The sequence below is a fragment of the Neodiprion pinetum genome, chromosome 4 (assembly GCF_021155775.2).
Source record: "Neodiprion pinetum isolate iyNeoPine1 chromosome 4, iyNeoPine1.2, whole genome shotgun sequence".
Lineage (NCBI taxonomy): Eukaryota > Metazoa > Arthropoda > Insecta > Hymenoptera > Diprionidae > Neodiprion > Neodiprion pinetum.
In genome coordinates, this window is record NC_060235.2 from 13,947,518 (window position 1) to 14,932,785 (window position 985,268).

The 985,268-nt window shown below is 40.8% G+C and overlaps 17 protein-coding genes and 1 long non-coding RNA gene across 42 annotated transcripts; 10 read left to right on the forward strand and 8 right to left on the reverse strand.

The window, feature by feature from the left end:
• Positions 1 to 653: 653 nt before the first annotated feature.
• Positions 654 to 6,002, reverse strand: LOC124217266 (uncharacterized). Its single transcript, XM_046622672.1, has one exon. It carries the CDS (start codon positions 6,000 to 6,002, stop codon positions 654 to 656), a length of 5,349 nt encoding a protein of 1,782 aa, XP_046478628.1.
• A 28,237-nt stretch (positions 6,003 to 34,239) lies between these two features.
• LOC138190853 (uncharacterized) lies at positions 34,240 to 34,761 on the forward strand. The gene has a single exon (XM_069135381.1). The coding sequence runs from the start codon at positions 34,240 to 34,242 to the stop codon at positions 34,759 to 34,761; it is 522 nt and encodes a 173-aa protein (XP_068991482.1).
• Positions 34,762 to 55,866: 21,105 nt separating this feature from the next.
• On the reverse strand, positions 55,867 to 56,482 carry LOC138190854 (uncharacterized). Its single transcript, XM_069135382.1, has 2 exons — positions 56,219 to 56,482; positions 55,867 to 56,160 (listed from the first exon to the last, which is right to left on the reverse strand). Exons 1-2 carry the CDS (start codon positions 56,480 to 56,482, stop codon positions 55,867 to 55,869), a joined length of 558 nt encoding a protein of 185 aa, XP_068991483.1.
• A 2,940-nt stretch (positions 56,483 to 59,422) lies between these two features.
• Positions 59,423 to 60,343, forward strand: LOC138190855 (uncharacterized). The gene is made up of 2 exons (XM_069135383.1): positions 59,423 to 59,560; positions 59,615 to 60,343. Exons 1-2 carry the CDS (start codon positions 59,423 to 59,425, stop codon positions 60,341 to 60,343), a joined length of 867 nt encoding a protein of 288 aa, XP_068991484.1.
• A 9,709-nt stretch (positions 60,344 to 70,052) lies between these two features.
• LOC138190856 (golgin subfamily A member 6-like protein 22) lies at positions 70,053 to 71,384 on the forward strand. The gene has a single exon (XM_069135384.1). The coding sequence runs from the start codon at positions 70,053 to 70,055 to the stop codon at positions 71,382 to 71,384; it is 1,332 nt and encodes a 443-aa protein (XP_068991485.1).
• Positions 71,385 to 78,835: 7,451 nt separating this feature from the next.
• On the reverse strand, positions 78,836 to 81,683 carry Naa80 (N-alpha-acetyltransferase 80). 5 transcript variants are annotated; one of them, XM_046621539.1, is made up of 4 exons: positions 81,541 to 81,683; positions 80,983 to 81,096; positions 79,642 to 79,772; positions 78,836 to 79,281 (listed from the first exon to the last, which is right to left on the reverse strand). In XM_046621539.1, the coding sequence occupies exons 1-4, from the start codon at positions 81,549 to 81,551 to the stop codon at positions 78,953 to 78,955; spliced, it is 585 nt and encodes a 194-aa protein (XP_046477495.1). In that variant the 5' UTR covers positions 81,552 to 81,683; the 3' UTR covers positions 78,836 to 78,952. The 5 variants fall into 5 exon arrangements, 3 of the variants coding, with proteins under 3 accessions (XP_046477495.1, XP_046477494.1, XP_046477496.1); XM_046621538.2 differs by having other exon boundaries at positions 81,536 to 81,659; XM_046621540.2 differs by having other exon boundaries at positions 81,383 to 81,640.
• Positions 81,684 to 91,900: 10,217 nt separating this feature from the next.
• On the reverse strand, positions 91,901 to 99,350 carry LOC124217876 (uncharacterized). Of its 9 annotated transcripts, none has more exons than XR_011177050.1 (13): positions 99,296 to 99,350; positions 98,852 to 98,938; positions 98,393 to 98,608; positions 97,776 to 98,004; positions 97,425 to 97,552; positions 97,110 to 97,313; positions 96,664 to 97,011; positions 95,495 to 95,663; positions 95,246 to 95,422; positions 93,850 to 94,804; positions 92,491 to 93,238; positions 92,247 to 92,376; positions 91,901 to 92,008 (listed from the first exon to the last, which is right to left on the reverse strand). XR_011177050.1 is itself a non-coding variant. In XM_069135802.1 (10 exons), the coding sequence occupies exons 4-7, from the start codon at positions 97,840 to 97,842 to the stop codon at positions 97,002 to 97,004; spliced, it is 510 nt and encodes a 169-aa protein (XP_068991903.1). In that variant the 5' UTR covers positions 97,843 to 98,004; positions 98,393 to 98,608; positions 98,852 to 98,938; positions 99,296 to 99,350; the 3' UTR covers positions 94,643 to 94,804; positions 95,246 to 95,422; positions 95,495 to 95,663; positions 96,664 to 97,001. The 9 variants fall into 9 exon arrangements, 2 of the variants coding, with proteins under 2 accessions (XP_068991903.1, XP_068991904.1); XR_011177051.1 differs by having other exon boundaries at positions 91,901 to 92,063; positions 92,491 to 93,327; XR_011177048.1 differs by having other exon boundaries at positions 92,491 to 93,327; positions 97,641 to 98,004.
• Positions 99,351 to 102,615: 3,265 nt separating this feature from the next.
• Positions 102,616 to 123,684, forward strand: twisted (Protein O-mannosyl-transferase 2). 12 transcript variants are annotated; one of them, XM_046624016.2, is made up of 16 exons: positions 102,616 to 102,809; positions 102,924 to 103,195; positions 103,638 to 103,721; positions 103,801 to 103,885; positions 108,550 to 108,654; positions 108,744 to 108,852; positions 109,485 to 109,753; positions 112,851 to 112,957; positions 113,154 to 113,346; positions 114,130 to 114,333; positions 114,802 to 114,953; positions 115,045 to 115,133; positions 115,343 to 115,491; positions 119,457 to 119,477; positions 120,026 to 120,309; positions 121,509 to 123,684. In XM_046624016.2, the coding sequence occupies exons 2-16, from the start codon at positions 103,089 to 103,091 to the stop codon at positions 121,630 to 121,632; spliced, it is 2,082 nt and encodes a 693-aa protein (XP_046479972.1). In that variant the 5' UTR covers positions 102,616 to 102,809; positions 102,924 to 103,088; the 3' UTR covers positions 121,633 to 123,684. The 12 variants fall into 12 exon arrangements, with proteins under 12 accessions (XP_046479972.1, XP_046479967.1, XP_046479971.1 ...); XM_046624011.2 differs by having other exon boundaries at positions 103,065 to 103,195; positions 119,900 to 120,309; XM_046624010.2 differs by having other exon boundaries at positions 102,617 to 102,809; positions 119,900 to 120,309.
• Positions 123,685 to 124,738: 1,054 nt separating this feature from the next.
• Positions 124,739 to 656,725, forward strand: LOC124217873 (post-GPI attachment to proteins factor 6). 2 transcript variants are annotated; one of them, XM_069135797.1, is made up of 6 exons: positions 169,952 to 169,979; positions 199,915 to 200,120; positions 335,888 to 336,126; positions 374,664 to 374,948; positions 494,341 to 494,618; positions 650,953 to 656,725. In XM_069135797.1, exons 2-6 carry the CDS (start codon positions 199,932 to 199,934, stop codon positions 652,623 to 652,625), a joined length of 2,664 nt encoding a protein of 887 aa, XP_068991898.1. In that variant the 5' UTR covers positions 169,952 to 169,979; positions 199,915 to 199,931; the 3' UTR covers positions 652,626 to 656,725. The 2 variants fall into 2 exon arrangements, with proteins under 2 accessions (XP_068991899.1, XP_068991898.1); XM_069135798.1 differs by lacking the exons at positions 169,952 to 169,979; positions 374,664 to 374,948 and adding an exon at positions 124,739 to 125,124.
• On the reverse strand, positions 191,534 to 192,202 carry LOC138190857 (uncharacterized). The gene is made up of 2 exons (XM_069135385.1): positions 191,992 to 192,202; positions 191,534 to 191,739 (listed from the first exon to the last, which is right to left on the reverse strand). Exons 1-2 carry the CDS (start codon positions 192,200 to 192,202, stop codon positions 191,534 to 191,536), a joined length of 417 nt encoding a protein of 138 aa, XP_068991486.1.
• LOC138190858 (uncharacterized) lies at positions 196,613 to 197,816 on the forward strand. Its single transcript, XM_069135386.1, has 3 exons — positions 196,613 to 196,817; positions 196,899 to 197,362; positions 197,481 to 197,816. The coding sequence occupies exons 1-3, from the start codon at positions 196,613 to 196,615 to the stop codon at positions 197,814 to 197,816; spliced, it is 1,005 nt and encodes a 334-aa protein (XP_068991487.1).
• Positions 656,726 to 769,563: 112,838 nt separating the features above from the next.
• On the forward strand, positions 769,564 to 769,998 carry LOC138190859 (uncharacterized). The gene has a single exon (XM_069135387.1). It carries the CDS (start codon positions 769,564 to 769,566, stop codon positions 769,996 to 769,998), a length of 435 nt encoding a protein of 144 aa, XP_068991488.1.
• Positions 769,999 to 779,834: 9,836 nt separating this feature from the next.
• On the reverse strand, positions 779,835 to 786,069 carry LOC138190860 (uncharacterized). Its single transcript, XM_069135388.1, has 7 exons — positions 785,445 to 786,069; positions 785,219 to 785,345; positions 784,618 to 785,120; positions 783,584 to 783,931; positions 783,158 to 783,493; positions 780,134 to 780,193; positions 779,835 to 779,983 (listed from the first exon to the last, which is right to left on the reverse strand). The coding sequence occupies exons 1-7, from the start codon at positions 786,067 to 786,069 to the stop codon at positions 779,835 to 779,837; spliced, it is 2,148 nt and encodes a 715-aa protein (XP_068991489.1).
• A 46,317-nt stretch (positions 786,070 to 832,386) lies between these two features.
• On the forward strand, positions 832,387 to 833,177 carry LOC138190803 (uncharacterized). The gene is made up of 2 exons (XR_011176890.1): positions 832,387 to 832,698; positions 832,939 to 833,177. It is a non-coding gene; the product is annotated as an uncharacterized lncRNA (long non-coding RNA).
• Positions 833,178 to 896,725: 63,548 nt separating this feature from the next.
• LOC138190861 (uncharacterized) lies at positions 896,726 to 897,229 on the reverse strand. Its single transcript, XM_069135389.1, has one exon. It carries the CDS (start codon positions 897,227 to 897,229, stop codon positions 896,726 to 896,728), a length of 504 nt encoding a protein of 167 aa, XP_068991490.1.
• A 3,894-nt stretch (positions 897,230 to 901,123) lies between these two features.
• LOC138190862 (uncharacterized) lies at positions 901,124 to 903,196 on the forward strand. The gene is made up of 2 exons (XM_069135390.1): positions 901,124 to 901,376; positions 902,526 to 903,196. The coding sequence occupies exons 1-2, from the start codon at positions 901,124 to 901,126 to the stop codon at positions 903,194 to 903,196; spliced, it is 924 nt and encodes a 307-aa protein (XP_068991491.1).
• A 31,750-nt stretch (positions 903,197 to 934,946) lies between these two features.
• On the forward strand, positions 934,947 to 935,345 carry LOC138190863 (uncharacterized). Its single transcript, XM_069135391.1, has one exon. The coding sequence runs from the start codon at positions 934,947 to 934,949 to the stop codon at positions 935,343 to 935,345; it is 399 nt and encodes a 132-aa protein (XP_068991492.1).
• Positions 935,346 to 964,493: 29,148 nt separating this feature from the next.
• LOC138190889 (putative uncharacterized protein DDB_G0290521) lies at positions 964,494 to 971,324 on the reverse strand. The gene is made up of 3 exons (XM_069135501.1): positions 971,143 to 971,324; positions 965,466 to 965,675; positions 964,494 to 965,416 (listed from the first exon to the last, which is right to left on the reverse strand). The coding sequence occupies exon 3, from the start codon at positions 965,382 to 965,384 to the stop codon at positions 964,503 to 964,505; it is 882 nt and encodes a 293-aa protein (XP_068991602.1). The 5' UTR covers positions 965,385 to 965,416; positions 965,466 to 965,675; positions 971,143 to 971,324; the 3' UTR covers positions 964,494 to 964,502.
• Between the last annotated feature and the right edge of the window lie 13,944 nt (positions 971,325 to 985,268).

Genomic DNA, 985,268 nt, shown 5'->3' on the forward strand with positions numbered 1-985,268 from the left:
ATGTTTCGCAATTCTAACGGCGTCTCAATTCAATTTTCAATGAAAAAATATTGCATTCACTATTTCTTATAAAAGACGACGTCACAAACTTTTTACTCGGATTTCACATACAACGTCCTTAAGTGGGTTAGTATACATTTAAACAAAGTTTCTCTGAATGACATCTGTTAAAGCGAGTAACAATAGAGGAATTCGGGATCTGGTCTGATACAGTTTGTCACAATAAAAAGAGAAAAATAAAAAAAAAACTGCGCGCACTGAATTTGGCAAAAAACAAAAAAATTATAATGATATTTATTGTACACTATATACAGTTAGCGAATTACCCGAATAAATACAATGCCAAGAGTAACACGTGGCAGCGAATGCACCCAAAACACAATTAATTAAATAATTGATTTAAAGCGAATTTACACACAGTAATTTTGGTTAACAGAAGCCAAGCAATTAGAAAAATTAGCTGAGAGAAGAACACGAGGTGAACTTGAGGTAGCCGAAAGAAGAATAATGGCGGAAACCGTTAGAAAACGAATCTTCTTCCCCGTGAGGAAGACTAAGCATGTCCCATAGCTAAGAGCCAATCAGAAAATTCATAGCGAATGACGTCAGAGAATAGCGAAATGCGCAAGTGTCAGTGAATTTGAACTAGAGATTCATTGATTGGCTATCGATTGTCGGGTGATCTGTGCTCTGCTTAGTGCTGCCTTCTTGCTGCGGGTAAGCCGAACTTCGCTTCGCCCGGGCAGTTTGGGTGTTGACTGAACATTCTCCCCCGGGTTGACGGCTGAGACGTCAAGATCTTCAATGGGCAGAACACATAGTTTCGCAATTGGTCGGGTCAATTCCGTGGTAGCTGTCTTCAGTGTCACTACGCGGGTATGTCCGTCCTTCCCTGGGTGGATAGCGATTACCCTAGCGAGTGGCCATTTGGTAGGTGGGAACCGCTCATCTGTGAGGAGCACCAGAGAGCCAACTTTGATGTCGTTGGACGCCCGATGCCATTTGGAGATGCCCTGATGACGTTGAAGCACTTCGTTGCTCCAACGTCTCCAAAACTGTTGCAACAGTTGCTGTAGCAACTTGTACCCAGTTAGCGTCGATTCCGTTGTTGAAGGTAGCGAAGGTTCCGGAACAGCGGTGAGTGGTTCTCCAATGAGGAAGTGACCTGGAGTTAGTGGTTCCAGGTCGGCAGGATCTTCCGAGAGTGGGGCGAGAGGCCGAGAATTTACCACGGCTTCGATCTGTGTCAACACCGTAGTGAGCTGCTCGTAAGTCATCAGATGCTCTCCGATAGTTCTTGTGAGATGGAATTTGATAGACTTGACGGCAGCTTCCCATTTACCTCCAAAGTGCGGAGCTCCAGGCGGATTGAACTTCCAGGTTGTGCCATCTGTAGCCAGTAAATGTGAAAGTTCTCCCAGTGATTTTGATCCTGATGCGAATTCAGCCCTTAGAGTTGCATCTGCACCCACAAAGTTTGTACCACAGTCCGAATAAATGGTGTGGCAGACGCCCCGGCGACTTGCGAACCTCCGATACGCTGCGATGAATGCGCCTGTAGAGTAGTCCGTGACGAGTTCCAGATGTATAGCGGAGGTCGTGAAGCACACGAAAACTGCAATCCACCCCTTGTAAGTTTTCGCTCCACGACCCTGGAAGGTTTTCAGAGTGACTGGCCCAGCGTAGTCTAATCCTGTATGTAGAAACGCTCGTGCGGGAGTCACTCTAGAGGGGGGCAGTTGTCCCATCAATTGCTGTGCTCGAACACCTCGGTGTCTAGCACAGACTACGCAGCGTAAGATGTGAGATCTGACTGGTACGCGGCCACCAATAATCCAGTAGGATTGGCGTAACGCAGCCAGAGTCAATTGCGTTCCCCCGTGAAAGTTCCGTTTGTGTGCATGATCGATGAGGAGTGACGTCAGCAGTGAGTATCTAGGCAGAATCGCTGGATTTTTCTGCTGACTGTCCAATAGCGAATTTTTCAAGCGGCCACCGACTCTCAAAATTCCGTGATAGTCGACAAAGGGGGTCAGCTTGGCGAGTGGGTGATTTTTTGGTAGGAATCCCCCGTCAGAAAGCAGCTTGAGTTCCGATGAGAAGTACTGGCCTTGTGTATATTTGACCAGTAGCCATTTTGCGGGTTCCAGGTCTCCAGCAGATAGCGGGGTGGCTAGTGAGGACTGTGGCACCTTTTTCATTCGGCTGATGGCACGTAGACAGATTCCAAGCGTTCGAACCAGCGAAACCCAGCGAGAAAAGCGTTCTAAGAGAATTTGCAGAGGATGTGAATCTGTTTTAGCGAATGTCATGAAGGTTAGACCTGGTCTCTCTTCCTGATGAGTTGCGGTCGTAGCAGGTGGTTCAATAGTTGGCCAGTTTTCTTGGGACAAACTGAGCCATTTTGGACCCGACCACCAAAGCGGGTGTTTCAGCAGTTTGCCAACTGACAGTCCTCGCGAAGCACAGTCAGCTGGATTACTTTTCCCAGCGATAAAGGTCCAGCGGCTTCCAGGAAGAGTGTCTTGTATTTTCGCAACCCTGTTGCGTACGTAAGTTTTCCAGCGAGAGGGTTGACTTTGTATCCAAGCGAGGGTTACTGCAGAGTCAGTCCACAAATAGATTGGTAATTGCTCCAAGTTAAGTGTTTTTCGCACGTAGAGAGTAAGTCTGGTGAGAAGTACGGCAGCGTTCAACTCCAAACGTGGAATTGTGAGTGGTTTCAGAGGGGCTACTTGAGTTTTGGAGCATAAAAGTGCAACTGACGAATTCCCCTGAAGATCCGTCACCTTCAGGTAGACCACCGCAGCCATAGCGAGTTGGGATGCGTCTGAGAACCCGTGGAGCTCTGCAGACACATTCTCCTTGAGATTAATCCATCTGTTTACCCGGAGGTTAGCAAGGTTGGTGAGGTCCGCTCGAAATACCGTCCACTTGTGGAGTTGTGTCGGAGCCAATTGATCATCCCAGCCCAGTTTTTCAAGCCAGAGTTCTTGCATGATCACCTTGGCTTTGATGATGATCGGAGCGAGGAAACCGAGAGGATCATACAGACGAGCAATTTCAGACAAGATTGCCCGTTTTGTTGCTGGAGGATCTTCAGCCAAGTGATAGTTGAACTGGAATACATCGTGGTGAGGATTCCAGCCAACTCCGAGGACCTTCACCGTAGTATCTCCGATTTCCCGTAGCGAGTTCACTGGTTGATCGTTTGGTGACATTGTAGCGAGTAACCGAGCGCTGTTACTTGACCATTTTGTTAATGGGAAGCATCCAGCTGCACAGAGTTCCCTGGTTTGTTTAGCGATTGCAATCGCTTCCGTCTCTGTGTCAGCTCCCCCGTAGATGTCATCTACGTAGCGGGTTTCAGTCATTGGAGCTACTGCCAGCGGGTATTTGGATCCTTCGTCCTCTACTAGTTGCAGTAGAGTCCTGACAGCAAGATAAGGAGCACAAGTTGTGCCGTATGTGACCGTAGTGAGGGTGTACGCTTGCTGAGAATTGTCCTTGGTCTTCCAGAGGATGGACTGTAACGGCCAGTCCTTCGGATCTATGTCAATTTGCCGAAACATCTTTGTGATGTCGGATCCAAAAAGTATTGGAAACCGACGAATGCGGAGTAGTACATCGCAGATGTCTACTTGTATTTTTGGCCCAACGTGTAAGATCCCATTCAGCGAAACTCCTGATGAGGTGTTGCATGATCCATTGAACACTACTCTGAGCTTTGTAGTAGTGCTCTGTTCCTTGAGGACACCGTGATGAGGTAGGAAGCAATGTTGTTCCGGTAGATCTGCCATAGAAATGTGTTTCATGTGACCCATGTTCTCGTACTCAGACATAAAGTTGTGGTAGAGGTCACTGTAAGTAGTGTCCGTGCTCATCCGTTTCAAAACCCGACGCAGTGAAAATTGTGCGGATCTCAGTGAATTCCCAAGTGCTTCTACCTTGTCCTTGAGTGGCAAGTGCACCACGTAACGCCCATTTGGGTGACGATAATGTGTGGATCTAAAGTGAGCTTCACATTCGTCCTCCTGCTCACTATAGCGAATGTGCTGCTCATCATGCGGTTCTTCCTGGTCCCAGAATCTGGAGATCAGATCCGGTAGCTGTTCGTCGGCTGACACGTGCAGAGAATTGGCCGAATATTTCGTAGCAGTTGGATTGACTGAGCCGTAGACAATCCAGCCCAAGAGGGTTGACTGAGCAATTGGCGAATCAACAGGCCCTTTGCGAATCTTCTCATTCATGATGAAAGCTGCAGGTGCTGCTCCCAAAATGATGTCAATTGGTCTGGACTGCAGAAATTGCGGGTCAGCCAATTGCAGTCCCAGTAGATGCGACCATTTCTTGTCGATAAGGGTGTATGACGGCAAGTCTACCGCCAACACAGAGAGAATGTGGGCCTGTATTTTTAGCGAATTCTTCCCATATAGCGAATGTAGCTCAACAGTGCATGAGCCCAATGTGCGGCCAGCAGATGTGTTGCCGATGGCCCGTAGGCCCACGTTTGCGGATTTCAGAGGAAGTCCCAGTTTCTTGTGTAGCGAATTCGTCATGAATGACAGCTCAGAACCTTGATCTATCAGAAGTCTGGCTGTCAGAGGAGCTCCCGTTGTCGAATATACCCTGCAAGTTGCTGTAGCAAGTAAGGCTATTGTTTCCAGAGAATTGAGCCCTGAGCTGCCCGAAGCAGCAGTCGGTTGAGGATTAGCCCGAGATTCTTCATGGATGGCCGTGTGGTGCTTGTTGCCACAGTGGCGACATCTTGTAGTGGTGCGGCAGTCCTGTGAGCGGTGGCGTCCCAAACAATTCCAGCACAGTCGATGATCTTGAACCATAGTACGGCGCTGTGCGACAGAGGCAACCTTAAATTGCTGACAGTACAAAATAAAGTGCTTTTGCCTACACAGTTGGCAGATGCCTGGTTCATCTGTAGCCTCTTTAGGTGTATAGTATACTTGAGCGGTGGAACCAGAGGGGGTACTTGCAGTCTTGCTGGAATGTGAGGGTGACCGTGTGTTTGGGGGCTTGCTAGAGGTTTTTAGCAGCTTGGAGGTTGAAGCCTTGTCCTCCTTGGGTGAGGTTGGTCGTGAGGTGACTCCGATGGCGCTGATCTCCCAGGCGCGTACCTTCCCGATGAGGAAGTCTTGTAATTTCTGGTACGCCGGCAGCTCATTCGAGATGCCCAGGGTACTCTCCCACTCCTCCCTAAGTTCTGGTACCAGACGTCTGAGGGTGACGAAAACCAGGATAGGGTCCCAGTCCGCAATGGAGACTCGTAAGGTTCCCATCGCATCGATAATTTTCTGTGTCTGTAATACAAGTGCGTTTAGCTGAGGTGCCGAGTGATTAGGCACTGGCTCTGTGGTGAGGAGTTCCTCCAAGTAGGTGTTGAGAAGCCGACGAGGGTTATCATAACGCGCGACGAGGAGATCCCAAGCAGCAGGGAATGCCTCGTCTGTAAGAGGCACGTTTGCGATGAGTGCCAGTGCATCGTCCTTGAGTTGCGTCTTGAGGTAGGACATGCGCTGTGCCCCAGTGAGTTGCTCGGCATCAATTATGAGGGTGGTGAATAAGTCCCTAAACCCACGCCATTTCGTATAATCCCCGTCGAATGTCGGTAGTTTTATGTGAGGCAATTTAGTAGAGGATGGCCCAGTCGCGAAAAATTGTGTAGCATCTGCATGCCTAGGTGTCGCCTCTGCCTTCAGGGAGTTCACCTTGGCCTCCAAGCGGGTCTGCAGGCTCCCGTACAGCGTTGCACCACGTTGATAGACCTGAGCGGTGTGGTACTCATGTTCGAGCACTTCTTCGTGCTCCTCGTAAATGCGTTCGTGCAAGGCCTCAATACGGTCGACGGTTCTATTGACTAAAGCCAACTGGGCCATGGCTTGCTCGAGAGACATCGCCTGAAGTGCCTCAGGCGTGAGTCTTTGATCAATGTTGGCCAGAGAATCAACCCGGTCCTGCTGCAGCGCAGCCTTGTTGTTGAGAGACATGATGCGAATAACAGTGCTGGTGACCCGGAACTAAGTTTTCGGTCAAATGATACGGAAAAGTTCTATGTACCGGTGTACACTGACCGCCAAAGGCGACACCCGATGTGTCCAGCGATGCCTTTGACACTTAGCTTTTCACCAGATTGGCACTGCACAGCGAATACACCAAATGCTGAACACGAATTGTTAACGTGAGAAATAACCCAGAGAATAAGCCAAGCACAATTCTATTGTGACCAAACCAGCACCGATCCGGCTCGAAGGACCAAATGTTAAAGCGAGTAACAATAGAGGAATTCGGGATCTGGTCTGATACAGTTTGTCACAATAAAAAGAGAAAAATAAAAAAAAAACTGCGCGCACTGAATTTGGCAAAAAACAAAAAAATTATAATGATATTTATTGTACACTATATACAGTTAGCGAATTACCCGAATAAATACAATGCCAAGAGTAACACGTGGCAGCGAATGCACCCAAAACACAATTAATTAAATAATTGATTTAAAGCGAATTTACACACAGTAATTTTGGTTAACAGAAGCCAAGCAATTAGAAAAATTAGCTGAGAGAAGAACACGAGGTGAACTTGAGGTAGCCGAAAGAAGAATAATGGCGGAAACCGTTAGAAAACGAATCTTCTTCCCCGTGAGGAAGACTAAGCATGTCCCATAGCTAAGAGCCAATCAGAAAATTCATAGCGAATGACGTCAGAGAATAGCGAAATGCGCAAGTGTCAGTGAATTTGAACTAGAGATTCATTGATTGGCTATCGATTGTCGGGTGATCTGTGCTCTGCTTAGTGCTGCCTTCTTGCTGCGGGTAAGCCGAACTTCGCTTCGCCCGGGCAGTTTGGGTGTTGACTGAACAACATCTTATAAATGTGGTGGTATATATGATAGATATTGTGTATATTATAAACGAAACTTATGCAACATGCTGATGATTATATTATGGCTGCAGATTATTACGGGCAGAATAAGGGCCGTCCATTATTCACATGAGGCTTGAAAGGACGGGAAGGGGGGGGGGGGGGGGGGGGGGTGAAAAATCACGAAATGTCACAAGGGGGGAGGGGGGTGTAATAAGATATCACGTGTATTTGTTTTTTCATTATTTTTTCAAACGCGCGATTTTTAAATCGAAAAGCGGCGTGTAGTGTGACCTTGACTCGCCGTAATAGATCATTCGTTTATTATTATTTTTATGCCAATCAAAAACAACCTGCAACCTTTCTATCTGGACATTTTTATCATGGTCCTTAATTTCAGAATAAAATAAGATTATATTTCATATCTGTATTTAAGATAATACTCTAAAATATTCTAAAGAATTTAAGATTTTTTTTAGATACTATAAATACACGTGATGTTGGGTGGGGGGTGGGGGGGTAGTCTTAAACCCCACCACGTATCACCAAGGGGGGGGGGTTGAAAAATGCTTAAAAAAAGGTCACGTGATTATTGGACGGCCCCATAAGGCAATGGAAGAATATTATTGGTAATAGCAGAGGGCTTAGCGCCAGACTTCGAGTGATTCGGAGCTAACGTTAAGGCTTTGCTCGGGGAGCAATTTACGCGGCTTAGGTATGCCTAGTTCCGTCATTTTAATTTCCGATTGGGTCCGGAGCAGCGAAGAAGAGCGAGGAGGCAGGTCATCGGGAAATGGTATTATTTCTAGGTGCGGGTGGTGGATGGAATGGCGCGTAGGAATTTTGGGTCTTGTACGACGCGGGTGAGGGATATGTTTAAGGCTGGAAATAATTTGTTCTGGTGATAGAATTTTAGGCTGGACGATACCTTTTTGGGCGAAGGGGATAGCGTCTACTAAGCTGGACAGGTCGAGCTCGTATTCGTTTAAGCGTCGGTCCAGGTCAATTAGTCGGTTGAGTGTGCCAATTTCAATTTATTGGGATGGACGATTTGAGTTTGTCGGGGGGTAATCCAAATTTCAGCGTTGATATTGTCAATTATACGTTTAATCGTATACACTCCTTTATAGTGGTCGTCGAATTTGGATCGGGTTTCATTTAGTAGATAGACCTTTTCACCTGCTTCGAAATTTTGGCTGTTGACATTACGGTGGTAATACGTCTTGAAACGATGCTTTGCCTGTTGTAGATTAGACGCGGCGTGTTTTCGTATGCTGGATAGATTAGCGATTAAGTCTAGAAGGAAGGAATCGTGGGAACGAGTGTACGCCCTGGCAGGGTTCGCATCTGTTGGGAGTCTGGCTTGAGAGTCAAAAATTAGTAGGTGGGGGGTGAAGTTAGTACCTTCGTGCTTCGCGGTGTTGTAACAAAAAATTGCAAAGCGGATGTAACCGTCCCAGTCTTTACCAGCATCCGTGTAGTGTTTGATGTGCTCAGTAAGAACAAGGTGACTGCGTTCTAGCGATCCGTTAGGCTGTGGGCGGTAAGCTGTGGTTCGTATTTGCTTGATTTTGAAAAGTTTACAAAGTTGTTTGATGACTGTACTCATAAAATTCTGTCCTTGATCTGTAAGTATTGCTCGAGAAGCATCGTAACGTATGATGTATTCTTTTGCGAATGCTGCGCCTATAGTTTTGGCGGTGGCATCAGGTAAAGGGATGGCGTCCAGGAATTTTGTCAAATTGCATTGTATCGTCAAGAGATATTTGTTGATCGAATCAGTAAGGGGTAGAGGTCCAACAATATCTAATGCCACTTTGTCGAATGCATCGGCAGGCGTGTCCGTTATCATCATTGGCAATTTGGTTTTTACTCTGATCAATTTTTTTCTTTGGCAACTCTCGCAAGGTCTTGTGGAATCTTGGATTTGTTCTTTCATACGGGGCCAAAAATACTTTTGTTTAATGCGGTTATATATTTTAGTGACACCTTGATGAACGCCGATCAACGATTCGTGGCATTCTCTGATTATTTCTTTTCGTGAACATTCGTCTGGGATGACAGTCGTGTTTCGACAAAGCATGATTTGAATTTCTAAGTCTGCAAAAATATGGGATAGAAGTTTTCGAAAAACGCGGGGATCGAGAGCGTCTAAACTATCATCGGTTATCGGAAGTGCAAGAGACTTTAGGTTTGAATCGGCTAAAGCCGTTTTGAGTTTGGACAATAGCTTGAAGATATCGTATAGGTTGCTTTTATCTGAGCTTTTTGTTTTCAATACTAGGGTGAAAATACGTCGACTATTGTGTTTAGATTCAATGATATCAAATTGTCGCGGACGAGGCCTCACTACTATTTTTGGGTCAACGATATTCTTGTCGGCAAGTTGGGCTGGTATACCCTTAATCCAGGCGCAGTCTGTCGATATGAAGTGCGCATAGTTGGTTTTGAGCAACAAAAGTCCATCATTGGTATCTTTGACATTGTCCGATACTGGTATGTCGTCCAAGTTGTCAATAAAATATGCGACACCGTGAGGGTCATTAATTTGATCATCGTTAGTGTTGAGAGCACTGTCATGGTTATGGTCAGTAATTTCCATGTGGGAGTCGAATTGTTGAAGGCACGTATAGTTTTCAGTGTCCGTGAGCAAGTCGGAACTGTCGTCGTTATCAGAGGTGGGCGGGAGAGGCGAGGGGGGGGGACAGGAGTGTAAGGAATGGTTCGTCGGCCTGGAAGTAGCGGGGGGGTATCTCCTAGCGGGACGCGGAGGCCCGACGGGGGGGGGGGGGCATGATGACTTTAGAGGGTGGGGGTGGAGGTGGAATCGGACGAGGTGCTGCAGGTTTAGTCGGACGTTCCGATTTCTTTCGCAGATGGCGGCGGGGCGGTAATCAAGACGTGGAAGGGACAGGGTCAGGGAGGTTAGTACAAACGGGTGGGGGTGTAATGCAGGGGCGCGCGGTGGCAGGAAGCGGAGAGTCGAGGCGGCAAACAGTGATTCTTATTTTCGAATTTTCAAAAACATAATGGATCATTTTGCATACCGCGCTCCATTCTAATTTGTCGAGTCCGCGACCTATCAATGGTATCGAGACATATGTTACGCCATCTTCTTGCAAGGTTTTCCTAAAGTTGACCAAGGTGTCAAAAAAAACGTGTGGAAAAGGTCTGTCACTGTATTTGGGCTTTGTAACTAGGTTATAGATTTTTCGGTTTCCATGGACTACAGAAATAACGTCAGTCACAGTCGGGTCGAATTCTCTAAGTTGTTCGCGGTTTATGAATTTACGTTCTGTCAGTTCTGAAGCGATTCCTTTTGACATTTGGCAGTCAGCGGATATGCAATGAGCCAAGTTATCCTTTTGCTGTAATAGGTCAGCTTTTATTTCTTTGATACTTCTATTACGCGTGAGTAGAAAAGTTTCGCTTTCTATGAGGAAGTCGCTATAAGAAGGGCCCGGTAAATCGGTGGGTGGACCAAAGTCATCAGTTCCTGATTCAGTTTCTGGGGTCTGTAAGTCATCCGAGCTGAGGAAAGAATCTGAAAAATAGCTCAGGTATGGTCTTTCATGAGACCCAGGGTTTGTTAGAGAATTTGTTTCACAGTGGCGTTTAGGTTCGCGATGTACTAAGATCGGCGCCGGGGTAAAGCGGGGGGACTTAAGGAGCAACGGGGTTTCTTCATCGCTGAACTCATCGTCGGAGAGATCAGAGAAATCAGAGGAATCAGAGGAGTATATCATCGCACACGGTTGTGAGATTTTAGGGTGTTTCAGCGGAGTTGGGTTGGTGGACTCGTCTGTGGTCTGTCTAGGACGTCTGGGGTACTGATGAGTCTTTTAACTGCGTTTTTTTGATCTATCGCTAGAGGCTTCAGTCGTTGGACGGGGGCGTTTTGTATCTATAGGAATAATTTGAGCGGTGTCGGGCGGTGCGTTCCTGGACAGAGCATCAGCGTTGATATCAGATTTTCTGGACATGTATTTCGTATCGAAGTCGTACTCTGCCAGTTCTAAGCTCCACCGTAATTAGTAGTACAGCAAGGCCGGTTCTACACGCAGATTCCGGTTACCGACACTTACTGACCGAGCCGACCAGTCCGCCTATACATTCTCCCCAGACTCAAACCCTTTTCCGCTCCGCGCAGCCCAGACTCAAACCCTTTTTCGCGATGACGTCACAGTCTGACGTACCGAAGGTCAATTACCGACAGTTGTATCGATCGAGGGTCAAAATCGTGCTGTTTTACCTACAATCTTACCGACAGTTGTATCGATCAAGGGTCAAAATCGTGCTGTTTTACCGACAATCTTACCGACCGAAGGTCTGTAGTGCTCGCCTGTCCCACGATAGGACTGCTGATGTGTAACATGAACCACTCCGAATTCCTTTCCCACGGTAGGACTGCTGACGTGTAACGTCAACCACCTCACATTCCTTTCCCACCTTATCAACCACCTCACATTCCTTTCCCACCTTATCAGCCCTGTGACATTCCAAAATTAATAGTTCCGAGAATTGTTTGTCCCAACGTCGCACCGGAATCCTTTGACCGCGTGCCGCTCACCGTCAAGTCGAAACTTGTCAGGTGCGCGCGCATACGTATTTGATATCAGTCCCGTGACATTCCTTACCCTCCATCAAATTATGTGGTGGGGGAACGTTATGAAAGCGAAAAGTGAAAAGTTCATCGTCAGTCTGAAGCTGTTCTTCTTGCAAATAAGAAGTGCTCTGGAACAACGTGAGTTGAAGAAACGATTAGAACTGCTCCTCAAGAATATCGGAGAAGTAAAACATCTCCTGAAAATCAGATCCGACCTCAATCGACTGACAAGAGATTTCGAGCACCTACAACTGGACCGTAACGACAATGGACTTCTCAAAACTGAACGAAATCGCGCGGCTGGAGACGTTTCTGCCGTTAAAAAAAGTTTCGGATCTTGAAGCCTACTTCGAATACAGAGTCAGCGGTGTTCGTCGAGTCAAAACGAAATTTGGAGACAAAATCGTTCTGGACTTAGATGACGCTTTCACGATTTTTCTGCCCAACCGACTGAACAAAGCCCTCCACGAAAACAAAGATTTGTACCAGAAGGTGACAGCAGCCAGTAAGGAGATACGGTTGCATATACGCTATCTTGGCGGACCCTACAGTCAACTCGAATTTGTATAAGTATAATATTCAAACAATGTTCTATGTAAGTCTTACGTTTAATAAACAAAAAAAGATTGAAATTATGAATATTTTTTCATTTATCCATCCTGTATACCTTGAATCCTACGTACGTTTTGTATCTAGAATTAAGTCTCAAAATCTAAGAAAATGTCCGAACACCACTAAGCAACGACGGAGGGTTTCGAGCTGCAACTCTACGATGAGTATTTGGACGGGTTCAGACCGGAGTGCAAGGTCGGCCGATAGCCGCGGTACAGAGCCTGCGGTGTTGGGTTACTATCGCTCTAGGAATGCAAAACTCGGTTTGAGTACAGCTCGGTCAAGGATGGAGAGCAAGGTCGAATCTTACATAAGCTTCTGAAAAAAATTCTCTCTTAAGAGCTAAGGTGAAGGTATAAAATTATTTCATGAATATTCTTTAAAAGTTTTATTGAGTACAATTTTTAGAGTACGGTTGACAATTACTTCACAAAAAAATAGTACAATAATTCTATTCAACAGTGTCATGACCAGGGTGATATATTCGCCAGGAATGCGGGACCGTTCTTGTAGACGCTTCTGCGCAGTAACACAAATCGTACAGCCTCGCCATCCGGACAGTACGATGATTTTGAAGCCAATTCTGGAGTATGCAAACGTTTCGTGCTGCACAGATTGCGTTGGGTATTGTGTGAAGGTCGCATCTCAGAGACACAGCTGAAGTTTTTTGCAGGGTTTCAAGCGACGGGCAGTCAAAGTCCAACATATCGATGATTTCAACTTTCGGAACGATTTTGAGCAACCAATCTCGTTTTTCTTCTCCTTTTACGTACACGGTTTGAGCTTTGCACAGCCTGTCTTGAATGGTCCGCTCAACTTCCTCAAAAGGTACGGTTCCACAGCTCCAACGTGAGCCGTGAAAATCGCGTTCTAACCAAGAATTTTGGCTTTTATATTTGACGTCCAGTAAATTCCATTTATAAGGTGGTTTGAAGAAAAACACTGAAGGAGATGCTTCCGAGTAGATTGAAATTACAGCCAATTCTTTTAACGTGAAGGTGTTGTTGAGAGGTCTACGAAAGCCTTGTATGTCAACGATGAGCTCCATCTTTGAACTGTGCGAGATGGTGGGAACGGGTCAGCTTTTATACCAACTTTTTCACCCCACCACTGAGCGGGTTGTATTCGACAATACGATCGTGAACGATCAAGCAGTACGCCGATGTTTCAGCGGGAAAGTTGGCTTTAGCTTCAAATTCAAGACGGATGTCGACGGGTCCGTACTTCAAAGATTCGTTTTGTTTCGAACAGTCGATAACGAACAAGGGGACGTCTCGAAGGAATTCACTCTTTGTCAGCAACGGCTCGGGGTTCTTGTCGTAGTAGGTAGCTTGGAAGTTTGCGTACATCTCGTACAGGAGCGCGTAGAGATTACGACTCATGTTGAGGTTCAGGTTACCGTACGGATAAGATTGAGAGTTTAAGAATAGCTTGACGTCCGTGATATTGCAATGATCGAAATGACTTGCGTTCTTGCCGGTCTTGTTCTTTCCACTTGTTTGGAAACTCAAAATGACGTACCGAGGTTTTTCAAGCTGAGTGGAAGTTTTCACAGTCCAAACGTGTTTCGATGTTGTGGGAAGTAAGGGATATTCGTACAATTCCCAACTGCGGAAGCTCATCGAAACAGGCGGATCTCTCTGAATGAAATTTAGTGGGTCAACTTTTTTCTGATCCGCGAGTTTCAAATACGGTATTAGCCATTCCACTGCATTGATCGTGATTTTGAATTCCTCCTCCTGAGTCTGCATGATTGCGTTGACGTCAGTTTTTGATCTCGTCAAAATTAACTCATGTTTAGCGTTGACAACGATCTTGCGGTAGTCTTCGGCGAAACCCAATATCATGCTGAGCGGTATCAGTACGTCAAAGTTACCATCGGCATCGGTTAATTTTTTCTTCTCTTCTACATCGAGCCATCCAGCGTTCTCCATCAGCCAAGTCTGACCAGGGTGCAGGGAAGCGTAACCCTTCATGAGACTTGTCAAGCCAACGTTCTTGCTTCTATCAACCTCAACTGCGTTAATTTCGTAGCGAATTTCTTCAAACAGATGACAGATGGCGTTGTTTACGAGCTGTGTGTTCACAGTAGCTGTACCATCAGGTTTGAGGAGTCGTCCGTGGATATGTACCGAACTTTTGCTGGGTAATATGCACAAATCCTGATGCTGAACGGTGATTCGAATTTCATCGCTGTTGTTGAAAGTTGACGAGGCGTAAGGTTTGTGAGCGTGAATCTCGTAATGCGCAACGGATTCGTCAAAGACGACTGGTGTTTGAATGCTCAAGATTTCCTCCTCCATGGCACGTAGCAGATGATAAAAAAGCAAAATCGGATTTTTATTTGGCGGAAATTCCTCTTCCGAAAGGTGTCAGTTTCAGACCCAGAGCTATCAGGAACTCCACGTTTCGAGGTGTTAGCGGTTCGGGAATCGAACGACGAGTGACTTGATCGGGGCATGTCGACTTACTGATATACCTACTCTTTGACAGTCTGTTATATACGATTCCCATCGTTTATTGCGATTTGATGTGTAGTCTCACAGTAATAACTTCTCCACGGAAATTAACCAGGTCTCCGTCTTGATCCACTAACCGGAGCTGAACGTGATCTATGGTCTTGACGGTGATCGGAAGGTAAATGACGTGCGACGGTACTTCCACGATCTTATATCCTGGTGGGACGGTCGGCAAAAACTCGTGAATAGTGTGTACTTAGTGTCCATTGACGTAGGCGCCCGTTGTAATGCTACACTCGACTCGCAACGCGTTGACCTTGAGTATAGTTACAGGCACGTCCGATTCGTGAGTTTTGTCAACCTCCAGTACACGTGGTGTAAATCCCAAAAGTTGAGCAATGGAATCATTCGGCTCAAAGTTAATCGTGTGGTTGCATGTGATTTCGCTGCGTAATGTATTATTGTTGGGTTTGATGGCGAGCCTGATGTCTGTATTTCTTAGCACGTTTTGTAGATACTTCTCTATGTCCTCGATCTCGTAGCTGCCGGTAGGTATGGTGATCACTTTGTCAGCTACGTAAATTTTATTGTGACCGACATCAACGTTGGGAATCGAATTAAAGGTTAACAGCTCTACCAAGCCAAGAGCATAACTTTTATCACGAGCAAGTTCGATCGGTGGGAAATATTGTGCCTCGAGTATCGAAGAGGTTCCCGAAATCGTTAACGTTAACGAATCATCCATGACTGCGAGTGGTAGACTGACTTTGACGAATCACGCACCATGTTTATATAGCTCACCACTCAGAAATTTCAGACACGAGTGTCCGCATTCAAATGTATCGTAATCCTGGTACCTCTCATGATTGTATTTGACGCTACCAACGCCGAGGTATTTTATGAGGTCCGAGGGTGGTTGAAGGTTGCCGAAACTGTCAAAGTAATCGATATTATTGTCCCGTTTCTTGTACGCAACCCAGTGTGTTCCCGGACCGTCTTTGTCGTCAAGGTTGATTATAGCTGACTCGTTTTTTCGTGGACCGTTTTCGGGCATTTCGTTTCGCATGAAAACACCGCGGAAATGCGGAACCCTCAAGATTTTTGCATATTTCAACAAGTCCCAATCAGTCAACGCTCGACGTGGTAGCATCGCATCTAGTTTTTTGAAAGATGGAGACCAAGACCTGTTTTGTACGGATTCATGTGAAGCCCTTTGCCCAACGCGATAGCTTCCATAGTTTTGTTGTGTCGTTTGCTTTCCTCCAATTCTCGTTTAGCCGCGCTCGCATCGTTCACAGCTTTTGCTATACCTGCCGCACCACCAGCTAACGCACCTGTAGCGCTGAGACCGGCAAAAATAGGAATCAGAAACGGTAGAAAACCACCGACTTTCGAAGGTACCGGTAGGACGCGAGGTGTTCGCACTTTACCACCCGCTTTTTTAACGGCGTTCTCAGCTCCCTTCAGCGCAGATTCGATAGCTACTTTTGCATCGTTGCTTGGAACCATGGAACGTTTTGCAGCATTTACAATTTTTCTCAAGGTCACATTTTTTGACTTTCGCATTCCCATTCCGAGTTTTGATTTTACTTTCATTGTATTAGCTACTGCCCAAGCGGCTGCCTTCTCACCCAAATTTGCGTCCTTTGCGAGAACCCGTTTCCAAAATTTCTCAGCCAACACCCTATCAGCCTCGTTTCTAACCTCAAGGTTCTCACGATTTTTCGAATACGCTATATCGTGTTCCTCACACGCTGCATCGAGAGGGTTGATACCGGAATCGCCTCTCGCGAGTCTTTTCGTCAACTTCGTACCGGGACCGCAGTATTGGTAACCGGGAACATGCAACTCGATCGGAAGTTTGTTGATGATTCTATTCACCAGACCCTTGCGACGATGTTGCCGCCTGCTGCTGCTTCGTTTACCTCTGTACGCGATCATGTTCGTGCGTTGACTGAAGAAAAGTGCTTTAAAACGGGGTATTTACAGCAAATCCGATCAGTCATGTCCGAGATGCGATTTGAGAAACAACCTACCAAGCTTCCCGTGATGAATTTTGACAAACTTTCGGAGCAAAATGTCAAAAGGCACAAACGGCACGGTGAATTACTCCCGAACAGTGTACGTGCGATATTCTGTGGACCGTCGAATTGTGGTAAAACTAATGCGTTGCTCACACTTATAACCCATCCCAACGGACTCAGATTTGAAAATATCTACATCTATTCGAAATCTCTCAACCAACCTAAATACCGATTGTTGAAGCAATTGCTGGACCATGTTGAGAATACGGAGTATTTTGCGTTTACCGAGCGTGAGCAAGTGATTCCACCGGAAGAAGCACGGCCCGACTCAATAATCATATTTGACGATGTAGCGTGCGAGAAGCAGGACAATATTAGAGCCTACTTTTGCATGGGTAGACATCACGACGTTGACTGTTTCTATCTCTGTCAGACGTACGCGCGTATTCCCAAACATCTCGTGCGCGACAACGTAAACTTACTCGTGTTATTCAAACAAGACGATATGAACCTGAGACACGTATACAACGATCATGTGAACACCGATATGTCTTACACAGAGTTTAAAAGTGTGTGCTCTGCATGCTGGAACGGTGAGAAGTACGGGTTTCTGGTGATCGACAAAGACAGTGAGCTCAACGGAGGACGATACAGGAGGGGATTCGATTCTTTTGTTAGCCTGGAAAAGGAATAAAATTTACCGTTTTCGAGCGAGAGACGCAGTAGCGCTGCAGACTCAGTTGCGTCAACATGCAGAGCTCTGAGATTTCCAAGCAAAAAGATGTCCTACATCAGATCGCTCAAGCAAGTGCTGCGATCCGTCGAAAACACAGATTGCTCAAGTCGGGCAGGGAATCTACGACTCAGAAATTGAGTGACGTTTTCAAACCAGTAGTGACTCCGTTGCAAGAACTGGTGAATGTTACAAAAGACACCAAACCTGTCAAACAAGAGGTGGAAGAAATTAAAGAAGAAATAAAGGAAATGAAAAATGAAACGAAAAATGAAACTGTCTCGGAAATGGACGATTCCTTTGCTTCGGCGGGGGATGAAACAGTCGTAGAAACACCGGTCGAGGACGAGTATTTTGCACTGATGAAAGATGCGAAGACAAAAGGCGAATTGGACAACGTGTACGGTGTACGCAACCTCTCAAACGGACTAATGATCGGTGATTCGTTGATATCTTTTGAGAGTGACTACGTTTGTATTGGCGACACGCGTTACCCGAAAACGAAGGGTTTGCTGGAACTTTTGTTCAAAAAGAAGCCCGACGGTTCTTCTGTGAGCGCTGGAGATCGGGAAAATTTTAAAAACATAATCCTCGCAACGAACGCGCATAAGAAGTATTACTCATCCGACGGGGCTGTTCGAAACGATAACAGTTACAAATTTAGAAATGTCATTGCTGAATTGATGGATTATTCCCCGTCACCTCGCCGAAAGGGTAAAGGTCTACTTCTGCAAGCTATGATCACTCGACAAGGTGTTGAAACGGAATACGTCTTCTGGGATGATCCAAACGAGTTGGTGGAGCGTCTTCGTTTACTCCTGGCATCTCAGGCAGCGGGAAATCCGAGTCACAATAACGAAATAATCTCCATTATCGAAGAGCTACGCGAAGCAGGAATCATTTATTAAGCAGCTCCCGTCATTCTTGCATTCATTACCGAGATGAGCGTCGACGTGTTTGGACGTCAGCTGAATAAAAACACGACCGCGAGCACTCGCGGTCCTCCGGGTGTCGGGTTTCAAATAACAGCGGACGGGCATTACGATATACGGAACAAGAGACTGTGCAACGTCGCAGATCCCACAGAGCCGAACAATGCTGTAACTTTAAAAACCTTGAGACGAAAATTCAGCGTGCTGCAAAAACGAATCGACAACCTCGATCGAATGATCAAAGCTTTGGAGATCACCACGGAGAAAGCCTTGGATACCTTCTACACAGACTTTAAAACAGGCAGAGACTTGTCGATTCGAAACGCGGAAATCATTTCCAAATTGGACACCAGACTAATAGCGTTGGAATATGAACGAGGAAAAGCAAGCACTGGTGACGGAACTGCATAAGCCTGCACGCTGGAATTACCCGCGTCGACGTGTAGACGTGCGCGGCATCGACGAGACCTGGCAGGCGGATCTTGTTGATATGACGTCGTACGCTGGGCAAAACAAAGGCTACAAGTACATGCTCACAGTCATTGATGTCTTTTCAAAGTATGCGTGGGCTGTACCGATAAAGAGCAAGTCTGGAGATGATGTTACGAAGGCAATGGAATCTGTGCTTGTCCAAGGACGGGTACCGAAAAATTTACATGTCGACAGAGGAACGGAATTTTACAACTCGAAATTCGAATCGCTTATGACACGCTACGGAATCAAACTTTACTCCACGTACAGTAATTTGAAGGCTTCGATCTGTGAACGTTTCAATCGCACGCTAAAAGGTAAAATGTGGACACGGTTCAGCATGCAAGGAAGCTACAAGTGGCTCGATATCTTATCCGATTTGGTTTCGGCTTACAACAACGTCAAACACCGAACCATAAGAATGAAACCGTCGGATGTCACCGTTGCAAACGAGAGGCTGTTGTTACGTCAGGCTTACGGAGGGCTTCGAGCGATACCTACCGTATCGGCAAAGTTCAAATCCAGCGACAAAGTTCGAATCAGCAAATTCAAAAATGTCTTCGAGAAAGGTTACACTCCCAATTGGACGACTGAAATATTCACGATAAGTCGAGTGGAAAATACTCATCCTGTGACGTACAAGCTCAAAGACTATCGAGATCAACCCATCGCTGGTGGTTTCTACGAACAAGAGCTCCTCAAGGTTAAGCATCCGGATATCTATCTGGTGGAGAAGGTGCTCAAGAAGCGTGGAAGAAAAATATACGTTGAATGGTTAGGTTTTGACAATACACACAACAGTTGGATAAACGAATAAATGAATTTTTTGTAAAAACGTATGTCCCTCTTTATTTTATATCCGACACACAACAAGTATGCGTCTTTATTTTTTAGACAATAGACAGACATGGTACAGTTATAAATTACAAAGCTTAGGCTTGTAGCCCCACGGAAGCGTGTCGGTTGTATTTTGAAACACGATCCGCTTGTCGTCATTCCAGCTCAGTGCTACTTTCTGCTGTTCTACGGTGTATACCTCGTGCTTTCGACTCATGATCAAATGCTGATTTGAGGATAGATTTTCACGTTTCAACGCACAGTCCAAATAATCGTTAAAGGTTATTTTTCTTAACGCTGATCCTCTGACTCCTTTGGCACGTTTAGTGTCTGTCTCATATCCCATGACTCGGAATGCGTACAGTTTAGCTCGTGACCCTACAAATTCGAGCATGATTTTGCCGTTGTTCTCGTCTTTCATCAAACCGAGAACTTTTTTGTTCGCTAGAGGCATTCCATAAGCGTTGTCAAGAGGATAATCCGACGTGTCAAATTTATGCAAGTCCTCCTTCATATGTTTGTATATGTCGGGGACGGTAAAATTGTAAATCAAACTGTCTGTATCTGTGTACATTAATTTTGCTAAGTTGCCGAATTTCTGTTTGATATAATTATAATGAAAATCGTAGATGTAGGTTTTGGCCAGATCCATGATGAAGAAACCTGCGTACAATGGTTTATTCAACTTGACTTTCATCTTACTCATTTCAACGATAATTATATCTTTTTTGAAAATGGTGCAGCTGTGAAAATTAGGCTTGGCTATGGTAGCTCTCGCACCGTACCGTCCATCCCATTTCGTGATCAATCGAACATCTCTGTACTTTCGCACGTTTTCCATAGTTTTGCCAAAAACTGCGTTGTTCATTAGCTTGTAAAAATTTTTCTCAAATTCGTTGTCAGATTTTTTTCGCAAATCGGTATTTAAATCTATATATTTTTTCAGCCACGGAGTTTGCTTGAATTTGAGAACTCTATGAATTTTGAGTAATTTTAAACCTAATTGTAAACATTGTTTCAAAACGCGGTAGTGAACAACGTAGTTCTTCTTGGAAAATAGCGTGGGTGTCAATGTTGGCTGTTTAATGGTCGAAATCGGAGGTACATAGTGCTCCGGACACAATGGTAAATCCTCATGAGTTTCATGCAGTTCCGCAGGATATTCCAAATCTAGCTCCAGCACGTAACCAAACTCTGCATCGTCCGAGATGGTAAGAACGTCGCATTGTCCGAAGTCTGATAACCTTTCGAAGGAACTGTATGGCAGAGCAAAGCTCATAGCAGCACCGTACAAATTATTAACGTCAAAGTACATGAGATAAGATTCTTCGACCTTAGGATCGAATTCCTCTCCCATATATCTATTGTTGGCCTTTGCATATCTGTTCGAACACTGTGATACACCACCACGAATACCCTTTTCGATAAACATAACCATGTCTATGTCCGTGAGAAGCTCGAGTTCGATGCCTGTACATTTTAACATTGCATCAAACGACAGACCGGGCGCTGTGTAGTAATGTAACGGGTCCAGTTTGTACGTCGTCCAACAGCTCTGTCGAAAGTTTTGGAAAACGTCGGCCAGTAAAAACACGTCCGTCTGTAAATACAAGTCCGAATACTCTCCCAAAGTTTAAACGTTAAAAGTTTGCCAAACTTTACATGCATGTGCATAGTCGTCGTCTGATATATCCCGATCATTTAATTTTGAGTAAAATTGATGTTTGGACGGTAGCCGTGTGTCCTCGAGCTTCTCCCAACTGTCTATGTATTCGTACGGGAACACTCCTTTTCTGGTCAATAACTGAAATTTATCTGACCTATGATAAAATTTTCGTGTGATTGATTTCTGATCATCACCGAGATACGTTGCTAATTTCTCAAGACTACTGGGCATGAAGCGGTACGAATCTACGAATCTAAACTTTATATCTGTCCCCTCGACGTATTTTGTAAATGAAATGTACTTTTCTTTGTTTACGGGTAGAAGCTCAGTTGTGCCCTCGAACGATGTAGCCAGTGCTTTGATCAGGAAATGTGAATCTTAACCCGACAGATTGTGGAATATCACTGGGATGGTGTGCGAATTTTGGTAATTTAGATTACAGCTGCGGTGAGCAGCACCACGGTACTTTCCTGTGAAATGACAGTGATCCCGATGTTTCACGTCTGTGAGCGTAAACGGTTTTTCACAAATATGACAGACCGCCGACAAATCAAATTCGTTGATCTGATTGAAATTTAGTGGCTCCATCAGTACAACAGTCTTGTAGTATCCCTCTAACGAAAGTGCCAATTCCTTTAACTCGTTCACAAACCATTGGATGCAAGTTTCTCCACGATTAATTTTGAATTTTGAAAGCGAATCGTCAAACGCGCAATGCAGATAGTAAGCTATACTATATGGAAGATGCTTCTGATAAATTGTTCTATTTTCCCCAAAACTTTCATGTGTGGGTTGCAGTAAACATTCGAGATCCGCGTAAATGCAGAATGGAACGGTTTCTTTGTGCTTGAAATTTTTGAATTTCAGTATTTTTCCCTCATCTGTAGGTAGAATAACTTTGGTTTTGTTTAAATTCATGCAATCAGCTCGGTGCTTCAACAAACATCTTTCGAAATTGAAATGAGACAGACACCTATCGCACAACCACGTCTGATGTGCGCGTTTGGAAATTTGGGAACTTGTTAATCGAGACAGATTTCGAATCCATGTAAAATGAAAGATTCTATTTTTTTCATAATTTACCATTTCATCATCATCGTCATCGTCAGTGGTTTCAGTTTCTATCGCCAAAAGATGAATTGTAGGTTTATCAGACTTATTCTTACTCAGGTGAATCGGTACTATTTCACTTTTTTTCCGATCACCTTGGTCTATACCATAAACGTTAATTGATAGGTCGTTAAGCTTCTCAAATTTCGAAATGGTGTTTTTGTCTAGAGACATAGGAAACGTTATACCATCATACTGTAGCACTGAGCTGAAATGTGGGTACGAGCTGATCGCGTTAGGATGGTTGTTGTCGGCTGGGAACAGAGCTGCGGTGACCGACCAAAGAAAGCAGTAAGAGTCGTTGTTTCTGATGTTTACTACAGCCTTCTTATCACTGATATGCTTAGGTAACGGGGTGTATGTGAAGACACCGCCTCGTAGTGGCACGTACTTGTTGATATTCACAGTCAAATTGATTATTTCGGTCAGCGACCAGCCTGAATCCTTTCACTGGAAATCTTCCACCTTTTTCAACAAACGCTCCGTCGCGTTTTCGATGAACCATTCGCTGATATCCGTTGTCTGGAGGATGATTTCATTTCTCGTATTAAAAAATTTGATCTCTTCCACCGTGCGATCAACTTTTCTGAGATCAAATTTACAAGCCAGGATAACGTTGGCTTTCAAGCTCCTGTCTTTCTTCAGAGCGTTTTTCAGCCTCGTCACAGCTAGTACCTTTGCGTCTGCTAGAAATCTCTCCACATCTTTATGCTTCAAATTGACGATGGATCAAGTTCGAATTCTCCTCTCGAAAGCTGATTCCAAATCTTCCCACCGTACTCGATCGCTTCTTCGTCGGCTTCGTAATCCGTCACCCACTTTCTGCAATTGTTGAAATTTGACTGTCAACGATTTCAGAATTCCAATTGTAGTCAAAATTCTTGTCTTCTCCCAGATCGTTGAGGCGTTGTTGCGTAAGATTCTATTCAAAAGCCTGATATTTTGGGTTCCAAGTCGAATCCATTTCGCAATCTCTGTCGGCGACGATTTTTCCGATAAAATCTTGAACGCCGATTCCATAATATCGATCAATCTCAAACACTTCGCGGATTCCATCTTGAGCTCTTTCCTCACGTATGCTTGACAGCTTGTGACGTAATGATCGTTTGCTGTGATGAGCGTCCTTTTTGTAGGGCAGCTGTACGGATGCGTGCGCACCTTTTGGCATTCCAAGAGCGATAGTAACCCGACACCGCAGGCTCTGTACCGCGACTATCGGCCGACCTTGGATATCAAACCAAGTAAGTGAAAAACAATTCTCGGAACCATTAATTTTGGAATGTCACGTGGTTGATAAGGTGGTTAGACAAAACAATGCGTTCGACAAGTTTCGACGGCGAGCGGTATGCGGTCAAAGGATTTCGGTGCGACGTTGGGACAAACAATTCTCGGAACCATTAATTTTGGAATGTCACGTGGTTGATAACGTGGGAAAGGAATGTGAGGTGGTTGACGTTACACGTCAGCAGTCCTACCGTGGGAAAGGAATTCGGAGTGGTTCATGTTACACATCAGCAGTCCTATCGTGGGACAGGCGAGCACTACAGACCTTCGGTCGGTAAGATTGTCGGTAAAACAGCACGATTTTGACCCTTGATCGATACAACTGTCGGTAAGATTGTAGGTAAAACAGCACGATTTTGACCCTCGATCGATACAACTGTCGGTAATTGACCTTCGGTACGTCAGACTGTGACGTCATCGCGGAAAAGGGTTTGAGTCTGGGCTGCGCGGAGCGGAAAAGGGTTTAAGTCTGGGGAGAATGTATAGGCGGACTGGTCGGCTCGGTCGGTAAGTGTCGGTAACCGGAATCTGCGTGTAGAACCGGCCTTGCTGTACTACTGTAATTAACGGGAATTATGTTTTTTGACGCTTTCTACCCATTTGAGTGGCTCGTGGTCTGTTATTGAAGTAAACTTCTGACCATAGATGTATGGGCGCGTAAGTGATTTATACCCCAGTGGGCGGCTAAGAATTTTTTATCAGGTACCGAGTAGTTTGATTCAGCGGGTTTAAGGGCTCGGGACGCGTATGCTACCGGTAGGTCGGCACCGTCTTTATCTTGACTAAGAACTGCACTTATGGCGAGTTTTGACGCGTCTGTAGTGAGCGCAAATGGTTTGCTGAAGTCCGGGTGTTGTAAAATTAGTTCTTTGCATGAACAATCGCGTAAGGTTTCGAAGGCAGACTGGTATTCGGACGTCCAGATGAAGGGGTATCCTTCTTCGGTAAATTGTTAAGGCATTGAGCAATATTTCCAAAATTTGGAACAAATCTTCGTTAGTAACCTAGAAAGCCAAGGAACTGTCTAACATTTTTGGGACTTTTGGGGACAGAATACTCTTTTACAGCTATCAATTTACCAGGGTTAGGATTTACTCCTGACTCAGTCATGAGGTGTCCGAGGTAAACGACTTCCTTGCGCAAGAATTCGCACTTGTCTGGCTGTAGAGTTGAACCAGCAGCGGTTAGTCGCTTCATTGATGTCCGAAATTTAATTTCATGTTCTTGCAAGTTACGAGCGTAAGTAACTATGTCATCTCAATATACGAACATCTCGTTGCCTTGTAGGCCTAGGAGGACTTGGTCCATGAGCCTTTAAAACGTGGCGGGGGCGTTCTTCAGTCCGAAGGGCATACGAGAGAATTCATAATGGCCTCTAGGTGTCGAAAATGCAGTTTTCGTGCTGTGATCCGGATGCAGGGGAATTTGGTGGAACCCGGTAGCAAGGTCCAATGTGGAAAAGTATTTAGCTGAGCCAAGCTGGTCAAGGATTTCCGTGATATCGGGCATGGGGTATGCGTCGCCGACTGTTTTTTCGTTGAGTTTTCTGTAGTCGATTACCATACGCCATCGTTTATTGCCGTCACGATCCGGTTTTTTTGGAACGATCCACACCGGGGAATTATACGGAGATGAGGAATGTTTAATAAGATTTTGCTTGAGTAGTTTATCAACTTGGGATTCGATTTCGTCTTTGTGAATTTTGGGAAAACAATATTGTTTGGTTTGAATAGGCGTATTGTCCGTCGTGGGGATAGTGTGATGAGATAAATTGGTGTGGCCTAATTTATCACCTGGGAGATAAAAGAGATGGTTAAATTCTGTTACGAGGTTAAATATAGATGGTCTTTCGGTCTTATTCAAATGATCAAGATGTAAGCTGCTCTTTAGGACGTCCAATCTTTCTGACCTATTGTCAGTCAAGAGCACTGTTGCGGCACCGGGACAGGGTGTACTGTCGTCAGGCATAGGAGGATCGGATTGCAGTTGCGCGAGGTCAGTGGACTGGATGGGGCAGGAAAGGGGATTATTAGTCGGTCGCGATGTACGCTTGGCGGCAGAAAGAATTAATGAGTTGCTGAGGAGAGGGCCTGGGTGCGAAACAAGGGTTTTGGCGCGGGCATCGCTGTGGTGGTTACTCGATGCAGTGGGCGTAGCGTTGGGTATGACTGTACTCAGTGGCTCGTCGAACTCGTCTAGGGTTACTGTTGGGGGTCTTATCTCTACGGCAGATTCGTTACAATTAAACGCGTACGAGTAAGCGATGCCGTTCTGGTTTTCAACTAACGCTTCACCACATAGAACATTGTTGCCTAAATCGATGCGTTTAAGGTAACCTACTTTAGTGTCTGGGTTCGCAACTATTAGTGGGATGGCTTTCACGGTACGGGCCTGTATTGTAATTACACGCGTTTTTTCGGGTGCGGACGAGGGTTCATCGAATTTATTAAAATGGATTGGCAATGAGGAACCAAGCATCACCTAGTTTAAGTTGGAAGAAACAGTTGCTTTCTCTTCTCGTAAGAAGGGCTGGCCTAAGTTGCCGTCGTGCGGAATCGGAAACGAGTTAGGGACCAAGTGAAAGGTATGGGATTTATTATTAAAACGTATTTCCGTTTTTGCGATAGTTTGCGTCTTTTTGTCTGTTATACCAGTAAGCGTCAAACGTTCGTCGGTTGTTCGCCGTACGGGGGGCCTGACGGAACTTTCTTTGACCAAGTTGACGTCTGCACCGGTGTCAATAATGAATGTAGATATTTTTATTAGCCTCGGGGGTGTCGATCGAAATTAGTGGAGGGTCAGTTGAAGCTGTTATGAGAATATGACTTGAAGATCGGAACGCTAGTTGTTTGCATTGCGCGCGGGCACGTTTTCCCCGCGGGCGATGTTCTTGTTCAAATGTTTATTTGAGCCTGCATTGCCTTGGTTATTACGCGGAAAGGATCTACATCGGTCTACTGTGTGGCCTCTGCGATTACAATTGTCGCAGTGTAGTTCTTGGTTTATATTGCATTCATGGTGGAAGTGGCCCATTCTGCGACATTTGGTACAATATCTTTTACTTTGCAGACGGTGACATTCCCTGATGGAGTGACCCTGGTGGTTACGAAATTGACAACTGCTGGGCGGAGCATTGACGTGGCCAGCAGAACAGGTGTTCGGATCGAGCGCTTGGGCGTAAGGTCTGGGCTCGGTACGAGGCGCTAGTTGATGAATGTAACCAGGTGTGGGCAATGACATCAGGGGGGGGATTAAGGAGGCCGCGGCGGGCACCTGAGACGAAGGAGCAGTATCGGGGGGTAACGGCAGGCACATGGGTGTAGCGGGGGTAAAATATTCTGCAGAGAATTGCATCTGACGGTTAATTAGCTCGGTTTCTTTACCTTCGGCGATAGTGACGGTAGTTTCAAAGGTCGGTAATGGTCTGATAGTAGCGATTCTCCACTCCAATTCCGGCCGAAGCCCTCTAATGAACGATCTAGAGGTATCATTCTTTAGATTATTCAGTAGAAGCGTTGCTAAGTCTGGTGGGTGCTTGGCTATGATCGCTGTGCTTATATCTTTTGATATTGCTCGTATTCTGCACGAGTAATCTATGATGCGCTTATATGGTTGTTGTTCAATTCTATCTAATTGAGCAGATAACTGGCGTATGGGGATATCCGGGCGGTATGCTCGGCTAAGGGCAGTTATGAGGTCCTTGACGTCATTACAGTTGATGCCTATTAAATATTGAGAAGCGGGGCCTGTAACCTTTGATTGCGCAAATTTGGCGAAAGTCATTTTATCCGAAGCTTTTATAAGAGTCTCTACGTGACGTAATTGTTCTACAAATGAGTCAAAGGGCATGTTGTGGCCGTCGAAAGGGGGGATTGTCGGCAAGACATCTTTTACTGACCAAAAATTTTGACCGGTTTCGTTAGTTGGTGCCATGTTGATTGAAGCAGGGTATTGCAAGTACAGGAATAGAAATATCAACTTAACACTCAGACTTCGAATAGACTTACAGGGCGAAGGTTAACGCAGAAACAGAATACAGCATGGTTCCAGGCGGCTGGACGCAGGTGAAACTTGAAAAGGCGATACACGTGTGACGTTGCACCTAGAGTGCAAGTCACAACAAACCCCAAACCCGCAGGGAAGAGCCGAACGGGTGAGTCCCGGCCCGTCGGGAAACACCCGAAGCTAACCGAAGCCCACCGACGCTCGGCAGAGCCGAGCGCCAGCCAGCAGTACGACAGCGTCCTACCAGGAAGATCGACGTGACGAGTCAGAAAGAAAGAGGAAGAGAGAGAGAGAGAGAGAGAGCGAGAGAGAGAGAGAGAGAGAGAGAGAGAGCGACGAAACCGAAGAGACCAGAAGACACAGACGCATCCCCCCTCAACACCGCCACCCAGACACACCGACGACACCAGGTTAGCCTGCAATCTACAGCCGATCTGCACCTCCTCCCCTTCCTCCCCCCGCAATACCGACCCTTCCTACCTCACACTCCCCGTCGCCCTACACCACCCCCCCCCCCCCCCCCGCAATACCGACCCTTCCGCCCTCACACTCCCCATCGCCCTACACACCCCCCCCCGCGCGCGTACCTTTAAGTTAGAATTAAGTGACGCTAAGGGCTGAGGCGTGATCAGCCCCCGTCAACGTCTACAACCCCTTTGTAACGATCTTTTGTAGTTTTAAGTCGACTCCCCCCCCCCGATCGCCATACGTGTACACTCCCCACAAATACAGACACAAAGTTTTACCTATTCAATCAGTCTCGACTTTCTCGGCCCGTCTCTAATTGTTTCTCCCTTCCACATAATTAGTGCGGACTCAAAACCCGTCACAAATTGGCGCCCAACGTAAATTACCCACATTTTTACCCCAAATCCGAACAATTAAGAGACAAAACACAAGAATAAACGCTCACAAAGTACACATAGACTCACGAAACAAAGCTACACAGTCACGAAAATTCGATTAAAGACAGTTGAACACACACACTACCAAACACGATACACACAATGGCAGACCAAGGACACAGAGAACCGCAAGGCCTAGCGCGCGAACACATGGACCCGAACGCAACCAAAACAACTCGACACAGAGCGAGCCGCGCACGACACGAGACCAACAAACGCCGACCCAACCACAGGAAATAAATAGACGACACACGATAAATTCACCAGACGCAATAAATATAATCGATGCAGCTATCATAGAGAATACCCACAACTTACATAGTACACAAATCCAACATCAAGAAAGCCCAGAACCAACAAACCCCACACAAACATACAATACAATCCCAACACCTACACACGCAAACTAACACGGTAATAACCAATCAAACGAACCGACACTTCACGGGAACAGACACATTTTTAGCCACCAACACACGTAGCACACGACTTATACAAAACCTAATAGACTTCGGAGCACTACCAAGCGACAGAAACGAATACGAAGATCCACAGCTATACAGCACACAGTCAATACACCCCACAAACAACCAAAACACGACACACCTAAACCACACACCAAACCCGAACAGTACATACTGGAATCAGCCAGCAATGGCAATGAGAACAATACAAACATGGAACATAAAATACTCGGGAAATACAAACGAAAACATACACGAATTTTTACAAAATCTCCGCAACTACCAAACGGGATACGAAATACACGATACACAATTTATCAACAACCTCAGCCCGATACTCGAAGGTGACGCAAAAAACTGGTACAGATCAAATAGAGACAAATGGCGAACACTGGAAGAATTCGAAAGAGACATTACACACGCATTTCAAGACATACAACACAGGGACAGACTGGAACAAAAAATCAAAAACTATGTACAAGGACCAACACAAAAAATTACACAATTCCTAATACAATTGAGGACAGTACTATCCAACTAAAACCGCCATACCACCCACGAACACAATTAGACTTGGCATACAGAAACATGAAAATAGAATACAAGGCATACATAAAACCATACGACTTCACGAACTTCGACCAACTGGAAATAGCCGCGAAAGAATGGGAAGCAAACATCGAATGGGAAAACACAAGACAAACAATATTAAATAACTACACACACCCACAAGAAACCTACACACACCAAACACACCACAAACAATACATCCCATACAAGTACGCACAAACACAACCCCGCCCAGCAATACTCCCAACACCAAATATACCACCGGCACTCACAGACAACATACGACGAAACCAAACAAACCAAAACACGCAACAGACTCGATACCCCGCAATCACCTATAACTCACCACACTACACTCAGCAACAAACACAAACGAACTCAAACACAGGCACAACACCACGCAGATGCTTTAACTGCAACCAACCCGGACACCTCAGATGGCAATGCACACAGGTACAGAACTAGGGAAACGAGTAAGGGTTGACCCAGCAAGGGTGGAGGGCAGCCCCACAAACAACACAAACACACCCGAGACAGTAGCACCGACAACAGATAACAAAAGAACGGAAAGTAGATTTCACATCAGAATCGAAATACACGGTCACGAATTTAACGCGTTAATAGACACAGGCGTGACACACTCATACCTAGGCGCAGAAGTAATACAAATACTACACAACACAGACACACCAATAGACGACACGCCCGACAGAACAGCTACAATGGGAAACGGAACACAGGTGACGATAGAAGGAGCAGTAACACTCCCAATACGCCTCGGTAACATAACAAAAAAAAATTAATTTCGGATTAATACCAAACTTAGGCTCGCAATGTATCATTGGGAACAGCGGCTTAATGAGATTTGGAATACAAATAAATTATGGAGAAAGCACATGGTCACTTATAGACGACCCACAGACACACTACGACATGCAAGCCAGACCACAAGAACTACCTACACCACTCAAAGAATACACACAAAGACATCAAACAAGAAAAATACAACATCAATCAACACAAACACACACAAAACAAGCAAAAGCAGCAGAAAAACTAGAAGCAACGAAACAACAAAAGCACCCGAAAACAACAGAAAGACACGAAAACACAGAAAAAACAACCATAAAACAAAAACCACTAACCCCAACACTACCCAGCACAAAGACACAATCGGAAAACACCCCCCCAAAAGACAACCCACAGAACACACAAATCACAAATCAAAAAATCATACCCACAAACGCACACACAACAGACGACACACAAACGGACGAAGAAACCGAACCACAGATATGCGCAGGAATACAAGAACTCACACAATCACAGCACACACAACTACAGACGACAATACAGCAGAAAATCTCAACACTACCGGGCCAACTCGGCCTAACACACCTACTCAAACACAAAATAGACACACAAGGACACGCACCCATAAAACAAAGATATTATATGGTATCACCAAAAATTAGAGAAGCCATCCACACAGAAATAGACAAAATGTTAAGAGAAGACGTGATAGAACCATCAGAAAGTGAATGGTCGAGCCCAATCGTCATGATAAAAAAGCCAAATAACACATATCGTTTCTGCTTAGACTTCAGAAAAGTAAACTCAGTATCAAAAAAAGATGCATACCCACTACCATACATGACAGCAATATTAGACAAACTACGGACAGCACAGTACATATCAAAAATCGACTTAAGCCAAGCATACTTCCAAATACCGCTCGACGAAGACAGTAAACACATAACAGCCTTTACAGTCCCGGAAATGGGCTTATTTCAATTTAAAAGAATGCCATACGGACTAACAGGTGCACCGGCGACATTCCAAAGACTATTAGACAGACTCATAGGCCCAGAATGCGAACCATATGCATTCGCATACTTAGACGACATAATAATAGTAACACAAACATTTCACGAACACTTACAAAGACTAGAACAAATACTCAAAAGGATTACAGACGCGGGACTAACAATAAACCCAGAGAAGTGCGAATTCGGATGCGCACAAGTAAAATATCTCGGATACATAGTAGACAGACACGGACTACTCATAGACCCCGACAAAACACAACCCATAGAAAACTACCCAAGCCCAAAAACAATAAAATAATTACGGAGACTAATTGGCATGGCATCATGGTACAGACGCTTCATACCTAACTTCGCACACATTACAGAACCACTAACACGACTACTGAAAAAAGACCAGAAATGGCACTGGGGAGAAGAACAAGAAAACGCAATGAACACAATCAAACACGCACTCACATCACCACCCACACTCGCATGCCCAGACTACACACAAACATTCACACTACAAACAGACGCTAGCGGAACAGGGATAGGTGCCGTACCAACACAATCTCTCGATGACGTGGAGCATGTCGTAGCATACGCTAGCCGTGCGCTAAGCGAGGCAGAACGAAAATACTCCACCACTGAGAGAGAATGTTTGGTGGTAATCTGGTCCATAAAAAAATTCAGACCCTACGTGGAAGGATACCACTTCAAAGTAATCACAGATCACCACGCACTGAAGTGGCTTAGAGAATTAAAAAACCCCACAGGCCGACTTGCACGACGGGCACTAGAACTATTAGAATACGACTTTGACATTACACACCGAAAAGGTACAATGCACGACGTACCAGACGCACTTTCAAGACGACACGAAGACGAAGAACACATAGAGACAATAGAAGACACGACAGACAAATGGTACACATACAAGAAAACACAAGTACAAACACGCCCAGAGAAAAACGAATCATGGCGAATCAGAAACAAACAACTATACTTCCACCGCCCTAACCCCCTACACTCAAACCTCCTACCAGACACAAACCCATGGAAACTAGTAATACCCAAAGACAAAATAACACACATACTACACGAAAATCACGACGTAACACAAGCAGGCCACTTAGGGATCGAAAAGACATATCAGAGAGTAGCCAAAGAATATTATTGGCCAGGTATGTACAGAGACACAGTAAATTACATAAAAAAATGTGACACATGCCAAAGAATAAAAACAATACAAACGCGACCGGCAGGGCTAATGGGTACAATAATAATAGAAAAACCGTGGACAGTAGTAGCCTCAGACACCATGGGCCCACTCCCACTATCAAAACAAAAAAACCAATACATCATAGTTTTCGAAGACCTATACACCAAATGGGTAGAAATTATACCGATACGCAAAGCAAACGCAAAAACAGTAGAACAGACATTCCACTCACACGTAATATCACGATGGGGTACACCACGCATACTACTAACAGATAACGGCACACCATACATAAACAAACTCATACGCGAACTGACTCAAAAATTCAATATAAGACACGCAACAATCCCCCCATACCACGCACAAGCCAACCCCGTAGAACGAGTCAACAGAACCGCTAAAACAATGATCCAAGCCTACGTAAACAACGACCATACAGAATGGGACATACACTTACAAGACTTACAATTCGCAATCAATACATGTACACACACATCAACTAAACACACACCAGCCTTTTTGAACCTAGGAAGGGAAGTAAATCCTACACAATGCCAAAGAAATCAATTAGAGAATGACGACGAAATAGAATTACAAGACACAGACAGATGGACAGATCACCTGAGACGACTACAAACACTTAGAGACGAAGTACAGAGGCACTTAATAGAAGCAAACGAAAAACAAGCACACTACTACAACCTACGAAGACGAGACATACAATTCAAGGAAGGAGACAGAGTACTGAAAAAGAACCATACACTCTCATCCGGACCAGAAAGAACGGCAGCAAAGCTAAGTAAAAAATTCACAGGCCCATACATAATAACAAAGAAAATCTCACCCACAATATACGAATTGACAACAGAAAGCGGTAAAAATATGGGAAAATGCCACATAGAAGACCTAAAATTATATACATGATCAAATAAGCAATAAAAGAACCACGCCCGATAACACATCTCGAAAATGAACTAACATGTGTGTTCACCCCACAGAAAGACAACATGGCAGACAGACGACCAAGAATACCGGCCCTAATGACACTACGACTAACGAGACCGACGACAACAACAACGGACACACAAACAAACAGAGAGAGAACACCACTACTACAAACACCAGGACAGGCCCCACACCCACACAGATACGGACGCGACGGCACACACCAGACAGAGACCCGACGAACTCTACTACCGACACCCACTACACACACACAGGTAACAAAAAACGCCACGACAGCAACACATACAACAACCACCGCACCCACAACCACCCAGAGACACCCACAAACACACACAGCAATGATCACACACACAGTCACACTCTCCGGACCAATGCAATGCCCAAAGTGCAACGGGCTGGTCCGGGGCACAAAATACTCACAACACATACAGACCTGCACACAAACAAACACAGACACACAACACCCACCAACAGTCACCCAAACTACACGAACCACAACCACGCACACGACGACACACCCACTCACCAGCAAACAAACACCCCACACAACCACACACCCCACATCGACACCAACACCACGACACACACAACCTCGACACACACTACTCCCCGCATCACCCCCTTTATGGACACGCACCAGACTCACGAGACCACAGACAACAGAAGATAGAATCCTAGAAACATTTGCCAACATGGACACACTCACAGAACCAACGCAGACAAGACAGACGGACAGAAAACACGTAGGACCACCCCCAGAAATAATCGCAATCATTGCAAATTTACAAGCCGCAAGCACCCTGGACGACGAACTACAGGCAGAAAGAGACAGATACATGATCAGACGGGCACACCAACGTACGAACACAGACGAGACAGAAGCCAGCACCTCCACACACCAACCACACATCACACACCAGACAGCACCACACAAAACACACCCCTCAAACACACCAGACACTGACACCGACATAGACTCCACCACCTCCACCGCAGACACAGTTATACATATCGAAACAACACACACAACCACGCAAGAGACACAAACGACAGACGACGACACAGACAATAACACCGACACCACCTCACTCACCGACACAGACGAACAGACACAAACACCCCAACCAACCACACACACAACACGGGACTCAAGACGATACAAAAAACGAAAAACAATACGTAAACAGAAAAAAGAACAAAACAGAAAACACTAGATAAACTGACAACACCAAACCGACGGACGAACAACGACGCACACACAACACGGGACGCAAGACAACACAAAAAAAAAAAAACAATACGTAAACAGAAAAAAAAAAAAAAAAAAGAACAAAACAGAAAACACTAAATAAACTGACAACACCAAACCGACGGACGAACAACGACAGACGGAGGCCAGAGAAACAGAACACAACCCAAAAACTCCAACGCAGAACCACGGAGAAGCAACCACGAGCCACAAGGAACAAGGAACAACGCAGAAACGTACCAAGACCCACACCAACGAGAGCCAACGAACCAAAACCAAAAATTTAAGTACAAATAGATTAAGAAAAACACCAGAGTTCCTACAAAATAGTACAAGAATAGGATAAGTTAGTATAAGAGAAAAAGCATAATTTTGATAAATACACAAGAGACCACGTAGAATAAGTAGATATAAGACAACCAACAACCCCACACCTAACGCACACCCCCGCAAATACAACCCGATTCAAATCCCTTAACCCCGACAGATCGGAGCAAACAGCAACCCGGACAACGGCAAAAGGATACGACAGCACACAGAAACGACGGAAAATACCAAAAGGAGAAAACAAACCCCAAGAGAAAAGCACAGACGAAATGACCACAGACGACCACAGAAAACACAAACGTAATGAAGCCGGCTCACCCTATAGGTCTCGCCCCGCGTGGGGAGGGGGAAGTTGTGACGTTGCACCTAGAGTGCAAGTCACAACAAACCCCAAACCCGCGGGGAAGAGCCGAACGGGTGAGTCCCGGCCCGTCGGGAAACACCCGAAGCTAACCGAAGCCCACCGACACTCGGCAGAGCCGAGCGCCAGCCAGCAGTACGACAGCGTCCTACCAGGAAGATCGACGTGACGAGCCAGAAAGAAAGAGGAAGAGAGAGAGAGAGAGAGAGAGAGAGAGAGAGAGAGAGAGAGAGAGAGAGAGAGAGAGAGAGAGAGAGAGAGAGAGAGAGAGAGAGAGCGACGAAACCGAAGAGACCAGAAGACACAGACGCCCCCCCCCCTCAACACCGCCACCCAGACACACCGACGACACCAGGTTAGCCTGCAATCTACAGCCGATCTGCACCTCTTCCCCTTCCTCCCCCTGCAATACCGACCCTTCCTACCTCACACTCCCCGTCGCCCTACACCCCCCCCCGCCCCCCGAAATACCGACCCTTCCTCCCTCAAACTCCCCATCGCCCTACACACCGCCCCCCCGCGCGCGTACCTTTAAGTTAGAATTAAGTGACGCTAAGGGCTGAGGCGTGATCAGCCCCCGTTAACGTCTACAACCCCTTTGTAACGATCTTTTGTAGTTTTAAGTCGACTCCCCCCCCCCGATCGCCATACGTGTACACTCCCCACAAATACAGACACAAAGTTTTACCCATTCAATCAGTCTCGACTTTCTCGCCCCGTCTCTAATTGTTCCTCCCTTCCACATAATTAGTGCGGACTCAAGACCCGTCACACACGTCATTCGTCGGCACGAGAAGGGTATAGATGAGGTAGTCCGTGACGTGTTGATAAATGAGTGTGGTAATTAAGGTCTTAGGGCGATGCCACTTTCGGGTCCAGATTCTCGTCTTAACAGGGTTGCAGGAGTCCGAATGAGCGGGAAAGGTCCATTCAATATTTGTCGGTTCGAAAGGTGATGTGTTCAGATGCGGTGTGCGGCTTAACTTGGCTATCGCACTGAATTTCCACTCGCTTCACAGTTATTCGACGTCGTACGTATTGATGAATTTCAATAGTACCAAAATGTGACGGAGTTATTGAAATTGGGGACTCTTTGCAGAGCCTATGTCCGTGGCGAGTTGAATAGTTTCTGCATGCCTGTCACAGTACTTTGTGGGCCGGAGTTCGTTCGTAACACGGCTATCACTGATTGGTACGGCGTTAGAAATTTTGAGCACTGAACACTTTCGTAGAAAACATGCAGCACTGCACTGACGGGTAGGTCGACGGGAAAAACCGCTGCCACCAAAATGTTACGGGGTAGATTGCGTAGGCTCCGATGAGCGGTAATCGGAGCTTACTCCACGCCCAGCCAAGGTGTTATTTGGCTATTGTAGGGTCCGTTCACGTCGACTATGCACTCGCGTGCTACTACTCCCAACGCATGAAATGAATGGAATAGAAAGGGATCGGTATTAAGGGAAGGTAAACGATTTGAAGTATATGATTGTTTATTAGTAGTCAATGCAACGGAGTCGGTGGGGGGAAAAAGGTATGGTCTTGGTTTAGAGGGATAGGTGTCTTGCTTGAGCGCTAGGATGGATCTGCGGAGTTTAGCGGGATGTAGAAGGAAAGCTAGCCGCTAGTTACAGAAGAATCTGCTGACTTGCGAACGATAAGAGTAGACTACAGAGCGTAAAGTAACTGAGAGCGTGGGAAAGAAATATGAAGTCTGGAGGACGTAACAAGAAAATGAAAAAAAGTTTTCAGAAAACAAAAAAAAGTTTCCAGAAAATGATAGAAAGTTTTTCAAAAAATAAAATGTGTAATAATCGTATGGCCAAATTGCATATTATCATTATTATTATCATTATTATTATTATTATTATTTTCGTAGTACAGAGTATGGCACACGTGCGTACAAAGGAGATGAAATGTGGAAATATTCGTATATTCAAAATCTTTTATTGTAATCCGGAAAATACATACAAATTATGTTACTTGTCTGTTGTATTCATCCAACTATTGTGCGAATTATCAAAACCCAACCACTTCACATAGAACAAATTCCCCCGTTTGCGTAATACTTTCTCCACAAGGTAGCCGTCGGGATATTTCACTTTGGTGAGCTCTTCCTCGTAGAAGCCCCCCTCGATGGGATGATGTTGATAATCGGTAAGTTTGTAGGTGGGTGGATTGGTATTTTTCACCTCACTTACAGTAAATATTTCTGTCGTCCAATTGGGTGTATAGCCTTTTTCGAATGCATTCTTGTACTTGCTGATTCAAACTCAATCGCCTACACTGAATTTCCGCGCTCGATCACTTTGTTTGATTTTCCGAGGCTTGTACACGCTACGATACGGCTGTTTTTCATTCTCCGTGCTAACATCCACCGGTTTCATCCGAATCGTGGGATGTTTGGTGTTGTTGTAGGACTTCATTAAATCATCCAAAATATTAATCCACTCGTACGATCCTTGGAGAGTAAACCGCTTCCACATTTCATTCGTCAATGTTCGATTGAAACGTTCGCATATCGACGCCTTCAAGTTGCTAAATGTCGAATACATGTTGATATTGTGATGCTTCACGAGGGCTTTGAATTCGCTGTTGTGAAATTCTTTGCCTCGATCAATGTGCAGATGTGTAGGTATACGGCTCTGGATCAGTACAGATTTCATGGCAGCAGCCACATCTTTCCCACTCTTGAACTTTATCGGCACCACCCACGCGTACATGAAAAATATATCGATGATTGTTTGTAGGTATTTGCATCCCTTGTTGCGCGAGCTGTATGCGATCATATCGACGAGATCAGCTTGTCAGGTCTCATCCAGTCCGCGTACATCTACGAATCGTCGCGGATAGTTGCGTCAAGCCCGTCTGTGAAGTTTGGCAGCTATTGCAGTCTTCATTGTTCCCAACTCTTCACCTATCAATTTTTCGAATTGCCGTCCAACCACTCTGGTTCCTCAATCAATACTAATTCCCTGCTGGTCTGTCCCGGCGTCGGTGTTGCTTGCTCCCCAATATGTTTGATGCGACTCTACGTGTTTTCAATGATTTTGTTATTTATGCGTAGCTGTTTCAACTTCTCGTTGTGATTATGCGCGAAACTCTCAAAATTTGATTGAAAAGTATCCACAATATCCACAGCCATAGACTGTAAAGCAGTATTGAGAACTTTTAAGGAAACAGCATCGGTGGAGTGCTGCGGATCAGCTATGTTACACAATCGTTTACCGTCCGAATCATACTGATTGTCATTAGTGGTTTTGAATCCAACACCCGCAGGCCCTCGAATAAATTTTTTACCCCCACCATGCTCCGAGTGTCGCCCGAATATGTCTATGTTCATCACTGGGCAGTCACTGATCAAATGATGATTCTATGTTTACACGCTGCTAATAAACGATTTCAGCCTCACGCAACTCTTCAACGATGGCGACTATTTTTTTGGAATGGCTGGGACTTTTTCGTTTAGTTTAATTATCGACCATGCTATGCCTTCAACGGTTTTCCGCAACAAATTCAAATCGCTCCTTAAGGTGCCGCTGAACTGGCATGTCCTATATACATTTCGTAACGTCAGAAGCGGGGGAATCGCCCGCACAAATCCTTATAAAACGGGGGTACGAATCTGACTGGGAAAATTTTTGAAAGATAGCTTGAATAAAATTGTACGTCTGTATCTCAGTCACTACTATCGCAGATTACTTATAACGTCTAATAAAAATAATGATGAACTCAATAAAATCACGTCGCGTCAAACATGGTCGATCGGGCTAGCGACTTGTTGAATATTCACCGTTTGTACGATATCAGAATTTCTTTTACTTTTGCCAGGGAGATACCGACGTACAAAAACACACACGTAATCCGGGAAAACCTATAGCACCAGTCAGTTTTCTGTAAATATGGCACGATTTGTGCGGGCGATTTTCAGGTGAGAGGAGCCCGTTCTGATGCACGAGAAGTCTGTAATTTAGTTCAACGGTGAACCTCCAGAAGCGCTGTAGTCGACCGAAGCGGTACCAGATGGTAAAAGGACATGATAATACGCACACGTCCTATGTTTCTGCTAAAGCAACAATCTGCAGTGCCGACGAGAGCATAGGCTTTTAGGTGGATACGAAGAAATGTACAACTCACTCAGAATAACCGTTAGATTTTGAAATTTGTGCATATTATAAGGCATCGTTTGGAAATGGTAACATTAGTTCACAACCGCGGTAATTATTCGTAATCGCACGTAGCCCGACTGTACGTGAACGAGGCATTCCATGCGAAACCGACCAACCCGTGACCCCGATCAATTTTGATTCTATCGAAAATTTTACACTTTCTTGTACCTGCCAAAAGCAGTCTTTCTGAAATATTTTAGATGTTTGTCTCAACCCACCCAAACACCATAAATTTATCAAAATATCGCACAATTTTTTTTTAAATGGTCATGGCTTTTCCAAAACCCGATATTAAAATAACATACTGTTACTTTTCTCGTTTTGAGTCGAAGTTCCGCAAAGAAAATTATTCTTTTTTTCATTTTATTGAAGGGTTTTGGGGCATTCTACATCGAGTACGCACCACTTAAATCTACCTTTTTTCATCGATTTGATAGAAAATCATTAACAAAAACGAAAATACCTATCCTTTAATTCCTGTTCGTCGAAAAGGCAGATGTAAATGGCGAATGATTGACATAGAATGCCCCATATACGCTCCGGATATCCTCATCTAATAGTAGCATCGATGTCCGCAAAATCGTCATACTTACAGATTGTTGACCGAAAGATTAGATGTGGTAGTAAAATAAATACCGAAATTGCAGGAAACACACAAATATAGGCGTGAGGGTTTAGGGTTGAGATAAAAAATTGTGCTCTTGAACAGACCATTATTTATTTATTTATAGCAAATTTGGGGGGGGGGGGCCGGTTGACAATCTTCCGAGCCTGTTTTTAAGATTACCCTAATATATACGCAAAATTGTTTCTGAACCGGATGTGTTTAACAATAGTAGAAATACATCCTGCAAAAAATCTATGTCACTGTACATACATACAATTACAGCATACAATTGTTCAAGATTCGTGGCAAATATTTTACAGGGCCGATCCTTGTTAAAATTCTGATGAAAAATTTGCTTGCCAATTTTTTCTGTTTTTAATTCTCAACAAATAAGGATTTCATACTCAAATTTGCTTCGTTTCATTTGTTAATTACGCCTAATTCTGAATGATGCTACTAAAATTTTTTTTTTACATTAGACGAATTACCTGAAAGTTACTCATTTGGTAGAAATCGTTATAAAACTACATACCGTGACTTCTCGTAGATGGTTTACGCTACGGATACGCTAGTGAGTTTTGGGTTGGTTTCCGCATCATATACAACCTACGAAAAGTCAGGGTATGTGTTACTGCTGTACATCAAAGTCCGGCACGGTCAATTATGCGCCTAACTGAAAATTGCTACGAAAAACCATAAACATCATTCGACGACATTACAATTTTCTACGGATTCACTGCAATCCTATAAGATTTCACAGAAATTTGGAACTCTCGAAGGAGCAACTTCTTCGGATTCCAAGTACTATCCCTCCTTTTTTGAAATTCAATACCACTCGTTTATATTATAATCCTCCCTCTAGTTTATTGAATGTGAAACAATAACAGTTTTCCGTGAATTTCCATCAAATGAGGAACTTTCATGAAGCAATTTTTCTAATGACGAAATAACTTATGTAACATCTATGATGTCTGGCGAAATTGCCAAACAATACAAAAATAAAACATTTATCAATAAGTAAAATTGATTCCCTCAACCATCGCACGAGAGATTTTGTTATGAATATAGGACTTTTTACGTGTGTATCAATAAGTGCTATGAATAAAAAATTCCTAATATTTCAAACATTATTACCTGCATTTCTTCTCTGCCAGATATTTATTTTCCATCAGATTGACGCGGACGAGTAAAGTACAATATAAAAAAAACATTCCTGTTTTATTGTATTGGTATGGAGAATACGTGTTACGAGTGCTGACTTCAACCCTGATTTTCTAGTAAATGCATAAAACAATTGTGTTAAAAATTTGTAAAGAGATTAATCGTTCTCCAAATTAAAAATTTTAAAAAAATCGAGCTCGATTACACACCATAGAGCTTACCGTAGTAATACCTTAATTCTATTTCGCAGTAAACAGATAATTCGGGCATGAATCCAAACTAATTCAAATCAGCTTGACTTAATTTTCCAGAATTCATTTATTTTTCAGTTAATTCTCATTATTTCAGTTAGAACTTTTAGTAGTTCAGTTAATGCATATTAATTCAGTTATTTCGTATTAATTCAATTAATTTTCATTAATTCAGGTGCATTATGATGAATTCACAAACCTATCGACACGACAATTCACCGAGTTATTTCCCCCTCGGGCTGCACGGTAGGGTTTTCTTCAACGTGATTCGTAAATGGGAGGATTATGGGAAGTTGTGGGATGAATAGTACTGACCAAATCAAGGAGAGTATTTTTCAAAACAATGAAAGCTTTTTCGAAGTGATATGTGAGCATAAAAAATCAAAACCTATTTCTACGATTTTTTTTTCTGGAAGCACCGAGTCATTCAATTTTGTTGCAAAATGAGCGCGCAGTAAACTTGAAGAATCAATATCTCATCTCCGGTTCTATTTGACGTAGAAAAATTATTCACAGCACATTCGCGAGCAGAGAGGATAAGCTTTCGCAGAAAACTTTGGTTTATCCGGAAACATTGTAATTGTTATTAACGAACGAATTGTTTAATGGTACCATTTTTGGGCAAGGCTTCTACCATTTTACACATTCTGTGAAAAATCTTTCCGATTACAAATAATCGGTCGGGTTTGACGAGGAATTTCCCATTCATATTCATTCCGCATGACCATACGTTAGATATCTGCTATCGGTAGTAAAATATTGAACACGGTGAAATTTAGAGTGATTCGTAAAAAATGAATATCTTAATTTCAAAAGAATTATCTCAACTTTTCGGATTATTCAAGATGATCAAAATTTTTAATCACACTATTCCATTTCATCAGATTCGACTATTCACTTTTAACATTTTTTGGGTGTAGTGAGATGGCGCCGACACAAGGTTGTAAGAGAACAGAAGAGGAGCCATGTATTTCTATGTGTCTTTATATGATAAGGAGGGGAGGGCACGAATTCTCTGCCAAAGTATATTTTTATCGACAAGTACTAATCATGTTATGGATTCTGCATTGAAAAAGCGAAACAACCAAATGAACACGCTTACATTTTACAGGATAATCCGTCGTAACCGTTGGACGGACGCCATGTCACACGCCGCGAGGATATCTTCATGGAGTGGTGAACTATGTTAAAATTACATTACTTCGCAAAGGATGTTAGAAACTCCCATCAACCGGGAGAAGGAACTGTTTCGCACAACCCGCAGCTTCATAGTTACCTCGAATCTCAGATACTATTTCCTTGCATTTAATATTTCAGATGGTATAAAAATAATCCTCAACGTCGATGTCAACAATTGTTTCATATATCCATAGTAACATGAATAAAGTGTTCCAATATTATATATAATCATTTTTTAAAACCCTTTTCACTAGTAAAATAGCTTCGAACATAAAATTATCTCATTATTGACAGTAGAGTTGTGTGTAACAAGCGATGTACAATTTCAGAATGATTCCGATATAGTAATACCCCGAAGTTACGCTATGGATCGTTCTGGCAGTGACGGCGTAAGTTGAAAAAATCGTAAGTCGGGGTGCACGTTTCATACAACTGTATAATGTATATTGTATATATATATATGTATGAATACTCACCAGAGATAATCATGTATGTACCTCATAGAAAACCTCTGAAGAAGAACGAGAAATACTCTTTATTTTCGAAATACAAAATGTTCGAGCACAGTCGTCTGACGACAGAAAGAATTTTTCTCTCGCGCACAGTCACTATCCGTAGACTGAGCAGATAATCGAATACAATGTAATGCACGGACGAAAAATAAACACGACCATTCAAGTTTGCGACAGGGAGAAGCGGAGTTGGGGGGGGGGGGGGGGGGCGACCGAAGGCGTAACTTCATAAAACGAGACTACAACGATTCGTACCCGTTTTGTTTCAATCGTATTTTTCGAACATATTTCCAAATATCTACAAATGGTGAATGGTGATATTTATGAATTTTGAAAATACTTCGTGCTGTGTAAAACTAATATTGCGCGATATGTTTTAATGTACATGGGACATTCTTTTACAACCAAACACCTTTGTGATCGACACATTTTTGATTCAGCTGGAATTTCATTTGACGGGTTCTATACCGAAAAAATAGGGATACGTATTCGAGGATTTTTTATTTCACATATTTCGTAAAATAGAGGGGATCGAAAGTTTGATAATTTGGTATTTTTTGGCATGGAAGACTCACTTTCAAAAATTCATAACGCCAGTTCAATTTGAGCTGGTAAGTTCGTTTTTTTCATCTCAGAGCTAATAAAATGAATTTTATCACAACAATTCTTTTATTAACGATTATTCCGAAGTTTATACTGTTATAAACAATTAATATGTTTCGATCGATTTTTAACAATTGCCTCAACCTCGTAGTGAGTTCCTAGCACAACCATCGTATTCTACGTTAAATATTTTAACCATAACGTATTTTTAATAGGTAGAGAAATTATTATTACTGGAGGAAAAGAATTTATCTAGCGCGGCACGTCACATCGGCGCGCGGGTTCCATTGCACGCCTCATAATCTTGCCTCGTATCGTTTTACTGTGTAATATAAATGATTACTCTATATTTTTGATTGAATAATATTATTTATTAGCATATGAGACTTTATAAAAAATTTAACAAAAAAATAATAAAATAAAAAATATTATTGTGCAATTAAAAAATTAATTTACCAAGATTTTAATACATCATTATTAGTTGATAAACACCTCGTTCTGCATTACGTCTTACAATATTTACATTCAATTTTAATATGTATAGTATTGTTCGTTTAAAAATTTGTACAACCGTTTTTTTTTTGACACAATTAGAATTGCTTTGCTTCCAATTCTTCAGGAGAGTTTGGAATCATACAAATTTTCAAGAATAAATGTAAATATTGTACGACGTACTGCAGGACGAGGTACTTATCAACTATAAATAATGTATTGAAATCTTAATAAATTGATTTTTTATTTGACACAATAATATTTTGTATTTGATTATTTTTTTGTTACTATTTTTCATAAAGTCTTACTTGCTATTGAATATTATTATTCAATTGAGAATATACAGTAATCATTTATATTACAGAAGAAAACGATACGAGGCAAGATGATGAGGCGTGCAATGGAACCCGCGCGCCGATGTGATGTACCGCGCTGGACAAATTAATTTTTTCCTACAGTAATAATAATTTCTCCATCAAATAAAAATGCGTTATTGATAGATAATTTGACGTAGAATACGATGATCGTGCTGAGAACTCGCTACGAGGTGAAGGCAATTGCTAAAAATCGTTTTCAGCGTATTAATTATTTATAACAATATAAATTTCGGAATAATCGTAAATGAAACAACTGTTGCATTAAAATTCATTTTATTAGCTTTGGGTTGAAAAAACGATTTTTTCCGCTCAAACAGAACCGGCGTTATGAATTTTTGAAAATGAGTTCTCTGTGCCAGAAAACACCAAATTATCAAATTTTCGATCCCCTCTATGTTACGAAATATGTAAAATAAAAAAATCCTCGAATACGTATCCCTATTTTTTCGATATAGAACCCGTGAAAAAATTTTAAGCTACATCAAAATTGTGTCGGTCGATTTTTATCTAAATCTGTCCGATTCGTCAAAGAATGTCCCATATTCAAGGGTGTTTCACGGAACAATAAATTGAATTTGCTATATTTACCGTAAAACTGTCAAAATAATCAGTTCGGTCGTGATGCAATCGCTATACACATGACGTCATCATTTGCATGCAAAATTCGGGTCAATCTTGTTGGTATGGTTACCGACTCAGATTCAGGTCTTTTACCGACCGCGTTTTGTCTAATATTGTGTTGCGCTACTCCCCGGTGGAGAGTACCACCTTCGAATGGTTTGGAACCGAGGAAACTTACGCAGAGGGCGCTTCGATCGATTACAACTTTTAGATCCAGGTCAGCGGCACCTTAATCTTTTGATACTTTCAAGCATGGATCTTATAACCTCGTGAATTTCTTCGGCATCATTTGCAATATTCACCTCAATGATATGAATTGCCCCCTCGATATCGTTCTGGAGCCCATCATTCGCTCGCTGTACACTTTGGTTGAGTACTCTTATAGAAACGGCATCGTTTTCCATCTGAGGATCGGCGATATTACACAATCGTTTGCTGTCTATATCGTATTGGTTATCGGCGGTGGTTTTGAATCCAACACCCGGAGGCCCTCGAATGAATTTTTTACCCTTACCACGCTCGGAGTGTCGTCCAAATATGTCTATACTCATCACTGGACGGTCACTGAACAAATTATGATTCTATGTTCATCCGCCGTTGATAAACGATTCGAGCCTCGCGCAACTCCTCAATAATGGAGACTATTTCGTTGTAATGGCTGGTATTGCCTGCAGCCTGTGACGCCATAAGCAGCCGGAGACGATCTACAATTTCATTTGGATCATCCCAGTAGACCTAATCAACATCTTGCCCCTCCTTTCGCGCAATCTTATAGTCGGGTAAGCTTTTACCCGATTTTTTCGGTGAGCCTACGTGTTTTGCAATGAAATTTCTATACTTTGCGCTTTTTAAATCATCGCGAAGGCTTCCATCGGCTTGGTCACGTTTTCGATGCGCGTTTATCGTCGTTACAATTTTTATATAATTATTCTTGTCTGCGTCATTTACAACCGATGCATCGGGTGATTTTTTAATACAATTTTGGGTTTTACGACTCTTTACGAGCGAACAAGTCCGAGCCTGCACACCCCCAACCATATTAGCGTGGGATAGGCAACGAGAAAAAAAATCGGCCAACGAAAAGCTGGTAGTACGCAGTGTTTGGCGTGAGAAAAATCTTATCTTGCCAACTCTTGACCGGATGGTATGTGCACGTGCAGTTTTTGGGTTTTATGACTCGTGAATCAGCGTGGAGCATGTGATGGGAAAAATCGCCAACTAAAAGCAGGTAGCGAGCAGTGTTTGACGCGAGAAAAATCTTGTCTCGTCGACTCTTGACCGGATGCTTTGTGCACATACAGTTTTTAAGTTTTATGAGTCGTTAATCAGCGTGGGGCATGTGATGGGAAAAATCGGTCAACGAAAAGCAGGTGAGCTCTTGAGAAAATTTTCTCCTAGCTTATACTGCCCCCGCGTCACTTTTTTGTCTGTATGTCACGTGGTGCATGCTCTACGAATGATTAGCTGGCTGGTTTTTACTCGGTGGAGGGTGGGTGCGGCTCCTTTAGTATAAATTCGAACAGCGGTTTGAAACTTCTCTAGTAATTTTGAAAATCTTTGGTGCGAAAACAGGCGTTTTTGATAAAAGTGAGTTGTGAGGAAGAAAAAAAAATCGGTGTCCATGGGAAAAATTTCAAGACTTCAACGAGTTTATATTTGTTGTGAGTACTTTATAGAATACACATATATATGTTTATGATGCTACATCAATCCTCTTACGATACTGAGAATGTTGATTTGAATTCCGTAATGATTATCGCATTTGATTAGTATGTTAACAGAGTTTTTCGATTTGTTTCAACTTTTCTGTATTCCCTATCATCGTATCCATAAAAATTCTGGAAAAATTTTAGAATTGTATCAAAAAAAAAAAACAGAAAATGATTGGATGGAAAAGAGGACCGTCAGACTCCCCACCCAATTCACCACCACGATCGCCAACTTATAAGCGGGTGTGCAGAGAGGTGGCTTACGATGAGGAGGAGGATGATGATGAAATGATCGATAGTGATGTCGATACGCTGATTATCGACACCGAGCCATGTAATGACAACAGTGCTGATGATGATGATCGCGAGTTTGAGCAAAATTTGGCTGGCGAGCATCATCATCATCTAGAATCATCACCATCACCGACTAATGTGGAGGATGAGGAGGATGAGGAGGATGAAGAGGAGGATGAGGGGGGGCGGAGAAGGAGGAAGCGGAGGTGGAGGGTGTATGGAATGATGACGATGTTGATGAGGAGCGGATGGATTTTGCTAATGATTTCGACGGTTACGAAGATGTACACGTCAGATTCGGATTACTTCTGGATGAGATTGATCGAATCCGTCAAATGCTGGGAGACATCGATAGAGCTGACGATGATGGTTATTATTCGGACGAGGATTGGTGTGTAGCACTACATTAAAATAAAATTCTAGTATCTTCCGCACCTTCTCCGTATCACTCATTTTGAATAGGTGGAAACTTTTTTGAGTTAGAGATTTATCACGCATATAAATGATGAGTGCAGCAGCATCAACTTTTCTATTTCGGCTTGCTCTTTTTACAAATTTTTGATCGCGAATCAATTTTAGAATGAAAGAAAATGCCATCTCATTCAAGTAATGATGACGATGAGTGGTCGATCGTTGATTGGGACGAGGATGAGGAGGCTGAGGAAGAGATAATTATATGCTTTTCCGAAGCAACACGTGAGTTTTCGTTGGAGGAGCTTCGGGATCTCGTTGAGGATGCGCGAGCTGTTCGAGTGAGGCCAAACAGCCAACATTATATAAATTACCGTGATATATGTATGAAAATAATTGTGGAAAAATGGGCGAATGAAACTATCGTAATAATTATAGATGTCGAAAATAGCGATGATGATGATGATGATGATAATGTTAGCGAACAGGATGATGATAATGATTTTATGGATTATTTTGAGGAATAAACCACGCTAAATTCACAATTATTGATTATATGTATACACTACTAGCGGACGAACTTCACAGACCAGCCCGGCGTAGTTACCCAAGGTGTTTTGTAGATACACGGGGGTTGAATGAGACTTGGGAAACCGATCTCGTCGTTATGTCGGCATACTCAACCAGCAACAACGGCCATAAATTTCTGCTCACAGTTATTGATATATTTTCCAAATTTGCCTGGGGCGGGTCGATTAAGAATAAAAATACCACTGATGTAACGAACGCTATGAAGTCTGTGCTGGTGTAGGGGCATGTACCGAAACATCTACACGTCGATCCGGATAAAGAGTTTTACAACAAAGAATTCAAGGCTCTCATGACGCGTATAAATGGTATGGTATAAATAGGTATTCGACATTCAGCAATTTGAAGGCATCGATATGCGAACACTTTTATCGAATGCTAAAAAATAAAATGTGCAAGCAATTTACTCTACGTGGCTCCTACAAATGGCTCGATATTCTGCCCAAATTAATTGAATCGTACAACAACACCAAACACCGAACAATCAGAATGAAGCCAAAAACCGTTACGGCAACCAACGACAAACAATTGCATTGAACGTGTACAAACCGCGGCAGATCAAGAGAAGAAGTCGGAGACGGAAATTCGAAGTTAACGACAAGGTTCTAATCAGCAAATATAAGAATGTTTTCGAGAAGAGGTATACCCCAAACTAAACGACGAAGTTATTCACCGTGAATTAGGTGAAGTATACCAATCCGCCTACCTACAAACTCGTCTGCTACCTACAGCAACCCATCGAGGGTATACAATTGAATTTTGCACTTTTATCAACTTTTTCGGCTTTTTTCGACTTTTCAAAAATTATCCATGCATTATAAATGTAAATACGTACGCTGCGATTCATCATTTAAAACTGAAAATAACTTGAAAAAACTTGAAAATTATTGAAAATAACTAAAATCCTCAACAGGAGCTGAATTATCCTATTATGTGAATCCATGGAATATTATTATTACACCTTCTGGTAGCCCCAGAGAAGAGTGTCTGTTTGCCCTGGTAATAAAATTCTTTTACCGTCATGCCAACTCAGTGCAAGTTTTTTTTGCACAATGGTACAAACCCCGTGCTTCTTACTCATAATGAGGCTCTGCTCCCTATGCAAATTTTTATAATTTAATGAGCACTGCGTATTCATCTAGCGTGATGGTTCGTAGCATCGAACCTTTGATACCTTTAGCGCGTTTTTTGACACCTCGCTCTACTACTACCTCACCCCCTTCTTCCATCTCCTCCTCCTCCTCCTTCTCCTCTTTTTTCATCACATAGAGTTTTGAACGTACCCCTGTGTGGTGCGTCATGATTTTACCATTGTTTTCATCTTTCATAAGACCCAACCACTTTTTATGTTGAAGAGGGATACCGTAGACATTATTAGGAGGATAATCTGAGGTATCACAGGTCGTTTCAACATCACGCTTAATGATTTCGTATATGTTTGGCACGTTAAATTGGTGAATTAAACTATACATATCTGTATACTACAACTTTGCCTGCTTATTCGTAAAATTACGCTGAACATAATCATAGTGAAACCTGTTCAAAATTATTTTAGACAAATCCAGAATGGCCGCACCGGTGTATATTGGTTCATTAAAATATATTCAACCGATTCATTTCGATTATCACCGTTTCTCGATCGAATACTTGGCAGCTGTGAAAATTAGGTCTGGAAATCAGAGCCTTTGCACCACCTCGACCACCCCATTCCGTAACTAGCTTGACACTTTTGTGTTTTTGCACATCGTCCATAGTTTTGCCAAACACCGCATTGTTCATCAATTTGTGAAAGTTTTTTTCGATATCATTTTTCTATTACTTTCGCTTGTCGGTATTCAAGTCGATGTATGATTTTAACCACAGAGATTGAGCAAACTCGAGAATTCTATGCGTCTTGCGCAACTTCATGCCCAAATCTAAGCACTGCTTCAAATTCCAGTAGTGCAGTATGTATTTATTTTTGGGCAGAAGCGTTGTGCATAGCTTGGCCATTTTACTACCTGGCGGGATAAAATGCTCGGGGCAGAGCGGCAAATCTTTATGTTGTTCGTGTAGCTTTACCGGGTAGTCAATATCGACCTCGAGAATGTATCCCACCGACGAATCATCTCGCACACTCATTACATCGATTGCATTAAGCTCCCACTCGAATGAACCACATGGTAAATGCTCACTCATAGCTGCACCATACAGATTATTGACACCTAAATATATTAGGTAGGATTCCTCCTTGCTTAGATCGAAATCACGCATGTATCGATTGTTCGCATCTGCATAGCGGTCTGAACATTGTGCTACACCACCTCGGATGCTTTTTTCAACAAATAAAACCATTTTGGGGTTATCTAGCAGTTGCGGATTAACACCCGTATGTTTCAACATTGCATCGAAAGCCAAACCCGGGGCGGTGTATTAATGTAGGGGATCTAAATCGTATGTTTGGAAACAACTCTCACAGAAATTTTGAAAAACATCGGCCAACAAGCGAACATCGGTTTTTAACCATAAATCTGAATGAATGTTGATCGTGGTTATGGAGGTCGTTGCAATCAAAACAATCGGATAATTGTTAACATTTCGACCCAAGTGGGGGCCCTCTTCAGAACGAAAATTAATTTAGTTTATTGCACACATCTACGAAATGAATAAGATACAAGGTGCCAGAGTAACAAATTATTGAGAAAACAGAAATTTATTATAGCAATATAAAATTAAAATAAGCCTAAATAAATAAAAATTACAAGATTAATTGAAATAAAAGCAGCACAAGTAGTGTGATGAATATAAACATAGATTTAAAATTAAAATTATTTTAAGAATAATTGTAAAGGTATCCAGGCAATAGGTGTCAAAAAGAACAGAACAATGACACTTAGAAATAGAAAAAGAAATAATCTACGGTAAATACCTTATCTGAAGATGTGTGTTGGATGAAAAAGGAGCCAAGAACAGACGATCATCACAGAATAAAAAGCAGAACAGGATGATCCGCCAACCATTAAACAGTGGAAATATAACAAAATCATTTTCAAAGTAATAATTGTTGGTCAATTATTATTCAAAACTTGGAAACAATATTGCACATTTCTAGCAGTAGTTATTTATAGTATTGTGGCTCCACTTCTAACATGATCGCTTGATCATAATTAAAAACATGATCAGATTCAATAGTATGTCGCGTAAGGGCTGTGTGGTTATCCTGATGCTCAAAAATATTCCGTTTGTGTTCCTTTATTCTAGTGTGCAGTTGTCTGCTGGTTTAGCCTATGTATACACTATTATATTGTTCACAAGGGATTTTGTAAACAACACAAGAACGGTTATCTAAAGGTAACAGGCCTTTATCTGAGTTGAATAAATAAGCTAAGTCATGCGTGCTTTTGCCGACAAATTGAAGGTTACATTTAGAAAACGTTCTATTAAGAGTTTCAAACAGACCGGCCACATATGGAATACACACATAGTTTTTATAGTAACAACATAGTTGACAATTATCCGATTCTTTGGTTTCAACGACCTCCATAACCACGATCAACATTTATTTCAACTTCGAGGTCAAGAAAAATACGTTATTCATCATAAATCTGAATACTCGCCCAGGGTATTCAATTTAAATTTGCTCCAGACATTCCGTGCATGCCGGTAATCCTTTTTGGTGACGCCCGAGCGACTGAGTTTCGAATAGAAGTTTGCTCTAGCAGGCAGGTTCAACTCGCCAAGTTTTTCCCAAGTATCGATACACTCGTAGGGGAAACCACCTTTTCGAATCATTAATTCGAATTTCTCGAGATCGCTGTAAAACGCACGAGTTATCGTCTTACCCCCATTATCTAGATACGATGACAGTTTGTCCAGACTGCTTGCCATAAACTGAAGCGAATCTAAGAATCTCAAGTGCATGAAGGTGCCATCAACCGCTTCATGAACGAAATATACCTTTCTTTATTGATAGGCAGCAGGGTGATTTCACCTGAAAAAGATGTGGCTAGATATGTGAGTATAAAATGGGAATCGTGTCCGGAAAAATTGTAAAACACCACGGGAATCGTGCGTGTTTTCTTGTAATTCAAATTGCACCAATTATGCGCGGGGCCACGATATTTGCCAGTGATATGGCAATGATCGTGACACTTTTTATTATCTGGCGAAAACGGTTTCTCACAGATGTAACAATTTTTAGCGCGCGCGTGCCAATCCCGTTGCACTTGAGTCAGCGGTTTCATACGGATGATATTTTTGATTCGCGATTATACGTTAACGGCCAAGTCACGAAGCTAATTCGAACCATTCGATACAATCAGGCCCGATAATGTAGCATCGTATGAGCAATGCCGCACTATGCGGGATATGCTCTTAGGATTTGTGTACACCAGGTTTCAATACACACTCGAATTCAGCATTGACGACGAACGGTACCCGACCCTTATTTCGAAAACTTATAAATTCCAATTTTTTTTTTTTTTATCCGAGAAGAGCATTTGCACCTTGTTCAATCGCATGCAGTCGTCTCTATCATAGCTGCTCTGTACCCTGAAATGATACAAGCATCTGTCGCACAAAAATTATTGATGAACACAGAGTGACAGTTGGTTGCCAACCAAACGTGACAGGTTTTTAATCTAAGCAAAGTGGAATCACGGTGTGTTCACATCAACAATTGTTCAAATCAATATCACCAATATCCATCTCCTCGTCATCATCACTACACTCAAGTAAGTAAGTGAATCACCTCATGGGTTGGATTTATCAAATTCTTACTGAAATAGAAAAGTACACTTTCTTCCAAGTATTTTTTTTGTTTTTGTTTTGTTTTGTTATAATTTCTTTTTTTTGAATTAATTTTAATTTTACAATTTTTATTTTTATTTCATTTTATTTTCTATAATACATTGTATATATATTATTTTATGGTTTAGAGAAAATAGTAGTATAACGAGGAGAGTTCTGCGTAGAAACACCTTCTTTACCGACCAAGTCAACCGATCCGCCTATACGTGCATCCCAGACGCAAACCTTTGAAAGTTACCCCCACTCTCATAAGATAAAACGTGCTCTGCCGACCGTTCGTCGGTAAGAAAATCTCCCAAATGACCATGATTGTCGGTAAAAAATCCTCTAAATGACCATGATCGTCGGTAAAAAATGCCTGAAATTGCCGTGGTGTTACGCCTTATGGCATAAATTGTGCTGTTTGTCGGTAAAGAAAATCATGCTCATCGAGCGAGATCGATGACTGCATTACCGAGCGCACTTCGTGAATCCTCAGGCGTTCGAGCGGACCCCGTGGATCCTCGAACGTTCGACCTAGAATCCTGGCATGTGTCAGGTTTTGAGAGCTTCCAGAAGGTTCGAGAAGATTCTCACGGCCTTGAACGAATCTAGACTGACAAACAATTCGACCGACGTGTTTCGACTCGACGGTGAGCGGCATGCGGTCAAAGGATTTCGGTGCGACGTTGAATTCTGAAAGACCCGCTCTGGCCTTGAACGAATTTCAGACAAACAATTCTCGGAATCGTCCGTAGAAAACAATACTCGGAATCGTCCGACGTGTTTCGACTCGACGGTGAGCGGCATGCGGTCAAAGGATTTCGGTGCGACGTTGAATTCTGAAAGACCCGCTCTGGCCTTGAACGAATTTCAGACAAACAATTCTCGGAATCGTCCGACGAAAACAATACTCGGAATCGTCCGACGTGTTTTGACTCGACGGTGAGCGGCATGCGGTCAAAGGATTTCGGTGCGACGTTGAATTCTGAAAGACCCGCTCTGGCCTTGAACAAATTTTAGACAAAAAATTCTCGGAATCGTGCGTCGAAAACAATACTCGGAATCGTCCGACGAGTTTCGACTCGACGGTGAGCGGCCTGCCGACAACGGACTGCAGTGCGACGTCGAATTCTGGAAGGTTCTGAAATTTGTATGCGGCTGCTTCGACCCTGAACGAATATAGGCTAACAAACAATGCGTTCGACAAGTTTCGACTTGACGGCGAGCGGTCCGGGACCGTGAAAAAGAGCTTCTTTGACCCTGAAAGATTCTCGGAATAGTCCGACGAAAAACAATACTCGGAATCGTCCGACGAGTTTCGACTCGACGGCGAGCGGCCTGCGGACGACGGAATTGCGGTGCGACGTTGAATTCTGGAAGGTTCTGAAATAAACTCTTAACTAGCGGGACAGAGGTTCTGAATAAACGGTTGATATTGACGATGCAAAATATTTTATTGAAAAAAACAACTCAAGATTACAGTTTTACATGGAATTCATAATGCTGATATATGGGTGTTCTAACTCAACGGTAACGTAACCATGCTTTAGGCAATGAGAATGAATAACTGTTCGAGTAGATACCGATTGTCTTTTGTGTTTGAGTAAAAAATGTCGCAGTAACAATACGTTTTGAGCTGCACAGTTTAGACGTGATATAGCCTGATGCGTAAAGTTTGAATTCGTGTCTGACATTTTATTCAATTTCTGCAACGACGGACAACCCAAATCCATCAAATCAACGACTTCAACTTTTTTACCCAGAATTTTCTGCAGCCAACTTTTCTTCTCCAAACCTTTTACGTAAACTCTTGAAGCATCACGCAGCGACATACATTCGATGGTGAAGTCGAGTTTCTCGAAAGGTAAGTCGCCACCTTCACAGGATAGTCCATGATAATTCCGTGACAGCCGCAAATTTTCGCTTTTGAACGGAGCGAGTAAATAATTCCAATCGTACGGAGGTTCGAAGAGAAAAATTGACGGGTTGGTATCTTCGTCGAGTGACACAACTGCCAACTCTTGGTGTAAAACCGGGACCCGGTCTTCTGAATCCTTGTACGTCGACTATGAACTCCATCGTGAAAAATACTGAATCGATTGTCACAACTTTCAAGGTTTTTATACCAATTTTCTCACCCCACCACTCAGTGAGTTATATTCAATTATACCATCATGTAAAATCAAGCAGTAGGCAGATGTACCAGTAGGAAAGTTATTTTTAAGCTCAAATTCGATACGAATATCTGCCGATATACGAGGCTCGGGTTCTTTGCCGTAATAGGTGGCTTGAGAGTTTGCGTACATCTCGTACAGTAATGCAAAGCGATTGTGACTCATGTCCAAGTTCAGGTTACCGTACGGATAATACTTGGAATTCAAGAAGAGCTTGACGTCAGTAATGTTACAGTGATCAAGATGACTGGCGTTTTTGCCGGCTTTGTTTTTTCGATTCGTTTGAAAACCGAGCATGACAAATCGCGATTTTTCCAAATGGGTGGACGTTTTCACAGTCCGAACGTGTTTCGTGGTTGCCGGTAGCAAAGGATATTCGTACAACTCCCAACTGCGGAAGCTCATGGAGACTTGTGTATCTTTCTCAATGAAATTCAACAGTGCGATTTTTCGTTGATCCGAGAGCTTCACGTAGGGTACTGACATTCCACCTGATCGATCACGATTCTAAAGTCTTCGTGTTGATTATGAACGATGGCAGTTGAATCACTTTTTGATCTTGTAAGAATCAGCTCGTGTTTTGCGTTAACGATGACCTTGCGATAGTCTTCAGCGAAGTCCAATATCATGCTCAAGGGAATAACTACGTCAAAGTTGCCATTGACATCAGTAATTTTTTGGTTTCCTGAACATCGAGCCATCCAGCATTTTCCATAAGCCAACTTTGACCAGTGTTGAGCAAAGCGAAACCTTTCAGCAGGCTGGTCGGACCAACGTTTTCACATTTATCAATCTCTACAGCGTTTAGTTGTACCGTACATCTTCGAACAAATGACAGATGGCGTTATTGACTGGAGTTGTGATCGCTGCTGCAGTGCCGTCCGATTTGAGCAATTTTCCAGAGATATGCAGCGAACTCTTGCTCGGTAATACGCATGAATCCTGATGCTGAACGGTGATTCGAATCTCATCGCTGTTGTTGAAAGTTGACGATGTGTACGGTTTGTGTGCGTGTATTTCTTGGTGGGCGATTGATTCGTCAAAGACGACAGGTGTTTGAATGCTCAAGATTTCCTCCTCCATGGTACGTGGCATACAACGAAACAGCAGAATCGCAGTTTTATTTGTCGGAAATTCCTTTTCCAAAAGGTGTCAGCCTTAGACCCACAGCTATCAGGAACTCCACGTTTCGACGTGTTAGCGGTTCGGGAATCGATCGATGACTGACTTGATAGGGACATGCTGACTGACTAATATAACTCTTTTTGGACAATCTGTTGTATACAATACCTATCTTTTATTGCGATTCGATGTGCAGTCTCACAGTCATAACTTCTCCGCGAAAATTAACCAGATCTCCGTCTTGATCGACTAACCGAAGCTGTACGTGATCTATGGTATTGACGGTGATCGGAAGGTAAATGACGTGCGACGGCACTTCTACGATCTTATATCCCGGTGGAACGATAGGGAAAAATTCGTAAATAAGATGCACTTTATGTCCATTGACGTAGGCGCCCGTTGTAATGCTGCATTCGATTCGCAACGCGTTGACCTTGAGAATAGTTACAGGCATATCCGAATGGTGAGTTTGGTTAGCTGCCAATACGCGCGGTGTAAACTCGAGAAGCTGACCAATAGAATCGTCAGGTTCCAAATTCAGGATATGGTTACATTTGATTTCGCTGCATAACGTATTATTGTTAGGCGTTATGCTGATTTCAATGTTGGTATTTTTTAACGCGTCTTAAACATACTTTTCAATATCCTCAATTTCGTAGCTGCCAGTGGATATAGTGACTACCTTAACGGCTACGTATATTTTATTGTGACCGACATCAACGTTGGGAATGGAATTGAAGGTTAACAGTTCAACGAGACCGAGAACATAATTTTAGTTTAGAGCAAGTTCGATCGGGGGAAAATATTGCGCTTCGAGAATCGAAGACGTTCCCGATATCGTTAATGTAAACGAATCATCCATGACTGCAAGTGCTCAACTGACGTTATTAAATTACGTGTCATGTTTATATAGCTCATCGCTTAGAAATTTCAGACACAAGTGTCCGCAATAGAATGTACCGTAATCCTGATACCTTTCGTCGTTGTACTTAACGCTACCAACACCGAGATATTTCACGAGGTCTTACGGCGGTTGAAGATGACCGAAACAGTCGAAGTAAACTACATCGCTGCAGCGTTTTTTATATGCAACCCAGTGTGTCCCAGAGCCATCTTCAACGTCGAGATTGACTACAGCTGTTTCGTTTTTACGCGGCCCGGTTTTGGGCATTTCGTCGCGCATAAAGACACCTCGGAAGTATGGAATTTTCATGATTTTTGCATACTTCAGCAAATCCCAGTTGGTCAACGCTCGGCGTGATAGCTTCACATTTAGTTTTTTGGAACATGAAGACCGAAACCCTTTTTATAAGGTTTGAGATGGAGACCTTCACCAAAGGCGATCGCTTCCATCGTTTTGTTATGCCGTTTGCTTTCCTCCAATTCTCGTTTAGCTGCGCTCGCATCGTTCACAGCCTTTGCTATACCCGCAGCACCTCCCGCTAACGCACCCGTAGCGCTGAGACCGGCAAAAATAGGTATGAGAAAAGGTAGAAATCCGCCAACTTTTGAAGGTACCGGTAGAACGCGCGGTGATCGGACATTATGTTTACCACCTTCTTTTCTCACAGCTTCTCGAGCACCTCTGAGTGCAGACTTAATGCTCGTTTTTGCGTCGTAGCTCTGAATCATAGACTGTTTTGCCGCTTGTATGATTTTGTTCAAGGAAACGTTCTTAGGTTTTCGACACCCTATGCCTAACTTTGTTTTCACCTTCATCGTGTTAGCTACAGCCCAAGCGGCTGCCTTCTCACCCAAATTTGCGTCTTTTGCGAGAACCCGTTTCCAGGCTTTTTCGGCTAATATTTTATCCGCAACGCTTCTAGCTTCAAGATTCTCACAATTTTTCGAATACGCTATATCGTATTCCTTACACGCTGCATCGAGAGGATTGATACCGGAATCGTCTCTCGCGAGTCTTTTCGTCAACTTGGTACCAGGACCGCAGTATTGTTAACCGGGAACATGCAACTCGATCGGAAGTTTGTTGATAATGCTATTTACCAAACCTTTCTCACTTGATCGCTTTTTTGACGATCGCTTACGATCACGTGTGTGCATAATCATGTCCGCTCTGCGACTGAGAGAAAGTTGTTATGAACGATGCATTTATAGAAAATCCAGCCAGTCACGTTTGAGATGAGGTTCGAAACATAATCAACCAAGCTGCCCGTGATGAATTTTGACAAATTTACGCAGCAGAGTACAAAACGGAAAAAACGTCATGGCGAATTGTTGTCGAGTAGTGTACGTGCGGTATTCTGCGAAACATCTAACTGTGGCAAAACCAACGCATTACTTGCGCTTATAACGCATCCGAACGGTTGGAAGTTCGAAAACCTGTACGGTTACTTAAAATCTCTCAATCAGCTGAAATACAAGTTTCTGAGTCAAGTGCTCGGAAATGTAGGCGGTGTTGAGTATTACCCCTTCAACGAGTATGAGCACGTCATTGCACCGAACGAAACGCAACCTAGCTCGATCATGATATTCGATGACGTAGCGTGTGAGAAGCAGGATAACATACGCGCGTACTTTTGTATGGGTAGAGATCACGATGTAGACTGTTTCGATCTTTGTAAGAAGTACGCTCGAATCCTTAAGCATCTTGTGCGCGACAACACCAACTTGCTGGTCTTATTCAAACAAGATGAGATGAATCTGAGACATGTGTACAACGATCATGTAAACACCGATATGTCGTACGAAGAGTTTAAAGACTTGTGTGCGGCATGCTGGAACGGTGACAAATATGGATTCGTAGTGATCGACAAGGATAGAGAGCTCGGTGATGGTCGGTATAGGAGGGGATTTGACAATTTTATGAACATGATAAAAGAATAAAATACACGATCTTCGAAGACGACGAAACAGTAGCTTTCCAGAACTAGTTGTGTGAACATGCAGGAAATTCGTAAGGAAAAAGAAATCTTGCATCGTATCGCTCAAGCGAGTAATGCGATTCGTCATAAGCACAGAATCCTCAAGACGGGAAAAGAGTCGCTGCAGGAAACAATGAAGGATGTCTTCAGACCTGTGGTAACCCCGCTGCAGGAATTAGTCAATGTTTCTCGAGGCACGTAACTTGTCAAGGAAGAGGTGAAGGAAGGACTCAAAACTGAAACGAAGGATGAGTCGAAGAACGAAATGGAAGCAGAAGATTCTTTTGCAACTGCAGAGGAAGAGGATCAAACTGTCACGGAATCGTCGGTGAGATCAGAAGATGAATATTTTGAGATGCTCAACGATAAACAAAGACAGCACGAGTTGGATACCGTGTACGGGGCACGGAGTCTTTCTGCTGCCGGGCTGATGGTTGGTGACTCACCCATAAGCTTCGAGCGCGATTCCGTTCGCATAGGCGGCACGCTCTATCCGAAAACTCAGGGACTGCTGGAGCTGCTGTTTAAAAAGATGCTCAACAGCACTCACGTTACCCGCAACGACAAGGAGAATTACAGAAATATTCTTCTCGCAACAAATGCTCACAGAAAGTACTATAGCGCCACCGAGCCTATCCGAAACGCTCAGAGCGCCAAATTCAAGCATGTAATTGCTGAGCTGCTCAATATTTCTACGTCAGGCAAAGGCGTATCACCATCGTCACAGATGTCGAAGCGTACGGGCAAAGGTGTTCTGCTACCTCAGGCTTGGGTCACTCGACAAGGTGTTAAAACAGATTATATTTTCTGGGACGATGCTAACGAGCTGGTGGAACGTCTTCGTTTGCTTATAGCGTCTCAAGCGGCTGGGAATACAAGTCACAACAATAAAATTATGTCGATTCTGGAAGAATTGCGGGAAGCCGGAATCATTTATTAGCCAATTCTCGTCGACTCTGCAATCATTTACGAGATGAGCGTCGACGTGTTTGGACGTCAGCTGAATGAAAACACAGCTGCGAGCACTCGCGGTCCTCCGGGTGTCGGGTTTCAAATAACAGCGGACGAGCATAACGATATACGGAACAAGAGACTGTGCAATGTCGCAGATCCCGCAGAGCCGAACCATGCTGTAACTTTAACAACCTTGAGACGAAAATTCAACGTACTGCAAAAACAAATCGACAACCTTGATCAAATGATCAAAGCTTCGGAGATCACCACGAAGAAAGCCTTGGATACCTTCTACACAGACTTCAAAACAGGCAGAGACCTGTCGATTCGAAACGCTAAAATCATTTACAAATTGGCCACCAGACTAAGAGCGTTGGAATATGAACGAGAAAAAGCAAGCACTGGTGACGGAATCGCATAAGCCTGCACGCCGGAATTACCCGCGTCGACGTGTAGACGTGCGCGGCATCGATGAGACCTGGCAGGCGAATGTTGTTGATATGACGTCGTACGCTGGACAAAACAAAGGCCACAAGTACATGCTCACAGTCATTGATATCTTTTCAAAGTATGCGTCGGCTATACCGATAAAGAGCAAGTCTGGAGATGATGTTACGAAGGCAATGGAGTCTGTGCTTGTTCAAGAACGGGTACCGAAAAATTTACACGTCGACAGAGGAACGGAATTTCACAACTCGAAATTTGAATCACTTATGACACGTTACGGAATCAAACTCTACTCCACGTACAGTAATTTGAAGGCTTCGATCCGTAAACGTTTCAATCGGACGCTGAAAGGTAAAGTGTGGACACGGTTCAGCATGAAAGGAAGCTACAAGTGGCTCGACATCTTTTCTGATTTGGTTTCGGCTTACAACAACGTCAAACACCAAACCATCAGAATGAAACCGTCGGATGTCACCGTTGCAAACGAAAGGTTATTATTACGTCAGGCGTACGGAGGGCTTCGAGCGATACCTACCATATCAGCAAAGTTCAAATCCGACGACAAAGTTTGAATCAGCAAATTCAAAAATGTCTTCGAGAAAGGTTACACTTCCAATTGGACGACTGAAATATTCACGATAAGTCAAGTGGAAAATACTCATCCTGTGACGTACAAGCTCAAAGACTACCGAGATCAACCCATCGCTGGTGGTTTCTACGAACAAGAGCTCCTCAAGGTTAAACATCCGGATATCTATCTGGTGGAGAAGGTGCTCAAGAAGCGTGGAAGAAAAATATACGTCAAATGGTAGGTTTTGACAATACACACAACAGTTGGATAAACGAATCGAACATGTCACATTTGAATAAACGAATTTTTCTGTAAAATACGTGTGGTTTCTTTATTTCATACCCGACACATCATAAGTATGCATCTTTATTTTCTAGACAATCGACAGACATATGCATCGTTGTACAATTTTTTATATTTCGGAGCGTTCTTATTCACTATCCTACATAATAATATTTCATACATCATGGTACAGTTATAAAAATCAAGTCCTACATAATAATATTTCATACATCATGGTATAGTTATAAATTAGATCCTACATAGATGACGATACGGTAATTACAAAGCTAAGGTGCAGGCTTGTAACCCCACGAAAGCGTGTCGGTTGTGTTTTGAAACACGATCCTCTTGTCGTCATTCCAGCTCAGTGCCACTTTCTGCTGTTCCACAGTGTATACCTCATGCTTTCGACTCAATATCAAATGCTGATTTCTAGACAAATTTTCACGTTTCAACGCACATTCCAAATAATCGTTAAAAGTTATTTTTCTCAACGCTGATCCTCTAACATTTTTGGCACGTTTATTGTCTTTCTCATCACCCAAGACCCGGAATGCGTACAATTTAGCTCTTAATCCTACAAATTCCAGCATTATTTTCCCGTTATTCTCGTCTTTCATCAAGCCAAGAACTTTTTTGTTTGATAGAGGCATTCCGTAAACGTTGTCAAGCGGATAATCAGTCGTGTCGAATTTATGCAAGTCCTCCTTCATATTGTAACGTTCGTTGACGTTACAGAAATAAATATGGATCCGCGAGTTTAACTATCAAGTCAAAATCAAGAGCGTGAATAAAATGTTGTGAAAAAGCTTTAATTGCGTAATATGTGTTTCTTGTTTAAAGTCTGAAACAAGACTGTTTTCACAATAATGTTGGTTGACGCAGCAACCTTATTCTTTTGAAAGACATAAGAGGTTTATAAACGTCTTTTATCTATGATGACTACTGGATCATTAAAGAGGGGGCAAAACGGGTGATTTCACCCTTTGTAACAATATGTTCGTATATGTCGGGGACGGTAAACTTGTAAATCAAACTGTCGGTATCCGTATACATTAATTTCGCTCGGTTGCCAAATTTCTGCTTAATATGATTATAACGAAAATCATAGATATATGTTTTAGACAGATCCGGGTCAATAACCGAAATTTGTTCAAGCTACTGCAGAATTTACGTGTTATTGTTTTTCGACAATCGTCCAGATACGATGATAATTTATCGAGGCTACTAGGCATGAAACGGTACGAATCTATGAAACGGAACGTTACATCCGTTCCCTTAACGAATTTAGTAAAGGAAATGTACTTTTCTTTATTAACGGGTAATAGTTTAACAGTACCTTCGAATGACGTTGCCAAGGCTTTGATCAGAAAATGCGAATCGTAACCCGACAGATTGTGGAATATCACTGGGATAGTGTGCGAATTTTGGTAATTTAGATTACAGCTGCGGTGAGCAGCACCACGGTACTTTCCCGTGAAATGACAGTGATCCCGATGTTTCACGTCTGTGGGCGTAAACGGTTTTTCACAAATATGACAGACCGCCGATAAATCAAATTCGTTGATCTGATTGAAATTTAGTGGTTCCATCGATACAACAGTCTTGTAGTATCCCTCTAACGAAAGTGCCAATTCCTTTAACTCGTTCACAAACCATTGGATGCAAGTTTCTCCACGATTAATTTTGAATTTTGAAAGCGAATCGTCAAACGCGCAATGCAGATAGTAAGCTATACTATACGGAAGATGCTTCTGATAAATTGTTCTATTTTGCCCAAAACTTTCATGTGTGGGCTGCAGTAAACATTCTAGATCTGCGTCAACGCAGAACAGAACGGTTTCTTTGTGTTGAAAATTTTAAAATTTGAGAATCTTATCCTCTTCTGCTGGTAAGATAACTTTGGTTTTGTTTAAATTCATGCAATCTACATTGTGCTTGAATAAACACCTTTCAGATTGAAAGTGTGATAGACACCTATCGCACAACCAAGTACGACCATTACGTTTATAAATTTGGGAACTTGTCAACCGCGATAAATTCCGAATTCATGCAAAATGATGTGTTACATTCTTTTCAATATTTTCCATACCATCATCGTCATCGTCGTTTTTAGACTCTATTACTAAAAGATGGATTGTAGGTTTATCAGACTTGTTTCGACTTAAATAAATGAGTACAATTTCACTACGCTTTTGTTTTTCCGTACTGTCTATACCATGAACGTTAATTGAAAGTTTCTTAAGTTTCTCAAATTTTGGAATCTGGTCTAAAGACATTGGAAAACGCAAACCGTCGTATTGTAGCACTGAGCTGAAATGTGGATATGAAGTGATTCGCTGGGATAGTTGTTGGCTGGAAAGAGGGCTGCGGTGACCGACCAGAGGAAGCAATGTGCGTCTCTGTTGCGGATGTTGACGACAGCCGTCTTATCTTGAATGTCTTTGGGTAGTGGTGTGTATGTGAACACACCGCCTCGCATTGGCACGTACTTCTTGATATTTACAGTCAAACTGAATATTTCGGTCAGCGACCAACCAGAGTCTCTCTTGAAAATCTTCCACCTTGGCCAACACTTTTTGCTTTACGTTCTCTTCGAACCACCCGTGTATGTCAGCTGGCTGGACGATGATCTGGTTTCTGATGATAAAATATTTCATTTCTTCAACAAGTTCAGCGTTTTTCGATATATTGAATTTACAACACAAGACACAGTTTGCTTTTAAACTTCCCACTTTTCGAAGCATTTTCTTCAGTCTTGCAACGACGAGGTGTTTCGCATCTCCCAAAAACCTGTTCAAATCTTTATGCCGCAGATTGATAATGGCTCCCATTCGAATTCGGCTCTCGAAAGCTGTCTCCAAATCTTCCCACCGTACTCGATCGCTTCTTCGTCGGCTTCGTAATCCGTCACCCACTTTTTGAAATTGTTGAAATTTGACTGTCAAAGATTTCAGAATTGCAATTGTAGTCAAAATTCTTGTCTTCTCCCCGATCGTTGAGGCGTTGTTGCTTAAGATTTTATTCAAAAGCCTGGTATTTTGGGTTCCGAATCGAATCCATTTGGAAATCTCTGCCGGTGACGATTTTTCAGATGAAATCTTGAACGCCGTTTCCATAATTTGTATTGATTTCAAACACTTTTCGGAATCCATGTTTCTTCTTCTTTCGATCACGCACTTGACAAAGATAGAGTTACAAAGCTTGGTCTAGAATGACCGCTCTACGCTGACACAGTCTCTTTTATGGGTAAACACCGACGTGACTCACACATTGCCGACAATTCGTGAACAACCGTATGCAATATTCTTCAGCGAAAAAAATTTCAAGATATTACTTGAACGAACCTGCAGCGCGTGGAAGATAGTAAGACAGTCCTTGGAACTTGGTGAAGAAGTTTCGCACGCCTCATGTACGAGAGAGAGCTGTGAGAGTGAACTAATTGCTAGAGTTATACATGGAACTGTGATAGGCTTAGTAGATATCGTTCTCCAGGAGCGTTATGGGGGTGTTTTACTTTGCCTACGGTGTCAGTTTTCGATTTCGAGATCTACGCACTGGTGCAGTAGGACAGAGTGAGAAGGATATATCCTGCAAACGTAACCGACAAGTGTCAACCACTTTATGATTTGGTATTAGTTTAATCATGAACCTAAAACAAATGGAGAAGCTGTACGGAGAGTGGGGTGCTCCGTCCGTCTGATGAATTCATTAGCAGTTGAGCTTGCAAACCATCGAGGTGGGTGATTGAAATCAGTGCACTTATACAGTTTTTTTACCTTGAGTGTACAACAATTTTCGATTTTACTTGAGTGAATAGAAATAATTTAACGCGTGTGCGTTTTTTTCAGATTATTCTCAAGAAAAAAATGGAGTACGTAAACATTTTACAACATGTGCGGGTGCCTATGGAGCGGATATTCGAAATACCTTACGATTTTCTGAAACAATCAGTAAGGTTGGCAATGAGCGTGCACATAGCGAACGGTGACCGTAATGACGATAACAACCCTTGAATTGGCGTTATCATTCATCAGGCGGGTGTCGCGGCCCGCCTGGTACGTGATGAAGAGGGGGATTTTCTGTTTCAAAAAATGTAAGAAAAATTTTTATTCAATTTCACAACTTTTAGAACAAATTTATTTTCCTTTTTTTCCTTTTTGACAATGAAAACCTTGAAACTTTTGTGATACATACATGTCTTACGTTTCCAAAATATCATTTCACAACTTTTGAAACAAATTTGATAAATACTTTAGTGTGCGTGAGTGATACATCATATCTTGAATATCCAAAATTATTGTATGTTTCAGAGAGCTGTAAACAACAGCATGCAACGTAGTGGTAGTAGTAGTAGTAGTATATCTAGTTAATGTGCAGCAAAAAAAATAAAATAAAAGCTTTGTGAAAATGTTTATACAATTTTCTTAAACGTTATGAAACGTGGAATACTTGGAAACTTCTTCAAAACATTTTTTTTTTCTGTTAAGTTTTTGAAATTGGTTCTTGATCACGTTCAGTAGTCGCACGCTCCATGCTGGTAAGAAGGAGACGCTGCATACATTGTCCAGGTACGGTGTACAAATTAAGCGAGAGTCGACGCATCTCTGAATTTAATTTGACCATACTGGCCGCCAGATACTGCAAGAGCAGCCGCTCCTCCTCCATTGTCTGCGCCAATTTCTGGTATTGGGTCTCGTCCTCGTTCAGCAGTCGCACAATCCGTGCCGGTGAGAATACGCTGAATTCGTCGTTCAGATCTGTGACGACACGCTGTCCAAACCTCGTTTGGTCTCGTCGAATGTTGGTGACTTTGTAGATTTCGAAAATTTCCAGCTTCGTCAATTTCTTCGTCGGTAGAATCTTCGCTGTTTTAGTTCTGCTTTATTTGGAGTTCTCCTCATTAGAGCACAAGATGCAAAACTGTCTTTCTGACCTGAAATTCAGCCTTTTATAGCCATATTCCGCCCACCAGGCACACAGAATCCTTGAAAAACTTCTCAAAGCTACCGAAATGATGTGTCTTCGATTGTACGTCAGAACCTTCCAGAATTCGACGTCTCACCGCAATCCGTTGTCGGCAGGCCGCTCGCCGTCGAGTCGAAACTCGTCGGACGATTCCGAGTATTGTTTTCGTCGGACGATTCCGAGAATTGTTTGTCTAAAATTCGTTCAAGGCCACAGCGGGTCTTTCAGAATTCAACGTCGCACCGAAATCCTTTGACCGCATGCCGCTCGCCGCCGAGTCGAAACACGTTGGACGATTCCGGGCATTGTTTTCGTCGGACGATTCCGAGAATTGTTTGTCTAAAATTCAATGTCACACCGAAATCCTTTGACCGCATGCCGCTCACCGTCGAGTCGAAACACGTCAGACGAATTGTTTGTCAGTCTAGATTCGTTCAAGGCGGTGAGAATCTTCTCGAACCTTCTCGAAGCTCTCAAAACCTGACACACGCCAGGATTCTCGGTCGAACGTTCGAGGATCTACGGGGTCCGCTCGAACGCCTGAGGACTCACGGAGTGCGCTCGGTAATGCAGTTATCGATCCCGCTCGATGGCATTATTTTCTTCACCGACAAAGAGCACAATTTATCCTACAAGGGGTAATACCACGGCACCTTCAGGCATTTTTTACCGACGATCATGGTCATTTGGAAGATTTTTCACCAACAATCATCGTCATTTGGAGGATTTTTTACCGACGATGATGGTCAATTGGGAGATTTTGTTACCGACGAGCGGTCGGCAAAGCACGTTTTATCTTACGAGAGTGGGGGTAACCTTCAAGGGTTTGCGTCTGGGATGCACGTATAGGCGGATTGGTCGGTTCGGTCGATAAAGAAGGTGTTTCTACGCAGAACTCTCCTTGTTATACTACTGAAAAAGCTGAACTCTCTTGATACTTTTATTTCTTTGATTACATTTTTAACATTTTTTACATCGAATAAGATGTTTGCGTTTTTAAATTGAAGCATCTCAGCTCAATAATTACTATGTGATTAAAAAAATGAATGACGTTAAATCAGCAAACCACATGTGCTTGGCGACACATGCTTCAGATGTTATCAATTTATTTCACAACTTTTTGCAAAGGATATGTAGAAGACTATATATTGTGACGGGACGCCTGGCTGGCGTACCGACACCTGGGGTTCAGCGCGAGCCCCCTAATATTTTGCTTGGTAAACCCAAGCAAAATCTAACTGTCCACTCGATAACCCCGCCACACACCGGGAACCCAATCAAATCACACGATTTTACCGTACGCCTTCTTCAGGGAACGCGACCAATCTCTATCCGCGAAAACGGCGTAACTAGAAAATGAGAGTATATAAGACGCGAATCAATCAGAATCTATCATCTATTGAGCCACACGCCCAGGTAGATCTACGAACGATTGGACGCGAGGACCCATCCGTGGTTACATTCACGGAGCATTCCACGTACACGAGGAGCTGGACACCAAGGACCCACGATCAGGAGACGTGGAGTACCCGTGCAAGGAATCCTCGACACCACTTCCCATCAAAGGAGGGCATTCAGCGTACTGATGAATCCTATTTGTTTTCAATAAAATAAATTCCTTAGGTACCAGGGAGCCGTGTCTGAGTGAAGAACAGCATTGCGTCTGACCTCATAGCTCAGATACGGTGATCGTCTCACAATCCCCCGACCCGTAGGTAGGACACCTGAACCCGTAGAGAGTCACGGTCATAGCGACTGAAAGCCTTAATACAGGCGAAGGTGCATTTGCGTAGAATCCCCTTGCCTTTAACTACCACGCTAGTGATATCCAGTCTTGCCATACGCAAACTGATTCACTATCAAAGTCTTTCTGACTACTATGCTATCACTCACGTAATATTCTGTTTCAGTACTATCTAAACGAATAATTACAATATTAAAATCAACCGTCAGCGACGATTCCTCATTGTCAAATACCGTCCCTCTGATGACCAGGCTATAACATAAATAATATTGAGTCTACCCATAGGTAAACCTAACTACCATCCCAGTCCTTCCGACTACCGCACTAGCACACGAATAATATTCCGTCTTAGTTCCCACTAAACGAATCATTATCCATCACCAAAACCGACTGGTCAACGATCCAGAATAATCAAATACCGTCCTTCTGACCAACACGCTATCACGCAATTAATAGTCAGTCTTGCCGCAGGCAAACTTCATTAATATCAGAGCAAATAAGGAAGAACTATCCCTTCCTAAATTATCAAAAATCTCTTAGAGATTACCAGAAGAATAAGTTCACAACCTTTCATCCTGTCTCTTATCCCGCCTCACGGGAACAAAACATTGACGTATAATTGCTATATTTCCTTTCCCGAAATAAATAATTTCGCATCACAAGTCAACCTCTCAGAGCGATCTATCTGTGCGTGCTTCACACTCACAGATCAAGTTTGACCCTCAACCGCTTACACGGCCTATGATGATGGGTCTATTCTACTCGTGCCTGTGCACATGAGGGTGAGAAAACAAATTCTGAGGCTATCTCGAAAAACCAAGTTGGAGTGGTCAAACTATTCGGGCTGTTCCTGGAGTTAATCAGACAATTAACAATAAGCATCCTTCTCCACCTTCTATTCCAGAGACAGGAAACTCTCAAAACAAATACATCATTCGAGTATGCGCTAAATATCACACATAGCGTGTGAAGTTTTGGCGAAACAAAGCCCGCGAATAAACTGTACGTCTCATTGGAGAAAGCGTGCAAACTCGAAACGTTTCAATATACATTATTATATGAGAGCGGACTTGTTTCAAATTTTTGTACATAATTTTTTTGTGTATTTTTAGAGTTTCATAAAGCTACTTACTTAAATGTACTTGTCTCCAGTTTTTTTACACCATTTTTGGTGTTTTTGGGGTTTATTTCACGACTTTTCGCAAAGTAATGCTATTTTTAATATTCAAAATCGCCGGAAATTCTAAAAAAAAAATTCATATGTATTCTGAAAAATCATTGAATTCATTTCATGTGGAATAAAAGAAATTACTAGAGATCAGTTCGATTTCCGTTTCCGTTTTGAATGTGAGTGGCAGGTGTGCGAAAGAGTGTGAGTGAAAAGGCGAGAATTTAGCAGGATAGCAAAGGTGAGGAGAAAAGGAAATAGGACAGAGAAGGAGCGGGGAAGACATAGACGGGAGGTCGGGTGAAGGGAATAGGGAGGCAGGAATAGGAGGGAAGGGCGGTTGAGAAAGAAAGAAGGGGGAGAGTTTTGAGATTAGGCAGAAAGAGCCGGCGGACGGCAACGATTCGGATAAGATAAGAAGAGGCGGTGACATCTAAGGAGTAAGAAGGGGGATAGAGTAGAGACAGGTAGGCTGCGGATAGATAAGGTAGGGAGCGGTGACGGAGAGAAAGAATATGAGTAACGCGGGTGGCCAAAAAGAAGGGGCGAACAGGGAAGAGGAGGAGAAAAAGAAAGGTAGGCCGGGGGCAGTAGCAGCGTTAGGGAGGGATAGGAGGCATATCCTGGGATCGACGGTGACGGTGCTAGACTTATGGAAGACAAAGCGGGAGGATGAAGGGGAAAAAGGGGAGGAGGATGTAGACGAGATGCAGGAAAGAGAAAGAGTATTTGGGAAAAGCAGGAAAGTGCACCGGTCGCCGGAGGGTAAGACAGGGGAGGAAGGGAAGGCAGAGGGAGGGGGTATACAGGATATGCTAAAGTTGATTAGGGAAGAGCTAAAGATAGGTCTAGAGGAGGTCAAAGGGCAGGGAAGGGGGATCAGGGAAGAAATGAAAAAGATTAAAGGTGAAATGACTAGAAGGGAAGAGCAGTGGGAAGTAGAGAGGGGGGAGATGAAGGAAATAATAAGGGATCTAGGTAAAAGACTAGAAGAGGTAGAAGAGAGGAGAGGGGGGGAGATGGAAAGGGTAAAGGAGAGGCTGATAGAATTAGAAAAGAAGAGTGCAGAAGGAGGGGGGGAAACGCAGGTACAGGGGAATGCGGAAGTGGCGCAGGTAACAGTAGATAGGCTAAAAGAGATGGAGTGGGCCATAGAGAGGAAAGAAAGGGAAGAAAGAAGGGGAAATATAGTAGTGAGAGGAGCGAGACTAGAGAAGGGAGGAGAAAAGGAAGGGTTGAAAAAGATTTTGCAGCTGATAGGGGTAGAGGTCGAGGTAAAGGATATGTGGGCGGTAGGCGCGAAAAAGGGGGGAGAAAAGGGGATATGGATAGCAAGACTAGGAAATAGGGAGCAAAAGAGGCAGGTAATGGGAAGAAAAAGCCTACTCAAAGGGAGGGAGGAGAGAATAGACGAGGACCTCACCTGGGCAGAGAGGAGAATGAAATGGAAGTTGAGGGAGATAGCAGCTATTGAGGAGAGAAGGGGAAACAGAGTAAGAATAGGGTATGCAAAGATCTGGATAGAAGGGAAAATGTGGAAGTGGGATGAGATAGGAGCGGTGCTTAGGGACGGTACAGGGAGAGCAAGGGAAGAGGAGCAAAGGGAGGGGAGGGGAAAAGTAGGGGAAAGCGATAGGGAAAGGTCAGCAAGCGAGGAAAGACAAGAGGGAAGTATAGAAGCACAGGGAAGGGTACGTAGGGAAAGGCAGTCGGGGGAATGGGTAGTGGGGTGGGACAGAGGCGGTGGGGAGGGAGATAAGGAGGAGAGAGAGGGAAGTAGGCGAGACAGAAAGGGGGGGGTGGAAAGTAGCTTTTTGGAATGTGGCGGGGCTTGCGAGAAAGGATGAAGATTTCTGGAGGGGGCTAGGGGAGTGGGATGTAATATTTCTAATGGAGACATGGATAGAAAAGAAGGGGTGGGAAAGGATTAGAAATAAGTTGCCAGTAGGGTATAAATGGGAAGTGCAGTATGCGGTTCGAAAAAATAGGAAGGGAAGAGCAGTAGGCGGAATGCTGTCAGGGGTAAGAAGGGAGATAGTAAGTGGGGAGGGAGGGAGGGAAGAGGTAAAAGAGGGCATGATAACAAGGAAAATAAGTGTAGGGGGGGAAAAATGGGTAGTAGTAGGAATATACATAAATGGGGATCTGAAAGAGAAGATAGGGGAATTGAAGGAGCGGGCAGAAGAGATAGAGGGAGGGGTAAAAGTGCTAGTGGGGGGTGATTTTAATGCCAGGACAGGGCAGGAGGGGGGAGGATGCTGGGGAGAAGGAGAGGAGGAGAGTAGGAGTAGGAAATCAAAGGACAGGAAAATAAACTTGGAAGGTAGGCAGCTGGTGCAATTTTTAGATGAGACAGGATGGGCAATAATGAACGGGAACATAGAGGGGGATGAGGAGGGGGAATTTACGTATGTAGGAGGGGCGGGGGTGACGGTGATAGACTACGCTATAGGAGACATCGAGGTAAGGGATAGGGTCAAAAGGATAGAGATTGGGGATAGGGTTGACTCGGATCATCACCCGGTAATAGTGTGGTTGAGGGGGGCAGTGGCTAGGACAAGGAAGGGAAAAAGAGTAGGGGGAACTAGTAGAGGAGACTGGACGGAGGAGGGTAGGATGAGGTTTAGAACAGAAGTCAAATGGGAGGGGATAGGAGAAGTGGATGTAGGTAAAGAGATAGAGAAAAGAATAAGGGAGTTTAGACGAGTCTTAGATGTAGGCGGGAGGGGGAGGGAAGCGAAAAAGGGATGGTGGGATGAGGAATGTAGGCGAAAAAAAGCGGAAGTTAGGCAGAGTCTAAGGAAATGGAGAAAGGGGGACGGGGAAGGGGAAGCGTATAGAAAGGAAAGAAGGGAGTATAATAGGCTATGCGAGGAGAGGAAAAAGAAAGAAAATGAGGGATTCATAAAAGAAGCAGCGGAAGCAAGGACAGAAAGCAAGGTATGGGAGATAGTTAATAGGGAAAGAAAGAAGTGGAAGAGGGTGAATGAAGAAATAGGAGATCAGGAGTGGAGGAAGTATTTCATGGGATTATTAGGCGGGGTAGAAAGCAAGGTAACAAAAGGCGGGGAGACGGTAAATAGGACGGGGGACGGGGAAGGGGAGCTGCAGAGGGAAGAGATTTAAAAGGTGATAGGAAAGCTGAGGGATGGAAAGGCACCAGGGGGGGATGGAATAGTTAGCGAGGTATGGAGGTATGGGGGGGAAGAAATGGAGCAGTGGATATGGAAAACTTGTAACAGAGTTTGGGTGGGGGAGGGCTGGCCAGAGGATTGGAGGGAGGGATTGATAGCGCCGATAGTTAAGAAGGGGGAGGGGAAAAGGGTAGAAGAGTATAGGGGGGTGACTTTGATGCCAACTCTATATAAGGTGTATGCGATGGCATTAGCGGATAGGTTAGAAAGAGAGGTAGAGGAAAAGGGCTTGATACCGCAAAACCAAACGGGTTTCAGAAAAGGCATGGGTACAATTGACAATATATATGTACTAAATTATTTAATCAATAGGCAGGTGGGAAAGGATAAGGGAAAGATGGTGGCGTTCTTTGTGGACCTGAAAGCGGCTTTCGATTCAGTGAACAGGAAGGTGCTGTGGGAGACTATGGAAAGGAGTGGGGTGAGGGAAGGGCTAAGGGTAAGGATAGAGGAAATTTACAAGGAAACAAAGAGTCGAGTGAGGAGCGGGGGAAAGGTAGGAGAGGCGTTCTGGACAGCGAGGGGGGTAAGGCAGGGATGTCCGCTCAGTCCGCATGTGTTCAACCTGCTGCTGGCGGACTTAGAAGAGGAAATGGGGAGAGGGAGAAGGGTTGGGGGGGTGGAGTTAGCCGGCGGCAGGGTATGCACATTAGCTTATGCGGATGATATAGTATTACTAGCGGAAAGTGAAGAGGAAATGGAGGTAATGATTAGGAAGTTAGAAAGGTATATGGATAGGAAAAGGCTGACGGTAAATGTAGGGAAATCAAAGATTATGAGATTTAGGAAAGGAGGCGGTAGAAGGAAAAACATAGATTGGAGATGGAAAGGGAGAAGGATAAAGTAGGTGAAAGAGTTCAGCTATCTAGGGTATAGAGTAAAGTGCAATGGGGGCAGGAATCAAAGGTGAAAGAGAGAGTACGGAAGGCAGGGGTAGTAATGAGGCAGGTATGGGGAATAGGAAAAAGAAGGTTTGGGAGGGATTGGGAAAAAAGGATTTGGCTATTTGACAGGCTAGTATGGACGGTAATAGAGTATGCATCGGAGATATGGGGGTGGAGGGAGTGGAGGGCGGTTGAGGCGGTACAGGATAGATTTTTGAGATGGACATTAGGAGTGGATGGGAGAACACCGGGATATCTAGTAAGGGAGGAACTACAGAGGGAGAAGCTAAAGATTAGGGCAGGGAGAAGGGCATGGAATTTTGAAACGAAGCTGGAGAGAGGGGAGGGTAGCGAGTTAGCTAGGAGATGCTGGGAAGAGATAAGGGACAAGGCAGAAGCTGGGAGACAGGGATCGAGGTGGGAAAGAGAAAGGGAAAGTTTCTTTGCGGAAAGGGGAGCAGAGAGTAGAGAGGTAGTCGCGAGAAGGGAGAGGGGCGAGATGGAGTTTAGAGAAATAGAGGAAAAAGAGAGGGAAGAACAGAGAAAAGAGAGGTGGGAGAAAATAAGGGAATCGAGGTACAACAGATGGTACAGGCTAGTGAAAGGAGAAGGGATACCAGGATATCTGGGAAAGGGATGGGGAGAAAGCAGGTGGATAAGGGTGGCAAGATTTAGATTAGGAAGCGAGATGAAGGAGGCAAGGTACTGGGAAGAAGAGGAAAAGAGAAGGTGTAGGGTGTGCGGGGGGGAGGAGGAAACATGGGAGCACGTATGGGAAAGGTGCGTAGGCTGGGATAGAAGGGAGGAAAGCTGGCAGGAGGTGGTGAGCGAGATGTTAGGTGAGGAGGGGGTGGGAGAAGTCTGGATGAGAGAATTAGAAAGGATCAGGGATGTACAAGAGAATGAAAGATTGAGAGATGAATGGGAAATGGAAGTCGATTAGGATAAGGACGATTTAGGGAATAGAATAAGGTAAAATAGGATAAGGTTAAGTAAAGATAAGGATAAAAAATAAGAAAAGGATAAGAGGGAAAGTAAGGAAATGGCAAGGCAATGGCACAAGGCACAGGCAATTAGAAATTAAGTAAGGATAAGGTAGGAAGTAAGAATAGGGTAAGAATAGGTTAAGAAAACATTTAAAATATTGTAAAGGAAGAGGAAAAGGGAAGTCCTTGTAACCCCAAGGGGAGCAATAAATATTACATACATACATACTAGAGATCAGTTGAACAAATTTTTGCTTAAACAATTTATTACTTGGATAATGAAAAGGAATGAATACCAATCAAAAAAAACAACAAAGTTCGTTTGTATTATATAGAATGAGGCTCTGTTAAATTTCTTCCATCAAATCTTCATTCATATATTTCTTTTCATTTCGCTCATTATTTTACTCACTACGAGCCTACGTACAAAATCCGGAGGCCCAAACATTTCATATTCATTCGTTATCGTATTGATATAATGTTTCATTTAATTATTATATCATACGATAACGAATGGATATGTTGAATTTGTATAGAATGCCCCATATATACACCTGATCCACCCAGTGTGTGTTGGAACGTTGGGGTTAGCCGCTCATGGCCGACGGTGTGTGGTGTGGGTGCGTCCGTGAGCGAGCGTTTTGCCGTGTGGGTATGCCCGCGCAACTACGTTCTAACTCACCTATGAGCACCGCACACACGCAAACAACAGAGAACGTGCGATCTGTATTATCCACCAAGATCATATTTATGATCATCATGTTAGTGTAGCCTTAAAGGAACTCTGCAGCATCGACGGAGTGCGGCTGACTTCAGTCTCGTTGCCGGGTGTCATGGCGACTTCCATGCGTAAATAATCATAATAATGAAAAGTGTGCGATGACGTCGAAATTCTATAATGATGAATGAAACGAAGTCGATCATGTTTTAAAGCTATATCGGCGATATTCTTATAGCCACAGCCTTCGTTATAGTCTCAATCGAAAGAAAAAAAAAAGAAAAAATATACACTGGGGGATTTTTCTCGAGACTCTATATTTCGTTGGTTATGAGGAAAATAAATTTTTGTATTTAGATATAGTCCTGTGTATAAGCAAGTTGTGCGGAGTAAGAGTGTCGCGGGCTGTCGAGAAAATCTTCTTGTCTCGAGTCGCTACCGTGACTCTTGATCGTAGTTACATATATTTACACTGAAAGGTATAAATCAATGAATGATCGTTACATAAACAAACATATTATTACAAATTGAACATAAAATAATGCATAAATTAATACGCAACGTACAGATGTCATCTGTTAACCAATTATCTGGAATCTTAAAGGATCCTATGGAGCCTGATCCAATTTTTGATGGAAATGAAGAGCAGTTGTTATTAGATGAATGCATATTTCTAGTTAATTTAAAATTCGAAAGTGTTTCCATAAATTTAACAAATTAAAGAAAATCGCCTTCTAATTAATTAGTTTTCCGGCAAATGTAATGTTGTCAACAATACAGCAGTCCCGTAGGGATTCATCTACAATATCTAAGACTTTTTTCGGTATTATAGAGGCCTTATCCCAAATGGTCACATTCTTACAATTTTCTCGTATCAGATTTCTCAAAGACTCTCCATGCGCAAAGCGCTTGTGAGGTCGCTTGTGCTACCTCACATTGATTATTGTTGTCTGCTATTTACGGATATAACGCTTGAGTTGGACCTTCTGCAGAGGGCATTAAATTGCGCCGTGCGGTTTATATTTGATGTGCGCCGCGATGAGCATATGACGCCTTATTTCCGGGCCTTGAGTTGGTTAAAGGTGGCGGAACGTCGTCGCTACTTCCTGGGGTCCTTTGTATTTGCAATTCGGCTTTTTGGGGCACCGCGTTATTTGCTCGACCTTATTGCACGTCCTGTTCCCGTCGCTTTGCATGGCACTCGACGTGTGCGCTTCAATGTAGACTGTGTGGTCTCACCTTTCCGCACGGAGTGTTTCCGCAAGTCGTTCGCGGTTTCCGCCTGTACACTTTGGAACTCTTTACCAATAGACTTCAGGAGGAGCGCCTCCTTGCAAGGTTTTAAGACGGCCTTTCGTGCGTTATTGCTTGCAGATGGTAATGCTTAGTCCCCAGTGTATGCTTGTAGAATCAGCATAATTTATAATTTATTATTTATTAATGTAAAACTTTTTGTATGTACAACTTTATTTTTTTCGAGAGTAAGCGCGCCTTGCGCGCTCTCTCGTAAAACTTTATACCTATATGTTAAAATTCATTTTCTTCACTTTTAACTACTCACTATTTACTGTTCATTGTTTACTTTAATTTTAAGCTTCCACGATCGCCTGTAACCTATTATAATATTTTATGTATTGATTTTTGCACGGTGCTCTTAGGGGACCTCAGTCCCAGAGCACGAAATAAACATCTCTCTCTCTCTCTCTCTCTCTCTCCCTCCCTCCCTCCCTCCCTCCCTCCCTCCCTCCCTCCCTCCCGCCCTCGCTTCCTCCCTCCCTCCCTCCCTCCCACCCTCTCTCTCACTCTCTCTCTGTTTAATTTTGAATATGCTCTGTCATGTCCTTTGTGTGAATATTGATATATGTATATTTCGTACTAATAACCGACGCGCAGTACTCTACATTTATATGACATTTATATTTTTGGAGTAAATATGGATTATAAGGAACTACCATGGAGTTGTCAACCTTAACGAAATTTCTACCTTTTGATTATACACATGACCTTCGTCTCGATTATCTGTCCGTCGATATGTAGAGAATCCATTTTTTTCAAACTGTGCAAAATCACACATTTTTTTAGGGAATTTCTTTAAACAAGCATTTGTTTTTACGTTATAACATAGAGAATATTCTGTATGAGAACCATGTAATATATGTTTTATAGTTAGTTCCTGTAACTCGCGATCATTGAAACATATCTTGGCACTGATGTATTTATTGATGGCTTCTGGAGTTATCAATTTATTTGTATAATCTAATACTAATAGCATATGTGCATGCGGTAGGTCACGTTTTCGAAGTTCTATTGTATAATCATATGCTAGAACATTGCCAAAAATTTCCTCACTAATAACATCAGCTGAAGGAGCTTAGAACTTTATGTAAAATAATCTTACGGTAACTTTTGGAATATATATTATACGTTATACGTTGTACTTGGAGGGAATTTTTTCAATATTCCAGTCAACTTTGGCCATTTGGAATTACACATTACAGTGATAAATGCGAATTAATAGACTCAAAAATTCATGATTCGCTTGGAACAAAGACGCCATAAAATTTTCAGATATAATTAAAATAAACGATGCATGTTTTTATGCACATATCCAAACTGTATAATTACCTACTATAATTAATGGATATCCGCAAATTAGCATATATCATATATTTTTCCATCAGATTCTCCTAATTCAGACTGGATGGGCCAAGAAAAAATCAAATCTTAATCGTGGAAAGCTAAATGAAATACTTTTGAACAATAATTCAAAATCATCACGATTAGGCGTCCTTGATCACATTGGCCACGCGAAAATCAAACAACTTCATGATTTCGAAAATATCGGAGAGGAATCTGACTGGTTAAGTGAGACATGATATGAACTAACTCGATCTCTATATGGATCTAGAATTGATGATAAATTTACAATAGCTAAAATATATATTTCGAATAATATTTAGAAATCCAAGGATTCCTTCGAGATGAATTTTGCATTCTGAACAAAACACAGATCATAATTGTTTAGGAACAGCAACAGACGGAAAATTCAGAGGTGAAGTCTTATTCACAAATGTAAGTGATCAAATTCCATTCTAACAAGGGCGAAAAATCGAAGTATTCGGTGAAATCCAAGAATACGGCAATATTTGCTATGGAATCTCAGATTACATTATGATAAAACATCTGCATTATATTTCATTTGTTGTTACAGAAGATACACGAATAAAATTCGAGTTCAGGATATTAAACAGATCAAAATTATAGCAGAAGAAACAATGTCATTAGGAAAATTACTCTTGTTAGAAAAATTTTCATAGGCAAAGAAATTTCAAAGTTAAAGTTATCCTGAATATTAATAGTTATTCATTTGCATATTCGTAATGCTAATAATATTCAATAAAACTCCAACTTTCAAATTGATTTCCTTTAAAGTATAATAGTATACCAGTATACCACCGAAAAATTTTAACGAATCCCAGATCTACTAAGTTACATTTTATAATATACTTTTATAGGTACGTTGTCATGGTGTTTATTCATTAAATAAAAATATCTCAAAAATATATTTCTTTTACAAGGCATACAGACAGTATTAATAATAATAAGCGTCGGTATTGTAACAATTATCATAATTCACATATTTTTTACCATGTACGTTTTCACGGTTGAAAATGGAAACCCAGAATTTCGTATAACAGGCATAGGAGGCGGAGATCGTCCGTTTGATCTAAAGTCCTTCAGCACCTGTTTTGGAATAGGAGGCAATCCGTCCCCAGTAATATACGAGTTTCCATACAAGCTCACTGGGTCACAAATTTTGTATCCCATTTTTTTGTAGAAGTATTCTTGCCCCTTTGTTGATAGAAAAACATTAACGATACCTCGCTTTGCTACATATTCCTCTGCTCCTTGCATTAGCATAGTTCCAAACCCACGTGCTCTGTATCTTTGGTCAATTATAACTGAAATCACATATTTATATAAATAATTTATGGTTTTTTGGCATACGTCAAAACGTTTGGAATTCATCACACATCGATTTTTTTCTAATTATCCATGATTGGAAAGTATTAATTTAATTCGGAAAATTGAGAAATGTGAATTATTCCACTATAAATAACTGTCGACGCCTCCATGAACATGTAGGTATCTCAATGAAGGGTGAAACGAAAAAAAGCTGGGAAATTAATACATATGCATTTTTTTTTAATCACAGAACAATTGTTTTCTTTCTTATCTCCAAAGTGTTGATAAAACGAGATGAATCTTTTATAATTAATCCATCATCTAATTGTATAATTTTGATTACAAGATATATTCACCAGATTCTATAAAACAACTGTCCGACATATTAGGTACTAAGGATATTTTACAATGTCCTATGACATATGAATCATCCAAAAGAAGAAGACACGTAGGAAATTTATCACATGAAGAATTCAAGCTTCTCAACCTGTAAAAAAAAAATATCTAAATAATTTCAAAAATGGAAATGATATTAAGTAGATTTACGACTAAAACTTCTACTTTACTTAATCAAACCTTGCTGAATTTTTTCAACAAACAGTTTTTCAAAAGAACATACTTTGGATAACTCGAAATTTTGTTTCCATTCTATTAGCTTCTAAACCGCTAGAGATATAAGAAATATCTTACAGGTAATTCAGCTAAATTCTTTTAGGAATGCACTTGCCATTCGTTTTTTGGGGGCAAGCCATTATTAAAATTCGGAACATAACTATCATGCTTACCTAGTGACATAAGAATACCACATAATTGTCCAAAGCTGTTAAGGCCGGGTTACACAGCGCATGGTTCAGCAAACTTTCTTCATGACTCGGCATGCAGTGCATCATATGAATGGACGAGCACGCTAAGGCTCGGCACAGCATGATAAGACGCGACTTTACCTGTTAACTGTAAGTAAATTTAACACAAGTCAAAGCGCCGCATGTTGAGGCTTCGCTCGTGAATGTGTTCACACATGTTGCTGCACGAGTAGCAATACGTTCTCAGCATTTAGACATTTTTGACTGCAAGGGATTTTTGGACAAGATGCGGACAAGCCTACAAAAGTCGCGCCTGCTCATCAATCTAAACAGTGTGAGAACAGTCGAGATTTAGATTCTCACAATAGAACAAGCCTCAATGAGGCGAGCCAAGCTCGTCAAACTATGCGCCATGTATACCGGCCTTCATTTAACACATCTCTTATACTTTTCTAGCCTGTATGCTTGCAAGCAGTGGAGGAGAAACATGAATAGTGAATAACAACTCTAGTGAATAAAAACTCTTCTGTTGATTCATCTGTGTCGTAAGATCAAAAAATAATGCTCTTGCCTTAAATTCTGCCACACAAGCCCCTATCAATGTTTTACACCTCAACAAAAGATGTGGACTTATAATAATATAAAGATCTTTGATGGGAAGTTTCTACAGCTGATCGGCTTGGAGCTTTAAGGACTTTATCCATGTAGTGCGAATCTTATACTTCCAAGCGTTTAGATAAAATTAGTCATTTTGAAACTGTTTATAACATGATAGATCAGAGTTTACTCATAATCCAAAAATACCAAAATCAAAATAATGTTTTCTTGTCCTGTAATATCTCTATTATTCCAATCGTGCTATGAAAATTTAATAGAAACTTCATCTTAACTTACCGTGCAACTTCGCTTCTCGGCCATTCAGAATTTACTAATTTACAGCACTGAGGTGTGAGCTCTATTCTCTCATGCAGCGGTACCACTGTGTAGGATGTGTCTTTCATAATGTTCCTGTAATAATATTGAGTGTTTAACACATGTGTTGCAATCAGTTAGTTTACTATTTCTATTTTAATTAATTGACTACAGAAATATTATGATCAATCGTATATCCAATTAAATACATTTTACTCAAAATGAAGTGACAACTCGGGTTCAAAAAATGGAGGTCAAAATTTTTAGAATTTGATTTTGAAGTTTCAGAAAAATACTAAATGTGATTGCTGAGCATTTTCATAAATGTAATTAAATTAAAAGATTCTATAATTAGAATCAGCTACAAAACCGTACAAATTACCTTGACCAGATGTTCGTTTTTTAGGAATGAAATAAAATGTAATAACAGTATGTAAGTAATGAATATTATGAGTATTGTGACGCACTACGCAGCTCTTTGTAAACAGAGAATGAATCTTCTGACAGGCATTATAATTTGTTATTATCATTTTACCCTACTTTCGCAACATTGCAGCTGACAGATAAGTTCAAAGCATTATCTCTCAAATAATGTTGACACTTTCGTTCGAGGCTTCTTGCCATGAAGGCTAGAGTAAAGGAGTAGACAAAGCGTGCTTCAGAAATGTACACGAAATCCCGGCTTAGACGGCGGCGCTGCGATCAAAAAGATCGTAATCATATATATACATATATATTTAGATCAGACACACTGTTACTCATGGAGACTAGAGTACAGGAGTCAAGTCTCTGTGAAATCATGAGAAATAGTTCCGTATAGTTAGCAGATAAATATAACAATTATTATTTTTTATTGTTGCTATATTTATCTGCTAACTATACGGAACTATGAGAAATAAAGGTTCCGCTACAGCAGCGCTGTCGTCACTCTGGACCGATAGCTATATGTATATTAAATATAATAGTCTCCATGATGCCGCACATATTTACGTTTATTATAATTATTATAATTTTGGTCACTATATCACTGTATTACCAGAGATGAGTAGGGAGATATGTGAATCTCGGGAATCCGCTGATCAGCTCCTCAGATCTTCTCGTTCAAATCGCCTACAATTCTGAGAGTTTGTTAGGTAAGGCTCGTGCCAACCATCACTACGCGTGATTGAAATAATTATTTATAACAACACTTGGGTTAACTACACATTTATTAACAATCTCCTTCTAGTTCTCAATAGTAGGTTTACAATTGTGGTACAAACTGATGTTGATCACTGTCGCAGTTACAAACTGTTGACAAGTCTCGGAGGTTCTGAATTACTTATAATGTGATTTGATTCTAGGATTTCGGTAAGGTTCTGATCTGTTATCTATGATGTCTGAAGTTCTTCTCTGTACTATTCTGTTTTGTGAAAGGGTTGAATTAGAGGGAAAGTAGGAAGAGTTCAAAAAGAGTCGCGGTTTCCCGCGGGTCTCGGATGATTGGTTAAGGATGATGAAATAATTGGGGGTAAGGTTTTTGATTAGTACATGAGATCTCGGTGGGGGATTAGCGCAAGGTGGTTGGTTTGGGGAAGCAAGCGGCGAAGCGCTAATTGGTCTTATCGTCATTAAAGTGAAGCAGCTATCCTGAATTCTGAGAATAAGGGTTTCTGTCTCTGTGAGCTATCCACGATTTCTCTTCCCACGTTTCCGGTGTTTAGCCTACTCGATTATCTCAACTACTGCAGGTGTTTATTACTTTGGATTATTGCGGTTGAGATCGTAAATCAAAGGTTTTATGTGAAAGCTAATGTTGAAAGGTATAACGGTTGAATGGGAAAAAATATATATACCATATATGTTATGAATTTGACTGATGAAATAACGGTTCATCTAGCGTATGAGAACTATCGACATAATATTTTGGACGTTACGATGGTAACTATGTGTAGTTGCATTAATCTACGACTATTGGTAAGAGCACGTAAGGCTCTCTTATGGTAACTGCACGCTGGTGAGGTAGGGCGCAGAGAGCGTGCCGCCGTGGATACCGGCTGGTACGTAACAGTGATACCAGCTAGGTTGGATCGTCGACGTGACACCTAGGCGGCCACGCACCGAAGGTGGCCCATTTCCGACCTGACACCTAGGCGGTCATGCACCGAAGGTGGCCCACAATCGTGTGCCATGCATGAAGTTAGTCGCGCTTGCAGAGTATATATGCAAAAAAACAAGAATTTCATGAAAAAATTGGGTTTGGGTGGCCCGTGCGACCTCGCCGGTGTGAGTTACGACTTCACCGCAATGAGCACTTTTGTAGAGTATTTCATTCTGAAGAAAACCTACTTGATGTCCTAGACTATACCATACAATGCCTCTGAACTGTAGATGTTTTGAAGAAAAAAATTAAAGTTTACGTGGATTTTAAGCGGGAAATCTTTACATGCCTTGGGCGAGCACTTAATATTAATATTAAGGGCTCAAATTTTCAGGGAATTTTTTTTTGTTGTATTTCCAACAAAATTTCACAATGGGACCGAAAAAAAAATAGTCGAAAAAAAAAGCACCCCAATATATATATATATATATATACACAAATGATCATATGGAATATTAAACATTTTCCTCCCTTTAGGCGGTGTCATACCCCCATTTGGTCGTTTACCCACCCAAAATGTTGGATCCAAAAATTTAAAGCTCATTGATTTTTGTTTTATCACAATCGACCCGGTTTATTGTTTTTTGCATTATACTTCGACTTCGCCGGTCGACTCTCGATTCAAATACTTATGAGAAATTTTGCATGTATATCTCGAAATATATCACGGCGGCAACCTCCTGCCACAGGAAACCTTTATAGTTTTGTTCCCGTAAATTTCGAATTGTTACAACCACGGTAAGCGCAGAGATCGCGCGCACGTTGCGGTTTGTTTTTATCCATTTTGTATGTTCTTCGATGCAACAAAGCACATACAGAAGTCACTCCCTTATTACGAGATTACGATTACGTATTCGTAACGCGAGTTGCGACTGACGATCAAAAAATTGGTAGATAAATTTGGGGGCATCCGTGATCGCATACAAAGTAATACATTGTAAACTTCGTCGTTTCGGGATATATTTCGAGATATACCTATATATATACCTATATATATATATATATATATATATATATATATAATCCTTACTAATATCAGTAAGGATATGTATAGAAAGTGAAATTTGTACAAATTTTCCCGAAACTCATGAATTTAATTGAAATTGTTTGAATTATTAACAAAATAATGTTAAAAATCGTGTGCATTACAGTTTGAAGGTGAATATCTTCTGAACAGTGAGGTATACAAAAAAATTGTAGGAGACCTTTTTTGTAGAGAATTCATTTTGCTACGAAAATGTGATACACATTTTTTTTATAAATAGCAGATACCGAGATATGTATTTTTCTTCCTCACCATAAGAAAAAAATAGAAATCTGTTAGGCGCAGGACCTTCCCATTAAAATTAAGAGCTTATACTTGGAGAGAATGTTTTTGACGTCTCTACCAACCAAGTTTTCGGAGTACAAAGTGAAAAAAAAATAGTCGATTTTTTTGGCCCACCCTAATATATATTGTGACGGGACGCCTGGCTGGCGTACCGACACCTGGGGTTCGACGCGTGCCCCCTAATATTTTGCTTGGTAAACCCGAGCCCAAATCTCACTGTCTACTCGATAACCCCGCCACATACCGGGAACCCAATCAAATCGCACGATTTACCGTACCCCTTCTTCAGGGAATGCGACCAATCTCTATCCCCGAAAACGGCGTAACTAGAGAATAAGAGTATATAAGACAAGCGCAAATGCAAATCTATCTATCTATCACTTATTGAGCAACCGCCAGGATAGATCATCGAAGACTTCCACGAGAAGACCCATACTTCCCACATCCACGATGAGCCGGACACCAAGGACCCACAATCAGGAGACGTGGAGTACCCGTCCAAGAAATCCTCAACACCACTTCCCATCAAAGGAGAGCATTCAGCATACTAATAATTTTTTATTTGAATTCAATAAAAAACTCCTTAGGTACTAGGGAGCCGTGTCTGAGTGAAGAACAGCATTGCGTCTGACCTCATAGCTCAGATACGGTGATCGTCTCACAATCCCCTGACCCATAGGTAGGACACCTGAACCCGTAGAGAGTCACGGTCATTGCGACTGAATGTCTTAATACAGGTGAAGGTACGTTTGCGTAGAATCCCCTTGCCTTTAACTACCACGCTAGTAATATTCAGTCTTGCCATACGCAAACCGAATCACTATCAAAGTCCTTCTGACTACTATGCTATCACACACGTAATATTCTGTTTCAGTACTATCTAAATGAATAATTATAATATTAAAATCAACTGTCAGCGACGATTCCTCATTATCGAATACCGTCCCTTTGATGACCAGGCTATCACATAAATAATATTGAGTCTACCCATAGGTAAACCGAACTATTATCTAAGTCCTTCCGACTACCATACTAGCACACGAATAATATTCTGTCTTAGTTCCCACTAAACAAATCATTATCCATCACAAAACCGACTAGTCAACGATCCAGAATAATCAAATACCGTCCCTCTGACCAACATGCTATCACGCAATTAATAGTCAGTCTTGCCGCCGGCAAACTTCATTAATATCAGAGCAAATGAAGAAGAACTATCCCTTCCTAAATTATCAAAAATCTCTCAGAGATTACCAGAAGAATAAGTTCACAACCTTTCATCCTGTCTCTTATCCCGCCTCACGGGAACAAAACATTGACGTATCATTGCAATATTTCCTTTCCGGAAATAAATATTTCGCATCACGAGTCAACCTCTCAGAGCGATCTATCTGTGCGTGCTTCACACTCACAGACCAAGTTTGACCCTCAACCGTTTACACGGCCTATGATGATGGGTCTATTCCACTCGTGCCTTGGCACATGAGGGTGAGAAAACAAATTCTGAGGCTATCTCGAAAAACCAAGTTGAAGTGGTCAAATTATTTAGGCTTTTCCAGGAGTTAATCACACAATTAACGAGTTATCCTTCTCCACCTTTCTTCCGAGTCCAGAGACCGAATCCTGCAGCTCTATCCAAGGGACAGGAAATTCTCAAAATAAATATATCATTCGAGTATGCGCTAAATATCACACATAGCGTGTGAAGTTTTGGCGAAACAAAGCCCGCGAATAAACTGTACATCTCAGTGGCACAAGCGTGGAAACTCGAAACGTATTCCATATACAAATATGGAAAAAATCTACACACCTTGGAATTGTTTTTTTTCATTCCTTTTTTCTCTTCTCGGTTATCGAAAATACAAAAAAGAAAGCGGGATTAAGTAAAAATATAAAATAAAAAAAATGTAAGGAAAAAAGAGAGGCGCCAAAAACGGGGAACAAATCGATTCACTCTCGGAATTTTATTGTTTCAATTATTTGTTCTCTTCTGAGTTACCCCCACTACGAAAAAGGTGGGTTCAGTAAAAAAAAAGCAAAAGGAAAGAAGGAAAAAATCGACCGGCACTCGAAATTTTCCTCCTTTCATTTGTTTTTTCTCTCCGATAACACAAAAAAAAGCCGGGTTTGAATTTAAAAAAAAAAAAAAAAAAAGTGAACTGCGATCGAACCCGTTGTTCCACATCACTCCATCCTCATGTGGTACCCGAGTAGTTTCGAGAAAAAAAAAATTTCCCCAACCACTTGCCCATTGCACATTTTGCATAATTGTTATCGAGCTGGCTTCGTATATTTTTCCATAGACTGCGTGTACAAATATTCGAGAACACCAGGCGTCACATATTTTCATATCAATAAAAAAATAATATTTAGTAAAAAAAAAAAATGGGTGCGTGTACTTATGTACGCGCGTGAGAAGTTATACTTCTTTGGCATCATTAAATAATAAATATTCAACATTGATAATTTAATAATATTTAGTAATAATTATATTGAATAAAGAAGTATAACTTCAATAATGATATTTTAATTTATATCAATAAATAATACATACGGATAACTAACCTCAATTATATTGGAGCACTTGAAAAAGTATTTTAGCACAATTTTTTCACTAATATTCACAAATAGTAAATAATATTAATCCGAATATTCAATTTGAATCACTACTGAATATATTTTATTGCCACATATATAATTCGCACTTGTATGAAAATAAAACACGTGTTGTGACTGTAAAAACTAAAACCATGTGGATAAATATTATGAATAAATATGAAAACAGTGATCAGAGGCGACAAGCGTACCAACGTTAGCTTTTTTTCGAGACTTAATGAATTCGGTTAAGTGGGCAACTTCATCCTGTTAATTTTGTGTTACAGTGATGCGCGCGCATCTTGTTTCGAGACTTAATGAATTCGGTTGAGTGGGCAACTTCATCCTGTTAATTTTGTGTTACAGTGATGCGCGCGCATCTTGAAATTTCACTCTAATCAGTTTTTCATAACGCGCCTAAAGAAGTATAACTTCCAAAAAGAAAGTATTCGGGCTGGGAATGGTTGATTATTTTGGTTCAGCGTCCGCTAATTGAATCCTAAATTCATGAAATCTGGACATACTTTCATTTGCTGACCTTCATAATTGAAACAAAAAAAAATCCCACTTCTTGCATTCCTGGAAACATCTGTGCGAGCGGGGACAAGGCTGAGATTGGCAACCACTTGCTCGATCGACAGAATATATCTATACATATATACTCTGCCGGCGCGACTAACTTCATGCCTGGCACACGATTGTGGGCCACCTTCGGTGCATGGCCGCCTAGGTGTCAGGTCGGAAATGGGCCACTGTAACATCCGACCGGAACGTCCGTATGTTTTATCGACTATTATTACTGCATGTTACTTTTATCAACTAACCAAACTCGAAGTACGAGAATCTTGTAACCATAAGAAATTAAAACAACTGTCTAACTATTTGGAATATCCCTAGATGGAAATAACTATGAAATTCACTAGCCAAGGCTTAAAACCCATGTTACGAGATCTTCGTACTACAGAGAACTATAATATTATTATACGTTACTATACATCACTATCATATTAACACCATAATTAACTAACACGATTATATCCAATTATTATGTAGCGCTCGACAATGCCATTTGTGCATTTGGAGCTGAGAGCTATACTATAAGCAACATACGCTTTACCATATAGCCTGGAGTATAGAAGACTGTAAAACCATAGATAAATGCATAACCAATATAATGTAAAGATAGCACTGCTGCAATAACCCATAAAACCAGAGACTGCAAAACCATCAAAACCGTGAATACTAATTACCCAGCATGAACTATACCTTCTTCCGTAACGCCGTAATGTAGGCAACACGCGCAACGTTTTGAAGGCAATGCAGATCTCCAATGTGGAGCCATACAGAGCTTCACCTAGAGAATACATTAGGAAACTTACCGAGGAAACGAAAACGTTCTAGAAGCTTCCAAGCCGATTTATATCAATATAAGAATTAACAATTACAGAAGAGAATTATATACAAAAAGCACACATGTAAACCGGCTCTAAAACTATGAATTATCAAATCACTAAATACTCTAAATCTGTTAAGATAGTTATAACACAAACAGCTAAGGATATTCGCAGCAGCGCGATTCTAATAATGTTAAGCAAATAGCAAACTATGTTTCATAAACAATCGCTATTGTACTCCAGGTTAATAACGACAGTAATCGATTATAATAAATATATAATTCTGTATAGATACAGCTATAAAACTAACAAACGACGGGTAACCAATATGACATATGGACTTTGTAACGAGCAAGATAGTAAAAACATTAAGAAGTAAACAGGAAGAAGCTAAGTGGCCGAGGGGGGCCAAAGGGGGGCTGGCGCCTCAACGAAGAAGCTCACGCAGGTTGGAGGAAGTACGGAACAAACTCTACGCACCTACGCCACCGCACCAAGCAGCGTAAAACCCTACAATATAGTAATAGCTAATGGACTAAGATAACAGGAGTGCATGCGCGAGGATGTCGTGCCCTAATTAGTTCTTAGAAAAAGGAGGGAGGTGCGCAAAGGTGACCAAAAAATCTAAAGAGGGGGATCGTTCTGCGCAACGATCGACCCCTATAAAAACGGCGACCGATCACTCGATCGTCCTCTTGGTTTCTACCTCCAGATTCGTGATCTTGTTCCGGTGCAGTCTCGCGGTAAAATCCTTTAGCCTTTTGCATTTAAACTTTAATACAACGTTACTCTGCCCAAAAGTCCAGCGAGCTTCAACTCCATTGTGTCATATTAAGTTTAAGATCTTACACTGTGTAACTCCGTTTTTGTGACTTTTAAATATCGAACTTATGAAATAAATCAAAGTTAATCAAAGTGTCCAAATATATTAGAGTCAGTTATTCCGCTAAAACCTCTCACCAATCTACGCTACAAGTCGTCGCATCCAGAATACTCTCAAAAAGGTAAGCCAAATTAAATCTTTTATCCAACAATTTCTCCTTCTTCGGTTCGTTCGATTAGAGCGACAGAATGCCCGTTGTCCGGTGTATTTCAATACTTAATCGGTAATTGGTGACCCAAACTACTGATGTGAGTCTAGCTGTAGCTGTGTGTGAATGTTTCCGGTGTCTAGCATCTGGAGATTTCCACTAGGTACCGTTCCGACGTCACACCACCTTCGGTGCGTGGCCGCCTAGGTGTCACGTCGACGCTCTAACCTAGCTGGTATCAAAGAGGATGGGATAGAGTGGAAGCTAAGCGTACCCACCGTCGCGCGCACCGTCTGGTGAGTCGCAGGACAAACCAATTGCATATGTGTGCATCGCGTCATACGTGTGTGAGTCAACACCGGCAATATTTGCAAACAAGACAAGTTGTATCAGAAAAGCTGAAATCGAATATTCATTGTAAAGTTAAGTTCTTTGGTTAAGTTGTTCTAATTGCATATGGTTGTGTACTGCGGTGTGAAAGGGTGCAATAGAAATGCTAGAACCGACCGGGAACATACATTTTTTCGAATAGCAGTGTAAGTAGAATTTTATTACTAGCAAAATAGAACCTAACCTCCTTGATATTTGCCACATACCGTACGAAAAATCCAAAGATAAACATAAATAAATATTTTCTAATTTCAATATTCGATTTTGTTGCCGGCCCGAAAAATGGTTAGAATTTGCAGTTTATTATATTTGTGGATATTTATGTAAAAAAATTTTATCCCCTCATAATTGTATAGATTGTAAGAAATTACTAATTGATGAAAACGATAGTTTAGATGCTGAACATAAATTATATGTTATCATGAAAAATTATGCCGATACGCATGGATTGGTCTATGCAACAAAAAACCTTTTCGAAAACATTATTGCATGGGAACGCACGTTCAAAAGTGTGATTCAAAGCATCGTACATTCGAATACTGTCACTCAGGTTCTCTCTCATATATTATTATAGTCGTGCAGAAAGCTCGAATTATGTACAATCGATACTAGTGAAGCATTTTTAAAGTTATTCTTGAGAATAGGCTGTCACTGGGAGGCCAGGTTCATTCGCAGAAAGATTAGTGAATCCGGCGGAAAAATAGAAAATAAGCCAGCCTTAGCAACTAAAAAAATGCGGAAGTTTGTCGCTACTAAAGTTTAACCAAATGTAAATATAGTTAAATATACTACGTATGTTATTGTGTTATACAATAATCTTTACTTTCAATAAAGAATACATTTATTACTTGTAATAGTGGATGTTCTATTATTCTTTTGTCCCATATTCATAATCTACGTAGTCTATAAAGTGGTCCGTAACAGTGAGTAGCCTATCAATTTCATTCGGATTTCCCGCTGAAATAAAGGGTGGGGGAAGAATAGTTTGTCCTACGACTCAACAGAGGCGCTAGTGGGCCTTATACGAAAAATCACATTGGTGTTTTATGAGACCTTCCGCTCTATCCCATCCTCTTTGGCTGGTATCACGAAAAGCCGAGCGTTGGAGATCTCCCTACTCATCTCTAATCGTCCGGAGCGACGCTGGCGATAAAACCGTGCACTATTAAATCTCGGAGTTTCGCGGACGCCTTTTCTGCCTCTCCGCCTCAGAAATTGGAATCCTGTACTCTAGTCTCCATGCTGTTACTACTTATTTCCTAACCTCAATGTGGCAAAATTCGTGCAGTGTTTATGTTTACATGTGTAAGACTTTTTGTTATTAATGTGCAGTGTTAATTAATTTATTATATTTATTAAAATGGGTGTATCAAATTTCGTTGAATAAAAATAAGCCGAAACATTAGGAATCTGTAATCTTTCATTTTCGCGTAATGAATCGAGAGAAGCTCAGGACGATTTTGTCCCCTTATATTGTGAAAAAAGTTTTGACAATTCTTGAAAATTGTTATTTCGTTAGTTTAATTTAATTTTGTTCAGCCGCGAATGAAAAAAAAACTTTATTATGCTAAATTGCAAAATTGTGCTTGAAAAATGAAATGTAGAAATTTCACATTATTTTATTCTACCAGATCCATCAATACTACTTTTTTTTAAACTAATTGACTTGATATGAATAATTTTAATTGAAAGGAACAATACAAATCGTGAAATTCGGAATAGTGTAATCCTACACGGTTCACAACTCGTTCTGCGAAAATAAAAAAAAAAATCAACGATTGTAAGAAATTTGCGAAGAAAACTCGTAAATAAAATAACAAATGCAATTTTTTTTTTCGCAAACAAAGTTTTATTTATAGGATCGAAAACTGAGTTATGTACGGCTGCATACAGACTTATTCTGCACTATTACCCGTAGAACGGTTTCGATATAATCTGTTCTCTCCATGCACGATTTCCACACCATTTTATCCAACTGGACAGAAGGAGCAAAAGCCAAAGAGGAATTTTTGCTCGTATAAAGTCTAGTTACTTTATTCAAAGCATTATCCAGATCATCTTTGTCATCCTTATCATCAAGATCCAAATCGTCGAGATTTTGGAAAAGGCTCTTACCAACAACCTAATCCTTTTGAAAATCCCAATAAATCAGTTTTTGAATGGGAAATACGTGTAATCCTTGACTGAACAGTAAAATCAAAGGAATATTTTCTATGTACACTAAAAATAACAAATAAATAACGCAATCGAATGAAAAATGTAGATTTAAAACAAAGTTCCCTTGTTCCCTCCAAATTAGCTTTAAAAAAGCTTACATTTGTATAAAAATTATATCTTCCGCGGTTATGGCAAAACCTGATAAATACCTTAACTCCCAGGACGTAATCGATTTTATATTCAACGGTAATCAGTAAATATCCCACCCAAATCGTCAATCGACATAACCTGTTTGATGAGCATCGCGTATTGAAGGTTAGAATCGAGTTTCAACAGTATCTGATGAAAATAAAAAACAGAAAACAAGATGTAACGATTTTGTGAAGAGGTATATACAATTATGAGCTTTGCTAATAAAATCAATTAATTAGGTCAACAAAAAAGTCGGTTCACCTTCGAGTATTCACAACGTAGCATCTAAAGCTTCGCGTTCTTGCGGAGTCGTTTCATTTTTATACGACTCTCATTCTGGTTGGCGTTGTATGATTTGACAAGGAAACAAGCTCTCATAATTATATAAAAGTCAATGATCTTTCTTGTGCAACTCATGTAGTGATCAGCATAATCAACCATTGGTAGATTTTGAATTTCCGATGCTCTCTGGAGAATGGTGTGGATCGTATCGACGTGTATACCGAATTTACCAGTAACGTCCAATACAGTTGATTCCAGGCATTCGGTCAACCGAAACAAGGGCTCACTAGGCCGGATCAACCCTCCAAATTTCTCCAGAAGATTTATGGCTACATGAGTCGGATCAGTAACTCCTGGTTCACGAGATTTTAAGGAATTTATGCAGTCGCAGCATTTCAGCTTCTTCATCATTGTTGGGGCAACGTAACCAGCTATGTAACATTGTACTTCTGCACTTGTACGTGTGACGTACGTATGGTCGTGCGTGCTGTCCTTCCACGTGCTAAAATCCATCGACAATGGAACCTAGTAATCATGATCCCGCTGGTAAGTTTCCATGGGTGCTTCGTCGGCACGTACTTGTTGTTCCAGCATGTCGTCAATGGTTTGCAACCATTCAGTGCGTGGTTTTGATGCAGCAGCCAACGAATCTGTCGTCTGCATTAGTGTTTCGAGCAGCTCATGTCCTTCGACGTTATTCCCTCTTCGAGGCTTTACTAACGAGTGGCTGCACAACAATCAAAACATTTGAGCGAAGAACTGCGGATCAGGATGGTCATTTCTACCACAGGCTTTGCGCGTCATACTAAAAATCCTCTAAAAACAATAGTACAGTTATGAATCGTATAGAATGAAGTTCAACAGGGTGAAATGCACTAGCGAATCGCAAAATATCCTTTGCGAACGACAAAAATACAAATGAACACAGTAACAAGTGCATAAATCATACAATATTTAACTCTAGACTTATACAACGAGGTCAAAAACGATCCCAATTTTTGTAGTAAAACAGTTGTTTCCGGCTTTTCTCCAAAAGTTTGTTCCATTTTGTCGATGTTCCATTATAAAATGTTTACCAAATCTGACTTTGATATACGCTATTCTTTGCGTTGGTAACAAAGAGAGTGGAGCACAACTAAACATCGGTATCGCATACGAGGAGCATGTTATTTTAAAGAGATGATCGGGGTCGTTTTCCACTTCGTTGTATGTAGGGTTTACGTTCGGAGAAGTAGTTCGTAGGGCTTTAGGCTTCAATTGCAGGAATAAAATAAAGAGTTCATTCAAATAAATATATGGGATTTCAAAAAAGATGAAAAAATAAAATGTATAACCTACTTCCAAAGCGTCTTGGTTTAGTCGTGCGGTCATAAGGTACTCAAAATTGGATCGTGATTGCAAGGCATCCAAGATTTCGAGGGTAGCTCCCAGGATCACTTTCAAACCTTTCAAGGTACTTGACGATATTGGCAGTTCTTTTAGCGAAGAAACTGATGACTCCCATTCCTTCAAGTACGCGAGGAAGCTTGAAATGGCCTATTTAGTATAGCAGGAATGAATGGAAAAATGATTATTGTGAGGAAGCATTAGGAAGCAGCATAATTAACAAAGTAATTGCTACTGCAAGTGTTAAAATAACAGACCCAGTAAATATCGAAAAAAATATAATAATGTGATGAGGTAAGTGTTATACAAATTGGAATGGGAGATTATTGTACAGAAATACATAAAAACAGCATAAAATAAAAATCGATGTTACGCTCCCGGAGCGCAAAAAATCACATGGACACACAGCTGGATAAAAGAGACAAAATAAACATCGATGTAATGCTCCCAGACAAGAAACGAAAAGAACATACGAACACACAGATGGACGAAGAAACGCAATGTATAAATGAATATTATACGCCCGGAGCACATAAAAAAAATCAGCACCACCAGGTAGGATTACTTCAACCAGGATTCCAGAGTGAGCAGACATTCATGCAAGGAAAACAAAAAGGTCAAGCCATCAGTTCAGGATCATGGGTAATGTCATGTCAAGACAGTCCACATCGATCGTCCGAAGGAAGTATTACCGATCTGAAAGATCATTAGATAGTGAGCAGCAATCCTCTAATAAATGAACGAGTTTATCCGAACGACAGTTTATTGAATTGAACAACATCGAAAACAATCTCAGCACAGTCTCCACCATGGTACGAGAACGTATAAATGACGATGATTGGAAATCCAACGTTGAATGTCCAAATTCGTCTTGGGGAACCTCTTAGAAGCTGGCAGTTAAAGATTGCTAGAAGAAATAGTTAAATGTTACTTGGTTTTAATAATACTGATCTCCTAACAAAAGAGTATATTTCGCGAATATTTACGTATTGTGATATAATTTTTGAATTTGCGAGAGATAAATGCTTCAAAAAAATCGTTCCAAACAGACGAATAACGAATTCGAGCCCCATGGTACAGCGATAATAACAGCGGTGTTTCAGCATAAAATTTTTGACACAATGTTCAAAAAGATTGGCAACTCGATGCTCTTTGTGCATTTTCTTAAATTTAATGCACTCAGCACAGTAACTCTTTGCAGATCGTTCGTTGCAACACCCGAATGATTTTCAATAGATCATCAAAATCGTATTCGAAATTATCATTAAAAACTGATTGATGTAAATTGTTACGCGATTTTTCAACGATATATTTGGAAAATAACGATAATGCATTATATGTTACGTACCTTCTTTTGTGGACAGGATTCGGATAGACGAAGCGCATTGAGAGGCGTTCTGAACATCATCGCCATGATTACATTGTGAACGCGCTCAGAAAAAGCCCTCGTTGGTTTGGAATCTTTCAATTGCAGGCATGTCTGTTCGTAAACTTCCATAGCTGCACGAATTTGTTGCGAGAACAACTGAAATAATTTGATAAACAAATATTACTCAACTTCAATTAAATTGCTCAGGAAACAGCCAAGAGCTTGTACCCAGATGCCTCGAAATGGTTGAAACATAAAGACGAGCGCGTGGTCTGCTCTTGTTGCTTTTTGTTTTCCGGAGTATATTTCCCTAAATCGACGAAACCTCCAAACTCCATTGTCTTCTGGTCAAATGAAATTGCCTCACTCAACTTCATCTCGTCGACTAGGAGGGTACCTAAATATTAATTAGTCCATGTTAATAACACTGACATAATGTTCTTATGTGTTTGTTCATACTGCAAGATTCGGTTGAGATACAATAAAATCGAAGGTGCGCGTCAAGATATTGTTGAAGAGGAAGTATTAAGGGCAAAGGAAAGGAATCTCACTGGTCAGCGGATAAAATCAAACAAGGACACTGAGGGTTATATCGATCCTCATCGCAATTGCACGTAAGTACAAAAAAGTAAGTTCATTTTTCATAGCTAGACAAAGTGTGTAAACACTAACGTTAGCGGCTTGGTACGAGGTGTAGGGATAGCTGAGAATCAATTGATCGAAACTTGAAAGAAAAAATGAACAGTTGGATTTGGAACAAGTGGAATTTGACCGCAACGTTCTCAGCGGAACCAAGTGAGCATGAGCTATTGTACATGGGAAGAGGTAAGTATCTTGCAGGTGAGTATCAAGCATTACAGTTTTCATTTTTCACGCCCTTTTTCTGATTCTTTTTTTCTTCACATGTTTAATTTATTTTTGTTTCCGTTACTAAATACATTTTTCAATATTTTCAGGTATACTACGCATTTATCGTTGGAATCTCAACGTCAGGGTTCATCAGTACATTGTTTTTCTTTGATTTTTATTTTTCTAATCTGTGTTCGTCCTAAGCTTAATTCATAAGAATCAAATTTATACCAATATACTGCAACAAGAAATAACTGAAACGTTGGCATTTGGAGTATTTCAGCGTCTCGCCAGAAAAACTTTCCATACTACACAGCAATGCGGCAAAGGGAACGATTTATTTAATATTTTTCTTTGCTTGTAAAATTATTTTTCAAGTATTCAGTTTTTTTTTTACTTCAGGTAATGAACTGATTGACGGGCTAGTCTGTAATGTTAAAAATGTACGATGAAATTTCATTCGAAAGATATTTAAAAACTGGATAAATGTTCAGGGAAATACATTCTTATTCATTCTAAATATTTTTTGTTATTGACATTGAGGATACCTCTTTTAAAAGATTTTTCCATCTGCGATCCTTTTTCCGTAAGTCTTCGAAGATAGCTTCCTGAAATCCCTAGGACGACGAGCTAATCTTTTGAATATATCTGTTCAACGTTTTGCGGCAGGGAACTGGTAAAATTTGTCGATCCCTTAGATGTTCGTACAGGGCTGCGTTTTTTATCCGCATCAACAAACATTCGTATATCCAGTTGGTTGAGTATCTCTGCCTGTTGGGAGATTTAACTTTGGAGGCCTCCAAGCATGATTTAATCGCTTCTTGTTGCGCATCCGGAAAACCGGAAATATTATTTTCCAACACACTGGAATCTATATTTGCCTTCATCATCTTAATCTGTAAATAAATCAAAATCGCATTAGAGTATTTCAAAGACGTATGCACACATTGTTAATTTTATCCCTTAGATATAGAAATGTCTATGTTCGCATTACCTTCCATTGCGAACGGAGATACTTTCGTCGCTGCAACTGTGCAGCGTATATTTTGACTCCTCATATTTCTTCTGAAGAACAATTTTTTTCTCTATTTGCAATAACTTTTTGCGAAGCCGCCGACAACGGATACACCATAGACGCTGCACCGTATGTTTGTACGATTCAGTATCATTGAGAATTCCCATGCATTCAGGATTGCACCTAAACATAAGAAAGTATTAAAATAATAAAAATCAATAAGCATAACAAAGTTGGTCGATTTATTTTTACTAGTTCGACTGCTACTAATTTGTTAATTGTAAGTAACAATACTTTTCATTTCCAATGTCCGTCCCCCTGCAAACAGACAAGTTTTTCACCGTGTTCATGTAGCTGAGAATGTCGGCCGTAGACTTTATGGTGTCCTTGAAATCTATAATTTTGTTCGAAATACTCTGATTCTGTGAAAATAAATGTCGTTATGGGCAAAATACTCTGCGATTATAAACATGAAATCTAAAATCGAGTCTGGAGGAGTGGTATGATTACGTGTATAGAGATGTTGATGAACAAGAAAGTGCAGCTGGACAGAAAAGTCTAATCGATCGAAATACGTAAATAAAACGTCTGAGCCTTGCTGACTCCAAGCCCATGACTCCGGTGATAAGGCCAAACACAATTCACCTTTCAAATCATGAATTGAGAATGTTGGATTGCCGTTTGCAGTTACATTCTCGTGTGATCTTTTCATGGACCATTCCTTCTAGAATCTCACTAGATTCCATCCCCAGGCTGTTATTGGCAGAATTGTCATTTAAAATGCTCTCCTCCTCACCAACTCGATCGATTGATTCGACTATGCCGTCGTGCTCCATGACACTATCCGCGACAGGAACGTTGTTGTTCTAAAATGCTATGTAATCAAGATTATGCAGATGTTTATAATATTCTTCGGTTACATAATCTGCTATGATGTTTGTAATTTTCTATTATGCTTGAAATTCTCACCAAAACTATTTGGTTGGAAATTTTATGACCATACATCCTTTATATCATACTTAGATGATTTAATACCACAAACAGTAAAATAAACTTCAGAAAAGTCTCTAGTATAAAAAAAAACAATACTCACATATATGTTTGTGGAATAATAAAATAGGAGGAAATATGACTGTATGTGTTTGGAACACAGTATCAATGGTACTTATCCTGCGACTCTACCAAATTTATGAATTATTTAACTTCATTTGTACTTTTTTAATTCACTTCGGTCCATGCAAATAAAATTGTCTGGTACTTACTTCGCTTCGTTCCGTAGGTTGAACGAGCAGCATTCGTACAGCTTCAGTTTCTAAAGACCAATGGTCGCGAGATACACAGCTGATTGTATCATCGAACAATTTAATCGTCTCGCTCTTCCGAATGTATTTGTCTGCAAAGTGCAGCTGACAAATGTGCTGCGTTTTTATAAGATCGTATTTCAAAGCATTTTTCCATACTTCGAGTCGATGGTCACTCTACATTTACAAAGGTAATCTTCATTTTACTTGCTCAGTACAACTTATTTGTAGTTATACCCAACAATTCTTATCTTTTTTTATTTTTATTGCAATTTTTTCATAGTTTAGGTTATATCGTAACATTCTTTGATCTACAATTCAAATAAATTTGTCCCTTTTGTAATAGTTGCAGCTATTACAATTTCATATGAAAATTGAAATAGTTGCAACTAAATAGAGGTTTAAAATCGATTTTTTCACCTTAGGTACGGCAAACAGAGAAATGGGCCGCAGCGATCTTGATATTTCCCGCTGTCGCATCCTGGTACACCACAAGTCTTCGGCATTCTAGAAACACCAAAAACAAATTAAAAAAAAAAACTTTCATCATTTTGGCGAGGATTACATACATTTAGATAATAAGGTAAACAAACGAAAATTATGGACAGCCCTATATGGGTCCTCTTATTTTTCTTTCGTATTTTTTATGCTTATTGCACGCCGCTTTGAACAACGAAGAAACAATTAGGGGATTTTTGTTAAATCCATTTCAAATAGCCCTTATGCGTACATACATTCAACAGGTATTTTCCGGGCTACTGAATGGTCCGTTTACTTACCTACTTACAGAAAAAAATGTATAAATAAATGATTGAAATTAAGAAAACGTTGAATCGTACGATGAAAACTCGAAATTAAACTTACCCTAGTCTCCATGCAAGCACTGATAAAACAAAAATAGTCACTTTTCATTCTACTGTGACGTCGGAACGGTACCTAGTGGAAATCTCCAGATGTTAGACACCGGAATCATTCACACACAGCTACAGCTAGACTCACATCAGTAGTTTGGGTCACCAATTACCGATTAAGTATTGAAATACGCCGGACAACGGGGATTCTGTCACTCTAATCGAACGAACCGAAGAAGGAGGAATTGTTGGATAAGAGATTTAATTTGGCTTACCTTTTTGAGAATATTCTGGGTGTGATGACTTGCAGCGTAGATTGGTGAGAGGTTTTTTAGCGGAATAACTGACTCTAATATTTGGATATTTTGACTAACTTGGTTTATTTTATAAGTTCGATATTTAAAAGTCACAAAAACGGAGTTACACAGTGTAAGATCTTAAACTTAATATGACACAATGGAGTTGAAGCTCGCTGGACTTTTGGGCAGAGTAACGTTGTATTAAAGTTTAAATGCAAAAGGCTAAAGGATTTTACCGCGAGACTGCACCGGAACAAGATCACGAATCTGGAGGTAGAAACCAAGAGGACGATCGAGTGATCGGTCGCCGTTTTTATAGGGGTCGATCGTTGCGCAGAACGATCCCCCTCTTTAGATTTTTTGGTCACCTTTGCGCACCTCCCTCCTTTTTCTAAGAACTAATTAGGGCACGACATCCTCGCGCATGCACTCCTGTTATCTTAGTCCATTAGCTATTACTATATTGTAGGGTTTTACGCTGCTTGGTGCGGTGGCGTAGGTGCGTAGAGTTTGTTCCGTACTTCCTCCAACCTGCGTGAGCTTCTTCGTTGAGGCGCCAGCCCCCCTTTGGCCCCCCTCGGCCACTTAGCTTCTTCCTGTTTACTTCTTAATGTTTTTACTATCTTGCTCGTTACAAAGTCCATATGTCATATTGGTTACCCGTCGTTTGTTAGTTTTATAGCTGTATCTATACAGAATTATATATTTATTATAATCGATTACTGTCGTTATTAACCTGGAGTACAATAGCGATTGTTTATGAAACATAGTTTGCTATTTGCTTAACATTATTAGAATCGCGCTGCTGCGAATATCCTTAGCTGTTTGTGTTATAACTATCTTAACAGATTTAGAGTATTTAGTGATTTGATAATTCATAGTTTTAGAGCCGGTTTACATGTGTGCTTTTTGTATATAATTCTCTTCTGTAATTGTTAATTCTTATATTGATATAAATCGGCTTGGAAGCTTCTAGAACGTTTTCGTTTCCTCGGTAAGTTTCCTAATGTATTCTCTAGGTGAAGCTCTGTATGGCTCCACATTGGAGATCTGCATTGCCTTCAAAACGTTGCGCGTGTTGCCTACATTACGGCGTTACGGAAGAAGGTATAGTTCATGCTGGGTAATTAGTATTCACGGTTTTGATGGTTTTGCAGTCTCTGGTTTTATGGGTTATTGCAGCAGTGCTATCTTTACATTATATTGGTTATGCATTTATCTATGGTTTTACAGTCTTCTATACTCCAGGCTATATGGTAAAGCGTATGTTGCTTATAGTATAGCTCTCAGCTCCAAATGCACAAATGGCATTGTCGAGCGCTACATAATAATTGGATATAATCGTGTTAGTTAATTATGGTGTTAATATGATAGTGATGTATAGTAACGTATAATAATATTATAGTTCTCTGTAGTACGAAGATCTCGTAACATGGGTTTTAAGCCTTGGCTAGTGAATTTCATAGTTATTTCCATCTAGGGATATTCCAAATAGTTAGACAGTTGTTTTAATTTCTTATGGTTACAAGATTCTCGTACTTCGAGTTTGGTTAGTTGATAAAAGTAACATGCAGTAATAATAGTCGATAAAACATACGGACGTTCCGGTCGGATGTTACACTACTGCGCTAGCACGGATGGGTGACCGATGCCATCGGTCACTTAATATATATTTACGATCTTTTTGACCCATGCGATGCTAGTGGCAGAGCGGAGAACTAATTAAAGGACGGGTTTTTGAGGACCACCAAAGAGGATGGGATAGAGCGGAAGGTCTCATAAAACACTAATGTGATTTTTCGTGTAAGGTCCACTAGCGCCTCTGTTGAGTCGTAGGACAAACTATTCTTCCCCCACCCTTTATTTCAGCGGGAAATCCGAATAAAATTGATAGGCTACTCACTGTTACGGACCACTTTATAGACTACGTAGATTATGAATATGGGACAAAAGAATAATAGAACATCCACTATTACAAGTAATAAATGTATTCTTTATTGAAAGTAAAGATTATTGTATAACACAATAACATACGTAGTATATTTAACTATATTTACATTTGGTTAAACTTTAGTAGCGACAAACTTCCGCATTTTTTTAGTTGCTAAGGGTGGCTTATTTTCTGTTTTTCCGCCGGATTCACTAATCTTTCTGCGAATGAACCTGGCCTCCCAGTGACAGCCTATTCTCAAGAATAACTTTAAAAATGCTTCACTAGTATCGATTGTACATAATTTGAGCTTTCTGCACGACTATAATAATATATGAGAGAGAACCTGAGTGACAGTATTCGAATGTACGATGCTTTGAATCACACTTTTGAACGTGCGTTCCCATGCAATAATGTTTTCGAAAAGGTTTTTTGTTGCATAGACCAATCCATGCGTATCGGCATAATTTTTCATGATAACATATAATTTATGTTCAGCATCTAAACTATCGTTTTCATCAATTAGTAATTTCTTACAATCTATACAATTATGAGGGGATAAAATTTTTTTACATAAATATCCACAAATATAATAAACTGCAAATTCTAACCATTTTTCGGGCCGGCAACAAAATCGAATATTGAAATTAGAAAATATTTATTTATGTTTATCTTTGGATTTTTCGTACGGTATGTGGCAAATATCAAGGAGGTTAGGTTCTATTTTGCTAGTAATAAAATTCTACTTACACTGCTATTCGAAAAAATGTATGTTCCCGGTCGGTTCTAGCATTTCTATTGCACCCTTTCACACCGCAGTACACAACCATATTCAATTAGAACAACTTAACCAAAGAACTTAACTTTACAATGAATATTCGATTTCAGCTTTTCTGATACAACTTGTCTTGTTTGCAAATATTGCCGGTGTTGACTCACACACGTATGACGCGATGCACACATATGCAATTGGTTTGTCCTGCGACTCACCAGACGGTGCGCGCGACGGTGGGTACGCTTAGCTTCCACTCTATCCCATCCTCTTAGGTAGGAGATTTCCCTCTGTAATGGTACCGTAAATCTTCTTGGGTTGGTACGATCCTCATGCGCTGGCCATCTGGCGACCTTGGTGTCTATATTCTTCAGTCAACGGTGCATGTAACGGCCGCAACGGGTGCAGCCAGCCTGAAGGTGGGAGAAGTGGTTCTTAGATATTTGCATCGGCAAAACACCTCAGAATACTAGTTACAGTTAGTTTTGCGTCGCAAGTGTTGTAACCTACTGGTGTACGTACGTACGTAAGTACATGCGCAGCTATTGTTAGAATTTATTTTGTTGTTTTTCTATTTACTTCTTCTAAGAAATTACTTCCTGGCATCCACTCATAAATTTGTAATTCTCTTACAATTTAGACATAAATGCTGAGTTGGACATAGTTCACGAAAACTATACAGCAAAAATATAGTGAACCTAATTGTAGATGATACATGATTTCATGGCTTGTGTACGATTTGCAATATACACTTGTAAAATTTTCATGACTACCGGCATAGTACGTACACCGATTGAGCTTGGAGATGGTTGAAGAGATAAGTAGCAAATCTGTAAAAACCGCTAAAATAGTGCCAAAATTCAAACAAACAGGTGAAACTAACATCATGAAGACGGTCGAAGACAAACCCCTGTAAGTGCAATCTTATTTATGCAAATCATCTCTGACAACGATAAGTTTGTTATTGCACATTACCAGGTATCATTCGTTTAGAAAATTATTCAAAATCCTTTGTTGAAATAAGGTTGTATTTAGTAATGTTAATGTAATTATGCATTTTTGTATAGAATCGTTATTTCATGACATGATTGCTCGAAATTTATTCAACTATGATACAGCAAAAGCTTAATCATATTTTGCAAGCAATCAACTCTTCCAAAGTTACTTTAAAGTTTAACATAATGATTTTTCTCGATGTTCCATTACGTTAACGTTATTAACTTTAACTTTGTCTTTGAAATTATTCATATAGATTTTCGACTGATTCAGAAATTGAACTTAAATTCCCTGTTATGATTTTTTTTTTTCTCTGTTCATGATTCATGATTAGTATGCGATGGTTTTGATGTTTCAGTATCTGGTGGCTGATTTTTATATTAATATTGATTGCAACTGTTACTACTCGATTTTACAAAGTAACAGAGCCTGATCATGTATGGTGAGTTTTAAGACCTAGAAAACTTCTGGGATCAATCCTTGTATTTTATACGCAAGGTTGTCAACAATTTGTTTTTTAGCTGGGATGAAACTCATTTCGGTAAAATGGGCAGTTGGTACATAAACAGGACTTTCTTCTTTGATGTGCATCCACCACTAGGAAAAGTATGAATAAACTTTTGTTTTACATTGTGTAGAAGATAGCTAAATTGATTTATAAATAATTGCGGCAACTGTATTTTTCTATAAGTGTTATCAGCAACCCTGCGTCAGTCATCTGTAATGATATCGCTACGTCTGATTTTTGGGTTTCTCACTATCTCAGGAGTTTTCCAATGTTTAAAAATTTTTACTTGTTAAAGTACTAAAAATGTAGTAATGCAAACTATTGGAGCATCAAGTAGAAATGTTGAAGTGATTCGATGAATTTCTTTTGAATTTTCGGACACTCCTAGACGGGTTGAAAATTGCCAAGCAGGATATCCTGATTGATGGCCAGCGGCGTAGTCAAAAAACCACATGGTTAGCACAGGATTGAATTAAAACCAATGAAACCGTATTGACACAAATTTGTCCTGATGATTCACAGATCCGAATTTTATAAGAGAACTGAATCTATGTTACGAAAATCAATCCAAATCAATTTTTTTTTTTATTTTTAAAATGTGTATACAGTTTCTTTTTTTTTGCCAAATTGTAACAAATCGACTTGGTTATACAAAATTTGTAAGAAAGAATTAACTGTTCATGGATACGGGAGAAATTAATTATTACATATTGGATTGAATTGTAGCTGCGCTACAATTTAGACATAAAATTAAAATTGAAACTATTCAACTGCGTAGACACATATAGGTAAAAATAAAATGCACAATTCGGTTCGTTGAATCTTGCAATCACTTCAGGAATTCGGATTGTTGGGTATCAAAATAAATCCCTTGCAATATGTTTTCAATCGTTTTTTGCTTTCTCAGTTCAAGAAATTCCGATAGGATTTGAGTGATCACGGTTTGGTATTAAAGAAAATCAGAGAATAGGATTCAGAAACACGACACAAAAATATAAGTCTATCGTGTTTCTGAATTGACACAAACATATAAGTTTGTCGTGTTTCTGAATCTCCTATTCTATCATTCACAATCTTTCATGTACTATCAAACTTTTCCAACAGGGTTACCGAGTCTATACTTCTGCACACATTACATTACAGCAACTATGCTGCAAAAGAATACAGATAGAATGTCGATAGAAAAGAACTCATATTAACAATAAAAAACTACTAAATGTAGCAATAACTGAGGTATGATACCTACAAAAAGCAAGCATAAAGTATCTGCAGTGCATTTAGTTACACTAGTTTACCAGCAAAATTAGCGTAAATAATATCTATCATATGTCAAGTGAATACTTTTCACAAATGATGTTGCAGTAAAATCTCAATTCACCGGATCTACTGTGAAATATTTTATTGTTGTTTTTACTTCTGAAACTTAATTTTACTATCAATACATTGACTATATGTATACTAAAACAGTCTGTCATACATAATAACACGTGGATTCTGAGTGATACTTAAAAACTTTTTTATACCAACCTGGAGATAAAAATGTTATGGATACTTGCAGAGTCAATTATTAACTGTATTTCAAATTGAACAAACATACATATGATTTTCGCATTAACCGTGAATTTTATTTATTCAGGTCACTCTTGTCCCCGTTTCCCCTGGTTACTAGAATGCTGTGGTCAGTCTTCACCATCCATGTTAAATGTCACTGACCATTGTTAGCTTCTACACGTCACTGAATTAAAAATAATGCAGTCAGTGCCAGTCTACATGTAATGTGTAAGACAAAGGTTCAACAACAAAAATATCTTGTGCCAAAATAATGCCAAGAAATGTATTTCTGTAATTCACTCATTGCTAAAATCATTTCCTGCGGTTATTCTCACATAAAACTAAAAAGTTTTTGGATAATGGGCATAGCCGGATAAGCAGGTCGAATCGGCCCCCGCTGAATTTTTTGTCGGTACTTCAGGGATCAATTTGGACCCAAATGAAAATAATTCAGTGAAAATTTCAGCTATTAATCTTAAACGGTTTCCGAGTAATTGAAAAAAAACCTATTTTTTAGTATTTATTTTTTTTTTAATAGTAAAATTAAAAATTTTGTTTTGCTGATTTTTTTTTAAATACTTACGAGTAAAAGCTGTGAAAAAATTTTTTTTTTATGATTTCTAGACTAATAGCCGATTTTTAAACTAAAAAACAAAATTACAATTATTTTTTTTTATGCCTATTTTAAAACATGCAATCACCAAATTTGGACAGAATACGTCTTTTATACCCCTCTGTACTCAGGAATTTTTTCAATTTTTTTGGTTTGGTGCAACGTCATGAAAAAAATTAAAAACCAATTTTTTGTTAATTATTTTATATTTCAACTGCTTAGAACACTACTTACAACTAATTATAAAATATATTTATTCATAAAAATATTCATCAAAAACGTAAGTGGTCATCAAAATATTTGTTAATATTTTCGTCAATCTTCATCACTGTCTTCATTAATAACTACACAGCGCCCGGTATTATTGAAAATGCGACTTAAAATTTCTGCTGGTCTTACAATTCTCGATAAATATCTAGCATGTGATAGGTAATAAATAATAGCTGCTACATGCGAACAACAACCAACTGTACGCCGACCGTTGGCACAATCACAGCAATATCGAGAAATTCCGTTAACTCCATTTTTGCCACGATGATACTCAATGAAGCAGCGATATGTTTTTGCATTAATATGCCGAGATCTTACTTGAAATCTAAGAATGTTTTCAGCCGATCTTACGTACTGAAGGCTTATATTATTATCTTCATCCATCATCTCAGCTAAGTATGACACTGCTTGAGAAAGCTGGTATGATCCTGTCAGTAAAATATGCAATTAAGTCGCATTTTCAATAATACCGGGCGCTGTGTAGTTATTAATGAAGACAGTGATGAAGATTGACGAAAATATTAACAAATATTTTGATGACCACTTACGTTTTTGATGAATATTTTTATGAATAAATACATTTTATAATTAGTTGTAAGTAGTGTTCTAAGCAGTTGAAATATAAAATAATTAACAAAAAATTGGTTTTTAATTTTTTTCATGACGTTGCACCAAACCAAAAAAATTGAAAAAATTCCTGAGTACAGAGGGGTATAAAAGACGTATTCTGTCCAAATTTGGTGATTGCATGTTTTAAAATAGGCATAAAAAAAAATAATTGTAATTTTGTTTTTTAGTTTAAAAATCGGCTATTAGTCTGGAAATCATAAAAAAAAATTTTTTTCACAGCTTTTACTCGTAAGTATTTAAAAAAAAATCAGCAAAAAAAAAATTTTTAATTTTACTATTAAAAAAAAAATAAATACTAAAAAATGGGTTTTTTTTAAATTACTCGGAAACCGTTTAAGATTAATAGCTGAAATTTTCACTGAATTATTTTCATTTGGGTCCAAATTGATCCCTGAAGTACCGACAAAAAATTCAGCGGGGGCCGATTCGACCTGCTTATCCGGCTATGCCCTTTGTTCTGCATTGCATGTAGAATGGCGCTGACTGTGTTCTTTTCACATCAGTGATTCGTATGAGGTGATAATAGTCAAAATAAGTGGTCACATTTAATCTAGGTAGTAAAGACTGACTATAGCATCTTCTTAATCAAGATTATGCAGTATTTTTACATACAACCTTTTACAATTAATTTTGAGATTGAGCTTATATGCAACCATAAGTCAAGTTGTTATTTTTTTTACAATAGTTGAAATTACTATCACAACACGATAATTTTTGTAGGTGCATATTTAGGCTATTCGGGTAGTGTTTTGTTTACTGTTTTAAATGTTATATACCAGTATCAATGTGCATGGTACCCAAATGCTTTCTGGTTTTTATTTTTCACTTTCACTAATAAACAATGAATACGATCATATAAGTTTTTAATACGGTAACGAACTTACAATGAATTCGCACGAACTATTTTTGGCATTCAGAAATTGATTTGTCTTCTGTTCTCAAACCTAATTTGACCTAATTACAGGTGATTGTTTGTAAAATATTAGCTTTGCAACTCAAATCATTTTTGATGGAATTGATGAAATATGTGTTACTTATGATTTTTTTTTTATTCCGTACTATGTTTAGAATTTAGAAATTCAAATTTTTGATTTTATCTATTTCAGTTTATTAGCTCTCTTTTTATTATGTGATTTTACCAGATGTGTCGTAAGATTTTATTTTGCGTATAATTCTTTGCATGTGAGATTTTTAGCAATAACATTATGACACTGAGCCCCTAAATAGACTTGTAACGCACCCCAGCAGCATGCTTTTGAAAATGCTATGTATAACTGTCAGTAATTAAAAACATCTCTTCTAAGATTAATTCCAATTTCGTGAACCGTGATCATTTACATACCTGTTAGTTATTATAAAACAATAAAAACAACATTTTCGATCGATCAAATTTGATTTTTGGTACTTCAAACTGGAGCAAATTTAATCAATCATAGCCGTGACAAAGCGACTTCGAGCCAGCGATATTTCAAAATTCAATGTGACATGTCATTTTTTAACAGCGAAAAATTTTATTACACAGTGACTTCGGAAGCTAATCAAATCTATACTTATTATAAATTGCCAGATCTTAACATACAGCCTAATTCAAAAAATAAATGTTAATTCATTCGTAGCAGTTACAGTTATTTTTATCGATATTTTTCATTTTCCTATTTTCATATTATGTTAGTCTTAATTGAAATTGATGAATTCTAGATGCTTATTGGTTTATCCGGGTATCTAACTGGCTACAATGGTTCATTTCCATTTGAGAAACCTGGTGACAAGTATGAAGATACAAAATATATAGGAATGAGAGTAGTAAGTAATACAGATTAATGATAATATAATCAAAGTACTTTCTATTAATATATTTATTGCTAGATTTCAATGTAATCTTGCATTTACAGTTCTGCACAATGTTGGGTGCAACTATTGTCCCATTAGCATTCCTTACTGTTTGGGAATTGACGCAGTCTTTGCCTTCATCTGTTTATGCTGCTACTTTTATTCTATGTGGTATGGTTTGATAAATTTATCATGGTTTTTAAGTAAATGTTTAATTTGTTTGTGTAGTCATATTCACTCCAAGGTATAGGCATACAATAATTGATTTTAATATTTCAATCATAATAACATACTTGACACATTTATACAACATTGAATGTATCACTTTATACTTGCAAGAATTACCCAAGTAATTATCAACTAGCATGTACCTAATTTCAAATTACAATTAATGAAAAGAGATGTCGAAATTTTTAGACTTATAAGAACTGCATATGTCCTAGATGTGTAAGTGGTAAATTATTATTTAGTCAAATAAAAATCGAGTTATATTATGGTGAAGCATAATGCTTAATTTTTACCACTGAAACTGATTTGAGGTATCATCCTAAGCAGTAAGTAATGTCCGTTTTCGCTCTTGTCATTTATAATTGAATCAAATTTTTATTGAGACCTTTTGTAATTCTTGGTTGGTTGAAATTTTTCATTACATGAGAATTACTTTTAGTACAAGAAAATTACTTGTAACATTTGTGTTTTGTAGAGAAATACTTCTATTTCACTTTTGTCATATCTTAAGAATCGCAAAAATGAAGGAAATTATACTTATTTTAAATTGTGTACAATCTTCTATGTTTTTTCAGATGTTGGTCTGCTTACACTGAATCAATACATTCTTCTGGATCCAATTCTATTGTGTTTTATGATGTGTGCATTATGGGGAATGTCCCGTATCGGCTCATTGCAGCATCAACCATTCACATTCTCTTGGTGGGGTTGGATGTCATTTACTGGCATGGCGCTTGCATGTTCCATAAGTGTTAAATTTGTTGGTCTCTTTATTGTCCTGTTGGTTGGACTCTACACGTTGCATGAATTGTGGAGAGAATTAGGCGACCTTTCAAAGCCTGTCGTAAGTTATGCTTCTTGTAAGTAAGATCATACAAATTTACTAAGGCAATGTATTTATATTGTCCATCACCAATAGGTAATCGGATTAAAAAATTTTAACTTTGTAAATCAAATCTGTATGGGCGAGTCTGCCGATTATCAATCAATGATCAGAGTCCAAAGATGAGATTTTGTTACAATTTTGATATGTTTTCGGTGTCCTGGGATATGAAAATTCTCCCATGCTTAGATCTTTAGGCTTTACCATTCATGAGAAATATATTGATCTCCTTTAACACTTTTGCGAATCTAAAGATTTCTCCGAATTTCTTGCAATCTTAATCTTCTAACTCCATTTTGCTCGGTGTTATCACAAAAAAACGCAATTTTCAGTCGTTTTTTTTTACGATAACATCACTATTTCTAAGTTAAAAATTATTTAAAAAATTGCAGATCCGGTAGACATCTGAACACATGTCAAAGATTTTTCTCAGATTTTTCAATAGTGAGCACTATTTTCTAATTATTCTTGAACGTTCGCTTTGCTGATTTCTGATAGATTTTAATGAGTGATCACCTTTTTTTTTTACAGTACGAATATCTAGGTTTGGGTGATCTTCTGTAATTTTTACCACGTACAGAAGTAACACAGAAAACCGAAATGTATAATTAGTTTGAGAGGTGTTTACCCATTGAACGTTAATTTTGAAGTTTTTGACCATATAACTCTGTAACGTGTTCTTCACAAGTTTAACTTGTGTATTGTATGTCGCCAGAAGCTACTTCCGTTTTCAAATTCATATGCCATCTTACATCAATGACTAGAAAATATCTCTAATTCTGGTATGTTATTTCCCAAATAAATCCGAAGCCTCACTTGCTGGGTTATAACAGTGTGAAAGTGTGCAGCAGTCACAATGGATAGGTAGCTATGCGCAAAGAGAAGAATAGAAGATCCAATACGGCTATTTTCTGGTCCCATCAAAAGTGGCTCCCTCTATTCCACTGTGAAATTCGAAACCACGTTCAACAAAACTAGATGTTTATACTGTAAAAAAAGAAGATGGTGACTCCCTAAAATCCACTGGAAATCAGCAATCCGAATGTTCAAGAGTGTTTAGAGAGAACCTTACTACCGAAAAATCTGAAAAAAACCTCAACAAGTGCTCAGATGTTTGTATAATCTACATTTTTTTTTAAAATAATTTTTAAAGTGAAAATAGCGGTGTTATCATACAAAAACAAAACTGCGTTTTTTTTTGTGATAACGCTGAACAAAACGGAGTTAGAAAGTTAAAATTTGGTATAAGTCAGTCATGTATCAACAGAATACAGTAGGTCAGTTGCAAAATCCATTTCGAGTGTGGGCACTTTTGGCATGCTTACCCAGCAATAGCCTTTTCGTAGTGGGATGAAAATTTGATCATAATTGACCTGGTATAAAAGTTGTAGAGATTTAAAAATTCTAAATATATAATTTATTTTCAATAAAAATAGAAGGTATTTTGTGTAACAAGAACGCAAACTCGATCCTTTTAGGCCGAGTGTAAGTTTGCAATATGAGTCGTAGGTGAACATGCATAATAACCGAAGACGAATTTAAATGATTCTTTACATAACAAGAGTATGTTACGCGATTTGCACGAAGCGCGAAATTAATATATAATAATAAATAAATAATCTCAAGATTAGGGTCGCGTCATATCACATTTGTTTGCGACAGCGCATGCGCACAATATAGAAAAGACCACTTTTAACTCTTAAGAGTTAAACCAATCAATTATGCGCGCATACGAAAGGTGAAGGGTGAATGGAAATTGGTATTGAGGAAGTTGAATGTTTGATTTAGTTTAAAAATATATAAAGAGTACAATGAGAAAATGTGAGGGAGAAATTGTTTGTAGGAGGTAAGAGGGGGGAGTTTTGTTTAGTTTGGTTTCGAAACGAGAGGTTAATTCAGATTTTGGTCGAATTAAAGATAACTTTGAAGAGAAAGTTTATGAGAGGAAGGATGTAAAAGATTGGTTGCAGATTGATTGCAGTTTACTATATACGGTGTGCAACTGACAGTGTAGGGAGCAATCAGCTGACTTGATATGGGAACCGAGGCAGTCAGGTGATGATAAGAAGAGTATGCAAGGTTTGACGTGGTTGATCAATTTAATCCGAATCCCATTTTCATCCCACTTGGAAAATCCAGTGACCTTGCGAAAAAATGTTCAGCTTTCTGATGGAATTATCAGAATAATTTTTCTGTTTGTGAAACCCAAAAAAAGATTCCACCAAAAAAGACTACGCATTTTTTAATGGATTTAATATTTGAAAAAAAAAAAACACTTTTCAATAAAAATATATTCGATCAAATTTTTATTCCAACATCAAGAAGTCCAAGAAATTGAAAGAAAAATGTGCGATTCACAAAAGTGATAAGACTGACTAACATGTTTTCTCGTGAATGGTGGCTCAAACGTCTAAGAATTGGAGGATTTCCATATGTAGGTACACCAAATAACATATCAAAATTACAGCAAAATTAAATTTTTTGGTCTTAATCATTGAACAATAACTAACGGACTGGCCCATATGTACTTTCAGTTGTAAAATAGCATTATAACTAGACAGATTTTCACGGAGTTTCTTTTGTTAATTTTCATCATCTCAGATAAAACGCAATAATGAGATGTCAGTTTCAGTTTCTAGTCAAAAGTACCAAATAAGAACTTGAATTATTGTAAATGATGCTGACATTTTGGAATATTGACATCAACATACCTTCAATGACAAATATTTTCCAGAGAAATGTACATGTTCATTTTTATGTATACTGGTGTACTCTTAAATCGCAATTCTGCATTAAATTTATTGTTAGCTAGCATCTGAAAGTAATGAAGTTTCGACTTAAATACTCAGTAGGGACATGCTCTATTTGCCTTATTTCAATTCACCTGAGACCACTTTGCACGAAAACATATCGCACGCGACTAAGTTGACATGGTCCAGTAGAAATTTCGTTATTTTAGTATGATAATTACCTATTTGAAATGTTAGGTCAACTAACATCGAACAATGTCCACGTATACATTATATGCCCGTAAAATCTGTTTATTGCTTCTTTTCAGATGAATGCAGTTAAACATCTGTTAGCTAGAACCCTTTGTCTCATAGTGTTACCAGTAATTGTGTACGTGCTGTTTTTTTACATCCACCTGGTTGTTTTAAATAAAAGGTGAGACTGCTATAATTCGTAGTACCATGATTTTTTACTAGTAATACCTACATTAAAAACTGACATATTATTTAATATTACTTACATGAAATAGTAATGCTTTATGCCCCAGTCATTATTGTCGCTCACCCATATGATATTTCTTTACATCAAATATAGAATACCTTGATACTATTTTGCTCCCATCTTACTGTAGTGGCAGTGGAGATGGTTTCTATAGTTCAGGATTTCAGTCACAGCTGGAAGGAAATTCTTTGCACAATGCAACAATGCCTCGGCATTTGGCATACGGTGCTATCATAACACTTAAAAACCATCGCACCGGAGGAGGTTATTTGCATTCACATTGGCATTTGTATCCAGAAGGAATGGGAGCTCGTCAACAACAGGTCTATATGCATAATAATCTTTCGATGAGTAAAAAAAAATTTTTGTTTTCCAACTATACTAATTGTTGATGTGAAAACGTTATTTCATTATACAAAACCTATTCATCACTTCAATCCACTTTTAAACTGTTTTATAGTTATGATGCTATTGTTTTTTTTTACTTTTCATCACCTTTGGTGATGTAAGAAAGGTTTTGGCTTCGGCCGAAAATCACTTTTTCTAATTTCAACGAATCTTTACATTTTCAGATCTCTAGAATCCGAAAAACAGGTTTATAGAGAAATGTTGGTCAGGATGTCGGATTGTCGGTCTGTCCAACAAACGCCTGCAATGAGTTGGGAAATGGTTCAATGAAAAAATCTGAAATTTACAGGGTTTTACAATCAAATGACGGGCATGAAAAATTGCAATGTCATGTTTAGTTTGAACTTCCGGTTCTACCGGAAACGAATCGATTTTCAATGTTTTACCAAGAAATCTGTACTTTATCTTTTTTAGTACTTTTTCTAAATGAATATGTATTTGGAGTTTATTCATTTATTGAAAAAAATGCATCAATTTTGTTTTTCCTATTTCTCATTTAGTTGCCAAGTCCTGTCACTTTCAGATTTTCGAACTAGCCGTTTTCGGGTCATCGCGGAGGTTTGCCGGACGAACCATCAGGCTCTTCCCTCCTTTTCATGGCGATGACAAGTCTCTAAAAAAACAATATTTTTCGGACTTCTTTTAAATCGCTTGTAATTTTGCTCCATTTTCATCAGTATTACGTTTTTACGTTTTAGATAACTACGTATTCACACAAAGACGACAATAACCGTTGGTTTGTGAAGAAATTCGATACGAATGTCTTACCACCCGATAATGTACTAGTAAAACACGGTGACTTAATCCGACTAGAGCATATAGTGACTCGCCGAAATTTACACTCACACAAAGAAGTAGCCCCCATTTCAAAAAAACATTACCAGGTTACTGGATATGGAGAGGTATGAAAAAAATCCATTGCGTCACATTCGTTTATACCTGTACAATAAATTTGGACTTGGCATTTTTTTAGCTCGAGACTACTGTACTTTCAGCTAATCTTCATGGAATTTCACGTGTTTGATTCAAAGTGATTGAGAAAGAATTTTCAAGAAAACATTTCTTGTTTATCACTTATTTCGTTTTCCAAGATCGTTTCATGGTTAAAAGCTCTTATCATTTCCCATAAAGTATGAAATTTCAGCAACATGATAGACACGTATTACTAACTGAATCTCATTGGTTCTTACTATGCATAATTGATGTATTGACAGTATGCGTACAGTTTGAAACCCACGTTCATTTTTTATGAATACACCTATGCCAAAATTTCTGAAAATTTTCACTAGCTGCAATTGGCAATTCTAATTGTAAATGCTAAGTATCAGTATTTACCCAAAAGTAGTCAAACATCAATGCACATTTTTTAGAATGGTACTGGAGATGCAAATGACGTTTGGAAAGTATTGATCGTAAATGGAAAAGAAGATGATATTGTAGAAACAGTAACAAGCAAGCTGAAATTCGTTCATTATCTTCATCACTGCGCACTTACGAGTAGTGGAAAAACATTACCCAAATGGTAAGTTTTGATCACATTTGCCGACTAAACATAAATCTAATTATAGAAAATTATAAATATTTATTTATCAAGTTTGTAACACTTTTCACAGGGCATATAGTCAACAGGAAGTTTCTTGCAATCCGAACATGCGAGATAAAAACTCTATGTGGAATATTGAGGATAACATTTTTACCAAATGTAAGCCAACATTTTCAATTGTAATACTTTATGGTAGAATCGCCAGACCTGTGTTTTGCATTTCTTTCCAATAAATGGGAGCTCTTTGAACACACATCCATATAATAAACAGTACCAGCGCAGCATAGTTAAATTTGATTCAGATAGAAAATTATAGTACTGGATTTGATATCTAAAAATACAACGGAGTTTTTCTTCACTTTTAACAGTGCCAAATGTTAGTTTCCAAGTATACGCACCGGGTTTTCTGGAAAGATTTCTTGAATCACACGCAGTTATGTTGCAAGGTAATTCAGATTTGAAGCCCAAGGAGGGAGAAGTTACCTCAAGACCATGGCAATGGCCTATCAACTATAGGGTAAGAATGTACCAGTGTTCTACAACAGAACACGTGATTGTTAAAGGGTTATCCTGGTCGATTTCGACGTTGTCTATATCCAAATATCGAAGTCCGCGTATCCCGGACGTGAAACAGGGCTCTTGACAGCCACATTTTTCACGCGGTTCTGAATAAAAACACTCCAATACATTTTCATTTGACGCAGAAATAAAGAAATGGAATGAAATACACGAATTTGCTGTAGCGTTTTGTTCAGAATTGTGTTTAGAATGGTGGTGTTGAGTCCTGTTTCGCATTTGAAATATTTGAACATCTATATTTGCAGATACATACGACAACGTCGAAATCCATTAAGGCACTTCCTTAAAGAGCCTTAGATAGTAGATTATTATATTTTATCTAGAATATTATAACTTATTCACAGAAATTAGGTTATCTTTGCATGCACATTTCTTTTAACGAGATGTTGTGACACGTATCAGGAATTCTCCGTCAACTCGGCCACTTTTTTGGACCATCTCAGATTTGCCCCATAATTGGTTATATCAAAGTACTACTAAAAGGTACTCTATGTGAATTTTTTCAGATTTTTTAATTCATTATTTGAGAAATTGCCGTTTTTTTTCAAATGAATATATCTCGGAAACTTGAAGTAACTGAAAAAAAATGACTCCACATCAAGGTCGTAGTTTTTTGTTAGCTTTCGAGAGTTGTTGGCTTTCACTAAAAGCCATCCAAGTCAACGTTCGCAGTTCTCCAAAAAGTTGTTTCTGAAGTAAATGGTTATCTAGACCCTTCATTCATTACCAATATTCCAATAACATTCATTTACGTAATTTTGTATTGTCCTTCTGTCTGGAAATCGAAATGTGAAAATAAATTCAGTTACTCTTTACAAGAACTAAGTATTCAAAGATTTTATGCAACACAGTTTTGAAAGTTACTCTTTTTTGTTTGCATTGGATTTTTGTAAAAGTTCTTCCAATAATTGGAACCCAAGATATTCAAGTTTGCACATTTTCACGTAAAATATTTTGAGAATAATTTTAGATTTTGAAACCTTCCGAATAAACGAAAAATTTTTTGAATGTATCACAACATATTCATTTTGATGTTTACTAATTGGAAAATTTCACAAAACTATATGAGGCGGTGTGAAAATCAATCGAAATTAATCTTTCTATTGTTTTCAATGTGTTTCTTTCTACGAATTCGGTTCTTTCCATATTCTAATATTTGAATTGTAACGCAATTCAAATTCGACTAGCCTGTAATACACAATTTCGTTTTTATCCATTACTATTTGCTTCCGTTGTATATTTTTAAATTTACCATAAATTTAATATACGCTAAAGAATTCAATTTCTTTTCAGCAACTTATATATATATATATATATAACAAAAAAACCGACTATTCTTTTTTTTTTTCGAAGAACATTGAAAAATCTTCCGAGTGACCCTCAAAAATGATCTCGGTAAAATATGAGCTCTTAATATTGATATTTAGAGGTGGCGATTCTCAATTTTCTATTTCACATTTAAATACCATGGGAAAAAATTTTTTTAAAATTTAGAATTTTATTGCTCGAAAACGAATCAGTGTGAAGATATAAACAAAACATATTCTTGTAGGAAATTTTACGCTCTACAAAAAAGATCTGAATAAAGATTTGCGTAAGGTAAGTCGTTTCGGAGTTATCAGTCCTCAAACATCGAACCGTTTGAAATAATGATGTTATTAATTTATAAATGCTACAAAACTGACTCATATCACTTAAATACACAATACTTCTGATTTTAAAATTAAAACTAAAGACTTCCAGTGAAATGTTAATTAATAAATTTCATTAATCAACGATATGAGTCAGTTTTGTAGCATTTATAAATTAATAACATCATTATTTCAAACGGTTCGATGTTTGAGGCCTGATAACTCCGAAACGACTTACCTTACGCAAATCTTTATTCAGATCTTTTTTGTAGAGCGTAAAATTTCCTACAAGAATATGTTTTGTTTATATCTTCACACTGATTCGTTTTCGAGCAATAAGATTTGAAATTTTTGTAAAATTTTTTCCCATGTTATTTAAATGGGAAATAGAAAATTGAGAATCGCCACCTCTAAATATCAATATTAAGAGCTCATATTTCCCGAGGTCATTTTTGAGGGACACTCGGAAGATTTTTCAATGTTCTTCTAAAAAAAAAAAAATAGTCGGTTTTTTTTGAAACACTCTAATATATATATATATATATTAGAGTGTTTCTCTAATATACTATATAATTTCTACTATATACTAATATAATCTACTCTAATACACACACACACACGCACGCGCGCGCGCGCACACACACACACACACACACACACACACACACACACACACACACACACACACACACACACACACACACACACACACACACACACACATGTATGTACCTCGATCTAAAATATTTATAATTTTTGATATTGTGATTGAAAAAACGGATTGAGCTAGATTTAAATTTTCATGATAGGAGTAAGTGCCAAATGTGCTGGGTAATGAATTTTCCAATCTATTATATTAATTTATCTTTTGCACGTCATACCTTCTTCAAGGTGGTGCTCCTTCGACCAAAGCAGCTGCATGAAGCATAGGTCTTACATACCTGTCGATTTTTTCCCAAGTATACGTTGGTGTTCCGAAGAACATGCCATGGAGTTCGAAACGATTAGCAAATATTTGAATTCCGCCGATTTTCTATATTCGACATATAGCAAGATATCACAAATCTGAAACGATTGTTTGTTTGGAATAGTAAACTGAATGAGCACCCCTAATCTCAGCCTAAAATATTGAAAACTTTAGGAGAAGATACTTTTTAAAGAATCCAAAAAATTTCGTTTTGTGAAGATTTTTTATAGTTACTTTTTTTCGTGAACTTCAATCAATTTCATGTAAAAAAAAGTCCTGCAATATTAGTACTTACCGCGAATAGTTTCAGAGGTATAAATTAAAAAAAATGAATTTTCAGTTACGAGTTATAAATTTATTTACTACAATTTTTATTTATTTCAAATGTATTCATTTATTTCTCGGTATTTGGGTCATTTGAACACGTTTATGATATGATATAATGAATAATTATGGTACTTGAAAATTCAACTTTTAATTTGAACATTTTTGTCATCAATAATATAATTTGAAAATATCCAAAGTGATACGAAAGTTTTGGTAGACTGCCTAGATTTTTAATTTTTAACTACTTAGTGAGACTTGTGTAAGTAAACAGTGTTTACTATAGATGTATAATATATTGCAAGTGCTAACATTGTAGGAGCTTTATCAATTTACATGAAATTGGCTACAGTTCAAAGAAGTAACATTAAAATATATTAAAAAACGGAGTTTCCGATCTTTAAAACATTTTTGGCTGTAATTTGGGATGTTCGTTCAGTTTACTATTCCGAATGAACAATCGTTTTTCAGATTTTTGATATCTTGCTATATGTCAAATATAGATACTCGCTGGGGTTCAAATATTTTTTTATCGTTTTGAACTCCACGGTATGTTTTTTGGAGCACAAAAATACACTTAGAAACAAATCGATCGCTATTTGTGACCTATGGTTAATGTAGCTGCTTTGGTGGATGAGACCCCCTCCTTAATAGCTGTTAGTATCTCCTAAACCAATGGTCAAACTATCTTAAACAGAATCTCAAAGTTTGGACCTTTTTTTACTGAATTTTATGTAAAAATTTTGATGTATACATTTAAAACATCTTGGTAAATCCATCAAGTGAGCCTTTTTAAGGCGCATGAAGTTAACTTTTTTAAGTGGCTGGAAGTAAGCTTTATGCTATCACTGTCGTCTTTCTACAGAGTTAACACACCATCAAAAGGAACGTGCAAAGCCCCTAGTATCTTATTAAAATTTTCGCATCATTTCCTGTAATACTCTTAGATTGTCTATTTGAAGAATGTTTTTTTCAATTTAGACACACGCTACAGAGAAAAAGGTAAGTTTTGCGTGAATTTTGTTCTTTCTTACCTGAGAATTTCCAGATTACATTGATTTAAATTGTGAACAACTAAAAAAATTAGATTGTCTGAAACATTATAAAGATTGTCAACTCAATCTTGAATAATAGGGTCAGGACCCGATGGAATTGAAGTGGAATACTACAAATACAATTATATAATTACAAATTTGTGTTTTTTAATGAACTTGAATTCGATGACTATAATCTCGTCCACACTTCTATAGTTATTGAGGCCATTAGAAAAGTCACATGCTTTACTGTTATCAGGCTACCTAATTTTCTATTTTTAGTTCCAAATGATTGGAGTGCCTGTAATACTCATATCACACAACGAATTTTATCTAGTTTGATAAGTGTTGAGTAGTAATTACTGAATTCCACTTTTTCATTTTTTGCAGGGTCAATTCTTTTCGGGGAGTAAAAATCGTATTTATCTACTCGGAAATCCGATTATATGGTGGGGAAACATAGCATTTTTAATTTTCTTCTCTCTCGCATATCTATTCGCCTCTGTGCAAGAACAGCGAGGATATATGCAGGATCCTGATATTTTATATCAAAGAAGGAGAACACTCGAGGCTGGCATGTGGATGTTTACTGGATGGCTCTTACATTACGTTCCATTTTGGGCTATGGGACGTATACTCTACTTCCATCATTACTTCCCTGCTTTATTGTTCAGCTGCATGCTGACCGGAATAACATTAAACTATATTTTGGAAACTATACCCACGTTCGTTCCTGGCATGATTGGGCATACTATTTATCATTCCACAGTGGGGCTAGTATTGTCTGGAACAGTATATAGGTACGAAAGACTCCTTAACCATTCTTCAAAATATCAAACCTATAGGTATAACCAAATTCAATCACTAAGAGTATGTTTATACCATTTCTAATCATTTTTAAGTTAATTCATTAGTTGAATTGTTGAAAATTCACAAAATAAATTATTTTTTTTTATACATGTTTAATCTGACTCATACGATTTATTGAGTTTGGTCAATTTCGTATTTGATATCTATAAAGTATTGTGAAGATACATTCAATTACTTTTTCTTAACAACTAAAAATATGGCCTAGTAAGTCATGAAAATATACCTCATACTATTAAGGGTCTTTACAGTTGTTGGTCACTACTGATTGGAACTGAATTTTTGAATACATTCACTTTTTGGTATCTTGAAAAATGGTTTTCACTGTACTTTACAGCTAACGCTTGTAATTCTTACAAACGATTAGTAGAAAATAACAATGACTTACAACTTGTGAAGACTACATTATAACACAATTATAAACATCAATCATTTCTTGGCATGCATGTACACAAACAGAAGTGGACTTTGACTAATTCGAAGCTGCTCGAATCATCTGCAATGCAGGTTCAATAGATGGTAGCAGACCATACCGGTAGCCTTGAATCGGTCAGCATCTACCTCGATTTGTGTATGTGTGATGTGCACCATGCTTATTCTTACTTGAGCGAGGATTGATGTGTTGAAACTGTGTGTATAGAAAAGCACGCACACACACACATTGGTAATGTACTTATGTAAGTTCGTAGGTCTATTATAATGAAAAATACGTCATTGTTATTTATTATTATTATATTTTGATTGCAACAGTTAGCTTGAATGAAACAATTTATTCGGGAGTTTTATGTTTTTAATGAAATAATCTAAATTATTTGATTTGGGAAAAATTGATCAAATACCTCAGTTTAAAAATGTCCCATACACAAATCACAAGTTTACAAGAATTATTTGGATTGGTTGCCAACTAATAATCATCAAACACCTAATTGATAAAAGTAGATGCAACACAAGTTGATCGTAAAACCAGCCCTAAATAAACGTCACACTTAGTGTACTTTCTCAGTTGCTTTACAAAGTGGTTCACACATTGGTATTTTACTTTATTGAGATTATATTGAATTTGGGAAGCATGTTTTCATATTTAGTCTTCCGTTGATATAGAGCATTAACAGGTTTGGTAAATCAATATTAGGTTTCTATTCTTTTTCAGCTTTTACTTGTTTTCTCCATTGGCTTACGGCATGGACGGACCATCAGCCTCCCATCCTGAAAGTCCATTACATCCACTCCGCTGGATGGATTCCTGGGAGTTTTAGTTTATGCTATAAGTATTCACATAGCAACCAGACTTTCACTCAGTCGAGGTCTCGTAAAGGCTGATATTATACAGTGTTAAGATCATTATATTTTTTATGTACGAATCTTTCTTACTAAATATTTTATCATTTTTATATGTACGTATAATATGTTGAAGAAATGAAGAAATGTAATATTATTAATATTGCAAAATAAGTTGTAGAATTTCTCTAAACAAGTCTGCCAATTCTAGACCTCGGATCCGGCTTCACCCGCTCAAATCTTTTCGCAATTTTTTGAGCTAAAAGTCATCATCAAAAAACAGTTTATCAAATTTTTTCAGATTTTTTTTACTCATATTTTTCGAAGTTATTTTATGGGGTATTCCATATAATTTTATAGTTTTTGTTTTATTACTTTTTTTTTGTATTTTTTTTGCCATATTAAAAAAAAAATCCGAAAACAAATTTTCCGTGCATAAAAATCTCAGCTTATAAAAAAAAAAGAAATTTTTTATTGTTTATGCTTGTCAAAAGCTCTTAACATGGAGCTTAAAATCTAAAAAGCTGTTTCTTGCTGTTGCCCAAATTTGGAATTTCTTAAAAGTATTTCTTTCAAAATGCTGAGAAAATTCTACATAATACACGTAATTTTCAAGGTGGGATCTCGATAAACACACGAGAAATGAATGAATTAACGAAAATTGAAAATCTAAATCATCTTATGCATTCAATTATTTGTTTCCCCCTTTTTTTTTCTTACTACTTTCTCTATCTACTTACCATCTTACTATGGGTACGTTCCAAAACTAGCTGGTAACGCAACAAAAATCCCTAGGACAGAGGCATAGCTACTTCCGAACTCTGCAGTGTAAAACAGACAAAAGATAATTGACAGCACTGGGAGTTGGTTTTGGAACGCACCCATAGAATGAGTGAAGGAAGTGAGGAAAAAAAGAGAGTGGGAAACGGAAAAGAAAGAAAAGATTACAAAAACATCATTATAAATAGGATAAATTGAATTGAAAATTTTCTTCAATTTTTGTTCAGTAGTTCATTTCTCGTTGTTTATCGGAATCCCTCCTTGAAAATTACGTGCATCCTGTAAAATTTTCTCAGTTTTTGGAAAAGAATGTTTTTCAAAATTTGGGCAACCGTAAAAAACAACCTTTTAATTTTGAAGCTCAATTTTGAGAGCTTTTTATAAGCATCAACGAAAAAAAAAATATTTTTTGAAAAGACAAGATTATTTTACACAAAAAAGCCATTTTCTGAAAAAAATTTTATAGTGGCAAAAGACAGCAAAAAAAAAAAATTGAAACAAAAATTATAAAACTAAATACAATATCCCATACAATAACTTCGAAAATAAAAGAGAAAGAAATCTGAAAAAATTTGGGATGCTGTTTTTCTACGAGGACTTTGAGCTCAAAATCTTCCCAACAATCGGAAAAGAATAGAAACGGAACGATTAGCAGAATTATGAATCCCATTTCTTTAAGTTTCCGAATTAGGCATGAGTTATTCCAATCAGACACTGTTCGTTTTAATCTGTTTATTCGTTTCTATTCGATTTTATCTGTTCTTTCCTATCCCGTCATATTCGCGTCAATGCCACCTCTAATAGCTTGTTCGTTTCAATTATTTATTTACAATAAGGGATGGCAATTATCAATCCGATTCAATTCTTTCTATCTGAATTAATTCTTTTCAAAGAATACGAAACATCCGTTTGGATAAAGAAATCGGAATAGATCGTATTGAAATTCTCAATCCGTTTCTATTCTTTTCTGATTGTTGGGTTGCGAGATCTGAGCGGGTGAGGCCAGATCTGACGTCTAGAATTCATAGACTTGTTCATGTATAAAAAGTTAAGAATAACCACGATTTACAATACCTATTCGTTTGCATAGGTTTACCATTATACGAAATTCGAAATTTTCGAGCACATGTCTCTGAACTCAACGCTGTGTATTCTACTTACCGCTAGCTGTAAGCGCAGATACCCTGGGAATATTAAATTACTGCATAAAAATTTTAAAATTGTATCATAAATATTTCTGCGGATTCTCATATGTTGTCTTATGCGCCCATCCCTCCCGTAATTTGTGAAAGAGTCAATTCTCAGGGGTTATCAAAACATTGGGAGTAACTGTCACGTGACCCATTTTCATTTACCAAAACTTATAAGACGTAATAGTTCTGGCTTTCAGTATGTAGCTTGGTTCAGTATTATGATTAAGACTTACAATCAGCTTATACACAGATGTTTGAATTTTCACCAAATGCCGTTTTTCCTTACTACAAGACCTGCAATCTACAGTAGAAGTCGTAAATCTTGTTCTAGATATTGTTGGAAATAAGCTTATGAACTTTGAAGATTAGAACATGCTGCAGTATTTGGAAACTGTTAGAATAGCCATTATGTACGGCAACTGAACTAGAAAATGCAAAATTCATCATATTTAAGTTTTAACTGCAGCTGTGCAAAATATTTATTACAATCGATTTGTTTCGTTAAACCTCATAATTTCCTTCTTCATTTGCACAGAATTTTCATACGAAGTATATTTTACCGGAAATTCAACTGTAAAACAATGATTTCTTCACAAAAATATAGGTATAACTGGTTTTTAAAAGTTAAAGCATTTAATAAATCGCGTTACTTCAAATTTAATCATATTACAATATCATTGAATATTTTAGTTAAACCTTAAGACAGTTTCTATGTATTATTTTGAAACATTCGAAAAGGTGTTATATCGAACGAAAAAATATTTATACATTTCTGTACTGCATACACATTTTTAATCACAGAGAGTCTGAAAAAGTCGCGTAATTAAGAAATTCAAATTTTGTGACAATGTCTTATAGTGCTAATTTTTTTTATACTGTAATGTAGCCGAAAAATATAAATAACGACCTTGTCGTATGGTAAAAAATTACGTACAAGGTTTATCGCATGGCGAATCGGATTGACGACCGATAGTGAATTATACACAATAATTCATTATATATTAAACGCGTAACACTCACCATCACAATTTCACTAAAAATTCATACTTCATTCTCGTTTCGTCGAAAACATTTCTGGTTCAGACAAATGTCGCACTTGAGGTTCCTGCACTGTGGAGTTAAGCCAACCGACTATCGGGTTTATAAGGCTAGGTAAAACACAAGCTTACTAGTTACACTGGCAGTGCACCATTGCTCATTGTCCAGCGTAATTTGGCCAGTGTATAATAGTTAAAGTACGAGAAGAATTGAATACAATTGATGCCAACGCACCATGGCATTTGCTCGCGTATAATAAGCCGACTGTAGGCTGAAATTAGTATATCCGCTCATGCCGGTTGGCTGATGTACTAGGAAAGGCAGTCCAGCAACGCTGTAGGACGAGGCAGTAGCAGTATCTAGTTTATTGTCGATGCGTTTCTTACTGGAGTTTGTTTCTAAACCGACGGGTTCACAATGGGTCGTTGGAGGCTAGTGGATCAATAAATTCCGGGGAAGGTCAGTAAAGTTCCGGGTAGTGTCCCAGATCCCAAAATATTCTTAATCTGTTCGATCTGTCGTGAAATTTTGTTTTTTTTTTCATTGGTTTTATTTGTCAAATTGAAAGAGTGTCTAATTCGGCCCAAAGCTTCGATTATAGTAGGCAAAACTGCCGTTTGAATATTAACCGTATTCTCAAAGACCTCACGAACTTTTCACATCGATGTACAGTAAGTTAGCAGCCTGCAATTCTTAAATTTTTGGCAGTGATACGTTCATTATTAACGTGAGATGCACGTTTATGTTAAATCGTTCACGATCAAATCATGACCTTTGTAGTACAATGCATTTTATTTCATAAGATATAAAGCTATAACAGTGTGTATAGTATTCTAGATAGATACAGTCATACGCATAAAGTTATTTTGAATAGGGCACTTGCATACGTTTAACCGTACTGATAACCGAATTTCTTCCGCTGCGGAGAAAGAAAATACGGAACTATGGATAAAACACAGGGTAGAACGCAAACTTGTAAACACTGGCCTCAGTTGTGCTGCCGCGGTTGTCACGTGTGTCACCAAGGTGAACACTACCAGCATCGATCAGATACTTTGAAATAGGTGTCCAATTAACACTAACCGTACTGGTACTTGATGTATACGTGTTTTTAATATATGGTTAGGTTAGTGGTGAATCAGCGTCATTTAAGTAGGCAAATTGCAATGTGCGTAAATTACTAATCAGTGAAACATATTATAAGCTGTAGTCCTATCGTTATCGCTAACTGATACCCCACTATGCCCTATCCCCGACTCTATCTTTATATGATACGTCCCAAGTTCAATGACTTCGTATAGTTTATTTTTGATCCACATCTTGGATCATTCATAGGTATATTGCAACCAAAAAGTTGAGCTGCTGTGTCCGACAATGAGGAAACCTGGATTGCATATATGCTAGGTTATACACAGTGTCTAGGGAACTGATTCGTTTATTTGTTACTTGGCTAATTCAGTTTTAACGTTGGATTACACGCTTAAAGTCAAGAACACGTATTTCATTCTACAAATCGACGGTTGCGTAGAATAACCGACTATCTCGAGTCAGGCTTGAAAAACCGGCTATCTCGAGTTCGGCTTCAAAAACCGGATATTTCGAGGTTCGCTTGGAAAATCGGCTATCTCGAGTTTCGCTTGCAAAACCCGCCATCTCGAATTGGGCTTGAATAACCGGCTATTTTGGGTAAAGTTCAAAAACCGGCTATTTCGCCGGTTGAAATTGTTTCGGCCGCAAATTAAGTTGGTAGCACTGTCCGGCTGAATACGAAATTCGTAAGCGCCTCACAAAATTCATACAAGCAGGTTTCTCTCTGTACAAGCTCCGTTATGTGAATATAGGTATTATATGCTTATCTACTGTAACGTTAAATTCTGTTACCCTCAGATGAGGACTTACCCAAAGAGGATGGGATAGAGCGGAAGGTCTCATAAAACACCAATGTGATTTTTCGTATAAGGCCCACTAGCGCCTCTGTTGAGTCGTAGGACTATTCTTCCCCCACCCTTTATTTCAGCGGGAAATCCGAATGAAATTGATAGGCTACTCACTGTTACGGACCACTTTATAGACTACGTAGATTATGAATATGGGACAAAAGAATAATAGAACATCCACTATTACAAGTAATAAGTGTATTCTTTATTGAAAGTAAAGATTATTGAATAACACAATAACATACGTAGTATATTTAACTATACTTACATTTGGTTAAACTTTAGTAGCGACAAACTTCCGCATTTTTTTAGTTGCTAAGGGTGGCTTATTTTCTGTTTTTCCGCCGGATTCACTAATCTTTCTGCGAATGAACCTGGCCTCCCAGTGACAGCCTATTCTCAAGAATAACTTTAAAAATGCTTCACTAGTATCGATTGTACATAATTCGAGCTTTCTGCACGACTATAATAATATATGAGAGAGAACCTGAGTGACAGTATTCGAATGTACGATGCTTTGAATCACACTTTTGAACGTGCGTTCCCATGCAATAATGTTTTCGAAAAGGTTTTTTGTTGCATAGACCAATCCATGCGTATCGGCATAATTTTTCATGATAACATATAATTTATGTTCAGCATCTAAACTATCGTTTTCATCAATTAGTAATTTCTTACAATCTATACAATTATGAGGGGATAAAAATTTTTTACATAAATATCCACAAATATAATAAACTGCAAATTCTAACCATTTTTCGGGCCGGCAACAAAATCGAATATTGAAATTAGAAAATATTTATTTATGTTTATCTTTGGATTTTTCGTACGGTATGTGGCAAATATCAAGGAGGTTAGGTTCTATTTTGCTAGTAATAAAATTCTACTTACACTGCTATTCGAAAAAATGTATGTTCCCGGTCGGTTCTAGCATTTCTATTGCACCCTTTCACACCGCAGTACACAACCATATTCAATTAGAACAACTTAACCAAAGAACTTAACTTTACAATGAATATTCGATTTCAGCTTTTCTGATACAACTTGTCTTGTTTGCAAATATTGCCGGTGTTGACTCACACACGTATGACGCGATGCACACATATGCAATTGGTTTGTCCGGCGACTCACCAGACGGTGCGCGCGACGGTGGGTACGCTTAGCTTCCACTCTATCCCATCCTCTTTGGACTTACCGTTGACACTTTGGCGCGATTCTCCACTTTTTCTGAACATTAAACTATAATAAAATCAATTACGTTGGGCGTAGGGGTGTAGCCAGCATTTTTTCCTGGGGAGGGGGGGCCTAGGAGGGGCCGGCTTCACAAAAAAATTGGTTTTGTCCATAATCATGCTCTTTTCAAATAAAATTTATATAATAATCAATAATCACGTAATACACAAAATATGAAACTTGCTTTGCTTTAATCACACGTTAATGTTGACATTAATAGTAAACTTTGGCAATACCTTAAAAAATAATCAATTAATCTTCCATTGTTATTTAATCTAGTGAACAGTCCTTACTTTCAGTAGGTATACAATTAAATAAGTCTCAGTTTTCTATTTTTTTCTGAAAATCGGCTCAACACTTTTTCAGTTGGAATTTTTGCCGGGTAATAAAAATATTTTACCGAGAAAGTTGCATTAAGGTACATCTGAGTGCCTCATTTCCATGAACTATTTAATGCGATACATCCCCCTATATATATCGCATTAAATAATTCATGGAAAAGACGAACTCAGATGTACCTCAATGCACCTTTTTCGGTAAAACATATTTATTACCCGGCAAGAATGTCGAGTTCCAAGATGCCAACTTTTTTATATGTTCGCAATACAATGCCAAATACCGTGTAAAATTGACAGCAAGATTCAAGGTGTCGCGTTGGAAGAAAAAAACATTATTTTTTTCCGCTGAAAATAGCCTTTTTGTGCCATCAAAAATATGATATATGTATATTGCATCAAATAGGTCATGGGAAAACGAAATTTTTTTGTGCGAACATTTTTTTGTCCGACTTCAACTTCTAGACCAGGGCTGAAGCCTTTGAAAATGGTAAAAGGTGAAAAAAAAATAATAGTAGGATGAAACCCATTGGAAAAGAAAGAGAATATATACCAAAAATGAAAGGAAAAATAAATTACGGGCAATCTGAGGTCGGGAAGTGGTGGGGGGTGAGTTTTAAGGGTAAAAAACGATTTATCTCGATTGCCGACAAAACTACAGGTCCTATGGAAAAAAGTTAAATGGCAAAGTTGCAGGTAATAAAAAGATCTACAACTCTTGTACCTACACTTTTTTCACATAACCTCAAAATTTATGTGAAAAATTCAAATAACCAAGTTTTTGGTTTTTTATTTTTATCTCTTAAAAAAAATTTTTTTCTCACGAAATTTGGAGAAAACTTACCTTTTTATGTCCCAAACACAGTGTAATTTTTTTGATTTAAAATATCTATTTTTTCACCTTATTTTGACTTAATATCGATGTTACGGGGTAGATTGCGTAGGCTCCGATGAGCGGTAATCGGAGCTTACTCCACGCCCAGCCAAGGTGTTATTTGGCTATTGTAGGGTCCGTTCACGCCGACTATGCACTCGCGTGCTACTACTCCCAATGCAGGAAGGGAATGGAATAGAAAGGGATCGGTATTAAGGGAAGGTAAACGATTTAAAGTATATGATTGTTTATTAGTGGTCAATGCAACGGAGTCGGTCAAGGGAAAAAGGGTATGGTCTTGGTTTAGAGGGATAGGTGTCTTGCTTGAGTGCTGGGATGGATCTGCCTGCTTCTGCCGGATGTAGCAGGCAAGCTAGCCGCGAGTTACAGGAGAACCTGCTGACTCGCGAACGATAAGGGTAGACTACAGAGCGTAAGGTAACTAAGAGCGTGGGAAAGGAATATGAAGTCTGGAGGACGTAACATCGAAAAAGCATCTTAATTTTCAATCGGAAATTCTCACGTCAAAATATCTGCTTTTTTGAAAAAGTCGGTGGGCTTTTTCTTCGTTCAAATCTCTACTTTCTGATGGTGTAAAAAAAAATATACCCTACTATGTTAAATGTTCTCAGAAAATGCAAAGAAACGAAAAACACTCGAATCCGAAATTTTCTTTTTAACCATTATGTACAATTTTGAGCTATTTATTAAAATTTACACTTCAATTACTCGAAAAACGTAAGATTCCATGTTACATTGATAAACAAAAAAAATGCAAATCGAAATATACTACTATAATTAACAACCAAATAAGTTAATAAAGTTAATATTTAAGGTGCCGCTGACCTGGATCTAAAAGTTGTAATCGATCGAAGCGCCCTCTGCGTAAGTTTCCTCGGTTCCAAACCATTCGAAGGTGGTACTCTCCACCGGGGAGTAGCGCAACACAATATTAGACAAAACGCTGTCGGTAAGAGTCCTGAATCTAAGTCAGTAACCATACCAACAGTATTGACCCGAATTTTGCATGCAAATAATGACGTCATGTGTGTAGCGATTGCATCACGACCGAACTGATTATTTTGATGGTTTTACGGTGAATATAGCAAATTCAATTTATTGTTCCGTGAAACACCCTTGAATATGGGACATTCTTTGATGAATCGGAGAGATTTAGATAAAAATCGACCGACACAATTTTGATGTAGCTTAAAATTTTTTCACGGGTTCTATATCGAAAAAATAGGGATACATATTCGAGGATTTTTTTATTTTACATATTTCGTAACATAGAGGGGATCGAAAATTTGATAATTTGGTGTTTTCTGGCACGGAGAACTCATTTTCAAAAATTCATAACGCCGGTTCTGTTTGAACTGAAAAGTTCGTTTTTTCAACCCAAAGCTAATAAAATGAATTTTAATGCAACAATTGTTTCATTTACGATTAACCGAAATTTATATTGTTATAAATAATTAATATGTTTAAATCGATTTTTAGCAATTGCCTTCACCTCGTAGCGAGTTCTCAGCACGACCATCGTATTCCCCATCAATTCAAAATACGTTATGGATAAAAAATTTGACGTAGAATACGATGGTTGTGCTAAGAACTCGCTACGAGGTTGAGGCAATTTTTAAAAATCGATCGAAACATATTAATTGTTTATAACAGTATAAACTTCGGAGTAATCGTTAATGAAAGAATTGTTGTAATAAAATTCATTTCATTAGCTTTGAGATGAAAAAAACGAACTTTCCAGCTCAAATAGAACCGGCGTTATGAATTTTTGAAAGTGAGTCTTCCAAGCCAACAAACACCAAATTATCAAATTTTCGATCCCCTCTATTTCACGAAATATGTGAAATAAAAAATCCTCGAATACGTATCCCTATTTTCTCGGTATAGAACTCGTCAAAAAAAATTTCAGCTGAATCAAAAATGTGTCGGTCACAAAGGTGTTTGGTTGTAAAAGAATGTCCCATATACATTAAAACATATCGCGCAATATTAATTTTATACAGCACGAAGTATTGTCAAAATGATTCCATAAATATCACCATTCACCATTTGTAAATATTTGGAAACATGTTCGAAAAATACGATTGAAACAAAACGGGTACGAATCGTTGTGGTCTCGTTTTATGAAGTTACGCCATCGGTCGTCCCCCCCCCCCCCCTCCGCCGCCCAACTCCGCTTCTCCTTGTCGCAAACTTGAATAGTCATGTTTATTTTCCGTCCGTGCATTACATTGTATTCGATTATTCGCTCAGTCTACGGATAGTGACTGTGCGCGAGAAAAAAAAATCTTTGTGTCGGCAGACGACTGTGCTCGAACATTTTGTATTTCCAAAATACAGAGTATTTCTCATTCTTCTTCAGAGGTTTTCTATGAGGTACATACATGATTATCTCTGGTTAGTATTTATACATATATATATATATATATATATATGTATGTACATTATACAGTTGTATGAAACGTGCACCCCGACTTAAAATTTTTTCGACTTACGCCGTCAATGCCGGAACGACCCATAGCGTAACTTCGGGGTATTACTGTATCGGAATCATTCTGAAATTGTACATCGCTTGTTACACACAACTCTACTGACAATAATGAAATAATTTTATGTTCGAAGCTATTTTACTAGTGAAAAGGGTTTCAAAAAATGATTATATATAATATTGGAACACTTTATTCATGTTACTATGGATATATGAAACAATTGTTGACATCGACGTTGAGGATTATTTTTATACCCTCTGAAATATTAAATGCAAGGAATTAGTATCTGAGATTCGAGGTAACTATGAAGCTGCGGGTTATGCGAAACAGTTTCCTTCTCCCGGTTGATGGTAGTTTCTAACATCCATTGTGAAGTAATGTCATTTGAACATAGTTCACCATTCCATGAAGATATCCTCGCGGCATGTGACATTGCGTCCGTCCAACGGTTACGACGGATTATCCTGTAAAATATAAGCGTGTTCATTTGGTTGTTTCGCTTTTTCAATGCAGAATCCATAACATGATTAGTACTTGTCGATAAAAATATACTTTGGCAGAGAATTCGTGCTCTCCCCTCCTTATCTTATAAGGACACATACAAATACATGGGTCCTCTTCTGTTCTCTTACAGCTATGTGTCGGCGCCATCTCACTATACCCAAAAATGTTAAAAGTGAATGGTCGAATCTGACGAAATGGAATAGTGTGATTAAAAATTTTGATCATCTTGAATAATCCGAAAAGTTGAGATAATTCTTTTGAAATTAAGATATTCATTTTTTACGAATCACTCTAAATTTCACCGTCTTCAATATTTTACTACCGATAGCAGATATCTAACGTATGGTCGTTCGGAATGAATATGAATGGGAAATTCCTCGTCAAACCCGACGGATTATTTGTAATCGGAAAGATTTTTTACAGAATGTATAAAATGGTAGAAGCCTCGCCAAAAAATGGTACCATTAAACAATTCGTTCGTTAATAACAATTACAATGTTCAATGTTTCCGGATAAACCAAAGTTTTCTACGAAAGCTTATCCTCTCTGCTCGCGAATGTGCTGTGAATAATTTTTCTACGTCAAGTAGAACCGGAGATAAGATATTTATTCTTCAAGTTTGCTGCGCGCTCATTTTGCAACAAAATTGAATGACTCGGTGCTTTCGGAAAAAAAAATCGTAGAAATAGGTTTTGACTTTTTATGCTCACATATCACTTCGAAAAAGCTTTCATTGTTTTGGAAAATACGCGGTCACATTTTGTCAGAATGATATTTCTGACTCAAGAACCTAAATTTCGTCCCAACTGACTTTTTATGGTTTACATGATGAAATAATAACAGTCGTAATATTTATTTTCCTCAAGATTTGAAATTTCTCGCATATTTGCATCGTACTTAGGGTATATGTCAACACGTGTAAATTTCTCCAATTATCGGAAAAGAAAATTACCGTACGATTATAATAATTGAACTCTCCGAGCATTCGAATCTAGGCTCCGATAAAATTGTGGTATTCACAACGAAGCATTTAGCAATTCTTATGTTCTGCACACTCCTAACGAAAAATCAAAATGATTATATATGAAGAGAACAGAGAAAAGAAAATTTGAAACACGTATACAATTTGGTTACTCAATATTTTGAAAAATGTATAACAGAACGACGATCGAAACAAATGTCAACAAAACGACGATCTTTCGAACGCCACGCTTTCGAAGACAAGACGATTTGTTTTCTACATTTTTTTTCTATACTATGAAAATGCTGGAAGTCCCTCACCACTCCTCAACGGTATACATTTTCGTAGAAATACAATGAGCATCATGGGTACAGTGAGAACACTCTGGGGCGAGTTTTTCCATACTTATGAACGGTAGTGTATATTCATTTGAAAAAAAACCGGCAATTTCTCAAATAATGAATTGAAAAATCTGAAAAAATTCACGCAGAGTACCTTCTAGTAGTACTTTGATCTAACCAATTATGGGGCAGATCTGAGATGGTCGAAAAAAAAGTGGCCGAGTTGACGGAGAATCCTTCCTTTTCGGGTTGAATTCCTAAAATATCGATTTTTGGAAAAAAAGGTGGGAACCGAAGTTGTTCAGAATTTGATTCTCAACAAGTTTGTTGCTATTAATTTATGCCATTAAGTTGAAAATAAACGAGATAATGGAAATATTTCGAATTTGTCGCTATTTTCAGGTTTAATTCCAAAAATCTTGATCCTAGCAGAAAAACTGTAGAAACTAAACTTGTAGGAAATCAAAATTTATACAACTTTTGTTTTCACGGTTTTTCTGTAAAATCAAAACCGGCCGAGTTATTCAAGAAAAGCCATTTTAACCTAAAAAACCATTTTTCGAATATACGCATAAGCATGATTTACATGCATGACGTACAAAATTATTTACAAATTAACCGGGGAATTTCGATATCAATTCTGACGATGACCCAAGAAATTAAAAGGTTGATCGAAACAGAAATCCGAAAAAATTGAATTTCCATTTCTTTGAATGAAAAAAGGCGTTTTCCCGAAAAATTTCTTAGGAACTGTCGACTCCAATTTTGACAAGGATTCGCCCTGTCAAGTATTTGCTGTGAATTACGAATCACCCTGCATAGCAAGTGCAGATTTGGCAGGATTCTTGTAAATGATATGTATAATTGCATAACAGAAATTTGCAGTATAAAACACTTACCATTGCAACGAACGATTCGTTCGTCGGCGCGTCAAATTTAACCTTTTTTCGGTTCAGCCGTGCGACGTAACTCATCCATTGTTGCACTCACAAGATTATTGTTGTTTGTAACAAATATATGTATACACACTGGCCGCGTGAAAATTTGCACGTGATTAGAACTTGTGACACGGCAAATTACCAAAACACTTGCGTTTGCTTCGTTCGCCGCGAAAAGTGAATGTGGACGGTACGCGAGGAAACGCAGAAGTGACGGCCGCTCGGATAGTGGGGACAGTGGGGTGTGAGGGATAGTACTCGGAATCCGAAGAAGTTGATTCCTTCGAGAGTTCCAAATTTCTGTGAAATCTTATAGGATTGTGCCGGATTTGATGTACAACAGTAACACATACCCCGACTTTTCGTAGGTCGTATACGATGCAGAAACCAACCCAAAACTCGCTAGCGTATCCGTAGCGTATACCATCTACGAGAAGTCACGGTATGTAGTTTTATAACGATTTCCACCAAATGAGTAACATTCAGGTAGTTCGTTTAATGTAAAAAAAAATGTTGGTAGCATCATTCAGAACTAGGCGTAATTGACAAATGAAACGAAGCAAATAAAGTATGAAATCCTTATTTGTTGAGAATTAAAAACAGAAAAAATTGGCAAGCAAATTCTTCATCAGAATTTTAACAAGGATCGGCCCTGTAAAATATTTGCCACGAATCTTGAACCGTTGTATGCAGTAAATGTATGTATGTACAATGACATAGATTTTTTGCGGGATGTATTTCTAGTATTGTTAAACACATCCGGTTCAGAAACAATTTCGCGTATGTATTAGGGTAATCTTTAAAACAGGCTCGGACGATTATCAACCGGCTCCCCCCCCCCCCCCAAATTTGCTATAAATAAATAAATAATGGTCTGTTCAAGAGTATAATTTTTTATCTCAACCCTAAACCCTCACGCCTATACTTGCGTGTTTCCTGCAATTTCGGTATTTATTTTACTGCCGCATCTAATCTTTCGGTCAATAATCTGTAAGTATGACAATTTTGCGGACATTGATGCTACTATTAGATGAGGATATCCGGAGCGTATATGGGGCATTCTATGTCAATTATTCGCCATTTACATCTGCCTTTTCGACGAACAGGAATTAAAGGATAGGTATTTTCGTTTTTGTTAATGATTTTCTATCAAATCGATGAAAAAAGGTAGATTTAAGTGGTGCGTACTCGATGTAGAATGCCCCAAAACCCTTCAATAAAATAAAAAAGAATAATTTTCTTTGCGGAACTACGACTCAAAACGAGAAAAGAAACAGTATGTTATTTTAATATCGGGTTTTGGAAAAGCCATGAGCATTTAAAAAAAAATTGTGCGATATTTTGATAAATTTATGGTGTTTGGATGGGTTGAGACAAACATCTAAAATATTTCAGAAAGACTGCTTTTGGCAGGTACAAGAAAGTGTAAAATTTTCAATAGAATAAAAATTGGTCGAGGTCACGGGTTGGTCGGTTTCGCATGGAATGCCCCGTTCACGTATAGTCGGGCTACGTGTGATTACGAATAGTTACCGCGATTGTGAACTGATATTACCATTTCCCAACGATGCCTTATAATATGCACGAATTTCGAAATCTAACGGTTATTCTGAGTGAGTTGTACATTTTTTCGTATCCACCTAAAAGCCTATGCTCTCGTCGGCACTGCAGATTGTTGCTTTAGCAGAAACATAGGACGTGTGCGTATTACCATGTCGTTTTATCATCTGGTACCGCTTCGGTCGACTACAGCGCTTCTGGAGGTTCAACGTTGAACTAAATTACAGACTTCTCGTGCATCAGAACGGGCTCCTGTCACCTGAAAATCGCCCGCACAAATCGTGTCATATTTACAGCAAACTGACTGGTGCTATAGGTTTTCCCGGATTACGTGTGTGTTTTTGTACGTCGGTATCTCCCTGGCAAAAGTGAAAGAAATTCTGATATCGTACAAACGGTGAATATTCAACAAGTCGCTAGCCCGATCGGCCATGTTTGACGCGACGTGATTTTATTGAGTTCATCATTATTTTTATTAGACGTTATCAATGATCTTCGATAGTAGTGACTGAGATACAGACGTACAATTTTATTCAAGCTATCTTTTAAAAATTTTCCCAGTCAGATTCATACCCCCGTTTTATCAGGATTTGTGCGGGCGATTTCCCCGCTTCTGACGTCACGAAATATATATAGGACATGCCAGGTCAGCGGCACCTTAATAAGACATCTACAATATTTTGAGACAGTTGTAGAATCTTCTTTAAATTATATGCGTAGATGCCTATTTATTGTTATATTAAGATAACTTACATACCTGAGTGACCTACGGAAATTTTGTTTTGGAGGACATGAGATTTTTTCTCATGGCGAGAGTATTAATGGATGAAAAATTTCCCCGTTCATCTGATCTCGGCGTCGCGTCGTTCAGATGATTCCGCTGGACGGTAGCGCCCATGTTAGTTCACATATTCACACAAATCTACCTATCAGTGTAAAGGAATGTGACCAGTTGTGTTATTTATTTAAAAACACTATTTATTCGAAAAAAAATTTAATTTGTTATTCAAAAATGAATAATTTTTTTTTGTTCTTTAAAACTTGTTTTATTGTTATAAATAATTGAAATGCATTACGATTTTTATGAAAAAAATACTTTAGAAACTGTGATGCGCATGCGCACAAGGCGTGAGATTTTAGATGAAATCCTCTTTAAATCCGATCTTTAATACTTAGAACAACTATTTTCGCATGTTTTTTGCAATCTTTGTGTTTTATGGATTTGTAATTTTTTTTGTTTATCAATGTAACATGGAATCTTACGTTTTTCGAGTAATTGAAGTGTAAATTTTAATAAATAGCTCAATATTGTACATAATGGTTAAAAAGAAAATTTCGGATTCGAGTGTTTTCCGTTTCTTTGCATCTTCTGAGAACATTTAACATAGTAGGGTATATTTTTTTTTACACCATCAGAAAGTAGAGATTTGAACGAACAAAAAGCCCACCGACTTTCTCGAAAAAGCAGATATTTTGACGTGAGAATTTTCGATTGAAAATTAAGATGCTTTTTCGATATTAAGTCAAAATAAGGTGAAAAATATATATTTTAAATCAAAAAAATTACAGTGTGTTTGGGACATAAAAAGGTAAGTTTTCTCCAAATTTCGTGTAAAAAAAATTTTTTTTTAAAAAATAAAATTAAAAAACCAAAAACTTGGTTATTTGAATTTTTCACATAAATTTTGAGGTTATGTGAAAAAAGTGTAGGTACAAGAGTTGTAGATCTTTTTATTACTTGCAACTTTGCCATTTAACTTTTTTCCATAGGACTTGTAGTTTTGTCGGCAATCGAGATAAATCGTTTTTTACCCTTAAAAACTCACCCCCCACCACTTCCCGACCTCAGATTGCCCGTAATTTATTTTTCCTTTCATTTTTGGTATATATTCTCTTCCTTTTCCAATGGGTTTCATCCTACTATTATTTTTTTTGGTTTCAAAAATTATCGACCCTGGTCTATTCCATGATATATGGGTTAAAAAAAACCATTTCCGAAACGAGTAAATCGAAAAATCTGAAAAAGTTCTCAGAGAGTAACTTTAAGTAGTACTACTGTATAACCAATTATAAAACAGATCCGAGAAGATGAAAGAAAAGTGGCTGAGTTGGTCGAGACTGCCTCATATTCTCACTTGAGGCGGTGGTGATAATGGTAAAAGCATACACTTTTGTTGCTGCTGATTCCCAATCAACGCTTCTGTTTATTTTTTTTTTTTTTTTTATAATTAAAATATATTGAATGCTTATTTCTTGTAATGAACTTACGAATAAGTACCGGGCTTTCTGGGGGGGCAGTGCCCACCCCTGCTCCTCCTAGCTACGCCAATGGTTGGGCGCCAGACCCGATAGTTTCGATTTTCAAACAATAATATATATCAAGAAAAATAACACGAAACCGTACGAAAAATAACTGGAGAACCCGTTGTATAGCTGGCTAGGCTCAGGTACTCACACGAACTGCTAGAGTGGCGGTTTTCAAGGCAGCTAACAATAATTACAGAATCAAAGAAAATACTGAAATAACGAATAAACTCAAGTCAAGAAAAATGAACAGGTCAATAGATCATATATTGTCGAGAAGGTTACAGGGTTGAGACAGGCAAATGAAATGGTATCGACAGCGGTAGTTAATAAAGTAAGCAATAATTGTTCACAAACATTTCGGTAGAATAGAATTAAACGGTAGCTTTGAAACGAGAGACGGTAGTTAACAGAGAAAAATGAGCGTAGGTCGGGAGAAGCGATATAATGCAAAAATTTAATTAAAACTAAACGTCACTGGGCGACGTGATCGTACCCAAGTTGCAAATGACGCTACGAAAATGATTATTTTGTTAATTAAAGAACGAGAGTGAGAGCTTTATTGCAATCGGTAGAAAACAAGGTAACGATAGCTCGGGAGATAATAACGGGAGAATACGACGAATTTACCATAGATTCTAACCAGTACGAAACATTGACATTCATTAACAATTTACAAAAATCGGTAGCGTGAACGATCGACTAGATTTACAGTCAAGTACGATAGATAATTTTCGGTAGAGTTATTCATAAACGATAGAATCAATAATTTACAATAATTACGGATCCGAAGAATTAAACAATGAATTCTTGAACATAACTTTCGAGAGAAGACAAAATTACCAGAGAATACTAAATTATGAGAGAGTGAGAATTCGGAGAGTTCACAAAATAAAGAAATACACTATATACACCGCAGGCGACGGTCTAATAAGACTACACTGGCTACCTTGATGCACTTCTACACACCTGGGGTAGCATCCACCCGAACCTCTCGTATCGCCTCGACTGCCGGTGAACAGGGAAGTAAAACGCCTCCCGACAGCCGAGGGCACCACTCCTCAGGAAGGAACCAGCCGCCCGCTTTATCGGATGCCGTAAGGATGGCATACAGGGCAGACCGTAGCCTGCCATCCTCCGACTTACCGGCCTGGTGCCGGACCGACCCTAAACCACTACGTCCAGATTGATAAAGCCATCGTTCTGAGAATCGACGTAGCCTTCCTATCAGCAAGGACTAATCATGTGAATCATGGTCCTCGGTTTAAATGTTGCGGTAAGCCAACCGTGTGACTGCATGATCTCCTTGATACTATTGGCAGCCGGCCACTGCCTATACAACAAAGCCGGTGGAAGTGAACAATGAGGCGTCACTCTCCACTCGGTAATTTTGACCGAGAGGCACCCTGTGTATGCATCTGTCAAAGAAGTCCCCAATGATAGGGAACCTGGACAGTAAATTGAAGCAGCTAATAAATCGTACGAGTTGGTGTCAACGACGCAATCACGAGCAGCACATTACGCCACATCTAGCGGTAATCTTCGAAAATGCATGACGACGCTGTAACCGGTATTCGCCACAGGGGGATGGCCTATTTGCGATGGGGGTCAACCAACCAATCAGAGGGAAGAAGATTCATCTCACGACAACGGCGAAATCGGTGAACCGAACTCCGACCTCCGTCTATTCTACGCTTGACCCGCTGAGTGACAGCTACCATAGTCCTTACTCTCCCGTTTTAAGCTACCGATCCTTTTCCTCTCGTTCTACCGTTACCTAGTCTACCGTTTGTTCACACCCTCTATCGTTTCACTATCGTTAGGTTCATCCTTTTCCCCGTAAATTACCTCCCGTCCTTCTAGCTTTCCCTCGTTTTTCTTTAAGTTTAATTTAAATTAGACTCAGTGTTGTGTGCCTGAGATCGTCTATTAAGGTAAGGCTTCTGCCTTTGTATTGTATCGTTACGAAGTTGCTCATAATTTCTATTCTTTTTCTTATTGCATTCATCGACTTTGTGTGAATCATGGTCCACGGCTTAGAGTTGCGGTAAGCCGTCGTGTAACTACATGATTTCAGTCATTGTAGCAGCCGAGATAGGGAAAGGCGATGTTGTCAAGGAGTATAAGGCGATTTTGTCAAATGGTATCGAAAGCAAAGCATTCGCTCGTCGAGTTAAGCTCTCGAGTCAGTGCAAATGAAGGAACGCAACCTACCACATCGTGTGTCGTTTTCTATATTCCTTAACAAACTCCCCACCGACTCGATCCCAGAATATAACAGTCATTAATATAGTATTTATCGTTTCTTGGTTGCATCGTGCGATGCCGATTTTGTGTGAATAATGGTCCACGGCTGAGAGTTGCGGTAAGCCGCCGTATGACTGCATGATTTCAATAATTAATAATTTTCGTATATTCTTGATTCTTTTGTACTGCGCGTAGGTGAAGTCGTCGAGAGCTGGAAACGGTAGATATAGGTAGCTGTTGATCCCTCGGTGACCGGGATTGCTGTTGTTTAAGTACCTTATTAGCGTGCGCCGAAGCGCGAAATACAGAATTTACAAAGAAAGAATTAGTTACAAGTAAGTATTGCCTATTTTGTATCGAGTTCGGTTGGAGTACCCCGCTGAGGACGCGTAAACTGGAAATTAACAACGGTTGTGTGCCCTTGTGACGGGCGACTCCAAAACGCCACGTTACACTACATAATTATAACGCAGCAATTAAAGTATGAAGCATCAGGCGTATGTTGATATGAAATTAAAGATTATCATTTCGGCATAATGACATTTAATGTCATTACCAATTTAATGACATTACCGATTTCATGTCATTATGCCGAAATGATAATCTTCAATTTCATCTCAACATACGCCTGATGCTTTACACTTTCATCTCATGACATTTAGCATGTCATTAGCAATTTAATGTCATTATGCCGAAATGGTAATCTTCAATTTAATCTCAACATATGCTTGATGCTTTACAATTTCATTTCATGACATTTAATGTCATTACCAATTTAGTGTCATTGCCAATTTCATGTCATTATGCCGAAATGATAATCTTTAATTTCATTTCAACATATGCCTGATGCTTTATACTTTCATTTCTGCATTATAATTATGTAGATAAGCATATAATATCTATATTCACAAAACGGAGCTTATATGAATTTTGTGAGGCGCTTACGAATTTCTTATTCAGCCGGGCAGTGCTACCAACTTAATTTGCGGCCTAAAAAATTTCAAACGGGAAATAGCCGGTTATTCAAGCCTAATTCGAAATAGCCGGTTTTTCAAGCGAAACTCGAGATAGCCGGTTTTGCAAGCGAATCTCGAGATAGCCGGTTTTCCAAGCGAACCTCGAAATGGCCGGTTTTTGAAGCCGAACTCGAGATAGCCGGTTATTCTACGCAACCGTCGAAATGCACCAAAATAATTCAGGTCGAAACTACCGAGCGAGTGTGATTGTAGGAAATACTTTTCTGATGTCCTAGAAAAATGTACAGATTGGAATATAACGAATTGTAAAAACGTAACATTAATGAAAAATTTCTTCATATTGGAAAAAAGTTTACTGCAGCAATACTTTTGTGAGTCTGAATACAAATAGTTTTCAAAATTATCGTTAAAGCCTTTGCAACAATCGGTCGTTTGGAATTGTTGATACAATTTTTTTAATCAAGTTGAAATAACGTCGTACCGCAATTTATACATAGTATTATAACGAAGTTGTGTTCATAGAGTTACCCTGGCGAAAATAATTTCTACGTCAAACTATGAAAAATTGCCGGTGGTAGAAAATCATAAAAGCGTAAAAGATTATAGATGTCGTAAAAAATCGTTCTATTTTTCGTAGAAAATTTCAAATTTCTATGAAAAATTATGAAAATCTACGACTTTCTACGAAAAATAATGAAAATTACATACGGGAAGTAGATTTATTTTTGTTCGTAGAATTTTGTAGAAAACGACGAGGTTAAACAAAAATTATGAATATCTTCGACTTTTTATAGAAGATGATTTCATTTTTGCACCCAAATATTACGAATTTCTTCTGCGTAGAACCGCGTCGAATTTTGTAGAAAAGTACAAAATTCTATGAAAAATTATACAAATCTACAATTTTCAGAGAAAATTAATTACAATTTCGGACCCAAACCATCCGCTAAATGTCGCAATTCTCTCATAAAGAAAACTTATCGCAGACATGGTTAAATACCGAGCAAAATTTGGTTCAATATCCGAAGACTGATCTTCTTATCTTCCGAGTACGATCTAGACGGAATTATAGAATCTGTCGTATATTTTTGAACTCATCTTATTTCAATTAGATAAGTCTCGTGAAAAAAAAAAATTTAGCCGAAAATACGATGATCTACGAAAAATTATGAACTTTCACAGGAATTGTGACCACAAGATTACAGAGAGGTAAAAAAAAACTGCGATAAATTACACAAAAGTACAATAACGTATGGAAAGCTGTGAGTTCGTACGAATATCAAGACTAAACAGACAATGAAATTATGCCAATCTACGACAATTTACAAAAAAGTTGAATTGTGTACAAAAATGTACAATAATCTACGAAAAAATATGCATTTCTACGAAAACTGAACGCCAACGGGTTGGAACAAATTACAAAAATCCACGAACATCCATGAAAAAGTACGATAATCTGTGGAAAAATTCTATGCCAAAACTACGTACGTGTACGAATTTCTCTACTTAATTGTAGAAATTTTCATAGAAAATCGTAAAATGAAATTCGTAGTTTTGCGGAGGAATTATTTCCACCAGGATATCAGCTAAATTTGTTAAACTTTTTGGAAATAGAATAATACAGTTCAGTTTTATCTGTATAATTCTATAAAAGTATTGGGGGTTCAAGGTGTTTCACAAAATTTAGATTTTGGGACTTCATTACCTTATGCGAATGAACATTAGAACGTTTGGCTGCTAGCTTCAGCCTAATCCCTTATAAGCTATGCGAGAGGGTGATAAAATCACCAAAAGTAGAAGAAACTGTTAGTAAAGATTTTATTGTTTCAAATGCTTCATATAGATATCATTAACAAGAGCTCGCGTTTTCTCCCTGGTCCGAGATCCGCTCTAAATTTTGTGATGGCGAAGATGTACAAAAAATTAGTTTTACAAAAATATCTCGTTCCCTGAACATTATAGGGCAAAATAATTCAATACAAAATTGAAGGTGACGAAACTCTTTACAAACAAGGTCCTTTTATTTTAATTCTTTCTAGATACAAAACAATGCATTTTTTATATCATTTCCACACAAAAAGTATAAAAAAATCACAAGAAAATTTATGATGTTAGCCCGTTGCAGCTCCACTGACAACCTTAACTTTTCAACTATGTAAGCCAAATTACACTGACGATTCAAAAAAGTATGCCTAAAGGCTAACATCCACTATTTAGTAGAAGATCCGGCCCTAAATCGACCTTCACCGAGGTGATTAATGAATAAAACATGTTTTAAATTAAATTTAATACACTAAACAATAAATAAGAAATGGGTTGACAGAAAAAATCCTGGCCAGGCTATATTAAATTGTTAATTAAAAAATGATTTTTAATTAAAAATTGTACCGGTAAGATTAATAAAAAAATCTTATATCAACAGAAAGTATGAAACCTATAGAATGTGCAATTGATAGGTTGACGATTTTTTACCTGGATAGACTACTAGGTTGACAGGTATAAACAGGAATATTGACGTTAGGTTCTTACACTTTTCATGATTAATGAATAAATTTTATATCAACATGAGCGCTGTTTTATTGCGAACACGTTAATATAGGGTTGACTGCAAGAATATTGGCCCTAATAGCGGTTGACGATTTTTAAAAATTAAAATTTCAGCCGAACTGGGAATAGAGTGACAAAGAGGTCTAATCCAAGTATCCGATGCAACAGAAAAGGATGCAACTAAGTGTTTACTCATATATCGCTCTCCTTCTCTATCGCATGCGCACTCACTTTCGTTCGAGGGTCGCGTCGCGCGCAGCTGCCGTGTTGCATCCTTTTCTGTTGCATCGGATACTTAGATTAGATCTCTTAGTCACTCTATTCCCAGTTTGGCTGAAATTTTAGTTTTTAAAAATCGTCAACCGCTATTATGGCCAATATTCTTCCAGTCAACCCTATATCAACGTGTTCGCAATAAAACAGCGCTCATGTTAATATAAAATTTATTCATTAATCATGAAAAGTGTAAGAACCTAACGTCAATATACCTGTTTATACCTGTCAACCTAGTAGTCTGTCCAGGTAAAAAATCGTTAACCTATCAATTGCACATTCTATAGGTTTCATACAATCTGTTGGTATAAGATTTTTTTATTAATCTTACCAGCACAATTTTTAATTAAGAATCATTTTTTAATTAACAGTTTAATATAGCCCGGCCAAGATTTCTTCTGTCAACCCATTTTTTATTTATTGTTTAGTGTATTAAATTTAATTTAAAACATGTTTTGTTCATTAATCACCTCGGTGAAGGTCGATTTAGGGCCGGATCTTAGACTAATTGCGGTACAATACTGGATTGGAACGGCACCGCCTGACTGCGGCATACCGTCGCATACACGGTACACAAAGGGCACTCCTCTTTACGGCAGATGGGTTTCTTGAAAGAAAAAAGGTTATTTGATATCTGGCTATCCTCTTCCCACATTCTCGCTACCATTAACAACTATTCCGATAGCGCAATAAATTTTTGAAATTTAGCTGAATAAATGTGAATGTGCCGGTCATGAGTGCTATCAACAATAAAATGAGATGAATTTTAAACATCAAAGATAATAGATGATTTTTATCATATTGTGTTTTAACGCAATTGCGAATTTACTTTTATTAAAGTAAGTGAAACGTGGAATTTGGTGAGTCTGTGTAATCGATATTTTCTGCCGTTCTCAAAATTTGGTCAACTTTGTGCGACAATTGTTACAAAGGTAGAGGTCGTACCGAGATTATGTACAGTGTCTTATTCGTAGAGAATTTTGTCACCATTAATTTTGTATGAAACTATTTTTTACTTACAATCTTCTGGAAATAAGTTGTTGTGACACTCATTTTTTGTACCTTTTTGCTATCACAAAGTTTAGAGCGGATGTCGGGGGAGGGGGAAAACGTGAAGTCTTGTTAATGAGAAATCAGTATTGGCGAAAAAATTGATGCCAGAGGAAATGTAAATCACTTGATTAATCTAATCCAATCTTAAAAGCTTCTTTTCAAGTCAAAGCTCGCATGTATTGTCGATTTTATTCGTGCGCAATTCGCAATTGGTCAGGTGTCACTTTTTTATTGTTTATTCGACAGGGTGGGCAGTTTTATTGAGTTGGCTTCATGTAAATGTGTTTGGTGGTAATTCGTTTGATATTCGACTGATAGAGATTATATCCTCAAAATAATTGGCATGCACAGAACAGATATTTATGTTCGTTCTTGAAGTAAAAATTTTTATGTGACCCTTTTGCTCGAAGTTGTCGCATAGAAAATAATTTACAGTTTTTTCTCGATGACTCCGTTATTTATAATTAAAATTTTTGGAAAATATTATCATTCAGCAGGCATATGTGTACAGATCGAGGATTTTTTCAGGTTTTTCGCTGAAAAACTCCACCTTATAAAATTTTTAAACGCTCAGTAGTATAGGAAGGCCGGTTCTGAGTACAAACACCTTCTTTACCGACCGAGCCGCTCCGCGCAGCCCACCGAGCCGCTCCGCGCAGCCCAGACTCAAACCCTTTTCCGCTCCGCGTAGCCCAGACTCAAACCCTTTTTCGCGATGACGGCACAGTCTGCCGTACCGGCTTGAGGTCAAAACCGTGCATCCTTACCGACAGTTGTATCGGTCGAAGGTCAAAATCATGCTGTTTCACCAACAATCTTACCGACCGAAGGTCTGTAGTGCTCGCCTGCCAACGGTAGAGGGCGCAGCGGGAGGCGAGAACTTTTTCACCGTCCGCATTCTTTTCCTACGACATGACTGCTGATGTGTAACATTAACCACTCCAAATTCCTTTCCCAATATCACTGATGTGTAACATTAACCACCCTCACATTCCTTTCCCACGTTATCAACCACGTGACATTCCAAAATTAATGGTTCCGAGAATCGTGTTTCACTTATTCGGATGTCGGTTTGATATCAACCACGTGACATTTTTTGGCTTGTAACTGCCGTGTGAACTCAACGATGAATTTTGAACGGGTTCAGTCAAGACCAGCGTGCAAGGTCGACCGATAGCCGCGGTACATTCAAAGCCACGGATCTGCGGTGTTGGGTTACTATCGCCCTGGGAATGCTAAAAGGTGCGCGCGCATACACAAACATACGTACAGCTGCCCTATAAAAAGGACGCTCATCACTGCAAACGATCATTACGTCACAACTTGTCAAGTATACGTGAGGAAAAAGCTCAAGATGGAATCCGCGAAGTGTTTGAGATTGATCGATATTATGGAAACGGCGTTCAAGATTTTGGACAAATCATCATCAACAGCAGAGATTCAGAAATGGTTAAAATTTAGAAGTCAAAATATTCGGCTTCTGAACAAAATTTTGCGAAAGGCTTCATCGATTGGAGAAAAGATGAGAATTATCACAACGATCGGACTCTTGAAAGCGCTCACGGCAAAATTCAAACGTCTTCAGAAAACGGGTGGAGGTACGCGGAAAGTAAGAAGAAGCGATCGAGTTCACTGGGAAGATTTGGAATCAGCTTTCGAGGAGAGAAGTCGAACTGGATCCATCGTCAATTTAAAGCATAAAGATGTGGAGAGATTTCTAGAAGACGCAAAGGTACTAGCTGTGACGAGACTAAAAAACGCTCTGAAGTAAGACAGGAGCTTGAAAGCCAACGTTATCCTGGCTTGTAAATTTGAAGTTAGAAAAGATGATCGCACGGTGGAAGAGATCAAATTTTTTAATACGAGAAATGAAATCATCCTCCAGACAACGGATATCAACGAATGGTTCATCGAAAACGCGACGGAGCGTTTGTTGAAAAAGGTGGAAGATTTCCAGGAAAAGGATTCAGGCTGGTCGCTGACCGAAATAATCAATTTGACTGTGAATATCAACAAGTACGTGCCACTACGAGGCGGTGTCTTCACATACACACCACTACCCAAAGATATTCAAGATAAGAAGGCTGTCGTCAACATCCGTAACAGCGACTCGTACTGCTTCCTCTGGTCGGTCACCGCAGCTCTGTTCCCAGCCGACAACAACAATCCCAGTAAAATTACTTCGTATCCACATTTCAGCTCAGTGCTACAATACGACGGTTTGCATTTTCCAATGTCTTTAGACCAGATTCCAAAATTTGAGAAACTTAACAAACTTTCAATTAACGTTTATGGTATAGATAGTGCGGAAAAACAAAAGCGCAGTGAAATCGTACCCATTTATTTGAGTCGAAACAAGTCTGATAAACCTGTAATTCATCTTTTGGTGATAGAAACTGAAATCACTGACGATGACGATGACGATGATAGTATGGAAAATATTGAAAAGAATGTAACACATCATTTTGCATGGATTCGAAATCTGTCTCGATTAACGAGTTCTCAAATTTCCAAACGCTCACATCAGACGTGGTTGTGCGATAGGTGTCTGTCTCATTTTAATTTCGAAAGATGTTTGTCGAAGCACCGAGTTGATTGCATGAATTTAAACAAAACCAAAGTTATTCTACCTACAGATGAGGAAAAAATACTCAAATTCAAAAATTTCAAGCACAAAGAAACCGTTCCATTCTGCATTTACGCGGATCTCGAATGTTTACTATAACCCACACATGAAAGTTTTGGGGAAAATAGAACAATTTATCAGAAGCATCTTCCGTATAGTATAGCTTACTATCTGCATTGCGCGTTTGACGATTCGCTTTCAAAATTCAAAATTAATCGCGGAGAGACTTGCGTTCAATGGTTTGTGAACGAGTTAGCGGAATTGGCACATTCGTTGGAAGTTTATTTCAAAACTGTTGTACCGATGGAACCGCTCAATTTCAATCAAATCAACGAATTTCACTCAACAACAGTGTGTGACATTTGTGAAAAACCGTTTACACTCACAGACGTGAAACATCGTGATCACTGCCATTTCACGGGAAAGTACCGCGGTGCTGCTCACCGAGGTTGCAATCTAAATTACCAAAATTCGCACACTATCCCAGTGATATTCCACAATCTGTCGGGTTACGATTCACATTTCCTGATCAAAGCACTGGCTACATCGTTCGAGGGCACAACTGAGCTTCTACCCGTAAACAAAGAAGAGTACATTTCATTTACAAAATTCGTTAAGGGAACGGATATAAAGTTTAGATTCGTAGATTCGTACCGTTTCATGCCCAGTAGTCTTGAGAAATTAGCAACGTATCTCGGTGATGATCAGAAATCAATCACACGAAAATTTTATCATAGCTCAGATAAATTTCAGTTATTGACCAGAAAAGGAGTGTTCCCGTACGAATACATAGACAGTTGGGAGAAGCTCGAGGACACACGGCTACCATCCAAACAACAATTTTACTCAAAATTAAATGATCGGGATATATCAGACGACGACTATGCACATGCATGTAAAGTTTGGCAAACTTTTAACGTTCAAACTTTGGGAGAGTATTCGAACTTGTATTTACAGACGGGCGTGTTTTTACTGGCTGACGTTTTTCAAAATTTTCGACAGAGCTGTCGGACGACGTACAAACTGGACCCGCTACATTACTACACAGCGCCTGGTCTGTCGTTTGATGCAATGTTAAAATGTACAGGCATCGAACTCGAGCTTCTCACCGACATAGACATGGTTATGTTTATCGAAAAGGGTATTCGAGGTGGTGTGTCACAGTGTTCGAATAGATACGCAAAGGCCAACAATAGATATATGGGAGAGGAATTCGATCCTGAGGTCAAAGAATCTTATCTCATGTACTTTGACGTTAATAATTTGTACGGTGCTGCTATGAGCTTTGCTCTGCCATACAGTTCCTTCGAATGGTTATCAGACTGCGGACAATGCGACGTTCTTACCATCTCGTACGATGCGGAGTTTGGTTACATACTGGAGGTGGATTTGGAATATCCTGAGGAACTGCATCAAATTCATAAGGATTTACCACTGTGTCCGGAGCACTATATACCTCCGATCTCGAATAGTAAGCAACCGAAATTGACGCCCACGCTATTTTCCAAGAAAAACTACGCTGTTCACTATAGGGTTTTGAAACAATGCTTACAATTAGGCTTAAAATTACTCAAAATTCACAGAGTTCTCAAATTCAGACAAACCCCGTAGCTCAAAAAATACATGGATTTGAATACCGATTTGCGCAAAAAATCTCACAACGAATTCAAGCGAAATTTTTACAAACTGATGAACAACGCAGTTTTTGGCAAAACAATGGAAAATGTTAGGAAATATAGAGATGTCAGGCTGATCACGAAATAGGATGGAAGATACGGTGCTAGAGCTACTATAGCCAAACCCAATTTTCACAGCTGCACCGTTTTCGACAAAGATATAATTATCGTTGAAATGAGTAAGACGAAAGTCAAGTTGAATAAACCGTTGTATGCAGGTTTCTCCATCATGGATCTGGCTAAAACATATATCTACGATTTTCATTACAATTACATTAAGCAGAAATTCGGCAATTGAGCAAAATCAATGTATACGGATACCGACAGTTTGATTTACAATTTTACCGTCCCCGACATATACGAACATATAACGGAGGACTTGCACAAATTCGATACGTCTGATTATCCGCTTGACAACGTTTATGGAATGCCTCTAGCGAACAAAAAAGTTCTCGGCTTGATGAAAGATGAGAATAATGGTAAAATAATGCTGGAATTTGTAGGATTAAGAGCTAAACTGTACGCATTCCGAGTCTTGGGAGATGAGAAAGACAATAAACGTGCCAAAGGTGTCAAAGGATCAGCGTTGAGAAAAATAACTTTCAACGATTATTTGGAATGTGTTTTGAACCGTGAAAATCTATCCTCAAATCAGCATTTGATATTGAGTCGAAAGTACGAGGTATACACCGTAGAACATCAGAAAGTAGCACTGAGCTGGAATGACGACAAGCGGATCGTGTTTCAAAATACAACCGACACGCTTCCGTGGGGCTACAAGCCTACACCTTAGCTTTGTAATTTATAACTGTACCATGATGTATAAAATATTATTATTATGTAGGATAGTGAATAAGAACGCTCCGAAATATAAGAAATTGTACAACGATGCATATGTCTGTCGATTGTCTAAAAAATAAAGACGCATACTTGTTGTGTGTCGGATATAAAATAAAGAGGGACATACGTTTTTACAAAAAAATTCATTTATTCAAATGTTACATATCCGATTCGTTTATCCAACTGTTGTGTGTATTGTCAAAACCTAACCATTTAACGTATATTTTTCTTCCGTGTTTCTTGAGCACCTTCTCCACCAGATAGATATCCGGATGTTTAACCTTGAGGAGCTCTTGTTCGTAGAAACCACCAGCGATGGGTTGATCTCGGTAGTCTTTGAGCTTGTACGTCACAGGATGAGTATTTTCCACTCGACTTATCGTGAATATTTCAGTCGTCCAATTGGGAGTGTAACCTATCTCGAAGACATTTTTGAATTTGCTGATTCGAACTTTGTCGTCGGATTTGAACTTTGCCGATACGGTAGTTATCGCTCGAAGCCCTCCGTACGCCTGACGTAATAACAGCCTCTCGTTTGCAACGGTGACATCCGACGGTTTCATTCTTATGGTTCGGTGTTTGGTGTTGTTGTAAGCCGAAACCAATTCAGATAAGATATCGAGCCACTTGTAGCTTCCTTGCATGCTGAACCGTGTCCACATTTTACCTTTCAGCGTGCGATTGAAACGTTCACAGATCGAAGCCTTCAAATTACTGTACGTGGAGTAAAGTTTGATTCCGTAACGTGTCATAAGCGATTCAAATTTCGAGTTGTAAAATTCCGTTCCTCTGTCAACGTGTAAATTTTTCGGTACCCGTCCTTGAACAAGCACAGATTCCATTGCCTTCGTAACATCATCTCCAGACTTGCTCTTTATCGGTACAGCCCACGCATACTTTGAAAAGATATCAATGACTGTGAGCATGTACTTGTAACTTTTGTTTTGCCCAGCGTATGACGTCATACCAACAAGATCCGCCTGCCAGGTCTCGTCGATGCCGCGCACGTCTACACGTCGACGCGGGTAATTCCGGCGTGCAGGCTTATGCAGTTCCGTCACCAGTGCTTGCTTTTCCTCGTTCATATTCCAACGCTCTTAGTCGGGTGTCCAATTTGGAAATGTTATCAGCGTTTCGAATCGACAAGTCTCTGTCTGTTTTAAAGTCTGTGTAAAAGGTATCCAAGGCTTTCTCCGTGGTGAGCTCTAAAGCTTTGATCATTTGATCGAGGTTGTCGACTTGTTTTTGCAACACGCTGAATTTTTGTCTCAAGATTTTTAAAGTTACAGCATTGTTCTGCTCTGCGGGATCTGCGACATTGCACAGTCTCTTGTTCCGTATATTACGCTTCGACTGCCATGACTTTGACGTTGATATAAGCTGAACTTTGTATAACTTTTTTGACTTGCACGTATCGTGTAAGACTGACGAGTCTGCATCGGATGCGTTGAGCTTATATATATATAGGCCGATAGATCGCAAGAATTTGGAAACGGTGCGCACTGCGTTCTGCGCATCTCGGAGGGAAAAATGACGTCAGAGACGGCGGGAGAGCAATAAAACTCAAAAATTTTGGGATGGCGGGTCGGATAAAGGGTGGACCCAGTCGTCTCTGACGTCATTTTTCCCTCCGAGATGCGCAGAACGCAGTGCGCACCGTTTCCAAATTCTTGCGATCTATCGGCCTATATATATATAAGCTCAACGCATCCGATGCAGACTCGTCAGTCTTACACGATACGTGCAAGTCAAAAAAGTTATACAAAGTTCAGCTTATATCAACGTCAAAGTCATGGCAGTCGAAGCGTAATATACGGAACAAGAGACTGTGCAATGTCGCAGATCCCGCAGAGCAGAACAATGCTGTAACTTTAAAAATCTTGAGACAAAAATTCAGCGTGTTGCAAAAACAAGTCGACAACCTCGATCAAATGATCAAAGCTTTAGAGCTCACCACGGAGAAAGCCTTGGATACCTTTTACACAGACTTTAAAACAGACAGAGACTTGTCGATTCGAAACGCTGATAACATTTCCAAATTGGACACCCGACTAAGAGCGTTGGAATATGAACGAGGAAAAGCAAGCACTGGTGACGGAACTGCATAAGCCTGCACGCCGGAATTACCCGCGTCGACGTGTAGACGTGCGCGGCATCGACGAGACCTGGCAGGCGGATCTTGTTGGTATGACGTCATACGCTGGGCAAAACAAAAGTTACAAGTACATGCTCACAGTCATTGATATCTTTTCAAAGTATGCGTGGGCTGTACCGATAAAGAGCAAGTCTGGAGATGATGTTACGAAGGCAATGGAATCTGTGCTTGTTCAAGGACGGGTACCGAAAAATTTACACGTTGACAGAGGAACGGAATTTTACAACTCGAAATTTGAATCGCTTATGACACGTTACGGAATCAAACTTTACTCCACGTACAGTAATTTGAAGGCTTCGATCTGTGAACGTTTCAATCGCACGCTGAAAGGTAAAATGTGGACACGGTTCAGCATGCAAGGAAGCTACAAGTGGCTCGATATCTTATCTGAATTGGTTTCGGCTTACAACAACACCAAACACCGAACCATAAGAATGAAACCGTCGGATGTCACCGTTGCAAACGAGAGGCTGTTATTACGTCAGGCGTACGGAGGGCTTCGAGCGATAACTACCGTATCGGCAAAGTTCAAATCCGACGACAAAGTTCGAATCAGCAAATTCAAAAATGTCTTCGAGATAGGTTACACTCCCAATTGGACGACTGAAATATTCACGATAAGTCGAGTGGAAAATACTCATCCTGTGACGTACAAGCTCAAAGACTACCGAGATCAACCCATCGCTGGTGGTTTCTACGAACAAGAGCTCCTCAAGGTTAAACATCCGGATATCTATCTGGTGGAGAAGGTGCTCAAGAAACACGGAAGAAAAATATACGTTAAATGGTTAGGTTTTGACAATACACACAACAGTTGGATAAACGAATCGGATATGTAACATTTGAATAAATGAATTTTTTTGTAAAAACGTATGTCCCTCTTTATTTTATATCCGACACACAACAAGTATGCGTCTTTATTTTTTAGACAATCGACAGACATATGCATCGTTGTACAATTTCTTATATTTCGGAGCGTTCTTATTCACTATCCTACATAATAATAATATTTTATACATCATGGTACAGTTATAAATTACAAAGCTAAGGTGTAGGCTTGTAGCCCCACGGAAGCGTGTCGGTTGTATTTTGAAACACGATCCGCTTGTCGTCATTCCAGCTCAGTGCTACTTTCTGATGTTCTACGGTGTATACCTCGTACTTTCGACTCAATATCAAATGCTGATTTGAGGATAGATTTTCACGGTTCAAAACACATTCCAAATAATCGTTGAAAGTTATTTTTCTCAACGCTGATCCTTTGACACCTTTGGCACGTTTATTGTCTTTCTCATCTCCCAAGACTCGGAATGCGTACAGTTTAGCTCTTAATCCTACAAATTCCAGCATTATTTTACCATTATTCTCATCTTTCATCAAGCCGAGAACTTTTTTGTTCGCTAGAGGCATTCCATAAACGTTGTCAAGCGGATAATCAGACGTATCGAATTTGTGCAAGTCCTCCGTTATATGTTCGTATATGTCGGGGACGGTAAAATTGTAAATCAAACTGTCGGTATCCGTATACATTGATTTTGCTCAATTGCCGAATTTCTGCTTAATGTAATTGTAATGAAAATCGTAGATATATGTTTTAGCCAGATCCATGATGGAGAAACCTGCATACAACGGTTTATTCAACTTGACTTTCGTCTTACTCATTTCAACGATAATTATATCTTTGTCGAAAACGGTGCAGCTGTGAAAATTGGGTTTGGCTATAGTAGCTCTAGCACCGTATCTTCCATCCTATTTCGTGATCAGCCTGACATCTCTATATTTCCTAACATTTTCCATTGTTTTGCCAAAAACTGCGTTGTTCATCAGTTTGTAAAAATTTCGCTTGAATTCGTTGTGAGATTTTTTGCGCAAATCGGTATTCAAATCCATGTATTTTTTGAGCTACGGGGTTTGTCTGAATTTGAGAACTCTGTGAATTTTGAGTAATTTTAAGCCTAATTGTAAGCATTGTTTCAAAACCCTATAGTGAACAGCGTAGTTTTTCTTGGAAAATAGCGTGGGCGTCAATTTCGGTTGCTTACTATTCGAGATCGGAGGTATATAGTGCTCCGGACACAGTGGTAAATCCTTATGAATTTGATGCAGTTCCTCAGGATATTCCAAATCCACCTCCAGTATGTAACCAAACTCCGCATCGTACGAGATGGTAAGAACGTCGCATTGTCCGCAGTCTGATAACCATTCGAAGGAACTGTATGGCAGAGCAAAGCTCATAGCAGCACCGTACAAATTATTAACGTCAAAGTACATGAGATAAGATTCTTTGACCTCAGGATCGAATTCCTCTCCCATATATCTATTGTTGGCCTTTGCGTATCTATTCGAACACTGTGACACACCACCTCGAATACCCTTTTCGATAAACATAACCATGTCTATGTCGGTGAGAAGCTCGAGTTCGATGCCTGTACATTTTAACATTGCATCAAACGACAGACCAGGCGCTGTGTAGTAATGTAGCGGGTCCAGTTTGTACGTCGTCCGACAGCTCTGTCGAAAATTTTGAAAAACGTCAGCCAGTAAAAACACGCCCGTCTGTAAATACAAGTTCGAATACTCTCCCAAAGTTTGAACGTTAAAAGTTTGCCAAACTTTACATGCATGTGCATAGTCGTCGTCTGATATATCCCGATCATTTAATTTTGAGTAAAATTGTTGTTTGGATGGTAGCCGTGTGTCCTCGAGCTTCTCCCAACTGTCTATGTATTCGTACGGGAACACTCCTTTTCTGGTCAATAACTGAAATTTATCTGAGCTATGATAAAATTTTCGTGTGATTGATTTCTGATCATCACCGAGATACGTTGCTAATTTCTCAAGACTACTGGGCATGAAACGGTACGAATCTACGAATCTAAACTTTATATCCGTTCCCTTAACGAATTTTGTAAATGAAATGTACTCTTCTTTGTTTACGGGTAGAAGCTCAGTTGTGCCCTCGAACGATGTAGCCAGTGCTTTGATCAGGAAATGTGAATCGTAACCCGACAGATTGTGGAATATCACTGGGATAGTGTGCGAATTTTGGTAATTTAGATTGCAACCTCGGTGAGCAGCACCGCGGTACTTTCCCGTGAAATGGCAGTGATCACGATGTTTCACGTCTGTGAGTGTAAACGGTTTTTCACAAATGTCACACACTGTTGTTGAGTGAAATTCGTTGATTTGATTGAAATTGAGCGGTTCCATCGGTACAACAGTTTTGAAATAAACTTCCAACGAATGTGCCAATTCCGCTAACTCGTTCACAAACCATTGAACGCAAGTCTCTCCGCGATTAATTTTGAATTTTGAAAGCGAATCGTCAAACGCGCAATGCAGATAGTAAGCTATACTATACGGAAGATGCTTCTGATAAATTGTTCTATTTTCCCCAAAACTTTCATGTGTGGGTTATAGTAAACATTCGAGATCCGCGTAAATGCAGAATGGAACGGTTTCTTTGTGCTTGAAATTTTTGAATTTGAGTATTTTTTCCTCATCTGTAGGTAGAATAACTTTGGTTTTGTTTAAATTCATGCAATCAACTCGGTGCTTCGACAAACATCTTTCGAAATTAAAATGAGACAGACACCTATCGCACAACCACGTCTGATGTGAGCGTTTGGAAATTTGAGAACTCGTTAATCGAGACAGATTTCGAATCCATGCAAAATGATGTGTTACATTCTTTTCAATATTTTCCATACTATCATCGTCATCGTCATCGTCAGTGATTTCAGTTTCTATCACCAAAAGATGAATTACAGGTTTATCAGACTTGTTTCGACTCAAATAAATGGGTACGATTTCACTGCGCTTTTGTTTTTCCGCACTATCTATACCATAAACGTTAATTGAAAGTTTGTTAAGTTTCTCAAATTTTGGAATCTGGTCTAAAGACATTGGAAAATGCAAACCGTCGTATTGTAGCACTGAGCTGAAATGTGGATACGAAGTAATTTTACTGGGATTGTTGTTGTCGGCTGGGAACAGAGCTGCGGTGACCGACCAGAGGAAGCAGTACGAGTCGCTGTTACGGATGTTGACGACAGCCTTCTTATCTTGAATATCTTTGGGTAGTGGTGTGTATGTGAAGACACCGCCTCGTAGTGGCACGTACTTGTTGATATTCACAGTCAAATTGATTATTTCGGTCAGCGACCAGCCTGAATCCTTTTCCTGGAAATCTTCCACCTTTTTCAACAAACGCTCCGTCGCGTTTTCGATGAACCATTCGTTGATATCCGTTGTCTGGAGGATGATTTCATTTCTCGTATTAAAAAATTTGATCTCTTCCACCGTGCGATCATCTTTTCTAACTTCAAATTTACAAGCCAGGATAACGTTGGCTTTCAAGCTCCTGTCTTACTTCAGAGCGTTTTTTAGTCTCGTCACAGCTAGTACCTTTGCGTCTTCTAGAAATCTCTCCACATCTTTATGCTTTAAATTGACGATGGATCCAGTTCGACTTCTCTCCTCGAAAGCTGATTCCAAATCTTCCCAGTGAACTCGATCGCTTCTTCTTACTTTCCGCGTACCTCCACCCGTTTTCTGAAGACGTTTGAATTTTGCCGTGAGCGCTTTCAAGAGTCCGATCGTTGTGATAATTCTCATCTTTTCTCCAATCGATGAAGCCTTTCGCAAAATTTTGTTCAGAAGCCGAATATTTTGACTTCTAAATTTTAACCATTTCTGAATCTCTGCTGTTGATGATGATTTGTCCAAAATCTTGAACGCCGTTTCCATAATATCGATCAATCTCAAACACTTCGCGGATTCCATCTTGAGCTTTTTCCTCACGTATACTTGACAAGTTGTGACGTAATGATCGTTTGCAGTGATGAGCGTCCTTTTTATAGGGCAGCTGTACGTATGTTTGTGTATGCGCGCGCACCTTTTAGCATTCCCAGGGCGATAGTAACCCAACACCGCAGATCCGTGGCTTTGAATGTACCGCGGCTATCGGTCGACCTTGCACGCTGGTCTTGACTGAACCCGTTCAAAATTCATCGTTGAGTTCACACGGCAGTTACAAGCCAAAAAATGTCACGTGGTTGATATCAAACCGACATCCGAATAAGTGAAACACGATTCTCGGAACCATTAATTTTGGAATGTCACGTGGTTGATAACGTGGGAAAGGAATGTGAGGGTGGTTAATGTTACACATCAGTGATATTGGGAAAGGAATTTGGAGTGGTTAATGTTACACATCAGCAGTCATGTCGTAGGAAAAGAATGCGGACGGTGAAAAAGTTCTCGCCTCCCGCTGCGCCCTCTACCGTTGGCAGGCGAGCACTACAGACCTTCGGTCGGTAAGATTGTTGGTGAAACAGCATGATTTTGACCTTCGACCGATACAACTGTCGGTAAGGATGCACGGTTTTGACCTCAAGCCGGTACGGCAGACTGTGCCGTCATCGCGAAAAAGGGTTTGAGTCTGGGCTACGCGGAGCGGAAAAGGGTTTGAGTCTGGGCTGCGCGGAGCGGCTCGGTGGGCTGCGCGGAGCGGCTCGGTCGGTAAAGAAGGTGTTTGTACTCAGAACCGGCCTTCCTATACTACTACGCTCAGAGCGCTGGTATTTCCAATGAATTTTGACAAGGCACCACCGTCTTTTTTTCGTAGTTTCCACCTGATTTCATGTGATTTTTCATAATATTTTCAAATTTTTCTCAATGTTGCGTTATTGTTTCAAAAATCATAAACCGAAATTTCCTACTATTTTATCGGCTTGACCGCAAGATAAGAGCATAACCGGATAAGCCGGTCAAAGTGCACTTTCATCAAGAGGGGTAGTCCCCTCTTCAAAATAAAACTGTTAGAAATCAAACGAGATAAAAAAGAATGTGTCAGAGAATATTCCACATTCATGTAACGTCAATATCAATTTTTGTAAGTCAATTCTTGTTTAATCAAATCTTATAGAATCTAATAAGTTTGAAATTGAAAACGTCGTCTTGAAACTTCATCCATCAAAATTTTACGAATTTGTTGAGTACTTTGAGAAGTTCAAATTGTATGAGTTGAAGTTGTCATTATTTGAGTAGAAAGACAGCATACTGGAAATCTAAATATAAACATTTTATAAATTATAAATGAGATATTAAATATCGTGCATAAGACAGCAAGCATTTTAAATAAACGAATAAAAGCATTTTTGTTCTCAACATCATTATATTATTTTCGCCAATGCGTGATCATTTTATTAGTCTGAGAACTGGAATATTATTAATAGTTTATAATTATATGAAAAAATAGTTCAATATTGAACCAATGAAAGATAGAAAAGTGTTGAGAAGTAGAACACGAAAGTAAAATAATAGAATAGAGAAAAATAAAATAATAGAGTAGGGAAAAACAAGATGAGTGAAAAGTAAAACTCAGTGATTATAGGTTAGAAAAAATAGGGAAAACACGTGGCAGACTTTTAGAAAGATCGAACAAAAATATTATGGGTGAAACGGAAGTTTAAGTGATGAAGATTTCAATGAAAGAATAAAAAAAAAGGAAAACATTAAAGAAAAAGACAGGTGGATCAAGGCCCAAAATCAACCCAATGGAATCCTTTCTAACAAGGAAGGTATGCCAGCCCGAATTTTCCGATTTGTTCTCTTTTGTAATATGTTATAGTAGACTAAAAACTAAGCAATACATATTTTTTTTATCGGCCATTAAGCACTTTAAGTGGGTGAAACCATCCTTCAAAGTGAGGCATGTCAAGGGGCGATTCGGCCGTTTCACGTACAAGAACATAATATTTTTCAAACAATCCAACTGGAAAAGTTTTCTCATGAAGAGAAATGAAAAATGAATTTTTCTCAAAAAAAAAAAAAAAAAAATTAAGGGAGTGAGCCAGCCTTAAATATAATCACATTTTTGCAAAAAATTGTCAAATTCAAGTCTAAAAATCTGAAAAAAATATATATTACGTATGAATATTAAATAAAATTCACGTGTTCTTGGATTTTTCTGAAAAAAATTATTGGCCGGGGTAATTAACCCCGAACGCTGTTTATCTTGCGCGTATACGCAAAATCGTCAAATTTAAGTCTAAGAATATGAAAAAATATACAATGCGTACGAACACGAAGGAAATATGACATGTATTTGGATTTTCTAGAAAAAAAATATTGGAGGGGTAACTTCCCTTAAACGCTGTTTATCTTGCGTTTCCGCGAGAAAATGGTCCAATTGAAATCTAACTATTTGAGAAAACGTATATTGCGTATCTCTCTATCTAATAAGAAAGTTCTGAACAAATGAGCAGGTAAAAAAGATTATAATAACAATAGTATAAAGAAGATTATAATAACAATAGTATATGCATGAAGTTGGCGGTGGGGTGAGATGCCGAAAACAAAACAAAAAGCATCTAGCAAACAAAACTTCCTTTGACAGCTGTCATCGGCTGTTTATGACAGTCTTTGACAAATATTTTTATAGGTATCTGCTTCTGACACGCAAAAAATAAACATGCAAACGAGAATTATCAAGATGATTCCCGACGGGAATTGTCTTTTTCGCGCACCGTCGTATCGTGTATACGGCACTCAAGATCGACACGTAGAGGTGAGACTGAGTATTGTTTGAAATATATCATACTGGCAAAACATGTCAGTAGTAGTAATGAAACAGAACTCGAGGAGAGTTATATCAGAGAAGAAATAGGTTTTTTCGGATCCTGTAAATCCTTGATCCGGTTAACCACTAAGTAAGGGCCTTCCCAGTTTCTTTGTAGTTTCGGATATCGTCCTTTCTGTCTTCGAGGTTGAAAGTTCCAGACAGAATCTCCGGGATTAAATTTTATATCCCTGGCTCGAATATCATAACGAGTTTTCAATTTGTCTGAAGCCATAGAAATTCTACTTATAGCAAAGTTATGAATTTCTTCTACTATGGGGAAAAGAATAACTATAGCAAAATAAGTCGCCAAATGCAATTGGGGATGCATGACATCGGGGGTTTTGTACATGTGAGTGGATTCGTTTACGAAAACAATCTGAGCAGACCTGCATAGGGAGCCAATAGCAATGTCGAATGTCAGGTTGATCGGAAACAACCGATCAACAGTTGCAGACCTGTCATCAAATCAGCACAAATAAATTCACCGGTTTAACAGACACTATATAAGGAAATAGTGAGGCGCGAAGCCCCTAGTGTACACAAAAGAAAATTTACGTGTTTCTGGATTTTGTCGAAAAAAAATATTGGACGGAACTATCCGTACGTACTGTACTTGCTTTTCTCCTTGGATAGCCAAAGTTCTTCCTGAATGAATCTCCAGCTGGAATCCGCTTTAATCGGAATTGTACACATTTTGAATTCCAAAATTTGCTATATCGTGTTTAACATGAGCCACAAATTCATCTGCTTTCACTTTTAACCGTTCAGCATCTTCTGAAGTTTTTCTAGCGATAAATTTATTGATTTTCCTAGATACTATTCTGTATGCGTGTTTAAATTGATTCAATCATTTTTTTGAAGCTGTAAATCGGAAATCTTCATGGCCAATTTCTTTCTGGGCTTGTAAGGCTCATTTGCGTAAATCATTATCACGAACTATGAAACCGGCGTCGACAGCTGCTTTAAAATTATTAAACGTAATGTCGAAAATTCTACCGATTTTTTTTCTATAAGTGTCACCTTTTTTTAATAAATGAGCCCATCGTCGCAGTTGATTTATAGATTTTACGCTTTGAAAATTTTTTCTTACAGTGTCAATGCGTAAATTTCTTTTTCGTCCACTTCTCCAGAAATCTACAGCTCTTGATTAGTAATCATACGATACATCTTCTTTGTCTTTCGTACACTCATTTGTAGGTGGCACGGGCTGGATAGTTAAAGTATGCATAATGTCATCTTCTATTATTTGGGTATTAGTATCTATGTATGGTTCTTGAAAATCTAGGGATTTTTCAATTGTCATTTCCACGCCATTAAATTTATTTATCGCGACCAATAAAATATCTTCGATGTTCTCTTTTAATTCATTTTCCCTTCGATTTATCGGAGTCTCTTCTGCATTTAGTGATTGAAATACGCCAAGCAAAAGATTAACGACATTTATAGTATTTACTTTCATCTTCAGTATTGCTGAAAAAATGTGTTGTAATAACTCAAAGACAGACGAGAGACAATAAAAATTAAACTTATTGCCACGCTTTAGAATTTTGATATTGTTATTCAATATTTATAATGCAATGAATTTAATAATTAGTTAGCCACCGTGTTATTTTGTTTGTTGAACACATCTTCACATTGCATCAGAAAAATGACATTTATATCCCATAATTTTAAAGTATTAATTTAATATTAACCTGTGACGATTCTTCTTCGGCTTAAATTCCGTGATTCTCGCCACAATTTGTTGACATTTGAATAATTGAGATGAATGTGGATATTCGGATTGGGTGAGGAGGCCAAACAGAATATTCGAAAAATTATGACGGAAGGTATCTGATTTATGTTGCAATTACGGAATATATATACGAGTATATCACTTTCGGAGTGCAACACGCACTGTGGGACCTTACAATGGCTTGAGATAAAAAAAAACAAGCATTCACACCTGATTCATTCGAACACGTAAAAAATAAAAATGCCCCTGCATGGAGGTTACGTTCTAGAGATGATTGAGAAACTGGTAATTGATTTTACTCGGATTCACTATCAAGAAACTCAAAATGAAAATCATGTGACATAAAAAGAAATTTTTGGTAAATCTATCAGATGCTATTCAAGCTTCGCAGAAACATCGAATGTGGCACAGTACGCCTACGATTCGATGTCGGGTTAACTTAGCTCGCAGTCCTTTTGTTGATTGTGGGTGGCTCAGCGGCTCCGGAGATGATTTCCTGGATTTTGGCGGCGGGTCCCCGGCAATGAGTCGTCACTGAATTTCACCGGGATGCAACTCCTGATTTTCAATGGCCCACAGGCTCCGAGATGAAGTTGGTGAAGTCGATGGTTCGTCACAATCAACAAAGTTTTTTGAACGAAACGGATTCTGTCCGAGTTATGTGAAATTGGAAATTGAATCTGAGTCAGCATGTGAGTGTCCGAGACGACCTCACGTCGTGACGTCCTCTAGCAGAGAGAGAGATTCGTCCGTCGTTTGCCGTAACGTCTGGTCAAGATCGTTCCACAAATACTGTTTACTTTTGCCTTTGTGATTTATGTATTCCTTTGCTTGGGCGCGTATTTTTGAATATATATTGAAACGTTTCAAGTTTGCAGGCTTTCGCCAATGAGACGTACAGTTTATTCGCGGGCTTTGTTTCGCCAAAACTTCACACGCTATGTGTGATATTTAGCGCATACTCAAAAGATGTATTTGTTTTGAGAGTTTCCTGTCTCTGGAATAGAGCTGCAGGATTCGGTCTCTGGACACGGAAGGAAGGTGGAGAAGGATGCTTGTTATTTGTCTGATTAACTCCGGGAACAGCCCCAATAGTTTGACCACTCCAACTTGGTTTTTCGAGATAGCCTCAGAATTTGTTTTCTCACCCTCATGTGCACAGGCACGAGTGGAATAGACCCATCATCATAGGCCGTGTAAACGGTTGAGGGTCAAACTTGATCTGTGAGTGTGAAGCACGCACAGATAGATCGCTCTGAGTGGTTGACTCGTGATGCGACATTATTTATTTCGGGCAAGGAAATATAGCAATGATACGTCAATGTCTTACTCCCGTGAGGCGGGATAAGAGACAGGATGAAAGGTTGTGAACTTATTCTTCTGGTAATCTCTAAGAGATTTTCGATAATTTAGAAAGGGATAGTTCTTCCTTATTTGCTCTGATATTAATGAAGTTTACCTGCGGCAAGACTATTAATTGCGTGATAACGTGTTGGTCAGAGGGACGGTATTTGATTATTCTGGATCGTTGACTAGTCGGTTTTGGTGATGGATAATGATTCGTTTAGTGGGAACTAAGACAGAATATTATTCGTGTGCTAGTACAGTAGTCGGAAGGACTTGGATGGTAGTTCGGTTTACCTATGGGTAGACTCAACATTATTTATGTGATAGCCTGGTCGTCAGAGGGACGGTATTTGATAATGAGGAATCGTCGCTGACGGTTGATTTAATTATTGTAATTATTCGTTTAGATAGTACTGAAACAGAATATCACGTGAGTGATAGCATAGTAGTCAGAAGGACTTTGATAGTGATTCAGTTTGCGTATGGCAAGACTGGATATTACTAGCGTGGTAGTTAAAGGCAAGGGGATTCTACGCAAATGTACCTTCACCTGTATTAAGACTTTCAGTCGCTATGACCGTGACTCTCGACGGGTTCAGGTGTCCTACCTACGGGTCGGGGGATTGTGAGACGATCACCGTATCTGAGCTATGAGGTCAGACGCAATGCTGTTCTTCACTCAGACACGGCTCCCTGGTACCTAAGGAATTTATTTTATTGAAAACAAATAGGATTTATTAGTACGCTGAATGCCCTCCTTTGATGGGAAGTCGTGTTGAGGATTCCTTGCACGGGTACTCCACGTCTCCTGATCGTGGGTCCTTGGTGTCCGGCTCCTCGTGGATGTGGGAAGTATGGGTCTTCTCGTGGAAGTCTGCGATGATCTATCCTGGCGGTTACTCAATTGGTGATAGATTGATTGATTCGCGTTTGCGCTCGTCTTATATACTTTTATTGTCTAGTTACGCCGTTTTCGCGGATAGAGATTGGTCGCGTTCCCTGAAGAAGGGGTATGGTAAATCGTGTGATTTGATTGGGTTCCCGGTGTGTGGCGGGGTTATCGAGTGGACAGTTAGATTTGGCGTGGGTTTACCAAGCAAAATATTAGGGGGCTCGCGCTGAACCGCAGGTGTCAGTACGCCAGCCAGGCGTCCCGTCACAATATATATATATATATATATATATATATATATATATATATATATATATATATATATATATATATATATATATATATATATATGTATATATATGTATATATATATATATATATATATATATATATATATATATATATATATGTATATATATGTATATATATATATATATATGTATATATATGTATATATATATATATATGGACCCACGTATCGTTACGAACCAAAAAAAAATTTCAATTCACTTGTTAGAGGCATCAAAAATAATTCACAAGACAAAATAGAATAATATAATAGTAATACGACAAGAACTTGATTTTCAATTAATAACAATGAACAAAAAATATTATTTCAATTCGTCTCTTTATTCAACTTATTTCTATATGAGAATATCTTGTCGAAAATTTGAAAAACTTACAAAATGTTTAACTGTTTTCTGAATGAGAAATTTACGATTTCTGCGCATAAACTTATATAAAATATAAAATTTTCTCTGAAAACGAACTGCTCACTTTGACGTAGGGCTGACTTTGCAGAACTCACAAATAAAATTTAAAACATGAGCTACTTTCTCGAAACAACCACTATGCAGTTAATATTTCCACACTGTGGAAGCAAATATGTTATCTTATGTATAAATGATTGCGTTGATAATGAAGCTGCTGATGATGGATAAGACGCAATATTGTGTCATGCTGCGATAACTCTTAGAGTGATATTCTACTCTAGAACCTTTAAAAATTCGAATTTATTATTTTCATTATCTTACGGTTTGAGGTTCTAGTGTAGACTATCACTTCAAGAGTAATTTATCGCAGCATAATACAATATTGCGTCTAATCCATTATCATCAGCTTCTTGGTTTGGGGACACTGTCTGTGTTCCCGACATTGTCTTCGTTCCCGATGATTAATTTTTGAGCCTTTGATGATACAGTGAGAAAATCAAAAAACGCTAACAATTCAAAATATTTTAGAGGTAGTTCCGTCCAATATTTATTTTCGAGAAAATCCAAAGATACGTCTTATAACCTTGGTGTTTATACGCAATATATATTTTTTCAGATTTTTAGACTTGAATTTGACCATTTTTCGCGTACGCGCAAGATATACAGAGTTTAGGGGTAGTTACCCCGTCCAATATTTTTGTTCGAAAAAATCCGAATATATGTCGTATTTCCATCATGTTCATACGCTTTATATATTTTTTTAGATTTTCAGACTTAAATTTGACGATTTTGTGCATACGCGCAAGATAAACAGCGTTCGGGGTTAGTTACCCCGGCCAATATTTTTTTTCGGGAAAATCCAAAAACACGTAAATTTTCTTTTGTATTCATACGTAATATATATTTTTTCAGAATTTTAGACTTGAACTTGACAATGTTTTGCTTGAATGTGATTATATTTAGGGCTGGCTCACTTCCTTGATTTTTTTTTTTGTTTTGAGAAAAATACATTTTTCATTTCTCTTCATGAGAAAACTTTTCCAGTTGGATTGGTTAAACAATATTATGGTCTTGTTGGTGAAACGGCCAAATCGCCTCTTGATATGCCTCACTTTGACGGGTGGTTTCACCCCCTTAAAGTGTTTCATGGCCGATAAAAAAAATATGTGTCGCTTAGTTTTCAATCTACTATAACATATTACAAAAAAATCAAATCGGAGAGTTCGGGCTGGGATACCTTCCTTGCAAGACCGAATATAGGGCAGAAAAAGCCAGATGAAATATCAAGACTTCGAATGAGACCTTATCAGAATGCTATTGGATCACTAATGTACCTATTTCAAGCTACCCGGTCTGATATTGCCTATGGAATAAGCTTGTTAAGTAGATGTAATACCTGCTATAGTGAAGAATATTAGCAGGCAGTGAAAAACGTAATGAAATATATCAAAGGTACATCTGATATAAGTCTAACATTCAATGTTGAAAGCAAAACTGACATATTTGGCTATTGTGATGCTAGTTATGCAGCAGATAAATTTGATTATAAGTCAATTATAGGGTACATTTTCCTGATGCAAGGCAGTGCTATTAGCTGGCGAACCAAAAAACAATCTACTATTGCAAAATCATCTACAGAAGCTAAATCCCAGTAAACATGAGCCGGTTAAAATGTGGTTGAAGAAACGTTAAGGTCGTATAATTATGGTATAGGTAGAAAATATTACCGTGTTCGATATACGGTAATTTTTCAGTAAAATATTAATCGTTGTCTCTCCATAAATATTATACGATTTTCATTACACGTACATTTAAACAACGGTTTCTAGACTAATAATCAACGTTTTGTTTACTAGTTCAATTGCTAATTTAAATTCGTTAAAAACCGGTATATTTATAGATATTAAAATACAAATTTTCTACGTTTCATCGTCAACGTTTTGTTGTGGTAAGCGAGATTCGTAGTATAAACGTGTGGTAAAACCGTTTATATTTCTAGTCTTATGAACAGTTAATATACATGTTTCATTCCTTCACCGGTAACACAAGTTTAACGTTTCATTCACTGCTTTTCTACAACATTTAAACAACGGTTTCTAGACTAATAATCAACGTTTTGTTTACTAGCTCAATTGTCAATTTAAATTCGTTAAAAATCGGTATATTTGTAGGTATTAAAATACAAAATTTATGCGTTCCATCGTCAACGTTTTATTGTGGTAAGCGAGATCCGTAGTATAAACGTGTGGTAAAATCCATTATATTTCTAGTCTCATGAACAGCTAATATACATATTTTATTCCTTCACCAGTAACACAAGTTTAACGTTTCGTATAGTTACCATACCTTGCCAATATGTTCTCATTAATTGTTTAATAATTAAGTCAATACACTTTTGATCTACTGATCACATGTAATACGTGAAAATTACGTCGTACATAGACTTGTCATATCGATACACAGAATTATATACCTACTCGGGCCGAAACGTAAACAAGATTTGTTTCGTACCTTTCTGACCTTCATATCCAAGAATACTACCCGTTTCAACATAGTGAGGGCAGGAATCAACTTTTACATCATTTACTTACATATTGCGATGTTTGAATTTGGAACTATAATCATTATATTCAAGTTTTTCTCATGTTAGCAGTGACTAAAATTCAACGTTTCGTTATCCTCCTCAGCACGTTTTTCTGATTACCTTAAATTTTGTAAACAACTGGTCATTCGATTTCCAATCTTTTTTTTCATTCGATAAACTAGTAAGTATCATCAAAAATATGAAAAAATTCAGGTGACATAACACTAGAAGTGATAATTTTATTCTACGTAATATTGTAAAGTAGAACAATATGTTACCTCCATTTTTTCAAATTCTTTTCCTTGTGTTATTGTTAATTCCCCAACATAGGAAAAAAAGTTGAAAAATCGATGAACAGATTTTTTTACAAAGGTCACCAAGAAATTACGTAGTTGAACATATAAGTGCATCCCTTCGCGGCGTCTTTATTAATTGTAAAACATACATTTTCCTATACCATAATGTATATATTGGAATAACCCATGCTAGGAAAGCGAGTGGCCGTAGATGAAGCTCGTGTACCATGGATGTTACATATACGTATAATGAGCGCATGTGTCAAACGACAAGCGGTCGCGAAGAATCGAGAATGTCCTAGCGTGAAATACTCGCGCCTCTTCTTCTGCCTCTGATTGGCTCGCTAGGTCAGCGTGTTGTAACTCGTACGGTTCCTGCACGCTGAGAGCCGAGGACGACGCGCCAGAATGCCCCCCCACCACCGTTCGCGAAGGCTCTCAGCTCACGCGATCAGTGAATCAGTCTAATTTGACCAACTTCCGAGGTCAGTGCACGTCCGTGTTTATGTGAGCCTTCGATATAACTGATCTATGCAATGTAGGTATTTGTAAAAGACTGTGTATATATTACATCCCAGTCAAGTTTCACGGATTAGCAGTGATATCAGGAAAGTTAATACTCCAACTGCGGTCCAATATTGGTTAAAACTTGCGTACTGCGTACCTAGAAGACGCCCTCTATAGCATCTGTGTTCTGTGTTGAAATAATGTGCCAATACTTTTGATTATTTTACTTTGTCAGGATTGTGATTTTTTACCTAGTCCCGAGATGAAAGTTAACAATTTTCCTCGTTAGGGTATAATCATTGTATGATTATTTTGTTTCATGTTTTATTTGTTATCAAACCTCTTGTATCGGATATAAGTTTTTGTTTGTTCATGTTTACTTAATTTTACTATTTGCTATACTTCTATACTCTTGTGAGTACATCTGTACAATTGAGGTATGCGTATATGTAAAAGACTGTATGTTTATTTATACATCCCAGTCAACATTCACACAGTCACATCGTTGGCATAATAAAATGTCCGCATCAACGATACAGACAAACTGGTATATAAAAAACTACTGTTATGTTTCGGATACATTGTTAAAGCGGATATTTCGATACGTGTGCAATGTAACTATTGTCATTGTTGCCTTGGATGAAAGTACCTTATAATAAATATATATCATGTTTCGCAAAGGTGTGTGCTTTATCTCATTTAGTTGTCCTGTATTTCTCATAAGAATACATAGGTGTGGATGTAAAATAATTAATATCATTTAATTGGTGCAAGTTACCATTACTGAAATAGCTAAGAATGTGAGCGTTGCTGTATCATCTAACCCCTGAGATAAGTCCATATTGACCATACAAGAAGCTTTTAACAGCTTGTGTATTAATATAGTACATGAAAAATTATACCGAAAACATATTCTCAAGTTGGTTGTTACACGTTTATCGGAACCGCGTGATATTCGATTAAGTGTATTCAATTAAACGTATAATAATTGTTTACGGATATCGTTTTTACGTTAAATCAACACACATTAAGTACGTGTATTATTATAAAAAATTTTTTCCAATGAACACGCTTATTAAACGTGTTTGAACCACGACAAATGGTGGCTATAACAGGTATATATTAAACGTCTACGTTAACATTTAAATTGCGTTCTTTCATACTTGTTTCATTACGTTTCCGAAAACCGTAATTTCGACGTTTACTTCAACCGTGGAATATCCGGATCATAATCACTAACAGAAAACGTTGATGAGCGCAGTCGAAAAAACCTATATCAGGGCGGACATTTTTCACGAGAAAAAACGTATGTGCTGAACGATTATTCAACTATACATATACAACGTTATTTTTCGACGAATTTCTTACGATTTATTTACCAGCAATGTTTATCGGGATCGCATTCATTATCAGATGCTGTTGACGAGACGTGTGTGAACCTAGCATCTCATGTGCTGGCATTTCATAAAAACATGGTTGTTCCCGAATTATTTATGTCAATTGTTTACAACAAATAAACCGAAGAAGACCCGAAAAAGTGAAATGCTGGTTCGTATTTCAACCCAAGAAGAAAGAACGGACGATATCATCGTAGTACTCGCTTTTTCCAACTACGAGGCGAAGAGTTCCGGCCTCCCGAATTATTTATGTCAATTATTTACAACAAATAAACCGAAGAAGATCCGAAAAAGTGAAATGCTCGTTCATATTCCAACCCAAGAGGTAAGAATGGACGATATTATCGTAGCATGAAGACTATGCCAAACTTGTTTCCTCGTCAACTTTCGGAGATATTACTATTTATTCAATTTTTTATTTTAACACTAGAAGATCCGGGTGAGTCATTTAGACCCATTTCCTACTTTGCTCTTGGCCGCAGGGCGTGAAAATAACCCGAGGAAAAAATCGTTCCGTGACTTTTAATCATTAATCAATGCAAACAAGTAGCCGTAAAAAAATTTTTTTTGGATAATTTTTGCTCGAAATACGCGTCCTTTTACCTGTAAGTACTGCACGGATCAAAACGACTCACGGCTAATTTTATGTATTCGGCGCCTATTTTCACGGCTTTTTTCGATGGGATTGGTATATTACTTGGCAACTTAGTGACATGATGTCACTTGCAGCTTATTTGGCCTCACATGAAGATTAGGTTAGGTCAAAGGGTACCGCATTTGGTACTCTTTTCTCTTCATACATGGGTATTTTGTGGACGCAGATATTCAGTCTGAGTGAGGCAGTGAAGACGGATAAAAGCGTGGGCGCTTCGAAACGCTACGGTCGAGGGAATACTCTTACCTTAAATACATTTAGAATATAACAAACATCAGAAATACCAGCCTTAAAACAGTCAGAAACAATGAAAAACGACCGTGGCCGCGTGGGTCATTTTGACCACGCGGTACTTCTGGGTATATAGCCAACGCCGGGGATTCTAGTGTTAAAAATTCGGTTATCCATTTTTATTTGTTTTTGCGTTGTTATCAATCCTGTTACGCAGACGAATTCATCTGCAGATAATAATGTTACGCTGGGTGAAACGCCCTTTATGTATTATTGAATACATTTAATTTTCTTCGATTCATCTACTATAATTATGTATTCTGTTCACTTTATTTCTTTCGAGAATCTACAGTTAATTAACTTATTTACATCGCAAATATGTTTTGCAACAGTAATTCAAAATGATGAAGTAAATAAAATAAAATATCAATCAGTAAAAATAAACGGTCGCAGTAGAGCAACAGCGCACGTCGCACATACGGGGAAGTTGTGCTCCGAGCAATAGCTAAAAAAAAGGGAGAGTTTCTTCGTTCTGCGCGCTCTCTGCCTAATTCTTATTTCTAAATTCTTTTATTTCAAGTGTGCATCGGCTCTCTGCGTCCCTCTGTCACTGAGCTCCGGCTGCTGTCCCCACTCCGCCGCCGTCGCTAAAGTTGCGCGAACCGCACTGCGCGACAGTCACTCATTTCACTCAACTGCTCATCATCCGTCACAATTTGCACACTTTCTTGTAGTGGCAGGTTTTGAGCGCTTGCACACAAAACATACCCTTCGCTCACTACTTCTCACGATCGGTTATACGCCGTTCTTTTTACATTTTTCATGTGTATTCTTCTCTCAATCCATTTCTTCTTATTTTTTGCTTTCGTAACAACGTATTGCCATTGTTGTTGTAGGTGATATGTCATGGTATAGAGTCAACAAAAATTGTCTTCTAAACCAACTTTGGATGGATCTATAGGTATTGCATAAATAATCCAATATTGATCGCGATTCTACAAAAAAAAATGTGTGACAAGGATATTCTACATAAAATATTATTACAAACCGACTGTCGAGCGATCGACGATACCGGTCTCCTATACAAACCTGCACATAATGTTTATGCAATTATTTCTCAACGCATGAATGATCGCGGTTCAAAGATTACACCAAAGCATGTTTACTGTATTTTAAAAGAGGATCGCAACGGGTTTCGTAGCTTTGTCCAGAAAGCATTTAATTTATCAAATAAGACCACTGAAATCCCTAAAACCAACGACAGTTCACTAAGTACTGATATGAGTCTAGGCAATTTGACGAATACATTTGACATGACGTATTCAAAGAAAATCAAAATCGTCGTATCATCTGAAAAATATCAGCTAATGAAACCTGTTCAAAAACTGTATTCTGGCCGCATATTTTCGAAATTTAGGGAGGGTTGGACGGATATAATCGCTAAACGAATATGGCAACAACACAAGATAGATTGTGTTACTTCGTTCAAAAATAATATCGTTCACCCTAGTGCGAATGCCAAAGCTTATGCAAAGTTTGATGGCAAATTTTTAGAATGCCAACCCACCATCCACGGTATCTTGTGCAATAAACCGGCCAAGGATGTCGATGTGGTATTTGAAGTCGAGATAAAAGATATTTCTCCAAACCACCATTCAGGTGAGAAGAAACGACATCTACGAGGGGACAGACGTGAAAAAATAGCTACCCGCTTGATAGAGCAACGCAAAGCAGCGGTTACGTATGGCTACGAAGAAGCGAAGCGTGTAAAAGAATTTGGCGATAAAGATCCCCCAATACTCCCAAGTAGAGAAGTCTTACGTAAGGCGAAAGAGCAGCAATTGCTGAAGATTCATGGCTTATGTTTTGGTAATCTGGCTTTGAACTTATACCATCATTCCAAAAATGGGAAACATGCAGGCACTATTCATAAAATAGGCCTTGAAAAATTCTATTGCATTTATTGGACGCCGGAGCAACAGCAGATTTATACCGAACGCTGTAAAAAAAATTCTGACGCAATTTTCACTATTGATGCGGCTGGTGGGATTGCTAAACGAGAAGGAAAGCACGATCCAGCAATATTCTTATACCAGTGTATGGTCATTACCGATAAAGGTAGTGTTCCGGTATTTTAGATGATATCTGCAGATAAAACTGCTCTAGAAATAGGCTATTTCTTGTGGTATATCCTCACGAAAGGTGCACCTATTCCGTCGATCGTAGTAACAGATTTTGGATGGGCTCTTCTAATCGCAGTTGCCAAAGTCTTTGGTATGTGCCATGATCTTCAGGACTACTTGCAGAGATGCTATGGCGTTGCAGTACTACATCAAGGTACACTTCCAAAAACTTATATACGACTTGATGTGAGTCACCTAGTACACATGGTGACTAGGTGGAAATGCTTACATGGTAGAGGTCCCGCTGTTCGTAATTTGTACAAGCGTTGCGTAGCGCAGGCCTATCAGATGTCGAATCTAAGAACCCTGGCTGACTTCTTCGAAGCAGTACTCGTAGTATCTTGGAGCGAATTCATTGGTTATATGAATAATAACGTGGCAGTACATTCTGAAATACAAATACAATTGATAAACGATGTGATACGCGGCACATCTCTAAGTGACGAAGAAGATCACTGCAATGGACTGGCTAATGAAGGCTGCCAAGAAAAACACGATCAAGATAGAGACGATGATTCACAGAACGATCATGCTTCCGATACTGATTGGAAAATGTGGGCGGATACAATTTATCGCACCGCACAAAATCTTGCTGAAAAATCGAAAAGCGGAAGTATAATAAACGGTTGCTACGATCCTGAATTCGCCAAGTGATTCAAAAAACAACTTATGCCCTACGCATCGCTGTGGACCGGTATAATGCGACTTCACTTCAAACGGGGTGAAATTATTGCTACATCTTCTGCCGTAGAAGCAGAGATTGGTGACATGAAAAGATCGTTGAAAGGCATCCTACCAACTCACCCCGACAAATTCGTTTTACAACATATTGACGAGCATCTAGATGGTAAGGTAAAGCTTGCATCAAACGAGGGCGATAGGATAACAATTAGCGCCCAGAACCAAGGGCAATCAAAGAAAAAATCAGACGTACCTGTTAACATTTATTCTTCTGCGAGCGAATTCGAAGAATCTGATTTCAGTAAAAATAAAGATCATGGCACTGATTTCTTATCTGAGATTGATGGGAGTCATGTTATTTCGAAACAACAACTTGTCAACCATTCAGTGGCAGTCGGATGCAATGCCAGACAAATGTAATAGAATCTACGAACAGTCTTGTAGGGAATGCTTCAACATTCACTATCGATGAAAACCGCCAAACCAGCACGCCTATTGAATTTGAGCAGTGGAATATTAACGAAAATTGGGGAAATAAAGCCGAAAAAATTAATATAGATAAGATAACTGATGAAGAACACATTCCCAAAAAAAGATATCAGCAGACATGTCTCGACAAATGCACAGAATGGGACTACATTAAGGACATACGCAATCCACAGCTACCAATGTTTCAAAATGGTCTTCTGAAAGGTTGCATGACTATCAAAAAGATAAGCATTTCTGTCATTAGAACATGTCCTTTCGATTCGATATTCCAAGTAATTTTGAGTAGTATTGCGTGTCACAAGAGTTACCACGATGAAATTGCCTCATCCTCAAGTCCACTCATTCAACTGGCTCTCACAGTGCTGAAAGAGAAGAAAATCAATCGCAAACATTACGTGGAAAGAGCTAATATTCTGTTGAAATTGAACTTGTTTGAAGATGCAAAGATCTTGTTCACTAGAACAATAACGCGTCTAGATGTCCATTGCAATGTTAGCCACTTGGACGATTACCTTTTTGCTCAACAGCCAAGTTGTACAAAAAATTCTTCATGTGCGTGCGGCTATCAAAACAGTCATCCTTGCGTTACAATCTCTGTTAACGTTGATATATTGTTGAACGACGGATTTCATATGATGCAAGAAGCTATCGATAATGCTTTGGTGACAAGAAGAATCTGCATAAGGTGCAAAAATATTCTGGAGGATCAAGTCGTATACAGCCCGCATATACTGCTGGATCTGTCAGTTATAACTGATGAAAATTATGAGGCAAGAAAAAAGACCATTTCTCACCGACTCGAATCTATATCACCGACAATATCATTAGGCGGTAATGTATATGGTCTTGCTGGATTAGCACATTATGAAGGTGAGCACTACACGGCTTATACGAAGACCGGATTGTATTGGTATATGTACAATGATATGCGTCGTAAGCGCGAAAGCGTGCAAAAGAGCACAATTATCAAACCCCACTTGTTCGTGTATGTATTATCGAAAAAAAGATAAAGCGGAGATTGTTGACGATGGTGTTTCAAAAGTGTGTTAAAAGATTTTATTGTGGCACTAAAAACAAAATTTTGCTTCAAAACGCAACATCCTATTGATAACCCAATTATTTAACAGATAAACGTTGAAAATATATTGATTTCAAAAACATAGAAGAGAGAAATATTATCTACCTATATAAGCAAAGGAATGTGGAGGAAATAAATACCTACTATAAATAATAAAAATATTAGAAAACATTACAAAAAAATACGAAAAAAAACACACAAAAATACAAAAATGCAAAAAAAAAATACAAAAAAAGATGGAGCCATTTCTCACTACGTCCACGTCGTTGGCTCTGGTAACGCTGAAAGTGAGAACATGACATTTCAGATCGTTTACGTTTTTAATGAAACTTTTTCAGACGATACACAAAAATTGTCATTATCTTCTTATTTCAAGGTAGCTTTCTGAGAATGATTTAATGAAAAGACCATTTTTTGTGTATTTTTATTAGAACCCAATTCTGAACAAGCGGGTTTGGGCTGACCGTGAGCCAGCCTTTGAACCTCCCGTTTTTAAACTCTTTTTGAGCTGCGATAAAATGATAATAGATAGATAGATTCTTTATTTGCCTTATTAGATGTTTCTAATGTTTACAAATTGAGTTCGGAGTTGTACATTTTGATTCTTAGCTTAACTTACTAATTAATTAATTATAAATCGCTTAATCTAGAATATTGTTGTTAGAAATGCGTAATTCTCTTAGCCTACATAATTGTTCAACATAAACATAAATTTTATTAAGTTGAATTGGATTGTTCATTTGACATACTTCGACGACATTAAGATTATTGATTGTAACATTTATATTATTCACAAACTTGCCTCTTATATCCCGGTACAATGGGCATTCCATAAGAAAGTGCTTAAGAGTATCGAATGCTCCATCCTGACATGTTGGACACGGCTCGAATGGGTTAAACTTATTCACTTTTTTGTTTACATATAGACTGAAACCATAATTATTTGCCGTTCTAAGTTGTGCCATAACTTTTTTAATCTTTAGCGGGACCTTACTATGAAGATATTGATTACTTGGTTTGTTGTATAAATCTGGGGTTTCTAGATAGGCAATTCTGTTAACTGGCGCTTTTATTTTGTCTGTTAAGGTTTGTTTGTACTTTCTTAACAGAATTTTACCTACTCTCTCCCACTCTCTACCGTCAAACGAGTCAAGCACACACATATACCTTTCATCTATTGCTTTTATAAACTTGCCAACCTCGGTAAACCAATTATATTCAGAAGATTCATAACCGCTTTTATATAGCTCTATCTGTTTTTTAAGACATAACAATGGGTATCTATTTTCTTCCATCTTTAGTACTTTTACTATCCAGCCCCATGTGAGCTTCCAAATATTATACGCTAAATCAATTCTGTTTGTCTCATACTTTACCAGATTATTCGGAGTTGTACGTTTTATACATAATATCTTCTTATAGAATTCAGTGGTGAGGCTATCAATTTCGTTTATGTATCTGAGAGCCCACACAGGGGCTGCATATAGTGCTATCGAAGAAATCATACTATCAAATAGTGTGTTAATACTATCAAAATCATACATTCTAGCTTTATAAATAACTGTGTTTACGGCGCCTATTGCAGTTCTTGCTTTACTTATTGCACTCGTCATTGCCAAGCGCCCCCTTCCTGACGCTGATATAGGTATCCCAAGATATGTAAAATTTGACACTATTTCTATGTTTTTTGCATTGTAATAGAATTTAAGATTTTTTGGTGTCTTTCCTGCTTTTCTGCAGTACAATATATAAGATTTGTCTACATTTACAGTTAACCCATTTTTTTCACAGTATTTGTGTAGAATTTTAAGTTTTTTCGCGACATCAGCTTTATTATTTGCAATTATTGCTAGGTCGTCAGCATATAGAAGTAATAGTACGTCAGTTAGAATGTTTAAACTTGTGCCATAGAGGCCTTCTTCCCGGAAGTATTCCTCCATGTCCGCGATAAAGAGAATAAACAAAAGGGGACTAAGGATTTCTCCTTGTAGTACCCCCTCCGTTATATCTATCCTATCCGTTAGACCCTCTGGAGTTTTTATTCTTATATGCGCCTTACCATAGAGGTCCTTCAGTATCCTTATATACTTTGCACTAACGCCCATATTTAAAAGTTTTGCCCAGAAATACCTATGTATTATTGTGTCGAATGCTCTTTTTAAATCCACGAATATGATAAATAATGTACCCTTTTTTTGCCTCAGTTTTGCATGGATTAACTCAAACAGTACATATAAGTTGTCCATACAACTTCGGTTTGACCTAAAACCCGCCTGACCTTCAGGTAGTATTTTACATTTTTCTGCCCAAGTATATAGCCTTTCAGCCAATAAAGATGTGAAAAGCTTTGTTATATGATTAACCAGAGAAATTCCCCTGTAATTCGCTGGGTCTTTCTTATCACCTTTTTTAAACAACATTGTTAAGATTATACTGGACCAGCTTTCAGGGACAATTTCATCGCGCAAAATTTTATTGAAAAGACTAAGTAAGTAATATTTCCAGTTTTGCGAGCAACTCCGGTAAAATTCATTTGTGATCTTATTTTCCCCAGGCGATTTACCGTTTTTCGACTTATTAAGTACTTTATTTAATTCTTTTATAGTGAAATCCTCGTCCAGGTAAGGATCTAATACTCCCGAATATATATTACTATTTGGTTCTATCTTTTTTTGCATCTTCTCATAAAAGCTAATCCATTGTTTACCTGTTATTTCTGGTGGTACATATTTTTTAACCCTGTATTTATTTAGCGCTTTCCAAAATTCTTGGGCGTTCCTAGCATCGTTAATTTTTTCTGCTAACTTCACAAAATATTCTTTACGCTTACATTCATATAGGGCTTTATAACATTTTAAAGTTTCTCGGTACTTAATTCTATCCTGTTCCCTAAAATTATTTTTTCTATAAATTCTCAGATTACAATTTACACTTTTCTTTAACTCTTTACATTCTTTGTCTACCCATGGTTGCTTTTCGTCTGTTTTTATATTACGTACTTCACGCACCATATTCAGCTCATATGCTGATTGGGTGATAGCCAGGTGAAACCTTTTTTCAATTTCGTCTATCGTTTCTATTTCCGTATTTAGACCCACGAGCGGCGACCACCTTAAGTGTTGTTTGTACATGAGTTTATAATTGTTATCCCAACAATATTTGATTTGCTTACTTGGTCTCGCCCTGACTATACTATTACCATTTAAAACAAGTTTGATTGGAAAATGATCAGAAAAATTAATATTATAAAGTACCTCAAAATCCTGAATTTTTTCAAGCCCTAATTCATTAGACAACGCGAGATCAATTATACTACTTCCCTTACCGGTGAAGGTTGGTTTCGCCGGACTATCACTTACAGTTTTACCATTTACTACTATGAAGTTATTAGTGTCAATAAAATTATTTACTGCTTCCCCTCTTTTGTTGAGCGTACAGTCGGAAAACGTTCCATCTCCGGTAAGATTTGTTTCACTTAGAATTTCATCAGGTATTTGGATAGGGTTACCTATCCTCGCGTTGTAGTCTCCCATCAAATAAATTGGCTCTGACGGAAATTGATTCACTATGCTTTCTGCTACCTCACTGAAGTTTTTTAGGTCATTATTAAAGTGCTCGTCACTTGGCCTAAGATACGTGAAACCCACTATGAATACACTACTCCGATTTACTATACGCACAAAACAGTTGTTATATGACATGTGTACTATCGTTTTATCAAGATTCTTATTTAACAGTATTAACATTCCACCACTGGCACGCCCGTGTACGTTGTCCTTGGTTGCGTTTATCCAGGTTAGATCGTAGTTGTTTGTCCAAGCGTTTAGTGGGACTTCACTCATGGTCCATGTTTCAATGAGGCACATGATGTCGTGTGCGTTGAGTTGTGATTGACTATAAAAGTTTTTTATTCCTCTGACATTCCATACGATTAGACTAAGAGAATTCGCTTCTTGTTATTGTTGCTCCATCATTGTGATTTTGTTTTCTTGACGAGTTTTGTTCTTGTTCGGCGGTTGTGTCGGAATAAGTTCCTGAGTGCCCTCGTCCCAGGCCATCCATTTGCCATCGACGTTCACTTTATTCCAGTAAAATTTTACAGATGAGCCGGCTTCTCTTTTCGATTTTACCGCATTCCTGAGGTTCCATCTTTCACGAGCCTGGGATTCGGTAAGATCGCTTTCAACAAATATCTTTGTTCCCTTTAGCGCTGATTTTTTGTTTAACATAATTAAGTTTTTGTCTTCAGTGTTTCGTATCGTTATCTTGTAGATATTTTTGTCTACTCCCAAGATTTCCAGGTTACTGTGTGCATTGCGTAGATTGAATTTTGTTTCCAGTAGTTCGCTTACAATTTTTTCACTGTCGTTGATGTTACTGGTTGCCTCCAAACCTTTGATTACTATGTTCTGTCTTCTGCTCGCTCTATCTTTGTTCTCCTGTCGCTTTACATAGTTCACCAGATATTCAATTTCTTTTATTTGTCTTCCTCCTGCGCTTGACTGGCCTCCTTCAGCTGGTTTCTCATTTATTTTTCCTTCAAGAGCTTTCACTTTTTCTTTGATTTCACTCTGTTCTTTTTTCAGCTCATTACAGTCATTTTTAATGACATTTATTTCCTTCGCATGCTCAATCTTCATGTCGTTCAGCTTTTCTAGAAATTTTTCCTCCAGCCTGTTTAGGTTTGTGCTGCTCTCCAGCCTGAAACTCTTGATTTCCTCCAATATTTTCTCGGAAGCCATGTCCGTTGGTGGGGATGCAGCGACGGGTGGATACTCTTCCAAACTGTTGCTCAGCTCGTTGCTTTCCGTGAAAGCCTTCTTTCGCTGCGCTAGTTTTGGGGACTTTTCTGAGAAACTTTTCCCAAAACTGTCCTCTAACTCCCTTTTCCTTTTATTAAACAGTTCTTTAATTGAACCTGCTGAGTCTGAACGATGGATCAGGAAACTTTCTCGGGTTGTAGGTCTTCCAGGTCTTCGTTTTTCAAAGTTGGCGCCTACCGGTGATTTTAACTGCTTGTTGTCCACTTTTTCAGCTTGTGGTAAGACACCTACTATCGATAGTGCAGGAGCCGTTGTATCGACATTTATAGCCCTCCTACTTTCGGACATAACCTTATCTCCGGTTACGTTATTTAATTTTAGTAGTTTTAACCGATTATCACACCCGTTTTTTATTATTTATATACTAAAATACTCCTATTTTTTTTTTGTCTTTCCGATTAACTATACGCTTTTGATTTTACTATACTATTTACTTGTTTTTTTCACACTGGGTGCTAACACACTGAACGTGCACATCCACACTCTATCAACTCACACATCGAACTCCGATAAAATGATAATAATGACCACAAAAATTGAAAAAAAAAAGTGAAAAGAATCGTTTTGGCATGTAAATCTCAACAACTTATAAGAAGTGGATTCTGAATTTGTAATCAGTGACCTGAAATCCTTATATACGAGTATTCATAGCGGAAGAACAAAAATCACATCGAATTCCGGGAATTGGATCTTGCATTCTTGATAACGACTCAGGGAAACCTTGTTACGCCAATTCCTACGGTGAAAAAATTGGATATCGGATTTCTTTTTATATAGGTTTTCATTATTATTCGTAATTATCGTCCCATAAAATCCTGAGACATAAGATTTCAAGGCCAAAGACCATGTTTTTGGTTTTTCGTCCGCCATATTGGATCCGCCATCTTGAATTTTGGAAATTCAATATCATATTCGTGATGAGCGACCTCGACAACCCCCGAGTACCGAGTTTCGTCCAAATCGATTTATTTTGGATTTTGATCCACCATATTGGATCCGCCAATTTGTAATATCTGCAATCTAGCCTCGAATTTGTGATCGGCGACCTAAAAAACTTTGCGGTACCAATGTTCATTCGAATCCAATCATCCGTTCTCAAGATATCATTTTTATTCTATTTTTTTGAATTCTGTTATTTAAATAATTCAAAAAGTACTAAACTGATCAAAGCCAAAATCTAATCAGTTCTAAGTTTGAAGAAGCCGCGTCGATTGAGACAAAAATCATTAAAATCACTCGTTCTCGAGATATCGTCGGACAAAAAAAATTGATCACATACATACAAACATACATACATACATATATACATAAATACGTTCATTCATATATACATACATACGCGCGCACACACACACACACACACACACACACACACACACACACACACACACACACACACACACACACACACACACACACACACACACACACAGGGGATTAGAGGAGAGAAGAAAAAGGGGTTTAGGGTTTAGTGAGTAGTAGCTAGTGTCAAGTTTTTTTTGTATGGCGCTAGTTGAGTCTCACATATCCAGGCGAATAATATATGCAGTCCACCTATGCAAAACATCTAAGGAAACATCTATGCCTGGAATGCGTAAAAGCATTCCCCCCCCTTAATAAAAAAAAAAAAAAAAAAACACACACACACACACACACACACACACACACACACACACACACACACACACACACACACACAGACACAGCGTCCATCTGAAAATGGTCGGAGATGATTTTGTAGATCTCAAAACGTGAAGATTCAGTGAAAACTCAACTTTTTATTTTCGGGGTGATCACAATAACTTCCTTTTTTCGATGTAAACAGAGAAACGAGAAGTTGAAATGGAGGCCGGAACTCTTCGCCTTGTAGTTGGAAAAAGCAAATGCCACCATAATATCTTCCGTGCTTACTTTTTGGATTGGAATATCCGCCAGTATGTCACTTTTTTGGGTCTGGTTTGGTTTATTCGTTGTAAAACATCGCTTGAAACAGTGGAAAATGTAAGGCGTATTTACCAATCATTCGAAAATGATTAAGAACTCTCATAAAATTTGTTTCATATCGTTTGTGGTGTATAGAAATCGTTATCTTAACTTATGAAATGCTAGGTTCCGGCCGCTAGCATTTCATTCTTCTAAAATCAGTTTTTGAGTATTAATTCACTAGAACTATTGATGAAAACTATATATAGGAACTATAGAACTCTCAGGAATGCTACAGGAACAACCATGTTTTTATGAAATACCAGCACATGAGATGCTAGGTTCACACACGTGTTGACGAGGCACTCTCAGGTTAAGGAAAATTGTAAAAGAATTAAAGTTGCAAGATTCAAGTCATACATTGATTTTCTGTGATAACTAGAGTACCATTAAAATCGGAAAGAATGCTAAGTTTAGTCATGTGCTAAAACATGTCAGCGTAAAATACTATTCTATATAATAAAAAATTGATAGAAGAGATTGAATTGTTGAAACGAATAAAATGGTAGCAGATATGTTAACCAAGGCCGTAGGCCCGAGTAGAGTAGAATATTTTTTAACAAACATTGGTATGTACAAAGATCAGGATGTTACACAGGACTATACATGTAATGTGAATGATAAGACTTTACTGTAATGATAAATTGTTTAATATTTCTATATCAAACTTGTACAGTTTGCTCGAAGTGTAACTCAAGTCGGGACTCAGTCTTTTCTGATATTTATTTTCAATTGACTATATAATGGCTTTCATGTTTTGAATGACAGTTGAAAATATACAATTGATTTCATGAACTTGAAATGATACTCGAATATATGTATTATAATAAGTTACCAATGGATACATTAAGGGAGTGTGTTACAAGCAGTGTGATACCTTGTATAATGTATGCATGTATTTCTGCGAGTGTGTCATAGAGGCGAAATGAACTGAGGAATTAGGAGGTCAGTCGTGATATGAGTGTCGCCAGAGTAATTACTCTTGTACCACAACAACTCTGTGTATAGTTCTGATTTCTATGGCACCTTGAATACATCCAAATTGTTCAGTCTATGTATTCATTTCTTACTCCTCCACTCTTGGTCGTAGCTGCATTAGTTGCAACAGAATCTGTAATGAGGAAAAGGGCGACGGAGATAGAAGATGTTGACATCTCAAAAATCCAGGAAGAATTCAGAGAATGAGCAAGATATTGAAAAAAATCTAAATTAAAAAATTAAGCGACCGTAAAAAATGATACGCAAACAGGAGAAAAATCAAGAACTCACAGAAGAAAAAAACGGAAACCAAACAAAAAAAGAAGAAAAGAGAGATCTGGAAATAAACAGGATAGTAGAAGAAATGGAGAAATAAGGAAGAAAGAATAATATAATAACATGAGTTGAAGAAGAATACAAGAGAAAAGATAGAAGAATGGATAGAGAGAGAATTGAATACAACCGAAAGAATAACGAAAATATGGAAAGTGAGAAAGAGAAAAGATGGAATAGGAGCGCAGCTAGAGAGTATACAAGGATAAGGAAAACATCATGAAGAAACAGAAAAACCTAAATGAAGAAAATATATACGTGATCAATGATTTGATGTGGCAGGAGTGTTAAGTTCTGAGAAAAACGTCACGAGAAATCTTTTATTTACCGCGTTATTTTTTACTTCAGCTTAATTTGCAAACCTTGTTGTATTTAGGTTCACCAACTTCTATGAGCTGCTCGTATTGATTTTTGGTTCAGTCTGTCTTGATCTAGAATTATGTTGTGGGTCGTGCCAAATATCACTATGCGTGTTTAAAATAATTCATTTTACACGACACTGTAATTGAAAATACACATTCACTACCAATGAGATGTTGTTTGAATCGATAACCGAAGTTTGGTTTTACAATGCTGTTATTCACTTAATTACTTACGAGTATACTGAACGGAAGTTTCGAATGTGAGCATTTTATAATTCAGAATTATCTGAACTGTTCTTAATTTTAAAGTAGTCTGAATGGATTGAAGTCTGAATTTGTTCTGCCTTTAATTTAGTTCTATTCTTTCTGCTGTCTAGAATGATTCTCTGTTGCATCAGTCTGGTTCAAAAAGTATCTTCAATTGTAGGAGTTTTGGAAAAGACTTCTGATTGGTTTTTAGCTGCGTCAGTGCAACCCAATTAGTCTTGAAGAGGCCAATCGGCGCAGTGTTGACTAGACAGTTAGTTACAAGAATGTTTTTTTGAGTTCTAAGAATGATACTTTGTGAACTAATCATATTTTCTTCTCTCGCGTTTCTTGCATTCGATCAGTGAGGCTTATAAATCCGAGTTCTGCGAATTTCAATTGCAGTCCGTGCGGTCTATGTGTAGGTTGAAATTGGAGATGCAAAGTTGAGAAATGAAAATTATATATTGTGACGTGCGGAACTTCCTCAGGTACAATATTTTAAAAGATAAGTCAAAGGTGGAAATTTCGGTACCCTACGGCGCAGATACTGATGCAATTGAAAGAGATATTCAGAGATGAAGGTAATGTTGTTGGGCGCCAAACGCGTTGGCATCAATTTTTAGATAATCAGGAAAGAGAGAGAAAAGACAAGACACGATAATAAAAAATGCGGTGCTACGACGGTTTGTACGGTTCGCTCAAATTAGGTAAGACACTGGTAGAGCGGTGGGTCCGTATCCAGGAGATAAAATACAGGAAATAGGTAAAGTGACAATAGTATCCAATATATTACAAATAAACAAGAAAGCAGTTACATGCAAGCAAGTAAGAAATTTAGGCACAATTAAATAGTCAGGAATTTAATATAGGCAAAGCAATAGAGACAACCATAAAAATATATGCTGCTAGAAAAATAGATACACCCAGAAACATAGTTACATTTGGAATTGACAAATTAACGAGACAGAGACGGTGTGATAAGCCCGGGAGGCATGTGTAATCGCGATACTATCACACGAATTAACAGTCTGTAAGACTTACAATAATCGCTTATAAGGTAGGCTATCATGCAATGCACAGTATAGAGTCCTCAAAGTAGCCGATAATAATTCAAGCGAAAGCAGAATATTATAGCGAGAAAATTGTGCTATCACAACATAGACGAATAGTCAATGTGATTTGAAAGTAAAGCGGATTGGTATAGAAAATGATACGGAAAGCAAGCGATACAACTTGATTAGGTGATATGGAATTCAGGTAATGATTCAAGGTAATAATAGATTCAGAGAGGTATTCAATAAATAGACATCAAGATAAATATTATAGCGAAATTACTTAACATCTAGTTTGCGATATGTGCTATAATTAAAAGGTAACGGCAAGGAATAGAAACGATAGTACAGATATTCTTAACGTCTCGAGAAAAAAGAATAGATACGACAGCAGCGCGGTATATTACAAACTAGAAATGCTACGGAAAAACTACGTGACAGTTTACAGCGGTATCAGGCAAGGAGAAGAACGGTAAAGTAAAGGTGTTACTCGGTACGGCGCAATACTCCAGTCAAAGAACGACGTGTTATACCGAGCGGTGATAGAAGATCGTGCGCGCAGTATGCTTACGATAATAATTATTCCAAAGACATTAGGTAAGAAGGCAAGGCATACTCAAATTAAGAAAGATACAGCCAAGATAAAGGGATAGATAAAAGATAATTAGAGACAAAGGAAAACTGAAAGAATTTATAAGCTAACTGATTTTCCAATCACTTCAAAAAAACAATAAATTATCAAGTTCAGATACAGTAAGCTAATGAAATATATTCTGGTCAAGCGTAATCAAAGAAATAGTGACATGCTTCTGTTCAGCGGTATGGAATAATTAGTCAATTATGGGGAAGCTGAATCAGGGAAACAGGCAATAGTCACCTGATGGTGACTTATATGACTTATTTATATTAAGTAAGCAAGTAAGTGCTAACCAGTCGCGAAGTTATCTGCTGTATCAGATACGAAAAGGGAGAGATACGAGCCCACGTGACTCCCGCAGAGCAACTGCGAGAAAAGATAAGAAAGAAAATAGAGAAAAGATATAGACAAGATATGATGCAAATAACTTCGTAGCTGCACAAAATAACAAAGGAAACCTCACTTACGTGAATAGAAAATAAAGTAGAATACAGATATAGAGCGGAAACAGATTTGATACAAGGTGCGATAAAAAATTACAAAACCATTACAAAATTACACGTCTGTTTTGAACGTAAACTGAACGTATAATGTGCGGGGTCAAGCGGTGCTCCTCGCGACCCCGGCCGATTTTCGGCGTGCTGCCGTCACGTGATTCTCTTTCAAGAGGATGGGATAGAGTGGGTGCTAAGCGTACTCACCGTCGCGCGCGCCGTCTAGTGAGTCGCAGGACAAACCAATTGCATATGTGTGCATCGCGTCATACGTGTGTGACTCACACACCGGCAATATTTGCAAACAAGACAAGTTGTATCAGAAAAGCTGAATTCGAATATTCAGTGTAAAGTTAAGTTGTTCAAATTGAATATGGTTGTGTACTGCGGTGTGAAACGGTGCAATAGAAATGCTAGAACCGACGGGAAACATATGTTTTTTCGAATAGCAGGAACCCCTGCAGTGTAAGTAGAATTTGATTACTAGCAAAATAGAACCTAACCTCCTTGATGTTTGTCACATACCGTACGAAAAATCCAACGATAAAGGTGAATAAATATTTTCTAATTTCAATATTCGATTTTGTTGCAGCCGCGAAAAATGGTAGGAATTTGCAGGTGTGACTAAGGGTGGTGAAAATTTATATATTTGTATAGATCACTTTGAAGAGAAATATATTTGGAAACGCCATCCTCGTCGTTTACTAGGTAAAAACAGTATTCCAACTTTAAAGTCCCCTGGAAGAGTGAAAGATAAAGTGGACATTGCACATTAACATATTATTGTTTTGAGTATAGCGGTATTCTGGAATTCTTTTGAAGTTTTTATTCTGCAATCTTATTTATAGCTGATGGACCAAGATTGGGCAAGACTGTAGCAAAGGAGTAGTATAGCAAGAGGAGTTCTGAGTACAAACACCTTCTTTACCGACCGAGCCGCTCCGCGCATCCCAGACGTAAGCCCTTGAGGGTTACCCCCACTCTCGTCAGATAAAACGTGCTCTGCCGTACCGACTTGAGGTCGAAAACGTGCAACCTTACCGACAGTTGTGTCGGTTGACGGTAGAAATCGCACTGCCTTACCGACAATTCTTATCGAAAGAGATCAAAATCGTAATGTCTTACCGACCGAAGGTCAGAGTCTCTATGTGGTGCTCGCCTGCTAACGGTAGAGGGCGCAGCAGGGGCGTGAACTTTTTTACTGACCTGGATGTCGGTTACCCATCCCGCATTCTTTTCCCACGATAGGACTGTTGATGTGTGATATCAACCACTTCGAATTCTTTTCCCACGGTAGGACTGCTGATGGGTAACATCAACCACCCCACATTCCTTTCCCACGTTATCAACCACGCGACATTCCAAAATTAATGGTTCTGAAAATTGTTTTTCACTCACTCGGATATCAACCACGTGACATTCTTTTTGGTGTGTAACTGTTATGTGAACTCAACGATGAATTTTGAACGGGTTCAGTCAAGACCAGAGTGCAAGGTCGACCGATAGCCGCGGTACATTCAGAGCCATGGATCTGCGGTGCTGGGTTACTATCGCTCTAAAAATGCTGAAAGGTGCGCGCGCATACACAAACATACGTACAGCTGTCCTATAAAAAGGACGCTCATCAATGCAAACGATCATTAAGTCTCAACTTGTCGAGTATACGTGAGAAAAAAGCTCAAAATGGAATCCGCGAAGTGTTTGAGATTGATCGATATTATGGAATCGGCGTACAAGATCTTGGACAAATCATCATCAACAGCAGAAATTCAAAAACGGATGAAATTCGGTAGTCAAAATATTCGCCTTCTGAACAAAATTTTGCGAAAGGCTTGATCGATTGGAGAAAAGATGAGAATTATCACAACGATCGGACTCTTGAAAGCGCTCACGGCAAAATTCAAACGTCTTCAGAAAACGGGTGGAGGTACGCGGAAAGTAAGAAGAAGCGATCGAGTTCACTGGGAAGATTTGGAATCAGCTTCCGAGGGGAGAATTCGAACTAGATCCATCGTCAATCTGAAGCATGAACATGTGGAGAGATTTCTGGAAGACGCAAAGGTACTAGCTGTGACAGGACTAAAAAATGCTTTGACAAAAGACAGGAGCTCGAAAGCCAACGTTATCCTGGCTTGTAAATTTAAAGTTAGAAAAGATGATCGCACGGTGGAAGAGATCAAATTTTTTAATACGAGAAATGAAATCATCCTCCAGACAATGGATATCAACGAATGGTTCATCGAAAACGCAACGGAGCGTTTGTGGGTGGTGGAAGATTTCCAGGAAAAAGATTTAGGCTGGTCGTTACTTGTAATTATGAATCTTACCGTCAACATCAACAAGTACGTGCCACTACGAGGCGGTGTCTTCACATACACACCACTACCCAAAGATATTCAAGATAAGAAGGCTGTCGTCAACATCCGTAACAGCGACTCGTACTGCTTCCTCTGGTCGGTCACCGCAGCTCTGTTCCCAGCCGACAACAACAATCTCAGTAAAATTACTTCATATCCGTACTTCAGCTCAGTGCTACAATACAAAGGTTTGCTTTTTCCAATGTCTCTAGACCGGATTCCAAAATTTGAGAAACTTAAAAAACTTTCAATCACCGTCTATGGTATAGGTAGTATGGAAAAACAAACGCGCAGTGAAATTGTACCCATTTATTTAAGCCGAAACAAGTCTGACAAACCTGTAATTCATCTTTTAGCGATAGAAACTGAAATCACTGACGATGACGATGATGTTGATATGGTTAATTCTGAAAAAAATAGAATCTTTCATTTTACTTGTATTCAAAATCTGTCTCGATTACCAAGTTCTCAAATTTTTAAACGCAATGGTCGTACTTGGTTGTGCGATAGATGTTTGACTCACTTTCAATCTGAAAGATGTTTGACAAAGCACAATGTAGATTGCATGAATTTAAACACAACCAAAGTTATTCTACCTACAGAGGAGGAAAAGATACTGAAATTCAAAAATTTCAAGCACAAAGAAACCGTTCCATTCTGCATTTATGCAGATCCAGAATTTTTACTGTAACCCACGCTCAAAAAGATGGGTACAAGAACAATTTATCAGAAGCATCTTCGGTATCGTATAGCTTACTATCTACATTGTGCGTTTGACGATTCGCTCTCAAAATTCAAAATCAATCGTGGAGAGACTTGCATTCAATGTTTTGTGAATTTGTTAGCAGAATTGGCACATTCGTTAAAAGTTTATTTCAAAACTATTGTACCGACGTAACAGCTCAATTTCAATCAAATCAACGAATTTCATTCCACAATAGTGTGTCACATTTGTAAAAAACCGTTCACACCCACAGACGTGAGACATCGTGATCACTGCCATTTCACGGGAAAGTACCGTGGTGCTGCTCATCGAGGTTGCGATTTAAATCACCAAAATTCGCACACTATCCCAGTGATATTCCACAATCTGTCGGGTTACGATTCGCATTTTCTCATCAAAGCACTGGCTACATTGTTCGAGAACTTAATTGAGCTTCTACCCGAAAACAAAGAAAAGTACATTTCTTTCAGAAAATATGTCAAGGGGACAGATATAAAGTTCAGATTCATAGATTCGTACCGTTTCATGCTCAGTAGTCTTCGGAAATAAGCAACGTATCTTGGTGATGATCAAAAATCAATCACACGAAAATTTTATCGTAGCTGAGATAAATTTCAGTTATTGACCAGAAAAGGAGTGTTCCCGTACGAATACATAGACAGTTAGGAGAAGCTCGAGGACAGACGGCTACCATCCAAACAACAATTTTACTCAAAATTAAATGATCGGGATATATCAGACGACGACTACACACATGCATGTAAAGTTTGGCAAACTTTTAACGTTCAAACTTTGGGAGAGTATTCGGACTTGTATTTACAGACGGACGTGTTTTTACTAGCCGACGTTTTTCAAAACTTTCGACAGAGCTGTTGGACAACGTACAACCTGGATCCGTTACATTATTACACCGCGCCCGGTCTGTCTTTTGATGTGATGTTAAAGTGTACCGACATCGGGCTCGAGCTCCTCACCGACATAGATATGGTTATGTTTATCGAAAAAGGTATTCGAGGTGGTGTGTCACAGTGCTCGAACAGATACGCAAAGGCCAACAATAGATATATGCGAGAGGAATTCGATCCTGAGGTCGAAGAATCTTATCTCATATACTTTGACGTTAATAATTTGTACGGTGCTGCTATGAGCTTTGCTCTGCCAGACAGTTCCTTCAAATGGGTATCAGACTTCAGACAATGCGATGTTCTTACCATCTCGGACGATGCGGAGTTTGGTTACATGCTGGAGGTAGATTTGGAATATCCTGCGGAACTGCATGAAACTCGTAAGGATTTACCATTGTGTCCGGAGCACTATGTACCTCCAATTTCGACCAATAAACAGCCAAACTTGACGCCCACGCTATTTTCCAAGAAAAACTACGTTGTTCACTACAGCGTTTTGAAACAATGCTTACAATTAGGCTTAAAATTACTCAAAATTCACAGAGTTCCTAAATTCAGGCAAACCCCATGGCTCAAAAAATGTACAGATTTGAATACCGATTTGCGGAAAAACTCTCACAATGAATTCGAGAAAAATTTTGACAAACTGATGAACAACGCAGTTTTTGGCAAAACAATGGAAAATGTTAGGAAGTATAGAGATGTGAGGCTGATCACGAAATGGGATGGAAGATACGGTGCTAGAGCTATTATAACCGAACCTAATTATCACAGCTGCACCGTTTTCGACAAAGAGATGATTATCGGCGAAATGAGTAAGACGAAAGTCAAGTTGAATAAACCATTGTATGCAGGTTTCTCCATAATGGATCTGGCTAAAACATACATCTACGATTTTCATTATAATTATAATCATCGGAAATTTGGAAACCGAGCAAAATTAATGTATACGGATACCGACAGTTTGATTTACAATTTCACCGTCCCCGATGTATACGAACATATGAAGGAGGATACGTCTGATTATCCGCTTGACAACGTTTATGGAATGCCTCTAGCGAACAAAAAAGTTCTTGGCTTGATGAAAGATGAGAATAACGGAAAAATAATGCTGGAATTTGTAGGATCAAGAGCTAAATTGTACTTATTACGAGTCTTGGGAGATGAGAAAGACAATAAACGTGCCAAAGGTGTCAAAGGATCGGCGTTGAGAAAAATAACTTTCAACGATTATTTGGGATGTGTTTCGAACCGTGAAAATTTGTCTAGAAATCAGCATTTGATATTAAGTCGAAAGCACGAGGTATACACCGTAGAACAGCAGAAAGTGGCACTGAGCTGGAAAGACGGCAAGCGAATCGTGTTTCAAAACACAACCGACCCGCTTCCGTGGGGCTACAAGCCTGCACCTTAGCTTTTCAATTTATGACTGTACCATGATGTATAAAATATTATTTTGTAGGATAGTGAATAAGAACGCTCCGAAATATAAGAAATTGTACAACGATGCATATGTCTGTCGATTGTCTCAAAAATAACGATACATGCTTGTTCTGTGTCGGGTATAAAATGAAGAGGCACATACGTATTTACAAAAAATTTATTTATTCAATGTTACATGTCCGATTCGTTTATCCAACTGTTGTGTGTATTGTCAAAACCTAATCAGTCAACGTATATTTTTCTTCCACGCTTCTTGAGCACCTTTTTCACCAGATGGATATCCGGATGTTCAACCTTGAGGAGCTCTTGTTCGTAGAAACCAGCAGCGATGGGTCGATATCGGTAGTCTTTGAGCTTGTACGTCACAGGATGAGTATTTCCCACTTGAGTTATCGGAGATATTTCAGTCGTCCAATTGGGAGTGTAACCTATCTCGAAGACATTTTTGAATTTGCTAATTCAAACTTTGTCGCCGGATTTGAATTTTGCCGATATGTCAGGTACCGCTCGAAGCCCTCCGTACGCCTGACGTAATAACAGCCTTTCGTTTGCAACGGTGACATCCGACGGTTTCATTCTTACGGTTCGGTGTTTGGCGTTGTTGTAAGCTGAAACCAAATCAGATAAGATGTCGAGCCACTTGTATTTTCCTTGCATGCTGAACTGTGTCCACACTTTACCTTTTAGCGTACGATTGAAATGTTCACAGATCAATGCCTCCAAATTACTGTACGTGGAGTGAAGTTTGATTCCGTAACGTGTTGTAAGCGATTTAAATTTCGAGTTGTAAAATTCCGGTCCTCTGTTGACGTGTAAATTTTTCGGCACCCGTCCTAAAACAAGCACAGATTCCATTGCCTTCGTAACATCATCTCCAGACTTGCTCTTCATCGGTACAGCCCACGCATACTTTGAAAAAATATCAATGACTGTGAGCATGTACTTGTAGCCTTTGTTTCGTCCAGCGTATGACGTCATATCAACAAGATCCGCCTGCCAGGTTTCGTCGATGCCGCGCACGTCTACACGTCGACGCGGGTAATTCCGGCGTGCAGGCTTATGCAGTTCCTTCACCAGTGCTTGCTTTTTCTCGTCCATATTGCAACGCTCTTAGTCGGGTGTCCAATTGAGAAATGTTATCAGCGTTTCGAATCGACAGGTCTCTGCCCGTTTTGAAGTCTGTGTAGAAGGTATCCAAGGCTTTCTCCGTGGTGATCTCCAAAGCTTTGATCATTTGATCAAGGTTGTCGATTTGTTTTTGCAGCACGTTGAATTTTCGTCTCAAGGTTGTTAAAGTTGAAGCATTGTTCGGCTCTGCGGGATCTGCGACATTGCATATTCTCTTTTTCCCTATATCGTAATGTCCGTCCGCTGTTATTTGAAATCCGACACCCGTAGGACCGCGAGTGCTCGCGGCCGTGTTTTTATCCAGACGCCGTCCAAACACGTCGACGCTCATCTCGGTAATCAATGCAGAAATGATGGGAGCTGCTTAACAAATGATTCCTGCGTCGTGTAGCTCTTCGATAATGGAGATTATTTCGTTATTGTGACTCGGATTTCCCGCTGCCTGAGATGCCAGGAGTAAACGAAGACGCTACACTAACTCGTTCGGATCCTCCCAGCAAACGTATTTTGTTTTAACACCTTGTCGAGTGATCATAGCTCGCGGAAGTAGACCTTCACCCTTTCGGCGAGGTGATGGGGAATAATCCATCAATTCGGCGATGACATTTTTGAATTTTTAATTGTTATCGTTTCGAACAGCCCCTTCGGATGAGTAATAGTTTTTATGAGCGTTCGTTGCGAGGATGATATTTTCAAAATTTTCCCGATCTCCGGCGCTCACAGAAGGACCGTCAGGCTTCTTTTTAAACAAAAGTTCCGGCAAACCCTTTATTTTCGGGTAAAGCGTATTGCCAATACAAATGTAGTCACTTCCAAAAGATATGAACGAATCACCAATTATTAGTCTGTTTGAGAGATAGCGTACACCGTACACGTGGTCCAATTTACCTTCTGTCTTTGCATCTCTCATCAGTGCAAAATATTCACCCTCGATTTTCTCGACCGGTGTTTCTACGATTGTTTCATCTCGTGCCGGAGCAAAGGAATCGTCCATTTCCGAAACAGTTTCATTTTTTGTTTCATTTTTCATCTACTTTATTTCCCCTTTAATTTCTTCCACCTTTTGTTTCACAGGTTTAGTATCTTTTGTAACATCCACCAGTTCTTGCAACGGAGTCACAACTGGTGTGAAAACGTCAATTAATTTCTGAGTCGTAGATTTCTTGCCGGGCTTGAGCAATCTGTGTTTTCGACGGATCGCAGCAGTTGCTTGAGCGATCCGATGTGGGACATCTTCTTGCTTGGAAATTTCAGAGCTCTGCATGTTGACGCAACTGAGTCTTCAACGCTACTGCGTCTCTCGCTTGAAAACGTTAGATTCTATTTCTTTTTCAGGCTAACAAAACAATCGAATCCCCTCCCGTATCGTCCTTCGTTGAGCTCACTGTCTTTGTCGGTCACTAGAAACCCGTACTTCTCACCGTTCCAGCAGACGAAGCACACACTTTTTAACTCCGTGTAAGACATAACGATGTTTACATGGTCGTTGTGTACGTGTCCCAGGTTCATATCGTTCATAAGTCCACGTTGTCGCGCACGAGATGTTTAGGAAGACGCGCGTAAGTCTGACAGAGATAGAAACAGTCAACGTCGTGATGTCTACCCATGTCAAAGTAGGCTCTAATATTGTCCTGCTTCTCGCACGCTACATCGTCAAATATGATAATTGAGTTGGGCCGTGCTTCTTCCGGTGTAATCACTTGCTTACGCTCGGTCAACGCAAAATACTCCGTATTTTCAACATGGTCCAGCAATTGCTTCAACAATTGGTATTCAGGTTGGTTGAGAGATTTTGAGTAGATGTAGATATTTTCAAATCTGAGTCTGTTGGGACGGGTTATAAGTGTGAGCAACGCATTGGTTTTACCACAATTTGACGGTCCACAGAATATTGCACGTACACTATTCGCGAGTAATTCACCGTGCCGTTTGTGCTTTTTTACATTTTGCTCCGAAAGTTTGTCAAAATTCATCATGGGTAGCTTAGTCGGTTGTTTTCAAACCGCATCTCGGACATGACTGATCGGATTTGCTATAAATATCCAGTTTTGAAGCACTTTTCTCCAGTAAACGCGCAAACATGATCGCGTACAGAGGTGAACGAAGCAGCAGGTGGCAACATCGTGGCAAGGGTCTGGTGAATGAAATCATCAACAGCCTTCGGGTCGAATTGTATGTACCTGGTTATCAGTACTGTAGGCCTGGTACAAAATTAACAAAGAGACTCGCGCGGGGTGATCCGGAAATCAATCTTCTCGACGCAGCTTGCAAGGACCACAACATTGCTTACTCGCAGAATCGTGAAAATCTTGAAGTTAGAAACGAGGCTGAGAGGGTGTTGGCTGAGAAAGCTTGGAAACGGGTTTCCGCAAAGGACGCAAATTTGGGTAAGAAGGCGGCCGCTTGGGCAATAGCTAATACAATGAAAGTAAAATCAAAACTCGGAATGGGAATTCGAAAATCAAAAAATGAGACCTTGAGAAAAATTATGAATGTTGCAAAAAGTTCTGTGGTTCCAAGCAACTATGCAAAAGTAGCCATCGAATCTGCGCTGAAGGGAGCTGAAATCGCCGTTAAAAAAGCGGGTGGTAAATGTAAAGTGCGAACACCTCGTGTCCCACCAATACCTTCGAAAGTCGGTGATTTTCTACCGTTTCTGATTCCTATTTTCGCTGGACTTGGTGCTACAGGCGCGTTGGCCGGTGGTGCGGCAGGTATAGCAAAAGCTGTGAACGATGTAAGTGCTGCTAGACGAGGACTGGCGGAGAGCAAATGACACAACAAAACTATGGAAGCTTTCGCGTTGGGCAAAGGGCTTCATATGAAACCGTACAAAACAGGTCTCCATCTTTCAAAAAACTAGATGCGATGCTACCACGTCGAGCGTTGACTCATTGAGACTTGTTGAAATATGCAAAAATCTTCAAGGTTCCGCATATCCGCGGTGTTTTTATGCGAAACGAAATGCCCGAAAACGGTCTACGAAAAAACGAGTCAGCTATAATTGACCGTGACGACAAAGACGGTCCGGGAACACACTGGGTTGCATACAAGAACCGCGACAATAATATTGATTACTTTGACAGTTTTGGCAACCTTCAACCACCCTCAGACCTCATAAAATACCTTGGCGTTGGTAGTGTTGAATACAATCATGAAAGGTGCCAAGATTATGATACATTTGAATGCGGACACCTGTGTCTGAAATTTCTAAGTGGTGAGCTATATAAACATGGTGCGTGATTCATCAAAGTCAGTCTACCACTCGCAGTCATGGATGATTCGTAGACGTCAACGATTTTGGAAACCTCTTCGATTTTAGAGGGACAATATTTCCCACCGATCAAACTTGCTCGTGATAAAAGTTATGCTCTTGGCTTGGTAGAATTGTTAACCTTCAAGTCGATTCCTAACGTTGATGTTGGTCACAATAAAATTCACGTAGCTGCCAAAGTAATCACCAATCTACCGGCAGCTACGAGATCGAGGACATAGAGAAGTATCTTCAAAACGTGCTAAGAAATACAGATATCAGGCTCGCCATCAAACCCAACAATAATACATTACGCAGTGAAATTACGTGCAACCACACGATTAACCTTGAGCCGAATGATTACATTGCTCAACTTACGGGATTCACACCACGTGTATTGGAGGTTGATAAAACTCATGAATCAGACGTGCGTGTAACTATACTCAAGGTCAACACGTTGCGAGTCGAGTGCAGCATTACAACGGGTGCCTACGTCAATGGACACAAAGTACACACTATTCACGAGCTTTTCCCGACTGTTCCACTAGGATATAAGATCGTTAAAGTACCGTCGCTCGTCATTTACCTTTCGATCACCGTTAGGACCGTAGATCACGTTCAGCTCCGGTTAGTGAATCAAGACGGAGACCTGGTTGATTTTCGTGGAGAAGTTATTCCTGTGATACTACATAACAAATCGCAATAAACGATGGGAATTGTATATAACAGACTGTCAAAGAGTAACCATATCAGTAAGTCGGCATGCCACGATCAGGTTAGTCATCGATCGATTCTGAAACCGTCAATACCTTGAAACGTGGAGTTCCTGATAGCTCCGGGTCTGAAACTGACACCTTTTGGAAGAGGAATTACCGACAACTAAAAATTCGATTTTACTGTTTTATTATCCTCTATGTACCATGGAGGAAGAAATCTTAAACATTCAAACACCAGTGGTCTTTAACGAATCCGTTGCGCATTACGAGATTCACGCTTACAAACCTTACGCCTCGTCAACTCTCAATAACAGCAATGAAATTCGAATCACCGTTCAGCATCAGGATTTATACATATTACCCAGCAAAAATTCGGTACATATCCATGGACGACTCCTAAAACCTGATGGTACAGCTACTGTGAACACACAGCTCGTAAACAACGCGATCTGTCATCTGTTCTAAGAAATTTGCTACGAAATTAATGCAGTTGAGATTGGTAGAAGCAAGAACGTCGGCTTGATAAGTCTCATGAAAGGTTACGCTTCCCTGCACCCTGGTCAGACTTGGCTGATGGAGAACGCTGGATGGCTTGATGTAGAAGAGAAGAAAAAATCAACCGATGCCGAGAGTAATTTTTACGCATTGATACCACTCAGAATGATATTGGGTTTCGTTAAAGACTACCGCATGATCGTTGTCAATGCTAAACATGAATCAATTTTGACGAGATCAAAAACTGACGTCAACGCAATCATGCAGACTCAAGAGGAGGAATTTGAAATCACGATCAATGCAGTGGATCGGCTGATACCGTATTTGAAACTCGCGGATCAGAAAAAAGTTGACCTACTAAATTTCATTCAGAGAGATCCGCCTATTTTGATGAGCTTCCGCAGTTGGGAATTGTATGAATATCCCTTACTTCCCACAATATCGAAACGCGTTTGGACTGTGAAAATTTCTACTCAGCTTGAAAAACCTCGGTACGTCATTTTTCCAAACAAGTAGAAAGAACAAGACCGGCAAGAAGGCAAGTCATTTCGATCATTGCAATATCACGGACGTCAAGCTATTTTTAAACTCTCAATCTTATCCGGACGGTTACCTGAACCTTTACATGAGCCGTAATCTGTACGCGCTCCTGTACGAGATGTACGCAAACTTCCAAGCTACCTACGATGACAAGAACCCCGAGCCGTTGCTGACAAAGAGTGAATTCCTTCGAGACGTCCCCTTATTCGTTATCCACTGTTCGAAACTAAACGAATCTTCGGAGTACCGACCTGTCGATATCCGTCTTGAAATTGAGGCTAAAGCCAACTTTTCCGCTGAAACATCGGCGTACTGCTTGATTCTTCACGATCGTATTGTCGAATACAACCAGCTCAGCTTAGCTCAGTGGTGAGGTGAAAAAGTTGGTATAAAAGCTGACCCGTTCCCACTATCTCGCACAGTTCAAAGATGGAGCTTATCGTTGATATACAAGGCTTTTGTAGACCTTTCAACAATACCTTCACATTGAAAGACTTGGCTATAATTTCAATCTGCTCGGAAGCATCTCCATTAATGTTATTCTTCAAGCCACTTTACGAATGGGAATTACTGAACGTCAAATACAAAAGCCAAAATTCTTGGTTAGAACGCGATTTTCACGGTTTACCTTGGAGCTGTGGAACCATACCGTTTGAGGAAGTTGAGTGGGCCATTGAAGACAGGCTGTGCAAAGCTGAAACCGTGTACGTAAAAAGAGAAGAAAAACGAGATTGGTTGCTCAAAATTTTCCCGAAAGTTAAAATCATCGATATGCTGGACTTTGACTGTCCGTCGCTTCAAACCTTGCAAAAAATTTCAGCTGTGTCTCGAAGATGTGACGTGCATACAATACCCAACGCAATCTGTGCAGCACAAAACGTTTTGATACTTCAAAATTGGCTACAAAATCATCATATTGTTCGGATGGCGAGGGTGTACGATTTGTATTACTGCGCAGAAGCGTCTACAAGAACGGTCTCGCATTCCTGGCGAATATATCATCCTGGTTATGATACAGTTGAATAGAATTATTGTACTATCGTTGTGAAGTAATTGTCAACTTTGCCCTAAAAATTGTACGTAATAAAACTGTTTTTTAAAGAATATTCATGAAATAATTTTACACCCTTACCTCCATCTTAGCTCTTGAGAGAGAATTTTTTCCAATACAAAGATTATGTGAGATTCAACCTTGCATGTTTGTGTATGCGCGCGCACCTTTCAGCATTCTTAGAGCGATAGTAACCCAGCACCGCAGATCCATGGCTCTGAATGTACCGCGGCTATTGGTCGACCTTGCACTCTGGTCTTTACTGAACCCGTTCAAACTACGTCGTTGAGTTCACATGACAGTTACAAGCCAAAAAGAATGTAACGTGGTCGATATCAAACCGGCATCCGTGTCAATGAAAAACAATTCTCAGAACCATCAATTTTGGAATGTCGCGTGGTTGATAACGTGGGAAAGGAATGTGGGGTGGTTGATGTTACGCATCCGCAGTCCTACCGTGGGAGAAGAATCCGAAGGGGTTGATATTACACATCAACAGTCCTATCGTGGGAAAAGAATGCGGAACGGGTAACCGACATCCAGGTCGGCAAAAAAGTTCACGCCCCTGCTGCGCCCTCTACGTTGGCAGGCAAGCACCACATAGAGACTCTAACCTACGGTCGCTAAATCAGCACGATTTTGACCTTCTACCGATGAGAATTGTCGGTTAGGTAGTGCGATTTTTACCGTCGACCGATACAACCGTCGGTAAGGTTGCACGTTTTTGAACTCAAGTCGGTACGGCAGAGCACGTTTTATCTGACGAGAGTGGGGGTAACCTTGAAGGGTTTGCGTCTGGGATGCGCGGAGCGGATCGGTCGGTAAAGAAGGTGTTTGTACTCAGAACTCTCCTTGTTATACTACTCAAAGGAGCCTTAAGCATCTGTTGATGAAGATATGGCGATGAATGAACCAGAAGAGAACGAAAATCAGACAAATGAAATAAATAGTAAAAATTAATTGAACTATAACTCTACACTGATATAATATACTCTACGCTAATAATTCTACATTTAATTTATACACTAAAATTGTTTCCATGTACATGATCTGCAAATTAATGTCGACATGGAAAAACACATGTAATATTTACAAATAATCAACGATTACAATCGTTTTATACATATTTGTTATAAAATAAGTGTAGAAACGTCAATTGAGGATCCAATAACGACATTTCATAAAAATCTAGCTGCATTATACACAGTAAAATGAAATTGTAAATATATATTATCATTTCAAGAATCCATAGATGAAATCTGTAATTTTGTAGTTTTGCGAATTATGTATCCAACATAAATAGTGATGTTCACTGACAAATAAAGATATTTACCCCACTCTCATGATGATGATATCAAATTTGATGTTTTTTGATATTTTTTATTTCATTTTCGTTACTTATCTTTTCTTCCAATAACAGTTTCTGCTGCGTTTGACATGAAGGTAACACATGAGATTCTAGCAGAAGGGAAGGTATTGCCAAGACCACAGAATGAACAGCCCGTCACACCAAAAGCTCTCCGTAGTGATACTTCACAAAAAACAGAGATGAACATCACTCCAAAAACATTACGCATCGGAACCCAGCGACGATCAATATCTCGTCTGCGTAGTAAAATATACAGGGTAAGGCATCAAAGCAATCCAACAGTGAAGCAAAAGAAGAAACTATCAGAGCAAAAAATAGAATCAATAATCCAAGATAGTGCCCCATTTTTATTTAAAGAAGCTAAAATTTTATTTGAAACGCAACTGCGTTTAGCCGGACTTGACAAATATGGGAAGCGGTATGCCGACAATCTAAAAGATATTGCTTTGTCTATTCTATATCACTCCCCTAAGGCACATAAATATTTGAAAAAATTTCTGAATTTACCGTCAGAGCGTACTCTCAGGAACTATCAATCAAAATTTCCAATTTATCCAGGCTTAAACAAATCTGTATTAAATTCACTGAAAGCTAAGTTCAGACAAACTCCTTAAAATGACAAAATAGTTTCTTTAATACTCGACGAAATCAATCTCACACCAGAGGTGCATTACGATCCACATTCGGACAAGTTCATTGGATATGCTGACGATGGTGAAGTACGTGATCCACAAGTTGCAAAATCTGCTGTGGTTGCAATGCTTACGTGGGTTGATAAAAATGTTAAGCAAGTCATAGGGTATTATTTTTTAGGTAGCACAGGGAACTCTCCCAAAATTCGTCATTTAATTCTCGATTCAATTGACAAGGTTTCCGAACAGGGCCTGATCGTAAAAAGTGTTATATTTGATCAGGATCCAAGAAATCAAGGAAAATATATGTACTTTATGATCCACCTCATTTACTCAAGTCAATCTGCAATGATTTGATGAATGAACTATTACTATACAAAAACGGATTAGTGGATTGAAAAGAAATTTGTACGGTTTTCGATTTTAGTAAGAGCAATCCATTGAACTTGCTGCCAAAAATTAGTGAAAAACATTTTAAGCTAGGTAAATGGAGCAAGATGCGTGTTTCGTTAGCTGCGCAAATATTTTCCGAGTCTATGTACACAGCACGCCTGGTTTATAAAACGATCTTTCCGGAAAAATATAGCACTAACTGTAGTATGACTGCTCAATTTATAACAGACATGGACAAATTATTCGATTCTCTCAATTCTTCACTATTGAAAAAAAATCTTCCACAAAAATCAAATTACGCCATCTCATCAGAATCAGAGCATTTGGAATATCTGAATTCAATGTTGAAAAATTTCGAGACAGCTGAGTTTGTTACGGGACGACAACCTCCGTGCTTGGAGGTCTTCAATTGACGGTTAGTGCTGTACTACAGCTTTTTGAAGATTTATCAGTGAATTACAATATAAAACATTTGTGTACGCGACGGTTAAACCAGGATCCTTTAGAAAATCTTTTTTCCACCGTAAGACAACAGCACGGCTGTTCGATGTACCCATCTCCCATGCAATTCAAATCAGGATTAAGGCATATTTTGATAACACATTTGACGAAAATTTCCGACTTGAGCTATTGCGAAGCAGATACAGATCATATATTAGCAAAATTGAGTTGCATTACAGATATCCGATCTGAAGATGTTACTTCCAGTGCGTCGTATAACGACATTTGCATTACGAACACTGACCTTGTCGACTCGGCTCCGCAATCAGATATCCAGCAGTTCACTGAGTCGAATGCAGTTTATTATATTTATGGATATTTATGTAAAAAATTGTTATCCCATCATAATTGTAAAGATTGTAAGAAATTACCAATTCATGAAAACGATAGTCTAGATGCTGAACATAAATTATATGTTATCATGAAAAGTTATGCCGATACGCATGGATTGGTTTATGCAACAGAAAACGTTTTCGAAAACATTATTGCATGGGAACGCACGTTTAAAAGTGTGATTCAAAGCATCGTACATTCGAATACTGTCACTCAGGTTCTCTCTCATATATTATTACAGTCGTGCAGAAAGCTCGAATTATGTAAAATCGATACTAGTTTTCAAAGTTTAAAGCATTTTTAAAGTTATTCTTGAGAATACGCTGTCACTGGGAGGCCAGGTTCATTCGCAGAAAGATTAGTGAATCCGGCGGACAAACAGAAAATAAGCCACCCTTAGCAACTAAAAAAATGCGGAAGTTTGTCGCTACTAAAGTTTAACCAAATGTAAATATAGTTAAATATACTACGTATGTTATTTTGTTATTCAATAATCTTTACTTTCGATAAAGAATACACTTATTACTTGTAATAGTGGATGTTCTATTATTCTTTTGTCCCATATTCATAATCTACGTAGTCTATAAAGTGGTCCGTAACAGTGTGTAGCGTATCAATTTCATTTGGAGTTCCCGCTGAAATAAAGAGTGGGGGAAGAATAGTTTGTCCTACGACTCAACAGAGGCGCTAGTTGGCCTTATACGAAAAATCACATTGGTGTTTTATGAGACCTTCCACTCTATCCCATCCTCTTTGATTCTCTCCTCGTCCTGTGCGATCGCTAATTGGGCCAGCAGGTCACGTGAGACGGGTCAACAGATAAGACGGGCAGGGGCAGGTGTACTCCTCACGGTATCGTGGTATCGATACGGGAGTAGATCTTGCCGGTAGATGATGATAATGAACGGTATAGGGAAGGCGACACGTAAAGCTAAGTGTAGAGGGCAGCACCGAGTTTTCGGTCACAACTCACGTCATTCGCGGCACCAGCTTATCAAAGATGTCACATTAAAAAATAAACATAAAGATCAAACATGAATATGACAGTGAAAGAACTGAAAAATGAATCGGGGAAAAAACATAAGTAAAGTAGATCGAGGTCAGGTTATAGCTTCATAATACGTATTTTCTTTGACACGAATTTCTTCAATTCCTTATATCATACGGTTTAACACCTCATGTATTAAGTATTCACTACACTTATAATCTAAATATAGCTTAATTTCAGGTAGACAGCTTACGAAATTAATATAGTAACTTCACAATTGATGTGACCACCGAATCAGTTCAACAAAGCTTCGAGGTGCCACCTGATATTTCATTCCGTGACATAAATGCCAATACGGTAACCTCAACTTACACGTCTGTACATCGACCAGTTTCTAAAAATATAAATTTATGGATGATATTCATAAGCCTGTTTTCACGAGGCTTTTAAAGTCTGTTTTTTTGTTTTTTAATATTTATTGTAATAATATATCGTTTTTTCCTCTTATTATGCTCGGTTTGCAGATCCATTCATCGACTTTGAAAGTTGTGTACCTAATGTACTCTAGGTATAGTACGGATACTGAAAAGCAAGAGGCAATGTACCAAAACAAATTTCTTGCTTTCTGCCGGTACAGTGAGCAAGACAATACCCATTACTTCAAAGGAATGGTTCATGCAAAGATATTTAAGAATGTTACCTACAATGTGCATGTCAAGGTAACAACAGAAGGTTCCATAGAAGCATCTCATTGTAACTGTGCAATTGACAGCGCAGGTTCAGCTCATTGTGAGCATGTTGTGGCACTGCTTCTTAGTGTAGAAGAGATGGTTCGTGAAGGGAAATGCGCCACAAGAGAGGCATCTACACGACAGCTGCAGACTTTTCACAATTCGAAAAAAATCTACCGAGGAACGTCCCTAAAGTCAGCATCGTTACAGCACAACGCAAGGTCTACAAGTTGTGAATTTGATCCAAGGCCTTTAGAGTATCGGAAATTAAATATCAATGATCTTGTCCATAATTTGTGCTCGTCATACTGCTCTACTATGCCTCTGAAGCATTTATTTCCACCTGCTAATCCGTATGCTATCGATTAGGATCATAATTATTCAAAAGTCGATAGAAAAAGTCAATTTCTGGAAAGAATATATTGTTACAACGGGGGGGAAATTAAGAAAGGTCCAAGAGAATCAAAGAGTTCTCTGTGCGATTTAAGCGAACGCCGAGCCAAAGAAGTCTCACGAACAAGGAATATTTTAGAAAGAAAATAGATGTATTTGGACACAAGCTCTCTTTTTAAAGTCTAGAGACTGACTGTTTTTACAATAATGTCGGTTGACGCAGCAACCTTATTCTTTTTAAAGACATAAGAGGTTTATAAACGTCTTTTATCTATGATGACTACTAGATCATTTAAAAGGGGACAAAACGGGTGATTTCACCCTTTGTAACAATATCTTGTGAACATTTCTGAAGAAGATATAGCTAGAATAGAGTTAGATAATCGCTGGCAATCCGAAAACCCTCGGTGGCATGACTACAGACGATACAGAGTTACAGCGAGCCATTTTTTCAACTGTCGCTCTGTTCAAAGTGAAGATGCAAGTAGAGCTCTCATCGAACGATTGCTTAATTCAAAGAAAATCTATACTGAAGCATTGATTCATGGCACAGTAAATGAGAGGATTGCCATTGAAACATTTATGCCACAATTTGAAGGCAACCTAAAAGATGAAGAGTGTGGTCTCTTTATTGTGAAGGAGTATCCATATCTTTATTATGAAGAAGTACCCACATCTTTGCTGCGGTGCTTCGCCAGATAGACTACTGGCTAAACGGACTGTAATAGAAGTTGAGTGCCCGTATGCCGTTCGACATCAATCAATAAAGCCTATCACTGTACCTTACTTGTATTTTGATGTAAAGGGTGAATTAAGGCTCAAATATGACCATGACTACATGCATTAAGTACAAGGGCAACTGGTAGAACGTTTTGTGATTTCATCGTTGTTATATTCTGTGATATCAAAGTGATTTCAAGCAAAAAAGATGAAAGTTTGATAGCGGAATTGTCAACAAAAGTCGAAGATTTTATAACTGTTATTTTTTACTTGCCCTGCTAAATAAATTCTACTACAGACGCTATGATCAGTTCGATTTCTAAACTCGTAATGCTTTTGCGGGCTTCAATTTTTTCAAAAGATTTTGTCCGTGCTCTTGTCATTTTTTATCAGATATTATTATTAGTGTGATTGTCTTGTTGTTCTTCAATAAATATTAGGTTTTGTCGTCATTGATTGAAGAGCTTTAACCGTCGTTATGATACTTACTTAGATAAACGAACTGTCATAAAAACTATTGTGATATTATTAAATAGTTAGTTTGTTTCTATTTTTACTTTTCAGTGTTCATACTTTTGTTACGTCCTCCAGACTTCATATTCCTTTCTCACGCTCCTAGTTACCTCACGCTCTGTAGTCTACCCTTATCGTTCGCGAGTCAGCAGGTTCTCCTGTAACTCGCGGCTAGCTTGCCTGCTACATCCCGCAAAACCAGGCAGATCTATCCCAGCACTCAAGCAAGACACCTATCCCTCTAAACCAAGACTATACCCTTTTTCCCTTGACCGACTCTGTTGCATTGACCACTAACAAACAATAATATACTTTAATTCGTTTACCTTCCCTTAATACCGATCCCTTTCTATTCCATTCCCTTCCTGCATTGGGAGTAGTAGCACGCGAGTGCATAGTCGACGTGAACGGACCCTACAATAGCCAAATAACACCTCGGCTGGGCGTGGAGTAAGCTCCGATTACCGCTCATCGGAGCCTACGCAATCTACCCCGTAACACTTTTACCTACTAAACTGCAACTCGCATAATTAAGAAAAAATATGAAGTGCGGAAATGATATGCACGATTATGTAGGATACCTGTTACTGTGATATAAAGTAAATTTAGTTTTAATAAACCGATGTTTCTGAGAAAGTACAATATTATTTTTTAGTTAATATTGTTACTAATGATGTTGAATCATTCGTGAAAGTGTACCAGATATAAATGCAAAATCGCCTCGTTCATTTTGTGTATTTAAAAATTCGCAAGACAGTTCATACAAGACTCAAATTATTCTTTAAAGATTGAAAGAAAAAATTATCATATCCACACCCTCTTACAATTACAATTCTAAATAATGTACACGTAAGTTACGATTTCCAATCAATGTCACTGAATTTTCAAGTTTTATTGATTACTGAAATTAATTAGTTTCTAAAATTATACAAGACCCCTCCTCGTGCTTGATTACTGATAATGCCCTCCCTAAAATTACATAATATACTGCAATTAAAAAATATTTCACTTCCTAATGTTGCGTAGACAGGAGGAAGTTTAATTTTCAATATTTTATAAGTTTTTGTCAATCCTATAATTCGTTCAACGTGCACACGCTTACTTGACAGTTTACGGTCTTTCAGTAGCGTAACTCCCGGCAACTGTGCCTTGTCCTTCAAAAATGTAGGCATATTTACACCAACATGATATGATGTAGATATATCTTGAACAGTGGATTCACGATCTGCCATAACGACCTCCGTTAACCCATGAACGCCCGAAATGACACTTTTCATATAGTCATGTTTGACCGATTGCCAACAACGCTAGGACAATGGGATTTTAATAAAATTTGGTACCCGACTATTTGAAAGGTGCTCTTTCAGAATATCGAGGTTAGAAGCCATGAAAATTAGATTTTCTATGGAAAATTTGCAATTAAAAAAAAACAGCGAAATTTCGGTGTAGTATTTTTGAAAAACTATTTATATCGAACCTTTATAATACTCAAATCAGACGCTTTTCTGCAAAAATCGTGGAATTCTTATCTGTATTTTAAAAACTTATTGTTTAGAAATTTTGTTTTCATCAATTATTTTCAAAATAGCGGGTCGAAAAGGGTGAAATTTTACGTAAAAATCAAATAATGGTTTCTTGCTTGATTTCTCCAGCTAATTGTTATATCTTGGGTTCAACTTTGGATATAACCTCGATTCAGTGTTTGAATTTCGAAAATTATGGAAATTTTGAAAATTAAAAATGGTAGTTCAAGATGGCAGATGAAATCATTGAACAAACGTTATTTGGCGCAAAAACTTTATTCCTAGGGTTTTCAGGGTCGCTGATTACAAATACGAGTTTAGGTTTAGTAAACTCATGAGAGTTGATAGTAGTATAGGGGCACTTTGGGGCGTCACAACAAACCCCCTACGCACCCCTCTCTGGCGCCAGCCCGTTGCCAAGGAGTGAGTTTAGGGCGCCTTCCCCCGCCGCCCCTCGTCTAGGAGGTATTTCATTCGAGAAGCTTCTACGGGGACCACCCCTTCCCCACAACCCCTTGCCTAGGAGCAATTTTTCCACTTAGAAGCTCCTCGGCTCGTCAGCCCTTCGCCCGCAATCCCCTCGCCAAGTGGTGAATATCGTGTGGCGACCCTTTACTCCGGGTACCGTTGACCGCGAAGCAGATTCCGGACTTTACAGGATGGCCTTTGGGCCTGTGTACCCTGACCATGGGACGATCTCCTTCCCCATACCCTGGTGCCCCTGGCCGTGAGGTAGACTCTGGGGCTACCTACCCCTCTACCCCGCTACCTCCGTTCACGAAGCAAACTCTGTGACTTGGACGTTTGGGGTTACAGACTCCTCCACCCGGCTCTCGTTCTTTCACCATCCCTGCTCTTTGGGTCGGCTGCTCGTGTCACTGACCTTACCCAGCCGTCAGTGTTCATCCTAAGGTTTACGTGTGCTTGAAAAATATAGACCTGCTCACTCTCTCTATCTCTCTCTCTTTCTTATTGTAAGACTATAGGCATACTTAGATGTACGAGGATACGGGTGGGTGGGTGAGGAAACAGAACTCAACGGTGAATTGCGTACAAAAATTAAATTTCATCCTCGCAGGTTTATTCAGTTTACGCAGGTGAAAATACATACATGGTTATTACATATAACGAATAAATGATAATTACAATGTTCTTATTACTACACAGGATATGTTAGCAAGGTTTTTTTCATTTATCAGTCTTATAATCAGCAACATTACAATTCTTAGAGGTACAACATTGAAGACAAATTATGGGATGAATGTGATTTGAATTGATGGTGTTAGTTTTGCGTTTTGTGACATGGGCTATTCGGTTGTAGAATAATTCTGCGATACAATCGTTTCTTTTGAGGTCAGGAGTAAATATACTGAGAAACTCCCGCAGAGAAAAACCGGCAGCCATAAAGTGTATCAGCATAATACAAAATTGTCCACATACATCAGAAGTGAGGCTTTGAAGCTGTCTGTCGTTCCAGTCGTATCGTCTGCAATTTCTTCGTAAAGTCCGCTTATGGTGAGGGACGAATGGTGGTATTTCGAAGTTGTCGAAGTATGTACCGTGTCCCGAGGAACAGACGAAAAACGCCACCCAGTGGCTACCGGAGCGTATGTGATCATCGGTGATTGACACAAAGGCTGTCGGGCGTATCCAGATGAGGGGTATCTGGTCCGCTGCAAAAACCCCGGTCTTCCCGTTCGAAATCGCGGGCATCGCGCTCCATATCTGTAGAATGTCCATTTTGTACCTCGTCTTCTTCTTCTTCTTCGCCCTCGTTATCGGAGATAATCATACCGCTCGTAGAAGATTGTGAAGAGGTATGTGAATCAATCGCAGTAGTACGTATGTCGTAGGGAACGGTAACTTTATTGTCTGACGTAGGCGCAGGCGAATCAGGAGAGATTTTCAGTGAAACGACTGACTCTGGTATTACTGCTTGTAGCGAGGAATTTCTTTCTGGTAGCTGGGGTATCTTTAAGTCGAACTCTCCTCTCCGGTGATGTTGCGCTTACTGGCTGACAATGCTTCTGTATAATCGTATTTAGTTAGAATATCGTTATTGTTTATCCATTTCTTCAGTTTGATCGTGTTGTTCATTGCACATACGAAAAATTCCTCCTTCTTAACGCCGTGGAAGAAGCACCATACCGAAGACCGTTCCAGTTTGTCGAATGCCGGGCAATCGATGTCCTCCAAGTTGAACACTTGACGCGCGGTACCATTTTCAATATATTTAGATTTCTTGTATCTATGGGCAAAGATTCGATGAGCGTTACGTGCGATTCCTCGGAGGTTAACGTCGAGTTGAAGCAGCGAGATGTCACCTTTGAACCACTCGATGGCATGATGGTAACATGTTACGTAATTGTTCACGCCACGTTCTTTGAGCGGTAGATCCGTGAAGGGATATGGCGGTTCTACTAACCAATGTGCCGAGTAGCGGTAATCGATAGTGACGACTGCCACCTCTTTCAGTATAAATTGACCATAAATGTTTCGGAACCCTTGAATATCTATTACGTAATCCATACTTGAACTTGAAAGAATGTAGTCGAATGAATAGAGAGCCGGAAGAGCGAACCTGCAGTCGCGTAGTTCAAATACTGACTGGCTCGGCACCGTAGTTACGGGTGTTTATATACAGCCTTGTGTTACAATTCCCGTCTTAATTTTTGTTTATCGGGTGTCTCCAGCCGGTCTATTGCTCCCCTTGAAGACGTTGGCGTGGTGTAGTCACCCCGTTCTCTCTCTCTCTAACGGAAATCACCACCTGCTGTGTCATGGAAGCGGTCGTGATAGGAGGGGCGTAATCTCTCTTTCGCTCTTAGCCCGAAAAATCTGTAATGACCTGACGTGCAGCATCAACTTCAATAAGATTATCAAATTCAGCGTACACCAGGCAATTCACAGTTTCTTTGAGGGCATCGTCGAACCGCACTTCGACCCTGAGAGTTCCATGTTTGATGAGCGACCAGTGCGATGTACAGTTGGCCGAGAGATCGCGGGTTAGGTCAAAAGCCAATAGACAATTTCCTTTAGCGAAGTGCTGCCGGTCGATACCGTTTCCTTCGTTCCGAAAATGAATCCCCGTACCGGAGAAGAGGGTGTGATAAGCGTCCACGTAGAGATCGTCTTTGCCAAAACTCATCTGTAGCGGCTTCGTTGGGACCTGCACCCCGTAGACGTAGTGACAGAAAATTCAAAGAATAGTTTTTAAAATTAAACGGATTGCGCTGTCTGTCGCTGTTGAAGGCTTTATTGCTGACAAAACCGATTATCACTCGTTTCGGTAGTTGTCCGAGTATGACATTGTCCAGTGTTTCTGCTTGTACTCCTGCGTGTATGGTGAAAGATTTCACCTCGTCTCTGGTTACGGGATATTTTGCCGTACCTTTGGTTAGCGTCCGTGCGTGCGCCAGCAAGATTCCAGGGCTGATCTTCATTCGGCGAACGAGCAGTGAAGTTTCCAGTATGTGCAGCTTGTGGCGATTTTCGGCTTCCATGATGCAAAAACTGTCTCTTGATCTCACAAGTCGAAGATACAGTTCCACACCGTTGAGTAAAAATTTGTCTTCATTAAATACGTCACAGTACAGATGTCTAATCAGATCAACGGTACGTGCATTGCTCATGACCCGTTTGCGATCTATGGAACCTCGGTCAGCACCGACGGCGTCGGCGTCGTATATATCCGATACTCCTTCCTCGCTGTCGTACCATAGAGCCGAAAAAAGATAGGATTTTCTGGCGGGCGGTGCGTAATTCAGTAGAGTCTCTATATATGCTCGATAGGCGTAAGAGTTGTTGGCTGGTGAGACTAGTTTTTGATTGAAGAATATATCGACTTGATTGAACATTGAGTGAAGCAGATTGTTTACCGGAGTGACATGCGGAGTAGTTGCATTGCCTTCGTCTGCCGGTGGGCCAGGAGCAGTCGGCTGTAACTTCACTCGTACGCTGAGCACAGCGTGTGCCAAGTCAATGTACTCATCACCGTTTCCAGATACAACAAATTCAATCGGGGAATCATCGGTTAGAGATGATACGGGCTTTTGGTGTACCCATTGACCAGCTTCGATAGACGTCTGCGTTGGTGGTAGAGAAAACAAATCGAGTTCCGACTACATACACTCACCCGAGTGCGCGTGCAGGAAGGCCATTGTTGACGTTTAATTTGAAGATGAGCGGCTCGTGGGCTTACCGGGGTCCGAATATGTCTGCAAGGTTCCGTTTTTCACAGCACTTTTTCCGTTTAGTTTTCTTGACGTTTCCGGCACGCTTGGGTATCTTGGCCGATATTTTCTTTTTCGACCTTCTCCGTATAATTTTTCTCGTAGTACCACCTGCTCGGTGCGCGCCGACAAGTCTGTTCTCGCGGGCAATGTTTGACTGACGCGCTAATCCGCCGGTTCGCCTTTTATAACCGCTGCCCTTCATTTATCAATCTTTTCGTCAGCAGCTGTTTTCAATTTGTGTCCTGATTCTACGAAACGACTCTTGACTGCCTGTTTGAACGGAGCGTCGTTTCTTACATCTGTCATGACGTTCAACTCTGCACGTAGTGCTTCTCTTCCGACCGCGGGAGCACCACTGGATAGCAGACGTAGTATTCGACGAAACAGGCCTTCCAAGAAACTGCCGATTCCGTGCTCACGTTGATGCGGTGCTCCTCGGTAAATCGTCTCTATGCCTTCACCGCCGAGCTGATTTTCGTAAAGTTGCATATAATGAGTCATGTCGTACCTGGTATGTTTTCCCTCTCCCTCTCTTTTGCCGAGCGACTTCTGTGATTCAAGCCAATTACTGAACGCGTCTAAAATGTAGCGTTACCGTCAAAGTCCCGCTCGCGAATGGTGCTGGGCTACCGAATTGATCTCTCATATTGATCTCGATGGTTTGAAAGTTCGTCAGCATCAGTGGTACATAGTACAGTGGCGATAGTGTTTTCATCTCTGATTCGCCCCATGAGATGTTATCTTTGCGCATGTTTGAATGACTCGTAACGGTGGGGCGTAAACATCTCCAACGATACGTGGCTCCACCAGATCGCAATAAATAAATATCTGGCAGCCGGGGATCCTTGATGATTTGTTGGTTTCGGATACCTTGCAATCTGATGCCTCAACTGCACTTTCCCCAGTAGTACTGTAATACGTGACACAGGGTATCGTTTCATTTTTCACTGGTGCATACCCCTGAGGGTATTCAAACGTGAGTGGATAATGAATTTCGGACAGCCCGACTTCCCAGTCTCCCGTTAGTTGAATCTGACGCGGTAACTTTTTAATGTAACAGCACGTCCGATTCTCCGCAAAAAACTGCATCGAGCTGTTGCTCGGTAAGATTAGGTAAAACTGATCCCGGGACATTCTGATTTTCTTTGATGCACGAGTCGAACGGCGAGCACTTAGCGACTGTGAGGCATGCTGCAATAGCACGCTATTTTATCATCTCCGTGTTTTCCCCTCTACCCGTTGTAGTTCAGGGTCGTAGAACAAGCCATCGTTTACTTCGCCGTTGAGATCTTCCGAGACGTAGACTATCGGTGAACGTGCAAGCACTCGTCGGATCTTGAATAATTCTTCGTTCCAGTTGCCACGTAGCCTTTTTAAAATGTTCCCTTGGTTTTACTAATTCGTACAAAACCTTTCTTATGAAATCTCGATTTGCCATTTGGCCGCGGAGGATAACGCTTTCGCATGTGAGCACGTGCTGTAGCAGCATTGCGAAGCGTCACTTCCGACGGCGCCATGCCGATGCTCCAGTGGACTGTATTGTTGTAGGCTTGCACGACTTGTGGCAAAACATCGACGTAGCGTCGCGTCTTTTTATGCGTGAAGTAACGCCACAGGCGTTCTTTGAGTGTACGGTTGAATCGTTCTACGATAGCTGCTTTCACGTCAGGATTACGGGTAACACGATATCGTATTTCATTGTCGCGAAGTATCTTCTGCAAAGCACTCCCGACAAATTCTTTACCTTTGTCCGTTTGCAGTAGGTCGGGTCTGCGCGGCGTAGTGCGTAACACTTGCTCGAAACCTTCAGCAACGGTTGCGGCTGTATTTCGTTTCAGCGGGACCACCCATGCGTACTTGCTCAATACGTCGATGACCACCAGGAGATAGCGAAAACCGTTGTTGCGGCCTTTCATGGAACTCAGGTCAGCCAGGTCAGCTTTCTATGTGCCGTCTATGTTGGAAACGCTGTACCTTGCTCTCGGAAATTTCCTGTACACGGGCTTGTGTAACATGTAGGCATCCTGAGCTGCTGGCCATTTTCTCACCGAATCGCGAGAGTTGTTTTCACCTGCAACGTCTTCCAGAATTCGTGCTCCCGCGTAACCGGCAGTATGCGAGGGGTCGTAATACGTTTCTTCAAGAAGAGTCGTCATTTTTCTTCAGCCGAAGTGTTTTCCAACCGGATTTTTTCCCGGTGAAGCGTTTGCGTAAAGCGTATCCTACGTCGTGAGAACGGCTGGTTATGGATGTAATGTTTGCGCCGCTTCGTCGCTTCGTCGGGGAACTACTGGCGTGTGACAATAGTTGTTGCGATGTGACCGTTAGTAGTCTCGTAGCGTCGAATGTGCGTATGTCTTTCCAAAGCGTATTGTTCCCGATGTATTCTTGGGGTACATTGATCGTCTGAAGAAACCGTGCAAACTGACTAGCCCCTGTAGGAGTAAAAGTCTTCCTAGATCACGAGGCATGATCGACCAGGTCGACGATGTTTGCGCCGGGAACTGTAACGCCGTCTAACGAGACGGTTCCTGCAGCATCCCACGAAAATCGTTCCGGTACGCTGCCAAGTTCGCGCATCAGCATTTCGGCCTTTGCACGATACTTCCTTGAAGATGAAATTAGTCAAAATTCCGGTCAGGAGAAGACGTTCAATAATTTGTAAAACGTGAACATAATAATCGACGTTTCGGCTGGGCCCTGCCGACCATCCTCAGGAAAAATTTAAAAATTGACGACCAGTACATGCTTAGGTGTTGTTAATAGTTCAGCATTTCGGACGGAAGGGAAGAGAATTTCAAGAATTTCACTTCCGTCCGAAATGCTGAACTATTAACAACACCTAAGCATGTACTGGTCGTCAATTTTTAAATTTTTCCTGAGGATGGTCGGCAGGGCCCGGCCGAAACGTCGATTATTATGTTCACGTTTTACAAATTATTAAACGTCTTCTCCTGACCGGAATTTCGACTAATTTCATCTTCAATCTACCTCCTGGTCACGAACTTCTTTCATAAAGATACTTCCTTGGTACCGCTGACACGACTTTCTTTGCGTGCGCTTGAACGTTGCAAGGACTCGCAGCTACGGTGGGAGAAATCATTGATTTTTGGCTGTGTTTCCGTCTTCTTCTCCTTTTCCTCGAGAACGTCCAATTTCATGGGTTTGCGTGTGTCGTTTGCAAAAAACAAATGTCGTTGAAGTACCTGCTGATAGAGTTTCCATTTTTCTGCATCGTCTTTTCTCGGTTGGTTCAAGACGTCCTTCATCTCGTTGTCGAGTTTTGAAGCGGGATCGGTGTATGTGGGAGTTGTATTTCCACATGAAACGCCAATTCTCCGGAGTGGATTGCCTCAGGACGAGAAGCAGATATCCGTGTGGCGCTGCGGTAGCATCGTGATAGGCCTCTTGAAGAAATCTCGGACCTTCGGGATACACCTGTCTGGCAAGATGTTGAATTTGGGCAGGATTCCGTGAATTTTTGAAGAAGACTATGTAATTTGCGTTGAGGGAAATATTTCGTCGACCGTGGCCATGGTGAAAGACGTTTTGTGTTATATAGAAAACGCTGAGGTTCTTATGATGACAGACCTTGGTAAAAACATCAACGACGACGTTGTTTGAAGCCTCTCCATCAGATCGTCGATTACCAAAAGTTTCTGTTTTTTGTCACCCTCGTAATCGACGTGTTGCGGCAACCCCTCACGGTAGTCTATACTCTTGTCCCCGTCGTACAACGGCTGCCATTCCTCAAAGTACCATATCACATGACTAAATTTTGTGTCGCACATTGACGTTCCATGACGCAGAAAGTTCCTGATGAAATTTGATTTACCGCATCCTCATGGTCCGGCTGCAATAGCTGAAAATGGATGTTTCCAACGTGTGTCCGTCATAGATGAAAAGGAATCTTGAACCAAGTGAGCCATGTGAACCGGGTAAGAAGGAGAAGAAGAAGAAGAAGAAGAAGAAGAAGAATCCAGGGATGATGCGGGATCTATAAAAAATTGAAACAATTGAAAACACGTTCTTTTACTACGTTAGCTTGCTCGCGGCGGCGGCGGCACTCCCTTCGTGCGCTGACCATAAGCATATTCAAGCGCACACGGAAGCGTAACCGCGTAGGTACAAGCTCATTGGCGCGAGCACGGTCAAGCTGATTGAGCGTGAGGCGGGTACGCCATGAGCTTATTCCTACGCGTGCGTGCAGTGATATCAGCTTGAAAACAGTGCGCCCCGCCGCGGATGACGAGATGAACTTTTACGAGCAATGCGAGATTTTTTCGCAATTTTTCATGCGTAGGGTTTAAGCGTGGTACTAACCCTTATACAGTTTGGTGGGACACATACAAGAAAGTATCTGATGGGTTGGCCTGGTATCTCGCCGGTTGGAATAACAGACGGCTGGGGTAAGAATCCCTTCGGTGTCCGCTGTCTGTCTGTCTATTTGTATGTCTGTCTGTCTGTCTGTCTCTCAAACGCGCGCTAGACAGATGCTGATCGAGCTTCTCAAGAAACGAGAAAAGCTTTAGCCGAGCTTGGGCAGTGGTGTACGAGGCAATCACGACGTTTTCCAACGCTGACGGTTCAATGCTGTGTTGAGCGTGTGACCAACGCACGTACAACACATCGTCGTTTATGGACAGCTAACCGGACACCTCGACTTCAGGGTTGGTCAAAAGCTCGAGCAGCTGCTGACGCGTCTTTATAACCTCTGTTTTTACCAGATTTTCGGGTTGCCCGAACTTACCCCAAAACGAATTTAGACATAATTTAGAAACTGATCGCCTGCCGGGATTCTTAGCAATACGGTCGCGATCTAGCCGTATACCCTCGACCCGCTCGTACTCATCAAGGTAGCGCATTCGAGCCGGCTCGTCCTCGAATTCAGCAGGCCAGCCGCTTGCTTCTTGCTTAATCTTGAGGAAGGTGTCGATATAGCCGGCGAAATGCCCACCTTGACGAGTAGTCGGGTCGAACGATGTCACCGTATACGACCAGATCTCGCGTATGCTCTTGATCTTGTATCCCATTTCTACGGCTTTTTTCAATTCAAGCGACACCCACATGCCCTCGAATCCTCGCGCAGCCTCGTCATCATGTCTACACTCGTCCTGATTCAAACTCTAACAACATGAGCGGCACAAGGCAAACATGAGTTTGTCATGCATGCGCACCAGCAAAACAGGATGATAAAGATTGCGAGGCGGTAAAACTCGGCACTTGATGAGCCCCTCAACTCGCGTGATGTCGCAACCGCTCGACCCTGTCAAGAGCTTACACTCCTCTCCAACGTAGACCGTCGGGTGGCCAACAGGGAACCTTTCATTCTTACAGATGAACGGATACAACGAGCAAACATCGACGTATCGTATTTCCTCGTACGCGTTGCCCGTTGCATCTGTTTTCACCTCGTAGTATCGGGAAGCGTTCCCCGTTTGACCACCGTAGAACGCATTGCGCGGGTTGAGCGCTTCGCTCGTGGCAGTGCCAGCGGTTAGCGGATGTGTCGCCACGTACTCCCTCATCTCTTCGTTCTCCCTCAAGCACTGATCAAACACGCATTCCCACTGTTCCGTCACGCGGTAATCCAGTTCGCGCGTACGGCCGGTCTTTGCACAAGTTTCCTTGTAACGCCTATCCAACGTCTCGCCGTTGACGCTACGGCTATCGCGGTTGATTCGTAAACATTTGCGACAGCCGTGCCAGAAACATCCATGAAACTCGTAGACGTGTCGCGTATCGTCACCCGCGACATGGTATCCGTCCACCTTGCGGCCCGTCTCCGGAAACCGAAACTCACGTCCGTTTCCGGCATGCCTGATGTCAATACCCAGCTCGCGCTCTATCACGACCAACCATTCCAGAGCCTTACAAGACTGGGCATCGGCAAGACGATAGTTGCCCGGTGGCAGGATACCTATTCGCTCCTGTTGTAAAAAATTTTTACGGAACAGCACCGAACAAGCCGAGGCAATTGTCGTGCTCTCGGTAAAGGGACACACTCTGCCGCACTCCAGAAATATGTCTCTGAATTCTACGTACGCACGTCGCAGAATATCCACGTCCAGCCGACAGTACGACAACAATTCTGCGTCAAAGTCGAACACATGGTCGTTCGCTACACCTCGTAGTACCATGAGTAAAACTCTGCTCGTGCATCGCTACTCATGGTATCCGGAGAGTAAAACTTCGCTGCGGGGAGCGGTCCCACGTAACCCACGTTTTCAGGAGTAATGAAAAGGTGGGAGAATACACCTTTCACGGAAGTAGTCGGTAGTCCAAAAGCCTTCGGTAGCGCCGATAATGCCATAGGCATATATGCCGAGGAATCCAGAAATCGGGTGTGACCCGTTTCGAGCATAACGATCTTACTGCCGCTTAGGATGACCTGCGGCGGATTTACAACCCGCTCAACCATATGCTGCAGTATGAATTGTGCGTCAAAACCTTCTGCATTGTGCGCAATGCATACGATGCGTGCAAAGTCCTGAACGGGCCGAGTAGCAAAGTCTACCAACTCCTTCACCGTTTCCCTCCTGAAAACGAACTCACGTACGAGCCCGCAAGCGAAACAGCCGTTCGATATATCGGGATCGTGGATACATTGCGTACACACTTGTTGCGCTATGCACATGTATGTTTGCCGTCGCGTCAACGTCTACCGTCTCGCATTGCTGCGTTTCGAAATCATAAAAAATGAAGATATAACGTTTCGGTCTTGTCGCGTCTTTCAGTGGCGTCATGATGCAGTAGTGATTGCACGGTCTGTTGCAACGGCACGTGACGCAAAAACAAGTTTCACAAATGCGTGTCCTCCGCGAAAGATTTACGAATCGCTCGCAATTCCGGCATACACGCAGCGATGCACAAACGGAGCGATGCGGACTGAAGGAGCCGATCCTGCGGTGATACTCCAGAAAACCGTTACCGCGGAACACGCGTCTGCAATCGGTACACTCGATTTCGCGAGACTCGCTGTTGCACGGTGGCGATGCGAAGCACTTTAGGCACTTTACAGAACATCGGTGTTCGTACCCGTTGTTAAATTTCATATTGCAGGGTTGACAGAAAAAGGCCCCTGCTGCCGCCGCGGTTAAATTTACAATTGGACAATAATGCTGTTCTTCGGGATAGTACAGCAGATTCAATCGGTGCCTGACATCGCCTGTTCCGTCTGCTCTCACCACAGCAGTTCCGTCGTAAAATGCCGCTTCGCCGGTACCTAGCCTCCCCAACTCGTACACTGTGATGAGCAACCCCTCGCGTGCCAGATAGTTCTGGAACTGTGCGATTTCATGCACTGTGCACCCCGTTTAGTCTGGTCGAGAAGTGAGTTCACTGAGAAAAATCGTTAGAATGGTCTTAAAAATATGGCGATTGGTGCATTGGATTCAGAATTTGAAATGATGAAACCGGTATTTTTTAATTAATCCGCCATTAAAAATTTCAATAGTTATAAACAAAAAACGAAAAGAAAAAAAGGGAGTCTCCGTTTTATAGCTATCATTTCGAAAATATAAAAGATAAATGAATTTTGAAAAAAGATTCTAAAAGAGGAGAAAATTTCTGATGAAAAAGTCCGTACTCCCGGAATTCTAGCTTTATTATTTATAATTTCAATTTAACGTTGAAGATAGGGCTCCGCGCGGCCGTTTCGGTGCCTAGGCGTCACCGCCTAGCGAAGCATGCAACACGAAACAATTTTTTTATAACATTCAATATTAATTTAAAAATTTGAATGAATTATAGTGTTATCTAGACACTTGAAGGAATGTAGTCTTAGCAAAAAAAAATTTTTAACTCGATTTTCGTTTAATTTATTTCATTGTTAATTAACTCATTTTTCGTAGACTTGACTTTTCATAAAATCACTTGTGAAAGTTTAAAAAATGGGTCTATAAATTTTTTTTCTTTTGTGAGCTCTTCTCATGTAAATAATAAACAAGATTCAGTGGTAAAAGTTTATAAAAGTTTTTTTATTTGTTTATAATGATTTTTCAAAGTTATCAAAAATGGAAAAATCCGGCTAATGTTATGAAAAAATTTTTTTTTCATAAATCTTGAATTTTGGTTGTTTTGAAATTGATATGTTGCGTTTATTAGCTTGGCTGAAAATTTTTTAACGTGTATTGTTTAAAAATTTATTATAAACAAATAGACAAGTTGAATATTTTTGAAAAATTTTTTTTGGTCATTTTATTGTCTAAGTGAATTAATGATTTTAAAAAAAAAATTTTTCCTTAAAAAAATTATTCAATTGTTTTTAACTGTTTTTTCATTTATCCACCATTTAAATTATTCATTAAGAAATAATTTTTATTCCAAAAATCATCATTTACAATTGTTAATATAATTATGAAAAAATTTTTTTTTTCTATTTGAATTTTCACTGTTTATTTTATAAACAATTTGTTATAAACAAATTTATATTTTCATTTTATTTTTTTTTCGTTGCTTTAAAAAATTACAAATACAGCCATGTGCATCAGAGTTGTGAAAAAATTTTTTCTCCATTTGTTATTGAATTTTAAAATACTTTACACCAAAAAATTTTTTTACAACTCTGATGCACATGGCTGTATTTGTAATTTTTTAAAGCAACAAAAAAAAAATAAAATGAAAATATAAATTTGTTTATAACAAATTGTTTATAAAATAAACAATGAAAATTCGAATAGAAAAAAAAATTTTTTTCATAATTATATTAACAATTGTAAATGGTGATTTTTAGAATGAAAATTATTTCTTAATAAATAATTTAAATGGTGGATAAATGAAAAAAACAGTTATAAACAATTAAATAATTTTTTTAAGAAGAAATTTTTTTTTAAAAAATCATTATTTCACTAAGACAATAAAATGACCAAAAAAAATTTTTCAAAAATATTCAACTTGTCTATTTGTTTATAATAAATTTTTAAAAAATACACGTTAAAAAATTTTCAGCCAAGCTAATAAACGCAACATATCAATTTCAAAACAACCAAAAATCAAGATTTATGAAAAAAAATTTTTTTCATAACATTAGCTGGATTTTTGCATTTTTGATAACTTTGAAAAATCATTATAAACAAATGAAAAAACTGTTATAAACTTTTACCACTGAATCTTGTTTATTATTTGTATGAAAAGAGCTCACAAAAGAAAAAAAATTTATAGACCCATTTTTTAAACTTTTACAAGTGATTTTATGAAAAGTCAAGTCTACGAAAAATGAGTTAATTATCAATGAAATAACTTAAACGAAAATCGAGTTAAAAATTTTTTTTTGGTAAGACTACATTCCTTCAAGTGAAACGGTGAAAACGTGAAACAGTTACCCAGTGAATCAGCCCCGTCTTCGGATGCCTGACTTGACTTCATCTCGCTCGGAGTTTCACTCTCCCGCTCCGATTGTCTGCCCACGTTTCCAGAGTAAGCACCCTCTGTCTCGTCGTTATCAGTATCGTCGTCGAATTCGAATGTCACGTTCAAAGCTGTCTGTGTCTCGTCATCATCATCGGCATCTTCATTGTCATCGTCGGACTCAAATGCCACGTCAGAATCGTAACTCGGAGCCCTCCGGACCCTTCCCCCCTCCGATCTGTACGCCCGAAGTACTGGTGCCCTCATTTATGCGAAACGGACCAGCAGTTTGCATAAGGCCCTCTGTTGTACATATAAAACAAAAATAAGACTAAACTCCTTGGTAAAGCGTCGTCCAACCGCAAGTATATTCCAATTTCACGGTTTTACTAGAAACGCACACCCTAGAGTACCCGCGTGATTAGTTCCCCTAAAAAATATCGTCATCCATCGCTGGCGGCGTATAACTTATCTGAGTGAATATCCCGCTCTCGGGCGTCTGCTGTCACGAGAATATTATCGCCTCATCCATTGACAATATAGACTAATTGTCTCCTTCTTCTTCTTCTGCTATCACTGGCTCAGAAGCAACGAACGAATCTAATTAGCCACCCCCACCAGAGAAGAAATTGCTCGTGAGATCATATCAGAATACCTGGTCTGCATTTTTGTTTTCAAACTTTTCCTATATACCTTGAATTTCCAACACCCTGACAGACCTGGACGTGAAAACACTAAGGTCGACGCCTGTGATGAATCGATTTCTGCAACGGACACAATAACCTTCAGTACACGCGTGAAAGAAGGCCTTTAGAACTCTTGGAAGACGCTCACGCACAACGTATTCACGCACGGGTACTCTATGGTATACGGCATATCGAACAGACAAATCATCTGGACTTACCGTCACGAGCTCCGACAGAAATCGGCTTCTCGACGGTCCTATCGTTCACCATCGCCTCATCCATCCCTGTCTGTTCCGCAAGCGCCAACTCCTCGCAGGCAACACAGCCCTCGAGAAGTGTTGCCTCGTTCTCGCTGGTGTCGACCATCATGAATTCTTACAGAAGGAAATTTTGATATACCACTCGCGCACAACGTATTTATACACGGCAACTCCCTGCTACGACACAACGAACGGACAATCATCAGGACTTACCGTCACGAGCGATAGAAATCGGTTCCTCGGCGGGCCTCCCCAGCACTACTCTTTGCGACGCAATTACCTCATCGGCGACGTCGACGACCTCGCAAATAGCCGCCTCATTTTGCGCGGAGTCATCCAGTATCGCGCGGAATTCTAACGGATGGAAAACTTGATCTAAATTTTTCCATATTACATATTTTTTTTTATCTTTTTACCCCCACTCTGAAGATCCGGTAATTCAAACTCCACACAAACGTACACTGTGCACAACACAAGTAACATCTCACCGGTTTGCTCGTTGTATTTAGCCATCAGCGTCCGAACAACGGCAAAGCGGGTGGCACTCCGCTGGCGAATCACACTCGCGGCTGCACTAAGACACACGTAACCCTGCAAGGCACCGGTGCTGTGGAAGTGCGCCAGGGCCCGTGCCCCGCAGACTGCCAAAAGCTGCCGCAAATGCTGAAGCAATTCCGCATGTATTATGCGGAACAACAGCTCCCGACGGAAAACAGGACACACACGCACAAGAGCCACGTTGACCCTCCTAGCCTGGCTAGCTGCCTTCATCACAGCGTAACGAAGATCGTTAATCAATTGCATTATTTTTAAAATATGGTAATAATCGAAACAGAGAGAATCGTTGTTTTCAACGACACCGCGATTTTCTAACTGAGAAGATCTCCGGGCCCACAACTATTTATAAGTTTAGCAGCTTGGGCTTTTGTTTAGGCCAAATGCTATTACAATACTAGTTACCCCGCCGTTTCTTGAGCTAAGTGTACGAAATTTTACTATGGCCCGTTAGTGTGAACCTTCCGCGATGGTTAGCGGTGAGACGCCCGCAGCCGGGCTGAAAGATAAACCAAAGCCACCCTGACCCACCGCGGAGGCTGTCAACAACGTCTGGCAAAACAAATCTATTAACAGTGATAATCATGGTTTTCTCATAATTAAACAAAGTTGTACGGCTGACGTCATTTATCCTGTTGAAAAACTTGCGTACCCTAAAGCCTACTTTGATTATCGGGCGAACGGGTATTCGTCGAGACATATGAAATTTAGAAACAAAATAGAAAACGACCCGTTGGATTCACTCGCAATTCTTACCTCAAATCGTGGAGCTGATTGGGCGGTTGGTGACGGTTAGAAACAAGTGTACTTGAGAATAATTTTAATATTCTTATCATGCGATGTCTATGTATACCGCCATCGATAAACTGCAACTGTTTGTACCACCCTCAGAATAGGAAACGAGTTATAAACCTAATGCATACTGGACCTATGGAGACTCATCTTGCGACATTAAAATGATACAGCCGATGAGATCACCTTTTGTATTTTTTCGTCCACTGAGGCATAACAATCAACATACCGTAAGGGTGTTCGTCGGAAAAGCGGGGACCAGCCTACTATCTGACGCAAGGCCCAAACATTACGAGTATAACGCGATCCATGCTGTATACACCCACAACTGTTCTCATCATCTTTCTTCTGTTACAATGATTACGTATACGTCCCTCGATAGACTGCAACTGTTTGCACTACCCTTAGAAACGGAAACTAGATATAAACCTAATGCAGAAATCGACATTCAACGGTCTTACAGCTATACTTGTATGTGTCGACGAACAGTTACGAAGGCTTCAACGTTTAGCCCGTTCAGTAATCGAGTGCAAGAAATCATACGTCGCATACATAGCCGAGAAAGTGAATCTGACGCTCCTCAAGGAACCGAGCCTTCATCGCATCAGACAAATAGCGGAGAAGGAATACGGCGCTGCCCCAGAACACATCGCGTCGTCAGCGAGTCCTACCTTTGCCGAGAATCACCTCAGTATTGTTTTCCATGAAATTACGCGGCTGTTTCCATCATACCTCGCTGCTGAAATCAAGCAGGCCATCGAAACTAAGGACAAACATCCTGCTCCAACAACAAGCAATGAAATAGTAATAAACATGTATGTATTTGCACCTGCGTTAACTGAATAAATCTGTGAGGATGAAATTTAATTTTTGTATGCAATCCACCGCCGAGTTCTGTTTCCTCACCCACCTACCCGTATCCTCGTACATCTAAATATGCCTATAGTCCTACATCAAAATTGAGAGAGAGACAGAGAGAGTGAGCAGGTCTATATCTTCCAAGCACACGTAAACCTTAGGATAAACACTGACGGCTGGGTAAGGTCAGTGACACGAGCAGCCGACGCAAAGAGCAGGGATGAAGAAAGAACGAGAGCCGGTTGGAGGAGTCTGTAACCCCAAACGTCCAATTCACAGAGCTCGCTTCGTGAACGGAGGAAGCGGGGTAGAGGGGTAGGTAGCCCAGAGTCAGCCTCAAGGCCAGGGGCACCAGGGTAAGGGGAAGGAGATCGTCCCATGGTCAGCGTACACAGGCCCAAAGGCCATCCCGTAGAGTCCGGAATCTGCTTCGCGGTCAACGGTACCCGGGGTAAGCGATCGCCACACGATATTCACCACTTGGCGAGGGGGTCGCGGGCGAAGGGCTGACGAGCCGAGGAGCGTCTAGGCGGAAAAATCGCTCCTTGGCAAAGAGTTGCGGGGAAGGGGTGGTCGCCCGGAGAAGCTTCTAGAATAAAATACCTCTTTGACGAGGGGCGGCGGGGGAAGGGGTGGTCCCCGGAAAAGCTTCTAGAATAAAATATCTCCTAGACGAGGGGCGGCGGGGGAAGGGGAAGGCGCCCCAAAGTCACTCCTTTGCAAGGGGCTGGCGCCAGAGGGGGGTGCAAGGGGGGTTTGCTGTGACGCCCCAAAGTGCCCCTATGCTACTGTTGATCAAATATGGTGGAAAAAAATAGACATCAGATAATTTTGCACAAAAACTTGCTCTTTAGGGTTTGGGGATCTCTGATTCTAATTGCGATATATCCACAATTTAAAATTTCTGAAAACTGACTTCAGATTCGTAATTGACCATATGACTTTATGAAAAGTGTTATTTCGGGCGTTAATGGGCTAAGCTGGCACCACTAAAACAAAAATCGAAAAACTAATTATATCACAATTTTAGGTTCATTTTAGGCTAATTAAATGCCACAATGCCGAATTCCATGCTCTTCAAAAAATCGAATCTTTTCTAATTTCTGGTTTTTCATTGCACTCTCGAATAGCATCCAACGTTGATTCAGCTTCCATTGTCCATTCACTCGTCATCTGTTCTTCCAAATATCTCTTACTGGCTCTTCTCAAGTGACATTGAGATCATTACATTACTCGCATCATTTGATGCATGCACAAGGATGACCTCTTCAGAAATATATTTATTATTAGTTTTTATCTAGCAATTTTATCCCATCCAAACTGTTTTCATTCAAGATATGGGTTTCCGGTGTTCTAGAATGAACATAACATCGGTCTTTCGTAGCTCAAGTACGACTAGTAGTCCACACTGATCTATGTTTCATCATACGTCGAATAGGAGGACCTGAGCGGGATGCTCACAGTACTGATAATTTGTATTCTGGATATATTTACATGTGTAGCGATGTTAAAAGTACTGTGAGCAATGTTTAGATTTCCTGGAATAGAAGATTCTCAATATTGCGTCTATGCCCTTACAGAAAAACCCCAATTTTCCCCCAAAATAACCCCTCAAATAACCTCCAAAATAACCCTCAACCTCTAAGGGATAAATTCGTACCCCTTACTTCAGGGTTAACCTCGAAGTCGAAGGTTTACTCCCAAGTCGAGGGTTTACTCCCAAGTTGAGAGTTTACTTTCAAGTCGAGGGTTTAATCCCAAGTTGAGAGTTTACTTTCAAGTCGAGGGTCTACTCCCAAGTCGAGGGTTTACTCCCAAGTCGAGGGCTTACCTCTTAAGTGAGGGTTAATCCCCAAATCAGGGGTTTACCTCCAAGTTGAGGGTGAACCTTCCGATCGAGGATTCACTTTGAAAGAATTCTCGAGTCAAGAGCTAATCATGTCATTTTATTGGAATTATAGATGTAACGGTATTACAAAAGTGAATTACACACCATAAGTACATACAATAGAAACTGACTAATCAAGAAGTTGTCTGGTTATTTCTCATTTGATATCTTGAGGCAATCATATACATATTTTATATATGCATTTGGATATTCATTTTGATCATTGTATGCCAAGAAAATTATACAATTAACATTATTAAATTCTTGTGTATCTACAGGATGTCCCTAAATTGGGGGACACGGACCAGCCAGCGTGATACCTGACTCAAATCCAACCGAGAATTTCTTTGCCGCAAGCTCGTCCGACGCATAGTTTTTGAATTATAAGCGATAGCGTTAGGCCAATAAGAGTGCACCATTTCATCTGGATTTGCCGCCACGGAAATTGCTGTTTTGTTCGTCTGGGTGAATTATTATTATTCGTTTACGAATTAAATATCGGCACCTCCTCTCTCACCCTGTTGTACCTCTTCTCGAGCGCTGACTTCGGTATTGTTGCCGCGGCACACGCTGCCGGCCGCATACCCACGGACGCACACTCGTGTATGTGAAACATAAGCGAATGCCCAGCTACACAATACTACGAAACACACATCTACGAGTGAAAATAAAAATAAATCTCCAAATAAATCAGCGGATTTAGGATTTAATGTTATAAAACACTTCCAATCATCGATGTATGCATAAAACTAGAGATTTTAGACGGTTGATATGCCGTTAGGGTTCATAATTAGTCATTCAATCAATCTGAATTATGCTTTCCGAACATTTTTTGTGTCTTTGCAAAATAATTTTTCCACTAGTTTGAAATTCATCATTGACATCCGATTTTTCAATAATGCGAGGGCAAAGTAACTCGCTGAATTGACGTGTCAATAGGTTTGTAAATCAATTACGATTCACCTGAGTTAACAAAAAATAACTGAATAAATGAGAATTCACTGCATCACTAAAAATGATAACCGAAATCATGAGAATTATTTGAGATATAACTGAATTAGGAAGAGTTGTAATAAGTCAAGTCACTTTGAATAACTTTAGATTCGTGCCAAAATTTTATGTTTAGAGAGAAAAATAACTGAATTCAAATAGAAAAGTAATTTCAAATCAAGAAGAAGAAAATTTCCAAATACCTGAATTCAAATGAAGCAATTTGAATTTGATAAATCTATCTGAATTTGAGGAAAAATAATAATTATTATTTGGAATAGAAAAATGAAGTCGAATTACATGAATAAATTCAATTAATTCAACTCAAAAAAATATGGTGTCATTCAAATTCCCAGTTATTTCCTCGTCGATTCAATGTGGGTCTGGAGTGGCAAGTAACGTTGAAATTGTTGAGATCAATGCTAGTGATGGCCACTTATCTGAGAATAATCGATGTATCGATTAATCGATTTCAACAAAATAATCGGACACGGCTCGATTGAATTGGTAAAAATTAATCATTTTGGTAAATTTCTGCGTGTAGTCTTAATATCAGAAGAGATATTTTGATAATTCGTAGTCTTATTCAAAATATTTTTAAGTTTGATAAATTTTGAGTAATTGATACTTAAATCACATACATCGATACTGTATTTCATCGTTCGTGTGAGTAAACAAGCGGCTCCAGACTCACAATGAATCGATGAGGAAATAACTGGGAATTTGAATGACACCATATTTTTTTGAGTTGAATTAATTGAATTTATTCATGTAATTCGACTTCATTTTTCTATTCTAAATAATAATTATTATTTTTCCTCAAATTCAGATAGATTTATCAAATTCAAATTGCTTCATTTGAATTCAGGTATTTGGAAATTTTCTTCTTCTTGATTTGAAATTACTTTTCTATTTGAATTTAGTTATTTTTCTCTCTAAACATAAAATTTTGGCACGAATCTAAAGTTATTCAAAGTAACTTGACTTATTACAACTCTTCCTAATCCAGTTATATCTCAAATAATTCTCATGATTTCAGTTATCATTTTTAGTGATTCAGTGAATTCTCATTTATTCAGTTATTTTGTGTTAACTCAGGTGAATCGTAATTGATTTACAAACCTATTGACACGTCAATTCAGCGAGTTACTTTGCCCTCGCATTATTGAAAAATCGGATGTCAATGATGAATTTCAAACTAGTGGAAAAATTATTTTGCAAAGACACAAAAAATGTTCGGAAAGCATAATTCAGATTGATTGAATGACTAATTATGAACCCTAACGGCATATCAACCGTCTAAAATCTCTAGTTTTATGCATACATCGATGATTGGAAGTGTTTTATAACATTAAATCCTAAATCCGCTGATTTATTTGGAGATTTATTTTTATTTTCACTCGTAGATGTGTGTTTCGTAGTATTGTGTAGCTGGGCATTCGCTTATGTTTCACATACACGAGTGTGCGTCCGTGGGTATGCGGCCGGCAGCGTGTGCCGCGGCAACAATACCGAAGTCAGCGCTCGAGAAGAGGTACAACAGGGTGAGAGAGGAGGTGCTGATATATAATTCGTAAACGAATAATAATAATTCACCCAGACGTACAAAACAGCAATTTCCGTGGTGGCAAATCCAGATGAAATGGTGCACTCTGATTGGCCTAACGCTATCGCTTATAATTCAAAAACTATGCGTTGGACGAGCTTGCGGCAAAGAAATTCTCGGTTGGATTTGAGTCACGCTGGCTGGTCCGTGTCCCCCAATTTAGGGACATCCTCTATATGAATTCATGTTGATTATAGAAGGAGGGTATAATGTATCCCCACGCAGAAAAATAATCGTAAATAAAATTTAATGTACGTATGTATAATACATATAGCCATGAAGAATTATCTATATCCAATGCATTCCATTCATTATTGTATGACAATGAAGATGTATGCGTACATGTACAATGTACATACACTATATGAAAATATATAAAATATTCAGATTCGATAATTTTCAGATAATTTCTAATAACTGTCATATAAAAAATCACTGAGAAAATCGAAGAGGGTCAATGTTTTTGATTCACCGAGTTGACGCGGGAATCACCATATATAGTGTAGTCTATGATTTCTAATTTTAACACTGAAAAAACTACGTAGTATTTTTTTGGAGCGTTGCATAATGGCATTCAGGGTAAGTAAAATGCAATATCAATAGTGATCGTTATACTATATGAGGCGATGGCCTAATTCCAGCGAGCTGCTCGAAAGTTGAATTCAATTTGAATCATTGGTTTTGCTATAAATAATATATAGATAGATCATTTCAGATGTTATTAAGAATAATAGAACTTCAACGAATATCATAAGAATTTCCTTGGAAATTTCGCGGGTTATGTTACCCTGCAATGGAACGTTGACTGAAGACTATAAAGACATTTACCCCTGGGTAAATATTTGTGTATCAGTTTTCGGCGAGCAAGTGGGCCCAGGTGGGCCTGGGAGCGTAGGAGATTTCTGCTCTATCGACTCTACCTAACGGGCTTGTACCGACATTCGTAGCAGCCAAAGTAGTGTCGGTATGTTTGGTATCGAAGCTTGAGATTGAGACGGTACATTATTTTATTCTAATAATATGGATATGCCTTTTCAACGTGACATAATTTTCCTAAAATCGCTTGCCCTCATTTCTCTGTGGTCGACCAATATGTCTTGCAGAATTAAATACAACGAATTAATTTAAGACATGAAAAATTGTCATAATTATCGAAACAATTATATTTGTTACAATCATTATATAAAAACAACAGTTTTGATTCCTGGCTCCGTCGTTAATTTTTCAAATCACCAAAAATTTTCGAATTTTCGAATTATTCGAAAAGAATATACAATGTACTAAATTGAAAAATTCAAGGAAAAAGTGTTCCTCGATGTGTATTATTATAACGTGCGTCACCAAATAATTTTTTGCTACGTTTCGAACGGATGGTTGTAGTCAATACAAAGAGATTCCCCACTCCGAAAATTTTATATGTCAAGAATTTAGATAGATTTTGATAATTTCGTAGGTTTTGAATGATTTTCAAATGTGTGAAAAGTTTCTGAAAGTCGAAAGAAAAACCTGTTAAATATGTGAGAGTACTTACCAAATTTTATTATTTTCAGCAATGTTTTTTAAATACAGTATTTCAAAAGTTGTTTACAGGTCAATATCTTCTTTCATGTTTTTTCTTTTGATACGATTAAAATAAAAGTTCCTATAACTGTTCTTCATATCTGAGTTTCTTGATGAAAGGTTCAAGATGTTGATGGTCTTGAACGCCTTGAAAAATATTGCATAACTACAAAACTATGTGAATTGACGCAAAACTAGATGTTTTCGTGTGTTTAATAAATAGAATACGAAAAACAAAGTTTCGGCACCACGTAAACTGGAGGGAAAAATTTTTCACTATGCGTGATGTTTTCTTCTTGATCAGACCGAGTGCCTTCAAGAGTAGCACTATGAAAATGAAAAAAAACTCAAACTGATACACGCTATATTAATGTATTATGCGGGGTAATTTTGAAACTTAATATGAGCTTTGAATAGAATACAGTACGTCTTTTGTTCCAAAAATTATACTCTACAGTTACAGTTATACCTCTACAGTTCACTTATATTGAGAATCCCGTGCCCCTCCCTCCATCTCCAATCCATGGTTAACGAATAAGAGGAGTAATGGATACATGTATAAGTATGTGTTTATGTAAATTTTTCTCTTGCACTAGTCGAGCGGCCAACAATCACGTGCCCCTCGCTTCGACTCCCAACCATGGCTAGCGACGAATAGGCGCAAGGCACACATGCATACAATGTATGCACGAATATTACGTGTGTGCTGCGTCGTTGATCATCGCCCAATTTCTCTCTCGTACCGTTCGCGCGGATAACAATCTCGTGTCTCTCTGTCTCTCATCCCATCAATTATAGCAAATAATCAAACTACCTATGGGTGAAAAAGTAATTTACAAGGACAAATTCATATCAAATTATTTTATCTCAAAACTCATGCCCTAAGGCCCTAAATACGGTATAAAATATATTTCATTTAATTGCTATAAAATTTGTATACAATATTTTTTCCTCGCTGCCCCGCTCTGCCCACCACCACGACCGCCGCCGTACGTCTTGGGTCTTCTATTAGACCATCGGTATCTAGACAGTACGAAAATAATAGCCCATGAATAACAATACTATACAATCCCGATTACGTACCAAATATAATGGACTGAATTGTTTCTTTTTTTTAGCTTGCATGGCTTCAGCTTTGAATAATGTTATGTATGCTTTGCCGATAGTTAATAAAATTTTATAAAACGAATTTAAAGAGGGGTCTTCCAAGACATATTTTGATTTCTCACAATTGTTTTCAAAGACTATTTTATTCCATTTCTTCTCGCTGATTATTAACACGAATGAGGACACAACCACGTTTACGAGATGATTTGTACAAAAATTCAAACCAGTGAGTACTCACTTTTCATCACACTCTCGTTTTTTTATTTGGCGCTCACTCTCCGGAGTCTCTGTCGTGTCACCCAGATCACCTGAACAGGTTACAGGTGATGACTCTTTCAATAGCAGGACCTGCCACGCCACCCCTTCATACACATTTCCTTCCGTACTTTCTCCGGGCTGAGCTGAGTCCGTCGCTGTCGCCGCCTTCTCCTCCATTTCTTTTTTTCATTCTACCAACACCTTTGTTTGTTGATTCGGGTCCTTTTTTTGAATTTCCAATTTTGCTCATTCGTTGGCAATTTTTATTGCTTCCTCCTCTATACGTCCCCACTCTTCTATCATTTTTCTCCGTTCCTCTTTCATCACGGTTTTATCAATCTGTATATAGTCAAAAAATAATACAATCTATCAACGCAAGTTAAAAGTTACCAATGAATAACAGCTTCATTTCGTCTCCATGCAGACGCAAGCGAGTATGGTCGAAGTATAAAAACTGAGATGATCGAAAATTCATGTGTGACAAATTTTGGTCTAGTATTTCCGGAAATCTTTTAAAGCTCTTTCATTGATGCGTTATTATTCATTGGTAACTTTTAACTTGCGTTGATAGATTGTTTGTACTATTTTTTGACTATATACAGATTGATAAAACCGTGATGAAAGAGAAACGTACAAAAATGACCGAAAGTGGAGACGTATAGAGGAGGAGAAAATAAAAATTGCCAACGAATGGGCAAAATTGGTAAATTCAAAAAAAGGAGCTGAATCAACAAGCAAAGATTATGATAGAATGGACAAAAGAAATGGAGGAGAAAGCGGCGACAGCGACGGATTCAGCTCAGCCCGGGGCAAGTACGGAAAGAAATGTGGATGAAGGGGTAGCGTGGCAGGTCCTGCTGTTGAAAGAGCCATCACCTCTGACCTGTTCAGGTGATCTGGGTAACACGGCAGAGACCCCCGAGAGTGAGCACGAAATAAAAAAACGAGAGCGTGATGAAAAGTGAGTACTCGCTGGTTTGAATTTTTATACAAATCATCTCGTAGACGTGGTTGTGTCCTCGTTCGTGTCAATAATCAGCGAGAAGAAATGGAATAAAATAGTCTTTGAAAACAATTGTGAGAAATCAAAATATCTTTTGAAAGACTCCTCTTTGAATTCATTTTATAAAATTTAATTAACCATCGGCAAAGCATATATTAGCATTATTCAAAGTTGAAGCCATGCAAGCTGAAGAAAAGAAACAAATCAGTCCATTATATTTGCTACTTAATCGGGATTGTGTAGTATTGTTATTCATGGGCTATTATTTTCATACTGTCTAGATACCGATGGTCTAATAGAAGGCCCAAGAAGTACGGCGGCGGTCGTGGTGGTGGGCAGAGGGGGGCAGCGAGGGAGAAATATTCTATACACATTTTATAGCAATTAAATGAAATTTATTTTATACTGTTATGATAAGTTTTGTGATAAAATAATTTGATATGAATTTGTCCTTGTTAAATTACTTTTCCACCCATAGGTAGTTTGTTTATTTGCCATAATTAATGGATGAGAGACAGAGAGGCACGAGATTGTTATCCGCGTGAACGGTACGAGAGAGAAATTGGGCGATAATCAACGACGCAGCACACACGTAATATTTGTGCATACATTGTATGCATGCACGGAGAGAAGTAAACACTGGTGGTGGCCAATGTGCAAGGCATTATAGTAGGGGAGCCCAAGCGGGGATTTCGGGATTTACTAAAGCGCGGCAGATTAATATACAGGGGGATACCTTGTACCCGGTTAAGTACCTCCACGAAACATGAGGCCCATATATAAGGCCGCCCGTGAAGGATACAGGATCAGATTAGTAAAAAAAAATTGACCATCAGAAATTCTCGAGCGCGTCAGATTAAGGTAGGGTGAGTTAATTACATCCTAAAAAGTATATATTCCACTAATCTGACAATTTGAGAGTGACGTAAAGAGAGGGGAGGGCAACAAAGTTGTAAAAAAAAAACGTTATCTCGACATTCTCGAGCGTAGCTAAATTTTTTTTTATTTTGAAGGAAATAATTCAAGAATAATGAAAAATATATAATCTGACGATTTCCGCAAGCCGAAATAACAAAAATTCGTCGATAAAGTTAAATGCATGCAGCTGCGTGATGCCTACATTTCCTTCTTCGCGTTTCTATTCCTCTCTCACTCTTTCTCTATCTATTACTCTCTCACTCCGTCCCCACTCTGGTTTCTGCTGCCATGACGTCATCACAACTGATCATAAACACTCGTTCGTGGCATACTGTTTACAACGTGTTTCCAACGTTTTGGCTTTTCTTGCTATTTTAATATTATTTGTGTGAATTAAAGTTTATACATGTATTCTACTAAAATACATGTATTCTACTAAAAAAGCATACACTTATTTATATGCATGCTATTTCCTGAGCTTTTCAACTAATTAAGTTCAATGATTTAAAAAAATGAAAAAAAATTTTTTCTTGAAAGTGGTTTTTTTGGAATAACTTTTAAACGGCTCTACCGATCGATTCCAAAAACTAATCAGCTCTTAATATCAAGAAACCACGTCGATTGCTGGTCAAAATCGGTTGATTCGTTCGAGAGATATCGTGAACGAAAGAAAACCGAAAAAAGTGTTTTTTCGGGATTACTCCGGAATTTTCGGTTCGATCAATGAAAACCTGAAAATCACTTATGAGGATGATAAAACTGCGTCGAATGGTGCCAACCGCGTGAAAATTGGTTCATCCATTCAAAAGTTATTGCGGTTTGAAAATTCCAAAAATAGTATTCTATGAAACTTCTATCAGACTTTCGAGCTGAGAGAGCTCAAATGCATAGAAATATTATTTCTTTGAACTCAGCGAGCTCAAAATATCACATAAATTATATTTTGAGCTCAAAAATGTCATAAGTACAATTTTAAGCGCCCAGGAATGGAATTAGCGGGAAGTTGCAGGGATGGCCTTTAAGGTGAACCGTTTTTCTAATTTTTTTTTGTCAGATCAGTCGAATCCCTCTAGATAATCGTCAGATTATGAGACAGTACGTTTAGAACATAAAGATGAACTATATATATCTTAATCTGACGCGCTTGAGTATTTCAAAATGGCGAATTTTTTTTGCACATTATGAAAATGGCCGCGAGTTTGCGTCCCATCGAAATCGTCAGATTAGTGAATGAGAGCTTTTTTTTGGTGCACTTAACACTCCCTTAGAAAATCTGACGCGCTCGATTAAATTTTTTTTTTTTTCATTTTCAACCCTTACATACAACCACCCGCATCATGCAAACGATCAGATTAATATACGTACATTATTAAAAATACGTAGGGCATTGATGCTATCAATATCTGACGCGCTCGAGGATGTCCATGCAACAGTTTTTTTTTACATATTTAAAAATCTATATCCGCTTCCCCCACCGATGTAAAGGTATATATCATATAACATTTTTTTCTTCTTATCATCTAAGCTTTGCAACCCAATAGATCTTTACGACGCTCGAGTAAATCCCCATTTAGCATCGTGGGCTCCCCTACTATTAGGCAATGTCTAGCTGGAACGAGCAACGCTTGACACGGTCCGCTCGTTTTTCGACATGGCCTGCTCGTGTCTCGCGCATTGGTCGCCAGTGTTCACTTCTCCCCGTATAGCCATGGATAATATGTTATGATGTTGGTAGATCTATCTAGTCGGAATGTTTGAAAAATGTCCAAAAACTAGCCGACATTAGGTTTTTTGGTCTTAGTCGATTATCTCGCTTCGCGTAGGTCGTATAAAAAAAAGTTCCCCAAGGCTGAAGCTAGCAGCCAGAATTAGCAGCCAAGCCTTGTAATGTTCATTCCAATAAGGTAGTGAAAACCGAAATGGAAAATTTTGGAAAGTACCCGCAATATTATTATAGAATTATGAGGATAAATCTGGATTGCATTTTTATACTTCCAAAAAATTTAAGACGTTTGGCTGCTAACTTTAGCTGCTAGGGTCAGCTTCATAAAAGTTCTCAACAAAGTATGTTCGGCGGAAAATTTTACACAAGATTATGTACTTCAAAATATAATTTATTTTAATCGTAAAAATCTAAATTTCACATTTCTCTCTGTTCTTTTTTCGTTTCGCTATAACTTTTGAAATAAGTGTTGCATGTTTTTGCAAATTTTAGAAAAGTTATGTATTTGTGTTCCAAAAAAGTTGCCGAAAACGGAGTCCGATATTGCAAGTGATTACGTCATAACGATGTGAAACCGTTAAAATTACGATTGGCTCTCAAAGTATCACATGAAAAGATGAATCGACTCTGTTGGTGTCACTTAAAAGCTTTTTTTTCTACGCTCATAATACAAAAAAAATTTATACTCTGACCGTTTTTGTTTGCCAAAACGGCGAAAAATTCGAGCGAGTTCTATTTCCAGCACCATTGAGAGAGTTACGTAAATGTAAACAACTGCAATGGATTCAACGTGAAGAAAATTCGTATTTAACATATTTTCAAAAAAGTTGATTGTTTAACGTTGTTAAAAAGTTGAAGAAGTTTAACAAATTACATTGACGGGTGTACCTCAAATACTAATAAGTATTTTCAGTAAAAATTAGGACAAATCACGAATGTAGTGTAAGGATTATTATAATTTTCATTTTGTTACATTTTACCAAGAAGATTATGAGAAAATTATAAAAAATCATAGAAATTGTGATAGCGCATTGATAGCTACTGAAATTAGGCTTGCGCGAAAAAAGAAATAAAATATTTTATTGTAAGCATGACGAATTTAAAAAATTTTAGATAAAATATAATTACAATTGCCATTAAATATTATAAAAATGTTATACTCACCGTGCACAAATAGTAACATAGCTTTTTATCATTGGTTTACATGAAAATAGTTGATTGTAATGATTTATTCTGTACTATTATCATATACAAATGGTTAAAAAGTGAAAGCAATCAACAATTACGTAGCTAAATATTTAAGTAACAACGAAGAAAGGTCAATAATAAAAACAGATAATGGAGAAAAATATCTTTCACGTCGGGTCAAAGTGAAAACCGGGTTTTTTAAATGATGCCGTATGAAAGTTCGGGAAAAGTACACATATATTTTTTTTTTATTCAATGAAATACGAAACGGTAATTGTCGGTTTTTTTTGGATCGTGAGAAAACCAACGTAGCTTCTCAAAATTTTGTGTGTATTTTAACTCACACTTAGACAGTACAAGAGAAAATTTTTATTATCAATTGTCGTAAACGGCGAATCTCGAATTGGCCGATCCAGGCTCAAGCAGCGAGGCCTTTCGATGGTCAGCCGTTGACTGAAGATATATTCTTCAGTTAAGGGGAGAAATCCCTTTGGAAGCGTGAAAAATAGGTATTTTTCGATCATTTTTTCTAGAGGGGAAAAAATTATCTAATAATTTTCAAATTTTAATATAATTTTATTGAAACATTCAAGGTGAGAAACAATTTTTTTTGTTGCGATCATACACAAAATGGCGGCGTTATTAAGGGTCTTGGGACGCCTGTTTTCCGTGACATCGAAAAGTGCTGCGGTTGTCACTCTTTTGCTGTTGATCTGAAAAAGATAAAAAATGATGACAAAGTGCAAAATTGAAAATTTGGGAGCCCTTTTATTCTAAGGGTCGAATTTTCGACCTTTTTTCGACAAACTTGACCCCTAAAAAGGTATTTATTTACGCGCTACCTTTCGAACTTTAGGTACATCCTTCCGATAATATTACTGAGTGTGATCTCCCAGAACTTCATCGAAATCGGTCGATAACTTTTGGAGCTACAACACGAGCAGTTTTTGAAAATGTTGTTTCGAGATAATCGCGTTTAAAGTTTCAACATGTGAAAAATAGTGATTGTAGTGACTTACCGATTAATCAGCAATGCCAGGCGCGTACAGCAGACCTTCTTCTTCCTCGAAAAGCACATTTTCGGGCTATATTGCCTCGCGTTCCTTTTGGATAGTTTGGCATTTTACTTTGGTAAACTCGGCCGTTCGTGACAAAATTTCAAAGCGAAACTGAATCTGTTTTTCGGGCAACGTATCGTTCCGTATACCTATCGTTTCACGCTATATGGATATATCTATAATGTCCCCTTTATAAAATTTCTCGAAACATCTGCCTGGTCAAAAAAAAAGGTAGATAAGGGAGCATTGTGATGTGAAGGTTGCTCCGCCTCTAACGGTCCGAGCGCCCGACTCGCTACCTGACCGCACGCTGTCGCTCCACTCTACACTATATACAATAACTCCCCAAATATTGATTATTTCGGCTTTTCCTTTGGTCAGTATATTCTTTGGGTATTATACTTTCGAAATATGTGAAAAAAAAATCGATTTTTTGAAAATTCTAAAGGGATTTCTCCCATCAACGCGTCAGCTAATGATGCTGCCATTTTGCGACATTTGGATGATAAAAATTTTTGCTCATACCTTTCTGTTCACAACAACCTTGTGAAAACCAAGTTTCCTGTCGCGCGCCGCACAAGTCACGCGCCGCAACACGCATCACACACTTTCCAGTCGCGCGCCACAGCGGACAGCACCCACGACGTCACACGCGCCGCTGACGCCACCCACGCAGCCACGCGCGTATCGCAATCAGCTCGCGTGATTTCCCGCTGTCAAAGTGGAGCCGCGGCTGGGATAAGTGACCACCGATCTCACCGATCGACAGGACAATTTCGGTCTCACCGACATTGAGCCACTACACGCCGCCTAGCTCACCGGAGAGCCACTACACGCCGCCATCGAGCACAACACCGATTCGTCGCTACTTCTCATCACTACAGCCTCCACCGCGTTACCAGAGGACCACAACAACTCCTTACATCACATGGAATCTAACGTTGACTAATGCGTTGTGACGTGGTATTTCGTACCCCGTCACATTCTTTAATTATCGCACTTCCCTACGTACAAATATCGCTAAAAATAACGAAAGCACGTCTGAGGCCAATACTCCAAAAACGAACGACTAATTATCTTCAAGTGAAATTCTCTTTATTAAGCTAATTTTATTCTATTTTCTAATTTTGTAACGCTCTACGAGAACCATCTACGAGACTTCCGCTTCGAGGTACCAGGACACTGCCTGACAGGGGTCACGTAGCAGCTCAACACCGACCACCACCGACTACAGACGAACGAATACCGCTGAAACCACTCCCGATGGATGCCTATCTAGTTGTGAACAGGGTCGTGCGTGATGCACAAACAGCACCTCCAACTATTTAAGACTTATCGGCCAGGAGCCGAATCACGAATCAATGCTCCTCCGCTCGGATGCATCGCCAGACGGCGTACAGGGCTGTGCGTCAAAAACACAACAAAGCCTCCCGTCGACGATACTTGTCAGCCTGGAGCTGAACCGACCATGCCATCTACTAAGTCGTTGTCTATCAAATAGGGGACGGTTTTCTCTTCACGAACCGTCCTATCAAAGGGCTGTGGCGTGGAATAGGCTAGACTATGCTGACCATGTGGATCTGGTGAATATAGTGTGGGGATCCCGTTCCGGCATGAGGGCTCCGATGAGCGAGGGCCGGGATGCAGCGCCAACGAAATAGCTACAACGGGGAGTAGCAGTAAAGCAAGGAGTGAAGTACAGTCGGTCGCAAGTCCAAGAGATCGGTGACGTAATATTATCGCACACCTCAATATCGCAACACATGAGCGGTACGACCTTCTCTCTCACCAACGATGCAGCACGGCTGAGGGTAAACATCTCCGACCACCTTCCGACGTCCCGATACCTCGATACCTGTCGTCGAGGAAGAAGAAAAACAAGCGGCGAGGGATTATCGCCGCCATCCGTAGGCCAGACCTACGCGACCTGCTGGCCCAATTAGAATAACGCAAATTTGAGGAAGAATCACGTGACAGCAGCACGACGAAAATCAGGATCATCGCTCCTCTTGACACTCTACGTTCAGTTTTCACTCTAAGAAGACGTGCTATCGATATATCGTACCGCTATTACTATCTCTTGTGTCTCTCGTATCGTAAATTCAGTTTCTCGCTTTTGTTACCGCATCTTCGGTGCCTTCTCTACCTTCTTTTTTACGTAAGTGAGGTTCCTTTTCTATTTTGTGAAGCCACGAAATTACTTGCAATATATCGTATCTTTATCTCTCTCTTTCTCTCTATCTTGCAGTTGGTCTGCGTGAGCCACCTGGGCTCGTACCTTATTTTCTACTATTTCTTATCTTGTCCCTTACTATTCCTTATTGCAAGTAACTTCGCGACTGGTTGACTCTTACTTGCGCATTGTTAGTGACTATTGCTTTATTTTGTTATTTCTCTCTCTTCTAGAGTACCTAAATGTGTAATATCGCTGTTTAACAGCGTGTTCTGTTAAATGACCAATTCTTATCTTCGTTATTGAGCATTACTATTTCGCTATGCTTTCTCTGAATAATTCATAACTGTTTCTTTACCCATTATCTTTGATTAATTTATCTTAGTGAGTGTACCGCGTGAGCGATCTTACATCGCCGCGCGGTCCCGCTCGTCGTTCATTTGACATTGGAGTATTGCGTCGTATCGCATAACATCTTTTTCATTATTTCCTTCGCTTATATCGCTGATCGTAGTTGTCCGTAGTCTCTTTGGTTTGTCGTATGTTGCATATTGATTCTCTTGAGTATTATTTGTTTTAATCCCGAAATTATCTTTTACCGTACCGAATATTATCTTTCTTTCTTCTCGCACTTACCGCAAACTAGAGACTACGTATTCTATATTTTATAATAATTCTCTACTTGACCTGTTTCCTTGAATTTACCTCGTAATTCATAATTTCCTGCCTCTGTATATTTCTGATAATTCTGGTAATGTGATAACTATTACAATTTTTGTATCTCGCATGTTTCTTATAATCGCCTCTCATGTTTTATGGTTTACTTGATCAATGCTTAATTTAAGTACCGTATATCTTTTTCTGTTCTGCCTATTCATTATAAAACCGTGTCAATTGTTACCTCGAATCATAGTATCGCGAGCCTACGCATATTTCTCGCTTATTCGGAAAACGTTCTGTTATTTATTAAATCTCTCGCTAACTCTTCTCTGGCTGTAAATTAATTATCGCATCAGTAGTACAGTAAGGCCGGTTCTACACGCAGATTCCTGTTACCGACACTTACCGACCGAGCCGCTCCGCGCAGCCCACCAAGCCGCTCCGCGCAGCTCAGACTCAAACCCTTTTCCGCTCCGCGCAGCCCAGACTCAAACCCTTTTTCGCGATGACGTCACAGTCTGCCGTACCGAAGGTCAAAACCGTGCAACCTTACCGACAGTTGTATCGATCGAGGGCCAAAATCGTGCTGTTTTACTGACAATCTTACCGACCGAAGGTCTGTAGTGCTCGCCTGCCAACGGTAGAGGGCGCAGCGGGGGCGAGAACTCTTTTACCGTCCCGCATTCTTCTCCCACGATAGGACTGCTGATGTGTAACATGAACCACTCCGAATTCCTTTTCCACGGTAGGACTGCTGACGTGTAACGTCAACCACCTCACATTCCTTTTCCACCTTATCAACCACGTGACATTCCAAAATTAATGGTTCCGAGAATTGTTTTTCACTTACTCGGATGTCGGTTTGATATCCAAGGTCGACCGATAGTCGCGGTACATTCAAAGCCATGGATCTGCGGTGTCGGGTTACTATCGCTCTTGGAATGCCAAAAGGTGCGCGCGCATACACAAACTTTGATATTAGCCCCGTGACATTCCTTACCCTCCATCAAATTATGTGGTGGGGGAACGTTATATAAGCGAAAAGTGAAAACTTCATCGCCAGTCTGAAGCTGTTCTTGCAAATGAGAAGTGCTCTGGAACAACGTGAGTTAAAGAAACGACTAGAACTGCTCTTCAAGAATATTGGAGAAGTAAAACATCTGCTGAAAATCAGATCCAACCTCAATCAACTCACAAGAGATTTCGAGCACCTACAACTGGACCGTAACGATCATGGACTTTTCAAAATTGAACGAAGTCGCTCGCCTGGAGACATTTCTGCCGTTGAAAAAGCTCTCGGACCTCGAAGTCTACTTCGAATACCGGGTCAGTGGCGTTCGTCGGGTTAAAACGAAATTTGGAGACAAAATCGTTCTGGACTTGGATGACGCTTTCACGATTTTTCTGCCCAACCGACTGACCAAGGCCCTCCACGAAAATGAAGATTTGTTCCAGAAGGTGACGACAGCCTGTAAGGGGATACGGTTGCATCTACGCTATCTTGGCGGACCGTACGGTCAACTTGAATTTGTATAAGTATAATATTCGAATATCCAATGTTCTGTGTAAGTCTTACGTTCAATAAACAAAAAAAAGATTTAAATTATGAATATTTTTTCATTTATCCATCTTGTATACCTTTAATGCTACGTACGTTTTGTACCTTGTAATTGTATCTAGAATTAAGTCTCAAAACCTAAGAAAATGCTACTCCGAACACCACTAAGCAACGATGGAGGGTTTCGAGCTGCGTCATGTAATGTGAACTCTACGATGAGTATTTGAACGGGTTCAGACCGGAGTGCAAGGTCGGCCGATAGCCGCGGTACAGAGCCAAGGATCTGCGGTGTTGGGTTGCTATCGCTCTAGGAATGCAAAACATAATTCGGTTTGAGTACAGCTCGGTCAAGGATGGAGAGCAAGGTCGAATCTTACATAAGCTTCTGAAAAAAATTCTCTCTCTTAAGAGCTAAGGTGAAGGTATAAAATTATTTCGTGAATATTCTTTAAAAGTTTTATTGAGTACAATTTTTAGAGTACGGTTGACAATTACTTCACAAAAAATAGTACAATAATTCTATTCAACAGTGTCATGACCAGGGTGATATATTCGCCTGGAATGCGGGACCGTTCTTGTAGACGCTTCTGCGCAGTAACACAAATCGTACAGCCTCGCCATCCGGACAGTACGATGATTTTGTAGCCAATTCTGGAGTATGCAAACGTTTCGTGCTGCACAGATTGCGTTGGGTATTGTGTGAAGGTCGCATCTCAGAGACACAGCTGAAGTTTTTTGCAGGGTTTCAAGCGACGGGCAGTCAAAGTCCAACATATCGATGATTTGAAGTTTCGGAACGATTTTGAGCAACCAATCTCGTTTTTCTTCTCCTTTTACGGACACGGTTTGAGCTTTGCACAGCCTGTCTTCAATGGTCCGCTCAACTTCCTCAAAAGGTATGGTTCCACAGCTCCAACGTAAGCCGTGAAAATCGCGTTCTAGCCAAGAATTTTGGCTTTTGTATATGACGTCCAGTGAATTCCATTTGTAAGGTGGCTTGAAGAAAAACACTGATGGAGATGCTTCCGAGTAGATTGAAATTATAGCCAATTCTTTTAATGGGAAGGTGTTGTTGAAAGGTCTACGAAAGCCTTGTATGTCAACGATGAGCTCCATCTTTGAACTGTGCGAGATGGTGGGAACGGGTCAGCTTTTATACCAACTTTTTCACCCCACCACTGAGCGGGTTGTATTCGACAATACGATCGTGAACGATCAAGTAGTACGCCGATGTTTCAGCGGGAAAGTTGGCTTTGGCTTCAAATTCAAGACGGATGTCGACGGGTCCGTACTTCAAAGATTCGTTTTGTTTCGAACAGTCGATAACGAACAAGGGGACGTCTCGAAGGAATTCACTCTTTGTCAGCAACGGCTCGGGGTTCTTGTCGTAGTAGGTAGCTTGGAAGTTTGCGTACATCTCGTACAGGAGCGCGTAGAGATTACGACTCATGTTGAGGTTCAGGTTACCGTACGGATAAGATTGAGAGTTTAAGAATAGCTTGACGTCCGTGATATTGCAATGATCGAAATGACTTGCGTTCTTGCCGGTCTTGTTCTTTCTACTTGTTTGGAAACTCAAAATGACGTACCGAGGTTTTTCAAGCTGAGTGGAAGTTTTCACAGTCCAAACGTGTTTCGATGTTGTGGGAAGTAAGGGATATTCGTACAATTCCCAACTGCGGAAGCTCATCGAAACAGGCGGATCTCTCTGAATGAAATTTAGTAGGTCAACTTTTTTCTGATCCGCGAGTTTCAAATACGGTATTAGCCATTCCACTGCATTGATCGTGATTTTGAATTCCTCCTCCTGAGTCTGCATGATTGCGTTGACGTCAGTTTTTGATCTCGTCAAAATTAACTCATGTTTAGCGTTGACAACGATCTTGCGGTAGTCTTCGGCGAAACCCAATATCATGCTGAGCGGTATCAGTACGTCAAAGTTACCATCGGCATCGGTTAATTTTTTCTTCTCTTCTACATCGAGCCATCCAGCGTTCTCCATCAGCCAAGTCTGACCAGGGTGCAGGGAAGCGTAACCCTTCATGAGACTTGTCAAGCCAACGTTCTTGCTTCTATCAACCTCAACTGCGTTAATTTCGTAGCGAATTTCTTCAAACAGATGACAGATGGCGTTGTTTACGAGCTGTGTGTTCACAGTAGCTGTACCATCAGGTTTGAGGAGTCGTCCGTGGATATGTACCGAACTTTTGCTGGGTAATATGCACAAATCCTGATGCTGAACGGTGATTCGAATTTCATCGCTGTTGTTGAAAGTTGACGAGGCGTAAGGTTTGTGAGCGTGAATCTCGTAATGCGCAACGGATTCGTCAAAGACGACTGGTGTTTGAATGCTCAAGATTTCCTCCTCCATGGTACGTAGCAGATGATAAAAAAGCAAAATCGGATTTTTATTTGTCGGAAATTTCTCTTCCAAAAGGTGTCAGTTTCAGACCCAGAGCTATCAGGAACTCCACGTTTCGAGGTGTTAGCGGTTCGGGAATCGATCGACGACTGACTTGATCGGGGCATGTCGACTTACTGATATACCTACTCTTTGACAGTCTGTTATATACAATTCCCATCGTTTATTGCGATTTGATGTGTAGTCTCACAGTAATAACTTCTCCACGAAAATTAACCAGGTCTCCGTCTTGATCCACTAACCGGAGCTGAACGTGATCTATGGTCTTGACGGTGATCGGAAGGTAAATGACGTGCGACGGTACTTCCACGATCTTATATCCTGGTGGGACGGTCGGGAAAAACTCGTGAATAGTGTGTACTTTGTGTCCATTGACGTAGGCGCCCGTTGTAATGCTACACTCGACTCGCAACGCGTTGACCTTGAGTATAGTTACAGGCACGTCTGATTCGTGAGTTTTATCAACCTCCAATACACGTGGTGTAAATCCCAAAAGTTGAGCAATGTAATCATTCGGCTCAAAGTTAATCGTGTGGTTGCATGTGATTTCGCTGCGTAATGTATTATTGTTGGGTTTGATGGCGAGCCTGATGTCTGTATTTCTTAGCACGTTTTGAAGATACTTCTCTATGTCCTCGATCTCGTAGCTGCCGGTAGGTATGGTGATCACTTTGTCAGCTACGTAAATTTTATTGTGACCGACATCAACGTTGGGAATCGAATTAAAGGTTAACAATTCTACCAAGCCAAGAGCATAACTTTTATCACGAGCAAGTTCGATCGGTGGGAAATATTGTGCCTCGAGTATCGAAGAGGTTCCCCAAATCGTTAACGTTAACGAATCATCCATGACTGCGAGTGGTAGACTGACTTTGACGAATCACGCACCATGTTTATATAGCTCACCACTTAGAAATTTCAGACACAAGTGTCCGCATTCAAATGTATCATAATCCTGGTACCTCTCATGATTGTATTTGACGCTATCAACGCCGAGGTATTTTATGAGGTCTGAGGGTGGTTGAAGGTTGCCGGAACTGTCAAAGTAATCGATATTATTGTCGCGTTTCTTGTACGCAACCCAGTGTGTTCCCGGACCGTCTTTGTCGTCAAGGTTGATTATAGCTGACTCGTTTTTTCGTGGACCGTTTGCGGGCATTTCGTTTCGCATGAAAACACCGCGGAAATGCGGAACCCTCAAGATTTTTGCATATTTCAACAAGTCCCAATCAGTCAACGCTCGACGTGGTAGCGTCGCATCTAGTTTTTTGAAAGATGGAGACCAAGACCTGTTTTGTACGGTTTTATATGAAGCCCTTTGCCCAACGCGATAGCTTCGATAGTTTTGTTGTGTCGTTTGCTTTCCTCCAATTCTCGTTCAGCCGCGCTCGCATCGTTCACAGCTTTTGCTATACCTGCCGCACCACCGGCTAACGCATCCGTAGCGCTGAGACCGGCAAAAATAGGAATCAGAAACGGTAGAAAACCACCGACTTTCGAAGGTACCGGTAGAACGCGAGGTGTTCGCACTTTACATTTACCACCCGCTTTTTTAACGGCGTTCTCAGCTCCCTTCAGCGCAGATTCGATAGCTACTTTTGCATCGTTGCTTGGAACCATAGAACGTTTAGCAGCATTTACGATTTTTCTCAAGGTCACATTTTTTGACTTTCGCATTCCCATTCCGAGTTTCAATTTTACTTTCATTGTATTAGCTACTGCCCAAGCGGCTGCCTTCTCACCCAAATTTGCGTCCTTTGCGAGAACCCGTTTCCAAGCTTTCTCAGCCAACACCCTATCAGCCTCGTTTCTAACCTTAAGGTTCTCACGATTTTTCGAATACGCTATATCGTGTTCCTTACACGCTGCATCGAGAGGGTTGATACCGGAATCGCCTCTCGTGAGTCTTTTCGTCAACTTCGTACCGGGACCGCAGTATTGGTAACCGGGAACATGCAACTCGATCGGAAAATTGTTGATGATTCTATTCACCAGACCCTTGCCACGATGTTGCCGCCTGCTGCTGCTCCGTTTACCTCTGTACGCGATCATGTTCGTGCGTTGACTGAAGAAAAGTGCTTTAAAACGGGGTATTTATAGCAAATCCGATCAGTCATGTCCGAAATGCGGTTCGAGAAACAACCTACCAAGCTTCCGTGATGAATTTTGACAAACTTTCGGAGCAAAATGTCGAAAAGCACAAACGGCACGGTGAATTACTCCCGAACAGTGTACGTGCGATGTTCTGTGGACCGTCGAATTGTGGTAAAACTAATGCGTTGCTCACACTCATAACCCATCCCAGCGGACTCAGATTTGAAAATATCTACATCTACTCGAAATCTCTCAACCAACCTAAATACCAATTGTTGAAGCAATTGCTGGACCATGTTGAGAATACGGAGTATTTTGCGTTTACTGAGCGTGAGCAAGTGATTTCACCGGAAGAAGCACGATCCAACTCAATAATCATATTTGACGATGTAGCGTGCGAGAAGCAGGACAATATTAGAACCTACTTTTGCATGGGTAGACATCACGACGTTGACTGTTTCTATCTCTGTCAGACGTACGCGCGTATTCCCAAACATCTCGTGCGCGACAACGTAAACTTACTCGTGTTATTCAAACAAGACGATATGAACCTGAGACACGTATACAACGACCATGTGAACACTGATATGTCTTACACAGAGTTCAAAAGTGTGTGCTCTGCATGCTGGAACGGTGAGAAGTACGGGTTTCTGGTGATCGACAAAGACAGTGAGCTCAACGAAGGACGATACAGGAGGGGATTCGATTCTTTTGTTAGCCTGGAAAAGGAATAAAATCTACCGTTTTCGAGCGACAGACGCAGTAGCGTTGCAGACTCAGTTGCGTCAACATGCAGAGCTCTGAAATTTTCAAGCAAAAAGATGTCCTACATCAGATCGCTCAAGCAAGTGCTGCGATGCGTCGAAAACACAGATTGCTCAAGTCGGGCAGGGAATCTACGACTCAGAAATTGAGTGACGTTTTCAAACCAGTTGTGACTTCGTTGCAAGAACTGGTGAATGTTACAAAAGATACCAAACACGTCAAACAAGAGGTGGAAGAAATTAAAGAAGGAATAAAGGAGATGAAAAATGAAACGAAAAATGAAACTGTCTCGGAAATGGACGATTCCTTTGCTTCGGCGGGGGATGAAACAGTCGTAGAAACACCGGTCGAGGACGAGTATTTTGCACTGATGAGAGATGCGAAGACAAAAGGCGAATTGGACAACGTGTACGGTGTACGCAACCTCTCAAACGGACTAATGAATGGTGATTCGTTGATATCTTTTAAGAGTGACTACGTTCGTATTGGTGACACGCGTTACCCGAAAACGAAGGGTTTGCTGGAACTTTTGTTCAAAAAGAAGCCTGACGGTTCTTCTGTGAGCGCCGGAGATCGGGAAAATTTTAAAAACATAATCCTCGCAACGAACGCGCATAAGAAGTATCACTCATCCGATGGATCTGTTCAAAACGATAACAGTTACAAATTCAGAAATGTCATTGCCGAATTAATGGATTATTCCCCATTACCTCGCCGAAAGGGTAAAGGTCCACTTCCGCAAGCTATGATCACTCGACAAGGTGTTGAAACGGAATACGTCTTCTGGGATGATCCAAACGAGTTGGTGGAGCGTCTTCGTTTACTTCTGGCATCTCAGGCAGCGGGAAATCCGAGTCACAATAACGAAATAATCTCCATTATCGAAGAGCTATGCGAAGCAGGAATCATTTATTAAGCAGTTCCCGTCATTTTTGCATTCATTAGCGAGATGAGCGTCGACGTGTTCGGACGTCAGCTGAATAAAAACACGACCGCTAGCACTCGCGGTCCTCCGGGTGTCGGGTTTCAAATAACAGCGGACGGGCATTACGATATACGGAACAAGAGACTGTGCAACGTCGCAGATCCCGCAGAGCCGAACAATGCTGTAACTTTAAAAACCTTGAGACGAAAATTCAGCGTGCTGCAAAAACAAATCGACAACCTCGATCAAATGATCAAAGCTTTGGAGATCACCACGGAGAAAGCCTCGGATACCTTCTACACAGACTTTAAAACAGACAGAGACTTGTCGATTCGAAACGCGCAAATCATTTCCAAATTGGACACCAGACTAATAGCGTTGGAATATGAACGAGGAAAAGCAAGCACTGGTGACGGAACTGCATAAGCCTGCACGCCGGAATTACCCGCGTCGACGTGTAGACGTGCGCGGCATCGACGAGACCTGGCAGGCGAATCTTGTTGATATGACGTCGTACGCTGGACAAAACAAGGGTTACAAGTACAAGCTCACAGTCATTGATATCTTTTCAAAGTATGCGTGGGCTGTACCGATAAAGAGAGAGTCTGGAGATGATGTTACGAAGGCAATGGAATCTGTGCTTGTCCAAGGACGGGTACCGAAAAATTTACACGTCGACAGAGAAACGGAATTTTACAACTCGAAATTCGAATCGCTTATGACACGCCACGGAATCAAACTTTACTCCACGTACAGTAATTTGAAGGCTTCGATCTGTGAACGTTTCAATCGCACGCTGAAAGGTAAAATGTGGACACGGTTCAGTATGCAAGAAAGCTACAAGTGGCTCGATATCTTATCCGATTTGGTTTCGGCTTACAACAACGTCAAACACCGAACCATAAGAATGAAACCGTCGGATGTCACCGTTGCAAACGAGAGGCTGTTATTACGTCAGGCGTACGGAGGGCTTCGAGCGATACCTACCGTATCGGCAAAGTTCAAATCCGGCGACAAAGTTCGAATTAGCAAATTCAAAAATGTCTTCAAGAAAGGTTACACTTCCAATTGGACGACTGAAATATTCACGGTAAGTCGAGTGGAAAATACTCATCCTGTGACGTACAAGCTCAAAGACTACCGAGATCAACCCATCGCTGGTGGTTTCTACGAACAAGAGCTCCTCAAGGTTAAGCATCCGGATATCTATCTGGTGGAGAAGGTGCTCAAGAAGCGCGGAAGAAAAATATACGTTGAATGGTTAGGTTTTGACAATACACACAACAGTTGGATAAACGAATAAATGAATTTTTTGTAAAAACGTATGTCCCTCTTTATTTTATATCCGACACACAACAAGTATGCGTCTTTATTTTTTAGACAATAGACAGACATGGTACAGTTATAAATTACAAAGCTTAGGCTTGTAGCCCCACGGAAGCGTGTCGGTTGTATTTTGAAACACGATCCGCTTGTCGTCATTCCAGCTCAGTGCTACTTTCTGCTGTTCTACGGTGTATACCTCGTGCTTTCGACTCAATATCAAATGCTGATTTGAGGATAGATTTTCACGTTTCAACGCACAGTCCAAATAATCGTTGGAAGTTATTTTTCTTAACGCTAATCCTCTAACACCTTTGGCACGTTTGGTGTCTTTTTCATCTCCCAAGACTCGGAATGCGTACAATTTAGCTCGTAACCCTACAAATTCCGACATGATTTTCCCGTTATTCTCGTCTTTCATCAAGCGGAGAACTTTTTTGTTTGCTCGAGGTATTCCGTAAACGTTGTCGAGCGGATAATCAGAAGTATCGAATTTGTGCAAGTCCTCCTCAATGTGTTCGTATATGTCGGGGACGGTAAAATTGTAAATCAAACTGTCGGTATCCGTGTACATTAATTTTGCTCGGTTGCCGAATTTCTGCTTAATGTAATTGTAATGAAAATCGTAGATATATTTTTTAGCCAGATCCATGATGGAGAAACCTGCGTACAATGGTTAATTCAACTTGACTTTCGTCTTACTCATTTCAACGATAATTATATCTTTGTCGAAAACGGTGCAGCTGTGAAAATTGGGTTTGGTTATGGTAGCTCTAGCACCGTATCTTTCATCCTATTTCGTGATCAGCCCGACATCTCTATACTTCCTAACATTTTCCATAGTTTTGCCAAAAACTGCGTTGTTCATTAGCTTGTAAAAATTTTTCTCAAATTCGTTGTCAGATTTTTTTCGCAAATCGGTATTCAAATCTATATATTTTTTCAGCCACCGGGTTTGCCTGAATTTGAGAACTCTATGAATTTTGAGTAATTTTAAGCATAATTGTAAGCATTGTTTCAAAACGCGGTAGTGAACAACGTAGTTTTTCTTGGAATATAGCGTGGGCGTCAATTTCGGTTGCTTACTATTCGAGATCGGAGGTATGTAGTGCTCCATACACAGTGGTAAATCCTTATGAATTTCATGCAGTTCCTCAGGATATTCCAAATCAACCTCCAGTATGTAACCAAACTCCGCGTCGTCCGAGATGGTAGGAACGTGGCATTGTCCGAAGTCTGATAACCATTCGAAGGAACTGTATGGCAGAGCAAAGCTCATAGCAGCACCGTACAAATTATTAACGTCAAAGTACATGAGATAAGATTCTTCGACCTCAGGATCGAATTCCTCTCCCATATATCTATTGTTGGCCTTTGCGTATCTGTTCGAACACTGTGACACACCACCACGAATACCCTTTTCGATGAACATAACCATGTCTATGTCGGTGAGAAGCTCGAGTTCGATGCCTGTACATTTTAACGTTGCATCAAACGACAGACCGGGCGCTGTGTAGTAATGTAACGGGTCCAGTTTGTACGTCGTCCAACAGCTCTGTCGAAAGTTTTGAAAAACGTCGGCCAGTAAAAACACGTCCGTCTGTAAATACAAGTCCGAATACTCTCCCAAAGTTTGAACGTTAAAAGTTTGCCAAACTTTACATGCATGTGCATAGTCGTCGTCTGATATATCCCGATCATTTAATTTTGAGTAAAATTGTTGTTTGGATGGTAACCGTGTGTCCTCGAGCTTCTCCCAACTGTCTATGTATTCGTACGGGAACACTCCTTTTCTGGTCAATAACTGAAATTTATCTGAGCCATGATAAAATTTTCGTGTGATTGATTTCTGATCATCACCGAGATACGTTGCTAATTTCTCAAGACTACTGGGCATGAAACGGTACGAATCTACGAATCTAAACTTCATATCCGTTCCCTTAACGAATTTTGTAAATGAAATGTACTTTTCTTTGTTTACGGGTAGAAGCTCAGTTGTGCCCTCGAACGATGTAGCCAGTGCTTTGATCAGAAAATGTGAATCGTTACCCGACAGATTGTGGAATATCACTGGGATAGTGTGCGAATTTTGGTAATTTAGATTGCAACCTCGGTGAGCAGCACCACGGTACTTTCCCGTGAAATGGCAGTGATCACGATGTTTTACGTCTGTGAGTGTAAACGGTTTTTCACAAATGTCATTCACAAACCATTGAACGCAAGTCTCTCCACGATTAATTTTGAATTTTGAAAGCGAATCGTCAAACGCACAATGTAGATAGTAAGCTATACTATACGGAAGATGCTTTTGATAAATTGTTCTTGTACCCATCTTTTTGAGCGTAGGTTCCAGTAAACATTCGAGATCCGCGTAAATGCAGAATGGAACTGTTTCTTTATGCTTGAAATTTTTGAATTTCGGTATCTTTTTCTCCTCTGTAGGTAGAATAACTTTGGTTCTGTTTAAATTCATGCAATCTACATTGTGCTTTGTCAAACATCTTCAGATTGAAAGTGAGTCAAACATCGATCGCACAACCAAGTACGACATTTATGCTTAGAAATTTGAGATCTTGTTAATTAAGATAGATTTCGAACACAAGTGAAATGAAAGATTCTATTTTTTTCTTGATTTTTCATATCTACATCATCATCGTCATCGTCAGTGATTCCAGTTTCTATCGCTCAAAGATGAATTACAGGTTTGTCAGACTTGTTTCGGCTCAAATAAATGGGTACGATTTCACTGCGCCTTAGTTTTTCCGTACTATCTATACCATAAACGTTGATTGAAAGTTTGTTAAGTTTCTCAAATTTTGGAATCTGGTCTAAAGACATTGGAAAATGCAAACCTTCGTATTGTAGCACTGAGCTGAAATGTGGATATGAAGTAATTTTACTGGGATTGTTGTTGTCGGCTGGGAACAGAGCTGCGGTGACCGACCAAAGAAAGCAATACGAGTCGCTGTTGCGGATGTTGACGACAGCCTTCTTATCTTGAATATCTTTGGGTAGTGGTGTGTATGTGAAGACACCGCCTTGTAGTGGCACGTACTTGTTAATGTTGACGGTAAGATTTATAATTCCAAGTAACGACCAGCCTGAATCCTTTTCCTGGAAATCTTTTACCTTTTTCAACAAACGCTCCGTCGCGTTTTCGATGAACCATTCGTTGATATCCGTTGTCTGGAGGATGATTTCATTTCTCGTATTAAAAAATTTGATCTCTTCCACCGTGCGATCAACTTTTCTGAGTTCAAATTTACAAGCCAGGATAACGTTGGCTTTCAAGCTCCTGTCTTTCTTCAGAGCGTTTTTCAGCCTCGTCACAGCTAGTACCTTTGCGTCTTCTAGAAATCTCTCCACATCTTTATGCTTCAAATTGACGATGGATCCAGTTCGAATTCTCCTCTCGAAAGCTGATTCCAAATCTTCCCACCGTACTCGATCGCTTCTTCGTCGGCTTCGTAATCCGTCACCCACTTTCTGCAATTGTTGAAATTTGACAGTCAACGATTTCAGAATTCCAATTGTAGTCAAAATTCTTGTCTTCTCCCCGATCGTTGAGGCGTTGTTGCGTAAGATTTTATTCAAAAGCCTGATATTTTGGGTTCCGAGTCGAATCCACTTTGCAATTTCTGCCGACGACGATTTTTCCGATAAAATCTTGAACGCCGATTCCATAATATCGATCAATCTCAAACACTTCGCGGATTCCATCTTGAGCTTTTTCCTCACGTATGCTGGACAGGTTGTGACGTAATGATCGTTTGCAGTGATGAGCGTCCTTTTTATAGGGCAGCTGTACGGATGCGCGCGCACCTTTTGGCATTCCTAGAGCGATAGTAACCCGACACCGCAGATCCATGGCTTTGAATGTACCGCGACTATCGGTCGACCTTGGATATCAAACCGACATCTGAGTAAGTGAAAAACAATTCCCGGAACCATTAATTTTGGAATGTCACGTGGTTGATAAGGTGGGAAAGGAATGTGAGGTGGTTGATATCAAACCGACATCCGAATAAGTGAAACACGATTTTCGGAACCATTAATTTTGGAATGTCACGTGGTTGATAAGGTGGTTAGACAAAACAATGCGTTCGACAAGTTTCGACTTGACGGCGAGCGGCATGCGGTCTAAGGATTTCGGTGCGACGTTGAATTTGAGACAAACAATTCTCGGAACCATTAATTTTGGAATCTCACGTGGTTGATAAGGTGGGAAAGAAATGTGAGGTGGTCGACGTTACACGTCAGCAGTCCTACCGTGGGAAAGGAATTCGGAGTGGTTCATGTTACACATCAGCAGTCCTATCGTGGGAGAAGAATGCGGGACGGTAAAAAAGTTCTCGCCCCCGCTGCGCCCTCTACCGTTGGCAGGCGAGCACTACAGACCTTCGGTCGGTAAGATTGTCGGTAAAACAGCACGATTTTGGCCCTCGATCGATACAACTGTCGGTAAGGTTGCACGGTTTTGACCTTCGGTACGGCAGACTGTGACGTCATCGCGAAAAAGGGTTTGAGTCTGGGCTGCGCGGAGCGGAAAAGGGTTTGAGTCTGAGCTGCGCGGAGCGGCTTGGTGGGCTGCGCGGAGCGGCTCGGTCGGTAAGTGTCGGTAACAGGAATCCGCGTGTAGAACCGGCCTTACTGTACTACTTGCATCTATCTTAATTGTATCTCAATTCTTTCAGTTGTTTGCTTGTTATTAAAATTTATCGCTTCTTAACCAATATCTTCGATACTATTTCTGCTTCACCTGTTTCTTATTTTATCTATTGGATTCAACCCCTCCTCTCTGCCATTATCTTGTCTATACTGAGCAAGCTGTGCAAAACCGTCGTAGAACCTGACCTTGTCTTTATTTATATCTTTTTCTCTAATTATCTATTTTCCGCATGTGCGTCTGGCGCCCAACAATCATATCTTTCTCTTTTATTATCTCTCTATATCTAATTATTCAGGTTAGTAACTGCGCCGTAGGGTAAGCAATTATCTCACTTGTCCAATTAACCCTCGCACACCATCAAAAAAATTTTTGGTTACAGTGTATATATGTAAATAGTAAATGAATAAACAAGGTGTATATAAAACAACTTCAATTCTCATGTTTGATACCACAGCGATCAACTCCTTCCAAGCGGCTCGGTTGAAAAAGCTATCAACAAATAGCGAAAATGTGTATCAAAATACACTCGAAGTTTTAAGAACCTTCATTCTTTTTCTCCATATCAAAAAAAAAAAAAAATAATCGCCGACAATCACCTTTCTAGGCCTCTAAATCAGGACACTGCGTTTAATACTATTTCATATACGGAGCGCAAATTAGCGCATCCGTGATGTGTTACAGTTACTCTAAATATTTTTTCCATACGAACACTTTTCGAAAAACAACATTGTTTCTCTACCCAACGTAAATACTTAAATTGCGACTAGCTGAAACAGCATTTCGATTCTATGTCTACGAAAAGTCAAGATCGAGAGAGCACACGCAAAGTTATTCGAATAATTACGAATACTAATGTTAGGGAATAGATCGAGCGCATGTCGAAAAGAATCCCATTTCGAAATAAATAATTGTTCTAATTTCATATTAAAAACGTATTACTGTAGATAATTTAGTTTGTCCCCTAGAAAATTATAAAATTCATAGTATGCATCAAGTATTAATCGCAAATGGAGGTAATAATATCGTACGTGGAACGCATATACCTATGGGGCATTCCACGTCAAATCGACCTGACCAAAAGCCTGACCCCCTCAGAATCTTTCTAAACTTCGTGAAATCTTTTGAATAGTCGTTAAGAGTATGTGTGATTTTTCTCAGATTTTCATTCGATGCCGTTCAGAGTTGAGCAGCCCATATAGATTATGCAGACTACGAGAATGTCCCAATTTTAATTAACTATAGCTCGTAAACTGTTGATCATATAACAAAAATGTTTCAATAAAAAAGTTTTAGTTTTGAGTGAACTTTAACGTAAAAATATGCAAAAATTTATCAAGGCCGCTGAAAGCTCTTAAAAACTCAAAAAATATTGGTTTTTGAGATTACTCAAAACCAACATAATGTTTTTCGCTAGAAATTTCAGAGGGTATCCCTCTCTCAGTGTTCAAAAACGTGTGCAAGTTTCAGAAGGGGCCGAGATTTGGTTTTGAAGCTATGAATTTTTTTAAAATTTTTATTGAAAAAAAAAATTTCAGCACATGAAGAGCACTCTGTGGAGTCAATGAAAATATAGTACAAATGATGAGATTCCGCATATTTATTTTTTTTTTTTCAAATTTTACGGGATACAAGATCTGTATCCGAAGAATAGTATATTACACTACTAGGGCCGAAAGTATAAATTTCCTGCACTGCGCGGAGTAGGGCCCGAGGCGAAGCCGAGGGCTCCACGGCGCGCAGTTCAGGGCTTTCATACCATCGGCCCGTGTGGTGTATACTATATATAGATAAATATGCATATCCTTTTTTAATGACTGCCCGACATTTGCTGCACGAGCAAAGCGAGTGCTGCTGGTCGGGGGCAGGCATCAAATACAATGATAATGGAAGAAAAATACAAATTTGAACAAATATTTTTATTAATGAATTAAAATTATAATTATAAATGAATAACAAATATATTATTTATTGTATCAGCATGAAAAAGAATAAAATTATTGAATTTATATGATGGTACTATTATAAATTATTATTTTTGTCATCTTTCTATTTATCGCAATTGAAATAAAAGTTGTTGATAATATTTCCATGAAATGTACAGTTTTGATAAATATTACCCGGATTTTGATCAGTAGTTGGATGAAAAGAGATTCATTGTGACGTTTGTTCGCTTGTACAATGATCGGTTCCGATGATTTTGATCAGATTTTGCGGTAGTTTATTGTCTTTGTTTTTTGAAAAAACCGAAATAGGTTTTTTTTTTAAATGACTAGGTTTCATCATTTGTTTATTCCTAGGTTGAAGAATTTTTTTGTAGCTCGCGGTTCTGGAAAACACCTGTGGTGACTTCGGTATTTCAGGTTCATCTAGTTCATCAATCCTAGCAAGATCCTCATTATCAATTTCAAAATCGTCAGAAAAGGTGTGAAAGTCTACTTTAGCATGTGAGGGTTCATCAGAATTTTTTGGATTCGTTATTTTAACTGTACAGTCGTTTTTCGCTGAACTTGTTGATGTTTCTGGATCAGTTACGGTGGATGCTGCTGCATAGGTTATGCTTTCATAAGTTTTTTCTCGATTTTTCATCGAATTCTCCACATATCCTGTAAGAAGTTGAATAAGATTTCCAGACACAAAATAAGTATCATTTCAGTACATATTGAAGAACTGAATATAAATAAAATGAACTCATTTTAAACGATAATATTACAAACAATCTGATTGAAAAAATAACCTTGTGCAATATTTGTAGATTTCCATCCTCCTAACTGTTTCAGCATTGTTATAGAAGCACCTGAGTTAGATGATGATGTCGCGCTAGTTCTCCGAAAACAATGTCCAGTATACTTTTTGGAGTTAGGCAATTTTAAATAGGATGCTATCAAGAGTAGATAAACAAGGAGAGTTCTGCGTAGAAGCACCTTCTTTACCGACCAAGCCGACCAGTACGCCTATACATGCATCCCAGACGCAAACCCTTGAAAGTTACCCCCACTCTCGTAAGATAAAACGTGCTCTGCCGACCGTTCGTCGGTAAGAAAATCTCCCAAATGACCATGATTGTCGATAAAAAATCCTCCAAATGACCATGATCGTCGGTAAAAAATCCTCCAAATGACCATCATTGTTGGTAAAAAATGCCTCAAATTGCCGTGGTGTTACCCCTTGTGGGATAAGTTGTGCTCTTTTTCGGTAAAGAAAGTCATGCTCATCGAGCGGGATCGATAACTGCATTACCGAGCGCACTCCGTGAACCCTCAGGCGTTCGAGCGGTCCCCATGGATCCTCGAACGTTCGACCGGGAATCCTGGCGTGTGTCAGGTTTTGAGAGCTTCCAGAAGGTTCGAGAAGATTCTCACGGCCTTGAACGAATCTAGACTAGACTAGAATTCTGGAAGGTTCTGAAATAAACTCTTAACTAGCGGGACAGACGTTCTGAAATAACGGTTGTTATTGACGATGCAAAATATTTTATTGAAAAAAACAACTCAAGATTGCAGTTTTACGTGAAATTCCTATTATGAGTGTTCTTACTCAACGGTATCGTACCCATGCTTTAGGCAATAAGAATGATTAACTGTTCTAGTAGATACCGATTGTCTTTTGTGTTTGAGTAAAAAATTTCGCAATAACAATACGTTTTGAGCTGCACAGTTTGGACGGAATATAGCGTGATGCGTACACTTTGAATTTGTGTCCGACATTTTATTCAATTTCTGCAACGACAGACAACCCAAATCCATCAAATTAACGACTTCAACTTTTTCACCCACAATTTTCTGCAGCCAACTTTTCTTCTCCAAACCTTTTACGTTAACTGTTGAAGCCTCACGCAGCGATATACATTCGATGGTGAAGTCGAGCTTCTCGAAAGGTAAATCACCACCTTCCCAGGATAGTCCATGATAATTCCGTGACAGCCACAAATTTTCGCTTTTGAACGGAGTAAGTAAATAATTCCAATCGTACGGAGGTTCGAAGAGAACAATTGACGGGTTGGTATCTTCGTCGAGTGACACAACTGCCAAATCACTTGGTGTAAAACCGGGACCCGGTCTTCTGAATCCTTGTACGTCGACTATGAACTCCATCGTGGAAAATACTGAATTGATTGTCACAACGTTCAAGGTTTTTATACCGATTTCCTCACACCACCGCTCAGCGGGTTATATTCAATTATACGATCACGTAAAATCAAGCAGTAGGCAGATGTACCGGTAGAAAAGTTATTTTTAGCCTCAAATTCGATACAAATATCTACCGGTCCAGATTTCAGAGCCTCGTTTTGTTCCGAACAGTCGATGAAAATCAAAGGTTCGTGCTGTAGAAATTCGCTCTTCGTCAACAGAGGCTAGGGTTCTTTGCCGTAATAGGTGGCTTGAAAGTTTGCGTACATCTCGTACAGTAATGCAAAGCGATTGTGACTCATGTCCAAGTTCAGGTTACCGTACGGATAATACTCGGAATTCAAGAAGAGCTTGACGTCAGTAATGTTACAGTGATCAAGATGACTGGCATGTTTGCCGGCTTTGTTTTTTCGATTCGTTTGAAAACCGAGCATGACAAATCGCGGTTTTTCCAAATGGGTGGACGTTTTCACAGTCCAAACGTGTTTCGTGGTTGCCGATAGCAAAGGATATTCGCACAACTCCCAACTGCGGAAGCTCATGGAGACTGGTGTATCTTTTTCAATGAAATTCAACCGTGTGATTTTTCGTTGATCCGAGAGCTTCACAAAGGGTACTAACCATTCTACCTGATCGATCACGATTCTGAAGTCTTCGTCTTGATTTTGAACGATGGCATTTAAATTACTTTTGATCTTGTAAGAATCAGCTCGTGTTTCGCGTTAACGATGATCTTGCGATAGTCTTCAGCGACGCCCAATATCATGCTCAAAGGAATAACTACGTCAAAGTTGGCATCGGCATCAGTTAATTTTTTCGTTTCCTGAACATCGAGCCATCCAGCATTTTCCATAAGCCAACTTTGACCAAGGTTGAGCGAAGCGAAACCTTTCAGCAGGCTGGTCAGACCAACGTTTTTACATTTATTAATCTCTACGGCGTTGAGTTCGTACCGTACATCTTCAAATGAATGGCAGATGGCGTTATTGATCAAAGTTGTGATCGCCGCTGCAGTGCCGTCCGATTTGAGAAATTTTCCAGATATATGCAGCGAACTCTTGCTCGGTAGTACGCATAAATCCGGATGCTGAACGGTGATTTGAATCTCATCGCTGTTGTTGGAAGTTGACGATGAGTACGGTTTGTGTGCGTGTATTTCTTGGTAAGCGATTGATTCGTCAAAGACGACAGGTGTTTGAATGCTCAAGATTTCCTCCTCCATGGTACGTAGCATACAACGAAACAGCAGAATCGTAGTTTTATTTGTCGGAAATTCCTTTTCCAAAAGGTGTCAGCTTTAGACCCAGAGCTATCAGGAACTCCACGTTTCGACGTGTTAGCAGTTAGGGAATCGATCGATGACTGACTTGATCGGGACATGCTGACTGACTACTATAACTCTTTTTGGACAATCTGTTATATACAATTCCCATCGTTTATCGCGATTTGATGTGCAGTCTCACAGTCATAACTTCTTCGCGAAAATTAACCAGATCTCCGTCTTGATCGACTAACCGAAGCTGTACGTGATTTATGGTATTGACGGTGATCGGAAGGTAAATGACGTGCGACGGCACTTCCACGATCTTATATCCCGGTGGAACGATAGGGAAAAATTCGTAAATAAGATGCACTTTATGTCCATTGACGTAGGCGCCCGTTGTAATGCTACATTCGACTCGCGACGCGTTGACCTTGAGAATAGTTACAGGCATATCCGAATGGTGAGTTAGGTTAGCTGCCAATACACGCGGTGTAAATTCGAAAAGCTGACCAATAGAATCGTCAGGTTCCAAATTTACGATATGGTTACATTTGATTTCGCTGCATAACGTATTATTGGTAGGCTTTATGCTGATTTCAATGTTGGTATTTTTAACGCGTCTTGAACATACTTTTCAATATCGTCAATTTCGTAGCTGCCAGTGGATATAGTGACTACCTTATCGGCTACGTATATTTTACTTTGACCCACATCAACGTTGGGAATGGAAGTGAAGGTTAACAGTTCAACGAGACCGAGAACATAATTTTTATTTAGAGCAAGTTCGATCGGAGGAAAACATTGCGCTTCGAGAATCGAGGACGTTCCCGATACCGTTAATGTAAACGAATCATCCATGACTGCAAGTGCTCGACTGACGTTATCAAATTACGTGTCAGGTTTATATAGCTTTTCGCTCAGAAATTTCAGACACAAGTGTCCGCAATCGAATGTACCGTAATCCTGATACCTTTCGTCGTTGTACTCAACGCTACCAACACCGAGATATTTCATGAGGTCTAACGGCGGTTGAAGATGACCGAAACAGTCGGAGTAAACTACATCGCTACCGCGTTTCTAATATGCAACCCAGTGTGTCCCAGGGCCATCTTTATCGTCGAGATTGACTACAGCTGTCTCGTTTTTACGCGGTCCGGTTTTGGGCATTTTTTTTTTCATAAAGACAACTCGGAAGTATGGAATTTGCATGATTTTTGAATACTTCAGCAAATCCCAGTTGGTCAACGCTCGGCGTGGTAGCTTGACATTTAGTTTTTTGAAAGATAAAGACCGAAACCCTTTCTATAAGGTTTGAGATGGAGACCTTTACCTAAGGCGATCGCTTCTATCGTTTTGTTATGCCGTTTGCTTTCCTCGAATTCTCGTTTAGCCGCGCTCGCATCGTTTACAGCCTTTGCTATACCCGCAGCACCTCCCGCTAACGCACTTGTAGCGCTGAGACCGGCAAAAATAGGTATGAGAAAAGGTAGAAATCCGCCAACTTTTGAGGGTACCGGTAGAACGCGCGGTGATCGGACATTATGTTTACCACCTTTTTTTTTCACAGCTTCTCGAGCACCTCTGAGTGCAAACTTGATGCTCGTTTTCGCGTCGCAGCTTTGAATCATAGACTGTTTTGCCGCTTGTGTGATTTTGTTCAAGAAAACGTTCTTAGGTTTTCGACACCCCATGCCTAACTTTGTTTTCACCTTCATCGTGTTAGCTACAGCCCAAGTGGCCGCCTTTTCATCCAAATTTGCGTCCTTTGCGAGAACCCGTTTCCAGGCTTTTTCGGCTAATATTTTATCCGCAACGCTTCTAGCTTCAAGGTTCTCACGATTTTTCCAGTACACTATATCGTGTTCCTTACACGCTGCATCGAGAGCATTGATACCGGAATCGCCTCTCGTGAGTCTTTCCGTCAACTTGGTGCCAGGACCGCAGTATTGGTAACCGGGAACATGCAACTCGATCGGAAGTTTGTTGATAATACTATTTACCAAACCTTTACCACTCGATCGTTTTTTTGACGATCGCTTACGATCACGTGTGTGCACAATCATGTCCGCTCTGCAACTGAGAGAAAGTTGTTATAAACGATGCATTTATAGAAAATCCAGCCAGTCACGTTTGAGATGAGGTTCGAGACACAATCGACCAGGCTGCCCGTGATGAATTTTGACAAATTTACGCAGCAGAGTACAAAACGGAAAAAACGTCACGGCGAATTGTTGTTAACTGTGGCAAAACCAACGCATTATTTGCGCTTATAACGCATCCGAACGGTTTGAGGTTCGAAAACCTGTCCGTTTACTCAAAATCTCTCAATCAACCGGAATACAAGTTTCTGAGTCAAGTGCTCGAAAATGTTGACGGTGTTGAGTATTACCTTTTTAACGAGCATGAGCACGTCATTGCACCGAACGAAACGCAACCTAACTTGATCATGATATTCGATGACGTAGCGTGCGAGAAGCAGGATAACATACGCGCGTACTTTTGTGTGGGTGGACATCACGACGTAGACTGTTTCTATCTTTGTCAGACGTACGCTCAAATCCCTAAGCATCTCGTGCGCGACAACACCAACTTGCTGGTCTTATTCAAACAAGACGAGATGAATCTGAGACATGTTTACAACGATCATGTAAACACCGATATGTCGTACGTAGAGTTTGAAGACTTGTGTGCGGCATGCTGGAACGGTGACAAATATGGCTTCGTAGTGATCGACAAGGATAGAGAGCTCGGTAATGGTCGGTATAGGAGGGGATTTGACAATTTCATAAACATGACAAAATAATAAAATACACGATCTTTGAAGACGACGAAACAGTAGCTTTCCAGAACTAGTTGTGTCAACATGCAGGAAATTCGTAAGGAAGAAGAAGTCTTGCATCGTATCGCTCAAGCGAGTAATGCGATTCGTCATAAGCACAGAATCCTCAGGACGGGAGAAAAGTCGCTGCAGAAAACAATGAAGGATGTCTTCAAACCTGTGGTAACCCCGCTGCAGGAATTAGTCAATGTTTCTCGAGGCACGAAACTTGTCAAGGAAGAGGTGAAGGAAGAACTCAAAACTGAAGCAAAGGATGAGCCGAAGAACGAAATGGAAGCAGAAGATTCTTTTGCAACTGCAGAGGAAGAGGATCAAACTGTCACAGAATCGTCGGTGAGACCAGAGGATGAATATCTTCAGATGCTCAACGATAAACAGAGGCAGCACGAGTTGGATACCGTGTACGGGGTACAGAGTCTTTCTACTGCCGGGCTGATAATTGGTAACTCACCGATAAGCTTCGAGCGCGATTCCGTTCGCATAGGCGGCACGCTCTATCCGAAAACTCAAGGACTGCTGGAGCTGCTGTTTCAAAAGATGCCCAACAGCGCTCACGTTACCCGCAACGACAGGGAGAATTACAGAAATATCCTTCTCGCAACAAATGCTCACAGAAAGTACTATAGCGCCACCGAGCCTATCCGAAACGCTCAGAGCGCCAAATTCAAGCATTTGATTGCTGAGCTGCACAATATTTCTACGTCAGGCAAAGACGTATCACCATCGTCACAGATGTCGAAGCGTACGAGCAAAGGTGTACTGCTACCTCAGGCTTGGGTTACTCGACAAGGTGTTAAAACAGATTATATTTTCTGGGACGACGCTAACGAGCTGGTGGAACGTCTTCGTTTGCTTATCGCATCTCGAGCGAATGGGAATACAAGTCACAACAACGAAATTCTGTCGATTCTGGAAGAATTGCGGGAAGCCGGAATCATTTATTAGCCAATTCTCATCGACTCTGCAATCATTTACGAGATGTGCGTCGACGTGTTTGGACGTCAGCTGAATAAAAACACAGCGGCGAGCACTCGCGGTCCTCCGGGTGTCGGGTTTCGAATAACAGCGGACGGGCATTACGATATAGGGAACAAGAGAATGTGCAATGTCGCAGATCCCGCAGAGCCGAACAATGCTGTAACTCTAAAAACCTTGAGACGAGAATTCAGCGTGTTGCAAAAACAAATCGACAACCTCAATCAAATGATCAAAGCTTTGGAGATCACCACGGAGAAAACCTTGGATACCTTCTACACAGACTTTAAAACAGGCAGAGACCTGTCGATTCGAAACGCTGAAATCATTTCCAAATTGGACACCAGACTAATAGCGTTGGAATATGAACGAGAAAAAGCAAGCACTGGTGACGGAACTGCAATAACTTGCACGCCGGAATCACCCGCGTCGACGTGTGGACGTGCGCGGCATCGACGAGACTTGGCAGGCGGATCTTGTTGATATGACGTAGTACGCTGGACAAAACAAAGGCTACAAGTACATGCTCCCAGTCATTGATATCTTTTCATAGTATGCGTGGGCTGCACCGATAAAGAGCAAGTCTGGAGATAATATTACGAAGGCAATGGAATCTGTGCTTGTCCAAGGACGGATACCGAAAAATTTACACGTCGACAGAGCAACGGAATTTTACAACTCGAAATTTGAATCGCTTATGACACGCTACGGAATCAAACTTTACTCCACGTACAGTAATTTGAAAGTTTCGATCTGTGAACGTTTCAATCGCACGCTGAAAGGTAGAATGTGGACACAGTTCAGTATGCAAGGAAGCTACAAGTGGCTCGACATCTTATTTGATTTGGTTTCGGTTTACAACAACACCAAACACCGAACCATAAAAATGAAACCGTCGGATGTCACCGTTGCAAACGAGAGGCTGTTATTACGTCAGGCGTACGGAGGGCTTCGAGCGATACTTACCATATCGGCAAAATTCAAATCTGGCGACAAAGTTCGAATCAGCAAATTCAAAAATGTCTCCGAGAAAGGTTACACTTCCAATTGGACGACTGAAATATTCACGATGAGTCGAGTGGAAAATACTCATCCTGTGACGTACAAGCTCAAAGACTACCGAGATCAACCCATAGCTGGTGGTTTCTACGAACAAGAGCTCCTCAAGGTCAAGCATTCGGATGTTTATCTGGTGGAGAAGGTGCTCAAGAAGCGTGGAAGAAAAATATACGTTAAATGGTTAGGTTTTGACAATACACACAACAGTTGGATAAACGAATTGGACATGTAAGATTTGAATGAATGAATTTTTTTTCTGCAAAAAACGTATGTGTCTCTTTATTTTATACCCGACACATAACAAGTATGCATCTTTGTTTTTTAGACAATCGACAGCCATATGCATCGTTGTACAATTTTTCATACTTCGGAGCGTTCTTATTAACCATCCTACATTTAATATTTTATACATCATGGTACAGTTGTAAAAATTAAGCCCTACATAAGAATAATACTTTATACATCATGGTACAGTTACAAATTAAGTCCTACATAGATTACGATACGGTAATTATAAAACTACGGTGCAGGCTTGTAACCCCACGAAAGCGTGTCGGTCGTGTTTTGAAACACGATCCGCTTGTCGTCATTCCATCTCAGTGCCACTTTCTACTGTTTCACGGTGTATACCTCATGCTTTGGACTCAATATCAAATGCTGATTTGAGGATAGATTTTCACGGTTCAAAACACATTCCAAATAATCGTTGGAAGTTATTTTTCTTAACGCTGATCCTCTAACACCTTAGGCACGCTTGTTGTCTTTTTCATCTCCCAAGACTCGGAATGCGTACAATTTAGCTCGTAACCCTACAAATTCTGACGTGATTTTCCCATTATTCTCGTCTTTCATCAAGCCGAAAACTTTTCTGTTTGCTCGAGGTATTCCGTAAACGTTGTCAAGCGGATAATCAGACATATCGAATTTGTGCAAGTCCGCCTCCATATGTTCGTATATGTCGTGGACGGTAAAATTGTCAATCAAACTGTCGGTATCCGTATACAGTAATTTTGCTCGGTTGCCGAATTTCTGCTCAATATAATTATATTGAAAATCGTAGATATATGTTTCCTGAGTATGAGATACCTGCATACAATGGTTTATTTAATTTGACTTTCGTATCACTCATTTCGACGATACCCATCTCTTTGTCGAAAACGGTGCAGCTGTGAAAATTAGGTTCGGTTATAGTAGCTCTAGCACCGTATCTTCCATCCCATTTCGTGATCACCCGACATCTCTATACTTCCTGACATTTTTCATTGTCTTGCCAAAAACTGCGTTGTTCATCAGTTTGTAAAAATTTTTCCCGAATTCGTTGTGAGATTTTTTGCGCAAATCGGTATTCGAATCTGTGTATTTTTTGGGCCACGGGGTTTGTCTGAATTTGAAAACTTTGTGAATTTTCAGTAATTCCAAGCCTAATTGTAAGCATTGTTTCAAAATGCTGTAGTGAACAACGTAGTTTTTCTTGGAAAATAGCGTGGACGTCAATTTTGGCTCTTTATTGGTCGAAATCGGAGGTACATAGTGCTCCGTACACAATGGTAAATCCTTATGAGTTTCATGCAGTTCCGCATGATATTCCAAATTTACCTCCAGCATGTAACCAAACTCCGCATCGTCCGAGATGGTAAGAACGTCGCATTGTCAGAAATCTGATACCCATTCGAAGGAACTGTATGGCAGAGCAAAGCTCATAGCAGCACCGTACAAATTATTAACGTCAAAGTACATGAGATAAGATTCTTCGATCTCAGGATCGAATTCCTCTCCGGTGTACCTGGTGTTGGCCTTTGCGTATCTGTTCGAACACTGCGATACACCACCACGAATACCTTTTTCGATAAACATAACCATATCTATGTCGGTGAGAAGCTCGAGTTCGATGCCTGTACATTTTAACATTGCATCAAACGACAGACCGGGCGCTGTGTAGTAATGTAACGGGTCCAGTTTGTACGTCGTCCAACAATTCTGTCGAAAATTTTGAAAAACGTTAGCCAGTAAAAACACTCCCGTCTGTAAATACAAGTCCAAATACTCTCCCAAAGTTTGGACGTTCAAAGTTTGCCATACGTCGCATGCGTGTGCGTTATCGTCGTCTGATATATTCCGGTCATTCAATTTTGAATAAAACCGTTCTTTGGCTGGTAAATGTTTCTCCTCGAGCTTCTCCCAACTGTCTACGTATTCGTATGGGAAGACACCTCTCCTAGTCCATTACCGAAATTTGTTCAAGCTACTGCAGGATTTACGTGTTATTGTTTTTTGACAATCGTTTAGATACGATGATAATTTATCGAGGCTGCTAGGCAAGAAACGGTACGAATCTATGAAACGGAACGTTACATCCGTTCCCTTAACGAATTTCGTGAAGGAAATGTACTTTTCTTTATTAACAGGTAACAGTGTAACAGTATCTTCGAATGACGTTGCCAGGGCTTTGATCAGAAAATGCGAATCGTAACCCGAAAGATTGTGGAATATCACTGGGATTGTGTGCGAATTTTGGTAATTTAGATTACAGCTGCGGTGAGCAGCACCACGGTACTTTTCCGTGAAATGACAGTGATCCCGATGTTTCACGTCTTTGGACGTGAACGGTTTTTCACAAATATGACAGACTGCCGATGAATCAAATGCGTTGATCTGATCGAAATTTAGTGGCTCCATCGGTACAACTCTCGTAGTATCTCTCCAACGAAAGTGCCAATTCCTTTATCTCGTTCACAAACCATTGGATGCAAGTTTCTCCGTGATTAATTTTGAATTTTGAAAGCGAATCGTCAAACGCACAATGCAGATAGTAAGCTATACTATACGGAAGATGCTTCTGATAATTTGTTCTATTTTCCCCAAAACTTTCATGTGTGGGTTGCAGTAAACATTGTAGATCCGCGTAAATGCAGAATAGAACGGTTCCTTTGTGCTTGAAATTTTTGAATTTGAGAATCTTGTCCTCTTCTGTTGGTAAGATGACTTTGGTTTTATTCGAATTCATGCAATCAACTCGATGCTTCAACAAACATCTTTCGAAATTAAAATGAGACAGACACCTATCGCACAACCACGTCTGATGTGAGCGTTTGGATATTTGAGAACTTGTCAACCGCGACAAATTTCGAATCTATGCAAAATGACGTGTTACATTCTTTTCAATATTTTCCATACTATCATCGTCATCGTCGTTTTCAGACTTTGTTACTAAAAGATGGATTGTAGGCATATCAGACTTGTTTCGACTCAAATAAATGGGTACAATTTCACTACGCTTTTGTTTTTCCGCATCATCCATACCGTAAACGTTAATTGAAAGTTTGTTAAGTTTCTTAAAATTTGGGATCTGCTCCAAAAACATTGGAAAATGCAAACCGTCATATTGTAGCACTGAGCTGAAATGTGGATATGAAGTAATTTCGCTGGGATTGTTGTTGGCTGGAAGGAGGGCAGCGGTGACCGACCAGAGGTAGCAATACGCGTCTCTGTTGCGGATGTTGACAAAAGCCTTCTTATCTTGAATATCTTTGGGTAGTGGTGTGTATGTGAACACACTACCTCGCAGTGGCACGTACTTGTTGATATTTACAGTCAAATTGATTATTTCAGTCAGCGACCAATGAGAGTCTCTCTCTTGAAAATCTTCCACCTTGGCCAACACTTCTTGCTTTACGTTCTCTTCGAACCACCTGTGTATGTCAGCTGGCTGGAGGATGATTTGGTTTTTGGTGTTAAAATATTTCATATCCTCAACAAGTTCAGCGTTTTTCGTTATATTGAATTTACAACACAAGACACAGTTTGCTTTTAAACTTCCCATTTTTCGTAGCATTTTCTTCAGTCTTGCAACGACGAGGTGTTTCGCATCTTCCAAAAAACTGTTCAAATCTTTATGCCGAAGATTGATGATGGCTCCCATTCGAATTCGGCTCTCGAAAGCTGTCTCCAAATCTTCCCACCTTCCTCGATCGCTTCTTCGTCGGCTCCGTAATCCGTCACCCACTTTTTGAAATTATTGAAATGTGACCGTCAAAGATTTCAGAATTCCAATTGTAGTCAAAATTCTTGTCTTCTACCCGATCGTTGAGGCGTTGTTGCGTAAGATTTCATTCAAAAGCCTGGTATTTTGGGTTCCGAATCGAATCCATTTTGCAATTTTTGCCGGTGACGATTTTTCAGATAAAATCTTGAACGCCGTTTCCATAATTTGTATTAATTTCAAACACTTTTCGGAATCCATGTTTCTTCTTCTTCTTTCGATCACACACTTGACAAAGATAGAGTTGCGAAGCTTGCTCTAGAATGATCGCTCTACGCTGACATGGTCCCTTACATGGGTAAATACCGACGTGACTCACACACACCGAGGCGGCGTCTTCACAGGGCTCACGAACTCAACGCCGCACCGCAATCCGTTGTCCGCAGGCCGCTCGCCGTCAAGTCGAAACTCTTTGGACGATTCCGACTATTGTTTTCGTCGGACGATTCCGAGAATCTTTCAGGGTCAAAGATATACATCTATATATGTAATACTTTTCTCATAAAATTAATAAAAACTTGTCAAACGAAATCTCAACTGCGCCTCAACCTTGCATCCCATTCTGGACTAATCTGTACACCAACGTCATCATGTTTTGAATTCCCAGAGCGATAGTAACCCAACACCGCAGATCCTTGGCTCTGAATGTGTACTACCACAGCTATCGGTCGACCTCGCACTCTAGTCTTGCCTGAACCCGTCCAAAATTCATCGTAGAGTTCACATCACAGTTACAAGACGCAAACGCAGCTCGAAACCCTCCATCGTTGCTTAGTGGTGTTCGAAGTGGCATTTTCTTAGATTTCAAGACTTCATTTTAGATGCAATTACAAGGTACAAAAACGTACGTAGGATTGAAGGTATACAAGATGGTTAGGCGATAAATGAAAAAATATTCATAATTTCAATCTTTCTTTCTTTTGTTTATTGAACGTAAGACATCCACAGGACACTGGATATTTGAATGTGATACTCAGATTATACGTATACGAATTCAAGTTGACCGTACGGTCCGCCAAGATAGCGTAGATGCAACCGTATCTCCTTACTGGCTGTCGTCACCTTCTGGAACAAATCTTCATCTTCTCGGAGGGCCTTGGTCAGTCGATTGGGTAGAAAAATCGTGAAAGAGTCCTCCAAGTCCAGAACGATTTCATCACCAAATTTCGTTTTAACCCGACGAACGCCACTGACTCGGTATTCGAAGTATACTTCGAGGTCCGAGAGCTTTTTCAAGGGCAGACGTGTCTCCAGGCGAGCGACTTCGTTCAATTTTGAAAAGTCTATGATCGTTACTGTCGAGTTGTACGTGCTCAAAATCTCTTGTGAGTTGATTGAGGTCAGATCTGATTTTCAGCAGATGTTTTACTTCTCCAACATTCTTGATGAGCAGTTCTAGTCGTTTCTTCAATTCACGTTGTTGTTCCAAAGCACTTCTCATTTGCAAGAAGAAGATTTATTTCCGCTTTATTTGGAGTTCTCTTCATGAAAGCTGAAGGTGCAAGACTGTCTTTATGACCTGAAATTCAGCCTTTTATAGCCGTATTCCTCCCACCAGGCACACAGAATCCTTGAAAAACTTCTAGAAGCTACCGAAATGATGTGTCTTCGATTTTACGTTAGAACCTTCCAGGATTCGACGTCGCACCGCAATCCGTTGTCCGCAGGCCGCTCGCCGTCAAGTCGAAACTCGTCGGACGATTCCGAGTATTGTTTTTGTCGGACGATTCCGAGAATTGTTTGTCTAAAATTCAACGTCGCACCGAAATCCTTTGACCGCATGCCGATCACCGTCGAGTCGAAACACGTCGGACGATTCCGAGTATTGTTTTCGTCGGATGATTCCGAGAATTGTTTGTCTAAAATTCAACGTCGCACCGAAATCCTTTGACCGCATGCCGCTCGCCGTCAAGTCGAAACTTGTCGAACGCGTTGTTTGTCTAGATTCGTTCAAGGCCGTGAGAATCTTCTCGAACCTTCTGGAAGCTCTCAAAACCTGACACACGCCAGGATTCCCGGTCGAACGTTCGAGGATTCATGGGGACCGCTCGAACGCCTGAGGGTTCACGGAGTGCGCTCGGTAATGCAGTTATCGATCCCGCTCGATGAGCATGACTTTCTTTACCGAAAAAGAGCACAACTTATCCCACAAGGGGTAACACCACGGCAATTTGAGGCATTTTTTACCAACAATGATGGTCATTTGGAGGATTTTCACCGACGATCATGGTCATTTGGAGGATTTTTTACCGACAATCATGGTCATTTGGGAGATTTTCTTACCGACGAACGGTCGGCAGAGCACGTTTTATCTTACGAGAGTGGGGGTAACTTTCAAGGGTTTGCGTCTGGGATGCATGTATAGGCGTACTGGTCGGCCTGGTCGGTAAAGAAGGTGCTTCCACGCAGAACTCTCCTTGTTTATCTACTATCAAGTAAGGCGTTTCACCGATTTCATTTCTGCCGATGACTTGCTTCAGGCATTTTCCATTATAATATTTGATAAAATATCTGTTGGTAAAAGGTTTCTCAGTTCTCAAAGAGCTGTATTGCTTGACCTTGGGATAGAAATGTTTCCCAATTATAAATTTACGAGGAACATCATTTTCCGTTTCGCTGACAGAAAAAAGATACTTATCACCAGGATCTTCGATATCATCCAATTGAATTTCACTAAGCTCATCACGTTGCATGGCCCAACAAATGCCAAATATAAGACTCACCTGAAATAATAATAATAATTATCATTATAAGAATGAGATTTTGATTTAATGAAGAGGTTGATAAAATTAATTTCAATACCTACCTGTGTAACTAAATGTGTGAGGTCTGGTGCATTATTTATAAGGTCCATTATTTGATTTTACTCAAAGACTAATGACTTTTTAGATTTATGTCCTTTAGAATTGTTTTCAATAAAATTTCTCAAATTTTGAAATTTAATAATGTCAATATTTTTGTATGCACTTAAGGTCTTCTTTAACATTGATCGAAAGGACCATAGAGTTGGAGGGCTTAACCTCTAACTCAATTCTTTGGAATATACAATCAAATTAGTCTCTTCTGAAGTTGACTCAAAACTTGTATGGTCTTTCTCCCATTTTTTGTACGCATCGTAGACTAATTTGTACCTGTCTGCTGACTTCTTTGTTAATGTGCCGGTTTGTATTATTAAGTCAGCCTCTGCATCAAAATCTCTGATCACTCCTTCCTCGTCCATTGATTCGTCACTCGAAGTGATTTTACTCATTGTATTTTATTTTTTAGTATCTTATTAGAATCTAATTAATATAAATTGAAGAAATTTAACGTTATCTCTTGATCCTGCGGAACAACAATAAGACAGTTATGGTTAACTATGTGGTAGTAGCCGGCAATGACGGCAGTTGTGGCAGTCTCGCGTACCGGCATGCACGAGAGAAATGTTTACTCCCGCTGTTGTAGAGGGCGCATCCATAGCGTTAGCAAGGCACAAAAGTTGAACTTTCTGCTTCGAAATCAGGGCCGAAAGTACGTTCTTTCGACCGAGGTATGAAGAAAAAAAGTTTTGAGCAAATGATGCCATTCGTCGCTAGGATGAAGTGGTGCTGCTGCTGCTGACTCTTCGTCAGGGATATCAGTAATGTATATACGAGAGTTCTAACCCCAAAGATGGCAGCGTACCGGCCGATCTTGATTCCTACCTTACTAGCAGTCGGTATGTTACCACCACGATGGTAAGCTTTACCCACGGAATTGTTACCGACTGTTAACACAGATGATGCCACCAGTATTTTTGCCCAATCTTACCGACAGACAGTTTGACAATGAATCATTTGCTTGGTTGGATGAGCTGCCATTTTGATTTTTGCTCATTCGGATGAGCAGCTATTTTGATTATATGCTTAGTCGGATGAGCAGCCGATTTGATTTTTTCATCGTCAGACAGTTTGATCGTGAGATTTTTTGCTTAGTCAAATGAGCAGCCATATTGATTTTTTCACCGTCGTATGAGCAGACATTACACATTTTTTTATTGTGAGATGGTAATTATTTGACCACCAAAATTGCTATCTCCGATCTTACCGACAGTTTGTGTTACTGAGTGTTGCCGCAGGTTTGTCGTATGTGGTGCCCCCTCCATCGCATTATCGATCAATCGATATTCCATCGATCGACTCTGCGTGATGTTTCCAATGCTCACCGCAGGATGGCAGCTTCTTCATTTATTTATCGTATGGTCGAAGGGTGAACGTTTCAAAAAATAACCGTCGGATGTTTTAAATATTTGTTTATTTTATTTATCTACAATTACATTCTGTTTTCAGCATATACATAATAATGGAAATAGATCATCATATTTTGAATTGAACAAATAACCTTACACATATTTTCATTATTCGCACAATAATAATAATAATAATTTAATATCTTATCTCAGAATTGACTTACACCAATTTTTTTACAGTACCACTGATCGGATTATATTCAACAATGCGGTCATGCAAGATCATGCGGTAGGCAGAAGTGTGTGGTGAAAATGCAATGCTAGAGTCAAATTCCAATCAAATGTCCACAGGTCCAGTTTTCAATGTTTCGTTCCGCTTGGAGCAATCGATGACGATGAGGGGGGCTCGGTTTATAAATTTACGCTTCGATAGCAAAGGCTCAGCTTCTTTGTTGTCGTAGGTCATTTGTAACCGAACATACATATCATAGAGAATGGCGTATTGATTATTGTATATATCAAGATTCATATTTTCGTAGGGATAGCACTGTGAGTTGAGGAAGAGTTTTACATCTCTGATCCGACAATGATCAAATACGCTGGCATTTCTCAGCGACTCGTTTCTCCTTGCAGTTTGAAATCCTAGAACGACATATCTTGGCTTCTCAAGCTGCGTCGATGTCTTGACTGACCATATATGCCGCGTTGTTGACGGGTGCATCGGATACACGTACGTTTCCCAAGAACGAAAACTCATGGATATGGCCGGATCCTTGGCGATGTAGTTGAGTAGCTGGATTTTCGGTTCATCTGCCAGTTTGATGTAGGGCAACAACCACTTGATTTTATTTAGGGTGATTCTAAAGTTTTCCGTGATCGAGGCCTGAATCACGGCATTCAAATCAGTGTTGGAACATGTGAGAATTAACTCATGTTTAGCATTGACGATGACTCGACGATAATCTTCAGCGAAGCCTAGCACATAATTTGACGGTAGAACAACATCGAAATTTCCAGCGGCATCGGTTAGTTCGTTATCCCCACTCAACCACCCGGTATTCTCCAGACTATATTGCTGGCCTGGAGTCACGGATACGTAACCCTTCATAGTGCTGGTGATGCCAACATTTTTATTCCGATCAATCTCTACACCGTTCAACTCATAGCGAACTTCCTCAAACAAATGACAAACGGCCATATTGATCAATTTCGTAACCGTCACCGCAGCCATACCATTATCTTTTGTGATTTTTCCATGAATGTGTAGAGAGCTTTTACTGGGCAGTAGACACATTATTTGAGTGATTTCACGTGTAAACGTACAGTAATCGTTTTACCGCGAAAATTAATCAGCTCGTTGTCTTGATCGGCTATTCTAAGCTGTAAATGATGTATCGACTGTACGGCGATTGGCAGGTAAATGACGCTGGCAGGCACTTCGACAATCTTATATCCCGATGGAACGGTTGGGAAAAATTCGTGAATCGTGTGAGCTCGACACTCGTTTATGTACGCCCCTGTGGTTATGCTACACTCAACGAGTGAAGTATTAACCTTCAGAATGGCTACTAGTAATTCAGATTTATGAGTAACAATTTGTGCTAGCTCAACCGCCTCAAATCCCAATAATCGGCCGATGGAATCCTTGGGCTTAAGGTCTACTACACGATTGCACGTGACTTCACTGTTCAGCTTGTTGTCGTTTGCTTCCAGACTAAGGGTGATGTCGGAGGGTAGCTTCTTACGCAGAAAATTTTCAATATCCTCAATTTCATAACTTCTCGTGGGTATCGTAATGCTCTCTCTGCTCTTGTCCGCTCGTTTCAGGTGGAATTTATTACACGTCTCATCAATATTGGGTATTGAATGGAATGTCAGGAACTCGACAAGTCCGAAAACATAGTTCTTCTCTGGTGATAACTCGATTGGGGGGAAATATTGAGCATCCGGCACAGAGGATATGCCTGACAGTGTTAACGTCAACGATTCCGACATGACTAATGCTTGCTCGTGTAACACTTGTCTTTTTATAGTTGTTCGCTGAGGAATTTGAGGCACAAGTGGCCGCAAATCACAGTATCATATTCCTGATACCTCTTATTATTGTATTTAACGCTACCAACATCGAAATACACAACATGGTCACCATTTTTCTTGTATGCAACCCAATGTGTCTCGGGACCGTTTTTATCGTCAAGATTGATAATTGCGGATTCTCGCATTTTTGGTCTTGATTTCGGCAGATCATTCCGCATGAAAACGCCACGAAAATGTGAAATTTTCATATTTCCAGCATAGTTGCGTAAATCTATGTTGGTGAGAGCTCGGTGTGGTAGCTTTATCAGTTTTTTGCCAGACGTAAGTACAGGCCCATTCCGCCGCGGTAGGGTCGCGGGTATAATCCCTTGCCCGAAGCAATCGCCTCCATTGTTGTATTGTGCCGTTTGGCCTCGTTTAACCGCTGTTTGTTGACACTAGCTTCGTTGACAGCGTGAGCTACACCCGCAGCACCACCCGCAAAAGCCCCAGTAGCGCTTAGACCAGCCAAAATTGGAATGACAAACGGCAGGATGCCGCCAATTTTATCAGGCACAGGTATATCGCTAGGCATACGAACATTCTTCCCAGTTCCACGCGCAGCTGCACGAGCACCCGCCAACGCCGACTCGACGGCTTTATAACCCGGTTGCATGGCGACCTTTGCTGCTGTGATGATGGATTTAAGATTCACAGTTTTCTTCCGCTGTTTACTCTTTCCGCCAGTTCTAGATTTCTTTTTCGCAGCCGCTCCAAGTTTCGACCGCTTCGCAGCTAAACCCATTCCGAATTTGGATTTAGCTTTCATAGTGTTGGTAACTCTCCAGGCTACAGCCTTTTCACCCACACCAGCGTCCTTGGCCAAGACGCGATTCCACGCCTTCTCAGCGAGCGCTTTGTCGGCAAGATTTCTCGCTGTGATATCGCGATTCTTTGCGTATGCAATGTCGTGGTCTTTACACGCGGCATCCAGCGGATTGATCCCCAAATCTCCACGAGCTAACCTCTTGGTTAATTTCGTTCCAGGTCCGCTGTACTGATATCCTGGCACATGCAATTCAACTGGGAGATGGTTGACGATTTTATTCATCAAACCACCACCGCGTTTCTTCCGTGTGCACGTCCTTATAGTCGGGCAACAACTAACGTGATTTCTATAAAAGGAGGAATATATATACCGTCATCTTAGTTCTCGTTGTCATGCTAACGAAGCATCATGAGATTTCAAGATCAGCCCGATAAACTACGTATCGCGAATTTCGATAAAATGGTTCCGCGTGTAAAGAGGAAGATAAAAGAACGACATGGAAAATTGCTACCAAATACGGCGAGAGCAATTTTTTGCGGGCCGTCGAATTGTAGTAAAACTAAAACTCTTCTCTCACTTATCACGCACGGCAATGGATTGCGATTCGAAAATGTCTATGTCTATTCGAAATCTCTCATCGAGCCAAAGTATCAATTTTTGCAAAAGTCACTAGAAGCCGTGCAGGGTGTGGGTTATTTCCCGTTTCGTGAGAACGACGAGGTTGTAAAACCGGAAGATGCTCGCCCCAACTCTGTTATGATTTTCGACGATGTGGCCTGTAAAAAGCAAGATAATATCAGAGCATACTTCAGCATGGGCAGGCATCGCGATATCGATAGCTTTTATCCAAGTCGAACGTATGCGCGCATTCCAAAATACCTAGTACGTGACAACGCAAACTGATTGGTGCTATTTCGACAGGATGATATAAATCTGAAACACATCTACAATGATCATGTGAACACAGACATGACGTATCAGCACTTTAAAGACTTGTGCTCGGCATGCTGAAATGATGACAATTACAGTTTTACAGTAATTAACAAGGATAGCGAAATCAATGGGGACGAAATTGGAAGGGGTTTGACTGCTTTATAAGCATAAACTAACATAAACTTGCACAGTTTCGTTGCAACAATCGAGCCGGCAACATGGAGAGTGCCAAGATTCGTAAGCAGAGAGATACATTGAGTGAAATATCGAAAGCATCCGATGTCATACGGCGGAAGCATAAGATGCTCGAGTTGGACAAGGACACGACCGAACAGGTTATGGGCGAGGTATTCAAACCTTTAGTAACACCGTTGCAAGAATTGGTTGATACCTCAAGACAGCAGCATATTGAACATGAAATTAAAACGGAACCACCGGATGTGACAATGAAGAGAAAAGAAGAAAAAGATGATGAGAGTACCAGGAATGACGATGACGATGATGAGGAGGATGAGGATATCGACGATGGGAATTTCATGGATGCAAATGATAAAACACTGAAGTTTGGTGAAATTTCTACTACAAGTACGCCGGTAAAGAATACAACGGATTCCATGGCGCGATATTTGAAAATGTTCAGCACAAGCAAAAAGAGGGATTTGGATACCACATACGGTGTTCGAAAGTTGACAAACGGTATGATGATTGGTGATACGCCGATCAATTGCACTGATAATCTGGTCAATGTGGGGGATAAAAGTTATGAGAGAACACCTGGATTACTCGAATTACTATTTAAAAAATCACCCGATGCATCGATTGTAAATGATGTGGATAAGAATAATTATATAAAAATTGTAACGACGACAAATGCGCATCCGAAACGTTACCAAGCCGATGGAAGCCTTCGAGATGATTTCAAAAGCGCAAAGTATAGAAATTTCATCGCACAACACGTTGGCTCGCCGAAAAAATCAGGTAAAGGCTTACCCGACTATAAGATTGCGCGAAAGGAGGGGCAAGATGTTGATTACGTCTACTGGGATGATCCAAACGAAATTGTAGATCGCCTCCGGCTGCTCATGGCGTCACAGGCTGCAGGCAATACCAACCATTCCAACGAAATAGTCTCCTTGAAGAAGAAAGTTCAGTCGAAAATTCCGGTCAGGTAAAGAGAAATTTTAACATGTTTAACGTTTTCGACGTTTCGGCCGGGCCCTGCCGACCATCCTCAAGAAATTTTGACGACCTGTTCCTGCTTAGATGTTCTTAGTTCAGCATTTTGGACGGAAGTGAAATAGTCTCCATTATTGAAGAGTTGCTCGAGGCCGGATCGTTCATTAGCGGCGTGTAAACATAAAATCATCATTTGTTCAGTGACCGTCCAGTGATGAGCATAGACATATTCGGACGACACTCGGAGCGTGATGGTGGTAAAAAATTCATTCGAGGGCCTTCGGGTGTTGGATTCAAAACCACCAACGACAATCAGTACGATATAGATAGCAAACGATTGTGTAATATCGCTGATCCGCAGATGGAAAACGATGCCGTTTCCCTAAAAGTTCTCAACACCGCTTTACGATCTATGGCTGTGGATATTGTGGATACTTTTCAATCAAATTTTGCGAGTTTCGCGCATAATCACAACGAGGAGTTGAAACAGCTACACATGAATAACAAAATCGTAGAAAACGCTTCGAGTCGCATCAACCATATTGGGGATCAAGCAACACCCACGCTGGAACAAGCCAGCAGGGAATTAGTATTGATTGAGGAACCAGAATGGTTGAGCGACAATTAGAGAAATTGGAAGGCGAAGAGTTGGGAACAATGAAGACTGTTATAGCTGCTGAACTTCACAGACAGACTCGACGCAACTATATGCGCCGATTCGTAGATGTATGCGGACTGAATGAGACCTGGCGAACTGATCTCGTCGATACGACCGCATACAGCTCGCGCAACAAGGGATGCAAATACTTACTAACAATCATCGACATATTTTCCAAGTACGCGTGGGCGGTGCGGATGAAGTCCAAGAGTGGGAAAGATGTTACTGCTGCCAAGAATTCTGTACTGGCCCAGAGCCGTATACCTGCACATCTACACGTTGATAATGGCAAAGAATTTTACAACAGCTCATTCGAAGCCCTGGTGAAGCATCACAATATCAACATGTATTCGACATTTAGCAACTTCAAGGCGTCGCTATGTGAACGTTCTAATCGAACATAGAAAAATAAAATGTGGAAGCGGTTTACTCTCCAAGGATCGTACGAGTCGATTAATATTTTGGATGATTGAATGAAGTCCTACAACAACACCAAACGTTCCACGATTCCGATGAAACCGGTGGATGTTAGCACGGAGAATGAAAAACAGCTGTATCGTAGCCCGTACAAACCTCGGCAAATCAAACGAACTGATCGGGCGCGGAAATTCAGTGTGGGCGATCGAGTTCAAATCAGCAAGTACAAGATTGTATTCGAAAAAGGCTATACACCCAATTGGACGAATGAAATATTCACCGTAAGTGAGGTGAAAAATACCAATCCACCTGCCTACGAACTTCCCGATTATCAGGATCATCCCATCGAAGGAGGCTTCTACGAGGAAGAGCTCAGCAAAGTGAAATACCTCGACGGCTACCTTGTGGAGAAAGTATTACGCAAACGGGGGAATCAGTTTTATGCAAAGTGGTTGTGTTTTGATAGTTCGCACAATAGTTGGATAAATAAAGCAGACATGTAGGAAAATTTGTATGTATTTTCCGAATTACAATAAAAGATTTCGAATATACATGTATTTCCACATTTCATCTCCTTTGTACGCACATGTGCCAAACTCGATTCTATGAAAATTATAATAACAATAATGATAGTCATAATAATAATATTAATAATAGTCATGATAATCTGCAATTCTTCCATACGATTATTACACATTTTATTTTTTTAAAAACTTTTTTTTGTTTTCAGAGAATTTTTTTTCACTTTCTGAAAACTTTTTTTACCTGTTAATCAAATGGGAAAAAAGTTTTCTGAAAACTTTTTTTCATTTTCTGGAAACTTCTTTTCGTTTACTGAAAATGTTTGAAAACAAGAGAAGGAAATGGCTTGGATGGTTCGGTTGAAGGATCAAACTGAGTCTGTAAGAATAAAAGATATATTGTTAAGAGAAATATAATAACTGACATAAGATAAGGCAATTAAAGCAATTGGAAGAATAAGAGTGGTGTTATCACGTAGCGTGAGTAGGTCGGTATTGGAAGAATCTGTGAAGTAAAGAAATAGCATTAGTTCGTTGTTGGTTGAGGAGGTTCGTCTAGGGATGTAGACACAAGTTGGTTATTTTCCAATGTAAGTAGACAATATCCAGTCTATAGGAAAACAGTACACATAATGCGTATTATGAATGTAATAGGACGAGTCGACTAGAGAAAAAAGCGCAAACTAGGCGCTGCGGACAACATTGCACGAATGGTGCAATCTTGTACAGTGTGTGGATTGAATGCTCTCAAGAAGGTTGTACGAACGAGGTGCCTGAAAGGATTTCAAGAAGGTTGCACGAACTAGATGCCTTGAATGAGTGCACGAACTAGGTGCTTGAAAGGATCTCAGGAAGGTTGCACGAACTAGGTGCCTTGGATGAGTGCACGAACTAGGTGCTTGAAAGGATCTCAGGAAGGTTGCACGAACTAGCTGCGTTGACGACAGTGCACGAACTCGGTGCGATAACGTAACAGAGGGTACTCAGTGTCAACCTGTAAGTCAAGAAAAATATGGGGTCTTGTAACTCTCGATGCTGAACAAACTCGGCGGTGGTCAGACTAGAAGTGAGCGCCGCTCCGCGGTGGCGCTTTTGTATGGGGTGGTTGGTTGTATCATGGAGTGTTCAGCAGTCGTTCGGTGAGGTCACAATTCTGGGAATAGCGACTGATAGATTATCTGCGCCCTTGCAGAATTATACTCTTAGGTGCTCATTCACTCATTGTAGGCGAAAGTGAATTCGACAGCGTAAATCCATACATACAGAAAGTTACCAGTCCAATCACAAGAAAAGCAAACATGTAACTAAAGTTTTTCAAACAGAAAACTTTTTTTCATTCTCTGAAAACATTTTTTCGTTCACTGAAAAGTTTTTTTCATTTTCTGAAAACTTTTTCGTTTACTGAAAACTTTTTTTCATTTTCTGAAAACTTTTCTCGAGGTAAACGAATTGATATGAATAATTGCTCGATATAATAATAATGATAAATAAATAATTGCTAAGTATGTGAATTCACATTTCCAAATCCATCAAATATCGTATTGATGGTAAAACGTTTCCGCCTGATGCTGGATCGTCCGAGGCGTCAAAAATCAAATATTTACATCAGTTCTACGTCTACAGTTTCATCCTATAGCTATTGGAGGGCTGGATGAACCCCGAAGGTACGGTGTCGGTCTGTCTAGGTATCAATTGCCGCTTGTTATCTTGCCAACTCAGAGCTAGTTTTTTTTTGTACGATCGTGCTTACTTCGTGTTTTTTCTTACGTATTAAACACTGTGGGAGAGTCAACTCTTGGTAAGCCATCAGACAGCGCTTATAATCATCAAACGTGATGCTATTTATCGATGAATTTTTTACACCCTTGGCAGGTTTACTCGCTTTCACACTGTTGTCATATTTTTCCCCATGCTCACCCATCGTAGTAAATGTGTACAGCTTTGCTCGCAGTCCCACAAACTCTGTCATAATTTTACCATTATTTTCATCCTTCATCAGCCCTAGTCATTTCTTGTTTTTACGGGGAATACCATAAACATTGTCGGGCGGACAGTCAGTGGTATCAAACATTGTATCTACATCACGTTTGATGATATTGTTACAAGGGGTGAAATCACCCGTTTTGTCCCCTTTTAAATGATCTAGTAGTCATCATAGATAAAATTCGTTTATAAACCTCTTATGTCTTTAAAAAGAATAAGGTTGCTGCGTCAACCGACATTATTGCAAAAACAGTCAGTCTCTAGACTTTTAAAAGAGAACTTCGTGACCAAATACATCTATTTTCTTTCTAAAATACTCCTTGTTCGTGAGACTTCTTTGGCTCGGCGTTCGCTTAAATCGCACAGAGAACTCTTTGATTCTCTTAGACCTTTCTTAATTTCCCCCGTTGTTACAATATCGTGGATATTAGGCCCATTGAATTGATAAATAAGGCTGTCTGTGTCGGTATACATCAATTTAGCTTGTTTATTCGGAAAGTTGGTTTCAATATAATTATAGTGGAAATCGTAGAGAAAGATTTTTGACAGATCTAGAATTGATGCACCGACATAAATAGGTTTGGCGAAGTGAACTTTGATACGATTCATTTCATTCGCCGCATATCATTCAATAGACGGCATTGTTTGTCTTACGGGCTTCTCATCGGAAGCAAGGATACAAAAAGGGTAAGCACAACATCTACACATTAGAGTCTCCTTATATATCGTGCATGCATGATGTATAAGGAGTTCATAGAGTCTCCTCATACATCGTGCATGTATAATGTATAAGGAGTTCCTAGAGTCTCCTTATACATCGTGCATGCAGAGAAGAAACTTCTCACTCACACATAAACCGGGCACAGAAAAACAAATTCGAACTCACTGGTGAAGAGAGATATTAACGACAACGGAGTCAGGGCGGCTAGGTGGTCTAGTGGAGTAAGGCTCCGGTCAAGCATTTCTAGACGCCAGGTTCGATTCCTGGCTCCGTCGTTAATTTTTCGAAATCACCAATTTTTCGAATTTACATTCTTTCAACAAATATTCTCTCGTAGATAAATGATTTGCACATCCGCATATCATTCAATAGACGGCATTGCTTGTCTTACGGGCTTCTCATCGGAAGCAAGGATTCAAAAAGGGTAAACACAACATCTACACCTTATACATCGTGCATGCAGAGAAGAAACTTCTTACTCAGATATATATTTCCCCTTATTTATGGGTAGCAGGGTAATTTTACCGGGAAAAGTTGACGCGAGGGATTTTATTAAAAAGTGTGAATCGTAACTAGACAAATTGTGGAAAACTATTGGAATTGTGTGCGTCTCTCTGAAATTCAAATTACACCAATTATGAGCAGGACCACGATATTTACCCGTGAAGTGACAGAGATCGTGACACTTTTTCTCCTCAGGGGTAAACGGCTTTTCGCAAATATAAGAATTTTTTGCGCGCATGTGACTATCGCGTTGCACTTGGGTAAGAGACTCCATCGGAATCATGTTTTCGATGCGTGACTCTATTTGGATCGATAAATCTTTAAGCTGCTGCATAAACCAATCTATGCAATCGGCACCGCGTTTACTGTGGAATTCCGATAAAATCTCATCGTACGCGCAATGTACATAGTATGCTACACTATGCTTTTGAAATTCACATGTTCTATGGGTTGAAACGTGGTTTTGGAATTGATCAACCGGTACAGACTTTAATATGCATTCGAGGTCGGCGTAAACGACAAGCGGGACGGTACCTTTGTTTTGAAAATTTGAAAATGTGATATCTTTAGACTCGGGAAATTCCATGCGTACTTAATTTAGCATAATGCAATCTTGTCGGTGATTGTTATAGGCATGTTTCACGGTGAAGTGACACAAACATTTGTCACATAAAAACAGTTGACCATTATGATCAGACAATTGTTTGCTCACCAATCGTGAAAGATCTTCAATCCAAGCAAAGTCGAATCTTGATGTTAACTCGCCAGCCATATCATTTTCTGGATTACTCTCAACCATCAGAAGATGAATCGTGTCAATGTTCGCGGTACTCAAATGATCGCTCAAATAAATTGGCACGATGACGCTTTTATCCGATTTTGCATGATGCAAAAAGTTTCAGATTCTATCCCATATACGTTGATTCGCAAATTATTCAATCTCTCAAGCTTTTTCACATCATGTAGAGTAGCAGGGAATTTGATACCTGTACAGTCCAATTCTGAAATATAACGACGATAGTGATGAGTCCTATCGGTGTGGGTGTTGACCGGGTCGAGGGCTGCTGTGACGGACCAGAGAAGGCATCTTTCGTCATCGTTTTTCACGTTTACTACTGCTCTTCTCCGCTGAATATCCTTGGACAGCTCGACAAATGTCGAAAGCCCCGCGGCGAGAGGCTGGTACCGGTTGATGTTTACGGCAGTATTGAGGATCTCGATCATGCTCCACGCAGAATCGCGTTGTTGAAAATCTTCAACCTTTACAAGCAGACCGTTCCTTGCGCGTGTAAGCTAACCGTCTATACCGCTCGAGGGGAGGATCGCGGTGTTGGAGGTCTTGAAGCTTTTAACTTCTTCCGCAATCCCATCGTGCTTTGTGTTTTCAAATTTGCAGGATAATGTGAGGTTAACCTTCACATTTCCCTCCTCCCGCAGTACCAGCCCTAATCGCTCAACGATGATCCGCTGCGCGTCATCCAAAAAGGTTTCCAAACTTTTATGCCCGAGATTTTTGACAACTCCCGTTCGGATCCGGTTGGCAAAAGCACTATCGACGTTGTCCCACAGTACGCCTGCAGGACTGCCGATATTAGCACCGATCACCACAGCGTGCTGCTGCAGCTGCCGCTGCTGCTGTCGCTGCCGCAGTTGTTGCCGAAGATATCGTCATCCTTCCGCTCAGGATGCAGCACACCCAACAAATTGTGCGCATTCTCCATTATCTTGACGAGATTTGAGTATGTTCCGGCGGCCATGACTATAGTGTTGATATAAGCAGAACTTCGTCGAACTTTTGACTTGCACGTATCGTGTAAGACTGATGAGTCTGCATCGGATGCGTTGAGCTAATATATACCGATAGATCGCAAGAATTTGGGTGTGGTGGTGGGGGTCCAAGCTTTGTACCACCCCCGCCATCAAAGAATAAAAAAATTTTATGGCGAACAGGTCTAAACCTGCACACCCCATCCCTAATCAGCGTGGAACATGTGATGGGAAATAAACGGTTCAACGAACAGCAGATAGCGAGCAGTGTTTGGCGCGAGAATGTGCATATACATTTTTTGGGTTTTATAACTCTTTATAGCGAACAGGTCTGAGCCTGCAAACCCCCAACCCCATTAGTGTGGGACATGCGACGAGAAATAAATCGATCATCAAAAAAGCAGGTACTGGGCGGTGTTTGACTGGAGAAAAATCTGGTCTTGCCCACTCTTGACCTGGTGGTTTCTGTACATACCGTTTTTGGGGTTTACGACTCTTTATGGCGAACAGGTCCGAACCCGCAAACCCCTCACCATATTAGCGTGGGACATGCGACGAGAAAAAAATCGATTATCAAAAAAGCATGTAGTGGGCTCTTGAGAAAATTTTCCCCGCTTATACTGTTGCCATGCTACAATTTTTGCCTGCACATCACGTTGTGTACATCCTGCAAACGATTGGCTGGTTGGTTTTTGTTCGGTGGAGGGTGGGCGTATCTCCTTTCGTGCAAATTCGAATGGCGGTTTGAAACTTCTCTCGCATTTTGAAAAATTCTTCGTGCAGAGACAAGCGTTTGACAAAGTGAGTGGTGAAAAAATGCAACTATCTTGCGGCGAGCATTGGAAACATCACGCAGAGTCGATCGGTGGAATAGCGATTGATTGATAATGCGGTGGGGTCGCCACATACGTTAAACCTGCGGCAACACCCACTAACGCCAACTGTCCGTAAAATTAGAGATAAGAATTCCGTGGGTACAATGTCTGTCATCTAACAATGAAAAATTTGAAATGTCTGCTCATCTGACGGTGAAAAAATCAAAATGGATGCTCATGTGACTAAGCAATAATCAAAATGGCTGCTTATCTGACCAAGCAAAAATCAAAATGGTCGCTCATCTGACTGAGCAAAAATTTCACTGTCAAACTGTTTGTCGGTAGAATCGGGCAAAAATTACAGGTGACGCGACCTTTGTTAACAGCCGATAACAATATCGAGGGTAAGGCTTGCCACTGCGGTGGTAACCTACCAACTGTCGGTAAGGTAGGGATCGGGACTACTCTGCCGGTACGCTTCCATGGTGTGGGTTAGAACTGTCATATCTATACTACTTCGTTTCTATGAGTAACTAGTGCAATGATTCTTTTATTTGGTGTTCCTAATATTATCACGTGCCCTTTTTGATATTCTTTTGTGGGCTTAATATTCTTCAAGTATCCTTTTTCGGTCAATGATTTACCTATTTCGCCTAGTGCTCTTCCGTCGGTGGAAACGAAACACAAATAATTGTCTATTTTCGTTTCTAAATTATCTCTTGTCTCTATAAGGTTGGTAGGTTTTTCTTTTAGCAATTCTACAGATACTTGCGAGATATCAGATATCGTGATATCTGATTCGCTGTTTTGATTGCTTATTTCTATTGAATCGTATAATAAATTTCGTGAATCATTAAGTTCTAAAATTGCATTAAAATCAGGTGATGCGTTTAAAGTGTTTACTAGTGTGAAATTTTTATGATTTTGACATTTTGCGTGTTTATCAGTATTTATCGCTTTGTCACTAATCGTTGGAATTATAGGAATTGGGTTTTTTATTGTCGGTAATATTTTTATAGATTGTTCTCTAGTAATTTGGATATTTGTTTTATTTTTTGCGGTCTTTGATTTCGACGATTTTTCTTCGCGAATTTTGATATTTCTGCTATCTGTGTACCTGTCAGGTAGTTTTTGTTGTCTTGACGATCGACGGGGTTCCGGCATGTCGTTTTTTTTTTGCTAACTGTTGGTTTTTCTATTATTTTGACATTTTGTTTTGATTTTACGGTTTTTCGCGAATTTATTTTCTCATCGTGTTGATTGACCTTGAAGTTCACTTTCACTTGAGGTAGATTCTGTTGATTTTGCGACGGGTACTCCAAATTTATTATCGACGTTCATGATTCGTGAGGTTTCGAATGACTTTTTTTCATATACAGATCCTTGTAAGGGGTGTACGTTGGCTTGAACTTCTATTGTATTAGATTGGTCTGATTCCGTTGCCAAAGTGGAATCTGTTACTATTTGTCATTCTGTACATTCTTCATTTAAATGGTTCGTACCCAAGACTGAATTGTGGTTCGTAGTTGCTAATATTTTTCGATTATAATCGTTAAAATTCTGTCTTGTTTTACATGAAATTGACGGTACGACTCTACTTGTATTTGAAGGATTTTTATTTTGTAATTTTTTTTTCCAGAGTTTTTTGAAAGTTATTTCTCGCATTAGTCAATAACGTTCTTGGACTTGTTGGTGTGTGTCTCACGCTTATCGGTGGTATAGTGTTGGAAGTGCGAGTTTGTGTCGGGTGTGAGATGCGGTGTCGCTTGTGTATCGCGGTCCCTGCATCTGTACCTTGTCTGGAGCTGCGCATGCTCGATTCGTTAATGATGCTTGTTGTTTGGTGTGCAGCTGAGTTTAAATCTTGAAATGCATCACTGTTGGGTGATAAACTTTGCGACTCTGATTCTCTTTCAATGTCAGCTGACGGTTGATTTTTATTTGGTTTACTGATAACTAGTGGCATAAGGTCTTCAGAAGGGTCTGACGATTCATCTGACGATGAGTCTTCGCGTTCAAGGCGATGTTTAAATGGACTGTGGCGTTTAATGCTCGATTTTCATTTTGTGAGGACTTTAGATTTACCTTTTTTACCGGTTTTCTGCAATTTTATGTTTCTTTCTAAGAATATTGATCTCAACCGACTGGCGATAGGTTGCGCAGGCCTATCGTTATCCATCGTTTGATTTTAGTAATAATCGAAGTTTGAACCTAATCGTGCGCCTCTAAGGTTTATTACGTTTATTAAATCCATATTTCCCATATGTTCATTGATTTCCGTACTTGGGAAGCCTGAAAGGTTTTCGTTGACTATGCTCGTTGAAGTTGTTTGATTTTTAATGATGTTCGTCGTATGTGCTATAGTTTCGTCTAAAGACGTGCTTAGGCATCGTTTTCTCGCTTTGGTACCTCTCTTTCTGAATATCTCAGCTGAGTCGGACGACGATCGTAGCCTAGCTATATCTGGTATTGCATCAACGGCAGGATCTGTCGACTGCCTCCATTTAAATTTTATCGAGTATACTTCTCGTGTTTCAATATTAACAGGGTTTCTCGACAATGCGTCTGCGTTTGTATTTATTTTACCTGCTTTATATTTTATTTTGAACTCGAATTCGTTCAAACGTTCTCTCCATCCCATTACGCGTGATTTAGGGTCATTTGTTGAATTTACCCATACTAACGGTCTGTGATCGGTTATCAATGTGAATTGTCTACCATAGAGATACGGTCTAAAAGTTTTTGTCGCGAAAACTATTGCTACCATCTCTTTTTCTGTTGTTGAATAATTTTTTTCATGATTATTTAAGACTCTTGAAGCGCACACGATGGGTGCATCTTTGCCGAGTTCTCCTTGCGATAAAATAGCGCCTACCGCGTATCCAGATGCGTCTGTCGTGACAATGAACCGTGATGAGAAGTCTGGGTACTGGAGTATAGGTGCTTTGCAAAGCTTGTCACACAACGTTTCGAAAGCTAACTGTGATTCAGAATCCCATTCGAATTCCGAATTTTTGCTGGTTAAATTTGATAAAGGTTTTGCGATTTTAGCGAAATTTTCTATAAATCGGCGGTAGTATCCGGCTGTCTAAAAATTCTTTAACATTTTTTGATTTTTTGAAACAGGAAATTTCTGTACAGCCTCGATTTTTTTGGATCTGCTTTAACTCCATCTGATGAAATGACATGCCCTAAGTATTTGACTCCTGTTTTAAGAAATTCGCATTTGTCCGGTTGTAACGTCAAGTTTGCTTTTCTTAAGCGTTCAGCAAGCTTTATAAATTTAGTTTCGTGCTCTTTAAGTGATCGCGCGTAAATTACGATATCGTCAAGATATACAAACAAATCTATTCCTTGTAAACCACGTAAAACTGAGTCCACGAGCCGTTGAAAGGTCGCCGGTGCGTCTTTTAGTCCAAAAGGCGTTCTGTTAAATTCGTAATGTTCGTGGGAACTCGTAAATGCTGTCTTATGCTTATCGTCTGGGTGCATGGTAATTTGGTGAAATCTTAAGGCTAAATCAAATATCGAAAAGTATTTCGCTTCACCTAGTTGGTCTAGAATGTCTGATATTAAGGGTGATGGGTAAGCGTCTCCAATTGTTTTTTCATTTAGCTTCCTGTAATCAATAACTAATCGCCATCGTTTATTTCCTCTTGCGTCTTTCTTTTTTGGAACAATCTAGAGCGGTGAATTATAAACCGGATTTGACGGTTCTATCATATTTATTTTCAATAAATCTGCAACTTGTTTTTCTATTTCTGGTTTCTGAAAATGAGGGTGTCTGTACTGTCTTGTGTTTAATGGTATTTCATCCGTCGTTATTATACGGTGCATGCATGTGTCAGTAGCTCGCAGGGGTTCTCCGAGGACGTGAAAAGGGTCGGCGTATTCATTGATTAGATGAATAACTGCTTTACGTTCTTCTGAGTTTAAGTGGTCGATTCGCATTAAGTTGAGTACCTCATTAGCACGGTTTCCTCGCGTCCGAGTGTTCGTGTGCTCGAAAGTGTCATTTTTCGCATAATTGTTATCTTCGTTTACGCTTGTGTCGAAGGGATACAAGGGAATTACGGGGACTTCCACTTCTACATCTATATCCAAGGTGTTGATCGCGTATAAATAAGCTATTCCATTATTTTTCGATACAACGGTTTCGCCTATGTATATTCCATCCTGCGTATCTAAACGTGGTACGTAACCTTCTAAAATTTCTGGATTCCTGACTCGCCATGAACATTGCGGTTTTCTGTCTGGCCAGCAGCAGAAAGCTTTCTGTTTCCGAGAACGGTATAGCGATGTTGTTTGAGGTTACGAACTTTGTTTGATAGTCTATTTTTCCGTTGTTGTCATGCATGAATTCTGATCCTATAATACCAGTATAATCTAAAGGAAAATCATCCGGGATCACATTGAATTCTCCGGTGATGTTATTAATTTTTACTTTAATTTTCCTAACGTTACGGGTTTATAGAGTTTTGAAACACCGTTAAGTTCATATGTAATTGAAGTGTCAATCAATTTTGGGTTTTTCAATTCGTTTATACTTATTAAATTAAGTTGCGATCCTATACTTACTAAAAATTTGCTATTTTTAGATTTTAAATCTGCTGATTCTACATTTATTGACGGTGATTTATGATTTGGGGATACTGAACCTATGTTGCATTCAGTGTTACGGATTTCTGTTATGTTTTGATTTGGTTTCTTTAATTTTGCGATGTTGAAGCTATTGTTTGACGCTGAGGTTCCGAGTTTCCCGTCGGCACGTCGACTCAAGGAGAAAGCTTGAGCGTTTCCCGCGTGTGCGTTAGTTGCGGCTGTTGTTTGAGTATTGGTTACTCCGCGTCTGCCGTTATTGTAAGCGAGTTTTCTACACTCTCGAATTATGCGCCCTAATTTTTTGCAATAGTTGCATTGTAAATTCGCATATTGATTACGATTTTGATTTGTATTTTCTTTATCTTTCTTATTTTTCAAGAAATGGCATTCGTCTATTGTGTGATTATTGCGTTTACAATAGTTACAATATTTATTTGCATTTTGATCAGAATTTTTTGCTTTCATTTGATCTGAGCTAATTTGTTTATTTGGATTTTCTTTAGTCTAAGCTTTTGAGTTTTTGTTCTCGGTTGATATATTTGAGTTCTGTGTTTGAGCAGTATAGCAAGTTTTTTTGTCCGGTTCCCTTACTGTTTTATAAACTTTTTCTACGTTTTTTATATTCTTTTGGCGTTTCTCTAATCGTAAAGCTTCGTTTACTACTTCTTGCAACGTTTCATATTTGTCTTTCGTTAAGAAAAGAGAGTATCGTGGAAAAATTCCGGCAACGAACGCGTTGATTGCGGACATTGTTGCCCAATGTTTGATTATTTCGTAATTTGTGTCTCCGTTCGTATCAATTTCCGCAAGTGTCATTTGCAAGTGTGACCCTATTCTGTAATTAAAGTCAATAATTCTTTCGTATGGTCTTTGTTCGAAGTCGCTAAGTTCTTTTATCCAAGTTGATATGTCTTTGTCTGTTTTAAAATGTGTTTTCAAAAATTCAACTAGTTCGTCAATTGTCTGTATGTCAGCACTGATTACACGTTGTAGTGGTTCTCCTTTACATTTCGAACATGACATTTTTACTATGAAGTCTTCTCCACATTGAGCTACGAATTGTCTGACGCTCCTAAATTCTTTTATAAATCTTTGAAGCGAACAACCAGTAGGTGTACTTCGAATTCTGGTATTACCTTGAAAGCATCTTTGTAATCGAATTTATTAACATATCCAGAACTATTTAATCCTAATGTTTGGTTTGAGGTTGTGGCGTTTGTGCTCTGTAAGCCGCTAATATCCATAGGAGTTGGATTAGCCTTTACGTGGTAATGAAAATCGTTTTTTTTTTTTTTGTTTGACTTACTTTACGGAGAGTATAATTTGGTTTGCGAGTTTTGCTGACTTCGTTCGTAGTCCTGGGTGGCACGGGCGGATGGACGACGGCGGTTCAGCCACGGGCGGGACGTGCAGGTCACAGCTGATCTGCGGTGTTACGTTCTCTGGTGCGAAGATCTACGGAGCCACGTTTTATCCTGGTACTACGATGTCCGATGTCAGAGGGTTATATTGATGGTGATTTGATTAAATGTCGATCGTCGATTGATGACATGTTTTTCAATTTTGTAAAATTTTCCGGATTTATTGTTTCCAGTAACGTTGATGATTGATCGAATTATTTCTAGTTGGCTATCTCACTTCGCTACCACCATTTTATTTATAACAGGCTGTTACGTTCTGGGACGAACAAGCGAGAGCAGCCTGTCTCAATCTGGAACTTGTTGTGGGTCGTGCCAACTATCACTATGGGTAACTTGAAATAATTCGCTCTACACACACACACTTTAATTCAGGAAATGAAAGGCTATGGTATGAGCATGTGTGCTCTCTTATGATAATTGCATGTCGGTAAGTTACGATACACAGAAGGTGCAGCCGTAATTATTGGCTGGGACGTAACAGTCCACAGGATTTTCGAATCTTTCTGGCTTCACTTTTGTGTAACCACTTTTAAACCAAGTATACTTGAAAAGATTGATATATCGTGGAGATGATAATTGATTGTAAGTCAGGGATTGCAATTTAATAATGTTATTTCTCAGATGAAAATTTAGTTCATAATTCATAAATAAAACACTGTCAGAGAAATGTCTGAGAAAAATTTTCCACACCCTAAAACCATAAACGTCAAGGGGTTGGATCTTTCCGGTTGTTTCTTTAGGGATAATTTTCAATGTAACGTTTCTATTCGGAGGTGTTGCCTCACGTACAGCTGCGGGGCAGTGGCCACTCCATGAATCAATTAATAGTACACTTTTTGAACCAAAGTTGGGGAAAAAAATATGTTGCAATCAAGTTTTAAGATATTCTGAAAATATGATAATATGATATTGACTACTATACACACTACTTTTTCATTTCCATAAGCGAATAATCATGGAATTTAAAACCCGTTTTTACCTGAAGGAAGTTTACCGGATTTCGATACTTTTATGTACACATTATCTGGTCTAAACAACGTCTGTTGCACAATTGGACCGAACATACCACTTGGTTCTTTTAGGACCACGAAAAGTGGAGAAAGAAGTATTCCTTCAGCTGATATAGTAAAGTCAGAAAGATTCGAAAATCCTGTGGACGTCGGCATCGGAGAAACTTGTGCCTCATATTGTGAAATTCCAGGATGCAATAATATTGCGATTATTCGTGGTTCCTGGTGCAAAAAGTCGTTATGTTTTTTATAATTTTTTCGACGATTACCATTATTGCAGTACTTATAATGAGTAATGTAATGCATATTCTTCCGAATACGGAAATAATGTGACAGTAAATAACTAATTATTGCTGTAATTCAGTATATTGTAGGGTTCGTAATAAGTCGAGATTTGTATTCATAGGTGTACAATAATGTGCACTTGACGGCCGACGGAAAGCGAAGAAATGAGACCGGAAGAAGAGAAAGAGAATTAGAATATAGACTTGGAGCTAAGCTGATGTGTTCGGATTAATAAAATAAAATATATCCCGGTTTCCCTCATTCGTTGTTTTCGTTTCGTAAATCTGACAATATCATATTTCTATAATTTTGTACCATCTACTAGGTGATGATTCCAAATCTGCAAGGTTAGAATCAATAATATCAATTGATGCTTGGCTGCACATAATAACTGCTTCTTTTGAACTCGCCGCCCGGACTTTCAGTGAGAATTTGAACAGTCACCAAAGCGGTAGGGACAAGCTATTTTAATTTTTCAATCTCTAATGTGTCTTACGCGCCAGTCAACCAGAAAAACTGATTCATTTTTATCATATGTCTCGCATGATACGTCGCAACAGGCAGATAAAATTAGAACTTCGCCGAAACAAATTGTTTTGGTGCTTCTGCGTCACAAGATAACTTTCATTTCTTCAATGTTATATAAGCCATTCCATGTTAACTTTCCGATTTCTTTCAATGTTTTGGAAGAAAATAATCACCAAAGTCCTAGATGTTCACAGCATTAGCAATGTTGATTCCAAAATTGTGAAGCTCGGAATCGATTCCAGTAACCTCACAAACTACTAAAGTACCGGGCTCGGGAAGATTTTACGATCATAAAAGAAACTATCCCAGAAACCGTTCGGCAATTTCGAAGAGTGGTTTTTGTTACAAATGCAACCAAAATTTATTGAAATGAAGAAGCTCCTAAATTGTTGCTTGGAAAGAGCTTTGTAATGTTAAATGAGACGAATTGTAGAAAATAGTGCGATTCTAATGGAAATTCGGCTGCACGTGTATAAAGGTAGTTCATCCCCTAAGTGACGTTATTTCGAAAAACGCAAAAACATGTATCGCCTACTTTTTTCTACTGTTTCAAATGCAATTAATTTCATTGAAATCCGAACAACAGTTATTTTGTTATAAAAATTTTTCAACTTTCGACCCCTATAATTTCTGACCATTCAACCCCGTCGTAACCAGCTAAAATGCATTTTTCATTATTCGTAATAGGAATTATTCTCCAATTGGTTTCATTCAAATATCTCAACTGGAATTATAAGAAACTATGAAACAACCACTCGGGATGCTCAACTTCGGGGGCTGATTCACCTCTTTAAACCGTTTTTCCGCCGATAAGAAAAAATTACGTGTCGCTTAGATTTCGATGAAAAATAACATATCCTCAATTGGTTGAAATCAGGGGGGGGAGGGGGGTCATCTCAGGCAGTTTTCTAGTAAGAGAAATTCACTAGCTTCAAACAATCGCAAAATCGCTCTTTGTAAGAATAGGAATGGAATTTATTGGACTCCTCCTAGAATTCAAGAAATAGAACTTTCTGAAGACGATTTTCAACGTCACTTTCCTTTTCATTTACAGATCCTCGTCGATAAATCTTCGATTTCGTTAAATTCAGCCGAGATAGAATCGTTTAGGTCTCTTTTGTTAAAATTTACAGATTCTTTCGTCAATAGCGGTGATAAGGGCCGATGTTCTTCCGTCAAACACAGGATCGACATTGGAAAAAACTCACCGATAAAACAAGCTCCCACAATACTCGCTCTCAACGCACGGGAATAGGTGAAGAAGCTTGTTGAAGACATGCTAGCGAATGACGTAATCGAACCAACGTCTAGCCCCTGGGCCTCACCAATCGTCCTTGTAAACAAAAAAGATGGATCCAAACGATTTTTTATAGATTACAGGAAGCTGAATGATATAACAAAGAAAGATTCTTACCGTCTACCCAGAATAGACGAGACACTCGACCTGATAGCTGGAGCAACTTGGTTCAGCACCATCGACCTACAGAGTGGGTACCGGCAGGTCGAAATGGATCCTCTAGATAAAGAAAAAACAGCTTTTGTCACGGGTTTAGGAGGATTATGGCAGTTCAAGGTCACGCTTTTCGGCTCAAGTAATGCCCCGGCTAATTTTGAACAAATGATGGAGGCTATTCGCCATGGGCTCACTGGCAAAATTTGTCTCGTTTATTTAGACGACATTATCGTCTTTGGCAAGAACTTCGAGGAAGAAGTTCATAATCTTTAAGAAGAATTAATCGGGCTGAAGCAAGCAAGCCTAAAAATAAGCCCGAAAAATGCCATTTATTCCAAAGAGAAGAAGGCTCGGACACATCGTCTCAGCTCAAGGTGTGACGACCGACCCGTTTAAAGTCGAGAACGTTTCTTCTTGGCCGACATCTGAAAATGAAGAGCAAGTAGCTTCTTAGGTCTATGCACATATTACAGAAGATTTGTAAAAGGTTTCGCTAGCATAGCTTAACCCCTCCACCACTTGACCGGAATCAAAATTCCTTTCAACTCGACCCCGGAATGCGAAGAAGCTTTCAAGAAACTGAATGACAATCTTACTTCTTTGCCGATTTTAGCCCATCCTCAGGTCGAACTTCCTTTTATTTTGGATACAGACGCCTCTCTTTTAGGAATAGGTGGGTGTTGAGAAACAAGTTATGAGAAGAACTTAGAACATTGCAAATAAGTTAGGTTTTATTTAATATACAATTTGATCAGTGTGCTATTTGAGATATGAGTATGTCTGGATTATATTAATCCCTTGAGAGCCAGATTGTGTCTTATGGTGTTTCCAGATCTTAGGAATCACTTGAGAAGTCACTTGTGATTATATTAATCACTTGAGAAGTTAATGATGATTTATGTTAATTACTTGAGAAGCCAATTATGATTGTATTATTCACGTGAGAAGTCAGTTATGATTTGTGTCACGATAATTTTTTTGTTGAGATGGTACTGTCAGGCTTCACGTGCAAGCACAATGAGATGAAAAGTAATAATGATTGACAGCTAGAAGAGCCGGTAACTAGGCGCGTTCTCAGGGTTAGTGAATAGTTTTGGCTAGTCCACGTTGAGCGACAGCTGCTTCTTGAGAGATACCTTTGAGAATACCGATTCTCAAACAGTGGGGTTCTGTCACAGTTTCAGGGAGCTCAAGAGCGAGTGATTAGTTATTACAGTAGAGTTCTGAGTAAAACCGAGAGAAATTATTGTGTCACTCGTAGAGAACTTTTAGCTGTTGTAAAGACCGTGATTCATTTTCATCATTATCTGTACGGCAGGTGATTTTTGATAGGAACAGATCATGCTCCCCTTAGGTGGTCACTTTCGTTCAAGTTCTCCGAAGGTCAGGTAGCTAGATGGATTGAGAGGCTCGGACAGTACGATTTTTATATTCGTCATAGAGCAGGACTATGTTACGTGGGGGTGAGAGTGTACTGAGCGGTGGTAATTAATGATTAATAAATAATCAAAGATGCTCCCACATAACGGCAATGAATAAAATTTAAAACTAAGAAAGACCTACCTTTCGATAAGCCGGTAATTTGTAGGATCGTGTTGCTATAGTCCTATACAGGTCTGTGAGGTTTGTTCAAATGATTGAGGCTAATTTATAATAATAAAAATGACAAAAAGGTCGTCGTTCAAAATAAATGGTTTGAAATGATTTAACTGGTAAAAGATAAGATATATTCTGTAACGATTTGGTGATTGAAATGTTGGTAACAATGAATGATGTTAACATCGTAGAAGCCGAAAGTAACAAATTATACAGTGCTTGAGTTTATACAACAATCCACGCCGACGGGCGAATTTATATTTAAATGCAGAGAAGCTACAGAATCACTAAATTTGACCGTTTGCGTGTTTGAGCAAATTGTGTGTTATTCTATTCTACACGATTTTATTATTTGATACCAAGAACATCTACTCTGAACGATGGTTATAACTAGCTGGTCGTGATTTTTGTATCTCTCTTTTTAGATTATCTTGAATTAAATGTAAAATGGGGCCGAGCTGAAGACTGGAGTATAACTCTCTGAATTCACAAGGGAATTCACAGCTGGGCACCAATTCTTGCTGCTGTCATATCAAATTGTGCTCAAATCTTGGAAATAATGCGTTTGATCTAATTGGGGGTAGTGAAGCTAGCCACCAACTCTAATCTTACTTTTGACTGGATATTATGATAGTAAATTTTGATTAGATAGGTGAAAACATTAGGATTCTTCCAATGTTGGAGATTAGCACTCGGATTGACTTATCTTTAGATGTGTAGTTCGAGCAAGATTGAGAGCCGTCGGATCGTGTCGGTCTGCGTCAGTAGACTTCTGGACCAGGGCCTCACCTCAAGTCCTGCAGTACGTCGTATCATATTTACATTTATTCTTGAAAATTTCTGTGATTCCAACCTCTCTTGAAGAATTGGAAACAAAGTAATTCTCATTGTGTCAACAAAAAAACGGTTGTACAAATTTTTAAACGAAAAATACTATGCATATTAAAAGTGAATGTGAACATTGTGAGACGTAATGCAGAACGAGGTGTTTATTAAATAATAATAATGTATTGAAATCTTGGTAAATTAGTTTTTTATTTGCCACAATAATATTTTTTATTTTATGATTTTTTTGTTAAATTTTGTATAAAGTCTTATATGCTAATAAATAATATTATTCAATTAAAAATATAGAGTAATCATTTATATTACAGAGGAAAACGATACGAGGCAAGATTATGAGGTGTGCAATGGAACTCGCGCGCCGATGTGACGTGCCGCGCTAGATAAATTAATTCTTTTCCTCCAGTAATAATAATTTCTCCATCAATTCAAAATACGTTATGGATAAAAAATTTGACGTAGAATGCGATGGTTGTGCTAAGAACTCGCTACGAGGTTGGGGCAATTATTAAAGATCGATTAAAACATATTAATTGTTTATAACAGTATAAATTTCGGAATAATCGTTAATGAAAGAATTGTTGTAATAAAACTCATTTTATTAGCTTTGAGATGAAAAAAACGAACTTTCCAGCTCAAATAGAACCGGCGTTATGAATTTTTGAAAGTGAGTCTTCCAAGCCAAAAAACACCAAATTATCAAATTTTCGATCCCCTCTATTTTACGAAATATGTGAAATAAAAAATCCTCGAATACGTATCCCTATTTTTTCGGTATAGAACCCGTCAAAAAAAATTTCAGCTGAATCAAAAATGTGTCGGTCACAAAGGTGTTCGGTTGTAAAGGAATGTCCCATATACATTAAAACATATCGCGCAATAGTAGTTTCACACAGCACGAAGTATTTTCAAAATGATTTCATAAATATCACCATTCACCATTTGTAGATATTTGGAAATATGTTCGAAAAACACGATTGAAACAAAACGGGTACGAATCGTTGTGGTCTCGTTTTATGAAGTTACGCCGTCGGTCGCCCCCCCCCCCCCCCACACCGCTTCGCCCTGTCGCAACTTTAATGGTCATGTTTATTTTCCGTCCGTGCATTACATTGTATTCGATTATTCGCTCAGTCTACGGATAGTGACTGTGCGCGAGAAAAAAAAGTCTTTGTGTCGTCAGACGACTGTGCTCGAACATTTTGTATTTCGAAAATAAAGAGTATTTCTCATTCTTCTTCAGAGGTTTTCTATGAGGTACATACATGATTATCTCTGGTGAGTATTCATACATATACAGGGTGACCACGATAAGGTGGCCACCCCCCTCCAAAATCTAGCCGTGTGATAATTTGAGAAATTTTTTGCATGATTTTTAAAGGATTTGCGACGATCTCTCCGATAGTGAAGTCAAAATTTTTTTAGAAACAACCGTTTTTGCGCGCGAAAAAAAAATTTTCGATTTCGAGACCAAAAATAGGGTTTAATTTTTTTTTCTGAAAATACGCAAAATCCTGAGCGCGGATATCAAAAATTTTCCGGGATTCGTCAAACCAATCACCCAGAAACAAATCTCAAAATTCGAACTTTTTGTCGAAAATTCGGTACTAACTGGCGGAACAGGTGGAATTGAAATATCTGGTAAAATTGACCAGCGCCAACTTCACCCGAGTCCAGGTAGCGGTATACGATATGTCATTGACGATTCTGCGCGATGAGTTTCGTTGGACTGACTTTCTCTGTTTGCAGCTAGGCGAGCAGCAAGATTAGTAGTTTGAAAATATCTGCATTGAGAGAAGCGTGACAAAAACGTCTGCATTTAAAATTATCAATGATAATTACACGAAAGCAGCATAACGGGAGGTTAACAAGCATTTTGTTATCATCGGTTGCCAGTGACAACCGTTGTAGCACGGAGGTTAGCGAACGCTCGCGCGTGGCCGATCCGGCCGATCAAGATCCCGTTATTACCGTTTGCCGACGCGGCGACGTCGAGATGATGTAGCGCAAAAATTGAAATTCTTTCGAAAATGATCATCGAATCATCCCGATTCCGTCAAAGTGCAGCATTATTGACAAAGGCTTATCACTCTTATTTTACACAAAAATGATTTGAAGAAACGAACAGAATCCACCCGAATTTTGACAGTGTATTGCTTGTTCGTCGCAAAATTCTAGGTCAGTTTATTTATATTCTGGAGAACGATGCGCGAAAATTGGTTAATTCTGACACCGTGTATTTACTTTCGTACGTCGAATATTTCCGCGGCAACAAAGCACATGGGTGGCCGACTTTTCTGTGATTCTAGTAGTAACAATGAGCGCAATATTGCCACGACCCAGCGTTATTTTCACGCAATGATCAAACCGGGGACAGTAAACCACGGTTCGAAATTATTTTCGATGAAAATATGCCGTTGCATTCTGGAATTTCGTTAATTGTCCGACAAATTGATACGTAATGCGTAAGAACGAAATGACTCGCATTTGTTTAGAACGAAACCCTTCCATTGCTCTTTACTTCAGTACGAAAATCGTACTATTCTTATCCAGATGACATAAGTATGTACGAAGCACGACAGGCTGAGGTATCGTTAAAGTACGGCGAAAGTATGGCCGATGTTATGACAGAAGTAGAAGCATGAAGGAATAATCGTCAGGTTATGATTCATCTACCTTTTACCTGTGATTTTTCCATTTCGTGGGCGACAAAGACAGTATTTTTTCGTAAATGCGATCGCTACGCTTCACTTTCCATTTCAATTCAATGACAGTTCGTCAATGACAATAATTAGCAAACTAATATTGAGTTTGTAAACCGATGCAGAAATTTGATACTTAATTCTATACAATTCCTTACAGATATGGTAATACAAATGTTTGATTGGTTTTTACATGTGCAATGAAATATTTTGTTTCATTCAAAATATGTACAATGCGTAAATTCGGGAATCCGTTATTTTTTCGGATCGCGCATAGTATTGCACAACAGAATTATGCACCTTCGATACTCCTCTTATGTTAATCCGTCCTCCTCGCTGAAAATTTTTTCAACGAATGCTGAAATTTACAGGGACGCGGGCATAATATTTGCAATGTTGCCCGCTACATTTCATACATTGAATAATGCGTAATTACTTTTCACTGCGTAATAAATATTCTCCGGCATTGCTTCGTGTTTGCCTTTCCCGGTTGGACTCATCTCTGTCAAACTATCGTTGTCTAAGATAATGTTGAAGAGTGCTCGGTTCGTTTCTTTCCGACTCTTGTACATAATCTCTGTGACGGCGGCCATTTGCACATTGTCAACCCACACGTCGTACCCTATGCTTAACCGTACTTGATGACAATTTAAAAATGATAATTATCTTATCAAAATTAGTGACCATTTAGTGTAAAAGTATTACCAACAGATCGTTTTCCGCTACTCGGTGCTGTTACTTTCAGGACAATTTGAAAAGTGTTCCATGAATTCGTTTGATTAACGCATTTATTCGTTTCTTTGTTTTAATTGCGACTGTAGTCGCAGTTTCATAATGTAGCTACACAACATTTTGTTGGAGACATTGAATTGATGCATTATTTACTGAAAATTTAATGCATTATGAAACGGACGCAGCATTATTGTAAATGGTGTATTTTTTCACAGATCACGAGTGCACCACCTCGACATACAAGTTTGAATTTCTGAATCGACGTGATCTGAGATACTGTATTCGTGCGTGTACATATAATTATTTTTAATTATTTAATTTATTTATTTATTTATTTATTCATTCATTCATTCATTGATTTAATTATTCATTGATTCATTCATTTATTTATTCATTGATTCATTCATTGATTCATTCATTGATTCATTCATTTATTTATTCATTCATTTACTTATTTATTTATTTTTTTTATTTTTTTTTTTTTTCTTTGCGTATGGCCAAATCGGTGGGGAAATCCTTTATGGACCGCCCTAGGTAGGGTACCGTCACTCCCAGGAGTGTGGGACTCGCCTTACAGAATACCCACTAAAACCACCACCAAAAACCGTTCCTTGCTGTCGTCCACACCCCACGGAACTGTCGTCGTACCTGTTTTTGAGAATCAAATATCACGATTAGAACAATACGAGGCAAATATTTTGATAAAATTAAATCCAACAAACGGATGTGAACTAGACTTCTCACCATTTTCGTGACACCATTCTCGCGTTACAGAAACGCTGAAACTCAGGTTTATTTGCAATAAGATTCATTAGAGTTCAGTAGTATTCAATACGAGCCTGTAGTAAAAAGAAACTTGTCTTGTATTTCATTTCTGGTCTCGTTCTGTGTTATCGTCCGCCAAAAGCCATTCCTAGCTGTCGTCCACACCACACGGAATTGTCGTCGCATCTGTTTTTGAGAATCAAATATGAGGATTAGAAAAATACGAGGCACATATTTTGATAAAATTAGATTTGACATTTTTGAAACTACAGATGCAGTTTAACGTGCATCAAAAACAAGCGAATTTACACTCGACTTTTTACGATTTTCGTGACACTATTCTCGCATTACAGAAACGCTGAAGCTCAAATTTCTTCGCAATAAGAATCAATCATTAGAGTTTTGTAGTGTTTAATACGAGCGTTTAATGGAAAGAAACTTGTCTTGCGTTTCATTTCTCGTCTCGTTCTGTGTTATCGTCCGCCAAAAGCCATTCCTAGCTGTCGTCCACACCACACGGAATTGTCGTCGCATCTGTTTTTGAGAATCAAATATGAGGATTAGAAAAATACGAGGCACATATTTTGATAAAATTAGATTTGACATTTTTGAAACTACAGATGCAGTTTAACGTGCATCAAAAACAAACGAATGTGCACTCGACTTTTTACGATTTTCGTGACACCATTCTCGCATTACAGAAACGCTGAAGCTCAAATTTCTTCGCAATAAGAATCAATCATTACAGTTTTGTAGTGTTTAATACGAGCGTTTAATAAAAAGAAACTTGTCTTGCGTTTCACGTCTGATTTTGCCAGCTCTTCGTGTCCGCCGACAGCCGTACCTTGCTTATCCTCGAGATCCCACGGGACTATCGTCTAACCTATTTTCAACATTAAACAGCACAATAAGAAAAATACGAGGTGCCTTTTTGATGATAACGATTCCTATGTTATTCAAACATCATATACAGTTTTGTGTGCGGTAGAAAACAAAGAGAGTTTTGACGTCCCACCACTTCTGTTATACTATTTTCACACATCTGAGGATTTTTTTTTCAACCCTCTAAATAACAATAATAATAATTCATGACAGTTTCGCGTTGTCAATCATTGAAGATTTGTAAAAAGAATCATATCTCACATTTCATTCCTGGTTCCGTTGCCTGAGGAGATGCTCGATGTGCCCTCCGTTCTGCTGGACAGTGAGTGCGAGCCGTTTCCGGATAGACCCTCGCACCCGTTGCATCTCCCTAACAGGAATAGCGGCACACGCTTCGGCGATGCGGTGGCGCATGTCGTGTTTTGTTGTGGGGGCCCGTTCGTAGACGATTTCCTTGACTCTACTCCAGAACCAGAAATCACAGACGGTGAGATCTGGTGAGCGCGCTGGCCACCTAACCGGACCTCTCGTACCGATCCAGCGCTCCGGGAACATGGCGTCCAGGATTGCCTTGTTCGCGTTACTGTTGTGGGCAGGGGCCCCGTCCTGCTGCCACCAAACCTGGTCCATACGGATGGGGTTTCCGTCCATCAGGCGGGGGAGTTCCTCGGTGAGTACGGTCGTGTACTTGGCTGACGTGAGATTTCCGTCGAGGAAAATGGGCCCGAGGATCCTGTCCTGTAATACTCCAACCCAGACGTGGAGCTTCCAACGGTGCTGGTTGTCCTGTTCGACGATCCAGTGTGGGTTTTCCGGAGCCCACCAACGACAGTTCTGCTTGTTGACGAGTTCGAGGTTCGTGAACAGCGCTTCGTCCGTGAAGCACACGTTCCTGAAGAAATCGGGATCCTCCTGCAGACGCTCCAGTCCCCAGCGACAGTACGTCAGTCTTCGTTCGGCATCACCTGGGCACAGCTTTTGCACCGGCTGGTACTTGAACGGACGGTTCAGCTCGCGTGCGATTTTTCTCACAGATTCTCGAGGAACCTCTGTAGGGAATTAATTACTCCTTTTAGAAAGCACGAAGAGACAATTATCGCATTGACCCCTAAATATACGTTGAATTTGTGTCCAGGATTGTCTCGTCTCTAATAAATCTCACCCAACAGAACGAGGTATGACTTGGTAATAAAATTTCGCATCAAACCGACGGGGAAATATCTCGCCGAACTGACGAGTCAATGGATTTTCGGCTTAATTACAATTCACCTGGATGAATGTAGAATAACTTGATTAATGAGAATTAACTGAATCACTAAATATAACTGAAATGTTTAGAATTAACTGAGACACAACTGAATTACGGAAAATTAAATCAAGTATATGGGCTATTCCGCGTCAACCGGATCAGTCATCTCTCAGATATTTTTTTAATTCGGCATGTGGATTGTGTGGGAGAAGTTAGATTCTTGTGCAAAAGCGCGAATCTCATAATGCAAAATTCGATTTTTTATTAACAATACCAAATTAGACTCCCATTTTTTTCAAAAATTCATAACTTTGGCAAAAAATTAGATACAATATATTTTTTTTTCAAATTACGCGGAAAGCTCCATAGAATTTAAAAAAAATACGAAACGGTAAAAAAAAGTTGTTATCAATTGTTTATTTAACAATTAATTTTTCAAAGATTTTTAAAACAGTGACTGACACGATCAAAAATTTTTTTTTAAATTCCGACATGTTCCTTGAACTGTACTACAACCTGTGAATTAATTCCAGAGAGGTGTTTTTTTTCGTTTTCGAGTTAAAAATCATTAAAGGTGTCGATGCGCATGAAATTGCGGCGCGCCGAGTCTCTACGTAATGGCGGGCGGCCGGGTGCCGTCCACCGCTACACCGCGGTGGCATCGCAGGGTTATTTCAGTCATTTTCACGATGTAGGACACGATTGGAGAATCTGAAAAAAATACTGTACCTTCACAAGGCCTGCTCAAAGCGATAAGTGAAGTTTCAAGAATGTGTTTTTATTTTAAAATAAGTAGCAAGTTATGTAATTATTATCATTTATGTGCCCTTTCATGGTGTGTAACCGTTATTTTGAATCTCTGTAATAAAAAAACGGTGAAAAACACATTCCTGAAACTTCACTTATCGCTTTGAGCAGGCCTTGTGAAGCTACAGTATTTTTTTCAGATTCTGCAATCATGTCCTACATCGTGAAAATGACTCTAAAATAACGCTACGAGGCCACCGCGGGGTAGCGGTGGACGGCAACCGGCCGCCCGCCAATACGTAGAGACTCGGCGCGCCGCAATTTCATGCGCATCGACACCTTTAATGATTTTTAACTCGAAAACGAAAAAAAACACCTCTCTGGAATTAATTCACAGGTTGTAGTACAGTTCAAGGAACATGTCGGAATTTAAAAAAAAATTTTTGATCGTGTCAGTCACTGTTTTAAAAATCTTTGAAAAATTAATTGTTAAATAAACAATTGATAACAACTTTTTTTTACCGTTTCGTATTTTTTTTAAATTCTATGGAGCTTTCCGCGTAATTTGAAAAAAAAATATATTGTATCTAATTTTTTGCCAAAGTTATGAATTTTTGAAAAAAATGGGAGTCTAATTTGGTATTGTTAATAAAAAATCGAATTTTGCATTATGAGATTCGCGCTTTTGCACAAGAATCTAACTTCTCCCACACAATCCACATGCCGAATTAAAAAAATATCTGAGAGATGACTGATCCGGTTGACGCGGAATAGCCCATATACTTGATTTAATTTTCCGTAATTCAGTTGTGTCTCAGTTAATTCTAAACATTTCAGTTATATTTAGTGATTCAGTTAATTCTCATTAATCAAGTTATTCTACATTCATCCAGGTGAATTGTAATTAAGCCGAAAATCCATTGACTCGTCAGTTCGGCGAGATATTTCCCCGTCGGTTTGATGCGAAATTTTATTACCAAGTCATACCTCGTTCTGTTGGGTGAGATTTATTAGAGACGAGACAATCCTGGACACAAATTCAACGTATATTTAGGGGTCAATGCGATAATTGTCTCTTCGTGCTTTCTAAAAGGAGTAATTAATTCCCTACAGAGGTTCCTCGAGAATCTGTGAGAAAAATCGCACGCGAGCTGAACCGTCCGTTCAAGTACCAGCCGGTGCAAAAGCTGTGCCCAGGTGATGCCGAACGAAGACTGACGTACTGTCGCTGGGGACTGGAGCGTCTGCAGGAGGATCCCGATTTCTTCAGGAACGTGTGCTTCACGGACGAAGCGCTGTTCACGAACCTCGAACTCGTCAACAAGCAGAACTGTCGTTGGTGGGCTCCGGAAAACCCACACTGGATCGTCGAACAGGACAACCAGCACCGTTGGAAGCTCCACGTCTGGGTTGGAGTATTACAGGACAGGATCCTCGGGCCCATTTTCCTCGACGGAAATCTCACGTCAGCCAAGTACACGACCGTACTCACCGAGGAACTCCCCCGCCTGATGGACGGAAACCCCATCCGTATGGACCAGGTTTGGTGGCAGCAGGACGGGGCCCCTGCCCACAACAGTAACGCGAACAAGGCAATCCTGGACGCCATGTTCCCGGAGCGCTGGATCGGTACGAGAGGTCCGGTTAGGTGGCCAGCGCGCTCACCAGATCTCACCGTCTGTGATTTCTGGTTCTGGAGTAGAGTCAAGGAAATCGTCTACGAACGGGCCCCCACAACAAAACACGACATGCGCCACCGCATCGCCGAAGCGTGTGCCGCTATTCCTGTTAGGGAGATGCAACGGGTGCGAGGGTCTATCCGGAAACGGCTCGCACTCACTGTCCAGCAGAACGGAGGGCACATCGAGCATCTCCTCAGGCAACGGAACCAGGAATGAAATGTGAGATATGATTCTTTTTACAAATCTTCAATGATTGACAACGCGAAACTGTCATGAATTATTATTATTGTTATTTAGAGGGTTGAAAAAAAAATCCTCAGATGTGTGAAAATAGTATAACAGAAGTGGTGGGACGTCAAAACTCTCTTTGTTTTCTACCGCACACAAAACTGTATATGATGTTTGAATAACATAGGAATCGTTATCATCAAAAAGGCACCTCGTATTTTTCTTATTGTGCTGTTTAATGTTGAAAATAGGTTAGACGATAGTCCCGTGGGATCTCGAGGATAAGCAAGGTACGGCTGTCGGCGGACACGAAGAGCTGGCAAAATCAGACGTGAAACGCAAGACAAGTTTCTTTTTATTAAACGCTCGTATTAAACACTACAAAACTGTAATGATTGATTCTTATTGCGAAGAAATTTGAGCTTCAGCGTTTCTGTAATGCGAGAATGGTGTCACGAAAATCGTAAAAAGTCGAGTGCACATTCGTTTGTTTTTGATGCACGTTAAACTGCATCTGTAGTTTCAAAAATGTCAAATCTAATTTTATCAAAATATGTGCCTCGTATTTTTCTAATCCTCATATTTGATTCTCAAAAACAGATGCGACGACAATTCCGTGTGGTGTGGACGACAGCTAGGAATGGCTTTTGGCGGACGATAACACAGAACGAGACGAGAAATGAAACGCAAGACAAGTTTCTTTCCATTAAACGCTCGTATTAAACACTACAAAACTCTAATGATTGATTCTTATTGCGAAGAAATTTGAGCTTCAGCGTTTCTGTAATGCGAGAATAGTGTCACGAAAATCGTAAAAAGTCGAGTGTAAATTCGCTTGTTTTTGATGCACGTTAAACTGCATCTGTAGTTTCAAAAATGTCAAATCTAATTTTATCAAAATATGTGCCTCGTATTTTTCTAATCCTCATATTTGATTCTCAAAAACAGATGCGACGACAATTCCGTGTGGTGTGGACGACAGCTAGGAATGGCTTTTGGCGGACGATAACACAGAACGAGACCAGAAATGAAATACAAGACAAGTTTCTTTTTACTACAGGCTCGTATTGAATACTACTGAACTCTAATGAATCTTATTGCAAATAAACCTGAGTTTCAGCGTTTCTGTAACGCGAGAATGGTGTCACGAAAATGGTGAGAAGTCTAGTTCACATCCGTTTGTTGGATTTAATTTTATCAAAATATTTGCCTCGTATTGTTCTAATCGTGATATTTGATTCTCAAAAACAGGTACGACGACAGTTCCGTGGGGTGTGGACGACAGCAAGGAACGGTTTTTGGTGGTGGTTTTAGTGGGTATTCTGTAAGGCGAGTCCCACACTCCTGGGAGTGACGGTACCCTACCTAGGGCGGTCCATAAAGGATTTCCCCACCGATTTGGCCATACGCAAAGAAAAAAAAAAAAAATAAAAAAAATAAATAAATAAGTAAATGAATGAATAAATAAATGAATGAATCAATGAATGAATCAATGAATGAATCAATGAATAAATAAATGAATGAATCAATGAATAATTAAATCAATGAATGAATGAATGAATAAATAAATAAATAAATAAATTAAATAATTAAAAATAATTATATGTACACGCACGAATACAGTATCTCAGATCACGTCGATTCAGAAATTCAAACTTGTATGTCGAGGTGGTGCACTCGTGATCTGTGAAAAAATACACCATTTACAATAATGCTGCGTCCGTTTCATAATGCATTAAATTTTCAGTAAATAATGCATCAATTCAATGTCTCCAACAAAATGTTGTGTAGCTACATTATGAAACTGCGACTACAGTCGCAATTAAAACAAAGAAACGAATAAATGCGTTAATCAAACGAATTCATGGAACACTTTTCAAATTGTCCTGAAAGTAACAGCACCGAGTAGCGGAAAACGATCTGTTGGTAATACTTTTACACTAAATGGTCACTAATTTTGATAAGATAATTATCATTTTTAAATTGTCATCAAGTACGGTTAAGCATAGGGTACGACGTGTGGGTTGACAATGTGCAAATGGCCGCCGTCACAGAGATTATGTACAAGAGTCGGAAAGAAACGAACCGAGCACTCTTCAACATTATCTTAGACAACGATAGTTTGACAGAGATGAGTCCAACCGGGAAAGGCAAACACGAAGCAATGCCGGAGAATATTTATTACGCAGTGAAAAGTAATTACGCATTATTCAATGTATGAAATGTAGCGGGCAACATTGCAAATATTATGCCCGCGTCCCTGTAAATTTCAGCATTCGTTGAAAAAATTTTCAGCGAGGAGGACGGATTAACATAAGAGGAGTATCGAAGGTGCATAATTCTGTTGTGCAATACTATGCGCGATCCGAAAAAATAACGGATTCCCGAATTTACGCATTGTACATATTTTGAATGAAACAAAATATTTCATTGCACATGTAAAAACCAATCAAACATTTGTATTACCATATCTGTAAGGAATTGTATAGAATTAAGTATCAAATTTCTGCATCGGTTTACAAACTCAATATTAGTTTGCTAATTATTGTCATTGACGAACTGTCATTGAATTGAAATGGAAAGTGAAGCGTAGCGATCGCATTTACGAAAAAATACTGTCTTTGTCGCCCACGAAATGGAAAAATCACAGGTAAAAGGTAGATGAATCATAACCTGACGATTATTCCTTCATGCTTCTACTTCTGTCATAACATCGGCCATACTTTCGCCGTACTTTAACGATACCTCAGCCTGTCGTGCTTCGTACATACTTATGTCATCTGGATAAGAATAGTACGATTTTCGTACTGAAGTAAAGAGCAATGGAAGGGTTTCGTTCTAAACAAATGCGAGTCATTTCGTTCTTACGCATTACGTATCAATTTGTCGGACAATTAACGAAATTCCAGAATGCAACGGCATATTTTCATCGAAAATAATTTCGAACCGTGGTTTACTGTCCCCGGTTTGATCATTGCGTGAAAATAACGCTGGGTCGTGGCAATATTGCGCTCATTGTTACTACTAGAATCACAGAAAAGTCGGCCACCCATGTGCTTTGTTGCCGCGGAAATATTCGACGTACGAAAGTAAATACACGGTGTCAGAATTAACCAATTTTCGCGCATCGTTCTCCAGAATATAAATAAACTGACCTAGAATTTTGCGACGAACAAGCAATACACTGTCAAAATTCGGGTGGATTCTGTTCGTTTCTTCAAATCATTTTTGTGTAAAATAAGAGTGATAAGCCTTTGTCAATAATGCTGCACTTTGACGGAATCGGGATGATTCGATGATCATTTTCGAAAGAATTTCAATTTTTGCGCTACATCATCTCGACGTCGCCGCGTCGGCAAACGGTAATAACGGGATCTTGATCGGCCGGATCGGCCACGCGCGAGCGTTCGCTAACCTCCGTGCTACAACGGTTGTCACTGGCAACCGATGATAACAAAATGCTTGTTAACCTCCCGTTATGCTGCTTTCGTGTAATTATCATTGATAATTTTAAATGCAGACGTTTTTGTCACGCTTCTCTCAATGCAGATATTTTCAAACTACTAATCTTGCTGCTCGCCTAGCTGCAAACAGAGAAAGTCAGTCCAACGAAACTCATCGCGCAGAATCGTCAATGACATATCGTATACCGCTACCTGGACTCGGGTGAAGTTGGCGCTGGTCAATTTTACCAGATATTTCAATTCCACCTGTTCCGCCAGTTAGTACCGAATTTTCGACAAAAAGTTCGAATTTTGAGATTTGTTTCTGGGTGATTGGTTTGACGAATCCCGGAAAATTTTTGATATCCGCGCTCAGGATTTTGCGTATTTTCAGAAAAAAAAATTAAACCCTATTTTTGGTCTCGAAATCGAAAATTTTTTTTTCGCGCGCAAAAACGGTTGTTTCTAAAAAAATTTTGACTTCACTATCGGAGAGATCGTCGCAAATCCTTTAAAAATCATGCAAAAAATTTCTCAAATTATCACACGGCTAGATTTTGGAGGGGGGTGGCCACCTTATCGTGGTCACCCTGTATACATATATACAATATACATTATACAGTTGTATAAAACGTACACCCCGACTTATGATTTTTTCGACTTACGCCGTCAATGCCGGAACGACCCATAGCTTAACTTCGGGGTATTACTGTATCGGAATCATTCTGAAATTTGACATCGCTTGTTACACACAACTCTACTGACAATAATGAAATAATTTTATGTTCGAAGCTATTTTACTAGTGAAAAGGGTTTCAAAAAATGATTATATATAATATTGGAACACTTTATTCATGTTACTATGTATATATGAAACAATTGTTGACATCGACGTTGAGGATTATTTTTATACCCTCTGAAATATTAAATGCAAGGAAATAGTATCTGAGATTCGAGGTAACTATGAAGCTGCGGGTTGTGCGAAACAGTTCCTTCTCCCGGTTGATGGGAGTTTCTAACATCCTTTGCGAAGTAATGTAATTTGAACATAGTTCACCACTCTATGAAGATATCCTCGCGGCATGTGACATTGCGTCCGTTCAACGGTTACGACGGATTATTTTGTAAAATATAAGCTTGTTCATTTGGTTGTTTCGCTTTTTCAATGCAGAATCCAGAACATGATTAGTACTTGTCGATAAAAATATACTTTGGCAGAGAATTCGTGCCCTCCCCTCCTTATCATATAAAGACACATAGAAATACATGGGTCCTCTTCTGTTCTCTTACAACCATGTGTCGGCACCATCTCACTATACCCAAAAATGTTAAAAGTGAATGGTCGAATCTGATGAAATGGAATAGTGTGATTAAAAATTTTGATCATCTTGAATAATCCGAAAAGTTGAGATAATTCTTTTGAAATTAAGATATTCATTTTTTACGAATCACTCTAAATTTCACCGTGTTCAATAGTTAGTTTATTGTATTATTTTTTCGAGATTTTACAATATATATATACAACATAGTTCCAATTTATTTTTTAATACTAAAATTCGCTTATTGACTATAGTACACTGAATAATGAGCAAGTGCAAAACATATAAGAGCATAAAACTTTCTCAATATTTTACCATCTATTGGGAGAGAGAAAATAGTATGTATATCAAGCGATCCGTTTTCTAAGAGAGGTAGTTTTAGTCCGACTCTTTTATAGTATAGCTCTCTATATGAAACAGTCAGGTGACCTAAGTCTACATATAACTTCGCTGCAATAGTTACAGTATCTTCCTTCAGATATTTTGTAATGTCTAGAGTCGACTATTATTCTTGTGTAGTAGGAGTTCGCTAGCCTGTATTGACAGATGACTTTTAATATTTTCAGAGGTATTGACGCTTTCAGATATTCCTGAACCTTATTCTCAGTCTGCAACGAATTGTACATGATAAGTGAGGAGGACTATGCTACTTTTTTCCATCCATATCGCTCAAGTATTCCTCATACTTCTCTAATAGTTCAGGTTCTTGCAGCGTTATTTCGCCTGGCGTCGCTTCATTCCACAGGTCTAGCCTGTCAATTGGTTCAAAGAACATTTTCTTCACTCATACCACCCGATTATAGTTCACATTATCCTGGGCACCTTCGTACTGACTTAAATGTAGTTGCCTAAGGAAACAAATTTTCGGGTATCGATCATCTTCCATTCTCAAAATTTTATTAATCCATCTTATGACTTGCTTAAAGACTAAGAGCGAATACTGACTAAGTCCCAATTCTCTTCTTACCGCATAACTCGGTGTGCACTGAGGTAAATACATGAGTTTTTTGAAGAAACCTAATTGTTTCTTTTCCACACTATTTAGATGCCTCAGTGAATACACCTCTGTACCGTATAATAATATTGATTGTACAAGCGACCCAAATAGAATATCGTAAACTTTCCAAGAATTCGCATGTATTCTATGTATTAACGCTAATGTGGAAGAGCACTCTACTTTGGCTTTGGAAACTATTTTTTTTGTATGTGATTCATATGACCCCGTTTGAGAAAAGGTCACCCCCAGATAAACGTATTCCTTGACTATTTCAACAGAGCTATCCCCGTACATAAATTTTTTTTCTTCCTGTTTATGTCTGCGACCGCCTTTTCGAAAAATAATTACTTTCGTTTTTTTGGTATTTACAGATAACTTATTTATTACACAGTACTCATATAAGGCTTCAATTATTCTCTTCATATGTATATAGCTTTCGGCCAAAATGACAATGTCGTCGGCATATGCTAGTAACAAAATTTCTACTAAATTATTAATTGATACACCTCTAATATACTTTTTTTTTAGCAGAAAATCTTCTAAATCAGCAATAAAAATTGAAAAGAGGATTGGGGAAAGTATCTCACCCTGCAATACACCTTTTGTAATATAAATAGGGTCTGAAATCCCGTCTGAATTCCCAATTCTGATATTTGCCGACGAGTAGAAGCTTTGAAGAATTTTTATAACTTTTGAGCTAAGTCCTTTTTTTGCAGCTCACCCCAGAGCATGGAGTGATCTACAGACGGGAATGCGCTATTAAGATCAACGAAAACCGCATATAATTTGCCTCTTGTCTTTTGTATATGCAATTGGATTATTGAATTGAGTGTGAATATATTATCTAAGCAACTTCTTTTTTTCCGGAATCCTGCCTGCCATTCGGGGAGAATATTATTGATGTCGCACCAGGCATCAACCCTACAAGCGCAATTGGCCTATAATTATTTGGATCCCTAATTGCTCCTTTGTTTTTATACAGCATTTTAGTTAATATACAGGACCAGTTGTTTGGAGTCTTTTCTGTATCCATATTCCTATTGAAAATTACATTCATATATAAAACCCAATTCGGAGTAAGATTTTTCAGAAACTCGTTTGTAATCGAGTATATTCCAGGGGGCTTGTTTGATTTACTATGAGCAATACTACTGTAAATTTCATCTAGACCTATTGGAGAATCCAACATCTCATCCCCATTGGTGAGCTCAGGAGTCGGAGCTGTTACCGAGTTGTTAACCTCGTGGAACTCTCGAAAAAAGCTACACCATTCATTCAAACTAATACTCTCAGCCCCCTTTATCGGCTTTTTTCTGTACCTGTTCACCGCTTTCCAAAATTCTTGTGGATTTTTTGCATCCACTACTCCGTTAATAATTTTTTCCCTATATTCTTTTTCACTGCGCTTGCATACCTCCTTGTATTGCTTTTTGAGAACTAGATAGTCGTCAACCTGTGGCTTTTCAAATTTTGATTTTTTACAGATCTTTAGAGATTTTCTGAGCAGGCTCTTTATCCTAGTGCATTCTTTATTTTTTCGGCACTTTTCTAACGAGATTTTCCCTTGTCGTGAGATCATTCCCAGTTCCCTGGCCGCTGTGATTATATTTCTAGAAAGAAGGCTGTCCATATCGTCTAAGTGCATGTTAAGGTTGTTAAGGTATAATGAGTAATACGTTGATTCGTTGGCAGAGTTACTGAAGAAAGTCAGCGAGACGGTTAACGAAACTAAAAGTGAAGTGAATAAAATTGGAAAAACAACTGAAGATCTCTCAACCTCAGTGAAGGACGTCAGAAACGAACTAAAAGATTGGACAGGGAGATGCAGAACTCTGGAGCAAAAGTATGAAGACCATAAGGAGAGGATTGATAATATTGAGATGAAAATAGATTTTTTGCTGAAGCAGGAAAGAGAAAAAAACTTGATGATATTCAAGGTGCCTGACACTTTGGAAGTGAATGCTGATTTAAATAAATCGGTGATGGAAATCTTCAGGACAGCGGGCATAGGCATTGCCGAGAGGGATGTAGAAGCAATTTTTAGAGTTGGAAAAGAGGTCGGGAACAGACCAGTGAAAATCTCGATGGTTAATAAAAGAGCAAAGTACTCGGTTCTCAAGCAGAATATAAAATTGAAAAATACCGGAGTTATCCTAGAAAAAGACTTATCAGAAAGAGAGGGGGAAAAAAAGGAAAAATTGCATTTGCTGAAGATGGACCTGGAAAAGCATGGCAAAACCGTAAAAGAAAAAGGTTTTAAATTGTTAGTGGATCAGCAATTTATGACTTATCAAGAGGCGGAAAAAAAATTAAACTCTTTTGAAAAGCAGATTCAACAACAGAACGTTAAAAGTGTGCCCTTTACGCCTAAAAAGACAAAAAACAGGAGCTCCGAAAGATTAGCAGCGCTAACGGGACCGAAAAGAATCAGTAATAAAGACCTATAGCTAAAATCAGATAGATATAAACACTCGAGAATAATCTTTTGGAATAGCACGGGTATTTCGAACGTAAACGAACTTGGGAGTGTTGTGAAATCGGGCGACGTATTAGCTGTTTGTGAAACCTGGTGTACCGAAGAGCCGCAAGTAAGAATTTTCAAAACAATCCAGTATAAACAAGAGCTCACCTATAGCCCAGCAGTACGCACAGCGGAGAGGGGAAGAGCAGCAGGAGGACTGACCGTGTATACAGATTCAACAACTACGAAAAAAACAGTCCTATTCAAATCTAAGTATTATATAATACTAAGGATAATGAAAAACAACTTTAGTTTTATTTTCACAAATGTATATATCAGCCCCAATGCGGATATTGGTATAGTTCTGAGCGATCTGTATGATAAAATTAATTATTTACGCAGCGAATTTCCTACAGAGGCGTTTATAATTGCAGGGGATTTCACTGCCAGAATCGGATCAGAAAACCCCATCTTTGATGAAGTCTTGGTCAATTCACCGCTATCAAGGACGAGACTCTCTCTAGATAGGGAATTAAATAAAAGAGGGAGGCTTTTACTGGATTTCATAAATGAATTTAGTTTTTTCGTAATTGACGGTAAGACAGCAAGTGATAATCCGGGAAGATTCACATTTGCAAGTGAAGTTGGTCGGTCGGTAAATGATTTGATCTGGGGAAATGTTATTGCTCTAGAGTACATTCTCGACCTTGAAGTCTTGCTTTTACCAACTTTATCAGATCATTTCCCTTTAGTTTTAACGCTTAGTCAGCTATACCCGGAGCAAACAAAAGAGGAGTTAATTAGATGGAAGCCACAACTCTGTGAAGAGTTTCAGTCTAAAATTCAGGAATTCGAAGTTCCGTGTTCAATATTTTACTACCGATAGCAGATATCTAATGTATGGTCATTCGGAATGAATATGAATGGGAAATTCCTCGTCAAACCCGACGGATTATTTGTAATCGGAAAGATTTTTTACAGAATGTATAAAATGGTAGAAGCCTCACCAAAAAATGTTGCCAATAAACTATTCGTTCGTTAATAACAATTACAATGTTCAATGTTTCCGGATAAACCAAAGTTTTCTACGAAAGCTTATCCTCTCTACTCGCGAATGTGCTGTGAATAATTTTTCTACGTCAAATAGAACCGGAGATGAGATATTGATTCTTCAAGTTTACTGCGCGCTCATTTTGCAACAAAATTGAATGACTCGGCGCTTCCGGAAAAAAAATCGTAGAAATAGGTTTTGATTTTTTATGCTCACATATTACTTCAAAAAAGCTTTCATTGTTTTGGAAAATACGCGGTCATTTTTTGTCAGAACGATATTTCTGACTCAAGAACCTAAATTTCGTCCCAACTGACTTTTTATGGTTTATATGATGAAATAATAACAGTCGTAATATTTATTTTCCTTAAGATTTGAAATTTCTCGCATATTTGCATCGTACTTAGGGTATATGTCAACAGGTGTAAATTTCTCCATTTATCGGAAAAGAAAATTACCGTACGATTATAATAATTGAACTCTCCGAGCATTCGAATCTAGGCTCCGATAAAATTGTGGTATTCGCAACGAAGCATTCAACAATTCTTATGTTCTGCACACTCCTAACGAAAAATCAAAATGATTATATATGAAGAGAACAGAGAAAAGAAAATTCAAAACACGCATACAATTTGGTTACTCAATATTTTGAAAAATGTATAACAGAACGACGATCTTTCGAACGCCACTCTTTCGCAGCAAACGTAAACAAGACGATTTGTTTTCTACATTTTTTTTCTATACTATGGAAATGCTGGAAGTCCCTCCCCACTCCTCAACGGTATACATTTTCGTAGAAATACAATGAGCATCATGGGTACAGTGAGAACACTCTGGGGCGAGTGTTTCCATACGTATGAACGGTAGTGTATATTCATTTGAAAAAAAAACGGCAATTTCTCAAATAATGAATTGAAAAATCTGAAAAAATTCACGCAAAGTACCTTTTAGTAGTACTTTGATGTAACCAATTATGGGGCAGATCTGAGATGGTCTAAAAAAAGTGGCCGAGTTGACGGAGAATCCTTCCTTTTCGGGTTAAATTCCGAAAATATTGGTTTTTGGAAAAAAAGGTGGAAACCGAAGTTGTTCAAAACTTGATTCTCAACAAGTTTGTTGCTATTCATTTATGCCATGAAGTTGAAAGTAAACGAGATAATGGAAATATTTCGAATTTGTCGCTTTTTTCGGGTTTAATTCCGAAAATCTTGATCCTCGAAGAAAAACTGTAACAACTAAGCTTGTAGAAAATCAAAATTTATATAACTTTTGTTCTGACGGTTTTTCTGTAAAATCGAAACTGGCCGAGTTATTCAAGAAAAACTATTCACCTAAAAAAACCATTTTTCGAATATACGCATAAGCACGATTTGGTCGCCATTTTGAATTTACACTCCCAGTGACCCCCCCGAGGCAGCTGTGAAAAAAAAATTTTCGTACAAATTATTTACAAATTAACTGGGGAATTTCGACATCTATTCTGACGATGACCCAAGAAATTAAAAGCTTGATCGAAACAGAAATCCGAAAAAATTAAGTTTCCATTTCTTTGAATGAAAAAAGGCGTTTTCCCAAAAATTTCTTGGGAACTTTCGACTCCAATTTTGACAAGGATTCGCCCTGTCAAGTATTTGCAGTGAATTACGAATCACCCTGTATAGCAAGTGCAGATTTGGCAGGATTCTTGTAAATGATATCTATAATTGCATAACAGAAATTTGCAGTATAAAACACTTACCATTGCAACGAACGACTCGTTCGTCGGCGCGTCAAATTTAACCTTTTGTCGGTTCAGCCGTGCGACGTAACTTATCCATTGTTGCCCTCACAAGATTATTGTTGTTTGTAACAAATATATGTATACACACTGGCCGCGTGAAAATTTCCACGTGATTAGAACTTGTGACACGGAAAATTACCAAAACACTCGCGTTTGCTTCGTTCGTCGCGAAAAATGGATGTGGATGGTACGCGAGGAAACGCAGAAGTGACGGCCGCGCGGATAGTGGGGACAGTGGCGCGTGAGGGATAGTACTTGGAATCCGAAGAAGTTGATTCCTTCGAGAGTTCCAAATTTCTGTAAAATATTATAGGATTGTGCCGGACTTTGATGTACAGCAGTAACACATACCCTGACTTTTCGTAGTTCGTATACGATGCAGAAACCAACCCAAAACTCGCTAGCGTAGCCGTAGCGTATACCATCTACGAAAAGTCACGGTATGTAGTTTTATAACGATTTCCACCTAATGAGTAACTTTCAGGCAGTTCGTCTAATGTAAAAAAAAATGTTGGTAGCATCATTTAGAACTAAGCGTAATTGACAAATGAAACGAAGCAAATAAAGTATGAAATCCTTATTTGTTGAGAATTAAAAACAGAAAAAATTGGCAAGCAAATCTTCATCAGAATTTTAACAAGGATCGGCCCTGTAAAATATTTGCCACGAATCTTGAACCGTTGTATGCAGTAATTGTATGTATGTAAAATGACATAGATTTTTTGCGGGATGTATTTCTAGTATTGTTAAACACATCCGGTTCAGAAACAATTTCGCGTATGTATTAGGGTAATCTTTAAAACAGGCTCGGACGATTATCAACCGGCCCCCCCCCCCCCAAATTTGCTATAAATAAATAAATAATGGTGTGTTCAAGAGCACAATTTTTTATCTCAACCCTAAACCCTCACGCCTATACTTGCGTGTTTCCTGCAATTTCGGTATTTATTTTACTGCCGCATCTAATCTTTCGGTCAATAATCTGTAAGTATGACATTTTGCGAACATCGATGCTACTATTAGATGAGGATATCCGGAGCGTATATGGGGCATTCTATGTCAATTATTCGCCATTTATATCTGCCTTTTCGACGAACAGGAATTAATGGATAGGTATTTTCGTTTTTGTTAATGATTTTCTATCAAATCGATGAAAAGATTTAAGTGGTGCGTACTCGATGTAAAATGCCCCAAAACCCTTCAATAAAATAAAAAAGAATAATTTTCTTTGCGGAACTACGACTCAAAACAAGAAAAGAAACAGTATGTTATTTTAATATCGGGTTTTGGAAAAGCCATGAGCATTTAAAAAAAAATTGTGCGATATTTTGATAAATTTATGGTGTTTGGATGAGTTGAGACAAACATCTAAAATATTTCAGAAAGACTGCTTTTGGCAGGTACAAGAAAGTGTAAAATTTTCAATAAAATCAAAATTGGTCGGGGTCACGGGTTGGTCGGTTTTGCATGGAATGCCCCGTTCACGTATAGTCGGGCTACGTGCGATTACGAATAGTTATCGCGTTGTGAACTAATGTTACCATTTCCAAACGATGCCTTATAATATGCACGAATTTCAAAATCTAACGGTTATTCTGAGTGAGTTGTACATTTTTTCGTATCCACCTAATAGCCTATGCTCTCGTCGGCACTGCAGACTGTTGCTTTAGTAGAAACATAGGACATGTGCGTATTACCATTTTGTTTTACCATCTGGTACCGCGTCGGTCGACTACAGCGCTTCTGGAGGTTCAACGTTGAACTAAATTACAGACTTCTCGTGCATCAAAACGGGCTCCTGTCACCTGAAAATCGCCCGCACAAATCGTGCCATATTTACAGAAAACTGACTAGTGCTATAGGTTTTCCCGCATTACGTGTGTGTTTTTGGACGTCGGTACCTCCCTGGCAAAAGTGAAAGAAATTCTGATTTCGTACAAGCGGTGAATATTCAACAAGTCGCTAGCCCGATCGGCCATGTTTGACGCGACGTGATTTTATTGAGCTCGTCATTATTTTTATTAGACGTTATCAGTGATCTGCGATAGTAGTGACTGAGATACAGACGTACAATTCGATTCAAGCTATCTTTTGAAAATTTTCCCAGTCAGATTCGTACCCCCGTTTTATCAGGATTTGTGCGGGCGATTTCCCCGCTTCTGACGTCACGAAATATATGTAGGACATGCCAGGTCAGCGGCACCTTAAGGCTAAATCGCGATGTCGTCCTCCGCGCAGCTCTATGGTGTCCCGGGAATGAGCGGGGTGGTGCACCCTCGTCGCTAGGCGGTCTTTCGCAGATTCGTTGGTCAGGTGCTGAAGGGGCGAGCGGGGTAGACTGCGGCGCACCGGCCACCAGCGGGAATCGTCTCTGCCTTGGTAGTACAGGCGAATAAGGCATGTAGTCGACTGACTCCTATTCTTTTCGAGAACAAGTTCGTCGATTTTTTCATAGGTAGATTTGATTTCAAACAATGTGCCCTTGATTTTGCCTCATATCAATTTAACAGCTGATTGTTTATAAAAATGTTGAAAAAAAAATCGAATTTTTAGATGTAATTTTTTTTCTAAGGGCGTGCGGAAAAAATGTTTGATATAAAAGTAGTAGGTCTCATCCTCGTGTATAAGAAAATAATTTTTTATGTGAATAATAATTTTTAGTTCAGCCGTAAAATGTAAAAAAACAGCCATTTTCTTTTTTTCAATTTCAATCCAGTTTCCTTAATTATAAATTTAAATCTTTGAAACTCACATGTTGCGTGTGAAATTAGTGCTTCAAAAACCAGTCCAAAAATTATTCGATTATCTTGTACATTATGGCAACAAATAGCGATTTTCGAAAAAACTTGAGGTACCAATAGAATCCAACATAATGGGGTTACAGCGTCAAAAAAAAATTTCTCGTAGTACTTACAGATATGGAGATTACTAATGCAATTGAAAAAAAATTTTTCTTACCTAACAAATAGGATTATTGCTGAAATTATGGACTTACGAGAAACATTTTTTAATATCTTTATTTCTATTTTTGAGACGAAAAATTGAAAAAAAAAAAAACATTTTTCAAAATAAAAAACTAATGACATATTCCGATTGCTGAGAAAAAAGTAATTAGATTTGAAAAAAAAGAAATCCTTCTACGACAATTTTTGCCGGAGATATTGCGATATAAAAGAAAAAAAAAAGGAAAAAAAATATTGATTAAAATGAAAAACTAATGACATATTTCGATTGCTGAGAAAAAAGTAATTAGATTTTATAAAAAAGAAATCCTTTTACAATTTTTTTCAATCGCATTAGTAATCTCCATATCTGTAAGTACTACGAAAAATTTTTTTTGACGCTGTAACCCCATTATGTTGGATTCTATTGGTACCCAAAGTTTTTTCGAAAATCGCTATTTGTTGCCATAATGTAGGAGATAATCGAATAATTTTTGAACTGGTTTTTAAAGCACTAATTTCACACGCAACATGTGAGTTTCAAAGGTTTAAATTTATAATTAAGGAAACTGGATTGAAACTAAAAAAAAAAATGGCTGGTTTTTTACATTTTGCGGCTAAACTAAACATTATTTTTCAACTGAAAAAAATTTTTTCTCATACACGAGGATGAGACCTACTGCTTTTATATTAAACATTTTTTCCTCACGCCGATAGAAAAAAAATTAAAAATAAAAATTCAATTTTTTTTTCAACATTTTTATAAACAATCAGCTGTTAAATTGATATGGCGGCAAAATCAAGGGCTCATTGGTTGACGTCAAATCTGCCTACGAAAAAATCGGCGAAACTGTTCTCGAAAAGTATAGGAGTCAATGCTTACTCGGCTGGACTATGGATTCCCGCGTCGCAGGAATATCCGTTGGCTCCCCCTCCGCAGCCTCAACATCCTTCCCTCGAGGTCGTCGCTATTCCGCCACTCCGAAATATCTTCGACTCCATAGTTGACCTCTGGCCTGGTGCCGTTGTACTCGAAAAATAAAGAGAAAAAAACAGCCTGCAATAACTTAGTCGCTATTCACTACCGTGTCCCCTTTCGGAAGCTCGAATGTGTGACTCCAGTTCTGGTGCTCTTTTCTAACCACTTAGCTATCGTTATCCCCTCGAGTTTGGTTCCGCCCAGGGCTGAGGGAGCCACGTTATAGTCCATACTGCGCAAGACGACGCATTCATAAAATTGAAACAATTAATACTGATTTAATACACATCAAAAACCACAAATTCTGTGCAAGCCGAATGCGTATGAATTCAGACGTTTCAGAAGAATAAAAGCGTATTTATACATAAATATCTAAATTTTCAAGTACTTACCAAGTTCTCGACAACGCGGTCTTCATACCCATGCTCGGCCATGCATTGCAAATTATTCAGGTCAAGATGAATGCGCGTTGGCCGTGGCGTCGCGAAGGGCACGAATTGGCCCGAAAACACAACTACGCCACGCGTTGAGGTGATAGTAGACACAAAGTACGAATTGCGGTATTTTCGTAACTAATTGCCGGCAAGAAAATTAGCATTCATAATTTCTCTTTAATCAATAGTTTTTTATGATGCATAGCACAATAATAATGAATAAGAAAATAGAGTATATTTTTGGGAGGCGTTTAACAACTTCAGGGATAGGTAAAAAAATTACTTTAACAACCTTATAGCGACTATTATATGAGTGGATTTTTTTTAGACCTACTGATCATTTTGAAATCCTTCACAAAATTGATTACACTACCGGCTCACACTACCCTATACAGCCCCCGTAGGCTTTCGAATACCATCACCTATAGGCTGTCATAATTCGAACATTAACTTTCGGAATTGCTGCAATCTTACTGCAATATCGTTGCAATTATGACGGGCAAGTTGCCTGAATTGTAATATTGCAGCAATCCATTTGCAATGTTTCATATGTAAGCTGTCAATTGTAATATTGCTACAATGTGTCTGCTACGTGGCAACCGCAACTGCAATATTGCAATATTGCTGCAATGTTGGTGCAACGTTGTGTACTATGCGGGTGATTCTAGGTGGCGAGAAGAGTTCGAATTGTTCGTTAAGCGCAAGCAAAATACTCGAACCGTATTCAGTGTTGTTTCATTATATTCCATATTTCATTCTCTTGGTGGGTAGAGTTTCCAGGCAACTGACGAAATTGATTTTGTTGAGATCGATCACGTTCGATGAAAATTTCTCAAATTTCACGTACGCTGGATACTGATGTTCACGATGAGAAGATTATGAGAGCCGTATAACTTATTTAATAAGCTCGTGATTTGTATATCAACCACACCCACCCCCATAATAAATTCTTTGTATTGCACATTCGCATTCTACATGTAAGTTATTCTACCGTTATTTGCAAATAGCATGTTTACTGCAGTTATTCTGCCGGTATTCCTCTATCCATCGCTAAAAATATTAATTTTTTTGTAATACTTTCTCTTAATGGAAAATATGCCTGGAGTAAACAATTTGCAGTAAAGTCTACGGGTCGTCATCAACATTCACAGACTACGTAATTGCAGTGTCGCGATCGCGTCCACTAGTGCAAAAGAATGTTTTCGAAGTATTCTAATACTATTTTGAAAGGGTATAATTCCGCCTGCCATTTTGCCATACCACCCCGTCATCCTACATCGCCATCTTGCTTCGCCGTCTTGTCCGCCATGTTGTTATTTACATTCGTCAAGTTGGGTTAGGTTAGGTTAGGTGACATGCTCCACTATCTTGTCAGCCATCTTGCCTCAACCATCCTGCTGTTTACATTGGTTAGTTTGGGTCAGGTTAGCTTAAGTCAGTAACACACTGACTACATGCTCCGCCGTCTTGTCCGCCATCTTGCAGGTTAGGTTAGAGGTAGGGTTGGTTCAGGTTAGCTTGGGTAACACACCGAGTACAGGCGAAGCGCGCCCTACATCTCCCGCTCGATCGGTAAAACAGATTGATCCAGAACCCCCCTCTGCATATCACTACTAATAATTTACCCAGGCGAAGAAAACGGCAATTTACGTGGCGGCAAATTCAGATGGAATGCTGCACTCGGATTGGCCTAGTGATATCACTTATAATTTGAATGCTATGCTTCGGAAGAGCTTCCGGCAAAGAACTTCGCGGTTAGATTCGAGTGAGGTATGGCGCTGGCTAGTCCGTGGGGGGCAATTTAAGCACACTCTTATTATGCGAGACAAGTACGCTTTGTGTAGGTTTTAAGGCGTAGCGTTGTTTCATTAGTTTCAGTCTCCTGGCGGCCTGATAACGCTGAGAGTGTGTAATTAGATTAAAGTGCGACTTGTCGTAGTATTTACTCTTTATGTAATCATATCTGTTCTTACTTTTGTCTAATAAATTCGCTAAAGCTAGCTAACTTTTTTGGGTTTTCCCTCTACACCGTGAGGGTTTTTACGCCCAAGCAAGCTATTATTTACCGTTAGTTTATCCACGAAATTACTGTGTTATTATTAATTATCTGACTGCTTATTCCTCTGCCAATTGTCCCTTATATATGACAATATATGATATATTTCAGAACATACAATTAATACCCCGAAAGTCGATATAAAAGTCAGTTATTTTAAGAACAAGTAGTGTATTTAACTATGAAATTCTTATCATACTGAAGTTAGTAACGTTATAGTAACGATTCATGCTGAGGAAAAACCATTATTTCGTCATTTTAGAATGATCTGAAAGTCGGTAAATAGTAATAAAACAAAATACACTCATATTTCGAAATATTATTTGGTTAAATAACTTTGTAAAAATAAGAAAATAGGACTTTTTTATGCATTGTTTCATAAGAATAACGTTACTAATTTCAACCTTGTGAATTCTTGACCTGTAGCTTAGAGACAACCCACTTCAATAAATCCCTGGTAAAACTATTTTTGAAGTTATTCGAACCACTTTCATAAAATAATTTTTCGCTAAAGAAGTAAAATAAATATACGGTAAATTACCTCCACTTCTAAATATTGCCTATAATGTTTGTCATTGAACAAAGAATTTTTGTAATCTGTTTCAAGGAAATCAACAATGTCGGTCTGTTAGAAATTTCAAAGGCTGCATACCTTCTTTCCAAAAGGCGCAAGCATTCGGTACTCGATCTTCAAATTATAAACCGAATCTTCGTTATTATATATTATAAGAAAAAACGGCGTGGCTGTGGTCCTGATTGCGCGAATCATTTTACGATTTTTGATGAATTTTGTGAAATATTGTCTACTAAATGTATTGTCTTTCATGAATATTTAAATTCTTCAAATATTTTGTCACGCCAAAATTTTAGATAGTTAAATTATAGAATTTTTAAAAATATTTCACTGGTGAAGAATCCGATGATGATACTGATGGCAACAATAATACCGAAAAGAAGGAATCAAAAATGAATTTATTTTGGGCAAAGACAAAAATACCAAGTGGTTTCATGATCCACATGATGAAAAAGTTAGAACGCGACGCCATAATATTGTAATACGTTTACCTGATGTTAAACAATCTGCTAAAGGTGCAAAAAGATCAATGGATTGCTGCGAATTATTTTTCCCTACTGAAACAATTGAAGAATTTGTTAATCATAAAAATGTTTTTTTAAAGTAAAAATGACAAAATTTATTGCACAAACGAAAGTTTCAGTTAAGTAAGTCAAGTTGCACTTAAATTCAAGTGAATGTTTCAAAAATACAAGTTATTATTGGTTACAAAAGTTACAAACATAGTCTGTGCTAGCGTCGTGAACCTCAGAACACGCTTCGTGAGCCCACTTCGCACAGCTCGTACACTTAATTTTCAATTAATTTAATTTTACCCTTATTTGTTCTAACTTCTTTTTCTTTGCACTTGCCTTCTGTTTTTTATTCTTAGCGTTGAGAGGTATTACCTTCATTTTTGTAGGAGGAGTCGGTAATGATTACTGTTTTCCCGCGTCGTTTATCAGATTTTCAGTTTCTGGCCTTTCGGCACGCGGAATTGAAAAGGCATCTGTTCGAGACATCTGAAAGGCTGTCGATACAGGAGGTGTAGTTCCTTAAACCCTTGGTGTGGGCAGTTCAGGTCCAGATTGATTCGATGGCGCTCGTGGAAGTCCTGATGAGGTTCCAGGCTGATCTGGATTCACTTGCGTAGACTGGGGTTGCGAAGTTTCACATTGATCTTCATGCACTTGCACGGTCGAAGGCCCTGAAGTTAGGACATCCATATTCTGCACTTGCGATCTGTCAATTGTCTCCGATGTTTTCAACATCTAATCGGTATACACAGAAGGATCAGGTGGGAATATTCCGGTCTTCCGAAAACCGTTAACAGTAGTTTCATAAGTTGCCGCTCTCATAAACGCTGTGCCGAAGAGTTTCGCGATTTGGTAAATCGTGATCGATCGACCAGCATGAGCAGTTAGCCACCCTTTGGTTTGTACAGTATAGTATTGACTAACTGGAGCCATGAAAGAGACGTCAAGTGGTTGCATTCGATGTGTACAATGAGGTGGAAAACACAATACACTAAAGTTAGCTCGTGCCATGTCGATCAGTTCAATACTCTTAGTATGAGTCGCGTGCTTGCCCAGAAGAAGTCAAACCGTTTTTTCTTTCGTTTATTTTGCGATTTCATTGAAGCGTTTGAACCAATTGATGAAAATTTCCTTCTGCATTCAACCACTGGGATGATATTCAGCAAAACTTCCTGGTGGTGCCTCATCTAATAATTCGAGCCTCGCTGTTTGACGGGAAAAATGAACATTGGAGGCTTGTAGGATCCTGCAGCACTCATGCATATTTCAACTGTTACTAACGTGCCTCTTTCTGCCGACGTGAGAACTCCTAGTTGACGCTTTCCTCTTAAGGCGAGAATTTCAGATTGCTTTTTGGGCACAGTTGTGATTCCTGTCTCGTCCAGATTGTAGATTCGTTCAGGCATAAAGTTATATTTTTCATACGACCCAGATAGAAGATCAAAAAACTTGTTCACCGCAGTTTTGTTAAAACCCATCGCGCGAGCAATTGATGTAGCTTCTGGGGATCATAGTGTCACGATAGGGTTTCTGCGGAGAAAGGAGTACAATCAGTCTTTCCCTAAGCTAGCTGACGACACTCGACAAGTGTTAATCTGAAAAATCGGCTTTCCATTTCGAGAATAAATGAATCAGCTCTTTTTCTTGATCGTCGGAAAATACTGATTTATAGCGACCAAGCCCTTTGGAACTGGTTTCTTTGATAGAAACACCAGTCTTAGTTTTTTTTCACTCTGGGTGCTAATTTACTCTGAGGTACTTCCAAAGATTTAGATGCTGAAGGATATTCCCAACGTTTATTCAAAACCTCGTCAACGGCTTTTTGCATATCATCTTCCGATCAGGACTGTTGGTTCGACTTGATTTTGTAATTACTAGGCATTTGAAATCAATGAAGAATCTATTTTGGTTCAATAAATTGACTTTGTTTATTCGTACCATTAATAGCGCCAAAATATACGATACCAAAGCTCCCCATTTTCCCCGATCGCACAATTTTGCAAACAAATATGACTCCACCATACTGCGGTGAAGTGAACCAACAGGTCCAAGCGTTTATACGTAGGTTATGGTCTGTACTTTCAGGGAAATACATACACTGAAAGGTATACTACCTCTTCTTCATAATTCAGACATTCGCCCTTGAAAACAAGCCTGTAGAGTCGTCCGATGGATGGCGCTACTTTATTAGCCAAAAATAGCATATGCCCGTGTCACCCGACTCTCCCCTAACAATTCATATAAACGCAGATGTTCATACTGTGAAGAAAAAAACCGTGGTTCTATTCGAAATCGACTGGAAATCAGCGATCTAAGCATTCAACATTTCTTAGAAGATGGAGTATTCCGCTGAAATGTCAAAAAAATATTCTCCAAATGTGCACATATGTTTTCTAGACCTGTGATTTTTTCCAAATTTTTTAAGTAGAAATGGCTGAGTTATCGCCAAAAAACTGAAAATCACGTTTTATGCGATAACCTTCAGCAAAATGGAGTTAGAAGGCTAAAGTTTGGTATGAGTCTGTCATTTACCAACAGAAAGCTTTGGTCACTAGCAGAATCCAACTCGAGAGAGGGTGCTCGCGGCATGTTTATCTGACTATGCCCTTTTCTAAGTTTCAATACTCCTAATCATATAGTTAGATAATCCTAACAATAAGTTCATGTCTGCCTCGAGACGAGAATGACCATGTAACAAACGTGTCAGCTGTGCGCTTTCCGACAAATTTGCTGCTGTGCTGATTAACGTAACCTGATTTATAATTAGAATCCATTTCGAACCGGATTGTCGCAGCGTCGCGACGCGTCGATCGTTATTTGTCGTTCGGTCGAGTTCGTTATCGGTGGAAGTAAGGCGTATCTCCCTTCCGTTTCAACGTTAGTCTGTCTAGTGTCATTCGTGAGGAAAGGTAGGATGTCCCCCCTTCTACTTGCCTGGTCGTCCATATCCGTGAGCGTATTAAATATGGGGCATTCCACGCCAAATCGGCCACTTATATGAACCTGATCCCTTTTGATTTAACTGAAAGTTTTTTTACCCTTTTCTACCCTATGAAAAACGTTTCTCAGAATTTTTTCATCAAACTGTTACGTCTGTGGACGTCGTTTATTCCCGAGCGGTAAGGAACAAACGGGTTCGCCTTCGCCTTTGCGTCCAGAGACAAGCAGAATTTATGATAGGCTTGAATAACCGTTTAGGTGGTTGAGGTATGCAATATATATTTGGTGGTTGAGGTATGCAATATATATTTGGTTGAATAATTTGTGGAGTAGTTTCGAACGGAGTGTGTAGTTCACAATTGGTGAGAAAAGTTATACGTAAGGTTGTTGAGTGTTGGAAAAAGAATTGTTCGTGTCGAACGTTGGAATAGGAATGCCATGAGGTAAAGAGGATCAGACGTGAGGTGTGCAAAATGGTGGGGAATAGAAGTAGCAAAGTCAGCAAAGAGCGAGTGGCGTGAGCCAGAACGGAAATAGGAGGAGAAGAATGAGATGATAGGGTTACTGTAAGAATCGTGGGAGAATGACGAGATGATGGAGACGTGTGGCTATACGCCGGAGTTAACAAAAATTTCTAATAAAAAAAACGTCCCGATAACTCAAATGTTGAAAAAGTTATAGCTATTTCCAAAAAAATGAGCCATTTTTCCAAAAATTCACAACTTTTTTTTGGTTTGATAAACAAATTTTGAAAATTTCTGAGAATCGTTTTTTATAGGGTGGAAATGAATAAAAAACTTTCAGCCAAATCAAAAAGGATCGGGTTCAAAAGTGGTCGATTTGGCGTGGAATGCTCTATGTACTCGTATGTGAGAAAAGTATACGTTCCTCAGTTTTGAAGATGCTGCGCTTCTCATGCTCCACGCGCCCTTCATTTGATCACCATCAGATGAAGTGACGATTAGTATACGAATTGAGGAGAAACACGGATACAGAATATAATGCGCAATAGAGCACACGTGCCAACTACAGAGAAAGAAAATTGATAATAAGGAAGACATATTGTGAACAAAATTAGTAGGGTAAATAGAGAAGTGATAAGCAGGCTCATGTTTATATTGCCATCATAACATTTATATAGCTCGACTTGTATTTTCTTGTGCTCGTTTTAAAAAGGCCCGCCAAGTACCGCGTGCTCCAATTTTTTTTTTTTCAACGAATTTTTTTTTTTTTTTTTTTTTCCAATTTCAAATTTGATTTCGATTTTTTTTTTTGTCGTCAAAATTTAGGGATGGCGGGTCGGATAAAGGGTGGACCTGGTCGTCTCTGACGTCATTTTTTCACTCCGAGATGCGCAGAACGCAGTGCGCACCGCATCTCTGACGTCATTTTTCTTTCCGATATGCGCAGAACGCAGTGCGCACCGTTTCCAAATTGTTGCGATCTATCGGCTTATATATATATAAGCTCAACGCATCCGATGCAGACTCGTCAGTCTTACATGATACATGCAAGTCAAAAAAGTTATACAAAGTTCAGCTTATATCAACGTCAAAGTCATGGCAGTCGAAGCGTAATATACGGAACAAGAGACTGTGCAATGTCGCAGATCCCGCAGAGCTGAACAATGCTGTAACTTCAAAAATCTTGAGACCCGTGAAAGCCAGAGAATTCGGAAATTCTGGAATAGTGAAGAAGACGATTTTTCTTGACCTTGGTAAATTGTTGAATAATATTATTCTTGGATATGAAGGTCGTGAACATCAAAACACTTTTTTTGTGTTTACGTTTCAGCCGTGATGGGGGCCCTCCTCAGAACGATATATTTACAACATCCCTGCTTATTACCTAAACCTTCCATATTAAATTTTGTTATGACTGAGTTGTACATTATTTTATTATTTCTGTTCGCGACAGATGTAATAAAACTGTTTTTTTTTAAAGATTATTCATGAAATAATTTTATACCTTCACCTTAGCTCTTAAGAGAGAATTTTTTTCAATACGAAGCTTATGTAAGATTCGACCTTGCTCTCCATCCTTGACCGAGCTGTACTCAAACCGAGTTATGTTTTGCATTCCTAGAGCGATAGTAACCCAACACCGCAGATCCTTGGCTCTGAATGTACCGCAGCTATCGGCCGACCTTGCACTCTGGTCTTGTCTGAACCCGTCCAAATACTCATCGTAGAGTTCACATTACATGACGCAGCTCAAAACCCTCCATCGTTGCTAAGTGGTGTTCGGAGTAGCATTTTCTTAGATTTTGAGACTTAATTCTAGATACAATTACAAGGTACAAAACGTACGTAGGATCAAAGGTATACATAATGGATAAATGAAAAAATATTCATAATTTCAATCTTTTTTTTTGTTTAATGAACGTAAGACTTACACAGAACATTGGATATTCGAATGCGATACTCAGATTATACGTATACGAATTCAAGTTGACCGTACGGTCCGCCAAGATAGCGTAGATGCAACCGTATCTCCTTACTGGCTGTCATCACCTTCTGGAACAAATCTTCATTTTCGTGGAGGGCCTTGGTCAGTCGGTTGGGCAGAAAAATCGTGAAAGCGTCATCCAAGTCCAGAACGATTTTGTCTCCAAATTTCGTTTTAACCCGACGAACGCCACTGACCCGGTATTCGAAGTATACTTCGAGGTCCGAAAGCTTTTTCAAGGGCAGAAGTGTCTCCAGGCGAGCGACTTCGTTCAATTTTTGAAAAGTCCATGATCGTTCGAGTCGAGTTGTATGTGCTCGAAATCTCTTGTGAGTTGATTGAGGTCAGATCTGATTTTCAGCAGATGTTTTACTTCTCCAATATTCTTGAGGAGCAGTTCTAGTCGTTTCTTCAATTCACGTTGTTGTTCCAGAGCACTTCTCATTTGCAAGAAGAACAGCTTTAGACTGGCGATGAAGTTTTCACTTTTCGCTTATATAACGTTCCCCCAGAATAAATGAATTTTTTTTCTAAAAACGTATGTCCCTCTTCATTTTATATCCGACACACAACAAGTATGCGTCTTTATTTTTTAGACAATCGACAGACATATGCATCGTTGTACAATTTCTTATATTTCGGAGCGTTCTTATTCACTATCCTACATAACAATAATATTTTATACATCATGGTACAGTTATAAATTACAAAGCTAAGGTGTAGGCTTGTAGCCCCACGGAAGCGTGTCGGTTGTATTTTGAAACACGATCCGCTTGTCGTCATTCCAGCTCAGTGCTACTTTCTGCTGTTCTACGGTGTATACCTCGTGCTTTCGACTCAATATCAAATGCTGATTTGAGGATAGATTTTCACGGTTCAAAACACATTCCAAATAATCGTTGAAAGTTATTTTTTTCAACGCTGATCCTTTGACACCTTTGGCACGTTTATTGTCTTTCTCATCTCCCAAGACTCGGAATGCGTACAGTTTAGCTCTTAATCCTACAAATTCCAGCATTATTTTACCATTATTCTCATCTTTCATCAAGCCGAGAACTTTTTTGTTCGCTAGAGGCATTCCATAAACGTTGTCAAGCGGATAATCAGACGTATCGAATTTGTGCAAGTCCTCCGTTATATGTTCGTATATGTCGGGGACGGTAAAATTGTAAATCAAACTGTCGGTATCCGTATACATTGATTTTGCTCAATTGCCGAATTTCTGCTTAATGTAATTGTAATGAAAATCGTAGATATATGTTTTAGCCAGATCCATGATGGAGAAACCTGCATACAACGGTTTATTCAACTTGACTTTCGTCTTACTCATTTCAACGATAATTATATCTTTGTCGAAAACGGTGCAGCTGTGAAAATTGGGTTTGGCTATGGTAGCTCTAGCACCGTATCTTCCATCCTATTTCGTGATCAGCCTGACGTCTCTATATTTCCTAACATTTTCCATTGTTTTGCCAAAAACTGCGTTGGTCATTAGCTTGTAAAAATTTTTCTTAAATTCGTTGTCGGATTTTTTTCGCAAATCGGTATTCAAATCTATATATTTTTTGAGCCACGGTGTTTGCCTGAATTTGAGAACTCTGTGAATTTTGAGTAATTTTAAGCCTAATTGTAAGCATTGTTTCAAAACGCGGTAGTGAACAACGTAGTTTTTCTTGGAAAATAGCGTGGGCGTCAATTTCGGTTGCTTACTATTCGAGATCGGAGGTATGTAGTGCTCCGGACACAGTGGTAAATCCTTATGAATTTCATGCAGATCCTCAGGATATTCCAAATCAACCTCCAGTATGTAACCAAACTCCGCATCGTCCGAGATGGTAAGAACGTCGCATTGTCCGAAGTCTGATAACCATTCGAAGGAACTGTATAACAGAGCAAAGCTCATAGCAGCACCGTGCAAATTATTAACGTCAAAGTACATGAGATAAGATTCTTCGACCTCAGGATCGAATTCCTCTCCCATATATCTATTGTTGGCCTTTGCGTATCTGTTCGAACACTGTGACACACCACCACGAATACCCTTTTCGATAAACATAACCATGTCTATGTCGGTGAGAAGCTCGAGTTCGATGCCTGTACATTTTAACATTGCATCAAACGACAGACCGGGCGCTGTGTAGTAATGTAACGGGTCCAGTTTGTACGTCGTCCAACAGCTCTGTCGAAAGTTTTGAAAAACGTCGGCCAGTAAAAAGACGTCCGTCTGTAAATACAAGTCCGAATACTCTCCCAAAGTTTGAACGTTAAAAGTTTGCCAAACTTTACATGCATGTGCATAGTCGTCGTCTGATATATCCTGATCATTTAATTTTGAGTAAAATTGTTGTTTGGATGGTAACCGTCTGTCCTCGAGCTTCTCCCAACTGTCCATGTATTCGTACGGGAACACTCCTTTTCTGGTCAATAACTGAAATTTATCTGAGCTATGATAAAATTTTCGTGTGATTGATTTCTGATCATCACCGAGCTACGTTGCTAATTTCTCAAGACTACTGGGCATGAAACGGTACGAATCTACGAATCTAAACTTTATATTTGTCCCCTTGACATATTTTGTAAATGAAATGTACTTTTCTTTGTTTACGGGTAGAAGCGCAGTTGTGCCTTCGAACGATGTAGCCAGTGCTTTGATCAGAAAATGTGAATCGTAACCCGACAGATTGTGGAATATCACTGGGATAATGTGCGAATTTTGGTAATTTAGATTGCAACCTCGGTGAGCAGCACCACGGTACTTTCCCGTGAAATGGCAGTGATCACGATGTTTCACGTCTGCGAGTGTAAACGGTTTTTCACAAATGTGACACACTGTTGTTGAGTGAAATTCGTTGATTTGATTGAAATTTAGTGGTTCCATCGGTACAACAGTTTTGAAATAAACTTCCAACGAATGTGCCAATTCCGCTAACTCGTTCACAAACCATTGAACGCAAGTCTCTCCACGATTAATTTTGAAATTCGAAAGCGAATCGTCAAACGCACAATGTAGATAGTAAGCTATACTATACGGAAGATGCTTCTGATAAATTGTTCTATTTTCCCCAAAACTTTCATGTGTGGGTTGCAGTAAACATTCGAGATCCGCGTAAATGCATAATGGAACGGTTTCTTTGTGCTTGAAATTTTTGAATTTCAGTATTTTTTCCTCATCTGTAGGTAGAATAACTTTGGTTTTGTTTAAATTCATGCAATCAGCTCGGTGCTTCAACAAACATCTTTCGAAATTAAAATGAGACAGACACCTATCGCACAATCAAGTACGACATTTATGCTTAGAAATTTGAGATCTTGTTAATCGAGACAGATTTCGAATACAAGTAAAATGAAATATTCTGTTTTTTTCATAATTTTCCATATCTACATCATCATCGTCAGGGATTTCAGACTCTATTACTAAAAGATGGATTGTAGGTTTATCAGACTTGTTTCGGCTTAAATAAATGGGTACAATTTCACTGCGCTTTTTTTTTCCGCACTATCTATACCGTAAACGTTAATTGAAAGACCGTTAAGCTTCTTAAATTTTGAAATGGTGTTTTTGTCTAGAGACATTGGAAAATGCAACCCGTCGTATTGTAGCACTGAGCTGAAATGTGGATACGAAGTAATTTCATTGGGATTTTTGTTGTTGGCTGGAAAGAGGGCTGCGGTGACCGACCAGAGGAAGCAATACGCGTCTCTGTTACGGATGTTGACGACAGCCTTCTTATCTTGCATATCTTTCGGTAGTGGTGTGTATGTGAAGACACCGCCTCGCAGTGGCACGTACCTGTTGATATTTACAGTCAAATTGATTATTTCGGTCAGCGACCAACCAGAGTCTCTCTCTTGAAAATCTTCCACCTTGGCCAACACTTTTTGCTTTACGTTCTCTTCAAACCACCCGTGTATGTCAGCTGGCTGGAGGATGATCTGGTTTCTGGTGTTAAAATATTTGATTTCCTCAACAAGTTCAGCGTTTTTCGTTATATTGAATTTACAACACAAGACACAGTTTACTTTTAAACTTTCCACTTTTCGTAGCATTTTCTTCAGTCTTGCAACGACGAGGTGTTTCGCATCTTCCAAAAACCTGTTCAAATCTTTATGCCGCAGATTGATAATGGCTCCCGTTCGAATTCGACTCTCGAAAGCTGTCTCCAAATCTTCCCACCGTACTCGATCGCTTCTTCGTCGGCTTCGTAATCCGTCACCCACTTTTTGAAATTGTTGAAATTTGACTGCCAACGATTTCAGAATTCCAATTGTTGTCAAAGTTTTTGTCTTCTCCCCGATCGTTGAGGCGTTGTTGCGTAAGATTCTATTCAAAAGCCTGATATTTTGGGTTCCGAATCGAATCCATTTTGCAATTTCTGCCAGCGACGATTTTTCCGATAAAATCTTGAACGCCGATTCCATAATATCGATCAATCTCAAACACTTTGCGGATTTCATCTTGAGCTTTTTCCTCACGTATACTTGACAGGTTGTGACGTAATGATCGTTTGCTGTGATGAGCGTCCTTTTTATAGGGCAGCTGTACGGATGCGCGCGCACCTTTTGGCATTCCAACAGCGATGGTAACCCAACACCGCAGATCCATGGCTCTGAATGTACCGCGGCTATCGGCCGACCTTGCACTCTGGTCTTGTCTGAACCCGTCCAAATACTCATCGTAGAGTTCACACGGCAGTTACAAGCCAAAGAATGTCACGTGGTTGATATCAAACCGACATCTGAATAAGTGAAACACGATTCTCGGAACTATTAATTTTGGAATGTCACATGGTTGATAAGGTGGTTAGACAAAACAATGCGTTCGACAAGTTTCGACTTGACGGCGAGCGGCATGCGGTCAAAGGATTTCGGTGCGACGTTGAATTTGGGACAAACAATTCTCGGAACTATTAATTTTGGAATGTCACGTGGTTGATAAGGTGGGAAAGGAATGTGAGGTGGTTGATGTTACACATCAGCAGTCCTACCGTGGGAAAGGAATTCGGAGTGGTTCATGTTACACATCAGCAGTCCTATCGTGGGAGAAGAATGCGGGACGTGACGTCATCGCGGAAAAGGGTTTGAGTCTGGGCTGCGCGGAGCGGAAGAGGGTTTGAGTCTGGGGAGAATGTATAGGCGGACTGGTCGGCTCGGTCGGTAAAGAAGGTGTTTCTACGCAGAACCCCCCTTGCTATACTACTATGGAATATTACGATGTAGGACATTCAATATTGTAAACGGAGTTGAAAACTTGTGTAAGAATTTTCCAAACACGTAATGCAGTGATATTGATAGCCATACAATATTCGTCTGTGGTAGAAAGATGCATCGTAAAGAGTCTTGCTAAAGATTTTGAGCCCTTGTAAATTTTTTGTTACACGGATAAGCTTCCGTTCGTCCCGGGTTCGATTCCCGTGGCCGTTCGTTACTTTGTCTCATCACGAATTTCTTTCTTTACGTAAATATATGTATACGGACTACTTATAAAATTGATATTCTAAGAAAACGATACACTCTAGTCGTTAGAGCTCATGTCATAGGCCGCAGTATGCAAATATTAAAACATTACTTTGTGTTGGCCCCCACCACCTTCCAAGCAAAATATATGTGTATACGATTTAGTCTGAGAATATATCGCTCATACTGTGACGCCGATCTTTGGCTACTTCTAGCTCATCCGAAGAAGTTTACCAGGAACACACCGGGTTTACAATAATTTGGCGACCCGCGATGAAAGCTAGAAAAATTTATCTGACAAAAGATATCACGAGATTTTGTTGGGCGCCTCGCACTCGTCGATCTTCTCCCTGAGAACTCCCGCGTTGTTGTCACCAGATGATGTCGCTCAATTCGGCGTCGATCCTCTACTTCATGTCGCATATACTCGAAAACAAAAATAAACAAAAATCTTGAAATATTTCATTCGCTAGCCTATAAAGAGTTTTGGATACATGTCTCTTGTTTTGGTGTTGTTTCCAAAATTATCGACGATTATTATCGTGAAATCCTTACTTTTGGGTTTCGCCCAGGGTTTGGCCCTTGTAACGTGTATTAAAAATGTTATGTTACAATACATATTTTGCAGTCAGTTTTACATGAACATAATTCACGCGTCCACACCTCACTCATCTAATCATTGTGAATAATAAAATCTGAGTTTATTTGATTATTATTGTTAATCACTTAAACACGCATACTTTCATTCTACAATTTTTGAACAATATATTTCATCTTTCACAAGATTAATTCACTATAACCATTGATTTCTGAAAAATCTGCTATCCTTTATTGATGTAAATTTCACCTCACCATGAGAACAACTCTCACAGTTCCGTTTGGAGCTATAGCAACACGATCCCACTTACCGATTTATCGAAAGCTGGGTCTTCTTCTTCATTTTTATTTATTCTTGTTACGTGGGAGTATTCCCTATTTTCAATCATTTACAAGCACCGCTCGAATACATACACCCCCATGTAACACATCACGATGAATTCAGTTCAACTTGAATGCGTATATCAATTCCAAAATTATGAGCGCGTGTCTACATATTTTCACAACCCTCGATCATGCTGTCGGTGTCGTGATATCGCAGATAGCTTACCAGACTGTGGATAGGTGGGTCGTGTACCGGTTGTGTATCCAAATCCCCCAGCAAGCGTGCGTTTTTCGTAAATATTTAAGTCAGTTTGGGTACAGATGTATCAAATCTAGGTGCGTTATTCATAATTAACAATACAATTTTATTCTAGTGAAATCTATGATATGTTGTTACGTCAGTCCAACATATCTGATTCATTGATCTTACATGCATCTGTATATTTGTCACATCTCTATGCCGTAACTCAAATCTGTGAGTGATATATGTATATCAGTCAAAGCAGCCTATGGTGGACACTGTATAATTTCTGTAGAGATCATTCGCAGTTTGCATGATAGAACAGTGATTTTCCTAGAAATATGGTGAAACCAATTATACTACACGGATACAAACTTTTGTTTGCTGAGTCTGAGTTTGAGTGCTGATCGAAGTTATACTGTTACTATTTCTGCGGTAGACACCATCACAGCTAACTCTGAATCCATATCTACTTGAAAAAAAAATTGAAATGTTTCACGAAAAGGTTGAAAATCATAAAGTAATCAACCATTTCTTTTTTGCAGATAAAGAATCGCCGCTTGCAGATCTACTTTGTTGTATATTCACAAAGTCTTAACATGGAGGTCCAGACGCTAACTTGCTTGCTAGTTATCATGGTGCTGGCATTTTTGCACATAAGTAGTAGCGAACTCGAAAAAATTGGGCAGCTCCCAGCCACGACTTTAGTCAAATTTTATACGTATAGGCACGTGTCTATCATTTACTTCAAAATACCACTGGACATTGCACTAGCAAGATGGAAGTGAGTACAAACATTTGATTCAATTGATTTTTTTTTACTCATCTGTGATAGCTGATGATCTTGGGTTCGTTTATCCGCTTTTACATTACGGATATAACTGAAAAATCAAGGAGTAAACTTGACTAAATGTGGGTATAGTTAGATTATCAGCTTCATGTTTATTGTGAAGAATTCCGTGTGGAAGGTGGAGTTGAAGTATACAGATTACGAAATAGGTAAGAAGTGACTTGAAATGAGCAGAGCGGAATATTGACAGTGGTAATCATTTTTCGAAATCGCAATTACTTGCCTGTTATACTTTTCTAATATGTTTTTCAGGAAGTCAATTTATCCAATCCTTGGGCGAGCATAAAAATACAAATTTCTCAGAAGACAAGTGCAGTGCATCGTGCCACATTGATAGAACCGAATGAATATAGATTATTTTAGGAATTCCGTTCTAATGTTAAAGTTTGAGATTCGGTGAGATTATAACTGAACAAACCGGATACGTGAATTGGCACCCCAAATTCAAAATTCACTGAAAATTATGTGTGCTGACTCTTTTTGAAATAATCCTGGAGTTTTCAACTATTTTTGAGAATAGTTCTGTGGAATAAATACTGCAAAATCACGTTCAGCTTTCAGAGATGCCAAATTCATAAAGCAACCCATTTCGGGAAAAAACTACTATTCATTAGATTGATTGACAGTTCCGTCAAAGTGTTATAATGCTTCACAAGTTTCACCGATAGTTCTGAAACCCAAGATAGAAAAAACTTGTGACGTTACACCACCACATGCACGTCACAATAAACCCCAAACCCGCGGACCAGAGCCGAACAGGCCCGAGAGCGGCCGAGTAAGGCTGAACGTACGCAACGTGTACACGCGCAGCCAGTCCGCCACGAGCCCTGGGGAATGGAAAATAGCCCCGCAGCTGCCGAAAAGAGAAGTGCATAACAAGTATGCCGGAGATTCAAGAGCCCTCGCCCCCTAATCTTGACGCCTCATTCACCCTCAACCCACCCCACCGACTCACACGCACTCACTCACGACCCCAACACACGCTAACCCACGCACCCACACACGCATCCTCATACACACCCACACACTCACGCTTAGTAATAAGTTCGACTCAGGTAATATTAATTACATTCCACTCACAATCAGTCGGGGGGAGTCCAGCTGCATCGCGGGACCCAACTCCTTTGTCAATTAGTTGTAAGCTTCAATCGCAAACAAATATAAGCACAAAGTTTTACCTTCGTCTTCGCGGGCTACATTCTCTCCCTGTCTCTCACCTCCCCTCCCACAAATTGGTGCCCAATGTAAAAACCCACATTTTTCCCCATTAATCCCGACGAGAGTCAATTGCATATATAAAACAGAGACAATTTATACAAATTCAAACACTCTAGAAATTTAAAACAGGTTCGGTTAAAATCACATACACATACGACACAGGTACACGACCCGAAACAATGCCAGACAGAAGACACAGTTGGCTGCACGGCTCGTGAACAGAACACACAGGCACACATAATAGAGCGCAAAATCAAAACAATACAGCGCTTGGTAACGCGCGCGGGTCACACAATACAAACAAAGTATAAAACACACACGGATACTATCGGCGGATGCGAATACACGAGCCATTTCGAGATGACAGAAATATGATCAATAACGAACCCAGGCTATTAGACGCACCCATAGCAGAACCGAATCGCGAATCATTACACAGCACACATATACAACCTAGGACAATGGAACCAGTAGAGATCACGCACACACTAAACATTACACCAATACATGAACAAAGGCACACACATGTTTTCTCAAAATACATCGGCCTTACCAACAATAGAAGCAGACACATACATAGGCACGAATAATCGAAACCTAGAAGAAATACGAATTCTGATAGACTGAGGAACTAAGCAAAGAAACACACGAATTCAAGAACCACGTATATACGACACACAAACAATATACCCCGCACACAATGAACTACCACTGAACATACCGGGACAATCTCTTGAAACTATACATACAATGAGCATGCGCGAGTTTTATCGGCTGCACGGGCAGGCTGGCCACTCCGAGTTTCAGCTGTCAAACTCTGTTTCTGGCGTCGATGTAGTTCACACGAATTTTTAAGGTTAGAATCTCAAACAGTCGAGATAGTGACTCGGAAAGTTGATGCCAATGCTCTTTGAAAATTGGCTTTATTCGACTGAAATGAGAAATCTGTTTAAATGTTGGGTGCTTGAAAGAAACGCAGCAGGTAGGTGGGAACACTTTATTTGATCACTTTTATTATTTTGTACATTAGAAATAACAATGAAATTGTTTTCTGTCAACAGGTGATACAGCCAAAATAATTGCATCTCTAATATTTACTGTTATCTGCCTATTCAATTTATTATACGTACAAAGATCGTCGCCACTTTCAAGCAACTAAGCGACTTTTTCACTCTCTTGTGATTTCAGGCGGTAATATTGAATTTTATCACTTTTGAAAATGGGACATTAAACCGAGTTTTCAAGAAATTTAAATATCACACTATCTGTAACAGAACTGTGAATCTTTTTTTTCTCGAAAATAGTTGAACAAAATTTACAAATAGTTGATAGTTGTTCACAACAACCTTGTAAAGTCAACTAGTCGGTCGCGCGCCTTACAACTCACGCACCGCAACAAGCGTTTCACGCTTTCTAGTCACGCGCCACAGAAGAAAGTATTGCGTCACACGCGCCGCTTACGCCACCGACGCAGCCGAGCGCGTCGCGCAATCAGCCAACGTGGTTTCCTGCTGCTGAAGACCAACCGAGGCTGCGATAAGAGACCACCGATCTCACCGATCGGCAGGACACTTCGGACTGACCAAACAAACGAACTACACTGCTACGCTACGCTACGTTACGCTACGTCACGCTACGCCACGCAACGCCACGCTACGCTACGATCACAGACCAGCACGCAGACTTTTGACAACTGCATGACGGACTCTGTTCAACTGGCAACAGCCAGCCCAACCAAAAGGACGAGTTCCCAAAACCGACCAGCTCCGTGGGTGCTTCACCGTGTGGACCTCCCATTAAGGCCTCTGACTAGGCCACCAGCGATCCTACTTTCGCTGTGGGGCGTCGGAAGAGCGAGAGTAACGTCTCCCAATTACTACCGCAGCATTCCGGCAGCGGTCTCTCCGTTTCCAGAGTCTCAACCCACCTACGTGTCAACGGCCACTCAGACGACACCGTCTGACAGCGAGTGGGAGTCTCCACAACGAGCGACCGAACCGGAGAATCGCCGCCCTCCAACACGGCCTAGCTCTCCGGAAAGCCGATATACGCCGCCATCAAGGACCGCACCAATTCATCGCTGCACTTCATCGCTGCAGCCTCCACCGCGGTGCAACAGGAGTAGGACTACTCCTTCCCTCGCGTGGCAACCAATGAATTAACTGCCTTGTATATGTATTATATGTATTATATGTATTATATGTATTATATGTATTATATGTATTATATGTATACAAGGCAGTTAATTCATTGGTTGCCACGCGAGGGAAGGAGTAGTCCTACTCCTGTTGCACCGCGGTGGGGGCTGCAGCGATGAAGTGCAGCGATGAATTGGTGCGGTCCTTGATGGCGGCGTATATCGGCTTTCCGGAGAGCTAGGCCGTGTTGGAGGGCGGCGATTCTCCGGTTCGGTCGCTCGTTGTGGAGACTCCCACTCGCTGTCAGACGGTGTCGTCTGAGTGGCCGTTGACACGTAGGTGGGTTGAGACTCTGGAAACGGAGAGACCGCTGCCGGAATGCTGCGGTAGTAATTGGGAGACGTTACTCTCGCTCTTCCGACGCCCCACAGCGAAAGTAGGATCGCTGGTGGCCTAGTCAGAGGCCTTAATGGGAGGTCCACACGGTGAAGCACCCACGGAGCTGGTCGGTTTTGGGAACTCGTCCTTTTGGTTGGGCTGGCTGTTGCCAGTTGAACAGAGTCCGTCATGCAGTTGTCAAAAGTCTGCGTGCTGGTCTGTGATCGTAGCGTAGCGTGGCGTTGCGTGGCGTAGCGTGACGTAGCGTAACGTAGCGTAGCGTAGCAGTGTAGTTCGTTTGTTTGGTCAGTCCGAAGTGTCCTGCCGATCGGTGAGATCGGTGGTCTCTTATCGCAGCCTCGGTTGGTCTTCAGCAGCAGGAAACCACGTTGGCTGATTGCGCGACGCGCTCGGCTGCGTCGGTGGCGTAAGCGGCGCGTGTGACGCAATACTTTCTTCTGTGGCGCGTGACTAGAAAGCGTGAAACGCTTGTTGCGGTGCGTGAGTTGTAAGGCGCGCGACCGACTAGTTGACTTTACAAGGTTGTTGTGAACAACTATCAACTATTTGTAAATTTTGTTCAACTATTTTCGAGAAAAAAAAGATTCACAGTTCTGTTACAGATAGTGTGATATTTAAATTTCTTGAAAACTCGGTTTAATGTCCCATTTTCAAAAGTGATAAAATTCAATATTACCGCCTGAAATCACAAGAGAGTGAAAAAGTCGCTTAGTTGCTTGAAAGTGGCGACGATCTTTGTACGTATAATAAATTGAATAGGCAGATAACAGTAAATATTAGAGATGCAATTATTTTGGCTGTATCACCTGTTGACAGAAAACAATTTCATTGTTATTTCTAATGTACAAAATAATAAAAGTGATCAAATAAAGTGTTCCCACCTACCTGCTGCGTTTCTTTCAAGCACCCAACATTTAAACAGATTTCTCATTTCAGTCGAATAAAGCCAATTTTCAAAGAGCATCAGCATCAAGTTTCGACCGTTCTTTGAAGAATTAACTTCCCGACTTAATAACAAATGCCTACCGAGTCACTATCTCGACTGTTGGAGATTCTATCCTGAAAAATTCGTGTGAACTACATTGTCGCCAGAAACAGAGTTTGACTGCTGAAACTCGGAATGGTCAGCTTGCCCGAACAGCCGATAAAACTCGCGCATGCGCATTGACTGTATAGTTTCTAGAGATTGTCCCGGTATGTAAGTTTTGAATAATTTAATTTTTCACAGTATTTTCAATAATAAGATTAATCAATAAGCAGTGGCATTCATGTGCATTAGTAAATTTGGAAACACCGTAAATTTCTTATGTAAAATTTGTGATTTGTTTTGCATGTACTAAAATGGCGGATAGAAGAGCTCGCCAATAACTCTATTTCCATTCCAATTGAGATTGGTAAAAAGTAAATTCTAGCAAAATGATGAAAACAATTTATTCAATGTTGGAGAATACTGCTCGAATTGACTTGTCTTTAGATGTACTTGTACAGTTGGACGACATTGAGACCCGTTAAATCGCGTCGGTCTCTGTCGTTGGTATTCTGGAGTAGACTCACCTCGGATTCGTATAGGTAGTTGAATGGAATTTGATTATGATAGTGTTCAACCACGCGGTGGTTATCAATTTAGAATTCATTCGATTTATTCTCCGAAGTAGTTATTGTTCGATATTTTCAAATGTTCACTTGATTGTTCCATTGAATTGATAATTACATAGTTAGGAAAATTGTTGAATGAAAATGATAGACTAATAATTATTAGTTATAGAACAGTTCGGTTAGTATAGTTAAATTGGTATTCACTTTCTTCTCGAACACCATGCAATAAACATCGCAAGTGTTAAGGAATGTCGAGTTATGTAAGTGCTAAATAACACAGGACCACAAAAAAAGTGTCTGAACTCGACATGCGAAACATGTTTTCTTACGTACTTTTTATCGCTGAATCCGAATCTCAAGTCAGAATGGGGGGTCTTCCAGGCCGATTTAAATTCCCCAGATTCGGATTCAGCGACTCCGGAAACGTCTAGTTATAAAGATGTAATTTTGAAAACTCATACGCCCGTGTATCACTATTTTCTTACTTTCAGCAGCCAGTACTGAATATCGACTTGGAAGACCCCCCATTCTGACTTCAGATTCGGATTCAGCGGTAAAAAGTACGTAAGAAAACATGTTTTGCATGTCGAGTTCAGACACTTTTTTTATGTATTATTAAATTAAATTAATTTAAAGCGACAGTGAGAACTTTATGGCAAATCGATAGATAACAACATGCCAATAGCTCAGGAAATAATAACTAAAGAATAAGACAGACGTGACCACAGATTTTAAATGATAAAAAAGATCGACATTATTTGATAATTTACGAAATCGGTAGCTTAGACAAGAGGATAGGAATGATTGTAAAGTACGAGAGACATTCACAGACGATAGAATTAATGGTTTACAATATTTATAAAACCGAGAAATTTCACAAAGAAATCTTGAAATATAACTTTTGAGAGAATACAAAATTATGAGAGAGTGAGATATTCAAAGAAGGGTTTGCGAAATAAAGAAACATTATGAATACACCTTATTATAATAAAATTAGGGATAATACGCAGAGCTCAAATTAACAAATAAATGCGGTACTGCAGAAAAATACAACGAAAAGTATAGCAAAAAAAATAATACTTATTCGGTAGTTATGAGTTCGTTCAAAGCTACGAAATTAATTAATTACTGAAACCATGCTGTCACACGGCGAATTAAGGTGCTTTTAAAGACGCGTCAAAACTCCGATGCGGCCCCCTTCCAGCGCGGTAATGCAGAGCAGAGTATGAAATTACCTCCGCACACCGCTATATGGCGCAGGGCGCATCTTCCAACCAGGTTCAATAGTAAAAACCTGCATAGAACACGCCCGCTGCATTGTGAAAATTTGTGAATCTTTCACAACAATGCTCATCAGCATCGCAATGTATGCAATCGATTGCATAAAATCATGATCCGATGACGGAAATTATTTACGTACATAAATGTACGTTAATTCTGCATTCGACGAATGTTAAGTTGACGAGAAGTCAAACTTTGATTTCATTAGTAAAATATCGACTTTTTTGTAGGAGAAACGTTCCCCAGACAACTGACGAAACTTCCGTCTCTCACTCTTGGATAGAGCATTGATTACTCGTGAAATACTTATTTACACTTGATTACTTATGACAAGGCATAGAATCTATAAATCAATACGGAGATTGAAAAGTAGTATAGATCACCCATGTAACTGACGAGTAACATTCATCTCTTGCTCTTGGGCAGAGCGGTGCTTACTGGTGAGAAATAACTAACTTCTCCATCTAATCTATTATGTACGACAAGGCATAAAATCAATGTTCTAATACTGAGATTGAAAAGTAGTATGGATTTCCCACACAACTGACGAGTAACTTTCGTCTCTCGCTCTTGGGCAGAGCGGCGCTTACTGGTGAAATACTTATTTCACACTCTATTACTTATGACAAGGCATAGAATCTATAAATCAATACAGAATTTAAAATGTAGTATGAATATCCCATAAACGTTTCAAGATGTTCAGCATATTACCGATTTCCATGTAATGTTCAATACTAACGTACAACTCGAATTCCAGTGATGTCTAGTGATTTAGAACTAATTTCTCAAGTGAATGTTCCCTCGCTGCTGATGTTCGATCCTGCGTTTGATTCGTTCATATTTGAAAAAAAACTAGCTGCCCATTAGGGTGGTCCTTAAAAAGGTTATTTCCGAATTTCTATGCTCCGAACGGCCTACACTTCCATATCGATCAAAAAAAATCACAAAAAATTGTCAGCCCTCAATTGCGATCTTAAAGCTTGTCCCACGGCGGCCAAAGTTTTTACATTTGAATAACATGTAAGTTTTCCGTCTTCATGTTCATTTATATGTTACTCGGCTGCATCTTGTGCTGTCGCTTCGTGAATAGGCTGGATTTGCGCATAAATATATGCTCTTTAAAAGTGTCCATGGTATCTTCACCGTTCTTGGACCTATGTGAAGTTAGCAACCCACTAAATGAAAAGGCTTTTTTTATATCTTGATCGATTTCACTCGGTGTATTCCTGATTGTACCACCTTAAATTTCGTTTGTATTTTAAGGGGGAAAAAAATATGAGGAAAAGAAAAATTGGTCCGCAACTCATGTGAGGCTGAATATTTTGCGTTAATGATATTGTGAAAACCATCGTTTGTAGTCTTATGTACCGATGTTATTTTGGAAAAAAAAAATTTGATTTTTTTCAATTTTTTTCTCTTGTCAGCTGTCCGTTACAATATATATATATATTTTTTTTGTCCTCATATTTATCCATGAGTATATCGTTTGTAGTCAATTGCCCTGACAATTTTATCACTTGTACCTGTTCGTACAACTGAGAAATCCCTTGTACCTGTTTGTATCCACGATTAAATCGTTTGTACCTGATTTTACCAACGAGTAATCGTATGTACTAGTTTGTACCGAGGGTTATATCTTTTGTACCTCATTGTTCAACCGAGAAATCGTTCGTACCCATTGGTACGGAGGATTATATCATTTGTACCTCATTGTACCACCGAGAAATCGTTCGTACCCATTGGTACGGAGGATTATATCATTTGTACCTCATTGTACCACCGAGAAATCGTTTGTACTCGTTTGTAGCAACAATTATGTTGTTTGTACCTCATTGTACCACCGAGAAATCGTTTGTACTCGTTTGTAGCAACAATTATATTGTTTGTACCTCAGTGTTCTACCAAGAAATTGTTTGTACCCGTTTATAGTAATGATTATATTGTTTGTACCTCATTGTTTAACCAAGAAATCGTTTGTACCCATTTGTACCAACGATTATATCGTTTGTACCTCATTGTACCACCAAGAAATCGGGTTTACCCATTCGTACCAACGATTGTATTGATTTATTTATATATCAAGAAAATGAATTGGGGAAAAAAAATTAAAATGAATCAGGAAAATTGAGGGAAAAAAAAATCGAGAAATTTTTTTTTTTTCAAATAACATTGGTACAAATGGGTACAAACGATGCTTTTTACAATACCATCAACGCAAAATATTCAACTTAACATGAGTTGCGGACCAATTTTTCTTCCCCTTATATTTTTTTCCCCCTAAGGTACAAATGAAATTTGGAATGGTACAATCAGGTACACATTGAGTACAATCGATCAACATACGAAAAAATGCCTTTTCGTTTAGTGGGTTGCCAACTTCCCATAAGTCATTTCGTTTCGCATGAAAACACCGCGGAAATGCGGAACCTTGAATATTTTTGCATATTTCAACAAGTCCGAATCAGTCGACGCTCGACATGGTAGTAACGCATCTAGTTTTTTAAAAGATGGAGACCAAGATCTGTTTTATACGATCTCATATGAAGCCCTTTGTCCAACGCGATAGCTTCCATAGTTTCGTTGTGTCGTTTGCTCTCTTCCAGTTGTCGTTTAGCAGTACTTGCATCGCTCACAGCTTTTGCTATACTTGCCGCATCACCAGCGAAAATAGGAATCAAAAACGGTAGAAAACCACCGACTTTTAAAGGTACTAGTAGAACGCGAGGTGTTCGCACTTTACATTTATCACCCGCTTTTTTGATGGCGTTTTCGGCTCCCTTCACCGCAGATTCGATAGCTACTTTTGCATCGTTGCTTGGAACCATAGAACGTTTCGCAGCATTCATAATCTTTCTCAAGGTCACATTTTTTGATTTTCGAATTCCCATTCCAAGTTTTGAATTCACCTTCATTGTATTAGCTATTGCCCAAGCAGCTGCTTTTTCACCCAAATTGGCATCCGGCGCAAAAACCTGTTTCCAAGCCTTCTCAGCCTTCACCCTCTCAGCCTCGTTTCTAACTTCAAGATTTTCACGATTCTCCGAGTAAGCAATGCCGTGGTCCTTGCAAGCTGCATCGAAAAGATTGATTCCCGGATCACCCCGCGCAAGTCTCTTTGTTAATTTTGTACCAGGCCCGCAGTACTGGTAACCAGGTACATGCAATTCGACTGAAAGGCTGTTGATGATTTATTCACCAGACCCTTGCCACCATGTTGCCGCCTGCTACTTCGTTTATCTCTGTACACGATCATGTTCGTGCGTTGACTGAAGAAAAAAGCTTCAAAACGGGATATTTATAGCAAATCCGATCAGTCATGTCCGAGATGCGGTTTGAGAAACAACCTACTAAGCTTCCCGTTATGAATTTTGACAAATTTTCAGAGCAAAATGTTAAAACGCACAAACCGCAAGGTGTATTACTCCCGAACAGTGTACGTGCAATATTCTGTGGACCGTCGAATTGTGGTAAAACTAATGCGTTGCTCACACTTATAACCCATACGAACGGACTCAGATTTGAAAATATCTATATCCACTCAAAATCTCTCACCCAACCGATATATCAATTGTTGAAGCAATTGTTGGACAATGTTGAGAATATGGAGTATTTTCCGTTCACCGAGCGTGAGCAAGTGATTACACCGGAAGAAGCACGGCCCGACTCAATAATCGTATTTGACGAGGTGGCGTGCGAGAATTGGGACAATATTAGAGCCTACTTTTGCATGGGTGATCATCGTGACGTTGACTGTTTCTATCTCTGTCGGACGTACGCGCGTATTCCCAGACATCTCGTGCGCAACAACGTAAACTTACTCGTGTTATTTAAACGAGACAACATGAACCTGAGACACATATACAACGACCATGTGAAAACCGATATTTTTTACACAGAGTTTAAAAGTGTGTGCTCTGCATGCTGGAACGGTGAGAAGTACAGGTTTCTGGTGATCGACAAAGACAGTAAGCTCAACGAAGGACGATACGGAAAGGGATTCGATTCTTTTGTTGGACTGGAAAAAAAATAAAATCTAACGTTTTCAAGCGAGAGACGCAGTAGCGTTGCAGACTAAGTTGCCTTAACATGCAGAGCTCTGAAATTTCCAAGTGAAAAGATGTCCTACATCAGATCGCTCAAGCCAGTGCTGCGATCCGTCGAAAACACAGATTGCTCAAGTCAGGCAAGGAATCTACGGTTCAGAAATTGAGTGACGTTTTCAAACCGGTAGTGACTCCGTTGCAAGAACTGGTGAATGTTACAAAAGAACCTAAACCTATGAAACAAGAGGTGGATGAAATTGAAGAAGAAATAAAGCAGATAAAAAATGAAACGAGAAATGAAACTATCTTGGAATTGGACGATTCCTTTGCTTCGGCAGAAGATGAAACAATCATAGAACTATCTGTTGAGAAAATTGAGGATGAATATTTTGCACTGATCAGAAATGCAAAGACGTAAACTGAATTAGACAACGTGTACGGTGTACGCAACCTCTCAAAGGGACCAATGATTGGTGATTCGTTAATGTCTATTGAGAGTGACGAGATCCGTATTGGCGATACGCTTTACCCGAAAACGAAGGGTTTGCTGGAACTTTTGTTCAAAAATAAGCCTGACGGGTCTTATGTGAGCGTCGGAGATCAGGAAAATTTTGAAAACATAATCCTCGCAACGAACACGTATAAAAAGTATTACCTATCTGATGGGGTTGTACAAAACGATAACAGTTACAAATTTAAAAATGTCGTTGCCGAATTGATGGATTATTCCCCACCACCTCGGTGAAATGGTGAAGGTCCACTTCCGCAAGCTATGATCATTCGACAAGTTGTTGAAACGGAATACGTTTCCTCGGATGATCCAAACGAGTTAGTGGAGCGTCTTTGTTTACTCCCGGCATCTCAGTCAGTGGAAAATCCGAGTCACGATAACGAAATAATCTCCATTATCGAAAAACTACGCGAAGCAGGAATCATCTATTAAGCAGCACCCATCGTTTTTGCATTGATTACCGAGATGAGCGTCGACGTGTTTGGACGGCATCTGGACGAAAACACGGCTGCGAGCACTCGTGGTCCTCCGGGTGTCGGATTTCAAATAATAGCGGACGGGCATTACGATATACAGAACAAGAGACTGTGCAATGTCGCAGATCCCGCAGAGCCGAACTTTGATGTAACTTCAAAAATCTCAAGACAAAAATTCAACGTGGTGCAAAAACAAATCAACAACCTTGATCAAATGATCAAAGCTTTGGAGATCACCACGGAGAAAGCCTTGGACACCTTTCACACTGTCTTTAAAACAGGCAGAGACCTGTAGATTCGAAACGCTAAAATCATTTCCAAATTGGACACCAGACTAAGAGCGTTGGAATATGAACGAGAAAAAGCAAACACTGGTGACGGAACTGCACAAGCCCGCACGCTGGAATTACACGCGTTGACGTGTGGACGTTCGCGGCATCGACGAGACCTGGCAGGCAGATCTTGTTGATATGATGTCATACACTGGACGATACAAAGGCTACAAGTACATGCTTAGAGTTAATAATATCTTTTCAAAGTACGCGTGGGCTATACCGATAAAGAGCAAGTCTGGTGATAATGTTACAAAGGCAATGGAATCTGTGCTTGTTTAAGGACGGGTACCAAAAAAATTACACGTCGACAGGGGAATGGAATTTCACAACTCGAAATTTGAATCTCTTATGTCATGCTATGGAATCGTACTTTACTCCATATACAGTAATTCGATGGCTTCGATCTGCGAACGCTTCAATCGCACGCTCAAAAGTCAAATGTGGAAACGGTTCAGTATGCGAGGGAGCTACAAGTGGTTCGATATCTTATCCGATTTGGTTTCGGCTTACAACAACGCTCAACACCGAACCATACGAATGAAACCAACTGATGTCACCGTTGACAACGGAAGTTTGGTATTACGTCAGGCGTACGGAGGGCTTCGAGCGAAACCTACCAAACTGGCAAAGTTTAAAACTGGTGACAAAGTTTGAATCAGCAAATTGAAAAACGTCTTTGAGAAAGGTTACGCTCCCAATTGGACGACGGAGATATTCACAATAAGCCAAGTGGAAAATATTCATCCTCTGACGTACAAGCTCAAAGACTATCAAGATCAACCCATCGCTGGTGGTTTCCACGAACAGGAGCTTCTCAAGGTTGAACATCCGGACATTTATCTCGTGGGGAATGTGCTCATGAAGCGTGGAAAAAAATGATACGTTAAGTGGTTAGTTTTGACAATACACACAACAGTTGCATAAATAAATCTGATATGTAACATTGAATAAACGAGATTATTTCTTCAATGCCATTTTCGCGCATTACATACGTTATATACCCGGTGCGGTTCTCGTGCTGAACGCAACAAAGACTTCCTACATATTGCCGTGGTACTGACATGCACAGAAACATTTCAGTTACGAAAGATTCTCATATATACTTGCGTTTTCACCGTGTGTGTACTTCCGGTTTGAACATTTCGCTTTACCTTTCATACATAGTGCGTGTATCGAGTTACTAGTTTTCCGTTTTTTTTTTTCTTGTGGCTGCTTCAAAATTGAGTTTTTTAAAGGCCTCCTCGAGAAACACGACGAAGATCACGTTGTTACCAGTGAAGAAATTCCAAACACTGGCGAGTTGAATCAAGCTTCTGATCTCACAGCGCCAACCGACACGGAAACAACAACGATCATGACACTGTGATGGAGCTGGAACATTTCTAAAGAAATGTAACAGTTTATATCCTCTCGTAGGAACATGCCGGGGATTATATAGATGAATACAAAATTTATCATGCAGCGTAGCCCGCCTTATGCGCTTGGCTTTCTTATCGGCAGCAGTGCTCAAATTACGCGATTATGCACTTCATGTGCACTGTCGCCGAGCCCGGCGAGAGGCCGTGTGAGCAGTCTCAATGCTGCTTCCAGGCGTAACGCACGTCTAATTTAACATAATATAACGTTAACGCTTCCTCTTACCATTTGTTGTTATCAATTATCATTCAATTCTCTGTTTGAATAAACATATAAATACATATATAATCGTTGCGCAATATTTGCATGACAAAACCGAAGAATACTCCAGGTTTACTTAATATTACTTGTTTCTCTCTGGGGGATATGACTTGGACACGCTGGGTGAACAAGTTTGAAGGCGCGTTAAAGTTGATAAAAGATAAAGATGCGGAAAAGCAACAATATTTGCTACAATACGTCGGTGATGCAGCCTACAATGCGCTGTGTGACACTTTTGGCGATGCGGAGATTACAGCCAAAAACTTCGATGTCCTCACTGCAAAGGAATTATACGACCCGCCAATCCTGGAAATTGCTGAAAATTTCAAATTCAACTGCGGCTAACAATTACCGGGCAAAACCAATCAAGAATTCGCTACGGCCCTACAAAAATGAAGTGCTTATTGTGGTTTCGGAGGACACACTCAAAATGTGCTTCGGAATTAGTTCGTGTACGTTGTCTAAGTAAGCGAATCCAGAACAGACTTATCGAAACCAAAGAACTCACTTTCGCGTCTGCTGTCAACACAGCTGGCAGCATGGAAACATGCGAAAAAGAAACTTCAGATTTTCAGGACAGTACAGCTTCAGTCAATTATTTAAATTCTTTGAAGAAGAGATCCAATAAACCAAAGAGATCCCCGAATGCGCCTGCCTCAAAACCGTCTACAATTGATCGCTCCAAACCACACTGCTTTCGCTGTGGTGACTCCAACCACAAGGCAAATTCCTGCAAGTTACCAAAAACCACTACATGTAACTTATGCCAAAAGAAAGGCCATGTGATCAAAGTCTGCAGATCCACTCAAAATGTCCACGACATCGATGCTGAGGACGAAGATTACACATATGGAGTAGAAATTGCTGACATCTGCAAGTTGGACATCGTCGAAGTCAACAGCCTAGCAGCCCGGGAAAAATTCTTGAAGGTCTTTGATGTCAACGACAAGCAGGTTGAATTCAAGTTGGACGGCGGTGCTGCAGTCTCTCTGATGTGGTTTCAAGACGCCAAAAAGCTTTATCTAAAAGCTATCCTCCAGCGGTCGTCAATCAAATTGGTAACGTACTGTAAAAATCATATCAATATTCGCGGCGTTATAAATGTTATTGTTACTTTCGTAAAGACGAAGTTCTCACTTGATTTGTATTAAACTGATGTTGATCGTTCACCGTTATGCCGCCGCGAATGGTTACATAAATTCATTAAATGTAAAGGTGCGCATAACCTATTTAATTCCATACTCTCTGTTGAAACCGAATGTTGTGCGAATTTTGACAAAGATGCGTTTGTTAAAAATTTATCCCAAAAATTTAAGAACGTAATGCTGCAAGACTTCGCACCTATGGTAAATTAGGGACTTGTCTCGCTAAGGTTAAAACCGGATGTGCAACCGGTGTTCTAAAAGGCCAGAATCATTCCATTTCGTCTCATGAAACCTGTGGAAACATCCCTATACGCCACGCCTATCGTGCCAATACTCAAAAATGATGGCTCCGTGCGAATTTGTGGCGATTACAGCGTCACTCTGAACCAGCAGTTAGCGGTAAATGAATTCCCTATACCTACAACGGATGAACTCTTCATAGATCTGGCCTGGTGTAAGTTTTTTGCGAGTATTGATTATGTGTGGGCATACATACATATGCCAGTGGATGAAAATACTGCGAACCTGATGACTATTAATACGCCTCGCGGTTTGTACAAAGTAGATAGAATGTTGTTTGGTATTGCGGCTGCGCCTGCAATATGGCAGGAGCGTATGCATTTTCTGTTTCGCAACACAAAAGGTGCTTGTGTCTTCCAAGACGATTTGAGGTGAGCTGCTAAAACTTTTGCTGAACTCATTACTTTAATACACACAGTTTTGAAAATTGTTATTGACCATCACATTAAGATTAATTTAACGAAATTTTTTTTTTTGTGACCATGAAATTTGTTATTGTGGTCATGTCATTAATGCTCTAAGTATTTTCAAAGATTGGGCCAAATTTGAAGCCGTTGTAAAGATGCCTCAACCTCAGAACGTCTCGGAACATCGCACTTTTATTGGTATGGTTATGTATTATTCTCGTTTCATTAATAATGCGAGCACTTTATTAAGTCCGTTGTATAAACGTCTGCAAAATAATGTTAAATTCAATTGGACCAAAGAATGTGAAACTGCGTTTGAATCTGCTGAAGTTGCCTTTACTAAAGATACGTGTTTGACATTTTTCGACCCTAAGAAGCCTTTGTTACTGGCAACTGACGCTAGCCCAGTTGGGGTTGGCGCTGTAATTTTTAACACTCGAAGACGGTGCTGAAAGGCCTATCCAATTCGCAGCTTTAAAGTTAAATAAAATCCAACAAAAGTATAGCCAAATTGATAGAGAGGCTTTTGCTATAATTTTCGCTGTTATGAAATTTCACCAATATTTATACGGCCACAAATTTACCTTAATTTGTGACAATCGGCCGTTAGTTCAGATTTTTAATTCTAACAAAGCTCTATCAGCTTACAGCGCGATGCGCATGCAGCATTGTGCTATCTTTCCACGAGCTTTCACTGATGATACACTTCTCGCAAAAATTAAGGGAACAACAAAATTTTTGAAATTTTTTGGGTGATTTTCAACAGGCTGTATTTCAGTGAAAAATGGTCGTACAAGAAATAAAAAAACAAAGCTTTTGAAGCTTGAAGACTCTAGTTTTTGAATTTTTTGGTTAAAAATTTTTCAAAGCACTATTAGCCATGCAATCCTTGGATAAAGCACGAAGAAAAAATTTTCAAAATTTCTTACATTTTTTTTTTCGCTCTACGGGCATGGTTAAATTTTTCCGAGCTAAACCAATGCATAGGTCGCATAGCCTGTTTATTTAGCTTCAAGATGCTTTTTTTTAAACCTCGATACGACCATTTGTCTTCGAGATATCGAATTTTGAATGCCAAAGGATCCTTTTTCACTCAACTGCCGATATCTCTAGAACTACTGGTCGCACAGCGAGCCGAAGGGCAGTTTCTTTTTCTGCAGAAAATTTCCTACAAAAATCTGTCAAGGTTGATGTCAAAAAAAATTTTTTTCCACCTGTAGCGTTAACGTGAAAAAAGAGCGAAAAAATGCCATTTTGCCTTTTTTTGGATGATCGACTGTATCTTCGTCAATATTGGGGGGAAAGCATAGGTTGGAAGAAAATTTTACAGCCTAATGTACCCCAAAGGTCCCTCTAAATCGGTAGATCGATCGGTTCAGCGGTTTTCCTGGACCGATTGATTGAAATTTTGAAAAAATCAAGGGAACAAGGTTCTTGTTTCTTAAGGGAACAAGGTTCTTGTTTCTTAAGGGACCTTGTTCTCTTAATTTTTTCAAAATTTCAATCAATCGGTCCAGGAAAACCGCTGAACCGATCGATCTACCGATTTAGAGGGACCTTTGGGGTACATTAGGCTGTAAAATTTTCTTCCAACCTATGCTTTCCCCCCAATATTGACGAAGATACAGTCGATCATCCAAAAAAAGGCAAAATGGCATTTTTTCGCTCTTTTTTCACGTTAACGCTACAGGTGGAAAAAAATTTTTTTTGACATCAACCTTGACAGATTTTTGTAGGAAATTTTCTGCAGAAAAAGAAACTGCCCTTCGGCTCGCTGTGCGACCAGTAGTTCTAGAGATATCGGCAGTTGAGTGAAAAAGGATCCTTTGGCATTCAAAATTCGATATCTCGAAGACAAATGGTCGTATCGAGGTTTAAAAAAAAGCATCTTGAAGCTAAATAAACAGGCTATGCGACCTATGCATTGGTTTAGCTCGGAAAAATTTAACCATGCCCGTAGAGCGAAAAAAAAAATGTAAGAAATTTTGAAAATTTTTTCTTCGTGCTTTATCCAAGGATTGCATGGCTAATAGTGCTTTGAAAAATTTTTAACCAAAAAATTCAAAAACTAGAGTCTTCAAGCTTCAAAAGCTTTGTTTTTTTATTTCTTGTACGACCATTTTTCACTGAAATACAGCCTGTTGAAAATCACCAAAAAATTTCGAAAATTTTGATGTTTCCTTAATTTTTGCGAGAAGTGTATTAAGTATCGTAGATCGGAATTTAATAGTAATGCGGATTGCCTTTCGAGACTGCCTTTGGCCTGTGAGGTTAAAATTCGAATACTCTTGATGTTGTAGATGTATTTCATTTAAATACTCTAAATATCATGTCAATCGATGTTTACAATATGCGCGAACTTGTGAATACGGATACTAAAATGCAGTTCATAATCATAAGTTTGTCAACTGGAAAGAAACTGTCTCCAAAAGACACTTGGGTAGATCCGAGAGAAGTTTCTGTAGAAAAACAATTTTTTATTTGAATCTGATCGAATCGTTGTACTTTCCAAACTTCAACAGAAAATTCTCAACGAACTGCATGTTGGTCATTTCGGTGTCGTTGAAATGAAAAGTCTGGCTCGTAGCCATTGCTGGTGGCATTCTATTGATGAGGATATTATGAACATCGTTAATACCTGCGAATCTTGTTTGTTGAATCGCGAGAATCCTCCGAAAACTATTGTACACCCTTGGGAATCTGCGACCAGACCATTCGAACGAGTCCATGTAGATTTTGCTGGCCCTTTTATAGGTGTAATTCTTTTTATTTTAGTCGATGCTTACTCAAAATAGCCAGAAATAAAAACAGTGCAAAACATGCTCGCGAATACTACTATTGATATCTGCAACGATATTTTCATGCAATTCGGTTTCCCCGAACTATTAGTATCGGATAACGGCAGAACGTTAATTTCTTGCGAATTCGACTCTCTTCTTTCGCAACTTGGCATTTTACATACATTCTCGGCTCTTTACCACCCAGATCCCAGTAGTCAGGCTGAAAGGTTCCTCCAAATTATTAAGCTTGCGCTAAAAAAATGTAATGATAAAAAGAATCTGCCTTGTGAGATAAAAAAAATCTTGATGCAATATAGAAATATGCCACACTGTATGACTGGCGAATCGCCGTCGGAAACCTTTTTTAGGCGTAAGATTAGGGGAAATTCAGACTTACTTAAAGTAGTCGACCCCAAAAACTTTGTTCCTAAGATTAATGTACCAAAGAAGTTTGCCTTGAACCAAAGAGTATTAGTCCGTGACTATGCTAGTGATACGGAATGGAAGTTAGATAAAATAATCAAAGTCAAAGGAAATTTGCTATACCAGATATTACTGGACAACGGAAGTATTTGGAGCAGGCATGCGGATCAAATATCCGCCATTAAAGACGTAAATAAAACTATTTCAGTTAACAATGAGTATTTTATTGCTAAATCTGAATCTATTATAGTGAATGCGCCTGCCCAAAATATCGCTGATGCGTCTGTTGAAATTCAGAGAGTGCTGGCTGAAAACGCCAACGCGAGCGTTCCGAAAACTGTAGTAAGCTCGTCTGTGGGCACTAGCGACTCTGATTCTAACCAGAGGCCCGAGCGTAAAGTTAAGAGCCCTGTTCGATATCCCAAAGCGGAACTTTTCTGTTTCACAGGGGGAAGTGTTATATACATATATATTACACGGTGCTCCCACGCGTGTGTATATCTGTATGCAAGTGTGTGTGTATGCGTGAGGGAGTGAAGCGTATGCGGCGGGCTAGAGCTGCGCAGCCGTGAGGGCAGAACGAATATGGCAGCAACACGATCAACAAGTCGTTCGTACATAGTGAACGTATCTTAATAAATCCTGTGAAGATGAAGTGAATGCACCTTTTACTATTCATAAACCTCACCTACATCTTTCCTACTTCATGGAAACATAACAGATCTTTTCACACCCTTAGCTCGTGTTTTGTCGTCGTCCTTTACCATCACTCTGAACGAATACAATTTCGCCCTCAAGCCAATAAGTTCCGTCATTATTTTTCCGGTCCACTCGTCTTTCATCAAGTCCAGAAGACTTTTTTGTTAACTAAAGGCATTCCGTAAACATTGTCAGTAGTATGGCAAGGGGGGTCCTGAGTACAAACACCTTCTTTTCCGGCCAAGCTGCTCCGCGCACCCCAGACTCAAACCCTTTTCCACGATGACGTCACAGTCTGCCGTACCGGCTTGAGGTCAAAACCGTGCAACCTTACCGACAGTTGTATCGGTCGAAGGTCAAAATCGTGCTGTTTTACCGACAATCTTACCGACCGGAGGTCAAAGTCTGTAGTGCTCGCCTGCCAACGGTAGAGGGCGCAGCAGGGGCGAGAACTTTTTTACCGTCCCGCATTCTTTTCCCACGATAGGACTGCTGATGTGTAACATTAACCACTCCGAATTCCTTTCCCACGGTAGGACTGCTGATGTGTAACATCAACAACCCCCACATTCTCTTCCCACGTTATCAACCACGTGACATTCCAAAATTAATAGTTCCGAAAATTGTTTTTTATCCACTCGGATATCGCTAATGTGTGACATGAACCACCTCACATTCCTTTTCCACGTTATCAACCACGCGACATTCCAAAATTGATGGTTCTGAAATTTGTTTTTCACTCATTCGGATGTCGGTTTAGTATCAACCACGTGACATTTCTTTGGCTTGTAACTGTCACGTGAACTCAACGATGAATTTTGAACGGGTTCAGTCAAGACCAGAGTGCAAGGTCGACCGATAGCCGCGGTACATTCAAAACCATGAATCTGCGGTGTTGGGTTAGTATCGCTCAGGGAATGCTAGAAGGTGCGCGCGCATACACAAACATACGTACAGCTGCCCTATAAAAAGGACGCTCATCACTGCGAACGATCATTAAGTCACAACTTGTCAAGTATACGTAAGGAAAAAGCTCAAGATGGCATCCGCAAAGTGTTTGAGATTGATCGATATTATGGAATCGGCGTACAAAATCTTAGACAAATCATCATCAACAGCAGAGATTCAGAAATGGATTAAATTTGGAAGTCAAAATATTCGGCTTCTGAACAAAATTTTGCGAAAGGCTTCATCGATTGGAGAAAAGATGAGAATTATCACAACGATCGGACTCTTGAAAGCGCTCGCGGAAAAATTCAAACGTCTTCAGAAAACGGGTGGAGGTACGCGGAAAGTAAGAAGAAGCGATCGAGTTCACTGGGATGATTTGGAATCAGCTTTCGAGGGGAGAATTCGAACTGGATCCATCGTCAATTTAAAGCATAAAGATGCAGAGAGATTTCTAGAAGACGCAAAGGTACTAGCTGTGACGAGACTAAAAAACGCTCCGAAGAAAGACAGGAGCTTGAAAGCCAACGTTATCCTGGCTTGTGAATTTAAAGGTAGAAAAGATGATCGCACGGTGAAAGAGATCAAATTTTTTTATACGAGAAATGAAATCATCCTCCAGACAACGGATATCAACGAATGGTTCATCGAAAACGCGACGGAGCGTTTGTTGAAAAAGGTAAAAGATTTCCAGGAAAAGGATTCAGGCTGGTCGTTACTTGGAATTATAAATCTTACCGTCAACATTAACAAGTACGTGCCACTACAAGGCGGTGTCTTCACATACACACCACTACCCAAAGATATTCAAGATAAGAAGGCTGTCGTCAACATCCGCAACAGCGACTCGTATTGCTTTCTTTGGTCGGTCACCGCAGCTCTGTTCCCAGCCGACAACAACAATCCCAGTAAAATTACTTCATATCCACATTTCAGCTCAGTGCTACAATACGAAGGTTTGCATTTTCCAATGTCTTTAGACCAGATTCCAAAATTTGAGAAACTTAACAAACTTTCAATCAACGTTTATGGTATAGATAGTACGGAAAAACAAAGGCGCAGTGAAATCGTACCCATTTATTTGAGCCGAAACAAGTCTGACAAACCTGTAATTCATCTTTTAGCGATAGAAACTGAAATCACTGACGATGACGATAATGATGTAGATATGAAAAATCATGAAAAAAATAGAATCTTTCATTTCACTTGTGTTCGAAATCTATCTTGATTAACAAGATCTCAAATTTCTGAGCATAAATGTCGTACTTGGTTGTGCGATCGATGTTTGACTCACTTTCAATCTGAAGATGTTTGACAAAGCACAATGTAGATTGCATGAATTTAAACAGAACCAAAGTTATTCTACCTACAGAGGAGAAAAAGATACCGAAATTCAAAAATTTCAAGCATAAAGAAACCGTTCCATTCTGCATTTACGCGGATCTCGAATGTTTACTGGAACCTACGCTCAAAAAGATGGGTACAAGAACAATTTATCAAAAGCATCTTTCGTATAGTATAGCTTACTATCTACATTGTGCGTTTGACGATTCGCTTTCAAAATTCAAAATTAATCGTGGAGAGACTTGCGTTCAATGGTTTGTGAATGACATTTGTGAAAAACCGTTTACACTCACAGACGTAAAACATCGTGATCACTGCCATTTCACGGGAAAGTACCGTGGTGCTGCTCACCGAGTTTGCAATCTGAATTACCAAAATTCGCACACTATCCCAGTGATATTCCACAATCTGTCGGGTTACGATTTACATTTTCGCATCAAAGTACTGGCCACATCGTTCGAGGGCACAATTGAGCTTCTACCCGTAAACAAAGAAAAGTACATTTCTTTTGCGAAATATGTCGAGGGGACAGATATAAAGTTTAGATTCGTAGATTCGTACCGTTTCATGCCCAGTAGTCTTGAGAAATTAGCAACGTATCTCGGTGATGATGAAAAATCAATCACACGAAAATTTTATCGTAACTCAGATAAATTTCAGTTATTGACCAGAAAAGAAGTGTTCCCGTACGAATACATAGACAGTTTAGAGAAGCTCGAGCACAGACGGCTACCATCCAAACAACAATTTTACTCAGAATTAAATGATCGGGATATATCAGACGACGACTATGAACATGCATGTAAAGTTTGGCAAACTTTTAACGTTCAAACTTTGGGAGAGTATTCGGACTTGTATTTACAGACGGACGTGTTTTTACTAGCCGACGTTTTTCAAAACATTCGACAGAGCTGTTGGACAACGTACAACCTGGACCCGTTACATTATTACACCGCGCCCGGTCTGTCGTTTGATGCGATGTTAAAGTATACCGACATCGAGCTCGAGCTTCTCACCGACATAGATATGGTCATGTTTATCGAAAAAGCTATCCGTGGTGGTGTGTCACAGTGCTCAAACAGATATGCTCAGGCTAACATACAGGTACATGGAAGAGGAATTTGATCCTGAGGTCGAAGAATCTTATCTCATGTACTTTGACGTTAATAATTTGTACGGTGCTGCTATGAGCTTTGCTCCGCCATATAGTTCCTTCGAATGGTTATCAGACTTCGGACGATGCGACGTTCTCACCATCTCGGACGATGCGGAGTTTGGTTACATACTGGAGGTGGATGTGGAATATCCTGAGGAACTGCATGAAATTCATAAGTATTTACCACTGTGTCCGGAGCACTATATACCTTCGATCTCGAATAGTAAGCAACCGAAATTGACACCCACGCCACTTTCCAAGAAAAACTACGTTGTTCACTATAGCGTTTTGAAACAATGCTTACAATTAGGCCTCAAAGTACTCAAAATTCACAGAGTTCTTAAATTCAGACAAACCCCGTGGCTCAAAAAATACATAGATTTGAATACCAATTTGCGCAAAAAATCTTACAACGAATTCAAGAAAAATTTTTACAAACTGATGAACAACGCAGTTTTTGGCAAAACAATGGAAAATGTTAGGAAGTATAGAGATGTCGGGCTGATCACGAAATGGTATGGAAGATACGGTGCTAGAGCTACTATATGCACAAATTCGATATGTCTGATTATCCGCTTGACAACGTTTACGGAATCCCTCTAGCGAACAAAAAAGTTCTCGGCTTGATGGAAGATGAGAATAACGGAAAAATAATGCTGGAATTTGTAGGATTAAGAGCTGAATTGTACGCATTCCGAGTCTTGGGAGATGAGAAAGACAATAAACGTGCCAAAGGTGTCAAAGGATCAGCGTTGAGAAAAATAACTTTCAACGATTATTTGGAATTTGTTTTGGACCGTGAAAATTTGTCTACAAATCGGCATTTGATATTGAGTCGAAAGCACGAGGTATACACCGTAGAACAGCAGAAAGTGGCACTGAGCTGGAATGACGACAAGCGGATCGTGTTTCAAAACACAACCGACACGCTTCCGTGAGGCTATAAGCCTACACCTTAGCTTTGTAATTCATAACTGTACCATGATGTATAAAATATTATTATTATGTAGGATAGTGAATAAGAACGCTCCGAAATATAAGAAATTGGACAACGATACAAATGTCCGTCGATTGTCTGAAAAATAAAGATGCATACTTGTTATGTGTCGGGTATAAAATAAATAGGCACATACGTTTTTACAAAAAATCAATTTGTTCAAATGTTACATATCCGATTCGTTTATCCAACTGTTGTGTGTATTGTCAAAACCTGACCATTTAACGCATATTTTTTTTCCACGCTTTTTGAGCACCTTCTCCACCAGATACATATCCGCATGTTTAACCTTGAGAAGCGCTTGTTCGTAGAAACCAGCAGCGATGGGTTTGTCTCGGTAGTCGTTGAGCTTGTACGTCACAGAATGAGTATTTTCCACTCGACCCATCGTGAATATTTCAGTCGTCCAATTGGGAGTGTAACCTTTGTCAGAGACATTTTTGAATTCGCTGATTCGAACTTTGTCGCCAGATTTGAATTTTGCCGATATGGTAGGTATCGCTCGAAGCCCTCCGTACGCCTGACGTAATAACAGCCTTTCGTTTGCAACGGTGACATCCGACGGTTACATTCTTATGGTTCGGTGTTTGGCATTGTTGTAAGCCGAAACCAAATCAGATAAGATATCGAGCCACTTGTAGCTTCCTTGCATGCTGCACTGTGTCCACATTTCACCTTCCAGCGTGCGATTAAAACGTTCACAAATGGAAGCCTTTAAATTACTGTACGTGAAGTAAAGTTTGATTCCGTAGCGTGTCATAAGTGATTCAAATTTCGAGTTGTGAAATTCCGTTCCTCTGTCGACGTGTAATTTTTTCAGCACCCGTCCTTAAACAAGCACAGATTCCATTGCCTTCGTAACATCATCTCCAGACTTGCTCTTTATCGGTACAGCCCACGCATACCTTGAACAAATATCAATGACTGTGAGCATGTACTTGTAACCTGTGTTTTATCCAGCGCATGACGTCATATCAACAAGATCCGCCTGCCAGGTCTCGTCGATGCCGCGCACGGCTACACGTCGACGCGGGTGATTCCGGCGTGCAGGCTTATGCAGTTCCGTCACCAGTGCTTGCTTTTCCTCGTTCATATTCCAACGCTCTTAGTCGAGGGTCCAATTGAGAAATGTCATCAGCGTTTCGAACCGACAAGTCTCTGGCTAATTTAAAGTCTGTGTAAAAGGTATCCAAGGCTTTCTCCGTGGTGAGCTCTGAAGCTTTGATCATTTGATCGAGGTTGTCGATTTGTTTTTGCAGCATGTTGAATTTTTGTCTTGAGATTTTTGAAGTTACATCAAAGTTCGGCTCTGCGGGATCTGCGACATTGCACAGTCTCTTGTTCTGTATATCGTAATGCCCGTCCGCTATTATTTGAAATCCGACACCCGGAGGACCGCGAGTGCTCGCAGCCGTGTTTTTATCCAGATGCCGTCCAAACACGTCGACGCTCATCTCGGTAATCAATGCAAAAACGATGGGAGCTGCTTAATAAATGATTCCTGCTTCGCGAAGCTCTTCGATAATGGAGATTATTTCGTTGTTGTGACTCGGTTTTTCCGCTGCCCGAGATGCCAGGAGTAAACGAAGACGCTCCACTAACTCGTTTGGATCATCCCAGAAATTGTATTCCGTTTCAACACCTTGTCGAGTGATCATAGCTTGCGGAAGTAGACCTTTACCCTTTCGGCGAGGTGATGGGAAATAATCCATCAATTCGGCAATGACATTTTTAAATTTGTAACTGTTATCGTTTCGAACAGCTCCATCGGATGAGTAATACTTTTTATGCGCGTTCGTTGCGAGGATTATGTTTTCAAAATTTTCCCGATCTCGGGCGCTCACAGAAGAACCGTCAGGCTTCTTTTTGAACAAAAGTTCCAGCAAACCCTTCGTTTTCGGGTAACGCGTATCGCCAATACGAATGTAGTCACTCTCAAAAGATATCAACGAATCACCAATCATTAGTCCGTCTGAGAAGTTGCGTACACCGTACACGTTGTCCAATTCGCCTTTTGTCTTTGCATCTCTCATCAGTGCAAAATACTCATCCTCGATTCTCTCGACTGGTGTTTTTACGATCGTTCCATCTCCTGCCGAAGCAAAGGAATCGTCCATTTCCGAGACAGTTTCATTTTTCGTTTCATTTTTCATCTGCTTTATTTCTTCTTTAATTTCATCCACCTCTTGTTTTACAGGTTCAGTATCTTTTGTAACATTTACCAGTTCTTGCAACGGAGTCACTGCTGGTTTGAAAATGTCACTCGACTTCTGAGTCGTAGATTCCTTGCCCGACTTGAGCAATCTGTGTTTTCGACGGATCGCAGCACTTGCTTGAGCGATCTGATATGGGACATCTTTCTGCTTGGAAATTTTAAAGCTCTGCATGTTCACGAAACTGAGTCTGCAACGGTACTGCGTCTCTCGCTCAAAAGCGTTAGATTTTATTCTATTTCCAGGCTAACAAAAGAATCGAATCCCCTCCTGTATCGTTCTTCTTTGAGCTCACTGTCTTTGTCGATCACCAGAAACCTGTACTTCTCACCGTTCCAGCATGCAGAGCACACACTTTTAAACTCTGTGTCAGACATATCGGTGTTTACATGGTCGTTGTATACGTGTCTCAGGTTCATATCGTCTTGTTTGAATAACACGAGTAAGTTTACGTTGTTGCGCACGAGATGTCTGGGAATACGCGCGTACGTCCGACAGAGATAGAAACAGTCAACGTCACGATGACCACCCATGCAAAAGTAGGCTCTAATATTGTCCCAATTCTCGCACGCCACCTCGTCAAATACGATTATTGAGTCGGGCCGTGCTTCTTCCGGTGTAATCACTTGCTCACGCTCGGTAAACGCGAAATACTCCGTATTCTCAACATGGTCCAACAATTGCTTCAACAATTGGTATTCAGGTTGGTTGAGAGATTTCGAGTAAATGTAGATATTTTTAAATCTAAGTCCGTTGGGATGGGTTATAAGTGTGAGCAACGCAGTAGTTTTACCACAATTCGACGGTCCATAGAATATTGCACGTGCACTATTCAGGAGTCATTCACCGTGCCGTTTGTGCCTTTTGACATTTTGCTCCGAAAGTTTGTCAAAATTCATCATGGAAAGCTTAGTAGGTAGTTTCTCAAACCGCATCTCGGACATGACTGATCGGATTTGCTATAAATACCCCGTTTCAAAGCACTTTTCTTCAGTCAACGCACGAACATGATTGCTTTCAGAGGTAAACGAAGCAGCAGCAGGCGGCAACATCGTGGCAAGGGTCTGGTGAATAAAATCATCAACAGCCTTCCAGTCGAATTGCATTTACCTGGTTATTAGTACTGTGAGCCTGGTACAAAATTAACAAAGCGACTCGCGCGGGGTGATCCAGGAATCAATCTTCTCGACGCAGCTTGCAAGGAGCACGACATTGCTTACTCGCAGAATCGTGAAAATCTTGAAGTTAGAAACGAGGCTGATAGGGTGTTGGCTGAGAAAGCTTGGAAACGGGTTCTCGCAAAGGACGCAAATTTGGGTGAAAAGGCAGCAGCTTGGGCAATAGCTAATACAATGAAAGTAAAATCAAAACTCGGGATGTGAATTCGAAAGTCAAAAAATGCGACCTTGAGAAAAATTGTGAATGCTGCAAAACGTTCTATGGTTCCAAGCAACGATGCAAAAGTAGCTATCGAATCTGCACTGAAGGGAGCTGAGAACGCTGTTAAAAAAGCGGGTCGTAAACGTAAAGTGCGAACACCTCGCGTCCTACCGGTACCTTTACAAGTCGGTGGTTTTCTACCGTTTCTGATTCCTATTTTCGCCGGACTTAGTGCTACAGGCGCGTTAGCCGGTGGTGCGGCAGGTATAGCAAAAGCTGTGAACGATGCAAGTGCTGCTAGACGAGAACTGGGAGAGAGCAAACGACACAACAAAACCATGGAAGCTATCGCGTTCGGCAAAGGGCTTCATATGAAACCGTACAAAACAGGTCTTGGTCTCCATATTTCAAAAAACTAAATGCGATGCTGCCACGTTGAGCGTCGACTGATTGGGACTTATTGAAATATGCAAAAATCTTTAAGGTTCCGCATTTCCGCGGTGTTTTCATGCGCAACGAAATGCCCGAAAACGGTCCACGAAAAAACGAGTCAGCTATAATCAACCTTGGCGACAAAGACGGTCCGGGAACACACTAGGTCGCATACAAGAAACACGACAATAATATCGATCACTTTGACAGTTTCGGCAACCTTCGATCACCTTCAGACCTCATAAAATACCTCGGCGTTGTTAGTGTTAAATACAATCATGAAAGGTACCAGGATTATGATACATTTGAATGCGGACAATTGTGTCTGAAATTTCTGAGTGGTGAGCTATATAAACATGGTGCGTGATTTATCAAAATCAGTCTACCAGTCGCAGTAATGGATGATTCTTCGACGTTAACGATTTCGGGAACCTCTTCGATACTCGAGGCACAATATTTTCCACCGATCGAACTTGCTCGTGATAAAAGTTATGCCCTAGTCGCATTTTTTTGCATTCATCGTCGAATATCTCGAAAAGTATGGCTCTGAGGCAAAAAACGACCCAGGTAAATCTGTATAGATTTAGATTTTCCACAAGATGCATTTGCTCTTGAATGTGAATTTTCAAAATTTGATTTTATTTTATGCAAAATACGAAAAAACAAATTTGCAAAATTGAGTACTCATTATCCCCCCTTCAACTTCATCCAACCTCTTTGATGATCCGTAATTAGTTACCCCTTCTGGCTGCAAAACAGTGAGTGGAACTCGATTCCTGTGAGTTGAAGAGTTATTGCATAATCAAGCAACAAAAAAAAAAGTAATGCCTTCTGTAGCCTTTGCTATAACACCCACACTGGTCCTGATTTTTTGACACATATTAGACACCCCCAAAAACAATGTCCAATAATTTTTTAATTTTTTTTTTCGCAATTTGACGGCCTACAGAATTAAAGAAAAAACCACTTCTTTTCCTAACAACAAATGGAATAACTTCTAATCTATACTATAAAGTGTTACTTCATAGTACACGGTTAGAAAGCTGTTTTCAAGTCGCACAATTTAAAAAAAAAAAAGTCGAAATTCAATAAGTAGATCCCGAGATAATGGCCTTCAACTTTAGAGCTCGTTTTTGACACAACTATAAATGCAAGCACAATCTGCAGAACGCCGATCGGTCTGGTAAACCAACTACTATCCACGTGCAAGTTGTTGAAAATATTATAGTACGCATTTGCATTTAGAATGCAGGAGAGAGTGAACGCCGTCGCGCGAAATTCCAGCGTGCGCGGCTCCCGTGCAGCGTGCGCGGCGGTAGTGGGGGAAGAGCGCAGCCGTCTTTGCAAAAAAAATTTTCTCGGCGCGCTCTTTCATTGCGAATTTCTCGGCTTCTATTCGACCGAAATGGATGACTTTTCTTAATAATTTGAATGTTATGAGTCAAGGAATGTAATGAACATAATCGTTATCCCAAATTCACCACAGGTCACAAGATATTACAGGAAATTGTAGTACAGTACAGTATATTGCAATTGTTTCAGTTAGTAGAAACGATAATATTTGTAAGAGTTATACAAGTACGTGTATAGAACCATGGATAAATCGTTGCTCCTATGGAAGACTAGCACATTTCAATATTTCAAATGAGTTTTTCTTCGCTACATTTTCAAATGTGCTAGTCTTCCATAGGAGCAACGATTCATCCATGCTTCTATACACGTACTTGTATAACTCGAAATTGTGCGTCTCGAAAACAGCTTTCTAACCGTGCTCTATAAAGTGACACTTTATAGCATAAGTTGAAAGTTATTCCATTTGTTATTGGGAAAAAAAAGTGATTTCTTTTCTTTAATTCTGTAGGCCGTCAAATTACAAAAAAAAAAAAAAAATTAAAAATCCATTGGACATTGTTTTTGGGGGTGTTGAATATGTGTAAAAAAATCAGGATCAGTGTGGATGTTATAGCAAAGGCTACAGAAGGCATTACTTTTTTTTTGTTGCTCAATTATGCAATAACTATCGGGTTCCACTCGCTGTTTTGCAACCAAAAGAGGTAACTAATTGCAGATCATCAAGGAGGTTGGATGAATTTTTAGGGGGGATAATAAGTACTCAATTTTGAAATTTTTTTTTTTCGTATTTTGTTTTGAAAAAATTAAATTTTAAAAATTCACGTTCAAGACCAAGTGCATCTTTTGGAAAATGTAATTCTCAACAGATTTACCTTTGTACATTTTTTCCCTCAGGGCTATACTTTCCGAGATATTCGACGATGAATGCAAAAAATGCGACTTTTTTTGGTAATATTTCAGTTTTTGATTTTTAAAACCATGTTCCGCCACTTTGTGCGCACGGGGACTAGGATTTTCGAAATCAGCGCATTTTTTCACATTAAAAGTACTTGGCCCCCAAGTGTGGTAAGTCAACAACAAGATCGACCTATTATTAAAGCTAATTTGACTGAACTATAATTTTCGAGCCTGAGTGACCTCGTAACTGCCGAATAATTAATTTTCTTGTATTTATGAATTTTCTGATTATTTATGAATTTCTATTAGTCTGCTTCTGTAGTTTCTATCGTATTTTGGGCCCTATTGGCTTTACCTTTCATTCCATACTTTATTGTAATAGTAGTGTGCCTAATATTTTATTTCTGTTATTGCCTATTATATTTATTTTCTGCCTATTGTATCGTATATCGAGTTCCTTGGAGTACAACCGAGCGTACAATCAGCCTCTAAATACTACCGCACCTTTTTCTATTGCTATTCGCAATCCTTTATAATATTTTTGCTTGTTATTCTTTTCTCTGCATCTTGTTAATTTAAGTTCTGCGTATTTGTGTGAATCATGGTCCACGGCTTAGAGTTGCGGTAAGCCGCCGTATGACTGCATGATTTCAGTAATTAATAATTTTCGTATGTTCTTGATTCGTTTGTACTGCGGTGTATTTAGTGTATTTCTTCATTTTGTGAACTCTCCGAATTCTCACTTTCTCATAATTTTGTATTCTCTGGTAATTTTGTATTTTCTCGAAAGTTATGTTTAAGAATTCATTGTTTGATTCTTCGGATCCGTAATTATTGTAAATTATTGATTCTATCGTTTATGAATAACTCTACCGAAAATTATCTATCGTACTTGACCGTAAATCTAGTCGACCGTTCACGCTACCGATTTTTGTAAATTGTTAATGAATGTCAATGTTTCGTGCTGGTTAGAATCTATGGTAAATTCGTCGTATTCTCCCGTTATTATCTCCCGAGCTACCGTTACCTTGTTTTCTACCGATTGCAATAAAGTTCTCACTTTCGTTCTCTAATCAACAGAATAATCATTTTCGTAGCGTCATTTGCAACTTGAGTACGATCACGTCGCCCAGTGACGTTTAGTTTTAATTAAATTCTTGCATTATATCGCTTCTCCCGACCTACGCTCATTTTTCTCTGTTAACTACCGTCTCTCGTTTCAAAGCTACCGTTCAATTCTATTCTACCGAAATGTTTGTGAACAATTATTGCTTACTTTATTAACTACCGCTGTCGATACCATTTCATTTGCCTGTCTCAACCCGGTAACCTTCTCGACAATATATGATCGATTGACCTATTCATTTTTCTTGACTTGAGTTTATTCTTTATTTCATTATTTTCGTTAATTCTGTAATTATTGTTAGCTGCCTCGAATACCGTCACTCTACCAGTTCGTGTGAGTACCTGAGCCTAGCCAGCCATACAACGGATTCTCTATTTATTTTTCGTACGGTTTCGTGTTATTTTTGTTGATTCGTATGATTGTTTGAAAATCGACGCTAACGCGTCTGGCGCCCATCATAATTTTTGTTATAGTTTAATATTCGGAATAAGTGGGAAATCGCGCCAAAATGTCAATGGTAAGTCCTCATCTGAGGGTAACAGAATTTAGCATTACAGAACATAGTCATATCTACGTCGGTGAGAAACTCAAGATCGATGTCGTTACATTTTAGCATTGCGTCAAACGACAGCCCGGGCGTGGTTTATTAATGTAACGGGTCCAGGTTATACGTTGCTCAACAACTCTGCCGAAAGTTTTCAAAAACGTCTGCCAATAGCAAATGTCAGTTTGCAAATATAAGTCTGAGTACTCCCCTAACGTTTTAATTCTGAAAGCGTGCCAAACTTTGCATGCGTGCCCGTGATCTTCATCCGAAATATCTTGGTTGTTCAATTTTGAATAAAATTTTTCCTTGGGCGGTAACTGAACGTCCTCAAGCTTCTCTCAACCATTCATCTACTCATACGGGAAAACACCTTTCCTGGTTAATAACTCAAGTTTGTCGGAGCTAGTGTAAAATTTACGTGTGATTGTCTTCTGGTTATCATTCAAATACGTTAGCAATTTTTCGAGGCTGCTGGGCATAAAACGATACGAATCTATAAATCTGAACTGTAGGTCCGTTCCTTTTACGAAACGAAAAAGAATATTTTGTAAACGAAATGTACTTATTTTTATTAATGGGTAGAAGTTGAATAGTACCCTTACAACTTGTCGCCAATGCTTGAATCAGGAAATCCGAATTGTAACCTGACAGATAATGGAATATCACCGGGATAGTATGCGAGTTCTGATAATTCAGATTACAGCCTCGGTGAGCAGCACCACGGTACTTTCCAGTGAAATGATTGTGATCACGATTGTTCGTACCCTAGGATAAGTGTCCCGGGGGCGTATTATTTTCTTATCGTGAATAGTAAATCACATTTAAACAAACAAATAATTTATTCGGAAATACAATCTACACGTATCGGTTACAGTTAAAGTGCCTAATATTATTTGACTGGACTCTAACTGAATATTCTACAGCAGACTGAAGTACGTCTGAGGGAATTACGATAGGGAACCGGAAAAGTGTAGTGCACTCAATGATGGTTCGCGTGTAACTAGTTTTTATTTATAGATGAAAATTATGCCTTAGGCGGTAAAGACTGAATCCGTAAGGGTGGGAGACAATGTCAGGTACCTCCATGCGTGGTTCGGTATAGGTTGGAAGAACCCTTGGAAAAAACCCAGAGACGCCTACGTCACATTCGCGAGACCCTAGGCGTAGGACCCTTAGCGGGCAGCCCATGGCAACGCATATGGTGACCACATGGACGCGGTAAACGGGAAAGTCCGTGTTCCCAAATTCATTGGCTGTATTCTGACCTTGTCTCTGCTACCTCTCCAGGCATGGTTATTTCTTGGACAATTGATGTACGTTCTTTACAGCACGTGAAAACCCGTGGGTTTAACCTGGCCTGGGATTGCCTCCCCTCATAGTTTGGGAAATTTCAAGAGTCAGGAAATTATTTGACCGACAATAAAACTATAGAATAGAACATTCGGGCATGCAGGATTGAACAACGATGTTTGACGTCTTTGAGCGTAAACGGTTTTTCGCAGTGGTGACACACCGTTGATAACTTAAATTCGTTAAGCTGATTGTAATTGAGCGGTTCTATGGGTACAACAGTTGTGAAATATGGTTGTAACGAATGTACCAATTTCTCCAACTCATTCACAAGCCATTGGATGCGAGTCTCTCCACGGTTAATTTTGAACGTTGAAATGGAATCGTCAAAGGCGCAATGGAGGTAATATACTATGCTGTATGGAACATGATTCGGGTAAATTGTTCTATTTTCTGACACTCGAATATGGGTAGGTTGCAGCAAACATCGAAGATCCGCGTAAATGCAGAATGGAACGGTTTGTTTGTGTTTGAACTTTTTGAATTTCAGTATCTTTTCCTGCTCTGTGGGTAATTCAACTTTGGTCTCGTTCAAACTCATGCAATAAACCTGCTGCTTTGGTAAACATCTTTCAGATTGAAAGTGAGTTAAACATGTATCACATTTACCAAGTACGACCATTACGGTTAGAAATTTGAGAACTTGTTAATCGAGACAGATTTCGAATACAAGTAAAATGAAAGATTCTATTTTTTTCATAATTTTTCATATCAACATCATTGTTATCGTCGGTGATTTCAGTTTCTTTCGCTAAAAGTTGAATTACAGGTTCATCAGACTCATTTTGACTCAGGTGAATCGGTACTATTTCACTTTTTTCCGATCACCTTGGTCTATACCATAAACGTTGATGGAAAGTCCATTAAGTTTCTCAAATTTTGAAATGGTGTTTTCATCTAGAGACATAGGAAACTTTATACCATCATACCGTAGCACTGAGCTGAAATGCCGGTACGAGCTGGTCGCGTTGGGATTGTTGTTGTCGGCTGGGAATAGAGCTGCGGTGACCGACCAAACAAAGCAGAAAAAGTCGTTGTTTCTGATGTTTACCACAGCCTTCTTATCACTGATCTGCTTAGGTAACGGGGTGTGGGTATACAGACTGCCTCATAGTGGTGTATACTTATTAATGTTGACGGCAAGATTTATAATTTTAAGTAACGACCAGCCTGAATCCTTTTCCTGGAAATCTTTCACCTTTTTCAACAAACGCTCTGTCACGTTTTCGATTAACCATTCGTTGATATCCGTTGTCTGGAGGATCATTTCATTTTGCGTATTAAAAAATTTTAACACTTTCACCGTGTGAGAATCTTTTACAACTTCAAATCTACGAGCCAGGATAACGTTGACTTTCAAGCTCCTGTCTTTCTTGAAAGCGGCTTTTCGCCTTGTCACAACTAGTACCTTTGCGTCTTCTAGAAATCTCTCCACATCTTTATGCTTTAATCTGACGATGGATCCAGTTCGAATTCTGCCCTTGAAAGCTGATTCGAAATCTTTTCAGTGAACTCGATCGCTTCTTCTTTTTTTCCGCGTACCTCCACCCGTTTTCTGAAAACGTTTGAATTTTTCCGCGAGCGCTTTTAAGAGTCCGATCTTTGTGATGATTCTCGTCTTTCCTTCAATCGATGAAGCCTTTCACAAAATTTTGTTGAGATGCTGAATATTTTAACTTCCGACTTTTATCCATTTTTTAATTTTCGATGTTAATGATGATTCCCCCAAGATTTTTTGCGCCGATTCTATAATATCGATCAATCTCAAACACTTCGTGGATTCCATCTTCAGTTTTTTCCTCACGTAAACTTGACAACTTGATACTGAATGACCGTTTGCAGTGATGAGCCTCCTTTTTATAGGGCAGCTGTACTCATGTGTGTGTGTGTGCGCGCGAAGCTGTCCGTGCGCGTGGAGCGGCACGCACTGGAATAGTCACATGATATAAAATAAATAAAAACTTGTCAAATGAAACCTCAACAGCGTCTTAACCTTGCATCTCATCCTTGACTAATCTGTACACCAACGTAATCATATTTTGCATTCCAAGAGTGATAGTAACCCAACTCCGTAGAACCTGCGGCTTTAAACGTACGCTTACTCAGATGTTGGTCGACCTAGCACTCTATCTTTGATTAAGGGGGGAGCCTGCTTTAGAGGCTTCAAAAAATTGGTTTTTTCGAGGATTTTTTTGGGATGGAAAGAAATATCCGTTTAAAATGAAACTTTTAGGGTTTATTGTTATGTATTTCAACAGTCTTCTCGAATTTTTTCATTAGGATACATGTCATATTATGCCTGGTACAAGCATTTCACAGAAGCATCTCGAGTATGCATTTGTCGTGCGGCGGGAAAGGTGCAGGTCGCAATTTCCATCTGAACCAAAGAAACCAAAAAAATTTTTACTTCTCAATAGTATAGATTCTAGTTCAACCAAGAAAATTCCACAAAAAGTGAAAAATTCAACAATTTTTCGCAAATTAAAAAAAAAATTCATTTTTCTTTGGAAAAGAATTCACTTTAGATTGTTTAAAAAGTGGGTTAATCTTAACTTCCTAAGGGTTTTTTAGGTTTAACTACAAGAAAATTTCATCCCAAGTACAATGCAATTTGTCTCGTTTCGATAGGACGCTTAGTTTTTTCCCTATCTTTCCGGCCAATTAGGAAAAAGCGTAAAAATGAAAAACGGAGAAATCGTGCGTCAAAGTTTTCGTACATAAAAAATCGTAATTTTCTTGAACTTACCGCATTAATATGCTAATCAGCGATTCCTGGTCCATAGAGTTACCCTTCAGACTCTTCAAAAAACTGGTTCAGAACTTCAAAAAACTGGTTCAGACTCTTCAAAAAACTGGTTGAAAACTTCAAAAAACCGCTCGTATACCTGCTCGACGCTTGCTCACTATTGCTTCTGTAACTCCGAAAATATTTCGAATTTGCGTCTGACATTTTAGGCACACATTCTTGGATAGTTTGGGAAGACATTTATGCAAAAAAAAAAAAATAGATTTTTTGAAGCCTCTAAAGCAGGCTCCCCCCTTGAGTCCGCTAAAACCTCATCGTAGAGTTCACGTTACAGTTACGAGGTTCAAATGCAGCTTAAAAACCTCCGTCTTTGCTTATTGGTGTTCAGAATAGCACTTCCTTAGATTGTAAAACTCGATTCGAATTACTATTATAAAAATTTGTTGGGTTAAAGGTGGACAGGATGGCTTGACGCTGAGTGACAAATACATATAATTTATGATATTTTTTACTTAATATTGAACGTCGTACTATTAAATGGTATAAAATATATGTATGTGATACTTAGATTACACATAAACAAATTCGAGTTGATTATATGGTTCACCTAGATAACGTAGACTCAACCATGTGTCGTTACTTGCTGTCACCATCTTCTGGAATATATCTTCATCTTCTTGGAGATCTTTCGTCAGTCGATTTGGTAGAAAAATCTTAAACAATTCCTCCAAATCCAGAATGATTTTATCACCAAATTTCATTTTAACCCGACGAACACCGCTGACTCTGTATTTGAAGTAGGCCTCAAGGTCCGAAACTTTTTTCAACGGCAGAAACGTCTCCAGGCACGCGATTTCGTTCAGTTTTGAGAAGTCCATGATCGTTACTGTTAAGAACGTATTGGCTATACAATCCCAAAAAAATCAGAGAAAATTCGGAATTTCACAAATATCATAACTTTATGTACACTTAGACGATTAAGAAAGAGATTTGTACTGTGTAAAAGTCTTGAATATTGTTTGAAAATACGTTTTCCGGTACTTTTAGTGAATCTTTCAAGTAATTCACGAATATTCCTGATACTCGGAACAAAACTTTTGGCTGGGAATTCTACCTCAATCCAACTTTCAAATTACAACTATATAGTAAATATTATCACTATTATATGGCCCTGATATACTAATTAACAATTAAGTGCATGAAAATATTGGGTTTGATATCATATTTTCTTAATTTTATCCATTTTGAGTCGCATGAATAGTATAAATCAGACCAATAACTTCAACCCGAAGACGCGGCAACATTGCACCGTACCAAGCGCGTCTGTTTACGTTGGCAGAACTGCTGTGCCTTTCGTAATGCTGTGGAAGTAGTTGTTTGACGGTTGGAGGTTAGTGACGCGTCGTACTTACAATTAAAGTTATGCCAAAATGCAATAAATACCGTTGGAAAGGCAAGTTGGTGTCTGAAGCTGTATATAAACAAAGAGTCGCACAAGCTGCAGTTGGCTTAGCCAAGAAAAAAGATCCAAACAAGGTCGAAGCGTCAATCAACGTAGAGGACGATGTCGAAAATGAACCAGAGCAATTCATTGACTACATATCAGGGCGTCGTATCGTCGAATTTCTGTTCTCGTAAAGCAGTTATCGTGCTCAGCATGCAAAGAACTGCTTTCGCTAGAAAATATTGAAGCTGAAAAAAGCAGGGGCTTGCGCTCAATATTGACAGTGAGATGCCACAAGTGTCTGATTTTCAACAGTGTTACTACAGGCAAACGACATTCATTGGTACGAGGAAATATTGCTCGATTCGATGTCAATTCTAAAGCAGCGAAGAGTGAGTTCTGTTACTACTCTTTCCTATATATTCAAGTCAGTTTATTCAATAGCCAACCAAATTCGATATCACGTTGCCTTGGTCCGTTGTTAGTCTGCGGTCTCATAATTATCAATCTTAGATCTCATAATTCCTATTGTTTATTCTCAAAGTGATCTTCATGGTCGATTAGGATGGACTCATCTCAATAAACTATTAGCGTGTTTGAATATTTCCACTATCGATTTCAAGACGTACAAGTGCTACGAGTGAGAAGTTGAACTATCTATGGAAACTGTAGCCAAAGAAAGCTGTAAAAATGCTGCTGCATTGGATTGAAATCTCACTGCAGAATGTTGAAAACATTGAAAAATTACTGTAAATAAAGAACACGCTAAATATGTTATTATTTACAATTTCGCCTCTGAACATAGATTCATGAGGGTTTGAGATTGATTTGTGTTCACGCTAATCTCAAACCCTTGTGAACCTATGTTCAAAAGCAAAATTGTACATAAAAGCATATTTCTAAGGAATCAAATAATAATGAAAAATAGTATTATATTATAGCATTAATTATGACATTTCACGTAACCAATTTGATTTCATCAATTTTTTGGTGATCTTGAATTCTTAAAAATTGTAAATTTGATTATTATAGTATTATTACAGAATTATTGTAATAAATAATGAACTTGTTACTTTATTAGTTATTGTTTCAATTTTGTTTTTATTTCAGACCGGACAGACTAAGTTCAGGTTTTATTCTACCTAAAAAGGCATCCACAGAATTCTACCTTTCCATACATTCTTCAATTAGTACTCCTTCTGCTACTACAGACACCATGTCGACTCACACAATTCAAAATATGTTCGGACACTCTCTTGACGGAGACTCTTCGATAACGTTTGACGATGTTGTTCGAGTAATGGTGTCGTACGATATGGATTGGAGTAGGAGAGGGACTGGGCGCAACTACGATAGTTTGAATGGGTCTGGGGCTATCATCGGCAGTATGTCTGGGTTTGTCCTATATTATTCAACAAGAAATCGAAAGTGCAACAAATGTGATATCGGAAATCTGCCGAGTAACCATTCTTGTAGATTGAACTTCTGGGAAAGTGCAAAAGCAATGGAGCCAGATGTCGCCAAAGATATCGTCACTGCGAGTTCGCTCCTGAAATCACAAAATATTGAAGTAGGGGTGCTGATCGGTGATGACGATAGCTCAGTAGCAGCCTGTCGTGCAGCTAGTTCCCACACTATCGTGAAACATTCAGATATGAACCATAAATCGGAGGGGGGTGGGGGGGGGGGGGGGGGGGGGGGTGTAAAGAAAGAGCTTTATAAAATAGAAAAAAATTATCGGGAATTGACTAAAGATGGAATTTTGTATCTGCACTGCTGCTTCACATATGCGACTGCTCAAAACAAGGGTAATAGTGCAGCTATGGCAGACACTATTAGGTGTATACCGTATCATACATTTAATGATCACAGCAATCGCGGTCCCTGGTGTGGATATATTCAGGACAAGGAAAATTACGACCATACAGCAATCCCGGGAGGCTTTCGTGATCAGCAATTATTTGAAGACCTTAAAGATATCTTTAATAAATTAGCTTCAAATGCTCAAAAATTTTCGGCAGGGGCCTCAAGTAATGCTAATGAAAGCTTGAACAATACCATGGCAAGCAAGGCGCCTAAATCAAGATGTTACAGCTTATCTGAATCAGCTGACTTTTGTTTTGCTTGTGCTATTGGACAGAAGAATGTTGAAGAGGCATATACGCAAAAAGTTGCTATATCTTCAGGCATATTATCAGGGAAATTTCATTCGGAGAATATTGCCAAGACCCAACGTATCTTAAGCAATAGGCGGCGTGTGATCAAGACTCACGAATACAAACAGAAGCGTATGGCGTTAAAGAAGGTGAGATCTGCTTTGCGACATAGGAAGGAAAATCTTGAAGGTCTTACATATCAAAGCAATTGTGCTCTTTTAAATTCTCCTGCGATAGAAGATAGAAACCTCGATGATGACGACGTTGACCCCACCATGGATGAAACACATCCCATAGTATTATTAGACCTTGAAACTTCTGGTTTTAGTAGAGGCTACGACATTATGCAAATCGCGGCAAAGTCTGGCACGTTGACTTTTGAAAGCTACGTTAATCCAACGCAGCAAATTTCTGCGTCTGCCATAGAGGCGAATGGCCTGACAAATTCTTATGGAGATCTAATGTTCCATGGAAGAAAAGTTACGTCAGTTCCACTAAGGGTTGCTTTGGGAAATTTCCATCATTGGTTAAAATCCTTCGACAAAACATGTTACATCTCTCTCCACCGCCACTCACAACTTCAGTTTCGATGGTCCCAGACTTTATTATGGGATCAACTCTTGCTCTTTGCGTGGTGATTTCAATGAAGTTTCCTGGACACCTTACAGGTTATCAGGCAACACAATGGTCGCAAGGGTAAAGGGGTGTATACTATTACAGGTTTATCAGAATGGTTAAACGTCTCAAGTGCAGGTGCACATAATGCAATGTGTGACGCAGAAATTTTGTATAAGATATTACGAAAAGCAAAAATTTCATATAACGTACTTGTATCTGACGCAAGGACTTACTCAGAACAATTTCAAAAATGGGATGATGATAAACGTATGAAAGACTTTCTTCCAAGTTTTGATCCATTGAAAGGTACGATAGGTGGCGTTATTAGAAAAAAAAAAATGGTACAGGCCTCAATAACCATTGAGCAGCTCAAAGATTCCTATGTAGCATCGGGATCATCTGGTATCATACGGCTTCTCAGCCAGAAAATAAATGGCAAGGCGATAGTCACTGCTAACAGGCCCTCGGTCATGCAAATTGTCGAGTGGCTCACAAAGAATCGAATAAACGAGAACGACGAGTCGAAAGACATTAAGCCAAATTATTACACCTAAGCTTTGTTTGCTTTTAAGCAAACTAAGCTACAAAAAAATTATCGAAACATATTATTTATTGAGATAAGTAATTATATTTTCGAGTTTTCATAATTTTGTTTTCAAAAGTGCAATTTTAGAAAACACTAAATAACGTATAAAAGTATGAGTCTACTGGAAACTTACAATTGTGTCATTCGTTTTCAAACCCCAATAATCCTTGACAGGTAACAATGCATTTTTAATTGATTCTGAAATCGCTTTTATGAACAATGAGCTTCACAGCCAATCTGAAGCATGCCACATATTAGTATGTTACATACATTGCATCTACTCATTATTCAAGAAATCTTCAAAAAGTCATGTGAATCAATCATCCTCGATCGTCCTGGATTATATCTGTGATAAAAAAAATAACAAAAAATTAGGGCATGGGTCCCAAAAAATTGTTGACCGCTATTGAATTACAGTGTTGCCGCTATTGAGGTGTCGAATAAGCGCCCGTCACTCAGCGGCTACATTTTCTCGCAGTTTTGTTTTAATTTTTTCTGAACGAGATAGGGAATAACATTGAAGTATTTCATACAGCTGTCTGATTGTACTATTACAACACGTTCAAATTTTCAGTCAGCTGACATTACTCCTTCTATACTATTATTGTTATTACATCCATCACCTCAACAGTTTCCCATAAGAGTTTATGTTAAAACGAGAAAAATTATAATTTGAATAACTTCAGTACGGGACAGACGCACTTCTCATTTGCAGGGAGAACAGCTTCAGACCAGCATTGAAGTTTTCACTTTTGACTTTTATAACGTTCCCCCACCACATAAATTTGAAATTTGACCGGGAAAAAAATGTCACGAGGTTGATATCAAACCGGCATCCGGGTAAGTGAATTAATTTTGGAATGTCACGTGGTTCATATCGTGAAAAAAGAATGTGGGGTAGTTAATATCACCCTGGCATCCGAGTAAGTAAAAAACAATTTTCAGAACCATTAATTTTGGAATATCGCGTGGTTGGTAACATGGGAAAAGAATGCGAGGTGGTTGATGTTACACATCAGCAGTCCTATAGTGGGAAAAGAGTATGGGACGGGTAACCGACATCCAGGTCGATAAAAAAGTTCACGTCCCCCGCTGCACCCTTCACTGTTGGCAGACGAGCACAACATGGAGACTTACACCTTCGGTCGTTTAGATTATCAGTACAGCCGCACGATTTTGACCTTCGACCGATAAGAATGGCGGTAAGGTTGCACGTCTTTGACCTCAAGTCGGTACGGCAGACTGTGACGTCATCGCGGAGAAGGGTTTGCGTCTGGGGAGGATGTCAGTGAGAGTCAGTAACAGGAATCTGTAAGTAGAACTCTTCTTGCATTGCTACTGTTTATCAACCTGGGATTCGATTTCGTCTTTGTGCGTCTTGGGAAATCGGTGTTGTTTGGTATGAATGGGCGTATTGTGCGTCGTGGGGATAGTGTGATGAGTTGAATGGGTGTGGCCTAATTTATCACCTGGGAGATAGAAAAGATGGTTAAATTCCGTTACGAGGTTGGATATAGATTTTTTTTCAGGGTCATTCAAGTGGTCAAGATGCAGGCAATTTTTCAGGACGTCTAATCTTTCTGACCTACTATCAGTTAAGAGCACTGTTGCGGCACTAAGACAAGGTGTACTGTTATCAGGTACAGGAGGTTCAGATTGCCGTTGCGCGAGGTCAGTGGACTGGAGGGTGAAGAGGGGGATGGGGGGAGGGGGGGGGGAGTATTGGTTATCGGACTCGGTGTAAAGAGAGTTGATGAACTGTTACGAGAGAGCGTTGATGCGAAGGCGGCGTTTTTCGGCGAGCGTCGTTGTAACGAAGCGGTGAATTAAACGTGATGTTGGACATGAGTGTACCAGTGGATCGCCGAAGTCGTCTAGAGTTACCGTTGGAGGTGTTATCTCTACGGCAGATTTATTCGAAATAAATGTGTAGGAATAAGCGATGCCGTTCTGATTTTCAACTAATGCTTCGCCACAAAGAACGCTGTTGCTTAAGTCAATGCGTTTAAGGTTGCCTACTTGGGTGTCTGGGTTTGCAACTATTGATGAGATGGCTTGAGCGGTACGGGCTTGTATTATAATTACGCGGGTATTTTCGGGGGAGGATCGTTCAAATTTGCCGTAGTGAATTGGTAATGAGGATCCAAGCATTACTAAATTTGAGTTAAACGAAATAGTTGCTTTCTCCTTCCGTGAAAAGGGCTGGCCTAAAATACCGTCATGTGGATTTGGGAACGAGTCGGGGACCAAGTGAAAGGTATGGGACTTATTATGAAAACGTATTTCAGTTCTTGCGATGGTTTTTGTCTTTCTATCTGTTATACCAGTCAATGTCAAACGTTCGTCGGTTGGGCGTCGTACGAGGGGCCTAACAGAGCTTTTTTTGATCAAATTTACGTCTACACCGGTGTCAATAATAAATGTAGAAGTTCTTGTCAACTCGGGGGTATTGATCGAAATTAGGGGGGGGATTAGTTGAAGCTGTTATCAGGATGTGGTTTGAGGATTGGAACGATAGTAGTTTGCATTGCTCACGGGCGCGTTCTCCCCGCGAGCAGTGTTGTCATTTAAATGTTGATTTGAACTTATGTGGCCTTGATTATTGCGTGGAGGGGATTCACATTGCTCTATTGGATGGCCTCTGCGATTACAGTTATCGCAGTACAGCTGTTGAATTCTGCAGGGTACATTGGTTCGGTTACACTCCTTGTGAAAGTGGCCCATTCTTCAACATTTCGTACAATATGTTTTATTTTGGTCACGTTGGCATTCCGTAACGGAGTGACCTCGCTGGTTGCAAAATTGGCAAACAATGGGCAGAACATTCGCATGGTCAGCAGGATGAGCGTTCGGATCAAGCGCTTGAGCGTAGGACTTGGGTTCGGTACGGAACGCCGACTGATAAGCGCAGCCAGGTGAGGACAGTGACATCAGGGGGGGAATAAAGGAGCGAGCCATGTGTGCTTGAGGTGGAGGAGCGTTATTGGGGGGCATTGGGGGATACATATTGGGTGTAGGGGGAGTAAAATACTGTGCAAAAAATTGCATCTGACGGTTAATCAGCTCGGTCTCCTCACCTTCGGTGATGCTGACAGCAGTATCGAAGGTCGGTAATGACTAGGTATACAAGAGGGATTCTGCGTAGAAATCCCTACTTTACCGACACAGCCCGGTCGTCAAACTTTTTTGAGGGAGGGGGGTCATCCCCACCGAGTTTAACATACGCGAGATGGAGCTACTTATTCATTTAAATATTGCCTTTTTTTTATTTAATCAATTATTCAAATATTTATAAACAAAAACAAAATATTTGTTTTTCAAAAATTCTAAAAAAATTTATAGAATCGAAAAACATCAAAAGTTGAGAAATATAAAAATCATGCAAATACCCAATTCACGCTACGTAAAAATAAACAGCAACATAACCTCAATCCACGGCTTCACGCGGAAGAGATTTACAGCTTTTGTTTCATTTCGTGTACGTTGGCACTCTGCTCAGCAGACGAAAGCATCGTCGAGGGGCGATTTCACCAACCAATGAGATTGAATTCTTTGGCGCATGCGCATTGACTGTATAGTTTCTAGAGATTGTTCCGGTATGTGAAATGGTTAGGTTTGACAGTACACACAACAATTGGACAGATAAATCTAATACGTGATATAGTGGATTGAAATAAATAAGAATTGAGGGAAAAAAAAAAAATGTGCATCTTTTATTCCACAGATATATATTCGTAGAACATTCTTTACTTACATCTTATACCGGGACAATCTCTTGAAACTATACATACAATGCACATGCGCCAAATACGTCAATCTCATTGGTTAGTGAAATCGCCCCTCGACGATGTTTTCGTCTGCTGAGCAGGGCGCCAACGTACACGAAATGAAACAAAAGCTGTAAATCTCTCCCGCGTAAAGCCGTGGATTGAGGTTATGTTGCTGTTTATTTTTAAGTAGCGTGAATTATCTCAGAAGAATAGTATCCTTCAGTAATACCGTGGTCGATGTCAGAAGACATTCAACCGACGCAATAAAGAATTCAACGAAAAAAACAAATATCAAATGACACAGAAATTGGGTATTATTTATTGAAAGAAAAAATCTGAAATTCAACGTGAAATGTCATTAACAAGTAAGAGTCTGGACAAACAGACGTAGGTAAGTAAAAACGACGTTTATTGTGAACAGATTTTTTATATACATAAAATTAAAAATGGGTCTCATTAACGATTTATGTTTTATGCATTTTATTGGATATTAGTTGTATCCAAAAATACCAAAAGATCCTGTCTGATAATAATAGCTTTTAGTATTTTCAGGTACGAAATAATTCATTGTCAAAGCGGGACTAAATTTGTCAGGCACGGAAGCATGTAGGTAAATTTCTAATTACGTGATCTTTGACAATTACAATATTTTAACATGGATTTAATGATAAAATTCGTTTTCTTTTTCAGCAGGCTCAAAGTTTAAGCTTTGATAACACAAGGAAAATTATGCCTTACCTGATGGTCAAAACGTTTGAGTGGCGAGGATCCTGGTTTCTCGAGCGGTACAATCATTATAACCATCGAACCTGGTTGTTCTGTCAGACATCAGGTTCCAGAGTAAATTTCATCAGGCCATCGCCACCTTCTTAACATCAGTTGAGGCAAAATTGAAGAGCGGGATATACTACAGATCATAATGTCTGAATATCCTATCATTTCACTTTGATCGAGCCAATAGCGATAAGTTTCTTACTCAACCGTTGCTGCCAATCCATTCTACCGAGGAATCATTCTGTGCCCCATTGTAATTCGAGCATTATTATTGACCAGCATTGTTTTTCAAACTTCATACCATTTAATTTGGTATCTTATTTTGACGCTTACTTTCACTCTCTTTGGCATCTGAATTCAGATGAATAGTTTTTCAAGTCCTTAATTGGATTGTGGGGTTGAATTTTGCTAGGCAAACTGAATCAATCTAAATCTAGAATTGTTAAATAACTTCCGTTAAAAATGTCTTTAAATTCAATCTCAGTTGATGGTGTCATCTGGTTAGCTAGTTGTACGATAAATCAAAACCAAGTTCAATTTTACACTCTTTATAAGGTCCTACGCTAGGACTGAAAGCTTGTGAATCGCCATTCACCGCAATTATTTCTGCATTTCATGTTAGCATTGTCTGGAGCGAAAAAAAATCTCATTTTGAGATTGGAAATGAAACCTGAAACGCAGAAGTTATTCAGTAGCACGAATTGAAAACCAAGAATTTTATAATGGTTCCTGCAACAAAGGGACTCTTCCCAAATATCCTTGTTACAAGGAGATGTTCAGAGGACTATGAACAAGATATTGTATCTGATTACATTATTTGGAAAAAAATCTTAATGAACTTCGTTGAAAATTAGATATTCATTTATTTTGATGGAACAAGGGACACAATCTTGAATCCGATAAGTAAATGTCCTCGTAATAATGTTCTGACATTACTCTAAAACATGATTGTCCTTGAAGCTAATTGTGACGTTGAGGCGCATTCTGAGAGAGTTAATTTTTAAGTTGTATCACAGGATGTGATCTACGTTCCTGAGTTCCACGCTTCCGATAAGATTTCCTTTATTTCGAACCACACTAACATGAAATACATCAATCATTTTGATAACTCTGATATTACTTGAATTTTTGTTTGGATATCAGGTTCCCTTCATTTATTCAATAAAACATCATAGAAAATTTGCGAAATGAACTCTGATAATTATTAGAAAATTTTTAATAGTAGTACCAATAATTCATTGATCGGAAAAAATACATCGACTATCGACTATTTGTGAATTTTGTTGAACTATTTTCGAGAAAAAAAAAGATTCACAGTTCTATTACAGATAGTGAGATATTTAAATTTCTTGATCTCTCGGTTTAATGTCTCATTTTCAAAAGTGATGAAATTTAATATTATAGCCTGAAATGACAAGAGAGTGAGAAAGTTGCTTAGTTGCTCGGAAATGACGACGATCTTTGTACGTGTGATAAATTGAATAAGCAGATAACAGTGAATATCAGATATGTAATTATTTTGGCCGTATCACCTGTTGATAGAAAAAAATTTCGTTGCTATTTCTAATAATAAAAGTTATCAAATAAAGTGCTTTCACCTACCTGCTGCGTTTCTTCCAAGCACCCAACATCTGAACATATTTCTTCTTTCAGTCGAATAAAGCCAATTTTTAAAGAGCATTAGCATGAACTTTACGAGTCACTACCTCGACTGTTTGAGATTCTAACCTCAAAAATTCGTATGAACTACATCGCCGCCGGGAATAGAGTTTGACAGCTGAAATTCGGAGTGGCCAGCCTGCCCGAGCAGCCGATAAAACTCGCGCATGCGCATTGTATGTATAGTTTCAAGAGATTGTCCCGGTATACATATATGTCGGAGAAGAATAAAGAGGATATATCATTTAGTGAATTCGAAACTTGAACTTTGAATGAGTTCGCTGTATCGAGCGTCAAGCGTTATTCATCATGCTATGAATATAGAACAAACAAATGGTTTGTTTATAACAACGCTTGGATGAAATCAACAGTCACGGTCAAGCGGGCGAATTGACCGAACCTGTTGAGATCATCGCGCTTTCACAATGAGGAATCCTTGACATGCCAATCCTTCATCCTCTCCGCCTTTCCGAGGCTTCACCCCGACATCAAAAGTGAGATCAGAATCTGCTTCCCACCGAGAAGAGGAGCGTGACGACGAAAAATGGCAATTGCTTCTGCAACAGCAGCAAAACAATTCCATGCTTATTATCGAGGCAATGAAAAAACCTACTGAGACGAAAATCGAATTACCTGAAATCGACCCAGAAAAGGTTATCGATACTCGAGCATGGATTCGAACGGCTGACATGTGTACGTCAAAACATCCGCTGAAAAGAGCGTCGCTCATGAACGCCTTAAGCCATACGATGAAAGGAGAGGCATTATCTTGGCTGACCCAAAACGTATTTGCCGGAATAAATTGGAACGAGTTTGAAGAAATATTCTTCCAAAGATTTGAATGCCCGGAAACTCTCGCTGCTTTCTTAATGAATCTCAGTCAAGGAAGGACAAAGGAAGGAGAATGTATCGCCGCTTATTAGAAATTGAGACAAGGAATAAATTGCAAAAACAATTTAAGGCAGTATATTACCTAAAGAGGCAAAACTCGGAACTTCACACAGAACAACGACAGACCGAAGCCAAACGATTGAACTAAAAATCGGCTACCATCCATGTGAAATGTTTCACTTGTGGGAAGATCGGGCATAAATCATCTGTGTTCTATCTAAGAAAAGAAGAAAATTTCGAGAAAAATGCAGCATCAAATGCGTGACAGAGAGAAGCATCCACAAGCAGTGACACGAGGAAGCCTATAACCTGCTTCAAGTGCAAGGAACCTGGGCATTATTCTTTGCAATGTCCTGGAATAAATAACAAGTCATCGTCAGGATGCTCCAACGGATCGGATATCAAACGACGAATGGATATTTGCGGAGTGAATTCACCTTCTGGGATTTTGAGGCATTTAAGTAAGCAGTTTTTATTTGATTTTGATTCCGGAGCCTAATGTTCTTCAATGAAAGAATCAGTGTCGTCAAGGTCGAAAAGACTCGATAATATCGTCACTATGCCTAGAACTGGACTAACAAGTGTCCATAGTACTTTGCAAATTCTTACCAAAGTGAACATTGATGACATTGCCCTAGAAATTCTTTTTCATGTTCTGCCAAGTCATTAGTGGAGTAGTGATATTTCGATTGGTCGTGAAGTTTTTAGCCAGGGTTTGAACGAGCTCGTATTTTGTAACGAATTGAAATTAAAGCCTGAAATCCGTGTCGATGGTTGCGAAATCGGGAAATCAATTGAAGTAAATTTCGACAAAATTGAAACTGACATTCCTTTCGAGTCAAAAGAACAGTTGCGCTCAGTTTTGCGAGGATTTGGGAAGTATTTTATGACTGGCACACCAAAAAAACCTGCTAAAACGGAACCCATGCAAGTAGTATAGCAATGGGGGTTCCACACGCAGATTCCTGTTACCGACACTTACCGATATTCTCCTCAGACTCAAACCCTTTTCCGCGATGACGTCACAGTCCGTCGTACCGACTTGAGGTCAAAACCGTGCAACCTTACCGACAGTTGTATCGTTCGACGGTAAAAATCGCACTGCTTTACCAACAATTCTTATCGGTCAAAGATCAAAATCGTGTTATTTTACCGACAATCTTACCGACCGAAGGTCAAAGTCTTTATGTAGTACTCGTCTGCCAACGGTAGAGGGTGCAGCGGGGGTGAGAACTTTTTTACCGTCCCGCATTCTTTTCCCACGATAGGACTGCTGATGTGTAATATTAAGCACTCCAAATTCCTTTCCCACGGTAGGACTGCTGATGTGTAACATCAACCACCCCCACATTCTTTTCCCACGTTATCAACCACGTGACATTCCAAAATTAATAGTTCCGAGAATTGTTTTTTATCAACTCGGATATCGCTGATGTGTAACATCAACCACCTCACATTCCTTTCCCACGTTATCAACCACGCGAAATTCGAAAATTAATGGTTCTGAGAATTGTTTTGCACTTACTCGGATGCCGGTTTGATATCAACCACGTGACATTCTTTTTGGCTTGTAATTGTCATGTGAACTCAACGATGAATTTTGAACGGGTTCAGTCAAGACCAGAGTGCAAGGTCGACCGATAACTGCGGTAGTATACATTTAGAGCCAAGGATCTGCGGTGTTGGGTTACTATGGCTCTAGGAATGCAAAACATAACTCGGTTTAAGTACAGCTCGGACAAGGATGGAGAGCAAGGTTGAATCATACATGAGCTTCGTATTGAAAAAAAATTCCCTCTTAAGAGCTAAGGTGAAGGTAAAGGTGTGAAATAATGTCACGAATATTCTTTAAAAAACAGTTTTACTGAGTACAATTTTTAGGGTACAGTTGACAATTACTTCACAACGATAGTACAATAATTTTATTCCACAGTATCATAACCAGGATGATATATTCGCCAGGAATGCGGGACCGTTCTTGTAGACGCTTCTGCGCAGTAACACAAATCGTACACCCTCGCCATTCGAACAGTATGATGATTTTGGAGCCAATTTTAAAGTATCAAAACGTTTTGTGCTGCACAGATTGCGTTGGGTATTGTATGAACGTCGCACCTTAGAGACGCAGCTGAAGTTTTTTGCAAGGTTTGAAGCGACGGACAGTCAAAGTCTAGCACATCGATGATTTGAACTTTCGGGACAAATTTGAGCAACCAATCTCGTTTTTCTTCTCCTTTTACGTACACGGTTTCAGCTTTGCACAACCTGTCTTCAATGGTCCACTCAACTTCCTCAAACGGTATGGTTCCACAGCTCCAAGGTTAACCGTGAAAATCGCGTTCTAACCAAAAATTTTGGCTTTCGTATTTGACGTCCAGACAATCCCATTCGTAAGATGGCTTGAAGAAAAACATTGATGGGGATGCTTCCAAATAGATTGAAATTATGGCCAATTCTTTCAACGTAAAGGTATTGTTGAAAGGTCTACGAAAGCCTTGTATGTCAACGATAAGGTCCATCTTTGAACTGTGCGAGATGGTGGAAATGGGTCAGCTTTTATACCAACTTTTTCACTCAACCACTGAGCGGTTTGTATTCGACAATACGATTGCGAACAATCGAGCAGTACGCCGATGTTTTAGCGGGAAAGTTGGCTTCAGCTTCAAATTCAAGACGGATGTCGACAGGTCCGTACTTCATAGATTCGTTTTGTTTTGAACAGTCGATAACGAATAAGGGGACGTCTCGAAGGAATTCACTCTTTGCCAGCAACGGCTCGGGGTTCTTGTCGTAGTAGATAGCAAGGAAGTTTGCGTACATCTCGTACAGGAGCGCGTACAGATAACGACTCATGCTGAGGTTCAGGTTACCGTACGGATAAGATTGAGAGTTTAAACATAGCTTGACGTCCGTGATATTGCAATGATCGAAATGACTTGCGTTCTTGCCGGTCTTGTTCTTTCTACTTGTTTGGAAACCCAAAATGACGTAACGAGGTTCTTCAAGCAGAGTGGAAGTTTTCACAGTCCAAACGTGTTTCGATGTTGTGGTGAGTGGGGGATATTCGTACACTTCCCAAGTTCGGAAGCTCATCGAAATAGGCGGATCTCTCTGAATGAAATTTAGTAGGTCAACTTTTTTCTGATCCGCGAGTTTCAAATACGGTATTGGCCATTCCACTGCATTGATCGAGTTTTCGAATTCCTCCTCTTGAGTCTCCATGATAGCGTTGACGTTAGTTGTTGATCTCGTCAAAATTAACTCATGTTTAGCGTTGACAACGATCTTGCGGTAGTCTTCAGCGAAACCCAATATCATGCTGAGCAATATCAGTACGTCAAAATTACCCTCGGCATCGGTTGATTTTTTCTTCTCTCCTACATCAAGCCACCCAGCGTTCTCCATCAGCCAAGTCTGACCAGGGTGCAGGGAAGCGTAACCCTTCATGAGACTTTTCAAGTCAACGTTCTTGCTTCTATCAATCTCAACTGCATTAATTCCGTAGCGAATGTCTTCAAACAGATGACAGATCGCGTTGTTTACGAGCTGTGTGTTCACAGTAGCTGTACCATCCGGTTTGAGGAGTCGTCCATGGATATGTATCGAACTTTTGCTGGGTAATATGCATGAATCCCATGGTAACCCAACATTATGTTATAATTTCTTAAGCATTTTTTTACGAGCGACTGCACTCGCTCTGCGTAAGATAGCGTGGTATTGTGCGTCTGACGGGCGCTTGCAGTTGTTCCGCAAGTACGGACACCTGACGCGACCACTAGATCAGCGGGGACGGCGCGACGTAGAATGGGTCTGTAGCGAAAGGGATAATCGTGTAGTTGCATGTGATTTCGCTGCTTAATGTGTTATTGTTGGGTTTGATGGCGAGTCTGATGTCTCTATTTCTCAGCATGTTTTGAAGATACTTCTCTATGTCCTCGATCTCGTAGCTGCCGGTAGGTATGGTGATCACTTTATCAGCTACATAAATTTTATTGTGACCAACATCAACGGTGGGAATCGAATTAAAGGTTAACAATTCTGCCAAGCCAAGAGCATAACTTTTATCACGAGCAAGTTAGATCGGTGGGAAATATTGTGCCTCGTCTATCGATGAGGTTCCCGAAATCGTTAACGTCGAAGAATCATCCATTACTGCGACTGGTAGACTGATTTTGATCAATCACGCACCATGTTTATATAGCTCACCACTTAGAAATTTCGGACACGAGTGTCCGCATTCAAATGTATCATAATCCTGGTACCTTTCATGATTGTATTTAACACTAACAACGCCGAGGTATTTGATGAGGTCTGAGGGTGGTTGAAGGTTGCCGAAACTGTCGAAGTAATCGATATTATTGTCGCGTTTCTAGAATGCAACCCAGTGTGTTCCCGGACCGTCTTTGTCGTCACGGTTGATCATAGCTGACTCGTTTTTTCGTGGACCGTTTTCGAGCATTTCGTTTTGCAAGAAAACACCGCGGAAATGCGAAACCTTGAAGATTTTCGCATATTACAACAAGTCCCAATCAGTCAACGCCGGACGTGGTAGCATCGCATCTAGTTTTTTGAAAGATGGAGACCAAGACCTGTTTTGTACGGTTTCATATGAAGCCCTTTGCCGAACGCGATAGCTTCCATGGTTTTGTTGTGTCGTTTGCTCTCTCCCAGTTCTCGTTTAGCAACACTTGCATCGTTCACAGCTTTTGCTATATCTGCTACACCACCGGCTAACGCGCCTCTAGCACTAACAAGGAAACGTTTTCAGGTGTCCCCCTCCGATTTCGATGAAACTCTGGTATGTTATAGCGGGTCAAAATCGATGACATGTGTATTTTTTTTATCGGCCCGAACTCATTTTAAAGGGGTGAAACACCCCTCCAAAGTTGACCACCTCCCAAGATGATTTTTCTGTTTTGCATACAAGGAGGGGATTTTGATAACTAATGATGATAGTGATAAATACCTTGTCAAAAGTGATAAAAAACACACTTCGAACATTCTCAAAAACTCTCTATTTTAAGGGTTAACTTGTATATACAAAGTTCATTTTTTACACTAGAAACAAGATGTTCATCAGAGCTCAATGAATCCAACAGCACTGTAAAGAGCATGCAAGAATACAGAATACGTGCTTTCGATTTTTTCCCAAAAACTGAATTCTTATCGACTTTTTTCCCAATATTGCGGATTATGTCTAGTATTTAGCCATGAATCATCAAATAACATTGTTTGAGGCTCGCATTCATTCTGGCATCGCTCTCTTATCATTTTACTGTTTCATCATTTTTTTTCAAGAAACGTAAATATTTTTCATTTCAAGCAGACTATCAACTACTCGAAAATTCGATGTGTGTCATATGTAAACAAGTCATATCTCTACTTGAATTAATTCTATGGCACAGATATTTTTTTTAACGATTACACGTATCTTTCGGATATTTTCAATATGAAAAGTCGTGAGACCGTTCAGTGCTTGTTGATACGTTAATAACAGAACTTCGAGCAGTTATTGAATTTCTTCTCACGTTTACAATGAAAGTGAATCCAATAAACGTTATCAAACTTCTGTGGGCAGCATTTGAAGTAATGAATATACCCGGGTCCCCGTTAACAAATGATGAGCGTGAAATAGTATCGAACTTCGAAAACATTCTATTACAAAGCATGACAGAATATCATAGTGTGGGAATGATTGAGGAAAATTCTCTTGACTTTGAAGAGCCCTACATAAATCTTGAAACGTTCGCAGTGAAAGATGCAGATTTTCCGGTGCCTTCCGAAGGACCTGAAAATAGCTGTTCCGAAGATGACAAACCTTCAAGTTTTGATTATAAAAGAAGAGCTGTTGAATATTGGAGAAGTGCAAAGACGAAAAAAAATTGCTCAATTGATACGGTTCGTCATAGGTATAAAAAAGTCAAATCAGTATGACAATTGCGTCGTTGGGCACACCAAATCAACCAGGGAGGGACATACATGGAAAAATTGGCTCGCATATCAGAGTAAACATTGCAAAATATGAAAAATGCCATTGACGCAGGCTTGATTGTTCATGATACGGGTCTGCGAAGATGGGCTTCACAGGCCCAAGGACTTATCAGTCATAAGGATTTTCGATTTGAAGCATCGCCAACGTGGTTACTTCACTTTGAGAAGATCCATCGCATTTCTAGCAGAAAAATCAATAAATTCGTCACGCGAAAATCAGTGGAAAATAGTGAATATTTACACAAGAGTGCTGAAGAATTTTTGAAAAGAGTTGAACCTAACATTTCCGAATATGGATTACAAAATATATATAATTCTGATCAGAGTGGTTTTCAAATAGAGATCCATTCTGGACGAACGTTAACGGAAGAAGGAACTGAACAAGTGTCGTGCATAGTACAATCAGTAACTTCAACAACGCACAGTTATACTATACAGCCTACAATTTTAGCGGACGGAAAATTATTATCTCCTTCATTTATTGTTTCAAGAGAACCATCCAGAACGTTCGGACCTATAGTTGAACAACATTTATTTAGACCGCCAAATGTTTTCATCAGAGCTTCCAAATTAGAAAAACTTACTTCCGGTATAATAATTCTTGTTTCGCGCTGCATATATTCAAACGGTATCAATCACAATGATTCATTACAGAGCATTTCAAGATGTGGTTAGAAGAAGTGTTCATCCCAAAAGTGAGACCGAAGAGTCTACTTCTAATTGATTCTTGGAGTGGGCATTGTTCTAGAGTTGTGCAAGAGACAACACCCCCAGAAAAAAAGTTGACGACTTTATTGATACCGAAAGGAACCACTGGAAGAATTCAACCTCTCGATGTCTTCGGCTTCCGTATATGGAAAAATTATATTCGTCATTTTTCAGACACCGTAGTTCTTCTTGATTATGATTTAAATTCACATTTGAGGAATAATATAATAAAATTACAGTCTTTAGTTCACAACCAACTGTCATCGCCGTGATATCATAATTTGTTTCGTTATGCGTGGCATAAAAGCGGGTTCATTGCAAAGAAACCTGATGAATTTGATAACCCCGTCGATTTTGCATTTGGACACTCATCTCATCCGAATTGTGAAATCGAAGGTTGCACGCATGTCGCAGTAATCAGATGTTCTTGCTGTAAAAAATCACTTAGCCTACAGCATTTTTTTGATGAATATCATTATTGTACCGACTATCATCCATAAAGCGATTCATAGATAATCTTCGAACTTGTTTTTGTTTAAAGGGTGTGGCCACGGTAGACGAAGTAGAATCATGTGCATATTCAACAATTTTGTATTATATGAAAACGTAAATTATTTACAAAACTATTCACAGGCGTATTTAGTGTATGAATCAAAGTAACAAAAAAAAATTTCCTCATTCATTTTTTCAATGCAAAATGGCTATTAATCACTACTTGTTTTTTGTTTATCTTTTTCCCAGCCCTTACCCCTCAAATATCTGTGCCATAGAATTAATCCAAGTAGAGATATGACTTGTTTACATATGACACACATCGGATTTTCGAGTAGTTGATAGTCTGCTTGAAATAAAAAATATTTACGTTACTTGAAAAAAAATGATAAAACAGTAAAATGATAAGAGAGCGATGCCAGAATGAATGCGAGCCTCAAACAATGTAATTCAATGATTCATGGCTAAATACTAGACATAATCCGCAATATTGGGAAAAAAGTTGATAAGAATTCAGTTTTTGGGGAAAAATCGAAAGCACGTATTCTGTATTCTTGCATGCTCTTCACAGTGCTGTTGGATTCATTGAGCTCTGATGAACATCTTGTTTCTAGTGTAAAAAATGAACTTTGTATATACAAGTTAACCCTTAAAATAGAGAGTTTTTGAGAATGTTCGAAGTATGTTTTCTATCACTTTTGACAAGGTATTTATTACTATCATCATTAGTTATCAAAATCCCCCCCTTGTATGCAGAACAGAAAAATCATCTTGGGAGGCGGTCAACTTTGGAGGGGTGTTTCACCCCTTTAAAATGAGTTTGGGCCGATAAAAAAAATACATATGTCATCGATTTTGACCCTCTATAACATTCCAGAGTTCCATCGAAATCGGAGGGGGACACCTTAAAACGTTTTCTTGTGAGTCTAGTGAAAATAGGAATCAGAAACGGCAGAAAACCACCGACTTTTGAAGGTACCGGTAGGATGCGAGGTGTTCGCACTTTACATTTTCCACCCTCTGTCTTAACGGCGTTCTCAGCTCCCTCTAGCGCTGATTCGATAGCTACTTTTGCATCGTTGCTTGGAACCATAGAACGTTTTGCAGCATTTATAATTTTTCTCAAGGTCGCATTTTTTGACTTTCGAATTTCCATTTCGAGTTTTGATTTTACTTTCATTGCATTAGCTTTTGCCCAAGCGGCTGCCTTCTCACCCAAATTAGCGTCCTTTGCGAAAACCCGTTTCCAAGCATTCTCAGCCAACACCCTATCAGCCTCGTTTTCAACTTCAAGATTTTTTACGATTCTGCGAGCAAGCAATGTCGTGGTCCTTGCAAGCCGTGTCGAGAAGATTGATTCCCGGATCATCTCGCGCGAGTCTCTTTGTTAATTTTGTACCAGGCCCACAGTACTGATAACCAGGTACATGCAATTCGACTGAAAGGCTGTTGATGATTTTATTCACCAGACCCTTGCCACGATGTTGCCGCCTGCTGCTTCGTTCACCTCTGTACGCGATCATGTTCGTGCGTTGACTGAAGAAAAGTGCTTTGAAACGCGATATTTATAACAAATCCGATCAGTCATGTCTGAGATGCTGTTTGAGAAACAACCTACTAAGCTTCCCTTGATGAATTTTGACAACTTTTCGGAGCGAAATGTCAAAAGGCACAAACGGCACGGTAAAATACTCCCGAATAGTGTATGTTCAATATTCTGTGGACCGTCGAATTGTGGTAAAACTACTGCGTTGCTCACACTTATAACCCATCCCAACGGACTCAGATTAGAAAATATCTACAAATCACTCGAAATCTCTCAACCAACCTGAATACCAATTGTTGAACCAATTTTTGGACTATGTTGAGAATACGGAGTATTTTGCGTTAACCGAGCGTGAGCAAGTGATTACATCGGAAGAAGCACGGCCCTACTCAATAATCATATTTGACGATGTAGCGTGCGAGAAGCAGGACAATATTGAAGCCTACTTTTGCATGGGTAGACATCACGACGTTGACTGTTTCTATATCTGTCAGACGTACGCGCGTATTCCCAAACACCTCGAGCGCGACAACGTAAACTTACTCGTGTTATACAAACAAGACGATATGAACCTGAGACACGTATACAACGACCATGTAAACACCGATATGTCTTACACAGAGTTTAAAAGTGTGGCCTCTGCATGCTGGAACGGTGAGAAGGACGGGTTTCTGATGATCGACAAAGACAGTGAGCTCAACGAAGGACGATACAGGAGGGGATTCGATTCATTTGTCAGCCTGAAAAAGGAATAAAATTCAACGTGTTAGAGACAGAGAAGAAAGAGAGAGAGTGAGAACTTCCCGGTGATACAAAGAAGGCCTAGGTGGCGCCACGATACGCCCACCTGAACGATCTAGAACGTTACGCCGAGTATTCAGCCATCTTGGCTTACCGGCGTTTGCTAATGAGTTGAACACGAGGACGAGAAGAGGCCAGACGTGGTGCTCTCTCTCTCTATTCTCTGTGCTTGTGTGTGTGTCGCGTGGCGAGTCAAGTCGGTCAAAAGTCGTTACGTTTAGAACTCGAGCTATTACTTTAATTATGATTATTAAGGCCCTCAGTCCTTTCATCCTTTTTTTTGCATTAATATAGTGAATATAACCACGAGCATATGTCATCGTTCTCTGAACCACTTATTCGTCCTGTCCCTTCAATCAGTCTTTCCTGCCCTGGCCAAGGTAGCGAAAGTATGGCCCTTCACGATCGTCTTGTCAAAAAAAAAAGAGAAAAGTTATAAATTAGTAAACATTCAACATTCAGAAGTGGGATACGAAATCATTACGCTCGGGAAAAAGCGTGTCGGGCAATTAGACCGCGTGAACGACGAGACGAGACTCGCGTGTCGCGAAACCAGAGGTGAAGTGTTCACGACTGAAAAAAAAAAAAAAAAACGCTCAGTGGACTATGTGGACAAGCTCGAGTTCATTCATTTATTTTGTGCTGTGTGTGCTATGTGACCCATGTACTTTGTGTGCTCTATGTATTGTATGTAAGCTGTGTGGCTGTGTGGAAAAAGAAAGAAGTAAATGGAATCCACGATAAATGAACGCGATTTCGACGCGTTCGTGCAGCAGGCCAGCAACATGGTCGTCCATCGCTCGTTCGGACGAGGGCGCGCGGGAACCCCGGCGGAACGCCAATCGCAACATGGCGGTGTTGGCGCGATGGCGAACGAGACAATCGCCGACCACGTGGTAACGAGACCATCGCTCTTCAGTGCGAACGTACTGGAAGAAGCGACGGATGATGTAGAAGGAGGAGCAACGGAACGCGAGACAAGACGAATCGACCAAGTGACAGTGCCTACGCTTGAGAGGAGCGCCCAATCCGAGGCGAGGACGGTGCCTTCGTCAGCACCGGCCAAACACTCTTCGCTCAAGGAGCAGGCGACACAGCCACAGGTGGCAAATGCGTTACAGTCGCTGCTCGCGTCGAGTGAGCCTGACGTCTTGGCTCAATTACTCTCACATTTGTTAACAGTGAGACAGCAGCCGGCTCCGTCCGTCGTAACCGCGTAAATTCCGTCGTACTACGTGATACCCGACTTGTCGCGCGACATCAAGACATTTTCAGGCGAGGGCGATGGGATACGAGCTCGAGAATGGATTGACAATCTAGAGACGTTGCGTGATTTACATAAATGGCCTGACGACTATTTGCTAGCTGCAGCGCGTATGCACCTAGGTGGGGGTGCGCGAGATTGGTTTCGAAATCGTGTGCGATCCTTGCAATCGTGGGAAACGTTCCGCGAAGCGTTCTTAGTGACGTTTGCAACGCAAGAAGTGACCGCTACGAAATGGGAAAGAAAGCGTGCGCGAACGCAGAAAAAGGGCTGAAGCTTGTCACAATACTTTCATGCTAAAGTGAGGCTGTGTGGTGTGCTGAATCTAACGTTCGACGATGAAAAGGGAGAAGCCCTTCGGGGACTGTGGTCGCAAGACTTGGCACGTACGTTGCTTTTAGCAACGCATTGCGAACACGACAGCCTTCTACACGACATGATTCGGTTTCACAGGTGTCTGGGAGGCGAGCGGGAGGCAGAGAAATCGCGACAACGAAATTCTAACAACAACAACATCAAGAATCGTGGTGCCACATCGACGGGACCGCGAGAGCCCGTATGTTATCGGTGCCGAAAGACCGGACATGTAATTCGCGACTGCCCAAACCCTGCGAATGAAGTGACGTGCTACAAGTGTCATAAAGTGGGACACATAAGTAAGTCGTGTCCGAATAACACAAAAACCCCCGAAACAAACCACATACACTCAGTGAGCGTGACGTGTGACCCTTCAATAAAAAAATATATGAAAGTGGCGACGATAAATGGACACTTAGTGACCGTGTTTATCGACACCGGCAGCGCTGAATGCATTATTCGCGAGTCGTGCACAAAACGCGAAAACCTCGCGATAGAATCATCAACGAAGGCACTCAAGCCGTGGGGGCCACCGAGCAATACCGTCGAGACGGTCGGTACGGTGTGCGGTGACGTGACAATAGACAATGTAGAAGTACAAAGAATTACGATGCTGGTATGTCCGGATGACTTCCAGTCGGTCGATATTTTGGTAGGCCGCACGTGTACCGACGCGAACAACGTAAATTACCATAAAGCGGCGATAACTTCGTGTTCACGAAATCGGTCGACCGCGAAAGTGACAGTGTATCGAACACCGCGAGTGTACGTGTCTCGGGAACAACACTGGTGCCGCCAAATTCCATATATCTGGTCGGTGTTGGTGACTCTTCGCAACATCTTGTGCCGATCGCAAACACAAGCTCGCAGCCGTGCCGGGTTGTCGAAGGAACCCCAGTAATTCGAGGCCAAGTGTCACAAATCAAAATGGTTGATCGATGTAGTGTTGCGCCTAGTGATATTCGCGAGTCGGACATAATTATCGGTGTAAAGCAATCGGACTTAGTGCGACGAGAACTATGTGAAATGCTATGTGAGTTCCGTGACTGTGTGGCAACGGGACTGCATGATTTAGGTCGGGCTAAGCACGTGGAAATGGACATAAAAGTGTAGACGGGAGCCGGGCCTGTTAGTGGCAAGCCGTATCGCGCAACGGACAAGGAACGAGGAGAAATCCGTGACATTATCGACGAATGGAAAGGAGCGGGGATAGTGACCTAAACACAATCCGCGTACGCGAGTCCGGTATTGTTGGTACGTAAGAAAACCGGAGAGTCAAGGCTTTGTGTAGACTTTCGGAAATTGAACGCTATCACGGAGCACGTACATTTCCCCCTACCCAACATTGATGACCACCTCGCACAGATTCGAGACAGTGAATGCTTCATTGTACTCGACTTGGCACACGGGTATTTACAAATTCCTCTTACCAACGAAGCACGTGAGAAGACGGCAATCATCACTCCAAAAGAGACGGTGGAATTTACAAGGATGATCTTCGGCCTGATGAATGGGCCCGCGTATTTTTCCAAAGCAATGCAAAAAGCGTTGGGACCGCTTCGTGGCACAGTTGCGCTTTTCTACTTGAACGATGTACTTATTCCGGGAAAGAGTTGGGAGGATCTTGGTCCGAAGCTACGTGCGGTGCTGATGGCGTTCCGAGACGCCGGGCTGACGATCAAACTCGCCAAGTGCCGATTCCTATTCGAGAAGGTGTCGTATTTGTGTCATGAAATTTCCGCGGCAGGAATCGAGCCGGGAAGGGAAAAGGTAAAGGCGATACGTGATTTTCCTGCGCCGACTAACGTCCATGAAATCAGGCGATTTCTTGGCCTAACGAGCTATTTCAGCAAGTTTGTGCCTCGCTTCGCACAACTCGCTGAACCGCTCTCGCGGCTCTTAAAATCAAACGCGACGTTCGAGTGGAAGGATGCACAATCACAAGCGTTCCAGGCATTAAAAGGGAAGTTGACGGAGCAGCCGGTCTTACAGACATTTGACCCAACGGCAGTGACGGAGTTACACACCGACGCGAGCGCGCTTGGATTGGCAGCGATGTTGCTGCAGCGCGATAAGATGGGCTCTTTGAAATTAGTATGCGACATAAGTCGGAGAACGAGCGAACCGGAGAGTCGGTACCACAGCAGCAAACTAGAATTGCTGGCAATCGTGTGGGCTGTGTGCCGCATGCGAACGTTATTGGCAAACATCCCGTTCACCGCTGTGACGGACTGCCAGGCTCTGTGCTACCTTAATACACAACGTTCGGTGAATCCGCAGGTGATTCGCTGGCATGACTTGCTCAGCGAATACGAGTACACCATCGTGCATCGACAAGGAGTAAAGATGCCCCACGTCGACGCGTTAAGTCGCGCACCGACGGACGTTAGTCAATCGGAGGACGACATCGGTGTTTTCCAGCTAACAAACAAGGAGGACTTGATCCGACTCTATCAACAATCGGACGAAGCGATTAGTGAAAAAGTGAGAATTCTCGAGAAACCAAAAAGTGAGCGATCGGAAAACGAAATAAGCTGTGTGCACGATTATGAGCTACGTGGTGGACTGTTGTTCAAACTACGTGACGGAAAGGATTTGTTTGTCGTACCGCGCGCGATGCGAAAGAGCTTAGTGATTCGTTTTCACGACTTGAAGAGCCATCCAGGGGCCGAGCGTACGGCAACGCGTATTTTAGAACATTATTATTTTCCGGGAGTGCGTGCCTACGTGAAACAACACGTGCATTCGTGTTTACAGTGTGCGTCGCGAAAACGAAACCGGGGAAGCAAGCCAGGGAGTTGCACCCGATTCCGCCGGGTTCGCGACCGTTCTCGTTGATCCACGTGGATCATCCCGGTCCGTTCCCTACAAGTGCCAAGGGGAATAAGTTTATATTCGTGATCGTGGACAATCTCACGAAATTTGTAATACTTAAGGTAGTCCGTGACACTCGTACAACGTCGGTGATACGTGTGTTGAAAGCGTTCGTACTAGAACGGGGAGCACCTGACTGTTTTGTGTCCGATCGAGGGACGTGCTTCACCGCGAAGACGTTCGAGTCCTTTTGCGCGGAACATGAAATCAAACACACGCTAAACTCGCCTAGACATCCCCAGGCGAACGGACAGGTCGAGCGTACCAACGCGACAATCGTGGCTGCAATCAGTACGAATATCAACGACGACGAGGGACGGACTTGGGACCGAAATATGGACACGATCCAGAGTGATCTTAACGAGATGCGCAACGCGACAACGGGAAGGAGCCCGTTCGAATTAGTATTCGGCTATGTGCCCCGCAGAAACGAAGGAGCCCTTCGTCAACTCGTAGAAGGAACGACTGTGTGTTATCGTGATCCGATGAAGCTGCAGGACGAGGCTCGAGGTCGTATCGCTACAACACAGGAGAAAATGAAACTCAGGTATGATGCAAATCGTAGCCGAAACATATCGCTAGAAGTGGGGAGTATTGTCTTCATGAAAACGGTGCCGACGCAGACTGGCGATTCCACGAAGCTACATCCGAAGTATCGAGGGCCGTTGGTGGTGCTTAGCTGTCTGCCGGGTGACACGTACCGTGTCGCAGACTTTAACGCAAGCGCGAAGGGACATCGGTACGCGACGACCACACATGCCTCGCAGCTAAAAATTTGGAAGCGACATCTCGACGACGACCTGAAGGAAGGGCATGATAACGAGGAAGACAGTGCGCCGACATCCGAGAACAAAGAAGAAGGAAGCTCAAATCCGACCCACGATCGGTCGAACATTGCTACGAATGAGTTTAGTGCCGTGAGTAGTGAGAGTGTCGGTAAAGAGACGAACACAAACGTGTCGTCGACGTCCGACACACGACAATCGACTCGTGTAAAGCGCCGTCCGCTGAAGTTGAAAGATTACATAGACTAATAAGAAAAGGTTATTGTTTCCCCTGTAAAAAAAAAAAAAAAATGCATTTGTATGAGTGTATTGGGTCATGAAAATTTTTTTCGTTTGTTTAAGGGTCGTAACGCATAAATGCTGCGTCCGTGCGAGGCAATGACGCCCGCGGTGTATCCATACTATTTATTTTTTTGTCAGACTGCGTTGAACAAAATGTGTGATCAAAAAAAAAAGAGTAAACGAAGAAGCGAGAATATGGCGTGTATGTGCCTTGTGAGTTTATCCGTATGTCGCTCGAGGACGATCGAATGTAAGCGTGGCCGAATGTTAGAGACAAAGAAGGAAGAGAGAGAGAGAGAACTTCCCGGTCGTACAAAGAAAGCCTAGGTGGCGCCACGATACGCCCACCTGAACGATCTAGAACGTTACGCCGAGTATTCAGCCATTTTGGCTTACCGGCGTTTGCTGATGAGTTGAACACGAGCACGAGAAGAGGCCAGACGTGGTGCTCTCTCTCTCTATTCTCTGTGCTTGTGTGTGTGTCGCGTGGCGAGTCAAGTCGGTCAAAAGTCGTTACGTTTAGAACTCGAGCTATTACTTTAATTATGATTATTAAGGCCCTCAGTCCTTTCATCCTTTTTTTTTGCATTAATATAGTGAATATAACCACGAGCATATGTCATCGTTCTCTGAACCACTTATTCGTCCTGTCCCTTCAATCAGTCTTTCCTGCCCTGGCCAAGGTAGCGAAAGTATGGCCCTTCACGATCGTCTTGTCAAAAAAAAAAGAGAAAAGTTTTAAACAAGTAAACATTTAACAAACGTTTTCGAGCGAGAGACGCAGTAGCGTTGCAGACGCAATTGCCTAAACATGCAGAGCTCTGAAATTTTCAAGCAAAAAGATGTCCTACATCGGATCGCTCAAGGAAGTGCTGCGATCCATCGAAAACACAGATTGCTCAAGTCGGGCAAGGAATCTACGACTCAGAAATTGAGTGACGTTTTCAAACCAGTAGTGACTCCGTTGTAGGAACTGGTGAATATTACAGAAGATACTAAACCTGTACAACAAGAGGTGAAAGAAATTAAAGAAGAAATAAAGCACATGAAAAATGAAAAGAAAAATGAAACTGTTTTGAAAATGGACGATTCCTTCGCTTCGGGAGAAGATGAAACAATCGTAGAAATACCGGTCGAGAAAATCGAGGATGAGTATTTTGCACTGATGAGAGATGCGAAGACAAAAGGTAAATTGGACAATGTGTACGGTGTACGCAATCTCTCAAACGGACTAATGATTGGTGATTCGTTGATATCTTTCCAGAGTGACTACATTCGTATTGGCGATACGCTTCACCCAGAAACAAAGGGTTTGTTGGAACTTTCTTTCAAAAAGAAGCCTGACGGTTTTTCTGTGAGCGCCGGAGATCGGGAAAATTTTAAAAACATAATCTTTGCAACGAACGCGCATAAAAAGTATTACTCATCCGATGGAGCTGTTCGAAACGATAACAGTTACAAATTCAAAAAATGTCATTGCCGAATTGATGGATTGTTTCCCATCACCTTGCCGAGAGGCTAAAGGTCTACTTCCGCAAGCTATGATCACTCGACAAGTTGTTGAAACGGAATACGTTTTCTGGAATGATCCAAACGAGTTAGTGGAGCGTCTTCGTTTGTTCCTGGCATGTCAGGCAGCGGGAAATCCGACTCACAATAAAGAAATAATCTCCATTATCGAAGAGCTTCGCGAAGCAGGAATCATTTATTAAGCAGCTCCCATCGTTTTTGCATTCATGACCGAGATGAGCGTCGACGTGTTTGGACGGCATCTGGATAAAAACACGGTCGCGAGCACTCGCAGTCCTCCGGGTGTCGGATTTCAAATGACAGCAGACGGGAATTACGACATAAGAAACAAGAGACTGTGCAATGTCGCAGATCCCGCGGAGCCGAACAATGCTGTAACCTTAGAAATCTTGAGACGAAAATTCAACAAGCTGCAAAAACAAATCGACAACCTCGATCAAATGATCAAAGCTTTAGAGCTCACCACGGAGAAAGCCTTGGATACCTTTCACACAGACTTTCAAACAGGCAGAGACTTGTAGATTCGAAACGCTGATAACATTTCTCAATTGGACACCAGAAACCAGAAAAAGCAAGCACTGGTGACGGAACTGCATAAGCCTGCACGCCGGAATTACCCGCGTCGACGCGTAGACGTGCGCGGCATCGACGAGACCTGGCAGGCGGACCTTGTTGATATGACGTCGTACGCCGGACAAAACAAAGGCTACAAGTACATGCTCACAGTCATTGATATTTTTTCAAAGTAAGCGTGGGCTGTACCGATAAAGAGCAAGTCTGGAGATGATGTGACGAAGGCAATGGAATCTGTGCTTGTTCAAGGACAGGTGCCGAAAAATTCACACGTCGACAGAGGAACGGAATTTTGCAACTCGAAATTTGAATTGCTTATGACACGTTACGGAATCAAACTTCACTCCACGTAAAATAATTTGAAGGCTTCGATCTGTGAACGTTTCAATCGCACGCTGAAAGGTAAAATGTGGAAACGATTCAGCATGCAAGGAAGCTACAAGTGGCTCGATATCTTATCTGATTTGGTTTCGGCTTACAACAACGTCAAACACCGAACCATAAGAATGAAACCGTCGGATGTCACCGTTGCAAACGAGAGGCTGTTATTACGTCAGGCGTACGGAGGGCTTCGAGCGATACCTACCATATCGGCCAAATTGAAATCCGGCGACAAAGTTTGAATCAGCAAATTCAAAAATTGTCTTCGAGAAAGGTTACACTCCCAATTGGACGACTGAAATATTCACGATAAGTCGAGTGGAAAATATTCATCCTGTGACGTATAAGCTCAAAGACTACCGAGATCAACCTATCGACGGTGGTTTCTACGAACAAGAGCTACGAACAACAGTTGGATGAACGAATCGGATATGTAACATTTGAATAAATAAATTCTTCGTAAAAACGTACGTGCCCCTTTATTTTATACCCGACACATAACAAGTATGCATCTTTATTTCTCAGACAATCGATCTCAGAACATATGCATCGTTGTACAATTTTTCATATTTCGGAGCGTTCTTCTTCACTATCCTACATAATAATATTTTATGCATCATGGTACAGTTATGAATTACAAAGCTTAGGTGTAGGCTTATAGCCCCACGAAAGCGTGTTAGTTGTGTTTTGAAACATGATCCGCTTGTCGTCATTCCAGCTCAGTGCCACTTTCTGCTGTTCTACGGTGTATACCTCGTGCTTTCGACTCAATATCAAATGCTGATTTGTAGACAAATTTTCACGGTCCAAAACACATTCCAAATAATCGTTGAAAGTTATTTTCCTCAACGCTGATCCTTTGACACCTTTGGCACATTTATTGTCTTTCTCATCTCCCAAGACTCGGAATGCGTACAAATTAGCTCTTAATCCTACAAATTCCAGCATTATTTTTCCGTTATTCTCATCTTTCATCAAGCCGAGAACTTTTTTGTTTGCTAGACGCATTCCATAAACGTTGTCAAGCGGATGATCAGACGTATCGAATTTATGCAAGTTCTCTTTTATATGTTCGTATATGTCGGAGACGGTGAAATTGTAAATCAAACTGTCGGTATCCGTATACATTGATTCTGCTCAGTTGCCAAATTTCCGTTTAATATAATTATGATGAAAATCGTAGATGTATGTTTTAGCCAGATCCATGATGGAGAAACCTGCACACAATGGTTTATTCAATTTGACTTCTGTCTTACTCATTTCAACGATAATTATATTATTGTCGGAAACGGTGCAGCTGTGAAAATTGGGTTTGGCTATAGTAGCTCTAGTACAGTATCTTCCATCCCATTTCGTGATCAGCCTGACATCTCCATACTTCCTAAAATTTTCCATTGTTTTGCCAAAAACTGCGTTGTTCATCAGTTTGTAAAAATTTTTCTCGAATTCGTTGTGAGATTTTTTGCGAAAATCGGTATCCAAATCTATGTATGTTTTGAGTCACGGGGTTTGTTCGAATTTGAAAACTCTGTGAATTTTGAGTAATTTCAAGCCGAATTGTAAGCATTGTTTGAAAACGCTTCAGTGAACAACGTAGTTTTTCCTGGAAAGTAGCGTGGGCGTCAATTTCGCTTGCTCACTATTCGAGATCGGAGGTATAGTATAGTGCTCCCGACACGGTGGTAAATCCTTATGAATTTCATGCAGTTCCTCAGGATATTCCAAATCCACGTCCAGTATGTAACCAAGCTCCGCATCGTCTGAGGTGGTAAGAACGTTGCATTGTCCGAAGTCTGATACCCATTCGAACGAACTGTATGGCAGAGCAAAGCTCATAGCAGCACCGTACAAATTATTAACGTCAAAGTACATGAGATAAGATTTTTCGACCTCAGAATCGAATTCCTCTCCCATGTACCTGTTGCTAGCCTTTGCGTATCTTTTCGAGCACTGTGACACACCACTACGAATACCTTTTTCCATAAACATAACCATGTCTATGTCGGTGAGTAGCTCGAGCTCGATGTTGGTACACTTTAACATCGCATCAAACGACAGACCGGGCGCGGTGTAATAATGTAACGGGTTCAGGTTGTACGTTGTCCAACAGCTCTGTCGAAAGTTTTGAAAAACGTCGGCTAGTAAAAACACGTCCGTCTGTAAATACTAGTCCGAATACTCCCTCAAAATTTTAACGTTAAAAGTTTGCCAAACTTCACATGCATGTGCATAGTCGTCGTCAGATCTATCCCGATCATTTAATTTTGAGTAAAATTGTTGTTTGGATGGTAGCCGTCTGTCCTCGAGCTTCTCCCAACTGTCTGTGTATTCGTACGGGAACACTCCTTTTCTGGTCAATAACTGAAATCAACGTCAAGTCGAAACTCGACGATTCCAAGTATTATTTTCGTCGACCTCGTACCTCTTTCCGTTTTCTGAAGACGTTTGAATTTTTCCGCGAGCGCTTTCAAGAGTCCGATCGTTGTGATAATTCTCGTCTCTTCTCCAATCGTTGAAACCTTTCGCAAAATTTTGTTGAGAAACCGAATATATTTATGTATTATATTCAATACTTTTTTTCATGAAATTGATAAAAACTTGTCAAACGCAATCTCAACTGCGCCTCAACCTTGCATCTCATTCTGGACTACTCTGTACACCAACGTCATCATGTTTTGCATTCTAAGAGCGATTGTAACCCAACTCCGTAGGACCAGCGGCTTTGAACGTACGCTAACTCAGATGTTGGTCAACCTTGCACTTTATCCTTGACTGAATCCGCTGAAATCTCATCGTACAGTTCACGTTACAGTTACGAGATTCAAAACGTAGCTGCGAAAACCTTCGTCTTCGCTCATCGGTGTTCAAAATAGCACTTTCTCAGATTGCAAAAGTCGATTCGAATCGCTGTTACCAACAATTTATTGAGTTCAAGGTGGACAGGATGATTTAGCTCTGAGTGACTAATACATATATTTTTCTGAAATTTTTTCATTCAATATTGAACGTCGTACTATTAAATGGTATAAAATAAAAAGCTTTGTCAAAAAATGTATACAATTTTCTTAAAGTCTATGCAACGTAGAATAATTGAAGACGCTGCGCACGTTGTCCAGGTACGGTGTACAAATGAGGCGAGAGTCGACGCATCTTTGAATTCAATTTGACCGTACTGACCGTCCAGATACTGCAAGAGCAACCGCTCCTCCTCCATAGTCTGCACCAATTTCTGATATTGGGTCTCGTCCTCGTTCAGCAGTCGCCCAATCCTTGCCGGTAAGAACACGCTGAATTCGGTGTTCAGGTCAGTGACGACACGCTGCCCAAACCTCGTTTGGACTCATCGAATGTTGGTGGCTTTGTAGATTTTGAAAAATTTCCCGCTCCGTCAATTTCTTCGTCGACAGAAATTCGTTCATGCTTGCAACTCTGTTGAGTTTCGTGAAATTCATTCTTTTTCTTTAATGTTCAGTAGTTATGTGTTTCTTGATAAATTTAGATTTACTAACTTTCTTGTCATTTTGTTGAGTTCTGACTTCTGGTTAATAACGGTTTTCAAGTCCTGAATATTTTCTAAGAACAGATCGATACGCTGTTTTAGTTCTGCTTTATTTGGAGTTCTCCTCATGAGAGCTGAAGATGCAAGACTGTCTTTCTCACCTGAAATTCAGACTTTTATAGCCGTATTCTTCCCACACAGAAGCCTTGAAAAACTTCTAGAAGCTACCGAAATGATGTGTCTTCGATTGTGTGGGTAATATTAGATGTGTACGGTTTGGCTTTTTTCTTACCCCTCGTTGATCTGACGACACTCGATGAAATCGGCTTCGCGTTCATCGTCATCTGGTTCGATGTCCGATAATACTGCAATTACTTCGTTTTGCCATTTTTGAAAAGTCAGGATCAACGTTTTGTCCTGAAAATATATCTTGTGTAGTCTGTGCGGCTGCACACGAGCTCTCCGGACACACTCAACGAGCCACCGAAGATCTTGTAGCAAAAACTCTGACGTTGCGTTGCTAAATCCGATAATTACTTCTTCGTCGGTAAATTCGTTATTACGTATCATGACGATTTTAAGGCTTTCGTCTCACAAAAATAGCAGTCTGACTGATGTACAAGTTTCATGTGCTAACCTACTTTATACAGACGGTGGACCTGATTAGATGTTACAGATTTACGTTTGTGTATGCGCGCGCACCTTTTAGCATTCTTAGTGCGATAGTAACCAGTGGCAGTCCTACCGTGGGAAAGGAATTTGGAGTGCTTAATATTACACATCAGCAGTCCTATCGTGGGAAAAGAATGCGAGACGGTAAAAAAGTTCTCACCCCCGCTGCACCCTCTACCGTTGGCAGACGAGCACTACATAAAGACTCTGACCTTCGGTCGGTAAGATTGTCGGTAAAACAGCACGATTTTGACCTTCGACCGATAAGAATTGTTGGTAATGCAGTGCAATTTTTACCGTCGACCAATACGACTATCGGTAAGGTTGCACGGTTTTGACCTCAAGTCGGTACGGCAAACTGTAACGTCATCGCGGTAAAGGGTTTGAGTCTGGGGAGAATATCGGTAAGTGTCGGTAACAGGAATCTGCGTGTAGAACCCCCATTGCTATACTACTCATGCAAATTCGCCTGAAAGATCCAAATAAGACGGTATGTAGACGTCCATATAGATTGAGCCACGATAAAAAAAAAAAAGTTCAAAATAAAATGAAAGAGTTACTTGCCGCAAACGTAATCCGCCCAAGCTCATCTCCATTCGCTAGCCCCATCCTTCTCGTGAAAAAAAAAGGACGGATCAGACAGAATGTATGTGGATTATCGATAATTAAACGATAATACTGTACCTGACAGATTCCCATTGCCACTAATTTCTGACCAAGTAAATAGGTTACATGGGGAGAAATACTTTTCTAGCTTGGATATGGCATCCGGATTCCATCAGATGCCTATCCATGAAAATTCAATTGAATATACAGCTTTCATTACCCACAATGAACAGTATGAATATCTGTCCATGCCATTCGGGCTTCGAAATGCACCATCTGTTTTCCAGAGGGCCGTTTGCAAGGCTTTGGGAGAATTGGTGAATACTTTTGTCATGATTTACATGGATGATATTCTTATTGTTGCAATCAATGAGGATGAAGCCCTGGAGAGGTTGAAGCTCGTATTAAAAGTTTTGATAGATATCGGCTTTACTTTCAACATCAAAAAATGCTCTTTCTCAAAACAAAAAGTAGAGTATCTTGTTTATGAAGTTAGCAATGGAGAAATCCGACCAAATAAGAAGAAAATTTTAACTTTAATATCTTCACCCTCCCCTAAAACGATAACACAATTGCGGCAATTCATTGGTTTAGCATCTTACTTCCGTTAATTTATTCCAAGGTTCTCTCAAATTGCGGCTCCTTCATACGCGCTAACTTTCGCAAGAGAAGGAAACATTGAATGGGAAGAATTACACGAGAATATTAGAACACAAATAATTTCAGTACTTACCATTGAGCCAGCGCTGACAATATTCGACCTGAATTGTCATACTGAATCACATACTGATGCAATTTCAATAGGCTATGGGGCAATACTAATGCAAAAAAAGAGAATATATTGCGCGTGATTGATTACTTTAGTAAACGCACTTTACCAGCTGAATCGAAATACTATTCGTATGAGTTGGAAACACTTGCTGTTGTTAACGCTGTTAAAAATTTTCGACACTTTTTATACGGACGCAAATTCCTTATCGTCACAGATTGCAACTCTCTGCAATCTTCGAGAAAAAAATAGATCTTACCCTAATAGTGCATAGATTGTGGTTTTTTCTTCAAGCATTCGATTTCGATATAGTATACCGAAATCGAAAGAAAATGAGTCATGCGGACTTCTTTTCGAGAAATCCGTCACCAGATTCAATAAAAGAAAATTATAATAAACCCGAGCACAAAGAGGTCAATTTAACGAATCTTTCAAATACATGGCTCTTAGCTGAATAGCAACGAGATGAAGAAATTTCAAAATTGATTAAAAATTTAACTGAAGAAAATTTGAATGACGAATTAGCAGAAACTTACGAATTACGCTCTGGAATTCTTTATCGCAAAATACAAAGACACGAGAAAACGCGGTCTCTACCTATCTTGCCACGCGCGTACAGATGATCAGTTATTAACGCTACCCCCGAAGCATTGGTACATTTCGGATGGGAAAAGACCCTTGAGAAAATTTATGATTCATTCTGGTTTGACGGAATGTCAAGAAATGTTCGAAAATTCGTTGAAATTTGCTTGACATGCGAAATTTCCAAAACAAATTCGGGAAAGATCTAGGATGAATTACATCTCATTCCTAAAGTCGCAATTCCTTGGAATACCATTCACATCGACGCAACTGGAAAATCGAGTGGTAAAAATGATAAGGAAGAGTACGTTTTCGTTTCAATTGATTCATTCACCAAATTAGTTCTCCTTTGTCATACATTGCATATAAATACTAGCAATAGCATTAAAGCATTGAAATCTTGTATTTCTCTATTTGGCTCACCTACTCGCGTAATTGCGGACCAGGGTCGTTGTTTCGCGAATAGTGATATTCGAGAATTCTGTTTGGGCCACAATATTAACTTGCACTTGATTGCAACTGGAAGCTCACGCTCAAATGGACAAGTGGAGCGAGTAATGAGCACTCTAAAGAACATGCTAACTGCTGTAGAAATAACCGGCGACCGGTCTTGGCAGGACGCATTGCCTGGTGTACAATGAGCACTAAATCGCACGATCAACCGAGTCACAAAATCTAGTCCTCTCGAATTAATGATAGGAAAAATCGCCAGACCTCTTGAGCTCATGTTTGTTTCTGAGGAAGAGTATTTGGAGGACTTATCTGAAATTAGAACACATGCTGTCGAGAATATTAACAAAAATGCAGAATATGAAAAGGAAAAGTTTGACCAAACAAAGGCGAAAGAAATCAAATTTTCTTCAATACGTTGACTGCCACGCGTATTTACAGCGAAATCCCCGTCAGGCCACCCGTGCCACTGTAAGATGCATGCTCTGCTACCGCATGTCTGGTTACATTTCTTTCGGTACTCTCACCCTGATATCTGCTACGATCTTCACTTATCACGTTATTATTCTGCACGAGCACTTCTAATCTTTGCCGTGTACTGAATAGTACTATTTAAAATCTTTGTCCATAATTTTTCAATAGCGAAGAGAAAGATGAAAAAGTCAGTGTGCAGTGATTCACATGGCAGTGAAAGGAAAACTAGTCACGCTAGTTGCTTAAATTCGGATAGCAGCGATGAGGAAGTGATCAGATTGCCAAAAAGAAGAAAAGTAAATCGAATAATATCGTCAGATTCTGATATGGATACGGATAAATGCAATCTTATTGATAATGAATGTTATGAAGATACTATTGACGAGATGTTACGAGATTTGGTCGTGGAAGAAAGAAACAACGTTGATGATACTGAGGAAGTTTCAATTCAACAGAGTGAATGGAGTGAATTTAGTGGTCGGCAAAAATCATTTTCTTATCAAGAAACAGGCGGTCTGAATAAGCAATTGACTGACAATATAAATCCGTATGATGTGATTACGTTGTTCGTCGATGATGAAATCATAAACTTGCTGGTATTAGAAACTAATAGATATGCACAACAAAAACTAAATGAATCGAGGCTGACTCCAGGTTGTGGATGGGATCTGTAAAAGTGAGCCCTATAGCTAATTATTGAGCAAAAAACGAATTGTACAATTTCCGGCTACCTCGTCGAATTATGTCACGAAACAGATTTGAACTATTATTGTGCAACTTTCATATTGTCGATAATATGTCTATTGCCCGTGATGACCGGCTTGGTAGAATACTTCCATTTTTCAACAAATTGCAAGGAAAGTATCAGGAAGCTTACACGCCTGGAGAAGACATTTTTATCGATGATTCCGTGGCGTGGAAGACTCATCTTCAAACAATACATTCCAAATGAAGCACACAAGTACGGAATCAAATTATTCAAATTATGTTCAAGGGAAGGATACAAATGGGCAATGAAAATTTACTCTGGTAAATCAGCAGAAGGTATTAGAGAAACCGGATTGGCACACAATGTGTGTCTATAACTGGCAGAAAAACTTTTCGATCAAGGAAGAACATTGTAAATTGACAATTTTTATAGAAGCTATGCGTTAGCTATATCATGCCTAAGACGCAAGACTCATGTAGTTGGAACACTTAGATATAATAAAAAATCTATCCTAAAAGATGTTAATTGCAAACTAAGAAGGGAAGAAATGGTAGCCAAAGAGGATGATAACGGGATTGTGATACTCAAATGGAGAGATATACGTGACGTGAGAATACTATCTACGAAACACGCTCCTATCATAACACAAAGCACAAAAAACATTCGTGCTACTTTTTTAAGCCAGCAGCCATCCGCAAGACTCAAACCTCTGGCTGTCCTCGAATATAAGGGTAAATGTGGTATAGATTATTCAGACCAAATGGTTTCCTATTCCACGACGATGAGGAAAGGAATCAAGTGGTAAAGCTTGGTGTTGAACTTCTGCTGGGGACGTCAATTGTAAACGCTTTGGTCGTTTACAATATTGCGACAACAAAAACTGTAAATATTACACGATTCAGAGAACTGATTGCTGCAAACTTACTAGGACTTATTGTGAGTGAAGATTTAACCGTGCCTTCTGTTCGACTGAATACGCATTGCATCACCGTTCGCAGAAATAATTTGGGGAAAAGCCTTAGACGCGCATGCAAACGGTGTTACGCAAATAAAAGAGAAGAACTGGAACGATCAAAGGCACGAGCAAATCTCAGAAAACCTACTACTTTTTGTCCAAGCTGCCCTGGTCAACCGCAACTTTGCAGTAAATGCTTCAATATTTTGCACTGTAAATAATTTTGTTAATAAACGATTTTTAAAAAATTCAACAGTATTATTATCTCCTGCTGAATACTTATGCAAATATGTTCGGAAATCCTTTGGAAGGAGTTACGGAAATAAGGGGGAAACGGCCCGATGAGAACTCTTGCTGTCACCTGAATACGGGTGACGTGGCCTGATGAGAACTTTTGCTGTCACCCGAATACGGGTGACATGGCAATCAACGTGTTAAACGAATTTGTTATTTTAAAATATGAAGAGAGAAATCAAACAAAATTGGATGCAAAATACAAAGGCCCGTATAAAATTATTGAAGTGTTAGAGGGCAACAGATATCTTTTGAAAGCTTTGAATTCCAATCGTATATTTGAATATGCACATGACCGGATGCAAAAAATGCCAGAGGGTAACATTTCGGAAGAATTGGAAATAAATAAAGAAAATTTTGAAAAAAATGAAATATTTAAAACGTGTTAAAATATTTGAAATATAAACTAAATACATATTTTCTTTTGGAAAATTGTTTACATGGAAGTTTGTAGCCGTAACTCGGTCGAAATCGGAATTTCTTGAATGAAACCGTGAGTGTGTGGTGGCAGCTTCATGTAAAAGTCGTGTCAGAGAAATCACTCAAGGGAAATGGTTAAGAACATTTTTCACTCAAGAGAAGTGGTAGAAAATGTTGGTCACTCGGGGGATGTGAAGGAGAAGTTGAAGAAACATGTATCTAGTCTTCAAAAGTTACCCACATGTATCGAAATTAATTGATTTGTCAATAAATGTGGGATTGGAACTGAAATTTAAGTTTTCTGTTCGATATATATGATTAAAGTAAAATTGAATTCATTAAAAACGAACTTTTATTGCTGAAGAATTAAATTTCATGTACATCAGTTCACATGGGGACATGTGATTTGTCAGGATGGCCGTGTCGGAGAAAAATAAAGAGGATATATCATCAAGTGAATTCGAAACTTGAACTTTGAATGAGTCCGCCGTATCAAGCGTCAAGCGTCATTCAGCATGCTATGAATATAGAACAAACAAATGGTTTGTTTACAACAACGCTTGGATGAAATCGACAGTCACGGTCAAGCGGGCGAATTGACTGAACGTGTTAAGATCATCGTGCTTTTACAATGAGCAATCCTGGACATGCCAATCTTTCATCCTCTCCGCCTTTCCGAGGCTTCACCTCGACATATATATATATCGTTCTATATTATATAAAGATTTGCCTCCGCCGCTGCCGTGTTAAGAATCCCGAACTTGCCCGAATCTATTCGAAGTTACCCGAACCTATCCGGAAATACCCCCCCCCCCCCCTCTTCGATCCTCCACACACACACACTCACACCACCCCGAAGTTACCCGAATCCAACCCCCCCCCAACACACACATACACCGCTTTCCGCCCCCCACCCCTCGCCATTGAATTATACTAAGGTATCTACAACTGAGGTATCTACATGTTGAGAGACAGAACAGGATTTTTAACAAGCTATTGTCGTTTCCACACCACTATATGTGCAGCATGTACACATGTCAGTGTAGTAGATAAGTCAGCGCGTTTTTTTTCGGTGGTATCCCCAGTAGGCCTTATCCACTGGTCGCTATAAATAATATTACATTACAATGAAGATTCCGAATATTCAAAAAAAATAATTCTAAATTTCACTCACGAACCTGTCATCCCTCTGATTTCTGACGAAGGATTTTGCCTGCCAAAATGAGCCTACTCAATGACATCAGCCTGGATGCTTTTTATTTGTTTTATACTTTGAATTTTTAAGTAGATAATTCCGTTTTCTGAAATGAACAGGCGGCTGAAAAAGCTGCCTATGTAGCGTATCTTCTTATTCAAGATTGTAAAAAAATCGATTACCGTGTTCTTGAACCTCTCCGACGACCTGAATATTTTGACCTTTATTGATCTTAATTGCTTCCATGCCGTTTGAGATGACCACTTCAAGTTTGAAGTTACCGTCAGTGATCGTTCCAGAATATTTATTGGATCTACGCATGTTGGTCAACACAAACTGGTCACGTACTCGTACATATCCCTCGGTTTCTTTGAAACATTGGTTATTTGTAATGACGAATAATCCAGATTACATGGTATTTCTCTCCGAAGTATAAATTTCCTACTTACTTATGTGTCCATTTTTTCCTGAGATTTGGTCCAAATTTATTTTTTCTATACTTCCATAAGTTTTTAAAATATAAAAAAAGCCTAATTCATTAATTTCAGTGTAATGCTTCAGTTGTAGTTCAAAAGCCACATTTCTTTCATTATAGGATGAGCCTTCAGTGGCCGTGGCGTTTCGAATCAATAGGATCTACTTGTCATATAATAATACATAAATTATCAATATACCATAATTCGAACAAAATGTTCGCTATTTGATAGCTAGTAGTTCGACCGAACCGCGTGGAAGGTGTGGGTCGCTGAAGTTAAAGATGAGTTTGTTTTTTTTTTTTGAGTTTATTTTACATCTTATTTATTAGTTATTTTATTTACATATATGCAAAGTTAGCGTAATGGTTGCCACGTGAGAGAAGGAGAGGTCTTTGTCTTCTTGAACTGTGGTGGAGGCTGTAGAGAGGATGTTGGGCGTCGAGGGGGGTCGGTCTCGGTCCTTGGTGGTGGTGTATACCGGCTCTCTGGAGAGCTCGGTGGTGTCGGGGGACGGCGCTTCTCGGTCGTCTTTATTGGAGACTCCCACTCACTCTCCGACTGGGTCGTCTGGGTGGCAGTCGAAACGAATGAGCGCTGCGGCTCGGGAAACGGGGAAACTGGAGTCGGGATGCGTCTGCAGTAGCTCGGTGATGTTAGTCGAGCTCTCCTTACGTCCCACAAGGAAAGTAGTACAGCCGGGGGTCTGGTGAGAGGCCGCGACGGGATATCTATAGGGTGCAATACCCAAGGAGCTGGAGGGTTCGAAGCTGCTGTGTTTTGATGTGGGCTGGCCGCAGCCAGATAAACAGGATCCGTCATGCAAGAAGGCTGCTGTCCGGTCTGTCTTAGAACGTGGCGTCGTAGCGTCAGTAAAATGTCGTAGTGGCGTAACGTCAGCGTGGCGTTGAAGCGATGGCAAGGCGTGGCGTTGTAGCGTCAGCGTCAGTAGAGTCGGTCAAGTCGAGGTGAATCCGAAGTGTCCTGCCGATCGGTCCGATCGGTCGTCTCTTATCGCAGCCTCGGTTGGTCTTTGGCAGCGGGAGACCACGTTGACTGATTACGCAACGCGCTCGGCTGCGTGGGTGGCGTGAGCGGCGCGCGTGACGTAACACTTTCTTCTGGGTCGCGTGACTAGAAAGTGTGAAAGGCTTGTTGCCTCGCGTGGGTTGGAAGGCGCGCGACCAACGAGTTGCGTTCACAATGTTGTTGTGAACACAAAGCAAAATGGAATTTTCCAGATATTCGCATGTAGAATCATCATTTCCTCAAAAACTCTTTACTTGATTTAATTTTATTTTTGCTGAGAAGATCGCACTATCTGTATTGAAAGCACAGCACGATATTCTTATGCCTTCGTTGTTTTTGATAATAAATTTGAACAACTCAAAACTTCTGTTTGATTCTTTTGCATTAATGGACTTTGGGATAAATATATCATCGACGTAACCGATCACTGACCTGAAATGATTAATTAATAATTCTATACTAAGAAAATTAGGTACAAGATTGCATACGAATGGCATAAGCAATATATCCGTGACTCACACAAAGTGATCTCCAACGTGAACTTCATTGTTCAAAAAATCAGTTTTTGTGAATGGAAGCATAGTCAAAGATTCACGGGCGATGTTAGGCTTCGGAAGCGTAGTCGATGGTTCATGGGCAATCTTAGACTTTTTTGCCGCTGGTTCATAGTTTAAATCACTATTACTCGAAGAGCTTGAATTTTCGGTACACGACAAAGAATTTTTACGGGACGACATACTGATAATCGTAAGTAGATTACTTGAAATTTTTCACGCAGAAATTTCTACGCCGAAATTGACAGTATAGATGCCACGATTAGTTTTTTTTTTTAATCGATACATCGATGTTTATCGTTTCGAGTACCATTTGTTAGTTGTGGTTACAGTGATATTGTGACGGTCGGTTCAAATTTGAATGATTTTAACATTTGTGACCAGAACCAACAGGCAATACAGACCTATACGCTAACCTGTGACAATTAACTGTGCAAGCGCTATTTGCAATTAATATTTAGGTGATTCTCCACATAACTGGTGAGTTTCCGAGGGAAAACATTCCACTAACAAATAATTCAACTTTTCTTGATTTTTCGTGTCATGACTGAACATAATATTAAAGTACGAGTTAAAGGGGATGGGAATTGTCTATTTAGATCTTTTGTTTATTTTTTGTTTCACGACCAAAAGAAACATAGGGATGTCAGATTAAGAATTGTCTCGAACGTGTATAATAATTGATCTTTTTATGAACCTTTCATAATCGGGGATAAATCGTACAGCGTTAATATATCTGATCAAAATTGTTATACATCACATATGTCCAGAGATGGTGTTTACGGTGGGGAAGTCGAGATTTAATCATTTGTAAACATGTATACTGTACAAGTAGTAGTTTATCAAAATGCATTTCATGTTCCTAGAAAATTTGGATCTAGCGATAGTGACGATAAATTGATACTCTATTTATCAGGAATCACCGACAGAGCCCATTACGATATACTAGATTGTTCAAACACTAAATTCACAGGAGCCAATCCACAACAGGCATATAATCAATCATATTATTTGAGAAATAGAGAATCAATTAATGAACGGCGACGCGTAAAAAATCTTTGCGTACAGACGTTGTCAAAAAAAAGAAATTCAGATAAAACAAATAATATGAGCAAGGAACGTATGGAGAAAAGAAAGAAAAAAAATCGGGTGGGAAACAAATCAAGAATGATTATTGAAAAAAAGGAGAGGGGATCTAGCAAGTCAAATGGATGAGGACCGTCTGATGAAGAAACGAAAAAAGGATCTGGTAGACCGTATGGACGAAGAACGGCTGATGAAGAAAAGAAAAAAGGATCTGGTAGATCGTATGGACGAAGAACGGCTGATGAAGAAGAGAGAGAAGGATCTGTTAGATCGTATGGACGTAGAACGGCTGATGAAGAAGAGAGAAAAGGATTTGGTAGATCGTATGGACGACGAAGAACGGCTGATGAAGAAAAAAGAGGAAAGGATCTGGTAGATCGTATGGATCAAGAACGGCTGATGAAGAAGAGAGAAAAGAACCTGGTAGATCGTATGGATCAAGAACGTTTAATCAAAAAAAGACAAAAAGATTTAGTACATCATATGGATGAAGATCGAGTAAATAAAAAACGCATGATTCAAAGGATCAATAAGCTAATTTCAACCAACGTAAATTATTCAGATATTGGTGAAATGGATTATGTTTGCAGTCATTGTTCAGCGTACTTTTGGACCCACGAATTTTCGAAGAAAAGTTGTTGTCACGGTAGATCAATCGAACTCCCTCCATTACACGATTGTGACAATGATTTGAAAATTTTACTTCATGACAGAAAACACCGAGAACTGATTCGTTATTATAATAGTGGATTTTCCTTTACAACTTTCAATGCTAAATTTATATCCAACCCTAATCGCGGTATATACAACTTAAAAATTCAAGGCCAAGTATGTCACACTATTCCAACAACGATACGTGTAAGGAAAGGTGATAATGCCTATTGTGGACAGATTTATATTTATGATGACTGTAGAGCGACTCAGGAAAGACTAAAAAGTAACGAAAATTTAATAAAAGGACATATCGACATTATAACACCGGTACTAAATCGTAATCCGTATGCTATAAAGTACAAAAATTTACACGAATTATCTAAAGAGAAGACGGTTCCAGAGTGTTTCTTATATTTTACCGACAGTTGTATCCATCGAGGGTCAAAATCGTGCTGTTTTACCTACAATCTTACCGACAGTTGTATCGATCGAGGGTCAAAATCGTGCTGTTTTACCGACAATCTTACCGACCGAAGGTCTGTAGTGCTCGCCTGTTCCACGATAGGACTGCTGATGTGTAACATGAAACACTCCAAATTCCTTTCCCACGGTAGGACTGCTGACGTGTAACGTCAACCACCTCACATTCCTTTCCCACCTTATCAACTACGTGACATTCCAAAATTAATGGTTCCGAGAATTGTTTGTCTCAACGTCGCACCGAAATCCTTTGACCGCATACCGCTCGCCGTCGAAACTTGTCAAACGCATTGTTTTGTCTAACCACCTTATCAACCACGTGACATTCCAAAATTAATGGTTCCGAGAATTTGCTGATGCGTAACATGAACCACTCCGAATTCCTTTCCCACGGTAGGACCGCTGATGTGTAACATCAACCACCTCACATCCCTTTCCCACCCTATCAGCCCCGTGACATTCCAAAATTAATAGTTCCGAGAATTGTTTGTCCCAACGTCGCACCGGAATCCTTTGACCGCGTGCCGCTCACCGTCAAGTCGAAACTTGTCAGGTGCGCGCGCATACGTATTTGATATCAGTCCCGTGACATTCCTTACCCTCCATCAAATTATGTGGTGGGGGAACGTTATATAAACGAAAAGTGAAAACTTCATCGTCAGTCTGAAGCTGTTCTTCTTGCAAATGAGAAGTGCTCTGAAACAACGTGAGTTGAAGAAACGATTAGAACTGCTCCTCAAGAATATCGGAGAAGTAAAACATCTCCTGAAAATCAGATCCGACCTCAATCAACTGACAAGAGATTTCGAGCACCTACAACTGGACCGTAACGACAATGGACTTCTCAAAACTGAACGAAATCGCGCGGCTGGAGACGTTTCTGCCGTTGAAAAAAGTTTCGGATCTTGAAGCCTACTTCGAATACAGAGTCAGCGGTGTTCGTCGAGTCAAAACGAAATTTCGGGACAAAATCGCTCTGGACTTAGATGACGCTTTCACGATCTTTCTGCCCAACCGACTAAACAAAGCCCTCCACGAAAATGAAGATTTGTTCCAAAAGGTGACGGCAGCCAGTAAGGAGATACGGTTGCATATACGCTATCTTGGCGGACCCTACAGTCAACTCGAATTTGTATACGTATAATATTCAAACAATGTTCTGTGTAAGTCTTTATAATAAACAAAAAGATTGAAATTATGAATATTTTTTGATTGTATACCTTTAATCCTACGTACGTTTTGTATCTAGAATTAAATCTCAAAATCTAAGAAAATGTCCGAACACCACTAAGCAACGACGGAGGGTTTCGAGCTGCGTCATGTGAACTCTACGATGAGTATTTGGACGGGTTCAGACCGGAGTGCAAGGTCGGCCGATAGCCGCGGTCAGAGCCTGCGGTGTTGGGTTACTATCGCTCTAGGAATGCAAAACTCGGTTTGAGTACAGCTCGGTCAAGGATGGAGAGCAAGGTCGAATCTTACATAAGCTTCTGAAAAAAATTCTCTCTCTTAAGAGCTAAGGTGAAGGTATAAAATTATTTCGTGAATATTCTTTAAAAGTTTTATTGAGTACAATTTTTAGAGTACGGTTGACAATTACTTCACAAAAAATAGTACAATAATTCTATTCAACAGTGTCATGACCAGGGTGATATATTCGCCTGGAATGCGGGACCGTTCTTGTAGACGCTTCTGCGCAGTAACACAAATCGTACAGCCTCGCCATCCGGACAGTACGATGATTTTGTAGCCAATTCTGGAGTATGCAAACGTTTCGTGCTGCACAGATTGCGTTGGGTATTGTGTGAAGGTCGCATCTCAGAGCTGAAGTTTTTTGCAGGGTTTCAAGCGACGGGCAGTCAAAGTCCAACATATCGATGATTTGAAGTTTCGGAACGATTTTGAGCAACCAATCTCGTTTTTCTTCTCCTTTTACGTACACGGTTTGAGCTTTGCACAGCCTGTCTTGAATGGTCCGCTCAACTTCCTCAAAAGGTATGGTTCCACAGCTCCAACGTAAGCCGTGAAAATCGCGTTCTAGCCAAGAATTTTGGCTTTTGTATTTGACGTCCATTAAATTCCATTTGTAAGGTGGTTTAAAGAAGAACACTGATGGAGATGCTTCCGAGTAGATTGAAATTACAGCCAATTCTTTTAACGTGAAGGTGTTGTTGAGAGGTCTACGAAAGCCTTGTATGTCAACGATGAGCTCCATCTTTGAACTGTGCGAGATGGTGGAAACGGGTCAGCTTTTATACCAACTTTTTCACCCCACCACTGAGCGGGTTGTATTCGACAATACGATCGTGAACGATCAAGCAGTACGCCGATGTTTCAGCGGGAAAGTTGGCTTTAGCTTCAAATTCAAGACGGATGTCGACGGGTCCGTACTTCAAAGATTCGTTTTGTTTTGAACAGTCGATAACGAATAAGGGGACGTCTCGAAGGAATTCACTCTTTGTCAGCAACGGCTCGGGGTTCTTGTCGTAGTAGGTAGCTTGGAAGTTTGCGTACATCTCGTACAGGAGCGCGTAGAGATTACGACTCATGTTGAGGTTCAGGTTACCGTACGGATAAGATTGAGAGTTTAAACATAGCTTGACGTCCGTGATATTGCAATGATCGAAATGACTTGCGTTCTTGCCGGTCTTGTTCTTTCCACTTGTTTGGAAACTCAAAATGACGTACCGAGGTTTTTCAAGCTGAGTGGAAGTTTTCACAGTCCAAACGTGTTTCGATGTTGTGGGAAGTAAGGGATATTCGTACAATTCCCAACTGCGGAAGCTCATCGAAACAGGCGGATCTCTCTGAATGAAATTTAGTAGGTCAACTTTTTTCTGATCCGCGAGTTTCAAATACGGTATTAGCCATTCCACTGCATTGATCGTGATTTTGAATTCCTCCTCCTGAGTCTGCATGATTGCGTTGACGTCAGTTTTTGATCTCGTCAAAATTAACTCATGTTTAGCGTTGACAACGATCTTGCGGTAGTCTTCGGCGAAACCCAATATCATGCTGAGCGGTATCAGTACGTCAAAGTTACCATCGGCATCGGTTAATTTTTTCTTCTCTTCTACATCGAGCCATCCAGCGTTCTCCATCAGCCAAGTCTGACCAGGGTGCAGGGAAGCGTAACCCTTCATGAGACTTGTCAAGCCAACGTTCTTGCTTCTATCAACCTCAACTGCGTTAATTTCGTAGCGAATTTCTTCAAACAGATGACAGATGGCGTTGTTTACGAGCTGTGTGTTCACAGTAGCTGTACCATCAGGTTTGAGGAGTCGTCCGTGGATATGTACCGAACTTTTGCTGGGTAATATGCATAAATCCTGATGCTGAACGGTGATTCGAATTTCATCGCTGTTGTTGAAAGTTGACGAGGCGTAAGGTTTGTGAGCGTGAATCTCGTAATGCGCAACGGATTCGTCAACGACGACTGGTGTTTGAATGCTCAAGATTTCCTCCTCCATGGCACGTAGCAGATGATAAAAAAGCAAAATCGGATTTTTATTCGTCGGAAATTCCTCTTCCAAAAGGTGTCAGTTTCAGACCCAGAGCTATCAGGAACTCCACGTTTCGAGGTGTTAGCGGTTCGGGAATCGAACGACGACTGACTTGATCGGGGCATGTCGACTTACTGATATACCTACTCTTTGACAGTCTGTTATATACAATTCCCATCGTTTATTGCGATTTGATGTGTAGTCTCACAGTAATAACTTCACCACGAAAATTAACCAGGTCTCCGTCTTGATCCACTCACCGGAGCTGAACGTGATCTATGGTCTTGACGGTGATCGGAAGGTAAATGACGTGCGACGGTACTTCCACGATCTTATATCCTGGTGGGACGGTCGGGAAAAACTCGTGAATAGTGTGTACTTTGTGTCCATTGACGTAGGCACCCGTTGTAATGCTACACTCGACTCGCAACGCGTTGACCTTGAGTATAGTTACAGGCACGTCCGATTCGTGAGTTTTGTCAACCTCCAATACACGTGGTGTAAATCCCAAAAGTTGAGCAATGGAATCATTCGGCTCAAAGTTAATCGTGTGGTTGCATGTGATTTCGCTGCGTAATGTATTATTGTTGGGTTTGATGGCGAGCCTGATATCTGTATTTCTTAGCACGTTTTGAAGATACTTCTCTGTGTCCTCGATCTCGTAGCTGCCGGTAGGTATGGTGATCACTTTGTCAGCTACGTAAATTTTATTGTGACCGACATCAACGTTGGGAATCGAATTAAAGGTTAACAATTCTACTAAGCCAAGAGCATAACTTTTATCACGAGCAAGTTCGAACGGTGGGAAATATTGTGCCTCGAGTATCGAAGAGGTTCCCGAAATCGTTAACGTTAACGAATCATCTATGACTGCGAGTGGTATACTGACTTTGACGAATCACGCACCATGTTTATATAGCTCGCCACTTGGAAATTTCAGACACAAGTGTCCGCATTCAAATGTATCGTAATCCTGGTACCTCTCATGATTGTATTTGACGCTACCAACGCCGAGGTATCTTATGAGGTCCGAGGGTGGTTGAAGGTTGCCGAAACTGTCAAAGTAATCGATATTATTGTCGCGTTTCTTGTACGCAACCCAGTGTGTTCCCGGACCGTCTTTGTCGTCAAGGTTGATTATAGCTGACTCGTTTTTCGTGGACCGTTTCCGGGCATTTCGTTTCGCATGAAAACACCGCGGAAATGCGGAACCCTCAAGATTTTTGCATATTTCAACAAGTCCCAATCAGTCAACGCTCTACGTGGTAGCATCGCATCTAGTTTTTTGAAAGATGGAGACCAAGACCTGTTTCGTACGGTTTCATGTGAAGCCCTTTGCCCAACGCGATAGCTGCCATAGTTTTGTTGTGTCGTTTGCTTTCCTCCAATTCTTGTTTAGCCGCGCTCGCATCGTTCACAGCTTTTGCTATACCGACCGCACCACCGGCTAACGCACCCGTAGCGCTGAGACCGGCAAAAATAGGAATCAGAAACGGTAGAAAACCACCGACTTTCGAAGGTACCGGTAGGACGCGAGGTGTTCGCACTTTACATTTACCACCCGCTTTTTTAACGGCGTTCTCAGCTCCCTTCAGCGCAGATTCGATAGCTACTTTTGCATCGTTGCTTGGAACCATAGAACGTTTTGCAGCATTTACAATTTTTCTCAAGGTCACATTTTTTTTTGACTTTCGCATTCCCATTCCGAGTTTTGATTTTACTTTCATTGTATTAGCTACTGCCCAAGCGGCTGCCTTCTCACCCAAATTTGCGTCCTTTGCGAGAACCCGTTTCCAAGCTTTCTCAGCCAACACCCTATCAGCCTCGTTTCTAACCTCAAGGTTCTCACGATTTTTCGAATACGCTATATCGTGTTCCTTACACGCTGCATCGAGAGGGTTGATACCGGAATCGCCTCTCGCTAGTCTTTTCGTCAACTTCGTACAGGGACCGCAGTATTGGTAACCGGAAACATGCAACTCGATCGGAAGTTTGCTGATGATTCTATTCACCAGACCCTTGCCACGATGTTGCCGCCTGCTGCTGCTTCGTTCACCTCTGTACGCGATCATGTTCGTGCGTTGACTGAAGAAAAGTGCTTTAAAACGGGGTATTTATAGCAAATCCGATCAGTCATGTCCGAGATGCGGTTTGAGAAACAACCTACCAAGCTTCCCGTGATGAATTTTGACAAACTTTCGGAGCAAAATGTCGAAAAGCACAAACGGCACGGTGAATTACTCCCGAACAGTGTACGTGCGATATTCTGTGGACCGTCGAATTGTGGTAAAACTAATGCGTTGCTCACACTTATGACCCATCCCAACGGACTCAGATTTGAAAATATCTACATCTACTCAAAATCTCTCAACCAACCTTGATACCGATTGTTGAAGCAATTGCTGGACCATGTTGAGAATACGGAGTATTTTGCGTTTACCGAGCGTGAGCAAGTGATTCCACCGAAAGAAGCACGGCCCAACTAAATAATCATATTTGACGATGTAGCGTGCGAGAAGCAGGACAATATTAGAGCCTACTTTTGCATAGGTAAACATCACGCCGTTGACTGTTTCTATCTCTGTCAGACGTACGCGCGTATTCCCAAACATCTCGTGCGCGACAACGTAAACTCACTCGTGTTATTCAAACAAGACGATATGAACCTGAGACACGTATACAACGATCATGTGAACACCGATATGTCTTACACAGAGTTTAAAAGTGTGTGCTCTGCATGCTGGAACGGTGAGAAGTACGGGTTTCTGGTGATCGACAAAGACAGTGAGCTCAACGAAGGACGATACAGGAGGGGATTCGATTCTTTTGTTAGCCTGCAAAAGGAATAAAATCTCGCGTTTTCGAGCGAGAGACGCAGTAGCGCTGCAGACTCAGTTGCGTCAACATGCAGAGCTCTGAGATTTCCAAGCAAAAAGATGTCCGACATCAGATCGCTCAAGCAAGTGCTGCGATCCGTCGAAAACACAGATTGCTCAAGTCGGGCAGGAAATCTACGACTCAGAAATTGAGTGACGTTTTCAAACCAGTAGTGACTCCGTTGCAAGAACTGGTGAATGTTACAAAAGACACCAAACCTGTCAAACAAGAGGTGGAAGAAATTAAAGAAGAAATAAAGGAGATGAAAAATGAAACAAAAAATCAAACTGTCTCGGAAATGGACGATTCCTTTGCTTCGGCGGGGGATGAAACAGTCGTAGAAACACCGGTCGAGGACGAGTATTTTGCACTGATGAGAGATGCGAAGACAAAAGGCGAATTGGACAACGTGTACGGTGTACGCAACCTCTCAAACGGACTAATGATCGGTGATTCGTTGATATCTTTTGAGAGTGACTACGTTCGTATTGGCGACACGCGTTACCCGAAAACGAAGGGTTTGCTGGAACTTTTGTTCAAAAGAAGCCCGACGGTTCTTCTGCGAGCGCCGGAGATCGGGAAAATTTTAAAAACATAATCCTCGCAACGAACGCGCATAAGAAGTATTACTCATCCGACGGGGCTGTTCGAAACGATAACAGTTACAAATTTAGAAATGTCATTGCCAAATTAATGGATTATTCTCCGTCACCTCGCCGAAAGGGTAAAGGTCTACTTTCGCAAGCTATGATCACTCGACAAGGTGTTGAAACGGAATACGTCTTCTGGGATGATCCAAACGAGTTGGTGGAGCGTCTTCGTTTACTCCTGGCATCTCAGGCAGCGGGAAATCCGAGTCACAATAACGAAATAATCTCCATTATCGAAGAACTACGCGAAGCAGGAATCATTTATTAAGCAGCTCCCGTCATTTTTGCATTCATTACCGAGATGAGCGTCGACGTGTTTGGACGTCAGCTGAATAAAAACACGACCGCGAGCACTCGCGGTCCTCCGGGTGTCGGGTTTCAAATAACAGCGGACGGGCATTACGATATACGGAACAAGAGACTGTGCAACGTCGCAGATCCCGCAGAGCCGAACAATGCTGTAACTTTAAAAACCTTGAGACGAAAATCCAGCGTGCTGCAAAAACGAATCGACAACCTCGATCAAATGATCAAAGCTTTAGAGATCACTACGGAGAAAGCCTTGGATACCTTTTACACAGACTTTAAAACAGGCAGAGACTTGTCGATGCGAAACGCGGAAATCATTTCCAAATTGGACACCAGACTAATAGCGTTGGAATATGAACGAGGAAAAGCAAGCACTGGTGACGGAACTGCATAAGCCTGCACGCCGGAATTACCCGCGTCGACGTGTAGACGTGCGCGGCATCGACGAGACCTGGCAGGCGGATCTTGTTGATATGACGTCGTACGCTGGACAAAACAAAGGCTACAAGTACATGCTCACAGTCATTGATATCTTTTCAAAGTATGCGTGGGCTGTACCGATAAAGAGCAAGTCTGGAGATGATGTTACGAAGGCAATGGAATCTGTGCTTGTCCAAGGACGGGTACCGAAAAATTTACACGACGACAGAGGAACGGAATTTCACAACTCGAAATTCGAATCGCTTATGACACGCTACGGAATCAAACTTTACTCCACGTACAGTAATTTGAAGGCTTCGATCTGTGAACGTTTCAATCGCACGCTGAAAGGTAAAATGTGGACACGGTTCAGCATGCAAGGAAGCTACAAGTGGCTCGATATCTTATCCGATTTGGTTTCGGCTTACAACAACGTCAAACACCGAACCATAAGAATGAAACCGTCGGATGTCACCGTTGCAAACGAGAGGCTGTTATTACGTCAGGCGTACGGAGGGCTTCGAGCGATACCTACCGTATCGGCAAAGTTCAAATCCGACGACGAAGTTCGAATCAGCAAATTCAAAAATGTCTTCGAGAAAGGTTACACTCCCAATTGGACGACTGAAATATTCACGATAAGTCGAGTGGAAAATACTCATCCTGTGACGTACAAGCTCAAAGACTACCGAGATCAACCCATCGCTGGTGGTTTCTACGAACAAGAGCTCCTCAAGGTTAAGCATCCGGATATCTATCTGGTCGGGAAGGTGCTCAAGAAGCGTGGAAGAAAAATATACGTTAAATGGTTAGGTTTTGACAATACACACAACAGTTGGATAAACGAATCGGACATGTAACATTTTAATAAATAATTTATTGTAAAAACGTATTTTCCTCTTTATCTTATATCCGATACACAACAAGTATGCGTCTTTATTTTTTAGACAATCGACAGACATGGTACAGTTATAAAGCTAAGGTGTAGGCTTGTAGCCCCACGGAAGCGTGTCGGTTGTATTTTGAAACACGATCCGCTCGTCGTCATTCCAGCTTAGTGCTACTTTCTGCTGTTCTACGGTGTATACCTCATGCTTTCGACTCATGATCAAATGCTGATTTGTAGACAAATTTTCACGGTTCAGAACACATTCCAAATAATCGTTAAAGGTTATTTTTGTTAACGCTGATCCCTTGACTCCTTTGGCACGTTTACTGTCTTTCTCATCTCCCAAGACTCGGAATGCGTACAATTTAGCTCGTAATCCTACAAATTCCAACATTATTTTCCCGTTATTCACGTCTTTCATCAAACCGAGAACTTTTTGTTCGCTCGAGGTATTCCATAAGCGTTGTCAAGAGGATAATCCGACGTGTCAAATTTGTGCAGGTCCTCCTTCATGTGTTCGTATATGTCGGGGACGGTAAAATTGTGAATCAAGCTATCGGTATCTGTGTACATTAATTTTGCTTGGTTGCCGAATTTCTGTTAAATGTAATTGTAATGAAAATCATAGATGTATGTTTTAGCCAGATCCATGATGGAGAAACCTGCATACAATGGTTTATTCAATTTGACTTTCGTCTTATTCATTTCGACGATAACCATCTCTTTGTCGAAAACGGTACAGCTGTGAAAATTAGGCTTGGCTATGGTAGCTCTCGCACCGTACCGTCCATCCCATTCGGTGATCAATCGAACATCTCTGTACTTTCGCACGTTTTCCATAGTTTTGCCAAACACTGCGTTGTTTATTAGCTTGTGAAAATTTTTCTCAAATTCGTTGTCAGATTTTTTTCGCAAATCGGTATTTAAATCTATATATTTTTTCAGCCACGGAGTTTGCTTGAATTTGAGAACTCTGTGAATTTTGAGTAATTTTAAACCTAATTGTAAACATTGTTTCAACACGCGGTAGTGAACAACGTAGTTTTTCTTGGAAAATAGCGTGGGCGTCAATTTTGGCTGTTTATTGGTCGAAATCGGAGGTACATAGTGCTCCGGACACAATGGTAAATCCTTATGAGTTTTATGCAGTTCCGCAGGATATTTCAAATCTACCTCCAGCACGTAACCAAACTCTGCATTGTCCGAGATGGTCAGAACGTCGCATTGTCTGAAGTCTGATACCCATTCGAAGGAACTGTATGGCAGAGCAAAGCTCATAGCTGCACCGTACAAATTATTAACGTCAAAGTACATGAGATAAGATTCTTCGATCTCAGGATCGAATTTTTCTCCCATGTACCTGTTGTTGGCCTTTGCATATCTGTTCGAACACTGTGATACACCACCACGAATACCTTTTTCGATAAACATAACCATGTCTATGTCGGTGAGAAGCTCGAGTTCGATGCCTGTACATTTTAACATTGCATCAAACGACAGACCGGGCGCTGTGTAGTAATGTAACGGGTCCAGTTTGTACGTCGTCCAACAATTCTGTCGAAAATTTTGAAAAACGTCAGCCAGTAAAAACACGTCCGTCTGTAAATACAAGTCCGAATACTCTCCCAAAGTTTGGATGTTAAAAGTTTGCCATACGTCGCACGCATGCGCGTAATCGTCGTCTGATATATTCCAGTCGTTCAATTTCGAATAAAACTGTTCTTTGGCTGGTAAATGTTTCTCCTCGAGCTTCTCCCAACTGTCTATGTATTCGTACAGCAAGACACCTTTCCTAGTCAATAACCGAAATTTGTTCAAGCTACTGCGGAATTTACGTGTTATTGTTTTTCGGCAACCGTCCAGATACGATGATAATTTATCGAGGCTGCTAGGCATGAAACGGTACGAATGTATGAAACGGAACGTTACATTCGTTCCCTTAACGAATTTAGTGAAGGAAATGTACTTTTCTTTGTTGACAGGTAATAGTTTAACAGTACCTTCGAATGACGTACCCAGGGCTTTGATCAGAAAATGCGAATCGTAACCCGAAAGATTGTGGAATATCACTGGGATGGTGTGCAAATTTTGGTAATTTAGATTACAGCTGCGGTGAGCAGCACCACGGTCCTTTCCTGTGAAATGGCAGTGATCCAGATGTTTCACGTCTGTGAGCGTAAACGGTTTTTCACAAATATGACAGACCGCTGACAAATTAAATTTGTTGATCTGATTGAAATTTAGTGGTTCCATCGGTACAACAGTCTTGTCATATCCCTCTAACGAAAGTGCCAATTCCTTTAACTCGTTCACAAACCATTGGATGCAAGTTTTTCCACGATTAATTTTGAATTTTGAAAGCGAATCGTCAAACGCGCAATGCAGATAGTAAGCTATACTATACGGAAGATGCTTCTGATAAATTGTTCTATTTTCCCCAAAACTTTCATGTGTGGGTTGCAGTAAACATTCGAGATCCGCGTAAATGCAGAATGGAACGGTTTCTTTATGCTTGAAATTTTTGAATTTCAGTATTTTTTCCTCATCTGTAGGTAGAATAACTTTGGTTTTGTTCAAATTCATGCAATCAGCTCGGTGCTTCAACAAACATCTTTCGAAATTAAAATGAGACAGACACCTATCGCACAACCAAGTATGACATTTATGCTTGGAAATTTGAGATCTTGTCAACCGCGATAAATTTCGAATCCATGTAAAATGAAAGATTCTATTTTTTTCATAATTTACCATATCATCATCAGCATCGTCATCGTCAGTGGTTTCAGTTTCTATCGCCAAAAGATGAATTGTAGGTTTATCAGACTCATTCTGACTCAGGTGAATCGGTACTATATCACTTTTTTTCCGATCACCTTGGTCTATACCATAAACGTTAATTGATAGGTCGTTAAGCTTCTCAAATTTTGAAATGGTGTTTTTGTCTTGAGACATAGGAAACGTTATACCATCATACCGTAGCACTGAGCTGAAATGTGGATACGAAGTAATTTTACTGGGATTGTTGTCGGCTGGGAACAGAGCTGCGGTGACCGACCAGAGGAAGCAATACGAGTCGCTGTTACAGATGTTGACGACAGCCTTCTTATCTTGAATATCTTTGGGTAGTGGTGTGTATGTGAAGACACCGCCTTGTAGTGGCACGTACTTGTTGATATTCACAGTCGAATTGATTATTTCGGTCAGCGACCAGCCCGAATCCTTTTCCTGGAAATCTTCCACCTTTTTCAACAAACGCTCCGTCGCGTTTTCGATGAACCATTCGTTGATATCCGTTGTCTGGAGGATGATTTCATTTCTCGTATTAAAAAATTTGATCTCTTCCACCGTGCGATCAACTTTTCTGAGTTCAAATTTACAAGCCAGGATAACGTTGGCTTTCAAGCTCCCGTCTTTCTTCAGAGCGTTTTTCAGTCTCGTCACAGCTAGTACCTTTGCGTCTTCTAGAAATCTCTCCACATCTTTATGCTTCAAATTGACGATGGATCCAGTTCGAATTCTCCTCTCGAAAGCTGATTCCAAATCTTCCCACCGTACTCGATCGCTTCTTCGTCGGCTTCGTAATCCGTCACCCACTTTCTGCACTAGTTGAAATTTGACTGTCAACGATTTCAGAATTCTGATTGTAGTCAAAATTCTTGTCTTCTCCCCGATCGTTGAGGCGTTGTTGCGTAAGATTTTATTCAAAAGCCTGATATTTGGGGTTCCGAGTCGAATCCATTTTGCAATTTCTGTCGGCGACGATTTTTCCGATAAAATCTTGAACGCCGATTCCATAATATCGATCAATCTCAAACACTTCGCGGATTCCATCTTGAGCTCTTTCCTCACGTATGCTCGACAGATTGTGACGTAATGATCGTTTGCAGTGATGAGCGTCCTTTTTATAGGGCAGCTGTACGGATGCGCGCGCACCTTTTGGCATTCCAGGAGCGATAGTAACCCGACACCGCAGGCTCTGTACCGCGACTATCGGTCGACCTTGGATATCAAACCGAGTAAGTGAAAAACAATTCTCGGAACCATTAATTTTGGAATGTCACGTGGTTGATAAGGTGGTTAGACAAAACAATGCGTTCGACAAGTTTCGACGGCGAGCGGTATGCGGTCAAAGGATTTCGGTGCGACGTTGAGACAAACAATTCTCGGAACCATTAATTTTGGAATGTCACGTGGTTGATAAGGTGGGAAAGGAATGTGAGGTGGTTGACGTTACACGTCAGCAGTCCTACCGTGGGAAAGGCGAGCACTACAGACCTTCGGTCGGTAAGATTGTCGGTAAAACAGCACGATTTTGACCCTCGATCGATACAACTGTCGGTAAGATTGTAGGTAAAACAGCACGATTTTGACCCTCAATGGATACAACTGTCGGTAAGGTTGCACGGTTTCGACCTTCGGTACGGCAGACTGTGACGTCATCGCGGAAAAGGGTTTGAGTCTGAGCTGCGCGGAGCGGTTCGGTCGGTAAAGAAGGTGTTTGTATCCAGAACCCCCCTTGCTTATCCACTGATATTGATGAACACATTAAAGCAGAAATCTCCGTCAACAACGATAAATTGAGATCATTGGTCATGAAACACATGTGACATGGTCCCCATACTGGAAACTCTCGGTGTTGGGAGGCTGATAAACAAATTTGTTGAAAAAAATATCCGAAAGAATTTTGTGATCCCACCGAGTTTGAAACGAATGGATCTCCGAAATACAGACACACGAATAATAGGGTTAAGCGCTACGTGTATAATGCAAAGGTAAAAAATAAATTCGTTAAAGTAGACAATTCTATGGTTATCCTGTACAACGATATACTGCTATTGACATATGAATGTCATATTTGCGTACATTATTGTGCTTCTATCCATAGCATTAAATATCTTTTTAAATACTTACATAAAGGCCATGATAGAGCATATTCAAAAATCAATAAAGCGGACACAAAAGTAAAAAAAAATTCCAAGCCAGAAGACACGCATGACGAAATCACAAAATTTATTCATGCCCGATACGTTAGCCTTGCGGAAGCTGCTTGGAGGTAGAAGAATTACTGATTTCCCGCAGGTCACATCCTGTTACCCGTTTAGCGATCGATACGAAGAACCAGCAACAGATTTTGGTTGAAGAATACAAAGAAGAGGAGGCACTAAAAAGGGAACTGAGACGACTTTAACGGCGTGGTCTAAATTGAATGAAACTGATGATTTTGCGAAAAAAATTAAGTATCGTAATATACCGAAATACTACTCTTTCGACACATTCAAAAAAATTTGGAGCAAACGAAAAAAATTCTTAAACACAATTGGTCGCGTGAATAGTATTAGTCTAAAAGACATTAAAAGATTTTACTTGAAGTTAATTTTAAACGGAGTTGTAGGGGTAACTTCTTTTGATCATTTGAAATTCTACGAAAACCTACAGTATAAAATATTTAAATAAACTGCTTTGGCAATGGAATTAGAAGAAAGTGACGACGAAGTTTACAAAATTTTTGAAGAAGCCTGTTCTATAATGATGCCAAAACAATAAAGAAAATTTTTTGTTTGGTTTCTGATGGCTGATACCACACCTTAATCTTCTAAAATTTGGAAAAAGTTTGAACATAATTTTTGTGAAGGTTTTCGGGACAATCATGAGACACGGGCTTTAAATTATATAAATGACGTTTTAGAGAAGAAAAATTTATCGCGTAAGGATTTTGGATTACCTTTACCATTAGATTTAGAAACTGAAAATGACACAGACGATAGAAAGAAAATCAAAAAAAATAATACAGCTATATTCCGGGTAAAGATTAATCAACTAAATGAAGATCAATTCTATATTTTTGATCAAATAACTGCTATTGAAGAAGGTTTGATTTTCATTGATGGCCCCGGTGAACCGGTAAGAAATCTTAATATATATAAATCTCGTGTCACAATGTTTGTCCTCAATGGACTCCTAAACCACTTAACCGATTATAATAAAATACGCACACCATGTGCAGTTCGATCCAACTTGAGAGATAGGATAGTTTAAATCTCAAATTATAGTCGCAATTTTAATTTATTGCTAATTATTTGTCTGTTATTATTTGACAGTCACAATTATCTGTTAACTCCAAATGATTCTAACAGATGTCGATACCTTTCGACTGGGTTGAGTAAGTAATCAATAGATGGCGCTGCTATGGTAAATCTACGAACGTGTCATATAAGCTACATTTTAACAGCATAATTACCACGTGTTGTTGACGCTATAAAATTAATTAAATTTATTTTGTAGTGAACGAAATACCGTACAATTCAATTATTTCCACTTTTTAAATTTTTGGTGTTAGCATAGCCGGCCACGTGTTACTTAGACTGAAGTGTAAATTGCATTCATATTATAATGAAGATAATACAGTGAAATTAATCCTGTTTTTTACTTATTTGTGCTTCATTGATCAAAACTTTATAATTTAATTTGAATATATGTATGTAAGTATTATCACATAATTGTAAAATTTAATTAAAATGTCAATGCAAAAATGATACACAATTTTCTACACTTTTTCAATAGTTGTACAAATATTTTTTTTAATTGTTTTTATTTAACCTCTATTAAAAAATATTTAGTACTTATTATTTCAATGTGCTATGATAACAAGTTTTTCAAATTTTTTTTCTTATATTTAAACGATTAAATAAGTATTTCAATTCTTATTGAAATTATTATTTAAACTCTATAATTTAAATATGTGCATGTCAGTATTATCACATAATTATAAAAGTTAATTAGAATGATTTTCAATTTTTTTTTCTCATATTTAAACGATTAATTTATTATTTTCAGTCAAATGCCACGGAAAAAATCTAACCTCAACAACGCGAGCACCAGAGAGGCACGACGCAAACGTATTAAAAGAGCCCATCAGTTGGCAGAACAAATTGAATCAAGAAATCCAGCTCAAAGAATCAGGACAGCAGAAGGTCATACACAAGAATCTCAAGAACAGTGTAACGAACGTCTTCAAGAGAATATCATAAGAACAAGAGCAGCAGGAGAACGAGACATAGCCACAGTAGGAGCACAGGAACAATAATTTCAATTTATACATGTAAGTAATATCACATAGTTTTATAAAAGTTAATTAATATATTAATGAGAAAATGGCACAAAGCTTCCCACACTTTTTCAATAATTGTACAAAAATTTTTATATTATTTTTATTTAACCTCCATTGAAAATTACTTTTGCACTTATTATTTCAATGTGCTATGATAACATGTTTTTCAGTTCCTCTTTCTAATATTTAAACGATTAAATTATTATTTTCAGTCAAATGCCACCGAAAAAATCTAACCTCAACAACGCAAGCAGCAAAGGGTCACGACGCAAACGTGTTGAAAGAGCTCAGCAATTACTAGAACAAATCGAAACAAGAAATGCAGCTCAAAGAATCAGGACTGCAGAAAGTCGTGCACAATAATCTCAAGAACAGCGTGACGAACGTCTGCAACAGAATATTACGAGAACAAGAGCGGCACGAGAACGAAACATAGCTACAGTACGAGTACTAGATCGACAAAGGTAACGGATCAGCCGCTCATTAACACGTGCATCATTCGTTCGGCTTGCCTTTGAATATGCACCAGATATTAACTACTCAGCGCATTCAAAAATTGCTATCGGTGGAATGGATAAAGTATGTCAATATTGTCAGGCATTGAAATTTCGGAATGAAGCAGCCGGCATGTGCTGCGCATCAGGAAAAGTTGTGCTGTCACCTCTACCCGCTCCGCCGGAGCCTTTATTATCCCTTCTTACTGGCAATTCAGATGATTCCAAATTATTTTTGCGTAAGATACGCAAATTTAATTCTTGCTTCCAAATGACGTCATTTGGGGCAACTAAAATTTGCGATCGTGCATCCGATGGACTTAATTTTGAAACTACATTCAAAATTCAAGGCCAGGTGTACCATAAAATCGGATCACTGATGCCAATGCCTGATAACAATCCGAAATTTCTTCAAATTTATTTTATGGGCGATTGTGAAGAGCGCGTGACGACTCGGTGCCTGTATAATTTTATTGAACAAGCAGAGGAAAGAGCAATTGTGATATTATTGGAAAATTTTTTAGAAGATCACAATCAACTAATTCAATTGATCAAAAGAGTTTCGCCACGACTGCAAAATGACAATTATCAAATCGTCATAAAAGCCGACAAAGTACCATTAGGTGAACATGCTGGTAGATTCAACGCTCCAACTGTTGATGAGGTTGCTGTTATCATGGTTGGTGATCCAGTTGACAAAAGATCTATAAAAATTACACGGCGAGACAACACTGTCAGTACGATTTCGGATCTACACCGTTCATATGACGCACTACAATATCCATTGATATTTTGGCAAGGACAAGATGAATATCACCTTAATATCAAACAGTATGATCCAAATACCGGTAAATTTGACAATTATCTATTTACTTTCTTACTGTGTGTATAGATTTTAATTTCGTATTGCATTTTATTTTTTATTTTTTTAGGTGATTACAGAAATAATAAAGTTAGCTCAATGAACTACTACGCACACCGAATAATGGTTAGACAACATCAAGACAATTATATCCTTCGATATCGTCAGCTGTTCCATCAATACATTGTTGATATGTATGCTAAGGTCGAAAGCGAACGCTTGCGATTCCTTCGATTCAACCAGGCAAAACTACGATCGGAAGAATATATTCACTTACGAGATGCTGTTGCTGGAAACATCGATGGAAATTTAAATCCCAATGACATCGGTAATGCTTTCATTTTACCTTCAAGCTACATCGGCAGTCCACGGAACATGCAGGAATACATACAAGATGCGATGACTTACGTACGTCATTACGGCCGACCGGATTTATTTATTACATTCACATGTAATCCGAATTGGGAAGAGATACAAACTTTCCTATTGCCAGGACAACAAGCCATTCATCGTCATGATTTAACTGCACGTGTGTTTAAACAAAAATTGAAATCCTTAATAGATTTTATTGTTAAATATTCAATTTTTGGTATCACACGTTGTTGGCTGTATACGATAGAGTGGCAAAAGCGAGGTTTGCCTCATGCCCACATTTTGGTTTGGCTTAAAGATAGAATCCGTCCTGAAGAAATCGATCAAATAATTTCAGCCGAAATTCCAGACCCATTAATTGATCAAGAATCATTTGATATTGTCACATAACACATGATCCATGGGCCATGCGGTGCTTTCAACATGACGTCGCCGTGCATGGAAAATGGAAAATGTAAAAAAAACTTCCCAAAGCCGCATACGAATGACACGATCACGGATATTGATGGTTATCCAATGTATCGCCGCAGAAGTACTGAGAATGGTGGCCATACATTTACAATGTGACTGCCGAACTTTCCAAATCAAGTTGAGTTTGATAATCAGTGGGTGGTACCATACTCACCACTACTTTCAAAAACTTACAAAGCTCATATCAATGTTGAGCTTTGCAGTTCTGTTAAATCAATTAAGTATATTTGTAAATATGTAAACAAAGGCAGTGATTTGGCCATATTTAAAGTACAAAACATAAATAAAAATGACGAAATAGCACGATACCAAATGGGCAGATACATTAGCAGCAATGAAGCTATTTGGCATATTCTCAGCTTTCCCATCCACGAAAGAGATCCTGCTGTCCAACATCTGGCAATACATCTTGAAAACGGTCAACGTGTATACTTTACTGAAGAAAATGTTCTCCAAAGAGCGTTCGAAGCTCCGAAAACGACTCTAACTGAATTTTTTACATTACGTCAAAAACCTGATGTTTTTGGCCAATTCGCGAAGACATTGGTGTATGGTGATGTTCCACGTTATTTCACATGGAACAAATCCAGTAAAAAATGGGAGCCACGGAAACAAGGAAAACCACATCCTTCCATTACAGGCATATTCAAAGCTAAGACATTGGGGAGACTTTACACGGTACATCCAAAGCAACGTGAGTGCTTCTATTTACGTTTTTTATTGGTGAATGTTCCCGGACCAACGTCTTTTGAATTTTTACGAAAAGTTAATGGTCGAGTATTTAATACATACCAGGATGCATGTCGTGAACTGCAATTGCTAGAAGACGGTAACCATTGGGACTTAACGCTTGCTGATGCTGCGTTGACATCAACACCGAATAACATTCGTCAGTTGTTTGCAATTATTTTGACGACATGTTATCCCTCGTAAGCACAAACTTTGTGGGAAAAATATAAAAATTGTATGACAGAAGACATCTTGCACCGAATTAGACAAACAAATCAATGCCAAAACATAGATTATACACCAGAGATGTACAATGAAGCATTGGTCTTGATCGAGGATTTATGTGTTCTTATTTCAAATTTACCACTTAATCATTATGGTATGCCATCACCTAATCGTCCAGCCACCGACTTAGTCAATACCGATTTACAACGAGAAAATCAATATGACCATGGAAGTTTAGCAACAATTATCATGAACAGTGAACCATTACTGACAGCAGAACAAAAAATTATTTATGATCGGATTATGCTGGCTGTTGCTGCTGAACAAGGCGGTTTTTTTTTCTTGGATGCACCCGGTGGAACCGGTAAGACATTTTTAATATCGTTGATTCTTGCCAAAATACGGTCGCAACAAAAAATCGCATTAGCAGTAGCATCGTCAGGCATTGCGGCTATTTTACTGGATGGTGGGCGAACAGCACATTCAACATTCAAGCTGCCATTGGACGTTCATAATAAACCAGATGCAATGTGTAACATCAAAAAGAATAGTGGAATAGCTGCAGTGTTGCGGAAGAGTTCTATAATAATTTGGGATGAGTGCACAATGGCACACAAATATTCACCTGAAGCATTAAACAGAACTATGCAAGATTTAAACAGCAATAATAAACTTTTCGGTGGTGCTATCTTACTTTTGTCTGGTGACTTCCGGCAGACCTTACCGGTTATACCTCGCTCTACTTTCGCGGATGAGATTAATGCATGTTTGAAACAATCATTCTTATGGCGAAGTGTTGAAACACTTCGATTGACCATAAATATGCGAGTACAATTGCAAAATGATCCATCAGCACAAATATTTTCCGAACAACTACTAGATATTGGGAACGGTAAAATAGAACTGCAACCAAATACGCAATGCATTAAACTACCAGACAATTTTTGCACTGTTGTTCAGGATAAAAATGAATTGATTCAGAGTATTTTCCCGGATATACAGAATAATTATTTGAATCATGAATGGCTTAGTCAACGGGCGATTTTGGCAGCCAAAAACGTTGATGTTGACGAAATTAACTTCCAGATACAACAGTTGTTACCAGGCGATCTGATGTCTTTTAAATCAATCGATACTGTTGTTGATGAAAATGAAAGTGTAAATTTTCCGATTGAATTTTTAAATTCATTAGATATCCCTGGAATGCCACCACACAATCTTCGATTAAAGATTGGTTCCCCTATTATTCTCCTCCGTAATTTGAATCCACCTCAATTATGTAACGGTACGCGTTTTGTCATCAAAAAGATCACCGGAAACATTCTTGAAGCAACCATTTTGGCTGGGAAGTTTAAAGGAAAAGTGGTCCTGCTGCCACGTATTCCGATGATACCATCAGATTCTACCATACCCTTCAAAAGGCTACAGTTTCCAATTCGTTTAGCTTTCGCCATGTCTATAAATAAATCTCAAGGTCAAACAATGTCCATTTGTGGTTTAGATTTGGAAAATCCATGTTTTTCTCATGGGCAACTATATGTTGCGTGTTCACGTGTTGGGAAACCGTCGAATCTATTTGTGTTAGCTAAAGACAGGTTAACCAAAAACATTGTGCACCGATTGGTGTTAAATTAAATTGAAATTGAAAGTATTTATAATTCAAAAAAATAGATATTAATGTTTAAAAGTTTAAGACTGTCTGCCTTGCCTACCTCATTCATGAGTTTAAGCGTCACATGTTATTTACTGTATTATACTGTAATATACTTCTATTTGTTATAAAATCAAATGGAAATAATAAATCTGATAAATTTTTATTTCGTACCTACTGATTTATGCTTAATATCAAGTGTAAGAACATTTTAATTAATTGTGTTCAACGTACTTCCCCTTCAAATCTCAATCCAGTGAATTTGTATACCAACATCAACATTTTCGTCTTTGTTCGTAAATAATTTCATTGTACTAAAGGGTTATAGTAGTAGAAAGTCAAATAAGGAGATCACCATATTTTTTTACAAATACCATCTGTGTGAAAAAGCATAGTGGACTCCGTGACTGATGTTTTCTTATTGTTCCTCTTAGATTGTTTACTATAATGTAATATAACAAAAACTTTAGCCACAGCAACGCGTGGCCGGGTCAGCTAGTTCCTTTATAAAACCTTAATACATTACTTTCTTGGTATTGGAAAAAAAGTTCTATTGATGGCTTTGACGGGTATTGCTTCGATATTGCTGCGAGGGGGCATGACAAGTCATCGAACTTTCAGGTTGCCTTTAGATTTATCAAATATAGAGACGACATTTTTGAAATTACAAACTGATAAGAAAAAATTACGTGAATGTGACATTTTGACTTGGGATGAGGCGTCTATGATACCAAAAAAAGCTATAGAAATAGTTGAGAAAACGTTGAGAGATTGTTGCAATCTTGACAACATACTATTCGCGGGAAAATTAGTAGTACTAGGTGGAGACTTCAGACAAATTTTACCAGTATTAAAGAATGGTTGTAGGTTCTCAATAGTTCACGAAACCATAAAGTCTTCCCATTTGTGGCACAACTTAAGGATTTTAAAATTAGAAAAAAAAAAACGATCCTGCAACAAAGAATTTTCGAAGTTCTTATTGCAAATAGGAGAGGGAACAATTCAGTCATAAAATTCCAGGATAATTGGAAAACGAATGATGTTTGCTCTAAAATTTTTGGTTCGGAGTTGAACGACAAAACTGATTTCTCGACTAGAACAATTTTGGCATGCCACAACGAAGATGTGTCTAGATTAAATGACAAAATTCTGAGTAGACTTGAAACTGAAACGACAATTTACTCCAGTATAAACTGTGCGAGGGCTAAAGGTATGGATCAGTCCGATGAAGACGTACAATTGAATTACCCGATAGGTTATTTAAGTTCGTTGAAATTTCCTGGATTATCGGTTCACAAATTAATTCTGAAGGTTGGGGCTATTATAATGCTTAATAGGAACTTGAGTGTTAGTGACGGACTGTGCAATGGCACTATACTGAGAATTGTAGCACTCTATAAATTTAATATACAAGCATTATTTCTAACTGGACATCAAAAAGGCAATACTGCATTTATTCCTAGAATCACGTTAGACACTGGGAAGTATTCGTCATTACCTTTCACGTTATATCGTAAGCAATTCCCAATTATGTCAGCATTCGCTATGACCATGAATAAATCAAAAGGTCAAAGTTTCGAAAGTATTGGAATATATTTTCGGAAACCATTATTTTCACACGGCCAATTATACGTAGCTCTTTCACAATATCAGTAGTGTATACATGACAGTTCTGGACCACACTATGGGGCGCTCCCCCCTAGTTCCCCCCTAGCTCCCCTCTAGCCCCACCCAGCCCCCAGCTCCCCCCTGCCCCCTACCCGCCCTCCCCCCTCCCTAAATTCGCGGCGGTACCCCCCCCCCCCCCCCCCCTCGTTGATCATTTTCGCGGTTTGCCGCAAGAGAGCTATTTTCATGGGATTTGACACACACACACACATACACGCACGCACGCACGCACACACACACACACACACACACACACACACACACACAATAATTCTTGTCGAGACTTGTTTGGCGCCGGAATGTCGCACATAAATCGGATAGCATAAAAACCCGCTAGATCTATTGAAAAAATTCCAGGAAATGACCCCTGAAGGAAGGTTCAAAATGGCGTTTTGAATCTCTTGACGATTTTTTTATTTAACATCAATTACATTTAGTTTTCTTATTCTATTCTAAATTATCTTATTCTAAATTTTAACGAGTAAAATTATACATGTTATTTTCGATATCCATATTAATTAAACATATTATTATTCCAAAATTGACTTATACCAATTTTTTTACAGTATCACTAATCGGATTATATTCAACAATGCGGTCATGCAAGATCATGCAGTAGGCAGAAGTGTGTGGTGGGAACGTAATGCTAGAGTCAAATTCCAATCGAATGTCCACAGGTCCAGTTTTCAATGTTGCGTTCTGCTTGGAGCAATCGATGACGATAAGGGGAGCTTGGTTTACGAATTCACGCTTCGATAGCAAAGGCTCAGCTTCTTTGTTATAGTAGGTCACTTGAAACCGAACATACATATCATAGAGAATGGCGTATTGATTATTGTATATATCAAGATTCATATTTCCATAGGGATAGCACTGTGAGTTGAGGAAGAGTTTTACATCTCTGATCCGACAATGATCAAATACGCCAGCATTTCTCAGCGGCTCGTTTCTACTTGCAGTTTAAAATCCTAGAACGACATATCTGGGCTTCTCAAGCTGCGTCGATGTCTTGACTGACCATATATGCCGCGTTGTTGATGGGTGCATCGGATATACGTACGTTTCCCAAGAACGAAAACTCATGGATATGGCCGGATCCTTGGCGATGTAGTTGAGTAGCTGGATTTTTGGTTTATCTGCCAGTTTGATGTTGGGCAACGACCACTCGATTTTATTTAGGGTGATTCTGAAGTTTTCCGTGATCGAGGCCTGAATCACGGCATTCAAATCAGTGTTGGAAAATGTGAGAATTAACTCATGTTTAGCATTGACGATGACCCGTCCATAATCTTCGGCGAAGCGTAACACATAATTTAACGGTAAAACAACATCGAAATTTCCAGCGGCATCGGTTAGTTCGTTATCCCCACTCAACCACCCGGTATTCTCCAGACTATATTGCTGACCTGGAGTCACGGATATGTAACCCTTCATAGTGCTGGTGATGCCAAAATTCTTATTCCGATCAATCTCTACACCGTTCAACTCATAGCGAACTTCCTCAAACAAATGACAAACGGCCGTATTGATCAATTTCGTAACCGTCACCGCAGCCACACCATCATCCTTTGTGATTTTTCCATGAATGTGTAGAGAGCTTTTACTGGGCAGTAGACACAAGTCTTGATGTTGAACAACAATATGGATTTCATCGTTGTTCTGGAAGCTGGATGATGCAAACGGCTGATGAGCATGAATCCCAGAGTGCGCGATCGATTCGTCTAATACCACAGGTTTCTGTATTCGTATTATTTCTTCCATGGTGACACACACACAGGATGCAGCGAACACGAATTCTTATTTTCCAAAATTTCCACGTAATCGATGACCCAGGCTCTGGAGAAACCGAACGTTCAGAGGTGTCAGTCTCGTAGCCGGTGTAAACGTTGTCAGAGGTGTCGGGCGACTGATGATTTCTGACCATGACGTTTGACTTTTTTATAACTTTTGCCCAACTTTCTCGTCTCAAACACGATTCCCATTATTTGAGTGATTTCACGTGTAAATGTACAGTGATCGTTTCGCCGCGTGAATGAATCGGCTCGTCGTCTTGATCGACTATTCTCAGCTGTGAATGATGTATTGACTGTACGGCGATTGGCAGGTGAATGTCGCTGGTAGGCACCTCGACAATCTTATATCCCGATGGAACGGTTGGAAAAAATTCGTGAATCGTGTGAGCTCGATGCTCGTTTATGTACGCCCCTGTGGTTATGCTACACTCAACGCGTAAAGTAATAACCTTTAGTATGGCTACGGGTAATTCAGATTTATGAGTAACGTTTCGTGATAGCTCAATCGCGTTTAGTCCCGATAATCGGCCGATGGAATCTTTCGGCTTAAAGTCTACCACATGATTGCACGTGACTTCACTGTTCAGCTCGTTGTTGTTAGCTTTCAGACTAAGGGTGATGTCGGAGGGTAGCTCCTTACGCAGAAAATTTTCAATATCCTCAATTTCATAGCTTCCAATGGGTATCGTGATGCTCTCTCTGCTGTTCTCCACTCGTTTCAGGTAAAATTTATGACACGTCTCGTGAATATTGGGTATTGAATTAAATGTCAGGAACGCGACGAGACCGAGAACATAGTTCTTTTCCAGTGATAACTCGATTGGGGGAAAATATTGAGTCTCCAGCACGGAGGATGTGCCTAACAGTGTTAACGTCAACGATTCCGACATGGCTAATGCTTGCTCATGTAACGCTTGTCTTTTTATAGTTGTTCGCTGAGAAATTTGAGACACAAGTGGCCGTAAATCACAGTATCATATTCCTGATACTTCTTACGATTGTAATCAACGCTACCAACACCGAGATACCTCATCAAGTCTTTGGGCGGCTTCAAATCATCAAAACTATCGAAATACACAACATGGTCACTATTTTTCTTGTATGTAACTTAATGTGTCCCTGGACCGTTTTTATCGTCAAGATTAATAATTGCAGATTCCAGCATTTTTGGTCCTGATTTCGGCAGATCATACCGCATGAAAACACCACGAATATGTGAAATTTTCATGTTTTCAGCATAGACGCGTAAATCAATGTTGGTGAGAGCTCGGTGTGGTAGCTTCATTAGTTTTTTGCCGGACGTAAGTACAGATCCATTCGGCTGCGGTAGGGTCGCAGGTATAATCCCTTGCCCAAAGCAATCGCCTCCACTGTTGTATTGTGCCGTTTGGCCTTGTTCAACCGATGTTTGTTGACACTAGTTTCGTTGACAGCTTTATCTATACCCGCAGCACCACCCTCAAGAGCCCTAGTAGCGCTTAGGCCGGCTAGAATTAGAATGAGAAACGGCAGGATGCCGCCAATTCCATCAGGCACAGGTATAACGCGAGGCGTACGAACATTCTTCCCAGTCCCACGCGCGGCCGCACGTGCACCCGCCAACGCCGACTCGACGGCGTTATAACCCGGTCGCATGGCGACCTTTGCTGCTGTGATGATGTATTTAAGATTCACAGTTCTCTTCCGCTGTTTACTCTTCCCGCCAGTTCAAGATTTCTTCTTCACAGCCGCTCCAAGTTTCGACCGCTTCGCTGCTAAACCCATTCCGAGTTTAGATTTAGCTTTCATGGTGTTGGTGACTCCCCAGGCTACAGCCTTTTCACCCACACTAGCGTCCTTGGCCAAGACGCGATTCCACGCCTTTTCAGCAAGCGCTTTGTCGGCAAGATTTGTCGCTGCGATATCGCGATTCTTCACGTATGCAATGTCGTGGTCTTTACACGCGGCATTCAGCGGATTGATCCCCGAATCTCCACGAGCAACCTCTTGGCTGATTTCGTTCCAGGTCCGCAGTACTGATATCCTGGCACATGCAATTCAACTGGGAGATGGTTGATGATTTTATTTATCAAACCACCACCGCGCTTCTTCCGTGTGCACGTCCTCATAGTCGGGCAACAACTAACGTGACTTCTATAAAAGGAGGAATTTATATACCGTTATCTCAGTACTCGTTGTCATGCTAACGAAGCATCATGAGATTTCAAGATCAGCCCGATAAACTACCTATCGCAAATTTTGATAAAATGGTTCGACGTGGTAAGAGGAAGATAGGAAAACGACATGGAAAATTGCTGCCAAATACCGCGAGAGCAATTTTTTGCTGGCCATCCAATAGCGGTAAAACTAACGCTCTGTTCGCACTCATCGGCCACGGCAATGGATTGCGATTCGAAAATGTCTACGTCTATTCGAAATCTCTCTTCCAGCCAAAGTATCAATTTTTGCAAAAGTTACTAGAACCCGTGCAGGGAGTGGGTTATTTCCCGTTCCGCGCAATTGATGAGGTTGTAAACCCGGAAGATGCTCGCCCCAACTCTGTTATGATTTTCGACGATGTGGTTTGTGAAAAGCTGGATAATATCAGAGCATACTTTAGCGTGGGCAGGCATTGCGATATCGATAGCCTTTATCTAAGTCAAACGTATGCGCGCGATGCAAAACACCTAGTGCGTGACAATGCAAACTTATTGGTGCTATTTCGGCAGGATGATATGAATCTGAAACATATCTACAACGATCATGTAAACACGGACATGACGTATCAGCAATTTCAAGACTTGTGCTCGGCATGCTGGAATGATGACAGTTACAGTTTTACCGTAATTGACAAGGATAGCGAAATCAATGGGGGGCGATATGGGAAGGGGTTTGACTGCTTTATAAGCATAAACTCACATAAAGTTGCACAGTTCCGTTGCAACAATCGAGCTGGCAACATGAAGAGTGCCAAGATTCGTAAGCATAGCGATACATTGAGTGAAATATCGAAAGCATCCGATGTCATACGGCGGAAGCATAAGATGCTCCAGTTAAACAAGGACACGACCGAACAGGTTATGGGAGAGGTATTCAAGCCTTTAGTAACACCGTTGCAAGAATTGGTTGATACCTCAAGACAGCAGCAGCAACAGCATATTAAACATGAAATTAAAACGGAACTACCGGATGTTACAATGAAAAAAGAAGAAGAAGAAAAAGATGTCTAGGGTACCGGGGATGATGATGATAATGATGATGAGGAGGATGAGGATGTGGATGAGGGGAATTTCATAGATGCAAATGATGAATCACTGAAGTTTGGTGAAATTTCTACTACAAGTACGCCGGTGAAGAAAACAACGGATTCCACGGCGCGATATTTGAGAATGTTTGGCACAAGCAAAAAGAGGGATTTGTATACCACATACGGCGTACGAAAGTTGACAAACGGTATGATGATTGGTGATACACCGATCAATTTCACTGATAATCTGGTCAATGTGGGGGATAAAAGTTATGAGAGTACACTTGAATTACTCAAATTACTGTTTGAAAAATTACCCAGTGCATCGGTTGTAAATGACGCGGACAAGAATAATTATATAAAAATTGTAACGACGACAAATGCACATCTAAAACGGTACCAAGCCGATGGAAGCCTTCTAGATGATTTAAAAAGCGCAAAGTATAGAAATTTCATTGCACAACACGTTGGCTCGCCGAAAAAATCAGGTAAAGGCTTACCCGACTATAAGATTGCGCGAAAGGAGGGGCAAGATGTTGATTACGTCTACTGGGATGATCCAAATGAAATTGTAGATCGTCTCCGGCTGCTTATGGCGTCACAGGCTACAGGCAATACCAGCCATTTCAACGAAATAGTCTCCATTATTGAGGAGTTGCGCGAGGCTGGAATCGTTTATTAGCGGCGGATGAACATAGAATAATCATTCGTTCAGTGACCGTCCAGTGATGAGTATAGACATATTTGGACGACACCCAGAGCGTGGTGGGGGTAAAAAATTTATTCAAGGGCCTCTGGGTGTTGGATTCAAAACCACCGCCGATAACAACTACGATATAGACAGCAAACGATTGTGTAATATCGCTGAACCGCAGATGAAAAACGATGCCGTTTCCTTGAAAGTTCTCAATACTGCTTTACAGTCTATGGCTGTGGATATTGTGGATACTTTTCAATCAAATTTTGAGAGTTTCGCGCATAATCACAACCAGAAGTTGAAACAGCTGCACAAAAATAACAAAATCATAGAAAACACGTTAAGTCGCATCAAACATATTGGGGAGCAAGCAACACCGACGCCGGGACAGACCAGCAGGGAATTAGTATCGATTGAGGAACCAGAGTGGTTGGACGGCAATTCGAAAAATTGATAGGTGGAGAGTTGGGAACATTGAAGACTGTAATAGCTGCCGAACTTCGGAGACAGGCTCGACGCAACTATCCGCGCCGATTCATAGATGTACGCGGACTGGATGAGACCTGGCAAGCTGATCTCTTCGATATGACCGCACACAGCTCGTGCAGCAAGGGATACGAATACCTACTAACAATCATCGATATATTTTCCAAGTACGCGTGGACCGTGCCGATAAAGTCCAAGAGTGGGAGAGATGTTACTGCTGCCATGAAATCTGTACTGATCCAGAGCCGTATACCTACAGATCTGCACATCGATCGAGGCAAAGAATTTTACAACAGCGAATTCAAAGCCCTCGTGAAGCATCACAATATCAACATGTCTTCGACATTTAGCAATTTAAAGGCGTCGATATGCGAACGTTTTAATCGAACATTGAAAAATAAAATGTGGAAGCGGTTTACTCTCCAAGGATCGTACGGGTGGATTAATATTTTGGATGATTGAATGAAGTCCTACAACAACACCAAACATCGCACGATTCGGATGGAACCGGTGGATGTTAGCACGGAGAATGAAAAACAGCTGTATCGTAGCGTGTACAAGCCTCGGCAAATCAAACGAAGTGATCGAGCGCGGAAATTCAGTGTAGGTGATCGAGTTCGAATCAGCAAGTACAAGAATGTATTCGAAAAAGGCTATACACCCAATTGGACGACAGAAATATTCACCGTGAGTGAGCTGAAAAATACCAATCCGCCTACTTACAAACTTACCGATTATCAAGATCATCCCATCGAGGGAGGCCTCCACGAGGAAGACCTCAACAAAGTGAAATATTCCGACAGCTACCTTGTGGAGAAAGTATTACGCAAACGGGGGAATCTGTTCTATGTGAAGTGGTTGGGTTTTGATAATTCGCACAATAATGTGATAAATAAAACAGACATGTAACATAATTTGTATGTATTTTCCGAATTACAATAAAAGATTTTGAATATACAAATATTTCCACATTTTATCTCCTTTGTACGCACATGTGCCATACTCTGTACTATGAAAACAACAACAACAACAACAACAACTACAACAACAACAACAACAATAACAATAATAATGATAATAATAATAATAATGATAGTATGCAATTTTTCCATACGATTATTACACATTTTATTTTTTGTAAAACTTTTTTCTCATTTTCTGAAAACTTTTTTTCGTTTTGTTACGGGGTAGATTGTGTCGGCTCCGATGAGCGGTAATCGGAGCTTACTCCACGCCCAGCCAGGGTGTTATTTGGCTATTGTAGGGTTCGTTCACGTCGACTATGCACTCGCGTGCTACTACTCCCAATGCAGGAAGGGAATGGAATAGAAAGGGATCGGTATTAAGGGAAGTTAAACGATTTCAAGTGTATGATTGTTCATTAGTGGTCAATGCAACGGAATCGGTCAAGGGAAAAAGGGTATGGTCTTGGTTTAGAGGGATAGGTGTCTTGCTTGAGTGCTGGGATGAATCTGCCTGGTTTTGCGGGATGTAGCAGGCAAGCTAGCCGCGAGTTACAGGAGAACCTGCTGACTCGCGAACGATAAGGGTAGACTACAGAGCGTAAGGTAACTAAGAGCGTGGGAAAGGAATATGAAGTCTGGAGGACGTAACACGCCCCCCCTTGGGGAAGAACATTCGGTGAGGGTACGAAATAGGATGTTCGGAAGGAAGCGGAATGCCATGAACGTAGTGAATCACTTACAGAATATTACAAAGAAAGGTCTTCAAATCTAGCGCCTAGATATTAGTGCGCGTTTAAGTGGGTTAGTATACATTTGAATAATAAAAAAAAATTTATAAATGACATCTTACCGTACTGAATCACTCACAGAATATTACAAAGAAAGGTCTTAGAATCTAGCGCCTAGATGTTAGTGCGCGTTTAAGTGGGTTAGTATACATTTGAACAAAATTTTCTAAATGATATCTTATAAATGTGGTGGTATATATGATAGATATTGTGTATATTATACTTATGCAACGTGCTGATGATTATATTACGGCTGCAGATTATTATGGGCAGAATAAGGCAATGAAAGAATATGATTGCTAATAGCGGAGGGCTTACCGCCAGACTTCGAGTGATTCGGAGCTATTGTTAAGGCTCTGTTCGGGGAGCAATTTACGCGGCCTAGATATGCCTAGTTCCGTCATTTCAATTTCCGATTGGGTCCGGAGCAGCGACGAAGAGCGAGGAGGCAGGTTATCGGGAAATGGTATTATTTCTAGGTGCGGGTGGTGGATGGCATGGCGCATAGGAATTTGGGGTTTTGTACGACGTGGGTGAGGGATATGTCGTGTCCTTCCCAATTTGCAGCAGCAGTACAGCCTTGAGATTTTGCTAAGTAACGAGATTTTGTAGCAGAAGAAAGCTACTGAGAGGGACGCGAGGCCGATGCCGCTATAACCAAGGCTGGTAGTGAGGCGTTGCATGTTATCTCGCGTGCGATGATGTGTGCTTAGGTCAGCTGAGCGTTCCAGTATATCATTCAGGGAAACGCTGGTGACTGCAAGATCGTGGGGGTTAATATGCGATGGTTCGCGAAGGGGTGGGATGGCAACAAGGGATAAGTCGGTGGAAATAATAAAATCAAGACTGAGGGATACTTGAGTTAGATCCAAGGTAACTTTGGGGACGTAGGAGAGGGTCTCGGTAGATTGTGAGCGTTTCGAAGTTTTGAGAGTGACTTCAGAAGTACAAGCCGTACACAGGTCGTCTAGGGTGATAATGCCTGAACCGGAAAGTGTGACACGAGAGGTCTGGTCATTTGGGCAGAGAGTATGAAGGGTCTCAGGAGTGGAGGATGAGAAAATCCAAGAATTAGATGTTGATGATTCCGTCCAGTACGTTCCATCGAATGCGGTCAATCCGATATCACATTGTTTTGAAATTTTTCTGGACGGGTTCAGAAAAAGGTCTACCTCGCAGAGTTTGTGAGTCGACGGTCGGAAAAGCGGTTGTGTCAACTTACATATGAATTTTCCTGAGGATAAAATGCATTTACTAAATTTGGATTCCGAGATTTGAAAGTACGACGCTCGGTTAAGTGCTATAGCTATGTAGTCGCTGCCAGGTTGAATGTAAGCGAATTTGTTATCTGCAGAGTCGTATGTCTGTCTAACGGGGACGGGAAGCAGTCGGTACAGGTCAAAAGCCTCAGAGTTGAGCAACGGAATAGATATCACATAAAGCAGTCTGGGTTCGTAATACGCTATGTCGATTTTAGAGATTCGAATCAGTTCTTCAGCGTAATTTGGATACATTGGAATAGGAAACTCTATTTGCGGTCTGAGTGACTGGATATGTTTAAGACTGGAAATAATTTGTTCTGGTGATAGAATTTTAGGGTGGACGATACCTTTTTGAGCGAAGAGGATAGCGTTTACTAAGCTGGACAGGTCAAGTTCGTATTCGTTCAAGTGTCGATCCAGGTCAATTAGTCGGTTAAGTAAAGTCGTTCTGAAGGTATTGTTGGCGATTGAGGCTTTTGAAATAGCTGCATCAGTCGAGAGGGCCGTGAGTAATTTATATTGTTCGTGGTCGTGGCTTATGATGCTGTTGATTTCTTTCCCGTAGACGCCCAACGTTGACTGTACGATATTTGTCTGTTTGTTAAGCAGAGATGCTAAGTGTCTACTGTCATTGTACCAGTTGTCCATTTGTTGGTTAAAATATTCTCCGTCTTTCACGTCTAGGGTGCCGAATAAGGATTTTGATACGCTACCAATGAAATTAATCGCGCCTCGTGTTCCGCGATGATGGGCTAATTCAGCAAGTTCGGAGTGAGTGGATTCGCCTGTGCGATGGCCAACTAAATATTCTATTCGGTTTTGGTATAGTTTCATGGTTTTTTATTCTATCAGCCAACATTTGAATATGGTTGCCGGGGTAACAGTAGTTTTTGGCGACAGAGCATTATCCTTCTATTATGGTTAAGAATTCTGATGTTTGGTCAAGTCGGTCGAATAAATATTGGAGGTCTATGTAGTTCAGCAAAGTCCATTCTTTGTTATATGTACGTAGGTCTTGCAATTGTTCGAAGAAGATTCCCGGGTTCTGATTCAGTTGCTTAATCACGACGTTAGTCGAATCGTCTGTCTTGCTGTCGAGAGCACTGCACCTGCAACGATATGCAAGAGTATGAGACGTAATGTAACGCGATCGCAGGCAATTTGGTAGCATATCGCTGCTGATTTTTTTTTTTTTTTTTAATTTTAATTGCTTTCTTCTTGTGCCAATTTCAATTTATTGATATGAACGATTTTAGTTTTTCGGGGGGTAATCCAAATTTCAGCGTTGATATTGTTAATTATGAGCTTAATCGTATACACTCCCTTATAATGGTCGTCGAATTTGGATCGGGTCTCATTTAGTAGATAGACCTTTTGGCCTGCTTCGAAAGTTTGGCTGTTGACGTTACGGTCGTAATACGTCTTGGAACGATGCTTTGCTTGTTGTAGATTGGACGCGGCGTGTTTTCGTATGCTGGATAGATTAGCGATTAAATCTAGAAGGAAGGAATCGCAGGAACGAGTATACGCGCTGGCAGGGTTCACGGCTGTTGGGAGTCTGGCTTGAGAGCCAAAAATTAGTTGATGGAGGGGGAAGTTAGTACCTTCGTGCTTTGCGGTGTTATAACAAAAAATTGCAAAGCGGATGTAATCGTCCCAGTATTTACCAGCATCCGTGTAGTGTTTGATGTGCTCAGTGAGAACAAGGTGACTGCGTTCTAGCGATCCGTTAGACTGTGGGCGGTAAGCTGTGGTTCGTATTTGCTCAATTTTGAAAAGTTTACAAAGTTGGTTGATGAGTGTGCTCATAAAATTCTGTCCTTGTTCTGTAAGTATTGCTCGAGGAGCACCGTAACGTGTAATGTATTCTTTCGCGAATGCTGCGCCTATAGTTTTGGCGGTGGCATCAGGTAAAAGGATGGCGTCCAGGAATTTTGTCAAATTGCATTGTATCGTCAAGAGGTATTTGTTGTTTGATTGAGTGAGGGGTAGAGGTCCAACAATATCTAATGCCACTTTGTCGAATGCATCGGCAGGCGGGTCCGTTATCATCATTGGCAATTTGGTTTTTACTCTGACCAATTTTTTTCTTTGGCAACTCTCGCAAGTTCTTATGGAAACTTGGATTTGTTCTTTCATACGGGGCCAAAAGTACTTTTGTCTAATGCGGTTATATATTTTAGTGACACCTTGATGACCGCCGACTAACGATTCGTGGCATTCTCTGATTATTTCTTTTCGTAAACATTCGTCTGGGATGACAGTCGTGTTTCGACAAAGGATGATTTGAATTTCTAAGTCTGCGAAAATATAGGATAGAAGTTTTCGGATAAAGCGAGGATCGAGAGCGTCTAAACTTTCATCGGTTATCGGGAGGGCAAGAGACTTTAGGTTTGAATCGGCTAAAGCCGTTTTGAGTTTGGACAATAGCTTGAAGATATCGTATAGGTTGCTTTCATCCGTGTCTTTTGTTTTCAATACTAGGGTGAAAATACGTTGACTATTGTGCTTAGATTCAATGATATCAAATTTTCGCGGACGAGGCTTCATTACTATTTTTGGGTCAACGATATTCTCGCCGGCAATTTGGGCTGGTATACCCCTGATCCAAGCGCAGTCTGTCGATATGAAGTGCGCATAGTTGGTTTTGAGCATCAAAAGTCCATCATTGGTATCTTTGACATTGTCTGATACTGGTATGTCGTCCAAGTTGTCAATAAAATATGCGAAACCGTGAGGGTCATTAATTTGATCATCGTTAGTGTTAAGAGCACTGTCGTGGTTATGGTCAGTAATTTCCGTATGGGAGCTGAATTGTTGAGTGCACGTATAGTATTCAGCATCCGTGAGCAAGTCGAAACTGTCGTCGTTATCAGAGGTGGGCGGGAGGGGCGAGGGGGGGGGGGGGGGAACAGGAGTGTAAGGAAGGGTTCGTCGGCCTGGAAGTAGCGGGGGAGTATCTCCTAGCGAGACGCGGAGGCCCGACGGGGGGGGGGGGGGCATGATGACGTCATCATGCGGTGGTGGGGGTGGGGGTGGAATCGGACGTGGTGCTGCAGGTTTAGTCGGACGTTCCGATTCCTTTGGCAGATGGCGGCGGGGGGGTAATCCAGATGTGGAAGGGACAGGGTCAGGGAGGTTCGTATAAACGGGTGGGGGTGTAATGCAGGGGCGCGCGGTGGCAGGAAGCGGAGAGTCGAGGCGGCAAACGGTGATTCTTATTTTCGAATTTTTGAAAACATAATGGATCATTCTGCGTACTGCGCTCCATTCTAATTTGTCGAGTCCGCTACCTATCAATGGTATCGAGACGGATGTTACGCCATTTTCTTGCAAGGTGTTCCTAAGGTTAACCAAGGTGTCAAAAAAACGTGGGGCAAAGGTTTGTCACTGTATTTGGGCTTTGTAACTAGGTTATAGATTTTCCGGTTTCCATGTACCACAGAAATAACGTCAGTCACAGTGGGGTCGAATTCTCTAAGTTGTTCGCGATTTATGAATTTACGTTCTGTCAGTTCTGAAGCGATTCCTTTTGACATTTGGCAGTCAGCCGATATGCAATGAGCCAAGTTATCCTTTTGCTGTAATAGGTCAGCTTTTATTCCTTTGATACGTCTATTACGCATGAGAGGAAAAGTTTCGCTTCCTATGAGGAAATCGCTATAAGAAGGGCCCGGTAAATCGGCGGCCGGACAAAAGTCATCGGTTCCTGATTCAGTTTCTGGGGTCTGTAAGTCATCCGAGCTAAGGGAAGAATCTGAAAAATAGCTCAGGTATAGTCTTTTATGAGGCCCAGGATTTGTTGAAGAATTTGTTTCGCGATGGCGTTTAGGTTGGCGATGTACTGGCATCGGTGCCGGGGCAGCGCGGGGGGGTTTGAGCAACGGAGTTTCTTTATCGCTGAACTCATCGTCGGAGAGATCAGAGGAATCAGAGGAATCAGAGGAGTATATCATCTTACAGGGTTGTGAGATTTTAGGGTGTTTCAGCGGAGCTGGGTTGGTGGACTCGTCTGTGGTCTGTCGAGGGCGTCTGGGGTACTGATGAGTCTTTTTAGTGAGTTTTTTTGGTTTATCGCTAGAGGCTTCAGTCGTTGGACGGGGGCGTTTTGCATCTATAGGAAGAATTTGAGCGGTGTCGGGCGGTGCGTTCCTGGACAGAGCATCAGCGTTGGTATTAGATTTTCCGGACTTGACTTGTGAGATTTCGTATCGAAGTCGTACTCTGCCAGTTCTAAGCTCCATCGTAATAAACGGGAATTAGGTTTCTTGACGCTTTGTACACATTTGAGTGGCTCGTGGTCTGTTATCAAAGTGAACTTCTGACCATAGATGTACGGGCGGGAGTGATTCATACTCCAGTAGGCGGCTAAGAATTCTTCATCAGGTACCGAGTAGTCTAATTCAGCGGGCTTGAGGGCTCGGGATGCGTATGCTACCGGTAGGTCGGCACCGTCTTTATCTTGACTGAAAACTGCACCTATCGCGAATTTTGACGCGTCTGTAGTGAGCGTAAATGGTTTGTTGAAGTCCGGGTGTTGTAGAATTGGTTCTTTGCATAATCAATCGCGTAAGGTTTCAAAGGCAGACTGGTGTTCGGACGTCCAGATGAAAAGGGTATCCTTCTTCGTTGAATTGTTAAGGCATTCAGCAATTCTTCCAAAATTTGAAACAAATCTTCGGTAATTACCTAAAAGGCCAAGGAACTGTCTAACATTTTTGGGACTTTTGGGGACAGGATACTCTTTTACAGCTTTCAATTTACCAGGGTCAGGTTTTACTCCTGACTCAGTTATGAGGTGTCCGAGGTAAACGACTTCTTTGCGCAAGAATTCGCACTCGTCTGGCTGTAGAGTTAAACCAGCAGCGGTTAGTCGCTTCATAAGTTTCTGAAATTCAATTTCATGTTCTTGCAAGGTTCGAGCGTAAATAACTATGTCATCTAAATATACGAACATCTCGTTGCCTTGTATACCTAGGAGGACTTGGTCCATGAGCCTTTGAAACGTGGCGGGGGCGTTCTTTAGTCCGAAGGGCACACGAGAAAATTCATAATGGCCTCTAGGTGTCGAAAATGCAGTTTTCGTGCTGTGATCCGGATGCATGGGAATTTGGTGGAACCCGGAAGCAAGGTCGAATGTGGAAAAGTATTTAGCTGAGCCAAGCTGGTCAAGGATTTCCGTGATATCGGGCATGGGGTATGCGTCGCCGACTGTTTTTTCGTTAAGTTTTCTGTAGTCGATTACCATACGCCATCGTTTATTGCCGTCACTATCCGGTTTTTTTTGGAACGATCCACACCGGGGAATTATACGGAGATGAGGAATCTTTAATAAGATTTTGCTTGAGTAGTTGATCAACTTGGGATTTGATTTCGTCTTTGTGAATTTTGGGAAAACGGTATTGTTTGGTATGAATAGGTGTATTGTCCGTCGTGGGGATAGTGTGATGAGATAAATTGGTGTGGCCTAATTTATCACCTGGGAGATAAAAGAGATGGTTAAATTCTGTTACTAGGTTAGATATAGATTGTTTTTCGGTCTCATTCAAATGATCAAGATGTAAGCTGCTCTTTAGGACGTCCAATCTTTCTGACCTACTGTCAGTCAAGAGCACTGTTGCGGCACCGGGACAGGGTGTACTGTCGTCAGGGATAGGAGGATCGGATTGCAGTTGCGCGAGGTCAGTGGACTGGATGGGGCAGGAGGGGGAATTATTAGTCGGTCGCGATGTACGCTTGGCGGCAGAAAGAATTAATGAGTTGCTGAGGAGAGGCCCTAGGTACGAAACGAGGGTTTTGGCGCGGGCATCGCTGTGGTGTTCACTCGATGCAGTGGGCGTAGCGTTGGGCATGGCTGTACTCAGTGGCTCGTCGAACTCGTCTAGGGTTACTGTTGGGGGTCTTATCTCTACGGCAGATTCGTTACAATTGAACGCGTACGAGTAAGCGATGCCGTTCTGGTTTTCAACTAACGCTTCACCACATAGAACATTATTGCCTAAATGCGTTTAAGGTAACCTACTTTAGTGGCTGGGTTCGCAACTATTAGTGGGATGGCTTTCACGGTACGGGCCTGTATTGTAATTACACGCGTTTTTTCGGGCGCGGACGAGGGTTCATCGAATTTATCAAAGTGGATTGACAATGAGGATCCAAGCATCACCGAGTTCGAGTTGAAAGAAATAGTTGCTTTCTCTTTTCGTAAGAAGGGCTGGCCTGAGATGCCGTCGTGCGGAATGGGAAACAAGTCAGGGACCAAGTGAAAGGTATGGGATTTATTATTAAAACGTATTTCCGTTTTTGCGACAGTTTGCGTCTTTTTGTCTGTTATACCAGTCAGCGTCAAACGTTCGTCGGTTGTTCGTCGTACGAGGGGCCTAACGGAACTTTCTTTGACCAAGTTGACGTCTGCACCGGTGTCAATAATAAATGTAGATATTTTTATTAGCTCGGGGGTGTCGATCGAAATTAGTGGAGGGTCAGCTGAAGCTGTTATGAGGATATGACTTGAAGATCGGAACGCTAGTTGTTTGCATTGCGCGCGGACGCGTTCTCCCCGCGGGCGATGTTCCCATTTAAATGTTTATTTGAGCCTGCATTGCCTTGGTTATTACGCGGAAAGGATCTACATCGGTCTACTGTGTGGCCTCTGCGATTACAATTGTCGCAGTATAGTTCTTGATTTCTGTTGGTCCTGTTGCATTCATTGTGGAAGTGGCCCATTCTGCGACATTTGGTACGATATCTTTTACTTTGCAAACGGTGACATTCCGTGATGGAGTGACCCTGGTGGTTACAAAATTGACAAGTGCTGGGCAGAGCATTCACGTGGTCAGCAGAACTGGTGTTCGGATGGAGCGCTTGGGCGTAGGTTCCGGGTTCGGTACGAGGTGCTGGTTGATAAACGTAACCACGTGTGGGCAATGACATCAGGGGGGGGATAGAGGAGGCCGCGGTGGGCACCTAAGACGGAAGAGCAGTATGGGGGGGTAACGGCAGACACATGGGTGCAGAGGGGGTAAAATAATGTGCGGAGAATTGCATCTGACGGTTAATTAGCTCGGCTTCTTCACCTTCGGCGATGCTGACGGCAGTTTCGAAGGTTGGTAATGGTCTGATAGTAGCGATTCTCCACTCCAATTCTGGCCGAAGCCCTCTAATAAACGATCTAGAGGTATCCTTCTTTAGATCGTTCAGTAGAAGCGTTGCTAAGTCTGGTGGGTGTTTGGCTATGATCGCTGTGCTTATTTCTTTTGATATTGCTCTTATTCTGCACGAGTAATCTATGATGCGCTCATATGGTTGTTGTGTAATTCTATCTAATTGAGCAGATAACTGGCGTATGGGGATATCCGGGCGGTATGCTCGGCTAAGGGCAGTTATGAGGTCCTCGACGTCATTACAGTTAATGCCTATTAAATATTGGGAAGCGGGGCCTGTAACCTTTGATTGCGCAAATTTGGCGAAGGTCATTTTATCCGAAGCTTTTATAAGAGTATCTACGTGACGTAATTGTTCTACAAATGAGTCAAAGGGCATGTTGTGGCCTTCAAAATGGGGGATTGTCGGCAAGACATCTTTTACTGACCAAAAGTTTGAACCGGTTTCGTTAATTGGTGCCATGTCGATTTAAGCAGGGTATTGCAAGTATAGGAATAAAAATATCAACTCAACACTAAGACTTAGAATAGACTTACAGGGCGAAGGTAAACGCAAAAACAGAGTACAGCATAGTTGTAGGCAGCTGGACGCAGGTGAAACTTGAAGAGGCGATACACTTCATGCGTCTGCACGAGGAGGGTATAGATGAGGTACTCCGTGGCGTTTTGATAAATAAGTGTGGTAATCCAGGTCTTAGGGCGATGCCACTTTCGGGTCCAGATTCTCGTTTCAACAGGGTTGCAGGAGTCCGAATGAGCGGGAAGGGTCCATTCAATATTTGTTGGTTCGAAGGGTGATGTGTGCAGATGCGGTGTGCGGCTTAACTTCGCTATCGCACCGAATTTCCACTCGCTACACAGTTATTCAACGTCGTGCGTATCGATGAATTTCAGTAGTACCAAAATGTGACGGAGTTCGTTCGTAACACGGCTATCACTGATTGGTACGGCGTTAGAAATTTTGAGCACTGAACACTTTCGTAGAAAACATGCAGCACTGCACTGACGGGTAGGTCGACGGGCAAAACCGCTGCCACCAAAATGTTACGGGGTAGATTGTGTAGGCTACGATGAGCGGTAATCGGAGCGTACTCCACGCCCAGCCAAGGTGTTATTTGGCTATTGTAGGGTCCGTTCACGTCGACTATGCACTCGCGTGCTACTACTCCCAATGCAGGAAGGGAATGGAATAGAAAGGGATCGGTATTAAGGGAAGGTAAACGAATTAAAGTATATTATTGTTTGTTAGTGGTCAATGCAACAGAGTCGGTCAAGGGAAAAAGGGTATAGTCTTGGTTTAGAGGGAAAGGTGTCTTGCTTGAGTGCTGGGATGGATCTGCCTGGTTTTGCGGGATGTAGCAGGCAAGCTAGCCGCGAGTTACAGGAGAACCTGCTGACTCGCGAACGATAAGGGTAGACTACAGAGCGTGAGGTAACTAGGAGCGTGAGAAAGGAATATGAAGTCTGGAGGACGTAACAGTTTTCTGGACACTTTTTTTCATTTTCCGAAAACTTTTTTTCATTCTCTGGAAACTTTTTTTCATTTTCTGAAAACTTTTTTTCGTTTCCCGAAACTTTTTTTTCATTTTCTGAAAACTTTTCTTGTGGTAAACGAATAAATATGAATAATTTCTCGATATGTTAATAATAATAAATAAATAATTGTTAAGTATATGAATTCACATTTTTAAATCCATTCAATATCGTATTGATGGTGAAACGTTTCCGCCCGATGGTGGATCGTCCAAGGCGTCAAACATCAAATATTCACATCGATTTTACGTCTACAGTTTTATCCTATAGCTATTGGGGGGCTGGGACAAACCCCCAAGGTACGGTGTCGGTCTGTCCAGGTATCAATTGCCGCTTGTCATCCGGCCAACTCAGAGCCAATTTTTTCTTGTATGATCGTGCCTCTTTCGTGTTCTTTGCTGCGGATTAAACACTGTGGAAGAGTCGACTCTTGGTAAGCCGTCAGACAGCGCTTATAATCATCAAACGTGATGCTATTTATCGATGAATTTTTCACACCCTTCGCACGCTTACTCACTTTTACGCCACTGTCATATATTTTCCCATCCTCACCCATAGTAGTAAATGTGTACAGCTTTGCTCGCAGTCCCACAAACTCTGTCATAATTCTACCATTATTTTAATCCTTCATTAGCCCTAGTTGTTTTTTGTTTTTAAGGGGAATACCATACACATTGTCGGGCGGATAGTTAGAGGTATCAAACATTGTATCTACATCACGTTTGTTGATATCGTAGGTATTAGGCACATTGAATTGATAAATAAGGCTGTCTGTGTCGGTATACATCAATTTAGCTTGTTTGTTCGAGAAGTTGGTTTCAATATAATTATAGTGGAAATCGTGGAGAAAGATTTTTGACAGATCGAGAATTGATGCGCCGACGTAGATAGGTTTGGCGAAGTGAACTTTGACACGATTCATTTTAATAATAACCATATCAGTGCCAAATACGGTGCAGCTGTGAAAGTCTGCTCGGACAATAAGCGTTCCCGCACCACCTCTTCCCACCCATTTTGTGACCAATTTAACATCTTTATGATTTTGAAAATTCTCCATAGTCTTGCCGAACACAACGTTGTTCATTAGTTTATACAAGTTTTTCTCAAATTCATTCCTAGACTGCTTACGCATGTCTGTGTTGAGAGTGATGTACGGCTCGAGTCATAGAGATTGTGCAAACTTCAAAATTCCATGCACTTTCGTTAATTTCAATCCTTAACTCAAACACTGTTTCAAATTTCTATAGTGCAATGTATACTTTGCCTTGGGGTGAAGGGTAGTCGCGAGTTTGGCATTTTCACTACTTGGAGGGGTAAAATGTTCGAGGCAAAGAGGTAAGTCTTTGTGATCGTCGTGGAGTTCCACAGGGTAGTCCAAATCTGCCTCCAGAAAGTAACCGATCGGCGAATCGTCCGGATGATTTGTTATATCGATGTGCTGATACTCCCACTCGAACGAACCGATTGGTAAATGCACGCTCATAGCTGCATCGTACAGATTATTCACGTCAAAATACGCGAGATATGATTCCACGTTACTATGATCAAAATCTTCCACGAATCTATTATTGGCCCGAGCGTGTCGATTAGAAGATTGTGCTGCGCCGCCTGGAATGGCTCTTTCAATGAATAACACCATTTCAGGGTTGTCTGAAAGTTGCAAATTTACATAAGTATGTTTGAGCATCGCGTCAAAAGCAAGTCCCGGTGCAGTGTAGTAGTACAACGGATCTAAATCGTATGTTTTGAAGCAGCTAGCGCGGAAATTTTCGAAAATATCGGCAAGCAAAAGAACATCGGTCTTTAAATATGAATCTGAATAGCCCCCCAATGACTCTAAATGGAATTCCACCCAAACAGTTTTCGCGTGCTCGTAATCGGTGTCCCTAATATTTGAATTGGTGAGATGAGAGAAGAAATGCGTCTTTGCAGGTAATCGCGTGTCATCGAGTTTCCTCCAACAATCGACGTGTTAATCGGGAAAAACGCCTTTGCGGGTCATCAAACTGAACTGAGTCAGGTTAGTACTAAATTTACGTGTTATGCGTTGATCGGTATCGGTCAAATATGTGAAAGTTTATCGATGCTGCTAGCCATAAATCGAAAAGAATCGATGAATCTCAATTGCATCATTGTTCCATTGACGGGTTTCGTGAAGGATGTATATTTTTCCTTATTTATGGGTAGCAGTGTAATTTTACCGGGGAAAGTTGACGCTAGGGATTTTATCAAAAAGTGACAATCGTAACCGGACAAATTGTGGAAAACTATTGGAATTGTGTGCGACTCTCTGAAATTCAAATTACACCGATTATGAGCAGGATCACGATATTTACCCGTGAAGTGACAGTGATCGTAACACTTTTTCTCCCTAGGGGTAAACGGTTTTTCACAAATATAACAATTCTTTGCGCGTATGTGACGATCGCGTTGCACTTGGGTAAGAGCCTTCATCGGAATTATGTTTTTGATGCGTGACTCTACTTGAATTGATAAATCTTTAATCTCTTTCATGAACCAATCTATGCAATCGACAACGCGTTTACCGTGGAACTCCGATAATGTCTCATCGTACGCGCAATGTACGTAGTACCCCACACTGTGCGGGACATGCTTTTGAATTTTACAAGTCTCACGAGTTTCAAACTCATCCACGGGTTCGGGGATTAATATACATTCGAGATCGGCGTATACGACAAACTGAACGGTGCCTTTGTTTTGAAAATTGGAAAATACTAAATCTTTCCACTTGGCAAATTCCATGCGTACTTTATTTAGCATAATACAATCTTGTCGATGATTGTCGTAGGCATGTTTCACGCTGAAGTGGCACAAACATCTGTCACATAAAAACAGTCGACCATCATGATCAGACAATTGTTTGCTCACCAATCGGGAAAGATATTTAATCCAAGCAAAGTGGAATCTCGGTGCAAACTCACCAGTCATATCGTCTTCCGGATTACTCTCAACCATTAGAAGATGGATCGTGTCAATGTTTACGCTACGCAAATTTTTACTCAAATAAATTGGCACGATGACGTTTTTATTTGATTTTGCATGATGTAAAAAAGTTTGAGATTCTAACCCATATACGTTGATTCGCAAATTATTGAATCTCTCAAGCTTTTTCACATCATGTAGAGTAGCAGGGAATTTGATACCTGTACAGTCCAACTCGGAAATATAGTGACGATAGTTGTGAGTCCTATCATGTGTTCCTACCAGGTGTTGATCTTGACCGGGTGGAGGGCTGCTATGACGGACCAGAGAATGCATCTTTCGTCCTCGTTCCTCACGTTCACCACCGCTCTCTTTCGTTGAATGTCTTGGGGCAGCTCGACGAATGTTGAAGCCCCCGTAGCGAGAGGCTGGTAGCGATTGATATTAACAGCGATGTTAAGGATCTCAATCATACTCCAGCCGGAATCGCATTGGTCGAAATCTTCCACCTTTGATAGCAGATCACCCCGTGCACGTGTAAGCCAGCCATTTATATCGCTCGATGGGAGAAGAATCGCCACGTTGGATGTGTTGAAGCTCTTAACTTCGGTGGAGATCTCGTCGTGTTTGGCATTTTCGAATTTGCACGATAATACGAGGTCAACCTCCACATTTCCCTCCTCGCGCAGTATCAGCTCTAACTTCTCGGTGACGACGCGCTGCACATCGTGCAGAAAGGCGTCCATATTCTTATGACGGAGATTTGTCACAACCCTCGTTCTGATCCGGCTGGCAAAAGCACTATCCACGTCGTCCCACTGTACACCCGGAGGAGTACCGATATTTCCACCCGTCACCACCGTGCATTGCTGCAACTGCCTGATCTTTGTCACCCAAGATTGTAGGAGTGTGATCGTATGTTGGATCCGTATTTTCGCACCAACGTTTGTTCCTCGTTGCATGGAAATATTGCGCAGAACTTCGATATTCGCAATTCCAATATCAGTCCAATGATTGATGACAGCGTCATTCTCTTCTCCGGGTGGTTGCTCTCTCAGCAAATTGTTCGTCCCCTCCATCTGCTCTGCAAGTCCCATATACGCTTCGACGACCATGACTTTGACGTTGATATAAGCTGAACTCTGTATAACTTTAGACTTGCATGTATCGTGTAAGACTGATGAGTCTGCATCGGTTGCGTTGAGCTTATATAGGAAAAATCGGTCAACGAAAAGCAGGTAGGGAACAGTGTTTGGCGTGAAAAAAATCTTGTCTTGCCCGCTCTTGACCGGCTGGTATATGTACACACAGTTTTGGGTTTGACCACTCTTCATAGCGAACAATTTGGAGCCTGCACATCCCCAACCATATTAGCGTGGGGTATGCAACGAGCAAAAAATCGGCAAACGAAAAGCTGGTAGTACGCAGTGTTTGGCGTGAGAAAAATCTTGTCTCGCCAACCCTTGACCGGATGGTATGTGCTGATGCAGTTTGATATATGTATGGAAATAATTGTAGAAAAATGGGCGAATGAAACTATCGTAATAATTGTAGATGTCGAACATAGCGATGATGATGATGATGATGATGATAATGTTAGCGAACAGGATAACGATAATGATTTTATGGATTATTTTAAGGAATAAACCACGCTAAATTCACAATTATTGATTATATATTTTTCACAAGTAAAAATTCATAACATTTACATTTTTTAGCACGAGAATGGGTGAAAGTTATAAAGATATATATTTGTAATGTATCCTATTTCTAGATTTTAATTTTATCGAATAGTAAATTTTTTTAATTCTATGTATAAGCTATGATATAATTGAGATTGATTCTATTGAATATTCTACATATAAACCCGAATATAATTGTATATATTGTAATAAATTCTATCGTTATTTTGGTAAATATTGTCCATATTATTTATACACACGATTGCAACCTAGACAGTCTTTAATTAGAGGATTCGGTCCATCCACGATATCGCCATCGGGTCCTGGTGTGTAATGTATGCTACATCTGCGGAAACCCTGCGATGACGTAGTCCATTTTCATATTCTCTGGTAGTTTATCCCACGCATCATTGATGGAGTTTGATGCGAATGTGCGAATAAATTCTTTTAGTAAAAAAGCTATATCCTCGGACATCATTGCCCTTAAACCGTCCAATTCTTTGTACAGATGGAAGGATTTCTCGAGGGAGCTGGTACACTCCTTCGAATACCAACTTCTTAGTCGCTGCACATTTTCAAAGGCACGATTGTATACCGGGATGTATTCAGAGTTGTCATCATACCAAATTCAGCCTGGCGCTGCTGCTTGCTGGAGGTTATTCGCTGGAGAGTATCCATGGTTCACGTCATGCCACGGTGCCGCTTCCATATACCTCAATTTTACCATTGCAGGGGGTATGATATGCAAATCTTCCATATTAATAACCCTCGTTGTACCATCGACGATCTCCGTGAGCCATGCTTTCTTCTCCGCCCCTTTGACGTATACGTAACGCGCATGTCCAACTATTTTACTCACAATCTTCGTCACATCCTCGTGAGATTTGTTGCTCGCATTCCATGATATTCCGTGGTGATTGTGTGTCAACCATACATTGGTAGCTGTACATTCAAGTGGTAAGCTTGCCAAATCATAGGGCGGCTTGAAAATGATGTAATCCAGACCCGATCCGTTTACATTCATGACTGCGACTTCCTTGGGTACAAACTTCATGTTATGACCAATAAAACATTGCACCTCTAGGATCATCGCCATGTTGAGGAGTGGAAATGTTGCGCCCGATTATATACTGACGGATTGGTATGTGGAAGACTGACAATTCCATCTCCAGCACACCCGCTTTTATCCCCTCGTGGATGAACTTTGTGGAAGTAGAAGGGGGTCGCATAGTTTATTTATGGCACATAAACGCATGAAAATTCAAACTTGTTGAATTCTTCACCAAGGTATTTCATTGGCAGATGATATTCCCTGGCCATGCTACACATTTCAGTCAGCTGACTGGAATCTTCTTGTAGAACTCTTACGATTCTCGGTAGTAAGGAGACGTTGTATTCTCCATCGATCGTCGCCAGAACACGCACCCCGAATTTTGTTTTGAATAGTCGTAACCCGATGACGTCATACACTCCCCCAATTTCGAGTTCCGACATCTTCTTGGTTGGCAGATTCTCCAGGCGGCTGACGTGGTTAACTTTTGCTAGATCCATCGCGTTTCGAGGTTATTTCACAAGCGAGAACAGTTCACAATGAGAATACGATGAGAACAGAATGACGATCACGATAGATGTACGTTCTACCAGGTGTCCCATTTCAAAGTACCACCTGATTTATCTCGAAAAAGACTGCTTTGATCGAAAATTGACTTCAGTGAAACCTCTAGGGCTCAAAGGGGGACGTTCGAAAAAAAAATTGTTTTCAGTTTCAAATTCGAAATGGCGGCGCTACGATGGCAGACATGTTTTTTTTAAATGGGAACATGACTTTTTTCTTCTACCAAAAAATTCATCACATCAAAACTAACAACTTTTGCATGACCGTTCTTCGGGTTAAGTCAGTAATTTTTGAGTTACAACGCAATTTTTGACTATTTCAGCGCTATCTAAGATGTACCACGAGGAGGTAAGAACGCGAGAGAATATGATGGAACGAATCAGAGCAGCCTGCCGAGTGATCTCAAGAGAAGTTCTACTAAGAACAGTTGACGGTTTTGAGAGAAGGGCTCAGGCATGTGTGAACATGAATGGTGGGATATTCGAATATCTTTAAGAAGGGTTCAAAGTTTTGCGCGCATGCAAAAATGCACACACACACACACACACGCACACACTACAAGGAGGGTTTGGAGTCCAACAATACTGCGGAAGTGACGAGCCGCAGAGACCTGATCCTTGCGAGTGTTTTATACACACATGAACACACACACATACGCACACACACACATTTACACATGGGATGTTAAGACTTTACCTCCTCGTAGTACATCCTGGATAGCGCTGAAATAGTCAAAAATTGCGTTCTAACTCAAAAATTACGGACTTAATCCGAAAAACGGTCATGCAAAAGTTGTTAGTTTTGATGTGATGAATTTTTTGGTAGAAGAAAAAAGTCATGTTCCCATTTAAAAAAAACATGTCTGCCATCGTAGCGCCGCCATTTTGAATTTGAGACTAAAAACAATTTTTTTTTCGAATGTCCCCCTTCGAACCCTAGAAGTTTCACTTGAGTCAATTTTCGATCAGAGCAGTCTTTTTCGAAATAAATCAGGTGGTACTTTAAAATGAGACACCCGGTATATACCACCCACCCCCACTACAATTTTCCATTGGACAAGTCTCGACACGCATATTGTGCGAGGAATTTTTATGGGACCACTGCCACTGCCCCAGATTGATTTAAGTGCATCAACACCAGCAAAAGTTCATTGTCGACACCATCTCAAAGAGAAATTTCCTGGAATTTTTTCAATAGATCTAGCAGGTTTTTATCCTATCCAACTTATGCGCGGCTTTCCGGCGCCAAACAAGTCTCGACAGGAATTATTTTGTGTGTGTGTGTGTGTGTGTCAAATCCTATGAAAATAGCCATCTTGTGGCAAACCACGAAAATGATCAACGGGGGGAGAGGAGGGTACCGCCGCGAATTGAGGGCTGGGGGGATTTAGGGGCAGGGGGGGGAGGAGGGAGCTAGAGGGGAGGGGGGGGGGGGGCTAGGGGGGAGCGCCCCATTGTGTGGTCCAGAACTGTTATATATACACTACTGATGTCAAAACCCAGAAAAATTGTTTGTAGAAATTGATTCCGATGAATACACAGATATACAAAATATTGTTTGGAAAGATATTTTCTGAATATTTACTCTACACGGTATGAGTATGATACATAGTATGAGTTTGATATATAGTATGATACTCACACATATTTATTTTATTATTCTTGTACTACTTGGTCCTGGAATTTGTTCCAAATCCTATTTCAAATTTACAATACAGCAATAACAGTGGATTAGGCCTAATGGGGATACCACGTGAAGAAAAAAAAACGCGCTGATTTATCTACTACAATCCTTTATAGTGGTGTGGAAATGATAATAAAAATACCCGAACTTAACCTAACCTATTCCGAACTGTCCCGAACTTGCCCAAATCGCTAGGGGGGTTGGCCCGCGAAACGTATATATGTTAATTACTTTTTGCAACAATGAAAAAATTGTACTCTTTAAAAAAATTTTTAGCAGAAATTTGCTCTGAAATTGTTTTCCTCGTTTTATTTCATTTTTTTTAATGGTACAAGATAGGTTTTTTTCATTCTTGTAAAAATGAATTATCAGTTATCATCTATTTAAGGTCGAGTGTATGCTTTACAAAAAAAATTCATGTACACTTTTTCATAAGATCGGTAGTTACTCTATAATATTCAAAAAAGGTCAAATTATAAGTAACTTAACTTTTGACAAGCTGTAACTTTGACACAGTTAGTTTTACGAAATTTTGACAATGAAGCTTTTTTGTAGAGCATTCAAATTTATACAAAACTTTGTCCTCAAAGTTTTTGTACGACGCTTCGTTAGCTACTTATAAAAACTAGAAGAAGCAAACAACATTCATCGTATGTTATTCTTATGGAAAATCGAAAAGTGTAATGACCCATCCCTTAATATTAATAATAAAATCTTAAATTTTAACTGGTGTCTTTGTATACCTGAATGAAACTTTTGAACCTGTTTGGAAAAAAAGAAAAAAAAATTTTTTTTCTGAATCATCCTAATATAAATATTGTAACCAATTATTTTTATTTATTTAACTTTATCTTGACGATAATTGCAAAGGCTAAAGACGGTTACCCTACGGCGCAGTTACTGACCTGAATCATTATGTTTAGGTCGTTTGACCAGAGTTCTTCTCTAACTTCGATCGGGATGGGATGAGTGAGTGAGAGGGTGAATTAATAAATAGCACGATTTCGCGGGAAAGACAAGACGCTTGCTTCGGCATAAAAATTCTCACGGTGCAGAGGGAGAAGCCGAAGCAAGACAAATGTTTATTAACTCCAAATCAGATTATCATAATACACGATGATACAGTCGCTGGTGCGTTCCTAGTCAACTAGATTGAATGATCATTCGATGATCGCCAACTTCTGAAACCTCCATGAGAAAACCGTGAACCGCAACCTCCAACGCTAACGTGGAAGCGGGTAAGGGGAAGCGTCAGGGTGGCCCAATGCCATGCAAACAGCGGTCCCGACATTTCGGGAAACCAACGCTGAAGTGCTCGGGCGACAATGTATGTCGCCGCGATGGCGGTCACCCCGGAGACGGGCACCTCCGGTCTAACCGGAGGGTGAACCGCATCTCCCCAGACCAACTTAAACGCATAAATCTTAAAACTACGCGAAACAGAATAATAGACACGCGCGGGTAAAGGAAAACCTAACACGTCCTACCTATTCGAGCGCTCAAGACTAACTGACTTGCGCTGCGCCCTCACCGGCCAAGCGAACGTACGTAACTTGAATCACTATAACGCTGAACTAATTGTAATGTGAAATAAGAAAGTAAATCTGTTGTTGTGACCCTTTATTGACCTTATACGTGGTAATTAGGTACAACATACGAATATAACGAAACTAAAATATTTACTGTTATGAATTTACAAACTAACGTAATAATAATAAAGTTGCGCGAACACATTAGTTATTGAGATATAATTAGAGAGAAAAATATGATTGTTGGGCGCCAGACGCAGGTGCGTCAGAAAATAGATAATCAAAAGAAAAGATATAGCTAAAGACAAGATCAGGTTCTACGATGGTTTTGCACAGCTTGCTCAGTATAGACAAGATAATGATAGAGGGGGGGGGGGGGGGGGGGGGGGGGGTTGAATCCAATAGATAAAATAAGAAACAGGTGAAGCAGAAATGGTATCAGATATATTGACCAAGAAGCGAGAAATATTAATAACAAGCGAATAACTGAAGAGATTTAGATACAGTTAAGTTATGTGAAACAATTAATTTACAGCCAGAGAAAAGTTAAGCGAGAGACTTAGCAAATAAACAGGATGTTGAGAGATGTGCGTAGGCTCGCGATACTATTATTCTATAGGTAATAATTAATACGGTTTTACAAGAATTGAGCAGAACAGAGAAATATATAATCCACCATCTAAGGTATTTAAATTAAGCATTAATAACGCAAGCCGTAAAATATAAGAAGCGAGACGGCAAATAGGCACTCGAAGGGTGAGAAATTATGAAAACGGCGAGAATTATAAGACACATGCGAGGTACAAAAATTGTGATAGTGATCGCATTACCAGAGTTATCAGAAATATAACAGGTGCAGGGACTGTATTGATTACGGGGTAACTTCAAGGGAAAAGGTCAGGTAAATTATTATTTGAATCACAGCGGGACGAGGTCGGTTGATATAACTAGCCAAATAAGCAGGTAGATAATTATTGTTATAGAAATTAACAGATAATACGTAGTCTCTAGTTTGCGGTCAGTGCGAGACGAAGAGTAATAATATTCAGAACAGCAAGAGATAATTTCGTGATTAAAAAAAGTAATACTCAAGAGAATTAATGCGCAGCATACTACAATCCAGAGAGACTACGGACAACTACGATCAGCGGTATTAGCGAAGAAAATAATGAAAAAGGTGTTATTCAATACGGCGCAATACCCCAAAGTCAAAAGAACGACACGTGATGCCGCGCAGCGATATAAGATCGCTCACGCGGTACACTTACTAAAATTAATTATTCAGAGATAATAGGTAAAGAAACAGTTATTAGTTAATCGGAAAAAGTATAAAGAAATAGTAATGCTCAGTAGCTGAGGTGAGAATTGATAAATTACCAGGTACTGGTAGTTTCAAAGATAAATAAATAATTACTTCTCAAAATAAGCTAAGCGGTATCAAGCGCTCAATTGTCTTTTTTTTTTTAATTCGGTATAAGTGACAAATGTTACAGTGCTGCTATATAGCGATATTAGATACTTCGGGTATTCTAGAAGAGAGAGATAATCTCTATCTAATAAAAAAAGTTCTGAACAAATGAAAAAGAAGTAGCAACAGTTGAAAAAGATTATAATAACAATAGTATAAAAAAGATTATAATAACAATAGTATACGCATGAAGTTTGCAGTGGGGTGAGATGCCGAAAACAAAACAAACAGCATCTAGCCAACAAAACTTCCTTTGACAGCTGTCATCGGCTGTTTATGACAGTCTTTGACAAATATCTTTATAGGTATCTGTTTCTGACACGCAAAAAATGAACATGCAAACGAAAATTATCAAGAGGATTCCCGACGAGAATTGTCTTTTTCGCGCGCTGGCGTATCGTGTTTACGGCACTCAAGATCGACACGCAGAGGTGAGACTGAGTATCGTTTCAAATATATCATACTGGCAAACATGTCAGCAGAAGTAATGAAACAGAACTCGAGGAGAGTTACATCAGAGAAGAATTAGGTTTTTCCGGATCCTGTAAATTCTTGATCCGGTTAATCACTAAGTAAGGGCCTTCCCAGTTTCTTTGTAGTTTCGGACATCGTCCTTTCTGTCTTCGAGGTTGAAAGAGCCAGACAGAATCTCCGGGATTAAATTTTATATCCCTGGCTCGAATATCAAAACGAGTTTTTAATTTGTCTGAAGCCTTAGAAATTCTACTTATAGCAAAGCTATGAATTTCTTCTACTATGGGGAAAATAATAACTATAGCAAAATACGTCGCCAAATGCAATTGGGGATGCATGGCATCGGGGTTTTTGTACATGTGAGTGGATTCGTTGACGAAAACAATCTGAGTAGACCTGCATAGGGAGTCAATAGCAATGTCGGGTTGATCGGAAACAACCAATCAACAGTTGCAGACCTGTCATCAAATCAGAATAAATAAATTCACCTGTCTAAGAGACACTGTATAAGGAAATAGTGAGGCGCGCAGCGCCGAGTGCCCGAGATGCGTAGTGCCGCGGTGAGGTTGGCGCGCGAAGCGCGCAGGGGCGAAGCCCCTGGTTAAATAAAACAATAGTCACTACCAACTGCGTAAGTAAGAGCCAACCAGTCGCGAAGTTACTTGCGATAAGAAATAGAAAAGAATTAGTCCAGTCGAGTTAGATATTCAAATGGAAATAATTAGGGGAAGCGATTTTTTTTTGGAAGTCTAAATCTCGATTTTCGGCAAAATCCCGCCATTGCGTTCGCCGCTATCTTGATTTAAATTTCAATTTTTTCGTTTTTCTGAAATAACTCGTTAATTTACAACTTTAGAGCAAAAATGGTTAGATCCAAAAATTATTGATAATTTAATTTCCCACAAATTTAGTTATTATCATTTTTACGGTAGGATCAACATTTGCAGAGTTATACTATCAAGTTTATCAAAGAAATCGTAATGGGTGGAATTGTATTTCCTTCAATTTTGGTTCTCACACTTTTTTTACTCCACGATCAATATTTCCGGACTTATATTGTAACGGGTGCGGCTGATCTTGGGCCACAGCCTACGTGATAAACCAGTTATTAGTATGTTCTTTGTCAAATTTAATAGATTTATAAGGAACCCCCTCCGATGGGTAAAAGCCGGATCAGCTTATCACACCCAAAAACCCTTGATAGTCGAACTATACGGACTTAGGTATCACCAAAGCCGCCTAGGAATGTGAACAAGCACCTCCGCCCGCTGCTCCCTTCAGTAAGATAAGGGCTTATAGGCCGTTGCATAAACCAAAGACAAGTGTAGGAAGCGTATGTCACCTAGTCGGAGATAGGGGTTTCCCAGTACTCCCTTCTAATCGCGAACTTGGAGTAAACAGAGTCGCCTGCCTATATTTTGATATGGGTTATTGACCCAAAACACCGCTAACCTTTCAGACCGGGGAAATCCTTGGCTGGCTGTTGGTTTTATTTCCCCTTTTTCAAGATAAAGTTATATATTCGAGGAATGCGTTTACAGCGAGACAAACGAGTGTATGTTTAACTATAACACATGTTTAATAGCGATTAATCCAAGTACAATGGTCTTTGTCTGTAGACAAAAATAAGATTTAACAAAATATAACCGTAGAGAACTGAAATAAAAAAATAAAACTAAAGGAATAATAAATCTAACAGAATTCGTCGGTTCTGCTCCTAAATATCCCTACAGTCAAACGTTAAATACGCGGCTCCCGGGCTATCGTGAACTCTAACTTTGATACTCTTTGCTATAATTCGGAATAAGCTCTATGCTTGAATTTCCTCTATAAACCTCGTGAAGCTAAATTCGATAACGCTTTCTAGATGAGAAACGCCTTATTACAATATGACGCAGCTCGGCGCTGTGCCGGACAACTGGTCCCCTAACCGTGTGACGCAGTTCGGCGCTGTGCCGGACAACTGGTGACTGCTCTTCGTGGTCCTCCAGTATCATACTCTCCCGGAACTGTTGTTGCATGATCCTGTCGACGTCATTTCCCTATTCGTGTGTCCTATTGTGGGTCGTCGTCCTGGTATGCGTTGGTTAGCGTCCGTCGTTTTTGTTTACTATTTTGGATGCTAGCAGGTCACAGTCGCTGTCGATGGTCGTCTCGATCAGCTGTCTGTGTCAGTTGTTGACATGTTTTGTATATGTCACGGGCACTGTTGGTTTTATATAATATATATATATTGTGAGGGGCAGTTGTTCAAATTCGTATCAATATATATATATATACTAGCTGACCCGACAAACGTTGTTTTGTCATATAAATTATTTCTAGAGAATATTTTTCTAGAAAAAAATAACTAACTTATTGTAAGTATGTAAGGGATGTGGTATATAAGTGAAAGAGGTAGGGAGCGTTGTGAACGGTGACGGAATATAAAAATAACAAAACACCGAACACTATTTTGTTTAATTTATCAAAATTGATTCTTTAAAATTATATACATATCGCTAGTTATGACAATATTACTAAAAAACAATATCAATCCTTTAATGCAACAGAGTGTACAATATTTTTTGTTATTCCATCTTTCGCCAACACAAATAAACTGGATGGTTTGCCCACTCGAGAGCACGCCACGTATAATTGTCCGTGTGAAAAACATGATGTGCTCAAATCTAAACCACAGACAGACATCGTTTGGCCTTGAGACTTATTGATAGTCATTGCAAATGCCAATCTAATTGGAAATTGAAGGCGTTTAAATTGTATTGGCACATCTGTGGGTATAATAAGAATTCGCGGCAGTAATACAATTTCACCTCGAAATTTGCCATTTAAAATGATGGCTTCGATAACATTTTTCATTAATTTTTTAATGACTAATCGCGTGCCATTACACAACCGTGGTGGGTTCAAATTACGAAGTAAAATAACCGGAGATCCAACCTTTAGTTGTAAATTATGCGGTGGCATGCCTGGTAAATCCAATGAGTTTAAAAACTCTGTTGGAAAATTTACAGCTTCGGTGTCATCGCAAACTGTATCAATAGATTTGTATGACACCAATTCTCCTGGTAACAAATGTTGAATCTTAAGATTCAATTCGTTGACATCCACATTTTTTGCTGCTAAAATTGCTCTCTCTGCCAGCCACCCATGATTTGCGTATTGTCTGCGTACATCGGGAAATATCTGGTCAATGAGAGCATCTTGCGAATCAATGACTGTGCAGAAATCAGCCTGTAATTTTATGCATCCACTTTCATCTCTAGCAACTTTTCCATCGCCGATATCTAACAGTTGTTTTGAAAATGTTTCAGCGGATGGATCTTGAAGCATTTGAACGCGCATATTTACTTTCAGTTGTACTTTTTCAACATTACGCCACAGTGGCGATGATTTTAAGCACGCGTTGATTTCATCAGCGTATGTTGAACGTGGAATAACGGGAAGTGTTTGTCTGAAATCACCTGGAAGGAGTAACAGAGTGCCGCCGAATAGTTTGTCGTTGTTTTTTATATCTTTCAATGACCTGTTCAACGCCTCAAGCGAATGTTTGTGCGCCAAAGTGCATTCATCCCAGATGATAATTTTACAACGTTTAAGCACTGTGGCCATGGAAGATTGTTTTTTTATATTGCACACTGCGTCTGGGTTGTTTTGAATATTTAGCGGCAGTTTAAATACTGAATGAGCTGTTCTGCCTCCATCCAATAAAGTTGCCGCAATGCCAGATGATGCAACAGCCAATGCAATGCCATTATTTGATCGTATTTCGGCGAGAATTAGCGAAATAAGGAATGTTTTGCCAGTTCCACCTGGTGCATCCAAAAAAAAGAAACCACCTTGTCCTGCCGAAACTGCGAGCATGATGCGGTCGTAAATTGTTTTTTGTTCTTCATTCATTAGTGGGACATTGCGAGCAACAATCGCTGCCATTTCTGCAGTATTGTATTGTAGTTCACGATTCAATTCAGTGTTCATTAAATCAGATGCATTTCGATTTGGTGAATGCATACCGAAATGACTGAGTGGTAAGTTGGCAATGGTAATGCAAAGATCCTCAATAGCAATCAATGCTTCATTGTACATAGCGTCACTGAAAACTATCGTTAGATCGTTGCACCGTGTACGATGTTGATGCAATATATCATCAGTCATTGAATCTTTGTGATTGTCCCATAATGTCTCTGCTCGGGTCGGGAAACATGTAGTCAACACTATAGCGAATAGTAGACGAATTTGTTTTGCTGCACAGTTCAATCCCGCTTCAGCAAGCATACATTCCCACTGGTTGTCGTCTTCCAGCAAGCCGAGTGCATGGCATGCATCTTTATACGTTGGATACTGTTGTCCATCCACTTTCCGTATATCTTGAAACGACAATGGCCCGATGACATTAACCAATAACAGGCGAAGATAAAAGCACTCAGTCTGCCTTGGATTGACTGTAAATACTCGCCCCAAGGTGTTTGATTTGAATAAACCGGGATATCCATCAATCGGCGTGCCTTGCTTGCGGGGCATCCATTTTTTTGTTGGAGCCCATGTGAAATAGCGTGGTATTTCTGAATACAGCAATGTCCGTGCAAACGCACCAAAAACATCCGCACGATTGCACAATTCAAAAAATTCAGTGAGTGTTGTTTTTGGTGGATTTATAGCACGATCGATCGCTGTCTCGGTCGTGAAATATACGCGCTGGCCGTTTTCAAGATGGACGGCCAAATGAATAACTGCTGGATCCCGTTCATGAATTGGGAAACCAAAGATACGCCAACCGGCTTCATTGGAGCTGACGTACCGACCAATTTGGTAAAGCGTTATTTCATCGTTAGTATTCACCGGAGGAGCATTCGCATTGATATTGTCAACTCGAAATACAGCCATATCGCTGCCTTTATTGACATACTTGCAAATGTATTTGATGCTCTTTACTGAACTGCAGAACTCAACATTAATATGAGCATTGAATGTTTTGCTCAGCAGAGGCGAATATGGGACCACCCAACGGTTATCAATGTCAATTTCTACTCTGTTTATATTTTTAACAAATGATTGCCCGCCATTATCGGAACTTCTTCGACGATATATGGGGTATCCGTCAACATTTGTGATCGTATCGTTCGTGAAATTTTTCGGATAACTTTTGGTACATTTTCCATCTACCATGCAAGGCGATGTACGATTCAGATTGCCGCATGGGCCATGAATCATGTTTGCTGTAACAATATCAAACAGCATTTGATCAATAGACGGATCTGGAATTTCCGCAGAAATTATACTGTCGATTTCTTCAGGTCGTATTTTATCGATTAACCAAACCAAAATGTGGGCATGAGGTAATCCCCGCTTTTGCCATTCAACGGAATACATCCAGCAACGTGTGGGACCGAATACATGTAGTTTTGTAATGAAATTTATCAAAGACTTCAATTTTTGTCTGAACACACGTGCTGTAATGTCATGACGATGTACTGCATTTTGGCCAGGCAATAGTAAAGATGTAATCTCCGGCCATTTTGGATTACATGTGAACGTGATAAATAAACACGGCCGCCCATATTCGCGCACGTAAGTCAGAGCATCCTGTATGTATTCTTGCATATGACGTGGGCTGCCGATGTATGATGATGGTAGAATGACAGAATTACCGATTTGAGCGGCATCGGCGTTGTTGACAATAGCGTCTCGCAGGTGAATGTATTCTTCCGCACGCAGCTTTTCTTGATTAAATCGCAAGTATCGTAATCGTTCGCTCTCTATCTTTACATACATGTCGACCATGAATTGTTGACAAAGCTCACGACATCGTAGAATAACGTTGTCCTGATCACGTCTAATCATCAACCGATACGCATAATAGTCCTTCGAACTAACATTCTTGTTCGTTTCGGCACCTGTTGCGGGATTTCGTTGTTTAATATTTATGCAATACCCGTCTTGTCCCTTCCAGAACATTAGCGGATATTGGAGAGCGTCATATGAACGGTGTGTATCAGCAATGAACTGTAGATTATTATTTCTTCTACGAATCACTATTTCTCGTTTAGCTGTACGATCGCCAACCATGATTCCAGCGACATCGTCAAGAACAGGTGCATTAAATCTGCGAATATGCTCTCCAGCAGGTGTTTTATCCGGATTGATGACAATAGCGTGATTATCACTTTGTAATTTGTGCATGTGTGATTTGAATATTTTCAACAATTCATTGTGCTCATTTAATAGGGAATCCAGGTCACTGACGATGCGTCTGGCAAAAAATGAATCGAGGTTATTATAGCCACAACGTGCATCTACACGTGCATCCTCACCGCCCATAAAGTAAATTTGTAAAAATTTAGGTGATTCGTTTGGCATTGGCAGCAATGAGCCCACTTTATGATAAATTTGGCCTTTGATTTTGAATGTTGAATTAAATTGCTGACCATTGATAGCATTATTTCTAATTATTTCTGTTGCTCCGAACGATGTCATTTGAAAACATGAATTAAATGTTCGAATTGACTTTAGGAATAGATTAGAATCTGGATCCGTGCCGATAAGTAAACCGTTCAATGGTTCAGGTGATGTCTCAATTGCAGGTAATTGCACCTTTCCTGACGAACAACACATTCCAGGTGGCTCAGTTTTAAACTTAAGAGCATGACAATGCGGACATTCCTTGTCCATAGCACCAATTACCACTTTTGAATGAGCATAATATTGAATATCGTGCTCATACTCGAATGCTAGACGCAGGAATGAATTAGATGTAAATAATCGATGCACCGGTTGGCGCTGTTGTTCATTCGCTCTGCATCTGCCAACTATAAGACGACGCGATTGCCTTTGTTCTAATCTTCTTCGTTCATTTCGTTCAGCTCGTACATCTTCTGATTCAGCTTGACGCAATCGCGCCATGTTCTCACGCACATGAGTGTTATCTTGCTGGATTTGGTCTTCTGTTCTTAGGGCTCTTGTATTTCGCCTGCTTGCAGATCTAGGTGTGTGACGGGCTATAGAAGCTCCTCTGCGTCTTGCTGGCATTGTACTAAACACTTAAATCGAAGAAATCCAATTAGTTAATGATGAAAAGCAGTATATTAATTAATTATTTGTGTATTTTCGTTTATTATTTATTTACCATTTACAAATTACCTACCGAATGTGTATGAGTCTCCTAGCAGCGACACCTGGCGGGCTAATTATCGACCGATGCCAAAAATTATTAAATTAAGCAGCGACACCTGGCGGGCTAAACTGGTATCAGCCGGTGATGAGCAATTATCACTTGTGCAGTTATCGACCGATGCCAAAAATTATTAAATGAAGAATATTTATTAAACAATAGCACTAAGAAGTATGAAAAAAGTTATAAACCTATTCTCAGACCTACCGAATGTGTATGCAAAATTTCATTGAAATCGGTTCAGCCGTTTCGGAGGAGTTTGGTGACAAACACTGTGACACGTGAATTTTATATATATTAGGATATTTATGTATATTAGGGTGTTTCAAAAAAAGACGAATTTTTTTTTCTTCTCCTATGGTGTCCAAATTTGATAGTATACCTAAAAATAGAAATTTTGGCGCCAATATGAGCTCTTAATATCAATAGTAAGGTTTGTCTCTATCCATTTCTTTATTTTCCATTTAAATAACACAGAAAGTTTATTTTTTTATTTTTCGAAGTTAAAAAATTTTGATAACAAGTTGTTTATATTGTTGTTTGTTATAAAGAATTAATTGTTCAATAAAATTTCTTAGTACTTAGTAAAAAAAAAAAAAAATAATAATTTGTTATAAAACAGACCCAAAAATCATTCATGTGATATTTTTAACCTTTATATTTATGTATTAGTGCTTTTTGTGAGATAAGCATTGAATTAATTAGCAAAAAAAAAAAGTTTACAGTCTTCAGGTCAACAGAATTAAAGTAATTTTACATAAACATTATATAAATATGGCATTTGATATTTTTTTGTAGTTTCATTGGAAAATATTTGAAATTTTTGATTAGTGTTATTTATGATCGCTGATATTGTAATGATTCAAATATAACCGCGCAATGAACATGGCACGAGTGGATTAGGTTAGACCCAGGGAGTGGGGAACCTGGTCACAAATTTGAAATTAAGAGGCTGGTTCTACGTCTCTCCAGGAGGAAGGAGGTGCGGAGGTGTTCCTCTCTGAAATAGTCGACTAACTGAGAATAAAAAGTAAATCTAAACGACGAGGACGTACCTATGAAAATCAAAAATTAAACACTCCAAACCCAAGCCCAAATTTAAAAAGAGACGATAAAACTAAGAACATTAAACGTGATATCAGAAAATATAGTGCCTCGACGAAAAACAGTGATTGACAATGATTTATAATTTCAACGATATCCGCCAATTTTAACAATATACACCGTTTTAACTATATACACCTGGAATGAATGAATGGATGAATGAATGTAATTTAAACATAATGACGGCTCATGTGTGGTTATATTTATAAATAAATTAAAAGTTTCACTCTACTCCTCATAGTTTGATGAAAGATTTTTAATATTGATTTAGCCTAATTTTTAATTTTCAAATAATCTTACAATATCTTTAAAACGGTTGATCTGGGGAACTTTGATCTTCAGACGTTTTTTGTAGAGCGTGAAATTTCTTACAAATCTCTTTATTCAGATTGTTGTTACGATGAACCGTTCCACAGTGATAAAAATTCGAAAATAAAAAAAAAAAAATTTCCGTGTTATTTAAATGGAAAATAAAGAAATGGATAGAGGCAAACCTTACTATTGATATTAAGAGCTCATATTGGCGCCAAAATTTTTGTTCTCAGGTATACTATCAATTTTTGGAAACCATAAGAAAAAAAAATCGTCTTTTTTTGAAACACCCTAATGAATATATATTGTAACGTATATTGGAAAACCCCTGAACGGAGTATACATCCGAATATATATATATATATATATACATATATTTTTTTTTTTTATCAAAAAGTTAATATATTGTAACGTTTTAAAGAAAAGAGACTGAGAAAAGTGGGCGGTAGAATATTTATTTAAAAATCCGGTTCTAGATTTAAACGTCACGCCTCTTTCATCTTCCAAACTCAACTGTTCAATCAATTTGTCGATCATTGTCACGTCAACCAAGTCTTCGTTCGTCTACTGTCTTATCATAGATCGAACGATCCGAACAACGTTACACTACCCCCCACCACTTTAAGTTACCGCCCCGGCAACTATCTAAAGAAACACCGGGATGTAATTGTCATGGTCCATCCAAGTTTAAACCCGACCTCGTTACACTGTCCTGGCATTCACCCAAGTCCCGAGGGAAAACCATTGCATGACTAAAAAAACCTAGGAAGGACAGTGTGTACATTTCAAAAGCTAATTAAAACAAAACGAATTCCTACTCTAAAATGTACAGTCTATGTCTCAAGTCCATGCTCAAATATTTCATTCAAAAACATGAAAATTCATCAGTGTTCTCTTCTTTTCCACTTCAAAGCGATGCAGCACCGCTCCTCATCCAAGAATCGTCCTTGTTGGTTTAACAAACAGAAATGAAGATCATCCTTTATTGGCAGGGATCAGGAAAAGAAGGGGGTCTTTCAGGGCACACAGATAACCTGAGAACCAAACAATGTTTTTTTTTATCCTTTCATAAATATCCTTTCACAAGCCTTTCAATTTTTTTTTTTTTGGAGTCAAGGCAAATAACCACACCAAAACGAGAATCAGTTAACCCGAAGTAATCCGACATCGATGCCCTCAAGGAAAGATTTTTTTTTCTTTTTTTTTTTTAAATTTTTTTTTTTTTAATTTTTCGGGCTCTTTTCCAGGATTTTAGAATATTCCTTCAATCAGAATTAATTATAATAAAACATGTTTTTTTTTTGGATTAAAGGAATAGACTACCCGCATTTCCAAGACAGCCACCTTCAAGCAATTACCGAACTCTTATCAGGCCTGATAAGCTAAACGGCATCCACTTTCAGATTCTCCGGAAATCCTTTCAGAACGCTAATTCTACACCTCCCCAGTGTATTCCGAATTAGCGTTAAAGACTCCAGCCAAGCAATCTTCCATCACTTTCCGGCATCAATGCTCACTGAACTGGCACCACAATATTTCTTTCTTCTCAAATTCAAAATTTCAAACTATTCCTCATATGGAATGAACCGATCGATATGAACGATCTTAAATTTTCCTCGGGAACCTTTCTGAATACGAAAGACGAAATCGTTTATTTTTGTTCTCACAATGAATAGCCCTTCCCAGTTCGATTGTAATTTCAGGCATTTGCCTATGATTTTACGGGGACAATAAAGCCGAACTTTTGTCCATAAGAGAAAGAAATCATGTATGATTTCCAATCGAATCTTGCTTTGGCTTTGTCACTTTTCAAAATTAAATTATTTCGAACCTTCTCATGTACCGAATTCATTTCATTTTTAAGCTGAACGAAGAACCCAGGAATATTGTGAGTCTCATTGTTCGATGGAGAATTTCCGAAAAAAAGATTTAGAGGAAGTTTGAGTTTTCTTCCCAACATCATCATCGCTGGAGAGAATTCAGTTGTTTGGTGTTTAGATAAACGATATACCAAAAGGAAAACAGGGATCCATCTATCCCGATCCTTTTGGTTATCCGAAACAAATTTCGACAAATATTAAAGGATAGTTCTGTTCAAACGTTCAACTAAACCATTTAAGGACGTTGCCTATGCCTCGAAGAGCGCGCGCAAACAGAGACTCACGATTTTCCTTCTCATTTCCTCATTTTTGAAGATAATTAGGTTCTTAGGGGGTCATTTTGAAGGTAAAGGATAGATCTGTGTCGCCTTTTTTGCCGAATTTTCGATTTCGCTTTCGGATTTGCGTAAAACGTACTTGAAAGTACGTTATGTTTGAAGTGAAACACAGCGGACAGTGAATTTTTTTTCGCAATTCGGCGAAAAAGGTGACACAGATCTATTCCTTATCTTCAAAATGACTCCCTAAGAACCTAAGTATCTTCAAAAATGAGGAAATGAGAAGGAAAATCACGAAGCATAAAACAGCAAATTTTTCGCGCAAAAGGCGGGCGGCTGCTAGCGCCACGACTGCGTTGGCGGGCGACCATGCGAATTACAGGCGAGGAGAGTAGACTCAACACCCCCCACTACAATTCCCCTCCTTCGAATCCTCGTCGCTCGGCACGTGGATAGTGTTCCGCGCTTTCATTTTTGCTTGTGTTTTTCTACAGTGTTTTTTATTATTTCGAATCAGTATTTATTCCCGCGATGGCTAAGAAGAGAGGGAATGTGTCTTTGGAGAAGAAGAAACGACCCGGCATAAAGATTTTGGCTAAATTTCAGGAAAAAATGAGGTAAATCGAATTATTTATATGATTGATGGTGCACCCTCTCTGACTTCGAGATTCAATCACTTGAGTACGAACAATCGCAGGGCTTTAATTTAAGAAGGTACTTTCAAGAGCCGATAGTGCTGTTCATAATAGCAGTATACATTCATTTTCTAGTTTTTTTATACATACGAAAATATAAACTAGAATGCATTGTGACGTGTGGTACTAGCCCGGTTTCCATTAGTCGCTAAAATATGTCATCAATTTGTTACGTGTTCAGGTTAAATGATCGAAATCGATATTCGGCAATTAGCATGAGTGTTTACACTTTGTCGATCATAAGGAATATTCTTATCACTTATTGTGACTACCTAAGTATCCAAGGTAAAATTACAATGTACCTGGCAGAATTTTCCATACAAAGTAAATACGGCGCGTACGTATTAGGCCACTAAAATACGCGCGTTTTGTTTTTAGAAATAAACTTGACGTAATTCTGGGGTAATCATACATGCACACATTACTTACAAATCAGCCACCTACAAAACTGTCATCAAATCAGATACTACTGCCAAGTATAATTTATTTAGAAACTAATGATGATTTGGATATACTATAACTAATGATGACAAAAAAAAAAAAAATTGAAATCAAAATTGAAATTCTAAAAAAAAAACATAAATTTGGATAAAAAAAAAAAAAAAAATTGGAGTACGTGGTACTTGGCGGGCCCATGCTTATATTGCCATTACAACATTGATATAGCTCGACTTGTATTTTCTTGTGCTTGTTTTAAAAAAGCCCGCCTTTACCACTATCTCCAGTTTTTTTTTTTTCAATAAAAATTATTTTTTTTTTCAATTTCAATTTTGATTTCAATTTTTTTTTTTGTCGTTATAGTATATCAAAATCATCATTAGCTTCTAAATAAATTATACTTGGCAGCAGTATCTGATTTGATGACAGTTTTGTAGGTGGCTGTTTTGTGGGTGGCTGTCAAATTAATATACTTGGCGAAAGGTTTTTGCAACAGAGGTGCTTTTTGGGGATATCAGTACTTTTTGTGGGATTTCGCTTGAACATTTAAAAATTTTGCTCGCTCGCTGCGCTCGCTCGATAGATTTTTGGGATACAGAATTAATATTTGAGACAAAAATAATCGGTGGAAAAGCCAAGTTAGAGCTTTCTCATAATTACATGTATCAGGTCCAAGGTCTTCTACACATTACGAATAGGAAGTGGTGCTATTTTATAGTTTGGACGTCAAAGGGATTGATTTTTGATAAAATAAAACGTGACGATAAATTCTGGACCGAAAAAATGGAGAATAAATGAGCAGATTTCTTTTACTTTTGTTTGTAACCCGAAATCGTAGATTCTAGACGCGCTCGACAACGCTCAATCCGCGAACCCCCTCAAATCATCGAAGCCCAGATAAGGCCGCGCGTAAGAAACAGTAAATTCACGACCGACAGACGACAAAACACTGTAATCTAAATATATGTACTGATGTACATAAATATAATAGCTTTGTACATAGCTTACGTGCAATATTTCTGTGATTTATGTTTAGTTAGTTATATGTATTACTGTGCTAAAAATTTGCTAGTCATATCGTTATAATTATATATCTGATTATTCATTCCAGGAATACTTTCTACTTTCCGTACTACTTTCCATAGTTTGCGCTTTCTATAGAATTTATTTAGCCATATAATGTATACAATGCTCGATGCTTTGTTATATCAATTTTCTTTATCAAGATTACTGTCATGTTTCACTTATACTGTTTCAATTTAATTTCTATGAGATCCTTCTCATACAGATTTCGTGATTATGTTTATTAAGTTTAAACGAGTTTAATTTTACTTTTACCATTTTATATTATTTTTCATCATTTTGTATTTGTTTGGTGCAAACCCGATCATGGTTGGGAGGTAGGGACGGATTAGGCGGGTCTCTGTTTGATAGCGACCTCCACGTGGTGAGACCTGGGAGATTGATGATATTTTCGTTACTATATCATGAATTTGCTCACAGCTATTCGTTGCATTTTCAATTTAAAATGACCTGTGACGACGTCTGGCCGGTATTCGTAAAGAGTTACGTATTATTTTCGAGACTGTATTAGGAACAGCTCTCAGCCGATCAAGCTATGCTTTGAGCTGCCTCAAGACAGTCCTGCAAATCGAACCTGACTATGAATACCGGCTATTAGACTATTACCAGTCACGTGATCGCATAGCGTAGAAATACGGACGCCGGTGAATATAATTTTCGTTGAAGTATGAAGAATGTATATCTATATCAACATACGTATAAGGAATTCTACGTCACGTCAATCAAAAAATGACCTCGTATTTTTTCAATCTATTCATCCTTTTTTTCACATGAAATAAAGGTAAAAAGAATCGACAGCATTTTGGTGTTCGTCCGAATTATGTTTGTTTTCGAAAGTTACAAGACAATCATTCAATTTTGATCCAAAAGGAGCTCGGATATATCCGGTTCTATTCGACGTAAAGACATCATTTACAGTGCATTCGGAAGGTGAACGAATAAGCTTTCATAAAAAAAATGCAATGTTGAACATTATTGAAAATCCCAATTTTTATAAACAATTCAAATATTTGACGATTTTTACCTCATTAATGACAAGTTTTCGAATTATAAAAAAAATAGTTTCGGGTTCCTTATTAAATTCTGTATTACTAGTAAATTTTTCAAGCGGAATCTGAAAGGAGTCTACTTTTTTTTTCTATTATTCATCAGGCGCTGCGTCGTGCCGAGCGCGATACACTGGGCTGTTTAAAAGTATTTGAAACCGAATGCCCGTGAGGGGTGGAAGAGGATAGCCGCGTCACCCGCCCCACTCCGGCGACAGCTCGGCTGCTCCGTCTCACTTGTTTCTTTACCCTCTCTCTCGCCACGGTTAACGCGGGAAGCGGAGTAGCCCGCGCTTTCTAGCTAGGCAACGCCCTTAATTGCGGATGTAAAGGAGTTGTTCTGGTCTTTTTGATTCCTAAGAGTTTTAATATTTCTTGAAAAACGTCTGATTCAAAATTTCCACCCTGGTCTGAATGTATTTCCAGAGGAACACCAATACCAGAAATAACGTGACTGATGAGAGCTTCTGCGACCGTAGTGGCTTGAAAGTTGGGTAGAGGAATCGCTTCAGGTCATTTGGTAAAATAATCCACGACGACGAGAAGATATTTGTTTCCATTGGTTGATTTAGGAAGAGGTCCAAGGATATCTATAGCAATTCGTTCGAAAGGGCAACCAACATTGAAAGTTTGGAGCTCTCCTTTGGTAATTAAAAACGGTACGCCATATTGAAATAAATAAAAATTCGATTTTTCATTAAAAATTCGATTTTCTCAAATATTTTCACCCTTGAAATGACAAAAAACGGAGCTTATTCGATTACTGTACTGGTGCAAACAACAGGAAACATTAGAAATACTCATAAGAAATCAATTGTTCTTTATTTAATGAATTTAACCTTTATTATAAACCTTATTTACACTGTGATGAATAATTCGGTATCAAGTACTATCCTTCATATAATTTGATTACGTTTTAAAGAATTCAAACGTTCCCGCTGATCTATCAGTTCATTTAGCATTCATAAGATAGCACTGTAATCAATTGGTAACACTGTTTTTTGTTTTGATGAAAATCCACTAGATCTGTATCTAAACTCAAAATTATTTACTATTGACATTCTAAGCAAGTATTGTTTATACTTTTTACTGTACTTAATAATAAAATCCATTCAACGATATTATTATTTAAGTGAAAACACGTCTACATCTAAAACTAATAATCCAAAGTGTTGCATTTGCTTAAAATTCATAAAAAAAAGTACCGGGTGCTCCAAAATATGTACAATCCGATGAAGATGCTGAAGAGTTTTCAACTATGTTCGAGCGTCCGGTTGTAGTTGGTGATGTTTTGTGTTTTTATTGCCGGGTAAAAAAATATAAGAAAACGAAACTCGACGACGAGGAACCGAAAACATTTTTGGAAGATGAGTTACCTTCAGATTCGAGTGAGTTGTTAGAAAGAACTGTTGTGACTCACAGATATTGTTGTGTATGTTCTGCTTCAAATAAAAATCTAGTAGTCGTTCCTCAAAATGCTCGTATTCAATGCTTTATCAAGAAAAGAACTTTCATTCCGGACGGAAATCGATGCTGCAGCGATCATCTTATAAAAAAACGCTTTCATACTGAGAATTTGCATTTATTGCAAGTTTATTCTAATTGAAGTATTTTAAGATCGCCAGAGTTAACAAAAATGATAAATGGCTTGGCTGTTGAATGTGACTCTACACTGATTGATAAAATGGGTGATTTTCGTATACCCGATGAACAACTCTCCATATTTACTGGATTAAGACGCGAAAACATAATCGAGTTGCGTGATTTATTAATAAGTATGAGGAATATAGATTCTCGTACGGTCACTCAAGCTCTCATTGTATTTTTATTTAAGCTACGTACTGGAAACTCAAACGGATTGATGTCAGCGACTTTACAATTGGAAAATGAAAAGTTGGTTTCAAAGTATTGTGAACAAGTGAAACAATCATTCGAAAAAGATTTATTACCTCGTTACTTTGGTTATCGATCTATGTCCCGAAATGATCTCATTGAAAATAATTCATCGCCACTATTAAAAAGTTTGTACGCCGATCTCAGTGATAAGCTCTTTTTGATTTGCGATGTGACATATGCGCGTCATCAAAAGAGCTCAAATAACGCATATCAAAGAAAGTCTTTCTCTGGACAGAAAAAAGTAGCGTTATGTAAAGCATATACTATTTGTACAACAAATGGATACATAGTAGATATGTTGGGGCCCTATCACGCCAACATGCGTGACGCCATTATAATGAAAGACATTATCGATACTTCTAATAGTATTTGCAATTTATTGGAACCTGGTGAGGTTTTTGTTGTTGATCGAGGATTTCGTGACGTTCAGGCGCACTTGGAAGAAAAAGGTTATCAAGTGTTGATGCCGGCGTTAAAAGGCAAACGAAATCGTTTAACAACTACTGAATCTAATGCGTCAAGATGTCACAAAAATTCATTGGGTAGTCGAAGCAACACATGGAAAGCTGAAACAAAAATATCATCTACTCGACCAAAAATTCGACAACAAAATATTACCTAGAGTCGGTTATTTTTTATAGAATCGCATCATTTCTTCACGATTAGTTCAACAAACGTGTTACTTCTGATGTAGAGAATTCAGATGAAATTGTTGAAATGATCAAATCTCGAAATCACACTGATAATACATTAGCTGATGAAGTAGATAAAAATGGTTGGCAGCGAAAAAAACTTCCATTTGAGACAATTCTATCCTGTGATTTAATAGATTTTCCAGAAATGACCGAAAAAGACTTGAAATTTTTATTTACGGATTCTTATCAATATAAACAAGCAATATCATACTTAGCAGAGATGATGGATGAATCAGATAACATAACTATTCAGTTTGTCAGAGATAAAACCAATATATTGAAGGCTCAAGTATGATCTCGTCATATTGGAAGAAAGGTTTACAGATGTTTTGTTGAATATAAACCAAATACAATTGGATGGAGTGGAATATCAAGATATTGCTGTGAATGTGCTAATGGACTAAGGACAATCGGTTGCTGTTCACACGTTGCTGCAATAATTTTTTACTTAGCGCACGGACGATATTTGGCTAAAATACCTAGACCAGCTTCGATACTTAATACGTTATTCAATAAAGACAATATTACTACCGTAATTGTTGAAGATAGCGAGGAGGACTGGTCATGGGTTCATCAATAGACTTTTACCATCTACAGACTAATATAATTAATATATTTGATTATAGTTTATAATTGAATATCAATATTGTAGTCATTAAATAAAGAACAGTTGATTTCTCAGGAGTGTTTCTAATGTTTCCTGTTGTTTGCACTAGTACAGTAATTGAATAAGCTCCGTTTTTTGTGATTTCGAGGGTGAAAATATTTGAGAAAATCGATTTTTTAATGAAAAATCGAATTGTTATTTATTTCAATATGGCGTACCGTTTCTAAAAAACTCGAAACAGTCATAATTTCATCGAAAATTGAATGAGTAATTTAGAAAAAATAGTTTCATGAATGTACCGTAATCGTAACATGGTTAAAAATGAAAATTAAAGAAAAAAACTAGTTTTTTTTTAAGGATCCTATAAACCGATATAGCTCTTATTTTTTTTTCCCAGAAGCTACTATCGCCCCCCAAAACATATCCGGTATTCAGATCAATCGATTCATAAGTTTCTGAGAATAACAATTTTTCCTGATTTTCAGTATTTTTCGATTTATTCAGAAACAGTAATGGATAGAGCTCCGAAACTTGCAGAATAAAAGTACCTCGATAGTACCAACATTCCCTGAAATAATGAACCTTATACCCTTCTGGGGCCGATTCGATATACTTATCGGTCTACGGTCTTTTCCAAGTTAAATCTTTGAGGACAATATTCATTAATCGGACAAAATTAGAAGGAGTGTTGCACAGACCGAAAGGCAAAACCCTGAATTGCCACAATTCGTTTCCAAAGGTAAAAGCAGTTTTTTCTTTATCTGAATCTTCAATTTCGACCTGCCAATATCCACTTTTTAAATCAACGACTGAAAACCAGACAGCACCAGCTACCGTATCAAGAATTTTGTCAATTCAAGGTACTGGGTAACAATCTTTCTTCGTAATATTGTTGAGGAAACGATAATCGATAAAAAATCGAATAGATTTGTCTTTCTTTGGGATGAATACGGGAGGGGAAGAAAAAGGAATATTGCTGGGTTCCGTTACACCTTGTTCGATCATTTATCCCAATAGTTTGACAGCTGATTCTCGATATTGAGTCGGAATACGATGAGGTGACAATTTGAAAGGTTTAGCTTCTCCGATATCAATTTTATGTTTGATAATACTGCAACGTCCTAAATCTTTTGAATCCCTTGCGAAACTAGATTTGAAAGAAATGATAAAGTCTCGAAACTGAGCAATTTGTTGTCTGGAAAAAAAATTCAGAGAAGCTTCGAAAATTGTTAAGAGATGTTCGGGAATTTTATCTTTGTCAAGGATATTACTAGAGAAGGTTTGTTGCACTGACACAATACGTTCAAAATCTCCACGAAAAAACTTTTGTTTCAACAGAGATTTAAATCCATCCAGCCAATCAGATTTTTGAAGAAAATCTAATCCAAGAAGACAATCTCCTTTAATCTTAGTGAAAACAACATCTAATTCGACTGAAAGGTTTCCGACTTGAATTTTCGTAGAGCGAATGGTTTCGTAAGGAGAACTTTCCCGAGAAACAGTTAATATTTTTAACCGCTTGGGTACTTTTCTAAATAAGTGAAACAAATTTGCAAAAATGTCCACATTAGCGATCGTGATCTCCGAACCAGTATCTATTATCATCTCACACGATTTGTTTGCAATTCTTCCGGACAAAGTCAAATTTAAATTTAAATTAGATTCGTTGATACAGGAGAAAACTTCTTGAGTTTGTATTAGTCGAGTCGATACGTTTTTCGACTCGCCTTTCTCTAGTTTTTTGAGATAATAATTTGAGAGTTATTTCTAGTAATCTGGGAAGAAGAAGGAACGTTTCTACAACAACGTTTAAAATGGCGAATTTTGCCACAAAACCAACACTCAGGAGGATTTCGTTTCCTTGCATTTCGATAAGATGAAAAATTAACGTCGTTGGTTTCGTTCGAAGTGTTGGAAACATTGAGATCAGAATTCGTTTTGTGAGAATTTTTTTCCAAGTAATTCTGGGAAAACTCTTTGTTTTTCGATTCGAAATATGAATTTTTTTCAAGGAGATTAATCGCGTGTATTACCTATGCTCGAATCAGAGCAACTTTAAAAGAAGAATTATTCTCAATTCTTGAGAATTCGACGAGTGCTGAAATTTGCGATCCCGGAAATGAAATGAACGCAAGCAATTTTGTCACGAGTTTCGTTGTTCAATTCAGGAAAAGTCAGAAGAACTAAACGTTTCAAATCGGTTGCAAAAATTTCGAGATCCTCGTCAAATTTCTGTTTTCTTGCGCTAAATTCGTTAAAAGACAGATTTGAAAATTGGTTAGCACCAAAACTGAAATCGAGAGCTTTCTTCAACTTCAGAAAATCTTTCAATTCTTTTGAATCAAGGCTGTCCAGAACAGTTCGAGCGGAACCTCAGAGTGAGGATGCAAGAACCATAGCATTTTCTTCAATAGAAAATTTATTGAAAATTGCAATCATATCGAATTGTTTGAAATATTGATCCCACAGGCTATTTCCATCAAAAGTATCGGGTTTAAGATAGTTTGATGATTGACGAGAGCCCGAACTCAATTGATCAGAGGAAACTGCGTTTGAGAGAGGTAAAACAGGAGCAGCAGAATTGCTCTCATCATGAATAATAGTTTGACAAGTTACCTGAGAAGCAGAAGGATTCGGAGTGATAGGAGAATTAAGATTAATAGAAGGAACAATATCTGCAGTTTGAGTCCTTGATGAATTAATCTCTACCAGGATGCGATGAGCAGTTTCTTTTGCAGCTTCTCTTGACGCAATTATTGCAATTTCTCGAGCAGCTTGAGTTGTAATTTCTCGAGCTGTAGTTGAAGCTGCTTCTAAAGCCGCCGCAATTGCTGATTCTCTGAATCGATTCAATTCCGTTTCCAATGAACAGAATTGTCCTCAATCATTTTTCGGAGTTCTTCTCGAAGTGGTGAATACGGTCAGGTTCATCGCTTTCTGGTTCTCGGACGAAGCTCGTGTCTTACGATAAGACATGATTAAAAGTAATCACAAATGATGCAAATTTTTTAAACACCACTTAATAATGAAAAAAAATAAAGAGTTCTCTGTAACACATTTGACACTAAATGTAACGTTTTAAAGAAAAGAGACTGAGAAAAGTGGGCGGTAGAATATTTATTTAAAAATCCGATTCTAGATTTAAACGTCACGCCTCTTTCATCTCCCAAACTCAACTGTTCAATCAATCTATCGATCGTTGTCACGTCAACCAAGTCTTCGTTCGTCCACTGTCTTGTCATAGATCGAACGATACGAACAACGTTACAATACATACCGGGACAATCTCTTGAAACTATACATATAACGCGCATGCGCCAAATAATTTAATCTCATTGGTCGGTGAAATCGCGCCGCGGTGATGTTTTCATCTGCTGAGCAAGGCGCCAACGTACACAAAATGAAACAAAAGCTGTAATTCTCTCGCCCGTAAAGCCGTGGATTGAGGTTATGCTGCTGTTTATTTTTACGTAGCGTGAATTGTCTAAGAAGAATAGTATCGTTCAGCAATACCGTGGTTGATTTCGGAAGATATTCAACCGACGCAATAAAGAATTTAACGGAAAAGCAAATATCAAATGATACAGAAATTGGGTGTTATTTATTAAAAGAAGAAATCTGAAATACAACGTGAAATGTCATTAACAAGTGGGAGTCTGGACAAACGGAGGTAGGTAAGTAAAAACAATGTTTATTGTGAACAGATTCTTTATTTACATAAAATTAAAAATAAATGAATGGTTGAGACCCAGTAGAAGGTATTTCCAGAGTAGATTCGTTACGGTGCAGTGCTCCAGAAGTCAGTAATTAGTGCCGATGAACATGAAATAAATAAAAGAAATGAGTAACAAGGAATAAAGAAATTATTCATCTTAAACACGAAGCTTAGGAGGACAAAGAGTAACAATTAACAGAAAACGTACCCGACGCAATACTCACAAAAACCCTCGCCGACATCATCGATTAGTTGACAAAGTTTTTGCAGCTCCATTGTACAACAATCAATGTTCCGTTAACAAAGAGGGTTCACCAGATATCCAAGAATAAAAAAAGAAAAAGAACAACAGTTAATATTAAAGTGTAAATCATGCTATTAATGAAAAATTAGGAAACAAAACAATAACTTACAAAACAATCGTCCGATAACACTGGGAGACCAATCTCCACTCTTCTGATCACCCCTCGTCTGGCCATTGGTTGCCTTTCAAAAAGTGCTGCCTTTTTTTTTGCTTTCAGAAATACCGAAAGATCCTGTTTGATAATAATAGTTTCTAATATTTTTAGGTACGAAATAATTCATTGTCAAAGCGGGACCAAATTTGTCAGGCATGGAAGCATGTAAGTAAATTTCCAATTACGTGATCTTTGACAATGACAATATTTTAACATGGATTCAATGATAAAGTTTGTTTTTTTTCAGCAGGCTCGAAGTTTAAACTTTAATTAACACGAAGAAAATTATGCCTTACCTGATGGTCAAAATGTTTAGGTGGCAAGGATCCTGGTTTCTCGAGCGGTGCAATCATTAGAACCATCGAACCTGGTTGTTCCGTCAGACATCAGGTGCCAGAGTCAATTTTATCAGGCCATCGCCACCTTCTTAACATCAGTTGAGGCAAAATTGAAGAGCGGGATATACTACAGATCATAATGTCTGAATATCCCATCATTTCACTTTGATCGAGCCAATAGCGATAAGTTTCTTACTCAACCGTTGCTGCCAATCCATTCTACCGAGGAATCATTCTGTGCCCCATTGTAATTCGAGCATTATTATTGACCAGCATTGTTTTTCAAACTTCATACCATTTAATTTGGTATCTTATTTTGACGCTTACTTTCACTCTCTTTGGCATCTGAATTCAGATGAATAGTTTTTCAAGTCCTTAATTGGATTGTAGGGTTGAATTTTGCTAGGCAAACTGAATCAATCTAAATCTAGAACTGTTAAATAAGTTCAGTTGAAAATGTCTTTAAATTTAATCTTAGTTGACGGTGTCATCTGGCTAGCTAGTTGCACGATAACTCATAACCAAATTCAATTTCACACTCTTTATAGGGTCCTACGCTAAGACTGAAAGCTTGTGAATCTCCATGTACCGCAATTATTTCTGCATTTCATGTTAGCATTATCTGGAGCAAAAAAAATCCCATTTTGAGATTGAAAATGGAACCTGAAACACTGAGTTATTCAATAGCACGAATTGAAAACCAAGAATTTTGTAATGGTTTCTGCAACAAAGGGACTCTTTCCAATATCCTTGTTAGAAGTTGATGTTCGGAGGACTATGAACAAGATATTGTATCGAATTACATTATTTGGAAAAAAATCTTCATAAACTTCGTTAACAATTAGATATTCATTTATTTTGATGGAACAAGGGACACAATCTTTACATTACTTTAAAATTGACATTACTCTAAAACATGATTGTCCTTGAAGCTAATTGTGACATTGAGGTGCATTTTGAGAAACTTGATTTTCAACTTGTGTCACAGGATGTGATTTACGTTCCTGAGTTCTACGCTTTCGATTAGATTTTCTTTGTTTCGAACCGCACTAACATGAAATACAGAAATCATTTTAATAAATCTAATATTACTTGAATTTTCAATTTGAGTATTAGGTTCCCTTCATTTATTTAATCGAACATCATTGAAAATTTGCGAAATAAATTCTGATAATCATTCGGAAATTTTAAATAGTAGTAGCAATAATTTGTTAATCGGAAAAAATACATTGACTATCGACTATTCGTAAATTTTGTTGAACGATTTTCAGGAAAAAAAAGATTCACAGTTCCGTTACAGATAGTGAGATATTCAAATTTCTTGAACGCTCGGTTTAATGTCTCATTTTCGAAAGTGATAAAATTCAATATTACCGCCTGAAATCACAAAAGAGTGAGAAAGTTGCTTAGTTGCTTGAAAGTGGCGATGATCTTTGTACGTCTGACAAATTGAATGGGCAGATAACAGTGAATATCAGAGATGTAATTATTTTGGCCGTATCACCTGTTGATAGATAAAAATTCCATTGTTATTTCTAATGTACGAAATAATAAAAATGATGAAATAAAGTGTTCGCACCTACCTGCTGCGTTTCTTCCAAGCACCCAACATTTAAACAGATTTCTCATTTTAGTCGAATAAAGCCAATTTTCAAAGAGCATTAGCATCAACTTTCCGAGTCACTACCTCGACTGTTTGAGATTCTAACCTCAAAAATTCGTATGAACTACAACGCCGCCAGAAACAGAGTTTGACAGCTGAAACTCGGAGTGGCCAGCCTGCCCGAGCAGCCGATAAAACTCGCGCATGCGCATTATATGTATAGTTTCAAGAGATTGTCCCGGTATAATCGACTGATTGACCTGTTAATTTTCCCTGACTTGATTTTATCCTTTATTTCTTCAATACTTCAATTATCGTTAGCTGCCTTGAATACCGCCACTCTACCAGTTCGTGTGACTACCTGAGTCTATCCAGCCGTAGAACGGGTTCTGTAGTTATTTTTCGTATTGTTTCGTATTGTTTCGTATTGTTGTTTGAAATTCGACGCTAAAGCGTCTGGCGCTCAACGTATATGATTTTGTTATAGTTTAGTAGTTCAGAGTATTAGATCATTTAAATTTTCACTAATAATAATTTAAAATCGTTCTGATATATAAATGAAGCTGTACCAACGTATTCCGATTGAACGATTTTATAATCCGATGTGTATTCGAAAGGCTGCGAGAGTGTTCACTACATGTCCAGTGAAATTTACGTGTAAAATTTGCGTAAATCGGCAAGATCAAACTCAAACAACCATATATTACTTTTTCGTATTGGCATTACACTCATCGCATATCATTTGGTTTCCCTAGCCATTATGTCACGAAGTCTGCGAATTTTGAAAGAATAAATAATATATCCATAATATGAATAATTTTACATGACATTGTCATCACATGTAAAGAAGTTAAAAATCCAGAACTACTTTTACATAACAGTTTTGATAACTCAAATCGTAACGGATACGTATTGATGATTCGTGCTGGGTACATCCTAGCGGCGTCAGACATGAAAATATTCTGAGAATATGATATTAACATTATACTTAACATAATAATTTCAGGTACTCTTACTGTGAAAAAAATATATTTATAATATACAATGAGTTCATCTTGGCTATGCTGAGTACAAAAAATTATAAGATTGTGACGTTGTATCAATGTAAAATCATTTTGTCAATTATCCGTATACACGTTTTGACAATGGTCCAAGATGTGTTTGCTGGGCAGTGTTAAGTTATTATATTTATTTAGTCTGTAGTGTTTCTTCTTGTGATTTCGTTACTTTAATATATATATATATGCATGACATGTTCATTGTTTAATATGCAAAGTAGTGGACAAAGTACAAGTTGTTGTGTTTTGACTTTTATGTATTATCTGCGGCAATATTAAAATCAACATTATGTTATGGCAATGAATATTTTTGTAAAACGAAGCAATATTATTTGTTCTTGAATCCAAATTTATGTATTAGAGGTGTATAATTTCTATAAATTTTATAAAGTTGTAAAAACGGCTCCACATTACCTGTAAAAAGGTCAAGTAATTATGAATCTTTTGGCAGGAAAACTCAGATAAATTTTGGGAAAGTTTATTAGATAAAAATTGTAACCAACCTATCGATTGTATAATAATAATAATGCTTGGTTTTTCCAACTAAATTATTACACTAAGATAAAGGAGTGCTTGTGACTGCCAGATTTCTAGTTCGTCTAGCTATGATCGGGTCTTTGTTTACAACAGTACTGTTGTGCTGCTACAAGAGCGGAATATCAGAGCTTGACGTTGTCCACTTGCACGAACGATGCGGTATGGGTATGGAAGCTGAACGACGGATTCCTATAGCATCTATGCCATATTCAGTACGACTCAGTGAATGCATTATTGAAGCAAGTGTTAACATTCATCGATATGTAATTGTACATGGTGCAACAATGGGCGGAAATAGGCAATTTCTACCGAGGGTCAGATGATCATGCACAAGATGAAGTCGGGGTTGCCGAACGCAATGGGATAGAGCGACACCGGTTTTGTCAAGAGTTACAGATTAGGTCCGACAACTGACTTCGATTTAATGCAACGGCGATTTATAATTACGTGACTTACATTCAAAGAAGCCTTCCCATTTCTCTAAAATCCATTCTGAAAATTTTCCTTTCACCCACTGAAATATTTCCAATCAATAACACATTTTCCAATCAATATACGGGAATTGACTTGACAATTTCTGGACGCCGCCGCGCCGGTCAAAGTTGCTGGTTTCTGCGCCTATAACTGAAAACTATAGTAAGGTCAGTTACTCGTGTGGCTCGCATAGCCGTGTGTATCGCTCTGATAGCTATACCGGGGTGGTTACCCACAAGAGTTTTAAATTTTTTCACCAATAATTGGATGGTACCTGTCTACGAACTTCGGTGCATTGCTACAGTAACAAACTCTCGGTGTAGCATTCTGGATTCTGGAGTCGGCACATTATTTTTTCACATTTGTGACGGCAACAAAATACAAATACCAGGGAGTATCATGTGTGCAAGATATTGCAAATTTCGGCGACTAAATAACTATCGACACAGAACTATTAGTCCTAAGTATGTAGTTACAAAAGGAATTCGTGTCGTGGAGAATATGGCGTTCGTACTTTTAAGATGCGGTTTTTTTCATCTTTAGTTTCAGAACTATCGGCTAAAACATCAGCAGTGAATTGTTTTCCGAAATGAGACGCTTAGGAAGGTTGCCCCCCCCCCCCCCCCCCCCCGCCCCCCCCTTAAACTATTGGAATAGATTTTTCAGTATTGATTCGACTGGACTATTTTTGAGAATAGTGGAGCACTTCCAAACTCGTTCGGGATGAGTAAGCACATTTACAATTTTTTGTGTATTTTTAATTTGAAGTGTCAATTTCACATATCCACCGAAACGATCTTAAACACTAGTTGGCAATTCAATACTTCAGCTGGTGTAGTTGTAGTCAACGGCCCTGAGTTAAATGAGCTCATAAGCTGTATCAATTTGTATACGCAATTCTAATAAGTGTTTCCGGTGGTTTGCTCGTCAGGTTTCATGCGAATGAAGTCAAGACTGGTGGCATTTTCCGATGCACACCCCAGAACATTACTGTCCACATCAAGCCTGGCAGCATTCCGTTCGTGAATCCTGACAAATCCAAAGTTCCGGAGAATCTCCTGGAGGCGCGATTTCCTCATCATAGCTTGTTCTTTACGAGCGATGGAACACAACAGGTGCAGAACATCACCGCACCCGTGCCCGGAGATTGGTTTGCGATTGCGTTTCGCTCTTGGTCTGACCCTAATGACGGCAAGATTGAACAACAAGGTAAGATTTTTCGACTTCAATTTTTGGTCAAATCAGAAAAATTTTCCGGCCATGTGTATATCCCACTTTTTACACGGTCAATCCAAGTCTATTATATGTATACATGATGCAATCACATGCGGTCTACACGTATTATATATGTATTGGGGTATGGCTATTAGTACTTGTCAATTTGAAGTTATTGTAGAAAGTTCGTTGGATAAAAAAGAAATTGTGACTAGTTTAATTTGCTAGTTTAGTTCTTCTTACGACCTTGTATTATTATTTACTTTTTCTACCTTTGTATTATTGACTTAAATGATTTATTAATTATTTAAATTGATACCCAAAAGTCTGTGTGTGAGGTGAAATTTTTTAAATTTCCAAAAAGTTGATTTTTCGAATGAGGGTGCGATGCCAATTTGCCGGTAACTTGAGAGCGAACATCAAATGTTCGTTCTTCAAATTTTGTGTTTATCTGGCGGCTAATAACGAGTTATTAACTGCCCGAGAGTATTATTTTTCTAAAGTAGTCCACTCCCACTACATGTCTCTAGTACTTGAATTTTCATGCTAGAATAACGGGTGATGCCGTAAAGTCCGCTAGAAGACACAACACCGTTTCTCTCGTAAGTAACACGTGTTTATCGTAGTGTAGTGATTTCGTTAGTGTTTGTATCATAATTTGTTATTGAAATGAGTGGAATTCAATATCAGTCACGCAAAGGAATGAGAGACGGCAAAAATAAAGTCTCTAAAAAAACTATTCAAGGCTGCAATGTTCAAAATCGATAAACGCTAGAGCATCGAGCGTCAGCACGGCGTCAAACAAATTGAAGGTATCGAAAAAAACTTATGACGTTGATTACTATAGTACTTTTGACTATCGCATACTGAGCTTTTCAATAGTTTGCTCCGCATTATCTGCTGTTTTAGTGTGCCACAAATCAGTAAAATTTACTGAAGAAAGTATACAAGGCTTAGGCTTCAAAATTTTTGCAAATTGTGATGATTTTACTCCTGTATACATAAACAGCTGTCAACAAATTAATAACAGGGCTTATAAAATAAACAGACGAACAATTTTTCTAATGCGTTTGTTGGGCATTGGTATACATATTTGGGATAAAAACAATTTTGCGCAATCGTGGATTTACCATGACCAGTATTTCAAAACAAGCTACGATGAAATTATCAAAACTACTTGCAAGGCGTCTGAATCTGTGTGTCCTTTCTTGATGAAAAATGCTGCTGCGAACGCAAAGAGAGTGTCTGTTAAGAAAGGTTAAAACAACGGGATCACTCAGTTGATAGGTTCTGGCGCAAAAGAGAATTTTCATCACTTTTTGAGATTGTTTCTCTTATAGGATGGTACACTGAAAAAGTGGTTGATGTTTTGGTTAAAAGTGAATCCTCTAAAGCATGCATGATCCGGAAAAGTGTGAAAGATTTTGGCGAGGTCAACTTGACTTGCCTCTTCATAGAGTTTTAAGAACCTAGTCGAGCTCGATCTGGCTTTAAATACGCGCGCCGAACAGCCATGACAGGCAAGGATTCGCGTAGCCGAGCTGTTGACACGCCGCGCCGATCTGTGTCCACGGCGCGGCAGCAGGGCAGTCTTCGTCCTACAGTATAGTAGTGAAAATCACGTGCTGAGTGCAAAAGAAAGAAAGTGGAAAGAAGCGTAGAGTGTGAGAGTGGGGAAGTTTGGAGGACCAAAGATTAAAATAATAAACAAGGTACGGTGACAATTTACATTCTGTGTGATTTCATCCAAGTCCACCCCGATCCTCTTCCAAAGAAATTTGCTCAACTTCAATTGCCGGAAGTCTTGAACGATCAGCATGCCCCAGTGCCGATATATACCGCGAGCTATCCGGCCACGTGGCCAAGGTGAGGTGGTAAAATAGAAAATAATGTTCCTGGTGCCCAATAATACGAGTATACGTAATGATAATTCTTAGAATTTAGTGAGGTAGATAGGCACCCATTTGTCCGAATTACGATCTCGTGTTTTGCTGTCGCGTTTTTGGCAATTCGTGTTGCAAGATACAGCTACGTATATTCAATTGTAGAAATTCCATGAAACAGTTTACGAAGCGAATCATGAGGAGTCGGCTGTAAAGTCGGCAGTTGCCGTTGGATTCGAGATGTTTCTTCGTGTAAGTGAAAAAAATTGCGTTACTTATCTCAATTATGTGGGGGATGGTGGCGGTATAGGACCTTTAAAGCTGTTGTTGAGAAAAATCCAAGTGTAAATAAAAAAAGAGTCTACTGATCAAGTTCAGAAAAGAATAAACACTCTGCTCCGAAATGTAGCGAAGAATAAAAAATTGAAAGGCAGAGGTAAATTAATAGGCAAGATGATTGATGAACTTACTATTTAGTACGGATTGGCTATACGTAGAAACTGTTAGTATAATGAAGATAAAAAAAGCTATTTGCACTACGCTTTATCATAAAATTCCAAGTAATGAGAAGCCTCAACACCATCTATGCCTAGAGGGCCCAAGATCATGGTGTGCTTGGCAAGTGCGAAAGGCAATCGGAGGAGAGAAAATTAATTACGAGGATGATCCAGCAATGCCGAATGAAGCTTTTGAAGCAGGAAACGCAGCCAATTTACGAAGTTTACTCAGAACTCGAACGAAAGTTTTATACTAATGATATAGTCAATGGCTTCAAAAGCTGTTTCCAGTGGCAAAACTGTCATCGATATTGCTGTGGGCCTTACAGTAATTCATTTCAATGATAATTATAAGGGAATAATATAAGTCATGAGTCAACTTGGTACAACAATTGGATTTCACTGTTGTCACTTTTACTATGAAGCTGACGCCACGCGTATTGCGCAATCTGAGCGCTCCCTCACTGAAGAGTCAAGAGAAGCCCGTAGAGAAACTATTTCATCAAGAGAGGATGAGGAACAGAAAAATGTCTATTCGGAAGGCCAATTGATATGGCCCAGACATTGCAGATTAAGGATGTACTGGCTATATATCCTCAACCAAAAATGCGTGTCGTCAACAATATTGAATACTTGGTGAAAAAATTATTATTTGTAAAGGCTGTTTTTACGAAACTATTTGTTCAGTGCTCTGAAAACTTCTTGATTGTAATGTACAACGTTTTTACGAGAACGTATCCAAAATTCGCGATTTTTCCTCCATTTTTCAAAATTTAAAAATTCAAGATGATGAGAAAATTCTTTAGAAATTTGTGTGTATTCAGAAAAATTAACGAATTCGTGAAAAAAAAAAAACATTTTCTAAAAATTTGTTGAACAACGTTTTATTTAAATAATTTATTAATACCTTTCGAACATTATTCTTATTCAAATTCGATTTTTTTATCGTCTTTCTGATTGTTGATGTTCTTCTGATTTTTATCTTACCATAAAGTATTCAATACTGTCGATTAGATTCACTTTTGGTTGAGAATGTGTAGCCAGTACATCCTAAAAAGTAAACAATAAATTTCCGTAACATTTTAGTACTCAAAACTTCAAAACTGTCTTTCCCAAAACTATGTTTTTCAAGGTGGGCGACCAACTAGCACCTTGAATTGTTGACTGATCGACTCCAACTGAAGCTTCACAATGACATTTCTTAATGAAGTACGTGGGATATTTTTTTCGATTCTTCGAAATTTAACGATTTTAGGATTGATTTATGACCGATATTTTTCATAAGAAAAAAACTTTTCCTTTCAAAACGAACGCGGTTTCTGTGAAAATTAATATTTCTGAAATCCTACACACTTCGCTAGATTTTGGCATCTTCCTTTAAAATGATTTTCTCCCGTGGAGATGATTGAAGAAAAAAAAGTCTTCTCTCGTCAGCCACTCCAGCGCTATTTTGTTTTGAAATATTTGAAAAAAAATTCTTGTAATTTAAGACTTATATTAACATGTCTGAAAAACAGAATTACAAAATATTAATTTTTTTCTTAAAAAATATTGGAGAAAGTGACCCTTGATTTCGTCTAAGCAATGTCTATTACCCCTTGATGGTCAGTCCAATTCCGATAGGTCTATTGAATGAAAATGGGTAGACAAATTGAATAAAAAGCAATTATCAATATTGGGACTTCACTCAGAAAAAAAGATACCAAGATATCTGTCTCCGATTCTAATAAAACTTAACAAACGCGCAAATAGGATAGGTGCTGGATTTAGCACAACTGGCGCCCCGGGCCAAGATTACATGGTGCCTCTTTTCAAGAGAGAGGACGAATTAGCAGCTTTCTACTCGACCCATTCAAGCGGATATAAAATACTGAACCCGTATGAGAATTTTCGAGACTTTCCTTTAGATTTAACCAGAGCTAACGACATGGATGTGGAAAGTTTTGGTAACTACTTTTTTACATTTTTTTCTTCAAATTTTTGCTTTTTTTAATTTTTGTTTTTTTTCCTGATGTGCATTATTTTTCTTTTTTCAGATATTTGCTTTTTTCGATTTAATCCTTTTTTTGGCCACAGAACGTAGGTTTGTTAGGTTTCAGTCTGTAATCGCAGCTGCATCTTTTCCGCGCCACTAATTACCGACGTGCAATCACCGTAACAGCGTCTTACATGCTTTACCATAAGTTCTTAGATCTATATCAACCCTGCAGTTACCATCATACTGTACAGCATGACTACATTTATAATTCTCATGCATCATGCCATCAGTTAACAAGCAAAACCAACTCGCAGCTACGCAATTCTAAGCAGCGTACATATATTTGAACGGCATGTATTTTCACATTACCTTGTATACAGGATACTGAATGTCATATTCGAAATGATGAACTCCGGCAACACATTTTAGACAATAATTTGAAAAGGTTTATATGCATACCAAACACGGAGAACGTGAGACAAGAAATTTGTAAGCATTCCTCAACATCCTCTACTCATAGAATGTGAATAGACAAAACGTCCTGTCAGCACCCACAGATTGGCCCTCATAGACCAATTGTCTTGCGTTAACTTACCTTGAAACCTAGCTTACAAACGAAGAGCTCCCCCTACTGTAGATTTCCATTTTACATAAACGTATGAATATAGGAGAATATGATTTGAATTTAAGCCGGTAATATAACAAGGTAATGAACGGAAAGACAAAACACATAAATAGTAATGAATACGTATGTTGAATTCGGAAATGAATTAAAGAAATTGAATATAAAGGAAAAGTCAAACTTTTAATTAGTGATTCGATTGAATATCAATTCTTTATCTCTTATGAGTCATGAGTACATTATCAGGATATTTATTTGATTATTTTTCGGTTAGCGATACCTACCGGGAATATTCTATTAAAGAAAAATTGAATCGAAACCGAATTTGCCACGCGAAGGTTGTGAAACGTATGTACGAGAGACGGCGTGAGGGAGCCGGAAGCGGAAGCGGCCATGTGTAAAGCTAGAATAGTTTAGAAGTCTCCAGAAGGTTCGAGAAACCGAGGGAGGAGCTATATATATATGCGCGAAACGAGCGAGGAGGAGAGAGTGAGATGTGAGAGTGATAAGCGAGCGTTTGAAACGAGAGTCGCGAGAGCAATCGATTATTGCGGGAAAAAGAAAGTCAGGGTTCGGCGGAAGTCCATGGCCGTGGACCCTGCATGGATTGGATGTCGCGTGGGTAAATCGCGAATATCCCAACGAGAATTAAGTATTGTACGCCCAGCGTTAATGTAATTTATATTTATATCATTGTGAAGTCAAGCCCTTACCCTAGCCAACTCCGAAAGTAAACCCCTCTAAATAAAATAGATATATATTGTGACCGACAATTATTTTCGTTACTATCGTGGCCCCACTTTGGGCGCCATTTTGTAACACGATAAAATTTCTCGCGAGGGTTGAACGAACAAATGAGATAATTGGTCACCCTACGGCGCAGTCACTAACCTGAATAATTAGACATAGAAAGAGATACGATAAAAGAAAGATATGATTGTTGGGCGCCAGACGCACATGCGTCAAAGAGAATAGATATTTAGAGAAAAAGATAAGGTAAAGGTAAAGGTAATAGGTAAAGGTAAGGTCAGGTTCTACGACGGTTTTGCACAGCTTGCTCAGTATAGACAAGATAATGGTAGAGGGGAGGGGTCGAATCCAATAGACAAAATAAGAAACAGGTAAAGCAGAAATAGTATCGAATATATTGATTGAAAAGCGATAAATTTAATAACCAGCAAGTAGCTGAAGAGATTGAGATACAATTACGATAAATGCGATAATTAACAATATGTACAGCCAGAGGAAAGTTAAGCGAGAGATTTAACAAATAACGGAACGTTTTCCGAATAAGCGGGAAATATGCGTAAGCTCGCGATACTATGATTCAAGGTAATGATTAATACGGTTTTATAATGAATATGCAGAACAGAAAAGATATACGGTACTTAAATTAAGCATTAAGCAGGTGAACCATAAAATATGCGAAGCGATTATAAAACACATGCGAGATACAAAAATTGTAATAGTTATCACATTACCAGAATTATCGTAAATATGCAAAGACAGGGACTTGTGAATTACAAGATAAATTCAAGGCAACAGGTCAAGTAGAAAATTATTATAAAATATAGGTACTAACAGATAATGCGTAGTCTCTAGTTTGCGGTAAGCGCGAGGACAAAGAAAGGTAATACGCGGTACGATAAAAGATAATTCAAGATAAGGCAAATAATATTCAAGAAAGTTAATATGCAACATACGACAAACCAAAGAGACTACGGACAACTACGATCAGCGATATTAGCGACGAAAATAATGAAAAAGATGTTATGCGATACGGCACAATACTCCAATGTCAAATGAACGACGAGCGGGACCACGCAGCAATGTGAGATCGCTCACGCGGTACACTCACTAAGATACGATAATCAACGGTAATAGGTAAAGAGACAGACATGAACTAATCAGAGAAAATATAGCGAAATATCAATGCTTAATAGCTGAGATAAAAATTGATCATTTACCAGAACGCGCTGCTATACAGCGATATTAGACATTTAGATATTCTAGAAGAGAAAGATAAGGAAATAAAGCAATAGTCACTAACAATGCGTAAGTAATAGTTAACCAGTCGCGAGGCTACTTGCAATAAGAAAGAGAAAGGGACAAGATAAGAGATAAGAGAGAATAAGGTACGAGCTCAGGTTGCTCAAGCAGACCAACTGCAAGAAGAAGAGAAAGGGTACGAGCCCAATTGGCTCAAGCAGACCAACTGCAAGATAAAGGGAAAGAGTACGAGCCCAATTGGTTCAAGCAGACCAACTGCAAGATGAAGAGAAAGAGAGATAAAGGTAAAGGTACGATATATTGCAAGTACTCTCGTGGCTTCACAGAATAGAAAAGGAACCTCACTTACGTAAAAGAAGATCTAACAGGTGCTAGATAATGCGATACGATAACGTTACGGCGACTTGCGTAGCGATAACAAGAACACGTTTGCAATTAACGAAAACTGAAGGTAGAGTTAACAAAAGAAAAGCACGTCTGCTATTAGCGATTACTGAACGTAATGTTAATAAAAGGAAAGCACGTCTTTATTTTTCGAGAACTGATCGTAGAGTTTAACAAAAGCACGTCTTTATTATTCGAGAACTGATCGTAGAGTGTCGAGACGAGCGATGATCCTGATCCTCGTCGCGCTGCTGTCACGTGATTTTTCCTCAAATTTGCGGTATTCTAATTGGTCAGCAGGTCGCGTAGGTCTGGTCTACGGATAGGCGGCGATAATCCCTCGCCGCTAGTTTTTCTTCTTCTGCGACGACAGGTATCGAGGCATCGGGACGTCGGAAGGTGGGCGGAGATGTTTTCCCTCAGCTGTGCGGTATCGTTGGTGAGAGGGGAGGTCGTACTGCTCATGTGTTGCGATATTGAGGTGTGCGGCAATATTACGTCACCGGTCCTTTGGACTTGCGACCGACTGTAACTCACTCCTTGCTTTACTGGTACTCCCCGTTGTAGCTATTTCGTCGGCGCTGCATCCCGGCCCTTGCTCATTGAAGCCCTTATGCCGGAACGATCTGGTGGTGATGGCCCTCAACCCGGATCCACACACTATATTCACCAGATCCACGTTGTCAGCATAGTCTAGCCTATTCAACGCCGCAGTCCTTTGATAGGACGGTTTGTGAAGAGAAAACCGTCCTCTATTTGATAGACAACGCCTTAGTAGGTGTTAGGGTCGGTTCAGCTCCAGGCTGACAAGTATCGTCGACGGGAGGCTTTGTTGTGTTTTTAACGCACAGCTCTGTACGCCGCCGAACGATGCATCCGAGCGGTAGAAGCATTCATTCGTGGTTCGGCTCCTGGCCGATAATTCTTAAATAGTCGTAGGTACTGTTTGTGCATCACGCACGACCCTGTTCGACAACTAGATAGGCATCCATCGGGAGTGGTTTCAGCGGTATTCGTTCGTCTGTAGTCGGTGGTGGTCGATGTTGAGCTGGTACGTGACCCCTGTCAGGCAGTGTTCTGGTTTCTTGACGCGAAGGTCTCGTAGATGGTTCTCGCAGAGCATTACAGAATTAGAAAATAAAATTAAAATTAGCCTAATAAAGAGAATTCAACTTAAAGATAATTAGTCGTTCATTTTTGGAGTATTGGCCTCAGACGCGCTTTAGTTATTATTAGCGATATTTGTACCTAGGGGAATGCGATAATTAAACAAAGTGACGGGGTACGAAATACCACGTCACAATATATATATACATTGTTTCACGAGCAAAAAAAAAAAGTCTCGAGTGTGTAAGAATTATTTCCTTCAAAATATCAAAAGTGGGATACTTATCTTTTAACCCCTCAAAAAAGTAAAACTCTGAAAGTGGGGATAGTGCGCGCCAAAAAGAAAACGATACCGGTATATATATGTATATACTTGTATGTGCTATATATATGCATACGTGTTTTAGTAAAATAAAGATATACGACGCGTATAAAAAAAAAGTGAATCGCGCGTGCGCCGAGTGCAAGAGTCGTGTGAATGGTGGACGAGCGAGAATTTGAAAATTTTGTGTAGCGGGAGGGCCAAGAAATGATGCTGGGACGATCATTTGGACGGGGCTACGCAGGACAACGTGCATTATCGAGAGAAAATGTCACCCCGGGTAGAAATGAGCAACATGGCGTCGAAGCGAGATCGTCGGCACATGTCGTCTTAGGAAATAATCAAAATGGCGAACAGGCGGGACGAGATCCCTTCTTGCCAGCAACATTGACGAGCCAGTGTCAAGGAGCGGGACGACCACCGCTCGGGTCGAATGAGTCCCATGGAAGCAGCGAACAGTCGGTAAATCGAGATCCCCCGAGAGAACAATCGTCGGTAATGGAGCAACCGGTAGTGCCAGCACTGGTCAACGCACTGCGTACTATATTGTGACGTTGCACCTAGAGTGCAAGTCATAACAAACCCCAAACCCGCGGGGAAGAGCCGAACGGGTGAGTCCTGTCCCGTCGGGAAAGGCCCGAACATAACCGAAGCCCCCCGACGCTCGGCAAAGCCGAGCGCCAGCAGCAGTACGATCACGGCCTTCCAAGCAGTAACCTCGAGGAACCAGGAGAACGCGAGAGAGTGAGAGAGAGAGAGAGAGAGAGAGAGAGAGAGAGAGAGGACGAGAGAGAGACCCAGGACCACACACCGATACACCCCGATACACATACGCCGACGACACCAGGTCAGCCTGCATTCTACCGACGATCTGCTCCTCCCCTCGCAATACCACCCTGTCTACCACACACTCCCCGTCACTCTACACCCCCCTCCCCTCGCCATATCAACCCTTCCGAACTCATATTCCCCGTCACCTCCCGCACTCCTCCCCCCCCCCCCCCCCCCCCCCCCCCCCCCCCCCCCCCCCGCGCGCGTATCTGTAAGTTAGTATTAAGTAACGCTAAGGGCTGAGGCGTGATCAGCCACCGCTCAAGTCTACAACCCTTTTGTACCCCTTAGGTTAAGTCGACCCCCAGGTGCAAAAATACACACACTAAGTTTTACCAATTATATCCGCCCCGTCTCTAATTGTCTCCCCCCCCCATATTATTCGTGCGGACTCAAAACCCGTCACAATATTATCGACCGAAAGTCACGAGGCAGTTGCGCAATTGGTAGCGGGACTGCTGGTAACTCAGCAACAGCAGTCACAACCGGTACAGCAGGTCGCGAGCTCAATACCCAGTTATCATGTGATCCCTGATTTGTCGAAGAATATCGAGGATTTCACTGGGGAGGACGATGGTCTCAGTGCACGAGAATGGATAGACAACTTGGAGTCAATGCAACGACTGCATCAATGGCCCTACGGATACCTGTTAACAGCAGTACGAATGCATCTTAAGGCAGGTGCGCGAGATTGGGCACGAGCGCGAGATTCAGATTCAGATTTGGGACGATTTCCGCAAAGCTTTCTCTGGAACGTTTATTGTGCGCGAAGATAAATCATCGAAGTGGGTACGCATGAAAGCGCGTCGCCTAGAACGGAACAAGTCGTTAACTAGCTATTTTCATTCAAAAGCAAAATTGTGCGCGCCCCTCGGACTAACGTTCCGAGATGAGAAACTGGAAATACTCAGTGGGTTGTGGTCGCGTGAATTGTTTAATTTAGTGATGCCAGCGTATCAAGGGACGCAAGACGAATTGCTACACGATATTTTGTATTATGACAAAACGCTAACAAAACAAAAAGGATTTCATCGTAACAATCGCGATCCGGTAACGTCGAGACAACGAAATCAGCGGAGCACTAGTGAACCGAATCGAGCGCGAGAGAACAGAGCGACAAGTGACACGCGGAATACAAACCCATCGAAAAACGAAAGGTCGAGTAGTGAACGTGTGTGTTTCAATTGTAAAAAGACGGGGCATTTGATGAGAGAATGTCCGGAGGAACGGCGAGGGCCGACGTGTTACAAGTGTAATAAAAGAGGTCACATTAGTCGATTTTATCGCAGCGGAGAAGGAAATAATAGTAACAGCGATAACGTAGTGAATAGTGAGAATCGGACAGTTCAAACAATCGGCGATAAAAGTGACAGTACAGCGGAAAAGTATTTGAAAATGGCAATAGTGAACGGACGCGAAGTACCAGCATTCATAGATACAGGTAGTGCGGAGTGTACTATTCGGGCAACACGGGCATTGCAAGAACGGTTCGATATTTTACCGGTAAGAAGTAATTTGAAGCCGTTTGGTCCTGGAGCCGGAGTTCGTCGTCGAAAGCCTCGGTAAAATCGTCGGAACTGTCACGAGCGCCGCATATTTACTCAAGACTATATTACCGATTATCTCAATTATTATTATCTCTAGAAACAAAGAGGCATAGTTTTAGTTAGTCTATATAAGATATTTTATTATAACCAGTTCGTGGAGTAACCAAGCGCAACGGCGTAGTTGGACGGCCAGCAACGTCAGCGTCTTCGCGCCCGCCAGATCCCGGGTGTAATCAACACCGGGATGAGGCGAGCGCGAAATCACGCGCTTCGAGGATGACTGCCGCGAGGCGAGCCTTTGTTCCGGAATTATGGATTTAGCGAAAACACCGAATTGTAAATTCAGCGGAAACTCGCTCGCCGCCCGACGTTCCAAGGGGTGTCGGACGAGCAAGCGAAGTCCGTCCCGCCTTGAGACCGTCTGAATAACGACATCAACGGAACCCGGCTCCTTCGAAGCGACCACGTATAGAGATATAAATCCTTTTTCCAAAACCGAAGATTAGAGCGTAATTGCCTAATCTACCCACGGCCGTAAAAGGTTACTCGCGTCGCGGTGTCAGTCTTACGAAGCTAAAATAAGTGCAAGCGTTAAGCCACGAACGGTAGTCGAACTGAGTGCTCCCGAACTTCGTGACAGGAAGGAAAAATTCTTCCTTGACACGGGTTCATCAGCCAGCTTGATTAAACTGAATGCCCTCGATCCAGACTTAATTGTAAACACTGACGATAAAATATGGGTAACAGGATTAGAGGAATCGGATATTCCGACACTCGGCTCAGTTGTCCTCCACATCTCTGAAAAACCAGCCAAGTTTTATGTGTTACGAAACCTGCCGCTGAGAAGCGACGCGTTAATCGGTAAACCTTATTTTTTCGCGGAAAAAGCCGAAATTTCATTTCACCATAATACTCTAGTTACCTCAAGCGATCCCATCCGACCTAAGCCATTCATAGGCCTACCTCCTTCCGACGCAGAACCTACAAAGCGCGTGTTAGCGGCGAAAATCGCTTCGGAGAAACGAAGTTATAAACTGCGCGCGCGTACGAGTGAGCAAATAAGCATCCCCTTAAAGAACGCGAATCTAAAGGAGGGATACTTACCGCGAATCGAAACTCAACCGGGTGTGTTTATCGGAGAAGGTATCGTTGCTCCTACGGGAGGATCGTGCTACGTCTTAGCAATAAACACGCTATTCGACGACATCGAATTAGAAATCGAGCCGCAGAAACTCGAAGATTTCGAGCCATATCGGGAGAACGGCTATTGCAGCGACGAAAGCTCCGACGGTAGCGGTGTAGAGACTACTCCGCCGACGGATCGAGTAGAAGCCATAGTTAAGTCATTGCGGTGAGATAGGCTCAATGAGGTAGAGCGTGCACATGTTATAAGTCTCATCGAGGAATACCCTCACATGTATAAGCTACCAGGCGATAGATTGCGATGCACGGATCAAGTTCGCCATCGGATCCCGACGGTGGACGAGCTCCCGGTAAACGCAAAACAATACAGATTTCCTGTAGTGTATCGGTCGGAACTGGAGCGGCAAGTTTAGAAAAAGCTAAGCGAGGGAATAATTGTTCATTTACGCTCCCCGTATAACTCGCCGGTCTGGATAGTTCCCAAAAAACCCGACTCTCAAGGGAATCCGCGGATGCACATGGTCATCGATTTCCGTAAATTGAACGAGAAGACGATTTCCGACGCGTACCCCCTCCCGAATATGATAGAAATACTCGAACAGCTGGGAAAAGCCACGTACTTTTCAACATTCGATCTAGCGAGCGGCTTCCAGCAGATCCCGATGGATCGGAGAGACGGTCCAAAGACAGCGTTTTCCACGATAAACGGGCACTACGAGTACTTTCGCATGCCCGAAGGTCTCAAAAACGCGCCCGCGACCTTTCAGCGCCTGATGGATCGGGTGCTGATTGGGTTGCAAGGGACAGAACTGTTCGTGTATCTCGACGATATTGTAGTATTTGCGGAAACTCTCGAGGAGCATAAGACTAAAATCCGGCGTCTCATGCAACGTCTCGAGGAAGCTAACCTTGTCCTCGAACCGGATAAATGTGAGTTCTTGCGCAGCGAAGTCGCGAACCTCGGGCATATCGTTAGCCGCGACGGGTTGCGAATGGACCCGAAGAAGCTAGAGGCAGTGTGTAAATTCCCGCACCCAAGGACGCAGAAAAACGTGCGGCAATTTCTGGGACTCGCCGGTTATTACTGTCGGTTTATTCCGGATTTCGCAGCCATATCCAAGCCCTTATCAGACTTACTCAAAAAGGGAAAACCATTCGTATGGAAGCGAGAGCAGAAAAACAGGTTTCGCAGGCTTCGCAAGGCCCTCTGTCAAGAACCGATCTTACAATACCCCGATCTATCTAAACAATTTATCTTGACGACCGACGCCTCGGAATTTGCACTCAGAGCAGTATTATCGCAAATTCACGATGGCCACGATCTACCGGTCGCGTACCACTCTAGAATCTTCACTAACGCTGAAAAGAACTACGGAACTACGGAACAAGAGTGTCTGGCCATAATCGATTCAATTGAACATTTTTCCACGTATCTCTATGGAAGAAAATTTAAGCTCGTAAGCGATCACGAGCCTCTCAAATGGATGCGTTCTACGCTCCATCCAGGCAAGAGGCTCAACAGATGGAAAATTAGGTTATGTAAATACGATTATGAATTCCAACATAAGCCAGGGCGTGAAAATGTAAATGCCGATGCACTCTACCGTAATCCCGTAGACCTAAAGAAACTCTCGTCTACAAGTGATTCGGACGTAGAGACGAACGTCCCTCAGAAGGCTCAGGTTTTGCCTTTATCTTCGAAACCTTCCGGTAATCGTAAAGACACGACACCTGAGACATCAGCTGGCCCGTCCAAGGCCGACGCATCAGTCATAGCGTCGCGCACACGTTCGCGCCTACGCAGCGTGCCCACGGTGCCAACAGTACCCGAAAGAAGAGAGGGGAGCTCGGAGAGCTCAGGCCCGGTGGCGACACGCACGCGCGGGAAGGTCGTTACAAGACCCGCGAGGCGCCCACCTCCCGCCGACGCGAAACCCTCCGGATCTGAACCCGAGAGCTCAGGGCCACCCATACAGCGCTTGCACCGCAGTATGTTGCCCTCACAGTTACTTCCTCCGAAAAGACCGAAGTCTCCACCCCCCGTAGAGGTCAAGCCCCTCGGAGGTCCCCAAGAGACGGTGTTTTTATCGGAATCCGCAAGCGCGACGTCTGACCAGAGACCTGACACTATCACGATCGCGCTCACCGCCCCCAGCAACGATTCAGATGGAAGTACGGAGGAATCGGAAGCAGATAATACAAAGACGGTAACGGCAACTCTTGAAGATTCAATCAACAAATTCAACGAGTCACTCAGGCGTTTGGAAGAGCGGCATCACACCAAATCCTCCCGTGACCCCAAAAAAGGGCCTGATAAAACAGATTTTGACTGGCCTGATCATCTGTCGGAGGGGGATGAGGTAGAAGAGGAGGCCCGGATGATTCTCCAAGAACAAGACCCTTTCGATGACATCGCCGGAGATGCTGAGCTTGCCAGCCGCTTGAAAGCGTTAGAAGGTAGGTTCAAGTCACCATCGGACCAGGAACTAGTACGGCGGCCGAGTGCGAGGGAGAAGATATCATCACGCACGGTAGAAGAAGGAACGGAGGCGGACGACGAAAACGATGAGCAACCAGCTGAGAGAGAGAGTATGCCGCGAGTAAGCGCGAGAGTGAGACCCAAGACAAGTATGGCCGCGGGACTCGAGCGCGAACCCGACACCTCGCAGCCCGCTCGGACCTCTCCACTGCCCGCTTCCCGCCCCACGGTGAGATGGTCATTGCCCAGCAACGATGCGGCCCCGGCTGCAAAGTCTACACCATACCAACCACGTGCGTTACCACGTGCTACACCTCCCGAAAAGTCCACCGGTAATAAAAGCGAATTCATAATTGTTCCTGATGACTCCATCATAATAGGATCGAAAGACACGAATTCGTCCTCGATCACGTCGTCCTCACTGGACTCGTCCAGTAAAGAGGAACCTGACCAAGAAAACCCTATAGCAAAAACAAGTACGATAATTAGCTCGCGAGAATGTCTAACGTAAAAACCAGATAACTTAGTCCATTTCATCTCTGCGGATGGAGAACTATCAACCTCAGTGGGAAAACTACTCGCTGACCTAGGTAGGATAGATGGACAAACAATTAAAGACCGGAATTTATCGATCGGACAAATAGCGGTGACTCCGCATGGGTCCAATAAAATTTATAGTATTGTTATTAAAAAACGGTACTACGACGAAACAAACGCCGAGCACATATTCAAGGGACTCGAGAATCTTAAATTCGCCCTTCAACAAGCGGCCGTGAAGTCGGTTCGTATTTCACGCTCGGGAGACTATACGGACGAACTACCGCGCACAAAACTGCTCGATTGGTTAAACAGGATACTCGGTAAAACAAACATAGTCACCACGATATGCTACGGTACCATTCGACGACCACCGGACGAGCAACACTCGCAAATAATTGAGGAATTTCATACGAGTCTTGCCGGAGGCTATCGAGGGGTAACCAAGACCCATCGTAAAATCCGTGAACGTTTTTATTGGCCTTCGCTGAGAAACGAAGTGCAAAATTATATTCGTCGCTGCAAGGGCTGTCAGTAACGTAAATTGGTTCGGGCGAAGACGCGCGAGCCGATGCTCATTACTGATACGCCGGCTGACGTTTTTGATAAGGTGTCACTCGATACGGTGGGTCCGTTGCCGACAACACCACACGGCAATAAACACATACTAACCATGCAAGACCACCTGTCGAAATATTGTTTAGCGGAACCGATACCCGATTTAAAAGCGACTACGATTGCCGAAGCTATGGCGAGGCGATTAATTGCGCAATTTGGAGCTCCCCGTGCGATCCTTACTGATCGCGGAGCAGCCTTTACCGGAAATTTACTACGCGAAATATCCAAAATCTTTCACATAAAGCAAATAACGACTTCCGGCTATCGACCACAGACGAACGGAGCGCTCAAACGAAGTCACATACTGTTAGCGGAATACATAAAGCAGTATGCAGGTACGTACGACGATTGGGACCGTCTGTTGCCTTACGCGGAATTATCGTATAACACTAGCGTGCACGAGGCGACAAATTTCACCCCTTACGAAGTCGTGTACGGGAGGCTGCCTCGGCTACCGAGTCAGTTCCCCGTGGACGAAAAACTATCCACGTATAATTCGTATATTATCGAGCTAACAAAACGCCTCTCCGAGATACGCCAAATGGCCGGTGAAAATCAAAATCGCGCGAAGGAAACAACCAAAAAATACTACGACAAGAAAGTCCGTCCTTTCCCAGGTAAAGTGAGCGACCTTGCCTATGTCCTTAAGGAACCTCGTAAGGGTAAGTTCGACTCCCAATATCATGGCCCATATAAAATCGTCCAGGTAACTGACCATAGTAATATAATACTGGAGGCAGAGAATGGGAAAAGGATGAGGAAGCATGCCGACAAGGTAAAACTGGCAGTGGTATAAGCCGCTGGCCAGTTTGCTGAAGTTGTACCATAAAAAAATATATCGGAATGTACAGCTGAGCTACGCAGTAGTTGCCGTAAGCAAAGCAAACATGTGTATGAGGGTGCGCAAGTATGAGTGTGAGAGGTACCAGTAAAGCGTGTGTAAACATGTTATCTGCATGTGTTCGCAGAACAGTGCGGGAGTGAGAAAGCGAGACGTGTAAACAACCAGTGTAGGAGTACGAGCCACCGTCCACCAATTCGACGATGTTGTGCGTGTGGGTGCTTCTAGCTTCGACGGCCCTGGCCGCCGCAGAGCTTCGCAGCAACAACGCGTATCACATAACACCCATGGAAGACCAACCGGGAATTTACTACGAGAGGGTGGCCCCCCTCCGCCTGCAGCACGTGGACTGGAGAGTCACTGTGTTTATGGATATAGACGCTTTCACTACGGATTCGCCCCCCGCTAAAAGGCAGTTAAACGAAGCGTTCAAGGCATGCTGCCGGGTCACGACCAGGGAGGCTTGCCGTGAAATGACAAATTTGGACTATCTTCAAGGACTCATGCAGCGCGCTAAAGAAATGGCAGATAACCTTGAAGCTATTTCTCACAACTCCAGACTTAGTGCGCCAATAAAGCCGTTACCAATCCGAACCTTGAAGAAACGATCGGTGCCGCTAGGTTTCATTGGGTCGCTCAGCAAATCGCTATTCGGCACAATGAACGAAGAGGATGCTACGTATATCAATGCGCAGATCGATAGATTGTTTAGTGACCAATCCAATCTAACTCAAATAATCAGCAAGGAAATACACGTAACCCACTCAAGATTCCAGGAGTTGCATCGAGAACATTTGATGGAATTAGACATGGTTGATAAACTGCACGCACGAATTAATCAACTATCCAACCAGACAAGTATGATGATGCGCCGGAACGTCTTAGCGAACTTCGCGTACCGAGTGGAGGCTAAGATCAAGCAATATATCCAGACAAGCGAGAAGTACTTGCACGCGATATCGATAGCTAGAGAAGGACGCTACGACCCCAGCATGTTAACAGCGACGCAGCTGACCGCCATCACAAAGGAAATACAGACTCGGGCACCCGATTTTGAATTTCCCCTCGCGACCGAGTACCTACGAGGAGAATCGTTGTCCCGCGTAGTTAATACGGATATTGTGTTTCACTCGGGCAGGATCCTCATTGTGGTTCATATCCCCCTGCTCGAGCGAGCGGCTTATCATCTTTACCGAATGCACGCGTGGCCAGCCTCCCAACGCGGAACGCTACTAAACGGATCGGCTCATATTCAACCGTCGGCGCCGTATATAGTTGTGTCGGCAGACCGCCGTACATACTTTATGGCGGACTCCGTATACATTAACGAATGCACCAGTGTAGAGCGCCGTTACATCTGCTCGATGGAGACCCCTCTGAAGGAGGTATCGACATCGCGGGAATGCGAGGTAGTGATGCTAATAAACCCCTCAATCGACGCATATAGGCACTGCGATGTGAGGATACAAACGACGGACGACTCGTTCTGGAAGCATCTACCCTCCCAGGGTGGATGGCTCTATTTGTTGCACGTACCGGAACATCTCCATATACTCTGTCCGGCAAGGATGAAAGTCTCAATCACGTTGAAAGGTGCCGGGATACTCCACCTCAGCGCTGACTGTGTTGGACGCACCCGAAGTACCTCCCTCACTGGAATGCGCGTTTACGAGAGTCGTGAACAATACTTTTATGCGCCGGAAATTTCACTGAATATCTCTCTAATTGCCCGCAGCTTCGGAGAACCGTTAGAGGGAAAATTAGAAAACTCGGGACAAGGCAACATACTGTCGCAATATACCGGGAAGGGCTCAGCATGGCGAATGTCACGTGCTGACGAATCCCTGGACGACGTGCAATAACGACTCTCAGAAATCGGCAGCCACCGCCGTGACAAGGAGGAACAGCACGTCTTGTTTACGACCGGGTGTGCCCTGGACCTCCTTCTCGGAATAATATTGGCTACCTACATATGGCGAGCCAACATCTACAAAGTGGCTAAGTGGATTGGGTTGCCATGCGGACGCCCGAAGCGTACGGCATATGCAACTCATTACGAAGACATCGAGCTAGCCAAGACAAAACAGGCCCCACGTCGAGACCACGGCGGCACCGGAAACCCGAGTGCTGCCCCAGGAATTGCCCCGCGTACACGGTACGAAGTGGAAAGGGAAAGAACAACGGGTCAACCCAAGGGAAGAGGAGGAGAGTCTTCTTGCCCCCTTCCCCGCCAAGAGGCTGTGGTGGCATATTAGGAGAATAACACCCTCAGAGACATCGAGACTTCTCCCACTACAACGCCAAAGGGAAGGAGAGCCAGAGGGACTAACCAACGCCATTCGATCCCCGGAGTTAGACCCGAGTAGTCGCGAACTTCAGAAAAGGATTCAGTATACTTTAAAATCAAGAGGAAATGTCCGACGCGATCTATCTTAGTACGTTCGCCAGGGCGACGGCGAACAAGGAGTGCGCGGTCTGCCGCGAAAGCCAGGCACGTTGCACAAGCTGGGTAACCTGTTACTTGAGATGGGCGGACCAGGCGGGTGGATCGGACCTCAGCCCCTGTCCTCTGTGTGCAACAGAGCGACCGGGAAATGAGCGGCTGTCCCACGCACTCTCGTGCTTATCTAAGTGCGAGATAGCGATTCGACCACCGGTACGAGTACCAGCGCCGGCACAAGAACTACCACCGGCAAGAGTAACAGCACCCGAACCAGCACCGGCTGAGGCGGCGGTCTCGACCGTTTCGCCGAAGCTGGTGGTGACAGCGGTACCTCCGACGGCGAAGACGACTACAGCAGCGATGACCCGGGCGGTGGACAAGGTGAGGCGCGGCATCTGTCCGACCTGCGGGAGGAACGGAGACAACCAGCACTGGGAGGAATGCTACCTGAAGCGATTTCTCTTGCGCCGGAGGCCGGCAAGCGCTAATTGCACACTCTGCGGCGAGAGTGTCGGGAACAGACCGGGCCTACACGCGGGCCACTGCGTGGAAGCCTTCAGTCGCCTCCTCGGCGAGAAGGAAGCCTCCGCCGCACGAGCAGGTCCTAAGGCCACCCGAGAGGTAAAACCAACCCCGAAAACTGACGCACCCGTGCAGGCGACGACGTCACGACGCCATCTACCTGCCAACACAAAGGAGAAAGGGGTACAAACCGTCGGGACACAAAGGAAAAGGGGGTACAAACCGACCACCTGGTCGTCTTGGAGGGAGAAGAGGCTCCCTTCTTGATTGACTACAGGAGGTTAACCAAGGTAATGATCCCCGCAGTCCGCACGCGAATCCTGGGCCGTTGGATCACCCTCCAAAGGGAAATGGACCAACTCCTTGGATCCGCAGAGGAGGAAGCACCAGCCGAAGGCAATCTAATCGGCTGGGAAGAACCGGCCGGTGAGATGCCACCCGCAACGCCAGGATCTCCGGCGAGCCTCGCGGACGTCCTGCAGGATGAACCGGAGGTCGGCGAGGATCTGATCCGGTGGGAGGAATCACCGAGCGGACTTCCACCGGCAACCATCCAGGCCGAGCCAGCAGAGACGTAAAGAAACGAGGACACCAAGACCGTCTGAGGACACCCGAGGACGCCAAGGACCAAACTCACGAGGGCGACGCAGCTGGCGAGACGCAAGGACGACCGAGCGACGAGCCAGCAGTGTGGTGACAAGTGAGTGACAAAGCCAAAACCAGAAAGTGTCGTGTGTGTGTGTGCGCGGGTCATGAAAGAGCGTATGTGCAATACACAAACAATGTAAATACCGATTATTCGAAATATGCGGTCAGCGGTGAGCCAACCCTCCAGTGTCCGTGTCAACGTCGGCCCGGCGCGGCGCACCGAGTCGATGGGGGCATCGACACCTAAGGGGGGAGGGATGTCACGAGCGCCGCATATTTACTCAAGACTATATTACCGATTATATCAATTATTATTATCTCTAGAAACAAGGAAGCATAGTTTTAGTTAGTCTATATAAAATATTTTATTATAACCAGTTCGTGGAGTAACCAAGCGCAACGGCGTAGTTGGACGGCCAGCAACGTCAGCGTCTTCGCGCCCGCCAGATCCCGGGTGTAATCAACACCGGGATGAGGCGAGCGCGAAATCACGCGCTTCGAGGATGACTGTCGCGAGGCGAGCCTTTGTTCCGGAATTGTGGATTTAGCGAAAACACCGAATTGTAAATTCAGCGGAAACTCGCTCGCCGCCCGACGTTCCAAGGGGTGTCGGACGAGCAAGCGAAGTCCGTCCCGCCTTGAGACCGTCTGAATAACGACATCAACGGAACCCGGCTCCTTCGAAGCGACCACGTATAGAGATATAAATCCTTTTTCCAAAACCGAAGATTAGAGCGTAATTGCCTAATCTACCCACGGCCGTAAAAGGTTACTCGCGTCGCGGTGTCAGTCTTACGAAGCTAAAATAAGTGCAAGCGTTAAGCCACGAACTCTATAGAGCAGTGTAGCCTGTAAGTGAGTGTGTGAAGGCGTGTATACTTCGGCACCTTCGAGGCCGAAGCTGCAAGCGAGAGAGAGAGAGAACGTGAGTAGTATAAGACCAAAATAATTGTAAGCTTCCTTGTTTAGAACCTTTTCTGCTTTTTAGTTTTGATCCATTAAACATTTTTACTTGCTTTCCATCAAACCATTGGTACAATAAATTGAAATCTTCCAAACCTATTCCCAGGGAACGCCCTGTAGAGGACGTTCACCTACCAACCCACCTAAAAATGAAATATAAACCTCTGTGAGATCTTAGAGGGTTGAAGCCGTCGCGTGCGAGACCGCTCCGCACGTGACACAACGATTGTTATCGACGGAGTTGAAGTAAAAGACACGACGATGAATGTAGTGCCGGATAATACACAAGCCGTGGATGTGTTGATCGGTCGTAATTATACCGAGTCGCCGGGTGTCGCGTTTAATAAAAGTGGCAACAAGTTTACTGTGTATCGAAAACACGAATTGCCTATTGAGTGTGAACCGTCAACGTTTACGAGGTTAGCGACGGTTGAGAACATTGTGCTACCGCCAAATTCAATTTCGTTAATTAACGTCGCGGATTGTGCAGAAAATTATTCTGTGCCAGTATCAAATTGGGGAATTGGTGAACGAAAAATTCCAAAAGGACGTGTGACAGTGAACGGTGAAATATCGAATGTTCAGTTTGTGGAACGACCATCGCGAGACGTCGAAGAAATTTCCGTGGAAGAGATCAACATCGGAGAAGACCAACCGGAAGCTGTGCGTCGACAAGTGAAAGAGTTACTCAACGAATTTAGAGATTGTGTGTCGACTGGATTGCATGATTTAGGGTGTGCGAAAGAAGTTTTTATGGACATTTAGGTCAAAGAAAACGCGTTGCCAGTACAGTGTAAACCGTATCGAGCTACGATCCGTGAGCGAGAGGAAATTCGTGAGTTTGTGAGCGAGTGGAAGAAAGCAGGTATTGTAACAGAAACCGAATCGTCTTATGCTAGCCCAGTATTATCAGTTAAAAAGAAAACGGGCGAATCGAGACTGTGTGTAGATTTTCGAAAGTTAAATTCCATCACAGAAAGAGTTCATTTTCCACTGTCTAATATTGATGATGATCTCGCACAAATTCGAAATAGTTCGGTATTTATTGTACTACATTTGGCCCATGGTTATTTGCAAATACCATTGACAGAAAACGCGAGGGAGAAAACGGCAATAATAACACCAGAAGAGACTGTGGAATTTACCCGTATGATTTTTGGTTTAATGAATGGCCCGCCTATTTCAGCAAGGCAATGCACAAAGCTCTTAGTCTATTACGGGACGGAGTAGCGTTATTTTATTTGGATGATATTCTGATACCGGGAAACAGCCTGGGAGATTTGATATCGAAATACGACTGGTGTTAGAAGCGTTGAGAAAATCGGGTCTCACGATTAAATTGTCGAAATGTCGTTTTTTGTATCCGAAAGTCGCGTATTTGGGGCACGAAATATCAGCCGGAGGAATTGGACTGGGTCAACACAAGGTTCTAGCGATTGAAGAATTTCCAGTACCAAAGAATGTACATGAAGTGCGTCGTTACTTAGGTTTGACGAGCTACTTCCGAAAATTTGTACCTCGTTTTGCAGTTTGCGGCACCGTTGACGAATCTCTTGAAAAGTGATCTACGATTTGAATGGAAAGAGTCTCAGCAACGAGCGTTTGAAGTATTAAAAACCAATTTAACTGAACAACCGATTTTGCAAACGTACGACCCGAAGGCAGAAACAGAATTGCATACGGACACGAGCTCCGCGGGTTTAGCAGGAATGTTAATGCAGAAAGACAACACCGGTAAATTACGTTTGGTCTATACAATTAGCCGAAGAACGAGTGAGACAGAGAGTCGTTACCACAATTCGAAATTAGGATTGTTAGCCATAGTTGGGGCAGTTACACGTTTGAGAACAATGTTGGCGAATATTGCATTTACGGCAGTCACGGATTGTCAGGCCTTATGTCATTTGAGTACTCATAAAACGTTGAATCCCCAAATTATTCGTTGGAACGATTTGTTGAGCGAGTACGACTATCGTATTATCCATCGACCTGGTGAAAAGTTAGCACATGTAGATGCGTTGAGTAGAGCGCCAGTCGAATCACCCGAGATGTTAGAACGAGTGAACGTATTGTCAGTGAGTACCGAAGAAGATACAGTATTATTGTACCAAAGTATCGATGAAAGTTTGAAGTTAAAAAAAGAAATTTTGTCTAAAGCGTTAGCAAAAAGAACACGTTACGAAAAAGGATGTGTGGATGGTTATGAGTTGCATAACGGAATTTTGTACAAGCGAAAAGGAGAGAAATTGTTGTATGTTGTGTCAAGAAGTATGAGGAAACGTATTGTTGTACGATTTCACGATATGAAGAGTCACCCTGGTGTCGAGCGAACGGTGTCAAGAATTTTGGAGCAGAGCGTACGTGAAACGTCACATTCGAGCATGTTTACAGTGTATAGTCGCGAAGTCAAAACCTGGTCGATAAGAAGGCGAACTACATCCCATACCCCCCGGAAACCGACCATTCACGGTAATACACATGGATCATTTGGGCCCGTTTGTCATGAGTTTCCGAGGAAACAAGTATGTGTTCGTGATTGTGGATAATTTAACAAAATTTGCGTGTATTAGGGCAGTCAAAGACACAAAGACAGTAACGGTGATACGAATTTTGGAAGAGTTTGTACGGGAGTACGGTGCTCCGATGAAAATTGTCAGCGACCGAGGAACGTGTTTCACCTCGAATACATTCGAAGAATTTTGTCGTCAGCATGGTGTTAGACACACTTTGAACTCGCCGAGACATCCGCAAGCAAACGGGCAAGTGGAACGTTTAAATGCCACACTTGTACCTGCGATTCGTGGTAATCTGGAAGAAGATGAAGGACGAACTTGGGACAAAAACATAGAAAGATTCAAAGTGATATAAACAAGATGAAAAATGCTACGACCGGTAAGAGCCTCTTTGAACTCGTTTATGGTTATGTACCGCGTCGAGACGAAGGAGAAGTTCGGAAATGTTCGTACGAGGAAGATGAAATGTATCGAGATCCAACCGAATTGCAAGAAGAAGCGCGACAGAGCATTCGCATCGCCCAGGAAAAGATAAAGTGTCGTCACAATAAATCACGAATTAAAAGTACAGAGTTCAACGAAGGTAGCATCGTGTACATGAAAACGGCACCGAATGCTACAGGCGAATCGACAAAACTCCAGCCGAAATACCGTGGTCCGTTGGTTATTGTGAAAAAGTGGCCTGGAGATACGTATCATGTGACAGATTTAAACGACAGCGCGCAGGGAAAACGTTATGCGTCAACAGCGCACGCTAGTCAACTGAAGTTGTGGAAACCGTCGAACGAAGAGTCCAGCGGTGAAAGCGACGACGAGGAAGAAACATCGCCGAGCGAAGAAGTGGAACCGACGAAAGCGAAACCACCTGATAAATCAGCTGAAATCGACCGAGACAAAGTGATAAGTGTGAGTGCGCGACCGAAACGTGCAAAACGTGTTCCGTCTCACTTACGAGACTACGAAATATAAATGTAAACTAAGAGTGTGCGTGATGAAATGTGAGAGCGTAGTATTTGATATTGGCGTTGTGTGAGAATGTATGAGCGTGAAGCTCGAGGACGAGCAAACTGTCGGATGGCCGAATGTTGAAGAAAAATTGAATCGAAATCGAATTTGCCGCGCGAAGGTTGTGAAACGTATGTACGAGAGACGGCGTGAGGGAGCCGGAAGCGGAAGCGGCCATGTGTAAAGCTAGAATAGTCTAGAAGTCTCCAGAAGGTTCGAGAAACCGAGGGAGGAGCTATATATATATGCGCGAAACGGGCGAGGAGGACCGAGTGAGATGTGAGAGTGATAAGCGAGCGTTTGGAACGAGAGTCGCGAGAGCAATCGATTATTGCGGGAAAAATAAAGTCAGGGTTCGGCGGAAGTCCATGGCCGTGGACCCTGCATGGATTGGGTGTCGCGTGGGTAAATCGCGAATATCCCAACGAGAATCAAGTATTTTACGCTCAGCGTTAATGTAATTTATATTTATATCATTGTAAAGTCAAGCCCTTATCCTAGCCAACTCCGAAAGTAAGCCCCTCTAAATAAAATAGATATATATATATATATATTGTTTCACGAGCAAAAAAAAAAGTCTCGAGGGTGTAAGAATTATTTCCTTTAAAAATTCGGTACAAGTTGCATTACGTAATACCAGATTAATACGGTAATTCAACCATTCATATTAATTAAGGTTAAAAATATATATTTTTACATTCATTTATCACACACACCTTAAAATACGCCGAAATATAAGTTACTTTTGTCACAAATTACGTAATCGGTAACTAAATTCGGTAGATCAGGGAAAAACACATATCGAAATATTAGCTCGTCTTTTATGACATCGGTAATAGTTGAACAGTTGAAAATAAATCAGAAACATCTCATCCCTTTGTTCCAAATATAGTGGCAGTTTCACCATTTGATACACTAGTTGTTGGCCTTCCGATGCATCAGATGATTTTTGATATCGCTCTCGAAGATTCGGATTGAAGACAACCATGTTGTTTCATGTCGTGCACGTGGCGGTTCAGCGATGCCACAGATTGTAAAATTTACAATTAAGTCGACTGCGTGACTTTGGGTTTACCATTCGATGACACGTTATTATCAACTGGGGAATTATTACGGTAAAATTAATATTTCAAGTGCGGGAAATGAGGTTAAAAAAAATAGAAAGATTACGTGATGTTACGAGGAATGGGTGATCGGTAGGTTTGGCATCTTTCCGTAGAGTGTCTTCGCTTCCGCCTTTCACTGGGATGGTGGTGGCTATGAGGTAATGAGGTAATGAGTCAAATTCACAATTTATACCACCGACCTCATATCGTGTTATGGCGCGCACTATCAGAGTCAGGTTTTATCGTCACACTTTATCCATCTTTTCAAAAATTTCAGCAATCATAAAACAGAACGCAATTCAACATCAAAGAGTAAAGAACATAATTATGCATCCGACAGTGAAGAACCATTCTCGATAACAGAACATAAATTAATATCAAAAAGTACAGAATTAAATTAAACTCAGAATCAATACCAAATTCAGGTACAGGCCAAGTGAACTGAAATGAAACAAACTCTTCGATTCAGAACTTTAAACTCAAGTATTGTTCTTGCAACTGTAATTAAACAACCTTACGAGTTAATGAGACATTGCTAAAAGCTAACATTGACAATTGATCGAAAAGAACTTTCTATACGTTTATAAATGTGTATTTCGAATAAAAGTGTCTGTGTACAGAGAATTATTCCAATCACGCATAGTGATAGTTGGTACGACATAAAGTAATCGAATTCACATATCGTGAAGAGCTGAACAAAAAACGTGACCGAACCGAACAACAAAGTTCACACGTATGGACATCACAAGATTTGTGAATCTGATTTGTGAAGATATCTCGCAGACTTTCTCCCAGAACGTAACATAATTATAATTGTTTTTTAATCATCTTAGATATGATAGTAGATATGCTAAGCGTGTTTTGGGTCACCAAAAAATGTTTAAATCCGCAAATTGACCTTCTACGTATGCGCAACGGTGGGAAATTTCAGATCCGCGCATGTAGAATTCGCACACGTACTTGGCCCAGACATAAACCTTTTTCTAGAATGTTCGATTCTTGGGGATTATCCCCCCTTCTCCACGTTACTATAGTTTTACTCTCATCAAATAAAATTCCCTAGATGTACTTTCTATGTTACCATAGTTTTATTCTCATTCGATAGAATTTCCTAGACTCACGCGTTGTTTATACCCTCATGGGAAAAAATCCCCAAGGTAATCGAGAGGTTTCGAGGGGAGGTAAGATGATGGAAGGCTTGCATCGACCCTGAATGAGTTTAAGCTAACAAACAGTTCGCGGAATCGTCCGACAAGTTTCGATTTGACGTAGAGAGGTCTGTGTCCATCGGATTCCGGCGCGACGTTGAATTCTGGAAGGTTCTGGAGCCGTGAGAAATACCTGCTTTGAACCTGAACTAATTTAGGCTGACAAACTATTCTCGGAATCGTCCGACAGGTTTTTCGACTTGACTTCGAGAGGCCTGCGTTGGTTTTGACTTGCTCTTCAGATCAAAGAATGTATCATCAGATTTATCAAATTAAAGTTCTTGGAATTGTGAAACGGATCCCGCCAGATATCGCCGACTTAATAAAATCATTTTCGTACGTTTCGAATTGTTTGTCATTACATCCTCACGCATTTTTTTATACTTGGGGCATCGCGTGCATGATGTCTGCACAGAACGGATATTAGATTTCAGTGTTACCGACAAGAGCATCACCATAAATGGTGCCACCTGTTTTTCCAGTCGATTTTACTGACAGGGAGTTCGATAATGAGATCGTGTGTTGTCAGTTAAGCAACCATTTTGAATTTATTATTGCAGATGAGTAGACATCTTGAATTTTTTGTCGTTGGATGGTAGATATTTTGCCGATGGAAATATTATCACAGGTGGTGGCCACTTTGTTGATCAGTCATTGTTTTATTGGTCTGGCCTGTTTTGTTTCCAATGACCATCGCAAAAGGGTGTTACCTTGCAATCTTACCGACAGTTGGTGTTACCTGCGAGGGACAAGAAATTAACTGTACTGCCAATCAATGTTACAGACGAAGAGTTAAATAATTGGCTTTTTTTTCTCCGTTAGATGGATAGACATTTCAACAACAATAGTGTTATTATAGGTTTTCACAGATGGGGCCTTCTTCATCGATTAATCGTTATTCTATCGATGTTGATTGATTTTGCTTTGTTTCCAATTTTCACCACAAGATGGCTACTATTTTATTGGGTGGTAGTGGTGGGAGAAACATAATGTTTGAAAATAACGGTTATATGCTTTGAATAGATGTTTTTATTCATCAGCAATTACATTTAGTTCCTAACTTATACAAAATAATAGTAAAAGATCTGTAGAATTCGTCTTGACCTCATAGTTTACATACGTTAGGATCTTGGAAATGCAAGTCGATGAAACAAAATCAAATTTTGTTCAATGTCAACGTCTTGGTTACACTTTGGATCCTCCTCGGGACAAATTTCTGCATTGTATGCACATCTACATGAACACAAATGATAATTTTCAAACACGTATGCCATACAAATTTCAAATAACCTGTGCAGTTTGATATGATGCTGACCTTCCAACATTCGAACCATGTGCGTAAGACTCGTTTACCATACACCATCAGATAGAATTTTTTTGAAAAATATTCACAGTTTCATTACCACTAGAGGAGTCTTCCCTTCATCTTACTAGAACAATTTTTTTTACACCGAATAAAGATTATATCGTAAAAGAGAACATACAGCGACGATTAAAAGGGGGGCTTACCTTACATATAAACAGAAAACGGTGAAGGATTGACCAAATGAAAGCACAGTCAGATCATCAAGCACAAGGAGGAAGAAGAGCAAGGAGTCAACAACGTAAAAACGAAAAGAACAGTCGTACAATCAATCAACAGAATACTGTTCGTAACTTATCTTAAGGACAAGCATCCTTTATTCATTTAACAGAAGTATCAATCAACTTCTTTACATCTTGTCTCAGGTTGACTGAGTTGATATGACTCAAAATGTTACATATTTCAAAGATAATAGGTTTTTAATATCAAGGTTCTTCATACAAGGTTTCAACATTGTCATGATCAAACAAGAAATCAAACTGTACTGCGTATTCTGTAAAAGTCGTATAAGGGCCTTCATGATCTTTGATATTATTTTTATGCTCGTTTAACCTTACAACAAGGTATCTCCTAGTTTGACCAATATAAGGCTTTTCACAATCTTTGAATTTAATCTAATACACTAGCCAAGAATTCATTGCCAAATCTAAAGGAACATTCGTAAACAAAGATATCACATCCAAAGACACCAAAATGTACCCTGGAGGTATATCAAAACCTCTGATTGAGTCTACCAACGCGAAGCTATCCTTGATATGTGATTTAGCAGTAATTGGTACCATTTTTAACCAAGAATATAATACTTTAGCTAACTTACATGTGAGGCTATTAATAAATGATACAAAGACCTTGACCGGTACAACTTGTTTATGAATTTTTGGTAAGCCATATCCTATGATGGGAACACTATTGTCCCTATGTAAATTGCATTGTAAGATGCCTTAAATAAGATTATTCTGATTTCAGTTGCTAACCCGTTGTTGTAAGGTGTACGTAAGATCGTCTTCAACCACTTTATAGGTGTTGGTATCCATTAACTGTGTCAGCATTTTGTTTTACATGTTGCCTCTGTCTGCTTTTATGTACAGAAGGTTAAGATGTGCTGAGTGGAATTCTTTCCAAACTTTTCCCTTCATGCAAGGATTATGTTTGGAATACACATTCTTATTCAGATGATCTACTTTGGCTTGGTTCCTACAGTCTAAAGGTGACACAGTGATATTCGATTCAAAATCAGCAATTAAAATACCCACAGGAATCGGATCTTTCATGAAAGGTAGACCGTAACGTGGGCCCAATCAACACACGTTTTACTAGTTCAGGGATTAGTATATGAGTTATATTAGCCAACCATTCAGAGTTATGACTCACTAGCGAGGTCTTCTTTTTTTTTTTTTTTGTTTATTTAAAGTTATGAAAATATAAATCTTGTTGAATACTTTCGAGATAAGTGTTTTCTAACTTGAAAAATACGCATATGGTTCGAATTTTGGAAGTTCAGTAGCATAATTAATTGCACAAGTTATTTAAAATTTCTATGACGAATGTATTTAAAAATTCTTCTTTGTGTTCACGTAGATGTGCATTCAATAAAAAAAATTTGTCCTGAGGAGAGTCCAAAATTTGGCTGGAACGTTGACATTAAAAACAATTTTGATGTTGTTCTATCGACCTGCATTTTTAACATCCTAACGTACATGATAAAGGATCATTTAATGCTAAATTCAACAACTAGCCATATACATATTTTCTTAACGTCTTATTTCGAAATTGACTGACATAAATTTTTTCACCATGCTACTAATCGGAATATACTCAACAATACGATCGTGCAAGATCATGCAACAGGCTGCAGTCTTTGCAGAAAATTTCGCGCCTGCTTCAAATTTCAATCGAATATCCAACGATCCGGTTTCCAACGATTCTTTCTGTTTCTAGCAATCAATAACGACGAGGGGCGAATGGTTCATGAATCCGCTTTCCGACTGCTGAGGTTCGGGCTCCTCGTTGCAGTAAGATTTTTGGAACTTGACATAAATATCGTAGAGAAAAGCGTATTGATTATTCGAAATATTCAGAATTGAATTTATAGAGGGGTAACACTGTGACTTGAGAAAGAGTTTTACATCCCTTATCTTACAGTGATCAAATTCACTCGAATTTTCCAATGCTTTGGTTTTCCTCGCAGTTTGGAATTCCATTACGGCATATCTAGACTTTTCTGGCTGTGCCGATGTCTTGATCGCCCACACATGTAGCGTCGTTGACGGTAGCATCGGATACACGTACGTTTCACGACTATTCATAGCTACACATTTTGTATCGACTGTACGGCAATTGGGAGGTAGATGATGTTGGCAGCTGCTTCAATAATCTTATATCCCGATGGAACGGTAGGGAAAACTTCATGAATCGTATGAGCTCGACGCTCGTTTATGTAGTCCCTGTAGTTATTGTGGGAGTATTATAGCAAGCGGAGAGAGAGAGAGAAGTAAGAACGGATGAAAGGACAGCGACTCGAAACATATAGACGGATTAGGCACTCAGCCTCAATCCTCTGGCCATGGAGAACCGTGACATGGTTACGAGGATAGACACCCACGAAAAAAGAATACTATTTAACCTGGATGAGGTCCTGAAAACGATATCCTCAACGGCTACAGCTTTAGGATCGAGTACATCAAACGTGTTGGGATTCTCCACGCCGAAAGATTACGACTTGCGGATTCGCTTGCTCTGCATCCACGATAAGATCTGGACATACCTTTTTCTCTCCCTCAACCGCACCATCGCGCATCATCGGCGGACCGTATGCTGGCCGTAGCTTCATAACCAGTGTGTGAGACGAACCGACCCATTATCGTAAAACGTATATTTGATTTACTGCCGTTTCTTTCGTTTCATTAACGTATGTTATTTGATCTTTGTATCTTCCCTTTGACAGTAAGGTAAAAGCTCCATCTCAGTTGGTAAGGTGCTGTAATAAATTTATTTTCGGTGATCTCCGACGCATCGGTTACCTCCCTTCTCTTATCACCTCCTTGATTTAATTTTGAAGTCCTCCATATAGACGAATAATAATATCCAGTGATAAATGATTCTTACATTATGTTACACTCAACGCGTCAAGTATTGACTTTCAATATAGCCAATGGTAATTTAGATTTATCAATCACGTAACAGAGTTCGTCGCTGAGGCACATTGAAGACTATGTTTCTATATATATATTGTGACGTGGTATTTCGTACCCCGTCACATTGTTTAAGTATCGCACTCCCCTAGGTACAAATATCGCTAAAAATAACGAAAGCACGCCTGAGGCCAATACTACAAAAATGAACGACCGATTATCTTTAAGTTAATTTCTCTTTATTAAGCTAATTTTATTTTATTTTCTAATTCTGTAACGCTCTACGAGAACCACCTACGAGACCTCCACTTCAAGATACAAGGACACTGTCTGCCAGGGGTCACGTACCAGCTCAACACCGACCACCACCGACTACAGACGAACGAATACCGCTGGAACCACTCCCGATGGATGCCTATCTCGTAGTTGAACAGGGTCGTGCGTGATGCACAAACAGTACCTCCGACTATTTAAGACTTATCGGCCAGGAGCCGAACCACGAATGAATGCTTCTACTGCTCGGATGCATCGTCAGGCGGCGTACAGGGCTGTGCGTCAAAAACACAACAAAGCCTCCCGTCGACGATACTTATCAGCCTGGAGCTGAACCGACCATGACACCTACTAAGTCGTTGTCTACCAAATAGAGGACGGTTTTCTCTTCACGAACCGTCCTATCGAAGGACTGTGGCGTGGAATAGGCTAGACTATGCTGACCACGTGGATCTGGTGGTTATAGTGTGGGGATCCGGGTCGAGGCCCATCACCACCAGATCGTTCCGGCATGAGGGCTTCAATGAGCGAGGGCCGGGATGCACCGCCGACAAAATAGCTATAACGGGGAGTACCAGTAAACAAGAAGTGAAGTACAGTCGGTCGCAAGTCCAAGAGATCGGTGACGTAATATTGTCGCACACCTCAATATCGCAGCACACGAGTGGTACGACCTCCCCTCTCACCAACGATACCGCACAGCTGAGGGAAAACATCTCCGACCACCTTCCGACGTCCCGATACCTCGATACCTGTCGTCGAGGAAGAAGAAAAACAAGCGGCGAGGGATTATCGCCGCCTATCCGTAGACCGGACCTACGCGACCTGCTGACCAATTAGAATACCGCAAATTTGAGGAAAAATCACGTGACAGCAGCGCGACGAAAATCAGGATCATCACTCGTCTCGACACTCTACGTTCAGTTTTCGCTCTAAGAAGACGTGCTATCGCTATATCGTACCGCTATTATTATCTCTTGTATCTCTCGTATCGTAAATTCAGTTCTCGCTTTTGTTACCGCATCTTCGGTGCCTTCTCTATCTTCTTTTACGTAAGTGAGGTTCCTTTTCTATTTTCTGAAGCCACGAAATTACTTGCAATATATCGTATCTTTATCTTTATCTCTCTCTTTACCTCTATCTTGCAGTTGGTCTGCGTGAGCCACCTGGGCTCGTACCTTATTCTCTATTATCTCTTATCTTGTCCCTTTCTATTCCTTATTGCAAGTAACTTCGCGACTGGTTAACTGTTACTTACTCATTGTTAGTGACTATTGCTCTATTTTGTCATCTTTCTCTTCTAGAATATCTAAATGTCTAATATCGCTGTTGTGACGGGTTTTGAGTCCGCACGAATAATATGGGGGGGGAGACAATTAGAGACGGGGCGGATATAATTGGTAAAACTTGATGTGTATATTTGAGCAAAAGGGGCCGACTTAAACTAAGAAAAATACAAAGGGTTGTAGACTCGAACGGGGGCTGATCACGCCTCAGCCCTTAGCGTTTCTTAATACTAACTTACAGGTACGCGCGCGGGGGGGGGGGGAGAGTGGGTGAGGTGCCGGGGAATGTGAAGTCGGGAGGGTTGGTACTGCGAGGGGATGGGGTGGTGTAGCGTGACGTGGAGTGTGAGGTAGAAAGGGTCGGTATTGCGAGGGGAGGAGCAGATCGGCTGTAGAATGCAGGCTAACCTGGTGTCGTCGGCGTGGGTGTGTGGGTGTCTCGAGGTGTGGTGGAGTGTGGTTGGGTCTCGTTGGTTCCTGGAGTCGTCGGCGTGTGTGTAGCGGGGTGTGTCGGTGTGAGTGTGGTGGTTTCTCTCGTTCTTTCTTTCTCTCTCTCTTTCGCTCGTAGCCTAGGCTGTTTTTGGTCTCGATTCTGTCACGGCCGTGATCGTACTGAATCTGGCGCTCGGCTCTGCCGAGCGTCGGGGGGGCTTCGGTGATGTTCGGGTCTTTCCCGACGGGACAGGGCTCACCCGTTCGGCTCTTCCCCGCGGGTTTGGGGTTTGTTGTGACTTGCACTCTAGGTGCAACGTCACAACTCCCCCCTCCCCACGCGGGGCGAGGCCTATAGGGTGAGCCGGTTTCGGTGACGGATTTTGTGGTCCTTTCGTCTGTGTATTTTCCTTTTGTTATTTTTGTTGTTTCTGTGTTGTCTGCTCCGATCTGTCGGGGTTAAGGGATGGAGGTTGGGTTGTATCTGCGGGGTGTGTGTTTGGTGTGGGTTGTGGGTCGTCTTATATCTACTTATTCTATTCTTATATTATTTTGTACTTGAATTTTTGGTTTTGGTACGGTGGCTCTCGTCGGTGTGGGTCTTGGTGAGTTTTTGCGTTGTTCTTTGTACCTCGTGGCTCGTGGTTTCTTCTCCCCTTTTGGGTTGTGTTCTGTTTCTTTGGCCTCCGTCTGTCGTTGTTCGTCTGTCGGTTTGGTGTTGTCAGTTTGTCTAGTGTTTCCTGTTTTGTTCTTTTTTCTGTTTCCGTATTGATTTTCGTTTTTTGTATCGTTTTGAGTCCCGTGTGGTGTGTGTGGCTGGTTGGGGTGTTTGTGTATGTTTGACTGTGTCCGTGAGTGAGGTGGTGTCGGTGTTACTGTCTGTGTCGTTGTCCGTCGTTTGTGTTTGTAGCGTGCCTGTGTGTGTGGTTTCGATGTGTATCACTGTCTCTGCGGTGGAGGTGGTGGAATCTGTGTCGCTGTCGGTGTCTGGTGTGTTGGGGGGTTGTGTTTTGTGTGGTGCTGTTTGATGTGTGGTGTGTGGTTGGTGTGTTGAGGTGCTGGCTTCTGTTTCGTCAGTGTTTGTGCGTTCGTGTGCCCGTCTGGTCATGTATCTTTCTTTTTGTGCTCGTAATTCGTCGTATAGGGTGCTTGCTGGTTCTAAACTTGCAATTATGGCTATTATCTCGGGGTGTGGTCCTGTGTGTTGTTTGCATGTTTGTTTTGTCTGTGTCGATTCTGTGTGTCTGTCCATGTTGGCGAATGTCTGTAAGATTCTGTCTTCTGTTGTTTGTGGTCTCGCGAATCTGGTGTGTGCCCATTGAGGGGGTGATGCTGGGGGTGGTGTGTACCGTGGTGTTGGTGTGGGTGTGGGGCGTGTGGTTGTATGGGGTGTTTGTTTCTTGGTGGGTGGGTGTGTAGTCGTGTGTGTGGCCGTGGTTCGTGTGGTGTGGGTAACTGTTTGTGGGTGTGTGATAATTTGTGGTGGGTGTGGTGTGTCTGTGTTAGTGTGTGTGCATGTTTGTATGTGTTCTGTGTATTTGGTGCCCCGGACCAGCCCGTTGCATTTCGGGCATTGCCTTGGTCCGGAGGGTGTACTTGTGTGTGTGGTCATCGTTGTGTGTGTTTGTGAGTGTCTCTGTGTGGCTGTGGGTGCAGTGGTTGTTAAGTGTGTTGTCGTCGTGGTGGTCTGTATTACCTTTCTGTATGTGGGGGGTGTCGGTAGTAGGGTTCGTCGGGTCTCCGTCTGGTGTGTGCCGTCGCGTCCGTATTTGTGTGGGTGTGGGGCCTGTCCTGGTGTTTGTAATAGTGGTGTTTTTTCTGTTTGTGTCGTCGTTGTCGTCGGTCTCGTCAGTCGCAGCGTCATCAGGGCCGGTATTTTTGTTTGTTGATTTTCCATGTTGTGTTTCTGTGGAGTGAATACACATGTTAGTTTATTTTTGGGGTGTGTTATTTGATTATGTATATAATTTTAGGTCTTCTATATGACATTTTCCTATATTTCTACCGCTCTCTGTTGTTAATTCGTATATTGTGGGTGAGACTTTTCTAGTGATTATGTATGGGCCTATGAATTTTTTATTTAACTTAGCTGTCGTTCGTTCTGGTCCGGATGAGAGTGTGTGGTTCTTTTTTAGTACTCTGTCTCCTTCCTTGAATTGGATGTCTCGTCTTCGTAGGTTGTAGTAGTGTGCTTGTTTTTCGTTTGCTTCTATCAAGTGCCTCTGTACTTCGTCTCTAAGTATTTGTAGTCGTCTCAAGTGGTCTGTCCATCTGTCTGTGTCTTGTAATTCTACTTCGTCGTGGTTCTCTAACTGATTTCTTAGACATTGTGTGGGATTTAATTCCCTTCCTAGGTTTAAAAAGGCTGGTGTGTGTTTAGTTGATGTGTGTGTACATGTATTGATTGCAAATTGTAAGTCTTGTAAGTGTATGTCCCATTCTGTGTGGTCGTTGTTTACGTAGGCTTGGATCATTGTTTTAGCGGTTCTGTTGACTCGCCCTACGGGGTTGGCTTGTGCGTGGTATGGGGGGATTGTTGCGTGTCTTATGTTGAATTTTTGTGTCAGTTCGCGTATGAGTTTGTTTATGTATGGTGTGCCGTTGTCTGTCAGTAGTATGCGTGGTGTACCCCATCGTGATATTACGTGTGAGTGGAATGTCTGTTCTACTGTTTTGGCGTTTGCTTTGCGTGTCGGTATGATTTCTACCCATTTAGTGTATAGGTCTTCGAACACTATGATGTATTGGTTTCCTTTTTTTGATCGTGGGAGTGGGCCCATGATGTCGGAGGCTACTACTGTCCACGGTTCTTCGATAATTCTCATGCCCATTAGTCCTGCCGGTCGCGCTTGTATTGTTTTTGTTCTTTGGCATGTGTCACATTTTTTTATGTAGTTTACTGTGTCTCTGTACATCCCTGGCCAATAATGATTTTTTGCTACTCGTTGGTATGTTTTTTCGATCCCTAAGTGTCCTGCTTGTGTTACGTCGTGGTTTTCGTGTAGTATGTGTGTTATTTTGTCTTTGGGTGTGACTAGTTTCCATGGGTTTGTGCCTGGTAGGAGGTTTGAGTGTAGGGGGTTGGGGCGGTGGAAGTATAGTTGATTGTTTCTGATTCGCCACGACTCGTTTTTCTCTGGGCGTGTTTGTACTTGTGTTTTCTTGTATGTGTACCACTTGTCTGTCGTGTCTTCTATTGTGTCTATGTGTTCTTCGTCTTCGTGTCGTCTTGGAAGTGCGTCTGGTACGTCGTGCATTGTACCTTTTCGGTGTGTAATGTCAAAGTCGTATTCTAATAGTTCTAATGCCCATCGTGCAAGTCGGCCTGTGGGGTTTTTTAATTCTCTAAGCCACTTCAGTGCGTGGTGATCTGTGATAACTTTGAATTGATATCCTTCCACGTACGGTCTGAATTTTTTAATGGACCAGAGTACCGCCAAACATTCTCTCTCAGTTGTTGAGTATTTACGTTCTGCCTCGCTTAGCGCACGGCTAGCGTAGGCTGTGACATGCTCTTCGTCATCGAGAGATTGTGTTAGTACGGCACCTATCCCTGTTCCGCTAGCGTCTGTTTGTAGTGTGAATGTTTGTGTGTAGTCTGGGCATGCGAGTGTGGGTGGTGATGTGAGTGCGTGTTTGATTGTGTTCATTGCGTTTTCTTGTTCTTCCCCCCAGTGCCATTTCTGGTCTTTTTTCAGTAGTCGTGTTAGTGGTTCTGTAATGTGTGCGAAGTTAGGTATGAAGCGTCTGTACCATGATGCCATGCCAATTAGTCTCCGTAATTGTCTTATTGTTTTTGGGTTAGGGTAGTTTTCTATGGGTTGTGTTTTGTCGGGGTCTATGTGTAGTCCGTGTCTGTCTACTATGTATCCGAGATATTTTACTTGTGCGCATCCGAATTCGCACTTCTCTGGGTTTATTGTTAGTCCTGCGTCTGTAATTCTTTTGAGTATTTGCTCTAGTCTTTGTAAGTGTTCGTCGAATGTTTGTGTTACTATTATTATGTCGCCTAAGTATGCGAATGCATATGGTTCGCATTCTGGGCCTATGAGTCTGTCTAGTAGTCTTTGGAATGTCGCCGGTGCGCCTGTCAGTCCGTATGGCATTCTTTCAAATTGAAATAAGCCCATTCCCGGGACTGTAAAGGCTGTTATGTGTTTACTGTCTTCGTCGAGTGGTATTTGGAAGTATGCTTGGCTTAAGTCGATTTTTGATGTGTACTGTGCTGTCCGTAGTTTGTCTAATATTGCTGTCATGTATGGTAGTGGGTATGCGTCTTTTTTTGATACTGAGTTAACCTTCCTAAAGTCTAGACAGAAGCGATATGTGTTATTTGGTTTTTTTATCATAACAATTGGGCTCGACCATTCGCTTTCTGATGGTTCTATCACGTCTTCTCTTAGCATTTTGCCTATTTCTGTGTGGATGGCTTCTCTAATTTTTGGTGATACCATATAGTATCTTTGTTTTATGGGTGTGTGTCCTTGTGTGTCTATTTTGTGTTTAATTAGGTGTGTTAGCCCGAGTTGGCCTGGTAGTGTTGAGATTTTCTGCTGTATTGTCGTCTGTAGTTGTGTGTGTTGTGATTGTGTGAGTTCTTGTATTCCTGCGCATATCTGTGGTTCGGTTTCTTTGTCGGTTTGTGTGTCGTCTGTTGTTTGTGCGTTTGTGGGTATGATTTTTTGGTTTGTGATTTGTGTGTTCTGTGGGTTGTCTTTTTGGGGGATGTTTTCCGGTGGTGTCTTTGTGCTGGGTAGTGTTGGTGTTAGTGGTTTTTGTTTCATGGTTGTTTTTTTTGTGTTTTCGTGTCTTTCTGTTGTTTTCGGGTTCGTTTGTTGTTTCGTTGCTTCTAATTTTTCTGCTGCTTTTGCTTGTTTTGTGTGTGTTTGTGTTGATTGGTGTCGTGTTTCTCGTGTTTGATGTGTTTGTATGTATTCTTTGAGTGGTGTTGGTAGTTTTTGTGGTCTAGCTTGCATGTGGTAGTGTGTCTGTGGGTCGTCTATCAGCGACCATGTGTTTTTTCCATAATTTATTAGTATTCCAAATCTTATTAAGTCGCTGTTCCCAATGATACCTTGTGAGCCTAAGTTTGGTATTAATCCGAAATTAATTTTCTTTGTTATGTTGCCGAGGCGTATTGGGAGTGTTACTGCTCCTTCTATCGTCACCTGTGTTCCGTTTCCCATTGTAGCTGTTCTGTCGGGTGTGTTGTTTATTTGTGTGTCTGTGTTGTGTAGTATTTGTATTACTTCTGCGCCTAGGTATGAGTGTGTTGCGCCTGTGTCTATTAGTGCGTTAAATTCGTGACCGTGTATTTCGATTCTGATGTGAAACCTACTTTCCGTTCTGTTGTTATCTGTTGTGGGTGCTACTGTCTCGGGTGTGTTTGTGTTGTTTTTGGGGTTGCCCTCCACCCTTGCTGGGTCAACCCTTACTCGTTTCCCTGGTTCTGTGTTTGTGTGCATTGCCATCTGAAGTGTCCGGGTTGGTTGCAGTTAAAGCATCTGCGTGGTGTTGTGCCTGTGTTTGGATTCGTTTGTGTTTGTTGCTGAGTGTAGTGTGGTGAGTTATACGTGATTGCGGGGTATCGAGTCTGTTGCGTGTTTTGGTTTGTTTGGTTTCGTCGTATGTTGTCTGTGAGTGCCGGTGGTATATTTGGTGTTGGGAGTATTGCTGGGCGGGGTTGTGTTTGTGTGTACTTGTATGGGATGTATTGTGTGTGGTGTGTTTGGTGTGTGTAGGTTTCTCGCGGGTGTGTGTAGTTGTTTAATATTGTTTGTCTCGTGTTTTCCCATTCGATATTTGCTTCCCATTCTTTTGCGGCCATTTCCAGTTGGTCGAAGTTCGCGAAATCGTATGGTTTTATGTATGCCTTGTATTCTATTTTCATGTTTCTGTATGCCAGGTCTAGTTGTGTTCGTGGGTGGTATGGTGGTTTTAGTTGTGATAGTAGTGTTCTAAATTGTATTAGGAATTGTGTGATTTTTTGTGTTGGTCCTTGTACGTAATTTCTGATTTTTTGTTCTAGCCTGTCCCTATGTTGTATGTCTTGAAATGCGTGTGTAATGTCTCTTTCGAATTCTTCCAGTGTTCGCCATTTGCCTCTATTTAATCTGTACCAGTTTTTTGCGTCACCTTCGAGTATTGGGCTGAGGTTGTTGATTAATTGTGTGTCGTGTATTTCATAACCTGTTTGGTAGTCGCGGAGATTTTGTAAAAATTCGTCTATGTCTTCGTTTGTGTTTCCTGAGTATTTTATGTTCCATGTTTGTATTGTTTTCATTGCCATTGCTGGCTGATTCCAGTATGTACTGTTTGGGTTTGATGTGTGGTTTGTGTTTGTGGGTTGTATTGACTGTGTGCTGTATATGTGTGGATCTTCGTATACGTTTCTGTCGCTTGGTGATGCTTCGAGGTCTATTAGGTTTTGCATAAGTCGTGTGTTACGTGTGTTGGTGGCTAAAAATGTGTCTGTTCCTGTGAAGTGTCGGTTCGTTTGATTGGTGGTTACCGTGTTAGTTTGCGTGTGTGTAGGTGTTGGGATTGTATTGTATGTTTGTGTGGGATTTGTTGGTTCTGGGCTTTCTTGGTGTTGAATTTGTGTACTGTGTAAATTGTGTGTATTCTCTATGATAGCTGCATCGATTATATTTATTGTGTTTGGTGAATTTATCGTGCATCGTCTATTTATTTCCTGCCGTTGGGTCGGTGTTTGTTGATCTCGTGTCGCGCGCGGCTCGCTCTGTGTCGAGTTGTTTTGGTTGCGTTCGGGTGTGTGTATGTCCATGTGTTCGCGCGCTAGGCCTTGCGGTTCCCTGTGTCCTTGGTCTGCCATTGTGTGTATCGTGTTTGGTAGTGGTGTGTTCAACTGTCTTTATTTGAATTTTCGTGACTGTGTAATTTTGTTTCGTGAGTCTATGTGTACTTTGTTAGCGTTTATTCCTGTGTTTTGTCTCTTAATTGTTTGGATTTGGGGTAAAAATGTGGGTAATTTACGTTGGGCGCCAATTTGTGACGGGTTTTGAGTCCGCACGAATAATATGGGGGGGGGAGACAATTAGAGACGGGGCGGATATAATTGGTAAAACTTGATGTGTATATTTGAGCAAAAGGGGCCGACTTAAACTAAGAAAAATACAAAGGGTTGTAGACTCGAACGGGGGCTGATCACGCCTCAGCCCTTAGCGTTTCTTAATACTAACTTACAGGTACGCGCGCGGGGGGGGGGGGGGGGGGGGGAAGAGTGGGTGAGGTGCCGGGGAATGTGAAGTCGGGAGGGTTGGTATTACGAGGGGATGGGGTGGTGTAGCGTGACGTGGAGTGTGAGGTAGAAAGGGTCGGTATTGCGAGGGGAGGAGCAGATCGGCTGTAGAATGCAGGCTAACCTGGTGTCGTCGGCGTGTGTGTGTGGGTGTCTCGAGGTGTGGTGGAGTGTGGTTGGGTCTCGTTGGTTCCTGGAGTCGTCGGCGTGTGTGTAGCGGGGTGTGTCGGTGTGAGTGTGGTGGTTTCTCTCGTTCTTTCTTTCTCTCTCTCTTTCGCTCGTAGCCTAGGCTGTTTTTGGTCTCGATTCTGTCGGCCGTGATCGTACTGAATCTGGCGCTCGACTCTGCCGAGCGTCGGGGGGGCTTCGGTGATGTTCGGGTCTTTCCCGACGGGACAGGGCTCACCCGTTCGGCTCTTCCCCGCGGGTTTGGGGTTTGTTGTGACTTGCACTCTAGGTGCAACGTCACACTGTATAGCAGCGCGTTCCGTTAAATGATCAATATTTATCTTAGCTGTTGAGCATTGCTATTTCGCTATATTTTCTCGGATTAGTTCATATCTGTTTCTTTACCTATTAACTTTGATTGATTTATCTTAGTGAGTGTACCGCGTGAGCGATCTTACATCGCCACGGGGTCCCGCTCGTCGTTCATTTGACATTGGAGTATTGTGCCGTATCGCATAACATCTTTTTTATTATTTTCTTCGCTAATATCGCTGACCGTAGCTGTCCGTAGTCTCTTTGGCTTGTCGTATGTTGCATATTAATTCTCTTGCATATTATTTGCCTCATCTTAAATTATCTTTTATCGTACCGAATATTACCTTTCTTTCTTCTCGCACTTACCGCAAACTAGAGACTACGTATTATCTGTCAATTTCTATATCTTATAATAATTTTCTACTTGACCTGTTGCCTTGAATTTACCTTGTAATTCATAATTCCCTGTCTTTGTATATTTCTGATAATTCTGGTAATGTGATAACTATTACAATTTTTGTATCTCGCATGTATTTTATAATCGCTTCTCATATCTTATGGTTTACTTGATCGATGCCTAATTTAAGTACCGTATATCTTTTTCTGTTCTGCCTATTCATTATAAAACCGTGTTAGTTATTATCGCGAATCATAGTATCGCGAGCCTACGCATATCTCTCGCTTATTCAGAAAACGTTCTGTTATTTATTAAATCTCTCGCTTAACTTTTCTCTGGCTGTAAATTAATTATCGCATCTATCTTGTTATTAAAATTTATCGCTTTTCAATCAATATATTCGATACTATTTCTGCTTCACCTGTTCCTTATTTTATCTATTGGGTTCGACCCCGCCCCTCTACCATTATCTTGTCTGTACTGAGCAAGCTGTGCAAAACCGTCGTAGAACCTGACCTTACCTTTATCTATTACCTTTACCGTTACCTTTATCTTTTTCTCTAATTATCTATTTTCTGACGTATGTGCGTCTTGCGCCCAACAATCATATTTTTCCCTTTTCTTATCTCTTTATATCTAATTATTCAGGTTAGTGATTGCGCCGTAGGGTAACCAATTATCTCACTTCGTTTAACCCTCGCGAAAAATTTTATGGTTACAATGTATATGGCATGTTAAAGCGCGTATAATACACAACTTGTTATCCTTCTTAGAGCGGACCCGGCCGTTCTTAATACTATATGAAGAAGTCATTTCAATTATTATCGAGAAAAAATGCGAGAAAAAATGCCGGGTTCCTCTTTTATTGCGACGAAATAATAATACGTTATACCTAGTTCGTTTCACCTTTGCTGAAAACTATGCTATGGTTACCTGCCTAGTCAGATAAGGAATCAATCCGGGGCTAAACAAATGAATGCGCACAATAAATTCACTTTCATAGTTGACAATTAAATAAGGTGTATTTCACAAAAAAAAAGAGAATAACAAAAACAGTTTATAAAAATAAAATAAATCCTAATGAACACGAAGCTATTCTTGTTTACTAAAATGTTTGTCTCCTCAATACTTTGCTGCTCGTTTTAAGTATGAGTAAAATTATCGATTAATTTTTTCTGTGAAAACTACATGATTCGACATTTATACGGCTTCTGTAACTTAAATTCTACCTGTCTTCTGTATTTTCTATTTACTTTTTTCTATTAAATTTGAAATGATCAGTTTTGTTAGAACCAAATAAAGTTTTCATCTCTCTCGAATCAGACGAGCGCTTTGCCACGACTGCTCCCTATCGTTCAACGTGAGTCGGGTAGGCTCCTTTGCTCATATACTCTTGCTCTGGCTGAAGCAGTGCGTTCTTTTATAGCAATGATCTGGATATAACCGGACTATGTGGACTTGTCGCTGTTCCGCGTAGACGAGGTAATCTTTAGACCAAGGTAGTCAGTCCGGTCGTCTGTATCACCTATGCTCTGTCTCGTTGCTGTGTGCGTATATCGCCAGTACGTCGTAGTACTCAACCCTGACCAGAACAGTAGAGTAATTACACTGGAGAACCTGTTCTTAAAAATAAGTTAGCTTTGCAAGTCATTCTTTAATGGCCATTCATCTGGTGTTCCTGTGATATAGTTTCTACTTGTAAGACCTCGCTTCGTGGCTCTCCCGTATGTATCGTTGGACCGACTCAGCCCCACCATTTCGGGACGAGGCATTATCAAATGAAGAATGAAGTAACATCAAAAGTGTAAAATTGGTAACGAACCCGGACCCGTATTCATAATTTTGGCCACGACGAAAATTATCTCTGCGAAGATGGACAAAATAACGAAGTGGATGAATGAGAATCTAAAGAACGAGACATAATGTCAAATTGACCATGCGACTGTCGAATGTCCGAGAATAGCGATTCGGAGCAGATTACTGTAGCAGAATCGAGGAAGAATGTTGAACCAAAGATTAAGGTGGGTTTGGTTTATGGATTAAATAAACCACAAATCTTCGAGAAACTACAGAAACGAGGGGTTACAAAGGCACCAGATACAAACAGCGATGCGTTGAGAAAACTTCTTGTCGATTTATTGCGTAATACAACGGAAGCACAGAGCTCGCAGCAAACGGAGCCAAATCAGCCAGAAGTGAATCAACGGCAAGAAACGGACGAAATTCTGAATCTGGTACCAACAAGAAAGAAAATGGTAGACAATGTGCCAAATTTATATTTTCAACTCGGTCAGGACGACGGAGAAACATTTATCAATCAACCGGATTTATATAACTTAGCGAATGATGTCGGTAACGAGAAAGCAGTTGCCATACTGCTCACCAAGGTAATTCCAGAAACATATAAACTCATTTAAAACTTCTGTACACCAGTAGAACCGAAGGTGAAAATGTTCGCATAATTTAAAACATTAATTAAAGAGCACTTGTACGCTAAGCCCTCGGAAAAGATGAAGAGGTACAAATACAACAACTTCAGCAAACTTTCATAGAAAGCGTTGCAGAGTATGTTGCTAAATCAAAGAAATTAGCCTACGATTGCAATTTTAGCAACCTCAAAGAAGCTTCTAGAGATCAACTAGTTTGTGAATTGAGAAGTGAAGATACGATTTCTGAACTCTTTAAGAAGAAGGCACTTGCATAAGGTTCAGCGTAGAAGATAGCATGCGCTTCGGAGAGGGCAAGCGCCAACGCGGAACTCACAGAAGAATTGTTGTAACAAATATTTCCTTATTCTCTAAAATTCATTACTTATTCATTCTTTCAACAAATCTACGATGCTCACATAGGCTGTAGCACCTGGCGTGGGTTTATAAAAATGGAAAACAGAATACTTTGTAAATACCGACTTCACGAAATAACTATTATCTGCCTAAATCTAATACCTCAAGTTTGTAAATATAAAAGCCCAAAAGAGAACACATAATAAGTTACACTGAATAAATTTGAAAATTTGAAAAGGCCAATACATTATGACGTGGTATTTTATACTGTGTCACATGAGTTAAAATGCAACACTCCTTCACTCCACAGAATAGCGATGAATGTGACGAAGTCTGAGGCCAATGCTCCGAAGAAACGATTAGCTAATTTTGAGTGAGGTTAATTCATCAAGCTAATATTTGCCTATTTTTCAATTTTTTATTGCACTACGAGAGCTATCTACAAGAAAATCTCTTCGGAGAACTGGATATCGTATGGTAGGGTTCACGGACCACATCAACAGTGGCGTACCGTCAATCACGAGGATAGAATACTGCCAATCCGACTCTACATGGATGCCTGCCAAAATTGCGAACACAGTCGTACGTGCGTGGTGAGAAAGACAAGCCTCCAATTACGTAGACTTCTCAGTTAATATCCGAATCATGGAATACCGCCATCGCCGCTTGGATGCGTCGCCGATGGTGCCGGTCGTCCAACAACGACACTTATCAGCCTGTGGCTGAACCAACCATAAACCAGCCTACCATTCAATTAACCATCAACCACGGGCGTGCTTGCCTGATGCACACGTTTTATCGAAGGGATGTAGCGTGAGAACATGTTCAGAGTTAGTAAGTGGTGGATTACGTCAGCCTGGTGCACTCGGCATAGGGACCCGGGATAAGAACCATCTCTACCAGAACGCCTTAGTAGGAGGATGTTAGAAAGCAAATCCGAGCTGCACCACCGTATAAATAGTTGGCACAGAGAATACTAGCATAGCGAGGAATCAGAGTAGAATCTGTACCTTTTCAATATCGATACCACAGTACCGTGAGGGGTACCTTTTTCCCTCTGATGCGTAGTGCGAAGCAGCTATCCGCGAAAGCTCTACATATCGATAGACGGATCGATATTTCAAAATACGACTACGCAGGAGGAGAAAGCCTTCAAATCTCTGATTGAACGTATTTAAATAAATCATGGGCTGAGAATACAAGTGATGTAGTCAGTTTTACTAATTTTATAGGCCAATCTGATTTACAATCATGTGTATTCTATATCACTTCATATAAATACAATCAATACTTGGGATTTTCAAATAGTTCATTCATTGATGAATAAAGTACAACTGACTTTTTTAAAAAAAAAGCAAAAAGCAGAAATCCTGGTCCGTTTGTAGTCCAGAAATGAAAATGTCCGCTTCAAGTGAATATGAAATACAAATTAGTAAGATAAAAATGACGTAATAGTTTTCAACTCAAACAGGCAATGGTAATTAGGTCATAGTTACAATCAAAATTATAATACAGAAATACAAATGGTATACAATATGTACCATCGGAAAGAAGTCAAATAATGTGTTCATCAAGATTATACATTGTTTTTTAGCTGACATATATTCTTCACCGAGAAATGTTTTTCACGATATATCTGTGCATGTCCTAAATACTTTATCAGTACTGTAAGTACATCTGACTTAATTCGCATTCAAAATTTTACTTACAGTTGTAGAGAATGTGTGGCCGTATAGGGACATGGAAAATTGGTTAAAATATTCGGCACTGACAAGGCATAAGCTGAGCAGCTTAGCCACCCAGACAATCTCCTTCATCCATTTGCATTGTGAGATTTTTTAACAAATTTCTTCTAAAACTAGTTAACCCTTTGAGGGACACGTTTGAAAAAAAACCAGTCATCAAAGTCAAAATGGTTCAAGGTATTTTTGCGGTCACTGGTTACGAATCTGAGGTTGGATTTACAAAATTGAAGATGGCGGATCTAGGATAGCAGACGAAATTTTTAAAAACAACCAACCTATACCAAATTTGATATACCGGGGTTTTTGGAGCCGCTGATTATGAGTCTGAGGTTAGATTTGCGAAATTGGAGATGGCGGATCCAAGATGGCGACCAACATTGTTTTAAATCATCTGATTTATGCCAAATTTGATGTTTGAGGGGTTTTTGGAGTCGCTGATCACGAATCTGACATCAGATTAGCAACATTCAAGATTGTAGATCCAAGATATCAACTATTATTTTCAAAGTCCTAAATAAAAAATGAAATATGGCACTTCTTCTCCCTCTCGACGTGACCCAGAACTGACTATGTGGATGTGAGAAAAAACTAGTTTCTTTTTTGTTTTGTCTCTTTTTTTTTACTTTTTGTTCTTAATGATCTCTCATTTTTCCACTCAGATGGAAAACACTGAAAAAACGACAAAGTTCTGTGCGACAATAGCTCTAGTTATAAGTATTCAAGAGTTGATTTTAATTGCACGTTTGTATTCGCGATCTAGTGGTGGAATGTGGAATCCTTCGCCATTCGCCTTGTGTAAAATTATATTATTCACGTACTCAGAGCACCGTGAAACATAGGTTTGTCAAATTTGATTGTTGGGTTATTGGGTTTTAGGGTTATTCAAAATTCAAAATTTTCTTTTGAAAAAACCTGCTTGAAAAGATTTTCGCTAACGTACATTAAAGCATATACTCCTGCATTAAACTTTTTGAATGCTACATCAGCTTCGTATTGAAAAAAATTTTCTCTCAAGAGCTAAGGTGAAGATGTGAAATTAATTCATGAATATCCTTTAAAAAACAGTTTTATTGAGTACAATTCTCAGCCTACAGTTGAAAATCACTTCACAACGATAGTACAGCAATTTTATTCAACAGTATCGTAACTATTGTTGTAAGGCTTGTATGCCAACGATGTGCTCCATCTTTGAATTGTGCGAGATGATAGGAACGGGTCATCTTTTATACCAACTCTTTCACTCTACCACTGAGTGAGTTGTATCCAACAATACGATCGTGAACAATCAAGCAATACGACGATGTTTCAGCGGATAAGTTGGCTTTAGCTTCAAATTCAAGACCGATGTCGACAGGTCCGTACTTCAAAGATTCGTTTCGTTTTGATTAGTCGATAACGCATATGGGGACGTCTCGAAGGAATTCACTCTTTGTCAACAACGGCTCGGGGATCTTGTCGTAGTAGGTAGCTTGGAAATTTGCGTACATCTCGTACAGGAGCGCGGACAGATTATGACGCATGTTGAGGTTCAGGTTAATGTACGGATAAGATTGAAAGTTTAGGAATAGCTTGACGTCCGTGATATTGCAATGATCGAAATGACTTGCGTTCTTGCCGGTCTTGTTCTTCCGACTTGTTTGGAAACCCAAAATGACGTATCAAGGTTTTTTCAAGCTGAGTGGAGGTTTTCACAGTCCAAACGTGTACAATTCCCAACTGCGGAAGCACATCGAAATAGGCGGATCTTTTTAATTGAAATTTAGTAGGTCAACTTTTTTCTGATCCCCGAGTTTCGAATACGGTATTAGCCATTCCGCTGCATTGATCATGATTTTGAATTCCGTCTCTTGAGTCTGCATGATTGCGTTGACGTCAGTTTTTGATTTCGTCAAAATTAACTCATGTTTAGCGTTGACAACGATCTTGCGGTAGCTTACAGCAAAATCCATACTCATGCTGAGCGGTATCTATACGTCAAAATTACCCTCGACATCGGTTAATTATTTGTTTTCTTTTACATCAAGCAATCCAGCGTTCTCCATCAGCCAAGTCTGACCAGGGTGCAGGGAAGCGTAACCCTTAATGAGACTTGTCAAGCCAACGTTCTTGCTTCTTCCAATCTCAACTGCATTAATTTCATAGCGAATTTCTTCGAAAAATGACAAATGGCGTTGTTCACGAGCTGTGTGTTCACAGTGTCTGTACCATCAGGTTTGAAGGAGTCGTTCATGGATATGTACCGAAATTTTGTTGGTTAATATGCATGAATCTTGATGCTGAACGGTAATTCGAATTTCATCGCTCGTAATGCGCAACGGATTTGTCGAAGACGACTGGTGTTTAAATGTTCAAGATTTCTTCCTCCATGGTACGTAGCAGATGATAAAACAGCAAAATCGGATTTTTAGTTGTCGGAAATTCCTCTTCGAAAGGTGTCAGTTTCCGACCCGGAGCTATCAGGAACTCCACTTTTCGAGGTGTTAACAGTTCGAGAATCGATTAATGACTGACCTGATCGGGGCATACCGACTTACTGATATACCTACTCTTTGACAGTCTGTTATATAAAATTCCCATCGTTTATTACGATTTGATATGTAGTCTCACAGTAATAACTTCTTTACGAACATTAACCAGGTCTTTGTCTTGATCCATTTACCGGAGCTGAACGTGATATATGGTCGTAATGGTGATCGGATGATGAATGACGTGCGACGGTACTTCTACGAACTTATATCCTGGTTAGACAGTCGGGACAAACTCGTGAATAGTGTGTACTTTACGTCCATTGACGTAGACGACCGTTGTAATGCTGCACTTAACTCGCTACGTGTGGATCTTGAGTATGGTTACAGGCACGTCTGATTTGTGAGTTTTATCAACCCCCAATACACGTGGTGTGAATCCCGAAAGTTGAGCACTGGAATCGTTCGGCTCAAAGTTGATCGAATGGATGCATGTGATTTCGCTGCGTAATGTATTATTGTTGGGTTTGATGCCGAGCCTAATATCTGTATTTCTTAACATGTTTTGGAGATATTTCTCTATGTCCTCGATCTCCTAGCTGCCGGTAGGTATGGTGAACACTTCATCAGCTACGTAAATTTTATTGTGACCAACATTAACGTTTGGTTAACAATTCTACCAAGCCAAGAGCATAACTTTTATCGCAATCAAATTCGATCGGTGAGAAATATTGTACTTCGAAAATCGAAGAGGTTCCCGAAATCGTTAACGTCAACGAATTATCCATGACTGCGAGTGACGGGCTGACTTTGATGAATCATGCACCTTGTTCATATAGCTCACCACTCAGAAATTTCAGACACAAGTATTCGCATTCGAATGTATCATAATCCTGGTACCTTTCATGATTGTATTTAACATTACCAACGCCAAGATATTTCATGAGAAATAAGGGTGGTGGAAGGTTGCCGAAACTGTCAAGGTAATCAATATCATTGTCGTGTTGCTTGTATGCAACCCAGTGTGTTTCCGGACCGTCTTTGTCGTCAAAGTTGATTATAGCTGACTCGATTTTTCTCGTGGACCGTTTTTGGGCATTTCGTTTGGCATGAAAACACCACGGAAATGAGGAACCGTGAAGATTTTTGCATATTTCGACAAGTCACAATCAGTTAACGCTCGACGTAGTATTATCGCATCTAGTTTTTTGAAAGATGAAGATCAAGACCTGTTTTATACGATTTCATATGAAGCTCTTTGCCCAACGTGATAGCTTCCATAGTTTTGTTGTGTCGTTTGCTCTTGTCCAGTTCTTGTTTAGCAGCACTTGCTTCGTTCACAGCTTTTGCCGTACCGGCCGCACCACCAGCTGACACGCCTGTAACACTGAGTCCAGAGAAAATAGGAATCAGAAACGGTCGAAAACTACCGACTTTTGAAGGTACTGGTGAAACGCGAGGTTTTCGCACTCTGCATTGACCACCCGCTTTTTTAACGGCGTTGTCAGCTCCCTTCAGCGCTGATTCGATAGCTAATTTTGCATCGTTGCTTGGAACCATAGAACGTTTTGCAGCATTTACAATTTTTCTCAAGGTCACATTTTTTGACTTTCGCATTCCCATTCCGAGTTTTAATTTTACTTTCATTGTATTAGCTACTGCCTAAGCGGCTGCCTTCTCACCCAAATTTGCGTCCTTTGCGAGAACCCGTTTCCAAGCTTTCTCAGCCAACACCCTATCACCTTCGTTTTCAACTTTAAGATTTTTTACGATTCTGCGAGTAAGCGATGTCGTGGTCCTTGCAAGCTGCGTCGAGAAGATTGATTCCCGGACCATCTCGCGCGAGTCTCTTCGTCAATTTTGTACCAGGCCCACAGTACTGATCACCAGGTACATGCAATTCGATTGGTAGGCTGTTGATCAATTTATTCACCAGACCCTTGCCACAATGTTGCCGCCTGCTGCTTCTTTGACCTCTGCACACGATCATGTTCGTGCGTCTACTGAAGGAAAGGGCTTCAAAACGGGATATTCATAGCAAATTCAATCAGTCATGTCCGAGACGCGGTTTGAGAAACAACCTTATAAGCTTCCCGTAATTAATTTTGACGAACTTTCAGAGCAGCATGTCAAAACGCACAAATGGTACGGTGAATTACTCCCGAACAGTGTACGTCCAATAGTCTGTGGAGCGTCGAATTGTGGTAAAACTAATTCGACGCTCACACTTATTACCCGTCCCGACGGACTTTGATTTAGAAATATATATATCTACTCAAAATCTCTCAACCAACCGAAATATCAACTGTTGAAGCAGTTGTTGGACAATGTTGAGAAAATGGAGTATTCTGCATTTACCGAGCGTGAGCAAGTGATTTCACCGGAAGAAGCATGACCCAACTCAATAATCTTGTTTGACGATGTAGCATGCGAGAAGGAGGATAATTTTGGAGCCTACTTTTGCATGTATAGATATCCCGACATCGATTAGATCTATCTCTGTCAGACGTACGCGCGTATTTCCATACATCTTGTGCGCGACAACGTAAACTTACTCGTGTTATTCAAACAAGACGACATAAACATGAGACACGTATACAACGACCATGTGAACATCGATATGTCTTACACAGAGTTTGGAAGTGTGTGCTTTGTATGCTGGAACGGTGAGAAGTACGGGTTTCTGAAGATCGACAAAGACAGTGAGCTCAACGAAAGACGATACTGGAACGAATTCAATTCTTTTCTTAGCGTTGAAGCAACATGAAATCTAACGTCTTCAAGCGAGAGACGCAGTAGCGTTGCAGGCTCAGTTGCGTCAACATGCAGCGGTCTAAAATTTCCAAGCGAAAAGATGTCTTACATCAGATAACTCAAGCAAGTGCTGCGATCAGTCGAAAGCACAGATTGGAATCTACGGCTCAGAAATTAAGTGACGTTTTCAAACCAGTAGTGACTCCACTGCAAGAACTGGTGAATGTTACAAAAGATACTGAACCTGTAAAACAAGAGGTGGAATAAATTAAAGAAGAAATAAAGCAGATGAAAAACGGAACGAAAAATGTAACTGTCTCGGAAATGGACGATTCCTTTGCTTCAGTAGAAGATAAAACAATCGTACAAACCCCGGTCGAGGAAATCAAGGATGAATATTTTGCACTGATAAGAGATGCGAAGACGAAATGTGATTCGGATAACGTGTACGGTGTACTCAACCTCTCGAACGGACCAATGATTGGTGATTTTTGACATCTTTTGAGAGTGACTACATCCGTATTGTCAATACGCCTTACCCGAAAACAAAGGGTTTGTTGGAAATTTTGTTGAAAAAGAAGCCAGACGGTTCTTATGTGAGCGCCGGAGATCGGGAAAATTTCAAAAACATAATCCTTGCAAGAAACGCGCATGAAGAAAAATCACTCATCTGATGGGGCTGTTCGAAAGGATAACAGTTACAAATTCAAAAATGTCATTGCCGAATGGATGGATAGACTTTTACCCTATCACCTCGGCGAGAGGGTAAAAGTCTACTTCCGCAAGTTATGATCACTCCACAGGGTGTTGAAACGGTATACGTTTCCTGGGATGATCCAAACGAGTTAGTGGAGCGTCTTCGTCTACTCCCGGCATCTCAGACAGTGGGAAATCCGAGTCACGATAACGAATTAATCTCCATTATCGTAGAACTACGCCAAGCAGGAATCATCTATTAAGCAGCTCCCATCGTTTTTGCATTGATTACCGAAATAAGCGTCGACGTGTTTGGACGGCATCTAGATAAAAACACGGCTGCGAGCACTCTCGGTTTTCCGGGTGTTGGATTCCATATTATAGCGGACGGGCATACGATACACAGAACAAGAGACTGTGCAACGTCGCAGATCCCGCAGAGCCAAACAATGCTGTAACTTCAAAAATCTTAAGACGAAAATTCAGCGAGTTGCAAAAACAAATCGACAACCTCGATCAAATGATCCAAGCATTGGAGCTTACCACGGAAAAAGCCTTGGATACCTTCTATACAGACTTTAAAACAGGCAGAGACCTATCGATTGGAAACGCTGAAATCATTTCTCAATTGGGCACTAGACTAAGAGCTTCGGAATATGAACGAGAATAAGCAAACACTGGTGACGGAACTGCATAAGCCTGCACGCCGGAATTACCTGCGTCGACGCGTCGACGTTTACGGCATCGACGAGTCCTGGCAGGCGGATCTTGTTGATATGATGCCATACGCAGGACAAAACAAAGGCTACACGTACATGCTTACAGTTATTGATACCTTCGTAAAGTACGCCTGAGCTATAACAATAGATGTTAAGTCTGGAGATGATCTTACAAAGGCAATGGAATCTGTGCTCGTCCAAGGACGGGTACCAAAAACCTCACACATCGACAGAGGAACGGAATTTCACAACTCGAAATTTGTATCTCTTATGTCACGTTATGGAAACAAACTTTACCCCACGTAGAGTAATTTGAAGGTTTCGATCTGCGAACGCTTCAATAGCACGCTTAAAAGTCAAATGTGGAAACAGTTCAGTTTGCAAGGAAGCTGCAAGTGTCTCGACATCTCATCTGATTTGGTTTCAGCTTACAACCACGCCAAACACCGAACCATAAGAATGAAACCAACTGATGTCACTGTTCAGAGCGAAAGGTTGGTATTACGTCAGGCATACGGAGGGCTTTAAGCGAATCCTAACAAACTGGTAAAGTTCAAATCCGGCGACAAAGTTCGAATCAGCAAATTCAAAAATGTCTACGAGAAAGGTTACACTCCCAATTGGACGACTGAAATATTCACGATAAGTCGAGTGGAAAATACTCATCCTGTGACGTACAAGCTCAAAGACTATCAAGATCAACCTATTGCTGGTGGTTTCTATGAACGAGAGCTCCTCAAGGTTCAACATCTGGACATCCATCTCTCAGAGAAGGTGCTCAAGAAGCATGGAAAAAATTATACGTCAAGTGGTTAGGTTTACACACAACAGTTGGTTGAATGAATCTGATATGTAACATTGAATGAACGAAATTATTTTTAAAATATGTGCCCTTATTTTTACACCTTGAAGATACAATTCACACCAATGCGCAGTCTAACTGCAGGTCTTGAAGCCCCACGGCAGCGTATCAGTCGTGTTTGTAAATACGATCCGCTTCTCGTCGTTCCATCTCAGTGCTACCTTATTCTGTTCCATGGTATAGACCTGATGCTTCTGACTCTGTATCGGACTCTGATGATCAACTAAATTTCTGTGTTCTAAAGCACACCTCATATAATCATTGAAAGTTATATTCTTTAATAGCAATCCTTTTATACCCTTAGTTCATTTTTTGTCCTTATCCTTCCCCATTACTCTGAACGAATACAATTTCGCCCTCAAGCCAATGAATTCTGTGATCATTTTTCCGTTACATTCGTCTCCCATCAAGCCGAGGACTTTTTTGTTAACAAAAGGCATTCCGTAGACATGATCAGGTGGATAATAGGAAGTATCAAATTTGTCCAAGTCCTATTCCATGTATTCGTAAATATCGGGAACGGTAAAGTGGTATATTAAATTATCGGTGTCGGTATACATCAATTTTGCCTGATGTCCAAATTTCGTTTCAACATAATTATAACGGAAATCGTAAATAAAGGATTTGGAAATGGCGAAGCCTGCATACATTGGTTTGTTGAGTTTGACTCTCGTTTCACGCATTTCAACTATTATCATATTTTGATCAACGAGTGTACCGCTGTGGAAATTTGGTTTGGCTATAGTAGCTCTAGCACCATACCTTCCACCCCATTTCGTAATCAATCTAACATCTCTGTATTTCCGAATGTTCTCCATCGTCTTACCAAAAACAGCGTTATTCAATAATTCACAAAAATTTATCTCGATGTCATTGTTTGATTTTTTTCTTGATTCTGTATTTAAATCTATGTTTTTTTTTAAGCCACGGTGTTTGTCTGAACTTGGGAACTCGATGAATTTCAACTAATTTCAGACCTGACTCTGAACATTGTTTTAAAACGCGATAATGAATGACGTAGTTTCGCTTGGAGAGTAGCGTGGTCGTCAATTTCGGTTGCTTCCTACTTGCTGTCGGAGGTATGTGGTGCTCCAGGCAAAGTGGCAAATCTTTGTGCATTTCGTACAGTTCCTCGGAATATTCCATGTTTACCTCTAATGTGCAGCCAAACTCGGCTTCGTCCGAGATGGTGAAAACATCAAATTGCTCGAAATTCGAGATCCATTCAAAGGAATTGTACGGTGGTGCAAAGCTCATGGCAGCACCGCACAAGTTCTTGACGTCGAAGTACATAAGGTACGACTCCTCTAGCTCTGGATTAAAAGCATCTGCCATGTACCTGTTATTCGCATTTGCATACCGATTAGAGCATTGGGACACACCACCTTGAATTACATTTTATAGGAACATAACCATGTATACGTCGGTGAGAAGCTCGAGCTCGAAGTCGGTACACTTTAGCATTGCGTCAAACGACAGCTAAGGTGCTGTGTAATAATGTAACGGGTCCAGGTTGTACGTTGCCCAACAACTCTGCCAAAAGTTTTCAAAAACGTCTGCCTATAGAAAAACGCCAGTTTGCAAATACAAGTCTGAGTACTCTTCTAACGTCTTAACCCTGAAAGCATGCCAAACTTTGCATGCGTGCCCCTAATCTTTATCCGAAATATCTTGGTTGTTCAATTTTAAATGAAATTTTTCCTTGAGCAGTAACTGAACGTCCTCAAGCTCTTTCCAACCATCCATGTACTCATACGAGAAAACACCTTTCCTGTTTATTAACTCAAGTTTGTCGGAGCTAGTGCAAAATTTACATGTCATTGTCTTTTGGTTATCAATCAATACGTTGCCAATTTTTCGAGGCTGCTGGGCATAAAACTGTACGAATCTACAAATCTGAACTGTAGGTACGTTCCTTCAGCAAATTTTGTGATCAAAACGTACTTTTCTTTATCAACGGGAAGAAGCTGAATGGTAACTTGAAACTTGCCGCCAATGCTTTAATCACAAAATGCGAATCGTAATCTGACAGATTATGGAATATCACTGGGATAGTGTGTGAGTTCTGATGATTTAGATTACAGCCTCGGTGAGCAACGCTACGGTACTTTCTAGTGAAATGACAGTGATTACGATGTGTGACGTCTTCGAGCGTAAACGGTTTTTCGCAAATGTAGCACACCGTTGATAAATTAAATTCCTTCAGCTGATTGCAATTGAGCGGTTTTATGGGTACAACAGTTGTAGAATATGCTTGTTACGAATGTGCAAATTTCTCTAACTTATTCACAAACCATTGGATGCAAGTCTCTTCACGGTTGATTTTGAACGATAAAATGTAATCGTCGAAGGTACAATTGAGGTAATATACTACGCTGTACGAAACGAGGTTCTGGTAATCCGTTCTATTTTCTGACACTCGAATATGGGTACGTCGCAGCAAACATTCAAGATCCGCGGGAATGCAGAATGGAACGGTTTCTATGTGTTTGAAATTTTTGAATTTCAGTATCTTTTCCTCCTCTGTAGATAATTCAAATTCGGTCTCATTCAATCTCATGCAATAAACTTGGTGCTTTGTTAAACATCTTTCAGATTAAAAGTGAGTCAAACATCCATCACATAACCAAACACGACCCCTATGATTAGAAATTTGAGATCTTGTCAATCGGGAAAGATTTCGAATACAAGTAAAATGGAAGATTGAATTTTTTTTTCATAATTTTCCATATCAACATCATTGTCATCGTCAGTGATTTCAGTTTCTATCACTAAAAGATGAATTACAGGCTTATCAGACTCATTCTGACTCAGTTGAATCGGTACTATTTCATTTTTTTTTCCGATCACCATGGTCTATACCATAAACGTTGATGGAAGGTCCATTAAGTTTCTCAAATTTTGAAACCGTGTTTTTGTCTAGAGACATAGGAAACTTCATACCATCATACCGTAGCACTGAGCTGAAATCCGGGTACGAACTGGTCGCGTTGGGATTGTTGTTGTCGGCTGGGAACAGAGCTGCGGTGACCGACCAAAGGTAGCAGTAAGAGTCGTTGTTTCCGCTGTTCACCACAGCCTTCTTATCACTGATATGCTTAGGTAACGGGGTGTGGGTATACATACCACCTTGTAGTGTTGTATACTTATTAATGTTGACGGCGAGATTTATAATTTCAAGTAACGACCAGCCCGAATCCTTTTTCTGGAAATCCCCCACCTTTTTCAACAAACGCTCCGTCGCGTTGTCGATGAACCATTCTTCAATATCCGTTGTCCGGAGGATAATTTCCTTTCTCGTAATAAAAAATTTGATCTCTTGCACTGTGTGATCATCTTTTCTAACTTTAAATTCACAAGCCAGGATAACGTTGGCCTTCAAGCTCCTATCATTCTTTAAAGCGTTTTTTAGTCTTGTCACAGCCAGTACCTTGTCGTCTTCTAGAAATCTCTCCACATCTTCATGCTTTAAAGTGACGATGGATTGAGTTCGAATTCTCCCCTCAAAAGCTGATTCCAAATCTTTTCAGTGAACTCGATCGCAGTGATGAGCGTCCTCTTTATAAGTCAGCTGTACGTATGTTTGTGTGTGCTCGCGCTGTGTTTTGCATTCTTAGAGCGATAGTAACCCAACACCGCAGATCCTTGACTCTAAATGTATACTACCACAGCTATCGGTCGATCTTGCACTCTGGCCTTGAGTGAACCCGTTCAAAATTCATCGTCGAGTTCACATGACAGTTTCAAGCCAAAAAGAATATCACGTGGATGATAACATGTCGACATCCTAGTGGGTGAAACCAATTTTCAGAACCATTAATTTTGGAAAGTCGCGTGGTTGATAACGTGGGAAAATAATGTGAGGTGTTCGATGTTATACATCACTAGTTCTACCGTGGGAAAAGAATCCGAGGTGGTTGAAGATCAACGACATCCAAGCGGGTGAAAAACAATTCTGAGAACCATTCATTTTGGAATGTCGCTTGGTTGATAATGTGGGAAAAGAATGTAAGGTGGTTGATGTTACTCATCAGCAGTCCTATCGTGGGAAAAGAATGCGGGACGGGTAACTGACATCCAGATCGGTAAGAACGTTCAGGCCCCCCCCCCCCGCCGTTGCATTCTCTATCGTCGGCAGGAGAGCACAACATAGAGACTTTGACCTTCGGTCGGTAAGATTGTCGGTAAAATAGCACGATTTTGACCTTCAACCGATAAGAATTCTCAGTGAAGCAGTGCGATTTTCACCGTTGACCGGTACAATTGTCGGTAAGGTTGCACGTTTTTGACCTCAAGTTGGTACGGCAGACTGTGACGTCATCGCGGAGAAGGGTTTGAGTCTGGGGAAGATGTCGGTAAGTGCCGCTAACAGGAATCTGTAAGTAAAAGTCCCCATGTAAAGCTACTGAGGTGTTAGCACCTACTGACTAGGGGCCCGAATGGTGCAGGGCGAGGCGCGCCTACAGTGCACTGCGTTGCTTCAACGCACTAGATTAGGAATCGGTGTACTTATGCGAGTCGCTAGGCCCTGCATTCTACGTTCAGCCTACGTAGTCTGTACACGTGCCTTCGTTTCATTAATTTTATACTCAGTTTCCACTATCGCTATTTCTTTTCTTCAATCAGTTCAGTTTCTTGCTCTTCTATTCCGTTCTATATACTACCTGATTTCTGTTTCCAGATCTTTACTACCATATCATGAGTGGGGGTTTTTCCCTTTGCCTATTATTTAAAGCTACGAAATCACTCATATTACATCTTTTGTCTTTTCATATTTTTCGCGCGGTTTGCTCTGCGTGAGCCACGTGGGCTCATACATTATCTTCCTTTCCCTTCTCTGATACCACAAGTCACCTCGCGACTCGTTATCTTACTTAATTTGTTTTGACTATTGCATCATTTTCCTAATTTTATTTTGTTTGAATTGTCTAATGATCTAATACTGCTGAATATCAGCGCTCTACTGTCATTTCGCTTACGCTTGATTATAAGATCTTTGAATGCTTTGTTTTATCCGAATTAAACTATCTCTTGTTCTTCGTAGTGATTGATAAATTAGTTAGCTCATAAAGTCTCGTAGCTTATCTTTGATTCTTATTATTTTGGCTTTGTCTTTTTCCGATCTTTCCTGATTTGATTATAATCTGCTTACCCTGCGAATTTCTCGGAGTAATCGATTATCGTAAGCGTACTGTGTCACGATCTCATATCGCTGCGCGGTATCACACGTCATTGTTTTACTTTGGAGTATTGCGCCGTGCTGAATAATACCCTTTTCACTATTTTCTTCTCGGATACCAGTGTTACGTAGTTTGTTCATAGTCCTTCTAGTTTGTAATATACTGCGATATAGTGTTTTCTGCATTCTCTTCTTTTGATATGTTAAGGCTATCTCTTGTCTTCTTAATTTTTTCTTGTGATTTTTCATCTACGGCTGTTTGAGAAATCAGCCTTCTGATCGGGCAGAGATTGTGTAGCTCACTCGACAGAGAGCAGCACCTCTCGGGCGTGGTGCGCAACCGGCTCGCAGCACCGCTTGAATCGACGCAACACCGAACGATCGTCAATCGATATCGCGCATGCATCGCTAAGCTGAAGAAGGAGGACGAACCCGTCTCATTGTCAGTTCGACGGATGCACGCCACGTGAAACGCGCTCGCAAAAGTTATCTTGTCGGAATTCACTCACATCCCTGGCTAACTCAGGATATAAACTCATTTTAGACCACTCAAAGCAAACTCAAGTAGCGATTGTACCATCGGAGCACAATCTGCTTAAATTTAGGAACATACTCATCTAAAAATACATACTCTCCTCGCGGCGTGCCAGCCTCGTATGAACGGCCTACAGCCATTAGGTGACCACCTCATACCTCACAGCAAATAATACATTTCTGTGCAGCTCCACTCATTTTCGATCACATCAATTGACTATACATTCAACCAAACTGTAAGATATTGAAATAAGAACGCAGAGTTCGTTATACAATAACCGCTCCTTTATTTGGGGGGAATTTACACACCGCACGCTCGCCCGTTCGGACGAGACTGCCCTCTTCTCGTAACACGAGATCTCTTGGCCGTTTTCCGAATCTCTCTTCATCCGTATATGACACCCCTCCCCTCTGGTTGTCGCAATCTCAATTTCTGTATTATTTTTAATTTGACATTTATATTTATTTATTTATTTATTCTTGTTCTTCTTCTTCTTCTTCTTATTATTATTAATATTGGGGGCGCTACTGAGCATCTATAGTGAACAGACGTGTCTTGTGTCGCTCTATCATACTTAATCTTGCTAGTTAATAAATTCTGTGTGAAAAATTATGAAAATGTGCATATTCTGTGTAGAAACAAGTGATTAAAGTCTGCAGATACAAATCTTCAAATTCTTTCGAGTTTAGCATATAAAATTCTGTTTTTCCTGATAACACGGTGTGAGCTCAGCTGGCGTGTTTATGATTGTTTACGTTTCCCGACTCCGTAAATGAATACAGGCGACATGTCACGGTCAAATTCTGACCCCGCACCTGTGGCGCCACTGTTAGCCAAACCTCGCCTCGTTTTGAATCACAACAACTCTATAGCCGGTGTCACACCTGCGGCCCCGTCAAGAAAAGGGCGATCATCCACCCAGCAACTCCTTGCAGAAGCTGCCAACACCTGCACTCCGATAACCAACTTTATCGAAACCAAGAGGAAAAGACACAGTTCCGGTCAATCTCCCACAAAAGAGCCGGAACAGCCTTCGAAGACTTTTAAGAAGACAGATTATGCGGAGTTAGAAGACTACCTGGACCCAATTGATATCAGTGATTCAGCGATGGATAAAATACTGGAGGAATTGAGAGGTCTCAGGTCTGACCACAAAACTAAGCTCAAGGTGCTCACCGATAAGCTGAACAAAAAGTTCGAAGACGACGCAACAGCCTTTGAGAATATACAGCGAAACCTAGCAGAATTAAAAACCGACTTACAGGGAACCAAGATCGATCTAACTAAACGAGTTAAAGCTCTGGAAGACAGCACAGTGAAGAAAGATGAACTTAACAACTTAAAAGTTTCTCCACTCTCAAAAGAGGAACGTGACAGAATCTTGCAACTCAGTAATAGAATTGATTTTCTTGAAAAGGAAAATAAGAAGACTAAAATCTCGATAGTAGGCCTCTCTCTATCCACAAACAATCACACGGAGGAGGTCAAAACGTTCTTGAATTCTAATTTTGGGGTCAATATCCTTAGAATTGAAATAACGGAATTTACCAAGAGGCTTATAGTCGACCTATTTGATATAAATATGAAAAATCTAATACTCAAGAACAAAAAAATTAAATTGACCGGTACTAACATTTTTATCGAGCCAGACAGAACAGCCAGGGAGTGCGAAATAGACTGGAATGTCAGAACGCTCGCTAAACAACTAAGAAGCGGAAGTAAAAAACCCGTAAGAAAAGGGAATAAAATTCTGGTGGACGATCTTGTCTACTCCTGGAACCCGGAAACAAACAAGATGATGCCTCAATCAAGGAACTCCAGCTTGCATTCGGGCAGCATGGAGTGGACAGAATCAAAGTCAAAAAAGTAATTAGCACACCCGTGGGAACATCTACAGTCAAAATCACATTTTGGAACCTTCATGGCTTCTCGAACCTTGAGCCAAGCTCAATAATTGGAGATTCCGACATCATCGCAGCTTGTGAAACTTGGATAACCCATACGTACACACCTGATTATATGAATAAATACAACATCTTTTGGTCCGAGGCGTTGAGAGAACATGCAGTAGGCAGAGCAAGCGGCGGTCTAATAACGGCAGTTAATTCACAATATAATTCCTCGTTAATCGAAGCTTCCCCTTGGTGGATCTTCACTGAAATTCAACTTGGATCATCCGTAGCTGTTATTGGGTCAGTATACTTCCGCAAATGTCTCGACCTCCGTTACTTACTCGATATTTTTCAGAGCATCATCGACGACATCAAAACTCAGCGCACATACGACTTGTTTATTATAGGTGGTGACATGAACGCTAAAGTCGGCACCCTGAATCCATGGCCAGCGGATCTCTTCACCGGAAGCCAATTATACGACATTTTTCGCACTACTGATAATTTTACCTGTGAAAGGGGTCGGATGATCACGGAATTCATGGTTGACAACGACTTTGTACTTTTGAATGGGAGGACAGTCAGTGATTCTCCAGCCCAATCGACGTACGAAAACCTAGGCTCATCAATCATTGACTTAATTTGGATTGACATACCGTCTCTGCGCCTTGTAAACGATCTGGTAGTTCAAATGGAGCCGTCCATGTCCGACCATTATCCAGTATGTCTCAGTATCTCGCTGGAAACCTATACTCCGCCAGTTAAAAATGATAACCCGAAAAAACCACAATTTTCCAACATTAAATGGACGAATAACGCTGCTGATCCTTACCTTGAACAACTGTCTAATCTCTTGATTCCAGCTGACACGGAAACCCTAGCAACTGACAACTTACAGTCGCTCCTGCATTTCCACATGTACATTGCTGCTGAAAAAGCTAACCTGGTGAAAACTCTAGGTTTCGCCGGAAATAGCTGGACTACTCGCAATCCGTGGTTAGACTCAAGTTGTAAGGTAGCAAAAAGCGAGCTAAGAAAAGCATTAATAAAACTTAAAAACGATCGAAGCAATAATATACTCAAACAGGATGCCACTCTTTGTAAAAATAAGTACCGGGAAATATGCAAAGCTAAGAAAAAAGCTCACATTGACAGTATAAAATCGGCTTTTGCCAACGTCACGGCACCAACAGACTTCTGGGCCGCAGTTAGAAAATTCAGCTTCAAGCACAGCTCTTCCCCTGACGTCTCAATTGACAGCTGGAACAAGTTTTATGCTGCGATCTCCAAGCCAAGAGTTGTCACGCCTTCTATTTCTGCAAGCATCACAAACGACATCCTTGATGCTGAAATTTTGTTTCCGGAGCTCAACTCGGTTCTCAAATCTCTGAAATCCGGCAAAGCTGCCGGCCCCGACTTACTAACCAATGAACTATTCCAAACTCTAACGGCACAGCATACAAACTTGCTAATAGTTCTATTCAACAGAGTGCTCAGTGAAGAGCGTGTACTAAAAAATTGGGCAAAGATATGGTTGTCAATGCTGCATAAAAAAGGTGCCAAGTCTGACCCAAGCAATTACTGAGGCATCGCTCTTATTAATATAATTACCAAGATATTCACCAACATTTTAAAGAAACGATTAGTTCTATGGATGGATAAGGATAAAGTCCTGCCGGACTCTCAAATGGGCTTCAAAAAAGGGCGCAGCTGCACAGATGCCATTTTCACACTCCTCAGTGCCATTCAATTACAGTTTCGATACAACGATGGCAGAGAAATATACGGTATTTTTGTTGACTTTCAAAGGGCATTCGACTCCGTACCCCATGTGCGTCTGTGGCAGAAACTACTGGATCTAAAGGTCAGTAGCAAGTTTATCAACACAATGAAATCTCTATATGACCAAGCGACCATGCAGGTTAGAACCAAGGAAGGTCTCACGGAAGTCTTTGATGTTACTGAAGGCGTCCTACAAGGCGAATCTTTAAGTTCAGACCTGTTCCTACTATACTTGCACGATTTTGAGCAGTTTTTCCGATCCAAAGGTCTTTATGGCTTGGACATCAATGGAGTAGTCGACATTCTTTTGCTGCTGTACGCTGACGACACCGTAATCTTCGCCCATGCGCATATGGATCTTCTACGCAAGCTGCGTGCCCTCGAAGAGTACTGTGACCTGAACCAGCTAACAGTCAACAAGTCAAAAACAAAAATTCTCGTGTTCAAAGCAGCTGGTAGAATACGAGAATGCCCTACTCGGTATAGGACCTACAAACAAACTTGCCTGGACTTGGTCAATAGTTATACCTACCTAGGTGTCGAGGTGTCCACCTCTACCAGAGGTCTGGCAGCACTACAGTCTGCTACTAATAAAGCAAAAAGTGCTTCAGGAGCGTCCTTGGCCTTACTGGCTAAAGCAAAGTGCGACTCTTGGAACGCGTACAACAAGATATTTGACAGTATGGTCTCGACGGTATTTTTATACGCTATCCCAGCCTGGGGTCTCTGGTATAGAAACTCCGTGGAAGCTGCTCAAACTTTCTTTTTCAAGAAACTGTTCAAACTACCTAGGAACACCCCAGACTGGGCAGTACGTTTGGAGTTCGGACTCGATCCTATGGCTCTGAAGGCCATGACCAGTATATGGAGATGGTTGATCAAAACTCTCAGGGCGGATGACAACTGCTCGCACAAAATCTGCCTCCTGCGCCTCCTCAACCTGGCTAAAAACACCACGACCGCTTTACCGTATAACTGGGCCACACAGATAAGAGCTTTTTTAATGGAATGTGACGCGTCAGATCTATTTGATTCGATCGATCCCAACCTCTGGGAATCTGAGATGGAGCCCACTCTGAATCGGTTTCAAAGTATCCTTCATAGCAACGACTTAAGCGCAGCAAGAAACTCCAAGTCACTCGAATTCTCCCTGCCTCATGCAAAACCTCGGGTCCCAGTCAGATATCTCCTAATGAAGATTCCACTCAGCAGCAAGCGACTGATAGCCCAATTGAGGCTTTCAAACAAACATAACTGCTTTTTAATCACAAATAACCTTATGACAAAATTTGCTCGGAACTCTGCATGTCAATTATGTAATCTAAAAGAGCCGGATACAGTCGAGCACTTACTAATCACCTGCCCCTACTACGCGGGCTTCAGGAATCAATATCTGCAAAATTCACTGTGCAGCAGTGAACAAATACCAGCATTATTCTCATCATCTGACGCAAAAACTCTCTATGCAATTGTCAACTACGTCACCAAGTCACTAAATCTTAGAGCATGGGCTCTGCATCTCTAACTTGTTTAAATTGTTTAAATGTAATTGTTTGACTGAATGACTACTTATATTTTTGTACTTATACTTATATTTATAATTATCTGAAATTTTAATCGAGACACGATTTTATATATTGTTCTACAACGCTAATTTAACTTCAAATATTGTTTTTATTTGTAAATTTTACACTTTGTTACCCCCTTGCTAAAAACAAACCTGTAATTGTTTAATGCAATAAAGCTATGAAAAAAAAATATAAAAATTATTATTAATATTATTATTATTTCTTTAGTTTTGAATTTTTCGTAGCTCGTCGATGTGCATTTTATGATTTATTCCGGTTGTATCTTCTTGAATTTCGTATGATAATGGTACTGTTTTCCGTAATACCGTGGCTTTCATCCATTTGGGTCCTCTTGATTTGTGTGTCTTCATTTGCACTTTGTCATGCCATTGTAATTCTCGAGCCCCCTTTGGCGTCTCGTTCTCACGTGGCTTTGAGTTAATCCCTCTTGGTAATATTTTGTCCAGTGGTAAGCGTATTTTTCGTCTGAGCATTAGCTCTGCGAGTGGCAGAACCGTCGCGGCGGCTGGCGTCGAGTGTTGCTTAAGAAGGTATCGACTAATTTTTGTCTCCCGGTCCCTTTCTTTTAAAGTTCTTAGTTACTTTTTTGTTTATTGAACAGCTCTCTCTGCTTGACCATTCGATGAAGGGTGGTATGGAGCGACAAATTCGAATTTTATGCCGTTTTTCTTATAGAAAGTTTCCATCTCCTTAGATCGCAAAGATGTGTCGTTATTCGAAACTATCATCTTCGGAACTCCGAAGGTTGCAAATAATTTTCTGAGTTCTCGGATAACGTTACTCGACGTTGTCGATGGAACGCGTCGCACTTCCGTCTACTTTGTAAAAGCATCAACGACTATAAGACATGTTTGCCCTTGGAAAGGTCCCGCAAAGTCGACGTACAGTCGTGTCCAAGGTTCCTCCGGAGTTTCCCACTTTTGAATTAGTGCTCTTGGTGGATTGTTTCGTACTTCCTGACACTAATCACGATTTTTTATTTTCAACTCTATGTCGTTATTTATACCGGGCCACCATACGTAAGACCGAGCACATGCTTTTGTTGCTACGATGCCTGGATAATTTGCGTGCAAATAGTTAAGAATTTTTGGTTGGAAAACCGGTCGTACCACTGCGCGTGTTCCCCAGATTAAACAGTCATCAATGATCGACATTTCGTTTCTTTTTTGCCAGAATACTGAAAATTATTTTTCGATTTTATTGCGCCATTCTGTCTGATGACATGTTTTTACTTGTCGCAGTCTCTCATTTTTATTCGTTTCGTTAGCTATTTCGCTTATTCTGATGGGATTTCGCGTTACTCCCTCTAGCATCAGGATATCGCCAACTTTCTCATCTTCTGTTGCTTCTTCTTTCATTGGAAACCTTGTAAGGAAATCCGCGTTACTGTGAGTTTTCGCCAGCCAATAGATTAATTCGTACGCGTAAGCCGAAAGCGTGATTTAATATCGGTTCATTTTTGGTGATAATATGTCTGGGTTCTTTCTTCTGTTGTCGAATATACCGAGCAGTGGTTTGTGGTCCGTAATTCGTGTCAATCGTCGCCCCGATATGTATTGATGGAAATGTTTAACGGCTTGAACGAGTGCGAGAGCTTTGCGGTCTAATTGTGCATACTGGCGTTGGGTTTGATTCAATGTTTTCGATGAGAAAGCGACTGATTTTTCTTTTCCATCTTCCATTTGATGAGCCAGTACAGCGCCGGTTCCATCGGTGTAGCATCTGCCGATAGAAAAATTGGTAGTCTGTCATTGAAGTGTCTGAGTAATTTGCTCTTACGGTATTTTACTCTTCTCCCGTTTTTTGTTTTTGTTAATGTACGTTATTAATTCCCGTTATGCCGATTCCTAGGGCTTCGAACCAATTTCGTCCGATTAGGTTTTGTCCGTTTTCATTAACTACAACTAATGGTGGGACTGTTTTTATATTTTTTAGCTTTACGGAGACGTTTGTCGCTCCGATAACATCGAGTGGATTTTTTCCGTGGCCATAGAGTCTCTGTGTTTTCCCGATCCATTTTGGTTGTTGTGTAGGCCACAGTGCCTGGTAGGTCATTTTATTTATTAATGTCAGATGCGCTCCGTTATCGATTTCAAATTTTACCGATTTCGCATTTATTTTATCTCCACGACGTAATCGTAGTTGCCTTTTCCTTCCCGCGGCGTTTGTATACCCGGATTCGCAAATAAATCCTCGCTATCGTCCGAGTCTTCGTTTGACTCTTCTTTTACTTGGTGTGTTTTTGAGTTTTGTGCTCTATCTGTATTTTTAGTTTGTTTTTGTTGCGATCGTTATTTACTCAAGCAAGCTCGCTAATGTGCCCGGTTTTATTACAAAAGCTGCCGGTTTCATTTTTCTGAAAACATTTATCTGCCATATGATTTGTGTAACCGCACCGATAGCATGCTATTCGGCCTGTCGCCTCGTAGCGATTATTTTGTTTTCCCGTACGATTCTTTTCTGCACTGTTGTGAATCGCTATCGTTTCGGATTCCTTTCTACACTTTTGTTGTTGTTCTGCTGCCTCAGCGTTACAGGCAATTTCGATTGCCTTCTCTAAAGATAATCCTTCTTTGTTCGTGTCAGTTACTGCTTCCTCGTGCCGTCTACATAAATATCTTTGTGATTCATCGTTTTTTATTGCTGCTACAAATCTATTGCGCAGCATTATCTCTATTGACAACTTTTCTGCAACGCCCCCGAACTTACAATCCAAGGCTAATTTTCTAATTTCACGCGTAAATTCTTGCAGCGTTTCGTTATCTATCTGATTCCTTTTATGAAATCGTGTTCTTCCCAACAACTTGTTCACGCGCTTCCCAAAAAGTTTTTGACATTTTTTCAAAATATTATTGTACGAGACGTTCTTAGGCAGCTCAGGCGAGCAGAGCGATTTTGTTGTGGCGTAGTTTGCTGTACCTATTGCTGTCAGGAGCGTAGATCGTTTCTTCGACTCCTCCGTTATATCGTTTGCATCTAAGTAGATTTCCAGTTCTTCAATATAATCTTCCCAGAATTGTTTTTCTGGATTAAATTTAGTTAATTTACCAATCGCCGGCATCGCGATTCTTTTTAATAGTAATTCCTTACTCGAATTTTCCAAATCACTTTTTTTTGTTTTTTCCGATTTACCTTTTTTAGTGGACTCTATAGCGCGCGTTTTTACGTACTCCGCTAGTATCGCACGTGATTCGTCAAGGCTCAATTCTTTGTGCACTGCGAGCCTAAGATACACGCACGTGTCTACAATTTCTTTTCTCGTTAGATCGTAGATCCAGGAGGTTTTTCCCGACTTCATTGCATCATCGATATCTTCCACACTTTTAGTCATGCTATTTTTTTTCGTATTTATTTTTCTCACACGCGTTGTTCTTTTTTAATCATCGTCGCTATTGTAAGATATCGAAATAAGAACACAGAGTTCGTTATACAATAATCGCTACTTTATTTGGGGGGAATTTACATACCGCACGCTCGCCCGTTTGGACGAGACTGCCCTCTTCTCGTCACACGAGATCTCTTGGCCGTTTTCCGAATCTCTTTTTGTCCGTATATGACACAAGCGTAAACTGTAACTTGAGAATAGATCATTTACTGTTCTTTGTTAATTCACGTGCGTGTCCACGAACATCATTTGTCTACCGTTTCCACAAATTCAAACATAATCAGCGACCTTAAAGATCAAAAATCAGAACAACGGCACACATCGCAATTTTTATTTATTTCCTACTTATTTCTTTGATTATTTTGCTTCTGTAACATTTTGCTCCAATTCCGATACTACATGATTGACTTGTTCTATTTTTTACTTTTCGATACCGCTTATAATATATTACTATTTTACATGCAAATTATCTTGACTGCGTTTCTTTACTTTAATAGTACTATTATCTTGATACGTAACATTGCTTTCACATGAATTACGACATTTACTTTAAGTGACCTTAGATTGTGCGTTACATGCTAGCCTACCAATAATCAATTAGTGGAAACCTCACTGATTGTTACTCAGATTAATAGTATCGCCAGCACACACTTATCTATCTCTTGCTTATCACACAGCACCTGTCTTGCTAATTTGTCAGTTCTCACTTTTACCTTTTTCTCTAGATGTAATTAGTTTTCTTCAATTCATGACTGTACTTAAGTTCCTTGCATTTTGTTAATACACTTAATACTATTCCATTATTACCTGCTTTGTTGTCTCTTATTTATTAGATACGGTGCCTTCCCTTTACCATTATCTTGTCTATACTGAACGAACCGTGCAAACCATCGTAGAATCTGATCATATATTTCATTTTGTTTTCTTTGTTTTAATTATATAAAAATCGATGGTACTTCGCATGGCGCCCAACAGCACTATCTTCATTGTTAGTTACCGTTATTGATCAGATCAATGCCTACGCCGTAGGCGACTAGATTTTGCATCGTCGAATTTTCTTGAAATATCGTCTCTAGAAAAACCGCGTTACGATATATATGACAGTAAAACATAACAGGTTTGGAAATATGAATAAAAAGCTTACAAAAATAACCCAGCGCCCAAGAACATATAAATTAAAAAGCGAGACATAGAAATAAAGCTCAGTGTCAATAGACAATCCGTTAATTTTACAGTGAAAAGGCGATATGTGAAGATAAAAGAAATGACAAAAAATAAGTAACGATAGAACAGCACAAAACAATGTAAATCTATGGGAATACTGGGGGTGTTTCTCGTGTGGCGTGGTCCCACTTTCTCCATAGCGGTTACGATGGTCTTTTTAACTTCCCGTTTCTCTGATTTCAGAGAAAATAGGAAGTTATTGTAATCAACCCGAAAATGAAAAGTTGAGTTCTCACTAGACCTCCACGTTTTGAGGTTCGGAAAATCATTTTCAAATGGACGTCTGCATGTGTGTATGTATGTATGTATGTATGTACGTGCGTGATCAATTTTTTGTCCGACCATATCTCGAGAATGAGTAGTTAGATTTTGATGAATTTGGTCTTAATCGACGTACATCTTTCAGACTTGGACCTGATTAGATTTTGGCTGTGATTGGTTTAGTAGTTTTTGAATAATTTAAAAAACCAAATTCACAAAAATAAAATAAAAATGGTGTTATCTTCGCAACGGATAAACGGATTTGCATGAAAATTGGTATCCGAAGGTGTTTGGGGTCGCTGATCACATATCTGAAGTCACAATTGCAAAATAAATATTTCTCGTAGTAAATATGCTCGAAAATAAATAACACATTTGGAGTTTGATGAAAATTAAATAATTCGTGTTCTTTGGTTCGCTGATCACGAATGTGAAGTCGGATTCGCGAAATGCATAATGGCAGATTCAAAATTCGTGAAAAAACGCTCGTTTGACATCTTGTATTGTTATATACTAGTTTCGAGCACAAATAACGGGAAGTTCAAAGGCTGGCTCACAGTCAGCCCAAATCCACTTGTTATATCTGGGGACACTGCAACTTTATGGGAACGGGATTCGTGGGTTTAAGGGGGTCGTCTAGTGTGTCAGGTAAAAAGAATCGATTTTTTTTTCATAAATCACATCTAAAACATGAGCAGTAGACGTGGGTGAAAGGATTTTTCGAAATTCAAAGCCGTTGAAAAGTTACAGCCGTAAACCGGAGCAGGTATACGGAGCGCGCGGGGCCCGCTCAGCGGAGCGAGGCAGCACTGGCTTTCGCATCGAATATTCTCAGAGAAGAGAAAAAGGCCTGGCATGACTTATTTGAAGAAAAAGAAGCTGTACTCCATAGTCCAGGCATAACAGATTGATGGTAAGACCATTTTTTTATTACGAATTATATACCATATAATAATTTTCAAATGCTTTTTTCTCAAAACACGATTTTTTCAAACTCCAGCCATGATTTCTCAAAAACTGGTTAATTGATTCTGCTCAAATTTATACAGCATCTTTAGTACACGTATAACTACAAGTTTAACTAAAATAATTAAGATTGTTTTGTTAGTTCACTTTTTACCAGCTAGATAGACCCCCCAAAAAATGCGAAGAATTGCATTTTTTTTCTAAAGCGCAAAAAGAAAATATTTCTTAGAATTCTAACCTTGTTTTGGTACCATGTAGACCCTTAAGTGTTGCAATCAAAATAGCGTTTGGTTTCTTGATTTCAGATAAGCAGAACGGCCGGAATCATGGCAGCAGTGGAGCGCCTTTTTTTTGTATGTGTTCCTGTTGGGCGGTGTATCTCCGACTATATTCAATATATTGACTTGAAAAAATTCATAAAGTTTGTTTAAATATTAATAAAAATGATACACAATTTATAAATTATTTTATTTTAATGGTTGGTTAAAAAAATTCCCCAAAAAGGCAATAAAGAAACAGCCTTCACACTAGACGACCCCCTTTACCCTCATGTGCGCACCCAACTTTTTCTACGTTGATGCGCACCCGGAGTACCCGGGTACCCACCGCCAGTTCTAATTACTTGTTGAGTTCAGATGTGAACAGAATCATTATGAATCGATTTACTTAATTAAGTAAACATAATTGAAAAATAATCAAGCTATATTTACATTTAGAAGTAGCATGTAGTTGCCACAAAGAGAGATCGAAGGAGGGGATCTCAAGTGCTCCACAATGAACTATTGGCTTTATCGAGCAGCAGATGTTACAAATATTTGTGGAAGTAGCCGTTGGATAGTTAGATCCCTTTTCAACTATACAAGGGCCCAGCAGTGACGCATTTGCTCAGTTAGGAATATTCATTAACATTAACATTGATTTACAGATGAATATGTAAAATGAAATATCAAATTTTTCTCTTGTGAGTACCTGGGTACCCTGGCTGCTCCCTGGGACTAAGCGTACTTTAAGTTAATTTTTTCATTGCAAAAAAATTTTTTTTCGGGATAAAGCTATGGGAATCTCTTCGTGAAGAGTTGAATTTCCTAGATCCGGAGGCTCAGATCGGAAAATTTTTTTTTTTTTTAAATTACAAGTAAGAATGTGACGAGGTGGGCACCCGGGTACCCGGGTGCGCATATAAGGGTTAAAGCGACAGTGCCTGCACGGCCATTCATTTAGTGTAAAATTAGCAAAACGGTATAGAGATGTGGTTTGCTTCTCAATATGGCTTGCGCCCGACTGACTGCTGACCTGCTTGACTAGCGAGCCTTGCCATTTCCTCGCACATGGATTAGTTTTGCTCGGTTGTATAGTGATCCCAGATCAAGCTTACGTTACCGTGTCATACAATTATTTCTCACACCGCCAAAACGTCATAATTTACGAATTTCGATAATATCAGAAGAAATATGGAAGAACAAATTGAAGGAAACCGAATTAAGGGCTGACTTGCTTTTTCTAAGCTGAAAATAATGCTTTATTTGAGAATTTTTATTGCCGAAACTATCCGGTCGATTACTTTAAAGCTTTGCTCTTGAATTTGATTTATATTCGTATGATTTCACAATTTCTTTCAATAATTCTTTTGCAGAAAGACGTCTGCTACCCGTCCTCGACCATGACGTCGCTCTGTCGCTCGTTGGCATGTTTTCTTCAGTTCAAGTGATCTGAAACAAAGAAATCAAACAGCGTTTCACGTCATGTACATATAGCTATAATATGACCTAGGAGAAGAATGAAAAATAATTTACGAAATAGCAACTTTCAAAATGAAATCGTCAATTTTGCACAAATTTGGGCAAATTTATTTGTAATAAAAAAATAAGAACACAATGTATCGCTCATATGCTAGGTCTGACTATAGTAAGCTATAGCTACAGCTACATATATACAGAGTCTAAAGTCGTTTGATTTTTTTTGTTTCAGAACACTTGAGCTGAAGAAAACATGTCAAACAGCGTCGGAGCGACGTTATCTTCAAGAGAGGGTAGCAGGCGACTTTCTGTAAAGAAACTTATTGAAAAAAATGGTGTAATTACCTGAATACATAACAAATACACGTGCAAAGCTCTGATTTATCCAACCGGATAGTTTCAACAATAAAAGTTCTCAAATGCATTATTATTTTCATCTTAGAAAAAGCAAATGCCACTGAAGTCTAGCTAGTTTGGCGTTCAGATGCTATAACTCAAAAATTAACCCATTGGGAATTTTGCGAAAGGTCAAGGTTCAATATCAAAACATGAGAAAACTACTAGACTGCGCGGTCGTCTCCGGTAATAAGCCGGCTAGTAGGCAGGAAATGGTTGCAGACGTTTGACCTGTGACCCCTTTCCTCAAGTGCTTGCGAATTGAGGGACACACTTCAATGCCACAAGGTAGACCAAATAGAAATCGGCACTCAGATGGCAAAGAAATTCCCAACGATGTTTGGCGAGGGAGTACTATAGATATGAGAGTTCTGAGTAAAAACACCTTCTTTACCGACCGAGCCGCTCCACGCACCCCAGACGCAAATCCTTGAAGGTTACCCCCACTCTCGTCAGATAAAACGTGCTGTGCCGTACCGACTCGAGGTCAAGAACGTGCGACCTTACCGACAATTCTTATCGATCGAGGGTCAAAATCATGCTGTTTTACCGACAATCTTACCGACCAAAGGTCAAAGTCTGTAGTGCTCGTCTGCCAACGGTAAAGGGTGCAGCGGGGGTGAGAACTTTTTTACTATCCCGCATTCTTTTCCCACGATAGGACTGCTGATGTGTAAGATTAACCACTACAAATTCTTTCCCATGGTAGGACTGCTGATGTGTAACATCAACAAACCCTATATTCTTTTCCCACGTTATCAACCACGCGACATTCCAAAATTAATGGTTCTAAGATTTGTTTTTCACTTACTTGGATGTCGGTTTGATATTCAAGGTCGACCGATAGCCGCGGTACATTCAGATCCATGGATCTGCGGTGTTGGGTTACCATCACTCTGAGAATGCTAAAAGGTGCGCGCGCATACACAAACATACGTATTTAATATCAACCACGTGACATTCCTTACCCTCCACCAAATTTCAAATTATATGGGGGGGGGGGGGGGGGAACGTTATATAAGTCAAAAGTGAAAACTTCATCGTCAGTCTGAAGCTGTTCTTCTTCTTGCAAATGAGAAGTGCTTTGGAACAACAACGTGAATTGAAGAAACGACTAGAACTGCTCATCAAGAATATTGGAGAAGTGAAACATCTGCTGAATATCAGATCAACCTGAATCAACTCACAAGAGGTTTTGAGCACCAACAATTCGACATTAACGATCATGGACTTCTCAAAATTGAACGAAGTCGCTCGCCTGGAGACACTTCTGCCCTTGAAAAAGCTTTCGGACCTCGAAGTATACTTCGAATACCGAGTCAGTGGCGTTCGTCGGGTTAAAACGGAATTTGGTGATGAAATCGTTCTGGATTCGGAGGACTCTTTTACGATTTTTCTACCGTACCGACTGACCAAGGCCCTCCCAAAAAATGAAGATTTGTTCCAGAAGGTGACGACAGCCAGTAACGAGAGACGGTTGCATCTACGCTATCTTGGCGGACCGTACGGTCAACTTGAATTCGTACACGTATAATCTGAGTATCACATACAAATATTCATTGTCCTGTGGAAGTCTTACCTTAAATAAACAAAAAAAAAAGTTGAAATTACGAATATTTTTTCATTTATCGTCCAACCATCTTGTATACCTTTAATCCTACGTACGTTTTGTACCCTGTAATTGTATCTACAAGTGAGTCTTGAAATCTAAGAAAATGCTACTTCGAACACCACTAAGTAACGGTAGAGGGTTTCGAGCTGCGTTTGCGTCTTGTAACTGTAATGTGAACTCTGCGATGAATTTTGGACGGGTTCAGACAAGACCGGAGTGCAAAGTCGACCGATAGCTGCGGTGGCATGTATTCAGAGCCAAGGATCTGCGGTGTTAGGTTACTATCGCTCTAGGAATGCAAAACATAACTAGGTTTAAGTACAGCTCGGTCAAGGATGGAGAGCAAGGTTAAATCTTACATAAGCTTTGCATTGAAAAAAATTCTCTCTTGAGAGCTAAGGTGAAGGTGAAGGTATAAAATTATTTCATGAATATTCTGTGAAAACAGTTTTATTGAGTACAATATTTAGAGTACGGTTGACAATTACTTCACAACGATAGTACAATAAATCTATTCAACAGTATCATAACCAAGATGATATATTCGCCAAAAATGCGGGACCGTTCGTGTAGACGCTTCTGCGCAGTAACACAAATCGTACACCCTCGCCATCCGAACAGTATGATGATTTTGTAGCCAATTTTGAAGTATCAAAACGTTTTGTGCTGCACAGATTGCGTTGGGAATTGTATGAACGTCGCATTTTAGAGACACAGCTGAAGTTTTTTGCAAGGTTTGAAGCGACGGACAGTCAAAGTCCAGCATATCGATGATTTGAACTTTTGGGACAATTTTGAGCAGCCAATCTCGTTTTTCTTCTCCTTTCACGTGCACGGTTTCAGCTTTGCACAGCCTGTCTTTAATAGCCCACTCAACTTCCTCAAACGGTATGGTTCCACAGCTCCAAGGTAAACCGTGAAAATCGCGTTCTAACCAAGAATTTTGGCTTTTTCATTTGACGTCCAGACAATCCCATTCGTAAGGTGGCTTGAAGAAAAACATTGATGGAGATGCTTCCGAGTAGATTGAAATTATAGCCAATTCTTTCAATGTGAAGGTATTGTTGAAAGGTCTACGAGAGCCTTGTATGTCAATGATAAGCTCCATCTTTGAACTGGGCGAGATGGTGGGAACGGGTCAGCTTTTATACCAACTTTTTGACCCCACCACCGAGCGGGTTGTATTCGACAATACGATCGTGAACAATCAAGCAGTACGTCGATGTTTCAGCGGAAGAGTTGGCTTCAGGTTCATATTCAAGACGGATGTCGACAGGTCCGTACTTCAAAGATTCGTTTTGTTTTGAACACTGGATAACGGATAAGGGGATGTCTCAAAGGAATTCACTCTTTGTCAGCAACGGCTCGGGGTTCTTGTCGTAGTAGGTAGTTCGGAAGTTTGCGTACATCTCGTACAGGAGAGCGTACAGATTACGACTCATGTTGAGGTTCAGGTTACCGTACGGATAAGATTGAGAGTTTAAACATAGCTTGACGTCCGTGATGTTGCAATGATCGAAATGACTTGGGTTCTTGCCCGTCTTGTTCGTTCGACTTGTTTGGAAACCCAAAATGACGTAATAAGGTTTTTCAAGCTGAGTGGAAGTTTTCACAGTCCAAACGTGTTTCGATGTTGTGGGAAGTAAGGGATATTTGTACACTTCCCAACTGCGAAAGCTCATCGAAATAGGCGGATCTCTCTGAATGAAATTTAGTAGGTCAACTTTTTTCTGATCCGCGAGTTTCAAATACGGTATTAGCCATTTCACTGCATTGATCATGATTTTGAATTCATCCTCTTGAGTCTGCATAATAGCGTTGACGTCAGTTTTTGATCTCGTCAAAATTAACTCATGTTTAGCGTTGACAACGATCTTGCGGTAGTCTTCAGCGAAACGCAGTATCATAATGAGCGGTATCAGTACATCAAAAATACCCTCGGCATCGGTTAATTTTTTCATCTCTTCTACATCAAGCCATCCGGCGTTCTCCATCAGCCAAGTCTGACCAGGGTGCAGGGAAGCATAACCCTTCATGAGACTTGTCAAGCCTATAAATCTCAAGTGCATCAATTTCGTAGCGAATTTCTCGGAACAAATGACAGATCGCGTTGTTTACGAGCTGTGTGTTCACAGCAGCTGTATCATGAGGTTCGAGGAATCGTCAATGGATATGTATGGAACGTTTGCTGGGTAATATGCATAAATCCTGACGCTGAACGGTGATTCGAATTTCATCGCTGTTGTTGAAAGTTGACGAGGCGTAAGGTTTGTGAGCGTAAATCTCGTAATGCGCAACGGATTCGTCAAAGATGACTGAAGTTTAAATGTTCAAGATTTCTTCCTCCATGGTACGTAGCAGATGATGGAACAGCAAAATCGGATTTTTCGTTGTCGGAACTTCCTCTTCCAAAAGTGGTCCATTTCAGATCCAGAGCTATCAGGAACTCCACGTTTCAAGGTGATAACGGTTCGAGAATCGATCGATGACTGACTTGATCGTGGCATACCGACTTACTGATATACCCACTCTTTGACAGTCTGTTATATGTATACTATTCCCATTGTTTATTGCGATTTGATATGTAGTCCTACAGTAATAACTTCTCCACGAAAATTAACCAGGTCTCCGTCTTGATCCATTTACCGGAGCTGAACGTGATATATGGTCCTGATGGTGATCGGATGATGAATGACGTGCGACGGTACTTCTACGAACTTATATCCTGGTTGGACAGTCGGGAAAAACTCGTGAATAGTGTGTACTTTGTGTCCATTGACGTAGGCGCCCGTTGTAATGCTACACTCGACTCGCAATGCGTTGACCTTGAGTATAGTTACAGGTACGTCTGATTCGTCAGTTTTATCAACCTCCAATACACGTGGTGTGAATCCCAAAAGTTGAGCAATGGAATCATTCGGCTCGAAGGTAATCGTGTGGTTGCATGTGATGTCGCTGCGTAATGTATTATTGTTAGGTTTGATGGCGAGCCTAATATCTGTATTTCTTAGCACGTTTTGAAAATACTTCTTTATGTCCTTGATCTCGTAGCTGCCAGTAGGTATGGTGATCGCTTGATCAGCTACGTCAATTTTATTGCGACCGACATCAATGTTGGGAATTGAATTAAAGGTTAACAATTCTACCAAGTAAATAGCATAACTTTTATCACGAGCAAGTTCAATCGGTGGGAAATATTGTGCCTGGAGAATCGAAGAGGTTCCCGAAATCGTTAACGTTAACGAATTATCCATGACTGCGAGTGGTAGACTGACTTTGATGAAACACGCACCATGTTTATATAGCTCAACACTTGGAAATTTCAGACACAAGTGTCCGCATTCAAATGTACCATAATCCTGGTACCTTTCATGATTGTATTTGACGCTACCAACGCCGAGGTATTTTATGAGGTCTGAGGGTGGTTAAAGGTTGCCGAAACTGTCAAAGTAATCGATATTATTGTCGCGCTTCTTGCATGCAACCCAGTGTGTTCCCGGACCGTCTTTGTCGTCAAGGTGAATCATAGCTGACTCGCTTTTGCGTGGACCGTTTTCGGGCATTTCATTGCGCATAAAAACACCGTGGAAATGCGAAACCTTGAAGATTCTTGCATATTTCAACAAGTCCCAATCAGTCAACGCTGGACGTGGTAGCATCGCATCTAGTTTTTCGAAAGATGCAGACTAAGACCTGTATTGTCTGGTTTCATATGAAGCCCTTTGCCCAACGCGATAGCTTCCATAGTTTTGTTGTGTCATTTGCTTTTGTCCAGTTCTTGTTTAGCAGCACTTGCTTCGTTCACAGCTTTTGCCGTACCGGCCGCACCACCGACTAACGCGCCTGTGGCACTAAGTCCAGCGAAAATAGGAATCAGAAACGGTAGAAAACCACCGACTTTTGGAGGTTATGGTAGGACGCGAGAGGTTCGCACTTTACATTTACCACCCGCTTTTTTAACGGTGTTCTCAGCTCCCTTCAGCGCAGATTCGATAGCCACTTTTGCATCGTTGCTTGGAACCATAGAACGTTTTGCGGCATTTATAATTTTTCTTAAGGTCTCATTTTTTGACTTTTGAATTCCCATTCCGAGTTTTGATTTTACTTTCATTGTATTAGCTATTGCCCAAACGGTTTCCTTTTCACCCAAATTTGCGTCCTTTGCGAGAACCCGTTTCCAAGCTTTCTCAGCCAACACTCTATCAGCCTCGTTTCTAACTTCAAGATTTTCACGGTTCTGCAAGTAAGCAATGTCGTGGTCCTTGCAAGCTGCGTCCAGAAGATTGATTCCCGGATCGCCCCGTGCGAGTCGCTTTGTTAATTTTTCACCAGGCCCACAGTACTGATAACCAGGTACATGCAATTCGACTGGGAGGCTGTTGATGATTTATTCACTAGACCCTTGCCACGATCTTGCCGCCTGCTGCTTCGTTTACCTCTGTACGCGATCATGTTCGTGCGTTGACTGAAGAAAAGTGCTTTAGAACGGGTTATTTCTAGCAAATGCGATCAGTCATGTTCGAGATGTGGTTTGAGAAACAACCAACTAATTTTCCCGTGATGAATTTTGACAAACTTTCGGAGCAAAATGTCGAAAGGCACAAACGGCACGGTGAATTACACCCGAATAGTGTACGTGCGATATTCTGTGGACCGTCGAATTGTTGTAAAACTAATGCGTTGCTCACACTTGTAACCCTTCCCAACGGACTCAGATTTGGAAATATCTACATCTACTCGAAATCTCTCAACCAACCTGAATACCAATTGTTGAAGCAATTGTTGGACTATGTTGAGGATACGGAGTATTTTGCGTTTACTGAGCGTGAGCAAGTGATTACACCGGAAGAAGCACGGCTCAACTCAATAATCATATTTGACGATGTAGCGTGCGAGAAGCAGGACAATATTAGAGCCTACTTTTGCATGGGTAGACAACACGACGTTGACTGTTTCTATCTCTGTCAAACGTACGCGCGTATTTCCGAACATCTCGTGCGGGACAACTTAAACTTACTTATGTTATTCAAACAAGACGATATGAACCTGAGACACATATACAACGATCATGTAAACACCGATATGTCTTACACAGAGTTTAAAAGTGTGTGCTCTGCGTGCTGGAACGGTGAGAAGTACGGGTTTCTGGTGATCAACAAAGACAGTGAGCTCAACGAAGGACGATACAGGAGGGGATTCGATTTTTTTGTTAGCCTGAAAAAAAAATGAAATCCAACGTTTTCGAGCGAGAGACGCAGTAGCGTTGCAGAATCAGTTGCGTCAACATGCAGAGCTCTGAAATTTCCAATCAAAAAGATGTCCTACATCAGATCGCTCAAGCAAGTGCTGCGACCCGTCGAAAACACAGATTGCTCAAGTCGGGCAAGGAATCTTCGACTTAGAAATTGAGTGACGTTTTCAAACCAGTAGTGACTTCGTTGCAGGAACTGGTGAATGTTACAAAAGATACCGAACCTGTAAAACAAGAGGTGGAAGAAATTAAAGAAGGAATAAAGCAGATGAAAAATGAAACGAAAAATGAAACTGTGTCGGAAATGGACGATTCCTTTACTTTGGTAGGAGATGAAACAATCGTAGAAACACCGGTCGAGAAAATCAAAGACGAGTATTATGCACTGATGAGAGACGCGAAGACAAAAGGTGAATTGGACAACGTGTACGGTGTACGCAACCTCTCAAACGGACTAATGATTGGTGATTCAATGATATTTTCTGAGAGTGACTACATTCGTATTGGCGATACGCGATACCCGAAAACGAAAGGTTTGCTGGAACTTCCGTTCAAAAGAAGCCTGACGGTTCTTCTGTGAGCGCCGGAAATCGGGAAAATTTTAAAAACATAATCCTCACAACGAACGCGCATAAAAACTATTACTCATCCGATGGGGCTGTTCGAAACGATAACAGTTACAAATTCAGAAATGTCATCGCCGAATTGATGGATTATTCTTCATCACCTCGCCGAAAGGGTAAAGGTCTACTTCCGCAAGCTATGATCACTTGACAAGGTGTTGAAACGGAATAGGTTTTCTGGGATGATCCAAACGAGTTAGTGGAGCGTCTTCGTTGACTCCTGGCATCTTAGGCAGCGGGAAATCCGAGTCACAATAACGAAATAATCTCCATTATCGAAGAGCTATGCGAAGCCGGAATCATTTATTAAGCAGCTCCCATCGTTTTTGCATTCATTACCGAGATGAGCGTCAACGTTTTTGGACGGCATCTGGATAAAAACACAGCCGCGAGCACTCGCGGTCCTCCGGAGCTCGGATTTCAAATAACAGCGGATGGGCATTACGATATACGGAACAAGAGACTGTCCAAAGTCGCAGATCCCGCAGAACCGAACAATGCTGTAACTTTAAAAATCTCGAGACGAAAATTCAACGTGCTGCAAAAACAAATCGACAACCTCGCTCAAATGATCAAAGCTCAAGAGTTCACTACGGAGAAAGCCTTGGATACCTCTTACACAGACTTCAAAACAGGCAGAGACCTGTCTATTCGAAACGCTGATAACATTTCTCAATTGGACACCCGACTAAGAGCGTTGGAATATGAACGAGGAAAAGCAAGCACTGGTGACGGAATTGCATAAGCCTGCACGCCGGAATTACCCGAGTCGACGTGTAAACGTACGCGGCATCGAAGAGACCTGGCAGGCGGATCTTGTTGATATGACGTCATACGCTCGACAAAACAAAGGCTACAAGTACATGCTCACAGTCATTGATAGTTTTTCAAAGTATGCGTGGGCCGTACCAATAAAGAGCAAGTCTAGAGATGATGTTACGAAGGCAATGGAATCTGTGCTTGTTTAAGGACGGGTGCCGAAAAATTTACACGTCGACAGAGGAACGGAATTTTACAACTCGGAATTTGAATCGCTTATGACACGTTACGGAATCAAACTTTACTCCACGTACAGTAATTTGAAGGCTTCGATCCGTGAACGTTTCAATCGGACGCTGAAAGGTAAAATGTGGAAACGGTTCAGCATGCAAGGAAGCTACAAGTGGCTCGATATCTTATCTGATATGGTTTTGGCTTACAACAACCTCAAACACCGAACCATAAGAATGAAACCGGCGGATGTCACCGTTGCAAACGAGAGGCTGTCATTACGTCAGGCGTACGGAGAGCTTCGAGCGATACCTACCATATCGGTGAAATTCAAATCCCTTTTTTTTTGTCGTTTATTAGAGAACTATAATCTGTTACATAAAGTGACAATGAATAGTTGTGATGTTCAAAGGTATATTGTGGACAATGGTTTTGTCGTTAGCGGTTGCATCCAGCGATGCACATTGCACTAGTTTTGCTTGTTCGATTTATTTTCTTCTCGCTTATTTATCGCTTGTCGCTTGCGTTTATTCGGCCCGAAATCTTTTTCGCAGGTCTAGTGGTTTGTGTTTTCTGAGTCTTCGCGAGATCGTTCTCCGGTCAAGGAGATTTGATGCAAGCAGGTTTGGGTGGTTGGCGAGTCGAGTTTCGTAGCGTGTGCATTGTTCGTTTGCCACTTTTCTGATGGTGTCTATACCAAGTTCCTTGTGCAGCCTGGCGTTGGTGACGTACCACGGGGTATTAGTGATGGCGCGAAGAGCCTTAGCTTGGAATCGTTGTAGTATTTCACTGTTCGAATTACTTGCAGGTCCCCAAAGTTGTATCCCGTAGGTCCATATAGGTTTGAGTATCGTTTTGTAGATTAGTAGTTTGTTGTGGAGAGATAATACCGATCTCTTGCCTATTAGCCAATACATTTTCCGTAGGTGGAGGTCGAGATGTCTTCTTTTGTTTTTTATGTGGCTGGTCCAGGTTAGCCTTCGGTCGAGGTGCATGCCCAGGTATTCCACTTCGTTGACAACTGGGAGAGGTTGGCCATTCAGAAGTACTGTTGGACAGTCCTTTGTCCTCATCGTGAATGTTATGTGGACGGATTTTGTTTCGCTGGCCTTGATCCTCCATCTCTCCAGCCATCCTTGTACTTTGTTTAGTCCTCTTTGGAGTATTTCTGATGCTGTATTGGGGTCCTCGTGGTTGGATAGAATGGCTGTGTCGTCGGCGAATGTTGCGATGGTGGTGTTGTTGTACACGGGAAGGTCAGCTGTGAAGATAGTGTAGAGGACAGGGCCTAGGACACTTCCTTGTGGGACTCCCGATCTTATTGGGAAGAATCGAGATTGTTCTGATCCGTGCTTGACCTGGAATTTCCGGTTACTCAGATATGATTTCAACAGCAAGTAATATTGTGGTATGAGTGCTTTGATTTTGTATAGCAGGCCGGGGTGCCAAACTTTGTCGAAGGCTTGCTTTATATCCAGGAATACTGCAGAGCAGTATTTTTTTTCTTCGAGAGCGTTGGCTATGGTGTTGGAGACTCTGTTGACTAGTTCTACCGTTGAGTGGTTCGTTCTGAACCCGAATTGGTGTCCAGGGATGATCTTACCCTCGTTAATTGGTTCTTTTATTCGTACGAGAAGGAGTTTTTCGAATAGCTTGCACATTATCGGGAGTAGGCTTATGGGTCTATAGGAAGTGACGGAGTTTGGGGGTTTGCCAGGTTTTGGGATCATGATAATTTGGGCAACTTTCCATTGGCTTGGTATGCAGGTTGTGCGAATGATCCCGTTAAAGAGGTTGGTCAAGTAAACAATTCCTTTTTTTCGTAGTTTTTTAAGGATTGTGCCAGTGACTAAGTCGTAGCCGGGTGATTTTTTTGGGTTCAGTTGTTTGCGGATTGCGTGCCCAACTTCTTCTGGTGAGAAGTACCTGATCGGCAATTCCATCGGCAGTGGGGATTCAAGGAATTCGTGTATGTTCTCGTCGTTTTGTTGCGTTTCGAAGGGAGTGAATACTTGCGCGAGATGTTCGGCGAAGACTTCTGATTTTTCCTTGTCACTTTGGGCCCAGTCTCCATTGGTTTTCCTGATAGGTGCGTTGTACTTTTGTGCCCGGTTGATCCTTTTGGTTGCCTTCCAGATTGAGTAATCGGTGTTGGCCGTATTGCTCAGGTTTGATATCTATTACTCAAAGTTGTGGTTATTGTGTTCAGAAATAAGTTTTTTAAGCTGTCGGGTCGCTTTGTTTAATTCGGTCTTGTCTAGTGGGCTCCTACTCAGCTGCCATCGTCTCCTGATACGTCTTTTTACGGCGATTTGTTGTTTTATTTGGTTGGGCTAGCTGTTCGTGGGTTGCCTAGCTGTTATTTCTGGTGTGGCCTCCCATCCTGCATCCTGAATTAATTGAGTAAAATATTCCGTGGCGTCGTCTATATTCATCTCGTTTTTCAGGGGAACACTTGGATTCATCTTTTCCTCGATTATATCTTGAAATACTGTCCAGTTCGTGTGTCTATTATGGATTGACGGTCTTTTGTTTATTTCGAAAATTACGCTGCTGTACGTTATCGTTACCGGTGTGTGATCGGAGGGCAAATCAAGGCTGGTTTTTATGTTCGTGTAGCGTTTTGTTATACCTTTTGTCACGTAGAAGTCCAGTACATCTGGGACTTTATTCCTGTCTGTTAGCCAGTAGGTTGGTTGCCCTGCTGAGAGTTGGTCACAGTTTAGAGAGGTAATCGTTTTCCATAGCTCGCGTCCTCTGGTTGTTGTTAGTCTTGAGCCCCAGAGTGGGTGTTTGGCGTTGTAATCACCGCCGGCGAAGAATCGATGTCTCAGTATTTGGAAGAAGTCCGTGAATTTGTCCTTTTTTATGGTGTGTCTCGGGGGGCAATACACTGCGGCAACCACGATGGGCCCAGATGTCACGTCTTCGACTACTATACTCGTTGCTTGTAGGTAGTCTTTGTCAAAAGTTCTTGATACGTAGTGTTTGATCGATGTTTTTACGAAGATTGCCGTTCCTCCATGTGTAGTACCATCGGGGTATTCGGTGCTGAAGAAGTTATAGCCAGGGATTTTAATGTGGTTTTTGTCAGTGAAATGCGTTTCAGCGATTATCATGATATCGATTTTGTTCGTGTTCAAGAAGGCAGTTAATTCCTGGCGGTGTTGAGCCAGGCCGTTGGCGTTCCATTGTCACGAGCGCCGCATATTTACCCGAAATTATAACATATTACCGATTATAACAATTATCATTTTTCATATTATTATCTTTAGAGACAGGGAAGCATAGTTTAGTTAGTCTATACAAAATATTTTATTATAACCAGTTCGTGGAACAGCCAAGCTCAACGGCGTAGTTGGACAGCCAGCAACGTCAGCGTCTTCGCGCCCGCCGGATCCCGGGTGTAATTAACACCGGGATGAGGCGAGCGCGAAATCACGCGCTTCGAGGATGACCGTTGCGAGGCGAGTCTTTGTTCGAAATTGCAAACGTCAGCGAAAAACTCGCTCGCCGCCCGACGTTCCAAGGGGTGTCGGACGAGCGAGCGAAGTCAGTCCCGTTAGAGACAGGATCAAACCAACATCAACGGAAACAGGCTCCTTCAAAGCTGTCGAGTATAGAGTTATAAGTCTTGGGTCTTCGACGATTAGAGAGATCATTCCTTTAAATCTACACGCGATGATCCAAGCGTCTCGCGTCGCGACGTTAGTCTTCGAAGTTAGACTTTAAGTGTAAAAAGTTGTGCCACGAACTTAATCAAGTTGTGTAGTCTTAATTGAACGTGAGTGTGAAAGCGTGAGCCGATCTGCGAATCGGGAGCTGAACCACCGAAGAGTAAGTGCGAGAGAGAGAGAGAGTAAACATTAAGATAAGGAATATTGTAAGCTTCCCCGTCTCCTATTTCTCTTGCTATCTTCTATTTTCATTAAACATTTTGATTCTATACAAAACATTCCTAAATTAATATTGAAATCCTCCAATCCATTTCACACGGAACGCCCTGTAGAGGACGTTCACCTCCGAATCCACCAAAATTTAAATATAAACCTCTGAGAGATCTAAGAGGGTTGAAGTCGTCGCGTGCGAGACCGCTCCGCACGTGACACCATAGTGTTATTCGATAGGAATTAACTACTTTTCTGTGAACTTTGTCAATACCGTTGTTAGGAGTTTTAGCATTGTGTTCAAGAGCTCGTTCTGTTGTGTGAGTGCTATCTTGAGTTCGTTGAATGATTTCTCGATAATATTGGATATTTCTTGATTTTCGTAGTGCGTATTTTGGTGGGTATTTGTGTTTGCTCCAGCCATTTGGGCGTAGGTCTGTTTTTGTGTCCGTGTTTCAGTGGGATTGTTGTAGTTATTGTTTTGCCATGGCTGAATATTTTGTTCTTCTCTGGCGTTGTTTTCTTCTCGTAGGCCCGATCTGTGCCAGTGGGGTCTTTGGACTGTAGAATTTCTTTTCTCTAAGATTTCCTGGTATACACGACAGCCTCTGTAGTTTGCTGGGTGGTTTCCTTCGCAGTGTAAACATTTTGCAGGCGTTTCACTCGTTTTTTGACACGACGATGTGTTGTGGTCGCAGCCGCATTTTACACACCTGAACTGCCGGCGGCAGTAGGTCTTAGTATGGCCAAATCTTTGGCACCGAGTGCACTGCACTATTGTTGAGTTTTTTTGTGGAGGCTCCACCGTGATTTTTGCGTTTAGCAAGAGGTCAATTTTGTAGATGTCCTTGTTGTTCGGGCCGGGTTCCAAGTCCACGAAGGAAAGAGGCAGTGGTTCTTTGGTTCTGTTACTTCGCATGTTTATTACGTTACGTACCTGGTGTCCTAGTTCTTCAATGACACTTTTTATATCCTCTGGAAGGGTTAAAGGGTGTAGTGACCTTAAGACGACCCTGTATGTACGCTGTTGCTTCAGCTGATACGTATGGAACGATGCATTTTCTGCTTCGAGAACATGCGCAATTTTCCGAAATGCTTCAGCATTTTGGGCCATTATTTTTATTTGTCCGTCTATGTTGAGGGTTTTGTGTGTGTACTCGTTAGTATTGGCAGCTGTTTCAAGGCACTTCACTAGGTCAGTCATGGATTTAACGTTTGGCACGAATATCGGCGGCGGTTTCGGGATTCTTACGTTTGCTTCAGAATTGTTGTTATTGCCTTGGCTTATGTTTTGATCGATACGCTCTGGCTGGTTTTTGTTGCTGAGAGCGGCGTATCTGTTTTCGCACTGTATGTGTGAAGTCTCTCCACCAGCGTTTTCCGTGCTCGAGCGCCTACGTCTTTTCCTCGGGATCACTTGCCATTTTGGCGATGCATTGCCTCCGGTAGGTGCATCTGAGTTTCTGGATAGAACTATTCTTAGGTCGTGGTGGTTGCTTGCTCCCAGCGTTGCGCCGGGAGGATTGTGTGTTTCATTCAGGAGGGAATCGGTTCCAAGAGATCGACTCATTCGTGGGTTACGCGTTGGGTTATTTAATAATCCATTCCCTGGAAGATTGTCATCGAGATCGAATTCCATTTCGCTTTCGCTGTCTCCGTCACTCATATCGTTTCCGCTCATGCGGTTACGTGGTGGTTGGAATCACTTCACTTGAGGTTGAGCTTTCCTGCCACTGGTACACTACACTAGATACTTGTATAAGAATTCTCCGACTAAATGTAAAAACTGTAGGCTTGCTCGCGAATGCGTCCGTCATCGACGGTGGCTCAAGCCGAAAAAACTCAAATCCGGCGACAAAGTTCGAATCAACAAATTCAAAAATGTCTCCGAAAAAAGATTACACTTCCAATTGGACGACTGAAATATCCACGATAAGACGAGTGGAAAATACTCATCCTGTGACGTACAAGCTCAAAGAGTACCGAGATCAACCCATCGCTGGTGGTTTCTACGAACGAAAGCTCCTCAAGGTTGAACATCCGGATATCTATCTGGTGGAGAACGTGCTCAAGAAACGTGGAAGAAACATATACGTTAAATGGTCAGGTTTTGACAATACACACAAGAGTTGGATGAACGAATCGGACATGTAACATTTGAATAAATGAATTTTTTATAAAAACGTATGTGCCTCTTTATTTTTGAGACAATCGACAGACATATGCATCTCTGTACAATTTTTCATATTTCGGAGCGATTTTTTCACTATCCTACATAATAATATTTTATACATCATGGTACATTTATAAATTACAAAGCTAAGGTGTAGGGTTGTAGCCCCACGGAAGCGTGTCGGTTGTGTTTTGAAACACGATCCGCTTGTCGTCATTCCAGCTCAGTGCCACTTTCTGCTGTTCTACGGTGTATACCTCGTGCTTTCGACTTAATATCAAATACTGGTTTGTAGACAAATTTTCACGGTTCGAAACACATTCCAAATAATCGTTGAAAGTTATTTTTCTCAACGCTGATCCCTTGACACTTTTGGCACGTTTATTGTCTTTCTCATCTCCCAAGACTCGGAATGCGTACAATTGAGCTCTTGATCCTACAAATTCCAGCATTATTTTTCCGTTATTCTCATCTTTCATCGAGCCGAGAACTTTTTTGTTCGCTACAGGCATTTCATAAACGTTGTCAAGCGGATAATCAGACGTATCGAATTTGTGCAAGTCCTCCTTCGTATGTTCGTATATGTCGGGGACAGTAAAATTGTAAATCAAACTGTCGGTATCCGTAAACATGAATTTTTGCTCGATTGCCGAATTTCTGCTTAATATAATTATGATGAAAATCGTAGATATATGTTTTAGCCAGATCCATGATGGAGAAACCTGCACACAATGATTTATTCAATTTGACTTCCGTCTTACTAATTTCAACGATAATTATATCATTGTCGGAAACGGTGCAGTTGTGAAAATTGGGTTTGGCTATAGTAGCCCTAGCACCGTATCTTCCATCCCATCTCGTGATCAGCCTGACATCTCTATACTTCCTAACATTTTCCACTATTTTGCCAAAAACTGCGTTGTTCATCAGTTTGTAAAAATTTTTCTCGAATTCGTTGTGAGATTTCTTGCGCAAATCGGTAATCAAATCCATGTCTTTTTTGAGCCACGGGGTTTGTCTGAATTTGAGAACTCTGTGAATTTTGAGTAATTTTAAGCCTAATTGTAAGCATCGTTTCAAAACGCTATAGTGAACAATGTAGTTTTTCTTGGAAAGTAGCGTGGGCGTCAATTTTGGTTGCTTACTATTCGAGATCGGAGGTATATAGTGCTCCGGACACAGTGGTAAATCCTTATGAATTTCATGCAGTTCCTCAGGATATTCCAAATCCACCTCTAGTATGTAACCAAACTCCGCATCATCCGAGATGGTAAGAACGTCGCATTGTCCGAAGTCTGATAACCATTCAAAGGAACTATATGGCAGAGCAAAGCCCATAGCAGCACCGTGCAAATTATCAATGTCAAAGTACATGAGATAAGATTCTTCGACCTCAGGATCGAATTCCACTCCCATGTACCTGTTGTTAGCCTTTGCGTATCTGTTCGAGCACTGTGACACACCACCACTAATACCTTTTTCGATGAACATAACCATATCTATGTCGGTTAGAAGCTCGAGCTCGATGTCGGTACACTTTAACATCGCATCAAACGACAGACCGGGCGCGGTGTAATAATGTAACGGGTCCAGGTTGTACGTTGTCCAACAGCTCTGTCGAAAGTTTTGAAAAACGTCGGCTAGTAAAAACACGTCCGTCTGTAAATACAAGTCCGAATACTCTCCCAAAGTTTGACCGTTAAAAGTTTGCCAAACTTCACATGCATGTGCATAGTCGTCGTCTGATATATCCTGACCATTCAATTTTGAGTAAAATTGTTGTTTGGATGGTAGCCGTCTGTCCTGGAGCTTCTCCCAACTGTCCATGTATTCGTACAGGAACACTCCTCTTCTGGTCAATAACTGAAATTTATCTAAGCTACGATAAAATTTCTGTGCGATTGATTTCTGATCATCACCGAGATACGTTGCTTATTTCTCAAGACTACTGGGCATGAAACGGTACGAATCTACGAATCTAAACTTTATATCTGTCCTCTTGACATATTTTTTAAGAGAAATGTACTTTTCTTTGTTCACGGGTAGAAGCTCAATTGTGCCCTCGAACTATGTAGCCAGTGCTTTGATCGGAAAATGTGAATCGTAATCTGACAGATTGTGGAATATCACTGGGATAGTGTGCAAATTTTGGTAATTTAGATTGCAACCTCGATAAGCAGCACCACGGTACTTTCGCGTGAAATGGCAGTGATCACGATGTTTTACGTCTGTGAGTGTAAGCGGTTTTTCATAAATGTGACACACTGTTGTTGAATGAAATTCGTTGATTTGATTGAGATTGAGCGCTTCCATCGGTACAACAGTTTTGAAATAAACTTCTAACGAATGTGCCAATTCCGCTAACTCATTCACAAACCATTGAATGCAAGTCTCTCCATGATTAATTTTGAATTTCGAGAGCGAATTGTTAAACGCACAATGTAGATAGTAAGCTATACTATACAGATGATGCTTCTGATAAATTGTCCTTGTACCCATCTTTTTGAGCGTAGGTTCCAGTAAACATTCGAGATCCGCGTAAATGCAGAATGGAACGGTTTCTTTGTGCTTGAAATTTTTGAATTTCAGTATTTTTTCCTCATCTATAGGTAGAATAACTTTGGTTTTGTTTAAATTTATGCAATCTACATTGTGCTTTGTTGAACATCTTCCAGAATAAAAGTAAGTCAAACATCTATCGCACAACCAAGTACGACCATTACGTTTAGAAATTTGAGAACTCGTTAATCGAGACAGATTTCGAACACAAGTAAAATGAAAGATTCTATTTTTTTCATAATTTTCCATATCAACATCATCATCGTCATCGTCAATGATTTCAGTTTCTATCGCTAAAAGATGAATTACAGGTTATCAGACTCATTCCGACTCAGGTGAATCGGTACCATTTCACTTTTTTTCCGATCACCTTGGTCTATACTATGAACATTCATTGAAAGACTGTTAAGCTGCTCAAATTTTGAAATGGTGTCTTTGTCTAGAGACATAGGAAACTTTATACCATCATACCGTAGCACTGAGCTGAAATGCGGGTACGAGCTGGTCGCGTTGGGATTGTTGTTGTCGGCTGGGAACAGAGCTGCGGTGACGACCAAAGAAAGCAGTAAGAGTCGTTGTTTCTGATGTTTACCACAGCCTTCTTATTACTGATATGCTTCGGTAACGGGGTGTATGTGAACACACCGCCTCGTAGTGGCAAGTACTTGTTGATATTCACAGTCAAATTGATTATTTCAGTCAGCGACCAGCCTGAATCATTTTCATGGAAATCTACCACCTTTTTCAACAAACGCTCCGTCGCGTTTTCGATGAACTATCCGTTGATATCCGCTGTCTGGAGGATGATTTCTTTTCTCGTATTAAAAAATTTGATCTTTTCCACCGTGCGATCATCTTTTCTAACTTCAAATTTACAAGCCAGGATAACGTTGGCTTTCAAGCTCCTGTCTTTCGTCAAAGCGTTTTTAAGTCTTGTCACAGCTAGTACCTTTGCGTCTTCTAGAAATCTCTCCACATCTTCAAGCTTTAAATTGACGATGGATCCAGTTAGAATTCACCACTCGAAAGCTGATTCCAAATTTTTCCGGTGAACTCGATCGCTTCTTCTTACTTTCCGCGTACCTCCACCCGTTTTCTGAAGACGTTTGAATTTTTCCGCGAGCGCTTTCAAGAGTCCGATCGTTGTGATAATTTTCGTCTTCTCTTCAATCGATGAAGCCTTTCGCAAAATTCTGTTCAGAAGCCGAATATTTTGACTTCCAAATTTTATCCATTTCTGAATCCATGCTGTTGATGATGATTCGTCCAAGATTTTGTACGCCGATTCCATAATATCGATCAATCTCAAACACTTCGCGGATTCCATCTTGAGCTTTTTCTCACGTATACTTGACAAGTTGTGACCTAATGATCGTTTGCATTGACGAGCGTCCTTTTTATAGGGCAGCTGTACGTATGTTTGTGTATGCGCGCGCACCTTTTAGCATTCCCAGTGCGATAGTAACCCAACACCGCTGATCCATGGTTCACGGCTATCAGTCGACCTTGCACTCTGGTCTTGACTGAACCCATTCAAAATTCATCGTTGAGTTCACATGACAGTTACAAGCCAAAAAAATGTCACGTGGTTGATATCAAACCGACATCCGAGTGTAAAACAATTTTCAGAACCATTGATTTTGGAATGTCGCGTGGTTGATAACGCCGAAAAGGAATGTGAGGCGGTTGATGTTACACATCAGCGATAGTTGAGTGAATAAAAAACAATTCTCGGAACTATTAATTTTTGAATGTCACGTGGTTGATAACGTGTCAAAAGAATGTGGGGGTGGTTGATGTTACACATCAGCACTCCCACCGTGGGAAACGAATTTGGAGTGGTTAATGTTACACATCAGCAGTCCTATCGTGGGAAAGGAATGCGGGACGGTAAAAAACTTCTCGTCCCCGCTGCGCCCTCCACCGTTGGCTGTCGAGCACTACAGACTTTGACCTTCGGTCGGTAAGATTGTCGGTAAAACAGCACGATTTTGACCCTTGATCGATAGGAGTTGTCGGTGAGGTTGCACGTTTTTGACCTCAAGTCAGTACGGCAGAGCACGTTTTATCTGACGAGAGTGGGGGCAACCTTCAAGGGTTTGCGCCTGGGGTGCGCGGAGCGGCTCGGTCGGTAAATAAGATGTTTGTACTCATAACTTTCATAGCTATACTACTCGAGGGACAAAGAATAACCTAATTGTTGCTCAAGCCTGACGCGCGACCGAAAACGCTGAATATTTAACACATATCATTTGCGTCGAAAACAAAAGTAGAAGAATAATCAGCAAGACTCATAGAACTGGGCCATATCAAGCTGGTCCTCGTTAGCGAATAGGCGACACCTATAGTTGTGGTGATCAAGTCCAATGGGTCCATACTGATAACTTCAAGTGCGCGGTATGAGGTTGAAGTTAGTAACGTTACTTTAACGACGAATGTTTGGGAAGAATTGTTATTCGCAATATTAAGATTGTATAAAATTCATTGAATATCACCAAACAAAACATATTCCTATTCTGTAAAAACAACTCCTTGAAAGTCATTTTGAAATTGCAAAATTACGATTTTTTCCTGATTTTGCGTTACTTCAACGTCACTAACTTCAGCCTCTTCGCACGGTAAATCCTTAATGGGTGATTGATAAATATCTGCTCCCTTTGATCGACGAGGTTCTCGTTGCTCTGCAAGGAGGGAAAACTGTTCTTAAGTAGATCGGACACACGCTTCCATGTAAATTTTAGCCGACAAGTTGTCGCGGGCTTCTCTTACCATTAATACACACCAGGGTTTTTTTTTTGTATACAGAAGGATGCCAGAAGGCGTGGTTTTGGAGCCTGACGACTTTAAAAGAAAAATGCACACCTGTCCATAGGGTATCGCAAACACCGTGGTTTATCTCAATAATATTTTTTGTATCGGAAAAAATAAGGTAGAGCATTGAATAATGCTGTGCAAGGTATTAAACCGACTTAAGAAAACAGGACTTGAACTAAATTTTAAAAAGTACGATTTTTTCAAACAAAAAATAAAGATTCTTGGTTTCGTAATTGATGAATGTGGATTGCATAAGGATCCAAAGAAATTCAAAGCAGTGGTAGCAGTGCCACGCCCTGAAACAGTGAGGCAGTTGGCATCTTTTCTCGGCCTTGTGAAATATTATGCGAAATTTATACCAGATGGAGAAAAGTGTCAAAAGCCATTGTATAGCAATTTCAATATATACCTTATTTAAATCATAGTTAATCTTCTTTTCAATGTCAATGGAATCAGAGCTACTATAATATATTATTGTGTCTTCCGCAAACATTTGACATTTACAATATTTTAATTCTCCTTTTAAATCATTAGTATAAATCAAAAAGAGAAGTGGGACCAATATTGAGCCTTGTGGAACACCATATTTCGTCTTTCTCTTTGTGGAGATCACATTGTTAAACTTTACTTGCTGAGTGCGCTCAGTCAAGTAACTTTTGAACCATTTTAGCACATTATTTTTAATACCGCATTTGTTTAATTTTTTTATTAATATATTTCTGTCAATTGTTTCAAACGCTCTCTTAAAGTCCAGAAACGCAACGCCAGTTTTTAATCGATTATCACAGTTAATTTTCCATTCGTTTAATACATTTTGCAAGGCAGTTTCGCAGGAATGACTTTCGCGGAAGCCAGATTGCTCTGGCACTAGAATATTTTTATTATCTAAATATTTAACTAATTGCTTATGAACTACAGTCTCTAGTATTTTCTCAAAGGTCGGAAGTACATTTATTGGTCTGAATTCACTCGCATTTATTGTATTTTGTACTTTTTGAATGGGTGTAATTAGTGAATTTTTCCAATCAGATGGAAATTCACCCATTTGCAATGAAACATTTACTAGATTAACAAATTGATCATCGATATAAGTCCACGCTTTTTTAATTATGTCCGCATTTATTCCGTCTTCGGTACACGTTTTGTTTTCCAGTTTATTTACACTTTCTGTCAATTCTCTAATCGTAACTTTACTAAAGTTGGACTATCTATCATTATTACTATCATTGGTTGGTATATTATCACAGTTATTATTATTATTATTTTGATTAGAATTTAATATTGCATGGTTAATTTCATTTATACTGTTGATAAAAAATTTATTAAAATTATCAGCAATATCTTCATCCTTATCACAGATTTTATCGTTAAATTTTACTTTACTTACGCTACTTTTTGATTTTTTACTTACAATTTGTTTTAAATGTTTCCACAACTTTTTACCATCTTTTTTGTTTTTATCAATTACCGTATCATTATACTCTCTTTTCTTTTGCTTAATTAATTTAGTTACTTCATTTCTAATTTTTTTAAAGTTCTTTCAATCAGTTTCATGATTAGTTTCTTTGGCACTTTTATATAATTCATTTTTCTTATGTTTTAAAGCTTTTATTTCGTCGTCGAACCATTCTTTACTCTTCTACTTATTAATTACTTTGAGTTTAGTCAATGGAACAACTTTGTTTAACGTCTGTTCAATTGATCCGATCATATTATTGGCCATACTGTTTACATTGTTGTCATTAGATTTATCTATCCTATTAATCATCTTATTTAAAATTTTAACAAATTTAACATTATCAAGTTTTTTAAAATTTCTGCCAATGAAATAGTTTTGCTTACTTAAATTATGTTGATTTTTGGGTAATTTAATACTTAGGATGTCATGGTCAGTTATTTTTGGGGAATCCCAAACGTCACAATTTAAAAATTCATTTGGAAAGGCTAAATCAATCATTGTTTGTGAATTGTTAGTAACGCGTGTAAACGTAGGGACATAGTTCTTTAGTCCCATTTCACCCATTATTGATTGAAGCTTAGTTGAATAGTAACTATTTTTACTAATGTCAATATTTAGATCTCCCACTAAGATAAATTGTTTATTTTCAGTAAAATCATTTATAATTTCTTGTAAAATATCCATTAAGAGTGCATCACTCGTACTTGGTGAGTGATACACTACTGAAATAGTTATCTCATTCAATAATTGAACAGAAAACGTTAAGTTCCACGTGTTAGAGGAATAGTTTTTATTATTAATTATTTTAAACTGCGAGTCATTTCTAAAGTAAACAAGAATGCCGCCCGTAAATTTATTTTCTGAGTTTACTCTTATAAAATTATAATTATCCATAATTAATTCTGAGTCATTTATATCGTCAGTTATTCTGGCTTCTGTTAAGCAAACAATTAGAGGTTTCTTGTCAATCATTAATTGTTCGATTTCGTCTTTATGTGCTAAATAACATTGTGCATTGAGATGTAGTAACAATTCATGTGGCTGTAATTGCTAATTACTCTCTTCTGCTCTTTTCTTATAGCTCTCAGCAATTCTAATATGAATAGGACAACTTTTGTCAAAAGCATTGTGCTTGTCATCATAAATACTATCATTATTCTTTATCATATTTTTATGCGCACAATCAGTGCATTTTAACGCAGTTGATTGGCATGTTTTGCTGCTGTGTGCACCTTTACATTTGCCACAAGTGACCTCTCTCTTACAATCATTCGCGTAATGGGTAAACCCGCAACATTTAAAACAACGAATTACGTTAATGTGCTCAATCACTTTGCACTGTTTCCATCCAATGGAAACTTTTTCCAAAAATAGTAAAACTTTTTGCAACTCGGGATTTACCTCAACAATTACGCTGAACTCGTCTTTCTTGGTATAGCCAATTCGCTTGACAATTTTCATCTCTACTTTCTGGCAGTACTCGTTCAATTTATTTTGTTTGACAATGTCATTGATTAATTGTTCATTTTCCAACGTCGCTTCGTCGCCCTCAATGTAAAGAATTTTAACAAATTTCTTTTGAGCTTTAGGAGCTTGAATTTAAACTCTTCTCCGATTTTTTCTTCAAAATCCTTTTGTGATTGTTCTTTGTCATTAACATTTTTAAATGTGACAACAACCGTTCCGTTCTTTTTCTCTTTAATATTTTTGACTCCAACTCCAAGATCTTTAACATTAACATTACCTTTCACGTTGTTCAAATTCTCGTTTTTTTTGACACCGTCTTGGGCGGCAGTGTCGACCTTTACAGGCTTTACAACAATCACTACGTCTTTCCTTTTATTTTGAACGACATTAGCATACGACGCAACACCATTACTATTATCTTGAACGTTATCATTAATATTTTGCAATTTTACATTTTCATTTGTTAATTTATTTACAGTTTGTTTCAAGCTAACATTTTCGCTTTGCAGCTCGTCAATTTTATCCGATAGTGGACGTACCTCGGCCCTAATTGCGTTTAGAATTAGCCGCCTTAGTACCTCCTCGTCACCGGCGTCGCTGCTGTCTATCCATGAGTCTTCAAGTCCCACCTCTCGTCTCGTTCTCTTGTTTCGGTTGCCGTCTTGTTTCTTCTGCTCGGTCTGCCCGCATGTGCCATCATCGCTGTTTGACCCTGTATGAGTCCCGTCGCATTCCATTGGAGTTGTTGTCTCTTTTTTTTCTGTTTTATTTGAATGGTCATAAAGTTGTTTTCGCAATCCACCATTTCGCCCTTTTCATTCTTTGTTTTGTGATATTTGACACAGGCTGGGTGATATGCCTTGTCACACTTTTCACATACACATGCAATTATTTTCAACTGCTGCTTGTCTTTTGCACAAATGTATTCTCCTTTGTTCGTATCATTCATTTTTCATCAGTGGTTCGACAACTCAGTATCATGAAGTGACCGAAGTTCCGTAGCACCCCGTGTTGATTGCCACTACCAGATACCCGGAGCCCCGAAAAGATTGTCAATTCAAACCCTTTGAATGTGTCGTGCTGATCGTTACATAATAAAGACGTCTGCGCAGTAAATCGGCGCAAGGCACTGTCGAAACCGTTTATTGCGAGATTGAAACATGAAAGTGGAAAAACTTGATAACAGACCGAAAAATGCACTCGCGAGTCAGAACTTACGGCTACTGATAAATAATTGAATTAGGCATCTGATGAGCCATAGAAAATAAAAAACTGATCCCTCCTTCTCGAGTGAATTGAACGGGTTTACACAGGTCGACGTGACATACGTCGAACCGCAGAGAGAGAGAGAGAGAGAGAGAGAGAGAGAGAGAGAGAGAGAGAGAGAGAGAGAGATGTTTTATTATGCCCTAGAACACTTTGGGGCAACAGAAAAACTACAGTGTAGGAAAAGTATTATAAAAGTATACAGGGTGTCCCTAAATTGAGGGACACGGACCAGCGAGCGTGATACCTGACTGAAATGCAACCGAGAATTTCTTTACCGGAAGCTCGTCCGACGCATAGTTTTTGAATTATAAGCGATAGCGTTAGGCCAATCAGAGTGCACCATTTCATCTGGATTTGCCGCCACGGAAATTGCTGTTTTGTTCGTCTGGGTGAATTATTATTATTCGGTTACAAATTAAATATCGGCACCTCCCCTCACTCGCTGTTGTACCCCTTCTCGAGCGCTGACCTCGGTATTGTTGCCGCGGCACACGCTGCCGGCCGCACACCCACGGACGCACACTCGTGTGTGTGAAAATAAGCGAATGCCCAGCTACACAATACTACGAAACACACATCTACGAGTGAAAATAAAAATAAATCTCCAAATAAATCAGCGGATTTAAGATTTAATGTTATAAAACACTTCCAATCATCGATGTATGCATAAAACTAGAGATTTTAGATGATTGATATGCCGTTAGGGTTCATAATTAGTCATTCAATCAATCTGAATTATGCTTTCCGAACATTTTTTGTGTCTTTGCAACATAACTTTTCCACTAGTTTGAAATTCATCATTGACATCCGATTTTTCAATAATGCGAGGGAACAACAACTCGCTGAAATGACGTGTCAATAGGTTTGTAAATCACTTACGATTCACCTGAGTTAACACAAAATAACTGAATAAATGAGAATTCACTGACTCACTAAAAATGATAACTGAAATCTGGAGAATTATTTGAGATTTAACTGAATTAGGAAGAGTTGTAATAAGTCAAGTTACTTTGAATAACTTTAGATTCGTGCCAAAATTTTATGTTTAGAGAGAAAAATAATTGAATTCATATAAAAAAGTAATTTTAAATCAAGAAGAAGGAAATTCCCAAATACCTGAATTCAAATGAAGCAATTTCAATTTAATAAATCTATCTGAATTTGAAGAAAAATAATAATTATTATTTGGAATAGAAAAATGAAGTCGAATTACATGAATAAATTCAATCAATTCAACTCAAAAAAATATGGTTTCATTCAAATTCCCAGTTATTTCCTCGTCGATTCAATGTGGGTCTGGAGTGGCAAGTAACGTTGAAATTGTTGAGATCAATGCTAGTGATGGACACTTATCTGAGAATAATCGATGTATCGATTAATCGATTTCAACAAAGTAATCGGACATGGCTCGATCAAATTGGTAAAAATTAATCAATTTGGTAAATTTCTGCGTGTAGTCTTAATATCAGAAGAGATATTTCGATAATTCATAGTCTAATTCAAAATATTTTTGAGTTTGACAAATTTTGAGTAATTGTTACTTAAATCACATACATCGATACTGTATTGCATCGTTCGTGTTAGTAAACAAGCGGCTCCAGACCCACATTGAATCGACGAGAAAATAACTGGGAATTTGAATGACACCATATTTTTTTGAGTTGAATTGATTGAATTTATTCATGTAGTTCGACTTCATTTTTCTATTCCAAATAATAATAATTATTTTTCTTCAAATTCAGATAGATTTATTAAATTGAAATTGCTTCATTTGAATTCAGGTATTTGGGAATTTCCTTCTTCTTGATTTAAAATTACTTTTTTATTTGAATTTAATTATTTTTCTCTCTTAACATAAAATTTTGGCACGAATCTAAAGTTATTCAAAGTAACTTGACTTATTACAACTCTTCCTAATTCAGTTAAATCTCAAATAATTCTCCAGATTTCAGTTATCATTTTTAGTGAGTCAGTGAATTCTCATTTATTCAGTTATTTTGTGTTAACTCAGGTGAATCGTAAGTGATTTACAAACCTATTGACACGTCATTTCAGCGAGTTGTTGTTCCCTCGCATTATTGAAAAATCGGATGTCAATGATGAATTTCAAACTAGTGGAAAAGTTATGTTGCAAAGACACAAAAAATGTTCGGAAAGCATAATTCAGATTGATTGAATGACTAATTATGAACCCTAACGGCATATCAATCATCTAAAATCTCTAGTTTTATGCATACATCGATGATTGGAAGTGTTTTATAACATTAAATCTTAAATCCGCTGATTTATTTGGAGATTTATTTTTATTTTCACTCGTAGATGTGTGTTTCGTAGTATTGTGTAGCTGGGCATTCGCTTATTTTCACACACACGAGTGTGCGTCCGTGGGTGTGCGGCCGGCAGCGTGTGCCGCGGCAACAATACCGAGGTCAGCGCTCGAGAAGGGGTACAACAGCGAGTGAGGGGAGGTGCCGATATTTAATTTGTAACCGAATAATAATAATTCACCCAGACGAACAAAACAGCAATTTCCGTGGCGGCAAATCCAGATGAAATGGTGCACTCTGATTGGCCTAACGCTATCGCTTATAATTCAAAAACTATGCGTCGGACGAGGTTCCGGTAAAGAAATTCTCGGTTGCATTTCAGTCAGGTATCACGCTCGCTGGTCCGTGTCCCTCAATTTAGGGACACCCTGTATAAGTATAAAAGTAAAATAAAATAAAATAAAATAAAATGTAATATAAAATATAAAATAGTGAAATTTAGATACAATAAAGTAAAGTGAGTAGAGTAAATGAAAAACATAATCATATAAGCGAAATAAAATAAAACAAAAATAAACTAGCACTACGCAATACTATTACTTCAGGTAGTTTAAACATAGGTTAATCAATCGGACTAGCTAGGGCAGAAACCTCATTTGATAAGAAGTACTCATACACCTTAGCCTTAAAAACAACACATGAGGACGAGGAAGTAATGTCAGGAGGAAGAGAATGCCATAGGTAAACAGCAGTGAGATGGAAGGAGTTGCGGTAAATGCAAGTTCTATGTAGCGGAATATGAAAAGTATCAGCCATGCCCAGACGTGACGAATGACGAGTAGAATCATGATGTAAGTACGACGGGGCATGGTTATGCAGAATATTATAAGTAACTAAAGCTACAAAGTACTTCCTCCTGTTTGACACTGACAGTCCCTTCAACCGTAATCGATACGGGGTGATATGTACATCACCACGTAGATCAAAAATGAATCGTATCGCACTGTTTACCAGTCGCTGAGGTTTTAAGTCAAGCTCGTTTGACAAATCATTATAAACAACACAACAATAGTCAAGTAAAGGAAAAATTAGAGTACAGACTAATTTTATGCGAAGTTCAGTTGATAGTGAGTTCTTATGATATTTTAATCTATGAAGTGTGAAATTCACTTCGCGAGATATTGTTGTTACATGACTAGCCCAAGAAAGATTTGCTTGCAATATAACTCCCAGATTACGAGCCTCTAGTACATAAGGTATAGAGGTCTGATTTATTGCCAAGACCGGCAATAGTTTAAAGTCAATGGACTGAACGTTTGCTCCACTACCACAGATCATTGCAGAAGACTTTGCTAAATTTAATTTAAGGCTATTTTCATTCGAATACTCAGATATCTGGTTGATATCATATAGTATCCTAGCTAACCCTACATTGAGCTCTGACAGGTGACAGCTCAAGTAGATTTGAGTATCATCAGCAAATACTATGTGGTCGGAATACTTGAGAGAAGCTCCTATGTCGTTGATAAAGATAGAAAACAATAAGGGTCCTAATACAGAGCCCTGCGGAACACCCGATGTGATAGGAAGCCAGTCCGAAATATTTGTCTTATCTATGACAGTCTGAGTTCTACCAGTGAGATAGAAGTAAACACAGCTCAGAGATGATTCAGAAAAACCAATGTCACGGAGCTTTTTCAGCAGAATGGAATGAGAGACCGTGTCAAAGGCTTTACTGAAGTCAAAGAGAACTAAAATAGTGACACGTCCATCATCAGCAGACTTTCCAATGTCGTGGCAAAGGCGAAGCAAGGCTGTCTGTGTACTGTGAGCTGTGCGATACCCTGATTGGCGAGAATCCAAAATATTATAGTCAGTAAGATATTCGATGATCTGGTTATGAGCAATCTTTTCATAGATTTTGGAGAGTTCGCACAAGTTCGCAATTGGTCGAGTATCCGAAGGAGACAAAGGTGTATTTTGTTTTGACAAAAGTCCAATAAATGATCGTTTCCACCTCGCCGGAAAGAACGAGTTGTCAAAGCAGAAATTGAACAATTTCTGTAAGAAAGGAACCAGCAATGGAGCTGCTTTTTTAATAATGAAAGAAGAAATACCGTCAGGTCCAGTCGAATGAGAATTAGAGATATAAGACATAATCAACCGGAGTACATCATTCTCCGTTACATGCTCGAACTGAAACAGATGATTCGAGGTATCAGCATGGCTTTTAATTGACTGAAATTCACCTTTGGAACAAGCTGGTAAAGAACTAGAGATTGAGGAATAATAAGAGTTCAATTGATCAGGCGTGAAAAAATTAAGAGGGGAGGTTGACGATGTTTTTACTAGCCCAAGGGTCGCAAGCTCCTTCGACAGTTCGTTAACATTGTTAACATTGGCTAGTCTGGTAAAGTTGTACTCACTTTTCACACGTTTCAACTCAGACGTCAACTCATCTCTGAATTTTCGATAAATTGCATACCCTAATGGGCTATTAGCCCTTTTTGCTTGTTTATAAAAGACGTTGCGTTTTCCAATACGCAATTTTAATTCTGGTGTGAGCCATGGTGCAATAGGCTTGCGTACAATAAAATTCTTGAAAGGAGCATGAATGTCAAGAGCTAAAAGTAAAATACCTTCTAAGGCCTCAAGAAACACGTTAATATCATCAGAGATTGAGGAATTTGTGGGTACAAGCTCTACTATCTTAACAAGAGATAATTCCACAGTTGTATTGAATGCACTAACGTCAAAATTCTTGAAGTTGCGGCGAACTATCATCTGGTCAGGATTCTGCGGTGTAATAAAGGCATACGAGAGTTCAAGAAGGTCATGCCCTGCGATAAATGGTGTTTTAGACTTTGTGAAGGCAATGTTTTTGTCACTACTATCAATAATTATGACATCAATAGGCGTATCGGACGTGGATGTATGATGCGTCGCTTGGGTTTCAACCAGGTATAATGATAGTGAAGAAACCATCTCACTAAGATATCTAGATTCAACAGAGTTAGACAAAAGATCACAATTCAGATCACCAGCAATTATGACATTTTTGAAGGAATGACTAAACTCACAGAAAGTGTTAACATAGTCGGTGGAATAATCCACTTTTGGGTGGCCTGTACATGGACGTGAATAATATAGAATCTTGGTTTGGATAGTGTATGTCAAGCAGGAGAAACTCAGGTTGATTAGAATACAAACAAGGTGAAGCTGCTAATAGATTGGCTTTCATTGACTCATGAATATAACACGCAACACCTCCACATCCCTTTTCTATTCTATCATGACGAATAATAAAATAGTTCGGAATCTTAACAAGATCATTAGAAATTTCAGGCTTGAGTTGCGGGACACCAAGCACAGTCAGAACTTTAGTAACAACTTCTAACGGACTATCAGTAACTGTAAATGGTGTACCAGCAATGGTGATCTGGGCAGAGGAGTTGACAGGTGTATTGGTTAATGAATTTCGTAAAGAATCAATTTCCCTAGTAAGTATCACGTTGCTGGCCTCTAATTGTGCTATTCTGTCACCTTGGTCACTCACTGTTTTAACAATATTTTCGATGGTATTAAGCTTAGATGCCATATTAGAATTAAATGTATTCTGACAGTTGATGAAAGCATTAAGTGTATCAAAATTTTTGTTTAGAAGGGCTGTTATCGAGTCAAGAGTTTTGCCCGATTGAGACATGACAGGTGTATCAACAATACAAGTCAACTGCTCTCTGATATTTTGATAACTGCTCGATGGCGTGTAACCAAGATTTTTATAACAACAAAGACTAGAGTTTCTACTACTCGTATAGTATCTGTAACACCCTGGATGAAAACTTTTTGAGCAGTCTACACACCTGAGTTTTTCACCGGCTACAAGCCGTTTGCACTTAAAGCAAGTATCAGACATGCAACCGATTTGGTGTAATGAGAAGTAACAAGAATACCAGCTGAGAGAAATGTCACAGAGACATGGTAAAAGGTCGTGTAGATACTAACACACCGCGAAAATCGCACTCACAGTAGACACGCACACGCTGAAGCACACAGGAACCCAGCATTGACGTAAACAGGTACTTAAAGATCAATTCCAGCTTTATAGTATTATTTCAGAGCATTTCACTAGCGGTCGTCCAATGGGAAGAGGGAAGGTAGCGTGGGAGTTGTAAACAGCGAAATCGTCCGTCAACTGCCAAGTCGTTCCAGTCAAGAATTATATGGAAGAATTATATGGAATACCAGTCTTCAGTTTCTTGCCTCCTCCCGTAGCTCAAAAGAGAAAGCAATGACGGTTTTTGAGCTCAAATTTTTGTGAGAGCGACGGGGGAGGAAAAAAACTTGGAAGCAGAGCCCGAAAACGGGCAGGAAACAGCAGAAAATGGGCAGAACAGGAGGGTAACAGAAAGTGAACTAGACAGGTACTCACCAAGAAAGAGAGAGAGAGATAGAGAGAGAGAGAGAGAGAGAGAGAGAGAGAGAGAGAGAAAGAGTATTCATTTGATCGCGGGGTAATACCCCCTAGCAACCATAGGCACACACACACATATGGCAGTTGGTGAACAATACCAAAATAATATAAGATAATACAATAATTAAAAATAGAATAAAAATAAAAATAGAAATAGAAATAGACACAAACCGAATGAAAAGCGTACATACAGAGAGGGCAGCCACATTCTGCGCGCATAATACATCATACAGCATTCATCATACATCATACAGCATACATCATACATCATACAATACATTTGTTGATTTCAATAGTTTCACAAACATCACCCTCGCTGCACACGCTCAGCCTCTTCCGCTCGCAGATCTTCTAGCAGGCCAATACGAAACACCGGCAAAGTGGACGCTGATGTAATTGACGGAGGCAAAGAGTTCCAAAAGTTAACGCCAACATACGCAAAAGACTTTTGATACGTCATGGGCAGGCATGGCCAATCCTTTGCAGGCAGGCAGCGACTGGGCGTTAAGGCCGCAGACATTGAGGAGCTCCGGGCGGGTCAGTGAGCGCTTAGGTTTGAGAACAGTCGCAGGTGTGAGTCATAGCAGGGCTCCGGTTAGGGTCGACAAGTCGGAAGAAGGCTGCAAGCGTAACGGTTTGATCCCCGGTCCAGGTCGAACAAACAACGCAGCATCAGATATCCACACAGACCTTGGGCTCAGCGATGGGAACTTCTTCAAGATCTGACTCCGATATCGGTGAAGTTGCACAGGATGCCTTTTGTTAATATAGACCTTTCGGTCCGAGAGGGCGGCATCAATTTCTGCAGCGCGGAGTTGAGGCTTGAGCTTCTTCGCCGCAATTACTTGATCGCACCAGGCAGGAGACCCAAGTATTAACAAAAGAGGACGCGCAGTGAAGGCAGGAGGAGAGCCAGGAGCAGTTGCATCCAAACGCAAGGTTGAAGCACTAGGGGCACTCTGAGCTCTATAGCGGCCCATTCGTTCGAAGCGGATTATGGCATCAGGAGGCAGCTGTATATTAAGAGCCGCTAGCAGTTTGGTCAATAGTTCATCTAGACGCTCGCGATCACCACCATCTCGAATCCCTGTAATAATTAGTTGGTTCGCAACTTCATTGCATGCTACCCGCAACAACATAGCCTCATCAGCAGGTGCCAGCACGCCAGTCTGCCTGATGGCAAGCTTGCTTCCAATTTCGCTAATCTCCGCTGAATGGCGAGACGCTACCTCAGCCAGCAAATCAACATTTTTCTTTGCCTCTGTTACGGTGGCATTGACAGTTTCGAGACCTGATTTGAGAGCTACATTATCGGCTAGCATGCTGTCAAATTTTCCTCGAAGATCCTCGACAACCGTTACGAGCGTGTTGACCTTGGCCGCTGTGGCTTCAAACGCACCAAGGCGAGTGTTCATAGCCACGAGTAAAGTTGACATTTTTTGAATTTCTGCTCCAATAGCGGTTGTAGAAAGAGAGAGGGAGGGAGCGAGAGAGAGAGAGAGAATGAATGAATATACTTTATTATGCCCTGGAGAAAAACTCCGTGGGCAATGCGTACATGAAAATATAATGTAATAAAACTTAACCTAAGAGCTTAAAACTAAGAAAAAGCGTACAAAATCAAAATGCAGAGAAACCGCGAGCACGAAAGTGTAAATAAAACATAGAAATAGTGTAAAGAGAAAGAGTAAAAGAAAAAGAAAAGAAAAAGAGAAAGAGAGTGGCCAGCAAGCCGGTTACCGCACGCAGTGAATGCAACCAAATATATTAAAGTTGCGAAGTCAACAAGCGCGCCCGCAGATCCCTCTTGGAGGTGGAGAGACACTGCAGAGTTGTGATGCTAGGAGGAAGGGAATGCCAGAAATAAGATGCAGAGAGAACGAAGGAATTGCGTAATGTGGAGGTACGATGCAAGGGGATGGAAAATGTTAGTGTAGAGTGGAGACGAGTTGGACGACCTAATGTAGGAGCAAAAGAGAGGAGGTCGGAGATTTAGGAAGGGACATTTAATTTGAGAAGTTTAAAAATAAGGATGCCCATGAAGTACTTTCTGCGATTAGAAACCGTAAGCCAAGATAAGCTATTGCGAAATGGGAAGATATGGATGTCACGACGTACGTTGAAAATGAAGCAAATACAGTTATTGATTAATCGTTCCAATATCAAGTTCTGTTCACCGGTTAAATCGATATAGGCGAGGCAACAATAATCAATAAGAGGAAAAACAAGTGCAGTTATAAGCATGATACGCAATTTTTTCGATAGAAGATTCTTATTGTATTTTAGGCGAAAGAGAGTGAAGTTCACCTTGGACGAAATGTGCAAAATGTGCTTGTGCCACGAGAGGTTGGATTGCATAGTGATGCCCAGGTTGCGTGAATGCGAGACATAAGGAAGCTCATTCCCCCTGACTCTAATGCGAGGAAGAGTCGTAAAATCAATTTGATTGATGTAAGCACCACTACCCAAAACCATAACCCTTGACTTCGCAAGATTCAACCCAAGTCCATGCACCACAGCATAATCGAAGATATAATTTACGTCGAGAGTCAGATCGGATAGATCACGAGCCAGATCCCTGGGGTAGCAGGTAAGATAAATCTGTGTATCATCCGCGTAAGTGAAGTATTGGGTATAGTTCAGACCCATTCCAATATCACGGATGAAGATTGAGAAAAGAAGAGGACCAAGAACCGATCCCTGTGGAACACCCATATTGGTGGTGCACCAGGAGGAAACAGTTTCCCTGTCATCAACAACTGCTTATGATCGCTTCGATACATATGAGAAGAACCAGGCAAGCACTCCATCCGAGCAACCCAAGAGACGAAGTTTACGTAGAAGTAGGTGATGTGGAACCATGTCAAACGCCTTGCTAAAGTCACAGAGAACAAGCACCGTTAGTTTTCTGTCATCAACTGCCTGTCTGATATCTTGGTTAAGCTTAAGCAGAGTAGTCAACGTGCTGTAACCCTTCCTGAAGCCCGACTGAAAAGGATCGGCAAGATCATTGACCTGAAGAAAGTCGGTAATCTGACCGAAAACAATTCGCTCCAGGGCCTTAGAGAGCTCGTAGAGGTTCGCGACTGGTCTAGTGTCAGAAGGGGACGACGGAGGCACATTTTTGAGTATCGGACGAATGAAGGCACATTTCCATAAAGACGGGAAATGTGACAGACGAAGACTAGCATTTAACATGTCCAGAAGGCTGTTAAAAAGAAGCGGGACAGCTTTATTAATCGCATTATTAGAAAGTAAGTCAGGGCCCTGGGATAATGAGGAAGAGTGGGGAACAAACAAAACTGACGACACTGACTCAGCGGTTATCTCGGCAATCTTAAACACTGGTTGAGAGGGAGACAGTGGGGGGAGACAAAGGAAAGATAGAGAGTCTGTATAGGGAATATCAGAGGTTGAGACGGCGGAATGAAACTGATTAAGGCTATCGGGAGAAAAAAAGGAAAAGGGGGAAGATCCCCTAGCTTTAGTGAGACCAAGAGACGACAGCTCCCTCCAAATTCCAGAGGGATCAGAGATCGATGAGATGCGGGAGCAATAGAAATTATCTTTAGCGATACGAAATTCACTACAAAGGGCATTGCGATATTGACGGTAGACGGCCATGGAAAGCAAATCACCCGTACGTCTAGCTCGATTATATAGCGAATTTCTATGCTTGATTTTAGATCGTAGTAAATCGGTGAGCCACGGCGCCATCTTTCGGATTGTGGTCCGTTGCTGTAGCGGAGCATGAGTATCAAAAGCCTGAGCGATGGCAGATGAAACACCACGGACCATATTGTCAAAGTGATCAGGAGAGGAAAGAGTAGAGAACGACGGAGCATTTAATCGGGACAGAGAAGATGACAGCGATGCCAGATATTCTATCACCACAAAGCGTTTAAGATCTCTGCGGGCAATCGTGTGGGCTGGGCGAGGATCGGGTTGAAAATTGTACGTGAGCTCGAGCAAATCGTGACCCGCAATGAAACGAGCCGAGGATTTATTGAAAGAAAGGACCTTAGAGGAAGAATCGACTAGGAAAAGATCGAGTAGAGAGTGAAAGGTACTTGTGTGGAAGGTCGCTCCAGCCTCAACAATATGGAGAGTATGCGAGCTGGCAAATTCACGAAGTGAGTTTGATTCAAAATTATTCTGTAGTAGATTGCAGTTGAAGTCGCCAGTTATAATGATGTTTTGATAGTTTATGGCAATAGAAGAGAATATGTCCGCAAAATTATGAAATAAAAAGCCTTTTGGGCATCGATATATTGTAGCAAACAAAACTGAGCGGTCCTGGGCATTGCGAGTCTCCAAGATCAGATATTCCGGAGCATTGGCGAAATCAGGCGTAAAGAGCGCTAATAATTTGAAGCGCAACGGTTTGTGAATGTAGCAGACAACCCCACCACCCCTCTTGCCAACTCGATCATTGCGTAAGAGAAAATAGTCTGGCAATTGTACGAGATCGTCTGAAATATTGTCATGAAGCCAAGTTTCCGATACTAAGATGATATGATATAAGTTAAGAGCAACGTGCGCAGTAAAGAACGGGAAATGGCCAAGGAGCGAATCAGCATTGAAGGACGCGACCTTGAGGGGTGACATAGACGGTTGCATTATAACATTGGGCAAAGTCGGCTTAGAACGTCGCGGTAGTCAGGCTAGTCGATTAAGATCCGACTCGGACTGGAGAATTATAATCTCGGGACAGCCTTCTCTCCGAACCTTGACAACACCCCGATTAGCCCAAACATAGCTTAGGTTGAGTTCACAAGCTCTAGATTCAGCTAACAGTAAGAGCTCATGGATATTAGATGGAAGCAATTCATTGATATAGATACGGTCATCACAGTTCAGAGAGAAAATGTCACGGACGGTAAGGATTCTTCTAGCTGACACTTTTTCGAGGACAAAGTCGCGAGTGGCCGATGATTTCAGGCGAACCACCAGCGATCTCTTGGATACAGCGCTGGAAGTGGAATCACGAACGTGAGGATCGTTGGGCTGACCCGTTTTCGGTTTCATAACGCGTGAATCCAGAACATCGCCTAAGAGCTGAGAGACGCCCAGAAAGGAAAAGATAGCACTCACAATCTCAGAGTCGGAAAGGGAGAGCTCCAATGGTAGACCGCGAACAACAAATTCCGTTGTCGTAGATAAAGTTGGTGCAGCTGATGACCGAGACAAGGATGAAGTCAAGGCAACGAAGGAGGCCATCTCCTGTTCGATTGGGGATATTTCTTCGACGTGTCGTTGTTTTATCGAAGTGATCTCCTCAGCCGACTCGAGAGCTTGGCATCCAATACCCACAACTCTCGACAAGATATTACTCTGACCAGCAGACAAGCCAGCAACATCCTCACGAATGGTGGACAATGTTTGAACAACTTCGGCCACCGTGCCTTGAATATCCTCATACTGCTGCATCATGTCGAGTTTCAAGGTCTCAATTTTTTGCTCAAGTTTAGCAACGAAGGCAATTGTAAGGTCAATTTTAAGTTTATCGATTTTTTTTATCGAGTTCGGAGTCAAGGGCCACAGCATTAGCCTGTAGCTGGCACATCACATCGTCGATCGTGAAGCGAGGTGCAGCAATAGACGCTGCAGTCGCAGTGGTGGCCATTGCAGTTGCAGTAGTTGGCGCTGCAGTCGCTTGCATCAAAGTGGGAAGCTCCAGATTCGAACGGTCAGGTGATGATGGGGGCGAACGCTCGAGTGTGGTCGACCGACGTCACATGCATTGTTCGCATATTAATGTTGACGAGCCAAATTCCGAGGGGTCGAATTTATATGCAGATTTAATGCATGAAAGGTGAAAGTCGCGCGAACAAACACCCGTACAAGAGGCAGAAGGCTCTTTGCGTTTGTTAGCGCCATTGCAGATCGCACAATTAGGAGCCATGGTAATGTGAAATGAGAAAAATACTCAATCGATCGATCAGCGATCGATGAAAGTGTTCGCAAGTAGGCGATTTGAATTCTTGTAGTCTCAGATAATAAGAGAATGATCCGATAATCGACAGAGCTCGTTATCGATAATTGCTCGTAAAATGAAAAATGAATCCCAGCAGATGACGTCACGGTTTCACTCAGTGTGGCACAAGTGATAGAAAGATCCCGACAGATGGCGCCACCAGTCCACAATGAAGAAAAGGCGAGATTGACAGGTGAGCAAAAAAGCGCACCAACGAGCAACCCAAAGATCGAGGTTAGGAAAACCGTCAAATCCAAAACCAAAAAGCGCCGTGCAGAGAAAGAAAAAATGCCAATTTCAAGAGTGCAGTTTGAAAAAAGCAAAAAAAGAGCATGCCATACAATCTGTAACCAAAAAAGCCCGGAGGCAAAAAGCGGCAGAATTTGAGCTTGAAAGACGAGCCGAAGAGACACACAACAGGCTATACTAACAGAGAGAGAGAGAGAGAGATAGATAGATAGATAGATAGATTTGTTTATTTGTCCATGACAACGTTGGACAAGAACAAGACTACCTGCATTTACAGTCAAAACATGCAGGTAGACTAGTCAATGATGGAGTGTGAACAGAAAAGATACAGAGATAGTTACAGAATTAGATGTGGAAAGAAAAAGATACAGAGTGCTTAAATCTAGGAAACCTAACCTAACTTAAGCTACAGGAGGACGAGACGAGGAAACCAGAACCAGCTATACCAGGGACGGAGAAGATGTCAGGCGAGATAAGGATGGGGGGGGTGGGGGGGGGGGGGGGGCTACGTCCTGTCAAGTTCCGTGTCGAACAGAAACTGTCGAAGGCGGGAGCGGAAAACGGCGACTGAGGAAGACTCACGCAGTTCCTGAGGGAGAGACTCCAAGAAGAGGATACCGGAAACCGCGAAGGACCTGCGGTAGGTCTCGGTAACGAAGCGAGGGACAATGTGGCTACCCCTCACGAGCCTGCTGGATCCAGGTGCGCTGGCAAGGCGAACGACAAAGAGGGCACGCAAATAGTCTTGCGCGTCGGTGTGTAGGACGCCGAAGAGCAGGCTACCAAGAAAGTATAGTCTGCGATCACGCACAGAGAGCCAACCCAGAGCGCGACGGTGAGGAGTGATGTGCTCATCTCTAGCAGCCCCGCAAACAAAGCGGGTACAACAGTTGAGTAGACGTTGCAGGCGGGTGTCAAGTACGCCGGAAATATCATTAAAGACTACTGAGCAGTAATCCAGGAGCGGGAATACCAGGGCCGTTACGAGGTAGTTGCGCAAGGAGAAAGTGAGCAGTTTACGGGAGGCAGAAAGCTGGCAGAGAGCGAAGTGCACTCGCCCAGACACAGCATCAACGTGGGGAGTCCAGGAGAGCGAGCTGTCGAAAATTAACCCCAAGTTCCGCACAGTGCGGGAAAAGGGGACAGGAACTCCATTAACTACCACCGGCGGAAGAGGCGTAGCGTTAAGTCTAGTGACAAACGAGGAGCTACCGAGAATGATGGCCTGGGTCTTGGAGGCGTTGAGAGAGAGGGAGTTAGCACGAGACCACTCCTGGACCGCTGCAACGTCGAGATTTAAGCGTGCTATGGCCTCCGGAACCTTAGCTGCAGGGCACTGCGGGTAAACTTGTAGGTCGTCGGCGTATAACAGGTGTTCGGTGTGACGAAGAGCGCGTGCGATGTCGTTGATGAAAGCAACGAAGAGCAGGGGACCCAGAACGGAGCCCTGGGGGACTCCTTGATCAAGTGATGCCCAGGAGGAAAGTTCCCCAGAGGGGCCAACCACTGTCTACGAGCGGCCGCGGAGGTAACTGGATGTCCAGGTCAAGGCGTGCTGTGACAAGCCGAGCGCCCGGAGCTTGGCGAGAAGCAAGGCGTGAGGGATGGAGTCGAACGCCTTGCTGAAATCGAACAGTACGACGATTGTGACCAGGCGGTCGTTGACGCCGCGACGCACATCGTCCGCAAGCTTGAGAAGGGCAGTTTGCGTGCCAAGGCCCGGGCGGAAGCCGGACTGTCGAGAGTCGAGCAGAGAGCGGCTCTCCAGATAACTCAGCATCTGAAGAAGCACGACGCGCTCAAGCACCTTAGACAAGAGGCATAAATTCGCGATGGGACGCATCTGCTGGAGAGAGGTGGGAGACTTGATCTTAGCCAACGGGATGATACGGGCCTTCTTCCAAGACGCCGGGAAAACACCGGAGTTGAGCGACTGGTTGACGAGAAGCAGCAGGAATGGAAAAATGGCCGGAAGGGCGTCCTTAATGTTGCGGAGTGAGAGGTCATCAACCCCCCGGGATTGAGACGAGAAGTGAAAGATCGCACTGTGAAGGGCAGCCGGAGACACGTCGGCAAAGTAGAATAAAGTGTCATCATAACTAGGCGGGGGTAGGCCGCGAAAGAACTCCTCGACCTCCCGAGATGCTCCAGGACGGCAGGAGACCGCCGCAAAATGGATATTTAGTTCTTCTAGAGAGAACCCGGCACAGTCGCTAATCTGGGAGGAGGCCAGCCCGAGGGATCGAAGCTCATTCCAGAGGGCCCGGGAGCCGGAGGCATTAGACAACCGGTCGGCATAGAAAGCGGTGCGGGCCGCAGAGATGCGCCTGTGGAGGGCATCGCGGGAGCCGCGGTAGGAGAAAAGATCGGTCCCGTCGCGAGTGCGCTTGTACCATCGGTAGAGAGCATCCCTCTCTCGCTCAAGGGCCCGCAGGTCAGGAGTGATCCAGGGCGGGGCGCGACGCTTGGAGAGGAATGTGCGGGTGGGTGCCAGTAGGTCCAAGGCGGTGGTGAGATTGCCCTGGAGACGCTGTAGCAGCTCATCAGCGGAGGCAGGTGGAAAGAAGCAGTCCCAATTCATAGAGTCAAGGGAGCGGGCGAACTCCTCAGTAGAGAAGTTACGATAGAAGCGCGAGGTGATAAGCCGCTGGTTCGAGGGAGCGGGCATTGCAAGGGTCACGTAAATTAGGTCGTGCCCAGCAATGAAGGGGGTCTCCGATTGTCCAAAGTCAGCGACAGCGTCAGGGTCACTAACGAGACAGAGATCCAGAAGAGAGTCAGCGGTGGATGTGTGATGAGTGGCCATGAAGGGCACCAGGTGAAGCGCGTGTGACTGGCAAAATGAACGAATGTAATCGGCCTCGTGGGAGTCAGCGAGCTGATTCGCGTTAAAATCGCCCAGGACAATAGAGAGAGCGTAACCGGGTGAGTAGAGGTCAAAATCCGACTCGAATAGGGCCAGGTTGGCCGTCTTTGGCGGGCGGTAAACTACCGAGACCAGAAGTGGGGACAGGCCAGGCGCCTTGACTTCGGCCACGAGGTACTCAGGGAGAGCAGAGTAAGGAGGCGAAGATGCCGCGAGGATACGTCCACGCAGTGGGTCACGGAGGTACAGAGCAACCCCACCGCCCACTTTACCAGCGCGATCATTTCGGAGGACGGAGAAACCGGGTAAAGCGACTGAAGAGTCAGAGACTTCAGTGTGAAGCCAGGACTCGCTAACGGCGACGACGTGGTATGGGGAGGCGGCGAAATGGTAGCGGAGATAGTCCATGTGGCCACGGATGGAGTTGGCGTTAATATGGCAGATCTGGAGCGAGGAGCGTGAACATCCAGGCGCAGGCGGCGAGCTCAAGGTTCCAAGTCACAGAGGCGATGAGTAGGCAGAGGAGGGGCTGGTGCGCGCCTCCTGTGTCACCTCACATTCAGCTGAAGGAGGCGGACGCGAGACGACGGCACCGCTTGGTGTATCGCGGGTGGAACCACGCGAGCCACGATAGAATGGTGGTTGCAAAGTACGGCCACGCACGGAACCGGGCCTAGGTTGACGGCCAGAGGGACCCGGGCAGGACGGAGAGGCATCAGAGCCACCGCCGGGAGAGGCGGAGGGAGACTCGATCTCAAGTGCCTCGAGATTCTGAACTGTGCGTATACGCCGAGTACGCTCGCCGTCCCTGGACTTCAGCAAAACAACGCCATCGCTATGCCAGACATATTTAAATCCTCTAGCTTTGGCCACAGTACGGGTTGCGACAAGAAGTTTGTAGACATCCCCTGGGAGAGCCGCGTTCACATTTATGACAAGCGGAGGAGTGGTGCGCCGGGGGAGAAGGTCGGAGGTGCGGAGAATCCCGTGTGCCTTCTTGGCAGCAATGAGCCGGAGACACAAGTCCCGAGAGCGGAGCCTGACGATAACTGGCAGCGGAGCATCACCCCGGGAGGTATCCCAGCGGGCACGGGATCGTGGGACTAGGAAGCGCGAGGATAGGACGTCCTCGTCTCCCAGAGTAACGCCAAGGGAGGCTGCAACCTGCAGAATGACTGCGCGAGTGCCGTCAGGGGATGGGCAAGGAACACCTGAAATAATGAGCTCCGCCTCACAGAGCCGGGCAGAGGCGCGCCGCAGTTCCTGTTGACCAGCAGCCTGGTGACGATGAAGGTCAGCGAAGGCTGTCCGCAACTCATCGAGTCTCTCAGCGAGGGTACGGTTTTGGTACTCGAGATCTTGTATGCGGGCTCCATTTCTGTCAATTTGCTCTTGCATAACAGTCAATGGGCCAAGACGATCATCAATGCCATCGATGCGACCTCCAATGTCGTCGAATCTGCTGTCGATCCGGCGGATCATTTCTTCGAGAAGCGTAGTGTGAGACGTAACGGCCGGGGTAAGGAGAGATCCGGAGGCAGTAGGAGCAGCCGAAAGCGGAGGCTGCGAGCCTAAGACAGAGCTAGAGCCGAGCACGGGAGCGGAAGGCGAGGACGGTGGTAGTTGAGAGATCTCCATATTTCGCACCTGCTGCAAGTGAGTATCACGGCAGCAACGAAGGGTGCCAGTGCGGGTTGCCTTAATCTTTAGACAACTTCGATGGTAGTATGAGTTGCATTGGGCGCAGTGGACGGCGTCAAGGACCGGCTTGTTACAGCCAGCGCAGAGTCTGGCAGGATACATGACAACTGGGCCGGCTGCCGAAGAGTGGAAGTTCCCTACCTTATCGGCAGGACGAGCAAGCGGCGGCGAGGCAAGAGAAAGCGACGGTGCCGATAGAACCGGCGGATGGAGCCACAACTGCCACAGTCACGCTATCGAGAGAGACCCAGCCAGACGGAGATGGAGAAGTAAACAGACCCAGGCATGCGCAGAAAGGAAGCCGGTGGTAGGTGCAGGTTAGGTAGGCCCAGGTAGCCCAAGAGTCCAAACCAGAAAAGTGCAGCAAGGGCGTGAGAGAGGCAGCTGGACGTGGAGATAAGCAAGCCAGAGGTGGCTTGCAAAAAAAGCGCGTGCAAGGGGTCTGCAAATAAAAGGGCCCGAAGGCAGAAAGAGGCAGAAAAAGCTCGGTAAAGGAGGTGCGAAATGAAAGCATGCAGGCACTACTTACGCACAGAGAGAGAGAGGAGAGAGAGAGAGAGAGAGAGAGAAAGAGAAGAGAGAGAGAGAGAGAGAGAGAGAGAGAGAGAGAGAGAGAGAGAGAGAGAACTGTACAACTATGCCGACTACTAAACAATTGCAATTTGTTGATCCTGGTCGTTCGGTTTTCGTTTCGAATTCAAAATGTTATCTCAAACATGCATATTGGTTTGATAGTACAAGACATGACATTTTCAATAATCAAACTTGAAAATTGAAATTGAAGAAATTTTAAAATTGGTCCTGAAAGTCAAAAACCACCAGGTCAAGGACCTGGTCAGCCAAAACCACGGAGCGCTTGTCCTAGTGGTCGAGATCAGTAGTGTATATGCGAGAGTTTTAACCCCAGAGATGGCGACGTACCGGCTGATCTTGATTCCTACCTTACTGGCAGTCGGTATGTTACCAACACGATGGTAAGCCTAACTCACAGAATTGTTACCGTCTGTTAACACAGATGACGCCACCAGTATTTTTGCCCAATTTTACCGACAGACAGTTTAAGTATGAATTATTTGCTTGGTCAGATGAGCAGCCATTTTGATTTTCGCGTAGTCGGATGAGCAGCTATTTTAATTATTTGCTTAGTCGGATGAGCAGCCGATTTGATTTTTCCATCGTGAGACAGTTTGATCTTGAGATTTTTTGCTTGGTCGGATGAGCAGCCATTTTGATTTTTTCACCATCAGATGAGCGGACATTACATATTTTTTTATTGTTACACGGTAATTATTCTACCGACGAAATTGCTATCTTGATCTTACCGACAGTTGATGTTAAGGAGTGTTACCGCAGGTTTGTCGTATGTGGCGCCCCCTCCATCGCATTATCGATCAATCGGTATTCCATCCACCGACTCTGCGTGATGTTTCCAATGCTCGCCGCAAGATGGCAGTTTTTTTATTCATTTATCGTATAGTTGGGGGGTGAACGTTTCGAAAATTAACGGTCGGATGCTTCGAATATTTGATTATTTTATTTATCAACACTTACATTCTGTTTTCAGCATATACATAATAATGAAAATGGATCATCATATTTTAAATTGAACGAATAAACTTACACATATTTGCATTATTCGCACAATAATGATGATAATAATTAAACATTCTATCTCAAAATTGACTTATACCAATTTTTTTACAGTACCACTAATCGGTTTATATTCAACAATGCGGTCATGCAAGATCATGCAGTGGGCAGAAGTGTGTGAAGGGAACGCAATGCTAGAGTCAAATTCCAATCGAATGTCCACAGGTCCAGTTTTCAATTTTTCGTTCTGCTTGGAGCAATCGATGACGATGAGGGGGGCTCGGTTTATAAATTCACGCTCCGATAGCAAAGGCTCAGCTTCTTTGTTGTGGTAGGTCATTTGAAACTGAACATAAATATCATAGAGAATGGCGTATTGATTATTGTATTGTCACGTGCGGAGCGGTCTCGCACGCGACGACTTCAACCCTCTTTGTTCTTATCGAGGTTTATATTCAATTTTGGTGGATTCGGAGGTGAACGTCCTCTACAGGGCGTTCCGTGTGAAATGGATTGGAGGATTTCAATATTAATTTAGGAATGTTTTGTATTGAATCAAAATGTTTAATGAAAATAAAAGATAGCAAGAGAAATGGGAGACGGGGAAGCTTACAATATTCCTTATCTAAATGTTTACTCTCTCTCTCTCTCGCACTTACTCTTCGGTGGTTCAGCTCCCGATTCGCAGATCGGCTCACGCTTTCACACTCACGTTCAATTAAGACTACACAACTTGATTAAGTTCGTGGCACAACTTTTTACACTTAAAGTCTAACTTCGAAGACTATCGTCGCGACGCGAGACGCTTGGATCACCGCGTGTAGATTTAAAGGAATGATCTCTCTAATCGTCGAAGACCCAAGACTTATAACTCTATACTCGACAGCTTTGAAGGAGCCTGTTTCCGTTGATGTTGGTTTGATCCTGTCTCTAACGGGACTGACATCGCTCGCTCGTCCGACACCCCTTGGAACGTCGGGCGGCGAGCGAGTTTTTCGCTGACGTTTGCAATTTCGAACAAAGACTCGCCTCGCAACGGTCATCCTCAAAGCGCGTGATTTCGCGCTCGCCTCATCCCGGTGTTGATTACACCCGGGATCTGGCGGGCGCGAAGACGCTGACGTTGCTGGCTGTCCAACTACGCCGTTGCGCTTGGCTGTTCCACGAACTGGTAATAATAGAATATTTTGTAAAGACTAACTAAACTATGCTTCCCTGTCTCTATAGATAATAATATGAAAAATGATAATTGTTATAATCGGTAATATGTTATAATTTCGGGTAAATATGCGGCGCTCGTGACAGTATATATCAAGATTCATATTTCTGTAGGGATAGCACTGTGAGTTGAGGAAAAGTTTTACATCTCTGATCCGACAATGATCAAATACAATGGCATTTCTCAGCGACTCGTTTCTCCTTGCGGTTTGAGATCCTAGAACGACATATCTCGGCTTCTTAAGATGCGTCGATGTGTTGACTGACCATATATGCCGCGTTGATGATGGAAGCATCGGATACACGTACGTTTCCCAAGGACGAAAACTCATGTATATGGCCGGATCCTTGGCGATGTAGTTGAGTAACTGGATTTTCGGTTTATCTCCCAGTTTGATGTTGGGCAACAACCACTCGATTTTATTGAGGGTGATTTCGAAGTTTTCCGTGTGCGGGGCCTAAATCACGGCATTCAAACCAGTGTTGCAACGTGTGAGAATTAATTCATGTTTAGCATTGACAACAACTCGACAATAATCCTTGGCGAAGCCTAGCACATAATTTAACGGTGAAACAACATCGAAATTTCCAGCGGCATCGGTTAGTTCGTTATACCCACTCAACCACCCGGTATTTTCAAGACTATATTGCTGGCCTGGACTCAAGGATACGTAACCCTTCATAGCGCTCGTGATGCCAACATTTTTATTCCGATTAATCTCTTCACCGTTCAACTCATAGCAAACTTCCTCAAACAAATGGCAAACGGCCATACTGATCAATTTCGTAACCGTCACCGCAGCCACACCATTATCCTTTGTGATTTTTCCATGAATGTGTAGAGAGCTTTTACTGGGCAGTAGACACAACTCTTGACGTTGAACAATAATATGGATTTCATCGTTGTTCTGGAAGGTGGATGATGCAAACGGCTGATGAGCATGAATCTCAGAGTGCGCAATCGATTCGTCGAATACCACAGGTTTCTGTATTCTCTTCATTTATTTCATGGTAACATACACGGGATGCAGCGAATACGAATTCTGATTTTCCAAAATTTCCACGTAATCTAAGACCCAGGCTCTGGAGAAGCCGAACGTACAGAGCTGTCAGTCTCGTAGGTGGTGTAAACGTTGTCAGAGGTGTCGTGCGACTGATGATTTTTCACCATGACGTTTGACTTTTATAACTTTTGCCCAACTTTCTCGTCTCAAACACAATTCTCATTATTTGAGTGATTTCACGTGTGAACGTACAGTAATCGGTTCGCCGCGAAAGTTAATCAGCTCGTCGTCTTGATCGACTATTCTCAGCTGTAAATGATGTATCGACTGTACGGCGATTGGCAGGTAAATGACGCCGGCAGGCACTTCGACAATCTTATATCCCAATGGAACGGTTGGGAAAAATTCGTGAATCGTGTGAGCTCAAAGCTCGTTCATGTACGCCCCTGTGGTTATGCCAAACTCAACGCGTGAAGTATTACCCTTCAGTATGGCTACTGGTAATCCAGATTTATGAAAAACGTTTCGTGCTAGCTCAACCGCCTTAAATCCCAATAATCGGCCGATGGAATCTTTGGGCTCAAAGTCCACTACATGATTGCACGTGACTTTACGGTCCAGCTCGTTATCGTTAGCTTTCAGACTAAGGGTAATGTCGGAGGGTAGCTCCTTACGCAGAAAATTTTCAATATCATCAGTTTCATAACTTCCCGTGGGTATCGTGATGCTCTCTCTGCTCTTGTCCGCTCGTTCCAGGTAAAATTTATTACACATCTCATGAATATTGGGTATTGAATGAAATGTCAGGAACTCGACAAGTCCGAGAACATCTTCTCTGGTGAAAACTCGATTGGGAGGAAATATTGAGCATCCAGCACGGAGGATGTGCCTGACAGTGTTTACGTCAACGATTCCGACATGACTTATGCTAGCTCGTGCAGCACTTATCTTTTATAGTTGTTCGCTGAGAAAGTTGAGGCACAAGTGGCCGCGAATCACAGTATCATATTCCTGATACCTCTTATAATCGTATTCAACGTTACCTACATCAAGATACCCCATCTAGTCCTCAGGCGTTTCCAAATCACCGAAACTATCGAAATACACAACATGGTCACCATTTTTCTTGTATGCAACCCAATGTGTCTCTAGACCGTTTTTATCATCAAGATTGATAATTACGGATTCTCGCATTTTGGTCCTGATTTTGGCAGATCATTCCGCATGAAGAAGCCGCAAAAATGTGAAATTTTCATATTTCCAGCATAGTTGCGTAAATGAATGTTGGTGAGAGCTCGATCTGGTAGCTTTTTTAGTTTTTTGCCGGACGTAAGTACAGACACATTCCGCTGCGGTAGGGTCACAGGTATAATCCCTTGCCCAAAGCAATCGCCTCCATTGTTGTATTGTGCCGTTTGGTTTCATTCAACCGATGATTGTTAACACCAACTTCGTTGACAGCTTTAGCTATACCCGCAGCACCACCCGCAAGAGCCCCAGTAGCGCTTAGACTGGCCAGAATTGAAATGAGAAACGGCAGGATGCCGCCAATTTCATCAGGCACAGGTATAACGCGAGGCTTACAATCATTCTTCCCTGTCCCGACGGCTGTATAACCCGGTCGCATGGCCACCTTCGCTGCTGTGATAATGGATTTGAGATTCACAGTTCTCTTTCGCTGTTCACTCTTCCCGCCAGTTCTGGATTTCTTCTTCGCAGCCGCTCCAAGTTTCGACCGCTTCGCAGCTAAGCTCATTCCGAGTTTAGATTTAGCTTTCGTGGTGTTAATGACTTCCCAGGCTACCACCTTTGCGCAAGATTTCTCGCTGCGATATCGCGATTCTTTCCGTATGCAATGTCGTGGTCTTGAAATGCAGCATCGAACGGATTGATCCCTAAATCACCACGAGCCAACCTCTTGATCAATTTCGTTCCAGGTCCGCAGTACTGATACCCTGGCAGATGCAGTTCAACCTGGAGATAATTGATGATTTTATTTTACAGACCACCACCGCGTATCTTCCGTGTGCACGTTCTCATAGTCGGGCAACAACCAACGTGACTTCTATATAAGTAGGAATTCATATACCGTCATCTTAGTTCTCGTTGTCATGCTAACAAAGTATCATGAGATTTCAAGATCAGCCCGATAAACTACCTATCGCGAATTTCGATAAAATGGTTTGACGTGGTAAGAGGAAGATAGAAAAACGACATGGAGAATTGCTACCAAATACCGTAAGAGCAATTTTTTGCGAGCCATCCAATTGTGGTAAAACTAACGCTTTTCTCCCACTCATCACCCACGGCAATGGATTGCGATTCGAAAATGTCTACGTTTATTTAAAATCTTTCATTCAGCCAAAGTATCAATTTTTGCAGATGTTACTATAACCTGTGCAGGGTGTGGGTTATTTTCCGTTCGGTGAGAACGATGAGGTTGTAAAACCGGAAGATCTTCGCCCCAACTCTGTTATGATTTTCGACGATGTGGCTTGTGAAAAGCAGGATAATATCAGAGCATACTTCAGCATGGGCAGGCATTGCGATATCGATAGCTTTTATCTAAGTCAAACGTACGCGCGCATTCCAAAACACCTAGTGCGTGACAATGCAAACTTATTGGTGCTATTTCGGCAGGATGAAATGAATCTAAAACATATTTACAACGATCATGTGAATACAGACATGACGTATCAACAATTCGAAAACTTGTGTTCGGCATGCTGGAAAGATGGTAATTACAGTTCTACCGCAATTGACAAGGATAGCGAAATCAATGGAGGGAGATAAAGGAAGGGGTTTGACTGCTTTATAAGCATAAACTAACATGAAGTTGCACAGTTTCATTGCAACAATCGCGCCCGCAACATGGAGACTACCAAGATTCGTAAACATAGCGATACATTGAATGAAATATCGAAAGCATCCGATGTCATACGGCGGAAGCATGAAATGCTCGATTTGGACAAGGACATGACCGAACAGGTTATGGGGGAGGTATTCAAGCCTTCAGTAACACCGTTGCAAGAATTGGTTGATACCTCAAGTCAGCAGCAGCAGCAGCAGCAGCAGCATATTAAACAAGAAATGCAAACGGAACTACCGGATGTTACAATAAAAAAAAAAGAAGAAAAAGATGACGAGAGTACCGGGGATGATGATGAGGAGGATGAGGATGTGGATGAGGGGAATTTTATAGATGCGAATGATGAATCACTGAAGTTTGGTGAAATTTCTACTACAAGTACGCCGGTGAAGAAAACGACGGATTCCACGGCGCGATATTTGAGAATGTTCGGCACAAGCAAAAAGAGGGATTTGTATACCACATACGGCGTTCGAAAGTTGACAAACGGTATGATGATTGGTGATATGCCGATCAATTTCATTGAAAATCTGGTCAATGTGGGGGATAAAAGTTATGAGAGAACACCTGGATCACTCGAATTACTGTTTAAAAAATCACCCAATGCATCGATTGTAAATGATGGGGATGAGAATAATTACATAAAAATTGTAACGACGACAAATGCGCATCGAAGTCGTTATCAAGCCGATGGAAGCCTTTGAGGTGATTTAAAAAGCGCAAAGTATAGAAATTTCCTTGCACATCACGTTAGCTCGCCGAAAAAATCAGGTAAAGGCTTGCCTGACTATAAAATTGCGCGAAAGGAGGGGCAGCAAGATGTTGATTACGTCTACTGGGATGATCCAAACGAAATTGTAGTTTGCCTCCGACTACTCATGGCGTAACAGGCTGCGGGTAATACCAACCATTTCAACGAAATAGTCGCCATCGTTGAAGAGTTGCGCGAGGCTAAAATCGTTTATTAGCTGCGTGTGAACATAGAATCATCATTTGTTCAGTGACCTTCCAGTGATGGAGCGTGTTAGGGGTTATTCGAGGGCCTCCGGGCGTTGGATTCAAAACTACCAACGACAATCAGTACGATATAGACAGCAAACGATTGTTTAATATCGCTGATCCGCAGCACCCAACCGATGCCGTTTTCCTAAAAGTTCTCAATACCGCTCTACGATCTATTGCTGTGGATATTGTGGATACTTTTCAATAAAATTTTCAGAGTTTTGCGCATAATCACAACGAGGAGTTAAAACAGCTACGCATAAATAACAAAATTGTGGAAAACGCGTTGAGCTGCATCAAACATATTGGGGATCAAGCAACACCCACGCCGGAACAAGCCAGCAGGGAATTAGTATCGATTGAGGAATCAGAGTGGTTGAGCGACTATTAGAAAAGTTAGAAGGCGAAGAGTTGGGAACGATGAAGACTGTAATAGCTGCTGAACTTCATAGACAGGCTCGACGCAACTATCCGCGCCGATTCGTAGACATATGCGGACTGAATGAGACCTGGCAAGCTGATCTCGTCGATATGACCGCATACAGCTTGTGCAACAAGGGATGCAAATACCTACTAACAATCATCGACATATTTTCCAATTACACGTGGGTGGTGCGGATTTTTCCGACAATTGACGTATTCATAAGGAAAAACGCCTTTGCGAGTCATCAAACTAAACCGAGTCGGATTATTATAAAATTGACATGGTATGTGCTTGCCTGCATCATTCAAATATGACGAGAGTTCATCGATGCTGCTAGCCATAAATCGAAACGAATCAATGAATCTCAAGTGCATCATTGTTCCATCAACGCGTATCGTGAAGGATATATGTTTCTCCTTATCGATGGGTTGCAAGGTATTTTTACCGGGAAAAGTTGACGCGAGGGATTTTATTGAAAAGTGCGAATCGTAACCGGACAAATTGTGGAAAATTATTAGAATTGTGTGCGTCCCTCTGAAATTCAAATTACACCACTTATGAGCAGGACCACGATATTTACCCGTGAAGTGACAGTGATCGTGACACTTTTTCTCCTCAGGGGTAAACGGCTTTTCGCAAATATAAGAATTTTTTGCGCGCATGTGACGATCGCGTTGCATTTGGATAAGAGACTCCATCGGAATAATGTTTTTGATGTGTGACTCTACTTGGATCGATAAATCTTTAAGCTGCGCATGAACCAATCTATGCAATCGGCACCGCGTTTACTGTGGAACTCTGATAAAGTCTCATCGTACGCGCAATGTACATAGTATGCTACACTATGCTTTTGAAATTCACATGTTCTATGGTTTGAAACGTGATTCACGAATTGATCAACCGGTACAGACTTTAATATGCATTCGAGATCGGCGTAAACGACAAGCGGGACGGTACCTTTGTTTTGAAAATTTGAAAATGTGATATCTTTAGACTCGGGAAATTCCATGCGTACTTCATTCAGCATAATGCAATCTTGTCGGTGATTGTCGTAGGCATGTTTCACGGTAAAGTGACACAAACATCTGTCACATAAAAACAGTTGACCATTATGATCAGACAATTGTTTGCTCGCCAATCGTGAAAGATCTTTAATCCAAGCAAGGTAGAATCTTGATGTTAACTCGCGAGCCATATCATTTTCTGGATTACTCTCAACCATCAGAAGATGAATCGTGTCAATGTTCGCGGTACTCAAATGATCGCTGAAATAAATTGGCACGATGACGCTTTTATTCGATTTTGCATGATGCGAAAAAGTTTCAGATTCTATCCCATATACGTTGATTCGCAAATTATTCAATCTCTCAAGCTTTTTTACATCATGTAGAGTAGCAGGGAATTTGATACCTGTAGAGTCCAATTCTAAAATATAGCGACGATAGTGGTGAGTCCTATCGGCGTGGGTGTTGACCGAGTGGAGGGCTGCTGTGACGGACCAGAGAAGGCATCTTTCGTCATCGTTTTTCACGTTTACCACTGCTCTCCTCCGCTGAATATCTTTGGGCAGCTCAACAAATGTCGAAAGCCCCGCGGCGAGAGGCTGGTACCGGTTGATGTTTACGGCAGTATCGAGGATCTCGATAATGCTTCACCCAGAATCGCGTTGTTCAAAATCTTCAACCTTCACAAGCAGATCGTTCCTTGCGCGTGTAAACCAACCGTTTATATTGCTCGAAGGGAGGATCGCGGTGTTGGAGGTGTTGAAGCTTCTAACTTCTTTCGCAATCCCATCGTGCTTTGTGTTTTCAAATTTGCACGATAATGTGAGGTTAACCCTCACATTTCCCCCCTCGTGCAGTACCAGCCTTAATCGCTCAACGATGATTCGCTGCGCGTCGTCCAAAAAGGTTTCCAAATTCTTATGCCTGAGATTCGTGACAATTCCCGTTCGGATCCGGTTGGCAAAAGCACTATCGACGTCGTCTCACTGTACGCTTGCAAGACTGCCGATATTAGCACCTATCACCACGGCGTGCTGCTGCTGCTGCCGCTGTCGCTGCCGCAGTTATTGCCGAATCTTTGCTATCCAGGATTGTACGAGCGTGATTGCATGCTAAATTTGTAGTTTCACACCTATGCTCGTTCTCGGGCGCTTGGAAACATCACGCAGCAATTGGAGATTTTTCATTCCAACGTCAATTCATTGCTTGAAGATTTGGTCGTTCTCCTGCTCGGGATGCAGCTCACCCAACAAATCGTGTGCGTTCTCCATCATTTTGACGAGATTTAAGTATGTTTCAGTGGCCATGACTTCAACGTTGATACAAGCAGAACGTTGTTCAACTTTTGATTTGCACGTATCGTGTAAGACTGATGAGTCTGCATCGGATGCGTTGAGCTTATATATAGGCCGATAGATCGCAAGAATTTGGGTGTAGTGGTGTAGGGGGGGTAGGGTCCAAGCTTTGTACCGCCCCCGCCATCAAAGAATCAAAAATTTTTATGGCGAACAAGTCTGAGCCTGCACACCCCAACCCTAAACAGCATGGTGACATGTGATGAGAAAAATCGATAAGCAAACAGCAGGTAGCGAGCAGTGTTTGGCGTCAGAAGAATTTTTTCTTGCCCACTCTTGACCGGATGGTTTGTGTACATTCAGATTTTGGGTTTTATGACTCGTTAATCAGCGTGGGACATGTGATGAGAAAAATCGGTCAATGGAAAGCAGGTAGCGAGCAGTGTTTGGCGCGAGAATGTGCACATACAGTTGCTGGGTTTTATGATTCGTTAATCAGCGTGGGGCATGTGATGGGAAAAATCGACAAATGAAAAGCAGGTAGTAAGCTCTTGAGAAAATTTTCTCCTAGCTTAAACTGCCCCCCGCGTTACATTTTCGTCCGTATGTCACGTGGTGCACGCCCCACGGATGATTGGCTGGCGGGTGATTGCTCGGTGGAGGGCGGGTGTGTCTCCTTTTGTATTAAATTTGAACAGCAGTTTGAAACTTCTCTAGTAGTTTGAAAAACTCCCGTGCGAAAGCAAGCGTTTAGCAAAGTGAGTTATAAAAAGAAAAGGTTCTTATAGGAAAATCCGAAGACTTCAACAAGTTTCTACTTCTGTGAGTACTTTATAGAATGTATATGATAATGAGGATTATATTGAAGAATAAAATTCACAATCATTCATCGTGTATTTCATAGCAAATGAAATTTATAATATTTTTACATTTTCCTATGAGATAAATTTATATGAAAAGAACAGATAAAACTTATAAAGATAGAGACATAGTTGTGTCAATTTTACGTGAATAAATTCATGTTGAATTATATGTATAAACTAGGATATATATTGTAATAAATTCTATTTCCTAGATGGGTAAATAATTTTATTGAATATTCCATTTCAATTGTATGTGTAAACTATAATATAACTGTAATGAATTCCACAGGTATTTTTGTGCATATTGCGAGCATTTTTTAGGCAGACGGTTGCATTCCAGGTAGTCTTTTACTAGAGGATTTGGCCCATCCACTATATCGCCATCGGGTCCTGATGTATAATGCTGGAGGCATCTGCGGCAACTGGCGATCTTGTCATCCATTTTCATATTCTCAGAGAGTTTATCCCACACATCATCGATGGCGTTTGATGTGAGCGTGTAGATGAATTCTTTTGGTAAAAAAGCTATATCCTCGGACATCATCGCCCTTAAACCGTCCAATTCCTTATACAGACGGAAGGATTTCTCGAGGGAGCTGGTACACGCCTTCGAATACCAACTCCTTAGTCGCTGCACATTTTCAGAGGCGCAGTTGTATGCCAGGATGTATTCAGGGCTGTCATCATACCAAATCGAGCCTGGCACTGCTGCCTGCTGGAGGTTATTCGCTGGGAAGTATCCATGGTTCAAGTCATGCCAGGGTGCCACTTCCATATACCTCAATTTTTCCAGTGCGGAGGGTGTGATGTGCAAATCTACCATATTAATAACCCTCCTTGTAGCATCGACGATCTCCGTCAGCCTTGCCTTCTTCTCCGCCCCTTTGATGTATACGTAACATGCATTCCCCACCATTTTTCTCACAATCTTCGATACATTCACGTGAGATTAGTTGCCCGCATTCCATAATATTCCGTGGTGATTGTGTGTCAACCATACATTGGTAGCTCTACATTCAAGTGGTAAGTTTGCCAAATCATAGGGCGGCCTGAAAATGATGTAATCCAGACCCTGCCCGTTTACTTTGATGACTGCGACTTCCTTGGGTACAAGCTTCATGTTAAGGCCTATAAAACATCGCACGTCTAGGATCATCGCTATGTTGAGGAGTGAGAATGTTGTGCTCGATTTCACTGACAGACGGCATGCTGAAGACTGACTATTCCATCTTCAGAACACCTGCTTTTATCCCCTCGCGGGTGAATTTTGTAGAAGTAGAGGGGATCGCATAGTTCATTAACGGCAGATAACTGCATGCAAATTCAAACTTGTTGAATTACCCAGCAAGGTATTTTATTTGCAGACGATTTTCCCCAGCCATATTACACATTTCAATCAGCTGACCGGAATCTTCTTGTTGAACTCTTACGATTCTTGGTGGTAAAAAGACGTTGTATTCTCCATCGATCGTCGCCAGAAAACGTACCCCGAATTTTGATGTGAGCAGTCGTAACCCGATGACATCATACACTCCCCCAATTTCGAGTTCCGACATCTTCTTGGTTGGCAGATTCTCTAGCCGGCTGACATGGTTAACTTTTGTCAGATCCATTGCGTTTCAATCAGAGTTTATTTTCACCACAAGTAAGAGCAGTTCACGACGCAAAGAGGCGATGAGAACAGTGTGACTATCGCAATGGGCTCACGTTTTATATATATACCACCCACCTACCCCCCCCCCCCCCCCTACAATTTTCATCGGACAAGTCTCGACACGCATTTTGTGAGAAGAATTTTGTGGCAGGAATTTTATGGATCCACCCCCCTTGCCCCCAGACAGGTTTATTGTCAATACCACATGGTGTTTCGTGGGAAAAAAATTTCACTATGTATTCAAAAGCATTAAACCGCTATTTTGAAAAGATTTATTTTACCCCCGCTACCACCTCCACACAATAAAAACACACTATTTCACAGGTCTCGACCTGCATTTCGTGAGAAAAATTTGAGCGTGCTGGTCAGACCGGGGCCGGGACCAGTTGCCAAAACTGAACGGCAGTAATGTTATGGTTGTGATGGCGAGAATTTGTCGCACCGCGATTGTACCAATCGACCACCAGAGAGCGGGTCCTCTGTGAGTGCCCATCGCGTGAGTCCAAGAAAGTTTCAGTTGTTGTCGGAGCGTCGTCAGAGTTGAGCGGAACAGCGGCAGCGTTTTCGAGCGACAATAACAACAAGGTAGGCATTGAGGAGGGCTGTCGACTGTCGCGTTGCACAGGGATCATAAACTAACGAGTATACGGGCACGCAAATGCGATGGAGAAAGAGCGAAGGCGTGCGGGTACAGGTGTTAGGCGAGTGCCTTTCGGTGAGAGCCTCTGTTTGGGACGTTTGGGCGAACAGCAATCGAGAATAGAAGCATTATCGCGGTTTGTCCGTCGTCGCGTGATCGGTGGGCGGTCAACCGTCGCCCACCAATCACAACCATAATATTTTTGCCGTCCGGTTTCGGCAACCGCTTCCGGCCCCGGTCCAACCAGCACGCTCACCAACAGTCAGTGATGTTACAGTGATCAAGATGGGTGGCATTTTTGCCGGCTTTGTTTTTTCGATTCGTTTGAAAACCGAGCATCACAAGTCGTAGTTTCTCCAAGTGGGTGGACGTTTTTACAGTCCAAACGTGTTTCGTGGTTGCCTGTAGCAAAGGATATTCGTATAACTCCCAACTGCAAAAGCTCATGGAGACAGATGTATCTTTCTCGATGAAATTGGAAAGTGCGATTTTTCGTTGATCCGAGAGCTTCACGTACGGTACTAACCATTTCACTTAATAGATCACAATTCTAAAGTCTTCGTCTTGATTTTGAACAATGGCATTTGAATCACTTTGATCTTGTCAGAATCGGCTCATGTTTTGCGTGAACGGTGACCTTGCGATAGTCTTCAGCGAAGCCTAATATCATGCTCAAGGGAATAACTACATCGAATTTGCCATCGTCATCAGTTGAGTTTTTTGTTTCCTAAACATTGATTCATCCAGCATTTTCGATAGGCCAATTTTTAACAGAGTTGAGCGAAATGAAACCCTTCAGCAGGCTGTTCGGACCAACGTTTTTGCATGTAACAATCTCTGTAGCCTTTAGTTCGTCCCGTACATCTTCGAACAAATCGCAGATGGCATTATTGACTAAGGTTGTGATCGCTGCGACAGAGCCGACCGATTTGACCAATTTTTCAAAGACATCCAGCAAACTCTTTCTCGGTAGTATGCATCAATCCTGATGCTAAACGGTGATTCGAATCTCATCACTGTTAGTCCTGGAGCCAACGACCTTTTTTGCGACTGAAATCGCAAAAGCTGAATTTGTGTTGTACGCTTTATCCGGCATTCCACGTCACGGAATGGACCGTCAGCTTGCCTGATTGCGCGGGGTATAGGTGCGGTAGCCACCCACACATGTAAAATAATAACAAAAAGAAACTAATACAACAAAAACTGAGACTTTGTCAATATGTTAATGATGTTGAAAACTAACCAAAAAACATAATCAGCTGACTATAGAGTGCGGTATTATGCTTCAGCTTTCCAGGTAAACAAGTGAAAAATATGCGCTGAGTAAACTGATACCGCAAAAGCTAAAATTTGGTAAAATAAAATCTAATATAATACGTTACACGAAAAAAATAGTTCGCTGAATTTTTTGCGGTGGATAAGTACTCAGCTTACGATTTGAAGGTACAGCGCATCGCTATCCCCGCGGGCGCGTTACATCTTGACTGCATCAGCTGAGCACTTTTCCCTCGCTTAATTCGAAGCGGAAAATTTTGTTTATTTCACTTATTAAGTTAACTATTGAATTACTAAATTTCAGCTTTTGCGGTATAAGATGTCTATTATTATTGTTTTATTATTGTTTTGTTATCATTAAATGCAGCGGATGCATGCAGTTTTTGAATCATACATGATAAAGAAAAATATTTGACAATTAATAATATAAAAATATTAAATTTACTTTCGAATTAATATAAATATACACGCTTGTATCATAATTGTGAACATTGATAATGTAAAAAAATTCATTCAATTTCATCTTCTGGTGCAGAATCTCCCTCCAAGTCATTTTCACCCTCGTGATCGCTATAATCGATATCTATCATTGAAATTTCTTCCTCATCATCTGGAAACACACACATTATAATACATATATTAATAGATACACAAAATAATTGCATAAAGAAGTTTTATATTTGCCATATAAATAATGTAAAATAACTATGCGAGAGCAAAATTTGTGTGCAAATTAGAAAATGAATTATAAAAGGTTAATCTCAAATAATTAAATGTTAGTTCAAAGAGAATATCATTATAATTCTAACCTGCACTGCTTTTTTGCTCATCCTCGATGATTATATCTCCAAGGGAAGAAGACAGCTGTTCATCCTCGAACCATTTAGAAAGAAATTTATCGTCCTTCTCTTCCCAGCCGTAATTTGTTGCGTGTAATTCCGTCGAAATGTGCAAATGAGCGTATGCCCAAATATTTGCAATATACGTTGTGCGCAGCAAATGTTGGTGTAGTTCAGTTTTGCAGGGTGGCAGAGCTGATCCGTCGATGTTATTTCTTGGCAAACGGAATACGTCGTCGTTTTGTAGTATATTATACGTCTTCAAAAATGTTGCAACTCGATCTACGTTAACGTTGTTTGTTTTTTTGAATCCGTACATTCGGCAAACGTATTCTTCTAGAACATCAAATGACGTCTCTAAGTCTTTGTCAGGTACGTTGATTAGTTTAATAAAATTCTCTATGTATGCTGCAGAGTTCTGTAAAGGTTTATGAGGCCGACTTTTTCCTTTTTCAAAAAAAGATGGATTATAGTCACAGCCTGTGAAGGCATGAAAAGCTGGCAGCGCTGCGCTTAATTTAGGGCCTGAAGTTTCATAGAGTTGGCTAATGTTAATAAAACGTTGGTTATTACCCACTCCGGCTTCCATTAAAACTTTAACATTAGCGTTACCTATGGGCACTCATGTTAGCAATCATTATAACGGCTACGTCAGTATCGGAGCATCTTATCGTCACATGCGCGTGATAATCTATCTGACAGACGTGAAAAACGATCTTCGTATCCGCTTCTTCATGCGCAGGGCAGCCTAAATGATGACCGAGCGTCTTTTGTACGTGGCCATCATTTACTACATATTTCTAGCATTGATGATAATTTATATAAATAGTTTCATTACCAATTGAAGGTAATATGTGATCGAGTGTCCAGTGCTGCATTATAAAACTCACCAATGCTTCTTTGAAATTTACATTTTTTAGGTCTTTATTGATATTAAATGAACGTCTTTGATCAGGATCCTCGATGTTGAATTGTCTAACTTCCATTCCTGTCAAAGAATGTTCATTATCTTTGATGGAAGGAAACATGTACCGATCAAAAGCGATCACTATAACTTCCGCATCATTTGAACAAAACATACCCAAAATTTTTTTGGATATATTTCCGTAAGTAGCTGGAACATCTCTCATCAAATGCAGCACAAAAAATCCATCAAATATCTTAACGTTGGTGCGTTGTGGTGTGTGCGGCTTAATTTGCTGCTCGAGTACTTTCAATAACGCTGCCTTATTTGTTTTACAAATAGATCCGTCCATGTACTATTTTAATTTCCAGTTTTGAATATTTACTATTTATTTTTATGTATCAATATTTCTTGTTTACATTTGCATGTCTGCATATCCAAACATGTAAACATCAAGTAAGACGCTAGCGTCTCGACGCCAAGTTAAAATAAAAAATTTTCGAAGAAAAGCGCGAGACCGCCGTACTCTTATATACTCCAAAGTGACCACAAACCCGTTAGATTCAATTTATTACATACGTTGAATAATAAATATTTACATGTTTAAATATGTCAACTTTAAATTCATAAATTTATATTATGATATATCATAAGATACAATAATCGCAGTGATCAATAATCGATTCTAATTATTGATTCAATAACGCGTTGCGCTTAATGATAAGAAAAAATTAGACATCTTATACCGCAAAAGCTGAAATTTAGTCATTCAACCGTTAACTTAATAAGTGAAATAAAAAAAATTATCCGCTTCGTATTAAGCGAGGGAAAAGTGCTCAGCCGATGCAGTCAAAATGTAACACGGCCGCGCGGATAGCGATGCGCTGCACCTTTAACTCGGAAGCTGAGCAATTATCCACCGCAAAAAATTCAGCGGACTATTTTTTTCGTGTAACGTATTATATTAGCCGTTATTTTACCAAATTTCAGCTTTTGCTGTATCAGTTTACTCAGCGCATATTTTTTATTTGCTTACCTGGAAAGCTGAAGCATAATCCCGCACTCTATAGTCAGCTGATTATGTTTCTTGATTAGTTTTCAACATCATAAACATGTTGACAAGGTCTCAGTTTTTGTTGTATTAGTTTCTTTTTGTTATTAATTTCTTTTTAATATTATTTCACATGCGTGGGAGGCCGCCGCAGCAATAACCCCCGCAAGTGCGCAAGCTGATGGTCCATCCCGTTACGTGGAATGCCGAATAAGGGGTAGGAAAAAATTTCAGCTTTTGCGCTTTTGGTCATCAAAAAAGGTCGCTGGCTCCCGGACTATGTTATAGAGAGTTGACGATGCGTACCTTTTGTGTACATGTTTTTCTGAGTGTGTGATTGATTTTTCGGAGACAAGAAGCGTTTGAATGCTCAAGATTTCCTCCTCCATGATACGTAGCAGACAACAAAACAGTAGAATCGTAGTTTTATTCAACGGAAATTCCTTTTCCAAAAGGTGGTAGCTTGAGACCCAGAGCTACCAGAAACTCTCCGTTTCGACGTGTTATCGGTTCGGGAATCGATCGATGACTGACTTGGTCGGGACATGCTAACTTACTAATATAATCATAATATATACATAAACATCTTTCATTGCGATTTGACATGCAATCTCGCAATTATAAATCCTCCATGAAAATTGTGCACGTCTTCGTCTTGATCGATTAACCGAAGCTGTATGTGATCTATGGTCTTGACGGTGATCGGAAGGTAAATAACGTGCGACAGTATTTCCACGATCTTATACCCCGGCGGAACAATGGGAAAAAATTCGTGAACAGTATGCACTTTGCGCTCGTTGACGTAAGCACCCGTTGTAATGCTGCATTCGATTCGCAACGCGTTGACCTTGAGAAAAGCTACAGGCATATCCAATTGGTGAGTTTAGTTAACTGTCAATACGCACGGTGTAAATCCGAGAAGCTGACGAATAGCTTCGTCAGGTTCGAAATTTATGATGTGATTACGTTTGATCTCGCTGTACAATTTATTATTGTTGGGTTTTATGCTGATTTCAATGTCGGCATTTTTTAACGCATTTTAAACATACTTTTCAATATCCTCAATTTCGTAGCTGCCAGTAGATATAGTGACTACTTTATCGGCTATGTACATTCGATTGTGATTGACGTCGACTTTGGGAATGGAATTGAAGGTAAATAGTTCAACGAGGCCGAGGATATAATTTTTGTTTCAAGCAAGTTCGATCAGAAGAAGATATTGCACTTCGAGAATCGAAGACGTTCCCGATATCGTTAACGTAAACGAATCATTCATGACTGAAAATGTTGGACTGACGTTATTAAATTACGTGTCATGTTCATATAGCTCATCGCTTAGAAATTTTGGACACAAGTGTCCGCAATTAAGTGTATCGTAATTCTAATATCTTTCATCGTTATACTCAACGCTATCAACACCGAAATATTGCACGAGGTCTAACAGAGGTTGAAGATGACCGAAACTGTCGAAATATACGGCAACGTTGCCGCGTTTCTTATATGCAACCCAGTGTGTCCCAGGGCCTCCTCATAGTCAAGATTGACGACAGCTGCCTGGTTTCCACGCGGTCCGATTTTGGGCATTTCGTTGCACATGAAAATACCTCGGAAATATAGATTTTTCATGATTTTTGCATACTTAAGAAAATCCCAGTTGGCCAATACTCGACGTGTAAGCTTCACACTTAGTTTTTAGGAAGATAAAGACCAAAACCCTTTTTATACGGTTTAAGATGGAGACCTTAAGCTGAGGCAATCTCTTCTATCGTTTTGTAATGCCGTTTTCTCTCCTCCAATTCTCGTTTAGCCACGCTCGCATCGTTTACAGCCTTAGCTTTACCCGCAGCACCCCCCGTTAACGCATCCGTAGCGCTGAGACGGGCAAAAATGCGTATGAGACATAGTAGAAATCCGCCAACTCTTGAGGTTACTGATAGGACGCGTGGTGATCGCACGTTATGTTTACCACCTTCTTTTTCCACTGCTTCTCGAGCACGTTTGAGTGCACACTTAATGCTTGTTTCCGCGTTGTAGCTCGGAATCATAGACTATTTTGTCGCGGGTATAATTTTGTTCAAGGAAACGTTCTTTGGTTTTCGATACCCCATGCTTAATCCCGCCACAGAAATTAGTCAATGTTTCTCGAGGCACAAAACCTATCAGGGAAGAGGGGAAGGAAGAGATCAAAACGGAAACGAAAGATGAGCCGAAGAACAAAATTGAATCCGAAGCAGAAGATTCTTTTGCAACTCCAGAGGCAGAGAATCAAACTATCACAGAGTCGTCGGTGAGATCAGAAAATGAATATGTTGATGCTCAACGATCAACAAAGACAGGACGAGTTGGATACCGTGTAAGGGGTACGGAGTTTTTCTACTGCCGGGCTGATGGTTGGTGACTTACGGATAAGCTTCAAGCGCAATTCCGCTTGCACAGGCGATACACTCTATCCGAAAATTCAGGGACTGCTGGAGCAGCTGTGTAAAAAGATGCACAACAGCGCTCACGTTACCCGCTACTACTAGGAGAATTATAGAAATATCCTCCTCGCAACAAATGCTCACAGAAAAAACTATAGCGCTACTGAAACTATCCGAAACGCCTTGAACGCCAAATTCAAGGAAAAAGCTTGCAAAAAAATCAAAAAAAATGTACGCAAAGCTCGAATTCCTGTGTTATTTAAATGGGAAATTTCACTGCCTTGGAGGCATTTCTTAGAGTTGACCTACAGACTTCAAGTTTTGCGTACATTTTTTTTGATGTTTTTGCAAACTTTTTCCGCCATGTCTGCAGGAATTTTCGAAAACACCCTAAATAAGGACCACCCTAATGCTCACAGTCATTGATATTTTTTCAAGGTATGCGTGGGCTGAACCGATAAAGAGCAAGTCCGGAGATGATGTTACAAACACGATGGGATCTGTGCTAGTTCAAAGACGGGTACCAAAAAATTTACAGGTCGACAGAGAAACAGAATTTTACAACTCAAAATTTGAATCTATTACGACACGCTATGGAATCAAACTTTACTCCACGTACAGTAATTTGAAGGCGTTGATCTGTGAACGCTTTAATCGTGTGCTGAAAAGTAAAATATGGAAACGGTTTAGTATGCAAGGAAGCTACAAGTGACTGTACATCTTATCTGATTTGGTATCGGGTTACAACACACCGAACACCGAACCATACGAATGAAACTATCGGATGTCACCGTTGCGAACGAAAGACAATTATCACGTCAGGCGTACGGTGGGCTTCGAGCGATACCTACCAAACCGGTAACGTTCAAAACTGTTGAAAAAGTTCGAATTAGCAAATTCAAAAACGACCTCGAGGAAGGTCACACTCTCAATTGGATGACGGAGATATTCCTGATAAGCCAAGTAGACAATACCCATCCTATGACGTAGAAGCTCAAAGACTATCGAAACCAACCCATCGCTGGCGGTTTCTACGAACAAGAGCTCCTCAAGGTTGATCACCCGGACATCTGTCTCGTGGAGAAGGTTTACAAGAAGAGTGGGAAAAATTACATGTAAAATGGTTAGGTTTTGACAGTAGACACAGCAGCAGTAATCATTTCACACCCTATATATTGAGTATGCTTTGTTATTTGTGCAATACATATTAGACTGTTTCAAAATAAATCGATAATTTTTTTTTTTGCTTTACACAATCTTAAACTATACTTGGACATCAGAAAATAATTCTCCCGAAAGGAGGGGCCGGTCTTTCAAGATTTAGAGGTGTCTCATCGGACTTTTGTCTTTTTTATTTCGTTAATACGTAAATAATTAATTTGAATGGATGGAACAAACATTTTTCTTGTCCTAAAATGATGAATATATTCCAACCTTATGTATAAATACTGAATATACTGGAAAAAACGATCTTGATGATCGCAGCAACCATTATCGGTCGATATATGTACTATACGTCGATAAATGCAAAAAACAAAAAAAATATAAGAATCTCCGTAAAAATGACTTTTTTTACTATCGTCAATAATCTTCAATGAATACATTCATTGATACGCTGTTACGATAATCATTTTCGGCTTCAAAAAACTTGACTTATTGCAATTGGGGTATTTTTTTCTATGGTCTTGAACTATTTGGAACAAATATTGTTTTTGTTCCTCATTTTTATGTAACAAATTATTATATTCCTCGATAAGGGCTACTCCACGTTCAACTGAATCATTTACTACTTTCATTTGTGAGAAAATCCTTAAGCACGTTTGAAAGCTTTCAGTAGATTCCCATTGTTTGAGAGGTTCATCCAAGAAATCATGGGGCAATTCACATTGTTGAAATAAGCGCCTCGACTTTTGAGTGATGAAATGACTGATGTCAATTTCAGGCAAGTTTTTTGTAGCCGAAAATGATTATCATAATAGCGTATCAATGAATGTATTCATTGAAGATTATTTACGATAATAAAAAATTCATTTTTACGCAGATTTTTGTATTTTTTTTTTTTGTTTTTTGCATTTATCGACGTATATATCGACCGATAATGGTTGCTGTGATCATCAAGATCGTTTTTTCTAGTATATTCAGTATTTATACATAAGTTTGGAATATATTCATCATTTTAGGACTAGAAAAACGCTTGTTCCATCCATGCAAATTGATTATTTACGTATTAACGAAATAAAAAAGACAAAAGTCCGATGAGTCACCTCTAAATCTTGGAAGGACCGGCCCCTCCTTTCGCGAGAATTATTTTTTGATGTCCAAGTATAGTTTAAGATTGTGTAAAGCAAAAAAAAAATTATCGATTAATTTTGAAACAGTCTAATACATATATTATATACATCACTGTACAATTTCAAATCGTACTCCATCCGTTACGATGCAGTAATTATCAAGCTAAAGCATTTCTCATAACTTGAGGTCCAGTTTGTTCACATGGCCTATAGCCTCATGGAAGCGTGTCGGTCGTGTCGTGGAATACGATCCGCTTGTCGTCATTCCAGCTCAGTGCTAGCTTTTTCTGTTCCACAGTATAAACTTCATGTTTTTGACTCGATATCAAATTCCGATTCATTATTACATTTTCATGTTGTGAAGCACATTCCTTGTAATCGTTAAAAGTTATTGTTTTCAATGCTAATCTTTTCACACCCTTGGCCCAGTTTTGATCTTTTTTATCTTGAACACTCGAAATAAATATAATATAGCTCTTAATCCAACAAATTCTAACATCATCTTCCAATTATTCTTGTCTTTCATTGAGCCGAGGACTATTTCATTTGCTAAGGCCATTCCATAGATGTTATCGTGTGGGTAATCAAACGTATCAAATTTGTGTAAGTCCTCATTCATACATTGGTATATGTCAGGTTCAGTGAATTGATAAATTAAACTATTTATATTGGTGTACATTAATTTTACACAGTTTCCAAATTTCGTTTCATCATAATTATAGTATAAATCGCAAATTTAGGTTTTTGAAAGCTCTATAATGAAGAAGCCTACATACAATAACTTATTCAATTTGGCTTTCGTTTCACATGATTCAGCTATTATCATATCTTTCTCGAAAATCGTACAGCTATGGAAATTTGGTAGGCAATAGCAGCTCTAGCACCGTATCTTCCATCCCATTTCGTGATTAGCCTGCCATTTCTGTACTTCCTCACATTTTCCATCGTTTCACTGAAAACTGTGTTATTCATTACTTTATAAAATTTCTTGTCGAATTCGTTGATGGATTTTTTCCGTAAATCGGTATTCAAATCTATGTAATTTTTGAGCAATGGTGTTTGCCGGAATTCAAGAACTCTGTGAATTTCAACTAAACTCAAGCCTAATTGAAATCATTGTTCGTAATCCATGACCCACTCTTTGAAACCGTTGAAATTCAGCTGTCAACGATTTCAAGATTCCGATTGTGGTAAAAATTCGTGTCTTCTGTCCGATCGTTGAGGCGTCGTTTCGTATAATTTTCTTCAAAAGTCTAGTATTTTGGGTTCCAAATCAAATCCACTTTTGAATCTCTGTCAGTGCAGATTTCTCAGATAAAATCTCGGCTGTACTTCCGAATAGCTGCGACCTCCGATTTGGCTGAAATTTTGCACAGACCTTCTTTTTAATGAAATAAGACATTGCCTAAAAGGATTTTTGGCGACTCGCAATAGTTTTCGAAATATCCAATTTTAAAAATTGATACATTAACCCGCGCGTGTATATCTATGTATATCGAGTGCGCCCATCTATCGCTACTCTTTCGACATGTTAGGTCACGTTTATTGCGCGTCCCCCTCCTTACTCTCCTTCCAACAACGAAACCAGCTAACGAGTCGGGCGCTTTATTTACTCTTTTGCCTTCGCTCGTGCTGACGTTCTACATATGATCGTACTCTTTGTATTTATATGCATCCTTCGTTACTTCAGCGTTTAGATTCGCGAATAAAGGAAAAAATACTATTGAACAGCTTTCTCACAATCAGTAACTAATATATTTTGATCTAGGACTTTGTGTTGAAATGGGCGAAGAGTATAATTTTTTCAAACTTATTTCTATTCTTTTGGATCATTTTTGCACTTTAAAATGGTTGAGGGACATAGGAATTATTTCGGCAACAAGATATTGTAAAAAACACAAGAAACCTATGGTACTCAGGGAGAATGCTCTTACTTGCGGTAAATTTGAATGTGAAAAAAAAGGTAAATATCGCCATGTTTCAACGGTAGCTGAAAATACCTGGTTCGAAAAGTGCCATATTTCTGCTGAATCATCTATTCTTATCACTTATTGTTTCGCAGACCATATGACTTTTGAGCAAACCATAAGAGAAGCCTCAATAATTGCGGGTAAAAAGATTTCGACCGAAACTGTAGCGGATCGTTTTTCTTTTTGTAGGGAAGTTTGTATGGTTACATTGGACGTTCATCTAGAAGAAGAGGGCCAACTGGGTGGGATTGATGAAATTGTTGAAATCGACGAATGTAAAATTGGGCGTAGAAAATATGAACGAGGGCGTATAGTCGAAGGTCACTGGGTTCTTGGGATGATTCATCGCGATGAACGTCAAAAATATCGCTTAGAAATTTGTGCAAATAACAAAAGAGGCAAAGATACCCTCTTAGCGCTAATAAAAAACCATGTCGAATTAGGTACGACCATCCACACCGATTATTGGAAAGGGATGTTGATTTAAATTTACATGGATATAAACACGAAACGGTAAATCATTCCAAAGAATTCGTCGATTCTGAAACCGGTGCATATACCCAAAATATCGAAGCATCATGGAGGTGGATGCGTCGCGAATTAGCGCGCGGTGGTATCCACGCAAACACTCTTGCCGATCACATGTGTGAGTTCATGTGGCGTCGACGCGTAGCAAATTTGAAAAAAAGATAGATAAACTTCCGTTCAGCCCATACCTCCGTTTGATCTGAAACTTGGTATACTTAGATATTTCGATGCGCTGATTAAGAATATGATATTCAAAATTGGCGCAAATTTTATTTTCGATGTCATATCGAAGAAAAGTCGTTTTTCAAAGTTTTTTTTTGCGTTTATTGCGATAAATATGGACAGTGGAGAAAAATATTTCAAGTAAAAGTTGTAGACCATAAAAGGATCAAAATTTTATGTCTCTTACGTTTTTTTATGTAGAACCAGTAATTTGGGAAAGAAATGGAAAAATCATCGGAAATTCGTATTTTTGCCAAAACTCCATTAGTTTCGATATGACAATCTACTCACGCACTTACCACGGGAAGGTTGGAGTTTGGTCTTGCAAGTGCATTTTTTTTGGTTTTTAATTTTTTTTTTAATTTTTTTATTTTTTTTGGTCTTAAAATTTTTATAATGTTTTTTGTTTTGAAATGTATGTAATTTTTTTCAGGTTGTTACGTCCTCCAGACTTCATATTCCTTTCCCACGCTCTTAGTTACCTTACGCTCTGTAGTATACCCTTATCGTTCGCGAGTCAGCAGGTTCTCCTGTAACTCGCGGCTAGCTTGCCTGCTACATCCGGCAAAAGCAGGCAGATCCATCCCAGCGCTCAAGCAAGACACCTATCCCTCTAAACCAAGACCATACCTTTTTCCCTTCACCGACTACGTTGCATTGACCACTAATACACAACCATATACTTCAAATCGTTTACCTTCCCTTAATACCGATCCCTTTCTATTCCATTCACTTCCTGCATTGGGAGTAGTAGCACGCGAGTGCATAGTCGACGTGAACGGACCCTACAATAGCCAAATAACACCTTGGCTGGGCGTGGAGTAAGCTCCAATTACCGCTCATCGGAACCTACGCAATCTACCCCGTAACAAGGTCTTGCAAGTGCATTTTTTTGGTTTTTTATTTTTTTTTCATTTCTTTATTTTTTTTGGTCTTAAAATTTTTATAATGTTTTTTGTTTTGAAATGTGTGTAATTTTTTTCAGGTCTTGCAAGTGCATTTTTTTTATTTTTTTTTCATTTCTTTATTCTTGTTGGTCTTAAAATTTTTATAATGTTTTTTATTTTGAAATGTATGTAATTTTTTTTCAGTTGAAACTTGTTTAAATTTTTTTGTCCACAAGAAATCACGTGCGCGCACACGCACACACATACCTGACAACTCAATGATTTTTGCCGGGATAGCAGATCTTGATATCGCTAATTAATTGCGTGAAAGGGTCGATATTCATTTTTTTAACACGACGGCGCCACAGAAATTCGCAAAGGTGGTCTGCCGAATTCTCAGTACGAACGCCCCCTCGTGCGAGAGACCTTCGCATCCAACGCCACGAAGACTCAATATTTTAAGTATGTGCCCCGGTATCGGAATCAACAAATTCTACGGAATGATTCACGGTTTTATGAGGATATCCATGACTCTCTTAACTGCTATAACCCTTCCAGCAACCCGTATGAATTTCTGTCCCAACCACAACGTGTTTCAAAATGTACGAGAGCAACGTCGCAACGTCTCTTTTGTTCTCGGGACATATTTCGAGGCGGTAACTTTCCGGATGGTCCCGGTGGATCATGCCTAGTATTCATGATCCTTCGACAACGCGCCCTCTCTCTTACTTGCGACAGCCGATCTTACATTCATCGATTTCTACAATTTCGCCGACGCCTCCTATTTTACCTTGGCTCTCAAATTCATGGTCAAGAGCAACCATACAGACCTCTCGGCAGAAGGAAAAGCGATCGGCAACAGTTTCTGGCGACAACTACTGGCCCTCCACGATGCTACATTCACGTATGGTTTGTTGAAAAGTTAAATCAACGGCAAAACAATATGTCATGAGCATAACACCAGCAGGGGAAAGGTGACACCTTTCGAACCACGTGTCTTCAGCCACGGTTGCGGAATGATTATATGTTCCTTTTTTTTGGCAAATAAATTCTCCACATTCCAAACGTGATTCATGCAGAGCCATATTTTTTTTGTGCTTTCTGCAGTATCGTTCTCGCGGAATCAGTCTGATATCGCGCAACCACTCAAGAGTAGTTTCGCAATTTCGTAAAATACCGCTCAAACTAAAAAAATTGTATCGATCCATCGTAACCTCGATAGTACTGAGCACAAAGGTGTCAAATAGCAAGTGAAATCGCCGAAGTTGAGGTGGGACAAAAAGTAATCTCAAATGAAATGGAATTTATCCTAAATGCTTTTTCGCCCCTCAATGGACATGCAGTAGTAAAAGCAAGTATTCCAGCAGGTCCTATGTATCTCAAGGCATAGAGCATCCCGGGTATATACCACGAAAAAAAGGGTTGGAGGAATTGTAAGTTGGGCGCGGGGCATCTCGGATGGCGTGTGGGATATAGTGGGGTGGGTGCAAGGCATCTCGGATGGTGGGTGGGAAATAGTGGGGTGGGTGCGGGGTATCTCGGATGGTGTGTGAAACATAGCTCGGTTGGCGCGGGACACGATACAGGAAATCTGCATCAGCATTGTATTGTATTGTATTGGAATCGAAGTAGTTTTGGCGAAAAAACAAAAAATTCCGATGATTTTTGTATTTCTCTCCCAAATTACCGGTTCTACATAAAAAACGTAAGAGAGATGAAATGTTAATTTTGTCATGATCTACAACTTTTATTTGAAACATTTTCCTCCACTTCCCATATTTATCGCAATAAACGCAAAAAAAATCGAAAACCTAGTTTTCATCGATTTGACATCGAAAATAAAATTTGCGCCAATTTTGAATACCATATTCTTAATCAGCGCATCGAAATACATTAGGACACCAAGTTTCAGATCGATCGGAGGTATGGGCTAAACGGAAGTATACCCCGAGAATGGATTACAAATATAGAGAGTATGCGACTTTTGCATCGCTGGCCTGATGCATTCGCCTTGGAGACGGCTCGTATGCACTTGAAGGCGGGAGCGTGCGACTGGTTTAACGCAAAAAGAGGTTTATTCAATTCTTGGCCAGCATTTCAACAATCGTTTCGAGCGACTTACATTCGACAGGACAGCGCTACGTCAAGACAGAAAAGGATGACCGAGCGAGTGCAACAGAAAGGCAAACATCTACGGCAGTATTTTCATAATAAAGTGAAACTTTGCACTGACTTGGATCTTGATGTCGTTTCAATAAAGGAACAAATTATAGTGGGGTTATGGTCAAGAGATCTCTTTAACGCAATGTCAGCGCGAGTGCATGCGACGACCGATGCATTGTTACATGATATTTGGGAGTACGATCATATGACTAGCTAACGAATTGAGAGAACACGCACACAAGGTAATCCAACTCCAATCAACAACAAAAAACCGCATGAAAGCGCAGGTACAGTAACGAATACAACGGTCCAGCGTCGCAGTGGTGCTCCACCGACAAGTAACGATAAGGGCGAGCCGAGGTGCTTTAACTGCTAAGCGTTTGGGCATTTCTCAAGAAATTGCACGCAACCTCGAAAACCACTGTATTGCGTTCGCTGCAAACAAAATGGTCACCTTCAACGTAGTTGCACCCAGCAAGCTGAGGCGGTGAAGATGATCGAGGGCCAAAATTCATCGACAGTGAGTAGGTACCTGAAACCGGCTTTGATTGATGGCATCGAGATGAATTCTTTTATAGATATGGGAAGTTCAGCATGCATCATTACCGCAAGTGCGGTGGTGTGTAATCGCTTGAAAATTATATACGAATCTATCGAATTGAAGTTTCGGACCGGATTCCTATCGGATAGAATCACCTGGATACGTCGAGGCTTCTGTCAAGGTTGATGAGGCGACGGTGAAAAATATCAAGTTGTATGTAGTAGCAGATGACGTGCTATCCACGAACGTACTGATTGGCCGACCGTTCACCGATGATGATGCAATAATTTATAAAAGAGAGGGAGACGTGCTGGTTTTCAGCAATCGCGTCAAATCGGACCTAGTTTCAACTTCGGAGGCAACTAATTTCGGTTTTAAGGTAACATCTGTGTCAAAAGTTTCTCCGATGACCGTAAACATGATTGAGGTGTGTATGAATCACGAAAATCATGTTTTACCAGTATTCAATCCGACTGGAGAATCGCTCACGTGGAAAAAAGGTACTACGGTTCTCAAGGGCATCATCGAACCACTACCAGTTATGAACATCGGCAAGTCCCCAACACCCATCACCGTGGAGGATTTGGACATCGGCGATCACCAACCAGCGAGCGTACGTGAAGATTTTCTCACCGTGATCAACGAATACCGCGATTGCGTAGCGATGAACATTTCCGAACTTGGATGTGCGCGAGACGTTGAAATAGATATTGTCGAAACAGCGGAATCAAAACCGATTAATTGCAAACCGTACCGTGCGAGTAATGTCGAGCGAGAGAAAATGCGCAAAATCTTAGCTGGGTGGCACGAAGCCGGAATTGTCCGGGAAACAACATCTCCTTACGCGAGTCCGGTAATGTTAGTACAAAAGAAAAATGAAGATTCGCGTCTGGTGGTGGATTTTCGGAAACTTAATCAACAAACGCAACGTTTGCATTTTCTTTTGCCGGATACCGAAGAGCATCTGGCGTTAATCGGTGATAATAAAGAATTTATAACGCTTGATTTATTTCACGGCTACTTACAAATTCCAATCGCGGAAAAATCTATGCATAAAACGGCTATAATCACGCCCGATGAGACGGCCGAGTTTACGCGGTTAGTTTTCGGTTTAACCAATGGTCCCGCATATTTTTCGAAATACATGGCTCGAGTTCTTTATCCGTTACGTAAGCAATTGGTTTTATTTTTCCTGGATGATATATTTATAGCGGGCGAGTCGTGGCAGGATTTGCGAGAAAAATTGATTGAAATATTGAGAGCATTGCGAAACGCAGGTCTCACCATTAATTTAAGAAAGTGTCAGTTTCTAAGACGTAAAGTCAGTTATCCAAGTTTCGAAGTATCAAGCGATGGTATTAGACCGGGTGAATATAAAACAAACGCGATAAAACAATTCCCTGCTCCGAAAAATGTGCACGAAGTACGAAGGTTTTTGGGACTGAGCGGGTTCTTTAGACCTTTTGTTCCGAAGTTTGCGGAGATCGCGGCTCCACTTTATCAACTATTAAAAGCGAATCAACCAGTATGGGATCAGTGTACGAATGACGCGTTTGAACGTTTGCGAAATTCACTCATAGAGCGCGCAGTAATACAACCATTCAATCCAAAGCGTCATACCGAGCTGCATACGGATGCCAACGCGCGCGGTTTAGCTGCGATGTTGTTACAACAGGCAGACGATGGTAAAATGCACATTGTATACGCAATCAGTCGACGCACTAACGAGGCGAAACAATTCTATCATTCTAGTAAGCTCGAGTTACTGGCTATAATTTGGGCTGTATCGCGATTGCCTCAACTGTTAATAAATATTCGATTCACGATTGTTACTAATTGTCAAGCCCTTGTTTACTTAAATACGCATCGCACAAAAAATGCACAGATTGTTAGATGGCATCATTTACTATCCGAATTTTATTATGAAATAATTCATCGCGACGGTATAAAATTGGCCTATGTTGATTGTTGACGCCCTCAGCCGTGCGCCAACCGACGAGCCCGAAAGCATAGCGACTAGTCTTGAAGAAATTCGTGATGTAATGTATGTAAATACTGTAAAAATATTGAATGTAAGTACGAATGTTAACCATGCAAAAATGGAACACGGGGTATTTTCTCTAATCGACGAAACTGATGAAGTTCTCACTTTTCAATTTCAAGATGAGAATATAGATGCAAAACGTAAAATTTTAAATAAATCTGCGAGCGCGCGAACTAAATCAGAAAAAGAACAAGTGCGAGATTTCGAACGTGTCGGCGGAATTTTATATAAACGTGTAAATGGAAAAAAGTGTTACGTGGTACCTCAATGTATGCGTAAAGGATTATTAGTTCGATATCATGATTGTAACAGACATCAGGGCTTAGAACGAACGATCGAATTGATGTCGCGTCGGTATTATTTCTGCGGAATGCGCCGATACGCAAGGCAACATATTTACTCATGTTTTCAATGTTTAGCAGCAAAAACGCGACCAGGCAGACAGGCGGGAGAACTTCATCCTATACCCCCTGGTAAACGTCCTTTTAAAACCGTTAATATCGATCACGTAGGTCCATTTGTAACTTCTAGTCGTAGGAATAAATATGTGTTTATTTTGATATATAATCTTACGAAGTACGTGATACTTACAGCCATGCGTGACACAAAGGCGACGAACGTAATTAAAAGCTTAGAGAACTTTATTTGTGATTTCGGTGCCCCGAAACGTATTATATTGGATAGAGGAACGTGTTTCACTTCTGAATTATTTGATGAATTTCGTAAGAAACATGGAATAAATCACGTTCTTACATCCCCTGGACACCCTCAAGCAAATGGTCAGACAGAGCGCGTTAACGCTACGTTAGTTTCTATTACGCAAGCCGCGATTGTTAATGCAAATTGTAGGGACTGGGATGTTCACCTACATAAAATTCAACGCGATTTAAACGAAGCACAAAATGCAACCACAGGTCAAAGTCCATTTGAGGCGCTGTACGGCTACATTCCCAGTCACGACGAAGGTTTATTGCGGCAATTTTCCGAACTAGAAGATAATTACAATGCCGAGCATAAAGAGCGACACGCACAAATAAATGGTAAAATTTTACAGGTACAGCAGCGAATGAAATCACGTTATGATATTAACCGTGCGAAAAATGTAAAATACCGTGAGGGCGATTTAGTATTTTTTGAAGTGAATCCAATACCTACAGGCGATTCAACAAAATTACAATATAAGAGTAAAAATCCGTTATTGGTAACCAAGTGTCTAGACGGTGATACATACAAAATTGTACAACTGAGCGCAGAAAACAGCAAAAAGCGTTACGTAACCACGGCACACGCGCAACAACTTAAATTGTGGAAACCACCCAACGACGAATTTGACGAACAATTGATTGATAGTGCCGCCGAGTCATTAAAAGAAGCAGATGAGAAAAGGGTACTAACACAATAAATAGTAGAAGTTAATTATATGAAGAAACTCGCGAGCGACTGCGCCCAAAAAAATATTTTTTTTTGTTTCTTTTGATTTTCGGAGTTACCAATGATTTGGGCTGATTTATCAGAGACTATTTTTAAAAGATCACTCTCGAATCTCGCTTTGTGGATAAAATTCGAAAATCAGTAGATCGAGGACGATATACCCCAGGATGGCCGTGTTAGAGGCCGTAGATAGTCAGGCACATAAGTGGGAGTGAAGCGCTCGTGAAACGAGCTGAGAGGAGACTTTCGGGGACTCGGGCTCTCTCGTCCGGCGGTTGGGCGCGAGCGGTACTCTTTCGCGTAAATACGTAAATATCGTAAGCAATCGTCCATGATCTGTAATTGTGCGAGCGTAACCGTGCGTTTTCTTTAATCGTTATTAAGTGTATCATCGTTTCAATAAAGTACTGATTGATATGTATTTCTATTATAAAACTGTGAGCGTCGTTTATCGGAGTGCTCCGAGTTTCCACCTTCAAAATCCCACAACCAACCCACTCTCGTACATCCGACAACAGAATTCGAACTATTACTCATTGCAGAATTATAGATTTAACACGATAGTAACGATGCTGACGTAGAGCGCATTTTATCTGACGAGGGTGGTGGTAATCTTCAAGGGTTTGCGTCTGAGGAGAGCTTTGCCGGTAAAGTAGGTGTTTGTACCCAGAATCCCCCTTGCTATACTATTGACAACGCCTAGGTACTTTACGGACGTACAGTACGATATATCATGCCCAAGTAAAGATATTTTAGAGACAAGTTCAAGATTGATGTTGTTAATGAACCTGGCGCTACTGACGATCATTGCCGTGGTTTTCACAACATTAAGAGCAAGCCTATTTTCTGGAGAGAGAGTGAGAGAGAGAGAGAGAGAGAGAGAGAGATTGATTGATTGATTCGTGTATTTATGCCTTGGTGTGACCTTTAGGCAAACATTAGTTGAACAGAGATGATGATGATTTCTTAAAACTAATTATAAGTATTGATTTTGAAACTAAAATATGAGAATTGTCAATACTAGTTACAAGTTTTGTATCATATAAATTTGTAATTTTACTTAGAGTTAACTATATGAATGACAATTATGTGCAACGACACTATATATGAATCGGAATGGACTTACAAAAATTGATATAAGGTATAGTTTCATTGTATTAAATCACATAGAAACTACGACCCCAAGCGCACGAACAGCAAGGACCGAGCCGGCAACTGACAAACTCAGACAGAATTATCCCTAGCGAACAGATATTCGTACAATCGAGATTTTAGGATGCCAATGGTTGAGGACGCAGTCACCTCCGCGGTAATGAATGCAAAAATAAATGGCTGCTAAGGAAAAGGAGTTACGATAGGTAGACGTTCTGTGAATAGGAATATGAATAACGAATGGAACCTGTTGGCGGGAGGGTCGGTGGAGGACGAGTGAAGAGTTCCAGGAGGTAGGCCGGTGCATTGCCGTGTAGAATATTGTAGGTGGTGACCCCCAGAAAATATTTCCTACGTGAGTCTCACGTGAGCCAGCCAAGCTGCTTGCGATACTGGGATATATGTTCATCTCTCCGTAGATTAAATATGAATCTGATAGCGCAATTTACAAGCCTCTGAAGCATGGCATTTTGCTCTCCTGTTACGTCATTATAAACCAAACAGCAATAATCAACCAACGGGAAAATGAGAGACACTGTTAAAGTAGCTCTTAGTTCTTGTGACAGAGCAGTTCGATGAAATTTTAATTTAAAAAGTGAGAAGTGAACTTTCTTCGAGGTTGAGAAAACATGGTTTCTCCAAGAGAGATTAGATGTCATTATAACTCTAAGGTTACGCACTTCATGGACATCCGGCAATGTTGTACCATCTACTGTGATGAGCGCGAGGCTGTTGAGATTTATTTGACTAATAAGTGCGTTACTACCTTGAATGAGCACCTTCGATTTGTTGAGATTAAGTTTAAGACCGTTTCTATTAGCATATTCAGCAACGACAGCAACATCATGTGTGATTTGAGCGATACCCGCGTCTAGTTCAGAGGGTGGGCATTGTAAATACATTTGCGTATCGTCGGCAAAGATTATATGATTAGAGTAAGGAAGATCCACGCCAATGTCATTTATAAATAGAGAAAACAGAAGGGGCTCAAACACCGAGTCCTGTGGTACTCCCATTGACGTGGATAGCCAGTCGGAATTTCCACCCTTATTATCTATTACTGCTTGAGTTCTACCTGTTAAATAAGAAAATATCCATTTGATAACGTCGATCGAGAAGCCAATTTTCCGAAGTTTGATGAGTAAGTTAAGATGGATCACGGTGTCAAACGCTTTGCTGAAGTCGAACAAGACTAAGATCGTTAAATGCCCCTTGTCTACACCGCGTCTAACGTCCTCACATATTCGCAATAAAGCAGTTTGTGTGCTGAAGCCTCTCCTAAAACCAGACTGCCGCTGATCCAGTATATTCGTGTTGATGAAGAGCGTGATTTGATTATGAACAATTCTTTCAAAAATCTTCGAAAGTTCACATAGATTGGCTATCGGTCTGGTGTCAGACGGTGTGTGCAGAGGGTTGCTCTTTAATAATGGCCGTAAAAATGCTCGTTTCCATATAGTGGAAAAGCGAACTAATCTCAAACTATGATTAAAAAGAGTCGCAAATGCACTGCTCATTTGAGGAAGAGACTTGTGAATAGAGAAGAGCGATATGCCGTCTGGTCCAGCTGCATGAGACCGAAAAGTCTTGGTACGTACTAGTAAGGACACATTCTCCGGAGTAACCAATGAAAAATCAAAAAGCTGTGCTACTGGTATGTCAGTGATAGCATTCTTGACATCCTGCCATTCACATGCCGGGACGGAGTTGGAAATATTCGCGAAAAAGGAGTTTAGCTCGTTTGGGGTAAAAAAATTGAATGGTGACGGCTGATTTGATTTAACTAGTCCCAGATTACCCAATTTCCTCCACAATCTTGCTATATCGGTTACGCCCTTAAGCTTCCGTGCATAATAATCATATTTGGTCTGTTTTAAATCCGATGCAATCTCGTCTCTAAACTGTCTATATATTGTAAATCCCAGCAGACTACCCGAACGCTTCGCTTGCTTATAAAGACGATTTCTTTTTTTAATACGTATTTTAAGGTCCTCGGTAAACCAAGGCGCTCGTAGTTTACCTACTCGAAACGATTGCAACGGAGCATGATGGTTTAGTGTCGACATAACAATGTTGATGATACAATCTGTGAATGAATCTACGTCGGTAGACGAGGTATAATTGCTGTACGTCAGCAGGTTGCTTGCCTCAGCTGTGGATAAAAGCGTTGCTAGACATGCTAAATTATTGAATTACTTGAAGTTTCGTCGATCAATCGTTCGTTCCACAATGGGTGAAATATCAACGGCATACGTTATTTCAATGCGATCGTGAGATGCTATGAATGGTGCATTCGATTTTGAGTAAGTAATCATTTTTTCAGGAGAATCAATAATGAATATGTCGAGCCAAGAGTCGGCATTGGCTACGTGATACGTTGCATCAGACTGCATTACATGAAGTGCGCGAGATGAGACAATTTCACGAAAACATTTGGCTTCAAAATTAGAACTAAGTAAGTTACAATTAAGATCTCCACTAATTACAATGTTTTTGTAGACAAAAGAGAAGCTGTCGAGAGCATTGAAAAAATCATAAAAAAAAGTCCTTTCGGTCTTCTGTACACTGTGGTAAACAGTAATGATTCCGCGTTCGGACATAATATTTCTAAAATCAAATACTCTGGCGCATTCGTAAATTGACTTGGCGAAGACACTAGAACCTTAACTCTGAGAGACTCGTGTACATAGCACGCAATGCCCCCTCCTATTTTTCCCTCTCTATCATTCCGAACGAGAAAATAATTATCTAAACGCACTAGGTCGTCCGATTTTCCTGCGTGAAGCTACGTTTCGGATATAGCAATAATATGATAAAAATGCATTTTTATATGAGCTCTGACTAGATCGATGTGCCCCAACAAAGAGTTTGCGTTAAATTGAGCTATTTTTATGTTATGCTCGTTACGTAGAATAGCTTGAAGTGCGTTACAAGCATGATGAGTATCAGGCTGTACACGCGGAAGTCAGATCATTTTCGAAAAATCTGATTCCGATCTGATATTCACAATTGTTGAACCGTCTGACTTACGAACGTTAATAACACCTGATGTGTTTCATACGTGTTTGTATCCACATTCGGCGGCTTTGACTTTGGTGCGACGGAAAAGATTGTACACATGGGCTGGTAAAAACTCATTTACAAAGATGTTACCCTCTGTGTCCAAGGAAAAGACTTCGTTAATCGTTAAATTCTTTTTTTCGCACCTCTTGTTAATAACATGTTCTCTCACCATTTGTGATTTGAGAGTGATTATAAGTGTTTTTCGATCTTGTAAATTAGCATTTGACGGATCTTGTCCATTCACTGTTGCGTTATTGCCCTTTTTGATAAGATTACGAATATCTAGTACATCGCCTATTAACTCGGGAATTCCAAGTGCTGTAAATACTTTTTGTACTATCTCCCTCGGCGAATCCATAACAGTGCAGGGAATGCCATTTAATGTTATTTCTGCTGTCGTATTTTGTGATTGAATCGCTGATAAACAATTCGATAACTGTGTGATTTGACTCTTAAATTCTTCATTTTCTTCACGAATCGTGGTAGATTCAGCGCTTGCAAGATCAACATTTACTTCGAGATTATTTATGCGGCTTAACATGGTTTCGTATAAGGCAGTCAAATCTGAAACGTTAGCCCGAATTTCTGCAATATCATGCTCGACACCAGTAAGTGTGCCTTGAATGAACGCAAGCTGTCCGTTGCATTGCCAGAACTTTGCAATTGAAGCATGAGATCTTCGAGAGTTACTGGTTTTTGGATGCGGATTGTACTCGGAGAGCGCGGCATTATTGACGAGCGTTGCATAGCACACCCGTCACATCGAAATGGTATATCGTTGATCGGGTCAGAAGGGTCATAGTCGAATTTATCTATCGCACATTGTACATCAAACCCCCTATCACATTCTCCATGGCAAGTGATAGTATTACTACCTCTCGTCAACGATCTGTTACAAATACCGCACCGTAACGCCATCTGTGTGATATGTAATACAAAAGATAAGTTGGATAGTCGCTTTTCAAGCGTGAGTCAGTGAGCTATGATGAGTTAGTGAACAAGGGGAATACGCGGCGCCCGAAGGTGCGACAAGCCCGATAAACAGTCGATGCCAATCAGTACTATGTGATCTATGTTTGTGGTATAAGTGTCTCTTTAACTCTCTGACGCCCAAGTAAGTGTAAGTGTAGGTGACCCCTCTACGAAGCTGGGACCATATGCGCGTGTGTATGATACTTGCGAAAATCTGTCGTGGTTTTGTAGAGCGTTATCGTGAGATGAGAGGCTGGCGGAGAATCGCGACTGTCGATAGTGGTAGTGGTGCGTGCGGCCCCTATGTTCCTTTGTGTGATCTGGTGCGCATGTGCAGTAAACTAAAATTCACGAAGACAAGCAATGGCTCGGCAAGGAAAGAAGATCGCGAACGTGACAGGGAAAAATCACCGAATCTTTTACTGATTATCCGCTTTTTATCAGTTATATCCCAATTGGATTATTGTCTCAGTTGATAAAAAGCAAAATTTAGCATGCTTTCGTACTGAAACAAAAACGCCCGAAGGCAGAGTGCAGCAGAATGAAGCCCAAATGACAGGAGCAATTTAATTAGGCGTCTGTTCCTACTTATAGTAAACAGAGGGAGGGAGGGAGGGAGGGCGGGAGGGAGGGAGAGATGGCGGGCGGGAGGGGGGGGGAGGGAGAGAGAGAGAGAGAGAGAGAGAGAGAGAGGGAGAGGGAGAGGGAGAGGGAGAGGGAGAGGGAGAGGGAGAGGGAGAGGGAGAGGGAGAGGGAGAGGGAGAGGGAGAGGGAGAGGGAGAGGGAGAGGGAGAGGGAGAGGGAGAGGGAGAGGGAGAGAGAGAGAGAGAGAGAAAGAGAGAGGAATAAAGACCAGTTGCCGACCAGTAGTACCATAAAGCTACGTCCTACGTATGTTGGCTCGAAAAAGACTGAGATATCAAAGTGACAGGAAGTACATGCTAAATATGCTTCGTGGGTTGGAAAAAACTTGCAAAGATGCCCTTGACTCCTTGGCCGTGGCCTAAGCAGCCTTTATTAAGATAACATAGCAATGTTCTGTCATTCGACAGCTATACGTTCATAACAGTGATGGACATTCACTCGAAGTGCGTAGGAGCTGCGGATATCAGTGCGAATACAACATCGTCTGAAATAATACATTACTTCGCGCGTTTCATGTGATCTAAATATCTCGTTACGGACAATGGTCCACAGTATGCTAGTCAGGAGTTTGCAGTATACCTACACTAATTCAAATGCAATTAAGCCCATTTTTTCACCAGCTTATCATTTCGCAATAAATTGTGCTGCTGAAAATTTTGTCGTCACCTTCAAAGCGGAAGTTAAGAAAATTACGAAGCACGGTAGGACTCTGTTGCAAGCGATTGATCTGTTTCTGACCGACCGCCGAACAACACCACATTGTACCACAGCGTACGGTCCATAACCTTGGCTTATGTTCAGACGCAAATTGAGGATCCGAATCGATTTACTGAGACCTAACATGGTTAAATAAACCAAGCGACGCGAAAACAACATGATTCAGGGTCACATGCTGTACATATAGAAATAGGCAATACAGTTTGGATCAACGATCATCAGGTACGTAGCGAAAAGCGAGTACAAGCAATAATAATGAAACAGCTGTCTCCAGTCACGCTTATTGTCAAAGTAGAAATTTTCCCTGGAAAAATTTGGAAAAGGTATCTGGATCAGATCTTACGAATTAAGGTACCTGTAAACTCTCCGAAAAACCTAAAGCAAATTATGTGCGTACAGCCGCCCTCGACAGTGCGGAGGTCCAAGCGTTTGATGAAAACATAATTTAAGAAAAAAGGGGGGGACAGAGAAGTAAACTCAAATCATTATCTTACAGTTTCTAGTCGCGAGAGATTTATCAAGCACTGAAAGAAGGGCAAAAATTCTTTTAGATTGTTGATGTTGAAAACGATACCGTAAATATTTTGGATTAAGCTGGGTTTAATTAAAAAGTGCACTGCGTTACGCAGTACTTACATACGTACAGTACCCGTTCTCTTTCTCACTCCTCGTATAAAATGTGACCACCTTAACAACGTGCCACGAATGCGGATGAAACAGAGTTTATTCATCCAAAATATTGAGCTTCATTCGATCCACCAAACCTAACGGTTTAAAATAAGCTCAAGATTTCTTATGAAAAAAACTATTGTAACGGTTTCTTTAATGCCAAGTGGCCATGTTAATATTTTAATAATTGAAGGGTGAATAATTGGAAATTTACACTACAAGTGAAGATGAAATTTCTTTCAACAAAAAGAATACCAGGCACATTTTACTGAGTGTTACAATTTTTATTTTTTTTTTATTTCGATCATGTTTCACTATCCAAGAAGATGATCTCTTAATAATGCCGGATACCTATTTTCAACTACTCATTCACTCATCCATTTATACAGACACATTAAAATACGCCAATAGGCCCCCAAGTTGATTACGTCGCTTGTGTTGTTTTACATAGAAGGTATGAAATAGGTGACTCGAAAAAAACTACTAGGTGGAAACTCTGTTGAAGTGATTCAAAATTAAACAAAAGGTGTGAAGCGAAATTAACAGAATTTTCCAGTACATCAAAATGAAGTGTGAAGTTATTTTACAATGGTTGACTTAACTTCAAAACGCTGATAATCATTACGAACGGTGATACAGTATGACTACCGTTCGTAAAAAAGGCAGATAGAGATCCTCGATGATTGGCCACAGGCTCCGTAGTTTGGCTTTTTCGTCGTTGATATTTAATGTGTCTACAGACTTCACAGATGTTATATGAAGATTTGTTCCTCAGTTAATTAATTCGAGGTCACATAGACAACGATAATTGAAACTTAGTACGTAAATTGAATTTGGAAAATTTAAACAAGGCACGTGGCCACGAGGTATTTATTTATGGTGACTCATCGCCTCGGCGTCTTCTCGGGGAGTCCTTTCTGGGGACTCTCCGGAAATTGGTCAAGTATCTCTCTTGGTTGTCATATTTGTTTTGGCTTGGCCTTTATTCTGGCAGGTGTCGTCATGTACCTGTCACACTATGTTCACCAAAGGATTCCTGTTTTAGATTTTTTCTTCTCCAGTTGAGTTATGACAAACGCGAAATATGTTTCTTTACCTAAAAGGGAAGAATTGTGATATAGTTTCTACTTGTAAGACCACGCAGTAAGGCGCATGCGTGCGCATGGCTCTCCAGTGTATATTGTCGAACTGGCTGAGCCTCACCATATCTGGACGACAGGGGTCAGTTGCAACATGTAAAATACTCCTGCTTAGAGATTGTACTGTAACGTACTAGTGCGATCAGCACACATACACGACGAAGACAGCCTGGTACACGGACAGAGATGCGGCTGAAGATCTAACTTGACCATAAGATAATCCCGTACATACGTCCGACGAGGTACGCAACGCGTCAACACGTTACGATTCAATCGGGATTTCGACTATATAAGGCTGGCTGGCTTGCAATTAGCTGTAGTGTCATGGCATAGAGCGGACCTGAATTATGCGATAGTTGAGGATCAATATGAGCAAAATGCCATATTGAATCGAAGGAGAAATTAGAAGTTCGATAATGTTAATTCATTAATCAATTAGATAAAACTCAAAAGATGAAGAAACTGCGTTCAAACACCCTTTTCTCAGAATTTATTGAAATTGATTTCGTAGTTACCTAATAGCAGTGAATAAGCGTTAAGCCAAATCCAATGGAAAGAAAAATGAAATGAGTTTCAACTTAGAAATTAATTCTTTATAGTTCTTAATTTTTTATTCTTTTTCCTTATACTGATCATTTTCATAAGTCGAAAGTCATTAATTATTCTGTTTGTTATAAAACATTTGATATACGGTATGCACCTTATTTTTTGTAAAGTGTTTGTTTTCTTATCTGACGCAGCTACAAATTGACTCGATGAGAACAGATCTCAGCAAGAGTGAGACAAATTAGGTGTATGGCACTGTATTATTACTGATATTTGAGGATCCCGAGTTTGATGGACAGCCATGGTTGAAACTCCTGGTAGAAGATAGGGAGATATCGCAATTAAAAAAAATAACGGGCATGACACGCTTGGCAAAGCATACGCCCCACTCTATAGTACGAAGACGGCAACGGTAATTAAAAACTGCCTCAGGCCGTGAGACACGGTATACGCAGTGACGGTACTTCAAAATCTCCGAGTAAGACCAAATCCGTGAAAATTCGCTCAACATAGTAGCACAGGGCTTCTTTGGTTAACCAGAACCTAAACCTAAACCTTCCTTCCCTCAATTGCAGAAGTAGTCTTTCTTCTATTCATTACATCGAATAATTACTATTTTATTACAGTCAACTGATTGACAATTACGGCTATCACAAGAGAGAAAGAGAGAAAGAGTGAGAGAACGGAGGGGGGGGGGGGGGTGCGGGGGGAGTGGGACGAGAAAGGCTGCGAGCAATGCCAACTGCTAGATCTGAATCACCACTACTGACCCCGGTTACAATTGACCCTAGTCTACCCAACATAAGTTTTTAGTAACCATGTATCGTGTCCTGACGTAAACAATATTTGATTCCAGGGATCAGCGCGTCCTGTGAGACTATTCTCGACGCGGAAGTCGATGTGGAGCGTGAAGCAAGCCTACAGCTGGCTGTGAGTGCCAGGCAACCAAATATACGCTTAGCAAGCATCGGGGATTTATCGAGAGTGCGATTTCTAATGCCAAACAACGTAATTGAGTCAAGTATCACTATTTTTTCCTCATCCGGGGTATCTTCCGAAGTCGAGGTAAACGTAACGGCCAACTCCTATATTTCATCTAAAGGCACTGAGCTCGCTCAAACAACTTTGAATTCATCAACGGCGGTGTCAGTTCCCTTCAAGGTTTGGACAAACGCCTTTCACTACCTCACAGTCCGTCTTCTATCTGGTTCTTCCACTGACGTCTCTGTCGTTCTCAACAACAGTGTCCAACGTTTTTCTGATGCTACCGTGGTCAGATTGACCAGAAAATCGTACCCAGATTTTTTCCTATTTGACTACGAATACCTTGTAGACAACCAGACGAAATCCTCATCCGTGCAGCTGACTACGACTTCAACCAGTGTTTTCTCCTTCGAGATAAATTCGATCAGTGATACCGGTGGAACTCTAACCGTCGCTCTTAGGCTAAAGGACAAAGGAAAGTCTGAGCCAGAAAATTTTACAGTCTTTGGTTGTGTCCACCTTGGAACATTACAGGACATCTCTCCGGAGACTGGACGCTGTTTTTCGAATATTATGGAGTCCAAGCTTCCAGTCCTTGTAACCTCAAAGACTGATCCCGGCCCTATCTACGTCCATATACCCTTTCCGGAACCTGGCTTATGGTACCTAAGCCTGAGAGCTTTTTTGCGTTCTATGAACTGCACCTGTCCCGAGACCTGTCAAGAAAACTCTACAATGTGTCCTTGCCTGATCCCTGCTTCCGGTACAGTTGAAATGAGCGTGGCCTCTTCGCCATGTATAGAAGGAAACTGCGGAATGCATGGACGCTGTATTCACTACATGAATGGAGGTTTTGTGTTTTCTGGATGCCACTGCCTACGGGATTATAGAGGGTTTGACTGCACTGATGATCAGTACGTTCAAAACGATTCATCAGTACTCATAGATCTGCTAATGCTTACCTTGAGCAACCTGGTCTTCGTGGGATCCATCTATTTTGCTCTTCATCGAGCCTATTATGCAGAGGCATTGATTTATTTCGCGGTCATGTTTTTTTCCACGTTTTACCACGCCTGCGAGTCCGGCGAGAGCGTTTACAACTTCTGCATAATGCGAGTTGCCGTCCTCCAGTTCTGTGACTTCTTCACAGCGCTCCTTGCCTTCTGGGTCACCCTTGTCGCCATGGTCGGTTTGACCCCCCGGTCAACGGCCATCTTGGACCTTGGAGGTGCCGTCGTCCTAGCTACATGTGCGGAACTCAATAGAACAGCACTTTGGGTTTTCATGACGCCCACGATCACAGGTTCATGCTTAGTGGCTTTTTTTTGGATTAAACGCTGTCGGGCAAGAAACACGATTCACTATCCGGCCAAGTGCTACCAATATTACTATTTCCCAGCAGGAATCGGTTTGGTCACCTTGGGACTTATTTGCTACGCCTTTCTGCAAACTCAGATGAATTACGGTCTAGTGCACAGCTTTTGGCATATGGCAGTGGCTGGCGGTGTAATGCTACTGCTGCCTAATCGCAAGCACTTGAAATGAGACGAAATTTTATTCAGAATTTCATTATTTGCTTTATGTATCTCCTACAATTCTGTGAGGAATACCACCGCAACATATATTGTCTAACCAAAACAAAGAATTCAACTCTTGGGTGTTTTTCTACACCCCAAGTCAACAGTTTTACAAATAAATACACTTCCGAATTACAAATTTAGGTTAAATAATAAAGTATCGGGATGAAGGATAACGAACCAACTTTCAGTAACCGAGGAATTGGACTTGGAAGTAACTCAAAGTGTTCCGAAGACTTTCAAAATCTCAAATATACCAAAAATTCGGGTCACTGACGAGGCAAATACATTAAGTTATGTACACAAATTGTGCAGGGAAGATAATCTCAACTAGAGGGGAATGTTGTTACGCAATGTAATATCTCTTCACTATCAGTGGATATCCATTATTTAGAATAAGTTTTGATGAAATGTTTGTTAAAGGTGGTAAGATATTTGATCTTAAATCGAATCGTGGATCATTCTGATCCAATGTTAAATGTCATTCAATTTACAGGCAGTTGCATTCATTTAGACGTATTGAAGTATAAAATGTAGGCTAGTAGTCCAAACATTCGCCTTATATCGTATACAAAAGTGTTAGATTACACCTCAGTAATGAACATGAGCATAGCCAAGCATGTATCGAAATATTACTACGTATGTTGTAACGATCAGCTATGAGCAGTACCCATAAGCGATAACTGTTAGCTACATAGTAAAGATACGACGGGCGCCGACAACCACCGAGATTAGCCGACGTCACCCGAATTCAGAGGCCACTGACAGAATGCAGCGGACTTGCGGAACACGGACATGGTGAAGGCACGGCAGACACCGAGGACAATCGAGGTTAGTGAACGTAACTCACACGGAGTTAGAAGATACAGACGGGAAGCAGAGGCAGACTCGCTAGACACGGACATGGAATCGCGAGACTGACCGCGACGGTGCACCAGGGGTACTCGCCTGCAGATCTCAGGCAGAGCGCCGCGCTGTTTTATTTTGCTACGGGACGTTGTTCATCTAGAACATGTTCAAGAACTTAGAATCAAATAGTATCGGTATGAGTATTCAAGCATAGCGCTTAGATTCTTTAATTAAATTTTAATCTTCAACCGATAGAGTCCACGACAGCACGGAATTTTAAATGAGCTAGAATTGCAGAGTATGGAAAGGTAGAAGAGTTAGGGAAAATTTAACATTGAGATCACAGGAGCAGAATCTACGAATCTTGTATTATTTTTATTTTACTTTAATGTTTGTATGATTTTTATTCTGAAGATTCTTTTTTTTGTATCATTTTCTCTGCATGTAATCTTTGATTAATTGACTCGTTCTTAGAAAATTTCATCACATCTGTACTTCAGTTCGTTATCACTATCGGTTAGAGTTGATATTGGATAGAATTAACAGATGGCGTGCATTCATCACGGTGGTTGGACGGCACTGTGAAAACCGTGTTCGGGACCAATACCTGGCAAAACGCAGCCTGACCGGCAGCCATGGCTACCGTCTTGGTCTGCAGTTTAGCTGTCGTATTTAGTTAATCAGAGGTTGTCCGCTCTGGCTTCTGTGCCAAAGTCTGAGCACGGAGGTGGCTCCAATTTTCCCGAGTCCACGATATAGAAGGGAGCACTGGCTTGTGATCGTGTCTCCGACTAGGTAACAACGATTAGAAACCCTTGTCTCTGAGAGAGAGAGCAATGGCCTCAAGCCCTTGTTTTCTGAAGCGAGCAACAGTGACAAACGCTTGTCTACAATCAAAGCAGCTCTGGTTATTCCCAAGTCTGCAACAGCTCTTAGAGATTGATCCTACGCTGAGCCTATCAAAGTGTGTCCTATTCATTTAATTAATTCTTACTCATTACAGCATCTGAGACAAAGACATTCACAATAACACTACGTTCCCACAAGCATTGACTCCGGGAACAGCCCGCACACGTAACAATATATTGTAACAATTTTTGTTAGAACCTGTTACTAGGGTTATCTAACGCACACCTTAGTGTGTATCATCAGATTTTTTTAAAAATAAATCGATGAATCTCATTAGTCAGATGCATATAATAAGGTCGTGAGTTCAGAATTCCATTTCGTCAACCCATATCCCCATTTAAATTGTAATTCTCTCCTTTCTTTACGGCTTCGCATTTACTCACATAAAAATAGATCGTTACACCGTGACTGGCCAGCTTTCTTTGATTTTTAACGCAATTCTAATATATTTGGACTTGAAGTGTAGTTGATTCTCTAATTTAAGTAAGAATTGTGACCTCATTTTTCTTATATTCCTTTCGCATTTTTAGCACTCAGTCTTGTGGTTTTCTCTTGCCTCATTTATATTTTGTTATCTATATCGCATTTCTCATACTCCATTCGTGAATCTTTTTCTATCTAATATTTCAATTCCTTACCTAATATCGCATCACACTGTCTAATACCTTAATTTCTCGTAACGTGTATCACGCTTACGATTTTCTTGCTTACATTGCTTACACTTACGCTTGCGTCGCATCTTTTTGTGTTTTATAATTACCTTTATCATACCATATTTGATGTAAATCCCTTGATTTATCGTTAATATTTTTTCTACATGAGTGACTTGGTTATCCGTGGAACCTCGAAAACCCTATATATCGCAACATTGATCGTAGATCAATCTAGTTTGTAGTATCAGCAATACTATCGTAGCTAATAATCTTATGATAGCTCATTTGCTAATCTATCGTTAATTCCTTTCTCTATAGTTCATTCTGTAATTATCACATAAACCGATTTTCTATTACCAAATTTCGAAATTGTACTCTTCTCTAGCAAATTTTTCTCGCTAAAAAATTTGATATGTGTATTTAATATCAGCGAAAATTAACAGCCCGCCATTCAAAAATGGCTAAGGGAATGTAATTCACATTAACAGCCACATACAGCACATGTGTGCACATATCAACAAGCTTCACACACAAGTCCAAAATGTGTCTCTTCGCGACGAATTTCAAATGTAAATATATTCAACGGCACACGAAAACAAAACAATTTTCGAAATACAGGTGATGAGAGAAATTAATGACACTGTAGTCAGGGCGGCTAGGTGGTCTAGTGGAGTAAGTCTCCGGTAAAGCATCTTTAGACACCAGGTCCGATTGCTGGCTCCGTCGTTAATTTTTCAACTCACCTGAAAATTTCAAAATTGTACTCATCTCTATTACCAACGTACCGCAACCTAGACTTCTACGTAAAATAAGTTATTGTTAATAATGAAGTTTCCCATAAATTTCCAACTCTTACAATTAGTCTCGCAATTCATGCAGCACAAAATTCATGAATGCTCGTCGATATCGATAACTTTCTCCAACAATATCTGACTAAACTGTCGCAATAATATGTACTGCGCTTGCTGATTATAGAATTCTTATATACCAACATATATTATTTAAGATTGACTCAATCACCTATCTCACCTGTTATTAGGTTCCGTTAATTCGTTCACATAATTATTGTACGCGAATACCGTAAATATTGCCCCTTTGCTAATTATCGCTTATTGTATTAACTTTACTATGGCAAATAATATCTTAGATTGTTATTGGATGCTAGTCATTCATTCCTGATTATTCTCAACTTGCTGATGGTTGACTATCGAATAATAGTATTACATACGGCACTAATATCTGCTTTTTTGTTTATCGTATCAATATACCTTGTTAAATTGTTCACCTTTTTTTTCGCTAGTTATTGCTAATTTATCAATATATTCGATACTATTAATGTAATACTTACGTTTCGTTCGTGTTCTCGTGCCCCCCCCCCCCCCCCCCCCCTCCCCCCCGCCTCCCCGTCCATCGACTATTATCCTATTTAATTGTTAGTTGTGCAAAACCGCCACAGGGTTTGTTATATTGTTTCCATTGTGTTTTTTTCTTTCCTAAAAATTGGCACAGTTGCGTCTGGCGCCCAACATTACCTTATCTTTTGCCGAAACTACCCTGCATCATATAGCAACGGATTAATGGTCCTCACCTTATGTTACCGTATTGTAAAAATTAAACGTTCTAATATGTATAATAGGTATGTAAATATACAGCTATTTACAAATGATAATCGTTATTTACATTATTTTGAAATATCTTATTTTTCAAAACCTTACTATCTTCCTACCTATATACCTATGCACCTACAATCCATGTTAGTCCGATGTGTGTTATGTTAAACAATCGATTTTTCTGGACTTCAAATACATTCCAAAATAATTTATCAGGGGTTCCTGCGAGCATATTTTAGAAGAATGCATAGTTATATTTGTAAATCAGTAATACGTTACAAACATTTTTAGGACATGTTTCCCCACAATTTCTGATGTGAGAAAAATAAGGAACGGATGTTTTCAAGCTGTAATCTGTTTTTTTTTGACAGGCAACGTTCCAAAATGAACCAACAGAATTGTTTGCTGTGACATTCGGATATTGTGTATTAAATTAAACCCCGTCGTCCATATAACTGACGAGGTCAAAACAAACACAGAGAAGAACTTTTTTCATTTTTCTCTGAACCATTTCTTATCACCTTTTCTACAAACGAATTCGATTACATAAGCTGAAATTCAAATTCCATGAACCTTGCTTCAATATCGATTCGATAAATAATAATAAATGCTGCAAAGGATCGCACTAGAGTGTGAAACGTTACGCTCTTGATACGAAAATATATATTCAATTGACTCTGAATGACATCTGATTTTCTGTGTGGGGTGGTGCCCACCCCTTGCGTCTTTCATGTTATTATTCGCAAGTGTATCCACAGCGGGTTGCAGATTAGAGTGAATTGAATCTAGACTGCACTGCGATCAGCCATAAGTTGTGATCTAGATTTTATTGCCCAATTACTGATGTGGAGAACCCGGCAACCTCGAATCCATACGTATAATAATTTGGCACCCGCGATTATCCCTGATCGGATGTTCGAACGCAATCAATTTCAGTTGGGTATCAGGTGTATTACCACACCGATTTTTACTTGAACCTTATCTTACTCCGTCGTATCCGTAGTATTGTATTGTATAGTATTGTGCAGCAGGGATGGGTAATTTCAGAATAGAGAGAGAGAGAGACACTCGACCTGACCAACTAATCAACAAAATCAAACAAAATTAGTATATTCTCTAGTATTAGCGTTACAGAGAAGAAAAATAATAAAAAAATTAGATTTTATAACGCTGCGGCAATCATCAAAGGAATTAACAGAATTGGTTTTAACTGGGCGTGATCGCTCGCAAAACAGAATCGACATCTAACTTATCGTAATTAATCTAATCAATTCGCATTTTTAAAGCAACGCTAACTAACTCAACAAAACTTAAACGCAACTCGTCATACGATTCACAAATTACAGCACAACCACATGTAACTAATACCAAATCTAGTTGATTTTACTGAGTTTCACAGGTCGTGAAACAGAAGCTCATGGTAATCATCGTACTAGAGGCGATAATCGCCATATCCAACAAAGGGTAATCCAATTCAAAAGGCGGACTGACAAATCGGAATCGTAATCGTAATTCGCATCGTAACTTAACTTAATTAAACGCCAACTAATTGTATCCGCAACACATCCGAAATTCACAATGTAACGTATTATCGGAAATAACGCAGACGCTATTCCAAATTCTTACATATGATTATCCGTTACAATATCTAGAAAATTACACTACAAAATCTGCAAACGTGACTTGACCCCGTATAACGAAATTTTAGTTGTACGTAATCCACAACAAAACGAACGTAATACAAAATCAGAATTCTAATCGTAATTTTTCGTAAATGAATTCAGATCAAATCACGAACACGTAACTCAGAGTATGGTCATCAAGTACAGAGAACGGCAAACGAATCTCGAGTATGTCTTCATTGTATTTCGAAAATGGTTATCTGTTACTTCGGCAAGCCGTTATTAATTGTCTCTTGAAATTCGATTGCAAGAAATAAAACAACGCTCACCGTTTCGCAAATACCACACGATTGCGCCGACACCCTCGAAATTCCTTTTCGACCATATCTCAACGATTTCGAAAATCACCAAAGAAACTCGATCCGAACAACTGACGTATCTTGCTCAAATAAACGCCAGAACGACAGTGGTATAAAAAAATAAACTATTGTTATGTCCGTGAGTAGAGTTTACTCCTGAGCGGGAGGAGTGAACTGGTTGGCTTCGCTTTTACGTTCCAGGTCAACCGGAATCAGGATGAGGATTGAAAAAACTGGAGTATGTTTGATAAATCGATTATATGTTTATTGCGTAGAAGTTGAGAACCAGTAGGAATGAATTGTGTTGTGCGAAAGATATATAAGAAGTCCAGATGTGGAGTTGTCGAGAGTTAAAATAGGAGTGTCGCTAGAGACTTGAAACGTACGGGTGCAGAAAAGGTGTGAAGATGCTAAAGGTTGGGAATAAAATTTGATGAGTAAGCGCGATAGTGAATAGCGTAAGACTACGTAGAGATAAGAGGACAAGACGGAGACCATGAGATTCATGTAAGAACTGTGGGAAAGTTAGCGAGTAGGAAAAATTAGAGAGAAGTGGTATGCTGGATGTAACACCCCACCCCACGCCGTCGGAGGGAGCATAGCGGTAGATACGGTCCCGAATATGGAAAGCAAGAGAGTGGAAATGTCATATACAGTAGTGGAACATGATTTCAAAGTATGTGCCTGAAATTAGTTTTACAATTTTACTTATTATAGGGAGTGTACGGTATTTATAATCTGAATATAAAATGTTGTGGGTATGTATGAAAATAATAATTGGTGTGTCTTTGCAAGTATGTAGCCGCAGTATGAATGTAGTTTGAATATGAATTGATGCGTTTAGCAACATTAGTTGGATATTTGAGGATAAGTGTTTGAGATAGTAAGTTTATGTTTGAGATAGTATGGTTCAGATTCTGGATTGCGTATGAGCGTGAGGCATATAGTTATAATAGTATGGTTACAGAATATTGTTTGAAGCTAAGCGCCTAGGGTTGATGCGCATGGAAGCGGGTCAGTATGCTTAAGATTAATCAACAATGTTTTTTTTTTAGTAAGAATTTCTTCTCTGCATGCACGATGTAAGGAGACTGTAGTGTGTAGATGTTTATGTTTACCCTTTTCAATCCTTTGCTTCCGATGAGAAGCCCGTAAGACGGCAATGCCGTCTAATAAATGAGATGCGGGTGTGCAAATCATTAATGTACGAGAGAATTTTGTTGAGAATATGTAAATTTGAACAACTGGTGAATTTGAAAAATTAACGACGAAGCCAGGAATCGAACCTGGAATCTAGCGATGCTTTACCGGAGACTTACTCCACTAGACCACCTAGCCGCCCTGACTCTGTTGTCATTAATTTCTCTCATAACCAGTGAGTTCAAATTTGTTTTCATGTGCCCGATTTGTATGAGTAAGAATTTCTTCTCTGCATGCACGATGTAAGGAGACTTTCAAATTTTTTTTAATTAACTTCGTTAATTTTTCAAATTCACCAGTTGTTCAAATTTACATATTCTTAACAAAATTCTCTCGTAGATTAATGATTTGCACACCCGCATCTCATTTATTAGACGGCATTGCCGTCTTACGGGCTTCTCATCGGAAGCAAAGGATTGAAAAGGGTAAACATAAACATCTACACACTACAGTCTCCTTACATCGTGCATGCAGAGAAGAAATTCTTACTCATACAAATCGGGCACATGAAAACAAATTTGAACTCACTGGTTATGAGAGAAATTAATGACAACAGAGTCAGGGCGGCTAGGTGGTCTAGTGGAGTAAGTCTCCGGTAAAGCATCGCTAGATTCCAGGTTCGATTCCTGGCTCCGTCGTTAATTTTTCAAATTCACCAGTTGTTCAAATTTACATATTCTCAATGTTTTTTTTTATTCGCTGAGTTGTAAGTATTTCAATTTTTTTTTTTTTTTTTTGAGATACAGAGTTTGACCTATTCGTACAATGATATCGGTTATGAATTGTGAGAATGGTTGGGAAAAATGAGGCTCCAATAATTCTGTTGCTACATTCATTGTATAGAAATACATTAAGAGTTAATAATTGATTATTTAGGACAATACCAGACATTCGTGGCGCTTTGCCTGCGATCTTGTTTTCGACTGAACTCGACTCTGTACAGAAAAACACTCTTGGTACTCACACACTCACTCGGTATTAGGATGCATACGTGTAGGTTGAATTCTATTTCCTCAATGTCAGTATACAATACACAGTGTAGATATATGTGTGTACAATATAAATGTATAGTACATACATCACACGCCTCCTTACATTTGTATTGTACACTTGATCATTTTCATTTTATCTTATACGATATTCATCATTATTCTAAGCCTTTCAAATTTTTCCCTACATAAAGCCTTTGTGAATATATCCGCAATGTTTTCATTAGAATCGATCTTACATACTTCAATCAGTCCTTCTTTTACGCTCTCGTGTACATAATGGTAATGAATTTCTATGTACTTCGAATTTTTTGAAAAGTTTCCATAATTTGCAATATTTATCGCGCCAGTGTTATCGTCAAAAATCTTTATCGCTTCAGACATTTTAACATTAAAGAAATTTAACAATTCTTTGACAAACTTTATCTCGCTCATCGCCTCTGAAAGAGCTATATACTCAGCATATGTTGACGCTTTCGTTACACCCCTTTGCTTTCTCGATTTCCAGTCGATCACATTTCCAAACAGTCTAATAACATACCCGGAAGTGGACTTTCTGTGAATAATATCCCCAGCCCAATCCGCATTTACAAAGCAATCAATTATCTTACTATTCTTATTTCTATTATAGTTCAGTTTTAGGTTTTTAGTCAGGTGCAAGTATTTCAGTACACGCATTGAATACTTCCAATGTGTTTCATTATATTCATTCTGATACTTGTTTAAATAATTTACACTGTGTTCAGCATCGGGTCTTGTTTTCGTACATATGTGAGACAACTCACCCATCAAATTTCTATATTTGATGTGTGGATCACAATCATTAGCCTTTTCGAATTTCAAATTGGTTTCCATAGGAGTGCTGTATAGTTTGTTGCCTTCTAGCTGATATTTACATGCCAATGACTCAATATACTTTTTCTGACTTAGTTTCATATCGCCGCTTTTATAATCGTACACTATGTTTATACCAAGATACTCTTTGACTTCTCCCAAATCCTTCATTTTAAATCTTTCTGACAGCAATACTTTTTTTTTTTTTTAATTTACTCTCGGTTTTACAACAAATCAGTAAATCATCAACATAAACTAACACTTACATAATATTGTCACCTACTCCATGACTGTACAAGCAATTATCAATTTCACTCCTTTTGAAGTTTAACTTTGTCAAATACTCATCCGGACATTCGTACCAAGCTCTTGGACTTTCACGTAGTCCATACAGTGCTTTAATCAGTTTACATATTATTTTTGAACTATCTTCATAACCTCTAGGTTGACGTACATATATCTCTGAGCTTACTAAGCCGTTAAGGAAAGCAGTAGTTTCATCTAATTGTCTAATTATTAATCCATATTGGCAACAAAAGGAAAATAGAATCTTCATAGTTTGAGCTTTCGCTACAGGTGCATATATATCGTCAATTACATTTGTTTGTTGATATCCTAATACAACCAATCTTGCTTTATACGAACCATTAGATTTCCTCGTATAAACCCATTTTACATCTAAAATTTTCATATTCTTTTTTTCATTTACCAGGACCCATGTTTCATTTTCATCTAGAATTTCTATCTCTTTGTTCATAGCTTCAACCCACGACTCCTTTTCTTTACTATTAATTGCCTCCTCAAATGTGTGAGGTATATCGACTCTACAAGAATTTACTTGAATGCTATGTGCACTATTTAAAGGATATCTTGCCGGAATCTTTTTTTCACGCGCAGGTCTAAGTGGAAGTTGTAATTCTAGCAAATTATCCTTTTCTGGGCTTTCAACTATAGTTTTATTCAACTCATTTTCATCCTTCAACATGTCATCATCTGAGTTCTCATCTTCATTAGTATCATACTTATTATTCAAATCATTATCATCATAGTCAATTCCTATACATTTTACATCCTTTCCAATTATATCGACATTTCTGGCAACTATTATTCTGTTATTGAGTAGGACTCTATAGCCAACATCACTGTAACCTAATAATACACCCATTTCGGCCTTCTTATCAAATTTTGAATCCCTACATTGTTCAGGCCTTTTCACAAAAACTTTACTCCCGTATACCCTCAAGTTCTCTATATTTGGTTTTTTCTTAAAGAATATCTCACACGGTGTTTTTCTTTCGACTGTGTTTGTCAAGGTACGATTTTTTAAATACGTTGCTGCCATAATGATCTCAGGCCAAAATCTTTTATGTACATTTGCTTCTGTTAACAGACAACGTGCCATATTCATTATTGTCCTGTTAAATCTCTCAGCCGTACCATTTAGTTCATGCACGTACGGTGGGCAATTATTTAGTGTTATTCCTTTTTCTCTTACATAGCTATGAAATCTGTTATTTAGGTATTCTTTGCCATTATCGCATCTCAAAATTTTTACTCTCTTTTCCGTTATGTTCTCGACTTCATTAATGTATTGAACTAGACAATCAAACACTTCACGCTTGGTTTTGATGCAATACGCTTTAGCTACTTTACTGTAGTCATCAATGAAGGAAAAAAAATATTTTTCTCCGTTCAAACCCGCTGTTTTGAAGCTACCACAAACATCAGTGTGGATAATTTCTGGTACGTCTTTAGCCTTAGTTCTATTGTTATTAAAAGGTAAACAGTACATTTTACTCTCAATACAGGTTTTGCATTTCATGTATTCGGATTCCAACTCACAAGGGATACCTGTTACCAATTGCTCTTTACTTAATGTGTTCAGATAACCAAAATTAACATGGCCTAACCTCCTGTGCCATTTCTCTTTTAAACTCATTTTATATGTATTATTCCATTCGATATTGTTAACATTACCCATTTTATTTTTTAATGTACCTTTTAGTTTCAGAATTTTATTCTCTTTGAACCCTACTGCAATTACTTTATTATTACTATCAATAATCTCCGACGTATTACCCTTTGAGACAATTACGTTTTTTTCCATTATTTTTCCATAGCTAATTAAATTTCCATGCATTTTTTCCGCGAGAAATACATTTTTCATATTCACTTCATTTTTTGTTCCATACGCATTAAAATAACACACTACGTTCCCTATCTTCGTTGCTTTTATTGATCTATTATCCCCCAAGAAGATATCAATCGGTTTCTTTAGTTTTATACTCTTTTCAAAATATTTCTCATCGTTGACAATGTGATCGCTACATCCGCTATCTAGTAGCCACAAAATTTCATTGTTACATAACTTTGCGCCCTGCGCCGCATGCGCCGTCGCTACCCATGCGCTTGCGCCCGAATCGTTGCTGTGATGTTGTTGTTGACCTATGTTGGCTCCCTGCCGATGAGAGTTTCCGTGCCCTCTGCCATAGCTTCCTCTTCCTGCTCTGCCTCTGGTCCGACCACGTAGCGAGCCTCTCCAACTGTTGTTGCTTCGTCCAGAGCTGACGCCATCTTGTCCCGCATAGCAATCGCGTGCGAAATGCCTAAATTTTCCGCACTTGAAACAGCCTTCCCTTTTTTCCTTTTTGGCGGCAAATACATTCGATTTTCTTTCTCCTAGATCATTTTTATTCTTCATTTCTGCTATTTGAATTTTATTCTTCACGTAAGCTGCTGTCTGATCTTCTTCTTTCAGTGCATCGATCAAGTCACCGATGTAACTGTACTGACTTGGTAGCGTATTCAACATGTAATTCAATTTTTCTCTTTCATTTACGTTTGCGCCCGCACTTTTCAATTCGTTCATGCATTTTTCAAATTCACTAAAAAATGTCGCCGAATCTTCATATTGCTCAAGCTTCATTTTTTCTAGTTTATTTCTATAAGCAATTTGTAGCGCCGTAGATTCTTTCAAGTATATTTCATCGAACTTTTTTATAATTCCGTGAGCCGACGTCTCGTCGCACACGAACTCCAACTGCTTGTTTGAAATCGCACTGTAGATACAGTTGATCGCTTTTAGATCGTTTTCGTCCCATTCTTCTTTATTTGTACTTGTTTTTTTTCTTTTTATCACCTCATCACACTTTTTCATTCTTAGGAACACCATTACTCTTTTCTTCCACATGTTATAGTCTTCCCCGTCAAACACTGGCATGGTGGTCCGTTTTTCCTCTATCTTGGATCTTCTCCAACGTTCTCGAATGTTCCTTCGTGTTCGAATTTTCTGCGTTTCACATACGCGCACTTTCTCGTTTCACTTTACTTCAAGCCAAGAAGGAACCACGGTTTGCTACCATGTTAGAATGGTTGGGAAAAATGAGGCTCCAATAATTCTGTTGCTACATTTATTGTATAGAAATACATTAAGAGTTAATAATTGATCATTTAGGACAATACCAGACATTCGTGGCGCTTTGCCTGCGATCTTGTTTTCGACTGAACTCGACTCTGTACAGAAAAACACTCTTGGTTCTCACACACTCACTCGGTATTAGGATACATACGTGTAGGTTGAATTCTGTTTCGTCAATGTCAGTATACAATACACAGTATAGATATATGTGTGTACAATATAAATGTATAGTAGTAGTATAGGGGCACTTTGGGGCGTCACAACAAACCCCCCTCGCACCCCTCTTCGGCGCCAGCCCCTCGCCTAGGAGTGACTTTGGGGCGCCTTCCCCTTCCCCCGCCGCCTCTCGCCAAGGAGTGACTTTGGGACGCCTTCCCCTTCCCCCGCCACCCCTCGCCTAGGAGTGACTTTGGGACGCCATCCCCTTCCCCCGCCGCCCCTCGCCGCGGAGCGAATTTTGGGACGCCATCCCCTTCCCCCGCCGCCCCTCGCCTCGGAGCGAATTTTGGGACGCCATCCCCTTCCCCCGCCGTCCCTCGCCAAGGAGCAAATTTTGGGGCCCCTTCCCCTTCCCCCGCAGCCCCTCGTCGAGGAGGTATTTTATTCTAGAAGCTTCTCCGGACGACCACCCCTTTCCCGCAACCCCTTACCAAGGAGCGGTTTTTCCGCCTCGAAGTTCCGCGGCTCGTCAGCCCTTCGCCCGCGACCCCCTCGCCACGTGGTGAATATCGTGTGAGGACCCCTTACCCCGGGTACCGTTGACCGCGAATCAGATTCCGGACTCTACGGGATGGCCTCTGGGCCTGTGCACCCTGACCATGGGACGATCCCCTTACCCTGGTGCCCCTGGCCGTGCGGCCGATTCTGGGGCCACCTACCCATCTGGCCCCGCTACCTCCGTTCACGAAGCGAACTCTGCGACTTGGACGTTTGGGGTTACAGGTCCTCCACCCCGGCTCTCGTTCTTTCTCCATCCCTGCTCTCTGTGTCGGGTGCTCGTGTCACTGACCTTACCCAGCCGTCAGTGTTTATCCTAAGGTTTACGTGCGCTTGTAAAATATAGACCTGGTCACTCTCTCTCTTTCTTAATGCTAGACTATAGGCATACTTAGATGTACGAGGATCAGGGTGGGTGGTTGAGGAAACAGAACTCAATGGTGGATTGCATAGAAAAATCAAATCTCATCCTCGCAGGTTTATTCGGTTAACACAGGTGCAAATACATACATGGTTATTACAGATAACGACTAAGTGATAATTACAATGTTCTTATAATTACACAAAATATGTTATCAAGGTTTTTATTTACCAGTCTTATAATCAGCAACATTACAATTCTTAGAGGTACAACATTGAAGACAACTTATAGGATAAATGTGATTTGAATTGATGGTGTTAGTTTTGCGTTTTGTGACATGGGCTATTCGGTTGTGGAATAATTCTGCGATACGATCGTTTCTTTCGAGGTCAGGAGTAAATATATTGAGAAAATCCCGCAGAGAAAAACCAGCAGCCATAAAGTGCATAAACATAATACAAAATTGTCCACATACATCAGAAGTGAGGCTTTGAAGCTGTCTGTCGTTCCAGTCGTATCGTCTGCAATTTCTTCGTAAAGTCCGCTTATGGTGAGGGACGAATGGTGGTAATCCGAAGCTGTCGAAGTATGTACCGTGTCCGGAGGAACTGACGAAAAATGCCACCCAGTGGCTACCGGGGCGTGTGTGATCATCCGTGTTTGACACAAAGGCTGTCGGGCGTGTCCAGATGAGGGGTATCTGATCCGCTGCAAAAACCCCGGTCTTCCCGTTCGGAATCGCCGGCATCGCGCTCCATATCTGTAGACTGTCCATTTTGTACCTCGTCTTCTTCTCCTTCTTCTTCTTCTTCGCCCTCGTTATCGGAGATAATCATACCATTCGTAGAAGGTTGTGAGGAAGTATGTGAGTCAATCGCAGTAGTAAGTATTTCGTAGGGAACGGTAACTTCGCCGTCTGACGTAGGCGCAGACGGATCAGGAGAGATTTTCAGTGGAGCGACTGACTCTGGTATTACTGCTTGTAGCGTGAAATTTCTTTTTGGTACCTGTAGTGGCTGATTACTAGTCGAACTTTCCTCTCCGGTGATTTTGGGCTTACTGGCTGGCAATGCTTCTGTATATTCGTATTTAGCTAGAATATCGTTATTGTTGATCCATTTCTTCAGTTTGAGTGCGTTGTTCATCGCACATTTGAAAAATTCCTCCTTCTTAACGCCGTGGAAGAAGCACCATACCGAAGACCGTTCCAGTTTGTCGAACGCCGGGCAATCGATGTCCTCCAAGTTGAATATTTGACGCGCGGTACTACTTTCAATATATTTACATTTATCGTGTCCACGGGCAAAGATTCGATGAGCGTTACGTGCGATTTCTCGGAGGTTAACGTCTAATTGAACCAGCGAGATATCACCTTCAAACCACTCGATGCCATGATGGTAGCAGGTTACGTAATTGTTCACGCCACGTTCTTTGAGCGGCAGATCCGTGAAGGGATATGGCGGTTCTATTAACCAATGCGCCGAGTAGCGGTGATCGATGGTGACGACTGCCACCTCTTTCGGTATAAATTTACCATAGATATTACGAAATCCTTGAATATCTATCACGTAATCCATACTTGAACTTGAAAGAATGTAGTCGAATGAATAGAGAGCTGGAAGGGCGAACCTGCAGTGACGTAGTTTGAATGCTGACTGGCTCGGCACCGTAGTTACGGGTGTTTATATACAGCCTTGTGTTACAATCCCCGTCTCAATTTTTGTTTATCGGGTGTCTCCAGCCGGTCTGTTGCTCCCCTTGAAGACGTTGGCGTGGTGTAGTCACAGTGTTCTCTCTAACGGAAATCACCACCTGGTATATTATAGAAGCGGTCGCGATAGGAGGGGCGTGATCTCCCTCTCTTTCTTAGCCCGAAAAATCTGTAATGACCTGACGTGCAGCATCAACTTCAATAAGATTATCAAATTCAGCGTACACTAGGCAATTCACAGTTTCTTTGAGAGCATCGTCGAACCGCACTTCGACCCTGAGAGTTCCATGTTTGATGAGCGACCAGTGCGATGTACAGTTGGCTGAGAGATCGGGGGTTAGGTCAAAAGCCAATAGACAATTTCCTTTAGCGAACTGCTGCCGGCCGATACCGTTTCCTTCGTTCAGAAAATGAATCCCCGTACCGGAGAAGAGGGTGTGATAAGCGTCCACGTAGAGTTCGTCTTTGCCAAAACTCATCTGTAGCGGCTTCGATGGGACTTGCACCCCGTCGACGTACAACGACAGGAAATTCAAAGAGTAGTTTTGAAAATTAAACGGATTGCGCTGTCTGTCGCCGTTGAAGGCTTTATTGCTGACAAAACCGATTATCACTCGTTTCGGTAGTTGTCCGAGTATGACATTGTCCAGTGTTTCTGCCTGTACTCCTGCGTGTATGGTGAAAGACTTCACCTCGACTCTGGTTACGGGATATTTTGCCGTACCTTTGGCTAGCGTCCGTGCGTGCGCCAGCAAGATTCCAGGGCTGATCTTCATTCGGCGAACGAGCAGTGAAGTTTCCAGTATGTGCAGCTTGTGGCGATTTTCGGCTTCCATGATGCCAAAACTGTCTCTTGATCTCACAAGTCGAAGACGCAGTTCCACACCGTTGATTAAAAATTTGTCTTGATTAAATACGTCACAGTGCAGATGTCCAATCAGATCAACGGTACGTGCATTGCTCATGATCCGTTTGCGTTCGATGAAACCTCGGTCAGCACCGACGGCGTCGGCGTCGTATACATCCGATACTCCATCCTCGCTGTCGTACCATAGAGCCGAAGAAAGATGGGATTTTTTGGCGGGGGGTGCGTAATTCAGTAGAGTCTCTATATATGCTCGATAGGCGTAAGAGTTGTTGGCTGGTGAGACTAGTTTTTGATTGAAGAATATATCGACTTGATTGAACATCGAGTGAAGCAGATTGTTTACCGGAGTGGCATGCGGAGTAGCCGCGTTGCCTTCGCCGGCCGGTGGGGTAGGAGCAGACGGTTGTAGCTTCACTCGTACGCTAAGCATAGTGTGTGCCAAATCGATGTACTCATCACCGTTTCCAGGTACAACAAATTCAATCGGGGAATCGTCGGTTAGAGATGATACGGGCTTGTAGTGTACCCATTGACCAGCCTCAATAGACGTCTGCGTTGGTGGTAAAGAAAACAAATCCAGTTCCGACTTCATACACTCACCCGAGTGCGCGTGCAGGAAGGCCATTGTTGATGTTTAGATTGAAGACGAGCGGCGCGTGGGCTTACCGGGGTCCGAATATGTCTGTAAGGTCCCGTTTTTTACAACACTTTTTCCGCTTAGTTTTCTTGACGGTTCCGGCACGCTTGGGTATCTTGGCCGATGTTTTCTTTTTCGACCTTCGTCTAATTTTTCTCGTAGTACCAGCTGCTCGGTGCGCGCCGACAAGTCTGTTGACGCGGGCAATGTTTGACTGACGCGCTAATCCGCCGGCTCGGCTTTTATAACCGCTACCCTTCATGAGTTTATCAATTTTTTCTTCAGCAGCTCTTTTCAATTTGTGTCCTGATTCTATGAATCGACTCTTGACTGCCTGTTTGAACGGAGTGTCGTTTCTTACGTCTGTCATGACGTTCATCCCTGCACGTAGTGCTTCTCTTCCGACCGCGCGAGCACCACTGGACAGCAGAGGTAGTATTCGACGAAACAGGCCTCCCAAGAAGCTGCCGATTCCGTGCCCGCGTTGATGCGGTGCTCCTCGGTAAACCGTCTCAATGCCTCCACCGCCGAGCTGATTTTCGTAATGTTGTATATAATGAGCCATGTCGTACCTGGTATGTTTTCCCTCTCTCTTTTGCTGAGCGACTCCTGTGATTCCAGTCAATTACTGAACGCGTCTAAAATGCAGCGTTACCGTCAGTGTCCCGCTCGTGAATGGTGCTGGACTACCGAATTGATCTCTTATATCGATCTCGATGGTTTGAAAGTTCGTGAGCATCAGTGGTACGTAGTACAGTGGCGATAGTGTTTTCATATCTGATTCGCCTTGTAAGATATTGTCTTTGCCGCATGTTTGAATGACTCGTAACAGTGGGGCGTAAACATCTCCAACGATACGTGGCTCCACCAGATCGCAATAAATAAACATCTGGCAGCCGGGGATCCTTGATGATTTGTTGGTTTCGGATAGCTTGCAATCTGATACCTCAACTGCACCTTCCCCAGGAGTATTGTAATGCGTGACACAGGGTATCGTTTCATTTTTCACTGGCGCATACCCCCGAGGGTGTTCAAACGTGAGTGGATAATGAATTTCGGCCAGCCCGACTTCCCAGTCTCCCGTTAGTTGAATCTGACGTGGTAACTGGGTAATGTAACAGCACGTCCGATTCTCCGGAAAAAACTGCATCGAGCTGTTGCTCGGTAAAGTTAGGTAAAACTGATCCCGGGACATTTTCTTTGATGCACGAGTCGAACGGTGAACACTCAACGACTGCGAGACATACTGCAATAACACGCTATTTTATCATCCCCGTGTTTCCCCCTCCACACGCTGAAGTTCAGGGTCGTAGAACAAGCCGTCGATTACTTCGCCGTTGAGATCTTCCAAGACGTACACTATCGGTGAACGTGCAAGCACTCGTCGGATCTTGAATAATTCTTCGCTCCAGTTTGCCGCGTACCCTTTTTCAAATGTTCCCTTGGTTTTACTAATTCGTACAAAATCATTCTTATGGAATCTCGGTTTGCCATTTGGACGCGGATGATAACGCTTTTCCATGTGGGCACGTGCTGTAGCAGCATTGCGAAGCGTCACTTCCGACGGCGCCATGCCGATGCTCGAGTGAACTGTATTGTTGTAGGCTTGCACGATTTGTGGTAAAACATCGACGTAGCGTTGCGTCTTTTTATGCGTGAAGTAACGCCACAGGCGTTCTTTGAGTGTACGATTGAATCGCTCCACGATAGCTGCTTTCACGTCGGGATTACGAGTAACACGATATCGTATTTCATTGTCGCGAAGTATCTTCTGAAAAGCACTCCCGACAAATTCTTTACCTTTGTCCGTTTGCAGTAGGTCGGGTCTGCGCGGCGTAGTGTGTAACACTTGCTCGAAACCTTCAGCAACGGTTGCGGCTGTCTTTCGTTTCAGCGGGACCACCCATGCGTACTTGCTCAATACATCGATGACCACCAGGAGATAGCGAAAACCGTTGTTGCGGCTCTTCATGGAACTCAGGTCAGCCAGGTCAGCTTCCCATACGTCGTCTATGTTGGAAACGTTGTACCTTGCTCTCGGAAATTTCCTGTGCACGGGCTTGTGTAAGGTGTAGGCATCCTGAGCTGCCAGCCATTTTCTCACCGAATCGCGAGAGTTGTTTTCGCGTGCAACATCTTCCAGAATTCGTGCTCCCGCGTAACCGGCAGTATGCGAGGGATTGTAATACGTTTCTTCAAGAAGAGTCGTCATTTTTCTTCAGCCGAAGTGTTTTCCAACCGGATTTTGCTCCGGTGGCGCGTTTGCGTAGAGCGTATCCTGCGTCGTGAGAACGGCTGGTTACGGGTGTAACGTTTGCGGAACTTCGTCGCTTCGTCGGGGAACTACTGGCGTGTGTCGATAGTTGTTGCGATGTTACCGTCGGTAGACCTGGAGCGTCGAATGTGCGTATGTCTTTCCAAAGCGTGTCGTTCCCCACGTATTCTCGGGGTACGTTGATCGTCTGAAGAAACCGTGCAAACTGACCAGCCCCTGTAGGAGTAAAAGTCTTCCTAGATCGCATGGCATGATTGACCAGGTCGACGATGTTTGCGCCGGGAACTGTAACGCCGTCTAACGAGACGGTTCCTGCGGCATCCCAAGAAAATCGTTCCGGTACGCTGCCGAGTTCGCGCATCAGCATTTCGGCCTTTGCACGATACTTCCTTGGTACCGCTGACGCGACTTTCTTTGCGCGCGCTTGAACGTTGCCAGGACCCGCAGCTACGGTGGGAGATATCATTGATTCTTCGGCTGTGTTTCCGTCTTATTCTTCCTCCTCCTCTTCCTCCTTCTCCTTTTCCTCGAGAACGTCTAATTTCATGGGTTTGCGTGCGTCGTTTGCAAAAAACAAATATCGTTGAAGTACCTGCTGATAGAGTTTCCATTTTTCTGCGTCGTCTTTCGACGGTTTGTTCAAGATGTCCTTCATCTCGTTGTCGAGTCTTGAAACGGGATCGGTGTGTGTGGTAGTTGTATTTCCAGGTGAAAGCGTAGTGGCTATACCCTCGCTGACGCGTTGTTGAAATCTCTCCATACTCTCCATAGGAATTAAAACCATCTTCTTTGTACGTTCCATTTTGCTACTTGGAGAAGAGGCTGGAAGCTAAAGTCCCGAGTAACGGAGCGAGCAAGAGGGTGAGAAATCCGTTCCCACGTTGAACAAGAAAACGTTTTTGGACTTCCAGGTACCCCGGTTGCTGGCCAACCGCCGTAGTGTCTGTTTATGACGTGCCAGACGATTTTTCTGAATTCTGGACAGTGCTACGTTACCCTTCAAGGTGTTCAATGCACACTCACAAATGGTCTTTACCAGCGAATTGTCGGCCGTGCGTAGCAACGCCGATCTCTGCGACGGGTTCAATTTCTGCAGAGCGTGCAGCGCTACTGCGTTTGCTTTGGTGAAATCGGCACGAGCTCTGCGACCGGACGCGGTACGGCGTATTCGAGGCATCACAGCTGAACGACTGGAACCCGGTGCGCATTGGTGACCTTTATATCCTTTCGCGGAACGTAGACATAGTGATTATCGTCCGAAGGGAAGATCTTTGATCGGAAACGGCAATTCTCCGGAGTGGATTGCTTCAGGTCGAAAAGCAGATATCCGTGTGGCGCTGCGGTAGCGTCGTGATAGGCCTCTTGAAGAAACCTCGGATCTTCGGGATACACCTGTCTGGCAAGGTGTTGAATTTGGGCACGATCCCGTGGATTTTTGAAGAAGACTATGTAGTTTGCGTTGAGGGAAATATCTCGTTGACCGTTGCCCTTGTGAAAGAGATTTTGTGTTATGTAGAAAACGCTGAGGTTCTTATGATGACAGACCTTGGTAAAAAGATCAACGACGACATTGTTTGAAGCCTCTCGCATCAGATCGTCGATTACCAAAAGTTTCGGTTTTTTGTCACCCTCGTAATCGGCGTGTTGCGGTAACCCCTCGCGGTACTCTATACTCTTGTCCCCGTCGTACAACGGCTGCCATTCGTCAAAGTACCATATCACACGACTAAATCTTGTGTCGCACATTGACGTTCCATGACGCAGAAAGTTCTTGACGAAATTTGATTTACCGCATCCTGATGGCCCGGCTACAATGGCCGAAAACGGATGTTTCCAACGTGTGTCCGTCATCGAACAAGAAGAAGAAGAAGAAGAAGAAGAAGAAGAATCCATGGATAATGCAGGATCTATAAAAAATTGAAACAATTGAAAACACGTTCTTTTACTACGCTAGCTTGCTCGCGGCGGCGGCGGCGGCGGCGGCGGCGGCGGCGGCACTCCCTTCGTGCGCTGACCATGAGCTTATTCAAGCGCACGCGGAAGCGTAACCGCGCAGGTACGAGCTCATCGGCGCGGTCGCAGTCGAGCTGATTGTGCGTGAGGCGCGTACGCCATGAGCTTATTCGTACGCGTGCGCGCAGTGATATCAGCTTGAAAACAGCGCGCCCCGCCGCGGTTTACGAGATGAATTTTTACGAGCAATGCGAGATTTTTTCACAATTTTTCATGCGTAGGGTTTAAGCGTGGTACTAACCTTTATGTAGTTTGGCGGGACACATACAAGAGAGTATCTGATGGGTTGGCCTGGCGTCTCGCCGGTTGGAATAACAGGCGGTTGGGGTAAGAATCCCTTCGGTGTCCTCTGTCTGTCCGTCTATTTGTTTGTCTGTCTATCTATCTGTCGCTCAAACGCGCGCGTGGCTTGCCGTCCGGGTGTCTGTACTACCGCAGGGTGAGAAGACGGAAGCTGTGGTGTGCAACTGCTCAGAGTCTGGGATCTTCGTCATCATCCAGTGCGATAACCGTAGGGCAGCGTATCGAAACTCGTGACGCAACAACGCCTTTTCACGTACACCGGCTTACACGTTTTGTGCTCGGAGCGCGTCACGACTGCGTGCAGTTCCGTTCGGCGAATGGCGCGATACTCCAAGGGAATGGGTGCAGCGGCTTCTACCACCATCCGCTTGATGGCCTCGAAGTTGATTTTCGAGCTCGTTGCGTGATTCAGTGATATGCCTTTCACCTTGCAAATTTCCACCTCTTCACCATTCGGACGTTTAATGATGAAAGCATAGAATTTTGGCCCTCCCGAGACGAAAGCGCGTATAAAACTCCCACGGCCGTAAGACGCCAACTCGTCCGTCAGGTCGCCAAGAAAGTTACCCGTGGGAGGTTCATACTCGTTTGGCCTTCGGAGGTTTCGGGTATAAATTACTGAATCGGTGTCGTAATAGAGCACGCGCCGATCGAGCTTCTCAAGGAACGAGAAGAGCTTTAGCTGAGCCTGGGCAGTGGTGTACGAGGCAATCACGACGTTTGCCAGCGCTGACGGTTCAACGCTGTGTTGCGCGTGCGACCAACGCACGTACAATACTTCGTCGTTCACGGGCAGCAAACCGGACACCTCGACTTCAGGGTTGGTCAAAAGCTCGAGCAGCTGCTGACGCGTCTTTATAACCTCTGTTTTTACCAGATTCTCGCGTTGCCCGAACTTGCCCCAAAACGAATTTAAGCATAATTTGGAAACTGATCGCATGCCGGGATTCTTAGCAATACGGTCGCGATCTAGCCGTATACCCTCGACCCGCTCATACTCATCAAGGTAGCGCATTCGAGCCGACTCGTCCTCGCATTCAGCAGGCCAGCCGCTTGCCTCTTGCTTAATCTTGAGGAAGGTGTCGATATAGCCGGCGAAATGCCCACCTTGACGAGTAGTCGGGTCAAACGATGTCACCGTATACGACCAGATCTCGCTTATGCTCCTGATCTTGTATCCCATTTCCACGGCTTTTTTTAATTCGATCGACACCCACGTGCCCTCGAATTCTCGCGCAGCCTCGTCATCATGTCTACACTCGTCCTGGTTCAAACTCTGACAACATGAGCGGCACAAGGCAAACATGAGTTTGTCATGCATGCGCACCGGCAAAACAGGGTGATAAAGATTGCGAGGCGGTAAAACTCGGCACTTGATGAGCCCCTCAACTCGCGTGATGTCGCAACCGCTCGACCCTGTCAAGAGCTTACACTCCTCTCCAACGTAGACCGTCGGGTGGCCAACAGGGAACCTTCCATTCTTACAGATGAACGGATACAACGAGCAAACATCGACGTATCGTATTTCCTCGTACGCGTTGCCCGTTGCATCTGTTTTCATCTCGTAGTATCGGGAAGCGTTCCCCGTTCGACCGCCGTAGAACGCATCACGCGGATTGAGTGCTTCGCTCGTGGCAGTGCCAGCGATCAGCGGGTGTGTTGCCACGTACTCCCTCATCTCCTCGTTCTCCTTCAAGCTCCGATCAAACTCGCATTCCCACTGTTCCGTCACGCGGTAACCCAATTCGCGCATACGGCTGATCTTTGCACGAGTTTCCTCGTAACGCCTATCCAACGTCTCGCCGTTGACGCTACGCCTATCGCGGTTGATTCGTAAACATTTACGACAGCCGTGCCAGAAACAACCGTGAAACTCGTAGACGTGTCGCGTACCGTCGCCCGCGACATGGTATCCGTCCACCTTGCGACCCGTCTCCGGAATCCGAAACTCACGTCCGTTTCCGGCATGCCTGATGTCAATACCCAGCTCGCGCTCTTTCACGACCAACCACTCCAGAGCCTTACGAGACTGGGCATCGGCAAGACGATAGCCGCCCGGTGGCAGGATACCTATTCGCTCCGGTTGTAAAAAATTTTTACGGAACAGCACTGAACAAGCCGAGGCAATTGTCGTGCTCTCGGTAAAGGGACACACTCTGCCGCACTCCAGAAATATGTCCCTGAATGCTACGCACGCACGTCGCAGAATATCCACGTCCGACCGACAGTACGACAACAATTCCGCGTCAAAGTCGAACAGATGGTCGTTCGCTACAGCCTCGTTGTACCATGAGTAAAACTCTGCTCGCGCATCGCTACTCATGGTATCCGGAGAGTAAAACTTCGCTGCGGGGAGCGGTCCCACGTAACCCACGTTTTCAGGGGTATTGAAAAGGTGGGGAAATACACCTTTCACGGAAGTAGTCGGTAGTCCAAAAGCCTTCGGTAGCGCCGATAATGCCATAGGCATATATGCTAAGGAATCCAGAAATCGGGTGTGACCCGTTTCGAGCATAATGATCTTACTGCCGCTTAGGATGACCTGCGGCGGGTTTCCATCCCGCTCAACCATATGCCGCAGTATGAATTGCGCGTCAAAACCTTTTGCATTGTGCGCAATGCATACGATGCGGGCAAAGTCCTGAACGGGCCGAGTAGCAAAGTCTACCAACTCCTTCACCGGTTCCCTCCTGAAAACGAACTCACGTACGAGCCCGCAAGCGGAACAGCCGTTCGATATATCGGGATCGTGGATACATTGCGTACACACTTGTTGCGCTACGCACAAGTTCGGCACATGTATGTTTGTCGTCGCGTCACCGTCTACCGTCTCGCATTGCTGCGTTTCGAAATCATAAAAAATGAAGATGTAACGTTTCGGTCTTGTCGCGTCTTTCAGTGGCGTCATGAAGCAGTAGTGATTGTACGGTCTGTTGCAGCGGCACGTTGCGCAAAAACGAGTTTCACAAATGTGTGCCCTCCGCGAAAGATTTACGAATCGCTCGCAATTCCGGCATATACGCAGCGTTGCACAAACGGAACGACGCGGACTGAAGGAGCCGATCCTGCGGTGGTACTCCAGACAACCGTTACCGCGGAACACGCGTCTGCAATCGGGACACTCGATTTCGCGAGACTGGCTGTTGCACGGTGGCGATGCGAGGCACTGTGGGCACTTTACGGAACATCGGTGTTCGTACCCGTTGTTAAATTTCCTATTGCAGGGTTGACAGAAAAAGGCCCCTGCTGCCGCCGCGGTTAAATTTACAATTGGGCAATAATGCTGTTCTTCGGGATAATACAGCAGATTCAATCGGTGCCTGACATCGCCTGTTCCGTTTGCTCTCACCACGGCAGTACCGTCGTAAAATGCCGCTTCGCCGGTACCTAGCCTCCCCAACTCGTACACTGTGATGAGGAATCCCTCGCGTGCCAGATAGTTCTGGAACTGTGCGATTTCATGCACTGTGCACCCCGTTGGCGGAATCTCGACACCGGCGTTCGCAACAAGATTACGCGCTTCTGCACGCTGGAAACTGGACCTAGCGAATCTCACCATCTCGTAATGCTCGTGCAGAGCGCCACTGCGGTTCGGGCCTCTCTCGGCGTGAGCCTTGGCTACAACGAGGGCACGAGGTAAACACAATCCGTCACTGTTGACAATCTGCACGACGGATTTTTTGAGTACCCCCGCGTGCGTGATCGGCTTCGGCTTTCCGCGACCCTCCGGTACTCCAACACTGTGTACCGTCACGGTGAAGACGCTGTCGACGCCAAACTCTGATGCGCTCTGGGCTACGCTGAAAACTAACTTCCAGAGGTCACTGTACCGCGAATCCCTCACCGGCCGGAACGATAACCACGCAGGACCATGATTAAAACTCTCCGCGCTAAACGTGAAACCTATGTAGTCGCTACTCCGACACGTTGCTACGGCATAAGCATGCAGGTCTCTGAACGCGCCCTCCAGCCACTTCACTAGATTAACACCCGATTCAGGGGCCGCGATCTTCATTCGCAACTCACGCCCTGTGACCGCGAATTTACGAATGAATTTCGTTGATTCACCGATAACCGTGAAACGGTTACCCAGTGAATCAGCCCCGTCATCTGGTGCCTGACTTGACTCCTTCTCGCTCGCGGCTTCACTCTCCAGCCCCGATTCTCTCCCCATGTTTCCAGAGTATGCACCCTCTGTCTCGTCGTCGTCAGCATCGTCGTCGAATTCAAACGTCACGTCGGAAGCTGTCTGTGTCTCGTCATCGTCATCGGCATCGTCATCGTCTGACTCTAATGTCACGTCAGAATCGTAATTCGGAGCCCTCCGGGCCCTACCCCCGCCGATCTGTATGCCCGAGGTACTGGCGCCCTCGTTCACGCGAAACGGTCCGACAGTTTGCATAAGATCCCCTGTTGTACATATAAAACAAGAATAAGACTAAACCCCCGTGGTAAAGCGTCGTCAATCCGCAAGTATAGTTGAATTTCGCGGTTTTACTAGAAACGCACACCCCAGAGTACCCGCGTGATTAGCTCCCCTAAAAAATATCCTCGTCCATCGCCGGCGGAGTATAACTCATCTGAGTGAATATTCCACTCTCGGGTGTCTGCGGCCACGAGAATATTATCGCCTCATCCATTGGGGATATGGAATAATTGTCTCCTTCTTCTTCTGCTACCGCCGGCTCATGAGCATCGACCGGATCTAATTACCCGCCCCCATCAGAGAAGAAATTGCTCGTGAGTTCATATCAAAATACCTAGTCTGCATTTTTTGTTTTCAAACTTTTCCTATATACCTTGAATTTCCAACACTCCTGACGGACCTGGACGTGACAACACTAAGGTCGACGCCTGTGATGAATCGATTTCTGCAACGGACACAATAACCTTCAGTACACGCGTGAAAGAAGAATTCTAGAACTCTTGGAACACCGCTCACGCACAACGTATTTACACACGGGTACTCCATGATATACGGCATATCGTACAGACAAATCATCTGGACTTACCGTCACGAGCTCCGACAGAAATCGACTCCTCGGCGGTCCTATCGTTCACCATCGTCTCATTCACCCCTGTCTCTCCCGCAATCGCCAACTCCTCGCAGGCAACACAGCCCTCGAGGAGAGCTGCCTCGTTCTCGCTGGTATCATCCATCATAAATTCTAACACAAGGAAATTTTGATATACCACTCGCGCACAACGTATTTATACGCGACAACTCCCTGCTACGCCACAGCGTACGGACAATCATCCGGACTTACCGTCACGAGCGGTAGAAACCGGCTCCTCGGTGGGCCTCCCCAGCGCTACTCCTTGCGACGCAATCGCCTCATCGGCGACGTCGACGACGATATCGCAAAGAGCCGCCTCATTCTCCGCGGAGTCCTCCAGCATCGCGCGGAATTCTAACGGTTGGAAAACTTGATCTAAATTTTTCCATATTACATATTTTCTTTTATCTTTTTACCCCACTTTGAAGATCCGGTAATTCAAACTCCACACAAACGTACACTGCGCACAACACAGATAACAACTTACCGTTTCGCTCGTTGTACTCAGCCATCAGCGCCCGAACAACGGCGAAGCGGGTGGCACCCCGCTGACGAATTACACTCGCGGCTACACTGAGGCACTCGTAACCCCGCAACGCACCGGTGCTGTGGAGGTGCGCCAGGGCCCGTGCCCCGCAGACCGCCAGAAGCTCTCGCGAATGCCGAAGCGATTTCGCATGTGACATGCGGAACAACAGCTCCCGACGGAAAACAGGGCACACCCGCACAAGACTCGCGTTAGCCCTCCTAGCCTGGCTAGCTGCCTTCACCACCGCGTAACGGAGATCGTTAATTGATTGCATTATTTTAAAAATATGGCAATAATTGAAACAGAATCGTTGTTTTCGCCAACACTGCGATTTTCTAACTGAGAAGATCTCCGGGCCCACAACTATTTATAAGTTCAACAGGTTGGGTTTTGTTTAGGCCAAATGCTATTACAATACGTTACCACGCCGCTTCTTGAGCTAAGTATACGAAATTTTACTATGGTCCGCTAGCGTAAACCTTCCGCGGCGGTTCGCGGTGAGACACCCGCAGCCAGGGTGAAAATAAACCAAAGCCATCCGGACCCAACGCGGAGGCTGCCTGCTACATATGGCAAAACAAATCTATTGACAGCGATAATCATGGTTTTCTCATAATTAAACAAAGTTGTACAGCTGACGTCATTTATCCTGTTGAAAAACTTGCATGCCCTAAAGTCTACTTTGATTAACGGGAGAACGGGTATTCGTCGAGACATATGAAATTTAGAGAAAAAATAGAAAACGATCCGATGGATTCACTCGCAATTCCTACCTCAAATCGTGGAGCTGATTCGACGGTTGGTAACGGTTAGAAACAAGTGTATTTGAGAATAATGTTAATACTCTTCTCATGCGACGTCTATGTATACCGCCATCGATAAACTGCAACTGTTTGTACCACCCTCAGAATAGGAAACGAGTTATAAACCTAATGCATACTGGACCTATGGAGATTGTAGACTCATCTTGAGACATCAAAATGATACAGCCGATGAGACCCCCCCCCCTTTTGTATTCCTTCGTCCACTGAGGCATAACAATCAACATACCGTAAGAGCGTACGTTGGAAAAACAGGGACCAGCCTACCGTCCGACGCAAGGCCCAAACATTGCAAGTATAACACGGTCCATGCTGTATACACCCACAGCTCTTCCCATCATCTTTCTTCTGTTACAATGATTACGTATACGTCCCTCGATAGACTGCAACTGTTTGCACCACCCTAGGGAACGGAAACGAGATATAAACCTAATGCAGACCTACGGAGCTTGTAGACTCATCTTGCGAATACGAAATGATACACCCGGTGAGGCCCCCTTCGTATTCCCGCGACGACCACTAAGGCATAACAAACACCATATCCTAAGGCTGTACGTTGGAAAAGCGGGGACCAGCCTACCGTCCGACGCAAGGCCCAAACATTGCAAGTATAACACGGTCCATGCTGTATACACCCACAGCTCTTCCCATCATCTTTCTTCTGTTACAATGATTACGTATACGTCCCTCGATAGACTGCAACTGTTTGCACCAGCCTCAGAAACGGAAACGAGATATAAACCTAATGCAGGCCTACGGAGATTGTAGACTCATCTTGCGTCAACGAAATGGTACACCCGGTCAGGCCCCTTTGTATTTCCTCGTCGACCACTAAGGCATAACAAACAACATACCCTAAGGCTGTACGTCGGAAAAGCGCGGGCCAGCCTACGAGCCGTCACAAGTCCCAAACATTACGTGTATAACATGAACCATGCTGTATACACCCGTAACCCTTCCCATTATTTTCTTCTCTTGCAATGTCTACGTATACATACCTCGATAGACTGCAACTGTTAGCACCGACCATAGCTCCGAATTCGAGCTCTAAACCTAATGCAAGTTTGATACTGGCCTATCGAGATCGTTGGGTTTTCTGGCGACATATTTACATTTGTCTTACTCCCCATCGTGGAAACGAAATATAATCAACGGCGTAAGCTTGATATAGTCTGGTAAGGAACGCCTGAATCATACGAGGCATTAGAATTTCGTTAATTCTTTTTAGTCACGCTGCAAACGCCATTTTGTAGAGTGGGGGATTACACCCTCTATATTCAAGTGAGATACAAAAGAGCGTCAGTCTTGCGACAACTACGGAAGAATCCTCACGTGAACTATGGCTACATCCAAATCTTCTGCACCAATGGGCAACGTGAATAAAATGTATAAAACATTTACGAAGGCTTTGAAAAAGACTGAGAAAAATCTGCTGTTGTCGACAACGTATAGTCTAAATAATTCTTTTACTAAGAAAATAGTCATCGGTCTCGGTCTACGGCTCGACGATCAGTTTGAACCGGTCATCAAACTCGTCAACAACTCCTCCGGAGGCGTGCGTCTGACACCAGCGGCCTGGTCGCGACTCGCAGATGAGTTGGACAATATCTCCGAATACCTTGACATAGAAGGATACACCGATGCCCAATGGTATTTTAACCGGATTGAGCTTGGTGGCTGCAACGTCGAATTGTCAACAGCACACGGTGAGCGAGCCGTCAGATTTGAAATACCTACGGAATCCGAAGTCACCGAATCAGAAGATAAGGAATCAGACTGCCCAGACACGGCCACCCAGGATGAGAACTTTCAGTCACCCGCCAAACGCCAGAAAGTGTATCAACCCGCCATTGTAATGCAGAAATCCACATTCAACGGACTTAAAGCTATATTTGTGTGTGTCGACGAACGGCTACGAAGGCTTCAGCGTTTAGCCCATTCGGTAAACGAGTGCAAGAAATCATACGTCGCATACATAGCCGAGAAAGTGAATCTGACGCAGCTCAAGGAACCGAGTCTTCATCGCATCAGGCAAATAGCGGAGAAGGAATACGGCGCTGTCCTAGAACACATCGCGTCGTCAGCGAATCCTGCCTTTGCCGAGAATTACCTCAGTATTGTTCTCCTTGAAATTACCCGGCTGTTTCCATCATACCTCGCTGCTGAAATCAAGCAGGCCATCGAAACTGAGGACAAAGCCTTAGCCAGCCTCTGAACAAACTATTTCGACACTACCATCATTAAGCATCGGGATAACCTCCTGTCCGCTATTGCGCAATGAAGACCAAGGGCACCGTACAACTCGAAATTAATCAAGAGGAAACATCAGACGTATGTGTTACCCTGAGAATTTTTTCGTGTGAAGAGACTCGGATCAACACGGCTACACCCCGCCAAGCGAACGCAGATGCTGTAGATGAACCATCGTACGTGCCCGAAGAACAGCCTTATCCATGGGTGGTACTGTCTATACTCGTGATTGCTATAATTATTATAAGTATAGTGGTGATGTGAGGCGCTGTAACTATAACAAATAAAAACATCCTGCTCCAACAACAAGCAAACAAATAGTGATAACCATGTACGTATTTGCACCTGTGTTAACCGAATAAACCTGCGAGGATGAGATTTGATTTTTCTACGCAATCCACCATTGAGTTCTGTTTCCTCACCCACCCACCCTGATCCTCGTACATCTAAGTATGCCTATAGTCTTGCATTAAGAAAGAGAGAGAGAGTGACCAGGTCTATATTTTCCAAGCGCACGCAAACCTTAGGATAAACACTGACGGCTGGGTAAGGTCAGTGACACGAGCACCCGACACAGAGAGCAGGGATGGAGAAAGAACGAGAGCCGGGGTGGAGGACCTGTAACCCCAAACGTCCAAGTCGCAGAGTTCGCTTCGTGAACGGAGGTAGCGGGGCCAGATGGGTAGGTGGCCCCAGAATCGGCCGCACGGCCAGGGGCACCAGGGTAAGGGGATCGTCCCATGGTCAGGGTGCACAGGCCCAGAGGCCATCCCGTAGAGTCCGGAATCTGATTCGCGGTCAACGGTACCCGGGGTAAGGGGTCCTCACACGATATTCACCACGTGGCGAGGGGGTCGCGGGCGAAGGGCTGACGAGCCGCGGAACTTCGAGGCGGAAAAACCGCTCCTTGGTAAGGGGTTGCGGGAAAGGGGTGGTCGTCCGGAGAAGCTTCTAGAATAAAATACCTCCTCGACGAGCGGCTGCGGGGGAAGGGGAAGGGGCCCCAAAATTTGCTCCTTGGCGAGGGACGGCGGGGGAAGGGGATGGCGTCCCAAAATTCGCTCCGCGGCGAGGGGCGGCGGGGGAAGGGGATGGCGTCCCAAAATTCGCTCCGCGGCGAGGGGCGGCGGGGGAAGGGGATGGCGTCCCAAAGTCACTACTCGGCGAGGGGCGGCGGGGGAAGGGGAAGGCGTCCCAAAGTCACTCCTAGGCGAGGGGCGGCGGGGGAAGGGGAAGGCGCCCCAAAGTCACTCCTAGGCGAGGGGCTGGCGCCGGAGAGGGGTGCGAGGGGGGTTTGTTGTGACGCCCCAAAGTGCCCCTATACTACTTATAGTACATACATCAACATAAATGTAAGTATATTTTGGGCTAATTGTAAACTAAGGGTATAAGATCGTATTTACAATCATTTTAATGCGGTAGTGTACACAAGCATATATTTTACTCATGTCTGTGTGGTAACGCAACAGCATATCTTGGTAGGAATATGGTAGTTTCATATTTGTAATGAGGTTTTCGTAAGGTTTTAAGTACTGGTGGGTTTGAAGAAAGTGAAGGAATTGCAATTAAGGATGAATTTGTGGTTTCATTGTGGTAGGTTTTTTCTACACTGGCCCTGTAATGATATACATATTCTACTGAGTTTGCTATTGAAAAGGTAAGTGTGGGATTTTACAATGTAAGTGCCATTTTCAGTTTATTGAGATGGACTATTTTAGTTTTGTTTAGCGTGAGGTATATTTCGGCGTTAACGTCATCTATTATGCGTTTGATTACATACGGGCCTTTCTGATGATCTCGGAATTTTGACCTTGTTTCGTTCAATAGGTAGACAGTTTGTCCTACTTCAAACCGTTGTGGGTAATCGTTGTGTCGTAGTGTTCTTTACTTGTCTGTTTAGCTTGTTTCAGGTTCAACGCGGCGCGTTTACGAACGTCTGTGAGATTTGCTATTAGATCGAGGAAAAATGTATCGTATGTATGCGTGGATGTGTTGCCTAGTATCGTATCTGTCGGTAGTTAAGCTTCCGAGCCGTAGATTAACTGGTGAGGTGAATAATGCGTACTGTCGTGTTTCGCTGTATAATAGCAGAAAATGGTGAAACGTATGAATTTATCCCAATCTTTACCTGCGTTGGTATAATGTTTGATGTATTCGGTAATTACTAGGTGACTTCTTTCTAATGAGCCGTATGATTGCGGTCTGTCGGCAGTTGTTCGTAGTTGTTTAATTTTTGAAAAACCTGCATATTTTTTGATCCTGACTAGTTTTTTCCTCTGGCAACTGCCGCAAGATCTCATGATATTTTGCATTTGCTTTTTCATATTTGGATAAAAATATTTTTCTCTTATTTTATTGATAATTTTTGTAACGCCTTGGTGTCCTACAATCAGTGACTCGTGGTACTCTTTGATCATATCTTCGCGTAATCGTTCGTCTGGTATAATTGTAGTATTTCTACAAAGTGTGACTCGAATGTCTGAATCCGCAAAAATGTCATGAATAAGTTGTTTGAAGATAGATCATAGAATATCATCTACTCCTGGTCCTGACATGGGGAAAGAAATGGATGGAATGTCTAGTCCGGAAAAGATAATCCTCAAGTGAACTAACGCGTAGAAAATGTCGGCAAGTCTGCCCGGGTCTGATTGGCGTGGTTTCACTACGAAAGTAAAGATGTATTTATTGTTTTTCAACCGAGTTTCAATTACATCAGATATTTCTGAATTCTGGTTTTGAAAGGATTCCATGCTTATCAGATTTCCGTCTATTAACTGTTTTTATAGTCCTTCTGTCCAACGACAATTAGCTGATACGAAATGAGAGTAATTGTCGCACAAGATGAAAAGTCCGTCATTAGTTTCGGTTACGTTAGATGTTGGTAATATGTCATTTTGATTTTGTATGAAGTAATCTAAGCAACAAAAGTTATCATTGTCAATATGGGGGCGGTCCGGATTTTGCTCTTCGGGATTGTCGCGACGTTGTGAGCATGAGGGTGGTAGCGTTGCCACAGGTACAATGGAGGCATCGCTTTCCGTGTCTTCAACAGCTAACTCCGGATCATGTGTCACAGAGTCACTCTCCGAGATATCAGTTAGGTAGCGCGAGGGAGCAGAAACCGAAGCATGTCTTGGAGCTGACCTAGTGCCGCTCCGACGCGTCGGCCGACGATTTAGAGGGAAAGGAGGGATTCTGGGTATTAATGCTTCTGCTTCAGATTCAGAAGATGTCGAGTCATAACTCGGGTTTTGACAATCACAAATGGTGATCGTTATGTCGGAGTCTTTAAATATGTAATGGATCATCCGGTTAACAAGGTTCCAGTCCAATTTATCTAAGCCGCAGCCTAGTCTTGGAATCGAGAGCGATTTGACTTTGTCTTGTTCTAAGCAATTCTTTGGGTTGACTAGGGCGTTAAACAGTATTTCTTCAGATGGTTTTTGGTAGTGGTACTTTTTGGTTACTAGATTGAGAATGAGGCTATCACCATGTGGCAGTGTCAATACGTTCGTTACTTCATGGTCTAGCTGTTGTAGTTGATCTCAGGTGATTATTTGTCTATTGATTAGTTGTCCCGCGACTCCTCGTGATTTCTTGCAGGCTGCCGAGATGCAGTGGGCAAGGTTATCTTATCTGTCGGGGAGATCAGCGCGTATTTCTTGAATAAATTTACTTTGCGTTAATGGTACACAGTTCAGGTCTGTTACGAATTCCGTGAATCGAGGGGCGGAATTTCGTCTTTTGCTGGTAGTGACTTCGGACGTCGGTTGATTCAGTGTGTCGGACTGTTTTTCACGTATTTCAATACTACGACCCTGGGGTTTACCAGAGTTTTGGTTTAATTTAGACGAGGTGAGTGGTTGAACTCGTTCCATAGTTTGCTTGATCGTTTTATCGCTTACGATCGGTGGCTCCGTTGCGCTGTTATTGTCAGTCATACTGGCACTTGAGTCAGAGGTAACAGCAGAAGTCGAGGTGTCTTGCAGTGCTTTGGTTCGTTTTCGTGGGAAAGGGCTGGTGGATTCGTGTGCAGATCCACGCGCTCGTATTGGGTGCTGGTCTATATGTTTCATTCAATTGTGAGCGCCAGTAGATGAAGAAAGCGTATCCGGTTCGCGAGCACATGTTAGGTGTTGATGAGCTATTTTGGTGCGTTTGTGAACACTGGTAGACAAAGATAGCGTATTCGGTTCGCGAGCACGGGTTGGGTATTGGTGAGCTACTTTGGCGCGTTTGTGGGCATCAGTAGATGAACATTCTTCATCGGGTCGTCGCCGTTTTGAGGTGATAGGTAGAATTCGGGAGGAGTCGAAAGGTGGATTTCTGGAAAGTGCGTCTGCGTTGGAGTTCGCTATACCTTTTCCATGTTTTGTGACGCACAAATATTCTTCCAACTTCAGTCTCGAGTGCATCAAACGAGAAGTCGGGTCTCGTACGTTTTTGATCCACTTCAGTGGTTCGTTGTCTGTTACCAGGGTGAAGGTTCTATCGTAAAGGTGAGGGCAAAAATGTTTGACATCATAAACGACTACTGAGAATTCTTTTTCGGACACCAAGTAATTGATTTCAGCCTTTTGTAACACCCTAGATGCATACGCGATTGGTGAATCTTCGCCACCTTTGTCTTGACTAACTAGGAAACGTTTTCAGGTGTCCCCCTCCGATTTTGATGAAACTCTGGTGCGGTATAATGGGTCAAAATCGATGACATACGTATTTTTTTTTCATCGGCCTAAACTCATTTTGAAGGGGTGAAACACCCCTCCAAAGTTGACCACCTCCCAAGATGATTTTTCTGGTTTGCATACAAGGAGGGGATTGTGATAACTGATAATGATAGTAATAAATACCTTGTCAAAAGTGATGAAAAAAACACTTCGAATATTCTCAAGAACTCCACATTTTAGGGGTTAACTTGTATATACAAAGTTCATTGTTTACATTAGAAACAAGATGTTCATCAGATCTCAATGAATCCAACAGCACTGTGAAGAGTATGCAAGAATACAGAATACGTGCTTTCGATTTTTTCCCAAAAACTGAATTCTTATCGACTTTTTTCCCAATATTGCGGATTATGTCTAGTATTTAGCCATGAATCATTGAATAACATTGTTCGAGGCTCGCATTCATTCTGGCATAGCTCTCTTATCATTTTACTGTTTTATCATTTTTTTTCAAGAAACGTAAATATTTTTCATTTCAAGCAGACTATCAACTACTCGAAAATTCGATGTGTGTCATATGTAAACAAGTCATATCTCCACTTGAATTAATTCTATGGCACAGATATTTAAGGGGTAAGGGCTGGGAAAAAGATAAACAAAAAAAAGTAGTGATTAATAGCCATTTTAGCTTGAAAAAGTGAATGAAGAATTTTTTTTTGTTACTCTGATTCATACACTAAATACACCTGTGAATAGTTTTGTAAATAAATTACGTTTTTATATAATACAAAATTGTTGAATATGCACATGATTCTACTTCGTCTACCGTGGCCACACCCTTTAAACAAAAACAAGTTCCAAGTTTATCTATAAATCGCTTTATGGATGATAGTCGGTACAATAATGATATTCATCAAAAAAATTCTGTAGGCTAAGTGATTTTTTACAGCAAGAACATCTGATTACTGCGACATTCGTGCAACCTTCGATTTCACAATTCGGATGAGATGACTGTTTAAATGCAAAATCGACGGGGTTAACAAATTCATCAGGTTTCTTTGCAATGAACCCGCGTTTATGCCACGCATAACGAAACAAATTGTGATATCGCGGCGATGACAGTTGGTTGTGAACTCAAGACTGTAATTTTATTATATTATTCCTTAAATGTAAATTTAAATCATAATCAAGAAGAACTACGGTGTCTGAAAAATGACGAATATAATTTTTCCATATACGGAAGCCGAAAACATCGAGAGGTTGAATTCTTCCAGTGGTTCCTTTCGGTATCAATAAAGTTGTCAACTTTTTGTCTGGGGGTGTTGTCTCTTGCACAACTCCAGAACAATGCCCACTCCAAGAATCAATTAGAAGTAGACTCTTTAGTCCCACTTTTGGGATAAACACTTCTTCTAACCACATCTTGAAATGCTCTGTAATGCATCATTGTGATTAATACCGTTTGAATATATGCAGCGCGAAACAAGAATTATCATACCTGAAGTAAGTTTTCCTGATTTGGAAGCTCTGATGAAAACATTTGGCGGTCTGAATAAATGTTGTTCAACTATAGGTCCGAACGTTCCGGATGGTTCTTTTAAAACTATTAATAAAGGAGATAATAATTTTCCGTCCGCTGAAATTGTAGGCTGTATAGTATAACTGTGCGTTGTTGAAGTTACTGATTGTACTATGCACGACACTTGTTTAGTTCCTTCTTCCGTAAACGTTCGTCCAGAATGAATCTCTATTTGGAAACCACTCTGATCAGAATTATATATATTTTGTAATCCATATTTGGAAATAAAAGGTTCAACTCTTTCAAAAGTTCTTCAGCACTCACGTGTAAATATTCACTATTTTCCACTGATTTTCGCGTGATGAATTTATTGATTTTTCTGCTAGTAATGCGATGGACCTTCTTGAAGTGAAGTAACCACGTTGGCGATGCTCTAAATCGAAAATCCTTATGACTGATAAGTCCTTGGGCCTCTAAAGCCCATCTTCGCAGATCCGTATCATGAACAATCAAGCCTGCGTCAATGGCATTTTTCATATTCTGCAATGTATACTCTGATATGCGAGCCAATTTTTCCATGTATGTCCCTCCCTGGTTGATTTGGTGTGCCCAACGACGCAATTGTCGTACTGATTTGGTTTTTTTATACCTATGACGAACCGTATGAATTGAGCAATTTTTTTTTGTCTTTGCACTTCTCCAATATTCAACAGGTCTTCTTTTATAGACGAAACTTGAAAGTTTGTCATCTTCGGAACAGCTATCTTCAGGTCCTTCGGAAGGCACCTGAAAATCTGCATCTTCCATTGCGAACGTTTCAAGATTTTTGTAGGGCTCTTCAAAGTCAAGAGAATTTTCCTCAATCATTTCCACACTATTATATTCTGTCATGCTTTGTAATAAAATGTTTTCGAAGTTCGATACTATTCAACGTTCATCATTTGTTAACGGGGACCCGGGTATATTCATTACTTCAAATGCTGCCCACAGAAGTTTGATAACGTTTATTGGATTCACTTTCATTGTCAACGTGAGAAGAAATTCAATAACTGCTTGAAGTTCTGTTATTAACGTATTAACAAGCACTAAACGGTCTCACGACTTTTCATATTGAAAATATCCGAAAAATACGTGTTATCGTTAAAAAAAAATATCTATGCCAAAGAATTAATTCAAGTAGAGATATGACTTGTTTACATATGACACACATCGAATTTTCGAGTAGTTGATAGTCTGCTTGAAATGAAAAATATTTACGTTTCTTGAAAAAAAATGATAAAACAGTAAAATGGTAAGAGAGCGATGCCAGAATAAATGCGAGCCTCAAACAATGTTATTTGATGATTCATGGCTAAATACTAGACATAATCCGCAATATTGGGAAAAAAGTCGATAAGAATTCAGTTTTTGGGAAAAAATCGAAAGCACGTATTCTGTATTCTTGCATGCTCTTCAAGTGCTGTTGGATTCATTGAGCTCTGATGAACCTCTTGTTTCTGATGTAAAAAATGAACCTTGTACATACAAGTTAACCCCTAAAATAAAGAGTTCTTGAGAATATTCGAAGTGTGTTTTTCATCACTTTTGACAAGGTATTTATTACTATCATTATTAGTTCTCAAAATCCCCTCCTTGTATGCAAAACAGAAAAATCATCTTGGAAGGCAGTTAACTTTGGAGTGGTGTTTCACCCGTTTAAAATGAGTTTGGGCCGATAAAAAAAAATACGTATGTCATCGATTTTGACCCTCTACAACATACCAGAGTTTCATCGAAATCGGAGGGAGACACCTGAAAAGGGGCCGTCCATTAATCACGTGATCTTATTTAAGCATTTTTCAACCCCCCCCTCCCCCTTGGTGATACGTGGTGAGGTTTAAGACTACCCCCCACCCCCCACCCAACATCACGTGAATTTTTAGTATCTAACAAAAATCTAAAATTTCTCAGAATATCTTAGAATATTATCCTAAGTACAGATATAAAATACAATCTTATCTTATTCTGATATTAAGGACCATGATAAAAATGTCTAGATAGAAAGGTTAATAATGACAAATGAATACACGTGATATCTTATTACACTACCCCCCCCCCCCCCCCCTTGTGACATTTCGTGATTTTTGTCAACCCCCCCCCCCCCCCCCCCCCTTTCAAGCCTCACGTGATTAATGGACGGCCCCAAACGTTTCCTTGTCAGATAAAAACCATTGACATCGCTATGCCTTCTCATGCTGAGGTATGCTCTGATATCATCTGCTTTTCACTGGCCACATCGTCGAAAATCGTAACAGAGTTGGGACGAGCATCTTCAGGTTCCACAACCTCATCGTTCTCACGAAACGGGAAATAACTCACACCCTGCACGGGTTCTAGTAACTTTTCCAAAAATTGACACTTTGGCTGGATGAGAGATTTCGAATAGACGTAGACATTTTCGAGTCGCAAACCATTGCCGTGGGTGATAGGTGTGAGAAAAGCGTTTGTTTTACCACAATTGGATCGACCGCGAAAAATTGCTGTCACTGTATTTGGCAGCAAATTTCCATGTCGTTTTTCTATCTTCCTCTTTCCACGCCGAACAATTTATCGAAATCACCATTTTATCGAAATTCGCGGCAGGTAGTTTATCGGGCTGATCTTGGAATCTCATGATGCTTGGTTAACATGACAGCGAGAACTCAGATGACGGTATATAAATTTATCCTTTTATAGAAGTCTCGTTAGGTGTCGCCCAACCATGAGGACGTGCACACAAAAAAAAAAAAACGCGGTGGTGGTTTGTTAAATGAAATCATCAATCGTCTTCCGGTTGGATTGCACGTGCCGGGGTATCAGTACTGTGGACCTGAAACGAAATTAACCAAGAGGTTGGCTCGTGGCCATTTGGGGATCAATCCGCTTGATGCTGCGTGTAAAGACCACGACAATGCATACGTGAAGAATCGGGATATCGCAGCGAGAAATCTTGCCGACAAAGTGCTCGCTGGGAAGGCGTGGAATCGCGTCTTGGCCAAGGACGCTGGTGTGGGTGAAAAGGTGGTAGCCTGGGGGGTCACTTACGCCATGAAAGCTGAATGTAAACTCGGAATGGGCTTAGCTGTGACGCGGTCGAAACTTGGAGTGGCTGTGAATCAGAAATCCACAACAGGCGGGAAAAGTAAACAGCGGAAGAGAACAATGAATCTTAAATCCATCGTCACAGCAGCAAAGGCCGCCATGCGACCGGGTTATGAAGCCGTCGAGTCGGCGTTAGCGGGTGCTTGTGCGGCCGCACGTGGGACTGGGAAGAATGTTCGTGTGCCTCGTGTTATACCTGTGCCTCATAAAATTGCCGGTATCCTGCCGCTTCTCATTTCAATGCTGGCCGGTCTAAGAGCTACTGGGGTTCTAGCGGTTGGTGCTGCGGGTAAAGCTAAAGCTGTCAACGAAGTTAGGGTAAACAAACTTCGGTTGAACGAAACCAAACGGCACAATACAACAATGGAGGCGATTGCGTTAGGCAAGGGGTTATACCTGAGCCCCTACCGCAGTGGCATGGGTCCGTATTTACGACCGGCAAAAAGTTGGCAGAGCTACTACTCCGGGCTCTCACCAACATTGATTTACGCAACTATACTGAAAATATGATGATTTTACATTTTCGAGGCGTTTTCATGCGGAATGATCTACCGAAATCAGAACCAAAAATGCGAGAATCCGCAATTATTAATCTCGACAATGAATATGGTCCAGGGACACATTGGGTTGCGTACAAGAAAAATGGTGACCATGTTGTGTATTTCCATAGTTTCGGTGATTTGAAGCCGCCTAAGGACTTGATGAAGTATCTCAGTGTTGGTAGCGTTGAATACAATCATGAGAGGTATCAGGAATATGATACTGCGATTTGCGGCCACTTGTGCCTCAACTTTCTCAGTGAACAGATATAGACAGACAAGTGTCACATAAGCAAGCATTAGTCACATCGGAATCGTTGACGTTAACACTGTCAGGCACATCCTGCGTGCTGGAGGCTCAATATTTCCACCTAATCGAGTTATCACCGGAGAAAAACTATGTTCTCGAACTCGTTGACATCCTGACATTCAATTCAATACTCAATATTCATGAAACGTGTAATAAATTTCACCTGAAACGGGCGGACAACACCAGAGAGAGCATCACGATACCCATGGGAAGCTATGAAATTGAAGATATTGGAAATTTTCTGTGTAAAGAGCTACCCACCGACATCACCCTCAGTCTGAGAGCTAACGACAACGAGCTGAACAGTAAAGTCACGTGCAATCATGTGGTAGACTTTAAACCCGAAGATTCCATCGGCCGATTATTGGGATTTAAATCAGTTGAGCTAGCACGAGATGTTACTCATAAATCTGAATTGTCAGTGGTCATACTAAAGGTAATTACTATACGCGTTGAGTGCAACATAACCACAGGGGCGTACATAAACGAGCGTCAAGCTCACACGTTTCACGAATTTTTCCCAACTGTTCCATCAGGATATAAGATTGTCGAAGTGCCTGCCAACGTCATTCACCGACCAATCGCCGTACAGTTGATACATCATTTACAGCTGAGAACAGTCGATCAAGACGACGAGCTGATTAATTTTTGCGGCGAAACGATTACTGTGCTTTCACACGTGAAAACACTCAAATAATGGGAATCGTGTTTGAGACGAGAAAGTTGGGCAAAAGTTATAAAAGTCGAACGTCATGGTCGACAATCGTCAGTCGTCCGGCACCTCTGACAACGCTAACACCCCCCACGAGGCTAACACCTCTGAACGTTCGGTTCCTCCGGAGCCTAGGTTTTCGATTACGTGGAAATTTTAGATAATAAGAATTCGTGTTCGCTGCATCCTCTGTGTGTTACCATGGAAGAAACAATAAGAATACAGATACCTGTGGTATTCGGCGTATCGATTGTGCACTCCGCGATTCATGTTCATCAGCCGTTTGCATCATCCACCTTCCAGAACAACGATGAAATCCATATTGTTGTTCAACATCAAGACTTGTGCCTACTGCCTATCAAAAGCTTACTTCACTTTCACGGAAAAATTACAAAGGACGGTGGTGTAATTGCGGTGACGACTACGAAATTGATCAATATGGTTGTTTGCCGTTTGTTTGACAAAGTTTGCTACGAGTTGAACGGTGTGGAGATCGATCGGAATAAAAATGTTGGTATCACCAGCGTTATGAAGGGACACTTTTCCCTAAGTCTGGGTCAGCAATATAGCCTGGAGAATACCGGTTGACAGAGTGGCCATACCGAACTAGCCGATGCTTCTGGAAATTTCGACGTTGTTCTACCGTTGAATTGTATGCTGGGCTTCGCCGAAGATTATCGTCAAGTCATTGTCAATGGAAAACACGAGTTGATTCTCACACGTTTCAACACCGATTTGAATGCGGTGATTCAGATCCCGTCCACGGAAAACTCAAAGATTACCCTCAATAAAATCGAGTGGTTGCTACCCTATATCAAACCGGCCAATAAACTGAAAATCCAGCTACTCAACTACATTGCCAAGGATCCGGCCATATCCATGAGTTTTCGTTCTTGGGAAACGTACGTGTATCCGATGCTCCCGTCAACAACGCGGCATGTGTGGGCGGTCAAGACATCGACGCGGTTGGATAAGCCTAGATATGTTGTTCTAGGATTCCAAACCGCACGAAGAAACGATCCCCAGAAAAATGCCCGTGAATTTGATCATTGTCGAATCAGAGATGTAAAACTCTTCCTCAACTCGCAATGTTATTCCTACGGAAATTCGAATCTCGATATATCCAATAATCAGTACGCCATTCTCTACAATATGTATGTTTAATTTCGAACGGTCTACTACAACAAAGAGGCCAAACCTTTGTTACCCAAGCGTAAATTTATAAACCAAGCTCCCCTTATCGTTATCGACTGCTCGAAACAGAATGAATCGTTGAGAACCGGACCGATGGATATTTGATTGGAATTTGACGTGACCGTGGAATTTCTCGCAAACACCGCAACCTATTGCATGATCTTGCACGATCGTATTGTTGATTTCAACCCGATTAGTGGCACAGTTAAGAACTTAGTAAAAGTCAATTTTGGGGTAGAATGTTTAATTATTATTACCGTGTAAATAATGAAAATATGTGTAAGGTTATTTGCTCAATTCAAAATACGATGATCTGTTTCCATTATTATGTATAAACTGAAAACGGAATGTAATTGTTGATAAATAAAAAACATCTATTCAAAGCATCCAAACATTATTTTTTGAAACATTCACCCAGGCACATAATAAATAAAAAAGTTACCATTTTGCGGCGAGCATTGGAAACATCACGCAGAGTCGATCGGCGAAATATCGATTGATCAATAATGTGGTGGGGGCGCCACATGCGACAAACCTGCGGCAATACCCGGTATCAACAACTGTCGATAAGATCGGAGATTACATGTCGTCATTGAAATGTTTGCCATCTAACTATAAAAAAATTTGAGATGTCTGCTCATCCGACGGTGAAAAAATCAAAATATCTGCTTATCCGACAAAGTAATAATCAAAATTGCTGCTCATCTGACTAAGCAAAAATCAAAATGGCTGCTCATCTGACTAAGCAAATAATTCATTGTCAAACTGTTTGTTGGTAAAATCGAGCGAAAATGCTGATGGCGCCATCTATGTCAACAGCCAGTAACAATATTGTGGGTAATGCTGACCATTGCGGTGGTAACATACCGACTGATTATAAGGTAGGAATCGAGCTACTCTGCCGGTACGCCGTCATTTTATGAGTTAGAACCGCCCTCCCTACCATACTCACCTATTTGTTTGTTAAAACCGCCTGTTTTTGATGGGAAAATTCCGTGGGCTTAATATGAAGGACGGTTCAATACTATTGCAAAACACAATCAGTGGGACTCCATGATGAAAGCCTACAAACTTGCCTCTGGTCTTCGAACTCCTGCTTTAAATGTATTTACAGCATTTTCAGAAGAAGAAATTCCCGATTATGATAAACTTAGCTCCGCGCTCAAATTGAGATACGGAAATGACCAACTGATGAAACTGTATGCAGCTCGATCACAGACGAGGAGACATAGACGAGACGAAGACCTCGCCTCACTAAGCCAAGACATTGAACGGCTTTCTCGTGTAACTTTACCAGATCACGAACCGCCTCGTGATTTATTAGCGACTCAGGCTTTCCTAAATGCAATTAGCAATCCGGAAATCAGAACGGCTGTTAGAACATCAGATCTAACTTCCCTGCGAGAGGCAACGGCCAAAGCTCTAGAGGTGAAGGCCATGCAAAAACAATGTTTCGGGTCAGGCAAACTCCGTCAGATTGAGGTGACCAAAGACACCTCAGAAAGACGAGAACATGGGCGCTCGGTAAAGACTAAGCCTCAGAACTAAAAAAATAAAAATAATAATAATAACTTTAATCGTGAAAATCGTAGTTCTCTTCATCATCAAAGTAACAAACGCGAAATCAAGAGCGCAGTTACGACAGATCAAACTCTCTTATCTTGTTTATTTTGTAATAAAATTGGACATGATGCCTATCATTGCTTTTCCCTCAATAAGATTAGTAGAGAAACGGTGCAAAACTCGAATTCAAATTCCCAAAATTGGCGAAGAAGAGAGATAGAAATTAGGGAAGAAAATCCTCAATCTAGCTCTTCAGCCGAAACTGGTACAAAAAACTAATTTCGGATGATTTGCCAGGGCGAAAATTATCGCAAATTATTAAAAGTGTAAGCCCTCTTAATGAACAGTTTTCAATTTGAAGTCTAAGACAGTCTGATCTTCACGCACGCGGTATCGTGAATGGTGTCGATTATCTCTGGGTAATAGACACCGGCGCGGAAATGACCGTGGTTTGATCGGATCTCTTTAAATCCGACAACCAGATTGTTCGCTCTTCATCCCTGCGAACAGTCACTGGAGAGACGATCTCAGTTTTGAGACAGGTTACTGTCCAAATGAACCTTTTTGGATGTATCGACTCTCCACATAAGGTTTTTATAGCACATATAGAGGATAAAGGTATTTTAGGAATAGACTTTCTTACCGCTGATAACTATGTTATCTCGACTAAGAGAAATTCACTAGCTTCAAACAATCGCGACATAGCTCTCTGTACGAATAGAAATGGAATTTATTGGACTCCTAGAATTCGAGAAATAGAACTTTCTGAAGACGAATCTCAGTATTAATTTCTTTTTCATTTACAAAACCTCGTCGAAAAATCTTCGACTTTGATAGATCTAACTCAGAAAGAATCGTTAAGATTCTTTTGCAAAAAATAGTGGCGATAAGGGTCAATGTACTTCCGTCAAGCACAAGATCGACGTTGAAATTCCCCGATAAAACAGGCTCCTCGGACGCTCGCTCTCAACGCCCAGGAAGAGGTGAAGAAGCTCGTGGAAGACATGCTAGCGAATGACGTAATCGACCCATCGTCTAGCCCCTGGGCCTCACCAATCGTCCTTGTTAACAAGAAAGACGGATTCAAACGATTTTGTATTGATTACACGAAGCTGAATGATATAACGAAGAAAGATTCTCACCCTCTACCCGGAATAGACGGGACACTCGACCTGATAGCTGGAGCGACTTGGTTCAGCACCATAGATCTATAGAGTGGGTACTGGCAGGTCGAAATGGATCCTCTAGATGAAGAAAAAACAGCTTTTGTCACGTGTTTAGGAGAATTATGGCAGTTCAAGGTTATGCCGTTTGGTTAAGGTAATGCCCTGGCTACCTTTGAACGTATGATGGAGGCTGTTTTCCATGCGCTCACCGGCAAAATATGCCTCGCTTATTGAGACGATAAAATAGTCTTTGGCAAGAACTTTGAGGAAGAAGTTCATAATCTTAAACAAGTTTTCACCAGGCTGAAGCAAGCAGGCCTAAAAATGAGCCCGAAAAAATGCCATTTATTCCAAGAGAAGTAGGCTTCCTCAGACACATCGTCTCAGCTCAAGGTGTGAAGACCGACCCGTCGAGAATCAGAAAGGTTTCTTCTTGGAGAACAGCTAAAAATAAAGAGCAAGTAGAAAGCTTTTTAGGTCTATGTACATATTACAGAAGATTTGTAAAAGGTTTCGCTAGCATCGGTAAACCTCTCCACCACTTGACCGGTATCAAAATTTCTTTTTACTGGACCACGGAATGCGAAGAAGCTTTCAAGAAAGTAAAAGATAATCTCATTTCTTCGCTGATTTTAGCGTATCCAGAGGTCGAACTTCCTTTTATTTTAGATACAGACGCCTCTCTTTGAGTGATAGATGGGGTTCTGTTTCAGATTCAAGGAGATCAAGAAAGAGTAATTAGTTATTTCAGTAGAGTTCTGAGTAAAACCGACGACATTTTAACTCAAATCAAGTCCTGGAAGGAAACAGAGACCTGCCCGGACTGGCAAGATATATCTTCAGCTGAGCCGGACTTGAAAATTTATTGGGCTCAATGGGACTCTATCCTTTTAATCGACGGAACTGTATACCGTAAATAGGAATCTGCAGATTTGAAGGAAATCAGATGGCAACTTTTGGTTGCTAGGACTCGTGTTCCAGAGAATCTTGCCCTTCACTTTGATTCTCCTACAGGCGGACACTTCGCCTCTGTTACGTCCGTAAATCGAGTTTACTCCTGAGCAGTAGGAGTAAACTGGTTGGCCTCACTTCTACGTACTAAGTTGACCGGAAATCAGGATGGGGATTGAATGACGTCGGGTTTATTTGAGAAATCACTTATATATTTATTTCGAAGATGCTGAGATGACGGTAATAACGAAGTGTACTGTATAAAGATATGTAAGAAGTCTGGATGTGACGTTGTTGAAAGTTATAATAGGAGTGTCGCTGGAGATTTAAAACATACGGGTGCAGAAAGGGCGTAAAGATGCTGAAGGAAGGGAATTAAATTCGATAAGTCAGGGCAATACTGAATAGCTTGAGACTACGTAGAGATAAGAGGACAGGACAGAGGCCACGAGATTCATGTAAGAACTGTGGGAAAGTTAGCGAGTAGGAAAAATTAGAGAGAAGTGGTATGCTGGATGTAACACCCCACCCCCCGCCGTCGGAGGGAGCATAGCGGTAGATACGGTCCCGAATATGGAAAGCAAGAAAGTGGAAATGTCATATACAGTAGTGAAACATGATTTCAAAGTATGTGCCTGAAATTAGTTTTACAATTTTACTTATTATAGGGAGTGTATGGTATTTATAATCTGAATATAATATGTTGTGGGTATCTCTCTATCTAATGAAAAAGTTTCAAACAAATAAACGTAGAAAAAGATTATGATAACAATAGTAAAAAAAAGATTATAATAACAATAGTAAAAAAAGATTATAATAACAATAGTATACGCATGAAGTTGGCGGTGGGGTGAGATCCCGAAAACAAAACAAAAAGCATCTAGCAAACCCTTTGACAGCTGTCATCGGCTGTTAATGACAGTCTTTGACAAATATCTTTATAGGTATCTGTTTCTGACGCGCAAAAAATGACCATGCAAACGAAAATTATCAAGATGATTCCCGACGGGAATTGTCTTTTTCGCGCATTGGCGTATTGTGTATACGGCACTCAAGATCGACACGCAGAGGTGAGACTGAGTATCGTTTCAAACATAGTGGATAATTGGTCTACATTTGCGGGTTTTATTACAGGTAATGAGTCAAACGGTGCTGTGATTAGGTCAACTGGTGATTACAAATCACATATGAATGAAAATGCAATATATGCAGCTGCGGACATTTTTAAGATGTGTTTAATCGTGTATCGCGAAGAACAGATTCATCCACACCGGATCGGATCACAAAATGAAACACAATTCTCGCCACTCTTCACCGGCGACGGAGACAGTGGACGCTTTGATGTCTTGCAGAACCAAAATAAAATTCAGATAGTGAGTAATAAGTATAAAAAGTAAAAATCAAATAATATTAAATGTAAATATATCACCAAACAGTCAAAGGGACAGCCAGGATTTACGATGAAAATGGAGAAAGGAGGAGTTTCAAGCAGCAGACAAGGCGATGAAGATAGTGGATGGTCGGAAGTATCACAAAAGAAAGAGGAAAATAAAATTGTAAGTGCGAAGAACCAAATAAGCCATAGAATAATATCCATCAAATATTCGTATAACCAGGTAAGAGGACGACCAGGATCGATGTTGACCACAAGAGAAAGAGGTGTTTTGCGGAGTGAACAGCAACACAAATATAGAGAAAAGAATAATATAAAGAAGGTGATTTTGGAGAATAACCGGCAGAGCGGTAGTAAAAATAATTCAACGAAGGGTGTCGAAGAATTAGAAGAATCGATTATGATTATTGATTTGGAAAATAAATCAAGAGGACGACCAACCAGTGTGATGGACATAGAAGAGCGAAAAATTAGACGACGAGAACAGCAGCGAAAATATAGGGAAGCGAACAAAAAATATCGTACTGGCTTTTCAACCAACGAACAGAAAGGAGGAGTTTCAACCAGCAGACAAGGCGATGGAGACGGTGGATGGTCGGACGTATCACAAAAGAAAAAGGAAAATAAAATTGTAAGTGCGAATAATCAAACAAGCCAGAGAATAATAACAAACAAATATTCCTATAACCAGGCAAGAGGACGACCAGGATCTATGTTAGCCACTAGAGAAAGAAGTGTTTTGCGGAGTGAACAGCAACACAAATATGGAGAAAAAAATAATATGAAGAAGGTGATTTTGGAAAATAACGGGCAGAGCGGTAGCAAAAATAATTCAGCAAGTCAAGGAGATAGATCGATATCAATAGAGAAGAAACACCAATTTTCAACCAACGAATGGAAGCTTAGATTGATGAAAAAAAGAAAAGTAAGCACAGAAGGAATTGAAGTGGACAGCAAGTGCAGACCTGTCATCAAATCAACATGAAGGAATTCGCCTGTCTACTAGACGATGCGTAAGGAAATAGTGAGGCGCGAAGCGCCGAACAACGAGGCGCGTAGCGCCGAGATGGGGTTGGCGCGCGAAGCGCGCAGGGGCGAAGCCCCTAGTATTTGAAAATAATAATTGGTGTGTCTTCGCAAGTATGTATTCGCAGTATAAATGTAGTTTGAATATGAATTGATGCGTTTAGCAACATTAGTTGGATATTTGAGGATAAGTGTTTGCGATAGTAAGTTTATGTTTGAGATAGTATGGTTCAGATTCTGGATTGCGTATGAGTGTGCGGCATATAGTTATAATAGTATGGTCACAGAATATTGTTTGAAGCGAAGCGCCTAGGGTTGATGCGCATGAAAGCGGGTCGGTATGCTTAAGATTAATCAACAATGATTTCTTTTATTCGCTGAGTTGTAAGTATTTCTATTTTTTTTTTTTTTTTTTGAGATACAGAGTTTGACCTATTCGTACAATGATATCGGTTATGAATGTAAGTATATTTTGGGCTAATTGTAAACTGAGGGTATAAGATCGTAATTACAATCATTCTAATGCGGTAGTGTACACGAGCATATATTTTACTTATGTCTGTGTGGTAGCGCCACAGCAGATGTTGGTAGGAATATGGTAGTTGCCTATTTGTAATGAGGGTTTTGTAAGGTTTTGAGTACTGGTGGGTTTGAAGGAAGTGGAGGAATTGCAATTAAGGATAAATTTGTGGTTTCATTGTGGTAGGTTTTTTCTACACTGGCCCTGTAACGATATACATATTCTACTGAGTTTGCAAATGCTTAATTATTGAGCAAATCGCTTCTTGTTATTATCTGTTGTACTGCGTTTGCTATTGAAGGGGTTAATGTGTGATATCACTATGTACGTGCCATTTTCAGTTTATTAAGATAAACTATTTTAGTTTTGTTTAGCGTAAGGTATATTTCGGCGTTAACGACATCTATTTTGCGTTTGATTACATACGGGCCCTTATCATGATCTTGGAATTTTGACCTTCTTTTGTTCAATGGGTCGACAGTTTGTTCTACTTCAAACCGTTGTGGGTTAATCGTTCTGTCATAGTGTTCTTTACTTTTCTGTTTAGCTTGTTTCAGGTTCAACGCGGCGCGTTTACGGATGTCCGTGAGATTCGCTATTAGATCGAGGAAAAATGTATCGTATGAATGCGTGGATGTGTTGCCAAGTATCGCATGTGTCGGTAGTTTAGCTTTCGAGCCGAGAATTAGCTGGTGAGGTAAATGATGCGTACTCTCGTGTTGCACTGTATTATAACAGCAAATGGTGAAACGTATGAATTCATCCCAATCTATACCTGCGTTGGTGTGATGTTTGATGTATTCGGTAATTACAAGTTGACTTCTTTCTAATGACCCGTTTGATTGTGGTCTATAGGCGGTTGTTCGTAGTTGTCAAATTTTAAAGAGCCTGCATATTTGTTTGAATGCGGTACTCATGAAGTTTCGTCCCTGGTCAGTGAGTATAGTTCGCGGAGATCCGTAGCGCGTAATGTATTCTTTGGCGATGACTGTCCCTATCGTCTTTGCGGTAGCATCGGGAATTGGAATGGCGCACAAGAACTTGGTCAGAATGCACCGGATCGTCAAAAGGTAGCGATTATTCGATTTCGCAACAGGGAGTGGACCGACTAAATCTAGGGCTACCTTGTCAAAGGCCTCTGCGGGCGTGTCAGTGATGGCCATGGGTAATTTGGTTTTGATCCTGACTAGTTTTTTCCTCTGGCAACTGCCGCAAGATCTGATGATATTTTGAATTCTACAAAGTGTTAGTCGAATGTCTGAATCCGCAAATATGTGATAAATGAGTTCATTAAAGGAAGATCATAGAATATCATCTACTCCTGGTTCTGACATGGGGAAAGATATGGATCAAATGTCTGGTCCGGACAAAATAATCCTCAAGTTAGCTAACGTATAGAAAATGTCGTCAAGTATGCTAGGGGCTTATTGGCGTGGTTTTACTACAAGGGTAAAAATGTATTTGTTGTTCTTCAACCGAGTTTTAATGACATCAGATATTTCTGGATTTTGGTTTTGAAAGGATTCCATGCTTATCAGATTTTCGTCTATCAACTGTTTTTCTAGTCCTTCTGTCCAACGACAATTAGCTGATACGAAATGAGAGTAATTGTCGCACAAGATGAAAAGTCCGTCATCAGTTTCAGTTACGTTAGGTGTTGGTAATATGTCATTTTGATTTTGTATGAAGTAATCTAAGCAACAAAAGTTATCATTGCCAATATGGGGGCGGTCCGGATTTCGCTCTTCGGGATTGTCGCGACGTTGTGAGCATGAGGGTGTTAGCGTTGCCATAGGTACAATGGAGGCATCGCTTTCCGTGTCTTCAACAGCTAATTCCGGATCATGTGTCACAGAGTCACTCTCCGAGATATCAGTTAGGTAGCGCGAGGGAGCAGAAACCGAAGCATGTCTTGGAGCTGACCTAGTGCCGGTCCGACGCGTCGGCCGACGATTTAGAGGGAAAGGAGGGATTCTGGGTATTGATGCTTCTGCTTCAGATTCAGAAGATGTCGAGTCATAACAAGGGTTTTGACAATCACAAATGGTGATCGTTATGTCGGAGTCTTCAAATATGTGATGAATCATTCGATTAACAAGGTTCCAGTTCAACTTATCTCAGCCGCAGCCTAGTCTTGGAATCGAGAGCGATTCGTCTTTGTCTTGTTCTAAGCGATTCTTTAGGTTTACTAGGGCCTTGAACAGTATTCATTCATTTGTTTTTTGGTAGTGGAGTACTAAAGAGAAGTATTTTGGTTACTAGATTGTAAATGAGGCGGTTGCCATGTGGCAGTGTCAATACGTTCGTTACTTTAGGGTCTAGCTGTTGTAGTTGATCTCGGGAGATTATTTTCCTATTGACTAGTCGTCCCGCGACTCCTCGTGATCTCTTGCAGTCTGCCAAGATCCAGTGAGCTAAGTTATTTTATCTGTCGAGGAGATTAGCGCGTATTTCTTGAATAAATGTACCATGCGTTTATAGTAGATGGTTAAGGTCTGTTACGAATTCCGTCGAATTGAGGGTCGTAATTTCGTCTTTTGCTGGTAGTGGCTTCGGATGTCGGCTGATTCAGTGTATCGGACTATTTTTCACATGTTTAAATACTACGACCGTGGGGCTTACAGGAGCTTTGGTTTGATCTAGATGAGGTGAGTGGTTGAACTTGTTCCGTACTTTGCTTGATTGTTTTATCGCTCACCATCGATGACTCCGTTGCGCTGCTATTGTCAGTCATATTGGCACTTGAGTCAGAGGTAACGGCACAAGCCGAGGTGTCTAATGATGCTTTGGTTCGTCGTCTTGGGGAAGGGCTGGTGGATTTGTGTGCAGATCCACGCGCTCGTATTGGGTGCTGGTCCAAATGTTTCATTCGCTTGTGAACGCCGGTAGATGATGATAGCGTATCCGGTTCGCGAGCACGTGTTGGGTGTTGGTAAGCTATTTTCGTGCGCTTGTGAGCACTGGCAGACGAAGGTAGCGTATCTGTTTCGCGAGCACGTGTCGGATGTTGGTGAGCTACTTTGGCGCGTTTGTGGGCATCAGGACATGAGCATTCTGTATCAGGTCGTGGCCGTTTTGAGGTAATAGGTAGAATTCGGAAAGAGTCGACAGGTGGATTTCTGGAAAGTGCGTCTGCGTTGGAGTTCACTATCCCTTTTCTATGTTTTGTGACGTACGAATATTCTAGAATTCACCCTTACATCACTCGGTTCTGTTGAATCGTGGTTTGCGCCAGCAGTGCACGACTCGCCGTGTAGAAGAGTGTTATGAAATTTTGGGCAAAGCTTGGAATGCGATGAGTTGCACCTGCCACCATGTAAACGCAAACAGTTTTTGCACAAGTTCGAGTTTTTTACAAAATTCCATCGCTGCTGTACCGTCATTTTTCGAAACTCACGACACTGATTCATGAAATGTTTTTCTTCTTTGCATACCAAGCAATTCGAGGAGGCACCAGTCATTAGCGTACGCGCGCCGCTTTTCCTCCTTCGCGTTTTTGAGCCGCCTTGCTCCGTACCGAAAAACGGTCGCTTGTCAGTAACCTCTTGCTTCGAATGCGACGTATCTTGTTCGATCGTAAAAAACTGGAACGATGTTTCTAAAATAAATTTGTATATTTGTTCTAGCGTCAGCAAAATGTCCAAACTGAGGGTTTCCTTTTATTTAGTCCGAATGTTGCCGGTTAACGCGCGTTCCATAATTCGAACTAACAAATGCTCGTCCGGTTTCACGTTGATGTATGCGACCATGTTGATGTGTTGACGCATACCGTCGACGAGCCTCGACAACCCCTAGTGCGTGGCCTTTGTTTGAACCGGTAGTTCAAGAATCGTGTCAAAATGTTTAACCATTAAAATAAGAATCTTATCATACGATTCCAGGAGTAACTTCCAGGCCGTCTCGTAATTCTCTTCACTCACGTTATAAATACAGGTTTTATTTAATGCATCGCCTCCAAGGCAATTTTTCAAGTATATCAACTTCTGCATATTTGTCACGTCTTCGCGAGAGTCGATCATAGTCAAAAACGTGGTTTTAAAGGACAACTTCTCGAGATCACCATCGAATTTCGGGAGGTTAACGACGGGTGATTTGAGATTACGCGTGCCGCCAATCAGTGGACAGATCGTGTTTAATCCACTGACAGGTCCAGGCGTTACTGGAGAAAAGATTGTTTCAATCTTCGTTACAATTTTGTAGAATCGATCTCGTAATGCGTCGAATTCGCCTAGCTGCTCGTTATCGGGTTCGACCAACAACGCGAGTTCGTCGTGAAATTCTTCATACAAGCGAAATTGTTCTTTTAGGCCATCCAAACGCATTTTCACATTGGCGGGTTCTAAATTCGCATCTTCCGCAGTTTTTTCGATCTTGGTTAACTGCGCCTTCAACATTATGCGCTTCTGATTTATATTTTTGACGCGATCGTTCATTCTTACTGAGTTCTGATCTAGCAGGATTCGTGAAATCTTCTAATGAAGCAAGATTGTACTTCATATAATATAATGGCACTTTTGAACTATGACCGGCTGCGTGAACACGAAGCGTCAGAACGAAACTAAAACTTGGTTGATTTAGCTCTCGACACCTACGGTGTGTGACGTAAACTGCTCCCTTTAAACGCTCGCACAGCGAGACAGCGTATGATCTGTATGTGTGACTGTGTGTGTTTGTTCGTATGTCACACTAGGTGCACAAGGCGGACGTTGACCCGAGAATTGGATGGAGTCAGTCGGGCGAATGTTATAAACAATCAAACAGCTTATATCGGCAGGATGTAGAAACTATCTCATAAGCCGGCTGAGCCCCCAGAATTGGATCCCACTTCTGACACCATTTTGTATGGTCGAAGCATCTTCAATTCAAAGTTACTTCGAATTTTCGTATTGGTTTCAATGATCTGGGATTGGAGTTCTAGGTCTATTATGATTTTGAACGATAACTCAATTGAGCTGTCGAATCGTAATATCATCTATTAGCTCATGTGGGAAAAGCCTGAGGCATAGAAACCCATGACGTTGTAACGATCTTATTTCATATGTATTATCGTTATGTGTACATCCTATCATTACATGATATCAGATCGGCTTAATGAAACGTACGTCGCCCGTTTGACTCACACCATCGCAACCTCGCATATAGGTTACGTTGGGTTTTGCATTATTTCCGTGTATTTGTAGCGGGCGATCTTGAGTCGTTGCCGTCCCCTTGGTCAGAAGTTCATTGTCACAGGATCGGAAAATCTTGAGCTGTTGCCGTTCTCTCGATCTCTATGACAAGAAATGTTTTCGTCAACCTCGTTAGGTTAGATTTGTAATGGCCTTAGGCCTTATCATGAATGTGTTTTCCGAAGCGAGTCGTTCTGACGACTGATACGAATTCGCGCGCGCGTCTGCTCACTTATCGGCGAAAATCAGACACCAGTGCTGCAACGAGTCGATAAAGCGCGGCGAACTCGAGAAACTATGATGGCGCAAAATATCCAACGACCTTCAGTCACCAAACAACACTCACAACAGTATAACACACCAAATCCTTCAGAATCAAATTTCGGGGTTGATTAGGTAACACGAGATTACTTGAACGATAATTGCGATTCAGCCGTCCACCTAGTAGTTTCATTCGAAGCAGAACAACATCGCGAATATTCAGGCAACGCGAGCCATTTAAACGAGTTCAAGGACGGCCCCGCGGACGCATCGACCTCCTCCAAACCGGAGCAGCGTCTAAACCAAACGTCAGCTCCGTACAACTCCGCGAACTAATAGAATCTGGACCTTCACAGATTTGAACACAATGCCCGCAGTCTTTGAATGGGTACGTGACACTAATGATAGATACTAGCGCTAATATTAATTTGTTAAAAATCCATAAAATCGACCCAAGAGTCCATGTCACAAAGACAGACGTTCGGCAGATTTCAGGGATAACAGAAGAATCCATCAGAACAATAGGAAGTCTTTACGTCGAGTTAGCTAATACACGCCACGAATTCCATCTTATCGATAACTCCTTCCCTATCATCGAAGACGGCATACTGAGTTCAGACTCTTCACGTTCGGAAAAGGCGACTAACTTTTTCAAAAACAACTACCTTATCTCTCGCGAAACAGGCGTTATTCCCTTTAACAGGCATGAAACCAACACAAAAAAACCACCGCGTATCCTCGCAACATCTGTCACACAAACACCGAAGGTTCGAATAACCACCGATAAACTCACACGACAACTTAGCACATTTATAGTCGACACCAGTGGTGATGTAAACATAATTAAACTCGGAGCAATACATCCGCATGTTCCGTGTAAATTACTCGAAGATCAGATGCACGTTACCAGTGCTATGCACGAGCCAATAACAGTACAAGGAACAACTAGCATTCGAATCGGTGACACCTTCATATATTCCATATAGTCGACGATCTGTTCTCGATACAAGAAGACGAAATCTCAGGATCAATGTTTTTGCGGAACGAAAATGCAACGATATCTTTCGATACAGGAAAAATGATACCGAACAATACCATCAAACCTTTCAAACCCCCAGACGAAGACGACATATTATTACCACCGCGAACGGCTCAGATGATTGCTCTAGAAATTTCTAATCCCTCGGTAAAAACGGGATTCATAGAACAGTTGGAAGTAGGCGCTCATATATTTCTGGTACAGGCCCTGGCTACCAGCCAACAAGGGTTTGCTTATCTTTATGCAATAAATTCCAACGAATCAGCTGTCGAAATAAGAAGACAAGCCGTAACACTAGAAGAAGTCGATGAACTTGCGAGCACCGCCACTCTCAGCGCATAAACTCACCTAACGCATAGGGGCCATTCATGAATTACCCGAAACATTTTCATCCAATTTTCGACCCCTCCCCTCCCCCCTGTAAGGAATCGTAAGATTTTTCACAACCCCTCCCCTCCCGTCTATATTACGTAATTTTTATAAAAAAAAAAATATCGCACGTTTTTCGATTGTTATTTATATGTTTATTCAAATATAAATATAAATAAAAAATACAACATAATATTAATCAATCAGTTGACCATGGATTTTTTAGCCATTCTTCCATTGATTCAATTACTGGCATAAATGAATCTGTTTTGCAAGTATCATTTCGGCGATCAACGCAATTTTGCACGTCCTCTATTCCAATCTCACTTTCTGAACACCAATCAAAATGCTTGCGACCTGTATTTTCTTCTTGAAATACGCACAAAATTTCTTCTTGACGTTGCACTTCAATAGAAACAAGTTTTCTCGTTTTTTTTTCTTTGGCACTTAATTTGTGCTTTAAAGCTTTCATGTGAGACAATGCTGCTTTCTTTGTTGCAAAATATGAACGATTGTAAGGTTAAAACTATGGGGTTTATTTTATTTGTGAGTTGATAGGGTGGGCTTGAAATAATAGATTTATTGTCAGAGATGATCGATACTTTATTAGGCGGGGTTACAGCACGGGGCCTGTCGTCGAACTCCCTCGTCATTTCGCTCGCATTCGTCAAATTCCCTCTTTCTTGTCGTCAGTCGGAGCTAAGGCTCCGACTCATCATCATTATTCTTCCCAATAATATTTGATGCTCACAGTTTGGCCTTTCCTGACAAAAGTCCGTCTCGGACGTTTCGCTTCGATATACATGTATGTATAAAAATTTTCTTTTTGCCTATTTTACAGGTACGTCACAATTTTTACAAAGAACAATTCCATTTTTATTTGGCCTACATCCGCTTCTTAATTACATGGTCGGTTTTATACATGTATGTATAAAAATTTTCTTTTAATGTGTCAAACGCTTTTAATTCATTCTCACCAAACCGAAAGGTTGCATCTTTCTTACAGAGTTCGTATAACGGCTTTGCTATCGCCGAAAATCCTTCGACAAATTTTCGAAAGTATGAGGCCATACCAAGGAAGCGTCTAACGGCCCGGACGTCGTGAGGGACAGGATAATTTCGTATTGCCGCGATTCCGTCGTTAGTTGGGCTTATTCCTTCTTGAGAAACTCGGTAGCCCAGATAAGTAATGTTAATAAATAGGAATTTACATTTATCCACTCGAAGCTCTAATTTATTCGCAACTAGTGTGGATAGAACGGCTGACAGTACGCTCAGATTTTCTTCGATAGTTTCGGTCGCGATCATAAAGTCGTCGAGATATGCGATAACATCTCCTCGATTAATGAATTCATTCAAAACCTGATTTATCCATCTCTGGAAACTTGTCGGAGCGCCTTTCAGGCCAAACGGCATCTTTACATACTCGTATTGTCCGAAAGGTGTGGCAAATGCTGTATATTTTATTGAATCTTCAGCCATAGTTATGTGATGAAATCCGTCTTTCAGATCGAGCATGGTAAAATATAGTTTGCCCTGTAATATGTCGAGCTGGTCCTCGATCAATGGGAGGGGATAATTGTCTCGAGCGGTCATTTTGTTCAGTGTGCGATAATCCACGCACATACGTGTTTCGCCGTTCTTCTTTTTCACTAATACTATGGGTGACGCGAACTCCGACTCGCTCGGTCTAATTATTCCCTTTTCGAGTAGTCTGTTTACGATTTCTTAAACGTGTTCCTTTTCAACGTACGAGAGCCTTCGAGGAGCGAAGCGGAACTGTTGTGTCCCAGTTAAAGTTAGTTTGAATTCCGCTTTTACGTTTGGTTCTCCTGGACGTTCAGGGATTAAATATTTTTCCCGAAATAATTGTCTAACTTCTTTTTGCACTTCGATTGGTATATTCGGATTAATTTCCAACAGATCTGCTTCGTCCTCTACTGGCGAAGAAATGTCAATGTTAGCTATATTCGTAATCTCCATGTCGTATTCGTTTTCCAATTCTTTTAGTCCAAGACCGAATCGTTTTATCATACCTCGACCCAAAATTACGCAGGATACCATTGTATAATCTGGGACAACCAGCAGTTTCAAAGATTTTTCTACTCTTCTATTCTATGATAATCGTTGAATGTTTCTCCGTTTTTCCACTGTCTGTTTTCAAACTGACGACGGAGTGTAACTTTGTTTGGACGGTGGTCAAACATGATTCGCATTTCTTGGAGGAATTGATCGAGGCTCATCTCTATGTGCTCAGGTTTCTAATGAAACCAATCGAGAGCTTTTCCTTTGAGTTTCGATCCAACCAATATCCGACATAGATCGTCGTCTAAATTGTATGACGATTTTATTAAATGCAATTGTTTTTCCCAGTTTGTGAAAGTATCTTGGTTTCCATTGAAATCGCTTAATAGTTCGGTTAAAGCTCTTATGTTGCCCTTGGGCTGCACCTCGACGTTCGATGGAGAAGCGCTCGCACGCGCTACCTCTAGTTCTCTCTGTGCTAAGGCTAGTTCGCGTTGCATGAGATCTCGTTCGCGTCTTAACAGGTCTAGTTCTCTCTGCATCTCATTTTCCGCGGGGGTGGTCCGGGAGGAACCGCTCTGCGTCAATTCAACGATGTCTGATTCTTTTCTCCAGTCGCCGTTCGGACCTGCTTCGTCTAATCGTGCAATCAGTTCGCTTTTTGAACCTGCTGTCGGTAAATCCCGCTCAAGCAGTTTTGTTTTTAATTGGGCGACTGTGAATTGCTGTGGTTCTCGCATCATTGCCCTAGGGTCTCTCACTTTTCTCTTCTGTATTAACTCGAGACACTTTTGTACGTGAATATATATACGTAAACACTCCACGAATAATTTAACTTTCAAACAGTACGTATCATGTAAATATCTTATAGTCAACACATAAAAACAAGTTCGACGCACGCCTGAGTGATCATATACACGGTCAACACTCTTTTCACAGTTCGCGAGGTCATCACCGATATTTCTGTTTATTCTACCTCAATATTTCTCGTTCGGAGTAATATTCTGAAATATTTGGACCTTTTCGAAATACGTTAACAGCACCACTATGGCGTCACCTAACCACGCCACAGATCACGTGATTTTGAATTCGTCCGTTCTCAATACCCGATCTGGTATTATTCAAACTTTCATCCCCTTTTTTCTTACAGAGCACTCAACCGTCGACTCCGATTTTCGAAAGCTAAATCTTTCTAATTTTCACTTTCACCAGGCCACTTTACCGTCGACCCTGGACTCGCATTATACCCTGTTTTGTATCTTCCAAAAATTTCTTTACTTTTTCCGGGCCACTTTACCGTCGACCCTGAATTTTCCCGACACTCGATTGCCCGAAAATTGAAAGGTAACGTTTTAATAATTACGATAGTTCGCTCCGAAATCATATACGATCATACGACACCGTTGGGCTTGTATCGTTATGATATTCGCGAACACGCGCACACTCAACAGTAACGTAATTCTAAACGACTTTTTCAAAATTTTCGACGCCACGAGTCTAACGAGTTTCCTCCAGAATCCCGGCTGTCTTAGTGTATTTTTTCGTTGTAGGCCACTTTGGATACTATATCCCACTTCTGAGATTGTAAGGTTAAGACTATGGGGTTTATTTTATTTATGAGTTGATAGGGTGGGCTTGAAATAATAGATTTCTTGTCAGAGATGATCGATACTTTATTAGGCGAGGTTTACAGCACGGGGCCTGTCATCGAACTCCCTCCTCATTTCGCTCGCATTCGTCAAATTCCCTCTCTCTCGTCGTCAGTCGGAGCTAAGGCTCCGACGCATTATCATTATTCTTCCCAATAATATTTGATGCTCACACCACACGTTGAACAAATTCTGTTATGAAGCTGAGATTGAACAGTAGGACAAAAAAAGTCGTAGGGCATTTCTGCGAAACCTTCAAACTGAGGATTATTGGACGTTTTAAATGCCAATCGTTGAAATAATGGTAAAAATTTCGCATCTTCAGTCTTCTCTTGTGCAGTAACTAGGAAACCCGTTTCTTCATCTTGTTTCACTAAATATGGAGGTGGAAAAAAGCCTGTCGGTAGAATAGAGCGCAATTTGCTTCTGTGCTGCCCGCAACAGTCAATGTTAGTACACTTGGAAATCTGTAAGATAAATAAAAAATCTGCTTACAGAAATTTTTTTTTATGTATGAAAAAATATTAAAAACTCTGTGCAAATAATAACCTGTAAAAAATATTGCGATTCGCGCACACGAATGGAATACCACTGTTCATCAACATCTAATGTTAAATTGGCGAGTTTACTTGTAGGCTGCCTGAATTCAGCAAATACTGGATAACCATCAATTACCACCTCATTCCAAATATTAGCTAGTGCCTCTCCTGCGCCAGCAAAGTTTTTTCGCTCAAGTTCATCGTCGATTGTCTTGCCGTTAGAATCGAGATGAGTACCAGAAGTATCGTGGCGTAAAATTAATCCCGATAGATGTCTACTTAGAGGTGCCATTCTTCTCTTAACTCTGTTAAATGTACTTCGCTCAGGTGCGTTTGTTGCAATAAATATAGCATCTAAATCGTATTCCTTAAAATGTTTTATCGCAGATGCGATTACTTTTGGATATCTAAAACAGAATTATGCAATATATTTTATATCGGGATTATGTTTACACAATAAATTAATGTATTGAAATATATTTTATTTTTATTAATTATTTGCCTAGCTAAAATAACTTTAAATTATAATGATAGGATCATATCAGAAAAAATACTAATTTTCAATTATTGCAGAAATTATAAATTTTATTTTATATTTTAGAAAAGCAATACGCACCTGGGATTTTCATCCGGTCCACCATCAGCGCTTATAATAATTATAGGTTTAATCTGATTTCCAGTTTTAACGAAAGCTTGAAAATTTTCTAGTTCTAACAAACGTCTAAAACCATCCGCATGTGTTTCAGCTGTTGAAGAATCATGTTTTCCGCTTCTTATTGATATATAAGTAGGGCCTGAGTATGTCACCGCTTCAGGAGCTCCTAAACTCATTGGCTTGATAACTATACCGGCATATACGGAAGGTATTAACTTGTGTCGCTCTGCTATAACCCAGTCCTGATCAGGTAAAGTCACTTTATATTCAACGTGCATGAGCATTGGTGACTGCTTTTGCGCTGCTTTCAATCCAATAGGAACTCGAGCTTTATCATCTTGAAATAAAAACATACCTGTTTTGGACCTAATAATGATGCCAAGGATTCTAAATAACGGATTGAAGCTGTACAAAAGCGACCGTCTGCATGATCTTTATGGCTATCATTTTGAGCTATACACAGTCTCACTGGTACGGTAGACACGTGTCGTTTTCCTTCTGATGAAATAGAATTTTTAGGTATAAGACGTAAATACGTGGCACTTCTCGAAATTTCGAATCCCATTTCTAGAAGTCTGTTGTGAAGATCGTCAAGAGTTTTACAAGAACGAATTTCTTCTGTGCGACGGCGATCATGCGCAGCTCCTCCAAAAGTCGCGATGTCGACTATAGCTTTACAAAGCTCCGATTGATATTCTATACGCGGTCTACCAACCGTTTTGCGGACTCGTAAAATTGACGCGGCGCCTTCATTCGCTGAGCAGATGGATTCAATTTTTCTCTTATGAGATGCTCGAAACTTTTTTTGGTATTCGGCGTTAGACTCTTTCGATTTAAGTAAACGTTTCGTAGTATCTAACTCCTTTTTTGTTTTGTCTACATCTTTCTTAGATATGGTACCCAAATTACTATTTCTTAAAAGGAGCTGAGTATTGAATTGACTTTCCAAAGCTTGAATTTTATTTTTTACTGCTTGTTGAGCTGGCGTAGGAGCAGGACGTTTCAAAGATTGCGAAGCTGTCGCTGTAGTAAACGAATTCTGGCTACTAGTTGAAGCGTCTGATTTTTCACTTTGTGAAAGATTAACAGATATGGAAGTGCCGCTACTTGATGTTTTATCAGAGTCATCTTCAAGTATATTTGTGTTATTGTCGGAATTACTTGTAACCTAATCAATAAATTGTTATCAAATTAGATTATTTATTGAGTAAAAATAGGCTGGACACTAAATAAAACTGATGAAATCTTACTAGAGTCAGACTTACTTTGTTAGCATTTGCAAAGTAACTCATCAAAGTTACTTTCTTCTTTGCAGTTTTGAGATTATAAACATTGATTCGTTGTTGTATATAATTATCAAACTCTTTTTTATCTTCAAAACGAGACTTCGATTCTTTCTATTCTGCATTAGCGTTTTTTTGTAGCACTTGCGCGCTAATACTTGGAAACGCATTTTTGTACGATTTGTAAAACCGCTGATACAAATCGATATTGTCACTCATCACAATTTTTAATCATAGAACAGAAAGGTAAAATAAATGCAGAGCAAGTATTTCAATACGCGGACAAACGATCTGCACTTGACGAAACTCAGCGAAGTACTAACCACTCCACAACGATTTTTAAAAACAAAAACTGAATGTTTACATCAAGTTCAACTTACCTCCGCGATCCCCCTGAAAATCATTCTCTTAGAAATGTATGCCAATATAAAACATGCTGGGCTATATCAGTGCACTTGTTTTATACATTGTATACATACTTCTTTATACTTCAGACGCTATATCTTATACTTACAAAATAATTCTCTTTTTTCTTTTCATTTCACCGACGGTGAATATAACTAAATTTTTATTTCATTATCGCGTCAATACAAATGTTTGATTTCTAGAACATGAAATATGAAAAAAAAAACCTTACGTAATACAACATTTGACCACCCCCTCCCCCTTAATAAGAATGTGTAAGAAAACATCAAACCCCTCCCCCCCCCCCCCCCCCCCCCTAAGATGTCTTACGTAATTTATGGATGACCCCATACAAGTACTGCAAGCAGCGGACAGATCTTACTAGCACGGGTCTTACATGGAAAAAAAGGATCGAAAATCGCGTTTTTCCCACATCCCTGAATTACGATTGGAGACGCCTTGACATTCTGGAAGGAAAATTGCGATTGGACCATTTGAATGACGAAGGAAAACAATTAATAGTTAATCTTGCTTTCGAATTCAATCATTCATTTTTTGTCCCAGGTGACACCCTGAGACATACAAACTCAGTTAGCCATACGATCCCTACTACTAATGACGCAGCGAATCATACCAAACAATACAGACACCCAAGAATACACAAAGGCGAAATACAAAAACAAGTGACAAAACTCCTCGATTAAAACATTATTACACATTCTTTATCTCCTTACAATTTTCCGGTCTGGATCATCCCCAAGAAATCAGATGCTCGCGGCGAAAAGAAGTGGCGAATGTTCATTGACTTCCGGAAACTGAACGAAAAAACCATTGGCGATGCTTACCCGCTACCAAATATCGTCGATATCCTAGACCAGCTAGGCTCCGCAAAATATTTCTCAACGTCCGACCTGACTTCCGAGTTCCACCAAATTCCAGTGCATCCGTATCACAGCGCAAAGACCGCTTTTTTGACTCCTCACGGCCATTTCGATTATACTAAAATGCGATTTGGCTTAAAAAATGCCCTAAGCACCTTTTAACGTCTAATAAATCAGGTTCTATCGCGATTACAGGGTACTGATATATTTGTCGATTTGGATGACATAGTCATTCATTCCCGATCCGTGGAGGAGTACGATACCGAATTTCGGAAACTCATGAAGAGATTGTCTGATGCGGGACTCACCCTTCAGCCAGATAAGTGTGAATTTCTGCGTAAAGAAGTAGCGCACCTAGGTCATATCATCACTCAAAATAGATTGAAACCTCATCCGGAGAAGATATCAGCAATAAAAAACTACCCAGTTCCGAAGAATCCTAAACAGATTGAACAATTTTCAGGCTTGATAGGCTACTACCGAAGATTCATTCCTAACCTTTTAGAAATTGCTGGACCTACTAATAATTTGCTAAAGAAGAATAGCCCTTTCATCTGGACAGCAGAACATCAATTTGCATTTGAAACTCTACGCGATAGTCTGTGTCGGGAATCTATACTACAGTATTCCGACTCCGGAAAAACTTTCGTCCTAACTACCGACGCTTCAAAATATGCAATAGGAGCAATACTTGGTCAATACAAAGGTGGCGAAGATTTACCAATCGCGTATGCATCGAGGGTGTGACAAATGGCTGAAATCAATTACTCGGTGTCCGAAAAAGGATTCTTAGCGGTCGTTTATGCCGTCAAACATTTTCGCTCCTACATTGACGGTAGAACCTTCACCAAGGTTACAGACTACGAACCATTACAGTGGATCAAAAACGTACAAGACCCGACTTCTCGTTCAATGCACAGGCGACTGAAGTTGGAAGAAGACTAGATGAAGCTGCACATGGCTTTACGTCGCGAGCTTTGCAATCGCAGCTAATGCTCAGTGCTCAGATACGCATCAAGGATTCGAACGGTCAATTTGAAAAATGTCGCGCTCTGTTAGATACCTGTGCAACAGGACATCTTATTACGGAGGATTTTGTCAAAGAATTGAAATTACCGCTACACGCGTGTTCGTTCTCTGTAGGAGTGATCGACAATAAAAGTACGATATCGAAGGGTGCAATCGATTGTATGTTCTATTCGATCGACAACAACTTCAACAAGACTCTAACTTTTTTGATCATCCCGAAGATCGCTGATAACGTATCGAACGAGATATTCCCTCGCGAGCTGATCAACATACTGAGCAATCTAAAATTAGCCGATCCACGATTTCATTTGCCCCAAAAAATTGATGTTCTCCTCGGTTCAGGGGCCACACTATCATTGTTATCGATCGTACAGTGCGATCTATCTCGCAATGGTTACGACCTGTTCCTTCAAAAGACTCAGCTCAGATGTAAAGGTCAAAAGTCGAGTATCGTGTCCGCTGGTCGAATTGAGATAACAAATCGCAAAATTTTGGTTGCTGGACGATGCAAACGCAAATCAAATCAAGCTATCGGAAAATACTGATTGCGAGACTCATTTTAATCGAAACGTTATTCGCGAACCTTCGGGGCGCGTCACCGTTCGGCTGCCATTTCGCAGTACTAATTGAGATCTCGGCGATTCACGATCGGGAGCTTCACGACGATTCATGGGACTGCAAAAAAGATCGAACGCGGATCCGACCCTCAAACGGGAATATTACCACGTTATGAACGAATATTTCGATCTAGCTCATATGTCGCTGGTTACCGACGAATCGCAACCCGGGTATTATCTTCCACATCACGCGGTTGTAAAATCAACGAGCATGATGACTAAAACGCGAGTAGTCTTCGACGCATCAGCCAAAACGAGCAAGGAAATATCGTTAAATGATACCTTGATGGTCGGCCCGACCATTCAACTGAAATTGTTTGAACACCTTCTTCGATTCCGTAGTTACAAATACGTGTTTACTGCCGACATAGCGAAAATGTACCGACAGGTTTGGATTCATGCCGACGATCGTTGCTATCAACGGGTGTTTTGGCTTCATAACGACAAAATCCAAATGTTTGAACTAAACGCAGTGACGTTTGGCATGTCATCGGCCCCATTTCGCGCTGTACGAACCGTGCAGAGACTCGCGAGCAACGGAAGCGCGCATTTATCAGTCGGTGCTCAGGCCTTGATGCGCGATTCATACAGACACCGTCGAAAAAATCGTACAAATTCGGGACGAGGTAATTGGAATATTGAAACGCAGCGGATTCGAAATACGCCTATGGGCGTCAAATCACCCGCGAGCTCTGAATGATCTGGTCGAGATGACCGAAGATGTAGAATTTATTACGGACGAGAATCCTGTGCACAGAACATTGGGCATTTCATGGGACCCGCGACAAGACAATTTGCTGTATAACGTTAAGCGCATTCAGCCTTCCAAAAGAGTTACCAAGCGATACATTTTATCAGAAATCGCCAAAATTTTCGATCTCCTTGGTTCACTCAGTCCGGTCATTCTCACATCAAAGGTGCTTATTCAAAAATGTTGGAAGGCAAAAACCACTTGGGACGAATCTGTGTCTAGCGCATTATATTCTGCATGGCAATCGTTCGCGGAACAAATTTTGTTAATTGATGATTCGAAGATCGACCGATACGTATTGATAAATTACCCAGTCAATATCCAAACACACGGATTCTGCGACGCGAGCAAAACTGATTATGGAGCTTGTTCATACGTTCGCTCTTGTAATGAAGAGGGCAAAATTTGCGTTCAACTGTTTTGTTCAAAGGGGTGTGTCGCTCCACTAAAGGAACAAACCATTCCGCGACTTGAACTTTGCGGTGCGTTGATACTCGCGCGTCTGTATCACGAGGTTTTCAAGGTAGTGACCTTTCGTGTTTGCAAGACCGTTTTTTGGTCTGACTTAACAATAGTTTTACAGTGGTTGAGGACACATCCGAGCGTGTTGAAGGTATTCAAAGCGAATCACGTCCCGGAGATACAAGCGGCCAGTAAAGACGTAGAGTGGAGGCACGTTCGATCTGACCAAAGCCCAGCCGACGGGTTGTCGAGAGGTCAGCTTCCTCAAGAATTTTTGAACAATGAATCGTGGTTTCGAGGCCCATCATGGTTGGCCCGGCCGGAATCTGCTTGGCCTCAGTTTGCCAAGACAACGCAGGACCATTTGCCTGGTATCAAGAAAGTATTTTGTATTGCTTTGCTGTCACGACCAGAGGGAATTTTTGAAAGGTTTTCGTCGTACACGAGATTAATTCGCGTCATCGCGTATTGTTTGCGCTTTTCGAACGCAAAGAAGGTCAAGGGCGCTTTGACCATAAAGGAAATCGACGAAGCTGAACAGCGTATTGTTCGCCTGATACAACAATCGCATTTTCAACACAAAATCGAATTCAAAATCGATCTGCCTATTGGCTGCAAATATTTAGAATGTCTATCATTCAATTATCAAGCGCTATAAGCTCGGGGAATTTGGTTCGATCCAACTACAATTATTGTGTTTTATTGATCAATTAATTTGATATATTATATAACGAACATTTATTTCATTTGAATTTGTAACTACACATAAAACCGACTGATCTGGTGCAATAGTGGGTCGCGACAATTTCGAAGGAAGGATGTCGAGGCAGCAGAGGAGGAGTTAACGGAGATCCCTGCGGCGCGGGAATCCAAAGCGAATGCAATTCCCACTGGTGATCGGTAAGCCGCAGCCTCTTATCTGTTTTCTCGTCAACAGCCGACTACCGAATTTGCGAAGGATCGAACATATCAAACTATATAATACATTCAGTGATGTATACCACTGTTTCGGATCACTTTGCTCGTGAACACTCCCAGCGGGGGGTGAATGTTTGGTGACTGAAGGTCGTTGGATATCGCGTCATCATAGTTTCTCGAGATCGCCGCGCTCTATCGACTCGTGGCAGCACTGGTGTCTGATTTTCGCTGATAAGTGAGCAGACGCGCGCGCGAATTTGTATCAGTCGTCAGAACGACTCGCTTCGGAAAACACATTCACGATGAGGCCTAAGGCCAATACAAATCCAACCTAACGAGGTTGACGAAAACAGTTTTTGTCATTGAGATCGAGAGAACGGCAACAGCTCAAGATTCTCCGATCCTTTGACAATGAAAATCTGACCGAGGGGACGGCAACGGCTCAAGATCCCCCGCTACAAATACACGGAAATAACGCAAAACCCAACGTAACCTACACGCGAGATTGCGATGGTGTGAGTCAAACGGGCGACGTACGTTTCATTAAGCCGATCTGATATCATGTAATGATAGGATGTACACGTAACGATAATACATGTGAAATAAGATCGTTACAACGTCATGGGTTTCTATGCCTCAGACTTCTCCCATATGAGCTAATAAATGATATTACGATTTGACAGCTCAATCATTGTGAGTTATCATTCAAAGTCATAACAGACCTAGAACTCCCATACCAGATCATTGAAACCAATACGAAAATCCGAAGTAACTTCGAATTGAAGAAGCTTCGACCATACAAGCGTTGACTGTCATTTCGCGTCTGGTCCAAAAGTTGGTTTGTCAGGTCTCTTGCTCGATATTGGGTGTTGGGATTGTTCTGTTGTTGACGATTAGTGTTATTTTGGAAAATTCTTGAATCTCGGCAGATATCCGAATTCTGGGGATATCGGGACCGATTTGAGCGGCACTGATCCCTTGAGTGGACATTGCGACCACACTGCATGCAAGTTGTGTTGGTACGCTGCCTTGTTCTGCACTCTTCTGTACTATGACCTGCCTTCTTGCAGTATCTACGTACTACTAACACGGAGGGTCGTTCAGGACAATATTCATAGATGTAATCGGTTAATTTACATATACTACATTTTCTATGGTTTTGTGCTTCGTAGTTAGTATCACGGTACGAGGTGAGTTTAAGTCTTTCCGATAATAGATTTTCAGTCTTGGTGGCCGTGTCCATAGTCATTTGTAGGGTTTGTGGATTCTCACGAGCCACTCTTATTTCTAATCCGTCTAGTAAACCTTTCATTAATCTAAGTCTTGCGGTTTCATTGATATTTTCTTCTAGCACTGGAGCATCACTGATAGATTCTGAGGCATCTATTGATTCGCATGCTAGTCTCAACAGATGTTTTATTCTAGCACCGTAATCTAATCCACTCTCATTCAGCCTCTGTGCTGATTGTGCGAGGTGTAGCTGGATACATGGGAAGTGTTGTTTAGATGCGTAGGTCTGTCTTAGGCAGTCTAGCAAATCTCGAAGAGAATCCGGGTTATCTGACTCAACATTTTCACTCGCGTCGCCTTCGATTTTAGTGCGGATGAGTGTGAAAAATAAATTCAGTTCTTTGGCTGAGACAGCTTGTCTTGCGCATTCTACTTTAATTATGAATTCGGATGCGGGCATATTAGTGCGATCAAACGTGGGAATCAGAGCCAGTGCATCTTTAAGCGGCAGATGCGAAAAAGTACAAAGTGAAGATGAAGAGAAGGAATGGAAGAAAATGTTGCATTCTTCCTTGAGGATGTCGGTATAGCGATTTCGTGTCTGTAGGCGGTGATGACGTCAGTGTGCGTTGTGTTGTACTAGAAGTCGTGAAGAATGAAGATGTCCTCGTAGTTGCAGCCGAAAATAGTTTTGCAGCAATATCGATTTGGAGATTCGGATTTGTTTGTGACGTTCGTGTGAATCTGAGATCGTTGATTAAGTTAAATGAAGAATATGACTTTCAGAGTGTCTTCAACACTATCACACAGTGGTATTACTTTTGTGTTAACATCACCGAGCTTGTACACTTTGGAATCGGTCTGTCAGATAGCACTTCATGCGTAGCACACGCGTAAAATGGTATCACTGAATTTCCGGAAAGCGAAGGTCACCGCTGCCACCAATGTTACATCCGTAAATCGAGTTTACTCATGAGCGGTAGGAGTAAACTGGTTGGCTTCGCTTTCACGTACTAGGTCAACCGGAAGTCAGGATGAGGATTGAATAACGTAGGTTCTGTTAGAGATATTACTTATAAATTTATTTCAAAGAAGCTGAGATCGCGGTAAAAACGAAGTGTACTGTTTGAAACTATGTAAGAAGTCTAGATGTGACGTTGTTGAGAGTTAGAATAGTAGTGTCGCTAGAGACTGAAATGTTCTGGATGCAGAAAAAGTGTGAAGATGCTGAAGGAAGGGAATGGAATTAGACGAGTAAGCGCGATAGTGAATAGCGCGAGACTACGTGGAGATAAGAGGACAGGACAGAGATCATGAGATTCATATAAGAACCGTGGGAAAGTTAGCGAGTAGGAAAAATTAGAAAGAAGTGGTATGCTGGACGTAACACCTTGAACAAAACTCTAGGCAGGATATGCAACTTCTACTTTTGGCCGCGTTGCCCAACTGACGTTGAAGATTGGTGTCGACGATGTCGAATCTGCATGGCAATGAAAGGGCATTGAGCTAAATGACATAGCTCTCTTCAAATTCACAACGTAGGAGCTCCTTTCGGGAGAATAGTAATGGACATCCTCGGACCTCTCCCTACAACCTATTCTGGAAATGAATATGCTTTGGTCATTGCCAATTATTTTACCAAGTGGCCCGAAGTGGTCCCACTAGCTAATCAAGAAGCCTCTCCTGTAGCTAAAGCGTTCGTTGGAGACTTTATCTGTAGTTACGGAGTTCCTCTAGGATTTCATACCGATCAGGGCTGAAATTTTGAGTCAACCTCAATGAAAGAGGTTACTCAGATTTTAGGGGTTAACAAGACCCGTACGACTCCTTCGCATACTCAATCTGACGGCATGATAGAGCGTCTGAATTGAACCTTACTCCAATATTTGTCGTCCTTTGTAGAACAAAATCAAAGAGACTGGGTCTCCTAGATACATTTCTTCCTCATATCCTACAAGTCTGCGATTCATGAGACGACAAAACAGATGCCAGCCATCATGCTTACAGGAAGAAATCTCTGACTTCCATCAGATTCAGAAGAAGGTCCGGTTCTTGTGCAAAAACAGCAGCAAATAGATTATGCCTCTCTTTCACAACGACGATTAGAAGCAATTCATCGTTTTGCTAGAAATAGAATTTATATGATTTTGGATAAATTAAAAACTCGTTATGATATTCAAGCCAGGGTTTTAAAGTTCAATCCCGGAGATTCTGTATTGCTCTTTCAACCTTGAAGACAGAAAGGACCATGTCCGAAATTACAAAGAAACTGGAAAGGCTCTTAGTTAGTAATCAACCAGATAAATGATGTTGTTTACAGAATCCGAAGATCTCCTTATTTACGACAAAAAGTCGTACATCTGGACCGACTGGCTCCATTTGAAGCTTAAGAAGAGAATGGAATTTAGCACATCGTTTTAGGTCAGGTTGTTTAGTGAGACTCCGTGTATACACGACGTTAAAACTTTTTGAACAAAACTGAAACATCATCGGAATTAACCTCTTTCGTTGAAATATTTTGGTTATGTGTCACGGGCATTCCCAACCTATTTTTTTGCCTGTCAAAGAAATGAAGACGTCGATGATTAGCTTTTGTTTCTGTCGATATCTGTTTTCTTCTTTGTTTCCTTATAGAAGTTTTCTTCTTCTGAATTGGATTTTGTGTCGGATAGGCTTTGGTTTCTTTTATGATGTGAATAGAGCCACGATGATTTTTCGAGCTCGACGAGCGATTGCTTGATTTTTACATTTTAATAACCCCAAGTGTCAGTTTTTGTGAGCACTTTTTCAGTTTTTTTGACACACAGCCTTTTCCTTCCGACCTTTCCGATTCCTGAGGATGATTGGTGGCCTTGGTTTTGACGAATTACATGCAAATGATTGAGATAAGATCGTTTCTTTCCTCTCTTGAATAAATATTTGATCCAACTTATTCGTGCTTTTCCCGCTGGACGAATTTGCATTGATCTGCCACCACTCACATTTATCCTCCCAAACTCTAGGGTGTGCTGATTCTGGAATAACTCTTGGATGCAATCACCCATTCTTTTTCCTGTTTCCTGATGCCAATTCCCAGAAGATATCAGCCTTTCCCCTCTGGTTTACCTTGTATAGTCCCAGAGTTTTCCCGGTTACGGTTTCCCGCTTCGTCGTACTCGTCCGTGTCTGTCTTGACCGGTCTATCTTCCCTAAAGAGGATTGGATTTCTAAACGGCGTCGATCCAGATGGTCTTTGATTTATTCAAATTCATGAAGATACATAACACTAACAACACTTACCTTTATGAAACAAGGCACATAAAATTTTTTAAATTCAATTTGATGCTTAACTATCTGCTCAAGGTTTTCTGTAGTTGACCTTGCGACAGTGGGCAAATGCCAGATAGCAAAAAGAGAGTATTTAAATTTTTAGAGTCACAGCTCCAACTCACCTTCGAGCATCGACTGCTAGATCACTTCCACAATTGTTTTACCTTTCCCGAGTCGCGACCACTCTTTTCCTCGGGAGAGAATAGTTTTACAAAGGGTGAAATCCCCCGTCTTACCCGCTTTTAATCATCTAGTAGTCATTATAGATAAAAGAAGTTCATAAACCTCTTATGTCTTCAAAAGAATGAGGTTGCTGCGTCAACCAACATTATTGTAAAAACAGTCTTGTTTCAGACTTTGAACTAGAAAGACGTTCTCTTATATTGAAGCTTTTCCATAACATTTTATTTGCGCCTTTAATTGACCTACTAAATAAGCTCGCGAATCTATATTTATTTCGCAACGTCTTAAAACGTTTCAATATTGTGACGTTGCACCTAGAGTGCAAGTCACAACAAACCCCGAACCCGCGGGGAAGAGCCGAACGGGTGAGTCCCGTCCCGTCGGGAAACACCCGAAGCTAACCGAAGCCTACCGACGCTCGGCTGAGCCGAGCGCCAGCCAGCAGTACGACAGCGACCTACGAAGAAGAGTGACGTGACACGCCAGAAGGAAAGAGGAAGAGAGAGAGAGAGAGAGAGAGAGAGAGAGAGAGGGAGGGAGGGAGGGAGGGAGGGAGGGAGGGAGGGAGGGAGGGAGGGAGGGAGGGAGGGAGGGAGGGAGGGAGGGAGGGAGGGAGGGAGGGAGGGAGGGAGGGAGGGAGGGAGGGAGGGAGGGAGGGAGGGAGGGAGGGAGGGAGGGAGAGAGAGAGAGAGAGAGAGAGAGAGAGAGAGAGAGAGAGAGAGAGAGAGAGAGAGAGAGAGAGAGAGAGAGAGAGAGAGAGAGAGAGAGAGTAGTGTATATATGAGAGTTCTTATAGATTTTTGTCAGACAAGCCGTTTCCGAGTAATTAAGCTTAATGAATTGATATAATTTCTCGAGAATTAATCGAGAATTAATCGAGAATTAATCGAGAAATTATATCAAGTTATTAAGCTTAATTACTCCGAAACGGCTTGTCTGACAAAAATCTATAATCAGACCTTTTTTGTAGGAAATTTAATTTTATAAAGGGATAAGTGAACATAAATTTTTTCACTTCAATATTTCGACAGTTCTGACCTAAAACATCAAATTATTATTAAAATCAAAAATAGCGATGATAGACCTCTTAAAGTTATTATAAAGGGCTTAAAATTTCATGAAATTTTTTTTTGCCATACTGAATGATATTCTCTATATATTTTTCGAAAAAAAAATAGTACATTTTTTTGGCCCAGTCTAATGAAGATGTCCTCGTAGTAGCAGCAGAAAATAGTTTTGCAGCAATATCGATTTGGAGATACGGATTTGTTTGTGACATTCGTGTGAATCAGAGATCAATGATTGCGTTCAACGTAGAATATGACTTTCAGAGTGTCTTCAACACTATCACATAGTGGTATTACGTTTGTATCAAAATCACTGAGCTTGCATACTTTGGAACCGGTCTATCAGATAGCACTTCATGCGTAGCACACACGTAAAATTGTATCACTGAATTTCCGGAAAGCGAAGGTCACCGCTGCCACGAATGTTACGTCCGTAAATCGAGTTTACTCATGAGCGGTAGGAGTAAACTGGTTGGCTCCGCTTTTACGTTCTAGGTCAACCGGAAGTCAGGATGAGGATTGAATAAACTGGAGTATGTTTGATAAATCGATTATATGTTCATTGCGTAGAAGTTGAGATACCGGTAGGAATGAATTGTGCTGTGCGAAAGATATATGAGAAGTCCAGATGTGGAGTTGTCGAGAGTTAGAATAGCAATGTCGCTAGAGAGTTGAAACGTACGGGTGCAGAAAAGGTGTGAAGATGCTAAAGGTAGGGAACAGAATTTGATGAGTAAGCGCGATGGTGAACAGCGTGAGACTACGTAGAGATAAGAGGACAGGACAGAGACCATGAGATTCGTGTAAGAACTGTGGGAGAGTTAGCGAGTAGGAAAAATCGAGAGAAGTGGTATGCTGGGCGTAACACTATCAATAATTTAAAAAAATCAAGTATAGGCGTTATAATAATGATCAAAATCTATATGTACGGACGCAATCATTTTTCAATTTTAATTATTATTATTATTATTCATATCGAAAGTGAAATTATTACAATTATCGAATACTATTTTCAAATTTTTATCAAGTTTCAGAATGTTTGATAACAATGTTGAGGTGGTTAAATCTTTTTGTACAATATTGTGACGGGTTTTGAGTCCGCACTAATTATGTGGAAGGGAGGAACAATTAGAGACGGGGCGAGAAAGTCGAGACTGATTGAATAGGTAAAACTTTGTGTCTGTATTTGTGGGGGAGTGTACATGAGTTGCGATCGGGGGGGGGAGTCGACTTAAAAACTACGAAAGATTGTTACAATGGGGTTGTAGACATTAACGGTGGCTGATCACGCCTCAGCCCTTAGCGTCACTTAATTCTAACTTACAGGTACGCGCGCGGGGGGGGGGGGTGGTGTAGGGTGACGGGGAGTGTGAGGTAGGAAGGGTCAGTATTGCGGTGGCAGGAAGGGGGGGAGGTGCAGATCGGCTGTAGATTGCAGGCTAACCTGGTGTCGTCGGTGTGTCTGTGTAGCGGTGTTGAGGGGGAAGCGTATGGGGTCTCTGGTCTCCTCGGTTTCGTCGTTCTCTCTCTCTCTCTCTCTCTCTCTCTCTCTCTCTCTAGTAGTGTATATATGAGAGTTCTGGACCACCAACCCCCCTAGCTACCCCTAGTTCCCCCCCAGCTCCCCCCTAGCCCCCCCCCCCCCCCCCCGACTCGCGGCGCACGTTCTCTCACGCCGCCTCCCCCCCCCCCCCCCCTTCGGTCATTTTCGATGGCTATTTCCATAGGATTTGACACACACACACACACAGAATAATTCCTGTCGAGACTTGTTTGGCGCCGGAAAGCTGCACATAAATCAGATGGGGTAAAAACTTGCTAGATCTATTGAAAAAATTCCAGGAAATTGCTCTCTGAGATAGTGCCGACAATGCACTCAAACCAATCTGGGATAGTGGGGGAGTGGTCCCCATAAAAATTCCTCGCACAATATGCGTGTCGAGACTTGTCCAATGGAAAAATTGTAGTGGGGGTGAGTGGAATATAAAGCGTACGTCTATCGTGATCGTCACTCTGTTCTCATCGTATTCTCATTGTGAACTGTTCTCGCTCGTGAAATAACCTCGAAACGCGATGGATCTAGCAAAAGTTAACCACGTCAGCCGCCTGGAAAATCTGCCAACCAAGAAGATGTCGGAACTCGAAATTGGGGGAGTGTATGACGTCATCGGGTTACGACTGGTCAAAACAAAATTCGGGGTACGTGTTCTGGCGACAATCGATGGAGAATACAACGTCTTCTTACCACCGAGAATCGCAAGAGTTCTACAAGAAGATTCCAGTCAGCTGACTGAAATGTGTAGCATGGCCGGAGAAAATCGTCTGCAAATGAAATACCTTGGTGGAGAATTCAACAAGTTCGAATTTTCATGCAGTTATGCGCCTTAAATGAACTATGCGATCCCCCTCTACTTCCACAAAATTCATCCACGAGGGGGTAAAAGCGGGTGTGCTGGAGATGGAATAGTCAGTCTTCCACATACAATCCGTCAGTATATAATCGAGCGCAACATTCTCACTCCTCAACATGGCGATGATCCTAGACGTGCAATGTTTTATCGGTCATAACATGAAGTTTGTACCCAAGGAAGTCGCAGTCGAGAATGTAAACGGGTCGGGTCTGGATTACATCATTTTCAAGCCGCCCTATGATTTGGCAAGCCTACCACTTGAATGTAGAGCTACCAATGTATGGTTGACGCACAATCACCATGGAATATCATGGAACGGAGGTAACAAATCTCACGAGGATGTGACGAAGATTGTGAGAAAAATGGTTGAAAATGCGTGTTACGTATACGTCAAAGGGGCGGAGAAGGAAGCATGGTTGCCGGAGATCGTCGATGGTACAACGAGGGTTATTAATATGGAAGATTTGCATATCATACCCCCTGCACTGGAAAAATTGAGGTATATGGAAGCGGCATCGTGGCACGACGCGAACCATGGATACTCTCCAGCGAATAACCTCCAGCAAGCAGCAGCGCCAGGCTCAATTTGGTATGATGACAACTCTGAATACATCCCGGCATACAATTGCGCCTTTGAAAATGTGCAGCGACTAAGGAGTTGGTATTCGAAGGAGTGTACCAGCTCCCTCGAGAAATCCTTCCGTCTGTACAAAGAATTGGACGGTTTAAGGGGAATGATGTCCGAGGATATAGCTTTTTTACCAAAAGAATTTATTTGCACGTTCGCATCAAACTCCATCAATGATGCGTGGGATAAACTACCAGAGAATATGAAAATGGACCACGCGGTCGCAAGGTTCCGCAGATGTAGCATACATTACACACCAGGACCCGATGGCGATATCGTGGATGGACCGAATCCTCTAATTAAAGACTGTTTAGCTTGCAATCGCGTGTATAGATGATATGGACAATATTTACCAAAATAACAATAGAATTTATTACGATATATACAATTATATTCGCGTTTATATGTAGAATATTCGATAGAATTATTCTCAATTATATCATAGCTTATACATGGAATTAGAAAAATTTACTATTCAATAAAATTATAATCTAGAAATAGGATACATTACAAATATATATCTTCATAACTTTCACCCATTCTCGTCATACAAAATGTAAATGTTATGAATTTTTACTTGTGAAAAATATATAATCAATAATTATGAATTTAGCGTGGTTTATTCCTCGAAATAATCCATAAAATCATTATCGCTATCCTGTTCGTTAACATTATCATCATCATCGCTATTTTCGACATCTATACTTATTACGATAGTTTCATTCGCCCATTTTTCTACAATTATTTGCATACATATATCACCGTAATTTATATAATATTGGCTGTTTGGTCTCACTCGAGCAGCTCGCGCATCCTCAACGAGATCCCGGAGCTCCTCCAACGAGAACTCGCGTGTTGCTTTGGAAAAGCCTATAATTATCTCTTCCTCAGCCTCCTCATCCTCGCCCCAATCAATGCTCGACCACTCGTCGTTATCATCACTCGAATGAGATGACATTTTTTTTCTTTCCAAAATTGATTCGCGATGAAAAATCTGTAAAAAGAGCAAGCCGAAATAGAAGCTTATATGTCGGCGATCGTGATGGCCCCCTTTTCTGTCCGTTCATATTTTTTCGATATGATTCTAAAATTTTTCCAGAATTTTTATGGATACGATGATAGGGAATACAGAAAAGTTAAAACAAATCGAAAAAAACTTTTGTTAACATACTAATCAAATGCGATAATCATTACGGAATTTAAATCAACATTCACAGTATCGTAAGAGGATTGGCGTAGCACCATATACATATATATGTGTATTCTATAAAGTACTCACAAAAAATATAAACTCGTTGAAGTCTTGAGATTTTTCCAATGAACACCGATTTTTTTTCTTTCTCACAGCTCACTTTATCAAAAACGTCTGTTTTGACACGAAGGATTTTTCAAAATTACCAGAGAAGTTTTCAAACCACTGTTCGAATAAATACTAAAGGACTCGCACCCGCCCTCCACCGAGCAAAACCCAGCCGGCCAATCATTCGTAGAGCACGCATCACGTGACATAGAGACGAAAGAGTGACGCGGGGGAGGCGGTATAAGCTAGGAGAAAATTTTCTCAAGAGCTCGCCAGCTTTCCATTGCATACCCCACGCTAATATGGTTGGGGATGTGCAGGCTCGGACTTGCTCGCTATCAAGAGTCGTAAAACCCCAAAACTGCATGTGCACATACCATCCGGTGAAGAGCGGGCAAGATAAGATTTTTCTGACACCAAACACTGTTCGCCACTCGCTTTTCGTTGACCGATTTTTCCCACCACATGGCTCACGCTGCTTAACGACTCATAAAACCCAAAAATTTAGGGATGGTGGGAGGGGGACTGCGGACCCCGTCGCCTCTGACGTCATTTTTTACATGAATTTCATCATCTCTGCAGAGCCGGGAGAGCAATAAAACCCAAAAATTTAGGGATGGCGGGTCGGATAAAGGGTGGGGTCAGTCGTCTCTGACGTCATTTTTCCCTCCGAGATGCGCAGAACGCAGTGCGCACCGCATCTCTGACGTCATTTTACCCTCCGATATGCGCAGAACGCAGTGCGCACCGCATCTCTGACGTCATTTTACTCTCCGATATGCGCAGAACGCAGTGCGCACCGCATCTCTGACGTCATTTTACCCTCCGATATGCGCAGAACGCAGTGCGCACAGTTCCCAAATTCTTGCGATCTATCGGTCAACATACATATAAGCTCAACGCATCCGATGCAGACTCGTCAGTCTTACACGATACGTGCAAGTCAAAAAAGTTATACAAAGTTCAGCTTATATCAACGTCAAAGTCATGGCAGTCGAAGCGTATATGGGACTTGCGGAGCAGATGGAGAGGACGTACAATTTGCTGAGAGAGCAACCACCCGGAGAAGAGAATGACACCGTCATCAATCATTGGGCTGATATCGGAATTGCGAATATCCAAGTTCTGCGCGATATTTCCATGCAACGAGGAACAACCGTTGGTGCGAAAATACGGATCCAACATACGATCGCACTCCTGCAATCTTGGGTGACGAAGATCAAGCACTTGCAGCAGCGCACAGTGGTGACGGGTGGAAATATCGGTACTCCTGCGGGTGTACAATGGGACGACGTGGATAGCGCTTTTGCCAGCCGAATCAGAACGGGGGTTGTCACAAATCTCCGTCATAGAAATTTGGACGCCTTTCTGGACGATGTGCAGCGCGTCGTCACCGAGAAGTTGGAGCTGATACTGCGCGAGGAGGGAAATGTGAAGGTCAACCTCATATTATCGTGCAAATGCGAAAATGTCAAGCACGAAGAGATCTCGACCGAAGTTAAGAGTTTCAACACCTCCAACGTGGCGATTCTCCTCCCATCAAGCGATATAAATGGTTGGTTTACACGTGCACGAGGTGATCTGCAGTCAAAGGTGGAAGATTTCGAGCAACGCGATTCCGGCTGGAGTATGATTGAGATCCTTAACCTCACTGTAAATATCAATCGCTATCAGCCTCTCGCCGCGGGGGCTTCAACATTCGTCGAGCTGCCCCAAGACATTCAACGGAAGAGAGCGGTGGTGAACGTGAGGAACGAGGACGAAAGATGTCTTCTCTGGTCCGTCATAGCAGCCCTCCACCCGGTCAAGATCAACGCCGATAGGACTAGCCGTTATCATCGATATATTTCCGAGTTGGACTGTACAGGTATCAAATTCCCTGCTACTTTACATGATGTGAAAAAGCTTGAGAGATTGAATAATTTGCGTATCAATGTATATGGTATAGAATCTCAAACTTTTTCGCATCATGCAAAATCAAATAAAAGTGTCATAGTGCCAATTTATTTGAGTAAAAATTTGCATAGCGTAAACATTGACACGATTCATCTTCTAATGGTTGAGAGTAATCCGGAAGACGATATGACTGGTGAGTTTGCACCGAGATTCCATTTTGCTTGGATTAAAGATCTTTCCCGATTGGTGAGCAAACAATTGTCTGATCATAATGGCCAGCTGTTGTTATGTGACAATTGTTTGTGTTACTTTAGCGTGAAACATGCCACGACAATCATCGACAAGATTGTATTACGCTAAATAAAGTACGCATGGAGTTTCCCAAGTGTGAAGATTTAGTATTTTCCAATTTTCAAAACAAAGGCACCGTTCCATTTGTCGTATACGCCGATCTCGAATGTATATTAATCCCTGAACCTGTGGATGAATTTGAAACTCATAAGACTTGTGAAATTCAAAAGCATATCCCGCACAGTGTAGCGTACTATGTACATCGTGCGTACGATGAGACTTTATCGAGGTTCCACGGTAAACGCGGTGTCGATTGCATAAATTGGTTTATGCAACAGCTTAAAGATTTATCAATTCAAGTAGAGTCACGCATCAAAAACATAATTCCGATGGAGTCTTTTACCCAAGTGCAACGCGATCGTTACATGCGCGCAAAGAATTGTTATATTTGTGAAAAACCGTTTACCCCTGAGGAGAAAAAGTGTTACGATCACTGTCACTTCACAGGTAAATATCGTGGTCCTGCTCATAATCGGTGTAATTTGAATTTCAGAGAGTCGCACACAATTCCAATAGTTTTCCACAATTTGTCCGGTTACGATTCTCACTTTTTAATAAAATCCCTCGCGTCAACTTTTCCCGGTAAAATTACACTGCTACCCATAAATGAGAAAAAATATATATCCTTCACGAAACGCGTCGATGGAACAATGATGCACTTGAGATTCATCGATTCGTTTCGATTTATGGCTAGCAGCATCGACAAACTTTCCACATATTTGACCGATACCGATAAACACATAACACGCAAATTTTATAATAACCCGACTCAGTTCAGTTTGATGACCCGCAAAGGCGTTTTTCCCTATGAATACGTCGATTGTTGGGGGAAACTCGATGAACCGCGATTACCTGCAAAGAAGCATTTCTACTCGCACCTCTGCGATGCAAATATTTCAGACACCGATTACGAGCACGCGAAAACTGTTTGGAGGGAATTCCATTTAGAGTCATTGGGGGGCTATTCAGATTTATATTTAAAGACCGATGTTCGTTTGCTTGCCGATATTTTCGAAAATTTCCGCGCTAGCTGCTTCAAAACATACGATTTAGATCCGTTGCATTACTACACTGCACCGGGACTTGCTTTTGACGCGATGCTCAAGCATACTAATGTAAATTTGCAACTTTTAGACAACCCTGAAATGGTGTTATTTATTGAAAGAGCCATTCGAGGCGGCGTAGCGCAATGTTCTAATCGACACGCTCGGGCCAATAATAGATTCATGGGTACAGATTTTGATCCAAACAAAGCGGAATCGTATCTCATGTATTTTGACGTGAATAACCTGTACGGTGCAGCTATGAGCGTGCATCTACCAATCGGTTCGTTCGAGTGGGAGTATCAGCACATCGATATAACGAACCATCCGGACGATTCACCGATCGGCTACTTTCTGGAGGTAGATTTGGACTACCCTGTAGAACTCCACGAGGATCACAAAGACTTACCTCTTTGTCCCGAACATTTTACTCCTCCAGGTAGTAAAAATGCCAAACTCGCGACCACCCTTCACCCCAAAACAAAGTATATATTGCACTATAGAAATTTGAAACAGTGTCTGAGTTTAGGATTGAAATTAAAGAAAGTGCATAGAATTTTGAAGTTTGCGCAATCTCCATGGCTCGAGCCTTACATCACGCTCAATACAGACATGCGTAAGCAATCTAGGAATGAATTTGAGAAAAACTTTTACAAACTCATGAATAACGCTGTGTTCGGCAAGACTATGGAGAATGTGCGAAATCATAAAGATGTTAAATTGGTTACAAAATGGGAGGGAAAAGGTGGTGCGAGAACGCTCATTGCCCGAGCAAACTTTCACAGCTGCACCGTATTTGACACTGATATGGTTATCATTGAAATGAATCGTGTCAAAGTTCACTTCGCCAAACCTATTTACGTCGGCGCATCAATTCTAGATCTGTCAAAAATCTTTCTCTACGACTTCCACTATAATTATATTAAAACCAACTTTTCGAATAAACAGGCTAAATTGATGTATACCGACACAGACAGCCTTATTTATCAATTCAATGTGCCTAATATCTACGATATCATCAAACGTGATGTAGATACAATGTTTGACACCTCTGACTATCCGCCCGACAATGTGTATGGTATTCCCCTTAAAAACAAAAAACAACTAGGGCTAATGAAGGATGAAAATAATGGTAAAATTTTGACAGAGTTTGTGGGACTGCGAGCAAAGCTGTACACATTTACTACGATGGGTGAGGATGGGGAAAAATATGTCAGTGGCGTAAAAGTGAGTAAGCGTGCCAAGGGTGTAAGAAATTCATCGATAAATAGCATCACGTTTGATGATTATAAGCGCTGTCTGACGGCTTACCGAGAGTTGACTCTTCCACAGTGTTTAATACGCAGCAAAAAACACGAAGTAAGCACGATCGTACAAAAAAAATTGGCTCCGAGTTGGCAGGATGACAAGCGGCAATTGATACCTGGACAGACCGACACCGTACCTTGAGGGTTTGTCCCAGCCCCCCAATAGCTATAGGATAAACTGTAGACATAGAATTGATGTAAATATTTGATGTTTGACGCCTCGAACGATCCACCATCGGGCGGAAACGTTTCATGATCAATACGATATTTAATGGATTTGAAGTTTCAAAATGCGAATTCATATACTCAACAATTGTTTATTTATTTAATATTGATATATCAAGCAATTATTCATATTTATTCGTTTACCACAAGAAAAGTTTTCAGAAAATGAAAAAAAATTTTCAGGAAACGAAAAAAACTTTTCAGAAAATGAAAAAAACTTTTTAGAAAACGAAAAAAAGTTTTCAGAAAATGAAAAAAAGTTTTCAGAGAATGAAAAAAAGTTTTCTGAAAACGAAAAAAAGTTTCCAGAAAATGAAAAAAAGTTTTCAGAAAACGAAAAAATGTTTTCAGAAAATGAAAAAAAGTTTTCCAAAAAATAAAATGTGTAATAATCGTATGGCAAAATTGCATATTATCATTATTATTATCACTATTATTATTATTATTATTATTATTTTCGTAGTACAGAGTATGGCACATGTACGCACAAAGGAGATAAAATGTGGAAATATTTGTATATTCAAAATCTTTTATTGTAATTCGGAAAATACATACAAATTATGTTACATGTCTGTTTTATTTATCCAACTATTGTGCGAACTATCAAAACCCAACCACTTCACATAGAACAGATTCCCCCGCTTGCGTAATACTTTCTCCACAAGGTAGCCGTTGGGATATTTCACTTTGGCGAGCTCTTCCTCGTAGAAGCCCCCCTCGATGGGATGATCTTGATAATCGGTAAGTTTGTAGGTGGGTGGATTGGTATTTTTCACCTCACTCACGGTGAATATTTCAGTCGTCTAATTGGGTGTATAGCCTTTTTCGAATACATTCTTGTACTTGCTGATTCGAACTCGATCGCCTACACTGAATTTCCGCGCTCGATCACTTTGTTTGATTTGCCGAGGCTTGTACACGCTACGATACAGCTGTTTTTCATTCTCCGTGCTAACATCCACCGGTTTCATCCGAATCGTGCGATGTTTGGTGTTGTTGTAGGACTTCATTGAATCATCCAAAATATTAATCCACTCGTACGATCCTTGGAGAGTAAACCGCTTCCACATTTTATTCTTCAATGTTCGATTGAAACGTTCGCATATCGACGCCTTTAAGTTGCTAAATGTCGAATACATGTTGATATTGTGATGCTTCACGAGGGCTTTGAATTCGCTGTTGTAAAATTCTTTGCCTCGATCAACGTGCAGATGTGTAGGTATACGACTCTGGATCAGTACAGATTTCATGGCAGCGGCAACATCTTTCCCACTTTTGGACTTTATCGGCACCGCCCACGCGTACTTGGCAAATATATCGATGAATGTTAGTAGGTATTTGTATCCCTTGTTGCACGAGCTGTATGCGGTCATATCGACGAGATCAGCTTGCCAGGTCTCATCCAGTCCGCGTACATCTACGAATCGGCGCGGATAGTTGCGTCGAGCCTGTTTGTGAAGTTCGGCAGCTATTGTAGTCTCCATTGTTCCCAACTCTTCACCTATCAATTTTTCGAATTGCTGTCCAACCACTCTGGTTCCTCAATCGATACTAATTCCCTGCTGGTCTGTCCCAACGTTGGTGTTGCCTGCTCCCCAATATGTTTGATGCGATTCAACGTATTTTCAATGATTTTGTTATTTATGCGTAGCTGTTTCAACTCCTCGTTGTGATTATGCGCAAAACTCTCAAAATTTGATTGAAAAGTATCCACAATATCCACAGCCATAGACTGTAAAGCAGTATTGAGGACTTTGAAGGAAACGGCGTCGGTGGAGTGCTGCAGATCAGCTATGTTACACAATCGTTTACCGTCCAAATCATACTGATTGTCGCTGGTGGTTTTGAATCCAACACCCGGAGGCCCTCGAGTAAATTTTTTACCCCCACCACGCTCCGAGTGTCGCCCGAATATGTCTATGCTCATCACTGGACGGTCACTGAACAAATGATGATTTTATGTTTACACGCCGCTAATAAACGATTCCAGCCTCACGCAACTCCTCAATAATGGAGACTATTTCGTTGGAATGGCTGGTATTGCCTGCAGCCTGTGACGCCATAAGCAGCCGGAGACGATCTACAATTTCATTTGGATCATCCCAGTAGACGTAATCGACATCTTGCCCCTCCTTTCGCGCAATCTTACAGTCGGGTAAGCCTTTACCTGATTTTTTCGGCGAGCCAACGTGTTGTGCAATGAAATTTCTATACTTTGCACTTTTTAAATCATTCCGAAGGCTTCCATCGGCTTGGTAACGTTTTCGATGCGCATTTGTCGTCGTTACAATTTTTATATAATTATTCTTGTCCGCGTCATTTACAACCGATGCATCGGGTGATTTTTTGAACAGTAATTCGAATAATCCAGGTGTTCTCTCATAACTTTTATTCCCCACATTGACCAGATTATCAGTGAAATTGATCGGTGTATCGCCAATCATCATACCGCTTGTCAACTTTCGAACGCCGTATGTAGTATCCGAATCCCTCTTTTTACTTGAGCTGAACATTTTCAAATATTGTGCTGTGGAATCCGTTGTTTTCTTCACCGGTGTACTTGTAGTAGAAATTTCACCAAACTTCAGTGTTTTATCATTTGCATTCATGAAATTCCCCACATCCATATCCTCATCCTCCTCATCATCATCATCATCATCATCCCCGGCACTCTCGTCATCTTTTTCCTCTTCTTTTTTCATTGTCACATCCGGTAGTTCCGTTTTAATTTCACGTCTAATATGCTGCTGCTGCAGCTTTGAAGTATCCACCAATTTTTGCAGCGGTGTTACTAAAGGCTTGAATACCTCTCCCATAACCTGTTCGGTCGTGTCCTTGTCCAACTTGAGCATCTTATGCTTCAGCCGTATGACATCGGATGCTTTTGATATTTCACTCAATGTATCGCTATGCTTACGAATCTTGGCACTCTCCATGTTGCAGGCTCGATTGTTGCAACGAAACTGTGCAAGTTTATGTTAGTTTATGCTTATAAAGCAGTCAAACCCCTTCCTATATCGCCCCTCATTGATTTCGCTATCCTTGTCAATTACGGTAAAACTGTAATTGTCATCATTCCAGCATGCCGAGCACAAGTCTTTAAATTGCTGATACGTCATGTCCGTGTTCACATGATCGTTGTAGATATGTTTCAGATTCATATCATCCTGCCGAAAAAGCACCAATAAGTTTGCATTGTCACGCACTAGGTGTTTTGGAATGCGCGCGTACGTTTGACTTAGATAAAAGCTATCGATATCGCAATGCCTGCCCATGCTGAAGTATGCTCTGATATTATCCTGCTTTTCACAAGCCACATCGTCGAAAATCATAACAGAGTTGGGGCGAGCATCTTCCGGTTTAACAACCTCATCGTTCTCATGAAACGGGAAATAACCCACTCCCTGCACAGGTTCTAGTAACTTTTGCAAAAATTGATACTTTGGTTGGATGAGAGATTTCGAATAGACGTAGACATTTTCGAATCGCAATCCATTGCCGTGGGTGATGAGTGCGAGAAAAGCGTTAGTTTTACCGCAATTGGATGGCCCGCAAAAAATTGCTCTCACGGTATTTGGCAGCAATTTTCCATGTCGTTTTTTTATCTTCCTCTTACCACGTCGAACCATTTTATCGAAATTTGCGATAGGTAGTTTATCGGGCTGATCTTGAAATCTCATGATGCTTCGTTAGCATGACAACGAAAACTGAGATGACGGTATATAAATTCCGCCTTTTATAGAAGTCACGTTAGTTGTTGCCTGACTATGAGGATGTGCACACGGAAAAAACGCGGTGGTGGTTTGTTAAATAAAATCATCAATCATCTCCCAGTTGAATTGCATGTGCCAGGGTATCAGTACTGCGGACCTGGAACGAAATTGGCAAAGAGGTTGGCTCGTGGAGATTTGGGGATCAATCCGCTGGATGCCGCGTGTAAAGACCACGACATTGCATACGCAAAGAATCGTGATACCGCAGCGAGAAATCTTGCCGACAAAGCGCTCGCTGAGAAGGCGTGGAATCGCGTCTTGGCCAAGGACGCTAGTGTGGGTGAAAAGGCGGTAGCCTGGGGAGTCACCAACACCATGAAAGCTAAATCTAAACTCGAAATGGGCTTAGCTGCAAAGCGGCCGAAACTTGGAGTGGCTGCGAAGAAGAAATCTGGAACTGACGGGAAGAGTAAACAGCGGAAGAGAACTGTGAATCTTAAATCCATCATCACAGCGGCAAAGGCCGCCATGCGACCGGGTTATAAAGCCGTCGAGTCGGCGTTGGCGGGTGCTCGTGCGGCCGCGCGTGGGACTCGGAAGAATATTCGTATGCCTCGCGTTATACCTGTGCCTGATAAAATTGGCGGCATCCTACCGTTTCTCATTCCAATTCTGGCCGGTCTAAGCGCTACTGGGGCTCTTGCGGGTGGTGCTGCGGGTATAGCTAAAGCTGTCAACGAAGCTAGTGCCAACAAACATCAGTTGAAAGAGGCCAAACGGCACAATGCAACAATGGAGGCAAGTGCTTTAGGTAAGGGATTATACCTGCGACCCTACCGCAGCGGAATGGGCCTGTACTTACGTCCGGCAAAAAACTAGTAAAGCTGCCACACCGAGCTCTCACCAACATTGATTGACGCAACTATGCTAAAAATAGTAAAATTTCGCATTTTCGAGGTGTTTTCATGCGGAATGATCTGCCGAAATCAGGACCAAAAATGCGAGAATCCGCAATCATTAATCTTGATGATAAAAACGGTCCGGGGACACATTGGGTGGCGTACAAGAAAAATGGTGACCATGTTGTGTATTTCGATAGTTTCGGTGATTTGAAACCACCTACGGACTTGATGAGGTATCTCGGTGTTGGCAGCGTTGAATACAATCATAAGAGGTATCAAGAATATGATACTGTGATTTGCGGCCACTTGTGTCTCAAATTTCTCAGCGAACAACTATAAAAAGACAGGTGTTACATGAGCAAACATGAGTCATGCCGGAATCGTTGACGTTAACACTGTCAGGCACATCCTCCGTGCTGGAGGCTCAATATTTCCCCCCAATCGAGTTATCACCAGAGAAGAACTATGTTCTCGGACTCGTCGAGTTCCTGACATTCAATTCAATACCCAATATTCATGAGAGGTGTAATAAATTTTACCTGAAACGAGCGGACAACAGCAGAGAGAGCATCGTGATACCCACGGGATGCTATGAAATTGAGGATATTGAAAATTTTCTACATAAGGAGCTACCCTCCGACATCACCCTCAGTCTGACAGCTAACAACAACGAGCTGAACAGTGAAGTCACATGCAATCATGTGATAGACTTTAAGCCCAAAGATTCGATCGGCCGATTATTGGGATTTAAGGCGGTAGAGCTATCGCGAAACGTTACTCATAAATCTGAATTACCCGTAGCCATACTGAAGGTTAATACTTTACGCGTTGAGTGTAACATAACCACAGGGGCGTATACAAACGGGCGTCGAGCTCACACGATTCACGAATTTTTCCCAACCGTTCCATCCGGATATAAGATTGTCGAAGTGCCTACCAACGTCATTTACCTGCCAATCGCCGTACAGTCGATACATCATTTACAGCTGAGAATAGTCGATCAAGACGACGAGCTGATTAATTTTCGCGGCGAAACGATTACTGTACGTTTACACGTGAAATCACTCAAATAATGGGAATCGTGTTTGAGACGAGAAAGTTGGGCAAAAGTTATAAAACTCAAACGTCATGGCCAAAAATCGTCAGTCGCCCGACACCTCTGACAACGTTTACACCGCCTACGAGACTGACACCTCTGAACGTTCGGTTTCTCCAGAGCCTAGGTCTTCGATTACGTGGAAATTTTGGAAAATAAAAATTCGTGTTCGCTGCATCCTGTGCGTGTTACCATGGAAGAAATAATAAGAATACAGAAACCTGTGGTATTCGATGAATCGATCGCGCACTCTGAGATTCATGCTCATCAACCGTTTGCATCATCCACCTTCCAGAACAACGATGAAATCCATATTGTTGTTCAACATCAAGACTTGTGTCTACTGCCCAGTAAAAGCTCTCTACACATTCACGGAAAAATCACAAAGGATGAAGGTGTAGCTGCGGTGACGGTTACGAAATTGATCAATATGGCCGTTTGTCATCTGTTTGAGGAAATTCGCTACGAGTTGAACGGTGTAGAGATTGATCGGAATAAAAATGTCGGCATCACCAGCACCATGAAGGGTTACGTATCCTTGACTCCAGGCCAGCAATATAGTCTGGAGAATACCGGGTGGTTGAGTGGGGATAAGGAACTAACCGATGCCGCTGGAAATTTCGATGTTGTCTTGCCGTTAAATTATGTGCTAGGCTTCGCCGAAGATTATCGTCGAGTCATCGTCAACGCTAAACATGAGTTAATTCTCACACGTTCCAACACTGATTTGAATGCCGTGATTCAGAGCTCGGCGACGGAAAACTTTAAAATCACCCTGAATAAAATCGAGTGGTTGTTACCCTACATCAAACTGGCTGATGAACCGAAAATCCAGCTACTCAACTACATCGCCAAGGATCCGGCCGTATCCATGAGTTTTCGTTCTTGGGAAACGTACGTGTATCCGATGCTCCCATCAACAACGCGGCATATATGGTCAGTCAAGACATCGACGCAGCTTGAGAAGCCGAGATATGTCGTTCTAGGATTTCAAACTGCAAGGAGAAACGAGCCGCTGAAAAATGCTGGCGTATTTGATGATTGTCGGATCAGAGATGTGAAACTCTTCCTCAACTCACAGTGCTATCCCTACGGAAATATGAATATTGATATATACAATAATCAATACGCCATTCTCTATGATATGTATGTTTGGTTTCAAATGAGCTACTATGACAAAGAAGCTGAGCCTTTGCTATCGAGGCGTGAATTTATAAACCAAGCTCCCCTTATCGTCATCGATTGCTCCAAGCAGAACGAAACATTGAAAACTGGACCTGTGGACATTCGATTGGAATTTGACTCTAGCACTACGTTCCCACCACACACTTCTGCCTACTGCATGATCTTGCATGATCGCATTGTTGAATATAATCCGATCAGTGGTACTGTTAAAAAATTGGTTTAAGTCAATTTTGGAATAACAATATGTTTAATTAATATGGATATTGAAAATAATATGTATAATTTTACTCGTTAAAATTTAGAATAAGATAATTGAGAATATAATAAGAAAACTAAATGTAATTGGTGTTAAATAAAAAAATTGTTAAAAGCATTCAAAACGCCATTTTAAACCTTCCTTCAGGGGTCATTTCCTGGGATTTTTTCAATAGATCTAGCGGGTTCTTACCTTATCTGATTCATGTGCGGCTTTCAGGCGCCAAACAAGTCTCGACAGGAATTATTTTGTGTGTGTGTGTGTGTTCGTGCGTGCGTGTGTGTGTGTGTGTGTGTGCGTGCGTGTGTGTGTGCGTGTGTGCGTGCGTGCGTGTGCGTGCGTGTGTGTGTGCGTGCGTGCGTGCGTGTGTGTGTGTGTGTGTGTGTGTGTGTGCGTGTGTGTGTGTGTGCGTGTGAGTGCGTGTGCGTGTGTGTGCGTGTGTGTGCGTGTGTGTGCGTGTGTGTGTGTGTGTGTGTGGTTTTTTTTTTTTTTTTATTTTTTTTTTTTTTTTTTTTTTTATTAAGGGGGGGGAATGCTTTTACGCATTCCAGGCATAGAGTTTCCTTAGATGTTTTGCATAGGTGGACTGCATATATTATTCGCCTGGATATGTGAGACTCAACTAGCGCCATACAAAAAAACTTGACACTAGCTACTACTCACTAAACCCTAAACCCCTTTTTCTTCTCTCCTCTGATCCCCTGCGGTACGACTGTGAAGTATTACTTCGCAGGGGGAGGTTTAGCTGCTGCTCTTCCTTCTGGTAGCTAAGGTGTTATTTCTTCCTTCCTTCCTTCTAGATCTTGTTTTCTGTTCTTCTTCCTTCAATGGAACGCAACTCTGTAAGCACTTCGGTAGCAAACGTGCATGTGGCGTTCCAGGCAGCTTCGGTTGGCAGCATTTCTTCTACTATTGACTCTGGTGTGATTCTCTTGTTCAGGATCTTCTCTAACTCATCACGCTGAGGGATAAAACGAGGGCACTCAAAAAAAACGTGCTCTGCATTTTCAGCAACTCTTGGGCAGGCCGGGCACTCTGGAGAATCATCATGCTTAAAGCGATGGAGATATGCCCGGAAACAGCCGTGTCCTGGCAGCATCTGTGTCAAATAGTAGTTGACCTCGCCGTGATTCCGGCCCAGCCAAACGTCAATCCTTGGTATAAGTCGATATGTCCATCTTCCCTTTTCTGCAGCATCCCATAGTTGTTGCCATCTTGCAATACTATATCGTCGCTCTTCAGTTCTCAGATCTTCAGCGCTCAGTGTAGATGACCTCTTTCGGTGGTATAGGTTCCGTCTTTCCTCAGCTAGAACTCTAAGAGGCAGAGTTCCAGAAATGACGCACACTGCTTCCTCGGATATTGTGCGAAAGGCGCTTGCAACTCTTAGTGCACTTAATCGGTAAACCGGTCCGGCTTTCCTCCATGATTCTTGGGTCTCCAGCGCGTCTGCCCAAACGGATATTCCATATGTGAGCACTGATGTGACTACTGAAGACAACAATAGTCTCCTGCTCTGCTTCGGGCCTCCAACATTCGGCATCAGTCTTGATAGACTGGTTACCACCGCTGATGCTTTAGCACTTACGTGTTCGACCTGTTGCTTAAAGTTCAGTCGGGCATCAAGCATCACTCCCAGATATCGGATAAATGGTTGCGATGTGATCTCATGCTCGCCGACATTCAGCTTGATGTTTTCGACAATCTTTCTGCTGGTGATGAGCACCGCTTCAGTTTTGTGCTTGGCTAGCTCCAAGTTCATCATATCCATCCAACGGTTGATCCGGCTAAATGTGATATCAAAGGCCAGATTTATTTCTTCCAGATGTTTCGCGACAATCACCACGGCTACATCATCGGCATATGCTACCAGTTTGACTTCTTTTGGCACTGCTATTTTCAGGAGACCATCGTACATGACGTTCCATAGTAGCGGGCCTAGGACTGAGCCTTGTGGCACACCACCGGTAATATTATACTCCTTAGGACCACTCTGTGTGTCATATCTAAGGACCCTGCTCGTGAAGTAGCTTGCTACCATCCTACACAGGTATCCTGGAACTTGTTTCTCTTCGAGGGCCCGCATGATGCAGTCCCAATTGGCGGAGTTGAAAGCATTCTTGATGTCCAATGCTGCTACCAAACAGTACTTTTTTGTACCACGTCTCCATCTCTTTCCGGCTATCGCTTCCTTGGCTGTATTGACAACCAGGTCGATAGCATCCAGGGTTGATCGTCCTTTCCGGAAACCATACTGATTTTCTGATAGGAGTGGATCGACTACAGCGTCTATTCTCTGGTGGATGATTCGTTCTAATATCTTACCCGCCGTGTCTAGCATGCAGAGTGGGCGGTAAGATGATGGCTCGTCTGGTGGCTTTTTTCCTTTGGGAAGCAGTACTAGTCTCTGTTGCTTCCATCTTCGAGGAAAGATCCCTTCTTTGAGACATGAGTCGTAGGTCTCTAAGAATAATTTTGGCGCTGCTTTCATAGATGTTTTTAGTGCAATATTTGGGATCCCATCCAATCCCGGCGCCTTATTATTCCCTACGCGATTGCATGCCTCCATCAGTTCTTCTTCTGTGACAGGTGGAATGTCTTCAGAATTAATCTGCAGTGATGAATATATAAACTCACGTTGCCGCGGAAACAGCGTTGAGACGATCCTCTCTAGGAGCTGTGGACACGTAGGTGACGGTATTGGCTGGTATTTCAGGTGGGTCATGACCACCTTATACGGTCTGCCCCATGGGTCCCTTTCTACTTCTTCGACAAGTTCCTTCCAGCAGCGTTTTTTGCTATCTTTGATGGCCTTGTTCAGTTCTCGGCGGGCCTTTTTGTACTCCGCGACCAGCCCCACCGAGTTAGGTCTTCGATAGCCACGTTGCGATGTTCTTCTTTTCTTGAGACAAGCTGTTCTGAGGGCGCTAATCTGATCATTCCACCAATGCACCGAAGGTCTTTGATTTATACCACGCTTACGAGGCATGCAGGTGTCACACGCCTGGGTGATTTTCGTCATTAGGTTCTTCGTCTTCTCCTCAGCATCTCCTGTGATGGTCGAGTCCTTGTCTAATGCTACTACCAAAGCTTCCGAGTCAAAGTCTTTTACTTTCCATCCAACTGCATTAGTTTGTCTAGTTGCTCTTCGAGGGTTCCGACCAGCCGATATTTCCCAAAGTATTGCATTGTGGTCGCTGGCGGTGTAGGTGTTCATAACTGTCCAAGAATAGCTTCCTCTCAATAGACTGCTGCTGACGAATGTGAGGTCTATTATCGAACTAGCCTCTCCCTTGGTGTATGTTGGTGTTTCGCCAATGTTAAGGAGAACTACGTCCAGCGTGGCCATTGCTTCAAGTAATGCTTTACCTCGCGCATTGGTCTGCTTGCTGCCCCAGTCTACCGCCCAGGAGTTGAAGTCTCCGGCTATTGCTACTGGGTAGTACTGCTTTGCATCCTCAGTAAGTCGATCCAGGAATTCTGTGAAGTCAGCAATAGGGAGGCTAGGTGGTGCATAGCAGCTATAAAAGCGGATACCGTTAACAGATGCTGCTACAAAGCCGTTGCTATTATTGCTCACTACGCTCTGGAAAGGAAATTTGCCACAGGACCAGATGACAGCTTTGGTGGTGCTGTCAGATTCCCAAGGTTGGTTATTCAGGTGTCTGTACGGCTCTGCTATTAGTACTAAGTCTAGCTGTAGTTGACGCACGGTCTGCATAAGCAGGTCATGCGCAGTCTCACAATGATTGAGGTTGAGCTGTAATATCTTCATTATTTCTTGCTTGTCTTCTTCTGAAGCGCCTCTTGGAATACCGGGCATCTATATATGCCGGCATGGTGAGCAGCAACTTCTTCGCTATTCTTCTCAGCGCATAATACACATTTGGCTGGATTTTTACAGTCCGCAATTTTGTGTCCTTCTTCTCCGCATCTTATGCAGTGCTTAGACCGGTCAACTTTGCCCTTACACTGGGATCCAATGTGCCCGAAGTGCCAACATTTATAACATTGAACCGGTCTCATCGTCGCTCTTATTCGGCAGTTAACCCAACCGATTCGGATCTTGCCGTTTCCATCCAGTAGTTTTCGTGCTGTTGTCGCTGGTAGCGTCACTGTAGCCATCTGCGTACCTCTAAAGGCATTACGGATCTTTATTGCCTCTAGTGGTATCTCGCCAGCTTCCGGTTTCAGGACGGCCTGGATATCTTTCTTCGTCGTGGTGTCATCGATGTCTCGAATCTCGATTGTCTCCTGTGGCCCTTTGCGGACTACTTTGGCGTCTTCTTGGAGGATGCCCGCAATGGCCTTCTGTAAGGCTTGGCCTTTGTCGGTGCTCTTCCTCGAGAGCGTAATCAACATGTCTCCGGCGTTGGTCTTGTGTACTTTGTCGACCGTATCACGGACCTGGTCTTCAGGAACGTCCTGTTTGATACGCCGTAATATCTCGGCATACTTCGCCTTGTCTGCTGGGCGGATGATCAGCGCGTCAGGCCTGATCCATTTGTGCGGTTTTTTCCGCTTAGGCTCCGGCCTGGTCTTCTTTAGAGACTCTTTTAGGAGCTGCTCTTTGGCTAGCCTCCTTTTCTCTTTCTTCGTTTGGACATCTGTCCATACATTCGCGTCTTTTTTCTCAGCATTCTGCTTCGTCAGGTTTTTGAGAGGACTTGGTTTCAAGTCCTTCTTCTTTGTCATTCTGTTATCTGTTAAGCCCGGGGAGTTTCGGTTTTTTCTCTTGATAGACTTGATGACACTTCCACTTGTTTTTTCAGCAACAGATTCACCGTCACCATCGCATCCGGTGTCCATTGATTCTCCTTCAATCTCCACAGCAGGTGGACTGTTTTTCTCCGGAGTAAGACGAGGAGTGAGTCGTCGAGACGACTGCCACTCTTTGTCCAGTGTTTTAAATCTGCGAAGGGCGGTGACTACACTGGTCGTCTTGCTCTTTATCTCCTTGTGGATGTTGACCTTTGATTTGACAGACTCATGCAATTCGCTGGTCAGCGTTTCGAGGCGTTCCAGTGCTTGCGTTCTCTTCATCTCAGCGCCTGCTTCGATCGCTGCTTGTTGGGCGTGTAACCCGTTCTCACTCATGTTTGTTTCCTTTATATTACTCATATCCTTTTAATATTACCAGCGCATCGTACGGAGAGGAGCGGGTTGTCATAACTAGGAACGGGTATACCCTCGGAGATAGTAGTACTCCTACCCCAGTTCCCTGGGGCCAAGTCGACACTTAGCCAGTCCCGGAATACACGGACGGACTAGACTCGCTCGAGGCGGTGAAGATTCCGATCTCTATCACTCACTGCGTACTTCCTGATCAAGGCCCGAAGTGGCTGGCTCCTGAACTACTGCTATAACTTACACCTCAGCAGAGCAAGCTCACATCAGCCTTAGCCGGTATCGTCGAAAACTACGATACAGGTTCCGGACACTCCCGGTGGGTCACAGCAGAGAACGATCTTCTTGTTGCAGCGTCAGATGGGATGACCTGCCCTCTTGAGGTCAGGTGGTATGACCAACCCTTTCTAAGGGGAGTTTGTTTCACAGGGGTGTATTTTATTTAGCCCCTACCCTCTGTACCCTGTTAACTAAGAGACTCAGTCTCCTAGTATCATCCAAGGACAGCGAGCGTTCTCCAATTCCCATGGAGACGCGCCTGGTAGCAGTTTCTCTTCTGCCGCAGGTGTGTGTGTGTGTGTGTGTGTGTGTGTGTGTGTGTGTGTGTGTGTGTGTGTGTGTGTGTGTGTGTGTGTGTGTGTGTGTCAAATCCTATGGAAATAGCCATCGAAAATGACCGGGGGGAGGGGGGGGGGGGGGGGGGAGGCGGCGTGAAAGAAGGTGCGCCGCGAGTCGGGGGGGGGGGGGGGGGGGGGCTAGGGGGGAGCTGGGGGGGAACTAGGGGTAGCTAGGGGGGTTGGTGGTCCAGAACTCTCATATATACACTACTAGAGAGAGAGAGAGAGAGAGAGAGAGAGAGAGAGAGAGAGAGAGAGAGAGAGAGAGAGAGAGAGAGAGAGAGAGAGAGAGAGAGAGAGAGAGAGAGAGAGAGAGAGAGAGAGAGAACGACGAAACCGAGGAGACCAGAGACCCCATACGCTCCCCCCTCAACACCGCTACACAGACACACCGACGACACCAGGTTAGCCTGCAATCTACAGCCGATCTGCACCTCCCCCCCTTCCTGCCACCGCAATACTGACCCTTCCTACCTCACACTCCCCGTCACCCTACACCACCCCCCCCCCCCCCGCGCGCGTACCTGTAAGTTAGAATTAAGTGACGCTAAGGGCTGAGGCGTGATCAGCCACCGTTAATGTCTACAACCCCATTGTAACAATCTTTCGTAGTTTTTAAGTCGACTCCCCCCCCCGATCGCAACTCATGTACACTCCCCCACAAATACAGACACAAAGTTTTACCTATTCAATCAGTCTCGACTTTCTCGCCCCGTCTCTAATTGTTCCTCCCTTCCACATAATTAGTGCGGACTCAAAACCCGTCACAATATTGTACAAAAAGATTTAACCACCTCAACATTGTTATCAAACATTCTAAAACTTGATAAAAATTTGAAAATAGTATTCGATAATTGTAATAATTTCACTTTCGATATGAATAATAATAATAATAATTAAAATTGAAAAATGATTGCGTCCGTACATATAGATTTTGATCATTATTATAACGCCTATACTTGATTTTTTTAAATTATTGATAGTGTTACGCCCAGCATACCACTTCTCTCGATTTTTCCTACTCGCTAACTCTCCCACAGTTCTTACACGAATCTCATGGTCTCTGTCCTGTCCTCTTATCTCTACGTAGTCTCACGCTGTTCACCATCGCGCTTACTCATCAAATTCTGTTCCCTACCTTTAGCATCTTCACACCTTTTCTGCACCCGTACGTTTCAACTCTCTAGCGACATTGCTATTCTAACTCTCGACAACTCCACATCTGGACTTCTCATATATCTTTCGCACAGCACAATTCATTCCTACCGGTATCTCAACTTCTACGCAATGAACATATAATCGATTTATCAAACATACTCCAGTTTATTCAATCCTCATCCTGACTTCCGGTTGACCTAGAACGTAAAAGCGGAGCCAACCAGTTTACTCCTACCGCTCATGAGTAAACTCGATTTACGGACGTAACATTCGTGGCAGCGGTGACCTTCGCTTTCCGGAAATTCAGTGATACAATTTTACGTGTGTGCTACGCATGAAGTGCTATCTGATAGACCGGTTCCAAAGTATGCAAGCTCAGTGATTTTGATACAAACGTAATACCACTATGTGATAGTGTTGAAGACACTCTGAAAGTCATATTCTACGTTGAACGCAATCATTGATCTCTGATTCACACGAATGTCACAAACAAATCCGTATCTCCAAATCGATATTGCTGCAAAACTATTTTCTGCTGCTACTACGAGGACATCTTCATTAGACTGGGCCAAAAAAATGTACTATTTTTTTTTCGAAAAATATATAGAGAATATCATTCAGTATGGCAAAAAAAAATTTCATGAAATTTTAAGCCCTTTATAATAACTTTAAGAGGTCTATCATCGCTATTTTTGATTTTAATAATAATTTGATGTTTTAGGTCAGAACTGTCGAAATATTGAAGTGAAAAAATTTATGTTCACTTATCCCTTTATAAAATTAAATTTCCTACAAAAAAGGTCTGATTATAGATTTTTGTCAGACAAGCCGTTTCGGAGTAATTAAGCTTAATAACTTGATATAATTTCTCGATTAATTCTCGATTAATTCTCGATTAATTCTCGAGAAATTATATCAATTCATTAAGCTTAATTACTCGGAAACGGCTTGTCTGACAAAAATCTATAAGAACTCTCATATATACACTACTCTCTCTCTCTCTCTCTCTCTCTCTCTCTCTCTCTCTCTCTCTCTCTCTCTCTCTCTCTCTCTCTCTCTCTCTCTCTCTCTCTCTCTCTCTCTCTCTCTCTCCCTCCCTCCCTCCCTCCCTCCCTCCCTCCCTCCCTCCCTCCCTCCCTCCCTCCCTCCCTCCCTCCCTCCCTCCCTCCCTCCCTCCCTCCCTCCCTCCCTCCCTCCCTCCCTCCCTCCCTCCCTCCCTCCCTCCCTCCCTCCCTCCCTCCCTCCCTCCCTCCCTCCCTCCCTCCCTCCCTCCCTCCCTCCCTCCCTCCCTCCCTCCCTCCCTCCCTCCCTCCCTCCCTCCCTCCCTCCCTCCCTCCCTCCCTCCCTCTCTCTCTCTCTCTCTCTCTTCCTCTTTCCTTCTGGCGTGTCACGTCACTCTTCTTCGTAGGTCGCTGTCGTACTGCTGGCTGGCGCTCGGCTCAGCCGAGCGTCGGTAGGCTTCGGTTAGCTTCGGGTGTTTCCCGACGGGACGGGACTCACCCGTTCGGCTCTTCCCCGCGGGTTCGGGGTTTGTTGTGACTTGCACTCTAGGTGCAACGTCACAATATTGAAACGTTTTAAGACGTTGCGAAATAAATATAGATTCGCGAGCTTATTTAGTAGGTCAATTAAAGGCGCAAATAAAATGTTATGGAAAAGCTTCAATATAAGAGAACGTCTTTCTAGTTCAAAGTCTGAAACAAGACTGTTTTTACAATAATGTTGGTTGACGCAGCAACCTCATTCTTTTGAAGACATAAGAGGTTTATGAACTTCTTTTATCTATAATGACTACTAGATGATTAAAAGCGGGTAAGACGGGGGATTTCACCCTTTGTAAAACTATTCTCTCCCGAGGAAAAGAGTGGTCGCGACTCGGGAAAGGTAAAACAATTGTGGAAGTGATCTAGCAGTCGATGCTCGAAGGTGAGTTGGAGCTGTGACTCTAAAAATTTAAATACTCTCTTTTTGCTATCTGGCATTTGCCCACTGTCGCAAGGTCAACTACAGAAAACCTTGAGCAGATAGTTAAGCATCAAATTGAATTTAAAAAATTTTATGTGCCTTGTTTCATAAAGGTAAGTGTTGTTAGTGTTATGTATCTTCATGAATTTGAATAAATCAAAGACCATCTGGATCGACGCCGTTTAGAAATCCAATCCTCTTTAGGGAAGATAGACCGGTCAAGACAGACACGGACGAGTACGACGAAGCGGGAAACCGTAACCGGGAAAACTCTGGGACTATACAAGGTAAACCAGAGGGGAAAGGCTGATATCTTCTGGGAATTGGCATCAGGAAACAGGAAAAAGAATGGGTGATTGCATCCAAGAGTTATTCCAGAATCAGCACACCCTAGAGTTTGGGAGGATAAATGTGAGTGGTGGCAGATCAATGCAAATTCGTCCAGCGGGAAAAGCACGAATAAGTTGGATCAAATATTTATTCAAGAGAGGAAAGAAACGATCTTATCTCAATCATTTGCATGTAATTCGTCAAAACCAAGGCCACCAATCATCCTCAGGAATCGGAAAGGTCGGAAGGAAAAGGCTGTGTGTCAAAAAAACTGAAAAAGTGCTCACAAAAACTGACACTTGGGGTTATTAAAATGTAAAAATCAAGCAATCGCTCGTCGAGCTCGAAAAATCATCGTGGCTCTATTCACATCATAAAAGAAACCAAAGCCTATCCGACACAAAATCCAATTCAGAAGAAGAAAACTTCTATAAGGAAACAAAGAAGAAAACAGATATCGACAGAAACAAAAGCTAATCATCGACGTCTTCATTTCTTTGACAGGCAAAAAAATAGGTTGGGAATGCCCGTGACACATAACCAAAATATTTCAACGAAAGAGGTTAATTCCGATGATGTTTCAGTTTTGTTCAAAAAGTTTTAACGTCGTGTATACACGGAGTCTCACTAAACAACCTGACCTAAAACGATGTGCTAAATTCCATTCTCTTCTTAAGCTTCAAATGGAGCCAGTCGGTCCAGATGTACGACTTTTTGTCGTAAATAAGGAGATCTTCGGATTCTGTAAACAACATCATTTATCTGGTTGATTACTAACTAAGAGCCTTTCCAGTTTCTTTGTAATTTCGGACATGGTCCTTTCTGTCTTCAAGGTTGAAAGAGCAATACAGAATCTCCGGGATTGAACTTTAAAACCCTGGCTTGAATATCATAACGAGTTTTTAATTTATCCAAAATCATATAAATTCTATTTCTAGCAAAACGATGAATTGCTTCTAATCGTCGTTGTGAAAGAGAGGCATAATCTATTTGCTGCTGTTTTTGCACAAGAACCGGACCTTCTTCTGAATCTGATGGAAGTCAGAGATTTCTTCCTGTAAGCATGATGGCTGGCATCTGTTTTGTCGTCTCATGAATCGCAGACTTGTAGGATATGAGGAAGAAATGTATCTAGGAGACCCAGTCTCTTTGATTTTGTTCTACAAAGGACGACAAATATTGGAGTAAGGTTCAATTCAGACGCTCTATCATGCCGTCAGATTGAGTATGCGAAGGAGTCGTACGGGTCTTGTTAACCCCTAAAATCTGAGTAACCTCTTTCATTGAGGTTGACTCAAAATTTCAGCCCTGATCGGTATGAAATCCTAGAGGAACTCCGTAACTACAGATAAAGTCTCCAACGAACGCTTTAGCTACAGGAGAGGCTTCTTGATTAGCTAGTGGGACCACTTCGGGCCACTTGGTAAAATAATTGGCAATGACCAAAGCATATTCATTTCCAGAATAGGTTGTAGGGAGAGGTCCGAGGATGTCCATTACTATTCTCCCGAAAGGAGCTCCTACGTTGTGAATTTGAAGAGAGCTATGTCATTTAGCTCAATGCCCTTTCATTGCCATGCAGATTCGACATCGTCGACACCAATCTTCAACGTCAGTTGGGCAACGCGGCCAAAAGTAGAAGTTGCATATCCTGCCTAGAGTTTTGTTCAAGGTGTTACGTCCAGCATACCACTTCTTTCTAATTTTTCCTACTCGCTAACTTTCCCACGGTTCTTATATGAATCTCATGATCTCTGTCCTGTCCTCTTATCTCCACGTAGTCTCGCGCTATTCACTATCGCGCTTACTCGTCTAATTCCATTCCCTTCCTTCAGCATCTTCACACTTTTTCTGCATCCAGAACATTTCAGTCTCTAGCGACACTACTATTCTAACTCTCAACAACGTCACATCTAGACTTCTTACATAGTTTCAAACAGTACACTTCGTTTTTACCGCGATCTCAGCTTCTTTGAAATAAATTTATAAGTAATATCTCTAACAGAACCTACGTTATTCAATCCTCATCCTGACTTCCGGTTGACCTAGTACGTGAAAGCGAAGCCAACCAGTTTACTCCTACCGCTCATGAGTAAACTCGATTTACGGATGTAACATTGGTGGCAGCGGTGACCTTCGCTTTCCGGAAATTCAGTGATACCATTTTACGCGTGTGCTACGCATGAAGTGCTATCTGACAGACCGATTCCAAAGTGTACAAGCTCGGTGATGTTAACACAAAAGTAATACCACTGTGTGATAGTGTTGAAGACACTCTGAAAGTCATATTCTTCATTTAACTTAATCAACGATCTCAGATTCACACGAACGTCACAAACAAATCCGAATCTCCAAATCGATATTGCTGCAAAACTATTTTCGGCTGCAACTACGAGGACATCTTCATTCTTCACGACTTCTAGTACAACACAACGCACACTGACGTCATCACCGCCTACAGACACGAAATCGCTATACCGACATCCTCAAGGAAGAATGCAACATTTTCTTCCATTCCTTCTCTTCATCTTCACTTTGTACTTTTTCGCATCTGCCGCTTAAAGATGCACTGGCTCTGATTCCCACGTTTGATCGCACTAATATGCCCGCATCCGAATTCATAATTAAAGTAGAATGCGCAAGACAAGCTGTCTCAGCCAAAGAACTGAATTTATTTTTCACACTCATCCGCACTAAAATCGAAGGCGACGCGAGTGAAAATGTTGAGTCAGATAACCCGGATTCTCTTCGAGATTTGCTAGACTGCCTAAGACAGACCTACGCATCTAAACAACACTTCCCATGTATCCAGCTACACCTCGCACAATCAGCACAGAGGCTGAATGAGAGTGGATTAGATTACGGTGCTAGAATAAAACATCTGTTGAGACTAGCATGCGAATCAATAGATGCCTCAGAATCTATCAGTGATGCTCCAGTGCTAGAAGAAAATATCAATGAAACCGCAAGACTTAGATTAATGAAAGGTTTACTAGACGGATTAGAAATAAGAGTGGCTCGTGAGAATCCACAAACCCTACAAATGACTATGGACACGGCCACCAAGACTGAAAATCTATTATCGGAAAGACTTAAACTCACCTCGTACCGTGATACTAACTACGAAGCACAAAACCATAGAAAATGTAGTATATGTAAATTAACCGATTACATCTATGAATATTGTCCTGAACGACCCTCCGTGTTAGTAGTACGTAGATACTGCAAGAAGGCAGGTCATAGTACAGAAGAGTGCAGAACAAGGCAGCGTACCAACACAACTTGCATGCAGTGTGGTCGCAATGTCCACTCAAGGGATCAGTGCCGCTCAAATCGGTCCCGATATCCCCAGAATTCGGATATCTGCCGAGATTCAAGAATTTTCCAAAATAACACTAATCGTCAACAACAGAACAATCCCAACACCCAATATCGAGCAAGAGACCTGACAAACCAACTTTTGGACCAGACGCGAAATGACAGTCAACGCTTGTATGGTCGAAGCTTCTTCAATTCGAAGTTACTTCGGATTTTCGTATTGGTTTCAATGATCTGGTATGGGAGTTCTAGGTCTGTTATGACTTTGAATGATAACTCACAATGATTGAGCTGTCAAATCGTAATATCATTTATTAGCTCATATGGGAGAAGTCTGAGGCATAGAAACCCATGACGTTGTAACGATCTTATTTCACATGTATTATCGTTACGTGTACATCCTATCATTACATGATATCAGATCGGCTTAATGAAACGTACGTCGCCCGTTTGACTCACACCATCGCAATCTCGCGTGTAGGTTACGTTGGGTTTTGCGTTATTTCCGTGTATTTGTAGCGGGGGATCTTGAGCCGTTGCCGTCCCCTCGGTCAGATTTTCATTGTCAAAGGATCGGAGAATCTTGAGCTGTTGCCGTTCTCTCGATCTCAATGACAAAAACTGTTTTCGTCAACCTCGTTAGGTTGGATTTGTATTGGCCTTAGGCCTCATCGTGAATGTGTTTTCCGAAGCGAGTCGTTCTGACGACTGATACAAATTCGCGCGCGCGTCTGCTCACTTATCAGCGAAAATCAGACACCAGTGCTGCCACGAGTCGATAGAGCGCGGCGATCTCGAGAAACTATGATGACGCGATATCCAACGACCTTCAGTCACCAAACATTCACCCCCCGCTGGGAGTGTTCACGAGCAAAGTGATCCGAAACAGTGGTATACATCACTGAATGTATTATATAGTTTGATATGTTCGATCCTTCGCAAATTCGGTAGTCGGCTGTTGACGAGAAAACAGATAAGAGGCTGCGGCTTACCGATCACCAGTGGGAATTGCATTCGCTTTGGATTCCCGCGCCGCAGGGATCTCCGTTAACTCCTCCTCTGCTGCCTCGACATCCTTCCTTCGAAATTGTCGCGACCCACTATTGCACCAGATCAGTCGGTTTTATGTGTAGTTACAAATTCAAATGAAATAAATGTTCGTTATATAATATATCAAATTAATTGATCAATAAAACACAATAATTGTAGTTGGATCGAACCAAATTCCCCGAGCTTATAGCGCTTGATAATTGAATGATAGACATTCTAAATATTTGCAGCCAATAGGCAGATCGATTTTGAATTCGATTTTGTGTTGAAAATGCGATTGTTGTATCAGGCGAACAATACGCTGTTCAGCTTCGTCGATTTCCTTTATGGTCAAAGCGCCCTTGACCTTCTTTGCGTTCGAAAAGCGCAAACAATACGCGATGACGCGAATTAATCTCGTGTACGACGAAAACCTTTCAAAAATTCCCTCTGGTCGTGACAGCAAAGCAATACAAAATACTTTCTTGATACCAGGCAAATGGTCCTGCGTTGTCTTGGCAAACTGAGGCCAAGCAGATTCCGGCCGGGCCAACCATGATGGGCCTCGAAACCACGATTCATTGTTCAAAAATTCTTGAGGAAGCTGACCTCTCGACAACCCGTCGGCTGGGCTTTGGTCAGATCGAACGTGCCTCCACTCTACGTCTTTACTGGCCGCTTGTATCTCCGGGACGTGATTCGCTTTGAATACCTTCAACACGCTCGGATGTGTCCTCAACCACTGTAAAACTATTGTTAAGTCAGACCAAAAAACGGTCTTGCAAACACGAAAGGTCACTACCTTGAAAACCTCGTGATACAGACGCGCGAGTATCAACGCACCGCAAAGTTCAAGTCGCGGAATGGTTTGTTCCTTTAGTGGAGCGACACACCCCTTTGAACAAAACAGTTGAACGCAAATTTTGCCCTCTTCATTACAAGAGCGAACGTATGAACAAGCTCCATAATCAGTTTTGCTCGCGTCGCAGAATCCGTGTGTTTGGATATTGACTGGGTAATTTATCAATACGTATCGGTCGATCTTCGAATCATCAATTAACAAAATTTGTTCCGCGAACGATTGCCATGCAGAATATAATGCGCTAGACACAGATTCGTCCCAAGTGGTTTTTGCCTTCCAACATTTTTGAATAAGCACCTTTGATGTGAGAATGACCGGACTGAGTGAACCAAGGAGATCGAAAATTTTGGCGATTTCTGATAAAATGTATCGCTTGGTAACTCTTTTGGAAGGCTGAATGCGCTTAACGTTATACAGCAAATTGTCTTGTCGCGGGTCCCATGAAATGCCCAATGTTCTGTGCACAGGATTCTCGTCCGTAATAAATTCTACATCTTCGGTCATCTCGACCAGATCATTCAGAGCTCGCGGGTGATTTGACGCCCATAGGCGTATTTCGAATCCGCTGCGTTTCAATATTCCAATTACCTCGTCCCGAATTTGTACGATTTTTTCGACGGTGTCTGTATGAATCGCGCATCAAGGCCTGAGCACCGACTGATAAATGCGCGCTTCCGTTGCTCGCGAGTCTCTGCACGGTTCGTACAGCGCGAAATGGGGCCGATGACATGCCAAACGTCACTGCGTTTAGTTCAAACATTTGGATTTTGTCGTTATGAAGCCAAAACACCCGTTGATAGCAACGATCGTCGGCATGAATCCAAACCTGTCGGTACATTTTCGCTATGTCGGCAGTAAACACGTATTTGTAACTACGGAATCGAAGAAGGTGTTCAAACAATTTCAGTTGAATGGTCGGGCCGACCATCAAGGTATCATTTAACGATATTTCCTTGCTCGTTTTGGCTGATGCGTCGAAGACTACTCGCGTTTTAGTCATCATGCTCGTTGATTTTACAACCGCGTGATGTGGAAGATAATACCCGGGTTGCGATTCGTCGGTAACCAGCGACATATGAGCTAGATCGAAATATTCGTTCATAACGTGGTAATATTCCCGTTTGAGGGTCGGATCCGCGTTCGATCTTTTTTGCAGTCCCATGAATCGTCGTGAAGCTCCCGATCGTGAATCGCCGAGATCTCAATTAGTACTGCGAAATGGCAGCCGAACGGTGACGCGCCCCGAAGGTTCGCGAATAACGTTTCGATTAAAATGAGTCTCGCAATCAGTATTTTCCGATAGCTTGATTTGATTTGCGTTTGCATCGTCCAGCAACCAAAATTTTGCGATTTGTTATCTCAATTCGACCAGCGGACACGATACTCGACTTTTGACCTTTACATCTGAGCTGAGTCTTTTGAAGGAACAGGTCGTAACCATTGCGAGATAGATCGCACTGTACGATCGATAACAATGATAGTGTGGCCCCTGAACCGAGGAGAACATCAATTTTTTGGGGCAAATGAAATCGTGGATCGGCTAATTTTAGATTGCTCAGTATGTTGATCAGCTCGCGAGGGAATATCTCGTTCGATACGTTATCAGCGATCTTCGGGATGATCAAAAAAGTTAGAGTCTTGTTGAAGTTGTTGTCGATCGAATAGAACATACAATCGATTGCACCCTTCGATATCGTACTTTTATTGTCGATCACTCCTACAGAGAACGAACACGCGTGTAGCGGTAATTTCAATTCTTTGACAAAATCCTCCGTAATAAGATGTCCTGTTGCACAGGTATCTAACAGAGCGCGACATTTTTCAAATTGACCGTTCGAATCCTTGATGCGTATCTGAGCACTGAGCATTAGCTGCGATTGCAAAGCTCGCGACGTAAAGCCATGTGCAGCTTCATCTAGTCTTCTTCCAACTTCAGTCGCCTGTGCATTGAACGAGAAGTCGGGTCTTGTACGTTTTTGATCCACTGTAATGGTTCGTAGTCTGTAACCTTGGTGAAGGTTCTACCGTCAATGTAGGAGCGAAAATGTTTGACGGCATAAACGACCGCTAAGAATCCTTTTTCGGACACCGAGTAATTGATTTCAGCCATTTGTCACACCCTCGATGCATACGCGATTGGTAAATCTTCGCCACCTTTGTATTGACCAAGTATTGCTCCTATTGCATATTTTGAAGCGTCGGTAGTTAGGACGAAAGTTTTTCCGGAGTCGGAATACTGTAGTATAGATTCCCGACACAGACTATCGCGTAGAGTTTCAAATGCAAATTGATGTTCTGCTGTCCAGATGAAAGGGCTATTCTTCTTTAGCAAATTATTAGTAGGTCCAGCAATTTCTAAAAGGTTAGGAATGAATCTTCGGTAGTAGCCTATCAAGCCTGAAAATTGTTCAATCTGTTTAGGAGTCTTCGGAACTGGGTAGTTTTTTATTGCTGATATCTTCTCCGGATGAGGTTTCAATCTATTTTGAGTGATGATATGACCTAGGTGCGCTACTTCTTTACGCAGAAATTCACACTTATCTGGCTGAAGGGTGAGTCCCGCATCAGACAATCTCTTCATGAGTTTCCGAAATTCGGTATCGTACTCCTCCACGGATCGGGAATGAATGACTATGTCATCCAAATCGACAAATATATCAGTACCCTGTAATCGCGATAGAACCTGATTTATTAGACGTTAAAAGGTGCTTAGGGCATTTTTTAAGCCAAATCGCATTTTAGTATAATCGAAATGGCCGTGAGGAGTCAAAAAAGCGGTCTTTGCGCTGTGATACGGATGCACTGGAATTTGGTGGAACTCGGAAGTCAGGTCGGACGTTGAGAAATATTTTGCGGAGCCTAGCTGGTCTAGGATATCGACGATATTTGGTAGCGGGTAAGCATCGCCAATGGTTTTTTCGTTCAGTTTCCGGAAGTCAATGAACATTCGCCACTTCTTTTCGCCGCGAGCATCTGATTTCTTGGGGATGATCCAGACCGGAAAATTGTAAGGAGATAAAGAATGTGTAATAATGTTTTAATCGAGGAGTTTTGTCACTTGTTTTTGTATTTCGCCTTTGTGTATTCTTGGGTGTCTGTATTGTTTGGTATGATTCGCTGCGTCATTAGTAGTAGGGATCGTATGGCTAACTGAGTTTGTATGTCTCAGGGTGTCACCTGGGACAAAAAATGAATGATTGAATTCGAAAGCAAGATTAACTATTAATTGTTTTCCTTCGTCATTCAAATGGTCCAATCGCAATTTTCCTTCCAGAATGTCAAGGCGTCTCCAATCGTAATTCAGGGATGTGGGAAAAACGCGATTTTCGATCCTTTTTTTCCATGTAAGACCCGTGCTAGTAAGATCTGTCCGCTGCTTGCAGTACTTGTATGGGGTCATCCATAAATTACGTAAGACATCTTAGGGGGGGGGGGGGGGGGGGAGGGGTTTGATGTTTTCTTACACATTCTTATTAAGGGGGAGGGGGTGGTCAAATGTTGTATTACGTAAGGTTTTTTTTTTCATATTTCATGTTCTAGAAATCAAACATTTGTATTGACGCGATAATGAAATAAAAATTTAGTTATATTCACCGTCGGTGAAATGAAAAGAAAAAAGAGAATTATTTTGTAAGTATAAGATATAGCGTCTGAAGTATAAAGAAGTATGTATACAATGTATAAAACAAGTGCACTGATATAGCCCAGCATGTTTTATATTGGCATACATTTCTAAGAGAATGATTTTCAGGGGGATCGCGGAGGTAAGTTGAACTTGATGTAAACATTCAGTTTTTGTTTTTAAAAATCGTTGTGGAGTGGTTAGTACTTCGCTGAGTTTCGTCAAGTGCAGATCGTTTGTCCGCGTATTGAAATACTTGCTCTGCATTTATTTTACCTTTCTGTTCTATGATTAAAAATTGTGATGAGTGACAATATCGATTTGTATCAGCGGTTTTACAAATCGTACAAAAATGCGTTTCCAAGTATTAGCGCGCAAGTGCTACAAAAAAACGCTAATGCAGAATAGAAAGAATCGAAGTCTCGTTTTGAAGATAAAAAAGAGTTTGATAATTATATACAACAACGAATCAATGTTTATAATCTCAAAACTGCAAAGAAGAAAGTAACTTTGATGAGTTACTTTGCAAATGCTAACAAAGTAAGTCTGACTCTAGTAAGATTTCATCAGTTTTATTTAGTGTCCAGCCTATTTTTACTCAATAAATAATCTAATTTGATAACAATTTATTGATTAGGTTACAAGTAATTCCGACAATAACACAAATATACTTGAAGATGACTCTGATAAAACATCAAGTAGCGGCACTTCCATATCTGTTAATCTTTCACAAAGTGAAAAATCAGACGCTTCAACTAGTAGCCAGAATTCGTTTACTACAGCGACAGCTTCGCAATCTTTGAAACGTCCTGCTCCTACGCCAGCTCAACAAGCAGTAAAAAATAAAATTCAAGCTTTGGAAAGTCAATTCAATACTCAGCTCCTTTTAAGAAATAGTAATTTGGGTACCATATCTAAGAAAGATGTAGACAAAACAAAAAAGGAGTTAGATACTACGAAACGTTTACTTAAATCGAAAGAGTCTAACGCCGAATACCAAAAAAAGTTTCGAGCATCTCATAAGAGAAAAATTGAATCCATCTGCTCAGCGAATGAAGGCGCCGCGTCAATTTTACGAGTCCGCAAAACGGTTGGTAGACCGCGTATAGAATATCAATCGGAGCTTTGTAAAGCTATAGTCGACATCGCGACTTTTGGAGGAGCTGCGCATGATCGCCGTCGCACAGAAGAAATTCGTTCTTGTAAAACTCTTGACGATCTTCACAACAGACTTCTAGAAATGGGATTCGAAATTTCGAGAAGTGCCACGTATTTACGTCTTATACCTAAAAATTCTATTTCATCAGAAGGAAAACGACACGTGTCTACCGTACCAGTGAGACTGTGTATAGCTCAAAATGATAGCCATAAAGATCATGCAGACGGTCGCTTTTGTACAGCTTCAATCCGTTATTTAGAATCCTTGGCATCATTATTAGGTCCAAAACAGGTATGTTTTTATTTCAAGATGATAAAGCTCGAGTTCCTATTGGATTGAAAGCAGCGCAAAAGCAGTCACCAATGCTCATGCACGTTGAATATAAAGTGACTTTACCTGATCAGGACTGGGTTATAGCAGAGCGACACAAGTTAATACCTTCCGTATATGCCGGTATAGTTATCAAGCCAATGAGTTTAGGAGCTCCTGAAGCGGTGACATACTCAGGCCCTACTTATATATCAATAAGAAGCGGAAAACATGATTCTTCAACAGCTGAAACACATGCGGATGGTTTTAGACGTTTGTTAGAACTAGAAAATTTTCAAGCTTTCGTTAAAACTGGAAATCAGATTAAACCTATAATTATTATAAGCGCTGATGGTGGACCGGATGAAAATCCCAGGTGCGTATTGCTTTTCTAAAATATAAAATAAAATTTATAATTTCTGCAATAATTGAAAATTAGTATTTTTTCTGATATGATCCTATCATTATAATTTAAAGTTATTTTAGCTAGGCAAATAATTAATAAAAATAAAATATATTTCAATACATTAATTTATTGTGTAAACATAATCCCGATATAAAATATATTGCATAATTCTGTTTTAGATATCCAAAAGTAATCGCATCTGCGATAAAACATTTTAAGGAATACGATTTAGATGCTATATTTATTGCAACAAACGCACCTGAGCGAAGTACATTTAACAGAGTTAAGAGAAGAATGGCACCTCTAAGTAGACATCTATCGGGATTAATTTTACGCCACGATACTTCTGGTACTCATCTCGATTCTAACGGCAAGACAATCGACGATGAACTTGAGCGAAAAAACTTTGCTGGCGCAGGAGAGGCACTAGCTAATATTTGGAATGAGGTGGTAATTGATGGTTATCCAGTATTTGCTGAATTCAGGCAGCCTACAAGTAAACTCGCCAATTTAACATTAGATGTTGATGAACAGTGGTATTCCATTCGTGTGCGCGAATCGCAATATTTTTTACAGGTTATTATTTGCACAGAGTTTTTAATATTTTTTCATACATAAAAAAAAATTTCTGTAAGCAGATTTTTTATTTATCTTACAGATTTCCAAGTGTACTAACATTGACTGTTGCGGGCAGCACAGAAGCAAATTGCGCTCTATTCTACCGACAGGCTTTTTTCCACCTCCATATTTAGTGAAACAAGATGAAGAAACGGGTTTCCTAGTTACTGCACAAGAGAAGACTGAAGATGCGAAATTTTTACCATTATTTCAACGATTGGCATTTAAAACGTCCAATAATCCTCAGTTTGAAGGTTTCGCAGAAATGCCCTACGACTTTTTTTGTCCTACTGTTCAATCTCAGCTTCATAACAGAATTTGTTCAACGTGTGGTGTGAGCATCAAATATTATTGGGAAGAATAATGATAATGCGTCGGAGCCTTAGCTCCGACTGACGACGAGAGAGAGGGAATTTGACGAATGCGAGCGAAATGAGGAGGGAGTTCGATGACAGGCCCCGTGCTGTAAACCTCGCCTAATAAAGTATCGATCATCTCTGACAAGAAATCTATTATTTCAAGCCCACCCTATCAACTCATAAATAAAATAAACCCCATAGTCTTAACCTTACAATCTCAGAAGTGGGATATAGTATCCAAAGTGGCCTACAACGAAAAAATACACTAAGACAGCCGGGATTCTGGAGGAAACTCGTTAGACTCGTGGCGTCGAAAATTTTGAAAAAGTCGTTTAGAATTACGTTACTGTTGAGTGTGCGCGTGTTCGCGAATATCATAACGATACAAGCCCAACGGTGTCGTATGATCGTATATGATTTCGGAGCGAACTATCGTAATTATTAAAACGTTACCTTTCAATTTTCGGGCAATCGAGTGTCGGGAAAATTCAGGGTCGACGGTAAAGTGGCCCGGAAAAAGTAAAGAAATTTTTGGAAGATACAAAACAGGGTATAATGCGAGTCCAGGGTCGACGGTAAAGTGGCCTGGTGAAAGTGAAAATTAGAAAGATTTAGCTTTCGAAAATCGGAGTCGACGGTTGAGTGCTCTGTAAGAAAAAAGGGGATGAAAGTTTGAATAATACCAGATCGGGTATTGAGAACGGACGAATTCAAAATCACGTGATCTGTGGCGTGGTTAGGTGACGCCATAGTGGTGCTGTTAACGTATTTCGAAAAGGTCCAAATATTTCAGAATATTACTCCGAACGAGAAATATTGAGGTAGAATAAACAGAAATATCGGTGATGACCTCGCGAACTGTGAAAAGAGTGTTGACCGTGTATATGATCACTCAGGCGTGCGTCGAACTTGTTTTTATGTGTTGACTATAAGATATTTACATGATACGTACTGTTTGAAAGTTAAATTATTCGTGGAGTGTTTACGTATATATATTCACGTACAAAAGTGTCTCGAGTTAATACAGAAGAGAAAAGTGAGAGACCCTAGGGCAATGATGCGAGAACCACAGCAATTCACAGTCGCCCAATTAAAAACAAAACTGCTTGAGCGGGATTTACCGACAGCAGGTTCAAAAAGCGAACTGATTGCACGATTAGACGAAGCAGGTCCGAACGGCGACTGGAGAAAAGAATCAGACATCGTTGAATTGACGCAGAGCGGTTCCTCCCGGACCACCCCCGCGGAAAATGAGATGCAGAGAGAACTAGACCTGTTAAGACGCGAACGAGATCTCATGCAACGCGAACTAGCCTTAGCACAGAGAGAACTAGAGGTAGCGCGTGCGAGCGCTTCTCCATCGAACGTCGAGGTGCAGCCCAAGGGCAACATAAGAGCTTTAACCGAACTATTAAGCGATTTCAATGGAAACCAAGATACTTTCACAAACTGGGAAAAACAATTGCATTTAATAAAATCGTCATACAATTTAGACGACGATCTATGTCGGATATTGGTTGGATCGAAACTCAAAGGAAAAGCTCTCGATTGGTTTCATTAGAAACCTGAGCACATAGAGATGAGCCTCGATCAATTCCTCCAAGAAATGCGAATCATGTTTGACCACCGTCCAAACAAAGTTACACTCCGTCGTCAGTTTGAAAACAGACAGTGGAAAAACGGAGAAACATTCAACGATTATCATAGAATAGAAGAGTAGAAAAATCTTTGAAACTGCTGGTTGTCCCAGATTATACAATGGTATCCTGCGTAATTTTGGGTCGAGGTATGATAAAACGATTCGGTCTTGGACTAAAAGAATTGGAAAACGAATACGACATGGAGATTACGAATATAGCTAACATTGACATTTCTTCGCCAGTAGAGGACGAAGCAGATCTGTTGGAAATTAATCCGAATATACCAATCGAAGTGCAAAAAGAAGTTAGACAATTATTTCGGGAAAAATATTTAATCCCTGAACGTCCAGGAGAACCAAACGTAAAAGCGGAATTCAAACTAACTTTAACTGGGACACAACAGTTCCGCTTCGCTCCTCGAAGGCTCTCGTACGTTGAAAAGGAACACGTTTAAGAAATCGTAAACAGACTACTCGAAAAGGGAATAATTAGACCGAGCGAGTCGGAGTTCGCGTCACCCATAGTATTAGTGAAAAAGAAGAACGGCGAAACACGTATGTGCGTGGATTATCGCACACTGAACAAAATGACCGCTCGAGACAATTATCCCCTCCCATTGATCGAGGACCAGCTCGACATATTACAGGGCAAACTATATTTTACCATGCTCGATCTGAAAGACGGATTTCATCACATAACTATGGCTGAAGATTCAATAAAATATACAGCATTTGCCACACCTTTCGGACAATACGAGTATGTAAAGATGCCGTTTGGCCTGAAAGGCGCTCCGACAAGTTTCCAGAGATGGATAAATCAGGTTTTGAATGAATTCATTAATCGAGGAGATGTTATCGCATATCTCGACGACTTTATGATCGCGACCGAAACTATCGAAGAAAATCTGAGCGTACTGTCAGCCGTTCTATCCACACTAGTTGCGAATAAATTAGAGCTTCGAGTGGATAAATGTAAATTCCTATTTATTAACATTACTTATCTGGGCTACCGAGTTTCTCAAGAAGGAATAAGCCCAACTAACGACGGAATCGCGGCAATACGAAATTATCCTGTCCCTCACGACGTCCGGGCCGTTAGACGCTTCCTTGGTATGGCCTCATACTTTCGAAAATTTGTCGAAGGATTTTCGGCGATAGCAAAGCCGTTATACGAACTCTGTAAGAAAGATGCAACCTTTCGGTTTGGTGAGAATGAATTAAAAGCGTTTGACACATTAAAAGAAAATTTTTATACATACATGTATAAAACCGACCATGTAATTAAGAAGCGGATGTAGGCCAAATAAAAATGGAATTGTTCTTTGTAAAAATTGTGACGTACCTGTAAAATAGGCAAAAAGAAAATTTTTATACATACATGTATATCGAAGCGAAACGTCCGAGACGGACTTTTGTCAGGAAAGGCCAAACTGTGAGCATCAAATATTATTGGGAAGAATAATGATGATGAGTCGGAGCCTTAGCTCCGACTGACGACAAGAAAGAGGGAATTTGACGAATGCGAGCGAAATGACGAGGGAGTTCGACGACAGGCCCCGTGCTGTAACCCCGCCTAATAAAGTATCGATCATCTCTGACAATAAATCTATTATTTCAAGCCCACCCTATCAACTCACAAATAAAATAAACCCCATAGTTTTAACCTTACAATCGTTCATATTTTGCAACAAAGAAAGCAGCATTGTCTCACATGAAAGCTTTAAAGCACAAATTAAGTGCCAAAGAAAAAAAAACGAGAAAACTTGTTTCTATTGAAGTGCAACGTCAAGAAGAAATTTTGTGCGTATTTCAAGAAGAAAATACAGGTCGCAAGCATTTTGATTGGTGTTCAGAAAGTGAGATTGGAATAGAGGACGTGCAAAATTGCGTTGATCGCCGAAATGATACTTGCAAAACAGATTCATTTATGCCAGTAATTGAATCAATGGAAGAATGGCTAAAAAATCCATGGTCAACTGATTGATTAATATTATGTTGTATTTTTTATTTATATTTATATTTGAATAAACATATAAATAACAATCGAAAAACGTGCGATATTTTTTTTTTTATAAAAATTACGTAATATAGACGGGAGGGGAGGGGTTGTGAAAAATCTTACGATTCCTTACAGGGGGGAGGGGAGGGGTCGAAAATTGGATGAAAATTTCTTAGGTAATTTATGAATGGCCCCCTACTGCATTTCTCGCTCGAAAACGGTAGATTCTATTTTTTTTTCCAGGCTAACAGAAGAATCGAATCCTCTCCTGTATAGTCCTTCGTTGAGCTTACTATCTTTGTTGATCACCAGAAACCCGTACTTCTCACCGTTCCAGCATGCAGAGCACACACTTTTAAACTCTGTAAAAGACATATAGATGTTGACATGGTCGTTGTATACGTGTCTCAGGTTCATATCGTCTTGTTTGAATAACACGAGTAAGTTCACATTGTCGCGCACGAGATGTTCGGAGATAGGCGCGTACGTCTGACAGAGATAGAAACAGTCAACGTCGTGATATCTACCCATGCAAAAGTAGGCCCTAATATTGTCCGGCTTCTCGCAAGCTACATCGTCAAATATGATTATTGAGATGGACCGTGCTCCTTTCGATGTCATCACTTGCTCACGCTCAGTAAACGAAAATACTCCACTTTCTCGAAATGGTCCAACAATTGCTCCAACAATTGGTATTTTAGTTGGTTGAGAGATTTTGAGTAGGTGTAGATATTTTCAAACTGAGTCCGTTGAGATGGGTGATAAGTGTGAGCAACGCATTAGTTTTACCACAATTTGACGGTACACAGAATATTGCACGCACACTATTCGGGAGTAATTTGTCGTGCCGTTTGTGCCTTTTGACATTTTGCTCCGAAAATTTGTCAAAATTCATCACGGGAAGCGTGATTAGTTGTTTCTCAGACCGCATCTCGGACATGACTAATGGGATTTGCTATAAATATCCCGTTTCAAAGCACTTTTACAGTCAACGCACGAACATGATCGCGTACAGAGGTAAGCGAAGCAGCAGGCGGCAACATCGTGGCAAGGGTCTGGTGAATAAAATCATCAACAGTCTTTCAGTCGAATTGCACGTACCTGGTTATCAGTACTGTGGGCCTGGTACAAAGTTAACAAAGAGACTTGCGCGGGGTGATCCGGGAATCAATCCTCTTGACGGAGCCTGCAAGGACCACGAGATTGCTTACTCGCAGAATCGTGAAAATCTTGAAGTTAGAGACGAGGCTGATAGGGTGTTGGCTGAGAAAGCTTGGAAACAGGTTCTTGCAAAGGACGGAAATTTGGGTGAGAAGGCAGCCGCTTGGGCAATAGCTGATACAATGAAAGTGAAATCAAAACTCGGAATGGGAATTAGAAAATCAAAAAATGTGACCTTGAGAAGAATTGTAAATGCTTCAAAACGTTCTATGGTTCCAAGCAACGATGCAAAAGTTACTATCTAATCTGCGCTGAAGGGAGCTGAAAACGCCGTTAACAAGAGGGTGGTAAATGTAACGTGCGAACACTTCGCGTCCTGGCAGTACCTTCAAGAGTCGGTGGTTTTCTACCTTTTCTTATTACTATTTTTGCAGGTCTCAGCGCTACGGGTGCGTTAGACGGTAGTGCGGCAGGTATAGCAAAAGCTGTGCACGATGCCAGTGCTGCTGAACGAGAGCTGGGAGATATCAAACGACACAACAAAACTATGGAAGCTATCGCGTTGGGCAAAGGGCTTCATATAAAACCGTACAAAACAGGTCTTAGTCTCCATCTTTCGAAAAACTAGATGCGATGCTACCACGTCAAGCGTTGACTAATTGAAACTTGTTGAAATATGCAAGAATCTTTAAGGTTCCGCATTTCCGCGGTGTTTTCATGCGGAACGAAATGCCCAAAAACGGCCCAGGAAAAAACGAGTCAGCTATAATCAACCTTGACGACAAAGACGGTCCGGGAACACACTGGGTTGCATGCAAGAAACGCGACAATAATATCGATTACTTTGACAGTTTCAGCAACCTTCAACCACCCTCAGACCTCATAAAATACCTCGGCGTTGGTAGCGTCAAATACAATCATGAAAGGTACCAGGATTATGATACATTTGAATGCGGACACTTGTGTCTGAAATTTCTTAGTGGTGAGCTATATAAACTATGAAAGCTATATGGTGCGTGATTAATCAAAGTCAGTCTCCTACTGGCAGTCATGGATGATTCGTTGACGTTAATGATTTCGGGAACCTTTTCGATTGTCGAGGCACAAGCTTTCCCACCGATCGAACTTGCTCGTGATAAAAGTTATGCTCTTGGCTAGGCAAAATTGTTAACCTTCAATTCTATTCTCAACGTTGATGTTGGTCACAATGAAATTTACGTAGCTGATAAAGTGATCACCATACCTACCGGCAGCTACGAGATCGAGGACATAGAGAAATATGTTCAAAACGTGCTAAGAAATACAGATATCAGGCTCGTCATCAGACCCAGCAGTAATACATTACGGAGCGAAATCACATGCAACCGCACGATTAACTTTGAGCCGAATGATTCCATTGCTCAACTCTTGGGATTCACACCACGTGTATAGGAGGTTGATAAAACTCACGAATCAGACGTGCCTGTAACTATACTCAAGGTCAACGCGTTGCAAGTGGAGTGCAGCATCACAACGGGCGCCTACGTCAACAGACACAAAGTACACACTATTCACGAGTTTTTTCCGAGTGTTTCACCAGGATATAAGATCATGGAAGTACCGTCGCACGTCATTTACCTTCCGATCATCGTCAGAACGATAGATCACGTTCAGCTCCGGTTAGTGGATCGAGACGGAGACCTGGTTGATTTTCGTGGAGAAGTTATTACTGTAAGACTACATATCAAATCGCTATAAGCAATGGGTATTGTATATAACAGACTGTCAACGAGTAGGTATATCAGTCAGTCAGCATGTCCCGATCAAGCCAGTCATCGATCAATTCCCGAACCGCAAACACGTCGAAACGTGGAGTTCCTGATAGCTCTGGGTCTGAAACTGAGACCTTTTGGAAGAGGAATTTCCGACAACTAAGACTCTGATTTAGCTGTCTTATCATCTGCTACGTGCCATGGATGAAGAAATCTCAAACATTCAGACACCAGTCGTCTTTGACGAATCAACCGCCCACCAAGAAATACACGCTCACAAACCTTACGCCTCGTCAACTTCCAACAACAGCGATGAAATTCGAATCACCGTTCAGCATCAGGATTCATGCATATTATCCAGCAAAAGTTCGGTACATATCCATGGACGACTCCTCAAACCTGAAGGTACAGCTACTGTGAACACACAGCTCGTAAATAACGCGATCTGTCATCCGTTTGAAGAAATTCGCCACGAAATTAATGCAGTTGAGATTGAAAGAAGGAAGAACGTTGGCTTGACAAGTCTCATGAATGGTTACGCTTCCCTGCACCTTGGTCAGACTTGGCTGATGGAGAACGCTGGATGGCTTGATGTAGAAGAGAAGAAGAAATTAACCGATGCTGAGGGTAATTTTGACGTACTGATACCGCTCAGCATGATATTGCGTTTCGCTGAAGACTACCGCAAGATCGTTGTCAACGCTAAACATGAGTTCATTTTGATGAGATCAAAACCTGACGTCAACGCTATCATGCAGACGCAAGAGGAGGAATTCAAAATCACGATCAATGCAGTGAAATGGCTAATACCGTATTTGAAACTCGCGGATCAGAAAAAAGTTGACCTGCTTAATTTCATTCAGAGAGATCCGCCTATTTCGATGAGCTTCCGAAGTTGGGAAGTGTACGAATATCCCCTACTTACCACAACATCGAAACACGTTTGGACTGTGAAAACTTCCACTCTGCTTGAAGAACCTCGTTACGTCATTTTGGGTTTCCAAACAAGTCGAACGAACAAGACCGGCAAGAACCCAAGTCATTTTGATCATTGCAATATCACGGACGTCAAGCTATCTTCAAACTCTTAATCTTATCCGTACGATAACCTGAACCTCAACATAAGTCGTAATCTGTACGCGCTCCTGTACGAGATGTACGCAAACTTCAAAGCTACCTAGTACGACAAGAACCCCGAGCCGTTGCTGACAAAGAGTGAATTCCTTCGAGACGTCCCCTCATTCGTTATCGAGTGTTCAAAACAAAACGAATCTTTGAAGTACGGACCTGTCGACATCCGTCTTGAATTTGAAGCTGAAGCCAACTTTTCCGCTGAAACATCGGCGTACTGCTCGATTGTTCACAATCGTATTGTCGAATACAAACCGCTCAGTGGTGGGGTGAAAAAGTTGTTAAAAAAGCTGACCCGTTCCCCACCATCTCGCACAGTTCAAAGATGAAGCTTATCGTTGACATACACGGCTTCCGTAGACCTTTCAATAATACCTTCCCATTGAAAGAATTGGCTATAATTTCAATCCACTCGGAAGCATCTCCATCAATGTCTTCATTCAAGCCACCTCACGAATGGGATTGTCTGGTCATCAAATACAAAAGCCAAAATTCTTGGATAGAACGCGATTTTTACGGTTTACCTTGGCGCTGTGGAACCATACCGTTCGAGGAAGTTGAGTGGACCATTGAAGACAGGCTGTGCAAAGCTGAAACCGTGTACGTAAAAGGAGAAGAAAAACGAGATCGGTTGCTCATAATTGTCCCCAAAGTTTAAATCATCGATATGTTGGACTTTGACTGTCCGTCGCTTCAAACCTTGCAAAAAACTGCAGCTGTGTCTCCAAGATATGACGTGCATACAATACCTAACGCAATCTGTGCAGCACAAAACGTTTTGATAATTCAAAATTTGCTTCAAAATCGTCATACTGTTCGAATGGCGAGGGTGTACGATTTGTGTTACTGCGCAGGAGCGTCTACAAGAAGGGTCCCCCATTCCTGGCGAATATATCATCCTGGTTATGATACTGTTGAATAGAATTATTGTACTATCGCTGTGAAGTAATTGTCAACTGTACCCTAAAAATTGTACTCAATAAAACCGTTTCTTAAAGAATATTCATTAATTAATTTCACACCTTCACCTTAGCTCGTGAGAGAGAATTTTTTCCAATACAAAGCTTATGTAACATTCAACCTTGCTCTCCAGAAAATTCAACGTCGCACCGAAATCCTTCGACCACATGCCGCTCACCGTCGAGTCGAAACACGTCCGATGAATTGTTCTTCAGTCTAGACTCGTTCAAGGCCGTGAGAATCTTCTCGAAACTTCTGGAAGCTCTCAAAACCTGACACATGCCAGGATTCTCGGTGGAACGTTCGAAGATCCACGCAGTGCGCTCGGTAACGCAGTTATCGATCCCGCTCGATAGCATGATTTTTTTTATTGACAAAGAGCACAGTTTATCCCACAAGGAGTGATACCACTGCAATTTCAGGCATTTTTTACTGACGATCATGGTTATTCGGAGGATTTCTTACCGACAATCATGGTCATTTGAAGGATTTTTTACTGACGTTCATGGTCATTTGGGAGATTTTCTTACCGACGAGCGGTCAGCAGAGCACATTTCATCTCACTAGAGCGGGGGTAACCTTCAAGGGTTTGCGTCTAGGATGCACGAAGAGACGGATTGGTCGGCTTGGTCGGTAAAGAAGGTGTTTTCATTCAGAACCGGCCTTGTTATACTACTGACGTGACACTCATGATAGATACTAGCGCTAATACTAATTTGTTGAAAATCGATAAAATCAACATAAGATTCCACGTCACAAAGACAAGACATTAGGCAGATTTCAGGGATAACGGAAGAATCCATCAGAACAATAGGAAGTCTTCACGTCGAGTTAGCTAATACACGCCACGAATTCCATCTTGTCGATAACTCCTTTCCAATCATCGAAGACGGTATACTGAGTTCAGACTTTTCACGTTCGAAAAAGGCGACTATCTGTTTGAAAAACAACTACCTCATCTCTCGTGAAACCGGCGTCATTCCCTTCAACAGGCATAGAACCAACACCGCAGCACCACTTCGCATCCTCATAACATCTGTCACACTAACACCGAAGGTTCGAATAACCACCAGTGAACTCACACAACAACCCAGCACATTTATAGTTGACACCGGTGCTGGTGTAAACATAATTAAACTCGGAGCAATACATCCGCATGATCCGTGTAAATTACTCGAAGGTCAAATCCACGTTACTAGTGCTATACACGAGCAAATGAAAGTATTAGGAACAACTAGCATTCGAATTGGTGACACCTTCATATATTCCATATAGTCGACGATCTGTTCCCGATACAAGAAGACGAAATCTCAGGATCAATGTTTTTACGGAACGAAAATGCAACGATATCTTTCGATACAGGAAAAATAATACCGAACAATACTAGCGAACCATTCAAACTCCTAAACGAAGACTACATATTGATACCACCACGAACGGCTCAGGTGATTGCACAAAAAATTTCGAATCCCTTGGTGAAAACGGCATTCATAGAACAGTTGGAAGTAGGCGCTAACATATACCTGGGACAGGCCCTGGTTACGAACCAACAACGGTTTGCTTACGTGTATGCAATGAATTCCAACGAATCAGCTGTGGAAATAAGAAGACCAGTCGTAACACTAGAAGAAGTCGATGAACTCGCGAGCACCGCCACGCTTAGCGCAAAGACACACCTAACGCATACAAGTCCTGCAAGCAGCGGACAGGTCTTACTAACACAGGTCTTACATAAAAAAAAAAAGATCGTGAATAGCGTTTTTTCCACATCCCCAAATTACGATTGGAGACGCCTTGACATTTTTAAAGAAAAATTGCGATTGGACCATTTGAATGACGAAGAAAAACAATTAATAGTTAATCTCGCTATCAAATTCAATCATTTTTTTTTCCCCCCAGGTGACACCCTGGGACATACAAACCTAGTCAGCTGTACGATTCCTACTACTGATGACGCACCAATTCATACCACACAATAGAGACACCCAAGAGTACACAAAGATGAAATACAAAAACCAGTGACAAAACTCCTCGATCAAAACATTATCACACATTCTTCATCTCCTTAAAATTTTCCGGTCTGGATCATCCCCAAGAAATCAGATACTAGCGGCAAAAAGAATTGGCGAATGGCCATTGACTTCCGGAAACTTAACGAAAAAACCATTGGCGTCGCTTACCCGCTACCAAATATCGTCGACATCCTAGACCAGCTAGGCTCCGCAAAATATTTCTCAACGTTCGACCTGGCTTCCGGGTTCCACCAAATTCCAATGCATCCCGATCACAGCGCAGACAGCTTTTTTGACTCCTCACGGCCATTTCGAGTATACTTCGATGCCACTCGGCTTAAAAAATGCCCCATCCACCTTTCAACGTCTAATAGACCAGGTTCTATCGGGATTATAGGGTACTGATATGTGTGTCCACTTGGATGACATAGGCATTCACTCCCGATCCTTGAAGAAGCATGAAACCAAATTTCGGAAACTCGTGAAGAGATTGTCTGATGCGGGAATAACCCTGCAGCCAGATGAATGTGAATTTCTGCGTAAAGAAGTGGCATTCCTAGGTCACATCATCACTCAAAATGGATCGAAACCTAATCCGGAGAAGATATCAGCAATAAAAAACTACACAGTTCCGAAGAATCCTAAACAGATTGAACAATTTTTAGGTTTGATAGGCTACTACCGGAGATTCATTCCTAACCTTTCAAAAATTGCTAGACCTATTAATAATTTGCTACAGAAGAATAGCCCTTTTCTATGGACAGCAGAACATCAATTTGCATTTGAAACTCCACGCGATAGTTTGTGTCGAGAACCGATACTGCAGTATCCCGACTTCAAAAAACCCTCCGTCTCAACAACCGACGCTTCAAATTATGCGGTAGAGGCAATGCTTACAAGGAAACGTTTTTAGGTGTCCCCCTCCGATTTCGATGAAACTCTGGTATGTTTTAAAGGGTCAAAATCGATGACATGCGTTTTTTTTTTATCGGCCCAAACTCATTTTAAACGGGTGAAACACCCCTCTAAAGTTGACCACCTCCCAAGATGATTTTTCTGTTTTGCTTACAAGGAGGGGATTTTGATAACTAATGATGATAGTAATAAATACCTTGTCAAAATCGATGAAAAACACACTTCGAATATTCTTAAGAACTCTTTATTTTAGAGGTTAACTTGTATGTACAAAGTTCATTTTTTACATTAGAAACAAGATGTTCATCAGAGCTCAATGAATCCAACAGCACTGTGAAGAGCATGCAAGAATACAGAATATGTGCTTTCGATTTTTTCCCAAAAACTGAATTCTTATCGACTTTTTTCCCAATATTGCGGATTATGTCTACTATTTAGCTATGAATCATTGAATAACATTGTTTGAGGCTCGCATTCATTCTGGCATCGCTCTCTTATCATTTTACTGTTTTATCATTTTTTTTTCAAGAAACGTAAATATTTTTCATTTCAAGCAGACTATCAACTACTCGAAAATTCGATGTGTGACATATGTAAACAAGTTATATCTCTACTTTAATTAATTCTATAGCACAGATATTTTCTTTAACGATTACACGTATCGTTCGGATATTTTCAATATGAAAAGTCGTGAGACCGTTCAGTGCTTGTTAATACGTTAATAACAGAACTTCGAGCAGTTATTGAATTTCTTCTCACGTTTACAATGAAAGTGAATCCAATAAACGTTATCAAACTTCTGTGGGCAGCATTTGAAGTAATGAATATACCCGGGTCCCCGTTAACAAATGATGAACGTGAAATAGTATCGAACTTCGAAAACATTTTATTACAAAGCATGACAGAATATGATATTGTGGAAATGATTGAGGAAAATTCTCTTGATTTTGAAGAGCCCTACAAAAATCTTGAAACGTTCGCAGTGGAAGATGCAGATTTTCAGGTGCCTTTCGAAGGACCTGAAGATAGCTGTTCCGAAGATGACAAACCTTCAAGTTTCGATCATAAAAGAAGAGCTCTTGAATATTGGAGAAGTGCAAAGACGAAAAAAAATTGCTCAATTGATACGGTTCGTCATAGGTATAAAAAAGTCAAATCAGTACGACAATTGCGTCGTTGGGCACACCAAATCAACCAGGGAGGGACATACATGGAAAAATTGGCTCGCATATCAGAGTATACATTGCAGAATATGAAAAATGCCATTGACGCAGGCTTGATTGTTCATGATACGGATCTGCGAAGATGGGCTTTAGAGGCCCAAGGACTTATCAGTCATAAGGATTTTCGATTTAGAGCATCGCCAACGTGGTTACTTCACTTTAAGAAGATCCATCGCATTACTAGCAGAAAAATCAATGAATTCGTCACGCAAAAATCAGTGGAAAATAGTGAATATTTACACAAGAGTGCTGAAGAATTTTTGAAAAGAGTTGAACCTTATATTTCCGAATATGGATTACAAAATATGTATAATTCTGATCAAAGTGGTTTCCAAATAGAGATTCATTCTGGACGAACGTTTACGGAAGAAGGAACTAAACAAGTGTCGTGCATAGTACAATCAGTAACTTCAACAACGCACAGTTATACTATACAGCCTACAATTTTAGCGGACGGAAAATTATTATCTCCTTTATTAATAGTTTTAAAAGAACCATCCGGAACGTTCGGACCTATAGTTGAACAACATTTATTCAGACCGCCAAATGTTTTCATCAGAGCTTCCAAATCAGGAAAACTTACTTCAGGTATGATAATTCTTGTTTCGCGCTGCATATATTCAAACGGTATTAATCACAATGATGCATTACAGAGCATTTCAAGATGTGGTTAGAAGAAGTGTTTATCCCAAAAGTGGGACTAAAGAGTCTACTTCTAATTGATTCTTGGAGTGGGCATTGTTCTGGAGTTGTGCAAGAGACAACACCCCCAGACAAAAAGTTGACAACTTTATTGATACCGAAAGGAACCACTGGAAGAATTCAACCTCTCGATGTTTTCGGCTTCCGTATATGGAAAAATTATATTCGTCATTTTTCAGACACCGTAGTTCTTCTTGATTATGATTTAAATTTACATTTAAGGAATAATATAATAAAATTACAGTCTTGAGTTCACAACCAACTGTCATCGCCGCGATATCACAATTTGTTTCGTTATGCGTGGCATAAACGCGGGTTCATTGCAAAGAAACCTGATGAATTTGTTAACCCCGTCGATTTTGCATTTAAACAGTCATCTCATCCGAATTGTGAAATCGAAGGTTGCACGAATGTCGCAGTAATCAGATGTTCTTGCTGTAAAAAATCACTTAGCCTACAGAATTTTTTTGATGAATATCATTATTGTACCGACTATCATCCATAAAGCGATTTATAGATAAACTTGGAACTTGTTTTTGTTTAAAGGGTGTGGCCACGGTAGACGAAGTAGAATCATGTGCATATTCAACAATTTTGTATTATATAAAAACGTAATTTATTTACAAAACTATTCACAGGTGTATTTAGTGTATGAATCAGAGTAACAAAAAAAAATTCTTCATTCACTTTTTCAAGCCAAAATGGCTATTAATCACTACTTTTTTTTGTTTATCTTTTTCCCAGCCCTTACCCCTTAAATATCTGTGCCATAGAATTAATTCAAGTGGAGATATGACTTGTTTACATATGACACACATCGAATTTTCGAGTAGTTGATAGTCTGCTTGAAATGAAAAATATTTACGTTTCTTGAAAAAAAATGATAAAACAGTAAAATGATAAGAGAGCTATGCCAGAATGAATGCGAGCCTCGAACAATGTTATTCAATGATTCATGGCTAAATACTAGACATAATCCGCAATATTGGGAAAAAAGTCGATAAGAATTCAGTTTTTGGGAAAAAATCGAAAGCACGTATTTTGTATTCTTGCACGCTCTTCACAGTGCTGTTGGATTCATTGAGCTCTGATGAACATCTTGTTTCTAATGTAAAAAATGAACTTTGTACATACAAGTTAACCTCTAAAATAAAGAGTTCTTGAGAATATTCGAAGTGTGTTTTTCATCACTTTTGACAAGGTATTTATTACTATCATTATTAGTTATCAAAATCCCCTCCTCGTATGCTAAACAGAAAAATCACCTTTGAAGGTGGTCAACTTTGGAGGGGTGTTTCACCCGTTTAAAATGAGTTTGGGCCGATATAAAATAATACGTATGTCATCGATTTTGACCCCCTAAAATATACCAGAGTTCCATCGAGATTGGAGGGGGACACCTGAAAACGTTTCCTTGTAAGTCAAATGTATGCGTGCATTCCAAAACACCTGGTGCTTGACAATGCAAACTTATTGCTGCTATTTCGGCAGGATGAAATGAATCTGAAACATATCTACAACGATCATGTAAACACAGACATGACATATCAGCTGTTGCTGACGCCGTCAGGGACTCTAATCAGGGAAAGGGGTATCCTGGATATTCAAATGATTAAATCGAAAACATTGATTTCTGGCCAGGGGAGTCGATTGATTTCATTTCGTTGATAACTCTAGTTCTTCGACAATCTCGACAATATATACGTGATTGCACTAATCGATCATTTCGTCAATCCGCGTCGCTTCATTTCGAGACCGACCCACCCTCCGTTGCCCTGAAACAAGCCGTTTTCGGCTGGTTCGACCTCAGGGAAGCTACAGACGATAATTTCCACCGATCAACCGAGGCGTGGGCTGAAGCGTGGTGCGACCTTGTATCGACCTTCACGCTCAGCCGCTATCTCGCGAGCACTGACATCCACCCTGGCCGCGGCTCCTCGTAAGCCTTCCCAGGGGGAAACCATCTCTTTGGGATGGCCAGCCTCGGAAACCCCACGGCTCGGTTGACCGCCCACTGATCACGAGACGACGGATAAACTGCGATAATGCTTCTATTCTTGATTGCTGTTTGCCCAAACGTCCCAAACAGAGGTTCTCACCGAAAGGCACTCGCCTAACGCCCGTGCCCGCACGCCTTCGCTTTTTCTACCCTGCATTTGCGTGCCCGTAGACTCGTTAGTTTATGATCCCAGTGCAACGCGACAGTCGACAGCCCTCCTCAATGCCTACCCTGTTATTATTGTTGCTCGAAAACTCTGCCGCTGTTCCGACTAACTCTGACGACGCTCCGACACCAACTGAAACTTTCTTGGACTCACGCGATGGGCACCCACAGAGGACCCGCCCTCTGGTGGTCGATTGATACAATCGCGGTGCGACAAATTCTTACCTTCACAACCATAATATCACTGCCGTTCAGTTTCGGCAACTGCTCCTAGCCCTGGTCCGACCAGCACGCTCACCAACGGCAGCTATTTAAAAACTTGTGCTCGGCATGCTGGAATGACGGTAATTACAGTTTTACCGTAATTGACAAAGATAGCGAAATCGATGGGGGGATATATAGAAAGGGGTTCGACTGCTTCATAAGCATAAACTAACATGAACTTGCACAGTTTCATTACAACAATCGAGCTGGCAACATGGAGAGTACCAAGATTCGTAGGCATAGCGATACATTGAGTGAAATATCAAAGGAATGCAATGTCATACGTCAGGAGCACAAGATGATCAAGTTAGACAAGGAAACGACCAAACAGGTTATGGGGGAGGGATTCAAGCCTTCAGAACACCGTTGCAAGAATTGGTGAATACCTCAAAGCAGCAGCAGCAGCAGCATATTGAAGAAGAAATTAAAACGGAACTACCGGATGTTACAATTGAAAAGAAGTGAAAAAGGATAATGAGAGTACCGAGGATGCTGATAATGATGAGGCGGATGAGGATATGGATGATCGGAATTCAATGAAGGATGGGGATGGTGGTGGTGGTGGTGGTGGTGTTACGCCCCGACGTACCGCCTTGGCGTACCTTTTTCAAAATTCCATTTCATTTCATTTCTTTAATTTCTTCAATGCACAGATATTATTCCATCAAAATCTCATATTCTAATAACGGCGAGTTACACCCCTCCCGGCAAAAGTCACGTAGAGACCAACAATCATCCCTAGTATAAGGTTCGACTTTCTTCTATTTAACTGGTACCAAGAACGGAGATAAGGGACTACTGAATTAGCATCAGTAGCGCTTAGTCTGGAAATATCCCTCTTTTTAAGTTAAAACTATAACCAATAACTAGGATAAACCACTACCTTTGGAAACACCAAATTAAAACAGATTACTTATTAGAATGTATAAATGAATGTGTGAACATTGTATGTAAATATCTCTTGTTCATATTTTTAATGTGTCACCGACGAGATTGAGAATCGTCGGAACACCGTCGAACAGCATGAAGTAACGCTGACCATGTGGATTTGGGCACCAGGAGGTCGCCCTCGCACCTCATTGGCTAATTACCGTTGTAACTTATTACAACTGCAGCTCCTTGGACCCTCGGGCCGAAGAAGCCGCGTCTTTCGTCTGTCAAGTCGCGAGGTGCGTGGACGTCAACCCGTATTAGCCCTTCTTGAGCAATAGTAGCGTTCGGAAAATCTTAGTTGTGACCGGCCTAAAGTCTCGCGCTAATTCGTCAAATTCGAGCATTCAGTTATTCTGTTAGCTGCAAAAGACTCACTATCTTCTACGTTTCCATCTTTTCTGTGCTTTACTAAATCTGATCATTTCGAGAATAGACATTTTTATGCCATTCCATTTTCCGTAATTAAATTGAGGTCGGCCCTGATTCAACCGAATCAGGTAATTTTAAGTGCTAATAATAATAACTACATTAGCGTTTTTAATAAATAATTTTTGGAATCATTTTTAACATATATCAAAATCAGCAAATTGACACTTTCAACTAAAGCTTTCGATAGTAAGATATCATTCTAAATCTACAAAGACTAAATGACCGACGTTCAACATCGTTCGATTCATCAACTCATCCGAACTTGAGGTGAGGCCCTGGTCCAGAATTCTACTGACGCAGACCGACACGATCCCACGGCTCTCAATCTCGTCGACCGATTCACCTAAAGATAAGTCAATCCGGGTGTTAATCTTCGCAATTGAACGAATTCTTGTTTCACCTTTATAATCAAAATTTACTTCAGTAATATTCATTTCAAAGCAAGTCTAGAATTGGTGGCTAGCTTCACTACCCCCAATTAAATCATACTTACTGTTCCCAAGATTTAACCAATAAGAATTACCAACAGGATATATCATTGATTTAAGATAATCTAAAAAAAGAGATACAATATGGAATAATCACGACCAGTTAGTTATAACCATCGTTCAGAGTAGATGTTCCTGGTACCAAATAATAATATCCTTTAAAGTAGAATAACAGATAATTTGCCAAAACCCGCAAACGGTCAAATTTAGTGATTCTGCAGCTTCTCTGCATTTGAATATAAATTCGTCCGTCGGCGTGGATCGTTATACATATAAACTCAAACGCTTTATAAATTGTTACTTTCGGCTTTTATGTCATTATGACCATTCATTGTTATCAGACATTTCAATCACCAAATCATACAGAATATACTTCATCTTTAACCAGTTAAATCATAATAAACCATTCATTTTGAACGAGCTTTTTCCCATTTTCATTATTATAAAATTGCCTCAACAATTTAAACAAACCTCACAGACCCGTACAGGACTATAGTAACACGATCCTACAAATTACCGGCTCATCGAAAGGTAGGTCTTTTCTTAGTTTTAATATTTATTCATTGTCGTTACGTGGAAGCTTGATTATTCAATTAATCATTAACTACCACCGCTCAGTACACTCTTACCCCCACGTAACAGTGGTGACGATGACGATGGCGATGACGATGACGACGATGACGATGACGATAATGATAATGATAATCTGCAATTTTTCCATACGATTAATACACATTTTATTCTTTGGAAAACTTTTTTCAATTTCCTGAAAACATTTTTTACATGTTTGTTACGTCCTCCAGACTTCATATTCCTTTCCCACACTCTTAGTTACCTCACCTCTGTAGTCTACTCTTATCATCGGCGAATCAGCAGATCCTCGTGTAAGTCGCGGCTAGCTTGCCTCCTACATCCCGTTAAACTCAGCAGATCCATCCAAGCGCTCAAGCAAGACACCTATCCCTCTAAACTAAGACCACACCTTTTTCCCTCGACCGACTCCTTTGCGTTAACTACTTGATGATAATAAACAATCATATACTTTAAATCGTTTAACTTCCCTTAAAAACCGATCCCTTCCTATTCCATTCACTTCCTGCATTGGGAGTAGTGGCACGCGAGTGCATGGTCGATGTAAACGGACCCTATAATAGCTAAATAACACCTTGGCTGGGCGTGGAGTAAGCTCCGATTACCGCTTATCGGAGCCTACGCATTCTACCCCGTAACATGTTAATCATATGCGAAAAAAGTTTTCAAAAAACTTCTCAGATCGTCTCAGATGCTGAACATAGATATTTACAGAGGTTCGGTAAGTTCTATAACTATTTTATTGGTTTGGGGTGGCAAACCCCCAAGGTACTGTGTCGGTCTGCCCAGGTATCAACTGCCGCATGTCGTGCTGCCTACTCAGAGCCAATTTTTGAAGTGAAAACTTCTTTCGCGGCGCTTAGCACTTTTGTACATGGGTACAAAATGTTGAACTCGCGTCAGATTCATAGCGCGTCAGATCCGTAGCCTGATCGAAAAACCGTAATACGGATGAAGAGGGGGTAATATTCCCCTCTCTTTCTACCGTACGGCGAAAATGTATGCCTGCTCCGTCTGTCTCGTTCAAGTGGTGCTGGGCGCCTGCACGTGTGTGTTTGTACTACAGCCTGCTACGCACATCCACAAATGGTGACTGCTGATGTGTCAATCGTTTGTATACTTGTGAAATTCGTGTATATGAAGTGCTTAAAAGATGGAAATGGAAGAAAGTGCATTTAATAACGAAAAAAGGGACGAAGAAATATCGAAAGAAAATAAATGAGTACTTTATAAAAATATACATATGTACCCACACATTATAGATGTAATATTTGTTATATGTTAATACTTTATAGCGTTAACCTACATATACGCGCGACAAATTTTAGCGACATACTTGAGGGAAATCGTTTCTTTTTCAATAATACATTAAAGCAATGCGCGCGTGACTCATTGGTTCTTGATATTAGGAGTATCAATTGTGATACTGACCACATTAGCTTATCCAGTGCTTTGCTAATCAAGTGTAAAAACGTGTATTACGTATAAAATCATAAAAAAATACGATATCAAACAAATAATTTCAAATGAAAATAAATGAAACAAAATAATAATAAATAATCTTCGTTTTTCAGAAAAACAAAAAAAAAAGGAATAAAAATCGGAAATATCAATGTGCATGGCGTCAGCGTAGAAAAAATGGGAAAAAAAAGATTCGAAGGAAGAAAAAGAAGAAGAAAAAAGAAAAGACATCGTGAAAACCAAAGGGCATATTATTCATGTGATATAAATTGTCATGTTTGTCCACGATAGCGCAATTAATGAATATTGTATTTTACCATATACATGATAGTACTTTTATACTGATAAATAAAACAATTCGTGCGAAATTATTCCCTAACCATTCCAACATATTCAAAAATGCACAACGTTGATGTTTAAGTTTTCACTTCTCCGGCACTCCCGGAGTGCAACCCGTCCTTTTTTTTAGTACGATCTTGGTTACTTCGTGTTTTTTACTACGTATTAAACACTGGGGAAGGGTCAACTCTTGGTAAGCCATCAGACAGTTCTTATAATCATCAAACGTGATGCTATTTACTGTTGAATTTTTTACACTCTTGGCACGCTTACTCACTTTAACGCCAGTGTCATATCTTTCCCCATCCTCAACCATCGTAGTAAATGTTTACAGCTTTGCTCGTAGTCCCACAAACTCGGTCATAATTTTACCGTTATTTTCATCCTTCATTAGCCCTATTCGTTTCCTGTTTTTGAGAGGAATACCATACACATTGTCGGGCGGGTAGTCAGAGGTATCAAACATTGCATCCACATCAGGTTTAATGATATCGTAGATGTTCGATACGTTAAATTGATAAATAAGGCTGTCTGTGTCGGTATACAACAATTTGACCCGCTGATTGAAAAGTTGGATTTCACATACTTGTAGTGGAAATTATAGAGAATGATATTTGATAGATCTAGAATTGATGCACCGACGTCAATAGGTTTATCGAAGCGAACTTTGACACGATCCAATTCTTTGATAACTATATCCTCGTCAAATACGGTCCAGCTGCGAAAGTTTGGTCTGGCAATGAGCGTTCTCGCACCACCTAGTTTATCGTATGTTGTAACCAATCTAACATCTGTGCGATTTCGTACATTCTCCATAGTCTTACCAAACACCGCGTTGTTCATGAGGTTGTAGAAGTTTTTCTCAAACTCGTTTCTAGATTGTTTTCGCATGTTGGTGTTGAGTGTGATATACGGCTCGAGCCATGGAGTTTGTTCAAACTTTAAAACTCTTTGTACTTTCGTTAATTTCATGCCTAAACTTAAACATTGCTTGAAATTTCTCTAATGTAGGACATATCTTGTTTTGGGGTGAAGGGTAGTCGCGAGTTTGGCGATTTTACTACCTGGTGGTGTGAAATGCTCGGGACAGAGAGGTAAGTCTTTGTGATCCTCATGGAGTTCTACAGGGTAGTCCAAATCTACCTCCAGAAAGTAACCGATTGATGAATCGTCTGGATGGTTTGTTATATCGACATGCTGATACTCCCACTCGAACGAGCCGACTGGTAAATGCACGCTCATAGCTGCACCGTACAGATTATTCACGTCAAAATACATGAGGTATGACTCCTCTTTGTTTGGATAAAAATCTTCACCCATGAATCTATTATTGGCCTGAGCATAGCAGTTAGAGCACTGCGCTACGCCGCCTCGAATGGCTCTTTCAATGAATAATATCATTTCTGTGTCGTCTAAAAGTTGCAAATTTACTCCCGTGTATTTGAGCATAGCGTCGAAAGCAAGTCACGGCGCTGTGTAGTAGTGCAACGGATCTAAATCATATGTTTTGAAGCAGCTAGTGCGGAAATTTTCGAAAATATCTGCGAGCAAAAAAACATCCGTCTTCAAGTATAAATCCGAATACGCGCCTAATGTCTCTAAATTAAATTCATCCCAAACAGTTTTCGCGTGCTGATAATCGGCGTCCCTAATATTCGAATTGGTGAGTTGAAAGTAGAAATGCTTCTTTGCAGGTAGCCGAGTTTCCACGAGCTTCTCCCAACAATCGACGTATTCACAGGGAGAAACGCCTTCGCGAGTCATCAAACTGAACTGAGTCAGATTGTTGTAGAATTCACGCGTTATATGCTTATCGGCATTGGTCAAACATGACGAAAGTTTATCAAGACTGCTGGCCATAAACGAAAGGAATCGATAAATCTCAAGCTCATCATCGACCCTTCGATCCGCTTCATGAAGGATATACATTGCTTCTTATTTATAGGTAGCAGATCAGTCTTGCCTTTAAAAGTTGAAGCGAAAGATTTCATTAAAAACTGAGAATCGTAACCGGTTTAATTGTGAAAAACTATGGGAATCGTTGTGGAGACTTTGAAATTTAAATTGCATCCATTTTGAGCCGGGCCGCAATATTTACCAGTGAGGTGACAGTGATCGCGTATTTTGTTTTCATTTTTGGAAAACTTTTTGTCGCATACATGACAAGTTTTGGCAGGCATATGACGATCGCGTTGTGCTTGGGTAAGAAGCTCTACCGGAACTGGATAATCCAAACCGTCCTGTACTTGTGAAGCTAGATCGTTAAGCCGTCGGACAAACCAATCTATACAATCGGCACCGCGTCTACCGTGGAACTCTGATAAAGTCTCGTCGTGCGAACAATGTACGTAGTACGCCACACTGTGCGGGATAGGCTTTTGAATTTCATAAGTCTTACGAGTTTCAAATTCATCTACGGGTTCGGGGATTATTATACACTCGAGATCGGCGCAGACAGCAAATGGAACAGCATCGTTGTTCTTGAAATTCGTTAACTCTAAATTTAAATTTTCGGCAAAAGTCGTACGCGCTTCATTCAACAGAACACTATCTCGACGATGAGCGTTGTACGATGATTCTTTGTTGAAGTGGCATAAGCATCTATCACATAAAAACGTTTTGTGTTCATGAACGGACAATTTTCACTCACGAAACGCGAAAGATTCTTGATCCAAACAAAGTGAAATCTCGGTGCAAACTCGCCAGTCATATCGTCTTCCGGATTACTCTCAACTATCAGAAGATGAATCGTGTCAATGTTCGCTGTACTCAAATGATCACTCAAATAAATTGGCACGATGACACTTTTCTTAGCTCTAGGATGGGCTGAAAAGGTTTGAGATTCTATCCCGTATACATTGATTGGCAAATTATTTAATTTTTCAAACTTTTTCACATCGCGCAGAGTAGTGGGAAAATTGATACCTGATGTACATTCCAACTCGGAAATATACCGACGATAATGGCGAGTCCTATCGGTGTTGGTGTTGACTGGGTGGAGGGCTGCTGTGATGGACCAGAGAAGGCATCTTTCGTCATCGTTTTTCACGTTCACCATCGCTCTCTTACGCTGAATATCCTTGGGCAGCTCAACGAATGTCAAAAGCCCCGCAGCGAGAGGCTGATGGTACCTGTTGATGTTTACGGCAGTACTGAGGATCTCGGTCATGCTCCACCCAGAATCGCGTTGTTCGAAATCTTCAACCTTCGACAGCAGATTACCTCGTGCACGTGTAAACCAGCCATCTATATCGCTCGATGGAAGAAGAATCGCCACGTTGGATGTATTGAAGCTCTTAACTTTAGTGGAGATCTCTTCGTGTTTGACATTTTCGAATTTGCACGATAATATGAGGATGACCTTCACATTTCCCTCCTGATGCAGTATCAGCTCCAACTTCTCGGTGACGACGCGCTGCACATCGTCCAAAAAGGCGTCCACATTTTTATAACCAAGGTTAGTGATAACGCCGGTGAGAATCCAGCTAGTAAACGCGCTGTCGACGTCGTCCCATTTTACACCCGCAGGAGTGCCTATATTAGCGCCCATCACCACAGCATGCTGCTGCTACCGTCGCTGTCGCAGCTGTTGCAGCTGTTGCTGAATCTTCGCCACCCAGGATTGTTAGAGTGGGATTGCATGTTGAATTTGCAGTTTCATACCTATGCTCGTTCTCGGACGCTTGGAAACACCACGCAGCCATTGGAGTTTTTCCGCTCCAACGTCAATCCAGTGCTTGAAGATATCGTCATTCTCCCGCTCAGGATGCAGCTCACCCAACAAATTGTGCGCATTCTCCCTCATCCTGACGAGATTCGAGTATGTTTCTGCGGCCATGACTTTACTGTTGATATAAGCAGAACTTTATAGAACTTCTGACTTGCACGTATCGTGTAAGACTGACGAGTCTGCATCGGAAGCGTTGAGTTAATATATATCGATAGATCGCAATAATTTGGGTGTCGTGGTGGGGGGTCGAAGCTCTGTACCACCGCCGCCATCAAAGAATGAAAAAATTTTATGACAAGCAAGTCTGAGCCTGCACACTCCATCCCTAATCAGCGTGGGCCATGTGATAGAAAAAATCGGTCAACGAAAAGCAGGTAGTGAGCAGTGTTTGGCGGGAGACAAATCTTGTCTTGCCAACTCTTGACCAGATGGTTTGTGCACATACTGTTTTTGGGGTTTATCACTCTTTATAGCGAACAGGTCTGAGCCTGCACACCTCCAACCATATTAGCGTGGGGCATGCGATGAGAAAAAAATCGGTCAACAAAAAATGCAAGTAGCGAGCAATGTTTAACAGGAGAAGAATCTTGTCTTGCCAACTCTTGACCAGACACTTGTGCACATACAGTTTTTGAGGTTTATGACTCTTCATGACGAACAGGTCTGAGCCTTCACACCCCCAACTATATTAGCATGCGGCATGATTGTTTTGAAGAATAAAATTTACAGAAAGTACAAAAAATAAAAATACAAAAGGTTATTGTTAGAAATGTGCAATATTGTTGCACATCCCAATTCTGTCAATCGAAGACAAGATATTGAACATCTGAGTTCTATCTACACCTCTGTCATACACCCAACGTAACTATCTATTACCGACTGAGCTTGCTCTCGATTTCACCTTCTTAACAAATTCTGGTTTCCATTTAACCCGTTGACTCTGTGCTTGCTCTGATAATGATTGATATCGATCTCCCCCCACTACACACTGGACGTTCCGCATGTTCAAAAGTGCCCCTAAACCTAAAACGGTCGCTGTGTGTTTTTATTGAATTAACAATAAGGATGAATGCTTGGGAGTTTCGTATCGCGATCGTAGTGTTTTTTAGTTTTTTTTTTTTAAATGAACTTTTGTTCTTATTCGATTATTTGAACACGCATTCACTACATACTAGTGGTTCCATTTCTTCGGTAATTGAAAGTGTCAGTCCACACCAGGTAATTCCTCTCATTTATATTTGCATAAACATTCCTGCTTATTACCTAAACCTTTCATATTTAATTTTGTTTTAACTGAGTTGTACATTACTTTATTATTTCTGTTCGTGACAGAAGTTTTAAATAAATTGTTCTGAGGAGGGCCCCCATCAGGGCTGAAACGTTAACACAATAAAAAAGTGTTTTGATGTCCACGACCTTCATATCCAAGAATAATATTATTCGATAAAATTTACAATTACTCATCGTGTATTTTACTGCAAATAAAATTTATAATATTTTTAAATTTTCCCACCAAATAAATTCATATGAAAACAACACATGAAACTTATAAAGATATACGCATAATTGTACTAAATTCTATGTTTAAGCTGGGATATACATTCTAATAAAATATATTTCCTAGAGAGGTAAATAATTTTATCGAATATTCCATCATAATTCTATGTGTGAACTATAATATAATTGTAATGAATTTTACTGGTATTTGTGCGCATATTATGAGCATTTTTTAAACAGATGGTCGTATTCCAGATAGTCTTTTACTAGAGGATTCGGCCCATCCACTATATCGACATCGGGTCCCGGTGTATAATGCAGAAGACACCTGCAGCAACTGGCAATCTTGTCATCCGTTTTCATTGGTACATAGCTGCATGAAAATTCAAACTTGTTGAATTCCCCACCATGGTATTTCATTTGCAGACGATTTTCCCCAGCCATGTTACACATTTCAGTCGGCTGATCAGCATCTTTTTGTAGAACCCTTGCGATTCTCGGTGGTAAGACGTTGTATTTTCCATCGATCATCGCCAGAACACGTAACCCAAATTTCGTTTTGACCAGTCGTAACCGAGTGACGTCACACACCACACCAATTTTGAGTTCCGAGATCTTCATGGTAGGCGAATTCTCCAGGCGGCTGACGTGGTTAACTTTGGTTAGATCCATTGCGTTTCAATCAGTTTCTTGTTTTTTTCACAAGTAAGAACAGTTCACGACGCGAAGAGGTGATGAGAACAGAGTGATCATCGGAATAAGCTCACGTTTTATATACCACACATCCCCACTACAATTTTCCATCAGACAAGTCTCGAAACGCATTTTGTGGGAAGAATTTTGTTGGAAGAATTTTTATGGACCCACCCTCCCTGCCCCAAGACTGATTTATTGACAATACCATCTGGTGTTTCGCGGGTAAAAAAAATTTACGACATAATCAAAGCATTCAACCGCTATTTTGGAACGTTTTATTTCACCTAATAAAAACCCCCTATTTCACAGGTCTCGACCTGCATTTTGTGAGAAAAATTTTATGATCTATTCAAAGCATCAAACCATTATTTTCTAAAGCGTTCACTCAACCACATGATACATGAAAAAGTTACTATCTTGCGGCAAGCATTGGAAACATCACGCAGAGTCGATCGGCGGAATATCGATTGATCGATAATGCGGTGGGGGCGCCACATGCGACAAACCTGCGGCAACACCCGGTAACACCAACTGTCGGTAAGATCGGAGATAACAATTTCGTCGGTAAAATGTTTACCATCTAACAATAAAAAAATTTGAAATGTCTGCTCATCTGAATAAGCAAATAATTCATTGTCAAACTGTTTGTTGGTAAAATCGGGAGAAGATACTTATGGCACCATCCGTGTCAACAGTCGGTAACAATGTCGTGGGTAAGGCCACCATCGCGGTGGTAACATACCGACTTTCGATAAGATAGGAATCGGGGCTACTCTGCCAGTACACCGCCATTTTAAAAGTTAGAATCGGCCTCCCTACCCTACTCAGCTTTCCTGAATATTCAAGAGGAAATCCCGGGAAATCTCGAATTACTCAATTGATTCAAACGAGAGAAACGTGGCTGAATGTGAGACGGAGGCTCGGAAAAGCCAATCTCGTTTGCTACCCTTGATCTACAAATAGGGAAATTGTCTGTTTCCCTAATAAAAGGAACAGACCTTGTGTCGTTAACATCTTGGGGAAGACCTGGGTATTAGACTTCCTGATCAGCAGCAGGAGGAACAGGAGAAGGAACTGAAGTTGCAACTACAGAAATTCGTGGAGTGACGGCCGGTTCTCGATAGCGGCTTTTCTGATAAACTGATTGGAGAGCCGCAACAGTTTTCCGCAATAGGTCATGCAAACTGGTTTCCGAACGTTCCTGAGCCTCTCTATCTAGTCTCCGCTGTTCTTGTTGAGCGGCAAGTTCTCTTTCTCGCTGTTCTTGTTGAGTGGCGAGTTCTCTTTTTGGCTGTTCTTGTTAAGTGCCAAGTTCTCCTTTTCGGTATTCTTGTTGGTCTTGAAGCAGCTGGGAAGTTGTTGTTGTTGCCGGTTAGTCGCTTCAAGAAGCTGTTGTTGGTGACGTTCGGCGGCTTCTTGCTGTTGATTGATGATCTTCAGCAGATCATTCTGTGTGAGTGAGATCCCCGAAAGTACAGGAACAGGGGCCGTTGGAGCTGTAGATATTGTATCGGGGACTTGCGGATTTTCCGTGGGAAAAGGACCATCTCCGCAACTTTGCCTTCGACGAGAGAGTCTCGAACGGCTACTGCTCATAATTAGATCACGCACTGAATTGACTCACGTAAGAAAAACTCAATATCTCACTTCTGACACCAGTGTAACGTTTTAATACGTTGCAAAATAAATATAGATTTGCGAGCTTATTCAGTGAGTCAATTAAAGGCGCAATTGAAATGTTACGGAAAAGCTTTAATAGCAGAGAACGTTTTTCTAGTTTAAAATCTGAAACAAGACTGTTTCTATAATAATGTTTTTTGACGCAGCAACCTTATTTTTTTTAAAGACATAAGAGGATTATAAACTTCTTCTATCTATGATGATCACTAGATCATTAAAAAGGGGGTAAGATGGGTGATTTCACCCTTTGTAACAATATCATCACTAGAAGAATCAACTATATTACTTTTTCTTTGAATAGATATGTTGTTGTTATTCTCAACATCTGTTTTTTCATTGCCTTCAGAGATTTTTAATTTTTTAGGTCTCTGAAAAACTAGTTCTGCGTGGGCTGTTGATGTCGATGGCATTGGATTGAGTATACTATCGACGAATGGCCTTTTGCCAAAATTGATGGAGTCATCGAACTCGTTATTGTGTCGCAAATTTTTTATTTCATTTGAAGCAAATCCACAATATAGCCTTCAGCAATACTATTAGATTTCCACCCACCATGACGTTTTAATATCGTAATATCAACTCCACCGTCTACCAATAGTGTTGCCGAGGTTCCACAAAATAATGCCCGGTGTATGGTTCAAGCTCTGCCAATCCTAAAAATGTCGCTATGTTTTTCGGCCAATTTTATTTAAACCAATTGGTTGGTTCGTACACTTCCCTTTAAACATCTTCAAAAAAACATCGATCGTTTGATTTGTTATTCAACCGAATTCCCATGTATTTTTTGCAGGCGCTATAAAAGTTCTCGACGATAGTGAACGACTTTTCAATCCTTGTTCTCGTTTTTGGAATGCGAATTAAAGTCATTGTATCATGATCTCTTATATCTTTTACAGTTAAATTTGTGAGTTCCTCGCGTCTTAAAGCAGTTGTGATTCTGAAAATGAAAATAACCTGTGACGATATGATAACGTAAACGTTATTTCGGAAATTAATTGATTTTGAAAAGGGATACACGTTTTATTTCATTCACTTTGAGAACTGAATATTCACTGTAAGATGCTTCGTTAATAAATTTGGCGACATCGGCAGCAGTAAACACTTTAGATTTCTTTGGTTCGTAACCAGCACTCTGGTTTAAAAAAAAGCAAGTAATTTTGCATAAATAGAAATGTAGATGTCATCGTATGCATTAATACACGCTTTTATCATCGAATATTCAGCCTGGTATTTTTTGTTTCCGCTATACTTTAAACTCATTATAACTAGCCGTGTAATGTCTCTGCGATTTTTCCGGCAATAAGTTTATAGATATAGTTTTTGCCGCTTCAAGGAGTTTAATTGGCACTGTATCGTCACACTCAGAATCACTCATTTTTCCGATCTTCACTCTCGCACGATTCGGAAGTACTGAGCTATCGTGACAGTCACATTGATCAAACAGCAACATACACATACAGAAACAGCATACACAAAAAACAGCTAATATGATCGTTTGTAATCAATGTTAGTAATCCGAGCGTTACATTCGCTCCTTAACGTCGCAATTGTTTTCGGAGGTATTCTAGTTCAGAAATTCGAAAAAATCATTGTTATTTTCGCCTACTTTCAAAGTTTTGACCTTCGAGAATATGTCCCTAAGGTGATTTTTTTAAATTCTCATTATTTTGGAATCTACAGCTACTTTTGTGAAGCGCCGACTAAACCAGTTGGCGATCCGGCCGGAACGAATGAATAATAGACAGTAGGCAAACTCCAACTACCTGAGGGGAACACATGTTATAAAAGGTCTTTTGTACTCAATATCTTCTTAGAAATTGACTACGTAGAAGTTCGTTGTAACGTAGTTTGTTGAAATATTCTCATGTTGAGTGAAGAAATAAAATGTTTCCAGTGTAAAATTTAATTTGTTCGTGCAAAATGGATATCAAATATGGTGGAAGTACTACTCTTCGTGCAGATAGACCTAGAAAAAGAAAACCTCCATGCAATCGGTATTCTGAGAAGTTGGATACAAGTTTTGTGAGTGCCTCAGCAGCTAAACTACATAAGTCGACAGACGAAGATATTATAATTGAAAGTGCTTACGGATATTGTATCTCAGAATTTTTTTCAGTTTCTGCTACTTTGCCTTGAATAATTGTGTGCTACATGCAAGTGAAGCATAAAATTTTCACGAACTGCTGCACGTGGGTTGGGATTCAGAATTGCATTGAAGTACAGTTGCGACAACATACAGTATATCAATTCATCACCCTTTATCAACAAAGGTTTTGAAATTAATCGTAGAATAGTTGTAGCCATGAGAATTTTAGGTGTACGAAGAGAAGGCATAAATATATTTTTCACAACACCTGCTCTGGAAGTTGACTTTTCGAGCGCTGTATGTCATCTCCGAAATACACAATAATCGCATACTTGACTATATGTGTTTCATAACCGCACATGTTCGGTTAAGTATCAGCTAACTGCACAGATTGCACCTAAACTATACTACTATAGAAATATAACCACACGAGTACAGTCTGTATTAAATTCACTCTATCTTTTTCACTTTACTAAAAACTACTCAAACGCCATCTGATGCCCCTATAGTAATTTAAGTTTTAAAATTATTATATTCCTCTCAAATTCGACTACCAGATCAGTTTTTTCAAAAAATATTGTATTCTACGTGTGGGATAAGTAGCAAATATGACAGTCGTGATTACGACATTCGCTGTGAGGTTTATGAGACATTCGTATGAATACTCGTGTGGATGTCACCATCTACACGACATCTACCACATTCGTCTTCATACAAATGCCCCATAAACCTTACGCTCATGTCGCAACAACACGACTGTCCGATTATTTGCTACTTATCCTACATGTAGCATAAATAACTATTGCAGCATGATGGATATTTGCCAAGGACTGTCAATTAGTATGTACTACACTTGTTTGAAACATTTGCATAAGGTTGCATCTTCAGTTTATGATTATGTTATTTTAAAAGTCGTTGACGAGGAGAAAGAATTAACGCAAGCATCTGAACCTGACACCGATACCACACATTTTACAGTGTTTGGTGATAGCACGTGGAAAAAATGCGATTCCAACTCACTGTTTAGAATAACTACACTTGTTGGTAAATACAACAAAAAAGTTGTTGATACTGTTGTAAAATATAGTTTTTGCCAAGCACGTAATTTATGGAAAAATAAAAAGAAGTCGGACATTGAAGCTTATAACGATTGGTACTAAGAGCGTGAAGATTCGTGTACAGGAAATCATAAAGGATGTTCCGGAAAATGAAGTCGGTGCTGTGGTTGAAATGTTTAATCGGTCGGTGGAAAAACATAGACGCAAGTACGCAAAATACATTGGAGACGATGATTCGAAAACATTTAAAGATATCCTGGACATGAACCCACATGATGGTGATGGTGAGTGATAAAAAAAGAGTGTGTTGATCACGTGCAGAAACGAATGGGATTTCGTTTACGAAAAGCTAAGAACAACAACACAGGCATTGGTAGTAAATGTCCTGGAAAATTGACTGACAAACTTATTGATGAACTTAGTGTATGTTATGGCTTAGCTATTTAGAGGAATCCTGAATTTGCTGAAGATATGAGAAATGAGATATGGGCGACATACTATCATAAAAGTTCTATGGATACGAATAAACGACACCAGTTTTGTCCACCGGGATCATCAAACTGGGGCAGGTGGCGGAACGCTGAGGCTGAAGGTACTTTAGATGACTGTAAACACGAAAATCCTCCTTCAACTTACAAAGTTTTAGGTGTAACCAAGCCAATACATGAAGGTTTATCTTGAGAAAGCTTGCTAATAAGATGCTTGGGCTCAGAAATACAGAATAATAACGAATCTTCGAATTCACTTATTTGGACTTTCGCACCCAAGCATATCCATGCTGAAACTCACACCATTCAAACTGCTAATTTTATTACTGTGTGTATATTTAACGAATGATTTTTACCACTTTTAAAAATTATTGCTGAAATGGAAATAACACGTACATGAACTTGGCTCGCCAATTTTCGAGAATGTGAATTCGGATTATAGCATAATTTGCCGAGAATTATCCGTAAATTAGTCACGCGACTTTTTTTTCGCACTCAATTTTCAAAAAAAAGCGGATGACGTGCCAACTTTTCAAAAATTTAGGTCGCCATCTATCAAAAAAACGCACAGCGAGCATCATGCGTAATTCTGATTTGGTGGATAATTTGCCGTAAATAAGCCACAAATTAATCGTTAAACTTTCTTTTTTGTCGTGCTTGATTGTAAAAAAAAAATGAAAAGTTAGCGCACCCCCAGACAGATAATAATTGAACTCATATTTTGCTTTTCCTTGCCGGAAGCCGAGCGTGACTCCAAAAACTGAAGAGAATATAATATATATATTGCGACGATTTGTTTTTTTATTATTACAATTTACAGCTACGTTGGATGAACTATTGACTTTTATATTCTCAATAGCAAATCGTCAATCTCAATACAAATCATGAGCACGTTCAACTATAAGACACATTCGTTCTTGTATCAAATGAATGAATAAATGAGGGATGTGAAAATAAATTGTTTAAAAAAAAAAAACTCATTTGCATTTATCCATTCACTCTCAGGATTAACGTAACGAATAAATAAATCAAAGGTGTATAAATAAAATGGTAAATAGAAATCATTAAAAAATTATTCATTCTGGTCTTTTTCAATTAAATTGGTTCCTGACTTTGCAATACCAGTCCCATACCTTGGAAACGAACAATACGAGTTCAATGTCGGATATTATAGAGAAGACGTTTCCTCTGAATCACAGAAACATATGTCCGCAGGATTTGCAGACACGGTAACCGCAGATAAAGAAATTCTGAGAAAAGAAAAGGATCCGTGTCTTTGTAGAACTCCAAAAGTGCGAAGAATCGAAAAAGACCATTTTCGAAAATTGAGCTCCTACTAGGTTTCAAAATCGAGCAGCCGCATATATATATATATATACACATATAGCTACCGTGATACGTGAACGACGCTTGGAAAAGCACGTGATCGAAAAAAATAAGACCATATCTCCGTGACGGAGACTCGAATATTTTCAATCGAAATACTACTGCCATTTATTTCTTAACTACTTGGTACAATAGGTATTTTAATTTGTATGGGATGATTGTTTGTGCCACACGTTCTTCAGGGTACAGTGCTCATTTCGAACACTCGATGAACTGGAACCCCATGATTTTTTCCAATTAGCTTATATTGTCTCTAATATAGCAGAGAATTTTCGGCTTCGTTTTGTGTGTATCTTTCAACACCTTCGGCTTTCATTGACAGTCGTCATACTGTAGCCACGTTCCTCTGAACGATATTCCAGTGTAGTGGCCTATTTCATCTTTTTTTTTTTGTATCTCTGAGCCGTAGTAATCAATCAGACCAATTAGTTTAAACTCATCGATACCATCTTTAAACTTCTTTGGTATCATACTCAACTCGATATGCAGCTCCTTTTCGATTAACCCATAAATCTCGATGCATATCATTTTACCTGAAATACATTGATATTATTTAATAATATTGTTACAAAGGGTGAAATCACCCATTTTGTCCCCTTCTTAATGATCTAGTAGTCATCATAGATAAAAGACGTTTATAAACCTCTTATGTCTTTCAAAAGAATAAGGTTGCTGCGTCAACCAACATTATTGTAAAAACAGTCTATCTCGAGACTTTAAAAGGAGAGCTTCGTCACAAAATAAATCCTTTTCCTTTCTTAGTTTTCCGCTTTGTAACAATATGAAGTCAGGTCTTTTACCTCTATGGGCACTATATGTATCGGGTTTCCGGTGACCCTGCACACCTAGCAAAATAGATAGGTGCTGAAAAGTGGTAGTGCCCAGAGAGACGATTATGGATAACCGAGTGAATAGCAGCTGGCTCACCGGTAGTCATTTCAATGTCTACTTTTCCTTGGCAATTTGCGCAACGTCTTTTTCTGGTCATGTTTTCTTTTATTATGTCGAAAAAGTTTTTATTATTTTTCAAATGATTTATTTGGAGTACGGCAGAATACTCTTCATTTATAATTTCATTGCGACCGTTTATGCATTTTATTATTTGTTCAATACTCGGCTAATTTTGCAAAATATAATTGATGAGATCGTTGATAGCCGAATCACCCTCCACAATTTTGAACATTTTATCCTGAGTTTCAATGCCCTTAAAGTTGACCATTAAGGGATCGTCTCAGTGTGACACTCCGAAAAATCACTGATTTTCGCAAATTTTTTTTTTAATGTTCACATAAACTAATCGGTCCGGTTTTTTTTTCATAAATAAATACGTTTATGAAGAATACAAAATGATTTTTTTTAAGTTTATTTATTGAGTGCATCATTGTTGTATAAATTGTTGTAATTTCACGTGAAAAAAAAGGTGCTGCACGGTTTCCACGATGACGGCCGCAATTTTGATCTGAAAAAAAAATTTCAAAAAGATTATTGATCTGTAGGAAAGTCGCTATCGCGCTATGGAGGGTTTTTTTTTTTTTTTCAAATTTGACAAAATGGCGGCGGTTTGAACAAAAAGTGTCGAATGTGGCCCTTTTTTTCGACAGTTTTTCGTAAAAAAATAGGAAGTTTTCAAAAAAAAAAAAAAGCTTCCATAGCGCGATAAAGAATGACGTTTAAAATGTTCTCCCGAAATTGGAACTAGATATCTTTAAAACTCTTCCTTTGAGAGTGAAAACCGTTTTGAAAAACACCATTCTGAGAAAAACGCGTTTAAAGATTGAAGTTGGAAAAGTTTATATAAATCGTTTACTTACGATCAATCGGCGATGCCAGGTCTTGATTTTTTTCTTGGGGGTTTCTCTCGTACGTCTATCCGTGGTGGATGTCAAAAACGAACTGAAATGCTTGGACAGTTTATTCTGCAAGGTTATAGAACCTAAGCACCTTAGTACTCGCGCAGGTAGAAAACCCGTTCCCTTTCTACAAGAAACGCTGTAGCGACCGTAATAATTTGAATTTCGATTTAAAAATTTGAGAGAATGTTTAGAACAGTGTATACTATACGATAATGCAAAAAAAAAAAAACAATTTTTTGAAAATTTCACACTGAGACGATCCCTTAAGGGCGTTGCCTATGCCTCGACGAGCGCGCGCGAACAGAGACTCACGATTTCCCTTCTCATTTCCTCATTTTTGAAGATAATTAGGTTCTTAGAGAGTCATTTTGAAGATAAAGAATAGATCTGTGTCGCCTCTTTTGCCGAATTTTTTATTTCACTCTCAGATTTGCGAAAACGAACTTGAAAGTACGTTATGTTGGATGTGAGACACAGCGGACAGTGAATTTTTTTTCGAAATTCGGCGAAGGAGGCAACACAGATCTATTCCTTATCTTCAAAATGACTCCCTAAGAACCTAATTATCTCCAAAAATGAGGAAATGAGAAGGAAAATCACGAAGTATAGAACAGCAAATTTCTCGCGTCAAAGGCGGGCGGCTGCTAGCGCCACGACCGCGTTGGCCGGCGACCATGCGAATTACAGGCGAGGAGCGTAGACTCAAACCCCCCCACTACAATTCCCCTCGTTCGAATCCTCGTCGCTCGGCACGTGGATAGTGTTCCGCGCTTTTATTTTTGCTTGTGTTTTTCTATCGTGTTTTTTATTCTTTCGAGCCAGTATTTATTCCCGCGATGGCTAAGAAGAGAAGGCACCTGTCTTTGAAGAAGAAGAAACGACCTGGCATAAAGATTTTGGCTAAATTTCAGGAAAAAATGAGGTAAATCGAATTATTTACATGATTGATGTCGCATTCTCTCCAACTTCGAGATTCAAACACTTGAGTACGAACAATCGCAGGGCTTTAATCTAATTGTAAGAAGGTACTTTCAAGAGCCGATATTGCTGTTCATAGTAGCAGTATAAATTCATTCTCAAGTCTTTTATACATACGAAAATATAAACTAGAATGCATTGTGACGTGTGGTACTAGCCCGGTTTGCATTAGTCGCTAAAATATGTCATCAATTTGTTACGTGTTCAGGTTAAATGATCGAAATCGATATTCGGCAATTAGCATGAGTGTTTACACTTTGTCGATCATAAGGAATATTCTTATCACTTATTGTGACTACCTAAGTATCCAAGGTAAAATTACAATGTACCTGGCAGAATTTTCCATACAAAGTAAATACGGCGCGTACGTATTAGGCCACTAAAATACGCGCGTTCTTTTTTAGAAATAAACTTGACGTGATTCTGGGGTAATCATACATGCACACATTACTTAAAAATCAGCCACCTACAAAACTGTCATCAAATCAGATACTACCACCAAGTATGATTTATTTAGAAACTCATGATGATTTTGATATACTATAACTAATGATGACAAAAAAAAAAAATTGAAATCACAATTGAAAATGCAAAAAAAAAAAAAAATATGATTAAAAAAAAAAATTGAAGTACGTGGTACTTGGCGGGCCCATGTTTATATTGCCATTGCAACATTGATATAGCTCGACTTGTATTTTCTTGTGCTTGTTTTAAAAAGGCCCGCCAAGTACCACTACCTCCAATTTTTTTTTTTTTTCAATGAAATTTTTTTTTTTTTTCTATTTCAATTTTGATTTCAATTTTTTTTTTTTGTCATCATTAGTTATAGTATATCAAAATCATCATTAGTTTCTAAATAAATTATACTTGGCAGTAGTATATGATTTGATGACAGTTTTGTAGGTGGCTGTTTTGTGGGTAGCTGTCACATTAATATACTTGGCGAAAGGTTTTTGCACCGGAGGTGCTTTTTGGGGATATCAGTACTTTTTGTGGGATTTCGCTTGAACATTTGAAAATTTTGTTCACTCGCTACGCTCGCTCGATAGATTTTTGGAATACAAAATGAATATTTGAGACGAAAGTAATCGGTGGAAACGCCAAGTTAGAGCTTTCTCATAATTACATGTATCAGGTCCAAGGTCTTCTACACATTACGAATAGGAAGTGGCGCTATTTTATAGTTTGGACGCCAAAGGGATTGATTTTTGATAAAATAAAACGTGACGATGAATTCTGGACCGAAAAAATGGAGAATAAATCATCAGATTTATTTCACTTTTATTTGTTACCCGAGATCGTAGATTCTAGACGCGCCCGACAACTCTCAATCCGCGAACCCCCCCTCAAATCATCGAAGCCCAGAAGGCCGCGCGTAAGAAACAGTAAATTCACGACCGACAGACGACAAAAAACTGTAATATAAATATATTTACATGTGTACATAAATACAATCTATTATAGAGTCTTGGTGATCGGTCAATTAAGAAAACGTATTTTTAGTTAACGTTTCGACCCGGATATGGGCCCTCCTCAGAACGATTAATTTTTTTAAACTGTCAAAAATAACAAAAAAGATTTTTGTAAAATACATAATAGTACTAGAAGTAATCAGACTTAAATATTGTAGATGTAATACTCTTAGAGCTATTATATATTGTTGATAGTAAGAACCTTATGATTAATTAAAATAAGGATGTTTTTGAGTGTTATTTCCCTTTTGAATTAAGTAAGTGGACTAAGATGTAGTCGAATTCACAAATACAATTGGTGGAAACAGTGTTCTTTTGAGTGACGGTAGACAATTTCAATCTTCAAGTTATTTTATATGTGGGAGTTAATAGTTGGTAGTCATTAATTAAAAAGATTAAAGAACTATGTTTCTTCACAGTCAGTATGTCATTGTGTTAAAAGGTTATTAAAGAAGGTCTTTTTAGCATTGAAATTAATTCACAGGTGTCAATGAAGTGGAGGTAGGCTCTTTATAATTAAGTTCTACATGTCTAACGAAATATTGTTGGTTGAACCAATTGTGTCAACAGGTGAATAACGACTGATGGGAGAAAATAATATAATCCAGAGTGAAGGTGAACCTATTATAAACAATTATACAGAAAAACAATAAATATATTGTAAGAAAAGTTATGTAGAAAGGACTGTATAATGGGGACAAAAAAAATTTTTTGTATGTAGTTAAGGTTAAACAATATTTGTTGTGTGGACGGAGATTAGAGGTTTGTAAATATTACTTAAATGTTCAACGTCTTGTCTAAGATTAACAGAATTGGTATGACCTACAATGTTGCACATTTCTAATAACAGTCTTCTATAATAATTGTGTTCTTCAAAAAGGATGTTTGTGTTGTCGTAATTAAAAGTGTGTTGTTTATCGATACTATGTTTCGTTAGAGCTGTGTGACGTTCTTCAGTCTCATGTACATTGCGTTGGTGTTCCCTAATTCTAGTGTTGAGATGTCGACCAGTTTGACCTATGTAGACTTGATTGCAGTCATTGCATGGAATTTTATACACGACATTAGATCGTTTGCCCATGGGGATCTTGTCTTTGCCTGTATCAAAAACTAGTTGTAAATCTTTTGAATTTTTTCCAACAAACTTGACATTATATTTGGCGAATAAGCGGTTAAGTGACTCAAAGAGGCCGGATACATATGGGATGGGGATATATGTAGTAGCGGGTCTATTGCTATCTTCAGCGGGAGCAGAGTCAATATTATTGTCAAGTATGTTGTTGATGTAGGTGCGTCTCTTATTAATTTGTTGGTGTAATAGGCCATGAGGGTAATCGTTCCATCTTAGTACATTGTATATGAGTGACAGGTTTTTTTCGTGGAACTCTGTACTAGCTAGTTTGATAGCTCTGTCAACAAGGTTAAAGATGGTGCCTATTTTGAAGGACAAAGGATGGTGAGAGTTAAAATTCAGGTATCTTTGTGACCAGGTTTTTTTGTGAAACCAATCTGTCTTGATATAATTATTGTTGTGTATCAACAATACGTCGAAGAAACTGATGGCGTTATTTTCTTCTGTTTCGATAGTAAATTGTAGTCTAGGATGGTACCGGTTGAAGATATTAAGAATGTGATGTATTTTTTCATTTGGAACGGCAGTAAGAATATCATCCACGTATCGAAAATAGAATGGTAAAACAAAACCAAGGTCGTTAATGCAAGACGTTTCCAAGTCTTCCATGACGAGGTCTGACAAGATTGGGAAGAGAGGAGATCCCATAGGCAAACCAAACTGTTGTGCATAAGTATCATTATTAAATTTAAATATTGCGGAGTCAAAACATATTTTTAAGGCTTTTTCAAGTTCACTAAGGGGGATTGGGATCTTATTTTCTAAAGAAGCCCACCGGTTGTTTATTGCACGCAATGCGAGATCTGTAGGAACGTTGGTGAAGAGTGAAATTACATCTAAAGATATTAACGTGTAATTGTCTGGGATAATCAATGTTTTAATTTTATCAACTAAGAAGAAGCTATCCTTAACTCTCGAGATGGGAGGTGTGATATTGGTGGTGAGCCATGAATTGATTGTTTTGTTAGAATTCTTATTCATCAGTACATAAATACAATAGCTTTGTATATAGCTCAGGTGTAATACTTCTGTGATTTATGTTTAGTTAGTTATATGTATTACTATGCTAAAAATTTGCTAGTCATATCGTATAAGGTAAAAAGAATCGGTACGCATTTTGGTGTTCGTCCGAATTATGTTTGTTTTCGAAAGTTACAAGACAATCATTCAATTTTGATGCAAAAAGAGCGCGCATATATCCGGTTTTATTCGACGTGAAGACATCGTTTACAGTGCATTCGGAAGGTGAACGAATAAGCTTTCATAAAAAAAATATAAAGTTAAACATTATCGAAAACCCCAATTTTTATAAACGATTCAAATGTTTGACGATTTTTACCTCATTAATGATAAGTTTTTAAATTATAAAAAAATAGTTTCGGGTTCCTTATTAAATTCTGTATTACTAGTAAATTTTTCAAGTGGAATCTGTAGGGAGTCTATTTTTTTTTCTACTAGGGGCTTCGCCCTTGCGCGCTTCGCGCGCCTCGTTGTTCGGCGCTTCGCGCCTCACTATTTCCTTACGCATTGTCTAGTAGACAGGCGAATTCCTTCATGTTGATTTGATGACAGGTCTGCACTTGCTGTCCACTTCAATTCCTTCTGTGCTTACTTTTCTTTTTTTCATCAATCTAAGCTTCCATTCGTTGGTTGAAAATTGGTGTTCCTTCTCTATTGATATCAATCTATCTCCTTGACTTGCTGAATTATTTTTGCTACCGCTCTGCCCGTTATTGTCCAAAATCACCTTCTTTATATTATTTTTTTCTCTATATTTGTGTTGCTGTTCACTCCACAAAACACCTCTTTCTCTTGTGGTTAACATAGATCCTGGTCGTCCTCTTGCCTGGTTATAGGAATATTTGTTTATTATTATTCTCTGGCTTATTTGGTTATTCGCACTTACAATTTTATTTTCCTTTTTCTTTTGTGATACGTCCGACCATCCACCGTCTCCATAGCCTTGTCTGCTGGTTGAAACTCCTCCTTTCTGTTCATTGGTTGAAAAGCCAGTATGATATTTTTTGTTCGCTTCCCTATATTTTCGCTGCTGGTCTCGTCGTCTAATTTTTCGCTGTTCTATGTCCATCACATTGGTTGGTCGTCCTCTTGATTTATTTTCCAAATCAATAATCACAATCGATTCTTCTAATTCTTCGACACCCTTCGTTGAATTATTTTTACTACCGCTCTGCCGGTTATTCTTCAAAATCACCTTCTTTATATTATTTTTTTCCCTATATTTGCGTTGCTGTTCATTCCGCAAAACACCTCTTTCTCTTGTGGTCAACATCGATCCTGGTCGTCCTCTTACCTGGTTATACGAATATTTGATGGATGTTATTCTATGGCTTATTTGGTTCTTCGCACTTACAATTTTATTTTCCTCTTTCTTTTGTGATACTTCCGACCATCCACCATCTTCATCGCCTTGTCTGCTGCTTGAAACTCCTCCTTTCTCCATTTTCATCGGAAATCCTGGCTGTCCTTTTGACTGTTTGGTGATATATTTAGATTTACTATTATTTGATTGTTACTTTCCATACTTATTACTCACTATTTGAATTTTATTTTGGTTCTGCAAGACATCAAAGTGTCCACTGTCTCCGTCGCCGGTGAAGAGTAGCGAGAATTGTGTTTCATTTTGTGATCCGATCCGGTGTGGATGAATTTGTTCTTCGCGATACACGATTAAACATATCTTAAAAATGTCCGAAGCTGCATCTAATTCTGCTTCTCCCCCGTATATTCCAGTTTTATTCATATGTGATTTGTAATCATCAGGTGACCTAATCACAGCACCGTTTGACTTATTACCTGTAATAAAACCCGCAAATGTAGACCAATTATCCACTATATTTGAAACGATACTCAGTCTCACCTCTGCGTGTCGATCTTGAGTGCCGTATACACAATACGCCAACGTGCGAAAAAGACAATTCCCGTCGGGAATCATCTTGATAATTTTCGTTTGCATGTTCATTTTTCGCGCGTCAGAAACAGATACCCATAAAGATATTTGTCAAAGACTGTCATAAACAGCCGATGACAGCTGTCAAAGGGTTTGCTAGATGCTTTTTGTTTTGTTTTCGGGATCTCACCCCACCGCCAACTTCATGCATATACTCTTGTTATTATAATCTTTTTTATACTGTTGTTATTATAGTCTTTTTTTACTATTGTTATTATAATCTTTTTCTACCTGTTCATTTGTTTGAAACTTTTTTATTAGATAGAGAGATTATTCATCAGGTGCGTCGTGCCGAGCGCGGCACACTGGGCTGTTTAAAAGTATTTGAAACCAAATACCCGTGAGGGGTGGTGGAGGCTAGCCTGCGTCACCCGCCCCACTCCGGCGACAGCTCGGCTGCTTCGTCTCACTTGTTTCTTTACTCTCTCTCTCGCCACGGTTAACGCGGGAAGCGGAGTAGCCCGCGCTTTCTAGCTAGGCAACGCGCTTAAACGACCTCTTAATCTATACGTATTCGCTGTAATCCCTTTTTCTAATGTGTCAGAAACGATTTCAAATAACAGATTACTTCCGGCTGCAGTTAATACGTATAGTTGGAAGTGTGCATAATCTATACTGGCTGCTAGAATAATTTGGTAAAAGCTATCTACTGCACACGTATGTTTAAATGAATATTTTGCACCATTTATAGATACAAAATTCATTTTCAAAGCATTGCCATTTTTTAAGATTGGTAAATTTTCTTTATTATTTGAATGGTATAACAGCATGTCACAAATTTTTTCTTTACTTTGGCCAAGATATCTGTTTTTTCTTGTAACGCTTTCGTTACTACTTTTCAAATCCTTTAAGGCTAAGCCTTTGTGATTTTCTGTTTCCGTTAAGGCCATTTTGTATTTATGTGCATATCCTGCAGGAATGCGTTCCTTCAGGTTGATCACCTCGAAAGCAAGCTACACATTGTTGCATATTGTTAGTCAGCTCTTTCAATAGAGATTTTTGACCAGTTACTGCTGATTCTCCTTTATACTGCAACGTTACATTTGAATTTAATAAAATGAATATTCAAATTGAATGTGGTGGAAAAGTTTTAGTACAAGTTGAATACGCAGAGACGACAAAGACGCACCCAGCAAGTAGTAAGCATACTTATGGTTATATTCAGCTCAATGTCACGAATAATGTCAAACGTGTCATAAGCACAAGATTATCACAAGAATTTCGAAAATAATTATCAATTATTACTTCAAGGCAATTAGACAAAATATTCCATTTGAATGCTCTTACCGACAGATAATGTACTTCTGGGTCGCGCGTTGGCATTAAGAGCTGAGAGACAAGGCTAGTATCGTTCTCTTTTGATAGAAGAAAATCTATAATGTGACGCTGTGTCTTCAATATGTAGTGATGGCTTTTCGCTATCCGTATAACCAGAGCCCTCGAATTCCATATTGTGTATTGTTGAGTTGGAGTCATTTTCGGTTTCTATTTGAAGCATTCTAGGCTTATCGGTTTCTTCAAGAGTATCACTTCTGTCAATTTCATCCGATGTGATCTCGTCATTTGCGGATAGAATCCCCAATTTCCCATCATAATATTTGATAATTTTTCAGACAGTTCCATCTACTCTCGAGTACTTTCCCTTTTTAGCCAATACGCCGTGTTTGATTTTCTTCATTTCACGTTCGACAGCAGCACTGGAGCTTGGGCGTATATTCTCAACATTAAATTTCTTATTATGAAGATTCGACCACATTGGTAAATGCCTAATTTCTCTCAGCAATCTTTGAGCTATTCTTAAATAAAAATTTGCGTTATCACGATCGCCAATTTCATTTTTTATTTTCGTCCTTACTCCTAACTCAATTTCAGTAGCCCATTGCTCCCATTCTTTTGAGTACATATTCTTTTTCTTTGAGTTCTTTGGTCTATCCATTTTTTGTTTCTCATTATTATTATCCTCATCATCCAAATCCCCATCAGCTTCAGATTCACCGCTTTGGCTTCAGGCTCTACCTCATTACATAAATTTTCGTCCTCATGCAACTGACCAGTTATAATGTTTTGTAAACGTTCTTTATGTTTTTCACATAATGTCACTCGGTAACCTTTAGTTAATTTGCCATCTGTTTCGCTCAAAGCTACTGTTAAGAGCATTGTTATTGAGTCTCTCGCTTCTTCTTCGTTTGAACTCAAAATTGATTGACCGATACTTGCTAAATGAAAAACTTTGATCCGTTAATTTTTAGTTTTCAAAAAATCAGACCACAGTTTTATATAATGAGCTACGTCCATGGAAATTGACGTTTTATTGTCCATTAATAAAGGGTCAGTTTTAATCGCATCGCAATATTCTTCGATTGTCAAAAAATTTGTGAATGCAGATATGCATGCAGTTAGCAAGGCCCTTGAAGAGTCACAAATCTGCAAATGATAGACTGAATTGACCCTAGTTCGCTCTTATCATTTTTTTGTTTCACTTTCCAACGCTGTCATGTGGTCCAAACGATCACGAGTTCTTTGTTTCAAGCGTGAAATGATTTTTACACCCGGGAATGAAACTTATAGATGAATTTTTTTGTGTTCTAATAAGGAAGAGCTTAGTGTATATAAACCTTAATTTCGTTGAACTCAAACTTGGTGAAAAAATGATTTGAACGGAAAGTGTAGCGGAAAAAAAGATGCAAAAATGGGTTTAACACTATGATGTTTTGTTGAGGTGCGTTTGTACCCCGTTGCAGTATTCTAGGGCTAATGTACGATATGAATTTGTCATATTGCAATATCTATCTATTATTTTCATCAAATTTTTGAATGCTCCAATAGTTGAACCTATATTTTTTCAATAAACCGATATGATAAATTTGTGCAATATATCGATGCCTCAGCACAGTATTATCCTGTCTCAAATTGTGAGTGAGAACTATACTAGCACGTGTTTGGAAAGCATCCTATATCCAGAATACATTTGTTTTCTATGTTACGTCCTCCAGACTTCATATTCCTTTCCCACGCTCTTAGTTACCTACGCTCTGTAATCTACTCTTATCGTTCGCGAGTCAGCAGGATCTCCTGTAACTCGCGGCTAGCTTGCCTGCTACATCCCGCAAAACCAGGCAGATCCATCCCAGCACTCAAGCAAGACACTTATCCCTCTAAACCGAGACCATACCCTTTTTCCCTTGACCGACTCCGTTGCATTGACCACTAATAAACAATCATATACTTTGAATCGTTTACCTTCCCTTAATACCGATCCCTTTCTATTCCATTCCCTTCCTGCATTGGGAGTAGTAGCACGCGAGTGCATAGTCGACGTGAACGGACCCTACAATAGCCAAATAACACCTTGGCTGGGCGTGGAGTAAGCTCCGATTACCGCTCATCGGAGCCTACGCAATCTACCCCGTAACATTTTGGTGGCAGCGGTTTTGTCCGTCGACCTACCCGTCAGTGCAGTGCTGCATGTTTTCTACGAAAGTGTTCAGTGCTCAAAATTTCTAACGCCGTATCAATCAGTGATAGCCGTGTTACGAACGAACTACGGCCCACAAAGTACTGTGACAGGCATGCAGAACATATTCAACTCGCCACGGACACAGGCTCTGCAAACAGTCCCCAATTTCGATGACTCCGTCACATTTTGGTACTATTGAAATTCATCGATACGTACGACGTCGAATAACTGTGTAGCGAGTGGAAATTCAGTGCGATAGCCAAGTTGAGCCGCACACCGCATCTGAACACATCACCCTTCGAACCGACAAATATTGAATGGACCCTTCCCGCTCATTCGGACTCCTGCAACCCTGTTAAGACGAAAACCTGGACCCGAAAGTGACATCGCCCTAAGACCTGGATTACCACCCTTATTTATCAACACGCCACGGAGTACCTCATCTATACCCTCCTCGTGCCGACGCATGACGTGTATCGCCTCTTCAAGTTTCACCTGCGTCCAGCTGACTAGAACCATGCTGTACTCTGTTTTTGCGTTCACCTTCGCCCTGTAAGTCTATTCTAAGTCTTAGTATTGAGTTGATATTTTTATTCCTGTACTTGCAATACCCTGCTTAAATCAACATGGCACCAACTAACGAAACCGGTTCAAATTTTTGGTCAGTATAAGATGTCTTGCCGACAATCCCCCCTTTCGACGGCCACAACATGCCCTATGACTCATTTGCAGAACAATTACGTCACGTAGAGACTCTTATAAAAGCTTCGGATAATATAACTTTGGCCAAATTTGCGCAATCAAAGGTTACAGGCCCCGCTTCTCAATATTTAATAGGCATTAACTGTAATGACGTTGAGGACCTCATAACTGCCCTTAGCCGAGCATAACGCCCGGATATCCCCATACGCCAGTTATCCGCTCAATTAGATAGAATTACACAACAACCATATGAGCGCATCATAGATTACTCGTACAGAATAAGAGCAATATCAAAAGAAATAAGCACAGCGATCATAGCCAAACACCCACCAGACTTGGCAACGCTTCTACTGAACGATCTGAAGAAGGATACCTCTAGATCGTTTATTAGAGGGCTTCGGCCAGAATTGGAGTGGAGAATCGCTACTATCAGACCATTACCAACCTTCGAAACTGCCGTCAGCATCGCCGAAGGTGAAGAAGCCGAGCTAATTAACCGTCAGATGCAATTCTCTGCACATTATTTTACCCCCTCTATACCCATGTGTCTGCCGTTACCCCCCCATTCTGCTTCACCGTTTCAGGTGCCCACCGCGGCCTCCTCTATCCCCCCCCTGATGTCATTGCCCACACGTGGTTACGTTTATCAACCAGCGCCTCGTACCGAACCCGGAACCTACGCCCAAGCGCTCCATCCGAACACCAGCTCTGCTGGCCACGTTAATGCTCTGCCCAGCAGTTGTCAATTTTGCAACCACCAGGGTCACTCCATCACGGAATGTCACTGTCTGCAAAGTAAAAGATATTGTACCAAATGTCGCAGAATGGGCCACTTCCACAATGAATGCAACATAAACCAAAAACTACACTGCGACAATTGTTATCGCAGAGGCCACACAGTAGACCGATGTAGATCCTTTCCGCGTAATAACCAAGGCAATGCAGGCTCAAATAAACATTTAAACGGGAACATCGCCCGCGGGGAGAACGCGCCCGCGGGCAATGCAAAGAACTAGCGTTCCGATCTTCAAGTCATATCCTCATAACAGCTTCAGCTGACCCTCTACTAATTTCGATCGACACCCCCGAGCTAATAAAAATATCTACATTTATTATTGACACCGGTGCAGACGTCAACTTGGTCAAAGAAAGTTTCGTTAGGCCCCTCGTACGACGAACAACCGACGAACGTTTGACGCTGACTGGTATAACAGACAAAAAGACGCAAACTATCTAAGAAACGGAAATACGTTTTAATAATAAATCCCACACCTTTCACTTGGTCCCTGACTCGTTCCCGATTTCGCACGACGGCATCTTAGGCCAGCGCTTCTCACGAAAAGAGAAAGCAACTATTTCTTTCAACTCAAACTCGGTGATGCTTGGATCCTCATTGCCAATCCACTTTAGTAAATTCGAGGAACCCTCGTCCGCACACGAAAAAACGCGCGTAATTACAATACAGGCCCGTACCGTGAAAGCCATCCCACTAATAGTTGCGAACCCAGACACTAAAGTAGGTTACCTTAAGGTGCCGCTGACCTGGCATGTCCTATATATATTTCGTAACGTCAGAAGCGGGGAAATCGCCCGCACAAATCCTGATAAAACGGGGATATGAATCTGACTGGGAAAATTTTTAAAAGATAGCTTGAATAAAGTTGTACGTCTGTATCTCAGTCACTACTATCGCAGATCATTGATCACGTCTAATAAAAATAATGATGAACTCGATAAAATCACGTCGCGTCAAACATGGCCGATCGGGCTAGCGACTTGTTGAATATTCACCGTTTGTACGATATCAGAATTTCTTTCACTTTTGCCAGGGAGATACCGACGTACAAAAACACACACGTAATCCGGGAAAACCTATAGCACCAGTCAGTTTTCTGTAAATATGGCACGATTTGTGCGGGCGATTTTCAGGTGACAGGCGCCCGTTCTGATGCACGAGAAGTCTGTAATTTAGTTCAACGTTGAACCTCCAGAAGCGCTGTAGTCGACCGAAGCGGTACCAGATGGTAAAATGACATGGTAATACGCACACGTCCTATGTTTCTGCTGAAGCAACAATCTGCAGTGCCGACGAGAGCATAGGCTTTTAGGTGGATACGAAAAAATGTACAACTCACTCAGAATAACCGTTAGATTTAGAAATTCGTGCATATTATAAGGCATCGTTGGGAAATGGTAACATCAGTTCACAATCGCGGTAACTATTCGTAATCGCACGTAGCCCGACTATACGTGAACGGGGCATTCCATGCGAAACCGACCAACCCGTGACCTCGACCAATTTTTATTCTATTGAAAATTTTACACTTTCTTGTACCTGCCAAAAGCAGTCTTTCTGAAATATTTTAGATGTTTGTCTCAACCCATCCAAACACCATAAATTTATCAAAATATCGCATAATTTTTTTTTAAATGCTCATGGCTTTTCCAAAACCCGATATTAAAATAACATACTGTTTATTTTCTCGTTTTGAGTCGTAGTTCCGCAAAGAAAATTATTCTTTTTCATTTTATTGAAGGGTTTTGGGGCATTCTACATCGAGTACGCACCACTTAAATCTACCTTTTTTCATCGATTTGATAGAAAATCATTAACAAAAACGAAAATACCTATCCTTTGATTCCTGTTCGTCGAAAAGGCAGATATAAATGGCAAATAATTGACATAGAATGCCCCATATACGCTCCGGATATCCTCATCTAATAGTAGCATCAATGTCCGCAAAATTGTCATACTTACAGATTATTGACCGAAAGATCAGATGCGGCAGTAAAATAAATACCGAAATTGCAGGAAACACGCAAGTATAGGCGTGAGTGTTTAGGGTTGAGATAAAAAATTGTGCTCTTGAACAGACCAATATTTATTTATTTATAGCAAATATGGAGGGGGGGGGGGGGGGCGGTTTATAATCGTCCGAGCCTGTTTTAAAGATTACCCTAATACATACGCGAAATTGTTTCTGAACCGGATGTGTTTAACAATACTAGAAATACATCCCGCAAAAAATCTATGTCATTGTACATACATACAATTACTGCATACAACGGTTCAAGATTCGTGGCAAATATTTCACAGGGCCGATCCTTGTTAAAATTCTGATGAAGAATTTGCTTGCCAATTTTTTCTGTTTTCAATTCTCAACAAATAAGGATTTCATACTTTATTTGCTTCGTTTCATTTGTCAATTACGCCTAGTTCTGAATGATGCTACCAAAATTTTTTGTTACATTGGACGAACTACCTGAAAGTTACTCATTAGGTGGAAATCGTTATAAAACTACATACCGTGACTTCTCGTAGATGGTATACGCTACGGATACGCTAGCGAGTTTTGGGTTGGTTTCTGCATCGTATACGACCTACGAAAAGTCAGGGTATGTGTTACTGTTGTACATCAAATCCGGCACAATCCTATAAGATTTCACAGAAATTTGGAACTCTCGAAGGAATCAACTTCTTCGGATTCCGAGTACTATCCCTCACACCCCACTGTCCCCACTATCCGCGCGGCCGTCACTTCTGCGTTTCCTCGTGAACCGTCCACATTCACTTTTCGCGGCGAACGAAGCAAACGCGAGTGTTTTGGTAATTTGCCGTGTCACAAGTTCTAATCACGTGCAAATTTTCACTCGGCCAGTGTGTATACAGATATTTGTTACAAACAACAATAATCTTGCGAGTGCAACAATGGATGAGTTACGTCGCACGGCTGAACCGAAAAAAGGTTAAATTTGACGCACCGACGAACGAATTGTTCGTTGCAATGGTAAGTGTTTTATACTGCAAATTTCTGTTATGCAATTATACATATCATTTACAAGAATCCTGCCAAATCTGCACTTGCTATGCAGGGTGATTCGTAATTCACAGCAAATACTTGACAGGGCGAATCCTTGTCAAAATTGGAGTCGAAAGTTCCTAAGAAATTTTGCGGGAAAACGCCTTTTTTTATTCAAAGAAATGGAAATTTAGTTTTTTCGGATTTCTGTTTCGATGAACCTTTTAATTTCTTGCGTCATCGTCAGAATTGATATCGAAATTCCCCGGTTAATTTGTAAATAATTTGTACGAAAATTTTTTTTTCACAGCTGTCTCGGGGGGGGTCACTGGGAGTGTAAATTCAAAATGGCGACCAAATCATGCTTATGCGTATATTCGAAAAATGGTTTTTTTAGGTTAAAATGGTTTTTCTTGAATAACTCGGCCGGTTTTGATTTTACAGAAAAACCGTCAAAACAAAAGTTGTATCAATTTTGATTCTCTACAAGTTTGGTTGTTACAGTTTTTCTTCCAGGATCAAGATTTTTGGAATTAAACCTGAAAAAGCGACAAATTCGAAATATTTCCATTATCTCGTTTATTTTCAACTTAATGGCATAAATGAATACCAACAAACTTGTTGACAATCAAATTCTGAACAACTTCGGTTCCCACCTTTTTTTTCCAAAAATCGATATTTTCGGAATTTAACCCGAAAAGGAAGGATTCTCCGTCAACTCGGCCACTTTTTTTTCGACCCATAATTGGTTAAATCAAAGTACTACTAAAAGGTACTCTGCGTGAATTTTTTCAGATTTTGCAATTCATTATTTGAGAAATTGCCGTTTTTTTCTTCAAATGAATATACATACACTACCGTTCATAAGTATGGAAACACTCGCCCCAGATTGTTCTCACTGTACCCATGATGCTCATTGTATTTCTACGAAAATGTACACCGTTGAGGAGTGGGGAGGGACTTCTAGCATTTTCATAGTATAGAAAAAAAATGTAGAAAACAAATCGTCTTGTTTACGTTTACTTCGAAAGAGTGGCGTTCGAAAGATCGTCGTTTTTTTGACATTTGTTTCGATCGTCGTTCTGTTATACATTTTTCAAAATATTGAGTAACCAAATTGTATACGTGTTTCAAATTTCTTTTCTCTGTTCTCTTCATATATAATCATTTTGATTTTTCGTTAGGAGTGTGCAGAACATAAGAATTGCTGAATGCTTCGTTGCGAATACCACAATTTTATCGGAGCCTAGATTCGAATGCTCGGAGAGTTCAATTATTATAATCGTACGGTAATTTTCTTTTCCGATAATAGGAGAAATTTACACGTGTTGACATATACCCTAAGTACGATGCAAATATGCGAGAAATTTCAAATCTTAAGGAAAATAAATATTACGACTGTTATTATTTCATCATATAAACCATAAAAAGTCAGTTGGAACGAAATTTAGGTTCTTGAATCAGAAATATCATTCTGACAAAAAATGACCGCGTATTTTCCAAAACAATGAAAGCTTTTTCGAAGTGATATGTGAGCATAAAAAGTCAAAACCTATTTCTACGATTTTTTCTTCCGAAAGCGCCGAGTCATTCAATTTTGTTGCAAAATGGGCGCGCAGTAAACTTGAAGAATCAATATCTCATCTCCGGTTCTATTTGACGTAGAAAAATTATTCACAGCACATTCGCGAGCAGGGAGGATAAGCTTCCGTAGAAAACTTTGGTTTATCCGGAAACATTGAACATTGTAATTGTTATTAACGAACGAATTGTTCAATGGTACCATTTTTTGGCGAGGCTTCTACCATTTTATACATTCTGTAAAAAATCTTTCTGATTACAAATAATCCGTCGGGTTTGACGAGGAATTTCCCATTCATATTCATTCCGAACGACCATACGTTAGATATCTGCTATCGGTAGTAAAATATTGAAGACGGTGAAATTTAGAGTGATTCGTAAAAAATAAATATCTTAATTTCAAAAGAATCATCTCAACTTTTCGGATTATTCAAGATGATCAAAATTTTTAATCACACTATTCCATTTCATCAGATTCGACCACTCACTTTCAACATTTTTGTGTATAGTGAGATGGCGCGGACACATGGTTATAAGAGAACAGAAGAGGACCCATGTATTTGTATGTGTCTTTATATGATAAGGAGGGGAGAGCATGAATTCTCTGCCAAAGTGTATTTTTATCGACAAGTACTAATCATGTTATGGATTCTGCATTGAAAAAGCGAAACAACCAAATGAACACGCTTATATTTTACAGGATAATCCGTCGTAACCGTTGGACGGACGCAATGTCACATGCCGCGAGGAGATCTTCGTGGAGTGGTGAACTATGTTCGAATTACATTACTTCGCAAAGGATGTTAGAAACTCCCATCAACCGGGAGAAGGAACTGTTTCGTACAACCCGCAGCTTCATAGTTACCTCGAATCTCAGATACTATTTCCTTGCATTTAATATCTCAGAGGGTATAAAAATACTCCGCAACGTCGATGTCAACAATTGTTTCATATATCCATAGTAACATGAATAAAGTGTTACAATATTATAAATAATCATTTTTTGAAACCCTTTTCACTAGTAAAATAGCTTCGAACATGAAATTATTTCATTATTGTCAGTAGAGTTGTGTGTAACAAGCGATGTACAATTCCAGAATGATTTCAATACAGTAATACCCCGAAGTTACGCTATGGGTCGTTCCGGCATTGACGGCGTATGTCGAAAAAAACGTAAGTCGGGGTGCACGTTTTATACAACTGTATAGTGTACATATGTATTGTAACGATTTAGGCGTTACGTTAATAAAATATGGATCCGCGAGTTTTCTTATTATCAAATCAAAGGCGTGAACAAAAATATCGTGATAAATGCTTTTAATGCAATATACGTGTTTCTTGTTTAAAGTCTGAAACAAGACTGTTTTTACAATAATATCGGTTGGCGCAGCAACCTTATTCTTTTTAAAGACATAAGAGGTTTATAAACGTCTTTTATCTATGCTGACTACTAGATCATTAAAGAGGGGGCAAAACGGGTGATTTCACCCTTTGTAACACTACTCCCCCCCGAGGAAAAGAGTCGTCCCGACTCGGGAAAGATAAAATAATTATAAAAGTATTCTAGTAGTCAGTGCTCAAAGGTGAGTTGGAGCTGTGGCTCTAAAAATTTAAGAACTCCCTTTTTTACTATCTGGCATTTGCCCACAGTCTCAAGGTAAACCACAGAAAACCTTGAGCAGATAGTTGAGCGTTAAATAATCTCAAAAATTTATGTGCCATGTTTTATAAAGGTTAGTGTTAATGAGTGTTATGTGGCTTCATGAATTCAAAGTTATCCGCAACGGCCCAGATTGATGTCGGGAAGAAATTCAATCTTCTTCATGAAGGATCCCTTCGAAACAGGTTCGGATGAAATCATCGAACCGGGAACCGACAATTCCAGGACCAAATAAGACGAAAACAGACTTCTCTTCATATGAAATAAGGAAATCGTGGGGTGACTGAATCCAGAGCTTCTTCTGAGACAGCACACCCTAGAGTTTGGAGGACAAATGTGAGTGGTGGTATAACAATTCAAATTCACTAAGTAAATTTGAGAGAATACTTGAATAAAATAAATGAAATATGTATTCAAAAGAAAAGAAACGATCTTATCTGAATCATTTCTGCATCCTTCTTCAAAATAAAACCACAAGTCATCCTCAGGAATCGGGGAAAAATTGGATGGGAAAAGGCTGTGTCAAGTAACCTGAAAAAGTACTCACAAAAACTGACACTTAAGGTTAATAAAATGTGAAAATCAAGCAATCGCTCATCGACCTCGAAAAATAATCGTGGCTCTTTACACATTATTAAACCAAAGCCTATCCGACACGAAACTCGATTCTGAAGAAAAAGGTTTTAGAAAAACTTGGCCGGCTGTAGTTTCTACAATTATAACCAAAACGGCAGCCGATAAAGAAGAAAAGGTTTGATTTACTAGCCAATCCTCATGAACCTCATAAATAGTTCTGAGTAGCTTTAAAGAAATGCTCGATTCTTCCTCACGAGAACGGGAACTGACACGAGCAAAAGAAGTTTCTGGGGAAACTCGCAAATAAACAATCAAATCCACTCTGAGCTCAGACGAGCGAATGAGAAGATCAAAATTTTTCGTCAATAAATGAGATTTGAAGTCGCGAAAATTACCTAACCCTCGACGAGCTTCATTTCCCTGACAGGCAATAAAATAGGTTGGGAATGCCTGTCACGCATAACCAAAATAATTCAAAGAAAGAGGTTAACTCCAATGATAATTTTATATAAAAACATCTGAAACTAGTTCCTCAAATCAGCCTCAGAAGAAGAGTTAGTTTGAGGATTGAGGATTTTCTTCCCCAACCTCTTTATCTCTTCTTCGCCAATTATAGGAATCTGAATGCGAGTTTTGTATCATTTCTCTACTATTCTTTTTAAGTAAAAAGCAATGATTAGCATCATGTCCTATTTTATGACAAAATAAACACGTTACTACATTTTGATCTGTCATAACTGCGCCTCTAATTTCGTGTTTGTTACTCTGATTCTGAAGAGAACCACGATTTACACGATTATAATACTTGTTATTATTTTTATTTCTGTAATTTTGAGGCTTTGACTCCTCCGAGTGTTCAAAACTTCGTCTTTTTGAGGTATTTTCGGACACCTCAATCCAACGAAGCTTGCTCGGTCCAAAATATTGTTTTCTCATTGCCTCCACCTCGAGGGCTTTGGCTGTTGCCTCCCGCAGAGAAGTGAGGCCCGATGTTCCAACGGCCATTTTAATTTCTGGATCACTAATTGCGTTTAGAAAGGCTTGAGTCGCTAATAAATTACGAGACGGCTCGTGATCTGGCAATGCTACACGTGAAAGCCGTTCTATATCCTGGCTAAGAGACGCGAGGTCTTCGTCTCGTCCTTGTCTCCTAGTCTGTAATTGAGCCGTGTACAGTTTCGTCAAGTGGTCATTCCCGTATCTTAACTTTAATGCAGAACTAAGTTTTTCATAATCAGAGATTTCTTCCTCAGACAACGCCGTTAAAACATTCAAAGCCGGCGTTCGAAGACAGGAGGCAAGACTGTGGGCCCTCATGGCGGAATCCCACTGATTATGTTTAGCAATTGTATTAAACTGGCGTTCATAATCTGCCCATGGAATTTTTCCGTCAAAAATTGGCGGTTTTAAAGGATAAAGAGGTTTCTCATTAATCTGAGAAGCAACCTCAGAAAATCTTGAATTATTTAATTGATTAAAATGAGAACATCGAGGTCGAGCTTGAGGCAAAGGCTCGGAAAAACCAACCTCATTATTAACCGTTACTCTACCAATTGGGGATTCAACTACTCCCCTAGTAAAAGGCACAGACCTTGAGTCTCGTACATCCTGGAACTGTCCTGGATGTTGGACCTGTCGAACAGCGGGAACGGGAACAGGAGAAGAAACAGGAGAGGGAAGCGGCGTAACGACTCTGGAACCTCGTGGGGTGACAGCCGGTTCTCCTGAGCCATTCACCTGATGAACAGCCTGAAGAGCTGCCACAGTCGTCCGGAACAGTTCGTGTAGACTGGTTTCGGATCGTTCTTGTGCTTCTCTATCAAGCCTGCGCTGTTCCAGCTGTTGTTCTTGTTCTCTTCTTCGCTGCTCAAACTGAGAGGCAAATTCTCTTTCCCGTTGTTCTTGTTCTCTTTTTCGCTGCTCTTGTTGATCAAGAAGCAGCTGAAGAAGTTGCTGTTGTTGGCGCTCAGCAGCCTCTTGCTGTTGAGACATGATCTTCAGCAGATCAATTTGAGAGATTGTCGAAGAAATTGAAAGAGGGTCCACTGAAGGTGATGGAATTGTTTCAGGGACCCGCGGATTCTCCATAACAAAAGGTTCTTCTCCGCTACTTTCTCTTCGTCGTGAGCGCGTCAAACGACTGCTACTCATAATTAAAGTTCGCGCACTGAATTAACTTAATTAATGAGAACTCGAGATCCCGCTTCTGACACCAATTGTAACGATTTAGGCGTTACGTTAATAAAATATGGATCCGCGAGTTTACTTATTGTCAAATCAAAGGCGTGAACAAAAATATCGTGATAAATGCTTTTAATGCAATATACGTGTTTCTTGTTTAAAGTCTGAAACAAGACTGTTTTTACAATAACATCGGTTGGCGCAGCAACCTTATTCTTTTTAAAGACATAAGAGGTTTATAAACGTCTTTTATCTATGCTGACTACTAGATCATTGAAGAGGGGGCAAAACGGGTGATTTCACCCTTTGTAACAATATATATATATATATATATATATATATATATGTATAAATACTCACCAGAGATAATCATGTATGTACCTCATGGAAAACCTCTGAAGAAGAATGAGAAATACTCTTTATTTTGGAAATAGAAAATGTTCGAGCACAGTCGTCTGCCGACACAAAGATTTTTTTTTCTCGCGCACAGTCACTATCCGTAGACTGAACGAATAATCGAATACAATGTAATGCACGGACGGAAAATAAACATGACCATTCAAGTTTGCCGACAAGAAGAAGCGGAGTTGGGCGGGGGGGGGGGGGGGGGGGGGGGCGACCGATGGCGTAACTTCATAAAACGAGACCACAACGATTCGTACCCGTTTTCTTTCAATAGTATTTTTCGAACATATTTCCAAATATTTACAAATGGTGAATGGTGATATTTATGAAATCATTTTGAAAATACTTCGTGCTGTGTAAAATTAATATTGCGCGATATGTTTTAATGTATATGAGACATTCTTTTACAACTAAACACCTTTGAGACCGACACATTTTTGATTCAGCTGAAATTTTTTTGACGAGATCTATACCGAAAAAATAGGGATACGTATTCGAGGATTTTTTATTTCACATATTTCGTAAAATAGAGGGGATCGAAAATTTGATAATTTGGTGTTTTTTGGCTTGGAAGACTCACTTTCAAAAATTCATAACGCCGGTTCTATTTGAGCTAGAAAGTTCGTTTTTTTCATCTCAAAGCTAATGAAATGAATTTTATTACAACAATTCTTTCATTTACGATTATTCCGAAATTTATATTGTTATAAATAATTAACATGTTTTAATCGATCTTTAACAATTGCCCCAACCTCGTAGCGAGTTCTTAGCACAACCATCGTATTCTACGTCAAATTTTTCATCCATAACGTATTTTGAATTGATGGAGAATACGATGGTCGTGCTGAGAACTCGCTACGAGGTGAAAACAATAGCTAAAAATCGATTTAAACATATTAATTATTTATAACAATATAAACTTCGGAATAATCGTAAATGAAACAATTGTTGCATTAAAATTTATTTTATTAGCTCTGGGTTGAAAAAACGAACTTTTCAGCTCAAAGAGAGCCGGCGTTATGAATTTTTGAAAATGAGTTCTCCGTGCCAGAAAACACCAAATTATCAAATTTTCGATCTCCTCTATGTTACGAAATATGTTAAATAAAAAAATCCTCGAATACGTATCCCTATTTTTTCGATATGGAACCCGTGAAACAATTTTAAGCTACATCAAAATTGTGTCGGTCGATTTTTATCTAAATCTCTCCGATTCGTCAAAGAATGTCCCATATTCATGGGTGTTTCACGGAACAATAAATTGAATTTGCTATATTCACCGTAAAACTATCAAAATAATCAGTTCGGTCGTGATGCAATCGCTACACACATGACGTCATCATTTGCATGCAAAATTCGAGTCAATCCTGGTGGTATGGTTACCGACTCAGATTCAGGCCTTTTACCGACCGCGTTTTGTCTAATATTGTGTTGCGCTACTCCCCGGTGAAGAGTACCACTTTCGAATGGTTTGGAACCGAGAAAACTTACGCAGAGGGCGCTTCGATCGATTACAACTTTTAGATCCAGGTCAGCGGCACCTTAAACTCATCGATTTAGGCAACAATGTTCTATGCGGTGAAGCGTTAGTTGAAAACCAGAACGGCATCGCTTACTCGTACGCGTTCAATTGTAACGAATCTGCCGTAGAGATAAGACCCCCAACAGTAACCCTAGACGAGTTCGACGAGCCACTGAGTACAGTCATGCCCAACGCTACGCCCACTGCATCGAGTAACCACCACAGCGATGCCCGCGCCAAAACCCTCGTTTCGCACCCAGGCCCTCTCCTCAGCAACTCATTAATTGTTTCTGCCGCCAAGCGTACATCGCGACCGACTAATAATCCCCCCTCCTGCCCCATCCAGTCCACTGACCTCGCGCAACTGCAATCCGATCCTCCTATCCCTGACGACAGCACACCCTGTCCCGGTGCCGCAACAGTGCTCTTGACTGACAGTAGGTCAAAAACATTGGACGTCCTAAAGAGCAGCTTACATCTTGATCATTTCAATGAGACCGAAAAACAATCTATATTTAACCTCGTAACAGAATTTAACCATCTCTTTTATCTCCCAGGTGATAAATCAGGCCACACCAATTTATCTCTTCACACTATCCCCACGACGGACAATACGCCTATTCAAACCAAACAATACCGTTTTCCCAAAATTCACAAAGACGAAATCGAATCCCAAGTTGATAAACTACTCAAGCAAAATCTTATTGAATATTCCTCATCTCCGTATAATTCCCCGATGTCGATCGTTTCAAAAAAACCGGATCGTGACGGCAATAAACGATGGCGTATGGTAATCGACTACAGAAAACTTAACGAAAAAACAGTCGGCGACGCATACCCCATGCCCGATATCACGGAAATCCTTGACCAGCTTGGCTCAGCTAAATACTTTTCCACATTCGACCTTGCTTCCGGGTTCCACCAAATTCCCATGCATCCGGATCATAGCACGAAAACTGCATTTTCGATACCTACAGGCCATTATGAATTCTCTCGTATGCCCTTCGGACTAAAGAACGCCCCCGCCACGTTTCAAAGGCTCATGGACCAAGTCCTTCTAGGCCTACAAGGCAACGAGATGTTCGTATATTTAGATGACATAGTTATTCACGCTCGAAACTTGCAAGAACATGAAATTAAATTTCGGAAACTAATGAAGCGACTAACCGCTGCTGGCTTAACTCTACAGCCAGACAAGTGCGAATTCTTGCGCAAGGAAGTCGTTCACCTCGGACACCTCATAACTGAGTCAGAAGTAAAACCTGACCCTAATAAATTAATAGCTGTAAAAGAGTATCCTGTCCCCAAAAGTCCCAAAAATGTTAGACAGTTTCTTGGCCTTTTAGGTTATTACCGAAGATTTGTTCCAAATTTTGGAAAAATTGCTAACTGCCTTAACAATTTATCGAAGAAGGATACCCCTTTCAACTGGACGTCCGAACACCAGTCTGCCTTTGAAACCTTACGCGATGGTTTATGCAAAGAACCAATTCTACAACACCCGGACTTCAACAAACCATTCACGCTCACTACAGACGCGTCAAAATTCGCGATAGGTGCAGTTCTCAGTCAAGACAAAGACGGTGCCGACCTACCGGTAGCATACGCATCCCGAGCCCTCAAGCCCGCTGAATTAAACTACTCGGTACCTGATAAAGAATTCTTAGCCGCCTACTGGAGTATGAATCACTTCCGCCCCTACATCTATGGTCAGAAGTTCACTTTAATAACAGACCACGAGCCACTCAAATGGGTAAAAAGCGTCAAGAAGCCTAATTCCCGTTTATTACGATGGAGCTTAGAACTAGCAGAGTACGACTTCGATACGAAATACAAGTCCGGAAAATCTAATACCAACGCTGATGCTCTGTCCAGGAACGCACCGCCCGACACCGCTCAAATTCTTCCTATAGATGCAAAACGCCCCCGTCCAACGACTGAAGCCTCTAGCGATAAACCAAAAAAACGCACTAAAAAGACTCATCAGTACCCCAGACGCCCTCGACAGACCACAGACGAGTCCACCAACCCAGCTCCGCTGAAACATCCTAAAATCTCACAACCCTGTAAGATGATATACTCCTCTGATTCCTCTGATTCCTCTGATCTCTCCGACGATGAGTTCAGCGATAAAGAAACTCCGTTGCTCAAACCCCCCCTCGTTACCCCGGCACCGATCCCAGTACATCACCAACCTAAACGCCATCGCGAAACAAATTCTTCAACAAATCCTGGGCCTCATAAAAGACCATACCTGAGCTATTTTTCAGATTCTTCCCTTAGCTCGGATGACTTACAGACCCCAGAAACTGAATCAGGAACCGATGACCTTTGTCCAACCACCGATTTACCGGGCCCTTCTTATAGCAATTTCCTCATAGAAAGCGAAACTTTTCCTCTCATGCGTAATAGACGTATCAAAGAAATAAAAGCCGACCTATTACAGCAAAAGGATAACTTGGCTCATTGCATATCGGCTGACTGCCAAATGTCAAAAGGAATCGCTTCAGAACTGACAAAACGTAAATTCATAAATCGCGAACAACTTAGAGAATTCGACCCGACTGTGACTGACGTTGTTTCTGTGGTACATGGAAACCGGAAAATCTATAACCTAGTTACAAGGCCCAAATACAGTGACAAACCTTTGCCCCACTTTTTTTTGACACCTTGGTTAACTTTAGGAAAACCTTGCAAGAAGATGGCGTAACATCCGTCTCGATACCATTGATAGGTTGCGGACTCGACAAATTAGAACGGAGCACGGTTCGCAGAATGATCCATTATGTTTTTAAAAATTCGAAAATAAGAATCACCGTTTGCCGCCTCGACTCTCCGCTTCCTGCCACCGCGCGCCCCTGCATTACACCCCCACCCGTTTATACTAACCTCCCTGACCCTGTCCCTTCCACATCTGGATTACCCCCCCGCCGCCATCTGCGAAAGGAATCGGAACGTCCGACTAAACCTGCAGCACCTCGTCCGATTCCACCTCCACCCCCACCCACTGACGTCATCATGCCCTCCCCTGTCGGGCCTCCGCGTCTCGCTAGGAGATACCCCCCCGCTACTTCGAGGCCGACGAACCCTTCCTTACACTCCTGTTCCCCTCCCCCCTCGCCCCTCCCGCCCACCTCTGATAACGACGACAGTTCCGACTTGCTCACGGACGCTGAATACTATACGTGCACTCAACAATTCGACTCCAATATGGAAATTACTGACCATAACCATGACAGTGCTCTCAACACTAACGATGATCAAATTAATGACCCTCACGGTGTCGCATATTTTATTGACAACTTGGACGACATACCAGTATCGGACAATGTCAAAGATACCAATGATGGACTTTTGATGCTCAAAACCAACTATGCGCACTTCATATCGACAGACTGCGCTTGGATCAAAGGTATACCAGCCCAACTTGCCGGCGAGAATATGGTTGACCCAAAAATAGTAATGAGGCCTCGTCCGCGAAAATTTGATATCATTGAATCTAAGCACAATAGTCGACGTATTTTCACCCTAGTATTGAAAACAAAAGGCTCAGATAAAAGCAATCTATACGATATCTTCAAGCTATTGTCCAAACTGAAAACGGCTTTAGCCGATTCAAACCTAAAGTCTCTTGCCCTCCCGATAACCGACGACAGTTTAGACGCTCTCGATCCTCGCGTTATCCGAAAACTTCTATCCTATATTTTCGCAGACTTAGAAATTCAAATCATCCTTTGTCGAAACACGACTGTCATCCCAGACGAATGTTTACGAAAAGAAATAATTAGAGAATGCCACGAATCGTTGGTCGGCGGTCATCAAGGTGTCACTAAAATATATAACCGCATTAGACAAAAGTATTTTTGGCCCCGTATGAAAGAACAAATCCAAGATTCCATAAGAACTTGCGAGAGTTGCCAAAGAAAAAAATTGGTCAGAGTAAAAACCAAATTGCCAATGATGATAACGGACACGCCTGCCGATGCATTCGACAAAGTGGCATTAGATATTGTTGGACCTCTACCCCTTACGAAATCGAACAACAAATATCTTTTGACGATACAATGCAATTTGACAAAATTCCTGGACGCCATCCCTTTACCTGATGCCACCGCCAAAACTATAGGCGCAGCATTCGCAAAAGAATACATTACACGTTACGGTGCTCCTCGAGCAATACTCACAGACCAAGGACAGAATTTTATGAGCACAGTCATCAAACATCTTTGTAAACTTTTCAAAATTAAGCAAATACGAACCACAGCTCACCGCCCACAGTCCAACGGATCGCTAGAACGCAGTCACCTTGTTCTCACTGAGCACATGAAACACTACACGGATGCTGGTAAAGACTGGGACGATTACATCCGCTTTGCAATTTTTTGTTATAACACCGCGAAGCACGAAGGTACTAACTCCACCCCCCACCAACTAATTTTTGGCTCTCAAGCCAGACTCCCAACAGATGCGAACCCTGCCAGCGCGTATACTCGTTCCTACGATTCCTTCCTTCTAGACTTAATCGCTAATTTATCCAGCATACGAAAACACGCCGCGTCCAACCTACAACAAGCAAAGCATCGTTCCAAGACGTATTACGACCGTAATGTCAACAGCCAAAATTTCGAAGCAGGTCAAAAGGTCTATCTACTGAATGAAACCCGATCCAAATTCGACGACCACTATAAAGGAGTGTATACGATTAAACGTATAATTGACAATATCAATGCTGAAAATTGGATTACCCCCCGAAAAACTGAAATCGTCCATTTCAATAAATTGAAATTGGCACACTTAACCGAAGCTTGAACGAATACGAACTTGACCTGTCCAGTTTAGTAGACGCTATCCCCTTAGCCCAAAAAGGTATCGTCCAGCCTAAAATTCTATCACCAGAACAAATTATTTCCAGCCTTAAACATATCCCTCACCCGCGTCGTACAAACCCCAAATTCCTACGCGCCATGCCATCCACCACCCGCACCTAGAAATAATACCATTTCCCGATGACCTGCCTACTCGCTCTTCGTCGCTGCTCCGGACCCAATCGGAAATTAAAATGACGGAACTAGGCATACCTAAGCCGCGTCAATTGCTCCCAGAGCAAAGCCTTAACGATAGCTCCGAACCACTCGAAGTCTGGCGCTAAGTCCTCCGCTATTAGCAATTATATTCTTTCATTGCCTTATTCTGCCCATAATAATCTGCAGCCATAATATAATCGTCAGCACGTTGCATAAGTTTCGTTTATAACATACACAATATCTATCATACATACAATATCTATCATATATACCACCACATTTATAAGATGTCATTTAAAAATTTTTTTTTATTCAAATGTACACTAACCCACTTAAACGCGCACTAACATCTAGGCGCTAGATTTTAAGACCTTTCTTTGTAATATTCTGTGAGTGGGTCACTACGTTTCATGGCCTTCCGCTTCCTTCCGAACATTCTATTTCGTACCCTCACCGAATGTTCTTTCCCAAGGGGGGGCGTGTTACGTCCTCCAGACTTCATATTCCTTTCCCACGCTCTTAGTTACCTTACGCTCTGTAGTCTACTCTTATCGTTCGCGAGTCAGCAGGTTCTCCTGTAACACGCGGCTAGCTTGCCTGCTACATCCCGCAAAACCAGGCAGATCCATTCCAGCACTCAAGCAAGACACCTATCCCTCTAAACCAAGACCATACCCCTTTTCCCTTGACCGACTCCGTTGCATTGACCACTCATCAACAATCATATACTTCAAATCGTTTACCTTCCCTTAATACCGATCCCTTTCTATCCCATTCCCTTCCTGCATTGGGAGTAGTAGCACGCGAGTGCATAGTCGACGTGAACGGACCCTACAATAGCCAAATAACACCTTGGCTGGGCGTGGAGTAAGCTCCGATTACCGCTCATCGGAGCCTACGCAATCCACCCCGTAACACTGTTAATTAAATGGAAAAAATGTTTTCGGAAAACTTTCTTTCATTTTCTGAAAACTTTTTTTCGTTTTCTGGAAACTTTTTTCCATTTTCTGAAAACTTTTCTCATGGTCAACGTATAAATATGAATAATTGTTCAATATATTAATAATAAACGAATAAATAATTGATGAATACATGAATTTACATGGTATTCGAATTTAAAAACTTCGATCTGCTCAATATCGTATTGCTGGCGAAACGTCTCTACGTCATGAAGTATCGCCCTTGGTGTCAAACGCATATATTTACAACGGTTCTATGCCCTTAGTTCCAGCCTACGGCTAGTTTATTGCGGGGTTGCAGCACACCCTCCAAGTTCTTGTGCCTGTTTACCGAGGTATCGGTTGCATATCACCGTCTTGTCAACTCATGATCAATTTTTCAGTACATTGGGGCTAACCTCGCGTTTTTTACTACGTATTAAACACTGTGGGGTTGATCAACTCTTGGTAAGCCCCTCAGACGGTTCTTATAATCATTAAACGTGATGTTATTTATCGTTGCAGTTTTCGCATCCCTTGACATGTTTTCTCCCTTTGATAATGTTGATATGTATCGTTTCGTCTTCAACCGTGGTGGTAAATGTGTATAGTTTCGCACGGATCTATGGTATTGTTGAAGAACTATCTCTGTTTGATGATGGGGTTGTCCTTACAGCAGTTCTATGCCCTCAGTTCTATCCTATGGTCAGTTTATTGCGGGGGTGGTGGTAAACCCCTCAAGGTATTGCGTCTGTTTGTCCAGGTACCAGTTGCATATTACAGACTTGCCAACTCAACGTCAATTTTTCAGTACAATGGGACTAACTTCATGTTTTTCACTACGTATTAGGCATTGTGGTATGGACCAACTCTTTGTAAGCCTCCCCATGTGATGCTTATAATCGTTAAACGTGACGGTTTTCAACGTTGCACTTTTGGCATCCTTGACACGTTTGCTCACTTTGATGGTAAATGTGCTCAGTTTTACGTGAATCCCCGATGAATTCGGTCATGATTTTTCCATTGTTCCCATCCTTCATCAGAACCCGAGGTGTGAAATGCTCGAGACAGAAGAATTAAAATCCTTATGATTCTTGTGAAGCTCTATAGGATATTCGGATATGCATCGGTTCAGGATGTAACTGATCGGTGGATCGTCCGAGTGCGTTGATATATCGATAAGATTATGCCACTACTCGAACGAACCGTATAGATTGTTTACGTCAAAATACCTGAGATACGATTCCACGTTACTAGGATCAAAATCTTTCCCCATAAACCTGTTATTGGCCCGAGCGTGTCGATCAGAATATTGTAAATTTACTCCCCGTGTATTTGAGCATAGCATCGAAAGCAAGTCCCGGCACTGTGTAGTAGTGCAACGGATGTAAATCATATGTTCTGAGACATCTGGTCAGATCGCCGTTTTGCATTTATCAATCTCTATAGTTCTCCATTGGCTCTAAATGGAATTCTTCCCAAACATTTTTAGCATGCTTGTAATCGTCGTTTGAAATATTTGCATCACATAGGTGTGAGTAGAAATGATTCTTTGCAGATAGCTGAGTTTCATCGAGCTTCTCCCAGCAATCAACGTATTCATGGGGAAAACGTCGTTGCCAGTCATCAAACTGAACTGAGTCTGCTGATTGCAGAATTTACGCGCTGTATGATTATCTGCATTATTCAAATACGTGGAAAGTTTATGGAAAAGATGCTACTAGCCATAAAAATCAAAACGAATCGATGAATCTCAAGCACATTATTGTTCCATCAACGCATTCGTGAATGAGATATATTTTTCCTTATTTATTGGCAGCAGCGTAATTTTATGGGGAAAAGTTGATGCTAGGGATTTTAATAAAAATTGCGTATCCAATAGGGTTGATGAATTGTGTAAAACTGATAGAATTGTGAATCGTGTTAATGTTTATAACGGCCAGGAATATGAATATTTTTACATACGTCAATTCTAAATTAATCTGTCTTGAAAGACATGTCAGAAATCAAATTATTGCTTTACATAATGTCATCGTACTACAACAATGCGGATTGGAAAATGTTGTGATGCATACCGCACTCTCGACAGCTCCGCTAGAATCTACTGAATTTGTATTTTCAAACATGAAGAAGCCCGGTTACATTACCTATATTGCATGAGAAGTAGTACGTGTAACAAAATGAGAACCAGTAGATGACAGAATAAGTAAAATGAGCGAATGTTACCAAGAGCTTTCCCGTCTATAGAGTAAACGGAAGTCTTTTCATGTTACAGGGAAACCTGCAAAAGATTAAGTTATATTAGGTTGGCTAGGTTGTACAATCTCGAGTTGGGATAGGTTATATTAGGTTGGGTTGTAGTGTCTTAGGTCAAGTTAGGTTATGTTAAGTTGGAGTAGCCTTGACGTAGGTCAGGTTGTAGAAACCTCGAGGCCGTCGCGCCAACCGCGAATTGCTCAAGAATCATTGAACTATCGAAGCTAGCGATCAAGCTTGATCGAATAAATCATTTCAGAAAGTATTTTATCAATTTAGGTTGAGTTGGGCAGTCTTGGATCAGGATAGGTTATATTAGATTGGGTTGTAGTCTCTTGGATCAAGTTAGGTTACGTTAGGTCAAATCCTACCGTCTTAGGTCAGGTTAGCTTTCACTCCGCTGGGTTAGGACGGGCTAGAGCTATGGATGATATAGGCAGGGAGGACTGTCTCCGCGTACAGAAAGTGTCCGTAAAGCCGAGGCAAAGAAATTGAGATCGCGTCGCTGCGTGAAAAATTGTACCCATTTTTTAAACTTCACTGAGTTGACGAGTTATAAAAGTACATAGTTAGAAAAGAAAAAAAATGGTTCTCGAATTAGAGAAGATTTCTGTAATTACCAAGTTTCATCATCTTGCTCATTATAAATGTTTTTATCGTAACATGTTTAAGAGTTTTTGAATCGCTTAATTATTTGTGTTTATATGTGCAAAGAAAAAGTATTCAAATTTTGGGAATTCTTCATTTTGATTTATTGTTCATTGTTCATGATAGTGTTCTGCGGCACATGGTTTTCGCTCTTTCTATTCGAAGTGTTTGTGTAACATTTTAATTCAAATTTGGTTGTTTATCCTTGTTTACAGTATCTGCTGAGGACTCTAGAGTCCCTAGGGTGGGTCAGTATAAAGGATTTTAAGAAACGCCGCCAAGGTAGGGCGGAAATTCGAAGCAAAATTGCATATTTTCGAGGGCTAGCTGACGACTGCCGATGGTAGGGTGACGATTTCATAGACTTCTTCGGCATCAGATGGTTGATCGATGGGTGGTGAGGGCAACGCTGCCCCTTCGAGGATTGGGATCACCCGGTGTGGCACGCGCCGGAAGCATTGTGGGTGGTTCACCACCCGAATTACTAAACATCTCCCCCAATGTCTCTGTTTTTAAATGCTTTAAAATAAAAACAAAGGGTTATATATCGACCCGTTATATATCATATTTGATTGTGTCTATGAATTAAAACTCATTTTCTCTCCAAATAACTTGTCAGTTAGTCATAGATTATTTTCAGGTTTGGCTGTGAATTTTTTTAAGTATAGCGTCGTTTATCTTGGTTACATAACGTTGGCAAAATTTGGTTCGATGTTGTGTCGTGATCTTTTTGTTTGGGGATTCTTCTGAGAAATTTTTAATGGTGTTTGGATTTACTAAAACGTTGGTGCTATTCGTAATACCGTTTATTGTTTGCATTTCCACGTCTTGATTTTGATCTAGTGCTCGTCTAGTATCGTTTGATTGACTCGGTATTTTTGCCAGATCGTTATCTATGCATGTACGGAGATTTAATTATTGCTGTTGTTGTTGTAGTTGTTATTGTTATTATTATTATTGTTATTATTATTATTATTGATGATGATATGTTACACCTGTATGCATAAGGGAAGAGAATGTGAAGATATTTTGTATAATTGAATATTTTATTGTAATTCTTGGACGATTCACAGTTTCCGCAAAAAAAAATGTGCATGCATCGGGTTGCAAGCCGGTGTGCTTACCGATTCAGGATTGTGAGTGGGGAGAGGTTGTGAAATTGATCAATATGGCTGTTCATGTGGCTAAGCAAAAATCAAATACCTGCACTCCCCCAACCACCGTTGGGTCATGTGATGGGAAAAAAAATCAGGCAACAAAAAAGCAGGTAGTGGGCAGCGCGCAGTGGTGACTGGGTGGAGGGCTGCAGTGGTGGACTACCGCAGCCATCGAGAATAAAAAAATTTTATGACAAACAAGTCTGAGCCTGCACACCCCAACCCTTATCAGCGTGGGGCATGTGATGGGAAAAATCGGTCAACGAAAAGCAGGTAGCGAGCAGTGTTTGACGTGAGAAAAATCTTGTCTTGTCGACTCTTGACCGGATGCTTTGTGCACATACAGTTTTGGGGTTTATGACACTTTATAGCGAACAAGTCCGAGCCTGCACACCCCCAACCATATTAGCGTGGAGCATGTGATGGGAAAAATTGATCAAAACAGCAGATAGCGATCTCTTGAGAAAATTTTCCCAGCTTATACTGTTGTCGCGTTACATTTTTGCCTATATGTCACGAGGCGTACACCCCATGAACGATTGGCTGATGGGTTTTCGCTCGGTGGAGGGTGGGCGTGTCTCCTTTCATACAAATCCGAATAGCTGTATGAAACTTCTCTAGCATTTTGAAAAAACTCTCGTGCAGAAACAGGTGTTTGACAAAGTGAGTGGTGAAAAAAGGTGTTCATTCGCAAACCCGAAGACTTCAACGAGTTTATACTTTTGTGTGTACTTTATAGAATATATAGTGCTACACCAATCCTCTTACGATACTGCAAATGCCGATTGAATTTCCGTAATGATTATCACATTTGATTAATATGTTAACGAAGTTTTTCGATTTGTTTCAATTTTTCAGTATTCAGCATCATTCCCTCCCTTCCTCTCTCTCTCTCTCTCTCTTTCTATCTATTCATTTATTGATTGTATTTATTTTATTCATTTCATTTATTATATTTATTTTATTTATTTTATTTCATTGATTTAGGTTATTTCATTTATTTCATTCAATTCATCAATTTGATTCATTCTATTCATTTTATTGATTTGATTAATTTTATTTATTTTATTTATCTATTTTACATATTTTATTTATTCTATTTATTTTATTCATCTATTTTATATATTTTATTTATTCTATTTATTTCATTTATTTCATTTATTTTATTTATTCAATTTATTTTATTTATTTTATTCATTTTATTTATTTCATTTATTTTTTTTATTTTATTCATTTTATTCATTTTACTTCGAAAATCCAGCTACTCAACTACATCGCCAAGGATCCGGCCATATCCATGAGTTTTCGTTCTTGGGAAACGTACGTGTATCCCATGCTCTCATTAACAACGCGGCATACCGGGACAATCTCTTGAAACTATACATATAATGCGCATGCGCGAGTTTTATCGGCTGCTCGGGCAGGTTGGCCACTCCGAGTTTCAGCTGTCAAACTCTGTTTCTGGCGGCGTTGTAGTTCATACGAATTTTTGAGGTTAGAATCTCAAACAGTCGAGGTAATGACTCGGAAAGTTGATGATAATGCTCTTTGAAAATTGGCTTTATTCGACTAAAATGAGAAATCTGTTTAAGTGTTGGGTGCTTGGAAGAAACGCAGCAGGTAGGTGCGAACACTTTATTTAATCATTTTTATTATTTCGTACATCAGAAATAACAGTGGAATTTTTATCTATCAACAGGTGATACGACTAAAATAATTACATCTCTGATATTCACTGTTATCTGCCAATTCAATTTGTCAGACGTACAAAGATCATCGCCACTTTCAAGCAACTAAGCAACTTTCTCACTCTTTTGTGATTTCAGGCGGTAATATTGAATTTTATCACTTTCGAAAATGAGACATTAAACCGAGCGTTCAAGAAATTTGAATATCTCACTATCTGCAACGGAACTGTGAATCTTTTTTTTCTTGAAAATAGTTCAACAAAATTTACGAATAGTCGATAGTCAATGTATTTTTTCCGTTTAACAAATTATTGCTACTACTATTTAAAATTTCCGAATGATTATCAGAATTTATTTCGCAAATTTTCAATGATGTTCGATTGAATAAATGAAGGGAACCTAATACTCTAATTGAAAATTCAAGTAATATTAGATTTATTGAAATGATTTCTGTATTTCATGTAAGTGCGGTTCGAAACAAAGAAAATCTAATCAAAAGCGTAGAACTCAGGAACGTAAATCACATCCTGTGACACAAGTTGGAAATCAAGTTTCTCAAAATGCGCCTTAATGTCACAATTAGCTTCAAGGACAATCATGTTTTAGAGTAATGTCAATTTTAAAGTAATGTAAAGATTGTGTCCCTTGTTTCATCAAAATAAATGAATATCTAATTTTTAACGAAGTTTATGAAGATTTTTTTCCAAATAATGTAATCCGATACAATATCTTGTTTATAGTCCTCCGAACATCACGTTCTAACAAGGATATTTGGAAAGAGTCCCTTTGTTGCAGAAACCATTATAAAATTCTTGGTTTTCAATTCGTGCTATTGAATAACTCTGTGTTTCAGGTTCCATTTTCAATCTCAAAATGGGATTTTTTTTGCTCCAGATAATGCTAACATGAAATGCAGAAATAATTGCGGTACATGGAGATTCACAAGCTTTCAGTCTTAGCGTAGGACCCTATAAAGAGTGTGAAATTGAATTTGGTTTCAAGTTATCGTGCAACTAGCTAGCCAGATGACACCGTCAACTAAGATTAAATTTAAAGACATTTTTAACTGAACTTATTTAACAGTTCTAGATTTAGATTGATTCAGTTTGCCTAGCAAAATTCAACCCTACAATCTAATTGAGGACTTGAAAAACTATTTATCTGAATTCAATGCCAAAGAGAGTAAAAGTAAGCTTCAAAATAAGATACCAAATCAAATGGTATAAAGTTTGAAAAACAATGCTGGTCAATAATAATGCTTAAATTACAATGGTGCACAGAATGATTCCTCGGTAGAATGAATTGGCAGCAACGGTTAAGTAACAAACTTATCGCTATTGGCTCGATCAAAGTAAAATGATGGGATATTCAGCCATTATGATCTGTAGTATATCCCGCTCTTCAATTTTGCCTCAACTGATGTTAAGAAGGTGGCGATGGCCTGATAAAATTCACTCTGGCACCTGATGTCTGACGAAACAACCAGGTTCGATGGTTCTAATGATTGCACCGCTCGAGAAACCAGGATCCTTGCCACCTAAACGTTTTGACCATCAGGTAAGGCATAATTTTCCTTGTGTTAATTAAAGTTTAAACTTCGAGCCTGCTGAAAAAAATACCAATTTGATCATTGAATCCATGTTAAAATATTGTCATTGTCAAAGATCACGTAATTGGAAATTTACTTACATGCTTCCGTGCCTGACAAATTTAGTCCCGCTTTGACAATGAATTATTTCGTACCTGAAAATATTAGAAGCTATTATTATCAAACAGGATCTTTCGGTATTTTTGAAGGCAAAAGAAACGGCAGCACTTTTTGAAAGGCCACCAATGGCCAGACGAGGGGTGATCAGAAGAGTGGAGATTGGTCTCCCAGTGTTATCGGACGATTGTCTTGTAAGTTATTGTTTGTTTCCTAATTTTTCATTAATAGCATGATTTACACTGTAATATTAACTGTTGTTCTTTTTCTCTTTTTATTCTTGGATATCTGGTGAACCCTCTTTGTTAACGGAACATTGATTGTTGTACAATGGAGCTGCAAAAACTTTGTCAACTAATCAATGATGTCGGCGAGGTTTTTTGTGAGTATTGCGTCGGGTACGTTTTCTGTTAATTGCTACTCTTTGTCCTCCTAAGCTTCGTGTTTAAGATGAATAATTTCTTTATTCCTTGTTACTCATCTCTTTTATTTATTTCATGTTCATCGGCACTAATTACTGACTTCTGGAGCACTGCACCGTAACGAATCTACTCTGGAAATACCTTCCACTGGGTCTCAACCATTCATTTATTTTTAATTTTATGTAAATAAAGAATCTGTTCACAATAAACATTGTTTTCACTTACCTACCTCTGTTTGTCCAGATTCCCACTTGTTAATGACATTTCACGTTGAATGTTAGATTTCTTCTTTCAATAAATAACACCCAATTTCTGTATCATTTGATATTTGCTTTTCCGTTAAATTCTTTATTGCGTCGGTTGAATATCTTCCGAAATCAACCACGGTATTGCTGAACGATACTATTCTTCTTAGACAATTCACGCTACGTAAAAATAAACAGCAGCATAACCTCAATCCACGGCTTTACGCGCGAGAGAATTACAGCTTTTGTTTCATTTTGTGTACGTTGGCGCCTTGCTCAGCAGATGAAAACATCACCGCGGCGCGATTTCACCGACCAATGAGATTAAATTATTTGGCGCATGCGCGTTATATGTATAGTTTCAAGAGATTGTCCCGGTATATGGTCAGTCAAGACATCGACGCAGCTTGAGAAGCCGAGACATGTCGTTCTAGGATTTCAAACTGCAAGGAGAAACGAATTGCTGAGAAATGCCAGCGTATTTGATCATTGTCGGATCAGAGATGTAAAACTCTTCCTCAACTCACAGTGCTATCCCTACGGAAATATAAATCTTGATATATACAATAATCAATACGCCATTCTCTATGATATGTATGTTCGGTTTCAAATGACCTACTATAACAAAGAAGCTGAGCCTTTGCTTTCGAAGCGTGAATTTATAAACCAATCTCCCCTTATCGTCATCGATTGCTCCAAGCAGAACGAATCATTGAAAACTGGACCTGTGGACATTCGATTGGAATTTGAATCCAGCATTACGTTCCCACTACACACTTCTGCCTAGTGCATGATCTTGCATGACCGCATTGTTGAATATAATCCGATTAGTGGTACTGTAGAAAAATTGGTATAAGTCAATTTTGGAATAATAATCTGTTTAATTAATATGAATATTGAAAATAATATGTATAATTTTACTCGTTAAGATTTAGAATAAGATATTTAGAATAGAATAAGAAAACTAAATGTAATTGATGTTAAATAAAAAATTGTTAAAAGCATTCAAAACGCCATTTGAACCCTCCTTCTGGGGTCATTTCCTGGAAATATTTCAATAGATCTAGCAGGTTTTTATCCTATCCGATTTATGCGCGGCTTTCCGGCGCCAAACAAGTCTCGACAGGAATTAGGTTTTCACCCTCTCCCCCTCCCCCTCTCCGCGAACCCACCGCCGCCTACGACCGATGCCCACCCAAGTATAAAAATCTGTGCAAATGCTGTGAGTAGAGTAGCAATGTATAGTTTCCCAAGCATTTAATGGAAATCCGTCAACGAAAAGCAGGTAGTGGGCGGTGCAGGTATAAAAAATCGGGGCCCAGACCCCTTGCCCCGAATATCTACGTTTATGACGTTCGGCGGAAAAAAAGTCTCGACAGGAATTATTTTGTGTGTGTGTGTGTGTGTGTGCGTGTGTGTGTGTGTGTGTGCGTGCGTGAGTGCGTGCGTGAGTGCGTACGTGCGTGCGTGTGTGAGGAGAATAAACGTGAAAATAGTCATTTCGCGGCAAACCGCCAAAGTGATCAAAGAACTGTAACAGAACTGTGAATCTTTTTTTTTTCTCGAGAATAGTTCAAAAAAATTTACAAATAGTCGATAGTCAACGTATTTTTTTCGATCAATAAATTATTGCTACCACTATTCAAAATTTTCGAATGATTATCAGAATTCAATTCGCGAATTTTCAATCATGTTCGATTAAATAAATGACGTGAACCTGATACTCAAATTGAAAATTCAAGTCATATTAGATTTATTGAAATGATTTCTGTATTTCATGTTCGTGCGGTTCTAAACGAAGAAAATCTAATCGGAAGCGTAGAACTCAGGAACGTAGATCACATCCTGTGACACAAGTTAAAAATCAACTTTCTCAAAATGCGCGTGAACGTCACAGTTAGCTTCAAGGACAATCATGTTTTAGAGTAATGTCAGAACATCATTACGAGGATATTGACTTATCGGATTCAGGATTGTATCCCTTGTTCCATGAAAATGAATGAATATCCAATTTTTAACGAAGTTTATGAAGATTTTTCTTCAAATAATGTAATCCGATACAATATCTTGTTCATAGTCCTCCGAATATCACCTTGTAACAAGGATATTCGGAAAGAGTCCCTTTGTTGCAGAAACCATTATGAAAATCTTGGTTTTTAATTCGTGCTACTGAATAACTCTGTGTTTCAGGTTCCATTTTCAATCTTAAAATGGGCCCTACAATCTAATTGAGGACTTGAAAAACTATTCATCTGAATTTAATGCCAAAGAGAGTAAAAGTGAGCTTCAAAATGAGCCACCAAATTAAATGGAATAAAGCCAGCATTATTGACGTTGAACCATTGTATTACAATAGCTTACTGTTATAAAGGTGCAATATTGTTGCACATCCCAATTCTGTCAATCAAAGACAAGATTCTGAACATCTGAGTTCTATTTACACCTCTGTGATACACCCATCGTAACTATCTATTACCGACTGAGCTTGCTCTTGATTTTACTTTCTTAACAAATTCTTGTTTCTATTTAACCCGTTGACTCTGTGCCTGCTCTGATAATGATTGATATCGGTCTCCCCCCACTACACACTGGACGTTCCACATGTTCAAAAGTGCTCCAGACTCAAAACCTAAAACGGTCGCTGTGTGTCTTTATTAAATTAATAATGAGAATGAATGCTTGGGAGTTTCGTATCGCTGTCGTAGTGTTTTTTTTTGGTTTTTTTTTTAAATGAACTTTTGTTCTTATTCGATTAGTCCAACACGCATTCACTACATACTAGTGGTTCCTTTGCTTCGGTAATTAAAAGTGTCAGTTCATACTAGGTAATTCCGCTCATTTACAATTGCATAAACATTCCTGCTTATTACCTAAACCTTTCATATTTAATTTTGTTAAAACTGAGTTGTACTTTATTTTATTATTTCTGTTCGTGACAGATGTTTTAAATAAATTTTTCTGAAGAGGGCCCCCATCAGGGCTGAAACGTTAACACAAAAAAAGTGTTTTGATGTCCACGACCTTCATATCCAAGAATAATACTATTCAACAATCCACCAAGGTCAAGAAAAAATCGTCTTCAGAAATGGTATAAAGTTCGAAAAACAATGCGGGTTAATAATAATGCTTGAATTACAATGGTGTATAGAATGATTCCTTGGTAGAATGAATTGGCAGCAACGGTTAAGTAACAAACTTATAGCTATTGGCTCGATCAAAGTAAAATGATGGGATATTCAGCCATTACGATCTGTAGTATATCCCGCTCTTCAATTTTGCCTCAACTGATGTTAAGAAGGTGGCGATGGCAGGATGAGATTCACTCTGGCACCTGATGTCTGACGGAACAACCAGGTTCGATGGTTATAATGATTGCACCGCTCGAGAAACCAAGATCCTTGTCACCTCAACGTTTTGACCATCAGATAAGGCATAATTTTCCTCGTGTTAATCAAAGTTTCAGCTTCGAGCCTGCTAAAAAAAAAAACGAATTTTATCATTGAATCCATGTTAAAATATTGTAATAGTCAAAGATCACGTAATTCGAAATTTACCTACATGCTTCCATGCTTGACAAATTTAGTCCCGCTTTGACAATGAATTATTTCGTACCTGAAAATATTAGAAACTATTATTATCAGACAGGACGTTTTGGTATTTTTGGATACCACTGATTTCCAATGAAATGCACAAAACATAAACCGTTAATGAGACGCATTGCCACCAGACATTACCTGGCTTAATGCTCGAAAATCACAATCACACATCACTGATCGTTAGATATTGTTTGACGTATCGCTTTTGTGAATACCATTTGTTGAATTTGTAATGTGGATTTTTTTCATAGTCCATGTTTTCCCGAAATCAAAAAAATTCTTCGAATAGCATATTCATAATATGATCGTGAATGTCACGGTATGATCGCGAGGTTACTGAAATTCGTTTACTTGAACCGCTGAATACGAGGTGAATAAACGTCGCCGATCACATCGCGAAACTTTTTCCTTATTTTCCTACGTAATGATGAAGCGGGACATCGATTTCTAGAATTGAAACTCAGAGACAGATCACCAAGTGGTATTTAACCAGATAGTACGTATCCTAATTCTGTGCATACCGGCGACACTGCGAGGGTGCGAAAACCACGATTCTGGTAATACCAGAGTTTGATTGGATGAGGGCAACGATCGCGACTGGTATCAGCCAATACAATCATGTTTCTCTAGAGTTTCGTAACTTTCCCACCCGCGAATATAAACAACCTCGCCTGCGTAAATTGACCACTTTGCAAAAAGATCGCGCGTCTTTAATCGCGTGTCTGGCAATTACCTAGATCCTTTTGTGAATTTTTTTATCGTGTTCATTAGATCAAAAATGCCTAATTACAAGTTTTTTGTGCAGGAAAAAGTGAAGTTGGTGAAACATCATTACCAGGGCCTGTCTTATCGGGAAAATCAGGACCATTTCGCCGTCACACACCCGAATCGACCGACACCCTCGATAGCGACCATCAGGAATCTGGTCCTAAAATTTGAAAAATCGGGTAGTGTCGACGAGAAGACCAGGAAAATCTCTCAACCAAACCGTCAGCTGAGCTGGAATACCAAGCTGGACATCTGCTTGACCGTCGAAGAGGATCTATTCAAGCCGATCAGCCGCATCGCCCAAGATTTAGAAATATCCAACGCATTGGTCAGAAGAGTATTGTGTGAAGCTAAGTACATATCGTACAAGTTTCAAGTCCATCAAGAACTCTTGGCTGGTGATAACGATAGTCGCCTTCGCTTCAGCCAAGAGATGATAGAACGTCTGAACGCAGACGAGGGCTTGTTGAGTCGCATTTGTTTCTCTGATGAAAGTACGGTGATACTTGTCGGGAAACCGAACAGGCAGAACACCAGAGCCTGGTGTCGAAACAACCCTCGTCTGTTTATTCAGGCGGGCACGCAGTACCCGTTGAAGCTCGACGTCTGGCTTGGCGCGATTGGCAATCGGCTCATTGGGCCATTTTTTATTGATGGAAACCTCAACCGTGAGAAGTACCTCTGGTTGCTGAGAGAAAGGATCATACCGGCTCTTAGGCTGATTGAAGAAGAAATCGTGATTGTATTTTATCATGTCGAGCTGGCGTTATTATTAGCAAAGTGCGTCTGCTTTTAAAATGAATAATTTTATGCTCACTACAAGTAACGTATCATTTTCTGTGTTTGGGGCGAACCTGTTTGGTTTCAGCAGGATGGAGCCCCACCGCACTTCACACGTGCGGTGCGTGATTACCTCGACCAACAATTCCCTGGACGCTGGATTGGTAGGGCAAGCCCGGAGGTCGAGTGGCCAGCCCGTTCACTTGATCTTACTCCCTTTGACTACGGCTTGTGGGGCCATTTGAAAAATGTCCTGTATGCTCAAGATAGGATTGAAGACCTTGCCGCACTGCAAGCTAGGATCTTGGACATCCTGCAGAACCTGTCTCCGGATATCATATCCAACACGACAAATGCCTTCTACGACCAGCTCGGTTACTGCGCTGCAGCTGCTGGAGGGCATTTTGAACACTTTTTGAAAGGCAACCAATGGCCAGATGAGGGGCGATCAGAAGAGTGGAGATTGGTCTCCCAGTGTTACCGGACGATTGTCTTGTAAGTTATTGTTTTGTTTCCTAATTTTTCTTTAATAGCATGAGTTACACTGTAATATTAACTGTCGTTTTCTTTCTCTTTTCATTCTTGGATATCTGGTAAACCCTCTGTGTTAACGGAACATTGATTGTTGTACAATGGAGCTGTAAAAACTTTGTCAACTAATCAATGATGTCGGCGAGGGTTTTTGTGAGTATTGCGTCGGGTACGTTTTCCGTTAATTGCTACTCTTTATCCTCCTCAGCTTCTTGTTTAAGATGAATGATTTCTTTATTCCTTGTTACTCATTTCTTTTATTTATTTCATGTTCATCGGCACTGATTACTGACTTCTGGAGCACTGCACCGTAACGAATCTACTCTGGAAATACCTTCTACTGGGTCTCAACCATTCATTTATTTTTAATCTTATGTAAATAAAGAATCTGTTTACAATAAACATTGTTTTTACTTACCTACCTCTGTTTGTCCAGACTCCCACTTGTTAATGACATTTCACATTGAACTTCAGATTTCTTCTTTCAATAAATAACACCCAATTTCTGTATCATTTGATATTTGCTTTTTCGTTCAATTCTTCATTACGTCGGTTGAATATCTTTCCATATCGACCACGGTATTGCTAAACGATACTATTCTTCTTAGACAATTCACGCTACGTAAAAATAAACAGCAGCATAACCTCAATCCACGGCTTTACGCGCGAGAGATTTACAGCTTTTGTTTCATTTTGTGTACGTTGGCGCCCTGCTTAGCAGACGAAAACATCGCCGCGGGGCGATTTCACCGACCAATGAGATTAAATTATTTGGCGCATGCGCGTTATATGTATAGTTTCAAGAGATTGTCCTGGAAATATACGTTTATGTATCGTTCTATATTATATAAAAATATCGCCGCCGCCGCCGCCGCTGCTGTCGTGTCAAAAATCTATGTATATATACATCAGAGTAGGCCAAAAAAATCGTTTTTTTTTTTTTCACCTCGTACTCCGAAAACTTGGTTGGTAGAGACCTCAAAAACATTCTCTCCAAGTATGAGCTCTCAATTTGATTAGGAAGGTCCTCCGCCTCGCAGTTTTCTATTTTTTCTTTGGTGAGGAAGAAAAATACAAATCTCCGAATCTACTATTCATAAAAAAAAAATCTGTATCATATTTTCGTATAAAATTGAATGCTCTACAAAAAAGGTCTCCTACAATTTTTTGTATACCCCACTGTTCAGAAGATATTCACCGTCGAACTTCAATGCACACTATTTTTAACAGCTTTTTGCTAATAATTCAAACAATTTCAATTCAATTCATGAGTTTCGGGAAAATTTGTACAAATTTCAGTTTCCGTCGTGGAAGTAACTACTATAGAAGTTCTCTGTTTTGAAAACTTTTCGTAATTTATCATTTTTTTAGTATTGTCATAAATTTTTTTTTAATATTTTGAAATCCCAATCATGCTCAATTTTGAAATCCCAATTATCTTTATGGTGTTTGTTCAGAGAACATTTCAGAACTTTTTTCAAAAATTATACATAAAATGTTTTGCTCGAGAGGATTTGTGTTTGAAATCCTATCGCTTTGTTTGTTTGGCTTGTGCAACTAACGCCACTGTTAAAAATAGTGTGCATTGAAGTTTGACGGTGAATATCTTCTGAACAGTGAGGTATACAAAAAAATTGTAAGAAACCTTTTTTGTAGAGAATTCAATTTCCTATGAAAATATGAATTGCGCGTATTATAATGACTTTTTGTTGGGGAGTTATAAAATTCATAAGAAAAAAAGACATCTACCTTAAAATGAGCAAACTTTAAGCTTCAATAACTTCTGAACGGTGAGGTATACAAAAAAATTGTAGGAGATCTTTTTTGTAGAGAATTCAATTTCCTACAAAATTGTGATGTCCTTTTTTTTTATAAATAGTAGATACCGAGATATGTATTTTTCTTCCTCACCATAAGAAAAAAATAGAAAACTGCGAGGCAGAGGACCTTCCCATTAAAATTAAGAGCTCATACTTGGAGAGAATGTTTTTGAGGTCTCTACCAACCAAGTTTTTGGAGTACATAGTGAAAAAAAAATAGTCGATTTTTTTGGCCCACCCTGATATACTATATATATTAGGGTGGTCCTTATTTGGGGTGCTGATGAATTTCGACAAGTGCGCCCCCTAGACACGTTCGAAATAAATGAAAAAAAAATGTGTGCGAAAACGGAGCGCTGTAGTCCAATTAGAAGACGTGCCTCTAAGCTCGTTTTGTTTTTCATTTGAATAACATGGAATTTTTAGACTACTTCAATCATTATGTTTTAAAAAATTCTTTTTTCACATAAATCTGTTGTTCATGGGTACAACTACGCGTGTATTTTTCCACAAGTCGTTATCACAACCTTTACGCCCCCCCCCCCCCCCCCATCCCCCTGATATTATACACGACGGCAAATTGATCAACGTGAGACTACCTCTTTTTAGCCGCTTGGTGCTTGGCAGTATTTCACCAATTAAAAGGCAGTCTTATCTACGTCATAAGTTTGTAAAAAAAAATAATTGTACATGTGGGAAAAAATATGTATTTCAATTAGTGTATTTCAAAACACATCGTTCATACTTTATACTTTTTTAAAAAGTAATAATTAAAATTAAAATGTTTTGATCGCCGTCTGTTTTTTTGGATCGGGAAAGATTTTACGATATTCCGAGATCCATGAACAACAGATTTATGTGAAAAAAGAATTTTTTGCGTTCATGGGGACAACTCAAAAACATAATGACTGAAGTAGTCTGAAAATCCCATGTTATTCAAATGAAAAACCAAACGAGCTTATAGGCACGTCTTCTAATTAAACTACAGCGCTCCGTTTTCGCACACATTTTTTTTGATTTATTTCAAACGTGTCTAGGGGGCGCACTTGTCGGAATTCGTCAACACCCCAAATAAGGACCACCCTAATATATATATATATATATATATATAGTATACCCTATATATATATATAATATATTATAAATATATAATTATATAAATCCAGAATTTGCCGAATATCACATGTGTATATATATATATATATATATATATATATACATGTGATATTCGGCAAATTCTGGATTATATTTAATATATATTGTAACGTGACGTTTCAGAGTCGCCCGTCACAAGGGCACACAACCGCTATTATTTTTAGTTTACGCGTCCTCAGCAGGGTACTCCAACCGAACTCGATACAAAATAGGCGACTCGACAAAAAATTCTTTATTTCGCGCTTCGGCGCAAACTAATAAGGTACTTGGACGACAACGATCCCGATCAACAAGGGACCACTAGCTACCGTTTGCAGCTCTCGACGACTTCGCCTACTGACGGTCTCATCAGACTACACTGGCTACCTTGGTGTACCTTTATATACACCTGGGGTAGCATCCACCCGAACCTTCCGTATCGCCTCGACTGCCGGTGAACAGGGAGATAAAAATCCTCCCGGCAACCGAGGGCACCGTTTCTCGAAGAGGAACCAGCCGCCAGCTCTATCGGATGCCGTATGGATGGCGTGAAGGGCAGACCGTAGCCTGCCATCCTCCGACTTACCGGCCTGGTGCCGGACCGACCCCAAACCACTACGTTCAGGTTGATTAAGCGATCGTTCTGAGGATCGACGCTGCCTTCCTATCGGCAAGCACTAATTGTGTGGGTCGTGGTCCACGGTTTGGCCAACCGTCTGACTGCACGACCTCAGGTACAGGCAGCTAGCTACTGTCTGTGCAAAAGCCGGTGGAGGTGAACAATGAGGCGTCACTCTCCACCTGGTAACTTTGGCCAAGAGGCACCCTGTGTATGCCTCTGTCAAAGAAGTCCCCGATGATAGGCAGCCTGGACCGTAAACCGAAGCAGCTACAAAATCTTACGAGTTGGCGTCAACGACGAAATCGCGAGCAGCACATTACGCCACATCTAGCGGTAATTTTGGAAAACGTATGACCACGCCGTAACCAATATTTGCCACAGGGGGATGGCCTATTTGCGGTGGGGGTCAACTAACCAATCAAAGAAGAAGAATCACCTCACGACAACCGCGAGATCGGCGAGCCGAACTACGACCTCCTATTCTACGCTTGACCTGCTGAGCGGCAGCTTTGTTTTCCGCATCCTCCCGATTATTCTCTCGATTTAAGCTACCGATACCTTTCCTTCTACCGCTATCGTTTTCTACTCGTTTCTCGCTTGTTTACTCACACGAACGATGCAATACAGTATCGATGTATGTGGTTCAAGTATTAATTACTCAAAATTTATCAAACTTAAAAATATTTTGAATAAAACTATGAATTATCAAAATATCTCTTGTGATATTAAGACTACACGCAGAAATTCACCAAATCGATTACCCTTTTACCGATCTTTACCAATTCAATCGAGCCGTGTCCGATTATTTTGTTGAAATCGATTAATCAATACATCGATTATTCTCAGATAAGTGGCCATCACTAGCATTGATCTCAACAATTTCAACGTTACTTGCCACTCCAGACCCACATTGAATCGACGAGGAAATAACTGGGAATTTGAATGACACCATATTTTTTTGAGTTGAATTAATTGAATTTATTCATGTAATTCGACTTCATTTTTCTGGTCCAAATAATAATTATTATTTCTCCTCAAATTCGGATAGATTTTGGTATTTGGAAATTTTCTTCTTCTTGATTCAAAATTACTTTTTTATTTGAATTTAATTATTTTTCTCTCTAAACATAAAATTTTGGCACGAATCTAAAGTTATTCAAAGTAACTTGACTTATTACAACTCTTCCTAATTCAGTTATATCTCAAATAATTCTCATGATTTCAGTTATCATTTTTAGTGATTCAGTGAATTCTCATTTATTCAGTTATTTTGTGTTAACTCAGGTGAATTGTTATTGATTTACAAACCTATTGACACGTCAATTCAACGAGTTGTTCCCTCGCATTATTGAAAAATCGGATGTCAATGATGAATTTCAAACTAGTGGAAAAGTTATGTTGCAAAGACACAAAAAATGTTCGGAAAGCATAATTCAGATTGATGGAATGACTAATTATGAACCCTAACGGCATATCAATCATCTAAAATCTCTAGTTTTATGCATACATCGATGATTGGAAGTGTTTTATAACATTAAATCTTGAACCCGCTGATTTATTTCGAGATTTATTTTTATTTTCACTCGTGTATGTGTGTTTCGTAGTATTGTGGAGCTGGGCATTCGCTTATTTTCACACACACGAGTGTGCGTCCGTGGGTGTGCGGCCGGCAGCGTGTGCCGCGGCAACAATACCGAGGTCAGCGCTCGAGAAGGGGTACAACAGCGAGAGAGGGGAGGTGCCGATATTCACTTTGTAACCGAATGATAATAATTCACCCAGACGAACAAAACAGCAATTTCCGTGGCGGCAAATCCAGATGTAATGGTGCACTCTGATTGGCCTAACGCTATCGCTTATAATTCAAAAACTATGCGTCGGACGAGCTTCCGGTAAAGAAATTCTCGGTTGCATTTCAGTCAGGTATCACGCTCGCTGGTCCGTGTCCCTCAATTTAGGGACACCCATATGTATATACACACACACACTCAACACCGTGTAGTCCGAGCATGTACAGTTCGAATTCAATTATGCATATCGATAAAATTGCGGAATTCTGTCAAGAAGTAACATTTAGTGACTGAAATAAAATGAAGAGGTAGCAATATGGACAAGTTTTTAATTTGCATGCTTTCGTTTCGCATAAATCGTTATGCGAGTACGGCAATTTTTCTTTTTGTAATGGAATACTCTTCGTTACGAATTACTTCTCTTTCATTTGTAATTTGTAGTGGTTCATTCATCGACTACACGTTACTTTTCTTAATTTTTTATGGCACACTCATCCATTACACATTACTTTCGTAATTTATAATGGAGAACTTATCCAATACACATTTTTTGAAGTAATGAGTAATGCATTACTTTCACATCACTATTTTCACAACTCTGCATACAATAGCAGGTCTATCTATCTATCTGTGTTCCGGTCGTTCATCAAATGATAGCAAATATTGAAAAGTGACAATTCGAAAATTTGGTGATTTCGAAAAATTATCGACGGAGTCAGGAACCTGGCGTCTAGAGATGCTTAACCGGAGCCCTACTCCACTGGACCACCTAGCCGCCCTGACTCTGTTGTCGTTAATTTCTCTCATCACCAGTGAGTTCGAATTTGTTTTTTCGTATGCCTGGTATGAATGTGTAAGAATTTTCGTCTCTTCAAGCACAGTGTATATATAGGAATGTAATGTGTAGATGATGTGTTTACCCTTTTGAATCCTTGCTTCTGATGAGAAGCCACGTAAGACGGACAAAGCCGTCTGAAAAATTATATGCGGATGTGCAAATCATTAATTACGAGAAGAATATTGTTGAAAATTGACAATTCGAATTTAATCAACAAATTTTCGTTTTCATTGAAATTGACTGACAGATATTCAAATGAAGTATTACTATTTTAGATTTTCCTCAATCTATTTTTGAGTAACATAATTTTCATCCAAAACTACTAATCTTCCTCAAAATATTTTGTGACGTTTCACCTAGAGTGCAAGTCACAACAAACTCCAAACCCGCGGGGAAGAGCCGAACGGGTGAGTCCCGTCCCGTCGGGAAACACCCGAAGTTAACCGAAGCCCACCGACGCTCGGCTCAGCCGAGCGTCAACCAGCAGTACGACAGCCCCTTACCTGGGAGATAGACGTGACAAGAGAAAGAACGAGGAAGAGAGAGAGAGAACGAGAGAGAGAGAGAGATAGAGAGAACGACAAGACCGAGGAAACCAGGAACACAGACGCCCCCACTCAACACCGCTACACATACACGCCGACGACACCAGGTTAGCCTGCAATCTACCGCCGATCTGCACCTCCCCTCGCAATACCAACCCTTTCTACCTCACACTCCCCATCACCCTACACCACCTCCCCCCCGCACTACCGACCCTTTCTACCTCACACTCCCCGTCACCCTACACCACCCCCCCCGCGCGCGTACCTGTAAGTTAGAATTAAGTGACGCTAAGGGCTGAGGCGTGATCAGTCACCGTTGATGTCTACAACCCCTTTGTATCTTTAGTAGTTTTAAGTCGACTCCCCCCCCCCCCCCCCCCCCCCCGATCGCAATACAAGTACCCTCCTCACAAATATAAACACAAAGTTTTACCTATTCTATCAGCCCCGACTTTCTCGCCCCGTCTCTAATTGTTCCTCCCTTCCACATTATTAGTGCGGACTCAAAACCCGTCACCGAACTGAAAAAATAAAGTTACTTTCGCAAATTCTCATATTTATGGGATTTGTGGGAAATTTCTTAACGATGGCACTTTCTTGTGGCTAGTGTATCAGGTCATATATTATACTGTTTTTCTCGTACCCATATACCGTAAATCAAGTACCATTATTCATTATTGATTAAAATATATGTACGAATCTTATTATGCACTAATGACCTCCGCAGAAAGTATAGAATTTGACAAAAATATTACGTTAACGAGATTGCACAAGCTTTGGAAAAAATACTTTTGTTTGATTTGAAATTATCCGTACTTTTTACTTGGATTGTATAATTTTATCAGTTAAATATACGTGCGGTAAAGCTTGCGTGAAATTCACACACGTATTATATGAAATCTACTTGCTACAAAGAGATGCCGCCTTTATCGGCACTGGCATGGGCAAAATTCAAAACTATAAACAGAGGCATCGTAGGCGCTGCTATCTCGCGGCTTTGTAACGTTTTATTAAGCAGTCCCATTTAGTGATCTGTGGCAGTAGGTATCACAAGTAATCGGCTGAGAGCTCGACTAAATATTATGTCGCCCTTTTACATTATTTATTAAATTAAATTATCATGACTCCAACGCGAGGTCCCGGTAAGCCTCGTACTGTTTGTAAAGAAAATGTGAAAAATGCAGTATTGAAACACAAAAATGACATTCTGCTCGAAAATGCAAAGATCGCCTCGGCAAAAGCAAATGTGTGGGTAAACCTATCGATTGAATTAGGTATAAAGCCTACCAGCCTACACTCATACGTCGTTAATGATCGATACGATTTAAGAAAAGTTCTATTGGGTGACAAACTCAACGACTCCTTGCAAAATTCGACAATAAATACAACTGCATCTTCTGTCGACACAAATTCAATAGCGAACACTAGTTTAGATTGTCTCGATTGTTTTACATTTGCGATACCTAAGACAGAAATTCAGGATCTAATCACTGAAGTAGTACACAAAACTACTACAAAGAAGGGGAAAAAAATTAAACGCATTCGAACAGTACTGCGACCTAAAGTATGGGCGGAAAAGATATCGGCGCATTCATGGAATTTGTTACAACTCAAGCATAGATTCCAGTTTCCGAACCATCATTTGACCAGATCAACTAAGTCAGGAAATATAAAAGGTAAGATATTATAAGTTTCAAATTATTGATTCAAAAAATTTCATCATAATTTTCTTTTTATATTTTCAACTGAAAAAGCTGTGTGACGAAAGCTTAAGTTTTCAGTTTTTGATGATATCAACATTTTCACAGTGCTTTGAAAAAGTTTTCTGGAAGTTTTCAGCTTCTTAGCTCTCATTGTTTAAGGTGCCGCTGACCTGGCATGTCCTATATATATTTCGTGACATCAAAAGCGGGGAAATCGCCCGCACAAATCCAGATAAAACGGGGGTACGAATCTGACTGGGAAAATTTTCAGAAGATAGCTTGAATAAAATTGTACGTCTGTATCTCAGTCACTACTATCGCAGATCACTGATAACGTCTGATAAAAATAATGATCAACTCAATAAAATCACGTCGCGTCAAACATGGCCGATCGGGCTAGCGACTTGTTGAATATTCACCGCTTGTACGATATCAGAATTTCTTTCACTTTGGCCAGGAAGATACCGACGTACAAAAACACACACGTAATCCGGGAAAACTTATAGCACCAGTCAGTTTTCTGTGAATATGACACGATTTGTGCGGGCAATTTTCAGGTGACAGGAGCCCGTTCTGATGCACGAGAAGTCTGTAATTTAGTTCAACGTTGAACCTCCAGAAGCGCTGTAGTTGACCGAAGCGGTACCAGATGGTAAAACGACATGGTAATACGCACACGTCCTATGTTTCTGCTAAAGCAACAATCTGCAGTGCCGACGAGAGCATGGACTTTTAGGTGGATACGAAAAAATGTACAACTCACTCAGAATAACCATTAGATTTTTAAATTCGTGCATATTATGAGGCATCGTTTGGAAATGGTAACATCAGTTCACAATCGCGGTAACTATTCGTAATCGCACGTAGCCCGACTGTACGTGAACGCGGCATTCCATGCGAAACCGACCAACCCGTGACCGCGACCAATTTTGATTCTATTGAAAATTTTACACTTTCTTGTACCTGCCAAAAGCAGTCTTTCTGAAATATTTTAGATGTTTGTCTCGACCCATCCAAACACCATAAATTTATCAAAATATCGCACAATTTTTTATTAAATGCTCATGGCTTTTCCAAAACCCGATATTAATATAACATACTGTTTCTTTTCTCGTTTTGAGTCGTAGTTCTGCAAAAAAAATTATTTTTTTTTTATTTTATTGAAGGGTTTTGGGGCATTCTACATCGAGTACGCACCACTTAAATCTTTTCATCGATTTGATAGAAAATCATTAACAAAAACGAAAATACCTATCCAATACTTCCTGTTCGTCAGAAAGCCAGATATAAATGGCGAATAATTGACATAGAATGCCCATATACGCTCCGGATATCCTCATCTAATAGTAGCATCGATGTCCGCAAAATTGTCATACTTACAGATTATTGACCGAAAGATTGGATGCGGCAGTAAAATAAATACCGAAATTGCAGGAAACACGCAAGTATAGGCGTGAGGGTTCAGGGTTGAGATAAAAAATTGTGCTCTTGAACAGACCAATATTTATTTATTTATAGTAAATTTGTGGAGGGGGGGGGGGGGGGGGGGGGGTGGGCCGGTTGCCAATCGTCTGAGCCTGTTTTAAAGATTACCCTAATACATACGCGAAATTGTTTCTGAACCAGATGTGTTTAACAATACTAGAAATACATCCCGCAAAAAATCTATGTCATTATACATACATACAATTACTGCATACCACGGTTCAAGATTCGTGGCAAATATTTTACAGGGCCGATCCTTGTTAAAATTCTGATGAATATTTGCTTGCCAATTTTTTCTGTTTTTCATTCTCAACAAATAAGGATTTCATACTTTATTTGCTTCGTTTCATTTGTGAATTACGCCTAGTTCTGAATGATGCTACCAACATTTTTATTCACGTTAGACGAACTACCTGAAAGTTACTCATCAGGTGAAAATCGTTATAAAACTACATATCGTGACTTCCCGTAGATGGTGTACGCTACGGATACGCTAGCGAGTTTTGGGTTGGTTTCCGCATCGTATACGACCTCCGAAAAGTCAGGGTATGTGTTACTGCTGTACATCAAAGTCCGGCACAATCCTATAATATTTCACAGAAATTTGGAACTCTCGAAGGAATCAACTTCTTCGGATTCCAAGTACTATCCCTCACACGCCACTGTCCCTACTATCCGCGCGGCCGTCACTTCTGCGTTTCCTCGCGTACCGTCCACATCCACTTTTCGCGGAGAACGAAGCAAACACGAGTGTTTTGGTAATTTGCCGTGTCATAAGTTCTAATCACATGCAAATTTTCACGCGGCTAGTGTGTATACATATATTTGTTACAAACAACAATAATCTTGTGAGTGCAACAATGGATACGTTACGTCGCACGGCTGAACCGAAAAAAGGTTAAATTTGACGCGTCGACGAACGAATCGTTCGTTGCAATGGTAAGTGTTTTATACTGCAAATTTCTGTTATGCAATTATAGATATCATTAACAAGAATCCTGCCAATTCTGCACTTGCTATGCAGGGTGATTCGTAATTCACAGCAAGTACTTGACCGGGCGAATCCTTGTCAAAATTGGAGTCGAAAGTTCCTAAGAAATTTTTTGGGAAAACGCCTTTTTTCATTCAAAGAAATGGAAATTTAATTTTTTTGGATTTCTTTTTCGATCAACCTTTTAATTTCTTGGATCATCGTCAGAATTGATATCGAAATTCTCCGGTTAATTTGTAAATAATGTGTACGAGAAAGTTATCCCTCGCGGAAAAAAGCCTCAACTTGTTGTCAATTCGTACCCCCGACTTAGATAATCCTGAATTTTCATAAAAAAAAATTGTGGGTACGAATTTACACCCAAGTTGAGGCTTTTGTCCGTGAGGGATTTCCAAGAAATATTCGAGAAATTATTCATGAAGAAATAATTTGTACTACAATTTGTGAAAAAGTTAACCAGCGAATTTTGTTCTCAATTCTGATAATGATGCAGAAAAATTTATAAAAATTAAAACGAAACTGATAATATTCGATTGAATTTCAATTATTTTTTATGAAGAACGTCGTTTTTTCGAATAATTAATCAGGAAATTTCGACTTTGATTTTGACAAGGAAACCCTATAATATATTCGTCCAGAATCCGGAATCAACTTGTAGTCCCGTTATGTTGTTTATTTCCGGACGTAAGCAGCGAAATTATTATTGTAATTATCTTTGTGACGACTGACGATATTTTGACACAGGACTAGTCAGATAAAGTGAAATTTGTGAATATCTTTAGCATTTCGGTATCAACAATGCAAGTACGTTTCACTCCGAACGACGTATCGTACAAGAGAATAACATATAGTTATACTACTGTGTATCAGGCAACGTTTACGGAGTAGACTTCCCACTGGCAAGCCGTTTTACTTCTCAAATACATAAACAATATGTGGCATAATAAAAACAAAGTACGAAATTAATTCGTTTACGAAAAAATCAGATCCTCATTACTGAATACAGATAACGTGCCAAGATAATAAAGATTCCACAAATTAAAATTGTTTCAATACAAAACGTACCGTACAGTAATTATTTTGTCTTTACAGTGAATTAAAATTGAGTCGAAGCACAATGGGAATTTAATGAATTATTCTTATGTCACAGCATAATGATGACCGCGACACGCGCTCGTAGAAAAATTAACAATGCTCCAGATAGTCCAGTCATTATAGGCAAAAAACCGACCGAACCCACGAATAATTATTTAGTGAATTTTTTTTTCACAGCTGTCTCGGGGGGGTCACTGGGAGTGTAAATTCGAAATGGCGACCAAATCATGCTTATGCGTATATTCGAAAAATGGTTTTTTAGGTCAAGATGGTTTTTCTTGAATAACTCAGCCGGTTTTGATTTTAAAGAAAAACCATTAGAACAAAAGTTGTATAAATTTTTATTCTCTACAAGTTTAGATTTCACAGTTTTTCTTCTAGGATCAAGATTTTTGGAATTAAACCTGTGTTCAGTCAACACTCAAATTGCCCGGGCGAAGCGAAGTTCGGCTTACCCGCAGCAAGAAGGCAGCACTAAGCAGGGCATAGATCACCCGCCAATCGATAGCCAATCAATAAATTTATAGTTTAAATTTAATGACGCTTGCGCATTTCGCTATTCTCTGACGTCACTCGCTATAAATTTTCTTATTGGCTCTTAGCTATTGGACATGCGCAGTCATTCTCACGGAGAAGAAGACGCGAATTCTCCCGGTTTTTCCGGCATTATTGTTCTTACTGCTACCTCTTGTTCACCTCGTGTTTTTTCTTGTCGCTGGTTGATTTAATTATTCGGCTATTGATAAAAATAGTTGTGACCGTGGTATTTGGTTGAATTTTTTATTGAAGTTACTGTAATAATTAATGTGCGAGAATTTGCTTTAAAGGAATTATTAAATTAATTGTGAAGTTGGGTGCATTCGCTACCACGTGTTATTCTTGGCAACCACGTGCATTGTACATATCGGGTAATTCGCTAACTGTGTATAGTGTATCCAATAAATCAAGTTATAATTTTTTTTGCTAAATTTAGTGTGTTCAGTTTTTATTGTGACAACCTGTATCAAACCAGATCCCGAGTCTCCTCTCCTGTTACTCGTCAAACAACCTGAAAAAAGTAACAAATTCGAAATATTTCCATTATCTCGTTTATTTTCAACTCAATGGCATAAATGAATAGCAACAAACTTGTTGAGAATCAAGTTCAGAACAATTTCGGTTCCCACCTTTTTTTCCAAAAATCAATATTTTCGGAATTTAACCCGAAAAGGAAGGATTCTCCGTCAACTCGGCCACTTTTTTTTCGACCATCTCAGATCTGCCACATAATTGGTTGCATCAGTGTACGACTAAAAGGTACTCTGTGTGAATTTTTTTAGATTTTTTAATTAATTATTTGAGAAATTGCCGTTTTTTTCAAATGAATATACACTACCGTTCATAAGTATGGAAACACTCGCCCCAGAGTGTTCTCATTGTACTCATGATGCTCATTGTATTTCTACGAAAATGTATACCAATAAGGAGTGGGGAGGGACTTCCAGCATTTTCATAGTGTAGAAAAAAAATGTAGAAAACAAATCGTCTTGTTTACGTTTGCTTCGAAAGAGTGGCGTTCGAAAGATCGTCGATTTGTTGACATTTGTTTCGAACGTCGTTTTGTTATACATTTTTTAAAATATTGAGTAATCAAATTGTATACGTGTTTCAAATTTTTTTTCTCTGTTCTCTTCATATATAATCATTTTAATTTTTCGTTAGGAGTGTACAGAACATAAGAATTGCTGAATGCTTCGTTGCGAATACTACAATCTTATCGGAGCCTAGATTCAAATGCTCGGAGAGTTCAATTATTATAATCGTACGGTAATTTTTTTTTCCGATAAATGGAGAAATTTACACCTGTTGACATATACCCTAAGTACGATGCAAATATGCGAGAAATTTCAAATCTTGCGGAAAATAAATATTACGACTGTTATTATTTCATCATATAAACCATAAAAAGTCAGTTGGGACGAAATTTAGGTTCTTGAGTCAGAAATATCATTCTGACAAAAAATGACCGCGTATTTTCCAAAACAATGAAAGCTTTTCCGAAGTGATATGTGAGCATAAAAAGTCAAAACCTATTTCTACGATTTTTTTTCCGGAAGCGCCGAGTCATTCAATTTTGTTGCAAAATGAGCGCGCAGTAAACTTGAAGAATTAATATCTCATCTCCGGTTCTATTTGACGAAGAAAAATTATTCACAGCACATTCGCGAGCAGAGAGGATAAGCTTTCGTAAAAACTTTGGTTTATCCGTAAACATTGAACATTGTAATTGTTATTAACGAACGAATTGTTTAATGGTACCATTTTTTGGCGAGACTTCTACCCTTTTATACATTAAATAAAAAATCTTTCTGATTACAAATAATCCGTCGGGTTTGACGAGGAATTTCCCATTCATATTCATTCCGAATGACCTACATTAGATATCTGCTATCGGTAGTAAAATATTGAACACGGTGAAATTTAAAGTGATTCGTAAAAAATGAATATCTTAATTTCAAAAAAATTATCTCAACTTTTCGGATTATTCAAGATGATCAAAATTTTGAATGACGCTATTCCATTTCATCAGATTCGACTATTCACTTTTAACATTTTTGGGTATAGTGAGATGGCGCCGACACATGGTTGTAAGAAAACAGAAAAGGACCCATGTATTTGTATGAGTCCTTATATGATAGGGAGGGGAGGGCTTGAATTGTGTGCCAAAGTATATTTTTATCGACAAGTACTAATCATGTTATGGATTCTGCGTTGAAAAGGCGAAACAACCAAATGAGCACGCTTATATTGTACAGGATAATCCATCGTAACCGTTGGACGGTCGGAATGTCACATGCAGATCGACATGCCGCGAGGATATCTTCATGGAGTGGTGAACTATGTTTAAATTACATTACTTCGCAAAGGATGTTAGAAACTCCCATCAACCGGGAGAAGGAACTGTTTCGCACAACCCGCAGCTTCATAGTTACCTCGAATCTCGGATACTATTTCCTTGTATTTAATATTTCAGAGGGTATAAAAATAATCCTCAACGTCGATGTCAACAATTGTTTCATACATCCATAGTAACATCAATAAATTGTTACAATATTATAAATAATCATTTTTTTAAACCCTTTTCACTAGTAAAATAGCATCGAACATAAAATTATTTCATTATTGTCAGTAGAGTTGTGTGTAACAAGCGATTTACAATTTCAGAATGAATCCGATACAGTAATACCCCGAAGTTATGCTATGGGTCTTTCCGGCATTAACGGCGTAAGTCGAAAAAAACGTAAGTCGGGGTGCACGTTTTATACAACTGTATAATGTATATATATATATATATATGTCGGAGAAGAATAAAGAGGATGCATCATCAAGTGAATTCGGAACTTGAACTTTGAATGAGTCCGCCGTATCAAGCATCAAGCGTTATTCAACATGCTTTGAATATAGAACAAGGAAATGGTTTGTTTAGAACAACGCTTGGATGAAATCGACAGTCACGGAAAAGCAAGCGAATTGACCGGACGTGTTGGGATCATTGCGCTTTTTACAATGAGAAATCCACGAAATGGAAATCCTACATCCTCTCCGCCTTTCCGAGGCTTCACCCCGACATATACATATATGTATAAATACTCACCAGAGATAATCATGTATGTACCTCACAGAAAACCTCTGAAGAAGAGTGAGAAATACTCTCTATTTTCGAAATACAAAATGTTCGAGCACAGTTGTCTGATGACATAAGGTTTTTTTTTTTGTCGCGCACAGTCACTATCCGTAGACTGAGCGAATAATCGAATACAATGTAATGCACGGACGGAAAATAAACATGTCCATTCAAGTTTGCGACAAGGAGAAGCGACGTTGGGGGGGGGGGGCGACCGATGGCGTAACTTCATAAAACGAAACCACAACGATTCGTACCCGTTTTGTTTCAATCCTATTTTTCAAACATATTTCCAAATATCTACAAATGGTGAATGGTGATATTTATGAAATCATTTTGAAAATATTTCGTGCTGTGTAAAACTAATATTGCGCGATATGTTTTAATGTATATGGGACATTCGTTTACAACCGAATACCTTTGTGACCGACACATTTTCGATTCAGCTGAAATTATTTTTTGACGGGTTCTATATCGAAAAAATAGGGATACGTATTCCATGATTTTTTATTTCACATATTTCGTAAAATAGAGGGGATCGAAAGTTTGATGATTTGGTATTTTTTGGCTTGGAAGACTCACTTTCAAAAATTCATAACGCCAGTTCAATTTCAGCTGGAAAGTTCGTTTTTTTCATCTCAAAGCTTGTTCAGTGCCTGAGCGTCGTTTTGTGCCCGTGTCATTGCGATCTCCGTGCGAGCCGCGCTCGAACGATTCGTCTCCGCAGGGATGCCAAATCTCGCGTAGATGAGGAGGCGAGCGCGCATCACGCATTTTTTAAAACAGTCAAGTTAAGTCGTCCGTCTAGTGACGATCGTGAGTGACGCCGTGCGTTTTCTCGTACCACGACCAAAAGACGAGAGGCCCAAATATACTCTCGTATACGTTCGCTCTACGGAGTAAGGTAGATGAGTACGGCCCGAGTGTCTCTCATTCTACACGGGACCGAGTGCCCATACACGCATACCAAGGGTCTTGCACCCTTTCATCATACAACGAGCCCGAGCGCTCTTGGTGTACTACCAACACCAATCATACTCTCATACACGTTCGCTCCTCGGAGTAAGGCAAAACGCAAATCATACGAAATTCGATCGAATCGAATAAAACAAAAATCGCAATACGAAACGCACTCGAGATCGCGGTGGCATGAGCCAAACGGGCTGTAACCGGCATATACACATTCATATACACAATCGACACATTCACGTGTGCGACACATGCCTTTATACGTTTACAAATACACGTTCGTACTTCGTGGGTTTTTATGCCGCAAGGCTTTTCCCACAAGAGCCAATAAACATTCATTATTCGATGGCTCAAACGCGAGAGTTTTTTATTCAAGAAAACCTCAACCTCTATCCTTCACACAAATAAAAAAGGTTCAATTCAAAACTACGAGGCAACTTCGCCTATGAATAAGCTTCGACTATACAAAGCTAATAAAATGAATTTTATTACAACAATTCTTTCATTAACGATTATTCCGATGTTTATACTGTTATAAACAATTATTATGTTTCAATCGATTTTTATCAATTGCCTCAACCTCGTAGCGAGTTCTTAGCACAACCATCGTATTCTACGTTAAATATTTCAACCATAACGTATTTCAATTGATGGAGAAATCATTATTACTGGAGGAAAAGAATTTATTTAGGGCGGCACGTCACATCGGCGCGCGGGTTCCATTGCACGCCTCATAATCTTGCCTCGTATCGTTTTACTCTGTAATATAAATGATGACTCTATATTTTTAATTGAATAATATTATTTATTAGCATATAAGACTTTATAAAACATTTAACAAAAAAATAATAAAATAAAAAATATTATTGTGGCAAATAAAAAATTAATTTACCAAGATTTTAATACATTATTATTAGTTAATAAACACCTCGTTCTGCATCACGTCTCACAATGTTTACATTCAATTTTAATATGTATAGCATTTTTCGTTTAAAAATTTGTACAACCGTTTTTTTTTTTGACACAATTAGAATTGCTTTGCTTCCAATTCTTCAGGAGAGGTTGGAATCATACAAATTTTCAAGAATAAATGTAAATATTGTACGACGTACTGCAGGACGAGGTACTTATTAACTAAAAATAATGTATTGAAATCTTAATAAATTGATTTTTTATTTGACACAATAATATTTTGTATTTGATTATTTTTTTGTTGCATTTTTCATAAAGTTTTACTTGCTATTGAATATTATAATTCAATTGAGAATATACAGTAATCACTTATATTACAAAAGAAAACGATACGAGGCAAGATAATGAGGCGTGCAATGGAACCCGCGCGCCGATGTGATGTGCCGCGCTGGATAAATTAATTTTTTCCTCCAATAATAATAATTTGTCCATCAAATAAAATCGCGTTATTGATAGATAATTTGACGTAGATTACGATGGTCGTGCTGAGAACTCGCTACGAGGTGAAGGCAATTGCTAAAAATTGATTTAAGCATATTAATTATTTATAACAACATAAATTTTGGAATAACCGAAAATGAAACAGTTGTTGCATTAAAATTCATTTTGTTAGCTTTGGGTTGAAAAAACGAACATTTCAGCTCAAACAGAACCGGCGTTATGAATTTTTGAAAATGAGTTCTCCATGCCAGAAAACACGAAATTATCAAATTTTCGATCTCCTCTATGTTACGAAATATGTAAAATAGAAAAAATCCTCGAACACGTATACCTATTTTTTCGATATAAAACCCGTGAAAAAATTTTAAGCTACATCAAAATTGTGTCGGTCGATTTTTATCTAAATCTGTCCGATTCGTCAAAGAATGTCCCATATTCAAGGGTGTTTCACGGAACAATAAATTGAATTTGCTATATTCACCGTAAAACTATCAAAATAATCAGTTCGGTCGTGATGCAATCGCTACACGCATGACGTCATCATTTGCATGCAAAATTCGAGTCAATCCTGTTGGTATGGTTACCGACTCAGATTCAGGCCTTTTACCGACCGCGTTTTGTCTAACATTGTGTTGCGCTACTCCCCGGTGGAGAGTACCACCTTCGAATGGTTTGGAACCGAGGAAACTTACGCAGAAGGCGCTTCGATCGATTACAACTTTTAGACCCAGGTCAGCGGCACCGAGCCCAATTTTTCTTCGAGCGCGTGTCGCGCTCGCGTTCTGGTGCGCGCTGCTAAATGCTCAAACGGCTGAAACGTAACAAAGAAATATGTAGAATGTTTCCAATAGTAAAAATGATTGTAAATGATATTACTGTTTCAATGATATCGTAATAATAGCTTTTATCATGGTTAAATAAATTATATAAATATTTAAACTATCGACTCCAAATGCTTATTTACAAAAAATTGGAATATCTTAGAGCTTGCAATAAGTATCATTTACAAAATTTTAACGAGTGATAATAAATTGATTATTGATGCAGCCATCTTTCTCTATGCATTAAAACGTTCCTGTTATTTGCTAGTCGAAAAAAAAATCGAGAAATTCAGAAAGGGTTCCTTTATACACTGAGAAAAAAAAGTTGTTGGATTTAATAAAATTTGCTTAAACTAATATCAAAACCTGTCTTGTGAAACAAATTCTTGTTTCAACATATTACACATTTCTTTGATCATAGTTATCATTATGTCGAAGACTCATCACATTTAGACAAATTTGCTATCCGGCAATAACGTTAATATTTCAGCAAGCGTAGGATTATTATTCTCAATGTCTCTGTGCTTTTTCTTTAACGAATTAAATGAGGTTTGTTGATTTAAGCGAAATTTTTGTTACGAAATTTCCAGTTTAATCTTACGAAATAAATATATACGTATCTGAAATACATTAAACTCGCAGCTTATAGAATTCAAATCAATGCATCAATACTTTTGTTTCAACTAAAAAGTGGTTGTTCTGAGTGAGGAATTGTTCGAACCAAATAAACTCAAAAAAATTAGTTGTTTGGTTCGATAACTTTTTTTTCTCGGTGTATAAGAAGGCCTTATATTCGCATTTCAATACTTGAAAGCTGACACTTATGTTAGAACGTTACAAAAATGCCACTAAAGTACATTACACACTGATAAAATTAACCCTAATTAACGTTCTTCATAAGATTAGCCAATTTTAATGTATATTAAGTTGAAAAAAAAAATCATTCGATTAAACTCAAAATTTATACTATCAGTTGAATGTCGAAAATATCATTGTATCAAAAATTAACAAAATACTTGTATACTCATTTTTATAATACAATAACATATGAAAAGCGTAAACAAAACCATGTGACCGATGTTGAAAATTTTTTCTTGAGTCAAAATGCCCGATAAGTACATTAGCAGAATAATTTTTGAAAAAAACCTGAACACATAAAAATAGTGCAATAGAAAAAAAGCAATTTTTGACTAATAATGTGAGCCATTCCAGAAAAGCGTCAGTGTCAAATTTAATCTTGAAATTCGTCATGTTACTTTGCTATTCCAAGGCTGTGGTGTTACTATTGTATAAGCTGAGAGAACAAATCGATGGCTCGTAGGTAGAAAATCGTTTCTGCCAGCTTTACTCTGTAAAGTCTTATCTTGTAAAATCAAAATATCAAGTGGTAAAATTGCAGAACATAAAGTCATTGTACTTTCAAAAATTTAATTGTAAAACCGTATCTCCATTCAAAATCGAAATCAGTAAAATGAATTTTGTCTATGTCAGACGCTTTAGAGCCAGGGTGTCTAACCCGTGCTCATTGCAAGTATACTTGTGTTCCTAAGCCTATTACCCGTCCAGTGATAAAAGATTAAATCTTGGCAACCTTGACTGCGGAGTAGACTGGGATTGCATAGAACAATAGTTTCTTCTCCTACCCACCCAATTACGTGCTACTCCCACGGGATCTTGTGCTCGAAAAATATGGAACTTGGCCGCCCCTGCTTTAGATGTAATTTATCAATGAAGCTATACTCTTTCTCATAAGTTTGTAGGAAATCCAATTTTCCAATCCAAACGTATCTGTCATGAAAAAATTTAACAAAATAGGATACGATTTCCTATCTACGAGCTATCGAATTGTGCTATATCTTTGTCATATTGTATATTACTACTTTTGGTTAAAAATATTTCAGGTATAAAATTATTATATTTTTTCGGTTGTTAATCTTTTGCTTCAAGGTTTTTGCAAGTATGGTGCTGTAATAAAATGTACGATTGATAATGAGTCGGACAATCTGAATACAAAATTTGAGTGTCGTATAATCAAAGCAGGAGAGGGCAAAGACTGTGGCAAGCGTCAGCTTCGTGGTATAAAAAGGCGACAAATAGCTGCTGAGCTTTGTCATAAGTCGGTCGATGTATTTAGATCAGAGCAAAGCAAAAAATTACAACGACGTAGGGAGCCAGATCCACCGCCCTTATATTCAGATTCAGTGCTCAGAACAGCCAAACACCAGTATACTGCATCCTAATATTTACACGAAAACCCCATAAACGCCCTGAAAATAATGAAGAGAACAGCAGTTGGAAAAAATGTAATTCAGAGTATAGGAAACGATCCGTTTTTTATTCATATTTTTTTCAACCATCAATTACGATTGTGGAATCAATATTCGGAAAAAGTGCCTCTTATAATTGATGCGACCTCAGGAATAGCATCCAAGATTCTACACACTCCTGAAGAAAAGTCGCATTCACTTTTTTTACATCTAGCTGTAATAAACTGTGAGTTGGGGTAGTTTTCCATAACTGAAGCTATCACAGAGAGGCAAGACTCGGTTACGATTGAACATTGGCTAAAAAGAATTATTCAGTCAGGGGCCAATTATCCGAAACAAGTGGTGCGTAAATGCATTTTCAGCCATGTTTTTAAATACCTCAAGTAATGTACCATACGTAACATATTACTATAGACACAATTGATCTACATTGTTTCAAAAGGTTCTGTAATTATCGTTCAAAAAGTCTGAATATCTTATTGATTCATGTTTTAGACCCTATGGAAATTTTTGAAAAATGTCATTAAACAATTTTGCACAAACAAAACTCATTTAATTGATACAAATACAAAATGTTTCAAGTTATGTTTTCGCAAAAGATCAAATGACCTACCTAATGTTTATCAAGTAGTTATATAGATTCTGTTCAAAAACTCCGAGCGTGTAAATAAATAAACAATTTAGTTTTGGATGAAGTACTACATTAAGGCAGAACTGTTATCATATCGGCACCTGAGCAAAATATCATCCTGTTTCAAATTGCGAATAAAATCTATCCTATATCAAAATGCCTTCGGAATCTATCTTATCTCTAATTTTGATTGCAAAGTATTTTATAACAAAATGCGTTTGCAAATCATTTGTTTGCTCCAAAATCAAGTTGGCAGCACGACGACGCTCTTTGCATGCAGATTAAAAAATTTGTATATTCACTGAAACTTCGATGATACAAACCTGCAATGAATAATTTTTTTCTTCTTTTGCGATTCTTTCGCTGAAATACATTTACGTCTTCTAATGTCGCAAGTATTCGATAATTCTAATGCATGGTGATTTAAAGCTCTTTTTCATCTCCTCAGATTTCGAATTATCAAATTCTTGTTGAGCTGTCATGCGCTAAAAACCATCGAGGAAATTCGGGGTTCTTAAAAAAAAAAAAAATATTGGAGTATCTTGATTAGAGAGTTGTATATACAGGGGGTGAATTTTTCACTATTAAAATTGATACAAATTTTGTATCCAAATTAATATGAGTATATTAATATAGAGACCGCCGCGCCGTAGTAGTATCAAATTTCAATTCCGTAGATGTTACGGGGCAGATTGCGTAGGCTCCGATGAGCGGTAATCGGAGCTTACTCCACGCCCAGCCAAGGTGTTATTTGGCTATTGTAGGGTCCGTTCACGTCGACTATGCACTCGCGTGCTACTACTCCAAATGCAGGAAGGGAATGGAATAGAAAGATATCGGTATTAAGGGAAGGTAAACGATTTAAAGTATACGATTGTTTATTAGTAGTCAATGCAACGGAGTCGGTCAAGGGAAAAAGGTATGGTCTTGGTTTAGAGGGATAGGTGTCTTGCTTGAGCGCTAGGATGGATCTGCCTAGTTTAGCGGGATGTAGCAGGCAAGCTAGCCGCGAGTTACAGGAGAACCTGCTGACTCGCGAACGATAAGAGTAGACTACAGAGCGTAAGGTAACTAAGAGCGTGGAAAAGGAATATGAAGTCTGGAGGACGTAACACGCCCCCCCTTCGGGAAGAACATTCGGTGAGGGTACGAAATAGGATGTTCGGAAGGAAGCGGAATGCCATGAAACGTAGTGACTCACTTACAGAATATTACAAAGGAAGGTCTTAAAATCTAGCGCCTAGATGTAAGTGCGCGTTTAAGTGGGTTAGTGTACATTTAAATAAAAAAAAAAAATTTATAAATGACATCTTATCGTACTGAATCACTTACAGAATATTACAAAGAAGGGTCTTAAAATATAGCGCCTAGATGTTAGTGCGCGTTTAAGTGGGTTAGTATACATTTGAATAAAAAAGAAAAAATTTCTAAATGACATCTTATCGTACTGAATCACTTACAGAATATTAAAAAGAAGAGTCTTAAAATATAGCGCCTAGATGTTAGTGCGCGTTTAAGTGGGTTAGTATACATTTGAATAAAAAAAAATTTTTAAATGACATCTTATAAATGTGGTGGTATATATGATAGATATTGTATGTATGATAGATATTGTGTATGTTATAAACGAAACTTATGCAACGTGCTGACGATTATATTATGGCTGCAGATTATTATGGGCAGAATAAGGCAATGAAAGAATATAATTGCTAATAGCGGAGGACTTAGCGCCAGACTTCGAGTGGTTCGGAGCTATCGTTAAGGCTTTGCTCTGGGAGCAATTGACGCGGCTTAGGTATGCCTAGTTCCGTCATTTTAATTTCCGATTGGGTCCGGAGCAGCGACGAAGAGCGAGTAGGCAGGTCATCGGGAAATGGTATTATTTCTAGGTGCGGGTGGTGGATGGCATGGCGCGTAGGAATTTGGGGTTTGTACGACGCGGGTGAGGGATATGTTTAAGGCTGGAAATAATTTGTTCTGGTGATAGAATTTTAGGCTGGACGATACCTTTTTGGGCTAAGGGGATAGCGTCTACTAAACTGGACAGGTCAAGTTCGTATTCGTTCAAGCTTCGGTTAAGTGTGCCAATTTCAATTTATTGAAATGGACGATTTCAGTTTTTCGGGGGGTAATCCAATTTTCAGCATTGATATTGTCAATTATACGTTTAATCGTATACACTCCTTTATAGTGGTCGTCGAATTTGGATCGGGTTTCATTCAGTAGATAGACCTTTTGACCTGCTTCGAAATTTTGGCTGTTGACATTACGGTCGTAATACGTCTTGGAACGATGCTTTGCTTGTTGTAGGTTGGACGCGGCGTGTTTTCGTATGCTGGATAAATTAGCGATTAAGTCTAGAAGGAAGGAATCGTAGGAACGAGTATACGCGCTGGCAGGGTTCGCATCTGTTGGGAGTCTGGCTTGAGAGCCAAAAATTAGTTGGTGGGGGGTGGAGTTAGTACCTTCGTGCTTCGCGGTGTTATAACAAAAAATTGCAAAGCGGATGTAATCGTCCCAGTCTTTACCAGCATCCGTGTAGTGTTTCATGTGCTCAGTGAGAACAAGGTGACTGCGTTCTAGCGATCCGTTGGACTGTGGGCGGTGAGCTGTGGTTCGTATTTGCTTAATTTTGAAAAGTTTACAAAGATGTTTGATGACTGTGCTCATAAAATTCTGTCCTTGGTCTGTGAGTATTGCTCGAGGAGCACCGTAACGTGTAATGTATTCTTTTGCGAATGCTGCGCCTATAGTTTTGGCGGTGGCATCAGGTAAAGGGATGGCGTCCAGGAATTTTGTCAAATTGCATTGTATCGTCAAAAGATATTTGTTGTTCGATTTCGTAAGGGGTAGAGGTCCAACAATATCTAATGCCACTTTGTCGAATGCATCGGCAGGCGTGTCCGTTATCATCATTGGCAATTTGGTTTTTACTCTGACCAATTTTTTTCTTTGGCAACTCTCGCAAGTTCTTATGGAATCTTGGATTTGTTCTTTCATACGGGGCCAAAAATACTTTTGTCTAATGCGGTTATATATTTTAGTGACACCTTGATGACCGCCGACCAACGATTCGTGGCATTCTCTAATTATTTCTTTTCGTAAACATTCGTCTGGGATGACAGTCGTGTTTCGACAAAGGATGATTTGAATTTCTAAGTCTGCGAAAATATAGGATAGAAGTTTTCGGATAACGCGAGGATCGAGAGCGTCTAAACTGTCGTCGGTTATCGGGAGGGCAAGAGACTTTAGGTTTGAATCGGCTAAAGCCGTTTTCAGTTTGGACAATAGCTTGAAGATATCGTATAGATTGCTTTTATCTGAGCCTTTTGTTTTCAATACTAGGGTGAAAATACGTCGACTATTGTGCTTAGATTCAATGATATCAAATTTTCGCGGACGAGGCCTCATTACTATTTTTGGGTCAACCATATTCTCGCCGGCAAGTTGGGCTGGTATACCTTTGATCCAAGCGCAGTCTGTCGATATGAAGTGCGCATAGTTGGTTTTGAGCATCAAAAGTCCATCATTGGTATCTTTGACATTGTCCGATACTGGTATGTCGTCCAAGTTGTCAATAAAATATGCGACACCGTGAGGGTCATTAATTTGATCATCGTTAGTGTTGAGAGCACTGTCATGGTTATGGTCAGTAATTTCCATATTGGAGTCGAATTGTTGAGTGCACGTATAGTATTCAGCGTCCGTGAGCAAGTCGGAACTGTCGTCGTTATCAGAGGTGGGCGGGAGGGGCGAGGGGGGAGGGGAACAGGAGTGTAAGGAAGGGTTCGTCGGCCTCGAAGTAGCGGGGGGGTATCTCCTAGCGAGACGCGGAGGCCCGACAGGGGAGGGCATGATGACGTCAGTGGGTGGGGGTGGAGGTGGAATCGGACGAGGTGCTGCAGGTTTAGTCGGACGTTCCGATTCCTTTCGCAGATGGCGGCGGGGGGGTAATCCAGATGTGGAAGGGACAGGGTCAGGGAGGTTAGTATAAACGGGTGGGGGTGTAATGCAGGGGCGCGCGGTGGCAGGAAGCGGAGAGTCGAGGCGGCAAACGGTGATTCTTATTTTCGAATTTTTAAAAACATAATGGATCATTCTGCGAACCGTGCTCCGTTCTAATTTGTCGAGTCCGCAACCTATCAATGGTATCGAGACGGATGTTACGCCATCTTCTTGCAAGGTTTTCCTAAAGTTAACCAAGGTGTCAAAAAAAAGTGGGGCAAAGGTTTGTCACTGTATTTGGGCCTTGTAACTAGGTTATAGATTTTCCGGTTTCCATGTACCACAGAAACAACGTCAGTCACAGTCGGGTCGAATTCTCTAAGTTGTTCGCGATTTATGAATTTACGTTTTGTCAGTTCTGAAGCGATTCCTTTTGACATTTGGCAGTCAGCCGATATGCAATGAGCCAAGTTATCCTTTTGCTGTAATAGGTCGGCTTTTATTTCTTTGATACGTCTATTACGCATGAGAGGAAAAGTTTCGCTTTCTATGAGGAAATTGCTATAAGAAGGGCCCGGTAAATCGGTGGTTGGACAAAGGTCATCGGTTCCTGATTCAGTTTCTGGGGTCTGTAAGTCATCCGAGCTAAGGGAAGAATCTGAAAAATAGCTCAGGTATGGTCTTTTATGAGGCCCAGGATTTGTTGAAGAATTTGTTTCGCGATGGCGTTTAGGTTGGTGATGTACTGGGATCGGTGCCGGGGTAACGAGGGGGGGTTTGAGCAACGGAGTTTCTTTATCGCTGAACTCATCGTCGGAGAGATCAGAGGAATCAGAGGAATCAGAGGAGTATATCATCTTACAGGGTTGTGAGATTTTAGGATGTTTCAGCGGAGCTGGGTTGGTGGACTCGTCTGTGGTCTGTCGAGGGCGTCTGGGGTACTGATGAGTCTTTTTAGTGCGTTTTTTTGGTTTATCGCTAGAGGCTTCAGTCGTTGGACGGGGGCGTTTTGCATCTATAGGAAGAATTTGAGCGGTGTCGGGCGGTGCGTTCCTGGACAGAGCATCAGCGTTGGTATTAGATTTTCCGGACTTGTATTTCGTATCGAAGTCGTACTCTGCTAGTTCTAAGCTCCATCGTAATAAACGGGAATTAGGCTTCTTGACGCTTTTTACCCATTTGAGTGGCTCGTGGTCTGTTATTAAAGTGAACTTCTGACCATAGATGTAGGGGCGGAAGTGATTCATACTCCAGTAGGCGGCTAAGAATTCTTTATCAGGTACCGAGTAGTTTAATTCAGCGGGCTTGAGGGCTCGGGATGCGTATGCTACCGGTAGGTCGGCACCGTCTTTGTCTTGACTGAGAACTGCACCTATCGCGAATTTTGACGCGTCTGTAGTGAGCGTGAATGGTTTGTTGAAGTCCGGGTGTTGTAGAATTGGTTCTTTGCATAAACCATCGCGTAAGGTTTCAAAGGCAGACTGGTGTTCGGACGTCCAGTTGAAAGGGGTATCCTTCTTCGATAAATTGTTAAGGCAGTTAGCAATTTTTCCAAAATTTGGAACAAATCTTCGGTAATAACCTAAAAGGCCAAGAAACTGTCTAACATTTTTGGGACTTTTGGGGACAGGATACTCTTTTACAGCTATTAATTTATTAGGGTCAGGTTTTACTTCTGACTCAGTTATGAGGTGTCCGAGGTGAACGACTTCCTTGCGCAAGAATTCGCACTTGTCTGGCTGTAGAGTTAAGCCAGCAGCGGTTAGTCGCTTCATTAGTTTCCGAAATTTAATTTCATGTTCTTGCAAGTTTCGAGCGTGAATAACTATGTCATCTAAATATACGAACATCTCGTTGCCTTGTAGGCCTAGAAGGACTTGGTCCATGAGCCTTTGAAACGTGGCGGGGGCGTTCTTTAGTCCGAAGGGCATACGAGAGAATTCATAATGGCCTGTAGGTATCGAAAATGCAGTTTTCGTGCTATGATCCGGATGCATGGGAATTTGGTGGAACCCGGAAGCAAGGTCGAATGTGGAAAAGTATTTAGCTGAGCCAAGCTGGTCAAGGATTTCCGTGATATCGGGCATGGGGTATGCGTCGCCGACTGTTTTTTCGTTAAGTTTTCTGTAGTCGATTACCATACGCCATCGTTTATTGCCGTCACGATCCGGTTTTTTTGAAACGATCGACATCGGGGAATTATACGGAGATGAGGAATATTCAATAAGATTTTGCTTGAGTAGTTTATCAACTTGGGATTCGATTTCGTCTTTGTGAATTTTGGGAAAACGGTATTGTTTGGTTTGAATAGGCGTATTGTCCGTCGTGGGGATAGTGTGAAGAGATAAATTGGTGTGGCCTGATTTATCACCTGGGAGATAAAAGAGATGGTTAAATTCTGTTACGAGGTTAAATATAGATTGTTTTTCGGTCTCATTGAAATGATCAAGATGTAAGCTGCTCTTTAGGACGTCCAATGTTTTTGACCTACTGTCAGTCAAGAGCACTGTTGCGGCACCGGGACAGGGTGTGCTGTCGTCAGGGATAGGAGGATCGGATTGCAGTTGCGCGAGGTCAGTGGACTGGATGGGGCAGGAGGGGGGATTATTAGTCGGTCGCGATGTACGCTTGGCGGCAGAAACAATTAATGAGTTGCTGAGGAGAGGGCCTGGGTGCGAAACGAGGGTTTTGGCGCGGGCATCGCTGTGGTGGTTACTCGATGCAGTGGGCGTAGCGTTGGGCATGACTGTACTCAGTGGCTCGTCGAACTCGTCTAGGGTTACTGTTGGGGGTCTTATCTCTACGGCAGATTCGTTACAATTGAACGCGTACGAGTAAGCGATGCCGTTCTGGTTTTCAACTAACGCTTCACCGCATAGAACATTGTTGCCTAAATCGATGAGTTTAAGGTGCCGCTGACCTGGATCTAAAAGTTGTAATCGATCGAAGCGCCCTCTGCGTAAGTTTTCTCGGTTCCAAACCATTCGAAAGTGGTACTCTTCACCGGGGAGTAGCGCAACACAATATTAGACAAAACGCGGTCGGTAAAAGGCCTGAATCTGAGTCGGTAACCATACCACCAGGATTGACTCGAATTTTGCATGCAAATGATGACGTCATGTGTGTAGCGATTGCATCACGACCGAACTGATTATTTTGATAGTTTTACGGTGAATATAGCAAATTCAATTTATTGTTCCGTGAAACACCCATGAATATGGGACATTCTTTGACGAATCGGAGAGATTTAGATAAAAATCGACCGACACAATTTTGATGTAGCTTAAAATTGTTTCACGGGTTCCATATCGAAAAAATAGGGATACGTATTCGAGGATTTTTTTATTTAACATATTTCGTAACATAGAGGAGATCGAAAATTTGATAATTTGGTGTTTTCTGGCACGGAGAACTCATTTTCAAAAATTCATAACGCCGGCTCTCTTTGAGCTGAAAAGTTCGTTTTTTCAACCCAGAGCTAATAAAATAAATTTTAATGCAACAATTGTTTCATTTACGATTATTCCGAAGTTTATATTGTTATAAATAATTAATATGTTTAAATCGATTTTTAGCTATTGTTTTCACCTCGTAGCGAGTTCTCAGCACGACCATCGTATTCTCCATCAATTCAAAATACGTTATGGATGAAAAATTTGACGTAGAATACGATGGTTGTGCTAAGAACTCGCTACGAGGTTGGGGCAATTGTTAAAGATCGATTAAAACATGTTAATTATTTATAACAATATAAATTTCGGAATAATCGTAAATGAAAGAATTGTTGTAATAAAATTCATTTCATTAGCTTTGAGATGAAAAAAACGAACTTTCTAGCTCAAATAGAACCGGCGTTATGAATTTTTGAAAGTGAGTCTTCCAAGCCAAAAAACACCAAATTATCAAATTTTCGATCCCCTCTATTTTACGAAATATGTGAAATAAAAAATCCTCGAATACGTATCCCTATTTTTTCGGTATAGATCTCGTCAAAAAAATTTCAGCTGAATCAAAAATGTGTCGGTCTCAAAGGTGTTTAGTTGTAAAAGAATGTCTCATATACATTAAAACATATCGCGCAATATTAATTTTACACAGCACGAAGTATTTTCAAAATGATTTCATAAATATCACCATTCACCATTTGTAAATATTTGGAAATATGTTCGAAAAATACTATTGAAAGAAAACGGGTACGAATCGTTGTGGTCTCGTTTTATGAAGTTACGCCATCGGTCGCCCCCCCCCCCCCCCCCCCCCCCGCCCAACTCCGCTTCTTCTTGTCGGCAAACTTGAATGGTCATGTTTATTTTCCGTCCGTGCATTACATTGTATTCGATTATTCGTTCAGTCTACGGATAGTGACTGTGCGCGAGAAAAAAAAATCTTTGTGTCGGCAGACGACTGTGCTCGAACATTTTCTATTTCCAAAATAAAGAGTATTTCTCATTCTTCTTCAGAGGTTTTCCATGAGGTACATACATGATTATCTCTGGTGAGTATTTATACATATATATATATATATATATATATATATATATTGTTACAAAGGGTGAAATCACCCGTTTTGCCCCCTCTTCAATGATCTAGTAGTCAGCATAGATAAAAGACGTTTATAAACCTCTTATGTCTTTAAAAAGAATAAGGTTGCTGCGCCAACCGATGTTATTGTAAAAACAGTCTTGTTTCAGACTTTAAACAAGAAACACGTATATTGCATTAAAAGCATTTATCACGATATTTTTGTTCACGCCTTTGATTTGACAATAAGTAAACTCGCGGATCCATATTTTATTAACGTAACGCCTAAATCGTTACAATTGGTGTCAGAAGCGGGATCTCGAGTTCTCATTAATTAAGTTAATTCAGTGCGCGAACTTTAATTATGAGTAGCAGTCGTTTGACGCGCTCACGACGAAGAGAAAGTAGCGGAGAAGAACCTTTTGTTATGGAGAATCCGCGGGTCCCTGAAACAATTCCATCACCTTCAGTGGACCCTCTTTCAATTTCTTCGACAATCTCTCAAATTGATCTGCTGAAGATCATGTCTCAACAGCAAGAGGCTGCTGAGCGCCAACAACAGCAACTTCTTCAGCTGCTTCTTGATCAACAAGAGCAGCGAAAAAGAGAACAAGAACAACGGGAAAGAGAATTTGCCTCTCAGTTTGAGCAGCGAAGAAGAGAACAAGAACAACAGCTGGAACAGCGCAGGCTTGATAGAGAAGCACAAGAACGATCCGAAACCAGTCTACACGAACTGTTCCGGACGACTGTGGCAGCTCTTCAGGCTGTTCATCAGGTGAATGGCTCAGGAGAACCGGCTGTCACCCCACGAGGTTCCAGAGTCGTTACGCCGCTTCCCTCTCCTGTTTCTTCTCCTGTTCCCGTTCCCGCTGTTCGACAGGTCCAACATCCAGGACAGTTCCAGGATGTACGAGACTCAAGGTCTGTGCCTTTTACTAGGGGAGTAGTTGAATCCCCAATTGGTAGAGTAACGGTTAATAATGAGGTTGGTTTTTCCGAGCCTTTGCCTCAAGCTCGACCTCGATGTTCTCATTTTAATCAATTAAATAATTCAAGATTTTCTGAGGTTGCTTCTCAGATTAATGAGAAACCTCTTTATCCTTTAAAACCGCCAATTTTTGACGGAAAAATTCCATGGGCAGATTATGAACGCCAGTTTAATACAATTGCTAAACATAATCAGTGGGATTCCGCCATGAGGGCCCACAGTCTTGCCTCCTGTCTTCGAACGCCGGCTTTGAATGTTTTAACGGCGTTGTCTGAGGAAGAAATCTCTGATTATGAAAAACTTAGTTCTGCATTAAAGTTAAGATACGGGAATGACCACTTGACGAAACTGTACACGGCTCAATTACAGACTAGGAGACAAGGACGAGACGAAGACCTCGCGTCTCTTAGCCAGGATATAGAACGGCTTTCACGTGTAGCATTGCCAGATCACGAGCCGTCTCGTAATTTATTAGCGACTCAAGCCTTTCTAAACGCAATTAGTGATCCAGAAATTAAAATGGCCGTTGGAACATCGGGCCTCACTTCTCTGCGGGAGGCAACAGCCAAAGCCCTCGAGGTGGAGGCAATGAGAAAACAATATTTTGGACCGAGCAAGCTTCGTTGGATTGAGGTGTCCGAAAATACCTCAAAAAGACGAAGTTTTGAACACTCGGAGGAGTCAAAGCCTCAAAATTACAGAAATAAAAATAATAACAAGTATTATAATCGTGTAAATCGTGGTTCTCTTCAGAATCAGAGTAACAAACACGAAATTAGAGGCGCAGTTATGACAGATCAAAATGTAGTAACGTGTTTATTTTGTCATAAAATAGGACATGATGCTAATCATTGCTTTTTACTTAAAAAGAATAGTAGAGAAATGATACAAAACTCGCATTCAGATTCCTATAATTGGCGAAGAAGAGATAAAGAGGTTGGGGAAGAAAATCCTCAATCCTCAAACTAACTCTTCTTCTGAGGCTGATTTGAGGAACTAGTTTCAGATGTTTTTATATAAAATTATCATTGGAGTTAACCTCTTTCTTTGAATTATTTTGGTTATGCGTGACAGGCATTCCCAACCTATTTTATTGCCTGTCAGGGAAATGAAGCTCGTCGAGGGTTAGGTAATTTTCGCGACTTCAAATCTCATTTATTGACGAAAAATTTTGATCTTCTCATTCGCTCGTCTGAGCTCAGAGTGGATTTGATTGTTTATTTGCGAGTTTCCCCAGAAACTTCTTTTGCTCGTGTCAGTTCCCGTTCTCGTGAGGAAGAATCGAGCATTTCTTTAAAGCTACTCAGAACTATTTATGAGGTTCATGAGGATTGGCTAGTAAATCAAACCTTTTCTTCTTTATCGGCTGCCGTTTTGGTTATAATTGTAGAAACTACAGCCGGCCAAGTTTTTCTAAAACCTTTTTCTTCAGAATCGAGTTTCGTGTCGGATAGGCTTTGGTTTAATAATGTGAAAAGAGCCACGATTATTTTTCGAGGTCGATGAGCGATTGCTTGATTTTCACATTTTATTAACCTTAAGTGTCAGTTTTTGTGAGTACTTTTTCAGGTTACTTGACACAGCCTTTTCCCATCCAATTTTTCCCCGATTCCTGAGGATGACTTGTGGTTTTATTTTGAAGAAGGATGCAGAAATGATTCAGATAAGATCGTTTCTTTTCTTTTGAATACATATTTCATTTATTTTATTCAAGTATTCTCTCAAATTTACTTAGTGAATTTGAATTGTTATACCACCACTCACATTTGTCCTCCAAACTCTAGGGTGTGCTGTCTCAGAAGAAGCTCTGGATTCAGTCACCCCACGATTTCCTTATTTCATATGAAGAGAAGTCTGTTTTCGTCTTATTTGGTCCTGGAATTGTCGGTTCCCGGTTCGATGATTTCATCCGAACCTGTTTCGAAGGGATCCTTCATGAAGAAGATTGAATTTCTTCCCGACATCAATCTGGGCCGTTGCGGATAACTTTGAATTCATGAAGCCACATAACACTCATTAACACTAACCTTTATAAAACATGGCACATAAATTTTTGAGATTATTTAACGCTCAACTATCTGCTCAAGGTTTTCTGTGGTTTACCTTGAGACTGTGGGCAAATGCCAGATAGTAAAAAAGGGAGTTCTTAAATTTTTAGAGCCACAGCTCCAACTCACCTTTGAGCACTGACTACTAGAATACTTTTATAATTATTTTATCTTTCCCGAGTCGGGACGACTCTTTTCCTCGGGGGGGAGTAGTGTTACAAAGGGTGAAATCACCCGTTTTGCCCCCTCTTTAATGATCTAGTAGTCAGCATAGATAAAAGACGTTTATAAACCTCTTATGTCTTTAAAAAGAATAAGGTTGCTGCGCCAACCGATATTATTGTAAAAACAGTCTTGTTTCAGACTTTAAACAAGAAACACGTATATTGCATTAAAAGCATTTATCACGATATTTTTGTTCACGCCTTTGATTTGATAATAAGAAAACTCGCGGATCCATATTTTATTAACGTAACGCCTAAATCGTTACAATACATATGTACACTATACAGTTGTATAAAACGTGCACCCCGACTTACGTTTTTTTCGACATACGCCGTCAATGCCGGAACGACCCATAGCGTAACTTCGGGGTATTACTGTATTGAAATCATTCTGGAATTGTACATCGCTTGTTACACACAACTCTACTGACAATAATGAAATAATTTCATGTTCGAAGCTATTTTACTAGTGAAAAGGGTTTCAAAAAATGATTATTTATAATATTGTAACACTTTATTCATGTTACTATGGATATATGAAACAATTGTTGACATCGACGTTGCGGAGTATTTTTATACCCTCTGAGATATTAAATGCAAGGAAATAGTATCTGAGATTCGAGGTAACTATGAAGCTGCGGGTTGTACGAAACAGTTCCTTCTCCCGGTTGATGGGAGTTTCTAACATCCTTTGCGAAGTAATGTAATTCGAACATAGTTCACCACTCCACGAAGATCTCCTCGCGGCATGTGACATTGCGTCCGTCCAACGGTTACGACGGATTATCCTGTAAAATATAAGCGTGTTCATTTGGTTGTTTCGCTTTTTCAATGCAGAATCCATAACATGATTAGTACTTGTCGATAAAAATACACTTTGGCAGAGAATTCATGCTCTCCCCTCCTTATCATATAAAGACACATACAAATACATGGGTCCTCTTCTGTTCTCTTATAACCATGTGTCCGCGCCATCTCACTATACACAAAAATGTTGAAAGTGAGTGGTCGAATCTGATGAAATGGAATAGTGTGATTAAAAATTTTGATCATCTTGAATAATCCGAAAAGTTGAGATGATTCTTTTGAAATTAAGATATTTATTTTTTACGAATCACTCTAAATTTCACCGTCTTCAATATTTTACTACCGATAGCAGATATCTAACGTATGGTCGTTCGGAATGAATATGAATGGGAAATTCCTCGTCAAACCCGACGGATTATTTGTAATCAGAAAGATTTTTTACAGAATGTATAAAATGGTAGAAGCCTCGCCAAAAAATGGTACCATTGAACAATTCGTTCGTTAATAACAATTACAATGTTCAATGTTTCCGGATAAACCAAAGTTTTCTACGGAAGCTTATCCTCCCTGCTCGCGAATGTGCTGTGAATAATTTTTCTACGTCAAATAGAACCGGAGATGAGATATTGATTCTTCAAGTTTACTGCGCGCCCATTTTGCAACAAAATTGAATGACTCGGCGCTTTCGGAAGAAAAAATCGTAGAAATAGGTTTTGACTTTTTATGCTCACATATCACTTCGAAAAAGCTTTCATTGTTTTGGAAAATACGCGGTCATTTTTTGTCAGAATGATATTTCTGATTCAAGAACCTAAATTTCGTTCCAACTGACTTTTTATGGTTTATATGATGAAATAATAACAGTCGTAATATTTATTTTCCTTAAGATTTGAAATTTCTCGCATATTTGCATCGTACTTAGGGTATATGTCAACACGTGTAAATTTCTCCTATTATCGGAAAAGAAAATTACCGTACGATTATAATAATTGAACTCTCCGAGCATTCGAATCTAGGCTCCGATAAAATTGTGGTATTCGCAACGAAGCATTCAGCAATTCTTATGTTCTGCACACTCCTAACGAAAAATCAAAATGATTATATATGAAGAGAACAGAGAAAAGAAATTTGAAACACGTATACAATTTGGTTACTCAATATTTTGAAAAATGTATAACAGAACGACGATCGAAACAAATGTCAAAAAAACGACGATCTTTCGAACGCCACTCTTTCGAAGTAAACGTAAACAAGACGATTTGTTTTCTACATTTTTTTTCTATACTATGAAAATGCTAGAAGTCCCTCCCCACTCCTCAACGGTGTACATTTTCGTAGAAATACAATGAGCATCATGGGTACAGTGAGAACAATCTGGGGCGAGTGTTTCCATACTTATGAACGGTAGTGTATGTATATTCATTTGAAGAAAAAAACGGCAATTTCTCAAATAATGAATTGCAAAATCTGAAAAAATTCACGCAGAGTACCTTTTAGTAGTACTTTGATTTAACCAATTATGGGTCGAAAAAAAAGTGGCCGAGTTGACGGAGAATCCTTCCTTTTCGGGTTAAATTCCGAAAATATCGATTTTTGGAAAAAAAAGGTGGGAACCGAAGTTGTTCAGAATTTGATTGTCAACAAGTTTGTTGGTATTCATTTATGCCATTAAGTTGAAAATAAACGAGATAATGGAAATATTTCGAATTTGTCGCTTTTTCAGGTTTAATTCCAAAAATCTTGATCCTGGAAGAAAAACTGTAACAACCAAACTTGTAGAGAATCAAAATTGATACAACTTTTGTTTTGACGGTTTTTCTGTAAAATCAAAACCGGCCGAGTTATTCAAGAAAAACCATTTTAACCTAAAAAAACCATTTTTCGAATATACGCATAAGCATGATTTGGTCGCCATTTTGAATTTACACTCCCAGTGACCCCCCCCGAGACAGCTGTGAAAAAAAAATTTTCGTACAAATTATTTACAAATTAACCGGGGAATTTCGATATCAATTCTGACGATGACGCAAGAAATTAAAAGGTTCATCGAAACAGAAATCCGAAAAAACTAAATTTCCATTTCTTTGAATAAAAAAAGGCGTTTTCCCGCAAAATTTCTTAGGAACTTTCGACTCCAATTTTGACAAGGATTCGCCCTGTCAAGTATTTGCTGTGAATTACGAATCACCCTGCATAGCAAGTGCAGATTTGGCAGGATTCTTGTAAATGATATGTATAATTGCATAACAGAAATTTGCAGTATAAAACACTTACCATTGCAACGAACAATTCGTTCGTCGGTGCGTCAAATTTAACCTTTTTTCGGTTCAGCCGTGCGACGTAACTCATCCATTGTTGCACTCGCAAGATTATTGTTGTTTGTAACAAATATCTGTATACACACTGGCCGAGTGAAAATTTGCACGTGATTAGAACTTGTGACACGGCAAATTACCAAAACACTCGCGTTTGCTTCGTTCGCCGCGAAAAGTGAATGTGGACGGTTCACGAGGAAACGCAGAAGTGACGGCCGCGCGGATAGTGGGGACAGTGGGGTGTGAGGGATAGTACTCGGAATCCGAAGAAGTTGATTCCTTCGAGAGTTCCAAATTTCTGTGAAATCTTATAGGATTGTGCCGGATTTGATGTACAACAGTAACACATACCCTGACTTTTCGTAGGTCGTATACGATGCAGAAACCAACCCAAAACTCGCTAGCGTATCCGTAGCGTATACCATCTACGAGAAGTCACGGTATGTAGTTTTATAACGATTTCCACCTAATGAGTAACTTTCAGGTAGTTCGTCCAATGTAACAAAAAATTTTGGTAGCATCATTCAGAACTAGGCGTAATTGACAAATGAAACGAAGCAAATAAAGTATGAAATCCTTATTTGTTGAGAATTGAAAACAGAAAAAATTGGCAAGCAAATTCTTCATCAGAATTTTAACAAGGATCGGCCCTGTGAAATATTTGCCACGAATCTTGAACCGTTGTATGCAGTAATTGTATGTATGTACAATGACATAGATTTTTTGCGGGATGTATTTCTAGTATTGTTAAACACATCCGGTTCAGAAACAATTTCGCGTATGTATTAGGGTAATCTTTAAAACAGGCTCGGACGATTATAAACCGCCCCCCCCCCCCTCCATATTTGCTATAAATAAATAAATATTGGTCTGTTCAAGAGCACAATTTTTTATCTCAACCCTAAACACTCACGCCTATACTTGCGTGTTTCCTGCAATTTCGGTATTTATTTTACTGCCGCATCTGATCTTTCGGTCAATAATCTGTAAGTATGACAATTTTGCGGACATTGATGCTACTATTAGATGAGGATATCCGGAGCGTATATGGGGCATTCTATGTCAATTATTTGCCATTTATATCTGCCTTTTCGACGAACAGGAATCAAAGGATAGGTATTTTCGTTTTTGTTAATGATTTTCTATCAAATCGATGAAAAAAGGTAGATTTAAGTGGTGCGTACTCGATGTAGAATGCCCCAAAACCCTTCAATAAAATGAAAAAGAATAATTTTCTTTGCGGAACTACGACTCAAAACGAGAAAATAAACAGTATGTTATTTTAATATCGGGTTTTGGAAAAGCCATGAGCATTTAAAAAAAAATTATGCGATATTTTGATAAATTTATGGTGTTTGGATGGGTTGAGACAAACATCTAAAATATTTCAGAAAGACTGCTTTTGGCAGGTACAAGAAAGTGTAAAATTTTCAATAGAATAAAAATTGGTCGAGGTCACGGGTTGGTCGGTTTCGCATGGAATGCCCCGTTCACGTATAGTCGGGCTACGTGCGATTACGAATAGTTACCGCGATTGTGAACTGATGTTACCATTTCCCAACGATGCCTTATAATATGCACGAATTTCTAAATCTAACGGTTATTCTGAGTGAGTTGTACATTTTTTCGTATCCACCTAAAAGCCTATGCTCTCGTCGGCACTGCAGATTGTTGCTTTAGCAGAAACATAGGACGTGTGCGTATTACCATGTCATTTTACCATCTGGTACCGCTTCGGTCGACTACAGCGCTTCTGGAGGTTCAACGTTGAACTAAATTACAGACTTCTCGTGCATCAGAACGGGCGCCTGTCACCTGAAAATCGCCCGCACAAATCGTGCCATATTTACAGAAAACTGACTGGTGCTATAGGTTTTCCCGGATTACGTGTGTGTTTTTGTACGTCGGTATCTCCCTGGCAAAAGTGAAAGAAATTCTGATATCGTACAAACGGTGAATATTCAACAAGTCGCTAGCCCGATCGGCCATGTTTGACGCGACGTGATTTTATCGAGTTCATCATTATTTTTATTAGACGTGATCAATGATCTGCGATAGTAGTGACTGAGATACAGACGTACAACTTTATTCAAGCTATCTTTTAAAAATTTTCCCAGTCAGATTCATATCCCCGTTTTATCAGGATTTGTGCGGGCGATTTCCCCGCTTCTGACGTTACGAAATATATATAGGACATGCCAGGTCAGCGGCACTTTAAGGTAACCTACTTTAGTGTCTGGGTTCGCAACTATTAGTGGGATGGCTTTCACGGTACGGGCCTGTATTGTAATTACGCGCGTTTTTTCGTGTGCGGACGAGGGTTCCTCGAATTTACTAAAGTGGATTGGCAATGAGGATCCAAGCATCACCGAGTTTGAGTTGAAAGAAATAGTTGCTTTCTCTTTTCGTGAGAAGGGCTGGCCTAAGATGCCGTCGTGCGAAATCGGGAACGAGTCAGGGACCAAGTGAAAGGTGTGGGATTTATTATTAAAACGTATTTCCGTTTCTTAGATAGTTTGCGTCTTTTTGTCTGTTATACCAGTCAGCGTCAAACGTTCGTCGGTTGTTCGTCGTACGAGGGGCCTAACGAAACTTTCTTTGACCAAGTTGACGTCTGCACCGGTGTCAATAATAAATGTAGATATTTTTATTAGCTCGGGGGTGTCGATCGAAATTAGTAGAGGGTCAGCTGAAGCTGTTATGAGGATATGACTTGAAGATCGGAACGCTAGTTCTTTGCATTGCCCGCGGGCGCGTTCTCCCCGCGGGCGATGTTCCCGTTTAAATGTTTATTTGAGCCTGCATTGCCTTGGTTATTACGCGGAAAGGATCTACATCGGTCTACTGTGTGGCCTCTGCGATAACAATTGTCGCAGTGTAGTTTTTGGTTTATGTTGCATTCATTGTGGAAGTGGCCCATTCTGCGACATTTGGTACAATATCTTTTACTTTGCAGACAGTGACATTCCGTGATGGAGTGACCCTGGTGGTTGCAAAATTGACAACTGCTGGGCAGAGCATTAACGTGGCCAGCAGAGCTGGTGTTCGGATGGAGCGCTTGGGCGTAGGTTCCGGGTTCGGTACGAGGCGCTGGTTGATAAACGTAACCACGTGTGGGCAATGACATCAGGGGGGGGATAGAGGAGGCCGCGGTGGGCACCTGAAACGGTGAAGCAGAATGGGGGGGTAACGGCAGACACATGGGTATAGAGGGGGTAAAATAATGTGCAGAGAATTGCATCTGACGGTTAATTAGCTCGGCTTCTTCACCTTCGGCGATGCTGACGGCAGTTTCGAAGGTTGGTAATGGTCTGATAGTAGCGATTCTCCACTCCAATTCTGGCCGAAGCCCTCTAATAAACGATCTAGAGGTATCCTTCTTCAGATCGTTCAGTAGAAGCGTTGCCAAGTCTGGTGGGTGTTTGGCTATGATCGCTGTGCTTATTTCTTTTGATATTGCTCTTATTCTGTACGAGTAATCTATGATGCGCTCATATGGTTGTTGTGTAATTCTATCTAATTGAGCGGATAACTGGCGTATGGGGATATCCGGGCGTTATGCTCGGCTAAGGGCAGTTATGAGGTCCTCAACGTCATTACAGTTAATGCCTATTAAATATTGAGAAGCGGGGCCTGTAACCTTTGATTGCGCAAATTTGGCCAAAGTCATATTATCCGAAGCTTTTATAAGAGTCTCTACGTGACGTAATTGTTCTGCAAATGAGTCATAGGGCATGTTGTGGCCGTCGAAAGGGGGGATTGTCGGCAAGACATCTTATACTGACCAAAAATTTGAACCGGTTTCGTTAGTTGGTGCCATGTTGATTTAAGCAGGGTATTGCAAGTACAGGAATAAAAATATCAACTCAATACTAAGACTTAGAATAGACTTACAGGGCGAAGGTGAACGCAAAAACAGAGTACAGCATGGTTCTAGTCAGCTGGACGCAGGTGAAACTTGAAGAGGCGATACACGTCATGCGTCGGCACGAGGAGGGTATAGATGAGGTACTCCGTGGCGTGTTGATAAATAAGGGTGGTAATCCAGGTCTTAGGGCGATGTCACTTTCGGGTCCAGGTTTTCGTCTTAACAGGGTTGCAGGAGTCCGAATGAGCGGGAAGGGTCCATTCAATATTTGTCGGTTCGAAGGGTGATGTGTTCAGATGCGGTGTGCGGCTCAACTTGGCTATCGCACTGAATTTCCACTCGCTACACAGTTATTCGACGTCGTACGTATCGATGAATTTCAATAGTACCAAAATGTGACGGAGTCATCGAAATTAGGGACTGTTTGCAGAGCCTGTGTCCGTGGCGAGTTGAATATGTTCTGCATGCCTGTCACAGTACTTTGTGGGCCGTAGTTCGTTCGTAACACGGCTATCACTGATTGATACGGCGTTAGAAATTTTGAGCACTGAACACTTTCGTAGAAAACATGCAGCACTGCACTGACGGGTAGGTCGACGGACAAAACCGCTGCCACCAAAATGTTACGGGGTAGATTGCGTAGGCTCCGATGAGCGGTAATCGGAGCTTACTCCACGCCCAGCCAAGGTGTTATTTGGCTATTGTAGGGTCCGTTCACGTCGACTATGCACTCGCGTGCTACTACTCCCAATGCAGGAAGGGAATGGAATAGAAAGGGATCGGTATTAAGGGAAGGTAAACGATTCAAAGTATATGATTGTTTATTAGTGGTCAATGCAACGGAGTCGGTCAAGGGAAAAAGGGTATGGTCTCGGTTTAGAGGGATAAGTGTCTTGCTTGAGTGCTGGGATGGATCTGCCTGGTTTTGCGGGATGTAGCAGGCAAGCTCGCCGCGAGTTACAGGAGAACCTGCTGACTCGCGAACGATAAGGGTAGACTACAGAGCGTAAGGTAACTAAGAGCGTGGGAAAGGAATATGAAGTCTGGAGGACGTAACAACAGGTAGAAAAAGTTTCCAGAAAACGAAGAAAAATTTTCGAAAATGAAAAAAAGTTTACCAAAAAATAAAATGAGCATTAATCGTATCGAAAAATTATAGATGATTATGACTATGAGTATTATCATTGTCATTATTATTATTGTTACTATTGCTATTACTATTACTATTACTAATACTGTCACTGTCACTGTCACTGTCACTGTCACTGTCACTGTCACTATCACTATCACTATCACTACCACTATTACTATTACCGTCACCGTTAACCTTATCATGACCGTTACCATGACTATTATTATTATTATTGTTTTTTTTTTTTTTTCTCCGTGCAGTTGCGGAATCCAAGTTACGGATTCACGCCAGTCATACGGGCTAGCGCGGATGTGGGATTCCAGAATGGCCCACGCACTAAACCGCCACCTCCTGTGCAACGCCCCCAGCCAGGGACTATGGTGATATTACTTCCAGCTGGGGGCTCTGTCGGTGTGAGTCTTATCAGTCTGTCGGTCCGTCCGTCAAGTGCAGGCCGTCCGTCAGTTACGTTACGTCAGGCAGCCGTCCGCGTTCTCACGTCGTAGGATTGTCTCCATATAGGTGGCAACTATGGAGCATCATCCTGACAATGTTGTCGGGAGTGATGCCTCCCACGACCGTCTCCAGTCTCTGTCTCAGTTCTGTCCAGCGGTCACATTCGAAGAACGTGTGGTCCGCGTCGTCTCGTTCGTGTCCTCAGTACGTACAGTTGGGCGTCCGTACTCGGTCTAAGTTGTATAAGTACCGTCTGAAATAACCGTGGCCCGTCAGGAGCTGGGTGACGTGAAAATTCACATCCCCAAACCCATTCTGGATCCACGGTCTCAGGTCCTTAATGAGTCGTCTCGTCCAATTTCCTGTCGTTTCTTCCGTCCACCGTTCTTGCCACGTCTGTATCGTCGCGACTCTTTCCGTCGTTGCCGCGTCCCGACGGGTCACGTCCGCGTCTCTTCCGTAGACCCTCTTGCGCTCGAACGCGAGAAGGTCTATGGGAATCACGCCCGCCACCACCAGAACGGCCTGTGCTGAGACCGTCCGATAGGAACAAGCGATCCTCAACGCGCTTCGTCTCTGTATCGTCGTCATTGCGTGACAGTACTTCTCAGTCTTCAGGGAATCTGCCCAGATCTCAGCACCGTAGAGGAGGATCGAGTTCACCGTCTACATCAAAAGTCTCCTTTTCCCCGGTCTCGGCCCGTTTGTGTTTGCCATCAGGCGGCTTAGGAATGCTATCCTTTCAGCCGCCTTCTGAGCAGTTCGTTGTATGTGAGGCCAGAAGGTCATCTTCGTATCCAGGGTCACCCCCAGGTACTTGACTTCCCCTCTGGTCTCGATCTCGTCCGTCCCGACCGTCATGCGTAATGTGGTCGGTATTCGTCTTCTGGTGAGAAGCACCAGCTCTGTCTTTTCCGTCGCGAGTTGCAGTCCGTGGTCAGTCATCCACCATCCGACTCGTCTCATTGTCTGATTCAATGCGTATTGTGCCAGATCTGGAGTGCGCTCGACTATCACTGCTGCCACGTCGTCAGCGTAAGCGACTAGGCGAACGCCGAGTGGGAGCTCCAGTCGGAGCAGGCTGTCATAGATCCCGTTCTAGAATTCAGGTCCTAGTATGGAACCTTGAGCGACCCCTGCGGTGATCTGTCGCGTCACTTGGCCTTCGGTCGTTTCGTACGTCAGCCGTCTGTTCCGAAGGTAGTCTTCAACAACCCGGAGCAAGTAAGGCGGGACCCCGAAGTTGCCTCTCAGCGACCCTAGGATATCCACCCACCTGGCCGAGTTGAAGGCGTTCTTAACGTCAAGTGTCACCATGATATAGGTTGTGGAAGTAAAATGAAAAATGTACACAGGATATTCATTTATTTTTACTGCAGTTTATTTAATTAAGACCCGGATCCTTACTAATATTATTTTAAGTACAAATGCTGGCTATCCAGCAAACGCTGCGTTCAGAGCTAAAGCCCGCTGCACACGGCGCTTGTTTTGCTGATAGATCGCATGCGGGGTACTAGGATGGCTGCTCTGCTGGGAGCGCTGCTAGAAAGTGGCGCCTCTGATGGCTCTGAAGCGTGGTCGCGTGCTGGTTTTCGGTGATAGAACGTGTGCTATTTTTCGTGATGGTTTTCTTGCGCGTAGCAAAATACTATTTTTAAAAACCTGATGAAAAAACGACGAACGAGAAATTTTTATTTTCCACGTGTTCCTTTTCAAAATTCAAAAGTCGAAAAAAATACCCTATCGTTCCTCTATCTCTGTGGGAAAGTGAAACATTTTTTGACGAAAACGATAAACAAGAGAAAATTTTATTTTTTCCGTTCAAGTCAAATTTTCAGAATCTGTCGAATCGAAAAAAACACCCTATCGTGCCTTTATCTCCGTAGAAAAGCAAAAAAAACTTTTAAGAAGCCTGAAGGGAATGATAAAAGAGAGAAATTTCCATTTTTCATGTGTTCCTTAAATTTTCAATTTTCAAAAATCGACAAACAAACCAGAAAAAAATGATGAACGAAGGAAATTTTTGTTTTCCACGTTTTCCTTAAATTTTCAAAATTCAAAAATCGAAAAAAAACAATCATGACAATTTCTTCGATGTAAAATCTTGTTCGATCGAGGGGGAATAAATTCTGGTTAGAAAGTGACAGAAAAAGAGTACACCAACCTGTTTTGACATCACCGACAACCAAAAAATCTTGATTTTCATTTTCTTTTATAAAAATTCCATTCCATAAGTCTCCTGTTTGTTTTTTCATTTCGTTATTTATGTTTAATATTTCACGTCATTCTTTATGTATAATTGTAAGCATTAAAAATTACTCCAATTGCTAAAATTAAGGTCAACGCGAAGCGGCAAGATCGATGAAGGAACAAAAATTAACTACAGTTCACAGTTCTCAGGAACTATGGATTTTTCTCGGTCGAAATTTTCTTTCTGACACCAGCTTCGATAATCGTTGAGAAAAAGTCGTAAAAAAATATAATCGTTCCCTTCGTCGCTTGCACTTCGAACGACACTCTGGCCATTCACTCTCTCCGGAATTTCTCGAAATTTCCCAGAAGTCCTCGGCGAATATCCAAAAACTCGAGAATCTGTGTAATTTTGGAGGGATTCTTTTTTCAATTGTCGATGCTGCTTAGTCAAAGAGATATTTTCAAAAGTCTTTCGTACACAAACAAAATTCAAATAATATAAAACCAGTAATGGCATTTATTTATTTCTGTATAAACATTGTACAAATACTGTCGAATACAAATACAAGCCGCGGCCGCATTGCTAGTAAATAAATTAATAAATGAATAAATACTATGAACTTGCTCGTAGAGCAATGACTAATAGTTACCTCGTTCAATAGCGGTATATTGAAATGGCACTATGCCTGTAGTATTAAAGTATGCACAAAATTTATCTCGTATCTCTAGAGCTTCGTTACTGCTTCGGTTATTTCTCAGATATAGGGAGGCATTCTGCCCTTCGGATAATTGTACTACATTACAATTACTATTAACGCGGGTTGAGATTCTGTAATTATGCGGTACGTACCATTGACTGGAATCATTGTTAGATTTATTGATTAAATAATTATGTAAAAGCACACACGCGTAAGTTATTCTCTCTACTTTTTGAACGGAGAGAGATATCGTAGAAAGTAAAACGCGCCATCTGTTTGCCAGTATGCCAAAAGCGTTTTCAACAGTTCTGCGAGCACGGCTCAATCTGTAGTTGAATATTCTTTTGTCAAGCGTCAAGTTTCTATCCGGATACGGCTTTAACAAATTAGGTTTCAAGGCAAATGCGTCGTCACCGACAATCACGTATGGTAATTTGTAACAAAAGCCTGGAATTTCACATGGAGCAGGTAAGTTCAACGTTTCATCGTTGATCTTAGTCCATTATGGGCTCTCACGCAAAACAGCAGAATCGTGCATACGTCTATTTCTTCCGACGTCAACGAACAAAAATCTGTATTCAGCATCGACAAGACCCAGAAGCACAATGCTGTCTTTTCCCTTATAATTACGGTAAATCGATCCGTCACTTCGAGGGGGACGAAAATTGATGTGTTTCCCATCCAGCGCACCGATGCAATGAGGAAAATTCCATAAAGTATCGAATTTGTGAGCGATAACCTGCCATTCCTCCGGCGATGATGGGAAATTCCATACTTTTGAGTCGAGTACTTCTACTATTGCTCTTAAAGTTTCGTCAATCACTTTTGAAATTGTGTTCGCGGCTATGCGAGTGGAGTAGCTCAAATCTTGAAAGGTATTGCCCGTTGCTAAATATCGAAGAGTCACAGTGAGTCTGTCCCTCGGTGATATAGCTTGACGCATAACGGTATCCTGTTTTTTTATGGCCGGAGTCAGAAGTGTCAACAACTCATTCCAGTCATCTTCCATCATTCAAGTATAATTGGTGAAACTGGCTGGATCTTCAGGGCTAAACAAAAATTTAGTATAAATATGCATTGAAAAGTCAAGTATAAAATTGAAAATCCAAAAAAGTAATAATAAATAAAATGAAAATCATATGGTTACATACCCGAGCTCACGAAATACCATATTTAGAACATTCTGTCCTCTATCACGCCGTAACAGCCATTCGCGACTCCACAATTTACGTTTTTGTTGTTTCAGTAGATGTCTACGTTTAAAAGCAGTTGCTACAGCTGACACGATAATTGCTTTCCTACGTCGAATTATTTCAACCGCAATAGTTTGTTGCACTCGAGCGTCCATGGTACTGTTGAGGTTAGAAATGCTGGGACTACGTATTCGCCTATACTTTCTCTCTAGGCTCCCTGCACGCCAGCACGCCTAGCGACAAGCATCGTGTACAGCCAACCCAACGAGGGCGCCATCGTTGCACCCAGCGCCACAGCCAACTTGGAACCCAGCGGTAAAATCTAGCAAGCAATCCAGCAGCAAAACGAGCGTCGTGTGCGGGGGGCTTAAGACAGCGCTCTCACGTTAGGCAGTTGCGTACTGACCCCAGGCCAGTACACACCCAATAAGAACACGATTGTTGATTAAACGTAGAAAAATTCACACAACCAAACGCTTACAACGGATCAGACCCAACCGTTTAATAAATCGAAAAATGTCCGCCTGGTAGACGATAATTTTTACCAATGTCCAGAATGTTTTAAATACGTGGAAAATAGTCGTTGAATTCGCATATACTCACCACGAGGGAATAAACGAGTACAATATACGGATATTCGTGACATCCATGTATTCGTATATAAGACGCCGTAGAAATACGTTTAAAATATCACAGATGAATTCGTTGAAGATACTGAAAAATGTCCGCTTGATAGACGATAATTTTTACGTTTTCCCAGAATGTTTTATATGTGTGTAAAATAATCGTTGAATTCGCGTATACTCACCACGAGGGAATAAACGAGTACAATATACGGATATTCGTGACATCCATGTATTCGTATGTAAGACGCAAAAGAAAAACGTTTGAAATTTGACATATGCGTCGACGGTGAAATTTTGCCACATCTATACGTTTAAAATATCACAGATGAATTCGTTGAATAAACTGAAAAATTTCCGCTCGGCATACGTGAAACTAAACGTATTATCAACACGTGTCATATACGCGGTGTATGGTCGTACAAATTATGACCATTTACTTCAAGGAATATACGATTGGAGTACATTTACATAGAGTATTTATTTCGTGTACATATTCGTTTACTAGATGTCGTGGAGATGCCCCACGTTGGAAAAACTCTAAGGTTGAACCGTTGAATGGATCGAAAAGTATCGGCGAAATATGCTGCAATAACAACGTTTTCCCCGAATGTTTTAAATACGATGCGGATATTTGTAGAATTCACATACATTCATCAGAAGATTGGTAATATATACAGATATGATGTTATTTATACATAGTTATAATCGTATATAAGACGCAGGGAAAACGTATTTAAAATTTGAAGTATAATTCGGTGAAAAATTCCGCGTATCTATACGTTTAAAATATTAGGTTAGAATAATCGAAACTTGGGTGATCTGAGTAAGGTAAGTATTATGTATTGATCTTTTAAAACGATGAATTACAGATATAACAGGACTAGGTGATTCGTAACAATGCATCATATCTTAAATGCTGAAAAGAGTACAAAATATCATACTATAATATATTATACTGTATCGGAAAGTTGTATTTTTTTTTCTTAATTCAAAGAGCAAAGATTGTTTGAAATGACGAAAAAGAAATGTTGTCGAAGTTTGAGCTCTTAATATTAATATTTGAAGGTGCATCATTGTGATTTTCCATTTCCCACTTGAATAACATGGGAAATTTTTTTTTTTAAGCTTAGAATTTTATAACTTGTCAATGCATTAGCGTTCTGATAAGTCCAGAACAGAATTTTGAATGAAATTGAATGCTCTACAAAGAAAGACCCTTATTATTTTATGATAAATCTACTCTTTCAAAAAGTGATTTACCATCATAAATACCTTAGACACCTTAAATAACTTTTGAAAGAGAAGATTCATCATAAAATGACTACGTTTTTGTAGAGCGTTTGATTCACTTCAAAAATACGTTATGTCTCATCAGTACACCAAAGCCTTGACGAGTTATAAGATTCCAAAGTTCAAAAAAAAAAATTTCATGTTATGTAAATGGGAAATACAAAATCGCGACGATGCACCTCTAAATATTAATATTGAGTGCTTAAACTTAGACAGCATTCTTTTTTCGTCATTCGGAACAACATTTGCCATATATATACACATGTACACACTATATTTCTCTGATATACTAAAATAAAATACTATATACTATATAACATATATAGATTGTGAAACAAAAAAAGAGATGCATTTTACATTTCGAGTACGTGAACATTTAAGAAAAAGATTTTCAAAAGTAACAAAAATAATATAACACAAGAAGTTGACTATTCATATATCACATTCATGTTTGCACCGATTAGATTAATAATACATAGAACGCGTTGGTTCACCGACTTACGATTTTGCGAATCATGAAGTTGAGTGAGTTGTTGCAAAACCCTAATATATTATACAGGGTGTCCCTAAATTGAGGGACACGGACCAGCCAGCGTGATACCTGACTGAAATGCAACCGAGAATTTCTTTACCGGAAGCTCGTCCGACGCATAGTTTTTGAATTAAAAGCGATAGCGTTAGGCCAATCAGAGTGCACCATTTCATCTGGATTTGCCGCCACGGAAATTGCTGTTTTGTTCGTCTGGTTGAATTATTATTATTCGGTTACAAAGTAAATATCGGCACCTCCCCTCACTCGCTGTTGTACCCCTTCTCGAGCGCTGACCTCGGTATTGTTGCCGCGGCACACGCTGCCGGCCGCACACCCACGGACGCACACTCGTGTGTATGAAAATAAGCGAATGCCCAGCTACACAATACTACGAAACACACATCTACGAGTGAAAATAAAAATAAATTTCCAAATAAATCAGCGGATTTAAGATTTAATGTTATAAAACACTTCCAATCATCGATGTATGCATAAAACTAGAGATTTTAGATGATTGATATGCCGTTAGGGTTCATAATTAGTCATTCCATCAATCTGAATTATGCTTTCCGAACATTTTTTGTGTCTTTGCAACATAACTTTTCCACTAGTTTGAAATTCATCATTGACATCCGATTTTTCAATAATGCGAGGGAAGAAAAACTCGCTGAATTGACGTGTCAATAGGTTTGTAAATCAATTACAATTCATCTGAGTTAACACAAAATAACTGAATAAATGAAAATTCACTGAATCACTAAAAATGATAACCGAAATCATGAGAATAATTTGAGATATAACTGAATTAGGAAGAGTTGTAATAAGTCAAGTTACTTTGAATAACTTTAGATTCGTGCCAAAATTTTATGTTTAGAGAGAAAAATAATTAAATTCAAATAAAAAAGTAATTTTAAATCAGGAAGAAGAAAATTTCCAAATATCTGAATTCAAATGAAGCAATTTGAATTTAATAAATCTATCCGAATTTGAGGAAAAATAATAATCATTATTTGGAATAGAAAAATGAAGTCCAATTACATGAATAAATTCAATCAATTCAACTCAAAAAAATATGGTGTCATTCAAATTCCCAGTTATTTCCTCGTCGATTTAATATGGGTCTGGAGTGGCAAGTAACGTTGAAATTGTTGAGATCAATGCCAGTGATGGCCACTTATCTGAGAATAATCGATGTATCGATTAATCGATTTCAACAAAATAATCGGACACGGCTCGATTAAATTGTAAAAATTAATCAATTTGGTAAATTTCTGCGTGTAGTCTTAATATCAGAAGAGATATTTCGATAATTCATAGTCTTATTCAAAATATTTTTAAGTTTGATAAATTTTGAGTAATTGATACTTAAGTGGGCCGACCGTGTATCAGTGTGCCAATCTAACTTGCGCTCGAAATTTGCCCGCAAATAATTACAAGCGCTTACCACTTCGTAACCACCCGAGGAATTCCCCGACTCCCGTGGCAGCCACGGCACGCGATTTCTCTATTTTCTTTGTTCTGGCTCACTAATTTTTATTCACCCACCACGCGACGTCACCAGGACTCAAGTGACGAGTCCTGCAAATCGGAGCCGCAATTCGAACACGCCCCGAACATAGGCGCTATCCATAGTCAAAATTTCCCCGATCTAATTGGGGTTCTCGTTACGCAATTCTTACAATCTAGCGTATCGCTATCGTTGAATTCCGCTGTCGCGGGGTGTTGATTGGCTGGCCAGTCTCTGGTACCCCGTAGCTTGGCAGTGGCGTGGTGACGACTTCGCGAGGGTACCTGTCGTCAGTTGGGTGACGGAGGGGGGGGGGGGGGGCTACGGCTCGCCGGCCACCAACGGGAATCTCGTCCGCCTTGGATTCCCTCGCGGCAGAGCTCTCCGTTGACGCTCTCTCCGTAGCCTCGTGTGAGGCCCTCCTTTCGTCGCGATCCGCGGCGATTGCCATCCAGTAACGTCGTTCGAATTTGCTGCCGTTCCCCTGTCTGAGGCCGCATTTACTCGCCACCCCAAAAAAAATAAACAAAAATCCTGAAAAGTCTTATTCGCTAGACCGGCGATGGTCCCCTCTTAGAGTCTCGGATGCGTGACTGTTGTCCTGGCGCTCTTTTTCGAAATGAGCCGCGGTCTGCTCCGCGTGCTCCCTAAGTTTATGGTCCGTCTAGAGTTCGGGGAGCCGTGTGGAACGCGCAGTAAAAATGCCACGTTACAATATATATATATATATATATAAACCGTGAGTGAACCAAATTGACTCTTTCAAACAATAGCTTTCGATAGTAGAGTATCATTCGAAATTCACAAAGCTAAGTGCCTGACGTTCAACATCGTTCGGATTCATTAACCCTTCCGATTTCGAGGTGAGGCTCTGCTCCGGAATTTTACGGAAACTGACCTATACGACCGACGGCTCTCAATCTCGCCGAACTTCCCAACTAAAGATAAGTTAATTTGAGTAGTCTTCTTCAACATCATTCCAAATTTTGCATAACGTCGTATTCAACAGAAACGAGTAGCAAGCTTCACTAGCCACTGTCGAACGATCAATATTTTTTTCTGAGAATATCAATATAAACTTTCTCATAGAGTTCCATAGCAACATTGCGCAAGATAGAATTGGCGCCTAGCTGCAGATAGTAACCTTGGCTATTCAGAGACACTCTCCTGTCTTCAGCTCTGCCCCCAAACCATATTCTGCAGGTTCAAATCAGAGCTGAATAACGCATGTGATTCTACGGATCGACTGATCCGTAGCGTAGGATTGGATTATGAACATAAGTTAGATTAAATCTAGAAAGAGAGATACCATACAATAATAACCGACCAGAAGTAAAAATAATAGTCGTTCATGATTGATGTTTTTAACAAGCATTATTTTTAGTTATATATTATCCAAATATCATTAAGAGAACCCTACGTTTTGAAACAAGCGTAAACGGTTAAATTCAACTAGTTGTACAGCTTCTCTGTATTTGGATATGAATTCATCCGTCGACGTTATCTATGTTTATATTCAGCCATTTTTTGATTATACTGTTTTTGGTTTTCCTTCTATACCATTCGTTGATTTCATAATAATCATTTGAAGAATATACGTTATCTTCTACTGATCAAAATCATATTCAACCATTTATTTCAAACGATAAACTTTTCCATTTCATTATAAATTAGCCTCAACAATTTAAACAACTCTCACAGACCTGTATAGGACTGGCCGACAACGTATCCACATTACCGGCTCATCGCGAGGTGAGTCTTTCTTAGTTTTAATTTTTATTCGTTGTTGTCACGTGGGAGCATCTTTGATTATTCGTTAATCATTAACTACCACCGCTCAGTACACGCCCACCCCCACGTAACATCGGTAAAGGTGGAGCGCAAGGTTTTTACCGATGAGAGTAAAAAAGTAACACAAATGTAGATAATTTTATCAAAAACGTTGGTATCTGAGAGCGCAAAATAGATGATTTTTTCCGATGATCTACTTGATGGTAACATAGTGCGCAAAGCGGATGGCGGTCGAGAACGTAGGCTGCGGTGGGGGATAACCCCCCCCCCCACCACCACTCCACGCCCCACCCGTGAAGAAAGGTTGACTATCGGGCTGTGTCGGTGAAGACAAACTGGCACAAAAAGATTACAAAAGAAATGATACACATATCGAAAAACAATACTGTCAGCAGAAGAACTGACATCAAGAATTCAAGTCACCTTGAGGCAGACATTATATAATTTGCAAAGAGAATATGTATTGAAGGTCATATAAACAAATTGCCAGTATACGAACGGTCACGTAGATAAATGTGTGACATTCAAATATTGTTGTTATAATTAATATTTAAAGTGTCAAAATGACAGAAGGATAGTCACTTTCTTCTTCAACACCATGTAAGAAACATCGTAAATGCTAAGGAATCTCTGAAAATGTAAGTGAGGGATATTTTAATTGACTATGACAAATCGTTAAAAATATTTAATAGTGGCATTTTTGCACAAAAATGTAATTCAAAACTCTATATGTAAATTCTGTTATTTGATTAAATTCAAGAAACCTGATGATGGCAGGCGGGGTCCTGCCGAAACGTCGAAAAAAAGCATAATCCAGTGTGAATTGCATCTTTTGATCCTTGACCGTTCCACCCAACGAAAATTGAATCATACAATAAACGGTCACGAACATCAAACTTATTTTTAAACAAATTGTACGTATCAAATGCGTATATATTATCCTTTATAAAATTGACAATATGTACATCTATACTTTATGGAGTTCGTCAGTAGTAGTACAAGGACAGTTCAACTTACAGATTCCTGTTACCGACACTCACTAAAATCCTCCCCAGACTCAAACTCTTCTCCGCGATGACGTTACAGTCTGCCGTATCGACCTAAAGTCAAAAACGTGCAACCTTACCGATAATTTTGTCAGTCCATAGGCAAAATCGCACTGCTTTACCGACAATTCTTATCGGTCGAAGGTGAGAATCGTGCTGTCTTACCGACAATTTTACCGATCAAAGGTCAAAGTCTCTATCATGTGCTCGCCTGCCACGGTAAAGGGTGCAGCAGGGGGCGTAAACTTTATTACCGACCTGGATGGCGGTTACCCGTCCCGCATTCTTTCCCACGATAGGACTGCTGATGTGTAACATCGACCACCTTAAATACCTTTCTAACGGTGGGACTGCTGATGTGTGGCATCAACTACCCCACATTGTTCTCCCACGTTATTAAGCACGCGACATTCCAAAATTATTGGTTTTGAGAATTGTTTTTACCAACGTGGATGTCGCTGATGTGTAACATCAACCACCTCAAATTCTTTTCCCACGGTAGGATTGCTGATGTGTAACATTAACCACCCCACATTCTTTTTCCACGTTATCAACTACGCGACATTCCAAAATTGATGGTTCTAAGAATTGTTTATATCCACTTGAATGTCAATACGTTATCATCCATGTGACATTCTTTTTGGCTTTTAACTGTGATGCAAACTCTACGATAAATTTTGAACGGGTTCACTCAAGGCCAGAGTGCAAGATCGACCGATAGCTGCAGTAGTATACATTTAGAGATATGGATCTGTGGTGTTGGGTTACTATCGCTCTAGGAATGCAAAACATAACTCGGTTTGAGTACAACTCGGTCAAGGATAGAAAGCAAGGTTGAATTCTACATAAGCTTCTTATCAAAAAAAAAATTCTCTCTTCAGAGCTAAGGTCAAGGTGTAAAATTAATTTATGAATATTCTCTAAAAAACAGTTTTATTGAGTACAATTTTCAGGGTACAGTTGAAAATCACTTCACAACGATAGTACAGCGCACGCACACAAACATACGTACTGCTGCGCTATAAAAAGGAGGCTTATCACTGCAAATGATCATTCAGTATCAACTTGTCAAGTATACGTGAGGAAAAAGCTAAAGATGGAATCCACGAAGTGTTTGAGATTGATCGATATTATGGAATCGGCGTACTAAATCTTGGGCAAATCGTCATCATCAACAGCAGAAATTCAAAAATGGATAAAAGTCGGAAGTCAAAATATTCGGCTTCTCAACAAAATTTTGCGAAAGGCTTTATCGATTGGAAAAAAGACGCGAATTATCACAATGATCGGACTCCTGGAAGCGCTCGCGGAAAAATTCAACCGTCTTTAGGAAACGGGTGGAGGTACGCGGAAAGAAAAAAGAAGTGATCGAGTTTACTGGCAAGATTTGGAATCAGCTTTTGAGGGGAAAATTCGAACTGGATCCACAGTCAATTTGGAGCATAAAGATGTGGATAAATATTTAGAAGACGCAAAGGTACTAGCTGTGACAAGACTAAAAAACGCTTTGGAAAAAGACAGAAGCATGAAAGCCAACGTTATTCTGGCTTGTAAATTTGAAGTTAGATGAGATAATCACACGGTGGAAGATATCCAATTTTTTATTACGAGAAATGAAATCACCCTCCAGACAACGGATATCAACGAATGGTTCATAGAAAACGCGACAGAGCGTTTGTTGAAAAGGTGAAAGATATCCAGGAAAAGGATTCAGGCTGGTCGTTACTTGAAATTATAAATCTTGCCGTCAACATTAACAAGTATACTTAAGAAACTTAATGGACTTTCCATCAACGTTCACGGTATAGACCAAGGTGATCGGAAAAAAAGTAAAATAGTACCGATTCACCTGAGTCAGAATAAGTCTGATAAACCTGTAATTCATCTTTCGACGATAGAAACTGAAATCACTGACGATGACGATGATTTTGATAGAAAAAATTATGAAAAAAATAGAATCCCTCATTTTACTTGTATTTGAAATCTGTCTCAATTAACAAGTTCTCAAATTTCTATCCGTGATGGTCGTACTTGGTTATGTGATAGATGTTTGACTCACATTCAATCTGAAAGATGTTTAACGAAGCACAAAGTTTATTGCATGAGTTTGAACGAGACCAAAGTTGAATTACTCACAGAGGAGGAAAAAATACTGAAATTCAAAAATTTCAAACACCAAGAAACCGTTCCATTCTGCATTTACGCGGATCTTGGATGTTTGCTGCAACCTACTCATGTTCAAGTGTCAGAAAATAGAACAATTCACCCGAAACATGTTGCGGACAGCGTAGCATATTACCTCCATTGCGCCTTCGACGATTCCATTTTGACGTTCAAAATTAACCGTGGAGAGACTTGCATCCGATGGTTTGTGAATCAGTTGGAGATATTGGCACATTGGTTACAAGCATATTTTACGACTGTTGTATCCATAGAACCGCTCAATTGCAATCAGCTCAACGAATTCAATTGATCAACGGTGTGTTACATTTGGGAAAAACCGTCTACGCTCGAAGACGTCAAACATCGTGATCACAGTAATTTCACTGGAAAGTACCGTGGTACCGAGGCTATAATCTAAATTACCAGAACTTACATACTATCCCGGTGATATTCCATAATCTGTCAGGTTACGATTCGCATTTTCTGATTAAAGCATTGGTGACAACTTCTAAGGGTACTATTCAGCTTCTACCCGTTAATAAAGAAAAGTATATTTCGCTTGCAAAATTTGTTGAAGGCACGGACCTACAGTTCAGATTTATCGATTTGTATCGTTTTATGCCCAGCAGCCTCGAAAAATTGGCAACGTAATTGAATGATAACCCAAAGACAATAACACGTAAATTTTGCACTTGCTCCGACGAACTTGATTTATTAACCAGGAGAGGTGTTTTCCCGTATAAGTACATGAATGGTTGGTAGGAGCTTGAGGACGTTCAGTTACCCCCAAGGAAAAATTTTATTCAAAATTGAACAACCAAGATATTTCGGATGAAGATCACGGGCACGCTTACAAATTATGGCACGCTTTCAGAATTAAAACGTTAGGGGATTACTCAGACTTATATTTGCAAACTGACATTTTCTATTGGCAGACGTTTTTGAAAACTTTCGGCAGAGTTGTTGGGCAACGTATAACTTGGACCCGTTACATTATTAAACCACGCCCGGACTGTCGTTTGCTCTAATCAGTATGCGAAAGCGAATAATAGGTACATGGGATATGCTTTCAATCCAGAGCTAGCGGAGTCGTACCTTATGTACTTTAACGTCAACAACTTGTACGGTGCTGCCATGATCTTTGCTCTACCGTACAATTCCTTTGAATGGATCTCGAATTTCGAGCAATTTGATGTTTTTATCATCTCGGACGAAGCCGAGTTTGGCAAAATGTTAGAGGTAGACATGGAATATTCCGAGGAACTGTACGAAATGCACAAAGTTTGCCACTTTGCCCGGAGCACCGCATATCTCCGACCTCAACTAGCATGCAACCGAAATTGACGACCACGCTACTCTCCAAGCGAAACTACGTTATTCATCATCGCGTTTCAAAACAATGTTTAGAGTTGGGTTTAAAATTAGTTGAAATTCATCGAGTTCTCAAGTTCAGGCAAGCAGCGTAGCTTGAAAAATACATAGATTTAAATACGGATTTTAGAAAAAAATCAAACAATGAATTCGAGATAAATTTTCATAAATTATTGAATAACGCTGTTTTTGGTAAGACAATGGAGAACATTTAGAAATACAGAGATGTTAGATTGATTACGAAATGGGGTGGAAGGTATGATGCTAGAGCTACTATAGCCAAACCAAATTTTCACAGCTGTACACTCTTTAATGAAAATATGATAATAGTTGAAATGCGTGAAACGAGAGTCAAACTCAACAAACGAATGTATGCAGGCTTTGCCATTTTAGATCTTTCCAAATCCTTTGTTCACGACTTCCATTATAATTATGTTGAAACGAAATTTGGACATCAGGCAAAATTAATGTATACCGACACCGATGATTTAATATACCACTTTACCGTTCCCGATATTTACGAATACATGGAATAGGACTTGGACAAATTTGATACTTCCGATTATCCACCTGATAATGTCTACGGAATGCCTTTGGTTAACAAAAAAGTCCTCGGCTTGATGAGAGACGAATGTAACGGAAAAATGATGACAGAATTTATTGGCTTGAGGGCGAAATTGTATTCGTTTAAAGTGATGGGGAAGGATGAGGACAAAAAACGAGCTAAGGGTGTGAAAGGATCGCTATTAAAAATATTAATTTCAATGATTATTTAAAGTGTGGTTTAGAACACAAAAATTGAGTCGATAATCAGAGTCTGATACAGAGTCAGAAGCATCAGGTCTATACCATAGAATAGGAGAAGGTAGCACTAAGCTGGAACGACGAGAAGCGGATCGTATTTACAAACACGACCGATACGCTGCCGTAGGGCTACAAGACCTGCAGTTAGACTGCGCATTGGTGTGTATTGTATCTTTAAGGTGTAAAAACAGAGGCACATATTCAAAATATAATCTCGTTTATTCAATGTTACATATCAGAATCATTTATCCAACTGTTGTGTTTATTGTCAAAACCTAACCACTTAACGTATAATTTTTTTCCATGCTGCTTAAGCACCTTCTCCACGAGATAGATGTCTGGATGTTCAACCTTGAAAAGCTCTTGTTCGTAGAAACCACCAGCGACGGGTTGATCGTGATAGTCTTCGAGCTTGTACGTCACAGAATGAATATTTTCCACTTGGCTTATTGTGAATATCTCCGACGTCCAATTGGGAGTATAACCTTTCTCAAAGACGTTTTTGAATTTGCTGATTCGAAGTTTGTCACCAGTTTTGAACTTTGCCAGTGTGGTAGATTTTGCTTGAAGCTCTCCGTACGCCTGACGTAATACCAAGCTTTCGTTCTCAACGGTGACATCAGTTGGTTTCATTCTTATGGTTCGGTGTTTGGCGTCGTTGTAAGCCGAAACCAAATTAGATAAGATATCAAGCCACTTGTAGCTTCCTTGTTTACTGAACCGTTTCCACATTTTGCTTTTGAGCATGCGATTGAAGCGTTTGCAGATCGAAGCCTACAAATTACTGTATGTGGAGTAAAGTTAGATTCCATAGCGTGACATGAGAGATTCAAATTTCGAGTTGTGAAATTCCGTTCCTCTGTCGACGTGTAATGTTTTAGGTACCCGTCCTTGGACAAGCACAGATTTCTTTGTCTTCGTAACATCATCTCCAGACTTTCTCTTCATCGGTATAGCCCACGCGTACCTTGAAAAGATATTCTTACGTAAGAGGGCAAAATAAATGATCGGTAGAATTCCAAAAGACTAGGGCAGTTTATTTAGAACAAAAGTACAAGGAGACGTGTGTCGTTTAAAGACCGTTCATGGAATAATCCAGAACGATCCTCGTTGATTTCAAAAGACGATCGTTGTCCGGGAACATCACATCTTCATTTTGATTAATTAAATGAATATATGTATATTCGAAGGGGGAAACCGTAACAATATCAATAACTGTAAGCATGTACTTGTACACGAAGAGAAAAATCTGAGAAAAATTACCCAGCTCTTACTATGATCGTGATGTAAAAGACACCTAGTGTAGTTTTTACGGTGCTGCATCAGAAGAATGCGTCGTCACATTTTCAATTTTTTGCTGCAGAAATACATAGTTTCTAAGCAAGGCAGTAATTTTTTTCATGAAAACCTACAATTTTTGTAACATGCATCAATAAAAAATGCATTAGGTGTCTTTTACATCATGATTATAGATAGCAGGGTGATTTTTCTTAAATTTTTCTCTCCGTGTAGCCTTTGTTTTGTCCTGCGTATGACATCATATCAACAAGATCCGCCTGCCAGGTCGCGTTGCTGCCACGAACGTCTACACGTCGATTCAGGTAATTCCGGAGTGCAGACTTATGCAGTTCCACCACCAGTGTTTACTTTTTCGTGTTTATATTCCGACGCTCTTAGTCTGGTGTCCAATTTGAGAATGATTCCGAAGTTTCAAATCGACAGGTTTGAAAGTCTGTGTAAAAGGTATCCAAGGCTTTCTCCGTAGTGATCTCTAGAGCTTTGATCATTTGATCGACGTTATCGATTTGTTTTTGCAGCACGCTGAATTTTCTTCTTAAGATTTTTGAAGTAACAGCATAGTTCGGCTCTGCGGGATCCGCGACATTGCACAGTCTCTTGTTCTGTACATCGTAATGCCCGTCCGCTGTTATTCAGAATGCGACGCCCGAAGGATTGCGAGTGCTCGCAGCTGTGTTTTTATCCAGATACCGTCCAAACACGTCGACGCTCATCTCGGCAATGAATGCAAAAACTATGGAAGCTACTTAATAAATGATTCCTGCTTCGCGTAGTTCTTCGATAATGGAGATGATTTCGTTATTGTGACTCGGATTTCCCACTCCCTGAGATGCCGGGAGTAAACGAAGACGTTCCACCAACTCGTTTGAATCATCCCAGAAAACGTATTCCGTTTCAACAACTTGTCGAGTGATCATAGCTTGCGGAAGTAGACCTTTACCCTTTCGGCGAGGTGATGGGGAATAATCCATCAATTCGGCGATGACATTTCTGAATTTGTAACTGTTATCGTTTTGAACAGCCCCATCGGATGAGTACTACTTTTTATGCACGTTCGTTGCGAGGATTATGTTTTTTAAAATTTACCCGATCTCCGGTGCTCACGTAAGAAACGTCAGGCTTCCTTTTGAACAAAATTTCCAGCAAACCCTTCGTTTTCGGGTGAAGCGTATCGCCAATACGGATGAAGTCACTCTCAAAAGATATCAACGAATCACCAATCATAGGTCCGTTTGAGAGGTCGCGTAAACCGTACACGTTGGCCGATTCACTTTTCGTCTTCGCATCTCTTATCAGTGCAAAATACTCATCCTTGATTTTCTCGACCAGTGTTTCGACGATTGTTTCATCTCTTATCGAAGCAAAGGAATCGTCCACTTCCAAGACAGTTTAATTTTTCGTTTCGTTTGTCATCTGCTTCATTTCTTCTTTAATTTCTTCCACCTCTTGTTTTACAGGTTTCGTATCTTTTGTAACATTCACCAGTTCTTGCAACGGAGTCACTACTGGTTTGAAAACAAAATTTAATTTCTGAGCCGTAGATTCCAATCTGTGTTTTCGACGGATCGCAGCACTTGCTTAAGCGATCTGATGTAGGACATCTTTTCGCTTGGAAATTTTAGACCTCTGCATGTTGACGCAACTGAGCCTGCAACGCTATTGCGTCTCTCGCTTGAAAACGTTGGATAATATATCTTTTCCAGGCTAACAAAAGAATCGAATTAGTTCCTGTTTCGTCCTTTGTTGAGCTCACTGTCTTTGTCAATCACCAGAAACCCGTACTTCTCACCGTTCAAGCATGCCGAGCACACACTTTTGAACTCTCTGCAAGGCATATCGATGTTGACATAGTCGTTGTATACGTGTCTCAGGTTTATGTCGTCTTGTTTGAATAACGCGAGTAAGTTTACGTTGTCGCGCACAAGATACTTGGGAATACGCGCGTATGTCTGACAGAGATGGAAACAGTCGACGTCATAATGTCTACACGTGCAAAAGTAGGCTCTAATATTGTCCTGCATCTCGCATGCTACATCGTGAAACAAGATTGTTGAGTTAGGTCGTGCTTCTTCCGGTGAAATCACTTGCTTACGCTCGGTAAACGCAAAATACTCCACTTTCTCAACATTGTCCAAAAACTGCTTCAACAATTGGTATTTCGGCTGGTTGAGAGATTTTGAGTAGATATAGATATTTTCAAATCTCAGTCCGTCGGGACGAATGATAAGCGTAAGCGCGAACTAGTTTTACCACAATTCGACGCTCCACAGAATATTGGACGTAAACTGTTCGGGAGTAATTTGTCGTGCCGTTTGTGCCTTTTGACATTTTGCTCCGAAAGTTTGTCAAAATTCATCACCGAAAGCTTAGTAGGTTGGTTCTCAAATTGCTTTGAATACCCCGTTATGAAGCACTTTTCTTCGGTCAACGCACGAACATGATCGCGTACAGAGGTAAACAAAGCAGCAGGCGGTAACATCGTGGCAAGGGTCCAGTGAATAAAATCATCAACAGCCTTCCAGTCGAATTGCATGTACCTGGTTATCAGTACTGTGGGCCTGGTACAAAATTAACAGAGTGACTCGCGCGAGGTGATCTGGAAATCAATCTTCTCGACGCAGCTTGCAAGGACCACGACACAGCTTACTCGCAGAATCGTAAAAATCTTGGAGTTAGAAACGAGGCTGATCGGGTGTTGGCTGAGAAAGCTTGGAAACGGGTTCTCGCAAAGGACGCAAATTTGGGTGAAAAGGCAGCCGCTTGGGCAATAGCTAATACAATGAAAGTGAAATCAAAACTCGGAATGGGAATTCTAAATTCAAAAAATGTGACCTCGAGAAGAATTATGAATGCTGCACAACGTTCTGTGGTTCCAAGCAACGATGCAAAAGTATTTATTGAATCTGCGCTAAAGGGAGCTGACAACTCCGTTAAAAAAGCGGGTGGTGAATGTGAAGTGCGAACACCCCGCGTCCAACAAGTACCTTCAAAAGTCGGTGGTTTTCTACCGTTTCTGATTCCTATTTTCGCTGGACTTAGTGCTACAGGCGTGCCAGTCGGTGGTGCGGCAGGTATAGGAAAAGCTGTGAACGATGCAAGTGCTGCTAGACGAGAACTGGAAGAGAGCAAACGACACAACAAAACTATGAAAGCTATCGCGTTGGGCAGAGGGCTTCATATGAAACCGTACAAAACAGGTCTTGGTCTTTATCTTTCAAGAAACTAGATGTGATGCTGCAACGTCAAGCGTTTACTGATTGGAACTTGTTGAAATATGCAAGAATCTTTGAGGTTCCGCATTTCCGCGGTGTTTTCATGCGAATCGAAATGCCTGAAAATGGTCTACGAAAACACGAGTTAGCTATAATTAACCTTGACCACGAAGACGGTCCGGGAACACACTGGGTTGCATACAAGAAACCCGACAATAATATCGATTACTTTGACAGTTTCGGCAACCTTCAACCACCCTCTGACCTCATAAAATACCTCGGCGTCGGTAGTGTTGAATACGAACATGAAAGGTACCGGGATTGTGATACATTTGAATGCGGACACCTCTGTCCGAAATTCCTGACTGGTGAGCTATATAAACGTGGTGCATGAGTCATCAGAATCAGTCTATCACTCGCAGTCGTGCTTGATTCATTAACGTCAACGATTTCGGGAACCTCTTCGATTCTCGAAGTACGATATTTCCCACCGATCAGAATTGCTCGTGATAAAAGTTCTCCTCTTAGCTTGGTAGAATTTCTAACCTCCAATTCAATTCCCAACGTCGGAGTTGGTCATGATAAATCCACGTAGCTGATGAAGTAATTACTATACATACCGGCAGCTACAAGATCGAGGACATAGAGAAGTATCTTTGAAACGTGCTGAGAAATACAGATATTAGGCTCTTTATCAAACCCAACAATAATACATTACGCAGCGAAATCACATGCGACCACATGAGTACCTTTGAGCCGAATGATTCCATTGCTCAACTGTTGGGATTCACACCACGTGTATAGGAGGTTGATAAAACTCACGAATCAGACGTGCCTGTCACTATACTCAAGGTCAACGCATTGCGAGTTGACGCTTACGTCAATAGACACGAAGTACACACTATTCACGAGTCTTTCCCGACTGTCCCACCAGGATATAAGATCGTGGAAGTACCGTCGTACGTCATTTACCATTCGATCGCCGTCAGGACCGTAGATCGCGTTTAGCTCCGGTTAGTGGATCAAGACGGAGACCTGGTTAATTTTTGTGGAGAAGTTATTACTGTGAGACTACATATCAAATCGCAATAAACGATGGGAATTGTATATAACAGACTGTCAAAGAGTAGGTATATCGGTAAGTCGGCATGCCCCGATCAAGTCAGTCATCGATCAATCCCCGAACCGTTCACACCTCGAAACGTGGAGTTCCTGATAGCTCTGGGTCTGAAATCGACCACTTTTGGAGGAGGAATTTCCGACGGCTGAAAATCCGATTTTGCTGTTCTCTCATCTGCTGTGCACTATGGAGGAAGTAATCTCAAACATTCAAACACCAGTCGTCTTTGACAAATCCGTTTCGCATTACGAGATTCATGCTCACAAACCTTACGCCTCGTCGAATTTTGATAACAGCGATGAAATTCGAATCACCGTTCAGCATCAGGATTTATGCGTATTACCCGGCAAAAGTTCGGTACATATCCATTGACGACTCCTCAAACCTGATCGTACAGCTACTGTGAACACACAGCTCGTAAACAACGCGATCTGTCATCCGTTTGAAGAAATTCGTTACGAAATCAATGCAGTTCAGATTGATAGAAGGAAGAACGTTGGCTTGACAAGTCTCATAAAGGGTTACGCGTCCCTGCACCTTGGTCAGACTCGGCTGATGGAGAACACTGGATGGCTCGATGTAGAAAAGAAGAAAAAATTAACCGATGCCGAGGGTAATTTTGACGTACTGATACCGCTCAGCATGATATTGCGTTTCGCTAAAGACTACCCCAAGATCGTTGTCAACGAGTTAATTCTGACGAGATCAAAAACTAACGTCAACGCTATCATGCAGACGCAAGAGGAGGAATTTAAAATCACGATCAATACAATGAAGTGGCTGATACCGTATTTGAAACTCGCGGATCAGAAAAAAGTTGACCTACTAAATTTCATTCAGAGAGGTCCGCCTATTTCGATGAGCTTCCGAAGTTGGGAAGTGTACGAATATCCCCTGCTTACCACAACATCGAAACACGTTTGGACTGTGAAAACTTCCATTCCGCTTGAAGAACCTCGTTACGTCATTTTGGGTTTCCAAACAAGTCGAAAGAACAAGACCGGCAAGAACGCAAGTCATTTCGATCATTGCAATATCACGGACGTCAAGCTATCTTCAAACTCTTAATCTTATCCGTACGGTAACCTGAACCTCAACATGAGTCGTAATCTGTACGCGCTCCTGTACGAGATGTACGCAAACTTCCAAGCTACCTACTACGACAAGAACCCCGAGCCGTTGTTTACAAAGAGTGAATTCCTTTGAGACCCCCCCTTATTCGTTACCGACTGTTCAAAACAAAACGAATCTTTGAAGTACGGACCTGTCGGCATCCGTCTTGAATTTGAAGCTCAAGCCAACTTTTCCGCTGAAACATCGGCGTACTGCTTGATTGTTCACGATCGTATTGTCGAATACAACCCACTCGGTGGTGGTGTCAAAAAGTTGGTATAAAAGCTGACCCGTTCCCACCATCTCGCACAGTTCAAAGATGGAGCTTATCGTTGACATACAAACCTTGCAACAATGGTCACGATATTGTTGAATAAAATCGCTGTATTATCGTTGTGAAGTGATTTTCAACTGTACTCTGAAAATTGTACTCAATAAAACTGTTCTTTGAAGGATATTAATGAAATAATTTTATACCTCTACCGCAGCTCTTGAGATGGAATTTTTTTTTCAATACGAAGTTTATGTATGATTCAACCTTTCTCTCCGTCCTTGACCGAGCTGTACTCGAACCGAGTTATGTTTCGCATTCCTAGAGCGATAGTCACCCGAAACCGCAGATTCATAGCTCTGAATGTGTACTACCGCAGCTTTCAGTCGACCTTGCAGTCTGACCTTGGGTGAACCTGTTCAAAATTCATCGTAGAGTTCACCTCACAGATACAAGCTGAATAGAATTTCACGTTGACGATAACGTCTCGACATCCGAGTGGGTGAAAAACAATTGTCAGAACCATTGATTTTGGAATGTCGCGTGGTTAATAACGTGGGAACGGAATGTGGGGTGGTTGATGTTACACATTAGCAGTCCCGTTGTGAAAGGAATTTGAGGTAGTTGATGTGACACATCGTCGGTAAGATTTTCGGCAAAACGGCACGATTTTCACCTTCGACTGATAAGAATTGTCAGTAAATCAGTGCGATTTTGACCGTCAACCGATAAAATTGCCGGGAAGGTCGCACGTTCTTCACCTCAAGTTGGTACGGCAGACTCGACGTCATCGCGGAGAAGGGTTTGAGTCTGGGAAGAATGTCAGTGAGTGTCGGTAACAGGAACCTGTAGGAAGAACTCTTCTTGTATTGCTTCTTTCGTCGCAGAGGCACATTAGAGACTATGTATTTACCTGGACAATCTCTTGAAATTATACATACAATGCGCATGCGAGAGTTTTATCGACTGCTCGGGCACGCTGGCCTCTCCGAGTTTCAGCTGTCAACCTTCGTTTCTAGCGGCGATGTGGTTCATACGAATTTTTGAGGTTGGAATCTCAAACAGCCGAGGTAGTGACTTGGAAAGTTGATGCGAATGCTCTTTGAAAATTGGCTTTATTCGATTGGAATGAAAAATCTGTTTGAATGTTGGGTGCTTGGAAGAAACGCAGCAGGTGGGTGAAAACACTTTATTTGATCACTTTTATTATTCCGTACATTAGAAATAACAATGAAATTTCCTTCTGTCAACAGGTGATACGGCCAAAACAATTACATCTCTAATATACTGTTATCTGTCTATTCAATTTATCACACGTACAAAGATCGTCGCCACTTTCAAGCAACTAAAGAACTTTCTCACTCTCATGTGATTTCAGGCGGTAATATTGAATTTTATCACTTTTAAAAATGGGACATTAAACCGAGCGTTCAAGAAATTTAAATATCACACCATCTGTAACAGAACTGTGAATCTTTTTTTTCTCGAAAAAAGTTCGAAAAAATTTACAAATAGTAGACAGTCAATGAATTTTTTTCGATCAATAAATTATTGCTATTACTATTGAAAATTTTCCGATGATTATCGGAGTTCATTTCGCAAATTTTCAATGATGTTCAATTGAATGAATGGATGGAACCTAATACTCAAATTGAAGATTCAAGTAATATTAGATTTATCAGAATGATTTCTGTATTTCGTGTTCGTGCGGTTCGAAACAAAGAAAATCTAATCGAAAGCGTAGAACTCAAGAACGTAGATCACATCCTGTGACATAAGTTGAAAATCAACTTTCTCAAAATGCGCTTTGAAGTCACAATTAGCTTCTAGGACGATCATGTTTTAAAGTAATGTCACAACATTATTACGAGGATATTGACTTATCGGATTCAAGATTGTGTCCCTTGTTCCATCAAAATAAATGGATATCTAATTTTTAACGAAGTCCATGAAGATTTTTTTCCATCTAATGTAATCCGATACAATATCTTGTTAATAGTCCTCCGAACATCACCTTGTAACAAGGATATTTGGAAAGAGTCCCTCTGTTGCAGCAACCATAATAAAATTATTAGTTTTTAATTCGTGCTACCGAATGATTTCTGCGTTTCAGGTTCCATTTCCAATCTCAAAATGAGATTTTTTTTGCTCCAGACAATGCTAACATGAAATGTCGAAATAATTGCGGTACATGGAGATTCACAAGCTTTCAGTCTTAGCGTAGGACTGTATCGTAAGTGTAAAATTAAATTTGGTTTTGATTTATCGTGCAACTAGCTAACCAGATGACACCGTCAACTAAGATTACATTTAAAGACATTTTTGACGAAAGTTATTTAACGCTTGTAAATTTAGATTGATTCAGTTTGCCTGGTAAAATTCAACCCTAAAATCTAATTGAGGACTTGAAAAACCATTTATCTGAATCTAATGCTAAAGAAAGTAGAAGAAAGCTTCAAAATGAGAAACCAAAGTGAATAGTATAAAGTTCGAAAAACAAAGCTGGTCAATGGTAATGCTTAAATTACAATGGTGCACAGAATGATTGATCGGTAGAATGAATTGGCAGCAACGGTTAAGTAACAATCTTATCGGTATTGGCTCGATCAAAGTGAAATGACGGGATATTCAGCCGTTATGATCTGTAGTATATCGCGCTCTTCAATTTTGTCCCAACTGATGTTACGAAGGTGGCAATGGCCTGATGAAATTCACTCTGGCTCCTGATGTCTGACGGGACAACCAGGTTCGATGGTTATAATCATTCCACCGCTCGAGAAACCAGGATCCTTGCCACCTCAACGTTCTGACCATCAGATGAGGCATGATTTTCCTTGTGTTAATCAAAGTTTGAACTTAGAGCCTGCTGAAAAAAAACGAACTTCATCATTGAATCCATGTTAAAATATTGTAATAGTCAAAGATAACGTAATTAGAAATTTACCTACATACTTCCATGCCTGACAAATTTGGTCACGCTTTGACAATGAATTATTTCGTACCGGAAACTATTAGAAGCTATTAGTATCGGATAGGATCTTTTGGTATTTTTAGATACAACTCATTTCCAATGAAATGCACAAAGCATTGATCGTTAATGAGACTCATTTTTATTTTGATGTAAATAAAGAATCTGTTGACGATAAACGTTGTTTTCACTTACCTACCTCTGTTTGTCCGGACTCCCACTTGTTATTAACATTTTACATTGAATTCCAGATTTTCTCTTTTGAGAAATAAGATTCAAAGTAGTGTAGCTATGAGAGTTCTACTTAAAGATTCCTCTTACCGACACTTACCGACAATCTCCCCAGACTCAGACCCTGGACCGCGATGACGTCACAGTCTGCCGTACCAACTCAAGGTCAAAACCATGTAACCTCACCGATAGTTGTATCGGTCGACGGTAAAAATCGCACTGCTTTACCAACAATTCTTATCGGTCGAAGGTCAAAATCGTGCTGGTTTACCAACAATCTTACCGACCGAAGGTCAAAGTCTTTATGTAGTGCTCGTCTGCCAACGGTAAAGGTTGCAGCGGGGGCGAGAAATTTTTCACCGTCCCGCATTCTTTTCCCACGATGGGACTGATGATGTGTAACATTAACCACTCCAAATTCCTTTTCCACGGTAGGACTGCTGATGTGTCACATCAACCACCCTCACATTCTTTACCCACGTTATCAACCACGTGACATTCCAAAATCAATAGTTCCAATAATTCGTTTTATTCACTCGGATATCGCTGATGTGTAACATCAACCACCACACATTCCTTATCCACGTTATCAACCACGCGAGATTCCAAAATTGATGGTTCTGAGAATTGTTTTCCACTTGGTCGGATGCCGGTTTTATATCAACCACGTGACATTTTTTTGGCTTGTGACTGTCATGTGAACTCAACGATGAATTTTGAACGGGTTCATTCAAGACCAGAGTGCAAGGTCGACCGATAGCCGCGGTACATTCAGAGCCATGGATCTGCGGTGTTGGGTAACTATCGCTCTAGAAATGCAAAACATAACTCGGTTTGAGTACAGCTCGTTCAAGGATATAGAGCACGGTTGAATCTTACATAAGCTTTGTATCGAAAAAAATTCTCTCCTAAGAGCTCAGGTAAAGGTGAAGGTGTGAAATTATTTCATAAATATTATTTAGAAAACAGTTTCATTCAGTACAATTTTTAGGGTACAGTTAACAATCACTTCACAACGACAGTACAATATTTCTATTCAACAGTATCATAACCAGGATGATACATTTGCCAGGAATGCGGGACCATTCTCGAAGAAGACGCTTCTGCGCAGTATCACAAATCGTACACCCTCGCCATCCGAATAGTATAATGATTTTGTAGCCAATTTTGAAGTATCAAAACGTTTTGTGCTGCACAGATTGCGTTGGGTATTGTATGAACGTCGCATCTTAGAGACACAGCAGAAGTTTTTTGCAAGGTTTGAAGCGACGGACAGTCTAAGTCCAGCACATCGATGATTTGAACTTTCGGGACAATTTTGAGCAACCAATCTCGTTTTTCTTTTCCTTTTACGTACACGATTTCAGCTTTGCACAGCCTGTCTTCAATGGTCCACTCAACTTCCTGAAACGGTATGGTTCCACAGCTCCAAGGTAAACCGTAAAAATCGCGTTTTAACCAAGAATTTTGGCTTATGTATTTGACGTCCAGACAATTTCATTCGTATGGTGGCTTAAAGAAAAACATTGATGCAGATGCTTCTGAGTGGATTGAAATTATGGCCAATTCTTTCAATATAAAGGTATTGTTGAAAGGTCTACGAGAGCCTTGTATGTCAACGATAAGCTCCATCTTTGAACTGTGCGAGATGGTGGGAACGGGTCAGCTTTTATACCAACTTTTTGACACCACCACCGAGTGGGTTGTATTCGACAATACGATCGTGAACAATCAAGCAGTACGCCGATGTTTCAGCGGAAAAGTTGGCTTGAGCTTCAAATTCAAGACGGATGCCGACAGGTCCGTACTTCAAAGATTCGTTTTGTTTTGAACAGTCGGTAACGAATAAGGGGGGGTCTCAAAGGAATTCACTCTTTGTAAACAACGGCTCGGGGTTCTTGTCGTAGTAGGTAGCTTGGAAGTTTGCGTACATCTCGTACAGGAGCGCGTACAGATTACGACTCATGTTGAGGTTCAGGTTACCGTACGGATAAGATTAAGAGTTTGAAGATAGCTTGACGTCCGTGATATTGCAATGATCGAAATGACTTGCGTTCTTGCCGGTCTTGTTCTTTCGACTTGTTTGGAAACCCAAAATGACGTAACGAGGTTCTTCAAGCGGAATGGAAGTTTTCACAGTCCAAACGTGTTTCGATGTTGTGGTAAGCAGGGGATATTCGTACACTTCCCAACTTCGGAAGCTCATCGAAATAGGCGGACCTCTCTGAATGAAATTTAGTAGGTCAACTTTTTTCTGATCCGCGAGTTTCAAATACGGTATCAGCCACTTCATTGTATTGATCGTGATTTTAAATTCCTCCTCTTGCGTCTGCATGATAGCGTTGACGTTAGTTTTTGATCTCGTCAGAATTAACTCGTTGACAACGATCTTGGGGTAGTCTTTAGCGAAACGCAATATCATGCTGAGCGGTATCAGTACGTCAAAATTACCCTCGGCATCGGTTAATTTTTTCTTCTTTTCTACATCGAGCCATCCAGTGTTCTCCATCAGCCGAGTCTGACCAAGGTGCAGGGACGCGTAACCCTTTATGAGACTTGTCAAGCCAACGTTCTTCCTTCTATCAATCTGAACTGCATTGATTTCGTAACGAATTTCTTCAAACGGATGACAGATCGCGTTGTTTACGAGCTGTGTGTTCACAGTAGCTGTACGATCAGGTTTGAGGAGTCGTCAATGGATATGTACCGAACTTTTGCCGGGTAATACGCATAAATCCTGATGCTGAACGGTGATTCGAATTTCATCGCTGTTATCAAAATTCGACGAGGCGTAAGGTTTGTGAGCATGAATCTCGTAATGCGAAACGGATTTGTCAAAGACGACTGGTGTTTGAATGTTTGAGATTACTTCCTCCATAGTGCACAGCAGATGAGAGAACAGCAAAATCGGATTTTCAGCCGTCGGAAATTCCTCCTCCAAAAGTGGTCGATTTCAGACCCAGAGCTATCAGGAACTCCACGTTTCGAGGTGTGAACGGTTCGGGGATTGATCGATGACTGACTTGATCGGGGCATGCCGACTTACCGATATACCTACTCTTTGACAGTCTGTTATATACAATTCCCATCGTTTATTGCGATTTGATATGTAGTCTCACAGTAATAACTTCTCCACAAAAATTAACCAGGTCTCCGTCTTGATCCACTAACCGGAGCTAAACGCGATCTACGGTCCTGACGGCGATCGAATGGTAAATGACGTACGACGGTACTTCCACGATCTTATATCCTGGTGGGACAGTCGGGAAAGACTCGTGAATAGTGTGTACTTTGTGTCTATTGACGTAAGCGTCAACTCGCAATGCGTTGACCTTGAGTATAGTGACAGGCACGTCTGATTCGTGAGTTTTATCAACCTCCTATACACGTGGTGTGAATCCCAACAGTTGAGCAATGGAATCATTCGGCTCAAAGGTACTCGTGTGGTCGCATGTGATTTCGCTGCGTAATGTATTATTGTTGGGTTTGATGGCGAGCCTAATACCTGTATTTCTTAGCACGTTTTGAAGATACTTCATTATGTCCTTGATCTCGTAGCTGCCGGTAAGTATGGTGTTCGCTTGATCAGCTACGTCAATTTTATTGTGACCGACATCGATGTTGGGAATCGAATAAAAGGTTAACGTTTCTACCAAGTGAAGAGCATAACTTTTATCACGAGCAAGTTCGATCGGTAGGAAATATTCTTCCTCGAGAATCAAAGAGGTTCCCAAAATCGTTAACGTCAACGAACCATCTATGACTGCGAGTAGACTGACTTTGATGAATCATGCACCATGTTTTATATAGCTCACCACTCAGACATTTTAGACACAAGTATCCGCATTCAAATGTATCATAATCCTGGTAACTTACATAATTTTATTTGACACTACCAACGCCGAGGTATTTTATGAGATCTGAGGGTGGTTGAAGGTTGCCGAAACTGTCAAAGTAATCGATATTATTGTCGCGTTTCTTGTTTGCGACCCAGTGTGTTCCAGGACCGTCTATGTGGTCAAGGTTAATTATAGCTGACTCGTGTTTTCGTAGACCATTTTCAGGCATTTCGATTCACATGAAAACACCGCGGAAATGCGGAACCTTAAAGATTCTCGCATATTTTAACGAGTTCCAATCAGTCAACGCTCGACGTGGTAGCATCGCATCTAGTTTTTTGAAAGATAAAGACCAAGACCTGTTTTGTACGGTTTCATATGAAGCTCTCTGCCCAACGCGATAGCTTCCATAGTTTTGTTGTGTCGTTTGCTCTCTTCCAGTTCTCGTCTAGCAGCACTTGCATCGTTCACAGCTTTTCCTATACCTGCCGCACCACCGACTGGCACGCCTGTAGCACTAAGTCCAGCGAAAATAGGAATCAGAAACGGTAGAAAACCACCGACTTTTGAAGGTACTTGTTGGACGCGGGGTGTTCGCACTTCACATTCACCACCCGCTTTTTTAACGGAGTTGTCAGCTCCCTTTAGCGCAGATTCAATAAATACTTTTGCATCGTTGCTTGGAACCACAGAACGTTGTGCAGCATTCATAATTTTTCTCGAGGTCACATTTTTTGAATTTAGAATTCCCATTCCGAGTTTTGATTTCACTTTCATTGTATTAGCTATTGCCCAAGCGGCTGCCTTCTCACCCAAATTTGCGTCCTTTGCGAGAACCCGTTTCCAAGCTTTCTCAGCCAACACCCTATCAGCCTCGTTTCTAACTTCGAGATTTTTACGATTTTGCGAGTAAGCAATGTCGTGGTCCTTGCAAGCTGCGTCGAGAAGATTGATTTCCAGATCACCTCGCGCGAGTCGCTCTGTTAATTTTGTACTAGGCCTACAGTACTGATAACCAGGTACATGCAATTCGACTGGAAGGCTGTTGATGATTTTATTCACTGGACCCTTGCCTCGATGTTGCCGCATGCTACTTCGTTTACCTCTGTACGCGATCATGTTCCTGCATTGACTGAAGGATAGTGCTTTATAACATGGTATTCAAAGCAAATCCGATTAGTCATGTCCGAGATGCGGTTTGAAAAACAACCTACTAAGCTTCCGGTGATGAATTTTGACAAACTTTCGGAGCAAAATGTCAAAAGGCACAAACGGCACGCTAAATTACTCTCGAATAGTGTACGTGCGATATTCTGTGGACCGTCAAATTGTGGTAAAACTAATGCGTTGCTCACACTTTTAACCCATCCCAACGGACTTGGATTTGAAAATATTCACATCTACTCGAAATCTCTCAACCAACCTAAATACCAATTGTTGAAGCAATTGTTGAACCATGTTGAGAATACGTAGTATTTCGCGTTCACCGAGCGTGAGCAAGTGATTACACCGAAAAAAGCACGACCCAACTCAATAATCATATGTGACGATGTAGCATGCGAGGAGCAGGCCAATACTAGAGCCTACTTTGCATGGGTAGACATCACGACGTTGGCTGTTTCTATCTCTGTCAAACGTGCGCGCGTATTCCCAAACATCTCTTGCGCGACAACGTGAACTTACTCGTGTTATTCAAACAAGACGATATGAACCTGAGACACGTATACAACGACCATGTAAACACCGATATGTCTTACACAGAGTTGAAAAGTATGTGCTCCGCATGCTGGAACGGTGAGAAGTACGGGTTTTATGGTGATCGACGAAGACAGTGAGCTCTACGAAGGACGATACAGAAGGGGATTCGATTCTCTTGTTATCCTGGAAGAGAAATGAAATCTAAAGTTTTCGAGCGAGAGACGCAGTAGCGTTGCAGACTCAGTTGCGTCAACATGCAGAGCTCTGAAATTTCCAAGCAAAAAGATGTCCTACATTAGATCGCTCAAGCAAGTGCTGCGATCCGACGGAAACACCGATTGCTCAAGTCGGGCAAGGAATCTACGACTCGGAAATTAAGTGACGTTTTCAAACCAGTAGTGAGTTCGTTGCAAGAACTGGTGAACGTTACAAAAGATACTAAATCTGTAAAACAAGAGGTGGAAGAAATTGAAGAAGGAATAAAACAGTTGAAAAATTAAACGAAAAATAAAACTGTCTCGGAAATGGACGATTCCTTCGCTTTGGCAGGGGATGAAACAATCGTAGAAACAGCGGTCGAGAAAATCGAGGTTGAGTATTTTGCGCTGATGAGAGATTCGAAGACAAAAGGTGAATTGGACAACGTGTACGGTGTACGCAACCTCTCATACGGCCTGATGATTGGTGATTCGTTGATATCTTTTGAGAGTGACTACATTCATATCGGCGATACGCTTTACCCGAAAACGAAGGGTTTGCTGGAGTTTTTGTTCATAAAGAAGCCTGACGGTTCTTCTGTGAGCGTTGGAGATCGGAAAAATTTTGGAAACATAATCCTCGCAACGAACGTGCATAAAAAGTATCACTCATCCGATGGGGCTTGTCGAAACGATAACAGTTACAAATTTAAAAATGTCATTGCCGAATTGATGGATTATTCCCCATCACCTCGCCGAAAGGGTAAAGGTCTGCTTCTGCAAGCTATGATCACTCGACAAGGTGTTGAAACGGAATACGTTTTCTGGGATAATCCAAACGAGTTAGTGAAGCGTCTTCGTTTACTCCTGGCATCTCAGGCCGCGGGAAATCCGAGTCACAATAACGAAATAATCTCCATTATCGAAGAGCTACGCGAAGCAGGAATCATTTATTAGGCAGCTCCCATCGTTTTTGCATTCATTACCGAGATGAGCGTCGACGAGTTTGGACGGCATCTGGATAAAAACACGGCCGCGAGCACTCGCGGTCCTCCGGGTGTCGAATTCCAAATAACAGCGGGCGGGCATCACGATATACGGAACAAGAGACTGTGCAATGTCGCAGATCCCGCAGAGCCGAACAATGCTGTAACTTTGAAAATCTTGAGACGAAAATTCAACGTGCTGCAAAAACAAATCGACTCCTCGATCACATGATCAAAGCTTCAGAGCTCACCACGGAGAAAGCCTTGGATACCTTTTACACAGACTTTGAAACAGGCAGAGACCTGTCGATTCGAAACGCTGATATCATTTTTCAATTGGACACCCGACTAAGAGCGTGGGAATATGAACGAGGAAAAGCAAGCACTGGCGACGGAACCGCATAAGCCTGCACGCCGGAATTACCCGCGTGGGCGTGTAGACGTGCTCGGCATCCACGAGACCTGGCAGGCGGATCTTGTTGATATAACGTCATACGCTGGACAAAACAAAGGCTACAAGTACATGCTCACAGTCATTGATAATTTTCCAAAGTTTGCGTGGGATGTACCGATGAAGAGCAAGTCTGGAGATAATGTTACAAAGGCAATGGAACCTGTGCTGGTTCAATGACGGGTGCTGTAAAATTGACACGTCAACAAAGGAATGGAATTTCACAACCCGGAATTCGAGTCGCCCATGATACGTTACGGAATCAAACTTTACTCCACGTACAGTAATCTGAAGGCTTCGATCTGTGAACGTTTCAATCGCACCCTAAAAGGTAAAATGTGGAAACGGTTCAGCATGCAAGGAAGCTACAAGTGGTGCGATATCTTATCTGATTTGGTTTCGGCTTACAACAACGTCAAACACCGAAACATAAGAATTAAATCGTCGGATGTCACCGTTGCAAACGGAAGGCTGTTATTACGTTAGGCGTACGGAGGACTTCGAGCGATACCTACCATGTCGGCAAAATTCAAATCCGACGACAAAGTTCGAATCAGCAAATTCAGAAATGAATCCTAAAAAAGTGACACTCCCAATTGAACGACTGAAATATCACGATAAGTCGAGTGGAAAATACTCATCCTGTGACGTACAAGCTCAAACACTACCGAGATCAACCTATCGCTGGTGGTTCCTACGAACAAGAGCTCCTCAAGGTTAAACATCTGGATATCTATCTGGTGGAGAAGGTGCTCAAGAAGCGTGGAAGAAAAATATCCGTCAATGGTGAGGTTTTGACAATACACACAACAGTTGGATAAACGAATCGGATAGGTAACATTTGAATACATAAATTTTTTGTAAAAACGTATGTGCCTCTTCAGTTTATACCCGACACATAACAAGTATGCATCTTCATTTTCTAGACAATCGACAGACATATGCATCGTTGTACAATTTTTTATATTTCGGAGCGTTCTTATTCACTATCCTACATGATAATATTTTATACTTTATGGTATAGTTATAAATCACAAAGCTAAGGTGTAGGCTTGTAGCCCCACGGAAGCGTGTTGGTTGAGTTTTGAAACACGATCCGCTTGTCGTCATTCCAGCTCAGTGCCACTTTCTACTGTTCTACGGTATATACCTCGTGCTTTTGACTCAATATCAAATGCTGATTTGTAGACAAATTTTCACGGTTCAAAACACATTCCAAATAATCGTTTAAAGTTATTTTTCTCAACGCTGATCCTTTGACACCTCTGGCACGTTTATTGTCTTTCTCATCTCCCAAGACTCGAAATGCGTACAATTTAGCTCTTATCCCTACAAATTCTAGCATGATTTTTCCGTTATTCTCATCTTTTATCAAGCAGAGAACTTTTTTGTTCGCTAGAGGCATTTCATAAACGTTGTCAAGCGGATAATCAGATGTATTGAATTTATGCAAGTCCTCCTTCACATGTTTGTATATGTCGGGGACGGTAAAATTGTAAATCAAACTGTCGGTATCCGTATACATTAATTTTGCTCGGTTGCTAAATTTTTGTTTGATATAATTATAATGAAAATCGTAGATATATGTTTTAGCCAGATCCATGATGGAGAAACCTGCATACAATCGTTCATTCAACTTGACTTTCGTCTTACTCATTTCAACGATAATTATATCATTGTCGAAAACGGTGCAGCTGTGAGAATTGGGTTTGGCTATAGTAGCTCTAGCACCGTATTTCCCGACCCATTTTGTGATCAGCCTGAAATCTCTATATTTTCTAACATTTTCCATTCTTTTGCCAAAAACTGCGTTGTTCATCAGTTTGTAAAAATTTTCCTCGAATTCGTTGCGAGAGTTTTTGCGCAAATCGGTATTAAAATTTATATATTTTTTGAGCCACGGGGTTTGTCTGAATTTGAGAACTCTGTAAATTTTGAGTAATTTTAAGCCTAATTGGAAGCATTGTTTCAAAACGCTGTAGTAAACATCGTAGTTTTCCTTGGAAAGTAGCGTGGGCGTCAATTCCGGCTGTTTGTTGTTCGAGATCGTAGGTATATAGTACTCCGGGCACAGTGGTAAATCTTTATGAATTTTATGCAGTTTCTCAGGATATTCCAAATCCACCCCCAGCATGTAACCAAACTCCGCATCGTCTGAGATGGTAAGAACGTCGCATTGTCCAAAGTCTGATACCCATTCGGAGGAACTGTATGGCAGAGCAAAGCTCACAGCAGCGCCGTACAAATTATCAACGTCAAAGTACATGAGATAAGATTCTTTGACCTCAGGATCGAATGCCTCCCCCATAGACCTGTTGTTAGCCTTTGCGTATGTGTTTGAGCACTGTGACACACCACCACGAATACCATTCTCAATAAACATAACCATATCTATGTCGGTGAGAAGCTCGAGCTTGATGTCGGTACACTTTGGTATCGCGTCAAACGACAGACCGGGCGCGGTGTAATAATGTAACAGGTCCAGGTTGTACGTTGTCCAACAGCTCTGTCGAAAGTTTTGAAAAACGTCGGCTAGTAAAAACACGTCTGTCTGTGAATACAAGTCCGAATACTCTCCCAAAGTTTGAACGTTGAAAGTTTGTCAAACTTTATATGCATGTGCATAGTCGTCGTCTGATATATCCCGACCATTTAATTTCAAGTAAAATTGTTGTTTGGATGGTAGCCGTCTGTCCTGGAGCTTCTCCCAACTGTCTATGTATTCGTACGGGAACACTCCTTTTCTGGGTAATTACTGAAATTTATCTGAGCTACGATAAAATTTTCGTGTGATTGATTTCTGATCATCACCGAGATACGTTGCTAATTTCTCAAGACTACTGGGAATGAAACGGTATGAATCTACGAATCTAAACTTTATATTGTCCCCTTGACATATTTTCTAAGAGAAATGTACTTCTCTTTGTTTTCGGGTAGAAGCTCAATTAAGCCCTCGAACAATGTAGCCAGTGCTTTGATCAGAAAATGCGAATCGTAACCCGACAGATTGTGGAATATCACTGGGATAGTGTGCGAATTTTGGTAATCTAGATCGCAACCTCGATGAGCAGCACCACGGTACTTTCCCGTGAAATGGCAGTGATCACGATGTTTTACGTCTGTGGGTGTGAACGGTTTTTACAAATGTGACACACTGTTGTTGAATGAAATTCGTTGATTTGATTGAAATTGAGCTGTTTCATCCGTACAATAGTTTTGAAATAAACTTCTAACGAATGTGCCAATTCCGCTAACCAATTCACAAAACATTGAATGCAAGTCTCTCCACGATTAATTTTGAATTTTGAAAGCGAATCGTCAAACGCACAATGTAGATAGTAAGCTTTACGATACGGAAAATGCTTCTGATAAATTGTTCTTGTACCCATCTTTTTGAGCGTAGGTTACAGCAAACATTCTGGATCCGCATAAATGCAGAATGGAACGGTTTCTTTGTGCTTGAAATTTTTGAACTTTAGTATCTTTTCCTCCTCTACAGGTAGAATAACTTTGGTTTTGTTCAAATTCATTGTGCTTTGTTGAACATCTTCCAGAATAAAAGTACGTCAAACATCTATCGCACAACCAAGTACGACCCTTACGTTTAGAAATTTGAGAACTCGTTAATTAAGACAGATTTCGAACACAAGTCAAATGAAAGATTCTATTTTTTTCATAATTTTCCATATCAACATCATCATCGTCATCGTCAATGCATGATTTCAGTTTCTATCGCTAAAAGATGAATTACAGGTTTATCAGACTCATTTTGACTTAGGTGAATCGGTACTATTTCACTTTTTTTCCGATCACCTTGGTCTATACCATGAACATTCACTGAAAGACCGTTAAGCTTCTCAAATTTTGAAATGGTGTTTTTGTCGAGAGACATAGGAAACTTTATATCGTCATACCGTAGCACTGAGCTGAAATGCGGGTACGAGCTGGTCGCGTTGGGATTGTTGTTGTCGGCTAGGAACAGAGCTGCGGTGACCGACCAAAGAAAGCAGTAAGAGTCGTTGTTTCTGATGTTTACCACAGCCTTCTTATCACTGATATGCTTCGGTAACGGGTTGTATGTAAACACACCGCCTCGTAGTAGCACGTACTTGTTGATATTCAGAGTCAAATTGATTATTTCAGTCAGCGACCAGCCTGAATCCTTTTCCTGGAAATCTTCCACCTTTTTCAACAAACGCTCCGTCGCGTTTTCGATGAAACATTCGTTGATATCTGTTGTCTGGAGGATGATTTCGTTTCTCGTATTAAAAAATTTGATCTCTTCCACCGTGTGATCATCTTTTCTAATTTCAAATTTACAAGCCAGGATAACGTTGGCTTTCAAGCTCCTGTCTTTCTTCAGAGCGTTTTTTAGTCTTGTCACAGCTATTACCTTTGCGTCTCCTAGAAATCTCTTCACATCTTCATGCTTCAAATTGACGATGGATCCAGTTCGGATTCTCCCCTCGAAAGCTGATTTCAAATCTTTCCAGTGAACTCGATCGCTTTTTCTTACTTCCCGCGTACCTCCACCCGTTTTCTGAAGACGCTTGAATTTTCCCGCGAGCGCTTTCAAGAGTCCGATCGTTGTGATAATTCCCATCTGTTCTCCAATCGATGAAGCCTTTCGCAAAATTTTGTTCAGAAGCCGAATATTTTGACTTCCAAATTTTATCCATTTCTCAATCTTTGCTGTTGATGATGATTTGTCCAAGATTTTGTACGCCGATTCCATAATATTGATCAATCTCAAACACTTCCCGGATTCCATCTTGAGCTTTTTCCTCACGTATACTTGACAAGTTGAGACTTAATGATCGTTTGCAGTGATGAGCGTCCTTGTTATAGGGCAGCCGTATGTATGTTTGTGTATACGCGCGCACCTTTTAGCATTCCCAGAGCGATAGTAACCCAACACCGCAGATCCATGGCTCCGAATGTACCGCGGCTATCGGTCGACCGTGCATTCTAGTCTCAACTGAACCCGTTCAAAATTCATCGTTGAGTTCACATGACAGTTACAAGACAGAAAAATGTCACGTGGTTGGTATCAAACCGGCATCTGACTAAGTGAAAAACAATTCTCAGAACCATTTATTTTGGAATGTCACGTGGTTGATAACGTGGGAAAAAAATGTGTGGTGGTTGATGTTTTACATCAGCGATATCCGAGTGGATAAAAAACAATTCTCGGAACTATTAATTTTGGAATTTCACGTGGTTGATAACGTGGGAAGAGAATATGCGGGTGGTTGATGTTACACATCAGCAGTCCTACCGTGGGAAAGGAATTTGGAGTGGTTAATGTGACAGATCAGCAGTCCTATCGTGAGAAAAGAATGCCGGACGATAAGAAAGTTCTCGCCCCCGCTGCACCCTCTACCGTTGGCAGACGAGTACTACATGAAGACTTTGACCTTCGGTCGGTAATATTATTGGTGAAACAGCACGATTTTGACCTTCGACCGATAAGAATTGTTGGTAAAGCGGTGCGATTTTTACCCTCGACCGATACAACTGTCGGTAAGGTTGCACGGTTTTGACCTCAAGTCGGTACGGCGGACTGTGACGTCATCGCGGTAAAGGGTTTGAGTCTAGGTAGAATGTCGGTAAGTGTCAGTAACAGGAATCTGTCAGCAGAACTCTCATAGCTATGATACTATCCAATTTTTGTATCATTTGATATTAGCGTCGGTTCAATATTTTCCGATATCGAACCAGGTATTGCTAAAGGATACTATTCTTCTCAGACAATTCACGCGACGTAGAAATGAACAGTAACATAGCCTCAATCCGCGGTTTTATGCGCGAGAGATTCATACAGCTTTTGAATCTTGTTTCATTTTGTGTACGTTGGCTCCCTGCTCAGCAGACGAAAACATCGCCGCGGGGCGATTTCACCGACCAATGAGATTTAATTATTTGGCGCATGCGCATTGTATGTATCGTTTCAAGAGATTGTCCCGGTATGTGTAAGGTATGTTCGAGCGTGTATAGTACACCTTTTATTTAACCTGCTCAGAACGGATCCGGCCGTTAATTATACTATATGAAGAAGTCATGTCAATTGATAGCGAGAAAAAATGCTACAGATGTGGATTCGGACATGTTTTTGGTGATATGAGAAATTAACGACAGAGCCAGGAATCGAACCTGGTATCTGGAAATGCCTTACCGGAGACTCACTTGACTAGACCACGTAGTCATACATATAGATACTTTGACGTGACATTTTTGATTCTCGTTACAAAGGGCGCCCCGAACCCTAGGCGGAATCAAACTCGACGGGTGCGCGATAGCAAAGTCGTTAGAAGAGAACGCCAGAACTGGAGTCACGCATCCGAATTTTCGAGAGGGGACTCTGTAGTGAATAGCAACTAAGACTTTGCAGGCGTTTTTTTTCGAGTACAACGGCACCAGACCAGAGGTCAACTACGAAGTTGAGGACAGTTCGCAGTGGCGGAATAGCGACAATCTCGAGAAAAGGATGTCGAGGCTGCGGAGGGGGAGCCAACGAAGGTCCCTGCTTCGCGGGAATTCAAGGCGACCGCGATTCTCGCTGGCGGTCAGCGCGCCGCAACTTTGCCCGCTCACCCCGCCGATACCTGATCAACGCATATGCAAGGGACCGCCTAGTGACTAAGGAGCAACACCTTGCTCACCTCGGGGCACCATAGAGCTGCGCGAAGAAGGACATTGCGATCTAGCTTCAAGTTCTGCGCCCCGATGCGACGACAGGTGCACACCAAGTTGCGCAATCCACGAAATCGGTGACAAATCGATTGTTGCGTATTCTTGCGGGTATGATATCACGAAAGGAGTAGCGTAGCGTGATCGGCGTTGTGGCTGGTCGTAAATTTGGAGATCACTTTTGTTCTGCCGATTACGCAAGGCAGACGACTAGATTGCGAGGTCGATGAGTCCGAGTTCTATTCGTGAATCCTCTTTTTGTCGGTATGAAGAATTCGTATCGAGGATGGCCGTAGCGAAGTACGAGGGAGTTGAAGAGTTTGTCGCATGGATGTGGACCGGTAAGCGCTGTTCATGTCACGTGCGGAGCGGTCTCGCACGCGACGACAAAACCCTCCAGGTTTCCGCAGAGGTTTATATTTAATTTTTGCTGTGGGTAGGGAGGTGATCGCCCTCTACAGGACGATCCTTGAGAAATGGATTGGAGGATTTCGGTATTTAAGTTATAGAATATTCATTACGGGCCCCAATGTTTAATGGATCAAATGCAAATAGCAAGCGAAGGCAGCAGGTGAATATTTGAGACGCGGAAGCTTACAATGTTTTTATCTAATATTCTCACTCACTCCTTTGTCTACTCACTCTTTGATTACAAATCCGAAGAACGGCTCTCACTCTTTTACATTCACTTATCACTATTCTTATTACTACACGTCTCTACAAAGTTCGTGGCTCGAGCTTTGGACACTCATTCTAACTTTGATGGCTAACGTCGCGACGCGAGACGCTTGGATCACCGCGTGTAGATTCAAAGGAACGCTCTCTCTTATCGTCGGAGACCCAAGACTTATAACTCTATACTCGACAGCTTTGAAGGAGCCTGTTTCCGTTGACGTTGGTTTGATCCTGTCTCTAACGGGACTGACTTCGCTCGCTCGTCCGACACCCCTTGGAGCGTCGAGCAGCGAGCGACGTTTTTGCTGAATCTACGATTTTGGAACAAAGGCTTGCCTCCCGACGGTCATCCTCGAAGCACGTCATCTCGCGCTCGCCTCATCCCGGTGTTGATCACACCCGGGATCTGGCGGGCGCGGAGACGCTGACGTTGCTGACGGTCAACTACGCCGTTGCGCTTTGGTCGTGCCACGAACTGTTTTGTAGATTAATATATTATATGGATTCAACTGATGAATTTAAGCTATGCTTCCTCGTCTCTTCTAAAAAAGGTATTAACAATTATTGACATTGGTTTACATACGTGCGGCGTTGGTGACATCCCTTCCCCTTAGGTGTCGATGCCCCCATCGACTCGGTGCGCCGGGCCGACGGTGGCACCGGCATTGGAGGGTTGGCTCACCCCTGACCGCATATTTTGATCAATCGGTAATGACATGGTTTATACATTGCACATGCGCTCTTTCATAACCCACGCACAGATACGACACTTTTTGGTTTTGGTCACTTCACTCACTTCGTTGTCATTTCGCCGCTGACTCGTCGCTCGGTTGTCCTTGCGCCTCGCCAGCTGCGTCGTCCTGGTGAGCCTGGTCCTTTTTGGGTTGCCTTGGCGTCCTCTTCTTCCTTAGGCTCGGCTAACGGGGGTTCGCGGGTGGAGTTCTGCCCGGTGATGCCTCCCACCGGATCAGGTCTGCCATGACCTCCGGTTCACCTCACAGAGCATCTGCGAGGTTCACCGGGGAGTCTGGTGTCGCGGGCGGTGTTTCGCCCGGCGGCTCTTCCTAGGCGATCAAATCGCCTTCCTCCGTTGCGTCCTCCTCCGCGGGTCCGAAGAGCTGGTCCATTTCTCGCTGGAGCGAGAGCCAGCGCCCCAGGATGCGTGATCGCACCGCGGGAATCATGATCTTGCTCAGCCCGCGGAAGTCTATCAAGAAGGGAGCTTCCTCTCCCTCCTGCATCATGATCGGGTCGGTCTGAGTCCTCTTTTCTTTGGTGTCCCGCTTAGTTTGGACACCCCTCTCCTTGGTGCTAACAGTTAGATGGCGTCGGGGCGTCGTCGTCTGCATCGCACCGTCCCGTCGGGTTCTCTGCACGGGCGCATCGTCCTGACGGGTCGTTGGGCCGGCCTCGCGGATGGTTCTTGGAGCTGCAGGGGCGACGGGGGCTTCCTTTGCACCGAGGAGGTGACCGAAAGCCTCCACACAGTGGCCCGCGTGGAGACCCGGTCGGCTGCCCAGGCTCAAGCCGCAGAGGGTGCAGTTACTACTCCCCGGCCTCCGGTGTGAGAGGTAGCGCTCCAGGTAACACTTCTCCCAGTGCTGGTCGCTCGCCTTTTTCCCGCAGGTTGGACAGACCCCGCGCCTCACCTTTTCCACCGCGAATGTCATCGTCGCTGATGTCATCTTCGCCGGCGGAGGCACCTTCGTCGACGTCGGCGTGGCGGTGCTGGTGTTGGTGCTGGTTCTGGTGCTGGTGCTGGCGCTGGTGCTGGTTCTGGTGCTGGTGCTGGTTCTGGTGCTGGTGCTGGCGCTGGTGGTTCATCCTTGGCGTCTTTTGCCACTCTATCGTATTCTCGCGCTATTCTCCGAACACATGCAGAAGACACGCTTAATTTATATATGATCTCACATTCGTACCTGTACACTCTCATACACATGTTTGCTTTCGCTCACGGCAATTGCCGCGTAGCTCAGCTGTGTATTACGACGCATTTTTTTTTTTTATTGTACAATTTCAGTAAACTGGCTAGCGGCTTATACCACCGCCAGTTTTACCTTGTTAACATGCTTCCTTATTCTTTTCCCATTTTCTGCTTCCAGTATTACATTGCTATGGTCAGTTACCTGGACAATTTTATAGGGGCCATGATATTGGAAGTGTAACTTACCCTCATGAGGTTCCTTAAGGACATAGGTAAGGTCGCTCGCTTTACCTGGGAAAGGACGGATTTTCTTGTCATAATATTTTTTGGTTGTTTCTTTCGCGCGATTCTGATTTTCACCGGCCATTTCGCATGTCTCGGAGAGACGTTTTATTAATTCGACAATATACGAATTATACTTGATAATTCATCGTCCACGGGGAACTGACTCTGGAGCCGAGGCAGCCTGCCGTTAATGATTTCGTAAGGGGTGAAATTTGTCGCCTCATGCACGCTAGTGTTGTATGATAATTCCGCGTAAGACAACAAGCGATCCCAATCATCGTACGTATCTGCATACCGCTTTATGTATTCCGTTAACAGTATGTGACTTCGTTCGAGCGCTCCGTTCGTCTGTGGTCGATAGCCGGAAGTCGTTACTTGTTTTATATGAAAGATTTTAGATATTCCGCGTAATAGATTTCCGGTAAAGGCTGCTCCGCGATCAGTAAGGATCGCACGGGGAGCACCAAATTGCGCAATTAATCGCCTCGCCATAGCTTCGGCGATCGTAGTCGGTCTTAAATCGGGTATCGGTTCTGCTAAACAATACTTCGATAGGTGGTCTTGCATGGTTAGTATGTGTTTATTGCCATGTGGTGTTGTAGGCAACGGACCCACCGTATCGAGCGATACCTTATCAAAGACGTCAACCGGCGTATCAGTAATGAGCATCGGCTCGCGCGTCTTTGCTCGAACCAGTTTATGTTCCTGACAGCCTTTGCAACGAAGGATGTAATTTTGCCTCGTCTTTCAGCGAAGGCCAATAAAAACGTTCTCGAATTTTGCGATAGGTCTTGGTTACCCCTCGATGGCCTCCGACAAGAGACTCGCGTGAAATTCTTCAATTATTTGCAAGTGTTGTTCATCCGGTGGCCGTCGAATTGTACCGTAGCATATTATGGTGACTATGTTAGACTTACCGAGTAACCTGTTCAACCAGTCGAGGGATTTCGTGTGCGGTAATTCGTCGGTATAATCTCCCGAGCGTGAAATACGAACCGACTTCACGGCCGCTCGTTGAAGGGCGAATTTAAGATTCTCGAGTCCCCTGAATATGTGCTTGGCATTGGTTTCGTCGTAGTACCGCTTTTTAATAACAATACTATAAATTTGATTGGACCCATATGGAGTCACCGCTATTTGTCCGATTTTTAATTTCCGGTCTTTAATTGTTTTTCCATCTACCCTTCCTAGATCGGCGAGTAGTTTCCCTGTTGAGGTTGATAGTTCTCCATCCGCAGAGATGAAATGGACTAGATTATCCGGTTTATACGTTAGGCATTCTCGCGAGCCTATTATCGTATTTATTTTTCCTATAGATTTTTCCCGCTCAGGTTCCTCTTCATTGGATGAGTCCAGCGAGGATGACGTGATCGAGGACGAAGTCGTGTCCTTTGATTCTATTATGATGAAACCATCGGGAAAGGTTATGAGATTGCTTTTATTCTCGCTAGAATTATCGGGAAGTGAAGCACGTGGTAACGCACGTGGTCGGTACGGTGTAGATCTTGCAGCCGGGGCCGCATCGTTGCTGGGCAATGACCATCTCACCGTGTGGCGGGGAGCGGGCAGTAGAGAGGTCCGAGCGGGCTGTGAGGTGTCGGGTTCGCGCTCGAGTCCCGCGGCCATACTTGTCTTGGGCCTCTCTCTCGCACTCACTCGCGGCATACTCTCTCTATCAGCTGGTGGCTCATCGCTCTCGTCGTCCGCCTCCGTTCCTTATTCTACCGTGCGTGATGATGTCTTCTCTGCCGCACTCAGCTGCCGTACTAATTCCGTGTCCGATGGTGACTTGAACCCATTTTCTAACGCTTTTAAGCGGCTGCCAAGCTCGGCATCTTCGGTGATGTCATCGAAAGGGTCTTGTTCTTAGAGAATCTTCCGAGCCTCCTCTTCTACCTCATCCCCCTCCGACAGATGATCAGGCCAGTCAAAATCTGTTTTATCAGGCCCTTTTTCGGGTCGCGGGAGGATTTGGTGTGTTGTCGCTCTTCCAAACGCTTTAATGATTCGTTAAATTTGATAATTGAGTCTTCAAGGGTTGCCGTTACCGTCTTCATGCTATCTGCTACCGATTCCTCCGTGCTTTCATCAGAATCGTTGCTAGGGGTAGTAAGCGTGACCGTGATTGCAGCAGATCTCTGGTCAGACGTCGCGCTTGCGGACTCCGATGAAGTCGCTGGTTCTTGGGGACCTCCGAGGGGCTTGACCTCTACAGGGGGTGGAGGCTTCGGCCTTTTCGGAGGGAGTAACGGTGAGGGCAACATACTGCAATGCAAGCGCTGTATGGGTGGCCCTGAGCTCTCCGATTCGGATCCGGAGGGTTTCGCGACGGTAGGAGGTGGGCGCCTCGCGGGTCTTGTAACGACCTTTCTGCGTGTGCGTCTTGCTACGGGGCCGGAGCTCTCCGAGCTCCCCTCTCCCCTTTCAGGTACTGTTGGCACTGCAGGCACGCTGCGTAGACGCGATCGTGTTCGCGCTGCTACGATTGATGCATCGGCCTTGGACTGGCCAGCTGATATCTCAGATGTCGATACTTCTGTGCTAGACGTCTGGCTTTTACGAGTACCGAAAGGTTTTGAAGAGAAAGGCAAAACTTGAGCTTCCTGAGTGACGTTCGGCTCTACGTCCGAATCACTTGAAGACGAGATTATCATCGGGTTTACGGGATTACGGGAGAGTGCATCGGCATTTACATTTTCACGCCCTGGCTTATGTTGGAATTGATAATCGTATTTACACGATCTAATTTTCGATCGACTGAGCCTCTTGCCTGGATCGAGCGTAGAACGCATCCATTTGAGAGGCTCGTGATCGCTCACGAGCTTAAATTTCCTTTCATACAGATATGTGGAGAAATGTTCTATCAAATCGATTATAGCCAGACACTCTTGTTCCGTAGTTCCGTGAATCTTTCCAGCATTAGAGAAAATTCTAGAATGATAAGCGACTGGTAGATCATGGCCATCGTGAATTTGTAACAACACTGCTCCGAGTGCAAATTCCGAGGCATCGGTCGTCAAGATGAACTGTTTGGAGAAATTGGGATACTGTAAAATCGGTTTTTGACACAGTGCCTTGCAAAGCTTGCGAAAGCTGTTTTTCTGCTCCCGCTCCCATACGAATGTTTTTCCCTTTTTGAGCAAGTCTGACAAGGGCTTCGATCTGGCAGCGAAATCCGGAATAAATTGACGGCAATAATCGGCAAGTCCCAGAAATTGGCGCACGTTTTTCTGCCATCTCGGGCGCGGAAATTTACGCACTGCCTCTAGTTTCTTCGGGTCCATTCGCAACCCATCGCGGTTAACGATTTGCCCGAGATACGCGAATTCGCTACGCAAGAACTCGCATTTGTCCGGTTCGAGGACGAGGTTAGCATCCTCGAGACGTTGCATAAGACGACGGATTTTAATCTTATGTTCCTCGAGAGTTTCCGCAAACACAACAATATCGTCGAGATACACGAACAGCTCTGTCCCCTGCAACCCGATCAGCACCCGATCCATCAGGCGTTGAAAGGTCGCGGGCTCGTTTTTGAGACCTTCAGGCATGCGGGCGTACTCGTAATGCCCGTTTATCGTGGAAAACGCTGTCTTCGGACCGTCGCTCTGAATCATTGGGATTTGCTGGAAACCGCTCGCTAAATCGAATGTCGAATAGTACGTAGCTTTTCCCAGCTGCTCGAGTATTTCTATCATATTCGGGAGGGGGTACGCGTCGGAAATCGTCTTCTCGTTCAATTTACGGAAATCGATGACCATGCGCATCCCAGGATTCCCTTGAGAATTGGGTTTTTTTAGGAACTATCCAGACCGGCGAGTTATACGGAGAGCGTGAATGAACGATTGTTTCCTCCCTTAGCTTTTTCTCAACTTGCCGTTCCAGTTCCGACCCATACACCACAGGAAATCTGTATTGTTTCGCGTTTACTGGCAGCTCGTCCACCGTCGGGATTCGATGGTGAACTTGATCCGTGCATCGCAATCTATCGCCTGGTAGCTTATACATGTGAGGGTATTCCTCGATGAGATTTATAACATGTGCGCGCTCTATCTCGTTGAGCCTATCTAATCGCAATAATTTAATTATGGCTTATACCCAATTCGTCAACGGAGTAGTCTCTACGCCGCTACCGTCGGAGCTTTCACCGCTCCAATAGCCGTCCTCTCGATAATGCTCGAAATCTTCGAGTTCCTGAGGCTCGATTTCTAATTCGATGTCGTCGAATAGCGTGTTTATTGCTGAGACGTAGCACGATCCTCCCGCAGGAGCAACGGTACTTTCTCCGATAAACACACCCGGTTGAGTTTCGACTTGCGGTAAGTATCCCTTCTTTAAATTTGCGTTTTTCAAAGGGATAATTATTTGTTTACTCGTACGCGCGCGCAATTTATAACTTCGTTTATCCGAGGTGATTTTTGCTGCTAACACACGCCTTGTTGATTCCGCGTCGGAGGAAGGTAAGCCTACGAAAGGCTTAGGTCGGATAGGATCACTTGAGGTGACTAAGGTGTTATAAAACGAAATTTTGGCTTTCTCCGCGAAAAAATACTGTTTACCGATTAACACGTCGCTTTTCAGTGGCAGGTTTCGTAACACATGAAATTCAGCCGGTTCTTCGGAAATATAAAGGACAACCGAGCCGAGTGTCGGAATATCCGATTCCTCTGAGCCTGTTACCTATATTTTATCGTGAGTATTTACAAACAAGTCTTGATTGAGGGCACTAAGTTCGATTAAGCTAGCTGAGGAACCCGTGTCAAGAAAGAATTTTCTCTTCTTGTTGCGAAGTTCGGGGGCAGTCAGTTCGACTACTGGGCTCTCCTCGTCGGTGGGGGTCCAGAGGACGAGGCATCGTTCTCCAGGAACCTCACTGACTGTTAGTGCTCTCGGGGTCGACTCGACTCGCTTGCTCCAGTCGGGCCCGCAGGGGAATTTGCCCGGCGAGCCCCAGGGAAGTTTAAAGACTTCCTTTGCGGGGAACGCCCCGGAGATGACCGATGCTTTAACGGGCAGCACGGGCAACCCCTGTTTTCTTCACAGCAATAATTATATCCGCAAGCTGTTGACGGACGAGAATATGACATTCCCGTGGCACCCTCGCGGTTATCAGGCGTTTGCGCGGGTTTCAAAATTCCGGGAGCCGGTTGCGGTGACTGGCTTCGATAAGTAGATGACTGTCTATTTTCCCAAACCGTCGGCGACGGATTTCGAGAGTCATAGCAAGCGTAAAGAACACGCGCCGATTCGTCCTGACTCGAGTCATTTTTTTTCCGTCGGCTACCTCGAAGCGCGAGTTTTTCAGCGATTTCAGAGGCTGCTTCGAGTGTTTCCGGCTCGCGCAAATCTACCGCGGTTCCGATATGGGTAGGCAACCCGTTTATGAATGAACCCGACGCGACGCGATGTGATGTAGCGAGTCTCGCTTCAACTCTGGCGGATCGACGCCAAAATATGATTTAAACGCGCTTCTTCCCCCGCTTAGCAAAATTCGTACTTTGTCGTAGAATTGCCCGACGGATTGATTGCGTTTCATACGGATCGTTGAAAGCGCCTCCGTGTAGTAGTCGTAGGTCTTTCCGCGGGTGAGTCTATTCTTCAGCAGTTTCACCAGCCCGGCCACGGTCTCGACTTTCTCGCCGTAGACGCAGTTTTGCGCGTCGCCACGTAATCGCGATATTACTGCGCCGAGGTACTGCGCTTCTGCCGCGGCCGGCACAAACGTGGACGCGTTTTGGATGTCTTGCAAAAAATCCCTCAACGCCATATTTTTTCCGTCAAATTCGGAAATGTTCGCAAAATTGTTTTAGATGACTAAGTTTTCCATCATAGTGGTAACACTGGCGACCAGTTCGGCCGTCATATCGGCGGCCTCTCTGGCAGGAGCGTGATTAGGCATTTTGACGAGTCCGGGGGTGGGGAAAGGAGATCGAAAAGGATAGGTGGTTATTTCACGTATAGTTCGACTCCCTCGTTTGGCGCAATGAGCAAAATTCAGAAAAATTATATGATTTAAATTCCAAAAATGAAATTCTCGATTCCAATTCGCAAGGAAAAATCACCTAGTTATTTCACTTCTGACACCAGTTTTTTTCTGTCACGTGCGGAGCGGTCTCGCAGAGAACTGATCATGTTTGACCTCAGAAAACGACAGAGCTTTGAGTGATTCGAAATTAATACTTTTGCTGATATGTACCAATACCTTTGACAAGGATATAAAGCAACAATTTTAAAATTATGCAAAACAAAATATGATATAGTGAAATGTAAAGGAAACAACAATACGTATCATGAAATTGAGTTTTTAGTTGTTAATGCTGCTCCTTCTGGGCGATATACTATAATTTCATAGATACTTAAGAATTGTGTAAATTGAAGAATAGGAACACAAATGAGTACAGATTACAGTAATAAACCTTTCCAGCACTGATTATTGTATCACCTGAGCTATCAGGTTATTTAAACTTATTTAAAGTAACAAATTGCATAATTGCTTACAATTCTACGATCGGAATGTCAACATACAACTGATTTGTACAATGGTTGAGTTATTCTGTTAGTTCCAACACCTTCACATCGTAGGGCAACGTTCTACGTTTTTTGGCGTCTCTCTTATCTCCTTTGGTTGGTTTAATTTCAAAGAATAACCTCAACAAAAATAGTAATGACTCACCAGGACGTACAGATAAAACTAAATTATGTATTTTTTTCCGTATAAATTTTGAAATCCCATGAGGAGTTTGTAACAGAAAATATGGAATTAGCGATATACATATTTGATGACAACTAATCCATTATATGAATCGTACCGTTGCACGAATTCAAGCGTACTCGACAGCTTTATTGGATACGTGTAACCAGATATATTGTTACAAAGGGTGAAATCACACGTCCTGCCCCCTTTTTAATGATCTAGTAGTTATCATAGATAAAAGAAGTTTATAAACCTCTTGTATCTTTAAAAAAATAGGGTTGCTGCGCCAACCAACATTATTGTAAAAACAGTCTTGTTTTAGACTTTAAACCGAAGACACGTACTCTGCTATTAAAGCTTTTCCTTAACATTTTATTTACGCCTTCAATTGTTTCTCTAAATAAGCTCGTGAACGCATATTTATTTCGTAACGTCCTAAAACGTTACAATGTAATAGGACAAGAATTAGTATTAAAAAGCTTGTAAAAAATCCTCCAGGGGCAATCCAGATCTGTTGCGTCAAAACAATGTCAAATTTTTCATTTTCGTCGTACATGCACTTTCCTGTGATGATGATGACTTTATTAGTTATTCGTATACATGAGTCAATCCACGAGAAACCGGACACCGTTTTTCATCGATATTTACGATTGTCGTGAATTTTTTTTAACAGATTCTATAAGTGAAATAAATTTATCAAACAATTTTTTTTTTTTTTCACCTTCAATGTTTCAAAAGTTATTCCAGGTTGAAAATTTTCCAAAATACCAAAAAACCACCACATACGCCATCGTTCAAATATAGTCATATAATTACAGAACGTATGTAAATTTAGAATAAATAGTATTTCAGATGTAAGTTTGATATGACAATTATCAAGAATTAATATCATGTAGTTATATAATACAAAGAGTATAAAAACAATTTAAATCAACGGAATCTGTTAGGTGATGAAATATGTTGGTTATCGATAAGCATTTTTCCCATTTTATGTGTTCTTGATATAAGATTGATCCACGCCGCGCGCTGGATAGTTGGATTGTCGGCGAGCACGCGTGCCTTCGCTCGATTATTAATATTTAAAAAATATTCTCCACTAATTCTCCAATTTGAGACGCACCTATGTTATAGGAAATTGATCGAGGATTACGCTTGTATTTTTTTTTTTTGAATTTTATAACGTGGTTTCGATGATGAAAATCGTGTTTGAAAATTAATTGTTTACAATAATCTTCAATTGCTGCTATCATAAAATTTGTAGCAGCATGTATTGCAAGCCCAATTCTAGCTCTTTCTAATGAGCCCATGGGCGAATTGATCGAACTAATAGAACCTGAGATATGAAGATTTGAAGGATGGCGTGTGTGGCGGTTTCTAACATTCTGGGCAATTTTCAATCTGGAATAACTTTTGCAATATTAAAGGTGAAAAACATTGTCAGATAAATTTATTTCATCCATAGAATCCGTTAAAAAAATTCACAATAATCGAAAAGACCGATGACAAATGGTCGTTTTCGTCCAGTTTGACGTGGATTCACTCACATATATCTGTTTGTAAGTATTTTTGGTAAAGTTAAAAACTCCATTATGAGTGCAGTCTGACTAAGGACAGAGACTTCCGCAATTTTTATTCGGAAGTTCATGGAGTAATATTTTTACGACGTGTTCTAGATTTATCTAAAACTTGTGCATAGATTGAGAGTACATCTCTAGAATAGTACAGAAAGACCAAGCATTAATGAACATAACTCGAAATTGTATTATTATTATTCGATTTTATCATACCTCGGAGGATTAGAAACGAGTGCTTGGTTGTTATTTTCGTCTGTACTGCGTCATTAGACAGATCTTCTTAAAAATTATCAAAATTGATTGAAAATGACGTTAGTATAAATTACACAAGATCAGCATAACCGAACTACTATCGGGACGTAAAATCGACACCTGGGTCTCGCACACTATGTCTGTGTTAAAAAAAAACCGTAGAGCTTCGGGATGCAAATCATTTTCAAGGTAATTCTATTCCCCGTTAGTTAGGCCATGAGTGATTGTTGTGTGAAAATGAGGAGGGAAGTAGTTATTCTATATACGTTGAAATACTTAGTTTTTGCAAATTTTTTTCCGTAGATTAACTTCAACCCATCATCACTCGCTTTACGCTATAGGACGCTTTCTCATAGCTCAGGCATGAACACTACGGCATAGTTGCAGCTTGTGCATTACATGCGATCTTTCTTATAGGCGCCGCACGCGTCACTGAACAGAAAGGGCTTGTACAAATATACATCTACAGACTTAACCCATTTCGTCCCAAATGTCCAAAATTTGTACACGACTTTCGGCGATGTAACGTTTGATCAAAACGTCGCTTGTAAAAAGAAAAAAAAAGTCGATAGCATTTGATCTCTTCTTTCGAATTGCATGGTCAAAATCAACCGACGATTTTTTGGGAAAATGTTATGACCATTTTTTCAAAAAGAGAGCCGATTTTTTCCATGTTTTTTCACACAAATCGTATATTTTGACAATGAAAAAAGCAAAACCGACCATTGTAAAAGGCACTAATCGCGTATTTTTGATCACCCCTTTCATATCGCGTTGGAGTATTTATGATAAACAAAATGGCGGCTCCGATATGGCGACTCAAAGTTATGATTTTTTATTTTCTTGCTCATATCATGAATTTTCACTGTGATCAACAATAGAAGATATAATATCTTTATATTTGTTGTTTTCTTCGTTTTTTTGTTGTATTTTTCGTTTCTTTTATTGATTCACATTTGTTAATGTCGCGTTCTTCAGCCGTCAATAAATATTTTGCCGTTGCCCGAATCTCACCACGGGGAGGTAAATGCTATCGGAGAGTCTGTTTTGGGTGTTATTTTTTGTTTTTTTGTCTTGTTTTGCATTTTTTTTTGTATTTTGCGTTTTTTTTGGACTTTTTTGTATTTTTGGATTTTTTCAGTATTTTTTTTTTTTTTGTGTTTAATGTTACGTCCTCCAGACTTCTTATCCCTTTCCCACACTCTTAGTTACCTTACGCTCTGTAGTCTACTCTTATCGTCCGCGAGTCGGCAGATTCTTCTGTAACTCGCGGCTAGCTTGCCTTCTACATCCCGCTAAACTAGGCAGATCCATCCTAGCGCTCAAGCAAGACACCTATCCCTCTAAACCAAGACCATACCTTTTTCCCTTGACCGACTCCGTTGCATTGACTACTAATAAACAATCGTATACTTTAAATCGTTTACCTTCCCTTAATACCGATCCCTTTCTATTCCATTCACTTCCTGCATTGGGAGTAGTAGCACGCGAGTGCATAGTTGACGTGAACGGACCCTATAATAGCCAAATAACACCTTGGCTGGGCGTGGAGTAAGCTCCGATTACCGCTCATCGGAGCCTACGCAATCTACCCCGTAACATATTGGTGGCAACGATTTCGCCCGTCGACCTACCCGTCAGTGCAGTGCTGCATGTTTTCTACGAAAGTGTTCAGTGCTCAAAATTTCTAACGCCGTACCAATCAGTGATAGCCGTGTTACGAACGACCTCTGGCCCACAAAGTACTGTGACAGGCATGCAGAACCTATTTAACTCGCCACGAACACAGGCTTTGCGAAGAGTTCCAAATTTCAATAACTCCGTCACATTTTGGTACTATTAAAATTCATTGATACGTACTACGTCGAATAACTGTGTAGTTAGTGGAAATTCAGTGTGTTAGCCAAGTTAAGCCGCACACCGCATCTGAATACATCACCTTACGAACCGACAAATATTGAATGGACCCTTCCCGCTCATTCGGACTCCTGCAACCATGTTAAGACGAGAATCTGGACCCAAGAGTGGCATCGCCCTAAGACCTGGATTACCACACTTATTTATCAACACAACACGGAGTACCTCATCTATACCCTCCTCGTGCCGACGCATGACGTGTATCGCCTCTTCAAGTTTCACCTGCGTCCAGCTGCCTACAACCATGCTGTACTCTGTTCTTGCGTTAACCTTCGCCCTGTGAGTCTATTCTGAATCTTAGTTTTGAGTTGATATTTTTATTCCTGTACTTGCAATACCCTGCTTAAATCAACATGGCACCAACCAACGGAACCGGTTCAAATGTTTGGTCAGTAAGAGATGTCTTGCCGACAATCCGCCCTTTTGACGGCCACAACATGCCCTTTGACTCATTGGTAGAACAATTACGTCACGTAGAGATTCTTATAAAAGCTTCGGATGAAATGACTTTCGCCAAATTTGCGCAATCAAAGGTTACAGGCCCCGCTTCTCAATATTTAATAGGCATTAACTGTAATGACGTCGAGGACCTCATAACTGCCCTCAGCCGAGCATACCGCCCGGATATCCCCATACGCCAGTTATATCCTCAATTAGATAGAGATACACAACAACCATATGAGCGCATCATAGATTACTCGTGCAGAATGAGAGGAATATCAAAAGAAATGAGCACAGCGATCATAGCCAAGCACCCACCAGACTTAGCAACGCTTCTACTGAATAATCTAAAAAAAGATACCTATAGATCGTTCATTAGAGGGCTTCGGCCAGAATTGGAGTGGAGAATCGCTACTATCAGACCATAACCGACCGTCGAAATTGCCCTCACCATCGCCGAAGGTGAAGAAGCCGAGCTAATCAACCGTCAGATGCGGTTCTCTGCACAATATTTCACCCCCTCCACACCCATGTGTCTACCGTTACCCCACCATACTGCATCTCCGTCTCAGGTGCACGCCACGGCCTCCGTTATACCCCCCCCCCCCCCCCTTGATGTCATTGCCCACACCTGGTCACGCTTATCAACCAGCGCCTCGTACCGAGCCCAGACCTCACACTCAAGCGCTCGATCCGAACATCTGTTCTGCTGGCCACGTTAATGCTCTGCCCAGCAGTTGTCAATTTTGTAACCACCAGGGTCACTCCATCACGGAATGTCACCGTCTGCAAAGTGAAAGATATTGTACCAAATGTCGCACAATGGGCAACTTCCACAATGAATGCAACATAAACCAAGAACTAGACTGCGACAATTGTAATCGCAGAGGCCACACAGTAGACCGATGTGGATCCTCTCCGCTTAATAATCAAGGCAATGCAGGTCCAAATGAAGATTTAGACGGGAACATCGCAGGCGGGGAGAACGCGCCCGCGAGCAATGCAAACAACTAGCGTTCCGATCTTCAAGTCATATCCTCATAACAGCTTCAGCTGACCCTCCACTAATTTTGATCGACACCCCCGAGCTAATAAAAATATCTACATTTATTATTGACACCGGTGCAGACGTCAACTTGGTCAAAGAAAGTTCCGTTAAGCCCCTCGTACGACGAACAACCGACCAAAGTTTGACACTGACTGGTATAACAGAAAAAAAAATGCAAACCATCGCAAAAACTGGAATACGTTTTAATAATAAATCCCATACCTTTCACTTGGTCCCTGACTCGTTTCCCATTCCGCACGATGGTATCTTAGGCCGGCCCTTTTTACGATAAGAGAAAGCAACTATTTCTTTCAACTCAAACTCAGTGATGCTTGGATCCTCATTGCCAATCTACTTTCATAAATTCGATGAACCTTCGTCCGCGCTCGAAAAAACGCGCTTAATTACAATACAAACTTGTACCGTGAAAGCCATCCCACTACTAGTTGCGAACTCAGACACTGAAGTGGGCTACCTTGAACGCATCGATTTAGGTAACAATGTTCTTTGTGGTGAAGCGTTAGTTGAAAACCAGAACGGCATCGCTTACACGTACGCGTTCAATTGTAACGAATCTGCCGTAGAGATAAGACTCCCAACAGTAACCCCAGACGACTTCGACGAACCACTGAGTACCGTCATGCCCAACGCTACGCCCACTGCATCGAGTAACCACCACAGCGATGCCCGCGCCAATACCCTCGTTTCGCACCTAGGCCCTCTCCTCAGTAATTCATTCATCCTTTCTGCCGCCAAGCGTATATCGCGACCGACTAATAATACCCCCTCCTACCCCATCCAGTCCACTGACCTCGCGCAACTGCAATCCGATCCTCCTATCGCTGACGACAGTACACCCTGTCCCGATGCCGCAACGGTGCTCTTGACTGACAGTAGGTCAAAAACATTGGACGTCCTAAAGAGCAGCTTACATCTTGATCATTTTAATGACACCGAAAAACAATCTATATCCAACCTCGTAACAGAATTCAACCATCTCTTTCATCTCCCAGGTGATGAATTAGGCCACGACAATTTATCTCATCACACTATCCCCACGACGGACAATACGCCTATTTATACCAAACAATACCGTTTTCCCAAGATTCACAAAGACGAAATCCAATCTCAAGTTGATAAACTACTCAAGCAAAATCTTATTAAACATTCTTCATCTCCGTATAATTCCCCGGTGTGGATCATTCCTAAAAAATCGGATACTGACGGCAATAAACGATGGCGTATGGTAATCGACTACAGAAAACTTAACGAAAAAACTGTCGGCGACGCATACCCCATGTCCGATATCACGGAAATCCTTGACCAGCTTGGCTCAGCTGAATACTTTTTCACATTCGACCTTGCTTCCAGGTTTCACAAATCCTTATGTATTCGGATCACAGCACGAAAACTGCATTTTTGACACCTTGAGGCCATTATGAATTCTCTTGTATGCCCTTCGGACTAAAGAACGCCCCCGCCACGTTTCAAAGGCTCACGGGCCAAGTACTCCTAGGCCTATAAGGCGACGAGATGTTTGTATGTTGAGACGACGTAGTTATTCATGCCCGAAACTTGCAAAATCATGGAATTAAATTTCAGAAACTAACGAAGCGACTTACCGGCGCTGATCAACTCTACAGCCAGGTGAGTGTGAATTCCTGCGCAAGGAAGTCGTTTACCTTGGACACTTCATAACTGAGTCAGGAGTAAAACCTAACCATGGAAAATTAATAGCTGTAAAAGAGTATCCTGTCCCCAAAAGTCCCAAAAATGTTGGACAGTTCCTTGGTCTATTAGGTTACTACCGAAGATTTGTTCCAAATTTTGGAAAAATTGCTAAATGTCTCATTAATTTAACGAAACAGGATACCCCTTTCATTCGGACGTCCGAACACCAGAGTAGTGTATATATGCCGGTTCTAATCCAAAGATGGCGGCGCTCCCCCCTAGCCCCCCCCCCCCCCCCCGGTCATTTTCGGCGGCCATTTCCATAGGATTTGACACACACACACACACACACACACACACACACACACACACACACACACACACACACACACACACACACACACACACACACACACACACACACACACACACACACACACACACACACACACGCACGCACACGCGCGCAAAATAATTCCTGTCGAGACTTGTTTGGCGCCGGAAAGCCGCACATAAATCGGATAGGATAAAAACCCGCTAGATCTATTGAAAAAATTCTAGGAAATTGCTCTTTGAGATGGTGCCGACAATGCACTTGAACCAATCTGGGATAGTGGGGGAGCGGTCCCCATAAATATTCCTCGCACAATATGCGTGTCGAGACTTGTCCAATGGAAAAATTGTAGTGGGGGTGGGTGGTATATAAAGCGTACGTCTATCGTGATCGTCACTCTGTTCTCATCGTATTCTCATTGTGAACTGTTCTCGCTCGTGAAATAACCTCAAAATGCGATGGATCTAGCAAAAGTTAACCACGTCAGCCGCCTGGAGAATCTGCTAACCAAGAAGATGTCGGAACTCGAAATTGGGGGAGTGTATGACGTCATCGGGTTACGACTGGTCAAAACAAAATTCGGGGTACGTGTTCTGGCGACAATCGATGGAGAATACAGCGTCTTCTTACTACCGAGAATCGCAAGAGTTCTACAAGAAGATTCCAGTCAGCTGACTGAAATGTGTAGCATGGCCGGAGAAAATCGTCTGCAAATGAAATACCTTGGTGGAGAATTCAACAAGTTCGAATTTTCATGCAGTTATGCGCCTTAAATGAACTGTGCGATCCCCCTCTGCTTCCACAAAATTCATCCACGAGGGGGTAAAAGCGGGTGTGCTAGATATGGAATAGTCAGTCTTCCACATACAATCCGTCAGTATGTAATCGAGCGCAACATTCCCACTCCTCAACATGGCGATGATCCTAGACGTGCAATGTTTTATCGGTCATAACATGAAGTTTGTACCCAAGGAAGTCGCAGTTGTGAATGTAAACGGGTCGGGTCTGGATTACATCATTTTCAAGCCGCCCTATGATTTGGCAAGCCTACCACTTGAATGTAGAGCTACCAATGTATGGTTGACGCACAATCACCACGGAATATCATGGAATGCGGGCAATAAATCTCACGAGGATGTGACGAAGATTGTGAGAAAAATGGTTGAAAATGCGTCTTACGTATACGTCAAAGGGGCGGAGAAGAAAGCATGGCTGACGGAGATCGTCGATGGTACAACGAGGGTTATTAATATGGAAGATTTGCATATCATACCCCCTGAAATGGAAAAATTGAGGTATATGGAAGCGGCATCGTGGCACGACGCGAACCATGGATACTCTCCAGCGAATAACCTCCAGCAAGCAGCAGCGCCAGGCTCAATTTGGTATGATGACAACTCTGAATACATCCCGGCATACAATTGCGCCTTTGAAAATGTGCAGCGACTCAGGAGTTGGTATTCGAAGGAGTGTACCAGCTCCCTCGAGAAATCCTTCCGTCTGTACAAAGAATTGGATGGTTTAAGGGGAATGATGTCCGAGGATATAGCTTTTTTACCAAAAGAATTTATCTGCACGTTCGCATCAAACTCCATTAATGATGCGTGGGATAAACTACCAGAGAATATGAAAATGGACCACGCCATCGCAAGGTTCCGCAGATGTAGCATACATTACACACCAGGACCCGATGGCGATATCGTGGATGGACCGAATCCTCTAATTAAAGACTGTTTAGCTTGCAATCGCGTGTATAGATAATATGGACAATATTTACCAAAATAACAATAGAATTTGGTACGATATATACAATTATATTCGCGTTTATATGTAGAATATTCGATAGAATTAATCTCAATTATATCATAGCTTATACATGGAATTAAAAAAATTTACTATTCGATAAAATTATAATCCAGAAATAGGATACATTACAAATATATATCTTCATAACTTTTACCCATTCTCGTCATACAAAATGTAAATGTTATGAATTTTTACTTGTGAAAAATATATAATCAATAATTATGAATTTAGCGTGGTTTATTCCTCGAAATAATCCATAAAATCATTATCGCTATCCTGTTCGTTAACATTATCATCATCATCGCTATTTTCGACATCTATAATTATTACGATAGTTTCATTCGCCCATTTTTCTACAATTATTTGCATACATATATCACCGTAATTTATATAATATTGGCTGTTTGGTCTCACTCGAGCAGCTCGCGCATCCTCAACGAGATCCCGAAGCTCCTCCAACGAGAACTCGCGTGTTGCTTCGGAAAAGCCTATAATTATCTCTTCCTCAGCCTCCTCATCCTCGCCCCAATCAACGCTCGACCACTCGTCGTCATCATTACTCGAATGAGATGACATTTTTTTTTTTCCAAAATTGATTCGCGATGAAAAATCTGTAAAAAGAGCAAGCCGAAATAGAAAAGTTGATGCTGCTGCACTCATCATTTATATGCATGATAAATTTCCGATTCAAAAAAGTTTCCACCTATTCAAAATGAGTGATACGGAAAAGGTGTGGAAGATACTAGAATTTTATTTTAATGTGATGCTACTCACCAATCCTCGTCCGAATAATAACCATCATCGTCAGCTCTATCTATGTCTCCCAGGATTTCACGGATTTCATCAATCTGATCCAGAAGTAAACCGAATTCAATGCGTGCGTCATTACCATCACCGCCATTCCAAACACCCTCCACCTCCGCTTCCTCCTCCTCCGCCTCCTCCTCCTCCTCCTCCTCCTCCTCCTCATCCTCCACATCACTCGATGATGATGATGATTCGAGATGATGCTCGCGAGCCAAATTATGTTCAAACTCGCGATGATCATCACCAACACTATCGTCAATACATCGCTCGGGGTCGATAATTAGCGTATCAGCATCACTATCAGTCAATTCATCTTCATCATCCTTTTCATAATAAGCCGCCCCTCTGCACACCCGCTTATATGTCGGCGATCGTGGTGGTGAATGGGGTGGGGAGTCTGATGGCCCCCTTTTCTGTCCGTTCATATTTTGTCGATATGATTCTAAAATTTTTCCAGAATTTTTATGGATACGATGATAAGGAATACAGAAAAGTTAAAACAAATCGGAAAAAACTTTTGTTAACATACTAATCAAATGCGATAATCATTACGGAATTCAAATCAACATTCACAGTATCGTAAGAGGATTGGCGTAGCACCATATACATATATATGTGTATTCTAGGAAGTACTCACAAAAAATATAAACTCGTTGAAGTCTTGAGATTTTTCCAATGAATACCGATTTTTTTTTTTCTTTCTCACAGCTCACTTTATCAAAAACGCCTGTTTTGACACGAAGGATTTTTCAAAATTACCAGAAAAGTTTTCAAACCACTGTTCGAATTAATACTAAAGGACTCGCACCCGCCCTCCACCGAGCAAAACCCAGCCGGCCAATCATTCGTCGAGCATGCACCACGTAACATAGAGACGAAAGAGTGACGCGGGGGAGGCGGTATAAGCTAGGAGAAAATTTTCTCAAGAGCTCGCCAGCTTTCCGTTGCATACCCCACGCTAATATGGTTGGGGATGTGCAGGCTCGGACTTGCTCGCTATGAAGAGTCGTAAAACCCCAAAACTACATGTGCACATACCATACGGTGAAGAGCGGGCAAGATAAGATTTTTCTCACACCAAACACTGTTCGCCACCCGCTTTTCGTTGACCGATTTTTCCCACCACATGGCCCACGCTGCTTAACGACTCATAAAACCCAAAAATTTAGGGATGGTGGGAGGGGGACTGCGGACCCCGTCGCCTCTGACGTCATTTTTTACATGAATTTCATCATCTCTGCAGAGTCGGGAGGGCAATAAAACCCAAAGATTTAGGGATGGCGGGATGGGTAAAGGGTGGGCCCAGTCGTCTCTGACGTCATTTTATCCTCCGATATGCGCAGAACGCAGTGCGCACCGTTCCCAAATTCTTGCGATCTATCGGTCTATATACATATAAGCTCAACACATCCGATGCAGACTCGTCAGTCTTACACAATACGTGCAAGTCAAAAAAGTTATACAAAGTTCAGCTTATATCAACGTCAAAGTCATGGCAGTCGAAGCGTATATGGGACTTGCGGAGCAGATGGAGAGGACGTACAATTTGCTGAGAGAGCAACCACCCGGAGAAGAGAATGACACCGTCATCAATCATTGGGCTGATATTGGAAATGCGAATATCCAAGTTCTGCGCGATATTTCCATGCAACGAGGAACAACCGTTGGTGCGAAAATACGGATCCAACATACGATCGCACTCCTGCAATCTTGGGTGACGAAGATCAAGCAGTTGCAGCAGCGCACAGTGGTGACGGGTGGAAATATCGATACTCCTGCGGGTGTACAATGGGACAACGTGGATAGCGCTTTTGCCAGCCGAATCAGAACGGGGGTTGTCACAAATCTCCGTCATAAAAATTTGGACGCCTTTCTGGACGATGTGCAGCGCGTCGTCACCGAGAAGTTGGAGCTGATACTGCGCGAGGAGGGAAATGTGAAGGTTAACCTCATATTATCGTGCAAATTTGAAAATGCCAAGCACGAAGAGATCTCCACCAAAGTTGAGAGTTTCAACACCTCCAACGTGGCGATTCTCCTCCCATCAAGCGATATAAATGGTTGGTTTATACGTGCACGGGGTGATCTGCAGTCAAAGGTGGAAGATTTCGAGCAACGCGATTCCGGCTGGAGTATGATTGAGATCCTTAACATCGCTGTAAATATCAATCGCTACCAGCCTCTCGCCGCGGGGGCTTCAACATTCGTCGAGCTGCCCCAAGACATTCAACGGAAGAGAGCGGTGGTGAACGTGAGGAACGAGGATGAAAGATGTCTTCTCTGGTCCGTCATAGCAGCCCTCCACCCAGTCAACACCCACACTGAAAGGACTAGCCGTTATCATCGATATATTTTCGAGTTGGACTGTAGAGGTATCAAATTCCCTGCTACTCTACATGATGTGAAAAAGCTTGAGAGATTAAATAATTTGCGCATCAATGTATATGGAATAGAATCTCAAACTTTTTCGCATCATGCAAAATCAAATAAAAGCGTCATCGTGCGAATTTATTTGAGTAAAAATTTGCATAGCGTAAACACTGACACGATCCATCTTCTAATGGTTGAGAGTAATCCGGAAGACGATATGACTGGCGAGTTTGCACCGAGATTCCATTTTGCTTGGACTAAAGATCTTTCCCGATTGGTGAGCAAACAATTGTCCGTTCATGAACACAAAATGTTTTTATGTGACAGATGTTTGTGCCACTTTAGCGTGAAACACGCCTACGACAATCATGGACAAGATTGTATTATGCTAAATAAAGTACGCATGGAATTTCCCAAGTGTAAAGATTTAATATTTTCCAATTTTCAAAACAAAGGCACCGTTCCGTTTGTCGTATACGCCGATCTCGAATGTATATTAATCCCTGAACCTGTGGATGAATTTGAAACTCGTAAGACTTGTGAAATTCAAAAGCATATCCCGCACAGTGTAGCGTACCATGTACATTGCGCGTACGATGAGACTTTATAGGAGTTCCACGGTAAACGCGGTGTCGATTGCATAGATTGGTTTATGAAACAGCTTAAAGATTTATCAATTCAAGTAGAGTCACGCATGAAAAACATAATTCCGATGAAGTCTCTTACCCAAGTGCAACGCAATCGTCACATGCGCGCAAAGAATTGTTATATTTGTGAAAAACCGTTTACCCCTGAGGAGAAAAAGTGTTACGATCACTGTCACTTCACGGGTAAATATCGTGGTCCTGCTCATAATCGGTGTAATTTGAATCTCAGAGAGACGCACACAATTCCAATAGTTTTCCACAATTTGTCCGGTTACGATTCTCATTTTTCAATAAAATCCCTCGCGTCAACTTTTCCCGGTAAAATTACACTGCTACCCATAAATAAGGAAAAATATATATCCTTCACGAAACGCGTTGATGGAACAATGATGCACTTGAGATTCATCGATTCGTTCCGATTTATGGCTAGCAGCATCGATAAACTTTCCACATATTTGAGCGATACCGATAAACACATAACACGCAAATTTTATAATAACCCGACTCAGTTCAGTTTGATGACCCGCAAAGGCGTTTTTCCCTATGAATACGTCGATTGTTGGGGGAAACTCGATGAACCGCGATTACCTGCAAAGAAGCATTTCTACTCGCACCTCTGCGATGCAAATATTTCAGACACCGATTACGAGCACGCGAAAACTGTTTGGAGGGAATTCCATTTAGAGTCATTGGCGGGCTACTCAGATTTATATTTAAAGACCGATGTTCTTTTGCTTGCCCATATTTTCGAAAATTTCCGCGCTAGCTGCTTCAAAACATACAATTTAGATCCGTTGCACTACTACACTGCACCGGGGCTTGATTTGACGCGATGCTCAAGCATACTAATGTAAATTTGCAACTTTTAGACAACCCTGAAATGGTGTTATTTATTGAAAGAGCCATTCGAGGCGGCGTAGCGCAATGTTCTAATCGACACGCTCGGGCCAATAATAGATTCATGGGAACAGATTTTGATCCAAACAAAGCGGAATCGTATCTCATGTATTTTGACGTGAATAACCTGTACGGTGCAGCTATGAGCGTGCATTTACCAATCGGTTCGTTCGAGTGGGAGTATCAGCACATCGATATAACGAACCATCCGGACGATTCGCCGATCGGTTACTTTCTGGAGGTAGATTTGGACTACCCTGTAGAACTCCACGAGGATCACAAAGACTTACCTCTTTGTCCCGAACATTTTACTCCTCCAGGTAGTAAAAATGCCAAACTCGCGACCACCCTTCACCCCAAAACAAAGTATACATTGCACTATAGAAATTTGAAACAGTGTTTGAGTATAGGATTGAAATTAACGAAAGTGCATAGAATTTTGAAGTTTGCGCAATCTCCATGGCTCGAGCCTTACATCACGCTCAATACAGACATGCGTAAGCAATCTAGGAATGAATTTGAGAAAAACTTTTACAAACTCATGAATAACGCTGTGTTCGGCAAGACTATGGAGAATGTGCGAAATCATAAAGATGTTAAATTGGTTACAAAATGGGAGGGAAAAGGTGGTGCGAGAACGCTTATTGCCCGAGCAAACTTTCACAGCTGCACCGTATTTGACACTGATATGGTTATCATTGAAATGAATCGTGTCAAAGTTCACTTCGCCAAACCTATTTACGTCGGCGCATCAATTCTAGATCTGTCAAAAATCTTTCTCCACGATTTCCACTATAATTATATTAAAACCAACTTTTCGAATAAACAGGCTAAATTAATGTATACCGACACAGACAGCCTTATTTATCAATTCAATGTGCCTAATATCTACGATATCATCAAACGTGATGTAGATACAATGTTTGACACCTCTGACTATCCGCCCGACAATGTGTATGGTATTCCCCTTAAGAACAAGAAACAACTAGGGCTAATGAAGGATGAAAATAATAGTAAAATTATGACAAAGTTTGTGGGACTGCGAGCAAAGCTGTACACATTTACTACGATGGGTGAGGATAGGGAAAAATATGACAGTGGCGTAAAAGTGAGTAAGCGTGCCAAGGGTGTAAGAAATTCATCGATAAATAGCATCACGTTTGATGATTATAAGCGCTGTCTGACGGCTTACCGAGAGTTGACTCTTCCACAGTGTTTGATACGCAGCAAAAAACACGAAGTAAGCACGATCGTACAAAAAAAATTGGCTCTGAGTTGGCAGGATGACAAGCGGCAATTGATACCCGGACAGACCGACACCGTACCTTGGGGGTTTGTCCCAGCCCCCCAATAGCTATAGGATAAACTGTAGACATAGAATTGATGTAAATATTTGATGTTTGACGCCTCGAACGATCCACCATCGGGCGGAAACGTTTCATGATCAATACGATATTTAATGGATTTGAATTTTCAAAATGCGAATTCATATACTCAACATTTGTTTATTTATTTATTATTAATATATCAAGAAATTATTCATATTTATTCGTTTACCACGAGAAAAGTTTTCAGAAAATGAGAAAAAAATTTCAGGAAACGAAAAAAACTTTTCAGATAATGAAAAAAACTTTTCAGAAAACGAAAAAAAGTTTTCAGAAAATGAAAAAAAGTTTTCCAAAAAATAAAATGTGTAATAATCGTATGGCAAAATTGCATATTATCATTATTATTATCACTATTATTATTATCATCATTATCATTATTATTATTTTCGTAGTACAGAGTATGGCACATGTGCGCACGAAGGAGATAAAATGTGGAAATATTTGTATATTCAAAATCTTTTATTCCAATTCGGAAAATACATACAAATTATGTTACATGTCTGTTTTATTTATCCAACTATTGTGCGAACTATCAAAACCCAACCACTTCACATAGAACAGATTCCCCCGCTTGCGTAATACTTTCTCCACAAGGTAGCCGTTGGGATATTTCACTTTGGCGAGCTCTTCCTCGTAGAAGCCCCCCTCGATGGGATGATCTTGATAATCGGTAAGTTTGTAGGTGGGTGGATTGGTATTTTTCACCTCACTCACGGTGAATATTTCAGTCGTCTAATTGGGTGTATAGCCTTTTTCGAATACATTCTTGTACTTGCTGATTCGAACTCGATCGCCTACACTGAATTTCCGCGCTCGATCACTTTGTTTGATTTGCCGAGGCTTGTACACGCTACGATACAGCTGTTTTTCATTCTCCGTGCTAACATCCACCGGTTTCATCCGAATCGTGCGATGTTTGGTGTTGTTGTAGGACTTCATTGAATCATCCAAAATATTAATCCACTCGTACGATCCTTGGAGAGTAAACCGCTTCCACATTTTATTCTTCAATGTTCGATTGAAACGTTCGCATATCGACGCCTTTAAGTTGCTAAATGTCGAATACATGTTGATATTGTGATGCTTCACGAGGGCTTTGAATTCGCTGTTGTAAAATTCTTTGCCTCGATCAACGTGCAGATGTGTAGGTATACGACTCTGGATCAGTACAGATTTCATGGCAGCGGCAACATCTTTCCCACTTTTGGACTTTATCGGCACCGCCCACGCGTACTTGGCAAATATATCGATGAATGTTAGTAGGTATTTGTATCCCTTGTTGCACGAGCTGTATGCGGTCATATCGACGAGATCAGCTTGCCAGGTCTCATCCAGTCCGCGTACATCTACGAATCGGCGCGGATAGTTGCGTCGAGCCTGTTTGTGAAGTTCGGCAGCTATTGTAGTCTCCATTGTTCCCAACTCTTCACCTATCAATTTTTCGAATTGCTGTCCAACCACTCTGGTTCCTCAATCGATACTAATTCCCTGCTGGTCTGTCCCAACGTTGGTGTTGCCTGCTCCCCAATATGTTTGATGCGATTCAACGTATTTTCAATGATTTTGTTATTTATGCGTAGCTGTTTCAACTCCTCGTTGTGATTATGCGCAAAACTCTCAAAATTTGATTGAAAAGTATCCACAATATCCACAGCCATAGACTGTAAAGCAGTATTGAGGACTTTGAAGGAAACGGCGTCGGTGGAGTGCTGCAGATCAGCTATGTTACACAATCGTTTACCGTCCAAATCATACTGATTGTCGCTGGTGGTTTTGAATCCAACACCCGGAGGCCCTCGAGTAAATTTTTTACCCCCACCACGCTCCGAGTGTCGCCCGAATATGTCTATGCTCATCACTGGACGGTCACTGAACAAATGATGATTTTATGTTTACACGCCGCTAATAAACGATTCCAGCCTCACGCAACTCCTCAATAATGGAGACTATTTCGTTGGAATGGCTGGTATTGCCTGCAGCCTGTGACGCCATAAGCAGCCGGAGACGATCTACAATTTCATTTGGATCATCCCAGTAGACGTAATCGACATCTTGCCCCTCCTTTCGCGCAATCTTACAGTCGGGTAAGCCTTTACCTGATTTTTTCGGCGAGCCAACGTGTTGTGCAATGAAATTTCTATACTTTGCACTTTTTAAATCATTCCGAAGGCTTCCATCGGCTTGGTAACGTTTTCGATGCGCATTTGTCGTCGTTACAATTTTTATATAATTATTCTTGTCCGCGTCATTTACAACCGATGCATCGGGTGATTTTTTGAACAGTAATTCGAATAATCCAGGTGTTCTCTCATAACTTTTATTCCCCACATTGACCAGATTATCAGTGAAATTGATCGGTGTATCGCCAATCATCATACCGCTTGTCAACTTTCGAACGCCGTATGTAGTATCCGAATCCCTCTTTTTACTTGAGCTGAACATTTTCAAATATTGTGCTGTGGAATCCGTTGTTTTCTTCACCGGTGTACTTGTAGTAGAAATTTCACCAAACTTCAGTGTTTTATCATTTGCATTCATGAAATTCCCCACATCCATATCCTCATCCTCCTCATCATCATCATCATCATCATCCCCGGCACTCTCGTCATCTTTTTCCTCTTCTTTTTTCATTGTCACATCCGGTAGTTCCGTTTTAATTTCACGTTTAATATGCTGCTGCTGCAGCTTTGAAGTATCCACCAATTTTTGCAGCGGTGTTACTAAAGGCTTGAATACCTCTCCCATAACCTGTTCGGTCGTGTCCTTGTCCAACTCGAGCATCTTATGCTTCAGCCGTATGACATCGGATGCTTTTGATATTTCACTCAGTGTATCGCTATGCTTACGAATCTTGGCACTCTCCATGTTGCAGGCTCGATTGTTGCAACGAAACTGTGCAAGTTTATGTTAGTTTATGCTTATAAAGCAGTCAAACCCCTTCCTATATCGCCCCCCATTGATTTCGCTATCCTTGTCAATTACGGTAAAACCGTAATTGCCATCATCCCAGCATGCCGAGCACAAGTCTTTAAATTGCTGATACGTCATGTCCGTGTTCACATGATCGTTGTAGATATGTTTCAGATTCATATCATCCTGCCGAAATAGCACCAATGAGTTTGCATTGTCACGCACTAGGTGTTTTGGAATGCGCGCGTACGTTTGACTTAGATAAAAGCTATCGATATCGCAATGCCTGCCCATGCTGAAGTATGCTCTGATATTATCCTGCTTTTCACAAGCCACATCGTCGAAAATCATAACAGAGTTGGGGCGAAGATCTTCCGGTTTTACAACCTCATCGTTCTCGTGAAACGGGAAATAACCCACTCCCTGCACAGGTTCTAGTAACTTTTTCAAAAATTGATACTTTGGTTGGATGAGAGATTTCGAATAGACGTAGACATTTTCGAATCGCAATCCATTGCCGTGGGTGATGAGTGCGAGAAGAGCGTTAGTTTTACCGCAATTGGATGGCCCGCAAAAAATTGCTCTCACGGTATTTGGCAGCAATTTTCCATGTCGTTTTTCTATCTTCCTCTTACCACGTCGAACCATTTTATCGAAATTTGCGGTAGGTAGTTTATCGGGCTGATCTTGAAATCTCATGATGCTTCGTTAGCATGACAATAAAAACTGAGATGATGGTATATAAATTCCGCCTTTTATAAAAGTCACGTTAGTTGTTGCCTGACTATGAGGATGTGCACACGGAAAAAACGCGGTGGTGGTTTGTTGAATAAAATCATCAATCATCTCCCAGTTGAATTGCATGTGCTAGGGTATCAGTACTGCGGACCTGGAACGAAATTGGCAAAGAGGTTGGCTCGTGGAGATTTGGGGATCAATCCGCTGGATGCCGCGTGTAAAGACCACGACATTGCATACGCAAAGAATCGCGATACCGCAGCGAGAAATCTTGCCGACAAAGCGCTCGCTGAGAAGGCGTGGAATCGCGTCTTGGCCAAGGACGCTAGTGTGGGTGAAAAGGCGGTAGCCTGGGAAGTCACCAACACCATGAAAGCTAAATCTAAACTCGGAATGGGCTTAGCTGCAAAGCGGTCGAAACTTGGAGTGGCTGCGAAGAAGAAATCTGGAACTGACGGGAAGAGTAAACAGCGGAAGAAAACTGTGAATCTTAAATCCATCATCACAGCGGCAAAGGTCGCCATGCGACCGAATTATAAAGCCGTCGAGTCGGCGTTGGCGGGTGCTCGTGCGGCCGCGCGTGGGACTGGGAAGAATATTCGTATGCCTCGCGTTATACCTGTGCCTGATAAAATTGGCGGCATCCTACCGTTTCTCATTCCAATTCTGGCCGGTCTAAGCGCTACTGGGGCTCTTGCGGGTGGTGCTGCGGGTATAGCTAAAGCTGTCAACAAAGCTAGTGTCAACAAACATCAGTTGAAAAAGGCCAAACGGCACGATTCAACAATGGAGGCGATTGCTTTGGGTAAGGGATTATACCTGCGACCCTACCGCAGCGGAATGGGCCTGTACTTACGTCCGGCAAAAAACTAGTAAAGCTGCCACACCGAGCTCTCACCAACATTGATTTACGCAACCATGCTAAAAATATGAAAATTTCGCATTTTTGAGGTGTTTTTATGCGGAATGATCTGCCGAAATCAGGACCAAAAATGCGAGAATCCACAATTATTAATCTTGATGATAAAAACGGTCCAGGGACACATTGGGTTGCGTACAAGAAAAATGGTGACCATGTTGTGTATTTCGATAGTTTCGGTGATTTGAAACCGCCTAAGGACTTGATGAGGTATCTCGGTGTTGGCAGCGTTGAATACAATCATAAGAGTTATCAAGAATATGATACTGTGATTTGCGGCCACTTGTGTCTCAAATTTCTCAGCAAACAACTATAAAAAGACAGGTGTTACATGAGCAAGCATTAGTCATGCCGGAATCGTTGACGTTAACACTGTCAGGCACATCCTCCGTGCTGGAGGCTCAATATTTTCCCCCAATCGAGTTATCACCAGAGAAGAACTATGTTCTCGGACTCGTCGAGTTCCTGACATTCAATTCAATACCCAATATTTATGAGAGGTGTAATAAATTTTACCTGAAACGAGCGGACAACGGCAGAGAGAGCATCGCGATACCCACGGGATGCTATGAAATTGAGGATATTGAAAATTTTCTACATAAGGAGCTACCCTCCGACATCACCCTCAGTCTGACAGCTAATAACAACGAGCTGGACAGTGAAGTCACATGCAATCGTGTGGTAGACTTTAAGCCCAAAGATTCGATCGGCCGATTATTGGGATTTAAGGCGGTTGAGCTATCACGAAACGTTACTCATGAATCTGAATTACCCGTTGCCATACTGAAGGTTAATACTTTACGCGTTAAGTGTAGCATAACCACAGGGGCATACATAAACGGGCGTCGAGCTCACACGATTCACGAATTTTTGCCAACCGTTCCATCCGGATATAAGATTGTCGAAGTGCCTACCAACGTCATTTACCTGCCAATCGCCGTACAGTCGATACATCATTTACAGCTGAGAATAGTCGATCAAGACGACGAGCTGATTAATTTTCGCGGCGAAACGATTACTGTACGTTTACACTTGAAATCACTCAAATAATGGGAATCGTGTTTGAGACGAGAAAGTCGGGCAAAAGTCATAAAAGTCAAACGTCATGGCCAAAAATCGTCAGTCGCCCAACACCTCTGACGACGTTTACACCGCCTACGAGACTGACACCTCTGAACATTCGGTTTCTCCAGAGCCTAGGTCTTCGATTACGTGGAAATTTTGGAAAATAAAAATTCGAGTTCGCTGCATCCTGTGCGTGTTACCATGGAAGAAATGATAAGAATACAGAAACCTGTGGTATTCGACGAATCGATCGCGCACTCTGAGATTCATGCTCATCAACCGTTTGCATCATCCACCTTCCAGAACAACGATGAAATCCATATTGTTGTTCAACATCAAGACTTGTGTCTACTGCCCAGTAAAAGCTCTCTACACATACACGGAAAAATCACAAAGGATGATGGTGTGGCTGCGGTGACGGTTACAAAATTGATCAATATGGCCGTTTGTCATTTGTTTGAGGAAGTTCGCTACGAGTTGAACGGTGTAGAGATTGATCGGAATAAAAATGTTGGCATCACCAGCACTATGAAGGGTTACGTATCCTTGACTCCAGGCCAGCAATATAGTCTGGAGAATACCGGGTGGTTGAGTGGGGATAAGGAACTAACCGATGCCGCTGGAAATTTCGATGTTGTTTTGCCGTTAAATTATGTGCTAGGCTTCGCCGAAGATTATCGTCGAGTCATCGTCAACGCTAAACACGAGTTAATTCTCACACGTTCCAACACTGATTTGAACGCCGTGAATCAGAGCTCGGCGACGGAAAACTTTAAAATCACCCTGAATAAAATCGAGTGGTTGTTGCCCTACATCAAACTGGCAGATAAACCGAAAATCCAGCTACTCAACTACATCGCCAAGGATCCGGCCATATCCATGAGTTTTCGTTCTTGGGAAACGTACGTGTATCCGATGCTCCCATCAACAACGCGGCATATATGGTCAGTCAAGACATCGACGCAGCTTGAGAAGCCGAGATATGTCGTTCTAGGATTTCAAACTGCAAGGAGAAACGAGCCGCTGAAAAATGCTGGCGTATTTGATCATTGTCGGATCAGAGATGTAAAACTCTTCCTCAACTCGCAGTACTATCCCGACGGAAATATGAATCTTGATATATACAATAATCAATACGCCATTCTCTATGATATGTATGTTCGGTTTCAAATGAGCTACTATAACAAAGAAGCTGAGCCTTTGCTATCGAGGCGTGAATTTATAAACCAAGCTCCCCTTATCGTCATCGATTGCTCCAAGCAGAACGAAACATTGAAAACTGGACCTGTGGACATTTGATTGGAATTTGACTCTAGCACTACGTTCCCACCACACACTTCTGCCTACTGCATGATCTTGCATGATCGTATTGTTGACTATAATCCGATCAGTGGTACTGTTAAAAAATTGGTATAAGTCAATTTTGGAATAACAATATGTTTAATTAATATGGATATTGAAAATAATATGTATAATTTTTTTCGTTAAAATTCAGAATAAGATGATTGAGAATACAATAAGAAAACTAAATGTAATTGGTGTTAAATAAAAAAATTGTCAAAAGCATTCAAAACGCCATTTTAAACCTTCCTTCAGGGGTCATTTCCTGGAATTTTCTCAATAGATCAAGCGGGTTCTTACCCTATCTGATATATGTGCGGCTTTCCGGCGCCAAACAAGTCTCGACAGGAATTATTTTGTGTGTGTGTGTGTGTGTGTGTGTGTGTGTGTGTGTGTGTGTGTGTGTGTGTGTGTGTCAAATCCTACTAGGGAACTAGGGGGGAGCTAGGGGGGAGCGCCGCCATCTTTGGATCAGAACCGGCATATATACACTACTCACCAGTCTGACTTCGAAACCTTACACGATTAATACTGCAAGGAACCAATTTCACAGCACTCGGACTTCAGAAAACCATTTGCGCTCACTACAGACGCGTCAAAATTTGCGATAGGTGCAGCCCTTAGTCAAGATGAAAACGATGCCGATCTACCTGTAGCATACGCATCCCGAGCCCTCAAGCCCGCTGAATTAAACTACTCGGTACCTGATAAAGAATCCTTAGCTGCCTACTCGAGTATAAATCACCTCCCCCCCCCCCCCCCCCCCCACATCTATGGTCAAAAGTTCACTTTAATAACAGACCACGAGCCACTCAAATGGGTAAAAAGCGTCAAGGAGCCTAATTCTCGTTCATTACGGTGGAGCTTAGAAGTGGCGAGTACGATTTCGATACGAAATACAAGTTCGGAGAATCTCACACCAACGCTGATGCTCTGTCCAGGAACGCACCGCCCGACACCGCTCATATTCTTCCCATAGATGAAAAACGCCCCCGTCCAACGACTGAAGCCTCTCGCGATAGATCAAAAAAACACACTAAAAAGACTCATCAATACCCCACACGCCCTCGACAGACCACAGACGAGTCCACGAACCCAGCTCCGCTGGAACACCCTAAAATCTCAAAACCCTGTAAGATGATATACTCCTCAGATTCCTCTGATTCCTCTGACCTCCTTGACGATGAGTTCAGCGATGAAGAAGCCCCGTTGCTTCTCAACCCCCCTCCTCTTTACCCCGGCACCAATCGCAGTACATCGCCAACCGCAATGCCATCGCGAAACAAATTCTTCGACAAATCCTGGGCCTCATGAAAGACCATACCTGAGCTATTTTTCAGATTCTTTTCTTAATTCGGATGACCTACAGACTCCAGAAACCGAATCAGGAACTGATGACTTTGGTCCAATCACCGATTTACCGCGCCCTTCTTATATTCACACTCTCTCCTACAGCAATTTCCTCATAGATAGCGAAACTATTTCCCTTATGCGTAATAAACGTATGAAAGAAATAAGAGCTGACTTATTACAGCAAAAGAATACCTTGGCTCATTTCATATCGGCTGACCGCTAAATGTCAAAAGGAATCGCTTCAGAACTGACAGAACGTAAATTCATAAACCGCGAACAACTTAAAGAATTCGACCCGACTGTGACTGACGTTATTTCTGTAGTCCATGAAGACCGAAAAATTCATAACCTAGTTACAAAGCCCAAATACAGTTGTTACGTCCGTGAGTAGAGTTACTCCTGAGCGGTAAGAGTAAACTGGTTGGCTTCGCTTTTAAGTTCCAGGACAACCGGAAATCAGGATGAGGATCGAATAACGTAGGGTTTGTTTGAGATATTACTAATATATTTATTTCGAGGAAATTCAGATGACGGTAAAAACTAAGTGTGCTGTATGAAGCTATGTAAGAAGTTCAGATGTGACGTTGTTGAGAGTTAGAATAGAAGTGTCCCTCGAGACGTGAAACGTACGGGTGCAGAAAAGGTGTGACAATGCTAGAAGTAGGGAATGGAATTTGATGAGTAAGCGTGATAGTGGATAGCGTGAGACTACGTAGAGATAAGAGGACAGGACAGAGACCATGAGATTAATGTAAGAACTGTGGGAGAGTTAGCGAGTAGGAAAAATAGAGAGAAGTGGTATGTTGGACGTAACACAGTGACAAAATTTTGCCACATGTTTTTTTTTTGACACATCTCTCTCGATACCATTGATAGGTTGCGGACTCGACAAATTAGAATGGAGCACGGTACACAAAATGATCCATTATGTTTTTAAAAATTCGAAAATAAGTATCACCACTTGTCGCTTCGACCCTCCGCTTCCTGCTACCGCGCGCCCCTGCATGACATCCGCACCCGTTTATACTGACCCCCCTGACCCTGCCGCTTCCAGATCTGTGAACCCCCCCACCCCCCACCGCCATCAGCGAAAGAAATCGAAACGTCCGACTAAACGTGCAACACTCATCCGATTCCATCTCCGCCGCCACCCACTGACGTCATCATATCCCCCCCCTGTCGGGCCTCCGCGTCGCGCTAGGAGATGCCCCCACGCTACTTCCAGGCCTACGAACCCTTCCTTACACTCTTGTTCCTCTCCCCCCTCGCCTCTCCCGCCCACCTCTGATAACGACGACAGTTCCGACTTGCTCACAGATACTCAATACTGTACGTGCACTCGACAATTCGATTCCCATACGGAAATCACCGACTATAACCATGACAGTGCTCTCAACACTAACAATGATCAAATTAATGACCCTCACGGTTTTGCATACTTTATTGAGAACTTGGACAACATACCAGTATCAGACAATGTCAAAGATACCAATGGTGGACTTTTGATACTCAAAACCAACTATGCGCACATCATATCGACGGACTGCGCTTGGATCAAGGGTATACCAGCCCAACTTGCCGAAAAGAATATCGTTGACCCAAAGATGGTAATGAGGCCTCGTCCGCGAAAATTTGATATCATTGAATCTAAGCACAATAGTCGACTTATTTTCACCCTAGTATTGAAAACAAAAGGCTCAGATAAAAGCAACCTATACGATATCTTTAAGCTATTGTCCAAACTGAAAACGGCTTCAACCAATTCAACCCTAAAGTCCCTCGCCCTCCCGATAACCGATGACAGTTCAGACGCTCTCGATCCCCGCGTTATCCGAAAACTTCTATCCCATATTTTCGCAGACTCAGAAATTCAAATTATGCTTTGTCGAAACACGACTGTTATCCCAGACGAATGTTTACGAAAAGAAATAATCAGAGAATGCCAGGAATCGATGGTCGGCGGTCGTCAAGGTGTCACTAAAATATATAACCGCATTTGACAAAAGTATTTTTGGCCCCGTATGAAAGAACAAATCCAAGATTCCCTAAAGACTTGCGAGAGTTGCCAAAGAATTAAATTAGTCAGAGTAAAAACCAAATTGTCAATGATGATAATGGACACGCCTGCCGATGCATTCGACAAAGTGGCATTGGATACTGTTGGACCTTTACCCCTTACTAAATCGAACAACAAATACCTCTTGACGATACAATGCAATTTGACAAAATTCCTGGACACCATCACTTTACCTGATGCCACTGCCAAAACTATAGGAGCAGCATTCGCAAAAGAATACATCACACGTTACGGTGCTTCTCGAGCAATACTTACAGACCAAGGACAGAATTTTATAAGCACAGTCATCAAACAACTTTGTAAACTTTTCAAAATTGAGCAAATACGAACCACAGCTTACCGCCCACAGTTTAACGGATCGCTAGAACGCAGTCACCTTGTTCTCACTGAGCACATCAAACACTACATGGACGCTGGTAAAGACTGGGACGATTACATGCGCTTTGCAATTTTTTGTTATAACACCGCGAAGCACGAAGGTACTAACTTCACCCCCCAACAACTAATTTTTGGCTCTCAAGCCAGATTCCCAACAGATGCGAACCCTGCCAGCGCGTATACCCGTTCTTACGATTCTTTCCTTCTAGATTAAGTCGCTAATCTATCTAGCATACGAAAACACGCCACGTCCAACCTACAACAAGCAAAGCATCATTCCAAGACGTATTACGACCGTAATGTCAACAGCCAAAATTTCGAAGCAGGTCAAGAGGTCTATCCACTCAATAAAACCCGATTCAAATTCGACGACCACTATAAAGGAGTGTATACGATTAAACGTATAATTGACAATATCAACGCTGAAATTTTAATTACCACCCGAAAAACTGAAATTGTCCATTTAAATAAATTGAAATTGGCACAACAAGAGGGCAACTAAAATTAAGAAAAAAAAAATAAACATCTAATTCTTGGATCTTCTTGTCTCCACTCCTGAGACTCTTCATACTCTCTGCCCAAATGACCAAACCTCTCGTGTCACACTTTCCGGTTCAGGCATTATCACCCTAAACGACCTGTGTACGGCTAGTACTTCTAAACGCACTCTTAAAACTTCGAAACGCTTAAAATCTACCGACACCTTCTCTTACATCCCCAAAGTTACCTTGGATTCAATCCCTTAGTCTCGATTTTAATATTTCCACCGACTTATCCCTCGTTGCCATCCCTCCCCTTCGCGAACCATCACATATTGACCCTCACGATCTTGCCGTCACCGGCTTTTCCCTGAATGACATACCGGAACGCTCAGCTGATCTGAGCACACATTATCGCACCCGAGATAACGTGCACCGCCTCACTAGCAGCCTTGGTTATAGCGGCATCGGCCTCGCGTTTCTTTCAGCAGCTTTCTTCTGCTACAAAATCTTGTTATTGAGCAAAATCTCAAGGCTGTACTCTTGCTGCAAATTGGGAAGGACACGACATATCCCTCACCCGCGTCGCACAAAACCCCATATTCCTACGCGCCATGCCATCCACCACCCGCACCTAGAAATAATACCATTTCCCGATGACCTGCCTCCTCGCTCTTCGACACTGCTCCGGACCCAATCGGAAATCGAAATGATAGAACTAGGCATACCTAAGCCGCGTAAATTGCTCCCCAAGCAAAGCCTTAACGATAGCTCCGAACCATTCGAAGTCTGGCGCTAAGCCCTCCGCTATTAGCAATCATATTCTTTCATTGCCTTATTCTGCTCGTAATAATCTGCAGCCACAATATAATCATCAGCATGTTGCATAAGTCTCGTTTATAACATCCACAGTATCTATCATACATACCACTACATTTATAAGATGTCATTTAGAAGAAATTTTTATTCAAATGTATACTAACCCACTTAAGTACTCATTATCTCTAAATAGGACCATTAGATACTTGTTAATAATATATGCCGCATCAGCCAAGATGTGGCTATCATCAGGAAAGTGTTCTTCATTCAATTTATTTTCAACACCTGACAACCTGAAGACTCTCATGTCGTGTACAGATCCCACCTGTCCAGTGTAGCAGTGAAGGAATCTCAGATTGGCATCACAAACAACATAAAGTAAGTTTTAACCATTCCTTCGTCGAGCATACTTGATTTTATTTCATCACATAGCAAACTTTCACTTACTTGTAGTTGTATCGAATGGTAACTCTTTCTGTCAACGTAGGCCTCCAGGTGTTCACGAGGAGCTGCGATGCTTATGTGTGTTCCATCGATGGCTCCGATTTCTCTTGGGAAACCTGTCTGTTCATCATCCTGGTAGCCTCGTCTCTGGTTGGCTATGTTATGAACCGTGGAGCTAATGCATAAACAGATTTACTTCTCTTCAGACAGCATGCCATGCCGTTGCTTTGCCAACATTGAATCGGTCACAAATTCATATAAAATTCAAATATAGAGTTTATAAATGAAGAAAATTCTCGACCGTTGGGAATTATGACAAAGTTTCTCAGTTTCCTCAGGTCAAATGTTTGACAAAAAACCAAACATGTATTTACGTTTCGGCCCTAGAGAGGGGAGACCCTTCTTAGAACTATTTATTAATACCGAAAAATAAAATAAACGAAAATTGTATAGTCATAATTAAGATTATGGTTGATTAAGCGTTCGTACAGTGACCTTTTTGCAGTATATCGGGAAAGACCGAAGTACGTACACCAAAATAAAGGGAACAACCAAAAAGAAAAAGAAAGGAGAACTTACATTAAATTACATATAAAACAGCATAATGGCCAAGATTTAAGTCATTCCGTAAGACAGTAGAAAAAAACCAAAGAATCGCCGAGTTATCATCTGTGATAAAGTAAAGCTATTTAGTACCATGGTTCAAATGAGGGTAAAGAAAAACTTATCAAAAGAAAAGGAATTCAAGATTCCTATTTTATCCGGTTCTTCTGGGGCCATGATTGCAAGGGAAACAAGATTGTGAAAGAGAGAAATCGATAGCAGTGATAGGCGGCAAGTGGTCACGGCAAGAAAAATGGCGTGCGAAAGAGATCATGTTATGAATACTAGGATGACGACTCAATAAGATAACGACTCACAAAGTAAAGCTAAACAATCAGTAACTAGGAAAACGTATGTAATAGAGATGTCATGGCGCTGGCCTTTACTCTTAGGAGTTAGATACCACCATCGCGAAAAAGACGTGACTAATTACTTATTCATAATTGTGAGAAATATTAGTGCGACTGGTAACGTGAGGCTGGCCGGTATTATCACGCAACAAAGTCCACTCATCCGTGCGAACGGAGATGACAAGGTCCGGCAGCCAAGCAGGACGGCAGTCAGTCGGTTACCAGCCATATTCACAAACGGACCACGTTACTAGTGTCGGCATCGTAACATTTTCCGAAGCAGACTTTTCAATAAGATACACGGTAGTCAGTAGTCTGAAACGGAAAAGTAAGAGGGACCAGGCTATACGAGCAACACCCCGGGGTTTCCCAGGATATTTGTGTTGTTTTATGTTGTCCCTTCAATTATTTTTTTTTGTCTGTTATTTTTTTTTATGACGTTTTAATTCAAAAACTGGTCCACTGTCTATTTATCGCGTCTTCGTTCGTATTCTTAGTTTCAGTATACATATATGTATTGCGACGTGGATTTTCCCGCACCTCGGTCACTCGGAGGAAAATGACCGAGAACTTACCGCGTGCACAATAATTTGGCGTCCACGATGTACCCTGGATCAGAAAACAATCTTGCGATGTTTTTGTTGGGCGCCTAGCGTGATCAACACGCCTCGAAATCGTTGATGCGCTATGCCGCGACAATATGCTCGGTAGCTCAGTACCGCGGAGAGGGGAGATGTAATTTGAGGGTGGAAAGTGTACGCGAGATACGCAACACCAACACGTTATTTTACCAAGTTATTAAAGAATAAAAATGATGTGTTTCCAACCAAGGATAATACAAAAGAGAAATAAAAAACGTCGCTCTTTGCGACTCAAAATACAAACCAGGGAAATAATAATTTAACGATCGCTCTTCGCGATTCAAAATGCAAAACAATAGAAATAATAATTCACAATTCGCTCTTTCTAATTCCAAATCGAGTACTTAGATTGAACGACATAAGTAGATGAGATATAAGAGTTCTGAATCAAAAAATACCCATGATATTGCTACCGGCGGTTAACATACGTGACGTCACCAGTATAATCGCTCGATTTTGCCGTGTGACGAGCGGCCATTTCGATTTTTTATCATCGGACAGTTTGATAATGTGATTTTTCGCTATGACGTCACCAGTATAATCGCCCGATTTTGCCGTCTGACGAGCAGCCATTTTGATTTTTTATCGTTAGACAGTTTGATAATGTGATTTTTCGCTATGACGTCACCAGTATAATCGCACAGTTTTGCCGTCAGACGAGCAGCCATTGAGAGAGCAGCCATTTTGATTTTTGCCTAGCCGGATGAGCAGCCATTTTGATTTTTGCTTCGCCGGATGATCAGCCATTTTGATTTTTTATCGTCGGACAGTTGGATAACGTGATTTTCGCTATAACGTCACCAGTATAATCGCTTGATTTTGCCGTCTGACGAACAGCTATTCTGATAGCAGCCATTTTGATTCTTGCTCGGTCGAACGAGCAGACATTTTGATTTTTTTACCGTCACCCGTAAACTTTCATGCTAATAGTTTTTCACCACCAGGGCGAAAAATAATATTTTCGACAGCAGCCATTTCGATTTTTTATCGTCAGACAGTTTGATACTGTGATTTTTTGCTCGGCCGGATGAGCAGACATTTTGATTTTTTCACCGTCACCCGTAAACTTTCACGCTAATAGTTTTTCACCCCCAGGGCGAAAAATAATATTTTCGACATACTTCGAATGCATTCTTTTGTGTTAATCGACCGGATGGCGACACCGCAATCAGATAGGCCGGGGATGTTGTTGACGATCTGTAAACTTTCACGCTAATAGTTTTTCACCTCCAGGCTTATTTCCCATTCGATGGGATGAGCGGTATATAAAACGTGCGCCTATTCCGACGATCACACTGTTCGCATCGTCTCTTCGCGTCGTGAGCTGCTCTTACTCGTGAAACAGCAAGAAACTGATTGAAACGCGGTCGATCTAACAAAAGTTAACCTCGTCAGCCGTCTGGACAATACGGCAACCAAGAAAATGTCGGAACTTGAAATTAGAGAGGTGTACAGCATCACCGGGTTACGACTGATTGAAACGAAATTTGGGGTACGTGTTCTAGCGATGATCGATGGAGAATACAACGTCTTCTTACCACCGAGAATCGCAGGAGTTCTACAAGAAGATTCCAATCAGCTGGCTGAAATGTGTAACATGGCCGGGGAAAATCGTCTGCAAATGAAATACCTTGGTGAGGAATTCAATAAGTTTGAATTTTCATGCAGTTATGTGCCATAAATTAACTATGCAATTTCCCCCGCCGCCTCTACAAAAATTCAGCCGCGAGGGGATAAAAGCAGGTGTGCTGGAGATCGAATAGCCAGTCTCTTCTACCCGCCGCCTGTCAGTAAAATCCAGCGCAACACACCTACTCCTCAACATGGCGATGATCCTAGACGTGCAATGTTTTATTGGCCATAGCATCAAGTTTGTACCCAAGGAAGTCGCAGTCATCAGCGTCGACGGGCAGGATCTGGATTACATCATTTTCAGGCCGCCCTACGATTTGGCAAGCTTGAATGTAGAGCTACTAATGTCTGGTTGACGCACAATCACCACGGAATATCATGAAATGCTGGCAAAAAATCTCACGAGGATGTGCCGAAGATTGTGAGAAAAATGGTGGGGAATGCGTGCTACGTGTACGTCAAAGGAGTCGAGAAGAAAACATGGTTGACGGAGATTCTCAACGGTACGCCGCAAGTTATTAATATGGAAGATTTGCACATCACACTCCCTGCACTGGAGAAATTGCGGTATATGGAAGCGACATCCTGGTGTGACTCGAACCATGGATACTTCCCATCGAATAACCTCCAGCAGGCAGCAGCGCCAGGCTTGATTTGGTATGATGACAGCCCTGAATACATCCCGGCATACAACTGCGCCTTTAAAAATGTGCAGCGGCTAAGGAGTGGGTATTTGAAGGAGTGTACCAGCTCCCTCGAGAAATCATTCCGTCTGTACAAAGAATTGGACGGTTTAAGGGCGATGGTGTCCGAGGATATAGCTTTTTTACCAAAAGAATTCATCTACGCGTTCGCATCAAACACCATCGATGATGCGTCGGATAAACTGTCTGAGAATATGAAAATGGATGACAAGATCGCCAGTTGCCGCAGATGCCTCCTACATTATACACCGGGACCCGATGGCGATATAGCGGATGGGCTGAATCCCCGAGTAAAAGACTGTCTGGAATGCAACAGTCTGCATAAAAAATGCTCGCAATATGCGCAAGAATATCAGTAGAATTCATTACAATGATATTATAGTTTACGCATAGAATTAAAATGGAATGTTCAATAAAATTATTTACCAATCTAGGAAATAGAATTTATTACAATACATATCCCAGCTTATAAATAGCATGTATCTTTGTAAGTTTTATCCGTTCTTTTTATATAAATTTATCTGGTGGAAAAATGTAAAGATTTTACAAATTTTATTTGTTGTAAAATACACGATGAATAATTTTAAATTTTATTCTTCAATATAATCCCCATTATCATACACATTCTATAAAGTACTCACAAAAGTAGAAACTCATTGAAGTCTACGGGTTTGTGTTAATTGACCGGATTGCGACAACGCAATTAGATAGGCCGGGGATGTTGTTGGTGATCCGTAAACTTTTACGCTAATCGTTTTTCACGTCCGGGACGAAAATAATATTTTCCACATACTTCGAATACATTCTTTTGCGTTAATCGACCGGATTGCGACGCCGCAGTTAGATAGGCTCATGATGTTGTTGATGATCCGTGAACTTTCACGCTGATAGTTTACCCCCAGGGCGAAAATAATATTTATCATCATCATCATCATCATCATCACTACTTTCGATATCCAAGATTATTGCGACAACCCCGTCTTTCCATTGCCTAGAAATTACTTCTATAGATATTTTAAATTGAGGTAATTCAGGATGTACTCGTATAGGCTGTTCGGTCTCTTTCGGGCCAACCGTACATCCTCAATGAGGTCCAAAAGTTTCTGCTGCGAGAACTCCGACACCCCGTCCGAAAACCCGATAAACATTTCCTCGTCCTTCCCCCACTCCTCTTCCTCCTCCTCCTCCTCTGCGGAGAATTGGTTGGGGCTGAAATTCTGAAAATCATCTGTATTATCATCGTGAATCCTAAGATTGAGTAAGGTCAACTCTGATAATTTGTAAACACTCACAAATAGGAAGGTATCTTCTCAAGCCTGCAAACTGTTCTGTTGCGATGGTTTCTTGTTGTCAAGTTCTGATTCGCAACCTTCACCTAACACCTTTATGCTTTCGAGAACACTGCTGAATAATACTGAGCTAAGCAAATAATTTTTGAATGATGTACAAGTTTTTCAACCGCTAATCGATTTTTTATGGAACATCGGTAACTGGTCACGCCCACCAGTCGATCATACCTGAGCAGTTGTAATATGTGAACTCAACCGAGCATGATTATCGCTAGTAGATCCAACAAAATATCAGGGAATCAGTTTAATTATGGTATTAAGTGTGTGACGGGTTTTGAGTCCGCACGAATAATATGGGGGGGGGAGACAATTAGAGACGGGGCGGATATAATTGGTAAAACTTGATGTGTATATTTGAGCAAAAGGGGCCGACTTAAACTAAGAAAAATACAAAGGGTTGTAGACTCGAACGGGGGCTGATCACGCCTCAGCCCTTAGCGTTTCTTAATACTAACTTACAGGTACGCGCGCGGGGGGGGGGGGGGGGGGGGGGGGGGGGGGGGAAGAGTGGGTGAGGTGCCGGGGAATGTGAAGTCGGGAGGGTTGGTATTGCGAGGGGATGGGGTGGTGTAGCGTGACGTGGAGTGTGAGGTAGAAAGGGTCGGTATTGCGAGGGGAGGAGCAGATCGGCTGTAGAATGCAGGCTAACCTGGTGTCGTCGGCGTGTGTGTGTGTGTGTCGAGGTGTGGTGGAGTGTGGTTGGGTCTCGTTGGTTCCTGGAGTCGTCGGCGTGTGTGTAGCGGGGTGTGTCGGTGTGAGTGTGGTGGTTTCTCTCGTTCTTTCTTTCTCTCTCTCTTTCGCTCGTAGCCTAGGCTGTTTTTGGTCTCGATTCTGTCACGGCCGTGATCGTACTGAATCTGGCGCTCGGCTCTGCCGAGCGTCGGGGGGGCTTCGGTGATGTTCGGGTCTTTCCCGACGGGACAGGGCTCACCCGTTCGGCTCTTCCCCGCGGGTTTGGGGTTTGTTGTGACTTGCACTCTAGGTGCAACGTCACAACTCCCCCCTCCCCACGCGGGGCGAGGCCTATAGGGTGAGCCGGTTTCGGTGACGGATTTTGTGGTCCTTTCGTCTGTGTATTTTCCTTTTGTTATTTTTGTTGTTTCTGTGTTGTCTGCTCCGATCTGTCGGGGTTAAGGGATGGAGGTTGGGTTGTATCTGCGGGGTGTGTGTTTGGTGTGGGTTGTGGATCGTCTTATATCTACTTATTCTATTCTTATATTATTTTGTACTTGAATTTTTGGTTTTGGTACGGTGGCTCTCGTCGGTGTGGGTCTTGGTGAGTTTTTGCGTTGTTCTTTGTACCTCGTGGCTCGTGGTTTCTTCTCCCCTTTTGGGTTGTGTTCTGTTTCTTTGGCCTCCGTCTGTCGTTGTTCGTCTGTCGGTTTGGTGTTGTCAGTTTGTCTAGTGTTTCCTGTTTTGTTCTTTTTTCTGTTTCCGTATTGATTTTCGTTTTTTGTATCGTTTTGAGTCCCGTGTGGTGTGTGTGGCTGGTTGGGGTGTTTGTGTATGTTCGACTGTGTCCGTGAGTGAGGTGGTGTCGGTGTTACTGTCTGTGTCGTTGTCCGTCGTTTGTGTTTGTAGCGTGCCTGTGTGTGTGGTTTCGATGTGTATCACTGTCTCTGCGGTGGAGGTGGTGGAATCTGTGTCGCTGTCGGTGTCTGGTGTGTTGGGGGGTTGTGTTTTGTGTGGTGCTGCTTGATGTGTGGTGTGTGGTTGGTGTGTTGAGGTGCTGGCTTCTGTTTCGTCAGTGTTTGTGCGTTCGTGTGCCCGTCTGGTCATGTATCTTTCTTTTTGTGCTCGTAATTCGTCGTATAGGGTGCTTGCTGGTTCTGAACTTGCAATTATGGCTATTATCTCGGGGTGTGGTCCTGTGTGTTGTTTGCATGTTTGTTTTGTCTGTGTCGATTCTGTGTGTCTGTCCATGTTGGCGAATGTCTGTAAGATTCTGTCTTCTGTTGTTTGTGGTCTCGCGAATCTGGTGTGTGCCCATTGAGGGGGTGATGCTGGGGGTGGTGTGTACCGTGGTGTTGGTGTGGGTGTGGGGCGTGTGGTTGTATGGGGTGTTTGTTTCTTGGTGGGTGGGTGTGTAGTCGTGTGTGTGGCCGTGGTTCGTGTGGTGTGGGTAACTGTTTGTGGGTGTGTGATAATTTGTGGTGGGTGTGGTGTGTCTGTGTTAGTTTGTGTGCATGTTTGTATGTGTTCTGTGTATTTGGTGCCCCGGACCAGCCCGTTGCATTTCGGGCATTGCCTTGGTCCGGAGGGTGTAATTGTGTGTGTGGTCATCGTTGTGTGTGTTTGTGAGTGTCTCTGTGTGGCTGTGGGTGCAGTGGTTGTTAAGTGTGTTGTCGTGGTGGTCTGTATTACCTTTCTGTATGTGGGGGGTGTCGGTAGTAGGGTTCGTCGGGTCTCCGTCTGGTGTGTGCCGTCGCGTCCGTATTTGTGTGGGTGTGGGGCCTGTCCTGGTGTTTGTAATAGTGGTGTTTTTTCTGTTTGTGTCGTCGTTGTCGTCGGTCTCGTCAGTCGCAGCGTCATCAGGGCCGGTATTTTTGTTTGCTGATTTTCCATGTTGTGTTTCTGTGGAGTGAATACACATGTTAGTTTATTTTTGGGGTGTGTTATTTGATTATGTATATAATTTTAGGTCTTCTATATGACATTTTCCTATATTTCTACCGCTCTCTGTTGTTAATTCGTATATTGTGGGTGAGACTTTTCTAGTGATTATGTATGGGCCTATGAATTTTTTATTTAACTTAGCTGTCGTTCGTTCTGGTCCGGATGAGAGTGTGTGGTTCTTTTTTAGTACTCTGTCTCCTTCCTTGAATTGGATGTCTCGTCTTCGTAGGTTGTAGTAGTGTGCTTGTTTTTCGTTTGCTTCTATCAAGTGCCTCTGTACTTCGTCTCTAAGTATTTGTAGTCGTCTCAAGTGGTCTGTCCATCTGTCTGTGTCTTGTAATTCTACTTCGTCGTGGTTCTCTAACTGATTTCTTAGACATTGTGTGGGATTTAATTCCCTTCCTAGGTTTAAAAAGGCTGGTGTGTGTTTAGTTGATGTGTGTGTACATGTATTGATTGCAAATTGTAAGTCTTGTGAGTGTATGTCCCATTCTGTGTGGTCGTTGTTTACGTAGGCTTGGATCATTGTTTTAGCGGTTCTGTTGACTCGCTCTACGGGGTTGGCTTGTGCGTGGTATGGGGGGATTGTTGCGTGTCTTATGTTGAATTTTTGTGTCAGTTCGCGTATGAGTTTGTTTATGTATGGTGTGCCGTTGTCTGTCAGTAGTATGCGTGGTGTACCCCATCGTGATATTACGTGTGAGTGGAATGTCTGTTCTACTGTTTTGGCGTTTGCTTTGCGTGTCGGTATGATTTCTACCCATTTAGTGTATAGGTCTTCGAACACTATGATGTATTGGTTTCCTTTTTTTGATCGTGGGAGTGGGCCCATGATGTCGGAGGCTACTACTGTCCACGGTTCTTCGATAATTCTCATGCCCATTAGTCCTGCCGGTCGCGCTTGTATTGTTTTTGTTCTTTGGCATGTGTCACATTTTTTTATGTAGTTTACTGTGTCTCTGTACATCCCTGGCCAATAATGATTTTTTGCTACTCGTTGGTATGTTTTTTCGATCCCTAAGTGTCCTGCTTGTGTTACGTCGTGGTTTTCGTGTAGTATGTGTGTTATTTTGTCTTTGGGTGTGACTAGTTTCCATGGGTTTGTGTCTGGTAGGAGGTTTGAGTGTAGGGGGTTAGGGCGGTGGAAGTATAGTTGATTGTTTCTGATTCGCCACGACTCGTTTTTCTCTGGGCGTGTTTGTACTTGTGTTTTCTTGTATGTGTACCACTTGTCTGTCGTGTCTTCTATTGTGTCTATGTGTTCTTCGTCTTCGTGTCGTCTTGAAAGTGCGTCTGGTACGTCGTGCATTGTACCTTTTCGGTGTGTAATGTCAAAGTCGTATTCTAATAGTTCCAATGCCCATCGTGCAAGTCGGCCTGTGGGGTTTTTTAATTCTCTAAGCCACTTCAGTGCGTGGTGATCTGTGATAACTTTGAATTGATATCCTTCCACGTACGGTCTGAATTTTTTAATGGACCAGAGTACCGCCAAACATTCTCTCTCAGTTGTTGAGTATTTACGTTCTGCCTCGCTTAGCGCACGGCTAGCGTAGGCTGTGACATGCTCTTCGTCATCGAGAGATTGTGTTAGTACGGCACCTATCCCTGTTCCGCTAGCGTCTGTTTGTAGTGTGAATGTTTGTGTGTAGTCTGGGCATGCGAGTGTGGGTGGTGATGTGAGTGCGTGTTTGATTGTGTTCATTGCGTTTTCTTGTTCTTCCCCCCAGTGCCATTTCTGGTCTTTTTTCAGTAGTCGTGTTAGTGGTTCTGTAATGTGTGCGAAGTTAGGTATGAAGCGTCTGTACCATGATGCCATGCCAATTAGTCTCCGTAATTGTCTTATTGTTTTTGGGTTAGGGTAGTTTTCTATGGGTTGTGTTTTGTCGGGGTCTATGTGTAGTCCGTGTCTGTCTACTATGTATCCGAGATATTTTACTTGTGCGCATCCGAATTCGCACTTCTCTGGGTTTATTGTTAGTCCTGCGTCTGTAATTCTTTTGAGTATTTGCTCTAGTCTTTGTAAGTGTTCGTCGAATGTTTGTGTTACTATTATTATGTCGCCTAAGTATGCGAATGCATATGGTTCGCATTCTGGGCCTATGAGTCTGTCTAGTAGTCTTTGGAATGTCGCCGGTGCGCCTGTCAGTCCGTATGGCATTCTTTCAAATTGAAATAAGCCCATTCCCGGGACTGTAAAGGCTGTTATGTGTTTACTGTCTTCGTCGAGTGGTATTTGGAAGTATGCTTGGCTTAAGTCGATTTTTGATGTGTACTGTGCTGTCCGTAGTTTGTCTAATATTGCTGTCATGTATGGTAGTGGGTATGCGTCTTTTTTTGATACTGAGTTAACCTTCCTAAAGTCTAGACAGAAGCGATATGTGTTATTTGGTTTTTTTATCATAACAATTGGGCTCGACCATTCGCTTTCTGATGGTTCTATCACGTCTTCTCTTAGCATTTTGCCTATTTCTGTGTGGATGGCTTCTCTAATTTTTGGTGATACCATATAGTATCTTTGTTTTATGGGTGTGTGTCCTTGTGTGTCTATTTTGTGTTTAATTAGGTGTGTTAGCCCGAGTTGGCCTGGTAGTGTTGAGATTTTCTGCTGTATTGTCGTCTGTAGTTGTGTGTGTTGTGATTGTGTGAGTTCTTGTATTCCTGCGCATATCTGTGGTTCGGTTTCTTTGTCGGTTTGTGTGTCGTCTGTTGTTTGTGCGTTTGTGGGTATGATTTTTTGGTTTGTGATTTGTGTGTTCTGTGGGTTGTCTTTTTGGGGGATGTTTTCCGGTGGTGTCTTTGTGCTGGGTAGTGTTGGTGTTAGTGGTTTTTGTTTCATGGTTGTTTTTTTTGTGTTTTCGTGTCTTTCTGTTGTTTTCGGGTTCGTTTGTTGTTTCGTTGCTTCTAATTTTTCTGCTGCTTTTGCTTGTTTTGTGTGTGTTTGTGTTGATTGGTGTCGTGTTTCTCGTGTTTGATGTGTTTGTATGTATTCTTTGAGTGGTGTTGGTAGTTTTTGTGGTCTAGCTTGCATGTGGTAGTGTGTCTGTGGGTCGTCTATCAGCGACCATGTGTTTTTTCCATAATTTATTAGTATTCCAAATCTTATTAAGTCGCTGTTCCCAATGATACCTTGTGAGCCTAAGTTTGGTATTAATCCGAAATTAATTTTCTTTGTTATGTTGCCGAGGCGTATTGGGAGTGTTACTGCTCCTTCTATCGTCACCTGTGTTCCGTTTCCCATTGTAGCTGTTCTGTCGGGTGTGTTGTTTATTTGTGTGTCTGTGTTGTGTAGTATTTGTATTACTTCTGCGCCTAGGTATGAGTGTGTTGCGCCTGTGTCTATTAGTGCGTTAAATTCGTGACCGTGTATTTCGATTCTGATGTGAAACCTACTTTCCGTTCTGTTGTTATCTGTTGTGGGTGCTACTGTCTCGGGTGTGTTTGTGTTGTTTTTGGGGTTGCCCTCCACCCTTGCTGGGTCAACCCTTACTCGTTTCCCTGGTTCTGTGTTTGTGTGCATTGCCATCTGAAGTGTCCGGGTTGGTTGCAGTTAAAGCATCTGCGTGGTGTTGTGCCTGTGTTTGGATTCGTTTGTGTTTGTTGCTGAGTGTAGTGTGGTGAGTTATACGTGATTGCGGGGTATCGAGTCTGTTGCGTGTTTTGGTTTGTTTGGTTTCGTCGTATGTTGTCTGTGAGTGCCGGTGGTATATTTGGTGTTGGGAGTATTGCTGGGCGGGGTTGTGTTTGTGTGTACTTGTATGGGATGTATTGTGTGTGGTGTGTTTGGTGTGTGTAGGTTTCTCGCGGGTGTGTGTAGTTGTTTAATATTGTTTGTCTCGTGTTTTCCCATTCGATATTTGCTTCCCATTCTTTTGCGGCCATTTCCAGTTGGTCGAAGTTCGCGAAATCGTATGGTTTTATGTATGCCTTGTATTCTATTTTCATGTTTCTGTATGCCAGGTCTAGTTGTGTTCGTGGGTGGTATGGTGGTTTTAGTTGTGATAGTAGTGTTCTAAATTGTATTAGGAATTGTGTGATTTTTTGTGTTGGTCCTTGTACGTAATTTCTGATTTTTTGTTCTAGCCTGTCCCTATGTTGTATGTCTTGAAATGCGTGTGTAATGTCTCTTTCGAATTCTTCCAGTGTTCGCCATTTGCCTCTATTTAATCTGTACCAGTTTTTTGCGTCACCTTCGAGTATTGGGCTGAGGTTGTTGATTAATTGTGTGTCGTGTATTTCATAACCTGTTTGGTAGTCGCGGAGATTTTGTAAAAATTCGTCTATGTCTTCGTTTGTGTTTCCTGAGTATTTTATGTTCCATGTTTGTATTGTTTTCATTGCCATTGCTGGCTGATTCCAGTATGTACTGTTTGGGTTTGATGTGTGGTTTGTGTTTGTGGGTTGTATTGACTGTGTGCTGTATATGTGTGGATCTTCGTATACGTTTCTGTCGCTTGGTGATGCTTCGAGGTCTATTAGGTTTTGCATAAGTCGTGTGTTACGTGTGTTGGTGGCTAAAAATGTGTCTGTTCCTGTGAAGTGTCGGTTCGTTTGATTGGTGGTTACCGTGTTAGTTTGCGTGTGTGTAGGTGTTGGGATTGTATTGTATGTTTGTGTGGGATTTGTTGGTTCTGGGCTTTCTTGGTGTTGAATTTGTGTACTGTGTAAATTGTGTGTATTCTCTATGATAGCTGCATCGATTATATTTATTGTGTTTGGTGAATTTATCGTGCATCGTCTATTTATTTCCTGCCGTTGGGTCGGTGTTTGTTGATCTCGTGTCGCGCGCGGCTCGCTCTGTGTCGAGTTGTTTTGGTTGCGTTCGGGTGTGTGTATGTCCATGTGTTCGCGCGCTAGGCCTTGCGGTTCCCTGTGTCCTTGGTCTGCCATTGTGTGTATCGTGTTTGGTAGTGGTGTGTTCAACTGTCTTTATTTGAATTTTCGTGACTGTGTAATTTTGTTTCGTGAGTCTATGTGTACTTTGTTAGCGTTTATTCCTGTGTTTTGTCTCTTAATTGTTTGGATTTGGGGTAAAAATGTGGGTAATTTACGTTGGGCGCCAATTTGTGACGGGTTTTGAGTCCGCACGAATAATATGGGGGGGGGAGACAATTAGAGACGGGGCGGATATAATTGGTAAAACTTGATGTGTATATTTGAGCAAAAGGGGCCGACTTAAACTAAGAAAAATACAAAGGGTTGTAGACTCGAACGGGGGCTGATCACGCCTCAGCCCTTAGCGTTTCTTAATACTAACTTACAGGTACGCGCGCGGGGGGGGGAAGAGTGGGTGAGGTGCCGGGGAATGTGAAGTCGGGAGGGTTGGTATTGCGAGGGGATGGGGTGGTGTAGCGTGACGTGGAGTGTGAGGTAGAAAGGGTCGGTATTGCGAGGGGAGGAGCAGATCGGCTGTAGAATGCAGGCTAACCTGGTGTCGTCGGCGTGTGTGTGTGGGTGTCTCGAGGTGTGGTGGAGTGTGGTTGGGTCTCGTTGGTTCCTGGAGTCGTCGGCGTGTGTGTAGCGGGGTGTGTCGGTGTGAGTGTGGTGGTTTCTCTCGTTCTTTCTTTCTCTCTCTCTTTCGCTCGTAGCCTAGGCTGTTTTTGGTCTCGATTCTGTCACGGCCGTGATCGTACTGAATCTGGCGCTCGGCTCTGCCGAGCGTCGGGGGGGCTTCGGTGATGTTCGGGTCTTTCCCGACGGGACAGGGCTCACCCGTTCGGCTCTTCCCCGCGGGTTTGGGGTTTGTTGTGACTTGCACTCTAGGTGCAACGTCACAAGTGTTATTGACTGCCGATATAAACTAATTATAGGTAAAAATGAAGAATAAAAATTCATTTTGTATGCTTTATGTGTATTGAAACGATTCGAGTTCATTTATCCGCCGAATATCGCGAGAGTTTTATCCGTAATATGAAAAGTAACGCGGTGGTTCCGCACAAACTGGAATATCGTATTAGTTTTAAGAATTTCCTGTCTTGTAAGTAGTACGGCAGGATTCGGTCTCCGGACTCGTAAGGAAGGTGGAAAATAGTTACTTGTTACTTCTTTGATGAGCTCCTGGAAGAGGTTGCTAGAGTTTGACCGTTTTAAATTGGTTTTCGAGATAGCCTCAGAAGTTGTTTCATCACTCTCATGTGCAATGGTACGATTGGAATAAACCCATCATCACAGGCCGTGTGAACAGTTGAGGGTCAAACTTGTTCTGTGCTTCTGAAGCAAGATACAGAATAATCGCAATGAGTGATTTACTTGTGAGGCGAGAAATTTGTTTTCCAAGAGGAAATCTTTGAATAATGATTATGTCATGTCCCCAAGAAGTGGAATCTATGACAGGAACGAATGTCGTGAATTCAGCTTTCTTAGAATGTTAAGAAATATTCTTGAAAGGTAAGAAGAAATTTTTTTCTCTTATTTAGTTTGATAATGATTCGTTTCGCAAACGGCAAAACAGAATATTATTGACGTGATAGCATGGTCATCAGAAGGACGGTGTTTGACGATAGAAAATCGTCGTTGACGAATTATTATTTGGTATTGATAATGATCTGTTCTGCGTATGGCAAGACAGAATATTATTTATGTGATAGCGTGTTGGTCAGAAGGACGGTATTTGACAATAGAAAATCGTCATTGATGAGTTATTGTTCGGTATTGACAATGATTTTTTTTGCAGATGGCAAGATAGAATATTGTTTATATGATAGCGTGGTGGTCAGAAGGACGGGAATTCTGCGCAAATATACCGTCGCCCATATCAAGACATCCTGTCGCAATGCAGGAGGCTCTTCATAGGTTCAGGGGCCCTATCTATGGGTCAGAGCATTCTGTGACGATCACCGGATCTGAGTTTTGACGTCAGTCGCAATGCTGAGCTTAGTTTAGATACGGCTCCCTAGTACCTAGGGATTTCTATTAAAAAGAGACGAAATTCGTTAAATACGTTGAATACCCTCCTTCAATTGAGAGTGATGTTCGAGGATTCCCGCAGTGACGAGTCCACGTCTCGTGATCGTGAATTGTGTCGACTGTTGGTTCCTCGTTGAGATGTCGTGCTCCGCCAAGCAAATGTGCGGATGTGTCCTAAATCGGACGAATAACTGATCTACTCTGCGTACGATATACGATAGATAATAAATAGATGTCGAGCCACATTTGTGCTCGACTTTTATACCTGCTAGTCGTCTAGTTTCGCAGATTTTGAAAATAGTGATTGGCCGTGTCCCTTGAAGAGGGAGCACGGTAAATCGCGTGATTTCGTTGGTTTATTGGTACGTGGTGGAGTTACCGAGTGTGTCGCAAGGTTTGGGCTTATCTCGATAGGCATAATATTTGTGGAGCTCGGGCTGACCGTCAGGTGCCGGTACGCCGGCAAGGCGTCCCGTCACAATATATTTTATTATTTTACAAATCAACCCTGTCTATCCAACTATTGTGCGAACTATCAAATCCCAGTCATTTCACGTACAGTTGATTTCCCCGTTGGCGTTATACTTTCTTTGCATATATAAATATTCCCACATAAACTCTTTTTCGTTTTCTGAAATTTTTTTTTCATTTTCTGAAAACTTTTCTCGTGGTAAACGAATAAATATGAATAATTTTTCAATAATGGAGACGGTCGTGGGAGGTATCACTCCCGACAACATTGTAGAGGTGATGCTCCATAGTACAGAAAGGTAGCAACTTGTTGCCACCCACACAGAGACAATCTTACGACGTAAGAACGCGGACGGCTGCCTGACGCAACGTAACTGACGGACGGCCACACTGGACGGACGAACGGATAGACTGACAAGACTTACACCGATAGAGCCTTCAGCTAGAAGTAATATCACCATAGTCCCTGGCTGGGGGCGTTGCACAGGAGGTGGCGGTTTAGTGGGTAGGCCATCCTGGAGTCCCACATCCGCGCTAGCCCGTATGACTGGCGTGAATCCGTAACTTGAATTCCGCAACTCCTCGGAAAAAAATTAAAATAATAATAATCTGCAATTTTTCCATACGATTATACCACATTTTATTTTTTGGAAAACCATTTTTTCATTTTCAGAAAACTTTTTTTCATTTTCTGAAAACTTTTTTCACGTGTTAATCAAAGGGAAAAAAGTTTTCCTTATTTATGGGTGGCAGGGTGATTTCACCGGGAAAAGTTGACGCGAGGGATTTTATTGAAAAATGAGAATCGTACCCGGACAAATTGTGGAAAACTATTGGAATTGTGTGCGTCTCTCTGAGATTCAAATTACACCGATTATGAGCAGGACCACGATATTTACCCGTGAAGTGACAGTGGTCGTGACACTTTTTCTCCTCGGGGGCAAACGGCTTTTCGCAAATATACCAATTCTTGGCGCACATGTGACGATCGCGTTGCACTTGGGTAAGAGACTCCATCGGGATTATGTTTTTGACGCGTGACTCTACTTTAATCGATGAATCTTTAAGCTACTGCATGAACCAATCTATGCAATTAACGCCGCGTTTACTGTGGAACTCCGATAAAGTCTTATGGTACCCGCAATGTACATAGTACGCTACACTGTGCGGGATATGCTTTTGAAATTCACGTGTTTTACGGGTTGGGACGTGATTTTGGAATTGATCAACCGATATAGACTCTAATATACATCCGAGATCGGCGTAAACGACAAACGGGACGGTACCCTTGTTTTGAAAATTAGAAAATGCTTAATCTTTGGACTCGGTAAATTCCATGCGTACTTTATTTAGCATAATACAATCTTGCCGATGATTGTCGTAGACATGTTTCACACTGAAGTGACACAAACATCTGTCGCATAAAAACAGTTGACCATTATGATCGGACAATTTTTTGTTCACCAATCGTGAAAGATCTTTAATCCAAGCAAAGTGGAATCTTGGTGTTAACTCGCGAACCATATCATTTTCTGGGTTACTCTCAACCATCAGAAGATGAATTGTGTCAAAGTTTGCGGTACTCAAATGATCGCTGAAATAAATTGGCACGATGACGCGGTTATTCGATTTTGCATGATCTGAAAAAGTTTGAGATTCTATCCCACATACATTCATTCGCAAATCATTTAATCTCTCAAGCTTTCTCACATCATGTAGAGTAGCACAGAATTTGATACCTGTATAGTCGAACTAGGAAATATAGCGGCGATAATTAAGAGTCCTATCGGTGTTGGTGTTGACTGGGTGGCGGGCAGCAGTGATGGACGAGAGAAGACATCTTTCATCTTTGTTTTTCACGTTCACTATCGCCCTCTTCCGCTGAATATCCTTGGGCAGCTCAAGGAATGTCAAAAGCCCCGCAGCGAGAGGCTGGTACCGGTTGATTATTAAGGCAGTATTGAGGATCTCGATCAGGCTCCACCAAGAATCGCGTTGTTCAAAATCCTGAAGCTTCACAAAAAGATCGTTCCTCGCGTGCGTAAACCAACCGTCCATATCGCTCGAGGGAAGGATTGCAATGTTGGAAGTGTTGAAGCTCCTAACTTTTTCCGCATTCCCCTCCTGCTTTGTGTTTCTGAATTTGCACGATAATGTGAGGTTAACCCTCACATTACCCTTCTCGCGCAGTACTAGCCTCAATCACTCAACGATGATCCGCTGCGCATCGTCGAAAAAGGCTTGAAAATTCTTATGCCCGAGATTGGTGACAACTCCTGTTCGGATCCGGTTGACGAAAGCACTATCGATTTCGTCCCACTGCACGTTCGCAGGACTGCCGATGTTAGCACCCATCACCATTGCGTGCTGCTGCTGCTGCCGCTGCTGCTGTCGCTGCCGCAGCTGCTGCCGAATCATTGCTATCCAGGATTGTACGAGCGTGATTGCGTGCTGAATTTGCAGTTTCGCACCTATGCTCATTCTTGGGCGCTTGAAAACATCACGCAGCAATTGGAGATTTTCCATTCCAACGTCAATCCAGTGCTGGAAGTTGTCGTCATTCTCATGCTCGAGATGCAGCTCGTCCAATAAATTGTAAGCATTCTCCATCGTTTTGACGAGATTTGATCATGTTTTAGCGGCCATGACTTTAACATTGATATGAGCAAAACTTTGTTGAACTTTTAACTTGCACGTATCGTGTAAGATTGATGAGTCTGCATCGGATGCGCTGAGTCAATATGTATCGATAGATCGCAAGAATCTTGGGGCGTGGTAGTAAGAGGTCCAAGCTTTGTACCTTCCTCGCCATCAAGCCAATTAACACAACAAAATGTATTCGATGTGTGTGGAAAAAATTATTTTCGCCCTGGAGGAAAAAAACTATCAGCGTGAAAGTTCACGGATCATCAACAACATCATGAGCCTATCTAACTGCGGCGTCGCAATCCGGTCGATTAACGCAAAAGAATGTATTCGAAGTATGTGGAAAATATTATTTTCGTCCCGGACGTGAAAAACGATTAGCGTAAAAGTTTACGGATCACCAACAACATCCCCGGCCTATCTAATTGCGTTGTCGCAATCCGGTCAATTAACACAAACCCGTAGACTTCAATGAGTTTCTACTTTTGTGAGTACTTTATAGAATGTGTATGATAATGGGGATTATATTGAAGAATAAAATTTAAAATTATTCATCGTGTATTTTACAACAAATAAAATTTGTAAAATCTTTACATTTTTCCACCAGATAAATTTATATAAAAAGAACGGATAAAACTTACAAAGATACATGCTATTTATAAGCTGGGATATGTATTGTAATAAATTCTATTTCCTAGATTGGTAAATAATTTTATTGAACATTCCATTTTAATTCTATGCGTAAACTATAATATCATTGTAATGAATTCTACTGATATTCTTGCGCATATTGCGAGCATTTTTTATGCAGACTGTTGCATTCCAGACAGTCTTTTACTCGGGGATTCAGCCCATCCGCTATATCGCCATCGGGTCCCGGTGTATAATGTAGGAGGCATCTGCGGCAACTGGCGATCTTGTCATCCATTTTCATATTCTCAGACAGTTTATCCGACGCATCATCGATGGTGTTTGATGCGAACGCGTAGATGAATTCTTTTGGTAAAAAAGCTATATCCTCGGACACCATCGCCCTTAAACCGTCCAATTCTTTGTACAGACGGAATGATTTCTCGAGGGAGCTGGTACACTCCTTCAAATACCCACTCCTTAGCCGCTGCACATTTTTAAAGGCGCAGTTGTATGCCGGGATGTATTCAGGGCTGTCATCATACCAAATCAAGCCTGGCGCTGCTGCCTGCTGGAGGTTATTCGATGGGAAGTATCCATGGTTCGAGTCACACCAGGATGTCGCTTCCATATACCGCAATTTCTCCAGTGCAGGGAGTGTGATGTGCAAATCTTCCATATTAATAACTTGCGGCGTACCGTTGAGAATCTCCGTCAACCATGTTTTCTTCTCGACTCCTTTGACGTACACGTAGCACGCATTCCCCACCATTTTTCTCACAATCTTCGGCACATCCTCGTGAGATTTTTTGCCAGCATTTCATGATATTCCGTGGTGATTGTGCGTCAACCAGACATTAGTAGCTCTACATTCAAGCTTGCCAAATCGTAGGGCGGCCTGAAAATGATGTAATCCAGATCCTGCCCGTCGACGCTGATGACTGCGACTTCCTTGGGTACAAACTTGATGCTATGGCCAATAAAACATTGCACGTCTAGGATCATCGCCATGTTGAGGAGTAGGTGTGTTGCGCTGGATTTTACTGACAGGCGGCGGGTAGAAGAGACTGGCTATTCGATCTCCAGCACACCTGCTTTTATCCCCTCGCGGCTGAATTTTTGTAGAGGCGGCGGGGGAAATTGCATAGTTAATTTATGGCACATAACTGCATGAAAATTCAAACTTATTGAATTCCTCACCAAGGTATTTCATTTGCAGACGATTTTCCCCGGCCATGTTACACATTTCAGCCAGCTGATTGGAATCTTCTTGTAGAACTCCTGCGATTCTCGGTGGTAAGAAGACGTTGTATTCTCCATCGATCATCGCTAGAACACGTACCCCAAATTTCGTTTCAATCAGTCGTAACCCGGTGATGCTGTACACCTCTCTAATTTCAAGTTCCGACATTTTCTTGGTTGCCGTATTGTCCAGACGGCTGACGAGGTTAACTTTTGTTAGATCGACCGCGTTTCAATCAGTTTCTTGCTGTTTCACGAGTAAGAGCAGCTCACGACGCGAAGAGACGATGCGAACAGTGTGATCGTCGGAATAGGCGCACGTTTTATATACCGCTCATCCCATCGAATGGGAAATAAGCCTGGAGGTGAAAAACTATTAGCGTGAAAGTTTACAGATCGTCAACAACATCCCCGGCCTATCTGATTGCGGTGTCGCCATCCGGTCGATTAACACAAAAGAATGCATTCGAAGTATGTCGAAAATATTATTTTTCGCCCTGGGGGTGAAAAACTATTAGCGTGAAAGTTTACGGGTGACGGTGAAAAAATCAAAATGTCTGCTCATCCGGCCGAGCAAAAAATCACAGTATCAAACTGTCTGACGATAAAAAATCGAAATGGCTGCTGTCGAAAATATTATTTTTCGCCCTGGTGGTGAAAAACTATTAGCATGAAAGTTTACGGGTGACGGTAAAAAAATCAAAATGTCTGCTCGTTCGACCGAGCAAGAATCAAAATGGCTGCTATCAGAATAGCTGTTCGTCAGACGGCAAAATCAAGCGATTATACTGGTGACGTTATAGCGAAAATCACGTTATCCAACTGTCCGACGATAAAAAATCAAAATGGCTGATCATCCGGCGAAGCAAAAATCAAAATGGCTGCTCATCCGGCTAGGCAAAAATCAAAATGGCTGCTCTCTCAATGGCTGCTCGTCTGACGGCAAAACTGTGCGATTATACTGGTGACGTCATAGCGAAAAATCACATTATCAAACTGTCTAACGATAAAAAATCAAAATGGCTGCTCGTCAGACGGCAAAATCGGGCGATTATACTGGTGACGTCATAGCGAAAAATCACATTATCAAACTGTCCGATGATAAAAAATCGAAATGGCCGCTCGTCACACGGCAAAATCGAGCGATTATACTGGTGACGTCACGTATGTTAACCGCCGGTAGCAATATCATGGGTATTTTTTGATTTAGAACTGTGATATCTTATTCACCAACATAAAATCAATAAAACAGAAAGAAAAAAGAAATGACTAAATCCAGATGACTTCTAATGTCGACGTGCGCTAGTCGCTGCCTTAACAATAAACAGTAACTCAAAAACCGAAAACAGAATTTAACCCGACGCGCTAACCGCGACCGTCCTCCCCTATTCACAGCGGTAATCGCCACTCAACAGTAAACCACTAGATCAAAAAAATTAGGACCGAAATCATACTCGATGCGCTATCCGCTATCGTCCTGTACTAAATGAAGCGTGAATCGCCAGACTGTAATGCTCATTCACAAGAGCAGTAAATAAACTGATGAATAAGAATTCTCGACCTCGTATGTAATATATTATAGATTCTTGGTGATCGGTCAATTAAGAAAACGTAATTTTAGTTAACGTTTCGACCCGGATATGGGCCCTCCTCAGAACGATTTATTTTAAAAAACTGTCAAAAATAACAAAAAAAGAATTTTATAGTATAAATCATGGTACTAGAAGTAATCGGACCTAATTATTGTAGATGTAATACTCTTAGAGCTATTAAATATTGTTGATAGTAAGACCTTATGAGTAAATGAGATAAGGATGTTTTTTGGTGTTATTTACCTTTTGAATTAAGTAAGTGTAATAAGATGTAGTCGAATTCACAATTACAATTGGTGGAAACAGTGTTCTTTTGAGTGACGGTAGACAATGTCAATCTTCAAGTTATTTTATATGTGGGAGTTAAAAGTTGGTAGTCATTAATTGAAAAGATTAAAGAAGTATGTTTCTTCACAGTCAGTATGTCATAGTGTTGAAAGGTAATTGAAGAAGGTCGTTTTAGCAATGAAATTAATTCACAGGTGTCAATTAAGTGGAGGTAGGCTCTTTATAATTAAGTTCTACATGTCTAACGAAAGATTGTTGGTTGAACCAATTGGATCAACAGGTGAATAACGACTGATGGGAGAAAACAAAATAATCCAGAGTGAAGGTGAACCTATTATAAACAATTATACAAAAAAAAAAAAAACAATAAATATTTTGTAAGAAAAGTTATGTAGAAAGGACTGTAAATGGAGACGAGATAATTTTTTTTATAAAAAAAAAAAAATAAAAATAGTTAAGGTTAAACAATATTTGTTGTGTGGGCAGAGATTAGAGGTTTGTAAATATTGCTTAAATGTTCAACGTCTTGTCTGAGATTAACGGAATTGGTATGACCTACAATGTTGCACATTTCTAATAACAGTCTTCTATAGTAATTGTTTTCTTCACAAAGGATGTTTGTGTTGTCGTAATTAAATGTGTGCTGTTTATCGATACTATGTTTCGTTAGAGCTGTGTGCCGTTCTTCAATCTCATGTATGTTGCGTTGGTGTTCCCTAATTCTAGTATTGAGATGTCGACCCGTTTGACCTATGTAGACTTGATTGCAGTCATTGCATGGTATTTTATACACGACATTAGATCGTTTGCCGATGGGGATCTTGTCTTTGCCTGTATCAAAAACTAGTTGTAGGTCTTTTGAATTTTTTCCAACAAACTTTACATTATATTTAGCGAATCAACGATTAAGTGACTCAAATAGGCCGGCTACATATGGAATGGGGATGTATGTAGTAGCAGGTCTATTGTTATCTTCAACGGAAGCAGAGTCAATATTATGGTCAAGTATGTTGTTGATGTAGGTGCGTCTCTTATTAATTTGTTGTTGTAATAGGCCATGAGGGTAATCATTCGATCTTAGTACATTGTATATGAGCGCCAGGTTTTTTTCCTGGAACTCTGTACTAGCTTGTTTGATAGCTCTGTCAACAAGGTTACAGATGGTGCCTATTTTGAAGGACAAAGGATGGTGAGAGTTAAAATTCAAGTATCTTTGTGACCATGTTTTTTTGTGAAACCAATCTGTCTTAATATTATTATTGCTGTGTACCAACAATACGTCTAGGAAACTGATGGCATTATTTTCTTCTGTTTCGATAGTAAATTGTATTCTAGGATGGTACCCATTAAAAATATTAAGAATGTGATGTATTTTTTCATTTGGAACAGCGGTAAGAATATCATCCACGTATCGAAAGTAGAACGGTAAATTAAAACCTAGATCGTTTATGCAAGAAGTTTCCAGGTCTTCCATGACGAGGTCTGACAGGATTGGGGAAAGAGGAGATCCCATAGGCAAACCAAATTGTTGTGCATAAGTCTCGTTATTAAATTTAAAAATTGCGGAGTCAAAACATATTATTAAGGCTTTTTCAAGTTCACTAAGGGGAATTGGGATCTTATTTTCTAAAGAATCCCAACGGTTGTTTATTGCACGCAAAGCGAGATCTGTAGGAACATTAGTAAACAGTGAAATTACATCTAAAGATATTAACGTGTAATTGTCCGGGATAATCAATGTCTTAATTTTATCAACTAATAAAAAACTATCCTTAACTCTCGAGATGGGAGGTTTTATATTGGTGGTGAGCCATGAATTGATAGTTTTGGCTAAGGTATAGGTCGGGCTATTAACAAATGAGACTATTATTCTTAAAGGGACATCCTCTTTGTGGATTTTTGGAAGCCCATATGCGCGTGGAGGAACACTATTGTACGTAGAAATATTTCGATGTAGATTTTTAGTTATAAATTTAGAGGTAAACCAATTAAAAGAGAGCTTATTCACCCTACTTTGTAAGGAGTTACACAAATGGTATCTAGTAATTCTATACGTAGTAGTGTCAGAAAGCTGCTGTCTCATTTTTTCATTATACGTGTCTCTGTACATAGCAACCGACGTATTACCTTTGTCAGCTTTTAGAATCATGATTTCAGGATTATTTTTTTTAAAAATCATGGTCTCACGGATTTTTTGATCAGTGACAAAATTATTGATGTTGTTTTTGGAGTGCTTTGGGAAAACAAGTACACGGTTGGTGAAATCGGATCTAGCTTGATTTCTTGACTCATTTGAAAAACTCATAATTTTTTCTTCAAAATTGGAAATAAGGTTGAAGACTGGAAGATCACGTTTGTTATATGTGCGACCGAATTTGTGACCTAATTGTACTATTTCGGTAACATTTTCTGGAATAGGAGTATCAGTTAGGTTAATTAACCAATTTTTTTTGGTAGTTTTTCCAATTGAATAAGAGTTTTTTTGTTCGTTCAAAGATTTTTTATGAGCAAGTAAGTTAGTGAACTTGTTAATATTCCTGTTCTTTATAGCAATAAATTTATTGTTAAGTATCCGATGTTGGGTTTCAAAAAATTTGTTTCCCAAAGTACTTCTAAGTTTTAGGATAATTTTTTCAGCGAGGTTAATCATAGTCCTTTCAGAATTGATGATATGTATGTGAAGATCATTGATTTCTAACTTCAATAGAGAAAATTGGAACTCGGTTGTGAGTTGTTTAGCTTTAGTTATTGATTTTGACAGATTAAAATACTATAGAAGACTGTTATTAGAAATGTGCAACATTGTAGGTCATACCAATTCCGTTAATCTCAGACAAGACGTTGAACATTTAAGCAATATTTACAAACCTCTAATCTCTGCCCACACAACAAATATTGTTTAACCTTAACTATTTTTATTTTTTTTTTTTTATAAAAAAAATTATCTCGTCTCCATTTACAGTCCTTTCTACATAACTTTTCTTACAAAATATTTATTGTTTTTTTTTTTTTTGTATAATTGTTTATAATAGGTTCACCTTCACTCTGGATTATTTTGTTTTCTCCCATCAGTCGTTATTCACCTGTTGATCCAATTGGTTCAACCAACAATCTTTCGTTAGACATGTAGAACTTAATTATAAAGAGCCTACCTCCACTTAATTGACACCTGTGAATTAATTTCATTGCTAAAACGACCTTCTTCAATTACCTTTCAACACTATGACATACTGACTGTGAAGAAACATACTTCTTTAATCTTTTCAATTAATGACTACCAACTTTTAACTCCCACATATAAAATAACTTGAAGATTGACATTGTCTACCGTCACTCAAAAGAACACTGTTTCCACCAATTGTAATTGTGAATTCGACTACATCTTATTACACTTACTTAATTCAAAAGGTAAATAACACCAAAAAACATCCTTATCTCATTTACTCATAAGGTCTTACTATCAACAATATTTAATAGCTCTAAGAGTATTACATCTACAATAATTAGGTCCGATTACTTCTAGTACCATGATTTATACTATAAAATTCTTTTTTTGTTATTTTTGACAGTTTTTTAAAATAAATCGTTCTGAGGAGGGCCCATATCCGGGTCGAAACGTTAACTAAAATTACGTTTTCTTAATTGACCGATCACCAAGAATCTATAATATATAGCAGTTAATAAAGCCAATCCTGATGCGACACGCTAATCGCATCTCTAGCTGTTATTTTTAAGTACGCCGGTACCCACGGTAATCGTATGGCTATGACGAAACGCATCCTAACTCAATTCGCACTTGCAACTCCCGAAAGTTTACAAATCGCTCCGCTAATCCGAGCGTCGACGCATGATGATACGTGACCTACACGAGAGGTGACACTTTTACCTAAGCTGACTCGACTTGAACCCATGCAGCAGAGTTTGGCTGCACTCAGTTTGAAACAAAAGCGACTCTCCGCGTTATCGCGAAAACTCATACTACGGCCATCAACAAGGAGATCGGCAAACAAAGTTCGAGTGCTACTCTAACTCAACAAGGAACTGGCCGACCGTTGACCGGGGCGCCGATCTAAATTGCACTCGAAATGCGTTCGCAAGGAATTAATAGTGCCTACCGCTTCGCAGCCACACCAGGAAGTCGCCTACACCTGTCTCGGCCATGACGCACACAATTAATTAACTTTTGATTTCTTTGCAAACTTTGACCACCGCGAACTGTCGCTAGAACTCAAGTGTCGGGCTCCGCTAATCGGAGCCGCATTTCGAACATGCCTTGAACATAGGCGCTATCCGTCGTGAAAAACTCTCCCGCTCTCATTGGTGTTTTCTTTCCGAAATTCTTGTAGCCTAACTTATCGCTATAGTTGGCTCCCACCGTGGCGGGGTGCTGATTGGCTGTTCAGTCTCCGATATCCCGTAGTTTGACAGTGGCGTGGTGACGACTTTGCGAGGTTGCCTGATGTCAGCGTGGTGAGGGGAGGCTACGGCCTGCCGGCCACCAACGGGAATTTCGTCCGCCTTGGGTTCCCTCGCGACAGAGCTCTACGTTGACGATCTCTCCGTAGCCTCGTGTGAGGCCCTCCTTTCGTCGCGACCCGTCGCGACTGTGATCCGATAATGCTGTTCGAATTTGCCGCCGATCCCGTGCATGATGTCGCATTCACTCGAAACCAAAAAAAAATGAACAAAAATCCTGAAAAAATCGTATTCGCAAGACCGAAAATGGTCCCCTCTCAGAGTCTCGGATGCGTGACCTTTGTCCTGGCGCTCGTTTTTGAAATGATTAGCGGTCTGACCCGCGTGATCCCTAATTTCGAGTCTCATCTAGGATTCGGGAAGCCGTTTGGAACGCGCATCGGAAATGCCACGTTACAATATATGTCAGATCACACGAAATTTGACTCACTGACTGCCGCAGTGACACGGTTAAATACAGTTTTATTGCATATGCAGATTAATGATACAATATTCAGATATCGGTGTACTGATCTAGAACGTCTTCTCTTGGTCGTGGTCCCAAAAGAAGTGTCCAAAGCCTCCTTTGTTTCCACTTCCAAAAATCGCCGTCCCTCCGTCACGCAAGCCATTCGTTGTTTTTACCCTCCACACTACCCGTAAGGGGGTGAGTCTGTTCCCAGAATGCACGCATAAGGCGCAACCTCTTCTGCAGCCATAGAGCCCGATCCCTTGGCGCCTCGCACTTTGGTTTGCATAAGCATCGGCCGGGAATCGAGAACACTGTTTGGACGCAGCGTCGTTTGAAAATCTCGAACTCCTTGGCGATGCGACACGGCATTACTGACTAGCACGCGTCCCGAGTGCCAAATATTCATTTGTCCGATTTACTTCTGAAACAATAAAACAGACATCGAACGAACTAACATTAGTTCACGTTCGGCTTTCCTGACCATTCAAGTCTGCCATCCTTCTTTGGCCAAATCTCAAACGGAAGTCCAAAAATTCCATATCCAAGGCGCCAATGGCTCTGTAGGCATGCCTTATTCGCATCCGTACAATTTCCAACCATTGCCCTACACTTACAATAGCTCTGCAGGCATGCTCCAAGCATTCTCACATGTTCCAACTACTGTCTTCACTTACAATAGCTTTGCAGGCATGCTCTAAGCATCCTCACATGTTCCAACTACTGCCTTCACTTACAATAGCTCTGCAGGCATGCTCTAAGTATCCTCACATGTTCCAACTACTGCCTTCACTTACAATAGCTCTGGAGGCATGCTTTGTGCATCCGTACAATTTCTAACTATTGCGACATGCT

Coding starts and splice junctions, on each gene's coding strand:
- LOC124217266 (XM_046622672.1), bottom strand. CDS start 6,002: ATGTCTCTCAACAACAAGGCTGCGCTGCAGCAGGACCGGGTTGATTCT.
- LOC138190853 (XM_069135381.1), top strand. CDS start 34,240: ATGGACACACTCACAGAACCAACGCAGACAAGACAGACGGACAGAAAA.
- LOC138190854 (XM_069135382.1), bottom strand. CDS start 56,482: ATGGAGGAGGAAATCTTGAGCATTCAAACACCTGTCGTCTTTGACGAA. Junction 56,161..56,218: donor TCTGTCATTTGTTCGAAGAT/GTACGGTACAAC, acceptor TGGTCCGACCAG/CCTGCTGAAAGGTTTCGCTT.
- LOC138190855 (XM_069135383.1), top strand. CDS start 59,423: ATGCAGGAAATTCGTAAGGAAAAAGAAATCTTGCATCGTATCGCTCAA. Junction 59,561..59,614: donor AGGATGTCTTCAGACCTGTG/GTAACCCCGCTG, acceptor TAACTTGTCAAG/GAAGAGGTGAAGGAAGGACT.
- LOC138190856 (XM_069135384.1), top strand. CDS start 70,053: ATGAGTAACGCGGGTGGCCAAAAAGAAGGGGCGAACAGGGAAGAGGAG.
- Naa80 (XM_046621538.2), bottom strand. CDS start 81,624: ATGGCAAGAAGCCTCGAACGAAAGTGTCAACATTATTTGAGAGATAAT. Junction 81,097..81,535: donor TGCAATGTTGCGAAAGTAGG/GTAAAATGATAA, acceptor ATATTATTACAG/GAACATTATGAAAGACACAT. Junction 79,282..79,641: donor CAGTTGTTTTATAGAATCTG/GTGAATATATCT, acceptor ATGTGATTTCAG/TTATAATTGACCAAAGATAC.
- LOC124217876 (XM_069135802.1), bottom strand. CDS start 97,842: ATGAAAAGATCACACGAGAATGTAACTGCAAACGGCAATCCAACATTC. Junction 97,553..97,674: donor GATTAGACTTTTCTGTCCAG/CTGCACTTTCTT, acceptor TTATTTTCACAG/AATCAGAGTATTTCGAACAA. Junction 97,314..97,424: donor ACGGACATTGGAAATGAAAA/GTATTGTTACTT, acceptor TCTTATGTTTAG/GTGCAATCCTGAATGCATGG.
- twisted (XM_046624011.2), top strand. CDS start 103,089: ATGGTTGAAGAGATAAGTAGCAAATCTGTAAAAACCGCTAAAATAGTG. Junction 108,655..108,743: donor AATATATAGGAATGAGAGTA/GTAAGTAATACA, acceptor TTGCATTTACAG/TTCTGCACAATGTTGGGTGC. Junction 108,853..109,484: donor TGCTACTTTTATTCTATGTG/GTATGGTTTGAT, acceptor ATGTTTTTTCAG/ATGTTGGTCTGCTTACACTG.
- LOC138190857 (XM_069135385.1), bottom strand. CDS start 192,202: ATGAAGAGCAAGTCTGGAGATGATGTTACGAAGGCAATGGAATCTGTG. Junction 191,740..191,991: donor TTTCAATCGTACGCTAAAAG/GTAAAGTGTGGA, acceptor TCTTCGAGATAG/GTTACACTCCCAATTGGACG.
- LOC138190858 (XM_069135386.1), top strand. CDS start 196,613: ATGGAGGAAGAAATCTTAAACATTCAAACACCAGTGGTCTTTAACGAA. Junction 196,818..196,898: donor ACGACTCCTAAAACCTGATG/GTACAGCTACTG, acceptor AAATTAATGCAG/TTGAGATTGGTAGAAGCAAG. Junction 197,363..197,480: donor TATCGAAACGCGTTTGGACT/GTGAAAATTTCT, acceptor ACGGACGTCAAG/CTATTTTTAAACTCTCAATC.
- LOC124217873 (XM_069135797.1), top strand. CDS start 199,932: ATGAAGGTAACACATGAGATTCTAGCAGAAGGGAAGGTATTGCCAAGA. Junction 200,121..335,887: donor TGCGTAGTAAAATATACAGG/GTAAGGCATCAA, acceptor TCTTTTTTGCAG/ATAAAGAATCGCCGCTTGCA. Junction 374,949..494,340: donor ATCATCGGCAGTATGTCTGG/GTTTGTCCTATA, acceptor TTTGCTCGTCAG/GTTTCATGCGAATGAAGTCA.
- LOC138190859 (XM_069135387.1), top strand. CDS start 769,564: ATGATATTGCGTTTCGCTGAAGACTACCGCAAGATCGTTGTCAACGCT.
- LOC138190860 (XM_069135388.1), bottom strand. CDS start 786,069: ATGGGCGCTAATATAGGCACTCCTGCGGGTGTAAAATGGGACGACGTC. Junction 783,494..783,583: donor CGAGCATTTCACACCACCAG/GTAGTAAAATCG, acceptor GTTTAAGTTTAG/GCATGAAATTAACGAAAGTA. Junction 780,194..783,157: donor CGATAAACCTATTGACGTCG/GTGCATCAATTC, acceptor CTCTTTTTTTAG/ATTATCTTAAATCAATGATA.
- LOC138190861 (XM_069135389.1), bottom strand. CDS start 897,229: ATGTGGAAACGGTTCAGTAAACAAGGAAGCTACAAGTGGCTTGATATC.
- LOC138190862 (XM_069135390.1), top strand. CDS start 901,124: ATGCCTGAAAATGGTCTACGAAAACACGAGTTAGCTATAATTAACCTT. Junction 901,377..902,525: donor CTGTCCGAAATTCCTGACTG/GTGAGCTATATA, acceptor CTGATCGTACAG/CTACTGTGAACACACAGCTC.
- LOC138190863 (XM_069135391.1), top strand. CDS start 934,947: ATGTCATTGCCCACACCTGGTCACGCTTATCAACCAGCGCCTCGTACC.
- LOC138190889 (XM_069135501.1), bottom strand. CDS start 965,384: ATGACCACACACACAATTACACCCTCCGGACCAAGGCAATGCCCGAAA.